This window comes from Mchenga conophoros, linkage group LG13, assembly GCF_057382185.1.
Source record: "Mchenga conophoros isolate Kocher_MC1m ecotype Shallow Benthic linkage group LG13, M_conophoros_male_GT1.1, whole genome shotgun sequence".
Lineage (NCBI taxonomy): Eukaryota > Metazoa > Chordata > Actinopteri > Cichliformes > Cichlidae > Mchenga > Mchenga conophoros.
The window spans coordinates 29,618,140-30,578,572 of NC_140538.1; the positions used below are offsets into that span (position 1 = coordinate 29,618,140).

Here is a 960,433-nt window from a genome sequence, read left to right on the forward strand (position 1 = left end):
AGATATGTGACTACAATTGATATAAAGATATATAAATAAATGATGGGACCTCTTGATAATCCAACAAATGCTCTTGATTAGCTGAGGCTAACATAGCATAATGACGGTAACCATACAAAATTGCTAATTAGGTTTATCTCAACATAAAATATGCTTAATCTTTATCCTCTCCAAAAGTATATAAAAATGGCAAGTGCGTACACATAATGTGCGCTCCACAAGACAAATCAGAACATGGGAAAGGAAGTAGGAAATGACCAGCAATTACCTGGAAGGAACTAGGATATGCTTTACTTTAAAAATGAATTCTAATTTTGTCTATGCCAGGAATAAAAATCTGTTTTAATTCGTGATAGCAGGAAAAGCACACGTGTAATCGAAAATGCTACTGATGACTACATTCCACTTAACTGTCTCTGTAAACCATGTCTATGTCAGAAGGCTGTATAGTGGAATCCTGGAGTGAGGAAATCTGAATGGAATGTAGCATTGATAAATGTTATTAATTACACATGTGCTACTTCTGCTATGGTGTGTTAAGTTAGCTATGTGAAAGAGAAAAAAAAGCTCTTTGACAGTTGAACTGAGTGACTTTGCAGTGAAGCTCTGATATACCTGCTGCACTCCTTTTGCTGCTGTTGTTGCAGTCGTCCAATGATCTTTGTGCCTGTGTTCTTTAAACCAATCCCTAGTTCTTTAAATATCACTTTAAATCTGCCATTTCACCTTTCAGATCTTTGAACCTTGATAACTAACTTAAAGTTTTCACTGGTAATCTTCACCAGTATCTAAAGTCCACGGGGCTTCTGCCCTATCCCCTGCCTACAATTGGGTTAAACCTATTATCAGTCACCCAAACATATTAACCATATTATTTAACGTTTTTACTTTTACATCATCTCTCCATTTGGACCTCACTGATGGTGTGAGTTGAATAAGGATATCCTGTCATTGTGATTCGGACATTTTGACCTCTACTGTTTGCACAGAAGATTATCTAACCAAGCAAATATGTGAAACCTTGGAGTCATATCCACATTTGATTGGTTCACTGGATAATACAAGAAGATGACACTGAGCAGAACTGGCTGAAAGGGATTTTTGCACTATAGAAAACTTTTTGTTATAGGTCATGCTATGTTCCCTTTGAAGACAATCCTTATTCAAGCCAACTATCTGAGCAATGTAGAAACTGAGTGCTTCCACCTGTTAATGTGGTTAATTAAAATCAATTCAAACTGCATTACAGCAGACACTAATCTTTCATTTCCTGATTTCAGATATGAATATGGCCTTGTTAGATCAGCAGAGTTTCTCTCAGCAGTCCCAAACAGTGCTGACCTTTGAAGGATCGAAGCTCAAAATACAGGAGGATTCCTTATTTGGGACTGTCTTTGAAGCATGAGTCTAAAACCATCAACAAAAAGATATGGAGGGCAGTTGCCACACGGTTTAATGACTTCTTGATTTGTTTAAGTCAACGAGCAGTTCATTCACATACTTTGTCTGTAGCTCCAGGTTCTCACTCGCTCAACAGAGTGCCTCACACTATGCCAGTCTGATGTGTTTGGCAGTGTTTACCGTTGTGTATGGTGCAATGTGCAGTTCGGACTGTCATTCATACTTACACTGTAAATATGGGAAGCAGTGTAGTGGAAGGGATCTGAAAATTACTCCGCCGCGTGCCTCGGTGACGAAATTAATAAACGGAGGCATGGGAGCGTAACGGGTTTTGACAATGCAAGTCTCTCTCTCTCGTCCCATCTCTTTCTTCTCAGCCCCGCTGTCCTATTTTCCTCTCCCTCTGTCTCGACTGTGGCCTAATAAGGTTCAATTACACAGAGGTTCTTTCATTCATTATAGGCATGGGCCCCAGCATCTCTTTGTGGACTCCCTAATAAATACTAACGCAGAGGAATAGCCAGGGCCTGGGCTTACTTATGAACCCGTTAATAACCAGGTGCTGTTGCCGTGATGGAAACAGCTTTCTCAGCAGCCTGTCTGGCCACCGTGCGAACACAAACACAATGGACAGGGTTAAAAGAAACCAAAAAAGCGAGCTAGCGTTCTAGTTAGCCTCTGAGAAAATGCTTTGGCGAATGACAAGCGCCGGCAATTAGCGCATCCACAACGCAGGGGTAACCCTATACATCTTTGTCTGTTTCAATCACAGCGAGACGCCACTCATGGCAAGAATTAGTGCCGAGGATGCCATCAATTTCCCTTAACCTGTTTTATATTGCTCTGTGTAGGTGAATGCATGATAGATTGTTTTTGTCAGCCTATTAAAAGTGATGTTGGATGCGTTAAAGGCTGGAACGCACCCGTTGGGTCTAGAAGCGGCTGTGGGTTGTTTTTTTTTTTGCATCTGTGTGTGTGTTTGAACTCTTTTTTAAAAAAAAAGCCAATTCACACAATTTATGTCCCTCTCACTCTCTTCCGCTCCCATGACTAACCTTGATATCTAATGTAAATCACACTCCATACCACAAAAGACTTTCAGCTTGCTACTGTCCATAACATTATCGGCTGATACACACCCCCTCCTCTCTACACAACAGCTCAATCTGCCGTCCCAGAGCCTGTACACTGTCATTGGGAATCAGACAGACAGGCTCTTTATGGCGGTCTTTACGACTCCGACTGAAATAACTGTATTCCCCGGTGGGAGATAGAGTGGTGGTGGGAAATGTAACTGTATACATTTACTACGGTGAGCGAAGGAGTGGAAGAGAGAGAGAGAGCATATGTAAGATGAGAGATGTCCCACACTGGTCAATCAGAAGGACTATATTCATTCAAAACGCCATCTCATCTTTCCTCGCCCCTCTCTCGCTCCCTCTCATAAAGCGGGGACACGTTTCATCTGTCCGTCTCCTTCGTTCCCTCCTCGTTTTTGTCCATCCTCTCTTAAACCAGCAGCCGTGGCAGAGATTGCCGTCCGGGGTTGTCTTGCGAGATGAAAGATGGCACGGCTGTGGCGCTCGGGGACGATCGCACCCTCCGTGACGCGCACACACACACACAGTCACACACACACCTTCTCCCTCTCTCTTGCACCCACGTACGTCCCGCTCTTTCATTCGCCGCCGAAATGGTCCCTGCCTGGGCTAATTTACATAATACACTTCTGACACCTTTACTTTATTCATCAATCACACCCAGGCAGCTTCTCCAGGTCCGGGCTTTTGTCTGAGCATGTCTGTGGCTGTGTAAGGCTCGGCACAAAAGATTAATTTCACAGCTTTTTTCCCCCTCTCTTCTTCTTCTAATTCTTCTTTACCCTGTCCCTCTGCCTCCAACCCCCCCCCCCCCACCCTCCCCACATCATACTCCTTCCTCGTTCATCCCTCGCTTTCATTTCACAGATGCAAAGCCCACAGAATGACAGCAGCCAGATAATGAAAACAACAATGCAAGCATTTTCCCCCCCTCTCCTTTAACTCTGCCATGTCATATTCTGAGATTCTCTCAACACTGTATTATTCTTCTCTTTCACAGCTTCCTCCTCCACCCCACCCACCCCCCCAATGTTTCTCTGTCTTGTTCATCCTCTTCCTCGTCTGCACCTCCACCATCTGTTTGCTGTATTTTTTTCATCTTCGTCATCCCTCCATACTGTACTCGGGCCGACCAGAAACAGATTCCCTGTCAGTCCTCATCCTGCTCTCCTCCACCTGTCCAACTTCCTCTCAGTTTCTGCGTTTGAATTTAAAACCTCGCACGCCGGCGGCGAGAGTTTGAAGTTGTTCAACTCTTGTAAAAAAAACAAAAAAACAACAGTAACCAAAAAAAAAGAAAGCGTGAGGAATATCATAAATCATCATATGTGATTAAAACAATGAACACAGCGTGTTGTTTATTGGTTCCCTCCGTCATTATCGACCAGCAAGTGTGCCTCACATTTCAATTACCTGAAATAAATGAAATAGGGCTTGGAAATCTCACGCTTGTTCGTCGATGGAGATGAGAGGGCAACTGTCGCTCAGATATCAATTTTTGAACAGATGGGTTACCATGAGGGGCCATATCTCCCTTTCAATTAAAAATCTGAAACAGTCATTGTCTTAACTGTTGTTCAAAAAACCCCACAGATGGGTTTTGTTTATGTCCACGTCGGACTGAGCCTTTTGTTTTATTTTATATATTTATATATTTCTTTTCTGGCCACCAGGGGACATCTGTGGTTGTAGTGGGTGGCTCCCAGCTTGAAATGGGCCCCAAAAGAGCATTCAGGCAAGTGAAGGAACAAATAACAATAATTTTAAAAAAAAAGAGCAGCTGGGTAAATCCAGGTGAGGACAAGTCTCTGCTCTGTAGAAGCTCTGACCCTGAGGTCAAAGCAAAACGAGCGTGGAGACTGCACACCTGGGTGACACTGCCTCATCACCCCCTCCCCCTAACCGCACACCATTTTTGCCCTTGCCCCATGCCCCTTCAGCCCCTCCCACACCTCTCACACTGTGTGGCATCTGAACCCAGCCAACGGGATAATTAGCCCCAGAGGCCAGTTTAGCAGGATGGAAAACAGCATTTCACTGAGTCTTCTGCACCAAATAGCAGTGGAACTCTGTTGGCATCAACATTGCTTGTTGACCCCTTACTGACTTTCGGTGTTGTTATTAGCGTCTGTGAGTCCATAGCACTTATCATTTTCATGGAGAGCAAAGGTCAAAACCCAAAATAAATCAGATTCCTTTGGAGGATAGAGCTGGAATGTGCAGCTTGACCTGGGGCATCTGAGCACAATTACAAAGATAAGTAGATGTATTGATTGTTGATCAGTACGGAGAAAAAACAAAGAATGTATGAGGATGTCTCACTTTTCAGTCATGGTTGGCCTTTGGTTTCTTAACTGCTGGCAGGGCTTTAATCATTTAGATGAACTGGCCCTTTAAATAGTAGAGAATTGCCAGTGTGTTTAAGATAATCCCCAAATTATTAATTTGTGAGTATCAACACAAATCTACTGTGTGTGTCGCTCACAAAACTGTTTCATCAGTTTATTCATGATTTCCAAAATACTGAAAGTTCTGTTTATGTAATGATTTTGTAATTTTGTAATTTCCCTGACTTTAGAAGCTAAATGTATCCTTTATGATTACTAAAGCCCAATCTTGGTTTCATATTAATCAGTTTGACTTTTATTTGAGTTAAGCTTTTATGCCAAAGACCATCCGTCTACCCATAAAGACTGTTGAATTTAAATATTAATAATAAAAAAGGTCAAGTTGGTTACATGTAATGTAATAATGTCCAATAATGTCCAGTAATACTGACTTTATTTTTCATTAAAAAATTAATTTCAAAACGGTAAATACACACAACTTTATTGCTCTAGAGAAGAGCCTGTGGTTTCCTCTATACCTGCTTGTATTTTATCAACTCATTGAAGCTGGAAGAAACAAAACCAGCTCCTGTTAACAATTTAACATTAGTTTTTTTTCTACTATTGTAATTGATCAAACTTTCAGGTCCAAATTACTCAAAAAAAGCAGATTGTGATTTACTGTTAGGTCCTCATTAAAACGCTCTGTGATGAGAGTAACTGATTAAGTCACACCAGTTTTAGGCTACATTCAGTCTCATTAAAAACTCACTGTTACATTATTGTTTGTTCATTAGAGGCAGAGGCTGTCGCAGTATATATTCTGACTTGTTTATAATAGCCACGTCTTGCAGTACTGAATTTTATATGCTTGCCCTCTGGCTAAAACTAGTGCATCAGCCCACTATACAGAAATTGACAGATTTTGGTATTTGGTGTTCTCGACATGACCGTGCAAAAATATCTACTCATCACTGGTTTTTATTTCACATAGATGCTCTGGTCTTCCATAAAGTACACAAGGATGAAAACTGTTTCTTTTCAACACCAGTTTAGCTCTCACTCACCAGTTAAAAACTTAAATAAGGTGTACATAACCTCTGTTATAAACTTAATTATTAGCATGTTATAGCTATAGCTAATAATTCAGGAAAACTAAGGCCTACAAACAACGCTTGAATAGATTGAGCATCATTTGTTAAATCTGTTAAACTGTGCAATAAGTGAGATGAACATGTGATAGACCTCCCTCCCAATATACAAAACCCATTCAGTAACACTAAAAATCATTAACAATGGCATATTGCAAGTGATTTTGATCACGAATATGCTTATGCATCAGCACAGATAACGGCATTTAAGTAGAATGAAGCCTGGAGAGACAGCTGTAATATATGTAAGAGTAGATGCTGATTGTCAGAGAGACACTGATGCTGATTAGTAGTTCGGCCAGCAGCTTGCAGCCAGTCAGTCTGGAGTGCTCGCTTCAGTTCAGTGGGCTTGACAGATGTTGATTGTGCTTGGTTCTGGACTTTGACAGAATATCCACATTATCAGTCCACCCTTGTGGAAGTGTCTTCTACCAAACACTTTGGGACAGCTTGCAGGACCAGTCGTTCCTGAGGAGAGATGATTTGATAACCTTTGTTTTGTAATTCATACCACTGGCTAAATAATGTTTAGAGATTGTTCAGAAATATAGCCAACAGAAAAAAGACCGGAGAATCCAGAGTGACTTGAGTGGATATATTAGGGTTGGAGTAAAGAGGTTCAAGATCTGCTATAATGATTCCTGTATTTGGATTGTACACCACAACTAGAAAAAGGAGCTTTCTACTGACACAGCTAGCCTAATTCTATCTTTTGCCTTTTGAGAAACCACCCATATTTTAATGACTTTGAAAAACAAAGGTTATGGCGTGTGATGCAGCCAATTCCCCTGGAAGAAGTTGACTTTGAGTTTATGCCAATAAACCGAACACATTCAATGTACACCCACTGAGTACATTTACAGATTCCATTATATTGCCAACTTCATTTGACTAGATTTCATTAAGTTTTACATTTAACATTGCACTTAACAAAATTTCATAGAAATTTACACGTGAATGAATTACTTAAAGTTAGTATTTTGAGTGTAAATACGTTTTGGATCTACCAACACCTGGTTTACACTGGTGAGATGCTGGTTTCTATCCCTTTAAGGAACCTGTCCACATTTCCAAAGGTTTGACGAGATTCTGCTGATGGACGAAAATCTGTGGGAGGAAAATCAGAGTAAAGAGGAGCTATGGGTAATATTAGCAAATTATGGTTGAATTTTTACATTTGAACACTGAAATTTTGTGGTGCTGGACATCTGCTCACCATCTGGTGGCAACATCTTCTTTCACTGGGCAATAGGAAAGTGGACTTTTCATTCCTACTGGTGGAAAGTAGCAGAAGTAATCCCACTGTCCCACAGGACTATCTTAAGATGCTTTTACTTTTATTTTTCTTGAGCTAGAACATTTAGAGAAAGACAGCTGCAGGTTTTTTTGTGTCATGTATGGTATGTGAGGCAAAGACAAATGGAGTTCCACCTTCTTTAGCATAAAGAAATATGGCATATTTGGCATATATATAAGCTTTACATGTCACGACTCTAATAGCATCTTTTTACGACATTGGAGATAAATGACATTGGAATTCTATCTTGTTTATTTTGTTTTTGATTCGGTAATGCATGACAGTCAGAGTCTGCTGATTGGCCCATTTACTCCTGCATGGACAGCAAAGTTGATCCTTCGTCGGGAGTCAGGGTCATTATTAAGGAGAAAACTCACTGTCACATCATGAGATCCTCGTGCTTTTCATCCCAAGGACTTTCCACTTCTCCAAGCAGGTGTTTAGAAGTCTGGATTAACACCCCACCATCGTTACACACTCTTTTTTTCGCCATTGTTCCTTCCCTCCCCTCCATTTCTCCCTGAAGAAAATTAACACTCTCCTCCTACCCCAGGTGGCTAGGGGAGGGGCGGCCGGGATGGAGAGGCGGGGAGGGCGGAGGAGTGTCGAGAGCTGATTTATCTGAGCCTGTCAGGCCCTGGGAGGCCTCGGTAGGTGTTTGTGTGTGTTGGGTGAGGGTGGTGGTGGTGGGGTTCTGTGTGTTTACAATAGGTGCAGGGAGAGAAGTGTCTCTCCCACCTTGGCCCCTGGGTTGGCACAGCGGAAGCCCCTCTCTGTCTCATTAGGATGTGTGTATGTGTGTGTGTATTATACAGGGGTGCAACAGTGTGACAGTTCAAAGTGACATTCACACTTTTTCTCCTGTCCTCTTTCTCACTTTTACACACACAGCAAAACCACACACACACACACACACACACACACACACACACACACACATAAACACAAAGGAGTGGGAAAAGGTGTCAATATGTGACGTTAGTCCCGATGCCTATATGATACCTTGATTCGGTTGCAAAGCCAGCAAGTAAAGATTGGTCATCCACCAGCTCTTCTAAATGGGCCACTTATATATACACACATAATACGTCTGTTAGGTGTTTTATTATTTACTCATTTCACACTGAAAAAGAAAACTGTTATGTTTGTACTGCTTTTCATCACTAAGGGGGAATCCCCGTCTTTTCATATTAACAGTGTGGTAAATAACCTCCACTTTTAGCACATTCTTAGGCTTAACTCTAAACTATTAATTCCCCAGGGATACCACATGACCCTCTTACAACATACCAATTACCCACTGCTTCTCAAATTCAATTTTTAACCTTGCAAAAATTAGGCCAAACTCCTGCTAGATTTAGTAAGTGCCTATCTATAGCTGTATGTGACTTTTTTCAGTATCTGCCAAGCCACCGTCCCCCTTTTTTGATGGGAACTATATCACTGGTAGCTTTATTTCTCCTTCTTGTGAAGCAGGATAGACAACAAGAATGCGTGCGATGGTATTTGTATGGTGGAGTCGGAGGTTTAACATCATGAGTCATGAGTCATGAGGTATTTCTGGACAATGATACCCCCAATGATTGTTGGTATACCATCTGAAATACTTGTATATTAAGCACCACTGCTTTGTGATTGGGCAGAAAAAAGTGGTGTGGCTTTGTTTGGTTTCACTATATTGTGAAATGCAGAATTATTCCATATCAGCCCACCTGGACATACCTGTGTGACAGCACCTGCAGGGTTACTGCACATTCTGGCACCCAAAACTGAATCCTGGACAGAAAACACCTGTCCCATGACCACAACCAACTTCACACCTGATAAATGGTAACACGAAGACTGATGTTAAACATAATTGTTACCCTCTTTTTCTTTTTATAAAAATATTTCCTCTTCCATCTTGCTTTTGTAAATCACTATGATGTGGACGGGTTTGTTTTTGGCAGCCAGTCAGAGGCAATTTGTCTTTCCAAGATTGGATTTTTGAGCAGATTCCCTCTTGAAGCAGATTTTCTCATCTCTCTTTCCTCTTCTTTTATGTGCTCTGGCAATATAGAGGTACCTCTCTGGCGCCACCTTGCCAGATCACACTTTCTTCCTGGTAAAAGTGAGTTTTTATTCTCCACTGTTGCCAGATGCACATACTATATTTGGTTTGCTGGGGTTAGTCTGTATTTTTGCACAGTACTTACCTTACTGTATGAAATGGCTCGAGATAACAGTTGTAAAGAAGCAGTATATACAAATAAATGACAGTAAATTAAAATTGAGTAAGCTTTAATTACTCAATATTTGCATTAAGAAGAACACATTTGTACATGTGGAAATTTACTTTATAGTTCTTGGACATACAAAAAGTTTAAACTGAACAAAATGTGCATTAAAATCCATCATATGTGTCAATAACTATCAGTCCTAAAATAGTTTATACACTATTGTTTTTTGCAGGTGTGGTAAATGGTAATGATAAGTTAACTAGTAGTAACTAGAACTTTTCAACTCTAACTGAGCAATGATATTAATTGTAAAGTGTGTTGGTGTTTTACTGACACAGTCTACTACAAGGTGATGACTGGTGGTGCAAAACACTGCAACATAGATAGGCACTGATACAGAGACCTGTAGATAGGGATACATGCCTTTAATACCTGTTCTAGAAACTTGGAGATTTCTTTGTTGTTCAGAAATATGATGAGCAGATGTCCTACATTATGTCAGCATTTTAAAAATCACACACCGTGAGTGATCTGAGTGTGAAATACTGAATGCTCGTACTGTAGCAACCTGTCAACTACAAAGTGGGCCCACCCTAAAATATATTCTGTTTTATTATACCTTATCTTTTATTATGTTTCTGGACAGTAATGGGAACCATAATTTACACTTTGAATGTCATGTTGTATGCAGTAGGGCTTGAAACTAGAGTGTGAGACCATGAACTCATCATACTTACATTACAGATAAAGTGGTGGGGTTGTTTTCCCAGAGACATCTCTAAAATAGGACTTGTGGTCATTAGAAAGAATGCAGGTTTCAACACTGTCCATATTCTGTTTATATTATAGTCTCTGTATAAACACAACTGCTGTTTTCAAAGTCATACAAATAGTTCAACATAACCAAGTAAGGTAAAAGTGTACAAATATTTGACTCAGTGAAAATAGCCTCTTATTACAAATATTTGTAGATATTTGAAATCGATCAGTGTCGCTTTCTAAATCAACCCTTTTTTTCCCCATTTCCATTTCCTTTTTTTTTTTTTTACACTTGAATTGTGCAGCGGTGTTTATTTAACTGCTGCTTCATTGTCAGCAGTGCAGTTATTAACCCAACACCTCCTGTTTGGGCCTTCCTCGCATTAGCATACAGGATTTATTTCACTAAACCCATTAAAACTAATAAGCACACAATTACCAAGCACGTAGCAGAGAAATATGCATATCAAAAACGCCAGAACTGTCATATTGTCCTGAACGTGTGCCAGGCTCTCCATCCTGACCATGTGGTCCGGGATTATAATAAAACTGTTCTCTGAAGAAGGCGAGTACTTTCACAGTTAGGGCTGCTTACTAATTGGACAAACATAATTACTGAGTTCCGAGAAAATGAGCATTGTCTTCATTCATCATGTTAGAAAATCTTTATCTTTTCTTTTCCTTTTTTTAAACAGCTAGCTTGCGTGTGTGCAGGCACTTAAAGGTAAAGGTCGTAGCATATGGTTGCCACAGATGAAAATGAGGTTTAAAAAAAGATATCAACCAGGGAGCTGTGAGAAAGCCTTTTTTTAACTGACAGGGAGCAACAATGAAAAGATGAGGGCTAGCGATAGCATAAATTAGTGAGGAGCAACTCTTTTCTTTTCTGATTTCTTCTTCCAGATGCCCTCTCCCGCTCACCCCCCCTCACTGTCACTTGCAATCTCCCTCCCCTTCCAAACCCGGCTTCCACTCTTGATCTATCTTTCTCTCTTTAAAGATGGGCAGAGTGTCACAGAAGAGAAGGAAGGAAGCGAGGAGGAGGAGAAGGAGGGGAAGGGAAGGGAAGAGGGGGGTATGCACTATGCAAAGCAGGGCCTCAGTAGCCAAAGTCGGCAGGCTGAGATGAGGTGTCAGCATTGCACGGGCGCACTGATGTATGAATGCGGCGAAATCAAACGCGTCACTCAGCAGACAGGAGGGGGCTGGAAAGGTGAAACCGCGTGCCGAGAGAGAGCAGCTGTACATCGGCGTCAAGGTGCTACCGTCCCTCCCTCCCTCTCCTCCGCTATCACTCTCCTCTTTTCTTCTCTTGTTTTCTTCTTCTTGTTGTTGTATTCCACTTATTTATTTATTTGCCTGCTCTTCTTCATCTCCAACTCTGTGCCGCTGAAGAGGCCACAGCCCTAACAAGGTACAGCGGTCACAAAGAGGGAGCGACAGAAATAAAGAGACACAGCTACTCAGAAAATATTAGCATATCCCCTAAGGAATACCAACTAAATTGATACCAAATGAACCCAACCCCTCCTCGTCTTCATTTTCACTCCTCTCCCCCTCCTCTCCCCCGCTCCCTCTTCTGTCTCCCAGACCTCTCCCAAGGTGTCACGGTGTCTTATTCATTAATATGTGTAAATCCTTGTTTTCATCAACACGGCAGACGGCGGGCGACATCGGGTGGGCCGGTGTCACCGCCTATCTCCGCAACTCCGGTTCATCGGCTGAGGCTCATCGCTAGGATGAGTGAGAAAAAGCTGGGAGCAGGAAAATAGGGAAGGCACAGAAAAGGGTAAACAGAGTGGGGGGGGGGGGCAGGTAGACTGAGAGAGACAGACAGCTTGTTTGATTAGATGGTGACTTCATTTCAATTGCAACATATTTGTTTTTTGTTTGCTTTCTTTTTGCTATCTGTTGTGATGTTTGTGGTTTAAGGTGTCGCTTAACTGCTTCCTAAATAGGTGTTTAGATTTTGCCGTGTCTGTAATCGTTATGTAATGTGGCATATGTTTCTATTGCAGTGTGGATGTATGTGGTGAACAAAAGGATATTTACAGCACTAGCAAACAAATACTGTGGGAGGCTGAAAATCCAGCTGTAGAAATAGAATGAGCAATTTAACAGTCATTCACCAAAAAAACTTCTAGGAGTAAAATTATTTTGGGAATTTTAGACAGTCATTAAATTGATACTTACATAGCACCTTCCTACTCAATTTGGCCACTCAAACTGCTTTCTACTACAAGTCTTATTCATCCAGTTACATAGTATTCATACTCTGCTTTTAAGGTGGTGTCGGAGAGGCGGATGCTGTCCAAGATAAAGACAATGTTGGACAATGTTGTCACTCCATGACATGCTGGTCAGTCACAGGAGCACGTTCAGTGAGAGACTGAGATTACCGAAAAGCACCACTGAACGACACAGGAAATCATTCCTGCCTGTGGCCATCTCCCTGTACAACGCATCCACTTAACACACTGTTTGCTGCTACAACTACACATGTTTCTTTTCCAACTATTTATTTATGAGTGACTTATGTATGTATGTATGTATATATATGTATATATTGTACTATTCTTAGTTAGTGTATTGTCTGTCTTGTCTTAATGTTGGTTTAAAATGGAGCACTGTAACAAAAAATAATTTCCCCCAGGGATCAATAAAGTATTCTGATTCTGATTCTGATTATCTATACCTAAGCAATTTTATCTAACATTCACACAAACACTGTGATGGATGCAACTTGTGTTTCAGAATCCTTCGATGCTTCTATACATGGGCAGGTGGAGCCAAAGATTGATCCACCAACCTTCAACTGATAAACCTAGAACTGGTAAACAACCCACTTTACCACCTGAGCTATCATCACCCCCAAGATGGATGTAGTCACACTGACATCATTGGTTTGCAAAATTCTAGAAACTAATCGAGGCCTTAATTTACAAAAGCCAGGTCTCATGGTTGATATTCAGTCACTGGGAGACTCTTTAGTCTCTTAACATCTAGTGTACCATACAGAATCAGCTTGATTTTTTTCCACAATATACTTTTAAGCAATAAATTGTGAAAATATGCTGGATGTACAAATATGATACAAATTAAACTACTACTTCAATAGACTTAACTTTAAAAAATTCTTGCCATTATTTTAATTGGTTCAGGCTATAAAGAGCTAATGTGTATACCCACCCCTGTATACCAGTCAACAGGATCATTTACTCTCACTGGTAGCTGCTTTTCAGTTTCAATCTGGTCGCCACAACACTGATAATCTCTTCCCGTGTATGTAGCCTGTTGCAGCTTAGTTAAAGTGTGGACTGGGGTCTTAGATCAAGGGCTGAGGGTTGTTTTCCTGTACACTTTCATACGACTGTAAAACTGTATTGCCTTTGCTGACTGTTTGAAAGAATGCATGTTCAAGCAATGGGCTATAGTTCATACTGGGAAACGAGGTGCAAAAAGGGGGAAAAATGGACAGTGTCAGCACACAAAATGACTCTGTATTTTATTCATATTCTACTTTCTGATACCAATCTGGCGTCCAGGTACCTGAATTGGACTTTTGGCACCAATTTGTTAAGGTTTCTGAGTGTGGCACACTCAGTGGAGAGATTAAAATGCAGCTCCGTGTTTCATTCCTGTTGGATCAAATTTGAGTGGAGTTGCAGGTGAGGATTTTAGAACAGGTTAAAAAGTATCACCATTTAATGACTAATTGTTAAAATGTTGTTATTCACTCTAATTTACATGTTTGAGCAAAAGTAAACATGACAAGTTTTGCTGGAGTTTTTCAGATATTAGTAGTTTTTTAATCGGTCCAAGAAAAGTGTCCATTATATTTAACCATTACTTAACCCTCTACAAGGCTACAATAAACAGACATGGAACAAAAATACAACAAGTACAAATACAAACTTAGGCATAGCTGCAGCAATTCTCGATGTATTACTTGTTACTACTTGAAGTAGTATTCGTGTATGTTACTTAATTATTCCCTGCAAAAAGTAATTAATTACACTTCTAGTCCTAACGAGAACACACACGATCATTCTTGATCATTCTACATCTCAGTGATTCCACTGTAGATGAAGTCCAAGTCTGACTGCGTATCAGAAGAGCAGGCTCTGGCTGCTTGGCTGACCTACACTCAGTGTTAACATCAGTGTGAGTTATTCACTAGCTTTTTGTAAGAATGCTGTCCGAGCAGATGCTGGCAAAGACCTGATTCTGTGTTACAGCCTGTTTGCACTTGGCAGCCATGTTCTTGCCCATTTGTTCAATAAAAATAAAAGCAATGTCCACATCTCCAGTCCTCAAGAGATCCACTGTTTTCCTTCACCCTGCACACAAACTGAAGTCAGCTGATTGCAGCAAGTTTGATCATTTTATTTTTATCCACCGATTGTGCATGAAATTGAACCTTTGTAATGCAAGTAAATACATAATTGCAATGTGAATACTGAAATTAGTAGAGCACTTTGTTGTGTTTCATTTCTGTTGGATCATTATATTACTTTGTATTACTTTGTAATGTATCACGGCCAACAGCCATCTGGAGGAGTGATAGTTTATGGCTCTGTCATACTATACTACAAATAGAAAGGCAATCTGTTTGTAACTAGGAAAAATCAGTGGTTGCCTATTAATTGCACTGTGTTTTTTTTTTTAGTCAGAGACTGTAGTAGTTGCACCCGACATGGACACACTTGTTGTAGAGGTGATTGTATAAGTCACCTGGTGGGAGGGAATCAAAAATCTCTGGGATCATCAACATGTTTTTTTGGCAAATGTGAGACGAGCCTTTGTTTCTCAACTCTTTTTTTATATTGTGGCTTGAGCTGCTGCTTTTTGAGATCTGTTAGCTTACTTTGTCTCTCAGGTTCTATAGTATAGGACATGCAGATAGCAACAGATTTACAACAAGCAGCAAGAGATTTGTGATCTTTTTCCCAATTTCTTACAGTTTATCTTCACATTATCACAAACAAATTGCATATAATTGCCAACTTGACCATAATTGATCAACTGTTGGAAGGCTGATCCCATCCTATTGTGGTTTTACCTGTATCACTGTCTTCGAAGCGCAGCGGCACGATGGTTAGCACTGAAAAGGTCCCGAGTTTGACTCCACCAGGTGGTCTTTTTGTGTGGAGTTTGCATTTTCTCTGCATGTTTGCGTGGGTTCTCTCCGGATACTCCAGCTTCCTCCCACAGTCCAAAGACATGCAGTTAGTGAGGTTACGTTAATTGGTGATTCTAAATTGCCCATAAATGTGAATGTAAGTGCGACTGGTTTTCTGTGTCTCTGTGTTAGCCTTGCAACAGACTCGAGACGGTGTATCCATGCTTTATCCCGCCTCTTGTCCAATGGTAGCTGTGATAGGCTCCAGCGCCCCACGACCAAAAGCAAAAGAGAATAGATGGATGGGTGTCTTCAAGGGAACAGTTTCATAGGCAACACTGCAAGTTCATTGCACATGTCACATGTTTCAATAATTACGGTCATGCTATGGTCTCCAGCCGCTGTCTTTGGTGAAGACTATAGCATGTGTTTAGCAGTGTGACTACAGAATGTAGAAACCAGATTATAAAGAACACAATAATAATAACAACATGGTGTTTAATATAAAATTAATTTGATATAAAATATAAACACAGTTGAGAGGAGGCAGCATGCATGTAAATACTCCTATATTGAATGGGAGAATGTAGCATTAATCCTCCAAAAAGTTTTTAAAAGTTAAGACATTATATGGGCATCAGCAATTCTACTTTTGGTCGCAGATTATAAATTCTCTTGTGTTGCTAAAATTCACAAATTTACATAAAAATATCTCAAAGGTCCTTAAAAGTGAACCATGACCCTGCCGTGTACTGTGAAAACAAAATGTTAAATCGTGGACTCTCCTCTACATCATCAGCGCTACGATACGGAAACACTGACGCTAAGCGCTAAATCTGACGCAAAATCGTCTGTCACTTTTTGCCCTGAATCACATGTATTAGCACATTTAAAAGCAAATCAAGTTGCTTTGCCCCTAAGTGCACTCATGAAGGTATTTAAGATGAGTCATCCCTTTTAAGAGCACATAAGTGGAAACAGTCACAGCCACATTTGAAACCACTTAGTTGAAACAATAGAAAAAGAATGCAATTTGCACTGCTGGAATTAGGTTGTCTGACTAAATGTGGTGATCTGGCTTCTTGAAAAAAAAAGTTTCCCATACAAGCAGAGCCTGTTTGCTCCTGACATATGCTGGACATATTAAATTATACAACATAGAGGAAAAAATCAATTAATGGCTTAGGCAACAAGTAATAAACTGTAGCTGCTCTGACATGTCGGGATGGAACTCTTGTGACACTAATACATGCTGCGTTATTTGAATAAGGGCTGAAGGCTTACTCCATTGATTTTATTACAGAAACAGCAAATTGATTTAAATAACACTGCTAATGGGAGAGTGAAATGTAAAGGTTGGATGTTGTAGTGGAACCACTGCAGGGTTCCTATCCATAAAGGCTTAAAGTAGGGACACAGTTTTATTGCTACACCTACTTGATAATTGCAGCTAAGCATCAGTCTCCCATTCCTGAATATAAGCAATTCAACCTGTTAGCATCCACCAGGTCAACGGGAACTAGTAGTATGCAATACTGTAAATTTTTGTATTGATCCAATACCAAGTAAATATTGCTGATACCAATGCTGATACTGATCCTTTTAACCTAGAGAGCAGTGTGTCATGACTCATGGAATCAGTTGTCACCCGTTTGCAAATTCTGAAAACATTTTAATGATCACTGGGATTTACACTTTCCACAATAATTAGTTAACGCAATAAAACACACCTTTCAGCTTTTCATGTATTTTGAAACTGGGATTTTTGGAGCAATGGAATGTAATAAATGACTTTGGGTCAACTTCTCTCGGTAAATGTTTTATGAGCTCTCAGTTTCAACGATACCCCACCTCCAAATTTACACAAGTCACTAGAAACCTGGTTGGTGTGGAGGTGTTAATAAAAAGACTATAATCCTGAAATCAATATTTTAAAAAACATCTTTTGAATTCTGAAACAAAATCCAAACCTGACCCCACACAGGGTGCGTGTGTCCTAATGGATCTTAAGAAGCAAAGTCCCTTTGCTCATCAGCGCCAGTAATACGGCGATGGCCTCCCCACGCAGTTCTACCAATATCCCAGCAAGGGACAAAAGGCAGATGTCTATGTATCAAGAGTCTGCTACCATTCACATTAATCCCATGTTGCATTGCAAACAGCTCCTCTATTACCAATGCTGCCCCGCCATGAACTCGCCACTGAGCGCACGCAATCCACACGAGGCATGAGGGATGCATCGTGCAGCGCTAGTATGTTAAGATTTCATTTAGATTTCATTCATGCTTTAAGATATTTCTTGTGTGGAAGCTGTACAGGAATATATATTCCATGAATGGGAAATACCCAGGCATGGATGTGTGTTTGTGCGCATCCTGCACTAGAGGGCCATTCGTCGACGAACAAGGCCCTTGCCGTTTTCAATTTCCAGAGGTGTCAGCCGGACCCGAGGAATGCTGGAAGCTGATACATCAGCTGAGCCGCCAGCCCTATTGTGTGTCTTCACTTCATACACAGATAGCCTGAAATGTATGGGCGTAAATTCTGAGCCATTGTCAAAGACTAATGCTGGCAGGTGGCAATAGCGGTGGCTGATGCCTTGATTATATTCATAAACAACAGGTTAACTTGTTATGCAGGACATAGATAGAGTCAGGATGGCATTCAAAGCACTTTTCATTGATGCTCACAAAGATAAGAAGGAGCGCATTTGAATGGGTGCATTATTTGGCAGGAAAGATGCATTCATTTTTCTCAGTGTGTCTGTCTGTTTGGCTACAGCTTGCTCCACTCTGTCCGACATCGTGTGCTTCTTTGTCCCGATGCAACAGCAACATCTGCGTGAAGTGTGGCGCACAATGGCTGCACATACAAGCATGTAAACACACAAACATTTTGCTACACATCACTGGAGGTGTCGTGTTATTTGACACTTGCTGGCTACTTATCGCAACTTTCCTGTCACTACAAACCTGACAGCATCTAGTATATGGTCAGCTTTGGCAAATGAACCGGCCTTTTAAATAACATAAAGGGAAACATAATGCTGCACCTTTGAGGGAAACGTCACATCTGTAAAGCTGGAGGTCCAGCAACACAAAAATAAAACCACAACTAATGAATTCATAAATAGCCTGCCTGTCTACACTAATGTTTTGAATGCTACATTTCTATGCACGTAATAATAGAATCATAATAAGTACTGCAGATTTGATGTAAGAAAAGAAAAATGAAAGAAAAAGAAATACTAACAGCTGTGCTGAAGCTTATAGTTAATCGGGAGATGTAAGCAGTGATGTTTAGATGGTCCTTTAAGAAAAAAGGAAAGAAAAGATAAACAAAATGTTGTGTATTACTACATGTAAAATACAGTGTCAGTATTGCTTTATGGTTGTTTATTGGGTACAGTGGATTTATACTGGGCTGAGACAGATCACAGACCTGTCCATGGTTCACACCCGTATGACAGCTGGGATAGGCTTCAGCCCAGCCACCCGCTGCCCTGAACTGATTAAGCAAAAAATGTTTAACAAATGCATGGATTCATACTTTTTGTTAAAGAAGGAACATTAGAACTGCAAATTCTTCTGACTCCATCCTGACATGCACCCTCCTAGAGTGTAACTACACGTCACCATCATTGTAGCCATACAGGTATAATGCTCTATGTAGCTTCACCACAGCCAGTAAGGTGGATGTACTCACCTGGAATACATCTTGGACAATAACAGACTAGCATGAAGAGAAGTGACTGGCAATAACACAAGGTCTCTCCTTGACAGCAAAGACTGCTTATTCCCTCTTTGCCTGCAGATTTCACTGTGGAGAGATTTTATTTGAATTTCATTGTTCAAATAGATATGTGCTAATGTTTATTTAATCTTACATAGCTAGGTAGATAGATTGCTTCTTGTCAAGTCGTCGAGGTCTAGTGTGATGCACAAAAGGATTCAACTGCTAAGAAACAAAGAAGCTAAAATAAAATCAGTGATATGGTTATAACAATATTACTGACAAAAGATAGTCAGCAGATACAGCTCTTTGTTTTTGACACATACACCCTCTTTCTCAACACAACTACCTAGTAGATGATAGCAGATAGATGGCAGTCATTGCGACTCTGTGTTGCCCTTAAGGCATTTCTCTGAATAAATAGGTTCATAAGTTTGAAATAAATAATTCTAAAAAGATTTGCCATTAAGAAATTAATATGTGTTGTTAATATGAATAATTCATGCTTTACATACGTTTTAGTTAAAAGGAAAATATCGCTAAAATGTATTTCCTGTTCTGGCGGGGCACTTCCGGTTCCGGTCGAGCACTTCCGGTTTTGGTCAAGCGCTCGGTTTTGCTGAGAAACAGGCTCCTCATGCTAAAGGCAGTATGGAGATGTAATCTAATGCCATCTACTCCGAATTATCAGGCCGGAACGCCGTAAGTTACTTTATATGACAGTCTGTACAGATAACTTTGGATATTAATGTGTATTTGCTAACATGAATGTTTTAGTGAGAGTAATGCACTTTATTGATGTAAACATGCTTCTGCCTGTTGAGATGGAGTTTATTTTCTGTCATTTCAGTTTTCACCACATGTTCATGGAGACAATTAAACAAGCTGCAACTAAACTCCAGGGTCTTCATTTGTGGTTTAACTCGGTGTCACCAACATCCTCGTTGAAAACACTACAGTGAAAAGGCGGCTACTGGTGATTCATCACGGTCAAAATGGCATCCAGTAACAAGTCTGCACGCAGTTTAAGGACCAGCCGCTCATCTGGATCAGCAGTAAGCGCTGCCCATGCTCGAGCTAAAGCAGAGGCTGCCAAGGTGAGAGCATGCTATGCAACAAAAGAAGCACAGTTAAAGGTTGAAAAAGCTCAAAGCGAACTGGAAAAGGCAAAAATAGATGCAGAATTAGAAGTGTTAACATTACAGAGGGAAGCTGATGCTGCTGTAGCTGAAGCAGAAGTGCTAGAGGAAGCTGAAGCTATACAAGAAGAACCTGAGAGTAGAAAATCTCCATCAGAAAGCGTAAAATTAGAACGTACAAATGAATATGTACGATCTCAAATGGACACCAAGCTATCTCCCAGTCCACAAAAATTACCAACCACTTCTTGCCCCCAAGCAAGTTCACCGAACACATTTGTAACGTGGCATCCCTCTGAAGAAGGCAATTTAGAGCCACAACCCATCAACTCTGAAACAAGACTTACCAAAGATAATATCGCTGCTCTAAATAAGCCCAGCCAGCTGAAAGGTGAAACAAAACCTAAAGTGGAGAAACAAAATACCCCTCTCAACCCATGCGGCTCACCATTCATACCTCAGCATAACTATAACACCACGGCCAGCATTTTAAATCCAGCAGAACCCTTTGCCCAATACATGGCACGTCGAGATTTAATAATCTCAGGCCTTTACCAGTTCGACGATAGGCCAGAGAACTACAGAGCATGGTGCTCTTCATTTACCAGTGCGACAGCTGAAGTCCAACTCACCCCCATTCAAGAGCTAGATCTCATGACAAAGTGGTTAGGGAGAGAGTCGAGTGATCAGGTGAAACGCATACGTTCAGTATATGTCAACAACCCCACATTAGCTCTATGCAAAGCATGGGAAAGACTGAATGAATGTTATGCAGCATCAGAAATAATCAAAAGGTCACTTTTCCAACGGTTGGACAGTTTCCCCAAAATAACAGTCAAAGATCATGTCAAGCTACGTGAACTAGGAGATTTACTGCAAGAGATTCAAGGCGCTAAGGAAGACGGCCATCTGCCTGGTCTACTCTATCTGGACACTTCTCGTGGAATCAGCCCAATCGTAGACAAACTCCCATATGGACTTCAGGAGAGGTGGATGTCACACGGCTCTCAATATAAAGAGAACAACCAAGGCTGTTTCCCACCTTTTGAGTACTTCTGTGAATTCATATGTAAAGAGGCAAAGAAACGCAATGATCCAAGTTTCCAACAGCAAAACTTAAAACCAGAAAAACCTTTTGCAAAAAACTTAAATTCCAGCAAGTACACAAAAAGTACTGTACACAAAACCTATATTTCTCCCCCTAACAAGGACTTTAACCGGAACTGCCCACTGCATAACAAGCCACACCCGCTCAAAAGATGCAGAACATTTAGGAATAAAGCACTGGACGAAAGGAAGGCCTTCCTCAAAGAGAAAGGATTATGCTTCAGATGCTGTTCTTCAGATACTCATCTTGCGAAGGAATGCAAATCTTCAGTAAAGTGTTCTGAATGTGACAGCACAAGTCACGACGCAGTCATGCATCCCGGTCCTCCACCACAGACCAACAAGGCTCCACCTCCGGCACAAGAGAATGGCGGGGAGAGAGAAAACAGTCATGACACGGTTGATGTCACAACAAGCTGCACAGACGTGTGCGGTTCAGGTCAGTGGGGACGTTCATGTTCCAAGATATGTCTCACATGGGTGTACCCTAAAGGTTACAAGGACAGAGCTGTTAAGGCATATGTAATACTAGACGATCAGAGCAATCGTTCTTTAGCCAAGCCTGAGTTCTTCGAACTTTTTGATAGGGCTGCTCAATTAATCGAATTTTAATCACGATTACGATCTGGGCTTTCAACGATCATTAAAAATGACTGAGCCGATTATTAGCCCCTCCCTCATTTATCCGCGACACCTTAAAGGCCGGTCCGTGAAAATATTGTCGGGCATAAACCGGTCCGTGGCGCAAAAAAGGGTGGAGACCGCTGATTAAGAGGACCCGAGGGAAGCTCGGAAAGCTAAGCAGAAGTTATTTGGAGAGTGACTGCCGTTGGTTGAAAAGAGTTAAAAAAAAAAAAAAACTTCAGTGGTGTTGCACACTATTTTATATAATTTTTTTTAAAGTCATTGTTAACCCTTTAAAGCCGGTCAGAGCAGCACGCTCCGTTTTGCGTAACTATTTTTAAATCCCTGTAGAACCTGAACCGTGTAAGCTAGCGCAATAATTTGTTTTGCATATGAAACCGGAGGAGTTGTACTTACATCTGATGCCATCAGCTTGTCCTCGGTCACGGTTTCGTTCCACATATAGCTTTGCAAAAACTGCATAAAAAGCGCTTGCAGGAACAAAAACATAATATTCCAGAAACACGCTTTGCCGTTCCTATCAGCTGTTCGTAACACTTCCCACAGTGAAATGATGCACATGCTGTTTTCTTTGCAAATTTGCATCATAGGATTGTTTTTTGTTTTTCCTGCAGTATATAAAAATTGCTGTATCTCCAAAATAAAACTATGAAGACACTCAAAATAAATTTCCTGTGGTGGGAAACTATTTTTTGCAACTTTATTGTATTTAAAGTTTTGAGGGATAAACCTCTTAAACTTCTCCAAGTAGAAATATATGTAAACAAAACAAAAGCGATTTTCAATTTTTTTTGTAGTTTATTGCACTTTTTTGCAATTTATGTAATTACTATGCACTTAATGCATACATATTATTAAAATATGGGCTATAACAGTGGTATTGATGTATAGCAACTTGAAATGCTCCCACAAATGGCACTACAGCATGTAAAAAAAAAAAATTAAAATAATATAAGCTCTGGTGGACTTGGTTCTATAGTAGGTCTTAAAGGGTTAAATAAATATCGTCAAATAATCGTGATCTCAATTTCAGTGAAAATAATCGTGATTATCATTTTTGCCATAATCGAGCAGCCCTACTTTTTGACATTAAAAGCGAACCTTTCTCCTACAATCTTAGAACATGCTCTGGTGTTGTAGAAACATGGGGTAAAATAGCTGAAGGCTTCCATATCGAGTCACTGGATAGGTCAGTGGTAATTCCTCTACCATCGCTCATAGAGTGTCAGGACATCCCTAACAATAGGAATGAAATCCCAACTCCCAGCGCAGTGCTACACCAGCCGCACCTCCGTACCATAGCAAAGTTCATCCCTGAGCTAGACCCTAAAGCCGAAATACTCCTGCTGCTAGGGAGAGACATTTTACAGGCACACAAGGTCAGGCAGAGAATTAACGGCCCCCATAATGCCCCCTTCGCCCAGCGCCTAGACCTAGGGTGGGTTGTAGTTGGGGAGGTCTGTCTGGGTAATGCCCATAGGCCTACAGTCAGCACCCTGAAGACAGTCGTTCTGGAAAATGGCCGCCCTACAGTTTTCAAACCAGGCAATAGCCTTCTGCAACTCAAAGAAATGCCACACACAAACAGGCCAGGTAAAGCGCCCGAACAAACTCTGGGTCAAACAGTTTTTAACCGGACAGATAACGACAACAAACCAGCTCACTCAATACAGGACACTCTCTTTCTAAAAATGATGGACAATACTACGTACAGAGATGTGGACAACAGTTGGGTCGCCCCACTTCCATTTAAGGAACCCCGCCAGCAATTACCAAACAACAGAGTACAGCGCATTCGCCAGTCATCAAAGCCAGAACAGTGGCATTATGTGCGCACAGAGGAAAATCCAGCAGACCATGCGTCTAGGTCACTGTCGCCATTCCAACTAAAAAAGTCCACCTGGTTCACCGGACCTCCCTTCATCCACCATCCTGCTGCAGAGACAACACAACTGAGTGGAATGTTTGACCTGATTGAACCAGATAAGGACTCAGAAATTAGACCAGAAGTAAAAACTCACATCACTCACCTCCAAGTACTCATCTGTAAGCGTTTTGAGCACTTTTCTACTTTTCAGTCTTTAGTCAGAGCCATAGCAAATCTTATCCACATTGCAAAGTCCTTCAATGGGACTAATCCAAACAAAAAATGCAAAGGCTGGCACAAATGTCATCTGCCTCAAACTCCAGAGGAGATTGCTCAAGCAAAAACTGTCATCTTCAAAGAGACACAGAAGGCATACTTTGAGAAGGAACTTTCTGCCCTTGATGCTGGCAAGCCAATCTCAAAATAGAGCCCCCTCAAGAAGCTCAGCCCAATGTTACAGGACAGTCTCATTTCTGTTGGAGGCCGACTCAAACACGCAGAAATTGAGAGTGTTGAAAAGAGCCCAGTAATTCTTCCAAAAAACAGTCACATCTCCCTTCTGCTCACTCGCCATTACCACGAGCTAACAAGGCACCAAGGTCGTCATCTGACGGAAGGAGCAATCAGAGCTGCTGGGCTGTGGCTTTTAGGCGGCAAAAAACTAGTCAATTCAGTAATCCACAAATGTTTAACCTGCCGCAAACTACGTGGAAAACAAGAACAACAACTCATGGCGGACCTACCACCTGAACGCCTAAAAACTTGTCCTCCTTTCACCTACGTCGGCCTTGATGTCTTCGGACCGTGGTCCATAACAACCAGGCGTACCAGGGGCGGAGTAGCTGAAAGTAAGCGGTTGGCCATCATGTTTACCTGCATGAGTTCGAGAGCTGTGCATATTGAGGTAATCGAATCTCTGGACACATCCAGCTGCATAAACGCCCTCCGCCGCTTCTTCGCCCTGAGAGGCCCCGCCAAACAGCTGCTATCTGACCGTGGCACCAATTTTATTAGCACTTCAAAGGAACTTGGAATGGATAAATCACTCCAGCAGTACCTAACTATCCAAGGCTGCAGTTGGGAGTTTAATCCACCACATGCATCCCACATGGGAGGCTCTTGGGAGCGCATGATCGGAGTCGCCCGCAGAATCCTGGACTCCATGCTACTACAAAATAAGATTAAACTGACTCACGACGTGTTATGCACACTCATGGCTGAGGTTACAGCCATAATAAATGCAAGGCCGCTCGTCCCAGTGTCCTCTGATCCAGAGAACCCTTTCGTCCTATCCCCTTCAATGCTCCTTACGCAGAAATCTTGCCTCCTATCCCCACCTGGAGACTTTTCGGATAAAGACCTCTACAACAAACAATGGAGACGGGTCCAAGCCCTTTCCAACCAGTTCTGGACACGCTGGAGGCGAGAGTATCTACCCACATTGCAGCAAAGGCAGAAATGGACCGGGTCGCGCAGAAACCTCCAAGTTGGTGACCTGGTTCTGCTCAAGGACAAGCAGGTTGCACGAAACAGCTGGCCCATGGCCAGGGTCACTGCCACATTCCCAAGCAAGGACGATCGAGTAAGGAAAATTGAGGTAAAGATATGCAATCAAGGGTGCATAAAGACATTTATGCGACCAGTTACAGAAGTTATCCTCCTCATGCCAAAGGACTGAATGCATAATGTTTGTTTAGCATAGTGGCCTCCCGAGGCCAGGCGGGGAGTGTGTTGCCCTTAAGGCATTTCTCTGAATAAATAGGTTCATAAGTTTGAAATAAATAATTCTAAAAAGATTTGCCATTAAGAAATTAATATGTGTTGTTAATATGAATAATTCATGCTTTACATACGTTTTAGTTAAAAGGAAAATATCGCTAAAATGTATTTCCTGTTCTGGCGGGGCACTTCCGGTTCCGGTCGAGCACTTCCGGTTTTGGTCAAGCGCTAGGTTTTGCTGAGAAACAGGCTCCTCATGCTAAAGGCAGTATGGAGATGTAATCTAATGCCATCTACTCCGAATTATCAGGCCGGAACGCCGTAAGTTACTTTATATGACAGTCTGTATAGATAACTTTGGATATTAATGTGTATTTGCTAACATGAATGTTTTAGTGAGAGTAATGCACTTTATTGATGTAAACATGCTTCTGCCTGTTGAGATGGAGTTTATTTTCTGTCATTTCAGTTTTCACCACATGTTCATGGAGACAATTAAACAAGCTGCAACTAAACTCCAGGGTCTTCATTTGTGGTTTAACTCGGTGTCACCAACATCCTCGTTGAAAACACTACAGACTCTATGTGGGGATGTGACTCTAAAGCAGGTGTCATTTTAATAACATGTGTTAGAATGCATGCAAAAAGACAAGGCAGTGCTAAAGCGGCTGTGATCAGATGTGAGTCCTAGTGGCTAATGGCTAATGCTTCTTTATGAAGTAGAGGTGTCTGAGGAGGATGCTTGCCTTATGAAGCTCTCTTATATGAAGACCACACCATCTTTGTGCTGTGTGGCTCAGACGACCGGGCCATAGACCTCACTAGGTGTTAGCAGCCTGGATTTCTGTTTATTATATTTGGAAATAAGAGCTTCATTTTGATTTAATGTGATTCCCCATATATTTCATAAAGCCTGATGTGCTGGTGGAGTTTTGTTGGACGTGGAGAAATACACAGGGCTGATATGCAGGGAATCATTTTCAAAAGTAGATATTGCCAGGTCAGTTGATGTTGTCGAAATTTGTTCCAGAAGCTTGTTCTCCAGGAGATTTGGTAGCTTTAATGCGTTCAATGATATATGATTTACAGAGGTTTTAAGAAGCCTATGTCAAAAAATCTCTAGAATACTGTGAGAATGACTATGCCACTTCTCATAAGCGCTATATGATTCTTCCCCTGCATATAATATGTTAATCTTTTATTCATAAAGTTTTGTTTTTTGAATAAGGAGAGCAATGCACATCATAATTTAACATGAATATCTTTATTAATTTCTTACATACCATGTACTGTTTGATTCTTTGTACTTTTGTTTCATATGTTGTTTGTTTAATTTAAGACTAAAAAAAAAAAATAAATGAATGAGAGGTAAAACTTGAGGGGGTAGGGACAAATAAGTAAATACTTCTGCCTACTCCTTTTCAAACAAATAATGGAATGATATTTTGTAATGATTGTGAAGGCACATGTTTGAAATGTTTGAAATAAAAATGAACTGAACTGAATTCTGTCAGATCAAAATAATTTACAAAACTGAAAAAAAGCAAATACCTGTAAATACAAGACTGTTAGATTTTTGTTAAGTAAGATACTGAGTTTCATTAACATTTGCGAATTTGTATTTCTTAAGCCTTTAGTCCATTTAGTATAGATTTCTGGTCAATTTTAAATAACATTTTAACTTCGAACGTAAAATGAACTTGAATTCTCAGACTATTCACCATATTAGTACGAGTTGCATACAGTCATTTTTCAGTCATTTACTGAGAATTTTTCTCATTTGTAGTGTACAGTCAGTGATCAGGATGTAAGCGGCTGTCGGTCTGGGAGGGTAGTAACTGATATTCTGTAAGAAAAAAAATCTTCTTAGTCATTGAATTATTATGCTTCACTTCTTTAACCAACACGAAAGAAAAGGAATCTGTTCAAACCTGTTGCAGAACTAAAGCTTAAACTTGGCGTCTGCTCTTTCTGGGGCAAGAGTTGACATCATGTTAGGCTATGTTGTGACAAAATCTCAACATTTAAGTTCACATGCCAAAACTAGCTGGTAAGCTGTAAGAAAAGATAATGCTGAACTAAATTGATCTAAAACTAAAAACTAAATATAAAAGTAACAAAATTAAGAGCTTCAGATGTAAGCTCATAGACATGATGTAATATTGATGTTTTTGTATCAATATTCCTCAGCTAATTTTCTTTTTCTAGTATTAGCATAGCCTAGCTTAAACATATTTAAGCTAGGCTAACAACGATCTGCTAGTTCAAGCATCATGAAAAAACATGTTTTCAGTATACAGATTGTTTTTTTCAATTAAACATATTTCCCAAAGTGAAACATTAAATAACCTGTAATTCTTATATAAATGAATGAGGGCTTTATATATGTAGTGAGCTTCACAAACAAGCGGAAAACATTTTAAGAAATGGAAAAGTAACATTGTTAGTTACAGCTCCTCATAATGGCAGCTAGCAAGAAAAAAAGTAATTATGCCCTATATAAGTTAGTTTTTATTTAATTTATTTATACCAACATGTGCATTAGATATAACAAAAAACAAACAAAACAGTATTTTCAACTGGGCAAAACAAAATAAAAATTGGATTTCTAAAGCACTGTAACACAACAAAAACAATTTCTGTTCAATAAAAAGAGTTGCCATCTTATCTCAAGGGAAATGGTGCCTGTGCACCTGCAAGGTTATTTGTGATGAGTGTCTTAAGGTTTTAGCTGTTTTATTTTCTTTTACTCTTAATCTAAGACTAGTTGAAGTAATAGCCTTTTTTAAAAAAAAAAAAAAGTATAAAGGCCAGAAATAAAACACTGGCTAAAAGCGTCTTTGTCATATGTGAAGAAATCAGGTCCTACTTTAAAGTACCTGCATAAAAATATTTACTCTCAACCACCATCTCTGTGTTTTATTAGAAAAATAAATACCATCTCAAAATGCAGACATAAAGCATTCCATCTATACTAGGCTTTCCTAGCTGAGCGTTGCATGCCCTTCTAATTTAGCAGGCCGCAGCTTAAGGGCCCAGTTACAGTGGGAAAGGATTTTATGAGTTTACGGGATGCTGTTTTTATGAGTGGCTGAGGAGAAATAATGGGGTCGAGTGTCTCCCTCCGTTGTCCTTCCCTCACTTCATCCCTCTCCCTCTCCCCAGGCCTCTCCTATTACCTGCCGGCAGGAGGACTCAGGAGTATCGCTTAATAAAAGTTAATCATGAGAAACTTGTTCATTAATTACAGTTCAGGCCGACTGCCTGCCTGGTTGCCTTTCCTTTCCTTCCTGATGCTAAGATATGTCTTCCTTCACTATGGGATTAGACTCTTTGTTTTTATCCTTACCCCCCACTCTTGATCATCATAATTTTTTTATTGAGAAAATATCCTATCAGGTAAGTATTTCCTGGCACATATTAGTGGGCGATATAAGTTATGGAGGCCAGTAAAAAGGGCAAAAGGGACATGATGTAATATTGATATAATTCAAAATTGTTGCAGCTTTTAGAATGTCTGGTTAAAATCTGAGGCCGTCGTTACACAAAATTCCTGTGAGTTGATCAGGGAATTTCATATCTGTGTGGTCTGGTGGAGATTTCTCACAAGTCTGAATGTCTTTTAATGTTCAACTTGGGTACATCGGTCTAAAAGGCAAAAAGAAAAGGTTTACGTAGTAATATTAGTGTTTTGGTTTAGTTGACTAAGTGGAAGGAGCAGGTAGATCATGTGTTTATTGTTAAATTTGATTGGAACACCTGTGTCTGAAGAAGCAACCGTGATATGTGTGAACACCTTTCTACAGGTTTGGCTATGGCTCAGAAGATGTAATGAGTTATCTACCTATTGGAAGGTTGGTGGTTAGATCGCTGGCTCCACCAGTGCCTTCATGTCAAGGCATCCACTGGACTGGAGTGTTAAGAACATACTATTTAAATCCCAGTCCATTTAACACTAACATCGGTGACAGCAATTATGTGCTGGCACCATGGGACACACACTGACCTCATTATTTGAAACTGGACTTTTACACAAACACCACTGTAACCGTATCTCTGGCAGAAAAAGTGCAATAAGTCTACTTTTAATTTAGGAAAAGATCATAGCTTGTGCAGCCAGACCTCACCAGAAAAAGGTCACTTTTAAAGGGGTTTAGAAAACTGATGTTGACATCGGCCACCATTTAAAGTTGTGTGAATAAGTGCATGTAAAATCTCTGACCTTTTCAGAACGGCTGTGTCGTCACAACTGCCTCGGGCGGGCCTAGTCACCCCGGTAACCAAGATACATTGAAGTATGTTTCTTTTTGCTATGAAAACCATGCAATGCAGTGTTACAATATTGTAGCCTTTTTACATAGTTTTACATAGTTTAGACTGTGTTTTCCAGCTGATTCCCTGGATTCTGGAAAATATTAATTACCTAAAACTTAGCTGGATGCCTAAGCTGGCACTTGTTTTAGTTATTCTTCTTACTTATTATATTTGGGTTAATTACATTATCTGGTTGTTGGTTTTTTTTGTTCTTTCAACAACAGATGTCTTTAAGTGCAAAATATTAATTTTAGATTCTCCTGCATTTATTCTAAATTACACTTAAGTCATGATCAACTGATAGTATGACCTCTGCACCATTTCATGTGCACAGACTAAAAGCAGGGAGAGCAGGCACCAATGAGAGAAGATACAATAACACCCAAGTCAGAAGCAGTGTGAAAAGCGGCAGTTAGGATGGAGGTGGGTTGCAAAGCAGCCTGTAGTGTCAACAGCAAGTGTAGGCAGGTTAGAGAAGCTTTAAAAAGTACACCCTAAGTGATTTACCAACTTGATGTGCAGAAGGGCATCAGCCAAGCAGTCAGCTCATACTGACGGGAAGCAAATTTAAATATGTCGTAGAAGCACACAAAGCACAAGAGATATTGACTAAAAAGAGCCACCTAAAAATTCTGAGGAAGGTTTTGTTAAATTTTAGGGATCCTTAAAATAACATTTGTATACTTTGGTTATACTTACTTATACTTTGGTATACTTTACGTTTAAAACCAGTTGGAAAACTCACTAAATGCCTGAAAACGGCAAATTAAGCTACATGTAAAAATAACCGTAAAATGACATCATAGTGTTGATAGAACATTATTCTTCTTGCTGCTTCCCTTTAGTCTTTACGTTTATGTTGAACAGTTCTGTGCAATTAAAAGCCACATTGTTCATCTGAATGCATACATTTCTTTATGTATCTGAAATAGCTGTAAGGATGGACAGTAAGCTCTAATCCGCTTAACCATGTGTCTGGTTTTGATGGGGTCCCGCTGGATCTAGACTGGATCGTAGCCCTTTCAGCCATATGCTGCATCCTCCTGACTGCAGAGGAGCATAATAAAAAGTCAAATGCTGTAGATAAACACGTCCTTCAGTCAAAACCAGCGGGGTTTGGACTTTGCTTTCTCAGGACAATGAGGGAAAAATAGTCTCTCCCGGTGCTTCACTGTGAGGTCAAGAGGCTCTCTCTCTCTCTCACACACACACACACACACACACACACACACACACACACACACACACACACACACACACACACACACACACACACACACACTCCCTCAAAAATAATCAAGCTTAGTAAATGTTTTCATTGACATCTTTCAATGTAAGGCTTATTTCAAGATATGTTGAGTAAAATGAGCTTGGCGTCCTCCTGGATGTTTTCTGTTCTTGTTCCTTAAGTTCCATTTGTTTCAATGAAAGACTAAAATGTTTGCTTTACTTAGTGAAATGATTTTTCCCCACTCTCCCAAGAGATTAAATTGTAATTTGTTCATTTTTTTGTTTGCATAATTTATTTAATTTACTTTGTTCATTTGTCTTTTAAATGAGCCTCCAAACATCACAAAACAAAGGCATTAATCCAGGAATGCAATATTGTTGGGCTTTGTAGATGTCTCTCAATGCAAAATGCTGCTCACAGTTGTTGTCTATACCTTTTGCAGTTGGTAGTTTTTCCTACTAATTCTTCCAGATGTCATGAAGCGTTCTTCACTTTGTTTAAAAAAATCAAAAACACTACATAATTACTGAGATACCATGAAAATAATATCTCAGATCTAGGATGTACTTTTATATCTATATATGTGTTTGTGCTTACTTGTTGGTGACCTTTGACCTTTTTTAGACCAAGCACCACAATATAAACAGGAAGCAGTCAAAGAGAACAAAATACTTGCATTCACTGGAAAATTATTGTACATATATATTAATATTTTCTTTCCTTTAAAGTTTGTAGCGTGGTAAAAAAAATTATTTGCCCTGTGGAAACCCCTTTTAGTATACTAGATCATTTTGAATATAAATATTTGTTATTACTTTTTAATCGTGTGCATTTATTACATTTCTAACATTCATGTCATTGTTTAGCAAAAAATTGTTTGAATATTTTGGAAAAAAATCCTGTGAAAGGTTTTTTGTTCACTGCTTTATTTTTGTTTTGATTTTTAAATTAAATATTGACCTGGAAAGAGAGGCCAGAGGTCAAATGGGACACATTTTAAATCTTTATATGTTACTTTCTATATATTGACCATAAACACCACACTTGTAAGAATCATACTTTCTTAGTTATACGGCTGTTTGTCAATTTTCAATCAATAATTCACTGAGTTGACCTTGAAGACCTTGGTGGACTTAAAACAAATTTGAATGGATTGTTAACATGACCCCACTCTACACTCCTACAAAGCTTTATTGGAATTCATACATCTGCTAGATACACTTTCTCTGAAAAATAATAAAAGTGAAGGAAATTAAACTGCATTTCCCACAGAATGGAACACCTTGAAGGCAAATGTGCTCCATGTAAATTTTCTCTAAAGCTTATATGTTTTATTGGTGATCAAACTTGAAACTTAGTTGAATCCATATTGATCTGCCCTCAGCTTTGCAAAATCAAGATGAACTGAGAGCCCACCAGGTGGCACAAAGTGCTGTGCTGGGAATCTTAAGAAACTGAATTGAAGTATCCAATACGAGGTGCACATCTCTCCCAAATGCGGCTAAAATAACTTTAACCTTGAGACGTCTGTGCGATCGTCTGTGAGAACCCAACCCTTTACTCCAAATCTAACCCTAAGTTTTGAAGACAAAGCGTTTTGTTTTTTTTTTCAGGAAAAGAAAAGGAAATTCTACCTGATGGAAACTGATTTTGAAGATGCAAGGGAATAATTTGAAAAATAATTGTAAAAAAATAGCAGAGGGTTGGAGTTAGAAGATTTTTTAAACCTCACAGGCCTAAAACTACATCATGCTTGTTGACTCTAATTCAGAACTGCAGATTTGAACGCAGTGCCACCAACAATACAATTGAGGATATGTTTACATCGACATGTTTCACATATGCACACTAGAACTTTGTAACATCAATTTCCTGATACCACGAACAAGAGCTGCTTTGTCTGTTGTGTTTGTCTGGGCAATATGAAAAAGAATGTGTAAAATTGTGGAACAAAGAATACTGCTTAATAAGGCGTCCAACTATACATCCATTTTCTTCCACTTATTCAGTTGAGGGTAATTGTCGAGCTGGAACATATCCCAGATGTCAGGAAGGGTGCACCCTAGACAGCCCCCCCCCGACTGTTGGACAACCATTTACGGCCAACTTGGCATGCGACATGGATGGTTTGGACTATAGAGGAAGCTGGAGTACACAGAGAGAACCCACATAGAGGAAGAACATGCAAACTCCACATAGGCCCAGGACTCAGGACCATTGTTTTGAGACAACAACACTAACCATTGCACACTGTGCCACCAGTCAGCCAATGACATATGCCTGGTCTGGTGTACTGTTCTACCAACCAGGGGCTGGTGCTTTAGTCCACTGGTGTTAGGCAGTGTAAATCTTTGGAAGGTTACTGCTGGATTAACGAAGATCAAAAAATTCTAATCAATGTTCCCTCTAATTTTTCATGTGTCTGAGTGAACACAACTCCCTGAGCGGTCCCTTGGACCACTGTGAACAACAGCAGACGTGTGCACTGTGGTCACGCCAGCATCGAATCCATCCAAGTTACATGGTTTATTAAAATAATCAAATTACAGCATTTGCATTTATGTTAGACTACTTTTAATTAACTGCTTTAGCCCACTTACAATGAAAATGTCAAAAAATCTACACAACACACTAACTACAAAAGATTTGCGCTAAACGTCACAAATCTCTCACATCTCAAAACACCGCCGTCACTCCTAAAACTCCCCCCTTCCTAAACAACTAAATGCCATGTTGCCATATCATTTTTTGATTGGTCGACATGGTACTTTTTTCGACCAATAGGAAAGAGTGGGTGTGTGTTTGTGTGTGTGTGTGTGTGTGTGTGTGTGGGGGGGGGGGGGGGGGGGGGGTCTTTTTGCTCACAGGCGGAGAGCGCTTTCGAGCATTTTCCTTATAAAACGCTGTTTTTACTGTTTCTTCCCGCAGTAAATATAAACAACGACAGTATTCAGGAAGAAAACCAAACATTGCAGATATTTTTATCATAACTCTGGTTTTACGTGTTTTCAACACAATTTAAAAACTGGTATAAAGTCCACACTTTTTCCGTCAATTGTTCCGTCTGTCCTGCTCACATCTCCAATGGTTGTTCACGTTGTCATTAACGTGGCTTCACTCCACAACAGCCACGCCACTTTGCTAGCTAAAACACCGGTGTCGACGCATAAGGACGCCGTCATAGCCTGTCAACGACGTTGATTAGCTGTGTATATACGAATGTGAATCGCATTATTGGCTGCACTATGGGGTAAGGTGGCATCGTTCTAATCCCATAGCAGCCAGTCACTTACTGACTAACACTGCAAAACAGAATTGTTAAAGTTTTTATGTTTTTTAATGTCAGTTCAGGTTAGATTTTTGTCTGTGCGCAGAGACGGTGCCAGCAGTGCGCAATTGCGCACACGCGCAGCTTAGAGGGAACATTGATTCTAGTCTTTATTACCCAATAACAGAGAAAAGGATTATTTACCGAAACCTTTTTGGAGGATTGGATGAAATATTGGGAAAGAACTATGAAAGATTTTATGAAAATTTGCCTTTCATAGTGGCCTTTATTAGTACATCTGTGTGCACATGCAGGCTGAATTAGGTTGCCAGATTTGGGGCAGAACAATAAAGAAAATAGTTTCATAATAAATACACAGGACAAGAGAATAGTGGTGCCTCCAGTACGAGGACACATGATCAACAGTTGTATACCTGGCTTGCTATTTTGATCAGACTTCAAATCCAGAGTCATAAATTATTTTAGTGTTAAACAAGTTAAACTTCGAATAAATTAATGTACATTTTATATGAGGTTTATTCTCTCCTTTACATAACCAGTGCCGCTGCATTATGTATTGTGAAAATGCCTGCTGGGTCAAAGTCAGTGTTAAAATATGCAAAAATCTTTTGTTGGTACTGTGACTGTAAAGATGTGATTGTGTTCCACTGGAAGAGTCAAATCATTAATGCAGGGCAGCTATATTGTGTTATTAGATGCAATGCACTTAATTAGTGTATGCAAATAAGTGCGAGATCACACCTTGCTCAAGTATGAGACAGTGCAGTTGTGTGTTGCATATGTGTGTTAATTAGTGAGCCCACTGTCTTCTAAAGTGTGAAGAGGAGGTAGTGGGGCTGATTCAGGTTGAAAAGTGTTGTCTGACAGCAAACATTTGCACAGAAATTGCTCAGACTGTCCCTGGATTTAAATACTAGTTTTTTTGTTTTTGGTAATGCACCTCGATGCTGTACGTCTGCATCAGCATAAACAAACACATGCATATGATCCCGGCTTTCAGGGTGACACACCACAGGTAGGAAGCTGGTAGGACATTGTGGGGGGAATCTAAAAAGCTAATTTTCCCAGTGGCCTTCTCGCACCTCTGCCCTTCATATACAGCCATTTCCATAAAGTGCTCCCCCTGGGGAACCAACAATAATAAACAGTTATTAGTAAATGCATTATACCAGCACGTCCCTTTTGCCCTCTTGCCTCTCCTTAATAGTCAACCTACAAACATTCACAGCGCCACCGCAGCACCCAACTGGACCTGACACGGGGATGCATTTGTGTGTGTGAGTGTTTGTATTTCTGACCCAGCTCACCACAGAGTACTGAATTCGTGAGGGAATTGGGCTAATGCTCATAATAGCGGTGGCCATTACAGCAAAAAGCTTTGGACGCTGTACGCCTGCCAAACTCATAACTGTCATGATTTCATCTGATTGCCTAGTGCTTTTAGTTATGAAATCCATTCCTATCACTTTTTTCTTTTATTTATCCGGTTATTTTGCACTTTCCATTAAAGTGGGCTAAATTGCTCTGAATTAAAATTCAGATGATATTATCCCTGATGTTTAGTGATTCAACCTCTTCAATTAGTGATCTGAGACTGGTCACCTGTGTAATTGGAGATGATACTACACCTGGGTTTGTACGCAGCCATATTGTGCCTAAAATACAGATGGATTGGGGTTTATTTTAATAAGCTAGCTAAGCTAGGGTCCAAATTTTGGTCCAATTTTTTCAGTTTTGTTTTGTGTTTAAAGGTGACTGGTGACACATGTTTACAAGGCTAAATGTGCAGTACCAAAACAGTCTTTGCCCTTACTGGGTTTTTTTTTTTTTTTTTTGCATGTGTGTGTTTTTGTTGTTATCATCAGTGCTCATGGGAGCAGGCATGCACACAAACACACCGGTGCACATGCAGCATCTCATCTCCATATGGTGAAATACAAGCGTCCTTTCAAAAACATCTGAACTAGCCCTTCGTCCACATGGAAGGATGGGAGCCGGGGTGAGAGAGGGGAGACAAAGGACAAGCACTTGGCCAGGCCTCTCTAGTGTGAGTGCCCTAAACAAAGGTCCCTAAATGCATGAACTCTGGGAAATATAGGGAGGCTGGGGTGGTGGGAGGTGGGTGGATGTGAGGGCACACAGCATGCCTACCTGAATGAAGCTGGCCTGTTGTGGGTTAGTGGTAAAATATTGGTCATCAGGGCAGCTGGAGATGCACTCAACGCTCAAAGATTCTGGTTTGTCTATGAGTGTCTGTGGACATGTGCCTTTGTATGTGGGCCTATTCACCACATCCTCTACCTTAATCTGCTCTGCCCCCATCAGGCCTGTGTGGCACTTGTGTGCAGATATTGTAGTATAAAAACAGTTGTATTTTTTAGGACAATCATGGCCTATCCACTCTTTATCCTAGTCTGAGGTTAATTGTGTCATCTGTACATGTCCTTAAATATATCTCTTTTAGCACTTAGCATTACATTAGTTTTATAAATATTTTTTTCAGAAACATCATTATTTGTTTTGCATGTGTACTTTGGTAGCTCACCAGTTCTACAGATGAGCACTTTTAGCATTAATGTTTGATTCATGTGCTCAGAATTGAGCGAATTATGTTTTTTGACTGCCTTTAAAAATGCCTTTATATGTTTGCCCAGTCTTGCTTGATATAGGACTTTAGCCGTCCAAGGTCTTCTTTTACTTGGTAGGAACGTGTGTAGAATGTGGTTTTGCTTTGCCTTTCTGAAATATGTGTTTGTTTTTCTTTCCTCTTTTTTTTAGTCTGACCTACTCATTGAATTGGTCTGATTCTTCAAAATAGCAATTATATATATTGGGGTGCAACGATACACAAAATTCACGGTTCGGTTCGATACTTTGGTGTCGCGGTTCGATATTTTTTCGATACAAAAAAATGTTCATGCTTTTTTAATTTGTCATTTATTAAAATTATAAATATATATTTTAACTCAAAAGTACAGTTTTTAAATGTAATGTTGCTGAAACAACAAAGTAATAAAAAAAATAAATCTATCTGATCGAGAAATCACTCATCTTTGGAAAAGAGAGTTTATTACAGAGAAATGGCTCTTTCCAAAATAAAAGCTACACTATACGCTTCTTCTGGGGTATACTCTCAGCAGCATATTAAACATATCAGGTCCCCATAAGGAGAATCATGTGCTAACTAGAGATGGACCGATCCGATATTACGTATCGGTATCGGTCCGATACTGACCTAAATTACTGGATCGGATATCGGAGAAAAATAAAAAATGTAATCCGATCCATTAAATATCACGAAAGCACCTCACAAAACTTGCAACACGCCGTAACTCGCCTCAGAACGTCGGAGCAGTATGCATCACGTGATAGAGCAGCTGTGGCATGCGGGACCTGTCGGTGGTCTGGATAGCATTTGGAGCTTCGCTAGCAACCTGGCATTTCATCTCCGACAAAGTTATCCCCGAGAGAAGTAAAGCAAGTGTGTAAGTCCATCTCTGAATGTTTGTAAAGCATTCCCACGTTAAGCTTAACGAGCGACTGCCTCTCGCTCTCCGGCTGCTACTTCAATCGTGAAACTGCTTAATGATCAGCTGATCGGCTTTTCTGTCGTGAGTCTCTCTTGTTTGTTTTTGGTCCACTTTGCGCCAGAAAGAGGAAACCAGCGGCTGAACAACAGCAGCACGTTTAAGCTTGATAAGCTGTTGTTAGAATTTATTTAATATTACTTTCTACACCAGGATCTTTTTCTACGTAGCTGACGCTGGTAACTGTGCAGGGGCGGATCTAGCAAAGTTTAGCCAGGGGGGCCGATAGGGCATTAACTGGGAAAAGGGGGCACAAAGACATACTTTTCTTTCTTATTCTCATTTAAAATGTCTAGCTTTTAATAAATAATTATCTGACACCCAAAGTTTTAATTTGATGTAAAATGAATAGAAGTCAATTACTGTATATAGTGACTATTAAGTCTAATATATATACCCTAGTAAGCTATAGTACTTTTTCCTTTGGGAAGGTACCATCTGTGCAGTCTGCAATTTTGTTGAAGAAAGATGTTGAATCTATTTAATATTTCTTGAAAAATAATTGATTTCTGTGCATTTTTTTTCACACTGCATCAAATTAAGGTTGATTACGTTGATTAAGCATCATGAGGTGGAGCGTGAGGGGTGGTTCCCTATTTTTTATTTATTTATTTTTGTTGTTGCTGGGAGTTGGAACCCTATTAGTTAGGTTGCTTAATATTTACGCTAAGTACTCTTTAAAATACCAGAATAGGGAGGATGGTGTAGGTCTAAGTTTATTAGATTGATCAGTATTGCTGAACTATGAAATATTTTTTTGTATACAGGTATAACAGAATAGCTTTAGTGTAGTTGTTGTTTTAAACTTGAGTATGAACTTGCAGACTTGCAAAATGCAGCAAGATATTTTAAAAAACAGTTTTGTTGATTAAAAAACACTATATCTGATTCATATCGGTATCGGCAGATATCCAAATTTATGATATCGGTATCGGTATCGGACATTAAAAAGTGGTATCGTGCCATCTCTAGTGCTAACGGCTGTCTAAATGACTCGGGTAAAGTTTGTAGCATGCGTGCTTGTTGTTTTTGTCTGCTTCCACTTGTCTTTGCACTAGGATGATGTCGGAGTAAATGTGCAGTCATATTCGTTGTGTTCCCACTAGTGCTGTCACCGTTAATCTGAAATGATGTTAACGCCACAACAAATCTCGGCAAATCTCCGTTAACGAGCTACTGCGGATCACCCCGTGTGTGGGGCTGGACGGCGTCAACACGTTAACGAGCAAACTGCACTAACGCAGTAGTTCCCACCCATGTATTTGAGCATTGCGTGGCACATCCGACATACTGTTTTACTTTTATCCATGACGAGCTTACCTTCAGGGTCATACGTCACATGAAAACCAAGATAGTTCCACAGGCCAGATCTGAATGAGGGTGGGGTAGGTTGCCATGTTGCAACAACAGCTTAACTTCTGTCTTGCTAGCTTGCGCTGCGCTCAGTGGATCTGCACTCGACAGTGCAGCCTAGGCGGAGTAGTCGAACGCAGATCCACTGAGCTCTCAACACAGACAGCATCGTCAGAAGAAAAGTTGATAAAATAAATTAAAAATTTTGTATTGTTCGATACATGTGCGTACCAAACCGAAAGCACTGTATTGAACGGTTCAATATCGATACGAGTATCGTTGCACCCCTACTATATATCTATATCTATATAGATATATATTTTATTTTATTTATTTTTCTTCACATAAAAAGGATCCACCAGGTCAACAGTCCACCAGTGAGATTTATGTTTTTTCAAATGAGGCTGGAAATGCCTTACTAAAACATATTAAGACCAGTTACCTTGAGACCAATCTAAGAACTGAATCCATTCATGTTGAAACTGATTAATCCTAAAATAAGATATTATGACTTTGTTGGCCTTTCCAAGTCAGATTTAATAAAAGGTATGAGTAGAAGTCTAACACTTGAAGTTCAATTTTTAGTCCAAAGGTACACACACACACACACACACACACACACACAAAAACCGCCACTTGGATACTGAATTTAGTGTGGACTAGAAGTATTCTATATGTGAGCAAAGATTTAACTGAACTCATCTTTAACACATCTCATCATAAGAAAAAATAACAAAGACAAACCTCTAAAGACATTAAAACAAATGATACACAGAAGGAGAGAGCGAGAGTAAGATGGAGCAGTGTGGTACAAGCAGTACTCATAAACCAATGAAGGTCAGGGAGGGAGAGATGGACAGAGAGAGAGAGGCGGAGTGGTCTAATTTGTACACGGCTGCTAAGTAAGGAGAGGAGGCTAATTACTGGCTGAACAGGGCAGGCACGGGCTGCTCATGTCAAAAAGGACAGAGCCACTTATTAGGCATCAAAGTGCATTCATATCACAGCACAAAGGAGATGGGGGCCGAGGGGGCACGAAAGAGGGGTGCAGCATTTGTAAATGGAAACATGTTGGGGAGTGGCTGGGGGTGGGGTAATGAATGTCATTGAGAGGTGCATTATGGGACCCTCTCCTTAGGCCCGTCGCTGTTTTAGGGCAGCAGGAGGGTGCAGAGGGTTGTGTTGCTTTGATTGTGTCCAAAAAAGAAGCAGAGGAAATGACGGCGGGAGAGAGGGAAGAACAGACATATAAAGAGGCCTCGTGGGAGGCATTTACAGGAAGTGAAAGGGCCAAAACACAAAAGAACTTGGCTCTCAGGTGAGCAGGTGAATATGATCTCGGCACAGTCTCAGAGGCCCAACGAGTCAGGGGTTTGTAAAAAAGCAAAATGACCACAAAGAGAAGCGAAGCATCCAGCAGCACATTATTTAATAATCCTTTCAGAACTTGAGTTGTAGAGGAGTCAGCCTTTGAGAGTTAAATATATAGCTGAGTTACCTCAAAGCAGTGTAAAATATTATTTAAACTTTTATTTAACTAAATTGGTTAAAGGAGTAAAACTCTGCAGATTCACATTGTTGACCAACTCATTACTTCCTTAACTTTAACTGTATTGTTGTTGGCAACATGTACAAATCCTGTCTTCCTTCTCTCACCCCAACCAGTCGCAGCAGATGGCCCCGCCCCTCCCTGAGCCTGGTTCTGCTGGACGTTTCTTCCTGTTAAAAGAGAGTTTTTGCTTCCCACTGTCGCCAAAGTGCTTTGCTCATAGGGGTCATATGATTGTTGGATTTTTTTCTCTGTATGTATTATTGTAGGGTCTACCTTACAATATAAAGCGCCTTGAGGTGACTGTTGTTGTGATTTGGCGCTGTATAAATAAAATTGAATTGAATTGAATTACAAATTAAAGAAATCAACTAGAGGTGTGAATCAGAAACGGAAAGAAGAAAAGGTGATCGTTATCTATGGTTCTGCAGAACTTTCTAATATCATTGTTCTTGACTGGTTTGAATTGAAGGGATCAAAAGGTGATTTAATGATCAAGCAACCAATTTAACAGAGGTGTGGACTCGAGTCACATGACTTGGACTCGAGTCAGACTCGAGTCATTAATTTTATGACTTTAGACTTGACTTGAAAAAATGTTCTAAGACTTGTGACTTGACTTGGACTTTTACACCAATGACTTGGGACTTGAATTGGACTTGAACCGGTTTACTTGAAAAGACTTGATATTTTACCCCAAATACAAAATTTAACATGCATATTATATAGAGATTGAAAATGTGACGTCATTCACGGGTAGAACCGCAAAGGATTCTGGGAACTCGTGGCAAGCGGTACTAGCTCACGCAGGCTTTCAATTAAAATCAGTTATACAGCGATAAAAAGAAACACAAAAATGTCAAGAAGCCGTTGTATTATTAACTGCAATAGCCGGTCGCATGACAGCCACGGGAAGCCGACGGGTAAAGAGATCGGTTGTTATCGGATTACGTCGTTGAAGAGAAATTGTTCGAGCCATGTTTCCGAAGTAACAAAGGCGACTGGATTGCAGCCATTCAAAGATCAAATATAACGTCCCAGAACCCTCCAGCTCACAGGTTAGTCTGCTCCAAGCATTTACACGAAGGTCAGTGTTTTTTAGTAGTTAATACGTCATTTTCATAACATAATTAGTGATATAGGTTACAAGCAAGTCTGGCGCTGAACAGAAATTGTCGCGCTATGCTCCTTTGTTTATTGTGCATAAATAGTGAATTGTCCTGACACAATATTGCGTTTCGCTTCTGTTATTATGGTACATTGACAAAAACATATACTTTTATTCACAGGATAAAACAGGTTTTTTGTATCACTAATTGCCCAGTACGATTACAGCATACAGTATTATTGTCACTGCTACATTTCTGTAACGCGTACCAGAAATTATTTCCACTGCTAATTAATTACCATTGAGCTCAAAGGTCCTATTAATAAACGGTTAACGAATGTGTATTTATGACGACAATTTGTGAGACTGGTAAACTTATGATACGTACGATGGTCTTTACTTTCTACACGGTGCATTTCAAGGTCCTGTACCCATCCGTCGGTAAACTGTACCTGGGCTTGTTGCAGTGACCTGAAGTTACTAAACTTCATGAGTGTATGCACTCACTCCAAGAACCGTATGATTATAAATATGCATATAAATATGCTAAGATGAGATAGCTGACTTCATCTAACTAGCAAATGTTGTCCAGGCTACGTTGGTGATACAGTTTTTTTTAATGTGTATGATATTTTTGTCATGCGATTTTAAAGCCAGTCCTACAACCGCATCCAAGAATAACATGCAGCTTATCTCAGAACTGTCGGTGAAAATTATTCTTGGAGCTAGGTTTAATTGAGCTGCATTTTAAAGAGGTGCAATTTCACAATTTGTATATTTTCTACGTTCACTATTTTGTCATGTGTTGAGAAAAACACAGATTTTAAAATTACATGGTCTAATATTTACATTTAGCATATAACTGCAACATTATTTTTTCGTTTTTGTTTTTTTTAAAGACTCGAAAGGACTTGAAATTCAAAGTTTCAGACTTGTGACTTGACTCGGACTTTTACACCAGTGACTTGAGACTCGACTCTGACTTGCCTGACATTACTTGAGACTTGACTTGAGACTTGAGGATAAAGACTTGAGACTTACTTGAGACTTGCAAAACAATGACTTGGTCCCACCTCTGCAATTTAACTTCATTTTTATGAATGTGTGATTCTTAATAGCATGCTGTTCCTTCTAAAATGATGCATAGCTTCACCTCATATGAATGAAATGAACAGAAACACTTTTTAATCTCATGCACACATTACTGCCAAAAGTTTTTAAAAGGCGCCACAAGGTATTCTTCAATACATTTTCATATTAAGGTTAAAACCATTAAAACATAAGTGTTAAAATACTTAGGCTTAGACAAATTGAGGTAAATATTTTTAAATACAGCGTTTCTAGAATTGTCTAAGAATCATATGTCTTTTGTCCTGTTTCCCTCGCCTCACCACCAAATGTTCTGATGAGTTTTATACCCTGTTAGAGGGGACTTTTTCTTTCCCACTGTTGCCAAGTGGTTGCTTATAAGGGGTTGTCTGTTGTTGAAGTTTTCTCTCTGTTATTGTAGAGCTTTTACCTGATAGTATAAAGTGTCTTGAAGTGACTGTTGTTATTATTTGGCACTATATAAATAAAATTGAACTGAATTTAAGTTAGTATCTCTGTTGCTGTTTGTATATTAAGGCAAATTGAATATTGGTGTTTTTCCAAGCCCAGTCGTATAGCCAGTGGATTAGGAATTGTGGACTTTAAAACCCTCTGCTATAGGCAGGGGTGGACTGGGACAAAAAAATCGGCCTGGGTATTTTGACTAGAGACCGGCCCACCAGGTATTATAGGAAAACCCATAAAGCCTTTGAATGAAAACAAACGCTGTTGTCACAGTGATGTACACTGTCTTGTTGGTATATATGCATCAGTCTAATAAACTTAAACCTACACCATCCTCCCTATTCTGGTATTCTAAACAGTACCCAAAAGTAGACTGCTTGGTTGAGTTAACCTCCTAAACTATCTAGAACACATGGTGAAAACCTGAAATTAAGACAGAGAAGACTAGAGGTGAGACATAATCATTACTAATTACTGATGATAGATTTAGATATATTTTCATAAACCATTCATTTGCCACATCAATTAACAGCATGGCAGGGCAAAATATTTTTTCTAACATGGCAACCTTTAAAAAGTGAAAGGAGACAGAAAGACAGGTGAGAAAGAATAAAACTTAATTGACTTTTTGATGGCATTTTACACACAGTACTGGTACAGAATCTAGAAAATGTGGGTAAATACTGGCATCAAATACAGTACTTAGCTACTTCTGAAGAAATTATGATGGGACCCTAAAAAAATTACTACATACAGTGGGGCAAAAAAGTATTTAGTCAGCCACTGATTGTGCAAGTTCCCCCACTTAAAATGATGACAGAGGTCAGTAATTTGCACCAGAGGTACACTGCAACTGTGATACAAGTAATACAAGATGGCGCCGAGTATGGCAGCCTCGTCGCGAGCTCCCCCAAGCAACGGCTTTCTTCTGTGTTTAATTTTACTTTTCCTTTATTTTTTCACGAGCAGCACTTGTCTCCTTGTGTACGACCGACAAACCTTACTGGACATAAAAGACGGTCTTTCTTATAACTTTCCGGAGTTCAAGTTTTGCAACACGGACGCTCCGTTTGCAGACCCCCCATTCATCTCACCTGAGACGCCTTTGTTCTCTGGCCCTGGAGGCCGCAAACGCCGACGCAGAGGGAGAAGATCTGGCGTTCTGGTTCGACTGAGACGGCGCACTTACAGACCACCGTTACCCAGTTTATTACTGGCTAATATGCAGTCTCTGGAGAACAAGCTGTGCGAGCTTCGGGCACGGATCTCATTCCAGCGAGAGATGCGGGACTGCTGCGTGATCTGCCTCACAGAAACCTGGCTATCGGACAAAGTACCGGACTCCGCAATACAACTGCCGGGGTTCTCTGTGCACCGCGCGGACAGGTCACAGGATCTTACTGGGAAAAGCAGAGGCGGTGGTGTGTGTTTCATGATCAACAACAGCTGGTGTGATTATGCGAACGTGCACCCGGTCAAATCCTTCTGCTCACCGGACCTGGAGTACCTGATGATTAAGTCCCGGCCATTCTGGCTACCGAGGGAATTTACAGCAGTGATCATTACGGCTGTTTACATACCCCCACAAGCCGACACTGACCACTCAGGGAACTGTACAGCGCGATCAGCAGCGAGGAAACCGCACACCCAGAGGCAGCGTTTATCACAGCCGGAGACTTTAATAAGGGAAACCTGAAGAAAGTCTCACCAAAACTCCATCAACACATCCTTTTCAACACACGTGGAAACCGGCTACTCGACCACTGTTACACCTCTTTCCGGGATGCGTACAAAGCCCTCCCCCGCGCCCCATTCGGCCAATCAGATCACTGCTCCATCCTGCTCCTGCCCGCCTACAGGCAGAAGCTGAAACAGGAAGCTCCAACCCGGAGGGCGGTGCACTGTTGGACGGACCAATCGGAGTCTGCGCTGCGGGACTGTTTTGATCACGCGGACTGGGAAATGTTTCACGTGGCCGCCAGAGACATTGATGAATACACAGACTCAGTCTGTGGATTTATCAGGGAATGCGTGGAAGATGTCGTCCCATCCAGAACAGTCAAATCCTTCCCAGATCAAAAACCCTGGATTAACGGAGATGTTCGCGCGGCACGGAACACCGCCTTTGCCTCCGCGAACACATCGGACTACAAACACGCACATTACCAACTCCGGAAGACGATCAAAGCAGCCAAACGTGAGTACAAGGACAGGGTGGAGCAACAGTTTGACAACCCTCGGAGTATGTGGCAGGGACTAAACACGATCACAGACTTTAGAGGGAAAACCAGCACACCGCAGACCACGGCCTCTCTGTGTGAGGATCTAAACGTATTCTACGCTAGATTCGACACAGCGAACACCATGAGACCGGACAGTGTGCGCACCGCGGATGACGTCAGTGCGCACACTGTGTCTGAGGAGGATGTGCGGAAGTGCTTCAGGAAGGTGAACGCACGCAAAGCTACTGGTCCGGACGGGATTCCCGGCCGCGTCCTCAGGTCATGCGTGGCTCAGCTGGCTGGAGTGTTCACGCACATCTTCAACCTTTCCCTCTCTCTGTCTGTAGTCCCAGCCTGCTTCAAAATGGCCACCATCGTCCCTGTACCCAAATCCTCCACCATCTCCTCATTGAACGACTGGCGACCTGTAGCCCTGACCCCCATCGTAAGCAAATGCTTCGAGAAGCTGGTCAGGGACTTCATCTGCTCTGCACTACCCGACTCACTAGACCCTCTACAGTTTGCATACCGCCACAACAGGTCCACTGATGATGCCATAGCCCTGACACTACACACTGCCCTGTCACACCTGGAGAAGAGAGACACGTATGTGAGGATGCTGTTTGTAGATTACAGCTCAGCATTCAATACCATCGTTCCCTCGAAGCTGGACAGGAAACTGCAGGATCTAGGACTGAGCAGCTCCCTCTGCAGCTGGATCCTTAGCTTCCTGTCTGACAGACGCCAGGTGGTCAGACTGGGCAGCATCACCTCATCCCCCATCACACTGAACACTGGTGCTCCACAGGGGTGTGTACTGAGCCCTCTCCTGTACTCACTCTACACCTACGACTGCACAGCCACTAACAGCTCCAACATCATTGTGAAGTTTGCGGACGACACTACAGTGGTGGGTCTTATCACCAACGGTGATGAGACGGCTTACAGGGAGGAGGTCAGCGCCCTGACCCACTGGTGTCAAGACAACCATCTCACCCTCAACGTCGCAAAGACAAAGGAGTTGATAGTGGACTTCCGGAGGTGCAGAGAAGTACACACCCCCATCACCATCAACGGCGCTGCTGTGGAGAGAGTGAGCAGCTTCCGGTTCCTTGGAGTACATCTGGCTGAGGATCTTACGTGGTCAGTACACACAAACAAAACAGTGAAGAAGGCGCAGCAGCGCCTCTTCTTTCTCAGGAGACTGAAAAGATTCGGCATGAGCCCCCGCATCCTCAGGACCTTCTATCACTGTGCCATTGAGAGCATCCTCACTGGATGCATCACCACCTGGTATGGCAACAGCACCGCCTACAACTGCAAAGCTCTCCAGCGAGTAGTGCGGTGCTCTGAACGGATAATTGGAGGTGAGCTTCCCTCCCTCCAAGACATCTACAGGAAGCGCTGCCTGAGGAAAGCGGGGAGGATCATCAAGGACTCCAGTCACCCCAGCCATAAACTGTTCAGACTGCTTCCATCAGGAAGGAGGTTCTGCAGCATCCGGTCCCGTACCAGCAGACTGAGAGACAGCTTTTTCCATCAGGCCATCAGACTGCTGAACACGTCATAGACACCTCACCTTCACTACTGGAACTTCAACATTATGCACTCCATACTGTATATAAATGCCACTTGTTTTGCACATATTCAACTCTGTATATTTTATATATTTTATTATTATTATTATTATTATTTTTTTTTTTTTTTTTTTTTTTTTACTATTTAATTTGTAAAAATGTGTATACACACACACACACACACACACACACACACGTAGGAAAATATTTAATATACACATCCAGAAATGCATACACTATTATATATTGTACATATATTTATTAGTTTCAGGTTGGCCATTCTTGTATTTTGCTCGTTTGTGTTGTTGTGTTTGCACATCTCTGTTGCTTGTGGGGCTCGCACACAAGAATTTCACTCGCATGTGCTGTGCCAGTGTGCCTGCACATGTGATGTGACAATAAAAGTGATTTGATTTGATTTGATTTGATTTGAGAGACAGAATGTGGAAAAAAAAATCCATGAATTCACATGGTAGGATTTGTAAAGAATTTATTCGTAAATCAGGGTGGAAAATAAGTATTTGGTCACCTCAAACAAGGAAAATCTCTGGCTCTCACAGACCTGTAACGTCTTCTGTAAGAAGCTTTTCTGTCCCCCACTCGTTACCTGTATGAATGGCACCTGTCTGAACTCATCATCTGTATAAAAGACACCTGTCCACAGCCTGAAACAGTCAGACTCCAAACTCCGCCATGGCCAAGACCAGAGAGCTTTCGAAGGACACCAGGAAAAGTATTGTAGACCTGCACCAGACTGGGAAGAGTGAATCTACAATAGGCAAGCAGCTTGGTGTGAAAAAATGAACTGTGGGAGCAATCATCAGAAAATGGAAGACATACAAGACCACTGATAATCTCCCTCGATCTGGGGCTCCACGCAAGATCTCATCCCGTGGGGTCAAAATGATCATGAGAACGGTGAGCAAAGATCCCAGAACCACACGGGGGGACCTGGTGAATGACCTGCAGAGAGCTGGGACCAAAGTAACAAAGGTCACCATCAGTAACACACTACAACGGCAGGGAATCAAATCCCGCAGTGCCAGACGTGTTCCGCTGCTGAAGCCAGTGCATGTCCAGGCCCGTCTGAAGTTTGCCAGAGAGCACATGGATGATACAGCAGAGGATTGGGAGAATGTCATGTGGTCATATGAAACCAAAGTAGAACTTTTTGGTATAAACTCAACTCGTCATGTTTGGAGGAAGAAGAATACTGAGTTGCATCCCAAGAACACCATACCTACTGTGAAGCATGGGGGTGGAAACATCATGCTATGGGGCTGTTTTTCTGCCAAGGGGACAGGACGACTGATCCGTGTTAAGGACAGAATGAATGGGGCCATGTATCGTGAGATTTTGAGCCAAAACCTCCTTCCATCAGTGAGAACTTTGAAGATGAAACGAGGCTGGGTCTTCCAACATGACAATGATCTAAAACACACCGCCCGGGCAACAAAGGAGTGGCTCCGTAAGAAGCATTTGAAAGTCCTGGAGTGGCCTAGCCAGTCTCCAGACCTCAACCCCATAGAAAATCTGTGGCGGGAGTTGAAAGTCCGTGTTGCTCGGCGACAGCCCCAAAACATCACTGCTCTCGAGAAGATCTGCATGGAGGAATGGGCCAAAATACCAGCTACTGTGTGTGCAAACCTGGTAAAGACCTATAGTAAACGTTTGACCTCTGTTATTGCCAACAAAGGTTATGTTACAAAGTATTGAGTTGTATTTTTGTTATTGACCAAATACTTATTTTCCACCCTGATTTACGAATAAATTCTTTACAAATCCTACCATGTGGATTCATGGATTTTTTTTTTCACATTCTGTCTCTCACAGTTGAAGTGTACCTCTGGTGCAAATTACTGACCTCTGTCATCATTTTAAGTGGGGGAACTTGCACAATCGGTGGCTGACTAAATACTTTTTTGCCCCACTGTACAATAATGGATTTCTATACATTTTACATCAGATGAAAATGTTTGTTGTAAGATTAAGATAATTATTTGTTAAAAGTGAGACATTTTAAATGAGAAAAAGAAGGAAAAGTATTTCTTTGTGCCCCCCTCTCCTTGTTAATGCCCCTACCTGGCCCCCCTGGCAAAACTTTGCTAGATCCGCCCCTGCACAGTTACCAGCTGTCAGCTACATAAAAAAGGATCCTGGTGTTATTTGTCTCTCAGAAACAGATCATAACTTCCCTTCAACTCATTCATGTCAGCTAAAAGGTAAACCTGTTTCTCCATCACCTGTTCAGCTCTGATGATTCAGTAAGGACATCTCCTGGTTTCATCTTCATGTTTCCCTCTCACCACATAACCAAACCATATCATGACCAGCAGCTTTTACAGCTGTGGCTCCAGGAAAAATTAGCTGATACTAGAAAGTAATATTAAATAAATTCTAACAACAGCTGATCAAGCTTAAACGTGCTGCTGTTGTTTAACGCAACCTCCGCTGGTTTCATCTTTCTGGCGCAAAGTGAGCGATAAACAAACAAGAGAGAAAAGCCGATCGGCTGATCATTGATCAGTTTTAGGATTGAAGTAGAAACAGGAGAGGGAGGGGAGAGAATGAGAGAAGAAGAGGCAGCTGTGCAGCAAAGACACAGAATAACTCCAGCTTTGTCTCTTTTTCATTGTAGCTGAAGTACGGGACAAACTGTTCCTTTTCACTTCAATACGAAACCTGTAATATTTTCTCCGAATATGAGACGATTCCATTTTTTACAGGACGGTTGGAAACTCTAATAACTAACCTTTTAAATAAAATAAGATAAAACAAGTTCAACATCATTAACATCATAGCACCCGCCCAGAAACTCCGTCATGCTAGCTAGTACGCAGTACGAGTTACTGTAACTGACTGTGAAAAGTCAGCATAACAAAAACAAACTCCACCTAAACTTGTTTTTTATCTGACCCAGATAGACTGCAGGTCATAACTTCTTACCTGAAGTTCAGTTCACCGCCTTGGTTCTCTGCTCCTCCTGCCTTTCCGTCATCCACCTGCCAGCGTGTTGCATCTGCTGGCCTCCACCACTTCCTAATGTTACTGAATCTGTGGAAGCACCGCAATAGCCACCACCAAACAATTGAGTTATTTTTACACATCTGCCAGCATCTGGCCAATCCACCACCTTTCAGTGTTTATACCATTATGGGAAAAAAACGAAAAAAAAAAAAAAACTCCATCGGCCCATAAAAACAAAAAATCACCATCAGCCCACCGGGCAAATGCCCGGTATGCCCGATGGCCAGTCCAGCTTCATACGTGTATGTTGCTGAATTGGAGCTACTGGCTATGGCAGGATCATCTGTATCAGAGATAACCCAGTGGATATTGCCCAGCACTGAAAGAGATGAGAAACCGACTGCAAGGAAGGAAATGTGCCGATTTCATGTCACCGCTATAGTTGAAAAGCAGTTGTTTTATTTTTCTTGCCAGTGTCGACTTAAAGCTGCTATTACACTGTAATCCCAAAAGTTATTTGCATTCAAATGGTTTAGCTATAATCACTGATGGTAATTAATTTTCTTTGTAAAACTAAAATCATATAACTGTGTCAGACAGAACTCATTGGTGGAAGCTTTTTGCACTTAACCTATATTGTTTTGCATGTGATGCACTAAAATGAATACATTTAACATGGTCCTTTCTATTTTAAGTTTATTCTAATAAATAGTTTAAGTTCAATTTCTTATAAGAGAATAAATTTTAAACTCAACACTCAAATAATAAAAGTAAATTTGATGTTTACTGATCATGTTTAGTTGAAAGCACTTTCACTATTTTTAAGTTTTTGTTGCCCCTCCCATATTTTTCCCGGCACTGGAACCGAAGAGACATCTGGACTTGTTTGTCAGGAAAAATTCGTTTTTGGTGGTTTTGCCTGGGATTGGACATGTTTGTTTCAGTCTACAGTCGATAGGGAGTACTTTTCCTCAAACCTCCACGCAAACTGGTGAGTTAAATCTTTGTATTTCAACTTTAAGCAAAAATAGTTGCATGTTACATTATGCAAATGTGCACGCTAATTCAATCTACAGTGAACCCTCGTTTACCGTGGGGGTTACGTCCCAAAAACAACCCGCAATAAGTGAAATCCGCAAAGTAGTGAAAAGTATTTATTATAAATGTTTTAAGGCTGTAACCCCTCACAGCCTTAACCCCTGCTCATGCGTAATGGTTCTAGCATCTTCCTCGTCCATCCAAACCGCGCGGTTCCATTGTGTGATGTGAGCACATCCAAACCGTGTTCAGGGTTAGCCCGGGTCCGGACTCCGGCCCTGGTCAGAGGAGGAGGACCAGAGCACGGCCGGGCACCTCCAGCCGTTCACACGGACAAATAAACCTGTCATTATTCTCTGCACAGCCGCGCTCTGACGCTCAGCCCCTCGCTGAGGCTCGAGGGGCTGAACACCGCTCCTCTGCACCTGTACGGCCTCTCGTAAAGTTTACTTTATTAACATGTGCGCCGCTGCAGCGCCATACAGAGCTGAGCAGCGTCTCGTCCTCGGCCCTCGCTGCTCCGTGCGGTACATCGTACTGAACTCTGCAAACGGGACTCGTGTTTCAGAAAAACTCGTGTTTTTTCCTCTCTCTGGACTTAACACTTTACTGAGGTTTGGATGTGACAAATAGCACTTCATTTGACATTTGACTTCATTTGACCTTTTATACTTGTGTTACTCTCCACCAACAGGTTAACTCACAGTTTTTTACCCCCCTCTGTAGAATGCTGCTGATGGTGACCTTGAAATCCCAATAGGAATCATCTTCAATGGTGAAAGTCCAGAGCAAGAACTGAACCCCTCCCAGCTGGGGATCCTTCTAGAGGGCAATGTGGTAATGGATTCCATCTGCAGTCTTCCTTTGGCTATGTGTCTCCTGTTTGGACTGACTTATGCACTCCACTTGGAGTACCCAAAGTGCATGAAGAATACATTCCTGTTTATCCAGCAGATCATGCTGAATCTGGGACGAAACGAACCTCCTCCAAAACTCCAAAGGCTAAAAAATGCGCTTTCAATGTGTGCATAGATACATTGAATGTTCACTCTTCATTGAGCAGCTTTTTCTCAAATTCAGGAAGTCATTATTGTGTTTGTAATTGTCTTTTTTTGTTTTTAGTGGATGGCAAAACCAGGGCTTAAAGGAGTAGTTCACTGATTTTACATACTGAGATATGTTCTTACCTTAGCTTTGAAGAGTTGATGCATACCTGTCTTGTCTTTGTGCGAGAGAAAGGCTCTCCCATATATTCCAACTACCTCCACTTTTTGCTCCTTTTAGAAGCTACCAAGCTCCTCCACGTTTTCCCTATTTATGTAAAATTACATGAAAAGTTACACTATCTAAGTTTAGTTTCACTAAATTTAACGTATATATTTTTTAAGCCGATAAAAAGGGGCACTATATTACAAGCGCGCAGTAACCCTAGTGCACTCTGGAGCATAGACTGAGTTACTGGGGGGATGAAGAAGTGCTCCTACAGTGTTATTACACCTTGTAATATAGTACCCCTTCTTATCGGCTTAGAAAATCCACACGTTAAATTTAGTTAAACTAAACTTGGAGAGTGTCACTTTTCCTGTAATTTTACATAAATAGGGAAAACGTGGGGGAGCTCGGTAGCTTCTAAAAGGAGCAAAAAGTGGAGGTATTTGGAATATATGGGAGAGGCTTTGCTCCATTTGCATGACTGAGGGCACGCACAAAGACAAGACTGGTACACATCAACTCGTCAAAGCTAAGGTAAGAACATATCTTATTATGTAAAATCAGTGAACTATTCCTTTAATTTCATTGTCTCACTGGGGCCATTCCTTATTCCATAGTTTTTATTTTTCCAAGTTAAAATATTTGTGAAAATAAGTTTTACTGTTACAACTTGTTACCCAGAGTGTCGCACCAAAGTTCTTTACTTGTGATACACAGTTTTATCTGTTTAAAAGGATTGTTTTAAAGAAAATGTTTTATTGGAAGTCCAATTGTGCAAACAAAAAACTTACTGTTCAAAAAAAACTACCTCAGAGACCACAAATAAATTCATGTCAAAAAGTGGCTAGGAACAACTGAAATATTGTGTTTGTTTCTGAAAGAAATGTCTTCTTAGAAGCGCCACGTGTAAAAATTGGAATACTGTTCAAAGGAAAACAAAAGTCTTGTTTTGTTATAAATAAAGTTAAAAAAAAACCAAAAAACACTTTAGTGGTCTTTGGTTTTGAGTGTGTTTGCCTTGACATATTAAGTTTTAGTAATAATAATACATTTAATTAAAAGACGCTTTTAATTAAACACTACGCAAAAAAGTGAGTTTTGTAATATTAGCACCACTTAAACAATTTAGTTTTTTCTATTAGTATTAAGTTAACTGTACTTAAACAAATTATTTTTGAAATATTGAATACTTAAACACTTTAGGTAGCGATGACTCAATATAGTAAATTGTGACAATTTTACTTTTAAGTTTACTTGACTAAATCAGTTAATTTTTTGTTTTGGGTTGATTACTCAAATCATTTGAAGGGAATCGGTTTCCTCAAACCATTTAAGTGTATTGAACTTATCCGGGTTTACAGTGTACCTGACAAATCTTTAATGTGTATGTCTGTAATAATTCTAGTGTTCCAGTATATAATAATACTTTAGCTTGTTTTTGAAAACAGGGTTTTATGACCTTAACGCCTGAAGTCAATTTCATGTTCGTAATGAAAAATACATCTCTATAAATGCACAATGATAATATATGTAACTTTAAAATAAAACTTAGACATAAACGTTTTCATATTTATTTAATAAATAAATGTAAATCTTTTGATCATGAGATTGACCGCCAACATTTTAAAGTTTACAGTTTTGTTCTCGGATGACAAACATAACACAGATATTCTTTAACAAAACAGGAACAGGAGTCATTATTTGATAAGAACTGTGTTCTTTTTGATTAGTGCCATGTATTAAAGGTACCACCCCTAAAAAAAGGAAAAGGTAAAGTATAGGAGAAAAACATATCTTCTATTTCATTACTTGTAAAACCAAAGATAGCATTTTATTAAATCCTAGAGTCAGCTGTAAATTGCTCCAGCATTCTTCTGTAATCTAATTTATTCGTAGAACTCTCTCTGCTATAGTGTGTAAATATTTGGTGGGTTTTTTTAGAATGGATCATAGCTGAATTCAGCCCAGTCAAAACAGCTTTCTTTTTATTTTATACTGTGTTTTCTTTCTTTCTTTGAACCTCTCAACATCAGGAGGTTATTGGGGAACTATCTCGGGGTAGTGACAGGGTTAGAGATAGGGGTGGAGTTCGGTTTTGGCCACTTGAGAAAAAAGTTCCAAACAGGTAAAAAATGTGTATATTTGTGTTTCCAGAGAGACAGAGAGAAACTAAAAAGACGTTCAAATGACAACAAACTGTTGCAAAACAACTAGAAACTGATAGAAAATTATGCACGACATCTGTGATATACAGAGCTGGAGACAGAAAATGCTAGAAATGACATGGATCGCCCAGGCTGCTGCAACTTTTACACCACTGTATCTTGGAGCTCGTTATTTCATAATCCATCCAGATCTTGAGTTGTGGAGGAGTCAGCCTTGGAGGGTCAGATAATTCATCCAAATGTATTACACCTGGGTAAGTGTAATGCCAAAATGTATGTGATTTGTAAAATTATAATGGGCTCCAGCTCCTGCATGAACCTGAATTTGATAGGTGAAAGAATGGACGGATATCCTAAAATTAAAAATTTTGTATGTTTAGCTTGTGGCTACATGAAAACCAGCCCTAATTTGCTCATGACCTGTTGAATGTTGAAACGCTAAATAGAAATGCAACACTCAAACAACTCATTTATGTTATTTGAGTGTTATTTGAGTGTTGACTGATTTATCTGGCAATGAAAACGGATGTTCTCTGTGCCACAGATTTTATCCATGAATCCATATTATAATCGATAAACATTCCATTATGTCTTTGCATTGCAGAGTTTCTGCACAGCTGTATTCCCAGGCAGCGAGTGATTTCATCAAATCTGATGTTGCATTTACAGTCTCAGTCAAAAGACACTAAAGACAGACAGAAAGGGAGGTAATGGGACCCACATCCGCTGGTGGTAAAGCAGGGAAGTAGATCGTAAACTGTTGCTTCCATCCCAGAATCCTGGGTTTGCTGGATATGAAGCAGGGAACCAAAGGAACCAATAAATCCTGGAGTTCAACCCCTAGCTGCTCACACCCGGCCTGGGCTGGCATGGGATGAAAGGCCAGCTACAAACCCCAGGCCCAACCGCACACACACACATCTAACCATGACTCACCCCCCACCAGCCCCCTGCCTGGACCCTGGCCCGCAGCCCAGCGCCTATGGAGCGTTTATTAGAGAGAAGACTGAGCACCATGTGCTGTGGCCGGGGCTCGAGGAATGTGCCTGGTCAACAGCAGATTACAGTGTGGAGCTATCTGCAAAGAAGGTACTTATTTGTGCTTCTTTGTGCGTGTGTTTGCGTACAATATTTACATGTTTCCTGCCTTTATGGTAGCAATAAAAATGTGTGCATATGTTGATGTGTCCACATTAGTGCACATGGTTGCAGGAAAAAAAGCTTTACATCCATTTGTATATAATTGAGTATGGCCCATATGTATGCTATTACTGTGTGTTTGTGTTCGTCAGTGGGGAGGCAATGTATTAGCGACGTCCAAAAAAATAAAGCCTTCATGTTACCATGAGTGCTTTCATTCATGAACGTGTTAAAGACAAATCTGTTCTTGTTTTTGTGCCAATCTTGGAGTGCCTAATGCAGATTTTCCATGTATGTCTACTGAATGTTTCACCAAACAGTTGTATTCTGATTTACCCTGGAAGTGGGTTGGACACTGGAAAGTTCTTGAAGTCTGCACTTCACATTTTAAAAGATTCCCACTGCTGATACTCTATATTTTGTGTGATTCCTGTCAGTTTTAACCATGCATGAGTGTGAATTAAACATTTAACCATTATGAAGTAAATGTCGATTGCACCGATCAGTTATAGTGGTTGGTCTATAGAAGGATGCATGGCTGATGATTTTTGTAGTCCAACCTGCACAATAATTATCTTGGCTTTTGTCAACCCTGTGGGACATTTCCATAAGCACAGTTTATTTTCTCTGATATTCCAAGAGTTTTGTTAAATAAGATCATCTGCACTAAGTGATGACACTTATGATTAAAAATGAAAAATTATGACAACACAGCAGTTGTCTATTGCTAGTTCATACCAGAGTTTAGTTTTCTGTTTACACCCATTTTCATCACAGAATCATACAAAGAAAACTTGCAGATGGCTGGAAATCAGCATGTGTTATTTTTCTGGGTGTCCATGGCTCCTGATGTAGACCAGGTCCATCTACTAAGGATGAGGTTAGTGGTCTGATTCCTGGCTGCTCCAGTCTGCAGGCCAAAGTTTCCTTGGGCAGGAAACCGTGTGGGAATACTTGATAGAAAAGCACTTGAGTGTAAAACAAAAAGCAGTCTCAGATTAACACAGTATATTAGATCCCTGCAAGGATCAAAAGCTGGAATAAACAAATACCAGACAATTGAATTCATTAGAATTCTGCGGCAGAGAGGTTCAGAACTTTTAGTACGAGGTTAGAGAGTTGTGTGAAAATTATTGGGAAGCCTATAAAAGCTGATTGGATGTGGACTGTCATGTAAAACATTAGAAGTGGATTCCAGTTGGGTTTTTGTTGCTGATTTCAGATGACTGCTACTCCCTGAGATCTGCTGGAAGTTTTTTAAAGGTAACAAGGAGTTCTTTCTCCCCACTGTCACCACATGCTGTTCAGCAGAGGTCGTCTTGAGGATTGTTGGGGTTCTCGCTTTGGTATTATTTGATCTGGCTTATCAGCCTAACTTGGGCAGATGTCACAACGACACATGGGCGAAAAGTGTCAGCAGGAGGTTTTCTTTTGCTACTGTATCTCGTAAGTCTTAGTCTCTATCATGTTACTTCCTGCTTTATTTTTATGGTTATTTTTCCCTTGTCATATGTTCTGATTCAGTTCAGCTGTGTTTTGGCCAGTCTTCATTTTCAGACTGTTTAATTTTTGTCCTTTTTCCAGACAGAGCAGGGAAGAGTTGATAGGAAAGCAGAGGGGGAGAGAAAGGGGAATACATGCAGCAAAGGACTGCAGGGTGGACTCGAACCCAGGATGGTCTACCTCCGCCATGAGGCTCATCGCAGTGAGCTAAACTCGCGCCCAAGTTTCGGATTTGTCTCATCAGTGTTCCCAGTTTTCATGGGGTATCGTTTCTGGCTTGGCTGGATGAGGAGAAACAGGGCAGGATGGTGCCGGCTGGGGCACCAGTTGGGGAGAGTGACATACGCACCTGTGCTATTCTCTCTCCACATATAGTAGGTGCGGGGCCGGAAGAGGACCAAGATGATTATAATGAAGCACAGCACTATTGGAAGTTGATTTTAAGAGTTGAAACATAATGTTTGGGATATCCACATCATGAAAGGTCCTGCAGGTCCCGCTCACTTAATGGGAAAAAAATGTTAGTATGTGGAAACTTCACTGATTTCTCCTAATTTTTCCACCACACTTTCTGTTGTTTTATAACAAATAATTATAATACATATATCCTAAAGTTTTCTGTTTTTGTCTAATGTTTCCCAAGTTACCATGTGTTTATGGCACACATTCTACACACTGGATGTCATTTCAACACATCTGTCAGCTCAACCTGGCAACCCACCACAAAATGATTCAAGGATGGTGTGCACAGCTGCTCTTGGGAAAGGCAGACAGGCAATTTAGGATGCTTCACCACTTCAACTGTCTTTACTTAGCTAATAGCATCAGTAACAATGGTTTAGAAGACCGTGGTCATGTTTTCTAAAATGTAAAAAGATAAGAAATTACAATGACTGAAAATTTATTGCAATTTCAAAATTTAAACCAGTCCTTGATAGAAAATTGAAATCGAAAAAATTACATCAGGAGATCTCTTTTTCAATTTAGCCCTGAAAAAAAACCGTGCTGTTGGGTTTGTTGCTAATTGCAGCAGGTAAAAGGCAAATCCTGATATGAAAAACATCCACACATCTGTTCAGAGCACTTAATTTGTTCATATAAAATAATGCAATTGTTTATTTCCCCGCTTTATACAAGTGTGTAAAACAACAGACAACTCAGCAGCAGCTGGTTAAGAGATTACAATGTTCATGTTTGCAGTTAATTAATGAGACATCACTAACAAACAGCTTTAAGGCACATACTAAAACTGTCTCGCTCTCTCACACACACAGATCTATATGTATACATAGAGAGAAATTTAGTTCTGATATGTGTGTGTAATACACACAAAACACATCTGTATCAGTAAATTACCAGAACAAAATTTAAATGCATAATTTGTGTGTATGTATATGTACGTGTGTGTGCGCGCGCGTGCGTGTGTGTGTGTGTATGTATTAGTAAATTAGCATCCTGGCACTCTCATTCTCACTCTGGAATTTTCAGCCATCAGGGTCAAAACCATATTAGCAAGAGGTGAGGCTAAACAAATGAGATTATAGCTGAATTAGCTAATTATCATTATTTCCATCCCCTAACAACCTGTAATATTGTCGGCATAATGGTGCTTGTCAGATTTATTGTTGTGTTTGTCTGGGAAGCCTTTGCCCTCTGGTCTCACCTGCTGAAACACATCGTCCATCCATTAGAATGCATTATGGAAATGAAATCTTTGTTGTTGTTGTTGTTGTTTTTTCTTTTATTACCAGCGTTGATATGACAAGTTGGGTTTTTTCATTTCCATTGTTTTCTTTTTTAACAAAGAGAGTTGAGAAAGAGCAGGGATAGAGTAGGTGTAGAGAAAGAAAGACTACAAGTATATGGGCCTTCTCTCAAGGTTAGAGCAAGCTGGAATTGGTGAAGTAGTACCTATTACAGACAGACCTTTCAGAGGAAAATTGGACCCGTCTACCTTTTAAGGACGACATGCTAATTCATGTCAAAAAGGCTTTTAGTCAGGAGGACAGGGCCAGAGGAAAGGCTGTTGTGTTACATTCATATGGGCTGATGTGCACTCACTTCAACGAAAGCAAAATATTGATGTCAAGATTTGCCTTACAAGACTAAAGAAAAAAAAAGAAAGGATAAAAAAGAGACATATTGTGTTTTCATTGCATTTAAATTGCATTTTATTAAGCTTCTTATTCAAAAACACATCCAAGGTTCACTGGAAATAAAATCGCAAATGATTGCTTTCCCAGTGAAAATCATTTATTTCTGCAGTTAGTGAGGTTTTTTTTAAAGATCAATCAACATCTATGTACTTTACAAATGCAGAATATGCTGAGAGGGAAACAGGCACATTCGTTACATCATAATTAAACCTTTTTAAAAAATTATTATTTTAAAAGGTTAGACCTTTGTACCCTTAAAAGCAAAAAAATATTATTATGGTATTGTGGTACATCAGGCATTCATTTCTCATGACTAAATCAAGATCACCCAGGAGCTCTGATTGGGTAAATCACAGATTAGTTGTCATAGATACTACTGTTACTTTTAACCATTTTAGATCCTGCTGTGTGCTGTGTGAGACAGGTGCAGCTGACAGTATGAAGCTGCTTCAAGTAATTGAGTAACACACATGCAACTAATCAATCACAAAATATTTAGAACTGGATATGAAGTTAACCATAATACTTAAAATACAGCCACTTTGAAGAAGCCAACAGGTCTCTGCTAGGCATCCTTTTCTTTAATTCCAGTCACTCACAATCATTGAGCCTTCAAAATGAGGACTCCAGTGGGTAATGTCACAAAGGGCACATCCATCAGTATGTTTAGGCTCCACTTCTATGGCAATTTGAAATGGTACCGTCTGCTGTGTTTAACACCTCGAAAAGGTCCTATGGAATACCTAACACTCTATAAAAACACGGTTAAAGTCAAGTCATTCCAAATTCACAATAAGCAGTAGCATTGACTTTTCCACACCGTATTCTCATAAAGTTGTGTGAACTATCTGAACAAGGTAACTTTAATAGCACATTACATCGTTATCCACCTATGTTATCCATATTCAGCTCTATTGATGTTTATATGCTAAGTCACGTGGAAAGAAAATTATTTTAGGCTCAGCCATTTGGATTCTTTGAATCTGTGTCATGGGACACATCAGTGTTATAATTCAGAACTTTTCTGACAGGACAGGCCAGGTCACGTTGTGCGACCTAAAGGTTGATTCGGTCCTAGTGGCCCTGCTTAGTGTGAGCCCTGGACCTCCTGGGATCCTGCAGCTGTGAGAACTCAAACAAAGAGCTGAAGATAGGTGGGGGAAGAAACTCTACCACGGCTGATAACCTCTTCACCTGGCTGGCACTGGCAGCTCACACAGAGTATACTACTCATGCACATACTCTGTAGCAGTCCATACTTCTACAACATTCAATTAAAGGTAGCATGATATATTTGCTTTATTTTTCATTTTAATTAGTTTCTCTCTGCTCTTGTCTCCACCTATGCCCCTCTTCTTTCTTTTCTTCCACTGAGATAGAAAGCAAAGGGTCCTTCATTTTTTTCTGACACTCTTGTCCTTCAGCCTATTGATTGGCCACCGAGACGGCAAGCCCCGTCAGCTGCTAATAGAAAGTGAAGTTCATCAGCCTTTCCCTTCCCCAGACACACACACACACACACACTAACTGAGCCTTTCACCACTGAGGGACCCTCCCATCAGCAGACAGCCGGTGATCTACTGTAGAAAGGCCAGCAAACTAACCTTTGTAACACTAGCCTTATTTCGTGCCAAACCTTGCTCTCCAAGTCTGTATATTTATTTTGGATGGTTTTGTCCCTGAGTTCCTGTCTCCTTGTATTATATCAGTATTGGGACCACTTATTAGTATTTTTCACTTGAATTCAAGGACAAATAGAAATTCTTGTCCTTATGTTAAATGTCCAGGAATTTAAAAATAATGTGTTATGGGAAATGCTGGACTCAGAAGTGTGCCTCAGTTTGGATACTGAGTTTCCAAACTGAAGCGATTTCTGTACACTTTTATATAGTACACTACCTTTTCTTTCTTTGCTTGCAACTACAATTTTTGAGCGTTTGCAATTTGTCTGCTTCTTCATCAAAATGCTCTGTCTTCATGAGATAACTTGCAGTCCAGAAAAATGTGTTTACAGCTGCTCATTGAGCTTAAACGTGCTACTTTCATTACTTTCTTTGTTTTTTGAAACTTTTTGAATCTATTCTAAGGAGTACTGAAACTTTCCAGAAACACCTTGCCGAGATGTATGTTGTTTTTTTTTCAAGACTCTGTTGTTTCTCATCTGTACATCATTTTTATGTGGGACATAAACAACGACGCTTTAGGGAACCCATTGTGTTCGAAACCGAAAGTCTCTCAAAAAGTGTCCATGTGCCATAATTTGGGGGAAGAGACTATTGATAGAGACACCAATGGCTGTGAAAAAATGGTAGCATTAAATGGTGTGGGTAGACTGAGCTCATTATGTCATTATTGACATGAGATGGTGATGTTAGCTCAAACTGTACAGGCATTAATTGCTTTCCACCAGTTTAAGATGAATTATCCAGTCAAAGGCTAGCATCTGTTTTGCTTATGGGTCACCTGGGTTATCCTTTCATGGTAATCATCTTAAAACACACATATCCACATAGTTACCAGTCAGCAGCAGAGGTGGGACCAAGTCATTGTTTTGCAAGTCTCAAGTAAGTCTCAAGTCTTTATCCTCAAGTCTCAAGTCAAGTCTCAAGTAATGTCAGGCAAGTCAGAGTCGAGTCTCAAGTCACTGGTGTAAAAGTCCGAGTAAAGTCACAGGTCTGAAATTTTGAATTTCAAGTCCTTTCGAGTCTTTAAAAAAAAAACGAAAAAATAATGTTGCAGTTATGCTAAATGTAAATATTAGACCATGTAATTTTTAAATCTGTGTTTTTCTCAACACATGACAAAATAGTGAACTTAGAAAATATACACAAATTGTGAAATTGCACCTCTTTAAAATGCAGCTCAATTAAACCTAGCTCCAAGAATAATTTTCACCGACAGTTCTGAGATAAGCTGCATGTTATTCTTGGATGCGGTTGTAGGACTGGCTTTAAAATTGCATGACAAAAATATCATACACATTAAAAAAAACTGTATCACCAACGTAGCCTGTACAACATTTGCTAGTTAGATGAAGTCAGCTATCTCATCTTAGCATATTTATATGCATATTTATAATCATACGGTTCTTGGAGTGAGTGCACACACTCATGAAGTTTAGTAACTTCAGGTCACTGCAACAAGCCCAGGTACAGTTTACCGACGGATGGGTGCAGGACCTTGAAATGCACCGTGTAGAACGAAAGACCATCGTACATATCATAAGTTTACCAGTCTCACAAATCGTCGTCATAAATACACATTCGTTAACCGTTTATTAATAGGACCTTTGAGCTCAACGGTAATTAATTAGCAGTGGAAATAATTTCTGGTAGCATCACAGAAATGTAGCAGTGACAATAATATTGTATGCTGTAATCGTACTGGGCAATTAGTGATACAAAAAACCTGTTTTATCCTGTGAATAAAAGTATATGTTTTTGTCAGTGTACCATAATAACAGAAGCGAAACGCAATATTGTGTCAGGACAATTCACTATTTATGCACAATAAATAAAGGAGCATAGCGCGACAATTTCTGTTCAGCGCCAGACTTGCTTGTAACCTATATCACCAATTATGTTAAGAAAAATGACGCATTAACTACAACAGCAGACTGACCTTCGTGTAAATGCTTGGAGCAGACTAACCTGTGAGCTGGAGTGTTCTGGGACGTTATATTTGGTCTTTGAATGGCTGCAATCCAGTCGCCTTTGTTACTTCGGAAACATGGCTCGAACAATTTCTCTTCAACGACGTAATCCGATAACAATCGATCTCTTTACCCGTCGGCTTCCCGTGGCTGTTATGCGACCGGCTATTGCAGTTAATAATACAACGGCTTCTTGACATTTTTGTGTTTCTTTTTATCGCTGTGTGACTGATTTCAATTGAAAGCCTGCGTGCGCTAGTACCTCTTGCCACGAGTTCCCAGAATCCTTTGCGGTTCTACCCCTGAATGACGTCACATTTTCAATCTCTATATAATATGCATGTTAAATTTTATATTTGGGGTGAAATATCAAGTCTTTTCAAGTAAACCGATTCAAGTCCAATTCCCAGGTCATTGGTGTAAAAGTCCAAGTCAAGTCACAAGTCTTAGAACATTTTTTCAAGTCAAGTCTAAAGTCATAAAATTAATGACTCGAGTCTGACTCGAGTCCAAGTCATGTGACTCGAGTCCACACCTCTGGTCAGCAGTTTCAAATGTGTGATATAGTCAGGTGGAATGGCAAGAATACTGGGTTATTTTCTTGTTTCCTCCCAAAAAACAAAGGAAAAAAATCCCCTCTTCCTGTCTATGATGACATTTAGAGTTTAACTCTGTAATCAATGCCATTCTGTCCAGTTCATAAAAACTGAATTATGCAGTGAACCACTGGTATATCAACCAGTGGTGCATGGTCATTTATTCATACGAAAATGTCACATATTATTACTTAAATTCACAAAAAGTCCCGAAGAACCCTCAGGCTCTAAAGAGTGACAATTTACCATCACATCGGTTTTAATGAGCTCTCCTTGGCTTGCTGCGCTCCTACGACACCCACTGTGGCTTTGCTTACATTCTACAAGCAATCATGGCATTGTAAGAAAGTTTCACCTCTCACTGAGCATTCATGTCTAAAGGACAAAGTTGTCTGCACTTTTTTTAAGGGGGTGGGGGCTGCTAAAGCTGGAACCCACCTTGAAGTGAGAGAACATGCTCACTCATTTTCTTCGTTCTCAGCCTCCCTTCTGTCAGGTCTTAAGCCAAGACCAATGACTCCTATTAGTGAGTGTGGCAGGGCAGCTGACAGGCTAGTCAATATCCATGAGAAGGCCACTTCATTAATGATCCCTACTTGCTCAGAGAGATGGAGGGTCCAGAGAAAGTGGCCTCTGACAGGCCACAGAGAAACACAAAGGGCTTGGGCTTTATTTTCAGTGAGACACAGTGAAATTGTCGGGGTGTCTGAGATTTGAGAAAAATATATATCCAGTTTCTATTTTAAAAGGAAGAAACTATGTAAGAAGGACACAAATTAGACGGTATTTCCAAAATAAAATGTAGGAATGTATTACAGAAAAACAGCTTCATGAAAACACTCAGCCCTTTGATCGCACTCATCTATCACAGCATCTTCCTGTGGTTTTAACTCTATGGTTGCCAAGGATGACCTTTTGAACTACACCGAGCTGGAGTTCATCCACAGAATGAAGATTTATTAGAGATAACTTTATTGCTTAGTTATTTGTCACCTAGCAAGTAGATTTGTGGATGAAAACCTTATAGATGGAATAATCGAATGAATAATTTCAGTCCATAGATGCAGGTATATATGAAAACAGCTCTAAATACTCATTCTGTATGAGGTCAGAGAGATCTGACATCCTAATATGGTCATCTCAGATATGGCTGTGAACACAGTAACCCCACCCACCAGCTGTTAAAACCATGTTGTTTTCCCTGCCAAGTGTTTTAAAGTCTAGGTCCATTACTTTAAAAGACATTTAGCCTTTAGAAATTGAATCTTCCTTTTGATATGCCGTGTATTTTACAAAATAAGCAGACAACACATTTAAATCCAAACACATTTATACTGGAGTTATGTTTGCTCATATGTTGCTGAAAGAAACTGCCATCTAAGGCAGCATGCTGTCTGTCCACAGACCTGAGATGGCAGAGGAATGATGGGGAATTACAGCGGTTTGGTTGGTTGTGGGATTGCAGCGGCGATATGGTTTCGTATAAACTGTAATACTGTGGAGTGCGCTCTCTGGCAGCGCGTTCTGTACTGAAAAAGAAACTGATAAACCATTTCAATGGATCGCAAGTCGTTTAGATAAGTTGCTCTTTCTGGACCTTGGTGAATACACATCCCTTTTCCCCACAAAAAATGCACAAACACAGCTCAGTTGCACACCCACCTGCCTTTGGGCCCTTGTTTTCCATCGTGTTGAGGCGCTCGTCAGCAGGTGTGTGTTCTGGAGGTAAAATGATGTTTCTGCCCTCGACGACATGGGAGAGCTATCTGTGTAATAGAATTATCTGGAGAGGCCACTCAAAATTAACATAATACAGACTCAAAATGTAAATTGTCTTTTCTGTGAAATGTAATGTGCATATGAATCTGCTCTCTTGCTCTTCTCTGTCTTATCATCCTCTCTCTCTCGCTCTCTCTCTCCCCCCTACACTTTCGCTTTCTTATTTCCTGTTTCTGGGAACTGATAAAAATCCTCTGTGTTGATGTGGCCGCACACACACGTCCACACATTTTGGGTGCAAATACTTGAGAGGTGTGTGTTCCGCTGACACGTGTGAAGCTAAATGCCAACGTACCATTTAAGAGAGAAAGGGCAGCAGCACATCCAACCTTTGTAGTGTGTCATTCAGCGATGTTCACAGCCGTTCACATATAAAAATGAGGTCTCCTCTGTCCCGGGGAGCAGCGGATCCCTTTCACCCCATCAGGCAAAGGAGAGGAGGGGATGTTAACAACCACACAGACATCTGTCGAATGGAGGGAGGAGGGACAAACAAGAACAGGAAAGACTTTCTCCTCCCTCTTCATTACCCTGAATTTAATATGGTCATCTCGTTCCTTCTCAGGATTTATTTCACCTTTTCCTTGTTTCCTGCATGCTCGTCTCCTTATTCCCTTCCTGTCACACTGCCATGATGAGCACTTTCAGAGTGTTCAACTATTGCATTTAGCCATTCAGAGAGTTTGATAAAGCTACAATCCCCCCCCCCCCCCCCCCCCCCCCTCCGTGCCTCAGAATTACATGGCAAAGGGAAAAGGCCACCTCTTTTTCACTAAATGCCTCTCCCATTCATTCACATGACAGCAAAGTAGTATGTCTTTTCCCACGGTAAAATGTCAGATTTGAAAGCCCTCTATTCGATTAATGTTTAGAGTAAGGTTGTGAGCCACCTTTAAACCGAGAAGTATTTTACAGTCAAATAAGAGCACCTCTAATTTGGGGGATGGGAAGCTGGATTGGCAGTGGAATCACAAATTTTTCCCTATGTCTTTTGTAAAGAGCACTTCCACACTGAATGTATATGGATTTGCTTGGAATGGTTCTGAATGCTGTCAGCTTGGCATTCAGACTTTCTATGTATGTTGTTATTTAGCCGCCTTATTATCTATCTGGTCATTGGTGATCCATCTAGGGTTCAGGCTATATCCTCCTCGTGTCTTGTCTGAGCCAAAAGACTGCAATGGCAAAATGTTGAGACTTTGAAAGGTAAGATGTTGTCCTTTCATATCTACGTATTTAGCATGAGGCTAAAACAAGCCTAAATCCTGATAAGGACAATGAATTCTCTTTCATGAAATTAATGCTTGGCATCGATATCATAACTCTTCTGACTATCAAATGACAGAGAGGAGAAGCCCACACAAAGAAATGAAAAATAGGGGTACTGATCTTTGTGTCATTCCGGTACAGACATACAAGACCCCAGAACGTTTACACGTTAGCATTTTACCCTGTTTGGATATATCGTTGACCTATGCATCTCATACTGCCAGCTTGTCTGTAAGAGAGACTGCGCTCTATTGAACGAGAAACCAATATCTCTTAAAAGGTTTTGGCGGCAGTTAATCGCAATTTGAAGCAATTTTGAAGTCAACATGCCAGCATCAAACATGACTCTCATCTCTCTCATCTCTTTCTCAACCACATGGCTCTGAAGGAGCGAAACACACTGACAGAACTTTGCAAAATATTTCTAGAAACAAAGGGTTTCTACTGCCCAAAACCTGCTGTTGCAGTTTCTGCTACACTAACATGCATTTGAGGAAGAGTTACGGCTGATAACTTTTAAAAGAGCTTAAAACTTTACTTGGGAGCTCAGGAGGTTGGAGGTTCAATCCCTTGCTGCTCCAGTCTGTGTGCTGAATATACTTGGGAAAGATGCTAATTCCAAGTGTACACTGAATGTTATGTATAAAGCCTTTAAGTACAGGAAAAAGTGAAATAGTCCATGGTCATTTTTCTAATCTGTTCATGTAGTTATCAGTTTTACTTTAAAGGAAAGTCTCAACTGTCTGGTAAAGAAACCCCCTATGGTGTCATTTGATTACTTTTATTGTTGTTATTATTGCCCCAAATAAAAATAATGGATTGGATTTATATAGCGCTTTTCAAGGCACCCACAGCGCTTTACAATGCCATTATTCATTCACTCTCACACACTGGTGGAGGCAGCTACAGTTGTAGCCACAGCTGCCCTGGGGCAGACTGACAGAAGCGAGGCTGCCATATCGCACCATCGCCCCTCTGGCCAACACCAGTAGGGTAAAGTGTCTTACCCAAGAACACAACGACAAGGACAGAGAGCTCGGGGATCGAACCGACGACCTTCCGGTTACAGATACGCTTCCAAACCCCTGAGCCACGGTTGGGACATTGTTCTTTCTTTTTTGTGTTTGTTCCAGGTGTTTTGTTTTAATTCAAAAACTACTAGTAAATTACCTGTACTGTTGTACAACACATTTTAAAGCAACTTTATAAACTATACATATTTCATAAAGAACCAGCAAAATGCAGAATTTCATTATCTGCAAATGAACAAAGTATTTTTTTTATTTAGCACGTATTTAACACTGTAGAACATAAAAACCCCTTTCCAATGCGAAAGAAAGTGAAAACACAAAATCTAATAAAACAATGCAAAAGAAGAAAGAACAAAAGAAAACAAACAAACAAACAAGCAAACAAGCAAACAAACAAAAACACTTACTGAGGTTTTGTAGTAAGTGTTTATAAAAGGGTTTTCAGTCTGTTTTTAAATGTATGCACAGATATAATTGGTCTGAGGTCAGGAGACAGTTTGTTCCAAAGAACCAGACCACAATAGCTGAAAGCACCTTCAGCACACTTGGATGTGATTCTGAGAACAGTTTATAGATCTGCGCCCGATGACCTGAGTTGTCTGACTGGTCTGTAAACTGTAACCACATCAGCGATGTACTGGGGGCTAAACCACTGAGAGCCTTAAGAACTAATGAAAGTATTTTAAAGTTAATTCTATATTGCACTGGGAGCCAAAGAAGTGCCTTCTGTACTGGGGTAATGTGGTCAGTACAGATACGTGTAACTCATGTTTGCTTTTGAGCAGCTGGTGTTGATTCTCAGCTTCCAGTTCCTGTGTTTCTGTCCTTGAAACGCTTTTATGCTTTCATCCTTTTATGGTTTTGATCAAACTTTCATTTTTGACCCATCATGTTTGTCTATAGTACGTGAGTGACCAAGCCAGAGGTCATTCAGACCTTTCAGGTTTTTATTTTTCTGCCATTCAGAAAATAAAGCAAAACAGTAAGTCACACACTGCCTCTTTCACTGTTGCTCTATAATTCAGCACCAGTGTTTTTAAAATTGTTTTTTATCAAAGACTGAAATAGCTCAGTGCTAACAGTGTCTTTAAAGGCTTTTAAAAAGAGTTCAGACCGAGCTCTTGTCAAGTTTTACTACCATCTTGAAGAAGGTCAGGGGTTGTTTTTCTTCACTGACATCAACATGTACCCCCCCCCACCCAGTTTTTTTATACTTTTTTTTTCTTCTATTCAAAGACTTGGTGGTTTCACTCCACAAATTACTCCTTATTCAAAAGCAGTGTTTGTGTTCTTCACTTGTGAATAAATGTTGGTGGTGAACTGTACAAGCTTCTAGCATATAAACGGAAGGTAGGCTCTCTATGCTGCTAAAATGCAGAGATAGGTTGTGTGTGCTAGTCAGGGCACAGCTATATCCTTCAGTCAAGGTTTGCGCCGGTTCCACAATGCAAGACCATGATGTGGGAAAAAAGGATTCTTTTACTGCAAGTTTTTCCTCTTTTTTTTTTTTTTAAATTCCATCAACTAAATGACTGCACTTCAGGCAGAATGTGCGTTATCATTAAATAGCTTTAAGGCAAGGACCACTCATGTCATGAATTTGTACCTTCAATATCTCTGAAAGATAATGATTGAGGAGCTTGAGAGATGCATCAATTTGCCCTCCTTGAAATCACTGTATTTTATTGAATTGACACTTTGTCAAGGCGTTTTCTTCAGATCAAGGCATCTATAGGCTCCAACTCTGAATCTTTTCCTAAGTAACACTTATAATTCTATGTCCCACAGCTCAAAGGTCATCATAGGAAAATCTAATCGTAGAAAAACTCCAGAAAGAGGATATCAGCACTGATGCTAAAGGCTTTAGAGTTAGTGTACTGAAAAAAAGTGAAACTTTAATAATAAAGAAAAAGCAAACATTAGAAAGATGCAATGGAGATATAAAAATATACTCCCGCATTCTATTTTAAATACATCTCCACTTGAGATTAAATGTTTTCCGGACATGCAGAAAGTGTCCGTGTATAGAATATCTCCCATATACACCCATTTTAGAGAATCTATAGCTCTTCTAAGGTCTTCACTTATCTATCAAAGCAATGACTTTTTGTACTTGTGTCCTGACACAAACGTTCCTGTGGTTTCACCCCAAACATAACATTTTTGAGAGGGGTGAAAGAATTCTGGTCCTCACGTAGCCCTTGGTTCCTCTGGTAGAAACATAGTTAGAAACTTAATTCCTCTAAAGGATCTTCCCTGGGGACAGTTTCTGTGGAGACAAGAGCATACACAGTCTACTGGTTTTAATTCTCACAAGATAATCAATATCATCTCCATGCTATATGCTGTGTTCCATTCAGACTGTCTTAGTCTAAAAGTAAGCAATTTTTAAAATAGATCTTTATGATTGATATGATAGCTGTCTGATGAGGCCAACATGTAAAACTGTAACCAATACACAAGTACTTATCCACTTTCGCTATTGAGTTGCTGTAGATCTACTCTCAAAGCCTGCAGAGGCCACACTGAACGAACTGCAGTGGCCTCATGAGAATTCACGCTTTTTTGTTTCTCATTTTCCACCAATTATGTCCTGGAGACAAACCCAAAGACAAGGCTGAAATAAATACAGAGCAATACAAACACTCATTTGCTTTGTTTGGCTGAAAAGAAACACTCACACATTTTTTTCTTTGCATTTTGAGATTTCTGATTGCAAAAGTAGTCAAAGAGTATAAAGCAGTGAATAGGAACTCATACATTAATGATTTTTTGCTTTCACATTTACAATAAATCCTCAATACGCACACATCATCTGGAATTCCTAAATTGCTTAAAAAGTTCAATTCAACAGTGTTTTAAAGAGACCTTGTCATGTCAGGCTGGACAATCAATGATTTCCCTCTGGCATTAACGGTTAATCAATACTATTGATCGGCCAAGTTCATTCACTTGCATACATTTCTGGTTTTGACTTGGTGAAGCACTGTCCATTCTTGATGAGGTTTTGGCATTACAAGGCCAGAACCTAATAATTTCCTTATTCCAAATTAAATATTAAAGAGTAATTAGCCACAGGCTTCAATTTCCTTTTATCATTTATATTTTCAGGAGGCTTAAAATAAAAATGCTTTAAACTTAACAGCCAGTTAAGATTAAACTGTGGCACCACATGGAAGCACACAGTTTCGGGATTTTATTCATGCAGTCTCTTTTCTGCATTTTTCCAATAAAGCACAAAGGAATTGGATTTAATGTCTTGTATACCATATATTTGAAGATGGAAATTAAAAGCTATACCTCTCTGGGGACATCTCAGGCCCTCCAAGGTATGGAGGCCTATCTCCCCCTACCACCACTTCCCCTGCCAGTGGCGGTCTCCCGCAGACGTCGGTGCTTTGGTGGTTCTTTGTGTCCGGGGATGGGCGTCCAGGTACACACCGGCTCACTCCTTGGCGGCCGCTTATCGGGGCCTGGAGCCTGGGGCTTGCTCGGGCCACTTCGGAGGTGGGGTGCCCCCGGCCTCTCGGCCTGGGGCTCGGTCACTCAGGCACGGCTGACTGCCGGCGGAGCTCACGGGCGCGTCACTGCAACTCCCCCTGGCTTCTGCTCCGCGGCTGCTGAGTGACCCCTCATCTGGGACTCTCCTCAGCTCTTACTGGGACAGTGGCGCGGCTGCCCCTCTGTTGGTCTTCCTTGGTCTCTTGTGTTCTGGGGTTCTTTGTAGCAACTGAAAATAAAATAAATTCATAATTATAATAAAGGTCAATCAAATGGACCAATATGGCAAGGCCATGATGATCCACTTGGTAAAATAAATCTGCTTGGCATCTTTCTTGGCCTTAAGACAACAATTCTGATGGCTAAAGATCCAAACGGGACACAAAAAAAAAAAAAAAAAAAGAAAAAAAAAAAAGAAATTAAAAGCTATGTACATTGTTTAAAGCATTTTCACTGCTTTCTCTCCACTATATGTATATTATACACAGGCCTTTTAAGAAGTGGCCCATAAATTACTATTAGATCAACATGATTTTACAGTTCTATGGACAAAGCAGTTACAACGTTTGGGCCTGTTGTTGTTGATTACAGACTGTAGTAGTAGTGTCATTGTCAAAAAGGCTATATCAAAGAGTGCTGTATCAAAGCTTATTGAAAGTTGACCAGAAGGGGAAAGCTTAATAGGAAAAGATGCACCAGCAGCTGGTATAACCAGGATTGTATGGAAAAGATGATTCAAGAACTTGGGAGAGCCTTCCAAGCAGTGGACTGAGGCTGATTTCAGTGCATCAACAGCCACTATGTACACAGCAGCTTCAGGAGAGGGGCTACAACTAATGCATTTGTAATATGGCTCTTTATGTGCATATCATGGTGACTACGGAAAATGGGGAATCAATTCAATTCAATTCAATTTTATTTATATAGCGCCAAATCACAACAACAATCGCCTCAAGGCGCTTTATATTGTACAGTAGATCCTACAATAACAGATACAGAGAAAAACCCAACTATCATATGACCCGACAGTGGGAAGAAAAAACTCCCTTTTAACAGGAAGAAACCTCTGGCAGAACCAGGCTTAGGGAGGGGCGGGGCCATCTGCTGTGACCGGTTGGGATGAAAGAAGGAAGACAGGATAAAAGACATGCTGTGGAAGAGAGACAGAAATTAATAACAAGTATCATTCAGTGCAGAGAGGTCTATCAACACATAGTGAGTGAGAAAGGTGACTGAAAGGGAAAAACTCAATGCATCATGGGAATCCCCGGCAGCCTACGTCTATTGCAGCATAACTAAGGGAGGATTCAGGGTCAACTGGTCCAGCCCTAACTATATGCTTTAGCAAAAAGGAAAGTTTTAAGCCTAATCTTAAAAGTAGAGATAGCGTCTGTCTCCTGAATCCAAACTGGAAGCTGGTTCCACAGAAGAGGGGCCTGGAAACTGAAGGCTCTCCCTAAATACTCTAGGAACAACAAGTAGGCCTGCAGAGCGAGAGCGAAGTGCTCTAATAGGGTGATATGGTACTACAAGGTCATTAAGATAAGATGGGGCCTGATCATTTAAGACCTTGTATGTGAGGAGCAGGATTTTGAATTCTATTCTGGATTTAACAGGAAGCCAATGAAGGGAAGCCAAAACAGGAGAAATATGCTCTCTCTTTCTACCCTACAGATAACCCAATGGGGTACTGTCAAGAGGAAGATGAGAAACACAAACCTTTTATAAAATGGTAGTATTTGAACAAACAAAACTCCTGTGCCATCGCCTGAACCTGAAGTCTCATTGTGAAGCCTCAAGTTTCATCCTTTGCCATGTTGGGATTCTGACCAGACATGAGTCATGAGGTAGGCCCACTCTAAAGGATACCCTAATTAGTCATCTTTAGTAACTCTAATGTGGACTGTAATATTGAGTGTAAATGAATATCATGTTGTCTTTAAGAAGAGTTGAAGTTGTTAAAGACAACATGAACCAGAACAGTGTTTTCTAAGGTCACAGAACAAGAGAGGGAAATGGTTGCTTTCCCAGGAGTTTTTTGTTTTTATTTATTTTGCAACCATAGCAGTGGAATCCTGTCGGACTTTAGAAAGGCAGTAAATTTGAAATCTAGTAGACCAAACAGCACTGTCTGCAACTGAAATCAAACAAATAATTTCCTCATTAAGTTGATGTGAAAAAGAGAACCTAAATAGAAGTACAGTACATTTCTTTGATTTTCTTTTTCAAAACATGCTATAAAGAAACTGTATTGACAACCAAGAGTTTAGCCCAGAGGTGATGCTGAAGCTGAGAGGTTCAGGGAGGTTTTTTTTTTTTAACGCATTAATGATACATCCATCACAATGACCTGAGGACTTACTGTGCACCTCATTGCACCTCATTAAGTAAACTCAACCATGTTTTCTGTGGATGATGTGTGCTACAGTGGTGCCATGACAAGGACAGGGCATTTTTATGGGTAGCTTCAATGTGAAAGAAAAATAAAATAAATAAAAAAGTCATATGAGCCAACACACTGCATAGATGCTAGCAGGTAAATCGACTGCTGCATTTAATGATTCAATTTCAGATGATCATAGTAGCACATGAAAATGTTTGCCAGAACACATTTTGGGCATATAGTAGATGTGGTGATATGGACATCTTTAACAGATTTGGATTTTTGTAATATTCTGTTTTTGTGGTTGCGCATGTTAACATCCTATCCAGACTTATGAAACTGGGACAACCTGTTATGTGTGTGAACCATTGTGTGCATACATCTTATCCAGATTTATGAACGTGATCAATTACAGCCAGGTTGTACAAAAAACAACAGTACAGCTTTTATTTACTATCTATGATACCCGCTAGTCAGCTGAAAAATAGCTAAAAGCTTAAAATATTTAATGTAAAATCACATTTTGTGTGTATAAGTGGCTGACTTTCTCCACAACAGTCAACTGATATAACTATTATACTCACAGTGATGTCAGGTCATCTGCCATTGCTGAATTAATTCAGCTGTAACATATATATGTATACAGCAATGTGAAATATGTCCAATGCAAGCTTTTCTTGTGTTGGCAGCATGTCACTGGTGTCAGGGATGTTGGCTTTGATCCAGGGGCACAGCAGGTATCTCAGGTCCACAGACGGCCTCCCGCAAGAGGACCAATAAATCACCAGCTCTGACCTTTGCTGGCATCAGAAACCTCAGTGCCTCCAAATGCTAGAGATGAGAGCAAGATTGAGACTTGGAGAAGTGATGATGAACAGCAGATGGCTACGCTCACTACACACACACACTACTGCATGCCACTCACCTCTTTATCTAGCTATATGTCTCCCTCTCTGCATTTGGCCCTGTTAGGTTTACTAAACTGTTTTTCAAATGGATGCATTCAAAAGCTTTCCACCTATTTGGCATGCCCACATTAAAAACATTATAAGAGGAAAACTGTCCAGCAAAAATTAATCCAAGTCTTGATTTGAAAGGTAATAGCTTCCTGTGTATGGAACTGAAAAGTTTGTTAAGCAATTGGCTAAACTGTAATCTAACCCTACCCCTAAGAGGTTCATCCATGACCTGGTGGACACTAACAAGTTAAAGAATCGGGTAAATGTTATGCCATAATACCATTTGATCTGTTTTGATTACCAGTTGAGCTACTATTTAATGTAGGCCAAAATATTTCTCAGAATGTAGGTGCACAATTAGGAAGCTGGGGATTCATTTGACTCACTGAAGTTGGAAATGCAGAGTGGCAACACCAAACCCGATGCTACAAACCAAATTGGTGGTTAAGAATGTAAAGAGTAGTAAAACTATCACATTTTATAGTTATTTAAAGCAGTGACCATGGTTTTGCCACTTTAACACCCTGGTGAAGAAAGCACATCATTGCTTATACCATTTCAGACAATTAAAGACTTTAAACTCAGGGTGCTCATGAACTTCTACACTTGCACCATAGTGTGGGAGTATCACCACCTGGATGGGGACCTGCAGCTGATGAGACCAAAGTCCAACCTTCCCAATCAGCAGGACATTTACAAACAATGCCGATCTAGAGCCAGGAGGGTTCCAGGGGATTCCAGCACCCCAACAACAGTCTGTTCTCTGTCTGCCATCAGGGAGATATCACCGTCTGCTGGCTGCCAAGACAGAAAGAATGAGCTGGAGCTTTTACCCTCAGGCCATCAGAAACTGTGACTTAAGACCCCCCCACCCACTACTGAACTACTTAATTACTCACTCCTGGACTATGGTTGTACCACTAGTAACTGTAACTGTAGTAATTTTGTCTGTTATTACTTAAAAAAAGGAATGTTGATTACAATTCTTTTCTAACTGTATCTTCTTTTTAGTTGTGTATAGATCTGAAAATTGTTTTTAGAAAAATAATCTTCACTCATCCCAGCCTGAATGCTCGGTGCACACTCCTACGGCCAAAAATGTTCTTTCCAATGACCGCCATGAAACATATATTTTGCCCTTTTTTTTTTGCCACGCTTTGGATCCCATTCTCTGACATGTATTTGTTTCTTTCAGTGTAGCTCTCTAACTGGCCCCACTGCCCTCCCTGGCTCTCCCTCTCCACCGGTGGCAGAAGATTTCCATATGCGAGCTGTCATGGCCTGGCGGATGCATACTGTCAGGCGGGCGTGTCGTGCCCAGCATGGAGCTTGGCTGGGCAAGATGGAAGGTGAGCCAGCCAACCACGCCACACGGCTGGTGGCCACATTAACCCGTACGTGTCAGAGTGTGCAACACTGACGAGAGGTTGTTGCTCTGGTGTTCTACATACGTTTGCTGTCTAACACGTCCTTCTTTTCTCCAGCACACACACATAGATTAGAACCCCTGTGGTGCAGAGAGTGTATACATTTATCCTGCCAGTAAAAAAAGGGGGGGGGGGGGGGGGGGGGCAACACGAGGTCTGGGGAATCAGTAAAGGGTAGAGAACAGAGAGAAGACTGGGAAGAACACAGAGGCTCTTTAAATAAACTCTGTATGGGTTGCATGTAAAGTGCTTTCCACATAGTTTCCAAAGTAAGGGCATCACAGTTAAGCCTGGAGTGTCTTTCTTTTATGTGTTTTGTTATTGTGCACTGAAAATGTGGTTTTAATAGATTTTCTCACTTGATATTTTGTGTAAGAAACAAAAAGAAGCAGAGAAAAGAAGTGGCAGCTAAGTAGAAAAATAATAAAGCAAGATTTTGCTGAGCTCAGTTTCTTGCCCTGCAGTTTCCCCTTACCTGCTTTGATGTTCAGACCAATGGTAAATGATTAATCGGGTGGCTATAAATATAATGAGACTGATCAGACAATGATAAAACAGGAAGTCGAGCACTACAGGAAGAAATTAAGAGCAGATTAAATGTTGGAATGGATTAGAAAGTAAAAGCTTCTTTCTCTTTTTATGGGTTGTTCAGTGACTCCATCAGGGATGTTTTTGGAAGCAGGTTTCATTTTGCGTCAGCCCCCAAACATCTACCAGGATCCTAGGTTGACCCAACAAGCTTTAGGACTGAGTTTAGGATTTTGGTTTTAAGTTTACCCCTTTTTATTATTAAATTTATTCTTGTTTGGAATACCCAATGGAAAAGCCTTCAATAGAAACACAACATCTTGCACACTCCAAAAAAAACTGTTGTTGGATGAACACAATTTAATCATGGCACCTTTTTCCACGTGATTTAACGAAGTACAATAATCCATTTTTGACCATGTTAAACCAACACATTTGGCATTTGGTGGCTTAATGTAATCAGATTACGTTGGATCAACGTAGTATACTTACATTGACTTGAAGTGATTTATTGAAGTATGTAAAGTGAAATTTGTTTTAATTCATTCTACACAAGTTAAAAACTTAGGAAAACACAATGAAATCTTATTGTTTGAACAACTACTTTGTTAATCAAGGCAATTACTGCTAGTCTTGCTTAACCCTTTAAGACCTACCATAGAACCAAGTCCGCCAGAGCTTATATTATATTTTTACATGCTGTGGAGCCATTTTTGGGAGCATTTCAAGTTGCTATACATCAATACAACCATTATAGCCCAGATTTTAATAATATGTATTCATTAAGTGCATAGTAATTACATAAATTGCAAAAAAGTGCAATAAACTACAAAAAAATTGAAAATCATTTTTGATTTTTTAACATATATTTGTAGTTAGAGAAATTTAAGAGTCTTATCCCTCAAAACTGTAAATACAAAAAAGTTGCACAAAATAGTTTCCTACCACAGGAAATTTATTTTGAGTGTCTTCATAGTTTTATTTTTGAAATACACCAATTTTTATACACTGCAGGAAAAACGAAAATAAATATTATACTGCAAATTTGCAAAAAAGCAGCATATGCATCAAAATAAACTATTTCCAGCAGTGCAATATGAGTCCTAAGCATCCCAGAAACGACACAGAAAGTCATAAAGTCAAAGATAACTTTTAAAAAGAGCAGTATAGGCCCTGAGGCCCTGATCGCAAAAAGACTACATTTCCGCGAAAATGACGTCACTTCCGGTTTCGGGCAGGTAATGGCGGAAATGCAAAAGTTCGCGCTGACGTCTATTCCAACGTAGGAAGTGTTTTGAACAGCTGATCAGATCGGTAAAGCGTGTTTCTGGAATATTATGTTTTTGTTCCTGCAAGCGCTTTTTATGCAGTTTTTGCAAAGCTTTATGTGGAAGGAAACCGTGACCTAGGACAAGCTGATGGCATCAGATGTAAGTACAACTCCTCCGGTTTCATATGCAAAAAAAATTTTTGCGCTAGCTTACGTGGTTGCAGTGCTACTGGGATTTAAAAATAGTTACGCATAACAGAGCGTGCCCGCTCCGATCGGCTCTAAAGGGTTAATGAACCAATTTGGAGGTTGGTGATTTCATAGAGACAAACAATCATTTGCACTTATATTCATGGATAATTTAGAATCACCAATTAATCTAACTCTAGCTGTATAATTACACAAAGCAAACCAGCCAGATTGTGGATTTGAACCCAGGCCCTTCTTGCTGTAAGGCAACAGCACTAACCATCACACTATCAAGCTGTCAATCCAGGTTTAACAAAAGTGGGAAAGCTATGATTAAAAGGCTTGATGCAGAATTTTCTGTACGTTTTTGTCCTTGACAGGTTAAACCACAATAAATAGCGATAGCATACATGTGGTGTGGGTGTAGTTGTCTGCCTCAAACAAAACCCAATGCAACCCTAAATGGATCACTGGTGACCTGGAGGGTGTTAAGAGCCAAACCCATTTGGTACAACCTGAAATCTTGTTTAAGTATATTTATTTTTAAAGTTTTTCATTTTTTGATCTCCTGTCAGCATTATTAACATGTGTTTTGTGTGTCATACATTTGATTCACAGGTTCAAGTCTAAGACATGATGGCCTATAAATAAAAGCCTATTTCTTGCTAGTAATTACCCCTAGCAGAGTGACGTGAATGTTTTTGCCCAGATGACAGCTTGTATTTACAGGAAATTCAATATGACAAGAACTCTGCATCACTCTTGGCAAAACTGTCAAGCCACTGTTTATTAGGTGTAACTATTCCTAATCAATGCATATACGTAGGCTGATAATACATGGTGAAACCTGCCATTAGCTTATTTAGAACCAAGTGGCAGTTTCATTATATAAAATCAAGATTTCCTCACATTCCAGGTGCTATTTCTATAATTTAAAGTTATGAATAAGTAATGTGGTGCTATTAAATATATGCATTTGTTTTCACACTGCATTATTCACCAAACAAGTAAAAAAAAATATTGTGTTAACTATAAGTACTGACCTTTCCATCACACCCTCCACCAGGCAGATCTGTCAAGATGGCATCTGAAAATAAAACAAGACAGAGAAAGCGAGAAATCAGAGAATGATGTTAATGCCACATGGAAGATTTGGAGCGGTGACTCATGACTAACTTCCCAACGACGATATCAACCAGCTGTCACCATGGCGCTGACCTTTACTGTGGCCCAGGGTGACCAGCGCTTTAGCGTCAATGTAAACCTGACCCCTGACATTTCCACGGCTCAGTGCCATCGTGAGGGAGTGAAGGGGGGCAGCAATCAGGAGAAATGGATGTGGTGTGTGCATGTGTGTTTCAGCAAGATGGATGAAGAGCATACAAAGTTCATTACCATCACACCTGCAAAGAAACACTCAGCTCCACTGGTGTCTGAATTGTTAAGGTCATTCATATTTTTGATGTCCTTGTGATTTTGAGACACCACAGAGTCTGAAACTGACAAGCAGGGGAAGAGGATGAAAAATAATTTCTTCAAGTGTGTCTCCTCTCTGTAGAGGTCTGCCTGGAGCTGGGTTAATGAGGACATAATTGATTGGGGGTTTTTTTTGTGTTATTTTGAAACTCTTCTCCTATTAAAGAAGCTTCTAGGTTCTAAGGCATAAATATCATTATATCTACAGATAAGTACACATGTTTAAACGTACAGACACAGAAACATGCAGACATTCATTTGAACATACACACATCCATACTTGTATACAGTTGTAAAGTATGGCCCAAAATAAAGCGGAAAGATTAATGGAAAACTAACCTATAAAAGTGTGTTTTCAGTAGCTGTTTAAAACAAATCACAGAATCAGCCAACCAGCCTTGAGGAAGGCTGTTCCAAAGTTGGAGCACCATAACCTCAAGAGCACAGTCACCTCTGGTTTTAAAATGAGAATGTGGCACATGTAGAGTTTTACGTGTTAATAACAGGATTTTAAAGTGGATTCTGAATTTTACTTAAAGCCAGTGAAACAGCACAAGAATTGGTGTGATATATAAAGGCAACTAGTTTTTGTTAGCAGTCTTGCTGCTTGTTTTTTGCACCAACTGGACGACTGAGCAATGCAATACACCTCAAAAGTACAGCTGTGTATCATCTGCATAGCAATGGCAGAAAATCCCATCAAACCTTCAAGTAGATGGCCCGGGAATAACATTTCTAAAGAAAACAGAAAACAGGTCCAAGGATTGGTCCCTGGGTAAAAAAAACACATATGATTGGTACAGAGGAGGACATACAGTGGCTTACAAAAGTATTCGGCCCCCTTGAACTTTTCCACATTTTGTCACCCACTTTTCAGTTATTTATTTGTAAAAAATGTTTGGAATCATGTATGATTTTCGTTCCACTTCTCACGTGTACACCACTTTGTACTGGTCTTTCACGTGGAATTCCAATAAGATTGATTCATGTTTGTGGCTGTAATGTGACAAAATGTGGAAAAGTTCAAGGGGGCTGAATAGTTTTGCAAGCCACTGTACATTGGTTAATATGAATTCTGAGTATCTGTGTATATATGAAAGTATGAAAGCTATTTGAGAGCAGTACCATTGACGCCAACCCAGTTTTGAAATCTCCTGGTAGGAGTATGCTTAACATGGCTTAACATGTATCATTACCAGCCACCAAGACAGGTCTCACAACTGTTTCTTCTCGGGGAAAAGCAAAAGGTGCGCCAAGAAAACTGATCATAATAGAGTTTTATTAAATTAACATGAAAAAAGCTTCATCGGTTTCCAACAACCACAAGTTGAAATCTAATAACTCTGATCCAAACATGTTTGACAGCTGTATACGGATCAAAAACTTGGCCCAGGAAGATAAACTTAAATGCAGACAAAGAGCTAAGACTTTGTCACCAGGACTAAACTCATGCAAGTCCATATAAATATTCTGTGAACAACAGCAAACACAGTGAACTTGACTAACAGTGAAGCACTGGCTTTATTAAGCCTAGCTGCAGTTGCGGAAATATGGAACAGTGTAGACTCACCAGTGCATTGCTTGCATTTTCTCTCAACTTTGCTGCCTTGGGCATTGCCAACAAAGTTAAGCAGAGTAGAGCAAAAATAAAAGTGCATAAGCAGGAGAACTACTCTTCCATCCATGCCAAACATAGCATACCATGACATTAGCTTTCCACCCGTTTGCACTCAGTATCTAAGTTAAACCCTGCATCTTCACATTGAAACCTATGACACACACCAACTGATCATGGTGCTACGTCAAATGCCAACTAGCCATTGTTTCTCTAAAGCTGCTAGAACTCTAGCGCTGACTAATACCAAGGGGAAATGTTATCTTGGTACAGTATGCTCCACCTGAAACCCCCTACAACAGGATAAAAACAGCAGTAAAGGTGAGATGATCTCTTGTTTCTCTTCCTAGTTTTCAAGTAGAAAATAGAAGTAAGGAAGTAGCCATCTATGGAGCAGATAATAAAGAGTGTGTGTGTGTGCGTCCACATGTGCAAAAAAAAAAAAAAAAATGTATATACCGCCTTAATGTTATTCAAGTTCTATATCTTCTTTTTTCATGTATTTAAATTTTTACCCCCAATGCTTTAAGGCATTGTATTGATTTGCCCTTTTAAAAAAGGGTTTCCTTATTGTTTGCAGCTCAGTTTTTTTTATACTGTTTTAAATGTGTGTGTATATGTATATATATATATACATATATATATATATATATACATATATATATATATATATATATATATATATATATATATATACATATATATATATATATATATATATATATACATATATATCATTTAAAACCAATTAATAGCTTTATTATTGCTGATGATGACTCAGATGATAATGACAGACAGTATTTTATCCAAATAGAAGCAAAATTTCCATGATGTTGACACTAATTGTTATGAAGATTATAATGATGGCATTTGATTGGATGATTAAAATTATACAAGAGTGGTGGTATTGATTGTGATGAGTGTAAAAATGTTAGGGATGATGATGATGAGACTTGGAATGATTTTGATTACAATGATAATCATGATCTGATGATCGTGATAATCATTCTAATGAAATGATGATGACGCAGGATTTGTTTTATTTTGGAAATGAGAATTATGAATCTATAAGCCTGAGATCTCTAAGTCATCACAGGTGACAAAACTAACCTTAGACGGAATATTGGGAAAAACCAAATGGGCTTTTTAGAAAAAAGGAAAGTTATTTTTATATAAGCCAGAATCGTTGCTTTCTTTGGTTCATTATTAATAAAACTTGAAAAAGAAATGAATAAACAAAATTACTAAATATACACATTCTGTTTGCCAACAGTTAGACTTGGGGTTTTAACCAATTATGATTTCCTAGGAAAACATGATGGGGAAAACCGAGCGGACATGCCAGCAAGAGAAAAGTGAGGGAGTCAGAAAGGATAGAAGGAGAAAGAACATGAGGTGTAAAAGCAGCCAGAAAAAGAAAATGTAAGTGATATTAGTCCCAGGGATGGAGATAAAAGCTGTATTGCAAGAACCTAATGGTGGTCTTCACAAGAAGTACATGAATCACAGTCCTCGCCTGAAGTGAGAGAGAGACAGAAAGAGAAGGAGAGAGAGAGAGAAATACATATGCAGTTTAGTTAAGTGGAAAGACCTTTGAAGTAGTAGTTAGTGAGCTGGCAGCTTCGTCGTCCTTTGTCTGCCTAACACCTCTGACAAAAGTGACCAAAGAAAAGGAGCTAAAGTGAAAGAAAAATACTAATTAACAAATATTTAAAAAACAAACAGAAAAGAGATAGACAGTGTAAGCACACACTTCAAGTATTTACCGCTTTGATTTCATTCAGATGAATGTTTGGTGGGTTTTTGGTCACGGTTCTTCAAAGTATCCAGAATAACAGCAAAATGTGGTATCTGCTGAGACACGGCCTCATGGCAGTGAAACAAACACAAAAGCAAGATAATAAGAGAAAATAACCCCCCCCCCCAAAAAAAAAAAATGTTCAGCAAAACAGTGAAGGAAGGTCAACAGTCAAGGTGGTGACATGTTAGCTAGTTAGCAAACACTAGACGATTTTCTCAGGCAGGAAGGTTAGTGTTGTGATGTAGGTTACTGTGATGTCATGATCAGAGATGGGCTGTAACAAGTATGGTGAGGAATTAGTATTGCAAAAAAGTAATTAGATTACTGTTACTTTCCCACTGTGCTACTAAACTGTGATTCTGTTTGTGAGAGTGTCACATGACAATGACGTACGAGTCTGCGATGTCCATGGCAGCAACAAACAATGGATAATATGCGGGAGAGAGTATGACCATGTAGCGTTTAAAATTTGAAAGTACTTACATTACTTTGAGTTTGACTCCATAAAAAGTGACAAAAACATTAGTGTCCGCTGTACACTCTGTGTGGGAATAAAACTTTCTTTAGCAAACAAAAAAATCCCCGCCACTGACATGACCGCTGCAGCACCGAGCAAAGCGGCACCGGCCCCTCTCCTGCAAAACAGGTGACAATAGAATTAAGAGCGACAGGACTCAGTGCTGCTGAATCTTTGATTTGATTTATTTTTTGCTGTGTTTTACTTGCATCTACTTGAAAGAGTGAGTGTAAACACAAAAAATATTTTATTTTATATGCTGGAATATGCAGAAAAAAGGTTTAAATGTTAAACAAACTTCTTCCAGTCAAAGACTGTTGCATATAATTTAATTTTTGCTTGATGCAATGTGCATGAAATTAACAGATTAAAACTAAAAACAACTTAAAACACGTTTTAAAAAGAGGCTTTTTCATGTGGTTCAATTTTATATGATGAATTATGCAGAAAAATTAGAATTGGGCTGAAAGGTCTATTGCTTTATTACGTATTCAGGTTGTGTAAGCATGTTTTTATAGAGTAACTAAAGTAATAAAGTAACTAATTACTTTTTGAAAATAAGTAATCAGTAAAGTAACGGGATCACTTTCTTGGAGAAGTAATCAGTAATTAGTAACTAATTACTTTTTTAAAGTAATTTGACCAACGCCGGTCTTGATGCTGGTTTCTGTAAGCTTGTTAAAGTGGTTTCTTTTCTATTAAAGAGAACAACTTATCTTTGTGTAAATGTATAAACAAACTTCAATACTATTTTATGACCTACAGTAAAACAAGTCATAGTTAACATTCTCACCAGTTGCTGGCTTGTTAAGCACACTTTGAATCAGCATTCAGTTCATGATTATGACAAACTTCTTAATGACATTAATGAAATAATACTGGAAGCTCATATGCTTCTTAAATGGAATGGATATCATGTCACTGCTTTATTGTATGTAGGATAATTAAACTGATATTTAGTGCTTAGTATTTAAATTGACAGTGGATATAATTACATTTGCCCTTTGAGGTGTACAATAATGTGAAGCAATTACGTTATTTTAAAAAAATCCAGAATATAATAGTAACATCAACATTTGGTTGCTGATGTTACAAGGGAAAATGTCACAAACTAAAATACTGTGACAAGTAGTGAAAAGTAGATAAGGACTGTGGGTACTTAACTACATTTTTCGCTTGGCCTATGGGCATTTTGAGGGCTAACATAATAGCCAATGCTCTTCCAGCTTGTTTGTTTGCCATAAGTTGTGGTTCCTTTTATCTTGGTTAGTGCTACACATTTAAACATGTAGAAGCATACACGACAGCACTTGCTCTTGGAAGTTCCTGATTTTAAAAAAATTAGGGTGAATATACTTCTAACCTCTGGAACAAAACATGTAATGTCACATTGTACCTCAACTCTCTATGTCAGCGTATCTTTTAGTCAAATTACCTGCAACTTTTGAGCGCACTTTGGAAATTTGACATAGTAAAGTGCCCAGAATTGGATTACATGACATACTGCCCACACACACAATTAATGACTTTCACTTAACTGAAGACATAAAAATGATATTTATGTACACATAGCCCACTGGAAAGATCTTACAACAATACAACCCACAACTCTATACTGTCCTCTCGATTCACTGTTCTCTCAACTTGGGCCTGTTGTTCTGTGAATAAATCTCTGGAATTTGAAAATGACAAGGAGGAGATTTATGAAAGCATAACTGTCTGATTCTGGTGGAATTTATAGTGCAGAGCAAGGGATATGCAGATGAGTGCAAAGGGGGTTGCAGGTATGGGCAGATGTGTTTTTGTGTGTGTGTGTGGTATGACAAAGGGGCTTACAGCACTTTTTTAATCATTTGAATGTTATTAAATGTGACCTAGTGGTAGCCAAGCTGAAGTAATGTAGAGAGCTTGTGGGATCCATGCAGTCCAACGCAATGTGAGCCAGAGCAAGTAGCTGCTCACCAGGCTTCAAAGTACTGTGTTAGGAAATCAGTGGATATTCTACTTGATTTTAACTTATATACCAAATTGTTTGTATCTTACCAACACTTAATTCTTTTCAGTTCTATATTGTTGTTAAGTACAATTAGAAATTTAAGCTTTAAAAAAAAAAAACTAAAACTTTTTGTTGTGGAGCGATAGCCATACCTGAAAGGATTTTATGAACTTATGGAAAAAATAGCCTTAGTTTTGGTATTTCTGAATTTGGTAAAATGTGTTGTCACAAACTGCCTTTTCTGGTTGCTTATGCTTTACTGGATGTGTTTATGCTTCCTACAATGCAAAGTGATGTATTTTATAAGTCATTTTTGGACGTCCAATTTTGGTCCACTGAAGGGGTTTTGTGACCCCAGGCAACGTCTTTTTTTCAACATCTGCTGAATGTGTGGTGTTGACGTCCATAAGACCTCCGTGTACAGGCTATTGAGAGTGTTCATTGAGAGTGATCAATGGACATCTCCAAGATAGTGCTGGCTCTTGAACTAAAACATGAGAGAGCAGCTGCTCTTTGGATTTGGAGCAGAAATGTCCTTAGCTCCTCACAGGCAGTTTGCAAAATGTCACATTGACAAAGACTGTTGAGCAGATAGTTCACTTCATACATACACACTTGCACAAACGTCTCGTACTTTCTGTTGCAGCCACTCTCAGTCCTGCTACTCATCACGACTACATTTACTTCCTCTTACAACGTTCTTCACAATTAAACAGGATACCAACCTCACTAAAAAAAAAAAAATAATGCAAATGCTCGTTTAAACGTATTAAACACATTGTACTTCTTTTAAAAGGAATGCCAACAATGTGTAACCATTCTTGTAATATTTTTAATATTTCAACTAATTTTAATAAATGAGAGTTTTTATCTGGTTACAAACAAATAAGTTGATCAATTGAAATAAATAAGCCAGTTAAATAAGAACAGGAAAATGTAAAATAACAAAAAAAAGTACTGAATAAATCAATAGGCTAAAACATAATAAATCATGTTTGTTGTTGTTTGTTGATATCAACAATGTTGATATTTGTAAATAAAAAAATATTACATTTATTAATCATGTACATTTCCTGTACCTGTCATAGACGTCCACATGATGTCCCAAAGAAATCCAAGTTGGATCTTGGTTGGACATCCAAATTATGGACCAAGTTTGGACCTCCAGAATTGATCATGGACCGACGGACCCAATATCATGCATCATCTGCACATCTATCTGATGTCCAATGTTTAGTTGGTTTGTATGTCTACAAGACTTTGAGTCAAGCGCGTATTCACTTTTCAGAGAATACGTGCTTCTTTTGTGCTTCGGACTCCTTCTGACATTTCTTTGGAGGTGAAGGAACACCAAAGTAATTGCTGAAAGGAGCTTCTTCGACATCTTTAAGAGATCTAAATAAATGTCTGTCGTCCTCCAGAAAATCTTATGTACGCAAACGCACGTTGCAACTTCTTATCTGGTGCGTGTCTTTTATTTTGACAGCGCATGCACACCTGCAGACCACTTATGTGCACCCCTGCATATAATATAAGCTAAACTGAAATATGCAAACTCTTTATGAAAATTATCTGAAACTAAATGGAATTAACCCTTTTTCTGCCATTTGTATCTGCAATCTCATATTTTTGAGTTTACATTCACCTGAATTAATATTACATGGATGACTAGGAAGAATAGTTTCAAAAAATACAAGACGAACCTATAGAAGTAACCTGATGGGTAGATTGTGAGTCCAGAATTTTTTTGTCAGTGTATAAAGTACCACTCCATAACCCTGGCATTAGAATCAGTTATCTGAAAACCTGCACAATCATATAAACTCAACAGAAGTGCTGGAGTGTCACACGTATAGTCTCTGTGCACAGTGCACATATTATGGCCTATCTTTAAACATAATAACTGTGCCTTTTATTTGATTCATTAAACACACAAACTTCCAATGTCATTTTAAACAGGCTCTAATCACATTCATCTGTTTAAACAGAGGCGCGTAGAGACAGAGTGAGAGGGGATGAAAGCCACGCGGAGTGAAAGAGAGACTGTGGTGAGAGGGCTAATGAAAGAGTTGACAGTGTTTACTCAAGCTGTGGAAAGTAGGCACAAATACAGAGAAACAATGGTGGAGGGAGTGGCGTGGATGGATCGCAGCAAGTAGTTGGTACCCATTCGTACTATAAATACAGTAAATTCTCAAATAGAAGCCTTAGCCTTTATTTACTTGAGCTGCAGAGAGGACCTCTTCATTGCCTTTCCACCCTTCTCTTTCTGGTATATTTTGTACTCGCTATGTTTATTTAATCAGATTTTTACTGAGTGCTGTATCTCTTTCAATTTTAACAAATGGCTACAGATGTAACAGGTAACCAATTTTTACATCTTGTTTACATATGTTCTGATCTTGATTGTTACTTTCATTGGTTGCATTTTGCTTTTTCTTTTAATTTTTTAATGTAGCAGGAAACACAGTGGAGAGGTTCACTTTCAGTGACTGGAATTCCTGAAGGTGAAGCCTATGTGTTGGCACACCTGTCAATCAAAGCAGCCATGGTCCTAAGGTAAACCTCACTGATGTTCAAATCGGAAAAAAATAATAATAATTACCCACCAAAGAAACTCTTCAAAATGCCCAAAAATATTTTGATGCCAGCCTATAAACTTGTTAATCAGTGCTTTCCGACACTTTCTGTGAAGTTTGATGTTCTTGTGGAGTGAGCCTCAAGTGGCCGTTGGGGGAACTGCAGTTTTTAGCACTGATTGAAGCAAAAACAGATCAGGGCTTGAGTGCATTATTTTACTGATGCTGTTTCTTTAGAATTTTCTATTTGAGGCATATACAAGCAATTTAGACTCTCTTCATTAAACCTGTTGTAAAAGACTTTTACAACAGAGTGAATCAGTTTTCACTCTGGAAAACACTTGCTTTACATCAGTATCTGCTAACTCATTATTTTTCAGTGTGGTAGACATGAATTGCACTTTGCGTTGTGCCAGCTTTTAGGACTTACTAATAAATTAAATTAGTTTATGCTTTGCTGTACAACCTTTCATTCTGTTTGCATATGTGAGTGCATCCATCGCGCAGTCACATATGTGTGGAGAGGAGCATTTCTGTTCAAGGAAGTAAGATAGAGCAGGCCGGGGCATATTGTAATTACTCGCTGCATTAAAATCGCTCTGTGTTATGGATCACAGGGGGGACAGTGACGTCTGAAATGGCTGACAGCCGTCTGCTTCAGCGATTGTTACTTTATTTGACAGCAAACATACAGCACACAATTCAGACAGAGGGCAGCATAAAGGGGAACATTTTTATACTTTTATATCGAAATACCTCGATAACCTGACTTTTTCTGTTCAGCTTTTTCCATCCCGGAACTTCCCTTTGTCTGGCCATTTGAGGAGAGCTTCTCCCTGACCTTCTGCTACAGAGAGTGATGACAAGGACAGCCCACACTGACCTTGACATTCACCATGCTAAATGGCTCTTTCCACAGCCAGTCAGCAAACACATAGGCAGGCAGGCAGGCAGGCAGGAAGGAAGGGGCACCTCTTCTGGATAGTGGCTATGTGGCATCTTACTGTGGGAAGAAAGATGCTATAAAGAAGAGGAGGGATGACTCCAGGAGGATGTTTTAATACGACCACGAGGGTAGTTTTAATAGGATCTTTTAGTTTATTGGTATGCAGAGGTTATGCATACAGTCATTCCAGTTTTGGGCAGTTTTGTGTAGTGCAGTGAATAGAGCCAAGTCTCCAGACAATGCAGCAGTAACCACAGTGAGATAAAAAATCACCTGCCTATCCCTCAGCAAACACTGTGTATGCTACGCTTAAATAATGACATTTTGTAACACACCGTTAAAGTACAGAAATAAAGTTACATTGAAACCAAGCACACCTTTGTTTTTCTTGTGACATTACCAATAAGTTTGATGTGTCACATGGCCCTCTTCCTATTGAAAAAACAAAAGTTGTATCCAAGATGGCCGACTTCTAAATGGCCACCATGGTCACCACCCATCTTGAGGAGTTTGCCCCCTCACATATACTAATGTGCCACAAACAGGACTTTAATATCACCAACCATTCCCATGTTATTACGGTGTATCCATATAAATGGCCCACCCTGTAGTACTCGTGTAGTATTACAATTTCTTGTTTTTCTGTTTCTATGTATTCACTGAAAAAAGACAATTCAGTTTAACACAGTTTCAACACAGAGAATGGGAAGATTTTCAGCATTCAATTTCAAAAAACCAAAAATACACTAAAAATACACAACTACAATAAATACACATATTAGGAAAATATAGTGTTAATTCCAAAAGTATTAAAAACTGTAAAATTATAATTAACTAAAATGACTACAGCTCTGATTTACCTTTAATAAACCTTTGGCGTTTACTGCAAAAGATTTGACATCCGTCATCAGAATCAGAATCAGAATACTTTATTAATCCCAAAGGAAATTATGGGTTACAGCAGGCAGCACGCTAATGGCGCATGCGCACTTACAAAGGAACCTTCTGATCAAACTTTACACAAACATCACATTGGGAAGACATGTCAGACGTTGACCTTACCTGTTTATTATATGAGAAGAAAAATGTTCCACCAAAACAAAAGTTTATTGCTATTACATGTAACCATTCTAACTTTAAACCCCTTACGTTGTCGAACACATTTCAGACATTAGAGAGATCATCACAGAAGTGTCTTCTTAAACAACAAAGTACGACACTGCTGGTAATTCCTGGCTTGCTGTCCCTTGTCCCTAATGAGATAAGATAGTGTTGGGTGAAACAGCGCTAACCTTTCTGCTTGTTTACACTCGTCGCTGACATTACCTGAGGATGGGCTGGGGCGAGGGATGAGAGAAGGAAGCGAAGGGGTGACCTCTCCAAAGTTTACCCAGTAGCCCCCCTTGCTCTGTACCCGATCTCCCCTCGAGAGTCTGCGTTTGGGCCTTAATGAGGGACCCGGTGGAATAGTAGGGACGTCGTCTCAAAGAGCACTGGGATGTTGAGACCGGCCAGGCGAAGGGGAAGAAGAGCGAGTATGTTTGTGTATGTCTGGCTTTTGTCTTTGTTACCGGAGGAGCTTTTGGAAGGTAAAGCGCCCAGGGAGAGTAGCCATATTCACAATGAGGATGTTTGTGAAATATATGTCTCCTTAGATGATTGTAGAATGTGGTTTTATTTGATCTCAAAGCCTCAAACTTCAGAGTAACACTGAATTCAATAAACAATGCTTCACAGATTTCCGCTCTTTTTCAGTGTGCGATAAATCCGGCCTAAGCAATGAAATCTTAACTTTTAGAAAGATTTAGGTCAGAATTAAATCCACTTACAAACACTAATACCATCTCCTAGAAATTAAGGTTTTACACATAAATTCTTTCACCAGTACGTTTTGGTGTAATGTAGACACTGTCTTGATTAAATAGAGGCCTGATTTTTTTGTTTAAATTAAGTCAAACAAATTAATTAATTAATTTTTTATTTGTGAACTGCACTGGTTCAACGGGAGGTGTTTGGGGTTTGATGACTGGTGTACAAAGCACACTCTCACACTAGAGGCTGAGGTCCGTATCAAGACTTAATTAAGGCAACAGAAGAAGTTTGATTAAGGTTAAAGAGAGACTAGTTGGAGCACATATGTTGTGACTCACATTACTATGAACAACAAATGTATTGTGTCTGAATTTTGTCTTTTTTTGTTACAGTTGTGTCTCTGCTGCTTCCTGGGACACTCAGGCTGTTTTGTTGATCATTGTTGTCGTTTTGAAAATCATTTAGTACAACTCTGAAAACATAAAGATAGAGCAAATATCTGGTTATTTTTCCTTTCTGTTCTTTAAGGCCACAATCAGCAATTTCATACTGTCAATGAATAAAAGAAAGACAGTCTTTCAGGAAATACCTTGAGTTTGAAATGTTCATCTGGTTTGTTTGGAAATGGCTTTTTGTAGAGACAAGAGTGAAACAAATACCAGCCTTGTTCAAAGTTTCTTTCTGAAGTTAATATTTCTGAAGAGAGTGTCGACGTAAAGGAATTAGAAGAATGCAGATATCGAGAGGTCTGAATTTTCATTTTATTCAATGTGTTATGAATGGGGTTTTTAAATTAAAAAGAAAAAAGCGAAGGCTTTTTTTTAACCACTGAACTCTTCGTTTGTCCTTCACGCTATACAAAATCAATTGCCACTGACCTCAGCAGGTCTTTTGATTGTAAAAGTGAAGAAGTAAGTGAGAAAAGTAAACTGTTGAACTGTCAAGATTTCCTTTTTCAACATTCAACGTGATGTTAGACTTTTGAAAGTGAATGACGTCACAGACAAAGGGCTGCAGTATGAAACTTGAGCTAGGAGCAGCCCCCTCATTGTGTGAGAAGAGTTAAACAATCCCTGTATAGCCAAGAAGTGTGAGTGTGCGTGTCTTAAGAGCTCTGGGAGACTAAATATGACTCATGGCTTTATGAGGCTCTTTGATGGGCATCTGAAACTGTGAACCTGGCTGAACTGTACATTTCCTTAATTGCTCCAGTCCTTGTAACAGGGTAATTGCAGAGCTTTCCTTCTCTCTTTTAAATTCAGTCTGCTTGGATCTGTAGGGTCGCTTGTTCCGCTTGAGACCTCAATAAGGTTGGCCAAGAGATGGAAAGAGAAAGAGAGAAAGAGGGAGCATATTATCCAGGAGTGATGCAGAGGGAGGGATGGGTGGAATGAAAGCAGTGTTTTATCTAAATGGATGTTGGACGATGGTCATGACAGGTTTAGAGTTTGAGCTTAGTAGGACTGGAGACAGGTGGGGTGAGGTTGTTGGACATTTTTATATGCAGTTTTGAAGCACCACATGGAAATCAGACACAATAAAGAAACATACAACAACATGACGTTTTCTCACATGCTCTTTTAGGGGACAAATTAATCAAATCCATGGCTTAAAGATTTTAAAATTTAGCAAGTTAACACTGTAAAATATGTTAACACTTCTTTAAGAAACTTAAATGCATGGACTGTGTGTGAAAGATGGACATATCTTCCAGTGTGCAAAGTGAAGCCAATGGGAAGACTCCTTAAACTGCTTTCTTTTTAGTAGGCAGCAGGGGGCGAATCCTCTTGTTGCAGTTATTTTGAAATCTAATCATAAAACTCGCTTGATAGATGAAGTCAGTTAAACATTTTGCTGATGGGTTTATGGGCTCAATTGCTAGCTTTGATGCAACATGATGTTCATTTGGAAATTATGGTCCATGGTAGTCTCAAAAAAGAGGGTATTCCTTAGGGCAGGGGTGTGATATCACCCTGGGTCAAAACACCTGAATCAAATTACCAGGCCTCTGGAGAACTTCAAGACATGTTGAGGAGGTAATTTAGCCATTTAAATCAGCTGTGTTGAATCACGGACACATCTAAAACCTGCAGGACACCGGTCCTTGAAGTCTGGAGTTCCCCCACCCCTGCCTTAGGGCGTGCCAGTCTTGTCTTTACAAGTCGCAATCCTTCATCTTCTCTCTAAAATTTAGATCTAGCTCATCTCGTCCTATATAAAAACACCAAGATGTAATGGCAAGAAACCATTACATCAGGACTTCACCAACCATGGGTGACATCCAATGGTACATCCACATTTTAAGTACTGGCAATGGTTTAAGGAAGTGAACTTTATACATGCGCCAAAGAAGATATCAGGTTAGCTGCTTCCCCTGTTTCCAGTCTTTAGACTATTTTTCTTTTCAATTAAAATTTTGATATTTATTTGAAATCCATCCATCATCCATCCATTCTCCTCCGCTTATTCTTGTCAGGATCATGGGGGAGCTGGAGCTTATCCTAGCTACCAGTGTCCCAAATGACTAAATGTCATTTAGCATGGATGTCTAAATGATTTTAAACCATTTGCTAAAAAGGTATTGCAGTACCTTTTTAGGTACCTTGTGCCTAAGTATACAGGGGCTTCATTCACTCTAAGACTTTAGGTTACACACTCCAAGTACTTGTTTGCTGCTTTTATAATCTTAAACAACACTTACTCAGCTAATCAAGCTTTCTGGTTGCCTTTTCAATGTATTATTTAAAATTAGCATGATTTCAACAATTTAGTCAGGAACACTAGTCAAAGAAGATTTATATTTCTATTTGCAGTGATTTCTATTTGTTGGCTTGGAGTGCAGAACAGAGCGATCACCAACAGCAACACATGTGACACTAAGTCAGCTACAAAGAACAGAGCTGGATTGGAGGTCGTTTGCAAAGTTGCTTGGATGCGATGTTGTTCCATGCACAGCGACTCTGGGCAGGCTAAAACAGCTTAAATAGAAATCCGATATGTGATTCTCTAATTAGATGTTCAGAAGGCTAATCTCAGTTGAATGATAAGTTGATGTTTTTTTTTTGATTCACATGTTATCTTCATTTTTCACTCTAGATTAGCTGATTAGCTTCCAATACTAAGACTACCACACTACCAAAAATGGGGCATTTCTTTGTCATTTTACGGTTTAGTAGTTTGCCAGGCATTTGAGGCAAAGTTTACATGTGCCAAAGTTCTCTGTCCCATTACCATTATTGTTTTACATAAACAGAAAAAAGCATCTGTACCAGCGGTCATGCCCAGAGGTCATGTTGGTGACCTGACCTTGAGCTGTGAGTGTGTTTGCATGCACTTGTACACACCATCAAAGGCAGCATCTGTGTTTTGGTGTGTGACTCTCCGGCGCTGAGACTGAGGCCCATCAGGCTGTGCTCGCATGCAATTCAGATGAGCTCTGCAAATCCAGCATGAAATTAAATTTACGACTTGGACCACAACACACACTCCCTCTCTCCCCTCTGATGGCTGCCTTGATAACACATGGCCCTGTGTGCATATGTGTGTGTACGTGTGTGTGTGTGTGTGTGTGTGTGTGTGTGTGTGTGTGTGTGTGTTTTCGCTCTAAACTCCAACAAAAGCATTAAGTGACTTTGCAGTATGCATCAATATTTTTGCACTGATGCCATGATTCATATTTGCTTTAACGGTGTGATGTGTGGCCTGATAGTGGCTTCATGATTCAGTTCAATGACAAGTCGAATATTACAGAGATATGTTTGTGTGTGTGTGTGTGTGTGTGTGTGTGTGTGTGTGTGCGTGTGTGTGTGTGTGTGTGTGTGTGTGTGTGTGTGTGCGTGTGTGTGTGTGTGTCCATTTGCCTTGCACCTCCATATTTCTGCATGTTATGGATATTGCCCCACCCTGGCCTGCTGAATAATAGAACATTTCCAACAATAACAATAATACTAATGGCTACCAGCATTACACCACAATTGTGGCCACATCCATAACAAATGCCACACACATACACGCTCACACACACTTCAATCAACACCGAGTCTGGCCCAATCATGTCAGCTCTAGCTCTCCCCATTTGCATAAAACAATTACCCCGGGTGGACTCAGGGTTCAATGTCGTCTAGACGACATGTTTCACCGCGGTGCCATCAAGCCTGTGTGTGTTTATGTGTGCGTATGTGGGGGTGGGGGGCGGTGGGTGGGTGGGGGGGACACACTAGGTTGGTTGTAAATTAGCTAGGGTATGGTTGCTCGGGCAGTGGCCGCATCACATCACCCTGAGGCGCATGGGGCTTGGAAGGATTTATTCACATAGATAAGACACACACACACACACACACACGCACACACATGCACACACACACACACACACACACACACACACACACACACACACACACACACACATGCAAATGAGGAAGTCTGGACATGCAAACACACACACCCATAGCAGTTAGGGGAGAACCAATATTCATATGGGGGCATAGGGCAAAAAGAAGGCAGTAGAAATGGGATTTTGTGTGTGTGTGTGTGTGTGTCAGAGAGCACACACACGTTTCCAGATCTCTTTTTCTCTCTCCATCTCCCTCTCTCTCTCTGTCTACTAAGCTTTCACCACCCCATTATTTTCTGCTACTGAGCCTCTGCGATCAATACACGCAACACACCGGGCATCAGAGAAAGAGAGTGAGAGAAAGGTTGGCTCCCGCCTCCCCCCCCCCACACCTCCTCCCCTCTGGCTGACCAGAGGCCACGAAGAAAGAAAAAAAGCAAAAGAAGGAAGGAGCAATAACAAACGACAGGACACACTTTTTGCTTATTTGCCCCTGAACTGACTTTTGTTTACAAGAGCCGCCATTCAAGACCAATTAGGAGACGAGAGCAGAGAGCGCCCCTTGTGTATACCTAATGTGCGGACTTGTGTGTACGACTCCTGCCATGTGAGGTCTGCCACAGACACACAGACAGGCTGGAAGCTTATTCCTGTTGACCCTCTTCATATCCAACAAGTCGACAGCAAACCACTCAGGTGTAGTGCTGGGGTTAGGTTGTATTTTAGCCACATGCTAAACAATCAAACTTTACACATGATGTTAATCCAAATCAACTACTTTTATATGTATTTGACTTTTCCTTGTGAGCGTTTCCTTTACGTATGGCATACAGGTGAAAAGTCAACAAAACCAGCCCTAACTCCACCCCCTCAGTCTGAACAGGTCAGGTCTTAGTCCCATCTTTGATTAGTCTTTGTTTTGGTACTTTGGAACTTTTACTTGGCTAAATGCTTTATGCACATGTAGGATGTGGGAAGTGTGATAAATTCTTCTTAAAGCAAGTCATTTTTTTTTTACATAAAGCATTTAATACACATCTGACTGCTTAAACTGATTTACTTATTTATATAGCTTAGTGCATGTGGCTGTAACTGTTACTTCCAATAAACAAACTACAGTTTGAATTGCTTGCTTCACTGTGACACATTGCTATGCTGTTATTAGATTGTATGAAACAACAGTTATTACTGAATGGGAGTCCATAATTCCCCCAGTTTTTTTTCTTTTTTTGCAAGGATATCTTGAGTGATCCTCATGCACGCCCTCAGAGTGCATGAGGACTTAGACATCTCCAAGCCAGTTTTGTGTGTGTGCGATCCCTGACCTGTTTCATCCAGTCCAACCTCACCTCCCAGTCATCGAATTCACGCCAGAAACTTGATTTGAAGGCTAATGCTCCACTTTCTGAAATGATGCACTCGTGCGGCTAAAATCCACCCTAACCCTAAACTTTCCCAAAAAGGTGGTTTGCGTATAACCTGGTGGATGTGAAGAGGTTAACTGCAATGCAATTCAAAGATTGAGTGCATTTTCTGTGAAGAAAAGAGATGTCTGACAGGAGGAGGTGGTAAAGAGGAGAAGGAAGGAAAGGCTGGGGAGGGGAAATTACCCCTGGCAAAGGGGGTGGCGTGGTCTGAATGGAGAGGCAGAGCGATGGGGCACAGGATGACAATTCCTTGCCCTTCACACACGCGCGCACACGCGCACACACACAAACAATAACAGAGATAAAGAACGGGAGTGCTAAAGAGAGGGCAGCTGAGGGAGGGAGAGGCTGTGCCATCCCAGACCCAGACTGCAGGATTAATGATGAATAAAAAAGAAAGAAGTGCACACAAAGGAGTCAGAGGGAGAGAAGGACGGGGGGGGGGTTTAAAAAAAAAAAGAAAAGTGAAACAGAGAGAGACTGAAAGAGAGGAAAGAGAGACCCTTTTTTATCCCACAAGGATGGATGAAGTGGTATTGCAAGTCAGGCCTCCTAGGGGTGCAGATCTATAGGCGTTCACATGCGCGCACATTTGCACACACATTTCAAAAGAGCACACACACATAAACCGCATGTGAATGCAAGTCAACACAGTGATGGAAATAAACACTTCCTTATCTCTTCATCCCTTCATTACAGTCAGCTTGCAGCATGTACAGTAAGTATAATCCCCTTGCATTCGCATACAGTCACACACACACATACACAAACATATATAACACAGCCTACTCGCACTCATGCACAAGTGCATGGCACTGTGAATCAGGGGATGCTTAATCAATGTCAGAATTCAATCAATAGCCCAGCCCCATGTGACGGAGGGGGCTCTCTCTACCCCACACCCCCTCTGCCTCACCCCCTCCTGTTCGTCCACTCTTCTTACTTTTCTCTCCATTTCCTGTCATCTCCTTTTCCTCTGCCCTTCCCCATCATTTCCTCTCCTCATCCTCCTCTTCATTTCACCTTGCCGATGCCCTAAAGTCACAAAAGGCACTCGCTATATACTACACAACCACCATGGTTCCATCCCCGCCGCACAAACCTGGGACAAAAATGCTGCTTGTGGAGTTGAAAACAACAAATCTTTTGATATCACAAAAAATATGACATGAAAAAGACTTCAGTCAACATGTTGCATTTTTTGTGTTTGTTGCCGTTATCGTGCTTTTATGTCTTGTTATTGTTCAATATTTGATTTGATGTTTTTATTTTTTAATGTTTTTAGCGGAGATGATTTTTTTTTATGCCTCATTATGCTTTTGAAATGTTTTTCATCCTGGTTCAAACATGTAAATGACTGAAAGTTTATATTCAAAATATTGTATAAATTCATTTTTTTCTGCAAAACATTTTAGTCTCTTTTTTTTGTCAATAACAGACTATTTTTTTAATGTTTAAGCTTTTATATGGCTTTTAGAGGCTCCAGTAAAAACTGAATATGGAGATGAACCATAGTTACCACTTTTGAAGACAAAACATTGGAATCTTTTGCTAAATGATGTAATTTCAAACTAGTCTGTGCAGCAGTAACTTCTAAAAACTTGAGAAACTTCTTAAACACACACAAAAGGTTCTGTTGTGGTTTATCTTAAATGTAATTATTTGGCATCAAGCGATTGTTTTCAATTCGGAGATATATACATACTTTTTATTTAGAAGCAGGGAATGAAAAGTATTTCAGCACTTTAGCTATAGGTGCTCATTCATTCAGAATATTCAGAAAACTGCTCTAATGTGCAGCCAGTGTTTGTATAATAGGATCAACATGAAGTAGAATGGCAGTTCTAGCTAACTTCTTTTACTGATATATTGATTGCAGTCTTTGCTTGTTTTCTCACATTGGTAGAGATGTATACGAGCGTACAGTGGAAGTGAACTGAAAATAACATGTCAGTTCAGAAACATTTCACATGTCGTATTTTTCAGTTTTTAGTTTATGACAACAAAGTTGCTAGGGTTAGGATAAAGGTCATGACTGTTTGTCGGCCAAAACTAAATTTCTGAAATGAAAAAAGAATGAAAACATTAAAAAAAAGATGGACACATACGTCATGACACAATGCATCAGGATGGCAGGAATCCAAAATTAACAAGGATTTTTTCCCCCACCACATGGCACCTCTGAGGCTACAATATTTGTCCACAAACTAACCAGGTCTTACATCTCCATCAATAATAACAAGTGAACTTACCTTGTAGATGCTACTGACAACTAAACATGGTCAGTTTCAAAGAATGAGCTCAGCATATATGTAAGAAATTCCCAGCGCAGCCCCACCTACTTGTTTTGTTGGTAAAGTGCAGCCAATTAAATGAAAGATGTCATAAAGAGACTGGAAATGGAGTTAAAACTTATCTAATACAGCTGATGAGCCGAAGGGGTGCACCATAGACCAGCGCAGAGAAAAATAAGGAATTATTTTGAACTGTGAATAATAAAAGAGATGGCACTGGAAACAAGCATAACAGACTGTTTTTAACTGTGACAAACTGGAATATTATTTTTATATATTATCCAGGCAAACAGAAATTTCAGTGATGGTCAACACCTATTACAGATAAAAGCAGGGACATTACTTGCTCACAATTCCTGATTTAGATATAGTTAACGTTTCCTGTACCTGGGTTGAAAGAAAAAGCCTTATAAAGAATGCAGCAGGTAAAATGTTTGTTTACTGGTAACATATCGACTGTGTGCTTAATGCAGTAATACACCTCATCTTGAAAAAAAGAAATAAATAAAAAAAAGTCTAGTGCAGACATTTCAAAGATAAAGAGTATATGTGTGGATGTGTATTTGTCCCCCACAGTATGTAGACATGACAGTTCTGCTTTTCTCTGGCTTCCATTGGGACTTCAGTTGTGTGTGTCTGTGTGCCTGCGTGTGCACTACATAGTAAGTTCATGAATACTAAGGCTCGCAAAGAGTAGCTAGCAATAAAGTTGCATTATTAAAAATTCAATGTTATGTGAGCTTAATGTGATTGTACCATAATATGTGCTTATGAGGATGTAAATGGTAGTGTGGGGGACTACTTTACATAGCTGTTATTGTGTTGGGTAGGTTTAAATGACAGAGAAATAACCTTTGCTTGTCCGTCTGGAATAATAGCTTTCCCCATGTTCATAAAAATGCAATTTTTGATGAGCAGTTATGAGGTTATGTCTGTAGGAGAGTGAATATGGTATTGTTTTGGAACTTGACCAAACTGCATCTTCAGAGCGCTGCTTTATTTAAGGTACTGCAATCTGAAGCTCCTTACTGAGGACAAATTAGAGTGTCCATTTCCACTGCTCTGCTGGTATCATGTGGGTGGAAGCACAACTAGGGGAACTCTTTAAATGACCCCTCCAAGCAGTTTTACTCTAAATAAAGAAAAAAATAGATGCCAAATTATGGTTTTTAAAATGTTGGTGTCACATAAAAATGTCTTAGTAGTTCTACATGTCATTAGAGATTCAAAGTACTTATTTTAAGTTTTTCCTTTTTTATAACTCATCCATTTGGATACTGTTAAGGCTTAAAACAGGACACTTTCAATGACAGTGGGCCAACAAAAGGGAGCCAAAGTCTATAGGTATGTATTAGGTTCCCTCTCCACTGATTCAGTACTTGTGTGTGGTAAGGCAAAAAGTTTGTCTCCAGAATTTTTATATTTGTGTGTCACCTTGTACTAATTCAAAGGTATTTGTGCAATGCACTAATACAGTTTATGGATGCAGTCCGGTAACCAGTCCTGCTGGCTACAGCTAGCAATACCCCACTGTTAAAAACCTGTCACCTCTTGATGGTTATTGTTTAGTTTACTTTGCAATGTTTCTGTAGTTTTTTTTTTAACTGTCTCATTTTGTGTCTTAACCTATTTGACCACTTACAGTGCTTTATAGTACAAACTCAACAGCTATCACTTCAACAGCTGGAAACAACTTGGCAAACCCGACGACACCCCAAGCAACGAGTTCAAATGCCTTCTCCAAGTAACAAAACACATTTGGGATGTTAGGGAAACTCAAACACTCACGTAAGTGTTTTTAAGAGGGACTGACAAGTGATTTGACTAATCTACATTACTATCCTTACCTAAAGCCACACACTGTGGAAGTCACCAGAGAGCAAGGTACTGAATAGTCGAACTGTCTCTAGGCTCACCCTTACAGACATGGTGAGTCATTCGATCAGACTAGAGCTGCTGTTCTTCTACATTGTAAGAGTGCAGTGAGGTGACTTGGGTGTCCAACAGAGATGTTTCCTGCGTACCTCCTAGGTGAGATTTCTGAGGCATATCCTTTCTGGAAGAACGTCTTGCGGTAAACTCAGGACATGCTGGAGAGGTTATGTCTCTACACTTACTGTGGATGGATGTATTTATGGAGGGATATCTCCTTGTGATCTTTCTGTGTCTTTGTAATCATTCTGGATCTCCAAGGGATCAGGAGCCCTGGGCCTGAAATTACATAAAATATAATTTACAGAATGAACTGGCTTCTACTTACAGATGGATTAGGGAAACCTTTCAACCAGAACCTTCAATAACATAGCATTGTCTCTGTAAAGTTTTGCAACAGTTAGCTAACATTACCCATTGATTAAGTTCTGGACACACCTGATTAGTACAATCATTCTAAACAAGTTACATTTCTGAACAATTGTTTGTTGTTGTTGTTGTTGTTGTTGTTTTTTAGTTCTCCATTAACACTAAAATGATTTTTCCTCGCCAACAAAATCAGACCTTTTCCAAAATGGCCTCCAGAGTGATGTAAATGCCAGAAAAGCAAAACTCATAGCAGAGCTGTTGACCTCAACCTCATCGTATGTTGAAAAAAAATTGTCAGCAACTTCTTTCAAACTTGTTCAGTTTTCTAACAATAGAAATAGACAAATATTTAAGTTAACCAACAGTGTGCAATTTATTGATTTATATATCTACTGATATATCATCAATTGAGGCTGAATGGAGGTTGGGACGCTGGGGAGAGTAGACACATTTGAAGTATCTTTGCTCATATTACATTTTACTGTAACATTCAGAGTTTGGCAATCTTTCATATCCAATGAGCACAGACTGTTTGATTGTACATATAGTAGATATATTTTGCTTGCCTGTTCTGCCAGCAAACAGCAGGTGTTGCAGTGTTTCTGTATATTTGGATTCAGCATAGCTACGAGGAACACACTCCTCCCTCCGTCTGGCCTGAGTGACTCACAGCAAAACCAGTAGATGATCCACACAGCACACACTCACTACAGTGCAATTACAGTGTCTGACACATCACACAGAAGTAGCATAAACTAACAAATCAATATATGCACATGTTCTAGTCAGGCAAAAGTGTGTGTGCAGCTTGTCTGTGTGGTCTACATGCATGTACGGAGACCATTTTACCACCGATACCTCTCTGTGTCTTCAGTGTCAGAACAGATTTAGCAATTGGATGAAGGGGAGAGAGGGTGAATGCATGCATGGACAATGTGACCCGTCAGTAGTTATGGCTCACGTGCGTGTGCGTGTATGCCTGTGAGACTACATGTGCATGTGTGCATATCTCTGCATGTCTATGCCTGTGTGTGTTTGCATGTGACCAGGCCGCCCCGAAGCAGCAGATTTGATCTTTGTAAAGGCTAACATCTGTCGCCTGTCATTTTAGCAAGATTGATGACAACTACCAGAATGGACGGGTAAGAAAGAGGAAGAGGAAGGAGTGAGCTGATGTCTAGGACAGCGGAGACAGAGGGGAGTCTGAGAGTGGTTGGAGTTGGATAGGTGGTAGTAATGGGCAGGCCAAAGTGGGGTCATCGCAGACACGAATAATTAGGCGAGCCTCTGCATCTCAGTGAAATGGATGCTGACTGGATTGAGATGCCAGGGTATTTTTTTTTGTTCTCTTTAAGTTGAATCTGATCTCAAATATATTACATTGAGTGTATATGCTTCTGCTTTTGAGCCCTAAAAGTTTTATGGAGCTTTCATAGATTTGTGACAGCATTTATGAAGTTTTTGTCAGGCTCGTGTGCCAGACGGCGACCTGGAGGGCTTTTCTTTGGTGATTTTACTGGAGGCTTTTTGAGTTCCCTTTTTTTGGGAAAAGTTTCAGGTTCTAATTCAACTTCAGAAAGTAATTTCAATACTAAAAATACAATTGAACAAAATATGGTATTCTGAGCACTAGCAATAAAATAGCTGAATGAAAAAAAAGAAAAATTTAGCAAAAGCATTTTGATTGTCAAAAAACTTTAATGACTGTATTTTTATCTACAATTGCTGAAGAAAATCTCAAGTTTTTCACTGCAGGATGTAGAAAATGCCTCATGTGTGAGAAGGCATTAATCATTTAAAGGCTGACATGAACAGAATGTAGGCTGACTGTGCCAAATTGCCAGAACTGCCACTTCCATACTACCATGATTTTTCTTTTTTGCTCAAGCACTTCCATTTTTTTTAAATGAGGGACGAGACCTTTGCACAGTCCAGTTGTTCCTGTTCAGAAGATGCAGAAGGGGATCTCTTCTGCTGTTTCATATGATCATTGTAAATTCCCTCTTGTCAATTTTGATGAAGTCTCTGATTTGTAATTGGATATAAAGAGTCAAATAAATTTGATTCAGTTCTTTTGTATAGTGCCAAATCACAACGACAGTCATGTAAAGGCACTTTATTTTGTAAGGTAAAGACATATAACAACAGAGAGAAAACCTCAACAATCAGATCACCCAGTTATGAGCAAGCACTTGGCGACAGTGGGAAGAAAAAACTCAACAGGAAGAAACCGCAAGAAAGAGCCATCCTGGGGAGGGCCAGTCATCTGCCGTGACCACGTGAGTGTGAAGGGAGGGAGCCAGGACAAAAGACACTGTGTAACAGAGCCATAGATGAATAATAATCATTAAAGGCAAAATGGTGTTTAAAAATATAGAGAGTGAAAAGCATTGACTGATGAAGAAATGCCCAGGGCATCAAGGGAAGCAGTTTGGGAAGACTATTGCAATTAACTAAGGGAGGATTCAGCCCTAAGTATATGCTTTACCAAAAAATAAAGTTAAGACTAATCTTAGAAAGGGTCTGTCTTCCAAATCCAAATTGGGAGCTCCTCTTCCAGAGCCTTAAAGCTGAAGGCTCTGCCTCACATTCTGCTTTTAAATATTTTAGGAACCACAGGTGAACCAGCAGTCTGAGAGTGAAGTGATCTGTTGTGGTGATATGGTACTATGAGCTCTTTAAGGTAAGATGGGGTCTGAATATTCAAGATCTTGAGAAGGATTTCAGATTTGATTCTAGATTTAGATCTAGAATTTGAGCCGATGTAGAAGCTAACAGGGGAGAAATATGCTCTTCTAGCATGTGTCAGCACTCGCGTTGAACCATTTTGGATCAACTGAAGGCTTTTCAGGTTAAGTTATTTGAAAAAAAGTAATGTGATTACACGTCACTGCCCATCTCTGCTCGGCACAGCAAGAAAAATCATCATAATCAAATTTTTAGCAAATTTACACAATGTCAATATAGGGTTCAATATATTTGCAACAAATCACAAGCTAACAACATTTACTACTTTAACTTGACTGAAACACCACATTTAACACACCCAGGCACGACCCAGTTGGACGGCAGTCACTGAATACTATAGTGGGGAGTTTAGGAAAAAGCTTCCTTGCATTAGGAACGTCAATCTGCACCTGGTCATAGCATTGCAATGTGGAAGAAGGGCTGAATACATTAGCTGAAAAAAATTGTGGGGCTGAAGTGACTGTAAATAACTGCCACTTTTATGAGCTCCTCTTGAGCTCTTTATAAGCACAAACCAAATTACAGTCCTCCTTAAAGAGTCGAACACTATCTTAATAAAAGTACTAAGAATGTTTACTCAGAGTTCTGTAACTGAAAATGAAAAGAAGAAAACGCACGGTGAGAAATTACATGTTAAGAGGCATTGACTACAATTCTGTGGCATGTTATATTAGCCACTCAGTATTAATTAGTGTGAATGCTCCACCAAGTGGAGCATTCACACCAAGTGGAGGGATCACATTTTAGTCATTCAGTGATTCAAAGAATATGACCTTTTAATATTCTTTCAGATGTTTTCTGACTCTAAATGTTCTTTTCTCATTTCTTAGGTTTTTCTAATTTACAATTAAAACATTTTCAGCTTTTTTCCAACTTCTTCTTCTGTGTAACCTTCAGCTTTTAGCAGTTCAGCACTTTTGTTTTCAGGTTAAATTCGGGTTTTTTTTTTTTTATCTCATTAAAGATTTTTAACTTAAATTCAGTAATTAATTCATTTCAGTGCATACATTCAGATTCAAGCATTCACACTGCAGTTTCTTCAGAAAATGCACTTTCTAGTTAAACATTGACATAAATGAATGGAGACCAATGTGTTGTAACACAATGGATGCAGGCTGCTGCATGACAGTTGTGTTATTCTTTGCTTGTCAGAAATGTAGCTTATAATATTTATTCTTTCAAGTCACAAGCAGTAAATTGAGAGTAATCACAAAGCTGCTCTCACCATCATGAATAGTCACCTGTTACATTAATAGCATTTACAGATATGTCAGAGAACCTGCAGCAAATCAAGTGAGGGAGGTATGAAGGCAAGAAGCAGATGCCAAAAAAAGCCATTAAGTCTTTTTTCTGTTTCTTTTTTCTTTTCTTTTTTTGATAACACCACTTTCATACTGAGTGTGAGGGGCAATGACATTACAGTGAATGTTACTGATTAATGATACAACAACCTGGCACTGGCAGTAAAATTTAAGAGGTACATTGCCAGTGGCCGGTGATGATATACTGTATGTTGTTTCACTTGGAACTTAGATGACTGATGATTAATATTGTGTAACTGCAACAGCCGACAGCATATAAACAAGATAAATAGAGAGCAGTAAGCAAATTTAGTAAACGAGCATATTGAGTGTGTAACAGAAATAACCATGCAGAGTTGTAGAGAAATGGAACATAAACGATGGAGGAAAATATGCAGATATAGAGAGGAGTCATTCAAACTGCTAAACTATTCATGTAAGAGTGTGCTTTTCACAAGAGTATTAGTGTTTTGTTTTTGATCATATCATCTTCATTTGGGTCTGCTTTTTTATGCCCGATGCTCAAAAGGCCAATATTTGGTGTCCATTTATTGATTTTATTGGTCTCCATCAAGAATCACGTGTTTATCTGCTTGCTAAATACTGCATTCACCTGCAAGCAGAGATAAGCAAAATATAACAGTTTTCCTACTGGATGCTGTCAGTCCTACAATCAAGCATTGCTCACATAATCAGAGAAGTGCTTTCTGTATGTGCAATGTATGTGTAGCATGCACTTGCCACTGCCGAAAGCAATACAGAAACCTTTTTGAAATCATTTTGGCATTCAGCCTTCTAAGCTATACTACTACAGACTGTCCTCCTTAAAGAAAGAGCCTCATGTGTGCAAGCAATTTCAAGACCGACGATTTCAAATTTGGTGACTTCTAGTCTGTGAACAACGTTTCTCTGGCACAGACCTCTGTTTTGGTCACTGTGGGTCAAATAAAGTATGATTCTGTTTATGCTAGAAAACAAAGATCACCAAAAAATTTTTTGAAGACATCTTTAAAAAATTGAGACTGTATATGTGAACTGAGGCAGCAATAGTTATACAACAAAACTTCCTGAGAAGTAAAGCAGAAACTCTGGCAAACTTGATGGTTTTTTTTATTGAGTAAACTTTATTAAGCTTAAATTCAAAGGTCACTGAAAAATGCCAACTATTCCCTTTTAGGACTATTCATAAGTTTTTTAGTTTAGATTTCCAGTGCACCCCAGTTATGAAATTGTATTTAATGGTTCTTTTACTGTGCCAGTCATCATAAGACACCTTATTACAATCTACAAGGTAAATCGTCTTTAAAAGTGACCCCAAAAATCTCTGTTCTATTCTTCTGTAATCCACTACACAGACACAAACACACATTTTCTGTGTGTAGATGGCATGCTACACCAAATATACTGGAGGCTACCTGGGGACAGCTTTATTGAATGCACACTAGCTCCAGTGTCTTGGCCATGTCAGTAGTTTTGCAAAAGTGGCAGTGACATATGACCCTTGACCAGTGACCACAAAAGAGGTTGGTTTGAATATTAAGAGATGAGTTCTTCTTGTTTTCAGGGCATTCTTGTATTTGTGTGTGTGTGTGTGTGTGTGTGTGTGTGTGTGTGTGTGTGTGTGTGTGTGTGTAAGATGATTTTAAAGGTTCAGTGAATCTTTTCGCATCCTTTTGGGTTATTTGCACTAATGAAGTGTAGAAGCTGTGTAAGGAGCAGCCATTCTCTTGCTCAGTTTATACCTCCCTTTTGACAATCATGGCAGTGGCTAGTAGTCAAAAACACTATTGCTTTAACAAGAGTGGGTGTTATAACTTACTTTATGTATTTAATTACCATATTCATTTTATCTTAGGAACACGGTCTTAAATGAAAGGTAAATTTCTTTGTTTTTGTTTGTCTGTGATCATCACCAGTTTATCATAATCATATAATTACTCATTCAGATGCATGGATTCATTTTGTTTTTAGATCAGGTAACTGGGTGCAAACCAGAGCAGGTTCCACCTGGTGCTATCACAACCACATTCACTTCCAGATCAGGTCAGTGGGCTGTTTACTGTGACACTGATAACTGCATTTGTCATTGTTATGCTCTGTCACTACAAATTTTCCTGTACATAGTTAGATGACCAGATGTGATTATAGCAGGGCTTTATTTTTGTGGATGTGTTTATTAAAGGGATGTAACATTTTGCTTTGTCTCATAGTGTGCACAGACATGCTCATGTTACGGTGTATGGGATGGAACAAATTAGAAGAGCGCACCATGTGCAGCACACTTCATAAAAGTTCTCTGAACAGACACAACCAGACTTACTGAAGAAAAATGACAATTTTGGTAATGCACATGTTTAATTTTCACATGTTCACAATGTAGAAAAGGTGTGAGAGAGAATTAAAGTCCTCGGAGCTGTCACTTGATGCCACACAGACACATCAGCTGGTTCGTGACATTCAGGGCTGGGCTCAGATGTTCGTTTCCATAAAGTTAAAGTGTTAAACACATCATTAATGTAATTCATTTGTTTTTATAGAATCAGGAAGTCAGGACAGATGAAAACAAAGCACTTTTGTCAAGCACCAAGTCTAGTGCCCTCACAATAAAACAGATACACTGGGTGTGGTGAGGGTGTGTTTTCCTTAAAACACCAGAAGAAGACATTTTGGTGCCAAACTACCGTACTAAATGAACATGTTGCCATGGTAGCAGGAGGAGACAAAGTTGGGCCACTGGAGGTGACATTTATGTTTTCATATAGCAGTTGGCCTTGTGTGCTTTGCATTAGTTTTGTTTTAGTTAAGTGCACTATCCCTGAAGATGATTTAATAGCAAGTAATAAGTGTCCTGTGTTCTTTTAATTTAGAGCATGGTTGGTATTCTCTTCAAAAGGAAGGTCTTTGATAAGGTGATGGCTGTATTATCTCTTTCAGGATGTGTTACTCCTGAAAGAGATGATGCAACTCTGGAAGACTTTCAGGTAAAAGGAGCTGAGTTTGCACATTGCCAGTGTGAGGCGCAAGGCAGTGACAGAAGAGAGGCTGTCCTAGCACAACGCCTTATGTTTTTAGGCCTTGTCCTTGGAGGTTTCTAAGCAAGCCAAAATATTCTTCTGACTTACTGAAGTTTGAAAAAGTTGCAGCTATTTATTTTATTTTTTTTAAATGCCCGTTAGAAGGTCATTGTGGTATACTTAGGCCTGCTGCTTACTGTTTTTCTTCATCTTCCTGGCATTCAAAAACTCCAATTTCAGCTGTTGTTCAGGTTCTAAAAACCCAACATTCAGTTCTTGCTTTCATGTGGCATGTGTGGTGTTTGTCATGTGAAAAGTAATTAAAGTTTCCTCACTGTACTGCTGTGCCTTTTTGTGTGTAAAGCTGATGTGTGAGGCCTACCCTGCCAAGCATGCTTCATGTTTTTGAGACAGTTTCTAAACCAATCACATCATGTGACAACACATCAGAACCTTTAGCTGTGAAGTCAGCCGGTGAAGACCAACTACGGTTTCTGACGCCAAAATTTTGTGACTCCCTGTTCTCCCAAGTATTCTTTCAGTCATCACTGGTGATCAGTGGTGTGCAGGCCTTGCTTTAGCCTTCATCACAGTATTTTAAAATCTGGGCACTAACTTTAATGAATTCAGCTATTTATTAATGATTTTGTTCTTGTATGGTTAAATTGCCATGTAAGTGTTACTTGTTTGAACAGTGTTTGTGTGTACGTGTCTATGCAGTCATTCAGGTAAAAGGTACTTTTTTAGTAGGTTCCCAAATAAAGGGCCTGGTCTTTCCACTGGAACAAAATGGAAAACAATGACTTGACAATGACAAAAAAAGGAAAAAAGGGATTTATTTTGTCACCAATTCTGTTCGGAATTTTTATGGATGGAATTTCTAGGTGTAGCCAAGTGGCGGAAGGCTTGGAAACCACTTGGGTGGTTTCAGAATCTCATCTCTGCTTTTTGCAGATGATGTGGCTCTGTTGGCTTCATCAGGTGGTGGCTTCCAGTTTGTACTAGAACGGTTTGCAGCCGAGTAAGAATGAGAATCAGCATCCAAATCTGAGCCCATGGTCCTCAGCCAGTAAAGGGTGGAGTGTCCACTCTGGGTCAGGGACGAGTTCCTGCTCCAAGTGGAGGAATTTAAGTATCTCTGGGTCTTGTGCATGAGTGATGAGAGAGGATGATCTGATATTGTCATGTTGGTGTTGTTCCCAGATTATCATGAAAATGTTGTTCCAGGTTCAACATTGCAAGTGACCAATCACATTGTTGTGACGTTATTCCTTTGCGCGCCAAGCCATTCGTGCATTCATGAAATTACAATGTTGCAAGGACAATATCAGTTCTGCTTACCGTTTATTAAAAGGGTTAGGGTTAGGGTCCGTTGATCAGCGAACAGAGGCGGTTTCTCGCAGCTTAAGTACAGTTTTCTGTTTTACGGCGGTTTTTCCCGAAGTCGCAAAAGTATGACGTCACAACATTCCGATTGGTCACTTGCAATGTTGATCCTGGAACAACAATTAGTATGATGATCTGGGAACAACACCAACACAACGATATCAGATCATGTGATGAGAGAAGGGAGTGGGAGATCGACAGACAGGTTGGTGCTGCAGCTGCAGTGATGCAAACGCTGTACTGGTCCATCGTGGTGAAGAGAGAGCTGAGTGTAAAAGTGAAGCTCTCAGTTTACTGGTCGATCTATGTCCCTACCCTCACCTATGGTCACGAGCTGTGAGTAGTGACCAAAAGAACGAGAACGCGGATACAAGCAGCTTAGTATTTGTTTCATTAATCAAACAGATTCTTCCACCCTACTCAATTTGTGGACTAAATTACATTATAAATCCTTAACCAAGCTCGTCATTAGCTAACTACTATTAACTAACTATTAGATAACTACTGCTGACGATGCTGACATAGAGAGATGTATGTACAGCAGTAAATGTACAGTGTATGGCTGTTCAACCGGAAGCCAGAAGTTTCTGTTATTTTTCTTTCTTTAGCGTTAATGCTGCTGGTGGTTAGCCGTACACATTTTGGGTGCAGTAAGAACCTCTATGAAGCACAACAAATAAATGAATGCTAAAATGCATAACTAATAATATAGTTATTGTATTATTCATTGTCATTTTGTCTTTGGGCCTTTTTGTCTGGTTCTGCTCTGAGATGTTTGTTTTAACACACCATTTCATTAATAAAAAGTTGGTCATAAAAAGGCATGGCATCTCTTCTCAGTGGAGTGTTTCCATTAGATGCCATGCAGGAATCTTGATAAAAAGTGAAGCGCTAGTCACATTGCATTGTAGGACACTACTTTGGTGCATAATTGAAGGAATAAAAACATAGATATACGTCTGAATTGGATAACTTGTTGCTTTGTTAAACAGTCAACTCCTCGCATCCTAGTGTGTCCTTGACTCAACACAATAGGCTGCTCTGCTAGCCAAGATAGCTAAGGGTGGCTGTGGCTCAGGAGGTGTCTGAATGTTAGATAAAAAGCACGTACGTGGAAAAAGCATGTCAAGAAGTGCTTGTATGAATGGGTATGAATGAGGCAAGTTGTATAAATACTTTTAGTGCTAAGTTAGAGTAGAAAAGCGCTATATAACGACCAGTCCATCAATAAATGAAATAAAGTAAGGCTATAGTGGAATTTCTGTATAAAACTCCTCACCAGTGTTTTACTTTTTACCTCTTTTATTTCTTCCTTCTCTTCTCCAAAGAACAAGTCTTCTATATTTTTATTGACTCTTTCTTTGTTCTTATTAAGTTTGTTTAAGCAGAAACATGCACACCATTTGCAACAGGGGTGACTGGAGTCAGGTGGGACCCCCCCCAAGAAGGTCATTTCTTTTCTTCTGTCACTATAAACTGCCACTGCTGGAGTTTAAGTTATGTCAGCCCTCAGGGGTACCCCCAATGGCCTGGAGCCCCAAGCAGTTGTCTGCCTTACCTGGTGGCATGTAGCGCCTCTGAGTGGAGAAAAGTGGCATACCAAAGGACCTTTAAAGTGCAGTGTCAAGGGCTAAAAACACAAACAGCTGAGAAATGTTTCATTTATGGGAATGGAGGCTTCCACGGAGGTGCTTTATTATACAGGACTTATAACTGACAATAGGACTGCAGGTTTCTACAGACTACATCATTTGTACTTGTACTTGTAGAATGTTGCTTATTTTCTCCCACTTGATGTTTCTTTGATCTAGGCATATTCATTTGATTTATGTTTAGTCTAAAACTACTTATGAGTAACCTTTCATGAACTGCCTTGAAATTTTGGAGGGTTTTTGCAAAAGATTATCTGAATGAGGAGCTTTATCAGAGCTTGGTCTCAAATGCCATTCAACTTTACTGTTATTTGTTTCAAAGGTTGCAACATCCAGTTCCTATAGAATAAACAGTTTTCTGAAACCTGTTGAACAGAGACAGGTAATGGCTTCTAATTAATGGGCTAATGTGCTTCCTGTATGATGAGATAGGAGAAGAAAAAGCTCCATTTATAACTTTATATTGCAATCATTTTTTCTCCATTCGCTTTTCATTTGGCTTTCAGTGTCTCCACAGGGACAAGTCTCTGACCGCTGTACACACAGCTGGCTGAAATAAAAAAAAAAAGAAAACTTAATTAACTCCAGAGTGGAGATATTATCCAAACAGACAGACAGAGAAGCTACACTCGTTTAAAGCCCAGTCAGCGCGGGTCATGCTCCATGAATTATTCAAGCTGCCCGCCGGTTTGCAGAGTGAGTTTTAAGTGGACAATGACCCTGTGCACACTCATTTAGCCTGCGCCTCGGCTAACAAGGCTAAGTATTCACCGACTCTCCACTATCCTCTACTAACAAGCTAATGGAATTTCAATCAAGAGGATGCACTGAATGGCTTAACATGGGCAAGCCTCGCTCTGGGCCTCTATACACACACATATCAATATTCAATTAAATCTGTGGGTTTTTCAGCCTGGCCTTGTTAAGTAAGAAGTTGGGTAAAGGGAAAGCTTGCAAAGGCCAAAAGGCTAGTTTCAACCAGGCATTGATAACTTCAAAAGAAGTCCTTAACTTTCTCTATAATCACAACCTTGGCTCAGATTAAAAGTGACATTTGGAAAAATGTAGATAAATACAGTTCATACATTAATCAGCAACATGGCCGGTGTGCTACTGGCCAGGATTATTAAAAATAATCTCAGATTTTAGGGCTCAAAGCCATAAAAATGTTATTTATGAGCATAGTTTTTTCAAGGTGAAAATTCGTGGGTTAATGAAATAAATGCAGCTCCTAAAGGTCTCCAAAAGTTGATTCTGTTCATCTGGACGTAGCGTTTTGTGGGAGAAACGTTTCGTCACTCATCCAAGTGACTTCTTCAGCTGACTGCAGGTTTCCCCAATCTTATAAACAGCACATTGGCATAATGACTGAAACCAGGCCACTGAAGGAACAATGGGCTGGGAGGTCAGTTCCATTCATACAAACGCTCTATCTACCATTCACACATATTCATAGTCAGATGAACACATCGGAGAGAAACTTGGCCAAGGATACTTTGGCGCCAGAGCAGCCAGGGATCGAACCACCTACATCCCATTTAGTGGATGACCTGAACTCCAAGAAAGGAGACAATGAGAAAAGAATAGTATCCACTTCAGACAGTTTTAGTACTTGCTGTTCTCTGTCCACAAACTCTTACTGTCACTCACTGCTTATATTTATTAAATTATTAGATTATTGAAGATTTCTTGGCTGGGTTTATGCAGTAAAAACTAATACATATCATTGTTTGAGGTCAAATACAGACCCTTTAAAAACCGAGGATGACAGAACTGTCTCAGTGAAGCCATAACTGACGTCACCAGCAGCTTTGACTAAACGACACTGACAGAATCCCCGGGAAGGAAACAGATTCTTGCCACACAATTACTTTTTGAATATACTGTACACATGAGTGTAATGCTGTCACAGGAAGGATCAGCTCTTAACACTCGTTGAGTCTGATGACACAGAACATACGATGATGTTTTTCAAGCACTCCCACACATTAAGACTAATTCTCACTGATGTCTATGTGATTTTAACACTGCACAGATTAAATGCCTTGGCCTTAGCCACCCTCAGTGACACAGAACTTCTCTGACAATGGGTGACATGCTGGATCTGAATACTACTGCTCGATGCTTCGGCATCAGTATTCATAGGGGAAATAAAAGTAACTAGTGGACCGGAGTTCAAAAGTGCTAATTTACTAAAGTGCTGAAAGACTGCTTTAGTTGGTAATATCGAAACAAAAGATGACTTTTTAAAGCAGACTGCAACTTTTTTTTGTTGTGGCCATGTACTACTGATAGATAGCCCTCTGCCCAAAAAAGCCTGACAATTAGCTTGGGTTCCTCTTTGAACTGTTGTGGCGCCTTAATTTCAGAGTTCATTGAATGTCAGATGAAAAGTCCTTGTAGCATTGCATTCTGGGAGAACGTCAATTCCGTCTTATGTGCCAAACTAGTTGATGTGTTCAATTGAACATCTAAAAAAATGGGACAAAGCAAGAGCGAGCTTTATTCCAATTGGCTATAAGAAACAAAAGCCCACTCAACCTTGTTGATAGAAATTGCACTTGAGAGCAGAGCTGGCAAGCGCTACAGTAAATACTGATTAATTTGAATTCCTAATGAATAGGCGCTGAGTCTGAGAGAAGGAAAGGTATTGAAGGAATGTGGCATGTATTCTTCATTGAGGAAAAAAAAACAAATGGATGAATAAAGGAGGGTGAAGAGGGGAATAATTAATTAGTTTGCCAGAGTGGAGTACGCATTCAAATTGAAGGGCACACTGACAAGGCTTGCTCGCACATCCGCTTGAGAAGGACAAGGTATGCTACAAAAGTTAAGCAGAAATCAAAGTCCAAGGTCTATGAGGTCTGTTTAAAAATGCCCCATCAGTGTCATCTTTTTTAACCTTTTTTTCCAAATACTTTTCAAAGGCCTCGGCTTGTTAGACAGCAAGGCAATAACACCTCCAGCAGCCGGGAAAGAAGAGCAAAATATGCAGGGAGAGGTGTAAAGATGTGTGAATATTGGTGTCATTTGAGTTACAGTCTTGTCAGTTAGTTTATAGTTGTGTTGTTATGTAGCGGGGACATACTGTACTGACAGGCTTCCATGGTGAGTCTTTTGCATTTGATGTAATGACACAGGGAACCTATTTTGTCTTACTTCTGTGTTTGTATTTCGTCCCATTCTTCATTGTGCGACGCAGGTTGTGCACGGAAGAAAGCCTTGACATGACATCTTTTTGCATTTGAACAGCCGAGACAAAGGCAAAACACGATGCGTCTGCTCTGCCTGTCTCCCAGGAGGAAGGAAAAAAATTGAGGGAGAAAGCGAGGGATAAGGGAGGAACATTATGCAAATGGGTTTTATAAGTCGAGTCGGGCATGTTGTCGTGACACTGTCTATATTTAAAACAGGTCACCTTAACCCCACCCCCACTGTCTCAATGACAGACATCGAGTGAGGCTGCACTGACATCTGGATGCCGCACGACTGCGGCGACACACGGATGCATGGACACTAACACGTGCACGAAATCAAAGGCATCTTATTTGCATATTGACACACACACACACACACACACACACACACACACACACACACACACACACACACACACACACAGCATGACAATGACCATGATATATGTATATATGTAAAACTGGCCAGCCCATTCTCTGCAGGCCAGGACCCAATCATTCCAGTGTGCTGAGCAGAGAGACAACCAGTCAGCCACTCAACCCAGCAACAGGGGTGACAGAAGAGAATACCTGACCCCGGTGCATTCACCCATCCCTTCATTCACCCGTCCCTCGCGCTCCTCCTTCATCTGCTGGCCCCTTCGCATTCCCTCACTCCTCCATATTCAACAACAGCAGCATGCATGCATGCATATACGAGCCCTGATTTTATGGGGCCATCGAGTGGCCATGAAGAATGGCTACCGCCTATTTACCCCCCTTCCCCTCCCCTTTTCTTCCTGCCTGGAGGCCCTCAGGCTGTCCATTTTTAATGGAGAAGAGATGGCACTGACCGGCACTCCCTCTTCATCCTTCCATCCTTCGCCCCGCACCAAACCTCCATTTCAATAATTTTCATCACTTCATTTACTTCTTCTTCCTTTTTTTTCCTTGTCTCTCTTGCATTGACCTAGATACCAATGAGGCAGGGTGACACTTCTTCGCTGGCCAAAGCAGGACCCTTCATATCTCTCAACCATTACTCCACCATATTGGCATCTTTCTCTCTCTTTATTTCCCTATCAGTCTCTCTTTCTCTTCTCTCCCTCTCTCTCTCTCTCTCAACTGTCCATAAAATATGCCTCGGCGTTATCTCTCCCCCCACGCAGGAGAATAATGAAAGGCAGTGGCATGACAGATTGGACATAGATGAGATTGCCGCTGTGACTATATGCACGTCTCGCCTCGGCCCCAGCTTTGCATCTGAAATAGAAAAAGGGTGGAGGGCGTGTGTGTGTGTGCGTGTGTGTATGTGTGAGAGTGTAGGTGCGGAAGACGGGGGTGGGGGCAAGGGGTGACAGTAAGCTTGAGGGGCAGTGGTGTGGCGGTGGGGGAAGGGGGGGAGGACTGTAGCGGGTGGCAGTGAGTGAGGAAAAAAAAAGGACTGGTCTGTGTAGTTGATGTGCTTGACGTTAAAGGGGAGGGAGTCTCCAGACAGTGTGTGTGTGTGTGTGTGTGTGTGTATTTAAAAAGGACCATATCATGGGGCAAATTGAGAAGAATCCAAAACGAACCTTCACTGAATAAAAAAAAATGTAATCAATTACTGTTCTCACTCTTCGTCACACACGGTACAGGAAGAGTCACTATCAGTGTGTATGACCACTCTGAACTGACTGGCAGCTGTGAGATTAGGTAGATTACAGCCTGCGAGCTTGGGCGTGAGGACCCAACATGCTGCCAAGATGGCTGCTGTAGTGTGGTGGCGGCACGATGCCAGCAGGCAACATGTAGGCACCTGTTACTGCTACAGCCGGACATCATGCTCAGCCAAGGTGCCGGCAACTGCTGCTACAGCGGGGGGTTAACAGGGGCAAAGAGAGAGTGGAAGAGAGAGAAGGATGCCTGCTACTCTCCTTTAAATGTGAATTTAGAAAAAAACAACAACAAACATATTAACTTTTTTATATCCAGAAGGTCACTGGAAGTTTGCCAGAGGGTTTGGGTTTTCTTTTAAGAACGTCAGAAACAAAGTTCTTAGACATTAGCATTCCAATGAAGTACATTTTGGTACTGCAGTTTCTCTTTTCCATTTGGGTGTTCCACATAAAATTCTATTTAAAAAGTGGTGGATGCTTATATGCCCAAATGAAAATCATAAAACAGAACTGAAAAGCCAAATTGCATGTGAGGGTGTTGCTCACTGGTGACCTGGTGGATGATATGAGTTTACTTCTGTTCGACGAGTTTGATTTTGAATGTATCAAACCAGGGATGCACTGCTTGTTAAATTTTACCCTGATACTGAGGTTTAAAATGAAAGTTTGTCCAACAACAAATTCTATTTGTTTTTTTGTTTTTTTATTTCTCATTTTTAACAAAGGAACAAAGAAATTCTTTTTGAATTTTTGAATATTTATCCAGGGCCAAACAAATCTTACAAAACAGATAAATGTCAGCCACTGACACCTGGAAATGTCATCTTATTTGCCGATATATAGTCAACAAGGCCAGTACTGACCGATACCAACATCCTGTTGCTATAAGGTCCCTTATATTTACCTTCTTTATCTTTAGTAGTTGTCCTTGAGTATGGTGGTAGTGCTAAATTCATAATGGTATATTAGGTACCCAAACAAGTTTGGTGGGTCTGGTGTGTTTGAATTTTACGATGCAAGAATGACAAAAAAACAACCCAAAAGCAGCAAAGATTCTGATTAACACAGAAACACCCAGAGAAACATGATGTAAATAATAACATTCATTCATTCAGTTCCTACTTTTCTACTTCAGCTTTCCTTTTCTAAGTTAGCTACTGCATAGCTACTGTCTTATTACCACTGATAAGCTAAACTTAGAGTTTAACTCAAATAGTAATGCTGAACTGCTTCTGCTTAGCATTACTATCACCCCCACCTCCTCCATTAAAACACTTGTGATGACATCAGATATTTTACCAATCAACGATTCTAAAAAAAGATTTTACTGTTTATAATCAGAAGCTTAACCCACGAAATGTTTATCTTATTGCTTCAAAATTACTGTGATAATTACCCGATTAGTCAGTGGACAGAAAAGCAAGTGTCAACTATTATGATAATCTCTCAACTGACTAAACAGCTCTACATTTCAGTATTTATTAATGGATGAATAACTCAAACAGCTATTTTACAAATAATTCCCTAACCTCTGTGTTTGTAATTAAACAAAAAAATGTGTCATCGCTTCCCAAATCTCAAGGTGATTTCTTTCAAATTTGTCAGTTTGTCCAACCTTTCAAAACCCAAATATATTTAATCAACATTAATATATTAATACAAAAAAGAAACAAAAATAATTCCCAACATGATGAGTCAGAACCAGATCATTTTCCATGTTAATTTCAGACACATTATAATTATAAGGGTCAACAGTTTCAATAAACAGGTGATTTCCTATACGTATGTACCTGTTTCCTGTTAAATGTGTTGCATCTACAGGAAGTGTCCACTGCAACCCGTTCTCACTCCCAAAGCGTAACATTTTACGCTAGGTGACAAATCGTCACCATATTACGTTTTCAGCTACCCACCACGTTCCTAAATGACGACCTCGGAAAAAGAGGAAATATGAGAACCGTCTGGACTGAACCTACACATGTTCGCTCTTATTCTTCAAATCGCTTAGAAACACGCTATTTAACATCATTAAAGTCCTGGATAAGGTCAGGAATAAGGTTATGGTCAGGGCTAGGGATAAGGTTAGGTTTAGGGCTGGAATACAGGGCTGGAACGTCTACTCCCGCGGGAGCGTCATTGCACTGGATTCCAGCCATAACCCGCCGCGTACCATAAGAATGCCGAAGGTCTCCTTTCGCGTTCCTCAGGAACGCCGCGGGACGTGACAAAACGTCGACATGTTACGCCTCGGGAGTGAGAACGCTCTGTCCACTGAGGGCAGCGTATGTCTGAAAGAAAAAAAAAATCAATGTATAATTGATTGATATTAGCTGGTGCAGAAGTACGGCGAGTATTTGACACATGATTGGAGATTTAGTGCTGTGAAAATGTTTGTTATGGTGAATTTACCAATGAAGTCCTTTCACACATTATTTATTTTTAGTGATGTTATTATTTCAGGGTCTGACTATTTTTGAAAAAGATTTATTAAAACAATACAAAAGACAATATTAATATAAAAACAAACTCCAAAAAGGAAATCAAAAATACATAAATATGTTCCTGTAGCAACCCACATTGAAACGACTTGTTTTTATTGTTTTGTTTTTTTAAGAAAACAAAGTATTTAAATGCAGATAAATATTTTTATTTTGTCAATAAGGACGGCATAATAAAACAAACAGGTTTGAAAACAAATCAAAAAAGGTCCACTAACACTTTAAATATTATTGTTTGTCTTTCGGTATAGGTAGGTTATTGTTTGTTTACTTATAAGTTTGCTTACTGTGGCAACATTTGTCTTATTCAGTTCTGTTAAAACGTTTTGCCAAGATACCTAGAGGCAAAGTTTGTTAAACTTGTTTTATTTATTAATTAATGTTTAACTTCAAATAATTAAATGTAGTAGTGTTGTAGCATTTTTTTTTAGCTATGTTTGTTTAAACTTTAATTCCTGTCGATACTTTTCAATGTTTGTGTGTCAACCGTTCCAATAGCAGTCAATAACTCTTGGCAACCGTCAGTGTTCAAATACTGATAAAACCAGTGTCCCTGTAGCTGTGTGGTGTATCACAAGAGTGTGATATGTGTCAATCTCTTAAAGTTCTTAAATAAACAAACAATATCTGTTATATTTCATATATAACATATAACAAGATCTTTAAGTTGCATAACGTGCCTTTAACAAGAAAGTAAAACTCTTTTCCTTTGGTATTCTCTATCATGCAATTCATCTTTTTTAAAAACAATAGAAGGCAAAGCAGCAAATTATCATATTTCTCCCCATTTTTATTTATTAATGGCCATTTTTTTATTGTTACATTTTTCATTCAACTAAAACCAACTCAAGTTTCTTGAGGAATCTCTTTTGAGGTAAACATCACGGATGTCGTTATGACCTCCTCTCAGAATGTTTCATCTTTTATGCTGCCAATCACACTGTAACAATGTTCCTAATATTTAATACAAGAAAGTTATTGGTGAAAAAAAGATTCCAGACATTTTCAGCATTCCTTGGTTCCTATTTCTCCTTTGCATTCTCAAACAATTAGACATTTTGGGATTTGGACGGGTAGTCAGAAGAAGCATTTACATGTTTTGATGTTACACAATAATTAAAAACAAACAAACATAATTTTATTAATTGATTAAAAAATGTTAGTCTGTTGCTCTGTAAATCTGAAAAAGATCAAGCCCTGTGAAGACACTGCAAAAGTAGAGAGAAAAGATGGAAAGAAGAGAGAGAAGAGGAGGAGGAGGGCAGTTAAATGTGGTGTTTTTGGCAGCGGTGCTTGAGCCGCGTTGCGGCTACGCTGAAAACGAAACTGACATGACCCAGAGTGAGGCAGGTAAACAGGCCCAACCTGCTTTGCCTGGGGTGACCATATGGCCCTGTCTCATGGCGAAGCAGCCTGCAGGATGCACGCACACAGTAATACACACACACATGTTGGTGTACCTGGTGTCCCCTCTCTGCTCGCCTCTGTTTTTGTTTTTGTCTCTCAAAAGCTGACATGCTTTGGCTGCAAGCGACGGCAGGCATCAGGTAAGGGAACAAGCAAAACAGGTAGGTACACACACTCACAAAGACAACATATGGTGATCGGGCACAGTGTTGTAGTCCTTAAGTGTTGCTAACTTGACCTGAGGCAAGAAAGACAGAGAGTGAATGGAGTGGAGAAAGAAGCAGAAACGAGGAGGAGAAGGAGGGAGTTGGTTAGAATTGCTGCAAATTATTGATGTGCCGTTACAGACACCTGCTGGCACAACACATCTCTGTCACACACGCACACACACACACATACGGACGATGTCGATGAAATATGCCTCCACTTGCAAGCATATTTCATCAACTAACTTTGGGTTATTCCTAAAAAGCCTTCACACTGTCAAGTTTTGATTTAAAACAACCTATCATCCTTCCAAGTCTCCTCCTTAAAAGTCTAATTAAAATTTATTCTGCCACCATCAGCAACTTGTTCATTATGCAGAAACAAAGGAAGGCTCTTTGAATGAGAGCAGAAGAAAGGCTTTCTGCTGTTACGGCTTTGGCCTTTGCCAGGGACAGCATGTATTGTAATGCTTCACACAAGATAAAATATTCATAAAAATGAAGGGAGCAAAGTTCCAGGGATGGCAGAAGGGAAGGGAGGGGGAAAAAGTTAATGAATATGAGTAATCAAATTCGCTATCTCCTCCTATTTTATTGAAAATCCTTTTTTTTTAGTTAATTAGAGCCTATTACTAGTCTAATTGGCTGAGGCTTACACGTCCAGTTCCGTAGTGTCATTATGGAGCTATTAAAGAAGACCCACCGAGATGGAGGAACAGAAAAAGCATAATCAACCAATCAATTAGGATCTTTGAGGAAAATGAGCTTTGTTGCGTTATCAGGTTTGATCTTATGTCCTTGGTTTGGCTGCCATGTGTAATTTTTTTTTTCCTTTCATTTTTTTAAGTGCCATCAGCCACATGTCTAAATTACTTCACGGTCTCGGGAGCTGTGATGATAGTGAATGATGTATTTCTTTATTTTGTGAACACTAATAGAAGACTACATCTTTGTGTTTCTTTAAATATTTTAGGCCATATAAATTTTTCTGCGATGGAAAAAAGATTCAGTGCCTAGAAAATCATTTGACATTGCTATTGAGTCAAGTAGTAACAAATTTGTGAATGTACATTTGCATTCCCAACATATAGGCTACTGTTCCTTCATGGCCTTTGTCTGTTTTAGATATTCCTGTAATATAATTGAGAATTTTTTAGATAATTATAATTTTGGCATGAAAATCTTTGTAGTGACAGTCTTTAGACCTAATGCAAATATTTATTATAAAGAGTAGTTAACATTATTGAATCACAATTAGTGGACTGAACTGAGTCTGTAATGTTACAGATAAAGATTCTTTAAACCACTTGAACTGGCTACTATAGTGGTTAATATATTTTAAAAAGTTGTCATTAAAGCTTTAAAATGAGGAGTACAATATTTGTAACCAAAATATAGGATACCAGAAATAGGAAGCAGCATAACAGTGCAAGGGCTAAGGTAGGACTAAAACTGGTCTTGCATAGCAAGAGTGACAACACTCTACCAAATGTTTTATTAGTAAGGGCACACGACGGGGGCCCAATCATATTGGGCATGGTGTGGTGTTGGTACCATCCTGTGCCCTATCTATTCACCCAACTTGGCTGTTTGAGTTTGAACAGGTTTTGTAATCCACTCACAGTGCTATAATGTTTTTTGGGTACCAGAGTACAATTACAGTGAAACAATATTCATGCCCAGATCTAAAGAAACTCAAGAATAAATGAGAAACATGTAATTATCCTTAAATGGATAAAACTTGGAACAGTGGTGAACCTTACCAGAAGTGGCCGGTCTACCAAAATTACTCTGATTACAGGAGCACAGGACACTCTGCAGTCCTGTGAAAAACTAAGTATGCCCTTACTACTCCGCTAAGAATTAAGAGGGTAAGTTACATATAAGTTGTATAAGTTACACTTGATTAATTGGTGGTCAGCAATTGTGACCTCTATAACATCTATAGAATCCTTTATAAAAGCAAAGGCTTTGGTAGGTTGCCTGTCCTGGGCATTCAGATGTGTGGTAACACAATGTCGCAGTCCTTCCAGATGAAGACAACCCAGCAAATTCGCCCAACATCAAACCATACAATGATCAGAGAAATTAGAGAAAACCAAAGAGCTACATCTCAGAGCCTATAGACATCAGTTAACGTGCTAAATTTAAAATTTCAGTACAATTAGAAAAAGAATGAACAAACAAGGCTTGCTTTGAAGTGTTGTTAAAAGTGTATTTTCTCTAAAAAGAACACAGCACAGCTTAGGTCGATAAAGTTGCATATGAACAAGTCCCAAGTCTTCTGGAAGAAGGTCCTTTGGACAGATAAAATCACAGTGGCGATGTCTGACCATATTGGACGGAGCCACATTTGGCACTAAACACACTCATCATACCAACTACCAAGCACAGTGGTGGAGAGGCAATGATCTGCGCTTGCTCTGTGGCTTCCAGCCAGGGAACCTTGCAGTCATGGAGCTGACCATGAACTAAAACCATCAGTCCAACAGCTGAACCTTGACTGAAATGAAATTGAAATCAAAACACAATGGAAAAGAATCAAGGTGTTGTAATGTCCCAGTCAAAGTCTAGACATTGACCTAATTCTAAAGTTGTGGTGGAACCTAAACAGAGATTTGTATAAACGAATGTCTGTAAACCTCAATGAATTGAAGTAATGGTCTAAAGAAGAGTGGGTCACAGCAATGTAAGAACCTGTATTTGTTTTTATTTTGCATAATTGGTTTAAAAGCTTCTACCTGCATATGGCCTGTCATGAAGGGGTTTTTTTTATATTGTGAGTGAGACAAAAAATAATGAAGACTACCAGAAAACCAGAAAGAGATGCAAATAAACCCCTAACAAGACCAAACTAACAATAAAAGACAAAGACCTAAAAATGAGATGCATAAAAAAACAAAGGAAAAAACTCAAAAGAGGCCCACGACTGCAAAGTTACCACAAAGACAGAACCAACTATAAAAAGAAACAAAATGACCACAGAGACACAAACAAGCCAACAAACAAACCAAAAAGAAAAAAAAAGATGGAGTCAACTAAAGGCAGATTTATGGCCCTGCGTTTGATTTGCATCCATTAGAAATTCAGGTTTGTGGAAGATGTTTTTAGATCGAGTGCTGATTGGTTACAAACTTGAGGAGGTGACGGCAGAGTTCATCAAAGACAGAAGAAACACCAACAGCATCAAGCATGGGCGGTGTCACACACACAGTTTTCATTGTTTTCAATAATTGTTTCAGCAAATGTTTTTAACCCCACATTGTTTCTTTGTAGATTACGACTTCTGTCTTCTCCCCAGTGAGGACTAAACTAAAAGACCAACAACAGCACAAACATGATCACTTTTCAATGCCCCTTGGTGACAGTACACATGTAGAACTCCTGAAAGGTCTGTGTAGCGCCTATGGTCTAAAACAGATGCCAAATGACAACAGAGACACACAAAACATCTACAAATAGACAACAAAAAAATTCAAAGAGAACCATACTACAGAAACAGAAGAACCTAAAAAAGACATGAAATGACACAAAATAATGAACAAAAGATACACAAATTATCTGAACAGAAAAAACTACTGCCACAAAAACTGAAATGGGAAACAACTGCAGACACACATAATCTCCTGCTACTGTTTGTACCAGCTGAAAACACTACGTAGAGTAGATATTTTTATAACTTCACAATATAATTTTGGGGGGTTCAACTGGAAAGTCCTTCTATCATCTCTTGTTGAACATCCACATCTTTCCAAAGACAAAGGGAGCCGCTAGTAAGGACAGAGTGGATATTATTTGGCGAGGGTCAGCAGTTAGATGTAGGTCACCAAAGTATCAGATTAGAAGCTGCCAGTGTTCACATGATGTTAGCTCCTGGGTTATAACGATAAAAACTACAAGGTCAAACTTGGACTTAAGCTGAAGTACGGAGAGTTCTGCACCTCTTCATACACATTTGGAGCAGATCGAGGGCAAGATAGAATTTAAACACAGTAGACGGGAGGAGAGAATCATAATGATTTAAGCAATAAATTCTCAGCCTGCTGAAATTACAGCAGGCCTCGGCAGCGGCAGCGGTGGCAGCGCCAGAATCTGTAATTATCCCTCGAATTCAATAAAAGTGAGGAAGAACAAAGAGTGGGGAAAACGGTTCACTGGTAACTAAAGCGCTTTAGTGAATCGCCACTACACTAGTACGGGATAACACCAAAGATAATAGCTTCTTCTTCTTCTTTTTTTTTCCCTACCTGAAGAGCAACATCACAGGGGTGCCACAGTGTTCGGAGGCAGAATCGATAACACTATCAAAGGGCAGAATCTCACCCTTAATGAAAGGAAAGAAAATACTGCAGGCTACAGGCACAGAAAGACCACTAGAGATCTATGTGCATCAACACGCCTGAGACTAAATATGAAATCAATTCATTACACCCCTTATTTCTTTCTCAAACACAGTTCGGCGCCGAGATAACAAATTTACCTGCTACCCCCCTTTATTTTCCTACTTTTTCACTCTTTCTTTCTCTCTTTTCCCCCTCTTTCTCTCTCACAATTAATGAAGAGACAAGCAGTGGACACTTTCCAGCGACGGAAGAAGCATAAATAGATTAAATTGTAGAGGAGATTATAATTTATCATTTCTTTATTAAAAAGTAATGCAGGCGAATTAACTTTGAATTAAATTCTATTTGCATGGCATTACTGGAATCATCTGTGTAAATGGCTTAAAATCCCAAATGGGACATTGTTCCCTCCAACAGTATAATTGTAGAGAAAGAACTTTTTTTTCTTTATCCAGGAAATTATAAGAGCCCGAGAATTAATCTGAAATTATTGGAGCAGTGCGAGAGGTGAGACTTTAATCATGCCACCCAAAAGTGTGCAAGAATAGAGCAGAGTTCTGTCAGCTTATGTTTGGAAAATTTGGGACATTCATCGCAGTTTTGATGAAGGCAGGTTTAAGTTAACATCAGCTTCATTTTATGAAACTTGCCTATTTAGTATACCCAGTGACAAAGATAAGGCCAACATGCATTTTTGCAATTACAATGTATTGTTTAATATTCACCTTAACCCTAAATGGTTCACCAGTGATCTTTTATGGTTACGTTTATAAATTACCTGGCATGCCTAATGTAAGAAAGGATGATGGAACATCTTCCAGTGTCTCAAACTATTACTTGTTTAGCATGTGGCTAAAATATCACCCTAATAACTCTACCTCTCACCTATCTTCTGATTGGAATCATGTCATCAGTAATATTAGAAGGTAAGTTTTCTGTTAAAATTACAGTGTAGATCCCCAGAATATAGAACCTTGTCATTGTTGTACTTTCTCTTCCTGCCTTAAAGGGGAATCTTAAATCACATATCCACGGACACAGCTCAATTATGCCTGATGAGGAAAATCACATATAGCGAGGCCAACTCTCTTGACCTTGTCATTATGAAGAAGGAAGCAGCTTTCCAAGACAAATTCCCCACGCTGTATATCTTGCAAATATTCACTCTTGCAGTAACAGGCTGGCCTTTAGATGATGTGGATGCAACTCAAAAAGAAGTGCAATGATTTCCAAAACTGACACTTTTTGTTGTTTGTTAAAGATCTTCATGTATAGAATACATACATTTTAAAGACATAATTACCTGACTACTTAACTTGGGGTTGGTCTTAAAAGCTGCAGAGGACTATGTGCAAGAAGAAAATATTTGTATAATATGCTTTAACGAGCTAAGAAATATTACAGACTTTTTTGACATCTGTGACTGACTGTAAAACGAAACAGTAATCAAAGAATATAATGTTTAACTTGGTCAATAATGCATTCTGTAAAGTTTACAAGGAATGTATGTTGTGTCATACAAATGACAGTATGAGAGTGGATAAAAAAATCATGAGAGGCCTTTACCTTGCATTTACATTTACTCGTATAACTAACAGCTTCACATGAGTGTTTGACTTGGCCTCTTGGGTGTGTGGCATAAATTAATTAATTGGAGGGTGTTGATGAGGCTCTGTTGTGGAGGATACAGCTATTACTCTAAAATGACAACAAATTAGTTCCAAGAATGCGCTAAAGAACTAACTGGCTTGTATGTTGTTCACTGTAACAACTGTAGAGGGCATACGTTTGTTTGCATAACTGCAATTTGATGTTTTTTAAGGCTTAAAGTCAGACACAAAGCTGTTTCCACTGACGGAAGTGCCAATGCAGGCAGCTGTAGCCAAAAGCTGAACTGGACCTAGCAACCGTTGTCCTTTTAATGGAACTGACTGTGACAAACAGTCTGATAAGAGGCTTTGTAAGACCTACGTGCACTTTGCTGAGTAAATTCCAGTATTTTGTTAATCTGTTCTTTAGCAATAATTAGCGTGTAAGAATGTTGCACCTGTGGCTGCTAACAAAGCTTGCTGGGATTACCTAATAAGTTTGCAATCAACACCTGTAGTGACTTCTTCCTCCAATAAAACCAACACATGACTCCAAAAACCAGCAGGTGATGCAACAGTGGCTATGCCCATGTTGTACATGCCATATGTGCTCATGACATACAGTTTGACTAAAAGTGATAGCAACCAAAAAAGCCTTTATATTTAAAAGACATGCTGCATGAAGCTTCACAGCAAACATGGTACAACAGTCGATATAGACGTGTTCTCTAATTACCTGTGTAACTTACTCTAAAGACACAGCTTTATACCCCAACATCCTTAGAGTCATCACCACTACCATCAGTGCCTCAACTGAACTCTGATCAGGGATACTTTAACACACTTGGCAACCCTATATTCATGGCTTTGGTAGTGAAAAAGGGCTTGCTTCTTTCAAGTAAAATAAAATTGGAGGTTGGATTGCTGCTTGTAACCAAACCCTATATTGTGGGTTAATGAAGTACTCTTGGTGCTTTGCAGACTCCATTTGTCCTTTATGGACTTAAATCAACTACTGATGTGCATTATTTGTTCCTGTAAGAAAAAGAAAAATGCTGGTAGCTCAAAGTTAGATTGCAGCTCAAATCCAGGCCAGACGATCTTGACATCTATTCCGTTACATCTGACATGATTTCCATCAAATGGATTTAGGCTACCTTTTCTATCCCTTACATGATATTCAGCATAACATGGCTAGCCAGCTTCATTAACTTTTCTTATGACACAGTTTAATGAAATGGCTTAAAAGAAGGAAGGGAGCAAGAGACCAAGAAAAAAGAAAGAGGCAGACATTGATGAGCAATTTGATTGGCACATGACTCATGGGACATACCAAATGAGGGAAAGCCCACGGGACAGGAGGAGATCTGATTAGCTGGGCATGGTGAAAATGGAGTGTACCACGACTAATTCGAGACAGAACAATGAGAGACTGAAAAATCGCCTCAGCTTCAAACTCCTCATTGCAGTTTTTATTGAAATTCAATACATCTCAGCAAATGTCTCCTTGCCTCTCTGCCTCTCTTTGTTTTTACAGTGGACACACAGTTACACACACACATGCTTAGTTCATGCAATGCGCAAATCTGCCGCAAACATGCACACCCACACAAATTCAAACACACACACACTGAGGGTCTTGTGTTTTTTCTCAGAGTAGAGTATGTTTTCGGTTCAATCATCAGTCTTTGATACTGAGCCATTTTGCACATGCTTAAGGGCATGTGCTGAAGATGTGGTGAAAAAGTGGGGAGAAACACTCACACACACACAGCAAACACATCCACACAGACAAGTACTTATACAGCCACTGATTATGATTAGGCTGGATGGTTTGGGTGTTAAGGCGGTGGTGCAATAGTCTCGAGTACAGTGTCAGAGCTGAGCCCAGCCATGGTGACTATTGATATGGCTGGCACAGACAGGGGCACCCTGGGGCCCCAGCAGGCTTCAGCTTTAGTTAAGTGCAGTGTAAACTGGCCGGAGAACAGCTATAAGGAGTGACAAGGTTTGGCACAGTTTCCATACGTGCTGCTTTCCTACTGTGGAGGGAGGTGATAGGACTTTTTTTCGTCATCCACTCTGAAATGCTGGTTTGTCTTAATCCAGACCAAGCATTTATAATCTTTCCTCCCCTAAGAAACTATAAAAATGCTCTACTCATCTTCTGGCACTTTTTCAGCCTTCGTTCACAGAAGTTTTTACATTTCGAGTCTGACTTCTTTATTTAGCAAAATCAGTTATGAGTGGAGAAGCTGTGCCTCTATTTCTCAGTGAACACATCATAATATATTGAACTTGTATAGTCTCCCTGACTGTGCTTTGAAAAGTCTCTGCAGTGTGTGAGTGTGTCAGTCACTGTCCCCTTAGAAACCTTTGGTCTAGCCAAAGGAGTTGAGGCTCAAGAAGCTTTGTGTTTTCTTTCTTTAAATATCAGCTTGACGCTTTCTGTTAGCTCTGATGCCATGTTTTCTAATATCACAACGCTACTTAAGGGGCTTCCAAACAGCACGCAACATGCACTGTGCCCACGCTGTCAGGCTTTTTTGAGGAAACCATGGAACTTTGTAGCCAGACTATAGCATTATGTCAATGAAACATTCAATGTGAAAACCATAAAACTTTACTTGATTATCTGAAATAAAAATCACACGTTCTTGAGATCCGCCTGTTCACAGGTGACTTGTCTAGGGTTAGGTTAGGTGCTGTTTTAGCCACTTGCTAAACTAGAATCACTTTTGGCATTGTAATTTTCCTGTTTAAAGCTTTATAATTTGGGTGATAACAGTAGAGGAAATTTCTATAAAAAGGGGTGGATGTTAACCAAATCCCAAACTTTACCCCTAACCATTACCCTAAAACCTAGATGGGCTGCAAGTAGCCAGTTAAGTGGCCACCCATGTAGACATAAGGTTGGCTTTGGAGTCACCATCTGACCTAACACATTGCTGTTAGTCTGGCTTAATAGTCTGTCATCAAAAAGCATGCTGTATCATCAAGTATCAATTAAAATCACATACATATTTCACTAGCTGGGCCCACATCCTCATTTTAGGCTTGACAGCATTTTAGTAGGTAAAGGTTAATGCTTGGACATGAATTGAGCTGCGATTTGTGGAAGGCCTGAAGGGGGCCTGGCGACGGCTCCCACGCCTGACAGATCCTTATGTACTAAACAGAAGTAAAGAAGTTAAAGAATTGAAAAGGGGAGCGAGGGTGGGGCATGTAAACGGGAATGACAGCTTGCAGAACTGGGGGAACATATATAGATGAGAACTGGAAGGAGCGTGTTTGGAGGCGTGGTCCCATTCCTGGACTTCTGATACATAATCTCCAATTAAAGTCTGCACCTGTTACGTTAGGTTTTAAAAACGAACCTTTTCCACACTTTTCAAATATATGAATATGAGCTAGCTGAAAAATTACAAAAGAGTCAAAAGTCTGATATTGTTTTGCAGATCCTGCCCTCTTTCTCCGAATATCTACAGGGATTTATAGTTTTGTCAAACAGCCTATTGAAACTTTTCACAAGGAAAATCCTTTCCATCTGTGAAAACAGTGTGATTCACATGCACTCACACCTACAGTAAATGGACATATACACTACATATGGGCATCCATATGCGGAAGATGGGGGCAGTAACAGCAACAGCCCTTGTCTCTCATTACACCCCCCACCCCCATCCCCACCCTGCGATGCCTCTTTCACATCTATTTTAATCACTTTCCACACAGAAAGTTTTGTAACACTGTAGCCACTCCTCAGCGTATTGTTCCCATTTCCTTCCTTTTTTTTCATTGCTTCCTCTCTTGAACCTGCTCCATCACGCACTTCTTCTTAACTCCATCTGTTCTTGAATACTAACACATACTGTATACGCTATACACACACACACACACACACACACACACACACACACACACACACACACACACACACACACACAAGCATACATACTCAAACATATGGACAAGTGTATTCAAAATCACACTATCACGCACAACCTCACACATGCCCCTTGTGTCTTGTCCTCCCTCTCTTCTTGCCTTTCCCCTCCGTTCTCCCCTGTCTTTCTCCACATTTGCTTAGAAAATGTTTGAACTCTCTGGCTCTCAAAGATGTTGCTGAAACAGAATATGAATTAGCCCCCCCCCCCCCCCCCCCACACACACACACACACACACACACCACTGATACGTCGTAATGCTACTGCTGCTAAGACATCCCCCCCACCACCACCACCCCAAACCCTCACAAAAACCAACCACCATCTCTCCCCATGCATAAATAATAAAACAATACAAAAGGAGGAGAGGCCCGCAGTCGAGGCACACATGAAAGAAGTGCTGGAATGACAGGATTCAAAACTTCCTCAGCGAAAGCAGGGTGTGGTGGGGAGTGGGAGTGGGAGTGGGGGAGGGATTGGGGAGCAGGCTGAGGAAACAGAGCAAGTGTGTTTATGTATGTAGAGTGAGTCTTTCTCTCCATACATACTGGAACTTTTTCTTACTGTATTTTCCTTTCAAAAACTGATTATTATTATTATTATTATTAAACGTCCTTTAGTGAGAATTTCAAACCAGGTGAAACATTAAACTGAACATTTTTTAATTTAACACCTGAGCTAATTGTTATTGCAATGGAGTATTACAGCCACGTTTAGAATAAATATTATTGTTGATCATTTTAAGAAAAAAGGTGAAATCAGAGATTACTGCTGTTGTTTCAACACAAACTGCCATGGTTGATATACACTCTACAAAATGCCTTGTGTAGATGAGTTAGCAAAACAAATTGTGAAGCTGTCTTGTGATACCAACATACATCCTCTTTATTGCACGTGAGTGTAACCATCGATGTCCTTACATCTGTCCACTTCCAGTCATTTGATTTTGACAAACATTTCCAAGTTCTTGTGATTTTCTGTCTGAAAGACACAGCTTGCTTTTCTTACCAGCTAGTAGTCTAAAATAACTGCACCATGTATACCAAGCAGCAGATATCTATGAAGTCTGACCAATCATAGCTCCTAAAAAGTTTCCACTTTTTGAGCAACATTTAAAGGTAACCTAACCAAAATGTAAAGTCAAATGTTCAAACTTTTGTTTGTTTTAGTTTTACATTAATAAAATTATTCGGTTGATTACATATCTTAATTTGACTTAAACTGTACTTAACAGTGAGATCGTGATATTCTTGTGTTTTATTTACTTGACATTTTATTTGGTTGTTGTGATCAGACACATTTAACATCCACCACAGCGTCACATTAATATTACCAGAAGTGTTTCTTTTAAAATACAGAGGAAACTTTTCATGCCATTGATTTTATATATAAATATTAAATTATGCTTGTCATAGAGTTATGACTCTTTGGGTGTTGCATAGTGAACAATGCAAAAGAATATGTGAGTACTTTTAGGTGGTGTTGAGGACTATCCTTGCCACTTCAATTGAAGGTAATTTTTAGAGATGGATTTGTGTGACTAAAAAGGCCTTTGTGCAGCCACTCTGTTCATCCTCTGAAACCAATTATTTTAGCTCCCCCCTTTTTTTCTTCTTATTGGCTGCTCCTTACAAACAAAAGTTTAAACAGCAGATGGATGGAGTGCCTGTGCTCAAAGGTAGAGCTGTGTGTCTAAGATGATCATATTAGGGACACTTATTCTCATTACACCTATATAGAGACAAGAATATAAAAAAATGTATAAAACTGAATGTTAAAAGCACAAAAATGACAAAAAAAATTAGTAGAATTATCCATAATTGTTCCTTTTTTATAATTCCATGTTAATGATATAGTTTATAAAACAGAACTTTTATAGTTGCTACATCATCATCAGTAATATTCTCTTGACATATGTCGTCTTAGTCAATGACCGCTTTTCTTTAGAAAAATGTTTCTGTGTTTGCTTTTTTTCTGTCAAACTGCAGCACTGCTGTAATGACAAGTTGTTGACAGCTGTATTATTAATAGTTTCTAATTACTGACCACTAAACTTGGTATCTTTTTGTCTCCTTATTTCTGACAAGCAGGGGAAATCTTTTTTCTCTTGCATGAGACTTTTGTCAATGATTTTTGCCCACAAATTAAACATAATGTGCTGCTTTACCCAGTTTGAAGGGATACAATAATGCTGCTGATCGGATAGTACAAATGTGCAGCTCCTCATGAAAAGGCAGCTTTCATCAGGTTGGTAAAAGGTATATAAGACCTACTGTGACACGTCCTCAGCATGGTGTAGACACTTTTAGGGATACGGTTGCTTTGTTTGACCAGTGTGGTGACCGAGTTAACTGTAGGGAATAGCTACCGGCTTTAGCTTCTGCTAATTTGAGTAACTGACCTGGAGTTCTCCACAGTGTTTGAGCCGCTGGTTCCTTCCAGAGCAGTTCCTATCCGGTAATTTATGGCTTGTGTGACCAACTGTATCACACCAATTATTATAAATATTTTATAATGTATTACTGTATTACCTAAAAAAAAACGAATATCAATGCTTCAGAATGTCCGGAAATAAATAGATGATGTCACATTCATTTTTTATATACAGTCTATGACCAGACTTCACCAAAATGCAACTCCACATTATTAGTCGATTATATAGAAAGGACCCTACATATTAAGTAGTCATGGAAAGTCCAGGTGTTTAAAAATATGGCATGACATAATTATCTATAAGCCAAATTGTCCTCTAATGATAGAATTATAAGATGAAGTGACAGCTGATAACAAAAATGTTGACAGTGCATAAAAATACAGCACAACTTCAGATTATTACTTCCAGATAAAATGCAAAGATGTAGGCAAGTTCAGCTATAAGTAAGGGGGACAAATAATGTTTTGTTATTGAGATTTACTGCAGTTACTGGTGATTTTCACACACACTGCCTGCAGCATTACATACTTGATGTACGCTGCAAACACACCGTCTCTCTCATACATACACAAATCTTTTCATCTTACTATCAAAAGAATTAGAGCTTTACATTGATTTTATGAACATGAAATTCACATACACCCTTTCACTTTAATGCTGACTTATTTATCATCTTCCTTTCCTACCTCCAGACGCGCTCTCTCATCTCCTCCCTCCTTACTCAGGTCTCTCTCTCTCTTTTATGAAATCTGCATATGTATTAAGAGGGATTTTGTTGTCCCAAGACACCAATTTGCATAAAGTGCATGCCATCATCAGTTCAAGAGAGGCAAATTATTTCCCTGGCAACCTCACACTTTCTCCTTCTTTTATTATTTATTAATTTTTAACATGGTGCAAGCTGGGGCTTGTTAGGACCATTTAGCCAGATATGCTAAATATTGCTCTCCTTAAAGAGCCTTCATCAATGAACAGCGACAGGGGTGGGCTAGTACCCGGTAGAAATGATTGAATTAAGCGCTCGGTCAGTTGTTTAGCAATTCTCCCGCAGCAAAAGCATGAGCCTGCCTGCACACGAGTCTGTGTTTGCTTTCAGTATGATACGGGAAGATGCTAAAAGGCCAAAAGTATACAGAGACCCAACTCTGATAGTCATCTTAATAACTTGACACTTTCTCTGACTTTTTCCGGGTAACTTTATTGCATTGATTTTACTTTTTAGACTGGGAATCTACTTTTAAACACAGTCTACAGAGATCACGTTTTGTATCTAATAAACTCTGGATATCTGCTTGAATAACTCTCAGAATGCGTCTCTTTTAAAAAGGCAACCTAAAACTTCACCCACACATGCAGTGATTTGCTCATCACCCAATACTTTGTAGCTAAGAATACCAACTGTAGCTATTTAACATATTTACAATCCTGTCGTCAATCAAAGGTATTTTTTGGTCTCATTTGTAATTCTTTCCTCTTCTCTCCTTAGAGTTGAGATAAGTTTTAGTCCAGACCTGCTTATTTCACTTCATCTTAAGTTGTCATTTGTGTCTCCCTGGATTAGTTTCTTGCAGTGTGGGTAGCCCTTATAAATGTACGCACACTGGGTTAGGTTAGGCTTTCAATAGCTGCTGCTGCATCAAAAAGCAACATATGTAGAAAACAGTTTTCAGAAACTTTTGGCCATATGGTGTAAGACGTGAACATCTGTGTCTTTAAACTTTTCAAATACTTTTACAAGATTTTTTTAAAGTATTTTATTCATAAAATGTACTTAAAAATACAAATAAAGGACCAATTATACAAATAACTCTAATAAGGTGGACAGATATAATAAATCCATTTCTAAGTGGGAAAAAAAAATCATTCCATGTCCGTGAACATCTGTCAGTATTATAGGCTAGTGTCTCATTAGGAGCAGTGATGAAGGTACAAATGCCATCCCAGTCAAACCTCTTTCACTCCCTCTATTGGACAGGCAGCTTAACGTGACATTATTTAGAATTAATGTAATTCACTGAGAGAGATCCGAAGTCCATTGTACCTTAGATGTGTCTTCTTTTGTCTGGGGCCCCGAACAATGCTCTGTCATTTTAGCAGAAGCTAATATGATTAAAGCACTCTGACAATAGACGGTGTAATTCATTTCATCATTAGGGATTGTGGACTGAGCCATGAGAGACGAGGGGGTAGATTATTGAGGCTGCATGCTAATTCAGCCATAGCGCAGAAGATCGACAGCCAAATGGACCTGAATCTTCAAGAGAAAAAAACAAATTTTTTGAAAAAGATCCACCGCAACGTGCTAAGCGTGGACTGGAAAATCATCAATCTTGTGAAAGGAGGTGATTTATGAAGTGTAATAATAGCAATAATCCGCAGTGCACTCCTGGCGAAGGATGGTGAAGGTGTACATTTCAACAGGGGACGATGCCAAAACACACGGGGAGCCATGCTTCTGGTTTTGAAATAGTCCATTTACCGATGATTGTGCTCTTTTACTGTTCTTAGTCACAAGAGATTGGACACTTAGCCTCTCCTGAAGGTCTGTTTCTCATAAGCTGAGCTAGACGGTGCCATCTGACAAATCTTTCTTCTTCGGGGAGTGCCTGGCACTACCTCTAAACTCCCAGTCACTGGAGGAATACCACTTCACATGTTTGCCTATAAAGTTACATGCCCATTAGCCCACCGCAAAAGAAATGTGCAATATTTACCGTCTGGGCGATTAGGAATAAGCCTCAAATAATATCAAATTCTGCTACCCACACCAAGAAACTGGGTGCTAGCATGAGAACAAAAACACACTCCAGTATGTTTGACAAGTAAGGGCCAAATTATGACAGAAATGCAGGATAGGTGGAAACTTACTAGAGCATCACGAGTAGCCAATTTAACACTGAATAGACTTCTTTAACTTTAAAGAGTGGAAAAATAAGAGAAAAAACAGCAGCTGGTCTAAAACAGCATTATTTGTAATTACTGACAGCAAGTAACATAAATTTCCTGCGTTTGTAACTGTTCAGGCTTACCTGACCTGATGGTGTTTGACTGGCTTTGCTATTTAAAAAAATGAAGATGAACCTGTCTGACTACAAGGATTTCATGGACTCATTCTGGGCTTACATGAGACAGAAGGACTCAGAACAGATTATATAATTTGCGTGATTGTACTGAAGACAACTGGTTTAATGGTAAACTTGGCCACGGGGTTAATGGGGAAAAGTGTGTGTGTTCGTACTTGTTTAAGCAACTTTGTAAGGCCCAAAAACTGGAATGCCAGTATACTTGAAGGAGCCAACAGTCCTCATGAATTTGAAAGCTCACAATGTGGTTTTAAGGTTAGGGTCATAATTATGATTAGTGTTAGGGTTAGGGTTAGCTTACTCACTTCACTTTTAGAAACTATTGCCTCTAAAAGTAAATGGATGATGAATGGATGATTTTCAATCAGCTTTTTTGTGTTTTGCTTAGACTGTATCTGTGAAACAAACCAAAATTCAGCTACACTTGAGGAGCTGCTGGCATCACAAAAGCAACTTCATCAATGTCAGATGTGTGTGGAAGCATCCTTTTAGTCACAATGTTACACTGAAACAATGCTACACCGGAGCATCCTGACAAAACACCAAAGCAATGGAAAGAACAAAAGTTTTATCTTGGGAAAAAAAGTTCCAGCCAAATTTCCCGTTCATCAAAATACAGTACTCCTGAGTGTACCTGCCTCTCTAGAGAGAATGTACTGCGTAGTGACACAATACCTGAACAATTTTATATGGAAAAAAGAGGATGGTACGGATGGTGACAGGCAATAGTGGCAATAGTGGTGGGGGATGGGAGATGAAGGACGAAGGACAAAAAGCTCCAAAAAAGTTTCCGACCGAGAAAGGAAAGAGAAAAATGTATGTTCTGCAAGGCAGGATCATTAATAACACAGCGGCTGGTGAATGTCGCAAGGAACAATGGCATTGTGTAGAGAAGAGATGACGAATCCTCCTCTCCTTTCTCTCAGAGACAGCTCTATCTATTAATTACTTTTATGTCTTCATTCATTATTTCATAGCATTCCACTGCCCAGACTGATTTTAAATCGTTCGTTGCTCACTGTGAGAGTTTCAGTACATTGTTTCGATGTACGTTTATTCCATGTAGTCAGCATACTGCTTACATTCAATACATTTACAGCATGTAAAGTCTGAGAATACTGTGCTTGAGTATCCCATAAAGCTGATTTGGTTCATCTTCAGACTGAAGTGTTTCTTGGCTGAGCGATGAAACGCTGCAGCCAGATGATCTGAAACTGTTGATAGTGTTTCCCCATCAAGGCATTTGGCTTGAGTAGCTTCAGTTTCTGCTAGTTTAGAGTCATCAAAATTTAAGGGTTAAGCTGGAATTTAACATATTTTATTTGAGAATGAGATTGTTCTTATAAGGTAAGCCAAGACTTTGTTAGCAGCACATAATATTACACAATAATATTCATACAAAAAGTATGACAGATTAGAATTACTTTGATTAGAATTTAACTGAAAAGTCTTAGATCGCTATTATGCTAAAAAAAACTTTTTTACTTTAGCAAAAGACAGCAAGAGTATGTTTACACTGTGGTATGGCTGAACACTGAATCCACGTGTATATATTTGCCTCATCAGCCTGTACTGACTGTTGATTTTACACTGCATCACATTTTATGAGCTGATCAAAGAGAGTGGAAAAGAGTTCAAATCGGCTCCATAGACTTAAACCCACTATATTAAAGTGTCACTCATATGTTAATCTATTAATTATAATGATTCATTAGTTCTGAATAAATAATGATGTGAAATGGGGCCATTTTGTAGGATTTTTTTATCTTGATGTTCATAATTTAAAGCAACTTGATGTAAATTATTTGTTATGAGTGACATATAGTTATGTTTGACTTTTACTTTACAAAAAACGTAAACGCGTGACAATTGACACTTTGGTTAAATAAATATTCTAAAGATGAACTGAATTTGTATGAAAGAAAAAAAAAACATGAAAGAAAAGCCCCAATCGCAGACCAGTAGAACCAGTGTGCCACAGCAGTGTGTATGAAGACTGGCCTGGTTCTGAATAAATAATAATGTGAAAATGTTGAAATAAACTTAATTGTTATAAGAGATAAAAATATAGATAGCAGGACTTTTAATTTACTTGTAATTGAAAACTTTTACATGTTCCCATGGCAGAAAAAACGCTGATTGGCACAGTGCTTTCATCTGTCTGGGTGAACTGGACATACTGGACTTACATGTGGCTCTATGAGCAGCCAGTAGAATCTGCATTACATCCAATCTGTAACAAAAAAGACATCTCAGCAGAATGTATGAAGCCCTGGCCTGGCATCTAGGACTTGTGGTCGACTACCTCCCCCTTCCCACACACACACACACACACACACACACACACACACACACACACACACACACACACCACCCTTCTCTTTCTTTTCTCTCCATCTTTAACCCTCCACCCACTCCTTCTATCCCTCCCTGCCTCTCCGCCACCCTCCCTTCACTCCCCGCACCCCCAATTGGCTGTGGAAGATGGCTTCAGTGAGTCATCTTGGGACTGAGATCAAAGGCAAATTACAGCCGACGTCTATGCAAAATGTAATATGGAAACCCCCCAGCTATGTCCTCACTATTGATTTTTCTCTCTTCTCTTCCATCCCCTCTCTCTCACTCTGTCCCTTTCTCCTCATTTCTCCGCTTCATTTTTATCCAAGCACAATACAACACAGTGTGAAATTTGAAGAAAAAAAGGCCCCCGAACTCTCTTCCACATGAAGGGGGTTAAAAAAAAAAAGAAAAGAAAATGAAGGGGGGTGGAGTGTATGATTTGGCTGTCCCTAGTTATGCCTGTTTGCATTTAGAGCCCATTTTGTGATGTAAGTAGTCCTGTTTCTTGTGCCGAGCGCCACTTTAGGCAAGGGTTTGATGTCAGAGAGGGAGGGGCTGCAATATGTTCCGCCCAGACCTTTCTCAAATTAAATAAAGTCGACAGGCAGCGTTCCTCGCATGCAATAGAGTCATATTTGTGAAATATCGGGTTTTGGGGTTAAGATGTAAGTGCGAGGCTAAATGGAGTTCTTCGTCAGATTACTCGCTCTCTGAAGTCACTCGGGCCCTGCAGGAAATTGAAATGAATTGTGAAGCCATTCCCCGTATAAAAGGAGCCTGTGACTTTTTTTCAGATGTGAATACGTGGAATAATGCTGGGGTTATGTATTTTTGACTTGTCAGCTTGTTCACTGACAAAGCAACTATTTCACAGAGAAATGCACACAAACCTTTATAAATGCAGACACACTCGGGCTTAGCAGACTTCAAAATATTAAGCAAAGGTGTGGGCTTTTCTTTCAGAAAGGACGGATACCACGACAAAGCCGAGTGTTCTGCAACCAAAAACGAACAATACCATGTTCATTTAATTAGAAAACAGTCCAATGACATATTATAGATTAGAACATGATTTATAAGTATTATTACAATTTCTATTTTCAAAGCGTTTAAGGAAAATTGCTCAATACTGTTTTTTCTGTGACATCTACTTAGGACAATATTATGATCAAGAGCCAGATTTGCTAACGCCTTGCGATAGCACAAATTTAAAAGTACTGTTGGTATTTACAAAGAGAGCCTAGGGGCAGGGCTGTGTGTAAGAGGTGGCAATTCATGCCAAGGATTGTGTGCAAGAGATTTTTGTGACTGTTGCTCATGTATTTCTGGGAGTTCCTTTCTCAAGCCATACAGTATAGTGAGGGACATATTTCAATCGTGTGCACAAACTGATAGTATTTACATGCATGTTCAGACATGTTCAGACTGCTAACCTATCATATTTGTTAATGCTAAGGCCATTACACACTGAGTGTGTGGCAAAAAGAACGACAAAAATTCTAAATTTTTCAGATCTGAATTTGTTGTGTAATGTATATACACACTGAAAGCACTGCATTTTTTCATCTTCAAAAAATATACTGTGAAGAAATGAAGTCGACATCAAGCAATGAGGATTTTCCTTTGAAATGATGCAGTTGTTGTAGCTAAGAATAATTATGAATACGTGAAGAAGAGTTTGAAACCTATTTTTGTTGAATGAAATATTGAAATTGATTTTACATCACCAGTGTGTAAAAGCCTTAACCCTAATTTTCTGACAAAGGCAACACTTAACACTTTTTTTTGTAAATATTTTTTTTATTCATTTCAGTTAAAACGATTGTTTTTGTTGCAAACAATTTCCTTTTAAGAAATTGCACAAATTACATTTACTGATAACTTTTAAAGTTAGTGTTAGGGTTGGGCCACAGAACAGAGGTGAGGATTAAGCAAACGTCAACCCTCTCTTTATGAAACTTTTGCCTACATGACTCAAACAGAAAAATGTAGAAAACAAAAGCTGCAAGGCCAAAATTACTTTCAGTTTCTGAAAAATGGCGCTTGTGTAGTATTTGGCAAAAACATAAATCTTAATCCTAAACCTTAATGGATCTGCTGGATGTAAAAAATACTCTGTGTTATTTTCCTGGAATCCAGATCTCTGCCTAAAGATGAATATAATGTTGGTGCACTCAAGGTTGGTGATGTTATTATGAACACTACACTGGGTAAAATCCAAAATGAGAAGAAACCTAAAATACAAACTGAGTGGAAACACAAAAGTGTAAAGTATTATCAGTAAAGTGTTATATTTGTAATTGGAAAATAAAAGTTTATAAGAAAATTGAGCCTTGTACTTTTATCAAAAATAAGCCATCAATGTGTAAGTAGTACTTTTATAGCTACTCAAGGTGGAGCTAGTTCCAGATGTTTACTTCAAAGGGAAATGTGAAGAAGAAATAGGCCGAAACATTATTCTTCTATTTAAATGTTCAATAATAATGTCAAATTTTGGGGTGTTTATTGCTGTGATCTCTAAAGAACAGCTGAAGGCAGACTAGAAAAGTGTATCATCCCCATCAGAAATGATGACAGCATTGTTATTATGAATAAAACACATCAGGTAAATAAACAAATAACGACAACATCTGCACTAATTTCACAACATGTTTGAACAAATCTCTCCTGGCAAAAATAGTCGAGTAATGAAGGTGTTTGTAATTTGATAAACAATGTGCGTATAGCTCTGAGCTGTTGATCTGTTTCATCTGAGGAGCACAAAAAGCCGCAGCGCGCACACACGCTGGTTTCCCTCGCAGAGTCTACGTGTGTGTGTGCGCGCGATGCGGTGCCGGAGCCTGTTGAACTGTGGGTAAATTTTGTGCCGGCTGAGAATAAAATGCTGCAGGGATGAAATCCAAGCAACACACCTGGAGTCCAGAGAGACAAATGGAGATATATAGAGAGGGGAAGACAGACACTGAGAGGAGCGTGAGTGCTGAGTGAGTGGGCTGGAGAGTGTGCGAGCTTCTACATTCCCGTGCACGCCATCGACTCTACTCCTTGCTTTGGCGTGTCAATTTTGCTTAAGTGGATTCATGCTTTCAAAGAGTGTTTGTGAACCTGTGTGTTTGTGTTGTGCTGTGTGTGTGTGTGTGTGTGTGTGTGTGTGTCTGTGTGTGTGTGTCTGTGTGTGTGTGTCTGTGTGTGTGTGTGGGGGGGGGGGGGTCAAAGACGTTAAAAAAGGAAAAAATGAAAGCAAGAAAAGCTTTTTTTTCCCCCACTTGTGTTAGTGTCTGCAAGTGCAGCGGTGCCAGCTTCAGTGCCCTCAGCTATGGGCACAAAGACGACAGTGACAACCCATTCATTTCCCTGACGAGCTGTCGCCTGCGGGAGGATAGGTGACTTCTCCCAAGGTTATTTATGGCATTGTTGATCTCTCATTCGGTCCTCTCTGTCGCACAATCCCTCCCCACCACCCGCGCCTTGCCATCCCACATCCCAAACAGCATCTTTCTCTTTCTATCACCATTATCTGTCTTCAAGTCAACACTTCATTGTCATTAGCCAGCTTTGAAGATTTAGAAAATTAATGGAGACGCACGTATCGTCCATACGTGTGCACATTTCGCTTAAGCTGTCTCTCCCAAATCTGGGGCCCATATTTCTCAAGCTTCTCTTATTATTGATGGAGCTGGTCTGACAGTTAAAATTTGAGGTCAAAGGTGTCGTTGATGATGATGGGTAACTCTAACTGATCAAAATCAGAATATGTGACTGTTGGCCTTCCTATATTTTTTTCTTCACCTGTTCCGATAACTGGGTAAGTGTAGTTTTCACTTTAAAGTCACTTGGTTCTCATATTTGGTTCACATAGGTATGTTTGCTTTTTTTTGAGGACATTATCAGTATCAATGCATTCTCAGGCCTTTATCCCTAGAACTGCTGTCAAGTGCAGTGTATGTCACCATGTGCTTTGACCCTGTTGTTTGGATGATAAAAATGCTTCCCACAGGACCGTGTACTGTTTAAAAACCATTTACTTTAAGATTTCCAGTGCATGACATGTAACCTGTAGCTATAACTTAAAACAAGCCTTGCTCAAATACTGTATACCTACTTGGTCTAAGTTCACAATATATAAAAAACATAACCATAATCCTTTTTTGTTTTATTACTACTATTAAAAAATATATTAAGATGAAAACATACACTGTTTAAGATGAGAGGGAGATTTTGATGTCATATATATTTATATATATACGAGTGTATTTATCATGAGGCCCAAAATGCTGTGATCATAACTCCACCTAGCCGGTGTAAGTACATGCTTACACCTTCACATTCGCCGGCATTTTGTGTTATGCAGACACACACGCAAGCACATAAAAGCCAGAGGAAACACTCCTTCCCACACACACACACATAAAATGAAGGAGTAATGTGATTGAACCTGCTTTGGCAAGCTCTGACGGGTACTCGACATGATTAAGAGCCAATATAGTGTTGCATAAAGCCAAGCTAAAGATGTCTCTTTCTCCGAGCCGCTGCTATTTGCCTGCTCCTTAAGCCCCTCTTTGCATCTCCCTCAACATGTCTTTTAAGCGCTTCTCAAGCATCTCATAGTGAGAACTTTTGCGCACATCATCCCGGATCCCTCGCTCAAATTCAGAACCGTATCAAATGTCAGTGAAATGGGGAACACTGTGGTAATAAGGTGTTTTTAAGGTCCTTTTCGGGAGGCGAAAAAGCTGGAAAGTTGAGACTGGGTTCATCTTTTGGGGCTTTTTCTCTTTCAAGTAACGCGCCCCCCTTCCATCCTCTTAAGACCGATCATTATGTGCTCAGAATCAGCACTCTTTAGATGCTGAAGTTTGGAGATGTCCAGACTTGAGGCAAAAGAAGGATTGCGAGGAAAAGTGACGGAGGCAAGAAGGCACAGTTAAAATTCAAGCTGCTTGACCTCTCGGTTTATAGCCAAGTGTACGCTTCTGCAGAAAGGCTCTCTTCTGTGTGTGTGTGTGTGTGTGTGTGTGTGTGTGTGTGTGTGTGTGTGTGTGTGTGTGTGTGTGTGTGTGTGCATACAAACACATGTGCATGTTCAGACATTTAAAGAGGTGCTGAGCTGTTCATCTACTCAAAACTTTCCATCTCTCCAGACCTCCCAATCCTCTCGCCTACTTCCATCAAAGTCCTTTTCTCCTCTCTGCCTTCCTCGACTCCCCTCTCTTCCATTTCCATGTTGTTCTGCCGTTCGCTTGTGGCGAGGCAGGCATCATCTCGTATACATGGCGTGGCGCATGATGTGGGACCACGGTAATGCAAGCATCTGTTCAGGGCTTTTGTGTTCAAAAGATTCAATTAAAAAATAATTACCAAAAGATTAGTGGTAGTCCGGTACGACTGTAGTGTTTGAATAGATGTTTCCTTTTCATCTGCTGTAATAATAGGATGCTTTTTTAATTAAAGAAAAAAAAGAGGAAGCAGATGAAGAAAAAGAAGAGGAAGAAGAAGAAGGAAAAAGGCGGGCCTGTCTCGGTACACCCTGTCTGAAGACAAAGTTTGTTTGATGTGCAGCAAAATTAAATATTTTTTTGATCTAACAAATTAATTTTCACCCCCACTCCCAAGCGCTTCCCATCCTCCCCTTTCCTTTTTTTCTGTAGGAGATAAAGACAATTTAATTTAGATACCAACATGGTGAGTAGCAGTGTGTGCACACACACACACACACTCCCTTGGTCAAGCCTGATGAGGATCCACCACTAGCAACTAAGCCATATCTTAAGTGCAGCTGGGAGTGTGACGAGGAAATGGAAGTCTGCATCATAAGAATATTCCGACGGGCATAAAAGCTGTGCTATGTATTATAAAGGGGGATGTAGCTGCAGGCCAACCATGAGCAAATATTTCAGCAACTATAAATAATGTTTATTACAATAATATCTAACATGCGTCCAGCAACCCATCAGTGCTTAAAGACAGGTTGTCCGAGTCATTCTTATAGAAGTCGTACCTGTTTGGAGCGTCCAACTGGATATATTTTCTCAGCCCAACAAAATATATTTCTTAAAGCATTTGAGCAATTCAGTAACAATTACTGGTAATTATTGGTATTGAATTAACAGTCACAATTACCTCCCTCACCAGGAATTTGAAGGGAATCTGTTCAGCTCTGGCCTGGCTGACTCACCTGTTTGTCACCTCTGCCAGCAGGAGCACATTCATAGCAGCTCTGCAAGGATCTGGGGAAACAACAGGTATTGTTAGTTCCATGACCACATCACCACCACCGCCACAGCATCAGCAGCTATCAACCTGGAACTTTCAACAAAGCACACAATCAACTTCCTCCCCTCTTCAAAGTAAGGCGCAGGGCAGGGTGCTGGTCTGTCACAGGAAGTTACAGACAAGTCCTTGTTGGCCTAGAGAGGCAACGGAGATTCCTGGACATCATCATAACTGCCACACTCAGGCCTGACATAGCTCTGTTGTCTCAGGTGTCAAAGCAAATCATCCAGCTGGAGTTGACTGTCCCGCAGGAAGACCGGTTGGACGAGGCCACGGAAAGAAAGATGGCCCTGATGGCTGACTGTTAGATTCAGAGGGGGGAAGGCAAACCGTGAACCCATGAATGTGGGGTGTAGAGGTTTTGTAGGACAGTCTCTATAGTCTTAGGGCTCTTTTTGATCTGTGGATTGCAGAGAAGTAAAGCCATCAAGCCATCTTCAGTGACTTTGGCTTAAGAGGGCTCATACATGAAATAATCCTCCAGGTCTTGTGTTGGAATATTTAAACATGGGTACAAGTTCTTTCCATGTAGCAGTTTTGGTCAGAACTCGTCTTAGGCCTGAGAGAGATAAATTAGCAGATACCAGACTGTTTACAAATTAAGATGCATTAAGATAGAGCAAATCTTACTGACTTATGACTTATGTTATGTCCAGCAGGCCACACTCACAGGATTTTGTCCAAAATGTCCAAACCAAAGTAAAACGTTCTACCAATCATTTAAGCCCACAAACCCACTGAACACTGATTAGCAAAAGTTAGCATGCTAAAGTGACATTTTCTAGTTGAGCCGAAATGTTGCTAGCCTTGCTAATAAAAAGACAAAAAGTGCTGTCCTACTACGGCTCTCTGCACATATCAGCGCTCCCTCGAGAGTTCTCTGTGTCATGAGTGTCAGGCCCACCCACCAAGCTATTTGCTCAGTCTTCACACCATGACACCAAAATCTCTCATTGTCTTGGGTTACACCACAAAATTCAAACCCTAATGGTCCGCTCTGTTACGAGAAAAACATTGCATTTCTATACTTTTCATACTTGCATAGCAAAATTTTGGAGAGGGCAGCTGAAATAAAACCAGGTGACAGAGAGACATACAGCAAAAGAGAGAGAGAGATGTCATTGACTCCTTGTCCCTGTGGCTTTGTTCCTGCCATGCTCTGCAGCACAGGGCTGACAGGCCCCAAAGCAGTGCCCACTATACGCGTGCGAGCACGCACACACGGGCACACACGCACATACACTTGCACACTGTGTTTGGCCTGTCAGCCACGGCAGCACCTGTCAACTGCTGACCACTTCATTGGACACCCCCAGAGAGAGAAAGTGAATGAGAGGAAAAAATGGGCTACTACAAACACAGCAGGCAAAGCAAATGACTGACCTCGCTGTCCAGATGGGTCCTGTCCTATTTGACGCATACAACGCAAGCTTAGCCACGATACCAAACGGCGAGGGTTTGCTGTTTCATTCATTTTATGGTCTTAGAAGATCACAGTTTCCTGTTAGTGATGAAGCATTACACAAACAAGTAACAGTGACACACAAAACTTTACTTTAATTCTGCTCAATATGCCATTCTCCTTCTAAAAAGATATGTCTAAGCTAAACTTCTGCACTGTTCCACTTGGTAATATCCAAAGTGTCGTTTAGGTTTCGATATTCTGGACGAATATATTGCGAACAGAAAATAATGACATGAAAATTTTTGTTGCTGGTGGTTAATTAAACTGAGACAAGACACATGAATTGAATATATTTGCTTCTATCCAGTGGGAAGTTAATTCTCTACTTTCCATATAATCATCCTATTCGTTTTTCTGAATACAACTTTCCTGATACGGTGTGTCGCTATATATTAAATTACTCTGTCTAATAAATCATTAAAAACTTTGCTTTCAATGATGTTTCCTCCTGTACCTCCCTTCCCAAGTCCCCCAGAAAGTGTTTTGCTGAGAAACAAAAGATAAATGAGAAAGGGCCTTGTTGCGAGGAAGCAGAAGTATACCCAGTTGAGAAGGTTATTATCAGGACAATAGACAGTTATTATCCTGGACAAACATCTTTATGATGAGGCAGGAGCAACACCAACACAGGGATATCAGATACATCATGTTTTGTCAGGATTCTAAGAGAAGAGTGGAGTGGTGCAGAGTAAAAACGGTTCAGCATGTTGCTCCACGAAACCAATGTTTCTTGTAATGATAGTAGACAAGTCACTCAACTCAGTGGATCAGACAGGTTTAACGGTCTGGATGAAGCCAATTACCAAGTAGTTTTGCTTAAACATTAAACTTTTGCAGCACAATGCAGTCCCATCAATGTACCTAGAGTTCCTCACTAAGCTTCAGTAAATGATAGATCGGGTGTAGGAACAAAAAAGGCATGCTCAATCGGTATAGGAAGGCTATCAGTTTCTTTAGAATATTTAAAATAGTTTTTGTTGACATACTGACAAATTGGTGAAAATGTAGAACTGAAGTTACACTGTGATACAAGGCCAGCCATTCCATGGGTAAAAGATTTAGGGTCGCTCACAGTATAGGGCTGTATAGGAGGTGATACATGGTTCCTGGAACTGCGGGCCATTTTACTTTAGCTTCACTTTAGTTAATGCATATACAGTACATATTTGGAAAGCTGCGTCTTTCTCTTTTTCAAAGATGACATGATGGAAAATAGTTTAATTTTATGAATGCAGATCAAATAGTTGAGGTGTTGTACGCTGCTTAATTTTGAATGTTATCGTGGCAAGAGTTAAGTCTTGGCAGAAGCAGAAATGTGCAAAAGTTCAAATTTCCCATTAGGACTGCCTGAGAACTAGCTATCAGCAACTGCATTCCAAAAGTATGAATATTGGCACGTGCCCCATTTCAGTCAAACTCTAATCACAACAGCATTCTAAAATTGCTGCATCATAATCCTTATAATCAGGACAAGGTGCAATATTCTTGCATAGCAACTCCAAGGATTGAAAGCTTGTTAGAGTAGAATAATAAACAGCTTTCAGCTATTACAATCACACCACATTCAATCATTCAGTGTATGGAAATGACTGATTCAATTTCAGTGTAGGAATAATGATTATAATGTGTCTGTAATATGTTAATACAGTTTCAAGTCAGCTGTTCTTTTCTTTGATTAGTCACATTGTCACTGTTTTGCTCTCTGTGAGTAGATTACATTTGCTCTTTGGTCTGATGGAGCACTCATAAATAAAAAAAAAAGAATAGGATAGAATTAAGTAAGAGAGGAGAGAGCTTTAGAGAAGAGGGATTAGGATTCAGAGTGTTTGTTGGAGACCAAGAGCAGTCATGGTATTGTTTACCTCCGACTTTATTCCTGGTCTTATTGGCAAGGCTTCAGTCTTGACTAGACATTGATTCTTATTTATAGAAGAGTGGAGTCTAGAGTGTGAGTCTCGGGGTATACTGAAGTCTTGGGGTGTTGAAAAAAAGGTGGATTTAACACAGAAGGCTATCTGCCAATCTGTGCAATTGTTATGTAAATCCTCCATCCTCCATGACACCTGCAGAGAAATGTGTCGCTGTGTATATCTTTGAATTTTCATTTACCCTCAAGCTTAGCCAGTTCGTTTGTCTTGTCTTGAAGACTCCCATTGTAGGTCAGTTTTGATGACATCTGTCAAGTGGTGCAGAATGCACCATGTGCTTGAATAGCATGTTTTTGCTTTAAACCAATACATGTAATCACGAGGATCCTTCCCCAGTCCTGATGAGTAACAGTAGCGCCAGCCTGTCTGATCACTGCAGACTTATTGTCATAATATCGCAGTAATAATGCTGTGAAAAAACGCACAAGTTTTCATTTAGAGCAGTTGAATTGGAATTAGTGCAGAATGTTGTTGGTGGTACATCAAACAAGAGTACAAATCACAACAATGTCATAATGCCAACAAAATGTAAAATGCTACAAGCTATCATAGCATAGCAAACTGCAATGAATCAGTCAGGCCAAGGTGCAGAGCACAACAGGGCAGTTTACCAGGGCAGCTGAAAAGTCAAGTTCAAGCAATTGACAAATTGGTGATTAAATTAAGAATTTAGTCATCGGTAGTTTTTAAATCTCCAGATCTTCCATCAACTGCACCAAAGTGAATAACTCTGTCTTAACTAGCTGTTTTGTTGCAGGATGTGAATCTCTCTCATTGAGTGAGAGAAGTACTGCTAGAATAGCAGAAGTGTGAATGCCACCAGCAATATTCACCTTACTTTTGTAATTTTACTTTACTTCACTTTATTTAAAAGTAAGTGCGAGTCTGAAACAATAAGACTGCAGAGCTGGATTCTTTAAAATTGTTTAAATGTGAGTTTTTTATTCTTAAATTTCATGGTTATCACAACAATGTTGTTCAGAGTATGCAAATTTAACTTCCTATTGGACCCCTGCATAGATGAATGGGAAAAAAAAAATGCATTTAACTTGACTTTTTGAAATATCACTGGATGGTATCAGTTCACATAGATGGCTTCCTATACCATCTGTCCTCTCTGTCCAAAATGTGAACATTTTGGACAGAGAGGACAAATGGCTTGAAAGAGGAGTGAAAGAAGCCATCTATGTCCACTGTGAGCGACCATCTTTGAACAGAGGCGGTGGTTTACGACACCAACTCTCTGCCATCTATAATCCAGTTTTGAGATCCCTTCCCAGACGCCTTAACGCCCACTCACATCCTGGGCCATCTGACCTCAGGAATTCGCATGATAAGGTGGGGCCAGGTTTCACAATGAACACACCCGAAACTCTGGCTGATTGGGACCCACGCCCAGTTTCACACCTTGGCTCAGGCGATTAGAGGATCATCAGGGGGTCCTTTTGTCCCTCTGTGGGGGGATACTCCCACTAGGTTTATATCTGGGACTCTCCACCATTTGACCTTAGAACTGAAGAAGTTTCTCGGATGAGAGGTGAAACGTCTTCAAGTAACTTAAAGAAGTCCAGACGCTTTTCTTTGCAAGCTCGTTTGAGTAATATGCAAGGAACCATCTGATTAGACTTGCAATGAGTTCCAAATCTGGTTTGGGTAATCTGAACAGGAGACAATATCATGGAAGTGCATCATGAAAATCTTTTGGTTGTTGTTTTCTGCAGTGTCCAGTGTCTCCATTTTGAGATTCCTCTATAATACTAAGTCCAAGAAAGGCAGACTCCATCAGGAAAAATAAAAACTGCTACTTATCAAATTAACTTTGCAGATAATAACAGTGAAAGCTGTTAAAAAGCTGTTAAAATGTCACTTACATATATTCTTTGAGAAGGTCCCACTACGGTGCTGTGGGCTATTGAACTGTAAAAGACAGAAAGGAAGGCACATTTGTGCAAACAATAGCTGTTTTAGCAGGGAAAATGTAAAAATGACACTATCCATCTTTCTTTTTTCCTTCTCTGTTAGTAGAGGGATGAAATAGAGGTGGGGGGAGTGGCAGAGTGGAAAGAGAGGGAAGATATTAATTAAGGAGGGATTGTGCATTGACTCTGCCTTGTGCATAAGACAGAAGGTTAAGCAAATGCCAGGGCAGTGGTGTCACTTCAAACAATGACTATTAGCTTTGGAATCAGCCTTGTGTCTGCTGAGGAAACACAGTTCATTCAGACTCCTGATTGCCACTCGGCACGGCGTCTGTGTAGTAGAGGTAGCGGTTGGTGGGGTGTGGGGGTTTGGTGTGTGTGTGTGTGTGTCGGGGGGGGGGGGGTCATTTCATTTCAATCTGTGGTAAAATTAGTCGAAGGCAGCAGAGGTTGAAAACACACAATTACTGTTGTGAGTCAGGGCTATACTTACAAAAGGGAGGCAGTTATAAAGGTGGTACTGAAATATGTGGTTGTGGACATAGGTGGTGGGTGTGGTGGGTGGTTTGGAGGGCTTTGCAAAGCCAGTTTGTGATAACAGTATATTAAAAACTACTGTCAGAGGCAACTTTGGAAACAATAACCATTTGTTTTGATGCATTCTCAATCATCCAGGAAAGTAAATCTCCAAAAGTTGATTCTGCTCATCTGGACGTAGCGTTTTGTGGGAGAAACGTTTCGTCACTCATCCAAGTGACTTCTTCAGTCTCAGCTGACTGCAGGTTTCTCCAATCTTATAAACAGTATATTTGCATAATGACTGAAACCAGCCCACTGAAGGAACAATGGACTGGGAGGTCAGTTCCTTAATCATAATTATGCAAACACAGAAGAGCTACCTCGTCAGGCCAGGAATCTGCAGTCTATTTACACCTACAGGCCAGTGGACACTCTTTCAATGATGAGGATGTACACATCTCGGACAGGGAGGAACGCTGGTTTGAGCGCAGAGTCAAGGAAGCCATTTACGTGAAAAGGGAAAGACCATCTCTGAATCGAGGAGGGGGCCTAAGGATACATCTTTCAGCATCTTACAATGCTGTGATTGCAGCAATTCCCCAACTCTCTGTGAATGGTACTCATGGCCATTGATCAGTGGTCTTTGATCAGTGGGTTTTGGTCAGTGGTTGTTGATCAATGGTCATGAGAATTTGCATAATTAAGATTAAGGAACTGACCTTCCAGCCCATTGTTCCTTCAGTGGGCTGGTTTCAGTCATTATGCAAATTTACTGTTTATAATATTTGGGGAAACCTGCAGTCAGCTGAGACTGAAGAAGTCACTTGGATGAGTGACCGAACATTTCTCCCACAAAACGCTACGTACAGATGAACAGAATCAACTTTTGGAGAATAACCATTTGTTGTGCATGCAAACTACAAAGACATCCATATTGTGACCCGGTGGCGACCACTTGGCCTAAAAACTAATGCCAGTGCAGGCCGAGGCAGTTCCTCCAATGGCCACTTGAGGTTGGATTTAAAAGCAAATCAATCTCCATAAAGTCTCATGTTAAAATGCCTAACTTTATAGCTTTAAAAGCACATATAAAGGTTTGTACAAATGGTTTAGAGATGTATGGACAATTTCCCCATTCATAACATCTGTACTGGGGGTTAGTTCAAAAACCAAAAAACAGACAAACAAACCGCTTCCATTTGGATTTTGTTACATGTTGCCAGCTTGTGTGACAGGTTTGCTGATACAGAAGGCTGTAGTTGTAGTAATCTTTAATCTGAGTAACTTGAGTGGACTACTCAACCAAATTTCTGCTTTAATAAAATTATCTGCCAAATGTTACAGCTTGTTTGAGGTTGGCGCTTTAATTCTGTTGGTTAAAATTCCAATATTTTATTAGTGCATTCTTGAGAGCGAAGCAACATAAATATGTCTATTTTACGTGGTTACTTTTCTTGGGATTGGGAAGAGTTGAGACATTGTGTTATGTTTAGGATACTCCTAGACTGGGGATATAACACACCCTGTCTTGGGTTAGGGTTATGTTAATGCCTCCCCATTTATATCTTCTGACCTATTCAGAAGATATGATATCTGAAATTAGATAGGACCCTTCAAATCAAGTGTTTCACATATATTTGCCTTATCCCAAAATTATGTTTTAAAATGACAAATGTAAAGAGGTAGATGTGAACCTGACCCTAACTCTAACCTGGTGAATGTTAAAAAATGAAGAGGTTAAGTAGCTGTAGTAGTAGGACAAAATGGTGAACTTCCCAGGATTAAAAATACAATGTTTAGCAACTAACATTTCTTTACAAATCTATCTTTGTAACTATTAGATTTTTCAATATAGAGTTAAGTGACAAACCAGGAAACTATCTAATGAGAAAAAGTCATAGGGATGCATTAATTTTTATCCCATAGTTGTCAGTCACTCCTAACCTAACATGCTGTCTACACAAAACCAATAAAGCAGGCGAAGGCGCACTAAGTTGGAATAAATCGCCATATCAACACGACAAAATCAGGGTGGAAATAAACAAACCAGCAAAGCGGAGCAAGCCTAATGTTAGGGGCCTCTTTTGTATTGAGAGAAATTACAGGAGCGTTTGATTTGCGCCGAGGTGCCGTCCTGAACATATGGCGTTTTAATTCTTGCCGGTCTCATCTGGATAACTCGGGGCCTGGCGAATCTCGTACCACCATCAGGGAAATATGGGCACAAGCGGAATGCTTAACAGCAAAGGGCTCCAATTTCCCACCTTAATGGGCATTCTCATCCCACACCCCCCCCCCCTCCCACCCCCACCCCCTCACTTCTTCTCACTCTCTCTTTCTTGCTCTCTCTCTCTCTTTTTGTCTCCTAAATCCAGGCCTTTGTTTGTTTTCCATTTTTTCTGCCGTTTTCACTCCTCCCATCCTCCTCGCTTCCCTTATTTGCATTGATTTCTCCACTTAGAGAAAGAGGGGAATCGGAGGGAAAATAGGCCTCTATCAAAACACTCACATACACAATTTACACACACACACTGAAAACCATAAACCTCACACAGTCTCTCTCTCTCTCTCTCTCTCTCTCACACACACACACACACACTCACACACACGCACACAAACACCTGACACATAGCAGAGGACTAGCAGTGTGCAGAATATGTTTGTGGCTGTTCATTTTTTTTTTAATCGTCCAATGTCTTTTGTGTGGGTTGACAGCTTGAGACGAGTGACTAATAAGTCCAGGCCTGGTGCTGTCCTGCTGGGCTGAGCAGTCTCTTTATACACACACACACACACACACACACATATACAATCTCACACATACAAAGATAGAGACTACAAGCTTGGCTTCGTGCTCCATGCACGCAAACACACACAGTTTCTCGCACAAAATACACACATAGGCCCCTAATCATCCTGATGTCTAGCACTCCGCTGGCGATCACCACTCCACCACACTGCCATCATGGGCCAATTAAGTGGCCATATATCTGTCTAACAGTCTCCTCTGGCTGAATGGACAGTGCTGGAGTAGCAGTAGTAAGCTGCTACATGAGCCCACCCGCGGCTAGCAGTCAATTTGTAGCTTAAAGCCTTGTTGCCACAACAATCCAGCATTATTAGGAGTAGTAGGACTATTGAGGATTGTTCCGTATTTGTGTGAGAGGGAGGGAAAAAAAGGGTTGTCCACTCTTGTGTGTGTGTCCAAGCATGTTTGTTTCTGTATTTGGTAGGTTTGTGTCTTTTGTGTCTACGTCACTTTATCCCAAATGTTTCAGAATACGTGTTAGTGTTAGTCTCCAGCTTTGCTTGTGTTTTAACCTCTTACATCTACGGTGTTCATGGGCAGTTCTAGCGTTAGGGTTAGTGTCATGTTAAATATAAAATATATTTTAACCTATTTGACATTTTTAAATACAAAAGCTCATGACAGAGAAACTCTAAGGCCAGAATGAATGCCTGCCATCATCTACCAAATCCTGCTCTGATCAAATCTGCTTGTTTGGCTAAAACACAGTCAAACTTTAGTCCTAACTGTACAGTCATTGCCTGGATGCCCTCTGTTCTGTGTTTAGCTCTTGCAGTTTTGTAATGTGTGTTTGCTGTTGTCCATTTGTGCCTTGTTGTCCTTGTTATTCGCATGTGTGCACATGCACAAGAACCAAACCTCATAAGTCATAAAACAAACATTCAATGGGCCCCTTCTGGGATTGACCCAGTTGTTAAATCAAGCTACATCGCTGACACCTCACGGGGAAGGGAAGAAAAGCTACGCTTTGGCCACAGCCCATCTAGTCTGTCCAATTCTGTAGCAAAAATCTAACCACATCTGGCACCACGACAGAGGACTTATGGAAGATTGGTGATGAATAGTTAATGGCTTTCATGTAAATGCTGGATGTACTTTTGCTTGAAATCTAAATTGAATAAAGATCTGTTTGGTAACTTTGGTTTGGTTAATCTTTGTATCATGTCTTCAGACTTTCCACTTGTTCCCTTGACTTTTTAATCAAAGCACCTCCTGTTATTATGTTTTGTTTGGATATGTAATGTTAGGTAATGGTACTGACTGATTTTCAACAGGCATTAAAACTTGTTTTTGTTATCCCACCTGTCTTAAAGAATGCGATCATTTTTTAATTAGCTGATATTAGCTGATTAAGGAATCTGTCTTGATGTTCAAAAACTTGCATCATGATACCTTGCTATTTATGCACATACTCAATCGTGCCACCTGGAGCAAAACTGTCTTGAATCAAAACAGACCTGAGGTGGGTTACATCAAAGGTCGTGAAGGTCATAAATAGCCCACAAAGATAAGATAAGATAAGATAACCTTTATTAGTCCCACACGTGGGAAATTTGTTTTGTCACAGCAGGAAGCACTTGACATTTCTCTAGTATAAGTTAGAGAAAAGTGATAAATATCCTTATTAGAATATTTAACCCCTATAAGGTGGTAATGTATTGATCACAATGCCGCATTGGTGGTGTGCATTTGGAGTATCATCTGGAATGTCATGCTGAGATAAGCGCCCAAAACTGAAACCAAACAACAGATTACATCCAAAGAAAAAGTAAATCCAAAAGATGTACCCCCCCCTCCCCCCATCCCAAAAAAAAAACAAGCTTCACACAAGCTGGAGATAATAGAGTCAGTTAAGGGCTATCAAATTGCTTATTATTTTATGCTGACTTACCACTGAACATCATTTTAGCACTGTTAAGATCACGGGACAGTCCATGTTATATTCTTCAACAGACTCAGACGACTTTCTTTGGTCAAATATAGCTTCTAGTAATTTACTGGATTCCATACAGTCTGTGGAATGACAGGGGGATGTTTTTTTTTAAGCATAATGCTTCACAGCTAGTAAGGAAATGTATCTTTAAGGGGGAAAAATGAATGGGAGAAATTACCAAGGACAATTGAGAAACCAAAAGAGAGGGACCTCTGCAACACACCTAAGAAAAAGAAAAAGCCAGAAAATGGAAGTGAGAAAGAAATGAGGTAAAGCTCGAAGTGCTCTAGAAGTGATTATTCTAATTTGGCAGCTGATGTAAATCTAAATGAAGTCACACCAGGAGTGGACACAACACAATCACCCAGGGACTCTCCATCAGATTGTCTTTCTCCTTTTACTTTCAGTCCAGCCTTCCCCATCTCCAGCTCTGAGCCACTGTGTGAGGCTTCTGAGTGGGTAACCTCAGCAACACTACACGCAGCAGGGACCAACAGAGGTATTACTGTGTGTAGTATTGCTTTTTTGGGTTGAGGGAGAGAGTAGGGTGGGGTGATGTGAGAACAGGAAGGAAGTAAGATGCCGAGGAGCATGAGGTTAGCGAGCATATCTGGGCTTGCTGACAAACACAGTTGGACTCATATTCCCATCTGGGTCCCAACAGATCGGGATGAGGGGGACAGGGCAATGCAGCAGGTTGTGGGTCCCAAAGCCCACAGATGACTAAGTGCAGCATAAACGCAGTGTGTTTATGCTGTCTGTAAATGTCCCAAAGCCATTAAATCATAGGGTAAATCAAAAAATGTAACTGAAGCTGTGTATAAATGTGTAGAAGACTGCATAAATGCTTTTGTTAGGGGTATTCTTACTGTGGATTATCCAAACAAACTGAGGTTGTTTTTTTAATGGTAATTAATTATTATTAACACTTGAATGAATGTCTGTGTGCACGAGTGAATGAGGTTTTTAGTAAGAAAGCGCTTTGAGAATGCAAAAAGAGCAGAAAACAATATATAGCATCATGAGTACCTGGTTGAACTTCTTTAGATATTAATGCATACGTGCTTTGGGCGCAATTTCACATTTAGATTAATTAGAAAAGTTGTTGCCTCCCAAAAGGAACATTTTGTCTTAAAATATGTATATGCAGGGTCTATATGCCCCTCCCTGTGTTTAAATGTTTTTTTATCCTTGATGGGGACAACAATTTCATTTGATTGTTAGTGCTGCAATATAAAAAAGTCAACAAGGGAAATAATAATGAAAAAATATATATGGCCGACATTGGAATTCCTTGCACAGGTGATTTGTGCAGCGTGTTTTTTTTTTCAACTTGGTCAACTGCAGACTTTGTCTTTTCTTTTAGTTGTGAATAATCCAAAACACTGAAATAGCAGTCCCCACTAATGTAAGCTTTTTTTCAGTTTAGGTACTTATTGTCTGTGTGTGTGTGTGTGTGTGTGTGCATGGTCCACTGGTGTGGGACCCCAGGTGACAATGCGGCACAAGGTTATACCACCTTGCACTAAGTAGTCATTCATCACTGAGAGCTCCAGATAACTTCACCGCTCGGTCAGCAGACAGCCGTCTTCTGACCTGGCTGCCAAAACATTTAGCAATCACCTCCTACAGTTCTAGCCCAGATGAATATGTGTGTGTGTATGCTTGTGACAGAATGGGCCAGTGACCCCATTTGAGCTATAACCCAAGCAAAGGTGACCTCTGATCTAACCTTCATCCCCTGAAACACAGCCAACCTCTCCTGCTGGCAGCCACATTCACCAACTATTAAGCCCAAGAGCCTGCTACAATGGCTCCGAGTCCGCCTTGTTTTCATGTTTGTGCCCGTGCACCCACTATACGGACAAAAACCTGTCATTATCAGCAAATCATTCGGAATCATTCACAGCTGTCACACTGCAGGGTGTGGTCAAAAAAATGTACCTTGCATTTTCATCTTTCAGCCTCAGTGTACAGCCACCTACTCGCGTATCAACCACCTCACCCCAAAACCCTTATCCTTGAAGTCCCCTGTCTCAATCTGAAGAGCACTAACGACAGGGGGCTGCAGAAGAGAATAGAGGCAAAAGAGACTGATGAAGAACCCTTTTGATATACTGCTGCAGGCAAAGGAAGAGAAAATTGATTGAACCTTGATGAGAATTATATCAAGGGGAGCATTCATTTGTAGTGATGGTCCTGCTGCATGCGCAGGGGAGTAAGGAGTCCTGTACATATGTATGATCTGTGCTAGACTGTGATTCAAAGTTAAAGGGAAGCACAAGGGAACAGCACATTTCCATGATTCTTTTTTCTTTTAACCTTATTCTGACATGCCCTCTGATAATACTGGTTTAAGTCATGTAGGTATAAATAAGTAACGAGTACATACTGTAAAAAAAGAACGTAAAGCTTCCTCACTATGAATCGCCTTGTCTATCTTGCTGCAGAAAAATGTAGTTTGCAGTATTCCAAAGAAATTAAATATTCAAACTCTAAAAAAATATCTTTTTAAAAAGGTCCTTAGTCTCAAAGAAGAGTCTTCATGTCAGTGCAACTTTATTTATGTCACTCATGTTGCCCACTAAAATAGAATGATTGTCTGTGGTACAAGCCATTAGTAGGACCCAAGGGGCTCCAGGGTGTGTTGGTTGAATTGCATCGTGTTACTGTCCATTGGAAGTACAGAATATTCAGTTGGCAGCAGATAAAAAGCAATAAGCACTGGCTGTCTGAACAGTTGTTTCAAATCTTAGCAGCCAATGGACTGGCTGTTATCAGTATATATCAGTCCCATATATATTGCCAGTACCTAGCGTTTTGCTTATAGCAGGCTCAGTAGGCATGTTTTCAATGACTAGTAAATCACTTGAACAAATGATGGTTTTACAAATGACACCTTAAAACAGCAAAATCAAAAGTCACATTATTTTAAGGCTTTTAGATATTTAGTTCAAGAACATTCTCATTTTGTACACTCACTTTTACTGTATTTAACAAACAAACTGATTTGTTTGGTTATGTCACTAAAATTACTTGGTTAGAGTTAGGAAACAATCACAGTGATAACAGCTAATTATAATTATCACTGATGCTAATGGCTAAGCAAAGCTAAACTTATAAGTAATCCCAATATCTGCTTTCTATTGTTAATATGCTATTGTTTAGCCAGGAGACAATCACTATTGTTCAGTCCTTTCCTTTGGCATATTAGCACAATAACATTATTTAACTTGCACATCATAGAAGTTATTATTATAGCGTTATTATAGCATTAGCGTGTTATTTTTTGCCAGTATTTAACCAAAAAAGATCACAATCAAAACAAAGTTATTATAACTCATCAGAATCAGAATCAGAATACTTTATTGATCCCTGGGGGAAATTATTTATAACTCATGTTGTATCGGTAAGTTATTAGGACATTCTATGGAACTTGTTTGCTGTATTGCTGGGGACACTAAATAATGTCACACTTTATGACACACTGTCTATACAAAATTAAAAACAACAACAACAAAAAAAAACAAACATCCAATTGTTGTACAGGCCCGAGTCACACAGGCCACATGTCATTCACGAGTCATTACAGGCCTAACATCCAGCCTGGAAGCCACCAATCAGCATGGAAAAAAATTGTATTCCCCAACCAGCTGCAAGCGGTTAGAAGCGGTTGCTGTAAAACAGTTAAAGTTCCAGTCACACAGGCCTAAAGACTAGTCAGTGATCCCCTGGTAACCTCCAGCAGTGAGTAGAAATGTGTCAAAAAAATGGATGGCTGAGTAAATCAACATTCTTCATGCTGTTATGTCATTTTGAGTAAGGTTAGTTACTGGTTGTTATTATTATTATTAGTAGTAGTAATAACATTCCAATGGAAAGCTACATTGTAGTACATCAATTTATAAGTTACATACCTACCGTTCAACAGTTGAAAGGGCAGAGAAAACTAAAGGGAAATGTTCTAAAATGAAAGGTTGGTGTCATGTCTTTCAGACATGACAAAAAAGAAAATCAATTGGGTATTAATGGCTTATATCTTTGTTAAATACATCTGCAGTAGTAATATTGAACTTGGAGCCGAACATGTAGGAAATTTTATTAATGCTTAAAATTCAACATTATTTCCCAGCCGTCAAACAAACAAAGAGTAATTAATTTTACACTGGTTTCACAGCATGCATTTGATGCGAAGTTTGGCAGGTTGACAGAATCAAGACCATTCCATCAGACTGCTGGTGCTGGTGTGTGTATGCATGCATGTGAGCAAAAGAGGCAGGGTTGGGTATATATGCCATCTGGCAGTGGCACCTCACACCCAGCGCTACCCATCCCTGAGTGTCGGATCAGAACCGCCAGATCATGGATCCAGATCACTGCACACACCAAACACCAAAAATAAACACACATTACATATACCACTAATACACAGATGCTTTGAGAGAACATGCTAATTGCAGTCTGTGGTTGTCAATCAAACCTCCCCCATCCACCACCTTCATCTCATCGTTATCTTTTTTTCTATATAGCGTCTATTCTCCCTCAACCTGCCCTACAAAGCCCCCACCACCAATGACAGCTGAGATGAGTGTACTTGGAAATATTCATTTAGACTCCAGAAGACACTGAAGGTGCACAATAAAAACTATCCAAAGATGAAAATGTCAACTAAAGATGCAAGGTAGTGGTTAGAATAATTTCTTCATGGACAATGATTGTAGTTGGCCATGAGGCCCAAATCTTCTTGACAGTGCTTCTAAGGGATACACTGATGCTCCACATGTTAATGCTCTTACCTGTACATTGTTCAAGAAACACATATGGAAATCAGTGGTATTGCTTACCAAATAAAGTGAATACTCATATACAATATATATAAAATATCCCAAAATAACTTTGGGAATATATTAACCCTTTAAAGCTGGTCGGCACGGGCACGCTCTGTTTTGCATAGCTATTTTTTTGCATATGAAACCGGAGGAGTTGTACTTACATCTTATGCCATCAGCTTGTCCTAGGTCACGGCTTCCTTCCACATATAGCTTTGCAAAAATTGCATGAAAAGCACTTGCAGCAACAAAAACACAATATTCCAGAAACACGCTTTGCCGATCCGATCAGCTGTTCGTAACACTTCCTAATTAGAAATATATGTTAAAAAAAACAAAAATGATATTAAATATTTTTGTAGTTTATTGCACTTTTTTGCAATTTATGTAATTACTTAGCACTTAATGCATACATATTATTAAAATTTACATTTAAAAAATGTATAGCAACTTGAAATGCTCCCACAAATGGCACTACAGCATGTAAAATATAATATAAGCTCTGGCGGACTTGGTTCTATAGTAGGTCTTAAAGGGTTAATAATACTGGATTGCATTTATATAGCGCTTTTCGAGACCCTCATAGCACTTTACAATTCCACTATTCATTCACTCTCACATTCACACACTGGTGGAGGCAGCAACAGTTGTAGCCACAGCTGCCCTGCAGACTGACAGAAGCGAGGCTGCCATATGGTGATGACCATCGGCCCCCTCTGGCCATCACCAGTAGGCGGTAGGTGAAGTGTCTTGCCCAAGGACACAACGACAGAGACGGTCCGAACCGGGGCTCAAACCGGCAACTTTCCGATTACAAGACGAGCTGCCAACTCTTGAGCCACGATCGCCCTTATTGTGTTGTAATTGAAGATTGTGGATATTTCTCCCATCAAGCAGCCAAAGGACAAGCCAAAATTTCAGTGCACACCTGTATTGATATCTGCACAAAATAGCTTCTATGTCATCTGACATCTCATCAATTCTGTATTGTCAGATAAAGACACATTTGACAGCCCATGATATATGAATGTATTTTGCAACTCCAATACCATAAACTTGACCTTATTACTTTTAGCCCAGGAATACACCAGGTGCATGTCTTTGACATCAAAGGTGCTTTTTAATTTGAAAAATGACCAGATTCTCTTTTCCCTTCTCTGTGCAGCTTGACGTGGTTTATATAAAAATTAGACTTACAAATTGTGGGTTTTAGATGTTCAGTCAAAGCCAGGAAAGTATTCGGCTTCAAATATCTTCAAATATCCAGAATTACTTGAAGTGAGAATAATATTATCAGTTGTTTTTCACTCATAGACAGTAACGCCCTGAATATGCTAAGGTAAAAAGGAACTGGATAGAACCTAAAATCTCATTTTTCGGGTTTTTTTGTAATTCCCTTAAACAACTATGAACTGCTCCTAACATCCATGCATGCATACACACATAGAAATAGAGAACTGTTTTCCACAAGAACAGGTACTAAGCATCCAAAGACATCTAACCACAGTATTTCTGACTGCATGGATATGTTCAACTTGTGATCTCTCTGCTGTTACATTTCCAGTTTTTCCATTTTGCTAACTGTCTCATTCCAAGTTTCAAATGAAAGAGAAAAGGTTGGAATCTGCCCAGCTGATACTGGGCTAAATATGCAGTACACCCACAATACAGTAAATGAAATAAATTGTTTATTTCTGATTGTACAATTCTTCAATAGAACTTTATGAGATTCGTACATGCAGACAATTTAAGTATTTACAAAAGACTTTATCCACTGACCACAGAAAATAAGTGGTATCTTGCCAATTATAAGGGAGAAAGAAGGTCCTTTTATATGATATTTACATTAAGTTTTATATCATAGGTTTTTAAGTTGTTGCCTATAATTAGAAGTTACCCATTTCGTGATTTTAGTTTTATGTTTTAATTACCTAAATTTAAGTCTAATATAATTTAAATGTGCTTCTTGTGCACATATTAAATGAATATTTATTGAATAGATATTCTAAAAGAAAACCAACATTATTAAGGTGGTTGTCTTACCCTAAGTTGCCCGACTTGCATGGCTGTTTACAGAGTTTGATTGTAAAGGAGTATGCAGTGCCCTCCTGTCACGGTACAAGCTGAAAGAATCCTATTCTGATACTGTATAATTCTCCTGTGATCACAGTGTATACCTTATTAAAGTTCTCACTGAACACCGTCTCCACAGCAGCCTGCTGCTTAAGGCTTTCCCTCACCAGTGCTCTGTAAACATTACACACATCAAGACATCAAGAAATTATCGTTGAGCACGGCAGCAGCAGTGAGATGCAGAATCAATTTGGGCTTCTTCAAAAGCTCCACTTGAAGCTGGTGGCGGGCGAGACTGAGTGGAGATGCTAATCGTCGAAAGGGTCTGGGTGTAATACCTTCCCTCCCATTCAGTGCGCCCGCCTCTGAAGCCGTCGTTCTTAATTATCACCGTAGGACATACATTACCAGACCAAACGCAAATGCCATCAAAATGACAATGGGCCCATGGTTAGCGTTATCGTTGGCTGTTAATTGATCTTATCGTAATCACATTATCTAGTTCAAATAAGGTGCTTTAATAAGCAGCCCTGACCATTTAGGCCTGCATAAATATCCACCGAGGAGAAACGCTCATCACATTTTAAAAAGGGTGTATCTGTGCTGCACTGTTGCTGCTGTTTATTGCAAAGAGAAATGGATAAAAGAAGCTTTTAGAATTTTTTAGTGTAATCAACTTCTGCTATATTTAGGTTCTTTATGTTTGAGAGATGCATAAATTGTAAAGTGGGATAGGCTCCTGAGCCTATCACAAATGTTTTGCACTGTTTTCATATTCACAATAAAGACAGAAATGTAAATGAACCCAGCAACTGTTTTAGACACATGTCTGTAAGTCTGAGAAAGAATGAAGGTGTTTTCTACTGCTGAACTTGGCTTGAAGAGAAGACTCTTGAAAATACACTTGTGCATTCTTCTCACCTTTGGCTATCTGAATGCTGATTTTCTTTCTTTTTAAACCTTTCCTTCTATTTCTTATTAAATCCAGTATTATAAATTTGAAGAAATCTGCCCAGTATTTAGACCTCTGTCCACCTTTATCCTGCTTCAAAGCGTTCCACAGCTTTCAGATAGGACAGAAAAAACAAGTCCTTTAACACATTTTTGGAGTAATCACAATAAATAAATGAAATGACCAGTATTAATCTTTAGGCTGGGTTCACTTTATGATATTAAAATAAAGAAGAGAATAGTATGTAAAATTATGTGAAGACATATAGCTCTATAGTCTTGCCATATTGTGACGTTAAACTGACATTTAAATGCTAGAATATTCTTTCAGGCTGTCACTGACGTGTTTTCATCATTGGAACTACAAAGACTTTATTTGTCGCTCACTTTTTTCCTGCTGTAGTTTCTTTTCCGCTTTCCTTTTTTATTTCAGACATGATTTCCTCCAGTGGTAGATAAGTCAGGTAACTGTATATGTTTGTCTCTTATACTCCAAATTGTCCCTTCTAAACAGACAAGGGAAAAATATTGAGAAAGTGGAAAGTGACTTTTTTTGTCTTCATTTTTAACGAATTGCCGTTTAATCCAACAAATGTATGTGTGCTTTTCCAAAGTAGTGGAATTTAGGACTACACTGATTTTGTGAATTTAAAAGAATCCAAATATTTACATTTTGAAACATTCATTAAAATCCTTCAAAGTGAAACAAAACAAAAAAACACAGCAAACAGTTGCTTTAAGTATTTTGAGTATTTTGAAGTTTTGAGTGTGTGTTTTAGACAAAAATACATGTTAAAAAACATAAACAATAAAACAAAAAGTTGCAATAAAAACTATGCTTACAGCCTATAAAATTTACACAACCAGAAAAGTTTAATGCCGTACAACACAAATGCCATAATTTTAGAGTTCACTGATGAGATGTAAAAACTGAGCCATGAAGGCTAACAAAACATTCAGCGTCATAAAAAAAAATCAGATATGGCCTGTTGTTGCTGTTTTTTCTTTAATATAGAAATTTTGCATGTAATGTTTCTAAAACAGACGCAGATACTGACATTTAAAACCTTTAAAATCTTTCAAATCTACAATAAGAAACAACACTGTTCCTTAATTAAAGCTTAAGTAAAGTGAAGTACCAGAGGACTAAGAAAGAATATGTCTGTTTGGATTTGTACTCCACAAACTGTCCTGGAAATGAAGAATGTTCTCACTGCTCTCCGTATCAGGATTTTCAATGAATTCTTCAGAGACAGTATTAGGAACACAGACAGAAGTTAATAAAAGTCTAATCAAAATAACTTCCAAAGCTTTGGCTTCTTTCACTTTCTAAATGAGATCAAAGCCAGAGTCGAAACCATTTAAGAATTACTAAGATCTGGAAGACACAAACAAAAACAACAATAAGAAAGAGAAAATGTAATGAATGGCCAGACAACAAACAAATAAAATAATAGGAGAAGAAAAAATACAGCAAAGGGGAGGGGTGGAACAATCCACCAGGGACACTTTCCCTTTATTGTCTTGCTTCTTCTTTTATCTCCTGTATTTTTGTTTGTTTTGTTTATTTCTCCATTTGAGAGATTTGGTTTCTTATGTGTTGTCCAAAGGGGCAGGAGGGAGGGGGGAGGGAGGGGGGGTTGTAGCCTTCCAGGGGGCCGACTTATTATTATTGTTATGCCTGTGTGCGTGTGTCCTTGTTTGTGTAATTATATTCCCCGCATTTCCATAGAGGAAATAGGCTGAACTATAATTGGCTTGACAATGTGAGTAATTGTTGATTATTCTTTAGTTTGAATTATTCTACCGTCAGAATCTCCACAGTTTTTTTCCCCCCCTCATTCAGATTTGACTTAGGAAGGAATACATTTCCTTCTTTACTGTCTGTATGGCCAAACTCTAACTGGTATGTATTTGCTCTTTCTGAAAGGCTTCCTCTAGTCAAGGAATCTGTTTTTTTTTTCTTCTCCTTCTTTGTGGCACTCAAGTCTTTTCTTGTACTTTTGAACCGGTACCATTATGGCTTTTAGTTGCAGATCAAAGGTAGAATTACATCTCTTTTCATAAGTAGGAGCTGTTATTCAGACATTGCCTCAGCACCTTTCCTCGCCGCAGCGAGGCGTCCACTGCTGCAGCCTTTTCAGAGAGGTTGGCTGTACGAGGAGGGATGCTGGGTCAACACAAGAACAGAAATAGAGAGACATAGAGAGGGAGAAAAAAAGTCGGCGAAGAAATCAATGTCAAGCTCGGTCTTTCTTTTCACCTTACGCTCAGAGAAGGAGGGGCAGATAGGAGGGAGGACGAGGAGTGGTGGCACTGGAGGGACACCTTAGGTCAATAAAGAATCAATAAGAGTGGGTGAAACTACACGAAGAGGATAAAAGACTGTGGAGTAGGCCTTGGCTGCTGCGTATTGTATGGGAGACTCTGGCACCGACAGACAAGGAAACAAGTCCAGGAGGTTACTCTGCAACACTTCACGGCCAAACCTTGCAGCGCCTAATTGCGCTAAACTGTTTTCTAACTCAGCAACTGAGAAAGAGAGGAAGGGATGTGAGGCATGCCACTGTTTGTCCACCTTTTTAATCACAAATGCAAATTGCACTTCCTAAGACACGCTTGCAACAGTTTGGGGTTTTTTCATTCTTCCAGTGCCATGATATGGTACATGTAAATGCACTTGTAGCGCTTACGTAGCGCTTTTCTACTCTACCCGAGCACTCACTATACATATATATACAGTGTTGGGGAGTAACGGAATACATGTACCGCCGTTACGTATTTAGAATACAAAATATGAGTAACTGTATTCCGTTACAGTTACCGTTTAAAAAGGTGGTATTCAGAATACAGTTACTTTGTTGAAATAAATGGATTACACTGCGGTACTTTCCTGTTTCATTTTGTCGCGGGTCAGGACTGTTTGGGTTTTGTTTGACAGCTACGTTCTTTCGTTCCAGGCGGCAGCGTTACGGTTGCCATGGTTACAGGGCGACGCTCTCTCTCTCTCTCTGCGACTGTGTGTTTCCTGGGTGAGAGAGCGCCATTTCGTTGTTGTTGTGCTAAGCTAACAGGCAGAATGCTACAAGCATAGCTCTAAAGAATGCAGCATCATGGGCAGTGTAGTCCGTGCTGCAGGGAGAATGCACTGCCATACACGTTATGTGTCTGTGAGCGCGAGGAGGGAGAAAAAGGCGAGTGGAAAGGTACGAGTTGTCGTCGAGGAAAAACGGGAGCTGGAAGCATGTAAATATAATAATAACCACTTCAGCCAAGAAGAGTGCCTGACGAGCCCAGCTGTAAGTAAGCTATTAAGACTCGACTGTACACCGTGTTCGTGTTTTCCTCCGAAAACAATAAGTTCCGTTGGAGCAGCCTTTCAACGCCTCTCTCTGTCTCTCGCAAGAAAAATTGACCCACACAACAAAGTAAAGCTATTTTTCGGCTATGAGCCGACAGGGACCCCGCCGTATTAGTCAGAGGTCCCTTTACTACAGTTCGGAGTCGCGGACCTTCAGTAATAGTAATAAATCACACAGCAATAGTACATTCACGTTGTTGTAAAAAGCACGATAATATATTAAGTAATCCAAAGTATTCAGAATACGTTACTCTCATTGAGTAACGTAACGGAATACGTTACAGAATACATTTTGGGGCATGTATTCTGTATTCTGTAACGGAATACATTTTAAAAGTAACCTTCCCAACACTGTATATATATATATATATATATATATATATATATATATATATATATATATATATATATATTTTTTTTTTTTTTTTTTTTTTTTTTTTTAATTTTTTAAAACAACACCACACACAAATGAACTCATCATCAATGAACTCAACAAAAACTCATCATACTAATTGTTTGTTATGCCTGAGAATTCACTGATGGAGCTAACAAATCAGCTTCTTCTCACTGAAAGCACTGAAAACATGCCCAAGTCATTCTTCATTAAAATTTCAGTGAATATGTTGTGACACCCCTGACATGTGGAAAATAACGAGGCGAAGGAAGAATGATAGAAAAACAGTCTTTGAAGTGTGGCGTTCCTACGCAAACACTTCTCTTCCTCCCAGTGACGAATAAAGCCACCAATTAAGCAAATAAAGATATCAATTAAGTGGCGTAATTGAGATTGTGTAGATATATGAAAATGAATTTCCCAAAGGTGTCTTGGGTAATGAGTTCTACTGAGGTATTAAAGGTAGGCTTGTGTCATAGGCCCTGTGAAAAAGCAAGATACGGAAGGTTTTTATCTTTCTTCCCTTGTTGTTTATTCCATGGCTTTCTAAGCGACATTTGATCAAGAGTCAAACAAAGAAATGTTTTTACTTCTGCAGCATGAAAGAATGAAATAATAATGTCTTTGAAGCTGCCTGTGAAAACTGCATTGCCCAGTTAACATTCAAAGGTTGAAACCACGCCGTGTCATTAATATAATGGGCGATACAGTTAAAACAGGATGACTGATGTGAAGAAAAAACAGGCCTCCGGTCAGGCTTCAAATCCTGCAGCACACCTGCGTTTGTGACTCTCACCCTCTCTGGGTCAGAGGTCCTCGCGGTTAGAGTGGGCGTCTTAGCGAAGCAGGGGTTTCTTCACACAAAAACGCCTCGAGCAATATGGCCGTCAGAGCACGGGGGGCAACCGTTACATATCAATTACAAATGCAAGCTGAGCCTTTGTTAATGATGTCCTCACGTAGATTTCTCTTCAGATTAATTAATGCAGCTGCTTGTGCAGGAGGATGCCCCCATACATGCAGTGTCAAAGCCTTCACTCCCACACAAGCACGCAAGGAGAACCCATGTAGGAACAAGCACACATGCGCACAGACAACATACAAATACAGTTGCATGCCTACGTATTTTTATCACCATCAAGTTTTTCTTCAACCGTACAACAGGTCGAGACCTGCAGTGGCCGAGGATCCTGTTCCTGAGTCCCCGTGTGCCAGGAATACTAGTTCACACTGTAAGTACTAGTATTCATTAGACCAGATCCCGCTGTAAGACTGGATTTTCTAAATTTGGTTCCTGGCCTGAAGAAGTTTAACAACCCCTGCACCATTATGCTGGAGGAAAATGGATAATGAGGACAAGGTTGAGAGACGGAGCACAGAAAAAGAACCGAAATACACAAAAGACAGGGCTTTGCAAGCACGGAAATCTGGTGAATTGCATCCCCACCCCCCACCCACCCAACATAACAAACACAAAAGATGCACAGCTCTCCATCTCTCTGAGGACAGACTCAGTGTTCTGCATATTGAATGAAACAAGACCAGTCAGAGATCTATTTTCAGTGCAAAACACACACTTTTCTTTTTTCTTTCTTTTTTTTTACCCTGGCTGAGCAGAAGAAAGCACTGTGGTGGTAGCCTGTGCCACAATGTCAAGGAAAGAGTTGGTTTGGGGGAAAAAAAAAAAAACAGATGCTAAATGAAAGTGCCCAGTTATGCTGTTAAGCGCTTCACCTGTATGTGGGCTTTTAGGACTCTAGAAAATCATGAAATTTGTGATTAAGGTAGATGCCAAGGGAGGTATTCAGACCATGTATTCAGTCCAGTAAAACAGTATTTGCCCTTTTTCTCATTTCTTTGTTTTTTTCAATAAAGAACACTCCTTTTGTCATTGTAAATCTAAAACAAAATATATGTTACACTAAAATGTTGCAGATCATTAAGGAAGTTTTAATAGCAGGCAAAATGCTGGGTTTTTTAAATGTATGATTTCATTTATTTAGGGGAAAAACCTACCTGGCCCTATGTGACAAAGTAATTGCCTCCTAAACCTAATAACTGGTTGTGCCATCCTCGGCAGTAATAACTGCAATCAAGCGTTTGCGATAACTGGCAATGAGTTTTTCACATCACTGTGGAGGAATTGCTCTTCTCTGCATCACTGTTTTATTTTAGCCACACAAGAGAATTTTTAAGCATGATCAGTCTGTTTGATGTCATACCAAAGCATCCCAATCTGACTTTGACTAGGCCACTCCAAAACCTTCATTGTGGGTTTTTTGAGACATTCAAAGGTGGACTTGCTTTTGTGTTTGTGCACTTAAACTACAGGGAATGAACGGATAGGTAGACATTCTGCCTCAAGATTTTCTGTTACAGACTAGAATTCATGGTTCCATCAATTCCAGCAAGTCGTCCGGGTCATGAAGCAGCGAAGCCATGCTGTTTCTGACTGTTTGCATGATGTTCTCTTTATGAAATGCTGTGTTAGTTTTACACCAGATGTAACAGGACTCAAACCTTTCAAAAGGTCAAACTTTTATCCTGTCAGTCCACAGGATGTGTTCCTCAAAGTCTTGGGGTTCATCAGGATGTTTTTTTCTGAGGCACGTCTACTGTTGCTCTGGGTTCTTTTGTGATGAGTCTCTGATGCACTCCCAGAGTCATTTTGGTAGTCTGGCCCAGCCACTCCTAGAAAGGTTCACAACTTTTCCATATTTTCTCTATTTGTGGATAATGGCTGTCATCAGAATTCACAGAAGACCCGACACCTTAGAAATGCTTTGTAACCCTTTCCAGACTGAAAGATGTCAATGACTTTGTTTCTTGGCTGTTCTTTAGTTGCATTAGTTCATGGCATGATGTGTTGCTGTTTGAGATTCTTTTAGCTTACTTCACTTTTGATTGAACAGGCAATTCATTATTTGGTGGTAATTACTTTTTCTGGTCTGGTCATTCAAGTAGCAGAGGGCATTGTTAATCAGGTTCACCTGCTTTGGTGTTAGTGAAATTAAAAAGTTCAGTAAAGGGGCAAATACGACACATCCCCCAAAACAGTAATGCACAGTGGAGGTCAGTGACAACAGGTTATTTCCTTCCTCATCTTTTCGGACTGTTTTTTTCACTAGTTTTACATTTTGCTAGTGTTAGTGTTACTATTGGTAGCATGAAGCAATACCTGGAGCCTACTGGTCTCCAGGATAACACATCAATACGTGACATTGCCAGAAGACAACTGCTCTAAGAGAGCTGGACAAGACTTTAGCAGGCCCATCAGTAGGACTGGTATCTGCTCCTTTGTGCATGAGGAACAGGATGAGCACTGCCACAGGTGGAAAGTAAATAACTAATCCATAGCTTACCGCAAAGGTTGATGGATTTGTAGGAGAGAAAAGAAACATTTTTAAGTGTAAAAGTGAAACTCTTCCATGAGATACAAAAGAGTGTGTAGAGAAGTTGCATGTAGCTATCGATCATCCATCAGTGGAAGCATTTTGAAATCTGAAAGCATTTTACTGTTAAGCTATCAGCTAAAACTAACAACCTTGGATAGTGAGTTGCCTCCATAATCTGTACTGGTACATCGCACAGACACAGATAGCTGATATAGTGAAAATCAACTATAACTAATAAAACACTAGGCATTCACTGGAGGACACCTTAGGTCAATAAAGAATCGATAAGAGTGGGTGAAACTACATACTGAGGATAAAAGACTGTGGAGTAGGCCTTGGCTCTTGCATATTGTATGGGAGGCTCTGGCACCGTCAGAAAAGGAAACAAGTCCAGGGGGTTACTCTGCAACACTTCACGGCCAAACCTTGCAGTGACTAATTGTCCTAAGCTGTTTTCTAATCCACCAACTAGAGAGAGAGAGAGAGAGAGAGAGAGAGAGAGAGGGGGGGGATGTGAGGCATGCCGCTGTCTGTCCATCTTTTTAATCGCAAATGCAAACTGCACTTCCTCTTAAATGTGAAGACATGCTTGCAACAGTTTGGGGTTTTCTCATTTGAGTTCAGTGACTCAGACTGGCAAAAGTGAAATCAGGCAGACAGAGATTTGCTCTAGCTGCCCCTAATTTTAAGCCTTAACAAAACTCAGATAAATATGTAAAAAAAAAATCTCTTATGAATGGCTTCAAATCAAAGTGAAGTTGGACATTTAAAGGACAGTTTTTATGGGTTGACTTTGTGAGTCCGTTTCAAGTGGCCACGAGATGAACTACAATTATTTGGCACTTCCGCATGGGCCTCATTTTCAACTCAGTCTGGTTATAAGCAGCCAGACCAATCGACCAATTAAGTTCATTATATGTTCCTTCACACAAGGACATAAAGGTGTGCCTTTATACACAACTGTGGTAACTGCATTCTCTATATCAAATCGAGAGTTTTAACTGGTTTATAGAATTATTAAGCTGTGCTTGTTGGGTCCAAGAATTTTGACTAAATTAAGACTAATTTCAAACATGTACACAAGTCAGGACAAGGTCATTGTTTGCAGAGGAACCCTTGAATGTGGTGCTGGACCCCAGTGCAGCTATTCTATACAAATGTAGGAATCTTGAAACTCCCCCAACTGTATGTGAGCAACTGTACAAAGAGCTCAAGTGATTTTCCCTGGATAAATAAATGCTCGGAGCTAACTGCATTAGTGACAACCAAGTGCTCAGTTTTCTACAAGTCATTCTTTGATATGGATTTTAATAGTGTGGGAGTGAGAAATGGACAAGTAGCACCCCCAAATCATGAAAAGATCAGTTTGATCATATTACACACTGTGGATTCTGTTCCCAGTCAATGTGGACGATTGGCCGTCAAATGTCCTCTGGTTATGAAGTGGTCTCTGGGCAGCTCAGACTTTGGCAGAGAGGCTGGGCACAGCACAGCTCAGCACAGCTTGCCATAGTTGACCAGCAGCCCAGGCAGATGGCCAGCAACCAAACAGCCCTATTAGCATTTGGTCTGGATTAAATCAAATGCCCGGTGGAGAGCTATCTCTGGAATGGCCCTGGAAGAATCTGTAGGAGAACAGAGAGAAGAGCTGGTACTGGGAGTAAGACTGGGTGAGACCACAGTGTGGTTGGTGCTGGTTTGGAAATGGCTCAATAATTTAAAGTGTGATAGCACAAAAGGCTAAATTAGTCCTTATGAATTTTCTTTAACATTTTGAGTGTGCCATTAAGGCCAACATTTGTTAGAGTTTGAAATGCCTACCTTAGACATTTGCAGTCCTTTTAGACAATGTCATCTGTGAACTGAAACTTACCATCTTTTTTGAATATTATAAATATTTTAAAGGGAAATTTTTTTGATGTGGCAGTTTCCATTACAATCAGATTTATGATGAATTGATAAAGTATGCAACAACAGCAAAAACTGTTTCTCCAAAAATATGGGTGCAAAGTGGAAATTAATAATTAATAATTAATCAGTCTGCAAATCATTTAAAGCCTTTATTGTTTTCAATTACTTACAAATACTGTAAATAAAAGTCTGATATTAAGAAATGTGTTTTTTTGAAGCCAACCGCAGGTAGTTGTGAATATAATTATTGACCAGGCGTCAGTATAACAGTAGCATAAAACTGGGTAATTTAGAATTACTTACTTTGCTTAAATTTCACAAATATGTGAAGAGTTCAAAGCAGACTGAACTTGATGTAGCGTTAGTAAAAGTTTTGTCAGGTATTTCACTGGTTCCAGTCTTGTGTTTCAAGCAAAGACTCTGACTACAGGGATGATGTCTGTTTTCCTCCTCTGTCATTGTCTTTTCTAACATCTTGTTTTCTCCATGTTTTTGTCCTGCTTTTCATCCGTCTCATCTTCTAGAAATACAAAACCCCCAGATTTGCCTTAAAGCTAACTTAAACCACTAACAACACTAACAAATTGAACACTTAAAAAATGCTATGCAAAAATAACTTTTAGCTCACTTTAAGCTCCAATAGGTGACTGTTTTTGTGTATTTCAGTTGAACTCTTGATTCACACTCTGCTCCATGAAAGCGGCCCCTGCAGTGTTTACAGTCTGTCTGCTAGCTTTGGCATGAAGGGTGTGTTTGTGCCACATAGCATGAGTGGGTGGCAGATCGGTAGTCAGAATACAGTGAGGCGAACATGTTCAAGCAATGTTCCAACATCAACAATAACAACAACAACAACAACAAAAAAGGAAACTGTGATGCAGAGTCTAGTTTTAGCAAGTTGACAGGAATAACCTCAATTGTGGAGGCCTCAACACTTTCTTAGCTCTGAAACTTACAATGCACTTTTCTGCCTTTATAAGACATGTATACTGCAACTCTAACTCTCTAACTGCTGCCTAAAGAGTGCATTAAGCATCTTTTATATACAAAAGATTATAAAGAATCATGTGTAAAATTTCCATATTAAAATGTCAAATGATCCTGTCTTAGTAGTGGCTTATGAGTATCGTAATATAATACTACTAATATTGTGTTGAAAACCAGCATATGGCATTATGGGTAGCCCAGTGCCAGCATGTTAGGGCTACAAACCAGCTTTCCAGTTTACCACAGCTCTCTTCCCTTCAGGCTACGTCCACACTAACGCATCGTTTTCTCTCCGTTTTGGCCTCCCGTCCACACTGAGACAGCGTTTTCCTCAAGGAAAAATGCAGCGTTTTGGAAACGCTCTCGAAAACACATACATTTCAAAACGGAGCGGTCCTGTCACAGTGAAGACGCTCGAAAACACAGACTTTCTAAAACGATGACACATTTTAGTCATGTGATGCAGCCATGTGACCAATTAAACAAAGATAGCGGAGTGCATTATACAGCAGTTGTTTCGATTGTTCTCAATTTTGACAGCCCTAAAAAAGATGTGGGTGCACAACTCTGTGAAAACGACTGAAAACGCTAGTGTGTGGACGCGTTTTCAAATCTATCCGGGCTAGTGTGGATGTAGCCTCAGTAACACACTGACAGTAACTGCAGACTCAACTTATCTAAACACTTATGACTGACTATAGTACAATGACTGTCACTTTTCTTATCTCTCACATTCAAAGAGAGGCTCATTTCACACAATAGGTTGACTAAATTTATCTGTTCCATTCTTGCACATGTGGTCAAGCTATTATTCAGGTATTCATACTTTAATTTTAATTTAAATGTTGTTGCTAATTTTGTTGTCTTCTTTTGTTGTTGTCTCTTTCATTTTTATTTTTATTTTTGAGTATTTGAGCTAACACTAGCTCTTCCATGAGACTGTGCTGCTGTCACAGGCTGTGACTGACTGTGGTTTGCTCACAGGTGTTCTTCAAGTTTGTGACTGAACAACTGAACTTCAAAACTACTGCCTGTTTCCATTATCCATTCATCCCTTTCTGGTGCTTATCGAGGTCTGGGTCAGCAGTCTAACCAGAGATGATGAGGCCTCCTTCTCCCTAGCTACACCTTCCAGCTCTGCCAGGTTGGACACCAAGCATTCCCAAGCTAGCTAAGACATGTAATCTCTTCAGGATGTTCTATGTCTACCTCAGAGACGCCTCCTGGTAAGACACACCAGAAACACCTCATGTAGGAGGCACCCTGGAGCCATCCTGGCCAGATACTCGAGACACCTCAACTGGATTATTTTGATGTGCAGGCGTAGCAGCACAGTGAGATCAAGCTAATTTCTTCCACCTGTATCCACAAGCTCATTCTTTTGGCCACTTACCACAGCTCATGGCTGTGAACATAGATCGACCTGTACCCTTTTACGACTGAGAACCATGGCGTCAGACTTCAAGGTGCTAATTCTCATTCCAGCTGCTTCACACTCAGCTACAAACTGCCCAAGTGCAAACTGGAGGCTCAGTGAAGCCACTAGAACGAAATCATCTGAATGAAACTCATCCAAGGGCTCATGTTTGGATGCGGTGTTCCCACGTCTGTTTATTTATTATTCTTTGTCCTTGTTAGGGAGACTACAGAATTAATTTAGGAATGATTTGGCAGTAGTGCTGAGATCCAAAAGTGACCTTTCCAAAATTAAGCTGCTCCTGGAGTTCTCAACCTCTGTTACTGTAAAGGTAGTCAATTCATCTAATGGTAACTTAACAATTAGCATCATTTCCACTTGAGCTACATTGTAATCTGCCAGTGATGGAGACAGTCATCTTCCCTTCATCCTGCTACATCACAACATCATAAAACTATATCTTAGATACTTTGATACTAATGTAAATACATACAAATATACTAGTATATCTCTGACCACAGATAACAGCGCTGGCCAACCAACAACAGAGTTTATTACATGGCTTTTTCTACATTAACTACGCATAGTTAGCTCATCTAATGGTAAGTTCACAAATAACTTGTTGAGATAAAAACACTGGTGGCTGTTTCATTAGAATGAAATGACAATAAGAAAATGTGTGATTAACTGTAAGATGAATATAGCCGTAACATGTTTAATACAATAATGTAATTTGTACCTGACGCTCATCAGATACATTTTTTGACACACACACACACGCACACCTAAACTATGTCTTTACTGTGTTTGGGTCATGGCTCATGAAACACTACAGACTAAAAAATGTAGACACAGAGGACAGCGTGGCATTTTATTTTGTAAAAACATTTATTTTCCTTTAACCTAAGAGCAAACCAGAGGCCAAGAGAGGTGAGGTGGCAAAGAGCTAAACCAAAAAGGAAAGTCAGTGACCTGCCATGTTTTAGTGATCCTTTTGCTTCACTGATATACACACACACACGCACTCACACAGACACACACACACAAGGACAGCGTGCCTGTTAATCTGAACTGATTGCATGTCCACTTACATAAATTATGGACTTGGGTGGATGCATTATTTACTCAGTAGAATTAAAAAGGCATGCCAGGTTGCTGGATGCTGTCACAACATCATGACACACACACACACACACACACACACACATACTGGTAAAGGTGAATTGGAAGGACAATTTTTTCAAACAAGATTTTTGCAACACTAAACGGACCCCCCTTTCCGCTTGTGCTAGATAGATGAAGTGCATCTTTAAAAATCCCATTTGAGTTGTACAACACAAATCTCACTTCAAAATTGTGAAAAACACACCAGAACTCAAAATATAAGAACCTGACAACATGGTGTAATAAGAGGACAACACTAATTAGGTAACTTGGCTCCTCCCCCTGACATGAACAGTAATTGTCAGGGCTAACTTTATTAACAGGACAAAGGCCATACACATACACAAACATGTATTTTGTGTGTATTAAAAGGGCAACAGGTGAATAAAAGGAACAAATTGAGTGCATTTTACAAAAACAGGATTGTTTTGTTAACAGAAATGAAAATAACTGGCAATATAAAATTATATGTCCTCTTAGATCAGATGCACTAAAACAGTGTCACCAAAATGAATTTACCAATCTTCTAATAGTAAAATTCTAAAATAAATAAATGAGAAACCAAAACATACAAAATATCTTTTCTAACTCCTCCAAGAAGTACTTTGGAGTTATGTAGACTCCTCTACATAGGATTTTCTTTTTTCTTCAACGACACGCCCCGATTCCTCACAAAATCTCTGATGTTTTGAATAGAACGACCAGCCAGAGCAGGATCTTCTGCAGTTTTGCATTGCTGGCATTCGATAATAGTGGCCAGTTTTCCTTTTTTGATATGTTCGCCAAAATACTTCATTATCGCAGCAACCTCCGTGGGAGACCAAGGATGCTTTTTGACCCTCCTTGCATTTTCCAGAGAAGCTAGAAGCAGAAAAAAATAAATGTAAACAAACTACTTTTTAAACAATTTTTAAATTAAAGGGGACGTATTATGCTCAATTGTGTGAGTTGACATGGTTGTAGGATGCAAAAATATAATGGCGATAATCGGCTTCCTTCAAATAAGCCGAAGAATTGAGTTCTGCACACACTAGTTTTACAGCCCTGCTAAGAACAGTTAGTGTTTAGTCTACACAGCCCAAAGACGGCCTTTGCATTGTCCACGAGGACAGGTGCTGAGGCTGTGATTATGCTGGATTGTGCAAAATACACTACCTGGGACCTAAAAGAGCTCCTTTTTTAGTTGTTGAAAACCTACACTTAAGGAGTCGGGAGGCAATTCATAACCAAATATACATACAAAAGCAACAAAAAAAAGTGGGTTTTGCATAATATGTCCCCTTTAAGGTGAATTTGTTGTAACAGTGTTTCTTTGGTATAAATCCTGTAATGCTGACTGTTTAAATACTTATTACAATGGATGAATACATTTATTTAAATGTAAAATTCTGAAAGGTAGCCCACATTAAGTCAGAATTCCAATAAATAGCTATGGCAAATCACTATGGATGGAGAGCATTTTATTCCACACACCGTTATACAACAAAAAACATGTATAGCATGATATTGTAATAATTTGAAATGTATAACATATACTCAAACATTTCATATATAACTGTCTGACTCAAATGTTTATTTAAAAACAAGGGTGGACCCTGCCTGACCATGAGGTGGGCCTTCAGGTTTTTTCAGTGAACATAATTTTCTTCAAGACGTTCAGGTTACAGCCCACAATTAGCCAAACCAGCCCAAATTTTCCAATATTATCCAGATTCTGCCTATGGGAATAAGATGATGTTCAGAGTATGGAGATAATGTAGAAGCCCAATGGTTGAGGAATCCTCAAAATTAAAAACCCAAATCATAATATGTTCTCATTGCTTTGTTTATTAATTGTTTTGGTGCATTGCTGTTTTGAAAATGATAAGTATTTAAATGTATTACAGATTAAAACAGGCATAGGGAAAGTAATTTAAACATTTATCCCATTACTTAATACAAGGTATTGTTCCACATTGAATGTGATTTATGTTTTACCTTACCAAGTAGGTTAATATAATTGTCTAACCAAGTTGTAGAATTATGGTACGGTCCCTGGCAGAAAGATGAGCATAGTCACCATACTGGCTTGGGTGGTGTGGATAACTGGGTTCAAAAATGCATGAAGTTTACATTTGTGCTTAAGTGACTTTTGTATGCATGTCACCATTTACCAGATTGTTTATTTGTTTTCTTCTTACTGCTTGGCTTCATCTCCTTGTTTAGTATTCTGTTGGGTTCAATGACCTTACCCGCTCCATTTTTACTTTGTGCTGAAAAACAAAACAAAACAGTAAGCATATATTTGTTGTATTAAATCTCTTATAATGTAATGTCAAATGCTCCTGAATGTGGTCAAGCAACTAATGGACCTTGAAATCTTGAATATGGTTTCTAAGATAAATCCAGAGTCGCAACTATGACTTTTAGTTTAAGGTGACACATGTGAATGTGGAATATGGCTAGAGCTATTACAGCTGATATTAAAAGATACAAGGCTGAATTTTTCTCCAAACAAGACTCCGGTGTAGTGATGGGATTTCCGGCTCTTTTTAGAGATCCGGCTCTCTCGGCTCGGCTCACTAAAAAGAGCCGGCTCTTTCGGCTCCCGAACCGGCTCTTCAGGTTATTTTGTTGCTTTCATTCATTTATTATTAACAACAATATAAAATTATGCACAAAATGAATTACTAATGTTTAAAAACGTGTTTTCTATGTATATATGTTCATTATATAAATCTGCTTTTATTTATTCACTCCACATAAAATTTAAAAAATAAATTATAAAATACAAAAACCTACCATTTACAATTTAACTTTTAAAATTTAAACTTTAAATTTAAAAATACCAAGTGCCCAGTGCTCAGCTCAGTGGGTAGACACACTGGCAGCTTCACTTATATCACACTTAATTCACTGTGTTTTATCTTCCCATCGCACTGATGAGTGGACAGTTTTCAGGTGCCCGTGCACCGGCTCTATATGATATCCTTTTCTTGCAGACTCTACACTCTGCCTATGTATTGTCAGTAAAATTTAAATGGTTCTAGATTTTGCTTCTTTTCTTGGTGTCACTCATTTTCTTTACTCCACCTTTCTAATGTGACGACATTGTCTCTTGTTGTTGCTCCCGGCTCTCTTTCTCTCTCTCTCCCTGCTGCTCTTTTCGTGTGCTACTGCTGTTGCGAGTGTAACTACCGCCCCTAGCTCCTCCCTCTGCTCAGAGGCGGGAGGGGTGCAAACGCAAGGCTCTGTTTGCGCCCCTCCCGTCTCTACTCAGCGCAAACACAAGGCTGACGTGCAGCGAAAAAAGTGAGAGAGAGGGCAAGAGAAAGTAAAAAAAAAAAAATCCACGGAGCCGGCTCGCATCGTTCACTTCAAAGAACCAGCTCTAAGAGCCATTTCGTTCGCGAACGACCCATCACTACTCCGGTGACTGGTCAACTTTCCACTCACCACTGATTTACTGTAGAAAGAGGATGAGAGCGTAGAGGGAATACTTCAGAAGCGCAAACCAGGTAAATAAAGAGTAGTAGATCAGCCCTCCACACACCAACTATTTTCATCTCTCTTGATTAATCTCATCTCCTTCTGTCTCCTGCAGGGCAGCTTCCTTTCTAACATCCTTCAACAAGCCTTCCTCACTGTCCCTTGTTTGCACATGCCCAACACAACCTCAACCTGGCCAATGTAGAACAATGTTGGAAAAAATGTCTACATGTGCAGTCCCAATGATATTGTTCTTCCTAATCCTATCCATTCTCTCCACCCTCAAAAAGAATCCCAGCATCTTTGCTTTCCCCAAACTCACCTCCAAGAACTGCAATCTATTAAGAACTCTGCTGCCCCCTTACTCTACTGCACTCACTCTAGAGACTATATCACCACATCCTAAAAAGAACATTACTGGCTGCACACTGACTATAGTATTGAGTGCAAACTCCTAATCAACTTTTAAGCCTTCAACAACCTCGCCCCCGCCACCCTGAGGGATTGTCTTTACTGTCACTCTCCCACAACACTGCTAACACTAACCTCCTTACCCCCATCATCAAAATCATAAATCTGAGGGTACAATCCTTTGCCACTGCTAATTGCACCCTCTGGAACTTCCTCTGCTCATTAGATTCTCTCTAGAACTTTAAATCACAGCTCAAAATCACCTGTTCAAACTAGCATTTCCTACCTGACCATCCTCCAAAACTGACCTTTCTATTCTGTTGAGCTGGTCTTTAGAAAGATCCTTGACTTTCTTTAAATTACCATTTGGACAAAGGTAACAATCACTGGAAAAATGATAGTAATGAATTATCTTTTTCTTTTTTACATAAAGATAGCAAAGATAGCAAAAGTGTCTAGGAAGTAGTTACAAAGGTAAAAGCTTCAATAAATGATGACAAACACATACCTGGAGGTTCCTTGACAACTTTCTTCATCATTCTAGTATCTATAGAATCTGTAATAAAGTCTATTAGTCATGTGATTTCATAAATTGAACAAAGTTGAGACTAATCACATTGTACTTACCAATCTGTGGATATACAAGATTTCCTTCATTGACCTCACGCTCCGCTCCGACCTCCTCACGCTCCGCTCCGACCTCCTCACGCTCCGCTCCGACCTCCTCACGCTCCGCTCCGACCTCCTCACGCTCCGCTCCGACCTCCTCACGCTCCGCTCCGACCTCCTCACGCTCCGCTCCGACCTCCTCACGCTCCGCTCCGACCTCACTTTCTTCACTTGAATCTGTCAACTGTAGGTTATCTAACAAAATAAAAGATTGTCTTAATGAATTATAAGGTTATAGTGCAGGAAACGTGTATAATTCTTAACCTTAACACCACTTTACCTTCGATTTCAATCTCTTCAAGTGTTTTGCCTTGAAGGCTTTTGAGAGACCCTTTCTCCATGGCAATCAGTAGTTTGGATATTTTGGCAAGCTGGGTAGTAGCCTCTGGAAGTCTATAATATTCGCGATGAACACGAATATCATGACCTAGGAAGTTGGCAACTTGGTCTAACTCGTGATTCTTGAGGTTTAAGATCTGAGACAAAGTTGCGACATGTTTGCGCAACTGCGTTGAACGTAGGTGTTCAGGGTTTTCAGCCCCACATTCAGTCGCATAAATCCTCAAACAGTCCTGTCCTCTGTAGGGAGTCAGACAATGAGGTCTGGCAAACAGGAATATGTTTTCTGCCAGAACACCACAGTCTTGTCTTTTCTCTGTCAGCCGTGTTATGGCATTCACCATGTCTGGTGAAAGTAGCACTGCAACCTTGCGTCCTCGTTTACCCCTCAATTCTACACGACTGAAGTGTTGACAAAGGTAAAGTTCAAATTTTGTCAGTCCAATTGCAACATCCTTGTGCAGGGTACTAGTGTCTCTCTCCTGGAAGCCATTCAGTGTCATCTTTGAAATTTCTCCCCCTCTTCTCCTGTTAAATAGTATTACATTTGCCATGGTAGCTTTACAAAGTTCACTGTATGATTTTGGTGAACTATGCTCTTCCAAGTCCTTCAGTGCTTGTTCTGTAGTCTTCTCCAGATGTCTATGAAGACGCTGAACATCTTCTGTGAAAGGAAGTGTGGAAGGCTTGTTGAAGTGCCGCTCGTTTAGTGTGGTTAATGCAGTATGGGAGATGAGTTCTGACCACTTTGTAGCATAAAGGGTTTTGAAACTCTGGGTTGACTTTATCAGTGCACTGTCTTCTGCCATCAGTGCTCTGCAATGTATAATATCACAGACTTTCTGCAGTGAGTGTCCCAACTTTAAAGCAAGGCTTGGAGTCGAGTAGCAGTTCTTTTCTTCATCATACCCACACACCTTCTTAACAGCTTTGATAACCACATTGAAATTTGCAGGTCTTACAGCATCCTCAAAAGTGTGTATTGAGCATTCTTTCCGAAGTGTGAGCAGAAGTCTTCCACATTCTCGGAGTGTCTGGCGAATGTAGTCAAATTTGGTGGGATCTTTCCCATGTTTGTTAAAGAATGATTGAGCAAGCTGAAGAATAGAGAAGTCACTTCGCACAGTAGAAGTTATTTCATCATCTTTCATGACAGCTAATATCTTCCAAACACCGGGGGAAACTTGCTGACACAGAGCTGACTCACTCATACAGGCCAGGGACAAGACCTTTTTTCGTCCCCCCTCTGAATTGGCCTCCACTGGTTTTGAAGAACATTTACGAACATGTCTCCAAAGATCTCTTTTAAGATATAATGCCTCGCAATAAATGCAGTGAATATAGTCTTTTCCTTTGTAGGGTTTTTTTGATGTGCGTCTGGTTTTTAATGATCCAATCCCACTTGCGATGACCTCCGAGTTATGTCTGTGGTTTCCTTTGTTTCGCAGCTTAGAAAGCATTTTCAAACGGTCTTTGGACTTCTTGGGAAGACTTAAAACTCGAGCAACATCTGCATGTGATTTCTCATGAGTTTTTAAATGACGTGTAAACTTTGTCTGTAGTTTTCCACAAATGTAGCAGTATGTTTTGTTTCTTAGTGAGGAGGATGTTTTTAAGGAATCTTCAGCCGTAGTATTAGAGTCATCAACAATGCCTTCAGCATCAGACTTTTCTGCTGTGGCAATAACCCCTGATACGTCGAGCTGTCTTGTGCCAATTCCATCTTCAGATATTGATTCGGCATCTTCTGAAATTCTTTGTCCTACTCTCTCTAAAAAACTTTCTAGGCGAGGTCTTTTCGTTTTGCAAGCAGATTGACTGCTGGAGATCTCAGAGTTCTGTACTTGTTTGCAACTTATATTTAAAGGCTCTGATTTGTTGTCCCATGAGCTGTCTGAGTCAGCTATAGAATCTGGCACATATTCCTCTTCTGATGAAGCCCCCTCACTTGAACTATCTTCACTAAAGACCTAATAACAATCAAAAACACAAAGTAAGACTTTGTTTACCTTACATATTTTACTGAGAAGAATTCTGCAAAAACACTTACCTCTGGAAGAGGTTCAGTGAGGTTCACCTTGTGGCTAACATAACATCTTTTGTGCCAGGACTGGTAGCAAACTAGACAGAGAAAAATTAAGTTAATAAAAGAAAGGTAGTTAAAGCCGCTTTCCCCAATTTAAAAAAACAGGCTAGATGGAAGCATAAACACAGTCAAGAAGGCTCCCCCCTCCCATTGGATATTATCCATAGGCCACACCCCCTGGTGTGCTTTGCTGCTAAACAGGCCAGTGCATAGTGTGGTGGAGCCATGTTAATGTAGAATTTAAGGAGTCAGGAAAGACTGTTCTATCGTTTTTCTGGACTGAGCCATGTTATTGGCTGATGGTTTTAGACAAATGCAACAGAACCACTTCATTTTTTTTTCTTTAATCTCCAAACAACATTTATAGCTATGCTTTGTTAAAATGTTGTTATGAACATGAAAAAAAAATATGTTAAGCTAACTTGTTTTTGCAAATTGGGTATAGCAGCTTTAATAATGACATGGTAAGTAAATATGTAAAAAGTGCAGATGTAAAAGGTTCATTATGAACATATATCATATTTACTTATGGATTAGTTTTTATAGTGTTCCTTATAGATCATATTTAAGATATTCTAATGTACCCAACCTTCAATAATTAAATAATTACCTTCACATCTCACACCACTCCATTTCAGAGGCGAAAAAGGTCCTCCACATGCAAAACATTTTTCTAAACTTGACATTTCGTCAGGGACTAGATCATGATCGCAGTCCTGTTTGGTAAAAAAAAACAAAAAAAAAAAAGTGTAATCAAAAACAAAATTCATACTTTTGTGATGTAAAATATCACAACCAAATAGTTGTTTTGGTTCCTCTTTAAAAAGGAGTTAAGGACGGAAGGGAAAAAAAAAAAAAAAAAAAAAAAACAGGTTCAAGTGTTACTAAAACTATTAAATCAATTTTTGTAACTTTTGCAATGCAAAATTTAAAGGGAAAAATACCTGCTGTATATAGATCAATTTTCAAAACAATTTGTTCTTCTAGGTTTTATATTATGGTATATATTACAAAACCACAATGAAAAGAAAATTCATTGTGGACCCACAACACCCAAAAAAGATTAGACTTACAATTTGTTCTTTCTGAAATGAGAAGATGTGTCCAAAGTTTTGACTGGGAGTGTAAAAAAGTATAATTAAATCATGAAGTCATGAATCCATCAAGACATAACGGATGGCCTTTACACAACAATGTTACATAAATGTGCTTAGCATTAACAGGAAAGAGTTTAGCGATTGTTTCGGTTGTATTTACATGCTCCTTCCTATAGTAAGCTTCATTCTTGCTCCTTGATCAGCTGAAATTCAAATATGCGATCTAACTACATCAGAGTTCATTTCAACCAAGCCGAGAACTACGTCTTTATGCAAACCAGATTTAGGGTTGGGGTTTCATACTTCTTGTTTCAAATCTCAGTCCTCCTAATGCGTGCATCTTACTTGGTCAAGATAACCAAGGACCCACATACCTCAATACTGCCTAATAACTAGCACCTCAGTCTACAACTAAAACAATCTGACACTGAAACTCCAATTTACCTTTGTTGCGTCGTTAGGAGAGGAACTGGCTGCATTCTCATCCACAGCCTGAGATGGCACCATGTTGGATTTCTAAGGAAGAAGCGTGAATAATGAATGGCAGTCTTTGGGTCTAGCCAAGATGAATACAGTCCTCCTAATGTCTGGACCTGTCCAGTTGAGTAATACACAGGACCCGTGTGTGTATGCACAATTGCCAGAGTAACTCTCATTGATCTGAATTCATTTCTAAACTCAGTCCTCCTAATGTCTGGACCTGTCCAGTTGAGTAATACACAGGACCCGTGTGTGTGGGCGCACTTGTAGGTAGAACTCAGTTGTTTATACTTCCTGTTTCAAATCTCAGTCCTCCTAATGCGTGCATCTTACTTGGTCAAGATAACCAAGGACCCACATACCTCAATACTGCCTAATAACTAGCACCTCAGTCTACAACTAAAACAATCTGACACTGAAACTCCAATTTACCTTTGTTGCGTCGTTAGGAGAGGAACTGGCTGCATTCTCATCCACAGCCTGAGATGGCACCATGTTGGATTTCTAAGGAAGAAGCGTGAATAATGAATGGCAGTCTTTGGGTCTAGCCAAGATGAATACAGTCCTCCTAATGTCTGGACCTGTCCAGTTGAGTAATACACAGGACCCGTGTGTGTATGCACAATTGCCAGAGTAACTCTCATTGAGCTGAATTCATTTCTAAACTCAGTCCTCCTAATGTCTGGACCTGTCCAGTTGAGTAATACACAGGACCCGTGTGTGTGGGCGCACTTGTAGGTAGAACTCAGTTGTTTATACTTCCTGTTTCAAATCTCAGTCCTCCTAATGCGTGCATCTTACTTGGTCAAGATAACCAAGGACCCACATACCTCAATACTGCCTAATAACTAGCACCTCAGTCTACAACTAAAACAATCTGACACTGAAACTCCAATTTACCTTTGTTGCGTCGTTAGGAGAGGAACTGGCTGCATTCTCATCCACAGCCTGAGATGGCACCATGTTGGATTTCTAAGGAAGAAGCGTGAATAATGAATGGCAGTCTTTGGGTCTAGCCAAGATGAATACAGTCCTCCTAATGTCTGGACCTGTCCAGTTGAGTAATACACAGGACCCGTGTGTGTATGCACAATTGCCAGAGTAACTCTCATTTATCTGAATTCATTTCGAAACTCGGTCCTCCTAATGTCTGGACCTGTCCAGTTGAGTAATACACAGGACCCGTGTGTGTGGGCGCACTTGTAGGTAGAACTCAGTTGTTTATACTTCCTGTTTCAAATCTCAGTCCTCCTAATGCGTGCATCTTACTTGGTCAAGATAACCAAGGACCCACATACCTCAATACTGCCTAATAACTAGCACCTCAGTCTACAACTAAAACAATCTGACACTGAAACTCCAATTTACCTTTGTTGCGTCGTTAGGAGAGGAACTGGCTGCATTCTCATCCACAGCCTGAGATGGCACCATGTTGGATTTCTAAGGAAGAAGCGTGAATAATGAATGGCAGTCTTTGGGTCTAGCCAAGATGAATACAGTCCTCCTAATGTCTGGACCTGTCCAGTTGAGTAATACACAGGACCCGTGTGTGTATGCACAATTGCCAGAGTAACTCTCATTGAGCTGAATTCATTTCTAAACTCAGTCCTCCTAATGTCTGGACCTGTCCAGTTGAGTAATACACAGGACCCGTGTGTGTGGGCGCACTTGTAGGTAGAACTCAGTTGTTTATACTTCCTGTTTCAAATCTCAGTCCTCCTAATGCGTGCATCTTACTTGGTCAAGATAACCAAGGACCCACATACCTCAATACTGCCTAATAACTAGCACCTCAGTCTACAACTAAAACAATCTGACACTGAAACTCCAATTTACCTTTGTTGCGTCGTTAGGAGAGGAACTGGCTGCATTCTCATCCACAGCCTGAGATGGCACCATGTTGGATTTCTAAGGAAGAAGCGTGAATAATGAATGGCAGTCTTTGGGTCTAGCCAAGATGAATACAGTCCTCCTAATGTCTGGACCTGTCCAGTTGAGTAATACACAGGACCCGTGTGTGTATGCACAATTGCCAGAGTAACTCTCATTTATCTGAATTCATTTCGAAACTCGGTCCTCCTAATGTCTGGACCTGTCCAGTTGAGTAATACACAGGACCAGTGTGTGTGGGCGCACTTGTAGGTAGAACTCAGTTGTTTATACTTCCTGTTTCAAATCCCAGTCCTCCTAATGCGTGCATCTTACTTGGTCAAGATAACCAAGGACCCACATACCTCAATACTGCCTAATAACTAGCACCTCAGTCTACAACTAAAACAATCTGACACTGAAACTCCAATTTACCTTTGTTGCGTCGTTAGGAGAGGAACTGGCTGCAATCTCATCCACAGCCTGAGATGCCACCATGTTGGATTTCTAAGGAAGAAGCATGAATAATGAATGGCAGTCTTTGGGTCTAGCCAAGATGAATACAGTCCTCCTAATGTCTGGACCTGTCCAGTTGAGTATTACACAGGACCCGTGTGTGTATGCATACTTTTCAGTATAGCCTTTATTCATTTAATACTATTTATACTTATACTGTACTATTTACATTATACCTTGCTTCTCCATGGCCAGTTGGAATCACCATAGTTATAGGTGATTTCTTCTCCTGGACCAATATCTTTGATTGCAAACAAACATAGATGGGGCCTTCCATCCACTCTGGTAACTGTCATTTTACTGTTTGGATTCACATTATCGTCATTTACAAGTCTGCCAAGTGAGCCGTCCTCTCTGGTAGCATCAACACTAAAACAAAAAGTATACAATAACAATTACACTCTGTAAAGAAAGTCATTAAGTATATTAGGTTGTAGAACGTCTGAATAACATTTTAATATTCAATTCAAAATATTATTTGAATATTATAATTTGTAAACCTCATGTATTTTATCCTTTATCAAAGCAGTTACATACCATAACTGTTTTCCATTGAACTTGAAATCAAATATGAAAACCTTGAGTGCATCATGGTAAAGTTTCATTCGGTTTTCTTGTTCCTCTTTAGTTATGATTTGTCCTCTGTACTCAAAAAGAAAATCTCCCTTTTGAAATGACCGACAGCTGAACACACCGCGACCTAAAGACACACATCAAAAACAAATTGGGCAATAAACTATAAACCATTTAATTAAAATCCTTCTTGTTTTTAAATATGTTTTTTATTTGATTATATTGTATTATTTATTTTGGAACATGTAACATGTTCATAATTCCTTGGGGAAAGACAAGGAAAAAATAGAAATATAATAATAATAATAATAAAACAAATATAATTATATTCGTGATTATTAATTTTCTCATGCATGGTATGCTACAAAAAAAACTACAAAAAACATAAAAATTTCTATTTTGAGAAGCTGACTGCATTCTTTGGAATCAACTCACCTTTAAATGAATCAATATACCTCACATCAAATCCTGCCTTGTCTTCACCTAAGGAGCAGTAATACCTAGCATCTTGTATGGGATTTATTTTAGCTCTCTGTGGCCTTGTTGCCGCCATCCCCTGCAAAGATCAGGTATTAATGACTTTAGAAATAACACATTATACTACAAAATGTATGTAGACATAGAAATAAACAGATCAAAAAATCTATTTATGTTGGGGAGAGCTCCCCTAAAGGTTCCAAATATCTGTGTTTCCCAACAGTTCCTCTTATCTTGTATCACTGTGTGTCAGAGGCTGCATGCCCTACCTGTGGAAGTTCTGTTTCGTATATTTTATTTGGTCTAAGGTTACTGCAAATCTTAATGAGTTAATTTTCATATCCACATTTCCTTAACCTTTTATATTTCTTAAAGTTATAAATTAAAATAATGATTTAGTATGGTTGAACAATAAGCATATTTGTCCTACAGTTTTTGTTTCATTTGTAAAATATTTTCTGAAAACAGATCTCACTAGTTTTAAAACCACAAGTTTTGTGATGCTAAAACCAAAATTAATCAAACCAACAGCAACAGAATGTCAAACTTTTGCTACTAGCATGCTGGCTAGCTAAACTGTCAAAAATTAGATGCTTTGGTGTATCCGAACGTAATATAATAACCTATATTACTTTGCTTTATTGGATGAATATATTTATATAAACATCATGTGTAAGGGAATTTGTATGGTTCTCACCTGATCTTCCACGAAAGCAGTAAGATAAAAGCTGTCTCATTAAATCCTCATGTCGTGCACCTGAACTCTTTAGTGTCCTCTTCTTCTTCTTCTGCTCTTTAAATGTTCATGGTGGTTGGCAACCAGCGTAGATGTACATTAGCGCCCCCATAGTGCTGAGGAGTGGATATCATTGGCCAAGAACAGTGGATTAACACTGGGATTCTTGCAAATAGAATGCTATGATGTAATAGAGTTAAATTGCTCTAGTGCATTCTGACATAACTCACTTGGAATATGTAGACTTAATAATACTGTATAAAATGTAATTTTTCCAAAAGACTGATATTTATGCTTCTAAATTTTTAAAGAATGAAACAAAAGTAGTAAATGGGGATGATGAGTTTTAGTAACAACTTCAAAGTTATTTGGCTAAAAGAGTTTTAAAATTCAAATAATTAACTTGGACCAAAAAGGCATATTATTGCTACAATGAGATTGGTGAATAAAAATAGATTAGACCACAGATATTTAAGTATTGCAGCAATACAATTAATTTTCATGACCTTAAGTGTTTTTGTGATGCTTTCTTTTTCTTTTTAAATAGTAAAAACTCATGACATAATTTGGACAAAGTTTATAATGAAATAGAAAAATCTTTATTATTGTGGCTGGTCTGGGATGCTGCTGCAGGTGAGATGGACTCACCTGCATTGTATCTACAATCTGTTACAGCAACCGTATAATTATTGTAATTGTTGGACAGCGCGAGGGAACGACCGGCTCAGGTGAGCCACAGGCTGGTGCGCTAGCGGGATGGGGGTGCCGCTGGAAGCGTGGGCGGTCCCTGGAACCACCTCGTCACCAGCGCCGCTAGATCTACAGGCGAACGCCCAGGTAGTCACTTCCCCGTGGCTGGGCTGGGGCGCTGATGCTCCAGGCCTATTCCCTCGCTTGCTCATGGAGGGGGGGGGAGGTGGCTCCTCGGTCTTAGTCGGGGGAAGAGGGTATGTGGCGGGGCGTGTTCTGCGATGCCGCTGCATGTGAGATGGACCCACCTGCACGGCATCTATAATCACACCACGCTGGCTTAAAACTTGTGCTCTGCTTGTGGTGTTGTTTGTGGTGATGTGTACGGCAGACACAAACATACCTTCCCACCCTCATACACACAACCACAAACACTCAGCCCTCACCCAACGTGGACACAGACATAAATGGACACTGTACACACAATCACACTCCCCAAACATTCTCTACATCCCAGGTCCAGGTATTCTTGCCCCGGAGGGGGAACTCATACCCAGACCCAGATGTTGCCCTCCTCCCTGAGGTGGAAATCAAGCAGACCGTCCCCGGCTCCGCAGTGGCAGGGGGCCGCTGCAACCCAGGCCTCGATCAGATGGCCAATTCCACCTTCAGGCCCCCCCGCCCTGACGGCTGGCAGAGAGTGGGGCTCTGTGAAGACCCCATGCCTCCCTCCGCTCGCTCATATGTAGTGTTGCTGCGTGCTGTTCTAAAGTGCATTTAAAACACGGGAGGAGATGTCATCTGTTCTTTTGATATTCATCAGAACCCTGGCTGCAGCATTTTGGATCAGCTGAAGACTTTTAGTTGCATTATGTGGACTTCCTGATAGTTAAGAGTTATAGTAATGCAGCCTTGAAGTAACAAAGGCATCAACTAGTTTTTCAGCATCACTCCTGGATGGGATGTTTCTAATTTTAGCAATATTACGGAGGTGGAAGGAGGAGACCCTAGAAACCTCTTTCATGTCAGATCTAAATGACATGTCTTTGTCAAAAAATAACACAGAGGTTCTTTGCTTTATTACTGGAGGCTAATTTAATGCCATCCAGATGAAGGGACTGACCAAGTAATTTGTTTTTCTGAGCTTCTGGTCCAAAGACAACTTCTGTCTTGTCGGAATTCAAAAGGAGGAAGTTTGAAGACATCCAGGTTTTTATGTCTTCCAAGCATGCCCGTAATCTTTATAACTGATTAGGTTCATCAGGATTTAGGTGTGCATAGCTATGGAAATTTATCCCATGCTGTCTAATGATTTTACCAATAGGGAACATATATATAGTAAAAAGGATCAGTCCAAGTACAGAACCCTGTGGTGTACGCCACAAGTAACCATAGAGGTTGAAGAGGATTTATCATTTACGTAAACAAACCTTGAGTCTGTTGGACAAGTAAGATTTAAACCAGCCTAGTGCTGTTCCTTTGATCCCTGCAACATTTTCAAACCTTTCTATGAGAATATTGTGATTGAATGTGTCAAAAACAGCACTGAGGTCCAGTAGAACCAGAATGGTCACCAGTCCATTATCTGAGGCCATGAGAATATCATTAGTAACTTTCACCAGAGCTGTTTCAGTGCTATGATGAGCTCTAAAGCCAGATTGAAACTCTTCAAACAGGTCGTTATTGTTTAAGTGCTAACACACCTGATTGGCAACTATTACCTCAAGAATTTTAGATATGAAGGGAAGATTAGATATAGGTCTATAGTTCATTAAGTTGTCTTGATTAAAAGAGGGTTTCTTAAATAGAGGTTTAATTACAGCAACCTTAAAATCCTATGGTACGTATCCATTTTCTAAAAATAAATTCATTATATCCAAAACTGGAGCAACAATTAAAGGAAATACCGCTTTAAATAGTTTGGTTCGGGATTAGGTCTAACATGCAGGTATGTATGTAGACCATGTCTACATACCTAAATGTCATAGTTCAGCTGTGTGCAGGCAGGAACGAGGAAAAGGACCCAAAATGCAGACTCTCGGAAGACTGGAGTGAAACTCAAAAACGGCAGCTTTATTGCTGGTTGGAAAATAAGAGACAATACAAAACTAATCCACGGGGAGACACACAGCACAGGATTAGTGCCGTTTACGACGCGACAGGGAGCACAGAAAATACAGGGCTAAAATACACAGGGCATAACGAGGGGAATGAGAGGCAGGAGGTGAACACTGGTGGGAGACATCAGGGCTAACGAGACCAAGGAAGCAAAACTGAAAACACTGACATGAGACAAAGGCTGTATCCCAATTCAGGGTCTGCAGCCTTAAAGTACGCAGCCTCAACGATCCTCAAAGGCTGCGTACTCAAAGACCGCTAAGGCCGGAAGTAAGAGGCTTGTGAAATGGGACGGTCTAGCCTCCATCGCGCTGCCCAGGTTGCCTAGCAACCATAACACCAATCGCTGGAAACGTTTCATACAGTTTTGTTTGACAGAAATGAAAGAGAACATATTTTGTTTGTGTGTTTGTTTCTACACGAGCTTTGTGTGATTTAATAAGTATCTGAGGCTGAGACCACAGGACTGTAAAACATGATTGTTGGCCTTCATATTTGTACTGCAGTCATTTAAGATTAGCTAGTAAATAACAATTAGCTAATGTTGTTCATGAGACTAAAGTCAGTGTAAATATGATATGGCCAATATTATAGTTATTATATTAATCATCATAAGCCATTACAGCAGTGAGTTTGAACTCTCAAATCAAATCACTTCTACAGCACATGTGAGTGAAATTCATGTGAGTGAACTCTGTGTCAAATACTGATTTTCAGTAAAGATTCAAGTTGCAGTTATTTATATGTCCTATGACCTTAAACCTTCACTCAAAGACAAGTATCTTTGACAGTGTATATACAGATGTATCATATATAAGAGACAAATATTGTCCGTTTGATATGTTGGCATTACTAAATTTGGCTCAATGCTTACATATATGTGTAAAAAGAAAATGTACGAGCTGTGATAACTGTTTCTGTCCTTGTGGACTGCTAAGGCTGCGTATTTTAAGGCTGCAGACCCTGAATTGGGATACAGCCACAGAGACAGAACACCAAACCATGATAACCGAAACATGGGAAAATAATAATCAAAACTGTACACTAAGAAAGCAGAACAACAAAGCATGGAGCAGCAAAAAACCAAAACACAGACAGCAATAAATACAAAACACACAGTGAAGGGAAAGGGTGAACACAAGACCCAGGGAACACAGATAAACGTGAAGGCAAGAGGACCTAAAACAGTGAATAAAAAATAACCACAAACTCAAAATGCTGGGTCGAGAGACCCAGGACCATGACACCTAAATGCATTGAGTTGCCACTATGTGATTGCCCAATTAGTGAGTAGTTAACGAGCAGTTCGAGGTGTACCCAATAAAGGTCACTCTTTTTTACATTTGTTTTAGAATTGCAATATCCTCTTTACACAGGGCCAGGAAAGCATTTCCCCTTGAAAAATAAGATAATAGAAAACAACCTATATTTGTATTCACTCAGGTTCTCTTCATCTAATCTGATAACAGATAAATGAGAGAACAAACCAAAAAATAAATAACTTATCAGTCAAATACTTTTTCATACCACTTTGTAAGTACGTAACTGTATTTACTTAGTATAACTGTGAATAATTACACAAAACCTTAGTGTTTCATATAAAAGCAAAGCTTCATATGTCTTCTTTCCAACAAGGTAAAGCAGGCTTTTATTACAATTAAGTTCAACATACAGTGGTTCATTTGGTGTGGTCATTTTGGAACATTTACCAGTTATCTAACCCACATGTGAATTGGAAGGACTGTGTAAGAATTGGCGGGACAACTACACACAAGCCTCATTATTATTCACACATGTGTGAATATTCATGAGGTCCTGCTATTACACACGCTACCACCAGGGACACTCTTGGTGATACACAGATTTAACACAAAATCAAGTTTATATGTATTAAACCGACATCTTGATTTTTTTGTTTTTTTAGGGTTAGTGGACCAATAGAAACCACTCTACGTTGTTAGATTTCAGTCAAAATTAGCAGGACACCGCCTCTGTCCTGTTAATTCAAAATGTCCTTCTAGTGTGGTGTGTATTCAGACGAAATGTCCAGCTAATACATGTTTACCAACGCACACACACACACACACACACACACACACACACACACACACACACACACACACACGTACGCACACACTGGGAGATTTAGCAGGAATGTAGTTTAAAGAGGAATAGTCACTGAAATAAGCAGTTATGCTGTATACCCCTTCTCTCTTTGGCTCTGTTGTCTTTTTTCTCTCCTTCCTTTCATCATTCCTTCCTGCCTTGTTTACTTCAGTTTCTTTTCATTCCCTTATTCACCTACACCCATTCTTGCCTATCTACTCCACCACTTGTCTTTTTATCCTCAGTAAGTTCTGCTTTTATCCTCTTTTTCATTCATTTTTTCACATCCTTTCTAAAAACATTTCTACCCTCTGTCCTCTTTTCATCGCTGTTCTAATGTTTTTAGCATCCATTCTTTCTTTGCTTCCTTTGTCCTTCCAATTGCTGCCCTGTCTTTCCTACTTTACCTTCCCACCTTCTTTTTATAGCCTCCCTATTATTTTTACCTTCTCTACTTTGTATCATTTTCCCTACTGTCATTTTAAACTTCACTTATCCTACCTGCCTTATTTTCTGTTATTCACCTCCTTTCTTAACTACAATTATCTCCTCCTCGTCTCCCAGGTTCCCGACTTAATCTCTTAACCCTTAGGCTTCTCCGTCAGGTTCATCCTTCTTTTTTGCCTTCATTGACTCCTTCTTCCTTGTCCCCCTCCCCTACCGCCACCATCATGCTTGCCTAATGTCTTTTAATCCCATTCTCATATTCATACTGCTCTCTGATGTACTCTGTGTCCAACCCCTACTATTTCTAGCCATGCTTGTTTTCATTCCTCTGCCAATCATAAGATTCCCTTCATTCCCAGTCAGGTCCGGTTCACCTCATGGTAGCTGCTCCCGCTCTTTCTCTCTCTCTCTCTCTCTCTCTCTCTCTCTCTCTCTCTCTCTCTCTTAGTTTCTGTCTCTGTCTGCAGTTTGCATCAGAAGAGATGAGACTTGAAGGGAGGCCAGAAAACAGTAGGAACAGACTGCAACAATATTTTGACAAGGCAAACTTGTAGAATAAGCAGGGGGATAGTAAAATACGCAGGAAAGGAAACAGACATAGACCTGAGGGAGTAGTGGGAATGTGCAATGTGAAAAAAAAACCCAAAATATGTTAATATTTGTAGTGTAATGCAAAGCAAAAGATGATCACAAATAAAAATTATAATACTCAATATTACAGTTTAAAGGTAGACTTTTTTTGTTTAGTTCAGCCCCCCACATATAGCACAAGCTGAGTTACTTTGACTTGGCATTACACATGTTTATAGTCAGCTTTTATGTGTAAAATACATTAAACTGTTTATAAGAGTCTTAAACTGGATATGGTAAGTTGTTTACTTGCCAGAAATAACAAATGCAAGGTTAGCCAGCCATTATATTTTACAAGGTCTGCCAACTGTCAAGGCTCTAACTACGAAAATGACTAAATTGTGTGATGATTTATACTACATGAACAGCAACATGTGTAACAATACTGGGAAAATTTGTGTTGCTGTTAGCTAGCAAGTTAGCATTCAGTTCTCTTTGTGTCTAGGTTAGCATTAGTAGCATTAGCATCAGCCTTCTTTCCTCTTTTGAACCATTTTTTCGTTGGATTGTAGTATAATGCGCTACAAAAGGTAATGCTATCTCAGCCACCAACAGCTTCCTCTTGCATTGTAACCATACATGCAAAGATAATTATTAGGTAGACTATATTCAGCAAATTAATTGGTTTTTAAGAATAATAATTGGAAACTGTCGTTATTTTCCATTAATGTTGGCTATTATAGGTCATGCTAACTTTGAAAAATAAGGTAATAAATAGATAAATAAATTACAAATGTCACATAACTTCATAGCAAGTACAGGTGAAATGTACATTAAAATGAAAGAAGTAAAATAAAAAGAACATGGACAAGTGTTTCTAGAAATTTGGACCAAATTAAAAACGTGTATAAATAAAAGCAGAGAAACAACCAACTTGTTTATGTTTCTATTAACTCTACTGTGGCTTTAATTTTAACACAGTGAGCCAAGCATATTAGATTCCAATTCACAGCAGTCATGTCTTTCCTCTTTTTCCCTCTCTTGAAGTCAGCAGCAGAGCTTAAATCACTATGCAAAGTGTCACAGTGGGGCAGTTCCTTATAGCAAAGCATCCCAAGCTTTGCTGAAACTTTTGGACACCAAGTGCTTCAGAGCCAACTGAGCAGGCCTCTGAAACACACAGAGAGAATTAAACAGAGAATATCAGCAGAGAGGAGAAAGTATGCTTCTCCCCACGCACTTCCATCCAGCACCCTCAATCTTGGCTACAACACGGTCGACTTAACACCTAAATATAGAGCGTGCTGGCTATTCATGTAGCGTTATTGCAGCACTAATGCCCACAATCGCAGATTTTGGAGGGCTAGCCGGCCTTATAGCACGGCCGCCGGCTCCTGAATATGCATGGTGCCAAGCAGGGAGAAGAGAGCGCCAGGCGAGACACAGAGGATTTGATGTTCAATAAAAGAGAAAGCCTTTGACATGGAATACGAGCACGGCCCAGCCTCAATATAAAAGAACCAGGAGGGGAATTAGATGGATGGAGAATTCCTTCAGAAGTACAGACAGAGGAGAGACAGAAAAAAAGAGTTATGAGAAAAGGAAAGGGGATATTTGAGTGTTTCTGGGTGTCTGTGTGTGTGTTGAAGTGTTGGAGCGAGTGACAGAAAAGCAAGCAGAGGCGCACACACAAAATACTTTTTTTTATTTAAAGTGGAGACATTCCTCTCTGTGCCCTCTTTGACAGAGTATGGATAATACAAACCTACGATACATAAAAAGCAAGTCATTGAAAAGTCTCACTGTGGCGGCTCTTCTCCAACTCTTTAAAAGCTCCACGTCTCTAACTCCCTGCTCTCACACAGCCTCCCAACAACTTTCTCCAAGCTTTCCGTGGCTTTTAAAGATTACCTTTAAAATCACTGAGTCGCTTAACAGGCTCTTCAAATTAGACAGGGCTTATGGGTCAGCCTCATTACACATGCCATTAGCAACCATGCACTAAGGCTGTACAAGGAAATAGTTGTTCAAGAGCTGCTAAATGATAGTTGGTAATCCTTGTAAAGATGAACGCTAACTGAACAGCCCGAATGAAACATTTTCCTCTATCGTTTTGTGTCCTAGTCATTCTACATTTAAATAAAAAGTAAAAGATGAATGTGTACTCACTTCTCAGCATGAAAGTGTAAGCATGAGATATGAAGCAAGTCTTGAAACCACCAAGCACAGCCTTTTGTCTTTATATGCATTTTCATGGGTACCTTTATGAGTAACTTGATCATCAACAATCAGCACTGTAAACAATAAGAGCAAACCAAACCCCAAAAGCTGCTAACGTCCCAACATCCCTGACAGGTCAAAGGTATTTGGACACCACGACGTAGAAATACGAAAACCCATTTCACCAGAAGCCTCTCGACTGTTGAAGTCTAAACTTTAAGCACTTTGGCCGCCACCATGTTGGGTGAGAGCCAGAAGTGATTATATATTAACAACAGGGTGTGCTTAGCTAAAGCTAAAAAACTAGCATAGCAGGAATAAAATATATATAGATCCCTTCTCATTAGTGTTAACTAGCTGACTAGTAAAATTCTACTTTACTCAATTCTGAAAAATTTAAGCACAAAATTTTTCGTTGCTCTGTGCCACACAGCCTGCTATATTATTTTTTAAATAATTCCCTTATAATGGTCCAAAAAGCACCAGCAGCACAAACACAGTTCGATGACTGGAATTAAAGAAAGTGAGGCTTAGGAGGCAATAATTGCGTCTGACAGCACGCCTGTCAATCAAAGACGCCAGATTGCAACCCCTAAACAAAATCTACACAGGCGAATTATTTAAAAAAAGAAGAAATAGATCAAATTAAATAAATAAAGTGACTGCCGACCTGTCCATCACAGGGTTTGCATTGGAAAATTTGTTTTAATAGACATATTGTAGAATCAACACAACAGCCTGTAAAAAAGAATGGATGTTGGTGCTGGCCAGTTGCCTTGTGCCAAGACCTATTTTCTCCATTTTTTGCAAGAATGCCAAATTATTGTATTTGTGACTGTAAAACTGCAATACCTAATGCAAAGCTACGTACCTATTTGTATATGCTGGCACAGCAGGTATACCGATGGGTACAACCAAAGAAAAGATCTGGAAGGACAGAACACAGAAAATGCTGTAGCAGCTTTTTAAAGAGGTTTACATTTGGATGAATCTGTCCTGAATACATGTGAGCAGCACTTGATGTAGGAGCTGCATTGACATTCATGGTCAGATTTACATACATACTGTATAATGCACAGTCACAGATGCAGAAATAGAGATGTCATCTTGGGCCAGTTGGGAATGCCATGCATGTACTTTGGTTTGGGCAAGTTCCATATTAAGTGTGTTTTCCATTGCAATTAAGGCTTTGGCCTGATCCCTTCTGACATGGTAATTGTTATTTCAAATGTAAATTAATAAATCATGAACTTCTAGTTAAGAATTAAAATAGGTCTCCACCACAGCTGCATCCTGGGCTAACCTTCACAGTCTAGTCCCTACACTCACATACATACATCCTGTATGCACCCTCCCTGTATGTTCTCATTTACACATACATACTACACATGCTCTCAACACAGACACGTTTGTCCAAACAATATGTGTACTATATATTCACACACAAGAACGCACCAAATTCATCAACGTGTTTTCAGTCCCTTACTTTGAATTTGTTAATGATTTCCAGTAGCTTCAAAATGGGTAAATATGATCAAAAATGTACACAATGGAATCACCTTTGAATAGCATGTCATTCAAGAGAAAACATAATTCATGAATTACATGGAAAACAGGTACAGGTCAGAGAAGCTGAAAGGAAAAGGTGAACAGTGTTTAGTTCATACAAGGAGCTAAAAAGTTACACACACACACACACACACACACACACACACACACACACACACACACACACACACACACATATATATATATTCAATTCAATTTTATTTATATAGCGCCAAATCACATATATATATACATATATACACACATAAGAGTGAGTAAGGAGACAAACCTGAGTGTGTAGAACAAAAGTAGGAAATGTGATGACATATAAGCTATTTTAACATAAAATATATAACAACCTTGGTCAAAAGCACATTACACAGTTATTAACTTTATATGCTGCTTCTTTTATTTAGACTGATAAATTCTGTTCTGCTGGTTAGACCCAGTTATTGGTTGGTGAACAAAGGTGTCTCCGAGCTGTGCATGGCTCTGACTTTTAGAATCAGCCTCTTCTTCAGTCTTTTATTAAACCTTTTTTTAAACAGAAGATTCATGAACTTTTGTTTCATCATTCTTGTCATGTTTTCCTTTTATTTTGCTTTTGCTCTAATTGAACTTTTTACATTCTTTGTTATATTCTTTACATTTATACTCTACACACACTAACAGACAGTTTAACAGTGTACATGTCTTAATTTAGTAAGAAATATCTGAATTTTAGTTGATAAGACAAGAAAAAAAAATCATGGTGAAATAAGTGCATTTCAGAGGGATACTAAAAGCTTAATCTGTTGCTGTAGGTTTGGACTAGCAGGTCTGTTACACTGCAGTGGCAGCTTCTTTTTCCACCATGTATTTGATGGACATCATGTGACGTCTATCACTGGACTTGTTTTTGATGTGATGTTAGCAAACTTGACAATGACAAAAAACACTAGAAAATTGTGCTGTTGTCAATAAGATGAACGTGTGTCTCTAGATTTTAAATACACTGCCAAAGTGATGCTTTATGACAGTCTCAGACAAACACTTAATAGTTAATTATTAATTTGGAATTCTAAACAGCTTTTATGGCCTGTAGAACTGAAAATATGTTGCATTGCTTACTGTTTATTGTACACCTTCCACAAAAATCTCAATTTATAGGGGAGTGAAGATATTAAAAATAACTAATAGTTGTAAAAGCACGTTTCTTTCAATAACATTGTTCTAAATGCACCATGTATACACCCTACCTCTGCATAGAGACATACCAGTGTATATAGATTATGCACAGAAACACCATGTGCAGCACAAACTGCAAACATCCCAAAGTCAAAGGCAAATATACAGTACATACATACATACATCATCTGTGCAAGGCTGCTGGTGCACCTTCAGAGGGAGTCATGGCAGTGTTTACAAAAGGCATTTAATAAACAGAAGCTGGAAGAGTGAGTATGGAGAAAACAAGCTAGAGAGTCTGTATAACAAAAGTAGGGAACATGAAGACTATAAAGCTACTTTATACGTTTTTGTTTTGTTATTTTATCTCTGACTACACCACGGCCTTCTTCTTTGCCTGGTTTGTTATCCAGAAACATTTTCTCCAACTTTCACTTTCCGTATTTCTATTTTCCTCTTCTGTCTCTCTTAATCTTTTCCTAACCTCCTCCTCCTGTCCATCCGTTCCATCCCCCTGCCTCTCGGCTTCATTCCTCCCGTGAACTCTAATTTCCTCTCTCCTAGGCTTCATCTCGTTCGCCATTCTTTGTGCATGTGAAGCCTGGAAGACTTGTGGCCCAATACAAAATTTATGCTGAATAATGTGTAAGGTGGCCACATCTTATTCTGTCTTCTGTGTAATGCTCCCCTTGAAAAAAAATGAACACACACACACACACACACACACACGTGCGGTCTCATATGGACGACACAGAGCACTTTAGCTATCACTACGGATTAGCCTGAGACCTGTAATGCACCTTTAAGTATGCCAGGGCTCTTTTAAACCACAAGCCACATTATAGGCACACACACACACACACACACACACACACACACACACACACACACACACACACACACACACACACACACACACACACACATTTATTTATATTGTATACAGTGGCACTGATTCACCAGAAAAATCCAAAACACTTACAAATATGAACATTCTCAAGATCGTAAATAACCAACAACTCTTTCACTCTCCATTTGGATTCAGGCTTCCTGAGCAGCCAACGACAGAAACCATGAGATGGGGATATAAATGGATGGACTGAGGAAAGAGGCTCTCATGCACACTACTTGTAATGTACTCACCTTTAGACTGGTTTCAAAACAGAAAAGTACTGATGACATAATATGGAAGCTATGAAGAGGAAGATGGAAGGTAGATGGAAGAAGGCACAGCTGCCAAGAGCATGTCTGGACTGATGAAGTATGAGGTTTTATAAAAGCTCAGTGAGTTACGAAAGACAGCAACAAAATATTGTTCCCTTTTCTGAGCTGATGGCTTCATGGGTTAGATCTTATGGCACCTAGATTGTTTTACCTTTGAACAGCAACTCATAAAGATAACTGAAACAACTGGAGCATACTTCTACTACAGTATTTACAGTTGCTGACTTTTCCCAAGGATTCTTTAAGTGCTCTCCTTAATGCCTCTGGTTCAACCCGTGCTATTGCAAATTCTTGTTGGTGAAGACTGTTTACTCTAGTCTTTGTTTTTGTTTTACACAGCACTTGGCAAAGATGTGACTGAGGTAGCTGACCTGACTAAGGTTTGGATGCATATTTTTGCTAAAGCGTAGCCTTATTTTGATGGACTAAATGGTCACTCATTTCTTACTATGCCCATCTGTTGACATTGTCTCACATCCAGCTTGTGTATCCCTGTTATTGTTCTTTACCAGTTTGTGAAGGAGACACTTGCCTCTTTACTGGCTAAATAGTCCACTATATTCACTTGCTAGTCACTGACTTTCTCTGTTTCCACTCATGTGGAGTGTAGGAATTGGTGTATGTTGATTTTTCTGGTACATTTCTACTGAAGTAAAGTTCCAGTGGTGGCAAACTAGCTGGATGGCTAAACCCATGTTTCACACCACGGCACACCACCAAACAAAAATGTCACAAAAAGCATATTGATCATTTTTCCCTGTGCACCAGGTATAGCAGAATTGGCTTGGTTTGTCCCCAGTATACCTTTTTTACTTTCTTCTGACCACTACTCATGCTAGTGCCTTCATTTGGGTCAGAATTTTCTCCAGGACCCAGGTGAGGCTGACTGCTTTATTTTCTCAAATATCTATCTATTGCCATTACACGCATTACGGCACGTACATGGACACGCCCTCTGGGCTGAAAGCCGACAGCTCACAGATTTTGATGCGTCGGCGGGTCCGTGCTTTGTGTTTACGTCTTTTTTTGCACTAGATTCTGAAGCTGCAGGCTTTGTCTCTCTCCAACCAAATTTGACTGAACCAGCAGCAAAAGACGATCCAAACTATGCTTCACATTTCGCTTCACATAAACATCGTCATAAATTCCCTCTGACTTTTGCTGATTGCTTCCACCATGATAAAATCACACTTCATGCACAGCTCTCTCTCTCTCTCTCTCTCTCTCAGTATAATTCAAGAACAGTTTCCCATCTCTGTTTTCTGCATTAATTCTGCTTATTACGCACAAGTCTACCGTTGTCCAAACTGACTTCGGACAAGAAAGTCTCAGTTCTTGTGTTCAAGACTGAAGAAATTAAAAAATTTAAAAATTATGTGAAATTGCACAATGCTTAGCTGTGTCTCTAATTAAACCTCTGTAGCTTTGCTCTGCTTCACTTCAGCAGCATCAGGTAATGTTCATATGTTGATTCATGATTTTCTTTTGTTTTTGTTCTATTGCAGAATATTTTTAAGGTGGTTATTTGCTATAAAAAGACAGGCCAGGAAAATCTCCTTCATGTTTTTCTTTTTTTATGCTCTGTTACTTCAACACAAAGGCATCTGCTGTGATGTTTATACCTTTGATAAAGTCTCACAAGTGTCAGCTTTCTTTTCATAGATATAAAAATATGGATATGTACTGATAAACGATCAGGATTATAATATTTCTGACTGTCTTAGGCAAAATTTCCCCAATTCAAATCGAATCGGTCGAATCGAATCGGGACCTTGTGAATTAGAATCGAATCTATTCTAGAAATCAGTGATGATACCCAGCCCTACTTGCTTTGAGTACCAATCAGGTGAAGCCAGATAATCTTTCACATCACACACCTGATCATTTCTCACAGCACACCTATGTGCCGCAACACAGTGGTTGGGAAACACTGGGCTAAACAATGAACTCTTTCCAGGATAAAGCCCACAACTATGAGATCCCTGATTCACACAATCAGATTTGTGTTTTCACAATGTAAGTGACTGATTGTTTCATTATCCAGATTTTGTGTTGCAGGACATTTAAAATGGGAAAAATGGTTGCATTTGAGAAATGTATTTATTCAGTGCTGTGTTCTTAGTATTCACCTGTCTTTTATGAAGCAGTGAGCTGCTGATTTTTATGGTTCTTTCTGCTTCAGTATGTTATCCAAACTCGTGAATTAAAGTTTGTCTCTCCAATATAATGATCATTAGTGTGAAGGTATGAATGAAATAAGAAAACACTTTAATCAAGCAGTTAAGGTTTTGGATAATATAATAGAAAACTTGTCAATTGGAGGTTTTTACAGCTGAAATGTGGTAATGCTCGTTGTAAGCTCATGAAAGAGAGTCTTCTGTAATGTTTTTTCATGCACAGTGGTCATAACAAAAGAGCACAGCACAAGTGATATTAATGGGATTTAAATCAGGCATGCACAATGAATTTCTTTGGAGAAGGTTCCCAGAGGTGTCTGACAACATTTAGGAGACGGTGTGATTTAAAGAGTTACATATAGAGATAATGAAGGCATAGAAAGGAATTAAACTAAACAAATGCTTCAGTAAAGGTTGGAAGTTTGGATTATCCTTATTATCAATGGATCTTTCAACAAATTACCAAATTCCCAGAAGCAACTAATCTTTGCTTGTGTTCTTGCCTGTACTCCAATATGTTGTTTAGGTTGCAGTTTCTATTAGGAAACACTTTTCTCTAGACGGAGTATTCCAAAGTCTTAAAGGAGGCATTTCTTTATCGTTGAGAGTTTTTAGATGGATACAGAGGCTGGACTGTGTGATGGTGTGGTGAAACTGTCTTCCAGAACTCCAGCTGACCCAGTTAAAGGTTTGCATGAATGTGCTTGCACATGCATATGTGGAGTGCGTGAGTGTGTTGCCTGTGGAGAGTGTTGGGGTGGATCAAAAGGGCTTTGAAATGTGTCTTGGCTGGCCATGACAGATCAGTGGGCGACAATCTGCAAAGTGGCCCCTGAGAACCCCCTGTGGATGACCCCACATCTAGACTGAATGCAACCCCCTAATCCAGTGTGTCACCTCACACACCCAGGCCCTTCACCTACTGATGGTGCGATGAATAAAAGAGAAAGGGCCTCTTGCTGCCCTCACTCCCTGAGAAAATGCAGCAGCAGAAAGATGACCTTATAAGAAGGAGCAGATGAGATCAGATGGTGAGATGACAGGTCAGAGAAAGTGGAGGAGGTAAAACAAAAAAAAAAAAAGATGGGGTGGAGAGAGAAAGGGAGGGATTAAGGGAGAAAAAGAAGTGGGGCGGAGAAGAGGCAGTGAGGGCAAACAGTGAGTGCAGAGCGTTGTAGTGTGGAGAGTGGGGACTGAGTAGGATTAAGTGGTCATGCCAGGCTTCTTGTGTGTGTGTGTGTGTGTGTGTATGTGTGTGTCTGGTTGAGTAATAGAGTGGCTACAATAGGGTTATTCTGATGTCACCAAACACAGTTCATGCACTCTGCAGGAACTGACCGTACACAAATACAGGCACGCAAGCAGATTTTTGCATTTGCATACCTTCAATAATGTTCTCAGACTGAGGACGTTAACTTTAACCAGCATGCAGCAAAATGCTGCTGTTCCTCTTCTTACAGTACTATAACAAACTGTACTGAATAAAATCTTGTTGGCCTGTCCATGAAGGTTAGCACAATCTCCCTGCAAAGGAACAAAATGTCATGAACTGGCTGTGCGGAGGCAGATGAGGACCCAAACGCAAAACTCACGGAGACAGGAGCTGAACTCAAAATCGCTGCTTTATTACAAAGAAATAGAACTAAACTGGCAAAACTAAACCAAGGACCGAGGGAACACCAAAAGGCACACAGGTTCGGGGAGGAGACATTGACAACGCGACACGGAACTGAGGGAGACGTGGACATAAATACACAGAGGGTTAACGAGGGAAGTGGGAGCACACGGGGAACACAGCTGACGCAGAGAATCATAACAAGACACGGCAGGAGCAAACAGAACAAGACGCATATTGACGAGAGACTGTCAAAGTAAAACAGGAAGTACACAGAGGTGCAGACAGGAGGAGAGAGAAAGCACGGGGAGAGCACAGACATAACGGGCTGGGGAAAACATGGAATAAAACACAAGTAGGGGAGACGAGGGCTCACCGATACACAGAGGGGCACACGGGGTAAAGTCACATGGGGAAATCAAATGAGGAACATTTTAACAGAACCACCTAGGAACCAAGGCATAAATGAAGAACAACATACAAAACACACGAAAACTACGAATGCTGGGCCAACATGGCCCAGTACCATGACACAAAATAGGTCATCTGAAGCAAGGGATGAGCACATCAGTGGGGGCTTTCTGCAGTATTGTGGGAATGATATTATAAAGGTTTGGTTAGGTTCAGGCCCAGAGATTCAGGCCTGTGCTAAAAGGTTTGAAGATTAAACATGTCACAAGTTAAAAGTTAAAGTTAAAAGACACAAGCGTGAAATGGCAAACTAACCCATGTCAACGTTTTGTTGACCCATTAATCTACCCTAGCCTTACCAATTTAGCTCAATTTCAATTGCATTTTATTTACATAAAAAAATCTGAACAACAGTTGCTCCAAGGTGCTATATCTTATGAGGTAAAGACTCAGGAAGTGGGAAGGAAAACGTCCTTTTAACAAGAAGAAACCTCCAGCAGAATCAGGCTCAGGGAAGATCAGCCTCTGGACTGGACATGGGGACAAGTTCGGGGTCAAGGAAGGGAAACAGTACAAAAGACACACCTAAATAGAGAGCAAGAGATTAATAATAACAATTAATTAAATGCATATTGGTGTATAAAAACACAGAGTGTGTAAAAGCAGTGAGTAAAGCAGAAACACACAGTGCATCAGTGGAAGCCCCCAGCAGCCTAGGCCTATTGCAGCATAACTATGGGAGGATTCAGGGTCACCTAATCCAGGCCTTAGTATAAGCTTTATAAAAAAGGAAAGTTTAAAGCCTAATCTTAAAAGTAGAGAGGGTGTCTGAAGAGGGGCCAGAGAGCTAAAGGCTCAACCTCCCATTCTACTTTCAATTAGACTTTACGGCTATGAAATAACACCTGGCACTGCTACTTATTCCCAAATGGTAAACTACACCAATTTTTGCAGGCCTTTAACACATCCATTAGTTGAGGTCCCGGCACATCTGGCACAGAGTGACTCATGCGCCAAAGGTTTCGAACTTTTTATCTTTTTTCCTGTGATGTGACTGTAGTGAACATTTTTAGTCTTTAAGGGCTAACAGCTGATTTCTGTATGGTTACATTTTGGTGTTTTAAGAGGAACATCAGAGTGCAGGGGAGATAAATGGAAATGAGCAAGTGTTTCTTGTACATATTTTTCAGTTCTTAAGTATTCTGCTTGGTTATGAAGGACCTCAGCACTGTGCTGTTTGACTCACCCCAGTATAAGACAGTGTTTGTGTTTTAAACAAGAGTGGACAAAGCAACAGTTTTAACCACCACGGCCTTGGAGAGATTCTTTTTTAACCATTATTGTTCAGAGGTTGTGCTTCCTTGAAGTAACTGATTGAACAGGCTCTACAGTGATGAATTGTGGTAAATAGACTTTGTTTGTTCTACTCTGGCAGCTCCAATAAAGAAGTGAAGATAGTTCAGAGCACTTCATAATGTACAGTTGTGTCCAGTGTGGTGACATGTTGCTAGGAGAATAAAGGCACAGGGATTCCATATGACTTCAGGGCAAAAGAGTCAGATAGCTATTATCCATGCTTTGAACATGAAAACACTGTTCCACTGAATAGTGTGCAGAAAAGAATAGTGAGCCCTGAACTGCAGAACACAGAGGTGCCCACTAGAACATGCTACGGCATGAGCACAACAATGACATAAATGGAGCACGAAGATAAACATTGGTGATAGTGTTTGTTTGTTTGTTTGTTTTTCCAACACATTTCCAAACATTTCTGATATATAACTGACTTATAGTCCCCTTTCCCCTTTTCTTGTCTCTCCATGTTACAGTTTATATATTTCTGTCTTGTAGGGTTACATTGCTCAGTCTCCATGAACGAAATCTAAATTTAGCATTAGGACTGTTATCAGGGAAGGTTAAAGGTACATTAGATCAGATTGTGGTAGTCACTAAATATTTTGTAAATGTTAAGGTTTGTTGGGTTTTAAAGGAACTCACCACAAATGTAAATGCTAAAATCAGTTCTCTTGTTTTTGGTGGAAGTCCCAAGTCTAGATTTCCCACCAGTGACGTTTGTTTTTTGGACTAAGCCAAACTAGAATGCAGTGCTACTGACCTGATGCAGGACAGGTCACGACCTGCCATGCTTTTTCACTTCAACTGATCATTATCATTGTGTCTGTTCTTACATTACTGTTTAATCAAAATAAAACTAGACAAACTTGGGCCTATGATCACCAAGTATTAAAATTCCAGTAAATTTAAAAAAAAAATTAAATATGGCTGCCTCAGACTGTGTCCGGCAGCATTGCTATTGTTAGAGCTTCCTGAGGTCCCATGACAGCTGGATCATTACAGTTGAAGAAAGCATGAAGCACCATCCAGAGCTGAAAAATGGATGATGCTTCATTTCCCCAAAAATCTACTTCCTTTAATTGCCAGTTGAGGCTGGCTCCAAATCCATGTCATTCTCCATAGACTTGCATGTAAAATTTCCTACTTCAGCTTCATGGAACATGCAATTCTCTAACAAATATGTCTATGAAGTTTAAATTATTGTGTTTGTTGTCTGCTATTTAGAATGAATTAGCAACCTACCTTACATGATTCATCTACACAATTTATCAATCTAGCTTTCCAGCAGGTATCAACAATTTTTAGGCAAAGAGCCCTTAATTAGCAAAGCAGCACATCAGGAGAACACTCCTTTAAGACTGTGAAATGTTGGGATTAGAGTATTTAAATGAATCATACATTAAGATTTGTGGCAGGCAAAACCTGTCTTATTTTGGTCATTTTTAGTATTTTTAACCAATATGAACTCCCTTATTAGGAAAGCCACTGTTTACACCCTGTATCCACAGAGTACATCCATGTCAGTTAGTGAGAAGAAAGTGAAGGCTTCCAAAAATCATCTGAAAACCAGTGTTTTCCGAATTAGGTGAAATAACTCAAAGTGAATCTGCTGCTATCCATTCTTGTGTGAATGGTGGCTGTGACAGTCATATAACACCACTACAAAAACATAAGATCGATCCACGAATCCCTGTCTACGCATTTAACAATTCTGTGTGTTGGGATTTTACAACTAGTTCCAAGAGTGCAGCCTAGTGGTATTCGCAGCTGACTAAAGGACACGGTTGGCTAATTCACATGGGCTCTGTAATCAATATATTTGATGGAGCTGAGGTGTCTGTGGTCTGTCACTCTCCTAAGTGTGCCTATGTTTATTCAGTCAAATATGCACCTATTTAATAATAATAACAAAAAACACAGAATATCTGCTGGATTCCTGAGTGCAGGCAGAATATATACACATTTATGTTCTTGCCCCACCTACACACACGCACACACACACTCAGTTTTACACATTTGAGTGCAAAGCGCCCTTCTCGGACACTAAAAAAAACTTTCTGCACAATCACACTCAAAGACACACACACACACAGACACACACTGCTGTGACCCCAGAGAGCAGGCCAGCTGTGTGTGTGCTGGAGCAGTAACCCCTGTGTTAATTATAAATCAATGGGCCAACTGTAAACGCACAAAGAGAGCATCTCTGGCACACATGACTTCTTCCATGCATGTCAACATCCATAGGGTATATAAGCCGTTTAAAGTGCCGGGGCCTCTGCAATATTCATGGCTGATTATAACAGATGGTAGGCACACACAGAGTAACACACTGCACTGATACTGAACAATGATACAAACACAAACTTAGAGAGGAGTTGAGGGTTAGGGCTGGGGATCACATGCTAATAAGCACTGCATGAAGGATCAATTTCAGGACATTTAAAAGTTTGAATACTGTGATATTATCCACTGGTTCGAGGCTGTTAGATGTCTATAATCACCAATGACTGTCATGGTAAACTTATGTCTATGATAGACTATGAAGCTGTTATGTTTTACTGACTTGGGCTTTGCTGACTTGGATTCACTGATCATTTATTTACAAAATTTGTATGTATCTTAAGAGGCAGAGTCTAGGAGAAAATCACTCCCTTCTTTTATGTTATTTTTTTGATAGATAGACGTGGGAAATAATGCTGTACAAATCTTCGTTACTGTACTTAATTAGAATTTCCAGGTATCTTTTCATTATTTCAGTAGTTATTTTTCTGAAAACTATTTTCAAAACAGGCTCGTTACTTTTGGTTCGACGCATTTGAGGGAAAAATCAAACTGATTTGAACCTGTAACTCATGAAAGTCATGTTCGTTTATTGTTGAACAGGCAGGTAATTTCAAAAGCTGCGTTTCTGTCAGCTCAACAAACGTCAGCAAACACACAAACTGTTTGTGTATACTTTGTCTCGCAGTGCATTGCCAGCTAAAGCTCCAGTCGCTGAATTTCACAGGGAGAGAAAAGAAAGAGAGTTAAATTCACTCAGAGATGGAGAAAGATAAGAAAGAGGACAGGAAAGTGAGAACAGAGGTTAGATTTTAAGGTAAGCACTGCTCAGTGGTTTTTAATAAAATGGACATTTAAAGCTCACATGTAAGTCCTCATGTTTTTAAATCAGATTCTCTCTGACTTTGTTTCTCTGCGAGAGTTTGTGTTGAATTATGTTGAATTTATAAAATGCATCGCTAATTTATAAAAACTTTGGAGCTATCTCAACTAGCAAAGAGCAGTGTAGGGACTAACGCGTTATTAAGTAACGTGTCACAGTCATTATTGTGGTAACGAGCACGATAACTAGTTATTATGCCAAAATCAAGAATGCGTTAATGGTTACTGGGATTTAGATAGGGTCGTTATTCCTTACTTCGAGTGCTGCGTTCGACTTACCTCGGAAATCGGAACACGGCCCTGGGAATGATGTCACGCGCGAGTAAACAGAGTTCTGGTTAGCCTCGTCAGAGAAGTCGGAATTCCAATATGGCAATGCCTGTTTTGCTAGCCCTCCACAAAAACAAATTACTACTAAACACATATGCAGCCATAGCTGTACTCGGTGGGCCGATGGTAATTTTTCTTTTTGATGGGCCAATGTTTTTTTTTTCTTTTTCTTTTTCCGTAACGGTATAAACAATGACAGGTGGTGGATTGGCCAGATGCTGGCAGATGTGTAAAAATAACTCAATTGTTTGGTGGTGGCTATCGCGGAGCTTCCACAGATTCAGTAACATTAGCAAGTGGTGGAGGTCAGCAGGTGGATGAGGGAAAGGGGAGGCAGGAGGAGGAGAGACCCGAGGCGGCCGCCGGTCTGAGTGTCAGGTGAACTGAACTTCAGGTAAGAAGTTATGAGCTGCAGTCTATCTGGGTCAGATATAAACCAAGTTTAGGTGGAGTTTATTTTCATTGTCCTGACTTTTTACAGTCAGTTACAATAACTCGTACTGTGTACTAGCTAGCATGACAGAGTTTCTATACAGCTGGGCGGGTGCTGTGATGTTACTGATGTTGAACTTTATTTTATTCATAAGGTTAATTTCCAACCGTCCCCTAAAAAACGGAATCGTCTTGTATTCAGAGAAAATATTACGGGTTTCGTATTGAGCTGAAAAGGATCGCGATTTGTCCCATACTTCAGCTACAATGAAACAAAGACACAAAGCTGGAGTTTTTCTGTCTTTACGCTGCACAGCTGCCTCTTCTCTCATTCTCTCCCCCTTCCTCCCCTGTTGCTACTTCAATCATGAAACTGATCAATGATCAGCTGATCAGCTTTTCTCTCTTGTTTGTTTATCGCCCACTTTGCGCCAGAAAGAGGGAACCAGCGGAGGTCGCGCTAAACAACAGCAGCATCTTTAAGCTTGATAAGCTGTTGTTAGAATTTATTTAATATTACCTTCTAGTATCAGCTGATGTTTGCTGGAGCCACAGCTGTAAAAGCTATTGGTCATGATGTCGGTTTGGATATGTGGTGAGAGGGAAACATGAAGATGAAACCAGGAGATATCCTTACTGGATCATCAGAGCTGAAGAGGTGATGGAGAAACAGGTTTACCTTTTGGGTGACATGAATGAGTTAAAGTTATGAACTGTTCCTGAGAGACAAATAACACCAGGATCCTTTTTTTTTTACAGCTGGTAACTGTGCAGGGGCGGATCTTACAAAGTTTTGCCAGGGGGGGCAGGTAGGGCATTAACAGGGAAAAGGGGGGCACAAAGAAATACTTTTCTTTCTTATTTTCATTTAAAATGTCTAGCTTTTAACAAATAATTATCTGAATCTTACAACAAATGTTTTAATCTGATGTAAAATGTATAGAAATCCATTATTGTACATAGTAATTTTTTTCATGGTCCCATCATAATTTCTCCAAAAGTAAGTACTGTATTTGATGCCAGTATTTTCCCACATTTTCTAGATTCTGTACCAGTACTGTGTGTAAAATGCCATCAAAAAGTCAATTAAGTTTTATTCTTTCTCACTTGTCTTTCTATCTCCTTTCACTTTTTAAAGGTTGACATGTTAGAAAAATATTTTGCCCTGCCATGCTGTTAATTGATGTGGTAAATAAATAGTTTATGAAAATATCACTAAATCTGTCATTTATTATTTTTAATATTCAGTAATGATTATGTCTCACCTCTAGTCTTCTCTGTCTTAATTTCAGGTTTCCGCCATGTGTTGTAGATAGTTCAGGAGGTTAACTCGACCAAGCAGTCTACTTTCAGGTACTGTTTAGAATACCAGAATAGGGAGGATGGTGTAGGTTTGAGTTTATTAGATTGCGACATATATACCAACAAGACAGAGTACATCACTGTCACAACAGAGTTTGTTTTCATTCAAATGCTTTATGGTTTTTCCTATAATGGTGTGCCGGTCTCTAGTCAAAACGCCCGGGCCAATTTCTTGTCCCAGTCCAGCCCTGTATGCAGCTCCTCTGCAGTCTGGAGTTACCTACATCTTCCTACTCAGAAGGCAGAACTACCGAGTTCCGAGTACAATCGAAAGCACCACGACTGCAGTTTCCGTGTTGGACATAAAAAGTGCACGTGCCGCTGCGACGTAGGCTAGAATCATGCCAGCAGTCGATGACGGTCCAGGGGTGGGATTTCACTCGTGGAAATATGCACAAGTGGCACAGTGCACTTGTGGCAAGATAGTGCTAACATGTAAGCAAGCTAGAAGACGGGTATCCTTGCTGGATATCCAGTTAGGGAAGCAACACATTAATAAGAGAATTCAGAGTAAAAACAAAGTTACCTTTCCTTAGTAACTAGTTACTTTGAAAGTAAAGAGTAACTTGAAGTAACTGAGTTACTTTTCATAGAAGTAACTAGTAATGTAACTAAGTTAATAATTTAAAGTAACTTACCCTGGTAAATACTGGTAAAGAGGATGTCGTTTTCACAACACTGCCTGCCTCCCGAGGTCCCTATATATGCATGTAAACCTGCGTCAAAAAGTTCACTGAACTCGATACAAAAAGAATGTTTTCCTTCATGATTTGGGTGAACTTAGCGCAGCTGTAGGCTTTGTTTCTTTTGGTCACACCAAGGTATGTCATAGATTAACTGACTGAATTCCACCTTCATACCAACTTTATACCGTCTAGAAAAAGGACACCATAAACAGTCTACTGTCCATTAGGATGGAAATCATCCAGGACAGCTCACCAAACATCTGCTGACATCATGTTGAATTTTGTTCTGTAAATCTGCAAAGAGCAGTAAACCTCAGAGCAGCATCAGCAGGTCAACTGATCACAGACTACGTTAGGTAAATCTACTGGACCGCTCAATAGAGGTTATTGTGTTGTGATTCTTTTCCCCACACTGAGCCACTACAACTGATTTTAGGGTTCCTTCACCTGATGAATCACTTTAACTCCTGACTGTACTCATTTTCCTGTTTAAACACAAAGTCAGCTTCTACAATGTAGGCAACAGAAAATAGAGCCTTTTAAAAAAATGCCTTTCTTTTTTCTGCTCATGTTCTGCTGAACTGATTCAAGCTGAGTGCATTTATTAGAATTAAAATTTAGCCTAAAATACAGTTTGTATTCCCATCTACTGATAATATTTTATTATTACATTAATATAGCACAAGGTTCAGTTAGATTTGCACATAAATAGCTGCTAGAAACGTCCTCCAAAGCTACTCCAAAGGCTTTCTAAATTTCAGTACATTTCAAAGCTTGTACTTTTCCACTATTACTTAGTAAAGAAGTTGAATCATTACTTTTTACTGGAGTATTTTTAACACTAGTCTGTGTACTTCTAAGTACACCATGTCTGTACTTTTGTTACCTCTCGTTATGGCAGAAAAATTTTTTTTTTAAGTATTTCCTGGAATCTTATGAGCTATTTCCAATATATTTGATTGCAAAATGCTTTTACAGGTTTGGAAAATAGTTTCATTTTTATAAGCTGAAACTTAATTAGCCCCCTGTGAGAACATTGCAAGAGAACTGAGTACCAATTGAGCTTTGTTTAAATACCACAGTACCAAAGAATTACTGGTACGGGTATTATGTATTTTGAATGGTTTACACATTTGTAATGTGAGCCCCAGTTTGAGTCTAGGAGGAGACAGGAAGGGCATCCAGCATAAAAATCTGCCCAAACAAAATATGCAGCTCTTACACAACGACCGACTCCTCATGAATAAAAGGGGAGCTGAAAGAAAACTTCTTCTCCTGTGAATTTTGAGTTTATCAAACAAGAAAACAATCAGCGAACAATGTTATACATGATTTAAACCTATAGTGATTTTTATTTTTCAAATTTTCTTAAGCCATTACAGTAATATGAGTATTGTGATTTTTTTTTTTAACAAAAGTCATTTTGAAATGAAAATCTGATATCATAACAGCCCTAAAAGTAAGCCAAAAAGTTGGTTAGTTTAAAGTGAATGAAACAGTTAAACGTAACTCATAATTTAAAAGTATAGAAATAGAAATAACAAGAAACAAAAAGTAATAAATAGATCAAAAGTTGCAGAGAATATGGTTCTTATTCAGTGTTTTACACAACATGCCTCATTCAGTCATTCACACAAGGACTTTTTTCTATGCTTAAGTGCTTTCTGTCTAACCTTAAACCAGTGGTCCCAAACCAGTGGGCCACAGACCGGTACCGGTCCGTGAGTCGTTTGGTACCAGGCCGCAAGAGTTGAGGCTCGGGTGTGAAATTTATGGTTTTCGGGGTTTTTATCATAAACTCGGTTTCGCTTTGTCTTTTCCCATGTTGTAGTTGTGTGTCGTATTTTGAAAGAAATTTGGATTATGCGTTACCATAGCGACCCGAGAGCGTTAAGGGGCAGAGAGGAGGATGTTACTCTCAATGTTGTTGGTGCATTTCAGGAGGACGCTGCTAATAAAGTTACACCATGACACAGTGAATTCACATTTATTATTATATTTACAAAATACCACATTTTTTGTCTTGGTCATTTTATTTTGTTATATTTATCTGTGAAACCTGGCCCGTGAAAATATTGTCGGACATTAAACCGGTCCGTGGCGCAAAAAAGGTTGGGGACTGCTGCCTTAAAGCACACATTGACACTCTGATGAATGCGCTGGGGACCAATTTGGGGTTAGTATCTTATCCTAGACTGGAGCAAACAGGAATTGAACCACCAACCTTCCAGTTAAAAGATGAACCATGCTACCTGCTGAGCTACTATTGATAATCTTGGTAGCATTGGTACTGCTACAAGTAAATCTAACCAAAAGTCATGGACAAAAGTGGCTTAAAGCACTAATGCAGTAAATAGTGCAGCAATAATTGAAAGTAATTATTGAAATTTTTCTTACTAAAAGAGTTTATAGCAGTTACTTAGAGTAAGTTTGTTCTTCTCTTTTTATCTGGCACCTGTTGTATTCAGAGCCATTTCCTACTCTTGTAGTTGAGAAAGCATTTTAACACAGGATTTGTTAACGTCAATCTTTTAGCTGACAGTCACAAAGTAAGACTAAACGCTAGGGCTTTATTTCCCAGCAAATACAAGGTATGATTGGCAGGGTTAAATATAAATATGGTCATTTTCAGTTCAGTTCAGTGTGTCCCCATGCAAACACTTCACAGACAGTCACAGGCATCAATCATGCATAAAGAAACACACATGCCACGGCTGCCACTGTAACCTCAACATGTGTGTTGTCTCTTTAACGCAACATTAGGGTGGGATGGAGAGGGGAAGTGAGAGGAAGGCAAAGGGACAGCAATCAAGTGGCTGTACAAATTACATATAACTACTTGTACAATTATGGGTCTAAATTACTAAATGCAGTCTGTCATAACAGAGAGCACTCATCACAAGAATAAGGTTGAAAATACTGCGTGCATCAACAGAGATAGCAATATCAACACAACTTTTCTTCCTTGTGACTCTCACTAGCTATGTCTCAGACTCTCTTTAGGCAATTTTTGTATACTTATGAAACATGTGTTTTTTATGGTCTTGTTTTATGCCATGCATCTATTTCCTGTGGTGGCCACTGTAAGTATCCAAAAAGAACAGTTTGTGAAAGAACACTGATGGGCGAGGTCGCTAAGGTGTCAAACACAATGTCTGAGCGGGAAGGAAACCGCTGGCAGAATGGCAACTCGCCTCGACAAGTTTTACACCTGACCCTGCTTCCCATGAGCCGGTGCACACTTCTCGGCTGCAGGCGCAAATACACAAACAGAAGGAAGTGAAGGAGACCACAGCATCGAGAGGCGACTAATAGAAAGAAAGCAAGGAGGAGACAGAGAGGGAGGGAGAGATAAGGAGAGGGAAACACACCGTCTATAAATCACTCTATCTGACAGTGAGGGAGGGAGTGAGAAAGAGAGAGAGCCGATGAAGTGATAAAGAGTATCTTTTTCCCACATTATTCAAAGTTATGTAACATACTGTAGAGTACTGGTAGGAGTCATTGTAAACAAATGCTGCCACACGTACATTTATGCATTTATGCGTCTATAACACAGACGAGCCACAGTGGGCATTCGCATTCTCCGTCTGTGTACCTGCACACACACACATATTCTCACATATATTCTGTGGAAACACAGAAATATGTGTATTGGTTCCAGCCTGGTTTCAGGGTGATGGGTCTTATGGAAAGAATATGAGCAAGAACAAACAGAAGGAAGGGGAGAGAGCAGCTACGTGATGGATCAGTGTTTGTGTGTGAGAAAAAGGAAGAGCCGAGGAATGACAGGCAAGACAGATGAGCGAGTGGAGAGAAATAACATGTAAAGACACACACACAGAGCAAAGCGATATACAGAAAAAGAACAAAAGCTGCCTAGAAAAGAAAAAAAAAAGTGGAGGAGGCCAATGGCAAACATTCACTACAATGCTAATTTTAGCAAGCTATCAGTCAGCTATGGTTTTTCCTAGTTAGCTTCAGTGGCTGAGTACTGGAAGGTGGAAATAGAAAAAGGTTTGTGAGTCGCTAGTCATAGTGTTAGTGTGATGTTTCATCATTATGTGAATACCAACATGGAGACAAAAACAAAACTCACCTGCACCTCCTACTACTTATCTTTACCGGGCTTGTTTAGCCAAAATGTAAAATTGTTGTTTAGCTTGAAGCATCGCTAATGGCCAATGCTACACAAACAGCTGCTAGCAAATCATATTATATGCTACATCATACAAATGGCATCTTTTAAAACATTTACGACCAAAAATTGCACTAAGACTGAGAACAGTGGGCTTTACGGGCGTCACTACTTTGGTTGATCAGTTTAACTGCTTTACATGGGCACTGCTCTGAATGTTTTAATGTACAGTTAGATTTGCAATATTGCTTAGGTTTGTTTCAGTTGCTCTGTAAAAGGTTAAAGTCTGTACTAAAAACTGTGCTTGTTAATTTACTTTGTTTTGTAATCACTTTTTTAAGAGAGGATTTTATTGTAAGTGTTAATGGTGCTAGCAGTTTCCATATAAATTCTCAGAACACATATACTGCACATGAAAAATACATATTTAATGAAATCAAAATAGTTGCGTGTTAACAGTCTTAACATCCAGATTTGATGAGGTGTCATCTATCTGATGCTCTACTTACACAACAGAGTTCAAATAATCTCTCAGGAAAATGAGAATTGAAAGAAATGCACGATTTTTAATAGCATCATTTTAAAAGATCACACTCGTGATGAAAGACATACAAAAGCGTGTCTGATCTACAAATTTTAGTCTAGAAAATATGCAGTTATTACATATAATATAGAATGGATATAAGATGCCCTGCCATACGACTGGAATCCATTGTGTTCAAGTCTTCACATCAAACAGAAAGGTATAAACTGCCTTTGGAACAGGGCTGGCCTCATTTTTGTCATGTGACAAATCCTTTTGCCAAATGGCTTTTTTAACTTTGAAGTGAACTCAGGTAAAAATGTTAGTTACACCAGAAGAATGTTAGACTTCTGATACAAAACCTTACACTCACATTGTGTATAGGGAAGCTCAATCATCAACTATAGGCAATAAAAATCGAAAACCTGAATGAAGTTCAGTTTGATGAAGTTTTATTTGTAATTTCAAGTCATGTGACTCAAGTTCTTACTTGATAAGTATGTGCCTCTAAATCTCCTACATCTAGACAAGAAAAATCAATGAATTATATTTATTTAGCTTTCACGTATAAAAGCAAGAATAAAGACTCAGGACAGGTAAGCGGGGGGAGGGGGAAAGTGATTGATTTCATTTGTCTAGAAAAAAATTGCCTGTATGCTAAAATTGCAAAGCAGATGAGAAAAGAAAAAAATAAGTGAGAAGGTGCAAAGATAGAGCGAGCGAGCAATAAGAGCTGAGCAAAAGTGCCAAAGAAAGGAGGAGGAGTGAAAAAGAACATCAAATGAAGGAGGGTAGAGGAAGGATGGAGGAAAAGAAGAGAGATAGTGACAAAGAGGAGAGAGGAGGCTGCCAGTGTTCTCGCTCTCTGTGAAGCATCTTAAGGCCTCAGACTCTCATGTATATTAATGGCGCTGCGATATGACAATGGTGACACAAAGCCTGTTTACAGGGAGCTGGCTGGCTGCAGCCAGGTTGAAGCTGTTTAGCATGCGAAGCTGCAGGGATTTATCACGCTGCACCCATGTTGGAGGCTGCTCAACTTAATACAGCAACACAGCTTTCTGTACAGTGCATTTACATTTTACTTTTACTTTTTAGGCATTTAGCTGACACGCTTATGCAGAGCAACTTACAATGTGAGCGAGATTTAAAAAAAAAAACACACACACACACACTAGGATCCATACGAAAAGATTACAAGCAGATTGGTTGCAGGACGTCAAAGGTCAGGGGTTAAGAGGTCTTATAATACCGCTACATCAAACAGAGAAAAGTTTGAGAGAGAACTACAGTGAAAAGCTAAATCTTCTAATCTATGGCATTTAAGAAAAACACTGAATTTGGAACAAAACTTGCTCTGAAAAAAGGTTGTCTGGTGTTTCAGAGAAAGTCAGCGGGTAATACGACATATACGGTGTATCAAAAAGAATCATCCGATTTCAGAGTGTTTTAATACTAGTACTACTAATGTATTACTAATGTTCACTAGTAATGACATAAACGAGTACAGTTTGAAAAGAGGGGGTTTGTGAGTTTCACAAGGTTGCCTGTACATGGCATAACAACAGCAGTGACATGCCCACAAAACTATAGGACAGGTTTGACTATCGTATGAATAGTCTCTGGATGTCTCTGGAGGGTACACATTGACCACTGGTGAACAATCATAGTTTCAAACAGCTTTAGCTGACTTTTTGGCTAATGCTAACGGACGCCTCAAACAGCGTTACTGGTGAATTGCAATGTTGACCCTGGACCAACGATGACGTAGGAGCGACACCAACCCTAGTATATTAGATTGTGTGATTTAAGATTTATGAACTTTGCCTATAAATCAATAAAAATATGTTGGTTAAACTCAAAGCATCAAATTTCCTTGCCTTGAAAAAGCACTTCCCCCATTAAATTCAAATTCAAATTTTATTTGTCACACACACGCAACCATACACAGTATGACATGGGGGTGAAATGCTTGTAGCTGTACAATGCCCGACCATTAAATGACAGAAAAAAAGTTTTACAATATTTACAATTTACAGGTTACAACACAATTTACAAATTAACTTAGGAATTTACAGTAAAGAATGTGCAAATAGCAGAAGAGATTATAAAGATTATAAAGATTATAAAGATTATAAATTATAGGAATTATAGGATTATAGGAAATGTGTGTGATGTGATGTGTGTGAGAGTCCAGTCTTATAGTGATGTGTGTGGGAGAGTCCAGTCCTACACCTGGTTCAGGGCCCGAATAGCCTGGGGGAAGAAGCTCCTCCTCATTCTTTCTGTTTTGGCCTTAAGGGAGCGGAAGCGATTCCCAGACCTCAACAGTGAGAAGAGTCCATTGTTGGGATGGGAGAGGTCCATCATAATCTTCCTAGCTTTGGACTTGCACCGCTTGGTGTAGATGGACAGCAGGTCAGGGAGCTCTGATTGAATGATGCGTTCTGCCGAGCGCACCACTCTTTGCAGATCTCGTCTGTCCTGCTTGGTGCTGTTCCCAAACCAGGTGCAGATGTTTGCCGTCAGGACGCTCTCGATGGTGCAGGAGTAAAAGTTCTTGAGCACCTTCAGTGGCAGATGGAAGTCTCTAAGTCTTCTGAGGATGAAGAGACGCTGACGGGCTTTCTTAACCAGGGTGTTGATGTGGCAGGACCATGACAGGTCCTGAGTGATGTGGACACCCAGGTATCGGAAACTGTCCACTCTCTCCACTGGCGTGCCACTGATGATGAGGGGTTTGTAATTCCTCGCCTGCTTTGTAGTGAAGTCCACGATCAGCTCCTTAGTCTTGCTGATGTTTAGGAGGAGGTTATTCTCCTGACACCAGGTCTCCAGGTTCCTAATCTCCTCCAGGTAGGCCGTCTCGATGTTGTCGGAGATCAGGCCCACAACAACAGTGTCGTCAGCAAACTTGACAATGGAGGTGGTGTCTGATGTGGCTACACAGTCATAAGTGTACAGTGAGTACAGCAGGGGGCTTAAAACACAGCCCTGAGGCACTCCAGTGCTGAGTGAGATGGAGGGGGAGACTTGTTTTCCCACCCTCACTGATTGGGGTCTGTCTGTGAGGAAGTTGAGGATCCACTGACACAGTGATGAGCTGAGTCCTAGATCCGTCAATTTGGTGAAAAGCTTAGAGGGAATTATTGTGTTGAATGCTGAACTGTAGTCCACGAACAGCATCCTAACATAATTCCCTCTGCCAGTGTCCAGGTGACTCAGGGATGTGTGGAGCAGGTGAGATATGGCATCGTCTGTGGAACGATTAGTCCGGTAAGCAAACTGAAGTGAGTCGATGGTGGCAGAAAGTGAAGAAGTGATGTGATCTCTCATCAGTCTTTCAAAACACTTCATCACAATTGAAGTCAGTGCTACTGGACGGTAGTCATTGTGGCAAGCGGGCTGTTGTTTCTTTGGAACAGGGACAATAATGGACTGTTTGAAGCACGTGGGAACCACAGCTTGGGCCAGGGAGAGGTTGAAGAGCTCCGTGATCACCGGTGCTAGCTGGTCAGTGCAGGCTCTCAGGACCCGGCCAGGGATTGCATCTGGTCCTGCTGCCTTCCTGGTGTTCACCCTCCTGAAGGTGTTCCTCACGGCATGCTCTGTGATGATGAATGCATTTTCTTTACTGGTGCACTCTGAGCGCGCGCAGCCGTTTGTTGTTTTAATTGCTGCGGCGTCAAAGCAAGCATAAAACGTGTTCAGCTCATCAGCCAGTGAAGCATCGGCATTCATCATTAAAGAAGCTGGTCGTTTATAGTCCGTTATAGTCCGCAGTCCTTTCCACAGGCTCCTAGAGTCGCACTGTCGTAGCTGTGACTCTAGTTTTTCCCGGTAGCTCCGCTTTGCCTTTCTGACCGCGCTGCGCACGTTATAGGATGCAGCCTTGTATAGGTCCATATTACCGGAGACGAGCCCTTCATTGTAGGCAGCGGTGCGTGATCTCAGAGCGTCGCGGATGTTTTTATCCACCCACGGCTTCTGGTTGGGAAACGTTCGGATGATAGTTCTTTCGGCTGTGTCGTCCGCTAGTTTCCCGATAAATCCCACAACCGCTTCCGTAAACATGTTGATGTCATCAGAGCTGCGCCGAAACATGTCCCAGTCTGCGTCATCCAGTGCGTCCTGCAGCGCGGCCACTGATTGGTCCGTCCAGCGAGCGACCTCCCTCCTGATTGGTGGTTGCTGCTTTAGCCTTTGTTTGTAAGCAGGCATGAGGAAGATGGCGGCATGGTCCGATTTTCCAAATGCCAGCAGGGGCTGAGCCTTGTAACAGTTCTTGAACAGGGTGTAGCAGTGGTCTAATGTCCTAGTGCCCCGGGTGGGGCAGTTGATGTGCTGGTGAAGGTTGTGAAATGTCCGTTTGAGATTCCCTCTGTTAAAATCCCCCATAACAATGAGTGCGGCATCTTTGTGAAGTGTTTGTTGATGTGTGAGAGCCTCATGTAGCTCACATAAGGCAGTGTCCGAGTCCACGTGAGGCGGAATGTAAACAGTGCAGGCAATGACCGCAGTGAATTCCCAAGGGAGATAGAAAGGGCGACATTTAACGATCAAAAGTTCCAGATTGGGCGAGCAAGAGCGTGTGAGTGGGGAGATGTTTGTGCTGTTGTTCACCATCAAACACACTCCACCACCTCCTTTCTTCCCCGACTCCATTGTCCTGTCCATGCGGTAAACCGAAAAGAACCCCGTCGGCTGCACGGCGTGGTCTGGTATCGCTGGGTTCAGCCAAGTCTCGGTGAAGCAGAGGAGGTTGCAGTCCCAAATGTCTCTCTGGAACTTGATTCTGGCTCTGAGGTCATCAAGCTTGTTCTCGATGGATTGAACATTGGCTAGCAGGATACTGGGCATGGGTGCGCGGTGTGCGCGAGCCCGTAGCCTGTTCCTGATGCCGGCTCGTTTACCTCGAGGCCGTCGCTTAGGGTCGCGTCCTTTGTTCTCTCTCAGGATCTCCTTTGGCCAGGTTGGGTCCGGAGTTAAACATGGTGAAATGTTCGTGTATTGTAGACCAATAGAAACCAAAGTGTCTCTACTGTAGCGAATTTGTGTGTTTTGCATGATGCCCATGCAAGATTATGGCAGATATAGCAAAAAGTGACGAAAAACTGCAAAAAGTGGAGAAGTTGGGGCAGAGCATCCAGCACGGCAGCCGACCTCACCGGCGCCATTTTGTTGTTAACTTTAAGTTCACCTTTACCTGTAACCACAAAAATAAAATACTCATTTCCTCCTAGATTCTTCCAAGGTGCTTTCTTGCACAATGAATAAGTTGCTATAGATTCAAAAATGAATATTCCTGGTTTGATTTTGTGTTACTCTTCTTTTTTTTTTCCAGCTGCCTGTTTTACAGAAAAGTTAAATTTCATTTGACTTTCTTATTCTGTGAAGCAGAGCCTGAATGTCCAAGATATGTCTGAGAGTCTGTTTTCATTTGCTCTTTAGCGAGCTACTTTTTCATTAGATTTCAGTGTCCCGGTGAGGTTCAAACCCTGCCAAGAATGTGGGTTTTTTCATACTTTTCTTTAAGACAATAGCAACTTTTGAAAATACCTTTAGGCCACAGTTGTTAGATATTGATCGACAAAAACCTGTTGAAAGTTAGTTCTGCAACAGACACATGCTGTCTATATTCCACACGTAGGAAATGCACACTTTAATTAACTAATCATTTCCATTGAATGAGTAGAAAAAATGCATTGTATCTCATGAAGACTTTGAACTAAATCTGTTGTTACAAGCAAAACAAGTTTAATGTGATCTGTTTTCATTTTTAGTCTTCTGGAAATGCTTTTGAAAACCACCTGCCATTGTGAGAGATTATTTTCTGGACACTCAATAAGCATTTTAGCAGGAATACCATATAAATACTGGGTAAGTGCTCCATTTGCTCTGAATACTGCCTCATTTCTTGATAATAGAAATGTTTCTTTGAGATTCTGCTCTATACAGTAGGTCCTGGTCTGCAGTTCAACAAGAAGGAAAAGCTGAAAAGCTGCGGCTAAAATAACTAATTAAAAACCAACAAAGTCAAGCTGTCTGGCTCCATCCACACGTATACAGGTATTCTTTTAAAATGTGGATTTTATGCTTTTGTTCTGAAAAATAGTTCAGTCTACATGAAAGAACAGGAAGAAAAAAAAAGACGTCAAGCTGTATCAAGAGCAACAGCACAAAGCAACAGGTGGTGATATAACCCTAACCTTATAGAAATGTTGGCCGATCATAAGCCTACAAACAATAATGCTGACGTCAAAAGAGATAAAAGCACGCACCTTTGACACTGAAAGATAAAATATCTGTTCTCCTCGTCCACATGTAAATGTGAGTTTCTGAAAATGTTCCCCCTGGAGTGAGTTTTTCAAAAGCTCCATTTGCAGTGACCTAAAATGTTGGTTACGTGTACACAAAAGCTATGTTTACCAAAATACCTGTGCATGTGTATGCAATATTTAAGCCCTGTCTACTAATATAGTCAGAGAAAAATTAACTGCATTAGTAACACACATCCTTTCTACCCATTACACATTAGAAGGCCTTCTCTCAGCCTCAGATTTTTGACAGCATAGACAAACATGTTGTATCTTCTCTACAACAGTAATATTTCCCTGGATGATGTTTCCTTATCATACATATTGCACCAGCAAACAGCTGGGCTGTGTGGGTGAACTGTGACCCAAATGGCCAAAACTGTAAGGGGCACTACACGGATCACCATAACAGTTTTCTGTGTGGAAGTCCACTGTAAGGTGCCCATTGAATTCTCTCTTTGGAGGCCTGTGTAGGATAAGTGCCCTGCCCATACAGCCCCACACTACCCCCACACCTGCCCACTGTGGGCCCACATGTGAATGCTTGCTGGGATATTATTTCATTTTGATTGAGTGAGCCAGAAGTTGCCACATTTAGATGAGAGGATAAACTGCAAAGTTATCACCTAAGCTGCAGGTATGGACTATATACAATGTACGACAACTCTTCCAATAGAATACCAGGATGTCACTCACTTAAACTTAAGCATGAACTTCTTCCGCGTAATAGGCTATTATATTTATTTAGTAATTCTAATAATTGCTTCAAAAGGAAGAAACACCATAAAGTCCAGGTCAGTGGCTGTAATTAGCAGAGGTGGGTCTAAAAGACATCTACAGCTGTTAGTGTTGGGACATCTGTCTGTGTCTAATGTTTAGAATTACAGCACTGTTGTGTCTCCAATAAAAATGAAATATATAAAGAAAAATCACACAGCCTGAGAGTTGGGATTTGCTTTTGAAATAAGCCTCAGGTGACCTTTTCAGGTTTTCACACTTCTGCCTTTGCTTCATGTCTCAACACCAGAGGCTTCCACTGAGTGTTTCTGTATAAGAACAAGAAGTAGAAACTGAAAAGTAGCAGCAATTCTAAGCATTAAACTACAACTTTAAGTGTTTTTTAGTTTAATAGTCTTGATACAGTATTAACTGCAATAACACAGATTAGGAATCAAATTCCATTAGGCCAATCTCCTAAAATGTGACATGCAAGGTTGCCTTTATCACTCAGTGTGTATGGCGCTTTCACTGTCTAGGTAAACACACAAGTATTAGCCCACACACAAAAGTCTAATTTGTCTAGTTTGCCTCTAGCCTTCCAACTGCTTGGTGAGAACGAGATCGAGCTCTCACTCTCACGTTCTCACTCTTTCCTCATCTATGGTGATGCCCCAACGGAGAGGAGGAGGGGGGGTGTGGCTGGGATGTCTGGGCGAGACAGATTCGAGTCTTTATTGAAAGATCATATGGGATGACTGAGGAATCCCATTATTTGTTGATTAAGTATTGATCCTGAGCCATCCAAGTATTAACAAGTAAGCTAATATGGGCTGACCCATGGGACCAGTGGCTTGGGGTGTGTGTGTGCTTTTGTGTGTATATGTGTGTATGACTGAATGAGAAAACACAGAACAACGACAGAGTCAGAGAAAAGAAGGGAGTGTGCCTGAAAGTGTGACAGGCTGGGGGAGCAGGAGCGAAAGAAATTATCACAATAAAGGCAGACGGAGAGAGACACCGATTAAAGTTCGAGATGACATGGAGGCAAAGTATGGAGAGAGTTGACTGCGAAAAGAGAAAGTGGAATGAACTTGAGTGTTAACAACAGGTCAAAAAAAGAAAGAAAGAAGAAGGGGGAGAGGTATTTAAGTGCGGGGGGGGGGGGGGTATATGGGGAGGTGAGATGCTCAAGGCTTTGGCTGAAATGTCAAGCGCTTACTGCCGAGTGGAGATCAATTCCTTCATTACTCTCTGCTCCTACCATTACCATCATCACATGGCATGTCTGCAGTGAACTTCCCCCCCCCCCTCCCCATTACATACATGCATCCACATGCACTTCACACTTTTGAGTCCATACAGAGTAGAATTTAAAAAGTGAATTCATTATGAAAATAATGATTTTAAGTGTTGTCAAATGTTGGGAATGTCAGGCACAGATGTGTCCAAAGAAAATAGATCCTCACAAAAATATGCAAAACTACTGCGAAAAGAAGCAAAATGACCAATATCATCTATTTGTGTGAATATCCTTTATTGATTTTGAAGAAAGAACCTTAAAATGCTGGTTTCAAATTTTATGAAGGGATCTTACCTTATCCACAAGGGTGGCAGCCCATCTTGAGTTAGGTTTTGGTTTTGGGTCTGGATTTATCAGTGCTTCAGAGATCAGAGTCCCTGCAACATGTAAGCTAAATGATGTTTTTCCCTCTGAACTTATCGTGACAAACGTTTGATAAATTATCAAATTCAGTTCAGCAGCTTTAGATGGTCACAATTACAGCCCTCTATTTATTGTGGAATACTCCAATAGGTGTTTATTATTCTAGTGAGTGTCCCTGAGTGCAGCTATAAAAATTTCAGCGTGTGTTCATTTCGCCCAGTGTTACCTCCCCTGGCTAGCCTAGGGGATAGAAAGGACTAACATAAAGTTAAAATAGTGAATGAGGAGTCAAGATGGCAGCTTTTAAAGGTTTACTTCCTGCTAGTTTAAAGCTCTGGTTCAGACTGGCATTTAACTTCAGGGAGAACTAAGGCCAACATAACAAACAAAACATCTCTAATAGAAAATAAAAGGAACTTACCTAACTCTGGAGAAAACAAATATACAACCTACTACCTAACCAGCACATTAACAAGAGAAAACAATGGATCACAAAACAAAGGCAGAGCTCCCCTACAGGCAATCTGAACACAAACACATAAGACTACAGTCAATGGCAATCAAAATGGCCAGAAGGCCCAGAAACACAGCTCCACAGACATTATTTAGGGCTCTGATTGGTGATTAGGTTGAGTCAGGCAGCAGCACCCAATCAGAACAGAGGAGGTGGAGCCTAGACAAAACACAAGGCATTATTTCACAAGGGAAAAACTAATATCCTCCCGGGGGATGCAACAACAGGCTAACAGTGTGGTCTACTGATGAGTTTAAATATTCTTGGAGGGTTATTGCAATAGAAATTATTTAGTTATTGACCGTCAGAAAAATATAGAATTAGTTTTGCCGGTTTCCTATGGTAAACTTAAGAAAATACATCAAGCACATATCCAGTACAAGCATATAAAAAAAAAGCATTGTTTATACAACTGAGTAAAATATTCTGAAATGCCAGAGCATGTGTTGTGTAATCAATCTTAAAAAGTAAAGCTCTATATACATACTTCAGTGTTTGGAAACAGTCCATGTAAATGGAAGAAAACCTGCTTGTGTGCATGGCGGAGAACAAATATACACACGTAAAAATTTCATCATTTCCATATAAGAAAAGGAATGTGAAGTGTGTGGCAACAATCTACTGTAGAAGCAGTGTTCACTTTGGTTTTAATTAGTGATTTAACATTTTTCACACTCAATGCTTTTTTAAAGCTTAGCCACACTTGATGTCATCCAGGTGGACAGCAGCATTGAAGATGGAGACTGCAGTTTTTAAATAAAAAATGGAGTGGTATGAACATGCGATTGAACTTTGCAAATCTCCAAAAGTTCACCCATCCTCTCTTCCTCATTCAGCGATGGACCACACACTGCGCGTCCCCTCTACACTTCCATCCTTCATCTCTTCTCGTGGTTCTCCCTTTTGAACTCAGGGGTGGAAGAACTAAAGCTTGTGAACTTGAATAAAGATCAAGTCTGAGCCCTAACACAGAATAGGCCGCAGGTTACAGCAAAGCTGAGTCAATGGGGCGGTGAGGGCACAAGTTTGAGTTGGGAAAGCCAAAAAGAGGAAAATGCTGAACAATTTGTCCTTTACTCTCACAACAAAAGAACTATTATCAGTAGTCAAGACCTCAGTGCACAGCTGTGGAGAAGAAGAAAGTTTAAAGCTGCACAAATTCTGACCTTGACTTTGTGTTTACTGGAATAATGTTTCTCTCTCTCTTAAGCTTTTTGTTTTTTAAAGGAGTTATTAAAAAAAACAACTCCTCTTTCAGCAAGGCTTTGTTCAGGTATTAGCACAGTAACAGTTCACTGAAGTAGTGATGTGTGTGTGAAAGCTGAAGATGATGGTAATACCCCCAATTGGGTGGGGGTGTGGCGGTGCGGGGTGGGGTGGAGGGGGTGTGGGGGTTATGATTTCTCATGTGTGTTGCTGCTTATAAGTGAAAGGTGGATATTCATGTTAAACTCAATTCAATTTTATATGAATTGTGTGAAGTTACAACAGCAGTCATCTCAAGTTACGACATATTGCAAGGTAAGGATCCCAACAGTTATAATCAAGCACTTGGCAACAGTGGGAAGGAGAAACTCCTTTGTAACAGGAAGAAACTTCCAGCAGAATCTGGCTCAGGGAAGGGCAGCTATCTGCCATGCATATGTAAGTAAGTAATCCATGAGAGCCAAAAATGTATTTATCTTTTGTTCACATCATCTTGGCTCCGCATGATGTCAGTGAGAGCAGACATAATTAATGCCATGGTCGCAATGAGGAAAGATTTAAGATTTAAGATATACCTTTATTAGTCCCACGAGTGGGAAATTTCATGTTAAGGCTGCCGACCTATTGCACACAATGGCGGTGCCATCTTACCCTCCGACCATACATACATTACACAAAAACATCACATGGGGAAGACAGGTCAGAGAGGTATACCAATGGAAAATGCACCACATGAGGAAGGATAAGGAGAAAAAAAACAAACAGTGGCTGGAGGCCGCAGGAAGACAAAAATTATTGTAACCTTGTGGGATTTCCTTTGAAATGGTGGCTTTGAAGACAGTGACCAGGTGTGTGACTACTCACACTAAGCAAACTGACTGCTAAAGTTGCAGCTGCAATCTGTCACCAAATGTAAAAAAGTCAATGTAGTCACCAGACAACCAGTGGTTTTACCTTGTCGCACGGAGGTTGCTGTCCTACATTCATCCTAGTGTGATTAAGCCATGATATTTTGATATCAAATACACTGTTTACCAACTGTGGTCTTAGAGGGCTTGTATGATGCTTAAAACATTTTAATAAAAAAATGAAAGTAAAAATGCTGCCAGCAACACGAAGGCCTTCAGGCTTCACCACATCAGAGAGACGGGCATTTAGCTGGCTGGCACCTCATATCACACTGGCACCTGTGATGTCTCCTGAGCAAGGCTGTACACTACATTCTGAAACTGTCAGAGGCAATCAATCTCCTCCGAGTGACTTAACTGCTCAGCAGTTAACTTCACTAAAGACTACATGAACTCGAGTCAGCCAAATCAATTAAAAATGTGTTTTTTTAATCAATCTATTATACCAGAGTAATCTATTTCTAATCTAGTCATCAGCATACCCAAAGTAAACTCTGATAAACTTTACTGCAGCATTATTTTCACAGCTTTGATATCACCTGCTCCTCTTTTTTATCTTCTGTCCTCCAGCCACTGTAAATAATTCATTTTTCATTAAAAACTCATTACCACTAAAAACCCTGTGTTTATATTATCACAGAGTATGAGAGAAAAGAGAGAGAGAGGAAAAGAGTGTGAGCGTGTGTGCGTGTGTGTGTGTGTGTGTGTGTGTGTGTGTGAGCGTGTGTGTGTGTGTGTGTGTGTGTGTGTGTGTGTGTGTGTGCATGAAAAAGAGAGAGAGACTAGAGTTGAAATATGAAGCAAAGCCATAAATAGATTGTGTGCTCTAATGTGATTGTCATCCTGCGGTTGCTCTTTGTCTTCAGAGAATGCAGAGTGATGAGTCCAATGAGAGAGAGAGATCAATGAAAGACAGGGAGAGGAGAAAGAGAGGGAGGGTGGTGAAAGATGAGTGAAGACAGAGGGAGTGATGACCAGCTTTTCTGGATGTGTGGATAAGCAAGAGAAAGAGCGTGCGTGCACCCGCATGCTGCATGCCGAGAAAGTGAGAGCTTATGTACCACACTGTTTTCATATGCAGATCAGTTGGTGTTATTATTCACTGTTCACAATCTTGGGTGCATGTTTATCTATGTGAATTTACAGTAGGGGATTAAAGCTTCCGTGTCATAAAGCACCTTCTGCAGCAGCTGTGTTAGAGGTTTTGTCACAAACAGCTTCTTTTCAGAGACGGTTCATTTTCTTCTTTAATTTGAGTGGGGGTCATAAACCCATTTTACTTATGATCATATTGAATTTTTTGTGAAAAAGATATCACAGAAAACACTGGAGAGCTAAATAGGCAGCAAAGCCAATACCAACTCAGAACAAGGCCAGCCATTTATACATTTCTTTGCATACAAATCCTGAGATCGAGACTCTGTTTCTCTTCTTTATAGAACTCTATTAATCTCCAAAAATTATCAAGAAATGCATCGTTGACCTACACTGTTCTGGTCCACTGGGTGACGTGTTCTTACATTATCACACACGCACACACACACTGTAACTCTTGTTGGTTCAAGCACATATACATCATCCTGTCCAAAGCCACGGGTGTAGTGGCTTTTTCAGTTACAGTTCCTCCAGTAGCCACTTGAGGCTAGCCACGCAAAGCAAAAAATACCTATTAAAACAGGATTCAATAGCTACAAACAAATCTTCCATACAGCAGTAGTTAAATAAATAAAACTAAATTGATAAAATAAAAAAATAAGCATTTTCTTTCTTCATTACAACTAGAGAGACAAGGTCTCTCCTAATTAGAATCACTGAGTGCACTGGAGCATTTTAGAATTATATGGCAACATGGATTTCTACAAGGTCTAAAGTGTCCAAAAAATTGTACTTCAGTTTTGGTAAGTGAAATTCTAGAATGTATTAGCAATGTTAGGTTGAATGCATTACAAAGTAACATATTATTGTAATCACAGTTGCTACCATACTAAGTTCAGTTATTACATGGCAGTTTCACAAGTGTTGTTACTTAAATTAGAAAGCTAGTTAAGAACCCAGAGTGATGATAAAGATGAGTGTGTGCAGACTCGAGGCCAGCAGCCTGATCTTTAACAGGTATCAAAGCAGTCAGGCTTGCAGCTTCCATTTCTACATGTTTATGTTTCGAGAGCAGAAACACTGTGGCACTTAGAAGTACCGTTGTTCTGTTTTTGAACTTTGCTTTGTGTTATCAGCATTGTGTTCATGCATATAAACTAAAAGAAGTATTTTATTTGTGTACTTATTAGGGTAGGGATTTGTCAGAATTAATAATTTAAAATTGTCCCCTAGGGACCCCAAGGCGCTTTACACACCCAGTCATCCACCCATTCACACACACTGGTGGAGGAAAGCTACAGTTGTAGCCACAGCTACCCTGGGGCAGACTGATAGAAGCAAGGCTGCCATATCGCACCATTGGCCATTCTGGCCAACACCAGTAGGCGGTAGGTGAAGTGTTTTGCCCAAGGACACAACGGCCGAGACTGTGCGAGCCAGGGCTCGAACCGGCAACCTTCCGATTACAAGGCGAACTCCCAACTCTTGAGCCACGATCGCCCCCATTTATGCTTAGAAATATTTCCTTGTGTACCATGAGATGAGCGGAAGCAGTCTCGACGTTATAATTCCATTATAGCATTTGAAGAATAAGAATAAGAATAACTTTATTTATTCCGAGGGAAATTCTTTTGTCATGTACATGCTCAAAGCAGCAGGAGAGACAGAGGAACAGATGAATAAGATATACAATGTATACAATAAGAATAGTAGTATACAGTAATATACAGTAGGATAGTGCAAGACATAGTATCAAATAACTCTAACGAAGAAATTTATATAACTATATCCTGGAGAATAAATAACTTAACTATCAGTGCAGGCGATTCTAGAAAGTGACACGGTATTGTGCAATAGAATAAAGGGAGTAGCAGCGTATGATGGGGGGATGAAACAAATATTCAATAAGGTACTGTTGGGTAATATTGCGCGGTCTGAAAGGGAACAGAATAACATTGGTAATAGTCTCAGGAAAATCAGACTGTTCTGTTTTCTTGAAAGTTTGAGAGTTCACACCTTTAAATGTGTATTTGAGACATGACCTATTGCAAGTTCCTGTTCTTATAGTTTAGCAAGACGCTTACTTCTGCTTTTCTGCATCCAGTTTATGTTCATTGAAAGGTCGTATGTCTATGGCTGGAAACACACACACACATGCACCTACACACACCCACACACACAGAATACAGACACTGATGTTGTTCAGATATGCCTGCTTAAGAATGTCGCGTGTATTTGTAATCTCATATTCATGAATGATTGCTAGCTGTCAATAAAAGAGTGAGGCGGATGTGAAGGAATCGGAGTTGCTTGGACAGGCGAGTCACAGGAATGCTCTCCAAAGCTCCTCTTGCAAGTAAAATGTACAATAGTGTCTGTGTGGTTGCTTTCAGTAACAGGTTCTGTTTACCAGCAGGGTTGACTTAAGCCCAACAGGATTTGTGTCAGTATATGGGTCTGTTGTCTAAGGTTTGTTTTGTTAGCTGATAATCGAGTGACAATAGATTTCAGGTGATTTTACAGAGTAAAGCAAAGTAAAAAACAATGTGTGATACACTTTTTGAGTAATGACCCAAGTACTGTGTATTCATCTGATAGGTAACACTTACTACACTGAAAAAAAGGCCATGTTGGATTTACTTGATTCAATAATGGACATTGGTTGCACACAAATGTTTTGCTTTGGCAGAAAATTAAACAACTGAGTTAAATCAACACAACTTTTTCATATTCAGTAAACCTGTGCATTTTGTGTTCCTAAAACGTGATTGAAACATGTTCAGATGAAGTAAGTTGAGCTCTTGGAATATTTTAATCCTTCACAATTTTGTCGTTTTATTTCAACACTATTCAATAACTTTTACCCCAATACTACTTGGTCACTTAAATACTACACGTTGTCTTCATATTACATAATGTTCAACAAAGTCTAGATCCTGGTTACCATAAAAATTAAATGGATTTACAATGACTACCATCCTCCGGGTTGCACGAGGGCTGGGAAATAACCCTGAAATGATAGGTTACGAGGCAGGGTACACCCTGACACCTCACCAGTCTATCACATAGAAACAAACAACCATTTACACTTACATTCACGGGTAATTTAGAATCACCAGTTAACCCTAATTCTAATAACTGCATGACTTTTAACTGTGGGAGGAAACCAGAATACCCAGAAAGAAGCCACTGCAAACTAGCCAGAATGTGGTCAAAGGAGCTTGCAAAGAAAAGCGTCTGGACTTCTTTAAGTTGCTTGAAGACGTTTCACCTCTCATCCGAGAGGCTTCTTCAGTTCTAAGGTCAAATGGTGGAGAGTCCCATAGCCAGAATGTGGATTTGAACACAGGACCTTCTTACTGTGAAGCAACAGCACTAACCACCATGCCAACAATCTAGGAAATACAGGAACGCTATGATTTCCTGTATTTGATGCAGAAGTTTTTTGTTTTTGTCCTTGACAGGTTAATCCACAATAAATAGGAATAGCATGCACGTGGTGTGTGTGTAGTTCTCTGCCTCTTATAACTCCACTGATTTTCCTGCAGTTTGAAATCTCGTGCGATCTTGTGAATTTCATGAGTTCAGCAACTAACCACTCTTACTAGAATGTATCAGGTCGTCTCAACAAGAACAAATTAAGTTTTTGAATTCCATGCAAATCCTACATGATTTAATTACGTTCATAGAAACATGAAATTATTGTGTTCAAATTACAAGTTAGACTTTTTTAATGTAACAACCACCCAATTTACTTTTTTTGGTATACCAAAAAAAGTAGAGGTGGCTGCTCGACTTGACTGAGATGGATGCCTTCCTGAAACCACGATCTAAAGAGCGCGAGTCTGAAACCCGTGCAGTGTCACGGGATTTAACATTGCTATATTATTGACTTACTTCACTTGAACATGATATGAACAATTTAATCTACCCTCTCTGCATATCATGTAGTTTCTACACTATATAGTTACACTTAACTTTAAAGCATGAGCCAATTGTGTTAAATACACACAAGATGCTTATGTAAATCCAAGAGCTGGCCAATCCCTTTTTTTCAGTGTAGGGGGAATATGGGAGTGTAAAGTAAACTTGCTAGCTCTTTCTCTCTCCAAGGTTCATCACTGGATGGACAACACTTTTGCAAGTGCCATGTTGTGGGTTGTTCTGGGGCCAAAAAACAACATAGCAATTGCAAAATCACTTAAAAACACAGAATCAACTGCCCAAAAGAACTGCAACTCTCGGGTGTTTCAAAATTACCAATTCTTATACTTTAAAATAGGAAATACTTTTTTCCTTTTTTTCCTTTTTATCACTCATAGCTTTTTGCACTAATTTAAAAAATATATATATAAATTCAACACAACTGCTTCACATTCTTCTTTAGAAGGCAAATTTTAATTAAGGAAACAACATTTTTAACAATTGTTTTCAAGGTCAAGAACAAGCTGTGTCAACTTTAGGGTCAAAATATAAATAATAGAACGTACCGACATCAACAGTTCCTTGACATCTAGCCTCCATCTAGTGATAAAGAGCTTTTAACATTATCAAAAAAAAACAAACATATTAGCCTTCGGTTATATTGTTTTACCACTAGTTTCTTGCTTTCAAGTTGCAGTTTCATTCCATGAAGAAAAATATGCATATCACGGAGAGTATTTAGTAGTATTTTGTATGTGTGTCTTTTCTTAGTATGTGTGTTGATTGTTGCATGTGGCATTTGATTATGTGTGCCTTAGTTCTGTTTGTGTTTGTTTATTGAGATGTAATCTCTAATCTTTGCCTGTGTGTCTGTGTTTCTCCATGTGATTGACCACGCCGGTGTTTGGCATTCGCCTCGTCTGGCGGCCAGTCAATAAGGCGGCGTGATTATTCAGATGGGCCACAGGTTTAACTCTCCCCTCCTCATTGACTTGATGAAGGTTTTAGTCCTGTTAAGAAGCTGACACACTTCATTACTGAGAACATTCCTCTATTGATTAAACCTTTCCAAGGTCTGGCCTTTCTTTCTCAGGCAGGATCACTTCAATAATAACTACAACAAAGCAAAGCCTCAGCTGATACATACAAGACTGTGCATACTGTACATCACATTGCATATTTAAGTAGCAGCGTTTAGATATAAGTTGCTGCTGAGCAATGCTATTTCTCAACATCTGTCAGATGATTAGCAGACTCCCAAGCTAGGCGAGTGGCTCCAGCAGATCCCGGGAATAACATCGGAGATCTGTGTCCAGAAGAGCGCAGTCCTGGGAACAGCTAAGATACTGCGCAGGACCCTCAAGCTCCCAGGCCTCTGGTAGAGGACCCGAGCTTGAAGGATAAACCGCCCGCAGGGGCGTGCTAGGTGTTTTTTTTATATATGTATAGAAAAGAGAGAGTGAAACTGGAGATTCAAGGTTTTCTTTCAGAAGTTACAAGATGTCCTTTAAAATTCTTACTACCATTAGTAAAGAAATAAATTTTCAGCATTAGGAAAACAGCCCTAACAAAACACTGTTTTGCAAATTTCAATATAAATGTTACTAAGATTTGTATCTTAAATAAAAAATCTTAAATCTTTAATATTGTTTTCTATGGCATTTAACAAGCTGCCTTTTCCACAGGCACAAAACCAGCTAAATGTGCCATGGATGCTGCTGCTTTTTGTAGGCTCGCACCATTTGTTAAATCACATTAAACGGTTGCTGGTAAATTGGTTAAATGAAGAAGGTTTCATCTTTGAAAGACAACTGCTGTAATCGTGGCAATTGGGTCTTAGAGTGTGATATTATAAGAGCCATGTACATGAAAGGAATAAAATGAGGAAAAAAGAAGGGCACCTCTTCTGCTGTTGTTTATAAATGAAATATTTAATTCAAGGCCTAATGATACTACTTTCATTAAACTTTAGCACATTTTTCGTTCATGGAAAAGGTGTTATTTGGTGGTTTTTGGCAGATAATGGAAAAAACGAGATGGTACTCTCACTCCCTCAATCATCATTTTTAAACATGTAAGGTTACTGTTGCGAAGGTACATTTCAATAACCCAAAACAAGTTGGCACTAAAGTTGTTTTTAGTGCCTGAACCCAACCAACAATTCCATCCCTCCAATCTCTTTACACTGACATTGTATGTATGAAGAGTGGTGCCATTATCTCCTGTTGGCTGATACTGCAGCATCCAGTGCATTAAGGACATCTTGCCCCTAACAGTCAGACAGAGGAGGCATGTAAAAAATGTAAATGACTCCTTTAGGTAAGACCATGTTGGCATATTTGAAAGTTTAGAACTCTGCAGCTGAACAATATTATAGAAAGAACTTTCCGAGTGACATTCGCAACTTGTTTTGATGTAAATCCCATTTTCCAGTGAAATAGAGAAAAATTCTTTGGACTTCTTTAGTGAATACAACAAAATCTGGACGTCGTTTCATCTGAGCAGGTGTCATCAACCACTGTTCAATGCAGCTGGCTCAGTTATCAATTACTTTCATCAAAATACTTGTTGATGATGATAATAATGGATAAGCAGGGTTGGGGAGTAATGGAATACATGTAATGGCCTTGCGTATTAAAAATACAAAATATGTATTCCATTACAGTTACTGCTTAAATAGGTGATAATTAGAATATAGTTGGAATAGATGGTTTACACTGCGAGCTTTTCCTGTTTCATAGTTTAGGCTATCCCCTCTCCATCCCCTCTCTAATTTTGGTAATTAAACGCACTGCTGGAAACCCAAACAAAACACACAATAAGAGGCTCTATGTTGGTTAATGTTGGTGGCGCCAGTTACACAATGGACCATGCACAACAGAGCCAGCAGTGCACGGGCAGGAATGCATTTCTTAGTTGGAAATTCCGACATCACTTCACATTTAAAGAAGAAAGGGATGGGTGAAATTTGACAGTGCTATGCAAACTCTGTTTGCCAGCAACCATGCTGCTCTCAGCGCCAAAAAGCTCCAACCCTAAAGAAACATCTGGAAGTACGTTCTTTAAAAAAAAAAAACTAACATTAGCCTACTGCAACTATCTTGTTTTAGTTGTGGTAGCTACCTGGGTTATGTGCCACTTCAGTATCTTTGATGTACTATTGCTGTGTGATTTTTTACTATTACTGAAGGCTGCATTACAACCTGCCAGGTCAAATAATCATGTGCTGTTCTGAAAGCACACAGAAAGAAAACATATTACTGATAACTACAGAAATAGTTTTCTATATGCGATCACTCCAAAAAGTGCAGCCTACTGTTACTCATTTTATATTAAGATTTAAAAATCTAGTTTTTATTTCTTTCAGAACTGCACTTGATTATTTGCAGCTAGCAGGTTGTTAATGCTATCCATCAAGTCTAACAGTCTGCGGTCTATGAACTAACCTCAGCTAATGCCAGCTAACAATGTTAGCTTGGTGGTGAGTAGTAGGGGTGGTTAAAATCGATTCTAACTGGAATAAAATTATATCGATTCATTAAATCCTGAAATCGATTGTTTTTATACATATGTAGTTTGCCGCGTATGAAACTTGCAAGCGGTTAACATGAGGAAGTCACACGAGAGTTAAGTGACCTGGACGCATGAACCATCATGGCTACTCCCGTGAATGTGCTATCGAGCCCAAAGGCAGATGTCTGGCAAAACTTTGGATTTAAGAACTGCGAAGACAGTGAAGAGCCGGACAAAAGCAAAGCCGTATGTAAGATGTGCAAAATGGAGGTAAAGCACTGTGGAAATACCACAAATCTCAGAAATCATTTAACAAGGCATCATCCAGATATCCCGCTAGCAAAAATGGCCGACATCAAGCAACGCTCACTCGAAAAGGCATTTGCAGTGAAGTTGGCATCCACTTCTCCACGTGCCCAAAAAATAACCCAGTCTGTCGCAACTTTCATATGTAAAGATATACACCCATACAGCGTTGTTGAAAATGATGACTTCCAAAACCTCATTAATACGCTAGAACAACGCTATGTTTTACCAACACGCAAACATTTGAGTGAAGTGGTAATCCCAAACATGTATGAAAAAGTGAAACACGATGTTACAGCCTCACTCAAGTCAGCAGAGGGAGTCGCTATAACCTGTGACAGCTGGACATCCAGAGCAACAGATAACTACCTGACTATCACCTCACACCATATCGACCAGGAGTGGAGACTCGTGTCTCATGTCTTACAGACAAGAACCACTGAAGCAAGCCACACAGCAGTTAATTTATCTGAAATTATATTCAAACCAATCGAAGAATGGGAGCTTACAAACAAAAATCCAGTCATCGTAACTGACAGTGCTGCAAATGTGGTGTGAGCTGTGCAAATAACGGGCTGGTTGCACATTGGTTGTTTTGCCCACACACTCAATTTAGCTTCACAAGCAGGACTGAAAGTTCCAGCTGTTGCTCAGCTGCTTGGCCGAGTGAGACGCATAGCATCCTTTTTTCATCACAGCACTGTTGCAGGTTGCAAACTTAAAGAGAAGCATAAGATACTGAAGTTACCTGCCCATAAGCTGGTGACTGATGGGGTGACCAGATGGAACAACACGTTGGAGATGCTGGAACGCTTCCTACAGCAACAACCAGCGATCTCTGCAGCTCTACTCTCACCTGAAGTGAGGAGAAGTGACAGTAATCTCTGTACTCTTACAGAGGCTGACATAACTGATGGAGAAGATATAGTGAAAGCTCTGAAGCCGCTGAAAGCAGCCACACTGGTTATGTCTGAAGAAAAGTCCCCGACCCTTTCCATCATTGCACCTCTGCATGCACAGCTGCTGGAGAAGATGATCAGTGTGTCTCACGACTCCTCACTGATTAAAGACCTCAAGACTGCTGTATATGACAACTTGAAGTCAAGGTATGTTTATGAATTGTGTGTATATGCCATGAATGAGTGTAACTGTATGGATGCATGTATTACATGAAAATTCTTACTATGGTGAAAAGATATATATTTTATAAAAATGTTAGTTAAGCCCTCTTGTCTAGTACTAAGCCTTTTGATTTTATATCTATCTATTAGGGGTGCAACGATACTCGTATCGATATTGAACCGTTTGATACAGTGCTTTCGGTTCGGTACGCATATGTATCGAACAATACGAAATTTTCAACTTTTCTTCTGACGATGCTGTCTGTGTTGAGTGCTCAGTGGATCTGCGCTCAACAGTGCAGCCTAGGCGGAGTAGTCGAACGAAGATTCACTGAGCGCAGGGCAAGCTAGCGAGACAGAAGTTAGGCTCTCGTTGCAACATGGCAAATTGAACCTCCCCCACCCTCATTCAGATCTGGCGTTTGGAACTATTTTGGTTTTCATGTGACGTATGACCCTGAAGGGAAGTGCATCGTGGACAAAAGTAAAACAGTATGTTGGATGTGCCACACAATGCTCAATTACATTGGTGGGAACTAGTGCATTAGCGCAGTTAGCTCGTTAAGGTGTTGACGCCGTCCAGCCCCATGCACGGGGCGATCCGCGGTAGCTCGTTAACGGAGATTTGCCGTGTTGTGGCGTTAACGTCTTTTCAACGAGATTAACGCTGACAGCACTAGTGGGAACACGACGAATATGACTGCACATTTACGCTGACATCATCCTAGTGCAAAGACAAGTGGAAGCAGACAAAAAAAACAAGCACATGATTCACCTTATGGGGACCTGATATGTTTAATATGCTGCTGAGAATATAGCCCAGAAGAAGCGTATAGTATAGCTTTTATTTTGGAAAGAGCCATTTCTCTGTAATAAACTCTCTTTTCCGAAGATGAGTGATTTCTCGATCAGATAGATTTATTTTTTTATTACTTTGTTGTTTCAGCAACATTAAATTAAAAAACTGTACTTTTGAGTTAAAATATATATTTATAATTTTAATAAATGGCAAATTAATAAAGGCATGAACATTTTTTTTGTATCGAAAAAATATCGAACCGTGACACCAAAGTATCGAACCGAACCGAACCGTGAATTTTGTGTATCGTTGCACCCCTACTATCTATCTATAGATGTTTATATATAAATTATGGAAACAAAGTCATTTCTGATCTTGCATGAGTGTATGTAACCATGCACATTTATATCCAACTTAATAAACTGAGTTAAATGTGCAAAATCTCTTTTCAAGATATGTGGCCCTAAAGGACAAGCTGTACATTGCATCAGCATTAGATCCTCGCTTTAAGGCCCTGCCATTCTTGTCCAAAGAGACCTGTAACAACACATTCTCTCAGTTGGTGTTGGAAGCAGCAGGTTTGGAGAACGTGGACACAGCTATTGTGAGTTACAGAAACAAAAACAAAAAATTATTGTTTTTTTTGCACTACTCGAGTTAGAAGATAAATAGTAATTTCTTTATTAATTAAGTTTTCATTTTTCTACAGCAACAGTCTGATGGTGACACATCTGAGGAAACTGTCCCTGACATCTCTCTTGGTGGTGTTGATAAAGTGGATTATGTCCCTCCAATTAAGAGGTCAAAGGACTCTGCATTAATTTTTCTCCTTGGGCCAGCCTATTCAACAAAAACCACAGTACCACAGAAAACACCAACTCAGAAGGCAAAGGAAGAAGTGAATCGATACAGGGACGTTGAGCCTGTTGCACTTTCTGAGGATCCTTTGATCTGGTGGAGGGACCATGACCATTGTGTGAGTTTCACAGAGGTTTTACAATACTGTTCAGTATGTTTTCATTTTTTGATTTTAAAAGGCAGTTTTTCATTTTCTGATCGGTCAGTTTCTGTCAGTTCACTTGTACACGCTGTGTTAAACTGTGTGTCTCCAAAACACAATAGTGGATTTCAGAAAAGCTGTGTGAGACACTATTACTCTGAGGTTTTACTGATGTTTACAAAAGATGTGTTCTATATACAGTATACTGGATCCCTGATCCACTTGAAATGTATGTATGAAAATAAATATATACTAATGTTAATTAAAATTTAAATTATTGTAACTGCTTTAGTATCTGTTCTTAATTTTGAAATTTATATAATTCATTCACAAAGCTTAGAGGGTTCTTTTGACAGTACATATAAAGGTGAATTATCATAATTTTATATATATTATGGTTCATATAATAATATTTCAGACTGATTCAAAATCGAATTGAATCGAATGGAATTGAATCGTGGATCTAATCGATTCTAGAAATCAGTGACGATACCCAGCCCTAGTAAGTAGCCTTCAGTAAAAGTAATAAATCACACAGTACATTCATGTAGTTGTAAAAAGCATGACAATATATCAGGTAATCCAAAGTATTCTGAATGTGTTACTGACATTGAGTAACTTAACGGAATATGTTACAAACTACATTTTAACTTATTTTTATTATTAACCTTTATTTAACCAGGAAAAGTCCCATTGAGATTAAAAACCTCTTTTGCAAGGGAGTCCTGGCCAAGAGGCGACAACACGTTGAAATTACAAAGTTACATACATATTATAAATAACAATTACATTTTAAAAACATTTTTCTCTGGCTCTCTCAATCTGGACTTAAAAGCATTTAATGAAATAAGATCTGCTATCTTCCAGTCTTTTTGCATCATGTTCCATGTGAAAGGGGCAGCATAAGTAAAAGCCCTCTTTCCCAGTTCAGTTCTGGCAAATGGAACATTGAGCAATAAAAGATCGCTTACTAACAAATATTTTAAGTTAAAGGCTAAAGTCATTCTTGCTGAGACCAGAAAGAAAGGTTTAGACTACATTAGTCCAACCAGGATCCAGTGTAGCAGTGCATAAAGAAAAATGACACCTAAACTGATTTTTTTGCAGTAGCTTTCTTTCATTTGTGGACATGCTGTGACCAGATGACGCGTGTTGTTCCTGTATCTGAGGTTTGTTGCTCTAGATTTGGCAACTGCCTTCTAAATGTATGAGTGGATGTTACGTGAGCTATTAAAGTTGTTTTTTATAACTCTAGTGCAAAGGTGAAATTTAGCTAGTGCTGCTAAAGAGCATCATCATCTTACAGTCAAACCTGGACCACTCAAACTTAAGCCCACTACTGTTAACATACCACAGTATGTTTAAAGTATTTGGCGTTTTGCACAGTTATCATATTTCAGTTTGTTTTTCAGTCATTTCATATTATACAGTGGCCAGTTAAATTCAGTAATCATGTACAGATCGGATCAATTTCTGATTAATTACATTTAAAAAGGGAAACTTAACTTTCAGGTTTCAGGTATCAAAGCTCACACTGAGCAGTCCTTATCTTAGAAGTAATGTCTAATCTACCTCGCTTGTCCTCTCTTTCTTACAGTATTAACAATTTTTTTCCCTCTTTGGAAAATACAGCAGCTATACCACTGGCTAGCCACACTGACTATGTGCCAAGGTGAACAGAAAAGGCTGTGTTTAGTGTATTACTTGAGCTGTTTAAACATGTACCTGTACTTTCTCAGGTAACATGACCACTGATATCAGCAGCATGAAAAATGACAGACATGAGAAGCAGCAAAAAAGATGTGTGTTGTGTGCAAAGGTGAGATATTATTTTACAATTTGTTGCCTCTCTTTAAGGCTTGAAGGGTGATCGGACTTCAGCACATGGAAAATTAACTGGCTATTTGTTATTATATATTAAATTCAATTTTGATAACTCGTTAACTGAACGTACCAGAAATGTGTTTCTGCTCACTTTAAACTTCTGCTGTTTACCACATACTTTACTATGATATATTAACTGAATAGTAAGTATCGCTGAAAAGTTGGAAAATAGAGCTTTTATGGAAAATGTACCTCTTAATAGTTTACTGTTGATGCTTAACATAAATAATCCATTAGTAAAACTTGCACTGCAAAGCTTGCACTTTGCAGCCCCAGTTAAAAGTCAACAAATGGTTCCCTTTTAGTATGCTATATGTTCAGGTAGGTAGATTTTAGCACACAGACAAGTATATACTCTGTGCACTCATCCACACTTGTACGCTAATGCACCCATACACTGTTATATGCAGCACACTGGTACTCTATTTAAACCCACGAAAATGCAGTTGTCAAAGTTTAAAAGGTGTTGCCTTGTGAACCTAATCGCCTGTTTAACAACCTGTGAGGCAAGCTAAACTAGGACACACACACACATGCACACAGAAAGATACACAATTTGTGGTGCAGCACAAATGTACGTGCCAAGGGCTATATCAAATCATTCCAGAAAATTTGACAGCACGTCTCATAATACCAAACATAAATAAGGAAATGGGGGCAATGGAAAACACATTAATACACATGACATGGAAAACGCATGAATTACATATCACTCTGGAAAACTTTATCTCAGTATGTAAATATAAGCTGGAAGTGTATTTTTCTAAGCAAGATTCATAGGATTAGGGAAAACTGCAGCACATCCCATCGTATGCCACCATGCCACCAAGGAACATAGCTTTGAACCGAGGTTCTCCTGTGTCAGCACCTTTAAAGACAAAGTTTACCGGTGTTATCACTGTTAACTGAAAGGTATTTTGCTGCTGATACAGCTTGAGTGAAATCAATAACCATTTAGTAAATTATGTGATCATGCCAAATTTGATGAGTCTCTTACAGACTTAAATTAGCTACATCCCCTCCCGCCCACACCGAGGAGCTTGTCTTGTCTGGCGAGATGCCAATTAATAATTGCTAAGTAATAATGTATATTACAGTATGCAAATATGCTTTCTATTCAGATACTGTCATTAAATTGTATGCACTTAACTATCTGTTCAAGGGAGATACTGAGTCTGTGTTTGATAGATTCATATTTTAGTCAAAGTAATTAAGCACCATTTGTAGTTGATTAGATGGACTTGCTGTATGCGGCATAAAAATAATTTACAGTTTTACAAGGGTTTTTTTTTTCTCTTTGGGTTTCTTTGAAAGGTTGTTGAACAAAGTGTTTTAATGCTGCCAAAATTAGGCATAGTTGTCAAAGCAACACGGATTTGATGGGCTTTCGGTGTATCACGCGGATGCTCAATGGGATTGGGATCTGAGGAGTTTGCCTCGAAGGCCTTGGGCTCTTTGTTGTGATTCTCGACCAAATCTAGAGCAGTTTTTGTTTCTGTGTCCATATGTGTGTGTGTGTGTGTGTGTGTGAGAGAGAGAGAGAGAGAGAGAGACAGCAGATTGTTATTTGGGTTTGTGGGGTTCTTGGTCTGCAATGTTTAGGTGGGTAAAAGCATGCATGACTGAAAAATTTTGCGAATGACTAAATGTAGCCAATCTTACATTCAATACCAACTTCTCGTGCACCTCATGTCAGCCAATATCAAATGGGAAAACTGGGTTTATCTGTCATGGTCATGAATACTTCAAAAGTTTGTATCCTATCACAAGATTATAAAGCTAGTAATGTTTAGTTTTTGGTTATTGGACTGTGGCTGACTTTATTTTCAACACAGGTGCTATTTTTTGATCATGCTGTAGAAGTCCTGTTAAGTCTCCTTGTACTTGTGCATCTGTGATGGGTGATGGACATCCTTTAGTAATCCTTTGGAAAAGTTCCAGAGAGTCAAATCTTTCAACTGGGGCAGGACATGAGCAAAGGTTTTGCTGATGTTGCCAAAAACATGTCTGTTTTCTGTCAGGGCACTTGGCATTTTTAGCATTTTGAGTGTATTTTGTATGTCTGATTTCTTATGATGTATCAGACTAATGGTAAGTTCTAGTGTTATTATTAGCAGTGTTGGGAAGGTTACTTTTAAAATGTATTCCGTTACAGAATACAGAATACATGCCCCAAAATGTATTCTGTAATGTATTCCGTTACGTTACTCAATGAGAGTAACGTATTCTGAATACTTTGGATTACTTAATATATTATCGTGCTTTTTACAACAACGTGAATGTACTATTGCTGTGTGATTTATTACTATTACTGAAGGTCCGCGACTCCGAACTGTAGTAAAGGGACCTCTGACTAATACGGCGGGGTCCCTGTCGGCTCGTAGCCGAAAAATAGCTTTACTTTGTTGTGTGGGTCAATTTTTCTTGCGAGAGACATAGAGAGGCGTTGAAAGACTGCTCCAACGGAACTTATTGTTTTCGGAGGAAAACACGACAGTCGAGTCTTAATAGCTTACTTACAGCTGGGCTCGTCAGGCACTCTTCTTGGCTGCAGTGGTTATTATTATATTTACATGCTTCCAGCTCCCGTTTTTTCCTCGACGACAACTCGTACCTTTCCACTCCCTTTTTTCTCCCTCCTCGCGCTCACAGACACATAACGTGTATGGCAGTGCATTCTCCCTGCAACACGACTACACTGCCCATGATGCTACATTCTTTAGAGCTATGCTTGTAGCATTCTGCCTGTTAGCTTAGCACAACAACGAAAAGGCGCTCTCTCACCCAGGAAACACACAGTCGCAGAGAGAGAGAGAGAGAGCGTCGCCCTGTAACCATGGCAACCGTAACGCTGCCGCCTGGAACGAAAGAACGTAGCTGTCAAACAAAACCCAAACAGTCCTGACCCGCGACAAAATGAAACAGGAAAGTACCGTAGTGTAATCCATTTATTTCAACAAAGTAACTGTATTCTGAATACCACCTTTTTAAACGGTAACTGTAACGGAATACAGTTACTCATATTTTGTATTCTAAATACGTAACGGCGGTACACCAACACTGATTATTAGCATGTGTTAGTTAGGTTTTGTTTAATTAAAGTTTAATCCATGCTTCCTTGTTTATGTGTCGTTTTCGAGTTATGTCTTGTTCCCCTTCTCTGTTTCCATGTTCCTCTCCTTCTGTGTCATCTGCCCAGTCTGCTATGTGTTTCATGTCTGTGTTGTCCATGTCACGTTGTCACAGTCTTCATCTCATTATATTTCATTATATTGTTTTTGTCACACAGTGGAAATTTGTATTTATCTTGTATATTGTTTTTATTCTGATTTTTAGTGTTTATTTATGAGTGTTTTATTTGCATGGTTTTATTCTGTTTCTATTGCATGGTTTTTAGTGTTTTATGTGACATGGTTGTTATCCACTGTGGACTGGCTGCACTGGCTGCTGAGGCAGGGGTGTGTCCAGAGGTGGCCTATCAGCTGTGTAAAGACCTTTTAAAAACAGGCTAGCTGGGCACTGAAAGAGAGAGGCCCCAGACTGGAAGGTTAATGCGAGATGGCCAGTGTGATGCGGCGACCAAGTCCTGACCTCATGGAACGGCAACAGTAAGCGACAACGCGTGTGATTGGCAGCAGGGCAGAGGTTTACCTCTGCCTGCATTTGTGAGTAGGGTCTCTACTGTTGTTTACTGGGTGCAGCTGGATTGGGAGAGGGTCACCATGGCCTTGAGCCAGGGCCGCTTCTGGGACCATTGTTCTGGCCCCTATTTGTTATGTTGCAGGACACTGACGCAAGGGGAGCTGTGGCGGTGGTCGCATCATGGATTCGGGTGCAGAACGCAAGCCGGGCTGGGAAGTGATGGGCCAGCGGAAGGACAAGAAGATGGGTGGCTCTTTCTTGTCTGCTGAAGACGGGGCTGGCGTGGACTCTGCTCTAAAGGAGGAATTCCTGGCCTGCTGATGGACCCATAATGAACATGTGGCCTAATTATAGCAGGGGGGGTTTTAGTGAATGTAGAAAATGGTAGTTTTATGGGTTTTAGAATTGTTTTTAGTAGAGAGCAAACATTTTATTATGCACATTTTAAGGGTGTTTTATTTGTGCTCCCTGGCCTAGTAATAAACTGTTTCTGATCAGACCTGCTCCCTCTCTGTGCCTGTGGTATCTGACTCGCTTGCTCCCCCTTGTATTTTAAAGAATCTTTCTTTTTAGCGTGACATTCTGGCGCGACCGCTTTAGTGTCCGCAGCGCGTTACATTTTATTTTGACAGTCTCGTGTTTCTGTGTTCAGTGAGTTTAGTTTTGCTGTGGGGTCGTATTCATTTGTGTGTTCCCCACGTGTTTCTACTTCGCTTATTACCCTTCTGTGTATTTAAGTCCTCTGTCTTCCTTTGTTCACTGTCAGATCGTCTGTTTAGTTCTCATTATGTTTCCATGCCTCCATGTTTTTATAATGATCAAGGTGTTGTTCTTTGTCTCTTGTGTTTAACATTTAGTTTTTCCTAGTTTAGTCCCAGTTAGTTTTGCCTCAGTGTGCATCTGCCTTTTGTTTTGTACCTTTTACCAGCCACAAACAGCTCAGCTTGCATTTGGGTCCTCGTCCTCCCTCCACACAGTCTGCCAAACCATGAAGGTTTTCAGTGTGATCTATCCTGGTAGATGATGGCCCACGCCACACCGGACCGGACTTTCTGCTAAATGTTCCCTCTAAGACACATCAGGACAGCCTTGTGGACCAATTTACCATTTCAGAATCTAACAACTATTTAAAAAAAGTGCCTCGTTTATAGAGGTTCTTTTGGGCTTGGACTAGTTGACTAAAAACTGCTCAGCTAAAGCACTTAAGACTAGTGAAGAAATTCTGGCCACTTTGAAAGGAAAGGTGATGTTCACAAATTGTGGGCTATAACTTCCAATATTCTATATTACACGGTGAAATGTACACATCTTTATGATACATATTCAAGCATACTGACCAATCTTTAGTTGTGAGAAATACTGTCTGCCTTCATCTTCAAATACATTCCTCTAGGTTCTGATTCGAGCATTTTCTTGATCACTGTTAAGCTGCTGTCAATATAAAGGAATACTCTTTTTGAAGATTTTTTTTTTTCATATTAAAAGACCATCAAAGACGATGGATTGTGCCTTTGTAGTCATTTAGTCACTGGGAGGCTTTTAGTGAGAATTCATCTTAACAGCAGGAAGACATGGTGTCAGGTTTACTTTGCATTTAGTGCAAAAAGCACTGACAGCAGAGTAGTTCAGAAAAGAGGAAGGTCTCTTATTGAAGTGTGTTCAAATATATGCAATGTCTGTTCAAATAAAGAGACTTGAGACTCATAAAAGCTATGGCCACCATTACTAACTATCAAGTTGTTTAACTACCTTACAAACAATTTGTGTTTCAAAGACAATAAAGTGGTAGAAGTACTGAAATGCTCCACAGTCAGCTGTCATTACTGTGCCCGAGTAAAGTGAGTTTTGTATGCATCATCATTTAAGGTTTTCAAGAGGATTGAAAATGGTAATTGTCTGTAAGATAAAAATTTTGCCACAGCTGGGAGCAAGTAGACAGAAACAGCACTGAATTAGACAATTATTATCTACACAACAGCAAAACTTATTTTTAGTCAGTCAAAGCAATTAAATAAAAAATTGTTTAAAAACAAAAACAAAAAAGGCAATTCAAAAGAACTTGACTCATCAAAATAATTCAGCAAACTTAGCAAATTAAAACATTTCCTAGTCCTTCTGCTACCTGCATGTCTTTCTCCTAGTATTAGTGGTAGTTTCCTTAAGGTTGGCTCCACAACTGTGCTAAAAAAGTCATACTTTATGGCAGAAATAAATACATCTAAGGCCTGATTTCCAGTCTTCCACTTCCCCAAAGTTAGCACCCAGTTTAATGCTACAATGAATTATAGATATGCCTTACTAACAAAGCTAGGTAGCGAGCAATAGTGTTGGCTGGTATGTTCAAATACAGTCTTGAGCATTATAGAAACAGTCAGGATGGCTAGAAAGTCAAACTCAAAGCTTTGAAATGGAAGTCCAAACTGGCAGATGACACTGTGGCTTTGTCCATATACAGTCTGCGCTCTCCACTTTTTCTTTGTCAGTCTAGTCATCAGTCAAGTTTATGACTCCAGAAAATCCCTATGTAGCCACTAAACAGATATATTCACAGAAGGTGTGGGAGAAGAAAATGAACACAAAATCCAACACAGAATATACACAACCGAAACTCAATTGCCGCTTGGAATGAATGATGAAGAGGAACGTGCTCGTCCATTACTCATGATGCAGGACTGTCTCTTCTCGCTTTGCAATCGGACATGAGTTTGCAGTCTGAATTACAGCCCTTTAAAAAACACTTTCAAGCCCTACCTGTGACCCGTGCTTACAGTATTAGCCCGATGGGACTGCTGTTTGCCTACTTTATTGCTTGGTTCGTCGTTTTCTGAGGCTTTTGGCCGGCATTTCTGTGAAGGCTCCCCAAAATACACATGCAGGCTTGATTGTGTGGGCGCCACCTCGGTGATTGCCTATTTAGTGAGTAATTATCCCTGTCTTTCTCACTCTCAGCCAACACAAGCGCTGATTGAGTTCCTCTCATTGTGGGTAATGTCTTATTTATCATAAGAGGCCAGTGTGAGTTTTGTAGAAAGAAAAAGCACAAAGCATAGTCATCTGCAGCTATGGAAGATAAGGGCGACAAAACAAAACAAACAAAACAGCAGGTTAATATATTCTTAAAATGGCTTGGCATCGGGGAATGAAACTTTGCAAGTTCCAGAAAATACTTTGATTGTGTCATGTTTAAAAAAAAAAAACCCAAAACCCCCAAACTGTACGTTTCCATGAGATGTGAAGACCAGTTTATCCCTATTCAAAGAGATACCAGTTGTCAGTGTTAATTTTAGTATCAGAGCACTTTAAATTAGAAGACTAAACTAAATTTAGCTAGCTTTCAGCAAGCATTTCAGAGGCCGCAGCGGGTAGTTTCCTATTCCGGGCACAGTAAAGCTTGGCTGTTGCCACCGCCGCTCTGCAGCTAATCTGTTTCTCTGTGTTTATTAGTAAATCAAAAGTCTAATCAGCTCTGAAGCTGCAGAGTAGAGGAGGAGAGGAAGAGCACAGAGGAGGAGGTGGAGGAGGTATGGGCTATTTTTCAATCTAATGGCCAATTAAGATCAGGCTAAACGAGGAGGCAGGAGAGCATTGTCTTGTGCAGACCTCATTGAGACTCTAATAAAATGTCAAAATACCACCTTTCTCCTACAAACACACACACTTTGTCTTTGGATCACTGTCTTAATCTCCTTCATTCAATCTCTTTTTCCTTTACGTGAACTCTGCCTAATTTTTTGCTTCTCTTTTGTCTTTGTCATTCTTCTCAAAATACACAAACATTCCCAGTGTTGCACAGAAAAGAAAAAATCCCCCTGCCTATTTTTTTTTCTGTTGCTCCTTCTCTAGCTGCCGTTCTTGCACTCCCACACACTGGATTCCCTCTCATCTCTTTTTTATTTAGAAGGGCAAAGACAGAGAGAAAAGGAGAAGAAAAAAATAGAGCTATAGATTTGAGCTGCATACTGTATCAATTTTGCCCAGTCTAAATGACCTAAATAAGGAACTCAATACTGCAGGGTCTGAATAGGAGGGCTTAGTCCACATATTTATTGAATCCAGCCTTTTTGTCCAGTGCCAGCGCACTCTGTGGTTTTAGACTCCACTCCAGTGATCCAATGTGGAATGGAAATCCGATCTCCCTCCCTCTTTCGCTCTTTCTTTTTCTCATTCTGAGTTTGTTTTTTTTCTGTTCTTCTTCCACCAAGCTCAGGCTTGGCAGCACAGAGATGGAGGGAGGATGGTGGAGAAAGATAAAAAAGAAAAGAAACAAACAGAAGAAAAAAACAAGAGAGCTGCGGCACCAGTGACACCATACACAGGTGATGCCACAAGTGCAAGCGCAACATAAAGAGCTGCTATACTACTGTCTACTGTAACATGTCATAATTTAACATTGGTTCATATTGATTTTTATGAAATGTTCTCACTTACTTGTCTGTGCTGGCTCGATCTGTGCTCTTTCCAGTGCTCGGGGAGGACATCAGAGAAGGAAAACCGCTCAACCACTGCAAAGAAAAAAAAATGTGCATGCATTAGTACTGCATTACTGTTATACTGCATGTTTTTACACCAGAAGTGGAATTTGAGCCAGAGCTAATTGTTTAGTTGGTCCCTTGGTCCCCAGTGACAAAACTTTAGTATGTAAGGGCACGAGTAGTCCGCCAGGGAACTGAGCGAATGCTGCAATGCTTGACTTTAAGTCACAGCGTTATCTACTCCTAAACCTAAGCAAGTCATTTTCATCATTCAACATCAACAAAAATTGAGTGAAAATAACATAAATGCAAAATTACAAGTGGAGTTCTCATGTAGTCTTTCACACAGTGCACACATACAGTGAGTTTCAAGAGGAAAACGTCTCAAATCGAACACTGAGTTGTACATTTAACAAAAAGGATGTTTACAGCATCTTATGATTGTCATGCTAGCTACTGCATTTGTGAACATCTGGAACTTGCCACAATTCTCTGACCACATATTTTACTAAATTCTTCTACAGTGGAGATGAGAAGTTGTAACGCATAAACACTAAACACACAAGAAAATGTGGGATTTTAGCCCTACCTAAAAGGTAGCTAGCACTGGTGGCATCAGTGCTGATGTCTCTGAGAGAAAACCAGCATGCTAAAGCCCTGAGGCAACTGTTGTTGTGATTTGGTGCTTTCTAAATAAAATGAACATGAATTGAATTTAAACAAGCTGTTCCTTGCTCTTCTTTTCATTGCTATGAGTTATTGTACTCATGCACAGATATGTGTAACAAGTAAATGTGTAAATTACGAGAAAAAGTTTTGTCTTGCAAGCCATCTTGGCTAACATATTCGATGTAGGAGTTAGATTGGAGTGTGAAGAAAGTATCAAAAATAGATTTAGAAAATAAAAACTCCTTTAACATGTTACCAGTGAAAGCCTTGATGACTGAGCGGGAACCTCAACTCCAGCCACTGAGACTGAACAGGCTCAACCACAATCTATAAGTGATGACTTTTAACCAGATACGTAAAGTTTAGTCCACGGTTTTGATAAATACACCCCCTCAGTTTTCCATTAATGATGTTAAACCCCCCTGTAGACCTTTTATTTCATGGCTTTTCATTCAGCTGAGATTTTATTTTATTTTTTTACATTTTATTAATATATTTAATATGGTGTATTTAATCAATTCGGAGGTCTGGTTTTCTAGGTTTATTAAAAACTTGTTTTAGACACACTGTAAACTTGATTTTATAGAATGTGACACATTGAAAAAATAAATAATAAAGAGCTCAACTTTAAACATCAGCAGCAATAATAGTAATCTATAAAAGACTGGGGAGAAGTGGAGACCATTTGTCTGTAGAATAGCTACTTTTTTCTCTCTCTCTCTCTTTTTTTTTTAGCAATAATAAACTGTGTATATAATGGTAAATGGCCTGTATTTGTATTGCGCTTTTACTAGTCCCCACTAGGGACCCCAAAGCACTTTACACACCCAGTCATCCTCCCATTCACACACTGGTGGAGGCAAGCTACAGTTGTAGCCACAGCTGTCCTGGGGCAGACTGACAGAAGCGAGGCTGCTATATCGCACCATCGGCCCTTCTGGCCAGCACCAGTAGGCGGTAGGTGAAGCGTCTTGCCCAAGGACACAATGACCGAGACTGTCCGAGCCAGGGCTCGAACCGGTAACCTTCCGATTGCAAGGCGAACTCCCAACTCTTGAGCCACGATCGCCCTGTGTAGCATCGGTACTTAGTAAAGGAACAGCTCTAAAAAAATTCCACCACAGCTCATCATTCTCAGCCGTTGTGTTTCTAACGGTAAATATTTTAATCACTATAAAAGTAATGATATTTCAGACTTCTCGAGGCAGGAAAGAGTGCACAGAGGTGAAGATGTGCAGAGAAAGTGTATAAAAGAATAAAAGACAGACAGCACAAAGTGTTTTTTCAATCTTTACTTTTTTTCTTTTCGTTTGTGTTAAACTTTTTTTGGAGTTTCTGGGTGTGTGTGCTTAAGGCAAACAAACAATCAAGGATTTAACTGAAAAGTCAAGGAATCACCCAAACTACTCTGCTTCATCCCGGCAACTACTTGTTGACACGTGACAGTCAGTCCATACAGCAGCTGCTGAAAAATTGCATCCTGGACTAGAAAGTGGTTTCACAGTCACTCAGCCAAATGACACTGTTGAGCCTCACAGCCAGCATTGCTGAGAAAGAAACTTAATGTATTTCTACAGTTTCATCACCATGAATTGATCTACTGAAACTAATCAAAATCACTCCGACAGAACAGCAAAACCACAGCCACACTGTTTCTATGAACATTAGAGCCCAAATCAACAAGTGGTATCTGGCCACTGCTCCATCGCCTCCAGCACTAAATCTGTGTGTAATATGCAGCCTCAGTCGACTTATACGTTTCAGTGTTTAGAACCCCACAGGAGGGAAGAAAGTTCTTCGAAAAACAGGTTTTATGTTTCTAATTTCTATTTGTGTGAAAATGCAGTTTTTAATTGATTTCTTTATCCAGTGAGTTTTCAAAGTCTCTTATAGGCCCAAGGGGTCACAGACTTCTCTCAGCCAACAGACCAGTCATAATCCTTCAGTTGTAGTCAAATCCACCAAATTTGAGCTGGAGTGTCTTCCCAAGACGGCAGCAACTTGGTTTGGTGCAGCTGCAAAGTTTCAGAGTTTCCCGTCGTAACCAGATGTTATTAGAACAATGTGAATGATGGATTTGCTTTAAAAGTAACCGAAACTTCAGGAAGCTTAAAGAAATACTGCACAAAGTAGTAATTTGGCCCTAGATGGAGGTGACAAAGGGGGTCATCCTGGCATGTCCTTTTATATATGTGTGTATGTGACTTTGTGCATGTCTGTGTGTGCGTATGTGACCTTTTTAAGATCCAGCAAAACTGCTAAACACACTCCCTCTGTGCCTGTCATTTACAGGTTGGCTATCGACATCTTAGAATCTGAGCTCAGGGGATCAGCGCTCACATGCCAGCATGCTACACATGTGGGGTCTGCATCAAGACGCACACGCATTTCCACGAAACACACTCACGTAGAAGCCAGTTGCTCGAAGCATATAGACAAAGAAGAAAACCATCACAATCTGTCGATGTAAATTCTGTGGCATTAGTGCCACTGCTTGCATGTGGAACTGATTGCTGCTGAAATGCTGTCAAAGATTAGGATGCTAGAATATCCTTTTCCATTGTGTCTTACTGACGTAGGATCACGAGAAAGCACTTCACCGGATCGGCACATCTGCTTTTGGTATTTATTTTTGGGGGGTTCAGAAGGGCATGCACCCAATTAAAATCAATAACTGCGTTCACTTCAGCAAAGCCTGCTGGCAGACTCATGCAATCAAAAAGCATGCGGACAGCTGATCCCTGCAACAGCTACAGGCTACCACATGTCCCTGCGTGTCAGAAAAACAATGGAAATCACTTCTGTCATGTCCTCAGGCTTTGGCCTCTCCGAGCTTTGTCTTTCAGACCAGGTTAACGTGTAAACATCACCCACCCCCCTCTCCTGGTCAACATCTTTGCTTGCTAGCGTCACCTTTGCATGGAAGTGATCATGAAACGTACGGCAGACTGTTAAAATACCTTGAGGGGGTAATCTTGCCTTGGAAACCTCACATAAGCTCCTTATCACAACACATTAGGAAGAGAAGAGGAGGGGAGCGCTAGTGTCAGCTGTCGGGCCCTGTTGGAGAAGGTGAGCCAGGCTGACTGTGACAGGTCAGTGAACATCGCTAGCCAAAGGCTTAGGAGGGCAAATGAAGACGCATACTGCCGTCATTTGGTTTCAACCCTGTCTCCTAATTGTAATGCATAACTTTTTCTTTTAATGAGGCATCACGAGGGAACACAAATTAGACTTTAAGGATACAAGGTGTTATTTCTCGTACAGATTATATTTCCTGAGCCACTTTAACTTTGGGTTGTTAAACTAGAACTGACTCAATAAAATCAACTGGATAGAATTCTATCAAAACAAAACCACTCAATTTTTATGTCATTAACATGCTCTCAGCTCACAGTTCTTTTATTGTTCATGGGACTGGATGTACCGGCCTGAATGAACTTCATAAATGTGAGTCATTACCAAGCAGACAGAAAACGGACATGAAAACTTTCCAATATGAGTTGTTGCGGTTGTGTGTCCAAAAACAAAGATATCAAAAGTATCTGCTTCTGGTAGATTTTGGTTGTGTAACACTTTTCATTCTTATTTTTGTTAAATACGAATAAAACTAACTAATCTAACTATGACCAAAAAAGTAATAAGTGACTATGTAGTGTTATAACTTGTGCAGCATGTTCAGACACCTAATTAGTTATTGTTTCACTGGTTATCGGTCTTTCTCTGATCTTCTGTTAAAAAAAAAAAGACTTTGTAAAACCAATGTATGTATTAATATTTTATAAAATATCAAAAAAAGAAACCATTAGAATCTCATTATTACTTTCTTTAATACATTTGCTACAGGACTACTGCAGTTATTTCAGGAAACTGGACAATCTGAAGGTCTTTTCAATATTGAATGAAGATAATTTACAGGACCACATTGGCGAGAACTGTAGTAAGGTACCTGATATTGGGATTGCCAGGTCTTGTCTGATTGAGCAATCTACATGGTGACCTTCCTCCCAGACGTGGACTTCTGTTAAAACCAGATGTTGGAACAAGATAGTAGACTCCTCGGCATATTTACTGTATTTCGTTGGATCTGTATATTAGGATGATACTGCTTACAGTATTGGTTGTGGATATATGCTTTTTTATGTACATTTCTAAAAACGGTCAGACTAACCTCTTAACGCCAGGTTACTGGTGATATATCTAGGGTTAAGAGTAGGGTTTGTATCAGGTTATCATCCAGACCTTTGAGTTCATCTTTTCATTTATTTATTTTTTAAAGTGATGCATTTGCTAATTTTAATATTTATTTATTTTTAACATGATCAAAGCACCATACTTTTAATTTTCCACCTGGTAATTTTAGGGTTTAAACAAATAACATCTTTTTGAAATACAATCTCTGCTAAGGTGCTAAGAGTCAGCTTAGACGTTAGATGGTACAATTGAAAAGAAAATGTTTGTCATATTGCTGGCATTTTTTTTATAGTGTGTTGATAAAAAGGCAAAATCAGGCTCTTGTCCATAACACCAAGAGACAACTAGCAGGGTATAGGGTATGCGTGCATGTATATCTAGGTTTTTCACTACCATTTCAGAGGTTCATATAGCTCTGTATAAAAGATATGGTAATGTGAGATTAAGGAAAACTGTCTGGGCAAGGATCCAAGATTATGCTGACGTGACGTGGGCAGCATTTTGAGCCTGGATTGTGACTCGAGTAAAGCCGCTTCCTCCTTGAACAACTACCGTCAAGGTGCCCTTGAGCAAGACATCAAATCCTCTGCTGTTCTTAGTGAAGCTGCAGACTATCACCACAAAGGCATGGTCTGTGTTTAAAGGGTCACTTGATCTAAATTACGAAAAGCTTATTTTCTCGATTACTCCTAATGACTGTAGAGGTAGTTTTGGTTTTATTTGATTTTGATTCCAGGATTTTCTGCAAAGTGAATGTAAGGATTTCAAAATATTCATTCTTTACTAAAGTTTCACATCATTTTCTTTGGTACAGTACAGACTGGAAGCAGCACATTCCTTGGATCTAAGCCTTAATTTAAACAGAAATTCTCAGACGTTCTTGCTGACATGTATGAAGGTGTAGAGGATCAAACTCCAAATTCTCTCACTGTGATAGCCAACACAACTAAAACCAAATACCCCCCGTCGCTTCATGACAATAAGTGTCAGCATCACAACTGACAGCATACTGCTGCACATTTAATGTAAAAGGGAAAACTGATATAAAAATCAAATAGCAATATCTCCAAATACACCCAGCTTTGCCAGCTGGCAGGTATATGTGCTTAGGTTTATTTAGTCTTATTAATTAACATCTTTTAACCCATTAACATTGTATGGCACTGTTCTGGCATGGCCAGGCATCCTTTGATGAGAGTGGTGTTTTAAAAAGCAACAATGTCCGCTCAGGAAGCTAGAACGGTGGTGGAATAAAAAGGTGTTGGGTTGCTTAAAAGTAAACCTGTCATATGTCAGTAGACAAGACTGAGAAAAAGTTGAGAAAAGTTCAAATCAGGACCCGCCCATGTTACATCACCAGTGGTTATTTCACCCATTGTCCCTTGAAGTGACCTTTAATGGGTTCTCGTGCTAAATGTCCCTTACGTTTGTCAGCCAGTTTCCTGTGGTTTGTGTCTCATTGGCTAGGTTTAGACACTAAAAAATATTACGTGAACAACAGGGATGAAAAAGTAATTGGTTAGCTTGGGTAAAAAGTTATGGTTTTGTTATTTACTTGTGTGCTGAAATGGGATCAAGGGGTCCTTTGACAAGCTAAAGCTTAAATATTTCCGTGTAGCAGAGAAGCAAAATTATGAATACTGAGGAGAGTGTCTTAGAAAAGTTTAGATCTTGTTTTAAGGGTTCAGTAGATGTACTTAATATGTAAATAAAAAAAAATACATCACATGCTCACATTAACTGTAGCTGCATCTGTGTGAATCTAAGACAAAACTCCCCCCCAAAAAACAAATAAACAAACAAACAAATAAAACAAACAAACAAACAAACAAACAAACAAACAAACAAAAAAAACTAATGGATGTTTTTAAATCGCTGTGCACACATTATGTGTATGTGTGAGACTAAATTACGATGGGTCATTCATGTGCACTTTAGTTGCAAGTTTGAATTGCTTTGGTCTTCCATTGCTTGCCACAAATAATGCATTTTATGTCCAGAACACAGAGGCTAATTGAGATGTAAGATTCACACCACAGAGCAGTAGATGGGAATGCATAATGAAACACGGAGCTGGATCGTATGCTAAATATAATGACAGAGGTGAGGCTGCAGATCACATTGAATATGAGGCAAGCACCGTCTTCATCTGCTTGCCTCCCACACACACACACACACACACACACACACACACACACACACACACACACACACACAATATAATACGCAGGTGCACACGGCTTAAGCACAAATTGAACGCAGGGTAGAAACACATAGTTTCACACTCAGTGAAACAGCAAACACACACAGTGTGAACGCATGCTGGAGCAGGCGGAGGTTTTCTGTTGTTGAGTTCAGCTGCATACACACAATCAAACACAACACACAGAAGCGCAGGTCAGAGAGTCCCGGTGGCGTAGAAACTGGCAGGCATCCTTCCACTGTGCTCCAACAATCCAGCAGGCTTTTCTTTACCACACTGCCAACATGCTTTCCCCCTTCTCACACAAACACACACACACAGCATACTGCTTTTCCTTTCTCCTCTCCAATCATCCATTATTGTAAGCCCTCACAGGCATTGCAGACAATGAGAAGTTGAATGGGAGAAAGTGAAGCTAATTTGTGGACATGCGCTTTGTTATTGTTTCAATAAAAATTCCCTATGAACATGACAATTACATAAGTACAACAAAGAGGCTTTTGGCGAAGCCTCCAACATGTTTCCTCTGTACAGACGTCCCCTTAGATATTCCGTAATGGATCATTACATAGAATATCTCCAAATAAATCACAAAGTTGTTTGTGATTCTTTTTGATCTCTGGCTGAAGAGGAAGAACAATGATGTTTGATACTAACTTCAAACTAAGTTGGTAAAACACACATTATGAGAGGAAAGGCATCTTTGCATGTTTGGTAGCTTAGTGGAATTGTTTAAGTCATAAAAACACTACCAATGAAAACTTTAATACTCTAATCTATTTTAATTTGAAAAGTCCTCCCTGTAATTCCAGCCTTTGTAGTCTAATTGGTTGTGTAAGTGCTTTGCTTTATTTTTCTGGTCCAGAGCATTTGCTATTTAGGCTAAACAGAGCAGATAAACCACATGTACGCTAACTCGCCGTCAATCTAGATGTTTCACCACTCAGCAGTCATAACACCTGAAAGTTGGAAGTTATACTTCTACCATGATCTTTGCTGATGCTGAACTGAGTCCTACATATCAGTTTTGTGATATTAATTCTTTTAGCAGTTAAGCACAGAAAGCCATGAAGTTAGCTGGTTGCTGCTCTATGGTGTACTGGATCCAGTGTTGCCAACTCCTCAGTAAGGAAAATCGCTATTGGCTGTCTTAAAAGTCGCTAAATGACGCCATCACCTAATTTGCATAATTGGTCATGCTAATGTAATTGTAACCAGTGTTGGTCAAGGTACTTGAAAAAAGTATTCAGTAACTAATTATTGATTACTTCCCCCAAAAAAGTAATCCCGTTACTTTACTAATTACTTATTTTCAAAAGTAATTAATTACTTAGTTACTCAGTTACTTTTTAAAAACACAATTTACAGCCTGAATAGGTGATAAAGCGCTAGATCTTTCAGCCCAATTCTACTTTTTCTGCATAATCCATCATACAAAATGTAATCAAATGGAAAAGTCTCTTTTTTTAACTTGTTTTATTAGTTTTAATCTTTTAACTTTATGCATCAAGTAAAAATTAAATTACGTGCAACATTCTCTGACTTGAAGAAATTAGTTTAACATTTAAACCTATTTTCTGCACATTCCAGCACATAAAATAAAAATATTTTTTGTGTTTACACTCAATCTTTCAAATAGATGCAAGTAAAACACAGCAGAAAATAAATAACATCAAAGACTAGCAGTCGTTTTGCTCTATTTTCACCTGTAAAGCAGGAATTGGGTAGGCGGAGGTTTGCCCTGGTGCAGGTGTGCCGCAGCAGTCAGTGGAAGAATCCGCGAGTTTCTCTGTGAATTTCCCATTACGTCGTTGCGCACTCGGAGCTTGTTTAGGGTTTTTTTTGCTGTAAAAAGAAGTTTTCTTCCCACTCACAACGGACACTAATGTTTTTGTCACTTTTTATGGAATCAAACTTAAAATAAGGTCAGTACTTCCACGCTTAAAACGCTGCACGCTCATATTCTCTCTCGCACTCGATATATTGCACTCGCTTACGTCATTGTCATGAGACATTCTCGCAAATAAAATCACGGTTTTAGTAACGCAGTAACGCAGCGTTCCTACAGGAAAGTAACGGTATTCTAATTACCGATTTTGCAATAGTAATCCCTTAATTTACTCGTTACTTGAAAAAAGTAATCAGATTACAGTAACGCACGCGTTAAAAGTAACGCACGCGTTACTGCTCATCTCTGATTGTAACCTACACTGCTGGAGAGAGAAATAACATCGTGGAAGAGACATAAAGTGAGCAAAACACCGTCCTAAATGCATTTAGAATTTATTTAGAACTACAAATTAAATCTTTTAGCAATTATTGTTTTTTAATGTCACAATTCCAACCCTACTCCTTTATCCGGGCTTCAACCGGCAAAAGTGACCTGAAATAGGCACTCTGGTGGAGTTTCTTTGTGTGTGTGTGTTTATAAGTAGTTTTAAACCTTGTGATCCACAAAACAGCATAACAGTAAAAGAAGAACTGACTGCGTTACAGTCAGTGCGGGAGCAGTGGCTTCACTCATGCGCGGTTCATTTGCAGTTTGGACGCATAGGTGTGAATCTGCAGCTGGGGGAGGACTATCCTCCGCCCGTGAACGCTTTAGCACTGGTGTGGTGCCCACGGCAGCACCCGCTGCTTGTTAAGAGTAAGGCAACATGCCCTTTCACGTCAAAAAGTCGTCTTAAATAAGTCTCCAATAACATTAGAAAAAGTCACCAGATTTGTTGCTAGTCGCTTTTTAGAAAAAAAAGTCGCTAAAGGGGTCTGAAAACTCGCTAAATATAGCGACAAAGTTGCTAAGTTGTCAACAGTGACTGGATCAAGTGTTAAAATGGTAAAGCTCAAAACCTGGGGCACAAAAACAGTTTTAGCTCACATTTCTTCAAGATATTCTGAAGAAGCTAATAGCTGAGATAATGTTAAAAATAAGGTGAGGGACAGAAAGTTTTAAGGCGATGTTGCCTAAACTAAGCTAAGCTAAGCTAAGCATGCCTAAGGTTATGACTGTGAAATTGCCTGCTCATCAGACAATGAGCCGTAATACCATGCACAGTCCTCCTTTTTTAAATATATAACTTTTCTTCAGTATGATCCAAAATGAGTGAGTCCATGAAGTCATCTGGACTTCAGATGACTTCATCTGAAGTCATCAGCTATTTTGCTAGCACAGCTGTAGCTTTCAGACAGAATGCAGGTTTAAAGCACTTTCACAGAAGCTACATCCATGTTTTATACTATACTGCTTTGTGACCAGATGAGCTGCATAGTTTCACTGTTCTTAATAAAATCAAGACTGTTAATTATAAGAGAAACTGATAGTATAATTTTAAACTTTTACCTAGTTTCATTGCTAGCTTTCCTGTTTACCTACCAGTCAACATCTGGCAGCTCTTTCAGGTTATCTTGTAAATTAGCTCACTGAATAGCAGGTTGTAGTTTTTCCTTTGTAACTATTTTTTTTCATGAAAGCAAGTTAGTGCTCAGTCAAATGTGGTCAGTCAATAACAAACTTACATCACCATGCAATCAGTTTGAGTTACAATCCAAAGTCACAGAAAACTACACACATTAAACCAATTTACAACATTCTTCAACAATCTGACCCACATTTGCTTGGACTAGGTCACTTTTTACCCTTCTTCACCCTCCCACTTGCCCACCACACAGACACACACAGACCGCATTTTGGGCCGGGCAGCTCCTGGCTTCCACTTCAGGGTTTTGGCTGTGTCCCTTGCACTGTGACACACACACACACACACACACACACACACACACACACACACACACACACACACACACACACACACACACACTCCTCTCCCATGCTCTAAGATCCTGTTCATCAGCCTTTATTGTCCCAATCAAAGCTTTGCCTCCCTGACCGCCTTTAATATTCAAAACTGCAAGATGGTACATGAGCCATTTGTCTCAGTCTACATAACCCGCTAAAGGAGGATGGTTGTGTGTGTGTGTGTGTGTGTGTGTTCATGAGAGTACATGTTTCCACACAAAGTGGAGCTGGATAGCTGCAAGTTGCCCCTGACACCAAACTTAATTCTCCAAAGCGAGGCTGGGGATAAATATTTCAAGGTCATTCTGTTTGCTGTCTGTTGTCTTGTTCCGGGAGCGCTGACTATAATAGGAATATATGCATGCCTAACTAGGGGCTTTAGAACAAATTTACTCTCTGCCTGCTGCTCTCTGTTTCTCTGCCTATAGGCACAGGCCAAGAGATGAAAGATGGCTGGCAAGCGATCTGCAGTGGACATATAGGACCGTGTGTCTTCATCTGTACAGTCCATGGCGGTGTTTCTGTATCCTATTCTGAAACCATTACATATTAATGAAGCTTGTGTTGTGAGGAAGTGTTCTTGGTTTGCAGGTGTATTTAAATGGTTCTTCTTAAAACAAAAACTTGCATCTATCAGATTAAAGTCCTTGATCAAGCCGCTTATAAATTACAGACAAAAGCAACCTTTTCACTCCTTTTCTGGTGGAATTTATTCAAAGGTAACATTTCTTTTAGCTGAACAAAGGCAGCAGGAAAACACTCTAACAGCAGGCACTTCCACCTTCGAGCGTGGCGATCAGGGACCCTTTTAAGCACCCTTAAAAGTTAATCTGCATCTACACCCATGATTTTTTGCCAAAATGTTATCTGCATGCTTTTAACTTTGAAAATGTATTTTTTTTTCCATATCTGGTAGCCAGGAGCTGAATAGCCTCTAATAAAAAGTAAATTCCTGAACACTTCCCCCCGTATTTGAGGCACTTGTTGCTTCTCTGTGTGTTTTGTTTCTTTATGGGAACTCAAAAGAAGGTTGATAAGGCTTGAAAAGTTTGTTTCATTCACTAATGTGAATCAATAAATTCCTCAAAAAGATTCTCAGATATCTCACTGTGACTCTCAAGTATCTTTAGAATCGGAATTTTTTTTAGATTGTCTGAAATTCCTGCTTACTAGGACATATTTTAACAGCTGCAGTTTTACAGATGAATTCAGCCAACTTATGACCACAGCTAAACCTGCCTTTGATTTTCAGTCTAGGTGTGGAAGGTGAGTGTGACCATAGAGACACAACAGGATAGAATGGAACTGGTGAATTTGCAGATAATAATAAGATAAGACAAGAATAAAAACAGGGTAATGGGCCAGTTCCCTGTAAGGAGCTTTGTCGTTGCCACATGGCTACCCTTTCACTGTGTTAGATCAGCAGCATCATGTGTTATCTTGTAAATGGGATGCTATTTCAAAATGTTTTAATGTATTCAAAATTCCCGTCAATGTGTTAAGGAAAGCATTGGGTGAGCTAAAAATGAAAGACATGATGGGTTTCTGGAATTTGTAATGTGAGTTTTTGCACCCATCATGTTGGTTTTTGGAGGCAGAATTGACCATATTTTAGACTGTGGGATGGAGAAGAAAAGTATCAACTCACCAGCAAGCTTGGTTAGCAACCTGAATCCAGAAACTCTGAGGGTCACCTGTGTTGAGTAAGAGTAGCCAAAACTGCACAAACCTCTTGGAGTATCTATCTCACAGCAAGTTGTAATATTTGTTAGGTAATTCCATCAAAAATGTTACCAAGAGCACAACCATGTTCTTGAGATCCAGTTGAGTTAAATAGGTTAATGGTGACGAAGCTGCCCTCAACTACAACGCACCCATCAGGAAGCCACTCCACTCATTTTAGACCTGTTCTCTTTATTCAGGTCTATAATGCTACATCTGTAAAACAGTCCTCACACAGGTCATCACAGAACAGAAAATGATTTTACTCACATTCATGAATATGACCATGAATATGTTCATAATTGTCTCCACTAACAAGCTTGTGTTTTTTCTGGTGTTTGTGTGTAAACACAAAAATCATTTAAAATCTGACTTACATCCACCAAGGTCTAACCAACAGGTATCATACCACATCTGACCTCTGACCTCTCCTTTAAGGGCAGTAGATTGACCTAAAGGTCAATCTAAAGGTCAATCTACTGCCGAGCTCCGCTGGTTTCTTCTTTCTGGCGCAAAGTGGGCGATAAACAAACAAGAGAGACGGGACTTGCGACAGAAAAGCTGAAAAGCTCAGCTGATCATTGATCAATTTCATGATTGAAGTAGAAACAGAAGAGGGATGGGGAGCGAATGAGAGAAGAACAGGCAGTTGTGCTGCAAAGACACAGAAGAACTTCAGCTTTGTGTCTTTTTCGTTGTAGCTGAAGTACGGGACAAACTGCCTTCCTTTTCACCTCAATACAAAACGCGTAATATTTTCTCTGAATACGAGACAATTCCGTTTTTTTAGGGGACTGCTGCTTGGTTAGAAATATAATGTTAAATTATATATAAGTTATTCATCTCCAGTTATTTACAAATCGGTACCTATTAGTCATTATCTGCTCCCAATAACAATGTTTGTGTAATCAAAGTAAACTTCTGTCATGCTGACCTTATCTGATTCTCACTGTACTACAAATTTCTTAAAGTACTTCTTAACGTAAAAAAGAACGAAGAAAACAAAATGAATATATAGAAAACACAGTAATCACCCTGCCTGTGATAGGGTTACCTGGAGCCAGGCCCGTCAAGGGTGCTTGAGGGCGAGTGTCTGGTGGTGGGCAGTGGGGCCCGGCTGGTCACAGCCCAAAAAGAGGACATGGGCCCATCCTTCTGCAGGCCCACCACCCGCAGGGGGTGCCATAGGGGTTGGGTGCAATGTGCACCAGGTGGAGGCCACGAGCAGAGGCCCTGGTGTACCAATCTCCAGCTACCAAGACATTACTGTGTCCATAAAAAGAAATACTGCACACAGAGTGAGATGCCTCGGTCGAGGTTTGCGTTCTCTGAGTGCTGCTTGTTTGTATCTGTGAATGTTTATTTTATTCACTCATGCAGGCATGTATCACATATTAAACAATTAAGGTACAGCAGAAAACTCAGCATATTTTAACAGTAAGTTGTTGGTTTCTGGGAAAAGAATCTAACATGTCTGTTTAAGTCCATGGATTCTAACAGATTTCAGCTCTTTGTGTGCCATGTTTCTACTTGGTTGTTCAGGTTTTGGCCCTCTGCTGGCTGTAAGACACTCAGACTTGGACCTCTAGGGAAAAGTGTTGCCCACCCCTGCCTAAATACTATCCAGTTTCAAAAAAAATATTTACCATGAATAAAGCTGCCATGAAGGAAGAAATTAGAAATAAAGGACCCCCAAATATTTTTACACCAGGCTGAAAATGTTTATCTCTCGGCTGAATCTGGGCATTAGGTTGTGATTCCAATTTTGAGCCACCCTCAAGTGTCCATTAAAGGAACTGCAGCCCCGGAGGTTTCCGGTTGGCGAAGAAAAGCAGCCAGTGACTCATTCTGAAATGGTGAATGCAAAAACATCAGTGCCTTTAGTAACAGCCAGGCCTGTACTCACACTGAGTAGCCTTATTTCCCATAATTACAGCTCCGCTATCTCCCCTAAACAAAATAATTTCATGAACACATTTCTGAAAGTGTTTCACATTTTCTTCGGAGGTTAAAAAAAGGCAAAGGCGGAGGGAAGCGCTAACGAAGCATGGTCAAAGTGCAAGCAGGGAGAGACTTTTTCATCTTGGCGGGAGATGTAAAGTAATGAAGTTGACACCAGTGTCCACCCCATTAGGCTGGGCCTGCATGGACCATTACAGGCAGGGTGAGAGGACAGCCCAAAGCCAGAGGACCCCACGGAATAAACACACACATGCACACACAATCACACATAAAAGCAGAGCATAATGTTATTATGTCCACACTTGGCATTCTTTCTTTAGGGGTTTGTCGATACTTACAAGCTAAGTGACAAGCTGTGTCTGCGGAAGTGTGTGAACAGAAGCTCAGAGATAGTCGCACAGTACATTCCTGACCCCGTATCGAAAGCCCAGCATATTCTTTTCTATAATGTGTGTACCGCATACATGTGCGCACGTACAGCTTTCCTGAGTGACTGTGTATAGCAGCAGGAATAGGAATGCATATGAGTGTGTGTGTGTGTGTGTGTGTGTGTGTGTGTGTGTGTGTGTGTGTGTGTGTGTGTGTGTGAGTGTGTGTGTAATGGAACGATGTGGTGGCAGCCCCGGTTCTCCCGCTCAGCCTGTCAGGGAAATATAATTTGCGCCTTCAGTGCTTTTCACCTGGCTCATATGCAGCATGCAAATTTATTTCTCTAATAATCCGAGTGCGCGACGGCCCTCCTCCAGGATTAATGACAGCATTCCCGGGGCCTCGCCTCCACCCCGGACCGCTGGAATATTACCACCGTGCACCCCACCACCAACACATCCCTTCCCTCTCTCTCTCTCATACACACACACACACACACACACACACACACACACACACACACACACACACACTGTGACATGGAAAAATTGTGTTAGTTCTACACAGAAAAACGCTGGGGTATTTGTCCTGCTAGACAATATAATGGGCTGGTGCATCATCAGATTGCAATGTCATTTCAAAAAACCTTGAATACAAATAATGGGGAGAAGGTGGGTGGTGGTGGTGGTGGGGGGGGGGGGGTGCAAGGGGAGGAGAGAGGAGGACTCGTAGGATAGATGGTGCGTTTTCTAATCCGGTGGACTAGTTATCCTTCATATCAGGTAGAGCGGTGTCACGATGACACATGCACACATGCACAGAAGAAAAACACACGGCTCCGTTATTCAAATGAAGTGTGCCGCATTGTGCAGAGCTTGCTGCTTTCCTGGGACACATCCCTTTTTTCCCCCTCTTCCACCGTTAATTAATCTTAGAGATCTTTTTTAGCATCCCTCCCTCTCTTTCTCACTCTCTCCCTCAACCCTCCCCAGCCCCAGCTCGCTGGCTTTTTCTAAGCAAACAGTATGAAATATGGATATGGGAGAAGTATTAATTATAACCCCATGTGTGGGTGTAGATCTGTGTGTTAGGAAGAGGGAAAAAAGAGAGGCGAGAGAGAGGGGAGGAAACAATGTGCCAGTGCCACCACCCACCGCCTGGATCTGTCACAAGAGGCTGGGAAAAGAAGGAGGAAGAAGCAGAGAGAGGAGGGAGAGATGTACCGAGACAGTGTGAAAGAGGAAGGCGAAGAGGAGTGTGCTCGTGTGGTTGTGTGTGTCCTTCTATTAGTGTGTTTAAGTGCCACCCTGGCTTGTGTAGCCCTTCACCTGCGAACAGAGAGCGCCTCCATCACAGGTGAGGCCATACAAAGCCTCGGTCGAGGCTGTCATCCGCTGCCATCCAGCACAAAGCGGGTTAACTTCAGCTCTGGCTCTGCACCCTGACAGGCCGCGACTGCTGGTCACTTATCTTTTTAATTAGCTTTTCACTTGTCCTCAGCCTCCCTGTGGTCCCCTTCCCTCTGCCTTTCCTCTTTCTCTCCCTGTCACTAATTCTGAGCGGACTACCGTGAAAAAAAGTGATTGTGCACTCTCATCTTCATACACTTACCACTGTGAGCCAGGGTACCGAGAAAAAAATGAATGTATGTGCAAAATGTGGTTGAGGTATTATTCATGTTAATCTGTTAACATCCACCAGGTCATCAGTGAGTCATGCAGAGTTATGGTTGGGGTGGGTTTTTTTAGCCACATGCTATAAAGGCAATTTTTTTTATTGCATTTTATGTATTTTTTAAAGGCTTCTAAATTCCAAAGAGTTAAACATTCTGTAAAAGGGTAGGTGTTAACCAAACCCTAACCCTAGATGGGCCTCTAATGCCTTTCTACAAAATATAATTTCATTATTTACTTTTTAGAACCAATCGTGGGTCTGTAGTCACATTAGATTTTCTTGCAGTGACCCAGTGTAACACCTTACTTTCTTCAGGGAGTAAATAAGGGACAAAATCATGTAATTATACCATTTCTCCTCGTGCACTATGAGTAAACTTGCAGTAGAGGGAGGAGAAAAATAACACAGCACTCTACATTTTTGTTGGAGCACAAATATTAGTTTAATTTTTATTAGACGAATGGACATGGATATGACAGTAAACTTCAAAACAAGCACAGGGCAGAAACCACTACTGGTGTTAAATGTTTGCAAATACCTCCAAAGACAGCATGTTAGCATAAATCAACTACCAAAGAACATCAAACCTAGAGTGGTGCTATTGAGTGCTGACCAGTAGCCAAGTTTGATTTTCATCTGGTAACAAAAACAGTAACAAGCAGTCAGCCGTGCAGCATTTTAGCCTTTGTTTCCACCTGTACCTGTTTTTACTGTGGACTCTGTGACCACATCATTTTCCAGGAGAGTGCTCATGGCCTGGTTCTGATCAACGGCTTTGTGTTGAAAATTAAACACTAAAGGAGCTGTGTCATCATTAGAAAAGAGGTCTGTGTTTAGGTATATATTATGAACTAGTAATTATATAACAATGTATCTCTGGCCACGTTGACAGAGTCATCCAAAAAATGTAACAAGTAATGTAACAAATTACTTTCTTCAGGTAAATAAGTGACAAAGTATTGCCTATAAAAAATGCATCATATATTACTTTAAAAAGTAGAAGATTTTTTAATGATGGGATATTGCCTTAAATATTATCATGCTGTCAGAAATGAATGCTGTTGTGGCCATGTTTTTCACCATCTTCTAGTAGATCACAACAGCTAATTCCTGAACATCAGTCATTGTTAGCACCAACTCCCACTCTTCATGAGGGGATGGAGTTTTTCAGTGGTGTCAAACATGTGGCCCAAGGGTCAGAACATTTTAAAGATTTTATACCAGATGCCCTTCCTGACACCCTCCCATATATCATGCTTGGGACCAGCACTGGCAGTACACTGGCCTGTGACCCTCACAGTTTGGGTCTTCTCCCAGTCTCCCATTGAGTTTACTTGTATGCTACAGAGTCAATGGGAGATGTTGTATGTGTAGAGTATTGGTCCTATACAGGGCCCTGAACACACTGGTGAAGAAATCCTTATAAAGACATAATCCCAAAACTCCTACTTACTTACTACTTATTTTTACATGAATTTTACATTTTTTTAAGATTCCCAATTTTGAAGCACAATAGATGTTTCTAAGTTCAAATCTGCTGGTAATCTGAGGAGTTCATGCAGGCGATGAGATGTCATTCACAAGTGACTTTTGTTCAAAGCACTAAACAGAAGTCATTGGTTAACATTAACCAGATCTCAGACTTTTTTAGTTATCTCACAAAGTTGCTTTCAGTGTCTTTTCAACATGTTTTTGCTGGATAGGATTTCAGTGCGTTTCAGCTTTGACCCTGGGGTCACTATGTTGCTTTCGGTCAACGATCTAACAACACTTTCCCTTAAGAATATGTCTGTGGGTGGGTGGATAGGGACACACACGCACACATAGACACACACATAATGAATACAAAGATGGAGGGATACAGAGTACATGTGATTGATTCTGTGTAACAAGAGAAGAATTGAGGGTAGAACATATATATACAGAGCCTTACAAATTTACAGGGCAAAATGTGAAGTGGCTCTTCCAGAGTTTATAGAGCCCTGCTGCATGGAATTGCAAAGCACACAGGGAAGCCAACCAGTGTTTGTCATATGAATCATAATTTTACCACCACTGCCGAGCATTTGAAAAAAACATAAAAATTAAAAAAAAAATACATTTGATTTGTTACTATGATGTGTCATTCCTGGCATTGGTACGTTGTTTATATGTGTAATGGTCTTGAAAAAGTGATTGATAATGCAGACAGACAGAATGGGTATTCACAGTTAGGTGATCCAAGGCAAACAGAAAACAGAGATGCAAGGAGACATTACTGCTAGGACCAGACTTACTCATCCAGTGATTTACTCATGTATTGAGCCAGCATTGGCTTTTCAATAAAAACAGGAAATCAGGCAGGCTTGGTTGTCTCCTTTTAAAGTTCCAGTAAAATGAGCTTTTGAACTCCCGAGGAAAGTGTTACCTCAGAGAAAACTTGTTTAAATCGATGTTTACGCTATCAGAGTGAACTGCATTGCTTTATACTTAGACTGATCCTTCATTACATCCCATTAAACATAAAGTCATTTGACCATTTCACTACACCTATAATTTTATAAGCTTCAAGATTTTAGTGGTGTGTAATGTATCGCTCCTCTTTACTGCCAGTTGTGTTTATATAAAATGGGGATCAGTGCTTATGATCCATCCGTCCATAGAACATTTTCATAAACTGCAAGTTGATTTTTCTTGTATTCTCAAATCAGCATGATGGCTGCTAATTTCAAAATTTACAAGAAGTTGGACTGTCACATGGTATCAGTTTTGGTCATTTGGCTTCAGCTTTTTACCAGATATCTGACCAGTTTGTTATAAAATGCAATTCCATAAAGAAAGAAGAGAATTTATTTTTTAGCAGTTGGACTGTTTTTTTATAGCTCTACAGATTTTATTTTTCTGGCATCTATTGGTTGTTGCTATTCCTTTTATGTAGATGCTGACTGGTCAAAATGTGTTGTGAGTTTTGTAAGATTTCCACAATAAAAACATAAAGCCATGCCTGATGTGGACCTTTCAGAGCCAATTCCAGACTAATGTAGAAGAACTTATTTGTATGGCTCAAGGCATTATTATCTAAAAACAGTATCCTAAATATTTGCATTTGGATTTTCTGGCCAATTTAAATCCTAAATCATAGCAAAACAGACAGCCACCTGCTGGTTGTTCATATTTAACTAGTATACAAATGGTGTAAATACTAGTCAACCAGCACTTTCTTCAACTGACTGCACGAAGTCTTCAGTGGCTAAATACACTTGTTGTAGGTTTGTCAATTTCTTTTTTGGTACTAAGTCTACAATATACTGGTTTGAAAACCAACACAGGGTGCTGGTGTTTTCTGCCTTTATCTTCGAGCAGCTATTCTGTCTGGAACAAATATGGAGTTAGCTGGTGATTTGTTGCTTGAGAGAGAATTTCATTTGGGGTTGCAGTTTACAGGTGTGGAACATTTCAAAGAAATCTCTCTCTCTCAACCTTTATACCTTTTTTCTACATCTTCAATTAAACCCCCATCCTTTTATATCTGTCTGCAGCAGTCAGGAAAACAAAATGGAATGGGTCATTAAGGGGATCAACCTCTTCTGATCCACATCTCAAATGTGAATTTCTAAGGTTGGAGTGTGGGGATGGAAGTTGTTTGGAACTCTTCGGGGATCTGAAGAAGTTCATAGGGAATGGACCGTACCGTGGTCATCAGCATTCCTGGGAAGAGGAGAACTCACCGGTGACCAATTAGATCGCAGCAGGGCAGGGCAGAAAATAAAAGGGCTGGACTGGCTGGTGAGACCCCGTGTGGCTGGGGTTTTGTTGATGTAAGGCATTAAGAGGAAGGTGTGTCATGATGCTGGACCTCTCAAAGTCCACAAACACACATCGTCAAGAAGTAATAATCCACTGTAGACTCAATTGTGAGGTCACTGCATGCTGTCCTGCAGGAAAATGTTGAGAAATTATTCTCCCCTGCCCAAACACTGAGGTCAAATAAAGCTTCACACTACTACTGGATTATTTTTTGAAGGTTTACCTGTGCTGATGCTGTGCATATGGTACAGTCCACAAGGGCCAGTTAAACGCTTCAATCTCACTCATTTCTCATCTTCATTTACATAATAGCTAAACAATGTTTTAATATTGCATGCTGAGTGAATTTTTAGCTCCATTTGGGTGTGTACTTTATTGTTCCTCCACCTTATCAAAGCAAGCTGATATCTGCTTATAAAAAGCCAAGTTGTCACCTGTCAGTGTCCATCTAAGCCACAGATGAAGACGTGACAGCCTTTAGGGGACCAGAATACTATTAACGCCGCGTTTCATCCCAAATGGGCTTTTATTAAAATGAACGCCTAATTAAATTCCAAGATGAGGGGGCAGCGAACAATGCCAGACAGTGGCTACTTTGATTTTTTTCCCCCTTGTTTTAAAGTAATTATGCGGGCCTGACATGAGTGAGCACACTGCCGGAGACCCCTCTAATGAGTTAAGCAAGAAAAATCGCCACAGTCGCCTTCCCTGGCAGCAGCTAATTGCCTGGCCACATCGGGCCACCACTAACACTGTCATTTAAAATGTACTTTTCTTCTTTTTCTGCTGGGTATTTTTTTTTCCTATTCAAATGCGGTTAATTAACATTTCTGTAAAGGTATAGTGTAAATAGCAAAAAAAGTCAGTTCCCGGTACTTGCAAGATCATCGTCCTGTTTAGAGAAGTGCAGGTGAAAGTCAACAAACTTTTATTTTAAAAGCTGGGACTCTGCTCGGGAGAGGTTTGATCAGTCGGTATTATGTTAATCATCATGTTTAAAGGTATATTACTGGCTGTTTGTGACACAAGAGGGCTCATGAGAGCCCATTGAATACGTTGCTTAATCCATGAATATAAGTGGACCCTAAAAAGGAACTGAGCAATGAAAAGGAAAAAGTTGAGAGCCGAGTTTGATTTTATTCATCTGTCAAAGCATCTATTTTCTGTCACTTCTACATCTCCTGGGACACTCTTCCCCAACTTGGGAGGGAAATTTTGTCAATGAAACATAAATCCATTTAATAAAGTATCTTAAAAAAAACCCAATTGAAAGAGAATAGTGAAATAGTGTAATGCAGGATTACCAGTTGTGATTCAGATATGACATTTTAGCTCACCTCCAGGCAGCAATGTCCAAATCTATATTAATCAGATTAAAAAATACATTATAATCACACCAAAAATGTCACAGCATCCCTGTCAGTCATCCCATCTCTCACGCATGCCTGCACACACACACACACACACACACACACACACACACACACACACACACACACACACACACAACACGAAGATGCTGCAGCAATCTACAAATGCATCTACATCTACAATGCCATCGCTAACATTTGCAAATGTTTCTGGACCTCCAAACAAGGGAATCAGTAAGACAGCACATAATTATTCATATGTTTCACTTAACCTTTAACATGCAGTCCCATACAGTGCCCCAGCCAGCGTCTGCATATTGCTACCAGATTATTACGAGAATGGCTGGGCATTTGTCCTTGTTTATGTGCTCTGTTGAAGCATCCTTGGTCGTACTTGCCTACACTCCAGATGAATAGCATTCCTTGGCCCCCGGAGGCTCCCAACTTCTCCTGAGACCTTTAAGTGTTTGTTGACAGACTAACAGACTTTGGCTTGTTTAGCTTTCTCCACTCTCTAAAATCCAAAAGGTCACCTGCAATTCCTTCGCCTGCTGTACCCCAGCCCCTCTCCCCCCAAAGAAGAAGAAGAAGAAGGAAAAAAAACAAGACCTCAGGAAAATGCCCTTATGAGCAGACCTCAAGAGCTCTCAGGGAAACAAATAGAATCCCTGCTGCCACAGTTACCAAGTTTACCAACATGTCTCTATGGCTACAAATTACAAAATAGCTAGAAAGATGACCCCCCTCAGCTAGAGATGCAAACAAAGAGGAAGAGGAACGGAACTTGAGATCCCATAGATTACCCAACAGCGACATAAGGAAACACTGCTGACTATTTCCTTGGCTAAAAAAAAAGAGCCTAAAGAGTGCGATAACATACCCCACAAGGCATTTTTGGGAGGTCACTCTCAGTTTCGCAACATGAGGTAAAGCAGTACAATGGAATTATCCTGCATAACATGCATAATTCCCCACATTACAGCAAACGAGAGGCGCACACCCCGTTATTTGGGGTCTCTATTGTTGCCGTGGTGCTGCTCATTATTATGGGGTTTCTGGTTCAGGCCATCAGAGAGGCTCTCGCCACTGAGGTCTCTGTGGAAATCGGCAAGCCCATCTCACTGCTTAGCAACCAAGCCCTGGGGCCTGTTTTGCACAGCTTAATTCAGATGAGAGTGCAAGGCACAGGATTGGCTAAGCTCGACCTGCTCCCACCCTTCCCCTCCCCTCCCGTTCTCCCACTCCCTCACACACACACTCACACAGCCACTATCTCGCCCTCCTTCGCAGCAGCCTTACCTTGTCCTTCTGACTATCTATCTACATTGTTCTCCTGCTCGCCTCAAGCGTCCACTCTTAATAAAGGTGATGATCGGACAGAGAGCTAAAAACGTCTTTGGTGCCATAAAAAACTCTGAGAGACGTTTCCTGTACCACCCAGGGGAGTGTCTCCCAGTATAGAGTCATTATATTATTGGTGTAATTTTTGAACAAATATAGATAATAATTTTAAATCACGCTTCCAGACTTTGGTCCACAGTAATCATAAACTGACTGGGAACCAGCAACTCACTTTGCAATTGTGTTTCACAATTTTCATACTGCATAAAGCATAACTTCAGTTTGTTCTTTAAAAAAACACACAAACCTCGAAAGACAGATTTATACCAATAAATAAACAGTAAAAAAAAAGAAGTTCGAGAGGATAAAATATCTTGATTTCACATCCATATTTATGACTATTCCCTGGCTGGAGATTACTTTATGTCAAAAGTCACCTCTGCAGTTTAACTCAGACTGTTCTTTTTTCATTTACATGGGTTAAAATTCTATGCAGCTCTAGTAGTTTTCCAGAATGGGAGCTGATGCAGATTCATAAATGAATAAGGAATTCTTCTTGCTGTTGTAATGCTTGGAAGAATATGTCTATATCTGTCTATATTTGGATCAACCTTTCTGAAATGGTTCATGAAACATGGGAAATAGCCTTAATGAGTTAAGTTATGTTTGTCTAGTCTAGTTAGGCTCCGTTTCTAAATCGTATAACATCAAAATAACTGATCCGAGAAGGAGTCAGGGTAATAACCTTGGAGGAACCAAAGGTGATGAGAAAGTACAGTAAACTCTATTTCCAATGACATCATATTGATGTGATTATTATTGCCTTCAGATTTATAAATGGTAAATGCCCTGTATTTGTATAGCGCTTTACTTGGTCCTAAGGACCCCAAAGCGCTTTACACTATACACAGTCATCCACACATTCACACACTGGAGATGGCAAGCTGCAGTGTAGCCACAGCCACCCTGGGGCGCACTGACAGAGGTGAGGCTGCCGGACACTGGTGCCACCGGGCCCTCTGAACAATACATCTCATCTAAAGCATGAAAATAGTCAACTATCACTGGTTCATCAGTGCGACATGCTAATAAGTCTCAAACTGGAGTGGTTTAACTATCAAATAAAAAAATAATAATTTAATTTAAGAAATAATAATAAAAAAAAAATTTCTGTTACACAGCAGGACATGTCCTGTAGCCTACAATAAAAATGGTGAGCTCCTTCTGGTAAACCCATGGATATTCTCTGAACAAGAGTAAAGTATGATATGTTGGATGCTGGATATAAATGTACAATAGATTCCTGAAAATGTATTAAAAATGTAACCTTTTTACAGTTGCAAATATTACTGCAATAACGTATCAAGAAGCCATAACGACATTATTAGGTGATGCAGTGAAAATATGAGTATGAGTATGCTGGAATGATGATGATTTCTTATTATATATATATATATATATATATATATATATATATATATATTAGGGGTGCAACGATACACAAAATTCACGGTTCGGTTCGGTTCGATACTTTGGTGTCACGGTTCGATATTTTTTCGATACAAAAAAAATGTTCATGCATTTTTAATTTGTCATTTATTAAAATTATAAATATATATTTTAACTCAAAAGTACAGTTTTTAAATTTAACCCTAACCCTTGTGCGTGTTTTTTATTTTGACAGCGAATGCGCACCTGCGGACCACTTATGTGCAGCCCTGGTTATTTAGCTCATCATATTGCAGCCACAGAAATTCTTTTGTCCATGAAACCATAAAGCTGCACTTTCTTTTTGCCTTATAGTCTGATTTGTCATAACTTCTCCGTTTTGTGGTAAGCTTTTCTTTGGCTGTCACTTCTTCGCCCTGACCTGTCTTATTTGGCTCAGCAGAACTGAAATGCTTTTACACACGCACTCACATAAGCTCAGCGATTCTCTGCGCGATCAACCTCTCACATGTTTAAGCTTGCTGCGGGAGATTTCACTTGTCATGTTTGCATAGTAAGCTAACGATTAATAAGACCATGTCAGAGGAATTGGTGCACAAATTATCATCACTCACAGATCAGTGCTGTCGCTGTCTATACACAGTTCGCACGATTGCAAAGTGAAAGCAAAAAAACAAGCGCAAATTCAAACGCGACTTCAATATGTCACATATTGACAGTGGCTCACCGATGCCAATGACATAATTACCCAGCTACATTTCCGAAAGAATGCAAAAGCATTGACATATATATTTTTCCTACAATAGCCCGACGGGCAGGGAAGAGATAGATTTTGGTAGCCCGACTGAAAAAATCGCTAGCTCCAGGACGTCGGGCTAGCGATATTGCAAGCCCTGTATCTGATTGAGGAATCACTCATCTTTGGAAAAGAGAGTTTATTACAGAGAAATGTCTCTTTCCAAAATAAAAGCTATACTATCCGCTTCTTCTGGGCTATATTCTCAGCAGCATAAGGAGAATCATGCTGTCTAAATGACTCGGCTAAAGTTAGTAGCATGCTTGTTGTTTTTGTCTTTGCACTAGGATGATGTCGGCGTAAATGTGCATTCATATTCGTTGTGTTCCCACTAGTGCTTTCAGGTTAATCTCGTTGAAATAACCTTAACGCCACAACACGGCAAATCTCCGTTAACGAGCTACCGCCGATCGCTCCGTGCATGGGGCTAGACGGCCAACACGTTAACGAGCTAACTGCGCTAACACACTGTAACGGTGGACCCAAGAAATACCAGCTGGAGCGACTTTGACAGTGCAGAACTTTTTATTGAACTCGGGGTTGTACGTGGACACATATACTCCGCGCTCTCTTTCTCTGCTGTCACCTCCGTCTCCGTCTGTCACTGCCAACATATAAAGAGACACAATCACTGTCAGATCCCAGCACACCTGTTCACCCCGCCCCTGCGCCGCCCCGGGAGCTCACTGCGTCACGCCTCCTCTGCAGCTGGCCAAGGACCACACCCACGCCACACACACTAGTTCCCACCCATGTAATTGAGCATTGCGTGGCACATCCAACATACTGTTTTACTTTAGTCCATGACTCGCTTATCTTCAGGGTCATACTCACATGAAAACCAAAATAATTCCAAACGCCAGATCTGAATGAGGTTCAATTTGCCTGTTGCACCCCTAATATATATATATATATATATATATATATATATATATTAGGGGTGCAACGATATTCGTATCGATATTGAACCGTTCGATACAGTGCTTTCGGTTCGGTACGCATATGTATCGAACAATACAACATTTGTAATTTATTTTATCAACTTTCCTTCTGACGATGCTGTCTGTGTTGAGCGCTCAGTGAATCTGCGTTCGACTACTCCGCCTAGGCTGCACTGTCGAGCGCAGATCCACTGAGCGCTCAACACAGACAGCATAGTCAGAAGGAAGAGCGCAGGGCAAGCTAGCAAGACAGAAGTTAAGCTCTCCTTGCAACATGGACCCCCCCCTCATTCACATCTGGCGTTTGGAATTATTTTGGTTTTCATGTGACGTATGACCCTGAAGGTAAGCGAGTCATGGACTAAAGTAAAACAGTATGTTGGATGTGCCATGCAATGCTCAATTACATAGGTGGGAACTAGTGTGTTAGCGCAGTTAGCTCGTTAACTTGTTGGCCGTCTAGCCCCATGCACAGGGCGATCGGCGGTAGCTCGTTAACGGAGATTTGCCGTGTTGTGGCGTTAAGGTCATTTCAACGAGATTAACCTGAAAGCACTAGTGGGAACACAACGAATATGACTGCACATTTACATCACCCTAGTGCAAAGACAAAAACAACAAGCATGCTACTAACTTTAGCCGAGTCATTTAGACAGCTGTTAGCACATGATTCTCCTTATGCTGCTGAGAATATAGCCCAGAAGAAGCGGATAGTATAGCTCTTAGTTTGGAAAGAGGCATTTCTCTGTAATAAACTCTCTTTTCCAAAGATGAGTGATTCCTCAATCAGATACAGGGCTCGCAAAATCGCTAGCCCGACGTCCTGGGGCTAGCGATTTTTTTCAGACGGGTTACCCTGCCCGTCGGGCTATTGTAGGAAGGAAAAATCTATGTCAATGCTTTTGCATTCTTTCGGAAATGTAGCTGGGTAATTATGTCATTGACATCGGTGAGCCACTGCTAATATGTGACATATTGAAATCGCGTTTGAATTTGCGCTTGTTTTTTTGCTTTCACTTTGCAATCGCGCGAACTGTGTATAGAGAGCGACAGCACTGATTGGTGAGTGATGATAATTTGCGCACCAATTCCTCTGACGTTGTCTTATCAATCGTTAGCTTACTATGCAAACATGACAAGTAAAATCTCCCGCAGCAAGCTTAAACATGTGAGGTTGATCGTGCAGAGAATCGCTGAGCATTATGTGAGTGCGTGTGTAAAAGCAGCAGGATATATATTGTAGCGGATCAGGGCTGTTCGGGGTTCTGTTTGTACAGTTATGTTTTGTTTATGTTGCCATAGTGACGGGTGACGCCCTCTCGCTGCGACGGTGTGTCCTTCCGGGGTGAGAGGGCGCCCTGTGTGGTGGTGTTGTTGTTGCTGTGCTGTTACCGCGCTGAGCAGTTAGCTAGCGGCAGTGTTCTTCTGCAGATGTCAATAAACGGCTGTGCTCCCTGGCTAGCTCACGGGAAGCAAGACCAAACGATACCTCCGTCTCCTCCTTGTCTGAGCTCGCCACAATATTTTAGTTCTGCTGAGCCAAATAAGACAGGTCAGGGTGAAGAAGTGACAGCCAAAGAAAAACTTACCACAAAACGGAAAAGTTATGACAAATCAGACTATAAGGCAAAAAGAAAGTGCAGCTTTATGGTTTCATGGACAAAAGAATTTCTGTGGCTGCAATATGACAAGCGAAATAACCAGGGCTGCACATAAGTGGTCCGCAGGTGCGCATTCGCTGTCAAAATAAAAAACGGGCACAAGATAAGAAGTTGCAACGCGTGTTTGCATACATAAGATTTTCAGGAGGAGGACAGACATTTGTTTAGAACTCTTAAAGAAGCAAGCTCCTTTAAGCAATTACTGTGATATTCCTCCACCTCCAAAGAAATGTCAGAAGGAGTCCGAACCACAAAAGAAGCACGTATTCTCGGAAAAGTAGTTGCAGGGGGTGAGCTGGCTTCAAACAAATGATGAACGCACAGAGATGTGGTGCGGAATGTGCCGTGAAAATTTAATAAATGACAAATTAAAAAGGCATGAACATTTTTTTTGTATCGAAAAAATATCGAACCGTGACACCAAAGTATCGAACCGAACCGAACCGTGAATTTTGTGTATTGTTGCACCCCTAATATATATATATATATATATATATATATATATATATATATATATATATATATATATATATGAGGGCTCAGAGAAGAGCTCGAGAGGATGTGGAGGTTGAAGGTAACGGTGGTCCCCGTGGTAATCGGAGCACTAGGTGCAGTGACTCCCAAGCTAGGCGAGTGGCTCCAGCAGATCCCGGGAACAACATCGGAGATCTCTGTCCAGAAGAGCACAGTCCTGGGAACAGCTAAGATACTGCGCAGGACCCTCAAGCTCCCAGGCCTCTGGTAGAGGACCCGAGCTTGAAGGATAAACCGCCCGCAGGGGCGTGCTGGGTGTTTTATATATATATAAAAAACACAAAACACCCAGCACACCCCTGCGGGCGGTTTATCCTTCAAGGCCTGAACCCCCTCAGTGAGATCATTAACAAGACTGGCTACGGATACCGACTATGGAACGGAGCAGTTGTCAGCCACCTCCTGTACATGGATGACATCAAGCTGTATGCCAAGAGTGAACGAGACATCGATTCACTTATCCACACTACCAGGCTATACAGCAATGACATTGGAATGTCGTTCGGACTGGAGAAGTGTAGTCGGATGGTAACAAAGAGAGGGAAGGTAGTCAGAACTGAGGGGATTGAACTACCAGAAGGCAACATTGCAGACATAGAGGACAGTTACAAGTACCTGGGGATCCCGCAGGTGAATGGGAACCATGAAGAGGCCACTAGAAAGGCTGCAACCACCAAGTACCTGCAGAGGGTCAGGCAAGTCCTGAGGAGTCAGCTGAATGGTAAGAACAAGATCCGGGCCATCAACATGTACGCCCTGCCCGTGATCAGGTACCCTGCTGGGGTAATAGGCTGACCAAAGGAGGAGATAGAAGCCACTGACATAAAGACAAGAAAGCTCCTTACCATGCATGGAGGGTTTCACCCCAAGTCCAGCACCCTGAGGCTGTACGCTAAGCGGAAGGAAGGGGGCCGGGGACTGGTGAGTGTCAGCAACCACAGTCCAGGATGAGACAACGAACATCCAAGAATACATTGGGAAGATGGCCCCAACTGACCGAGTGCTCAGTGAATACCTCAGGCAGCAGAAACCCAAGAAAGAGGAGGGAGACGAGGAACCATCATGGAAGGACAGGCCCCTGCACGGTATGTACCACCGGCAGATAGAGGAGGTGGCTGATATCCAGAAATCCTACCAGTGGCTGGACAAAGCTGGACTGAAAGACAGCACAGAGGCACTAATCATGGCAGCACAGGAACAAGCTCTGAGCACAAGATCCATAGAGGCTGGGGTCTATCACACCAGGCAAGACCCCAGGTGCAGGCTGTGTAAAGATGCCCCAGAGACAATCCAGCACATAACAGCAGGGTGCAAGATGCTAGCAGGCAAGGCATACATGGAACGCCATAACCAAGTGGCCGGCATAGTGTACAGGAACATCTGTGCCGAGTATAACCTGGAAGTCCCGAGGTCAAAATGGGAGATGCCCCCAAGGGTGGTGGAGAATGACCGAGCTAAGATCCTGTGGGACTTCCAGATACAGACGGACAAAATGGTGGTGGCTAACCAACCGGACATAGTGGTGGTAGACAAACAGAAGAAGACAGCCGTAGTGATCGATGTAGCGGTTCCAAATGACAGCAATATCAGGAAGAAGGAACACGAGAAGCTGGAGAAATACCAAGGGCTCAGAGAAGAGCTCGAGAGGATGTGGAGGGTGAAGGTAACGGTGGTCCCCGTGGTAATCGGAGCACTAGGTGCGGTGACTCCCAAGCTAGGCGAGTGGCTCCAGCAGATCCTGGGAACAACATCGGAGATCTCTGTCCAGAAGAGCGCAGTCCTGGGAACAGCTAAGATACTGCGCAGGACCCTCAAGCTCCCAGGCCTCTGGTAGACCCGAGCTTGAAGGATAAACCGCCCGCAGGGGCGTGCTGGGTGTTTTTTATGTGTATATACAGTGGGGCGAAAAAGTATTTAGTCAGCCACCGATTGTGCAAGTTCCCACACTTAAAATGATGACAGAGGTCAGTAATTTGCACCAGAGGTACACTTCAACTGTGAGAGACAGAATGTGAAAAAAAAAATCCATGAATCCACATGGTAGGATTTGTAAAGAATTTATTCGTGAATCAGGGTGGAAAATAAGTATTTGGTCAATAACAAAAATACAACTCAATACTTTGTAACATAATCTTTGTTGGCAATAACAGAGGTCAAACGTTTACTTTAGGTCTTTACCAGGTTTGCACACACAGTAGCTGGTATTTTGGCCCATTCCTCCATGCAGATCTTCTCGAGAGCAGTGATGTTTTGGGGCTGTCGCCGAGCAACACGGACTTTCAACTCCCGCCACAGATTTTCTATGGGGTTGAGGTCTGGAGACTGGCTAGGCCACTCCAGGACTTTCAAATGCTTCTTACGGAGCCACTCCTTTGTTGCCCGGGCGGTGTGTTTTGGATCATTGTCATGTTGGAAGACCCAGCCTCCTTTCATCTTCAAAGTTCTCACTGATGGAAGGAGGTTTTGGCTCAAAATCTCACGATACATGGCCCCATTCATTCTGTCCTTAACACGGATCAGTCGTCCTGTCCCCTTGGCAGAAAAACAGCCCCATAGCATGATGTTTCCACCCCCATGCTTCACAGTAGGTATGGTGTTCTTGGGATGCAACTCAGTATTCTTCTTCTTCCAAACACGACGAGTTGAGTTTATACCAAAAAGTTCTACTTTGGTTTCATCTGACCACATGACATTCTCCCAATCCTCTGCTGTATCATCAATGTGCTCTCTGGCAAACTTCAGACGGGCCTGGACATGCACTGGCTTCAGCAGCAGAACACGTCTGGCACTGCGGGATTTGATTCCCTGCCGTTGTAGTGTGTTACTGATGGTGACCTTTGTTACTTTGGTCCCAGCTCTCTGCAGGTCATTCACCAGGTCCCCCCGTGTGGTTCTGGGATCTTTGCTCACCGTTCTCATGATCATTTTGACCCCACAGGATGAGATCTTGCGTGGAGCCCCAGATGGAGGGAGATTATCAGTGGTCTTGTATGTCTTCCATTTTCTGATGATTGCTCCCACAGTTGATTTTTTCACACCAAGCTGCTTGCCTATTGTAGATTCACTCTTCCCAGTCTGGTGCAGGTCTACAATACTTTTCCTGGTGTCCTTCGAAAGCTCTTTGGTCTTGGCCATGGCGGAGTTTGGAGTCTGACTGTTTGCGGCTGTGGACAGGTGTCTTTTATACAGATGATGAGTTCAAATAGGTGCCATTCATACAGGGAACGAGTGGGGGACAGAAAAGCTTCTTACAGAAGACGTTACAGGTCTGTGAGAGCCAGAGATTTTCCTTGTTTGAGGTGACCAAATACTTATTTTCCACCCTAATTTACGAATAAATTCTTTACAAATCCTACCATGTGAATTCATGGATTTTTTTTTCACATTCTGTCTCTCACAGTTGATGTGTACCTCTGGTGCAAATTACTGACCTCTGTCATCATTTTAAGTGGAGGAACTTGCACAATCGGTGGCTGACTAAATACTTTTTTGCCCCACTGTATGTATATGTATGTATATATATGTATATATATATATATATATATATATATATATATATATATATATACCCTTTCCTAACAAGACCAGGTTTCCTCCAGATAGCTTCCCAATTATCTATAAAGCCCACGTCATGTTTTGGACACCACTCAGGCAGCAAATTTAAGGAGAACATGCAGCCAAACATGTCACTCCTGGTCTGATTGGGGAGCGGATCGGAGAAAATTAAAGAGTCCGACATTGTTTTGGCAAAGTTACAAACTGATGGAATATTAATTTTAGTGACCTCCAAGTGATGTAACCAAGTGTTATTACTGCCGACGTGAATTATAATTTTACTGAATTTACGTTTACCCTTAGCTAGCAGTTTTATGTCTCTAATGTCACGTCCTCTGGGCCCTGGAAGACAATTGACTATAGTTGCTGGTGTCTCTAGCTTCACATGTCTCAGAACACCAATAATCAGAGTTTGATCCCCGGCGGGTGGGTTGCCGAGTGGGGAAAAGCGTTGAGACACGTGAACAGGTTCGTTGTGTACCGGGGGCTTCTGTTTAAGACTATGCTTCCTCTTCAACATCACCCAGCCTTCCTGTTTCCCTAGCTCCTCAGGGCAGTCTGCTGGGGGGAGAGCTAGCGAGGTCTACGCTACCTTCGGCTGCACCCAATACAGGGGTCTGGGTAGCAACAGGTTTTTCAGGGGTGCGAAACCGAGTCTCCAATTCAGCAATCCTGGCCTCCAGAGCTGTTAATAGGCTATATTTATTACAAGTATCATTACTGCTAAAGGAAGCCGAGGAGTAACTAAACATCTGACACAATGGGGGTTCAGGTGAAGAGGCCATGTTGCTAGCAAATTGGCTACGAGCTAAGCTAAGCTAGCAAAACCTTAAAGAAACAGTAAGTGAATATTCTGACTATAAATTAGCAAATGAATACACAGAAAGTGTGCTTCAGATGAAGCATGTGAAGATTACACAATGAAATAAGAAGAACTTGCCATGATCATATCACCTCTCTATCTAATAAAATGATTTTTGTGTTTACACTCAGTCTTTCAAATAGATGCAAGTAAAACACAGCAGAAAATAAATAAAGTCAAAGACTCAGCGGTCCTTTTGCTCTATTTTCACCTGTAAAGCAGGACTGGGGTAGGCGGAGGTTTACCCTGGTGCAGGTGTGCTGCGGTCAGTTGAAGAATCCGCGAGTTTCTCTGTGAATTTCCCATTACGTTGTTGCGCACTCGGTGCTTGTTTAGGGGTTTTTTTCGCTGTAAAAAGAAGTTTTCTTCCCACGCACAACGGACGCAAATGTTTTTGTCACTTTTTATGGAATCAAACTCAAAGTAAGGTCAGTACTTCCAAGCTTTAAACGCTGCACGCTCATACTCTCTCCCACAATCGATATATGATCCATTGTTGATCTGCACACAGCTGTTGTCACTAATGGCGCACTCGCTTATGTCACTGTCGTGAGACATTCTCGCAAAAAATCACGGTTTTAGTAACGCAGTAACGCAGCGTTCCTATGGAAAAGTAACGGTAATCTAATTACCGTTTTTGCAATAGTAATCCCTTACTTTACTCGTTACTTGAAAAAAGTAATCAGATTACAGTAACGCGTTACAAGTAACGCGTTACTGCCCATCTCTGATTATGTCATATATGTCATATATGTGATGTCACTGTGCAGGCCAGTAATGTGGCCTGGATATCCTTAATCATACTATTAGATATTTGAACTGCTGCCTTTCACATACCAGAGCTCTCCAGTTATTCACAGGCTGAAACTTGCTGAATCATGATTGTAGAAATGTCTTTATAACTACTTCATAGGAGAGTTCTTAGAAAGCAATAGCAAATAGAAAAGTTGAGTCTGACTTTGATTGTTTTATGTCAGAATAGAGACTGATATCTATACGGATGCCAAAGAGAAAATCTATTCATTTAAAACCACAAGCATAAGTACATATCTTTGAAGTACTGCCTGTTTCTGTGAATTTCACTTTCCCTTTTTTTTTTTAAATCTGTGCCTTCCTCACTCACACTTTCCCTCACTCTCCTTTTCCCCACTTGCCCTCTTCTTTTCACCTGTTTTCTACTCAGTATCTGTCTCTCCCTCCCTTCCTCACTTTGTTAAGTGGGTGCGAGTTGGACGAGTGAGGAATCGACAATGGTGGCTGTGACTCAGGCAACCAGCTGCTGCAGTGTTGTGACGGTAATGAGGACAGGGTCAGTGGATATAGACAGACTGAACGACAGAGGCACACAGAAGAGGACAGGAAAAGGGTGAGAGAGACAGATAGATAGCTATGCAGATGCGTGGAAGAAGTAAAGCTGGGTTCATGCAGGGAGTGAAGAGGAGAGCGAAGACAGAAGGAGTAGGAGAAAGGGAGAGAAGTGGAGAGATAGAAGTTGACAGAAGCCAGCTGATAGGAGGACTCTACACCAGTGATAGCCTCACAGTGAAACTACTGAGCTAAGCAACTTTTTCTCTCACACTGTGGCTCGACTGAGGAGATGTGGAAGAGTACAAGTTGCAGGTTCATGTGGAGACTCTCGAAATAGATGCAGAATTCTACTAAAAGCGTCTTAATGCCTTTAACAGGTTGCCACATACTGACCTATCCACCTACTATTTAACCCACTAAAACCTTTATCGTTGTTGCTTGTTTTCATCTACAGACAGGTCACCATATGTCATCTTGGATATCTTCCTTTTGGGACAAATGAAGGGGATAACAATCATTTCAAAACATTGCACAGAAAAATGAAACAATTAAATGAAAATTAAATTGAACATGGATACTGTGTTACGATATACTAAAATTAATAAATACATGTCATGATTAAAAATTTTATGTCAAATGAACAGAATATATTTTTATAATTACTCAAGTGTGATAGGCCTTTGGGTGATAAACATGTTTTTCTATGCTTCATTTTGTTTGAGGTGGTGCATTAACTGCTAACTGTGTCACCTTAAATTGAGATTATGAATCTACTCATCGCTAGCAACTAGAAAGTACCTAATATGGGTTTCTAGGCAAGTTATAAGAAGTTAACCAATAAAATTAGAAAGCAACTTCAAGATGGTCATGGTCACTTTTGACAGTTACACATGAGTGAAAACAAAGGATTATGGATATGTAAATGTTCAAACTGATTATTTAAATGTCACAATAGCACATCTACGCCTTAGTTGTTCTTAGACATAAATGTGTGATATGATTTAGTGTATCTGATGAGAAAAATTTTGAATACATCAGTGTTTCCATCAGTATGAGCCGCAAGGGACTCGTGGAATTACATCAAAAACACATATCTTGCCTTTATTCAAGAAAGGAAAAAATACTTTAAAAAAAGCTTTTGTTCTATAAATAGATAGGTGTTTTAAACTAATATAATGAGAATACAGTAACAAAAGAAAAAAATATATTTCAAACATACAACAATAAAAACTATAAAAGTTACACAATCTTTTTTTTCACTAATAACTTGTTGCAGATTAAGACAAGTTTACTGTAAAATAACAGTTTCATGTTGATCACAGTTTCAGGTGGTATTAGTTGTGCAATTTCACAGGGAAGATTGTTATATTAAAGGAATACTGAATTATGTTGGATTTCTTTGATAGATTCTCACGCTTAGAGAAAGACCACAGCAGTCAGGTAAACACAAGTAGGTCAAAGGCTGTATAAATTGTATAATAGATTGTCATGATTACAGTTACAGTTTACCTCAAGTGAAATGTATCTGAAACAGTGATGTATCCACGCACTGACAGCCTGAAATGTTCGCATGCCAAAGTCAATGTTTTACACTTTTCAAACACAGTTTGCATCAGTGTTGATGTTTTAGCAGAGAACTACAATATATGCCAACATTTCAAAAATAAACATCTTCAGTACTGTCTTATGCTGCTTTAAGAATGTCTTCCATTCAATAGTTTCAAAAAGCAATATGTCTCTTAGCAACATTTTACTGCACTGTAAACATGAAGTTAGCAGAACTTAAAAACATTAAGGCAACCGATTGTCTTAACGTTTTTTGAAGTTGTTAAACTTAGGAATTTAAGCTTATCATAACTCTGATAGTTTGATTTTATTTGACGTGTACCTTTTGACTAAAATAAAAGTAAAATGTTTAATAATTAAATGTAAATATTTTTAGTAACTAGAACTTAAAGTTTTCATTTTGTCTTCAATGGAAATAAGTAGATGTAGCTTAAAAGAAATGAGTACAGCAGAGTCACTTTTTCAGTTTAGCAAAAATTTATTTTTCACTTTTGTATTTTTTTTACTAAACAAAACTCAAAGATATGGACACTGAAAACTCAAAAACATGTCTCACCAAACGTAAAACAAATTAAGGCAACCGATTGCCTCAATTGGATCGTGTACTGCTAAATTTAACAGCTTAAGTACATTTCTTCAGTTCAGCAGTATTTTCTTGGGCTCCATCAATAACACACTGCACTGTCAATATTCAAGAAATATTAAAATAAAAAAATTAAAACGTAATGAATGCCAAAAGCAATATTACTTTTGAATAATTTTGAAACTGTTTGATCAACTGTTGTATGTATACATTGTACTACTGTCCTGGTTCTGTTATTTTTCAATACCTGCTTAGTTAACATTCATATTCATAACAATGACTTTTAGAAAAAACTACTACTGTGCTCTGATACAGTGATCGCGACTCTTGAGACTTTTCATGCTCTCTCATTCATTCATTCAGGACAAGTCTGGTAAACTGTTGGACAACAGTTTACCAGACTACTATACTCTGAGTGAATACAGTGTTGTGAAAATTGCAGTAGTAGGTGTAGTTCATCGATCACTCCAAACATTACCAAGATGTTTATCAGCAGTTCTTGGAAGACCTCCACAAAGTCACAATGAATGCCTTTCACAGACTGGTAATGAACTGGGTGGTTGTCATACTATTATGAGTAATCTATGACAACCAACCAGATCTGCCACATCAGACTTGTCCTGAATGAATGAGAGAGCATGAAAAAAAATGAATCAACTAATCCACAGAATGATTTTATTACAAATCATATCTGCATCATCTTAATCAGAAAGGTGGTTTACACTAGTCATGACTCAGAAGATTCTGCAAATTGTCATAATACTTTTATGTCGTTAACCGTCAACCAGTGTGTAGGAGTTATGTTTGAAAGCTATTTATTATTTTAGTTACAACTCTGTATTTTTGTAGAACAAACTACATATGAATGAGTAACAACTGATGATCTGTGTTCTAGACAGTAAACAGTTCTGAGGCAACTGAACCCAAGTGACAAACAGAGGCAAGAGTGAGGCGGTTTAACTGTGTGCAGAGTGGGGATAGTGGATATGGTGGACAAAAGATGTTGAAGATTGAAAACAAAGTGGGTTAATGCTAGAATTCAGTGTGAGGTTCATGACAAGTCTCTTTCCACTGCGAATTTTTTCAAATTGCAGCCAAAACATTTGGTCACTTACCTGTTTTGGGAGCCATCTATTTGAAAAAGGTCATCAGCTAAAAGGATGGCTGTCAAGCTTGGCAAAGAACATGTTGGGCATGCTCTGTTTGAACACCTTTGAGGGTAGCAAAGCTACTACAGCAAAACTACTAAGTGAGTTCAAAATTAATTGACCTATGATAAAATGATAGTTATGGTTCTCCATACTGTGATATTTGTTCTTCAGGTTTAAGGGGTACTCCAAGTTTTGACCTACCTGCATCTTTTGCTATGGTGAGAACAAAGTGAGAGAAGCTGCTAGCACATTTGGTTTCTAATAATATTAGACATTGTTAAAAGAGACTGAAACTGCCTTTCAAAAGCCTGATACATACCTCTCAAAAAGGTCAGGTTACATGGTCAAAAAGGTAAGTTTAGAATTTTTAAAGCTTGGGGTTTTTGCAGATTTTTAAATGCCCCAATAAATGAATTGCAGTAAAAAAAATGGCTACGTTACAATGATTGTGTCATGTTTTAAAAAGAGTAAAAGCAACAACAACAAAAGAACAAAGCAAAAAAAAAGTGATTTGTCAAACTGTATTTGTCTGTGAGCCACTGATGCTCCATTGTCTTTTCTCATAATCTTGACCCAGCTGTTATATCAGACTAAAGACTAATATCATTTATGTTTGTAGTCAAATTGACCCCAGGAATCAAAACATTACAAGATGACTGCCATAAAATTTAAATTAATTAATTATTTTTTTAAGTAACAGGTACTTAATATGCAAAATAGCCAAAGTTTATTAAAAATAATACACCGAACTAAGAAAATGTTAGATGATCTTAAGCTGTTTGAGTTAGTAGGACTGTTTTTAAAAGCTTAAGCTGACATTACTTAATTATTTAAGTACTCTGAGCATTTGGGTTTACAGTGCTGACATAAGTTTTTTATAATATAACATTCATTTGATATCTAAAAGGTCATGAAGTCAAGATGAAAAACAAATCGGCTTACGTGCTATTTTGAAGTGTACGGTCTCTGCCTGGTGAAAAAAGGAATTTCAAACATTGTGTTATGCTGAGAAAAGGAGTAAAATGGAATGAGACAGTGGCAACATGGACTCCCACTATAGACACAGTGTTTAACATCGTCACCCGTGGCAGCTCAATTACCAGAGTGTAATTGCAATAACTCCAATACCTCTGCAGTCATGCTTGACAGTTTCCAGACCAGGTCCTGTAATTGCAGGTTGATATGCAACTGGAAATCAAAAGGGGCTAACACGTTAGTGAGAGAACTGCTAGCCTATGACTTCCGCAGCTGAGTGGTGAACTGGTAATGCAATAAAAGGTTGGAGTTATTAGCAAAGTTGTGAATGGCAAATTGGTGTGAATGCCAAATCGTCAGGGTTAGTGTTGAATAAGATGGAAAGTTAAAAAGGGAACTAAGAAGAAGGGGGATGAGACAATGGATGATGTTCAACTGTGCGAGAGCAAGCTCAGTCCTAATGTAATAGTCCTTAAATACTGTCAGTAATTTAAAAAAATAAAGGTCTATTTTACTTCTAAAAAACTCCCAGCAGTCAATAGCAAAGTGCTAGGTTAGTCTAAGGATCACCATCATTCACCACGCAGACCTGAAAGTCTGTGAGGTTTTGTTCAAAGACATTTTTGCGCCATATCAAGCAGAGAGGATAAATTAAAAGATGAATTAACCAGATGTAGTATAGTGAATAAAAACATTGCAGAATATTAAACTTTAAGGCCCCATAATGCTTGAAAGGAAGAGCTTGAGAAATGTGAAAGAGCTTGTCAAAGTCTCCGATGTCAGACTTACAGTGAGATAGCATTAGACAATTTTTCAAACTTTTAAAGCAGACAAAGGGAGGTTTTGAGTCATCCACTGAAGCTCTCTGTTTAATTCTTCACTCATCTACTTCTGTCTTTTTGTGCGCATTGTTATCTGCAACACCAAGTTTTGCAAACTAAAGAGCATGTCCTTTTTTAATTTAATGACATATGATCATTAACACAGGAGCTCAAAGGGTTTGCCTCTTCTGGCAATAAAGCGCCTTAACGACATCAGAAAGGAGTCAGTGTCAAGGCTCTCGAGGAGGTCTAGATGCACACAGCGGGTCGTCATGCATTTGAAGACTATGCCCCAACGCTTCTCTGTTCGACGTCCAATTTTCACGGTAAAGGGTCCAAAACAATCGACTCCAGTCGAGTAAAAGGGTGGTTTATACAGACGCAGACGAGCTGGTGGCAGATCTGCCATCTTTGGGATGGATGGATTGGCACGCCAAGCCTGACACTGCCTGCAGTCCCTCTGATACCGTCTGACTGCTTCCCTCCCCCGGAGGATCCAGAACCGGCGACGTAGTTCAGCCAACACTCTTTCTGGTCCAGGATGAAGGAGGGTCTCATCAAAATCTTGGATGATGAGCTTAGTCAGAGGATGTTTTGGGTCCAGTATGATCGGGTGGATCGTGTCTAGCTCCAGCTGCTCAACTCTTCGTAACCTTCCACCAACTCTGATGAGTTCCATATCCTTATCATATTCGGGTGATAAGGAGTTCAAACGGCTGTTGGTTGGCAATGGTCTGCCAGACCTGAGTGCATTAGCCTCATCTGGGAATGACTCTGACTGGGCCTTCATCAGGAGGAGTTTCTCAGCTTTGATGTAATCATCTGTTTCACTGTGCGAGCTTGAATTTGGGTCAGCCGCCCCATGTAGGGACCGCGCTGTTGTCTTCCAGGTAGAGAACATGCTGATTTCAGGAAGTTGAGGGCAGGAGTTAACCCTAACCTGTCCACAGAAATATGATTTCTTCAGCTCACCATCCTCTGGCTCTGGATATACTGGTGGGCTGGTCGGCCAATGTTCCTCGGATTGACGTAAAAACTCAGGGCCTTGGTGCCACCGGTGTGGTCGTGACAGCTCCTTTAAGGTCTTGCCCCGGGTAATGTCATCGGCAGGGTTATTCGCGCTATCCACATATCTCCAGGTACTCCCATCTGTAAGACTCTGGATCTCTGCCACCTGCGTGCCCACAAAAACTTTATAGCTGCAAGATTCTGACTTGATCCAGTGGAGGACGGTAGTAGAGTCCGACCAGAGAACAACCTTCCGAATGGGCAGCGTGAGCTCAGCTTGAAGGAGACCAGCTAGTTGTGCACCAGTGAGAGCGGCACTTAGCTCCAACCGTGGCATGGACAACTGTTTCTTTGGGGCCACTCGGGATCTAGCCATTACAAAGGCAACATAGACTTCCTTCTGAGCAGTTTCTGTCCGTAGGTAAGCGACAGACCCATACGCTCTCTCGGAAGCGTCGCAAAAGATGTGGAGATCTCTGCTCGAGGCAGATGAATCAGCAGACGCTGGTGCATAACATCTGGGGATTTCCATTTGGATAAGATCAGGAATCTCCTTTTCCCAGGCAAGCCATCTGTCACGAAGGCTAGGTGGCTGGATCGGGTCGTCCCAGCCGAGCTGGTCCTTCCAAAGATCCTGTACGTTTGTAGACGTTCCTCAGTGTGGGTTCAGTTCTCTCCCCCAGTCGATGTCTGTATTTGAAGGAGTCACGAAGGCAATCCCATGTCAATCCCAGAGTTGGCTCCCAAAGGTCCGTGCTAGACTGAGAGAGCCATAGGTCACTACTCTCAGATCTGACATTGGATGGAAGATGTTCAATGACAGCAGGGATGTTGCTGGCCCATTGACGTATCTCAAAGCCCCCGGTGTGGAGCAGCTGGCGCAGACTGTCGACTAGGGCCTTAGCCTCCTCTTGGGAGTGGGTGCTGCGGAGACAGTTATCCACGTAGAACGACTGCTCTACACAATCGACGAGGTCATGATTGGACCTACAAGTGTCCCGGACGTGCTGCTGCAGTGCATAGATGGCGCAGCAAGGACTGGATGTAGTGCCAAATGGTAGCACTTGCCATTCATAGATCTTCGGCTCTTCATTCCTCTTCATGTCCTGCCAGAGGAAGCGCAGCACTGGTTTGTCTGCTGGCAACAGGCGTATCTGGTGGAACATACCTTTGATGTCGCCACTCACAGCAACTGGATACTGTCGAAACCGAAGAAGAACTCCTAGCAAAGATGGACCTAGGGCAGGTCCAGGGAGGAGAATAGAGTTGAGGGACTTCCCTTCGTACTGGAAAGAGCAGTTAAAGACGATCCTGTCCTTGTTATTGTGTCGCACCATGTGGTGAGGTATGAACCAGGATTCTGCAGTGGTTCTAGCTATCTCATGTGGCACCACAGCTACATAGCCCAACTTCTCTAGTTTCTGAATCTCCTGACAATACACTTCGGCACGTTGTGGGTCTTTGACAAGTCTCCTCTCTGTACTACGCAGACTTGGCAAGACTGCTTCCATAGGAGCTTGAAGCGTGGCGGAGTTGGCGCGACGAAGCAGTGGTGTGGCATACCTCTGTGTCCCATCGACAGTGACCCTGATAGTGGATGTCTGGAGTAGGTTCAGAGCTTGCTGATCTTGCTTTGATCGGGTTACCTGCTTCTCGCTCACATAAGGGAGCGTATCAATCTGCCAGAGACGCTCAACATTCCTGAAAAGCTCACTGGTTGGCACAACGGTTGTTGTGAACAGGCACTGCTGCTCAGTTGCAGGAGTCTGGTCGATACTGATGGGACCTTGGAGCGACCAACCAAGCTTGGTATGGACAGCGATGGGTCCCCCTGTCGGGCCCAGATGAACTGGTTCTGTGGGGGCCAGGAGATGAGGCATGTCAGAGCCGATAAGCAGCAGAGGTTGAACATGGTCTACCAAAGGCAGAGGTAAGTCACGCAGGTGTTTATAGCGGCGTTGGAGAATCCTCACCGGATAGGAATGTTCTGAGAGACCAAGGGCATCGGCGGTGAATGCCTTTTGTATATGATACTTCTCCCCAGGTTTGTAGGGGGAAGACACTTGGAAGGAGACTGAGGCGCCACGAAGCTGCACTACCTCTTGGTGGACAGTCCGCAGGGTAAGCGTCTCGGGCTCTGGGGTGAGTTTTAAGCGTCGAACAGCTTGTGGTAAAATGATGCTTCGTTCTGAGCCATCATCAAGTATTGCATGAGTCTCCAATGTTTGGTCCCTGTTGTACAGCAAGACCTTTACAACCTTCAGCATCACCTTGGGGGAACGGTTCGGCCTATCCAAGTACACTGTTGTAGTCGGAGCAGTCATCATGAGCACACTCTTCTGGATCTGCTGGACAGCATCATGCAGTACAGTCAGGTGTTGTTCTCTGCAGGTATTACAAGGTCGTTTGAGGGTGCAAACCTCCGGCTGGTGAGTTCTTCCACATTTCCAGCACCGCTGTTCATCAGTTAACCACCTCACCATCTGGTCGGTGGTCAGTTTCTTAAACTCTACACAAGCGTTCAGGAAATGCTCCTTATTCTCGCAGCGCGGGCAATATGGTTTTGGTCTGGATGAGGTCTTTGGTCGGAAAGAACTCCCTTCTGCGCTGGGGGATTCCCGGGAAGTCAGGAAGAAGGCTGTAGATTTCTCCTTTGGTTTATTGGGAAGACGCTGGTCTTTCTTTGTCAGCTTATAAGCTTCAGGACTATAGAGTGAAGCAGCTCTACCTGCGATGCGCTTCGCTTGGGATTTCATCTGCAGCCAGGAACTCAGATCAGGCAGGGTATAGGTTTGGTCAGTACCTGTCCGAAGAATGCCTTGGTTCAGGCAATGCTCTACAAACCCATCGCGATAACTGGGTGGCATCTTACTCAGTAGTCGGTCGACATGAGACCCACATCTTAGCTCAAAGCCGTTCTGGCCCTCCAGTGTCCTAAGCATCCCTACTAGAGATTGGATAGACAAGGCAAATGCATCAAAGGCTTCTGCGTCGCCGAATTTTATAGCTGGAGCATTCAGAATTATGCCCAATTCGCTTTGGACGAGCTGACGGGGTTGCCCATACTTGTCCTGCAGGGCGTGCATGGCTGTGGTGTACGGCGTTGGGTCGTGCATGTATGTCTTAGCTAGCTGGATTGCACTAGGTAGCCGTAGGTGCCCAAGCAGCACTTGATATTTATACTGCTCATTCAGTTGTGGATGACTGTTCAACAGGTTGTCAAGGGCCATTTTCAATAAGGCAAAGTCACTTTCACGGCCACTCTCAAAGGAGGGAATCATAGGTTTGGGAATGCCATGACCTGTGGCGAGGAAAGGGTAGGCATTAGCTGTCGGTAGTTGATGTAGCTCGGACTTAGTCCGGGTGGGAGTGCAAGATAACTCTGCTTCGGCAGGGTTAGTGCAGGCTGCATGAGCGTACTGCGATGGCTGAACTGAGAATGGAGTAGATGCCTGGTAAGAGATATCAGGTGCAAAGGTAGTAGACCGAGGTCCAGCTGGAACAGTTGGGTGCAGCACTTGGGGCATGCATTGAGAATGCAATGGATGCGAGGCCATGGTTACTGGAGGTGGAGCTACCACAGGCGCTGGAGGCTGAGCCACAGTAAGTGTTGAGGGTGGAGCGATTAGCGGTACAGGAGGATGACCCACGGGACCGACTGAAGGTAGAGCTGCATGGGTGCTCGAATTACTATTCTCCGATGGGCATGATGAGACTCTGGAACCACTGGGTTCTTGTGCCTTCTCTTTAAGGAGAGAAGTAACCATCTTGGCTATCTCCAATTCGTTTACCCTCTTCTTTAGCTGTCGTCGCCTCTCCAGCTGTCTGCTCAATGACTCTTGGGTTCTAATGGCTTCTTCCTGTAGCTGCTGGGCCTCTCTGGCTTGAGCTTGAAGTCGTTGACACTCATATTCGACTTGTTGATCCTCTTCTAGGTGCTGTTGGAATTCCTCAAGTTCCATCTGCTTCACTCGCTCTTCGAGCTGGGCTGTTTCCAGGTCTGATAATGCGTGGGAAGGGAATCTGCCTATCGCCGAGCGTGATGCTCTTGTGGATCTGGATCTGGAGCTCCTCTGGGATGAGCGTGTTTTACCACTATGTGAACACTGAGAAGCAGTAGCAGGTTGCCTGGTTTGACTTTGTCCCTCAAGAGGGAGTGTTGAAACCTCATAATCGGTCAGGTAAGTAGGTGGCCGTCGCTCTCTCTGCGAAACACGTGGGGGTGCTGAGTCAGCCTGGACATCTGTCTGTTCCATACCTTAATCAGTACTCTAATCCGGCTCGAAGGACCATAAAATGGAGAGAATGTTGTCTCCGGGAGTTTAGCTGATTTGATTTAGAGCGGCAAGGTATGGTGGGTGTGTTCCGGTTAAAGAACACGGAGGCAGCTTCCAAGTTTAGGAGATTTATTAAGCTGTGGTCTGTAGTAACGATACATAAAGCAACTATCAGTACAGCACACATAAAACATTCAACATGCCCAGACATTATTCTAGCACAGAGATAGCACAAGGAACTGTATTCAACACTCACATCTATAACAACTTCAATAATTACACAAGATTTATAATTAGCATTAACTAGCTTAGTAGCTTACATAGCGTCTTAGCGCATTAGCATAAGATAACATGAGCATAGTCACGAGGGAACAAATACACACAATAGCATCTGACATACGGAACATCATGTAAACAGAACCCACCTTCTGGCATTCACACACAGCAATAAACCAAAACCCACGAAATGCTGATGAGAGGACACAAGGAGCAATGCTGGCTATCAGCAGCTACAAGGCAGACTAGCAGCACACGGCACAGAGTGGTGCATTCAAGGAGCGTCAGCATAGATATGGTGAGTTCAATGACGTAGGACATATCAATTTCCGCAGCGCAAACACTATCTATAAACAAACCACTACACTTCAACCAAGCAAATAATGTGTAAACAGTGGGCTTTCTAACAATCATGATCCTTCATTCCTGCCACATACGAGTTACAACAAAGAAGCGTTATGCAAATTAAAAGACAATCAATTCTTTAGACACTAACAGGTGCCACATCGGTGCAAAATTGTCTATAAAAATTATTAAAGCTCTTTAGCTACTTTTATTGTCTTTTTCAAAATGAAGTTTGACTAGTTTTTACAGAGCACCTCAAGAACTTTTTACGTCTTCCATTAAAAGTAACCATAGAATATGGCTCAAAGCATTGGTAGCATAATTATTTAATTATTTACGCAGCGGCTAGTGTGTAAACATTCATTATTCATCATTCATGTAAAAATAAAAGTGTTCACAGGACTATAAGCATGCCTGTGAAAAACTAAGACAAGCTTATTCTTGCATGGGTTCTCTCAAGTTCTCTCTGAGGTTTGCCAATAGGGTCTTCAAGGACTGAAACTATGAAAAACAAAAATCTCTGGTCTGATGGAACAAAGCTTCAACTCTTTGGCCTAAATCCCAGGTGTCATGTCTGGAGGAAACCAAACAACGCTCATCAACTGGTCCATACCATCTCTACAGTGAAGCTTTGTGGTGGCAGCTTCATACTATGGGAATGTCTTTGACAGCAGGAACTGGGGAACTAGTGAGGATTGAGGGAAAGATGAATGCAGTAATGTGCAAAGATGATGATGACCTGCTCCAGAGCACTCTGAACATCAGTCTGGGGTGAAGGTTCATCTTCCAACCGGACAATGACAATACTGTAAAATGCTACAGTTTTGTTTATTATTTGTAATAAATTTCAAGCAAATGTTTTTCACTTTGTCATTATGGGATGCTGTGTGTAGAGTATTGAGGTAAAAAAAAAATGAACTGAATCCATTCTGGAATAAGGCCATAACAACAAGATGTGGAACAAGTGAAGTGTTGTGAATACTTTCTGGGTGCACTAAAGTTTCCTTTTAACTGAAGCCAAGCATCATTTAGTTTGCTTGGCTAAAAAATATGTACTCGATTATCTCTGATTGTTTGAGCTCTTCGAAATGATCTAAGGAGAGACATTTCAGTGATGGTTCAGCTTTTAAGATCTGCCAGTGTCTGTTAATTATGTGGCTGAGTTTCTGATGACAATGGTTAAATTCATTCTTTATACAAAGTTATTCTTTCTGTTTCCACTTGGACTTTTAGTTATAAGCAGTTCCATTCTTGATGCTATGTATGTAGTCAGAACCAGCCACAGCATAAGCACAAACGCCTCATAACTGCCAAGTACAGTAGTTGAAGGGTTGATTTGGGCTGTTTTGCAGTCACAAGACCTGGGCACCTTGTAGCCATTGACCATGAACTCCTCTTTACACCTAAAAAGTTCTAGAGTTAAATGTGAAGGCATCTAAAACCTAAAGCTTTACTGAAAACAGACCATACAACATAACCTCAAGCACAGCAGCAAATGCACAAAGAAATTGCTGAAAAAGAAAAGAATTTGTAATGGCTTAAGTCCAACTTCACTGAAATGCTGTGGCAGGACCTTATGGGATCTATAAATGAATAAATAACCACAAGGCTCAATTCAATGAAACAACCTTATAAAGAAGAGTGGACCAGAACTCCTTCATAACAGTGTGAGAGACTGATTACTCACCCGTCACTTGTTTCTCTTTCATGATTGTAATTTCTGCATTTCTTTCTAAATTAGACATCATTTTGTTTTCATTTCATTTATTAAGGGGGAAAAGCTATTCAAATGTATCTGGCCCTATGTGAAAAAGTTAGTACCCTGCAAATTTAATAACAGCATGTCTTGCTTTCAGGGATGACACAACCAATCAAGCGTTCTTCTAACTAGCAATAAGTATTTCACATAGCTGTGGAAAAAAATTGACCTAGTCTTCTTTGCAAAATTGTTTTCAAATTGGAGGGTTTAAAGGCATAAAGACCTGTTTAAGGTCATGCCAACTGGATTTTCCCTAGACCACTCAGACTCTTTCCTTTCTTACTTTCTTTTATTCAGAGGTGGACTTGCTGTTGTGTTTCGCCTCATTGTCCTACTGCATAACCCAAGTGCACTTGCACTTCAGGGCATGAACTGATGGCCAGACATTCTCCTCCTGATAGAGAGCAGAACTCATGGTCTGAATAATAAAGGCAAGTCCTCCAGCCTCAGATCATCACACTACCACCACCGATGTTGACTGTTGGTTGCAATGCTCTTTTTATGAAACACTGTGTTAGTTTTATGACAGATGAAACAAAGTGTAAACCTTCCAGAAAGTTTAACATGTGTATTATCAGTTCACAGCATATTCTCCCAATAGTCCTGGGATCATCAAGACATTTTTTGGCAAAAATGAGATGAGCCGTTATGGCTGTTTTGGTCAGCAGTTATTTTCACCTTGGAGCACTCCCATAGATGCCATTCTTGCCCAGTCTCCTTCTCACTGTTGCCTAAAGCTGGGCGATTTCTTCAGTCGCGTTATTCAGCTTCTGCTCAAACTGCACGATAGACTCGCAGGGCTTAGAAGTTCGTAGGTCACGATGCAGGGTCTCACACTATACGGCCCGATGCTCTGATGCGACCTGAGTGCTCACACTGTGCCTCCATAAAATGAAGGTTATAACAGAAATTCTGTCGCTCGCTCTCCCACTCTGTCTATCACTCACACAGACACACCACCACCATCAACTTTGCTAAATTGCTAATGAAAAACATTGATCAGGCAGCTGTGATTGAGCAGCATGTAAATCCAACTATTTTCACGGTTGTTGTGGTCGTGATAATTTTGTGAGGCCACATCGAAAAGGCTCGGATGAGCTTTCCACAGTTCTACAAGTAATGCCTCCATCGCTTGTGTCCAGACTGCCGTGCTGCTCCGTCTTTTCACTTTGCAGTGTGAGAGGCTGCGGTGACACCCTCACAAAGGCCGACAGGATTTCAAACAGGTTTGATTTTCTTACGACCAAGCATTTGACGATCGGGAGCTGGTCGTAAGGTGTCAATCGCTTCTCGTTACCCCACGTATGCTACACGAGGAAGGTGAAACTCAGGCCGATCACCAAAACAGTCGCACGACGGAAAAATCGTCTCAAAATGAGCCAAAAATCGTACAGTGTATGCCCCCATAATGAACACTGACCATAACTGAAACAAACAAGGCCTGGAGTTCTTTAGATGATTCTCTGAGTTCTTTTGTGAAATTGAAAAGCTTTTAAAAGGCAAATGGTAACGACAAAATAATGGCAAAATGGAGAGACGTACACTTACATCCACCAGATCACTGGCAACCCATTTAAAGTGTAAGGAGGTGAAATGCGCAGTTTAACATATAAGAAACTTCAAATATGTGAATTTGACACTTAATATCTGTTTAGTTCTTTGCAATCTCTTTCATGAATACTGAAACTGTTCATTGTACATTGTTTATGTTAGCAACCCTATTAAAAAAAATGTAACTTTTTTGTGGCTGCCAGACATTACTGTATCCCAACAAACAATTTTCACCATGCACACCAGTTTTTTTGTTTGTTTTTTTACAGTCTTTAGCATTTTTCCATAGGATGTACTTGGAGTTATGTGAGATATAGCTTAGTGTTACTGGTTTTACCCACAATTGGATTGTGTAGACTGCACCATCTTATAATATCAACACAACTGTTAGGTTGTGGTTGCTACCCAGTCTGTAGTTATTGTCTTAGATCATTTGCAGTAACAGCTGTCTTTATAATTTAGTTTTTCATTGCTTTGGCACTTTTGGGCCACTCGTGGTCAAGTTTGCTTTGGGCTCAGCGTTTGTGTGAAAAAACGTAGAACAAACACTGCTTTTGATTGATTGATGCTGTGGAGTCATGTGTAACCAGGCTGTAGAAAAATCAGTAAAAGTTCCATCAAAAAGACCACACTTAGAGCTACTACTCGACTTTAATGTGGTCTTACAGAAACCTGAGACGATCTGTGGTTGAGCCCTGCTAACTTAAGGGTTTTGTGTTATTCCAGCATTCCTCCATATGTCTCAGGACAGTCCAAAACCACAGGCCCTGACACCAGCAGTGGTTCCAGATTCAGCTGCCAAGATCCACTGTGAGGAATATTCCTGTTCTTCATCCAAGAGCAGACCATTAGGATTTATAGCAGGAGAACATAAAGTACTCAGGCAGAATATCTGTCTAGAAAAGACCCAACAGACAGACTTATAACAGCTGTACTCCACCAAGGAAAGCACTGGGTCTGTTTTAGAAACTTTGGTTACGGACAATATGTTTACCAAAACAGTTAGACACCCCCCTTCCCCTCCCACCCGAGAAAGAAGAGGAAGAAAACTCCTGCAATGGAAATGGAAATGTCAAATATTCTAGAAGTCAGCCAACAAATCAAGTGATGTATTTTGGAAAACCATCCTTATGATATAATCTGGTCATTTTATTCACATTTGGAAAAGGTAGTTGAGAGCCTACCACAACACTTCACTGCATGTAGATAAAAGCACTACAGAAGAGGCTCTGTCCAGATAGTGACTGAAAGACAACATCAACCCTGCAGTAGTCAATCAACACGTAGTCAGTCATAATACAAAAAGCACAAATAGATCACCGGCTCCGTAATCGCATACTGTAAGACCAACAAGAATACAACTGAAGCTCAGACTCAGAGCAGCAGTATCCTAAATTCCTACCCCCTCCCACAGCAATTACACTTCCTTAAACAGACTGTTAGAGGAGGGAGAGAAGGGGGGGGGACAAAAAAGAAATGTGGCGGCATGCTTGAAATAACTGTTGGCCGAGGAGCTAATAGGCATGGAATGATGACAGATATCATGGAGTGGACGCTTCGCAATGACTGGGAAGGAATTAATAAGCAGGAATGGGTTAATAGTGCATTAAGAGCCAGCAGGAAAACGGCAGGAGAGAGGAGGGAGAAGCTTCTGAAGTCAGCTGTGAGTAATCAGCCCATGGCGAGCCTTCAACGATTACCATAACAGAGCAATTGGACGTGAAAAATGGATAATAGTATGGACATAGAAATGTGGGACGAGTCTGTGTGTGTGTGCGTAGTGTTGGCTGTGGGGGAGGAGTAAAATGCTCAAATCCACTGGTTTTCCAATTGTGAAAAGCAGAATGTGGTATTAATTTTTCAAACAAAAACACTCGTAACCATAGCGTTTGCTAATTATAGTGGAGTCATTACTTTGCAGATATTATTCTCAAAATCTAGTTTCCATTAGGACACAGGAAAAAGGCTTGGAATAACCTAAATGAATATGTAGTAGTATGACCATGAATACACAAAATTGCCGTATCGGTTAATAACTATAATTTTTTTTATTTGTACAGAACACTGGTGACAACAAATTTTACACCCAGTGTTGGCCAAAAAAGAAAACAAATACATTTGCCAGTGTCTTGCCTGCTAACTCATTATTTTAAACAAAATGTTTTATTTTTCTCAGTTTCGTCCTTTTTGTAAATCTAAATGAGGGCAAGTATAACAGCATATCAGATGAAATGTGTTAATGCAAGTAATCTATTTCAGTTTTTGATCGTCACTCTAACAAATCCCTCCCTGCAAACTTTGCATGTAACCAGCTCACAAATTTAAAACCGTAAAATCTTTTGGCAAAATCAATTAGTTTCATGGGAGCAGCTTAGTTGCTTATGGGACAAGGATTTGCATCATTTACCAACAGCAAACTTTACAGAAAGATTAAAGTCTATTAGCAATTAGGATTACATATTTCATAAGATTTTTGTGATATTAATGGTCTTTTGCTTCTGCTTAACGGGTTTTTTTCGTCACTGTTTTATTATCTGCAGTTTCCCATTACTGCCACCTGCTAAGGGGAAATTCAGGCTTTACAGCTCAACCTGACTCTAAAATGTGTCCACAAGGGTTGTGTAAATACAAATTCTAGGACATAAAAATTGATTTAAAAAGGCAGATTTGATGCAACTCTCGTGTCATTTCAGCCCCCATTCCATCCACTGATATTATGGTTCTTCTGTTGAGAAAAGTGGACATATTACTACAGTTCGTTTGACTGATGTGATGCTTTAGCCTTCATTTCCTTGTGTAGCTGTGAAGAAAGTTTTTCTTTTTGGAAGAGTTACCTAGCTCAAAGCTCACCGTGTCACAAACAGTCAGCTGTCAGATTTAAGTTGAGCCTCCAACTGGGCCAAAACATCAGAACATCTATTTTATGTATATGTTGGTATTGTTCACTTAAATTAGCTAATAGCCTAATGCTCCCTTTGGCAGTTGTAATCAACCTTGTAGCCTCTAGGGGGACTTGGTGAGTAGTTACACTGTTCCTGTTGCAGAACTTATATTTTACCCTAGGCATTGGATTTAGACCATTTCATATAGAGGAGGACCTCAAGGCCACCCTGCCTACAAATTCTGAAATTCATGAATTTTGACAAGGTTACAAGTGTTTCTTCTTTTTCTATTTGACATGTTTCCAGGGTCCAGTGTAAATGGAAATAGAAGACATTTCATAGCTATGGAGCAAGAAACATACATGGAATAAGGATATGATGTAGCTGAAAATTGATATGCCCTTGGCATTACACCGTTTGCTTCCTATGTGCGTCAGAGAAGCATGAGACGTTTCATTTTGTGCACTGATTCCTTTGGTCAGGCTATTATCCCCCTGATAAGTCCGCATACCTCCTCTAATCAAATGGACATTCATCCTTGGGAAAAGAGAATATTCAGTCACTCAAACGTTCAGTTATTACGTGGTAGCTCAGTCATAATGTAAATTTTATGGGGGTATTATTGTAGGCAGAACACTGTAACTGAAGACACCAAAAAAGGAATCTATTACACTTTTGCATGCTAATTAATTAACAGTCCTTTTTTTTGTTTTGGGGGACAAAATTTATGCACACAAGAAGAGTTTTTGTCCACGTAGGAACCCTTTAAGGATAACTCGCCAAACTCTACAGTTAATTCTAGGTAGAGCACAAAGGAAACAGTAGACATGAAAAGAAGGTGAATGTTTTCTGTGCATTCACAAATACATGAAAACAAATGTATATAAAGCTATTTTAAAAAACCCATAAGCAGCTACTAAATATTTAAATTAAACACTCTGCACATTAACTTTCTAAAATGTAACAATGGATTTTAGATGAGAAATGAGAAATATGGCCTTGCATCTCAGGGCATATCTTCTTTTTTAAAGCCATTGCACAAAAATTGCCAGCCACAAAATGGCAAGCTCCATCTTGCCTGGCCAGTACATATACTACAAAATCAGCTTCTTGTTTGTTGTTGTTGTTGTTGTCTTTCCTACTCTACAATGCTTTACATTTGTTCTTTCCATGTCTTTTGTTGAGATCTGCTACATACCTTGTGTAAGAACTTACTTTGCCAAATAAACCAATTGTAAATGATACCTTCTTGGCTCCAAACATCTCTGGGATCGGAAATTATTCAGGGGAGAGGACGTTTACTTGTGAGCCCTGTATTTTTTTATGACTGTTATTATTAGCTGAGACAATCTCCACACCAGGTGCACTTACAGAAGTTACAGAAGTAACTACGAAAGAACACTTATTTTTAGTATATTGTGAATATACCATCATATTACCAGCAAACAGTAACAAAACCAAAACCATTGTGGTGTTCCTGATAGTGTCAACAGAAACTATTTAAATGCTTCATGAAAGGAGACTTTATGGCAGTGGTATTCATTTTAAGACACTTCACCCGTTGCCTACTGGTGGTGGTCAGAGGGCCCGGTGGCGCCAGTGTCCGGCAGCCTCGCCTCTGTCAGTGCGCCCCAGGGTGGCTGTGGCTACAATGTAGCTTGCCATCACCAGTGTGTGAATGTGTGTGTGAATGGGTGGATGACTGGATATGTAAAGCGCTTTGGGGTCCTTAGGGACTAGTAAAGCGCTATATAAATACAGGCCATTTACCATTTACCATTTAAGGTGTCGGGTGAATTTATATTTGATCATGTTCACAATTTTAAAAGGAACAATACCGAACAACTTAATAATTATGCATCCCTGCATGAAATGACAAAATGTGGCAAAACACTGGCTGAACTTTTTGCTTCTCATTGGACGTCATACACCTTTAGTGTTAGATGCAGAGAAACACAGATTAAGTCTTAGAAATCACAAGTAACCATCTGTTAATATCCATGACCACAAATAGCCCACTGAAGAACAAGAGCGGCCAGTGGAGAAAAAAAAAATACAAAGAACTGAAAGGAGAAGGGAGTGAGCCAAAGTCACAGTAGTTACAACCTTCCACCCTACCGTTTGGTGCCAAATCAACTCTTAGACTACACAAAATGTAGCATACTCTGCCAGCACCTCAAAACACACTCCAAAGCATTACTTTTAAGTAACAAAGCAAAGGAAAAAAACAAAATGACAGTAACAGAGAGCCACGGAGTGGAACAAAAGAAGGTTTGCAGATACCAACTAAAGAAATCACACTTGCCTACAGCTCATTAACCACACTTGCCTTACATAAAGCACTTTTATTTTCAATTATTTCTCGGCATTGGCTGTTTTTGAAGCCTGCTGAGTCATTGGCTGTTCTGCTCTCGGTCTGTCCGGTGTCGCCCACGCTGTCACATTAGGACCCCGACTCCAAACGCCGAGCAGGTGGTGGAGAACATTAGGTGTCCATGGATCACATAGCAGCACAAACAGCACATCACATTTTCATAAATTACATAAGAATATGGACAATGAAGCAACAGAAAACAGGACAGCAGAGTTAGAAGGTGAGAGTGTCTCAGTCTGGCTGTGTGTGCGCGCGCGCGTGTGTGTGTGTGTGTGTGTGTGTGTGTGTGTGTGTGTGTGTGTGTGTGTGTACGCATTTCTGTGCATTTCTGAAAAAAACAAGTTTTCCTATATCTGTGCACACAATTTTGTAATTGTTTTGCTGTCTTTACAGTTTCTGTGTGTTTGTGTGTGTCTGTGGGTGTGTACCTACAGAGCTTGGGAACCGCAATGCATTCTGGGTAGTTGCAAACGTGCAATACCAACAGAACAATAGATGCCAACAGGTAATAAGGAGGAAAACACACTAACCAAAACTGAAAAAACACCCCGATGATACAAAGAGAATCTAAACAATAATAAGGTATACTTTATATAGCTACTTAGTCCTCTGCGTTTAACCCATTCACACAGTGAAGCAGTGGGTAGTTACCAATCCAGCCTTCGGGAAGCAGTGTGTAAAGACAGTACCTTGCTCAAGGGCTGCCATTCAGTGGATTTGAACCTCCAACCTTCCGATCATGGGGCAAACACTCTACCTGCTGAGCTATCCCTGCACCTGCATGCGGTAAAGTCGTGTCATTTTAGGGAGTTATCCATACAGCTATTTAGACACAGCTAAGATAACTAAAAAATCTGTGGTGTATAACGTAGCAACAGCCCTATGAAATGTAACTACATAAGTTGAATGTGTTATTCCTGCTTTTAAAATTAGTTTGTAATGTTCACAATTTAACGTTCAAACCCAAAAGCAGTATCTGCCTCTGAATTTTCCATAATCAAGTCAGACTTGTGTGAACAGTGGTCCCATAATGCATTCCACTGGCGATGTCACGATCTAGCTCTATACGGCTGGCTGCTGTGGTTGTACTGTATTTGTGTCCCTGTCCCTGAGAGTGTGGGCCTGTAAATAGCTGTGGCAGCAGCACTGCTACTGTAATGCTATGTGTGGCCCTAGAGGGTCCAGATTACCAGATGGCCAACACATTACTGCCAACACTTACAGCAATATTAAACACACACACATACACACATAAGCCAGGGGGACTAAACCTCTGAAGGCCTTATTTTAGGCCTGGGCCACGGGTAGAGCATCAGCCCACTGGCAGTGGCCCTCTTCTGGGTAAACGTCTAGGCCCAGACAGCCTGGCAGCCTGCAGCTGCCGGGCCTCATGCATGCCAGCTGAAGACTGCTGGGACTCTGAGTGCTTGTGTGTGTCTGTGTGTGAGATGGTGTATTTGCCCCAAGCTAGTGTGAGAACTCCCCTTCCTCTGTGCACCACAGGCTCTGATCAGAGCTTGTGAGAGTCTGGGAGATTTGTACTAAGTTGCAAAGTTGTCCACATGTAACTCATGGTGGCTGCCCAAAACAAAAGCTTGTTGTTAGCCAAAGAAAAAGAAAAAGTTCAAAGACTCTGTGTGTGCGTGTCTGTGCGCACGTGTGTGTGTGTGTGTGTGTGTGTGTGTGTGTGTGTTTTCGTCAACAGATGTCGGCGTACATGTCGGTCCCTTGTGTATGAGACTGGGAGTTTCTGTCTTACCTGAGGCTGCTGTGCAGCTGTCCTGAGCTCATCTCTGTCCCTGCCACAGTCACAGAGTGTGTAAACTGGTGTGCGTGCTTGGAGGGGGAGCAGGAGGGGCAAGCAGAGATAGTAGATAGGGTCTCATGGTGGAGTTGGTGTTTTTCATGTATTACAGAAAAATCTAGTTTATTGTAATGTGGGTCTTGTTTGGGTAGTTTTTGACATTATGACTAATCTCATTAATGGAAACATCTACATACTAACTCCAGACTGAAAATGTATTTCAACAGATGCTGCCAGTCAGATCTTTGTCAAATCAAAAGAAATGACAAATTAAGTTGTTAATATGAAAAACCAACCTGAAGGACATAGATGCCAACACTGTTCAGTGGGTTTAAAATGCCATAAAGTAATAACATAAATGAGCTTAGCTGGTATACACCTGTGTTGGAAACTAATCCTGTGAGTCCCAGGACGCACTCAGCATCTCAACTATTCTCGTGCTCTCACACTGTGCTCTCACATATTTGTTAATTACTTATCAAAGCAATTTTCACAAAGGCATCTTTCACTGGAGACACATTGGAGATCAATGCTGGGGTGCGTATACTGATAAGTCTACATATGTAATGTGCCTGATTCCACCGGAACTGGACGATCTACAAAGCAGAGTGTTAAAAGGAGTTAATCTTTGGGAATCAAATAGAGAGCGTCTGTGGTCTGTATTATATTTTGGAATATCCATCTGTTTTGACAGCCTAAATGTTAGTTTTAGAGCTCAAATAAAAATAAAATAAAGTAAAAGTGACATTTTAAATTATTTATTTATTAAGCAATAGAATAAAGTTGGGGTGTGGAGTCCATGGTGCTGTGAAAAAAGTATCTGCCTCCTTCCTGAGCTCTTATTTTTGCACTTCTGTCACGTTTTAGGCCAAAAAGAACACATATTTGTCAAAAAACAAATAAAAAAACAAAACATGATTGTCAAATCTTTTGAGGAAATATTTCCTGGACTGATGAGACAAAAGTTGAACTTTTGCATCTTGTTGCATCTAAAATGCTGTGTAAAACTAACAAAGCATTTCATAATAATAACATCAAATCAACAGTCAACCACAGTGGTGGTAGTATTTTGGTCTGGGGCTGCTTTGTGGCTTCGAGACCTGGAAGATTTGCCATAATTGATTTAACCATGCATTCTGCTCTCTACCTACATGTGTGGAAATCCTGAAGAAGAATATCAAGCCATGAGTTTGTGACCTGAAACTCAAGCACACTGATACAAAACACACCAGCAAATTTATGTCTGAATGCGTGAATGAATATTTTTCTCTAGCCAAAATCTGCCGCAGGTTGAAATGCTTTGGTATGATCTTAAAATGGCCGTTTTTGAAGCCCTATATTTTGAAAAATGTCCCTGTCTGCATGCAAACACAAAAAAGACCTCTAATGGTGTCAATTTCAACCCAAAGCAACAGGTGACAATAAAACACTAAACTGTGGAGCAATGTTGACCAATCAAAAACCTACAAACAGCAACATGGTGAATAAGTCTGATGTGAAAAAAGGAGATGTCTGATTTGATTCAGCAGCTCTCTCAATTCAATTGAGGACAACAGGCACTAATATTAAATTACCATTTCATTTAACCGCTAGATTGTGTAGTTGCAGTAAAAAAAAAATAGATAAATAAATAATTTAACTGTCCTTTACTATCAAAACAATTTTTCATGGTTGACAGGTAGGCCGTGCTAACCTCTTCTCACTTCCAGAGCAGATACTGCAGTTATAACAAAGCCAAAGACATCTTGGAGGTGTCTTTTGACAACAATCATAAGAGTGTCATTTAGATTGAGAGCTTAGTGTTTTGCAAGTCTGTTGGGTGAGCCATCTAGGATTTTGGATTCGGTTAAAAATATTTTATTGTCCATAATTGTATTACTTGGAATAACAGCCCTGCAAGGTTTCCTGAGCAGGTGTGTGTATGTGAGGATTTTAGAAACACTTCCTCACTGACAAAACAGAACTATCTGACACTGCGAGACTAAGGACAGGTTCGTGTGAAGCATCTTTGTGAACGTGAGCTCAGGGCTCTGTGGGGTAACACCATCTGTTGCGAGACTGTTCTTCTCGTCACTGAAGAAGTTCTTTATGACTGGAGGTTATGTTTCGTCATGATCCACGGTGAATCTGGGAGCAATCAGATGAGTCCCTGATGGTATTGTGTGACAGTTACAAATCCAAACTTAGAAAGAACCTAAAAGAACTTTTAGGAACTAAAGTTCTGTACAAGACAGAAGTATATAATCTGAACTATTTCTTGAGATCATGAGATGCAGCACGAAGCCCTTGATAAAAACGAACTCAATAAAATTATACCAGAATATCTCATCTATTGTCTGTTGTAATGTTTGAGTATTTCTGATTTGACTGTAACACTTGACTGACAGGTTTATTGCATGAGTGTTTTTCAAATACCAGTGATGTTTCAATGTTATTTAATCACCAGAAATAGATTTAAAAATGGGATTTTACATATTTTTATCTCCTTTAGTTCATGTGCTATTACCTGTTCTGAATCCCAGTAATATATAATCACAGTAGCAGTATTAAAGTGGGAGACAGATAAAAGTATAGATGACAGAAATAAAGGAAATCCAACCAAGAGGAAAAAAAATCCAGAAGCGACGTATAAATGGAGGATGAAGAAAGGTGGGGGTTCTCAAGCTCTACCCCTGACACCTCCCTGCAAAATAGCATGATAATTTTTGTAAAGGCCTAAAAAGCTGCGTGCCTTTGGATTTACAGCTCAACTATCAGTAGCCACAAGCTCTGGCGCGAGACGCTGTGACAGGTGTACGTTTCAGCAACTTAAACAGGGCGGATTAAGCCACTAGTGGCTCCTCTTCATATGCATTCCTTATGGGAGTTAAGGCCATTTGAAATGCAGGGCCAAAGGCAAGATTACCGGCTCATAGGCCCATGGAGAGAGGTGTGCTGCAACTAAAAGCCTGGATTTGAATAATTGTGGCAGGGCTTAGCGCCTGGAATCAGCACAGAACAGAACCAATGGATTATTACACACACACACGAACACACACACATGCACACACACACCAACTTTGGAAGGCTTAGACTTGTCTGACTCAATAACTCTCAGTATCACCGTGTGTGTGTGTGTGTGTGTGTGTGTGTGTGTGTGTGTGAATGCGTTGTCGGTGGGTTGGTTTGTGTCATATCTCTCTCCATGCCATAATGTAAACACATGTGACTGATGTTCTGCTGCTCTGCTGTTTATTATCCACATCCAGAGTGTGTGTGTGTGCGTTTGTATGTGTGTGTCTGAGACAGATCATAGTTCTACAAGCCTGAACTTGTGTTTGCGTGTGTGTTCATGTGTGAGCATAGATGTGTGTATAAACAAGTGTGTATTCGTAGTGCGAATGGCTGAATTTTGTGCACATTTGCTTCTCCAAGAGTGTGTGTGTGTGTGTGTGTGTGTGTGTGTGTGTGTGTGTGTGTGTGTGTGTGTGAATGCCACCACCTAAACACAGCAGAGCCACTGTTCCAGCTCCGTACGTTTTGACACTGGTTGAAGGCTTAGCAGCGCTCGAGGTGCCAGACAGACCGACAGATGAACAGAGGGAGGGAAAGAGAAACTGAGGAGCCGCAAAAAAGAAAAAAAAGAAGTGGTGGAAAGAATGGATAATGAAGGGAATGATGAGAGGTGGTCCCATATGAGTTTTGGCGGAAAGAGAGAGTGAGGGGAGACATTCAGTGTATTCAACCTGTTTTAAAAGGGGAGAGAAAGGGAAGCAGAGCAGCAAGTGTGAAAGGGGTGGGGGGCTGGGGGTTCACCTCTGGGAGGTGGAAGGGAGGGGCAGTTAGACAGACATTGGACTGATTTGTATCTACGAATATATAGAGACTGCCTTTTATTGTCTAGTAGCTGTAGGAAGGGAATTATGAAGCACTCTACAGGAAGAGCATTTCTACTCCCATGTTGGGTTGCAAAGGTGGCACAGCGGCAAAAAGGTTTCTTGATTGTTCTACGGCTGATGCCTTTCCATCTGAAGCTTTAATGTTCTCCCTGCGCCTACGCCAGTTTCCTTCAGGCACTCCGGACCCACAGTCCAAAGACTGTTATGTTAGGTTAACCCTCTCAGGCTCAAATGCACAACCAAGTCCTGCAGTGGTACTTCTGAGTAAAGAAAACTCATAAAATATGTATTTGGGGTGATCAGGTTGTTAGTTTTTAACTGTTGCAAATCGGCAATGCCTGCATTGAGAGGGTTAAATGGCGATTAATGAATGGGAAGCAGATAAAGTTCTGGAAAATGTATGATTAAATGTTCCTTGCAGTGTAAGGTAGTGGTCGGCAAAATTAGAAAACTGGATTCATCAGTGAATCATATCCCAGAGCTTCTCACTTTTATTCAAGGGCCAGTCACTGGCATCAGTGCCTTGATCATCTGGGACCCTCCTATACAGTCTGACCACATGAGGCCGAGCACTGGTTGTGAATATGGCTCAATGTAAAATGCATACCTCACGCTGCTGGAGACAATCAACACTTTAAAACACTAATTAAGGAAACAGTTGCATTTTTTATTCATATTTAGTGTTGTAACATCATTAAGAACAATGAAAAACACAAATGCACAGAAGTTGTTATAGTTATGCTGCAATAGGTGTAGGCTGCTGGGGGATTCCCATGATGCATTGAGTATTTCTTCTTCAGTCACCTTTCTCATTCACTATTTGCTAGTAGACCTCTCTGCATTGAATCATACTTGTTGTTAATCTCTGGCTCTCTTCCACAGCATGTCTTTTATCACGTCTTCCTTCTCTCACCCCAACCGGTTGTGGCACATGGCCGCCCCTATATTTTCTGCCGGAGGTTTCTTCCTGTTAAAAGGGAGTTCTTCCTTCCCACTGTCACCAAAGTGCTTGCTCATAGGGGGTCATATAATTGTTGGGTTTTTCTTTGTATGTCTTATTGTTGGGTCTACCTTACAATATAAAGCAGCTTGAGATGACTGTTGTTGTGATTTGGCGCTGTGTAAATAAAATAAAATTGAATTAAATTAATTGAGTGTAATGAACCTGGATGGATGGTGACTTGCCCAAGATGTACCCTGTCTCTTGTTTTGTGACAGCTGGGATATTTTCCAGCCCCAGGATGGGTGGATGGATTTTTTTGCCTGTAAATTTTGTTTTGTAATTGTAGTGTCCTTCATAACGTTTAAAATGACTGTGTTCCAGTGTTCCAGCAGTGTCTCTGCCGGGTATGCTGTCTTATCAACAAAGCTCAAATTTAGGTTTTGATTTCCCAAAATGATGACAGACAAAACAAACTATAGCTCTCATTTTCACTGCAGGCCTATATTTTCCAAGGCTCATGATATGATAGTTTTTCAGTGTAAAAATGTTTAATTGAATGTCATTCTTCTGAGTGTGGAGGTAACTGTCTGCTAAAGGGGCATAAGACACAACAAGAAAGGAGAAAAAACAAGAATAAAATGGATGTGATAAAAGATAAGCCAAAAACAAAATGAAGAGAAAATAAGTAAAAATGAAAAAGAGCAAAATGTTGACTGTTAGGAAGTTGGTTTTATATGTTGGACCTGTGCGCTTTGAGACCCTGAAATCCCAGCATATGCAAAACAAACACGGTGTGTCCTCACTTTTTAAATGGTGTGAGCGACACTTTGAATCGAGGCAGCATCAACACCTGCTACCTCAGCTCAACTAAGGAGAGGGAGAGAGACAAGAGGGCAAACACCAATTGTAACACTCTTGAGCTGTTCAGACACAACCATGATATGCATCTGTACACATACACAGATGCAAATATATTCACAAAACAGATTTTCTGATGAATATGGTGAAGAAGCTACGTAGCTACATAATCAACCCTGTCACAGTCACTGCTGTGCCACGACACACTGCACTGGCATGGGAACTTTATGGTGATGAGCTAGTTGTGTTGTGTTTAATTTACTGCTATTAAAGCAGCATGGTGGCTCTGTGAATGCTACTGTTTCCACTCCACAAGAGAATAGTGGGTTAAAAGTGCTTTGGGGTTCTTTAAATGCTCGAGAATGTTGAAAAAAAAAAAAAACATGGACAAGGTCTTACAAAATTTGAACCAGTTGTATGGACTAAAAGTACACTAGTGTGGTTTAACTCCGATGATTTCTTCATTGATAAATACGAGGGGGGAGCAAAGGGGGAATCCAGTAATCACAGCTTATATCGGGCAAGAGGTGGAGCACATGATGGACATGTCACCAAAGACAGTTAAATGATATTCTGACTCTCACAGTTCCCTACAGTTCAGAAACATGCATCAATAATCAGTTGAGTGGACCTTGAGTTTAGGAGACTCCTGCGAGACAAATATTTCAAACTGCTCATAATTACTGAAATTTAAAAAATTAATTCAAAAAACTGTTTTCTTCTTTAAAGCCCTCCTTGATTTTTACTCAAATTTGCTTCATTTGATTTGACAACTCACACATTGCTCTTACAGGTATTTTTTATTCTTCACTGGGTATGTTTGTCTTCCTTGTGTCCCTGGATTTGCGACATCATAAACTTTGATGAGGTCCCACTGTCAGTATCTTTATTTTTATATTCTCCAAACGTATAAATAAAATGAAATGTAAAAAATTGTCAGTTTGATGAGGTGAACATGTCGATGCCTTCTCTTGTCTTTGTTTCCTGTCACACACACAAATAGTATAAATTTCTATAACAAAGAGCTATATTATAAAATTAAGTGTGTATTTCATTTGATCTGTAATTATTTTCCTCTTCTATTGAGATCTGTGGGGTTTTTATTCAATTTGTGGAAATGGTAAGTTTGGAGGCCGGGGAACATGTGTGCTTGAATGGCTGGAGAATCAAGTGTGGGGCCTGTCTTCTTTTTATTGGACATAGGTCAAAGGTATCTAAAATCACAGGCTCAAAATTACTTCTTGTCCCGGTGATGTAAAAAGCTGGCTGTCCAAGCAAACAACAGCTCCGAGCTCCTGCGTTATCTGCAACATGACTATAATAGTATCCCAAATAGTCTCTGCAATTGGCTATGCGCCTTTCTCTGGGACGCTCTGAGTCGCTGAAGACAATGTATTACAGTCAGGTAAATTCATAAAAGCCGGAATAATACTGAATAGCAATAAGTGAAAGAAAGTGACATGGTTTGAGATTGAAATGAGATGAAGAAGATGGGTGAAATCATTCATTTCTTACCCTGGCAGATGAGCTCGAGGGGATCTTTGATGAGGAGGGCTATTTCAATTCTACAATGGGAAAGATGGAGACTTGCGCCTATTGTGTGAAGTATGAGGAGCGCCATCCACCCTCCAAAAAGGGACATCTTTTATTAAGGTGTGACTGCACTGTCCCTTTTTTTTTATTTTGGAGAGGATGATGGTGTGGTCTTCTCTCTCATCTTTCTACTGGACCCTGTCTTTTTCACAGGTCCCCAGACAGAGTCATGTAAATCTATCAAGTCATCTGAGAGAAGCACAGGCTTTGAGTGTGATAATGACTTACAGAAGACTACCAATGGGGAGAGGATGTGACACACACACACACACACATGCATGTAAGCATGCACACGAACAGACACTAGTGTACCATCTACACCTCTGTACTCTAAGCTAGCTGAGCAATCTCCACACTCATCTTGTCCCTAACCCCCCACATAGCGTGCCAGCTGCAGATTGAGGTGGCAGCGCCCGTCATAATGTGGTAGAAGGGGGGCTGTCGGAGGGCACTGCCAGTCCTACTGGAAGCCCGCGTACCCAGCCTGAGTTGCAGGTCTCAGTGGGTAGCTACAGGGAATGGGCCAGCCAGGGTGGTAATAGAGTAAATAACTCAAATGAGGCAGAGTGTGAATTACTTCTCTGATGGGCTGGAGGGGTCCCCACTGTGAATCTGACCAGGGGGTCCAGCTAGGATGAGACTCAAAAAACATGGGGAAATAGGTCCAGGATGTGGCGAGGTAGCAGGGGGTGGCATGTCAGCAGGGATGGGGTGTGTGAGATATTTAATACAGGTGATGATGGAGGGGAAAAATTGCTTTAGGCAGCTGTGCTGCAGCAGGTTTGGACGAACCTCAGCAGCCCCAGGGATGGACAGTCAGACAGAAAAAAGGGAAATATAGAGATGCATTCTATCGTAATCGAGCACTTTGTGGAGATCATACTAGCTCATTCTTCCCGGTATATATAGATATAGGTATTTACATTCCTCAAAACCCTTCTGTGCCATACAGTCCACTAAAGAAAAAAAATCTCACAGGCTATGGAGCGTATGTAGATATTCTGAGAATGAACAGAAGTTGTAGCCCTGTGGAGCCTAGATACCAAGCACAAAAAGAAACTTCAATGCCAAGGGATGATTGAAAACCACTTCAAAAATGAACCTGCAACCTTGGGCTACAAAGGGAAGCATATTGCATGAACTAATACAACTACGAAAATATATGAATACATTTTCCTTCATTAGGTGACCTCGAACTAGGTTACATGGTCATTTCTATTCCGTGCCGACCCTCAAGTTCACAGACGCCTCAGAGCCACTGACGGGCAAACAAAGACTTCAATGACAGTCCCTCAGTGTAGGAAGACTCTACTTATCATTTCAAAGGGACAGCCCCTTTCACCCTTCCAACTCTATACCAATGGACAGGGTGCACTTGCAGAACAAAAAAGTCCAGTTGGGAACTCAGGTCTTGCAGCTGAAAACATGAAGCATCTGTCATCTCTGTGCTGTGTTTTTCAGTTAGAGGAATGACACAAGTCGGTGGACAGTGGTTTTTCCTGTTTGTGTTCTTGTCTTGACCTTCAAGATCATCCATAATGTATTGCAGCAGGTTTGTAAAAAGGTATGAAAGTTAAATGAGACAAAAGTTGTTGGATTGTCTGGCAGCAGAAGCGCATCTTTGACAGGCAAATCTCCGGTGTGTGTTTAGGAGGAGGATATGTAAATGAAGGCTGCATGTCAGTTTTGGGATGCTGAATGCGACATTTTAGAAAACTGTTCCTCTGATCTCGCAGAAACTTGCTAGACGTCACAGGTGCAGTCGACTGACCTTACCCTACATTTTTCTTCCACAGCCCTTGCCCTTCATCCTTCAGTCACATTTTCCCCCCCTACAGTGGAGCCCCTCTGCCTCTCTGTGAAAGTTTTCTTCATCTAACTTTCCCTCCTCCACTGTCTTCTTACTGCAAAGTACAGCTGGACAAGACAGGAGAGACTCCAGGGAGAATCCGAGAGGCAAAAAAAAGGCTTACAACATAATCAGTATTCAGCTGCCCCGCTAAGACAGCACATAAAGTTCTAACAGTGATGGCTTCCCTACCGAGTTGTTAGATCCATCTTCTCCAGGTCTCAAATTGAATGCAGGTTCCAACATTAGAAGTTTGCTTAAATAGAGCTCAGATGGTGGTTGCAAAGCCTCCAGTAAGAGAGATCTCTGCTGAGGGAATATATTTCTTTGTTTGGTTGGATTTCAGGTGGATAGGCAGTAAGCCATGTAGTGTGCAGGTATATCCGGAAGATATGAGACTCATAAAGTCCCAGTTGATGTGGGTTGCAGTGTTGGGTTTCCTCCGTGTGGGTGCATGTGTGCATCGTTGTCTGTGTGTGTGTGTGTGTGTGTGTGCGTGCGTGCGTGCGTGCGTGCGTGCGTGCGTGTGTGTAAGTACAAGTAACATGTTGAATTTGAATGGAGCAGCAGAGAAGAATCATCATAATTTTCTCTGGTACACAAACAAAAAGGTGGACGTGTTCAAGCAAGCTGTGATTTGTGGGCGTTGATGGCTGTGTGAAGGATGAAGAGGGAGTTGGAAAGAAAGTTACTCAATTGGGAAAGCTGCATTTTTTTATCCTTTTGGAATATTTTTAGCAAAACTATATTTTTACCAAGACATATCAGGAAGCTTTCGGACAGGGTGTTTATCAGTGATGATCCAAAATCAAAGCTGTGATATAGAATGCTGTTCAATTCAGTTTTATTTATATAACACCAAAATACAACAACAGTCACCTCTAAATATACAATACAATAGATCTGCAATAACACAGAGAAAGCCCCAACAATCACAGCCAGGCTCAGCGAGGAGCAGCTCTCTGCCCTGCCCAGCTGGGGATGATGGGAGCTAGATAGGACAAAAGACACACTGTGGAAGAGAGCCAGATATTAATAATGACTAATGAGTAAATGCAGCTTAGTGTATAGGTGTGGTCCTGGCTCACCTGCAGGGGAGGGGTGGTGCAGTGAGCTCAAGGGGCGGTGCCAGGCAGGTGAGTGGACAAGTAGTATTGATGGCACTCTCTATTTAGCGACACTGGAGTGGAGAGGAAGAAGGCTTCAAAACATGTGCATAACGCCAGGGAAGAGCAGCAGTGGGACGTGTGTGAGAAAGTACACTGCTGTGTGGCCAGGAATAAAGGAACGTTCTGTGAACACTGTGTGTGGGGCGTCCGGCCTTTCTACAAATATACTGCATAATATAGATTTATTTAGATTTTGATTTATAAGGTATGATACCTTACAATACAGGACCATAAAATATAGGCCAATTGAGCAGTTACTTCTTTGTCACTGACAGGGGGTTTTGTTGCAGCTGTCTGTATCCCCGCAAAGCCTGAACCATGAAATAACTGCCAGATCACAACATTGAAAAAAACAACTGGATATTAAATATCAATTTAAATATATGAGTTTTAATTTTCATAATTTTTGCTACATCTGGAATTGTTGTGGAATTTATTGCTCACAGTAGCATCACATGTATCTGATTGTATCTGAAAAAAATCACACTGATGATGTATCAAAAATCATACACTTGGCGTTAAAGGGCTACCTTTTGGGAAGTTTCAGAACAAAGACATACAGCCATATGTAAAATGGGACTGCAACAATTTTTTTTTTCTCAAAGATTTATTTATTGTTTTTCCAATAACATTTTAACCAACAAGAAGAGAGAGTTCAAATAAAATAGAGGAGAAAATTAATTAAAAAAAGTGTGTATAATAATATAATTGTATGTACATCGTGTATGAATAGTGTTGGGGAAACACATAGATATAGTTATACATACTCTCCCATGTAGATCATTCACATATTATTACTGAAAAAAATTATATATAGATAAGTAAAGTAAAATAAAACAAAGCAAACAAAACAACCCCCCCCCCCCAAAAAAAAAAAAAAACAAACAAAAAAAGGAAAAAACAAAAAACTGCAACAATTAGTTGAACTGATACCACGTTAAGGTGACCCCATTTACACCATTTCTATGTAGGTGACATCTTTTTGATGACGGCATTCCTAATATCTTTTCTTGCAGTGGTGCTTTTGTCAAAGTAAAAAGTATTGAGGAAGTATAAAGTTCTTCCAGCTGACAGGACTGATGTGAAAAAAGGGCATCCGACAAGGACACCAGTAAACAATCAGCCCACACTTTTTTGAGAGATCTAAGGTCAGATGTGGACTATATTTACCTCCCCGCACTCGCAGGAAATGGCTGCCGCTCGCTCTCTAATGTAATTACAGTTGTTTGCCTGCTGTTGTATCTGTGAATGTCTGTTTGTCACCAGCGCTTCTTTCTTCTTCCTTTTTTTTTTTCAAACTAACACCAAATATCCTCTGCTTAATGGTGATTGAAATATGGGTGCTGCCTGTCTCAGCAACCACTTAATGTCATCATGTCAGAGGTATCAGGGGGGAACTAAGTCCAAAACTACTGGACTGTCAAATCACAAACGCCACGGGGAACAGATTTCTCAGGGATCTGCAAGCGATGAAAAGAATCAGCAGAGGTTTTGACAGGGATTTCATTTGGTATTGCTCATGTCTCCAAATTAATCCCGCCACAAAATTATGGTTTCTTTTCATCCCCAAAGTCCCATTTCCATGGCTACAGTGTAGGGGAATCTCAGGGAGGGGAGGGTGGTCAGAAGTAAAACACAAGGAAGAGGAAAAAGAGGCGCTTGTTCGTCTTTGATTTGATTTAACGTTTCAACTTAGACAAGGAGGGGGAAAAAGCTGACTGAATCTAATCTGAACAAAGTGAAAATTACATTTTTAACAGAGGTTTTATTGTTTTATGCAAAAAAGGGGGAGCCGGGAGACAGAGTTACTCTGACAAAAAGATTCATTGGCTGGCTCGTAATTAAGCTACAAGTAAAGACATTTTAATTACTCCTGTTTTTTTCTGTCTCTTTCTGTTTCTGATGAAGATGGTGCAGCAGTGTGCAGGGAAATGGACCATTAACTATCCTCTAAAGCAGACACAGGCTGAGTTAAGCACATTTTGAGTCACTCCATTGCAGTGCATCCAGTTACCACATGAATGGATCTGATTCAGAGGACTTTGAGGGAATTTTTGAAAAGTTACATTTTTCTTTCTTTTTTTGTTTAGCAGAAACCTGCTTGCATGTTTAAATTCCACAATAAAAGATTTCTAGTAGACGGCCGTAGCCAGACTTTCAAAGCCACTGCGGTCAGGAGATTCATAACAGCTGTCAGCAGAACAAAAATCCCTTTTTCTATATATGCTGGTAGTCATCCAAAAACTTCCCACAAATCTGCGGTTGACTTTGTCACCATAATGAGGTCTTAAAACCAACATTGGTTTGTCAGAGAGCACCAGAACAACTGCTGCTGCCGGGGCCAGTTGACCATCAGCTGGCTGCTCAAACTGACCATCTGTGGCTGTGCAAAGGGCAGCCGACCTGTTATTACTGGACTGTGCATGGGAACATGACGTTTGACCAAACAATATTCTTGCCACCAGAAACTGCAAAAATTCTACCCAAAGAAAAGTTAAGCTTGTGAAGTTTGAATTATTTCTTATTAGGATCTGGAAACGTTTTTTGTGCCTGTTACTGGACTTTATTAAGAATGAGAAAAAAGCACAATGAAGACTGTAGGATAGTTAAAAAGTTTACAGTAAAGGGGAAGAAATGAATAATGAATTTGGTCAGCGCCTTTCCCCTTTGGCCACTCAGGTTCCTGAACATATTTTAAAATTACCTGCAAATGATTTCAGGAGAATCATTGGACATATGTCATTGGTTTAATGCACTCTGACAAACAGAAAATAAAGGCTCTGAAGGAGAAAGTGAGCAAGAGGATAGAGAGCTTCAGGAGGGTTTTAATATAATATAAACTACTTTGTTGGACTTTTCATCTGTAAAGAGCAGGTTTCAGTTGGAAGCAAAAATAAGCGCGGGGTAATTTTGGTAGTTAGAGAAAATTTTCTGAAAATGTTTTATGGCAAACTGCCTTTAAGATATACAGTGGGGCAAAAAAGTATTTAGTAAGCCACCGATTGTGCAAGTTCCCCCACCTAAAATGATGACAGAGGTCAGTAATTTGCACCAGAGGTACACTTCAACTGTGAGAGACAGAATGTGAAAAAAAAATCCATGAATCCACATGGTAGGATTTGTAAAGAATTTATTCGTAAATTAGGGTGGAAAATAAGTATTTGGTCACCTCAAACAAGGAAAATCTCTGGCTCTCACAGACCTGTAACGTCTTCTGTAAGAAGCTTTTCTGTCCCCCACTCGTTACCTGTATGAATGGCACCTGTTTGAACTCATCATCTGTATAAAAGACACCTGTCCACAGCCTCAAACAGTCAGACTCCAAACCCCGCCATGGCCAAGACCAAAGAGCTTTCGAAGGACACCAGGAAAAGTATTGTAGACCAGCACCAGACTGGGAAGAGTGAATCTACAATAGGCAAGCAGCTTGGTGTGAAAAAAATCAACGGTGGGAGCAATCATCAGAAAATGGAAGACATACAAGACCACTGATAATCTCCCTCGATCTGGGGCTCCACGCAAGATCTCATCCCGTGGGGTCAAAATGATCATGAGAACGGTGAGCAAAGATCCCAGAACCACACGGGGGGACCTGGTGAATGACCTGCAGAGAGCTGGGACCAAAGTAACAAAGGTCACCATCAGTAACACACTACAACGGCAGGGAATCAAATCCCGCAGTGCCAGACGTGTTCCGCTGCTGAAGCCAGTGCATGTCCAGGCCCGTCTGAAGTTTGCCAGAGAGCACATGGATGATACAGCAGAGGATTGGGAGAATGTCATGTGGTCAGATGAAGCCAAAGTAGAACTTTTTGGTATAAACTCAACTCGTCGTGTTTGGAGGAAGAAGAATACTGAGTTGCATCCCAAGAACACCATACCTACTGTGAAGCATGGGGGTGGAAACATCATGCTATGGGGCTGTTTTTCTGCCAAGGGGACAGGACGACTGATCCGTGTTAAGGACAGAATGAATGGGGCCATGTATCGTGAGATTTTGAGCCAAAACCTCCTTCCATCAGTGAGAACTTTGAAGATGAAACGAGGCTGGGTCTTCCAACATGACAATGATCCAAAACACACCGCCCGGGCAACAAAGGAGTGGCTCCGTAAGAAGCATTTGAAAGTCCTGGAGTGGCCTAGCCAGTCTCCAGACCTCAACCCCATAGAAAATCTGTGGCGGGAATTGAAAGTCCGTGTTGCTCGGCGACAGCCCCAAAACATCACTGCTCTCGAGAAGATCTGCATGGAGGAATGGGCCAAAATACCAGCTACTGTGTGTGCAAACCTGGTAAAGACCTATAGTAAACGTTTGACCTCTGTTATTGCCAACAAAGGTTATGTTACAAAGTATTGAGTTGTATTTTTGTTATTGACCAAATACTTATTTTCCACCCTGATTTACGAATAAATTCTTTACAAATCCTACCATGTGGATTCATGGATTATTTTTTTCACATTCTGTCTCTCACAGTTGAAGTGTACCTCTGGTGCAAATTACTGACCTCTGTCATCATTTTAAGTGGGGGAACTTGCACAATCGGTGGCTGACTAAATACTTTTTTGCCCCACTGTATATGCATATTGAGCATGTTTGACAAGGGCCAAATTCAGATTGCTAGATGAGAAATCACAATCAGAGCGTCTCCAAAACTGCAGTTCTTGTGGGGTGTTCCCAGTATGCAGACATCAGTATCTTAAAAGTGATCCAGGGTAGGACAGTGATGAACCAGACAACAGGGTCATGGCAGCTAAGGCTCACTGATGCAGATAAGGAGTGAAGGCTGACCGGTGTGGTACCTCAAACTGCAAAAAAGGTTGATGCTGGTTCTGATAGAAAGGTGTCAGAATACACAGAACATAACTGTTTGTTGTGCATGTAGCAACATGATGCATTATGGGAAGAAGGCAAGCCCACAGAGGCAGTGTGATGCTTTGGGTAATGTTTTGTGAAACCTTGGATCAGACCATCCATGTGGATGTTACATTGATATGTAACACCTACCTATTGCCTGATGGCTCTTTGTGTGCCTTGCGACAAAGCAAAAATGGTTTCAGGAGTACAACAAGAAATTCGAGGTCCAAAGATCCCAAGCCAATATGAGAAGTAGAAGAACATAAGGAGAAGAAACAGAATCACAGTGGGAAGAATCAGCGCAGTTACCATGGTTAAGAAACTGTGATGCATACTAATGGCATTTATTACACACCTCCCAGACATGTTTACTATCCAGCCAATTTGCTCTCTCCACCAAACCAGCTCCCCAGCCTGACCTTTTGCCAAGCCTCCATCCATCCATTTGCTTTATATCGGCCATTCTTAGGCCTTTTTTCTCTCCCCTGTTGAAATTAACATAACACAATGAGACTAATTTTAGTGTATTTACCCAAAATCCCAAGCTTTGTTGGATGTAATGCTACTCGTGCTGTGCTCACTGGAAGGCTGTGCATGTGTATGTGTCCTTAGTGTAGCCGCTCTTTTTCCCTGGCATTGAACTTGACCCTGCACAACCCCAACGTAATGAGTGAATTCAAAACATCTCCCTTTGGAATGGTCTGCGTGGAGTGAGGAGGCCATATCTGCCTTCACTGCCTCTGCTGTTCGTGTGTGTGTGTGTGTGTGTGTGTGTGTGTACGTTAACCAAATAAAGAGCAACTGCCCATGCTACCTGTAAATACTACACGCACATCTTGATAAAAGCACATATTCACTGAGACACACGTGGAGAGAAAAAGGACTACATTAAGTGAGCCACATGTTCAGAAAGCAGCTGGAAGATGTTCGGCTTGTTTGAAACAAACAAGGAATTTAAACATGTCAGTGTTAAAATGCAGCAAGCTCCAACAGCAAATGCTTTAAAAAACAGAGAATTATTACTTAGGATGTGTTTCCATCTGAATGTCTCTGTTCTGTGACCTCACTCATCGTGAACTTGTATGAGAGAACACAGAGCATCAGTTGCATGGACTGAGTGAGAAAATGGTGCTACGGTGTTAAACTTTCCAAACAATGTGACATGATGTCATATGTGGCCATGACAAAGTCTTTTTGTACTTGAACTATGATGTCAAAACTAATAACTAGAAGCTAAACTACCTTTGACTATACTGTGCCTAAAGTGGGGTCGAAGTGATACATTTAGTGTTCCTATGGATGGAATCAGATTGAAAAGGAAAACTGAGAAAAGCCACAGAATCAAGCACGGTAGAAATCCTGGCATATCAACTGATCTCAGAGCCTGTCCACATCACGGGAAGGCTGTGCTGATACCTTTGTGTGTTTCCAATTAGCAAATCTTATATAAGATGTGATAATCAGAGTACTTTAAAGGCCTACAGTTACTGCAAACGGCTTTACAACACACCTCCACCCCAGCTCCTCCTGTCAAGGTATACATGACTCAGTCAGCATCATATCATTGATGTCTGCTCTGTTCCGTAGTATTGACCTCCAGGTTATGCCGCTATATATAAAGTACCAGATTTAAACTGCTAATCTTCTTGTGATTATGGTGGTTACTTCTGGAGAAAAGTACTGTCAGGACCCATTTTTAGCTACTGGACTTTACTTTCAACTCAACGTTCATTCAGCAACAATAGTTGTTGTGTAATAATCTTTTTTACTCTTGCAGTGTGTTTTTCCCCCCCACATTTGAGTATGTTGTTTTATTTATGCCGTTATTGTCACCTGTGAGAAATACTTTTTTCATTTGGGAGGATGGGAGACTCAAACCTTTAAAGACCATGTGTGTGTGTGTGTGTGTGTGTGTGTGTGTGTGTGTGTGTGTGTGTGTGTGTGTGTGGCCATATGCGTCCAGTAAACCTGACGGAGTGTGATGTTGAGCTGTGTTTGATCTTAATCTTGATCCCCCATCCGCTGACGCTGTCACCATCCGTCACACACACACACACACACACACACACATATAAACTCATATCAGGAGGAGGAGCTAGTGACAGCACACTGAGGGAGGGCTGATGAATAATAAACAGGAATAGAGAGAGACCAGATACACGTGCACACACACACACACACACACACACACACACACATACACACACACACACACATCCCCCATATAACCTCGCCCCCGTGCTGCCCTCACCCTCCTCCTCTTGCAGCGTCCATGTTTATGCATGGCACCCTGTTTCATATGTATCGGCTGCATCATTCCCCCTGTTGTCACGGGAACTGATGACACAGACTGCATTAAGAATGATGACCCACCTACAGATTACTGTGCTGTTGGTACACACACACACACATTGCCGCATACAACAAAAAATAAACAAATAAAAAAATACTCAAACACACAGTGACTGATGCTGAACACATTTCCCTGTGGGACCCAATAACACTAGCATGGCAGCGTACTGCCAGAAATGAAGCAAAAATAAATAAAAAGACAGTGGCCAGTCCAACCCCCCAACCCCCAACCCCCTCACACACTCACACACATACAACCCCACGATGACCTCAGCTAGTAAACCCCAGTCAGAAAAACTGCACAGTGCCTTTATGCAGAAAACAGCAGCCTTAACTGTCAGTTTCCGTTACTGTACAGTAACAAGGAGAACACAATCATGTGAAAAAGCAAATGAATATTTTGGATCCTTGCTGATAGATTGAAAAGACATATGCAGTGGCTGAAATATGTAAAGCACTAAGAACAGGAATGATGGCGCTACTGGAGCTCTCAAAAAGAAGCTTACAGTCATGAGGATGAAAGATGATTAATGAACAATGGAATTTAATCTTTAATTGTCTATCTTCAGTGATCAAATTCTGCATGAATAATTTTATTAAATTTTTTTTTTAAACAAGTCATTGTCCTTTTTTGCATCGTTCATCAAAAAAATTTAATTAAGCACAGGTGGAATTCTAAAATGATTTTTTAACAAATATTATAACGTATAACGTAATAATTAGATGCTTTTAAACCCTGGGTTTATTCAGTTTTGCTGTACGTAGAGCTAATTCAGGTCTTGAAAAGTGATTCTGCAAAAAGTAAAAGAAGCAATCAGATCTAATAGTCACGTAAAACAAACAGGGCTACATAATACTAAACATACAGCAGTATACAGTACAACACAATGAGTTTACTTTAAGTTAAAAAAAATTTAATTAAAATAAAATTAAAACTTTAAGGTAATATCAGTTTGATAGTCTGTGAGTCTTTTCTGGAGGCTATTTAATAGAAAAAAACAATGCTGAAAAAAATGTACATTGACTAGTATGCAATTACATCTTCTACGAAACTGATGAATCCTGATAAAGTATTTTAGAGGCTACAGGCTAGCCACATACGTAGAATGCTAAAGGTGGACGAGAAGGGAACTTGTATGCTGTGGAGACTCAAGGTATGAAAGATTGTACCAGTGTCTTATATCTGATGAGGTAGACACGAGGGAAAGACTACATATCTACCTTACATTTGCACACTGAATTTTATAGTAAACAGAATTCAGTCGACTGTAATCTGAAATCTACTGACATCTAGTGGTGAGATTTTACACACTGTAACTTTAAATATTAAGCATGCCATAAAAGTGTCACATTTCAAATTTTAAAAAGCTGAAACAAAATAGGAATTAATTGTAAATTAAATGCAAATTGTTTACATGAGTTCTGCTAATGTAAAAGAAAAAGATCCAATTCAAAAATAAATAAAAACATCGAAAGTCTTTACTTTCTTTTTTTTTATTGTTGCAGTGTGGTGCCCTATACACTGCTCAACTACATGAACCCTGCTTGTAAGTCAAATTTCAGCAGCAACCCTGACAATGAACTTCAGTGTTCAGTTCAGTCACACAGTGTAGCTGTAACATAACACAAAACTGTTATATTATACACAAATTGTATGTGAAGATCAAAGTTTTTAGTAAACAATGAGCTATCATTAGAATGTTTTACGCTATGTATATAGATCAGAAATATATTAATATCTAAGCAGCAGCTTGATTTTTTAGTGTAGTAGTAGTAGTAATCTCATGAATGATGATTATAGTTTTTCATAAAATGTTTAATATCAGTGTCCTTTCTAGCTGAAACGAATGTGCAAAAATCAAAACATTCCCTAATAAAATATGGTGGAACAGAAAGAGGTGCACTATCCAATTTATACAACTATAAAAATTCAGAAAATGTTTGAAATGATTGTGCTTCAGAACTGTCTGACGTCTGAGTCCTGGACATGCTTTTGGAAAACTGTAAGAAATCATCTAAAGTGAATCATGTGGTCGTTCTATGCCACTGTGACTTTAATAAAGGGACAGTAAATGTGACATTATGCAAATATTAATCATTGTCAAAATAAGTTAATAACCATGCAATATAAGTTTTTAATGTTAAAATGCTGGAAGAACAGTGACACTGGTGATAAAGGCATTAACTTGCTGTTTCTTCACTTACGGCACTGTAGCAACATGGTGGCAGTGCATTGTCTGTCAGGGTGATTACGGAGTGAGTCCGACGCTGAATAAAAATGACAGTTGATGGTCGGTGGCACTGTTCATGGGAGATATGGGGTCAGTGCATGTGTGTGTGTTGTAGATCGTATGGTCCACAGAGTTTCTTTTTTTCTGTTTTGCAGCGAGAGAGACATGAAACTGAGGTGGGGAGGGAAAAAAGGTCCTCATTCTCTTCCTCTGTCACTGTGTTTCACATTTCCTGTCACTCGCCAATATAATGAAGTTTTTCCCTCATTCACTCTTTTGTAGTCAAAGTGAGAGATGCCAACTGATCCTTCCTTTTCTTCTTTTTTTACCTCTTTTTTTCCCATTTCAAAAGATGTGTCTGTCGAAGGGAGAGAATACATAATGTATATTACAGACAAGCAGAAAAAAACAAGACAATATGAATAATTAATAAGCTGTGATGCATATGTATAAACATTTCCATATCAAATAAATATCATATCTAGTGTTATGACTCATTTTTTAGTGCTTTGAATACTCAATTACTCATAAGGTTGTCTGATCATTTGCAGCGGGACAGTGTCTGGTGCATGTCGTGATCAAATGACAGCAGCTTTAGAGCACAGGGAAAGCTACACAGGTGAAAATAACAGCACTTGGAAATATACTAATTTGGAGATGTACTCGCAAAGTTCAGAGCAGATCTGAACTCTGTGCTAAAAATATGAGAAGAACTTTTAGTCTAGTAATATAATTTGCAAATCTTCAGGCGATTACAAAACTCATGGAATACTGTATGAAGTAATAGCATGAAAGTCACTGCAACCAGAAACAGAAGAAATGTTAAATGTGTTTAGTTTTTCCCTTTAAACATGAGACTGTGAAAATCTGTGATTTGTGAAATTAGGCTATATGAGTATGAGCTACCCAGTTTAACAGTCTATTTGTCAGTATTGTGTGGATGGTGGAGTTTGTAGTCCACAATAAAAAAGTGAAGTCACTGTAGAGTCACAGTGAATGTTCAAACGTTAAATGATATATATGTATATGTATATGGTCAGGGAAAAAATTATTTGGGGCCCAGCTGATTTTTCTCCAAGCTCCTCCCGATTAGTTCTGAGCTGGTTCCACACCATTCTCATTATCACTGAAAGATTGGTAGTTATTTTATGGTTCTTCCATTTGCGAATAATAACACCAAACTGTTGTCACCTTTTCTGTCTATTCTACTTATTTCATTCATGAAAATGCGAATTAATTTTTAAAAAAAATTTTTGTTAGTGTTCTGTCTCTCATTGTTCAAATAAACCTACCATTGAAATTATAGACTCATCATTTCCTTGTTAGTGGGCAAACGTACAAATCAGCCGGGGTTCAAATACATTTTCCCTGACTGTATGATCTTGGTCCTTATCTATGTATGCCATGTTCAAGTAGCCAACTTGTCATTAATAATTATCATTAATATGGATTTTCATGTATTAAAAAGTTACCCTCTTTCCCCCTTGGTACTTCTCCAGCTTCTTGTCTTCCTTCTTCCTGTCATTTGGTATCGCTACGTCTATCACTATGGCCGTCTTCCTGTTTGTCCACTATTACAATGTCTGGTTGTTTAGCCATCACCATTTTGTCTGTTTGTATCTGGAAGTGAGGCAAATACTGTTTGACTCACAATTTCGGAACAGATCACCTTGCCCTAGACAGGGTCACCGGGGGTTCCCGAGGGTGAGCACCTGTTGGCCTGGGGCTTAGTCCATGGGGCCCCTCTGGTCACAGCCTGAAAAAGGAACATGGGCCCACCCTCCTGTAGACCCACCACCCATAGGAGGCACCGTAGGGTTTTGGTGGGGAAGGAATCTGAGCTAGTGCCAGAGGTTGAGAGGTACTGACTAGATATAGTCGTGCTCACCTCAACGCATCGTTTCGGCTCCAGAAGCTGTCTCCTGGAGAGGGGCTGGACTCCGTCTCAGTCTGGAGCTGCACTTGGTGAGAGCCGCTGGGCTGGGGTGGGTATCGTAGTATCCCTTTGGTTTGCTGCCTGTATTTTGAAGTTTTTCCTGGTGGATGAGAGGGTTTGTTCCCTCACCTTTGGGTCGGAGAACTGTGCACCAAAAGATAGCTCCACCTGGGGACTGTCGTCTTAGTGGGAGACTTGTTCATGTGGGAAACAACAATAAGACCTGGAGGGGTGTGACTCGAAGGAACAGCCTCTGCCTTTGTCACTGATTCTTATCATAATTTATATGGAAAGAATTTCTAGATGAAGCCAAATGCCAGAAGGCTTCCTCTTGGGCAATCTCTGATGTTGTTCTGTTGGCTTCATCAGGTGGTCACTTCCATCTTGCACTGGAACGGTTTGCAGACGAGTGTGAAGCAGCGGGAATGAGAATCAGTACCTCAAAGTCATGGTCTGTTTAAGTATCTCAGGGTCTTTTTCACAAGTAGGGAGAGCGGGAGATCGATAGATGGATTGGTGCTGCAGCTGCGGACGCTACACCAGTCTGTCATGGTGAAGAGGGAGCTGAGTGCAAAAATGAAGCTCTCGATCTACTGGTCATTCTACATCCCCACCCTCACCTATGGTTATGAGCTTTGGGTAGTGAGTGAAAGAACAAGATCATGGATACAAGATCTACAAGGAAATGAGCTTTCTCGTAATTGTGGCTAGCCTTAACAAACACCATGTTTGAACATATTGAGTTCAGCCATCCAGGATGGGCTCAGAGTAGAGACGCTGCTCGATTGAAAGTGCCCAGATGAGGTGGTTCGGGCCTCTGATGAGGATGCCTCTTGGGCGCCTTCTCGGTGAGTCGTTTCAGGCATGTCCCACCAGGGGTCACCCAGGACACGCTGGAGAGATGATATCTCTCGGCTGGCCTGAGACACCTTGGTGTTCCCTGGACAAGCTGGAGGAGGTGGCCAGGCAGAGGGAGGTCTGGGCTTCTCTACTTAAGCTGCTGTCTTCCGCAATCCGGCCCCAAATAAGCGGAAGAAGATGGATGCATATACTGTATTTACTGTATTTTCCAACCTGGTCTCCTTATTTCATCTGCATAGAGAGGTTATGAAATATGATTTACATCTCTTTATAGCATGTGTTGCATCATTTGTGCTGACATTGTTGTGTCATCCTCTAAACCAGGGGTTTTGTGGAATTGTTGTAAAATATAACGCAATTTGGACCTGTAAGTTACTCCACAATTAAGACAGCTATTTCTTTGGTAATTTATAATCGGTGTGGTTAGGAATTATTTAATTTGGTGAATTAATTGCCAAAATGGAAAAGCCATTCACTGAAGTGCAGTTTCTGAAGGATAGCATGATGTCAGTTGCTGATATTCTATGTCCAGAAAAAAAGAGGTTATTCAACAGCATTGGCCTGTCAGCAAACACTGTGGCAGAGCGGATTAAAAAACCTACATTTTTGGAAATATTTGTGGGTCTTTTATTTGTTTGTCTGTTTGCGTTTACTGTAACACCAGAATGACGCTCCAATGAGATAGCAGTTTCCAACAGTGGCCCCCAGCTCTTTTGAATTTGAGACCCCTGCTTTAAACAGAGTTTCTTGGCTTTTCTCTTTTCTTTCTGTCTGCTCAGTTCTGCAGAGAATCTGCTGTTCATTATACTTATGACCAACAAGGGTAAAATAAAAAAGGTATATAGAAAGCTAGAAATCTACTTTATGTGTCCAGATAATGTGACACTTTAATATGTAATTAGCTTGATTCAATTGTTAAACCAATGTAGAATATTTTTAAATGTGCACTGTTCTTTTAGGATTTCATGTACAAGATTTCCACATCACACTAAATTCCAGATTATATTATGTTGTAGACATGGACAAGTGGAGACCTAATGGCCAAGTTGTCATCCGTGTTATACTTCTTTCAACTGTTGTTGCCAGTAACCATTATGAAATTAAAAAAGATTCACAATTTTCAGATGAACAGAACACATTCTCCTATATCTCTATGTGGTGTAAAATTCTGGAATAGTTTAAGTAAGAAACAAACAATTATAAAGAGACCACAGTGAGTGGTGTTAATCACAGGGTGTAAATGTCAGTGCGAAAATGCAGTTTGTTGTTTAGGTTTATGAAGTTTACATTGTTTACTTTATTACAGAACCAGGCTCAGGGAGGGGCAGCCACTTGCTGCAACTGTAACAAACTTCTTCTGCGTGGTAAAAAATAAATAAAAGATAAACACAACAGACTCACTTATACGACAAGTACAAAGGACATAAACATACTATTGTCCTTATACTTTACAGGAGTCTGAGTGAGAGTCACAACATAAGTGTCATCTTCATGGTAAATTTTTTGAAAGGGTAAATTTTAACTCAAACCACAATCCTTCCCTTAATTTAACCAAATGGCTTTTAGTGCCTAAACACTGCAAAGTATTTTCGCTGAGTTATCAGTGAGTGAAAACAAATCGAAGTTTGAAACAAAAACTTTCAAATAGTATTCAAACCACGATCACATGACTTACTACCATTCTACCATGTAATCGGTGGTCTGATTTGGAGTCCAAGATCTCATCCCTTAGACTGCCCAAGCGATTTAACTTCCAGGCCTTTCAACATTTGGATCCCATTACAGCTAGACAGGTGGGCGCTGGGGGAGGCTTTCCTGTACTCTCACACCCCCCTCACATTTTTTTTAAAACTCAGACATCCATTCTTCTTCTCACTGGTCTCTTTCTTAATCCCTTATTTATTTATTTTGTAATTCACATTATTTATCTCGTGTGACCTTTCTCTTTTTGTTCCCTCATTGTTTCCCTCTACTCTCCTTTCCTCATTTATGTCACAAACACACTATCCATCTTTTCATACTGTTACTTTCTGTGGTCCTTTCAATTTATTCCCCTTACTTTTCTCTTTTACTTCTCTCCTCTCTTGTCTCACAAACTGCAACTTACTTTTGACTCGCACATTTCTCTCTCTCCCTACTCTCACTTTACTTCTTTGAGCTTAGCCTCGATTGACTTCTTTGTTTTTTCTTGGCAATTTTGTTAAAATGTTAAAAACTGACCCTCCAAAGCACCCTGTGTGCACTTTTCAGCCTTTAAAGCTTTCCTCTCTTTGTTTACGTCTGTAACCTCTATACCTATCACTCTTTGGCTTTCCATCAAGGCACACACACACATACACTTTGGCCCAATGCCCATACACACATTTGGACCTGGCTGCATGCTTCTCAGTGTCTGGGGCCTTACTCTGTGTTTGTGTGCGCGCATATGTGTGTGTGTGTGTGTCCGCGTGCATGTGTGTGTGCCTGCGTGTGTCTGTTTGCATGTGTTTCTGAGGCCAGTTAAAAGCCAGGATTTGGCAGGACTGAAACTTCATGTTCTACTCTGTTCCACCCCCCAGACCTACATGAAGACAAGGTTATCATGTTCCCCCATCTGTGCCAGACGCGCGCGCGCGCGCACACACACACACACACACACACACACAAATATGCATGAATGTACATGCAGTTTCTGTCCCTTTGCCTTCCACTTACATACGTAACTTTGTCTTGAGGGCTGGAGGTGTGAGTGTGTGTGTGTGTGTGTGTGTGTGTGTGTGTGTGTGTGTGTGTGTGTAAGTATGTAAGTATGTAAGTATGTGAGTCGGGGGTAGGAGACAAAGGATGCTACAACCCTGCCTTTTGCTGGCCAGTGAGCAGGTCATACATGTACATGGTTAAAGAAGACATCATCCAGCGTGGAATGGCTGAGGAATAGAAAAGCTTATATTTAGTTTGAATAACACAAAGAGACAATGACATGTTCATGTCACCCTTTATGTGCGTCACAACTGAAGCACAAACAATTCTTTGAGATGTTTGATTCCACAACTAAAGTTACAATCACATTAATTATCAGTGATATAAGTAAAAAATGCTGCTGTCATCACTTTCAGTGATGATTCAAATTCCATTCATTCATCAATTTGCTATATATAACCACTTATGTTTGCAAAGAAAATCTCCCAGAATGCACTTGGGGAAGGTGCTACCACCCTGTTGTATGGTTAAAAGACACACATACATTTACACCTACAGGCAATTTAGAGTTTGCACTTGAGCTGTGATGAAACTGGGCCTGAACGCAAAGCCTAAATGAGCTATTTTCACCAAATATGATATTTAACAATTTTTTTGCATTGTATTCATATTGTTTTTTTAGATCACCATCTATATTTTTGTTTATTCATTTGCGCTTTACTAAAAGAGAAATAAGCATCTTTTAAATCAAATGGCATCCATAATGATGACACAAGCCAGCTCTGCAAAAAAAAAAAGTGCATAAATTAAGCGAAATCAACATTTGATTGACAGTCTTAATAAAATGATCATAAACTGGTGTCCAAAGTTTGCAAACTTGAAAGCAGCAGCTCTAGTAGTTTGCCTGGCTGTCGTCTGAACTAGTCAGTATATTTCAAAATTTCCTTGTATTTTCAGATGACTTTGTTTAGCAGATTGTTTCTGCAACTAGGGCCATAAAATAAGCTTTTTAGCCAATTTGGACATAAGGACCTCAGTCACCTTGTAACCTTACGTCATTGCATTTCTGGCATTCAAACTGACACAACAAAGAAAATATCTCACATTATTGACAACACATAAAAAGATTTAAGAGACATGAAGCTCAAAATAACGAAACACCATGAACATAACCAGATACAGAAATATGTTACAGAAGTTGCATCTCTTAAGATGCAGTGTATTATGCTGCCAGCGCCTCTGAAACATCTACATCTCCTCTAGGAAAACTATCTGCTGAAGAATATCATCTGATTTGAAAACATCATCTAACAAAAGGAACAAAGTGGACCCATTGTAACAGGATCTTCCCAGCTTCCAATCATTTAATAACGCATTAACTACGGACAATTTCACACTTCTCTGTGGATTTTCTGAAAGTGAAAGTGAGCTCAGTTGGTTATATTGCTTGATATGTTGCTTAGCAGATAAAGTACAATTAGATTTGTAATACAAACCCTGTATTTTATTGTACTTTACTTCTTTCCTGAGTAGGTGATCTTTCTTTTCTCCAAAGACTTGAAATTTAGCAAAAATGATTCTGGGTGAACTGGATACGTGTTCAGAATCTGAGCTTAACCACTACCCAAAGTTGAAATGGTGCAAACTATTTTCAGATACAAATCCACAGCAGTGACAGTTCTTCAGTTTGTAATGTGAATGCACATGAATCAGAGTGGTTACATACAACTATTTGTTACTTTTCTGTCACATATAGACAGAAAATTTAAAACCAGTTTAGACGTTTAGGCACATACACTGAAAAGAGTATGATGCACATAGTTATGCAAGACTGTGACAGACCAAAGCCTTCAATCTGCCATGTAAAAGGCACATTTAACTCGTGCACACTCACAAATCGAGTTAAGACTCAATTTTTAACACTATTATAAAATTAGAAGAAAAAAATTCTAATTAACCTGAAGCACTCGCACATATACCATATACTGTAAAATATGTAACCTTTGACTGTCAAATTAGTGTTGCAACATAATTTTCCAATTAACAAAGCTTTCTAAAAGCTGATTAAACTATCAATCTCGCACCTCTTCCCCTCTCAAAGGAATAATAGATGAGAATAACTATATTTCCAAGCAAGCTATGGTGAGAGGAACCATCTGTAGCCTCTATTGTTGTATTGCCTCTTTCTAATCACATCTTTCCAGAGAATAAGTGAAAAAGAAATAAAGGGATGGTAAAAGAGAGAGTAGAGGAGGTGAATAAAGACAGAGATGAAGTGATAATAACTATGATAGAAGGGACAGAGAGGAGAGATAAATATAGCATATGAAGAGAAGAGAGCACTGATTAGACCTGGCTCAGGAGATGTCATTGTTAATTACCACTCCCTCACCCACCTGCACCACACGCACGCAGACCAGGGATACGTAGTATACATGAATACATACACTGTAACATGTTGGAAGATTACACCCACGTGGACAAAAAAAAATTACAGAAATAATGAAGCTGTGGGGGCATGCGGAAAGACTTTTGCATAGACACTGAAAGTTGATAAAAGTCTTTTGTATAGGAGGTAAAATGGGTCATGTTTTCCATTACATAGTTAATACAAACATTATTATCATGTTACCTACTGTGTATGTAAACTGAAATGAAATTAGACGTGATCTACACAGATGTAAAGTGGGAGGAGTCACTTATTTCTGCATTTGACTATAGACTGTGTTTTAAGTGTTTTATGTCTGTGAAGGTTCTCAGTTATTTTAAGTGTTTTATGTAACAAAGAGAATAAATTGCTGTTTTTCTTACTTTTTTAATTCCATTTACATGACACATTCGTTGTGTGAGCTACATTATCACCACTAAGTCATGTGATCTAGGTAAGGGTCTTTTGTGAAGTTCAGAGGCTCTATTTCAAGGGTGGATGTAGCCATCATGTCAGGCAGTCACTGTTTATTGAATTCTCTATTTAAATCTTGATGTTAGTACTTTGGTTACCACCATATTGTTTTGCTTGGCCCATAATTGGCCATTTTTTAAATGAGTTTGGAGTGCTAAGTTCAGCGGATCCATAAATTGAATTTGTGAGGTAAACCATACTATAGTGAGAATCCATTAAAATGTTTTTGCTTTTTTTAATGGCACCAACAGCATAAGTCTGCTACAGCTCTTTGGGGAAGGAACAGCAGGTTTTTGCATTTCAATGTTGGCTTAATTTTTCAGATCTTGCGGTTGACACTAGGTTTAGTCCCTATCTCGGATTGCCATGGAAGTTTGATCAGGACAACAGTTTAAATGCCATCATAGATCATTTTCAATTCCTTGAAAAAAAGTTACAAGAACGAGGACATCAGCTGACAAAGGCAGAAGTGAACTATGATTCCCCGAGTGCAATGGTAGCAAAAACCCCAGACAACATAGAATTCTGTCAGATTTGCTTCCAATGACAGCTAAACGATTCACAAAAGCTGATAAACTGTCCAAGAAAGTATATTTGCCTTCTTTAAATGAATAATTTATAACAGTGATGGCATGGTATACATGGTATACAGGGTGGGCCATTTATATGGATACACCGTAATAAAATGGGAATGGTTGGTGATATTAAAGTCCTGTTTGTGGCACATTAGTATATGTGAGGGGGCAAACTCCTCAAGATGGGTGGTGACCATGGTGGCCATTTAGAAGTCGGCCATCTTGGATACAACTTTTGTTTTTTCAATAGGAAGAGGACCATGTGACACATCAAACTTATTGGTAATGTCACAAGAAAAACAATGGTGTGCTTGGTTTCAACGTAACTTTATTCTTTCATGAATTATTTACAAGTTTCTCTTTGTTCACAGCCATTGACATGTCGAAGAGGTTAACACGTGAGGAGCGGATCGAAATTGTGTTGATATCTGGTGAACGCAATAACCGGGTCATTGCAGCAGATTTCAATGCAAGACACCCTACGAGACCACCCATCTCCCATGCTACAGTTAGCAAACTGCTTGCTAAGTTTCGTGAAACTGGTTCAGTGTTGGATTTGCCAAAATGTGGACGCAAGAAAACTGTCACTAATGAAGAAACATCAGTGGCTGTCCTAGCTTCATTCAGCAAGAGCCCACAGCGTAGCACTCGCCGCATGTCACTGGAGAGTGGCATTAGTCGAACATCCCTTCGGCAGATATTAGCTACTCACAAACGGCAGCCTTACAAACTTCAGCTACTGCAGCATCTCAACGAGGATGACCCAGATCGGCACACAGAATTTGCAGAATGGGCAAAACAAAAATTGGAACAGGACCCTCAGTTCACGCAGAAGATTTTGTTCAGTGATGAGGCAAACTTTTATGTGAATGGTGAAGTTAACAAACAAAACCACCGCTATTGGTCTGACACTAACCCACATTGGATGGATCCCTCCAAGACTGTTGGAACAACAAAAGTGATGGTTCGGTGTGGTATATGGGGTACAACGATAGTGGGTCCATTCTTCATCAATGGAAACCTCAAGGCCACTGGATATTTGAAATTGCTACATGATGATGTGTTTCCCTCTTTATGCACTGAAGCTGGCACGTTCCCTGAGTTTTTCCAGCAAGATGGTGCACCACCACATTATGGGTGCCAGGTCCGAGCATTCCCAGATGAACAGTTTCCTGGAAAGTGGATTGGTCGTCGTGGGCCAGTTGAATGGCCCCCAAGGTCTCCTGATCTGACCCCCTTAGACTTTTATCTTTGGGGTCATCTGAAGCCAATTGTCTATGGTGTGAAGATACGAGATGTGCAGCACCTGAAACTATGGATACTGGATGCCTGTGCTGGCATTTCTCCTGCGGTGTTGCTATCAGTGTGTGAAGAGTGGGAGAAGAGGGTTGCATTGACAATCCAACACAATGGGCAGCACATTGAACACATTTTATAAGTGGTCAGAAACTTGTAAATAACTCATGAAAGAATAAAGTTACGTTGAAACCAAGCACACCATTGTTTTTCTTGAGACATTACCAATAAGTTTGATGTGTCACATGGCCCTCTTCCTATTAAAAAACAAAAGTTGTATCCAAGATGGCCGACTTCTAAATGGCCACCATGGTCACCACCCATCTTGAGGAGTTTGCCCCCTCACATATATTAATGTGCCACAAACAGGACTTTAATATCACCAACCATTCCCATTTTATTACGGTGTATCCATATAAATGGCCCACCCTGCAGTGTTTCCACATACAAATTCTATGTTCTATGCCAATATGATAGAAAAAAAAACATTAAAAAACTGGTGGCCCACTCATCATCTGAAAACACCAGCAATCTGCTAACTTTATAACATTATGTCTACAATGCCTTGCGTATCCTATTGCCCAGTAACCCGTTGAATGGCTGTATGGCTATTAAAAGACATTCAGTATTGTTTCCCCAATGCTGGTGCACTAGCATTTAATCTTAATTCATCTTTAAACTGCAAGTTTACTTTATTGAATTACTCCTTGTGTAATGCTGTGGGTATAGTTTCCACTTGATAAACGTTTAGAACAGCCATGTTATACCAAGAGGATAATTAAAAGCATAACGGATTTAAAAATTCAAAAAAAAGCACTTTCACTAACATTTTGTACAGGGTACCTTAAAATGTTCTTGCTTACTTTTGCTCTCCCTGCCCTTTTACCACACTGCACAATTCAAAGCCTGTTAGCCACATTAGCCAACCCTGCTTCAGCGCTCAAACGGCCCAAAGAAACCCAACGGAGTCTCAGGCCTTTCTCAAGCTGTGAATGAAATAGCTTTGCAATTTGTCCTGGCAGAAAACAGCATTTTGATCTTAATGAATGGCAAATGGCTACCATTAGAAGTGAGAGGGATTATTGGGAGGGGGTGGTTTATGGCAAATGCCTGCATGTGTGTGCATGTGTGTGAGCATGAGTCTGTGTATTTGTTTGGCATTTTTAGAAGGGTCTGCTCTGATCCTTCATTAAAAGGCTCACTGCAGGACCTCTTCATGGGACCCTCAAAGAGATGGGCCATGTTTAGAAGGAATTTTAATAAATCTCCAGCACACACACTGTTGTACAGAATCATTGCTGGAATATGTGTGTGTGTGTGTGTATGCATTGCTTCTTTATATGACATTGGTTGCACTGAACAGCAAGAACAAGATGGCATCCTGCCCAACCTTATACATGTGTGTATCTATATCTATAGGTCTGTGTGTGTACTAATGACCAGCATGTGCTAATTACTGTCTCTATAGGTAGAATGTACTCTGTGCTCTCATGCTGTTCTTCTCAGCCAATCACTGCACAGTATTGACATCCCCCTTAATTGCATTAAACAAGGCTTGGTGATTGGCTTATACTGCAGAGGCAAAGAAAAAAAAACGAATTCACTGACAGCTGGCCAGCTGGTTCATGGACCCACTGTATGTGTGTGTCTGTGTGTGTGTGATAATACTACCACCACTACTACTACTACTGCTGCTTCTGCTCCTACCAGGAGGGAATGCACTTCTGGACTAAGGGCCATTGCTCACACAAAGAAAACTAGACAAAGTAAACTTACCAATCAACTGGCAAACTGCTGCTTTTGATAGCGAAGCTTTATACAGTACAGTAATAGCCCAGTGGTTCCCAAACTGGAACTTGGCACAGATGAAATGATTTTATCTGCCATTCATTTTAGATGTAGTTAGATGTAGGATAGCTAAAGCCGTCAATGCAAAGATTTAAAACGGCAGCAGCGCATCAGTTTTCCTCTTTCACAAACATGATGAACAAAGAAAAAGATTTGGGTAACATACTGCAGGGTGGTATCCTGGACTTTTGGCAATATACCACAGTTAGGTCCATATATATTTAGACACTGACACACGTTTTGTATTTTACATGTTCACTAAAACATGTAAAATACATGTGGCAGCACGGTGGCACGGTGGTTAGCACTGTTGCCACACAGCAAGAAGGTCCTGAGTTCAATTCCACCATCAGGCCGGGGTCTTTCTGTGTGGAGTTTGCATGTTCTCCCCGTGTTTGCGTGGGTTCTCTCCGGGTACTCCGGTTTCCTCCCACCGTCCAAAGACATGCAGCTTGTGGGGATAGGTTAATTGGATAATCCAAATTGCCACTAGGTGTGAATGTGAGTATGGTTGTCTGTCCTTGTGTGTTAGCCCTGCGACAGACTGGCGACCTGTCCAGGGTGTACCCTGCCTCTCGCCCTATGACAGCTGGGATAGGCTCCAGCGCCCCCCACGACCCTGAAAAGGATAAGCGAATGGATGGACTAAAACATGTTCCAATTATAGTTATACAATAGTCATGGATATACTGTTTAGATTCTCAGCTTTCATTTGAGCTCCTTAACATGTCCCGCCCTCTTTTTAAATGGACCAAAAGTAATTGGACAACTGACTTAAAGGCTATTTCTTTGGCAGGTATGGACAGTTCCTTCATTATGTAATCACAAGCTATCCTTAAACAGAGAAAAAAAACATCCAAGAAATCACTACAATATTAGGTACGGCAAAACCTATAGTTTGGTACATCCTGAGCATGAAAGAAAGCACTGGTGAACTCAGCAACACAAAAGGATCTGGATGTCCGCAGATGACAACAGTTGTGGAAAACAGCCAACCAAGTGCACTCTCCACTCTCTCCACACTCTCCAGGAAGTAGGCAATCAATATCCAAGTCTAACATATGGAGAAGACTGTATGAAGGTAAAGACAGAAGGTCCACTGCATGAGTTGTAAGCCACCCATAGGCCCAAAGAACAGAAAGGATAGATTGGACTTTGCTATAAAAATGTAAGCCAGCACAGTTCTGGAAAAACATTCTTTGGACAGATGGAACCACGATCAACCTCTACCAGAATGATGGCAAGAAAAAGTATGGAGAAAAAAAGTATGGAGAAGGCGTGGAACAGCTCATGATCCAAAGCGTGCCACATCATCTGTAAAACACGACAGAGGCAGGTTAATGGTTTGGGTGTGCATGGCTGCCAGTGGCACTGGGACATTTGTGTTTATTGATGATGTGACACAGGACAGAAGCAGATGAATGAATTCTGAGGTATTCAGAGGCATACAGTCAAATTGATTGGGTGACGTTTCATAATACAGATGGACAATGACCCAAAACACACAGCAAAAGCAACCCAGGAGTTTGTCCAATTACTTTCAAGCTGAAATGAAGGGATTCTATTAAAAAAAACTCTTTAGTTACGTATGTTTATGCAGTCTTTTTGTTCAGTCCACTGGATTAAAGCTGAAAGTCTGCACTTCAACTGCATCTGTGTTGTTTTATTTAAAATTCATTGTGGTAATGGCGATTAGAAAAAAGTCAAAATATTCACGGACTTAACTGTAACCCCAGCAAAAGAAAAGCTGTACTGTTTCCTGGGGGCAAATCATGTGTACGCGTCTAACCTTACTGCTGAAGGAGAGTACTCCTGATGGAATCACTTCCAAACTTATCCTGCATTTCTTTTTTTTTCTTTTTTCTTTTTTTTTTTGTTTTTTTTGCCTATCCCGTTTGGCTCTTTTGCCATCAGAATTGTTGTCTAAAGGCAAAGAAAGATGCCCAACGGATTTACTTTACCAAATTGACCATCCCAGCCTTGCCGTAATGGTCCATTTGATTCACCTTTTATTATTTATTTTATTTTCACTTGCTGAATACGGGACAGACTTGACTGGGGGAAAGAAGGGGAGAAAGAAAGAGGGAAAGAGAAACAGCTGAGAAGAGGGACGGGGGAGAAGGGCAAAAAACAAAAACCAACAGAACGGGCAGAGAAAGAAAAAAAAAGAAAAAAAATGCATATATCGATCACCTGGGTCACCTGCTGAGAAAGAAAAAAGAAAACAAGCAGAAGAGAACAAGAGTAATAGAATAAACAACATCACAATGATATATGGGAATATGACAGTAAATACTAAATAAACATTATTGTGCAGCACATAAGATCAACAGAACACAGTGTGCTTTGAGGTAGGAGCCAAAAAGGGTGTAGTTTGTGGGTGTGATCACCCGTGTGTACACCTGTGAGCATGGACGCGCTTGTTTTTTTTTTTTAAAGGTTCCTTCATGTAATGATCTGCTAGAGGGTGTGGGGGGGCCACAGCCCCGTCCTCCAGGGCATGAAGCAGGTATGGAGGAGATCAAAACTCCAGACATCCAGAGGCCCCCAGAACACAAGAGACCAAGGAAGACCAACAGAGGGGCAGCCGCGCCACTGTCCCAGAAAGAGCTGAGGAGAGTCCCAGATGAGGGCTCACTCAGCAGCCACGGAGCAGAAGCCAGGGGGGGTTGCAGTGACGCGCCCGTGAGCTCCGCCGGCAGCCAGCTGTGCCTGAGTGACCGAGCCCCAGGCCGAGAGGCCGGGGGCACCCCACCTCCGAAGTGGCCCGAGCGAGCGAGCCCCAGGCTCCAGGCCCCGATAAGCGGCCGCCAAGGAGTGAGCCGGTGTGTACCTGGACGTACTCTACGAACCGGGTCTAGGTACCCTTGCCCCTGGAGGGGGGAACTGCACCCAGACCCAGGTGGTGTTACCCTTTTCCCTGCGGTGGGGGGAGGCACCTGCATTTTCTACACAACTTAAATAGTTGTGATTGGACCTCATATGCAGAATATTTTCATCTGGTGTTTATTCATGTATTCATTAGAATCTAAATTGATTCTTCTAAGAATCTAAATACTAAAAAGTTTTTGTCCTGGTGCATTAGTTTTTCTTTGGTTATTGTCCTGTTTCTGTCAGAATCTTTTTTTTAAAGTGGTCAGTCAAGTTAACCCTGCCTTGAAGCAAGCTATGGTTCCCTGGAACTGGAGTGAATGTGATTATTGTGTTTGATTTGACAATTCAAGCTCTGAGTTTTGCATAAATGCTGAATTGTAACTGCAGATAAAAAAAAGAATATGTTATGCAAAAATGGATGGATTTTACACATTATCCTGTTTGTGTGAAAAATGCCCTTAAATGGAATTTGGAGCAAAAACGGAGATAAAAATAAAAAACAAACAAGCAGAAGATTCACATTTGAAAATGCACACTGTAGGACACACTTTGTCTGTCATCCATCCCCAGGACATTTTCTGCCATATCAAAAGGCTCGCTGCAAGTGTGGATTTAAAGACATCTCATCACTTTCTTCTTCGTTTTTTTAACAAAATGAAATGAGTGTTGATGAAAGGCAGCCATTTTGTTATTTGCATTGGAATGCGTTCTCCTTTCCAGACTTCTCCTAAACTCGGCTGTGGCTGGAAGCTGCATTCAGTTTTGTCTTTTGGGGTTTTTTTTCATGCCACACTCCCACCCTTTGTCTTTCCTCTCTCATCTTGTGATCTTCCCACAACAGCACTAGGTGTCATTCCTGTTTGATGTGCAGAGAATGAATAAAGCAGTCTGTAATATCTACATAAGAGTCTCCTGTTTAGATATGCCAAGAATAAAATCCAGGCACCAAACTGCAAAGACATTCTAAAATGTGCATATGTGAATATATGCATGCACATACATATAAACAACAAACACTAAAAGAAAATAGACTTTTTTCTTTTTGCTTTGTGATCACTTGCAAATATTAGTGACCAACACTTTTGGACAGGTTGCCTGGTGGGAAGAAACCAGTCTCCAGACTATCACAATTTGACTTAAACTGACTGCAATCACCCTCAAAGATTTTGGACAAGGTATAGAAATAATTATGGAGGTATGGAGGTTGCGTAAGTAACCGGGTGTAGAAGCTTGGCCAAATCAAACATGAGGAACATAAAGAATGCGATTTAGATGCCAGATACGCCGGGGTCTGGGTTAACAATGGTGCTGTTGACCAACAGGGTGCCAGTGTAAACTGTGCTGAAATTTGCTGTTGCCCATAGACAGACAAAGAAGAAAGTGGAAGGCATGCGGTGTAGCTCAGGAGGTGGAGCGGTCCATCTACTAATCAGAGAGTTCAAATCACATGGTTGGTGATGCAATCCCTGATGCTTCAGTCTGCAGCCAGCGCGATGCTGAAGGCCAAGTTGCTCTCCAATCCATCCATCAGAGTGTGAATGTTAGATAGAAAACAGTTAGGTAAAGCGCGAAAAAAGAACTTTTATGAATGAGGCATGTTGCAAAGAACACTTTGAATTTTCAGTTAGAGCAGAAAAAGTCTATAAGAACAAGCTAGGTTAATAAGAGCTTGTTCTTATAAGTTAATAAGTCTTCATACTGAGAAAGACCACTGTAGGTGTGATGTTTGCTTTGCAAGTGTTTATTTGTTATACCCAGTGTTGGGGAGTAGTGGAATACATGTACCGCCGTTACGTATTTAAAATACAAAATATGAGTAACTGTATTCCGTTACAGTTACTGTTTTAAAAGGTGGTATTCAGAATGCAGTTACCACGACAGTATTTTCCCGTTTCATAAGGCTATGAACTCTATATTTTTGGTTTCCATGCCGGTGGAAACCCAAACAAAACACGCATTAAGAGTCTCTCATGTCTGTGTCTCAATCTCGCGGCCCATGTCACCTCTACTTGCGGCCCGCATAATAATGTGAAGAAATATTATAAAAAATTATTCACAAAAATGATTTAATATTCAGACAATAGGCAGAGTGTTACAGGCATAGCCCTAAAAAATGTAGCCTCATGGGCAGTGTAGCCTGTGCTGCAGGGAGAATGGACTGCCGTTATGTGTCTGTGAGCACCAGGGAGGGAGAAAAGTAAGAGATGTCACCGACCAGAAACGGGAGTTGGAAGCATGTAAATATATAATGTATATATACAAAGTTGACCCAGACAACAAAGTAAAGCTAGTTTTCAGCTACGAACCCGACACGGAACCCGACACGGAACCCGACACGAAACCCGACGTTAGCCAGAGGTCTCTTTACGGTTTTATGCCTTTACGTTTCGGAGCCACAGACCTGTTTTATATTCGCGCAAAATAGTTTTCTATATGAGATCACTGCAAAAAGTGCAGCCTTACCTATTTTACCCCCTACTGTTACTCATTTTATATTAAGATTTAAAAATCTAGTTGGTATTGGTATGGCGAATAATCTTCAGTAAAAGTAATAAATCACACAGCAATAGTACATTCATGTAGTTGTAAAAAGCATGATAATATATTAAGTAATCCAAAGTATTCAGAATACGTTACTCTCATTGAGTAACGTAACGGAATACGTTACAAAATACATTTTGGGGCATGTATTCTGTAATCTGTAGTGGAATACATTTTAAAAGTAAGGGGGTAGTATGAGGGTTATACCCCCTCATTTAACAGTAGCTGTGTACGCTCAGGTTTGGGTACGTGATAAGAAGCATAATAATAAGGATTTCTAAATTAATATCTGGAAGCTTCAGAAATTCTAAAGACATGGTCCGTTGCGTTAGAAGCCCAACTCTTCCACTGAACAACAGAGATTTTGAAACGATGGTTAAAGACTGAGTAGCACATTATAACTCAAAAACATTTCAGCGACTACCTGAAATCACACTTTGTAATACAGCTGATCTATGTTCATCCTGTAAATGTGTACCTTTTCATTGCAACAGTAAACATCTGGCAAACGTTTGTAGCTGCAAAGATGCAAACATTTATCAAAGCACAACATAGCTCATGAACCAGTTAGAAGCAGTTCAAAATCTGGAAAATGTCTCTCTGTGAAGTTTGACTGGAACTTTTTTTATTTAAAATGCAGAGACATTTAGGGTCACAAACTAGAAAGCAATTAATGTGCTTCCCTTCTTATATGCATCCACAGAGAAAGCTGACTGAAGGGATTGATAACTCTTTGAACTGAGCCCCACTACAAAGCACCCACAACGTGTGTGTTGACTCAAAATCCTCCAAAATGGTTTCAATGAAAACAAAACAACCGAGGGACACTTTGGCACCATCTCTTGTTTAGATGTGATATGTTCAGATGTACATATAAAATGGTAATAATATTTAAGCAAATAACTTTTTTTAGTTTGACAATAATGTTTCATGAAACATGAGCAAAAAGCATCTATGCTAAGCTGTGACATACTGAGAGAAATACTAACTTTCTAACAACTGTTCTTGTCTTGTATTTTATTGTGATTGGCTTCTACCCCTTTTTTGTGGAAATTTTATCTAGTTGGCAAATCCAAATGCAAATCTTATAACAAATTTTAAGGTCAAAATCCATGCAAGAGAGCTGATTTACTTTTTAAACCAATCTTTATCGAGTATGTGGCTCAAGTGCAACTTGACTCTGATCCTACCCTTGTGGCTTGCTGGCAACTTTTTCCTTAACTTACTTATGGAAATCACTCCCCTATAGTTCTTCCTGAGGTCTAGAAGGAGGCTGGTGGCTGAAACAAAGCACCGTCTCTATTTGTGCATTTCCAGACTTACCAGCACTGTCCATTGACTGTCCTCGCTCCACGCCACACAGAGAAGGCATGGAGGCTGTGGTGTTGGAGGGGTTGTCGGTGGAAATCAGAGGGATCCAAGGGGAAATTAACCAGCACTTAGCTCCACACATGCACACCAGGCCTAGCTAGGAGACAGAGCTTCAGATCCAAGCATGGAGAACATGAAAGAGGCACCATCTCTACTGCCGAAGGGAGGAAATTCTCCCTCACCCCCTCTTTCACTATTGGTCTTTCGCAGTCTCTTAATCTTACTTGCATTTGCTCCCTGTCCTCATCTTTCAGTCTGCCTTCTTCCACTCGCCTTGTCTGCCTCTCTGTCTCCTTTCTAAGGAGGTTTTTGAGCATGCATGTGTTGTGTTGTTCTTTCTTTTCTTTTTCTTTCTTTTCTTTTCTTTTTTTTTTTTTTTTTTTGGTCAAACAAAATGTCCAACAGACATCAAACGTGTGGTGGAAAGGGAGATGTTTGGAGGGGGGCAAAGAAGAAAAATACACTATACAGTGAACAGGCTTCACAAAGGGTAGCCCTTTGACTAACATCCCGGGGACATAGTTTTATTCTCACACATACACACAGACTCATATGTCCCCTATGAGTCAGGGTCACTGCATTTACAAGGCACTTGGTGTACAGTGACATCATAACAGCCCTCCAGTAAAAAGATAGGGCTGGGGGGAGGGGGGCTGAGAAAGACACGATTTAGATTTGGCAATAATGGCCAAAACATTTGACATAAGATTATATATAACAGTGCAGAAATAATGGCTGAGAACCAGTATTTTTGCACTGTTAAGTATTACTGAGTGGTACTAAATGAAAGACAACAGTACAAACGTCTTGATGCATGCTCAATCATCCAGGTAAGTAAATCTCCAAAAGTTGATTCTGTTCATCTGGACGTAGCGTTTTGTGGGAGAAACGTTTCATCACCCATCCAAGTGACTTCTTCAGTCTCAGCTGACTGCAGGTTTCTCCAATCTTATAAACAGTACATTTGTATAATGACTGAAACCAGCCCACTGAAGGAACAATGGGCTGGGAGGTCAGTTCCTTAATCATAATTATGCAAATTCTCATGACCATTGATCAACAACCACTGACCAAAACCCACTGATCAAAGACCACTGATCAATGGCCATGAGTACCATTCACAGAGATTTGGGGAATGGCTTCAATCACAGCATTGTAAGATGGCGAAAGATGTATCCTTAGGCCCCCTCCTTGATTCAGAGATGGTCTTTCCCTTTTCACGTAAATGGCCTCCTTGACTCCCGCGCTCAAACCAGCGTTCCTCCCTGTCCAAGATGTTACATCCTCATCACTGTAAGAGTGTCCACTGGCCTGTAGGTGTAAATAGACTGCAGAGCCCTGGCGTGACGAGGTAGCTCGTCAGGCCAGGGCTCTGCAGACTCCGCAGACTTCAAGCAACTTAAAGAAGTCCAGACGCTTTTCTTTCCAAGTTCCTTAGACATCAAGGGAGATATGGCTTCTTTTTGTTTATAAACTTTTACAAGACTGGACTTCTTTTTCAAACTACTGTAGATCAACTGTCGATAACATCTTATAAGGGGGAAATCTAGCACTGGAACGGCCGGTCATCTTAATGTGCATCCATTAGAAATCTGGATATTCTGGGTATTTTCACACGCTTAGCAAAACGCCTCCTCGCCCATGAAGATAATGAAGTATCAGCTGATTCTAACATATGTAAGCTTTAGTTGTTTCAACTTCATTTACTTTCTTAGTTTTAATTGGCAGAACTCAGTTCCATCGTCAGCATCTAAGCACACTTTACAGCCCACAACATATTAAATGCTTTTTCAAGTTGAGAGGCTGTAAGTGGAAACAAAACTATCATGTAACTTATTTTTAAAGTACACAGAAGATTCCATGACTAATTAATCAAACTAGGTTCAGAAAAAAGGAGTGTCTTTAGTGGGAGTAAATTTGTATGCTTGACTCTTGAGCCACAATCAAGAGTTGGGAGTTCGCCTTGTAATCGGAAGGTTGCCGGTTCGAGCCCCGGCTTGGACAGTCGGTCATTGTGCCCTTGGGCAAGACACTTCACCCGTTTCCTACTGGTGGTGGTCAGAGGGCCCGGCAGCCTCCCCTCTGTCGGTGCGCCCCAGGGTGGCTGTGGCTACAATGTAGCTTGCTATCACCAGTGTGTGAATGGGTGGATGACTGGTTGTGTAAAGCACTTTGGGGTCCTTAGGGACTAGAAAAGTGCTATACAAATACAGGCCATTTAAAAAAATAGACAGTGGTGGAGCCAGAACATTTTGACAGGGATGCTCAGGGCTAACCTACAATGCGATTTTCCTTTTAGCCGTACCAGAGCCATATGAGAGCGGTGACCAGACAGCTTGTAGCCACTTCTTGCCACCGGAGTCTCTGCCCCCGACAGCCCACACTTTCAAGCAAATAGAAGGAAATGCATGGGATACTTTTACTATAACAATGAAGGAATAACCTTGTGTATTTGTACTAAATAGCAAATAAATAACAGGTTGAGAGAACTTCAGGATCTTGGTTTACATTTTCTGTTTTTCTCATTGTTTATGACACCCCCCTCTTTCCTCTCTCTCTCCTCCCCTTCCCTCCCCTCCCCTCTCTCTCTGCAAGCCCACAGCCCAGCAGTAATTCTGTGTTTATCAACTCTTTATTATGGCCCTTCGCATCATCATTTACAATGGTAGCATCTGCTCATTGCCTAGCCTGAGCATGGGGCAAATTGCTTTTATAGGGAAAAAACAGCCAACGAGGAGACTCACACAAGAACACTCACACACACATGCACACACACACATGCACCCATGTGCACACACACAGACAGCAGTAGCCGTGCACAAACCCAGACACCCGGCCTTTTTGCAGCGGTTGTTAACTCTCATGGCAGAATCACACACAAGCACTTCTTCTAACAGGATCAAATGATTAGCCGGCCACCATCGGTGAATCAAAATGAGTCCCAAACCCAATGAGGGAGCAGTTTTGATTTTCCTTCTATTTTTTTTTAAACATCTACCTGACGCCGCAGTGTGAAAAACAAATATCACATCTGGCCTCGGAGCTCTAATTTCTGTGTTTGGTTCGGTCTAATTTAGCCACTGCAGCAACATGGGAAACAGTGGGGAAGCAGAAAATGGCAAGACATCCTGTCTTTGTTGTTCGCATTTAACACATTAGCGCTCCCTAAATGATGGGGACGAGGAGATGGTGAGGTGAACGTGTGGAGGAAAGAAAAATTAAAGCAGTGCTTGTTAAGAGCCATCCTTCCAATTATGAAAAGCTTCATCTTGCAGGGAAGTGGAGTGCGAAGGCAGCAGTTTGGTTTTGTACAGATGTTTATGTATAATTGACATGACAACTGAATGTGAACTGCACTGAGGAAAATGTGATGAAAACACGCTAGCTGATGTGATGGATGAGAAGATATTCCATGAAATGCTGCTAATAAAGGAACCCTGAAGTGTCTTTTGTTTTTTAATTTATTTTCAAGGTTATTTCTTGAGGAATTAAGATTGCTCTTTATAAACACCATAAATAAATAAGACAATGGTAGAAGACTATTGATAGCCTCTGTTGAAACTTGCAATAAATTGTAAGGTCCCCAAGTTTACCAAGTGATCATTATGTCCCTGAACATAATGATTGGAAATGTATAACCACCAGCATCATCTCCTCAAGAGGGCTATATGGTGTTTCTGTTTCTCGAGTTTGACTTGAATTATATAACAATTTATGAATCAGAAAAAGGTCAAAATACAGATTAAAGAATGTAAAACATTATATAAGAAGCAAAAAAGGTTTATTCTACCTCAAGTCACCAAAAACTCACATTTCACACTTACCATTCCAGTTTAATTTCGAATTTGCCAAAATTAGTTTAGTAAGGAATTGAAAACTTTTTCTCACAGTTTCAGATGCATTAGTCATTTTTAGGGTTAGTTCGTTCTTAGAAATAACAGAACATCAACAACAATTTGAAGCATCATGAAAGAAATGTGAATTTTAGAGTGTTTATTGTGACACCAATGTTTTTTGCACACTAACATTGGGTTGATTTAATGGAGCCTTCCCATTCACACATCACAGCTATTGGGGCCTCAGTGTCTTGCTAAGGATACTTGGCTACAATTAAAGGAATCTGCTTATTTTTGGATGGCATATTATTATGTTTTTAAATATGAAATGAACTGTGCCAGTATTTATAATAATTCAGCCTGACAACTGATTTATTAGAGCATTTGAATATTACTACAGTTTGCCGTCTAGGCTCATTAGTCTCTGCAAATATAGCAGACATAGAAACTGGGGAGTGATGAGTAAACATCCCTCAAGAGCCTACAGGTGGGTCCCGGAGTTGGTGCAAAGACTGAAACAGTAGGCGGAACTATAGGGTGGCATCAACACTGACATGTCGGGTGTAATACAGTTCTTACCTACAAGTCATGTACTATGATATGGTACAACAAGTTTCTAATGAAAGATAATAATAATTATTAATAATAATAATTTTGAGCAAGTTTCTGACGTGTCATTCCAAAGATATTTCATAAATAAAACTATACCAATAAGAGTGACATAAATAAAATATAAACTAAACTCAATTTTAGCAACATTAACAGTACTCAATATAATTTGGTGTTTTGTTTCTTTACTGGACAGTTTGTGTTTATATCACTGCGCAGTGACATAAACTCAACCTGTTAAGAACAGATTGCCATGGTCGTAGCTGTCACTCAGTGCAAAACTCAGACATTTTTCTTTGCTCTGTGTGTGTGTGTGTGTGTGTGTACTGATGGTGGGTGGCGGTGGGGGGTTTGGATCAAAGATCCTTGACATTCACACACACATGCACAGAAACTACATTAGGATGCTGCTTGATGCCATTGCCCAACAGGTCTTTAGCACACAGTTACTACCGTGCCCAGAAGCAACTGAATAATGAGTTAGCATTATGTGATGTTCAAACACATAAGTGCTGCATGTACTGTAAACAGCTGTTTCATATTTATCCCAGACACAATCCCTGTTCCAAGATACAATCCAGTATGTTACCAGTTTAATGTCCATATATAGAGCATAAATAAATCCAGACTAGGTTTATACTTTCACATTAAAGTGCTATGACCTCTTTGTGTGAGATGCAGCTGGCATAATTTATGGCCAGTGTGTATCATATTCATAAAAGCAATGACTGAAGAATGTACATTTTCATATGGAGGCTCACCTTTATAGCAGGAGCCTCTGTGTTGTGGATATTAGGTTTGGGAGTCCCCTCTGTTGTAAGAAGCGTCTCTGCTGGGACCTGGCTCATTCTGTGGGTGTTCATATAAAAACACAGAAAGCAAAAGAAATGATAGTTATTCACAAGAGTGATGTTAAATTATAAGATGATTTAGATGTTATTACTCTTACTATGTTGTCTTTTAATTTCTTTTTTGTTTTGTTGTGGTTTTTTTTTTTTTTTCAAATCTTACAATCTCATTCTTCTTGGAGTTTTTGGTAAAAATTAAATATCATCAGGATTCTCTTACAGCAAACACCAAAATAACCTCGCGACTCTGAGAGAAGCTAAAGACTTAATTAAAAAAGAACTACATTTCTGTAATTCTTATAATCTTATGATTTGAAATCAAATTTTATTGTTAAGCTTGTAAAACTTTTAGCTGAGATTAAAAGCTGCTGCTGGCATGATCTCTTGGCATCAGACAGGTGATATTAAAAACAGGTTTTCCTTTTTCTGTCTGATGTACCTGTTAAATATTACCTGTCACCCCTGAGACCCCTCAGTTGAGAGCTATTCATTTGTCTGGATGCACGGAAAGCTTTTGAGAAACTAGAAAGACAACTACTAATTTCATACTTTAGAAAGGGTTTGGCAAAACCATTTTTTTTTTATTAATTAGTGTATACAGGTCAAGTCTCTTGAATTTGTATTAAGATTCTTAAGATTTTGTAATAGCCAGAGGAACAAGGCAGGGTGCCTGCTTTCACCGCTTTTCTTTGCTGCCGAGCCCTTGCATTAGTCATTTGTAGCACACAGATATGAGTTCTTAATGGCACATGGTCATAGATAAGTGTTACATTATGCAGATGATTTTCTTTTATTCATATCTGACCCCCATGCTTTTTTACCTTGTGTCTTCCATACTCTAAATAGGCTTGAAATGATCAGTCTCCTGACTTTTTTTTGCAGAAAAATAAACTGTTTTCTGAAGAATCAACTGTATTGTAAATACCTTTCTGTCTTGCTCTGTGTTATTGAAATATTTTGTGGCTAACTCAACAATGGAAAGCTTGGATGCCCCCCATGGTCAAATTTAAGTATTTTTAGTTCCATGCTTTTTCATCAACTCGCTTATTTATTTCAATTATCTGAAAAAATTCTGAAACAAATTCTAGAATATACAAAAACAGAGGCATGAAAGGCACCTCAAAGCTTTTGATCTACTGCTGGGCTTCTAAAATGCAGGAGACCCAGTTTTATATTGCTGATTGAAGACCATTGTTTAGTCTAGCTAGCATATTGTTTTGTTAAAAGATAATTTTGTTTAAACAAATAACTTTTTTCTTGTTTTTTTCAAACATAAATAGGGCAGATACTTTCCATCTATTAATGCTTTATATGTACAATGACTTAATTATTTGTAATGTAACTTCAAAACTGAAAACTTTCACTCTTGCCTGAGAAACCTCTGTGGAAGGGCTCTGAAGGCATTTTGTGGAATAACTAAAAGGTTGCAATGTTTACTCTCACTCTTGAGTTCCTTTCCTCAGTTCTGTTCACTCTTTAAAATAAAATAAATTTACTTAAAGAATTTAACTAACAAATTAGATAATTGGAATTGAATCAAAAATAAAAACATTATTGCCAGAATATAAAAAAAAAATCAAGTAGAATCATGTGGCACATTGTGCACTCAGTTCATCTTTAGCACAGACAACCTTAAAGGACTGAGTTCTTACAAATAAAACAAGTGTCCCTGTGATCTTCAAACGATGATATGATAGAATTAACACAGAGAAAAGGACAAAAGGGTTCAATTTGGAAGGCTGTCCCTGTAAGTGTGTGTGTGTGTGTGTGTGTGTGTGTGTGTGTGTGTGTGTGTGTGTCTGTCTTGTTATGCTTCTTGCCAGAGCCAGAAACACACGAGCAGAGAAGACAGGGAAAGTGAATGACACCCACCATATACAGATTTATTATAATTATTATTCGATTTTATTGAAAGTCAGCTTTGTTGCTTGTTTAACCAACACAACTTTTATGAGAGTCACTGGATATCGGGATGTGTGTGTGTGTGTGTGTGGCCTATCAGTGATACAGTGCTTTTTACGGTGTCAGGTTTTGGGTTGTATCTGCTCGGCGTTTTGAAAACCCTCCTGGTCCAATCATCATACACTTTCTCTTTCTGGGACGCTACACACAGACACACACTCAGTTCAATCTACACACCATTACACACTCAGACACAGACCTTGTTTATCAGACAGAATCCTCTGACTTGTGTGTATGTGTGCACGTGTGTGGTGTGAACCGGTGCGCATGTAAAGCTGACAGTGTTTCCCTTGTGGGGTGCAGACAACAAACAAGGTCCCTGGTGGTTTTTACTGAAAGAGAGGATACAACACCCTCTCACAAACACAAAGACACACAGAACTCTTAGATGTCAGCTGCTTCATGCCAACCATGGCCATCTGGTTTATGTAACCAGCTCTGGCATTGTACATTTGACCTCTCTGGCTGTGTGTTTGTGTGCATGTGTGTGTGTGTCTGTATATGTGTGTGCACTGCTAGGTGAGGGGCGAAGGATATCGGTGTACATTTGACCTCCAGATTCTTTATTGCGCTGCCACAACCACACTGCTGCACCCTCCAGGGAGTGTCCTCGTATGTCTTCATTTCAGACAGGAGGAGGAGGGAGGACGTGCAGAAAAGAGCACGAGAAGCCAAAATGGCTAAGGAAGAGGAGAAGGCAAGAAATCACACTCTCAAACACACACACACACACACACACACACACATGTCCTCAGATAGAAAATTAATAACCAGAGAGGATGAGCCTCCTAAGTGACCGTGCTGAGCTCAGGGTGAACCATAAACCATTCCTGTGTTTTATTGAAATGCCATCGTCTTATCTTTAAATCTCCCAAATAGCAGCCAAACTTCCAGAGACACAACTGTGTGTGTGTGTGTGTGTGTGTGTGTGTGTGTGTGTGTGTGTGTGTGTGTGTGTGTGTGTGTGACCTGTAAAGGTAAATTTGAAAGCACTGAGAGAGCTGTAAGCATTCTGACAAAGACTTTCAATCACCACTCCACTACAAGTGTAGGAGGCTTCATATGTGCAACTTCTGAAGGTAGCTGAGCGAGCCTTTTGAATGTGGTATTTTAAGAGCTGCAGTGTTATTTTTGAAGAATAGTATGGTGAAGAGACGTCAGAAAAATGACACAGGCCTTCAAAGTATTGTACAATGGATATAAATTAACAGAAGACTTGGGATTCCCAGACATGCTTATGATGATTTTTTTTCCAAAATAGCTTTCACACCGGCTCACTCCTTGGCGGCCGCTTGTCGGGGCCTGGGGCTCGCTCGGGCCCCTTTGGAGGTGGGGTGCCCCCGGCCTCTCGGCCTAGGGCTCGGTCACTCAGGCGCGGCTGGGGGCCGGCGGAGCTCACGGGCGCGTCACTGCAACTCCCCCTGACTTCTGCTCCGCGGCTGCTGGGCGAGCCCTCATCTGGGACTCTCCTCAGCTCTTACTGGGACAGTGGCGCGGCTGCCCCTCTGTTGGTCTTCCATGGTCTCTTGTGTTCTGGGGGCCTCTGGATGTCTGGAGTTTTGATCTCCTCCATACCCACTTCACACCCTGGAGGACGGGGCTGTGGCCCCCCCACACTCCCTAGCAGATCATTACATGGAGAAACCTTTGGAATGCAAGCATGCTGATCCACACAGGTATGCACACATGGGTATTCACAGACGCGGACTAAAGCTTTCTTGGCTGCTGCCTCAAAGCACACTGTGCGCTGTCTATCTTGCGTGCTGCACAATATCGTTTATTACTTAGTAAATACTGATATCTATGACTAGCTAGTTTATTGTGATGGTGCTTTGTTTTCTCTATTATTATGTTGCTCTTTGTTGTTTGCTGTCTCCTCTGTTTGTTTGTTTGTTTGTTTGTTTTTTTTTTCTCCATACAGGTGACCCAGGAGTTTTTTTTTTTTTTTTTTTTTTTTTTTTTGTCTCTCTTCCCCCCCCTTCTCACCGTCTCTTCTCCCCTTTGGTTTTCTTTCTTTCTCTCCCCCTCTCTCTCTCATTCATTCCCCCTGTCCTATTTATTAAAAAAAAAAAAAAAAAATGACAAAGGATGAACTGAAGCTCTGCCATCACGTAATGTCGCATACTGCTGTTTCTGATGTCATTTAAGAAAAAAAAAAAACAAAACAAAACAAAACAAAATAGCTTTCACATGTGTGTCATGCCAGACTGAAAATGTTAGGACTGTGGATTTTAAAGCTAGTGCTGCATTTGTATTGATATGGTCTAAAGGCGTATTGTACAAAATTTGGTGGATGAAATAAAAATAAATAAATAGTTGGAAAAACAGCAGAGTGAATGGATTCATGAGCATAAAACTGATGTAAATCACATTCAGTGGAGACTCAAACAATGAGTTAAACTGTTTCAAAGTTATTCTACTAAATTTTACAGTTACAAATTACAAAGATGAATTTATGTTAGCCCCGTAAATAATTGCCAGAGAATGCTAGTTTTATTTGTTTTTTAAATTTGGGGATTTTATTGAACCTTTTGACAACTAAAAAATTAAATTAAACATTAATTTGCATGTGTGAATTTAAGTGTATTATTTTGCTATATCTGGCATTTTTGTCTAAATTATTGCTTAAAATTTTCTGTTTTTCAGGAAACAAAATACTGATGAGGTCTTAAAAAAATCACAAAAATTATGCATCAAGTATAACACAGCTGGCATTAAAGGGTTAAAGAATGAATCTCGATGAATTATTATTAAAAGACTGTTGCAACCGTAAATCAAGCTAACACTAGCTTATGTCAATACAGGAAAAAATATTAACATTAAAGTAATATATAATTTAAGATGTGAAAATTATATTTACCATTTCTTTGCAGTGTTGCTATATCTGTTATTGTGTTAATTATGTACCTGAATTGTTAAGAAAAAAAAGCACACAGCTGCAAAAGCAAACAGCAGTGCTTTTGCAGCTAATATAATATAATATTGACAATAGTTGTGTTTTAATACATATAAGCTGTAGAAATGTAATAATAGCAGGTAATATCCCAGTATAACCTGCTTCTGTGCCACTGCTTGTGTGTTCTCTTGGGTCATCCACCAGGGCACTGGCACCTATCTGAGGGTGGAGCCTGAGTGCAATTTTACCCCCAGTCCAAGATTTCACAAATGACCCATCTTGGTAAGTGTTGGCTTTTTGTTTTATCCAGATGTTAAATGAAGAAACTAGAAGATGTTATATTTCAAGTGAAGTCATACGCTGATTTTGGCATTAGAGGTTTTTGAAAAACGTTTTCCGTAACCTTGGATGGATCACCAGTGACCTGGTTAATGTTAAGGGGTTAATATCTGGGAAATACACTGGAGCTTATATAGTGTTTTTCTACTCTGCAGACTAACTGCAGACTGAAAGCACCTTTTAATAAAAGCCAGTTTTCAGTTTCATTTTGTTAATAAATTCTTAGATTATGTTGTAAGTGCGTTCTTATGCTTTTTATGGTAGTACTAGTATGCTTTTTATATGGAATTTGTAGACCATTTGCTTAGCAAAAAACACTTGTCGTAATCAAATGTAGCCTTGAGCCCTCTCTGTAGCTCGGTCACATATTGTTAGAAAAAAATGCCAGAAAAGAGGGAGATAAACAAATCTAGCCACTCTTCATATTAAGGTTGCTTCCAGCATAAATACAATGACAAAATGAATGACAATATCAACTTAAAACTGATATTTTTAAGTGTCTTTCTTTGAATCTGCTAAAATAGTTGCACCTAACAGGTGGCTTTAGTGAGGGAGAAAAAGCAGGTCATCTACTAATTGGAGGGTCGATCCCTCACTGCTCCAGTCTGCATTCCAAATATCTTTGGGCAAGACACTGAGTGTGTCTGAGTGTGTGATGGTGTGTCGATTGTTCTCTGATGCATCTATTGGAGTATGAATGTATTAATGTAGAAAAAGCAAAGATAAAAGGGAATGAGGGAAGTTGCAGAGAGTGCTGAGGAAGAGTAGGAAAGCGCTGTATAAAAACCAGCCCATTTAAAGCTTTAGTGCAGGCTCTGTGATTAAGATGTCTGAGAGAATTAATTTCTGTAATATTGGCTATCTTTAGGTCCTGCACGAAACCTTTCTTGGAGTCGTAATATTTCTAAAAAAGAGGCCAGACCTGCCCTGCAGTGCTATCAACTGTTTTAATTATCTGTCTGAAAACAAAGTGTGACATCCCCCCTCCTTTCTTCTGAAGCAGCTTTTGACCTGATATGAAACTTTGTCTTGGAGTTAATCAGAAATTTTGCCTTCTTGCATGCCAGTTGTAAAGGGGATATATCCATCCAGGCATTAGCATTAGAAAGAAAGAAACGGTGGAAATGAGAGGAGAGGAGAGATTGTTTGGCTGCCATCTTAACTGAGTGTGCCTAGCCAAGCCCAGCCAGGAGAAAATATAAACCCCAGAGAATAAGGCTTATTTTGACTGGTGGCCAGTTAGGGGATAAGAAGCTACAAGGGTGTGTGCGTGTATACACTTTTGTGTGTGTGTGGAGAGAGGTGTGTGAATCATTGAGCATGCATGCCATAAAAGTAGCCACCCGTCTCAGGTGTATATGTGTGTCCAAATCTGCATCTAAAGCCTTTTCCACTCACGCCTCCATTTCCATAAGGATAAATGTCATTAGCCAGGCAGCTAGCGGCAAGACGCTACTTTTCTCAGAGTAAGTGTGAGGGGTGACTTTGTCCCTAAGAGAGAGAGTGAGTGAGAGAGAGGTCTGATACACAGACCAGACACAAATCCTCTTACTCGAAAAGAAAGAGAAGGTTTTCGGGTGGCGGCTTAAATCGGCCATTGTGGGTCTACTTTAAGACTTCCTCTGATGCCTTTCTGCCTAGCGCTAATGTAAATAAATGAGCCCCAGTAGGAAACTGAGTAGGAAATGAGGGCAGAAGGTAGAGGGGGATCGTATTCCTTGCTCTGACTATGTAACACACAGCTGGCCTGACTGGTAACAGCACCTTTCATTGTGGATGGGGGTCCGCTGTGTGGGCGATCTTAGTGTGTGGATAGTTACACTATCCTCCAAAGAGGAGAAAAAAGATTAAAGGGAAATTTGTCATAATAATATGGACATCCTGATATGTTTTCCTGGTTGAGTGGTGAAGGCTAGAAGCACTTTCGTGAATTTCCTATTGACAGCTAAATCTCACTACTACACCGCTATCTGTAACAGTACACACTGCACCAGTGATCATCAAGATGAGAGAACACAGTTAGGTTCCCAATCACACCCCACCTACAGAAAGTGTTCCTTTTTCCTCAACTACTACAAACACAACATAGCCCATATTGAGCCATAACAACAAACAACAGTTAAGACAATAGCTTCATTGCATTTATGATGGTACCCCATAAAGGCATGGTCACACCAGAGGCACGTGCAGTAAGTGTGAATACTAAACCATGGAAATTATCCAAGGATTTGCTCACAGAGGGGCCGTAAAGCCATGCTTATGTTTATGTTGCCCTAAATTACTTGCTGCTGGTTGCAGCTCTCATTTGATTAAGAATTTTTTTCCCCTCCTAAACTAATTTTCAGTAGTTGTAATCAAAGAAATGTTAAGGAATGCTGGGATAGGTTCCAGGCATGGATGGATGGCACTGACTAAACCTAAGCAAGTAATTAGCATCTGAAACCTACCATACTAAATTACTGACAAAAAAGGTGATGTCGAAGTGGTTCCAGATACTCTTATGCTTATCTTTTGATGGAAGGTCTGGTCCAAGGTCAGATGATTGTGAGGTTTTTGTTCTTCCTCACTGTGAAAATGACGATAAATGTGAGTTCCTATGCCTTAAAAAATGTTATTAAAGGGGTAAAAATATAATGAGAAGCAACCAAGGGTTTGACCAAGCAGCTGTGACAAGTTAGGAGTGAGAATATGTTGCTCCGTTTGCTATTTACCATGAGATAAATTTGAACTCATTCGTGGATTAAGATTTGACTAAGTCATGGCTGAGAAATTTGGCAATGAAATTTACCCAATTCTATAGATTTAAGGACTTTAAGTCTTCATTAAGTGGTCCTCCTATAAATTGATCAAATTATAGCTGAACATGTAGGCCAACATACAGTACAAAACTGCAAAACACCTTGTTTCTTTATATTTTGCAAGGGAAATGGCAAACAGGTGTAACAATCTAGTGAAATGTACAAACATAGATGGAAATATTGTATATAAGGCAACAACATAATTAATAATGTGTATGTGTTAGTCCCCATAGGGAAATAGTTCAACAAACAATGTGAATGAAGCTGAAAGGCCATATTTGGTATGACCACCTTTATTCTTCAACTGAACTCTCTAAGGGAAACTTTCTTGTAAGTTGATGATTGAGCATGCATCAAGACTTTCTTGTCATTTCTTTATAATGGATTGCATTTATATAGGCACCCAAAGTGCTTTACAATTCCACTATTCATTCACACACTGGTGCAAGCAAACCATAGTTGTAGCCACAGCTGCCCTGGGGCAGACTGACAGAAGCGAGGCTGCCATATCGCGCCATCGCGCCTACTGGCCAACACCAGTAGGTGGTAGGTTAAAGTGCCCAAGGACACAACGACCAGGACAGAGAAAGCTGGGGTATCCAACCGGCAACCATCCGGTTACAGATGAGCTTCCCAACCCCCTGAACCACGGTCGCTTTAAGAACTTTAAAGACTTTAAGAAGTTGTTAGGAATAGCTCTCCAAGCTTCTTGAAGGATATTCAAAGCTCTTCTTTGGATGTTGGCAGCTTTTTGTTCTGTTCTCTGTCAAGATGATCCCACATCGAGGTCTGGGCTCTGGGAAGGCCAATCCATGACTTCCCCATTGTGTTTTTTTTTTAGCTTTAAAGGGTTTGGATGAGGTTTGGATAACCTTTTTCCTTTAATAAATCAAATCATTTACAAACTCATTTTTGTATTTACTTTGTTTATCTTTGTGTAAAATTACAATTTTGTTTGATGATGTGAATCATGTAAATGTGATAAACATGCAAAAAAGAAAGTGGGTACACTCTTTCTCACATTATTGCATGGCAGGTTTTGAGCCAATAGCTCTTTGGCTAAATCACCCTGTTCACCTTGTTGCAAAAATACACTTTTATGTCTGTCAAACTGGGTTTTTTCCCCACAGATACAACCAAAGAAATTGGAACAAATTCTGTGTTTTTGTAACAGGCTTCTAGTAAAAAAGTAAAACTTTGAAAGACCTTCAGAAATGCCTGGGGAACGAGACTACTAATAGCTACTAACTACACGGCTACATCTGGCCAATAATCAACCATCTGAACTTTTGCACTGTACATCGAACCTTGTTACCTCTTGGGAATTATGAATATTGTGTGTCCAACATTTTAATCAAAATATAGCTTTAGATATCTTTTCTTTAACTCTGAAACAATATTGGTCTTCAGAAAAGTAATCCGTTTTAATCAGCGTAATATATGCGGTGAAGAAGTGTACAATCAGACATCCCAAGATATTTCTAGAGGTTTACTCAACACCACTGTCCTTTGGGGTGACCCAGTGACATCATATATTCCCTTATTAAAACTGCTCTGCTCTGACTTTAGTGCAAACACTACATAAACAGCCTAATCACCGCCGCCGTGGACGCAAGTGTAGCTGTAGGGCTCGCATCATCACACACACAGAGACCATCATGTACTGCAATCATACCACTGTACCATATTCATATTACAAACACACACAGTGATGTGCGATGATAAACCACATGCCACAGACAGGGAGGGAGGATCAATGAGCTTAATAGAAAGTGACATAAAACAATACCAGATGGCCAATCAGCACTCAGCAGAAGTTGAATGATACCATGAGAAACAAGCAGCACAGCGTTGTCCTCATTTTTGCTTTATAGTATTAGCTCTCATTGGTCATGGCATTTAAAAACCAAACATCTAAAATCTATAAATGTCTAACTGAACAACTAGCCACCTATCCCAGCCATTCACTGTCTTTCAGTGGCCTATTGCTACTCTTATCGCATGTGTAGAGGCAAGCTATAGTTCAATCTGACTAGAATAAAAAACACTGTACTTATATACTTTTAAAACCACATCATAAAATGTTCATCTGTTAAAAACTTGCAGGAATTATTCATAACACACTGTCTCACCTCTATTAGGTTAAAATTCGGGAAGTCAAAGTTAAAAGTTTTTGTTAAATTTTTTACTCACATACTTCAAAATGTCCACCGAATTTGTCAGCCTCTCTATTCATGCAATTTCTTAACCATCACCCCTGCTGTCTTAGACAGGGCTCACATTTGTACCTGATCTATTTTGATTTGGAGGATAACGTAGCAAGTATGTCTTTGGTATTAAACCAGTGTATCCAGAGTGCACAGAGAATAGGGAGGACACGCAAACTCAATCCAGAAACTGAGAAACACAGAGTTTTATGATTACATGACAGCATGTCAGTTCAGACCAGTAAGCAACCAACTCATGTATTGCTGCTATGCTACAGTTACATTTTAGACTGGATAATACAGACTTTGAAAACAATCTTATTGTGAACATAACTGTTTCCCAAATACTAACAATGTCATAACAAAATTAAGTCAAAATGAAAGTTACAATTAAATATAGCTGTGCTAAATACAGTTTTCAATCTGAACTCCATTAACAAGTTCTGTTACATCTCAACACTAGCTGGATAAATGTATGAAGTAATGCAGCGCTAACGCATTAACGAGCATCATTTTAATGAGATTAAAGCTGACAGCACTAGTATAAAGTCATCGTCATGGACATCAAGGACTGGATCAGAACCAGATACTTACTTTGATGTAAGTTGAGTGGAGGAGAATGGATAGACGGACGGATGAAGTTCTTTCTTCAGACAACTGTTGGACAACTATGTAAGCAGTTGTACAAGTTTTACCATTAGAAAATTCACAACTTGTTGAACCTTTGCCTTATTCTAAAGATATCAGCCACTCGACGCCGAGCTTTAGATTGACACAGCAAAGCCTCTTCACTGTTGTACTGTAGTGTAGCCTCTCGTGGTATATTCCTGAAATATACAGTGAAAAGTGAAGGAGATGACATATGATAAGAGCTGTGAGACAGGTCTAAATTTGTGGCATTGAAGTTTAGACTTGTGAGCCAGCTGAACGCCCCGCCAACAGCCAAAGTTTTTGGGGTAAAGATGTTTTATAAATGCTTTCTAGAAGATTCCTCTTCAGCTGTCAATGTTGTCAACCTTACATTTGCTTTCTGCAATTTCTCTTTTGTTCCCGTCATGCACCGACAGCAAACCTCTGGAAATGAGTGGGGATTCATTGCCCTTTTAGAAATTCTGACAAACAACTACTCAGCCTTACAGAGCCCAGCTATGGCCTGTTGAGTAAAGCAACTTCATAGCCATTATAATGTGGATACGCCATTCATTTTAGAGGCGAGTATGTTTGCTTGCCGCCGTCTTTCTCTCTGTCAGTCCCCCTCTCTCTTCTCTCTCTTTCAGCCCCCTCATGTCAGTGAGGTTCACATCATCCTCGTTAAGCGTTTGTCTCCAGTCTAACTCACAGATGATTATTCATTTAGCCGCCTTAGACAGCTCCCGTCAGCTACAAGGACTCCGCTCATCCACCAAGGGACAAATCAACACTCGTTTTTTTTTTTTCTCGTTCTCCTCCTCCTCCTTAGTTCTTTCTCCACTTCCCGTCTCTCTCCTGGGCTATTACACTGAGTGTTATGTTTACTATAACCCACATGCTTGTTAATTATAAATCACTGGGTCCTCTTACGTTCTATTAATTGGTACCTCCTCTCTCAGTCTATGCAGGAGCACTGGCAAATAAATTCAGGTAAGGCTTCATTAAGTGGCACTCTCACAACAGATCTTGACACACGGTACGGAGGCAATAAAACAAGGCTGTTTGGAGGGGTGGAAGGTTTTCAACAACTGTAATCAGTGTTTTACAGTAGTCGGTGGCACAATCTGCAAAGTGCCAGGCCTGCTACTCCCTGTAGGACCAAGAAAAGGAGTCAGCACTGGAGAAAGCGACGAACTGCGATACAGCCGTGGCACAGTTTGACTTGAGTTCATCTGACCATTTTCAAAAGAATACGCAAGAGTACTTTGTCAGTCATCAAAGGCAGTTCATCAAAGCCACCAACTTATTTCTGATGCAGCTGTTGTTTGACCTAGAAAGGTGTTGGAGAGTATTCAAAGTTTAATGACAGAGGGGAATTGATGCCATATTGATGCTAAATATTAAATATGAGCGTCTTTTGCGTAGGGCAAACTTTAAAGTAATACTGATGCAAGACTCTTCCAGTGCTTTTGTTTGTTTGTTTGTTTGTTTGTTTGTTTCATCATTACAATATTGAGCATGTTCAGGTTATCCAGAATCATTTCATGGTGGTTGTGCTAACCTTGTCTCTGAATGACTAAATCACAAAGTTTATTTGGCATAAACCAGGCAAGTGGTGAACGACCTAGGGTTAAGGTTAGAATGCATTTCCTCTCATGGGCTACAAAGATAGAAACTACGAGATGTTACCTTTCAAATCAAATATTTTAATTGAGCTTAACCTTAGAGTTTTTCTGTTATAAACTTTATATTTAGGTATTGCAAAGAAGAAGAAAAAGGTAAATGCAAAACTAACCAAAATCCCCAACACTGAACTTGTCACTAGATGGACGTTAAAGCTCCTTTTCCATTTTAGCTACTAGTCATTATAGCAACATGGCCAGGCATCCCGTGACATAATTAGTGTGCGACAAGAAAGCTACAACCACGGTGGACGTCGAGGCGACGATATACCTGCTACTTGGTCCGTAGCTTTTTGTCAGACTCCGTTTTCAAAAATGGCAGTTTTGACGTAACAAGACGCTCGTATGACTCATCAAGTGACACCACCGACAACGTCGCATTTTAGTAGCTGCTTGGATTGCTTTGCAACCCTGCTGAACAGGTACTATTTTTGTACCTGGTACCAGGTACTATGATCTAATGGAAAACTCTAAATACCATAGTGAGTTGATCTGAGTTGGTACTAATGGAAAAGGGGCATAAGAGATTAATTAGCAAGCCGATCAATTACTACATCATTTATTAACGATATTAAAAAGAGGATAAGATGCATAATGATCTTTCAGATTTTGCGCTGCGTGTTACCTGATTGATTGATCTATCACACCATACATTCAATATTCTGTAGTAATTTATTAGAACGGCACATTCAATATCAAGGGACATAGGTGAACAAAAATGAACATCCATTTTTCAATGCCCCGCTATTTCCACGGCATTGAATAATGTTTTGTCAAAGCCATCATTATCTCACATTTACGCACAAGGTGTCCTTTTGCTGTGCTGCATGATGCGCCAAGCTCTGGCAATAGTGAGATCCACCTGGCACAACTAGTCATTTTTGCAGGGGTCAAGGGTGTGTGAGGTCAGGTTTAACCCTAAACCGTCTTTCCCTACTCCTGACCAAACACTTTTTAGTGCCTAAGCTAACCAGGTAGTTTAGTGCTTAAATTAAATAGTAAATGGACTGTCTCTTATGTAGCCAATTTCTAATCTATTTAAAGTCAAGTTTGACTTGACTTCGACTTGACTGACTAGCCCTTTTCTAATCTACTTGAGCACTCAAATTAACTTTAACAGAAGTATGTAAAGCTAATGACAGGACACCTTCACCTGCAAATACAGTAAGTTGTTATTTATTGTTCTGGAACTTGAGCTGAGCAGGAATCCACGGTCTAGATCCACAGGAGAAACCCTGAGCAGGGGGCCTATTGGGCAATCGTGGCTCAGGAGCAGTTCGTCTTGTAATCGGAAGGTTGCCAGTTCGAGCCCCGGCTCCGACAGTCTCGGTCGTTGTGTCCTTGGGCAAGACACTTCACCCGTTGCCTACTGGTGGTGGCGCCAGTGTCCGGCAGCCTCGCCTCTGTTAGTGCGCCCCAGGGCAGCTGTGGCTACAATGTAGCTTGCTATCACCAGTGTGTGAATGTAGTGTAAAGCGCTTTGGGGTCCTTAGGGACTAAGTAAAGTGCTGTACAAATACAGGCCATTTACCGATTTTTTCAATCCAGATATGAGCCAAAATGAGAGAGAATGTTTTTTGGGGCAGTTTTTGACTTGTTGACTCAATAAGTAAATTTTCATTCAAGTGTGTGAGCATCTGATCCTGGTATCCAGTTCTTGTAATATATCCACAAACCTGCCATTCTTCAACCGTAAGCCTCCTTCAGGCCAACTGTGACATTCCATACTAAAAGAAATGTCAGACCACTACGTACAACGATGCCTGATTGTGGTGTTTACTTTAATTATAAGAAACAAAATAACAAATCGTGTGTAATCACCTGTAGTTTTGAACTTGTAATTTGACAAAATATTTTCCAGACTGGATAATTCATGCAGAAATGCAAAGAGTCAGACGTGCACGGAAGCACAAAGAGACAAAGCGGTCTCAGAGATAGAGCAACTGAGGGTTTGCTCATGGACCTGAAATGACTGGGTACAGTATCACGCCAGAGAGCTCCATTAGAGATAATTGGATGGATTTCATATTAATATATGCTCTGTCATTTAGCATTGCACACAGGCTTAACCTCTGCGAGGGATTTCATCCCCTGCCAAGTCCTGCAATCATACACTTCACACTGATCATAATGGTTGGAATACTGTTCCAAAGCAGGCAGAATGTTAAAGAAGTGTTGGGGAAAAAAAACTGGAAAAAAGGGGAAAAAACATGTTTCTTTTAATACCTTTTGCACTGACTTATTTAATCTTCTAAATTTAATTGCAGCATTGTTGTTACATTTCAAAGACACTGGTGTACAGGTGGACACATTGACATCTCACTGCTGCCTCTGATCTACAAAGTCATCTTTCCTCTAAAATTTTATTTAACATATATTCTTATGTAACATTTATTTATGTGAATATATGTTATATATGACCTAATAAAGATTAATAACATTATAAGCTGGTATTATTAGCTTTTAACAATTGTTACTTAATATACTGTTTCATAATGTTAATAAAATCTTTGCGATTCTTATTAGCTTTTTTAAATCAATGTAAAGTTCAGCTAGTGTGCCCGTTATGTCTTTGCTAAACTTTGTCGAGCTTAATTTTTTTATTAGGATTGACATGAATTAACAGCTTTTTGCAGCATGCAGATCTAAAGTGGGAACATTGCTTTATATAATAAATATAATATAATAAATATTATCTGTTCTGTCACAGCTCCCTCATCTAGAATTGATGGTTATTAACAAGTAATTTTTATGAGAGCTTAAGCAAGTCTAATCATAGTATAAATATTTTTCAGACACACACACACACACACACACACACACACACACACACACACACACACACACACACACACACACAAACACAAAAGTACTGAAAGTGGAAAATGTTAACTTTAAAATAAAGTCACATACATTTATTTTGGGCATTGCAAACACATTTTTATTTGAGTGCTCCAAATAGGTAAAAACTTTGTTAATAAAAAATGAATAAATAAATAAATCCTCTCTCTACCTTCAGTCCCAGGTGGATCTGGAAATTAAAAATAATTGACAAAGGACAACAAAACTGAAAAAAAAGAATTTAAAAGATAAATTTAATAATTCAGTAGAATTGTCAAATGCCAGTGTTTTTCTCTGAGTTTGAAGTCAAGCATTAACACTTTTGATTTCTTTTCCACATTCACAGTAATCAAAACCAATTCCTTTTTCCACTAGAATCCACTAGACGCTTCTTTTGTCACAGTGAAATGCCACACAGTAACAAAACTACCTAAGTGATTATGCAAATGTGGGCTAGTAATTTAAACTGTCTGTGATAAAGATATCTTCCTCCTATGGGCATTTATGAGGAAAAAAACACACAAAGTTTAAGCCAAGATTTATTTGGGTGGAAAAGAGAATGTTTCTTTGATCATGGCTTGAGTGTCAGGGTTAATTACACAGGTTGCAGAGGCTAATGCTTAATCCTATTTCTAGCCTTTTTAGCATCTACCCTCACCAACAGCAACACCTGCTTAGAACAGCATTTCAACTCAGTGACACCCCACAAAATGTCTCCAGTACACCGGGAAGTCAGCAGTGGCTCTCCCTAAATTGGCAGGGGCAAAAGAGGCCGGAACAGTAATAGGAAGATCCTCTTCAAAAAGCCCCTTCACCTTTTTTTCCCTCTCACTCTCCCTCTTCCTCCTCCTGTTTTGCTCATCAGAGAGAAATCTCTTTCAACTAGCCGAGAAGGTTTTGGACAACTGTGCAGTCTGACATAATTATCAGTGGCTTGGCTTTAATCACACTCTCCTCGGACTCCTCAGCGCACATTATCTGACACCAAACACAGACGCTCTTCTGCCTGAAACAGGCCAATTTAGCCTCCTAATGCCACTCAGAAAGCCAGCCGTCACAGACAACTAGAGATGGACAGAGAAAAAGCGGCAGAAAGTGAGAGCGAGGGAGAGGCGAGGCGTAATTATGCACCATATTTTGGCTTTGTTGTTTCCTCCCCCCCTCCCGTTATGCTTTTTTTTTATTCCTTTACTTTGCGCACTTTTAATAAGTCTGAAAAAGTGTCAGTTTGATTCAAGTCTAACAAAGCTGTGGATGATTTATGTCAAAAGGTTGCGGCAGAAAAAAAAGGAGTTAGGCAAGATTTGAGAGACAGTTTCAAGGTAGCAAAGCTTCAATTAACCCGAGTTGCCTGTATAGGATATCATTTGAATGACTGCTGAATTAATAAGTGCTTTTTGAAAATCTCTTGAAATGTGTTCTTGAGATACATCAAATGTAATCAAAGGAAATTAAATTCTTGTACCTGGCTTAGGATAATTTGAGGTCTTTTCAAATCCATGTTGAAGCTCATCAGAACTTGAGCTTCGTACATGAGCTGGAACCGGCTATAATTGTTGTGGAATTTTGCCTTGTTTTGCTTCACAATTACTTACAAGTCTGTAAGTGGCAATTTGGCGACTCTCAGAACTGTGTTTTGGCTCATGATTTGCATGTAGAAGTGAAAATTAGTGGCCACATCCCCAAGAACACTTCCAACCATGATTCTAAAAATAAAAAGGGACCTTCGGCAATGCTTAAACCACAGCTCTAAGAGATGATAATATTTGTTCTGGCTGTCCCTTCTCCATACTCAAATGGGTCAGAGAAAAGAAGGAGTGGGTGGTGGAGTTGTGGGTGGAGCGAAGGGAGATAACTTCAAAGTGATAGAGAGAGAGAGAGAAAGATCACAAACAGTAGCACTTGCTAATGTGTTCCCAGGATGCAGCCATTCCAACCAGACCCCTGGACCTTTGATACCGTCTTTGACAGAACATCCTGCAGAAGAAAAAAAATGAGCCATCACGAGCTATCAGCAGGACGCCGCGCTCTCTTTGGGTAATAGGCAGTGAGCCCGGACAGGGTCGTATTGCTCTTCAACCTCTGAGATACTGAGAAGACGCTTTTGCTTGCACGGCAGATTTTACATAATAGCAATGTTGTAAAATAATATCAAAGAGTGGAAATGGGATGCGACACACAAGAATGAACAAACTGTGATCATAACAATTACGTATTGATGAGTGAGAATGCCATTAACATGGCAGTATCTTACAAAGAATTACTTAAGTTACATCAGTTTTCTACCAGTCAGCATATCAGAGCTGCCTCAGGGGACAGAGGCAAGGTACACCATGGACAGGTCGCCAGTCTATCAGAGATAATGCACACAATTTAGAATTGCTTATTAGCATCAAATATACAGAAAGGACCCATACAGGCACAGGGAGAACATGCAAGAAAAACCAAGTGGATTTGAACTGCGACCTTTTTGCTGTGAGGAAGAAATACCACCCACATTAAATAGCATTTCGTTAAATGATTAAATTAATCTTTGATATTTTATTAAAGTACAACAACAGTTAACTTTGGGTTCAGCTTTTATTACAAAGCCATCCCTCCCTAACTCTGAGAAAGTAGGAAAGGTGCAGTCCTGTGAATCCAAAGAGTTGTGTTTTATTTTTACCAAAAAATAAACTGTTTTTTGGAATGTATTTTTTGTCAGAAAAATTATTCGGCAGTACAGCTTTTCAGTTAAAAGCTGGAATTTCTATAAAAGGCTGGGTGCTAACAGACCCCAAACCCTGACCCTGCATTGGTTCTGACCTGGTGGATATTGAAAGGGTAAAATAAGAATGTTTAAACTCATTTACTGGATTGTGTCCAGTTTCAGCTGTTGCCTAAACTACTTAAACAGATTTTCTTATCCTGTTTCACACTAGTTACTGGGAACATTCCTAAGTACTACTCACACAACACAGAGAAACTGATTAACAATCTGAGTCTATAAGTGGAAGAAAACGGTACTTTGACAGACAGTTGGCATTTGGAATTACAAATATGTTTAAGTGTTTTAAAAAAGTCAGATGCAAAAACACTTTATTTTAGGATAAACACCCTTAAAGTGATTCACACAATTTCATGAGGAATCAAGAGGACCTAGAGATGCTGCACTTGTTCTAAGTTACCCACAGCAGTACATCTGTAGGTTAGAAAGTGAGGAAGAAAATGTAGGCAAAAGAAAATGCAAGCCATGAAAACAAAGGAAGATGTGCTCATCGAACAAGTGAGAAAGGGTAAGAGATCGTCTTTCCACCCAAATGCAGTGGCAGCAGTGACCGCTCTGCCAGCTTGTGCCACATCAGTTTGAGGAGGTCAAGGCATCCCCTGGCAGGCTGCGTCTGGCCTGGTCTCACCACAAGAGGAGTACTGGTCCAGGGCCAAACCTCCAGGCCTGCCGCCTGCTCTCCCAGTAGAGGAACCCACACTTCACTTGCTTTTCACTGGGGGCAAGTCAGGGAACCGCTGGGGCGTGGGCTTCCAGCTCCAGAGCTGCACCCCTTCAAACCAACAGGAAGTGCAGGAGGTGACCCGGACCAGCTCTAACTGTCAACTAGCCAGCCAGAGCACAGGAAAAAGAGAGGTGACAGAGGCCAGGAGGGGAGAGGAGAGGAGAGGGGAGGAGAAGTCGGTGAGGAGAGGAGAAAGATGACAAGAGGTTAGGTGTGAGCTACCCAGGGAGACGTTTGTCCAGCAGCCTTACAGTATGAAGCAGCTCTACTGAGTCGGATGTTCTTACAGTTATCAGTGCAGCCTGCACTTGAGCACAAAGATACAAGAATTTTTCCAAAGATCTACAAGTTAAACATTTAAAACTACATTTACAAAAAATGCTTAAAGTGCCAGTTGTTATTATTCCTGCTTAAATCTACTTAACAAAAGGTATTCCTGCTAACTCCTTGTTTAACCCTTGTGTGGTGTTCATATTTTTGTTACTCAGCCAGTGTTCATGGGTCTGGTGGACCTGCTAGAGTTTTGGCTTTCCAAATTAACACTATCAAACAATTTTATGTTAAATTACTCAACAGATGTTCACTTCATCCCAATTACAAACCATATGAACAGCAAACATGGTTAATTTTTTCCCTTTACCTTTGTTAGATCACATTTATGAATTAATGTGCTTCTCGTTTTGTTTTTTTTTTATAAAATGTTATAAAAAAACAAATCAGTTATAATCAAGTGGAGTGAGTGGAAAGACACAACACATTTACACGTGAAGCAATATGTTTCACAACTAAATGGGATCAGCTGCTCATCAATGGTGACATTAGGCCCAGGGTTGTAAAACAGGGAGAGGGGGTGCACCCACTTATCCAACACTGTCCTGATGGCAGCTAGCTTGTCTCTCTGCCGTCGAGCTGGTCTGTCGTCTCGGTTATCAAAACAGATAATCCTGGAAATTGTGTGGAAGTTCTCCAGAGACATTGATGCACGGAAAGGTTTCTGCATCCCACAGGGATTCTGTGGATTCCCCTTTGGACCTGAAAACTCCTGCAAGGATAAGAACCAAAGTAGGCCTTTGGGGTTCTTAGATGAATTTGGTCCATCTCCTTCCACCTCTCTCCAAAAACACACCTTCCTTCTAGATTACTGCAATCCAGAATAATTTTCTGGATGGAATCTGGGATGAAAAGCTCAAATGAAGACTTGATGTCCTGCACATGAGTAACTGCCAGCCGTGTTGGCCCTGGCTGATCACAGTAACAGCTCTGCAGGGTGGCTCATTTCTTGGGCAAGAAGACCATTCAATTTCACCAGTTATTGACATCCATATTTCTTCACTTGCTGTCTGGTGGGCTTGTTCTGGTCCTGGAGCTGGCTGCAGATGGGGTACTCGTCTTCATTTTGTTACTAAATGGTGCTCAACCTCATCCTCTTCTTCAAAGTCCCTGTCAGACTCTGAATTTTCAGAAATGTGAAATATTCTGAAACCTCTTTGTCAACATCATCATCCGAAGCTCCTCTCTCTTCCAAAATCAATTGGATGGCCCTCGCAGCAGATAATATTTTGCCATCTTGATCAGTTGTGATAAGGAACCATATTGGCAAAGTCTTATTTATAGTATTATGCCCCTAATTTGCAGGTGGGACAGGGTATGAGAAAATAAAATTTGGATCCCTCAAGAAAGAGGGTAAAATGTGCGGGAATGTAAGAGCAGACGGTGTTGATAGTTGAATTTTCAACAATGTTGCAACTTTGTGCGCGAGCAGGAGGGGAAGAAAACACTATCAGCAGCACCAGAAAGGAGGAAGACAGAGTGTAGGAACACAGGACCTACACTTTCAACACTTTTATTAGACCTGGGTCCAGTGGACCCGAATACCTTGTATGTAATGTAAATGCGTGGGGGGAGGTACAGTATGAGGTCATTGAAAATTAGTTTGGATTTATGTTCTTCACAGAAAATAAGCCAAAGCCAATGAATTTCAGGTTGAAAAAATAATTAATTGTTTAATTTTTCTTTTGAAAAAAACTGAAAACGGGTCTCACAGACCCGAACACCATACAAGGGTTAAGTCCCGTCTTCTCTTTTAATATTGTCTATACTGTTCTGGAATGCACTGCACAGAAATATACTTAGCTTACTCTCTGTGTGTGTCTTGCTAAAGTCACAACACACAGCAGGGCACAATTATTCATGATTCACGGTCAGTATTATGGGACACGCCACTGGATGGCTCTGTTTCCTTTGGGGTACCTCTGAGAGCGCAAAGGATGATGGGGATCTACAGGGACATTCACGGAAGTGCTAGCTTGCATTGGTGTAATGTAGGTGTGCAATGCCATTTTTTGCTGCGTGGTCTGTTTTAAACGCAAGATGGGTAACAGTTAAGGCAACTGACTTCACCGTTCATCTCAGAAGGATTCTGTATTCTGTTTTCTGCTGGATTAATGCACTATATGTGTTTCAGTTCACACTTGTATTATAATATCTCCGTGGGTAAGAGGGAAAATGTACCTTTGGTAACTGTTTAAATTTGGCTCTGTATTTTAGCAGGAGAAGCCACTACAGTTATTTTTGCATTGCTAAATTTGTTTTGTTTCTGGATGGGTTTATATCAGTCACAAATTGACGCTAGACATCTTTGAGTTCCAGACGCTGATAAAGTTGGGAAAATAACCTCCAGCAGCAGTGGGTTACCAGTGCACAAAGCTGTTGCTGGATAAGAACTGTCTGTAACGATTTTATTTCCTTATTTTTACAACCTTTTTATTTTCTTCTGAGAGCTTACTTTATCATTCAGATCAAAAGAACCCCAAAGATAATCTGTGTTCTGGGCTGGTTAATTGAGCCAGGCCACAGTTGTGACAATAATGTAGCTAGTAATCAAAGTTTCATTTATGTCATGGGCTGTGGCTTTTTGTCATTATTAATTTTATTTGATGCTTTCTGTACTTCAGTTAAGTCTATACCTCTTTTATTTTGGTCCTCTTTTGTCTCGTGTGCCTTGTTGTTGCTTTGACTTCCTTTGTTAGTGTTTTACTTTGTTTTAGCTGTGTTTTGTTACCTTGGTGTTTCCACCTTCCTTTATTACCTCGTTTGTGTGTATAGTCTTACCCTTTGCTCTTTGTCTAAGCTTCTATTACCAACCCCTGTAGTAGTTGGTGTTAACCCCTTGCAATATACGTCTTTTAGTTTGAATTCACGAGATACTGGCATCCATCCATCCATCCATCCATCCATCTTCATCCGCTTTGTCCGGGGCCGGGTCGCGGGGGCAGCAGCCTAAGCAAAGAGGCCCAGACCTCCCTCTCCCCAGCCACCTCCTCCAGCTTATCCGGGGGAATACCAAGGCGTTCCCAGGCCAGCCGAGAGATATAATCTCTCCAGCGTGTCCTGGGTCTGCCCCGGGGCCTCCTCCCGGTGGGACATGCCTGGAACACCTCACCCAGGAGGCGCCCAGGGGGCATCCTTGTCAGATGCCCGAACCACCTCAGCTGGCTCCTTTCGATGTGGAGCAGCAGCTGCTCTACTCTGAGCCCCTCCCGGATGGCCGAACTTCTCACGATATCTCTAAGGGAGAGGCCAGCCACCCTTCGGAGGAAGCTCATTTCTGCCGCTTGTATCCGCGATCTCGTTCTTTCGGTCACTACCCACAGCTCGTGGCCATAGGTGAGGGTAGGGACGTAGATCGACCGGTAAATTGAGAGCTTCGCTTTTACACTCAGCTCCCTCTTCACCACGACGGACCGGTGCAGCGTCCGCATTACTGCAGCTGCAGCCCCAATCCGTCTGTCGATCTCCGGCTCCCTTCTCCCATCACTCGCGAACAAGACCCCGAGATACTTGAACTCCTCCACTTGGGGCAGGAACTCATCCCCGACCCGGAGTGGGCACTCCACCCTTTTCCGGCTGAGAACCATGGCCTCAGATTTGGAGGTGCTGATCCTCATTCCCGCTGCTTCACACTCGGCTGCAAACCGTTCCAGTGCGAGCTGGAGGCCCTCACCCGATGAAGCCAACAGAACCACATCATCTGCAAAAATCAGAGATGAGATTCTGAGGCCACCAAAGCGAAAGCCCTCCGCCACTTGGCTGCGCCTAGAAATCCTGTCCATAAAAATTATGAACAGAACCGGAGACAAAGGGCAGCCCTGGCGGAGCCCATCACCCACCGGGAACGAGTCCGACTTATTGCCGGCAATGCGAACCAAGCTCTTGCAACGGTTGTATAGGGATCGAATGGCCCGTAGCAATGGGCCAGACACCCCATATTCCCGCAACACCTCCCACAGGACACCCCGAGGGACACGGTCGAATGCCTTCTCCAAGTCCACAAAACACATGTAGACTGGTTGGGCAAACTCCCATGCACCCTCAAGTATCCTGGAGAGGATAAAGAGCTGGTCCAGTGTTCCGCGACCAGGACGAAAACCGCATTGTTCCTCCTGTATCCGAGGTTCGACTAACGGACGAACTCTCCTTTCCAGCACCCTGGCATAGACTTTCCCAGGGAGGCTGAGGAGTGTGATCCCCCTGTAGTTGGAACACACCCTCCGGTCCCCTTTCTTAAAGATGGGGACCACCACCCCGGTCTGCCAGTCCACAGGTACTGCCCCTGATCTCCACGCAACATTGCAGAGGCGTGTCAACCAGGACAGCCCTACAACGTCCAGAGCCTTCAGGAACTCGGGGCGGACCTCATCAACACCAGGGGCTCTGCCAAGGAGTTGTTTAACTGCCTCAGTGACCTCGCCCCCGGAAATTGGCGGGTCATTCCCCTCATCCCCAGACTCTGCTTCCTCCTCGGAAGACGTGTCAGTGGGATTAAGGAGGTCCTCGAAGTATTCCTTCCACCGCCTGACAATTTTCTCAGTCGACGTCAGCAGCGCTCCGCCAGCACTATACACAGTGCAGGTAGAGCACCACTTTCCCCTCCTGAGACGTCTGACGGTTTGCCAGAATCTCTTCGAGGCAGTCCGAAAGTCTTTTTCCATGGCCTCTCTGAACTCCTCCCACACCCGAGTTTTTGCTTCAGCCAATGCCCGAGCCGCATTCCGCTTGGCCTGTCGATACCTGTCGGCTGCCTCCGGAGTCCCACAGGCTAACCAAGCCCGATAGGACTCCTTCTTCAGCCTAGTGGCTCCCTTCACCTCTGGTGTCCACCATTTGGTTCGGGGATTACCACCACGGCAGGCACCAACCACCTTGCGGCCGCAGCTCAATGCAGCAGCTTCGGCAATGGAGACGCTGAACATGGTCCATTCGGACTCAATGTCCCCAGTCTCCCTCGGAATGCTGTTGAAGCTCTGCCGGAGGTGTGCGTTGAAGATCTCGCGGACTGGGGCCTCTGCTAGACATTCCCAGCACACCCTCACTACGCGTTTAGGTGCACCAGGTCTGTCCAGCGTCTTCCCCCGCCACCTGATCCAACTCACCACCAGGTGGTGATCAGTTGACAGCTCAGCCCCTCTCTTTACCCGAGTGTCCAGAACATATGGTCGCAGATCTGCTGATACGATTACAAAATCGATCATCGACCTACGGCCTAGAGCGTCCTGGTGCCATGTGCACTTATGGACACTCTTATGTTTGAACAGGGTGTTCGTTATGGCCAAACTGTGATTAGCACAGAAGTCCAATAACAGAGCACCGCTCGGGTTCAGATCAGGGAGGCCGTTCCTCCCAATCACGCCCCTCCAGGTCTCGCTGTCGTTACCCACGTGAGCATTGAAGTCTCCCAGCAGGACAACAGAGTCTCCAGGTGGAGCACCCTCCAGCACCCCCCCCCCCCCAGGGACTCTAAGAAGGCTGGGTACTCTGAACTGCCACTCGGCGCATAAGCGCAGATGACAGTCAGGACCCATTCCCCGACCCTAAGGCGCAGGGAACAAACCCTCTCGTCCACCGGGAAAAACCCCAACGTACCGGCAGCAAGCCGAGGGGATATTAGGATACCCACCCCAGCCCGCCGCCTCTCACCAGGGGCAACTCCAGACTGAGACAGAGTCCAGCCCCTCTCCAGGAGACTGGTTCCAGAGCCCAAGCCATGTGTAGAGGTGAGCCCGACTATATCTAGCCGGTACCTCTCAACCTCACGCACTAACTCAGGCTCCTTCCCCACCAGAGAGGTGACATTCCATGTCCCTATTGCCAGTCTTGGCAGCCGGGGGTCAGTCCGCCAGGGCCTCCGCTCCTGGCCGCCACCCGGCACACAATGCACCCGACCCCTATGGCGCCTCCTGCGGGTGGTGGGCTTGTGGGAGGATAGGCCCATGTCTCCTCTTCGGGCTGTGCCCGGCCGGGCCCCATGGACTAAGGCCCGGCCACCAGACACTCGCCCTCGGGCACCCTCACCGGGCCTGGCTCCAGGGCGAGGCCCCTTTCCCGGGCAGGGTAAACTGTTCCCTCGGTGTCCTTTTCATAAGGGTCTTATGAATCGCTCTTTGTCTGGTCCCTCACCCTACTGAGATACTGGCATATACACAGCAAAATCTCCAGTGTTAAATTAACACTGGAGAGTGTCTATATCGGTCCACACCTCTGAGTGTTAAATACAACACTGTTGAGTGTTAAATTAATACTTTTGAAAGTGTTATATGTTTAAAAGTAAGCTAGTCAGTTTTGAAGATTAACAATGGCTAACACTGAGCAGTGCTGATTTTCTAACACTGGAATATTTCTAACATTTTGAGTTATTTTCCAGTGTTAGAAAAAAAAAACCCCAACTGGTTGCCAGTCACCACATGCAACCAGTTGGGGAATGCCCACTTTTCCTTAGCCATTGGTAGTTTCCAGATTGTTGCCAACTTGTGTGTAGGCCTGTGTGAATGGTGCTGTCTTTGCAGGCAAGAGAGAAGGGAGTCCAGCACGTTCTGCTACTATATGTATTATGCCATCATAAAGAAGACCTTTGATTTAATAATCAGGCACCCTTGCTGTCCCCGTCAATATAGCTGTGATATTAGATTAAAGATATTTTGTAAGTCTGGTGCTGCTACATAGTGTTTGTCCACTTTCTGTATTCTCATTGCCAGCTTAGCTGGTGAATATCAGAGTAGTGGTCACTGTTTTATCAGCATTTCTGAATCTCTTGTTCCTGTGAGCTAGTATCCAGTTCCTATGTGTGTAGTCTACATTTTGCATTTTCAAGATGATTATTATTTCATACAAACAAATATTTTATAACAATACACAACTATTAACTAATGTACATTTTACGCCATATGTCACGATATGTTATACAAATCCTTTTGACACAAATACTCATGGTTCTACCCTTAGGGTTATTCTATGATTACAATTTCATTGTACAATGAAATTGTAATCCATACAACGCCTGTCATAGGAAACATCCTCACATGTTTATATAATTTCTGGCCAAGAAATTTTTGTTTGTTGCCTGATGTTCATGTTTCTTCAGATATGGTAGAAACCCAGTTAGCAAACTAGTATCTTTCCAATTTTAAATTCTTATTTGGTCTGAAGGAGGCATTTGATGTCCAGTCCTTTTTCTGATTATTCAGAATATATTTAATATAGAAATAAGATACATTATTGAAGGATATCTGAGGCTAAATGATCATTGTTGTCAGCACTAACAACACATATTGTCATACATAATGTAAAAATACAAGCATCATGTAAAGGAACACACTTTATATTGCATGGGATGAAAGAGCTTGAATAAGAAGTCCGTTAGCGTCAACATTTACGTCTTGATTTTCTGTTGAGATCACTCAGCAGAAGTTATAAATAAAAGAAAGAATATTTTAGGTAATATTACTCATCAGCAAGGACATAAGCTGCACAACAAAGCCTCTTGGTAGCAGGTGCGAATATGTGTGTCTGTGGAGAGCGTTTCACAGGGTGAAAGAGAAAATGTGTGTGTTGCTGTCTGCATAATATGCTTGAGTGTGTTTATTTGTACACTGTGTGCATAGATGTCCATGAGACGGATGTGCGTGTGAGCGTGCAGCTCCCAGCGCCCGGCGGTGGTGGCCCGTTATTGAGCCTTTGAGAGGCAAAGAGGCTGATAAATTCAAACTCTTTGTGTAATTGTCTTTCGCATCTGAATACAAATCCCCACTGCTTATGATTCATCATATTTATTTTTTTATTTCCTCCGGCAACATCTTTTATTAGTTGTGCACTCAGCGGCGAGATTTAATTTCTGCAGGAGGGGACAACAGCGTCGGCTTGATGATTATTATTGAGAATGTGATACTACAGAGGCTGAAATAAAATCTATAGTGCATTAAAGTGACAGATTAGGAGGGGCGGAGGGTTCATTTACAAGTGTTAAGACATCAGTGGCTAATGCCCTGCAACGCCAAATAGCAATCCACCCTGGTCATTGCTTTGCAGGAGTGTGTTTGAGGAGAACAGCATGAGAGAGTGTATGAAGGGTGTGGGTGCATGCACGCGTGCGTGTGGGTGTGCGTCTGTGTGTCTGCTTGCAGAAGGAGTGAGTGTGTATGTTATGCTCAACAGGGAGCCTCTAGTGGAGATATCTGAGCATTGCTTGAAGGAAGGGAGACTGTGCAAGTCACAGAGAGATAAGAGCTGGCCCAAGATCTTAAAATTACTCAACAACATCAAACAGTGGAAATATATCCCCTGCTGCCTAAATACTCGGCTTGTTTTAAGGAAAACATGCTGTTGTGGAATATCAATGACATGATGAGCTTTGGTTGTGTTTTTTTGTTTTTTGTTTTTTTTGGGGGGGGGTGGGTTCGAGTAACATTTACACATAAGGAGAGTTGACAAATACCAGAAAGGTTTTTAACTATTGTAACTTGGTCCCCAATGATGATTATTGTTGAACATTACAAAACTATAGCAACCACTCAATTTCCTTTATGTCTAAAAACTACCATTCAATCTGGAAGAAAAAAAAACAATGCATCACAATTACTTGCTCTAGTCAGACTGTTTATATGTATTTGTAGTTTTTTGTTTGTTTGTGTTATATGTTTGCAAGTCACAGTGGTGTGCAGATGACCATATCCATCTCTTTGGATGATGCAAAATGTTAAAAACGTCAAACAATGGCAAAGTGTTTTTTCAAACATCACATTGGATGAATAAAGAAAATGACAGAGAAAGGAGGACAGATGGAGCAAAGTTCGTGAATCAGGAAATAAGGGCAGCTGTGAAGAGGAGTGGAATGAGACAGATGAGATGCCTGTGGAGATGTCTAGGAGAGAGGGCAGTGGACTTTTTCACCACTATTTTGAGCTCAGGTGGGAGTATTCATAGACTTATAATGTTTGCAGACAACACTGTAATCTATAGTGGGAGTAGAGAGCATGGATGTGTTTGTGGATGGTAGTCTGGGAAGGTGGAGGGATGCACTAGAGAGAAGAGGAATGAAAGTCAGTACATTTATGTGATTGAGAGGGAGACAGGTGGAAAGGCAAATATGTAAGGAGTAGAGAGATTTAATAAAATTTTGTAGAATGGATTGAAAATCAGTACAACAGAGAGACTGCTCAGGTTGAGCCATCTGGAGACAAAGTTAGAGAGGGAAGACCTGTTCAGAGGAGGGGTAGTGGATATACTGGACAAAGGATGGTAAAGATGGAGCTGTCAGGAGCAAAAGAGGAAGACTTCAGAGGAAGTTTGTGGATGTTTTTGAAGGAGTACATGCACAGGATGAGATGGAGGTGATCCCTAAAGTGGGCAACCGAAAGACGAAGAACAACATCACAATGAGTTCACAGTACTCAAATGAATTCGACCATCACCAGATCTCAATCCAATAGAGCAGCATGCTATCATATGTCCAACCCTTATTAGACAGCATGCCATCTGCAATCGTCCACTTATATATGCAAATGTATCAAAGTTTAAATCCACCTAAATTAACTGGGCTCTGAAACCTTTTTCAGACAAAGTTGGTTTGTTAATTGTTATACTCTGAGAGACTGCTAGAAAAAAAAGTACAAAACACCCAGTAAGCAAATACAATCTATTGCTGAGACTGAGTATAAGAGGACTGATGTGGACAGAGGTGGCTGGAAAAAATGCTGTGTTTCACTTTTAGCAGCACTGGCTGTCCCAGCTTTTGGCTCTGTCAGTGTGGACAGCCGTGCCAAAACAATCCGGAAACTGTTCCAAAGCTCAGCACTTCTCTACACAGGTAGTACTTACGTTATCAGAGTGACATCACAACAACTATCACTGCACCTTCATTCAAATGTTGCTGAGATTTAACAGAAATTTACAAAAATTTTTGAGCATACACAATAAATGATCACAGTTTAAACACTAATTTTAAGATTACTGAAACAGGTTGAACGCTATTCCCATGTTTAAATGTGGATTTTTTTTTTACCCCAACAGTCTTTGAAGACAAATTAAGTGACTTTTCATTTTCTTAATTGCACCAGAAAGTCTTTTGTGATAAAACCAAAGCAAATGAAACCAAAACTAACTACCTCCATGCCAGGATAGCATGGACAATGGATACTTTGGACTCCTTGATAACTTTTACCACTTCTGGCATTTTTTTTATGTCATTTACTGAAATTAGTAGCACAGTAACTGTTGCCTTTATGAAGAGTGACCTGCTGACATCTTTCTGAGACTTCTTTTACTTCTAAATGGAAGATAGAACTATCATCATTTCTACAAAAAAGAAAGAAAAATGTCACTGCAATTCATTCTCAAACATTGGTGTTTGAAGCTGGTTGAGAATGATGACAATGGACAGTCGTGAACCATCTGCATGCGCATCCTCAGTAAATGACTGAATAACAATGGAGACACAAGAAGAGGAAGATGAAATTAGCGCTAATGATATAATGGCTGCTCTCTTTAGAGCTGACATGTTGAGTCACTCTGCGACCGGTCAAGTCGCATCGATTTTCATCAGGGGTAGAAACCTGATCTACACTCGGTCCTCTTTAACCAACTTGTCTCTCTCTCAGATGCCCCCAGATATTTATGTCTACTGTCTGATTCTGCCAAGCGGGGGCTTAATCAGATCCAGAATGAACACCATCAGTATTCAAGCCAGCTGCTGGGAAGAAAAAAGAGATAAAGTGAGCTAAGACACTGAGCAGGAGAGTAGACGAGGACCGAGCGACAAAAAACATGGAGGGCAGAGGCACATGATAAAGCCACAACAGAATGTGTTAGAGCAGATGAGGGATGAAAAGCCACATGACTTCAAATGGTTTCTGAAAGTGAAAGAAGGTTTTGAAAGAAGTGTATTGTGTCACTAAAAACATTTCTTTGAGTGTCTGGTTACCTGCCGAGGCTTCATCTCTCAAGAAAAAAACCAAAAGAAGGGAAAGGGGCAGCTTACCTGGGTCCAGTTACACTAATTACTATTTATTCATCTTAGTTGTTAAGGCCACTTTAAGTGCACATATGATCGTGGATGCTGCCCAGCGTTATGGAGTGTTTCGCTAATAGAATCATTTAAAATCATTTTTTAGGATAAATATCACATTAAATTTGAAATATACACACATAAGAAAGACTTCCAAATATGATCTCAGATTTTAGTCCCTAAAGTGTGTTCTTTTCTAAATCAGATGCTTTAAAATAAAAAAACAACAACTTTGCAGCACAAACAGAGCTCTGACTACCAACAAGGAGTCTTCAGGTGACTAGGGATGGGTATTGATAAGATTTTCATGATTCAGATTCCATTTTCGATTCTGTTTAACGATTCGATTCTTTATCGATTCTCTTATCGATGCTTTTTTTTAAAAAGGAGAACACTAAGGTCGATTAGCTTAGAACTTTGTTTTATATCTTCTCTTTGAACAAGATAGAAATTTAGGAGTAGCATGGCCTTATAAACCCAACAGTGAGATCTTAAGCGATCCACAGCCTACGGCTCTTCAATGGGGTGTCACAGGATCCCCGGGGAAAAAAATTGTAAATGTAAAATAATAAAATAAATATTCTTCTGTAGCAATAACAAAGTATAACCTAAATTATTCTGTAGCAATTACACAAGAATATCCAGTAATGTCTCTGCCTACAATTAAACACATTCACTTACCGAAAATCGAGGGCATCTGCTGTGGCAAATGGGTGCAAGACTTTTACCACAAACTTAGTCACTGCTCGGTGACATTCGTCTATCCTGGGCTGAAAGGAGACAATAACGATAGACTGCAGTGAGAACTGCCAGCATCTGAGCCAGCCAGACTCTGTCTGCCTCATCATGGTCACCTAAATGCACAGTAATGGCAGGTTTTGTAATAAGGCAGATCGCGCAAACATAATATGCACTGTTAGTTGATTATTTACCTGCCGCATTAACGGGAGAGGACGTGCAAACGTTACCGCTGCTGCTGGGTTGAGATTCACGAGTCCGGAGCGGAATTAAAAACACGATATTCATCGCGTGTTTTGTGAGCAAATGCTTTTGCATATTCGTAGTGTTTCCTCCCTTAAATGAAATATCTACTTTGCAAGTATTGCAAGTTGCCCTGTTATCATCCGTTCTCGTAAAGTATAACCAAACTTTTTAGCGTTTGATCCGCCAAGTAAATGACGCTCCGCAACGTGGTGACGTCATTCGGGGCGACTGGAGTCCATAAGGGAATCGTTTGCAAAAATGGCAAACAATTCCAAGGAATTGAAACAGTGGGAACAGGTTCTCAACAAGAACCGGTTTTCGATACCCATCCCTACAGGTGACACAATAAAAGTCAGTCAGTGTGTTTTTCTCTTCTACATTTGGCACATGTCAAATCCTAGAGACAAAGGTCAGAATCCTAATAACTAACAAGCTGAATTTCACTTACCTACCAATAAGATGTGTGCAGACAAATTTTCCTCCACCATGTGATATCTTCCTGTGCAACTAAAAAAAACATTCAAACTGTCAAGGTATCACTTTTAACATGTTTGAAAATTAGAGGACATGAACTTCCTGCTTCAGCCCTTTCTCTCATTTTCCCCCTTCACCGCGACCGATCGGCTGCCACCCGATCTGCAGTCATCTGCAGTGTAATTGTGCGATCTGATTGGGATTTCTTTACCATGTTTCACTGTGCTGCACTCTCCCAGTGAACCTTCACTGATCCGTATCAAATCTGCAGGTCAGCTGAAGTCTCAGAGATCTCCCCTGCCTTAAAGTTATGTTACACAAATGTGCTGGATACATATTTCAGTTAATTAGATGTACACAGGATTGGTGTAGGTACAAGAGTGGAGATGGGGCTACAAAACATTTATCACAGGGCTACTTCCATCAGTGCATATTGGGATTACAAATATTGGTATGCTTTACATCTAATTTTCCATCTCTTCCTGCCCAAAACCACACACACGGCAGAGCAGTGTTACAGGCAGAGTGAGCTTCTATTATGTGGAGCCCACGGTGCATTAACAGCAGCAGCAGGCGTCGGCTCTCACATCTGATCACACTAAATCAGACAAATGTGGACGAGAGGTGAAGGGAGAGAGGGGAGGGAGGGGGGAGGTGGTGGAGGGGTGGTCTGGAGGGATCTGCGAGGGATGAGCTGACTGTCAATGTCTAAGCGTGACACGTACGCCCGTTGCAGGAACCAAACAAAAGTAGCAAAACTCGTGAGACACACACAAAAACACACGCGACGCAAACTCTGTTGCTAGACATCAACACCAAGTTCACATGTCACATGCCAGGGGCGTCTGCTTAGCATATTGCAGTCAACACCTCATCTCAATTACTTCTAGCGGGTAAATATATAAATAAAAGGAGAGCCGACATAATCAGAAATCAGTATGTGAGCCCCCGCCGTCCCCGAAGACCTAAGCTCCTCAGATCTTCTTTGTCATTTCTGGGGCTGGGAAACCAGTGGGCCTGTGGAGGTCACAGAGCTCAGGCCTCATCAGCAGGGCTAATTTGATTGTGGCGGAACAATGGCTGGCGTAGCTGAGCCTGGCACTGGCCTGCTGACGAGGTGCATATTAATGCGTCGTGGATGCTGGGGCAGCTTTGCCCTGCACAGGAAGGGCATACTAAGGGTACTGAGGACTCGGGGCATTAAATACTCCTGCCAACGCTGCTGCAAGGGTTCAATTCTGTGTTTTGTTTACTTGGGAAAAAAACAAATTTCTGTTTTACTTACTTGTAAAACGAATTTTATTTTAACAATGTCTTAATCAAGGGTTAAAGCTAGCCAGAATGATCATGAACAGTGTTCTAGCCATTTACCCCCTGATCCCTGTCATGCAAATTAAGCGGGGCAGCCATTAAAGGACTTGTTTTTGCAAAGGTGCAAGGTAATTTCAAATATGTCTGTGAAGGTTCTCAGTCATCCAGGGCATCGTAGTCAAAGGAGCTTGCAAAGAAAAGCGTCTGGACTTCTTTAAGTTACTTGAAGACATTTCAGAACTAAAGAAGCTTCCCGGATGAGAGGTGAAACGTCTTCAAGTAACTTAAAGAAGTCCAGACGCTTTTCTTTGTAATTTCAAATACATTTCCAGCATGGCTCATTACAGGTTGCCGGCACTAAAGCTTTTGGCATGTGACACACACTCCTTCACTGTTGCATTCTTTTGCTGATCAAAAGAATCTTGGGACAAACAAGTGTTGCTATCCCATCGATAAAAACATTTAGTCAAAACACAAAATTGAGTTTCCATGCTTGAGTCTGGTTTGACAAAAAAGTAACAGAAGCAAAACTTGTGGTTGTTTCTTCCAGCTGTTTAACTTTATTAAATACCATCAGTTCACAGAAGCCATATGCAAGTCTTTATAGTGACAGGGTTGCATCTATTTACACATTGCAGCTGAGGCTCTTCTAGTTATCTGATTATCACAACTCATACAAAGCTGCCTACAGTTGGTCCATTATAAACCCATCTCGGCCCCAGCACATCCTTATCTCATTTCATTAATACCTGCTCTGTTGTGTACTGGGGGCCTTGCTGCCACTCTTCCCGACTCCTGGCTTTCTATGTAAACACAGGGAAGAGCAGAGATGTCCCAGACCAGAACTACATTAACATATATTTCCATCTGCAATCATTTATATCATCCTTTCAACCATTGTGGTTCTGACTGAACACAAGTATAATCTAAGATTCTACACATTTAGCTTTTAAAATGGACTGGCGAACAGATCGGTAAATATTACTGAGCGATTTCCAGCTTGTGCGAAGGTAAAGGAGCATTATTTACTTTAGCCTTTTTTTTGTTACAGTTTTTTTAGCTCTATTTGTGGGATGTGACTGTCATTTTGGCGTTGGTCATGGAGCCGGATGTATATAGTGGGTTTCTTTAAAAAGAGCATTGCAGCACAGTTCAGGCTTGCAAAGCTTCATCTGAACGATTCAAGACTTCTGGAATAATGTGCTTTGGACAAACAAGGCCACAGGACTTAGGCACCTTAAAGTCACTGAGTCAACCATGAATTCTTCTGTATACAAAAGTATTCTAGAGTCAGATGTGAGGCCATCTGTCTCACAGCTAAAGCCTTGCCAAAAGTTTGTCATACTACAGGACAGTGATTCCAGCTGTACAACCGAATGAATAAAAAAGAAAAGAAACAAGGTTCCAAAGTTCACACCTCATAATGATTGAAATAATGATGCAGGACCTTTAGCATGCACGAATTAAAAGGTAAGGTAACACAGTATTATGAAGAACAGTTGGCCAAAATTCACCCAAAACAAAGCAAGAGACTCAAAAAGTCATACAGAAAATGATTACTCCAAATTAATGCTGCTACAGCCAACTTAATCAGGAGGTGTACCACACAGAATTCACACTTCCCTCAAACTTAGGCAAAATCCAGGTTATTCCTAAGTGTATGTTTAGTAGTGGATAAAGCCTATAGTAAGGGCTGGATCAGGTGCAATGGGCCTAGGCTGCTACAGTCTTGTCATGATGCACTGAGTGTTCCTTCTTCATACACTTCTTTAATCTCTGTGTTTATACACCACTCTGGATTAAATCATTAGTTATTGTTATTTAGCTCATTATTTCGTTATTATTAATCTCTGACTCTACTACACAGGGTTTGTTGGTCCTGTCTTCCTCCCCTCACCCCCAACCAGTCAAGGCAGATGGTTGCCCCTCCCTGAGCCTGGTTCTCCTGGTTTTCTTCCTGTTAAAAGGAAGTTTTTCCTTCTCACTGCTGCCAAATGCTTGTTCCTAGGTGGGTTGTCCAATTGTTGGAGTATTCTGTCTATTACTGTAGGGTCTTTACCTTATAACATTAAGCACCTTGAGGTAACTATTGTTGTGATTTGGCGCTATACAAATAAAATGGAATTGATCCAAACTGAATAATTTCTATTGTTAGCAAGAAACCAAAAAGACAACACATAAATAAAACAGGTTGCAAACTACCAGAGGGTTCTTTAAAGGGAATCACATTACTGCCGATGCTGCATTTAACTTATATTAGTCCAATTAAATAAACTCCAAAAGCGCAATTAACTGTGCTCACTGTCCACCACATCCATCGGTGGGCAGGCATGAACAAAACCCAGCACTGCATGTTCTCCTGAGATGTGAGCATACTAATGGCTAGTGTAGCTTAGCATAACCCCTTAGTCCCACACTGAGGCATACTAATGTCGTCGAAGCCAATCGCGTCCCTGCCTCACTAAAGAGCATACTAATTACCAAGGCTGCCCTTCTTTGTGACCTTGGCAGGTCACTTAGCAGTGTGATCAGTCCCTGACTCCTAATAAAGACACTTTAACAGGGTGAGCCACGAGGGCAGAGAGCTTTTTTACTCCACACTCTCCCTCACTCACTTTCAATTCAGTTTAATGGTGCGGTTTTAGTTTGAGAGCAGCATGGTATAAGGTGGTGAAAAAACCAAGCCATTTAATTTAGCAAAACGAACACTAGTAGAAAAGAACCAAATGATTTCTAATTCATAGCCAAAAACTTGATTCTCTGCATTCATTTTGACACATCATTCCATGATAACCACAGGTGTAATTAATGTCATTATTAAAGCCCTGGTACATCCTTGGTACAATGGAATCGCTAAAAACACCATAACTGATTGTATTGATTACACCTGTGTTTACTCTGCGAAGATCTGTTCAAATTGCCAAAGAGTCTACTTTTTTAACCTTTCATTAACTTTAAACCCTGCTTTGTATAGAAACTAATGGTGTACCAAAATACCCATGAACACATAAACATTTGCTGAAGTATTTCTAGAAAATCGAAAATCAAATCAAAAAAATTTGCTTTAAATTCATAAAGAGCTGTGAAAAGGGATTCTCTGGTCAAATTCATCATCCAGTCATCAATTATGGAAGTTGTCCAGGTCCTTAAGCAGTTGAAAAAGCCCCAGATCATCACTCTACCACCACTATGTTGGACTGTTGATATGTTAGTTTAATGAAATGTTATGTTAGTTCTATGGCAGATGGGTACAAAAAGTTCCAACTTTGGTCTCATCAGTTGACAGAACATTTTCCCAAAAGTCTTGGCGATCACCGAGATGTTTTGGGGCAACAGTAAGATGAGCTTTTTCTCTCAGAATCAGAATCAGAAGACTTTATTTATCCCCAAGGGGCAATTAACAAACAACAGAGCAGCATAACGAAGATGAGGACAATAAGAACAGGCAATAAGAGTGAAATAATAAATACACAGAATATACAGTATATACAGTTTTGTTATTCTTGAATTATGAACACTAATATAACTGAGGCACAGAAGAATTGGAGAATTGGCCTTTGATCAGTGGTCTTTGATCAGTGGTCTTTGATCAGTGGGTTTTGGTCAGTGGTTGTTGATCAATGGTCATGAGAATTTGCATAACTAAGATTAAGGAACTGACCTCCCAGCCCATTGTTCCTTCAGTGGGCTGGTTTCAGTCATTATGTAAATGTACTGTTTATAAGATTGGGGAAACCTGCAGTCAGCTGAGACTGAAGAAGTCACTTGGATGGGTGACGAAACGTTTCTCCCACAAAACGCTACGTCCAGATGAACAGAATCAACTTTTTGGAGAAGAATTGGAGTTGTTTAGATGTTGCGGGCTCTTTTGTGACCTCCTGGATGAGTTATCAGTGCATTCTTGGAGTAATTTTGGTAGCCCAGTGACTTCTAGGTTTCTTCATTCGGTAGTAATGGCTCTCACCTTGGTTCACTGAAAGCCTTGAAAATGGCTTCTAGACCGACACGCGTTAATAACTTTGTTTCTCGGCCGTTTCTTTAGATTTTAACCCAATGCTCTGTGGGTTTTTTTTTTTTTTGTCGTTGTTGTTTTTAGATCTTTTACCCAACTTCACTTTTTTTTAGAAAGCTTCTATTTAAGTAATTTCTTGATCCAACAGGTCTGGCAACAAGCAGGTCCAATTTATCTATGATTTAATTACTTCAAATTAAATTACTTTTTCACACGAGTTCACACGAGGTTGGGATATGTTTTTCCCTTTAAGAACTGAATCATTATTTAAGAACTGCATTTTGTATTTTACTTGTGTTGTCTTTGTGAACTATTAAACATTGTTTGATGATCTGAAACATGGAAATGTGATAAATGTGCAAAAAAAAATCAGGAAGGAGGTAAATACTTTTCCATACTGCTGTATGTAAGAACTACAAAATGTTTTGTAGTTCTTTTCTTTAAGATGTACTGTACATTTGTGATGAAAGTGATGAAAGTATTCATTTTAAATAGGTGTGAAGTTAGATGTGCACTTGAATGATCTCATATGCTATTCATGGGCAGAAACACCTGGCTGACTTCTTACAATTGATGGAAAGACACCAGTAGCTCAGAAATATTACTCTTCACAGTGGCAGCGAACAGAAGAGGAGTGCACATGACAAACCTTAAGGCAGATGGGCTAAAGCAGCCGAAGACCACTCCTGTCAGTCAAGAAGAAAAGTCTGACTTTGCAAAGGGCTCAAGCTCACCAAAACTGGACAGTTGATGGCTGGTCTGACGGACTGCCATTTCCGCTGAGACTGGAGGGGCAGAAACTGGTGTCAGTGTTAATAATGTGGGTAGCTTTCTAAGGTGGTGGTGTGGAAAAGATTTTTTACTTGGAAAAATTTGGGACTCTTGGTGTATTTGGCTCTACATCTGCAGTTTTTTATGTGCTTCATGCAGGTCTAGTTTAGCCACATCACTTTAGTCTCAGGTCTACTTCATACAGGCCCTCATCAAGCCCAGGTCATGACATCTGGCCCTTGTCTGGCATACAGATCACTGGTTTGTGCCACTGCGTATCGTTACTAACTATCAGAATCAGAATCAGAAAGGGTTTTATTGCCAAATGTTGAGCAGGTTTACAACATTAGGAAATTGCTGCGGTGCTTCAGTGCAAACATACTGTCATAAATTACGTTTAAATAGACATGAAAATAAAAATAAGAATAAGAATTAAAAGTGCCACGTAGAAAGATATATACATGAGTGCAGGTGGTGATCAGTGCCAAAACATGGAATGATGCAGTGAACACAGCGTAGGGTCATGTGTTAGTGGTGGGAACAGTCATACGGTTATTGTTCATGTGTCCAACAGCAGAGGGGAAGAAACTGTTCTTATGGCGAGAGGTTCTGGTGCGAATGGACTGGAGCCTCCTGCCTGAGGGGAGCAGGTCAAACAGACTGTATCCAGGGTGAGAAGGGTCAGCTGAGATCCGAGCTGCACGCCGCAGTGTCCTGGAGGTGTACAGGTCCTGCAAAGATGGGAGTCTACAGCCAATCACCTTCTCAGCAGAGCGCACAACACGCTGCAGTCTCTGTTTGTCCCTGATAGTGGCTCCAGCGTACCACACGGTGATGGAGGAGGTGAGGATGGACTCGATGATTGCAGTGTAGAACTGCATCATCGTCCGTGTTGGCAGGTTGAATTTCTTCAGCTGCCTCAGGAAGTACATCCTCTGCTGGGCTTTCTTGATGACGGAGGTGATGGTGGGCTCCCACTTCAGGTCCTGAGTGATGGTGGTACCCAGGAAGCGGAATGAGTCCACAGAGGTGATGGGGGTGTCAGTCAGGATGATGGGGGGGAGTGGGGCTGTGTGCTTCCTGAAGTCCACAATAATCTCCACTGTCTTCTGGGCATTCAGCACCAGGTTGTTGTGGCTGCACCAGGACACCAGACGTTCAACCTCCCTCCTGTAGGCAGACTCATCCCCGTCTGAGATGAGCCCAATAACGGTGGTGTCATCTGCAAACTTGATTAGCTTGACAGACTGGTGGGTGGAGGTGCAGCAGTTGGTGTACAGGGAGAAGAGCAGAGGAGAAAGAACACAGCCCTGAGGGGAGCCGGTGCTGATGGTCCGGGAGTCCGAGACATTCTTTCCCAGCCTCACATGCTGCTTCCTATGTAAATTCTCCCATGACTACATTGTATTTTAATGGCAGTATAAAGAATTAAAATGAAAAAATAAAAATAAAAATTTCTGGAAAAGGAAAGGAAAGCCACCTTAATTGATGGTCTCTATTAATATTTTCCTTCAGTAGGCCTACGTTATATTTTGTTAATAATTCCAGAACAGAGTCTGCCATGTGTAGTGCAGACCGGGGCACTGGTATGAAAAATAGTCAAATGAGAGACAGAAAAGCTCCATAAGTTACAAAAAGAAATCGTATAATTAAACATGGTCAGAGCTATTAATAGCACCAGTATTCATAACATGAATAAAAATGTTTTTTTATTCATTATTAGAGCAGTACAACTACCTTATTTTATTTGCTATTAATATCAGTTTCTTTTGTGTTTGTGAATTAACTATATATTAAACTTGGATAAATTCAATTTTATTTATATAGCACCAAGCCAAAACAACAGCTGCCTCAAGGTGCTTTATATTGGGGCGCCTCTGTCAGTGCGCCCCAGGGTGGCTGTGGCTACAATGTAGCTGCCATCACCAGTGTGTGAATGTGTGCGTGAATGGGTGGATGACTGGATATGTAAAGCGCTTTGGGGTCCTTAGGGACTAGTAAAAGCGCTATATAAATACAGGCCATTTACCATTTTACCATTTGTAAGGTAAAAAACATACAATAGCTGACCAAAACAATCAGACAGCCCCCACTTGGCAACAGTGGGAAGGAAAAACTTTTAACAGGAAGAAAGCTCTGGTAGATCCAGGCTCGGGGAGAGGCAGCTATCTGCTGTGACCAGCTGGTGGTGAGGGAAGACAGACAGATTTGCACATTTGCTTCAAGTTCTTTCTTTTGAAATCTCTCTGTGTGAAAAGGGCATTCACATAAACTGGGCATACGCTTTAATAAAAGGTGTGGCTATGAGAGACCTGCAGAAATTATGTAATAGAATCGTGTCAACATAATACAAAATATTCCATGGGACGCACAAGTGTTCGTTAACTTGTGCAATGATTTTTGAAACAGTTCATGAGTAGGCAGCATAACTGCTAATAGGTTTTTTCTCTGCATGTGCATTGTGTTTTTTCCCCACTGTACTGTACATTTGTTGACTCACATCCTGTGTTTGATACTTTAAAAAGAAGCATCAAACATTTCCACATTTTCCTTCTCTCCTTCTACGTTCACACAGACACACAGTTTTCTGTCCCTCTGCCTTGATCCTTCTCCATTTCCATCTGTCCCTCTCTGTCTCTCTCCCCCACCCCTTCCATCCATCCTTCTCTCTAGTGGCGCTGGACACACAGGTAGTGAAGCAGCAGGCGGTGTGGTGCTGGATAATTACCTAGTGTTTGGAGCTCCACAGGAGCCTGGGCCATCCGGGGAGAGGAGGAGGGGGGACAGCGGCAAGCCTGGCTGTATTTATAATGCACTCCGCTAACAGTACACTCCAACACTTTGCCAGTGGAAATGCAGGCCCAAATAAATGGGCTTTTGTTGCCACCTGAAAAGGAAACGTAAGAAAATGCACTTTTCATCTGCCTCTTTACCCCTCATTTTTCATGCTGCTGACTCTCAGCCATACCCACCCCCCCACTCCTGCTGTTTCTCCCTTCATTTACCTGCAAATTCCGCCCCCAGACAGTTTTACACAAGACAATTTTACACAAGAAAACATAGTGTAGAGATGCTTATGACTGGGATTAAGTTTGTTTGTTTGTTTGCCTGAATGGTGCTGAGGCTTTGTGCACACCATGGGAAATATGATCCATAGCTGTCAAGAAAAGCAGATGAGGTGATGAACAAATACTCATAAAAATGCACACAAACACACACACACACACACACACACACACACACACACACACACACACACCAGTCACATATCTGTGACTTCAGAGGACATTTAAATTCCTGGAGACAATGAAAAACTGAGTTATGCTATCAATACTTGCTTTTTGCTACCATAAAATACGTAACCATAATTTGACTGTGTGAATCTCAGGCTATATAAAAAGACCAACATAGCCATGACATTGCTACATGCCTTCTGAACGCCACATTTTTAACCTGCAAGATTTATAAAAGAACCAGCCTAAAGGTGCAAATAGAATTTTAGCTGCTTTCATGTTGGAGTTTTTTTAGCCCAAAACATCTCTCAAGGACAGGCAAAGTGCTGAGTTATCAGCTCAGGATATAGGATAGCTCCATAATTGGTGCAAAGACACAGATCAACAAAATACTACAATTTCAAAGCACAAACTTTAATGTTCTCACCAGTGTTGGTCAAGTTACTTGAAAAAAGTAATCAGTAACTAATTACTTCCCCCAAAACTAATTCCGTTACTTTACTGATTACTTATTTTCAAAAGTAATTAGTTACTTAGTTACTTTTCAAAAACACGATTTACAACCTGAATAGGTGATAAAGCGAGAGATCTTTCAGCCCAATTCTACTTTTTCTGCATAATCCATCATACAAAATGTAATCAAATGGAAAAGTCTCTTTTTTTTTTAAACTTGTTTTATTAGTTGTAATCTTTTAACTTTATGCATCAAGCGAAAATTAAATTATATGGAACATTCTCTGACTGGAAGAAATTTATTTAACATTTAAACCTATTTTCTGCACATTCCAGCACATAAAATAAAATATTTTTTGTGTTTACACTCAGTCTTTCAAATAGATGCCAGTGAAACACAGCAGAAAATAAATAAAATCAATAACTCAGCAGTCCTGTTGCTCTATTTTCACCTGTATAGCAGGCGGATGTGTGCCCTGGTGCAGGTGTGCTGCAGCGGTCAGTGGAAGAATCCGCAAGTTTGTCTGTGAATTTCCCATCCCCAGGTAGCGCACTCGGTGCTTGCTCGGAAGTTAAGGCGGGTTTTCGCTGTACAAAGAAGTTTTCTTCACACGCAGTCAACAGCGGACACTAATGTTTTTGTCACTTTTTACAGAATCAAACTCAAAATAAGGTCAGTACTTCCACGCTTTAAACGCTGCACGCTCATGCTCTCTCCCGCACTCGATATATAATCCATTGTTGATCTGCACACAGCTGTTGCCACGAATGTCGCACTCGCTTACGTCATTGTCATGAGACACTCTCGCAAAAAAAATCACGGTTTTAGTAAGGCAGTAATGCAGCGTGCTTACGGGAACGTAACAGTAATCTAATTACCTTTTTTGCAATAGTAATCCCTTACTTTACTCGTTACTTGAAAAAAGTAATCGGATTACGCGTTACTGCCCACACTGTAAACCCCAACAGTCTACCTGACTTATAAAGTTTGTGGATATAACAATTAAAATTCCTCACAAAGTTGAAACAACTTAAAACTTTTCTGTTCGGTTAACGATTCAAACAGTTATAATTGTACATGGCTTAGAAGTTAAGAGTAAATACTGCTTTCTTAATTATGATTTTTGAGTAAATGTTTTTTTCCGAGCTCCGCATGTGGACGTCATGACGTCATGACGTCTTCTCTCTAACCTGAACGACGTTGACAGAAAATTCTGTTCAATATGGCTGCCCTTCTCGAGCGACTGGAGAGCACATTTGGAGAAACTTGTAAGTAAAACGGAACCTTCGTTATGTTTATTTTTTCCGTAAAAAAGCAAGTATATTAATATGTTGCAGCCAATAACTTGTTTTCGAATGCGCTGTTGTGTTAAAAAGCACAGACCCAGGTGGTGAATAGTTGTTCGCGGTTGTTCGCGCTCTTTTTCAAACATAGATTATGTCGTCAGTTTTACAGTTTTAACCGATTAAAACACAGTTTTACGAAGAATCACACATAAAGAAAGGGTCTTAGTGATATTTTAACGACCCCTTGCCAACGCAAGAAAGTTGGCGTTTTTACAACAGCAGCCTCATTGTTCGGCAGGTTTTTTTTTTTTCCTTCTCATTAGCATCATTCAAAAGTGACTTAGCTAGCAGTGGCAACTTCTATCTAAAACAATTGAAATATAGCAAGGTGTTGTATATTTAGTGTGCTGATAAGGTTTTCAATATTTTTATTTTTTCTTCCAAGGCTGAAGGCCAAAGACAAAAAGACAGAAGAAAAAAAAATTCAGACTGCAATTAATTTCAGGTGGAGACAGTAAACACAGGTGAGTTGAAAGATCTATTGAAGAAACCATTCATTAAGTCCCTTAAGGTGAAGATTTCATATATTGATAATGATAAAATTAACACAAATTAAAAGTTTCACTGATAAACACACAATTTTTCCTTGCTTTGAACCCCATGTTCTATATAGATCACAGCTCTGATCTGGAGAACACTATTTTAAAATACTGTGTAGGGTTTTTGTCAAATGATTAAGAAACATACTCTCTGTCACAAGAGACAGAAAGGTTGTATCTTAAAAGAAAAGTCTCCAAAATTTAGTAGAGTCTGATGTCATGCAGTTTCATAAACATGTATTCTCCCCAAAGAATGACACCTGAAAACTTTGCGTTAAATGAACTTTTCTTTTCCCTTTTTAGGAGGCGCCTGATATCAACGTGAAACGCACTGCAGTACTTCGTGCCCTTCCTGTATACCTGCGGGAGGAGGACCCAGAATTCTTTTAGACATGTAATGTAAGTGTATTTTTGCATTACTTAAATTCTGCCAGTAAGATAAAATGCTATGGATTTTTTTAAATACAATTTAATACCCTAGCAGCTACCAAATTGTACAAACAAAATACCCTCTCTGTAGAAAACCCACACACACACAGGTCAGGAGCAGGGCACAGGCGTATCACAGCACTATGGCTATGCTGCAGGTGGCCCAAAAACCAGGCTGAAGTCAAGATTTAGTTTCTTTTTGAGATAAAGTCATGAAATAAAAAATTACTTTTTTTTTTTGAAAAATAATAAAAATACAAATTATGTAATGCAAGAAGCTAACACGTTAATGTACATTTTTCAAAAAAAGTAGAGTACCCTAACTCGTTACAAAGTAACCCACTACACTGCTGAATGTTTTGCTAGATTACAGGTCATGCTTGTCACATTCTCTCAAACCAACTTTACTTATTTAATTGGGGCGATCGTGGCTCAAGAGTTGGGAGTTCGCCTTGTAATCAGAAGGTTGCCGGTTTGAGCCCTGGCTCCGACAGTCTCGGTCGTTGTGTCCTTGGGCAAGACACTTCACCCGTTGCCTACTGGTGGTGGTGCCAGTGTCCGGCAGCCTCGCCTCTGTCAGTGCGCCCCAGGGTGGCTGTGGCTACAATGTAGCTTGCCATCACCAGTGTGTGAATGTGTGTGTGAATGGGTGGATGACTGGATATGTAAAGCGCTTTGGGGTCCTTAGGGACTAGTAAAGCGCTATATAAATACAGGCCATTTACCATTGATACTGTGTCTATTCCAGGCGGACGCATTGGATGAGTCGACCCTCATTGACACTCCAGTTGCCCTTCTCACAGTGGTTACCGACGGCGCTTCCCAGTCCAGTCCATTTTACTTCCTCAAGCATGGCTGTTTTGGTGAAAGGCGACTAGGTGATGCGTGATATTCCCAGATTTGCAAATGCATTTGCTTTATTGTTTGGCTTGATCTATGCTCTGCATTTAGACTACCCCAGGAAGCTGGTTCACACATTTGCCTTAGTCCAAAATATCTTCATGGGGCTTGATGACGGCAAACCCCTGAAACCCCTGCCTACATGCTCTTAAGGAATATAAGGCAATGTTTGTTAGGACACGCACTCTGTTACTGAGCACTTTGTTTGAAGCACTTTAAGCACTTTAAGTTTACTATAGGCTTTGGGTGGATTTAACTCCATCAGTTTACCTAATTTTCCTATACTTGACTGCCTTATCTGGTTATTTGGAAGCTGATCGTCTTTGTACCCATTTTAAAAAATTGTTTTTCATTTCTATTTAAAAAAAAGTGATTAGTATTTGACTTTTTGTTTTGCATTTTTGTGTATTTTGAGAAAGATGCAATTAGGACTGATGTCGCCCTTTGTGAGTTTATAAAAAGATAAATGTTCTACACAGAATTTATAATGCTCACTTTATGGTGCCGATGTCCATGTTAGTTGTTTTATAAAAACATTTGTGATGTTTTTAAATTTTCATGAAAAAATGTTAAATAAACAAAATGTAAAGTAACTGAATTTCCGTACTTTTTTTTTTTTTAGTAGTCTACACTCACAACATAAATATCTTTTAATTAATAATCAGATAATTTGAGTTTAGGTTGTAATATAATTGCATTGTGTTGCATCAAAATAATAAACTACAAGAAACACAAAAATATTGAAATTAAAGTATACAGTCTTTGAGTAAAGCTCAATTAATAAAATATAAAATATAATTTAAAATTTTTAGGTTAACAATAAATACAAATTTTGAGTACCCCATACTTAGAAGATATGAGTTTTTGTACTTAAATCTTTTGAGGTAATCAGTTTCCACAAAAGTTTTAAGTTCAGTCAACTTGTTCGGGTTTACAGTGCATCTCTGGTTCTCACACCTAGCAAGACATATTTTCAGTCAAATAACTAAAAAAAAAAAACAAAAAAAACAAGGCCTCCAAAAGACACCAACAGCTCAAACACAGTAATTAGGTCCAGTTTTGTAACTCTGGTTGTAATATAGATAAGAACAGACAGCAGACCATGTTCCTAACTTTAAACTTTAGCACAAGGTAGGTTTGGAGTCAGAAGTTACTATATTTGGATTACAGGTAAGTTATTAGCTGAGTCAATACTGGTTAGCAAGCTAAGTTAGCACACGCACAGGCATAGATAGATCAAATAATTTTTTTGATATTTCAATTAAATTGGCCCAAAATGGCCCAAATATGGCTAAATCTACTTGTGAGACCTATCTACCTAACATACATGTCAATCAAAACAATCACAACCTTACCCAACCCAGCCATCACACTATTGTAATGAAGGTGGAAACAACGACCTGAGACATTTTTTTTGTACCAGGCTAAAAATAAGTTAAGTTTTTCAATTTAATATGGTTGTTTAAGGGGGCTGACTCACTTTTGGAGCAATCTCAAGTGGCCACAAGGGAAGGTGCACACAAAAACACACACACACAAAAAAAAAACTGGAAAACCTGGCAATCTGAGTATGGCCAAACAAATCCCAAGAAAAAGGCATTTTGTTTGGTGCTCATCAGCCAAATGAATAATGGAGCCTTCTAACTAGATTCTCAGTGAAACCACAATGCACCTGACCCACTGAAGTGGAGTGGAGTGGGCAAGCGCAGCGCCAGCAGCAGCATCCGGTTGGCCAGTTGTCCAGACTCCATTAGCCTAGAAGAGCCATCAGTGAGGATTAGACAGGAGCCCTTTTCAATCCTCATCCAGCGTAACATCCAAGCCCCCCCCTTCTCCTAACCCCCGTCCCTCGCCAGCTCTTTGAGCATGAGCCAGGTTTTCCTGACTGGGCCACAAGCTCGGCCAGAGCCCTCATGTCTCTGGAGCCTCTGCCACTCTCCGCTTTAGCCTCAGCTGCTGGAGATGTTGTCCCTAATTAACAAGGGATTAAGCCATCATCTCGGCTTGTAATACAGCCTGGATGGGAATTCCAATATGGATGCTGGGATGAGGGGGGGGGGGGGGGGGGGGCTGAGGGTAAGGGAGATTGGACTGGGTAGAAAGAGAGAAAGGGAGAGAAACTAGTGGCGTTTAGCAGCTCAGTAAATTACTCTTGACCCGTAGGACTGAGGGGAGTCTATCGGCACGGCAAGCTGGCTGCCAATTACAACAGCTCAGGCCTGCCAAAAGTTTTATTGGGTGGAGGGCGGGGGCAAGTTAGGAGGTGATTGCTGTGCATATGCGTGTGTGTGTGTTGGGGGGGGGGGGGGGGGTTCATTTTTAATGGCCTTTCACCATATTACTTTCTGTCAGGATTGGAAGTGTTTGCATTTGGAGGGATATTGACATAATTATGATGAGAATTTGATGGAGGTTGAAAATGAAAATAGAACTTTTTTTTACAGTCCCCACAAGCCACTGTGTTCATTACACTGTCAGACAGAAATGTTTTATTCAGCTTTGTCTCCACTGACTGCTAAGATTTGGTGTCTGCTATCCCCACATCATTACATTTACAATCAGTCTTACCACTTTTGTTAGTATTACAATTAATAATAATGTTACTGTCAATGTTTTTTATAGCAATAATAGCACTTTTAATAATCATTGTAAATATCTATAACCCAAACTAAAAGTCATTTCATTATTTTTCTAGACATGTGCTGTCCCTAATCCTTCCTACCAACAATCAAAAGTGAGGGTGACGAACTAAAGTCCATACAGTCTCTTACTACGGTTGGGCTACTATTTATGACCAGATCTTCATGCAAGTCTCTGGAAGAATGTTCTTTCAGCAGTATTATGAATTTCAGTTTTTTATGCTTGAATATTTAGCATGGTTTTTAACTGACCTAAAAAAACATGATGCATTAATTTTTGTACAAGGATATTCTTAAATATTGAACATGATTCAAATGATAAAGAAATAAATAAATGGGAAAATACAAGTGAGGTTGATGGTGTTGAGTTCGGCCCACACCGGGGTGCCTGTCTCATTAGGCATCTAGGTGAAGAGGCCTAGGTCACAGTAGGCTTGTGTGCCTTCGAAGATTTATGTGATACTCAGGGGGAGGACAATAGAGAGCCAGTGCCCGCTGACCACCAACAAGAGAACAAGTGAGAGAAAATCTCGCTTGCAGGGAAACAAAAGTAACTGTTGATGGGATGATCCTTCCTCAGGTTCACCAAGGAAAGCGTTTATGAATTTATTCCTAGACCTTGCTGACCAATGGCTGTTTCATCTTAGCATGAGTTGAACTACACAGGGAGTGAATTTGGGTTTGTAGGAAGAGCTGAAGTGCATCATTGTAACGAAAGGGATGTGCTTGATCAGAAGATCAGTACACTGAGACAATGATAAGGTCCCCCGTGGTACAATGCTGGATTCACCAAATTCTGACGCTACCGTTCAAATGTGGCAGAAGAAATCTCCACTGGTTTTCATCGTCTTCTACTTTCTAACTTTGGTGCAAATTGTAGCCTCAGTTTCCCGCTGCCAGGAGTCGTGTCTGGTTAGGACGTCTTCTGCTGTAGCTCATCTGCTTCAAGGTTGCCTGTGTTGTGCATTCAGAGCTGTTCTTCTGCATACCTTTGAGTTACTAATGCCTTCCTATCAGCTTGAAGTAGTCTTGTCATTCTCTTCTGAACTCTGAGATCAGCAAAGCATTTTCAGTTAAGATAAGATAAGATAAGATAACCTTTATTAGTCCCACACGTGGGAAATTTGTTTTGTCACAGCAGGAAGTGGACAGTGCAAAAGTTATGAGGCAAAAATTAGAATACAATAAGAATAAATACAGTACACAACTGTACAGAATAGAATAAAATAAAATACTATATACAGTAGAATAAAATAAAATAAATATACAATAAGATAAAAATAGAATACAAATACAAATACTATATACAACTGAGTAAAAATACAACGATGACAGAAAGGATTATTGCACTTAGTATTATTGCATATGTATGGATGTGTGTGCTTGATCAGTTAAGGTCTTTATTATGGAGTCTGACAGCAGTGGGGAGGAAAGACCTGCGAAATCTCTCCGTCCCACACCGTGGGTGCCGCAGTCTCCCACTGAAGGAGCTGCTCAGTGCTGTCACAGTCTGCTGCATGGGGTGGGAGATGTTGTCCATCAGGGATGACAGCTTAGCCGCCGTTCTCCTGTCACTCACCACCTCCACTGGGTCCAGAGGGCATCCTAGAACAGAGCTGGCCCTTCGGATCACCCTGTTCAGTCTCTTCCTGTCCCCAGTAGAGATGCTGCCGCCCCAGCAGACCACGCCATAAAAGATAGCAGAAGCCACAACAGAGTCATAGAAGGTCTTCAGGAGTGGGCCCTCCACTCCAAACGACCTGAGTCTCCGCAGCAGGTACAGCCTGCTCTGCCCTTTCCTGTAGAGGGCGTCTGAGTTATGAGTCCAGTCCAGTCTATTGTTCAGATGAACACCAAGGTACCTGTAGCTGTCCACAGCCTCAATGTCCATACCTTGGATGTTCAGTGGTTGCAGTGGAGAATGCTTGTGCCTGCGGAAGTCTACCACCAGTTCCTTGGTTTTACTGGCGTTGATCTGGAGGTAGTTCAGCTGGCACCAGTCCACAAAGTCTTGGGTCAGACCTCTGTACTCCTTGTCGTCCCCATCAGTGATGAGGCCGACTATTGCAGAGTCATCAGAGAACTTCTGCAGGAAGCACTGGGTGGAATTGTGGGAGAAGTCTGCAGTGTAGATGGTGAAGAGGAACGGAGCCAGAACCGTTCCCTGTGGGGCCCCCGTACTGCAGACGACCCTGTCCGACACACAGCCCTGAGTCCTCACATACTGTGGTCGGTCGGTGAGGTAGTCCAGGATCCAGGTAGTGAGGTGATGGTCCACTCCAGAGTTCACCAGCTTGTCCTTTAGAACCGAGGTAAGAATAGTGTTGAAGGCACTGGAGAAATCAAAGAGAGAACTACCGCTCATTCTGAAGCTCAGGTTGTACTTTAACAGGTATTTTTGACCATTCTTTAAAGAAATCTGTTACAGTGGGGCAAAAAAGTATTTAGTCAGCCACCGATTGTGCAAGTTCCCCCACCTAAAATGATGACAGAGGTCAGTAATTTGCACCAGAGGTACACTTCAACTGTGAGAGACAGAATGTGAAAAAAAATCCATGAATCCACATGGTAGGATTTGTAAAGAATTTATTCGTAAATCAGGGTGGAAAATAAGTATTTGGTCAATAACAAAAATACAACTCAATACTTTGTAACATAACCTTTGTTGGCAATAACAGAGGTCAAACGTTTACCATAGGTCTTTACCAGGTTTGCACACACAGTAGCTGGTATTTTGGCCCATTCCTCCATGCAGATCTTCTCGAGAGCAGTGATGTTTTGGGGCTGTCGCCGAGCAACACGGACTTTCAACTCCCGCCACAGATTTTCTATGGGGTTGAGGTCTGGAGACTGGCTAGGCCACTCCAGGACTTTCAAATGCTTCTTACGGAGCCACTCCTTTGTTGCCCGGGCGGTGTGTTTTGGATCATTGTCATGTTGGAAGACCCAGCCTCGTTTCATCTTCAAAGTTCTCACTGATGGAAGGAGGTTTTGGCTCAAAATCTCACGATACATGGCCCCATTCATTCTGTCCTTAACACGGATCAGTCGTCCTGTCCCCTTGGCAGAAAAACAGCCCCATAGCATGATGTTTCCACCCCCATGCTTCACAGTAGGTATGGTGTTCTTGGGATGCAACTCAGTATTCTTCTTCCTCCAAACACGACGAGTTGAGTTTATACCAAAAAGTTCTACTTTGGTTTCATCTGACCACATGACATTCTCCCAATCCTCTGCTGTATCATCCATGTGCTCTCTGGCAAACTTCAGACGGGCCTGGACATGCACTGGCTTCAGCAGCGGAACACGTCTGGCACTGCGGGATTTGATTCCCTGCCGTTGTAGTGTGTTACTGATGGTGACCTTTGTTACTTTGGTCCCAGCTCTCTACAGGTCATTCACCAGGTCCCCCCGTGTGGTTCTGGGATCTTTGCTCACCGTTCTCATGATCATTTTGACCCCACGGGATGAGATCTTGCGTGGAGCCCCAGATCGAGGGAGATTATCAGTGGTCTTGTATGTCTTCCATTTTCTGATGATTGCTCCCACAGTTGATTTTTTTCACACCAAGCTGCTTGCCTATTGTAGATTCACTCTTCCCAGTCTGGTGCAGGTCTACAATACTTTTCCTGGTGTCCTTCGAAAGCTCTTTGGTCTTGGCCATGGCGGAGTTTGGAGTCTGACTGTTTGAGACTGTGGACAGGTGTCTTTTATACAGATGATGAGTTCAAACAGGTGCCATTCATACAGGTAACGAGTGGGGGACAGAAAAGCTTCTTACAGAAGACGTTACAGGTCTGTGAGAGCCAGAGATTTTCCTTGTTTGAGGTGACCAAATACTTATTTTCCACCCTGATTTACGAATAAATTCTTTACAAATCCTACCATGTGAATTCATGGATTTTTTTTTCACATTCTGTCTCTCACAGTTGAAGTGTACCTCTGGTGCAAATTACTGACCTCTGTCATCATTTTAAGTGGAGGAACTTGCACAATCAGTGGCTGACTAAATATTTTTTGCCCCACTGTATGCATTTAGTAAAATCAGTTTATATTTTTGTGGTACTACTTTCTGTGTAAAGTAGAGAACACCAAGTGTGGCATATGTGCGCATTGATATGCCTGTGCCTTTTCCACAACATGGTTAATAAAGTAAGTTACTAACAACCAAAAGGTGTTGTTACTTTACAAGTTAAGTTATAAGAGAGAACATAACACAATCAGTTGTTTGCATGTGCTTGGCTGTTTAAATAGTTGTGTTAACGAGTGGATGAAGGTGGTCCCTGACTTACTTTCCTCCTAAGGGGACACCCGGAACCAAAACACGCCAGCAAAATAGAACAGAATAACAGAGACACTGGATTCCCTCACCGTACCAAGGTCATGCTATTACTGCTTGAGTAGGCTTGGAGTGTAGGTTGGACCAACCTGGGGAGGAGTTTTTCCACAGCATATTCATTCTGGGCAGATTTTAGTCTTTTTTTGTTCATTTATTTTTGAATATTACTTATAATATTACTCATCTGTGTTGGAAATGGGCCACATAAATAAATCTGCCTTTCTTGGCCACAGTTACAGAAAAAAAATGCTATGATGGGTTAATAAAGAGTTCTTCTGATTTACTTCCACAACATTTTTTCCTGGCAAAAGCATAACCACCTTTCTCTTCTTTTCAACCCTTTCCTGCTCCAATGTATTTTGCTTTTTCTCAATAAATTCTTGTAACGATTACATACAGGGAGTGCAGAATTATTAGGCAAATGAGTATTTTGTCCACATCATCCTCTTCATGCATGTTGTCTTACTCCAAGCTGTATAGGCTCGAAAGCCTACTACCAATTAAGCATATTAGGTGACGTGCATCTCTGTAATGAGAAGGGGTGTGGTCTAATGACATCAACACCCTATATCAGGTGTGCATAATTATTAGGCAACGTCCTTTCCTTTGGCAAAATGGGTCAAAAGAAGGACTTGACAGGCTCAGAAAAGTCAAAAATAGTGAGATATCTTGCAGAGGGATGCAGCAGTCTCAAAATCGCAAAGCTTCTGAAGCGTGATCATCGAACAATCAAGCGTTTCATTCAAAATAGTCAACAGGGTCGCAAGAAGCGTGTGGAAAAACCAAGGCGCCAAATAACTGCCCATGAACTGAGAAAAGTCAAGCGTGCAGCTGCCAAGATGCCACTTGCCACCAGTTTGGCCATATTTCAGAGCTGCAACATCACTGGAGTGCCCAAAAGCACAAGGTGTGCAATACTCAGAGACATGGCCAAGGTAAGAAAGGCTGAAAGACAACCACCACTGAACAAGACACACAAGCTGAAACGTCAAGACTGGGCCAAGAAATATCTCAAGACTGGTTTTTCTAAGGTTTTATGGACTGATGAAATGAGAGTGAGTCTTGATGGGCCAGATGGATGGGCCCGTGGCTGGATTGGTAAAGGGCAGAGAGCTCCAGTCCGACTCAGACGCCAGCAAGGTGGAGGTGGAGTACTGGTTTGGGCTGGTATCATCAAAGATGAGCTTGTGGGGCCTTTTCGGGTTGAGGATGGAGTCAAGCTCAACTCCCAGTCCTACTGCCAGTTTCTGGAAGACACCTTCTTCAAGCAGTGGTACAGGAAGAAGTCTGCATCCTTCAAGAAAAACATGATTTTCATGCAGGACAATGCTCCATCACACGCGTCCAAGTACTCCACAGCGTGGCTGGCAAGAAAGGGTATAAAAGAAGAAAAACTAATGACATGGCCTCCTTGTTCACCTGATCTGAACCCCATTGAGAACCTGTGGTCCATCATCAAATGTGAGATTTACAAGGAGGGAAAACAGTACACCTCTCTGAACAGTGTCTGGGAGGCTGTGGTTGCTGCTGCACGCAATGTTGATGGTGAACAGATCAAAACACTGACAGAATCCATGGATGGCAGGCTTTTGAGTGTCCTTGCAAAGAAAGGTGGCTATATTGGTCGCTGATTTGTTTTTGTTTTGTTTTTGAATGTCAGAAATGTATATTTGTGAATGTGGAGATGTTATATTGGTTTCACTGGTAAAAATAAGTAATTGAAATGGGTATATATTTGTTTTTTGTTAAGTTGCCTAATAATTATGCACAGTAATAGTCACCTGCACACACAGATATCCCCCTAAAATAGCTCAAACTAAAAACTACTTCCAAAAACATTCAGCTTTGATATTAATGAGTTTTTTGGGTTCATTGAGAACATGGTTGTTGTTCAATAATAAAATTATTCCTCAAAAATACAACTTGCCTAATAATTCTGCACTCCCTGTATAATTATTTTTATATCCATTTATATATTATTTATATTTGTATTTTGATATACATTTCACCCAAAATATTTCCAGTTTTCATTGATCATTATGAGTGATCATTATGGGTTATAACTCTGAATTTATTCGTTTTCAGGATGCATTTGTAATTTTAAGCCTTTTCTCAACCAGAGACATTATCAGGAACTTCTTACCCGAGTTAAGGAGATAAAGAACAGCACGTTTTTTTTTTTTGTTTTAGATCAAATAAATTTGTGACATGTAATTTGCAAATCCACTTCTTAGACTCCAAATCAGAGGAGCACAGAATCCAGGTAATTGTTTAAAATTTGATTGTGATGACTTGAGATTTCATGTCATATGCTGGTGCTGGCTGGTCCACAGTGTGTCATGAAGCTTAGTGTCAGTGCAGCATATACCAGATTTTAGAGCTTTTCTTGCTTACATCTGCTGACAAGCTTTGTAAAGATGCCGATTTCATTTAAACTCCAATGGATACATCAGAGAGTAAAATCTAATGCAATGAGGGTGCTGCACCAAAAGCCTCCTTGTGGTTACTACACTGTAAAAAAAAAACGTGCTGTTTTTACAGGAAAACCCTGGCAGCTGGGGTTACCAGGGACTTCCTGTAAAAACGCTTTACAGATGCAACTTGTAAATTGATTTACAGTGAATGAATCTCAGATTAAAACTGTTACATCTACAGGAAAAAGAAGTTAATTTCACACATAGATGTGATATATAAATACACTATTTCCTGTATCTTTTACAAGTAATAAATGCTTTTTGTGGATCCATAAACTGCAAAATTAACAGGGAAATATCGTACAAAGAACTAATTTAAAATGGTAGAACTACGGTGAAACTGTGCATATTAAATGGAGCTGCTCTGTAAATTATACATAAAATCTATGCTGAATATTATATGTTTTAATGTAAAATTTTAACCATAACCCAGCAAATTTCTTACTGCTACGCCTACACCCAAACATGCAAAAATACACATGAGAAAACACAAGAGAGGAAAATATCACTTTTGGGAAATTTATTTTGCAGCCACATTAGCAAAATGACAGCAAATGGATCCATTTTTCCAACTAACACAATATGCAAGGCACACAGCAACTACACAATTCAATCAAAATATAGGCTATAAAAGCTGTGGAACATTCCTGCAAAGCAAGAACCATGTTCATGAAACAAGCATTTGTTAGACCCTCCACCAGAAAAAGTTAAATAACCTGTTAAGACTTTAAAACAAAAAACACATATTGTGCCAAAAATGATCATAATCACCGTGCAACGCAACACGCACCCTGCTGTCACCACAACCATGGCCCTGGTCAGAAAACATCAGCAAAACCACGTGGTGAAACAAACCTACACATGTGGTCTAGAAACACTGCAGTAGCAGCATGTTGTTTTTTTTCTTTTCTTATGTAAATAAAGAACATTCCTACAAAGAAAGAACATCTTCATGAATTGGCTTCATGCATTCGACCAGTAAAAGGTTCCAGTACACATTGTGGAACAAAATTAACAAAGTAAAACTAACAGTCCACAGAGAGTCAAGATTTAGGCTTAGCGCCACTCGTGGTCGGCGAGATCCTAAATCAGGATGAGGACTCGAGGGTTCACACTGAGACGACGCTTTGAGTTTTTGTTCTCTACTTTGGTTCCTTTTTCTGGGTTTATGGAGAAGAAACACCTGTAGAATAACAATCATATAAAAGTTTATTAAGCATTTTTATAATTGATCAGTTAAAATACACATACAAAGTAAGTAAAAATTAAGTATATACATATATATACAGTCATGGCCATGACCACGTTCAAGACAAAGTATAACCAAAATGCTGTGGGGAAGTGAACAATGCATGGTCAAAAGTATTGGCACCCTTCACGAGTGTCTTCTGCAGTGATATGTCACACTTTAGCATTGTTAAAATCCAAAGCAAAGGTTATAGGTAGTCAGACGTCAGTTGACGCTTGGTCTAGCCCTGAGTCTCGGCCAGGCTTGGACCCAGATTCAGACTGTTAATGTATTTAAAAAAACCAAACAAACAAAAAAACAACAACAAAAAACAGAAAAAACAACTGAAACCGGCTCCAAAGCCGACCGAGACTCAGAGCCAGACCTGGACTCGAACCACATCAAAGCCAGACTCCAGATCCCAGAGTCTCAGTTATAAGAAATAACAAAGCCATATTTGTTCACCTCTGAAGAAACTCTAAAGGGGAAGCCAGCTCAGATGGATAATGGATGTTGAAATTGTAGTAGCTCCCGAACATGAGGCACAGTGCAGAAATGAAGGAGGATATGTTTGTGCTGACGAGGTGCCGATCAACACTCAGCATGTATCTTCTTGAGGAATAGCAGGACTGTCCTGTGAAGAAATTATTTAACAGGTTATATCAATAAACACGGCAGTCACATGACATTCTATAAAAAATGCACTTAAAAAAAAAAGAGAGAGAGAGAGCTATGAAACAGACTTACCACACATGATAATAGTGGGTGTCAGAGGCACTTGCTCCAGTTGTACCTCATCTGCCAGACATGTATCTTCAACACAGAGAAGCATGGACTCCTCCTTCTCTTCAAAGTAGCTGAGTAGCTGTTTAAGGTAAAAGAGACACATGTTTCTGAGATAAGAATGACTATCCTTCTCTGGCATATCACTGGCTGAACTAGCAGATGCCATGGTTTCATGTGTGTTTTCTGAATATTCTGTACTGTCATTTGGGGGCTGAGGACGAGATTCCTTGTACATGTCATCAATACCATCTGGGGAACAAGCTTTATGCTTCCTACACATGTGAGAAGTAAATGATGACTTTTTTGTAAACATATGCTTACAACCACTTACTGGACATGACACAGACCTGCCCCCTGCAATATGATCATTTAAGTGAGACACTAGCTCTTTCACTGTTTGAAAATGGCGGGCACATAATGAAACTGCACATTTTAAATCTGCAACAAGAGCTTTAGGAGTAGCTTGAAGTGCAGGTGCATTGTGCACACGATAAAAATGCCCCTTGAAAGCAGAGTACGTGGTGAATGTTTGGCTGCAATTGGCGCCAACACATTTAAAAATACAACAAGGCTCATTCTTATGCACTCTGCAATGTACTACATAGCCTCTTAATGTGACCAATACCTTTTTACAAAAGACGCAGATGATCATTTTTAGTATTTCTAAAGTTTGCCTGTGCTTTTCAGCTGAACTAGCATGCTAGCGCTAGGTTATGAGCCTTGGTCTAAATATCAACTGGTGCTTTTATCTCGAAAAAACGTCGCCAAGATATTGAACTTACCGTGCAGACTTTCTGACGAACAAACACAGATCCTCAAAAAACACTTGAAATCGTATGTTTGTAATTTGTCCAAACAACGTAGTTGCTGAAAGTTCGATGTTTTCTTCTCCCGTCTTCTCTCTCGTGCTGGCTCGTTAGCTATAGTCGTGAACTAGGCGCTCTTCTCCTCCCGCCCTCACGTCATTATCCAATCAGAGACGAGCTTCAGATGCACATTCAAAATTAGGCGCGCTCAGTGCAACTGTGAGTGGCCTGAAGTAGCTTACAGCTCTGTGGAGATGAGGCACCATAGAGATCCTATGGGAGGCACTGTAAGTTTGTTTAGCCTTTAATAATGAGACATTGCTGACCTAACCCAAAAAAGTATTCTAGTCTAAGTATCACATTGCAATTAAAAGAAACATAAAGAATACAAGCATTATGACAGAAGCATTACTTAGTCGTTAAATAATAATTTCTTATTGGTTACCCTACAATAGGCTGCAAATGATTTAAGAAAAAAACATGATGTAAACAATTTTAATTGTATATTTTTATATAGCCTATAAATGGAGAGGCAACCTCTCAGGTTCACAATGACATCTTCTGTGAAAACATTTTTATTAGTCCAATCCATGACTTTGCATCATTTCATGAATCATGTTAAAAGTAGGCCCAGTACATCCATGCAGTTGTAAAGTGACTTACATATACGTCATGTGTTTTTAAGAAAAACTGACTAAAACTGTGATTTTTACAGTATTTGCATGTCAAATTAACATGATTGTTTGGTTATGAGTATTACGGTGTTTCACTGTTTTTATTCACAGTATTTGTAGTTTTAACCAATAAATTTGATTATAATCACACATTCATGTTGTAAATATAACAGGAACATTCTGTTTAAAGGTTTACAATAATTCACTGTGATCGAAACAGGAAAGTTGTGTTTTGAGGTTTACTATACATTTCTGTAGGGGTTTTACATGGTTTTTATGTCAATTTCACTGCCCTTTTTTACAGTGTATGGTCGGCAGCAGATTACTATCAAACCACTGAATGGAAGTTGAAAATTGAGTTTTCTTTATCACTGAAAACAACACATTGGGTTTGTATCACATTCACACAGGTTCGCTACTGCTAAGCGAGTAGTTAGGAATTCAAGTGAGCATTTTCCATACATAGCAACTGCAACAATCTTGAGGAGGTTTTCTATACGCCTATACCAGTGTTTTCCAACTACTGTGCCGCGGCACATAGGTGTGCTGTGAGAAATGATCAGGTGTGTCGTGGAAGATTATTTAGTTTCACCTGATTAGTGCGATCGGTGTGAGTGACGGGCAGAACAATTACATTCTCTTCCACTAGAGGGCAGTACAACTACCTGCTCTAATTAAATGGGTTGTCAATTGCCAGTAAAACAGAAGAAGATGAAGGAGAAATTATGTAATAGTCATGCTGTCATAATAGCAATAGAGTTGTCAGTCTGACCTGGGTCCTGGAGAAAATTCCGACCCAGATGAAGGACCTAGCATGAGTAATGGTCAGAAGAAATCAAAAAAGGTATACTGGGGCCAAACCGAACCAATTCTGCTATACCTGGTGTGCAGAAAAAAAATGATCAATATGCTTTTGTGACACTTTTGTTTGGTGGTGTGCCGTGTGATTTTTCTAATGGGAAATATGTGCCATGGCTCCAAAAGGTTGGGAAACACTGCTCTATACAACCAATTTCACATAGTGGCAGCAAGCAACCTCCCCAGCCACAAACTGGCTAGGTAACACTAGGTATAATAATAGCAACTGAGATGTTCACTGGTCAGCGTCTAGGCCTGTGTGACTGGGGCTTCAACATTCCATTTCACAGAAAATGTAAGCAATTTCCAGCAACCACATTTTCCCTTACTGGTCACATGGGTGCCCATCAGTCTGCAAGCCTGTATGATTGAAGCCCAGGAAATATTGTAACATTTCTAATTTTTCTATTTAATCTTATCCTTTAATCTATTTAACACTATTCTGTGAGACCAGATTGGACAAAGTTGGGTCTTTTCCGTTATGCTTTTTTTCCTTTATGGTTAATACCTCGAATCATGTGTTACAGAAACACGCCTTCAGTCCCCCCACCACCCACCTATCTCTGAACTCACCCCTCACGGGGAGCAACCCGAGGACCTCAGGGTTTCACTCGAGCTCACATGAGGTTAAAAGTACGTTTTCATTGAACTTAATTCATCATTTAGAGCAAGGAACTGTAAAAGCACTACATGTAGAGTGACGATCTGAACACTGAAACTGCCCTCACAGCTTGGTGGTGGTGATGGTGGTAGTGGTGGGGGGGGGGGTCCAGCCCGCCACTGTCTGCTGCTGATGTAAACTGATGCAACCTTCATTCAAGACAAAGCAACCAAAAAGAAAAAAAATCTCAAGTATCAGTGTCCACTATGAAAAGCAATACACACAGTGTGTTTGGTGGCGAGTTGCACTGGGGTTTCATAAACCAGACCTAATAATTGATGATGCTGTTGGATAACGATCAAGCTGAAGCATCTCCACAAGAACGTGTGTGTTTTGGCGGGTGGTGGTGTGTGTGTATGTGTGTGTGGTGGTGGTGGTGGTGGGGGGAGGGGGGGGGGGGGCTTGTTTGTGCGACATAGACAGTGAAAGTGGAAGAGACAGTGTGTGTCAGAGTTTTTTTGAGGAAGACTAAAAGGAGAAAAAGAGGTTTGGAGAAAGGAGTGTGAGTAATGTGCAGCAGATGCACACACATGGTCACAGATATACCCACACACATGCATATTTCAAGTCTGTCTGCCAAGAATGATGTTCATAAGCAACTAATTTGCAGTAGTAACAACTATAATGCTGCAAGGAAGACATTTTTATCAAACAGAGACATTCATACCGAAAGTGCGTGCAGTACATTTCATTTGTTTTCTTATGTCTGTTCTTGGCAACCAAAGAATGATAAATGATAGTTTTAAAAAGAACACCTCTACTCCTTATGTTTATACCTACTTGCAGAGGGTAAGACGAGACGATTGAATCAGTTTAATCTTTCTAACCTCCAGTTTAACCCTACGTCTGACAACTGAGGGGTAAGGGACGAGTTAGATAGACATTAACCTTCTTGAGGAATTTTGGCCTATTTGGCAGAATTAAATGAAAAGGCTTATGAAAAAAGAACTGCAAGGCCAGTGCAAGGACACCATCTAGTTTTTGAATAAATGTTTGTTTACCACATGGATAAAACAAATCTATTAGATTATTTAGATATGCTTGTGTTGCCATTTCTGGTAACATTTGATTTGAGAATTCACATCATCTCCACATAATCACCGCCATTCACTCTTTAATTCTATGAACAGAGGTATTCATTATTTTTTGCCAGAATATTTCACATTGTTTTTGTTTGGTGATGGGGAGAGCAAGATTTTAAAATTCCCCCCAGCTTTTTCTCGGTCTGTAGAGAACACGGTTGTTCATTATGTCCTTATAGTTGTTGACATCTTACAGAAAGAGGAAATTCCAAAAAAAAAGCTCAGGCATCATTATCATCACCATTAAAAAAAAACAACCCGTGAGAGCAGTGAAAATGCTAACTTGGATTTATTAATATTTAACCAATCACCAATTTGCTGCTGGCTTTCACAAGTAATTGGTTTGTAACAGATGATGGGCTCACTGAGATGACATTGGTGATGTCCAGGGAAAGTTTATCTTCCAATGAGCCTCAGTTATTAAAGAGAATGGACTGGTTCTTGTATAGCGCTTTTCTTCTCTACCTGAGAACTCAAAGCACTTTTCCCTCCTATGATTAAATGTTTTCTATCTAACATTCACACAGATGGATGCGTCAGAGAGCAATTTGTGGTTAGTATCTTGCCCAAGGATGTTTGGCATGAAGACTGGAGCAGCCAGGGATGGATCCACCTTCCTTCCGATTAGTAGATGACCCCCTCTACCTCCTGAGCTACAGCCACCTCATCAAGATTTGTAAGATGTCTTCTCTCTCTACCATGAGATGCTAGTCAGTCTTGTGGTTGGAATATATTTCTATTGCCGTTCTGTTCAATGCATCTTCATCCTTAAACCTTAAACACAGTCATTCTTCCAAATATATGCACAAGTTGGTCTTTCCAACACATGCCTTGATTCCAAGTGATATCAGTCCTCTTATAGAGAATGAAACAGGCCACATTAAAGGGTGTAAGTCACAAGTTTGTCAGCCATAGTTTATGCCTTGCGTGGGAGGTTTTTCCCACCTTTTTATTTTCACTTTGTTTTTACATTTCTGTTTACTTGCTAGTTTTTCCAAGCAAAATATTTCTCATCACAACATACTGAAAAGTGAGAAAACAGGGTATTTAAATGTGATGTGTTTTTAGACAAATAACCATATGTGAGTAGGTAGGAGTGACAGATCTCAGTAAACTCAGCATAAAAAAAACAAAGGATGCTTTTGAGACATATACCAGTATCTGTCGCAGGGCGCCAGTATTTGACTCCGTGGAAGAGAGATCAGACCTCCCAAAACAAGTTATCTTGTTTTATATCAGATCTTGGTGTTTCCCACCCTGAAGACACTCCCACCTCAGTAAAGTAATCTACAATCAGCCCTATTGGCTATTTGTCAACAAGAGTGTATTTTTACGTAAACCACAACCTCTTCCTAAACCAAACCAAACCATTTATAGATTTTTATATTATTATATTCTTATATTATTTTATATTATTATATATTATTATATTATATATTATATTATATTTATATTATTATTATTATATATTTTTAGAATGCAACAGAAAAGCAACCATATTAACCCTGCATATTATAACAAATGTTGATAAACATGAGTGTTCTCATCCTGTCTATGCTACGCAAGGAGCAAAATCGTAAAACTTGAATGTATTTTAGCCATAATATAAAACACAGTGCAAACATCTGTAGCCAGTGTCAGAGCATAGTGATTTGTTCACCCAACCATCGACAACCAACCAACCAGTCAGCAACAATTACACTTTCAGCAAAAGGTACTTGATGAGATATAGGTCACACATTCTACATATCTTCAGCACTTTTCTAAGTGTGTGTGTGTGTGTGTGTGTGTGTGTGTGTGTGTGTGTGTGTGTGTGTGTGTGTGTGTGTGTGAAGTCATTGTTTTCTGGCCAGTGAAGCTGCACCAGGTTGAGGTATTCCCCATCAAGTGCAATGACAATTAGACAGTAACTAACCAGCTATTTCCCTTCATTACCTCTCAACGCATCGTGCTGTGAGTGGGTGTGGGGTTTGCACGTGTTTGTGTGTACCATGCTGACAGGATGAAAAAGAAAGAGTTAGCATTTAAAGAAATATGGGCATAAATATGATATATGAAAATATACAAACTCCCTGCAAGAAGAGACTTATTTGCATGGTGTACCCAGTTACCCCTGGCTGATCAGTGAGAATAACTTACATGGTAAGCACATCCTGCAGGTATAGACCACCTGCCTATGGCAGAGTTTATTCCTGTAAACATACTTTCAAAAGAGCATCTTATCATGCCATCCTGTCTCTTTTCTGTATCTTTAATATGTTTCCTGCCCCCTCCATTTCCCTTCTACTCCTTTTTCATTCCCCTTTCTTTCACTTCCCTTTCTGTATCTTGTCTTTTCCCCCCTCTCTTACTGCCACCCAGCACCCACATAAGGATACAAACATTGCCATTTTTCTCCTCCTGCACAAGGCCCACCACATAGCCATTTGCATAACAATCTCCACTTGTTTTTCTGCTTAGATGGAATTCACAGCATGGTGCCAGCATGACTGAGACAGGGGTCATTGCTATGTATATCAGAGAGAGAGGAAGAGAGAGAGAGAGGTGGAGAGACAGCAGCGTTTATGGCAGCGTGAGGAGAGGTAGGTTGCAGTTGCAAAAATACACATCTAGACACACAAACCCTTCCATAAAGAGACTCATCGGCATACATGCACTGACTGATGGAGAGGATGCAGATGAAAGCATCTGACTGCATACCAGTTTTTCAATGTAAAGCCACATTAAAGGACAAGAATGACACTACTGAAGAAATCAGCAACAACTTCTGCTCATTGTTTCTTTTCTTATCTACTCATCACACATTATGTGAAAAAACACAACATTTCCCAGTATGAACTGAAGCCAAGAAGCCGTTTGTTCTGTAGGCTGTTTTCTTCCATTTAGCGCACATTCTTACACAGGTTTCTGGCTATGCGATTCTTTTCTCTGATAAATGGTCAGTGTGTCAGATGAGGAGATTGTAGAGTTAGGAAGTCTCACCATACCTGGGCTGAGAGACAGTTTACTCTGTATAGCTACATTTCTGCACTGGTTTAAATTATAAAAGAAAACAATCAAGTCTGACAGGTTTATGTGATATAAATTTTAAGAATTGAATGGAAACAAGGAGGAACATTAGCCTTTTATTTAGATCACATAACAGAACTTGTTGCTCTTACACTGCATGTTGCCCAAATGTGGCATCGATCAACTCTGATACACTACACAGAATATTATGATCAGCTGTCACTTCCAACAGTGTATTTTGTTCTTGATGCTCAGTACTGTTCAGGTCAAAACGTGTTCATGATGATATCACGTAATCAGGCACAACCGATTTTTGTCCTGTTTTGTAGTTGGCTTTACAGATAATGTAGAATTTCCAAACTAGCTGGGGCCATTTCTAAGATTGCTTTCAAATCACTTCTATTCAGTTTTATTTGTATAGTGCCAAATTGCAGTGACATTTGTCTCAAAATGCTTCATAGTGTAAAGTAAAGACTGTACTATATGTACCAAGATTTGGGAGAAAAACCCAAATAATCAGACAAACCCCTGTAAGGAAGCAGTTGGTGAAAGTGAGAAGGAAAAACTCCCAACCAATCTGCTGCAAGCAGTTGGAGGTGTTGGTGGAGAGTTCTGGCCTTTGTAAATGTAAACACACAAATACACGTATATACATTAGAGGTGGGAATCACCATACATCCCACGATACGATATTATCACAATACTTAATGCACGATATGATATTATTGCAATTTTTAAAAATATTTTGCGATATTTAGATTCTGTACATAAAGGTAAACTTTATCAATATTCATTTTATCTAATATCAAAGTCTCGCACTCAGTCTTTCTCTCATTTCAGTCAGTTTTATTGTTGACAAACTGAACAGTTTGTATTATAGTCTAGTCCAACTTAACTGAATGCAACCATCTGGCACAATTATAGCTATTCTGAACTATGCAATATGAAAACTATGCAGCCCCTTCAGCAACTGAAGAATTTGAAAGTAAATTAAAACAAAATATAATTTTACATTAAATAAAAAAGTTTTAAACTTAATTAAAATAAAACATGTCTTAAATTAAAATAAGTAAACTGTCATGTTTATTGCTGCCAAAAGAAAAAGGAGCTGATCAACATGCTCTGAAGTCAGAACATGTTCCAGTCCACAAAAACTTTTTTTGTAACAAAATATTGATTTCTGCTGTCCCTGTGAATAATGTCACAGAGCCCCATTCCCCACATCCAGGATTTTTCCGCCCACCTCGCCGGCACCTCGATTTCTAAAATTGACTTGGTGCGGGGGGTATCACCAGGTTCCCGTGCGCGCCGAAGACGTCCCCAAAACTGCCGTTATTACCCCTTTCGGCCTGTTTGAATTTTTGCGCATGCTGTTCGGCCTGAAAGGCGCCGCCCAGACTTTTCAGCGGTTGATGGACTCTGTTTTGCGCGGGCTGCCTTTCGTCTTCGTGTACCTTGACGATATATTGGTGGCCAGCTGCTCTGAGAGTCAGCACACATCACATCTGCATCAGGTTTTCCAGCGCTTGGCGGCACACGGCCTGATCGTCAACCCCTCCAAGTGCCAGTTCGGCTTGCCCGTTCTGGATTTCTTGGGCAACCGCATTTCCGGGCCGTTTCGGCTTTTCCACGTCCTGCGTCCATTAAAGCGCTGCAGGAGTTCTTGGGGATGGTCAATTTCTACAACCACTTTCTCCCCAGAGCTGTGCACCTGCTGCAGCCTCTTTATGCTGCCTTGAAGGGTAAAACAGCTAAGGACCCGATTGACTGGCTCCCTGAACACATCCAGGCATTTTCTGGGGCCAAGACCGTGCTGGCAAACGCCGCCCTGCTGGCCCACCCGTTTCCATCGGCGGAGATAGCGTTGACCTCCGACGCGTCGGACGTGGCAGTGGGCGCAGTGTTAGAACAGCGGGTCTCCGGTGTCTGGCAACCGCTTGCTTTTTTTAGTCGCACGCTTAGGGACAGTGAGCGCAAATATAGCGTTTTTGACAGGGAGTTGCTGGCCCTACACCTCGCGACACGGCATTTTCGTTTTTTTCTCGAGGGTCGGAGCTTCACCGCATACGTCGATCATAAACCTTTGACATTCGCGATGTCCAAGGCCTCTGATCTGTGGAGCGGGCACCAGCAGCGCCAGTTGGCAGCCATTTCCGAGTTCACAACTGACATTCAGCACGTGGCTGGTAAGTCCAACTGCATGGCTGACTGTCTATCCCGCGTGCTGGTTTCTCCCGTTTATGTTGGCATAGACTTTGAGGCTATGGCCGCTGACCAACAGGCCGACCCAGATGTCCTTGCCCTTCAGTCTGCGCAAACGGGCCTTGTACTGGAGGACAGACCCGTGTGGAACGGCGGGCCTAGCCTGCTTTGCGATGTTTCCACCAGCCGTCCACGCCCTGTAGTTCCCCTTTCGTGGCGTCGTCGCGTTTTCGACTCCGTACATTTCCCTTGACTATTTTCATGTCTTGGAATAAAATATCGCCCTCTGCTGTTTCTGCAGCCTACTTACTGCAACTTATTGCAGCTTAAGCATGTGTGCCTGTTTCACGCTTAGGAGAGGCAAAGTGTGACATCTACACAGTGGACCCATGTTTCTATTACACGCTTTACCACAACACTGTTTTGAAAGTATAGCTGTGTAAATACTGATAAGTAATTATACTAATGCAGCTCAAAAAGATAATTTATCAAAAGGTTTTTGTCAAAAGGGTAAACTTTCATATATTGTCTTTTCATCACAGACAAAATGAAACATTTTAAGACTTTCTTTGTTCTTGTGTGTGATGAAAATCACACACCAAGTATCACAAATTATTATGTTATTTATTATAATGTTATTTTTGAATGAATAAATAGTGCACAAGAAACTGTGAGAGGACTGTCAATAACAGCAAGGATCAAATCCTGCCTGGCTGCATGGATATCCATGGGTCCCACGTCTTGAAGGAACCAAAGGAAGCATCTCACAATCATTCAGCTATGGAACACGAACACAGAGAAGTACCTACTGAGTTATCTGACTTCTGACACTCTGACACGTTTCATTCTTTTGTCTTCTTACACATTTTGCAGTAGTTAGCTGTTTTAATGAAAGACTAAACCTAAAAAAGATGAAATCATTACGCTGTGTAGCATATACTACACAGAGGTGTCTTTGTGTTCAAAGTGTAATGCAGTTGCATGCAGGTGATTCTAAACAATATGTGTACATGACAGCATTGCCCTGTAAATCATTCCCTACTTCAGTCCAATGTCTGAAATCAGTAACAAATAGACTGAAGTGCACACGTATGCAGATTTAGATCCGCCTATTCTTACATGTAGATACGGGGTTATGAACACAAATAAATATGTAGTTAGAAACATGCACAGCCATATGCACAATAGCAACATTCCAAAGAGCAACACAAAGGAAGTGACAGGGTGACAAAATAGAAAGAATGACAGCACGCAGGAAAAACAAACAAGACAGACGACGTGGGTGATCAAGGAGAGTGGGAGTCATTTTTTATCCTTTATTTAATCAGGTACTCTCACTCACATCACCATTCATTCCTCTCAGACCTGAAAACCCGAAGCGTCCACTGAGCAGTGACAAAGAAAATTCCCACACAGTCATAGCCCCATTCTAGTCTTCACTTGGCAACTGATATGGCGTTAAGCTATCGTTCGTTGGCAACATTTTCCTCCAAACTTTGTCATAACTGACAAAACATTTGGCTGATAAGAAGCGCCATTAAAGTGATTTTCCATGTTTTCAATAACAGAACAATGCTGTGATGTATAACATACCAGGCATTAACACGCAGAGAGCAGGGAAGTAGATTACACTGCCAGAGTGGCTTCTCTGGATGATTTGATGCTTTTTCTGCTGTGAACATTGTTCACTATTGCCATCAGTTGTATTCACAGTGGTACAAGATTCTAAACATTGTTTCAAAGGCTGATTTTATTTTAGAGAAAATTATTTTGTGCATTTTGTTTAGAGGTTACTTTGCAAGTGTGTAAACTGAAATGTTATGCCTCAACAAAGGGGCATACTGAGAATCATTCTCAGTGAACTCTGCTCATCTGTGACACCAAGGTCTCATTTAGATAAATATTTGACTCCAGTGTACAGCTTTTCACTGAATTCACTGATTTCACTGTATTGTTAAATTAAGTTAGGCCTGCAATGGACTGGATGTACGGTCCTGTCCAGGATGTAACCTGTGACAGCTCACTGTGAATCAAAATTGAATAAGTAAGAAAAGAGAAGTAGAGATGGATTGCAATTAAGCTGTGTGGAGTGTTAAAAGGAGTGTTAAAATCAAATTAATATATTGCCAGAACTGCATGCATCTAAATTTGTGATATTTTACGGTATGGTTTAGAAATTTTAGATTCTTCAAATTTTAATGGATTGGTCCGGTCTCCTTCCTCTCACCCCAGCCATCTGCCTCTCCCTGAGCCTAGGTCTGCTGGAGATTTCTTCCTGTTAAAAGGGAGTTTTTCCTTCCTACTGTTGCCAAGTGCTTGCTCAAAGGGGTCATCTAATTGTTGGAGTTTTCTCTATATTATCCAAAGGTCCTTCTTTTTTCATATAAATAAATTTGCACTTTTCAACTTAAGAAACATCATTCGTACAGTGACTTCTTTCCAATGCTCTCTACCTGATATTCACACTCTCATGAATGCATCAGGAGTAACTCAAGGTGTGTATCTTGCCCAAGGACAATGCAGTATGCAGACTGGCGCAGACAGTGATCAAACCAACAACCTTCCAACTAGTAGATGACCTGTTCTACCCGCTGAGCCACAGCCACTATTTTTAAAGACTACAGTGCAGCTTTTATTTTGATTTACTGAAGCTTTTTGTACAGATGGCATATCCACACTGCTTACCTCCTGATGAAGAGGTGTGCAACCTTACAATTGCCCAAAGGTTGAAATGTATTTGTGTGTCTTATTGAATATGAACGGGCTACATATAAATGGGAAGGATCAACTGGGACTTTCAGAGCACCTCTTTAAAATGCTGCTTTAGTTGACTGTATCAGTCACATGATACAGTTCACTCTTAGTCCTTGATACACGAAGAGTCGACTCTTTCAGGTTTGTCACTATCACATACATACAGTGTAAACATGGCACATGCACATACTCTATGAAGTAAGAAGTGCATATGGTGGATGAAGATATGAAAGTAAAAGTTTTCTCACTCTTTGAATTCTCTGTCAGCCTCTACAGCTTCAGCTACATAGGAGTAATGTTATAATTATATTGTAATCAGTCTGGTTGCTGCTCACAAGCATTAAATTATTAGCTAGCATTTCTCATAAATAGCTGTCATTAATTTGTGGGGGATGCCCGTGTACATTGCTAATAAGAAATGGTGGGGGATCCTGCATTTGAACAACAGGATTAGTGTAACATGCAGCGAGTGAAACATATTAGCCTCTATTTAGACGTTCTCATTTGTGAAAGGACAACACTTCACTTCAAATAAGCACTGTTCTTTCTGAAGAGTAGTAGGATCTACCAGCAGGAGTGTGGCCTCCCTTGGAATTAATATTTAATGTATTGTTTACAAATTGTTTGAAACTCGTCGAGTAAACCACACTGGAGAAGAGGTCAAGAAGCTAACTGCAAAAGACCGAACAAGTGCAATGCAGCTCGAATCCAAGGCTGCAGCCCAAACCATGGGAGGATGCTGTATCTTTATTTTACAGTGCAGGGGGGGGGGGGGGGGGGGGGGTGTTGTATTACTGAACACTGTATAAATAGGTCTTGGCATCAAAGGCATCAGGGTAATGTGAATGCTAAAGACAGTTTTTCTTGTTAAGTAAACATAACACTAATGCTAATTCAGTGATTTGTTTTTCTTTTTTTTTTTTTTTTTCAATCTTCTCTCACTTCTTTGTTTTTATGTGCACACACAAAAAAACTACCACTTAAACACATCTATATACATCTGTACACGGTAAAATGAAGTTTGACAGTTTTATTATTGCTCTTTAGTATTTCTTCTTTATTTTCTTGTACTAATGAAACACTGCATCCCCTTGGACTACTTAAAAAAACACTTGGAGAGTTAAGATTTGAAATAATATTTTCAAAAGTAAGATAATGACAATGTTTTAAAATAACAATGTCCTGTTCTATGTGCTATATGTTAGTCTATTCTTTTGAAAGTTACATTTTTCCATTATTGCAGGCTGGGCATGTTCACTCTAGAGAGTTGCTGCAACCTAGAGGACCAACTCAGTTCAGTTTTAATTATATAGCACCCAATCACAACAACATATTGGAGGATAAAGACCATACAACAATACAAAGAAAACTCCAACAACTAGATGACCTGCTAAGGAGAAGCAATTGGCAACAGTGGGAATGAAAAACTCCCCTTTAACAGGAAGAACCAGGCTCAGGAAGGGTCAGCCATCTGTCATGACTGGTTGGGGTGAGGGGAGTCTGACAGGACTAAAGATGCATTGTGGAAGAGAGCCGAAGATTAATAATAATTAATAACTACATCCAGAATTTGTAGCAGAAAAAAGCAAACAACACAAAGCAGAACAGAGGCTACTGTCAGCTGCTGTGAGTGACACTCACAGTGAGCTGGCTGCCCTGTGCACAGGAAAACATGAGGCAGGACTGGACAGTGGTAGCTTGTTAGCAACAACCAGCCTAACCAAGCTAGCAGAAATAAATGTATTTGATCTCCATAGAAGAAGTTTTCAGTGTGGAGCTGCAAAAGAAACTAAATACCATAACTGTCATCGTAGGAGGTAGTGGTAAGAGAAACTATAGATCTGTAATAACTAGAGAAGCAATGGAGCCTGCGTGTTTTAATTTCTCTAACTGAGCACTTCTCGTCAGTGTAGGGTGGAACGAAAAGGCCTTTTAATGGAGATACACTCAGAGCTGATTGCAGGTCATTACACCACCACAGGGAGAGACCGGAGGAAGGAGCTTAATGGCTGAGAGAAAGCAGCGCTCGTAAACCATGACACACACACACACACATACAGCGAGGCTTCCACTTCTCCAGTGAAGACGTGGTATCACTGGGTGCTTCCACACACTCTCCAATCCAAATTTTACTTCCCAAAACATACGCAGAGGCAGTGATACACACACACACACACACACACTACACAGTAACAGACTCCACTCTCTTATGTTTTTTTTTTATGATTATTCTGTCATGGCAGAGTTTGTTTAAGAGCCCATTAGAATCAAAAGGGCGACGATTTTCTTAATCAAGCCTAATTTATTAAAACATCAGCCAGAGCTATTAACATTAACAGGATGAGGCAGGAATGCAGTGGGAGGCTCTAATGCAGGAAGAGAAAGAGATGGAAGCTAAAGAAAGGGAGAATAAAGAGAATGTTCTTCCTCCATCACTGACAGAGGTTTACTGTTACTGTGTTACTGCACAGTGATTCCAAGAGATCACTGATCAAATGAAAATGTGAAACAGGCAAGCAGCATTTTAATGAACACCAAGTTCGTATCTAGGGTTGTTTTTTGGTTTTGTTTGTTTTTTGTTTTTTGGGCGGGAGGGGGGGGGGGGGGCTTACAATAATCCTGTATTTTGCACTGTTTTAGTGGCACATGCAATATGTTTATTTTTATACCTTATACATTAAAATATAATTAATTAAATGTTCAAATCTGTGATCATAGACCAGTAGTTGTGTTTACTTTCATTTTATTGATAAACCTGCCTAAAGAATTTTTAAAAAAAATCTACACAAACTGAGATTTAAACACGTTATAGTCTTTACTCGAAACAAACTAGAAATCAAACTTTGATATATGGATGAATAAATAATAAAATATGAAGTCGAACTTAACTATATGGCATCAAAACTTGAATACAGAGAATGAAACTTGGGTATACTGAATTAAATTTGAATATATGGAATGGAACTTGGATAAAAGAAGTCACTTTGAGCTGCTCTCTTATTCACAAGGGGTTGTCAGAGCAGGAAGCGCCGCATCTTTTGATTCTGATTCTGATCTTTTGATTTGGCAGATTTTTGCACCAGTTGCCCTTCCCAATACAATCTCAAAGGGATACATGTATATGTCTCCGTCTGGGAACAAATCAGGGATTATTCACTTACTAAGCTAATGTGTAAACTACTACACTGTGGCTCTACAGACTAAAACTTGACTATATGATATGCAGCTTGTCTATATGGAGAATGAAGTTTGGACACTGAATAAAACTTGATTATATAGAATGAGGGATATATCTAATAAAACAATGTATGGAATGAAACTTAAATATAAGACATAAAATTTCAATATTTAGAATGAAACTTGAATATATGACATTTCAGTTGGAAAAACTGGAAATGTTAAGTTGAACAAAAGCCCAAAATAAATGTAATTGATGCATTTAAACGTTTAAACTCAGAAACAGGAGTCTATTCAATTATGCAATTAGAGTGAAACTTGACTATATCAAATAAAACATGAAAAGTTGGAATTTACTGACAGAATTTTAGGACTATTTTAATGACATCTGAGAAATCCATGATGCATAGTATCAACTAAAATTCTTTGTGGCTGAAATTTTGAGTTTGCAGGCATTCCAGTCAGAAAAAATAGGGTTATGATGCATGTATTTAAAAAGAAAAAAAGATTGGTGAGTCACAAAGTTCAATGGCTTCTATTGCTTAATGACGCTGTTGCTTGTACTTTTAATATGAAATTATTTTCATCACGCTCGCACAGGAAATAGAGCACTCAGATCATGCAGAATGATCACTTGTAAACCCATTTTCCTACACAGCTCTATTTGTACACATACCCATTCCCCTTTAATGCTCCTCTCACTAAGTACTAATGCTCCTTATGTGTATTGACGTACATCATTGACAAGTCAATTCAATTTACCTTAGGAAAATGGTTGGTGTTTTTATTAGGTTAATTAACCGGCCCCCTGCGGGAGTTGTGGGATGAGCAAGATAGATGAATTCACAGCTCTCCTGTTATGGCCAACAGGTTAAAGACCTGCAGAGAATGGTAATTTGTCATCATACACATACACTTTATACACGCAAGCACACTATTCATCTTTTTTTTGGGGGGGGTTTTCAACATATACTACTATTACTACTAATAATAATACTAATAACAATATATCATTTTATGCATATTATTATCCTTTAAAGTTTCTGCACCTGTCCTACTGATAACTAGGACAAAAATCATTTGTGACTACTGAGACGGGAATCTGCAATCTGAAAAATATTTCATGTTTGACCAATATTTGATCAATAAAAAAGTCAAGCTTCTGTTGATTCAGTTTTGGTGTATTTCTGTACCTATTACTATCAGGGCTAAGAAGAGCACTAGCTTTCAGTCAGTTTCCACTTTAGCTTAACTTTTGCCTTTGGAACCATGGAAATACTGCTTTGGTACTTTTTATTTTATCTTCGGAGTTTTCTTGAACTAGCTCAACCGCAGGCTGATTTGAATGGTCGGTTGACTCATATTAAGGACTCCCAAAGGATACGGCCTGCTCACATTTCTTCAATCGGAACTACATAAATGATATTTCTGTTTTATTTTTTTTTAAATTGGGTACTGAACGGTGTGCAGTGAAATTTTGTACATGTACCTATTCACTGTCTTGCAAAGAAATAAAAAATAAATCAAACTGATTTCATTGAGGTTGACACCACCTGCAAGCTACTGTTCATAGTTATTGTACTCTGTGTTATTGGTTTGTTTTTTGATTAGCAACAGCTAAGCTACAATCATGATTTAATCAACAACCCCAAGTGGGTAACACAACATGGGAAGATGGGATAATGATAATATATTGCGGACATTTGTACAGAAAGACAACTTGTATAAAAATAACATGATGATGTGAAATAGTGCTGCTTTAGTGCCTCGTTCCTGCAGAACTATTTTCAAAAAATAATAATTAGTTAGTTCTTATCATCAGATTGCATACAAACTCATCAGTGATCCTAGAATACCTCTCAAACACCAACATATTACATTTTTATGTCTGTGTGTTTTGTTCAAGAACAGTCTTGAACGTCCCCCAACTTGAATGGAAGTACAATCAGAGCGTGTCTTTAAAGAAGTAGAATGTCTAACTTGAATACAGAGGAAAGTGACAAAAACTGAGCACCTAATAACTACCACAGAGTTATATAAGTGGATTTTTTTCAACTGGAACATCAGTGAGAAAATCATCTGACAGACTGATGCTGAGGCCTCCATTGGAACCAAAACATTTCAGTTGTCAAGCTCATGTGCATTTGAACTTTAAGTGACACCTGTGAAAGTGCAGATATTAACACTGAAAAACAAAAAAGTAATATCCAGCTCTCCTATTAGCGTACAGCCTTGGGTGAAAACCTTGCATTTGACATGAACAATGTACACACACCAACAAATCCCCTGCTGAGCACACGCACACAGCAACACAGAGGTGGGAACAGTGGACAGGCGGTGTAGGGCTCCCTTGCCAAAAGCCTTATTGATTGGGATAAAGGTCTTTTGATGAGGAAGATTGCTCATCAGGCTGGAACGACATGCTTCTCAGATGTGACGCCTTTACAGACCAGCCCAGGGGCGCATCGACCAACGCATGGCCATCCTATCTGTGTACGTGTGTCTACGTTTATGTGTGTTTGTCTGCCTGTCTTTAGTAATCACACTTAAGATGAGCTCCCATTGATTGGAGAAAGGCTCATATGGGTCACCCTGGCCCCACTCTGACATGTCCTCTGTTGGGGGAAAGGACATGGTTGGCAGTTGGCAGTGAACTTCATGCTCCAGCCATGACGCATGTCAGACAAAAATTGAAAATGCAATTGACAAAACATGCTACAACTATATTTTATTTGGAAGTAAGTCATGGGCATGGACATCCGAAAGTGTTGCAAGTTTAGAACTAGTAGTACCGGTTGTTTAGGGATTTGCCTATTTACTGGTTCATGTGAAAGAGAGCAACTCCCTTTGGTGTAGAAGGGGTTAAACAAAGGACAGTCTGATTGTGTCCTAAGACTGTACATAAAAATGGACATTGCTGCAATGATATCATCCGTTGGTTAGTGAAGTCCCATTAGGAAGCCTCAAGTTGAGCGTTTCCATTATTACCATTCTTGGTGTTTTGACCAAGAGACACTGCACACTCATATAGTAGCAACTTTTCAATCACACAGTAACTTTAATGACCAATATAATTTACAAAATCACCATCATGTTGTAGTCAATAAGATTTCAAACTTCTGATAAAGCCTTAGAGCGCTTGATCTACCTCATAACCATGGTCAGTTTAGAGTCACATATTAACCAGAAATGTATGTGTTGGAACGTGAGAGAAAGCTCACACATAAGTATTCTGGAATGAGTCAAACATGCAAACACCTTCAAAGACCCCAGTCTATCTGAGAGATCTTTTACTGTCTGTATGAATCAAGTGTTGTGTGAAACATCAGTTTTGCCTCAAGGATCTGTTTTAGGTCCGATTCTTTTTTTGTCTTCATATACTCCCTCTGGCCAAATTATCAAATGTTAAAATAATATTTCGTACCATCTCTATGCTGATGACATTCAGTTATACTGTTCTTTCAAAGCTTCTGAGTTTTTTTAAATTGTCTTGTTTTAATAAGTGTCTGTCTGAAATCAAACAATGGTTAAATGCCAATTTCCTCTAGTCTAATACGGATAAAACAGAAACTTTTATTATTGCTCCTGATCACATGTTCTCAGAAATTGGGTAGCATATCAGGTTTTTAGACCCTTCATTTCAGTCGAGTCTCAGATTAAGTGTTATATTTGACAGTTCAATGTCTCTTGAGAAACACTCTAAACAACTGGTCCGGAATTGTTTTTATCATCTAAGAAACATTTCTAAACTCAGACTACTGGTGTCAAAGGCAGAACTTGAGATGATTATTCATGCTTTTATCTCTTCTCGTTTGGATTATTGTAACGGTCTTTTTACGTGTCTCAACAAATCACCTTCAGACTGTTCAGAATGCTGGGGCAAGACTTTTAACTGGCACAAACAAAAGGTCACACATTACTCCAGCTTTGGCTTCTCTTCATTGGTTGCCCGTAAATTTTAGGGTTCAATTTAAAATTTTAGTCGTAACTTTTCGAGCTCTGCATGGTGAAGCTCCCCAGTAATATCTCTGACCTGTTGAAACCTCATGCTTCATCCCGAGCACTTAGGTCTTCAGGTCACAGGTTATTGTTGGTCCCACATGCTAGGTTCAAAACACATGGGGATCGGGCTTTTCAGGCACTGGCACCAAGGCCATGGAGCTCTCTTCCGTTGTCTTTACACTGTCTAGACTCCAATGACTCATTTAAAAAGCAGCTGAAGACATTTTTATACAAACCTGCTTTTAATTAATTAATTTTTTCATTGTTTTATAATATTTTATTTATATATCTGGGATTATTGTGAAGCACTTTGTGATTTTTATCTGCGAAATGTGCTATATAAATTAATTTTATTTATTTACTTACTTACTTACAGATTTTGTACACCCTCGGTGTACACTACCTATACAACAGTATAACAATTTAAAAAATAATTTTATTTTTGTGTATTTTGCATCATTTTAGGAAAAATCATCGAATCTGGGCTGACAGATTGACATTTAAGGTATTTGTCTCTGCTGCCAAATGTCAACATGGGTTAAATTTGGTCCAGACAATATGTAAAGTTTAAAACCTGTCTCCAGCATTTTTTTAACTCATCTTTATTTACAACTATCGTTGTATTGTGGCTTTAAATGGGTGTGGCCTAAGACACTTGGGTACATTTGGGGAACTTGTCTCAGTTCCACTCACTTCCTTTGGAAATTTTACTCCACCGACTAAATAATTAAAAAGACACAAAAAACGGATTTGTTTTTTTTTAATTGAAGACACATTACATCTTTTTCTCTTACAGCGTCCTGACATCCATGGGTAGTTTAAAAACCGAGACTTTAAGTGAAAAATATTTCCTTCCACATAATGCAAAACACAAACGCTGTCACGAGCATGCCAACCAAAGCAACAGGAGGCTTTAAAACCCTAGCCATACAAAAATGATGGCCAAATAAAAAGTTAATAACATGGTGTAGTTTGCTGGCAAAAAAAGGGAACGTCCCAACCACACAATGTTTAATTTTCTTCGTCCAGTTCAGAAAAATCTATGTTAGCTGTATTAATTCTGTAAGGCCAGGATCTACTCAACTCATGTGAAAGGTTCAGATGATATACAGTTCTATCATGCTAGAGGACAACCATACTGATTATTGCTCCTTTAAAGTGAAAAGCAATATCACCAGTTCAATTTGAATCATGCATCTTTTTCCTTCATTTAATCTTAATTTATGTTATGTTATGAAGCAACATGAAAAGTGTGGGTATGTGTATGACTTTATAACCAAATCGTCTAAGAAACCAAAGCAAAATTGCAAAAAAAATGCAAAAGGTCCAACAACGAGATCTAAGAAACATAAAAAAATACTTCATCTGATAAATTCAAACATTTCATTCAGTTTGCTAATGCCTCCCACTTCACTCAAAATTTTAGCAATGAAACAAAAACTACTGTAAGTTGCATAGAGTACAAAGATACCATCGTCCTATGAGTAGGATGGTGGTGTCTTTCATTACATTTTAGTAGCAGAGATGAACCAACTGTGACGTAGAAGTGTCCTTGAGCAAGACACTGAATTGCATCATTTTAAATAATTTGTCATCCAATTGAAAACGTCATAATCATCTCAGCTCACCCACCCACAAAGCCAGATCATATATATTGATGGGTTATTTTTCCAGAGCTTTTGTTTGTTGGTTTGGGGGGGGGGGGCAGTGAAGGCAGCAATGGGACTGCCTGCCCTTTTTGAGTTGCTGAGCTACCCAAGCTCTTAATAATTGATTAGGATTGATTTTTAACCCAGCCCTGACCTGAGCCAGGATGGACAGGCAGTGCTGTCCAAGCATGAATGTGTGTGTATGTGTGTGTGCATTTTTAACATTTGTGTCTGTGTTGTTTGTATTTGTGTGTGACAAGTGCACTCAGAGTGTATGCCTCTACCACCACCACCTTCCAAAGCAGAGGAGCGTGTATTTGTGTCCACAAGCACTCATTGCAAGAGAAAAGAGGGCAGTGTGCTCATCTTTAAAAGCTTCAGACGTGTTCCCAGAATTAAATATTTAGGCTGATGAAGTCTTGGCCTCCCTTGCTTGCAGAGACTCTTGATTTCCATTGATTTCTCACAAGACAGCTGGGACGCCATTACAACAAAATGCACTATAGCTGGCCACACATACCCTCTGACACTCACGCCAGTTTAACGCCCTCTAAACCACCACCACCACCATTGGCCACTGCTCCTGTGCATGTGTGTCTGTGTCTTGAAAAATGGGAACAACTCAAGGTCTTTCCTCTACATCTTGACCAGTAAAGTTATAAGCACTTGTGACACAACCAGCCACACACCACCACCTCGTGCGAGTTCCATTCGCATACCCAACTGAAAGCAGATTAGAGACAGGCATCGGCAAAGAGTGGGCAGCATCAGTATTCTTCCACCTGAGACTGTGACAAAAACAGATTAAAAGCCAGTTACTGAAAGAGATCAACTCTATATTGTGTATAATCCCCTGCGTTTAACTAGGCTTTATTATATCAGGTATTCAAATAAAAGAGACACAAGCTGAAAATAAGGGATCTTAACTGCTGCAGTGATTCCACTTTCTGGTTAATACTTTTCTTTATCATTCCCTAACTCTGCCATGTTGACATCTCGCTTTTCAAAATGTAATCAGGAGACTTTGAGTTGCACAGAGGAAAAACTCTGTTCTTGCTTAAAGTGAAAAAATACATAAAATGGAGAGCAAACAAGATAAACGTTCAAATGTAACACCCTCTTTTGAGAATTTGTCAACAATCTTCTAAAGATTTTACTGTAGTTTTACTCAAGAACAGCTCTTCAGAACTTACTCTTAGAAGAGTATCTGTGAAGCAGTTCCAGATTACTAAAAATGAGTTATTGATTGCTTTGTGCAATATAAACTAGGGATATAAGCAACTAGTCAACCAGCTGACAGTACCAGAGGTACTAGGAATTTCAGCTATTTGTTTTACATACCCAGTGCCGGTAAATTGTTGATTCCTAATGTTATGCAGCTATTTGCCCCCAGGTGGAGCATTGTTGTTGAGAAAGGACCCACCCGATATGGGCGTATTCTGGGTGCTCCTCCCAGGAGGAGACCTGGGCTGGCCTCAAATTTCCCTGATAAGCTGAAAAAAATGGCTGAATTAATTATTTTGTTATTTTAAATTTTAACATCTTTTGTCATAACATGTTTTCATATAATGTTTAACATCGGTTTATTTTAACTGTTGTTTCTTCTTTGTTGACGGTTTGACATATGAGGTGCAATGGTGCCTGATTCATTAGTGAAGAATGTGATTACTGGATTCAGAGGCATTTGTTAGGACAACAGTTGTCAAATATAAATAAATATCTGAGTGTGTCTTAGTTTTAGAGTCAGTTAGTCTACTGTTGTTTTCCGCTGGTTTAGTCGACTAAGAAGTTTGTTACCAGGAACATCCCCAATGTAAATATTACAAAGAGATGCAAGAAGACCTGGTCCTTAATTCTGGCTGTCATGTCAGTGTGTAGTGTGGCTGGTGAAAACCTTTATCTGGCTAATGACAGAGTCCAGAATCGCTAAGTCCATAAAAAGAAACTAATCCACTGAATTCAGAAACAGAAAAAAATAGGATCAGACTTCAGAGAACTGGGAGGACAGTTCATGGGTTCGACCCAAAGGGACGGCTTGGGATCAGCCAGCTTAGGAATATGGAAAACTGTGTCCAACAGAGGGCAACTACAAAGGGGAGCAGAGGACCTGCATCTAATGTAAAGCCTTTCAGGTGAATAGGGAGGCAGTGACACAGGTGACAGGATGCCTCTGCAGCCCAGGCAAGTGAACACATACTGGAGATGGAGACACGTTGTTGGCTTGGCAGGAAACCACCGGCAACAAACGGGCAGGGCAGTGAGCTAACAATGAATCTTTATAGCATTTGGGCTGATTGAAGATACACATACAGCCTTAAACTCACAGATTATGACAAGGGCACTAGGAGAACACATCCTGGATCTTTACCAGAATTCATTAGATTCTTCCTTGTTCACCATTCTCCACCATGTTTCTTTGAATTTGGCTTGGTAGTTTCTGTGTAATCTTTATAACTGACACACTGAGACATAAACTTACAGAGATGATCATTTTATAACACATGAACTCAATGTGGTCAACACGAAGATAAAAATATAATCTATGTAGGTTTACAATGCCTGTAGGCAATGAAAACAGTAATGTAAAATACACTCATGCAGACACAGATATTGAAGGTAGTGTGAGAACAAAAAAGGTTTTGAGCCTGTTTTTGAAGCACAGATGTAGCTGTCCTCAGGTCAACGGGCAGCTTGTTGCAAAGAACAGGACCACAGTAAGTTAAAGCACCCTCAGCACACTTAGATGATTTGATGACCTGAGTGGTCTGACTGGGTGATGCACACTGAACAAGTAAGAGTACTAGGAGGCCAAACCACTGAAAGCTTTATGAACTAATAGAATGATAATAGATGATAATTTTTATCGAACTGGGAGCCAGTGAAGTGATTTCAGTACTGGGGTAATATGTTCAAATATCCATGTACGTGTAACGACTCTGGCTGCTGCATGAACTGAAGTCATTCTTGTGATGCTTTGGACTGTCCTTCTAGTAGAGCATTATAGTAGTAAATCTGCTTGGTGTAAACACATCAGTTTCCCAGATTAAGATTAAGATAGGTATTTCATAGCCTTAACCTCCTAAGACCCGAACTCTTCCACAGCATGCATTTTTAATTTCTCTTTGATATTTGGGCTGATTGGGACCTGATGAATGTAAAAACAAACAATTACCAGATTATTATTTTTTTTTAGCTAATTTTTGTTTCTAAGAAAAATGAGAGCCACAAATGAGGATATTCGTTTAAAATTTTTGATAGAACAGTTGCAGTATAATGTCCTCGTAAGTGGATATCGGGCCATTGTAGAGCAAAATTGAGTATTTTGTTCTAAATAATCCACATATGTGGACGCAAGGTCCTAGGAGGTTAATATGTATATATTTTGGTCACCTTATTTTTTTTTTTTACAAAATTGAGATGATTGTCCAAAATGATGCCAAGGTTTCTGGAATGACCCATTATGACTGGACCCATAATTTAGATAAAAATAATTTTGACCCCATTTACTCTTCTGCTAGCTGGACTACACCCCAACAATACATCAAACTCCAAAACTTCTTTACCCACAATGACAACTCAACACCACAGAAAAATTACACTGTGTTCAAGAGGACACTGTGTGTGTGTGTGTGTGTGTGTGTGTGTGTGTGTGTGTGTGTGTGTGTGTGTGTGTGTGTGTGTGTGTGTATCAGCACACCACATTTAGGCCATAATCTGTGCCCTGTACAAAAGGTTAATCGCAGCGTGGATTAAAAAGCCAGTGGATGTGCCTCTCTCAGTTTGTCTGACGATGACAGAGAAACAAAAGCAACGGCATTTTAATCCCAACTCACCTCACTTCCTGCTATTTCCTCAGACTTTATTTGTTTGGACCCTTATACTTACTTTTACATTACTTATTTAGACTCTGATTTTTGTTTAGTACTATGGATGCAATTCACTTTTACTTATACAGCACCAAATCACCACAACAGTCACCTCAAGGCGCTTTATATTGTAAGGTAGACCCTACAATAACACATCCAGAGAAAAACCCCTATGAGCAAGCACTTTGGTGACAGTAGGGAGGAAAAACTCCCTTTTAACAGGAAGAAACAGAACCAGACTCAGGGAGGGGCGGCCATCTGCCGCCACCGGTTAGGGTGAGACAATTTACCCTGCTTTAATGTCAATAAACAAGCCACTGACTCCCAAACAATTCATGTGCTGCTGCCCTGTAGATCATATATGGCCTCTCTCATACTGAGCTAAAAGGTCCATTTTTAAAATATAGATATTTGAGATATTATTTACTAGTTGCTGGGGTCTTTCTGTGTGGAGTTTGCATGTTCACCCGATGTCTGTGTGGGTTCTCTCCAGGTACTCCGACTTCTTCCCACAGTCTAAAGGCATGCAATTTGTAGGGTTAGGTTAATTGGTGATTCTGGATTTAACATGACTGTAAATGTGGGAGCGAAAGGTTGCCTGTCTTGTCTGTTTTAGCGGCAGGTTGGAGAACTGTCTAAGGTGTACCCTGCCTCTCACCCTATGGCAGCTGGCATAGGCTCCCCTATCCATGATAAGGATAACAATGGAAGAGAATGGATGGATAGATTTATTTACTAACTGTGTAAACCAAACGGTGTTCTAAAAACAGAGACCTTCATTGCTATACAAAACATCCACACAATCTTTGTGCTGCAGTCCCACCTTCCTGTGTCACAATCCTGATTATTAAAAGAGGGGCTGATATGACACAGAGTCATTGTACAAGCTAAGCACAACAACTCTTGTGAAATTAAACAAAGACAAGCCGGGAAGATTAATTAAGGCTTTTGGTAGACAAACCGTAGCTCGTTGTATCTTATCTATGTATCTATGGCTCTGTAGCATCTGACCGTATCTTAGCAAAGCGTTGTGATTATATGCACCATCTGAGAGTCGGTTTGAATATCAAAAGAAGATTTTGTGTTAGTGTGCAAAGGTGAGCACATTATGTTATTATGTCTTAGTTGCTAAAGCTAGTCAGCCATGTGAAGTTGCCTGTTTAAAGCATGTTAATCTGGTGAAAGCTGTCAAAGATCATACATGTCAAAAGTGAACTGGAAACACGTTAGAACAGTGGAGATTATTTTTGTTTAGGATCGAGTGATCAAGCCTAGCGTTTTAAAAATTTATCAACACCATTCTTCACAAAAGATTTTTTTGTTTTATTTTAGTTTTAATTCATTGGTAGAACATTTGCTAACTGAAACTTCCCAATTCCACAAAAACTAGGCTCCACCCTGGGCCCTCTTCCCCAAACTTTCACCATTACGCAGATGACACTTAGCTATTCATAAATAACTGGACTCTTTCTGAGGAAAACCTGGACTTGGGAGACCTAAGAGAGATGGCATCCACCCCATTTTTAGAAATCTGTCCAAATTTATGACACCCCAAAACATGACTTTCTACAGTTGGGACCAGAAGGTAAACCCCTCAGAAACCCATCCCCACAAAGACACAATTTACTCCCAGACCAACAAAAGACAAACTAAAATACAAAAAATAGACCAATTTCTAATCTTCCCTTTTTTCCAATTTGTCTTCCAATTCTTTAGAGTAGTTGTTGAACATTTCCAAAAGGATGGTTTATTTGAAGAGTTTCAGTCAGGATTTAGAGATCATCACTGCACAGAAACAGCGCTGGTGAAGGTTAAGGATCCTCTTATAGCCTCTCACTCATCTAATGCTTGTCCTGCTAGACCTTTTCTTCTGTTAAAACTCAGTTTTTTCTTTCCACTGACGCCAAATGCTTGGTCACTGGGAGTCATGTCATTGTTGGATTTTCACCAGCGGGGTTTACTCTTTGCTCAACAAATCCAAGCAGATGTTATCTCTTATTTAAACTAAAGAATCAAACTGGAGCTCTTATATTTCCCATTATACCTCTGTGGTTGCTCCAGTATTCTGATGCCCATCTAGCACCTTCCCTTCATTACTGTTCATACTGTGCCTGAAATCACCAATGCTGGACCATAATAAAGTAAAGACAACTGCTGTATCCTACCTCTAAGCCACAGTTAAAGCCTACATTCTGACCCAGCTCCTATGCCTCAGAAACCGAGGGGCCTGTGGTCATTCATTTTAATCCCTTTGGTCTGTCTTCACAGTTTTGTAATGCTATTCCCAAATATATTAACATGTATAAATACACTTATATTTAGACTTGAAGTTTAAAAAAAAAAAGTGTCCGCCAAAGTAATGTACTCTATTGCAAAGGGAGGTCTCTTGTAAGAACCGACAACTTTGTGCCCAGGTGTGTTTAATAATACAGTGTAATGTATTTGCTAATCCTGGAAGTGATTATAGTTTATGTTGCCCAGCTCTAAGCTGCATTATTTGCACTTCAAGATAATTGAATAAGCTTTTTTGCCCGTTTTTTATGTTTCTGCACCTTTTAATTCATTTTCTCCCTGTAATTTGTCACCTATTTTTCCAATAGGAAACCTATTTTTCTCGCACAAAAAAGCAAACCCCTCCATGAATATCATAAATCATGAATAGTGACCACTCTCACATTAAACACATTCTCTTGATCAAAACAAAACAGTACCACAAGTTATTTTCAGCTGGACAAAAACAACTTTATAAACTTTTCACTCTTTTACCTCCCAGCATCAATTCCTGCTCCCTTTTCTATTTCTAACATAGCGGGCCTCCTGCAGCTCACGTTCCCTGGACTAATCTCCGTCGGTTCAATGTTGTTCAATTAGATTCCAGTTGACATGCATTGGAAGTAGGCACTCCTCCTCGTAATTCAGCCCTCTTTATAGCCAATCTATTTTTTAATAAAGGTTCAGAGGAAAACATTAAAGTATTGATCTTTATTTATCGACCTCGGCCCAAAGCATAGTTAAAGCTGACACAAATCAATCAAAATAAATTTAAAATGATGATAGCACATAGGAGGAGCCTGGCCTCCTGTTTCGGAGAGTAATTAGGGGACTACGCAGAGAAAACCCAAGGCAATAAGAGTAACAGTAACACACACACATGCAGCAGCAGCAGCAGTCGAACGAGCTGCAGAACTGTTTAGCAGACTGCAGATTAGAAATTTGTTTTGTATTAAATGAGACGACTAAGAGGCAAGGTTAATGAAAGGGCACAGCACTTTGGGGCCGTAGTAATCCACTGAAACCCTCTCTTCACTGAATCTAATGCGCAGCTCACACACACACACTTGCACACATACATCCCTGGGAGGCAGCCTCTGGGACATCCTCTGCTTAGCAAAAACAATGGGTATTAATTTTAAAAAGTGAGTGAGAAATGGCTGGTTGGTGGTTGTCTGTGTGAAAGTCAAGTAGCCCCATGTGCATTAAATGATTTTAATCTGCCTGATGATGTCCACTGAGTAGAGAGGTCACAAAGTCTGTAGGTGCACCCATGGGACTTAACTAGAACATGATGATCCACCTATGCTGCCCTCGCACACTGCCTGCCCTAGTTTAGGCACGCTAAGTTCAAATCATCACTGAACATTTTCCCAAATTATTGTGTGAAACGTGCATCAGGGGTGTGACATGTAATAAATCATCAGAGATGGTTATAGTGAAAAGTGTGCATTTTGTGTACTAACTTTATCCCTCAAATGCTAACTGACCAGTTCACATATAACCCTGTATATGTCATTTTTTTAACCCTAACTATTTAGCATATCCTAAGAGAAATCTTTTTAAAAGAGGAGGTTAAAATTCAAGTAAGAAAGTGATTTAAAGGTAAAAAATTTTACTTCCTGAAATTATGCTTGTTTAGCATGTGGCTTAAATACAAACACTTTTAACCTTATTGATATTAAGGTGTCCTGATTGCCAGGCTTGGTAGCCACGGATTGGTCCACCAGGGACTCCCGCCCGGCATACAATGCACCCGACCCCTAGGGTGCTTCCTGTGGGTGGTGGGCCTGTAGGAGAATGGACCCATGTCCCTTTTTCGGGATGTGCCTGGCCGGGTCCCATGGACTAAGGCCCGCCACCAGACGCTCACCCTCGGGCATCCCACATGGGCCTGGCTCCAAAGCGGGGCCCTATCTTGGGCAGGGTGAACTGTTCCCTTGGTGTTCTAATCACAGGGGTCTTCTGAATCACTCGTTGTCTGGTCCCTCACTCAGGACCATTTTACCATGGGAGACCCTACCAGGGGTAAAAGCCCCAGACAACATAGCCCCTGGGACAAACACCCTCCACCACGATAAGGCAGCGATTCACGGAGGGGATTCAGAGTAGAGCCGCTTCTCTTCCACATCGAAAGAAGCCAGTTGAGGTGGTTTGGACATCTGACAAGGATGCCTGCTGGGCACCTCTTGGGTGAGGTGTTCTGGGCATGTCCCACCAAGAGAATGCCCCCTGGCAGACCCAGGACACACTGGAGAGATTATATCTCTTGGCTGGCCTGGAAAAGCCTTGGTGTTCCCCCTGACAAGCTGGAGGAGGTGGCTGGGGAGAGGGAGGTCTGGGCTTCTCTGCTTAGGCTGTGACATGCTCTATATCTACAATGATTTATTTTTTTAAAGTCATGAATATAAGTTTTACTATGTACTAAGTAAATTGCATTTTCTGCTTTCTTTCTATCCTATTTTCCTATTATAACTCCTTATTAATTATAAAAGAAAAAAGAATTTAAACAGAACAAATGTATGAAGATGAGAAGCTTTAGTTCAACCTTCTATTGTGTTAGGGAAAATATATTAAAATGACCTACAGGGGATAATTATTTTTAAAAAGTCAAAGATTTCAATTATTTATAAACTTGACTGAAGGTGATTGAATAACAATGCAAACTTTTAACATACCAACTTCAAAATACTTGGAATCCACTTCAAATACTAACAATGTCTGCTGTTCTGGTATTTCAGCGATTCAAATTTCATTCACTATATAGTTCTATTCATAGTTCCTTCTCACAAATATCTGACCTGTGACAGAGACACTACAAAAGAGGAACAGTTGCAGATGTGTTTTAGTGGATTCTGCACAAGACAGTCTACATGTTTGGCTCATATTGACAAATGGTAAATACTCTACTTGAGCACTAAGTGATTTATACAGCATGTCTCATTCACACACACACATACAAAAGGTCTAAGTGCTTTCTCTCTGACATTCACACACACTCACACTCCAATGAAGGCATGGGAAAAAAACTCAAAACCTCTAACTTCCAATTAAGTTGAGGACCTGCTGGACCTCCTAATCTACAACCACACCCACCAATGTGATAATATTAGCCATAAGGCTGATTCAACCATAAGGTCAAATTAAATCTATGAAGTGTATAGATTTAGACATAATGTCAATTCATGAGCTGAATCACAGGAAAAATTGAGCACCAAGAAGACATTCCATCAAGGTGTTCCCAACCCAGCCAAGAGATGTAATCGCAAGAGTGTGTTTAAGGTTCTACTGTGGTCTCTTACCAGTTGGATGTGGCAGAAACACCTCACCTCGGAATTGTCCAGGTTTCTCATTAGCAATTTGGGATGCACAAACCACCCAAACTGTCTCTTCATCTGTGAAGGAATAGTAGCTCTACTATTCAGCTCCTTCAGACATCCTGGGAACTCTATGCTTTTCCAACTGGAAACTATGGCCTCAAGGAAATTTAAGAGTTTTTTTTTTTTTTTAATCTTGTGTCAATCCTTGGAGGGTACCAAGCAGCACCCACCAAGACTAAAAACAGAAGCCAATGAAGACGTTTCATGAGCTGCATTTCCTCTAATGGCCACTTGAGGCTGGTTTCAAAAACAAATAAACACAATGTAAATTCCCATGTTGAAATGTCCAAGTTTGAAACATTAAAAAACAACTTTGCAGTGAGTTATTTTCTTTCATTCATTTAGATACCAAAGCTGGGAGCTGTCTTATGTTAAAGTGTGTGATCCAAACATCACTTTGAAATTTTTTGGGAAAACTCAAAGAAGAACATTACATATCATTATCTAAGGCTGTGGCTTTCACTCTTTAACTATCCAATTCTACCAGACTAGCAATAAGTTGGCTGAGCAGGAATCAAAGAAGGAGAGAGAGACCACACAGGCTACAGAGCAAGGATGGAAGGCGTCAACGTTGGTCATCGAGTTTTGAGGCATCCATAGGCATTTAAAGAAGTCACAAGTAACATTTAAAGATGTCATTAGTTGCAGCTGACTGATGTATTTATACTTCAGTTGGCTGGTTTCTGTACTTAAACAAAAAACATTATAGCTCTGCACCTGGTGTAGCAGAAAGTCCTGCAAGTCCCCTGTCTATATAATGGTAAAACCTGTAAACCTTGCAGCATTGGTTGAAAAGTTGACAGGTTGATTTATGCGGTAGTTTTCTATGTGCATTGATATGAAGACCTCAAACGCAAATTTTCAATCATGGAGGATACAACTTGATCACACGTTACATTGGAAACTAGGGGTGCACTTCAGCTTTGATTAGATGCTATAACTGTTCAGCAGAGCCATCTTTAGATTTTCTATTATCCGTCTGTCTTGCGATTGATGACTACATTCATTTTCTTTGAGAATTGAAGCACAGTGTGGAACATTAATTCTTCTAGTTGTCTTCAGAGAAAACATACCATTCTGTTTTATGTTGTTAAAAGTCTTGTGTCACTGTTCTAACCCTGCAAAAGTAATGTTTTTGATAACCCACAACAGATGAGGTAACATGAACATCATGTAGCCAGCTAGTCCTGTCTATCAATCTCTGAATGTACAGTGTGCACTGTGTGTAGAATTTCGAGGTCAAAATGATTTTAAGTCATTTTGGGATAAAGCTGTAACGGGACAAAATGTGCAACAAGTGACACATTATGAACACTTTCTGGATGCACTGTGTATGTATCCATTTGGCAGCCAGTGCTATAGATAGACTATAACTCTGAGGTACCCACAGTCAGAACTTTTGTATATCTACATAGAATTTGACTGGCCAGTAGGTATGTGGGCCATAAACATTAACTTTCATGCATTGTAAACTGAACTGTTGAGAAGATTACATTAGATCACAGTGAATTTCTTCTATATTTTTATGATTTTTATGTCCTCCCCTCATCCCCAACCAGTCGTGGCAGCTACTCCTAGTTGCCAAGTGCTTGCTCACATAGGGTCATCTAATCATTAGTGTTTTCCGTGAAGCGCCTTGAGGTGACTGTTGTTGCGATTCTATGATATAAAAATGAAGTTGAATTGAATTGAGCTGAATTAAATGCTGTTAAAATAATTGATTCACTATGTATTTGTATGTTGTGTGAATGTACTGTATATGGAAAGCCACAAAGATGAGTACATGATGCTGGAGGAAAAGTGGGACAGGGATATCACAAGAAAATTCACGTTTTTGAATAAAAAGCCACTTTATTAAACATTATTATTGTTTAAAAGAGAAATCAAACAACTATGTGTGTTGTTAGTCAGAGTGTTATAACCTCGAGTTTTAAACCTAAAAAAAGGTTAGTGTGATATTCCCATTCTTGCTTGACAAAGTTTGACTCATAATTTAGGGCTAACAGTAAGAATATGGTAGACATTCAGAAGACCATAATAGAGAGATAAGCTTCCAGCTAACCTTTTCAAAATAAAACACCAGTTCAGCATGTTCATTCCAACAAGGTAGTGAGATATGTTGACTTCTTTATTTAACCATTTATACTTGACTATTGAAGTTAGAACACAGGCACAAAAAAGCAGCTGTTATCAGGTCGATTCAATTTTAAAAATTCATACCTCTGAGGAATGTAGTCAAATGCCTTCTCCAAGTCAAGATTTACCACATTTAAACTAAGAACTCCCGAAATTAGTAGCAAAATATGATTTGGTTAAAAAAATGTTATTAGTTAAAGAAATGTGTTAATTGCACTGTGTGCCGCTGGATTTGGACACATTGCTCAGGCTGACTGGACTGCCAACTAGAAAAAGCAGCGCTGAACAATATTCTTTTTTAAAGCCATCTCTTAAAGTCCCTCACAAACTACCTCTGCTGCTCTCTTTTGAACCTAGACACCCTGCAGTCCGCCATTACCAACACCTCAGCTCCAGTCATCTTGCTACTTTTAATTCATATCTTCTTTTCTCAAGAAAAATCTTTCCTTCTTCTATACCAAGGAACCACTGTCAAGCCAGGCATTTCAGCCCGGGTGGGATATTAATGAGTTTACAAGGACCTTCCCGGTCTAATTATGTCGAGCAACTGCTGTCTCTTACTGGGCCACGGCTCCCGGAGGAGAACACAAATCTACCAGGCAAGCAAAACTCGCCTACTTTTGACAAAACACTCGACACACGAGCATACAAATAACGCCGGGCATCCTTCATTACCACCACTGCGATGTCGCGGGCAAGATTAATACCACCGCCCAGCATCGCCACCCCAAATTTAACCTGAAAAATACTTGACTTTGGCATTAAGACAATGGCTATTAGTGAGGGTAGGATTGTGGAAGTGCAGAGATGAGGGACTACATCTTCGTGGGGAGATCGTGTAAGAGAGCTCCAAATACTGTAAGTACCATTAAAGTGATTGGATGTGACCTTTTTACAGGCTCAGCTATTTAACATGTTCATGAAAGTTTCTCCACCTTGTTGACATTTGAATAGTGACACCAGCACTGGAAAACAAAAACTCGAAAGCTATGTAACTCTGCCTCCTCTTCAACGGAAAAAAAGGTGAAATCTTGGGCTTCTTTGAATTTTATACTATATTGACTTGTAGTTTGTTTGTTTTTTTGATTTGGCATGGTTTATAGGATAAATAAAAGCAAATATGAAGCATTTTTCTTGGCCTCAAATGAGCTAAACAATTCTATTATTTATATAGTGAATGATCAAATCTCATGCCCCCTATATTACAATTTAATATAAAAGAGAGAACTAGAATTATTAAGAAAAACATCAACAACATCATTAATTAAGAATTAAGGCATATATTTCCATTAAAATGCAAAAACCTATGGTATTTCAGTGGTACTGGTGCCAAATCCAAGTATTTTCATCTCACAAAAGTCATATCTAGAACTCAGAAAGGAGGATACAGCAAGGATGAAATATCAGCCGATCCTGCTGACCACAGGGTAAAATGCTTCAGGAGCCCAAAGCCAGAGCATCTCTTGAGTGATTATCAAACATAAATCAAAAGTGGGAATGTAATGGTGTCTCTACCTAGTTTCTTTCTTATCTGGATATATCATCCCACTACATATATTGTATTATACATATCTACCTTAACCAAATGTTTTATTTTTTATAGTATTCTATAAAAAAATAAAACGTTTGGTTGGAAGCCTAACTACATTTTCTTCGTGTAATATACTTAAGCCATCTTGAGTGGCACCTTAATGACACCTTATTCTTTTACACGGTTATGGTTGTTTAGTTAATATCAACCAAACTTACCAGATTCCTGCAGAATAGCTAAGAGCTAGGTTGTGTGTCATGGCCTCCATTCTTGCTAACATTATCTTTAGAAAAATCATATCTGAGTGAAATGCTAATTGTCTAGATTGTCACATGTGTTCACCTTCTGATGTAATCCATGAGCATACCTTATGTAAAATAACAAATAATGGTGATTTTTAACCAGCAACGCATCACATAACAGTACATCTGCTTTCTACAGTAATGTAAGATGGGGGTGGTTAGCCAGCTAGCTGTTGTCAATATAGCTAGCAATACTCAGATACAATTCAGTTCAATTAATCTTTATATATACAGCACCAATTCACAACAACAGTCACTTCAAGGCGCTTTATATTGTAAGGTAGGCCCTACAATAATACATTCAGAGAAAAAGCCCACAATCCTACCCCTTATGAGCAAGCACTTTGGTGCAAGTGGGAAGGAAAAACTCCCTTTTAACAGGAAGAAACTGGCAGAACCAGGCTCAGGGAGGGGCGGCCATCTGCCGCAACCGTTTGGGGAGGCAGAAGGAAGACAGGATAAAAGACAGCTGTGTGAATGGCAGATACTGAGAAAGGCTAGTCTTTCACTCACTGTACAAGAGACATGAAGTACGCTACATATTACACAGGAAGACGAAACACTAAATATATATTTTAAATATATATCTTGGGCAGGAATTAAGGAAGTTGCAGAAATTACGTGAAGTAATTCTGGAAATAAAAGAACTAATTAAAAAAAATTCAAAGATACCATTTCTCTTTGTTTTATCTGTTCTGTTCATCCACCTATTTTCAGTTCTCCACTTCTGACATGTTGACCATTCTGTTGCAGTGCTACATGGCCATCATTACAACCATGAAACTCAATTTAACTGAATTTGCCACAGACATCAGTTTCAGTCTAGCAGAAGTAACTGATACAAGTTTGATCAAAGTTTGAACAGAAGGAGCTGAAGTGCTGCAGCTTGTTCAGAGTATGTCCACTTTGCAAACAGTGAATGACCATTGAAATGCGGCTCTGAGAACCAAATGACATCACCGCCATACCTTATGCAAATATCCTGTAGGATCCATTACACAGCAGGAGAGATAAGTGCGTCCAGAGCGGAGCAAGGCCCACTCACACTCACAGCTAACCTCTTGTACATTATATTTTCACTCTCTCACTAACACACAGTGGGTAGCGCATTAGGCATAAGTTTGCTCACACACGTACACACACACTTATCTCTCCCTTCTAATACAGAAATAAGACACTTGACACTGCAGTGATGGCAGTGACACTGTGCATGGTGGAGGTGATGGAGTATAATGGCCTTTTAAATTCGTATTCCCAAAGAGAGCGAAAAAAAAGTAAGGTTAGCGTTAAGCTACCTCTGACTTCATCTGTACTTAGAGGTTGTATTTACATCCAGCACAAGCTAACCGAAGGATGGCAGTTTTATATTTGCTTTTGTAGGTCAGCTAAAAGCAAAAAGTGTCATAGCTGCATTACTAACTAGCGCCATATTTTTAACAACGGGCTGTAAAACTGTTGAACCCATGCCACAATCTATTTCACATAAACATTTGGGTGTGTTCAAAAAAACTACACATGGCACTTAGATAGCAACATTATTTTTACAAAAGGTTCTTTTAGAATACGTTTTATTTACCTTTAATACTAAATTTTCTTTATAACGAGTTTGATTTCCTTTTTAACATTTGGTTAGGCATGGGACAGCAACACTTCAACCTTTCTTTTTGCTTTAAGATTTTTAGAAATAAGCTCATCATTGGTCTTCCCTCTCCTTTGACGGCATATCATGCCATCATCTTGCAACCTTATGAGTTCATTTCCATTCATGGTTTTCCATGAATGGAAATGTTTCCAATGGGCTTTGGTCCACTTTCTTGGGAGTCAAAGCTACAATCTTCTTGCCTCGTAAGTTTCAGTGTCTGTGGTTTTCCCCTTGAAGACTTTAACTTTATTACTTGCAGATTAAATTAATGAAGTTCTTCCAGTGTAGAGTTGGATGTCTCGAGACCGGTCTTGGTCTCGAGACCGGTCTCGAGACCACTTTTTCGTGGTCTTGGTCTCGTCTTGGTCTCGACGGACTTTTGTCTTGGTCTTGTCTTGGTCTCGACGGACTTTTGTCTTGGTCTCAGTCTTGGTCTCGCTGTTTCGGTCCTGCGTTCTCAAATCGACATAGTGTTCGGGAGATTTGGAGTCAACCATCAGCGGAGCAGGGGGGTGGCCTACTGGGCTTAAGCCCGGGTCATTTTTTCAGAAGCATGGGGTCTTTTGGAGTGTAATTTGTTAGTTAGATGCCTGACTGACAACTGTATAAAACAAAAACAACACACGAAGCACAGAGCGCACCGTCATAAATTCCCCCTAATTTTGGTATGATCCAAGCTCAGGCACTAGGCGACTGAGCACAGCACCCATGTGAGCAAGGGGGGAGAAGCTGCTGCCTGCGAGTTTGCTGCAGACAGAGGAGAGCTTAAGTTTGACCAGGTACCAAAGCAAATCATTCGTACTGAACTAATAATGTAAATATGACGGTGTATCACAAAAGATTGATATCAAACTGATCACTTGGTTGCGTTACTTGCTCTTCGGGTGAATCAACAAATGGATAAATAAAAAGCCGAACAGCAATGCTGATTTTTTAGAGAGTCTTAGCTTACATTTCATATTTTTAGTTGTTACCCTCCACGGCTAAACAAATTCTCTAAATCGGTTTCAGTTGTGTACTGATGTACACAACAATGGACATTAGGAGCTTCTTTCAAAGAAAAAACTCTGGTAGATGTTATTTTATATATTATGCTTTGGATGTTGTTTAGTATATCTATGCAAAACAAGAGGAATTTCAATACACAGCAGTATATTCACAGTTGAAACCAGATATTTACATACACTTTATGGAGAAAACATAAAAACTTTTTTTTACTGTTAAACATCAATTTAGAGTAAACTTTTGTTTTAGATAAATAAATGTTGAAATATCTTTTGAATTAGTTAAATGTCAGAATAAAAAGAGGGAGCTGTCTATTTTAATCACTTTCATCAAATTTAGGAGTACATGTACACTAAAGTTTATTGTTAATTAATAAGAAAACTCCAGACGATTCCATTCTGAGTTGAAGAAGCTTCTGATAGGTTAGTAGAGTCCATGTGAGTAAATTGGTGGCACACCTGTGGATGCATATAAGGCAAAACACAGAGCCTGTTTCTTCGACATGGGAACATCAGGAGATGTCAACCAAAACACCAGGAAAAGAATTGTGGAGCTCCATAAGTGTGGCTCAGTTTGAATACAATTTGGTGCCATTTGCAATTAAGAAATACAGATAGTTTCTCTCTTTACTCTTAAAGTTAACAAATATGTTTTTATATTTATCAATCTAAAAAAATAAACATTTAGTCTGATTTGATGTTACAATTAAAAACGTGTTTGTGTTTTTATCTGAAGAGTACATAAATATCTGGTTTCAACTGTATATTTGATGATGTTGGTGTTTGGCTTGATTGTCAGCACAAAGAGGGAGAGAGAGGAACAGAGAGGGAGAGAGAGGAGCAGAGAGGGAGAGAGAGAATGACGACAGAACAGAGATGGAACAAGAGCAGGTGAGACACACATGTTAGTCAAATGGTTGTTTGCCAAAACTCATCAGAACATGTACCTAGTACCTAGTGTTTCTTTTTAGATACCATTTGTTACTTTTCAAATTCTATGTTTATTAAGTTATGCAGGCTTGTTTGCACAACAAGGCTACATAATTATATAAACTTTTCTCAATCTAAATATTGTACTTTGGTAGAATTAAAAACCAAGTGTAGTGCAGGTCTATGATGATTTTAGTGCTACTATCATCTAGTTCTGATTCTGGTTCTGTCTTGGTTAATGTTGTAGTCCTGTTTTAATTCCGGATCAGTTCTGGGTCTGGTTGAATTGGGGTTTAGTCCCTGTGTCTTGATACAGGCCCGACTTTGTTCTGCCTTGCTGCTTAATTAAAAAAACTAGTTTAAGGTGTCCTGCATATATATTAAGAATAACATCTGGCTGCAGTTTAAATACTTTTTTTTGTCTCGGTCTTGGTCTTGGTCTCGGTCTCGTCTCGGTCTTGGTCTCGTCTCAACTTGGTCTTGGTCTTGTCTTGGTCTCGATACCCTCTGGTCTTGGTCTTGTCTTGGTCTCGGATTAGGCGGTCTTGACTACAAGTCTATTCCAGTGAGAAGATATGAAGCCCCAAACCTGCATCACTTAGCGCAAGAGATGAAGATGTTTCTGGAAGATGCGGGAGTTTTTTTAGTAAGTTGAGAGTACACAAAGATGAAAACATTTGTGCAGACTTCCAGTCTGCAAGTAAATGAAAATTTGCCTAAAAAAATAATCGGTAAATGTGAAGTTAAATATTTTTTAGGAATCAATAAGAGATTAATTACTACTCAAAATATTATTAAGGACACCTCACCTAAAGGTTGAATTAAGTTATATAATAACTTCTAATTATATAATTAAGTTATTTGGCTACTACAATGACCTGTGTAGTAGCCAAAATATAAATATAATCCCAATATCTTTCAATATAAGCAGTAAGATTCGCTGTAGGTATATCTTCTGTCTTCGGTCCTCATTAGATGACACACAATTTATGTCCAGTGCCAATGTTCAGTGACTATGCGGATAATAGTGCTCTCAATGTAGTCATCCAGAAAAGAGCATCATAGAGTAGGTTTGCACAAAGCTTGTTCCCTCTTTGTGCCAGATATGAGGCTTGTAAGTTTAGAACCTGTAACAGATCTGCATTCAAGATTTTCCTTCTTATTAACATTATGGAAAACAAGATTTTCAATCATGTTGAAAATATCCCAGTGTTATTTGGAATGTGGTGATTTCTAAAGTCACAAATATAACCTTAGTTTATATTTTTTGGGTCTGCTACTTTTCAAATTTACTTGAAATCTACCTGATCAGCTCAGTCACAGCATGACAGCTAACTATTCTAGATATTCCTAGAAAAGTGAGAACACAAATAAATTAGAACATTAAAATATTTTTCAAAAACACAAAGCCCAATTGCACCAGTGTGAGAACAGTGCAGATAATAGAAATAGGTGATTTCCCAGTGACACTGTGTCCTACACAGTGTATCCAGGCAATATTATAACTTAAAGCAAATATATATGTTTATATGATGTTTCCAATAATGAGAACACATTTGAGGCCTCAGTCACACACTCTGCATTCCTGTGTGCAAACTGTCTCCTGTTGTGTGTAGTGATGGTAAATTCAATTCTTATTACTGAATCGAGTTTCAATGAGTCACTCACCAAAGTAAATCGAGTTTTTTGAGTCATTTAAGTCACTGAGTCAGTTGCCCAAAGAGTGCAAAAAATGTACATTTTCACTCAAACTTAATTTATTTCTCTTTTCATGTATATCCTACTGCTAAGATGAGTGATTGAAAAAGAAAAACAACAGTTTTTTATAGAGCAAAAAAGAGAAAAAAAAAGGTTTCTAAAGGGAACATTTTTTTTTGTTTTGTTTTTCCTCAAATGTGTCAAATATATATTTTTATATATATTTAAATGTCCACTGAGCTGTGAGCCAGGGGGCGGTAATGCGCCTCAACATTGGTTGCCAACCAAGAAGAAGAAGAAGCTGTGAGCCAGGAGGGAGGGGGTGTCACTATATATCACTACCCGATCCGTACCGGAAACCCGATCGGTACCCCGCATGAGCAAATCTTACGTCAATTCCTCTCTTTGCCAACATTGCGACATTCAATATATTTGAATGATACGGTTAGCGCCCAGTTAGCTCCTTGGATTTCTCAGCAGCTCTGCCTCCTTTTCGACTACCGGGACATTTAAACAATGGATAATCCGTATACAAAGAAATTCATGCTTTTCTCCTCAACAGAGAGCGTTCCCAGATTGAACAACAGCGCCGTAAAATAAGAAGAATGGCGCCTAATTACAGAGTTAATAATACAGACTTTGTAATATCTCACGTGTAGATTCATCAGCCAGATGAAGTGTTTACTGACAATTGACAGTGATAGCGGTCCAACTTTGCACATGCGCAGTAAGGATCGGGGAGTCCGGATCCGTATCTTTTTATTTTTCGTTTTTTGTCTACATTATATTGAAATGCTTCATTATTGGAAACATTTTAAGAGATACTTATTATTCTTAACATCTTAATAGATACTCTGACCCGTAACTATCGTAAAACGCTTCGACTGGAAGTAGACACCTTTCGCGCATGCGGGGTACCGATCGGGTTTCCGGTACGGATCGGGTAGTGACAGGGGGTGAGTGAGTGAGTGAGTGATTCGCTTACGCTACGATTCAGCACAGTAAGGGAGGGGGTGAGTGAGTGAGTGATTCGCTTACGCTACGATCAGTGTTGCCAACTTAGCGACTTTGTCGCTATATTTAGCGAGTTTTCAGACCCCCTTAGCGACTTTTTTCTAAAAAGCAACTAGCAACAAATCTGGTGACTTTTTCTGGTGTTATTGGAGACTTAGGCTACATTCACACTGCAGGTCTTAATGCTCAATTCCGATTTTTTGATTAAATCTGATTTTTTTGTCTGCTTGTTCACACTACAGATAAAATGCGACAGCAAACATGCTCTAGTGTGAATGCTCAAAGGGGCCCGCATGCGCAAAAGAAGACGTCACTAGGGATGGGTACCGGTATCCGGTGCCATGATGGCACCGGTTCTGTCATAAACAGTAGTAACCAGACCGAAAAGCAGGGCACATTTCGGTGCTTTATTTCGGTGCTTTTTTTTTTCCTGAGATGTCATACACTTTAGATTCTAGCCAATCATTTTACGTTTCCAAGGATAGTAGGCGGGTCCAGGTACGTACGTTCTGTTAGAGCAGAGCTACAGATTAAAAATGCCCAAGGCGAAGCGGTCAAAAGTCTGGCTGTACTTCACAGCAAAATATGCAAACTCAGCCTCCTGCAACAAGTGCTTTAAGGTGATACTGTGATACTGTCAAAGGAGGTAACACCTTGAATCCGATTAAACAGCTGGCGACGCATAGCGTTTTTTTTAAAAGCCGAGAAATGCGCCGTATTTGATAGCTTGCTGCGAGACCTCACACCGTGCACATCTACTGCGGGTGTCCTGCCTGTTATCGGACCCCGAGTTTGCAACATCCCCCAAAAACCCGAAGAGTAGAGTCCTGGCCACTAGCCCTGCCAGTGTAGCAGAAATGATGACGGATGATGATGGCAGCAGCACCGTCATAGTTGCATGTGGCTGTCTTCTTGTTTGATGGCAGATACTCCCTTCACCCTGGCCAAACAGGCTAAAATGACCAAAGAAAAAGTGGAAAACAGTTAAACATGAGAGGTTTTTGGACAAAGTTTGTGTCTTTTCCATTGTTTAAGCACTGCTTCCAGTCAAAAATGATACCATATATGCCCCATAGCTGCAGAAAAGGCTAACATTGTTATCTTTTTACAAAAGAACAGCTGAACATGAGAGGTTTTTGGACCAATTTTGTGTTCTCCATTCTTTAAGCACCGGTTTGAGCACCGTTTAAGCACCGGCACCGTTTCAAAAGTACCGGTTTGGCACCGGTATCGGATAAAACCTAAACGATACCCATCCCTAGACGTCACACACAACGGCTCTGTTTAGACCCAGAGCAAACAATATTGTTTGACTGATGGCCCTTAATATAAAGACTTCGGACTTTACGTTTCCCAATTTTTGCTTTAAGTTATTTTGTTATTTACATAATAATGTAAATAACCTAATAATTATCCTTATTGCTGTTTTAGAGAGGAGCGGTGCTTCAAAGGATAGTTGCAGATTTCTGTCAGAATCTGCCGATTATACAGTACAAATAAAATGTTCACGTTTCTCCAACGTTGTCTTCCCAACAGTTTCACTAACATCTACACTGGATGGACAGGAAGCATTCGCGATGTCTTCTCCGGCGCTGATAATTGGCGTCTGTCTTGTGTCAGTGACGTAAAAGACGGATTTAATGCGACATGACCATTCACACAGCAGTCGCTTTCTAAAACATCGGATATGTATCGGATTCAGTACCACATACGAAAGTGACCCAGATCGGATTTGAAAATATCGGATTTGTGCCGTTCACACTGTCACACCGTGATCGGATATGGGTTGCATAGGATCAAAAAGGAGGGGGTGAGTAACTCAAATGTGTTGTTAGCATGTTAGCTGAGCGATGCTACTGTGAACCGAGGAGCTATTGTCTTGATGTGAGCTTTCTACTCAGGGGTTTTTCTTCCAGTTCAGAGCAGAAATGTTTTTGTTAAGAAACTGGCTGTTGTTTTTTTTCACACAATTTTAATTTTAAGCTAGATATATTTCTACTAATGAAATTAGTTTGCTAACAGCGACAGGGATGAGTCAGTGAGTCAGTTGGGCTTGTGAATCATGATTCACGAGTCAGTAAAGTGATTCTCAAGTATTGAACGATTCGTTCATGATTCACACATCACTAGCTGTGCGTTGAAAACAACACCATCAGACTTGTTCTAACCTATTGTCTCAAGTGCAAAAGACTGGAAAGAAATAGGAAAGGGAGAGATGTCATATTGTCTAATAATGGGTAATAACAGTGCATAATTTAAGACATCCAGGAAGCTCAAAGTGTTACACTGGATCATGCATATGTAAAGCCACAGCTGTTTAATGACTCTGTGATGTAAGTGTAATTTTTTTAAATTACTTTAACTCATTTTCCTGTGGAACACATTGAAATGAATCATGAGAACCCATTTTAAATATGACACGTAAACTAGCCTAATAAGGACCTATACTATAGGTGCATCTCTACCAAAACATGAAGTCATGTGTTGTTTAAAAGCTCCGTGTTCCAATATACTCTGTTGTATAGTAGTTGAGCCCATAGTTCAACTTCATCCTAAGACCTTCTAATAGATTTATCTGTCCCCGTCTGATGTTTTTCTAAAGCAAAGAATATTATATTTGTATTAATGGCAAGACGTAACAGAGGAAGCTCAGTGCTGAAGCCAAAGAAAAGTAGATGTGATGTGCTTTTCAGATTGAGTTATAATAAATTAACAGAGATTAAAAAAGGATACATTACAAGGATACTGAAGTTAAAAAAGGATACACACAGCACCTTTATCTTTCAACAACATCAACCCTTCCACTGGCATGACTAGAGATATAAAAAGAGAGGGATGAGAGAGGGGTCAGTGCTGGCCACTCTGTTTTTTTCTCACGCCTCAATAATAGATGTTTTAAAGTTTAAGTGCTGCCAGAGGGCTGCGAGCCCTGCTGTTCATTAAGTCAGCCACTGCCATGGAGCAGCATTTACATCGACAGTGCTCTGAACGCCTGCTCTGTCTGAGCAATTACATCTACTCTAAAGTGCTGGATAACAGTCAGGGACAGGAGAGGAGTGGAGAGAAGAGGAGAGAAGGACGGAAAAAAGGAGAGGAAGACAAGAGTAGAGATGCTAGGCTGAAAACGAAGAATGTCATAATGGAGAGAAAGAAAGGAATAAACAACTCTTACCCATACCAACACACATGCACACATGCTTCGGATAAAATTAAAGCACCATGAGACACCAGCAGCTCACACGACAAAACAACAGCCTTCACATTCGTCACCACACACTCCCTCCGAAAAACACAATCAGTTGCTTATGTAGCCACGAGACGGGAGGCAGGGAGGATGGCCCTCGGCGACATATGTGTTCCATCATGCTTGTCACAACAACACGTTTCATCTGCTAAATACACTCCACCAGACAACAAATCCGCCAGAACGCTAAGAGCAACACAAATTTGTTTACAGACGAAGTGACGTCTCACAAATACATCCAGAGGTAGATGGCAGACAACAGAGACAGATAATGCTGGTGCTGCTAGCACTTCTTTCACTTGTAATCCCTTTGGCATCTATTGATGAACAAAGAAACTGGATTCAAAGATCTTTGAATTTGCTGTTTTTTAACTAATTTCACATAGAATGCTTCATGTTTTATGCGTTCTTTTTAAGTTGCCACTCCTAAATTTCCATAATCAGGCTTCTCTTTAAAATGGAGCAAAGTAATGGCAAAGAGGCAACTAGGGGAAAGTCGGAAAGGCACTACACATTACACACACACAATTCAATTCAGTTCCATTTTATTTATACAACACCAAAACACAACCACAATAATACAACAGAGAAAAACCCAACAATCATATGACCCCCTATGTGCAAGCACTTTGGCGACAGTGGGAAGGAAAAACTCCCTTATAACAGGAAGAAACCTGCAGCAGAACCAGGCTCATGGAGGGGCGGGGCCATCTGCTGTGACTGGCTGAAGTTAGGGGAGGAAATATTAGCAAACTGTATGTTTTGTATATAACTACTAAATACTCACATTAGTTGGGGAAGCACTAGGGGGTAGGGTCGCATGACATTTTAGCTAAACAAGCGTAGTTTTAGAAACTAGAAGACGTTTAACAAGTAAAAATTAACCCAGCCCTAACTGTAAACATATTTTCTGTAACTATGTTGGTTTTTGTGTATTCTCTGTGGGATGAAGGAAGATCATATGAAGTGAGGAACAAAATCATTATGAAAAAAATTCAATTAACCAAAAATACCTGTTTGATTTTTTTTCTATTGGAGTGTGGAGTTCCTGTCAGAACAGAGCAGGAATCAAACATTTAAGACAATGCTCACATGCATTCACATGCTGCATGAATGGAGGAGGTAATCTCTGAGCAGTTGTTGCAGTTGTTGCAAAGCGGCTTGCATAAGCACACCAAATATGGAATAAAGGAGCTTAAATAGCGTAGTCTCTATGAGATAGTTGAATTGGATATGAAGAAATGCATCAGTTCACTGCATTAAGATTAGTTCATCTGATTCCTGATCATGCTTACCTACAACCAACACAATTTTGGGTGACATTTAATGTGACTCGTTCAGATGTTAGTGTGTACATTGATTTTAAACACCTAATCACTTTTTATGTAGCCAGCCACATATACTGTATAGTAGACCAAACATGGAGGAGAAGAGAGCTCATAGGTGTTTGAGTGCCGTGGAGACTCATTTTAATTTGCGTCTGCACCTTCAGACTCAAGATATGAAGGTTCATAACTGTTTTATCAGTTTTATCAGCAGGGTCCCATTCAGCAAAGGAGCGAAAATGCAAAGGAAAGGGGCAACATAACTGTTACATACACTTCAAAGAAAGGTTTACTAACAGCAGCCAACAGCAGCTAACAACTGCAAAAACAGCACTACACTCACTACAGATGAATGGCAGCCAGAGTTGTTTGTCCTGCAGCACCCACCATAGATAACTTGAACTGGGAGGAGTAAGAAAATAGATCTGGTCTCCTTACTGAGAGTTTAAGAATCTTGTGTTTGATTAGAGCCACCATTATCTATAAATGTAACAGAAAAACACTATAAAGATCCCAGCTGAGTTTCCTTTGCCATTTTCCTTTAACATTATGTGTCACCACGTTCTTAAGAAGTGAGATTTGGTTGTGACAGACTTACTGTAGAAGCTTGTCTACACATGGGTGTATATAAGAAGGGATTGGCCAGGGGACTGGGATGCCCGAGGGTATGTGTTAGAAAGGTAAAAAATGACAGGGCTTGAAAAGTTAAGTGGAAATACATTAGGCACAGGGTAGAGAAAGAGGTCTGGGGAACAATGACAATCTCAACAAATAAATCCAAATCTTTCTTCATGGATAGATACAGATAGACCTACGGGAGAAAATATCTTTTTTGGTAAATTGGGTGAAGTGACCCTTTAAGTGATTAAATGATGCTCACTGACATGAAAAATGAGGAGGAAAAATGAACATTTCAGCATCAAGAAAAAGTGCTGACAGGTTAATTGGTCAGTGAATGTTGAGCAGCTTCACATTAGACAGACAACAATTGCACTCTGTCCAGAACAAGTCCTGTTTCATATTAGTATAATTGATGGAATGCAACTGATGGGTGGTCTGTTTTTTTCTTTTTCTTTTTTATGACAGAAAAATGTTGCTTTAGGCTCAGTGCTCCAAACATCATTGCGCTGTACAAATTTGCCACACCACAAAACTCATTTGTCCATGTTGTCTCAACTTGGCTGTATGCCTGAGCGCATTTGAAAACCCCATTTGGAGATGTTTTTCGGGAATAAAATAGTACAATGCTTAAGAAAAAAAAATCCTATTTAGTGGGAGTTTGTCTTTGTGAGCGTGGCGTCATGCTAAAAACCCTATTTTCGCCGGGAACGGCCACCCTATCACAAACTCTGCAGGGGAGCCACATTAGAGGTAATGTCATCCACAGTTTAGCCCTCCACTCCTCATTCCTCCATCTCTCCCCTAATGAACTCCCACTGAATTACCACTTCACCAGCGCCCTGCCTTTTTATGATTCTATTTGTTTATCTATCTCTGATTTCCTCCCTCGTCTTCCCCTGCCGCCCGGGCACACACCGGCTCTTTAATTTTATTGGCCACCGTTAGCGAGCTGCGAGTCGAGGCGTTTGGCTCGTCAGATAACCCCCCACCACCGCCGCCACCATCGCCACACACACACACACACACACACACATCGAAACCACCTCCACTCCGTTTGCTGAGATTAGCATTAGCAGATTAGGGTGCTCATCAGTCAGACGAGGTGGTGGTAGTGGTGGTGGCGGTGGGGGGGGACCCCCGTCGTGACAGGCCGCGGCAAAATCGCACAAACCTCTCTGGAAGGCTTTGTGGCGTAATTGAATGCGCAATAATTTCCCTCCATTAATACATCTCTCATATCGCGGCTTACGCACAAAATGTCCACATTATCTGTTGCACTTTGTTAATGTCTTCACTCCTTAACAGTACATTTAATAGCACGAGTGAAGCGGAGTGAGTGAGCAAGTGCAGAAAGAACATCTGAAAGGCGTTTCATTTTTCATTAATCTATTCTAAGTAGGTGTCAAAGAAAATGGAAAGAATGATCACAACTCCAGCTGTTCATGCGATGGCTGCCAAACTTTTGTGGATTCGCTAACACTGACTGATAGCTGCCCGACAGGGGACAGCTATTAATGTGGCTTCCTGTTTAGTCTGAATTATTGTCCCTTTTTATGTTTTTAGGGCTGAATCCGGAGAATTTAAAATCTCTTCTGTTCCCACAAACTTTTTTTCTTTTTTTTGTTTTTTTAATAACCACTTGTCTTATTGGTGCATGAAGCCATGAACAGAAACAGATGCAGCAAATATAAAACAGCAGTACAGACACCAGAGACAACCGAAACGCTTACTCATACTACACGAGTATGTAGTATATTCATCCTGGCTTTCACCTTAAAATCACTCAGTAATGTTGCAGTGCATGAAAGCAACTATCCAGAATTTTAGATTATGTTCCTTTAGCCGAGTAGCAATGTCTATTTAGATTTGCAGGCTCTATTTACATTGACTATATTCTTTTTTAGGAAATGCACTCAAAGATTGTCCAGGCATATATGACCAGCTTTGACGGCCCTTCTGGTGCATCTTAGGGATTTATGAGACACATGTGTAGTTCATTTAGTTTTGAATGTGTTCTCGTTAATAACATCAAAGGTATTTTTAATGCATTTTTATCATGAAATTTAAAATATGTTTTGCAAGAGTGTCCACAAAATTGCGTACAGCAAACTATACAAAGTCAAATGGGAGCAGATCAAGGATGGCCTTGTAAAAAAGAATATGCCAGTTGCTGAATCTATGGAAGGATATTATCTATTGTATCACTGCTGATAAGAGAGAATAAATATGACATTCTGAAGGACATTTTACATTATTCTATAATATGTACTAATGATTAGGGAATGCGACTGTCGTTTTGTGATAATGGTTTTTCAACTCATCACTGATCCCCTTCTCATTTAGAGCACTTCAAATACTGTTGGCAGAAATAGTCACAGGGTTTACTTTAGCATCAATGCTGTGACACAATCGTTACTCACTATTCCAGTCATTCACAGGTAGATACCTGGACGAAGGACACCTCAGGGTTAGGGTTAAACCTAGCTCTTTTTATTAAGCATAATTACACTAAAGTCCTACAGTCCTATGAGCATTTACACCCTTGAGCTCTTCCTAAAGCTTGTTTGGGTGCTTATAAAACTAAACTGTGAGTGAAATACATCAAAAACCATAAACATCAGTTTCCATTGATTAAAGATGTTAAAGATGGTAAGTAAACATTAATTATCACTTAACTGTAAATAGCAAATAATTATTAACTAAAGTTCAGTTTACCGGTAATTAAGCATAAATTAACACATAAATATATATACATTTATATAGATATGTAGATATACATATATATGCTCACCATTATCCAGGTAAGAATACACTTTCACCTATGATCCAATCCATTCTCTAGTATGCACCCTGGTGAAATATGGTCCAGGTGTGGATCCAGCCCACCACCAAGCTTTTCATTCCAGCTTGCGTCCTAAAATCAAACCAAAATAAAAGCATTTTTTAAAATATATCTAAAGGCAAATTGTAATGATCTGTGCTGTTATTCCAGAATGCAGTTTGTAATGTAAAAATAGTTTGTGCAGGTGAAAGCCACTAGATTTGTACATGACACTGACTCTTCTTTTCATTCTTTCTTTTCATAGACGTCTACACCATCATTTAATCAAAAAGCAGAAGAAGAATCCTTTTCAACAAAAAGTTAAGATGCCTGAAGCGACTCAAAGGCTCCCATAAAACTCAGGTCTTTGTTTTCTGTTTGTAATTTACCGTACAGCTTTGTTGCCATTATGCGTGCCATAACTGGATAATAACTTCACCTAAGCATCCATGGATCTCACTGTGCTCTTCTCTAATATCTGCACCATTGTTTTGTTTCTTTTTTTATTGTTTTTGTTTCCATCTGCTCCATGGCCAACTTAGTTATTGTGCCAAGTTATCTACAGTCTCCATGCTTCAACCTGTTCATAAACACACAAACGTCAGAATAAACTGAAATCACACAGTTGCCACTCGTGCTTGATCCCGTAAATGTTGCCATGGTTTTGAAGCCTAGCGACCTGTGTGTGTGAATGATTTACACATACACACTCACCTTTAATTCTTTCCTTTCAGCAGCCTGCAAACACTCAGGGATAAGTGCTTGACGTGCTGGTCGAACAATAGACATATTACCTCTGGCGGTGATTGCTGGTGGGAGTATTGGTGTGTTTGTGTATATATGCTGTTAGCTTGTGTGTGGACAGACAAATAAAAAAAAAAGAAAAACAGGTGGGAGGTACTACACGTTGAAAAGGAGATAACAGGACAACTTATAATTAAAATGACTGATTTTCTTCATGTAATTGTTTATCAGATAAATATTTTTAATTATTTTTTTTTCTATTTGCTGTAACCAGGACTTTAAAAACATGGTTTAAAAAATAAAACATTTGAAGATACGTTTGCCTCACAAAATGCAATGATTTCATTAACTGAAACTCAAATGTAAATGTTTCACTATTACAGTTTGTCCACACTGGTTGAAAAAGGTCCAGTTTAAGCTGCATTGATGAGCAATTATAACAAATGGTGTCGGTACTGAAAAGACAAAACCTGGAATCTGACCACATTTCTTTTCAGAGAGTTTCTTGGGTGTTTTGTTTTTCAATCTAATACACAGCAACAACATGCGAACAGCAAAGAAAATATATACAAAAACACAAAATGTTCTTATAAACACAAAGAGCAGAAAGATAAAGTAAAGAACCAGGATAGAGGACAAAAAGACAGCTACCTCCATCCATGACGATTAAGTAAAAGAATACAACTGAAACATAACACAAGCCATTATACAACTGTTCTATTTGTTTTCTGCTGTCACCTGAGGAGTGAACTATGAAGCAGCTTCAACACCCTGTAGCTGTTTGTGTTAGTTGACAGATAACATAAAGGGTGTCACACTGGAGGTCCTAAACTTTGTTTGTCTCTACTTCAGTTTGTATTCCCACTTAATCTATTGTTTGACTCCTCTTCTGCATAAAATGAACTAATCACATGATCAGAGAAACTACTGATAGAGATCTATAAAGAATATAAAGGGAAAGAAGAAGACAAGGGAGCAATTATTTGTAATGTTTCTCATGTGAAACTTTAAACCTGATTTAATAAAACATCGCATGTGGGTATGACACTGTCACATAGATTGATGTACTGTGTTAAATCTACTCTGTGGCTATGGTGTAGCCCTATGAACAAAATGTCTGCAAGCACTTGCCAATTATGTATGGAGTGGTAGTGAAACCTAAAAAATACTATGATGCAAACTGGAAATACAGCCTGGTAGATATAACCTTCAAAGTAAAAACCTTTACCACTGTAGCAACACATTTCCAAAAATGCAACTTTTACTTTGAAGGGAAACATTTACATCATTTACATCACACTTTTCACAGTTTCACTAATCAGTGAGTTTGAACAGAAGAAACCTGCTCTGCAAACTACAGGTGGCCATGGCAACCTACTAGCCACCAAAGCAGTTACAAGAACCTTTTCAGTGCAGTACTGTGTATCTCTTTGCAGTCGGTTTCAGCTTGCAACTGTCAACAACCTCCAGCAACCACTTGTCAACCTGTCAGGCAATGCAAGCATGTGTCCAACAGGTCAGCAGGCTAATGTGTTTAGTATGAGTTATCGTGATGATCTCGCCACCTTTGTGATGCTGACTTTGGACTTAGCATACCTTACTGATCCACCAGCTCATTCAATTGTGGCCAAATAACAAAGTAGAAGAAAAGAATTGAACAATGCTAATAACAGAATGCACATTAAAAACAATATACAAACAGTACATATAATATATAAAAGCTAAATTAAGTGAAACTGCATAAAACTGTACACCAAACAGGGATGTGCAGTAGAAACAAAGGGAGGATGTGAATAACTTGCATTTATCAATCAGCAGTAAACTATAACTGTAATTAACCTAAAGAGGCCTCCTTTATATTGCATAGTAAAAAAATAAATAAGTAAAATCAAAATCTATAAAAAAAAAAAAACCTCATACAACAACACTCATAACCTGCATTTTTCTCAATTACTAAGTTCTTAAGTTCAATCTATTAATATGAATGCAGAGAGTTATCAAGAGAGCAAGTCTTTATACAAAGTCATCAGAAGTTGGGACTGATCTAATTGGTGCATCTTTGTCAAATTCATTAGCAAAGAAAAAGCACAAATTCCAAGCTCATAGAAACCTGAGAGTCTGTGCGTGACAACACAGGTGAGCCATCTCACACTCAAGGCCACTGGTCTGCAACTCGAATGGAAGGATGTGGAAACTAATCCCACCATGAGTCCATTCAGATACCTGTTAACACATCTGTAAGCTTGAATTGATAAAATCCAAAAGAAAAGGTGATAAAACAATTGCTTTAAAATGGTATTCTACTCAGATAAATACATGTGAAGTTTAGTGATGGAGGTGTGTAAATAATTCTCTCTTAGTGTGTTTCATGATTTCCTCAGTGAATTATCAGCATACATTTGTGCGCCTGTTTCTCTGTGTATTTGGGACCTTGTTGTTTGTGTGTGCAGCACATGTGTGTGCGGCCTTGCTCAGGGAAGCGCACCGCCCCGCGGATGACACTCAGAATGCATTATAACCATTAATGAAAAAGTTAATGGGGCATTTTCTTACATATCAATTTACATTTGACTATCTGGGTGCACAAATGATGTCTGGGCGGTTGCGGCCAACGCCACTCCGCACCAAAACAGGGAGGTCTAATGTGTTTTTGTGGACATCAAATGTTGTGAATAATGACGCATCCACTGAATGCAAATCAGATGACACTTGATAGGCCACGATCAACAGTGCCTGCATGCAAACTTTCATGAACAGACACAATGAAAGAGAGGAAACAGAGAGAGTTGCTACTGACAAAACACGTTCCTGCTGCATTACACCTTTCACACATAGACTGTACATAAAAGATGAACATGCTACTGTGTCATTGCACCTTAGTTCTGGATTTCACATTCTGAGGTCTCAACATTCATAGATTGGATGCCGCATTTTTTTGGAGGCAAAAATGACTGAATGATTTGGACAAAGAGCAGCGTGGAGGCTAGCAATGTTGCCTCATAGCAAGAAGATCCTAGGTTGGAATCCTCCGGTCAGCTGTAGAGTTTGCATGTTCCCTCTCATGTCTGTGTGCACTCTGTCCCACAGTACAAAGATATGCTTGTTAGGTTTATTAGTGATTCCAAGGTATACGTGTAAATGAGCATGAATGATTGTTTGTCTCCCTGGTAATCTGTACAGGGTTTACTTCTGACCCTTTGACAGCTGGGATCGACTCCAACCTCTCTGCAACTATGAATTTGGATAAGCAGAAGAAAATGGATGGATAGATGCATGGCTAAAGCACTTGCTAAGGCAAGCAAGTACAGTTGGCAAGTTGCACTCATCAACGTACTGGTGCTGTGCTGTTTGTTTTACTAACTAGTAGCTATTAAACTGCTATAATTTTATTAACCAAACCTCAAGCACAGACTTTTTGGATAGTTTATTGGTACAGTTAGAAACAGAGAAAACCAGACAATTTTTCAGGTGCTCAAAAGGCACCAACAATACAAACACAGTCAAATGGTCCATTTCAGCGGCTCAAATAAGTGGAGTTGAGACCTGGCAGACAATGACAGGTTGCCTGACCAATGTCTAGAGCTTCCTGTGTCAGTGACAAGCAGCAACAATGTCCTTAACTTGCAATGAAGAGGAAACTATCCAGACATGCTGTTAAATACTGTTTTGTTCGACATTTAACATAAGAGTTTATGCATATCCTTTTGTGAGTGGAGAAAGTGCAGCTTATAGGACTTACTTTTTCAGATACTGCCTTTTGCTTTCACATATGCAAAGCAATTTTTGTTATCTTGCTTTAATGACACACTCACAAATCAAAATGTGTGTGGAACACCACTCTCTCTGACACACACACACACACACACACACACACACCAGCAAGGACTCTATGTTATGCTTCTCAAAGCATGACAGTTCTGTATTCAAATACATTATTGTCATAATTATTATTATTCTATATGGGAACATTATCTGGTTCTACATTTGGTACCCTGTAGGGTTCCCCTGTAGGGAATTGGTGAGACTGTCTCTTAGGGAACCATTTTCCCGAGATGTGGTGACATACATATGCATGTGTATCAGTGTAAAGTTAGCAATTTGACTGCAATAAGGCAATCCATTTGTTAAATCTGACATGATTATCCGGGAAGTCACAGACAGTCAACACCAAGAGGTTGAGAAATATTTCATAGTGCACGTCTATCTATTCTCTTTTTCATTTCCCCCCAAAAATGTATTTAACACAATTCAGTGAAATGCATACTGATCTTCAAGGATAGAAACAAAATTTTCATCCTACTGCGCTAGTATCAATCCATTACCAGACCAGTGTTGGTATCACTGCTATTGAAATTTGGCTCAATCCGCCCACCTCAGAGACAAACACCATTACACAGCAAAAAGAAGATGCCAAAAAACAGGCCAAACTTTAGCCAACAGAAACAATGAGACGTTTTATCCAGAACACGCATTTAGTCAATAATATGTTGGCGCATGATCTGGATTAGTTGCTATGAAAAGGTCCTGAGCCAAGGCTTAATGTGCACACTGAAATCCAAAACAGAGTTTTCAAATATTTGGTGTGTTGGATGCTGTTGGGTCTGTGTTTCCACAAACCCCGCTAATTTTAAGAGACTTATTCATCGTGAAGAAAACAAGACAGTCAATCGATCCATTACTTGCGCAAGGGAGGCCTCTCATCTGTGTCCAGCACGACAAATGACCACGATGGTGGCCTCCTCTCGCTGCCTTTTATTGACAAACTTCAAACAATAGTTTACTAAACACCTCCCCTTGCAACCCCCTTTGGTTACAAAGACAAGGACTGTATGTAAATGTATATGTGTGAACTTCTGTAAGAGTGTGTGTGTGTCAGACCTCCTGCTGACCAAAGGGTCGTAAACGCAGGAAGCTTACATCAAAAGAAGCAGATCTTCCAGATAGGATATATCTGCAATAAAACATTACAGCCCCAACCAGAACCTCGAGAATCTGGGGGGAAGGACAGTGGAATTTCTTTGATCAGAGTTAAAACACTGTACAAATGGTAAACATAAAAATGACAAACATTTAACAATTTAACTCTAACAAATGCTGTGAGCACATGGGCTGTAATGTACACCGTGACCTTCTAAAAAATTAGGATGCTCAGTCATCCAGGTAAGGAAATCCCAGCTTAAATATGATGTGCCCACATAAATAGTGCTAATAAAAAAAATGCAATGGCTCAAGAATGACCACTAATTATTATGTTTCTATTAAATTAAAAAATAATCTCAACAATCAGACAACCCGTATGGGTGAGGACTTGGCAACAGTGGGAAGAAAAAACTCCCTTTTGAAAGATGGAACCCTAACCAGGCTCAGGCAGGGAGTTTATGCATTTATACCTTATGCATACTAATACCTACTAATACTTAATAGTGTGAAAAAACACTTTCACTGTCACCATATTGTCATTTTAAAACGAGACATCATGAGTGAGGTGTAATTGTTGCTGAGAAACCAAGGGACGCCGTACCCTCATTTTATCACATATTATGCTACAATGTAGCACAATTGCTACATTGTAGCTACAATGTAGCACAATTGCTACATTGTAGCTACATTGTAGCACAATTGAGCACAATTGTGCTACAATGTAACGCAATATATGATAAAACCATGGACACTTTATGACTAATTTATTCAAGTCACAACGCTGAGGTCTGTTTTTTCCACTGGAGTCAGATTTCTTGTTTTCAACCAGATGAGTCGCCCCTGACCACATCATAGTTATTACAACCTTTTAAAAAGACTTTCAGGAGGATAACTGCAAAAAAGACACAAGTCACTAGAGTTTGGTAATGTAAGTAGATTTCTTATGTGAATCCAATTCTATTTCTAATTAGAATTTATGTCTGTTGGTAAATGGGTGAATGTTTCAGTAATGATAAAATCTGGCACTCTGGTTATTGTTGGAACCAACTGTCGCTATATCTTTCTCCCAGGTTAAAAACTGTTGTTCCAGCTTGGACTGGAAGGGTTTGTGGTGGGAATAAGAATTAGACACTCCAAGTCCGAGGCCATAGTTCTCAACAAGAAAAGTGTGGAGTTCCCACTCTGGGTCAGGGAAGAGTTCCCGCTCCAAGTAGAGAAATTTAAAGAGTTTATGATTCTGTTCACGAGTGGGGGAAGAAGGACATTGACAGACAGAGGTGGCTGGGAACAAACTGCAACAGACTGCACAGAAAAAAAATATTTATTGATATTTGTTGAGCTGTTGCATTGAAAAGGACCTGCCACAACATATTACTCCATTTATGCTCGCGCCTCTTCTATAGCTAGTGCTGAAGTATCGCAACTTATGGAAATATGTAGAGAAATGCTGTGTCTTATAGTTCCGGCCCACTTTAACTCTTGAATATAGCGCCATCGGTGTTGCATAAATTACATAGTTTTGCCTGTTTCATCTCTTTGTGTACAATAAGGTCTGGTAATATGCTAGGATTGTCTTTTATGTGTTGTTATTTCCTCCATTTATACTCAGATCAGTGAAATGTTTGAAGGCATGAAGAGATGTGAAGTATAATCTTCCCTCAAATACATTAAACCTTGATTAAGAAGCCTATTTTGAAATATATAAGGGGTAAAAAGTACAGATATCTGTGAAAAAGAAGTCAGAAGTGCAGACACCTAAAAAATTCTGTACTGTAAAAAAAGTATTTTTACATCAATACTTCCCATTTCTGTTTTTCTTTTTCAGTTTTGTAGAAATATGTGAAAGCATAAACAGTGAACTGTTTCTGTTTTGTAATTTGTGGCGTACTATAATATGCAAAAACAGGTACTTCCACTGTTAACGCCGGGAGGTCGGGAAAAGAGGCAGAAAGAGAGAAAGTTTACTGATGTTTTCCAGGTTTCACAGTTGTCTAAGTTGATTTAATTGCCCAATAGCTTTGAGAAATTCTACCCATTTCATATCTCACATTTCTGTTGTCATTTTCATTACCTTGTATTGCTACTTATTCCCCTAAAATGGGCATCACACCTGATACTTTACATAAACAATTGCAAATGAAAAGCCACCCTGCAGTTTCCCTTTTTCCTCCCACCACTCCCCTCCCTCACACTCCTTCCAGGCTCACCTCTCTGTTATTATCCCATTCCATCACTTGCTGCACCCCCCAACACACACACACACACGCACACACATACACACACACCCATCTACGTTACTTGCAAGTGGGTGAGAGCAATGGGCAATAACCCAGCACGCTGCTTTTCGACTTAGCGCTACCTGCTATGCTAATATCATTAATCAATAGAGCCCAGATTGTCTTTGCTGCGATTCGGAAGATCTAAGGGTCCCAGCGGTGCACAAGTACCTTTTCATTTTTTTTTCTTTTCTCAACCCCCCTTCTTCTCACTCTCTCTTTCTTTTACCTAAAAATGAAAAGAAAAAAAAAATACAAAGCTCATTTGCTAAGGCCCCCAAGATGGCTGACTTAATGACGGCCACAGAAGTTTTTCCAACAAATTTCATGGGGCATGATCCAAAGATAATAGCTTTTCAGCCCCAATGACAATCCAATTACCGTGCCAATCAAAGCCCACGGCATGCTGTCTAATTACGATCAAATCTGGCTGTCAGCTCAAATACTAAAACAGCAGCTTTAAGTTCAACAAATCACAGTTTAGAGACGGAGCCCAGTTTGTTCATCCATGATCGGGTAAAAGTAGGGTTTAACTTTGTTTGACAAAAAAAAAGAGATTGTCTTGTTTTGTGTGAGTGCACTGATGTGATATTTGACACAGCACACTCAGTAATGATTCTGAATAACATTTTTAATAGACTTCATTATTCATTCATTGCAGGGCATGTGAGGTAAAGAGGTTTTTTTTTTCAAAAGCAATGGATTAAAAAGAGTGATGTTTATTTTGTCTCTCTCTCTTTTACACACACATGCACGCGCTCAAACACAGATATGTAACATGCAAAAAATAGACATATAACAGTCGTTCACACTTTCTAACAAACAAAAAGGCAGCATCAATAACACAAATGATTAAACATTCATGGCCTTTTCAGTGGAACATCTGCTGTGTATGGGGCTCTAGCCTCGGGGACTGGGCGAATCAAGAGGATTTCTCCCCGAGAAGTGAAAGAAAGCAATAAGATGGGGGGTGGCAGCAGGAGATTTAAATGCACGCACACACATTTTCACACATACACAAACACGGACACAATATTGCCTGCATGTGAGCACAAATAGTGCCACACATATGCAGAATTAGGAGAAGACAGTGCAGGCTGTGACTCTGACAAGCAGCGTTTGCGGTGGCTAACCTGAACAGCACAGACACACAGGCCACTGCACTACCTTAATCAGAGTTGACGAAAATCTCCTTTTACATTTTACCCTAACTTGCACCAACTTTACTCTTCACTTTCATGTTTTCTTTGGAATTTGAAGCATTTACGACACAGGAATTCACAATGAACTTGACTAATTTTCTACCAATGTGAACTTGGTGTACGTGGGAATTACATACATATTTTTTAAAAGTTGAACTGTTGCAATGATTGTATTGCTAACAGTTTAATATCTGATGAACTGAGAGGATCAACATAATGAAACTATGTAAAGGTACAATTAAAAACATCTTTAAATTTCAGACACATAAAAATGTATTATTGTGTGTCTGAAATGCATGTATGACATCAGAATACAACCTCAGGAGAGCCAGAAACTCTGAGTATGAAAACAGTCACCATTGTATATTTATTTATTGTTTATGATATATTAAGTATATTCTTAGTTAGCTGATGGAAAAGGTGGTTTTGATTCATTTATGTTAGTGTAAACTGTATTAATTGTGAATACTATGTGTTCATTTGGTTGACCAATAATTTTCATCAAAGTTTTTGCCAGCAACCATTTTTTTCTGACAAATGTACAAGTGTAAAAACTGATGAAATATATTGATATATTGAGACACAAGACCCAATCAGAACTAAGGTATGTAAAATGGAGGGACAAGTTTGGAAGTGATCCAATCAGAGTTTAGATTCATACATTTGATCTGCCCACGCGCCAGAGTTGAGCTAACTCACATCATCTTCTCAAGAAAACGCAACAAAATGTCAACACTTTGGAGGAAGAAAGTAGACTTATGGACACATTTTACATATAATATCAAGGACAATTTGATGCTTTGTAAACCATGTGGAGCCGCTTCCATGGGTTTTTACCCATGAAAGCGGCTAAAGGAACTAAAGGACTAAAGGAAACTAAAGGAACTCAAAGAACTTAGATGCCTAAATTTTTTGTTAAAAACAAAATTAAGTTTTAGTTATTTAAAAATGTAATGTAGTGTAATTTAGCTGCAAATGTAATTGCAATGGAAGTTTGGGTATTTTGTGCAAAAGGAACTAAAATTCACAGTTTTTTTTGTCAAGGTCACTGCTGTTCCTCCTGATTTTCTCTTGTGTATTACCAGAAGGTGGCTGTAGCCAAGCCTACAAAATCATAGTTTCATGGTTATAGCAAAAATAGAAATGCCATAAATGCCATTACTAGGAAGCTACAACACGCACCTACAGTATTCTGGCACTTCTCTATGTTTTAAGCCATAGAGCTTGACTATAAAGCACTTAAATCTGGAACATTTCCACATTTGTCTCAAGTTAAAGTATGACTTAAATGAGAAAACAACTCACTTCAATCCATAAAAAAAGAAAATGTCAGCACTCTGAGAGTTGGTAGCTTCTGACTTTAGTCCTACTAAAAATGCAGTCGGATAAACACAAAAGCTGCTCTTTATGACAAAATCTCCTCAGCAGTGCTGCAATAATTCCAAGATGAGTTACGCACTTCTGTAAAAGAATGCAGTGATGGGGTTTTTGGCATATTTTATATGTTTGAAGGTGAAAAGTGAACGTTTTATTCTAACCTGTTATTTGTTGTATATTTTGTAGAACAAATACCACCTATCTAGCCCTTGAGTTCTAAGCTTTATCACAGTAAAAGCTCTTTACAGCAAAAAAAAAAAAACCTCTGGCAACCTGAAAAGGAGATTTCAAGGATCCGACATGGCTCCCTTATAATTCTCTCCTCAGACATGTGAAGTGTATGGAGGTCATACTTGTGGCTGAAAAACATGACTGAATGTGGTTTATTCAACCACTTATCCAAAGGCAGAGTAACATTACAGGACTGCATACGCCATTCCCTTTGACTGCATTGTGTTTTTCGTGCTACATTAACACCATGCAAATGAGCACATAGAGCTAACCTTTTCTGAGTTAGAGGCACCCAGTGACACAGCAGAACAGCCCAGTGAATTATTTCAATTCATAAACTTGCTCATGTCCAGATTTCATTAGAGGCACATTAGCTGCAGTTTATGCTTTATGTTTATTACAGGCCTGACATGATCTATAAATAACAAGTTAAGCGGGTGCGGACACTGGGGACGGCTGTGGCATAATGCTAAAGGGATCTATCACTACAGCTGACAATTGCTAATAGCCAGCCCTCTGGGTCAATCACTACAAATTACAGTAGCTCAATTACATGCCATCATTTCTGGGCATCCAGCAAGCGAGGTGTATGGCATAACACCCTGGGATAACCACAATGAGAGCATTTATGAAGCAGGGTAAATATCGGGGCAGGTATAATTCCACTCAGGAGTGTGATCTGTTAAAAACAACTTAATATTTTGGCTGGTAGTAGAACTTTTTTTTTTCAAAGGCTTAGCTACTCTTCCATGTGCTTTCTATTATCACCACACATAAACATGGTCACTTCTTTAACAATAAGTCAGGGTCAGAAGTTTTACATTTCCACCAACATTTTTGGGATTGGGCAGGGGTATAAATTAAAAAATAAAACAGAATTCCTTCACAAATAAATTTGTGAAGTTTTATTCCTATGTTTGAAAAAGAAGAGAGAGAAAAAGTAGATTCTTCTGCCTTTCCTAAATATTTAAATTCACAACATTATGATCAGGTTGGAGAGATATGCTGTATGAAACCTGTATGGAACCTCTGAGAGAGTCACTTTGCTATTGTGTTGGATGATAATGCGAAAATCTGCAGATTTTAAATCAAAAGCCAGTTTGTGCAGGAATATTTTCCCCCATTAAAATAAACCAATCAAAGCACCAGCTGTGAAACACGGTGGTGGTTTGAGATACTGTCACCTTTTAGCCATTTATTTTCTATTGAATTGTGCCTCATTTTAAGGAGAATGGGACGTACGCAGCGGTTGTAACCTAGCTGTGTTTTTGTGTATTGTTGCCAAAATCAAAAGTTTAAAGATTTGTATTTGATGAATTTGTTTCATTAAATCTGATTCCTGGAAAAACGTGCCTATGGTATGAGTTTTCCCAGTTGTTTCTAGAATGTGCTGATTGTAAGCAGTTTGAGGGTCTTTTCGTTCCCTTAACAACATTTTTAAAGGTTTTTCCTATGTTAACATATTAATTTTTTCTTTTGAAAATGTTTTTAGTACTAATTATTATTTGCTGTTTCCTGACTATATATGCAGGCACTGTAGCTCCTCTTATGATTCATTGTGTGTCAGATGAAGACCATATTGGCTGTACTGTTAGGGGCCCAACTCATATGGCGTAGAGCAGCTTCAAGTTAAAGACTAGTTATTTTCTTTGGTTTGATTCTTTTTCTTAGATTTGGTTTTTCATCAGTTTTCACCAAATTGATCTTCACTGTAAATATTGCATACTGGGCCACTGTTGTAAAAGAAAAGGGGAAAAATAGATTGTTCTACAGTTTAAACACTTCCAGTGTTTTTCATTTCTGCCTTCACTGCTCGGTCATCCCTCACCGGCTCTTTCAGCAGAGACGCAAATCACAGAGGAAAGGCATAAAAAAGAAAGAAATGGAGGGCTACATAATGGAAAATCAAAAGAAAGCGCACTTGTATTTGGATTCATTTATGAGGGCTTTAAGCATTCAGTCTGGTCAAATAAAATTTACTCAATTGGTATACATTCAGTTTATACCAAGAATATTTTCCTCAATGAAGAATCATTTGAATTTTATTGATTCCTATTGCACTTTAGTCAAAATTACTCCTTCATTAGAGCAAAGTACATGAATGTTGCATGAAAGAGTAGCCTAAAACTTTTATCAATATCAGAGAATGGCAGAGAGTAAGCCAGAGCCTTCCCACTCAATGATCTTCATCTAAATATCACAGCCTACCTTAATGTTGTTGTTGACCATGTCCATCTCTTTGTGACGACAGTGTGCCATCCTTTGATGGTTGTCTCCAACAGGATAATGTCCCATGTCAAAAAGCTCAAATTATCTCAAGCTGATTTCTTGAACATCACAATGAGCTTACTGTACTCAAGTAGCCTCCATAGTCACTGCAACTCAATCCAATCGAACATCTTTGGGTAAGGATGTAACCAGAGATCCACATCATGAGTGTGCACAACTGTGTCATCCATTCATATCAGTATGAATGAAAATCTTTGAGGAATGTTTCCAGCACCTTGTTGAATCCATTCTGCAAAGAAATAAGGCACTTCTGAAGGCAAAGGGGGTCCGACCTGGTAACAGCAAGGTGTACCTACTGTAATTAAGTGTCTGGTGTCCACATAGAAATAAAGACATCTCGTGTTTGTGCAAAGCTAAATCTAAGCTGGACCGTAAACTCTGACTCTGCTTTGTGAAAGTCTCATTAAGAGAAACTGGTGTATGCTGTATGCTAACAGAAAACCTTTGATTCAGTGAGGTGATTGACAGATGTTCTATCAAAATCATCGTCGAATGGAAGTTTCATGAGATGCACATTTCCTTGAACATGCAGTAGAACAGCATCACTTTCTGTATGTTATCACTTTGATATTAAGGAATATAGAACACTCGCGATACGAGTCAATTTGCCCTGGAAAAAACTCATTACCTTCCTTCAAGCCTCAGTATAGCCTTAAATGTCTCATTGGGTATTTTTGCAATGTTCCCTGGGATGAAAGAACCCACAGATAAACAACCAAATCCCCCATTCAGCAACATTTGGCTACTAGCTTACGGTAATTTTATGCCGAGCTTATAATAAATGATATTTATCATTACACTTTGATACCATAAAGCAGCAGAATGTCATGGATTGGGATTGTCACATAAATCACTCTTCTATATTTTGACACATGATGTGTATAATGTGCAGATTATGAGCTTTCCATTTTCGCTTCCTCTGTGTCTTTGCCATCCGACAGAACAAACACCTTTAATAAAGTCACAATCACAAAAGTGAGGGGGCCAAATCCACTCCCACACACAAACATATAAACCATCCCTAAACACACAGCCACACATGTATGCACACAGTCACTGGTGCTATTGTCATTGGAACCACATATAGAGTCAGCTTATGTGTGAACATGAGTAATCACTGGGCAAGCAACAGATATACACACCTTTAAAACACACACACGCACAGCAACAAAAGGCTTGCATTGATGTGATTAACACTGTTTGCTTGAAAATGTGGCCAAGAATGAGCAGCTTCACCTCTCCACCTCCTGCCAAGGCTTCTAAAATACTCTAAAAATGACTTTAATCACAAACACCAGTGGAATGTCAGCGAAAGATTTCTGAGAGGTTAAATCGCTCTGAAGGCTGATATCAGAGCCAAAACAATAACCTTTAACTGAGTACGTGGCAAACTTGCCTGGCAAAAAAAAAATTGTTTAAATGAATACAATGTCTTTGATGTTGGTGTTGTGGACCACAGATAACTGTGCCTCCTGACATTCGACTGGTATGGCTAGTTTAAGAAAATGAATGGATAAAATAAGTAGAATTCCTCTTAACTAAGCTGAATGTTCAGCGGCTTCAGAGGGATAAATAGATAGATTAACACATGATATCGCTGAGATTCAGCAAAACTATCTGGATGTGTTCATACTCAGGCTATAGGTCAGATAACTACTCCGTCCTGCCACTAGGTTTCACCAAAACATAGACCAAACAAACCTGCAGAAGTTCTGGACATTTTCATACATCAGTTTGAACTCATTAGCGACATAAAAAGTTTTGCATCATTGCTGGGTGTTATCATTTACAGGTTTTTCCCCAATGAAACCTCCATGAAACATCTTAGTGTTTCTTCTTTTTCTTGTTTTGAAGCATCAGGACAAGCTCATCATCTCCTGATGTCGTTTTTTTGAGGACAAATTCTTTTACAAAATCGCAACATTTCTAGTGTGTATATACTAATGCTGTCAGTGTTAATCTCGTTAAAATGACGTTAACGCCATAACTCTATTAACGCGGCAAATCTCCGTTAGCGAGTTATCGCGGATCGCCCCGTACGTGGGGCTGGATGGCGCTAACGCGTTAACGAGCTAACCACGCTAACGCGTTCAAAGTGTAAGTTTGCATCTGAAAGATTAAGAATTTTGTGTTATTTTTTCACATAGTGCTGGGTGTGTACTCTGCACAATCATTTGTGACTGGTAGTTGAATTGGACTGTAATGTCTACTCAGTGGGGAACTTTCAATACAGTTTAGTGTGAATTGGTTATATTTTTGTTCTTTAAAAAGTTCTTCAGCAATTTCAGTTTGTGCACTGAACTACAAAGGAGGCTGTCAGTATGCAGTTTAAAACAGTTTTGTTGGAATAAATTGGCTATAGTAAAGTTATTCTTTGCACAAGTGTTGTGGGAGTTTTGACTCTTCTAACCAAACATTAGAGAATACCTACATTAGAAAGACCGCATTTGAGGACTACACATCTTACCAACCATTTGTTGCTTCTCCAGATGCTAATTTAGAGATGAACTGGTAGAGCTTTGTCATGCAAAATACATGGAATGCTCCGTCGAGAAACTGAGTTGTTGTCTATCTCTCTCTAGCAGTGTGCCTGCTAAATTGTTAAGCAGGCATTTTCAGTAAGTTTAGTTCAACCTAGAAGTTTAGATCAACTTAAACTTACTGGGGGGGCTGATAAGTTACGTAGAATTAATGATATGACAAAATGTCAAAGTGGAACATGATGAACCCACAGAAATGGTCTGAAACTTCCAGAGAGCAAGATGTAAAATGTTCCCAAGCTTGAGGGAAATGTGTAAAAACTGGATTGAATCAGGATGACAGATAAAGAGAGGGGGGAGAGATAGGAAGGGGTGACAGAAAGGTCAGAGATAAGCCAAGGTTTAAACTAACAGGGATTAATAACTCCGATGGAGATCTGTTTGAAATCGTTTTAGCCACCTCACCTCAGTACCTCCCCAACAACACTTCAACGTGATTGCTTCCTGCTAAATTTAAATAGCATTGACATGTTTACCTGCAAGCTTTTACAGCTCTGTACAGCGCGTATCTTGTCCTCCGTTAACATGAGGAAAGTAACCTATCAGGCTGCATTTGATGAAACTTGATGAAGATTTGAATACCAATGAACCCTTAAAGTTTGCTGCACATAGGCTTTGCTCTTGGCCAATGAGTATTATATTGTCTATAGTGCTATACAGAAATGTGTTAAAGACTGGAGGCCTCATGCTCAATAAGTCCACAAACAGCCGAATTAGAAATGTAATGAAAAAACCTAAATTCATGAGAAATATACATTGTCTGACAACAAATAAGACCAGGAAATTTTTAGCCCGTATTGGATCATTGTGACATGCAAGAGCTGCAAAACCTCTGTAGGACTGACACTTAAAGCTTGTATGTCTTCAAATTAAACAAAAAAAAAACATCTCATAGGAGACAATAGCTTCAAAGGGCTGCATTTGTGTGTTATGTGTGTAGGTGGCAACTAACGGTAGCTATACCCCAGGGAACAGCAGGCCCTCAGGGTGCATGAACAGCTGGCCACTAAACCCAATCAGGAGCAGAAAGATGAGAAGACAGCCATTAGGAAAAATGACAATTTGTGGAAATGTGCAGGCTTGTCATGTCACATAGAGAAAGGCAACACTGAAATCATTCTTTGCTAACCCCAAGTGTAGGATAAATATATCCGATACTACAAATCTGCTTACATAGACTGGTATTTACATAGTACCTCTTAACTTACTTTTTACTGTACAATATAAAGCGCCTTGAGGTGAATTCTGTTGTGATTTGGCGCTATATGAATAAATAAAATTGAAATTGAATTGAACTTACTTGTCTTCTAAAGACACAAACACACATCTTTTTAAGCACTGGGAGCAATTTGGAGGTTTAATATCTTGGTCAAGGAAACTTCAACACCAGTTTTAATTTGAACAGAAAATTTTGATTTAGTTGTTGTCATAATTTAAGCATCTAATTTCTTTTATTCATCGAAATATGATTAGATTATAGTAGACTAAATCTAAAGTTGATTCGGCTGGCTAAAATATAAAGTTAAAAAAAAAAACTTTACTTGTCAAAGTTGCTCCACACAGTTACAGAGCATCCCTTTTTCCTTGTTGTGAAACGTGTCCGTATTTCTACTCTTTGCCTTCTCCAAATACTTAATATTTTGTTGCTTTTTCATAAAAAATATTTCTCTAGAAAATTTTCATCTCATTTTTAATTGTTGGCGAAATGCATTTCATCAGGTTTTTTGCCTTCGTTCATTAGTTTTGTCTTGTTTTGATCAGGATAAAAATGGTTGTTGATGAAAATCATTGGTCAATGAAATTAACACAAGGAGTGAATGTGACAGAGCTAGCTCCTGTGCTAGCTACAATGCCACTGTGATGATTTCAAATATGCATGTGACCATAGATAGTCAATACTTTCCTGGTCTTTTGACACGACAAGGTCATGTCTTAAAATTGTAGATGTTAAGTACCTATGGGCTAATTGTTTTTGCAACTCAGCAAAGCACAAAAATACATGATTCTTAATTTCAACATTTTTTATTTTATTTATCTTTTCTACCAACAAAATTGTGATGTATATAAACATAATACATATCTATCAGGATGTGATAAAATACAAACATATCATTACAAGAAATATGTTTGTGTGATTCTGGGTGTGATTTCTGTGCTCTATAGCAGTGCGTGAACAATAAAAGAAGTGGCTAATGTTTTTTTTTTACGTGTTGGGCCTTTATACTGTCTTAAGAACTGCTTCGTGGGGAAAAAAAACTCCGCATTGGAAAAAAAAAGCAGCATTGAAATTGGTTTTAAAGTCTGGTTTATTATTTCCGACATTTAGTTTTGTCCCTTAACCTAAATTAGCCAATCACAACCCAAGCCTAAATGTGAATGCATCACTCTTTTTGGCACAGATGAGTTAATCTATTGGACTGAGAAGCTGCAAGAGATAGCAGAAAGCTGCTTAAGGCATTTCAGCAGCAATTATATGGACATTTACCATGTCTAAGCATATGATAATACCACCAAAGCAGCACTGGTGTATAGTGTTTCTTCACTGCATCTACCATTACAATTACATTGTGTGTTATTGCATTATCTGTTGTTTGTTGATGTGAATAAAGTGGGATGAGACGTTGCTCTGTGACTACCAACACTACCTGTTAAATTGCTTGAGAGTATCAATAAAACTGATGTGACTCAAATTTTATTGTATTCGGTAGTATGGGATAATAGCTTTACTGGTGAGCTGGGGATTTTCTCGACAACAACAACAACAAGCACCTCAATTCATTCTGCTCCATTCTTTGGCATGATTGTGCGAGGGATCCACGAGGGAATACAGGGTTCCTCTTTCATATACTTCTCAATATTTCAGACTAACGTCCATATGCCTCCGTTTAACAAGATCTTCCCTCTCACTTTGATCAGGAAAGAAGGGGGTGGGGGGGATTGATGTAATTAAATATGCATTAAGGCATGGCTGAATTTGGGACTGATTAAAAGTGCAACTGTTTTTTTCCTCCCCGAAAGAGTTTAATGTCTTCTTTGGAAACTTTAATCATCACTTTCTTCAGTCTTTGGACTACATTAAGTGCTACATTTATATTTTCATCTGACCCTGTTGTGCTTATAGTCACTTACTGGGATGCACACAGGTATCGAGATGAAAGAAAATATTTAAACACAACTTTGATCATTTAATCTTGACTGTATGACATGCATATTATTGAAGGCCTGTCTAGTCTCAAGGTTAGACGACAGGACAGTTTGGTTAATGTTCAGTTCTCTTTTTATATATACAATTTTCACCTGTTTGGAGCACACAAATGCTATAACCATTGAGAGAGAAAAAACCTTCTAGTTTCTGAAAATTTCACTATTTAGCATGTGACTAAAATATAACCCAATCATAACCCTGAGTTGGTCACTGCTGACCAGGTGGAAATATTGTAGCACCTGGAAATCTTTCTTATGTTTCTGATTCAGAGGTGTGGTCTAAGGTCTGTCAGTGCACTCTGAAGTCACTGGGTGTGGTGTGGTTATTAGGCATTGATGCATTGCTGTCACCACAGTGGAAATAGAAGTTTTGTTTTAAACTACTGTATTTTTCAGACCATAAGGCACCCCAGATTATAAGGCGCATTAGGCGAAACAAAACAGTCAGATAAGTCAAACTTTATTCAACTCATTCACAATAACTCTCAAAATTGTTTAGTTGTAGCAAATAAAATACAGAACAGTAAACTAACTTTTTCAATTCATTCCTTTTCCACAAATCTATCAAGTTCTTCATCTTTGCAGCTGCTCTATTCCCATGTTCTACTGCATGACTGACAGCCTTGAGTTTGAAATCTGCTTCGTAATCATGTCTCCTAACAGGTGTCATTTTGGAATCCTTATACACACACAGTACGGTAATATTATGTTGAAGCACAGTACATATTAATCCACGAGACTCCTGACTATGGTAGCCATAATGCTTCAAAAATCCATCAAGCCATGCGGCTTCGTAGCTTACAAAACTCGTACATTTTGACAGATTTATGAGTGCCATGTACCACATAAAATCTGTTTGAGGTCAGTAAGCACAACCAGAATTCATACATAAACAGACTATAAGGCACACTGTCGGTTTTTGAGAAAAGTAAAGGATTTTAAGTGTGCCTTATAGTCCAAAAAATACGATAGTTCAATATGTTGAAGTCTTAACATCTGACACAACTTGCAATTAAAGTTTTTGGATTACTTTATATATCAGAGCTCTTCCCCGATGCTTTATGTTGGGAACCACACGTGGAGATTCCAAAACGATGGTAGTTTCAAACATTACCACAGTTGAATAGGACTGTTTGATTAACAACAACACTGATACAGCCACTAGTGTTAAAGTCCACTAGCTTTTAGAGAGTCTCAGCTGTTTACTGGAAACCATTCCAGCTGATGACTTCTGTGTTAAATTCAATTTTATTTATACAAAAATAAACAAATAAATAAAAATAAACAGTCAGTTATTTCCAGACTGGTTTGATGTGATACACTTTGGATTCCAGCCAATCATTTTACCTTTGCAAGCGTAGTAGGCGGGACCAGGTATGTACGTTCTGTTAGAGCAGAGCTACAGATTAAAAATGCCCAAAGTGAAGCGGTCAACAGTCTGGCTGTACTTCACAGCAAAAGATGCAAACTCAGCAGCCTGCAACAAGTGCTTTAAGCTGATACTGTGCAAAGGAGGTAACACCTCGAATCTGATGAAACACCTGGCACCGTATAGCGTTTTTTTAAAAGCCGAGAAATGCACCGTATTTGATAGCTTGCTGCGAGACCTCACATCGAGCACATCTACTGTTATCGGACCCGGAGTTAGCAACATCCCCCAAAAACCCGAAGAGGAGAGTCCTGGCCTGTAGCCCTGCCAGTGTAGCAGAAATGATGAGGATGATGATGGCAGCAGCAGCCGTTCTTCTCTGGGTGAGTAGCTTAATGTGTGTAATTTACGTTGAGTAGGCTAACCACGTTATTAAATTAATGCACGTAAGGTGAACTAGCAAACACCGTCATAGTTGCATGCGGCTGTCTTCTTGTTTGATGGCAGATACTCCCTTCACCCTGGCCAAAAAGGCTAAAATGACCAAAGAAAAAGTGGAAAACAGTTAAACATGAGAGGTTTTTGGACAAAGTTTGTGTTTTTTCCATTGTTTAAGCACTGCTTCCAGCCAAGAGTGATACCATAAATCCCCTATAGCTGCAGAAAAGGCTAACATTGTTGTCTTTTTACAAAAAAACAGCTAAACATGAGATGTTTTTGGACAAAGTGTGTGTTCTTCATTCTTTAAGCACCGGCACCGTTTCAGAAGTACCGGTTTGGTACTGGTATCGGATAAAACCTAAACGATACCCATCCCTAAATATAAGACAGGAAATTAATTCCTCAACATAAAAATAATTAGCTGCTAACTATAAAACTCCACCTACAACTTAATGCATCTGTGATAAAACAGTTAATACTATGTGACACTGACAGAGGGTATTCACTGTTTTTCAATAGCTGAAGTGTATTTTGCTTTAAAATTGACCAGTATTTACAAAAGTAAATGTATTTATTGCTGGATCAGAGGATGTGAATCCTTCAGTCAAAAGTATACAAGAAATTTACATTTCCAAGTGCTCTGCCACCTATTTCCATTTATAAAGTCTCCACCTTACCACCAACTGTGAATCATCCCAGCATGTACAAATTGTTTTTTTTTTTTATGTAATGTGCATTTATCGTTGGTGAAATGATGTCTGTGCCTTTAAAGTTGTGGGAATTCTTAATGTCAATTTTACCCACTCCTCTAAAATGCACTCCACTTTTACTCATGCCGAATTGTAGTCTTTTGTCTCTTTTCAGACATTATTTAAATTGAGTAAGAGCCATTAAGAGAAAAAGCACCAATCAGCCTTTACAGTCGTTCGTCTTTATCAAACACAAGGGAGCTCAAACAAAAACCTACTCAGGTTGTAAATGGTCGAAATGTCAATTAGAAAAAAAAGTCATCATTAGGTTTATTACTCAAATTAACAGTTCCTCTCAACCATTTAAATCATTGTTGGTGCTCGCCGTTAAAAGGGAGCCGGTTTTTTTCTTTTCTTTCAGTCTTAGTAGTCAGACACATCTCCCTTTGGACTCTGACGGAGTGATTTTGGAGGTATTATATTCATGAGGGGTTCCAGTAATTGGATTAAATTGGTTCCAGAATGTAGTAATTTATATTATAATATCCCATTACTTCTAATACTGTTCTTAATTAATTAGCCTGATTTTTTTTCTTGGTCCGTGTTCCTGATAAGTTAAGTTGGCTCAGGAGGAGATCCGTCCCTCTGTGACGTCTCGTGGAACTACATCAGTCACACACACCTGGACACAGCACACAAGGTGGAGGAAAATCCTGCCGAGAGAATGACTTTCATCTTCGCTGAAATGGAGGAAGTGGATTTGGATGGAGATTTGGATCCATGTACACACCTGAGACAATGTGTCCACTGATTTAGGAAACATTTTGTACAATTCGTGTGTGTGCTTATGTGTGTGTGTGTGTGTTTTTCCAGCAAGCCCCAACTGAACAAAGTTCAATATCATCACCTGTCACTCTCACAGCCTTTGTCTGATTTAGCTTTAATATGAGAAAGTAATTCTCCTTTGAATATAACAAATTAATATCATTTTCAAACAATTTCCATATGCAAATATGATTTAATCAAGTAAATGAAACTCTCAAATGCAGTGCCTGAGGGCTAAAAGTGAGCTGTGTGTGGGCGGGTGGGAGAAAGAAAGAGATTTTGTGTGTGTGTGTGTGTGCGCGCGTATGTGTGTGTGTGTGCATATGTGTGTGTGTGAAGTTAATCTAAAGTTTCAAGCACAATGCTTGAAGCTGTGTATGGCAAAGCAGTAAACAAGCTTCTAAATCACCTGCTTAAATAAAGTGCATGATTTGTGCACAGCATAATTTCTTGATAATGTCAATGTCTTGATGATTCGTGCTCCATTTGGCCGTCGAGCCTTTATATTGTGCTGCCACAAACCCGCAAACACCCTCACTATTTGATAGATTGCAGCAGTGTCAACAAGAAGGAGAGGAGGGCACAAAAACAAGCGGGAACAGGCTTTATTAAAACTTGCACTCTAACACGATTCGTCACAGATTAATATAATGTTGGGTTAGACTAATCTGACCTTTGGCCTCCTTAATTGTGGTATCTTGAATTTTTCAGTGATTTAAGTTTATTTACTCTGTCTCTTTTAGAATTGCTATATCTGTCTAAGCTCATTTTCTTCCATAGACAGTATAAAAGATGGACATAGCTACCATTATATCACTGGTTTTTGAGGTCTCATTATGAAGCCTGCAGATTAGTGTCTTTGTTGTCGCCATCTTTGAATCCTAGTCCTAGTCTTTGAGTCCCACTTGCACTGCCATAGAAGCCTATGGGAAAATACCTCTCTGCCCTAACCTCTGTAAAAACAAATAAAAGAAACTTTACAGATGAGTTTTGGTTCAGTCACTCGTTTCGGATTACACCTAATAAAAAAAAAAATTAAGCTATATTGTAATTTTGCTGATTCTAATTGTCAGAAGGGAGGATTACGCAGGATATAATCATTAGCTAATGGCTTGTGATTTACAAGTCATTAGCCAATCAGGGTCTGGTTTCACAGTTGCTTATTACAAGATGGCTAGGGCAAAAATGCCTATCAAAATAGGACTTCATTAACCAATGAGTGGCATCAGCTATGTCCACCTTTTATACCGCCTATGGTTCCCACTAGACACCACTTGGACAAATCATATGCAGCACTGTAATAAATAATTATTTGATATGTTCATGATTACATTTGCTAATTTAATTTCCACACCTAGGGTGTCCTGGTGTCCTAGGTCACAGGTCAATGATTGGACACTGCGGTGGGGCCAGCCAACTGCCAACAACAATATTTCTTCCCATGTTAAAGTGGCTTCTAATGTAGGAGAGCATTCACATAGAGTCAAGTTTGTGTCCCGTGGTCACTCTCTTTAAGCTGTGGTTTGGTCTCCATCAGGGAAAACATTTTTCCTCATAATCTATATGCTGGGTGAGCTGCATGCTCCTGATACCTTAGCAAGGGAACCCTCATGAAATCTCATCCATAGCGCATATTGTGTTTGATCTTCTCACATATTGCCTCATAAGTCCAGTTTCAGGTAGGGTCTGTCAGGGTTCACACAGGCTGTGTGTTTTCCGTCTGATTTCCTCTACAGGTGGATTGGTGGGCAGTTTCTCCCTGGTTCCTGGCTTTGAGTAGAGCTGCTCACCCCAGATTGCTCTCCCCACACCTGATAATCAAATCTCAATGAAGGCTGCGTATTTAAGACCAGCTGTGACTAAGATTCTCAGCCAGTTCATTCTAGTCACTTCAGTGGAGAAACTGGCTTTCATGTTGTTTCCTGCATTTTGTCCTCACTTCTCAGTAATTTCTGTTTCCCATATTCTATTTGGCTCCTGCCTGTGCACCACCGGCAAATTCACCTGTTCTAATTGCTTACCTGGTCCCCTGGATTAAACTCTCCTTGTCCTCACAGCCAGCTGCCTCACTGGGGTAAATACCTCGCTTTGGATACCAGCCTGTCTGCCCACTCTCCATCGCAACCTCCTAGTTTCCTCTGGCTTACAGCCTGCCCACTGACAGTCCTCTCCCTCTCAAGTACTCATCCCCAGACCTCAAGTAAGAGATTCACACCACACACGCCAGTTCTCACAGCTTCCTGCCATCCACTTTCACTAATAGTCTCTCTACATTTCCACAGACCCTCCCTGATCACCTGCCTAGCAATAGCTCCTGCTCAGTACTTCTTTGTTTGGCACAGTTTTTTTTTCTTAGGAGAAACTAGTTCAACTGAAAGGTTTTTAATGTGCTGATAAAGGACATAAAGACCCATCAGTGTTGCTTCACACATTTGGAAATTGGATTTTACAGCATGCACTGTGCACATGTCACAGAGTCAGTCTTCAATAAGAGGTTTACATCCTTTGATCTGATCCCACCTCACGGCCTGCAGCAATGGACCCAGATACAGTCCCATTTTTTAACAGAGCTTGTCATACCGTACTATGAATTATTTGACGCTATTCTTGGGACTGTTCTATCGCTCTTTCGACCGGATACAGCAGTGTGAGGCATGTAGGCCATAAGGCGTCAAAGCCAGGCACCTGCTTTCACAGCTCATGTAGCACATTTTGCAATTTTGAATTTGTCTTGAGATGAAAACGGCACCCTGATAGCAGGTGATGGTATTACCTAAGCTGAAAGTAAAAGTGCTGAGCTACTAACCTCCAAAGGCAAGGTCTGTTTTATTTCTATTGTGCCAAATCACAGTTGCCCCAAGGTGTTTCATATTGTTAGGTTTATATTATAAAAACATTTCTATAATAAAGAGAAAACCCCAGCAATCAGATGAGCAAGCACTTGGTGACAGTGGAGAGGAAAAACTCCCTCTTAATAGGAAGAAACCTCTGACAGAACCAGGCTCAGGGAGGGGCAGCCTGTAGGGTATGTCTATAAATTGCAACTTCGGTCTGTGGATGTATAACACTGAAAGAAATGAAGTGCGTAAAGAAAATAAACTAGAAAACTAGAAAATATACTTCTGAATATGAACTTCACCAGTTATGTATTTAGATCATGAAGAAAACAAGGTACTATATTAGTGATAAGTTCAAATGATGAGCAGTATGTCATCGCAAAACATTTTTTAAAGAATTTAGGAATTTTGTGAATATATTTCACCTTCTTGTGAAATCTTTGAGTTTTACATATGCAAATATATCTTATCCTAAACTAGTGTTGTCAATAGATTAAAAAAATTAACTAATTAATCTCACAATTTTCTGTAATTAATCACAATTACTTGATCAACAGCCTGGTTGCAATTACTTTTTTTTTTTCCAACTTTATATTTAAGCTTGTAACTGACATTTATGCAATATAATGAAATAAATGCAGAATAAACACAAAGCATGCATGCTTAAATTCAAAGAGAATTTGAATAGTTTTCTTTAGCCTTTAAGCACAGGTTCTCTCCTTTCAAATACAACTTAAAAGAAATCTATATACTAATAGTTAAGTATACACTAATATATATTAGCGCTGTCAAACGAATGTTTAATCTGATTCATCACAGGGTTACTACTGTGGATTAAGTTTGATTAATTACGATTAAATATAATTCATTTTTATTCTATATTAATCGCATTTCATTTTGCATTAGCAAATGGACTCAAGAAAACAGGGGAAATATACACACTTAAAATGTGTATTGAACATCTTGCCCATTCATGTTAACAAAAAAACTTAACTCACTCGAAACATTTATCCACTCTCTCTGTCACTCTTGTGGAGGCACTTCAAGTCCTTAAAACGAGGAACCAAAGCTATGTAAAGCGCACGCTCTCAACGATATTAATAGGTCTGCAGTTTGTTGCAATCCACTTGGCAATTGTGTCAGTCAGTATGGCCGAGGTAGACTTACTGAGTCCCCGATGCTCCGTGAGTGGTTTGTCGCAAGATGGGTGACGTGTTAGCCAAAGTGCTAGCAACATCCCCGACTAACGTATGCTTCGTGTCAATGTGATATTTTAAGGTGGAAGTGCTTCGGTAAAAAGAAAATTCCTTCTTGCACAATGTGCATAATACTTTATGTCAGTCGACTGCTCCGTCTTGTTATTCTTTTAATACTCAAATTTCACATCTAGAGGGCAAATGTCATCTCATCTTCCAAATTGAGTTCATTGCTTCAGCTGCCTGTCACTACCAGATCAACTGCCCATTGCACATGTGCGAAGTTAACTCTACTTGGACAAACTACCCGAAATGCACTGACAGATACATTTCAGGGATTTTGAGTCATTCTGCACTCCAGATGCATTAAATGCATTAAAAAAAATGTATCACGTTGACCGTGATGGCAGATTAATTTGCATTAACGCATTAATTTTGACAGCACTATCATAAACCATTGCTTGTACAAAGGACAGTTTTATAAGATTTTTAGATTTTCTTACCTTTTTATTTATTTTCATATAAGTATAAAAATCACCCTGGTTTATAAAATTCTAACTTAAACCAACTTAAACTTATGTAAACTTTGTTAACGCTGAACTGAATAATGATTTGGTAAACTGATTCTTATATAGCGCTTTTCTACTCTTCCAGAGCACGCGAAGTGCTTTCTACAACATTCATGCAAGCACTTGTTTTCCTTTGGTTATTAGCTCTTTCTAACTAACATTCACACAACACACATTCATACTCCGATGCATTGGAGAGCAACTTGGGGTTAGTATCTTGCCCAAGGATAATTGGCATGCAGACTCGGGAAGCCAGGAATTGAACCACCAACCTTTCGACCAGCAGATAACCTGCTTTACCTTCTGAGAACTCCAGAACACACAGTTTCAAATTGATGTCATAGCCGTATCTATTAAAACATTTTGAATCTCAGTGATCTCAAGGTCAATGGTCAACTTTTCTGAAAATTTTGTGAATGTGATAACTTGAGAACAAGATGACGTACGTTTTGATACCAAGCCTCATTTACTATGACACTGAGGGGTACCACTGGCCAATGCCAGTATTTTTAAGTGTATTGGCTAAAGCTGAAAATGAAACAAGAGGTAAAGTGAATAACTAATCAAGTTGCATAAATAATAGATACTTTCTGTCACTTTCAGTAATATACTGACACCAGAACTGGCTACATCAAACCTTATGTGCTAAAACAGAAAACTGATGTTAAGATCAGTCTGACGGCTCTGTTTTGTGCCATGTGAACTGTTACGCAGGTCTCTTGAACCAAAGTGTCCTTTTCACACTGGTAAATCATACCTTCTGGCCAATGAAAGAACTTGCTGAATAGCACCAATTTGGACCAAGACAGAATCAAAGTCATCCATGACATGTATACTGCATGTAGCCTTCCCACCAAGGGCCCGTGTACAACTAGCCTCCTTTACCTGCCTTCAAAAGTTAGAGAACAGATGTGAATATTTTTGTTTTAACAGTATAAACGTGTTAAGGGTGTCGAGATACTTTTTCTTCTTAAAGACAGAATGCTTGTATAGTTACAAGAGTTTGCCTTGGCAGGTGTATGTCGAGGTCACACGTCAAGTTCCTATTGAATAATGGCAATTTTAATAATAGCTTGAACACAAGACTGAGAGAAAAGGATTTAAAAACAAAAATCCACGGCAAGCTCCATGGCCACCTCCTGAGTAAAGAGGACGGCAAGCAGGAAACAAAAAAGGTAGCACCTCACCCACACAGGACCGCATGAACTGCGTTGCCTAGGAGAAGCTTATCTATTGTCACGCCAATGAGCAGCAGGAATGTAATTCGACATTACATGAGGTCGGACACTGGCGGCTTACTGGTGTGACATATCCGTGACATGCTTGGAATTAACATGCAATGGTGTCAATTAAAAGCATGAAATGCACTTAGGGGGGAAGCTGGAATGTTTTCCCTGCTCCGGAAGCAGCCTGACAAAGTGGGCAAGGACACATGACAGCTCTCTATCACACTGTTTACATGAAGTGTGTGCAGAAGTGACAATTAGCAGCAATTCTTAAGCAATTCACACACTGTATGATGTCCACTTGAAATGGAACTGAAATAAAGTTGTAAAGAAAAAAAAATGCTCCAACTGTCTCAAACAAAACAAAACATAAAAAAAAAAACAGCTGCACGTTCAGTTTGATTACAGCCACCCACTTGTGTCCTGCCAGGAGCGGTAACACTTTGAAGTACAAGACAGGAGCGTGCACATTCGGTCAGCCTTCTCACTAGCATTTCAGTGTCACCACATGGCACAGATTTGCTCTTTCATCACACTAAACAGCAGTGATATTCTATCCCCCCCACCCAACATCCCCTTGTTGTTGTCTCGCTGCGTATCAGCTCACAACCGGGAATCGGATGAGTGTGGAATTGTGTCTCTGTTTGATGTGTTGAAAAGAAGAAAGAAAGAAAAGTAGTTCAAGGGATGGATAATGACGGACGGACAAGGAAGCGACATGTTTGCATGGGAAGGAGCGCGAGAGAGGATGTGAGGTGGTGCGCGCGCGTGTGTGTTCTCACCCCCTACGCTATGCACCGTCTCAACTTCTGCAGCTCATCGTCGGTGGTGTAATAACAATATCACTCATCTCATATCCTCGGCTTACTTTGCCTCCCCCCGCCACCGCCGCCGCCCCCTCGCTCCACATTTATCATATTCATTTGATATTCAGAAATAAATGTAGCAGAAAGAGAATAATGCACCTCCTGTACGCGCCGTTCATTACAGATACATTTACATGGGGGTTTGCCTTCATGGTTTCAAATGGAGCACTGTTCGCTGGTGTTCCTCACATTTGTTGAGACGGGGTTGTGGTGGGGGGTGGGGGTGCTCTCTTCACATTAGCACTATCAGTGAGCGGTGATAAATGGGTCGATCTATCCATCTCTGCTGTCACATTCATAAAAGAAATTTGGCCTTCGTCAAGGGAACCAAGCACAGAGCTGTAATATCTGCAACACGTATCCATCAAGCCTAACTTGAGACGTATCGAAAACACTATAGCGAATATACCTGAGTGAGTAATATTTCATTCATGATAATGCAGCAAATACCTGCTGGAAAAAAAAGAGAGAGAAAAATATATCTGCATTTCTTCCTGTCTCAGCTGCAGAGGACCGCAGAGGAGGCGGGCTACTGATCATATTCAATCTGGAGGCGATCATGTAAATAGCCCTCCATCTTGGGAAGGCGATATGCAAAGCAGCCCGTCTCCCCTGTGTCAGGATCAGATTAATGGAAACCTAAAAGTGGGAATTACGGCCCTTATCCGGCGCTGCGTTCTGGGGAGGGGCCGGGATACGGGCCCTGGGGGGATCTGCCTGGTTCAAAGCCCATTCCTCTGGTTAAGGAACTCGCTAAGATCCATGCACCGAGGTGAAGGGTAATTTCCTTTGATATTCAGCAATGTATTACTGTATGTAGTGTGCACGCTGCATGCCCCACTGGCTCTGAGTGCATCTGTGTAACATGCAAATATATGCAAGGAAAAACAGCCACAGAGAGAAGCTGCAGCAGTAAACAGCATTATAAAGAGTGGACGCAGCACCGTGTGGCCGTGATATTACACTAAAACTGGCCCATCTGTGCCAAGACTCTTCGCCTTGCCAGCCAAAGTGTAATCACCCTCTAATTTACGGCTGCATGACTATTGGTTGGAGAACAGACCCAAGCCTCGGTTACATCCAATTCATCAGGGATTTGATGGCAGTTCGTATGTTAGCCTTGGCCCACTTAAAACTACAGCAAAAACAGGATCAGTGAAAGCATTCATTAGCAAAAATGTTCAAACCTCGAGAGCAACAAAACCTCTCACACAAATCCAAACTGATAACCACACTGGAAACCCAACAGGACAGAGCTTGTGCTCCAAACTCATTTGACTAGTGTTATTGCTATATAACATGCTAGGGCATGATCTCTAAAATGTCCTGGCCCACTTAAAGGAGTGCAGTTCAGCTGAACTCCAGTGCGGCTGGCAGACCCAACCACAGAACTCCAGTGCTTGGTCAACAAAAGCTGTCTCTGTGAAGCAGAAGTAAACAAGTGCTTGTATGTGAAAGAGTGTGAGAGGAGAAAGAGTTGAGATGCCGAGACAATCTGAAGCACACATGGCTTCAGGCCCAAATGAGTAAATGTGAGCTAAGGGTTCAGTTGTTCATGCCTGGTGTCAGTACAGCCTAAATTAATACCTTTACCTTAAACTGCACCTGTTTTTGAAGTTAAAGCCAATGTGAAAGTATCTTAAACTTGCATTATTCCTAGAAGCCACCAGGGGGCAATTCCCTTGATGCCATAGATTTCCACGGCATAGAAAGGAGATAAATAAACTATACATTATGTGTGCTATTTGCTAAACTAAGAAGCTCAGGTCGTATAAAGTGCATTTAACTTCCAATCAAAGGTGCTATATGTGTGCGTGTGCGTGTGTGAGCAGAGAGAGTGTGAGATCAACAAAAATAATGTAGAAGGGGTATTGGAATAACCAATATCAAAGGCCAACTTTGATATTGCATCATCTGGCTTGATCCTCGGGGTTGCAGGCTTTGCACGCTCTGTGTGGATATGACAACAAGCCCAAATCTATTACCTGGAGCCCGGCGTGTCTATCTTATCGAGGCTGCCCAAGGCGTGAGACTTTGCAATATGCGCTGCCATCTGACTTGCAGGTGCTCACTGAGGATGGGTAATATGGAATCAAACTGCTCGCACACACTCACGTAGACATTTACACAAACAAAGCTCACGAACACACTTCATACTCCGGTACACTCCAAAGGCTTATGTAGAATAACAAAAGGAAAGGCAGCAGTTGGATTTCATTAGAGTTTGGATGAAGTATTACAAGAGGCTATTCAAACAACTCCTACGATGGCATGTATACACACACACACACACACACACACACACTGTCTCCTGCCACCTCCCTCATGCTGTCTGTCTTCAGTTTCCTCCACCCTCTTTTCTTCTATCAGCCTCTTTACTATTTACTGGGATCCAGTTGAGTGTTTGGCACTCCTCCAGCTCATCCCCCCCGTTTCTTTTCCCTCCTTCAGCTCGCTTAAATTTGAATATCATCCAATTCAGAGGAGATCAGCACAAATACACATACTGTGCATTCATATATACATAAACAATCTGACCAGCTCACAAGTCCTCTTCAGTCCAGACTTTGGTTGCACATCTGCTCATTCTATATTGTGAAGAATTCATCAGCCAAGGCCAAGTGATGCTCCAAGATGCTTGCGTATATTTCTTTTGCATTTTCCACGATAGGCATCTTTACATAGGTGTGTTTTCCCCCAGTATAAACACTTAAACTGTGTGTCAGCGAACCTGTGTGTCTATCTGTGTGCGTTTGTGTGTGAGAGTGTGAGTGTAATGCAGTCAGAGCATCTGGCTCCTCTCTGCTCCACGACATTAGCGCAGACAAGAGAATCAGTGGACTATTGAATGCAATTACAGCGTGTGGGCCAGACAATAAAGATTGATAGTGCTTTCGCCTTTTATCACACACCAAACACAGCAGAGGTTAAAGCCTGCGAGCCTTGAGCTGCCAGCATTCTAATAATGATTGAAAATATGCAACCATTGAATTGGGAGGCATACTTATATTTTTTTAAAAACGTATGCCTAAAAAAGAAGGGAGGTTTTTTTATTTTTTTGTTTGTTTGTTGTTATGAGATGATTGGATGATTTAACATCAGTCGGGGTGTTTTTATGTTTCCCAGATGTTTTTTTGTTTTTGTTTTTGTTTTTAAATAAAACTCATAAAAAACATGATTTTTCCATTACAAGAGTTAAAGGGAAAATACTTTTCACCACAATGTTTTCACTCAACAATTAAACTAAAAATGTTTAAAAAAAAAAAAAAACGCCACAAAAAACTTTGACAAACCTGCATGCTGGTTCACGCTATAGCACTTGTATAAAAGGCTTTGAGATTTTATGTCTATGTTCTGCAATACTGTGTGGGGTGGAGTTGCGGGAAATAGGCATAGGCAGAAGTTTGGGGTACCACGCTGCTACTCCAGAAGGGGAGATGGTCTTTCCGTGTTAGTTCTGTTTTACCTCTACACGTAAGCTGTGTTCATGGTTGCCATCCTTCACGGTGTTAGGTTCATGACTGGAAATTGCTGTCAACACTGAGCATCTAGGTGGCAATAAAACAGCGGGCGGTGACAATCCAGCACAGTAGAAGCCTTTTGTCCTCTTTCCTGTATCCTGACCGATACACCATCTTGTTAGCTGCTGAACCTAAAAGAACTAGCCCTCACCAAGTACTCCTCAACAGCACTGGTACCAGTAAACAGAAGCAAAAGTTGGAAGTGCTTTAATTCCATAGTCGTTCACTGGTAACAATGAGAACATGTAACTTTAGTAGTTACCACTGTTTCACTGCAGTGGTAACAAATGTAACTACATTTCTTGCAGTTTCAAAATACAAATTGTGAGAAGGAACTAACTGGTTGGACTTGTATGTTTGCTGTAGTTTTTCTTTGACTGATCCATTTGAGGTGAATGCGTCTTTTGTAATGAATCCTTTACTTCCAATCCAAACTTTACTTCCCCTACAGTTTTAAACATATCAGTTGCTGCACTTCTTGTTGATTAATGAGTTCAAAGTAACTTCACGAGTTTGGTCAAACGACTGCATTTGGTTAAATGAACTTGAATCGTTAATGTTAGGATATTAAATGGAGCCAACATTTTAATCGTATGGATACTTGTTGCATACTGCTTCTCTGCTTACACCTCTTCAGTTTACTCTGGTCTTTGGTTAGGGCGTGAACTGAAGCTTGACGTGGTCCTGTACCCTGTCAGCCCCAAAACCTGTTCACATGTGTCGAAATCGTTTCTCAGAGGCATCGAGGTTGATGCGTTTCATCGCAAGCGCGTCATTTATCCTGATGTATCGACGCCAATTCTTTTCATCCAGGTGTTCACAAGACACAAATGTGGCCGGGAACAAGGAAGATGCATTAAAATAGTTGGTTGCCAAAGACTTACAATGCATCATGATGAATGAATAATGGGTGACAGTGACCAAGGACAGATCTGAGAGAGGAATGAGGAAAAGAGCGAGACAGAACAGAGAGAAGAAAATGACAGGAAAAGGGAAAAAAAGGACAAAAGAGGATAAAGCACAAGATTTTTTTTATTTCTTTTTTTTAGTAGCAAGAATAGCAGAGGATGAGTGACAGGGTGATTGTTCTATTATGTGGCTGACTGGCCACAGCCCTCTAACATATGAACATGCATGTGTGATGGCTTTCTTCAAGCGCTGCTGTTGATTATTTTGCTTCTATTAGTGACATTCTCCTTCTGTCACTCTTCTGTTTCCTTTAGTCCGTGGCTGAGCAGAATAAATACACTTTACATTGCTGTTACATTGTTTGTTTCTTCAGTCCCGTTTGTGCTCTACAGAGAATGCTAACCAGGCCTCTTGTTTGGTTTTTTTTCCTATGAATATGATATTTAAACACACATGTGAAACACATCACTTCCTGTTCACCGGGGAGGGGTGAACTATGTCACTTCATTTTATAAAGTTAAAGTGAACTGACAAAGTTTAATTCAAGTGTAATGTTACAGTCAAACATAAGCAGCTACAACAGTAAGTGCTCAGTGTTTGCAGCAATTACACGATTGTACATGGAGACGACAATTTCAGATTCAGTTGCATGCAAACACGTTCCTTTACTCCCTTCAGTGCATGCAAAAACAAGAAGACAAGCATATAGCCATGGTTTTTCAGGGAAGGGGTTTGATGAATGCATTAAATCGGCTGCGCATAAGTTTTAGATGTGAAGATTTCTGTCACGCAGACATCTGATCGTTCCTGCATAAAACACAGAGTTCTGATCTCAGTAACATGGAGACATGGGAGTAGAGACTGAGACTGTGCTCTAGGTGCTTTACCAAATTCATCAGAGCACCTGTGACAAAAACAAGAAAACACATTTGTTTTAGAAATGTGTCAAAAACTTGTTTCAAATTTTAAAAAAAAACTTTGGCAAAAGAAAACTAAATTCAACTTTTAGTTTGAGCCTGCACCCTGGACTTCTCTGTTACAGTAAGATATATTTGATAACCTACCAGTCAATAATGGATTGCATTTATATAGCACTTTACAATTCCACTATTCATTCAGTCTCACATTCACACACTAGTGGAGGCAGCTACAGTTGCAGCCACAGCTGCCCTGGTGCAGACTGACAGAAGCGAGGCTGCCATATCATGCCATCGGCCCCTCTGGCCAACACCAGTAGGAGGTAGGTGAAGTGTCTTGCCCAAGGACACAACGACTGAGACTGTCCGAGCCGGGGCTCGAACCGGTAACCTTCCAATTACAAGACGAACTGCCAACTCTTGAGCCACGATCGCCCCACAAGATCTGAGTATTAGTATTAGTATTATACATTTCAAAATGTTCATGTAATTAGAAGTATTACCAGTATTAACATTAGGAAAATTTTAATTTTCCAAGTAAAACATACATTGGAATGTTGAAGCTGATGCTATTTCTTTGCTTGTCAGAAGATTTTCTATATTGTAAATATCTCACATGCAGCTGTAAAGAACCAGTGAATTGCATATCATTGTTCAAAGTCTGCATACCGTAAACGTCAGTTTAGTAACTTGCTCTGGAAATAAAAAGAAGCATGAAGCCTTTGTCCTTGCTGACCAGTGATTACAGGCTGATCCATAAACCCAAGGATAATTTGTTTGTGTTAGGTAAACACAAACACAAACACAACGACGCCTAATCAGTCCAACCGACAGAGGTTACAGTAGACATTTTGAAACAGGACGGTCACAGCAGTGTTTTCCTCTGTTTCCTAAACATATTTGCAAATGAACCGGCGTCCTCAGATAATTCTCCGAGAGATTTCAGCAGATTAGAAGAGGCTGGGATTAGTGTGTGGTGTTATGGCATGTTTCGCTACGGTGTGATATGGGCGCACACTCCTAACCCGTGTTCCTTGCAGAGATAGAGGAAGCGGTAGGACGAGGGTTCACAGATTGCCCGATAGCAGTCAAATCCAGACACCTATTTAAAAGGCTGATATTTTAGTAGTAAACATGTAGGATTCCTTCATTATTTGACAACTTCTCCCATCTGTGTAGTTGCGAGCTTTCTGTTAAGATGCTTATCTGAAATGTCAAAAAGAATTATGCTGATAGCAGGCTGTATGAATAGGGCCTCAGCCGTCCCTGATAAGGACATGTGTGGACTCCGCTGCTCTTCTCACCAACACTGGATTTCCTGCACATCAAAAAAGGGTCTAATTCCACACTAATATGAATATGCCACCCGCACCACCAGCCCCCTTCACCACCACCTGACGGAAAGAATTATGGTCCCCGTGAACTGATCCTCGCTCTCCTTACCTCTGCCATGACAAAAATGCCACAGTAATGTCAGGGGAGATGTAACGATTTAGATTCTGATGATTGTCCCATGTCAGCCGCACATCCGTCGCCTTGGACGAGTTGATTAGAGTTGGGACATCAAAAGAGGCTCAGGTTGGAGATAAGAATGGGGAGTGTTTGGGGTTGGGGTTGGGAAGGGGGTTAACGTGATTCCCGTCAGGAATTAAGGCACAGGAGGAGATTCTTCCAAAGTTCTGTCTGTCTCGCCTCCTGCTATCTTGAAAGAGCTGGCAGTGACTCTGGCTTCTTTGCATAGGAGCCGAGATAATCTGAGGCTGTTTAGATCAATTAATGGAGAGATAGGGAGTACAGTAAGTAAACTGACGAGGGCATGCAAAAGTCAGCCGAGTGCTTGCGAGTGTGTGCTCTGCATTCGAGTTCTTCTGTACCAGCAAATGTCCACGCAAGGAAACTGAGGAGTGGAATTCACCGCAGTGATGCTGTTCAGAAGCTTACTTGCAAAGTGCAATGTTCAAGTTAGCAGTTGGGTGTGGTGGGGAGGGTTAAGCTGTTTGGGTACAATAGGTGCAATAGGAAAAAATACTTCATTTACACAGAGACAACACAAGGATCCAAAACTTCTTTTTTTTTCGTTACCAATAACAGATTTCTGGATGAACAGCTGTGTAAATAAAGGACATACATATAAGTCATATAAGTTCTCCTTTTTAATCTGTTAGTGTGAAAATTCTTTATTTAAAACTGAAGAACATTTTGAAGGTAATGAAATAAATAAGAGCCCTTAAACAATGAGGCAGTAACATCGTCCAAAAAATATAGTCGGCTGCTCCTTTACCAAATTTGATGAAGTTCAACAAATGCGTCATCCTTTTTACTCATACTACATAGTTAATGGTATTAAACAGCACTGTGCAACACAGTCGGTGAATTTTTAGTACTGAAACGTTTCACTGAATAGATAAATTTTCAGAAAATGCTGATAGATTATGCAAAAATCTCTAAAACTAGCTTTTAGTATTCTGAAATGTTCATCACATACGTGAGCAGCTCTGGTTTCTGATTACAAGGAACAGCCAGTTAAAAGAAATTTGGCTTAAAAGGAAGAAGAGTTATGACAACTTGATAATCTTGATATTATACTCACACTGTGCAAAATCAAAACAACTTAAAGTTAGCAATTGCATGCAATCAGTTTGTGACAATATGACAACTGCATGTGATAAATTAGCAAAAATAGCAAAACTGTTACATACATACACAGATATTCACATTAACTGCTTATTCAGAAGCCAGCCAGAACCTCATAGATTATAAAACTAAATCCAGAGATCCAAATATATAAGAGCTTTGATATAGGAATATTACCAGAGTCGAGCCAGCTGAGACATGTCTCCCATTGCAATGAGTAGCATTGCAGATAAGTTGTACTCAGACTGAAAAAAGCATGTTGGCAATCTGGTTGTGTCTATAAATTAGACAGAAATTATTTCCAAACCTTTTCCAATCAGTCTGAAAGTAATTGTAGTCAGTCCAACATGGCTCATGACTGGTGACCTGTGCAGCTGCCTTGCAATTAAAAGTGGTTGCCTAGAGGTTGAGGGTTTGGACACTCAACACCTGGATGACCAGTTGGTCAACGCAGCTACTTGCAACTGGCCACCAAATGGGGGGGGGGGGGGAATCAGCGCAATTGCCAAACAACAACTGATTTTTCTGTTTCCTTAAAATTTATTTTCTTAAATTGCAAAATATCTCCCTGTTTTATTAGAACTCCTGTATTTCTGTGCATCTGTGAGCGCACTTTTCTTCCCTACAGTGTCTGCCCTTTACCAATTCCCATTCTCACTTCACCTTCAGTATCTCAGTTTAACACTGCAGCCCTTAGAGGTCAAAAAGACACCCTGGCGCCAGCTGTCCATCCTAAAGAGGATAGTGTGTGATAATATATGTAGGGGGAGAAAGGGGGAAGGAGGGGGTTGGGGCATTAATTATACATAGGCAGTATTTTGCATAACTCCCCTCCTATTCCTCCTTCACACTACTGTCAGGCTTTAGCAGGTTCAGAAGCAAGGGCTGCATCCGCTTAGTGATAACATCTCCAATAACAATTAAGGTGGAAACATGTAATTTGCCAAGGAGGGGAAAAAAACTGTCAATAGGCTCTATTTCCTTTGCATACTAAACACAGAGGCTGGATCTGCTGCTGTGGTGGAGAGGCCTTTGGAGCTGTGATTTCAAGTTACAACCTTGATGCATTTTTTGTGCTATGACCTTTAGGGCTGAAGATACAACTTAAAAACAAGCTGGTATATATATGTAATGCTAACCTAAACATCTACTAACCTCCTGGTTTTGATTAATGTCTGCTTTAGATAAAATTGTCAACTATTTGGAACATCCAAAAGGAAAGCATATTCTGAAATAACAAAATGTCATTTTTCAGACTTTTTTTTAGCTCCTAGAGTTGCTCTTTTTTTCGCATCCTGGTAAAACTAAACCCTAATACCTGACCCTGTAACAATTAACCTGGTGGTTGTAAAGAGGTTAAATAAACTAGTTTTTAACCTCTGTCGTCCAACAGTTCTTCTGTTATAAAAGTCTATATATACCATATATATGACCTTTTTACATAACCCTAAGTGTAAAAAGGTCACTAATGATTATTAAAAAGTTCATTAAGTCTACACAAGGCCGCCACCTTGTTGTAAAGGTAGAGAAATGATCAAAGTTTGAGAAAAACTGAAAAACTAAAGTTCAGATAAGTTGAGGCAACACAAGTACTTCACAGGTTTATAATACAAAGTACAAATAAAGTTAAACTCATTATTAATTAATATGTAAACCACATGACACCCCCAACTTAACAAATAAATGTGTTTTTGTTTTTTTCATCTTGACTTTGATTCACACATTCCATATCGTAACGTGACAAATCAGTCTTACACATAATAGCCAGCACTTCAACCGTGTCATTCATATTGTTGAGTCGTAGCATGAAGGAAAAAACCAACACCAGAATAACTTCATTCATTTGTAGGTCATTGACAAAGCCCACGGCTTAGTTTTCTCCAAATACTGTTGAATACGTTTGTGTTTACATGTGGGGGCGTGTGGGGCAAGTACACATACAGATTGTGCCATTAAAAACTCAACTAACGGCTACTGAGCTGAACTGAATGTAAAAGTCGAGTGGCCATTGCCTTTACAAAACTTTATGAATTGCAAACAGAGGCACAACTACAGGTCTTCATTCTTAGTTGTTTTGTATCTCATTGAATATAACTGAATCTAATGATGTCTGTCTTGTATAGCTATCTCCCTCAACACATCACAGAACAGCAAGTCCCAATGCAGCTTTAAGTGAATTCCTCATCTGGTATTTCGTTTTCTTCCACCCTGAAGAAAAGCCAAGGTACCTACTGTATATCTTTAAGAGTTTCATCTTCCCACCACTGGGGAAACACCCTGATCCTTTTAAGCATGTATTGAGGCTGACCCCATCCTTTCATCAAAAGTGATAAAAGCTTCCCCTTTAATTCTGATGCCACCTTCCTCCCTTAGCTTCCCACCTCCTTACCTACAGTCACTCCACGACTGCTACGGCAGAATCAAGAATGTAAATGGGGCTGGAGCCTCACAAAGCCTGGGGTGACCTATATTACAGCTAATGATGGGCCACAGTGTCGGAAGCAGAGCCAGAATGAAAGAGAATTTGAATGAAGCTGACCCACATACAAAGGCACGACCAGTCAGAAAGGCATGTTCCCTTTCCCACTAAGTAGGCCACAATGGGCTTCAGGATTATGCACAAGTTCTCCTTTTCTCAAATGGATGAAAACGGGAAAAGTGATGCGGAGCCCTTGGTAACAAGAGTCATTCCTTAGACATACTGGTAACAGGTTGGAGGTAAGGTGCAAGTCTCAACTCATTAAATGGGAATTTGTTTTCTTCCTCAAACAGGGCATGCAACTGACACATATATATAGCTAGATAGATACCACAGAATGTCTCAATGATAGATTGAAAGGAAATATCTATTAACAACCAGATTAGTACATAAACACAACAGAAAACAGAACAGATGAAGATTCTTGTGATTTCTACTGTTGAAAAAAGCAAAAGAAATGATTTTTACAGGGAAATAGTCTCGAGGTTCTAATGTGGTTAGGCTAACTTAACACAATGATGAAGAGCAAGAAGAAACATCTTACATGGATCTGCACAATCTGAGGAAACAGACCTACTGGCATATTTATAGCTTCATATAGTTTATCCTCATTTTTAATCTATCATATGTTAAGAAATTGGTTTTATAAGGATTTAAGAGTAAAAAAAAAGTTTTAAATATCTTTTTATAGGTGTGCTCTGACTCTGATCATTCTCTTAATTTCTGGCTTCCAAAATTCAATCAAATTTTATTTATATTGTGCCAAATCACAACAGTAGCCTCAAGGCACTTTATATTGTAATGTAAAAACCCTACAAAATAATTCCACAATCCAGTGATTATGGATTCGTCTGATGCATAGATGATACATTAAAAAAGTAGGTGGCCATCCACTGATTTGTGAGATCCAAACCTGAGTGTTGTTGTCACTGACTTCTTTATGTTTTAACAACCATACATGAAGAATGAGGGACATGGCACACTCATATGTTAGAAACTTGCCCGTCGCAAGGTAGGCCTGTCCTAAAGAACAACCTGCTTTATTTTCCTTTTTGACTCTAACAAGCACCATTAGTTACAAAATTAACAACATACTGAATTGAATAAAATGGGAAACTAGTAACTGAAATCATAAACACACCAAAGCAGTGTTTACTGAAGTTACAGATTAAGAAGGCCAAGTGTCATTTTCTCAAAGAGCTCTATAACTGAATCTCCTTTTGCAACAAGAGCAGTCACCCCCTGCTGGTAATTAGTACGACTGCAGGTTTAAGTAATTTCTATCTTGGTTTTACTTTTCAAAACAAGAAGTTGTGTCAGTCTTGTACACAAAATCATATAAAATGTGAAGAAGGAGTATCAAACACAATACAGCATTACTTTATTTGAAAATACAAAGAACAAAGAACTAAATGTAAATGATGCATCACATTTTTAAGGAAAACAATCAACTGCTGTAAACAGAACATTTAGGCATTCGACCGATATAACAAACATGGGCACCCCAGTATGAGTAAAACATCTTTGATTGTATGTGTGATGTTTTATCAGTTTGAGTATAGAGAGTGCTGGGGTTTCTCCATTATGAGAAACACAGATAGGATTTTTCCTTCCTGAGCTCATGTGGCAAGCAGGTAGTAATTGGTGTGTGTGTTAATCCTGGGATAACAAGTGTTTTCCAAGGAGAGTCAATGATCATCTTACAAGGTCAGTTTAGAACCGTACACTGCATGCATAATGGAGAATGCAAAGGCTAATAGGAACATAATCACATCAAACACAGGCAGAAACACACACACACACACATATTTTGCTTTCATTCCCAAAACGAAGGTGATCTTTAACTGCCATCTTCCCTGGAAGCTTTTCAATCAAACAGGGCCACCCTGTGATCTAACCAATGCTTTAACATCATCTTAGTAGGGGACTCTTCCCCTCTAGCCAATGGGATTACAGTTGGGAGGTGGTGGCTGCCTCAGCGACCACGCACCATGACCCGTCCATTTTTTTACGACTTCATTATTTTCCCTCCCCGCCACGCTCGTTTTCATTTGCCAGAGCAGGGGTATAATGACTGCGCTATAAAAACGCTGCTTTAACGTTTGCATACTGTTCTCATTTGGTCCGGCCCTCAACCCTTCAGCTAGCATATGGCAGGTAATCAGGTCTGCAATCAGGGCTGCACGTTACGCAGGGCCCCGCTTTCAGCACAGGGGCCATTACCCATCTGTCTTACGACACACATGCGCACACACACACACACACATGCAGATACACTTGTATTCGTACAAGCACGCAAACACACAAAAATGGTAGAAGTAGGTACTTGTACACAAATTCATTCTCCACACAGATGCAAATGCTTACACACACTCCGCAAGCACACAGCCTCATTCACATACACAAATGTATACCACTACCTCATCATCTCACCTCTGGAAAATTACCATATAAGAGACTCAGGCTAATGATATTTTCTATGAAATGTGCAGTAACTATAAGTCCCCTGGCTTTTCTAACCATATGTATCATTAATAGGAAAAAGACCTGTGATTCCACAGCTTTATAGCTGCATGTGACAAAATGCCTTCACTAGTATGTGGAGCTTATTTAACAAAATCCTTTTGCCCCTCACCTCTACATACCCTGGAATTGTCATTGCACACACACACACACACACACACACACACACACACACACACACACACATATATATATATATATATATATATATATATATATATATATATATATATATATATATATATATATATATACATATATATGCAATAGCTCAGGCATATGGTTCCATCATCAAGTATAAAGTGCATGCAAAGCCTATTAAAAACAAAAAAACAGGGAACCCTAATGGCATGACCCAGAGTAGTTTTTGGGGATTTTCTTTTCAAATGTCATCTAACTTGTTTAAAATGATCACATAAAAAAGAAAAAATACCTATATGTTAAATTGTAATACAGCAGTCTAAGCTGGACTCCGTCTCGAGTACACTCTGGGGGTTTTAAAGAAAGTTTAAAGGATTAGGTATGTATTCATGCTTGTCAGCACCTGTCGTACAAATGGAATTAACGTACTTGCCTACATACTTTGTGTGTACCTGGAGGACCACAAACTACGTTCTCTAGAAGCCAGTCAGCAAAGCCTTATCCCCGGGCAACAATCTTTCCCGGGAAGCTCAGAATTCCAGCAACACCTGTAGGATAAATAATAACTTTATTGTTCAGCCAGATTTGCGCTTGTGAAGAAATAATTGTATAAAGTGAAGAGTATAAAATGCAGATGATATTATAATTGTATCATTATTTCATATTATAAAAACACACATTACAAAGTTCCCACACAGCATAAATAACTAAATAAAGACAGCTATTATGTCTTTGTCAGTAACAAAGTAATGGAAAGCATTATTGTACTATAGTCCTTACACCACAGTTACAGTTATGTTGTTTCTTGCATTATCAAAGTATCTTCAGTTATCTGCACGCAGCATACTTTTTTTCTTCCTGCACACTTGCACAATTCAGTTTGTGTAGAGGAGGAGGAATATGATGGAGTGGAGATTTGGCATTGCTTATTTTTTTATTACACAAAAAGACAAGAGCGCGATGACTGAGGACAGAAACTAGCGCATTATGCTGCTAACACAGTGCTGATTCTTTGCAATCATCTACACATACAGCATGTTAACACAAAGCTAGCTAAAAGTCCAGAGCGAACATGAAGTTGAGTACATGCAGACCCCAACCCAGCAACCAGAGCCTCAACTTCAGTGGCTAACAAAAGCAGTGATGACTTTCTGTTTCTATCGTAGCGTCATTATGGTGATTGCTTTGAAGTCTCTTTGTGCTGGTTTTCATTTTTTCTTTTTAATTTGGCCTTTGGGTTCATACATAAATACTAACAGACAGATCATATGTGTGTCCTCATTAGTATTGAAGTGTGGGACTTTTATTGTTAACCAGTAATTACAAAACAGTGCATTTCAGGACAGTTTACTGAGTAATAATAAAGTAATACAACGAGTACTGAAACAAATGACTTTCACTGGCGAATAATTAAGTAACGTATTGATGCATGCTCAACCATCCAGATAAGTAAATCTCCAAAAGCTGATTCTAAAACGCTACGCTTTTGGAGAAGTAAGTTATGTACTGCATTACTTAAACGTAAAGGTAAAGTGTAATGCACTACTTTTTTGACTAACAACGCCAACACTGGTCTTTGCGCAACATTCAAGTATCTATAATTACTATTGTAGCACAAAAGACCACAGCTATCTGTAGATAGAAACCATAATACTACACTAATAAGTGTAGGAAATTTGATACCATTATCAGTGGGTTTATTTGAATACCCTTACTAATTAGACATAATAAGACCTCAGTCTGATATTATGTAACCACCCCAAATTAGATCCAGTGGCTCAATTATTATAAACCTGTGAAGATCTACTTTCTCAGACTATCTGAAGAGTAACTTATGGATCCAATTTAGTTTTTGGCCTCCCACCAGCAGATCAGAAGATATTGCCGTTGACACACATATTATGCCTGGCTGCCTGTTGTGTTTTAGGATGAAATAAGATGGCCTATGTGAAGCTCATGGGCTTAATGTGACTGGCGTACAGCTGTGCAGTCCAGAGGTCACAGTTACAGACAGGAGGGTAAAATGAAGAAGGTCTGTTTCCTTTGGCAGGCAAGGATGGAACTTCCAAAACTCCAGCCAAAGACAAAAGAGACATTTCAAGTCAGCATAAAATATTACGAAGCCAGTCCGTGGCCAGCCAAGACAAAAGATAAAACATGGTTGTCACTAAATACAACGGTGCTGACAGGACCAACCCAATCTGGCAACTTGGATGGAAACCATTACTTCTAACTGGACTGGAGCTTTGAAGATTGGAGGAATCTTGTGGTGGGAGTCCGCCCCCCCGCCCAACCAGCTAGGCACCTCAGCAGAATCCACCAGTACTCTGTCATTTGTACAGATGTCCAGCCAAATAGTATGCGCACATGTGTTTGTGAGTGTGTGTGAGTGTGTGTGTGTGTGTGTGTGTGTGTGTGTGTGTGTGTGTGTGTGTGGGGCATCTTTCCTACGCACACAAATCCACAATGTACATACGCATTCTCTACCTCGGCTCCCATGTTTCATCCTCCCCGCTCTCCCCGTGTTGTGTTTGTTGAGCTCTCAGGCCCAAATCCATTATTACCTCCTGAAATGACAACTCATTTCCACAAATGTAATCCTTTCCCTTGCCTGCGTGAAGCTGTAAAGTAAACACAGTCTTCTCTCCAGAAAGCAGAGAGCAAGGAGGGTAGGGACACGCCACTTCAAATTTGCAAAAGGGAACTCAGAATGGTGAACGGCAGACCTGTGGAGTGAAGATGATAAAGACTAAGAGCATTTGAAGGGATTTATTCCAAAGCACCGCAGCGTCTACAGATATACTATATAAAGTACATACATAAGGCTTGTGGATAGTAGAATTTTCCATCTTGAAGTGTCCACTTTAACAAGAATATTGATCTATTTCAGAGTCTGTGTCATGGTCCCTGGGTCTTGGGCCCACGTTTTTGAAGTTTTTTGTGAGTTCATGGTATGATTTAAGAGTTTGTTTTCAGTCAGAGGGTCCCTCTGCTCCCTCTGTCCTCGTTCTGTCCGTCCATTAGTCGCGTGAAAGTGTGTTTTTCTTTTCCTTCAGTGTGTGTGAAGTTAATCTTGCTCCCCTGTGTAGCTGTGGCTTACTTCCTGTTTTATTTTGGTAACAGCTGGTCTTTTCTGTCTTGTGTCTAATTTTACTTCTTTTGTCATTTTCTTAATTAGTTTCAGCTGTGTATTTTCGACCCTGGCGTGTCCATTGTATTTAATTACCTCTAGTGTATATAAAGCCTCAGACTCCCCTTCACTCACTGTCAGTGCCTGTTTCTCTTTTCTGTTTGCCATCCCTGTGTGTTTTAGGCTTCTATTAGAAACATTTTGGATTATGATGGTGGACTTTTGTTTCCTACCTAAAGTTGTGTATATGTGTTTGCGTCTTATTTCTACCAACCTTAGACAAAATGTGGAACACATCTTGAATCTAATCCTATCTGTGTCCAGTGCAGAGCAACTGGTGTGAGACTCGTCGGCCTTTCTTCTCTTTTATCCAGAAAGGACCAATTCTCCTAACGGACTATATTATTCAAATTTAGGGCTGCAGAAATAGTTCTAATAGTAAATTGTCATGGGGCACATCCTCAATTTGTCTAAGCAACAGTTCAGACAGAAACCATCAAACGTCCCAGAGGAAAGAGGTTTTATTTTTTTTAGCCAAATGCAGTGTTTCCTACAAAAATATTGTATTTTTGGTGGTAGCAGGTCAAGGGGCACACACAAATGTGCCCACACAACACCCACACTTTCTTAAACAAATTAATAAAGAGGCCAAATACTATATACTAGTACTTTGAGTCAATAAAATACAACAAGTAAGCTGCACAGTGAAATTGCTAAACATACAGTAAAGCTCTACTGGAAAACAATGATTGCCATTACTCAAATCATTTTGTGTGAAGTGTGTTGTGCTGTAGGACTTTCTCTTGCTTCATTTAGTTTTATTGCCATTGTAATACTAACAATTTTTGGAACACTTATTAAAACAATTGCAGGTAAAGCTGTAAAGTGAATATTGAAACAGTCAGAACGTAGGTTTAAAAAATATGTTTTTCTAGCAAAATGTAATACGTTTTATGCCATTTATGTGGCATATTAATGAGGAAATAAATATACATTTTTAATCTATAGGCTGAAACTTCACCATCACAAAGAATAAATATATTAAGACAAAAAAACAAATTATACAATTGAAAGTGTCATAAAAATATTTGTAATTTGTCATCAAAAGTAAACCACCTGTTTATCCTTCTCCCACAGATATAGACCTTTTTTCAACATTGGTGTTCAGACTGTAGTTGTCATTTCAAACAACCTGTGAATATGGTTTGGATGGTTAGTTTGTCCTCTGCATGTTGCAAGATGCAATACGATCAACGACATGATAAAATTTTAGAGGGTGTAGTTTAATGCATAGTTCACTGGTTGGTTCATAAAACTCTGAACTCTGTTTATATTCCTTTCCTGATTTGGTGTGGTTTGTATGTGTTTCTTCAAACCTCCACACGGTAGATATGCATGCAGATATTTGGTAACAATACATTATGTGTAAAGGTTTTAGATTTGATGACATTATTGGTAATATGTAATATTGCTATAGTTTTAGACATGTTTGTTTTAGCATCATTGTCTGAGCTTTGTAGTATAATGTATGGTCATCACAGACGAAAATCAATGTTCATACACACTACTTCAAATAACTGACTTTGTTTTATTTGCCTGTTGCAAACTTTATGCAATAACTCCATTACAATTTATTAATGTCAAGCCATTTCTTTAAACCTTCTAAGTTGATAATAGTAATTGATAGGCAAACAATAATGACTTGAATTACATATATTTGTAATTCAAGAATTACATTTAAAAGTCAAAATTTATTATTTGCTTAGGCAGTAATTAATACATTAAACTTTGCCATCTATTTTTCATTTTGGCAAAGCCACATTCAGGGCGGTAGTGTTATCATCCAATTCTCCTGATGCTTGGTTCATTAGGAGCGCTGAACTATAGCTGTCTGGTGAGCTGCAGACATGCAGCAAGAACATGCACACTGTCGTGTGTGCCTGCAAAAAGCTTGTACTTTGTCAGCATATTGCAGTTTAACCCAATCTACGTACTGTCAAATGCAGGAGCTTGTTAAAACTCCAACCTGATATTTTTCAGAACACAGCAGATCCATATACTGAGGCATGTGACCCAGTGAAAAGAGTCTAGTGACATGGTCCTTATCTCCAATAGCTATTGCAGGTCTTGCCCCGTTTGGCAGCCTCAGTGAACCTCGGTGTAGGGTAGAAGTGTAGTGTAGGTAGCCGCACATGAACCAGTTCTCACTCACTGCACGCAGTTGTTAAAGTGGCCCTACAGCTCTGCAGAGCTCCAGCATGAAATGGGACGAGAATTTAGGGAAAATTGATTCCATTATCAATATCACTTATCGATTCAATTCCTTATCAAGGGTTGACGTGCCAGTCTGTGTATGGAAATTAGCACCAACTAAATCAGCATCTGTTCCTTAAATGCCCACTATTTTACACATAACTGATGTAGCAAATTCTGACTTCCAACAAAAAAGAGGGTTTATGTCCTGTTTGGGAGGTTTGCTCACTGCTCTATGCTTCATTTTGGCTAGGTTAAGGCTCTATTAACTCTACTTGGTCCGGCTTAAAATATGAAAATATAGGCCAATATCCATAATACCGTTCTTTCCAGTGTTAACATTTCAGGATAAAAAAGAAAAAAAATAACCCTGAGAGGTTTTGACAAAGAGCCCTTTATGCAAAATTTATAATAAGACTGCCCTCAAACTTACTTGGACAGGTGCAACTTGGCACCAGCACCAAAGAACACGTTGAAACAAGAGCTGTACCTGTCACATTTCAGAATGGTAGAGGAAAAAGGCTAAATTAGACTAAATTAGAGATTTTAAGATTAAAGATAAATTGGCTTTGGCTGCCCAGACATATCCAATCAAACCTGTTCTGTATTATATAAAGAGACAATTAAAGGCAGACATGCTTATAGCTTCAACTAAAAGGCAGGCACGCGGGCGCACAAACACACACACACACACACACACACACACACAAGCTACATCAGATAAACAAAAAAAGAGAAAATCAGTCCTCCATCAGCGTGCCCACCAATCCATCCCTTACCCTCAGCCACATCATATGTGACTGGTTTAATCGCAGGCCAATCATTGCCAGGTCACAATTAATAAAAGCCACAACAGCCGCAAATAAACAAGTCCAAATTGCTGCCTTAATCGAATGATGCAAACATTGGTGAGTTACAAAAGTTCACTGCCGCCACTGACAATTTCCTAATTGTATTCACTCATTCATGGCAATTTTATTAACATGGAGCGGATGTCTTCTGCCCTTCCACTGTCACAGCACCAGGGATCTAATTTCATTATTTTCCACAAGATTTGCTTGACTACTGCCGCCATGCTAGTGGCGCACCACGGCCAGATGTTTATGCTATTTAAATGAGGAAGCAAAGCCTGTTGGGTAAACATAATTAAAGAAAGTTGAAGCTTTGTTTTTTTTTAACTTCTCTTCCTTGCCCTCTCTTTGTCTCCCTATCTCTCCTCCAAAGTCTCTCTCTCTCTTTCTTTCCTAACTTTTACTTCATTAGACAAATTTCAATTAACATCAGAGCCACATGTTTCTCTGAGCAGGAGAACGAGAGCTGCACGGAAAGGTGGGCATGCAGACAAGTGTAACACAGTGGACAGTGCACACACAGTGTATGCACAGATGCTTTAGCCTACAATTAACATGCAAATATGCTAATTTTGTGCACAAAAACACAAACACAAGTGAGTGTTTTCTTCGCTGACCGCTTGTTAAAGCGAACCTGGTGACTGGGATGCTCTTGAATCATTCACAACTCTATTCCTACCTGTGCACCTGATGAATCCAAACACGGTTGACCTGTGGCCACCTCTGCGGATGTGTGTTTATTAAAATCATCACCCAGCACAGCCCAATCACACAGGCATTACTGCCCACGCCTGTTGCATGCTAAATAGGAGGAGAGACAGAGAGAGAGAAAGAGAGAGGGTAAATTAAATCACTCATGTCATGGTGCTAATAGGCCGGGCTTGCGCTCTGTGTAATTCCAGGCTGGAGCTACAAAAATAAGTTGGGTTAAAAAAAAAACACAGAGCAAGAACATTCTATTAGGGCCAATATCACAGACAGTGTGTTACAAGGGGTCATTACAAGATTATGTAAACCAAGAGAGCACATTTCCATGCCGTGGTCATTTACATGTGATTATTGCATCAGAGTTATGCAGCGATTATACGGGGCTCGCCTCAGACATGCCAAGCCATATACACACGGGCTCAGGCTGTGCACACACACGCACACACACACACACACACACACGCACACACACACACACACACACACACGCACACACACACACACACACACTAAATTATGTCAAGATTATAGAAGGGGCTTGATCTTGAAAATAAAAGCAAACTCACAACAGCACCTGTCTGTGGCCTCTCTGTTTAGACTGAGGATTTATCCGCTGATGTCCCATGTTGCGGCATGAATCCAGGGACACCCTGCTCATAAAAGCCTTCATTTGAACTACCGTAAGCAGAAGAATTCATTTACCCCGTTTGATAGAAAACATCCTATCCGCCGCCTGCATTACTGCCCCAGTATTGCTGGGGCTTCATGGCTCAAAAATGCTTTGGCGCTCCAGTCATACAAGCACTTTTTAAGTATGCAGCACGCAGCACATTCGATACCCTTTAGTGCACACGAACTGAGTAGCTGTCAAAAATACAACAGGCATCTCAAGTAATTATGCAGATTTATGCAAAACATTAACAAGAAGAATTAAAGGCACAAATGAGGTGGCTACACTTGAATTGTTAAGATTATGAATAATTACCATGAATCTTTTTGCTCTTAATATAACTTGTTTTTGATAAACAAAGCCTTAATTATCAGAATACTTTGGAGGATTCTGGTGACCTTCATTAATCTTAGACAACAAGTCTCCAGTGAGACTTGAGATGAGGCCTGTGTACGTGCGTGTGCACGCACACACGCATGTGCACACACATATAGGGTAAACACGCATGCATGGCGGCGCATATGCTAACTAGCCACTTCAGCCCTGGAGCAAGCAGACAGACAGGTACACCTCCTAGTTAAGCCAAGAGAGCTCCTCACACTCCCCGGTGTGTCCCAGTATGGTAAGCCAGGAGGACAGATGCACAGGCGCACACATGAAGCAGGTGACTCAGATGCTCCTTTGAGAATTGGCAGCACCAGGTCCTTCACTAATTACAATTACATCTCACTTCCCTCCCCTTTCCACTTTCCTCTAACTTTGGACATGAATATTCCAGCAGAGCCATTGTGCATTGGACACGCTGCTCAATATGTCCCATAATTAAAAGCATGATGTGCGAGATGAAAATACTAAGGGCGCCCAACTCTACTCGCAGCTCGCTGTCCCCGAGAGAACAGAGAGCAAGAGATTTTGATTTTTTTTTTCAGTGCCTAAAATCATATGCTAGAAAAATGTTTTTTTGTATTTTCAAATTATTTTGAATTATTTTACTGAAAAACTTGAAGCAACAGGAGGAAGACAAATTTACGTGCAGTGCTATGAAAAAGTGTGAAAATTTGCCCCATTACTGCTGTTTAAATTTCCTGCATATTTGTCACACTCACGTTTCAGGGAATCAAGCAAACTTTAACATTAAACAAGGATGACCTGAGAAAAGACAATATATAGTTTTTAAATGATGACTTCATTTATTGGGTCATCATTTGGAACATGTAGATGTTGAAAATTTTTCCATGTGAAAAAGTAATAGCTCCTAAAAATAATAACTGATTGTACCAACTTTTGCAGTTAAAAACTGCAATCAAGCATACCTGGCAGTAAGTCTTTCACATTGCTCATCCCACTCTTCTTTGCAGAGTTGTTTTAAAGGATGATCTGAAAGGTCGTGCCAACCGTTATTTTGTTTTTCTTTAGCCATTCACCATAAATGGTAAATGGACTGCTTCTTATATAGCGCTTTATACAACTTGCCTCATTCACCCATTCACACAAGCACTTTTTTTCTATTCTCTATGTAAATGCTTCTGTCTACCATTCACACACTTTGATACTCTGATGGATGCATCACAGAGCAACTTGGGGTTAGTATCTTGCCCAAGGATATTGGGCATGCAGACCGGAGCAGACAAGGATCATACCACCAACCTTCCCATTAGTTGGTGACCTGCTCTACCACCTCGGCTACAGCCATCCCAAGCAAAGGCGGTGGGCTTGCTTACTGCATTTCAGGTCATTGCCCTGGTGCGTAACCCAAATGTATCTGACCTTCAGGGAACACATTCTGATTCAATAATTTCTAGTAGATAGCAGAGTTCATGGTAACATCAATTATAATAAGTCGTCCAGGCCCTGAAGCAGCACGTCAGCTCCAGACCATCACACTGCCACCACCATGTTGAAATGCTGTGTTAGTTTTATGTCAGATGTAACAGGAACAAACCTTCCAAAAGTTCACCTTTTAGATGGTTTGTGTGCAAAACTACTCCACTGCTTTCCTCTGACATGTGAACAAGACCCCGAGACACTTTGATTTGTTTACTTACGGCAGCAGCTGATCCCCGAACAGGGACAACGTTTTTATACCTACCCCTTCACACACTGCTGAAAACTGCCCCAGCATGCTCTACCTAACAAAGCCAACAGACCCACAATATCTGGAAAAAGAGATGATATCTTGAGGCCAGCAAAGTGGAAACCTACAGCTACTTGGCTTTGCTTTGAAGTTCTTGGAAGCCACTTGGCTACACTTAGAATAAGTGACAAATGCTTTCTTCACTTCTGGTGTCATGACATAGCTGTCATGGTGGGAATTACCACCATTCACCTTGCATCCTCGGTGCTGCAAAGTTCTGCCAGCAATGGAAGATCTTAGACCAGGACCTCTGCTGGGTGCTCCCAGTGTATCATTATATATTGGGCATGATGGGCCTCTTCAGCATCCTCACTGATCACCTAATCCAACCCACCACCAGGTGGTGATCGTTTAACAGTTCAGCTCCTCTCTTCAACCAAGTGTTCATGACACATGACCACAGATCTGATGATACAATTACAAAACCAACAGGCAACCGAAAGTATCCAAGTATCACATGCACTTATGGTCAAATATGATTTTTATGGACATACTGAGAATTCCAATAACAGAACAACACTCAGGTTCAGATCTTGCAGGCTGTTCCTTCCAGTAATACCACTCCACGTCTGATTCACATTGCCAACGTAAGTGTGGAAATCTCCCAGTAGGACAATGGAATCTCCTGATGGGGCACAACCAAACCCAATGATCAAAGGAGGCTGAAACCTCAAATGTAAACGACAGTAGGGTAAAAAAACCAAACAAACAAAAACCCTGTCACGGGGAAGCAAACCTCAAACTCTGAGGATTGCATTGGCTCCAAACCCTGTTTCATCCTGGTTGTAGCCATGGTTCAATTGGGGTAAAGTCCAACCTTACCCCTAATCTGTTAGGGCCATAGTTAGGTTCATGTCAAAGATCAAGACATATGACACCTGTCCAACTCAGTGACCACTACAACATTATTCATTTCTTTATGAGTTCCTCAGAAAGGTTCTTTGTCCCTCTTGGAAAGTTTCTGACCAGGAAGCAAGAAGAGAGAGGCGATATAAGCCTAAAGATTAAAGTCATTTACGTAGGGTTGGATACGTTAACTAAGTTAGACAAATGCTAGATTTTAGCAAGTAGCATGATCCTGAGGTTCAGCTCTATCAAATTCCAGAACCACTAAAACTAAATATGTTACGGCACTGACAGTACAAAGACAGAAAACAATAATTTTTTTGTGCATGTTATAAATCACATTGTACCAACTTTGGGTTTGGCTTTAGAACTCTGCTAATGCTCCAATGAATATGTAGTCATCAATAATGTAATCAGCATTTAATACTATGCATATCTAATAATATGAGATTAGGTTTGATTATCTCGTGTGTTAATCATAGCAAGTGATGACTCTGCAACTTCTGGTGCTTCAACAATTAGGTCTGATCCCAAGGGTGTCTGACACCCAGGGGTGCTGCCAATCAAATCTCTGTTGATTGTTTTGGCTTAGTATCTATATTGTTTCTATTTATTCCCATCTACCTAATGAAATGCACACACACGTCTAAACACAAACACACACTTTCTCATAAGAAACCACAAAGAAAAGCTTGCTACACACACATGCTGTTTAAATATCATTTGGCCAAGTTAAGCACAGAAAACTCTCGTTCTCTTTCTGACCTATCACAGCTGACTTTGGGTAAGAGATGGGATACACTCTGAGCAGGCTGCCTGACACAGCGCAAACAGAGGCTGAAAACACATAGATGATGGATGAATCAATAAACCCCAGTTCTTTTTTGTCTGGTTTGTCTGCTCCCCCAAGCAACAGCTTTTTTCTGTGTTTAATTTTACTTTTCCTTCATTTTTTCGCGAGTAGCACATGTCTCCTTGTGTACGACCGACAAACCTTACTGGACATAAAAGACGGTCTTTCTTATAACTTTCCGGAGTTCAAGTTTTGCAACACGGACGCTCCGTTTGCAGACCCCCCATTCATCTCACCTGAGACGCCTTTGTTCTCTGGCCCTGGAGGCCGCAAACGCCGACGCAGAGGGAGAAGATCTGGCGTTCTGGTTCGACTGAGACGGCGCACTAACAGACCACCGTTACCCAGTTTATTACTGGCTAATGTGCAGTCTCTGGAGAACAAGCTGTGCGAGCTTCGGGCACGGATCTCATTCCAGCGAGAGATGCGGGACTGCTGCGTGATCTGCCTCACAGAAACCTGGCTATCGGACAAGGTACCGGACTCCGCAATACAACTGCCGGGGTTCTCTGTGCACCGCGCGGACAGGTCACAGGATCTTACTGGAAAAGCAGAGGCGGTGGTGTGTGTTTCATGCTCAACAACAGCTGGTGTGATTATGCGAACGTGCACCCGGTCAAATCCTTCTGCTCACCGGACCTGGAGTACCTGATGATTAAGTGCCGGCCATTCTGGCTACCGAGGGAATTTACAGCAGTGATTATTACGGCTGTTTACATTCCCCCACAAGCCGACACTGACCGAGCACTCAGGGAACTGTACAGCGCGATCAGCAGCGAGGAAACCGCACACCCAGAGGCAGCGTTTATCACAGCCGGAGACTTTAATAAGGGAAACCTGAAGAAAGTCTCACCCTGTCAGGAATCGCCGTGCGGCAGGCAGGAGTAGGACCCAAAATGCAGGACTCACAGGCACGAGGGAATAAACTCAAAAGGCAGCTTTATTGCTGAAGGGGCAGAACATAGGAAATACAAAACTAAACTGGGAAAACTACAAACTAAGAATTCACAGAGAGACACAGGGAGATCCACACACGGCAAGAGGGACGACGTCACACTGAACAGAGGGAGACGCAGACAGAAATACACAGAGGGTTAACGAGGGAAGTGGGAACACACGGGGAACACAGGTGACACTGATAATCATAACGAGACAGGGCGGGGTGAACTGAACACTGACGGGAGAGGTGAAACAGGAAGTACAGGAGGAGAGAGAGCACGAGTAGAACACCAACGTAACAGGCAGGGGAGACATGGAATAAACACGAAAGGGGACGAGGGCTCATAAATACATAGAGGGCACACAGGGGGAAGAGAGAGCACGGGGAGAACTTAGACATAATGGGCAGACACAATAACACCATGGACAGACAGAGGGAACACAGAGAAGTGGGAGCAGGCAGGCAAAGAACAGAAACCTAACAAATGGCAAAATCACAACAGAATACACACTCGGAATGAACAAAAGCATAAGGAAACAAAACACTGAGTCCTCAGACTCAGGACCATGACAGTACCCCCCCCTCAAGGGCTGGCTCCAGACAGCCCAAACACAGAAAAACAAAACCAAACAGAAAACAACCCAGGGCGGGCGGCGGGGGCCCAGGACGGAGGGCCCGGAACAGAAAACAAAAGAAGAGCACAGCAAACACCGGAGCCCAAGAAAACAACCCAAACACAGAGCAGTTCAGGGGGCCGACCGTGCGGAAGGCAACGGCGGAGACGCGGAAACAGTTCAGGAGGCCGACCGTGCGCAAGGCAACGGCGGCGACGCGGAAACAGTTCAGGAGGCCGGCCGTGCGCAAGGCAACGGCGGCGACGCGGAAACAGTTCAGGAGGCCGGCCGTGCGCAAGGCAACGGCGGCGACGCGGAAACAGTTCAGGAGGCCGGCCGTGCGCAAGGCAACGGCGGCGGTGAAGGAGACGACGGAGCAGTTCAGGAGGCCGACCGCGCGGGAGGCGGCGGCGACGATGACAGCGCTGGTCCGGGGGCCGACCGTGCGGAAGGCGACGGCGGCCACTCAGGCGAAGGCGGTCCGGGGGCCGACCGTGCGGAAGGCGACGGCGGCCACTCAGGCGAAGGCGGTCCGGGGGCCGGCCGTGCGGAAGGCGACGGCGGCCACTCAGGCGAAGGCGGTCCGGGGGCCGGCCGTGCGGAAGGCGACGGCGGCCACTCAGGCGATGACGGCGCAGTTCAGGGGGCCGGCCGCGCGGAAGGCAGCGGCGGCCCTCCAGTCCCAGGCGTGCCGGCCATGGCCCGGTGGGCGCAGGGCCAGACGAGGCAGCTGATGAGGAGGCTGCGGCAGACGAGGCAGCTGATGAGGAGGCTGCGGCAGACGAGGCAGCTGATGAGGAGGCTGCGGCAGACGAAGGCTCTGAAGAGGAGGCTGCGGCAGACGAAGGCTCTGAAGAGGAGGCTGCGGCAGACGAAGGCTCTGAAGAGGAGGCTGCGGCAGACGAAGGCTCTGAAGAGGAGGCTGCGGCAGACGAAGGCTCTGAAGAGGAGGCTGCGGCAGACGAAGGCTCTGAAGAGGAGGCTGCGGCAGACGAAGGCTCTGAAGAGGAGGCTGCGGCAGACGAAGGCTCTGAAGAGGAGGCTGCGGCAGACGAAGGCTCTGAAGAGGAGGCTGCGGCAGACGAAGGCTCTGAAGAGGAGGCTGCGGCAGACGAAGGCTCGGAGGCCGGGCCAGGCGAGGTTGCAGAGGCTGAGGCCGGGCCAGGCGTAGCAGAAGCACAGGCGGATGTAGCCGGGCCAGGCGATGACGAGGCGGTCGCAGATGGCGGCTGGACAGGCTCCTCAGGCCCTCCAGCTGATGCGGCGTGAGGCTGAACGGGCCCCTCGGACCCTCCAGCTGATGCGGCGTGAGGCTGAACGGGCCCCTCGGACCCTCCAGCTGATGCGGCGTGAGGCTGAACGGGCCCCTCGGACCCTCCAGCGGAGACAGGAGGCTGAACGGGCCCCTCGGACCCTCCAGCGGAGACAGGAGGCTGAACGGGCCCCTCGGACCCTCCAGCGGAGACAGGAGGCTGAACGGGCCCCTCGGACCCTCCAGCGGAGACAGGAGGCTGAACGGGCCCCTCGGACCCTCCAGCGGAGACAGGAGGCTGAACGGGCCTCTCGGACCCTCCAGCGGAGACAGGAGGCTGAACGGGCCTCTCGGACCCTCCAGCGGAGACAGGAGGCTGAACGGGCCTCTCGGACCCTCCAGCGGAGACAGGGAGGTGCTGGCCGGGCTCACTGGAACCCCCAGCGGACGAGGTAGATGGCGGCGTGGGAGCCGCGGAGTCCTGGATGAGCTCATCCGAGCTTCCAGCAGGAGCTGAAGTTGAGCCAGAGAGGATTGGGACCCCGGGCTCAATGTTAAGCTGGCTAGAAAACCGCACTGCTACGGGGAACTGGGCCAAAGGTTCAGGTGCGAGCTGAGCTGCTGGACACACGGGGACCTGAGCTGCTGGACACACGGGGACCTGAGCTGCTGGACACACGGGGACCTGAGCTGCTAACGGTGGAGAAGTAAATGACTGCACAGGGGACTGAACTGATGTCTGTAGTAACGGTGGTGGTGAGGGTGGAGTAGGTGGTGGAGTTAATGACTTCACAGGGGAATGAACTAGAGGTAGTGACGGTTGTGGTGCTGGTGGTTGAGTGGGTGACTGTGCTAAAGGAGGCTGCACTGGGGACACCGGAGACTGCACTGGGGACACCGGAGACTGCACTGGGGACACCGGAGACTGCACTGGGGACACTGGAGACTGCACTGATGGTTGTAGTGGAGGAGTAACGGGTGAAGGAGTGGCTGAAGTGGCTGTGGGTCGGACGGCTAGTGGCTCAGCTACAGGGTATGGCAACGGCAGGGCTATGGGTTGAATGACTGGCTGAGTAGCTGCCTGAGTGGCTGGGTGTAGTGACGGTTGTGGTGGAAGAGAAACAGGTGGCAGTGTGGATGATGGAGCTAAGGGCGACTGAGTGGCAGACCGAACTGATGACTGAAGCGATGGTAGAGGTGAAAATGGAGCTTGTGGTGGAGTTAATGGCTGAGCTAACGGGGACACAGGAGACTGAACTGAGGGTGGCTGCGAGGGAGCTAACGGAGCTGTGAAGGACTGCGAGGGAGCTAACGGAGCTGTGAAGGGCTGCGAGGGAGCTAACGGAGCTGTGAAGGGCTGCGAGGGAGCTAACGGAGCTGTGAAGGGCTGCGAGGGAGCTAACGGAGCTGTGAAGGGCTGCGAGGGAGCTAACGGAGCTGTGAAGGGCTGCGAGGGAGCTAACGGAGCTGTGAAGGGCTGCGAGGGAGCTAACGGAGCTGTGAAGGGCTGCGAGGGAGCTAACGGAGCTGTGAAGGGCTGCGAGGGAGCTAACGGAGCTGTGAAGGGCTGCGAGGGAGCTAACGGAGCTGTGAAGGGCTGCGAGAGAGCTAACGGAGCTGTGAAGGGCTGCGAGGGAGCTGGCTGAGCTGGGACGGGCTGCGAGGGAGCTGGCTGAGCTGGGACGGGCTGCGAGGGAGCTGACTGAGCTTCTGGTAGCACAACAGGTGAATTAGAAGGCTGAATGTCCGGCTGTGGGGTGGCGCGTCGGCGGCGTGAATGCCGTTTCTTTTTCCCCGCAGATGGCTCCAAAGGGCCGGGCAAAACCTCATCCGGCCGGTGAAACTGACGCAGCTGCTCCAGGGTGGCTGTTGTCTGTTGCTGCTGGGCCAAGTCTGATATTTCCCGAGTTCGCGCCGCCTCCCGGGCTTCATTCAAATTGGCCAATAAGTCCAAGCATCCTCTGACCTGGCGGAGATGAGAATTTCCTGTGAGGATTGCTTCGATAGCATTTATCCCCACAATCTTTGCCCTTGTATTGGAAGTGTAGGTTATCCACTCGACTAGGCGTTGGACACGTATCAGATCGCTCTCCCCGGGTAAGTCTGCTGGGTCCATGTTGTGGTGACGTCGTACTGTCAGGAATCGCCGTGCGGCAGGCAGGAGTAGGACCCAAAATGCAGGACTCACAGGCACGAGGGAATAAACTCAAAAGGCAGCTTTATTGCTGAAGGGGCAGAACATAGGAAATACAAAACTAAACTGGGAAAACTACAAACTAAGAATTCACAGAGAGACACAGGGAGATCCACACACGGCAAGAGGGACGACGTCACACTGAACAGAGGGAGACGCAGACAGAAATACACAGAGGGTTAACGAGGGAAGTGGGAACACACGGGGAACACAGGTGACACTGATAATCATAACGAGACAGGGCGGGGTGAACTGAACACTGACGGGAGAGGTGAAACAGGAAGTACAGGAGGAGAGAGAGCACGAGTAGAACACCAACGTAACAGGCAGGGGAGACATGGAATAAACACGAAAGGGGACGAGGGCTCATAAATACATAGAGGGCACACAGGGGGAAGAGAGAGCACGGGGAGAACTTAGACATAATGGGCAGACACAATAACACCATGGACAGACAGAGGGAACACAGAGAAGTGGGAGCAGGCAGGCAAAGAACAGAAACCTAACAAATGGCAAAATCACAACAGAATACACACTCGGAATGAACAAAAGCATAAGGAAACAAAACACTGAGTCCTCAGACTCAGGACCATGACACACCCAAACTCCACCAACACATCCATTTTAACACTCGTGGAGATCGGCTACTCGACCACTGTTACACCTCTTTCCGGGATGCGTACAAAGCCCTCCCCCGCGCCCCATTCGGCCAATCAGATCACCGCTCCATCCTGCTCCTGCCCGCCTACAGGCAGAAGCTGAAACAGGAAGCTCCAACCCGGAGGGCGGTGCACTGTTGGACGGACCAATCGGAGTCTGCGCTGCGGGACTGTTTTGATCACGCGGACTGGGAAATGTTTCACGTGGCTGCTAGGGACATTGATGAATACACAGACTCAGTCTGCGGATTTATCAGGGAATGCGTGGAAGATGTCGTCCCATCCAGAACAGTTAAATCCTTCCCAAATCAAAAACCCTGGATTAACGGAGATGTTCGCGCGGCACTGGCGGCACGGAGCACCGCCTTTGCCTCCACGAACACATCGGACTACAAACACGCACATTACCAACTCCGGAAGACGATCAAAGCAGCCAAACGTGAGTACAAGGACAGGGTGGAGCAACAGTTTGACAACCCTCGGAGTATGTGGCAGGGACTAAACACGATCACAGACTTTAGAGGGAAAACCAGCACACCGCAGACCACGGCCTCTCTGTGTGAGGATCTAAACGTATTCTACGCTAGATTCGACACAGCGAACACCATGAGACCGGACAGTGTGCGCACCGCGGATGACGTCAGTGCGCACACTGTGTCTGAGGAGGATGTGCGGAGGTGCTTCAGGAAGGTGAACGCACGCAAAGCTACTGGTCCGGACGGGATTCCCGGCCGCGTCCTCAGGTCATGCGCGGCTCAGCTGGCTGGAGTGTTCACGCACATCTTCAACCTTTCCCTCTCTCTGTCTGTAGTCCCAGCCTGCTTCAAAATGGCCACCATCGTCCCTGTACCCAAATCCTCCACCATCTCCTCATTGAACGACTGGCGACCTGTAGCCCTGACCCCCATCGTAAGCAAATGCTTCGAGAAGCTGGTCAGGGACTTCATCTGCTCTGCACTACCCGACTCACTGGACCCTCTACAGTTCGCATACCGCCACAACAGGTCCACTGATGATGCCATAGCCCTGACACTACACACTGCCCTGTCACACCTGGAGAAGAGAGACACGTATGTGAGGATGCTGTTTGTAGATTACAGCTCAGCATTCAATACCATCGTTCCCTCGAAGCTGGACAGGAAACTGCAGGATCTAGGACTGAGCAGCTCCCTCTGCAGCTGGATCCTTAGCTTCCTGTCTGACAGACGCCAAGTGGTCAGACTGGGCAGCATCACCTCATCCCCCGTCACACTGAACACTGGTGCTCCACAGGGGTGTGTACTGAGCCCTCTCCTGTACTCACTCTACACCTACGACTGCACAGCCACTAACAACTCCAACATCATTGTGAAGTTTGCGGACGACACTACAGTGGTGGGTCTTATCACCAACAGTGATGAGACGGCTTACAGGGAGGAGGTCAGCGCCCTGACCCACTGGTGTCAAGACAACCATCTCACCCTCAACGTCGCAAAGACAAAGGAGTTGATAGTGGACTTCCGGAGGTGCAGAGAAGTACACACCCCCATCACCATCAACGGCGCTGCTGTGGAGAGAGTGAGCAGCTTCCGGTTCCTTGGTGTACACCTGGCTGAGGATCTTACGTGGTCAGTACACACAAACAAAACAGTGAAGAAGGCGCAGCAGCGCCTCTTCTTTCTCAGGAGACTGAAAAGATTCGGCATGAGCCCCCGCATCCTCAGGACCTTCTATCACTGTGCCATTGAGAGCATCCTCACTGGATGCATCACCACCTGGTATGGCAACAGCACCGCCTACAACTGCAAAGCTCTCCAGCGAGTAGTGCGGTGCTCTGAGCGGATAATTGGAGGTGAGCTTCCCTCCCTCCAAGACATCTACAGGAAGCGCTGCCTGAGGAAAGCGGGGAGGATCATCAAGGACTCCAGTCACCCCAGCCATAAACTGTTCAGACTACTTCCATCAGGAAGGAGGTTCTGCAGCATCCGGTCCCGTACCAGCAGACTGAGAGACAGCTTCTTCCATCAGGCCATCAGACTGCTGAACACGTCATAGACACCTCAGCTTCACTACTGGAACTTTAACATTATGCACTCCATACTGTACAGTAATGCCACTGTTTTGCACATGTCTCACTCTGTATATTTTATTTTATATATTTTATTTATTGTTTACTCTATTTAATTTGTAAAATATGTGTACACACACACACACACACACACGTAGAAAAATATTTAGTATACACATCCAGAAATGCATATACTATTATATATTGTACATATATTTATTAGTTTCAGATGTAGCCATTCTTGTATTTTGCTTGTTTACATTATTGTATTTTGCACAACTCTGTTGCTTGTGAAGCTCGCACACAAGAATTTCACTCACATGTGCTGTACCAATGTACCTGCACATGTGATGTGACAATAAAAGTGATTTGATTTGATTTGATTTGATTTGGTTGAGCTTTTCCAATGTTTTTTCTACAGAAAGTTTAACTTCCAGTTCAATGTTTTTAATTCTAAACAAACATAGTTTCAGACACTAGAAAATGTTAGATATCAAACCAGCTTTCCCAGAACCGTTCTGGCCTTACAGTTCTTCTCATCTAAGAATTCCTTTTGGCTTGTCATACAGGCGATAATTCCATATAAGGAGGTAGATCCGAACTCTAAACAGGTTACTGACAACCTTGAGGACATTGAGAAGTTTACATCAGATCAATGTGGATGATGCACCTCCACATTACTACATGGAACAAATGTTTTTTCCATCCTTCTTTGTTTCTAATGCGAATTAAACAAATCAATGGCTTAAGTATCATGACCTGAAAACTACTGTTCATGTAACGATAGAGTCAGTGTACATTAATCTATACAGATTTTCAGAAAATGTTATTCAACTATCAACAGTTACTTTATAGTTTAGTTTAGTTCTCTGAATGGGATCTGAGACAAAATGAAAAGTTGAGAAATCCATCATATTTTCGTGTAAACATTCAAAGACACTTCTAGGGTAGACATCAAATTGAAACAGAATAGCTGTACTGCCAGTAGTAACACTCAAGTAGATCTCATCAACTCATTAGAGGCTTGATCGACTAAAGCTTGGGCCGTTATTCACCTGTTATGAATCTCCTGTACTCCCAGCATTGTTTTCTGAAGAGCTAAGATAACATTAAACAATCAAACTGTGTCTGCACTAAAGGTCAGGCAGACCAAAACTTTCGACTACCAATTACAACCGGACAGAGGCACAGCGTATAATGTGAAATATTACTGACGAAGTCCACAAAATCATGTTGCATGTTACTAGAACATCTGTTTTGTTTTTTAAAGCTACTTTTTGGTTATTTCAGTAGGAGAACAATTTGGAGCTAAAACTATGTAGTTGTCTTTGGGTTAAACTGAGAAGCTGGGATTGACCTCTTTCAGTATTGCCATAGCATCATGAAATGCTACCAAAGGCCACCTTTGGCTTAAAAATAAAAAACAAGCCGGAATGATAATTAGATGACCTTGGAGCGAGCACAGACTGCTTTTGGGAGGAGCTGTTACTTCCCTTTCTGTTTTCATTCGCATATAAAAGAAAAACACTTGTGAGAGGTAGAAAATGTAGCACCTGACCAAGTAACTCCTATTCATCATACAAGTTCAAACCTCTACAAATATGAAGGTTGATTTTTCTTACTATGTGGCTGCATTTTCATTAGATCTGAACTTTAAAACCCAGGCTTTTTAACCTCATCAACTTTGTGCCGAAGCTGAAAAGCAGTGGATCGCTCCGTTTCAGATGTGATCGTTCAGCTGATTGAAATGTTGATGTATTAAATCCACAGGGTCTCTGGAATCATAGTGTAAATCTCCTCATAATGGAGTTATTTGTCGAGATTGCTCCTCTCATGATCATCGTCAAATGGAGGTCACTCTTTCCCTGTCATTTTTATTTATAACAACATCACTGATATGTGATAATAAGCATATGGAGGCATGGAGCATGTTTGAAATATTTCATCTGAGCATATGTTTCCATAGGCACTGCTGCTGGACCGAGTCAGAATCGTTTCCTGGGATGTCTTATGAGATGATAGCTGCAGATGCCAGGTCTGTGTGACTGCTCTGCTGTCCCTAATAACAGTAACTCTAACAGTAACTCAGGCCTGCTCTATTGATCATGAAAACAGAGCATCACTCATCTAGAGGAGAACAAAACAAGCCAATATAGCTTTCAAATGCTTTACTGCCTTCTAGAAAACATCAATGCTGGAATATTGGCCCAGTTTACATAAAAGAGCAAGGAGAGAGAGAGAGAGAGAGAGGAAAGAAAAGATGGCCGACGTTAAGCTGTTAGTCAAGAGAGCCAGATTTACCGTTTCTATTTCTACATTTTCCCTCTGCGGATCGATGGAGGAGTCAGTTCATTTTCTCTGACATCAATACTGCGGAGCCCGGTACAGTTCGCTCCCCTCTAACTGCCTTTCATCCTGGCCACACTGGAGCTTGTAGATGCTGTTAGGCCAACGCTCGAGGTGGCGGCTGCCCTCCCCAACACGGGATCAGCTCTGGCTCACCTTACAATGCTGTAACCTCAGCCGGGTGGAGGACAGAAATGAGGGAGAGAGGAGAATTTTTTGAAAAAAATAGCCGACCTCTCCTGAGTGGTTTGGGGTGATGTCTACCTCCTTTTGTAGTTAGTTACTGGAACTTTCCAAGACCTTTTTCTGACTTCCCGCTCAGCAGCAGGATGCTAAATGTTGGCCCGGCTACTGCATTTCCTGCCCTGGCATATGTTTGTGAAGGTATCTGGTGGGGGAGCTGGAGCTTTTCAGAACTCCTTTGGAAGTGTGTGTTGCCTTCGCTGGCAGCTCTCTACAGCCCCCCACCCCCTCTAACCCCAGCTCAAACCTTAAAGCAGCACAGGGAGAGGAGGCTGGCCTGAATCACAGCGCTAAGGGGCAGCCCCAACCTCCAGCTCAGTACCCTGACCTCACCTCCCGCACGGGTGGGGGGGGGGGACTTGGTCGTCAAGGAGGCCTGTGGAGGAATGGAGGGGGAGGATTGGGGGGGTGTACTTGGCAGGCAACTTTAAAAATGCGGTACAAGGTGCTTAAAGGAACTCATGCTCCAGGACAGAAGCACTAAAGTCTGTTTATGTGACTTCTGCTTGATGATCATGTTCCCTTTTTTATTTTATTTTTCTTTCCCCCTTTTGCCTTGTTTGATTTTTTTTTCTTTTTACAAAAACTGGGCACATGTGCACTCAGAGAAATCAATGCATTTAATAGGTTTGAAGTTTCTCTTTGCTGACGGTACAGCAAAATCCAAGTATCCAAAATAAAAAGAAATCTTTTGTCTTTGTTACATTAGGAACAAATTGCTGTCATCAGAATTTAAAGTTGCCATACATGACACAGAGTGATCTCTATGGCCTGATTGGTCCCTGAAAAAGGGCCAAACCTGGTCTACTAGATGACAAAGTGTGTAAATAACAACAAAAACATGTATATATTTTAGTAGAAAAAAAAGCTACTTCTAAATTGGTTTTAAGAGGTGAATTTTTTTAACCTTTTATTAAACTATAATTTTAATGTTTTTGAGAACCTGCAATAGAGCTGATCAAATTAAACTTAATTGCAGATAATTGTTTATTTTTAATTTATTTTGGGGGAACAAAAAACAATATTTATTAATGGGCCCAAAATGGTTTGTATGAAAAGAAGATCAGTACTATACTGTACAAAGATCCACTCAAGAAAGTCTTTGTTATAATCTTAGACCAGGACATGGCTAACTGGGGGACTTGGGGAGAAACTGATTGACTTTGAAATAATGTATCTGTCCAACTTTAAGCAGGCAATTAGCACGATTAGCAGAATGCTAAAAAAAAATGTTATCAGCTGAAACAGTATCACTACAAATCAAAGTAAAAATAAAATGTGGGTTTTTTTCCAGTTCAGATGAATTATCATAGCTGTATTGAAAACTAAAAAAGAAAATGATTATTTCAGCAGTTTAGCTAAAATTCATTAGTGGTTTTCTCACGAGCGCTCTCTGTTGCTCTTTTGGCTGAACTGCAGCAAAAACAATTTCAATGGAATTTAGAGGAAGCAAAACTGCTTTCCTAGATCAGCTCTGTTTACATGGGCAGAATCTGGAAGCTTGAATAAACACAGTGCACTTCATACAGAAAGTGAATCTAGACTCACAGTTTAAAAAATGTTTTCCACTTCATACTAACACATTTCTTCAGATTGCCTAACGTCACATGCAGAATCTCTTTTTAGGGTCTACATCTGTGCCTGAGCAATAGAGCCAATGCTCACGTATCCCATAATCCACTATGTAACCACAGAAGCTTATGTACAACATATTGCTGAGACTCTGACCCTGGCACCTCCTAATTAGGCCTAAGTGAAGTGTTGTTGTTGTCTTTGAGCCCTTCTGCCCTTGCCTGCAGTTACCTGCTCCGACATGGACTCCAGAAGGAACTGCCATTCAGTCTCCGGTGTGTTTGCGATACACAGACACACACACACACGCTATAAGAGTCTGTCCCTACCTCCGGGCAAACAGATGGAGGCAGCGCGGGTGTTCACAAAAAAATTGGAGTCCTCGGAGTGGCTACGTTGTCACTGCAGCTCGTGATTTTTGTTCATATGACAGAAATGCGGTGTGCCGACTTTTACTACAAGGACACAGAATTAAAGTTTGGTTTTTTTTAAGCATAAATCTGACAGTGATACACCGGAGCCCATTCTCCTAATTTTCATGACAACGTGGGGCTAGTATTAGCACGGACAACAAAAACAGAATTAGAAGAACATTTCCTCTGTCAAAACTTGAAAGACTGTTATGTTTTTTTTGTTTTTGTTATTTTTACTTTATGCACACTGCTGTCAGTGTGAGACAGAGGTTACATCCAAAAATAGACAGGAGTTTTTTTTAGTAAGAAACAAATGATGCAGCTTGTGCTTTTGCTAGAAAATAGAGTCAAAAAACATCAGAAATCATGTGCATCTATATTTAAATGGACACATTTTCCCTGCCTTTCTCTCTCGCACACAGGCAAAAATCACACTTTTCAGTTTCCCTCCGCCCCCCTTCATTCGTGAATTTTGCCATTACAGAAAGTTGTGTGACTGTGTGTGTGTGTGTGTGTGTGTGTGTGTGTGTGTGTGTGTGAGAGAGAGAGAGAGAGAGAGAGAGAGAGAGAGAGAGACTGCATGCAGTTCATTTGTAAGAGAGCCGCGACCTGACAAATGTATTCGGCTCCCAGCAGCACTGCCAAGCCCCAAAATTCATGTAAAACACCAGTAACTCCTGGTGCTTTTTAAAAAGGGATCGGCTGATACAGGATAATGATGGAGACTTCATCTTGATTATAGGAAACCATCCCCATCAAATATTCCATTCCCTTTTTTTATATTCAGACTTTATGGTGAAAAAAAAGAACAAGAAAATCAAAATGATGTACCTGGAGCTGGAGGCATTCAGGCATGAGCAAAGCGTGGAAGAGGCAGAAAAAAGAAAGTGGGTGTGTGGAGGTAGAGAGGTTTATTGTAGTGAGAAAGGGGGGAAATATGAAGTAGAGTCCTTTAATACAATAAGTCCAGAAAATAATTTCTTCTCAAATACAGAATTCTAATCTTATTTTTAAAATGGATCAAATTCTTTAACCATATTTTCCAGTGTGCAAACCCATTTAGTTCTCTGTAATCGTTCTCATATAGCAACTGTTCAGCATGAGATAATTATAAAGTGGTCATATGGTCCCTTTAAATAAATCTTTAAATATCTGATACAAAGTATTCAATAACCTAAAATTCGAAGAAGAAAAAAAAGAAATGAGCAAATATTGTGCTCTGTGGCAAACAACAGAGCTGCATTTAAATATTGGATTAGGAAAGTGATCGTCTTCTAGTATGTAATGTCCTCATATGAGGGATTGGACAACTCTAGATAACATTTAACAACTTACAGAAACCTACATTTTAAATCTATTTTAAACCAATTTCAAATTTACCCATTTAATCTAAAATTAAAAGAACAAAACTGCAAATGATTTATAGTTTGCAGCCGACTCTGGACTTTGTTCTAGTCAAGATTTGAGTTCTGCGCTGATGCATGCCACTGGTCTTGCCTAGTTTGACTGTTAATCAAACACATCCTTTCTTTTGTAAAAGAAGATTTATTATCTTCAGACTCTTTTCATGTAGGGGTCAATTCTTGGCTCCATTTTATCTTTCTGTTTCCAGTGTGTCAGATCATTTCTAAACACAATAACACAATAATTTCCAGTGTTTTGCAACTTTATATTCCACTGACTGATAGTTACTTAAATACAATATCAAAAGTTGTGACTTGTACAATGTTAAATTTTGGAAGTCACAGAGTTTTACAATTAGTAATTTTACTTGCAATCTGAATGTGATCTTTGACTTCGAGCTTTGTTTTGATATACAAATCACCAAGGTTGGACACTCATGATTTTCCCACCGTTTTTAATATGTTTTGATGCCTGCGAAGCCCTTTGAACCTCCCCGTGTGGCACTGGGCTATTCAAAGACGCTGAATTTCATTTAAGTGAACTAAGAAATACTGCATTTTGTTAAAAGCTCTGGCAGACCTTGAAAACCCATCCATGAAGAGGTTAAACACATTACAGAGTGAAAGTAACACAGCTTTTACAGGCATGTCAGCACGGGTAAACCTGGAAAAAAGCTACTAAGAATAAAGTCTAGACTATCTGAAGCCAAGAAAGGAAAAACAGCAAAAATGCTGACTGCGTAAGTCAAGATGGAAAACCACTGTAAAGAGATGCCTCAGCTCGGCAGATAACTGGAATAGGCTCAACTTTCTAATAAGAGCTGCTTACGACATGGGAACAGCATGGGAAATCTACAGCACATCCTGTCATGATGCAAGATACTACTGTCTCTAGGATACTAGGCTCAAGTCCTGGCTAAAGTGGCTGAAGTTCTCAAGAGATGCAGGGTAATGGCAAACTAATCTATATCGACAGCAAGAGCTGCTTTGATGGTTTTGACATCCAAGCACATTTCCAAAGAAGGAAGGCCAGTCTGTCAGGTTGTCAAGACGATATTGATGGACCTCAGGAAGAAGCTAGTCTTCCCAATAGAGATGATAAAACCAGCCAGATATTGTCTTGTGGTCCATAGTAGAGTAAAGGATCCTCTTCAAGCTTACCACACATTGGGAGGAAGCAATGGCATTGGTATATGAGGAAAAAATATCTTAAATATGCTGTGTTGGCAGTGGAGTGCCAAGAGGCTTGCTGAAAAGCCAGGATTTACCCTTGGAGGTTGGCTGTCAGGGCTTTATAGGCCAAACAGTTCAGCCCAGCCACTCCGTGGTGCTGGAGCAACAGAAAGCCATGAAGGAGCTAGGAGAAGAAGCTGAGAAAACAAGTTTTTGATTGTGGGTTTGGAGAAAGGATGGCAACTGGTGGGCCATCCTGAAATTCAAGTTTTTATAGCTCCTTTGAGATGACCATAAAGAATATTAGATAAGATCAACCTTTATATGATGCTTTAATTTATGGTCCACCTGGTACCTCAGCATTTCTTTCCGTGGACTTTGGAAAGTCAAATGTGTATAGTGCTGGCGGAGCGCTGCTGACGTCGACTGAGAAAATTGTCAGGCGGTGGAAGGAATACTTCGAGGACCTCCTTAATCCCACTGACACGTCTTCCGAGGAGGAAGCAGAGTCTGGGGATGAGGGGAATGACCCGCCAATTTCCGGGGGCGAGGTCACTGAGGCAGTTAAACAACTCCTTGGTGGCAGAGCCCCTGGTGTTGATGAGGTCCGCCCCGAGTTCCTGAAGGCTCTGGACGTTGTAGGGCTGTCCTGGTTGACACGCCTCTGCAATGTTGCGTGGAGATCAGGGGCAGTACCTGTGGACTGGCAGACCGGGGTGGTGGTCCCCATCTTTAAGAAGGGGGACCGGAGGGTGTGTTCCAACTACAGGGGGATCACACTCCTCAGCCTCCCTGGGAAAGTCTATGCCAGGGTGCTGGAAAGGAGAGTTTGTCCACTAGTCGAACCTCGGATACAGGAGGAACAATGCGGTTTTCGTCCTGGTCGCGGAACACTGGACCAGCTCTTTATCCTCTCCAGGATACTTGAGGGTGCATGGGAGTTTGCCCAACCAGTCTACATGTGTTTTGTGGACTTGGAGAAGGCATTCGACCGTGTCCCTCGGGGTATCCTGTGGGAGGTGTTGCGGGAATATGGGGTGTCTGGCCCATTGCTACGGGCCATTCGATCCCTATACAACCGTTGCAAGAGCTTGGTTCGCATTGCCGGCAATAAGTCGGACCTGTTCCCGGTGGGTGATGGGCTCCGCCAGGGCTGCCCTTTGTCTCCGGTTCTGTTCATAATTTTTATGGACAGGATTTCTAGGCGCAGCCAAGTGGCGGAGGGCTTTCGCTTTGGTGGCCTCAGAATCTCATCTCTGATTTTTGCAGATGATGTGGTTCTGTTGGCTTCATCGGGTGAGGGCCTCCAGCTCGCACTGGAACGGTTCGCAGCCGAGTGTGAAGCAGCGGGAATGAGGATCAGCACCTCCAAATCTGAGGCCATGGTTCTCAGCCGGAAAAGGGTGGAGTGCCCACTCCGGGTCGGGGATGAGTTCCTGCCCCAAGTGGAGGAGTTCAAGTATCTCGGGGTCTTGTTCGCGAGTGATGGGAGAAGGGAGCCGGAGATCGACAGACGGATTGGGGCTGCAGCTGCAGTAATGTGGACGCTGCACCGGTCCGTCGTGGTGAAGAGGGAGCTGAGTGTAAAAGCGAAGCTCTCAATTTACCAGTCGATCTACGTCCCTACCCTCACCTATGGCCACGAGCTGTGGGTAGTGACCGAAAGAACGAGATCGCGGATACAAGCGGCAGAAATGAGCTTCCTCCGAAGGGTGGCTAGCCTCTCCCTTAGAGATAGGGTGAGAAGTTCGGCCATCCGGGAGGGGCTCAGAGTAGAGCAGCTGCTGCTCCACATCGAAAGGAGCCAGCTGAGGTGGTTCGGGCATCTGACAAGGATGCCCCCTGGGCGCCTCCTGGGTGAGGTGTTCCAGGCATGTCCCAACGGGAGGAGGCCCCGGGGCAGACCCAGGACACGCTGGAGAGATTATATCTCTTGGCTGGCCTGGGAACGCCTTGGTATTCCCCCGGATAAGCTGGAGGAGGTGGCTGGGGAGAGGGAGGTCTGGGCCTCTTTGCTTAGGCTGCTGCCCCCGCGACCCGGCCCCGGACAAAGCGGATGAGGATGAGGATGAGGATGGACTTTCAAAAGTTCTTATCTTCGACAATTAAATGAGGCAGGAATATTATTGTTGGGGACTTCAAATATAACTACTAAGGAGTTCCGAGCATCATAGAGTCTTTTAATTGCGTTCAACATATATTGTGGCCTACTCACACACTGTAGGACATGCAGGTTCTTGCTGCTACCTCTGGCTTTGCATTCCACTTTTTTTCTATAAAGAAAACAATTATCTGATCTGATAAAGGTCCTGTCAGTTATCTGATAGGACCTTTTCTGTTAGAATAAACAAGTTCTCCTCTAATACGACCACCCTAACCTTTCACAATGGTCAGTCCTGAGTCTAAAATTAATTTCATTGTACTATGCTGATGACATTCAGTTGCATATGTCTTTTAACCCTCAATAGCTGAATAGGCTGTCCACCCGAGTCTCATTTTACCCAGATTAGCGAATGATTCTTTAGTAATTATCGCATCCTAAAAGTCACCAAGACTGTGACCACCATTATAGCGCCTCCTGAATTACATCCTAAAATCAGTCAGACTCTTGCTTCTTTTTGTTCAACTGCATTTGAAATCTTGATGGAATATGTATGTAATATGAAAATTGCAACATATGCTCTCCTTGGTTGGACTGGAGAAAATTATTCAAGAATTTGTGTCATTGTGCTTAGATTGTAATGCCTGGTAATGTCCTCTTTGGATAAGTAAGTAAGTAAGTAAGTAAGTAAAATTTTATTCATAAAGCACCTTCCTAGATAAAATGATCACAAAATGACAAAGTATAAAACAGAAACAGACAAAAGTTAACAACTTTTGTTACGTATGTTACATCTTAGATATATCATCTCTTTCACATCTCCAAGTGATAACATTTTTTACAGCCAGGCTATTAATGTATTCTAGTATGGAAGCTCATATTAACTCTATTTTATATTTTTTGTGTTGAGTTCCAGTAGATTTTAAGATTGAAAGTTCTTGCACTTATATACAGAGAACTAAATGGCCAAGCTCCAGACTACACTGGAATACAAAAAAATAAATACAAAATAATTGGCTCCTGGGAACTTCAGACCGGCACGTTATCTAGTGTCTTACATTGATTTAAGATATGAAATCCAATAAAACCTTGCAGGTCAGGTCAAGTGAGATACATTCTTTGTATCTTGACTTTTTTGACTTATATTTGAATATCATTATAATAATAATAATAATAATAATAATAATAATAATAATAATAATAATAATAATAATAATAATAATGGATTGCATTTATATTTTCGGGACCCCTCAAAGCGCTTTACAATACCACTATTCATTCACTCTCACATTACACTGGTGAAGGCAAGCTACTATAATAATATATCATCACAGTGCCTGGAAGTTTAACTTTTTCTACCAAAAATGTTTTAATGTGTTTATTCTGAAAACAGACTAAAAGGTGATAGCTGACACATCAAAGATATTACGTATGTTACATATTACATAGTTTAGCAAAAAATTAAATGAGATCAGCATGCTGAAAAATATTTGAAGCATGTGCCTTTGAACTTGGACTGCACATCTATTTCTCTTTGCAGGACCAACAGTAAATGGTCTACAGTACAGTAGTCAACAGTAGTTATTATTAGAACTTATTAGAGAGCTAAGTTAGTGGAAAACTAAGCCTGTTTTTCCAACTACTAGAACAGATTAACTCCAGTATGTTTTTTAATCCCAGCTCTAACATTCAAATTCTGAGGTCACAGGAACATAGCCATTGGGTTTTAATTTCGGATTCATTGCTAAGTTTTGAGTTAAATTGCGTTTTGTCCTTCCATATGTAACCGTGGATCCAAAGGTGCAAAACAAGGGGTGGAAAGAGGGGGGTAAGGAGAGGAGAAAGTAGAGGTCAACAGCAAGTCAAGGTAACCATATCCTGTTATTTCCCTCTGAGCAATTTAGAGTGATGCGAATGTCTGCTTGGAGAACCTATTGGATTCATGTTGATAACCTATGAGATAAATATGCTAAAACACGTGTCTGCGAGAAGGAGAATGAAGGAAAACAAGGGAAGGGTGAGGGAGAAAGAAGGAGGTGCAACAGGCACACACATAATCAGAAGTTGCTGGTAATGTGTAGGCATTCACCCAGTGGACGAACATCTTTCACTTTATTAGCATGACAAAGAACACAATCATTTTGGATATGCCTGAATGCCGTTTTCATTAACTTCCCAATGATTTATTAACAAAAGTGTCAGAAATGGTCTGAAAGCTGTAGGCCTTGGCTTAGTCCCCCAAAAAAGAAAAGAAATTGAACAAGAAACAGAAAAAAATAATGCAAACCAAATAAAGAAATGTCATGTTAGGAAATGAATAATGAGAGAGCAGAAAGGGTGAGCAGAGTAGGGGTTCAATGAGGGGTTAAAAGGTAGACAGTTTTATAAGAGCTCAAATTCTAAATGGAAAATGTATCCAGTTAATTATGACATTCGTTATGTTTTAACACAGCACATTCAAACTGAGACTCCCAGCTGGGAAACGTTCTCCTGGCAGCTAATGGGGAATTCCATCAGCCGTGGCGGAGATTAAAACTGAGTTTATATTCTGTTTTACAGAGTCTGCTTATATGAAAGAACCCAACAAGACAAAAAAAGACAATGTGGAATTTGCATAAAAATATCCACAGACCATCTCTTAGAGAAGATGAATTTAGACATCTTTTTTCTGTCAGGTATTTCTTTATTGTAGTTTTATAACGGAAAACACCAAATTTATGAAATAACGGCAACGTTATTTCTTCCAATGGGTTTATGGTCGCAATTCTTCTTAATAAAGTTTGGTTTCCAAAAGCCACCAAAAACTCAAATCAAGGTTTCAAAACAAGACTTCCATGTACAGATGGTGAAATTTCTTATCTCATCTCATTTCTTATCATCGTAAAACCTTCAAAGTCACAGAGGTAGTACTTTCTTTTAACCGTGTACTCTTGAGGATTACACTGAGGGACTGTTTTAAAAAAGTAACAAAGCGCACTAAACATATTAACATGTTTACTGCTAATTGCAAAAACTTACTTGTTGCAAAAAAAAAGAATTCAAATACTTTTGCATTTTCATAAATTCAGGACACTCACAAGAAATTGCACCCCGATGCCTACTCCAGTGTTAATACTTGTGAGCAATAAGTGATTTGTCAACTCAAGATGACAGCTGCCACTCTTAGTTCTGGAAATTTCAACCTTATTGATATATAATTAGAAAACAGGATAGATACAAATGTCAGCTGTATTTTTACTAAACAATGCACTACAAGCAAAGACTTTTTTAAAGAATTTATTAAGATCATTATTTTAACAACAGATGTTTACTGTCAAAAGTTGTGTTTCTGTTGAAACCTTTGCATGTGCAGCATATTTCAGTGAGGATTAATTGTTTTTTACTACTATATTTGGCATTTTTCATTAAAAATAAATATGCATCCTAGTCAAGTCATCCTAGGGTCCGGGGGACTGCTTCAGCCTTCTGTCTTCGCTGGAGGGTCCGATGACCGCTTCAGCTGTTCGTCCGTCATCGCTGGAGGGTCCGGGAGGGACCGCTCCAGCCCTTGCAGCTTGTGAGCTGTGTGTAGTGTTTGCAGCTAGTGAGCTGTGCGTCGTCTTCACTGGAGGGTCCGAGGGTCCGCTCCAGACTTCCGTTTCCACTGGAGGATCCAAGGAGCCCGTCCAGCCATCAGCGTCGCCTGCAGAACAGCAGCCGGTGCCGCATGTGCTGGGCATGAATCAAACATTTTTAGTTGGGGTTACATGTTTTAAATGTTTGATTTTTGGGTGGGGGGAACTGTTACGATTTGGGGTTGGCAGTGTATTGTTTTAGGCGTTTTGTTTTGGCGTGACTGTTATGTGTTTCCTGTTTTACTTTGAAAGTCTGTGTTATCTTAGTGTGTTCAGTTTACGTTTCCCTGGTATTTAAACCCTGTGTTTCAGTGTGTCATGGTTGCGACCTTCCCCCCGTTGTAAATAGTTTGTTGTTTTGATGTAAATAAATATCGTATTTCGCTTTAAAGAAAATAGTTGTCGATACTTTCGTTTGGGATTTTTATTTTTGTGGAAGCCCGTATTAGTCTTTTTTATGGGTTCGCCCTCCTTAAGAGCAGTGAGCTTGGGGGCCTTTTATGTTATCAGTCTATAATTCTCATAATATCACTTATTTGGTTTCACTAGAAGTTCTCAGGTAAATATTTGGATCTTTTAATAGCAAATCTGTCAGCTTCATCACTGTTTTAGCGAGCAAATGGAAGGTGCTGATCTGAACTTAAGATTCTTCGAGCAGCGACTAGTACAGCTTCATTCTGAAGACAAGTAAGTCGTGCTATTGAGTCACTGGGTAATCTGTCACTGGACAAATTTACTCCCTCTAATAATACTGATGCTCTTTTCATTGAAATGTGAAAGCCTAGAGCACTTTACTGTCTGACAGGTTGTATTTGATCACAGTTAGCTTTTAAATTTTGCACTTACCATTTTGAATCTTTAAATAATAAGCTAATCAGGCACAACTTTAGCTAGGAGTTATAATACAGAAATGTTGCTTGTTGTGCTAGTGAACATTCCAGGCACCTATTGAACTGATAATCCTAGTGTGTAGTTACCTTATGTGATGTAATAGTATGGCAGCTGCATTCATCATCACTCATGTCAAAGCTGAGAGTAGTTTAACTTTATAATGGTTGTGGTTCCTACATTTTGCTTAGTTTCGAGTTGCTGGATGTGGTCAGTAAATATTTTTCTGGTTTATTGTTTGTATCTTGTACCATCCTAACATAATATAGCTAAAGTAGCTAACATCTTTTCCTTTGTGTGGTAGCTGGGTGTAACTGATTGATTGATTGATTGATTGATAATACTTTATTTGTCACGAGGGAAATCCTGCCTTAAAGCATGGTACTAACCATTTGCTAAGTTACTAACATGCTCCAATTAAAATCAAGTGATATCCCATCTTACTGTGTCCATTTTGAGCATAGGGTGTAAGATTGCTAAAAATGAACGTTTGCTACATTTTGTGATCATGTCGTTGTGTCACTTTGTTAAAGTTGGGTTCTATTGTTGAACTGAACCACTGATTTTTGTAGAACAAGAGAAAAGAAAAAAACAATTTTTGTATCTGTAAATGGTTACAGCTTTATAAGTTTAACTGAATATAAGCAAATGCATCATAAAACTGTGAAGATTGGACTTATTTTGAACCTGAGGATTTTTTATTTTATTTTAATGCAGTGAAAGAAATCAAAATCATTTAACAGCTACCTTAACACACAAATGCTCATCTATAATGGACAAATATGTAAGTGCAAAACAAGGCCTTAAAAGAGAATGCAGGAAGGGAATATGAGGTGAAAACTGGCAATTTCATGGCCTTCTGTCTGTCATAAAGTACAGTATAAGTAACTTTTGAGGAGGGGGTTCGTAAATGAGTCATAAACCTATTTTGGTTGGATCCGTTTCTGATCACAGTATGTTTTTATATGGACATTTTTCATTGGTGTTCTTGGCTGTGAGGCTGTGAGGTTGGAAAAGCTAACATTTCCGATTCCAAAAGGTCTGCCTGACAGTCCCAGTATCACCACCTTCACCTACAAAAGAAAAGTAACAGTGGAAAGAGGGGAATCTGAATTCTTAGAGAAGACATGTTGCAGGGGTTTTTTGTTTTTGTTTTTTTAAGATCAAGCTTGATCTGATGAATAACTCGTATCCTTCCAGACCCTTTAAAAGAAAAAAAAAATAAGCTCAACTGTGCAATTTAGAGACCTTTATAAATCAGTCCTGGTGAGTACACATATTTCCGTGAGGGGAGAATTTATATGTTTAATTACCGAGCACAGGTGCCAGGCCCTGGCTTTACTCATTACAGTAAGATATATGAACAGCGGCGAGAGCCTGGATAGTGCAGGACAAAAAGGGAGGACAAAGTAATTAGCTGGCTCTTATTTAATGGGACCCTTCCTCAAGCCATTCATGGCTCCCGTTGCGGCTCCTCGTCCATATGCTTCAATTCAGAAATCATTTCATAAAGAACCACTGGTGGCAGGTAGCACAGCGGCAATTAACGCTGGCGGGAAATGGAATCGGCAGGGATTGAAAATGAAGTGTTAAACACTGCAATATTTGATTGTCCAGCTTTTCTTAACTCAAACCCTCTTTGCTCCCTCTCCCCCTCTTTTCCCTCTCAGATAGATTTTACCAAGAGAGATGGATAGCCAAACATTGGGATTCCCTACTGAGTGGGACTGTGCTCTAAATGCCTTTGGCCACAGAGTGGCTGAGGTTGGTTTTGGCTATGCACGTGTGTGTGTGTGTGTGTGTGTGTGTGTGTGTGTGTGTGTGTGTGTGTGTGTGTGTGTGTGTGTGTGTGTGTGTGTGTGTTTGGCCAAAGTGTGCGTTTATCCTCCCATGGCCTGTAAGTGGACTTGGCCGTAGATCCAGCTTTGGCTATCCTGAACCTGTGAAGCTATACCGTCTGTTTATGTGTGTTTAGACTAATGGCACCTGGACTGCTTGCTGAGGCTAGGAGAGATGTTAGCCACTGCACAGCCAGTGCGCCAGTGTGCCATTTTACCTCAAGGAGTCTGGATGTGTACCAAGCAGAGCCATGCCAAAAAGAGGCAGTGACCACCCAGAGAGCCGGGATGGGTACTGGGACTGGGCCTCTTTCAGTTTCAGTCACATCTACACTGTGAGGATGTTCTCAATATTTGTTGAAAGAAAACAATAAAACAGTCAGAAAAAATTGTTACTGTATTATAAATAAATGGATAACTTATGTAACATATAATATAATAATCTACTGCAGTATATTTGTAGTCAGTCACTTTCTTTAAGGATATAAACCATTTGGGGTCAACTTGAAGCAAACTATAATTGACATTTGCAAAGCAAAGCGTTTATTTTTGATAACACAAACTTATCTTTACCAGTTACTTTTTCTGAGTAGGTAACACTGTTATCTAGGAGAATACTTTTAAATGTTTGTAATTTCTATAAGGTAACAAGTCACACACTGCTGGCATGTTTAAGGAGAAACATAATCAACCCAGAATTGTAATCAACATCTCTAAGCAGTAAACAGCAAAGCAAATCCACAGTGGACAGGCGTATTTCCTCACTCTGTCTACACAGAAACCAGTCATGTTGAGTCAGTCCAGCCAGCCTGGAGGCGTTGTTTGGCCAACAGTAAACCAGGGTATCCCTCACTGGACACCACTTGGCTGCTCCTGAACTCTGCACACTAGCCGTCTGGCCACAGGCTTGTAGCAATTGGCAGGCCATGTTCTCCATGTTCTCTGGCAAATGTCCACTCTGAGTTCATAGCTTTTGACCTGTGTGTTGGAGGGATGCATTTGGCTCAGACTGAGCTATATAAACATCAGAGCGTGTAGCTGAGGGCCAGTTTGGCCCTAGCAGTCATGTTTAACACGCTGACACCGGTTGAATTTAAACACCTGATGTTCAGAGTCTGTCTGAGAGCCAGTCACAGCCACTGTCCTTTGGCAGTCTGGACGCCTGTTAGATATCATGTGATCTCATTAAATGAGAGCACTATACACTAAACACATTTATGAAAACAAATAAATGCTGCTCATCATCATTTTTTTCCTGAAAGAACCTCAGAACATCATCTACAATAAAGCCAAAAAGAAAAGCAATTCACCAGCTTTTATATGGAGTAGGTAAACCTTTCTTAATGGTCCTGTCAGGAGCAAGCATACTTGGGGTTTTTTTGTTTTGTTTTATTTTGTTTTGCTTTTGTTGTTGTTTTTAGAAAAAATGTTTCTGAAAATTTCTTAGCATAATGAACATTAACTTCAAAATATATATTTTTTATTCTGTAAAAATATTAAGTTGCGTTTTTATGGTGCCACTGTTGATTATCTCGTCCTTTTTAAATGTGTTGCTTAAAAAAATTATTGTGCAATTTATTTGGGTTTTTCAAGGGGAAAGAAATCACACTGATGGTGTAGAAGTCTCAAAACCTCAAAAGGATCTAATACTTCAGTTGTACTTTATGTTTTGTTAAAACAGCATGTTGTCTTATGTGTATGCTTCCTGTTATGTTAAAATAACAAAGCTGTGACACCATGAGTGCAGTGGGTAGCTGTTTTATAGACGGTGTTATAGAATGAACGCTTAAATATGAGTAATTCCAGCATGGCAACTGAGCACCAGGGCCTACCTCGCTGACCACAGCCTGATCTCTATCAGGCAAACAAGTGCTGAGCTTAATCCATAGGGTGTCTGGGCTCAACCTTTGAGATAGAGTGACCTCAGGCATTGAGGTCACTCTATGCAGGAACTTGTTGTAGAGCTGCTACTCCTCCGTTTTGAGGAGGATGTGTTTCAGGCATTTTCTACTAAGAGGAGACACTGGAAAGATTATGTCTCTTTGCTGGTTTGTGAACACCTCGGTGTTGCTGCATACGATCTAGACTAGATGGTGGCCAGGGACAAAACTGAATCTGAATCTCTACTTTGACCCCTGTGACCTGGACCCACATAGCAGCAGAAAATGGATGGAGGGATATTTCAATTCATAGCTTGCCTGAAAATCTATGCATTTTTAAGCTGTCTTCAGTCTATTGAAGTAACCCAGTGTATTTGCATTATAAACACAAACTGCTACTAGGTGAATCTTAGAAAAAGTTGATGATTAAAATAGCACATAGCCTGACATGCACTGAGGTTATAAGCTCCATATCCGCTAACAAGAGATCTACTGTGTCATATTCACCACTGAAGCGGTGACAGATAAAGTAATGGAAACAAAGCTGTAAATCTTTACAGCAGGTAACAAAGTTTGAATGTCAGCGAGCATGACGGCCACTGATTCAGACAGACGTACTGAGGGGGGCCGGGGGGGGGGGGGGGGGGGGGGGGGGGTAGGGAGGCAGAGTTGGCATGGATTCCTACCTGTTTGAGAGCGGTTGGCGATCCTCCAGTCAATGTGCCACCCTGGCTGCTTTCTCTCCTCCCAGCACTCCCGCCATGCCTGCATGCCCCATTTCCACTCACACTGGGGACACAATCAGAAAAACACCAGGAACAGACATAAGCAAATCCAGTTACTAATCAGGTAGCCATGGTGGCATGACACAGTATCACAGCAGATATATTTTTTCAAGTGTGAGGGTGAAAAACTCACATATTTTGAGGCTAGGTGGGTAGTGAAGGTGTAATGACTACACATATCAACGGACACTGATCAAGTCTAACTGGGAACCCATTAGTCGTACCCTTTCTTATGGATTACTCGTATTTCCTTTCACCTCTTACTTTAATTGTTATTCATTATCTAACTATTTAGTTAGATTTAGAAAAATATAGTTAGGACTAAAATACACCTGTCAGCTTTTCAAAGCTCTGTTTTCTTGGCTGCCAGGTCAAGAATTTGAGAATTCTTTAGAGAATTCTGAGAAACATATGAGGTGCAGAAAGCAAATTTTCTTCAAATTGAAAAATTATTTTCACTTTAAAGCTGACAATAAAAAAAATTATAAAACATGGCAAAAAAAAGAAAAAAAGAAAATTGGCATAAAACATCCTGGTCCAGGCTTTCAAGGTAGGTTTGAAAAACAGTAATAAAAGGACTTTAATGTAAAAAAAAAACAAAAACAAAAAAAGACAATCCTTATGCACTTACATCACGGTGTAGAGATACAAAGACACAAACAGAGAAATTGCACTGTAAATCATGTCCATGTACACGTCAATTTATTTGGCCATGAGACCAGACTAGGTTGACATACACCACACTTCTTCCTATAATAAATACAAAAATACTTGAAAAATTGCTACATTTTGGCTCCAGTTTCAGTTGCAAACTTAACATGTTTCCTTCATAAGAAGGTATGGTACTTCACATTAGAGCAGACATCTATTTTTGACGAGTTCATAGACATTAGTTTTATTTTATTTATTTTTTTCCCATGGAAGGACAAGAAGGGGACAGTAAAATACTGATTGTTCCCGGAACTGAAAAAACTATGTACTGCTCATTAACTTATATTTGTCATCAAAGATCCCATTTCATCTCCCACCACTTGGCCTTCAACATGCAGTCAAGTACATTCTCTGTGGAGATGGTTAAGAAGAGTTCTTGGGCTGGTTTTCACCAAAGTTGCTGTTGGTGTTGTGGTATTATCCCAACCCTAACCTCCAACCTAGGGTAAGGATTTATAACCAGGGCTGCACATAAGTGGTCCGCAGGTGCACATTCGCTATCAAAATAAAAGACGCGCACCAGATAAGAAGTTGCAACACGCATTTGCGTACATAAGTTGTTCTGGAGGAGGACAGACATTTATTCAGAACTCTTAAAGATGTCAAAGAAGCAAGCTCCGTAAGCAATTACTTTGGTGTTCCTCCACCGCAAAAGAAGCGTGTATTCCCAGACATTCAGAGACTCACTAACTCTAAAGTTTCAAACCTGTTCTGGCTTTAGGATAAGAACAGAAGACGTGCATCAGAAGCTCTATGGCATGGGTTTCTAGCAGCTCCTTTAGGTGTAATGTGTATAGTATATGTTCTCTAACTTGCGATAGTAAACTGACACAGTTGTGGAGACTTACAAAAAGACCTTCAGTTGGGTTTTGAAGGAATTTGCACTTTACAAAAAGCATTAAAAAACAACCTCATAGCCCAAAACATTAGCACAAGAAAGGGATACAAAAAAATAGAGTAGAAAGAAAACCTCAAACTTGTGCAGCCAGCAAAGATTGAATTCTCTTTCATCCTGACATTAATTTTGTGTAAAGCATCATAGCTGATTCAAAGCTGGGTCTCCTGCTATGACCATGCAGTTGACAGTTGAAGAGTCCACCCTTTCCAAGCCGGGAAACAGAGTTTCAGGCGCAGAGAGAAACCAGGAGCATTCTGTCATTCAGAATTGACCACACGTGTAATATGTGCCAGACTACCATCCTGTGCCAGCACAGAGCGAGCTGAAAATTCTGTTTTTTTTCCCTGCACCAACACAAACTTTATTTCCAGCCTGCTGTACTTGTCATATTTGCCTTGTTGGGACCTTGTTCGGTTCCTAAAATGTAAATCAAGTTGAAGCGTCACCTTTTTCAGACACTGGAGCATTTCCAGAAACACATTGCAGAGGTACAAGTAACAAAGTACTTCTACAAAGTGATCAAAAAATAGCAGCCACCATGAAAATGTTCATGTATAGAAGTGTATAAGATGAGGCTCTTGAATGGGAAATCAAGATTTCCAAAGATTCTCAAAACCTTTTTTTTTACGCCTTGTAAAATTGTCATCCATGCAACCTTGCAACCATCCATCCATCTATTGGGGTGATGGAGCCTATCTCAGCTGGTATAGGGTGAGAGACAGGGTAAACCCTGGCTAACACAGAAAGACAACCATTGGTCCTCACATTTACACCTTGTACAACTGCTATAAGGAAAAACAACTTCTTAACATTGTTAATTGTTTAGGATACGTAACATAAACCTACGCTAACCTTAAATCTTTTTATAGCATTTTCATCTGATTGAAACACCCAAACAGAAAGGATTTTAACAGGAAAAACTGCAATGTCAAAATATAAGAGACTTCATTCGAAATGTTACATCTTCTAATTTCCCAAAATGTGATTATTTAGCATGTGTCTTAAACAAACCCCTCTGGATGCCCAGAGGTTACAGCAAAGGAACAGAAAGTGAGGAAGGCAAAGAGAAAGAGAGAAAAAGTAATAGGAGACAGAGTTGGGGGTAAAGCTCAGAAGGAGGGGCGATGAATTCCCAAATCTAATCTGAGTATAATCAGGGCACTGCCCCAGTGTCCTAACCCCATCTACACACACTTACACACACAAACCACAAGGCTGTTGCCTATCCATAACCCCCAGTGTGTGGGCTGCGATGTTCCCATGACCCACTTAACACATCTGGGTCAGCTGTATTCAACTACCAACTAATACATATACACACGTACACATCCTGCCATGTACATTAAGACAAATGAACACACACGCATGCAGGTTCAGATAAGGCATGGGTTTTTTTTTTTTCAAACTCGTTTGAGTAAAAATGATTGCTTATCCACTCCTCATTACTGGAAAAAGCCCCATATATGTCTCATTATATTATAAAGCGCAGCACTGTTCAACAACTATTCACTCCTCCAGAGTTCAGCAGTGGTTATTTTTCAGAGCATTTACTCTTCTAAAGGCCCAGCTCGAACTGGAGCAAAGGCCGAATGTGTGGCCCCACTTCACTGTATATAAAGAGCACTGTGAGACGAACACCTTTGAGAGCCAAAAGGTTGTCTCGCTAGTTGTAGAGCTGGATGTAAACTAGTAAGTTTTTCTGGCGCGTTGGGGCCTTTTTGCAGAGGCAGGAAGCGAGAGAAGGGCACATGAAGAGAGCGGTTAGGCTCTTTAAACGCAGGGGTAGTACTGGCTGCATCGCTTCCAAAAATAAAAAAGGAGAAAAGAAAAAAAAAGAAAAAGAACTTTTGAAGTGTGTTTGTGTTTGAGGCGAGGGAGCAAAGGTGTGCTTTTGCGTTTGAGGCAAAAGCCAGGAGTATCTTCAGTGTGTGTGTGTGTGTGCGCGTGTGTGTGTGTGTAAGTCCCTCTTGCCAGTTTTAAAAACCATCCGTAGCCCAGGTAAATGGCATGCTGTCCTCTGCACATGCCCAGTGGCTTTCTCTTTCTCTTCACAGGAAAGAGTTCAGAGGGCCAGTTAGCACCGTTCACAGCGGACCCCGAGGCTTCACTCAAACACACAGCCCAAAACACACACAACCCAATTCATGCACAGAGAATTCCTAAAGCACACACAGCGTACAGGAGGCCACAAACACATTCACACATGCTTGCAGGCTCGCGCAAATTCATGCGGCAGCAGTACATGCATACATACGCATGTGCATGCACACACATGCGCACACACAGTTGGCCCATGGCTAGAGTGTTCAAACAGGCGTGATATTGAAATCCAGCAGTAGGGAGAACAGCGGGTTTTGCTGAGGTCCATAGCAGGTTATTGATCAAGGTTAGTTTACTGTGAAAACTCTGCCTGTGGCCAAGGGCCATTCATACCAGAGGTGAGTGTGTGTGTGTGTGTGTGTGTGTGTGTGTGTGTGTGTGTGTGTGTGTGTGTGTGTGTGTGTGTGTGTGTGTGTGTGCGTGTGTGTGTAAGCAAATGAGTAAGAAAAAGACTTAAACGTGTATTTTTGAACATACATGTATATTGAAAGTTAATGGACTGATTGGAGTCTAGCTGAGCTTTTATCAGCTAAGAGAGCTGTCTTTGTGCAGAAGCTTGTTCTATAGAGCCCCTAAAGTGTAACAGTGGGAATCATCATCTTTTTTTCTCCACTAATTTTGCATTACCTTGCAACATTTTGCATTCACCCAATCCATAGACAGTGGCTGAGGTGTATAATGATATAGTATGCATTATGTTGTAACACTATGCATTGTGTTGTGGTCACTGATGGTGACCACAACTGGTGAGTGTACTCCAAACTATAGTCTGATGCACTGTAGTTAGAGAATTAGCTAAACAAGTTAAAGTGGAGCTGAGACGACATGAATTATGGCTAATTTCCACTACAGAGGCCTGGATTTACAAAAAAAAAAAAAAGATGGATTAAAAGAAAGTTTTTAAAGTTATTTTTTTTAGAGCGTTAGCGCCATTGTGTGCCAGTACAAAACATGACATCACCACAATACCTGCCTTTTTGGAGTGCTCGAACCCTCCTCATCCTCCTGCTCATTTCTTCTTCCAAAACCAACTTACTGTTTACCTGCTTCCTGATCTAATTACTTATCAGGTAACTTTGTAATGGGATCATCTGTTTTATTTACTTCCTGTTGTGTATTTGGCATAGATGGAAAATACAACTCACAAATGTGCAGTATTTGCATTGAACTGTGTTTACTTTTGACAGTGTGGCATTTTAAATGATATAGAACGAATTTACATTTCCTACTGGCCTCTAATATATACAGTATCACATCGTAGGCTAACAGGATGTTTAAAGGACAAGAACGATAATGATTCATGATCTTTAGGTTGTTTGCTTGTCACATGATCAAACCTGTAATCACATGATCAAACTCTGTAATTTATTTCCAGAGGAAAAAAAGAGGGAAAAAAACATTTGACCCCAACATGGCAAAAAGGATCAGTGAATTCAAGATCAAATGAATAAAGGAATGACTACATTTTGAATAGCCATGCATTCATGGGTTCATAATGTTACAATGAGTGCCAGCAAAGTCTTTGTGGTAATGCCAGTCAACCTTTAGAGTTCTGAAGCTTTATGTTGTGGGACTACTCAGGCTTTTACATGTTCTGTGAAACTACCAAACTTGGCTGCCATTCTGTTAGTCTGTCTGACACACTATGCAGATATTCCAGAACACACATTCACATCCCCTTTTGTCTCGCACTAACAAAAGCAGTTGTTTGAGATGTGTCTGTTATTCTATTCAGGACCTCAGAGGCCTGCCAACAAATGACCTTCATATGGAAATTTAAACACCTATGCACACATGCGTAAATGAGTGTGGGGGAATTTCAGCATAACTTCACTCAATCAGACAAAATGTGGTAAATGTTAACCACAGACACACAAAGAGAATCACTTTCAGGCAATATAGATACATAACCTCATGCATACACATGCATAACTTTCACGAAGCTTGAATGTAAGTGGGTTGGGTTTTTTTTTTCATGCCAGAACGTTGTCCAAGCAGAAAGTTGTGATCCAACTCTTTGCTTTTTTTTCTCCCTTTTTCTTATCTCTAGCTCCCTGTCTTCACAACATCATCCATCCTTACTCTGTGGTACTGAGTCAAAGGGAACTGGATTTATCATGTAGGTGCTGAGAGGATTTATTCACTGACCTCAAAGTTCTTGCATACTTGATTTTGTGTTTGGAAGACTGAAGGGTGCATCAGATCTTAATTTTCAATTGGGGCCTGTTGACCAGCACCCCAAACATGTTTAATGTTCAGCTGCATCTTGCTGGAAATTAATTTTTAATGGTATGTAAGAGTAATAATCAGAAAGAACCACAGGCTTGCATGGCACTGCTTGGTAGCCAGTGACAGGTCAGCTTCATGGACTAATATTTTGTGTCTGTGTATTTTTACTAACATGTTTAATATTGTTTATGCTTGATCTTGACACCAATATGCATGTAAACAGGTGATGGCAACTTTTTCTTTAGTTTAACGACTTTTTGTCAAACAAACTGGCAGGCCTACTGGTTATAAAATGTCTTCAAGCTATCTTACGGTTAATATGTTGTAAAACCTTTTATCTGCTTGAGTTCTCTTGTAGGTGTCCTCAGCTCAACAGTAATAACAGCAAAAGGAGGGCTTAAAAATGTGACATCAATGTACGCAATGCTGTTCCTTCACCTGTTAATTAGCTGTATGTCTTGTAACTGCATTATAATACATGTCTTCAGATGGATTACAGATGTAACGCTTTAAATTGACTGGGCGATATGAGGAAATCTAATATCACAATAATTTCTGTTGTATCACAATACACGATATATATAAAAATATGTTTAAATAATCTCAATTTTTCCTACTTTGAATACAAAAAATCTGAATGAATTGAAATGTTTTATTTTAACCATTTTTAACTATCAGTTGCCCACAGAGGTTTTTCACTAATGACAATACTGTCACAGTAAATCTCCTTCTGTGGTCAACACAGGACCTTTAACAAACAAAAGATCATAGCAGCAAAAAAGTACATCAAGCAAGAATTCAAGAGAAAAATAAAACCATCTAAATTAAAATGGTGCTTATAACATATAAAAATGGTAAAATAAAAAATGTGATGGCCTCAAATTACAGAAACAAAAGTCTAGATAGTGACTATTAAAACAACTGGCCAAGAACATTCACAGGTATCACAGCTGGTTTATTTAATGTGGGCTTTTTTGCGGGGAAATGCTGACATGCAGAGTTTAAAACATTCTTCATTTTGCAGTGGATGATTATTCAGCTGGTGGGATAATTTCGTGGTACTGCTACCTTTAGCGACTATCCGATCTTTAAGTGATGACCTGATAACCCTGCTTCTGGGTCCAAACTACTCTGCGTTTATTAAGGCTGTTGTGTTTTTAACATGTTTTAATGCTTTGTATCTTTTTCTGTTTAATCTCAACAAGCCCCTAAAAACAGTCAGCGATCACTGTCGGCCTCTCTCGGTTTTTATTACCACTGTTCATTTTAAAGCTCAGTTTTTAAAACCTTACGATGTAACTACAGCCTAGGCCATGCAGCAGTATATTAATGGCTAACCTCGTATTGTGGATGGATTATCTCAGTTGTTCTCCAGACTGAAGTTTGGTCCATTTAGAGCATCCTGCCATGAAACTGCTTTTGTCCCTAACCATCGGGAACATTCACATTAACTTTTATCGAGTGGAAACAAAGTTAGTGTTCATCCTCCTCCAGCTTCACTGTGCTAATGTGTTTATAGTATGCAAACCATAGCTGTGTAGCTAGTCACCACGTAGCACATCATTAAATACCAGCTAGCCCAACTTCAGTAACCCTACAAATGTCATTACTGTTTAGTTTTCTGTCTTCATTAATGTCGGAAGCAATAGCAGAGCTATGCGTTTTAATTTTTCAACTCTCAGTGATGCCGCAGTGTTAATTTGACTTTGGATCTGAAGCAGAGGTTGGACCTGAAAACGGCTAATGATGTCAGACTTAAAGACCAGATAGTTTCACGGCATGTTTTGCAAATTATGCATTTTGTTCAACGTCCTCCTTATGAAATTTTTTTTTTGTATTGTTGTATTTCCTCGCTTGTCTATCTGGGACAAATATAAATAGTATTCTCAGCGCAATGTGCCAGGTAGAAAATTTTCCTTTTGGGAGGTGGGATTAATGATGCATTCACAGAAAAAACTCACAGTGAATGAATGCAGACAGCTTCATATTTCCATGTCAATTTATACTTGATGGTTACAATAAAGTCATTTTAACCATCGTGCGTGGAAAAACTTGTGATACATCGAGTATATTCGATATATCGCCCACCCCTGTGAAATAGAAACAGCAACCAGCAATCCTTTAAACTTCTCCTTTATCATAAGGGGTCTCCACAGCAGGTCTGCATGTTTGACTTGGAGTTTTATGGTGGATGCTTTTCCTGAGAAGATCCCAAATTTGTGTGTCCAGCTGAAAATGAACCACTGACCTTTCACCTGCCATTTAACTGTGCAAACCACTACACTACACTTCTTTTTAGTTTGTTTCAAAGGAGCCAGTGAGCAGACTTGAGCAACAGATTTCAAGGATTTTTGAAAGCCTTCCATTCAAGCATAGAAACAGCACCTAACGCAAGGGATGTCCAGTAGTATTGTGTCTACACAACGTTAGCAAAAAACTAATCATTAACCAATATTCAATTCTGTCTCAAACAATTTAAATCCATAAAAGCATAATTTGTCTGCATCTCTTTAGCTGAATCTATAAAAATTGCAAATATAACAGTCTGAAATGGTGTCACTGAAAGGGTGGCTCGGAAGCAGATGATTTGCTCCTAAACTCCTGGATCACCCCCCCCCCAAAAAAAGAAAAACAGAAACAGAAACAGCTACTACACTACAGCTATGTGTAGAACATGGTGGAGGCTCTGTTATGGTTTGAGATCGCATTTCAGCAAATGGTGTTAGGGATCTATTAGCAAAAACTACCATCAGAGTTTGATTCTTCAACAAATGCTTCATTTTTGGTTCATTTTTCATCGTGACAAGGATCCCAAATACACTGTCCATGCATTAAAAGCACACCTGGATAGAAAACATATAAAGGAGCACTATCATTCCACACTATTTCAGTAATATTCAGACCTGAATATTACTGAAATAGTGTGGAATTTGGAGAGAGACAAAAGACAGCTAGCATCCAACGAAGAGCTTTGGAATGCCCTTTATGAAGCCTGGACAACTATTCCTGCAGACTACTTAAAGAAATGACAAGAATGCTTGCATGAAGGTTCAGGCTACATTAGAATGCACTGTTATGCAAGATGGTAAATTCTAGGGGGGGAGTATCAGAGAGGGTTATGTTTTCTTTTCATTTTACTTAGTACTTTAGGTGACCCAAAGCATTTCTGGATTTCCTTAACCCTGAAATCAAACATTAAACTAGTTTTTGTGAAAATGATGTACAACCAAACTGTCCTCACTTTCCAAAAAGGGCCACCATCTGAAGGTCCAAAATTGAAAAAGGATAGTAGTGCAACAACAAACATACACAGTCTCCTCCATCCCCTCTATTTCTCCCTTCCTGTGTCCGGTCAGAGTAATGGATGGCATATCTGTTGCTTACTCATGCATACAGCTGACAAATTGTCCCTCTCTGATCACAGCCCTGCTGCTGTGTGATTTGTGAAAGACAGCACACGACAAGATGAGTCGGCAGCTCAGATTGAAAAAGGGCACCGGGGATACAGACAAACTAGTCCAAAAAGGTGCATTTGAAGAAAATTATATATCTGAGGGCTTACGGGCCGCCGGAGTGCGGATGAGCTGCTTCTGTGGGTGAGTGCATGCACATGTGAGTAAGATTACAGATACGTGAGACGTGTTTTTTTGCAATGACCTTGGTGTGGTGGAAAATGTTCATCTCAGTACATGTGTATGATGGTATACAAATTCACACAAAAAGCTTCGCAACAAGGGCAGAATCTCTAAGATGCACATAAACCATAATGCATGACTTTTGGAGACTGGATTTACATGTAAGACAGGCCACATATTGTGCACCAGCCCCTATTTAAAGTGTATGATATGACCCAAATACAGTCCAGCAGTCCCTGCTTACAGTGTAATTTAACCCACATACTACTCGCTGCTCCCTGGACCTGGTATCATAATATGAACCTTGGTGTTCATCTGAACAATAGACTGGACTGGACTCATAACTCAGACGCCCTCTACAGGAAAGGGCAGAGCAGGCTGTACCTGCTGCGGAGACTCAGGTCGTTTGGAGTGGAGGGCCCACTCCTGAAGAAATTCTATGACTCTGTTGTGGCTTCTGCTATCTTTTATGGCGTGGTCTGCTGGGGCGGCAGCATCTCTGCTGGGGACAGGAAGAGACTGAACAGGGTGATCCGAAGGGCCAGCTCTGTTCTAGGATGCCCTCTGGACCCAGTGGAGGTGGTGAGTGACAGGAGAACGGCGGCTAAGCTGTCATCCCTGATGGACAACATCTCCCACCCCATGCAGCAGACTGTGACAGCACTGAGCAGCTCCTTCAGTGGGAGACTGCGGCACCCACGGTGTGGGACGGAGAGATTTCGCAGGTCTTTCCTCCCCACTGCTGTCAGACTCCATAATAAAGACTTTAACTGATCAAGCACACACATCCATACATATGCAATAATACTAAGTGCAATAATCCTTTCTGTCATCGTTGTATTTTTACTCAGTTGTATATAGTATTTGTATTTGTATTCTATTTTTATCTTATTGTATATTTATTTTATTTTATTCTACTGTATATAGTATTTTATTTTATTCTATTCTGTACAGTTGTGTACTGTATTTATTCTTATTGTATTCTAATTTTTGCCTCATAACTTTTGCACTGTCCACTTCCTGCTGTGACAAAACAAATTTTCCACGTGTGGGACTAATAAAGGTTATCTTATCTTATAACCCACATTCTTGCAAGCACACTCTAATCCTGTCCCTGTTGCTGGCAGTTTTGTGCATACGCTAAACAAACTGCCCCAGGTTAAATCTTAAAAATCTAAATATTTCATAAAAGTTTAAGTTTGCATGAAAATAAAAGAGAATGCAACCATGTTAACCGGCTACCACATTTATAAGATCAAGTAATTTAACTTCAACTAAAGGCTGCTAAATGAATCCTTTTGTCAAAAGTTTATCAAATCCTTCCTTCTGAATTTAAAAAGTTGTGTTTTTTTTTGCCCTGGTTCGCTGAGTCTGCATCTTTAGTACAAAGAACACTGCTTTATTTTACTTGATCAGATCTAGAATTTTCCAGGGCAGCAGTTAAAGTTATATTGGTCCAACTGTCATAGAAATTTGGCCAAATCTGGCTGACTGGCAGCGTTGGCTCAGAGTCAAATAGGTGGAGTATCTTTCCTCAGCCCAGTGTAAAATCTCTGGGTCAGGGATGTCAAACTCATGTTATCTGTTTGATAAAATGTTCGATCTTAAGTGGCCTGAACCTGTGAAACTCCCCTTTCTGTTAGTGTAAAGAACTTTAACTACACATTTAACAGGGATATTTTAATACAATTTCAACAGTACATCAGTTTCTCTATAGCGAAATGCTGCTGTCAATAAAAGAAATTTATCCGGATATGACTCTTTGGGCTTAAAATTGTAAGAAGTAAATGTGTAAAATTACAATTTTACAGAAAATGTTCTGATAGCTCATTGCTCAGACTGAAAGACTGAAATGGAAAGTTTTTGTTAATTCACAGAAAATGTCCTTTTTTAAAAGAAAAAAAAAATTCATTGTAAAAACAGAAAATTCTTTAGCAGATAGTGAGCAAACAGGAATTTCTAGATCATTAAATGCTTTGGTGTAGTATGAATGACCGTGGGGAAGGTCTTTATCAGTAGGGACACCTATAAAAATAAAAATACAGTCCAAAATTGATTAACTTTTTCCAAAGCTGTCCAGAAGGCCAGATTAGACTCTTTGGTGAGACAATTCTGACCCTGGACCTTATGTTTGACACCCCTGCTTTAGTCCAGCATGTATGAAACTAGAGAGGGAAAAAGAAAATGCACCAAAGCAGGTACAGCTGCACACTGTGTGCTGCTGTGACTGAGACGTGTGCCTTTTTATTTATCAACTTAGATCTTCTCATGTGGAATGAAGTGACTGACTAGTATAAGAACAAGATTTTTGTCACACAACCTTTAACAGCAAAGGTAAACTGATACTTTTGACACAATAAAGTCTCCAGTCATCACTCCAAAACAGTGGTCCCAGCTCTTAATGTGAAACACGTTTGCTGGTCATAGAATTTCACTCACCAAAGTTGTAGGACAAACCTCTCAGAGGGGCTGTACCTCACAGTCAACCACATTATTTCAGACAGTTCCATTTAAAAAATCCTACGAAAGACAACAAAAGGACAAATATGATCAAGAGGTCCAGTTTGGTCATGTGAATTAGCAGAGGTGATGCTTACCAGCCACCAATTTGGAGAACACCTCTCAATGAAAGCAGACACTGCACTAAATTCAATCCAAATGGATGTCTTATAACGAAATTCACAGTTCTTGCGTTGGGGGAAATTAGCTATAGAGACCAAATGTTTGTTTTTACCAGTCTTATTGCTTGGTGGAAAAAAGGTGTAAGAAAGATCCACTTCTTGGTAAAGGTTTATTTGGGACCAGTTGCAGAATATACACACAGAACCCTCTAATGTGCACCTGAAATGGTAGGAACGTAAAAAAGATATGCTTTAAGGGTCCAACAGTGCACTTGGATGTTATATGGCCATTACATCACTGCATTTCTTCCAACCATTAGAACCTAACTGGTGGACTTGTGTTTCAAGGATTGAATGTTTAAGTACAAACTTCAACTTAAAGTATTTACTAGCAACAAAAGGAATCATATATAGGTGTTTTAAGCATCTTTCAATCTTTAGAAACGAACGTGTCCTGTGTACTAAGTAAGTCAGCACAATACTGACCCAACGTTGTGAACATAATTACAGCCTAATTATCTGGCACAAAAGCCAAAAAGAAGCTTATGTTCCTAATGTGATCCTTAAAATCATAGGCCAACGCAGTCAAGCTTCCATAAATTAGCCTACTTTATGACGAGCCGTGAGCCATTAGGAGGAAGGGGGAAAAAATCAAAGAGTGAAAGATAAAGAAAATAAAGGGGAGAAGGTACAAAGGGGCAGGAGTGGGGGTGAACGAGGCCTTTGCTAATTCAGAACACTAGTCGGAGCATTGTGCCAAGTCTGCCTCCCCTCTGAACCCCCCGCCTCCCTCCTTCCAACCTCTTCTCTTTCTTTCAAAGGGCCAAGGGGAGGCTGCAGCTTTCTAGTCATAAACATCTCTCGGGTAGGTCTGCACTGGGCCTTTGCCACTTTACATATTTGCTTATTTGAGAAAAAAAGCAGAACGAAAAAAGAAAGCTATTCTGGCTCAAAATCTGCTTCTCTCTCACCCTCTTTCATTCTCTGTCTGATCATTCCTCAAGGCCAGAGTTGAGGCTGTGATAGAGATTAGGACAGCAGCGCTACTGACAGGGCAGCTAAATCTACACCGGCTGACAAACCTGGCAGTCGCAGTGTTTGGAGAACGGTTGTTAAAAAAGAATCAGAGGGGGGGGTTGACTAATAGCGAAAAGAGAGAAAAAGAAAGAGAGAGATGAGGGTCAGGAAATGGAGCATTTTGAAGGGGGCCAAAATGGTTGATTAGGGAGACTGATCAGTCCTGATTTAAGGCAGATGTAGGGCTCTCGCACGGTTGATTTAGCTTTACTAAAAGAATGTGTGCATTCCTGCATGTGTGTATACATTAGCAGCAAGTACTGTACATCATGCATGTGTGGCTGTTTAAGGCTGACTAAACAATCTGTGTACACAAGAGGGTGTGAGTGGTGCGCAGCCCATAGGGACTCTCGCAGACAAACAGTCTACACTTGCAAAGTGCTGAATTCACAACACTTCAAGAGCTACCACTTTCCTGTGGCGAAACCACACGGCAGTAGTCGCCACTGTCGGACACAATATGGTGTCCATATGCCCATGATGACATCCAGATGACTTGATTCAAGGGAACTTCACGGCAAGGAGTCGTGTTGGGTCTGATTAAACCACTCGAGCAGGGCACATTTAAAGGACAAGTCCACAGCTTTGTCTTGGAACAATAAGGTTTCCATATGTGGAAATGTAGGAATGTGATTCCAGTAACAGAGATGGCAGATCTTGACTTGTGACATGTAATACAGGAATACAGCAGAACGATGTAACTTATATATGTCGGATAGTTTATCACAGCCTTTCCCAAAGATGAGAGTGCAGCGGCGTCCTTAAAAGGAGACAGAAGATCCCACAGGCCCAATCTTAAATCTGCGCTCTAATCAAATTACAAGAGAACTTCATGGATTTCCTTGAAATTCTTATTTTAAAAAATGCAAATAACACAGGCTGCTGGCTATAAATTGCTAATGCGACCCAGTCAAATGCAAAGTGTTAAGGGCAACGTGTGACTCGCTTACCACTGGGACACAAACTTCAATAGAAGAGCAGTAAATTTTGGTCAGAGTATTGAGTAACATCCAACTAACCAGGGTTTTACTTCACTTTTTATAGAAATAAATACATTTATTACATATGAAAACGTATAAATTTTTGATCACTTTCAAACTGAATTTGTGTTATTACTGGAGCCCACCTGCAGTACCTTCACAATCCTTAACTTAACGAAACATAAAAGCTCAGTCTTAGTGGTTGGGTTCGCATTATGTTAACACGCCACAGTTTTTCAGCATGCCGCTGAAACGAGACACAACCCTAACCTTAGATAGGTCGTCTTTCTTTTTAACACTCCACTCCAGGCACCTGTCATGGTGACAAGCAGTGTTGGGCAAGTTACTTTGAAAAAGTAATTAATTATAGTTTCTAGTTACTTCTTCAAAAAAGTAAATCAGTTAGTAATGGAGTAATAAATTACTTGAAAAGTAACTATTGCGTTACTTTAAAAAAAAAAAAAAAACATTGGCCATTTTTTACTATTTTTGATTTTACCCTTAAAAACTATTTACTTTGCCTGGTTTGGTATCATCCTTTTCAGCACAACCTCACGTGTCTGAATTAGAGACGGACCGATCTGATATTACGTATCGGTATCGGTCCGATACTGACCTAAATTACTGGATGGGATATCGGAGAGAAATAAAAAATGTAATCCGATCCGTTAAATATCAAAAAAGCACCTCACAAAACTTGTGACATGGCCTCATAACCGTAGCACGTCGGAGCAGTATGCGTCCGTGATAGAACCTGTCGGTGGTCTGGTTGAGCATTTGGAGCCAGCATTTCATCTTCGACAAAGTTATCCCCGACAGAAGTAAAGCAAGTGTGTAAGTTCATCTCTGAATATTTGTAAAGCATTCCCACATTAAGCTTAACAACAGATATATGGAGCGACTGCCTCTTCTCTCTCCCTCCCTCTCCTGCTGCTACTTCAATCGTCAAACTGATCAATGATCAGCTGATCGGCTTTTCTGTCGCGAGTCCGTCTCTTTGCTTGTTTATCGCCCACTTCGTGCCAGAAAGAGGAAACCAGTGGCTGAACAACAGCAGCACGTTTAAGCTTGATAAGCTGTTAGAATTTATTTAATATTACTTTCTACACCAGGATCTTTTTCTACGTAGCTGACAGCTGGTAACTGTGCAGGGGCGGATCTAGCAAAGTTCAGCCAGGGGGGCCGATAGGGCATGAACAGGGAAAAGGGGGCACAGAAACATACTTTTCTTTCTTATTCTCATTTAAAATGTGTTGCTTTTAATAAATAATTATCCGAATCTTACACCCAAAGTTTTAATCTGATGAAAAATGTATAGAAGTCCATTACTGTATATAGTAACTATTAGGTGTAATATACCCCAGTAAGCTACAGTACGTTTTCCATCTGTGCAGTCTGCAATTCTGTTGAAGAAAGATGTTGAATCTATTTAATTATTCTTGAAAAATAATTGAGTTCTGTGCATTTTTTTCCCACACTGCATCAAATTAAAGCTGATTACGGCGATTAAGCATCACGAGGTGGAGGGTGGGTGGTTCCCTATTTTTTTTAGAACCCTATTAGTTAGGTTGCTTAATAATAATAATAATAATAATAATAATAAAGTACTCTTTAAAATACCAGAATAGGGAGGATGGAGTAGGTTTAAGTTTATTAGATTGATCAGTATTGCTGAACTATGAAATATTTTGAGTGCAGTGTATTTTTTGCATACAGGTATAACAGAATAGCTTTAGTGTTTGTGTTTTTGTAACTTGAGTATGAACTTATACAAGCAAGATATTAAAAAAACATTTTTATTGATTAAAAAACACACGATATCGGATTCATATCGGTATCGGCAGATATCCAAATTTATGATATTGGTATCGGACATAAAAAAGTGGTATCGTGCCATCTCTAGTCTGAATTAACAGTTATATTTTTTACTGTAACAACCACAAACATGTTTAATGAATCATGTTTCATAACTTTAAATGCAAATATAAATGGTCAATTTTAAAATCATACGCACAAGTTTTACAAACAACAAAGTTATTTGCAGCCATTTACCTTTTACCCTTTTTTTTAAAATAACCATTTCAAACTGTTTATGTAACAATCAGCTGTTCTGCATTCAATAAGATGCCACACAAACTATTTCTGCCGCTCCAAAAAAATAATTTCTGTCCACTATAAAGGAGAACATCACAGCCTGATACCTGCAGGTCTGACAGCAGCAGGTGTATCACTGCTCCTGTTTTTTTTACCTGGAGACAGCAGTCGCCTCATTGTTCTGACACACAACACAAAACTATCCACAACACTGCACACTAACTACACAAGAAAACACATTAACTACACACTCCAAACATGCTAAACGTCACAAATCTCTCACATCTCAAAATTCGCTCTCTCTTTTTCTGTTGTTTATCTTTCTCTCTCTCTCGCTGTCACTCCTAAAACGTCCCCCTCTTCCCAATGTCATGTTACCATATCATTTTTGATTGGTCGACATGGTGCATTTTCCCACCAACACCAAAGGGCTGGGTTTTTTTGTTTTGTTTTTTTATTTTTTGGGTCATAAGCAGAGAGTGCTTGCTAGCGCTGTCCTTAGACAGTAAACGTGACGAAACTATTGAGGAAAAAACGCTGCGTATATATTGTTTATCATGACTCTGGTTTTACGTGGCCTATCAACACAATTTATAAACTGGTATATATCACCTTGTTGCCTTGTCATCTTGAAGTGGTCATGTGATTGGCTTACCACGACTACTTTATTCTTCCTCAGTCAAACAGCAGCACTCATGCAACTGTTTTGCCCCCTAGCTCCAGGAGTTGTGCCAAAAAGTGATCGTCTGCCAGAAAGTGATTGCCGCTGTCGGGAGCGCGCACAGCTGCTTAAAGCTGTAGCGCCCAGATTTCTTACACCTACTTCCGTGCAAGTGATATAAGATGCGGTAAGCTGAACACAGCTTCAACCGTCTGTTTGTTGAAAAATAGTAACGCGACCGCATTTTCTTGTTAGTAACGGTAACGGCGTTGTAACAATAGGAATAGTAATTAGTTAGATTACTCGTTACTGAAAAAAGTAACGCCGTTAGTAAAGCCATTACTTGTAATCCCGTTATTTCCATCACTGGTGACAAGGTACCCCATTCTCCCACCAGCTGTAATTTAACATGCTGTTAAACTAAATTCAGTAACTACATTACAGTTACAATTAGGTTCTTCAGTTATCTGAACACCAGTTGGATAGAAAGTTTTAAAAAAAAGTTTTAAAAAAATGCTTTCTTTCTGCATATTTGCGGAAGAGATGGAAAATGCTGGAGTGGTCTACAGCTGAGTTATGGACATTACTTTTATTTGAATTGCACAAAAGGACAAGAGCACAATGATAATGTGCAAACGGTGTCCAGAATAGAAACAAATACTGCTAACACAGCATCAGCTCTGTGCAAACTTGCAGAGAGATCATGCTAACACAAAGCTAACCAAGAACCCAGAATGATTTTAAACTTGAGTCCATGCAGAACCCCAGCCCAGCAGCAAGAGCCTGATCTTCAGCAGGTAACAAAGGCACTATGAGGCTTGCAGCCTCTGTTTCTTCCTGTTTATGTTCCTACAGTAGAATCACTGTAGCGACCTTTTTGAAATCTCTTTGAGCTGGTTTTCTACTTTGCTGTGTGTTATCCAGTTTGTGTTCCTGCATTAATGCAAAAAGAAAGATTGTTAAGTGTTAAATCTTGGTATGTGGAGTTGTAGCCTGATTATCACAATGCATTTCAGGTCATTTTACAGTGTTACAAGAAAGTAATGTAATAAATAGTGTAACTAATTGCTTTCTCCAACAAGTAATTAAGTAGTATCGGCTATTAGTTTTAAGGAAACTAATCAGTAATGGGTAATAGATATTACTCGTTAGTTTCTTTGGGTAATGACCCCAACACTGCCCACCACACAACAAAAACTGCTAAAGAAGGAACAGGACTAAGAGGCCAAGGCACTGTCCCAGCTCCAAATTTCCCAAGTCTCAGGCTGACTCAGTATCTCCCAAATGCGCCAAAATAAACCAATACACCTGAGGCTCTGCCCTTTAAAGCACATGACACAAAAAGTCTGCTGCCAAGATGCTGGTGCTAGACAAGTGGTACACCGCAAAATTCCCTTGGCCGAGCGCTGAGGTATTTAGGTGGAATGACACGAACAGGAAGGTTGTTTTAATGTTGTGGCCACATAGATGACGGTTCCCTAATATGCAGAAAATTATTGTTTCTTTGATGATACCTTAAAGTGGTTAATGCATCATTTATAGTCCTGGATTGTTGTCCATTTGTATAGTTCTTTTGCCATGCATGCACAGTCATTCATTCAGAACGTACGGGGGTCCTCCTTGGGCTCTTGTGGTCTGGGGGGCTCTAGATGTCTGGCGCCTGGATCCCCTCCATGCCTGGGGGGCAGGGCTACGGCTCCCCACACCTGCTATTAGATAGTTACATTGAGAAACCTTTTGAATACAAGCACGCTTACACACACAGGTGTCCACACAGGCATTCACCTGTTTGTACTCACAGACACAGTATCTTGGTTGGCCTCTAAACATTTAGCGCGTTGTCGGTCTTGTGTGCTGCTCAGTAACATTCAATATTTATTTTGTATTGAAACTTATGCTTATGTTGGTTGTTGCTGTGGTTTCCCTACTTTTTTCTTCTCTGTCTGGTGATCAAACAGATTTTTTGTGTCTTTTCTCTCTTTCTCTTCTCCTCGGTTTTCCTTTCCCTCGCCTTCTGTTGAGTCTCTTCCCAACCCCTCTTTTTTTCATCTTTCTCTTTCCCGTCCACTGGTCCTGTCCATTCTGACTGTAATAACTTAAAAGTAAAATAAATTAATAAATAATAAAGATTGAACAAAATATGACAATCAAATGCATTTTTCTTGGCCTTTGGGCAATAATTCTGATTGCTACAGTGCCAGACAGGACAGGTAAAAAAAAAAAAAAAAAGAAAGAAAGTCACCAGCATTTAGCCCAATAAAAATCATTTTCGACTATTGAAAAAATATAAGTGTGTTTCACAGATAATGGCTGCAATGGGTAATCTTAAATGTTTCATTCGACTACCAAAAAGTTTATATTTTGCACAACTTCTGTGTTGTCTGCAGGCGGTACTAAAATAAATGACAAACAAAAGCACAAATATAAGCAAGAGTAGCTGAAACAGATGATTTTCCAACACTGTATGCTGTGACAGAGTGTACCTAAAGCATGTAGATGTGGATCTGCAAATCACCATGCTGGCACTTTAATGTATTTCACTCAATTTATTACGTTCTCACTGTGGCCTTTGCTGTATACCTTCATTTCCAGGTGTGTTTCTGAATGTATCTTAGGCAAACTTTACTTGTACTGTATGTTTTTAAACTTATTTCACAGAGCTCATCCTCCAGTTGTAATCTCAGATCACCAATGACTTATCTGCTGTATGACCCCAGCATATTGACAGAAATGAGAAGAAAAGCTTTTGTGCGTTCTTTTCCACATACTTGGAACCGTTTGTAGAGGGAAATGAAATTAAAGACCTTGGTTTCCTTTACTCAATAGGCATTTGTAAACTCCACAGTAAATGACTTTTCACAGATTTTAGTTCAGTTTAGCTTTCTTAATACTGGCAGTTTTTCTGTGCTGTCTATTTTCTTGCAGCCTCCATACATTTACCTCTAATGCTGCTATGCAGGCCTGGCCTCCTGTAGGAAAAAAAGATTGCTAACCTCACTGCTTAAAAGTGTTAAATTAGATTAAAAAATCTATATGAGGTTCCAACAGTCAGAGTTGGGTCAGTAACAAATCTCTTCAACGTGTTTCGGCAGAGAGACACAACTGTGCGCTTATTTAAGACAGAGGAGATTTCATGTTAAGATGAATGTAACTTTGGAAGATACTCAGTTGGATTATTACCTTTAGATAAGAGTTTGAATCAATACTGAGCCTTTCTGTACCTTGGAGGACATTTTGAAGTCTCAGTGGATGAACTCATTCGTGCTTATTATACACAGCTAAACCGGAAAGTAAGTGTGTAAGTTTTGGGGGGGTTTCACTGAAATATATTAAACCAAAAAAACCCTGATCTCCTGACTGCTTTTCTTGCAGTAATATAATGTTGGCAATGTTATCCTGTCCCCAGGTCTTAGCAATGAACTTGGCAAGTACAAGATTATCCTTGCTGGGGTGATAATAGTTAAGAGAAAGAAAGACCCACAGTGCATATGTTCAGTCTTAACATTGGAAATAGTCTTTTGACCGACTTGCTAACAACTGTCTTACAAATCATTGGATAATAAGACAATGTTCAAAAATTTTTAGGAGCTTTGTGTCAGCAGACCTAGGCTCTAATAAACCAAAGTTATCCATATCACTTTAACACAATGAATGCTCATCAAAAGCAGTATTGCCGCAACAATATGCAAAATGCTAGTCTGATGCGGTTTGCATTTATTATACATAGCAGCAATTTCTATGATAATGTAAAACAACAGAGGATTGTAGCCCACCAGATCATTCACAGGCAAAACCAAACCACTCTAATAAGTATAATTTGTGTGTTTGTGCATCTCTCTGTGTGCTTCTTCTCACCCTAGATTGTGTATTGTCAGTCTGTGCGTCTGTCTTTCTGCTTCTCTACACCCACTACCTCACAGTTGCAGATTAGGATGCTTAGCGCTCACCGCAGGGCGAGCTAATCACCAAGGAAAGCAAGCAGTTAAGGAGGGGAGGGGGTCGGAAAGAAAAGGAAAGGGGAGTGGTGCTTAAGTGCCCTCCACCCCACCTCCCCATCCAACCATCCGACCCTTGCCAATCCTGCCTCCATACTGCCCGCAGGGCATCGTCACGGTTGCAGCGGTGTGAAAGTAATCTTCCAGTGACACTTTTCTGCTTTTCTTTTCTCCTTTTTTCTTTTTGTATTTATTTTTCATATGGGCTGGGATCGGGGTCACTGTCAACAGCCTCCTTCCTGAACCCCCCCCACCACCACCACCATCACCTCTCTAAAACATGCAAACATGCCCCCAGAGAAGGCAACTCCAAGTGTTGTGTACAAACACAGCAGTGGCAAAATTCCTTCCATCCCTCGCCTCTAAAAATACTTCCCCACAATGCATCTGATAATAGGTTTATGCAACGATGCACCAGCACGTGGTAATGTTTCCAGCCCTACATCAGCTGATGGAGGAAAAAATTACACATGCAAAACTGTTGAGCTGCAGCATGCAAAACACCTGAAATCTGGAGAAATATTGGGATTAATCGGGTTTTAGGGGATAAAGATGGTGCATGTCTATGACTTGCTGTCAACAGATAACAGGCATTCACATTTCTAACCCTCAACAGAGGGTCACTAACATGCAGCTTCATTAAACAGATGGACATTGTGGTCGTAGCAACTGTTACAGGTGCAGATACATACACAGCAAAAGTGTACGGTGACTAAGCAATTTTTTTTTTTTAGTTTTACTTTTGTTATTTTGAAAAGTGTTTTCCATAGATGACATGTTTGTGTTTATGTCACCGGCTTTATGGTCTCATACAAATACAGGCAGCTTTTTATATATATTAGTTGGTTAATTCAGTTTAAGGCCAAAATGTCTAGTTATTAATAGACATGAAAAACGATCCCTTCCTTCATGCTTGTAAAGAAACTAGCACAATCTAAATGCTAAAACAAATCTTTAATTTAAAATAGTTCATTTAAATCAGTTTTTTAGTTTTTTTGCAAGTTTATTTGTGTTACATTATGTCCACATACTGAGGGGCATAGCTGTGCAGGTTTTTTCATCAGTAATTTAATTATGGAAAACATCAATGGCAGATACTCACAGGACTATTACAATGATTCCTAGTCAGTGTTCATGTTCAGGTTACTATTAAAACGTTCAGTGTAACTAAGCCGTGTGTGAGGTAGAGCAATGCAACAGAAACAGGGATTTCTGTCTTATGACACGTCATTATAAGTACTCCACAATTTCATAGTGAGATTTTCTCAAAGATGAGTTTGCATGAAATTAATTAACCAAAAGGAAACAAAGTAGTAAACCTGCATTAAGTTACTTCCATTCCTTAGGTTCAGCACACAAACAAATATATTTGTATTACGATGAATAAACTGGTCAGTTTTCATGTTCAAAATGTTGTTCAAATATTAAGCTGTACTTCCAATAGCAGTGCAGTGTAACCCACGATGTGCACATGTAGTTTTAACATTGTAAAAAAAAAAAAGAATCCAGGCCAGTCAGAGCAATATTTTCTAAATTTATTCATCAGATTTGCTAAACTAAAACTGTATCATGAGCATTCCACTTCAAACAAGGCAGCGCTCTTTTGGCTTTAATAAACTGAAAGTTCCAATGACTTTTTCTCTTTAACTACCGAACACTTCAATAAAAACCAAGTGAGTATGCATCATTGCTCTGAAGTTGTTTGAAGCAGCAACCTTCATCAGATTTCAGAGTGCAAAATTGAGTTCCTGATCACCAATGAAGTCAGCAGAATTTTGGATTCAATTAGTAATAATTTGTATTTACAATATATTTTAAATGTATCTACACAGAGCAAAAAAGGCAGCCCTGTGTTTATTGCCTAAATTGGCCCCACTGCACAAACATCCCAAAGATATGTTTTATGCACATTAGTCAAATTAACAAAAATTTTAAAAATTAAACAAATGCTTATGTTATCCGATTAAGATGGCATCTGTGAACAATAATAAAGCAGTGTTAGAACATGTCACCCACAGCATGGCAGAGACAGCGTTGGACATATACACTCATCGTTGCTAATCTCAATTAATTGCTGCAGGTCACTTAGCGGTACGCACCAACGATAAGATGCTGAGCTTCACGGGGCGAAATGCAGCAAAGGAGAGAAAACAAACGAGAGAGAGGGGTCGCGGGGGAGCTCGACCTCTGGCCGCACGCTGCACTGAATAACAATGGCAAAACCACCTGTTTATTGTAAGTTATTCTCTGTGCTTGTTTGAATTGGCAGGTGGCTGAGAATTTATCTCTTCGCTGAGCACAATGAGGAGCAGTGTGTCTACGCATGTGTCGGTAAGCAGAAGGTAGCACTCCAGACAAAAGGAAAAGAGCCAGATTTAAGAGCAGTGTCGCTCAGTGTGCGCCAAGCGTCTCCATAAATCCTAATACACATTCCACATTCCCTGTGGAACTGAAAAAAAAAGAGAGAGAGAGAGAGGGGGGGCTGCAAAGAAAGGGAGGGAATGAATGTGTTTTCTTCTTATCTATCTGTCTTTCACTCTCTTTTCCCGGTGAGAGAGACAGAAGGGAATAAATGGCTCCCCCTCTCCTCTCCTCTCTCCTCGGTATGGGCTGACAGCGCAGCAGATGGTGGTTTAAGCAGTGAATTTATGAGCACCACAATCTTAATGTTGCAGAAAGAAAAGAAAAGGACTCGCATCAAACGCCACTGACAAATGCACTTGCTAATATTAATGCACTCCTCATTCATCCAATATGCTGCCTAATTGCCTTTCTGTACACAGTAATATGGCACCTGCTGCTCAAGTCCGGCGTCAGGAGAGGGGAGATCGAGGAGAGGGGGTGGCGTTGGTGGGGTGGGGTGGTGAAAGTGTCCCTCACTCTCTCTTTCCATCTTTCTCTCTCCCTTTTTTTTCTGTGATGGATGCAAGGCTGTGGATCATGCGCCAGACCTGTCAGTGTTCCTAATTAAAATTTTATACTTACAGGCTCAGGAAGAAAAAAAAGGTGGAAAGCACTCAGTAAACAATCAGTTATGAGAAGAGAGGAAGAGAGAGGCCATCACAGACACATCCACGCAATGCGACACACACACCAGCTTTAAATACAGCACAACACACTGAAAATCCTTGGACTTTATTACAAGCCGCCTCACCCGCAGATCAAACCCGAAAGGCCTGAAAGAAGCCACCCACCTTTGCTCTAAGGTCTTTCATGAGCTCACGTGTGCCACCTTTCAAGCATCAGTGTACCGAAACCTGAAGGGAAGTTAAAAAACAATCGTGTCCAGATTGGTAGATTTGTACCGCGTGTGGCGCTTGTGCTTGCTGGGTTCTCATCATTAAACATTCAAACTATTATTTCGATCAAAAGTCAATTGAAACCAATCGATACGGTGCGATTGCGCAGATATTATGAATTATTCAGAGCTGACATCTTTCACATTATCCCCGTCAGGTTGTAAAAATACAATCATTACTAGAAGCTCCCCCTTTTCCCGGTATCAACTTTCTTTTGTGTTGTTATTTTATTCCCTCTGTTCTCTCCTGGAATCATCTAAAATGTTTTGCTTTTTGTTTGGAAAGTCAGACAGACGAAAATCATCATTTTTTTTGTGCTTTGCATCATGTTTGGGGGACCCATCTGGGGCCTGTGTTAGCCCCCTATAGCCTCACCATTATCTGCCCTCCAGCTGCTGTTAAATGCACTAAATTGTAAAATAATGAGTTTGTAAATTGCACGCAATTACGGATGCAAATTGAATAAATCCTCCAAACTATAGATTGTCCTTTCTCCTCACATCAGCGCTTAATTGATGCACGTTTGATGGAGAGTAGCAGGTATTTCCTTGAGCGCTGGGGTGAGAAACTGAAAATGCATTTTTGCTGTGTGTGGCGTCGGAGTGCTGTGAAAAGATGAATTGTGATTTGATGGAACAGAGCGTGCCAGTTTGTGCAACGAGGAGTGCGGCGCGCAAAGCCGGTGGCTCGGCGAGTGATCAAGGAGGGCAGCAAATTAGATGTACTGTAAAGCGATAGGGGTCAGGCCCGTGGATGTAAAACTCAGATGAACGTTATTTCCACTGTAAATAAGGACACACATTGTTATGCTCTACAATAAATATATAAATAAAATTCTCTAAACAGTACTTAACAAAGACATCAAAAACATTCAATCAGGAGTCAAAGATCAAACAGTTTCAAGCAAACAAAAGGGAAAAATGTACCTCAGAGCTGGAGCTACTATTCATCTGTCACTGTAAGATGACATTATGTTCACTTTTTATTGATGACAAGTTAATGTAGGTGTCATGAACCAAAGTAATTTCACTCAAATTATGATATTGTGTCCTTGATGCACGTGGTAAACAGTAGTGTAATAGTTTTCACACAATCTCACTCACTGCCTCCGACTTCTCCCGTTTTGAGTTTTATTCATTTGCCAAATGCAACAACAAAAAAAATATAAACAGAGTTGTGATGAATTTGACTCAAAGCGTTATTGCCCTGTTTTCTGGTTTCTTAAAAATATTAAGATAATATTGTTACCATGATGTTTTAAAAAAAAACAAAAAAAAAAACAATGATAATCGTGATGTGATATCGTTGTGTTTAAGCAATGTCACGTAGTGCACTCATATTATCAGAAAATATGATTTGTGCAAAACATGATTAAAAAAAGAACATGAATGGAGCCAAAAGGAGGAAAATCACATCGTAAACCTTCAAGGTTACAATCTCAAAAACCCAGGGTAACACAGGTGCCACGACAATGTTACATTTCAAATTTACCAGACGTTCAGAGTCTGACATAAATGTAAAACTAAGTTTGGAAATGTGTGTGTCTGATTTGCATTCCTCATATTTTAGATTCAGGAGATCTCCACTTCAGCTCTTATAGCATAATATGATAAGGTTAATCATTCACGCACATTGTTTTTCAAATAGTTGAACGTGGGTTTGACAAGCTTAGGTGACATGACAGTTATATGTTTTATTAATAGCAGAAGCAGTTATTTTCTTTTACTGTCATCATTTCCCAGAAAAGGCTCAAACTGAATCATTCCAGCAATACAAACAAAAAACCCACCCTGGTCACGTCAACGTTCTAGAGTTGTTTCACACTTTTGTTTTTAAAGTTGCATATCTCAAACATATTGGCTTTAATAAGATTAAATGATGCTCCGAAATACCAAACCTGCATGTTGTCATAGATTATATCTACCTGCACATAGTAACTGCATCCTATTTCTCCACCATCACGTGCATATAATAGTAATCCAATATACTGTATTATACATGTGTCTGTTAACACATGTTAGCACCGTGCTAATTATAAACCTCCTTCCAAGAGAATTATACTCCGCTGGAATCTGATTTAAAAGTCCTTTTTCTCAACTAAAGGAAGATCAACTATTAAACTGAAAAACAGCATATGTAAGTTGTAATAATGAGGCAGCAGCAGACACCGACACATCACACACACAGTCAATCACGCTAGATTCACTGAGCATGTGACACACACACACCTGCTCTTACCTCTCCTTTCTTCCCAGTGTGTCTGTGTATGTGGGCGGATGTTTTGCATGCATTTTCCTTGTCCCTGCTTATGTGTGTGCATGTGTGTATGTCTGCACAAACTAACTCTTTTATGCGTGAAATGGAGAACACTATGCACCTGAAGGCACACGTCAACATGCCAAGAACAGACATCAGCTCAGGACTTGAGTCATATCCAGCTGTTCACACACAAACACACACAAACACACACGGACACACACGGCCAAGACCAAAATGCTTTCTGCTGCGTGCTTGCGCACACATAAAAACACATTTGACATTAGCAAAGCAATAAAAAATAATATTGTTCAGCGCTATTCCACCCACTCATTACAACTAACACAATCAACTGTGATTCCCCCCGTGAGACAAATAACTGGTATTAGTTTAATTATTTCTAACTCTAAACAGCACCATCATACATTTGGTTATATTAAAGAAGTGTGTGGTTATAGTTACTGAAATTAGAGATTAAGCAGAAAGAAGAAGAAAAAAGAAATATTCGCCGTATATTCAAGCCAGCGCTCTCCTCTCACCTACATGCAATGCAGAGGTCACCACTGCTCACTGGTTTTTTTTGTTTTTTTCGAGAGTAAAGCACAATAAAGGAGTCTCTGAATTAATCACGAACGCATTTGCATGTTGTAGCAGTACCGGACTAGCGCCATCGTCACCATCTTCGCTGGAGATCCTTTTTTTCACAAGCTGACTAATTAGCCACAGAAAGGTCAAGTAAAGTCAGGGTGTGATTAGAGAGGGAAAGGGAGTGAGAGAGCATGTGGGTGGGGAGGAAGAGGAGAAGGGAGAGACAAGAAGTAGAAAAAAAGACATACATGTAGTTTTGGATGCATGCCAAGACATGCCTTTCTCCCTCTCTCTCATATATATGGTTTTTGTTTTGTTTTTTTCCCCACCTGAAACAGACAGGCTCAGAGCTGACCCATGAGGTAAGGCTTTTTATTCACCAGGAGGGTCATTTAAAAATGATCGGCCCCTTATAGGTGCAAAAGCACCGGCCTCCAGAATCAGCAGCAAAGACGAGCTTGTGCTTTTAGGGAAAGCCCGTGTGCAGTTTATGAATCATTTGTTGTCTTCTTACTCTGTTTTCTTTAGCATTTGTAGTCATCATCGCTCTACTCTGCCTGAACCGGAGGTCATGGATACTGCTGTTTACCAGCCACTTTGTTTAACACTGGGCCTGTGTGTGTCTGCGCAGCAGTTCTGCTCCTGCGTGCATCTGAGTGCCAAACGAAAACATGGCGGGAGTTGCAGGGCCGCTGCTATTCCCAGTGAGCCCGGTACGGTGGTCTTGCCGCAGGCTTCTCCCCTGGCTCAGTGTTGAGTCAAAACATCTCCTGTGGTATGAAAAACAAAATACAACACAGGAGCGCAGCAGAGTGCGTTTCCCTGTCAACAGAAAAAACACAGCCATGTGCTGGATGACAATGACACTGACACTGCACCTACTATGCACTGCCAGCCCTTGGGAATTCACTGGAGAGGAGAGCTGATGTTAAGTTAGCGCCACAGATCCAAATGATGTACAGTGTGTGTCATTCAGCGGGCTCTTCTAAAGCAGCATATGCTTTTCTACACACTAACACATGGCATTCTCTCTCCCTTTCTTTCTGTCTCTCTCACACACTCACACACACAGAAACAATGGCTGTACACTTGCCCTTCTACCTGAATTAGCCTGATCCCTGAGGGGAGTGGTGTTTTAAGACATTCAAATACACACTCATATACACACACATAGAGAAGCACGGTAAGTGGACCCGCAGCCTAATGGAGTTTAATTACTCCCAGCACATCCATCAGGGGCTCCAGTAGGGGAGTGGAGTATTTTATCACCACTTTTAAGGGGTTATTAGTACAAATACACTGTCACCCTGCATTACCACTGCAGCGCTTTAGGGTGCCATGCCCTCACCACATTCATTACAATCTCTATCAATATCTATCAGAACTAAACGTTCCCTCTTTCTCCCTCCACCTTCCTGCTTCCACGTCCTCTCCACACACACTTGCTGCCATTAAAAGATGAAGCTCAACTCCCCCAACTCTCCTCCTCCTCTTTGTGGCTCCGTCTCTCTTCACTTCCTTTGATTTGACTCACACATTTTAAAGTTTTACTCCATTAATCGTCCGGAGCGCTTCTGGACCCCTGACTTGACGGAGTATGGCTGGAAAGGACACAGCATATACTTTAAGATCCCAGTAGTCATTCCAAAAAAAAGGTGTGTGTGTGTGTGTGTGTGTGTGTGTGTCGGGGGGTGGGGACTGGATCAGATGACTTCTTTTCAGGGTTCCTGAACACACATTATTCACTTCTCGCCATTACCGAGCGTGCTAAGGTGAGAGGATTAAGAGACCTTTACTTCTTCCGTTTTTTATTCTTGTGTAGAGTTACTAAAGAAAAGGGTCAGTGTGCAGCTTTTGGCGAGTGGAGGATCTCGATCAAGCTGTATTCGACACCTATGTAGTCCATTACTGACTGGCATTTTGAGTCATGTAAGGGGATGTTCTTTTTCGAGTCTTTTACCCAGTGTGAAACTGTGGTGTGTTAGTGTCCACATTAAAGTCAGTCCATTGGAACTTATCTAATTAGCTATAGATATTACAGGTATTAAGATTGAGAAATGAATTTAAATAAGTGAATAGTCACTATATGTCAGTTATTCAGGATCAAATTTCACTAAAAGACTTTTTTTTTTAAGTCAGAAGTTCAGGTTTAGTAGGCCAATACTTTTCTTTAGATAAACTTGTCTGAAAAAATTAGCATCTTTTTTATAAGCAGAATTACTAATATGCCCTGCTAAGCTTAGCTAGCCAGAATTAGCATTAACTTCTCCATCCCAAGTTCCACCTGCATATCCAGTGTAGTCCACCTGCCGATTAGCAGTCAGGTTCGAGAAGTAAAATTCCCATTTATAATTGAAACCAGTAACAGCAAAAACATGCAATAGACACGCCGGCCCACTGTGTCAATTTCTCACTTTGCCTCTCCAAAACATGAAATGGACACCCATGCAGAAGATCGGACCCATCCAAAGTAACAAGCTATGGAAAACTATATTCTCTAGTGATAAGTATCGTTCATCCACCCGCCTCACTCCTAGACGCTGAAACATTACTATCAAGAATACATATGCACTAAGTGACTAGCCCTCAGCAACTCTGCATTTCAAATATCTTGTGATGCCTTTTGGACTAATACCCATGCTATCTTTCAGGTCTTGGTCAATGATGTCCTGCAGGAGTGTTGCAACCAGTTTGTGTATGTTTATCTAGACAACATTGTTATCATTTCAAACAGCCTGGAGTAGCACCAACTACAAGTAAGGATGCTTGAAAATAAGTTGTTTGTCAAAACTGAGAAATGTGAATTCTATTCGTCTTTGTTAGTTTTCTTGAGTTCGTCATTGAAAGGAGGCAGGTCAAAGCAGATCTAGGAAAGTTAAGGGTAGAGTGGCCTCATCCTTTCAGTGGCAAGGGACTGCGGAGACTTCTGGAGTTCTGCAAACTTTTACCACAAGTTAGTCAAAGACTAGGAAATTTGAGTTACCTCAATCAGACTCACCTTGCTCGAAGTCCCTTTCTCTACCAGTGCAACAAACCTTAATTTGGAGAGGAGACCTCTAGACTGGTTCCCGTCCACCCAGAGCCCTTGGTACGTTTTATCATTGAGGCATCATTGAAATGACGTACTTCTGACTACTACAATTGTTGACGATTTTTCTAAGCATTTTTTGTTCTCTTAACTTACCTAAGATACCATCCGCTCTACAACCTGCAGATGCCACATGCTCCTGCTACACAACATGCTGACTGAAATAGTCTCAGATTTAGGACTTAATTTCACTTCCCAGGTATCGAAAGCTTTCTGTTCAGCACTACGAGTACAAGAGTAAGTAAATTTATCCACAGGTTTCCATCCACAGACAAGTGGACAGAATGAATGTCTAAATCAGTGCAGTCTTCAATAGCCCATCTACTTGGAGTGCACACATGCCATGGGTAGAATGACCTCTTTGGCCACCGGTTTATCTCCATTTGAGGTCTCCTTAGGATACTTGTCACCCATGCTCCTAAATCTGGAAGATGATATTTCTGTACCTTCAATTTGCACTACTTAAAACACTGTGACAAGTTCTATAAGGACACCAAAGAGGCCATGTTTTCAACAAATCAAAGTAAATGATTTGCTGATCAGCAGTGGACTGCACCCAGCAACCAACCAGGTCAGTCAGTTTAGTTATCTTCAAAAACCTTCCCTCTGAAAACTGACTTCTAGAAGCTCTCTCCCAGGTTAATTTGGCCAATTGAAATCAATCTAATCTTGGTTTGTGGCATCTTGAAACTATATATTAGCAAAATTATGTAATTGGTAGAATACTGTATTATTTATTTTACCTGCCCTTTTCTCCTCTTTGTTGCTGATGTCTATCTTTTATTTAAAAAAAATTGTTACTCCCATTCAGGATCAAAACAATGCTGTTAAATGATGATATGCTAGCTAATCATAACTTTAGCTGCTCACAATCATAGTGGAGTCATGATATAAAACTTGGTTGGATCTAACAAAAGGAACCAGCCTGCCCTCCCCAGTGGAGGGAATATTTCTGTTTCCTTGCATTAATAATATAAATATGTAAATCTATATTTATTGTTTTTGTTTTGTTTATTCCTTTGCCAAGTGGACACATCTCAAAAAAACTTTTCTCTGGAAAAGCTCTCTGAGCTAAACTTCATTATTGTTTCAACACCCTGTGGTACTGGTGGCAGGAGGAAAAAGAGGACGCTGTAAGAGAAACAAACAGAAGTGGAGAAAGACAATGACTGTTAAGGTCCACCAAACATTTGCTCCCAAGGGTCTGTAACTTCATAATGTGGGTATGTTTAAAATAATTAATATCGTCTAACTTTTTAGGATTAGGTGTAATAATTCGTTTACAAAATAGCACTAGCAAGTTAGCTTAATGGCTAGTATAACTTGAAGAGTTTTCATAAACATTAAAGCTAGCATGACAGTTTACGACTTTTAGACAGTGTATAACTGTTAAAGAGAAGTTGGCTACCCTGGAAGTAAAAGTGAAAGTTATTGTTATTTGCTAACATCCTAGCTGGATACAAAATTTAACCACCAAAACTTTTGTATGTCAGTCAGATCATTTTTCCTTCAGAGCTTCTCTGCCTCAGAGAAATGTCATGTACAATATTATCCAGACAAGATGGAAGATTTGATCCTCACCATCTAAGGTACATTAAATACAGTGCTCTAAGTCCTGATACTACTACGTGGCAGCTGTTAGCTACAGAATCCAAGGCTGGGGAAGGTTATTTGGAGGTAAACCCACACAGCTTGGGCTTGCTAAGTGGCACAATTATCGTGCTTACACAGGGCTTACATCCATAGCACACACCTGGCACAATTGCCTTGGTGTCCATTAGTGTAAACCAACCTTTGGAAATGCATACAAAGCCCCAAACACCCCTTCATGAAAAATAAGAGGAGCGATTTAAGTTTGAGGTTGATATACAGCAGGTACCTTCAAAGGCCGTAAAAGAAGAGATTGTTTTTTGTCTGTATGTACCCACACGTGTGAGTCTGCAAATTTGCAGTCAAGCACATACACGACACGATCATTTAGAAGCAAACGCTACCATCTCATGAACTCCATATGCACACACCCCCTCCCAAATCCACACACACATGAGAAAAACCCAGCCACTTAGTCTTTTTTAAGCCCCTGTTTAAACTACCAATCTGACCAGGTAGCTGTTTATTTTCTCTTAATTATTTTCTTCATTTTTTTCCTCCCATGGATCAGAAAATAAAAAATGTATAATTGGACTCCCCAAGCTCTCGTTATCCAGTCACACATATTTCATAGTGAAATAAAAACGGTTGAGTAATGAACGCTGGAATTTGACCCCTACACTGTTGGGGCCAGGCAAAGGTCAAGGAAATTAATTTTGCCCACTCTTGCAGGAGAAAGATGGAGAAAAGGAATAGGAAATGGAGAGAAGCTGAAAGGTTATAAAAACAATAAGACATCCTGTGTAACTTGAACCTTTCAAACTGTGCTATTCAAAGCTGATGAGTTACTTCCACGATTCAAAAGCTCGCATGTCCCTCGTTTACTGTCGTGCACGCATCATGAAACGTGAACTTGTACCCTTGCAGATCTGACCGTGTACATCTTTTCTGTTCTCTCCCTCTAAATTTAATCTACCTCTAAAAGAGCGGTTAAGTGTATGTGTGTGTGTGTGAGTGTGTTTGCGTGAAGCACCTCGAGCGCTGCTGTCATCCTTTTGAGAACAAAAGCACTGAGCATTACAAGCCGGTCCAAGCCGAGTTCTGCCCTGTTATTTATGGAAAACATGGAGTGTATGGATTAAACAGATGATGCCAAGACGAACAACAACAATATATAAAAAAAAGAATGATTCATTTCCCAAACCATGGAAAAGGGCCAAAGGACAAACAAATCAATGGCAGTTTGTATGATATCTGGCCCCGAGCACTGACAGGCCCTGGAGTGTTTGGCATGAATGTAAATGTGAAAAGTGAAGTTTTCTTTATATGTAGTGAGTCAGGCCAAAGCTGGTATCTATATATATATAAATATATATGTAGATATACTATTTTGTCCTGATTAAAGCTCATCAGTGCGTGCATCTGAGGCAGCAGCAGGAGTAGTGTTCTAAATACATACATTTTCCTCATTTTGGCGGAACAGATTAAGCAGGAGAAGCGATGCTGATGATTGAGACAACAGCGAGATCCATCAAATTAGAAAGCAGCCAAAACAATAAAATAATGCACTGGATAAATGATGTCATACTGTAAGAAAAAAAATCTATGGCTTATTGTCTGGGCAGAGGGCCAATTCACATCGCTACACTGGTTACGCAAAGCGGCGGGGACGCTTGGAAACGTGAGCTAGTCATTGGTGGAGCAACAGCGAGAGCGTCTCGCTGCCATTTTCCCGATGTAAATTTTAAAGACGTGTGTTTACGTTGTTAAAACGACCACATGTGAGGGGAGATGGAGGAAGACGAGAGGCGGAGGGAGGACAGAGCGGCGGAGAGAGACGAGCCCTGGCCGGCTGCCACTCATCTGGGCACCTTCTCTAAGTAAGGCAGAAAATCAAACACGCCAGGAAAGATTTAAAGGAGGAAAAGAGAGCAAGGCAAAGGGAGACAGAGAAAGAGAGAGAGAAAAAAAGGAGAAAAATGATTTTTCTTATAAATAGCAGGGCTTGCCAGAAGGCAGAGGAAATGAGAGCAAGTGAGTGCTGGAAAAGAAGGGCTTGAGCTTGACACGGGGCTTAAAATTGAGAGGGGGCGGAAAGAAGGGACCTACTGCGCGAAAATGTCTCCAACCAAAGCAAGGATTAGTGTTCCAACCTCCTCCACTGCAAAGATCCGCCAGTACAACTAATCACCTTCACAGCTCTTCTCTGTCTCCCTCTTCCCTCCATCCCTTTTTTTCACTTTTTTCATTCCCCTCTTCTTCTCTCTTTTCCCTCCACTCTCCTCTGCTCTTTAAAGTATCATTTTGCCCTTCTTGCCATCATTATGGCTAAAATTAAAGCAGAGTGTGTTGTGGCGAGCACGATTAGCCGCCGCAGCCTAACTGGGCGCAATGAGGTGCTCTAGGTTTTCTTTGGAGGGGGGGTTGTTGTTGTTGTTTTGTGGGTTTTTTGGAGTGCGCTGCATTACCGGGTTCAGGAACACGCCGCAAACTTCAAAAGGCATCTACATATATGATGACAAGGGATGTCGCAGATAAACCTCCCCGCTCTCCATCCTCTCAGCGTCAAATCCCCCTCTGTCACTCTATCCCCTCGCTCTTTGATCCACCCTCCTCCTTTCCCACCTTCTCCACCTGTCAGTCCGTCCTTTCCCTCCTTCCCCCTCTTCTCCATCTATCCATCTGTCCATCTCTTCTCCTCCCCTAAGAGAGCTCCTCATCACAAAGATGGCGGCGACAACAAGAACGGCGGTGCGTAAACATAAACAAGTCAAATTGATCACACAGAAGATGAGCCAGGCGGCGGATATTTAAGGGGGTTTGTGATAGAGAAGGGTGCTGTGTGTGTGTGTGTGTGTGTGTGTGTGTGTGTGTGTGTGTGTGTGTGTGTGTGTGTGTGTGTGTGTGTGTGTGTGTGTGTGTGTGTGAAAGTCAGAACAGACGAGAGCGATTAAGCTCCTTTCTCTCTTTTCCTCTTGTAGAAAGATTGGAGGGGACGGTTGGTGGAGGGGTGGGGGTACAGTTGCAGATCCAGAAAAGAGCCACTTCATAAGCAGATGCCTGGCATGCGATTGCAGCCGGGGGAGTGTGCGTGTGTGTGTGTGAATTCATTCTCCTCTATAAATACACGCCGCGTCTCTGTATAGGTGCGAGCGCAAAATGTAATTAGGCAGCGAGGCAGAAGAGCGAGCTGCCTTTTCCTCAATGTTTGCATATTTTGTCCACAAATAATGTACTACAAAGGCGAAGAGAGGAGAAATCTCTCCTGAATATTCATTTACAAAATAACGGTTTGCTGATAAGGCCGAGGCATGTGATAATCAATTAGCTAAATGTTCTACAAAAACCTGGCAAGAAGGGGGAGGTTTTTAAAAAAGAGGAGGAAAAAAGGCAATAAAAATAAATATGCACGCGCATGTTAGTGATGTTGCGAAATGACGAGTTCAGCAGAAGTCTAAATATCGTACGGCATTAGCCTAGATAAAATATCGCCCCCCAAAAAAGAGGGAGCAGGGTGTGTGTTTCTAATGAGTTAGTTTGTTTCCAGCATTCAGGCAATATAAAGGAGCTTGTTTAACATGGAGGGAGCCTAAACGCACCTGCTGTTTCCTGTGCGGTGCACACGGGATTAGGGATCTTACAGGAGACTGTGTGTGTGTGTGTGTGTGTGTGTGTGTGTGTGTGTGTGTGTGGCAGTCAGGACCAGACCTGGTGTCATTTTCACAAGTACGCCTGTTTTTGTGTCGTTTTTGTGGTTTTCAGGCTCACAGCGATCGAGAAACGTGTAGCATTTCAGCAATGTGCTGCGAGGCCTTTGCGAACATGCTCCTGTTTCCGGGGTGACGTCTGCAACGTTTTAACTGTATAAAAATGGAATTATATAAAAGTTTTAAATCCATTTATTTATTCAGAGACGAGTGCTTCCGTGTGTTTGCTAAAATTCCCTGTTGAGATCAACTGCGATCGAGAGCAGTGTTCTAAGTGCTCTACACTACAACATATTTCTCACATATTTTTAAATACGGTTTTCGTCTGTAGAGCACATTATTTACCTGGCAACCACCCCTAGAACAGGGGCATGTCCAGAGGGGAGGTATGGGTGGTCCCACAGTGGACCCAGTTCCAGTTGACTATAGTTCTCAACCTCAGTTGATAAGTGCATGGACAAAAGGTGGATGGTAACCTGATTTATTAATATTCAAGGACATTACTCGAGTAGATAAAACTACAGTGTTGGTGTTCCCTTGTTGCAGGAGGGTCCTAGGATCAAACCCAGGTAAGGCCTTTCTCTGAAGAGTTTGCAGGTTTTCTATAGGAGCTCTGGTTTCTCCTGTGATTGTTGGGTTAACACTGCCTATGTGAGCTCGAGGAACTCTTGTGTACTTAACCCTTGTATGCTATACTTTATGCTGCTTTCTTTTCCTGCTCTAATATATTTTACACCACTACATCTATGCCCCACTCCCAAACTGTTATGGCGGATTGCTGCCCCTCCCTGAGTCTGGTTCTTCCGGATGTTTCTCCTGTTAACCCTTTAAGACCTACCATAGAACCAAGTCCGCTAGAGCTTATCTTTACATTTTTACATGCTGTAGTGCCATTTTTGAGAGCATTTCAAGTTGCTATACATCAATACAACCATTATAGGCCAAATTTTAATAATATGTATGCATTAAGTCTATAGTAACTACATAAATTGCCAAAAAGTGCAATAAACTACAAAAAAATTGAAAATTGTTTGTTTTATTTACATATATTTCTAGTTAGAGACATTTAATAGGTTTATCCCTCAAAAATGTAAATACAAAAAAGTTGCACAAAATAGTTTCCAACAACAGGAAATTTATTTTGAGTGTCTTCATAGTTTTATTTTTGAAATACACCAATTTTTATATATTTATATAATTTGCAAAAAAACCTAAACAAACAGCATGTGCATCAAAATAAACTATTTCCAGCAGTTCAATTTGAGCTCTAAGCATCCCAGAAACTATTCAGAAAAGCCTAAAGTCAAAAATTAATTTTAAAAACACCAATATAGGCTTATAAGGCCCTGAAGGTAAAAAACTACATTTTCCGTGAAAATGCCGTCACTTCTGGTTTTGGCCAGGTAATGGCGGATATGCGATAGTTCACGCTGACGTCTATTCCAACGTAGGAAGTGTTACGAACAGCTGATCGGATCGGCAAAGCGTGTTTCTGGAATATTATGTTTTTGTTACTGCAAACGCTTTTTATGCAATTTTTGCAAAGCTTTATGTGGAAGGAAACCGTGACTTAGGGCAAGCCGGTGGCATAAGATGTAAGTACAACTCCTCCGGTTTCATATGCAAAAAAAATTATTGCGCTAGCTTAAGTGGGTCCGGTTCTACAGGGATTTAAAAATAGTTATGCAAAACGGAAGTGACCGCTCCGACCGGCTTTAAAGGGTAAAACGGGAGTTTTTCTTTCCCACTGTTGCTCATATGGGGTCGTCCAATTTTGGGGGTTTTCTTGGAATCATCGTGGGGTCTTTACCTCACATTAAAATTGACTGAATTGATATTTAGTATCCAGTTATTGTTCTTTGTATGCCCAGAGCGTTCTCACTCCCGAGGCGTAACATGTCGACGTTTTGTCACGTCCCGCGGCGTTCCTGAGGAACGCGAAAGGAGACCTTCGGCGTTCTTATGGTACGCGGCGGGTTATGGCTGGAATCCAGTGCAATGACGCTCCCGCGGTAGTAGACGTTCCAGCCCTGTATTCCAGCCCTAAACCTAACCTTATCCCTAGCCCTGACCATAACCTTATTCCTGACCTTAACCAGGACTTTAATGATGTTAAATAGCGTGTTTCTAAGCGATTTGAAGAAAAAGAGCGAACATGTGTAGGTTCAGTCCAGACGGTTCTCATATTTCCTCTTTTTCCGAGGTCGTCATTTAGGAACGTGGTGGGTAGCCGAAAACGTAATATGGTGACGATTTGTCACCTAGCGTAAAATGTTACGCTTTGGGAGTGAGAACGGGTTGGTATGCCATGCCATTTAAAAAATGTTGCATATTTTGAAATATCAATGTACTTATATGTGAAATAAGATCATCTCCGCCTGAAACATTAAAGTGATAAATACATATAATAATAAATCATTAATCGTGATCTGATGATATAATATGTATACGCCTTTTATTTTAAGCATGATAAGTACATTGTGAGCTTTTGTACTTTTGCTTAAGTATGTTTAGACTTTCACTGAAGCCACGTTGCAAATCAGTGTTTCAATACAAAATTCTTACTTTTCATGTAATGCATCTGAGCCTGAAGGGCTGCACATGAGCATGAAACATACCTACATGTTTTCTAAGCCAGTTTTTACACTGTATCACCGTATTTACTTTTTAAAAATCAAATATTCTTTTTCACCTGATTTCACCTGATTTCAAAGTTCTGGAAACACTCGTGATATAGAATTACAAATTAATATGCATGTTTTTGGACTCTGGGTGGAAGCCAAAATTTACACACGAGCTTAAACAATGAACCTCGTTGCTGTTAGATGACACCGCTGCTCTACCGTGGTGCCAAGCGCCCCTCTCCTGGTTTCTGTACAGTCTTTTTCAGCTGAGATGATAAAACAATGAAGACACAGTTGTGCACAGAAGACGACAAACAGGGATCCTGCGAACACAGACGCAACTCAATTCTCCTCGGTCCCCGCCGCCTCACCTACTGGCCCCTGAGCGGCTCCACTGGGGGTTAAACACCTTGCTAAAGAGTACCTCACTGCTGCTAATAAGGAAGACAAGAGCTGAAGCAGCGACATTAGAGCGGCGCGTCTAGTCCCAAATGCCACGTGAAATAAATGTTATTTTGCATTTTCTTATGCAATTAATCATTTATCATTTAGTTGATTTTCTGTCTGTTGACTAATCAATTATTCAGCTCTTTCACACCCAGATCTCTGTATCACATCAGATGTAATTGAATTCTACAGGCAGTACTGCAGCATTATGTATTACAGTGCAGTGCTACTGCATGTAAAACCAATTAAAATACAAGCGATTAGACTGTTCTCTATTAATAACCGCTAACAAACACTGGTGTTAGATATAACAGTCCCTTTTAATGTGAACAATAAGTGTCAGCTCCTCCAGGCCCGGAGCCCCTGCTGCTGTGCAGGGCATGTCGTCCTCTACTGACCGCACAGCGAATTACAGCTGACCCTGCCTCCTGGAGCCAACCTGGCAGGGAACAAAGAGGCAGCGCTGTGCCAAAGAGGCCTATCACTCTCTCCTCTAGAGGGGAGGTAGAAGGGGGGCGCCTCCAGGAGAAGAAGAAGAAGGAGGAGGGGGTGTGCAGGGTTAAGGGAGTACTGCCATACTGGAGTAATGCAGCTGTGGACTCCCACCGAATGAGGGGCAAACTGTTTCAGGAGGAGGCTGGGGTACTGGCGGTGGTGGCTGCTGGCACCGACGGGGTGGGCTGGTAAGACATCTGTCATCCTATCATCAATGCTGTCACATCATAGAACAAATGGGCTGTGGGATTTTTACAGCCCCCCAAAAACAGGGAATGGCAAAAAAAGGTGTCAGTTAGCATGTGATCTATCGCTGCTCTTTTGTGCCTTTTTCAATAAATGTCGGCCACCGCGCTTCACCCCATCAAAGGCGGCGGGGAAACAGTTAGTAAGCGAGAGACAGAATGCAAATATGACAAAATCAAAACGAGCTTGGGATCAGGACAAAGTGCCACACGTGCTTGGCTGAGGGCCCAAACCACGTTTCGGGGTCTGAAGCGAGAGTAAGAAGGGAAGAGCGTCATGCTTAATCCCCCCGTTTACCCCACCACCATCCCTGCTCTTTTTTTATTTCTTTAAAGTGGGGCTGCCGTACCTACGCCGTACCTACGCCGTACCTACGCCTGTGAAGAAGTTTATCCATGTGGCGCCCACGTGACAAGGCGGCCAGCTTTGTTGCCAAGAGAGCGAGGCAGAGCTTTGAGTGACGGTGCACCCAGCCACCTATACCCCCTCAGCGAAACTCTTCCCTGTGCACCGGCTTCGGGCTTGGCTGTGAAAGGAGGCAGCAGCGGCTGTAGTAGTAATGGTGGCGGCGATGGTGGTGGAGGGGGGGATAATTCTGACATCATGTTGCCCTCTTTTGGTCAGCACTTGCAACTGCAGCCCACTGTCCTTTCACCTCAAAGGCAGCTCGTCTTCCTCACGATGCAGCGACACGATGAGATAAGAGCAAGGGAGGTCTAATTTATGGAACAGCCAGTGTGACGAAAAATCGTGGACATTGAACCCTTTTTTTAAAAAAAATTAGACAATCTAAAGAATTTACCTAAGGCCAAGCTGGGTCAGATCCCTGCGATAGAGCAAAAAAAATTTCAACCCATCGAATGTGTTTTCCCTCCATGATTATCATGCAGCTTCTCACATCTAACAGCTCCACATTTTCATACTTGTGAGTCAAGCCTGGATTAGAATTTTTTTTTATTTTATTTTTGGCAGTATCCTGTCTACCAGATTTGAGAATCAACAAGGCCAGAGTTTGGTTTCCGTCCTCATCTTTCTCTCACGTTTCCTCTCTTTAACCAGGTAAAACACTAAAAGATTAAAAAAAAAAAAAATTTAAATAAAAAATTAAGAAGCAGCAAGATGGAGTACAAACCAAAAAAAACCTGCATGCGAGCATAAACTGGGATTAGTGTGAGTTTGAAAAAAGGCGACTAAAAACGAAGAAGCAATAAATCAAAAGGCGAGATGCTGGAGGTTTTTCTCTCTTTAAAATTGACAGGAATTACTCACAAGGTCTGCGCATTGTTTGCGGTGTAAAAATGACATGTTTAAGTGGATCTTTAGAAGACTGTGAGGATGCAAGACATACATAGGTGTGTATGTATTCGAGGAGGAGCAAGTCTCAAAGTGAGATTTGTGTGCAGGAGCGCGCAGTGACGGCCACTCGGCGAGAACAAAAACCACGGATGGAATAAAATGTGACACCTACTTCAATACTGATATTCTTTGTGTTAATTGTTTCAGGAATGTTGGAAAAGTAAGAAATTAAAAGTTTAATTTAAACAGTTAGGAAAGGGTTCACACACAGAGAAAGTTCACATCCAGCCAGGAGTGACTGCACCGGCCGGTGTCAGAGGTTACGTGAGGAGAAAACAAGCGCGAGTAGATAAGCGAGCTTAATCGCTGAGCACGGAGTGGCTTTTAAGTGTAAGTGATGCTGAGTGTGGATTGAGGGTTGAGCCTAGCGTTGTGCTGTCAAGAGCGCAGCATGCTGGTAGCGCCAGTCGCCAGGCAGAGCTCCAAGCCATTTCCCCTAGATGCATCTCGACTGAATCAATAGGACCCTCACAGCATATCATTAGACGTAAGTATTATAATTACTTGTGTTATTAATTTTGCCTTAATACCAGGGATGATATGATATGTAATTCAACCCTGTTGAGGAAGGAGAAAATAAGATAATCACAAATGCATCTCTTGTGAAAATCAATGCTGAAATGGATATTCCAATAAAGCCAAACCACTGCCCCTGTGTGTTTTTTTTCTTCTCCATGCATATCAGCCAATCATTTTACGCATTCGTGTGGAAAAAAATATATAAATATGTCCGACATATTTCACACGGGCCACCCCTGTCCGAGGCAAAACAATATGGATTTGTGTTGCCTCGCAAACAATTTTAATAAAAAGCTATTGATTGGGGATCGAGCGGGTAGCCTGTGGGCGCTGAGCACCAGACCCCAGTGGGTCCAGATCATTAATGTCCTCAACTGCTGGCTTCACTGGCGCAAATTTGTTCAATAAGGGTCTGGCACGCATGCTTCGGGGGTTTGATTTTGATACAGACACGTCAAGCTGTTTGCCCCCCCCCCAGCACAGGCCACAAAACTAAATACAAAAAAACATGAAGGAAGCCTGTTTTCTGTTTTTTTCTGTGTGAATATCACAAAAAAAAATCTAAATGGTGCACATGACTTCAAAAATAAATACGTTTTAACACGCTCACTCCTGCTCAGCTGAAGTGCTCGCTGCAAATATTGCCTGCGTCTCCAGAGAGAGAGACACGGCGCACGGCAATCCACACCATGCAGCGCGTCATCAGGCATCCTCCTGACAGACGGGGTAAAAAGTGTAAAACACACTCTCACATCCTCTGCTGTGTGCCACCTAAATGTATGCAGCCACAATATGTACATCCAAGCAAGAAGCATGTGCGCGCACACACACTCATTTACACATACACTCGCGTATACTTTTGTTGAGCAGGTATCAAAGCCTCGGTGTGGCGAGACAGTTTTAATTACCAGGTACTTTCCTTATGCTTATGATTTCAATTTCTCTCTGCAAAGCTGGTAATGATATTCAAAAAGCCTGCTGGCAACTCCGACTCCTTCTTCTCCCCCTGTCTTTCCTTCCCACTAAAATGTGAATACCCTAGTTTATGGGCTTATTTGTCCTCCAGTCACTTTCTAAAATCTTTATTCTGTCGAACATGTCTTTTCTTTCTTTCTTTTTTTAATGTGAGCCTCACTGGAAGGAATGGCAATAAAGGTTTTTTAGGGGGGGGAAGAGAGGAGCGGAGTAGGGAATGGGGTAGGGTTGGGTGGGAGGGGGATCAATGTAGAATGTATTATCCTGCACTACTGAGACCTACTTCAATAATAAAAGAATTGATCCTTTAAAGTGAAGCTTTATTCCGGGCCTGGCATAGTGAAGGAGGATGGTCCATTCCAACACTGCACAGGCCAGATGGAGACTCACAGCAGGCAATTTCACCACCCACCCAAAGTTTTTCACATTGTATTTTAAATCTGTGTTAGAATCAGTTGCAAAATCACAGAGGAATTCTTGCTGAAATGCATGCATTATAGAGAAGCATGTCCAATAACGCAGCATATGTTATAACATATTCTGCTGGTGGTACTCAGGCAAAGCCAAGCTCAAAAGAGCTTTTTTTGGAGGCTTGAGGGATTAATACATAGGATAACTTAATCTAATATTTTATAGCTTGTTAGTCATAGGATCTCATTAATGTCTACATTAATCTACAGTGATTTCATAAATTTAATTTATAACGCTCTGACGTCTCAGTCATCATCAATAAAAACCCTAACCCTTTTTTTAAAATTGTTTACGGTTAGGGTTGGGGTTACTACACATGATAACTTAGGGACAAGCAACCTCCCCAGGGTTAGGGTTCAACCTTTTTTTTGCAGCTATCAGTTAAAAAGGTAAATTTTCAAAAACTACAAGATGGCACATTTTGGCATTATTGTTTTCGACATTTTCTTAAAAAAGGCAAACCTATTAACCAAACCCTAACCATAACTCTAACCCTGAATATGTCGATGGCAAACTGCTGGATGATGATAACAGGTATAAATATCGTGCTGTCAAAACAGGAGCTGGACACATCAGATCCCAGCAGTGCTTCTGTACACAGCCGCCAGTCGTAAAGCGCCAGCAGTAATCAAACATGAGGGGTGTATATGTAACAAGCACACTTCACAGTATGCCTTAACAAGCACACTCCACACGCTAATCAGCTCAAGTGGACTTGCATCCATGGCTTTGGTTTCCACCCGGCTCAGATGATGAAACTATTTGGATGGTATCAACAGACATCACCGATTCGCGCAAAGGTTCGTCGTGGTGCGGCTGGGAGGGATGATGCCTGTGGTGCCCAGTGATTAAAACAAAGCGTTGGATGCAAAGAGAGGGTCAGAACTAATCGGAGAGAAATAACACACATACACAGGGCGTGCTTTTTCTCAGCAATCTTAAATGCTACCTGCATCGATTCTCCCGCAGGCCTCCAAAGACTTTTCTTCTCGCAGGACAGACGAATCGACACAGCGTCACACTGGGAGCTCTGCAGTATCCACAACTGTGCGGCAGCAAAGGCCACAAACAGCATTGTGAAGTTCACCTGACCACTCAGCAGTTATGGGACTGATCTCCCCTTGGCAAGAAGAAGGCCTTACAGGAAGGAGTTACCACTCTGGAACAACAGCCAGCAACAACCACCTCTCCCTAAAGAGCTGTGGATTATACAAGGGGTGGGGGGGCTTCACCTCCTAATAGCCTTCAACAGCACAGTGGTGGAGCAAAATGGACAATTTAGAATACCTGGAGTCCCTATTCACAAGGACTTCAGAAGGGCTAGTTACACTCCAATGTAGAAAGAAAGAAAGAAAGAAACCCAGCAAAATTGTACCTGTGTGTCCTTAAGTGCATAAAGACATTTGGCTTGAATCTTTAAATCTGCGGGGACTTCTACCAAAGACAGCCGTCTGACGGACTGCTTTACTGCCCGATATGTCAACTACATCAGCAAGGACCGTGAGGCTCCACAGAGGGTGGTGCATTGCTCAGCACATCATTGGGTGCAAGCTGCACAAGTCTGCGAGAGCCGTAAACCCAGCAGTGCCTCAAGAGGTCCCCGAGAGTCATAAAGGACACAACACAACAGCCTGTTGTTCCTTTATACACCACGCAGTAGCAGACTGAGGAACAGCTTTCTTTCACAAGCAATAAGACTACTGGATTAACACAAGTGCGATCCAGCCTCTGTGCACTGCCATTTTTATACGTAGTATGTATTTGTTCTTACAACTTAAAATACTGAACCTCTTAATATCCACAAATATTATTATTAGCAACTCATCTATATTCAGGGTTTGATTAACTTTTACTTGTTTTTTTAGATTTTAACAGAAATAAGCTAACCCTAACCCTTTGCTGATGTGTGACATTTTTTAGTTTCTTATCATTTTCCCAACCTAACTCTAATCCTACACTTATTTTACTTTATTAATTGTTTCTTATTTTCCAAGAATCATGCACAAAAATACTGATTTTATAATAGAGAAAATGAATTTTAGCAGATTTAGCTACTAACTAATTTGCATACACAATCCCTGAGCAGGTATTCACAGTATTAGAGTAATATAATAAAATAAAAACACACAGCTTAAAATGCCAAAAATCACATGCACTGTGAAACCATTACACACACCCCGATTCAATAACCACACTATGCAAACACTACATACACACAGTATAGAAATTGGCATCATTTTTAAGCATTTAATCATTGTTATTATTATTTATGCATTACTATGGAACCTCCCAGCCTTAATATTTCACAATTATGTGAAAAGAAAAATTATACTGATGTGTAACTAAAGTGTCACCAGTGAGCTCAACGTGACTTCTTTCAATGTCTTTTTTTCCCTTCTAATGAATATGATGATATCATAATATACAAAACGAAAAGCAGCAAGGCCTCCTGTGTGACAGGCTGCAAACAGCACTGATGTTGCTCGTCATAGCACGGATGGGTGAAACAACTGACACCGATAACTGAGCCTTAGAAACGATGTGCTGCTGTTTCAGCGCCTGTGCAGCTGCTTGAAGCCTGACAAACAAAAATATTTCCAACCTTCTAATTTTTTAAAGTTAGAAGGGTAAAATTCAGATCTGGAAACCTGATCTACAGACTTGTATTCCTTTTGCACCAGGGCGCACAGCGTGAAAAGTAATAACAATTTGCACATTAAGTCACATAAAATATCTGGTTTTTGCAGCCTTAATTAAAAAATATGTATATATTAAAACTTCCCTAACAACACACACACATACACACACAAACGGTGACCCCAAATTCCACCCATAGATTGGTGGTGGTGAGGGTGTGTGTGTGAAGAGACGGGACAGATGCCCGCTCCTGTAATCCCATCAACTCATGTCAGACAGCAGTCTGGATACAAGCCTATCTGTGAGGCCTGTAATCCACGGGCTAAGACTTCACACGCAGCACTTATCGGTCCACACACATGCAGACACACACTCTTACGAGATATTTGGGGGAGAAAAGTGATAGTAGATGGGTCCCCCACTCAGTTTGTGTGAGGGAAAGGAGAATCTGCATGTAAGCGAGGTTAAAAACATCTTTTAAGATTCCAAATCCTGTAAAATAATCACAAGTAAATGGATCAGATGAGCTTTAAAAACTAGTTGAAATGGATCTTAAAATACAAACAGAAAAGCAAACAAAAAAAAAGATTTTTACTGAGGATGGGGAAAAAGAACAGAAATTTGATTACACTGTGAACAAAATCTGTCTGGCTTTGATGGAACTGAGAGTGCCGAGCGTGTTGGTGCTGACATATTACATGCAGAATAATAAAATAAAGAAAAGATGCTCTGCATAATTTGTACATTAGAATCTGACTAGTGGAAGAAAAAGAAGAAGCAAAGAAAAAAACACGTCTTGAGATAGGAACGAGAATAAAAGCCACAAACACTCCCACTGCGCTTAAAAATCGCAGAATATGCTATTCAGATAAAAAAAAACATTACACATTCATTCAAACGGTGCTCAAAAAGGACAAAAACACAAGATAATCTACAAGCGGGCATGCACAAATTCCTTAATGCCGTCAACACAGTTTTTTTCTTTTTTTTTGCTGTCAACCCATTCAATCAATCAGCGGTCCAGAGAACAATATGTTCCATTATCATTCAGATACATGCAAAACGCCACGGAGAGAGAGAGAGGAGGGAGAGGGGGGAAAAAAGAAGAAGAACGAGAGAGATAAAAAAGGCAAGTCGGACAAGGCACCCCTGCTCATGTCTTCCTTCAAAGAGAGGGAGAGGGAGGGAGGGAGAGAGAGAGAGAGAGAGAGAGACTCAGGGTGCAGGACCCACACGGTGTAGTTCCAGCCAATTGCGTTCCAGAGAAGTGACCATGGCCAGTGATAAACAAAGCACCATAGATCATTCTTCTCCCAGACGGAGCCCGGCGCTGGAGGCAGCGGAAGGGAGAGAGCGGTCAGACAGACAAGAGAGCAAGACAGAGAGAGAGGAGACAGAGAAGACCACAGAGAGCTCACCGCCTATATTGCCCCTCTGCTATCCTCAGATGCTACATTTTGACGCCCTTTTTTTTTTGCAACTGGAATGCCATTAAAGCCGGCCGTGTCGCACGCCTGCAGAATTTGTCTCTGTGACAAGAAGGAGAGAGCGAGCCAAGAGAGAAAGACAGAGAAAGAGGGAGGGAAGCTGCTTCTGCTGCTGCTTCCTTCTCCCACTGCCACTGTGCCGATGCATCATATTTAAAAAAGAAAGAAAGAGAAAAAAAGCAACAACAGCCTTAAATTGTTCCCACTTCCCTAAGAGAACTGAAAAAAGGGCATTCAAACACTTACCCACTCCCAGATACAAGACTCAGAGTCAGTGTTCATTTGAGCCCAATGTGCGTCAAAACAGAAACCTCAGATATTCCTCAAAAAAAACAAAAAAACAGACGTGCAAAGAGGAGCAGTGAGGTTCTCCCTCTTTTGTTTGTGTGCTTGCCTGCCTAGGTTTCTCTATTTGCATCAGCCGGCTTTTTTTTACAGCTTTGAAGCAGGTGGATGACAAAAACATCAATCTCTCCAGGCACATTGTGTGGCATGCACGCTTTGACACACTCCCCTCACCAGCTCTATACTGTATAATCACACTTTCCCATTCTCTGCTCGCAGCACCGCAAATGAATACGGGACTCAAAAGGAAACCGAAGGACAAGTGCGCATTGTCGGGGAACACTTCTGTAGTAATCATGTTGTCATTGGATTAGAATAGGAATTTGCTGGATCTCTAGAGTTTAATTTGCCATATGTTGAGGTGATTTTACTGGTTGCTGTTTAAGGGGAGACACTGGTGGATTTAATATACGGAGAAAAGTGTTCTTTAAGAGCCCCCTACAGAATTATTTGTGTTTTTATGGATGGGAAATGGACTGATTCCTATATAGTGCTTTTCTTCTCTACTTGAGCACTCAAAGTACTTTATACAACACGCCTCATTCACCAATACAAAAACTTTCTTCTATGCCTTAATGGCTTCTAACTAACATTCACACACATTCACACTTTACATCGAAGAGCAACTTGGGATTCAATGTCTTGCCCAAGGATACTTTGGCTAATCGTACGGTTGGCGGTCGGAGCAGTCAACCACCAACCATAAGATTAGCAGATGACCTGCTTTACTTCCTGAGCCATTCTGTAAAAACACAAACCTGCTAAAGAGTAATGGTAAGGTGGTGTCAAATTTAAGGAAAACCAAATTTAAATGGTGGCTCAAGCTTGACCTTAAAGTTCCATTAACTATACAGACAATGATCAACATCTCTGCTTTTAGTGGTAAATACACTACCAGTCAAAAGTTTGGACATACCTTCTCATTTATTTGTTTTTTTTTTTCTATTTTTATAATGTTCTACAATGTAGATACACACTGAAGAGATCAAATGTATGAAGCAAGATATATGGAATTATGTACCAAATTGAAAAATAACTTCAAATGTGTCATATTTTTTAGAATCCTGAAAGTAGGTACCCTTTGCTTTGTTGACCGCGCTGCAAACCCTTGGCCTTCTCTCATTGAGCTTAATGATGTAGTCTCCTAGAATGGTTTTCACTTCACAGGTGTGCCTTGTCAGGGTTCATTTGTGGAATTTCTTGTCTTCATGGGACCATCAGTTGTGTTGTGCAGAAGTTAGCTTGGTACACAGCTGACAGCCCTATTTGACAACTGTTAGAATTCATATTGTAGCAAGAACCAATCAGCTAAGTAAAGAGAAACGACAGTCCATCATTACTTTAAGAAGTGAAGGTGAGTCAGTCTGGAAAATTGCTAAAACTTCGAATGTATCCCCAATTGCACTCGCAAAAACCATCAAGTGCTGCGACGAAACTGGCTCACATGAGGACCGTCCCAGGAAAGGAAGACCAAGAGTCACCTCTGCTGCTGAGGATAAATTCATCCGAGTCACCAGCCTCAGAAATCACAAGATAACAGCACGTCAGATTAGAGCCCAGTTAAATGCCACACAGACTTCCAGTAGCACATCTCTAAATCAGCTGTTCAGAGGAGACTTTATGGTCAAATAGCTGCTGCGCCATGGCCTGGCCTCCACAGTCACCTGACCTAAACCCAATCAAGATGGTTTGGGATGAGATGGACCGCAGGGTGAAGGCAAAAGGGTCAACAAGGGCTCAGCATGGGAACTCCTTCAAGACTGTTGGAAAACCATTTGAGGCAACTACCTCATGAAGTTCATTGATAGGATGCCAAGAGTGTGCAAAGCAGTAATCAAATCAAAGATATAAAAAAATATAAGACATGTTTGGAGTAATTTTACACTTTTTTGTATACTAGAGCAGATACTAAGCCATAGCTATCTGTTGGTCATGTGTCGATCAAAGTAGCCATGCGGCCAGGTTATTAAAGACCCCCCCCCCCTCCCCCCCAAAAAAATAAAAAAATTAGTCACTATGAGAGGTAAAGTATTCACAAAAAAAAAAACCATTTTAATAGAACAATTTAGATCCACTTTCAAGTGGCCATTGGAGTAACTGTAGTTTTTAGGACTTGGCTGCATTTCTCAGTCCCACAGCATTGCCTCTATTTTATTTTTAGTTGTCTTCCTTTTCCATGTCTTTCCTTTGAATGCGTCTTCTGTTATCTGCATTGATTGTCCATCTTTCATGGTACTTCCTGTTTTGTTTTGAAGGTCAGGCTTTCTGTTTTTACTCCCCTATGTTGCTCTTGTTAGTTTCTGACTAAGTGTGTCTGTTCTTTGTTACTCTTCTTTCTTTGGTGTTTTTTTTCGTCTGCTTCTGTACAATACAATAAAATACCAGAGAGTATATATAACACCAGGATGTAGTGACTTCCACAGTTGAAAATTTGAGTCATTTTAACTGTGCATTTTAAGCTTCTTGATCTGAAAAATGATGCCAATGTGAGGTGCCTCCAGTCACTGGTGTGTGACCTTTGTGGTTCCAAATAGACTTTCATTGGATAGGACTCTGAGGGAAAATAGAGCTGTTAAAATGGCTAGCAAGTTAGCCTTTAGCTTCACAGTCAGATCCACCTCTTGCTTATCACCTCTGTTTCCAAAATACCAAAATACTGACATCTAAAATACTTAGCTTGGAGTAGAGCAGGGCGATATGACCAAAAATATTTATCACGATATACATTTGAAAATCTGTGATAACGATATAACTGACGATATAATTGACACTAGACAAAATACTTTACAACTCCACAACTTTATTAGTGCAAAAAAAAAAAAAAAACATCAATGTATTTTCACTTAAACAAAGCAGCTGTTTTTTTATGTGCATTAAAGTTATATAAAAATGTAACAGTGCAAATGCAAATTCCTCGCTGACAGTTTAACCAAAAGGCATTTCCAGTGGAAATTGGCCGACATATCCTCAGCATAACCATGTATAATATCCACAACACTTAAAAAGAGGTTATACACACACAATACGGTAATATTATGTTGAAGCACAGTACGTATCACTCCGCGAGGCTCCTGCCTACGATAGCCGTAATGCTCCGACAATCCATCAAGCGGTGCGGCTTCGTAGCTTAGCAAAGTTGTACTAAAATATTTGACAGATTTTCGAGCGCCGTGTACATAAAATCGTTTTGAGGTCAGTAAACACAACCAGAATTCATACATAAGGCACACGGGATTATAAGGGGCACTCTCGATTTTCAGAAAAATCAAAGGATTGATTTTAAGTGTGCCGTATTTTCCAAAAAACACGGTAATAACGCCGGCTCGCTAGCATGCGCTACCAAAAATAGTGCTTTGTTGTGTATCTGACGGTTGAAAGCTAAACCAGTTCCACACTGAAGTTGCAGCATTTTTACAAACCAATTCTGGTTCATCCGTTTCATTCAACCATCTGCTTTCGCCCTCCTCATTCTTCGTCGCTGCCGGCACGCTTTTTCTGCCATGTGTGTATGAAAACAAATGCGCGTTTTACCCAAATTCTATCGCGATATTTCATTTTCTTATCGTTGCCCAACATTAAACCAGTATTACCATGAACGGTATGATATGGCCCAGCCCTAGCTTGGAGTTTACAAACCAGCGGGTGATGGTAGGGGCAGGGATAGCTCGGTAGGTAGAGCGGTTGCCCCATGATCGCAAGGTCAGGGGTTCGAATCCCCTGAACGGCTACCCTGAGGTACCCTTGAGCAAGGTACCATCCCCACACGCTGCACTGGTGGCTGCCCACTGCTTCACTGAGTGAATGGGTTAAATGCAGAGAAGAATTTCCCCACAGGGATCAATAAAAGTGTACATTATCATTAAAAGGACTGGTTCTTATGTAGCGCTTTTGAGCTACTACAGCCCACCAACCTTCATCTGTTGTTCTACAAGCTATTGACTTCACAGGACTACATAGAGTCCTATGAAAACTTTATTTTTCACATAATTGTATCTAGTAATTAGCAATAATAAACTAATAGCATACCAAGAAAACAGTAACTGATTCACTAAAACTGAAGCACAAATTTCTTGAATGGGCTTTAAGACACAGCAAGCCATATTTTTGACAGATAATTACATTATAAAAGCTCCACAGCAGGAAGATCCACTTCAGTGGCTGTAATTAGCAGATCTGAAGCAAAGAAGAAAATGAGGAGGTAAAGCTGACTGTGTGAAAATACCTGTCAATCAAATAGGCAGGTATCCAGAATGATGGATTAAAAAAAGAAATTGTATCCCTATAGAGTTGTTATGAAGTGGTGAATATCCATAGTCTAAAACAGATTTTTCTACCAGGCTATAAAATATACTTTTTAATATTGTATTATTTGACACTCTAAATCTGTAATTGGTCTTAGTGATGAGGGGGTTCGGGCATATGCAGAAAAGCAATGAGGACAGTGCATCAACTTGGAATATTCCACACTTGATGGCATCTTGTGCGATTGCCTTGGAGTAGGCCTCCGGTGTGGTCTTCCACAGTCTCACTGAGTTGCTAATAAATGTTAGCACACTATCAACCTTGTACAGTGTCAAGCACTCCCATATCCATGATTGGTCTGCCTGGTCTTAGAGTTCTGGTGTACTGCTCTGTCAACCTGCTTTGGTCCTCTGGTATTATTTCCAAAGATTTTTTTAAACTGTGCTTACGTATTGACTCCTGTGCCTACTCACCATGGTGTCTAAAATGCCTGAGTGTCCCTTAAAGGGATTTTTTTATGATGGGTCTGGATGGATCAGTCTGGATGAGTACCTCATTGGGTGCTGTTAGGTTCTTCAGCCAGTAGGTGCAGATGATGTCAGGTCTTTGTACTGTTCAGCTCTTCATTTTGGAAACTTCTTGGATGTCTTCCTTTGTGATGTTGACTGGCTATGCTCTGGGAGACTGCTGCGGTCTGCTCTTAGGTCCACTAGGCACTTGGCAGTGGTGTCAACTCTTTCTCTTAGACTCTTAGATTTTTGTCCAGCATTATTAAGTTTCAGTGTTGGGTCCCTTGTAGATAAGAATACGTCCTAGATGGATCTTTGGAGAACAGACCATGTATTCTCCTGGCCTCTGTGTTTCTGGTATATCGCTTCAGTTTAGTGGCAAGAGTTATGAGCCTTTGTTTGGCAGTTTGTAAAACGTCAGTAATCAACATCTCGTTGTGTCTCTTTTTCATCCAGGACCTGTCTCTCATGATACTTTTGTGTATGAATAAGTATGAAAAAAACTATTATGAATAAGTGTGGAATATGTGTGGCCAAATGGCTGTAAAGTGAGAGAAGGTGACCTACCAGCAGGCAGAACAGCAGTTATAGGGGATAGCTACAAGTGTCTGGGTATTCCACAGGCCAACTAGAACCATGATAAAGATGCACAAAGGTCAGCCACAGCCAAATACATTCCAGAAAATAAGACAAGTGCTGAGAAGTCAGCTGAATTGTTGGAATTAAATCCAAGCCATCAATACATATGCCCTTCTGATCATCAGATGCCCAGCTGGAATAATAAATTGGCCACAGAAGTAGACACATGCCACTGATGTCAAGACACAATGCACGGTGTCCATCTGAAGTCCAGCACTTTTTCTATGGTTCTTTGAGCGACATAGAGTGATGGAGGGCAAGGAGAAGTGCAGGTCAGAGTCACAATCCAGGCTGAAACACAGAGCATCTGCCAAATAGGGATGGGTATCGTTTAGGTTTTATCCTATACTGGTGCCAAACTGGTACTTTTGAAACTGAGAATCTGAGCATAGCAGTACAAGAACAAACCCTAAGCACCAGATCCATAGAGACAGTGCAGAGGAACATCTGGGCCACATATGGACTAGAAGTCCCCAAGTCCTAATGGGAGACACCACCACAAGTGGTTAAGAACAACAGGAATAGGTTCTAGACCAGGGGTGTTGAACTCCAGTCCTTGAGGGCCGGTATCCTGAAACATCCTTTACATGTGTCCCTGCTGCAACACACCTGAATAGAATTTGTAGGTCATTAGCAAGTCTTGACTACATGCAGAGGTGGCAACTGCTAACCCTACTCAAGTAAATTTAAATAAAAGGTAAATAAAAGTACTTCTAAAACTGCTTTTATTGCACCATGTTCATTCACTCTTGAGCTGCTGCAACATGAATCACCAGCATGCAGTTCACTTCTGTGGACCTACTAAATTTTATTCAGGTGTGTTGCAGAAGGGAGACATGTAAAGTTTCAGGACATCGACCCTCGAGGACTGGAGTTTGACACCTGCATTCTAGGCCAACCAATCACATGTAGTGGCGGTTGACAAAGTAGTGATAGATATGACAATCCCAGTGGAAAGCAACTACTGGAAGAAGGAGCACACAAAATAGAGAAGCATCATGGGGTGAAGAAACAACAGATGTGGAAGGATAAGTCAAAAGTGGTCTCAGTGGTAATAGGAGCATTAGGAGCTGTTACCCCAAAAGTGGAAGAATGGCTTTACCAAATTCCAGGCACATTTCGGAGGGCTCTGTCCACAAGAGCGTAGTCCTAGAAACAGGACCCTCAAATTCAAGGCTGTCTGGTAGAAGACCTGAGCTTGAGAAACACACCAACCCCCAGGGCAAAGGTGTCAAACTCTGGCCCACGGGCCAGATTTGGCCTGCAGCCTAATTACATTTGGCCCGCGAAGCTGGCCTACTGGTATTATACAGCTAATATATATATTGTTTAGTATTAAGCTTTGCTTGTTCCATATTCAGTTTTCCAGCAAAACTTATTTGAGTCCATAAGAAAAGATTCATTCCTATATCTGGAGGAAGATTTTTTTTTTGATAAATATTAATGTTAGCCCGCGACTTTGTTCCAGTTTTAAATTTTGGCCCACTGTGTATTTGAGTTTGACACCCCTGCCCCAAGGGATGAGAGCAAGATTATATATAAAATAAAAATTATGTTTCTGTCAATTAGACGCAATTACATAATGGGCAATAATGTCGGTAATTTTCAGTAATTTCAACAGTTAAACCTTCCGTAGAGACCGGCAGTTAATCAGTAAAATCATCAACACACTAACGTTTAAACGTCACACCAACGACTGTCAAGAAACTTCAGAATTACGATACTTTTTGTAAGTCTTTGAAAGCAACTCGATGACGTCGACTGTTTGGGATTTAATGGCGGGATGCAGGGGTTGCGATTGAGTCTCCTGTCAACGCACCTCTTGCTAATTCTACGTTTAACAGCTTTAGCTTGAATTTCTCAGGTTTGGTTCAAGTCAGCGACTAATCAGAAAGTGCCAGTCTGTACGGTCCAACTCAAGCTAGGAAGTAGCCACCCTGCTTTGCGAGCGGAAACTTAGGCGTAAAAGGTCATAGAAAGTTTTATGGAGAAATCACTGGTAAACGATAACCCGTTGCTTGTACCTCTCAACAAGCAGCAGACAGTCTACGATGGATTTATCACTGTTCAGGTAAAATTATGCGTTTGTGTGTTGTTTTTTGTTGGACGTATGTCAGTGTCATATTGAAAAAACGATTAATTTAAAGATTTTTTGCTTTGGATGCAAATACTTGTCTGGAAACCATATATTTAGACATCTAACTGATTTATAGAAACTTCTGGTAAATTCGTCCTGTTTTTTAAGCAGCTTACATTAGTATCGGTAGCAGAACCGTAATTGTATTAGCGCATGAAACGACTTCATAAGCTGGTATATAATCTTGAAAGCAGTTACTTACTACGAGTGTCATGCCGTATTAAAGCGATGAAAAAAAGTTGAAAACGTGGTCTAAAGTAAATTTCTATTATTTATGTGTCTCTTGAAACACCCAAAGAAACGTAATATTATCCAATTCCTTAACGTAGGTTGGTCGGTCACGTGTTCTTCATTAGCGCGTTAGTTGTAGAAGGCATTAACCTCTGTGGTACACTGATCGCAGAGCTAGTAATCTGCTTTAATAATGCTTTGTCTTGTCCCCCCCCCTCCCCCCCCCCAGGAAAGAGACTTCAGGATGAGAATAGTACTCCCACCAGATCGACAGCTCAAGGAGGCCAAGTACAAGCATCCCCTTGCATTCTCCGTACAAATGTTTTAAATGTGATACGGGATAAGGTCTAATAAGGGAGTTGTAGTAAAGTGCTGCTATAATGTAGTAGTTAACAGATTTGCTTAGTAAACTAAAAGCTGATTCCAGCCAAAGACTCAAAGAACCTTTGGGGTTGCATCAGGAAGGGCATGCTGGGTAAAACTGTGCCAAACAGAAATACCTTAAAAATATATAATTTTCATGAAAATGACTTATAAAAGCTTCCAAAGAATAAAAAGAAAATAAGATTTATATGAAATGGCTTAACTTTCCCACATGTAGTTATGACCAACATCATCAAGCAAAGGCTCTTTTCAGGCAGAATCAACTTCATTATAAGGAAGTAACAGTATTTTAGTGTATCTTAATTTGTGAGAGCTAACTTAACAGTATTGTTTAGTAACAACATTAAACTGCATTGTTTGGTTCCTAAGACATATCCTCAGCTTTCTGCTGCTTCCCCTTAAACCAAAACTGAATTTCTGTTGCTGCTATTTTTCCTGATTCGCGTCTGTCCCTGCTCAATTTTACGCCCCACAGGTTATTAATTATAAGACTGTGGTCTGTTTTGTGTATTCCATTCAGTTTTATTGATATAGCGCCAATTTACAACAACAGCCACCTCTGGGCACTTTATATTATAGACCTTACAATAATAAAAAGAAAACACCAAAAATCAGATGTTGACAGCGGGGAGAAAGAACTCCCTTTTAAAAGGAAGAAGCCTCCAACAGTACCAGGCTCAGGGAGGGGGAGCTGATATAGAGAGTATCTTGAACCAAAACATTCTACAGGGTGGGCCATTTATATGGATACACAGTAATAACATGGAATGGTTGGTGATATTAAAGTCCTGTTTGTGGCACATTAGTATATGTGAGGGGGCAAACTCCTCAAGGTGGGTGGTGACCATGGTGTGCTTGGTTTCAACGTAACTTTATTCTTTCATGAGTTATTTACAAGTTTCTCTTTGTTCACAGCCATTGACATGTCGAAGAGGTTAACACGTGAGGAGCGGATCGAAATTGTGTTGATATCTGGTGAACGCAGTAACCGGGTCATTGCAGCAGATTTCAATACAACACTGAACCAGTTTCACGAAACTTAACAAGCAGTTTGTTAACTGTAGTATGGGAGATGGGTGGTCTCGTAGGGTGTCTTGCACATTCCCTGAGTTTTTCCAGCAAGATGGTGCACCACCACATTATGGGTGCCAGGTCCGAGCATTCCTAGATGAACAGTTTCCTGGAAAGCAGATTGGTCGTCGTGGGCCAGTTGAATGGCCCCCAAGGTCTCCCGATCTGACCCCCTTAGACTTTTATTTTTGGGGTCATCTGAAGCCAATTGTCTATGGTGTGAAGATACGAGATGTGCAGCACCTGAAACTACGGATGCTGGATGCCTGTGCTGGCATTTCTCCTGCGGTGTTGCTATCAGTGTGTGACGAGTGGGAGAAGAGGGTCGCATTGACAATCCAACACAATGGGCAGCACATTGAACACATTTTATAAGTGGTCAGAAACGTGTAAATAACTCATGAAAGAATAAAGTTACGTTGAAACTAGAGCTGGGCGATAGAACGATAACGATATGTATCGCGATATAACTTTTACTCGATAGAGAAATTAAGCTATCGCGATAGACCTCGCCGCTCTTGTCCTCTTAAAAAAAAAAAAAAAAAAAAAAAAGGTCAGCCAATCCAAATTAGGTAGCGCAGAGCCGAACCAATCACAGCCGCAGCGTCACGTCGCGTGACTTGTTACGTACAGCACAAGTGCCAAGCCGCACGTGTGTTTGTTTGGGAAGCAGCCAGCGCGTAATGGAGGAAATGAGTGTGCCGACTAGAAAAATCAACCGAGCGTGACCGAAGAGAAAACAGATGATGGTTCCAATGCCGGAGAGATTGTCGAACAGAAGAGCCAAAGAAGTTCCGTAGTGTGAAGGTATTTCGGCTATTTCAAGTCTGACAAAAAACAGAGTAGCGTGCACTGTAAATTGTGCCGAAAGCAAGTCTGGAAATACAATAAACTGGTGCATGCGTCACACTGTGCCACGTTATTGTTTCGGTGAAATGAATTTCTACAATACTGTTAATTCTACTCTCTGCAGTGTTTAAATGCTTACATATACACACAGTTACTGTCCCTCCACACATACGACTCGGTTCTGCTTCTATGCCGCAGCTTTGTTTACTTTTTCCCACCGAGGCTTCTAGACTTCTGATTGGCCAACATTTCTGCACGGATAGGAATCTAGCGCCACCTGCTGCTTTGGCATGTTCATAGCAGCGTTTTCCTTCATTTCTGCCTTTATGTATGGACGGGATTATTTTTTAAAACGAAAACGGAAAATCTCCGTTTTCAAAAATACCCGTGTACGTGTGGACGTAGCCTCAGTCTCTGACTGGAAGCGCTAATTCGTCATTCGGCTTTTGTCAGACTAAAGTAACTGTTAAAACTGTTTGAAAAGCTCAGCTATACAACAAGGAGAGATTGAGAATTTCCTTTTAGTTCTCAGTTTATTTGATATTGACAAAAGTTAGTCAGTTTTGTCTGTTCTTCTGTAAAACAAACTAAGATTTATTTTTAGAATTAATATTTTGTTTCTAAGTGGAATTGACAATTTAGTCTGTTTCGTTTGTTCTATTTTGAAACTTAAACGCTTTAGCGGCTGCCTTTTGTGTAGTTTGCAATATTTGCCTTTATTTATCTGAAAAAGTCTCATGTTCCTTAAGTACATCTACCCTGTTGAACTTATTATGGGAAATAAATATTTAAATAAAAACAAGCTGCTGATTATTTCACATTTTACTTGTGAGCAACGGCACATTTAAATCTTACAAATATAGTTATTTGGCTTATATCGTGATAGATATCGTTATCGCCTGAAATGAAAAAAACATATCGTGATATGAAAAAATCTCATATCGCCCAGCTCTAGTTGAAACCAAGCACACCATTGTTTTTCTTGTGACATTACCAATAAGTTTGATGTGTCACATGGCCCTCTTCCTATTGAAAAAACAAAAGTTGTATCCAAGATGGCCGACTTCTAAATGGTCACCATGGTCACCACCCATCTTGAGGAGTTTGCCCCTCACATATACTAATGTGCCACAAACAGGACTTTAATATCACCAACCATTCACATTTTATTACGGTGTATCCATATAAATGGCCCACCCTGTACTTTTAACCACAAGTAAGTCTGCAGTGTGAGAGTGAAGTTATCTGTTGACATAATATGATATTATATGGTCTTTAAGATATAACGGAGCGTGATTTTTCTGGACTTTATATGCAAGGAGGAGGATTTTAAATTCAGTGCTGGATTTAACAGGGAACCGATGAAGGTTTAGGGGAAATTGGATCTCTGCCTCATGCACATTTGCTGTATGTATTCGTATGATTGCATCTCACCCTATCCTGAGCATCTTAAGGGTTCACTAGATTTCTAAATGTTGTCTATGGTCTTCCTCTTCCTCATACATTTCAACTCCACATGGCATCCTTTGTCCAATCTACATACAGTTACTAGCTTTGTTAAATAAAATGTAACAACAAATACATGCAGAGTTATAAATTTACTGAATTGGTATTTAAGTAAAATAATTCATGACAACAAGATGGAAATTCTTGTTCTGGACACCCTCTCTACTTTTAAGATTAGGCTTAAAACTTTCCTTTTTGATAAAGCATATAGTTAGGGATGGATCGGGTGACTGAATCCTTCCTTAGTTACTCTGCAATAGGTGTAGGCTGCTCTGATCAGTGTTTCTTCTTCACTTACCTGTTTTTCACTTTCTATGTGTTTATACACCCCTATGCAATCACTCGTTAGTTATTATATTTTCTGGTTTATAAAAAACATAAGGCACCACTAAAAAAGCATTTTGACCTTTAATCAAGGTTAAATTATGGCCTGCACTAACAGGAAAATGTATGGATTACTGTTAGGGTAAGGTAACTTGGCCAATCAGCGATACGTGTGTACGCACCATTGAAAGCAGATTTTGAGCCAGAAAAGATGTTCTTGAAACTTGTGCCTGGCCACAGAAGATGTCCTCAGTAACCCATTCACAACTTTGTCCTTACAGGCTGCACTGCTGCTGGCAGCTGAAGCACCTGTTGCGTGGATATGAGCGCATAGTGAAGCAGGTAAATGTGCCGCATGTTGGTATTTAGTGATATGTTGTCTCAGTCTATGAGAGCACGCTGTTTTGTGCTGCGTGCTTTGTATTTGGCTCCTTTGTGTCGCTCCTGCTCCCTCTGTCACCCATCAGGCTCGCCTCACTCACAGGCAGAGAAAAAATATTTTTCACTGTTTAATTAACATCGCCTGGAAAATGTCCCTATTTGTTATGTGGCCCCTCAGGGTTATTTGGATGAGATTGATATTTCACCCCGGGCTGCAAAGTTCATTATTTTCACAGCCTTTAAGCTATCATTAATTATTAAAGCTGGTGGCAGCCCCCATTAATCACAAACACTGTTTGATTTGAATGGCTGGCTAGAGGAAAAAAATAGACACTGTCACTTCATTATCCCTCCATTCAAGGATGTCTTTTCTCTCGTGTTTGACTCCTCACAGAGGCTGCAGCAGTCGGCTGATCTTGTCGGTTTCATTCTGGAGCTGAAGACTGTCTTGGTAAGGAGGAGAATGACATGGCGGCTCGCACGGTCACTTTGACATTGTAGCTTCATGAATAGCAACTAAATGGGAACCTCCAGGCATTATCAATAGCCTTGCTTGAGAGGCATATGCACGTGCATGTGTATTTTGTGCCATAAAAATAAAGAAAACTGTCATCACGGCCCTGATTCAGCTTGCTCTGTAGAAAGATTGCTCCTGAGAGTAAGTTGTGATATGATGTGCATAGTAATCTGGGCTTAAAATAAGAAGAGCTCTGTGTGTGTTGTTGCAGGAAGTGGTGCTGAAGAGCCGCCCCGAGTGCCGCTCCATCCCGCCTCCGCAGTATTACTCTCAGCTCATCTCTGAGATGGAGACCCTCGGGTGGGACAAGTAAGTGGGCCAGTAAGAGTACCAACACATGCTCCGGAACCAGGGCTTTATTGGCGCGTCAGTCATTAAGCTGTGAAATGTGTGTCAGCATGTTTGCCAGCTCTGAACGGCACTTTTACTGGTGGTTTTGTCTGAGTCGCAGCTTAGGTTTGTGTCTGCTGAGTATAGGACACCACAACAACATACAACAGCATTCATCTCAAGGCACTTTATAATGTAAGGTAAAGACCCTTCATTATTGGACAGAAAACCCCAAGAGTCAGACAATCCCCTGTGAGCAGCACTTGGAGACGGAAGTATTTCCTTTCAATAGGCAGAAATCTCTGACAGAGGCAGGCTCTGAAATTATCTGCTTAGGCAACAACACTGATCGTGTTATTACAAAGCAGTCCTCTGGAAATATCCTACAGGCCTGCTTATGGTGCATGCTGCTGTTTGTAGGGGGAAAATACTTTACTTGCCAAGAATGTTGTGACAAACGGATAACCGAGTCACCTTTTTTTAGTGGAATGAAAGATTATCTATACTTACCTGGCCCTACGTGGAAAAAAATAAAACCTAATAACTGATTGCTGTTCTTGGCAACAAAAGTGGCACAATCAGACATTTTTGCTCTTTTCTGACTTAGTCTGAGATGGACCTTCTGTTTGTTTTGTCCTCCTGGATCAGTGCTTTTGAATTTCAGAGCTCAAACTGATGGCTGGACATTCTCCTTCAAGATTTTCTGGTACTGACTAGAATTCATGGTTCCCTCAGTTATGGCAACTCATCCAAGTCCTGAAGCAGCAAAATAGCGCCAGACCATCATACCACCACCACCATGTTTGACTGTTGATATGATGTTCTGTTTTTTACACTAGATATAACATAGCCTTCCAGAAAGTTCAGATTTTGTCTGGTCAGTCCACAGGACATTTCCCCCAAAGTCTTGGGGATCATCAAAATATTGTTTGGCAAATGAGAAACTTTGTGTTCTTTTTAGTCAGCAGTGGTTTTTGCCTTGCTACTCTCCCAAGGATGCCATTTCTGACCTTTCTCTTTCTTATTGTTAAATTATGAACACTGAACTTAACATAGGCAGTGAGGCCTGAAGTTCTTTAGATGTTGTTCTGGGTTCTTTTGTGTTCTTTTGTCTCCTGGATGAGTCGTCAATGCTCTCTTGGAGTAATTTTGGTAGACTGGCCATTGCTGTGAAGGTTCACCGGTGTTCCATGGTTTGGTGGAGGCCCAAATCCTTTAACCCCCTAAGACCCAAACTCTGCCACAGCATGTATTTTTAATTTCTCTTTGATATTTGGGCTGAATTAGCAGTTTTTTTTCTTTTTTACCTAATTTTAGTTTCTAAGAAAAAAGAGAGCCATATATGAGGATATTCATTTAAAATTTTGATAGAACAGTAGCAGTATAATGTCCTCGTAAGTGGATATCAGGCCCTTGTAGAGCAAAATTGAGTATTTTGGTCTAAATAACCCAAAATGTGATGTCCACATATGTGGACGCCAGGTCCTAGGAGGTTAAATTGGCTTTGTAACCCTTTCCAGACCAACGGAGGTCAGTGACTTTGTTTCCCCGTTTCTTTAGATCCTGGCATGTGTTTCTTTGTGAGATGTTTTAGCCTGCTTCACTTTATCAGACAGTTTCTATTTAAGCGATTTCTTGATTCAACAGGTCTGGCAGTAATCAGGCCTGGGTGTAGCAAGTGGAAGTGAACTCAGCTTTCCAAAAAGTGTGGTTAATCACTGTTAATTCATCATTTAACAATGGTGGGGAAATTACTTTTTCCACACAGGGCCAGTTAGGTTTGGATAGCTGTTTTTCTTTTCCTGTAATAATCACGTAAAACTGCATTTTGTATTTTTCTTACTTTATCTTTGACTAATATAATTTGTTTGATCTGAAAGATTTAAGTGAAAGAAATGTGCAAAACAACTAAGGAACTAGGAAGATGCAAAATACTTTTTCATTGCACTGCAACTGTTTTCTTACCAAAACATCAGGCCTTTACATGCCACTGTTACCGCTCACCTGTGTATATTCTAATAGTTAGTATGCGTTTCTTCATACTCGCTGAAACAATTATCATTCTTTCTCATGTCTTAAAATTTAGAAGAAACTGACATTTAGTTAGTTGTTACGTCATCATCAGACTAAGTCTAACCAGAACCAGCCAGTTACTATAGTTACACGTTCTTACAAGTTTAAAAAGGCGTACTTTATTAAAGCAATCAAAATGAGTGTAATCCAAATAAGCACTTGCTGTGAAATGCATCCAGCCTTATGGTCAGGCTCAGCTTCTCTCTCTGATCGCCCGCTCTCTGTCTCACACAGCACAAAGAGGTTTGTGGTTTATGAATTTTATGGTTTATTTATTGGCTATTTTTACTGCACACTGTCCTCCCATGACTTATAGGTTTATTAATTACTTAACAGTTGTTTTCACAAGCAGTCTTAGTCGTAGAAGCACTGCAGTCACACCGCCTCATTTAATGGAACCATTCCTGGACCCACATCTAAAAGTGGTTCAGGACACTGTATGCTTAAGTGTGCCCTGTGAGTTTATGCAGTGGTCCCGCTAGTCTGAGGAGAACTGGATTTTGTAGGTCAGGCTTGCTCAGGCACAGTCATGTTCATACGCTGGGAGTAAACCCTCTGTCACTTTTAACATTTGCAATCAGGATGACCTCCATGAGATTGATCAGATAATGTTATGGAAGTCTGTAGGTGCATGTGGTGATCCTAAAGCTGTGGGTGTGATCATCAAGTTAAAATAGTGCAGATTCAATCCCCACGCAATGTTGAAATTAGCTTTGAGAATATCAAGCCATAATCAAACAAGTTATTTTCTCTTAATGAACAATGTAGTAACATGGTTCCATTCCCCACTTACATGGTCCCAGGATACTGTGGTAGTAATTTGCCTGTGGAATTGCTTGCTGATGGAGCTCCACGAATCAACTCGGTGGCTCTCCTGTTCCTCTGTCAAAGCTTTGATATATGTATTTTTAGTTTTCTGCGTTTTCCCCAGGGGCAGGATTAACTTATTGTGGTGCATATATGAGCAGAAACCCCCACTGCTTTAAAAGGCTGTATAGAGCACCCCCCCTTTCTTCAGCAGCGTAAACTGATTGGAGAGCCTACAACAACACAGTTCTACATTAACAAATGGCTCTTAATGACTTCCTTATTTTTAGTTATTGAGTTATAGTTAAATCCAGGTCACATTTAATAACACTCAGCCCACGTGCGCTGACGGGTCTGGCTAATACCGTTTTCTCCGCTCATCAGGAGAGAACGAGGAGGAGGTGGCGGCGGCGGTTAGGAGAAAGATATCTATTCTCCCCCAGCTCGGATTAAGCCTTGACTACTACACTCATTTTCTACTTTCCTATTAATGACCGGAGCTACAATTATGATATTAGCGAAATGCAAATGGCTCTAATTGAAGACTCTCAGGTTTTAATAGGAGTGTGGGGGGGTGAAGGTATGCTTTATGCTGAAATGGGACCAACATCATTTTCAGTGTCGTGTTACGGTTAGGAGGCATTATACACAGTGGGCCTCAATCTCCAAAGCACTCGAGATTCGCTTAGCGTCTTAATTGGTACGGGCCGTGCTAATAGCCACCAGGGGTTTTCAGCTGTAATTCTGTCTGCTGATTGGGCCAGGTAAGTGAGCAGCTCTGTCTCTCTCCATGTGTCTCCATTTGTGCATTTTGAGAGTGTGGTCATCTTAATTGGCTGGAGATGGCAAACCATGTGTTAATTAATGGAAAATGAGGTCAAGTAGGTCAGCTGCCATCACTCGGAGGCCTCCAAACGTGGCCCTAGAAGCTGCAGGGCTCATTATGGGCACAGCTGGCACTCGATGTTCACAGCCTCTTGGTGGATGTGCAGAGCGCCGTCTCTTCTTATCTCAGTATTATCATGCGGTCACACTGCGTTGCTGCTCTTCTGAGGCCAGATACATCGGCAAGCTTCTGATGGGCTGGAGCTGGGGGGGGGGGGGGGCGCACGGTTTCATCTGTTTTTGTTACATTATCAGGCCAGCTAATAAAGTGCATGTAAAATCCTGTTCTGTAAAATTACACAATGTTGTTATCTGGGGTTGCTGTAAGTAATGAGAATGTCCTGAATAGCACAGTTAAAGTGTAAAGCAGGTAGTGGCTTCTATCTTATTAAAGTTGGTGTATTTATTATTAGTATTATTATTATTATTAGTATTTATTTATTTTTGTACGGCTTACATCGTTCTCTATCCATTCTTCATTCTTGTGCATGCCATCGTTTTGCATGTGTGTTTCTGATGCAGCGCACACAAGCATTACATATGTGTTGATCTCACCATTCATGAATCACTTTGTCAACACGCACTCCCATATTTAAAAAAAAAATCAGACACATGCGCACACACTGATGTGCGTGGTGTGCGCTGTCTGGAAGTGTGGAGTTGCAAATGGGATGCTCTCATCAGTCTTCCCAGCAGGACATCTGACTGTCACGCTGTTTCTATCATGGCCAAGTAGGGGCGGCAGCTAGTCCCTGCTATACGGGGTGTGAAACCCCAGAGGAGAGGAGCTGGAAATGTGTTTTAGCAATGCACCAATGATTTTTTTTCTCCCTCCTGATATTCTTTGTCAAGAAACCAAAATTACAAGTTCTTTTTCTTATACAGTATACTGGTCAGATTTGTTCTGTCTAGATCAGGGGTGTCAAACTCAAATACACAGTGGGCCAAAATTCAAAACTGGAACAAAGTCGCGGGCTAACGTTAATATTTACTGAAATATATTTATTCCTCTAGATATAAGAATGAATCTTTTCTTATGGACTCAAACACGTTTTGCTGGAAAACTGAATATGGAACAAGCAAAGCTTAATACTAAACAATATATATATTAGCTGTATAATACCAGTAGGCCAGCTCTAATAGTAATTTGGTGTGGCTTTGCGGGCCAAATGTAATTAGGCCAAATTTGGCCTGCGGGCCAGAGTTTGACACCTATGGTCTAGATTATCTCTGTACATTCTGCCAGATTTATACAGCAAAAGTCAACTTTAGCAATAATCTTTGATGTTTTTTGAATTTCTGTTTTACAGCTTAAATATCCAATGGCAAATTTGCTGCTGTGCCAGCCTTACTTCTTTCTCATAACTCTTTGCGTGCACCACATCAGAGAAAACATACTTCAGTGGTTTCTCATGAATACTATGTACTTGCATTGCACACTGCTAGAACTTGTGAAGTAGATTTTGAAGTAGAGTGGTTTGCCAACATTCTTGAATAAGCATTAAATTAAAAAACAAACACAAACAGATATTTAGTAGTTAAGTATTTCTTGCTTTAATTTTTTTTTCTCTGTCTTTAAAAATTGTATAGTGTGATATTCCAAAGTTCTTTGGATGTTAGCTGCGTTCAACACAAATGTTGAGGTTCTACCTTTGGGGAGGCCAGACTGATGTTTTTCTATCCAGGTGTGCTTTTGCTGTGTGCTTTGGATTGTGGTCTGCTGCCAAACATGCGCTCTGTAGATTGTATTGCATTGTGGATCAAAATCTGACAGTACTTTTCTGGGTTATTCCATCGGATAATTCCATCAGTTTTGACAACATTCCCAGACCACTGGCTGAAATGTAGTTCCACACCATGACACAGCCTGTTTTAGAGGCTGCAGACACTCACAGTTGTACCTCTTCTGACCTCCTCCCCACAACCTGATAGTGATTTGAACCAGAAATGTCAAATTTGGATTCATAACTCCATACGACCTGTCACCACTCGTTTTCAGTTTAGTTCTTTTGTAATTCGGTACCAGATGTGTCTGTCAGGTCCTGTATCAGGTCGCTGCTGGTAGGTTTATTTTTTGTTTCTTAAGGATATGACTTTCAGATGCTGTTCATCTATTGTTTTAGGACTGCTGCGTAATTAATTTTTATTTTATTTTATCCTTGGATGTACCATTTTTCTTGTACTTGAATGATTCCTAGTTCAGTGGTCAGGTACTTGGCTAAAAATGGGTGAAAAAGCAGCCAAAGACTGGAGGACTCAAGGTGACTTAAAAAAAACATGGCTGGCATTTTGTGAGATATTAAAAAAAAAGAAGGCTGACCAAGACTTTTGCACAGTACTGTAGATGTAGATAGTTGTACAGGTAAAATAGTAAAATGTAAAAGATTCATTTTAATTCAAGGTGCCTATAATGGTTAAGTTGAGTTCCATCAAGCCTACGAGACTGAGAGCTGTAGAAAGGGATCGATCGTGGGTTACTCTGATATCAAAAGTAAAAACATTGAGAGGTTTTCCTTTTTCACAGACGGTCATTCTTTTGTTCATGCCTTCTGTAACTCACTGGCACTTGATTTTAATGATTCCACTTGTTATCCATTGAATTGTTCTTTCGGAAACTGGTCACTTTCATCACCTGAATAGGTTTGGTAACTTGTCATTATTGTGTCTTTATTGCTGTGAGCAGCAATCGGTATTTTATGACTGTCCTTTTGGTAAAAGTGCAGGATATGAAATAGTCAGAGTAGTGCCTTTCAATTCAATACTTTGGCTAGATTGTTTCAGCAGGTAGCACCGATTTTTGGTTCACACAAAACCAAAATTGTGGCTTTGTCAGACTAGCTCGATGGTGACATTGGGTGCCTGTATGCATAGATGTTAGTGAGCATATTGCAGTAAAGCACGGACGCCCTACTCCGGCGTTTGATTGAAAGTGAGTGAGCAAGCAGACGCTTTTATGAGTCGGGCCCATCGGACACCGTCTCCCATCATTCCATCACTTCCCTAAGTGTGTGTGTGTGTGCGCGTGTCATTCCCTGAGCACAATGTTCACATCAGTCCTCTCTAACACACTCCATAAATCCTCAGCTGATATACAGCCATGTCAGCCTCGGCATAGAGCGCCCGTCGTAATGTACTGTAAATCTGGAGGAGGACTGTTCAAATCCTTTGTCTCGGATCAGTCTTTTATCTTTGGGTCTCAGTAGACTGGAGTTGGTCTGGCGAGGGGGAGGAACTGACTCCTTTACAGTGTGCTGGAGCAGCAGAAGGAGCAGTAAATCTGACAGCAGTGTTGGCAAATGCTCCAGCCACATCAGTGTTGTGTCCTTAACCTCAATAGGTTATAATTAGCTCAGGAAGGAGAAGGTCTGATTTACAAGTTGATTCAGGCTGAAAAACATCTCAGCCTAAGGTCATCCTGAGACGCATCGTTTTCTGAGAGCTTCCTCCCACTGCTGTAACTGCTAAAGCCACGCTAATGTTAGCGTCATGTTATTCCTCTGGACAAACTGGTGTTGGCTGAGGTTTGTTTCTGTCAGCTAATGAATTTTTATTAACATTATTCATATAATAACTAAAACATTAATTAACAAATGTTGTCTCTGTCTTAATTACCTGCATATTTTTATTAAATACTAAAGTATATACAAACATTATTAACTTTATTTATGGGATAATTACTATAAATTATTTGTTCAATAAAAATAATGTGTTCGTGCATAAGACTGAGAATGTGCAACGTAATTGTTATGTAATGTATTTTTTGTCTTGTATGTTTCTTTTTAGCTCACTAACCTAATGCTAATATAAAACTACCTTCTTTGCTAACGCTGGTTGATAGGTGGGTCTGGGACTAGCAGGACTCAGCTAAATTTCATTCTTTTTTTTTTTACTTTATTTTTGGGAACTTTTACAAAGAGAAAATAAAATGACAAAATAATGGAAATGGCCATCAGTTGCATTTTAAGATTCATCCCATGTCAGAAACCATGAATGGATGGATCATATACCTGTGCAAAAGGGGTCACAGTTCATTTTTGCCCACCATCTATTTTGTCTTCCTTGTTTTGTTTTTTTTTTAATACCCAGAAGTTCCTCATAAATCATATCCATAGATGGAATTCTCCAAGAAGCAGGGAGACCCAATATTCTTATCCAGCAGATGCAGTTACCAGGTTCTGTGCTGAAACAAACTGTGTTTCGTTTCTTTTTACTGGCAAAAACCCACCAGACAGACAGGTTTTGCCAAGCTAGTGGCACTTAAAAAATTATTTTCATTCTGTATTTAGTGGTTAATACAAATATATGTGAACATCATTATGGTAAGATGACTAGTCAACTGTTTATTAACAGGGTGAATTGGCAAAATAACTTACAGGATGGCACACTAAGGTATGGGCCAGGACTTTATGTGTGATGTCAGGTTACTGTGGCCACAGTTTGCTGCAGAGGACCACAGATTAGCAGAAAATGATCCATAGTTGTAGGCCATGACTCCAGAGTTGCAGTCTGATGTAATGTCACTGTGTTGGGTGATAAATCTCAAGGTAGAGTTTATGTCTCAATATTGCTCTCTGCAGCTGTGATTAATGACGAATGATGGCTGCTGTCAGGTTACAGTGTTGCGTGTGCCCTTCTCTATGAATAGAGGTTGATTTATGGCGTGTGCTTTGTGCGTGTCCATCTTCAGGCTGCTCTTCATTGACACAGAGTTCCGAATGTTGAGACTGAAAGCGGAGGACTCCGCTGGAAGGCAGCACATCCTCACTGTTAAACTCAAGTCTAAGGTAAGGCGCACTCTCATTGTGCACACTGAGAAACACACAGTTTACCGTAAGGACTGGATCATTTTCCACACTAAAAAAATTATTCATCATCAAATGGAATACTCTACAACTTGATGTTGACCTACAGCCAATCCAAATCCAAACAGGCCAACTTCACCAAATGCATGTGGGGTTGTTCACTTTGCTGATGGCAAATCAGTGATTTACATCTGTGCCCCTAAATCTGGGTCAAACTGGAGAGGGTGTGGAGAGACACGATAACCCGCTGTGACTGAGACGTAGCACAGATAAAATATCTCCACATAACCCCAGCGTGATGGAAAACCTTCTTCTATGCATAGAGAAAATCAGTACACCCACACTCATCTGCATAGCTGCTGTCTCTGCTCTGCTATTGAAAGAGATACACAAAACCTCTGCCCAGTGTAGGTTAACCTAAACGCAGGCTGTGGAAGGCTGTGGCTGTGGAATTTCCATATAAAATGACACTTAATGACATTTCGTCACAGGTACATGTGATGATTCTGGTTGATTGTAAGCTTTACAGTAGTAAGGCTGCATTCTTGATTTTTGATCATGGAAATGTTCTTTTCGTTTCGCTTGTAGCTCCCTGTGATTGACTCTGAGTTTGCTGTGACTGCTCGAGCAGAAAAGCCTCACTATCTGAAAGCATGATTTGTGATATCTTAGTCCCAGACTAATGAACTACTTGCAGAAATGAGACGTGCAGTTCTCCTCTGCTCGTCCAGTAAGATTGATCTTTCTGGTAAAGTTGGTGAGATCTGGTTTTAAAACGCTAAACTTTTAAAAAAACAAGTTGAACTTTGAAAAATAATGAGACAATTTATTTTTGAAATCAGGATAAAGGATAAATTTAAATGTCATCATGCATCGCCAAAGTGGAAATTTAAATGAGCGCTGCATAGGTTGCATCTGTAAATTAATTAAAGTCAGCACAGTGCTGCTCACTAGTGTAGGGTTGGGCAATATGTAAAAATTTTCCAACCAGAAATCGTCAGTCCAACAATCACAGATGGGCGATATATTCGTGGATGCGCAGACTTTTTGATGGGCAGAGCAATGTTATCATGCACGGACTGATTTGCGTGTTTACAACACAGAAGTCCAAACACGGACGATTTCCTCCCCCCCACAAAAAAAGAAGAAGCTGTCAGCGTTAACGCGGCTTAACCGTGGTCATCACAATTAACGTGGTTAAAATTTTTAACGCGCTCAAACCATCTGAAGCGCAGAATGAACAAACTTTGGACAAACTGCCCGAAAAACGTTGACAGAGACGTTTCAAGGATTTTGACTCAGTCTGCACTCCAGATGGGTTAATTGTAAATCGCGTTAACAATTAATCCATGTCAGTATGTCATCAGTTCAGTGATGACGGCACGTTAACGCTGACAGCACTAAAGAATATAAAGTCACCAATTTGGGATTTCTTTGGCTTTAAACCAGATGAAAGAGGTAAACCTAAGGATGCAACCAAAGCGGTGTGCCACTTGTGCACACGCAGATTTTGTTTTTGCTTTACATTACAATTTATAATTCAACAAAAAATATTTCATCCTTTAAAAATAGGTTACATAATGGATACTTGAAGAAGTGAGCTCTGCAGCTTATCTTCCACACATAGAATAAGGGTTGTTTTTATTCTTTTAATTGTTTAATTTTGAGATTTTGACAGCAGAATTACTTAAAACTTTTCAAGTGAATGTTTTACTTTTTGTAAGTCAGAGTGGGGAAGCATATTCTGGGCATGGTGGGTGGATATCATGGTGAGCTGGTGCTTAGCTAAGCCCAGATGACATCCACCAGGGACAAAGGAGGGTGGTGGTACCCCACTCTGTGCCCACCTGCCTACCTGGCCCTCCTCAACTTTTTGGCACTGTAAAAAAACAGCTCCAAGTCCTCCCTGTGTTCCAGCTGCCTCCGCCAAATCCAGCGCCAGGTCATCCCTCACCAGGCACAGCCAGGGAGGAGGCAGCACTGGCACGGACGCATGGAGGCTTGGAAGGCAGGGGAGTGAGAGAGGATGAGGACAGAGTAGTATGATGCTGAAGGTGAACAGGGGGAAAAAAAAGAGCTGCTCATATATATTGACCAAAATGTATTTTTCAGCTCTTTAAAAAGTTGAGCCAATAAAGTCTTAATAACAAGACTGTTTTAAATAAATACAGGGTGGCTGTTAATGTTAATTATAAGAGGCTATTGACCTATTATAGCAGACTTTTCTAGCATGTTGAGAAATCCCAGTTTAAGCCTAATTGCTAAACTATGATGCCCAACTTCCTGATGCACATTTTTTAATCAGAATTCGGAGATCACTTTGCTTTTGTTTTAATGAAGTCTTAATATATGCCGCAGTATTACCCCATCTTCTTAACACACAGCATCCTGCAGAGACTCCCGAATGCTCAGCTGACCTGCCAGTGCCACTAGCTATAAACTGGACAGCACAGGTAAGTGAATATACACAGCTGCGCACAGTGTCTGTCTAAAGAGGTTTTACTTCTGTTCAGTGAATGTCAAATGCTTCTAGGTTGCTATATGTCACACTTTCGACCTTTGTTTCAGAAACATATCATCTAAAAGATTTAACTCACAACAAATATCTGACACATCAAAAAAAAAAAAATCCCAATATTTTAAATGTATGAAGTCAGTGAAAGCTCACTTAAAAAGCAATACCACAAGAATCCATACTGACATCAGATTAAACCTTAAAATGCTAGTTTGAGGGTCAAATATTAAAGTTTGTTTTAAAATAAAAACCCATCTTAAATGAATTCTCAATACATTTCACACATTCTAACATTCTCGTGATTTCAGGCAAGATGAACTAGGATTAAATCTCTGCTAAGGATACACCATAATGCATTAAAAATGTTTGGTTAAACTTCAGGGTGTAATGTTTTTTTTTTTTGTTTTTTTTTTTAAATTTCATGCTTTTTATTTAATTTTAGTATAATTTATCCACCCATTCTTACTTTGTGGCAAAAGATCTTGAAGTTTGCAGATTCTAAAATTACTGAAGATTTACATTCACAGTAAAAGATGGTGAAATCCCAGACTACTGCGCACCCACTACTGGATTAGAATAAACGTGCGGATGGCACATCCCCAATTTTTTTTCATGTAAAAAATTATTCTAATAAAACCCAGGAACTGTGTAACATCTGTAAATGTGCACAGATAAATTAAGCCAGTCAAACTCAATGTGCAAACACTAAGTAATATGCCCTATTTATTACACCAATGTATAACTAACTGTTAAAAATGAATATAAAAAAACCAACCAAGTGAACTTTCTTTGGATTTTGCTGCCCCCTCATTGTTATGCTTTCTAAAACTCAAGTGCAGTATTATTCGTGCATGCATCCATATAACAGTCACATTTAGTTTTACGATAGTAAGGTTTCGCTGACAGTGGACTGAGCATGCACTTGTAGAAGTAGTGCTGGAACCGTGAACCAGGCTTTAAAGCCTGTAATAAACATCCAGTTACAGTATTTTAAAAACAGTTTTTCACAGGACGCAGTCCTGAGGAAAAACTAAGCACACCTTTACTGCTTTCATAGAAATTAAGAGGGTGAGTAGCAGCCAGGTGTTTCTAATCAATGCTCAATTAATTGATCATCAGCAAGTATTGGCCACCTTTATAGAAACAGAACTTTTGATACATTCGTGATCTTCCCAGGATTTACCTGAAAGTCACATCACGCAGTGGTCAGAGAAATTGTAAAAACAAAACTCGAGATAGACCTCAGACTCTGAGGCCTCATTTAACGTGTTAAAATTAATGACAGTACTGTTAGGAAAAGTCAGAACAAGATTGGCTTGTTGGGAGGGTTGCCAAGAGAACTCTTTTCTAATTCTTTGTAAAATAAATTCTTTGTAAAAAAAAAACAACCCAAAAAACCCAAAACAAATAAACAAAAACCCTAAGCAACATTGCTTAGGGTTGCAAATTTGCATCTGAACAAAGTAGAGACCTCTGAAACAGTGGTCTCTGGACACTGGAAGACATTAAAGAGGAGATGTTTGTTGATAATGCACATATGAGCACAGTTTGTGCTCATATGCTGTTATGTTTTGGTGGTGGTTGAGTAGTTGATGATTTGGGTTCATTTTGCAGCCACTACACCTGAGCACCTTCTCATTTTTGAGTAAATTATGAACTCTATATCTCTAAGGATTTTAGATTCAAATGTGTGACTGACAGCTAAAGTTTGGCTAAGATTCAGTCATGCCACAGGGAAATGATCCCAAACACAGCAGTACATCTACAACAGAATGGCTGAAGAAGAAAAGTATCAAGCTGTTGCAATGATTTTGCAATGGTCAGACTTACACTCAACTTATCTTAAAGAGTCATGCATTCATATCCACAAACCTCCATGAACTGAAGAAATGCGGTAAGCATAAGTAGGACAAAATTCTTTTACAGCAATGTGAGAGGTTGATAAAGTCATACAGAAAATGTTAATGCTGCTTTACCCTGTCGAGGATACTTGGGTGCATGGGAGTTTGTCCAAGCAGTCTACATGTGTTTGGTGTACAACCATTGCAAGAGCTTGGGCCACATAGCCACAATAAGTTGGACTCGTTCCCGGTGGGTGTTAGACTCCACCAGGGCTCCCCTTTGTCACCGATTCTGTTGATAATTTTTATGGAAGCGAAGCTCTTGATTTACCGGTTGATGTATGTGGAAATGAGCTTTCTCCAAAGGGTGGCAGACCTCTCCCTTAGAGATGGGGTGAGGAAGTTGGGCCATCCGAGAGGGGCTCAGGATAGACATCGAAAGGAGCCAGTTGAGGTGGTTCCGGCATGTAACAAGGATGCCGCCTGGGCGCGGTATTCTGGGCATTTCACACTGGGAGAAGGGCCCTGGAGCAAACCCAGGACACGTGTGAGAGATTATATCTCTCGGCTGGCCTGGGAATGCCTTGGTGCCCCCCTGGATAAACTGGAGGAGGTGGCCGTTGAGAAGGAGGTTTGGGCTTCTGTTCTTAGGCTGCTGTCCCCACGACCCGCCCCAGAAAAAATCGATGGATTGATGAATCGATATTGGTATTAAATTGGTTCTATAAGCTATTGAATTATGTGGTCTACTTAGTTTTTTACAAGGATTCATAGAGTCCTGTGAATAACTTATGTGACTGTGTAATGTCACAAGAATCGGGCTTTTACATGGCGTGTGTGTGTGTGTGTGTGTGTGTGTGTGTGTGTCAGTGTTTTTGTAATTGATATTTTAGAAATTCTTTATTGTTGTCAGAGTTTTGTACTGTAATGTATTGAGGCTCTCGGAGACTCAAACTCTGATTAAGGACTACACTGATCCACTTGACTCATCTTCGGCTGCATATTGCATAATTTGACAAAACACATCTCCACCTGCTCTATTAAGACATTTTCTTTCAGCCCCTCAAATTTAGTCCACTATAATTGGCATAAAAGTGCTTTGATGTAAAACCAGCTGTGGACTCTTTGTATTTCTTTGGCTCCTCATTATTGTTGTTTGCCGTCTTTCTTCTTTCACTCTGGTGCTGCTTTTTATCTCCGTCACTGCCTCGGAGTCGGATGTTGCTCATTCTCTCCCTCTCTCTCTCTCTCTCTCTCTCTCACACACACGCACGCACGCACGCGCACACACACACACACACACACACACGCACGCACGTTTTGATTTATTTATTTATTTTTACGCAAACAGTCACTTAATCCATCGTTAAAAAAAATACGGTGGCACTCTGTATCTCGACATTGCACGTCCTTTGTGCCAATTTGATGTGCACTTTTGTAAAGACCAGTTTGACTTTTAGACCTCAGGAGTGAGGATGTTTGGAGAGTGACAAAAAAGGAGCTGTGAAATGCGTTATGTCAATCAGAGAGAGGAAACACCAGCGACAGAGAATGTGAGGAGAGAGATGCTAATGCATGGGCGTGTGTGTGTGTGTGTCTGTGTTGGCGAGCTGATACATGGCAGGCGTACAGTGAGGACCAGCTTAGAACAGCGCTACCGTATGGAGCCTGTCTGCCTGCTGGGCCGTTGATGGATCTCTCCCACACTGCAACATGAAGTGTGTGTATATGCTTGTGTATGTGCGCTTGCATCTGTGGCAAGTGTGTTTTTGTCTGATGTGTGAAGGGTGTGTGTGGTGGGGGGAAGGGCTTGTCTGTCGGCAGTCCTGACATGTTCATTTGAATGAGTAATTATTGCCTGCTCTGTTGCAGGGCCAAGACGTGCCACTCTGTGCATTTGTGTGGAACCTTGGTGTGTATGCAGTTTTTGTGTGCTTGAAGGCTATACAATGGTTTGTGTGTGTGTGTGTGTGTGTTTTTTCTTTTGTTTTTTTTTCTTTTTCTAACGACCAAAAAGTACAAGCATGAGAGATGATGGAAGTTCTGTGTGTGACTGGCTAAGCAGTGGACCCAAAAAGCCCCTCCTGAATACACATCCTTGCATGAAAATACAAACTTGCTGTTAAATGTTGGTGATTGCCTTTTGTATAATAAATTGAAAAGTTGCAGTCCTAGTTGGTTCAGACCATGTACTCTATAGGCACCTTGGCATTACCCATTAGTTCTGAACTAATTTTCATATATCTCTATATCTCTAATACTTACAATGACTAAAATTTAGTAAACTGACTCATTGTTTATTCACTATGACCTGGAAGAAGTGACCCAATGAATAAACTCATCACTAAAGTGTTTACAGAGGTCAAGTTCAACCTCGTCGCTTCTATGGGACAGAAGTCTTTTTGAAACCACAGGTATGTAGGTTTATTACTTGCATACCTAACCTACATCCTTTTTTAAATATATGTATATTGTCTGTGTGTTTTGGCTGCTGCCATGTTGGCTCTTTGGAGCCAGAAGTAACTGTATTTGGTCAGATTTGTGGATTGCTAAGTTATCACGTAATGACAGCAGGTATGTACGGTTATGTTCAGTGACTCAAATTACCAACGGGAGAGCTGTCTGCTATAGCCTGTCTGCTTATATCTGTAAAAGCAGTACTACCTTACCTATACAAAGCACAGCCTTGGGAAAAGGAGGTAAAATAGTTGACAAAGTTATTGGGGTGATGTGGATACTGTACTGGATACGTCTATATTCTTATACTCACCTTTGGTCACAAGCTTAGTGATAGGGTGAGGACTTCATTGTAGATCATAGGTGTCAAACTGTGGCCCATTACATTTGGTCCGCGAAGCCATACCAAATTACTATTAGAGCTGGCCTACTGGTATTATATATGTGTGTGTGTGTGTGTGTATGTGTATATATATGTGTATATATATGTATATATAAATAACATTACATATAATGAGCGATTTAAAATAATAATAATTTGTCCATTGTTCCATAGAAGAAAATGTTCATGCTGGCAACATGCTCACATCCATTCTCAGTAAAATGTCACGTTGACGGCATCCTTTTGCAATTCTATAAAATTACAGAGTGAAAGAAATTACAATAGTGAACAAATAAAAGAAATTGTAAAAAGGGGGTTAAAGACAGTAAAATTTAACAGCATCCAAGTAAAGAGAAGTGAATAATTTCAACCTGGCTGCTTTTAGGAGTCAAATTGAGGTCAGTCATAAATAGATAAAGAGGACTGATTGAGATGGCCAAAGAGCAAATCTCAGCTCAGACTCACTCTCTTTTATACTTTCCTACAGTTTGCCACTCTTACGCGTGTTCTCTTCTCAGATGCAGCAGGAATTCAATTACCAGCTCTTCTTCCTTTTTTTTTCTTTCTTTTTTTTCTCCTTCTGAACTGTGTCTAGCGCAGTTATCCTGAGCTGTAACCGTAATCATACCACTGGCATTAATTGGGCTGTAATTGCTGAGGCTCTCGGCACCTGGACGATGCTTAATTGTGTGCACTGTGCTGGCACAATGACCCATAATTTTTGGTTCATTTTTTCCTCTAATTTTTTCCTTCTCATTCCATCTGTATTGCTCTCCCACACCTCTATCAGCCTCCCTTTCTCTTCTGTGTGTGTGTAACCATGTGTGTGCACCTCAAGTTTATACAGTCTTCACTCACTGTCCATTTGCTGTCTACACTTTGAGTTCACTTTAATTTTCAAATGAAACATGGCAGCATGTCTTCTGTGCATTTGCTTTGGCATTAAAAACATTATATGTAATTATTAACCTTTTGAAATGGCATATTAAAAACCTGCCCTGTGTCACTGACTTTGAAAACCAAACAATTTGTCCAATAAGAACTCTGTGTTAACTGTTTACAGGTACCTGCTTACAGATATAACCAGAATACTTAAACTGGTTATATCTTAACTGAATATTGTAAAATTGTTGGAACTGCCTAGGAGATTTTAAATGTTTTTTTCTGAGATTGATTTAAGCTCGGTCCCACTCATTTTTATTTTGAACATGTATTAGAAATGGCAGCTAGTTCCTATTTACCCCCACTAATATATCTCAAGCTCACTAATAAATCATTATAATCTTACAGATATGATAAAGATAGAAAAAAACTAGGACAGGAATGATGCACGAGCCGTGCTCCAGCCATGTGAAAAACTCCACTCCACCATTAGCTTGTAGAGCCACTTTAGCAGCAATAACCTAAAGAAATCATTTTCTAAGGCAGAGTCAGTGTCTCACATCATTGTTGAGGAATGTTGACCTGCTCCTCTTCATAGCATTGCTTCAGCTCATTGAGGTTTGCAGACATTCATTTATACACAGATCTCTTAAGGTCCCACCACGACATCTCTGGACTTTGACTGGGCCGTTGCAACATCGTGATTCTTTTCTTTTCTTTTCTCTTCAGCCATTCTGTTGTAAATGTGCTGCTGTGCTTGGGATCATTGTCTTGTTTCTTGACACGAGCTTTAGCGGCCTGACAGATGGCCTCACATTTGACTCTAGAATACTTATCTAGAATACCCAAATCATCCCCCTCCTGCCTGTGCTTGCGTGCTGTGTTAGGTTTTTGCCAAACATGGGGCTCTGCATTACAGTCACACATCTCCACCTTGGTCTCAGATGGGCTCACATTTGACTCTACGTCTCTGCGATAGATGAATGTCCAAATGCTGTTTTTCAGGGTTTTGTTTTTTTTTAATTACTCAGCATTTGTAATTATGCTGGGATGACCTGGATGCTTCAGACCTGCAAACTGTCAAAAACCTCTGCTTCTACAGTGCTCATACTTCCTAAGTGCATTTGATTATCAGCACCTGGTTGCTAATAATCAAATGTAAGCAGTAAGGAGTGCTCATAGTTAGCAGGTCAGACTGGGACCTGTGATAATAGAAGCTAGTTGTATCAAACTAACTGCTCTTACAGCAGTATAATTCTTCTGGTCTGGTTTATTAGAGCACTCTGGAGCAGCTCCACAGCCAGTTCCTGCTGGTTTTGGAGTCCCTGTCAGAGTTCTGGGATGTTCTGGATGAGATTGATAGCAAGACCTGGATTCTGGAACCGGAAAAACCATGTCACTCAGACACCACGAGGCGGATCGCCATTGGTACTGCTCCACACATCAGCAGATCTTGATGCCGCTTCACAGACCATAATACAACCAAATATTACAACCACCTAACTACCCACTGGTCTTTATAAGTGGATCTGTGTGTATGTGTGCAGGAAACAACGTCTCCATCAAAGTAGAGGTGGATCCCCGACACCCAAAGATGCTGCCAGAATGCTGCCTGCTAGGAGCAGAGCATGGTGGGTATGACCTGGGAGTCAAAGTGTGTTTGCAGGCAGCGCAAGAGCTCATCTGCAATATTATAACCCCAAAACTAACTGACAATGATACAGCATGGGAAATACACAGTTATCAGGTGACATGCATGTGACAGTCACTAAGACGCCCACGTTCAAGCATTGCTTCTTGGACTTTAACTTAAATGAGTTCAATTAAAAAACAAAGTAGTAGTTTCATAAATGGGATCTTCCTGAGGCCTGTGCATCCTGCCTGTCTTCACACAATAACGTAGCAGCTGAGGATCAGATGAGGCAATAAAGTCTAAATTCTGTCGTTATTCAGATCAGATCGGTGAGAAGCTACGAGCTGTGAAAGAAAATAGCACTTTTTTTTTGCTCTCCACACATCTCTGGTTGTGTTGACTGTTGTGCGTTGTTGTGTCAGAGGATCTGCTTCCAGAGTGGCACATCTTCATTCCCAGCGCAGCAACACCGGAGCCAGTCAGCAGGCGAGCTCGGGCTCCAGTTTTCTATTTAAGTCCCCGTCAATTGTCGGCCATTGTTTCTGTAAACCCAAGGTCACGCGACTCCTAGCCTGTTGCCTAGCAATGCAACTCAAAAGATATTAAACACACGCACACTTCAGCCACCAAGACGGGAGGCAGGCAGCGACCCTCAAATACAGGGGGTCGCATAGAAATATTGCTTTTTGCATGTAGGAATAACAAACAGCGAGAGTGATGAGCGCTGCACGGAGACAAAGCTCCCCTGTGGAACGGCACAAGCAACCATGGTTCATATCTAACAGCGGTGACGCCGCTGTCTGTGCTGATCTGGGCCTTTGTCCAATAAGAGATGTTGTTTGAGGGTATGCAGAGTGCTTTTTTTTTTTTTTTTTTTTTTTTTAAAGGAAGTCTAATTTTCCAGGGCCTTATATACAGTGATAGTGTATCTGAAGCTGCTTGAAATGTGACTGCAGATCTAATTTAAGGCTGTTATTACTATTCTGATTTCCATCCAATTCCACATGATTTCTTGTGTTTTGTTTCAGTGGTGACTCCGCTGAGGAATAAGCTAAACGCTAACATGCACTTGTGGTAAGGTTTTCTCAGTCACTGAGCTTTCACATGCTAATTCAGCAGAATCTCTTTGAGCAGAAATTGAGCTCTGAATGTCACACACTTTCTGAAGAATATGGTGGATGTCATAGTACATCACATTATGTGATGTACTATGATATGATTTTTGCATTACTGTCAACAAATCAAATGGAAAAAAGCAAACCCATCAATACTTGCACAACACTTACTTATTATTTAACTATAAATAATAAGCAAGTGTTGTGGTTCCTATCAAAAACCGCTGTGAATGAAGAGCACATTCTGGACCTGCAGAGCATTCTCATCCACGTCTGCACCATCTATCTATCTTAGATTTAGCATCCTTTGGCTCATTATCTTTGACCTGCACAGAGAGCATTTTGAGCCACTCTCAGAGCAGTGAGCTGTTTTTAGATTAAAAGCTCAGAGGAACTCCCTGAATGGTACCTGCCCTTCACCAAACAGCACACAGGCCTGAGGCCTCGTCTACAAAAATATTAGATTATGTATTTGAACTTAGGCCCTCTTGTCTGTTGTGGAAGTAGACACACAGCTGCAGACACCATGGAGTAGTTGTTCCAGCGTGAATATGTGACAAAACTGCATTCTGTGAAACTCCCAGATGAGAAAATTGCCCATAAGGTGTCTTTCACTACTGCCTCAATGGACCGACCACTTTTCCCACCTTCCAGGCTCTGGTTCCTGATTTCCTACCAGGTCATGTCGGTCCCCGGTATCCTGTGCTGTCACTGGCAGTCACTTCAGTCACCTCAAAGCTGAGAAAAGGTTATCTCAGGACCCACCTACTTCGTTTTGCCAACATTTTTGTCCTGTCTCACTCCCCCCAGTTCTTCTTGCTAAAAGGGAGTTTTTTCTTCCCACTGTCACCATGTGCCCATGTTTTATACAAGCATGTGTACTACGAAAGGGTAAAACACAAGAACAACTCATCTGTGGTGTTTGCAGCTTTTCCACCGTGTCCATAACAAAGTGTCATCCGTGTTTTAATTGTTGGTTTTGGTCTTTTCTTTATTATTTGTGAGCATATCTGCCATTCAAACTCCAATTCTTTTTATCTTTACATCCAGGAGCATTATCAGTGTCTAAGTGGATCCCTGCACAGAGAGCAGAGAACCATTTGATTAACACTCAGGGGAAGAAGGGAAAAAAGTCATTTCCAAATGAAGCTGGGTACAGATTTAAATTTCACCCCAGGTTTTAACATTTGCCTCCCTGCATGACACACATCTCAGTAAATTCCCCTCCACCACTGTACAGTCTGAGGCAGCTCAAATGTTCCTGCTATTTTTTTTTTCTTACATTTTATATAGCAGTAGTGAAAGTCTCCTAATCATCCCCCAGTGTCTTTGCAGGCTCATTTGCATGTGGTTAATTAGTGTGTGAAGGAGCTGTCTGTGGTCTGCTGGCAGGAACCCGGACTCCAGCGTCTTGCACAACCTCCAGGATGTTTTGGAGATCGAATTCCCATCACCTGCCACCCACGAAAAATCTGTATGTCACATAGTTGCCCCATTTTCCATTTCAAACGTGTCCCTTCATCTGTGTGTGTGTGTGTGTGTGTGTGTGTGTGTGTGTGTGTGTGTGTGTGTGTGTGTGTGTGTGTGTGTGTGTGTTTACATCTCTGCATACATTCTCCTGTTTGAGCTCAGAGTTCTAAGGGGGCGGACATACACTGCTGCTTATTTTCCCGTTTCTTTCCGCATTTTTCTTTGTGTGTTTTGTTTTTCTTAGAGGTGGGCTCCGGTTCTCCTTTAATTGGGTTGTTTACAGATAAGATCATTAGAATAACAAAGATGGCAGAATTCTCTGCACTATCAAACCGCTTTAATCACGAAAAACCATTTGTCTCTCTCTCTTTTTTTTTTTTTTTTTTTTTTAAGCCCTCGTTTTTCTCCCCTCCCCTCTCTCCGGATGGGTTGAAAGGGTGTCCTGTTTATCCACTGTCGCCGCGGTGATTAATGCCTCCGCTTCATTAACATTCAGAGGAGTGCAAAAAAGTTGAGTTGACCAGATGTTGATTTTTGTTTTTTTTTTTTCTTTCCTCTGACATCGTCTCTTTTAATGGATAGCTGCAGGAAAAACCCCCAAAGAAAACAGGAGTTACTCATTACACCAAAATGCAACGATGAGCAGGGAGAAAGGAGTTACGGGGTGACGTGTGGAGTGTGTGTGCTTTAGTGTGTGTGAGGACAGTTTGTGCCAACAAGCATGCTGCACATGCACATTCACTGCTCTCTGTCCGTGTAGAGTTTCAACCTTGAGTGTGGCATCTGCTATTCATATCGACTTGAAGCTGCCATCCCTGATCAGGTGTGTAATGACCCTCGCTGTGGGCAGCCCTTCCACCAGACTTGTCTCTATGAGGTATGAACACACACACACACACACACACACACACACACACACACACACACAATTTGAGGTTTACAGTAGGGTTTCTTCCATTTTTAGATTGAACAATGAGATCAGACAGATGTGTTCACATCAGCTTTTTATAACAGATGAGAGGGAAAAAAATGCAAGCTGCATATAATGGCTCATCATTGGCCTTACATTAAAACTGGACATTAACTCAGTAAGTCTCAATGAAATATGTGTGTATGAACTATTTGACACGTTTGATGCAAGTTAATATGAAGAATTCAATAATGTTGTAGGCAACACAAAACCGAAAGCTTTTGAAACACGTCGCACTTCAGTGGATATGTATACATGTGTTATGTTTTAGGAACAAAAGGATGCAATATCATTTGATGGAAATGCAAATTATTAACCTACAGAAGGCTGAATTCGGAGGCATCCTGAAAATCACAGTGAACAAAAAATTAATACAGCAAGGTAGTCCATTTTGTAGCAGGTCCACACTAATGGTGCAACTGCCGATTCTGGTATTCTATGGCAAATGCAAATGTCATAGAATACCAGAATTGGGCTCCACTGGGGCACAGGGCCCACTGGAGGACGTCAGCTGTAAGATGACCCTCATGAAGTCTGTTTCTGTATTTGTGGCATGCAAGCAGATACCAGTCCTGCTGATGAGTTAAGGGCCTTCTACAGCCCTGTCTGCCCTCTGCTACTCAGATGACCAGATCAATGTCCTGGAAGTTAAACAGAAATTTTTTTTAAGGAGAATATAGACTATGTATATAAAGATTACAGATGGACCGATCCGATATTACGTATCTGTCTGATACTGACGTAAATTACTGGATCGGATATTGGAGGGAAATAAAAAAATTTAATCCGATCCATTAAATACCAAAAAAGCACCTCAAAACTTGCGACATGGCATAACTCGGCTCACTACCGTAGCACGTCGGAGCAAGCATTCCCACGTTAAGCTTAACAACAGATATATGGAGCGACTGCCTCGCCCTCTCCTGCTATTTCAATCATCAAACTGATCAATGATCAGCTGATCGGCTTTTCTGTCGCGAGTCTGTCTCTTTGTTTGTTTATCGCCCACTTCGCGCCAGAAAGAGGAAACCAGCGGCTGAACAACAGCAGCACGTTTAAGCTTGATAAGCTGTTGTTAGAATTTATTTAATATCACTTTCTACACCAGGATCCTTTTCTACAGCTGACGGCTGGTAACTGTGCAGGGGCGGATCTAGCAAAGTTCAGCCAGGGGGGCCGATAGGGCATGAACAGGGAAAAGGGGGCAAAGACATCCTTTTCTTTCTTATTCTCATTTAAAATGTGTTGCTTTTAATAAATAATTATCCGAATCTTACACCCAAAGTTTTAATCTGATGTAAAATGTATAGAAGTCCATTACTGTATATAGTAACTGTTAAGTCTAATATACCCCAGTAAGCTATAGTACTTTTTCCTTTGGGAAGGTATGATCTGTGCAGTCTGCAATTTTGTTGAAGAAAGATGTTGTATGTATTTAATTACTCTTGAAAAATAATTGATTTCTGTGCATTTTTTTTCACACTGCATCAAATTAAAGTTGATTACGTCGATTAAGCATCATGAGGTGGAGGGTGGGGGGTGGTTCCCTATTTTTTTTTTTTTTTGCTGGGAGTTTTAGAGCCCCACTAGTTAGGTTGCTTACTCTTTAAAATACCAGAATAGGGAGGATGGAGCAGGTTTAAGTTTTTTAGATTGATCAGTTTTGCTGAACTATAAAATATTTTGAGTGCAGTGTATTTTTTGCATACAGGTATAACAGAATAGCTTTAGTGTTTGTTTTTTTACTTGAGTATGAACTTATACAAAAAGCAGCAAGATATTAAAAAAAAACTGTTTTATTGATTAAAAAAACACTATATCGGATTCATATCGGTATGGGACATAAAGTGGTATCGTGCCATCTCTAATAAAGATGTCTGACATGACAACAGCCCAGATGTCAAGCCACAGTGATATGACTTATTACGGAAATGTTTTTTATATATAGCTGACATATCTTGATATAGAAATATTCAAGTTGAATAATCTTTGCTGTCATACAGTATGTGATTTCTCAAGAATAAAATGACATAACAGCGGTCAGTGGAAACCAAAATTATCAAGTTTTTTTTTTTTTTCCTTTCTTTGAGCAATGGATATATTCATGGAAGCTACTTTGGGTTGTTTCCCTATTCAAAGGCTCACCACAGCAAGTAGGTTGGACCTGATGGTCTTCCTGATGCAAAAGGATTTGTTTGTTTGTTAGATGAGCGTGGAAACCACCACACTGTATAATTATGACTTTTTGAAAAAGCATGTGTGGCTGTATGTGGGTAAAAAACTGAGCATGAACTCACTGCTTAGGATGTATGGGTTCATATGACATGTGCCCAACAACTAGACTGTCACATCACCCATATTATAATCTCAGAAAGTTTAAGATTTACCCCGGACTACTTCAAAGCTACAACATGACCAAAAAACTGATCTGGTTATAATAATTAAAAAAAATCCCACTTCTTCTCAAGTCCCTCAGGACCACCAGCATGCCTCTGGGACACAATTCTCCATTTTTGACTTGAGTTTACAGTGCTCCCTCCTCAAACACTGTAAGGGTTCCTCCTGAGTAGTGGACACAGTTATAAACATCTATTTCATTTATTTGCTTAAATGAACAAAGTTTTGCGCATTACAGTTGCCATTTTCACTCAGTCATAATACAAAGCCTTATCCTGTTGCCTTCAGTGAGCTGCAGGTACAGTAAACATGCACATGAATACAGATTCCCCTTTGAGGACATACATATTGTAAACAGTGTTTCTAAACAGCATTTAATTTAATCAGGCACAAACGATTTGTGTTCATTAGCCATCAGTGTTTTAGTGTTTCAACAGGTGGGCTGCTCAAGGTGAGTGACAGTCAGATATGATCAAAGGTAGAACTGGACTAGCGCAGCCTTACGACACACAGGAAATGAGCACAGATGACTCTGTTTGGACTCTGTCCTCGGTGACATGCTGGACGGCCAGATATCGTTGAAACTCAGAAACAAATCGCAGGACACTAATCGACTTAAAAAAAAGAGCCCTTCAATGCTTCAAGGGTGCTGGATAATCTTAAACATAGCTGTACAGAGTGTATATTGAAAGTGCTGTTATGAGCCACACATCAGATTCAAGGTAATGATTTGATCTTTTCTCTTTTGCCTTCAGTGGCTGCGAGCGCTGCACTCCAGCAGGCAGAGCTTCAACATTGTTTTTGGAGAGTGTCCTTACTGCAGTAAGGTATGTGTGTGCCTCACAGTGTGACTGACAGCTGCCTTCAGAAAGCCCTCAATAGACATTCAGCTTATTAATTAGCATGCCTCTATACATCCTGTAGCCTTTTCTTCTGCCACTGCGCTTTCAACAATGTGCTGCATTCATACACTTTGACTGAAGCTACTCCTCGTCTGATAAAGGAGTAAGCGTGTGATACTGCGTGTCTGTGAATGCAGCTCGCCACCGATTCAAAGTCAAAGACTGTTTTATTCGAGCGTGTGAGTTGCAGTCAGAAACGAGAGCCCCCTTCATCTTTTTATCATAAAGAAATCTTTCATCGCATGTTTACCTTTACAGAACATCTAATAGGCAGAATAAACTGAGGCTTGTCCTTCTATTTCAGCCCATCACTGTGAAAATGGCAGCCCAGAAGTCCTGATGAGAGGCTTTGTGTTCCCGGCTGCTCCATCTCCACTTTGGGAAGGAGCTTTGAAAGGAGCTGTTAAAACTCGTCGATCCATTAGCTCCTCAAAGGGGCTTCAATGTACTTTGGCAAACTCTGACAACAGCAAGCAGTAAAAGAAAGGCGCCCAGAAAGAGGAACCAGGACGTCAGCCATTCACTCCATTGGGGACCGGCTTCAGGACTTGAGTTTTTGGGAACAGACTCTTCCCATTTACCCAAAGCATCTCTGTAGTAGAGCTGGCTATCCCAGTACTTTGGATGGCTGTACACCGCTCTCTGGTGTGTGTGTGTTTGCCTGTCCATGTCACGGTTTGCTCGCTCTTCTTTTCTCCTTTGTGGGAAGACTCGGCGCTCCATTCTCGCTGAGATCAGGGGCACGTCATCTGTTTTGCTGCTTGTCCTTGTGGGGTTACGTTTCTGTTAAAGAAGGTAATTCAAGTGTGTGCACTTTGAAGCATTTAGGTGTCAACTTTCAATTCTGCTTTTTCTTTGTAACCTTTAGAAATCTGGAGGAACAACCTAACTGAAGAGTCTACAGCACATCGTAAAGATTTAGTCAGGTGTAAATAGTTGTTTTGTAGCCTTTAGTGTAAAACAGGTTCAAACTGCCCAAGCTGTGGCCTCACACCTGTTTGGGTTGAGCTCTGGGCTTTACTGGAGGACTTCTGAGATCACGTGCAGCAATGGGTTTGGGCCTTTCTTCCTCTTCCTCACTGTCAATGTCTTCATAACTGCACACAGGCCTTTGCCTCGGGGACCTTCTGACAGCAGGGAGAACTTCTTCCTTCTATATTCAAACAAATAAAAGGCAGTTTGACCAATCAGGAACTTGATCATTTATTTGACAGTGAAATTTAGTATTTTAAACAGCCACAGCTCTCAGGTGCATTACAGGTAGAGGGATGAACACATCAAAGTACAACATCTAATGGCAAACGCACAAGAACCCAGGGTGCTGTGTTGTCTGCACTGTTCCACCACTGATTTTTAGCTGTGGGTAACCCCTGCCTGTCCAGATTCATAATAAAACAAAAACACTAGCCAAATTATTCTTCATCTTCATAACGTGCTCATAGTGGAATCCATAGGGGACAAAATCCACTAACCAACCAATCGAGGCAGCAGTGAACAGCTCCTGTTTTATGAGGTAAAATGACTGTTTTTGTCAGTGGAGGCTGGTGGAGTGTAATGGCTTGTCTGACAGCAGGTAAAGCAGTAAGAATGTTCTAATGTTGGCGTCTACTTAAACCCATATTGGTTCTTTGAGGTGTGTAAAATCTGTGCCTGATGACTGTGTCCACAGCAGCGTGAGGTTTTAGATTCAGGCTCTTGTCTGTGTGGGAGATCACTTCAAAGAAACCAAATTATAACCTGCTGAGTGAAAACAGTTTACCCACGTATTACTTTTAACACAGAAATATACAACACAGTTCTGCAGCTCCTGACTGAGAAACCAACTGCTTTTATGCATGACCTGCAATATTACACATCGTACGTCTCCTGCTGATCACTCTGTTTTAACAAAGTGCCTGTGACAGATATTTGAATGTCATTCTGTCTAAAAATACTAATTTTTGATCCATTTTGTGTAAATCTTCCAGTGTTTCACCTTGAATATATTACATGAGAAGTTTGTAACTTCATTTTTCAGATTTCTTTTTAATGCAGTGTGTTTTGTGTGCAAAGGTCTTAAAAGTAGCACAAAGGCTGAAAAATGCTGGACAGTAATTTACTCAGAGTTTGGATGCCTTGTGGTGTTCATGTCATCTTGTACACACAGAGGTGCAACATCAGGTCAGTCAAAGCTGACCTCATCATTAGGTTAACTCCGGCTTCAGCTGTAGTCTCTGATCTTTCTTTTAGACACTTTAGCAGGAAGCAGAAATGTCACACAGTAAACTGTTACACAAGCTTCTGAACCCTTCTGATTTAATATTCCAGTGTATTTCAAATCTAGTTTCAAAGTTATTTTTGTATTTACAAGAGATGTTAAAATGGGACTCAGGTTATGTTGTCTCAGCATACTGTTGCATAAAGGGAGACAGTTAAGGTGTTTGAGGCCTTACCTGTTCTGACAGAGGTTTATTGATGGGTGGTCCTCTGATGTAGCCAGCTGGCACTGCTTTGGACTTTGCGCCTTCATGGACTTCATCATGGTCCTGTAGAGGTGCAGCTTTGGCTCTAGAGACTCCGCTCGCTCCTCCTGCTTTCTGCTGACGGAAACAAAAAGCAGTTTTATTATCTCTGTGATGGCTGATGTGAGGCCGACACGACTGCTTTCTAACTGACCTCATTTCAGTCACAACATTATCTGCGAGCTTATTTCTCCTCCTTTAATGCAACGCAGCTGGAGGATAGATTGGGTCAGATATGAGATCCTGCCTTCTTCAGTGTACGAAGCTATACAGTGCAATTTAGTTCAGTGTTCTGCGTTTACTTCACCGTGTGTCACCTGCTAGCAGGAGAGCTAACATAGCATTAGCTGACGCTAGACAAGCATCAGCAGTTTGTCTCAGATGAAGGTAAGGCTTTCACTGTCCACTTCCTCATCTCAGCTACTGACTCTCAGTTTGTTTCTTTTACTGGACTGTTACTGTTGTCAAGTCCAAAATAAATACTCAAACTCAATACCAATATCCAGGAGAATACACAGTCACATTTTTCATGTTACACATAGGCAGAACTGATAATATTTGCTGCCTGATGCCAGCACCAACATTATCACTACAAAAGTTGCTGCTGAGTCCAGATTCTGTGTGAAGCCTCAGTCTAAAGGCCATTTCCTCTGAACTCCTGATCTACAGCTGTGCATGCTTTGCTCCTATGTCTTTTAATGTCACGTGAAGTCTCTTTACCCCATAAGCCCATCTTTGAACTGTCTTCCTTAAATAAAACTTTGCCTCACTACAAAACTATAATCCTCCATAAAATAATTCCATATTTATCCAACACTAGTGGCAAATGATTGTGTGAACATACCCATTCAGTGGCCTTTATCTCAGCTGACATTTACTCTCCTCACTAAACCGCCTGTAAATGGCCACTTCTGTTTAACTAGGGATCAAACTGGCCAGCACTTTAGCATGGAAATTAAATGACACAAGGAGAGGAGAGGAAATCAGGAGCATAATTGGAGACACCCTGTGCTCTGTAGTGTGTGTCATCAACTCCTTCAAATTGGGCCGTTGATAGTAGGGGGGGTCAAGAAGTTATTCTGTTAAATTGAGGCAGAATCGCAGCCCTCCAGCTTCAGACCTGACCACCTCTAGTTCACATGCTCGTTGGGGCAGGTTAGCCCTCCCTTTCACTGCTGTCACAATTTAGCACTCAGGGTTAAGAGACTGAGCTGGGGAAATGAGGATCTTTGTGGCCAAACACTTAAGTAGTTGAATGTTGACTGAATGGTAAAATTCTGTCAATTATCACCAGTCTTAGATCTAATTTTTTTTGTGTATTCTCAGCTTCTGTGTCATAGTGGTTATTCTCCGATGCACGAGAAACATTTTAAGGAGGGCCAGTCAATGGTGAGAGTAATAAGACCATCACATCACAAAGATTCCCACTGGGGTTAAAGCCAGCAGTCTGTGGTGGTGAATCATACTTTCATAATCTGCCTGACGAATCCTGGCGTTGTCATCTTGGAATACGCCTGCGCCTGTGAAGTGACCACACCCGCTGAGAAAGTGAGCTGCTATAGACAGATGTCCAACTGAGCCAACATTTCAGTAAGAAGCCAAATACCTACTGGAGGATGAAGGTGGGTTCACAGGATTTCAGTGCATAAAGGAAAAGATGTCAGTGGTGCCAAATTTTTTCCACACCATCTCACAGGTTTTGAGTCCTCACCTTTTCCTTGGCTCGAGGATCTTTGGTGGGCGATTCCCCTGCAGCTCCCTGTGGCTTGGACAAATCAAGTCCTCCCCTGACAGCACTGCCCCACAGGTTTTTAAGATACTGGTAATCGGGCTTCTCTTGGTAGCCCAGTTTGTTCACATAAAGGAGGAATTTGGCCACCTCATCTGAAGACAGGAGCAGAGTGGACATCAAGAATCAGATATGTTAAGTGATACTGATTTGATTAAATCTGGTTGGATTTTTACAAAGTTACTATTCCAGAAAGTGTGCATCTTCAGAAAATGAAGCACCCTGTATATTTTTGAGTGTGTGTGTCTATGTGTGTGGTGGTATCTCTCCGCAGAGGAGATCAAGCGAGCACGTGGCTAAGGACCTGCATGTGTGGAAGTGTCATACTCAGTCAGTCCTGATGCATCACACACTGGCCAGGTGACATGTCTGGCACATACTGCAGTAGCACGGTGACACACACACACACACACACACAGGGTTGATGCATACCCCAGCTCTTATCTGTGGCGGGCAGCCGGGCTTTGTCAGCAGAGGAGAATCTAGTCCCAACCATACATCACACACCGAGCCATAGCACAGGTGTGACCTCTCCTTATAAAGAGGAGAGATAAAACACGACTAACTTTGAAAGGCATGTCAATGGGACAGCTGTTTAATTGCTACAAAGTTATTCTGGAGCTTCAGGTGAGAGAAAAGGAGACAGTGTTTTATTCTGGGTGGGACATTTTCATGTAGCCTGGACTGTCACAGCCTCGTCTCTTCTTATAATCCAGTTTAAAGATTGTCTTCACTTCAGGCATTTTTAAGCCAAACTAAGTTTAGCCTCTTCATTGAGCTCAGCAAATAACCACACAGCTACACCAAGTTTATGTGTCACGCGTCATCATTTTCACCCAGCTAGCAAAGGATTTTGCACTCTTTGCATTATTAACGTACTGGAATCTTAATTTACGATGGGAATCTAAGGTCACAACACCAAACGGTAAATATTCGGCCATGCCGCTTAATCTTTGAAGTCAGGAGTATAAAGTCAAGCAGTTAGCCACACAATTTGCCTACACAGTGCGTAAAAGTCACCCACACTGTGCTGACTCAGTTCTTGGATCAGATTCCAAGCAGCATGTGGAAGAATACAGAAACACCTGTAGAGTTGGGCTGTAGCTATATTCCATTAGACCTGAACTTGCCTTCAGTATATCTCTATAAGTAAAAAATCTTTGAAATAGTCCATTTGTAGAGAAAATATAAGTAATGACATCATTCTAATGACTAGAAAAGTCGTCATCTTAGATATGTTGTTTCTACATTAACACGTACTGATTTAAAAAAATAAAGAAGTGCTGCTCTGTCTAATCTTGTATTCTTATTAACAGAGACTCTCAGTAAACCCAGAACCCAAAAGAAGATTTTTCTCTTCCCCTCCAAAGGCTTGTAGTTTTACTTTCAAATTCTCTCGTTAACCTGAGAAGTGGAGAACAAGTTCGCTAACCTGAAGATGCCCTTTGGCCTTGGCTTACCTGTGCTGGCTCCGCTCACTGACAGCTGCTGGACTGAATGTGGCAGATTATCCATCAGTCTGAGAGAAGAAGTGAAAACAGAAGAGGTGAGAACAGAAAAGATCTGAGAGATGGACTCGGGCAGAGCAGAGCAACATTAGTTTTTCTCACTCTGACATCAACTACACACACTCAACATAATTATTAGGAGTAGATTATGTATGCAACACTGCTGTGGAGTACATTCCATATATATCTAGCCTCATATCAGACAGAGCTGTTAAGTCATTACACTCTTATTTGCACTTGTAGTCTTTGTTTCTTTTTCATTAAATTTAAAAAGAATTAATGGAAACTTTAAAAGACCATAAAAACCTGGAGAACTATTGCTGAAGACCTCATTAAAAATTACAAGCAAGTCTTGTCTTATAGAAAGCTCACCCAGAGATAAGGAAATTCTGGGTGGCTCAAGACTTTTGCACAGTACTGAAGCAGAGGAGACTTGGCAGCCACCCTAGCATGAATCCAAGCTCCAATCAAAATGAATGAGAGCTCCATAACTCTAAAAGCACACAGTAAAATCTGCCCTAAGGTATAACTTCAACAACAGACAAGAAAACTTATCCTGTTTAATGAAATGCGCTCAAGCAGTGTCCTGTAAGCGAAACAGACTCAAAGCTTTGATATAATTTTACCACTCCTTAAACCAGACAGGTGGACTGGGTGATGTCTGGGTGGACATCATTAAAACAGACTACACCTATGCTATGCTGCACATGCTTCTTTAAGGCAGAAACAGGAAGAAAGGTAGTAACGATTTATAGTTATGTTAATAAGTGAAATTCCAGTATCAGACTGTGTGTGTGGTACTATATGTTGTACTGTTAGAGCAACAGATGCTGCAATGCAATTATTATAATTTAATTTCACTACAGAAATCTGCGACATCAGTCAACAGCTTTTCATGGCAATAAAGAGACTAATCCAGAAAAAAAGATGTTTAAAATCTTCCACCCTTCTGTAGAGAGTACCCGGATACACGGTCAGTCTCAGTTACTCCCTACCTGGTCTTTGCCTCCTGGACCTGAGTTGGATTTTTGAGGACGTCGTCCCAAGGCAGAGACCCACATAACCAGTGAAGGAGACAGAAACCCAAAATTTGGAGGTCACCACGTCTAGATGCCGCTGTAGAGGAAGAAAAATGAGATGATGGTGACGGTGCAGTACTGCTAGCATAATTCTATAAAGACAATTTAAAGAAGACAATGAAAAAGTAGAAGCACGTAAGTCCGTAGTTAGAAAATATTGCTGTTTGTCGTTCAATCAAATAGTTGGGTTTTTTTTTCCTGTAGCATAGCCGAGGTTGGACACAAGTACTCTTAAATTTTGAGGTTAAAGCTAACACAGTAGAAATCAATCAAAAAGGCTGAAGCACAGATACTAATTCTTACACTGTGTCATCTCTCAGTGGGTTATTTTGTTTGGCCAAACAGGATGGAAACTTATCAAGACAAGAAAGTGTATATCAACTAGATTCCTCTTTTCAATTACAGTCTCTATGTGAGATTGAATACTGTGTTATACCATCATGATGACTTTTTGGTGGGTGGGTTCAGCTTCTACTTCCAAATGGACTTGTGTAGCTTCCCACACTTACTATGATTAAAAAACCCTTCTGGAGGATTCCTGCTGACTTATTTGGTCATTTTTTCTTTAGGATCTTTAAATGAAAAAAAAAAAAAAAAACCTGTGCGTCATCCAGACACTCAAAGTAAAACTTCAATGACTGGTTGTAACACACATCTCAGTTCAAATCACTACCACATGTTACAGAAGTCAACAGTAGTGTACTGCTGACCCCATCTGTGCTCTTCCAGTCTGCTAACAGAAACATTGTTTTGTTTTGTTTTTTAAATGGTGGAACTGATTTCACTTTAGTCTGAAACTGGTGGGAAAGTGAAAGGCAGATCACAGGCTCTCTATATAAAAGTCTGTATTTAAAAGATGGACACAGCCACCATGACATCACCCAATTGGTTTCGGACTCCACATCTTTAAGCACCAACACTAGTGGTTTGACTGCAACATGTTGGTTTTTTGAAGCCAAAAGTGACACATGGTCAATCAGTGGGACATAACAGACTGATTACTAGAATATATTCATCAAAACTAAAGGACAAGCTTCCAGGAAATATTGTTTGTCTGATAGACTGCTTAACTACAGACACGAGAGCACAATCCAGTGAAGTGACTTAAATTAGCAGAGTTGAAACCCTGCAGGGGGCACAGCCGGCTGTGTCGGCACACCTGATAACTCCAAGGTGAGACATGAAAACGATTTAAAAGCTCGTACCCTCAACAGTTGTTATCAAGGAGGAACCAATCTAAAGAGTACAAAATATGTGTCTCACACCAGACTGTAAAAATGCTTTACATTGCTGGTAAGCTCGGCATTTAAACATTGGAGTCTGTGGGGACTGACTCCGTGTTCAAGCGTGCCTCAGATGGCTGTCAGAGGAACTGGAGTTCTGGCGCTTCCACACTTCATTTTTTAGATGGGGCGATAGTGGCTCAAGAGTTGGGAGTTCACCTTGTAATCGGAAGGTTGCCGGTTCGAGCCCCGGCTCGGACAGTCTCGGTCGTTGTGTCCTTGGGCAAGACACTTCACCCGTTGCCTACTGGTGGTGGTGGTCAGTGTCCGGCAGCCTCGCCTCTGTCAGTGCGCCCCAGGGCGGCTGTGGCTTGCCATCACCAGTGTGTGAATGGGTGGATGACTGGATATGTAAAGCGCTTTGGGGTCCTTTAAAGCGCTATATAAATACAGGCCATTTACCATTTTCCCAAAGGAAAAAGTACTATAGCTTACTGGGGTATATTAGACTTAATAGTTACTATATACAGTAATGGACTTCTGTACATTTTACATCAGATTAAAACTTTGGGTGTAAGATTCGGATAATTATTTATTAAAAGCAACACATTTTAAATGAGAATAAGAAAGAAAAGTATGTTTCTGTGCCCCCTTTTCCCTGTTCATGCCCTATCGGCCCCCCTGGCTGAACTTTGCTAGATCCGCCCCTGCACGGTTACCAGCCGTCAGCTACGTAGAAAAAGATCCTGGTGTAGAAAGTAATATTAAATAAATTCTAACAACAGATTATCAAGCTTAAACGTGCTGCTGTTGTTCAGCCGCTGGTTTCCTCTTTCTGGCGCGAAGTGGGCGATAAACAAGCAAGAGAGACGGACTCGCGGCAGAAAAGCCGATCAGCTGATCATTAATCAGTTTGACGATTGAAGTAGCAGCAGGAGAGGGCGAGGCAGTCGCTCCATATATCTGTTGTTAAGCTTAATGCAGGAATGCTTTACAAACATTCAGAGATGAACTTACACACTTGTTTTACTTCTCTCTGAGAGAACTTCCTCGGAGATGAAATGCCAGATTTCAGGCTACAAATACACACAGCCGCTCTATCACATGAGCACACTGCTCCGACGTGCTACGGTTATGAGCCGAGTTACGCCATGTCGCAAGTTTTTTGATGTGCTTTTTTGATATTTAATGGATCGGATTACATTTTTTATTTCCCTCCGATATCCGATCCAGTAATTTACGTCAGTATTGGACCGATACCGATACGTAATATCGGATCAGTCCATCTCTACTATAGAGTACAATTAGAGTGGATCAGTTGCTGACTTTAAAGAACTATTGTTCTCAATATGTGCCTTAGACCTAAGAGTCCTGTAATCAGCCATCTCAGCACTGTAAATATCCCAACACAAAAAAAGTTTCCACAAACCATAACCAGGGATCTGAACGGCACAAGTTGATGTTAGGGAACTAAATAGATTTTACAAGTGTGGCTTCCCATGTACTAAAGCAGTGGTGTCAAACTCAAATACACAGTGGGCCAAAATTCAAAACTGGAACAAAGTCGCGGGCTAACACTAATATTTATTGAAAAACAAAATCTTCCTCCAGATATAAGAATGAATCTTTTCTTATGGACTCAAACAAGTTTTGCTGAAAAACTTAATATGGAACAAGCAAAGCTTAATACTAAACGATATATATATTAGCTGTATAATACCAGTAGGCCAGCTCTAATAGTAATTTGGTATGGCTTCGCGGGCCAAATGTAATTAGGCTGCGGGCCAAATTTGGCCCGCGGGCCAGAGTTTGACACCTATGTACTAAAGCTTCTTTAAGAACAAGTCCAGACTGTGTTTGTGTCTTATTGTGGTTGTGTGTGTGACTGCATGAGTCTACATTAATGTGTGAGGTCTATCAATATTTAGCGACCAAGTCCATCCAGAGGGGTCGAGCCCAAGGGTTTTAGCAGCTCAATACTGTAACAGCCGCCACACGTCTCGGGAGAAATTACCTATCGACTGACTCCATCAGAGGGGAGAAATCTCCTCCCTGAGTCGCAGCCAGCATTGATCCTCTCCAGCCAATAGTCTGGTCTAAGGAGGAAAGCGTGGTCACTGGCACAGAAGACCACATTATGTGGGATGGGAGGGCAGTAATCTGACAACGTGCAAATTCTTGAAATGTAAGTATTCAAATGTACGAATGCAAGGTTACATCTTCAAGATGAAGATGGGCACAGATCACCTATAAGTACTAAACATTTCAAGGAAACATTGTTGTGTCTGAGTCAGAAACTGCAAGGCTAGCATAGAATACTAAAGTGGACCCAGCAGGAAGTCTAAATAATCAGTGAGGCTGGTCAGAACAGGAGTAGTGGTGAAAGACTGGATGTATAGAAAGGGGGTTGAGAAAAGAGGTGTTAGATAATGCCTCCCACCCAACAGCATGTGCCGTTTCTATGGAGTATTTAAGAAAAGATTATATGGATATACCACACACACACACACACACACACACACACACACACACATATATATTAGGAGTACAACGATACTCGTATCGATATTGAACCGTTCGATACAGTGCTTTCGGTTCGGTACGCATATGTATCGAACAATACAACATTTTTTATTTATTTTATCAACTTTTCTTCTGACGATGCAGTCTTTGTTGAGCGCTCAGTGGATCTGCGTTCACCTACTCTGCCTAGGCTGCACTATCGAGTGCAGATCCACTGAGCGCAGCGCAAGCTAGCAAGACAGAAGCTAAGCTTGTTGCAACATGGCAACTGCCTCAATGCTACCCGAAATTGAACCTCCCCCACTCTCATTCAGATCTGGCGTTTGGAACTATCTTGGTTTTCATGTGAAGTATGACCCTGATGGACAAAAGTAAAACAGTATGTCGGATGTGTCACGCAATGCTCAATTTGTGGGAACTAGTGCGTTAGCGCAGTTAGCTTGTTAACGTGTTGACGCCGTCCAGCCCCAAGCACGGGGCGATCCGCGGTAACTTGTTAACGGAGATTTGCCGTGTTATGGCATTAATGTCATTTTAACGAGATTAGCGCTGACAGCACTACTGGGAACACAACGAGTATCACTGCACATTTACACCGACATCATCCTAGTGCAAAGACAAGTGGAAGCAGACAAAAACAACAAGCACGCATGCTACAAACTTTACCCGAGTCATTTAGACAGCCGTTTGGCCGCGTTAGCACACGAGTCTCCTTATGGGGACCCGATCTGTTTAATATGTTGTTGAATATAGCCCAGAAGAAGCGTATAGTATAGCTTTTATTTTGGAAAGAGCCATTTCTCTGTAATAAACTCTCTTTTCCAAAGATGAGTGATTTCTCAATCAGATAGATTTATTTTTTTATTTTGTTGTTTCAGCAACATTACATTTAAAAACTGTACTTTTGAGTTAAAATATATATTTATAATTTTAATAAATGATAAATTGAAAAGGCATGAACATTTTTTTTGTATCGAAAAAATATCGAACCGTGACACCAAAGTATCGAACCGAATCGTGAATTTTGTGTATCGTTGGACCCCTAATAAAAAATAAAATAAAAATTATAATATATATATATAAATATATATATAGAGATAGAGGAGGCAGATACCGTCTTTTCCACCTGTTTTGATATTTTTCAAACCTTAATGTTTGAGTGCTTGAGAACAGGTTCAAAGAAAGTGCACTCTGACAGCCTAATCTAGCAGCAGCTGACTCTGGTTTACACAAATGTTCCAGTCTCAATAAATTTGAGATTTATTGAGATACACACCCTGTGTATGGGTAGTCTCAGTCTATAGGCTGTATAATACCTTTTGAAAACCCCGGGAACTACTCTGATAGCTACCCAACTGTCTTTATTGATGTATACTAAGGTGTCAAAACTTGTCATTAAGGGTAAAGGGAAAGTTAACAAATTTCATCTTCATGGGGGAAAGGGTTAAAGAGTTCAGAATTTAAAATATTTTTTCACACATGATTTCATTTTTAATTTAGTCTTTGTTAAAATAAGCAAACCTGGGAAAGACGGGATATATTATAAAGTCCTAAATAAAGATGACTTCAATGACTTAAAATGGTAGAACCAGTCCTGAATAACATCTTTAATGGCTACTTTTTAAACAAAACAGATATGCACAAAGCCACAGAGAAAACAGAAGAAAGAGCAATCCAACATTTAAGAAACTGTCGTCATGTGCCACGCTTCATCTCAACAACTCTGATAACAAGAGTTAGATGCGTTTGCCCTTGTGGGTGTAAAGTGTGCATTAAGTCAGTGTTACACTGAGGCTGCCTATTGTTGTAAATAATTACACAGCCCTCCATAGATACCAGGAGCCAGCTGAAAGGGAATAAAGATGAAAAATACATGTGATACTGACACTAGAAATAAGTGTTGCAACTTCCAGAGTGCTATAATAGATTAACAATTAAAAAGACAACAGCTACAGTAAGTGCTGCAGACCTTTGTGTATTCTGTTATCGCAGTTCAAAATAGCATTTTGTGTGTCTGCTCCTCTGTATTCATGTAAGCATTTCCCCTCATACTGTCCTCAACAGCACAAGACAGAACAGAGACAGCTGCATCTGAGTACATACCATCACATATAAACACTTACTCAACGGAAGATTGGACACAACATAAATACGCAAGTATCGTGCATACGTAGCATTCTTGGCATACACATGCATTCTCTACATGCTTTAGACAGGGAGGTGAGGAAGTGATGCTGTTGTTGTCAATTATCTCCTATTGTTATTCAGATTCTCTAAAGCACGCTGCGGTGTCACACTCTTAACCCTTCTGCTTCACAGTCTTGTCTTTCAGAGACGGTCTTCTGTCTGCCGACCGCCCACCGAATGGCGGTAATTACACTTTTTAACTCCAAGTTCATAGGCCGGCACTCGTCACCATGGTAACCTGTCAACATCTTTGTGGGGATTGTTGCCATCAGGGCATAGAAGGGTCAAGCTCTTAAACTATATCTCCAAGAGCAGTCACATGTACTCTAACACTTACCGGTCCAGCTAAGCAGGTATTAAATATAACAATATCTAGAATGTTAAGCATGTCGAATTTTTGTGTAGCTCAGGCACCAGTCAAAAAAAAACAAAAAACAAAAAAACAAAACTTTTTTATTGCTGTTGGCTCTAAGAGTCGCTTGATGTTGTCACTTTACGTTTTTTCGGAGAAATCAAGTTTAACGAAGCGGAAACACCAAAAAATTAGTCCAACTTGGAAGTGCCCAAAAATGCAGTTCTTGGAGAGGTTGTTTGAGACTGGCGACAAAAATCGAGTCCAGTGTAAAATGTCAAACCACACACCATTAAAAAGCATGTTTACAGCCTGGTACAAGAAGTGGCTTTGGCTTCTATGGGTAGTTTCTTCCTTCAATAAACAGCTATAGACTATGTGCAACTTAGCATATGCTACTTCCGGTGGGGAAACTCCTGTAGGGCGCTTTGTTTCCAGTGTGATATTCGTGTCTTGTTTACGGTCGGGTTTTCCAAAAAAAGTCAACCAAATGGACGAATCAAGCAGCGATTTACATTTCTCAAGTTGTCTTGGGCATTTACCGAATATATCTGTAGATGATGTTCGTCGACTTGTCGATATTTTTCCCTCGTGCCTCAGAGCAAAAGAGAGAAAGGATTGAAATTTCTCAGTATTTGTATATAGAGTTCCCTCATTTATCGCGGATGTTATGTTCTAAAAAATAACCAGGGATAGGTGTTTAAACACTCTCAAAGTTCAAAGCTTTGTAAAAAAAAAAACAAAAAAAAAACAAAACAAAGGCCATTATAGAATGAAACCAAAGATCAAAACCTGTTTTCAGTCCCAAACATTTATTTGAGAAATAAACCTACAGTATATTTGTTTTCCTATAAATAATAATGACAGATTTTAGAACTAATGAATTTAACTTTAAGCTTAATTGCTTAAATTAAGCTTAATGCACCTTATAATCCGGTGCGCGGTATGGTTAAAAAAAATAAATAAATAAAAATTTAAAAATTTAAAAAATACGGTAACTGCTACCTTCCTTTAGCATGTCCAGAAGTCCAACTTTTTGTGCGACGGTTAGCATCTTCCTCTGCCTTTTGGGTGCTACCGCAGGTGCCTTTGATGGTGCAAAACATTTCATCGACATTGTTGTGTTTGTTGGGGAGAAAACTTACAAACATACAGTACAGCACTTCAGAGTCACATTGCTAGTGATCGATGTAGCGATTCTGTACTGTACAGGAGAGCACGGCTGGGGCTTCCTCCTGGTGGGACATGCCCGGAAAACCTCGCCCAGAAGGCGCCCAGGAGGCATCCTTGTCAGATGCCCGAACCACCTCAACTGGCTCCTTTCGATGTGGAGGAGCAGCGGCTCTACTCTGAGCCCCTCCCGAATGGCCGAATTTCTCACCCTATCTCTAAGGGAGAGGCCAGCCATTAACGCAGCTTAGTAACCAAGCTTGCTAGCACTTGCTGAAAACTCAAGACATCTTATTTAGATTAACAGGTGAGATGCACGAGTCGAGAAATCAATGAGAGAATTAACCGTCTCTATATCTAGCTTTTCTTTACAGTCTCTGGTCCTGATATGTGACCAGTTAATTATTCTTTGGATTTCTTTTCTAACAATTAAGTACCTGAAAAGTTTGTAAGTACCAAACTAGAATGTGTGTTAAACTGTGTCTTGATTTAAAAAAAAAAGCAAAAAAAAAAAAAGCTTAAAGACAAAATATTATCAAGAAAGTTAATAAGTAATTTGCTTGCCAGATACCAACTAAAAGAAAAGAAAAATGTGGGAAAAAAACAGTATCTTTCTTTCTTCTGCGCCTTCTTTTCCCTCTTCTAAACATTTTACAGTTGACATGCTTTTCATGTGATAGGTTTTGCTGACAGGACACAATCTGAACCTCTTTCAATTATCGATTATGCTGATAGAAACTCTCCCATGGAGATTAGGCAGTCTGAGCCATGCTAACTCACAATATTGAACCGGTGGGTAGTGGAGTTGGTCGGTGTGGAGCTCACAGGGGTTATCTGTGACTTGCTCTAACCAAACATCAAAGCCCTTAATTAATGGGGGGATGAAAACACGATGCAGGTTATGACTTTAGCTAATTAGGGAATTGTTAAACAGAGATGGTGCTGGGGAATTCAGCAGGGGCCGCGGATGGAGAATCGATGGTCAATGAGGAAAGGGAGCCGGTAGGCAATTTGCCAGTTAATGTGTTCCCAATACCAGCAAGGAAGCCAGACGGTGCTCAAGTGGACACTACTTTACATCTATTGATAAAGACGGAAAGAATAGACATTATAGTAGCCTTAGTAAAGATAACGTAAAGCACTTTGTGAATTTTGAACACCTTTCATTCTAAGTTGTAAAATCTGACATACTTAATCAAGTTAATGTCTCTGTTCTGGTAGTTTGCATTAGAAGACCATATCTGAAAGTTAAAATGAGGTAGGGGGCATTTTTCAGTCTTTGTTCATTTTACTGTCAGTATCATGGAAACTTTCCTCATTATTTTAATGAAAAATACATCTAATAACAACAACAACACAAATAATGCGACTACTACTACTAATAATAATAATAATACACTGTGGCCAGTAAAAACAAAATACATTTGTAATCAGTTTTTTTGATCAGTTTCAGGAGCACTAAAATATGATATCAATGATGTAATCTAGAGAAACGCTGATATGTAGCATTCACCTACATATTAGCAGACGAACGCTACATCTGCTAATATGTCAGAACTCTTTTTAACTAACTAAGAGTATTTTTTACTAACACATTAAGTAGCTCAATCTAATTTTCAATAATGCAACTTTGTTCATGTTTAACTGTGTTTCCATCACAGAAATGAGGGTGGTATGATTCAGGTATGAAGCGCCTTGAGGCGACTTTTGTTGTGATTTGGCGCTATATAAATAAAATTGAATTGAATTGAATTGAATTGAATTGATCGTTTTAGCCTCTATAAGAAGTCCCTGATCAGAATGTTGTTCGTTGGTCAAGCAAGCAATGCGTTTTAAGCATTATTATTCCACAGGCATTTTCAGAGAGACCGCAACATTTCTTTGTTTGTAGTTTGTGTGCAGCAATAGCCAGTATGAGGCCGCCAGCAGACAGACAAGTCCAGGATTTGTTGCCCATGTTTGCAGAGAATCAGATACAATAGGAATTTGGAGCATCAGACTTTTGATGCATCAGTGGACTAATTTGCTTAATCTTCTCAGGGCTTTGGCCCTGCTGTGGAAACAATTCACAGGACATTACACGGCAATTGGCAAAGTGAGGAAGATTGTTTCGAATCATCATAAGCTTCAGAAACTTTGCTGTAGGTGTGCAAGTGCGGACCACTTTAATTAATACTGACACAATTGCCCCTGTAATAAGCAGGGGTGTCTTCTTATAGCAATTTAAGTACCTGGTGGTATCTTATTTATCCAATTTCCATTTAAGTAGGCCAGTAATAATTATAATCTGGACTTAAGTTGAAGATCATCAAGCAAAGATGTGTGGAAAATGGTTGAGAATTAAATTTGTACAGGACTGCTGACTGTTAAGTGAACTGAACACTTAACGAGACAGAATGAGCCCCTTTGAATGTTGTACTCCATAAAAGTTACTGACCAAAACAAAGATGTATGGAGGCAAATGGACTGTGCAAATGTATGGTGAAGCTTTATTTAGCTTACCTACAAACAAGTTGTGTGGGTCATATATTCCATTGTGTGTAATTTACCAGGCACGTAAACCAACCATTAATATCCTGACATAAAATTTGAACATTTAGACAGGTTTTTATTTTCTGTTATGTTTAACTATTTAAAAAGTCAAGTGCTTACAGAGTCCTTTGTGGGCATCGATGCTGGTGTATTCGATGGTTCCATTATGGCCCTTCTTGGGGTTTTCCTTGTATTCTTTGTGGACTCCATCAGGGCAGTATCTGTAGGACAGCCCATAGTCTGCAAGGTAGACCTATAGTTCCCAACAGGACAGAAAAAAAAAGTCTTCCCATCTTAAAGATACATGTGAGTTTGTGCGACGTCAACAGTTGCAGGAAAAAATTGTGAAACCTTTGAAATGTTTTTCATTTCTGCATAAGCATTGCAATTGTCTCAAAATTAAGCAAAGCAGGAAAAGAAAAGCTGATTAAACTAAGTGAAAATAGTGGAGTTGATATACAGGGGGAAAACATCCATTACCATATATCTGCTTTCAACAGATAAGGTACAGTTTTTCCATTCTCCAAACATGACACTCTCTTTCAAACAGCTTTCTGGCTTTTCATCAATATCTTTAGCAAATTGCAGACAGCAGCAGTGACTTGAGAACAGTACTTTCACTTTCCAGTCATGACATGGATTATTTTATATTCTCCCAATGATAGACTTGGGTATCCTATAGATCCCTCTTCTTTAAAAAAAAAAAGAAAGGGCACCTCCTGAAAACTGTCAGACATTCACTAAAAACAGACTTTTCCCTTCTCACAGATATTTAATATTGGGTCATTGTGCTATCCTGGGATCTGCTGGAGCCAGTCGTCTAGCTTGGGGGTCACCACACTGAACACTCCGATTACCATTGTCACCACTGTTGCTTTCACCCTCCACATCTTCTCGAGCTCTTCTCTGAGCCCTTGGTACTTCTCCAGTTTCTCGAGTTCCTTCTTCCTGATGTTGCTGTCATTCTGTATCGCTACGTCTATTGTTATGGCCGTCAACCTCCGCTTGTCTACCACCACTATATCCGGTTGGTTAGCCATCACCATTTTGTCTGTCTGTATCTGGAAGTCCCACAGGATCTTAGCTTGGGTGATCTTCTTGACCACCCTTGGGGGTGTCTCCCATTTTGACCTTGGGACTTCCAGGCCATACTTGGCACAGATGTTTCTGTATACTATGCCGGCCACTTGGTTATGGTGTTCCCCGTTTGTTAGCATCTTGCCCCCTGCTGTTATGTGCTGGATTGTCTCAGGGGCATCTTTACGCAGCCTGCATCCGGCTTCTTGCCTGGTGTGACCCCAGCCTCTATGGATCTTGCGCTCAGACCTTCTTCCTGTGCTGCCATGATTAGTGCCTCTGTGCCGTCTTTCAGTTCAGCTTTGTCCAGCCACTGGTGGATTTCTGGATATCAGCCACCTCCTCTATCTGCCGGTGGTACATACCGTACAGCGCCCTGTCCTTCCATGATTGTTCCTCTTCTGCTCCTCTTTCTTGAGGTTCTGCTACCTGAGGTATTCACTGAGCATGCAGCCAGTTGTGGCCATCTTCCTTATGTACTCGTGGATGTTCGTTGTCTCACTGTGGTACTGACACACACTAGCCCTTGGCCTCCTTCCTCCCGCTTTCCTAGCGGCCTCTTCGTGGTTCCCATTTGCCTGTGGGATTCCCAGGTACTTGTATCTGTCGTCAATGTCTGCAATGTTGCCTTCTGCTAGATGAAATTGTTTAACTGAATCCTCTGCATCTTTTTTATAACTTTAATGAAACAGATGTTGTTTTGGGTTATATTTAAGATCAATGCAGTTTAAAGAAAATCAGCGGGTTTTATTCTCTCCTGTAACTGTACCAGGGATCTGCAGTGGACTGACCTGTTCAGGGTCCCTGTAACCCAGCATGAGGTTGGCAGCTTTAATGTCAGCATGGACGTACTCATTCTCATGTATGTACTCCAGTATATCCACCTGGCACAAGAATCAAAAGCATACAAAACAAGAATTTTATAGGCAGATAGTAATGCAGTAAAACGAACGTTTTGGTAAAACGGGGTCATAATTTGACAAACTGGCCTTTAACTGTGTCATTGATAGGCGATCAGGCTGCCTCAGCTTATTTATACTGGTATTATTGAACAGGTCAAAATGTGATAATTATCTCACCAGTCTCTGTCCAAGCTGGAGAACAGTGGTCTTCTTCAGTTGGCCTCCACTGGACTCACAAGCTTTCTGAAGGTCACTTCCCAGTCGATCCATGACCATGAAACGATACCTGAGTGAGAGAAGAAAAGCTCAAACTCTTGTCCTAATTCTGACATAACACAACACCAGATTTACTAACAACCCACACCGAAACTGTACTTTGTATAAAAGACTATGACAGGATGTTTTATTTAAAACAGTGGAACAAAATGCCAAATAACTGACGCTTTTCATAAGATTCACAAACAAGAGTCATAATATAGCAAACAAAGATGAAAAATCAAATAAAAATAAAAAAATCAGAGAAAACAACAGAAAAAATCTAATACTGACAGTGATGTGAAAAACACCCCAACACGTTTTGACTGAAAGCAGATATTCTATTGGAAATAATTACTACAGTTGCCTTAATTCTAAGGCTAGATGGTTGAAATCTGATATTCAAGCAGATGACAGAGCTTTTAAGAAAGCACACGCAACCTCCCCTTCTTAAAATCAGTTTATCTGCTTGATTTTGTTTGTTTTTTTTTTAAACTTTGGTTGTTATACATGTGGATTTCACACTGGTGCATACATCCATCCATCTTCATCCGCTTTGTCCGGGGCCGGGTCGCGGGGGCAGCAGCCTAAGCAAAGAGGCCCAGACCTCCCTCTCCCCAGCCACCTCCTCCAGCTTATCCGGGGGAATACCAAGGCGTTCCCAGGCCAGCCGAGAGATATAATCTCTCCAGCGTGTCCTGGGTCTTCCCCGGGGCCTCCTCCCGGTGGGACATGCCTGGAACACCTCACCCAGGAGGCGCCCAGGGGGCATCCTTGTCAGATGCCCGAACCACCTCAGCTGGCTCCTTTCGATGTGGAGCAGCAGCTGCTCTACTCTGAGCCCCTCCCGGATGGCCGAACTTCTCACCCTATCTCTAAGGGAGAGGCCAGCCACCCTTCGGAGGAAGCTCATTTCTGCCGCTTGTATCCGCGATCTCGTTCTTTCGGTCACTACCCACAGCTCGTGGCCATAGGTGAGGGTAGGGATGTAGATCGACCGGTAAATTGAGAGCTTCGCTTTTACACTCAGCTCCCTCTTCACCACGACGGACCGGTGCAGCGTCCGCATTACTGCAGCTGCAGCCCCAATCCGTCTGTCGATCTCCGGCTCCCTTCTCCCATCACTCGCGAACAAGACACCGAGATACTTGAACTCCTCCACTTGGGGCAGGAACTCATCCCCGACCCGGAGTGGGCACTCCACCCTTTTCCGGCTGAGAACCATGGCCTCAGATTTGGAGGTGCTGATCCTCATTCCCGCTGCTTCACACTCGGCTGCGAACCGTTCCAGTGCGAGCTGGAGGCCCTCACCCGATGAAGCCAACAGAACCACATCATCTGCAAAAATCAGAGATGAGATTCTGAGGCCACCAAAGCGAAAGCCCTCCGCCACTTGGCTGCGCCTAGAAATCCTGTCCATAAAAATTATGAACAGAACCGGAGACAAAGGGCAGCCCTGGCGGAGCCCATCACCCACCAGGAACGAGTCCGACTTATTGCCGGCAATGCGAACCAAGCTCTTGCAACGGTTGTATAGGGATCGAATGGCCCGTAGCAATGGGCCAGACACCCCATATTCCCGCAACACCTCCCACAGGACACCCCGAGGGACACGGTTGAATGCCTTCTCCAAGTCCACAAAACACATGTAGACTGGTTGGGCAAACTCCCATGCACCCTCAAGTATCCTGGAGAGGATAAAGAGCTGGTCCAGTGTTCCGCGACCAGGACGAAAACCGCATTGTTCCTCCTGTATCAGAGGTTCGACTAACGGACGAACTCTCCTTTCCAGCACCCTGGCATAGACTTTCCCAGGGAGGCTGAGGAGTGTGATCCCCCTGTAGTTGGAACACACCCTCCGGTCCCCTTTCTTAAAGATGGGGACCACCACCCCTGGTGCATACAATTTACTTGATATATGACAGCACAAATAAATACTGATGTCCACTTTACTCATGTACAGAACACGAACAAAAGCCAGCTTGGCCTGGTTTCAAAAACCCCAGAGCTCCTTTTCCTTTACGTTCCAAATATTTTACCATTTTTAAGTTCTGCCCAAAGAGTCTACTTTAGAGCAAACTTCATGGAGCTAAATGATGAAAAAAAATGACAGAACACAAACATGCTCCGTTTGTGTTTTGATGCATCTTCTGGTTAGATTAAGGCTATAATACAGCCATATGCAGTGAAAATAAATTTTTTTCAGTTATGCTTTATATTAAGGTTCTTGTAATAAGCATTAAGTCAAGAGGCAATTAATCTTTTTTATAAGTTATTAATATGTGTTAATAATCTATATCAATGTCAATATACGTCTCTAATTAGCTTCATGTAGACAGTGCACACATCATGAATAGATGCCTGGAAAGCTAGAGAGAAAAAAATAGCTTCAAAACTGACACGAAGACCTGATCTGGTTTTCATAACTGAATGTAAAATATCATATTTACAGTTATGTTACATTCGGTTATGAAACCAGACCCCCCCACACACACACACACTTTTATTTTTTTTTTTTAAGGAAAACATAAAATAATACCAAATGTGTCAATTTCTACAAAATACTACACTCATTCCAGTTAGGACAGCTGCATTATTAAATTTAATAACATTAGAAACACGCTGCTCTTTCTTCCTGCTTTTTTTTACATTTATGAATCTAAACACAGCATTGTTCAAGTTATTTTCTCTTTGCTTAAAATTTGGTGGCTGCAAAAAAAACAAAACAATCATAGCAACCTATGAGTTAATCAAACCTATTAGTGTTGACTGTGTCAATACCTGAGGTTATTATACTCTGTAATTCCTGACCCCCAGTACGTCGGGATGCCCAGGAAGTCCAGCTTCTTGCTTCTCTTCCATTTTTGCACTGGAACAAGTTTAGGAAAAATCACAGGTATGCATCTACACATCTACACAGGTGCTAACATGGAGCTATTGTGTCTGAACAAAAAAAAAAACAAAACAAAAACTGAGCTCTAGGAAAAGTAGGCAAATGTTTTGCCAAAAAAGAAAAAAGAAAAAGAAAAAAAGATTTGTCCTTGTAAGTGTAAGAACGTGTGCATACAAATATCAATCTTATTGGGACTACAAATACACACACACACACACACACACACACACAGAGGCCCCAGACAAAGCAGTGGGCCTGGCTCAGGGCTTGATGGCGGCTGGCCTGACTGGCTCTCAACCAGGCTGGCAGGTGGTCAGGGGCTCAGTGGAGGCCCGGGCATCATTACGTGTGAGTAGCTTCCTCTCCAAACGAAGGCGTTGGAGAGCTCAGACAAGCACGGAGAGTGGGGCCCAACTGCCACTGAGGTGCATGTTTGCTTTGGCTTATTATTAATTACTGAGCAGCACTCAGCAAAGCCTCTGAGTCTGCAGCCACTTCATCAGTCAAACGCTCTTGTGCTCCAGCAAGCTGCCGGGACACTGGACGGGTGGTGCTACTCACTGCTCTCGGGTTTGGCTGCCCTCTGGTAGAACTTGAGCTCCGAGAACAGGGAGCCATTCTCCTGGTACTCCTGCATGTATGAGCACACAGTATTAGCACAGTGCAGCTTTAACCAGTGACCATGCAAAAGTTAATTGTCTGTGTCTAATTCCAAAAGGTAAAATTGTGAAAAAAAATTGTGTCTCGGCCAGTGAGCATCATGTCACTTACATGCCTGTTTCAATGCTTTGTTTCCTGGTTGTTTATGTTATTATTCCTTATGTATCGGGAGAAATCATAAAAATACCTGGATGACACATGAATGTTGTCTAACTTTAGTCTCGTGAACCCATGTGAACAGCCCCGTGCAACTCTAAATGCTTTTTCTTTTTTTTAGCTCAAGTCCATGCCCAAACTTATGTTAACTGCAATTGTCACTGCGAAGATCTTTTAGAACTACTTCACACAGTTACACATACAATAACACTGCTAGCTGACAAATAGAATTAGAATAATAGCATTAGCTTAATTTAGCATCACAGCATAATAATTAATTGACTACTGATTGATTACTTGACTTATTGAGCTTGCTTAAGAGAGGGATTAGTTATTGTTATATCTCAAATTAAACAGCTGACAGTAAAACATCAAACAATATTTTCTTCTTCCCATTTATTTCACTGGAACATCAGGAAGCAGCAAGAAAATTTAGCATGTATAGGACTGGTTCAGAACCCAGAGTCAGACCCTGACGAAACGGCAGAAGTAGAGCCATGTAACATGAGGTGTACGGACAGAACCTTCTCATCCAGGTGAAAGGGGATGAGATGAAAATAAAGAAACCGTAAAAACTAGTATTTGTGATTGACTGTTTCCTAACTGGAAGCACACACCTCCTAAACTGTTGGTGTCGTTGAGAGTTTGCAATGCAACCAGCAGAGATTTCAGGAAGTTACTGCTCCCAGCCAAGACACAGTCCAGGACATAAGCCCTTTTAAAACCAAAATGTGTCAATATTTAAGCTCTGACTTTGGTTGGGATTTAATTGAATTTACTGTGCATTTTTTCTGTACGGCACATAGACAAACAGGCATTAATTAGACATCTCTGATTCCTGTTTCAGGTTTCAGAGCATCTTGGGGACACTAGTAAGTAAAGTAAGTAAAATTTTATTTATATAGCACCTTTCAAGATAAAAATCACAAAGTGCTTCACAGAAGCTAAAACCTAAAAATAAAAATCAACCAAAAGCAAGTTTAAAAAGATGAGTTTTTAGCTGCTTTTTTTTTTTTTTTTTTTTAAAAGCGAGACCACGGAGTCCACAGATCTCAGGCTCAAAGGGAGAGAGTTCCACAATCTGGGGGCCACAGTTACAAAAGCTTTGTCGCCTTTTGTTTTCAGCCTCGTGTTTTAGGCTGAAGACACTAATTCAAGTCCAAAGCATTTCTGCTTGCAAGTAAACAAAGAATGTGGCTTATGGCCTGTGCATTATTTTAGCATCTTTATTGAAGGGATAAACAGATAAAGATGCTGTCACCAAAGTTTTGTTCCCTTCACTATAGTCCAATAACTGGCACAAAAAGACACACGTGTGACAACTTCCAAGCAAGAAGAACATGTGGATTCCATCAAAGGCCATTCTGTTAACACTAAACATTACTTCTTGTGCAAAGTTGGAGGAATCATCACACCGACTTTGGTTGCACTTTGCTCTCATGTTTATTTTTGGTCCATGTGAGAAAGTCAGGTGATATTTGGTGAAATAGAAAATGAAAAAAAGAGGAAACGTCATTTTGCTGTATAACAGTCTAGTCATTTAATATCAATAACCACAGTTACACCTGCTTTCTACTGCCAGCAGCATAGTGCAGCCACATTCAAGTATCACAGCATTAACGTGTCCCTGAAGGTGGACAGGTCAGCTGTGCGTGCAACATATGTACTCACCACTTTGATGACAAAGTCAGTGTCTGTTCCAACAGGTCTGTCAATGTCCTTGGAGGCTGAAACATAACAGAAGACAGAATGAAGACGAGACAACATAATTCATGGATGAGAGCAGGCCTCTTGGATCTTAAAAATATATCCAAGGCCAGAAGGAAATGTATACGAGTGTTTTCATCACTGGATTTGTGCATGTAAGCAGTTATCTGTTTGGAAATAAAAAGATCTATACATATTAGAGGGACTGAAAAGTCAGTTTATAACAAGCATCAACATTTATGTTCCAGCGGTGCCTGTGCACCTAAAAGCTTGCCACTGAATTTTTTTACAATCCTGGCAGTTTCATGGAATATTAGGATATTACTTTAAATAAGATTTTGCATAAAATTGTATTTATTTAATATTTTTGCATAGATAAGCAATTATATTGGTTTACAATGAGGCATTCTGTCAGAAGTAAAACAAATAAAAACATTTTAATTTCATCAAGAAATACAACATAAAGAAAAGAAAATTACACAATAAAAATCTGAAACATTAATAAATGTTGCGGTTTGTCAGCATATGACTTCATCCTCAATCTGTGTTTCCTGTCCTTGAAGGTAGCACAGTCTACTGCCACTGGGAGGACCAGATTATCCTCCAGTCACGCAAGAGAATATGGTGGTTGCCTGTATGGAATGAGCATGTGATCTCGTTGCCTTTGAAAAGGTTGTTTTGAAGATGGCGACCAGGTTTATGACCACTCACATTCAGTTGCCATCTTGTTGGTGCATTTTAAGACCGAGATACAACAGCAATAAGAATCACCCTGTTATAAGTTTGTTACTGAATATGGTCAAGTTGACAATTACATGCAATCTGTCTGTGACAATACAGCAATTAGCTGTGAAAAATCAACAACAATCACAAATCTGTTCGTCCTCAGTCAGTCTTTGCGGAAATTCAAAGACTCATTTTGGGCTCAAGTGCAATACACTGGCAGACTGTAGAGAGCAAGGGACAGGCCATCTACCTGCAGAGCGCATCTGCTGTCAGATTGAGGTAGTGTCCAAAGTATGTGATACAGCTGGTCTGTGGACAACTCTTGCGTGGAAAAAAGCAGTTATAACATACAAAGGCTTGAAGTGAAACCATTGTTAAAAAAAAAACGAAAAAAAAGGATCCACTACAGCAACTTGCTTTCTGTGCCTTTCATACTGTATTGTTTAAACTTTAATGATTTTTCAAGCTTTTTCTAGAAATGGAATGAGAGAAGCATGTCACCCACAGCTATGTGTTGCTGGGCTTCTGGGGGACTGCACCTCCATGATTGAAAACCCCCTCCATAGGTGAATACCCATGAAGTGAATGATAAAGCATAAAACTGGGGTAGGCAACTCCAGGCCTCGAGTGCCGGTGTCCTGCAGGTTTTAGATGCGTCCTTGAGCCAACACAGCTGATTCAAATGGCAAAATTACCTGGAGTTGCCTACCCCTGGCATAAAACAAGCTTTCGTGTGTGCGCATGTGTAGGTTTGTCATCTGACACGTTGCTCCTTACCAAGATAGATCAGTCCAAAGCCACCTTGCCCGATGATTTTCCCCAGCCTCCATTTCTTCTTATCAGTGTCTATTAGTATGAAGCCTCCTGGAAGAGGTTTGGGTAGCACCGGTTTTCGTGGAGGTGCCATAAAAACTGAGACTGTTTAAAAAAAAAAAAAAAATTATATATATGAAAACATGTAACGCCCTGAAACCACAGAACGCTGTATGCCTATGAGGAAAAGGAATCAGGGCTGTTTATGGACTTACTCAAGAGCTCTGGAAAACCTCCAAGGGAGTTAATGACGCACTCACACGAGGCTGAAGCAGTTACTGAAAAACAAAACTAAAACAGCGAGTGTAACTGACCATTATTAAAGTATAGTTCTATATTTCACAAGTACTTAGCACAATATACACATAAAACGTTAACGACTCACTGACTGTGTTTATCACATGGAGTTTTTGGTCAGCTTGAATGTTTGCTATGACCAACGGCTATCTAACAGTAGTAGAAACAGTTAGCTAATAACACAAGAACCCTAATAAAAAATGGAATGACAGCTGAATACAGCACAACGCAAGACCGATAAAAACACTACAGTGTTGGCTAAAAGTTACTGGCAGAACTGCTCTGCAAAGACATTTACTGTTAGAAAACTTAATTAGCAACCTGCTAAACTCAGCTAATGAGAAGTTCTTCAGTATGACTCACGGGCTGAAATGTTCAGTAACCGCCGAGATGAAGAAAAGCCGCACGTCGTCCCTTGGGATTCTTAACTAAGAACACACCGATAAGTAATTTGAACTACGCTTTCCTCGCTGGGTTCCAGCACAAACTGCTGCCCTGTAAATTGGAAACAGAAACAAACCCCTTTTCACTTCCTGAACATTATCCCTCCCGCTACGCCACACAGCCAATTGCATGCTCCAAAAAAATCTCAACAACCAATAGGGACGCGAAGGAGGCGCGTAGAAATAACGTAGAAATAATAATAATAATAATAATAATAATAATAATAATAATAATAACCGCAGCCTCTTTGTTTCATTTAAGTGGGATGATTCATAATACATACATATAAACATTGCTACGAGTACAATGTATGTATTCCCTGCTCCGTTTATATGCAGTGTAGGCTGCCCACTGCTTCACTGAGTGAATGGGTCAAATGCAGAGAAAAACAAGTAATTTCCCCATGGGGATCAATAAAGTATCCATTATTATTATTATTATTATTATTATTATTATTATTATTATTATTATTATTATTATTATTATTATTATTATTAATTAAAGGTTTAATCAAGCTGTTTCAAACTAATTCACTCAGCTTTGCCTATCTTGCTTCTCTTACTTTATATCGAAACCATTCACCCTTAGCTGTCCCCCTGACTTCATCCATTATGGTCATCTTAACATCTCCAGCTTGGCCTCCTTCTCTTTTTGTCAGTGCCACCACCTCCAAACCATATATCACAGCAGGTCTCACTATAATTTTGTAAATGTTCCCTTTCATTTTGGCTGCCGTCCTTCTGTCACAAATCACTCCTGACAATCGCCAGGTACTCATAACTGAACTCATCTACCTTCACTAACTTTACTCCTTGCATTTTCATCTATCTAGCGGTCTCTTTCTTTCTTTCATTCACACTCATGTATTCAGTCTCACTTCTAGTGACTTTCATTCCTCTTCTCTCCAGTACATACCTCCAGGTGGCTCTTGTTTTTACCTGCTCCTTACTCTCACCACGTACAGATCACAATTTTTTCTATAAACATCGTAATCAATGAAGAGTCTTGCCTGACCTCATCTGTAAACATGTCCTTCAGTCATTCAACCAAGAGGTTCAGAACAGGATCTTGATGTAATCCCACCCCCATCTTGAACCCATCTGTCACTCGTTCTGCACACCTCACCACTGCCCCACTGTCCTGTCCTCCCTCGCCACTCTCATATACTTGCCCCTCCTGACTTCCTCATGCAGTACCACAGTTCCTCTCTGGGCTTGGTTATGGCTCATCAACTTATCCGTTTGTATTTTTTACAGGTCTTTACATTCTTATTCTTGATAACTGGTACCAGTATACTTCTCCATTCCTCAGACATCCACTTAAGTTTTTCCTCTATTGCCATATCTTTCTCCTCGATGCAAATCTGAGAAAAGTTCCAACCCGACTCCTCGTCTCCATATCCCTACAGTTTTCATCTCTTCCCTTAGTGTCCAGCCTCAATTACAACTCCGTATAAGCTCCTTCTTTGCCTTTGCTACTTTTCGCTTTACTGCACGTCTAACTTCCCAGTGCTCCTGTCTACTTTCTTCATCTCCCTGACTATCCAGTTTTTTATTTACTAACCTACTTTGCACTTCCTTATTCCACCACCAAGTCTCCTTGTCCTTCTTCCTCTGTTCAAATGATAAACCAAACACAATCTTTGTAGTTTCCCTTAGCATGGCAGCTTTACTTTCCCTCTGTGCAGTGAATTGATTCTTCCCGCTACAACTTTAACCATTTAATCCTTGGGTCTTCCTTCACGTGCTTTCCTTTCTTGGTTTCCAAAGCACACACTGCTATACGATGCTTCCGAACTACATTCTCCCCTGCCGCCACATTACAGTCTCCTATCTCTTTCACACTGCGCCTTCTGCAGAAGATGTCGTCCACATATGTGAACCTTTGTCCATTCTTACACTATGTCCTCCCTCTTCTTGACCGCAAGTATTTCCATCCTTTTCGCAAAACTAATGACCATTTGTGCTCGCTCCTTAACATCATACCTACCCAACACTTCCCATGTTTCCTTCACCTTAATGTCCGTTAAAGTCTGCTTTAATTACTAGTCTCTCCACCTTAGGACACTCTCTACCACTTCATCCAACTTATTTCAGAATTCCTCTTTCTCTTCCAACTGGCATCCAACATGTGGAGCATATGCAGTGACAACATTCATCATCACCCTTTTGATTTACAGCTTCAAACTCAGTATCCTGTCTGACACTGTTCACATACTCTTCTTCAAGATTACCCCTACTCCACTTCTCTTCCTATCTATACAAGAACAGTTCAAATCAAATCAAGTCAAATCAAATCACTTTTATTGTCACATGACATGTGCAGGTACATTGGTACAGCACATGTGAGTGAAATTCTTGTGTGCGAGCTTCACAAGCAACAGAGTTGTGCAAAATACAATAATGTAAACAAGCAAAATACAAGAATGGCTACATCTGAAACTAATAAATATATGTACAATATATAATAGTATATGCATTTCTGGATGTGTATACTAAATATTTTTCTATGTGTGTGTGTGTGTGTGTGTGTGTGTGTGTACACATATTTTACAAATTAAATAGAGTAAACAATAAATAAAATATACAAAAATATACAGAGTGAGACATGTGCAAAACAGTGGCATTACTGTACAGTATGGAGTGCATAATGTTAAAGTTCCAGTAGTGAAGCTGAGGTGTCTATGACGTGTTCAGCAGTCTGATGGCCTGATGGAAGAAGCTGTCTCTCAGTCTGCTGGTACGGGACCGGATGCTGCAGAACCTCCTTCCTGATGGAAGCAGTCTGAACAGTTTATGGCTGGGGTGACTGGAGTCCTTGATGATCCTCCCCGCTTTCCTCAGGCAGCGCTTCCTGTAGATGTCTTGGAGGGAGGGAAGCTCACCTCCAATTATCCGTTCAGAGCACCGCACTACTCGCTGGAGAGCTTTGCAGTTGTAGGCGGTGCTGTTAGAAGAAAGTGAAGAAAGTGTACTTTATTGGTCCCCGTGGGGAAAATCCCTCTCTGCATTTAACCCATTCACTCAGTGAAGCAGTGGGCAGCCATTGGGCGCCCGGGGAGCAGTGTGTGGGGAGGGTACCTTGCTCAGGGGTACCTCAGGGTAGCTGTTCAGGGGAATCGAACCCCCGACCTTCCAATCATGGGGCCACCACTCTACCTACTGAGCTATCCCTGCCCTGTTGCCATATCAGGTGGTGATGCATCCAGTGAGGATGCTCTCAATGGCACAGTGATAGAAGGTCCTGAGGATGCGGGGGCTCATGCCGAATCTTTTCAGTCTCCTGAGAAAGAAGAGGCGCTGCTGCGCCTTCTTCACTGTTTTGTTTGTGTGTACTGACCACGTAAGATCCTCAGCCAGATGTACATCAAGGAACCGGAAGCTGCTCACTCTCTCCACAGCAGCGCCGCTGATGGTGATGGGGGTGTGTACTTCTCTGCACCTCCGGAAGTCCACTATCAACTCCTTTGTCTTTGCGACGTTGAGGGTGAGATGGTTGTCTTGACACCAGTGGGTCAGGGCGCTGACCTCCTCCCTGTAAGCCGTCTCATCACCGTTGGTGATAAGACCCACCACTGTAGTGTCGTCCGCAAACTTCACAATGATGTTGGAGCTGTTAGTGGCTGTGCAGTCGTAGGTGTAGAGTGAGTACAGGAGAGGGCTCAGTACACACCCCTGTGGAGCACCAGTGTTCAGTGTGACGGGGGATGAGGTGATGCTGCCCAGTCTGACCACTTGGCGTCTGTCAGACAGGAAGCTAAGGATCCAGCTGCAGAGGGAGCTGCTCAGTCCTAGATCCTGCAGTTTCCTGTCCAGCTTCGAGGGAACGATGGTATTGAATGCTGAGCTGTAATCTACAAACAGCATCCTCACATACGTGTCTCTCTTCTCCAGGTGTGACAGGGCAGTGTGTAGTGTCAGGGCTATGGCATCATCAGTGGACCTGTTGTGGCGGTATGCGAACTGTAGAGGGTCCAGTGAGTCGGGTAGTGCAGAGCAGATGAAGTCCCTGACCAGCTTCTCGAAGCATTTGCTTACGATGGGGGTCAGGGCTACAGGTCGCCAGTCGTTCAATGAGGAGATGGTGGAGGATTTGGGTACAGGGACGATGGTGGCCATTTTGAAGCAGGCTGGGACTACAGACAGAGAGAGGGAAAGGTTGAAGATGTGCGTGAACACTCCAGCCAGCTGAGCCGCGCATGACTTGAGGACGCGGCCGGGAATCCCGTCCGGACCAGTAGCTTTGCGTGCGTTCACCTTCCTGAAGCACTTCCGCACATCCTCCTCAGACACAGTGTGCGCACTGACGTCATCCGCGGTGCGCACACTGTCCGGTCTCATGGTGTTCGCTGTGTCGAATCTAGCGTAGAATACGTTTAGATCCTCACACAGAGAGGCCGTGGTCTGCGGTGTGCTGGTTTTCCCTCTAAAGTCTGCGATCGTGTTTAGTCCAGTTTGAATCTACCTCCAGTGCCCGGGGACTTGCTTCCTCTCCGTCTGTCCTCCTGCACACACAATACATGTACGTATCTTCTCTTCATCATTTCAGTCAGCTCTCTTCCTTTCATAGCCCCTATATTTAGTCCTTACTCTCCACTTTTCTTTCTCTCTTGCTGTTTCCTAACATGCCTTCCCTCTTTCCTTTCCTTTCCCTTTGGAATCAGCCAACAGTAGCACAGTTTCCACTAGCACCCTATTGGCCAACAGCACCAGAAACTGGGCATTGGTCGATCTGGTATAGAAATCTCATTCTTTATGATACACATCTATTCTATGTCCTCCCCATTTATTCGGGTGTGGGACCAGCTCTAGGAGCCCATTGACATATGAATGATTATCTGCCTTGATCCCAATTTAATATGAACTAGCCTACAGTAAAGCTACAGTGAATGTACTTTTATTGATCAGTGTAATTTTTTCTCTAAATAAAATCAATGCCATTTAAACCAGATGATGTCCTTCCCTTGGAGTAGGATACAAGTCCCCTGTATGAAAAGAGAATGTAAAATACTTCATTAGTGTATTGAGGAATAACTCTTTTTCATTAACTTAAAGGTCTAATTATGCCATTGAATAGCTGTGGGTTACCCTGCTTTGCCAAGCAGATGAACGCTATATAACAAATTAATTAGTCACGGTCTAAGTATCTCCTGTTGTATAAAAAATGCTATTGAAGAGGACCAAGAGTACATTTCTAAGTGTCCTTTACGTGGCTGCGTTGTGTTGTTATTGATCTTATAGGTAACTTTTGCTTTAAAAAAAGTCTCCTGTGTATCAACCTTGTAAAAATATAGCAGGTTCCAGTCGGGCAGGTGCTCAAAGTGTCATCTATAAATTCCAGCTTCACACACACAGCCTGGCACTCCCTTTTTACACTTAAAGTGGACTCCACTTCTGCATAAATACTTCAAATAGTCAATAAGGGCAGTCGGTGTGAGCAGCAACACGCAATAAAATGGAAGAAGAGGTGGTGCTGCATTCTGACACGGGATTGGGCCTTCAAACCAGCCTCTTATATACTGCTTATTCAACTTATTTACACAGATCAATAGCAGTTTGTTTTCGGGAATTCAAGCGTCCCTGTTGTAACCGAGCTTGATCTCCGTTTTGCTGTACAACACGGTCAATACCACGGCTGGCTAATGAACACAGTCTGCAGGAACAAAACGCTGGAAACCAAGGGTGATGGTTGTGGTGGACACAAACTCACACATTTCTCTCCACTCATCGCTCTCAATCAAGCGTGTTTTATTCCAATGAAAGGAGAAGCAAAATGCCTACTCTTGTTGTTCCTGTCGGCGTGCACCTGCAGTGAGCCTATCGATCTACCGGCACCCTTAGGGCCTAATTTAACTCTCAAGGATTCTGCTATGAAAGGAAGAAAATAAAACATCACTGGTTGAACATCAGGTAGTCGCAGGAAAAAGGAGGAGAAACTGGGTCTGCTTTGGATTGGAGATCAGCTCTAAGTCATGTGTGCTGTTTGTCTGAAGATCAATGGAACAACACTTATAATGAATATAGTCTAATTATTGCACTACAGAGCTCACGATGTGTCTGAATAGCTGCTATTACTGAGCTTATATCAAATGGGATAAGGAATGTTTTTAATTGCATACCTGTAGCCCTGACTAAACGGCATTTTACAAATGTGAGAATCATCACTTTAGTATATTGTTAGATTTTTTAAATAAAATGGCCAGGCAAGTTGTCCTTAAGGACCTCTGTCCCTTTTGATGCTATTTTATATATTTCCTGTCTGTAAACTAAACACTTAACGTGGACCCAAGAACGTTGATATCAAAGTTATTTTACAATGTGGGCCACACAGCCACACTGAAAAAATGGAGTCGACATCAAGCGATGATGAGCTTGTCTTGATATTTTTAAACAAGAAAAGGAAGACACTGAGACTCTGAGTTTATCCAATTCTCCAGCAGAGGGGACAATTACAGCTGTATCACATATTTCAGAATGTAAGTGGGGCAGTTTGAGCTCTTGGTGATACAGTTGGGACCTTTGATGAGGAGAGAAATAGTTTCAGAGAGCCATTTGACCTGGAGCAGTGTGTAGCTGTGTGTCTTTGGTAAAATAGCATCATTTTACTATTTACATATCATTGTATAATCATTACGGTGCACATTTTAAGCTATGAGCACATTTTTTGTCAGATCCGTTTAATCGCATGTGAAAAAAATCTGAAAAATCGAGCTCGATCCAACAAAATAAAAGCATGAAATTCATCCTGTTACACGGTTGGTGTGAATGGCTGCTCTAAGTATATGTGAGTCTGAAAAAAACATTTTAATTCTCTGTCATTTAGTTGTGTATTGCTAAATTACTTTGGTGCACGATGAATGGGTATCGGGAGGTCTTTATCAGTACAAAAACCTATAAAAAGTCAGAAAATGCAGTTAAAAGTCCAAGATTTATGCCCTCCTTCAAATTTTCCAAAGCCATCCAGTGAGGCAGATTGGAGTCTTTGCTGAGCTGAAACTGGCCCTTGGACCTTATGTTTGACACCCATGTTATAGAAGAATACTAGGATAATAAGAATAACTACTATAAATAAGGAATATAGAGATCATGGGGCCTTTATTATAAAACGTTTCCATTTCTTGTTTGTTTGTCTGTGTACAGATCACTGGTGACTTGGTGGATGTTAGTGTGCCAACCGCTTCGGATTTTATCGTGCGTGTGCTTAGGTCATTAAGAAATCATGACCATTTGAGCTGTTATAACATTTTCCAACAATATTCCTTTAAGTAGCCCTCTGCTGGAAGAAGCTGTTAACTTGAGTGGGACCAGCAGAGGTTAAACGACTGAAATGAGTGAAGTCTTTGTCCTTCTCCAGTAGGATACAGTAGGTACACAGCCTCACACCCGATCGATCCAGAAGTCACCAGTGTTAACTTCATTGATACTGTAACCAGGTTTTAACCTTCACCCTCCTCCATCTCTCTGCCATTTCCTCTCTGTTGGCTTCCCTCTTTTCACTTGCCCTCTACCTCCCTTGGTCTCTTCTCTCTCTTTCCTCCCTTAGTCTGCAACCTCCTCACCCAGGGTAATTGTTCTGTGGGCTCAACGGCACCGGCTGAACGACACTGCGATTTCCTCTCACCGCCTCTCATAGTCCGGGCTAAGTGACACCAATCTCGGCGAGGGCGCGACACCATTTTGTGTAACTGGCCCTCGTGATGGAGATGGCATAATTGTCCTAATTAGGAAGGGGAGCGCGGATCGGGGCGGCCGCAGCTCTGACCCACCCCGGCCTGAGTCCATATGGTGGGAGGCTGATAATGAGCCAGTTAATGTGCTGTGTCCATCAGTAAGAGATACTCAGTATGGACGCGGTGGCAGAGAGATGGAGGAGGTTTGACTCTCTTTGCCCTCCTTTCGATTCCCTCTCTCAGTCACACATAAATTTCCATTTTGGCTACAATCTGAAACCAAATTCACCGATGTATGTTTATGTGCTTAATTACCTACAGTAGCCATACCTGTCGGGACATTAGTGGGCGTTACATTTTGTCGGTAATTATGGACATCCTTTCCCTGCATCATAAATGACATTTTCAAACTGTTTCATTTTATGAGTCATTTGTTTCTGGCCTTGACTCTCAGCTCCCGTCATGCAGCTGTGTCACTATTTCATGTTGCGACTTTGTTCCCTTTATGAATATGAGATGTATTCCTGGTTCAAATGAAAGTAATACAAATCTAATGGCCAGTAATGAGATGCTGTTTCGCTGTTATTGGGCGTGGGCTGTGTGTGTGTGTGTGTGTGCATTGTCAGTGCTGTGTATGATTTGATGCTAATAAAGCCATACTTTCTGCTCCAGGGAGCAAGCACTGACCAGGATTCAGATTAGGCCTTAATGGCTTCCAGGCCTGAGGCTAAATTGAAATGTAAAACTCCAAACCAAACATCATTTAGTTCTTACGTTTCTTGATGTGGCCCAGCAAGTGGAAATTGGAGACGTGTAGCTGTTTAAACTGTAATTTGCTTTCTTTAGTGCAAACATTGAAGTGCACTGAAGAGACTGCACCCAGTGAAACGAAGACGCACGTCTGGATTTGTGTTGTGATGCAATAACAGTTCATTTGCGCTAATCTGCGTCCACTCAGCAGCTTCTTCCCTATGAATTCAACTCCTTAAGCACTTATGGATTTTCTCCCTGGTGTGTGCTATCCAGAGAAAACTTATCAAGCAGCGGATTGAATGTGCTACAGAACATTTCAAATATAAGATTTTCAGCACTGACTGGGCTCAACTGACCACATACTGATGTTTTGATTTGTTTATCCATGTTAATATACAATGTTATTCAACTGCTTGTTAAAACAAATATCTAATCAGCTGATCACATGGCAGCAACCCAATGCATTTGGCTGGCTAGCTTGCCAGCTAGCTTGCCAGCTAGTTAGATAGATAGATAGAGTATCAGAATGGGGAAGAAAGATGATTTAAGTGACTTTGAATGTGGTGTGGTTGTTGGCACCAGATGGGCTGGTTTGAGTGTTTCACAAACTGCAGCTCTTCTGGGATTTTCCACAGAACAATCACTAGAATTTGCAGAGAATGGTCTGAAAAAGAAAAATTATCCAGCGAGAGGTCAAAGTACAATGTCCCTTGAGCTGATAGAGAGGCAGCTGTAACTCAAATATCTTTAAAACCAAGGTATACAGCTGAGAATCTCTGAACAGAAAACACACCAATCGTGGAAGCAGACAGAATAAATTTGATAAAATGTTTTTTAACGACATATCAAAGGTTCTGTGCTCACCTATTGTAATTTGTATTTATTAAGTTTTTGTTTTGTTGTCCTAAATGCTAGAACAGGGACTGACGGGGACTAGAAAGAGAGAGATAATTCTCCTATGTTGTCTTTACTGGCTTCCCCTTAAATCTAGAATCAAGTTTAAAATGTAAAACTCTTTTTATAACATTCAAGGTCTTGAATAATCAGGGCTATCTTATTTTAAAGACCTCATAGTACCATATACCTGCAATAGAGCACTTTGTTCTCAGACTGCGGGCTTATTTGTGGGGCCTGAAAGCTGAGGCAGAGCCTTTAGCTTTCTGCCCCTCTTTTGTGGAACCAGCTCCCAGTTTGGTTTTGGGAAACAGACAGGATCTCTTCTTACCTGGACATACCTTGAACCTTATTGACTGGATATGTTTTAAAGTCATGCCTTGACCGTGCCCGCTGTCTCACTACTCATACTTCTGTGCTTTACTTCATCATAATGCTTCTTGTACCCTCTGTCTTGAATGGGAGTAAAAAGTTTGCATGAAAAGAAAATCACAGTGACATCTCTGCAGAGTGTTATACTACAGTTAAAAGACCTAGACCTGGGCATTGTGTTGCTCTGCTTGAATGCAGACATAGCTTCAACACAGACTGAATATTTTCTTGTTAGGACAGACAGTCACTGCAGTTTCTTTTGAATTTCTAAATATAAGACCACAGCTTTCAAAGGTACGTCAGGGCAAATCTTTTTAATTATATTTGAATCTAAGAAGACATCATGCTTTACAAAGGGCATGACTATATTATTAGATAGACACTGCTTTTAAAATCAAATTCCACACTATCAGTGTAGTAGTTGTTGTAATACAGCAGTCGTAAATATTCAGTTTTATGTGGTTAAAATATAAGTCTGATTTTGGTGCCTGCTACTGTCTAGTAATTTAGCAGTCTTAATGTTCTATGGGTTCGTTTTTTAATGCTTTCTAATAAACCCCATACTACATCACAATTTGTTTCATACATTGGTATAGGTCTTCAAGCAGCTTATTAACATTATCCTTCAATGGTCCTCAGAGATTTTAAGAGTGATGAATCAAGCAGTGAACAACACCCAGCAATGCTAATTTTGTCTTTCAGTAATTTTAACAATATGTCATCTTTCATGTTGTAATTGCTCCTATGGGGGTCTTAAAGGATGATTCAGAAATGATTTAGCACAAAGCAGAATGTAAACAGACTTCAACTTTTAACCCAGTAACAAAATATAGTGTATGTGTTATAACCTGGTGAGTAACACATGCACATGCGAGCAGATAATATGCCTTTACATTTTAATTACACTGTCCAGATTAAGTAAAGACATATAAACTCTGCTGCTGTTGAAATTTTCTTTCAATGATAATTTCAAATGCAAATACGCATTTGCATTTTAAATTACAAATGCAAATGCTAATAAATGTTAATAATGGCAAGCTAACACGATCACAGCATCAAACCCTTTGTTTACATGCTGTAATTACTACAGTGGCCATCAATGTCATTGCTAATGACACTAAACACACAGAGAAATGGTTTTACTTGAGGTTATTGAAAAAACTTTCTTTTACATGGAGCTGGATGAAGCCTGTGGGCCGGTGTTCATAGTGCAGCTTAAAGTTAACACTAAAGGCTGAAAAGTGTGATTTCTCATTTGGGGCAGTAAAAAGGATTACTCAGAAATAAGTCACATAGTGATTTGTTTTGTGGGTTCCAGAAGTGCGTTTGTGTGTGTGTGTGTATTGTTATCAGCTGACCTGTGATGCTATTCCTATACTCACTGCTCTCTGTGGATTTAACCAGCTGAATCCAACACGATATAAACAGATGTTACACAAGGACGTTTCCAACCCCTAGACACTATAAAGCTAGTATAAAAGGTTGAACTCAGAGATAAAATCAAATCGGCATCATCACCTTAAGTATAAATTGATGCCTGTTACCCTTGATGTAACCTAGGGACAGGGCTATGGGCGTAACCAGCAAAGCAATGAATTACTGTAAACTTGCAAACTAGCCTGTGCTGTGCTGCCTGGTATATTCACGGGAGCTTTGAATAACATAAAGGGAACATGGGTATAATAGCTAATAACAATCAACTCCTGTTTGTTTTGTTAGATGTTTTACAAAAACAATCTGATCTAATACATCTAAAATAAATTAGCACATTAAATGTAAAATTAAAATTTTCACTTTATAAAAATTCCACTTGCTGAGTAATGCTTAACTTTGAAAATAATGGCATATTCCTCTCTTTCCCTGTCTTTCTTCCATCTTTCTCCATATATCACACATTAACATTGTTTTTTTTCCTCTCCTCGGGAAACATAGGAACTATTTCTTTACCTTACAGACACATTTTTGAAACAAACTGCTCAGTGGTTTGGAAAGTTGCATTTGAAATGATCTGTCGCTTAAAAATGGTTCCTTTTGGGTGCTGGTTTAGCTCAGTCGGCTGAGCAGGCGACACTATTCCACACGGTTGAAAGTGGCCGGCCCAGGTTCGAGTGTGGCCTTTGCTGCATGTCTTTACCTCCACTTTCCTTACAATCTTCACTGTTTCTATCCAGTAAAGCTTGTTAAAAGGCCAAAAAATATATTTTTGAAAAAAACGACCCAGCTACCAAGATGCTTAACATTACATCTGCACCATGAACACACACAGGGATGAGAACAAAAAAGCATGTGCTGAAGGTGTGGGTGTGGTGTCATTATTTTATTACTGAGAGGGTATCTCCATGGTGGCATTGGAAGCAAAGCTAGGCTATGGCACATGAAAAATTAACTCGTTCTATAGTAATATTCATTAATCTTGCTATTAGAATTTTAATATTCGTTTACTGCGATTACTCATTAAATGAAATTGCCAGGACACTGGATTTTTTTTGCCCACTATAATCTCCGGTTACAATACGACACTCTAAACATACTTGGTTACCAGAAACATTTATACATTACAAACCTTCGTCATGTACAAATATGTAAGTATTATCAGCAAAGTGAACACAATGTAACGCTGTTTACAAACTGTCAAATTTAAATAAAAGTAAAAAGCAAGGACTAGAACGTCTCTAAGTCATTACAGGTGATAATCTTAACCTTAAGACATTTTTCCTTCTCATATTAGCTCAGATGACTCAAATTAGCTCATTCTCTGAACTGGAGCTCTTTGTTTGTGTTTGTGATGTTGGTGTCTTTTGGGGTGTAACTAACATACAAATAATATGGCTTGTTGTGTGATATAGACTGTTCAAGAAATCTGAGAGAAATTCTAGTTTTCTAGTATTCTAGTAGTTACTAGTATGTTAGCACGGAGCACTACCATTGTGGCTATTCATAATGGCCTTCTAGCACCTTTTCACTGATTCTTTTTCTTTGGCATCTCTGTCATAGTTCTTCACCAGAGTACTCTTGCATCTACAGCTAGCTACAGCAGTAGAGCAGGCATAAATGGGGTTAGATTTTTAAAGTGGTGCAACATGGCTGGTAATTTCAAAAGCTCAACAAATACCACAAAAAACTCATTTTTTAAATAATAAGCTGAGTGATAATAACATTTTATTATTCAAAGGTTTTACATGACATTTTAGTCAGGTTAAAGTAGATAGTTTGCAGTGTTGTGGTGAAATTTACAGTAATGGACTGTGTTGGATTGATGCAAAATGAACTGTATGTGTGTGCAGAAAAGAAGCACCAGGCTCAGGGAAGGTTAGCCCTCTGCCATGTGGAAAAGATAAGACAGCAGGGCAAATATAGAAAAGAGAGCTGGGCATGAGTACACATGGAGTTTCCATGTTCTCCCTGTGCCTGTGTGGGTTCACGCTTGGTCACCTCACAGCCCAAAGGCGTACAGTTTGTAGAGTTGGGTTACGGCCACTTTATGCTCACTACTTACTCCTTGTCACATGGGTGCTTTGGCCGGTCATGCACCTCTTAGTATTTTTATCCTGTTGCGTCGCGCTCCTGCAGCTGGGTTGAAACACAACTGTACAGTTATGTTGTAATTTTAATGATATAGCAATACTGAAGCTCAAAGTCACAGATTATACAGAGGGAGCTGTTGAACGGTTCCAAAACAAACAGTCTAAAAAACACTTGGCAATGTCTTTGCTTCCAATATTGACTTCTTCTCTTCCTATATCAGTGCTGATGTGGCTTCATCAAAAAGAAATGTTTTAAGCTTAATCTTAATAGTAGAGACAGAGTATGACTATGTCTCCAAAGTGAGAGCTGGTTCCATAGTAGAGAGGCCGGATAGCCGCTATTATTGCCAGTGAGTGGCAATAAAAGGCATTGGATGTTAGTGTTGCAGTGTGCAGTTTTGTTTTTTTTTTTGTGGGGGGGGGGGGGGGAATGAAAGACATAAGGATAAAACTGGCACTTGTGCATCATTTTTAAAAAACAAAAACTTTTGCAGGTTTCTCTGCTGCACTGCTTCTGTGAACACCTGAAGCGGCTTCACACGCTCACCTCACACTCAGGAGAGTGGCTGCTGGCCTGCAAGCCATTCACACTAACAAGACTCACCTACTTTACCTCCACTAAGCGTCCGACATAAAGCTGCCGTTGAGACAAAAAAAAGTAAAAATAAACAACAAAGGAGCACTGCTGGCAGAGAAGAACATATTGATTTATTCTCCATGCTAACTACACTTTGTAGATGCACAAACAAACAGCACTTTGCTTTTCTTTTCTTTTATCCCAAGTCCCACCCCTAAATCATTCTGACCCCAATAAACAATATACTTTTGAAAAAACAAAAGACTCTCTGATGTTGATCCCAAATTTTCCATCCAATTTGAGCAGATGTGTGTGCATGTATGTGCATGTGAGTAGACTACAGGGATGAAGAGTTTTGGCCTCACCGTTCTCTCACCTGGGGCTTCTAACTAGCTCTGAGAGTACGGTCATGCAGCTCGCAGGTACTGCAGGGCAATTACACAGCTATCATTTGCTCGAGACTACCTTTTGTCTTTGATGTTGTTCCTCAAACAATGCCTTCCTTCTCTTCATCCCCCCCACTGGTACTTGCAGAGTGTTAATTATCAAGGTGATTACCATCTGCATCCAAACCACCGTTGCCCAAGCGGTGGACTGGGACGCCGATGTGGGTCATACACAGTTTTGAAAAGGACTTTAACTTTGGTAGAAAATGGATTGTGATATTAAATTATATACTTGTACTCACTAGAGCTACATCTATCTATCTATCTATCTATCTATCTATCTATCTATCTATCTATCTATCTATCTATCTATCTATCTATCTATCTATCTATCTATCTATCTATCTATCTATCTATCTATCTATCTGCCTGCAGTGGTCAGTATCTATCAAAAGTGGTTCAAAGAAGAACCAGTGGTGAAGCAGCGACAGGGTCCCGGGCCAAGGCTCACTGATGCATGTTGGGAGCGGAGGGTGGGCCGTGTGGTTCAATCCAACAGACGAGCTGCTGTAGCTCAAACATCCTAGTTTGTTGTGTATGGGGCTGCATAGACAAAGACCAGTCAGGTTGCCCGTGCTGACCCCTGTCCACTTCTAGAAAGCACCAACAACTGACACATGACCACCAGAACTGGACCATGGAGCAATGGAAGAAGGTGCCCTGGTCTGATGAGTCATGTTGTCTTTACATCATGTGGATGGCCGGGTAAGTTGCTCACCTGGGGAACATCTGGCATCTGTATACATTATTGGAAGAAGGCAAGGCGGCACAGGCAGTGTGTTATTTTGAGCAATGTTTTGCTGGGAAACCTTGGTTCCTGTCATCCATGTTACTGTGACTCGTACCACCTACCTAAGCATTGCTGCACTCTTTTATGGAAATGTTATTCCCTGGTTAAAGGATCTGTTGCTAACGTTTTGGTGCTAGATATCACCGCACACCTTCAGGAGTCTATGGAGTCAATGTTGTGATGGGTCAGGGCTGTTTTGGCAGCCAAAAAGGGGACAGACACAATATTAGGCAGGTTGTTATAATGTTTTACTTGATCATTGTTCATGCACATAATTCTCTTTGCAGCTTCAAGAAAGTTTAACAACAAACTGCTTGAACATACCTTTAAAAGGAGCCCGGTATGCTTTTGTAGCCTTAACATATCATTTTCAGTAATATATCCTAGAATAAAGGTGGATGTTTATGTTAAACATAGCCAAAATGTATAATAATGTGATTAGTATGAGCCAAAAGAATAAAACCAAGAGTAGCAACCAAGTTATTCTCAACAACGTCTATTGGCCCATCCTGCAGTTTAACCTTTTGTTTGTGAAGGGCAGCCAATAAGAGGAAAGTGGGCTTTAAGGTGGAGAGCTAAAACAGCTCATTTTAGACAGATGAACTGAGGGGTTGCGATGTCAAGTATAAAATAAATGAGGATTATTTTGAACTCTGCATCATGCAAAGCTAGTCTAGTAGAGTCAAAGAACAAAAATATGAAGCTGGAAATCCTGGTTCCCATTAAAAGGGAAAACAGGCTTGCATGGCTGCTTCAGGCTACAGATGATCACTATAAAGACAACACACCATCTATAAGAACACAAAATTAATATTTTTCAAGCTGTCAGTTTGACTGATAAAAGGTTCTAATGGTTCCAATAAAACACTGGATAAACTGAGTTATGGCTGATTTACCTTCCATTAAAAAACAGACACACATTACTTTGTCACCTTGATGCCAAGAGCAGATATGCCCAGTTTTTTTCCTCTTCTATTTTTTTAAGGCTAAGCACATCACCAGCACAGTGGGAATGCATTATTCAAATAGATCTTTGTTACTCCTCCAAGATGATTGTGGCACAATCAGCCATGAAATAAGTTTGCTGTTTTAAAAGTGTTATTCTCCCTCCAGGTCTCTCAGGTGTAGCTTTGTATTCAGGTCGGCTCGTCTGCGCCAAAAATCAATCTCAATCAAAGGTGGCGAGGAGTTTATCATAAATTATCATGAAAAGGGTTCCCACTCAGTAGATGCTTAATTACAATCTCATTTGAATAAGTTTGCATATTAATGAGTTTGGAATGAAAATGGTTTGTGGGGTTTGTGATGGGGGGCCGCGGGGTAACCCACGGCGATAATGACGGTCCTTTAAAATGTATGCGATATTATTGCTGGTGGAGAGCTGCACACTTCTCATGCACACATGCACACATACACACAAACACATAGTCATGCACATATGCGAAGGCCCATGGACACATGCAGACATATGCTCAGACACACTTGAAAAAGACACACACATTAGTGCAAGCACTTGCACACACACACACACACACACACACACACGCACACACACACACACACACACACACACACACACACACACACACACACACACACACACACACACACACACAGGGGCGTTATAATATGATTAATGGAAGAGTGTCTCTGACATTAATAAACTATAACCAAATTAAAGACTTCATTAGTCCCAACTTGGGCTCAGTGTTTGGTCACACAGTGAAACAGCGCTGTGTGATATTTGCCACGCATGACTTTTCTTTTTTCTTTTCACGCCACAAAAGTTTACTTTCAAAGAGAAGTCAGGTTCTGTCTGTTTGGGAGCTGAGTCACGTGATGCTGATATCTGTGAAAAGATGGCTTTGCTTTTCGTCTGGATGAGGTGTGTGTGCGTGAAATTGATGCTTGGAGATATTCATCTCACAGTTCAGTCTGTTCTTGTGGGCACATGTCAGAAATAAAGTTCACACAAGTTCACACAGGAGCACCAAGTTGTGAACATTTAATCTGTAAAATGTGTTTTACACGAGGAAACACTGAATAATTTAAGTAAATCATAAGATTTAAAGAAAAAAAGACATGAAAGGTCTTCCCCCTGTTCCCATAGTTTGCGACTGAACACTGTGAAATCCAATTTCCCACATTTTCAGCCTCACAAAAAAGATAGTGTTATTCTAATTTTTATAGGAGCACTAGCAGCAGCGCAGAATTTTTTCAAATATGTACTTATGCTAATGTCAATCCAATTCAGGGTCACAGGTATGGATCCTATCCCGGCTGTTATAGGGTGACACCCTGGATAGATCTCTTGCAGGGTCAACACAAGACACAGACAACCATTCACACTGACATTCACACCTTTCCTAACATTCAAGATTCAAGATTCAAAGACATACATAACATAAGCACGTTATTGGACTGTGGGAGGAAGCTGTAGTGCCCAGACAGAACTCTGGATTCATCCTAGGACTCTCCGCTCCATGTTGTTGTCAGACAGACTGCAATAATAGAGGTGGAAAGTGTGATTGGGGGCATTTTTGATCAAAATGATTATTTGCCTATTTCACAACTTCTAACATGCAGAGCCTGGAGGAGCAACTGCTCAGAACATGAAAGACCCAAACAGCCACATGTGTGAAGTTACTTGCAACAATAAAAGACAACATGAGCATACTTTGCTTCATCACTGAAAAACAAGAAATTGACTGTAATGATATGATTCAACAGAAAAATCAAAATCTTTAATCCCACAAATCAAGATCAAGACAAAAACACTAATTCAGGTGAAAGGTCAAACACAAGGAAAGTAGAAATCACAAGGACAAAGAGAAATTGACTGCAAGTAGTAACAAGACCATCTGGCAAGTAGGAGGTGGTACTGAGGTGACTGTTTAGTTAATACTCATGAAGGAGGGATGACCAACAAAACGAAGTACAACTAACAGGAATGCACAAGAGTGAAAAAATCAAACACCAAAAACATCAAAATTCTCAAGCCTGGACATCTAGGAGGTGGTGGGGGGTTTACAGGGGGACCCACAGCATAGTTTTGCCTTGACACCCTTTAACAGATAAATCTGGCTGTGCTCAAACGTAGCAGCAGCTGCTGTCTTATTCTCACTACATGATCACATGCAGGCCAAACCAGTGCTGCTAGAAAGTGTGTTAGATTCTTAGAGACTAAAAAAGAACTGTTAAAAAAAACAGTGCGTACATGTGTATTTTTATTTATATTTTCACCATTCGGAGAGCATGTAATTAAAAGAAAACAAAGAAACTGAACAAGAGGAAGATGTACTCACTGGCAGACACAATATATGTTATATAATCTTATCAGTGTGATTTTCAGTGAGAATAAACTTTATGAAACTCATCCTATTTATGACAGCTTTAGAAGAGAAGCCCCTCACAGCAGTGTATTAACTGACTCTTTCAAGAGACACTTAATCAGCTGGCTGCACATGCTCAAGCTCCAAACAGGTCTAATGATCATGAGTCAAACGCTCAGCCTTTGCACACGAGCCAAACCTTTAAACTGCTCTACATGCAGGTACAGGCGATCCAAACTTCTTTTTTCCTTCTCTGATCTGAATCCCAAATAATAATCGGGATGAAATGGATTGCACTGTGCGTCACAGACATCCAAATGCGGTTAGTTCGACAGGAAGACGATGCCATCTGCATGACAGCCTCCAGCTTCACTAAATGACACGGATTTAATGGCGGAGCAGCCCTCCTTTCCAAAATGTGTAAAAAAAAGTATTTCTGAGTATTCACTCTTGTCAACAGCCATATCTCGAGACTTAAAGAGTCTGTCCCTGCTGCTGATCTGTGATGACCCATTTATCTCCTGCTCTGTGGGGAAATAAGTCGACACAATGGAAAGAAAGTCTCAGAGCACCCATCGCAAGCACCCGAGAGGGAAAAGGAAGGAGAGGAAAAACCCCACAATGAATATTTAGAGATTTCGCAATTTTTCAAACATGTGTGTCAATTTAACACTGTCCATCTTCTCATAAAACCAACTGGATTCATGTTAAGAAATATCACTGTTTGGGTAATCCCCCATGTTTTGCATATAGCAGCTGAATTTAGTGGACAGTTGTTCATAGACAGACAGACATAAACCAGTTGTAATGGAACATATTCATTTATTTAATCTTAGATATACTATACACACATATAATCGTGTGGCTCACCACTTTTTATCATTTATGAATAGCAATAAATAATAAGTATTTATGATATTTGTGAGCAGAAATTAAAAAACAAAAGTTTGAGTCTTTATTAACACGTTCATCAAGAATCTGGCATCTTTCACTGATGTTTAAACAGAATGATAAGAAGGACTCATAACACAGCTTAGCTGTAGTTTTTAATATATTTATTAAAAAATGATCATGCACATTCAAAACCACCGCAGCACGTCAAAATCACACGCACAAAAAATAACAGTTTTTAGCTTGCTAAATAAATTAGAACAATATTTGTGTAATATCTATATCAAACTTAAAAAATAAGAGCAAAAATGCTATCAGTGATAATCTTGTATCGCTTTGTTTACTCTACATTTGGCTTCTTGCATGTCTTTTGGTGGCAAATTAATTATGCTTAAAATACAAGTGCATGAAGGGGGTGAGAGAGTCTTTAGCCACATCTGTACAAAAGCATGCAAAAGGAACAATTAGACTAATATTCGTGGCATTATCATTAGTGAACATTTCAAATTTAAATGTCACCGTAATTGTTAAATCTTTAAATCCATAAACAAAAATGATCATTCACCATTTTTTAAAATCCTTTTTGTTTTCTCTTCTTTTCTATTTTTCCTTTTGTGTGAAGAGCTGATGACCGACAGGAGCTTTAACTGGTTTGTATCTGAATTGCTTACCTGCTGAATTGTAGGTTATTTACTCTTTTTTGATTTTGCCGGCATCACACAGGCTTCTTCAGCTGATGGTGTAACACAAGAAATTAGTTCATTAAGAAAGACAGAGACATTTGAAACATTCTATAATTAAGCACACAATTTATAAATACTTCTACCTTTAAATTATGTGTGTGCAGATAAAACCCCATGAATCACATTACTATTGTTAATTGTGGTTAAATATTATAAACAGTGTTATATTGCCTGTTATCTTTTCACAGGAGAAATCGTAATTTCATAGATTAACATAAGTTAACTCCAGTAATACCCTTACCTCTGCTCACAGCTACATTGTTGAATTCTTTATGTGATATGTGTTTATGCACCACTTACCTTAAATATGCTTAATTGAGGGAATTACACTATTAAATAATGTATAACTCTTTTAGCATATGTAATTTTAGAAAGGTGTTAATGCTTATTAAAACTGCAAAAGCTCACTTTAATGTCTCTGAATACATGAATATATACATCAGCTATTTTTTCAAGCATATGTCACATTAAATTCATGCAATAATCATGTATCACGCTGAGAATGAAACTCGGCGCTCATTCTACCACTCCATCTCTGCTCATCAGTGCCACGAGAACATAATGAGCCCACTGTAAACATTATGTAATACTCTCTAATGCATAATGCTTCATAATGCTTTAAGCCGAGCATCACCTCTGTTCTCCGTGGGAAACGTGGCTAGTGAACCTCAACTTTTGCGAAGAATGTGCTGATTCCCCCTGCAAAGGAACAATGAATCTGTCAGCGACAGTGCTGTCTGTGTAGTTAGACAGGAACACAATGCCGCCTGAGAGACCTTGAGGTTTTTCAGGAAAGGAAGAAATAAAGACGAGAGAGAGAAGAAAAAGTGTGTGGCGTCCAATCCGATGACGGAGAGTCTCATTCATCCTTGATGCAACAGCAGAGACTAGTGGCGGAAGGTAGCAACGTATGCCCGCCTCTCTCCTCTGTTCCCATTTTTCCTTCTGCTCTTGTCATATTGGTTTACCTCTCTCCTCCTCAATCACTCTCCTGTTGTTTCTTCTCTTTTTTTTTTCCATATTCACTTGACCTTTTCTTCTGTTTGCAAGATTATTATGGCTACAATTATTACAGATTATGCCGAGGGAAGAGGAGTGTGTGCGCCTGTGGGCGTGCACTCAAACACTTACACGCTCACGTAAAGCAGCTTTTTATTAGGTCTGTACAATGGCGCTTATTGACTTTTCATATCACCTAAAGGGCAACACCCATGAAATAGAGGACTTATATTTTCTGTTGTTTTGTTGTATTAAGCATGGATGTGGGAACTGCTTTCCAGCCCCTGTTGCTACTTTTACACACAGTTTACAGAAGCTACTCAGGAAAATGCATTCGAATTTATTAGCAGTTTTTGCACAAAACCTGTTTTTTTTTTAAAGTGTGGCTTTTTGGTGACAAAACAGGGAGCAAAAGCTACTGAAATTAAATTGAAATTGAAGCCAACATGTTTCCTCTTCTTGTTTCCTTTGTCAGTCTTTGTATTTGCTGCCACACACAAACACAAATCATCATATTTGACTGTGTGTTTCGCAGCGTGTTGATGAGCAGAAGCCAAAAGGACGGGAGGTGGAGAGTGTTCAGCTGTGTGGAAGAATCTGAGCTTAATCAGAGCTGAGGGCCAGCAGATTAATTACACCACGGCTTCCACACACAACACCTAAAGCCTCATGTTGACACACACACATACTCACACACACGTGAGCAGAAGCACACAACACTGGTGGCCCTGGCTAATAAAGACAGCATGCTAATGAGCAAGTGTAGCCCCTAAAAAAAAAGGGAAGAGAAAAAACAGCCTCAGAGCAAATAATTCATAAAGTCATATTGATCTGTGAGTAGAGGCGTTAAGCCTCCATTAAGGGCAACAAAAGGAAAGCATCATGCTTCATCAACAGGAGAAGCTGAGGGGAGAAATGTGAGATCACAGACAGATTGTCATTAAGGACGTCATGTGACACGCTTGTCATGTTTGCACCCTGCACAATGCACGCGCAATCATCGTGACAGCACAGGCGGGAAAGTGGAAGTGTGGCGCCCTCACACTGTAACACACAAGGAGAGGAGGGGAAAGGGAGAGAAGGGAAAAGACAATAATGAAAGATTAAGAGGAGGAGAAGGAGAACAAGGAGGGAGGGCTCCTCTAATAAATCAGAAAAACATGCAGCTCCCATTTGTTTTGGGCTGGACTCAGGCAGAGCTTTTATGAGTGTGCTGCGATCTGGCAGCACACCGCATGAATACTAAATCTTTACTGTTAAATAGCCATGCTCGAGTCGTCACGGTCGCCACGACACTGCGAGATGGAAGCGAGTGGAAAAAACTTGCTTGCTGTGCAGAATCAAGGCTTTGGAATAAAGGGTCAGTTCACTCAAATGAAAAACAAAACAAAAAAGGTGTCTAGAAACATAGCGTCACTTAGTTTTTGAACTTTACTTTAACATATATTGTTGAATAGTTGCATCGAGCTTTAGCATATTTACTAGTTGTGTGTGTTTCAGGTACTGCACTCTAAAAGACTGAATGAACCAGCATTGCAGCCATGGGTCACTGTGAGCATCACAGGGAAGGTTGAAGCTGCCCACTGCACCTGTATGGCCAGAGTCGCGGACACCTGCACCCATGTTGCTGCTCTTCTGTTTAAAGTAGAAGCAACAGTGTTGATCTGTGGCACAAGGACAGTTACAGATGAACCTGCTCACTGGGCTTTGCTGGGTAATATGACCAAGATACAGTCAGTGGTTGGCCATAAGATAGACTTCTCCTCTTTAGCTGCCCCAAAAAAGGCTCTCAATCAAAACATAAACAGACCATCCGTAGTGAAAGGTAAAAGAAGCTGTCTTCAGAAAAGAAAAATTCCACCTGCTACTGTGGAGGAGTGTTGTCTCAGTTGATGGGAAAATATTTCCCCAAGCACAGTTCTGTTCTGAATAACCCATAATGTTTTATTTAGGGGGTCTACATTTATGCCTCAAGTGCATTGCCATGTAAATAATTTGCATTTACTAAGTAACACTGTTCAAAAGTTGAATAAAGAAACAAACAAACTTTTATTACTATTATTAAAACCACTGTGTAGAACATCACATCAGTAACAATGTAGAATCCATGTTGTTTATAGTTTACAAATGACAAAATGTTCACATAAAATCATGACAGCATTTAAATAATATCACCCATTACTAGCATTCTGTTATTTACTGTCTCTTTTGAAAACTTATCACTACATATACAGCACAAGACATTTAAGAGTATTGAACAAGAGCATTTTTCCCTGGTTTTACTACCACACATGTTCACCCTCACATGGAAGAGGTAATCTGATTGGCATGGTGGTATGTAGCATGTAGTTTGAAGCAGGGATTTCGTAGTGCCCCATGTGTAGCGTTGGAACCCAGTCAGGATTTGTTTCATTCATTTCATTGGCTGGTTTGCTGCAATAATGAAAAACAATTAGCAACTCTATAAATAAATCTACAAAATCACTCATTAGGATGTTTGTTCTAATTTGCTATGACCTCAGAGCGCATTGAAAATAAAACTAATAGGCTATAAAGAGTAATATGAACTTATTTAGATCTTACCTGAATGAAAATGTCTGGAGCACCAACAGATATCTGGGGATGGTAAAGAACTGGGTATCAGCTCATCTCACAGCTGCTATCCAGGCGCCTTCTTTTGGTAACATCCGGTACATAAGCTCCCTCACGTTGCTTCCAGGTGGAAAGGGATAAAAAGAGAGCCAATTTTCCAGCTTATTCCCTTCCCGATCGTGCGATCTAATATAACAACTGACAACACAGCAAGTGCGATCCATTGCTTATGCTTTAGCTCCTTTAGCCCTTTTTTTGGCCTGCTAAAATGGCGCCTCTGCGGCCACGCCCCCTCCCGTGACATCACGCTCCAAAGCCCTTCATATTAAATCATTTAAAAAAATATTTCTTCACGTCATTATGAGACGCGAGATTGAGACACAGGCATTAGGGCCTCTTAATGGGTGTTTTTTTTGGGTTTCTACCAGTGTGGAATTACCAAAAATAGAGAGGGTATAGCCCAACATATGAAACGGAAAATACCGCTGTGTATTATACATATTGTGGCGAGCTCAGACAAGGAGGAGACGGAGGTGTTGTTTGGTCTTGCTTGCTAGGATGCACAGCCGTTTATTTTCCAACAGAAACACACCGCCGCCAACCCAACTCCTCGGCATAGCTTAGCACAACAACAACAACAACAAAAAGGCGCTCTCTCACCCAGGAAACACACAGTCGCAGAGAGAGTGCGTCACCCTGTAACCATGGCAACCGCAACGCTGCCGCCTAGAACAACAGAACGTAGCTGTCAAACAAAACCCAAACAGTCCTGACCCGCCACAATATGAAACAGGAAAATACCGCCGTGTAATCCATTTATTTCAACAAAGTAACTGTATTCTAAATACCACCTTTTTAAACAGTAACTGTAACGCAATACAGTTACTCATATTTTGTATTTTAAATACGTAACGGCGCTACATGTATTCCGTTACTCCCCAACACTGTATGTGACACCCAAACATTTTGACAGACCTACGAGAGAACAGCCCTCAGCAGATTCTCTGTGCCCGCTACAATCTTGAATATTTACAGCATACAGCATTTTTATGTTACTGAACTGTCCTACTATTTTTACAGACAGTGTGTGTGTAATCTAAAAAAACACTGTGTGCCTTTGAGCAGATATGAAACTGATTTGATGCGAGTCAGAAGTGCTGGGAATACAGTTTAAATATTAGGTTTTGTCCTTCATTTGAATTAATTCATTGTGTTACTTCATTTTTCTTAAATATTTATTGATTTGAGTTTATATTGTAAATGTTTGTGATGCATTGTGTGCAGAGATGGGCAGTAACACGTTACTTGTAACGCGTTACTGTAATCTGATTACTTTTTTCAAGTAACAAGTAAAGTAAGGGATTACTATTGCAAAAATGGTAATTAGATTACCGTTACTTTCCCGTAGTAACGCTGCGTTACTGCGTTACTAAAACCGTGATTTTTTTGCGAGAATGTCTCACGACAGTGACGTAAGCGAGTGCGACGTTCGTGACAACAGCTGTGTGCAGATCAACAGTGGATCATATATGGAGTGCGGTGAGAGTATGAGCGTGCAGCGTTTTAAGCGTGGAAGTACTGACCTTACTTTGAGTTTGATTCCATAAAAAGTGACAAAAACATTAGTGTCCGTTGTGCGTGGGAAGAAAACTTCTTTTTACACCGAAAAAAACCCTAAACAAGCAACGACGTAATGGGAAACTCACAGAGAGACTCGCGGATTCTTCCACTGACCGCCGCGGCACACCTGCACCAGGGTAAACCTCCGCCTGCCCCACTCCTGCTTTACAGGTGAAAATAGAGCAACAGGACCGCTAGTCTTTGACTTTATTTATTTTCTGCTGTGTTTTACTTGCATCTATTTGAAAGACTGAGTGTAAACACAAAAAATATTTTATTTTATGTGCTGGAATGTGCAGAAAATAGGTTTAAATGTTAAACTAATTTCTTCCAGTCAGTGAATGTTGCATATAATTACATTTTTGCTTGATGCATAAAGTTAAAAGATTAAAACTAATAAAACAAGTTAAAAAAAGAGACTTTTCCATTTGATTACATTTTGTATGATGGATTATGCAGAAAAAGTAGAATTGGACTGAAAGATCTATCGCTTTATCACCTCTTCAGGTTGTAAATCGTGTTTTTAAAAAGTAACTAAGTAACTAAGTAATTAATTACTTTTGAAAATAAGTAATCAGTAAAGTAACGGGATTACTTTTTTGGGGAAGTAATCAGTAATTAGTTACTGATTACTTTTTTCAAGTAACTTGACCAACACTGATTGTGTGTATATTACAGTATGCAGGTGTCACTGATGTTTGTACTGAACATCTATGAAAATACTTAAATTCTTTTGGTTGCATTCATTCAAGCTCTGCCACTGCCTTTTTTTGAGAACTGCAATCACCTCAGCAAGACAAAGACAAGACATACATACATTTTTTGTTTACCAACGAATATGCATAAACAAGCAGCTGTGACACAGGTAGCATTGCTTCCATGCCTGGAGGAATAAAATGTGGATCTAACAGATGCCAAATGTAACTACAAAATCTTCTGAAACCTATGCTGGAACGTGTGGCATTATCTGACGTGCACTTCCTTAGAAACAACCAACAAAGGTTGTTTCAATGGTTGCCAATAACAACTGTGATTGGCCCGTTTGGAACCAGCAATTCCGTCTGTGCATTTCTATCTACTTCTCCTTATGCTGCCATTTTTCCAAAACTTCAACTTGAAGAGACAAAACTGCAGAACATTGGAGGCACATCAACACAGGTATAAATGCTTGTAATGCCACCTTGCCACTTAAATCGCCACTTTTATAGGCTATATCATAGGCTCTAAATAGTCTAAATCAGGCCTCAGTCAGCAGCAACAAAGCTTCTCCTCTGGTCCTGCTTACTGTACAAGTAGGCAGATGTAAAACCACAGAGGAACCAGGATGAGGCCCTATATTGGGTTTTTTTTCTTTTTGGTCAAAATCTACGTGGTAAGTCTTTCTTTTTTTTAGTTAGGAAGGGCTGTTGCTGGTTTGCAGACCTAGAAATTTGTCCTGATATTCATTGAAATGTTTCCTAACCTTCGTGCTTTGAGTACAACTCAATAACATAGCTAAAATGTATATAATTCCTTAAAATCGCCACAGTGAGCTAAAATAAACTTTTTTTCTAGTAACTAGAAAACCCCAGGTTAGCAAGCAATTGGCGACAGTGGGAATAAAAAACTTTCTTTTGAGGGGATGAAATGTGTCATGATTAAAATCTTCTGTTTTCTGTTTTACAGCTGGCACTAAAGTATTTACAGTATTGTCACATAAGTGTTAGTAACATGATATCAATATTTCTTTTAAAATACCAAGAGTATTTTATTGGAATTTAATTGGAATTTGTAACATCTGAAAAAGAAGTTCTTTCTCCCCACCATCACCAAGTGCCTGCTCACAGGGGGTCCCCTTCTCTAATATTGGAGCAGTTTTAACTCGCACATTGTGATGACTGAATGAAATTGAATCAATTTCATTTGAAGCAATACCCATATTTATATACACATGTGACACCGTAACCGTATAATCACAAAAAACAAGAAAACACATAATAGACCCCATTAAGATATCTTGATTTTCCTTTGTATCCTCTTTTGACTTAATAGTCTCCTTTGTAATGAAAACTCCTGAAATAATTTTTGTCAGAATTGGGATATGGTTCTCTGCACACCGAAGCACCTCGGCTCTCTCAGGCAGTTTAATACCTGCAGCGTGGAGGGAAAGGGAGTGCAGCATATTTTGTTGCTCATCTAAATGATTACAGATTATTCAGATAGTGAATGGTAGCTGTTTGTAGCTGATGTCTTGTAATTGCTGAAAATCAGTGCTGTTCACTAGCAGATAGGGAGGACTCAATGACTCGCAAGTATTCTGCGTTTTATCTCGTTCAGACATGAATTTTTCCAATTCCAAACCAAAGCCATTGTGAGCAAGGCACTTTCATTATATCAGAGATGGCTGGCTGTTGGACATACATTTAAGTAATAAAAGACCACACAATGTGTGCGTGTCCATTGTTCAGGATAGTGAAGTAATAAGTTTTTGCGAGTGCAGCTAATTCAGAGTGTGTGCATGTGTGTGTGTATAGGATTTACATAGCACTTTTTCTCCATTTTCACACATGTATGCACACACACGGGCTTCTGCTTGTGCCTCTGAATGATTGAGATTGCCCTGGCAGAGGTCCAAACCTTGTTTTGGGTTTAGCCCATGCTGAGAGAGGAGAGCAGAAGCAGAGAGTGATATACTTCATCCCGACTCTCATTAGACAATTCGGGGAACACGTCAAACCGCAATTTGTTTCCCTTGCATCCAATAAACAGCTCATTCACCGGTCAATCAGTCACCACAGCAGCTAGTCAGATTAAACCCAGCAGAGGTTGACAGAAAGAAAAGAGAACCAGAGGAGAGGACAGCTGAGGCAAAGAGCTAATGGCAAAATACCACTCATCTGAAATATATGTCGCCTTTTGCTCAGTGATGCCTTTGGTGACCGCACCAGCTTTTGGAGATTGGTCCTGTTTATGAGATGAGTGATGAGAACACCACCTGGTGGATTACACACTGTAGTTTTTCATGCTAACACCTCAGAACATATTAGGTCAGCAACGGTATTTAAAATGAGAACATTTCTACCAGCCTTAAGTGGAATCATCTGAAATGACATATATGTGTAAATGTGTCCGATGTGTAAAAGAATCTATCACGCTCAGCAGGGACTAGTTTCTTTAAAGCAAGTGGAAGGAGTGGGTGATCGTACAGGTGATTGTACGGCACAGAAATGTCACTGATTCACACCACTCAGTCAGTCTGCCCAGAGACAAAGGCCAAAAGCCAAACTGATGGATCGTCCAGTCATGTTTCTTAAGCAAACCTCTGGAGGACAGTTTTAGACCTGAAACTCGTTCTGATCTTTATGCAAAAGAGAGGAATGCATAGTTATAGGTACATAGTGCTCACACTTTAACACAAGTACATACTGCTAAGATTTTGAGGATCAAAGGTTTCTGGGATGTTACTTCATTTCATGAATGGGTATTAAGCGTAATACATAAACCGTTTTGGGGGCTTTGTTATGAGAGTTGAGAGCAGACAGGAAGGTTGGGAGGAAGAGGACTTGGCAAATGACTCAGGGCGAACCCAGGCTTGCATCAACTACAGTATAGGTTGCCTGCTCAACCCAGTGAGACAAATCAGAACCCACAATCCATAAGCTCATTCGGTGAAAAACTGTGATGTTGAGTTGGAATGTTAAACGTGTTCATGGCATCATTAGAACTGCATTATAAACATTATAATACATTATATCCTTTCAGCAAGTGGGAATTGAAATGATTTGATGTCTGTGACAGAACTTTCCTTTTGCATAACATATTACACATTTAATCTATTTGGCTAACCAGTCTTTTCAGGCCATATCTGTGTATGTGTATAAAAGAGTGAATCATGAATCATGCAGTCATATAAAAACATACCAGTCTTGACTGAATTTAGGTCTTAGCTTTTTTGAAGCTAGCTAGCAGGTTGCACCAAAGTTTAGAGACATAGCAGAAAAAAATCTCTAATTTTATAACAGATATTTTTACAGTAATATACATAAATATTTTTAAAAATTAATACATTGTGAAATCTGTTTCACCCAATGCAAAGAATCAGAACCAGCTGTATTTTCTTAGTCAGGTTAAAAGCCTCAGCAGCATAGCGCTGAACAGACAACATGCTACCCAGTGTGGTCGATGAGTTGTTAAAAGAGCATGACAGTTACTGATCAGAGATGAGTTTTTACTGGCTGAGGTTTAACACAAGTACTTCTCAAGGAACAAGTTTGAGATTTTAGTTCACAGAGAGAGGAAAAAGTAAATCCAGTCAATATAATAACACCCAGGCGCTGTCGTGTATGGCCAAGGGTCATTAAGCTAGAGCTTAGAGTTTTAATTTAATGTGAACTTAATGCGATTGCTTATCCATTTATTAATGATAGTAATAAATAATGGCTGTGTCAAGGAGTGATTGGTCTTGCTTCAGAAAAGACACTGCAACACTTAGGACTGCAACATATTGGATGATGGTGTTTCAGACAACAGTGTACAGCCAACTCTGTGTTTGCAATTTGGAGAAGGCTCCTCTCTTTTCTATTTTTTGTTTGTTTTTATTAATTTATTTATATGACATTACAGTTGCCATATGCAGTTACCCAGCTGTTTTAAGAAGGCAACAGGGACTCATTCACTAGTAATTCACTGATTACACTGTCCAAGTCAAGTCACTTTTATTTATATAGCATGACCCAAAGTATTTTTAAATATAACTTTTTAAACCACAAAGTCCCCATAGCCCTATATACAAAGAATAAACTAAACATATTATTGACGATTTCATTTGGTAATGTGCTTTACTGAATGAAGTTTGTATTCCAGGTACTCCCTTTGCTTTTTCTACCCCACTATATATATATTTTAAAAATATTGTACTCTGTACCACTTATATTAAAGCTTTAGTTAAATTATCATTCTACACGTGTTAATCAAAATCATCAAAATTACAAAATTACAGTGATATAAATATAATAGAAAGCTACTATGAGCTGCTCACTCATTTCCAAGGGGCAGCCAGTGTGGAGCTCCACATGTTTGATTAGGCCTTCGTGCCACAACCCCAATGGGACCTGTGTCTCCTTCTGGGATAACTGGGAATCTTTTGCTTGTTATGCAAAGGTGTAAACCTCTACACTATGGATGCACACATCAAGCACATGTATGTGTATATATATATATATATATATATATATATATATATATATATATATATATATATATATATAGATCAAAGTAGCACGGAGGGAGGTTAGCCAACTAACGGAGTTGCAGAAAGGTGCAACAAATAAGGTGCCTAAGAAATACAGCAAGCTGTCCATACCTGAGGCCTTGGAAACTGCCAAGCAAAGACTCACAGCCTTGGCCAGCCGCTTGAGGAGGTACACCAGAGAGATAGAAGGCAGGAGAATAAACCAGCTGTTCTCCACAAAACCAGCAAAGGTGTACTCTCAGTGGCAAGGGAACAATAAGAGAACAGCACCACCAAGGCTGGAGACGGAGCAATACTGGAAGAGCATATGGGAGAAGGACGCAACCCATAACGGCAATGCTCAGTGGCTAGAGGATCTGAGGGCAGACCACAGCGACCTCCCTGAACAGGGTCCAGTAACCATCACAGTGGCAGATATCCAAGAAAGGGTCTCCAGTATGAAGAGTTGGACAGCACCAGGGCCCGACATGGTTCACGCCTACTGGCTGAAGAAGCTGACTGCACTCCACGAGCGTCTGGCAGCACAAATGAACCAGCTGCTAGTTAACGAGAGACACCCGGAATGGCTAACTGAAGGCCGGACGGTCCTGATCCCCAAGGACCCCAAGAAGGGACCGGTCCCATCCAACTACCGACCAATAACCTGCCTCAGTACTACATGGAAGCTCCTGTCAGGCATCATATCGGCTAAGATGAACAGGCACATGGGTCAATACATGAGCGGGACACAGAAAGGAATTGGCAAGAATACCAGAGGCGCAAAACACCAGCTACTGGTAGACAGAACAATCAGCCGAGACTGCAAGACCAGACTGACCAACCTGTGCACTGCCTGGATTGATTACAAGAAGGCCTATGACTCAATGCCCCACAGCTGGATACTGGAATGCCTAGAATTGTACAAGATCAATGGGACCCTAAGAGCCTTCATCAGGAACTCAATGGGGATGTGGCGTACAACACTAGAGGCCAACTCCAAGCCCATAGCACAAATCACCATCAAGTGCGGGATCTACCAAGGAGATGCTCTGTCCCCACTGCTGTTCTGCATAGGCCTGAACCCCCTCAGTGAGATCATTAACAAGACTGGCTACGGATACCGACTACGGAACGGAGCAGTTGTCAGCCACCTCCTGTACATGGATGACATCAAGCTGTATGCCAAGAGTGAACGAGACATCGATTCACTGATCCACACTACCAGGCTATACAGCAATGACATTGGAATGTCGTTCGGACTGGAGAAGTGTAGTCGGATGGTAACAAAGAGAGGGAAGGTAGTCAGAACTGAGGGGATTGAACTACCAGAAGGCAACATTGCAGACATAGAGGACAGTTACAAGTACCTGGGGATCCCGCAGGCGAATGGGAACCATGAAGAGGCCGCTAGAAAGGCTGCAACCACCAAGTACCTGCAGAGGGTCAGGCAAGTCCTGAGGAGTCAGCTGAATGGTGAGAACAAGATCCGGGCCATCAACACGTACGCCCTGCCCGTGATCAGGTACCCTGCTGGGGTAATAGGCTGGCCAAAGGAGGAGATAGAAGCCACTGACATAAAGACAAGAAAGCTCCTTACCATGCATGGAGGGTTTCACCCCAAGTCCAGCACCCTGAGGCTGTACGCTAAGCGGAAGGAAGGGGGCTGGGGACTGGTGAGTGTCAGCACCACAGTCCAGGATGAGACAAGGAACATCCAAGAATACATTGGGAAGATGGCCCCAACTGACCGAGTGCTCAGTGAATACCTCAGGCAGCAGAAACCCAAGAAAGAGGAGGGAGACGAGGAACCATCATGGAAGGACAGGCCCCTGCACGGTATGTACCACCGGCAGATAGAGGAGGTGGCTGATATCCAGAAATCCTACCAGTGGCTGGACAAAGCTGGACTGAAAGACAGCACAGAGGCACTAATCATGGCAGCACAAGAACAAGCTCTGAGTACAAGATCCATAGAGGCTGGGGTCTATCACACCAGGCAAGACCCCAGGTGCAGGCTGTGTAAAGATGCCCCAGAGACAATCCAGCACATAACAGCAGGGTGCAAGATGCTAGCAGGCAAGGCATACATGGAACGCCATAACCAAGTGGCCGGCATAGTGTACAGGAACATCTGTGCCGAGTATAACCTGGAAGTCCTGAGGTCAAAATGGGAGATGCCCCCAAGGGTGGTGGAGAATGACCGAGCTAAGATCCTGTGGGACTTCCAGATACAGACGGACAAAATGGTGGTGGCTAACCAACCGGACATAGTGGTGGTAGACAAACAGAAGAAGACGGCCGTAGTGATCGATGTAGCGGTTCCGAATGACAGCAATATCAGGAAGAAGGAACACGAGAAGCTGGAGAAATACCAAGGGCTCAGAGAAGAGCTCGAGAGGATGTGGAGGGTGAAGGTAACGGTGGTCCCCGTGGTAATCGGAGCACTAGGTGCGGTGACTCCCAAGCTAGGCGAGTGGCTCCAGCAGATCCCGGGAACAACATCGGAGATCTCTGTCCAGAAGAGCGCAGTCCTGGGAACAGCTAAGATACTGCGCAGGACCCTCAAGCTCCCAGGCCTCTGGTAGAGGACCCGAGCTTGAAGGATAAACCGCCCGCAGGGGCGTGCTGGGTGTTTATATATATATATATAGATATAAACTTTTGTACTATCAAGTTAGAAATATGACTTAAATGCTTCTTTTGCCTCTAATATAAAACAATTTTCAGCAACTTTTCATATAATAAATCTGTGTGAGAGTTTTTTTTTGTTTTTCTTTTGCACCCACTATATTCAATACCAGTTTTCTATGGTATATCTACTACTCTGATTGGCACAGCGTATTAGTACAGTATGGGTGATGCGTGCACGAACTTGTGCATATTTGACGTTGTGTTTTGTGTCCCTGCATGTGCAAAATTGCATTATATACTGCATGTTGTATATGTGTGTGTGTGTGTGTGTGTGTGTGTGTGTGTGTGTGTGTGTGTGTGTGTGTGTGTGTGTGTGTGAGAGAGAAGAGTGTCCTTGTCAGAACACCTGCTGTCTCCTCCCCTACGTTCTCTACTCCTTTTGTTGGTCTACCACTACATCAATTCTCTCTCTCTCTCTCTCTCTCTCTCTCTCTCTCTCTCTCTCTCTCTCTCTCACACACACACACACACACACACACAAATACAATACAAGGAAATCCTACAAACTAATACAGGACTTTCATTCAGTATAGGACATGTCACTACTGTATATAATGAAAGTCATCAAGCACACTCCTGCAAACACACTTCTATAAAGGCTCGCGCTGTCTTCCACTCTCTCTCTCTGTCTCACACACACAGACACACACACACACAATATTTCCTGGTGCCAGTGTCTTTCATCCCCTTTTCCCTGTTTTTCCACCTTGCCCCTTTCTCCCACTCCCTCCCCATCTCTCTCGTTTGCTCCTCCACTCCTCCATCCATCCTTCCATCTCCTCCTCCCTCTCTCATTACCTTAATTAGATCCAGCAGATGAACATCGTCTGGTCTGTTGGGGAGGAGGCTAGGCCTCGGTGATGCAATAAGGCTCATTTGCATCGGCAAAGTTAATTGCGGGAGCGGAGCAGGTGTATGGCAATAATGATCATCACACATGACACTCACCTGTGACCGGCGGCGTACGTGACACACACAGGCACACACAGAGAAACTCACATGCATCTTGCCACGTGTTCAGCAACGTGTATATGGGGTTTAAGTCACGCAAGTGCCAGGCAAGGCCAACACACAAGCACACACAAACACACACTCATCCAATCATCTCTTGTCACCAAGTTTTTACTTCATAACTAATCCCCAAACTCCTTCTGGTAATATCTATTGGATGATGGCCACAGACATTCATATTCCAACAACACCCAGTAGGCAAGTGAAACATCAGTAAAAATATGAAGAGCGCATTCACATGCAATGAGAAACAGCAAATAAAAGTGGCATGCTGCGGCACATAAACAAGGTGCTGTTGGACAGAGATCAAGAACCACGAAAGAGAATTGTTGGAAATGAGCTGTACATTAAAGAGAGCACTCCAGTGGCTTTGTGCTGCACGTCCCTGAGATTAGCTATCAGGCTGAAAGTGTGCTCAGCATAAGCCGCCTTTGCATGTCTTTTACAGCTTGAAATAATCCCTTCTTATATCTTATATTAGTTCTTGGAGTATTCTCTTACTGACCTGGCCCACAAGCTCATGTGAATGTGTTTACGTAGGTCATCAAGGGAGCCAAAAGGTATTTTTCTCATAGACCAGTCACAGGACTGCTGCCTGCTGGATTTGAGAAAGAATCCAAGTTTAAGGCACTTCCACACTGACTTTAGTTTTGACATCTGGAAGAACATTGTGTATTTTTTATTTCTCAGCTTTACTTCTGATTTACTAGTGATGACCATAGGTTTTAAGAATTAATTGCAGAAGGAGCCCTCTGCATGACATGTTTGCTTAGCCTGCAGAGCATTCCAGTCTGGTGCCAGCAGGGAAAGTTGATGGCTTTGTCATCCCACCCAGACCTGTATAATTTATAGACCTTGAAGTGAGGATCACACCTCTTTGTTGCCAGGTTGAGGACTTGGCGAAGTAGCACACTCTTGGATTCTGCCAGGTTGGGTGGACAGGATGGTGTTAGTAACAGTTACACCTACATCAATAGCACAAGATTTGTATTTCGCTGTGCATATTTGACACTGCTGGATTCAACACAGCTCTAAGCCATATTTAGATGCACCAAGGTATGACATCACACACACTTTATACTTGAACTGGTACTGAGGGCAGATTGAGCACATGAGAGGCTTTTTCTACTGATTAATGAGTCCTAGGTCATTTCCAGCTCAGTGGATCCATTGGGAAAATCTCTCACTCTGTTTTGTTCGTTCATCCAACATTGAGTTGACTTTTCCATGATTGTCCAGAGTGCTTATAGATACAAATTGAGATCATATAATGGTAATGGAAAGACAGAAAGTCCCTTTTTATTAAACTTTAATAGTAAGTGCTGATCACAAACACTTAAAGGAACAGATAATGTATGAACAATTAACAGGGAATGTCAAGTGTCTAACATAAAATTAAAAGAAGTCAAAATCTGCCAAATCAAAGATTTGGAGCTGCCTTCTTGGGAAACTCTTTGCGAGTAAAGGATCAGCTCAGCACAAAAGTTTTCTCCTTCTTTCAGTTGCTCTCATTAGGGGTCTCCACAGTGGATTCTAATGTTTCTTTGTCTCAAAACTGCTCAATCTGAGCTGTCCCTCTAGTATACTCATTACTAATCCCGTCTATCCTGGTCTCTCCCAATGAAAGTCTTAGGATCTCAGCTGCCAACTCCACCTTCTTTTTGTCACTGCCACTGTGTCTAAATCATACATCATAACAGGTCTCACTCCAGCCTTCCACTTCTACAGTACTTCTACCACTTTGTAACCCAGTGATGAGAACTGTAGCTTGCTATGTGACCACATTACAGTAGTAATTATTTATATCTGCAAGGATAGCAGCACAATAAGAGAAGGCCTCGGCCAAGTCAGAGACATGTTATTAGATTTTAAAAAAATTGAACCAGGAGAGTTTAAAAGCAGAGACTGTTAAACTATTTCCTGGAAGGACACAGGGAAACCTATGCAACCAAAAGTACAAAGGTGTGGACAAAGGGGGGATATATAGAGATCAGAATAAACAAAGAGAAAACTAACTAAAAGTATGGAAAGGAGAGAGTAGTTAATGACTGCATAGAAGAAGAGGGGGGGGGGGGGGGGGGGGAGTGCTTAGTGGATCATGGGAAATTTCCAGTAACTGGAATCTCTAGCAGCATAACTAAGACATGGTTCAGGGTCACCAGATACAGCTCTACCTATAAGGTTTATCACAAAGGAAGATTTTGAGCTTAATTTTAAAACTATGTCCAATCCAAATCGAATCCATACTTGGGGATGATTCCACAGGTGAGGGTCCTGATAGATGAAGCCTCTGCCTGCAGTTCTACTTTTGGGAACTCCAGGAACCACAAGTAAGTCTGCAACCTGTTTGTGTGTGAGCTGGGACCACGAGGTTTTTAAGACATGAAGCTTCATTATTCAGGATTCAGAAGACTCCCGTACATCACCAAGGGTATAGATCTGAAGAATCTATGTCCGTGCTACCTTGAAATCTACTTGATTAGAATTCACTAACATGTGATACAATCATTTCTGAAACCTTCTTGTTTTAAAATGTTCCAGCAAAGTTCTGTAGCATATTGGATATCAAATTTTGTTCCTGTTGTGTAGCTAAATGGACTGGATGACCGTAATGAAGGCCTTTACTATTTTGAAGTACTGCACGTGACACATGACCTTTAATTATTACAAGATGTAAAGCTAGCTGCTTTCAAGTCATTGTCAGTGAACCCATAGCACTACTTTTTCAAGCCCAGTCTTGTTCTTGCTAATATCTGCTGTGTGTAATGAAACCAATGTGGACAATTAGCAATTATCCATACAAAGAAACTTTAGTTTTTCAAGTGTCGATATTAACTGCACAGCCAACTGTGTTGCAGGCAGTGGAAGAGAAGGAAGGCGGCGAGATTGCAGACCGTTGGTTTAAGTGTGAGAATTTAAGGATTGTCAAAGTGAAAATGTGGTGATCACGCCAGATGGCGAGTTTTCCGCATGCCACTTCAAAGAGGCAGGGATGGTGCTTTGTAGGCATTCTGCCGAATGCGTCGCTTTTCATGTGCAGGTCGGAGAGGGTCAGCGATGCTCCGTCTGAACCTCTTCATTAGACTCCTATTTCCTTCATTACACATCGTGGTTTTAATTGTCTCTCCATACTGTACACATACTCCATTTCTGGCAAAGATGGGTTTTGCTTCTGCTTGGGAAAACAAAATGGTGCAGTCTATTTGAAAAAGTCTTTGCACGAAGGACTCTTTTGCTTGTGTGTAAAGGTATGGCATCTGGTGAGGTAAACAAACTGAGAAAGATTTTCTTTATTTTTTTAAACACCTGACAGTCTGCTGATCATTACACTAACAGGCCAGTCTGGCTGTGTGGGCTTTTCTGTCAGATCTGGACCATCATCACCGCTATTAGCATGTTTACCTGTTGTCTGGGTAGTTTCTCACTCCCGCTCAGATTTCTGCCTCTCCAGCACACCACTGCAAATGTGATATAAATGTGTCCTGGCTATAATATTATATTTGAATTTATCTAGTTCGTTTCCAGCATGCTATACACACACATACATACACACACGTGCGCGCAAAGAAACCATAAATGTGAAAAAAAAAGTCTTATGTTGACCCATCAGTCAAACAGAGGGAAATAATTTGCCTGTGAAGAACCGCACAGACCACAAGTAAACAAGCTCTTCTTCCTTTAATGCATTATTTATGGAAAACAGGACAAGGAGGAGGAGGTGGAGGCAGAGTAGTGTATGAGAGGCAGTTGTGTGTGCAGTATTGTCTGTGATGTGATGTCCTTTGTCTATTATTCATGACTTCTGCAGCATCCCTCTCTTACTGTATCTCTAAATACAAAACTTAACCATTGAGGGTCAGTGTCCAGGCACTTAGTGTCCAGGAAGAATCCAATTTGGGTCTCCTCACTGAGACTGATTAACCTGATCAGTGAAAACAGAAATATTAAACAGAACTTTATTAATCATGTGAGAGATTGACAATGGACAGCATCGGATTTTTATCAAATGGAAACATCAGAATAGTCAAAATCTGCTGGAGTGACACAGGGAGGAGTTCTTTGTCATGTGGGTGAGCTGGCTCATTAAAGAGAGTTCCCACTGTGTGTTAAAAAGGGAAAAAACACAGTAACATCCAAAGTAGTTCATTAACTGAATCTACTGACTCTGTTTCTATTTTTATTTTTGTTTGTTAATGATTTTCTAAAACTAAAAATTCTGCTAATATGTAATGATGATTTATCAGACTTCAGCAGCTTGTGGTAAAACTAAATAAACTTTGTTACCCTGCTATTCATTGCCCCATTGCCACATGCTAAACTTTTAATACAATATATAGTTGATGTACCTCCCCAGTTCCAAAAACCAAATTTCATCAAGATGTTTCCAAGAATCTGGAGAAATCTCTGTGCGCAGACTTTGCAACATGGAAATCACTGCATGGGCTCAGGAAGACTTCCAGAAATGACTGTCTGTGAGTACTGTTCACCACGCAGTCCACAAATGTGAATCTGTCATACAAAGAAGAAGCTATATGTGAACAGAAATGCTACAGTCTTCTCTGAGCCAAGACTCATTTCAGTTGGACTGAGGCAAAATAGAAAACTGTTCAGATGAACTGAAATTTGAAATTCCATTTAGCTTGTTATCAATTAAATTAAATTAAATTTTATTTACATAGCGCCAAATCACAACAAAAGTCGCCTCAAGGCGCTTCATAGATACAGAGAAAAACCCAACAATCATATGACCCCCTATGAGCAAGCACTTTGGCGACAGTGGGAAGGAAAAACTCCCTTTTAACAGGAAGAAACCTCCGGCAGAACCAGGCTCAGGGAGGGGCGGGGCCATCTGCTGCAACCGGTTGGGGTGAGAGAAGGAAGACAGGATAAAGACATGCTGTGGAAGAGAGACAGAGGTTAATAACAGATATTTATCAGCATTCAGCTCAAAAGCCTACATCTGTAATGGTATGGGGTTGCACTAGTGCTTCTAGAACTGGCAGCTTCCACATCTGGAAATTCACCATTGATGCTTTAGAGCATCCATCCAGATGTCGTTTTCAAGGAGGGCCTTGCATATTTCAGTAAGCCAATGCGAAACTGCATAATGAGTCCAGACCTTGTACCAACTGGAAAGCATTTGGTGCATCACAAAGCAAAAGCAGCTAGAACCCTTTATCAGGTCGCAATGCCACAGCATTCCTCTCCCAAAAGTCCAGGAACTGGTCTCTCTTAGTTTCCAGATGTTTACAGACTGTTGTTAAAAGCAGAGGGGACGCTACAAAGTGGTAAAAATGGCCCCGTCACAACATAAATTAAATATTTTGCAGGCATGAAATAAAAAAAGAGCTAATATTTCGTCCATTTTCTCACTTTAAAGTTTTGATATGGTTCTGTGTTCAACTGAGGAAACAAATTGGTTTTATGAGATTTGCAAATCATCCCATTCTGTTATTATTTACAGTAATAGAAAACTATCTACCAGCTTTGGTCACGCTCATAACCTTCTCATAATATATAAATCAAGTAAAAAACACATCTCCAACAACCGTACACATCTGCATGAAACAAAACCATGTGGAGGTAGCAGAGGAAGGCGAACTTCCAGGTGAAGACAGGAGGGAAGAGAGGATGATGGAGCAGGTGTCGCCTGAATTCATCGACCACAACAACACTTCTACTTGAATAAAATAATCTGGCCCTGTTTCCTCTCCTGCATCGCAGAATGCTGATTAACTCCCAACTCTCCAGGCTCACAAATGCCACATTACAACCTTTAGATAATGAGGTTTGAAAACATAACTCATTTTAAAAAGTCAAATGTGCTTTGGAGCGTAACATCAGAACAGCGGTCAGGGTTGTGGCTCTGATGTTGTTATCTGTGTTTTGTTGCCTGATCTTATATGCAATCACCCAACTGAGCATCTTCAGTTAAACCCTCTCAGGTTTAGGCCTATCTAATCCTCTCTGTAATTCCTGAGTCATTTGGTAGGAGCTGGAGGAGGATAGTATTTTTGGAGGTCTGTATTAGTTTGCGTCTGCAGGCTTCTAGGTAAAGTCACAGGGGCTAGGCACTATGATTAGCAGCATTGCATACAGAAAGGGGAAACAGCAGTAGCAGGCATTAGCATTGTTTGCACAGCTGTTAAAGTAATGCTACCTCATTCCTCTTCTCCGGAGGCAGGGCCTGCAAGCTGCAAGGATGATAACACATCGTCCTAGTGCGGCTCTTGTCACGCCAGTCTTCCCACTGTCATAAATTTCAATTTTATTTTTTCCAGTTAATGTCTTTTGCTCACTTTAGCTGTGGCATCCTGAAAGATTTACTTCCGCTAAAGGACTTTTTTGTTTCAGTTTTAATTTCATTTACTGTATATAACCTTACTGCTTCCATAGGATTTAAGAGGATAAGTTACAGCCAGTTGGTGCTAATTAATTACACTTGATTAACTCATTGTCAGCAAATGTGAACATCTCTGTAAAAGCAGAAGTTTCAGGTTGGAGCAAACAGGTGTGTGTGAAGATGATGCCACATTGCTCTCAGGAGTGGACAAATTCACCCCACAGTCAGACCCTGAAATGCTCAGAAAAACTGCAAACTGCAAACGTCTTCTCTCTAATAAGAACAACCGTGGAAGCACAGCTTAGGTTTGCAAAGCTGCATCTGAATCACAAACCACAGGACGTCTGTGTCACGGTGCTGGGTCGGTTTGACCCAGCATTTTGAGTTTCTCACGTTTTGGTTGGATTTTGTATTTTTGGTTATTTTCTTGATTTCTTGTCTGGCTGTGATGATGATGATGATGATTAATAAGTATGTTCCATCTTATTCTGGTTTAAGTTTAGTTCTGCCTGTGTAAAGTCCGTGTTTTCTTAGTCTGCGTCTTTGTGTATTGTTTCCTGTTTTATTTTGAAGGGTTATGTCCTTTGTCACTGTGTCTAACTTCGCTCCTCCTGTATCGTTAGCCCTATCTCTCCCAGCTGTGTCTCCCTCCTGTTTTCCATTTCCCGATTACTCCCTGTGTATATAAGCCCTGTGTTTCCTTTGTTCTCTGTTGCGTCGTTAACGGCGGCTCACCCTCTGATTTCGCTGTGTTCTGTTGCCTGTTTTGCCTGTCTGTTAGTGTACTTTTCCCTCAGTATAGTTAGCCTTCTGTTCAGTCTGCAACCCGTAATAAAGCGGTTATTTTGAGTTCAACTTTGCCTGAGTGAGTCCTGCATTTTGGGTCCTTCCTCCCTGCCTGCCTGCACACAGCCATGACAGTCTGGAACAGTGACCAAATAGGAAATGTCCGGGCCCATTGGAATACTGTGGTAGGATGTTCAGAGAGCTGTGCATAAACAAATGGCAGAAAAATTCAATGAACTGAAACAACACTATAATGAAGTGTTTGGCAAAATTCTTTCAAAATGTTCTAAGGAACTGATAAAGCCATACAGAAAAGGATTACTCGGGCGCTGGTTTAGCTCGCCAGGTTGAGCCGGTGGCCACATGCTGTATATTGAATCTGACCCTTTGCCCCATGTGTTCCCCCCTCTCTTCTGCTTTCCTATCACTCTTCGTTGTGCCCTATAGAAAAAAATATTTAAAGAAAATGGTTACTTAAAGTTATTGGTGCTAAACATGGATCTAAAAGCTACCGAATCCTAGTGTGTACTTAGTTTTTCATAGGATTGCATAACCTCTGAGAACTTTCTTTTTGTCCACTGATTAACCTGTGAACTGGACTTAATTATCAAATACCTTTAGTTGTTTTTTGTTTTGTTTTTCTGGAAGGGTTCGGTAAGGCCCTGTAGCCCTGCATTTAGGAAATGCTGTACCCATGTTGGTGTGAAACAATGTTTTGGTGGGTGTATGTGTCTAAATAAGATCCACATGACTCCCAGGACCAAATATTTACCCAATAGAACATTATGTTATTACAAAATGATTGTGCATGATATGAATATATATATATATATATATATATATATATATATATATATATATCAGATACTTATTATTAAGTATTACTTGTTGTAAAAAGCCTATATTTCATGTTTGTTAGTAGTCAAAAATTGGTAGTTGTAGTCTTTGAAACATTTTAAGAAGCTTATAGTTAAAGTTAAGTCACCATATGAATTCAGAGAACTTTCTCGCCAAAGTACAACTTGTACTTACAATCGCAGAAAAAAATCATAAATTAGCTCACTATGTGAGGAAGGCAGCAAATTAAGGTGTGCAGTCAAATATATTTTTAGGGAATGTAATGGTGTGAAAGTAATGATTTTTTTTTCTGGTTACTGTGATAGGATTACAGAAAATTAAATTATAAATTACAGAGAGATTATTATAGCAATATATTGTTAAGCACAAAATTAGCTCTAGTCTCCTCTATCATGTGCATCATCGATTGCATAGATGCTGTTTTGAGAGGGAATATTTCTCCCTCATTTCTTAATATCTCACTTTTTATAAACTGGCCTTTATCTGAGTGCGTGACATTAAAGATGGGTCTCTGCACCATCTGACACAGTCTGTTTTAGCTAATCTGGCTCTGTACTGATGTGCTAATGAGAGATGGGGACATCGACACCAGGTTCAGAGTGTGCAATGACTCAGAGAGAAAAATGGGCCATCACGAGAACCATTATTGCTCTCATTCTACCTTTGAGCCAGAGAGTTTCGTTTTTCTCATTAAATGAATAACATCACTATATTGCCCTGTTCAGAGGTATTATAAAATCTTATATTTCCCAAGGCTGCTGAAATAAAAGGACTCACTGTCAAATTTTGGTCTACTTCAACTCATACCATAGGGTGATGTAGCCAGCCAGGAAGAATATGAGCAGTAAAGAAATTAAGGGGACATTTGGGGTGGGGGAAGCAGATCAGTGTGCTAATGCTAATTTCCTTGCATTCTTTCCCGGTGATGGAAGGATAAACAGGAAGCGTGGTGGCGAATTCTGCCCGAAGAGTGTGATTGCTGACAGGCTTGACCCCTGTGCTCTCGCCATGTTTCCCCATAACTCACAATTAACGCAGACATTAGAGCATCCCGAGAGGCCCGTCCAGCTTTATTTCCCTTCTCAACAGAAACCGGGCAGCAGCAGCCAGACCCTTGGACCTGAGCCCAGTTCTATGATTTAGCTAGAGAGAGAGCGATAGCAAGACGAGAGGATGGAGGGAGGTGGTGGAGGAGATGAAGGGGTAGAGGGGTACCCTGAGCACACTTTGGGGGTTTAGGGCTGTTATGGATATGGCTGTGGTAATTACTCAGTGCTTGTTATTGCCCACGCTGCCACACCTGTGCCCGGCAAAATGCCGGTACAGCGCCGGAAGGCGTCTGGAAATACCTCAAGAATGTGTATGATAACCCTACACAAGATTAGCCAGACTATATAAGGACACAACCCAGTGAGAAAAACTCTTTTCAATTAGCTTGTTTACCAGCTGAAGGCTTTACATTGTTATGTGCTATTTTGCAAGGGCGAGTTTTGGCGCAGTCCTTTTATTTGGGAAAATAAACGAGCACCTGTTCTTTGACGTGTCAAACTCAATCTCACGGCTCGTTAGTGTGGCCCCTGCCCAATAACCCAGCGTTAGCGCCGCTTTGGCTCCTAATTCCCATCTCTGGGCTGTCACACAGTGTCATTGCCACAGTCATTCATGTTTTTATTCATTTCACTTTTCATCATTTATTTATCGCCCAGCCAGGCTGGCACACTAACACTGGAACCTCGGACAGCAGCTACTGGGAGGTTGACAGAAGACAACATTATTCCTCTGGAAAAACTGCTGACCACTGACAGCGAAGGCAGCAGCTGCTGAGGAAAAAAATAGCTTTCTCTCATTTTAATAGGGAGCCTCCCACAACTGTGAGGCTTTTCAAGTGGAGTGTTAGAGAGAACAGTATGGAACTGTTGGTAGGTTAGGTGCAGTGATGATTTTGTTCCATGTATGTGATAGGATTACTGAAAAAAAAAATTGGATCATCATATTTGTGTTAAGCTTTTCCTGAGAATTCTTACAATTTCTGAAACTATGCTTGTTTGCCATGAGCCTAAAATCTCAGCAAAAACTTACCCTACAAGTAAATGTAGTTATTTTTTCAAAGTAAGTTAGATATTAATGATCCTTTATTAAAAAGTGTAATAACACCAGCGAATTTTGGGGACTTTTTGGAGGCAAATAAGTGAAAACTCTTATTTAAGGCCGTTGAAGTGTTACTCGTTAAGTAATGAGCCAATGTTGTTTGTAAGATTAAAACAGGCTTTTCTCCATTATTCGCGACGGCTGTTTAGTCTGTATACAATGTTCAGGGTTAAGTATGTCCAGCATTACAAAGAGTACAGTGATGTATTGCTGACGTATATGCGTTGAGTGTGCAGTTTGAGCCACTATGTAGCATAGACCTGTCTTTGCTCATTGATAAAGGGTTGCTGCTATGTTGCTTAGCATCTCTGTGCAGTCTACACAGAGATGGAACAGGTAGTGATGCTATATCTTGCTCGTCTGCAAGACATCAGGGCGATGCTGCTTACCTCTGCTTCTTCAAGTGTTTTTTTTCTGTCTGCATGATGTAGCATCGATGTAGCTTACTGCTGCTTTAACGACTCCCTACTGTGCGCTATGCAATGTTCATAAGCCACATGCTGATCTTCTCATCTATAATAATCTTTAAATATTAAGTAAACAAACAAGGAAATATAACACACACAAAACACATAAATACTTTTACATTTACATGTAACATTGTTTATACAGTGGGCAGGCTACTCTATATACATGCCTGTTTAGCCTATATATAAATAAAACAATTATTCTGAAACGTTCAAACAGGGTGGAGGAATACCACTTATTTAAAAAAAGAAGAATGTACAGTAACCGTTTTGTATCTAGTCATTTTAAAATATTAATTCATGCATTAATGTTTCAGAGTAAAATGTGACTGAAGGGAATAGTGTGCCAAATTCTAAAAAATGTTAAATACAGGAAATATTTCTTAGCCCACACCAGATAAAAAAAAGGGGGATTGAAAACAGCTTGGCTGAAGTGAAAGAAAAAAGCACTTTAAAAGTCAAACTCTTAATGCAGTCTGTCTTCAGTGATGCTGGCCTATTGTCTAATCGAGATCTGTGTCTTGTTGAACCTCTCCACACGTCTGTCTGTTGAGCGAAGTGAAGGAAAAGAAGTTACTATGTGAAATTATCATCTTCATTTGAACTAATATCAAGCAGGTTAATGTAGGGGTATCATTTGGGTCTGTGCAAATACACAAATATGAACTTTAAAAAAAGTGTACAATGACAATAAACAAAAACAATATTTTGCATTTAAAGTCTATGTGAACTCTTTAGTTTCTATTTATATCATCAGCTTTAAATTTGGACAAATTTGTCAACACAACCATCATAGACAAGCTGTGAAAACAAATTTGTTAAAACTAGGGTGTCCAAACAATATCTGATATGTACCTAAAAAACTGTCTTGTCCCTGAAAAAAATACTTCAAATTAATTAACTAATAAAAAAAAAAAAGTAAATACTGAAACTGGAGAGAATGAAGTGAATCCATGATGCGAACTAACTGAAACTACACTAACAAACCAAAATTTAGAATTAAAAGAAAAAAAGAAAAAAAAAACACTAAACTGTAATAACTGTAATGTTGGTCTGCAAAATACTAATAGTGATGGGGCAGAACTTTATCATCAACTTACAGAGAAAAAACTAAGTACAAAATGGACTGTTAGAGGTTAAGCAGCCTGTGTGATGGCCCCAGGTTTCCTTTCACTTTGTCATTCAACCTTGGCTATCAGAAAGAAGGTGGGACTTTGCATAACTCTAAATTATTCCAGTAATTCAATTCATTTCAGTTTTGTTTACAAGCCAATTTTGTTTACAAGCCAATTCACAAGAAAGTCGTCTCAAGCCACAATAATAGAGAGAAACCCCAACAATTAAACAACCCCCTATTTACTGTAAATTCCTAAGTTAATTTGTAAATTTTTGTAGTAAATTGTAAATATTGTAAAACTTTTCTTCTGTCATTTAATGGTCGGGCATTGTACAGCTACAAGCATTTCACCCCCATGTCATACTGTGTATGGTTGTGTGTGTGTGACAAATAAAATTTGAATTTGAGCAAGCACCTGGCAACAGTGGGAAGTAAAAACTCCCTTTTAACAGGAGTAGATCTCTGGCTGAACCAGTGTCAGGGAGGGACAGCAATCTGCTGTGACTGGTGAGGAAAGGAAAGTTTTAAGCCTAACCTCAAAAATAGAGAGGGTGTCTGTATCCAAACAGGAGGCTGGTTGAACATACGAACGTCCTGAAAGCTTGAAGGCTCTGCCTCGCATTCCAGTTTCAAATACCCTAAGAACCAGAAGCCATCATTCTGAGGACGAAGTCAAAGGAGCTTGCAAAGAAAAGCGTCTGGACTTCTTTAAGTTACTTGAAGACGTTTCACCTCTCATCCGAGAAGCTTCTTCAGTTCTAAGGTCAAATGGTGGGGAGTCCCAGATATAAACCTAGTGGGAGTAACCTCCCACAGAGGGACAAAAGGACCCCCTGATGATCCTCTAATCGCCTGAGCCAAGGTGGGAAACTGGGCGTGGGTCCCAATCAGCCAGAGTTTCGGGTGAGTTCATTGTGAAACCTGGCCCCACCTTATCATGCGAATTCCTTTTTTTTTTTTTTTTTTTTTTTTTTGCCTGTCCCATTTGGTTCTTTAGCCATCAGAATTGTTGTCTGAAGACCAACAAGGATACCCAATGGATTTACTTTGCCAAATGGATCATCGTGGCATTGCCGTATTGGTCCATTTGGTCGATCTTTGTTTTTATTATTTATTATATTTTATTTTCAGATGTTACAGACGGGACAGACATGAGTGAGGGATAGGAAAGGGAGAAAGAAAGAGGAAGGAAAGGAAAAACAGAAGGGGAGAGGGACAGTGAGAAAGGGGGGGAGAAAAAAAATAAAAATCTCCTGGATCACCTGTTGAGAGAAGAATAGAAAACAAGCAGAAAAAAAACAAAGCAACATACTAAACACAACACCATCGCATTAATCTAGCTAAGTGTAAACAGCAGTAAATACTAAATATTCAATGTTGTTGTGCAGCACGCAGGACAGATGTGCTTCGAAGTAGCAGCCAAGAAAGGTGTAATTTGGGTCTACGAGCAGTGAACACCCATGTGCAGACCTGTGTGGATCAGCGCGCTTGTATTCCAAAGGTTTCTCCGTGTAATGATCTGCTAGGGAGTGTGTGGGGGGGCCACAGCCCCGTCCTCCGGGGTGTGAAGCGGGTATGGAGGAGATCAAAACTCCAGACATCCAGAGGCCCCCAGAACACAAGAGACCATGGAAGACCAACAGAGGGGCAGCTGCGCCACTGTTCCAGTAAGAGCTGAGGAGAGTCCCAGATGAGGGCTCACTCAGCAGCCGCGGAGCAGAAGCCAGGGGGAGTTGCAGTGACGCGCCCATGAGCTCCGCCGGCCCCCAGCTGTGCCTGAGTGACCGAGCCCCAGGCCGAGAGGCCGGGGGCACCCCACCTCCGAAGGGGCCCAAGCGAGCCCCAGGCTCCAGGCCCCGATAAGCGGCCGCCAAGGAGTGAGCCGGTGTGTACCTGGACGCCCACCCCCAGACACAAAGAACCACCAACGCACCGACACCTGAGGGAGTCCGCCACTGGCAGGGGAAGTGGTGGTGGGCGGAGATAGGCCTCCAAACCTTGGAGGGCCTGAGGTGTCCCCAGAGAGGTGGCGTCTGATACCCAACCTGACATATAGACACAGACATACAGGCACACACAGACACAAACATCCATTCCCCCCCCCCCCCCCCCATGCTCTCATATGCACTCACTCCACACTCCCCAAGCGTACTCTACAAACCGGGTCTAGGTACCCTTGCCCCTGGAGGGGGGAACTGCACCCAGACCCAGGTGGTGTTACCCTTTTCCCTGCGGTGGGGAGAGGCAGACCACCCCGACTCCGTAGCAGCAGGGAGGCCCCACACCCCAGACCGCAGTCGGACGGCCAACTCCTCCTAGCCCTCCTGCTCCAGCAGGCCGCAGAGAACAGGGGTGGGAGAAGACTCCAAACCTCCCTCCACCCGCTCATTGTAGTGTTGATGCATGTGTGTTCTAAGGTGCAATTAAAACCCAGGAGGGCATGGAGCTACCTGCCAAGGAGCAGCAGGTAAGCGCATAGTCCCTCCTGCTAGCCCTCAATGTCTAAGTGTATTTAAAATTGAGAGGTGGGCAACGACGCCAGGGGTGAGGTGTACACCCTGATGGTAATTTGGACTCCGTGATTGTGCCCACCCCCAAGATCCTATATGTATGTGTAATGAGAGTGTGAATAATGTGAATGTCTAAGTTGTGGGATAAAATTGAGGCAGAGACAGCTAGAAGGGGACAGAGGGGGGGGGGGGGGGGGGGGGTAGCCTCCTCTGCACCCTGGTGACATACCCCTACTCCAAGGCCCTGCATGTGTGGGTGGTTGTGGTGGAGCGGGAAGAGGGAGGCAGCTGGAGATGGGGAGGGAAGGAAGGGAGGGGCAGGTAACCCCTCCCTGGGGCCAGCTCCCCCGCTGACCCCAGTAGGCACTCCCATACTCCGCGACCCGCCAGGGAAAGGGGGCCCAGGCCCATCCAGACCGGGGCCCAGTGCAGCAGCGCCCCCCGGCCCCACAGAGCCCGGGACAGTCCACCCAACCCCACCACAGAGAAAACTGCACCCACCCCACCATCCACTCATCTTCCAGACTACATAAGACAGTAAACGCCCAGGCTGAGATCTTCCTCCACCTCTCCTGTATCTCCCCCTCCTGCAGAGAGAGTTCCTGAAGAGAGGAAAGCTCCTGCAAGATGTGACAATCTCCCCCACCAGTTGAAGAGCCCCCCAGGCGGCTCGACGCACCGGCGGCACCCTGCTCCAGGGCTGGGCCCCCATGCACCCACCCGCCCACAACCCCGGCAACACACCAACCAGGACCCAAGCCCCCAAGGCCCGGCCCGGGCCCCAGCCCAGAGACGGAGCACCCCCAGAACCCCACGCCCATCCCGGACCCACCCAGGGCCAGCCAGGCTACCAGGTCAGTAACCCATGTCCGTCAGCACAGACCCTCCCCTAGCCCCGCTGCACGCAGCCGCGAGGAAACAGTCACCTGAGAGCCAACAGAGCCCCCAACCGGACATGACCGCTACCCCGGGTTGAGCCCCCCAAGGAAGATGCCTCCGGTGAACCCCCCGACGCCCTAAGCCTGTCCCTACCCCCACACCAATCACAACAGTGAAGGCGGGACCAAACTATGACCCCCCACCCCCACTAGGTGATGGAGCTGATAAAAGGAGCCCAGAGCAATTGATCTGATGTGGTGGCAGAGGCTGTGTCAAGACTAATGTAATCTAATAGATAATTTCTATATTGGTTAGAATTAAGATTATTTTTATTTTTCCAGTTCATGAGGACAGTTTTCTTGGCTATGCATAGGGCAGTGAAGATCATATGGGCGATATTCTTTTCTGAAGTGACATTATCTAAGCTGCCCAGTAAGCACACTAAGGGGGAAGTTGGAATGTTACATTTCAGACACTTTGATAAGTCTTCACATATCTCGGGCCAAAACTTTGGCACTGGTGGACAGAACCAAAGAGCGTGGATGTAATTGTCTGGTGTATTGCCTTGACAGTGTGAGCAGTTGTTGGAAGATGTAAAGCCCATCTTGAACATCCGATGACCTGTATAGTGCACTCTATGTAGTATTTTGTATTGTATTAATTGCAGACTGGGTTTTTTAATTAATTTAAAGGATTTTAAGCAAATCTGAGACCAGAAGTTTTGGTCTAAGCTGACTGATAAATCTGCTTCCCACTTTGCAATAGGAAGGGATATTGATTCATCTATTTTAGAAAGTGTTCTGTATATTTTAGATAATAATTTGGGGGATTTAAGAGTAAGAAAATGTGCCGCGCTTGGTGGTGTTTGTAATTCAACTTGACTGAGGCTAAATTTTTTTTTTACTATGGATTTAATTTGTTGATATTCTAAAAATCTTGTCTTGTTGATCCCATATTGTGCAACTAGTCTGTCAAATGGAATAAATTCTGTTCCCTCTAATATATGTTCTAAGTATTTAATTCCTTTACAACTCCATTCTGGGAAATTAATCATATTATTGTTTTGTAATATGTCAGGGTTATTCCAGATAGGTGTACGTTTGCATGGGATTAATGAAGACTCCGTTATTTTTAGAAACTCCCACCATGCTGTCAGAGAAAAGCTGATGTTGATACTTTTAAAGCATTCATGTCTTTTGATGTTTGAGCTGATAAATGGTAGGTCTGAAATCTCTAGATCCTTGCATAGTGCCTGTTCAACATCTAGCCAGGGCTCAACTAAGAAGGTATGTTTTAACCATTCTGAGATGAACTGAAGCCTGTTGGCTAAGAAGTATTGGTGAAAATTAGGCAGATCTAATCCTCCTCTATCCTTGGTTCTTTGTAGCGTTTTTAAGCTGATACGCGGGGGTTTATCTTTCCAAAGGAATTTGGAAATATATGAATCCAGAGATCTGAACCAATCTTGTGATGGTTTGTTAGGGATCATCGAAAATAAGTAATTTATTTTTGGCAAGATCATCATTTTTATAGTGGCGACCCTTCCCATGAGTGATATGGGTAGAGATTTCCATCTAGTCAGATCGCCTTCTACTTTCTTTAGAAGTGGGATGTGGTTTAATTTAGTTAAGTCTGAAAGCTTAGGAGAGACATTAATACCTAAATATTTAATATTTCTGGATTGCAGTGGGGCAGAGGAAGAATTATAGAAGGAGCAGTTAATGGGGAGAACTGTAGATTTTGGCCAGTTAATTGAATAATCTGAAACTCTTGAAAACCAGTTTATTAAAGTAGTTACCTCAGAGAGGTTGGTTTGTGAGTTTTGGAGAAAAAGTAACACATCATCCGCATAGAGACTGATTTTATGTTCTATGTTCTTACATTTTATGCCCTTAATTGTTGTAGCCTGTCTAAATGCTGCTGCTAGAGGTTCGATAAAAATTGCAAAAAGTGAAGGGGAGAGTGGGCATCCCTGTCTGGTGCCCCTCAGGAGACAGAAGCTGGAGGATGTCTGGTCATTTGTTCTGATACGAGCTGTTGGGGAATTGTATAATATTCTTATCCAGTTTATGAAAGAGTTTCCAAAACCAAATTTGTGTAAAGTTGCGAATAAAAATTTCCAGTTCACTCTGTCAAATGCTTTTTCTGCATCTAGAGATAATATTATGGTTTCGATGTTTTTATCGTATGAGTAGTCTATTAAATTAAGTAATCTACGAGTGTTTGTTGAGGAGTGCCGACCTTTTATGAAACCAGTTTGGTCAGGATGAATTAAGAGGGGGGTCATTATCTCTAATCTCTTTGAAAGAGCTTTGCAGATTATTTTAAGGTCTACATTTCATACATACATATCATGCGAATTCCTGAGGTCAGATGGCCCAGGATGTGAGTGGGCGTTAAGGCGTCTGGGAAGGGATCTCAAAACTGGATTATAGATGGCAGAGAGTTGGTGTTGTAAACCCCCGCCTCTGTTCAAGGATGGTCGCTCACAGTGGACATAGATGGCTTCTTTGAGTGAAAGAAGCCATCTATGTCCACTGTTCAAGTAACTTAAAGAAGTCCAGACGCTTTTCTTTGCAAGCTCCTTTGACTACGATGACCTGGATGACTGAGAACCTTCACAGACAACCTGAGGATGAAGTGTTCTGCTGGGCTGATATGGACCTAAGAGGTCACCATTATTGACAAGTTTGTAAGTAAAACCCTATATTCATTGGACTCTATATTCATTAGGACAAAACAATTCAGATTTAATTTCTTTGAGTATACTTTGTCGATTATGGTTGAGAAATGCTGGTATGAAATACTTTATCAGCACAATACTCTTACATAGTAGCTGAAGGTCACTTGCTAACAGGGCGCCATCAGAAACAGGACATCACGATCTGAAAAAATGACCTGACCTTAAGCTAGCAGAGCTAACTCAAAGAAGGAGCTTAAGAGTTGTTTTTCTGTGACAGCCATACTAGAAATGAAGTGTGCTACCTGGGATTGCTCTTGAGCTGAAAATCAGATAGAAATTAAGCACTGTGGTGAAAGTAGTGGCAAACATTGTAGAACTGGGTATCTGTTAACAAAGCTAAAAGCTTAAAGTGGTTTCTGTAAATAAATGTATGCTGAAGTGTCCTTTGTGACATCTTCCTGTGTGTGTGCTGGTTAATGCTGGATTTCTGAGTGCTGGAAGGGAAGCAGATGCCCTTTATCCCTCCCCACCCCCCTCTCCTTCCACCCACCTAGGTAAAAGAGCTGTCACCCTACTCTTAACCAGATTTGAAAGCATTAACACTTTCACCCCGCATGCTCCCCCCCATGGGACATGGGCCATAGGCAACAGCAGCATTGCCACTTCCAAACACCGTGCCCCTGATAACGTTGGCACATGAGGATGGCCTGTCTGGTGCGGCACACATTGGCAGCAGTACCCAAAGTCACTCAGCAGGCCCTGGCATGCAGCCAGTCAGTTGAGCCAAGGCCAAAAATAAAAAGACAGCCAGATAGGAGGGGAGCGAATAAGAGAGAAAAAAGTAGAAGAGCATTTCCTCTTTCATTTAGCCTTCCAACTGTTTCCTCCATCTTCTTTTAATTGACAGTACAAATGCACCTGCCATTGTGGGGCATCACAAAAATGGGTTGTGGCACCTGTAGAGACACCAGAGAGGAAAAGTTGGCTGGAGGAGCACAAACCAAGGGTCAATTGCTTCACTGCATCCCAGATTTCTTTCTCACTTAACAAACTCTGTAGCTACAGGCAGTTATTTTACTCAGTATGAGTTATGGCGAGTACGTGGTGGTGTTTCTGATGTCTTTTGATGATGTCTTCTTACTACTGGTGACCTGTGATGCCAGACTTGTTCTCAATCATTAATTAGGCTTTTCTTACTGTCTCATATGTTGCTTAGCATGGACTGTTTTTTGTTAATAAAGGGCAAGCTGTGCTCAACAGCCAAGACTGCCAGGGTTAATCATAAAAAAGTTGTTGTTAAATTACAATGTGAACAATGACTTGCATCAATGAAGTCATTGTTGTGAAGCAACTGGTTTAAATCTGGGGCCATGGTTCCCAGTCAGAAAAGGGAAGTGTCCAGTTTGAGTTGGGAACATATTGCTGCCTCAACTGGAGTTGATTAAAAATCTTAGATATTGTTCACGAGTTAAGGAAAAGTCCAGTGAGAAACTAACTGATAGATTGGAATATGTGTTGCGTTCTGTTGTGGTGAGAACTGAGCATGAAAGTGAAGCTGTTGAGTTACTGGTTGTCCCATCCTTACTCGTGGCCATGTGGTTTGGTTTATAAAATTCTAATACTAGTGTAAGCTATAAAATGAGGACGAGAAGCTTGGTCAGTTGGGACTTCACCTCAACTGCAGCTAAGCCAGGGCATGCTGGAGATATTACACCTCTTGGCTGGCTTGGAAAAACTCCAAAAGGGTGGCATAAGGTTACTTGGAGAGAAAGGTCTGAGTGGATTCTTTCCCTAAACTGAACTTTTGTTAATCTATTATTTTATTTTAAAATGGCTGCTGGTAAGTAGTATCCATCCAGCCATCCCTTCTCTTCTACTTGTTCTTACCAGGATTGCAGGGGAGCCTGGAGCTGAAGCCTATCCCAGCTACCATAGAGCGAGGGGCAGGGTACACTATGGACAGGTCGCCAATCTATAGCATTTATTATTAATCTTATTTTTATTTAGTAGACTGTACAAAAGATGGACACTGAGAAGTTGCCCTCCAGCTTTGAATTCAGTTTTGAAACCTTTTCTTTGGGACCATGTTGGTTTTTTGAAGCCATGTTGTTCAGATGAACAGTGAGTGGGGCTGAGTTTTCTGTACTGCAAAACAGAAGCCCACAAGAAGATAAAGACTAAGCATAGCAACCCTGTGACTGTTCCTTGTCATGTGCTCCTAAAATCGAACAGCTAACATTTCTTTTTTTTAAATAACCTTACTAAGAGGAATTTCCTTTTGAGTGCTGCTGGTGAAATTTCAATGGAGGACACAAAAATGTGTTTTTTACAAGCTCAGCACTCCATCTTCTTTTTTTCTTTCAAAACACCCATGACTTCACATGCCAACATTTTACATGATAACTCATCCTTATTGCCTTTATTACCTCCTTCTTTTTAAATTTTTCCTGTTTCAGTGAGGTCTTTATTTTGCTTTGCACATTTAAAAAAATGTATGTGTGTAAGTTGTGCTTACATTTATGCAAGTCTGTGTGTGTTTTACTCCACACAGTTTTGCGCATGCATGTGTTGAGATGTGTATGTGTGAGTTTGGCGATGGAGGACAGAGAGGGGGGAGGTGGACTGGACAGATTCCGACGCATAATTTAAATTTAATTGGACCGGGCCTGACTGGCTGGGGTCAAAATGAAGAGAAAATCAGTCACATTAATCAAGATAAAATTATCAGCTGATTAATCAGTGTTCTAATTATGGTGCCGGCGCTTCTCTTCTTTGTTCTGTTTTAATTACTCTGCTTCATTGTCTTTTCCATATGGCCAGCATGTCCCCCTTAAAATGCCCAGTGAGCACACAGACATGTAGACTCTGACACACACACACACACACACACACACACACACACACACACACACACACACACACACACACACTCTTACACATCAGCACTAACAGCTAAAATAATTAGTGCATGCTCAAATATGTAAATTGCTCTGTAAGGACTCATCTTAAATGTAGAGTTTTCCATTCCACTTGCTTCCTCCTGTCCTACACATCTCTGTTTGTCACAGACTTTGCTTTTACCCGCTTACACTTGGATAGATAATAAAATATGAGCATGTTTCACAAAAACCTTTACTTGGCTTCACTTTCAGTTACACATGAAAGTCAGATACTGTGTTAACACCTGAACCCTCTTTTATCTCCCTGAATCTTTACTTGTTTACACTTTCTAATATCCATACATGTTACCCCTAAGGTACTTCTCAAGATCTCCTTTCTCTTTAATGGTGTATTTAAATGGAGGATCCACATTAAAGAACGTGTATGGCTTTAAGGAATGTTAACAGTCAATGTTAAATGTTCAATGAAAAGGCTAAAGTACTGATTCTGACAAAAGTTGACTTTGATTTAATTTAAGTTTTTCATAAGTTTCTTTGTTTTTTTTTATTTATATATTTTTTTCTGATGTTATGCTTCTGATAGGTAGATTGTCTTAGAATAACAAAGACTTGCAAGCATTTGAAAGAATTGAAAGTCAGGATTATTGGCATAGTTAAAGGATTAACAGCAGTCATCATTTGACTTCAGTTCCACAACTATGATTGCTAGAATTATGGTTATTCTATAGTCATTATTAAATAACTTGTAGTTTACTTGATCTTACATATTTATCTCCTTTAATCTTTTCCAATTAATTATATTTATTTCATAACCGCTTATTTCTTTCTAAAATCTACCAAACAATAAATAAATGAAAAAAGATTTAGTGTGTTAGTTGATATACGTTTTGTGCAAGACCACAATGATATATAAATCATATTCTCTATTATTCAGTATTTGGTTTGCTAGCATGAAATTAATAGCACATGATGGCTGTGATAGCTGACACACAGTTGAAGTATTATCAAAAATATTCTTATTTTTTTCCTAAACAATAATACTATTGATCATGACAAACTGAGTTACTATCAAGAATTATTCCAACACAGTTTATGTGCCGCTGTTACATGTAGGTTTTCAAGATGTTCCTGCCATTACCGATGCTATCTTGTGCTAAGCGCTAACTGCTGGCTATCAGCGAGTGTGGACTGGGATGTTGTAAGTTAGTGAATAAAACATGTTCTGTTGCCACAGGGGCTCCACATTAGGCAGGGCAAAGTGGTGATTAGCCGACCCATCAGAGTCTGCACTGTAATTCCCAATACCACTTCCTCCATCCCTCCTGCTTTCTTTTTTTCTCTCTCATCCACCCTTATTCTGTACTGGACTATAAACAGAGCAAAGAGATGATAGTTCATGGTCATTCCTCCTTTTAGTTTTATTTACCTTTACCTTACATTTGAAACCCTAGGTTTTCTAACGGTATGTGAAAATATTTAAATAATATTTATTTTAACAGTCAGTCGTTTTTTGAGGTGATTTCATAGAAAAAAAGAGTATTGTTCTCATAAATATATATTGGCTGGTGCAACATGAACTATATTTGTCCCTGACCATTTTAAACTTTAAACTTTATACATTCTCTCATGTTTATTCCGATAGCTTCAGCAATGTCCCTCCAGGAATTTGCTGACATTTGTGAATCTTTATAGTGATTCTATGATTATTATTCCTTATTTTAAGAAAATCATTGTTATTGTCTTAATGATATTCAAAAACTGAGAAGAAAAAGTTTCCAGGAATGCATTTGCAGGCTATGTCAACTCAATGTGTAGATAATTTCTCAGGAGGTACATGTCCAGTTACACCGTAGGTTGCAGCTTAGGTTTTAATCGCAGAATTTCAGAAGGGTTTGCAGTTATGAGGTAGCTATGGTGCAGATTTCCCCCTAAAGCATAAAATCCCATTTATTCCTGATACTGTTCGCAATTACTTCTTGTCAGCACTAACTGAAACAGCTGACAGTGAGCTAGTTAAAAAAAAAGAAGACAACAACAGCTAACAGCTTATAAGCTCATCTTACGCCAGTGAATCTAATGTTCACTTCGAAGAATGTTTCAATAATACTGAATAGCAGCTAACAAGGCTAACAGCAGCATTTAAGTTCATGATATCCTCAACAACTCACCTCAGTATTGTTGTCATTAGACAGAAGTGAGCTTCCCTGACTCATCAACTTCTGAGAATCCTGTCAGGCTGGAGGAGGAGGTTTACAGGCTCTTCCAGATGTGGACACGTATTGATAGCTGAGAAAACAGCAGACTGATTATAAGGCCTTTAGCTTATAATATAAAGTGCTTTGAGGTGACTGTTGTTGTGATTTGGTGCTATATAAATAAAGCTGTATTGAAATTGAATTGCCAGCTTATACACACTGCAACATACAAGAAGTGCCATGGTTAAGACGAAAACATCCTATATCATACTGGTGATTTTCAGTAGGTACAATCAACACTCTTAATTCTCCCTCCTATACACCTGAAGTTCCTTAAATTCATAAGTAATATTGACTGCAGTTTAAAAGAGGTGTGGTTTTCAAATCAGACAGAATAGTTTAAATGTGTTACTTGAAAAACATGTAGTTGTACAAGAAGTACAATAATTTAACAGTCATGACACATCAGTCTGTTATCACTTCCCAGGGCGTCAATGAATCCCGTTTGGTCAGCCTTTAATCTGGCTCATTTTCACAATGTATGCTTTTGTGTTGTTGCATGATGCGCAGGGTGATAGCATTGAGACTTTTCAGTCACCCAACCCCAGCTCAAACTCAAGTATGAAAATGAGGCCAAAAACGTTTAAAACACAAGGGCCTCAACAGGACACAAACCCTTCTCTCCCGGCTGAGAAACCCTAAAGCTCAGTATGTCACCATCACAATCTCCTAAAGCACCTACTGACAGAGATATGCAGGCAGCATCTAACAAAGTGGCAGGACACGTTAGACACATGGGATAGTAGAGGATGAAATAATTTCCCATATTTAAGATTTGTAAGTAGGATGTCCAGTCTGTTACTGTGTTATCTTGGTTCACAATAGTGCCAATAGTGATCAATAATAAATTTTGAAATTTCACAGTAGTGTCTGTTTATTATTACCAGACACAGTAAATACAAGACACACGATAACCTAACTTGAGACTAACAGAAAAAATATGGTATTCATGTAATGATAAAATATTTATCATCTAGGTTTAACCTCTTTAATTCAAATGTATAGTTTTTCAGTCTTTTGCAGATGTATAAATGTACGTGTGTAACCTGTGGGTTGCATTTGTGTCCGCACAGTGTTGAGATCTGCAGTGGGGTGAAACATTGCTGCTTGTGTTTTATTGAGCTGTCAGTGTGTCGGAGTTGAATCGACTACTCACACCAGCGCTGTGGACCAAAGCTCTCTGAATATGTAATTAGCTGCAGCAGTACAAGTATCTCATGAATATTCATGATCTTTTTAATTAGGCGCCTCTCTTCACAGCTAGCCGCCACTAAAAGTTACCTCCTCGTCACACACTCTGTGTGTGTGTGTGAGGCTGTGTGTGTATGTGTGTGTGTGTGTGTGTGTGTGTGTGAGGCTGTGTGCTAGGTGTATATGTATGATAGCATTTTGGAGTGTGTATGCCTTCTCAGCCCTTTAACTGTTCATGTAGTGAATAAGGAAAAATGAGGAAACTGGGAAAAAAATGTGAGAACTACAAGAATAAAAGAGAGGTGTTGGAATAATTTCTGTCATTGTATCTACGTACATATGTAGGAATAGTTGTGAGAAATATGTTGGTGAAATTGTTGGATTGTTTTATGTAAGAAAAACATTTGATACTCTTTGAAATATGCCTGCAGATAAAGGTGATATACCTTAATTAACAAAATGTCAATAGATAAAATAATTTGATTAATTTGATTAAAAAAACAAAACACCTTTCAGCTCAGGAACTAACATTCAGCCAATTAGCAGAACACTTCGGTTTGCTGAACATTCTAATTACACATCCGGGGAAAATTCCTTTGCAAAGTATTTGAAGATTTTCTTCAACGTGCTGCCCATTGCAAATTCCCCCTTTAACATTCCAGTGGGATTCAGATCTGGGCTTTTTCTCTTGACTTTCTATTTCTTATTTCTGAGACATTCCTTGGCTCATTTGCTGGTGTGCCTGGGAATATTATCCTGTTGAAAGACTCACTTCGTGTTCATCTTAAAGTTTCAGACAGATGGCCTCACATTTTCTTTGAGAATTCATTAATATAACACAAAAGTCATAGTCAAATTACACAGCAAAAAAACAACAACAACAAAAAAAAAACAAAGAAGCAAAATGCAAAAGCTCCATCACTGTAGTTCATAGTTGGTATGAGGTTCTACTCTGGAAAAGCTGTCTTTACCTTGTACTATTTGTAACATTTGCCAAAGGTACAGATAAATAGAATAAAATAAAATAGAATAGCCCTTTATTGTCATTGTACATGTGCAACAAAATTATGGGGTATTTTTTTAGAGTTGAATTCAGAGAAGAATCCAAGAATATAAATATGAGGTAGGTAAATCTTAAGGTAGTGATAGGAATCTAGCTTCAGATGGCTGTTAATGCATGACAAAAAAATATGTTGTCTAATTAATTAGTGAACTTTTGAGTTTAGTAGGTTGTTGCACTTTTTTCACTTTGGAGGTAACCAGGCTGTCTTGTTCCGTCTTTGCTGACATGAAACGATAAGACTATTTGCATCTCACCCTTATAAAGAACACAAAGTGTCTAAAATGCATGGCTCCTTCACTGCAGCAATATCAGAGAGTCGTGCTAGAGCTCCCAAGTGAAACATTTATGGCAGTGCTTGAAGAGTCCCTTTGACTGAAGGGAAAAGGTCAAACTATAAAAAATATTTATGTAAAGTTGGCTTATTTAGTAAAGTGGCCAGTTGAGAGGATGAAGGCTAAATCTAGAGGTCTGATGGTAGTTTGTTACAACAGCCAAGCCATTATCTAGTGACTGATATGTTTATGACTGTCACATGTAAGCAATGCTATTAGATATTGCCAACATTCAATCTCATAAGTGATCCATAATGGTAAGAATGATATCAGCATACAGTTTGGAAAAGTGACTTTTTATAGGCGGAGTTGGTGAGGTGTACAGCATGTGGAGTGACACTGCTGTCCACAAAGTAGCGGAGGTTTATTAAGAAATGGTTGTCTCTACATCAGATGCAAAAGCAGCCAGATTTATTGAGCTTTAAATTATTCTAATGTTTCTCTGAGAATGACTTTTATATGAAAATCAGTCCCAGCATTTCCCCAGTACCAAGATATTACTCCATGTTCTCAAAATTTGTTCTAGAGCAAGATGTTTTATTGGTGGAAATTCACTTTCAGTGTAGCTCAGTTGGATTACTCAGTTTTAAAATTGTTTAATTGTGTATTGATCATCATAATAGTTTTTTTTATTTGATTGCCCCTTTGAATGTGTCCGTTCTTTATTATTCTACTGCTTGCTGTGTGATTAAAAGCAGCAAGTGTCTAATTCTAATTTTAGTGGGTTTTTTTAAATTTACTTTTTAATTTATTTATTTTACTCGTCCAGGCAATTAGAGTACTCCTGGGTGCAGATTCTGCATTTTAATATTGACAGTTTTGTCATTCCACCTGTGCAAGGCCCCATTACTTTTCCTCGGGCTCACTGGTCTCTCTTGAAACTCTGCAGTTAAAGCATAAAAAGCACAAACGCTCTGTGCCCGATGCCCCAGTCAATGGTAAAGAAGTGCAGAAGATCCCGTCCAAATGCAGAGCAAGAGCGATCTCTTCTGGACATTCAGTGTCAATACAAGAAGCTGTAGGAGCAGGAGAGGAAGGAGTGGACAGTACATGACACACATTATAATTTTATCAGAAGAAGCTAATGATCTAGTGTGATATTAAACTGAAAATGAGTACCATGAGTTCTAGTGAAACTGTGGATGATACAGGGATCACTGCAACCCCCCCCCCCCCCAAAAAAAAACACAACACAAAAAAGCAAGGCCTGACCCGAATTTTCTTCTTCTAAATTTAGGATATTGTTATTGATTTTGATCCTAAAGATCTCAGAAACACAGCACCTAACTAAGTAGTGTAAATAGCATTACCTCGGTCTCTCGTACTACTGTTAGGTGTCTTTTTTGACCAGGATATGTCCTTCAGTGTGCACATTAAATTCGTTGGATTTCTTTCTTTCATCTGGGTAGTATTGTAAAAAGTAGAAAGATCAGTGTGATGCTGAAAATCTAGTCTGCACATTTTTTATTTCAAGTCTTATTGTAATTATTTATTATAAGGAAAAGCCTTAATTTCATGCAAAACAGGAACTGAAGTTTTCCCGTTCTCCTATTAAATCTAGAATAAAATCCTTCTTTTTGCATACAAAGTCCTGAATGATCAAGCCCCATAGTATAATTCACCCCAATAGAGCTCTTCACACGTAGACTGCAGGCTCTCTTGTAGTTTCTAGACATTTCTAGAGAGTTTGGGTTTGGGTGACAGTCACTACTCTACTGCTTGGATTCACCTTCAAACTTTACTTTTTGATTAAGCTTAGAGGTGGATTGGGTGACCTGGAACTAAATGGTAAATGGCCTGCATTTGTATAGCGCTTTACTAGTCCCTAAGGACCCCAAAGCGCTTTACACAACCAGTCATCCACCCATTCACACACACATTGGTGATGGCAAGCTACACTGTAGCCACAGCCACCCTGGGGCGCACTGACAGAAGCGAGGCTGCCACCGGGCCCTCTGACCACCACCAGTAGGCAACGGGTGAAGTGTCTTGCCCAAGGAAACAACGACAAAGACTGTCCAAGCTGGGGCTTGAACCCTTTAATTCCCAAAAGGATACGGCAGATGGCTGGCTGTTCCCGTGCTTGGCTCTGAGATCTTGCCTTCAAAATGGAGTTATTCTTCTTCAGTGTCACCAAGTGCTTGCTTATCACTGGGATGCTCCAATACTGTAGGACTTAGAACCCTTGATAATATATTTAAAACAAAGAAAGATTAACTAGACTGATCTGTAACTCTGGCAGATTTTCTGGCCACTCACACATTTGCCTTACCTCTCCCTCCAACCTTTAGTGTTAGTTTTATGGTTGATACATAAGTCAAGTCTCAACCACAGCAGTAGCATATCAGAAAATAGAGTTAGATCTATCTACCAATACTAGACGTAGCCACTAGTGATATTCTTTGGACATTTTGGGGTTATATATATATTTTTTAATGGATTGTATTTCCCATTGTATTTCTCTATGAATCTACACTCAACACATAGAATATGTTTTCATACATATTTCATTTACAAAAGTGTTGAATACTGCACAGTCTCTGCTCAAAGCTCCTTTCCAGCCGTTCCAGGGCAGTTTCTGATCCTTCCTGGCACATCCTCTCATGCTTCATTACATACATGAGTCTGAACTGTCATCCTCAGGTCACTACACAACTCCTGTGGGGTTTAAGACTTTGGCTGGCTATTCAAGAACTTCTCATTCAGTCATTTCTTAGTTGACTTGGGTGTGTGCCTCAGCTTATAAGTCTTGGTAAAAAGCAGATCAGATTGCTGCACCCTGGCGTAGTTTCATTTTCAAGACCCTTTCTAGATTTGGCAGCATTCCTCTTTCCATCAATCCTGACAAGTTCAGCTCTGATACAGCTTTGGAAAAGGTCAGTGCATTCCTGATCACCTCCCTGCTCATAGACCTTTTTTCTCAGTTAGGCCAAATGACCAACTCTAGAACTTGATTCCAAATGTTTCCACTAAAACAGCGGTCCCCAACCTTTTTTTACGCCACGGACCGGTTTATGCCCGACAATATTTTCACAGACCGGCCTTTAAGGTGTCGCGGATAAATACAACAAAATAAAACTAGTACTGGTACCAAAAAAAGAAGATTCATTCATAACACATGTGAAAAGACCCAGGAAAACCGAGTCAACGATAAAAACGATAACAAAATAACGCTGAAAACCGATAAAAATCCTGAAAACCAAACATTTCACACCTGAGCCTCAACTCTCGCGGCCCGGTACCAAACGACTCACGGACCGGTACCCGTCCGAGGCCCGGGGGTTGGGGACCGCTGCACTAAAAGACTTGGAAATGGCTCTATGCACTTAAACCAACCCGTGTCTCATCAAATTTCTTTGAAAAACAAAGCAAGGCTTTACAAAAGATTTTTTTTCACATCACAACACATAGGAAATGCACTGTTCCACAATATGCTTCTTTTTTCACCTTTACATGTGTAATTGGAGTCAAAAATGAACTGTTTGGTAATCAAAGCTCACTGAGACTTCACATCCTTTCCTAGTCTCAGAAGTGCAACCTCTCAGGAGAATCTCAATGATAGGTTTTAAATTTTGGCTCAGACATGAATTATTTAGACTCAGATATGAAGGGATTCAACTTTTGGTGACCTTAAGAATTGAAGCAAACAGGATACTCCTAACCCAAGTTTGGCCCAAAGTAAATTGTTAATGACATCGTTTAAAAAAAAAAATGTTTTATTTTATTTTTCTCATTAAGATGATAGATGGGGAAAAAATAGTTTCATCTATTTCAAAATGATATTTCCAACATTTTTTAAAAAGGAAATGCTTTTTAAGTGACTTTATATTAATTTTCTTATCATATGATTGTAACTATGTAGTCATTTTCGGAGAATGGAAGTGATAGTCAGAGCTTTACATACACTCACTGTGGGCACTCACCCATTCTTAGCATTGGTCAGTCCATTGAGCACTGTCAGAAAAGTCCCACGAGAAGTTAATTTTTAAGTTGGCAGAATCTTCACTTATCAAATGAGTGGATAGTAAGAGTATGCATACATATGAGCCTGCAAAGAATTTAAAAGCCCCAAATTACCATCACATTCATGCTCAAATTTCATACAAGGATGTGAATGGCTTCAACCGATTTGTGATGTCATAAATTTCGATTATGATACATATAACTTGAGTAGGTTGCCTCAACAGGAGTGCGACTTTTGTGAAGTCCCATTATTTCTACTGGAGTCAGATTACTATCCCTCCTCCCTCCCCCTTTCACTGTCTAATCATCTGGCCTCATTAGGCCCCGGTTTCTCCATTAGGGGCCTGTGGCTTGGCACAAAATGGCCGCCCTCAGGCCCTCCTGCTGCCTGGCAAGGAGCTGCAAAATAGTGAAACTGCTGTGTGATGTCTCCACCGCCCCAGCAGATCTATCCATCACCTCACCGTTTATCACACTCGTCCACTGGCAGGACTATCCATCAGAACCTAAAGTGTCAGGACCCACTGGAAAACTCAGCAGCTCCGATGGTAAATAAAGGAGAGACACAGCAGGAGAGCAGAGGAGGAGATGGTAGGAGGGAGGGAACAAGAGGGAAGACAGAAAAAAACAGGAAAGGATCAAGAAAGGTGTCAGGGGAGAGAGCGAGCGGGAAACAAGGAAAAAGAGGAGCAGATAGGAAGGAAGAGAGAGAGCTTGAAATAAGGGAGGGTGGGATCAAGGAAGGTTAAAAATTAAAGGCAAACCTGGAAGAATGGAAGACGAGCAGGAGAGAGGAGGAAGGGGGAAAAGAGAAAAGCAAAGACAGACAAATACTGTCCTGAGCACAAACAATCAAGTATGTCTTTGTTAAAAACGTACAAAATGATATATGTATGTGTGTACAGATAAAAATGCACTTACAGGCTACGAACTTTTTATTAATTTCTGAATGACTGAACAAAGATGACACGCCCGATTTACAGCTTCTACGTACAAATGTGTGTAAATCACACATGTGGCAGTTTTATTATTATTACCATTGTTCATTATATACAGCTTATCACAACACTGCGGTAAGGCTGATTTCTGCATGTAAAGAAAAGAAAATAATAAATCAGAATGTGTAATGTGTGTAAACCTTTAATTTAAATATATTCCAATATTCCTTATTCTGTCTTAAATGATAATATATTTCTATGACAGGGACTTGTGTCATTGCTGGATGTCAGCACTTACGTTCTAGTTTCTTGTTACTAGAGGAGACTGGAGAACCTGAAATCTGGATTGTTTGTTCCAGTGGAGTGAGTTTGACCGACCATATGCGGCTTGAACTCCGCCTATCTTTTTCTTTTTCTTGTATCTGTTATTTATTTCATATAAGCTGTGACAAAGTGGGTGAAAACACCATTTGCCCAGAGTTTAGGCCTGTTATTCTTGTTTCTATTTAGCCGTTCCTTATCTTTATTCTGTAGTTTACAAACATTTACTATCCTGGGTTTGTTTATGTTTTGCACTTTTACAGATTGCAAACTTTGACAAGTTTGTTAACATTGTATTTATTTTAGCTGTTAGTTGTCCAGTTTACTTTGTTTGAACTCACCTTACTTACCTGTGGCTGTATCGCAATTCAGGGTCTGCAGCCTTAAAGACAGCATTTCAAGAGGGGCGGCTGAAGAGTAAACTTTTAAAAGTAAGTACTGAATATTATGTCACTTATTTATGTGCAAATGTTTAATAATGAAGAACATTAAAACGTTACTGTTGGCAACATGTCGGCAAAGTTATGTGACATTAGTGATGTCTGTACTAATTTGGTTTTAAATCATTTACTTTAAAATATACGCCGTTCAATAGTCGGCCTTAATCTTACAGAGAATGTGATGATTTTATTAATTAGAGTCAGTTAAAGTCAGTCATATATCCAGAAACACAACAGGCTGAAAGTCAGTGATGCTGCTCGTTTTGCAGTCCTGAATATCACGGCACAAGCAGGATTCACTGCACTGTTAATGTTAGCTATGTTATATTGCTGCCTCTCTGCATTGAATCATATCTGTTATTAACCTCTGTCTCTCTTCCACAGCATGTCTTTTATCCTGTCTTCCTTCTCTCACACCAACCAATCACAGCAGATGGCCCCGCCCCTCCCTGAGCCTGGTTCCGCCGGAGGTTTCTTCCTGTTAAAAGGGAGTTTTTCCTTCCCACTGTCGCCAAAGTGCTTGCTCATAGGGGTCATATGATTGTTGGGTTTTTCTCTGTATCTATGAAGCGCCTTGAGGCGACTTTTGTTGTGATTTGGCGCTATATAAATAAAATTGAATTGAATTGAATTGCCTCTGTTCGGTGGTGTCGAGCCAAACGGACTTTAACGTGTGTTTGAACGAGCTGACGGTTCACTCGTTAAGCTGAAAGAAAGATGCTTTAATCACAGGACTCACACATGTATTGTTATATTTTAAAGGCTTTAAAATCAAGTAAACGCTGAAAGTACAAACATCGCTAATGGCAAATAACTTTGCCAACATGTGGCCAACAGTAATGTTTTAATGTTCCTCATTATTAAACATTTTCACATAGATTGTGACATAATATTCAGTACTTACTTTTAACAATTTACTCTTCGGCCGCTCCGCTTCTGCCGTCTGCAGCAAAGTTATCCACGCCGACTGCCGCGCTATGAATTGTGGGATAAGTCTACACCGCCACAGCCTTAAAATTCAGGGAAATGAAGGACGCATTTGAGGGCCGTATTTCGAGCAGCCTTTGAATTGGGACAGCCTTTGTCGCTTCGCTGTGATGTAATCGGCCTTAAAATGCAGTCTTTAAGGCTGCAGACCCTGAATTGGGATACAGCCCTTGAGTACCATTAAGGCTGCGTACTGTAAGGCTGCACTGTGTTCCACGAGCAAAAGGAGGAAGTGCTGTTTCACTTCCTGCATTTATAGCATCCTGTTTAGTGCTGATGTCACAGGAAGGGAGCAGTTGAAGAGGTGGAAGAAAACTGTTGTAATTTAATAAAGTCAATTTTAGGGGTTTCTTTGCTTGGGAGTTATATGCATTGTTGTAAAATGTAGTGGCTGCACCTTAGAACAAACAAACAAAAAAAAAACCTGTTGTCAGTTCAGTATAATTTTAGCACTCACAGAGCCGACAATGAGTGGTTCCTGTAACTCATCCAGTCTGAGGAAGCGCTGGTTGAAGTGTTTGTGTATTTATTAATTTCTTGTAAGTAATTGTGCATTTTTATGTATATTATAGTTTTATATTGTAACAAATATTTTATATTTTTTTTACTAAGGTTTGTGTGCTGTGCTCTGTTTTTTTTTAAATTTTAATTGTAATTTTATAAACTATGGACGTAAAGTCTATCAATAAAGAGTGATTGATTGTTCAGTGGAAACACGTTGGAAAGCTGTGCCTTTTATGCTTCTTCAGCTAGACTTTCCAATGCCTTCTTGCCTTAGAGGTGCAGGCTTCTCTCAACTCTGAAAATGTTTGTCTTTACAGTGATGGCAGTATTAAGGTGGTATTTAGTCTGTATTCAGATTGCACGATCATTTGTTTAGAATGATTCTGACTGAATATAAAACACTTGTAAGAACAAAGCAGGCCAATGTGCACATTTCTTAAATCCAATCGTAATTTTGCATATGCAGTTGATTTTTGTGGAATGTAAGAACATTTCCACATACTTATTATTATAATGATTGAAGTACATATATGCATATACAGTATCTCTCAGCAGAGAACATTGCAAAAATATTGTATAGCTACACATACAGCAATTATTAACATTATTAACATCTAAACAACCCATTGAACAGATTAAGTTTTATGAGTATTTCATGAATGGCCGTGAGACCAAGTTGACATATATTGCCTACACTGTAAAATATAACTTGTTCTTTCAACTTAAAAATATGATGTAAAGGGCTGCCTTAAAATTTTAAGTTAAGTCAAGAAATAGAGTTTGTCCTTGTAACACAACCAAATGGTATCTTGATGAAAAATCACACGTTGTCTAAACTTTTGTCTTAGTTTAGTTGACTGAGGTTTTTTAGTCAGTTCAACTGCTTTAATAGTCTTGTAAACTTGTGAACTTGTAAATCAGTTTTATTTTAATTATCAGAGTTGATTGACTGGATTTAAGTATTTCTTTGAGCTTTTCATCATCCATTTCAGCGAAACTACCTGTTAGGTTTATCTCTGATCTCAGGTTTAAATGTCTACATTCATTTAAATTAATTTTCTGTTGTTTACAAAAAAAATAAAAACCCACAGATTCAATTAAAGTGTATCAGATCATTTCATACAGAAAGCTTGTTTTAAGAACATGACAAGACAATAACTCATGAGCACCAAACATTCAACATTTATTGTGCCGTCTTACTCATCTGAGAAACAGAAGAATCAGTGATGTAGCTCATCAGGCTTAGTCACACCTGTTAGCATAAAACGTGAAATATTAAAATAGTACAACACCTGTACTGTTAATTGACAGTAGAGATCAGTTTATAACAATTAAGACTTCAAACTCTTGTATTTGTCTTCATTTACAACTGCAACAAATCCACAGAACCAACTGCTCTGAAAATGAGTGCTGCATGCTTCTGAAACATTTGATAATATGTAAGTTTCAGAAACATCAGTTTCAGTCGGCTCAATTGCAAAACAAAGGAAAAACTACAGACTTGCATGAGATAAGCATTTGCAGAGTCCACCATTATATTGTTGTTCACAGAAGTACGTTTCTTCAACCATGAACAAATGAGTGATTGTCTAATCAGGAATGTAAAGTCTAGTCATTTAGTGACATACAAAAGTGAAATATGAGAGCTTGCAAGTATGTAAAGACAAACAGTAAAATAAAAACTGTCTTTAACGCCGTCTTTAATGCTGTGAGCATACAATTACAGTTCTGCATGGCTTTCCGCAAGAGTCTGTTTCTTAGACCATGCACAAGTGAGGAGCACTGCCTTCCACCAGTGTTCACGAGGACCTTCTGAATTACTTCAAAGGTGTACTTAAGTTCATTTGGATAATCTATGTTGAGAGCAAAAAGAAGGCCCATCAGCATGGAAATAGCACTTGAGACATCCCTCAGATTAGACAGGATTACTGACGCATCAAGGACAACTAACACATGGATGATGTCTTCTTCTTTCACCAACACAATGCCAACTTTCATCCTCTTAGTAAATGTGTCTTCAATATCAGTGGGCTATAAAAGGGTTCAAAGACAAAAAACAAACAAACAATCATCTAACATACTTGATTTCAAAAAATTACACACTATTCCCTGTGCTTTAGGATTCCTGTCTTTCCATAGAAGAGCCATACTGATGCCTTGGATGATGGTCATTGGCTTTGGGTAACACTTATTAGTTCTTGAAGTTTTTTCAGAATGAGATTGGCACCCCCATGTTACAAATCCATTTCTTGCTTTAAACAAAGACCATTTTCATAAATAACAGAGCATATCTTCAATTGCAGAATGTGAACAAAAATTAAAATTTACTTGGGCTAAGGGCTCTGAGTCAAATGTGACTGAGAATACATGAAATGTGCAAACTGGAGCTAAACTACAGGATCAGATTGTGGCTCCACAGACCATGCTTCTTTAATTAATAACAGTTTATTTTTTCCTCTTATATTAACAGCATGAAAAAAGAGCATATAGACATGGCTGGACACGTTGCATAACTGGCACTGAATGACAACATCTGCTTTTATCCAGCTGTCTCTGACTCTGGGCCAGTAACCTTTAATTGCTTACCCAGTCCACACAGTCTCTTTTCCAGGGTCCAAGACATTTCACCAAAGTATTGCACCCCACAGCTCAAATCAAATCAAATCAAATCATTTTTATTGTCACATCACATGTGCAGGTACACTGGTACAGTACATGCAGTGTTGGGTAAGTTACTTTAAATTAGTAACTTAGTTACATTACTAGTTACTTCCATCAAAAGTAACTCAGTTACTTCAAGTTACTCGTTACTTTCAAAGTAACTAGTTACTAGGGAAAGTAACTTTGGTTTTACTCAGAATTCTCTTGTTAATGTGTTTCTTCCATAACTTTGCCAGTTTTCTAGCTTGCTTACTTGCCACAAGTGCACTGTGCCACCTACCAAAGGAAAAAATAATGCGCATATTTCCACGAGAGAAATCCCACGCCTGGACCGTCGTTGACCACCGCCATGATTCTAGCCTACGTTACAGCGTCATGTGCGCTTTCTATATCCAACACAAAAACTGCAGATGTGGTGCTTTTGATTGTAGTCAGAACTCAGAAATTCTGCCTTCCGAATAGGAAGATGTAGGTAACACCAGACTGCAGATGAGCTGCATACAGGGCTGGACTGGGACAAAACCACCACATATCCAGCTTTACAGCTGTGGCTCCAGCAAACATCAGCTGATACTAGAAAGTAATATTAAATAAATTCTAACAACAGCTGATCAAACGTGCTGCTGTTGTTTAACGTGACATCCGGTGGTTTCCTCTTTCTGGCGCAAAGCGGACGATAAATAAACAAGAGGGAAAAGCTGATCAGCTGATCATTGATCAGTTTCATGATTAAAGTAGCAACAGGAGAGGGAGGGGAGAGAATGAGAGAAGAAGAGGCAGCTGTGCAGCAAAGACACAGAATAACTCCAGCTTTGTGTCTTTTTCATTGTAGCTGCAGTCCGGGACAAACTGTTCCTTTTCACCTAAATACGAAACGCGTAATAATTTCTCTGAATACGAGACGATTCTGTTTTTTACAGGACGGTTGGCAACTCTAATAATTAACTGTATGAACAAAATAAAGTTCAACATCAGTAACATAGCACATTGAACACTTACATCATCATCGAGGCATTTTATGAGCCTAGTTGCTATGCCACTCTCGGTTTTGTACAGCTCCATGAAACTCTCCATATTGGTCAAGCCCAGCAAAGAGGGACCCTTTCAGGTCAACAGATGTAAGACGGCCAAATTCTGCTTCAGCCTGAGCAATGAAAGAAGAGGCGTGGGGAGTACAGGCAGAATTTTTTTTAAATGCTTTGAGACCTAAATTTAAGCAAACCGTCATCTGAGAACCATTAGAGAAAACGCACACACATACAAAAGCAAACAAACAAAAAGACGCATTTTACCTGTCATTCAGAGAACAATATCTCTATCTATCTTGAAATATTTTAAAGCAGAATGAGTGTGAAAACAACTCTAATGTGATGTAAAACTGGAGTAAATGTGGATGTAAAAGAACACTGATCAAAAGGACAAGTAACAATTTCCTTATTCCTCAGATGTTTACCTTGATGAACAACATATTGCTTTAGTCCAACTGCCTCACTAAAGTTACACAACAGGCTTTTTACAATAAAGCCAGCAAGTCCATTACATACTCCTTCTGTGACCCCATGAGCTCTTAAATTAACCTCTAAGGCATTTTTTAGATCTGAAATACTGTGCACATTCTGTGTATATGCAGGTAGTGGACAGCAATTTCCACAAAAAAAACCCAATGTTTGGAAGTCCACCTCATTTAAATGACAAAAACAGATGTGATCATCTAGACCTGTGAAAATAAATTAATGACAAACCTTCAGTTATAGATGCTATTACAACCACAAGAGCCTAAACAGTCTGCTCCATTGCTTTTGTTAATGAATCATTTGTTTGTATCACATCTGAATATTTAGTTTATGTGATCATCAATAGCGCTATATTACTTCTTAAGAAGTACCCTGACACTACAATCTTTATATAATTTGTTCTACAGAGCTATTAAATTACAATATAATCTTTGGTGTTTCCGGTATGAAAAAAATACACAAAAGGTAACTTACCTTACATTTGACTCCACTGACAAAAATAAATACCCAGCCTCAAGTTTGGCTTCACAGACCTAAAAGAAGAAAAAAAAAAAATATATATATATATTATAATTATATTGTTCTCGCCATATATGCGCGTGTTTGCATATCATTTTCTGACACCTATAAACAATTTTATTTTTGTTACAACACGGGGAATGCAGTTAAATTAAAAGCTAAATTATCCCACCACCACCAAAAAAAAAGAAAGAAAGAAAAATAAAAATAAAAATCAGAAACAACCTGAGGGATTTGGACAAAAATATTCGTCTATGATGCCAATTATTTTATCACTACAGCTCTTTTAGTACGGAAACTCACACACAATTTCGTTATACTGATCACAAGAGTTCAAAAATAAGTCAAAATGGAGCTGATGTTAAGCATAACGGAAAGAAATAATTGCAGAATATCATTACTGCAAGAAATAAACGCGCTGGATGACTATCTGATAAAAACTAATATAACGCTGGTTTGTAGTCTATATTTTGTCTCAATCATCAGTGCACTCTTGCAGCTTAGCATGCAGCAGTAAATAAACAATAAGTAAACTTAAGTGATTACATAGAGGTAAACAGATGACAACAAGCATAGCAGCCCTGCCAAAAGGTTTTTTGAACCCACTCACTTATTGTAAATATTGCCAAAATGAACTTCCACCAAAATACAACAGCCTGCCACGATTTGTTCCCCCTGTCTAAATCATGGACAAACAGTATCCCACAGTTGTTTATGTTTTTGAACCCATTTTACACAGAGAGACATTTTTTGAAAAATGTATTGATAGTAATGTTGAATATTATTACACAGGAAAAAAACAACTACATGTAAAATAATTACACCTTGACGCCTCTGCCTTTCTAAATAGAGGGACAGTAACTGCATGTGTGTATGTAAGCGTGTAAAACCTGAAGATAGAGACAAAATACTGTTAATCTGACTATCTGCCATTCTGCAATTCATCTCATGTAAACAATAACGTGGCGCACAGCGTGACGTGAAAAAAACCCATATGGAAAAGAAATAGTAAAAACTTATATGTGATTACTCATGAAAGTGGCCACTTTCATGAGTAAATCATATAAGGCTTACATGATTTACTCATGAAAGTGGCCACTTTCTCATTACTTTCATACATTGTTTTAGTAAGTATCCAAAACATACAAGTTTCATTATATAATTTTTCAAGGGATCTTATATCTGTTTTCACTTTATATGCTTTTCATACACGTTTCACACAAGACAGATACAAACTTTATAAGATTTATATATATCTTTTCCATATGGGAAGGCACATACCTTTGATGTTGTGTGGCAAACTCTGTATTCCTCGTCCACACGTTAAACGCAAAAAAGGAGTTTAAAAAAATCTCAGTTTTTGGTGATTCAAAACGCCGTTTATTGTGTGGACGACACAGCTGCGTTTTCAAAAATACCCGTGTAGGTGTGGACGTAGCGTAAAAGAGTTAGTAGTTTATTTTCGTACTACCTGTAATTTATTGCAGATTACATGTATTTAATTAATTGTTTACTAAATGTTTGAGGTGTGAAATAAACCGCAATAGTGCAAAATATGGGTGTGTGTGGTTGGAGGATGTGTTTGTGCGTGTGCGCGCGCGGCGGGGGGGGGGGGGTTGGCGCGAACATTTTTCATGTAAAACAAAGGGGGCCCAGCAAAAAAAGTTTTTGAACCACTGGGCTAAAGTAACATCTGCTAAAGCAAACATTTCGGTAAAAGAGAAAAACACACATCACGCCATAGATTTAAAACTTATTCTAACTTTTGTAGCTCTCTTTCCTTATAGTTATAATCAATGTTACTCACCTTGAAAGTAGATTCCAATGAAGATGATTAGAAAACGTCCAAGTAAAGTGAACATGTTGTTAACTGCCAATTTCCCATGATGCACCTGGATAGCAGTCACGTGAAGCAGTTTTGAACCCTGCTGTGCTCAACTTCACTGCATTGTCAAGTTCACATAAGTTGCTGATTTAGCTCCACGTGAGTTTTTAAGTTAGCTTTTTTTGGTGTAATTGGGACGTTTTCCACTTGTAATTCTGTGCTATAACAACAACTTCAGTCATCTATTGTCAAACTGATATAGAATAATATGTTATAATATCAAACATCTAGAATTACATGTTACATTGTATACGTAACTTAATGGTCACCAAAAACGTATTGGTCGAGTCACATATATCCTTTGTTGCTTCACTTAGTTGCGTCAGATCCAGCATGTTGAAGCTTTTGATGTCTGTCTGTTCTTCAGCTATCTTGACAGCTGTTCATGCGATCTGCCTCAAATTTTGCAACTATTCACTGGGACCTGAGTGCAGCTCTGAACTTGAGGTTTAGAAAGAGCGGGGATGGTTGCGTGGGGCTAATTTGTGGGGCAAACACAATGTTAGAAGGTCTGCACGGTGACCAAGGAGTGTGTGGGCACAAGTTTAGCTCACCGGTTGAGTAGGCGACTGTGCCTTAAGGCTAAATACAAAAGCCTGGGTTTGACTATGACCTGAGGTTTCTTTGTTGTGTGTCTTTCAATCTCTGTCTCCTCTGACTGCATTATATAATAAAGAAAAATAAGGTCTACAACAGCAGATACTGCTGAAATAACTCAACACCTGCACATTGAATTAGCACATTTTGTTCACTCATTCACTGTCCCCAGAGGATAGTTCCCAATCATTAGCTAATTCTAATTGTAGCGATCCCTGAGTGTCTTCCTAATAAAAGTTGTAAAAATCATGTGAAAAAACTATTAGCACTTTTTCTTATGAACAAGTAGGCTTTTCTGCAAATATCTTGACTAATTAGCAAATCTCAGTCAACTACCAGACTAATCCAGTGTAAACAAGTTAATATAAATATTAACATTATTATCACAAGATATTACATTACTTTTATGAGCTATAAGGACCCTGATGTTAGCTTTTAGCCAACAAAAGACTTTTAGAAGTACACAGATAGCAAACTATTTTTGGCTTTGTTTGATTCAAATGTGTGTGTTGCTTCTAACTTCCTTAATACCACTAGTGCATTCTTAAAAGTACAGTAAGTCATTTAAAAGAAAAGGAATGTTGTACTTATAAATATAGACTGATTAGTGTGTAATTACATCTTCCAACAAAAATGGTTCAATTAACTTCAATTAAAAAGATTGGCCAAGATGTACATTGCTATTTTGAACTAATCGTATTTTCTATATGTGTCTAGAGAATGTCCACAATACACCTTAAAAGTTACTTTTAATTTAAAGACTACAAATAGCTCTCTCAGACTATATTTGACCATTTAACAGGTTTTATGTATACATGTTATCATCTTCACCTCATTATGTCTTTTCTCTTCTTCCCAACCACAAGTCTCGTATCCGGAACCATATTCAGAGTTCCAACACATGAAAACGTGCAACACCGTGTTTATTTATTCACGATATTGTCAGCAGATTAAACACAGCATCCTCCTGTCTCCGGATAGCTGACAAGGAGCTGGTTAAACAACAGAAGCTTGTTGTAAACTAAGATTATGCAAGCTAATGACAGGACAGAAGCGAGCTTCACTGACTAATTGATGGCTATCAAACTCCTTTCACAGAGTTTTACAGTTTCCTCTAGAGTAACTGGACGTGGACACCTGGTCTGTACTCACTAATGCTCAATGGTCACCAGAGCTGTTTCTCCTACAGTGGCCAGCTAGGATTATGCGCTTGAATTGGGAGATGTAAGAAAACTGAATTCAGTTGACTGCAATCTGCCATATCCTGACATCTAATGATGAAATGAAAGTAGTGCTTCTAAACAGCGTTTACCAAGTGTTCTCTGAACTATCTTTGGACTTCACAGAGGAAATGTCTGTTTTCTTTCTTAAACTTGACACAGTTGCAGTAAACACACAATTACAGGCTTCTTTCTCATAATACGTCTAAAGCCAAACAATTTCAGACATATGATGAAGAATAAAATAGTGAAATAACAGTACTTCAAAATGATACTTCATGCAGCACTTAAGGACATTTTTCTTGATTACATTCAACCACTGTAATTACTTTCCAGTCTCTTTCATCCATTGTGAATCCAACTGTGTCTTCTCTCTCTCTCTGTCTCTCTTTAAAATTACTGCTGGTTTATGCTGCCACACCAGCAAAGGTGGCCTCTCTCCCAGTGGACTCACTTGGAACTGTTTCCAGAGTGGCACAGATGGGCTGTGAGACACTTACTGATCCTGACCCAAATCTAACACCCCTCAAGGTCACTGGGACCACATGTGTGTGTATAAGTGTAAGTGTGTACGTAAGGCTTGCTCAATGCAGATGTTTGGAAAAGCCATTCATTATGCTCTTACACCTTGGAGTACACATTGACAATAAACTGGACTGGGCTAAAAACACCACAGCACTTTACAGGAAGGGCCAGAGTCGTCTCTATTTTTTGAGGCGACTGAGGTCCTTCAACATCTGCCAGAAAATGCTGAGGATTTTCTATGAGTCTGTGGTGGCCAGTGCGATCCTCTATGCTGTTGCATGCTGGGGGAGCAGGCTGAGGGTCGCAGATGCCAACAGACTTAATAAACTGATCCGTAAGGCCAGCAATGTTGTGGGGATGGAGCTGGACTCCCTCAAGGTGGTGTCGGAGAGGCGGATGCTGTCCAAGATAAAGACAATGTTGGATAACACCTCCCACCCACTCCATGACATGTTGGTCAGTCACAGGAGCTCGTTCAGTGAGAGACTGAGATTACCGAAAAGCACCACTGAACGACACAGGAAATCATTCCTGCCTGTGGCCATCTCCCTGTACAACGCATCCACTTAACACACTGTTTGCTGCTACAACTACACATGTTTCTTTTCCAAATATTTGTTTATAAGTGACTTATGTATGTATATATATGTATATATTGTACTATTCTTAGTTAGCGTATTGTCTGTCTTGTCTTAATGTTGGTTTAAAATGGAGCACTGTAACAAAAAATAATTTCCCCCAGGGATCAATAAAGTATTCTGATTCTGATTCTGATTCTGATTCTTAATCACCATTTCGACGTACGTAAAAATACAGAGATTCTTCGTTGGGGTCAGAGTTTATGACCTTCTGCTGACAGGACAGCAGTGCTGACCTTTACTAGCGATGGAAGCTGACATCCTTCTGAAATGTCAAGCTTAATGTCAGAGCGTGAACCTGGGCCAGGGATCAGCATGTCACTCTCCAAGCACTGGACTGTGGCTAAAAAAAGCTGCATTTGACATTCGTCAGCCAGGAAGACACAGTCCACCTTTTGACAATCAGTTAGGTACTTATCAGTGACCACTGCGTGTTTTTACTTGATTGTGTAAGCTGCAGTGTTAGCTCGTCTAAGCCTTTATTGCTTATGATGACATGCTAATAAAACCACAGTAGGTAAATGCTAGATTCTTCTTCACCTTGTTGCTGAGTGATAGATTGTGTTGTCCAGAAGCAATCAGTTTACCTTAGTATGAAGACTGGAGGCAGGAGGTATCTGCATTCTCCGAGGGCAAATTAAAAACAGACTACACAGAGAAATTCTATTTTATTTAGTGAAAAAAGAAAAAACATTGTCATCAGTGCCTTGATATTGTGCTGTGATATTTATGGTCAGCAGAAGGGATGGGCTGCTTGCTAAAGCTTCTTTAAATTCCTTGTTTTCTTCTAACTGTGTGTTGTGTTCATACGATATGGTAAAAAATACATTTAGCTACTTTGGAAATTCTTTTAATACAGTAGCTGAAATAATAATAATGATAATAATAGGATTTAAACTGATAATAAACAATATATATCATTACTACCTGACCCTACTGATTCTCTTCCAGATGCAAGAGAGTCTTATAGAGAGTGATAGCTTTTGTATCTATCCACCTGGCAGTGGAGCTGAATCACTCTGTTGGGCTGTTTAAAGGAAAACTCTACCAGAAGCCAACAAATTTCAATTTATTTCACTCTGCAACTTCACCACTAAAATATTTTGAAGCCACTGCAGCCATGTTCAACTTTCTTCCTGCTTGAATGCCAGTTTTCTCTCACCACTGTTTCCAAGCGGTTTCTCAGAGTATCAGTGAGAAAGATTTAAAAGCCTAGAGTGTGAATCGCATGTAACCTTGCCTGAAAGTTATTCATGATATCATAAAGTATTCTCAATATTTACCACATAACTGTCCGATCAATATTCAATATTTGAGGAGACAGTCACTCTAGGCTCGATGTTTACAAGGGAGGTGATGGAAAAAGTTGCTGATACAACATCAACACAACATTATACATTTTTCTTGAAATGTTTGCCAAATAAATAAATAATCTGTTAAACGTTCTTAAAGTCTGAAAAGTAAAAGTAAGGATTTAAAAATAAAATAAAGTATTGATTCAAAAACATTTCACGTGTTTCTGTTTTTTTTTCTTTTTGTCTTCATCTGCTCCCTGTTATTCCTCCCAAGACACAGAACAGCTGCTCAAGGTCATCCTCACAGTCTCCTCCCTTCTTTCTCCTGCCAAAATTCTCCTCTGAAAAAAGGAGAAGACGGAGAGAATTAAAGAGAGACAGGAGTAAAAGTCCTGAGTAAGCGTCGCCTGCTGAGAGAAGTTTTTCCCCTCTATCAATCCTCTGTCGGCGCCTGGCTCCCTCACCTCGTTAGCTAATTGAATAAATGAAAGATTGCTCTGTGCTCCTTGTGTCCCTTTGGTTTTGTGTTTTTTCTTAACTTCTCAATGTTCCTTTCTGTCTTTTCTGTTCTCCCCCGCCAAGTTTATGTTGAATTCGCATAAAAATAACATTACAGTAATGTCACTAGAAGTAATGTGTGTCCATGCTGATCTGTGTGTGTGTGTGAGAGAGTGTGTGTACTCCTGAAGGAACAGGGTTTTTTTAATGACACCTCCAGATGTTCTCATGACGAGTGGGGTCGAGAGGGAATGAGGGAAAGAGGGGCGGAAGAAGAGTATAAAAAAGGATATTTTAGAGAACATTATGAGGAAGAAGGAACCAAGACTGGGCAGGAGAGATGAGGCGGAGAAAAGAAAAGCAGAAGAACAGGAGCACAGAGAAAAAGTGGAAGGAGACTAAAAATAAATTCCTGTTTTGTCCTAATTCAAACCTCTCCGGGGAGCATTGAGGGAATCAAGAGAACTTCTTTAACTCTAGCTGCAAATGATACTCTGCGTGTGTGTGTGTCTGTAATGCTTTAACAATAATAAAACAGTACTAAACACTGATGCTGAGAGTCTATTAAAGTGCTCTCACCTCAGTCCTGGACTCCACACTGATTACAACCAGCCACAATAGTGCAGCATAAAGCACCGCCATCCATTAATTTGAATCTTAATGGCGCGTTCACACCAAATGCAAAGGGAATTTTCGCATGTTTTTATTTGGGTAAATTCAGTCCACTGGGACATGAAGAAGTGCTGATAACTGGAAAAAAGTTATAGTGACAGATTTCCACAACTTACCAGAACTTTTCTCCAAGCTCTCTCCTTTTTCTTGTCTTTCTTTAAAAGCAAATTTGAACCAAACACCTCCAAATGCCCTCAAATAGCATCAACAAGCTTGTCCTCTGTTTCTGATTATCAGTGGCATCCAAAGGGAATCCACAGTCTGTGGGAGAATTTCAGCCAGTGGGTTTTTATTTTTATTTTACGATGGGCAATACATGTTAATGATCATCAATATTAAGCAGTAATCAAACATGTAAAGTGTGAAAATGCAATGTTTTACTGAAGCTGCTAATTTTCATCCGCAGTGCCAAGCCACGTCACATAAAACTTTATAATAAGCAAATAAACAAATATAAATGACAAATCAGAGAGCAATGACCTAAAGTCCCTGCAGCCATGTTTTTTTTTCATACTGTGTTTTTAAAATAATCTTTGCTGGCTTTTAATTCACATTTCTCTCGTTCCCAGTGAACTGTCCCAGTCCCTTCCCTATTCTGGTCCACCAATCCCATTTCCCCTGACACATACGGCATCTGCATCCTGCGACATTCAGTTGTGATTTTGGAGGAATCCACTGGAGTACATTTGCAGTGGGTGAAAACCTCTTTCTGTTCCCTCTCCTAACAGAAGAGTGGATGTAAATATTTGTGGGGCCATAAATTGACGATGTTGCCACCTTCCATGGCAAACATAGCTGGACTGGCCATCGGGCATACCGGGCATCTGCCCGGTGGGCCGCTGGCGATTTTTTGTTTTTATGGACCGATGTTCTTTTTTTTTTTTTTAGGAAGGGTATATATAATGAAAGGTGTTGGATTGGCCAATTGGTCATGATCGACTCTGGGCTGGACCAATTACAGCCGAGGAGGCTGAATGCACCCGCCCCCTTGTTTAGCAATCACGTGATTTTCGCGCATTGCATGCCGGGAACTAAAACAACTGTTTTATCCTGTGAATAAAAGTATGTTTTTGTCAATGTACCATGGTAATAACAGGAGTGAAACGCAATATTGTGTCAGGACAATTCACTATTTATGCACAATAAACAAAGGATCATAGCGCGACAATTTCTGTTCAGCGCCAAACTTGCTTGTAACCTATATCACCAATTATGTTAAGAAAAATGACGCATTAACGACTAAAAAACTCTGACCTTTGTGGGAATGCTTGGAGCAGACTAACATGTGAGCTGGAGTGTTCTGGGACGTTATATTTGGTATATCCACACCATCCGTCGTCGGCTCTTACTTCGGAAACATGGCTTAAAAAAATTTCTCTTCAACGACGTAATCCGATAAAAAAAAAATGATCGGCTTCCCGTGGCTGTCATGCGACCGGCTGTTGCAGTTAATAATACAACAGCTTCTTGCCATTTTTTGTGTTTCTTTTTAATCGCTGTGTAACTGAGTTCAATTGAAAGCCTGCGTGCGCTAGTACCTCTTGCCACAAGTTCCCAGAATCCTTTGCGGTTTTACCCCTGAATGACGTCACATTTTCAATCTTTATCCTGGTGGGCCGGTCTCTAGTCAAAATGCCTGGGCCGATTTTTTGTCCCAGTCCAGCCTTGATGGCAAATAAGAAAGAGGACTATTTATAAATATGAAGCTCCATTCCTAAACTGAAACACTACAACATCTTACTGTATGTATGAACCACATTTGGATTTTTCTTTTAATTTGTGGTTCTTAGAAACACGACTACATGAAAACTCCACAGCTGACATATTAAATGTGCAAGGTTGCAATATGTTCTGATGGTCAGGGCAGGCTGTGCTTTTCTATGTTAAGAATAGCTGTAAACAGATTAATTAGTCATGTGTTACTGACTCAAATTAACACTCTCAGCTCAAATGGCCTCCACTATAATTGGAACATATAGACTACCATCTGCAGTGTTTTATGACAAAGTGAATATTAAAGACCGTGGTAACAATAATTAGGCCATTTTATTTGGGGACTGCAATTTACATTAGAAATAATACACTAAAGTGAAAAGCATTAAAAAGGGTAACAAGCAACTTTTATTTCCAACAGGTTATTGAAGGATCAACTAGAATCTCAGAAACTCTCGTTGACTTGGCTTTTACAGTCTGGAAATCAATGAAATAAACTGTAGTGATTTTTTTGCAAAAAGCCTGGATAATAGCTATAATGTTTTCATGTACTTCAGAGAACTATACATAGATTTTTATTTTTTTTTTGAAAAATGAAAAGTAAAACAAGCCAAAAAGACTTTTTGCCTTGCTTTAATGGAAATGTACTTTCACTTATAAAACCAAAGGACCATGCTCTAAGGTACCTCTTTAGAATAAAGCACAAAATGGTAGGCTTTTATTTATTATACTGAGAAATAAGGTTGTGAAAGAGCTCAGAAAGGCCATGGCAGAATTTATTATTCATGTCAACTGCAAAGCAAAAGGGAAATGCTTAAGAAGTTTGTCAGAATTAACAGGGAAAAACAATTCAATTTATAAATCCATAGAACTAAATACATGCTGGAGATATGGGCTAGACTGGTGATCTGGCATGCTGGGCACTTTTCATTTTTGGGCCAATGGGCCGGCCTGAAGGGTTGCTGCGCATTCGTTTATTTTCATAACTGAAGCTGCACTGCCCAGTCAGATCTCTTAACGGGAGTGGGCCCTCCATTACCTCATGCAGCTTGTAGAAAAAGTGTGCAGAATTAAAACTGTGCAGAAAAGTACTGGAATCAGTACTCATCACCAGGCAGAATACTTGGTTTAATGTGTTTTGCATGTTTATTTTGTTGATTTTAGTGGTTTAGGTTTTCTGCTTGTTTTATTTCATTTTTTCTTTGTATAAAAAATTGATTGGTATGTTTACCCTGCTAGATTTAATTATTGAATAATTTGGCTTTCTGAGTAGCATGACAAAAGGCTGCAAGAACTAACTAGGACATTTTGGTGGCTGTAATTTGGAGCTTCAGGCCTGAAATACAAGTAACATAAGAGAGACGAGCACAATGGACACCAGAAAGACACCAGAGCGGTATGCCAGAGGATCAGCTGTGCTGCCATGGCTGCCGACTAGAAAAAGAGGTCCAAAGCTTCAGCCAGCTCTTGATTAACCTGTTCTGTCTACTTGCACTGCAACTAGTGTCAGGACAACAAGAGTTGCAAAGGGCCATTCCAGATAATTGGAATACTTTTAAAATATTTTTTCCTAAGGTTGGGTTTGAACGCATTCAACTGTTTTTGTTGGCTTTTGTCGCTTCTTTTTTATTTGAAGGTACTTCTGTTTTAATTGGTTATTCTTTTATTTACTGTGGGGTAAATGAAATACATTTTTTCCTAAAACATACCAAAAATCAGGCTGCACTCACACTAGTCACAGATATTTAATCTGTTACAATGACTTTGATGTGTTTTTATTGGACCTGCAATGCCCGTGTTTCATAACCCTGTTGTTTTGTACAGACTGTAGAAACATGGACAAACTAGTCCATGTTTCTACTTCACTACGGAGGTTGAAAAATATAAAAGCTTACCAGCCTGAAAGTGACATTAATAGGACTGGTGTCCACTCATTTTCTCCCTCTGCTGAAGAGATGATCCACATGTCTTTATTAAGGATTTCAGCAATTCTGAAGTCAAATTAATTAGCAATAATCCTGAAGACTGGCTACAGCAACGTCCAATTTGGTGACAGAGCCAATGCACAACAAATTACATAGACTTCACATGTATTTTAATCACATGAATATGGATAATTATCTTCCTTTGTGCAGCACTTTTATAACTAAAGTAAAAAAGAAAAAAACTCCCTTCACTCAAGAAACCCCCCCACCCCCCCACGACTATAGCAAGCACACTTTTATAAAACTGTGTTTAATAGATGTTTCCATTACATTTTTTGTGTGTTCAAAACATATGTATTAGCAAAGTTATGGTATATTATGGGAAACAGAATAATTTACATGTTGTTTTGTACCACTTTCCAGTCATCCCGATAAGTGACATGGCTGCAAAGGAAGCATTAAGGAATTTAAGCAGATGTTATTATGGTGGCCATGCTGGTGTGTCTGGGTCACTTCCCTCAATTAGAGAGTTACAAGTGGACTACTCAACCATAAGCCTGGTTTTACACTTGTTTAATCCAGCAAAAAGGAGATAACTAATACTAAATACACAAACTAGTCTGACCACAGTGTGTTCGATCCACAAAAACATATATGCTGTAATGTACTCACACGTTTTCTTACTGACCACTCAAAGCAAGGCTGGACTGGGACAAAAAATCGGCCCAGGCATTTTGACTAGAGACCGGCCCACCAGGATAAAGATTGAAAATGTGACGTCATTCAGGGGTAAAACCGCAAAGGATTCTGGGAACTTGTGGCAAGAGGTACTAGCGCACGCAGGCTTTCAATTGAACTCAGTTACACAGCGATTAAAAAGAAACACAAAAAATGGCAAGAAGCTGTTGTATTATTAACTGCAACAGCCGGTCGCATGACAGCCACGGGAAGCCGATCGTTTTTTTTTTATCGGATTACGTCGTTGAAGAGAAATTTTTTTAAGCCATGTTTCCGAAGTAAGAGCCGACGACAGATGGTCTGGATATACCAAATATAACGTCCCAGAACACTCCAGCTCACATGTTAGTCTGCTCCAAGCATTCCCACAAAGGTCAGAGTTTTTTAGTCGTTAATGCGTCATTTTTCTTAACATAATTGGTGATATAGGTTACAAGCAAGTCTGGCGCTGAACAGAAATTGTCGCGCTATGATCCTTTGTTTATTGTGCATAAATAGTGAATTGTCCTGACACAATATTGCGTTTCACTCCTGTTATTACCATGGTACATTGACAAAAACATATACTTTTATTCACAGGATAAAACAGTTGTTTTGTATCACTAATTGTCCAGTACGATTACAGCATACAATATTATTGTCACTGCTACATTTCTGTGATGAACCAGAAATTATTTCCACTACTAATTAATTACCGTTGAGCTCAAAGGTTACATTAATAAACTGTTAACGAATGTGTATTTATGATGACGATTTGTGAGACTGGTAAACTTATGATACGTACGATGGTCTTTCGTTCTACACGGTGCGTTTCAAGGTCCTGTACCCATCCGTCGGTAAACTGTACCTGGGCTTGTTGCAGTGACCTGAAGTTACTAAACTTCATGAGTGTATGCACTCACTCCAAGAACCGTATAATTATAAATCTGAGCGTGGTGAAAGTTGGGCAGCACGCTAACGTCTTTTGTCCCTCTGCGTGCTCGTAAGGGTAACCCTTTCACACCTTTGATTTTTTCCTCGTATCTTTTCTTTGTCTTTTCGTCGAGTCTGTCTTTGTACGGACCGGCATTGTTCTCCTTTTGTTTTGTACATACCTTTTTTGTGCGGCAAAGAAAAAACAAGAATTTATTGGAATCGAAGAATGAACGTTTTGCGGTGCTGCAAATGCTTGCATTTGATGCGGTACTTGGATTGTTTTGCCACGAGTTCCCGGCATGCAATGCGCGAAAATCACGTGATTGCTAAACAAGGGGGCGGGTGCATTCAGCCTCCTCGGCTGTAATTGGTCCAGCCCAGAGTCGATCATGACCAATTGGCCAATCCAACACCTTTCATTATATATACCCTTCCTAAAAACAAAAAAACAAAAACATCGGCCCATAAAAACAAAAAATCGCCAGCGGCCCACCGGGCAAATGCCCGGTATGCCCAATGGCCAGTCCAGCTATGACTCAAAGTACTAGTTACATTTACCCATACATTCATTCATACTGTGCACTGTAAACCAAATCTGCCAGTCTGTACATGTAAATGTGCTGATTTGAGCTGCCCTCAAAAACAGAGTGTTCCTCTCTGCTGCCATTTTCAACCAACTGTGTCAAAAACATGAATGCATTTCCCTTCCATGATAAAGCAATGCCCTCTACAGGAAAAGCAACAGTACCTCATCCTTCTCTCTGTCCTTCTACTTACAATCCGCTTAGATTTTACACACACACACCTCCGATTTAGATGAATAGAGCCATCATTGCAGCAGAAAACCTTTTTTTTAAATTGCAAATTAGTAGTTTGTGGCCTCAAAAACATTGAGTTACAACAGTGTCCAATATAGTCAATGTTAATCCTGTTCACATCTTTTAAAGATTGCTTCATTTGCCAACTACCAAGTTACTTCAAGTATTACAGGAGATGTTAGTCCTAGCAAATGAGCCTGCATACATTTAAATCACCATGCGTTGGCTGTTATTTTCATTAGAGTCTACAATAAAACAGTATCCCCATGATGAGTAGCCAGAGTCCGTCCATTCCTCCTGTAATACTCCTGCAGTAATTCCAGGCTGACTGCAGCCACAGAGATGACACCTTAACCCGAGAAGTGACTTGGTAATACAGACAAGACATCATTTGCTTCGAGGCTTTTACCTTGAAGGAAAGAAAACATATTTTGAAAATAACCCTTCACTCTAGTTTCTGCCTCTAAGTGGTAAATGTAAGACCTTTATACGAGTCTCGAGATGGAAATGATTTGCAAAACACATGCTGTTTCTGCTTTCAAATGATGTACTTGAAGTTACAGAGCACCTTAATGGTTTTCGGGAAATGCCACTTTTGTGTTGGAGTGCTGTGAAATGTGTACGCGCTTCTTGTTAAAGGATAACCTTCTCTCCTCGCTCCTGCGCATTAGAGGAAAAATGTGTGTTGCCTATAGCTGTGTCGGCACATCGGGGGAATGTCGCACGCGTGTGTGTGAGAGTCTGCTCTGATAGCGTGTCAGACTGAATTAGCCTCCGTTTGGCGTGAGCCTGGCACACACTGCTGCCTGCCCTCTGCCCACCACCCCACATATGTGGCCCAGATTAGAATTAATAACCAGCACTGCCAATCATGCTTTAATCACAATAGCTTTGCATTTAGGGGGCAGTGGGAGGTCACAGACATCTGGGCTTTAGGATGGCCAATCTGGAGCAGCTAATAAGGCAAGTTTGCACAAGTGTGTGTGTCGGTGCTCCCCTGATGGACTCATTTTGAGTGTTGGTGGTGGCAGCTGCTCAGGTGAGCCCCAGAGACTGACAGGAGGACTGCAGGGTGTTTTAAAGTGCAGAACCAAAAAAAACAACAACACACCAGCTGGAAAATATAAGACAGATTAGTGTATAAACTTTATGTTTTTGTCTATCTGAATGGATCAGTATTATGAGTAATATGTGGACCAATGACAGGACATCAGTTAGCGCAAAAGACCAGCATTGTTATTAGCAGCCAGTAATATTATGTACATACAGCATTCTCAAGTCCAAATGTCATGGGAGGTATTTCACTTCCAACATTATTTAATTGACCTTTCCTAGATGACGGTCCTTCGGACGGAGGATAGCATCTGGGAGCAGACAGGTAATCTGTACAGATGGAAGGATTTAGAACACTTAAGGCCCATCAGAGGCCAAGAAGTTTCTTCAAAACGGCTTCTTGAAAAAGCACTACATACCATAGACTGTATGTAAAGATTGTTGTAGCCCCTATGGCACAACCCTCTATTTTCAGACTCTGACTTCAAAGCCTTAGTGACAGAGTTTTGACCAGTATTATGGAGTTGTGGAGTAAGTAGATGAGATTTAGATTAGTGGGTGCAGTGCAAGTTATCAGGTAATCCTGATATCAGCAAGCTGAATTCATAAACTGTATGGAGAGCAAAAAAAATGCTATGCCAACTCCACTCAGTGGTCAATGGTGGAAGAACTCCTGAAAACAAAGTGAATATCGGGGCCAGTTGCATAAATTCATGAGCCAAGCTTCGTGTAACAGTCGGTGAATATTTTAATTTGGATGTACAGTTTTGACTAGAGATGGACCGATCCGATATTACGTATCGGTATCGGTCCGATACTGACCTAAATTACTGGATCGGATATCGGAGAAAAATAAAAAATGTAATCCGATCCATTAAATATCACGAAAGCACCTCACAAAACTTGCAACACACCGTAACTCACCTCAGAACGTTAGCAGTCGGAGCAGTATGCGTCACGTGATAGAGCGGCTGTGGCATGCGGGACCTGTCGGTGGTCTGGATAGCATTTGGAGCTTCGCTAGCAACCCGGCATTTCATCTCCGACAAAGTTATCCCCGAGAGAAGTAAAGCACGTGTGTAAGTCCATCTCTGAATGTTTGTAAAGCATTCCCACGTTAAGCTTAACGAGCGACTGCCTCTCGCTCTCCGGCTGCTACTTCAATCGTGAAACTGCTTAAATGATCAGCTGATCGGCTTTTCTGTCGCGAGTCTGTCTCTCTTGTTTGTTTTTGGTCCACTTTGCACCAGAAAGAGGAAACCAACGGCTGAACAACAGCAGCACGTTTAAGCTTGATAAGCTGTTGTTAGAATTTATTTAATATTACTTTCTACACCAGGATCTTTTTCTACGTAGCTGACGGCTGGTAACTGTGCAGGGGCGGATCTAGCAAAGTTTAGCCAGGGGGGCCGATAGGGCATTAACTGGGAAAAGGGGGCACAAAGACATACTTTTCTTTCTTATTCTCATTTAAAATGTCGAGCTTTTAATAAATAATTATCTGACACCCAAAGTTTTAATTTGATGTAAAATGAATAGAAGTCGATTACTGTATATAGTGACTATTAAGTCTAATATATATACCCTAGTAAGCTATAGTACTTTTTACTTTGGGAAGGTACCATCTGTGCAGTCTGCAATTTTGTTGAAGAAAGATGTTGAATCTATTTAATATTTCTTGAAAAAGAATTGATTTCTGTGCATTTTTTTTTCACACTGCATCAAATTAAGGTTGATTACGTCGATTAAGCATCATGAGGTGGAGCGTGAGGGGTGGTTCCCTATTTTTTATTTATTTATTTTTGTTGTTGCTGGGAGTTGGAACCCTATTAGTTAGGTTGCTTAATATTTACGCTAAGTACTCTTTAAAATACCAGAATAGGGAGGATGGTGTAGGTCTAAGTTTATTAGATTGATCAGTATTGCTGAACTATGAAATATTTTTTTTGTATACAGGTATAACAGAATAGCTTTAGTGTAGTTGTTGTTTTAAACTTGAGTATGAACTTGCAGACTTGCAAAATGCAGCAAGATATTTTAAAAAACAGTTTTGTTGATTAAAAAACACTATATCGGATTCATATCGGTATCGGCAGATATCCAAATTTATGATATCGGTATCGGTATCGGACATAAAAAAGTGGTATCGTGCCATCTCTAGTTTTGACATTTTCATTTTACTGTATTGAAGTTTTGTTTGATGCTTGAAAAGTTCTGTGGTGGATGGATAACAAAAGATCACTGTTCATCACCCATTTCCACTAAACAGATGGCACAGGTTTGCTCACTTCACTGTTATTTTGTATTAATGACACAGAGACCATCTCCCAACCTGGTAACACAAATCAACTCTTTACCCAGTAGGTTTAAATGTTTTGTTTGTTTTAAAAAATAAAAATAAAAATAAAAATCGTGAACAGTGCAATAAAAGTGATTCACGGTTAGTCACGAACATACCACCAATGTTTCACCTCAATAAACAGCTATAGAGCAGTATAAGAAGTAATGTGTGGCTCTAAAGCCATTTACAGATTCTTTGTAAGAAAACTGAAGAACGTCATGAAGAACTTCACATGTATAAATCTGACTTTTTCTGAATACCATAGACCTGCCATCAGCTGCACACTTTTGACCACATTCATGTGACTTCATGACGTTTGTGTATGAAGGGACGATATGTGTGCATAATAAAAGGGCCTCATAGATTGCTCAGTCTCAGGCTACACTAATATGGGTCATAACTAATAACTGGTTGTGCCACCACTGCCACCAACTTCAATTAAGTATTTGTAATAACTAAGAGCTACAAATGAGAGAGAGAGGGAATATAATAATAATAATAATAATAATAATAATAATAAATTGTACAGCGCTTTGAAAAGCGTTGTACAATTCCACTATTCATTCACACACTGGTGGAATGAATAGTGAAGAAAATTATGTCATGAATGAATGAAAAGCAGTTTGGTCTTTGGAGTATTCAAGGTGTCCCAAAGTTTTCCACTCGAAATTTGATTAGTCTAGCACCGTGAGTGCACAGAACACGTCGTCATTTTAATTTGGCTCAAAGAAAAACCTTGCAGAACGTCTTGAGAGCATTTTTGATATTCCCCCCCCCCCCACACCCTCAATACAATTACTGCCAGTGTAAATAAAAGGTAAGGTGTACTTTATTTTAATCAGCCATTATGGTACCAAGTGCTGAGGAAATGAAGTGTTTCAGGTTCTTCTGCACTCCCACAGTGACAAAATAAAAATACAGATTAATAGTAATTAAGTATAACCTAACGGGAAACCATAATTTCTTCACTTGAACCAAGTTTATTTAGGTACATTTAGTTTACTTTTTTATTTTTATTTTTTTTAAACAAATTTACTCCCCCCCCCAACTTCAGAAACATACATCAATATTTAAAAAGTGAAATATTAACTCAGAAATACTAACATTAAACAACAATAGCCAAGATTGCATAACACAGATTGACTGATCAAACCAAAACAGAACTGCAACATTTGTTGCCATGGTAATATTTAGTTCAGGCAGTTGTTAGCTAAACATTATGCATCAAAGGACACATACCAGCTTTATGTTAGTCAGGGTAAAATTCCAAAATAGGATTTTAAGGCGATTTCTTGATCATCTTAAATATGCTGTGGAACACAGCATCAAGCAGCACAATCCACAACATTACTGCTTATGTTATTGCTACTAAGCTGATCATGAGCTTCTTGGAGTCTTTGTTTCTGGACACTATGACGAACTCCATAGCCAAAGTATACGATCAGACCTGAGAAAAGGGGATAGCATGCCATGAACTTACTGTCTTTATTCCTTAATACATCTATATGCTCTCTACAATGATGCAAACCTGGAAGAATAAAAGCATTTGATAGCAATCCTAGTTACCTGAAATGGCTGAAAATGCACGCTCTTACCAATTGCCATCCAAACAGCATAGCTGACCCAGGTTTCTCCTTCCAGTTGAACCATCAAGTAGGTATTAATGAAGACACTTAAAACTGGAATTACAGGTACACAGGGAACCTGCAGAAGGATATGAACCCATGACTGATTTATGCATGTCATTTTGACTTTAGAAGTTACACTTTTTCATTGTTTTTCCTAAGTAAAAAGGCCAAGTGTTTTCTTTTTCAAGCAGGGACAGACAGTACCAGTACTCTCCTTACTAGTCCTTCTTTTTGGAGTTTAACAAGAAGAAGAAAAAAAATGTCAGCCAGCATTTGCCCACTGGTTGCCCTCCCTTTAGTAAACATGCCGTACATTTATTTGCTATAAACTTTCTGTGCCCTGCAACAGACCCTTAGTGAGGCCCAGCAACTGACCCCCAAATAAGCTGTATTCAATGAAAATCAATAGAAGCAGACTTTCAAGAAGCATGAAATCCTACATTTGGAACCAAGCGCCCAACACCATCTGCTTTACCATGAAAGAAGCTTTAGTCCTGCTCTGTGGCTGCCTCCAGATGATAACAACGGCAAGGACCAATGTCAGCACGAGGACAGAGACGAGGAGCACGCTCCATAGTTCCCGTCTGCTGAGTGAGTACAAGGCCTCAGACAGGAGCACGGTTAAAACGATTACCAGGAACACTGGGGAGAGGTCGGAGCTGTCAGAAAACATAATACTAGGATTTTGTTTCATTTCTGCATTCTTAATAGCAAAAATTATTTTTAATGAATAGTGTTAGCAGTATCTGCTCAAGATACAAAGTATCAAAGTGAAGCAGCTGTCAGGAGCCTCAGCAAATCAGGTGGGGTGTGTGTGGCGGGGTGATAAAGGATGACTCACAGATAATGATGGTGAGAATGGTGACATTTTTAGAGGTGCGGTGGGTAGCTCGAAATGGAGGCCTGAGCACATCCCTTATTGAGAATGGCTCCAGTCTGAGGACAAAACCAGCATTATCTTTGTACCTGAAACAAACAAACAAAAACAGTCAGGCTTACATCTAATCTGGAACTCTTGTTTGACCAAGTCATTTGCAGTAGAACATACACATGCCAAATGTTTAAAACAGACATTTTACCTTTTCATGAAAAAAAAAAAAAAAAAAAAAAAGGCTTATTTTGAATTTGATAGCAGCAACACCTCAAGATTCGGGACAATGCCCTGTTTACAACGGTACACAGTTGTAAACAGAGCATTTGGGAAAACACCTGGGAATTATAGATAACAGTTGCTTGACTTTTGGAAGAGGAACATGGTCACATTCTTCTTGTATTTTTAATGTCAAAGTTGACTGCATGGTGGGCATTTCAGCACACTAGTACTATGAATCTGTGTTGTTGCAATAGCTGCAGTTAAGCATCATCTTGATTTAAAAAAAAAAAAAAAACAACATCTTGCTGAAAAGCATGTGTCGTGCTCAAAAAAAAAAAAAAAAAAAGCTGTACATACACTCATGAGTAGGGATGGGTACCGGTGTCCGGTGCCATCTGACATAAACTGTAGTAACCAGACCGAAAAGCAGCGCACATTTCGGTGCTTTATTTTGGTGCTTTTTTTTTCCTGAGCTGTGATACACTTTAGATTCTAGCCTTCTAAGTTTCCGAGGATAGTAGGCGGGTCCAGGTACATATGTTCTTTTAGAGCAGAGCTACAGATTAAAAATGCCCAAGGTGAAGTGTTCAAAAGTCTGGCTTTACTTCACAGCAAAATATGCAAACTCAGCAGCCTGCAACAAGTGCTTTAAGCTGATACTGTGATCTGGGGCCTGGATCTCCTCCATACCTGCTTCATACCCTGGAGGACGGGGCTATGGCTCCCCACACTCCCTAGCAGATCGTTACATGGAGAAACCTTTGGAATACAAGCATGCTGATCCACACAGGTGTACACACGGGTGTTCACAGACACCTTTCTTGGCTGCTGCCTCAAAGCACATTGTGCGCTGTCTATCTTGCGTGCTGCACAATATCGTTTATTATCTAGTATCTACTGATATCTACTGCTAGCTAGTTTATTGTGATGGTGCCTTTTTTTTTTTTTATTATGTTGCTCTTTGTTGTTTGCTTTCTCTTCTGTTTTTTTTCTCCATACAGGTGACCCAGGTGTTTTGTTTGTTTTTCTTTTTTTTTTTCTCTTTCTTCCCCCCCTTCTCACCGTCTCTTCTCCCCTTTGGTTTTCTTTCTCTCCCTCTCTTTCTTTCATTCTTTCTCCCTGTCCTATCCCCCAGTCATGTCTGTCCCGTTTGTAGCAACTGAAAATAAAATAAATTCATAATTATAATAAAGGTCAATCAAATGGACCAATATGGCAAGGCCATGATGATCCACTTGGTAAAATAAATCCACTTGGCATCTTTCTTGGCCTTAAGACAACAATTCTGATGGCTAAAGATCCAAACAGGACGCAAAAAAAAATAAAAAAAAATAAAAAAAAATAAAAAGTGATACTGTGATACTGTGCAAAGGAGGCAACACCTCGAATCTGATGAAACACCTGGCGACGCATAGCGTTTTTTTTAAAAGCCGAGAAATGCGCCGTATTTGATGGCAGCAGCCGTTCTTCTCTGCGTGAGTAGCTTAATGTTGTTCGTGTGTAATTTACGTTGAGTAGGCTAACCACGTCATTACATTAATGCATTTAAGGTGAACTAGCAAACATCATCGTAGTTACATGCGGCTGTCTTCTTGTTTGATGGCAGATACTCCCTTCACCCTGGCCAAAAAGGCTAAAATGACCAAAGAAAAAGTGGAAAACAGTTAAACATGAGAGGTTTTTGGACAAAGTTTGTGTTTTTTTTTTTTTCCATTGATTAAGCACTGCTTCCAGCCAAGAGTGATACCATATATGCCCCATAGCTGCAGAAAAGGCTAACATTGTTATCTTTTTACAAAAAAAACAAAAAAAACAAAAAACAGCTGAACATGAGAGGTTTTTGGACCAATTTTGTGTTCTCCATTCTTTAAGCACCGGTTTGAGCACCGTTTAAGCACCGGCACCGTTTCAAAAGTACTGATTTGGCACCGGTATCGGATAAAACCTAAACGATACCCATCCCTACTCATGAGTGTATCTTGTTAATCTGGGGTTATATATCAGTTACTTTCAACGGCTCTCTCTTCAGGATAGAATGATTGTACAACATGCATATATAATCAAATGATTGGGATGAATAAAATACCATAAACCATTAAATATCAGTGTATACATTTTATAGGTTATCTGTGTTTTAATGTGATTAAAATAAAGGTGTATTAGATTTGCAAATCATTAGTACCATGAAGTTCTGCCTAAAGTTTGTGAGCTCACATAAATTAATTTGTATATATGTACTTAGCATTTTGTCCCAATGCTATTTTGCACCAAGTTTAAAGTTTGCATTGTATAAATGCTGTAAATGTTCTTCCAGTGATGTAGGATACATCATCTATTAACTAAACTCAAGACGATAAGTCAAAACAGTAGTTGATCCATTCTAAAGATATTGGACAGGATGGGCTTTGGGTGCTCGAAGCATAAAAGCACTATCCATCCATTCACCCATTTGCTTCCGCTTATCCTTTTCAGGGTCACGGGGGATGCTGGAACCTATCCCAGCTGTCATAGGGCGAGAGGCGGGGTACACCCTGGACAGGTCGCCAGTCTGTCGCAGGGCTAACACACAGGGACAGACAACCATTCGCACTCTCATTCACACCTATGGGCAATTTAGATTTTTCAGTTAACCTGGGGATAAAAGCACTATGCATGTACAAATTGATTTGCAATCTTTATTCTACTGGCTAGTTTGTTTTGGTTTTTTTTACAAGAATATATTGTTTTTTAGTGAACAGTAGCATATGTTAATTTGTTAGGCTGAGTACTAACCTTAATATAAGAAGGCATACTGCAACAAGAGTGTATGCAAAAATGGTCCCAATAGAGCTCATGTCCACCAGTGCCTTGAGGTCAAATAAAAGGACCATGAAAGCTGCAAAAAGAGCAACACACACCCAACTACAGATGACACAAAAGTCTACAATTTAACACTTATCAAAAATGTTTAGACACATATATCAATCACCTGGATCACCTGCTGAGAAAGAAAAAAGAAAACAAGCAGAAAAGAACAAGAGTAATAGAATAAACAGCATCACAATGATATATGGGAATATGACAGTAAATACTAAATATTAAAGATTATTGTGCAGCACGTAAGATCAACAGAACACAGTGTGCTTTGAGGTAGGAGCCAAAAAGGGTGTAGTTTGTGGGTGTGATCACCCGTGTGTACACCTGTGAGCATGGACGCGCTTGTTTTTTTAAAAGGTTCCTTCATGTAATGATCTGCTAGAGGGTGTGGGGGGGGCCACAGCCCCGTCCTCCAGGGCATGAAGCAGGTATGGAGGAGATCAAAACTCCAGACATCCAGAGGCCCCCAGAACACAAGAGACCAAGGAAGACCAACAGAGGGGCAGCCGCACCACTGTCCCAGTAAGAGCTGAGGAGAGTCCCAGATGAGGGCTCACTCAGCAGCCGCGGAGCAGAAGCCAGGGGGAGTTGCAGTGACGTGCCCGTGAGCTCCGCCGGCCCCCAGCTGTGCCTGAGTGACCGAGCCCCAGGCCGAGAGGCCGGGGGCACCCCACCTCCGAAGGGGCCCAAGCGAGCCCCAGGCTCCAGGCCCCAATAAGCGGCCGCCAAGGAGTGAGCAGGTGTGTACCTGGACGCCCATCCCCGGACACAAAGAACCACCAACACACCGATGTCTGAGGGAGTCCGCCACTGGCAGGGGAAGTGGTGGTGGGGGGAGATAGGCCTCCAAACCTTGGAGGGCCTGAGATGTCCCCAGAGAGGTGGCGTCTGATACCCAACCTGACATATAGACACAGACATACAGGCACACACAGACACAAACATCCATCCCCACCCTCATGCTCTCATATGCACTTACTCCACACTCAACCAACGTGGAGACAGACATAAAGAGACGCTGTACACACGATCACACTCCCCAAGCGTACTCTACGAACCGGGTCTAGGTACCCTTGCCCCTGGAGGGGGGAACTGCACCCAGACCCAGGTGGTGTTACCCTTTTCCCTGCGGTGGGGGGAGGCAGACCGTCCCGACTCCGCAGCAGCAGGGAGGCCCCACATTCCAGACCCCAGTCGGACGGCCAACTCCAGGTGATTGATATATGCATTTTTTTTTAGCTGCCCATTCTGTTGGTTTTTGTTTTTTGCCCTTCTCCCCCGTCCCTCTTCTCAGCTGTTTCTCTTTCCCTCTTTCTTTCTCCCCTTCTTTCCCCCAGTCAAGTCTGTCCCGTATTCAGCAAGTGAAAATAAAATAAACAATAAAAGGTGAATCAAATGGACCATTACGGCAAGGCTGGGATGGTCAATTTGGTAAAGTAAATCCGTTGGGCATCTTTCTTCGCCTTTAGACAACAATTCTGATGGCAAAAGAGCCAAACGGGACAGGCAAAAAAAAAAAAAAAAAAAAAAATGTTTAGACACTAATTTGCTTTGACATTTTGTCAAGGAGCAACAGAAAGACCCTGTGTGCAGAACTAGAGGCATCAATGACAACTACAACATTAAATAAGATAAAGCCTCAAACGAAGCAGCTTTACAAATTCAGAAAAAGTGAGAAGGTAACAGAAAATCTATGTTAGTCCCAAAAGTTTGATTCTGTCCATCTGGACGTAACGTTTTCAGTGGGAGATTTATTTACCTGGACAATTGAGCATGCATCAAGACACTATGTTAGATTTACTGGTTGGAACCATTTGAATGCTTATGTCAGTAGCCTCCACCTACAAAATAATTCCAGTTTTGGGTGTTGACATATTGTTGCCCCTCTGCTGCACCTGTTTTTGATTTTGTGAACACCAAAAAAGTTGAAATTGGTTAATAACCTATTTGCTAGGGGTTAAAAAGAGCTGCCTTACCAGCCACAGCTCCTGAGGACAATGTAGCCAAGACAGGACTTTGCCTGGAACTCATGTAGCTGAGTGGCTTGAAGAGCAGGCCGTCTCTGGCCATGGCATACAGCACCCGTGGCATTGGCAACATCACTCCCAGCAAACTGTGAATGACGTATCAACTGCATTTTAAACGTGAAATTACAGGTACAGCAAGTTGCACATCACAGACTTCACAGATGAGCCATAACTACAACAAAGAATGAGATGTAGTTTTATATGCCGTTTATTTGGCTTTGGTAGCACAAACACATACAGGATAGACAAGCAAAGCCACTTATAACAAGAGCTGAACTATGATTTCTGACAATAAGGAGAGCTTCTTTCTACCATTCTTTTTACTTTGTTGCCTATAAGATGGTTAGTACTGGACTCTGGATATTTTCCATCATCATGTTGTACTGAGGTTGAATTATTTTCATTTTTGACAACTAATAAGCCAAATAATGGCTTATTAGATTATGTTCATGGAGCTGCAGCCTTAAGCAGTCTGCTATTCCTCTGGTAACTCCAGTCATTGAAATTGACTTCGCAGGTAGTTGTGGCATTTGTGCATGTGAATGAATTAACATGCATCTCGTTCGACAACTTCTCCAGTTTCTGTGATTTAAATTCTAGTATTTAAACAGTCCATTACTTAGCTCTATTTATCATGTGTGTGTGTGGAACTTGGCATACTATGTATTTAGTTTCACATACGATATATACTACACCAAATCTCTGTATAGCTTACAAGGCAATATATTAATCATGATTAGTACTAGTCAGCCTGAGCAAATGGGGTCAAGTATTCCACTGCTTTGAAGTCATTACAGGCTACATCATCACAGATTGCCCTTGCTGCTTTTAGAAAAATGGTCAAATTTCAACACCCCCTGATGCCAGTGAGGGGCAAAGAACCTTTTTTTTTTCTTCAGGTAAATCAGGCAATTGTGCACAACAATTTAACAAAAAGAAAGAAAAGATTTCTGTAGCACTAAAGTAAATTTAAGCATGCAGTTTTAACAATTGTGTAAATGAATTTAGCAATTGGAACTGACTCAGTGTTTTACAGGTGTACAAATCATTACCTTGTTGACAGTGCACAAAGGGATCCTACAGCAACAGCATACTTTGCAGGCTCCCAGCCAATGTACTCAAAGGCCACAGGTAATGGACTGTGAGCGTCAAGCAGATAGTAGGGCATCATAAGTGTCAGGGAAGCCGACACGCCAAAAAAAGCCACGAAGCAAATAAGCAGGGATACCACAATCCCAAGAGGTATGGCTTTCTGTGGGTTCTGCACCTCCTCTCCTAGAAAAGCAGATGAATTAGACGTACACTTCCTGATTCAGCAAACAATCTAATAATGAAATGATCTACACACAGATGAGCCAAAACAATCAAATAAACAGACCAACAGATTATTTTGCAACAAAAGCACAAACACTATACTGACAAAAGTACTGAGTCACTTGCACATTACACCTACAGGAAATTTATGACATCCTATTCTAGGCCTACAGGCATTAATATAGAGTCGGTCTCCTAAAACGGCGCCGCAACAGAGAAGGGCCTTTTCCAAACTGTTCCCACAAAGACTTCCCTTCCCTGGAACTAAGCGCCTGGGCCAAACACAGACAGTCTTATAGCTTTATCCAACCTCCAAAGCTTAAGAGTTAGTACAATGGAGGCAACATTCTCCTGGCAGTCATCAAAACTAGATTTGTCCACGAGATTTCCAGATAGCAAAGTGTGTGGAGTGATTTTTATTATAATTTTATTTTATTATTCTTGTTGCATGTTGAAGCTCTACTTGGAAGCTTGTTAAGATCCAACCATGCAAAATATGATTTTTTGCCATCTTTCAAGTGGTCTTAAACTTTTGCTAGGGATTTGTATTTATTTATTTTTTTTCAATATACATGTGTGTACACACACACACACACACACACACACACACACACACACACACACACACACACACACACACACACGATAGCTATGTTTTGATAACCATCTCTCTATCGTAGTTCTATCTGAGATAGGATTTACGATCATCTCACAAATATCATCAAAGCACAGCTTTCTCCCCGTTTGTCTCCCATAGGGAACCATTTTAAAACAGCTCATAGAGTAAAAAGTAGGGTGTCGTCACACTGCAACCACATCACTATTATTAACTCTACAAACATGCAAATTGAGTATTCTGTAGTCCGGAAGTTGCTTCTGCTCACAGTGAATTTTCCCAACACAACATAGTTTTCTCTTGGAAAGCATTTATTTCAGAACTTAAAGGCTGTTTTCTTTCCTTTGCTTCAACAACATATATCCTGATGTTTTCTGAAAATCCACCAGGTAGAAGAATAGGCATACTCAGAATTTACTCAGAAATTTCCTGCCAATTTGTAGCTAAGTTACTGTGGTTGTACTTTGCAATGCCACTTACATTTGAATGTGGAATATCCTGGATGGAAGAAATTTCACAAACTAAACTGAATAATTAAGAGATGTGACCCGGTACTTTTGTCCACATAGTGCATTACAGACTGGAATATAATAAACAACCTCACAGGGCAAAATGTTTGTGGCCAGATGAAAGGTAACAAAGTTAATCCTACTCAAGAGTACCAGTAGCAACAATGCAGTCAAATCCAAAGAAAGCATAGAAACAGGTTGCTGCCCCGGCCAAAGTTCCATCAAAACCAAAGGGGAAAAAGCCGCCAACACCAAAGTCAACAGTTTCATTCGGCTCAAGTTTCCTGCACAAAAGCAACAGTAGTTTCATGACATGATATCACAATGGAAATATCCACATTAATGATGTACATACTATCAGACAAATTGGTTTTCTGCTTATATAAAAGTTATACATATGACTGAGCAATTTGAGAAATCTTAAATATACCATGAAACTATAAAGAGCACAAACAGGGGGAAAAAAGTTGTGAATGAAATAAATCGGATTGTCTATTTAGATCAAGTCTCCTCACCATTTGGGATAAGCATTCTCACGTGGTGGCAGGCAGCTATGAATATACAGTACTGTGTAAAAGTCTCCATTACCCCATTCAAGCTACCTCTTCTTACTAAGCTCTTTAGATCTCCATTACCCCTCATTTCTTTATACTTTGCTCCCAAAGTAAGACTGGGCATCTTGTTTTTGTTTAAAGAAATAGTTCTCCTGTCTTCTTGAAGGTCTTTCAAAGTTTTTCTTTGGACACTGGTTGCTTTTTCAATAATTCCTGTCTATTCCTCGTACCTGACTATCTTCAGAGTTTTGTTGATCACTTAACACCAACCTATGAATCATCCAAGTGTGCAAAGGGCATGCAAGGAATGAACCAGAGCCAATGTTAAACTCCAGTATGCCAAAAATAAATACACAATAGAGGAAACTGGAGAACTTGAGAAACAAGGAAGAATTGGCAAGCCTAAACTATCAAACAAATTTAATATTGAACAAATATTTTATTTTAAGGGAAAAATGCTAACCATCTAACTAAGCCTATGAGAAAAGTGTGTAGTAATTAGTCTAGCAAGAGTTCCAAGAGTTTTTAAAAAAATATTCTGTGGACTAACAAGATAGAAGTTACAAAATGTGTGGCATGACATTAAATCAGGCAGTTCATGCTTGGAAACCCTGTGTGAAGGCTGAATTAAGTTCTGCAAAGGAAAGTCGGCTGAAATTCTTCCACAGATCAAGACAGATCACCGGTTATTGTAAAAACTTGATTGTAGTACATATTGTCCCTGTTATCTTTCTCTAATATCAAAATTTGTTTGATGATCTGAAACATGCTGGTGTGACAAACATGAAACCACTAAGGGGGTAAATACTTTTTCACAGTACTGTGTCCAGCATAGTAAAAATTTTCAAATATAAACTGAAACCTAAAACTGACTTTTGCAGTACACGAAAAAAAAAAATCTATCAGAATGTGAATGAAAATTAGCATAAATAAAACTTACATAATTTCCCAAGTTGCATTTAGAACTGTCTTTTTACTGATGTGCCAGTTTTTGAGATCTCCTTTTATAAAGCCAGAAGTGATGATAAAAATCAACACAGTCACATTTACTGCTGTAAAAACAGTATTCACAATTGCAGACTCCTTCAGACCATATGCAAGCACCCCTGAAAACAGAGGGAAAGATATAAACAGATGTACTTTACCTTTAAGAATGTTTTTCCATCTATGATACAAATAATACTTCATGTCAAAATTGCAAATGTCACCAGCAAGCAACATAATCAGCGCAGCAGCAAAGAAGTCTGGGTATTCAGCCAAGCCAGGTGAGTCCATTGGTGTGTGTTCCCCTAGATGCTTAGCCATAACATTGTGTATCAGGTCATCAAATGCTCCAGTCCAGGCTTTGGCTATACTAGATGTTTCTAAGGAGAAGTTCAAAAAACAAGGCATGGAAGATAACTCCATTAATTGTTATTGTAGGGTCTTTACCAATATAAAAGGCCTCAATGTGACTGTTGTGATTTGACACTATACAAATAAAACTGAATAAAATCAGCTTTTACAAAACATTTGAGACTAAGGGTCATCTTGTGTAAAGAAGTAAATATCAAATTTTTTATATTAAATATGATCAAACTCCCTACAAATAGAATCAAATAAAAATAAATAAGTTCAGGCAGTGTCAGCTTTAACATTTGTCTGTTTTTTCACACTTTCTACCATAAACTACTGCAAAAACTGGATTTGATGCACAACTACATCACTTGGCATACTGCATTTATGTATTTTGTCAAATACATGGTAAAGATGTATAGTGCCCCCTGAATTCCACTTACCAATGAGATAGGACAGCAGCAGATTCCAGCCAGTCACAAATGCCCACACTTCTCCTATAGTCACATAGCTGTAAAGGTAGGCCGAGCCCATCTTTGGCACACGAGCACCAAGCTCAGCGTAGCACAATCCTGCAAAGACTGAAGCCACTGCAGCAACCAGGAAAGAGATGACGATACTAGGACCAGCCACTTCCCTCGCCACCTCCCCTGAGAGCACGTAAACCCCTGCTCCAAGCGTGCCGCCAACACCCAGGCCAATCAGATCCAGGCTGGTCAAGCATCGGCAGAAGTTGGACTGCTCACCTGCTGGCTCCAAAGGCTTCTTACGGGCCAGGGAACGGATGAACGCTAACACAGAACGTATTCTGAAATCAGTAGTACTGTGATTTAACAAAACAACCAACACCAGTCAAGGATTCAAGTATTATGTGGCCTCTCTGTGCCTGACTTTTTCTGGCTTGAAGTTATAATGAAAAGGCCAAAACAAACATTACCTGCTACTCATTTCACAGGTGCTTAGATCTGTTTCTGCTGTGTGGACTAGAAGAGGGGAGAAGAAAAAAAATCTCTTCTCTTTCCAGCTAACAGCCCTGCAGACTGCTGCAGCGGCACACCTGACATCAATTCAGCTAATCAGCATGAGGATGTTCAGGCCTCCTGTCTCACTGCTTCTATCAATGAATTGTCAACAGTATGAGGTATATATGCTGCATGTGATGGAAACACTTTAATATGCCTTGCACAGATAGAAATATGAATTTAATACTGTTTCTATTTCACAGTAGAGTGTAGATAATGCTGTTTCCAGAAACTGGGAATTGTTTGTAGTGAACAGACACATAACAGAAAGCCCCAGATGTGGCAGCTAACCAAATACCTCTTGGCCTTCACTTCAATATGTCTCACAGGGTTATATGACATGCCGGATGGTTTTTAATTTCCAGCATTGAACTATTCCATCAGAATTTATCTCTGATTTTCAAGCTGCTTGCAAAATCACAGTGTCCAAGCCTGAGCGGAGTTGGAGCCATGTTTTCCTGAGCCCATATAAACAGGTTAGCTACATAAATCCCCCAAAGTTTTTTGCTTCTGGTAATCCATCAGCTCTTGGAAATCATGTTGACATTTCCACTTCTCCAGCTCCAACTTTTTCCAGGATCCAGAAACTTTAGACAAAAAACTAAGACTGTACAAGATTCTTTCAGCAGTCCTGCAACAAATTGTGCTGGATCCATTTCAAGATGCAAATACTTTCATTGTTGTCATTGGGTTTTTTTCCCCTTTAAATCAGATGATTCATAAATGGTATCAGCAGCAGCCTTAAATCCACCTTGAGCATAAAAGCCATGGCCTAAATCTATAACTAGCTACAGTGTCACAATGTCACTGTGATATTAATCTAGTAAAACATTTGTTTTCAGACTTAGAGCACTGCTACCACGAGGCCATTAATTTAAGGTCCATTAAGGGTCAGCATCAGATTGGGGAAAGAAAAACACAAAAACTGTGATTTCTATCATTAATCATATGTTAAGTTCTTCTCACTAATTAATAAGTGGATGCTGTGACATGGTTCAAGCAGAATACATCTTTGTTGTCAGTCAGCCGTTTAGCTTAGCTGGTGTCCACATTTAGTAAAACTGTAAAGAAGGAGTCTGATATGAGTCAGTGACGCTCACTTCTGTGCACTAGCAGCAATACTGAGGTCAGTTGTTATTATATACTGAACTTTTCTGTTGATAATCACTGCTGTTTGCCCATGTAGGTGAAACTTTCTTTGAACTGGCTGTTAGTCGTAAATGAACTCCCATACGATGTGAGAATGCAATCAAATTGTTTATCAGGGGAAAAGTGTGATTTTTTTTTTTTTTTTTTTTTAAGGACACTAGAGCCTAACATTAACTGGTTTAGTCTTAGCTTATTTCCAAACTAACATAAGAAGAAAAACATACTGAGAAAGAGATCACCAAAATATACATGTACATATGTTAAATGGTCATATATAATGAGAAAGAGCTATTTATGACCTTTAAATTAAAACTAATGTATAAAGTGTGGCCAGTCTCTAGCCAGTTATGTAAAATGTAAAAAGGCGGAGCGGCGATGCCCATCTCAGCCAGTGTATTCCAGATAGTGGGTCAAGATGGCAGCTTCCACAAAATGACACCAGCTCCTATGTATTTTTAATAGATAAATGATAAGTTTGTGACAATGTATCAATTTGTTGGAACACATAAATTGTGTATTTAGAAGTACAACATTTTTCTTTTTTTATCAAATCACCTAAAAAAAATTACTTACTGTACCTTTTATGGACATGACTTTCAAAATGATTCTTTAACCCTAAAGGGGTGGCTGTGGCTGCGGAGGTGGAGCAGGTCATCTACTAATCAGAAGGTTTTTGGGTTGATCCGTGACTGCTCCAGACTGCATGCTAAATGTCCTTGGGCAAGACATTATCCCTAAGTTTCTCTCTGATGCATTCATCAGTATGAAAGGGCTTCTATGAACAGGTGTGAATGAGTCAATGAGGCAACCTGTATAGAGCGCTTTGAATGTTCAGGTAGAGTAGAAAAGCACTAAATAAAGTTGGTAAAAAAAAATTCTCTATGTTGACTTCTTTAAGACCTCAAACTCACCTTGGAGCAGGTTGCCTTATTAATGCTAAAAACCCAGAATGGAAACTGACCTTACTGCTTCCTTTAAGCATCTAGAAGCTGCTTGACATCTTTACAGATCAATCTATAGCTTTGAAAACTGTCTATAATATTCCTTTACAAGTTTACATATTGTAATTTTGCTGTTTTTAATTCATCTTTCCATCTGATAGAAGAATCCCTCCCTATTATGATTTCAGTTTCATCACTGCATGAAGCTACAAACATTTAAATTCATGCCACCAGCATTCTCTATATCCAAACTATTCCCTAACATATATATTAAGCTTGTCAAACGTCTTTCTCATCAGTTCTTTGACAACAACATGACTTTAAGGTTCTTCTAGTCTGCAATACCTGGTAAGGTCACAAGATGGCAGCAAAAGTATTCAGAAAAGATCCTAAACTGCTCGGTCCCTCTCTGGCTTTCTAGTTGATGACATAATCCCTTTGTCAATGAAAAGGAGGGAAATCTGTTTGAAATCCAGGAAGATGGAAAAGATTGGCACCCTAACACCTTCAGTCTGTCAGGTACAGAGTGATGGAATTTGATGGAATATCCTTTATTTGTTCAAATAATAAAGTGTTTATAATTTAGTGAATTCAGTGTCTGTATCATAATGATCGCCTTTTAAAACACTGGACTCTTTTCCTTCATGTCTTGCTGTAGGCTGTGTGAGGGATGTCTTTGCTCTGCAGCTTTAACAATTCAGCCTGCAAAATTAACATGCACACTGTGACAGTAGAAATACCTCTGAATAAATTCACTCACTCTGCACAGCCCCACCTCCAACATTTGTGTGTGTTAGTAGCTGTGGCGATGGCAGGCAGCCAGCAGTGTTTTTGTGTGTGCGCTTGTATGTGTCAGGACTGCTCTAAAGTTGTTCTCTGCACTCAGTTAGCTCTATTGTAATGGAACGGTAATTGTTACGAGTGCACTTTCTCAGAGTAGAAATCAATGCTTTTTCTCATTGCTCTCCCCACACTGTTCATAATGACACCTTTGTGGTGTGATTGCATATATCTGTGTGTCTAGTGGCAGATCAGAACTACCAGAGGTATTTTCGATTTGACCAATGGGTTGTTGGGAGGCTGGGTCAGTCAGTCAGTCAGTCAGTTAATATGTCACACTCTGAATAATGAGTGACTTAGGATCTCATTGATAGAAGGTTTGTGAATTCCTTTAACATTTATTAGCAAATCATATGCCAATAAAACAATGACCAATAAGAGCAGAAAATAACTAAATTAAAGAAAAATTATGAAATTTATAGCAACACAAACAAAATTACTTAGACATCACTATCATATTAACAAGGAAAAACTCCCAAAACGCTTGCCTGGGGAAAGATACATTTCTAAGGAAGATTTCAACAAGAGAGCGCTTTTGTTTTTGAGTGTCTTACAAATAAATCAAACAATATGCATTAATACAATGGAAATTACAGAAAAAAATACACAATGATTAGAAGAGAAGACATAGTCATTTGCTATCAGAATAGTGTGTACACACACCACAACAAATGAGCAGAGCTATAGCACCTTCCCCCTGCACATCAAATCTTAGGTCACTTCTGGAGCATTTTTAAAGAATGAACTTCAGTAGACAAAGCCCTGAGAATCCTGCCCCAACAGAGAAGCAATGCCATGTATTTCTTCTATACCAAACAAATATAAACATCACTATTAAACAGAAATATTACCAAAGTGTGTGCAGAAGCCATGAGTTTAAAACAGTATTAATCACAGTAATGATCCAAATTCCTAATCCAACCCACTTAACTCTGCTTCTCTTGAGTAACATGTCTATATAAATCATTCAAAAATCAAAATGTTATGGCAGCAGTGTGTGGTTTGTTGCCTCTCTGGCTTTGTAGATTTCCTCAGTGTACTCTGGCTTCCTCCCATAGACCAGCAGTCCCCAACCTTTTTTGCGTCACGGACCGGTTATGTTCGACAATATTTGAACGGACCGGCCTTTAAGGTGTCGCGGATAAATACAACAAAATAAAACCACTACCAGTACCAAAAAAAAAGATTTATTCATAACACATGGGAAAAATCCCAGGGAAACCGAGTTGACCATAAAAACAAAAATAACACTAAAAACTGATAAAAAAAAACACTGAAAACGATAAATTTCACACCCGAGCCTCAACTCTCACGGACTGGTACTGGTATCTGTTGCCCGGGGATTGGGGAGCGCTGCCTTAGACCAAAGACATGCATATTAGGTTAACTGGTGATTCTAAACTGGCCATGGATGTGAGGCAAATAAAGTGCTTGAAGCACACAGAATGTAGTGCTGTATGAATGAATAGCAAAGATGTGACTTGTGGTCTTGGGTCAGTAGGAGTACAAAAGTGTTTTATAAATATAAGGATGTGGCAGGGCGTGGTCTGCGGTGCCACTGCAGGTGAGGTGGACGCACCTGAGCGGCATCTACAATCACGCCTCGCCAGTTTTAACGTTTAAACTGGGTCCTGTCATGGCGTTGTTGTCGTCGGAGAGTGATCTGCGAACTGGAAAGCTGCAGCTGTAGCTGTGTATTCCAGCAACTGTTAATAAAAGTGTCTTGAAAATTCTGAAAAGCATGAAACCATCATTGGGTCTGTCGTGGTAGATTTTAGGAATGGCAAAGAGATCAGATGTGTCACTTGGGTCAGGCGGCTCTGTAGCTGAGACACTAGGTGTAGCAGAACGCAGACAATTCTCATGGCACCAGGTACTCCATTCTGAAATGCTGCCCTTAGCCCAATAAATCTGTGGGTTGTGCTTGCTTAACCAGGGGTAGGTGAGAACTACTGGAGTACTGGGGGATGGAAAACAAACACACACTCCTCCACGTGGTCACCAGACAGAGACAGCTGAGTGTTCGCGTGAGTGATGTCAGAGAGTAGGATCCCATTAAGAGCCAAGACTTAGCCAAGTTTTGCTCCACTCTGGAGTCAACTAATGCTTCCCATGAGTGAGTTTGCGTCTAATGAATTAGCTTAGCTAAACAGGTGAGTCGTGGTAGGGAAGAATCTTGAATCGTGCCCACCAGTATCCCCACAGATAATTATCAGAATGTTAAAATGTATGTATATTTATTTATTGGGATTGTGTACTGTACAATGTTTATGGAATGTTAGAATTTGGTAAACTCACCTGAGAGTAAATATTGGTTTAGTCATTAACAGCTGAGAGTATTTAAGGCTGCCATTTGTCATTAGACAGAGGAGTGATTGCTGTAGAAGGCTTGACCTGCTATTGAATGTCATGGCTTTAGATATATGTAGGCAAATAAGTGCCTCTTGCTTCCGCCATACTTTGTCTCAGTCTCCATCTTCACTGTAAATCAAGCAGCAAAAGGCTGCTTGATTTACACCCACATAGAGGAAAGCAGGAATCCAGGAGAGAACATAACAAAACACAGCAAAAAGGGTTGGATGGTGAGGACTGACAGACCATGACCCTTGTGACCTTTGATCTTATTTACTAATGAGCTGAAATGCCAAGCCAATGCCATATGTTTGTTTGGGAGAAGGGGAGGCAGGTTATGAAAGCACATTTTAAACCCATAAATACAAGAGATTTACAGAGGAAAACTGAGTCCACCAGTGAGAGTCATCAGTTTCAAATGTGCCATCAGCTAAGCAGCAGTCGAAATTACTGTGGTAATGGGCATTCTGTGTGACTGGCTAAAATCAATCAAAACTGTAAATCGCATCCAGTTAGCTGTGAGTGTCCCAAGAAGTTTCTTTGCATATCTGTGAATTTTTCCTAGTTCTTAGTCTTAAAAATGTGGTCAAAAGAGTGATGGTATGATGGCACCTGTGTTTGCGTTTGTCCTGTTTTTGCTCCGTATCAATGATGTATTGGCTGCCCTGGATAGACGCTGTTATCTATCTGATCTTCAATGATGGGTCTCATCCCCTTGTGTCGGCATTTTCCATCCTCTGCCAGTGCCTGGATTCCTGTCCAGCGACTTCAGCTGTGTCCTCAGACCATGGAGAAGGAGAAGAGCAGCTGTCCATGTGAACCTCAGGCTGTTCTACAGCAGGGTCTGTCTGGTATGCGACATCGACATCTTGTTACCTGTACTCAGAAAATTTGAATTGAGGGGAATTCGTTTTTCATGCCCCTGCTTGGATACACAGGGCTCAGGTCTCTGGGATCATGCTGCCTCAAGAGGGTCCATACAAGCTCTCCTCCTGGCCGGCCTTTTATCCCCTCGGTGAGTGGAATCTGCGAGCATAGTGGCCCAAACCCTGAGTATTTACACCCCCTAACTCGAGATTCTGCTAATAATGAGGCTTCTACCTCACAGACCATGGCGCTTTTTAATGCTCTATCTATAACTAATAAATCTTGCTGAATTATTTGATATTTTCCCAAAAAATTCATTATTTATTTCTGACTGAGCACTGGCAGGGTGACTTAGACTATTTGTCCCTCATTGAATTTTGCCCAGATAGCTATTTCTTCATCAGCGAGCCTCGGGTGTCTGGTCATGGAGGAGGTCTTACTGTGTTTTACTATGAAGCAGTCCAGACTGCTAATAGTTGTTTATATTGATTACTTATATTTTAATCATACACGTTGATGATGACGTCAACCCCTTTGCCAGAGGTTTTATCAGCATCATGGATTCTTTTCATTTTAGCCAGCATGTGTCCAGCCCCACACAAAGCAAAGGACACACAGGACCTTGTTTTCACTTTGAGTTTAAATATTGTTTCTATTTATTTTGAGGACATTTTTATCTCTGTTCAACACTTTTCTTTGGTAAATGGCCTGTATTTATATAGCGCTTTAGGACCCCAAAGCGCTTTACACATCCAGTCATCCACCCATTCACACACACATGATGGCAAGCTACATTGTAGCCACAGCCACCCTGGGGCGCACTGACAGAGGCGAGGCTGCCGGACACTGGCGCCACCTGGCCCTCTGACCACCACCAGTAGGCAACGGGTGAAGTGTATTGCCCAAGGACACAACGACCGAGACTGTCCAAGCCAGGGCTCGAACCGGCAACCTTCCGATTACAAGGCGAACTCCCAACTCTTGAGCCACGATCGCCCATATTTGTCTTTTATTTCTCTCAGCCTCTATCTACTGTTTGCCAGATGGTCTCAACTAAAAATGATCTTTTTGGACTTGCATTTGGTTAACTTCCTTTTGTTTGCTTTATATGTTTTAAATGCTCTGGTATTTTTCTGTGAAGCACTTGTGATCTCTATCTCCTTAAAGAAAATATAATAAAACCATGGGACCACAAACACAATAATAAATAAATAAAACAAACAATGGAAAAAATAGGGAATAAAAATGCAATAAGAAACAGAAAAAACAGTTTTATTAGGGAAGTGATCAAATATATGCATCACATTTGTCTTAATAACCACAGGTTAGAAAGAGAATGTGCTTAGCTACACTGAAGTCCATTCAGGACATAAATTCTCCATTATCACTTTTGCAAAAACACAAGTTTTTATCAGACTGGTCTCACATGTGCCAAGTTGTGTCTATGTACATTTTCCACTTTAAGAAGGCAATAAAAACACACTTGTAATCATCAGTAGTGGATTATTTCATCTTGCCACTCAAACCAGAATCCCAGGTTGTGCACATCAACATTACAGATTTTTACAAATAAAGTTTATAACAAAGATATGTTACATGTTAAGCACTGAAAACAGCTTGGTTGTTGTTTGGAACGTCATTTAATGCTTGTTGTTTTGTTGCCATGGTGACATTTCCAGGAGTGAAATTGGGGAGCAGAGCAAGAATAAGACCATATTAGTGGTTATTTGTTTTAATAACTTTGGGTTCTCTTCATTTTTGCCTAACAATCACAAGATATGTATTATATTATGTGTGTGTATTCATTTTTGAGCTTTAATCCTGCAAGAAGGCCAAGATGAATCTCTTAAGAGTAGAATTTTAAAGTAACTATTAGAATAAATGAAAAAATTAAATAACACATTGACTGCTTTAGTTTTTTCACTTCTGTCTTGAGTATTTTTTTTGTCTCCATATGAAAGATATCTAAATCTGAGCATACAACTTAAAAGTAAAAAGAATCTATGTACATTCTGCAGTCTTTGATGCTAAAATGACATCACAGCATTTAAACATCTTTTGAATGAAAACACCAGCATATGAACACAAAACTGAAGAGACACTGCAACTGTATGAAAGAGGACAACTATTTAGTGAAATTTCTACATTTCCCTGAGGATTAACTGCTCTGTAATTTACATTATTACCATCTAAGAACTAAAGTAAGGTCAAATTTCAGTTTACAAACTTAAGATAATTTACTTAAATATGAAGCCCAATTTTCCTGCTTGCCAGAACAGTATTTATGTACTTTACATTGTGCAAGTCTAGACTACATTTTACATCAGAGAGGATGATTTGGATCTATTATTCAGAAAAACAAATGGAGACTTAACTATTTGTCAGCTTTATACATAGATTTGTTAGGTATGGCTGTGTGCAGACAGGAATAGGACCCAAGGTGCAGACTCCAGAGACAGAACTTAAACCAAAACAGATTTAATGCTGAACTCAAACATAACATAACTGGGGAAAAAGGTCAAAAATAAACTAACACCGGCAGATTGACAAAACACACAGCAAAATAAACGGTAGATCACGACACGGACACAGAGAAACACAGGGCTTAAATACACAGAAGGAGCAATCAGGGAATGAATAACAGGAGGGAAACACAGCTGGGGCAAATCAGAACTGACGAGACAAAAGGAAGCGTAACCTGAACACACTGAGATAAGACAGAGACCTTCAAAGTAAAACAGGAAACACATAACACAGACTCACATGCAGGCACTACAGAGGGAACAGAGACGTGGGACCAGGGCAGACACAAACACTGACTGAACACGGGGATATAGGAACTAAGGATACACAGAGACGCAAACTAGACAAGGGGATACAGGTGATAGGGGAGACAGAGCAACTAAAGAAGACAGAGACATAAACCATAAGACAGAACTCAAAGAAACCAAAGACTAAAAAGTATAAATAATATAATAAACTCAAATACCCTGGGTCAACGACCCAGGCATCCTAACAAGATTAGAAAATGTACTTAATCATATCTTAAAGTCACTCCGAGAAGCTCTTTTTAACACGATTATTTCTGAGATGATCTTGTTAATTTAGGAAAATAGAAAACATCTAAGTTTTTTCTCAAACAGACTATTGGAGTATTTTTTGACAAACTGAGGCTATGTCCACATGTACGGGTATTTTTGAAAACGCAGCTTTTTCTATGCGCTTGGGCTTTTCGTTCATACGTTAACGGCATTTTGGATCACTGAAAGGTGATATTTTTAATAACTCCTGCCAGAGTTTAGATTTTTGAAAACTACGTTTTTGTGTTTAGGTGTGGACGAGCAAAACTGAGATTTACTGAGGCAACGTCAAAAGTGCGCACCATTTTTGACGTCACACCGTGGCCACGTTATTGTTTACATTGGACAGATTTCTACAATAGCGGACACAGACAAAATACTGTTGCTGTTAATCTTAGTATCTGCAGTTTTTACATGCTTACATATACACACAGTTACTGTTCCTCCATTTAGAAAAAGAGGCATCAGAGTGAACATCAGACGTGGCTTCTACATTCAACACAGACGCTCTCACGACCCAAATCCTGACTGATTTCATTTTTTAAAAAATTACATTTATGTATGCATTTTGTCTATTCCAAAGTTGTGAGTCTATACCAGCCAAAATGCTGTCTTTAGTTATTAACGTTTGAAATGATGAAGGCTTGAAAAGTAACACAAAATTAGCTGCCTTTCAAACTTTTCAGAAGTACTTAAGGTTTTGTGAGGGCATAAAACCCTGTTTACTCTTTTCCTCCCAGGCTTCTAGACTTATGATTGGCCAACATTTCTACACGGTTAGGATTTGGCATGTTCTTGATAGCGTTTGACTTCATTTCTGGCGTTCACATGTGGAAGGAGATTTATTTTTTTTTAACTGCACGGGTGGACGGGATTTAAAAAACCAACAACCCCAAAACCTAAAATGTCAGTTTTCAAAATTACCTGTGTACGTGTAGCCTTACTTGAAGGTAATTAACTTCTGCACAAAATTAAAATGCTCACTACTAGTGGTCAGGTTCTCAACTGCAATCCTGCTAACAAATGCTGTCTGATTACAACCAATGTTGGTCAAGTTACTTTAAAAAATGTCATTAGTTACTAATTACTGATTACTTCTCCAAGAAAGTAATACAGTTACTGTATTTTTCGGACCATAAGGTGCACTGGATTATAAGACGCATTAAAGGAAACAAAACAGTCAGATAAGTCAAACTTTACTCAACTCATTCCTCTTGCTTCCTCCATTTCCATACCATTGATTCATTAATTTTGAATTCTCTTGCAGCTGCTCTATTCCCATGTTGTTGCAGTGTTTTTCTAATTTTTGCAATGTAACTTTGCACTGTCCACTTTCTGCTGTAACAAAACAAATTACCCATGTGTGGGACTAATAAAGGTTATCTTATCTTAAATTAATGACTAACCTCATATTGTGGATGGATTATCTCAGTCGTTCTCCCCTACTGAAATTTGGTCCATTTATAGCATCTTTCCATGCGATTGCATTTGTCAAAAACCATCCAGAACTTTATCGAGTGGAAAAAAGTTAGCATTCATCCTCCAACTTCACTGTGTTTATGTTATGCCAATATAGCTGTGTCGCTAACGATCACGTAGCACAGCATTATATACCAGCTAGCCCAACTTCAGTAACGGTACAAGCGTCACTGCAGTGTAGTTTTCTGTCTTCATTTATGTTGGAAGTGATATCAGAGCTGTACGTTTTATTTTTTTTCCAAAAATCTCTATGGAATCAACATGGAAATGTTGTCTCTCAATTGCATGTCATGTGCACATGAGGCATATGGTGTCACAGCTTTTGACCAAATGCTCTTGTTGCTTTGGGCCTGAATTGAGCAGCAGATCATCCATGTTGACCACCATGTGTACACACACACACACACACACACACACACACACACACACACACACACAAAGTGTTCCAGTAAGTTGGCACTGGTGTTCATCCATATAGCAGAACAGAGACTTGGTGTGACTGGAGCAGATGGAGCAGTAAAACAAGCAGTCAGACAGAATGTTAACTTGAGTAAACCAGAATTATCGGAGGTCTTTTTAGAAAACTGATGGAGATCTGCTGGCTTTACTGCAGGCATTCTTATGGTGTAGCAGTTCTACATAATTTGGGCTTCAGCGTCAGTTTGTCCTGGTTTTTGCTGCAGTACTGATGAGATGAGAATACTTTTAGAAATGCCTTTAAACTCCTTAAAAGTTAAGAATTAACATTATGGTTTTTAGAAGAAGTTATATGCAGTAGGCCGAGTCTTTGAAGGCTGTTCAACCTTAATACATACACCTCAAGAATGTTACAATGCTCAGAGAGTAAATCAGTAAAGCTTTTTTAAAAAATTTATGTACATAATATACTGTACAGTATGTTTGTGCTTGCATATAAATACACATACTGAATACTGACATTTTCAGTTTTCTTTAATGCCCCCTAAAGTTTAAGGTTGATTAGAATTAGAAGTCAAAAGCAACACCAAAACCATACAGCTATTGCTTATAAATAATCAAAGTAATAAGCATCAAATCTGTAGTCAGTAGGAGAAAAAAAGGTTTAGGACACCTCAGTGAATTAGCCTAGGGACTGGATATCATTAGAACAGGAGATCTGGTGTAGCAAAATGTGAAAAGAAAATGTTCAAAAACATGCCAGAATACAAAAATCCCAGCAGTGAACATTAAACCACTATCTGTCTGCAGCTGCCTGTGTGACAGAAACAATATGTAATGTGAGCTTTAAAATAATTGATTTGTTAGTATATAATGATGACCTCTCTCCATTGTCCCACTTTACAACTAGGGTTGCCAACTCCCTGAAAAATAAATAAGGGACACCTCGTGGCCAGGCCGGGCAACCCAGTTGTCTTCACCCTTCCCAGTGTGGTAGCTCTTTTTTTTGTGTGTGAAATTATTTTTTAACCATTTGACTTGAATTTGATTTAAGCAGATGCATATTCTTTGTGATATGACCATATGGGAAACAAATGATCATTTAGCCATTTATTTTTAGCTCAAAATGACAACATTAACACAGTAAAACAGGTCTCTTTCTTAAACAGAAGCCTGTCATGCTTAACTTTTGAGAATATAAGTAAATCTTTCTTTAAAAGAACTCTGTCCTGCTTAACTTAAAATTATATAAATTAATAGAAAGCAATAGAACGAAAAATATTCTTGTAACAGTGCACATATAGTGCATTTAGTACAATTGGCTTCAGTTGAGGTATTATTTCAGCTTTTCTAATGCTAATCAGCTGCTCCTGTTTGTAAACCCACTTGTTCCCATGATTACGCATCATAACTCATCATCATTATTCATTTATGTATTACTTTTATGTATTAGTCATCTATTTGTTGTAATCATCTATCCTTGCAGTTGTTTATTACACAAAATAAATTATATTATCACACTTCTGGCCACATAGCGCTGATATTCACTGCACATGCCCATATTAACCTTAACCAGAGGGTTTAAAAACAACAAACCAATGTTTACATACCATATCTGCTTCTGCCGTGGCCGGGTGGACAAGAAATTGGTTAAGGGTTCCCCGAGCTTTCACGCCCCTCATGTTCTTCATGTGCCCACCATTAGAAGCATGCCTATGGAAAAAGTGCGCCGGCACACAGTGCAGTGCGCTTTATAGGTGTTATCGTGCACTTTTCCAGCCAGGTGTTTTCCTTTTCCCAGTCCTCCCTGTACTTTTGCAGCCTATTTTTCTTTCTCTGAGGGGAACAAACATTGCTGCTCTAATGCTGGGCTCACACTGTGCAATTTTTGGCCCATTTTGAGCCGATTTTTGAGTCGTGCGGCCGATTTGGTGATCGGCCCAATTTTGGCCTTCATCGTGCATCGTGTAGTATACGTGGGGTAACGAGAAGCGATTAACACCTCACGACCAGCTCCCGATCATCAATCGCTCGTGAGGGTGTCACCACAGCCGCTCACACTGCTCACGCGCAAACACGTAAACGTCAGTGAAAAAGACGGAGCAGCACGGCTGTGCAGCGTGTGATCTGGACACAAGCGATGGAGGCACAACTTGTAGAACTTTGGAAAGCTCATCCGAGCCTTTTCGATGTGGCATCACAAAATTATCACGACCACAACAACCGTGAAAATAGTTGGATTTACATTGCTGCTCAATCACAGCTGCCTGATCAATGTTTTTCATAAGCAATTTAGCAAAGTTGATGGTGGTGTGTGTGTCTGTGTGAGTGAAAGACAGAGAGGGAGAGCGAGCGACAGATTTTCTGTTATAACCTTCATTTTATGGACGCACAGTGTGAGCACTCAGGTCGCATCAGAGCATCGGGCCGTATAGTGTGAGACCCTGCATCGTGACCTACCAACTTCTAACCCCTGCGAGTCAATCGTGCAGTTTGAGCAGGAGCTGAATAACGTGACTGAAAAAATATCGCACAGTGTCTGCCCAGCTTTAGGTGTACTGTTGTCCGAGACTTGCACCGCAGTGACGGCGTTTGTTTCCCTGTTGGCCATGCTTCTTGTTGTGGTCATCTGTTGTCTTCCGGTATTTTCTCCGTAAGCGACCTTTCCTCGACCAATGAGATAAGCGGTAATCTGAATTGTCATACTTGAATTGTCATAAGTGTGCTGTCAGCTCATTGGTCACAAAGCAGGAGAGGGGCTGGGAATTATGTTTTCCAACAAAGCGTTAATTCCATTAAAAGTTATAGACTACTTTTGATTCTCACTGTATTACGGGACAAAGTGCGTCCCTTATTAGCTCAATACGGGACGTGTACTTTTGTTTCTAAATACGGGACGATTCCGTTTTTTAAGGGACGGTTGGCAACCCTATTTACAACTAGGCTTTAATATCTCAAGAAAAATATCTGATTCAATCTGGGTCATGACTCATTTTGAGAGAGACATCCAAAAACTGCTTATGTTCAATCACAAGAGTGCCCTTTCACCATAGACACTTACTTGCTAGCTAGCTTAACGTTATCTGCTTGCCTGACTTTGATGGACATACAGTGGCTTGAAAAAGTATTGGGCCCCCTTGAACTTTCCCACATTTTGTCACATTACAACCACAAACATGAATCAATTTTATTGGAATTCCGCGTGAAAGACCAACACAAAGTGGTGCACACGTGAGAAGTGGAACGAAAATCATACATGATTCCAAACATTTTTTACAAATAAATAATTGAAAAGTGGGGTGTGCGTAATTATTCACATAGGGTTTTGCATTTTGGCCAGAAAGTTCCATTTTGGTCTCATCTGACTAGAGCAGCTTCTTCCACATGTTTGCTGTGTCCCCCACATGGCTTGTGGCAAAAAAGAAAACGGGACTTCTTATGGTTTTCTGTTAACAATGGCTTTCTTCTTGCCACTCTTCCATAAAGGCCAACTTTGTGCAGTGCACCACTAATATGGACAGATTCCCCCACCTGAGCTGTAGATCTCTGCAGCTCGTCCAGAGTCACCATGGGCCTCTTGGCTGCATTTCTGATCAGCGCTCTCCTTGTTCGGCCTGTGAGTTTAGGTGGACGGCCTTGTCTTGGTAGGTTTACAGTTGTGCCATACTCCTTCCATTTCTGAATGATCGCTTGAACAGTGCTCCGTGGGATGTTCAAGGCTTGGGAAATCTTTTTGTAGCCTAAGCCTGCTTTAAATTTCTCAATAACCTTATCCCTGTCTGGTGTGTTCTTTGGACTTCATGGTGTTGTTGCTCCCAATATTCTCTTAGGCAACCTCTGAGGTCGTCACAGAGCAGCTGTACTGACATTAGATTACAGACAGGAGCACTCTATTTAGTCATTAGCACTCATCAGGCAATGTCTATGGGCAACTGGCTGCACTCAGACCAAAGGGGGCTGAATAATTATGCACATCCCACTTTGCAGTTATTTATTTGTAAAAATTGTTTGGAATCATGTATGATTTTTGTTCCACTTCTCACGTGTGCACCACTTTCTATTGGTCTTTCATGTGGAATTCCAATAAATTGATTCATGTTTGTCGCTGTAATGTGACAAAATTTGGGGAAGTTCAAGGGGGCCAAATACTTTTGCAAGCCAATTCAATTCAATTCAATTCAATTTTATTTATATAGCGCCAAATCACAACAAAAGTCGCCTCAAGGCGCTTCATAGATACAGAGAAAAACCCAACAATCATATGACCCCCTATGAGCAAGCACTTTGGCGACAGTGGGAAGGAAAAACTCCCTTTTAACAGGAAGAAACCTCCGGCGGAACCAGGCTCAGGGAGGGGCGGCCATCTGCTGCGACCGGTTGGGGTGAGAGAAGGAAGACAGGATAAAAGACATGCTGTGGAAGAGAGACAGAGGTTAATAACAATAACAGATTCAATGCAGAGAGGTCTGTTAATACATAGTGAGTGAGAAAGGTGACTGGAAAGGAAAAACTCAATGCATCATGGGAATCCCCGGCAGCCTACGTCTATTGCAGCATAACTAAGGGAGGATTCAGGGTCACCTGGTCCAGCCCTAACTATATGCTTTAGCAAAAAGGAAAGTTTTAAGCCTAATCTTAAAAGTAGAGATAGTGTCTGTCTCCCGAATCCAAACTGGAAGCTGGTTCCACAGAAGAGGGGCCTGGAAACTGAAGGCTCTCCCTCCCATTCTACTTTTAAATACTCTAGGAACAACAAGTAGGCCTGCAGAGCGAGACCGAAGTGCTCTAAATGGTGCCACTGTAAATAGAAGAAGTTGGCAAAACAAAGAAGAAGAGAGGGGCTGTGTGAGTAGTTAGGGACCAACCCCAACTGTATGTAAATAGTGTAAATTAAATGTTCAGTTCATTGCTTACCAGTGTACATCGACATGGCAACTCATTATCCTTCAGTGCAGGTTGTGTTTTACATTAGTTTACTATTAGTCTAATGCTGATCGCTAAAGACAAAACCAAAAACACACAACTAAAAATGATCGTATGAAAAATGTAGAGAAGAAGAGTTGGATCTCATTCTGAGAAAAAACATAAACAAAGAATGTGACTCAAAAAACAAATAACATAAGAAAAAAATCACTTTACAATTAGAATGATGAAATCAAGTCAGGAATCCAAAGCAACACAATTACTATACAGGGACTGCAACTCAGATACACTATGACTCATGATTACTATGACGATAATAGTAATTAAAAAAAAAAAAACTCCAACAGAAACCAAAACTTCCAACACTTACAATAACAATAAAGCTTTTCAATATTTTCAAAGAATTCACAACCCATAAACAACAAAACACCTTTGGCCATGACCATTAATGTGAAAAAAGCTAGCAACTATTATTCATCGGTCGTTGTGTGCGAGACAGTTTACTGATTTGGGGTTTACTTTATGAAAGCCATTATGAAAATAAAATAAATAAATGTCATCATCAGTCTGACCCTGTTTATAACACACTTTTTTCTTCTTCTTTTTTTTTAAACCTGGCAGCGTGCTGAATAACAGCCTGTTACAGAAGCTCATGGTTTTTGTTTTTGTTTTTCACCTTCTTTCTTGAAGTGAAGGGAGGAGGCTGCTATTTGTTTCCCAAGTCTTGCAATTCTGCTTGTGGTTTTTTCTTTATAATATAGAGTCTTTGGCAGCTGACTGCATTGGCAGTTCAACTGGCTGAAAGTAATCCTGCAGTCCTGGAAAAGCTACAAAGAAGACAAATGATTTCCAGAGCTGGAGCAGTTAAAACTAAACTCGCAGAGTTTCTGGTGCTCAGTCAGCTCAGACCATTTTATTGTCCATAGACATCACATTCACCATGATGATTGCTTTATGTTTCATGGAGAGATCAATTAAATCACACTCTTCAGCCCACAGTGTGAACAAACAGTAAACAGCAGGATTAAGGCAAAGAAAGAAACATACCCATATTTCTGCTTAGTGTTAAACACATCTGATCATCCAAACCAGAATTCCCTAGAAAGGGTAAATTTCCAGCTGTTTATTTCACTTGTTGAATTGCATTTATGCACATCCTGCAGCTGAAAGCTTTGCAGTGCATGGTGTCTCAAAATTGTTACACACATGGCTTATTGGCTTTGCAACTGATGGGACAGCTGCTGTGATGGGCCGATACAGAGGAGCAGGCACACTCCTGGGTAAAAAAAATCAATTCTAACATAACCACTATTTATTGGCTTAATTGTGAGTTGGAGCCTATGGTCCATAATTGTGTAAAACACACTGAAGAGCCTCCTCATTTTCACAAACTCACAAAGTCGGACTTTTCTTTCCTTGAAAAACTGTGGCAGAGGAGTATACTTTGTAAATGTAAGTTAATTAAGGCTTAAAAGTGGTGGTGGTGTATTCCAGATTTTAAGTGGTATAGAAATGTTTTTGGTTTACACATAAAACTCAGACTTCTGAGCAAACTTTGTAAGTATTTTTCATAAGATCTGACTGATAGCAATTTTTCTGTGACCACAAAAATCAAACTTGACTTACATGGTTCAAACCATTTTCTCATCAGCAACCTAGGGTTGCAGGGGCATAAAAAAAAGCCATCAATCAGGTGATATCCACACACCACCAGCAGGATGTGCTAAGGCTTGCTTAGCTCATTTCCTGTTATATACAGATGCTTTTATTTTTCGATTTGTATTCATAAACCAAACTATTTTTATGTATATTTCTTAAAATGTAAGAACGTTTATGAAGAAGATCTATCTTTTCTACTTTTAGACCTTATGTGTTTAACCAGACTGCAGAATAGCTCAATATCAAAATTCATTTTGCAGAATATTTCTTCTTTAGTCAGAGAATAAATAATTTTTATGTTATTATACAAAATGTGAGTTCTGTATGGTTATTTCAGACAGATGGAGTTAGTAATTCAAGAAAATTTACATTACCTTTTTATACAATATTATATTATCCTAATAGCTACCTATTTTTAGAGGCTCAAATTAATTGGACAAACTATTATAGATTTAAATATAAAAAAATTTTTTAACAATAATAATTGGAGGAAAATCCTTACATTCAGTCACTATTTAAACTCACTAACTTGATGCATGATGCATTTACTCTCTTGAGATGCTATGCTAGACCTTTATCTCTGTTCCCTTCATTTGCTGCTTGTTTGTGAGTGTCTCTCTCTTCAGCTTTGTCTTCAGTAACTTAACATCATGCCCTAGTGAATAAATATCAGCTGACTGACTTTGCCGCTGAAAAATATAAATGTTCTTTGCACTGGCAGACATGCCCAAACCATAACAGTGCCCCCATCATGTTTGACAGATGTGTTTTTATTTCAAATCATATGCTGTTTTTTTTCCTTATATCTACTTTTGTGAAATTTATTTTGTCATCTACATTTCTTTAAAGGATAATAAGATTGAAATGATTTTACTAGAAGATTTTATTAGGATAGTGGAGAGAGTTGACAGGAAAGCTGGAAAGAGTGGCATGCACAAAATGGTCTGAGACTAACCTGAACACAGGTTATCTGCTCAACCAGGTGAGCTATAGCGGTGCGCATCCATACTTATACCATTCTTGTTCAAATTGATCTTGGTTTCATCTGTCCAAAAAGTTTTTCACCAGACCCGGGAAGGCTCGTTTAGCTGATTTTCTTGATTCCTGTTCTTTGTTCCTCGCCATTCCTGTATTTACATTCCCATCTGAAGGCCTCCTTCAGTTGCATTGACATTGCTTTGAATGCTGTACTGAAATATATGGTGAAAAGCTGCAAAATGCAAGTTCAACACCTGGAATCAGATATTATTTGGGAGAATGCATGGATTGAACATCTCCAATCTAGCCATGAACCTACTTGTCAAATTATTTTTGATCCTTTGAAAATGATGGACTATGTATAAAATGACTAATTCTTAAATGTTAATGCAATGCTTTTTTTAAACTCCTTGAAGCATAGCTGAAAGTCTACACTTCAATCAAATCTTAATTGTTAGATTTAGAATCCACCGATCAAGCCCATATAGAAAAAAAATAGAAAAAACTTATATAAGACTTGCATAAGATGTGGCCTACTTTATATAGTGAATCATATCAGGCTTACATGATTTACTCATGAAAGTGGCCACTTTCTCATTACTTTCATATATTGTTTTAGTAAGTATCCAAAACATACAAGTTTCATTTATATAATTTTTCTATGGATCTTATATCTGTTTTCACTCTTGTATGCTTTTCATACAAGTTTCACACAAGACAGATACAAACTTTATAAGATTTATATACATCTTTTCCATATGGGAGTACAGAAGCAAATTCCAAAAACCTGTTTTTATTTCAGTAAATGGACCACAGGTCAACTCTTTCCTAGTCTTCTTTCCCAATTTTGAGCATTTTATTGTCATTTGTGCAGATGACAGACTTAATACTTTTTTAATGTGACCAGTAGGAATATACTGGAGCTACTTATTTATTCATGTTTTGTACGGAAATTATGATGTACTATTACATATTCAGATTGTTCTATATTAAATATTGAAATACAGTGACATGAAAAGGGGATTTATTCTTGGTGTAGTCAATGAACATTTACCATCCTGATTGATTGCATAGCAAGTGTCCATTCATTTAGTACAAATTCACAGTTATCCTATATATGTGCCACCCATTTCCTAACACACAAACAAAATTCTAGTCAACACAGACTGTATATCATCTGTTATTTTACCTACTGAAAAACACTGGCTCTCCAGGCATCAGTGAGTGCCTGTTTTATGTGTACATGTATAGTCTGTATTAGCTGAATAGCGTGAGGTATACTTGATATTCTGTTGCTAAGTCAGAGATGACACTGAGTGACTTGAGAAGGAAGCAGTCAGGACAAACGGCGTTATTACTCATTGGTTAGTCATGCAGAGTGGAAAGTGTAATATTAAGAAAAGAAAAGGCAAATTTTATATTTTGTAAGAGAAAATATTCTTATGCAACACACATGTTTAATGAGATAAATGTCGTTTTTGTTATTTATTAAACCATATAGCCATCCACAAATCTAGGCATCTGTCCAGCTAAATGTTATTTCACATTGATCTGTGGCTAATAGCTTGTGATACATCATTCACCGTCCACTCATGAAATGAGAAGACAGCTGCAGGATGAGATGCAGCCCCTAGCATTTGTCAAGTTTCATCCTCTCGCCATATGTCCTGTCACGCCTGACGCTGTGAAGCAAAAAACACAGAAGCAATCTTTAAAATGAAAGAAATGCATCTTGAGACCTGACAAATCTCTCACCACTAACAGGGGCTCGTATTTTGTCAGCTCTGTGATCTGTTGCCTTCTGGCAATGAGCTGACTGATTAGTTCATGAGCAACCTAAATTTAAAGGAGTGCCACACCTGCATGTCAAGTTCAGGAGTAGCGTAGGTGAGTAGATTGTGTTGATTTTGGCGTATTTCAAGGATGTAAAATAGACAACTGAAGAAGTAACAAACATGAGAGTTTGGTATCTCATGACAACATAAATGAATCAGCTCAGCAGGAACTGCAGCTCATCACCACTAATGTGTGAGCCAAGTTCAGCTTTGAGGCCTCTCAAAGTCCTGCGTTTGTCTGGCATTTAATGCTCTTCGTAAATACAGGCTTTGTAAAACTTTGTACAAAAACTCAGATTGCACTGACACAATGCAGTACTAAATCTAGCCCAAAAAACTTTGCATACAGCTGGCTAATTATATAGCATATGGCATGATATCACAAACAAAAACTTTTGTAAAGGAAAAGAAACACTTATACGTGTACACTAACATGTTTTTCTTCTGTTCCTCTTGCTTTCTTGGGAGGTATCTCACAAGTCAACTCTTTAGAAGAATTTATGAGTTGGTAAAATCTTTATGGATTGTGATGGCTGCAGTTACAGCTACACAGTGGTAATATACCAAACATCAGTGTAGAGGCTTACTCATAACACTACACTTATATTTTTCTTTCTTTAAATATAGGATTTAATTTACAGGATAATAAAGAATTGGTTTAGAATTAATTTACATACTCTTATAATACTGTATTCTAAGATAAGTCCACACATTTTATTTTACACTGTTATGTATGATTTAATCTTTCTCTGTTTTCTGAGTTAGCTCTGTGGCAGCTGCTCCCAGTCCCTTGGTTGATGAGTAAGTGGAGACCTGATCATACCACTGGATCATGGGGGTGGGCGGGTGGAATTTGTTATGTTAGATTCAGTTGGGTTTTGTGTGTTCTACCCCTTTTTGTAAGTTTGTGTGCTGATCAGCCACTATTTGTCTCGTTGAGGTAGGTCAGTTTGTTTAAGTTAGTAGTATTGTTTGTGTTCAGCTTTTGAATCGAGTTTTGTTACTTTTATGGGCCCAAGATTTGGATTTTTCTGTATAATTTAACCAAATTTGTTTCTGGGTTAAATAAAAAAACTTGTTTTGGACTTTAACCTGTGCCTGACGTTCCTTCACTGCTCGGTCCATCACATGGATACATAGAAAATGTATGCATTTGTGTACATAAAAGTGACACAATTGGAAATGTAATCAGTTCAGTTTCTAGTTGATGACTCAACAGGTCTGATCCGGGTTACATTTTCACGTTGTTCAAAACACTATTCCTTTTAAGGTGTCTGTTGGATTTTTTTGGTGTATTTTATGAGTGTTGATGGTTATCTTTATTCCAAAGCAGTCTTCCATGACTTGTGTTTGTACCCATTTTATCAAATGATACCAGCAGTTGAGAGAAGTCTACACAGAGAGAGCTTCTCTCTGTGTAGACAAGTATAGGATTTATGCGCACAGCTGTGTTTTGTTGCTCTCGCTCCCTCCCCTTACCCCCATCCACTCTACTTTCATACAGTTTGTTTCTAAGTCCTTGAAATCATCACCAAAAACTGATTTTAGGACAGCACACCATAGGTTCTGACATAGTCCCCCCTATACAGTACCAAAAGAAAATGAGGACTGAGACATTTAGCAATAACAGCTGCCTCTGTTAAACAAGTAAACAATCATAATATTTTAATGCTGGATTCATAGAAACAAATAGACAGATACTGGAAGTAACAATATATGTTTGTAAGCATACTGGGTTACAGGGCTGTAGCTCATTCAGGTAGAGTGGGTTGTCTGCTGATTGGAAGGTTGGTAGTTTGATCCCTGGCTGCTCCAGCCTCAATCTGAACAAGGCAAGTTGTATAAAATCCTTTGAGTGCTCACCAATGTAACCAATATCCCTTCCAAATCATTACTGTGCAAGTAGATCTGACAAATGAATTTGTTCTGTGAATGCATTGTTAGGAAATTTTACTGTTGAGCTTCACACTGTCACACTGCTTTGACACTGCTTGCAAACAATGAGAAAAAAATAAAATGGATACAGGATGAGGCATGTCCTTCCTGCACACTGGTACATGGCTGAGGAGCTGCAATATTGAGGGTCAACCCTCAATGGAAGATGTGGACTGGGAAATCTTAGACACTCGTTGAGCTATTAGCTCTGAACTGTGAAACAATTTGTACCCAGCTGCTAATAAACAACATTATTCAATCCTAACTGATCTACGGGTTACATCAACATCAAGGCTTCTATAGCTGAAGCCTTGATGTTGATGCAATCACCCAGGCACACTGTCCCACACCATGATAACAATAAAACCTGTCACATGCACTAACATGTCATTTGCAATCGCTAAACATTGATTAAACCATTAATGTGTCTTAATATTCCAGGTGGGGGGTCAAGGTGATGAGACTTAGTGCTCAGAGAGAGAGAGCTCTGAGGGTATAATTTGGTCCTTTGTTAGCAGTTTTATATTTGTCCATATTAACACAATCTTCAAGGGTGTGGGCACTTGGCTGTAATTGATTTTTTACTTGCTAATGGTGGTTGCCTGCACATGGGACTAGTAACTGCATGCTTCAAGCACTCTCTGTCCTAAAATGAATCAATTCCTTCGATTGGTATGATGTTAATTTTACAGGAAAATCTTTCTCCACTTGAGCCTGTGGCTTTCACTTCTTAGTCAAGAGGTTCACATGTAATAAATTGTTGTAATTGGAGATAGTCAATACTAAATTAGCACGGGGGGGGGGGGGTTGTTAAGAGAGCCTAGCAAAAGGTTAAACTATATAATGCATTTTGTTGCTTTCTATTTGAAGAAAACAAAAAGAAGTTTTAGTGATTCATATTGAGAAAAAATGTAAAAAATGTAAAAAAAAAAAAAAAAGCAGGTAATTCAGTAACATAATTTTGTTACAAAGTCACAAACTATTTTCATATTTCACATATGTAAAACTATATCACATAATGAAACGGCACCCCAGTCACCACTCACAGACAGACCTCCCCTGTCCCGGCCTCACTGAAATACAGAAGGCTGTTGATTAGTAGATCCTCCACAGCTGCCCTCCCTGCCTGCCCACCACTACACCCCGAGCTTGCTGTTCCACCCCTCTCCTGTAGTACAGGGTGGGCCATATATATATGGATACACCGTAATAACAGCAAGAAGGTCCTGAGATCAATTCCAACATCAGGCCGGGGTCTTTCTGTGTGGAGTTTGCATGTTCTCCCCGTGTTTTCGTGGGTTCCCTCCGGGTACTCCGGCTTCCTCCCACCGTCCAAAGACATGCACTTAGTGGGGATAGGTTAATTGGATAATCCAAATTGTCACTAGGTGTGAATGTGCGAATGAAAGTGAGTGCGAATGGTTGTCTGTCCCTGTATGTTGGCCCTGCGACAGACTGGCGACCTGTCCAGGGTGTACCCCGCCTCTCGCCCTATGACAGCTGGGATAGGCTCCAGCGCCCCCCGCGACCCTGAAAAAGGATAAGCGGAAGCGAATGGATGGATGGATGGATGGATACACCGTAATAACATGGGAATGGTTGGTGATATTAAAGTCCTGTTTGTGGCACATTAGTATATGTGAGGGGGCAAACTCCTCAAGATGGGTGGTGACCATGGTGGCCATTTAGAAGTCGGCCATCTTGGATACAACTTTTGTTTTTTCAATAGGAAGAGGGCCATGTGACACATCAAACTTATTGGTAATGTCACAAGAAAAACAATGGTGTGCTTGGTTTCAACGTAACTTTATTCTTTCATGAGTTATTTACAAGTTTCTCTTTGTTCACAGCCATTGACATGTCGAAGAGGTTAACCCGTGAGGAGCGGATCGAAATTGTGTTGATATCTGGTGAACGCAGTAACCGGGTCATTGCAGCAGATTTCAATGCAAGACACCCTACGAGACCACCCATCTCCCATGCTACAGTTCAGTGTTGGATTTGCCAAAATGTGGACGCAAGAAAACTGTCACTAATGAAGAAACATCAGTGGCTGTCCTAGCTTCATTCAGCAAGAGCCCACAGCGTAGCACTCCCTGCATGTCACTGGAGAGTGGCATTAGTCGAACATCCCTTCGGCAGATATTAGCTACTCACAAACGGCAGCCTTACAAACTCCAGCTACTGCAGCATCTCAACGAGGATGACCCAGATCGGCGCAGAGAATTTGCAGAATGGGCAAAACAAAAATTGGAACAGGACCCTCAGTTCACGCAGAAGATTTTGTTCAGTGATGAGGCAAACTTTTATGTGAATGGTGAAGTTAACAAACAAAACCACCGTTATTGGTCCGACACTAACCCACATTGGATGGATCCCTCCAAGACTGTTGGAACAACAAAAGTGGTGGTTTGATGTGGTATATGGGGTACAACGATAGTGGGTCCATTCTTCATCAATGGAAACCTCAAGGCCACTGGATATTTGAAATTGCTACATGATGATGTGTTTCCCTCTTTATCCACTGAAGCTGGCACGTTCCCTGAGTTTTTCCAGCAAGATGGTGCACCACCACATTATGGGTGCCAGGTCCGAGCATTCCCAGATGAACAGTTTCCTGGAAAGTGGATTGGTCGTCGTGGGCCAGTTGAATGGCCCCCAAGGTCTCCCGATCTGACCCCCTTAGACTTTTATCTTTGGGGTCATCTGAAGGCAATTATCTGTGGTGTAAAGATACAAGATTGGGTTCCGAGAGACTGGATTCCTAATAAATCCCAGGCCTGTTATGTTTTTTTTTTTTTTTTTTAAAAACCATGGTGTGATATAATCGACATGTCAGTACTGAGGCTCAAGAAAATACATCCAGGTAATAGCCTGCATGCAATTTCTTGTTTGTGTTTCTCTCTCGCTCACTCACTCACTCACACACACACACACACACACACACACACACACACACACACACACACACACACACACACACACACACTTCTTACTGGTGCTATTATAAAAACAGATGCCATCATTCATTACATACTGCCATTTTGCCTGCAGCTCCACAAACAGCACAAGGTTAGGGAGGGTGGGATTCTGCCTCTCATTAAACCACCTCGTCAGTTAGGGTGGTAATCCAAGCCATATCAATCAAGCCTAATTGGAGTAAGGCTGCAGAAAATGCTGCACTAACAGATTAATGATTCCCTAGTGAGTGAAAGGAGATGGTAAAAAAGAGAAGTGTGTGTAGGTGATGGGATTTTCTGCTGGGTCATTTATACCACTGGCTCCTTAAAAAAAATCCTGATGGCGCTTGTTAGCTTTAAGTCATACTGCATTTTTGTTCAAGGTGTATGTGACTTTGTCTACATTAGGAATAAGTACTGATCATTGACTCCTTTTTATTAAGACCCATAAAATGCAGAAGTGTTCAATTCCTGATCCACAGATACTGCGAGTTTTCTCTTGTTCAGTACAATGGACTTATGGTTCTGTGGGATGAAAATAACATGCAGAAATAATTAAAAATGCTTCAAATAAAAATTTTCTAAATGTCTTTTTCTTTTTGATGTTATGTATTTTATACAGAAGAAATTCTGCATTCTTTGTTATTTGATGTGATAAGAATTCCATTACTCAATTCAATTTAAATTGTATTTATGTAGCACCAAATCACAAAAACAGTTGCCTCAGGGCACTTTATATTTTAAAGTAAAGACCCTACAATAATACAGAGAAACCCCAACAATCATATGATCCCTTTTGAGCAAGTGCTTTGGTGACAGTGTGAAGGAAAAACTCTGCTTTTGACAGGAAGAAATCTCCAGCAGGACTCAGGCAGGGGCAGCAATTGGTCATGACCAGGTTAGGCTGAGGGGAGGAAAACACAGTGAAAGAGACCCAGAGATGAATGATAACTGATGATTTAATGCAGTGGTGTATAAACATTTAATGAGTGAAATAGAACAACTCAATCCATCATGGGAAGCCTCCAGCAGCATACACCTATTACAGCGTAACTAAGGGAGTTAGAGATTCAGGGTCACCTGATCCAGCCCTAACTGTATGCATTATGAAAAAGGAAAGATTTAAGCCTAATTTTAAAAATAGTGAGGGTGTCTGTCTCACAAAAAAGTAACAAAGCCTGCTAACTGGGATCTCAGGGATCCAGGTGACCTTTGCAGTTTCTTTGAGGTCACATCTGCAAAGTAAGCGCATCTTAGGCACGTTGAGATCAGTGGTTTGTGCTGCAGCTCATAAACCGCAATGGTTTGTTTTTATTTCAGCTAAAGCTGCCACTCTGAGGGAAATTAACTAGCTTGCTGCTGGTTATATTCAAGGGTCAGTAAACTTAAAAGTAAATGTACAGTAGGTTCTAGGAATAACCAGAATGCACAAGCTTAATATAAAGGAGTATTTAAATATTTCTGAATATTTTTATTCAGAACAGTGAGCTTAATGCAGAGTAAACATGCAGAAAACCACACCGAGTACCACTTTTGTCAGGAAACTGAGGCTACAATTTGCACCAAGAGAAGAGAGAAGTGTGTGTGTAAAAATGTTTCATGGTCTGAGTCTCAATTTCTGTAGCTACATTCGAATGAAAGAATCAGAATTTAGTGTAAAGCACATGAAAGCACAGATACGCCAGACTGTGTATCATAATAGTTGGTGTTATTCAAAATGGCTGTTGTTCTTGATAGAGTTTCACAAAATGTGAGTTAATGCAATTCATAAATTAGAGTCTTTGATTTCACAAGTAATGTTACAATGGCCAGTACAAAAACAATATTCATAGTTGTCTTCATTGACTTATCCCTGCAGGGCAGGGATAGCTCAGTAGGTAGAGAGGTTGGGGGTTTGACTCCACTGAACAGCTACCCTGAGGTACCCCTGAGCAAGGTACCGTCCCTACACACTGCTCCCTGGGTGTTGCATTGGGTGAATGGGTTAAATTCAGAGGAGCAATTTCCCTACGGGGACCCACACACATTATAAAACATCACTTTACAACAACAGTTGTCTCAGTGTGCTTTATATTGTAAGGTTCTACAATTTGCCCACAAATGTTAAAATTAAAAATTAAAAAAAAAACCTTTGAACTATGATGGTCTATATACTATATAGACATATATGTAGCATATAGACTAGTATCGGCAGTTGTGGATTAATCTGCTGCTAAAGGTAGATACCAACAGTTTCAACTCTTGTTGCCAAAGCATAGTAAGCAGCTGTTTTGAGAAATTCTTCTCTTTTCCTAAAGATGTGTTTAATCATTAGGAAAGTGCATGGAATGAAACACACCTAGTTTATAGGATATCCACTTTAAGACTATGAAAAATTGAAAGGAGAAATTTGACACTAAGAATTTTGACAAAAATAAATTACCGGAATTTTAAGCAATCAATCAATGTCAGTTTCACACACAGGACTTTTAGCAGAGCCTGGTATTTCAGCACTGCTGTCTCAGCTCTGTAAAGCATTATTCTCAGAAGGAAACTTTGGGCTGCACGCTAATTCTTCTCAGCTATGTCACCATCTGATGCTCGCCTATTTGGCAGGTAAACACTTGGGATCTTATTGTGTGTCTATATTTAGACTGGAAAGCTGCTCAGTGTGACACCAAAGGTGCAATTGTACACAGCAATGTATATCTATCTATATCTATTCAGTGAAAATTATGGAATTAGATTTCTATCAAACGATGTGTGTGAGAAAAAGCTTATAAGCAAATAAACAGGGGCCACTACTGTGTAGAGGGGAATTAACACCACACCATAAAATTAATTGGCTGCACTCTGTCACCCAGGAGGCCATCCCCAGATCCCCCTGTCTCAGAAACAACAGTGCTATTGCAGGTCACCCTTTGCACCCTGCCCATCAACTGTTTGGCCCGCTACCCTCTGGTTGGTGCCTCAGGTCAGTCAGGTCCCACAACTCCATTAACAGGTTCTCCCACTGGACCGGTCGAACTGTTTTTTGATTCTCTTTTGCCACTGATTAAAGCATGCAACTAAAGAGGCATCTTAGCAAAGTGCCAGTCATGGAGAAAAATAGGGACAAAGCAAATAAAAGAACAGCAAACAGATGAAAGGGGAGTAACAGTTAAAATGACTGAAAGATGTATTGGAGGATGACAAGATGAATGATGGATGGTAAAAGAACGGAGAGAAGATATAAGGGCTGGTTCTGGGGACTGCAGCGTGCCTGACACCATGATTCCTTTGAAATGTTACTAAGCCTTTGCTCTTCTGTGTTGAAACAATTCATCTCAATTTACTCTGCTGACAGTTGTGAAGCAACACTTACAACTTACTCTCTCTCTCTCTCCCTGTCATTTCTAACTTGATCTCTTTTCCTCCACCAATCTAGTTTATCCCCCATACTGTGGATCTCTTCTTTTGGTGGTGGGGGTGGGGGTTAATGATTTTATTGATGTTTTTTGTCACTTCTGCTACATCTGCTGTTGTTATTCATTAAACAAGAAGTAGCTAATCACAATTGCCATGTTCAGTATATTTATTACTAGTGCTATAATTTCAGTATATTAAATGGTACATATGTGAACTCAGTTTACTCACAGTGAACTCCTTTCCTTTCAAATGAGGAAAAAATAATAATTTGGAAAGGTTGGGAGGACACTGGCAGCACTGCAGCTTCAGCCCTGGTGGTGTGTGATGTAGACTGTACATTTGCACTCTTCATCACAAAAATGGCCACATGTATCTCCTTAGGGGTCCCTAGAGAAAAAATGTTGCTGGTGGGCTCCTTACTTTCATGATATGCGAGTTTGATTATTTTTCCAGACCTCCAGAAACCAATCAATAAAGCTGAAATGATCATTTAAAGTTGATTTGTCAGGTAACAAAAAAATCTATGAACTGGTTCTAGCTTGTCAATTGTGGAAATCTTCTGGCTTTCTATGGCAGTTAATCCAAAATCTGTCCTTACTTAATTTTCTAAGATATATTTTGTGGTATATACTGAATTATTAAAGAAAATCGCTTTTAGTTTACTCTGTTGTTAACCAGCTGTAAGTAACATGAATTATACTTAAGGGGCATCCACCATGCTGAATCACAATGATTTTGAGCAAGAATGCCAGACCTTAATTTTTCCTGGCTATCACATCCAGGTCTTTGGTGGAAATACCACTGACATTTTCAATACAGCTGAGAGACATAATCTCTAACAAGGCCTAACTCTGCCACTCTGAAATCCCCTCCCAAATGTAATGCTTTACTAAGGAGGTATCCACATTCCCTCTTAGTCTGATCTCTATCTACAGGGAGTGCAGAATTATTAGGCAAGTTGTATTTTTGAGGAATAATTTTATTATTGAACAACAACCATGTTCTCAATGAACCCAAAAAACTCATTAATATCAAAGCTGAATGTTTGTGGAAGTAGTTTTTAGTTTGTTTTTAGTTTTAGCTATTTTAGGGGGATATCTGTGTGTGCAGGTGACTATTACTGTGCATAATTATTAGGCAACTTAACAAAAAACAAATATATACCCATTTCAATTACTTATTTTTACCAGTGACACCAATATAACATCTCCACATTCACAAATATACATTTCTGACATTCAAAAACAAAACAAAAACAAATCAGCGACCAATATAGCCACCTTTCTTTGCAAGGACACTCAAAAGCCTGCCATCCATGGATTCTGTCAGTGTTTTGATCTGTTCACCATCAACATTGCGTGCAGCAGCAACCACAGCCTCCCAGACACTGTTCAGAGAGGTGTACTGTTTTCCCTCCTTGTAAATCTCACATTTGATGATGGACCACAGGTTCTCAATGGGGTTCAGATCAGGTGAACAAGGAGGCCATGTCATTAGTTTTTCTTCTTTTATACCCTTTCTTGCCAGCCACGCTGTGGAGTACTTGGACGCGTGTGATGGAGCATTGTCCTGCATGAAAATCATGTTTTTCTTGAAGGATGCAGACTTCTTCCTGTACCACTGCTTGAAGAAGGTGTCTTCCAGAAACTGGCAGTAGGACTGGGAGTTGAGCTTGACTCCATCCTCAACCCGAAAAGGCCCCACAAGCTCATCTTTGATGATACCAGCCCAAACCAGTACTCCACCTCCACCTTGCTGGCGTCTGAGTCGGACTGGAGCTCTCTGCCCTTTACCAATCCAGCCACGGGCCCATCCATCTGGCCCATCAAGACTCACTCTCATTTCATCAGTCCATAAAACCTTAGAAAAACCAGTCTTGAGATATTTCTTGGCCCAGTCTTGACGTTTCAGCTTGTGTGTCTTGTTCAGTGGTGGTCGTCTTTCAGCCTTTCTTACCTTGGCCATGTCTCTGAGTATTGCACACCTTGTGCTTTTGGGCACTCCAGTGATGTTGCAGCTCTGAAATATGGCCAAACTGGTGGCAAGTGGCATCTTGGCAGCTGCACGCTTGACTTTTCTCAGTTCATGGGCAGTTATTTTGCGCCTTGGTTTTTCCACACGCTTCTTGCGACCCTGTTGACTATTTTGAATGAAACGCTTGATTGTTCGATGATCACGCTTCAGAAGCTTTGCGATTTTGAGACTGCTGCATCCCTCTGCAAGATATCTCACTATTTTTGACTTTTCTGAGCCTGTCAAGTCCTTCTTTTGACCCATTTTGTCAAAGGAAAGGACGTTGCCTAATAATTATGCACACCTGATATAGGGTGTTGATGTCATTAGACCACACCCCTTCTCATTACAGAGATGCACATCACCTAATATGCTTAATTGGTAGTAGGCTTTCAAGCCTATACAGCTTGGAGTAAGACGACATGCATGAAGAGGATGATGTGGACAAAATACTCATTTGCCTAATAATTCTGCACTCCCTGTAAAAACTTCAGCCACACACTCACGTCACCATAATAACATTTAGATTTCTGTGGGAAATCAACCTTCTAACATACATACTAACCGGAAACCTTTTATCCCTACACTGCAACCTTCAGTGTCATTCAAATATACAGCAATTGCTTCTTTTGCTGAGTGTTTGATTCACTGTTGTATCCTTGTATTTAATGTTTGCCTCTTTTATGTTATTGCCACAAATCTCAAATTTGGATTATTTAAAAAAGAATGGCCATGTTTTAAGTATGTAGCATTATATGCTCTTTGAATATCTGATTATTTCCATGTTGTTATTCAGCTATAACCGGTATTCTACATTGTTGGAGACATTTGAAACCCACGTTGCACACTACTGAAAGACAGGTGACTAATACCTACAGTAGCGGTCCTCATTTTTTTTGGTCTTCATCACACACAACTAAATAAATGCAAGCACTGAGTCAATGAAGACTGCTCTTTACTAGATGGATGATGTTTAAATAGCAATCCATAAAATCGACATGCGGAAACAATGGAGAATTTTATATGGCTCTATTAGGCTTCCTTGCTCGTAGAAACCAAAGAGAGGAATGATAAAAGTGAAATGCCTGACTTTGGACATTTGATTAATGTTCCTCGCTCGACTCTTCCTGCTAAAAACATCTCTTTCTGTTTTTCCTCCACATCTTCCTCCCTTCTTCTCTGGCTCTCAGTCCTTTATTTTGTTTCCTTTTCTCTGGCAGTATCAGTGTCTGTTTATCACATCACTGTTCACTTGCCAAATAGGCCCACTGTCAACAATAAAAATCCAAATTTAATAACCTCAATATCTCACTGTGACCAGTTCAGTGACTGCACTACTACTGTTAAACGCTCACAAAGAGACAAGAAGGCTAGGTTTTATATGAATTTGTTAGGAAATACATTTGATGAAATTTAGCATGAACACAGAAGATCAAAGTCGTTGTAACTGAAAGCTCCATCAAAACATATCTTGTAATTCTTTTCATCTAATTAAATGTATTTTGAATCTCGATATTTTTTGAACCACTTCTCTATTAATTTGCTTTTCATTTAAATTCTGTGTATTCACCTCAGCTGCTGCAGTGATATAGCACAGCAGAATCCTTGATAAAATATCCCTACACTGAGACCAGAGTCAAGAAAAATATGTTGTGTATTTAAATATAGTATGGCATCTCTTCATAATTAAAAACTGAATTTAAATGGCATTATCCCTACTGATCGAGGTTGGGATGGTTAAATGTTTTGTTAACCAAGCTTTTATAGAATGCTTAACTGAAAAAAAAAAAATGGCAACGTAAACGTGAATACCTGACTACTTAATATTTAGAGATTTATGTTATTTCACTGGATATAAATCTGGTAAAATGTGATTTTAGCAATTAAATTAAGAAAATTAAGGACAAAAAAGAAACCATTTAATAACATCTATAACATAATGTAAATACTCACACACAGTGGTAGAAAGCTTGGCTTAATATGGGCATGGGGTTTTAGTCCAAGCAAGTGTTGAAACTGTTAAAATGGTGGATGAAGGGGAAATAATATTTAGTCATTGTGCTTATTGGCAGTCACATGTACAATTGACAACTGAAGATGAAAACATCAAAAGGGCGGCACGGTGGTTAGCACTGTTGCCTCACAGCAAGAAGGTCCTGAGTTCAGTTCCACCATCAGCCTGGGGTCTTTCTGTGTGGAGTTGGCATGTTCTCTCCGGGATCTTGGACTGTGGCTTCCTCCCACAGTCCAAAGACATGCACTTAGTGGGGGTAGGTTAATTGCAAACTCTAAATTGCCCATTGGTGTGGATGCGGGAGTGAATGTGAGCGCGAATGGTTGTCTATGTGTGTGACAGACTGGAGACCTCCAAAACATAACTATCCAGAGTTGCGACCAAGGAACAGATTTTTAGTCTCATATGCTTCACTCCTCCTTTCATCACCTAAAAGCTATAGAGACCGTGTCTTCTCCCAGACCACCAAAAACAAAAATCAGCAAAAAACGATTTAAACATAAAAGAAGAACATATCTTCTTCCACTGCAAGAGTAAAACTGTGAAATGTGGATTTTTAAACATTATGTCTCTCTCTTCTAAGCCTGTTTAGTAAATTATTCAACAACTGATCAACATATTGATTTACAGAAACCTTGTATCAACAGGATTATTATGTTAATTTAAATGACTTACAGTAACACCTCCGAGTCATACTACTGTAACTGTCTGAATCCTTAAACCAGAGACTGAAAACAATCTTTTACTCCAGCTTATTAATCAACCAAAGACTCCCCCGACAATTCATTTGACAGTCTAACTCTTTGCCTTTGTAATATTATAGAGTCTTTACCTTACAATGTAAAACCCCTCTGAGGCAACTGTATAAATAAAAAGTACATACACTGTTAAGATTAACAATTTATATAAAACTACTGACAATATTAGAATACTATGAAAATTGGTTGCATTATCTTTTTCCTCCACATTTTTGTGAAAATCACATTCAGGGTGTACACTTCACCCCTGGCGTCGTTGCCCACCTCTCAATTTTAAATACACGTAGACATTGAGGGCTAACAGGAGGAACTATGCGCTTACCTGCTGCTCTCTGGCAGGTAGCTCCATGCCCTCCTGGGTTTTAATTGCACCTTAGAACACACATGCATCAACACTACAATGAGCGGGTGGAGGGAGGTTTGGAGTCTTCTCTCACCCCCATTCTCTGCGGCCTGCTGGAGCGGGGGGGCTAGGAGGAGTTAGCCGTCCAACTGCGGTCTGGAGTGTGGGGCCTCCCTGCTGCTGCGGAGTCGGGGCGGTCTGCCTCTCCCCACCGCAGGGAAAAGGGTAACACCACCTGGGTCTGGGTGCAGTTTCCCCCTCCAGGGGCAAGGGTACCTAGACCCGGTTTGTAGAGTACGCTTGGGGAGTGTGATCGTGTGTACAGCGTCTCTTTATGTCTGTCTCCACGTTGGTTGAGTGTGGAGTAAGTGCATATGAGAGCATGAGGGTGGGAATGGATGTTTGTATCTGTGTGTGCCTGTATGTCTGTGTCTATATGTCAGGTTGGGTATCAGACGCCACCTCTCTGGGGACATCTCAGGCCCTCCAAGGTTTGGAGGCCTATCTCCCCACCACCACTTTCCCTGCCAGTGGCGGACTCCCTCAGGTGTCGGTGTGTTGGTGGTTCTTTGTGTCTGGGGATGGGCGTCCAGGTACACACCGGCTCACTCCTTGGCGGCCGCTTATCGGGGCCTGGAGCCTGGGGCTCGCTCGGGCCACTTCGGAGGTGGGGTGCCCCCGTCACTGCAACTCCCCCTGGCTTCTGCTCCGCGGCTGCTGAGTGAGCCCTCATCTGGGACTCTCCTCAGCTCTTTCTGGGACAGTGGCGCGGCTGCCCCTCTGTTGGTCTTCCTTGGTCTCTTGTGTTCTGGGGACCTCTGGATGTCTGGAGTTTTGATCTCCTCCATACCTGCTTCATACCCTGGAGGACGGGGCTATGGCTCCCCACACTCCCTAGCAGATCGTTACATGGAGAAACCTTTGGAATGCAAGCATGTTGATCCACACAGGTATGCACACAGGTGTACACACGGGTATTCACAGACGCGGACTACAGCTTTCTTGGCTGCTGCCTCAAAGCACACTGTGCGCTGTCTATCTTGCGTGCTGCACAATATCGTTTATTATTTAGTATCTACTGTTATCTACTGCTAGCTAGTTTATTGTGATGGTGCCGTTTTTTTTATTATGTTGCTCTTTGTTGTTTGCTTTCTCTTCTGTTTTTTTTCTCCATACAGGTGACCCAGGTGTTTTGTTTTTTTTGTTTGTTTTTCTTTCTTTCTTCCCCCCTTCTCACCGTCTCTTCTCCCCTTTGGTTTTCTTTCTCTCCCTCTCTTTCTTTCATTCTTTCTCCCTGTCCTATCCCCCAGTCATGTCTGTCCCGTTTGTAGCAACTGAAAATAAAATAAATTCATAATTATAATAAAGGTCAATCAAATGGACCAATATGGCAAGGCCATGATGATCCACTTGGTAAAATAAATCCGCTTGGCATCTTTCTTGGCCTTAAGACAACAATTCTGATGGCTAAAGATCCAAACGGGACACAAAAAAATAAATAAATAAATAAATAAAACGACTTCCGCAGTCACCAGATTTTAATCCAACTGTCATGGTCCGGGTGAGTACGGGGTTTTTCCACTCCGCTGGGTTCCACCTTCAGGCAGAGACTCCAATCAGCTTCCACACCTGGTTCCAATCAAGTCACCAGTATATAAGACCAGCATTCACAACAGACCTCTGCCAGATCTTTTGCTAACTCACGACCCACCTGGCAGTCGCACTTCCCAAGCTAAACTACTCACATCTCCGCCTGGATGCTGGTTCTGTCATCTGGTTGCTTCCTTTCCATCATTGGACTACACCTGCCTGTCTCCCTGCCAAGTCCCTCACTCCAAGTATATTCTGGATCCTCTCTGGACACTCCTCATCCGGAACCCCTTGGACACCCCCTCCTCGCATGACACTTTAACCTACAACGCTGACTGCGTACCTCCATCCAAGCCGCTGCCCCTTTTTCCATTCCCAGGATCCATCCGTGAAATCTAGCACCTAGTCATAGCACTCAGAGTTTCATGTTCATAGTTTGGCCTCACAATTCACAGTTCATAGCTTCCACAGTTTCCCGCTTTGTAAGTTCACTAGGCACTGTAAATAAAGCACTGTGTTCACGCCCAAAAAAAAAAAAAAAAAAAAAAAAAAAAGATTAACAATTTATATAAAACTACTGACAATATTTGAATACTATTAAAATTGGTTGCATTATCTTTTTCATCCACATTTTTGCTTTTGGTGAAGGAGACTCCTTCTCAAATAAAAGATAAGTTTAGTTGATGCTAACCTGATCTCATGGCAAAAAGTGAAATACACGTCATCCATGGACAAAAGCTTTCCTGTTACAGTCATCATCAAATTCAAACAAATGCCATAACTAAAGTGAAAAATAACACTAATGAGAGCATAAAATAATCTACATAAGACTCCAACTATAGGTATAATTATAGCTGTAAGGGATCAAAGAGGCAAACAATGACCCCTTCAGTCTTAAAATATGGACCATTTCATTCCTTTAAATTGATGAAAAATGTCACTTTGTTTACATTGACACAAATCAATAGATGTGAGCTTTCCCTGATGAAAAATGTTGCTCGTGGAATCAAAAAACAAAACACAAATAGCAAAAATCCACAACCAGGAGCGAATCATTACAATAAATGTCATGAAGACTGTGTTGTGTGTGAACATACAGAAAAAACTGAAACACTAGTCCATGTGAAGTGCAAGTACAGTATCTTTGTATGCTGGACAGATACTTTCTGGGTCTGAAACCCTACAACAAGAGCCCATCTGTGCTTCACCTGCTTTCTCCTGTAATCCCTCATTCTCCAAAGCAATTACTAGAGCTCGGAACTTCAAGGTGTCATCCAGTTAATTTTCAGTGACGTGCCACTCTGGCAACATGTGTGCAGAATATTCAAGTCGGGATCGATAGCGACGCCTCTTCATCAGTCAGCAGAGCAGCTCAGTGAATTGAACCCTGCCACCAATGTCATTTTCTGTTAACTTAAATTGGCTAAATTGCATCAGACTACTTTGCCTATCATACTATTTATCCTACTGATACAAGTCCTATATCTCCTCCATTCTGTGTGTACAATAACAGGGGTAAGCTAATTGCTGCACCCATACAGAAAACAAGAGTAACCTTCAGATATGCTGTCTAAGCTGTTTGTTTTGGTTTCCTTGCTGGTAACCTTTTCACAGTAAATCCTGCCTCTCTTTCTCCCACAGTCCTTTGCATTCTGGGTTGTAAGGATCTGTCTACTGTCAGATAAATTTGATTATTTACCCCAATTATGTCATTTTGCTCACTGTCCAGGAAAGATGGTAATGTATATGTGACTCACAGTGACATTTATAGGTAATGGAAGATACCATGCAAATAAATTATGTTGCTATTTCTCTTTCTCTGTGTCTTTTCTCGTAGTGACTTTATGCAGGGATTGGAGTTATAAGGTTGGCATGTGTGACATAACTGTCTAGTAAAAATATTCTGATATTCCTGCACCAGCTGCAGGCTCAAATTCATCTGTAGTGCTCTGTCTCAGCATGAATTCACACTTGGCAAGGTTTTAATGGACCCACATACTCACATCTGTTGTTCAATCCATAAATACATTTTACTTACAAATGTGTCACCATTTAAGGTGAAATAAAATAAAATATAAAATAATTTCTTTCTCATCACACAAAAAGAAAGAAGAAAACAAAAATATTCAGGAGCTAGAAAAAACCATCAAATCCTTAGAAGAAGCCTACACGAAGAAATAATGAACAAAATATGCAAAACAAAACTAGAGTTAAATGAAATTATTAATAAAAAAACGCACTTCCTAGTACAAAGACGTCGCTTGCAGAATTTTGAACACAGTAACAAATCAGGTCGATTTCTAGCTAACCAGTTAAAAATAAATAAAGAAAAAACAACTGTAGGTACTGCTAAAGATTTATCAGGAAACACAATATATGACCCTGGAAAAATAAACAACATTTTTAGGGATTTCTATGAAACTCTATATTCACCACAAATAAACCCATTTAAAAATGAAATTGATCAGTTTCTTGACAACGTAACTCTTCCAAAATAATGTTTAATGTTTAAAAATCCACATTTCACAGTTTTACTCTTGCAGTGGAAGCAATGGCACTGGATTCGCCACTGACGCCAGGTGAACTCCAGGAAGCCCTGATAATTTTAAATTTCTCAATTTTAAATCCATGTAGACATTGAGGGTTCTCGGGAGGGGCCGTGCTAACACCTGCTGCTCTCTGGCAGCAGCACCATGCTCTCCCGTGTTTTAAATGCACCTTAGAACAACACGCGGCAACACTACACATGAGCGAGAGGAGGGAGGTTTGGGGTCTTCACACATCCCTGTTCTCTGCTGGCCATCAGGGCGGGGGGGCTGGGAGGAGGTGTTGGCCGTCTGATTGGGATCTGGGATGCAGGGCCTCCCTGCTGCTGCGGAGCCTGGGGCGGTCTGCTTGCCTCCACCCCGGGGGAAAGGGTAACCTCACCCCTGGAGGGGGAAACGGCACCTAGACCTGGGGTATATAGTATGTTTGGGGAGTGTGACTGTGTGTACAGTGTCCATGTATGTCTATCCCTATGTTGGGTGAGTGCTGAGTATTTGTATATGTGTGCATGAGGGTGGGAATGCATGTTTGTATCTGTGTGTGCCTGTTTGTCTGTGTCTATGTGTCAGGTCGGGTCTTACGCTCCACCTCTCTGGGAACTCCCAGGCCCTCCAAAGGCCTATCTCCCCTCACCACACTCCCTGCCGGTAACTGATGCCCTCAGGGGTCGGTGCGTTGGTGGTTCTTGGTGTCCGGGGCTGGGCGCTCAGGTATGTACCAGCTCACTCCCGGTGACTACTTGGCGGGGCCTGGTGCCTGTTGCTCGGTCAGGCCTCCTCCGGGGCAAAGGGGGCCCTTGGGCCTCCGAGCCTGCGGCTCGGTTCACTCTGGCACATCTGGCTGCCGGCAGAGCCGGCGGGCACGCCACTGCAGCCCCCTCTGGCTTCTGCTCCGTGGCTACTGGGTGAACCCTTATCTGGGGCTCTCCTCAGCTCTTCCCAGGAGGGTGGCGCGGATGCCCCTCCAGTGGTCCTCCTTGGGCTCTCGCACTCTGGGGCCTCTGGATGTCTGGAGCCTGGATCTCCTCCATGCCTGCTTCATGCCCTGGGGGACGGGGCTATGGCTCCCTACATCCTCTAGCAGACCATTACATGGGGAAACCTTTTGAATACAAGCGCGCTGATCGACACAGGTGTGCACACCCGTGTTCACTGTTCATAGACATAAACTGCACCTTTATTGGCTGCTATTTCCAAGCACATTGTGCGCTGTCAGTCCTGCTTGCTACACAACAATATTCAATATTTAGTATTTATTGCTGTTTACACTTAGCTAGATTAACGTGATGGTGTTGTGTTTAGTATGTTGCTCTGGGTTTTTTTTTGCTTGTTTTCTCTTCTTTTTCTCTAAACAGGTGATCCAGGAGATTTTTTTTCTCTTCTTCAGTGAGAAAGTGCCCTTTCTCACTGTCCCTCTTCCCTTCTGTTTTTCTTTTCCTTCATCTTTCTTTCTCCCTTTCCTATCCCTCAGTCATGTCTGTCCCGTCTGTAACAACTGAAAATAAAATAAAATAAATAATAACAACAAAGGTCGATCAAATGGACCAATATGGCAAGGCCGTGATGATCCATTTGGCAAAGTAAATCCATTGGGTATCCTTGTTGGTCTTCAGACAACAATTCTGATGGCTAAAGAACCAAACGGGACAGGCAAACCAATGTAATTGGTGTCCTCCCTTTGGAAGGGGGCCTGTGTGTCCTGTTCTGTCACGGCTACCTGAGCTTGAACATGTTGTTTTAGAGCTTAGGGAATCTGTGGGTCCCTGAACAGAAAAATTCCACCTAGGATTTCAAATTTATACTATAGGTGCATCTTCCAAAAAGTCTCAGACTAGTTTGGATCTTAGTGACCTTCACCTCAAGGTCAAGTTTTCTTAAAATCCTGTGAATGGGATAAGTCAAGAAGGAAGCCACCAAGAATTTTCAAATTAACATCGTAGATGCATATACTAGGAGGTTAAGGTGTAGCACTGGTGGCTGTCAGTGTTTTCAGACAGTGCATTAATACTTGGCAAGTGAAGGGCCTTAATCTGTAGTCTGACACATAACAAACACAATTTGATAATGAATTGTAAGGTCTATTGGCAACTAACAGAAAAAAAGCATACATTGCAGTAATCTCATTACTGCAACAAAGCAATGCCATTTCATTATGAAACGGTCACCACAAGGTCCCTTGAGGATAATTACATGCCTACCATTTTTTTTGTGATATACACAAACCTATCCATTGAGACCATACAATATAGTGCACAAATGATATATGTGCCCTTTGGTTACAAAGATGTATAGCATGAATGTGTGGTGTCTGTGTCCTCAGTAGAAAATAATCTTTGCTTAATGAGCTGAGGTAGAGAGCTTTGCTCTTTTGCTTTTAGGTGCTTGGGTCATTTGATGATGACACCAGTGGGTTGGTTTCCTAGCATGGTGGAGTCAACAAGGACCAGGAAATGATCCTGAGGAAGATATTGTCATTATCCTTGTTTAGACTGCTGGCGCTGCAACCCAGGTTTGAACACAGTGCGTTCGTACCTTTTCTGAATGACGTCTAAAGAAACTGCCTAGTTATTGTTTTTAAAAGGATCCCCTTAAATTTTTCATTTACCCCAGATTAAAACAAGAAAAGCCTAATTGGCTCAGGTTATTATCTCTACTCATGTGCTTGTTGAAGCTTGGGTTACAATCCTGCTCTTATGCACCTCATTATTTCTTAGAGGCTCTGTTTTATTCTGCTCCCTTTATGTCTATCAATATAAAGCTCTTGTAAACACACACACACACTGTCACACACACACCCACAGGGTAATGAAATAAAAAAAAAAACCAGCCTTCATGTCATCTGTGTTAGTCTGTCTGTGAAGATCTATGACACCAAATGCAGTCTTAAAGACCTTTGAGAGATTGCAGCTGTGCTTTTGCTGACACAACAAGGTTATAGAGAAGTGACCATCTGACTCTGCCAGGCTGAAGGACGTTTTCAACAAAGCAGCATGTGCTAAAATATAAAAAAAGGAAAGGAAAAGAAAGAAAAGGAAAATAATTAAATCATTTGAAAGCAGGAGTACCCAGAGCCATTTGCCCACATCATAACCAATGTCCTCCAGCAACTGTTGATAACAGTGTAGTTGAATACGCTAGACTGGTTGGATGGGATGTATATCTTCGACATGAAAGCCATGGGCCATTTCATTTTTCTATTATAAAATCACAAATAAACTGCACAGCAAGATGTCCTACATGCATTGCTCATATGGCTGCAGATTTACAGCACCACAAAATTAACATTTAATTACATTTTATCAGGACTTTAAGTCTTCTCACTGATTTCTGCAAATGAATCATGACAAATGTTAAGGGTTTTTTTTCAGGGAAAATATAAATTTGACAAAGTTATAGTCAAAGAAAATAATGCATAGTGATGATCAGGTTGATGGACTGTACTACAGTCAACTCTACTCGGACTCCTGTATTCATTGACAAAGGTTTAGCTTGTTCTTTAATCTGAGTTGCTACATATGTATAATTCTGGTGTGCCAGTGCTTCACTTGGATATTTCCTTATTAATCTCCTTTTCTGTGTTTGTGTTTATTACATTGTGTTTTTGAGAGAAATCAGCATTTTAACTGCACAAATTTTTTAAGAATAATATAAATATTATTTATATTATTATATTATATTATATATTATTTAACACTAAACTCACCACACAAACATGCCTGTATTTTGTTGTGCCAAATTGGTGTGAAAAAAGTTCTTGGGGCTGTAATTCCTAAATATTTGGAAAACTATTACTTTGAGAACTGCCATATTGACATGACTGACATTTTTTAAATTTTTTCAGCTGCATATCCATATCTGTTGTTCTAGCACATACTGGTGCCATACTAGACTGAGATATAGTGACTGGAGATATCCATGAATAAAAACAGTTCAAGGCAGCTAGTGATTCGTTATCCAGAATGAAGTGAGAAAACTGCAGCTGTGGACAGAAAAGGTTGAACATGGTCAACATCAATACATGGATAGGTTGTTGCATTCAAGCCTTGAGGTGTGCCAAGGAAACATTCCCCACACTATCAAACCATCTGGGCTGCAGGGTTGGGCTGATGGATTCTTGCTGATGAAGCCAAATTCTGAGCAAACCATCTGTAGCCTCAGCAGAAATGGAAACTCATCAGACCGACCTATGTGTTTCCAGTTATCACGTATCCAGTTTTGGTGAACCTATTTAAGCTCCAGCCTCAGATTGTTGTCCTTGGCTCAGGGGAATGAAATCCATATGCGTTCTTCTTTGTAACCCCAAAAGTAAAATACAGTATTTTAATATGATTAAAATAGTGTTGTTGTTTTTTGACTACACCTAATGCAATTTTATTATTATCTAAAATATACTGCGAGAAACATTAGTATCAAACAAGAAGACACAAATAATTTATCAACTAAAGAAACCCTTACAGGAGTAAATAAAACAATAAACAAGCCCACTAAGCTGAAAAAGTGTTAAGAGTAAGTCAGATGACTTTTCTCAGCATTCTTGTAATACTGAGAAAAAGCTATTTTTGGGAAGACTACAGTTACATCACCACCAGATCATGTTTGTTGTCACGTTCATAAGAGAACACACTCACACCTCCAGTGAATATCATGCAGTAAAGGGGGAAAACAATCAAGCTCAGTAGCGAAGTCACCTCAGTTCACCTTCTTTTTTAAGTTGCAAAGTAAAATCTCTTTGCATCTCTTTGTTTCACTGTCCCTTTTGTCTATTAACATTTTTTAATGTTTTAAAAAATTTTCTTTTTTGTGTTCTTTTTTCAAACACAACATTTTATATGTTGTGTTTTTTCAAACACAACATATAAAAGAATGCACCATACTAAGCAAAAGGCTTATCCGCACCACCTCACTGAAGAAAACGTTTTAGTCTCTTCATTACTCAGAGTTGTTCTGAGAGTGTTCCTAAATCACTCTATGCTGGGAGTCCTTGCTATTAGCCACAGAAAGTTGCTTAAATGAATGAGCACCAAAAATGGTTTCACATACTCTTGATTACAAGTAAATGCGACCAGTGGGACATTTAACATCATACAGAGTGGACATTCTGACCTCTACGTACTTGTCTTCTTTCCTGTTAACGTAATATAAACAGTATAGTCAATTTTTTTTATTGATTTAAAGAATAACTACGTTTTCTTTTATAAAGTATCTAAGCCATTAAGAAAACTCTTAAAGTTAAAACTCTGTGTGAGCAGAAAATAGCAGACAGTCATAGGAGTGAAATAAAATGACTCACCTCCACAGTTGGAGATGGTGGGACAGATGGTTGAGTTTATGAACTATTTTTGCAGTCCAAAATTAATTGTGTGGTTGTAGTTAATTAATGTATGTAAACTTTTCAAAATAAAAACAGTTATTACATATTGTAGAGAAGAATCACAACTCAGTCATAAAAGTGTGTGATATCATTTTAAAGAAATACAAATATTGTCAAACATTAATGACAGTGAGTTAATGAAACTGCACAGATCTCATTATTGAGATATGCTTTTTTATATTGCAAAACTTAAGTCTCACAAAATATTGATTTTAAAACAAGAATACATAACAATAACATCACAGGGAGAAGAAAAAATGGCATTAACTTGAGTGCATGTGACTAGTATCATCATTTTAGTCGATATAGGAAATGAACTGGTTCTTGTATACCGCTTTTCTACTCTGAGCACTCTTTCTACAACTTGCCTCATTCATCCCTATTCATACAAGCACTTTTTCTATGTAAGTCCTTTCTAAGATTCACACACGTTCATGGCTGGGTGCACCGGACAGCAACTTGGGGTTAGTATCTTGGTCAAGGATATTTGGCACTTGACTGATTGATCTCTTTATGAGGTGATGTGAGGTGAGCCACCTTCAGCTGAATGTGGCCAAGGCTATGTCTACACTAGCCCGGATAAATTTAAAAACTGCGTTTTTGTCTGAAAACGCTCCGGGTCCACTTTATCGTTTTCAGCCGGTTTCACAGAGTTGTGCGTCCACATTGAAACGGCCGAAAACGCTTACGTTTCAGTACTGCGCATGCGTGTAAAACAAGACGATTCGACTTGCGTCATTTCTTTCTGCCATTTACGTACTTTCCGGCTCTTTGAAACACCAGGTACAAAGTTGCAAAAGCAAGTGAGAATTAAAGAATTTGAAGAAAAGCTATCTGGAGAATGTACAAACTGATATCAATCTTTAATAGGGCTGTCAATATTGAGCGCAAACAAAACTGCTGTATAATCCCTCCGCTATCTTCGTTTAATTGGTCACATGACTGCATCACAGGACTAAAATGTGTCATCGTTTTCGTTCGCTGTCCACACTGCAATGCGAAAATGGCGTTTTCAAATGTATTTGCTTTGGAGAGCGTTTTCAAAACGCTGCATTTTCCTTGCCTGAAAACGTCTCAGTGTGGACAGAAGGCCAAAGCGGAGAGAAAAAGATGCATTTTCAAACGAAAATGTATTAGTGTAGACATGGCCTTGGTTAGCTCCGTATGCGTGGTTTGAATATGAGTGGGAGGCAGGACATGATACGACATTGGACTAGTTTAACACATTATAACAGGTGTCAGATCAACTGGTTGGTAGCCTGGTAGATCTGCAGTCAATTTCACATGCTAAGACATGTGATATTGAATATCATGGCATTATTGTATGCATTATTCCAGCTCAGTACAACCCTTGAATGGCACTGAGACTGACTATCATTTAGTTTCCCCTGGTTTGAAAAAAGGTTCTGATTTGATTTGGTTCTGGTAATGATTATAATTTAGAAATTTCTATATTTAATTGCTGGGCTCCAATCTGCCTTACAAAGCAAAAAACACACTAACTAGCTTACACACTTAATAATATCAATTTAAGAAAATAAAAGTTTGTTGTTAAAATATACATTCAATAACAATGGATATTTTTTGAGGGTGGAACAAGGAAAAGCAAAAAAAAAAATTAATACCTTCACTGAAAATGAAGTTTCAACCCTCGTGGAAAAAGCTGAACAAAAATAGTCCCTCAGTATAGGCTGAAAACGATTATATTATTATTATATTACTGAACACTGAAAATAAAACCTCAATTCTCAGTCTTTCTCCTATAAGTTGCCCAGGCCTCTCTGATGCCTGTAGTGCATTGCACTCTATCGTTGGAACTGAAAGCACATTGCATCAGCAGGACCTGGACGTTTTTAGTCATTCAAGGTCTCCAGATGGAGATCTCCAGATCTCTACAGTGACATGTATTATTGAATTACCACGTACTATTATGTACTATTGGATAAACTGATATGTATTATTGCAGAGATTTCAACTCTTTTTTTAGATTGCCTTTGTTATTTATTCCTACATTTTGAATGCTATTAGTTTTGCTATTGATTTATGCTCATAGTTATAGTTTATAGTTTCTTAGTACTGCAATTCCTGCTTAGCTACCTTACATACTTGATAATATTTATTTGAGAAAAAAGCCTTGGCAGTTTACCATTTTTTTAAAAAATCCATATTTTTTGAAGATGGAACAAGGAAAAGCAAGAAAAATATATACGCTCACTGTCTTTAAGACTAGCTAAGAAGTAAATCATGCTAGAGAGAAAAAAGAAAAACTATTCTGTCTACGTAGATAGAACAAACTAATATAGAAAAAAGACACCTGTGCCTGTCATGTCATGTTGGACATCCTCCTTGAACATTCTTTGGATCCATGTTTTAAACTGTTTAGCAAGGGAAGGCTTATTTAATTAACTGATGGATTAGACTTGACTAAGAGAAAAGTTGGAGTTGGAAATTCATGAATAAAAAAATCCCCACAAATCTAAAGCTGGTGTAGATCCATCCTGCAGCCCAGGTTCATAATACTGACATGATACTGAATCTATACATTCAGTACATTACATAAATACGTCCCTTACATTTACAGGAGGGGCATGGGCAGTGATTGCATCCATTCAGTGGCTGTTGTGTGATTGGCTGTTCAGAACCATATTATAACCAAACAAGCTGTCAATCAAAATCAGTAAAATATGACAAAAATAGATGTGCGTCTGTTTTGATTGCAACTAAAGGATCCCTGTCTCATGCTCTGTAAGAAGACTGTCTGGTTGGACAACTGTGGTATGTGGACACAAAGTGAACTTCTGTCTATATACTGCGCAGGTTTTGCTTCATGCTGCAACCAGTTTTGGCTAGGAAGATGACATAAATAGACATTCTTGTTTTCTTTTATGAACATTCTGTTGGCAATACTTAAAAAACCAATGCTGATTGATATTATATGGTGAGAATGAAAAGGTCACCTGATCAATAACATTATTAATTACACTCAAATAAATTTCAGACTCCATGTGACTCGAACTGAGACATTAAGGACATTTTTATTTCCACTGAAAATCTGTTTCACCTTATTCACGACTACCATTTCCTGTTTTCCTTAGTGGGAAAATAACAACAGACTGCTACCGAGGGCTCACCATGTAAGAGTGAAGGCTTTAGGGAACTGAACTGAGGATGTTTGCTTTGTGACTCAGTTGTTTACAAGCTTTTTCCACAGTAAGAGAAGAGTGATGTATTGGGAGCTGTCAGCTGGCCTATAAAACTGTACATCAGGGAGAAAAGACAGCAAGAAGAAAAGCTCTTAACAAGTTCAGTGGAAAACATTTAAGTTTTAATTTATGAATAAAAGAAATCCACTGATTTTTCAAATAATATAAGAACTGTATTATTTATCATGACCACTGCAGTCAAATTATTTAAGTCTATGAATGACTTCAGATGATCTTTGAAATTTCTGGCTTTACAAAAATTAAACCTTGCAAGGCAGTTTTCAACTGCCATGAAACTAAGTACCTGACATCACACAGTTGTCAAACTGTTGCAATTTATTTCTGTCTCAAGTTTAACATAGCCTTCACTCTGCCTTCAAAAAGGAAGCAAAAAGCATTTTCTCTTCCCAGTCACTAGAAACCAACACATCCACCTGAATTTGATGTAATTTTAAATCAAAATGATGTGTAGCCATGACAATCCTTGCTTTCCTAGTGTTTTATGAGAGGCAAAGCAACTTAATAAAAAGTTCCTTTAATTGACCTTCAGCAGTCTAGCTTTATAAAAAACAACAACAACAACAGAAAACTGGCTACTCTTCACCACATAGAGCTTAACAAGGCTTCAGAACACTCCGATCCATTCTTCCAACAGTTCTACTTGAGCTAAGCAGGGCAAATTAATGTGGAGCCACAGTCACCAGAATGTGGCAGTAGAAATGGAAAGTTCCACTGGTGATGGCAGCCAGTAGGATATCTGGCCTAATGTGTCCTTTGATGCATGGGCCATGAGGTAGTATTGTTACCCTCAATATAACAGTCATCTGTTAATGGAGTTGTACTACATCTCACATTTAATTGAAATTGCTTTAAAATGACTTTTTCCTCCATGCCTATTGCCATGACACCTCTATCCTAATGTCTCAGTAAGAGGATAGTATGACTTTCAGTGTGAAAGCCATCCTCTGTTTAGCATTCCACCTCAACTGAGCTGTTTGCACATTATCTGTGGAGCTGTTGTCTTTTAAGAGAAGAGGTATGTTATCAAAGTAAACAACATAATTTCATGACAATAGCAAGTGTTATTGTGAAAAAGGCCTTTTTAATTCATCTTCGTCATTGTGTATGTGGTGTGTTGCAGTGATGGATTGTAACAATATGACAACTCAATCAAAGCAGGGCTGTGATAAAACCCACACAAATGGACAAAACTATCTCAAAGACCAACTCATAATCTAGAGTCACCCAGAGTTTTTTTTTAAGGAAGAGATCTCTACCAGAACCAGGGATAAAGGGTTACGTCAGGTCTTAGGTGAAAGAAAAAAAGGAAAAAGAAGAGCAAAGAGGCCACAAGGCTAAATGAATACAGGGAAGCCTAGATAATAACTGCAGTTAGCATTCTAGACAACAGCTACTCACATTGTTGAATGTAATCTGCCGTTTTCCTTACTCAGTGATCACATTGCAATAATGTTTTTCATTACAAATCACCAAACATGTCTTTGTTTCCCTAGCAGTGTGCTACAATCACCAGATTTCAGTTCATGTAGAGGAAGAAAAAGGTGGAGCCATCTTACAACGTTCGAGGAGTGAAGATACGGGCACGTCTTTTTTTAAATTATACAAAAAGATGAAGACGACATTAAAAACAGGAATCCAGGCACCAAACAGCTGTTAACACACAGCACTCACAAAAACAGCATTGTAACACAACTTTACAGTGATATTCAAGCCGAGTGTGTCGTTACCTAAGCTTATATATGTAACAAAAGCAGTGATGAGCAGTCATTGTGGCTTCTAGATGTATTTTTAAAGCAGTTTCGCTGTGGTTGTGACTGTGTGGAACTACTCTCTGCTTGGTAGTGAATGATTACCATGCAGATGTCAAATCTGTTAAATGTAAGCAGAGCAGTGAAAAATAATGTGACTGACATTAACATGGGGATTACTTTTCTGATAAATACACCAGCCTGGAAGGTAAAATGAGCTTTTTTTGTTTTTATTCAAAATGGCTGATAGATAAACAGAGTGGTAAGAACAACTACAGATTCAGCGTGGCCCGTCGTGTGAGCATGTCTCTCTAAATCCTGTCACACAATCACATGATGAGATAAGCTTTGATTACATCTACTTCAAAAGATACTGAGCTATTGACTGAGCTATTGTGCTCACTCAGTCAACACTTTGCCTTACTGCAGCTCTGAAATGCTGACTCTGAAACAGCCCATGAAATGGAATAATATTGGGTATCCACCTAACTCCTGACTTTAGATTATTAACACTCACCTTTGTTTTGATAATGAAGAATTTCTCAAACCGGAGAATTGCTGTTCTATACAAATCAAGACTAAGTACAATACTCAGGCTGGTGATGCATATGGATCTGTGTGCAATTAAAGAAATATGAGATTGTTATTTTGTGCACTTTGTTCATATGATTTAAATATTTGTTGTTTGAAACAGATCAACCCTGGACACAGCAAGTTAGAGTGATTTTTTGTTCCATCTCCTGTGACTTAAGACTATGAATAAAACATTCAAGATAGAAGGAAACACAGAGGGCACAGCCTCTGATCCTCCCACAGGCCAGAGCAATGTAAAGGTTTTGGTTTTGACTTTTTAAAAGAATTTATTATTTTACTTGAGTGATTCTTTGTTTCTCTTTTCTTTTTCTCAGTGAGTGATTAAAGAAAATTGACCATGCATGTCTCACATCCTGTGTTTGGATTGTGGAAGAAGGTGGAGCACTTGGAAGACTGCAGGTAGATACTTAACAGTACTATCATCAGACTGCATCATGGCTCCCAACGAAGAAATCAAACTGCATGAAATACAGTAACAAAGGAAAAGCATCATCTCTACTCATCTTGGTTTGTGTCAGTAATCAAATCACTTAACAATGCACTAAGCTAAAGTTATAGCTAAAGAAATATAGTGATTATATATGAAGTTATGGTGTAGAGTTAAGAGCAGTATCCATTTACATGTACGTAACGTAAGTCATGATGTAGATTTCCAGCTGAAGCATAATTCAGGCATTAAGCACAGTCCCAGATAACCTGTATTAAACTTGCACCCTGTATTGGTTTTATGGGTTAAAGTTAGGCCAGTCTGGTGTGTCTCACCTCTGCCAATTTGGACCTCTCATGATCATATTGTTGCTTTTTTCAGTATTTTTAGTATTTCTTTCAGTTGTCAGACACTTAATACATGTGAAGATACAGGATGATATTTGTGTTTCAGCTGGAAAGGTGCAGAATGCTAACAGAATGCTAACTAAGCCTGTTAGCTTTACCTGATAACTTAGCACTTCACCCTCCCTTCCCTTCAGTCTTTTGTCAAGGTATTGAAAATCTCAGCACCTCACCCTTTTAGGAAGCCCCCGGTTTCATCACATCATGCAACTAAATATCCACAACAATGGAGGAGAAACTTGTTGCCTTCTGTGGTGCCAGCATGTCATTTCAATACATTATGCAGTGTTAAGATCATACATATCTCTTTTTGATCAGACTGCTTCCTGTATCCTTTTAAAACATTCTATTACCATGTTATTTTGGCACACATGCTCCACTACACCCCCACACACGGTTCAGTTTTTAATGTGCTAACTCACCCCAGGTATCATCTATTCTTCCTCTTGCCCTCAGGGAAGAGATTTAAATCAAGTCCAAAACCAACAATTAAAAAACTGCTTTTTCCTGCTTCCCCAGTAAAAAGCGTAACCCCTCCACCTCTCCCTAAAAGTAGAGCTGGATGTTGGATTTAAACATGTTGCTCTCATCTATTGTTCTACATTCTTATTTAGAGCTTATCTTTAGTTCTGTTTATTTATACTTTAGTCTTTTGGTATTTTCATTTCTCGCTGTTTAACAGTTTCCATGGTTTTTCACTGTTTTGTGACCACTGACAATAAATATCTATATGTCTTCTTATCTTTATAAGTTACCGCTTTTACACAATGAAATTGTGGGCTTTGTTTGTGCTCTTGGTTAAATGCAGGCAGCTTTTGCAGAGAAATGATGAATGGATTTTTGACTGTTATGAAAATTGCATTGGCTATAAATCGGTTTTAGTAACCCTCTGGGACTCTCAAATTTGTCCTCACAGAGAAAAACCAGTCAGCATCCATCTTCCACAATAATCTATTGCTCTACACTTTTTGTCCCTGTAATCTATGGGATTAACAAGATAACTAGCAGCTGCTCAGCTTTTGCTGCAAACAGCTCTACAATAAAGCAGGCCACCAGTAGAGAAAGAACTTAAAATGACCCCATGGCCAAGTCTAATAATAAAAAGTATTAATTTGCTCACTGATTGTTTTTTGTTTTTTTTGTTTTTTTGAGAAAAAAAAGCAAAGCTAAGTCAGACAAAACACACACGAAAAAAATTCACCAATCAGACATTTTGCAACTATATTGAATGCTGTTCCTGCCCTCTGTCTTTAATACATACCCAGAAACATTTGCACTGTATCCCTAAACCCGTCCTACATTGTCCAAAGGTCATATGTGAATTTCCACAGTTTACTCTGTGCAGAAAAGTAATTCATGCATGATTGAGACTTTTATTGCTTTTTAAAATTGTATTATTCTGTTCTAATTTAGAATCTCAAAAGTACTGAAGATTCATTAAAGGGTTGTGGGGAAATTATGATGTGTTTCTAGTATTTCCTACTGAAGATGCAAAAGTAGGACTAGCTGTTGTATTTTTACCTTTTAATTTCATCCCACCCATTTAATGATGACTTGGGGTTACAGCTTTATCCCATAAAACTGGAGCTGTTAGTCAAGATGAAAATATATAAAATGCTAAGTGTGTCTAATTCTCTATTACACTGCACAAGACTCTGGGAAATTTTAGAAAGCTTTTAGGAGGCATGATATGAGAATGTGCTCATATCATGCCTGATCCTTCTGCCTTCACTATGGCACAAGACACTTTAACACCCCACTCACACAATGTTCATTCTCAGATTTCGAACTGTAAATTTACAGATTGTTTTATTTTATTTTATTTATATATAACTCACTCACTTACTGCGCATAATGTCCTCTTTGTATATATTCACTCACTGCATACAATGTTCTTTCTCTTTTTGCACAGTCGAGTAGCGTATCAGGTCACATTTCACTACACGTTGTACTTGTATAACTATGCACGTGACAAATAAAGAATCTTGAATACAGAAGAATAGACTATGTGGTTTTTATCATAGTAGCCTGTGAGAATAATTTCTGAGTTTGCACAGAATATTATGCACATAATTGTGAAGCCAAAACAACTCTGACCCTTCAGAACATGGACACTGGACATATGGGATGTCCTGTGGAGTCTGAAACCAGGACACTGGCAGCAGATCCTGTGGGTGTTTGGGGTTACAGAATGGAGCTACAGTGAATCAGGCTTGTTATGGTGAATCTTGTGGATGCTTAGTGTGATTGGCATATGCGAGGGTTAGAGGACTTGATTTTTTTGTTGTTGTATTCCTCAAGCCATTTCTGACCAGCTGATGGAGTGTCTGGATTGGTCTGGATGGGTGGTGCATGTCAATCTAAATCTAACCTAATTCAGAGTCAGTCATGAACCAAATTTTAAAGACCAGACAACTGACTCTACTCTATCCTTTTTAAATGTATGCACCCATTTGTGCTCATTTGTAAATCAGTAAATTTTAGGACCTTGGTTAGAAACGTTAGGTTATGTTTAACTTACAATAAAATAAAGTAATTTAGTGTTTTCCATGAAGTGATGGAAATACAATATGTGTGTAATTGTATTACTTATGCTGTGGGGGTATAAATTTGTAGGGGGCAGAAGACCAGAGGCAGGTTACCATTACATAAATAGTTATATTTTAGTCTGAAAACTGAAAAGGTAAAGGTGAAGATTCATTATTTTTCTAAGAAATGAATTTAAGCAAGTGTAATGCCTTCCTAATGATGGACACACAGCTTTGTCTTGTCTGTATCTTGTGATATCTCGTGATTATAGACAGAAGTACTTCTGTCACAGGAGCTTTTCTATCTGTAATGTTGTCTCAAGAGTCACATGCCTCTGTTGACTACATGTATTTTCAACACCTCGCTGTTATGGCCTGAGGTGAAGGAGACACAGTGAGAGAGAAAACTGAGACAATAAGGCCTATCCCCAAAACAAAGAAGCAAAAAAGAAGGGGCCATTCTACTGTTGACTCTCTTGCATCTATCTCAGTGGGGAATCTAGTCAGAGGTTGCTAATGCCGTGTTCACACATGCGCCTGCATTCTGTTGTCTCCTGCTGTTTGTGTTGCATACACAGGAAGCTGGGGACAAATCCCACAGTCAGGAAACAGTGGAACAGGGAGTTGCTGAGTAACAGTGAGTGGTTTTCTGCTTGAATCTTACAATTCAATAACACGATGCACACATTACTAAAACTTCCACGAACACAGGCTACTCAACAGAGCATCCCTGGTAGGAAGAGAGAGTGTTGCCATGGTAATGCACAGGGAAGCGGTCAGCCAAAGCCCTAAAGGTGGACCTTCCTGAAAAGATGCATATATGCATTCCCACGGAGACTCAGCTTCTTGTGGCAAAAACACAAACAATAAATCTTCTCCTGTCCTTTACAGGACAACATCATGAAAACATCAATTAGTTATATTGCTGCTCTACATTGCATGGTATAATGGTGTACCACAGCATAAATCAATTCTTATCTAAAAGTGTAACCATTACATTAGGATACAGTAAAAACATCCGAACATGGATTAGTTGGTATCTAAATAAAAGGCCGCATAATGCAAGTTTCTCTTTGTATTATTTTCTTCAGTCAGAAAGACTTACACCAGAATTTGTTAATCCTATGACTTAAATGTGTTTATTTATTGGGACAGCCTGAGCCTGTGGGTTTTCATTTGGGATCTATTGGTTTTCAATTGTAACTTACATCTGGACTGAGTTTAGCTTTTGCTTTGCAAATCAGTGACTCTAAAATATAACTATATTCTGACATTGGTAATACAGAATACAAATAAAAAATAAATATGAATACAAATAAATAAAAATGTCACATTAAACTTGGAGGCTATTATTAAGTATCTAGCCTGTAACCTCACAGTACCATGAACAGCAACTTCAAGAACGCATGCTGAAGACTTTAACAATTTCCACTGTCGCTGCAGAAACAAAAACTCATTCTCTTTTAAATTCCCATTTTGCATAACACAAGCTTTTCTTGGCGTCTCCCCATCCACTGATCTCTGGCTCACATTCATTGCCAACACCCCTCACCACTTCTTTATGTTAAGGTGTGAATGAAACATGTCTGCCAGGGTGAAACTAACACCACTCATTTCCAAAACAAAGGAAAGTTTGCAAAGTTGCATTTGTCATGTGAATCCTCATCAACGAGAGGCCGCAAAGACCCAGCACAGAGGGCCAAATGGGAAATTGCATTACATTAGATAAGCTATACTAACTTCCGTGGTGAGATTTAGTATGCAGTCGTGTTACACTGGTTTCATTTGCAGACTGATAATGCAGAGTTTAGAATTCAGCACATGGCTTTCCAGCTCAGATAGGGTCATCCCATACACTTGAAGAGAAATTCAAAGAGCAAACTATCCACAACCAAATGTGCAGTGTGTCAATGATGTTTTTGTTAATAACTAAAAAATATTTTCTAAAAAGCTCATCACTGCAAAAGACTGAAAGTTTACACTTACACTTAAAGGTTGATGCTAAATTTAGTACTTTCTACACTGTGATGAAACACATCAGTGCTAGTGTTAATGTTGGTATTTCTACCAAAATCTATCGACCTATGTCATGGAATGACCTTTTAATGAAAGACTAGCATCCCTCTAGCTGCTCTTAAACTAAAATCTACCTCAGTGTTTTAAACTAGCACAGACAGAGTCTGCCTCAGTTCCCAGATATTTCCTGTTGTGAAAAGAAACTAGTTGCTGTACCTATTCTTGTCTGACACAGAGCAGTCCAGGCTCTTCTATGTTGAATTGTTGTTGTTATGTGACGTGCCAAATGTTTTGCAGCTGGCTCACTCTGGGAAAATATCTGTTATCACACAGTGTTATGTCCTGTTTTACCTAATACATACAAAAATAACATCCACAGTGATTTCAATATATTTTACTGAAAACTAAAATGAGAAGAAAATTGTGAAAGTGTTAAGATTTATTATGTAACCACTATTGCCAAAAAACTTTAAACATCAAATCTGTATCATTACAAAAATTATGATCATTACAATTTTGCCATAGCAATAATAATTCAACATTTAATCACACTTAGCTTATTGCAAACTAGACTGGGAAACTGCCCATTAACCACAGTCGCTGTAATGGCAGCTGAGGTGTCTTCAATGACCTCCTCAACCCCTCTTTTTATTTTTGTGTATTTTGGTCACTTTGGAAAAGTCACCAAATTTCAGGCTAAAAGAATGACATTTAGAGCATTTTTATTGCTCTCAAATTTCATAACTGAGAAAGTAAAACTTAACTTGAACAGCATGTAAGGGTCACCTGAATGCCAAAAGGTCAGAGACATATTTTTTATGTACTGTGGCTGATGAGATGCTCAAAGTCTTTGTGACTTTATTTTGAAGTTACCAAGAAGCCTTTATTTTATCTGTGGCCTGAATTTCTTTCTGTATTTGGTAACATGGCAGCTCCAGCTACTCAGATTTAATTCACTAACGAGCAGGTAGCTTTGAGTATATTATAGCTTGCACTAACTTTGTATTCAAATAGTGCATGGAGTATTGTACCACATTTAGCAACTTATTTTAACCTAGTAACAGTGAGAACATGTTGCTCTCCTGTTTTGTTTGCTTCATTTATAAGTATGTCAGAAATATCAGTAGTTTGACTCACACATTATTTTTAATTTCTTTCATGTGACCAAATATTAAATGACTTTTGAAATGTAACCCCTCTATATTTCTATGCATTTTTAAAGACTTCAATTTTAACACTGTTTATATCCTGGCCTTCAGGAGTGGGCCCTTCACTCCAAAAGACCTGAGTCTCAGGCTGTACCTGCTGCGGAGACTCAGGTCTTTTGGAGTGAAGGGCCCACTCCTGAAGACCGTCTATGACTCTGTGGTGGCCTCAACCATCTTTTATGGTGTGGTCTGCTGGGGTGGCAACATCTCTGTCGGGGACAGGAAGAGACTGAACAGGCTGATCTGCAGGGCCAGCTCTGTTCTGCTATCTCTGTTTTATTATTGGAAAGCACTTTGGTCAACTTTGTTGTTTTTAAAAGTGCTATATATAAAGTTGGATTGGATTGGATTGTTCTAGGATGCCCTCTGGACCCAGTGGAGGTGGTGAGTGACAGGAGAATTGTGGCTAAGCTGTCATCCCTGTTGGACAACATCTCCCACCCCATGCAGGAGACTCGGACAGCACTGAGCAACTCCTTCAGTGGCTGCAGCACCCGCTATGCGGGACGGAGAGATTTCGCAGGTCTTTCCTCCCCACTGCTGTCAGACTCCACATCAAAGACTTTTGCAGCTGATCAAACACACACAAACCCACACATGTGCAATAAGACAAAGTGCAATACTCTTTTTCTGACAAAGTTGAACTCTCATCTCATCTTCTTTTAAAGGGTCCTGAAAGCCACAACTACAACACTCTATTACTAAAGAACCTAACCAGTAGCAGTCACACTGTATGTGTGTGTGTGGCACTGGTTTTAGTGAATGTGTTTTGAACAAAATAGGAGCTCCAGTCCAGCTGTGAATTACAGGTGATTTCTCCATCAATACAGCAGGCACTTTTGAAGTAAATCAGATAAACAATAATAGCTTGCACAGGCTCCTAATTCATGGGTGTTTATGATATATTTTTATAACTTTTTCTTAGCTTTTTTTTTACTCTGGTGCAGCGGTTGTCCAGTTGTAAAACCTCACATGGATGTTTTTTTTTTCCTTTCAGACTTTGATAAGGTTTATGACCAAAGCCGATGCCATGAATTTATTTGTCACGAAGGCGTCATGGTCAGTCCTTTGCTACACTAACGTTCATTTCAGGGGAACGTGGAGGCTTTTGCAACCTTGTGTTTCTTACCTCTTAAAACCTCAAGCTTGGGGTGAAGTTACATTTTAGTTAGAAATTCAAATGCAAATTTTAAAAAGTGTTCCGCTTAAGTTGCTCAGATGCAACTTAAAAGGTAATGTACTCACTATTTTAATTAGATTCCAACAATTATGTTACACTTTTTTGTGACATTATAAAATAAGCATTAAAAAAACTGCTGAGTCCTCTTTCTCACACTTTATGCTGCTCCCATGACATTATCAAAATACAGTATTTTTTTCATGACTGCAAATAGCTGGGAGCCAGTTTTGTGCTTTTGGGGGAAGTATTTGACCAAAATTAGGTTTATTGATGAGTATTTGTGTGTGTGTGTGTGTGGGGGGGGGGTGGAATCACATGCACCAGCAATCGCAAAGGTATCAGCTTGTCATTTTGGAATAATACAATAAAAAATATATTTTTATTCAGTTTTTTTACTGGAGATAATTTGGTTAATTTGGTTTTTCCTGTGTAAAAGTATATAAAATTGAAGCATATAAGTGAAGTATATAAAATTAAATAAAACTGAGTGAGTTACTCAGAAACCCAGTGCTATTTAATTAAATGACTTAGGCATTGGGAATCGTAAATGTAAGCTTGTCCATGAATTTGGATTGACTTGCAAAGGTTATCTTAATGTTGAATTAGAACTCATGTAAAGCAGTTCTGCACACACTGATAGTTCTTCCCATGGTGCTGCTAGTATTACCGCTGTGACTACTGGAGTATAATGCAAACAAAAGCAAATGCAAAATGAATTAAGATAATTGAACATCTTTACATCCACAACATCCCCAATGACCTGTTCATTATTAGGGCTAGGATCGTGCTACAGCTTTATATGATAATTTCACCTATTTGGCAAATGAACGGTGACTTAAGAGGTTACAAGATGTGTCCTTTGTGTGCTTGTGTGTGGTCTAGGTATTATACATGTTGTGGGGACCTAAATATCTTTATACAGTCCCATAATGGAGATAACATAAATTAAGACATTTTAAGGGGGAAACATATTAGAATAGCTTTGATAAAGGTTTGGTTAGTACTTTCACATTTTCGGTCTCTCTCTCTCTTTTGTGTGTGTGATTAATATTATGCATTTGACACTATGTATCTAAACGAATTCAGCACTACGGTGCTAATTAGAGAAATGTTTATCTACTGCCTGATTGTCCCCCACTGCCCTCTATTTGGGCATCTTTGTGGGGATGTGACTCATACTGTGTTTACCACATACAGTGCATCTTTATCTTTATCCTAAAGCAATTATATTACAGACTGGGTGGACGAGAGGCTCTGTGTGGTGAGAAAACAATAACTATGTGGAAAAATTACGTTTTTGTTTGTTTGTTTTTAACTGTGTGTAGCTTAATGCTACTCTAAGAATGCAAAAAAAGTAACTATGTCTTCAGTTAAATGTATAATAATAAACATGACATAACGTTCTAATAAATAATAGTTATAACACGTGGATTTTATTCACTCCAAACACTTTTACTTTGTTTTTTTTTAAAAGCTGTTTCTAATAGTTTTTGCACGCTTTTAGTGAGACAGGTTTTTTTTTATCACAGCACTCTTTCTTGCAACTGAAAAATATCCCATTTTGGATTTAGGAGTGTAGCACATGAGGAACTAAATGAATATTTTGTCATTATTTCTGGGTCAAGGTTTCCTTCTTCTCTGTAGGAGAACTGCCTATAAGACCAGTGCTCAGCAGAAAATCAGCAATGGCACTAATATTTCCACTCATAGCCCATAAGGTTTTTTCCAAATAGCAACATGAATCATGAATTTGAGCGGTTTTAGTTATTATAATTTTTCAGCAAAGAACAGATGCTAAAGATACAGGCATATTTTAAAATCTCAATCACATTGATCTGAGTCATCCACATAGCATCAGACCAAATGGATCTTTAAAAGAAGATTATTAGGGAAATGAGTCTATTCACTTTCAGCATTGTGAAATAAATTTGCAACATGATACAGTGTGGGCAAACAGCATTGATCCACCAAAGTGACATATCCCATTTCCAGGTACGAAGTGGATGGAGGATATATGAATTGTGTGGAGTTGGGAACACATCCCCACAAGTCTTTAGTCAGACTGTTTAAACAGCAGGAAGAGTGAGCCCATCCATCACCAAGGGAATCTCATTTCAACCGTGTGTCCGATGCAAATGAACATCGCTTGCAATCAGAGAGCTGCAGTTTTGCCAATAGTAGCACAGGAGTGGAAGGAATGTTAGCTCATCCATCTTGGCTTGGTTAATAAAGCACTGTTTAGATGAGAGATCTCAAATCACATTTGCATTCTGGGAACATATTCACAGTTTGCTCTTTGTTATTGTGCGTTATTAGTACTGTACGTTCATTGAACGAAACAACAAGTACAATTCATTATGCTTCTTGTTTAGAAGCATAAACATAGAGAAATGCGAATAGGAAAGAAAAGAATACAGAAATCCTTCAACTGTAATCCAAGTCATCAGATGTGACCCTTTTTATCCACAGCAGTCCTGTCATTGACTCTACTTTTACTAAGGAAAATCTACAGCACCATCATTATGGAGTGCACATGGTGATTTTGGCTCTACAGAGTAAGTTCTTAAAATAAATACAACTACAAGAACAAATTTTGGCATATTTATGCATCACACAGTGTTCACCACATGAAGTACATAAGCTCTCATGGATGTTGCTGTGCTCTGGTATGCTACACTTTAGGATTTTATTTTTAATTCTTTGAATATTTCATTTTTTTTATTTTATTTCTGATGCTAGAAGCTGTTCAACCAAATGTCACAAAAGTGGAGTCACAAAGTCAGCTATGGCTACATTTATGGCTTCCAGGTGCCCATTTCTGCATAACGTGTAAGAATGAGAAACAGAATCAGAATACTTGATAATCACTGAGAAAATTATGTAGTCACAGCTGCTACAAGAAAGCAAGACGATGCTAGAAGTCTGAAGACCTGCAGCAGTATGGCAGCTAAGAAGGGTTGCTGCAGATTCAAGCTCAGGGACCAGGTATCAATGCATTTTGAGAGGCTGTTGTTTAGTATTCCTCTTTCAGAAAAACGTTTTGCAGTCATACTAATCAAATGTATTTTATTTATTTATCAGCAACTGTGAGCACCTCTATACAAGCACAAGTTTTGGCAGTTTCCTTGGCTTGAGCATTCAGATGTGTGCCAAGGAGGAATGACATCAGCATCGAGGAAATTGCTTATCCCATCAGTCCTGGAAGGTTCATAAGGTCATTTCCACACAATTTGGAGTTCATTATTCTAATGTCAGAAAAATTATTTACAAGTGGAAAACATTTGAGACAGTTACTTATCTTCTCTGTGGATGCCCCAGCATATTCACCTCAAGGTCAGTCAGTGCAAAATTCCAAGAATTTAAGAGCTACATTTCAGACGCTACAGGCCTCAGTTAATGTGGTAAATATTAAAGTTCATAACATCACAGTTAGAAAAAGACCGAAGAAGTATGACTAAGGAAGAAAGACTAAAACAAATATGGCAGCACAGTTTAGTTGTATCTGAACAAATGACAACACTTTGTCAACTGTAAAGCAGAGCTCTTAACAATAATCACCAGTGATGAATTAGTCCAGCAATCAGTGTGTTCACATTGCATGATCATGTTATAACAAATTCTGCTTTTCTTATGATATATCGTTTGAATGACTAGTGATTCAGAAGTCACTGTATGTTCAAAATAATATTCCTGATTTTTTTTAAAGAGTTGCACAAACCTTAATGAACTTAAGCAACACTGTGAAGAAGAGAGGACTACAATTCCTGCATAATGAAGTTGCTGCTGAAGGTACACTGCAGGAGCACTTTCTTTTTTCCGTTACTGTAGGTTGTGTTTGGGATGTTGTAATATGACATAACACTAGTGACTTTTTCTGGCATGAATTTTGTCTTATATTCTCATTTGCTCATTTTTTGCATGTTACAGTCCTAGATCATAATGACTTTATCTAAATTCTACTTTACTATTTCAAAGTTACACATTTCCATATTATGACAGTTGCTCTTTTGAGCAACTTTTTCGTTGCCATTTAGTCTAACACAGGGGTGTCAAACTTAAATGAGCTGTGGGCCACTGCTGGCACTCTCATCTCAATGGAGGGCCACTTTAGTGTTCAAGTAGTACAAAAACAAACAAACAAACGAACAAGAAAACACCAACAAATATTTCTGAAAATGTAGTGTTTTGTTTGTTTTTTATTTCAAATATTGTATAACTGCAAACGTGAACACAAATTTTGTTTTCTCACATTAGTTTTTGACTGCTAGTGAAAATTGTTTTCTTTACTCTCTCACTGAACTAACACAGCCAATCCCTCAACATGTTATTCACATTGTCTTCATATTAAATACTTTTTTGCTTTTTAAAGAACTTATTTTACCATTGCACTCAACAACAAACAAATCCTCTCTAACAAAAAAAGTTCAACTTCAATTGCATTATATATCTTCACATCAATATACAAGTAGGGGTGATGTGGGATGCAGCGAGTTTGAGGCCCCTGGTCTAAAACAAGTACTTGCTGATTTCTTTTAAAAATCTTCTTGTTAACATAACCTTCTCCTTCATTACGTTACACTTATTATGAACAGTGCTGTTCTGTAATATAGTCACGATTATTTATGGGATCTATAAAAATGATGTAAACACATTTTCTTATTGTCAGAGGCTCGATGACCATGATTGAAAGTAAAACGAGGAAATGACATACTCTGAGGCTACCTTCCTAGCACTGCACAGGTTTCATACGTTTGTTGAAAGGGGCTTATGAGTGAGAGCAGAGAGGGGACAAGGCCTTTGGTTGAGATTTCAAGAAAGTTCCATCCTTGGCTTTAAACTGTCATCTAATTAAAAACATTGTGGCTAATATCACCTTAAGGTAAATTTGCCAGCAGTTTGTTGCCTTCGGCTAACATTGTGCCTTGTGAAACCAGTTTTATGACCTCTGTCAGTTTTCTCTTTGAGACATTTTCATGAGAACAGATGGAGCTTTCCATCGTTCACCATTCTTGATCCTTCTTTCCTCTGTGGTCTCCATTCCTGTAAAGTGGCATTGGATGTGATCTGATTTGTTAAACACCATTTCTCTCTTTCTCTCTGTCTCACACACACACACACACACACACACACACACACACACACACACACACACATACAACAAAAGAGAGGGAGAGATTCATAACCTCACAGTTTTTAAGCGTGCTGCTGAGGGATTCAAACAAGAGAATTACAAAGCAGCTCTTTACAATCATAAGACTAACCTACATTCAAAAGACTATTCAAGAAAATATAGCTTTAATTTATGCATTTGCTTAAGTTGGTTTTTTTGTTGTTTTTTGTTTTGTCCATGGTGTTGACAAAATTGTGTATAGCACAGTTTTGGGTGTTTTTTGGGGTGTTTTTTGAAAGAAGAGTTTTCACAAAGAATATAAGGCCAAAATACCATTCCCACAGATAAGAATCTCTCTCTCTTTCTCTCTCTGTGTGTGTGTGTGTGAGTATGCAAATTAGTTTAAGAGACAAAGAGAAAGAAAGTGGCAGACACACAGACTTGAAGGTGAAACTGTAGGTGTGAAACTCAGCAGGCACTAGTATATTGAAATTGAGGTGAATTGTTAGGAGACTCTAAAATAAATATTTGTCTGCAGCTGCATCAAAAAGCGCTGAAACATGTATGTCAAAAGAGAGAGAAGAGCATTATAGTTTGAAACCACTCAGCAAGTAAAAAAAGACAATCAAAGATTGCATTAAAACACAGTTTGGTTCATAATAAATCCTATCAGGTATACAACAGTATCAGTGAACAATATATCAGCTTTCACGTTAAGATAACTACTTAATCATAACATAATTATTCTAGCTTTCACTGATTTACACTAAAGTAAGTGCTAATTTTTCAGGTTAAGGTCCTTTTCTCAGTAGTCATGAAAATATCATTATAGACTTAAGTCATTATTTTTTAACCCAAGTTAAATGCTATAAGTGAGGAATTTAACTGATGAATGACATATGGGAAACCATAGATTGCTATCACAGACAAATATGACTTATATATGTTCTGTATTAAGGAGATTTTAAAAACTTTTGGCTGAAAGTTTTTATTTCTAATTTTTTTCATGCCATTTCTAAATATCACTTTAGCCCTAGTTCTATCAAGTAAATCTAACTCCCGAATGTCTGATGACCTGAGTTAAGGTGTGACAATGGTTCTTTGTTAATCATGGTTGGTCGTTGGCCAGCCATTATCTAGACCATTTAAAATTTGGTGTGAAAGAAGGCGGAGTTGGGTGGAAGAGGTAGCACCCAGCAGTTAGGAGTACCCTATAAGTATATCACCACATCCACTGCAAAAGGGAAACCACACGGCAGATGCTACAAACCATGTTCAACTTCATCGGTAAGTAAGCATGTTCTTTACATATGTGTTATTGATCCATTGGTTTTATGTTCTATGATTTTTACCACATTGTCTTATTTAGTTCTGTTTATAATTATCCTTTGATGGAAGTAATCCAAAGTATACTTATCATGAGATCAGTAACTTTGGTTTTTTTGTGTTTTAATGAAGTACTTCTGTTAAGATACTTGATCATGTTAGGTGTCTATTTATAGTTCTATCAGGGTCACATGATGATATAAACTTCTGAATTGGTCACCAACATAACAGCAACATGAGCACTTAAGTGAATTCTGAAAGCATCAAGTGCTAATTGTTGTTGTAATGCTGTTGTCCACAACAAACCATAAACTGACTGAAAACAGTAGGATTAGGTTGATTTCTGAAAGAGTAACTGTGTATGTAAATGATTTAGTAAACTGTATTCCTAAACCATAATGTTGAATTGTGACTCAAGATGCAATTAAGCTTTTTTTTTTTTTTAAAGAAAAGGTTGGATTTGATTTCAACTAAAAAATCACAGATCACACGTCTTTAATTAAAGTGCTTTGCTAAATTAAGTCACCAACATTACGGCAACATAGGCACTTATTTGAATTCTGAATACAGTAAGTGCTCATTGTTGTTGTATTGTTGATGTCTTCTACAGTCAAAATTCACTATAAAATTACCGTTGCATTATGAATTGTAGCTGACTTTGTCCAACAGAAATCTTTGTTGAAAATATTTCCTCTTTGCCAAGGTTGATAAGATAAGATAAAACTTTATTAATCCCTCGGGTGGGTTGCTCTGGGAAATTCGGTTTCCCAGGTTGCAAGACTTGATTAAAAAATGCATGTTAACTTTAGTTAAGAAGACTTTAGATTTTCAGGACGTATCACATTAAGATCACCTCGAACGGAGACACTGATGGTTCCATGTTTTCCTAAGTGCTTCCTTTCGAAGTAATCTTGATTGTAATACATCAGGATCACACAGCCAGGTTATTTCAGGAATTGTTCACCATCATTTAAAACAACTGTCACCAACTAGAAATTTAAACTGCAGTAAGTGCTAATTGTTGTACTCCTGATGTCATCAACAAAGAATGCTTTGAAGGAATCTTCTGTCTCAGTGGATGTATGGCTTTTTATGTTTTTCATCAGGGTCAAATGAAATCACCATTTCACAAATTAGTCACCAACATCACGACAACATAGGCACTTATTTGAATTCTGAATATAGTAAGTGCTGATTGTTGTTGTGTTGCTGATGTCTTCTACAGCCAAAAATCAATATATAATTACCATTGCATTATGCATTGTAGCTCCTTTTGACCATCAGAAATCTTTGTTGCAAATCTTTCCTCTTTGCCAAGGTTGCAGGACTTGATATAAAGATGCATGTTAACTTAAGCTGACTTTAGATTTTCAGGACATAATATAATTAAGATCACCTCGAACGGAGACACTGATGGTTCTTGTTTTCCTAAGTGCTTCCTTTCGAAGTAATCTTGATTGTATTACATCAGGATCACACAGCTACCTTTTAAGAATTAGTCACCCATCATAAGTAAAACACCATTACCAAGTCTCAGTGGATGCGTTGCTTTTTTATTAGGTTATTAGGTTCAAACGAAATCATGATTTCAGTAAATAATCACCAACATCACGGCAACATAGGCACTTATTTGATTTCTGAATATAGTAAATGCTGATTGTTGTTGTGTTGCTGATGTCTTCTACAGCCAACAATCACTGTAAAATTACAGTGATACATTGCATTATGCATTGTAGCTCATTTTGACAATCAGAAGTCTGTTTTGCAAATATTTCCTCTTCGCCAAGGTTGAAGCACTTGATTAAAAAATGCATGTTAACTTTAGTTAAGAAGACTTTAGATATTCAGGACGTATCACAGAAAGATCACCTCGAACGGAGACACTGATGGTTCCATGTTTTCCTAAGTGCTTCCTTTCGAAGTAATCTTGATTGTAGGATCACATAGCCAGATTATTTCAGGACTTGTTCAACATCATTTAAAACAACTGTCACCAACTGAAATTCAAACTACAGTAAGTGCAAGTTTTCGTGCTGTATAAGTCATCAACAAAGAGTGTTTTGCAGGCATCTTCTGTCTCAGTGGATGCATGGCTTTTTATGCTTTTTCATCAGGGTCAAATGAAATCATCATTTCAGAAATTAGTCACCAACATCACGACAACATAAGCACTTATTTGAATTCTGAATATAGTAAGTGCTGATTGTTGTTGTGTTGTTGATGTCTTCTACAGCCAACAATCACTGTAAAATTACCTTTGCATTATGCATTGTAGCTCATTTTGACCATCAGAAATCTTTGTTGCAAATCTTTCCTCTTTGCCAAGGTTGCAGGACTTGATATAAAGATGCATGTTAACTTAAGCTGACTTTAGATTTTCAGGACATATCACATTAAGATCACCTCGAACGGAGACACTGATGGTTCCATGTTTTCCTAAGTGCTTCCTTTCGAAGTAATCTTGATTGTAGGATCACACAGCCAGATTATTTCAGGACTTGTTCAACATCATTTAAAAGAACTGTCATCAACTGGAATTCAAACTACAGTAAGTGCAAGTTTTCGTGCTGTATAAGTCATCAACAAAGAGTGTTTTGCAGGCATCTTCTGTCTCAGTGGATGCATGGCTTTTTATGTTTTTCATCAGGGTCAAATGAAATCATCATTTCAGAAATTAGTCACCAACATCACGGCAACAAGGGCACTTATTTGAATTCTTAAAATAGTAAGTGCTGATTGTTGTTGTGTTGCTGATGTCTTCTTCAGCCAACAATCACTGTAAAATTACCATTGCATTATGCATTGTAGCTCATTTTGACCATCAGAAATCTTTGTTGCAAATCTTTCCTCTTTGCCAAGGTTGCAGGACTTGATATAAAGATATATGTTAACTTAAAGCTGACTTTAGATTTTCAGGACGTATCACATTAAGATCACCTCGAACGGAGACACTGATGGTTCCATGTTTTCCTAAGTGCTTCCTTTCGAAGTAATCTTGATTGTATTACATCAGGATCACATAGCCAGATTATTTCAGGACTTGTTCACCATCATGTAAAACAACTGTCACCAACTAGAAATTTAAACTGCAGTAAGTGCTAATTGTTGTACTCCTGACGTCATCAACAAAGAATGCTTTGAAGGAATCTTCTGTCTCAGTGGATGCATGGCTTCTTATGCTTTTTCATCAGGGTCAAATGAAATCATCATTTCACAAATTAGTCACCAACATCACGGCAAAATAGGCACTTATTTGAATTCTGAATATAGTAAGTGCTGATTGTTGTTGTGTTGTTGATGTCTTCTACAGTCAAAAATCACTGTAAAATTACAGTGATACATTGCATTATGCATTGTAGCTCATTTTGACCATCAGAAATCTTTGTTGCAAATCTTTCCTCTTTGCCAAGGTTGCAGGACTTGATATAAAGATGCATGTTAACTATAGTTAAGCAGACTTTAGATTTTCAGGACGTATCACAGAAAGATCACCTCGAACGGAGACACTGATGGTTCTTGTTTTCCTAAGTGCTTCCTTTCGAAGTAATCTTGATTGTATTACATCAGGATCACGCAGCTACCTTTTAAGAATTAGTCACCCATCACAAGTAAAACACCATTACCAACTGTAATTCAAACTAGAGTAAGTGCCAAATGTCATCAACAAAGAGTGTTTTGAAGACATTCTGTCTCAGTGGATGCGTTGCTTTTTATTAGGTTATTAGGTTCAAAAGAAGTCATGATTTCAGGAATTAATCACCAACATCACGGCAACATAGGCACTTATTTGATTACTGAATATAGTAAGTGCTGATTGTTGTTGTGTTGTTGATGTCTTCTACAGCCAACAATCACTGTAAAATTACCTTTGCATTATGCATTGTAGCTCATTTTGACCATCAGAAATCTTTGTTGCAAATCTTTCCTCTTTGCCAAGGTTGCAGGACTTGATATAAAGATGCATGTTAACTTAAGCTGACTTTAGATTTTCAGGACATATCACATTAAGATCACCTCGAACGGAGACACTGATGGTTCCATGTTTTCCTAAGTGCTTCCTTTCGAAGTAATCTTGATTGTAGGATCACACAGCCAGATTATTTCAGGACTTGTTCAACATCATTTAAAAGAACTGTCATCAACTGGAATTCAAACTACAGTAAGTGCAAGTTTTCGTGCTGTATAAGTCATCAACAAAGAGTGTTTTGCAGGCATCTTCTGTCTCAGTGGATGCATGGCTTTTTATGTTTTTCATCAGGGTCAAATGAAATCATCATTTCAGAAATTAGTCACCAACATCACGGCAACAAGGGCACTTATTTGAATTCTTAAAATAGTAAGTGCTGATTGTTGTTGTGTTGCTGATGTCTTCTTCAGCCAACAATCACTGTAAAATTACCATTGCATTATGCATTGTAGCTCATTTTGACCATCAGAAATCTTTGTTGCAAATCTTTCCTCTTTGCCAAGGTTGCAGGACTTGATATAAAGATGTATGTTAACTTAAAGCTGACTTTAGATTTTCAGGACATATCACATTAAGATCACCTCGAACGGAGACACTGATGGTTCCATGTTTTCCTAAGTGCATCCTTTCGAAGTAATCTTGATTGTAATACATCAGGATCACACAGCCAAATTATTTCAGGACTTGTTCACCATCATGTAAAACAACTGTCACCAACTAGAAATTTAAACTGCAGTAAGTGCTAATTGTTGTACTCCTGACGTCATCAACAAAGAATGCTTTGAAGGAATCTTCTGTCTCAGTGGATGCATGGCTTCTTATGCTTTTTCATCAGGGTCAAATGAAATCACCATTTCACAAATTAGTCACCAACATCACGGCAACAAGGGCACTTATTTGAATTCTGAATATAGTAAGTGCTGATTGTTGTTGTGTTGTTGATGTCTTCTACAGCCAACAATCACTGTAAAATTACCTTTGCATTATGCATTGTAGCTCATTTTGACCATCAGAAATCTTTGTTGCAAATCTTTCCTCTTTGCCAAGGTTGCAGCACTTGATAAAAAAAATGCATGTTAACTGTAGTTAATCAGACTTTAGATTTTCAGGACGTATCACAGAAAGATCACCTCGAACGGAGACACTGATGGTTCTTGTTTTCCTAAGTGCTTCCTTTCGAAGTAATCTTGATTGTATTACATCAGGATCACGCAGCTACCTTTTAAGAATTAGTCACCCATCACAAGTAAAACACCATTACCAACTGTAATTCAAACTAGAGTAAGTGCCAAATGTCATCAACAAAGAGTGTTTTGAAGACATTCTGTCTCAGTGGATGCGTTGCTTTTTATTAGGTTATTAGGTTCAAAAGAATTCATGATTTCAGGAATTAATCACCAACATCACGGCAACATAGGCACTTATTTGATTACTGAATATAGTAAGTGCTGATTGTTGTTGTGTTGTTGATGTCTTCTACAGCCAACAATCACTGTAAAATTACCTTTGCATTATGCATTGTAGCTCATTTTGACCATCAGAAATCTTTGTTGCAAATCTTTCCTCTTTGCCAAGGTTGCAGGACTTGATATAAAGATGCATGTTAACTTAAGCTGACTTTAGATTTTCAGGACATATCCCATTAAGATCACCTCGAACGGAGACACTGATGGTTCCATGTTTTCCTAAGTGCTTCCTTTCGAAGTAATCTTGATTGTAGGATCACACAGCCAGATTATTTCAGGACTTGTTCAACATCATTTAAAAGAACTGTCATCAACTGGAATTCAAACTACAGTAAGTGCAAGTTTTCGTGCTGTATAAGTCATCAACAAAGAGTGTTTTGCAGGCATCTTCTGTCTCAGTGGATGCATGGCTTTTTATGTTTTTCATCAGGGTCAAATGAAATCATCATTTCACAAATTAGTCACCAACATCACGGCAACAAGGGCACTTATTTGAATTCTTAAAATAGTAAGTGCTGATTGTTGTTGTGTTGCTGATGTCTTCTTCAGCCAACAATCACTGTAAAATTACCATTGCATTATGTATTGTAGCTCATTTTGACCATCAGAAATCTTTGTTGCAAATCTTTCCTCTTTGCCAAGGTTGCAGGACTTGATATAAAGATGTATGTTAACTTAAAGCTTACTTTAGATTTTCAGGACATATCACATTAAGATCACCTCGAACGGAGACACTGATGGTTCCATGTTTTCCTAAGTGCTTCCTTTCGAAGTAATCTTGATTGTATTACATCAGGATCACACAGCCAGATTATTTCAGGACTTGTTCACCATCATTAAAAACAACTGTCACCAACTGGAATTCAAAGTACAGTAGGTTCTACATTAAGGTACAGTAAGTTTTCCTCCTTTTTAGGTCATTAACAAAGAGTGTTTTGCAGGCATCTTCTGTCTTAGTGGGTGCGTTTGTTCTTATGTTTTTCATCTGGGTCACATAAAGTCATCATTTCAGGAATTAGCCACCATCATTGCCAACATCGCGACAATATAGGTAGTTATTTGAATTCTGAATACAGTAAGTGCTGATTGTTGTTGTGTTGTTGATGTCTTCTATACCTAATCATAACTGTAAACTTAATCTTGGATTTTGATTTATATTGTATTTTGACATTCCGAAATCTTTATGTCCTTTTAAAATAAAATTCCTTATTACAACTTAAGCGTAAAACTTTCCTTTTTGCTAAAGCATATAGTTAGGGCTGGATCAGGTGACCCTGAGTCCTCCCTTAGTTATGCTGCAATAGGTGTAGACTGTTGGGGGATTCCCATGATGCACTGAGTATTTTCTTCTAGTCACCTATCTCACTCAACATGTGTTAATAGATCTCTCTGCATTTAATCACACTCGTTATTAATCTCTGACTCTCTTCCACATTAGGGAGTTTTTCCTTCCCACTATCACCAAGTTCTTTCTCATAGGGGGTCATATGATTGTTGGGTTTTTCTCTGAATTTTTTATTGTAAGGTCTACATAATATATAAAGCACCTTGAGACGTCTGTTGTTGTTATTTGGTGGTGTATAAATACAGTTGAATTGAACTGAATTGTCAAGATTTCATGGAATGAAAATGGAATGATTCTTTTTTTCCCAAGTGCTTCCTTTGAGATAACCTTGGGTTCACATCAGGATGAAACAATGACATAATTTAAGGAATTATTCACCATCATAACAAAAAAGACTATTACCACCTGGAATGGTAGGTACAGTGTTACAAATTATACTCTTGATCTCAGCAACAAAGTATCACATTCAAGACATCAGCTTTTTCAACGATACCCTTGTTATATATGTATTCAATAAGCATAAGATTGGTCATGAACATTACAGAGACTTAAGCACTTACTTGGATTCTGAGTACATTAAGTGCTAATTATTGTTGTGCTCATTAGTAATCATGGATTATAGCTATACATAACAAATTCAAAAATATTTGAAGCTACATGTCCTGTGCTTCATATCAATGGTGGTTCTTTTCCTAAGTGCACCCAATAAAAGTGAACTTGCATATGAGTTTACAGCAATTAGACACTTTAAAGCAAACTTCAAATAGAGCACCAAATAGAGGAAAATTCAATGTGACTTCACTGTATATGTTTCACTTAAAGAATATATCAAGTAGAGACCCCTCAAATGGAAACAGTTGAGGTTTTCCTCTTTACTTAGTGCTTCTATTTGGGGAATTCTTTATTTTGAATAGTTCAGGGAATCGTTGATTTATGTGTTAATAAGATAACTGTGATTAGAACAGTATAAAACCTTCAACAGCTACTGGAGACAAAGGATGACAACAAAATACAATGGGCCGCTACTACAGTCGTTAGCCATCCATTTGTTTCATGATTGAATCTCGTTGATTTAAATGTGGGTGGGACTGAAGTTTACAACAGTTAGACAGTTTGAAGCAAACTTTAGATAATATGTTTCATTTAAAGAAGATCTCAAATATAGACTCATCGACTGCTACAAATTCTACGTCACTCTCCATGTTAGGTCTATCAAATTGAGTTCTATGTTTCATATCAAGATCACTTTGAATGGAGACACTGATGGTGGTTGTTTTCCTAAGTGCACCCACTCAAAGTGACCTTGCATATGAGTTTACAACAATTAGATACTTTGAAGCAAATTTTAGATTATATGTTTCACTTAAAGAAGATCTCAAATAGACACACTCATCGACTGTTACAAATTCTACCTGAGCCTGCATGTTACGTCTATCAAATTGAGTTCTATGTTTCATATCAAGATCACTTTGAATGGAGACACTGATGGTGGTTGTTTTCCTAAGTGCACCCACTCAAAGTGACCTTGCATGTGAGTTTACAGCAATTAGACACTTTGAAGCAAACTTTAGTTAACACGGTTCACTTACAGAAAATCTCAAGTAGAGACCCCTCAAATGGAAACACTTGTGGTTTTCCTCTTTATTTAGTGCTCCTATTTTGGGAATTCTTTATTTTGAATAGTTCAGGGAATCATTAATTCATGTGTTAATAAGATGCCTCTTATTGAAACCGCACAACTCCTTCAACAGCTACTGGAGACAAAAGAGGAAACCAAAATACAATGGGCCGCTACTACAGTCGTTAGCCAACCATTGGTTTCATGACTGAATGTCATTGACTTAAATGTGGGTGGGACTGCAAGAGGAGTCTTGAGTTCATATAAAAGGAGACTCATGTCCAGGTATCCCTCATGGATTTGGAAACACAGACAACACAGGATTTTCCAAAAGAACTTCCGGACTCACTGGTAAGGAAGAGCATTCATTACAAGTCTGTATTATTGGTCCAACTCATGCAAGAACTTGTCTCTTGAATTCAGTAAGTGCATCTGCTTGGACCAGTTGTACACAACAACTGCTACAAATTCTACCTGACCCTCCATGTTATGTCTATCAAATTGAGTTCTATGTTTCATATCAAGATCACTTTGAATGGAGACACTGATGGTGGTTGTTTTCCTAAGTGCACCCACTCAAAGTGACCTTACATGTGAGTTTACAGCAATTAGACACTTTGAAGCAAACTTGAGATAACACGGTTCACTTACAGAAAATCTCAAGTAGAGACCCCTCAAATGGAAACACTTGTGGTTTTCCTCTTTACTTAGTGCTCCTATTTGGGGAATTCTTTTTTTTTTTTTTTTTTGAATAGTTCTGGGAATCGTTGATTTATGTGTTAATAAGATGCCTCTGATTGAAACCGCACAAAACCTTCCAAAAGCTACTGGAGACAAAAGAGCAAACCAAAATACAATGGGGTGCTACTACAGTCATAGCCAACCATTGGTTTCATGACTGAATGTCCTTGACTTAAATGTGGATGGAGCAAGAGGAGTCTTGAGTTCATATAAAAGGAGACTCATGTCCAGGTATTCTTCATGGATTTGGAAACACAGACAACACAGGATATTCCAAAAGAGCTTCGGGACTCACTGGTAAGGAAGAGCATTCATTACAAGTCTGTATTATTGGTCCAACTCATGGAAGAACTTGTCTCTTGAATTCAGTAAGTGCATTTGCTTGGACCAGTTGTACACAACAACTGCTACAAATTCTACCTGATTACATCTAAAAAATTGAGTTCTATGTTTCATATCGAGATCACTTTGAATGGAGACACTGATGGTGGTTGTATTCCTAAGTGCACCCACTCAAAGTGACCTTACATGTGAGTTTACAACAATTAGACACTTTGAAGCACACTTTAGATTATATATTTCACTTAAAGAAGATCTCAAATAGACACACTCATCGACTGTTACAAATTCTACCTGAGCCTGCATGTTACGTCTATCAAATTGAGTTCTATGTTTCATATCAAGATCACTTTGAATGGAGACACTGATGGTGGTTGTTTTCCTAAGTGCACCCACTCAAAGTGACCTTACATGTGAGTTTACAGCAATTAGACACTTTAAAGCAAACTTTAGTTAACACGGTTCACTTACAGAAAATCTCAAGTAGAGACCCCGCAAATGGAAACACTTGTGGTTTTCCTCTTTATTTAGTGCTCCTATTTTGGGAATTCTTTATTTTGAATAGTTCAGGGAATCATTAATTCATGTGTTAATAAGATGCCTCTTATTGAAACCGCACAACTCCTTCAACAGCTACTGGAGACAAAAGAGGAAACCAAAATACAATGGGCCGCTACTACAGTCGTTAGCCAACCATTGGTTTCATGACTGAATGTCATTGACTTAAATGTGGGTGGGACTGCAAGAGGAGTCTTGAGTTCATATAAAAGGAGACTCATGTCCAGGTATCCCTCATGGATTTGGAAACACAGACAACACAGGATATTCCAAAAGAACTTCCGGACTCACTGGTAAGGAAGAGCATTCATTACAAGTCTGTATTATTGGTCCAACTCATGCAAGAACTTGTCTCTTGAATTCAGTAAGTGCATTTGCTTGGACCAGTTGTACACAACAACTGCTACAAATTCTACCTGATTGCATCTAAAAAATTGAGTTCTATGTTTCATATCAAGATCACTTTGAATGGAGACACTGATGGTGGCTGTATTCCTAAGTGCACCCACTCAAAGTGACCTTGCATATGAGTTTACAGCAATTAGACACTTTAAAGCAAACTTTAGTTAACATGGTTCACTTACAGAACATCTCAAGTAGAGACCCCTCAAATGGAAACACTTGTGGTTTTCCTCTTTACTTAGTGCTCCTATTTGGGGAAGTCTTTATTTCGAATAGTTCAGGGAATCGTTGATTTATGTGTTAATAAGATGCCTCTGATTGAAACCGCACAAATCCTTCAACAGCTACTGGAGACAAAAGAGGAAACCAAAATACAATGGGCCGCTACTACAGTCGTTAGCCAACCATTGGTTTCATGATTGAATGTCATTGACTTAAATGTGGATGGGACTGCAAGAGGAGTCTTGAGTTCATATAAAAGGAGACTCATGTCCAGGTATCCCTCATGGATTTGGAAACACAGACAACACAGGATATTCCAAAAGAACTTCCGGACTCACTGGTAAGGAAGAGCATTCATTACAAGTCTGTATTATTGGTCCAACTCATGCAAGAACTTGTCTCTTGAATTCAGTAAGTACATCTGCTTGGACCAGTTGTACACAACAACTGCTACAAATTCTACCTGACCCTTCATGTTATGTCTATCAAATTGAGTTCTATGTTTCATATCGAGATCACTTTGAATGGAGACACTGATGGTGGTTGTTTTCCTAAGTGCACCCACTCAAAGTGACCTTAAATGTGAGTTTACAGCAATTAGACACTTTGAAGCAAACTTTAGATAATATGTTTCATTTAAAGAAGATCTCAAATATAGACTCATCGACTGCTACAAATTCTACCTGACCCTCCATGTTATGTCTATCAAATTGAGTTCTATGTTTCATATCGAGATCACTTTGAATGGAGACACTGATGGTGGTTGTATTCCTAAGTGCACCCACTCAAAGTGACCTTACATATGAGTTTACAGCAATTATACACTTTGAAGCAAACTTTAGATAACACGGTTCACTTACAGAACATCTCAAGTAGAGACCCTTCAAATGGAAACACTTGTGGTTTTCCTTTTTTCTTTGTGCTCCTATTTGGGGAAGTCTTTATTTTGAATAGTTCAGGGAATCGTTGATTTGTGTGTTAATAAGATGCCTCTGATTGAAACCGCACAACTCCTTCAACAGCTACTGGAGACAAAAGAGGAAACCAAAATACAAATGGACGCTACTACAGTCGTTAGCCAACCATTGGTTTCATGACTTAATGTCCTTGACTTAAATGTGGATGGAGCAAGAGGAGTCTTGAGTTCATATAAAAGGAGACTCATGTCCAGGTATCCCTCATGGATTTGGAAACACAGACAACACAGCATTTTCCAAAAGAGCTTCGGGACTCACTGGTAAGGAAGAGCATTCATTACAAGTCTGTATTATTGGTCCAACTCATGCAAGAACTTGTCTCTTGAATTCAGTAAGTGCTTGGACGAGTTGTACACAACAACTGCTACAAATTCTACTGACCCTTCATGTTATGTCTATCAAATTGAGTTCTATGTTTCATATCAAGATCCCTTTGAATGGAGACACTGATGGTGGTTGTTTTCCTAAGTGCACCCACTCAAAGTGACCTTGCATGTGAGTTTACAACAATTAGACACTTTGAAGCAAACTTTAGATAACACGGTTCACTTACAGAAAATCTCAAGTAGAGACCCCTCAAATGAAAAAAGTTGTGGTTTTCTTCTTTACTTAGTGCTCCTATTTGGGGAATTCTTTTTTTTTTTTTTTAATAGTTCAGGGAATCGTTGATTTATGTGTTAATAAGATGCCTCTGATTGAAACCGCACAAATCCTTCAACAGCTACTGGAGACAAAAGAGGAAACCAAAATACAGTGGGGTGCTACGACAGTCGTTAGCCAACCATTAGTCTCATGATTGAATCTCGTTGATTTAAATGTGGATGGAGCAAGAGGAGTCTTGAGTTCATATAAAAGGAGACTCATGTCCAGGTATCCCTCATGGATTTGGAAACACAGACAACACAGGATATTCCAAAAGAACTTCCGGACTCACTGGTAAGGAAGAGCATTCATTACAAGTCTGTATTATTGGTCCAACTCATGCAAGAACTTGTCTCTTGAATTCAGTAAGTGCATTTGCTTGGACCAGTTGTACACAACTGCTACAAATTCTACCAGATTACATCTAAAAAATTGAGTTCTATGTTTCATATCAAGATCACTTTGAATGGAGACACTGATGGTGGCTGTATTCCTAAGTGCGCCCACTCAAAGTGACCTTGAATGTGAGTTTACAGCAATTAGACACTTTGAAGCAAACTTTAGATAACACGGTTCACTTACACAACATCTCAAGTAGAGACCCCTCAAATGAAAACACTTGTGGTTTTCCTTTTTTCTTTGTGCTCCTATTTGGGGAAGTCTTTATTTCGAATAGTTCAGGGAATCGTTGATTTATGTGTTAATAAGATCCCTCTGATTGAAACCGCACAAATCTTTCCAACAGCTACTGGAGACAAAAGAGGAAACCAAAATACAAATGGACGCTACTACAGTCGTTAGCCAACCATTGGTTTCATGACTTAATGTCATTGACTTAAATGTGGATGGAGCAAGAGGAGTCTTGAGTTCATATAAAAGGAGACTCATGTCCAGGTATCCCTCATGGATTTGGAAACACAGACAACACAGGATATTCCAAAAGAACTTCCGGACTCACTGGTAAGGAAGAGCATTCATTACAAGTCTGTATTGTTGGTCCAACTCATGCAAGAACTTGTCTCTTGAATTCAGTAAGTGCTTGGACCAGTTGTACACAACAACTGCTACAAATTCTACCTGACCCTTCATGTTATGTCTATCAAATTGAGTTCTATGTTTCATATCAAGATCACTTTGAATGGAGACACTGACGGTGGTTGTTTTCCTAAGTGCACCCACTCAAAGTGACCTTGCATACGAGTTTACAACAATTAGACACGTTGAAGGACACTTTAGATTAAATGTTTCACTTAAAGATCTCAAATAGACACACTCATCGACTGCTACAAATTCTACCTGACCCTCCATGTTATGTCTATCAAATTGAGTTCTATGTTTCATATCAAGATCACTTTGAATGGAGACACTGATGGTGGTTGTATTCCCAAGTGCACCCACTCAAAGTGACCTTGCATACAAGTTTACAGCAATTAGACACTTTGAAGCAAACTTTAGATTATATGTTTCACTTAAAGAAGATCTCAAATATAGACTCATCGACTGCTACAAATTCTACGTCACCCTCCATGTTAGGTCTATCAAATTGAGTTCTATGGTTCATATCAAGATCACTTTGAATGGAGACACTGATGGTGGTTGTTTTCCTAAGTGCACCCACTCAAAGTGACCTTACATGTGAGTTTACAGCAATTAGACACTTTGAAGCAAACTTTAGATAACACGGTTCACTTACAGAAAATCTCAAGTAGAGACCCCTCAAATGAAAAAAGTTGTGGTTTTCCTCTTTACTTAGTGCTCCTATTTTGGGAATTCTTTCTTTTGAATAGTTCAGGGAATCATTAATTTAGGTGTTAATAAGATTCATCTGATTGAAACCGCACAAATCCTTCCAACAGCTACTGGAGACAAAAGATGACAACAAAATACAGTGGGGTGCTACGACAGTCGTTAGCCAACCATTAGTCTCATGATTGAATCTCGTTGATTTAAATGTGGGTGGGACTGCAAGAGGAGTCTTGAGTTCATATAAAAGGAGACTCATGTCCAGGTATCCCTCATGGATTTGGAAACACAGACAACACAGGATATTCCAAAAGAACTTCCGGACTCACTGGTAAGGAAGAGCATTCATTACAAGTCTGTATTATTGGTCCAACTCATGCAAGAACTTGTCTCTTGAATTCAGTAAGTGCATCTGCTTGGACCAGTTGTACACAACAACTGCTACAAATTCTACCTGATTGCATCTAAAAAAGTGAGTTCTATGTTTCATATCAAGATCACTTTGAATGGAGACACTGATGGTGGTTGTTTTCCTAAGTGCACCCACTCAAAGTGACCTTACATGTGAGTTTACAGCAATTAGACACTTTGAAGCAAACTTTAGATAACACGGTTCACTTACAGAAAATCTCAAGTAGAGACCCTTCAAATGGAAACACTTGTGGTTTTCCTCTTTATTTAGTGCTCCTATTTGGGGAATTCTTTCTTTTGAATAGTTCAGGGAATCATTGATTTATGTGTTAATAAGATCCCTCTTATTGAAACCTCACAAATCCTTCAACAGCTACTGGAGACAAAAGAGCAAACCAAAATACAATGGGCTGCTACGACAGTCGTTAGCCAACCATTCATTTCATGACTGAATGTCATTGACTTAAATGTGGGTGGGACTGCAAGAGGAGTCTTGAGTTCATATAAAAGGAGACTCATGTTCAAGCATCTCATGGATTTGGAAACACAGACAATACAGAATATTCCAAAAGAACTTCCGGACTCACTGGTAAGGAAGAGCATTCATTACAAGTCTGTATTATTGGTCCAACTCATGCAAGAACTTGTCTCTTGAATTCAGTAAGTGCATCTGCTTGGACCAGTTGTACACAACAACTGCTACAAATTCTACCTGACCCTCCATGTTACGTCTATCAAATTGAGTTCTATGTTTCATATCAAGATCACTTTGAATGGAGACATGGTGGTGGTTGTATTCCTAAGCAGTGTTGGTGAGTAACTGAATACATGTACCGCCTTTACATATTTAAAATACAAAATATGATTAATTGTATTCTATTACTAGGGCAGCACGGTGGCACGATGGTTAGCACTGTTGCCGCACAGGAAGAAGTTCCTGAGTTCAATTCCACCATCAGGTCGGGGTCTTTCTGTGTGGAGTTTGCATGTACTCCCCGTGTTTGCGTGGGTTTCCTCCGGGTACTCCGGCTTCCTCCCACCGTCCAAAAACATGCAGCTTATGGGGATAGGTTAATTGGATAATCCAAATTGCCACTAGGTGTGAATGTGAGTGTGAATGGTTGTCTGTCCCTGTGTGTTGGCCCTGCGACAGACTGGCGACCTGTCCAGGGTGTACCCCGCCTCTTGCCCTATGCCAGCTGGGATAGGCTCCAGCGCCCCCCCGTGACCCTGAAAAGGACAAGCGGAAGCAAATGGATGGATGTATTCCGTTAGAGTTACCGTTTAAAAAGGTGGTATTCAGAATACAGTTACTTTTCTAAAATAAAGGGATTACACAGAAAGTCTTTTCCTGTTTCATACTTTAGGCTATGCCCTGTCTAATTTTTGGTAATCCCACGCTGGTGGAAACCCAAACAAAACACACATTAAGAGGCTCTAATGCCTGAGTCTCAATCTCGCATCTCATAATGACGTGAAGAAATATTTTTTATGATTTAATATGAAGGCAATAGGCAGAGTGTTACATGCCCATGAGGCTACACCCTAAAGAATGTAGCCTCATGTAGTCTGTGCTGCAGGGAAAAAGCATGGTAATATATTAAGTAATCCAAAGTATTCAGAATACGTTACTCTCATTGAGTAATGTAACGGGAATACGTTACAAAATACATTTGGGGCATGTATTCTGTAATCTGCAGTAGAATACATTTTAAAATTAACCTTCCCAACACTGTTCCTAAGTGCACCCATTCAAAGTTACCTTGCATACGAGTTTACAGCAATTAGACACTTTGAAGCAAACACTAGTTAACATGGTTCACTTAAAGAACATTTCAAGTAGAGACCCCTCAAACGGAAACACTTGGAGGGATTTTCCCCACGGGGACCAATAAAGTACACTTTCTTCTTCTTCTTTTCCTTTTTCCTTAATTCTCCTATTTGGCGAATTCTTTATTTTGAATAGTTCAGGGAATCGTTGATTTATGTGTTAATAAGATGCCTCTGATTGAAACCGCACAAATCCTTCAACAGCTACTGGAGACAAAAGATGACAACAAAATACAATGGTGGTTGTATTTCTTAGTGCACCCACTCAAAGTGACCTTGCATATGAGTTTATTCACGTTGAAGGGAACATTAGGTTATATTTTTCACTCAAAATGATTTGAAACTGAGACACTTTAAATGAAAACATTTGTGCTTCTCCTCTTTCTTTATTCTTTCTTTATCTTTGTTTTGGGAAATTCTTTATTTTGAATGGTTCATTGAATAGTTAATTTATGTGTTCAATATCTTTCAAATATTCAGAGAAGTCCAGTTGTCTTTCTTCAACGCTCCTGAGACCACCAAGAGGTAGATAACTGAGAATTTGATATGATATAATACATATCATACTTGACATGATACATATGCACTTTTCATTCCAAGCCAATAAGTAATTGGGAACCATTTTCACTGTCAGTCATTGAACTCAGTCTCTTCTCCTTGCATGCAAGAGCATGCACATGTACAAATACATGTACTGTATACTAATGTTCTAATTAAATGAGTAAATAAATAATGTCATACTGTACACACAGTGCAAGTTTTTAATGGGGTAGTAGCAAATTGTGCTCCTACAAAATTTGCTATATGTAGCATCTACTGAAACAAAGCAGCATGTTACTTTTGGACGCTTGGCTGGAAAAGGCTTTTCCTGCTCCAAGTTTGCATTTTGTCCTCAGAATGAATCAACGCAGTTGAGCTTACCACTCAGTGTCTGTAGCTTAGGAATGGCCTGTTCTAAATAGAATGAGATCTCATTTGTGGGTATTATTACTCAACCTTTACTCACCACCTGAAAAAGATGGTTGTCCATAAAATTGGCACTGATTACTCAACCATTAATCCAATAGTTGTTTACAACTCTATACTCTATACTTCAATTGGCTTTTAGTTGCTTCATCGTGTGTGTGTGTGTGTGTGTGTGTGTGTGTGTGTGTGTGTGTGTGTGTGTGTGTGTGTGTGTGTGTGTGTGAATCCACCAATTCTAACTCAACTGAGCCATTTTTACATAAAGTCACTTTATTAGCTTTTACATATGTCTCTGAATAGAATAAGTAGTTTTATAATACCAAGAAGTCAAAAATAATAACCTATATATTTATAAAACTAAGTAGATTTACTACTCTTGACTTTTTAAAAACAAACAAGGTCTTTGATAATATAGTAGTATTTTCTGCCTTGTTAACCTTTCAACAAATCTAGACACTCAGGGTGAAGAGGTTATACAGAAAAGAGTTTGGATAACTGTATGTGTGTGGATGTCTGTATGTCGATATTACTGTGAGTCATTAGGTATGCACCAAGTAAAATGTTTTCCACACATCTGAGCAGTAACAAGAAAACAGATAGTGAGAAGCAAACAGTAGAAAACAATGGTTCAGTTCTGCCCTGAAGTGAAATCAGAAGCATTTCTGGTACTCTGAAACCTTTGATTGTGTGCATTTTAGCTACCAATGGGCAAATTGAAAGTAGTGGTAAAAACTTCAAATAGTTTCAATTGCTTTCTATTTCATGTTGAGCAAAAACAGAGAGTTTATAAATAAAGTAAGGTATCATTGGGGGCGAGAGAGTCTGTACTTAAATCAGTACAGTCTGGAACATATGTGTTAAGTGCTAGGATCTACAAGATGCTACTATGAAATTGCTAACGGAACAGTGAACAGTTAAGAACAGTAAAGAATGGCTGCATTATTCTAAATTCTATAATCTGTTCTTTAGTGTGTCCTTCCAAAAAAGGACGTGTAATAAAATGGGGAAAGGGGACAAGGAGCAAGTGACATTGAAACCCCAACAACTTTAAAAATTGATATAATAAACAAAGCTTGGCTTTTATATTTACCAACCCATAGTAGTTAATCCCTTCACAATTTTGGGGGGGGAACTGATATCAGTATATCCTGTGGTTAACTGACATCTGAAAAGTCTAAAAGTCTTAAAATGTCTTTAAAGCTAAGAAAACATACCAGTTAAATTTTTAAGTTGACAAATTTTTCTAGTGTTTTAACTGAAAACAGTGTCTGATAGTAGTAATTTTCATGCCTGAGTTTCTTCCCATCCAATGAGAAAACGTTGCTCAAGCCTGTTATCCATAAAACCCAGAGGTGTGGAAAACGAAAAGCACACACAGCTACATATATGATTTGATGTTGACACAAGGTTTAGAGTACATGATGTTGTTGGTATATGAACACATCTTGACACAAAGCTGAATAAGGAGCAGAAACTAAACAAGAAAATATTTAAATATATATCCCCTCGATCCCTGACATCCTATTCTCACAGTAACCCTTTAAATAAATGTCTCATTATTAAGCAAGAACTTTATTTCACAAAAATTCAACAATACTTCCAAATATAGTAAGAGGAATCTGGAATTTGATGTGGATTTTTTTAATTAAAAATCTATTACAAGATGAATTTTGTAACAATTACTGTACTTTTTGCAGAGGTATAATTTTGTTTGCACCAGTGAATGACGTGAAAAAACAAGGGAAAGACAAAATTTAGGTTAACGTTTGTTGTAGGTCAGGATTAGGCTAGTAGTGGTTATTGTTGAAAGTGACCTATCATGCTAATCGCCAGCTCCATATTTTTTGAACAATTTTTTTGACAGTATAAAAGATGGATGTAGGTGCTGGGTCTGGAAGGTGAAGCCAGCATGCAAGTGCCTAAACCTGCATTTCTTTTTAATGTCCACCATAGAGCCAAACCTGTGGTTAAAAAAGACGTAGTCTCCTTCGAAAGTCTACAGCCCTCAGATTTTTAAAGGCTTTTCTGCTGTAAAGGCTTTTCCGCTCATTTTGGGGTCACACTAAAAATAAATAAAATAAGTAAATTTGGTAAATCTTAGTCATGCTGTGTTTTAGGGAAGAGAATTATTTGGGGTATGCTGAATGATTTATCCTGTTTTCCTTCTCTCTCCCCAACCAGTCGCGGCAGATGGCCCCGCCCCTCCCTGGGCCTGGTTCTGCCGGAGGTTTCTTCCTGTTCAAAGGGAGTTTTCCTTCCCACTGTCACAAAAGTCCTTGCTCATAGGGGGTCATTTGATTGTTGGGTTTTTCTCTGTAGGTATTATTGTAGGGTCTACCTTACAATATAAATTCCCTTGAGCACTTTTGTGATTTGGCGCTGTATAAATAAAATTGAATTGAATTGATATGGGGTTTCAAAATAAGACTTGTCTATCTTTTCAAATGTGGTTTCAGAATACTAAGATGGCAATCGCAAAACTCTTTACCTTGACGCTTCAAGATGGGACTTTAGAAACCAAGACCTACATCCATCTTTTATATTTGAAGATAAATGGTTTGTGTTTCCAGTTTGAGCTGCTTTTTTCACAGTTTCACTACAGATGAACAAGTAGTTGGTGAGTTTTTGCAGACAAGTCAGCAGCTTCCATGAAAACTATGGGTAATGGTTGCCACAAGGTCACTGGCCAGTCTCTAGGGCTAGCAACAATCAGCAACTTCCACAACCGCTCACCAACTGGTTAGGAAAGCACGTCTTTTCCTATCGACCGGTGATTGCCAGCGGCTTCCAAACGTTCTCTGGGCGTGTGTGAATGGGGCCTTAAACCCTTTTAAAGATTGTATTCCTTTAGAGAAATGAGTTTGAATGGCACCTGTGGTGGCCAGAAGTAGAGAAAAAGTGAAAGTTAAAAAAAAAATTCATTCTGAACACTGAGCTTTTGAGATATTTCTCCAAAAGTTGATTCTGTTCATCTGGACGTAGCGTTTTGTGGCAGAAACGTTTCGTCACTCATCCAAGTGACTTCTTCAGTCTCAGCTGACTGCAGGTTTCCCCAATCTTATAAACAGTACATTTGCATAATGACTGAAACCAGCCCACTGAAGGAACAATGGGCTGGGAGGTCAGCTCCTTAATCTTAATTATGCAAATTCTCATGACCATTGATCAACAACCACTGACCAAAAACCACTGACCAAAACCCACTGATCAAAGACCACTGATCAATGGCCATGAGTACCATTCACAGAGAGTTGGGGAATGGCTGCAATCATAGTATTGTAAGATGGCGAAAGCTCCTCGATTCAGAGATGGTCTTTCCCTTTTCACGTAAATGGCTTCCTTGACTCCGCGCTCTAACCAGCATTCCTGGGTTAAGATTGGGGAAACCTGCAGTCAGCTGAGACTGAAGAAGTCACCTGGATGAGTGACGAAACGTTTCTCCCACAAAACGCTACGTCCAGATGAACAGAATCAACTTTTGGAGATTTACTTACCTGGATGATTGCATCAAGACGTTTTGAGATATTTGTTCATTCACTGACCTCATTATCTAAAACATATATGTATTTAATATATGCATCCACAATTGTAACAAAAGGAAAGGAAAGGCAGAATGGGTACATTTAGAGCAAATCCACAGGAAATTAATGTAACTTACTGCAAGAGAACACATGACTGTGTGTGTGTGCGCGCGCGTGTGTATATATATATATAATACTCATTGTGTAGGAACAAAAGCATGTTTACAATCACATTTTGGGGCCCCTACCAGAGACCATATTTGTTCCCCATCACCTGTGTGTTGATGTTATGATGATGTATGTTTTTAATCCATATTTGCTTTTATTACTTTTTTGTAGTGATATGAATTTTTAGTGTTTTATGTGTATTCTTCATTACATGTGTGTATATAATTATAGGTACATGTGTTTTTCTATATATTTTGTAGTCAGGGCCTGTACATGGTTGGCTCTAATACTGCACACTGTGGTCATGCCTCAGTAGATGTATGTAGTAACAACTAGCTAAAACTCAAAATTGAAAGTGGCTTGTCCCATCCTTTGTGACTGCCAATTGTCAAATTAGTTTCTTGTCTTACATCTTGAGAAATTCTGTAGTGAATAGAAATATAATTTCTGACAATTATGGCCAAAACTATCAAATTTATCCACAAAAAATGTTAACCTCCTAACATCCACCAGGTGAACCAAATAAGGAAAAGGTTATAATTAAGTTTAAGCCACATGCTAAACAAGCATAGTTTCATAAACTAGAAAATGTTGCTTTTCAAATCAGTTCTTTTACATGCATGTTGGTCTAACAGTTTTAAGATTTTCAATTGGTTACAATTCAATATAAAAAGTAGACATAAACCTAATACTAACGCAAACTTGTCACTGGTAATCTAACAGATGTTGAGAGGTTAAAGTAAACTTTGTGCTTCAATTCCAGATCCACAATTACTTTGTAAAAGTAGTTACCATTACCTAAAACTGCGTTTTCACACATTTTAATTTTCAAATGCTTACAGGTGTGACAGCGAAGAGACAGTTAGCAGGAACAACTACTCTTGATATATAACTTAATTTATCCATAAGGGCTCTGTCTTTCCAAAGAGGTAGGGCTTTATAATTGGCAACCGCAGATTCTCAGTTGTTTTGTTTTCTTCTGTTCCTTTTGGCAATGCAGGGACAAATCTTCGCCCATCTGAACAATGACATTCGTTTTTTCTGGTGGTCCTCAGTAAATGCATAGCAGCATCAGTAGCAGCAACCGCAGAAAAGGCAGAGAGAGTATTTATGTCTGCTTGTAGTCGCTGTTCACTGCGAAGTTTTGATTGGCCTGATCATTTATGCGACCGGTTATGTATCGATCCTCTTGCCCCTTCTGCTCTCTCTGGGGTGCATGTTGTCACAGCAGCATCTCATCAAGAGGCATGTCATGGTAAGGAAGCATCGAAGCTGAAAGACAGGAAAGAAACAAAAAACGTGCTGTCATTTGTGTGTGTGTGTGTGTGTGTGTGTGTGTGTGTGTGTGTGTGTGTGTGTGTGTGTGTGTGTGTGTGTGTGTGTGTGTGTGTGTGTGTAGCTTCTGGGTTCAGAATGCAGAAATCTGTCAACTCCAGGTAAAGATGAAGGTTGATTTATTCATCCATTAGGAACTTCTTCAACATTAAATATTAACCAAGTCCCATCACTCAGTTGATGCATTAAAGCAGGGATTACACAAGGGTGACCTCTCACACACACACAATTTGCCTTTTCCAACACTATCCTATACCATGCACATTCACCCAATGTGTGTGTGTGTGTGTGTGTGTGTGTGTGTGTGTGTGTGTGTGTGTGTGTGTGTGTGTGTGTGCACATGTCGAGGAGCATGTCAGGCTACATTTCACTGTGTGTTATACTTGTATAACTATGCATGTGACAAATAAAGAACCTTGAACCTTGAACCTATCCATTGCCCAAGATGACTTCTTATGTCAGCACTTCAACTACCAAAGGTGTTACCTACTCCATGTTTTTCCAAATTTTCATAACCTGTAGATGATTTACATTCTCTGTTCTCTCTGAATTTATTGGGTTTTCACATATTACCGACTGAATAAATTAAAAAGCGTTGCCAAATTTGATCATTTCTGGATTTGATACTGGACTTTTTTTTTGTTTCATCTCAACTGAACTTCAGACTGTCTTAATAGCAATGCTTTCCTGTGAAATTGTCTTGCTTGTTCTCACTCTTGTTATATTTGGTGTAACACTTGCATATCATTTCACTTAAGTAAAATAATATGTGTTAGGTTTTGTATTGTTGATTGTCATTTATGCTTAGAAATATTTAACCATATATGCTTAGAGGTGTATAATCAATTGTGTAGTGATAGGACTGTGATCTTTAGCAGGCTGCAAAGGCTTGGTGTGCATTCTAGAGTGGAATGCACACCCACATCCTAGGAGCATAAGAGAGGTCCTATCTTCTCTTTGTTGATATAGCAAACACACGTATATCTCTTTAAGTATAAGAGCCTTTTGTTCAGATGGACCCGCTAGACTCCTGGCACCAGCTTTGGGGAGTCTTCACAGGGTCACATCTTGACCTCACACAAATCACACACACACACACACACACACACACACACACACACACACACACACACACACACACACACACACACAAAGGCAAGGTACTCTTTGTTTGTATGTAGACATCATATGTTAATGAACCTATGCATATTCATGTAACCTCAATAAAAGAGCAGTGTTACGGGAGAACGGACGAGAGCAACTGGGGTCAAGCGAAGGAACGGCGTTTGTCCGGTTCTCTCCCGTGCACGAGAAACATGAAGAACTTTGCCTACTTCGTGTCTTGCTTGCGGTGTAATTATATTGTCCTCAACGTTCCAGCGAATAGGTTCAAGCTACAAACCTATCAATATGTTCTTATCAAATATAAATATTATCCTGGTATGTGTAAGTCATCATTTGTGATGACTTATTTCTACCCTTATTCCAACCCTAGGCTATTAGAATTATATCAGTAGTTTTATTTATTTTTATTTATTTATTTTTAATTTTTATTTATTTAAGAATTATTTATCCAAGCACAATCAAAGGACAAGAAAATCAGTCATTCACTCAGCCTGAGAGCAGGGGAAGGTGGAGCTAATTTGACTGTAAATGTTAACTGCCTCCATCAACTCGTAAACTGAGCTAAACTTTTTTTTCTTTAATCGTTTGATTTTATCCTTTGTTAGTTAATTACTAAACACCTGTTTACCAAATATATATGTTCGGATTATATTTTATGTTACATTTTAAATGACAAAGTAAGGGAAGCAATGTTTACGTCAAGTCTGGTGTTGCCTTGCAAATGATCTGATAAATGATTATCAGAAATTGAACAGTGGTATTGGCACTGTAGTATTGAGAGAACTGTGCTGATCTGTGTTCCAACACACTGGAACTGGAAAACATCAGACTGGTACATAGTTACTCACAAACCTGTTCATTTGATATAATGACAGTTAAGATAACTGAAATAAATAAATAAAGATCACAAAACTTTTTCCGCATTAAGGTCACTTGTGATAAAGTCTTAGCACTCAAAAGTATTTTCCACACCGGACTTTTATGTTAAAAACAGCTCCACCACATAGTGATTTAACCATATCTTCTAAATATAAAATAATATAAAATAATATAAAAAGTTCAGATATGATATATAAAAGATAAGAATTCTGGGGACTCACCTGTCCCAAAGTTTAACACTCCTACATGAGTTGGTGCAGCAGCCAGCAGATATCAGAGCTGTAAAAATAAACCAGCAGAAATCATCAGAAACTGGATACTCTTAGTTAAGATTAGTAATTGTTGTACACACATGCACACACAGTGAAAAAATGTATCTTCCCACACTGAATTGCCTCAATGATGAGTGTTTTCCCTTGATGTCAATCCTCCTTCGTTCTCTTTTCAATTTTGAATACATACAAGTAAGAGTCACGCTATGCTTCCACAGTCAGCAATAAATTACTCAGTGATATAATGACTGCAAAAACTGGTTCTCACCCCTGTCTTGAGTTGTGACTAATTGTGTTTCTGTTACTCAAATACGTGCCAGTCAGTCAGGAACAGAGCCAGCCATGCCAAATATTGTCACTGTCTACCACACACATAATTACACTGAGGAGGAGGAAAAAGGAAAAACTATTAACCAAATCACTCGTGAATCTTATGTTGTTGTCATAGAGGGAAGTTGTCCGAGACAAAGAAGTCAGCTCTGTCTGAAGAGGTTAAAAGAAGACTTCCTAGACCTCAAACAAAACATTGCCCTCATTGATATATAAATGCCAGGGAATTTTCATTTACATTAGTTACTTGTAGCTTTAGTTACATACAAGGAAGGTTGCCGGTTTGAGCCCCGGCTCCGACAGTCTTGGTCGTTGTGTCCTTGGGCAAGACACTTCACCCGTTGCCTACTGGTGGTGGTCAGAGAGCTCGGTGGCGCCAGTGTCCGGCAGCCTCGCCTCTGTCAGTGTGCCCCAGGGTGGCTGTGGCTACACGAATTTGCGTGTCATCCTTGCGCAGGGGCCATGCTAATCTTCTCTGTATCGTATCCAATTTAGCGTACGCGCTTGCCGAAGCTACACTGTAGCTTGCCATCACCAGTGTGTGAATGTGTGTGTGATTGGGTGGATGATTGTGTATAGTGTAAAGCGCTTTGGGGTCCTTAGGACCAAGTAAAACGCTATACAAATTAGAGATGGACCGATCCGATATTACGTATCGGTATCGGTCCGATACTGACCTAAATTACTGGATCGGATATCGGAGAAAAATAAAAAATGTAATCCGATCCATTAAATATCACGAAAGCACCTCACAAAACTTGCAACACACCGTAACTCACCTCAGGTTAGCACGTCGGAGCAGTATGCATCACGTGATAGAGCGGCTGTGGCATGCGGGACCTGTCAGTGGTCTGGATAGCATGTGGAGCTTCGCTAGCAACCCGGCATTTCATCTCCGACAAAGTTATCCCGAGAGAAGTAAAGCAAATGTGTAAGTCCATCTCTGAATGTTTGTAAAGCATTCCTGCGTTAAGCTTAACAAGCGACTGCCTCTTCTTGCTGCTACTTCAATCATGAAACTGCTTAACGATCAGCTGATCGGCTTTTCTGTCGCGAGTCCGTGTCTCTAGTTTGCTTTTGGCCCACTTTGCACCAGAAAGAGGAAACCAGCGGCTGAACAACAGCAGCACGTTTAAGCTTGATAAGCTGTTGTTAGAATTTATTTAATATTACTTTCTACTCGAGGATCTTTTTCTACGTAGCTGACGGCTGGTAACTGTGCAGGGGCGGATCTAGCAAAGTTTAGCCAGGGGGGCCGATAGGGCATTAACAGGGAAAAGGGGGCACAAAGACATACTTTTCTTTCTTATTCTCATTTAAAATGTCTAGCTTTTAATAAATAATTATCTGACAGCCAAAGTTTTAATTTGATGTAAAATGAATAGAAGTCCATTACTGTATATAGTAACTATTAAGTCTAATATACCCTAGTAAGCTATACTACTTTTTCCTTTGGGAAGGTACCATCTGTGCAGTCTGCAATTTTGTTGAAGAAAGATGTTGAATCTATTTAATATTTCTTGAAAAATAATTGATTTCTGTGCATTTTTTTTCACACTGCATCAAATTAAGGTTGATTACGTCGATTAAGCATCATGAGGTGGAGCGTGAGGGGTGGTTCCCTATTTTTTATTTATTTATTTTTGTTGTTGCTGGGAGTTGGAACCCTATTAGTTAGGTTGCTTAATATTTATGCTAAGTACTCTTTAAAATACCAGAATAGGGAGGATGGTGTAGGTTTAAGTTTATTAGATTGATCAGTATTGCTGTACTATGAAATTTTTTTTTTTGCATACAGGTATAACAGAATAGCTTTAGTGTAGTTGTTGTTTTAAACTTGAGTATGAACTTATACAAAATGCAGCAAGATATTTAAAAAAAAACAGTTTTGTTGATTAAAAAACACCATATCGGATTCATATCGGTATCGGCAGATATCCAAATTTATGATATCGGTATCGGTATCGGACATAAAAAAGTGGTATCGTGCCATCTCTAATACAAATACAGACCATATACCATTTACCAAATGATGGACACTAAATGTAAACCTGCCTTTACATTTAAAAAGAGATATATTATCAGAAACTAGAAGATACTGTAGAAGATACTGTAGTTCAAATGACGTCTCTCTTCAAGTTTTACCATTAAATGCTTTTTCCAGAATTCCAAACTGTTATAAATTTGAAAACCCCACATCCAACCCAAACCTTAGATGGGTGACCAGTGTTCTCTTGGAGATTAAGGGCTTGATTTAGTAACACGCTGTGCCAGTACAAACCGGGTTTTGCTGTAAAAATTGTTTTTTTTTTTAAAGTACTGTATTTACAAGGAAAGTGCAGTGATAAGACTGCACGTTACAGAGTTTTGTGACTGGCCCAGCTTGATATTGAAATGAACCAGCTGTGCCTGTGTTCAGAAAACAGTTTCAACAACTTTCATAAATCACCCGTAAAACTAACCACATATACAGCTCACATGAGGTTAACAGTAATCGATGAGGTATGTGGGAGGATGTTCATATATTAAGTGGACTCGGGTTAAACAGCTGTTGAACCAAAACTCTTAGTGCTGCTACACTCATCAAAGCTGGACAGTGCAGGTGGAATACTGACAGAGAAGACGACCAAATGCAGATGTGTTTGTGCTGTGTAAACAGGAGATTTTGCCCAGACCACAGTGACAGTGAACACATGCTGTGATTATATAACCAGTGTTTCCGGCAGTTTACCATGCTTACACTGGAGGCCTGCTGCATGTGCTTCACCACTCCAAGTGAGCATGTGGCACAGCAGCTGTAGGGAGGAAGAAAGGCTGACCGCTGACTGTGGTCATCTATCAACTCTAACACAGATTAACCACTCACTTTGTGTGTACCCGTGTGTGTGAAGATGCTGAATATTCTAATTAAACAGCAAGCACAGACAGTTCTTTGAGTCAACGGTGCTACTCTCTGATTGTTTCTCGTGCACTGAGAGTGCCCTCATTCTCATGTTGACCTGTTTACACCTCTGGTTGTGTCCCAGTGGTCCAAGCTGTCAAGACACACAGACATACACAGAAAGGGAGAAAGAGAGAGAGGACAAGCCCCTGGGCTGGTTCACAGCTGTGTGCTCTGCTTCACTTGAATGCACTTCGCTGCGTGCGCCATGAAGAGTGATGGACAAAAAGAGGGATAGTGTGTGTGCACGTGTTTGTGCCACTGTTCAGTATTTTACTCTGTAGTTTATTTTTCCATTTTTGTTAAGAAGAGATGGAAAAATGAGTTAGAAAAGAACAAGAGCAAAGAGAGAGAAGAAATGAGTGATCAAGGGAGAACTGGTCTTTTGTCCAGCATCAAAGGGCACAAAAACACACACACATCCGATAGGTGGTAGAGGGACAGAGCAGCAGCGTTTGTAATTTCTGCAATGCGCAATTATAAACACCCACGCTACCACACACACACGCACATGCAGGTGGTGAATATGTTGCATTTATTTGAATACATAATAGATAAACCAACCTTGGAACTAACACCTGGTCACTTGTGTTTCTCAGATGCTTGTATCTACAAAGGGATGTTAAATGTGTTTGTGTAAAAGTCCGGCAAGTAAAAATGATGATGGTCAGTGTACCAGAATACAAAAGAAAGCTCAATTAATATGTCAAATGTGCCTGGTTTGAAATAATAAGAGGAAAAAGCAGGCTTCAAAGCTGACTGGAGATGAATTGCCAGGGAAGCAGCTGTTGGCCTACTTAGCAGGCCTGTCCTTAACACAGGACCTCTGATCTCACACACATACGCACATGCGCACACAAGCACATTTGCAAACTTTTAATTACACAAGCTACACACATAAATTGAACTTGCACATGCAAAAGCAAGCTCCCAGCTTCTGTTGAACTTTGCCATCACTTTGCTGACCTGCCTGTGTGCCTCACCATTGTATGTGTGTAAAATTACACATTTTTGTGTGAACTCGTGATTTCACTGAATTGTGCCATCCCATCATCCAACAGACCTTCAGTTCAACCCTTAATGAAGTTTCCAGCTAAATGTTCCCAGGCCTTTTCACTTTCCTGACACACTTTCTAATAAAAGAGGTCCCAATATTCTGTGTAATATATAGTAAACCTGTACCGGCAAGGTTTTTATGTGAAAATAGGGGAGGTCTGTCAGCCTGCATCATAAAATGCATAAGGGAGATGCTGTAGATGAACAGCTAAATTCGTTCCAGTGTCAAGCATGTTTACATCTGGGAAATCAACTCCACCCATGCAAAACAACAAATCAAATTTTACATGCAAATAACAAAAGCAAATAACCCCCATGAGCTAAATCTAGATGACTGAATCTACATTTGTTATAATTTGAAGGTAATCAAGTAAGCTATTTAGCCTATAGTTGCTCAGCAACTATCAAAGATTAAGCTAATAGTTCAACAGTTTTAAACTGATGCATCCTCATTTGGTTTCCAAGACTAAGATGAGGAGATTGATACCACTCGCATGTTTGTGTGTTTGAAATAAAAGATATGATAACGAAATTGCAAAATTGTCCCATATCGGCACTAAGCACAGCTAAACACAACAAAACACAAAACAGTAAACTTTAAAGTGGATAAAAAGTGCAAAAAAGGTATGAATGATAAATTAAAGAATGAATGTTTATTCCACACGATTGCCCCCCAAAAAGTCCAGGGAAGTAGCCAATCAGGTCAGCTGTTAGCATTGATTGGGGTTATTGCCCTGTTCTAAAAGCTGTCCTTGAGTCTGCTTGTCCACGACCTCAGCAACCTAATTCTCCTGCTAGACGGCAGCAGCTTAAACACTCGGTGTCCTGGGTGTGTGCAGTAAGATGCCACGTGCCCCTTTGAGACAGCGAGTGCTGTACAGGTCCTTCGGGGAGAGAAGAGGTTGTCCGAGGATTTTTTTGGCCATATTAATGACCCTGAAGAAGAAGCATCTTCCCCCAGGCTATTCGGGCCCTGAACCAGGTGTAGGACTGAACTCTCCCACACACATCACATCTCCACACGCACTCTGGTTTTTCTTTTTGCATGCGTCTTATAATTTCTTTTTATTAATAAAATCTGTAAGTTTTTGTAGTGATCTGTAAATCTGTAAATATTACTGTCAATTCTTACTGTCATTTAATGGTTGGGCATTGCACAGCAATAAACATTTCACCTCATGTCATACTGTGTATGGTTGTGTGTGTGACAAATACAATTTGAATTTGAATGTAAAGTGCCTGTTTGTGTGCCACGGTGCAGCTGGAGAACCATACAGAGATGCAGTATGTATCAGTATGCAATATGTGCAAAACGTAAACGCTAAAAGCTACACCTCAGTCAAATATGCACTGTTGAATCTGAACTATGGAGTTCAATTATGGTTACTATGGTTATTCTTCTACTTGATGAAGTTGAAGAGTAACCAACATATTTACCACCCACAGATTTAACTTGGGTCAGCCGATATTTAACAAACTATATTTTCTTTCATTCATATAAGAAAAAAACACCTTCATTTACAAATGGACAAATCTCTCACTTTTCTGTTCAGCGTTCAGTTGCTGCTGATGAGTAACTCCTGTTTTCCTACCAGTGGGCTGATCAGGTTGCTGTTATGGAAATCCCAAACCATCAACTTTTTTCATTTCAGTTCAATCCAGTTTTATTCACATAGCAATAATTCAAAACAGTATCTGGATTGAGATGCTTGTATTGTAAGGAAAATGTCAGTGAGAGAATCCCAGTGATTCAAGTGCTTTTTCATAGTGTTTGCCCTATGAGAACTTGAGAATTGAGAAGAATTCAGTTTTAACAGGAAGCAATAGCCAGCAGAGCCAGGCTAACAACTACTGAGGAGAAAGAGAGAGGAAAAAGGAGAGCACAGGACAAAACACATACTATGGCATATTGAGATTTGAGTGCAATGGCAGTGAAAAGAGGTGAGCTGATAAGAAATGCTCAGTGCATCATAGAAAGAACCCCAACTGCAACCAAGTCAGAAGAAATACTATCACTAACTGCAGATCAGAGCTGCAGTGAAGCTAAAGCTCTTCCAGTACTAATTTGTATTCTATTGTATTTAAGACTTCACTGGTGTGCCTCCTGTCGTACACACATTCGCTACCACCACAAACACAGTCAAATTTACATACAGGTGAACAGGCCTCTTGCAGAGGATAGCTTTAGAAAAGTGTCATACTTGGACAATGTGTATAGTCTTAGGTTATCAAAAAGTCATATCATAACTCATAAACATTAAATCAACAAAAGTTAATAACAAACCGTTATACTACAGGGTGGGCCATTTATATGGATACACCGTAATAAAATGGGAATGGTTGGTTATATTAAAGTCCTGTTTGTGGCACATTAGTATATGTGAGGGGCAAACTCCTCAAGATGGGTGGTGACCATGGTGGCCATTTTGAAGTCGGCCATCTTGGATACAACTTTTGTTTTTTCAATAGGAAGAGGGCCATGTGACACATCAAACTTATTGGTAATGTCACAAGAAAAACAATGGTGTGCTTGGTTTCAACATAACTTTATTCTTTCATGAGTTATTTACAAGTTTCTCTTTGTTCACAGCCATTGACATGTCAAAGAGGTTAACATGTGAGGAGCGGATCGAAATTGTGTTGATATCTGGTGAATGGAATAACCGGATCATTGCAGCAGATTTCAATGCAAGACACCCTACGAGACCACCCATCTCCCATGCTACAGTTAGCAAACTGCTTGCTAAGTTTCGTGAAACTGGTTCAGTGTTGGATTTGCCAAAATGTGGACGCAAGAAAACTGTCACTAATGAAGAAACATCAGTGGCTGTCCTAGCTTCATTCAGCAAGAGCCCACAGCGTAGCACTCGCCGCATGTCACTGGAGAGTGGCATTAGTCGAACATCCCTTCGGAGAATATTAGCTACTCACAAATGGCAGCCTTACAAACTCCAGCTACTGCAGCATCTCAACGAGGTTGACCCAGATCGGCGCACAGAATTTGCAGAATGGGCAAAACAAAAATTGGAACAGGACCCTCAGTTCACGCAGAAGACTTTGTTCAGTGATGAGGCAAACTTTTATGTGAATGGTGAAGTTAACAAACAAAACCACCGCTATTGGTCTGACACTAACCCACATTGGATGGATGCCTCCAAGACTGTTGGAACAACAAAAGTGATGGTTTGGTGTGGTATATGGGGTACAACGATAGTGGGTCCAATCTTCATCAATGGAAACCTCAAGGCCACTGGATATTTGAAATTGCTACATGATGATGTGTTTCCCTCTTTATGCACTGAAGCTGGCACGTTCCCTGAGTTTTTCCAGCAAGATGGTGCACCACCACATTATGGGTGCCAGGTCTGAGCATTCCTAGATGAACAGTTTCCTGGAAAGTGGATTGGTCGTCGTGGGCCAGTTGAATGGCCCCCAAGGTCTCCCGATCTGACCCCCTTAGACTTTTATCTTTGGGGTCATCTGAAGGCAATTGTCTATGGTGTGAAGATACGAGATGTGCAGCACCTGAAACTACGGATACTGGATGCCTGTGCTGGCATTTCTCCTGCAGTGTTGCTATCAGTGTGTGAAGAGTGGGAGAAGAGGGTTGCATTGACAATCCAACACAATGGGCAGCACATTGAACACATTTTATAAGTGGTCAGAAACTTGTAAACAATTCGTGAAAGATCCACACAGAATGAGGGACGACACGACAATGACTCAGAGAAACACAGGGTTTAAATACACTGGGAAGTAACGAGGGGAATGAGACACAGAAGGAGAGCGCAGCTGGGGGAAATCAGAACTGACGAGACAAGGAAGCGTAAACTGAACACACTGAGATAAGACAGAGACCCTCAAAGTAAAACAGGAAACACATAACACAGACTGAACAAAAGACACAGACTCACATGCAGGCACTAAAACAGAGGGAACAGAGATGTGGGACCAGGGCAGACACAGGCACTGACTGGACACGGGGATATAGCGGACAGGGGAGACAGCAACTAAGGATTACACAGAGACAAACCATAAGACATAACTCTAACAAAGAAACCAAAGAATAGAAATGATAAATAATATATAAACTCAAAACCCTGGGTCAATGACCCAGCCATCCTAACATGTATCCATATAAATGGCCCACCCTGTATAACCATATTATTGGTTCCAAAAGGCATTCACACCACAAACACTGTCAAGAGGTCCAGTTAGCAAAGGTGAGGCTCAGCAGACACAAGTTGACCACACTTCCATGTGTCAGGGTATTATCAATCAAAGCAGGCCCAATGCCCATCTGCTCCATCTCGTTACCAATCACAGAAAACAGAAAAGTAATAAAAGGCTGAAAAAACATATAAGAGTTCAATCTTAAGTAGGCTGCGTGAAAAGTGCTGCTGTAACAGTAGCACATCACTGGTCTATAGATTCTTACAGAAAACTGCTTACATATGCATAATGTGGAAAATGTATCCTAGTGGATACTGAAATCCACACAGGACTGTACACCACTTCCTCTCTTTTTCTTATTACTTTGACTTCATAAGCCTTTCCTGAAAAATTGCTTCCTTATCAGTTTTTGTCTTTTGTGTAGTGAAAAACTGTAAACAGGCTTATTTGGATTGAGTCACATTAAGGCAAAAATGCATCAGTGGAACATAAACTATGATCGCACAGAGACAGCAGAAAATAAGAATGTCATCACAAGCTCAGCACTGGCTTACTTGCTTTCTCTGCATTGATGCTATAGGCATGCTAGTTGTCCCGAGCTAATGCAGCCTGCTAATACAGGCTGGTTGGAAAGTGCACAATAGGCAGGTAAAAAAAACATTACAACAAAAAACTAGTATTATAAATAACAAATAACCCTAACCACCTTGGGGTTTTTGCTTGGATAATGTTATTCAATTTAATTATATGTCAGTTTAAGTAGTGATTAAATTATTTTCTTACTTTAGACAGAGGTGGTACATACTTCAGTTGAATTTGTAGGTTCTTGTACTGTACTTAAACATTCTTTTTTTTTTTTTTTTTACTGAAAACAAGCCAAAAACAGTTATACTGAGGTAAAGCTATGTGATGTTGAGTTATGTTAACTCCACAACCGTTCCTGTAACTAAGCAGCCATATGAATGCAGGTTTGACAGCTAACTCCGCAGTTCCCTAGCAACAAAAAAGGACACTTGGGCTCTTTAGGGTTTATCACTGAGGGTTACGTGTTAATTTAACCTAATACTAGGGAAGTTCTTTTTAAGCTCAGCTTGTAGGATTCACATCAGTGGTTGCACCTGTTTGTGAAAGAAATAACAGTTGTTTTCAACAGGCTCTATTTGATTTGGAATGCAGCTTATTCATCTGTACTGAATGATACACAAGAGGAATTGACTGACAGCGAAAAAGAGAAGTGAAAAAGGTACGCTTGCCTCCACAGACCCACTGCTTTGACACTTCAGCCAGGCTCCAGTTCTAGTACTATCCAGACATCATGCACAAAGTCACACCTTTTCTATACATGCAGCATTTATTCGGTGGCTGAGAGTCACAGGGAAATACACTGTGCTTTTGCATGAATATCTGAGTGGACTAGAGGTGACAGCAAATTCTTTACCGCCAGAGTGTGTGGCAGAAAAGATGTTTATATCATGTTCCAGTACATCTATATTAAAAACATTAGAAGCATATATGTGTATGATTTGTTCACAATATGGACACAGCCAAAGTCCTTTCTCTTGATTTGTGAATTTTAAAACAATGAAAATATATGGAGAGATATTATTAAGACCCACAACTTGAATTAGCTTGATCTTGACTTTTTCCCCTTGATATTTAAAACATTCAGTTAAGTGCAGAAAAACATTTTACTTAACATAACACTTAGTAATGAGTAAAAGTGAAAAAAGCACAGAATTACCATCATATTCATGAAATATGCACACTTCCAATGTATTTCTTAGGACCTTGAATATCTTAGCAAAACAGAATTATTCTAAATCTGTTTCTTCCCTGTTTCTCAAACTTGAGACTCTGAAGCACTTGTTCTTTTGCTTAGCCGTAAACACAAGCATTGCAGATTTCTTCCAATCTCATTAGTCTGTTTGCACTGGTTTGTTTTATTTTGGCAGTTTTCCATGCGGAACAGTTTCTGTTTCCAAGAACGGATTATTATATAATATTATATAAGTTTCAAATGAAAGTCCTTCATTATTCAAGTTGAGACTGTAATATACACTCAACAAAAATATAAACGCAACACCTTTGTTACTGCTCCCATTCCCCATGGGATGGACGTAGAGACCTAAAATTCATTCCAGATACACAATATAACCATCCCTCCCAAACAGTGGTCACAAATCAGTCCAAATGTGTGGTAGTGGGCACATCTGCTATATTGAGATAATCCATCCCACCTCACAGGTGTGCCACATCAGGATGCTGATCTGACATCATGAGTAGTGCACAGGTGTACCTCAGACTGCCCACAACAAAAGGCCACCCTGGAATGTGCAGTTTTTTGCGCTATTGGGGGTCTGGGGACCCAGAACCGGTCAGTATCTGGTGTGACCACCATTTGCCTCATGCAGTGCAACACATCGTCGCATGGAGTCTATCAGATTGTCAATTGTGGCCTGTGGAATGTTGGTCCACTCCACTTCAATGGCTGTGCGAGGTTGTTGGATATTCGTGGGAACTGGTACACGCTGTCGTATACGCTGGTCAAGCACATCCCGAACATGCTCAATGGGTGACATGTCCGGTGAGTATGCTGGCCATGCAAGAACTGGGACATTCTCAGCTGTCATCTGCCCTGAACAATGTGAACCATGATTCATCCGTAAAGCGCACACCTCTCCAACGTGCCAGACGCCATCGAATGTGAGCATTTGCCCACACAAGTCTGTTACGGCGACGAGCTGGAGTCAGGTTCAAGGTTCAAGGTTCAAGGTTCTTTATTTGTCACATGCATAGTTATACAAGTATAACACACAGTGAAATGTAGCCTGACACGCTCCTCGACATGTGCAAAAATTGGGGGGGGGGGTGTAGAGGAAGAACATTATATATATATATATATATACATACATATAGTATATACACTGGGTGAATGTGCAGTAGTAGCAGCAAGCAGGTGAATTCTGTACATTAATATGAATAGACATCTGACTATTTTACAGGATAGACAATATAAACATATTTAAAATTAAAGGAATTGAAATGTACATTGTGCCTTGGTTTAGAGTGTCTGGAAGAGAGTCCTGTCTCAGTCAATTATAGATGATGTGAGAGGGCGGGTGTGTGTGTTTAGGGCACGGATGGCTTGGGGATAGAAGCTCCTCTTGAGTCTCTCTGTCCTTGCCCGGAAGATGCGGAACCTTCTACCAGATTGCAGAAGTTGGAACAGTTTGTTGCCTGGATGGGACGGGTCCTTCAGTATCTGCGCTGCTCTAGTCCGGCATCTCCTGGTGTAGGTGTCCTGAAGCGGGGGGAGTGCAATCCTGCAGCAGCGTTCTGCTGTACGGATCACTCTCTGGAGAGCTTTTTGGTCCTTCACACAGCTGTTCCCAAACCACGATGTCATGTTCTGTGTGAGGATGCTCTCCACAGCGCCTGTATAGAAAATCCTGAGGATCTTTGGAGAGACCCTGAACTTCCTCAGTTGTCGTAGGTGATACAGGTGCTGCCTAGCCTTTTTGGTCTGGACCTGAATGTGGGCAGCCCATGTCAGGTCTGAGGAGATGTGGACACCAAGATACTTGAAGGACTGCACCCTCTCCACTGGAGCTCCATTGATGATGATGGGCTTGTAGTCTCTGTGCTGACCCCTTCTGAAGTCCACCACCAGCTCCTTGGTCTTGCTGACGTTCAGCTGGAGGTGGTTGTCCTGGCACCACGATGCCAGATTCTTCACTTCATCCATGTAGGCCGCCTCATCGTTGTTGGAGATGGCACCCAACACCACTGTGTCGTCAGCAAACTTCACAATGGTGTTGGAGCCATGGGTGGCCACACAGTCTGAAGTGTAGAGGGAGTAGAGCAGTGGTGAGAGGACACATCCCTGAGGTGCTCCTGTGTTGATGGTGATGCTGTTGGAGAAGCACCTGCCCACCCTCACCACCTGAGTTCTGCCAGTGAGGAAGTCCAACACCCATGCACACAGACGGCTGTTAAGTCCCAGATCCCTCAGCTTTGTGAACAGTCTGCAGGGCACTATTGTGTTAAACGCTGAACTGTAATCAACAAACAGCATTCGCACATAGTTACCCTGTTTCTTGTCCACGTGGCTGAGAGTGGTGTGTAGGACGTGGGTGATGGCATCCTCTGTGGATCTGTTGGATCTGTAGGCGAACTGCAGCGGATCTGTGGTGTCTGGGATGGAGGGGGAGATGATGTTCTTCAGCAGCCTCTCAAACACCTTCATTACTACCGAGGTCAGTGCAACTGGCCGGTAATCGTTCAGGGATGAGGGTTTGCTGTTCTTGGGCACAGGGATGATGGTGGATCTTTTGAAGCATGTGGGGACCACAGACTTCGCCAGGGACTCGTTGAAGATGTAAGTGAACACACCTGCTAGCTGGTCAGCACAGCAGCGCAGCAGACGGCCGGTGATGCCGTCTGGCCCCGCCGCTTTCCTTGTGTTCACTCTCCTCAGTGCCGCTCGGACATCATGCTCCGCGATGCTGGTCACCGGTCTCTCGCTGATGACGTCACTGTCCTCGGTAGTCAGGCAGTAGATAGCATTAGCCGCCTGGCTAACCTCGAAACGGGCGTAGAACCGATTCAGCTCGTTGGTGAATGCAGAGTCGGCGTTGATCGGCGCAGTGTCCCTGGCTTTGTAGTCCGTAATGGTGCGTAGTCCGTGCCACATACTCCGTGTGTCACCCTGGTGGAAGCGGGACTCCACACGTTCCCGGTACCGGCGTTTGGCATCTCTCACCGCGCGCCGCATGCCGTATGAGGCCGCTTTGTAGGCGCTCATATCGCCAGTGGCGAGACCCGCGTTGTAGGAGGCGGTCCTGGCGTTTACGGCAGTGCGGATCGATCTGTCCATCCACGGTTTCTGGTTTGGGAATGTGGTGACTCTCGCAGTGGGGATAATCTCCTCCGCTAGCATATTGACGAAGCATACTGCTACTTCCGTAAACTCGTTGATGTCGACTGCGCATGCTCTGAACATGTCCCAGTCGACGTCGTTGAGTGCGTCCTGTAGCGTAGCTTCTGATTGGGCAGTCCACCGTTTTACCTCCCTCTTGGTCACGTCTTCCCTCCGTATGCTTTGTTTATACTGGGGAATGAGGAAGATGGCGTTGTGGTCAGACTTCCCAAAAGCCGGGTGTGAGACAGCTTTGTAGCCCTGCTTGTATGGCGTGTAGCAGTGATCCAAAATCCGATCCCCTCTCGTTGGACACGAGACATGCTGGTAAAAGTTTGGCATGACTTGTCTGAGGTTCGCTTTGTTAAAGTCTCCTGCTACAATGAGGGCTGCGCCCGGGTCCTTGTTTTGAAGCGAGCTCAGCACATCATGTAATTCGGACAAAGCCATACCTGTGTCCGCTTGGGGTGGGATGTAGACCACCGTGGCGATGACTGAGGTGAACTCACGGGGCAGATAGAAAGGGCGGCACTTAATGCTCAGGAACTCCAGATGTGGCAAGCAGCCGCTGGAGAGAGTAGAAATGCTCCTGGCATCACACCACTTTCTGTTTATCATGAAACACACTCCCCCACCTTTGGTTTTGTTCGACTCTGCCGTTCTGTCCGCGCGGAGCACAAAGAATGAATCCGACGGAGTTACGGCCTGGTCCAGCACGGTGGGGGTCAGCCATGTCTCCGTGAAGCACAGAATGTTGCAGTCCCTCATGTCACGTTGGAAGGTGACCCTTGCTCTTAGGTCATCGAGCTTGTTCTCCATGGATTGTACATTGGCCAGTAGGATACTGGGCAGTGGTGCGCGATGCGCCTGCTGTCTCAGTCTGTTCCTAATACCAGCGCGTTTTCCCCGGCGCTTCTTTGTTCTGCGCCTCGGATGAGCGGCCCGTCCTTTGTTGTTCTCTGCGCCGCGTAGAATCTCTGGCGGCCAGTTTACAAGTGATCCGCTGTCGTATACTATAAGACTAGAGGATTTTGGGATGTAAACCAGAGCAAAAAATAGGTAAAAAACAAGAAAAGTGGATAGTCGGAGCGGAGCGGTCAGGAAGGCGTCTGGACGTGGCCGCGCCATCTTGTGTCAAAATGTCAAGACCCCGATGAGGACGACGGGCATGCAGTTGAGCGTCCCTGAGACGGTTTCTGACAGTTTGTGCAGAAATTGTTTGGTTGTGCAAACCAATTGTTCCAGCAGCTGTCTGGGTGGCTGGTCTCAGACGATCTTGGAGGTGAACCTGCTGGATGTGGAGGTCCTGGGCTGGTGTGGTTACACGAGGTCAGCGGTTGTGAGGCCGGTTGGATGTGCTGCCATATTCTCTGAAACGCCTGTGGAGACGGCTTATGGTTGAGAAATGAACATTCAATGCACGGGCGACAGATTTGGTTGAAATTCCTGCTGTCAGCATGCCAATTGCACGCTCCCTCATTGCTTGTGGCATCTGTGGCATTTTGCTGTGAGACAAAACTGCACATTCCAGGGTGGCCTTTTGTTGTGGGCAGTCTGAGGTACACCTGTGCACTACTCATGATGTCAGATCAACATCCTGATGTGGCACACCTGTGAGGTGGGATGGATTATATCAATATAGCAGATGTGCCCACTACCACACATTTGGACTGATTTGTGACCACTGTTTGGGAGGGATGGTTATATTGTGTATCTGGAATGAATTTTAGGTCTCTACGTCCATCCCATGGGGAATGGGAGCAGTAACAAAGGTGTTGCGTTTATATTTTTGTTGAGTGTAGTAGGGTTGTGTCAATGGACAATGGATGGCAATCACAGCATTCAAGCATATTTTACCAGTCTAGATAATTAATATTATTATTACTATATCATCACTAACCCCACTGTAGTTTCATGTTAGCATCTCTGCATTTAACATGCCCAGATGTGCATACAATTCCCTGCACTCGCTCCCTCCACAAAACAGTGCAAACAAACTAATGAGATTGGAAGAAATTTGCAATGCTTGTGCACTGATTCATCATCTCAAAACCAGAGACGAAGAAACAAAGAGTGGGTGTTTCTCTGTTAGCCTGGTTTTAAAATTGAATTTAAGGTAACAGTGCATTTTTAGAGATGGTCTGTCCTAGGGCTGGGCGATATGGCCTAAAATTCATATCGTGATATAATTTGAAGCATGTGCGGTAACGATATATATCACGATATATTCTTTTCTTCTGTATAACGTATTTTCCGCACTATAAGGCACACTGAAAATCCTTTAATTTTCTCAAAAATTGAGAGTGTTCCTTATGTTTGAATTCTGGTTGTACTTACTGACCTCGAACTGATTTTGGCGTGCAGAAATCTGTTAAAAAATGTTTTAGTACAACTTTGGTAAGCCGCACTGCTTGATGGATTGTCAGAGCATTACGGCTGCCGTAGTGAGGAGCTTCGCGGAGTAATCTGGGTCCAAAACTCCGTCCATTTCAGGTCCCAAAGTCAAACGAACACTAAGAGTTAAAAACGGTCTAAATTCTCTCATCTTTAATTAAATCATCAACGTTGCTGCTTTATCGGGTGTAACAATTACGTTTTACAACCATGCATCCATGAAAACAGAATTTATTAAATTTAACGCAGTTAGAAGTTAACAGGAGGTTAGCTCGCTAGTTTAAACCTAAACATTTCATACCATGTTCTGACTGAGAGATTTTTGAAACGAATTAAAACGTACAGCTCTGCTACCACTTCCAACATAAATGAAGACAGAAAACTAAACAGCAGTGGCGTTTGCAGGGTTACTGAAGTTGGACTACCTGGTATATAATGTTGTGCTACGTGATTGCTAGCTAACAGCTATGTTAGCATAACATTAGCACAGTGAAGCTGGAGGATGAACGGCAACTTTTTTTCCACTCCATAAAAGTTAACGTGAGGGATTCTGGTGGTCAGGGACAAATGCAATCGCATAGCAGGATGCTATACACGGGCCAAACTTCAGTCAGGAGAACAATTGAGATTATTCATCCACAATACGAGGTTAGTTATTAATATACTGCAACAACATGGGAATAGAACAGCTGCGAGAGAATTCAACATTAATGAATCAATGTTACGGAAGTGGAGGAAGCGTAGTTTTTGGCTTTCCCCATATTTCAAAAGTGCTTCATCTCTTTGCTGTGACTGTCGCCCGCCATAATTTGCAGATGATAATGGTTATAGCCGCTGCGATGCTTTCGACCAAAACAGGCGCAGCTTGATGACATAATCAACATGCGCTATCGCGATAGAGCGATATAGTCAAAAACTCTATAGCTGGCCAAATTTATATCGTTTCTATTGTATATGGTTTATATCGCCCACCCCTAGTCTGTCCCCTAATAAACTTTTTTCATTCTTTGTAGTTGAAAGACTTTGTTGTGCATCCGTAAGGCGAAGACTGGTGGAAGACAGGCAGAAGATAGAATGGGGTGGAACCTGGAATCCAGTTAATGAGCAATATGATAGTCAGATTAACACATAATACTAAGTGAAATAATTTTTCATGTACTGCAGCCTGGTATTGCTCCCAGCTGAAAGCATAAAGATACTTGGTCACCAGTATGAAAGCAATAAAGAATGTCAATAAAGTTGTAGTCAAGATCATAAATCTACATTAGCTGTATTTACCAGTAAGAAAAAAATATTTGATGAAGTCAAATATTTTTGTTTCATAAATAAATAAACTTTAAAATGACTTCAAACTTTTGGCCAGTATATATATATATGTGTGAAACACTTAATGAAAGACTAGTGTAATTTCTACAAAGAATGAATAGGAAGTAATTGGAAGAAGGTATAGATGCATGTTTGTTTTACCCAGTTACTCACAGTGATCATGAACGGCACAGCGACCTTCAGCTTGGCACACAGCTCTTATGACACATCACCAAGGTAAATACTCACAGCCTGCGTCAGTCTATCAGCATGCGTCATGCACTAGTTAGTCGTCAGACAGTTTTTATTCAACGACAGATGACAGACTGCTCTTACACACACAAACACTAAATTGGGCAGATTGTAGAGGCTTAGCTTGCACTGACTGTCCATTCCAAACTTCCCATTCCCTTCCCTTTCCCCCCAAAGAAGGAATTCAGATTGAGGCAGTGAAATCTCCCTTCATTTTGGCTTGCTGAATCTTCATCCAAACATACCACTCATCTCCACCCTATGTGTTTTCTCTCTCTGTGGAGATGAAAGACGATCAGATGTAGGTTTCATCCTTGTAGTAACAAATGTTACGTCAAATTATGAAATCAAACATCTCAGGCTAGAATGGAATATTTACAAAATAATTAAAAGTACCATTAGCTCTAATATGAAATTAGTGCCATCCAATTCCGCAACGCCTTTTCAGTGCTCATTTTCCAACTCTTATAGTTGCCATAAAGTATTGCTTTACTCCTGGAACTACATTGCTGCAAACCAAATACTTATGTTCATAATCCCTAACACCAATAGCATAGCTAAGGGAGCAAAGTGAATTTTATTCCTTCATCTCTTTTGCCAAGTTCCTCAAGAGTAATTCTGGAAATAATTCAAGATAATGTCTCTGTTAGGCCATTTCTGCCCATGTAGAAGTTATACACAGCAGGTTCTATTTTTCTCAGTTTCCCATAGAGCTGGGCGATATGAGATTTTTTCATATCACGATATGTTTTTTTCATTTCAGGCGATAACGATATCTATCACGATATAAGCCAAATAACTATATTTGTAAGATTTAAATGTGCCGTTGCTCACAAGTAAAATGTGAAATAATCAGCAGCTTGTTTTTATTTAAATATTTATTTCCCATAATAAGTTCAACAGGGTAGATGTACTTAAGGAACATGAGACTTTTTCAGATAAATAAAGGCAAATATTGCAAACTACACAAAAGGCAGCCACTAAAGCGTTTAAGTTTCAAAATAGAACAAACGAAACAGACTAAATTGTCAATTCCACTTAGAAACAAAATATTAATTCTAAAAATAAATCTTAGTTTGTTTTACAGAAGAACAGACAAAACTGACTAACTTTTGTCAATATCAAATAAACTGAGAACTAAAAGGAAATTCTCAATCTCTCCTTGTTGTATAGCTGAGCTTTTCAAACAGTTTTAACAGTTACTTTAGTCTGACAAAAGCCGAATGACGAATTAGCGCTTCCAGTCAGAGACTGAGGCTACGTCCACACGTACACGGGTATTTTTGAAAACGGAGATTTTCCGTTTTTGTTTTAAAAAATAATCCCGTCCACACATAAAGGCAGAAATGAAGGAAAACGCTGCTATGAACATGCCAAAGCAGCAGGTGGCGCTGGATTCCTAACCGTGCCGAAATGTTGGCCAATCAGAAGTCTAGAAGCCTCGGTGGGAAAAAGTAAACAAAGCTGGGGCATAGAAGCAGAACCGAGTCGTATGTGTGGAGGGACAGTAACTGTGTGTATATGTAAGCATTTAAACACTGCAGAGTGTAGAATTAACAGTATTGTAGAAATTCATTTCACCGAAACAATAACGTGGCGCACAGTGTGACGCATGCACCAGTTTATTGTATTTCCAGACTTGCTTTCGGCACAATTTACAGTGCACGCTACTCTGTTTTTTGTCAGACTTGAAATAGCCGAAATACCTTCACACTACGGAACTTCTATGGCTCTTCCGTTCGACAATCTCTCCGGCGTTGGAACCATCATCTGTTTTCTCTTCGGTCACGCTCGGTTGATTTTTCTAGTCGGCACACTCATTTCCTCCATTATGCGCTGGCTCCATTACCCGCTGGCTGCTTCCCAAACAAACACACGTGCGGCTTGGCACTTGTGCTGTACGTAACAAGTCACGCGACGTGACGCTGCGGCTGTGATTGGTTCGGCTCTGCGCTACTTAATTTGGATTGGCTGACCTTTTTTTTTTTTTTTTTTTTTTTTTTTTGAGGACAAGAGCGGCGAGGTCTATCGCGATAGCTTAATTTCTCTATTGAGTAAAAGTTATATCGCGATACATATCGTTATCGTTCTATCGCCCAGCTCTAGTTTCCCAAGTATTTTCCTCTATGTTTTAGTTTTAATCTCTGTTGATGCTGCTATGTTGCTATGCTATGATGATGGTGCACAGCAGATGGCCGCCCCTCCCTGAGCCTGGTTCTGCCGGTTTCTTCCTGTTCAAAGGGAGTTTTTCCTTCCCACTGTCGCCAAAGTGCTTGCTCATAGGAGGTCATATGATTGTTGGGTTTTTATCTGTATGTATTATTGTAGGGTCCACCTTACAATATACAGCGCCTTGAAGTGACTGTTGTTTTGATTTGTATAAATAAAATTGAATTGAATTGAATTGTAAGGACTGTGTCCTCTAGAGTCAAATTAAAACAATACTTCATTTGTTTCCCAATCACTAACACAGGCCTCGTCAGCTCTTCGTGATATATTCCAACTCCAGATTTCAGAAGAACCAAGCACAGTAATGTCCTTGACATGAAAGCAATAATTGTGTTTCATGTGGAACAATCAGCCTCTTATCTTTAACTGGTTCTTAGTGTTTGTCCCATCATTTTAGAGAGCCAAAAGTCAATGTCATGCAATGCAACATGATTTAGAGCAATCATTGTTATGATGGCAGAGGGACCTGCTGTCTCAGAGGCACTTAAATTAAATCCCATTGCTGATGGATGGGAATTATTTGATTATTGAGGGATTTAGCATTGTGATCATCTTCTTCAGTGCACTAAAGCATTATTAATGGGGGCTCATAATGCAGCTAAACCCTGACCCAGAGGCATCACAGGAGAAAAATCCTTATATCAATCATAATTTCAGATTATTTATAGCATTCTTTGTGACCAACGGCAACTACAATATGGACTATACACATTTGTGCTTTCATTATTTCAAGAATCTACTACTCTGTTATAAATACACTAGCAGTGAAGATAAACCAGATCAAAGAAATACCAAAAATATAGAGCTGCTGTAGTATCTCTCAGCAAGAATGGACACTAATGAGGAAAAAAAGATGGAGCCTCTTGTTCCAGATATGTTTTTCTCAGCTTCACATAACAAAGCACAGCATATATATTATCATCACAGTATGCTACAAAAAAGTATACAGGCCAGAATGTAAGCATTTTGCTACTATAGCACACCTAAATCTTAGGCTAAATTCCTGACAGTCAAGTGGCATTGTCAATAACGTAGGTGCCAAATTTATTGGGGTACACAGTTTGCTATTAAAAGCAAACATCTGTAGTGCTCCTTCTTTGCATGAAGTCATACTGCTGCTCACTGATCATCACCTCTCTGCTTAACCTAGCTTCAACAACTTTCCGATATCTTCATGGTGTGTATAGCTCTGTACAGCACTGTTGCTCTTGAAAATCGGTACCAGTAGACTCTTCTCCATTTCTCAGAAATCCTTCCACTCACCAGAATAGGATTAAACAATCTAATTAAAAAGCACACATCTCCATACCTCAGCAGGTATGTAATCTGGACCTACTGCCTTTCCACTATTCATGATTAGGGATGGGTATTGTTTAGGTTTTATCCGATACCGGTGCCAAATCGGTACTTTTGAAACGGTGCCGGTGCTTAAACGGTGCTCGAACCGGTGCTTAAAGAATGGAGAACACAAAATTGGTCCAAAAACCTCTCATGTTCAGCTGGTTTTTTTGTAAAAAGATAACAATGTTAGCCTTTTCTGCAGCTATGGGGCATATATGGCATCACTCTTGGCTGGAAGCAGTGCTTAAACAATGGAAAAAACACAAACTTAAACCCTCTCATGTTTAACTGTTTTCCACTTTTTCTTTGGTCATTTTAGCCTTTTTGGCCAGGGTGAAGGGAGTATCTGCCATCAAACCAGAAGACAGCCGCATGTAGCTATGATGATGTTTGCTAGTTCACCTTACATGCATTAATGTAATAACGTGGTTAGCCTACTCAACGTAAATTGCACACGAACAACATTAAGCGACTCACGCAGAGAAGAACGGCTGCTGCCATCATCATCTGTCATCATTTCTGCTACACTGGCAGGGCTAGGGGCCAGGACTCTATTCTTCGGGTTTTTGGGGGATGTTGCTCCGGGTCCGATAACTGGCAACCCACCCGACGTGCACGGTATGAGGTCTTGCAGCAAGCTATCAAATACGGCGCATTTCTCGGCTTTTAAAAAAAACGCTATGCGTCGCCAGCTGTTTAATCGGATTCTTGGTGTTACCTCCTTTGACAGTATCACAGTATCAGCTTAAAGCACTTGTTGCAGGCTGCTGAGTTTGCATATTTTGCTGTGAAGTACAGCCAGACTTTTGACCGCTTCGCCTTGGACATTTTTAATCTGTAGCTCTGCTCTAACAGAACGTACGTACCTGGCCCCACCTACTATCCTCGGAAACGTAAAATGATTGGCTAGAAGTGTATCACAGCTCAGGAAAAAAAAGCACCGAAATAAAGCACCGAAATGTGCGCTGCTTTTCGGTCTGGTTACTACCGTTTATGTCAGAACCGGTGCCATCATGGCACCGGACACCGGTAACCATCCCTATTCATGATCTTATATAGGTTCTTCCACGTCCTCCTACTTTGCACTTTGTGATTCACTAACTTTCCTCCAGCTGTCCACTTTTCTCTTTCTCTCTCGCTCTCATTTTCTTCACTCTGACACTCAACACACGCGCTTCACTCACTTGTACATTTCCATCTCTATCTTTGATCACTCAAACCTGCTGCACATCCATTAACTATTACACATATAAATATTTTATATTTTACAGCCATTTAACATCTTTAATAACATTATTTGATAACATCTGATTTGATTTTAAATTACACTGAAATGCACTACATAGAGCCCTGTACACAGCAATGTCAGATTAACTTGTGGAGTCTGCTAACAGTTGGCGGGCTAGCAATAGCAGACCTTTCTTTGTAGATTAATGTCCATGTGTCTGTGCTGAATGTCAGTACTCACTGCTTTGAGTGGTTATATGTCAGTTTAGTCTATATAAAGGCATTAATTTTCTCCATGAATGATACTCACAAGCCAACAAGCTAGTCTCTAGTACTGGGATGCTACAGGCATCAGTCTATTTAATAGTAACCATAGTAGTAATTTTTAAACACCTATAATACCACAAAACTTGGCACTATGGAACTAGACTATAAGTTTAATGATTGAAAAAGTCAGCCCCCCTCCTCGCTTTAATATTACTGACAAATGGCCAACTAAACATTTTTGATCGTAACACTTATTTAATATGGAAGGTACTTCCGATGTTCAAATGTCACATGTGGCTTTTTACGTAACAGCGAGATATACTTAAGTAGTTCAGATGTTCAGACCATCTCTGAATGTGTTTATGCCCACATTTGTTTTAGTGACAGCTCAAACAGTGCAGGTATCCACAAGTACATAGCTTGTGTTTGTTACTAGCAGCAGCAGTAGGGTAATATATTATGTGCTCCCTTGGCACTAACTAGATGGTGATGTGTTTGTCTGTGTATACACTCTGAGCTTTCCGTGAAGATAGGCTATTTTCTGCCTATGCACAGTAATGTGAGCCCAGGTCAGCAGAGCCCAACAAAACTGCTGTGATTTCACTTGATGAAGCACACATACACACAAACAGAGAGAGAGAGAGAGAAAGACACACAGAGAGATTAGCAGAACTAGAAAAACTACAGTCCCTGATAAACAAGTGTAACCTGTGCAAAGTATGATAAACAGCCAACTTGAGCTACATCAGGGGAAAATGTCTAAATTTGTAGTGAAACTGATAAATTTATGGGATATCACACTCAATAGTAATGTTAATCAAGATGAGCCATTGTTGGGGATTGAGTCTGTTTAACTCTGGGACCATTAACAGATGAATAATGACAAAAAGAGGCCTTTCTCATTTCCTAAATCGCCTGCTGTGATGTAAAAGCAACAAATCCTTTTGCTGCAATTTCAGCCAGAAGGATGTAATGAAATATCCAGTAGGTGTACATAAATCACAACAGTTAAGTGATCTTACTCTACCTGCTCCTAGGCTAATAGCTTTGCCTATTTACAGGCAACAGAATTCGAAAAAGTGACAGTGGCAGGAAATAAATTACTGTACTACTTTAGAAAACTAGGCTTCATTGAAAACAACCTTTTGTAAAAATTTCTGAACAAATGATGGAAATCTGAGAAACCTATATTAATTTCAAGGAGATTGTAATGATGGCGACAAACAGAAACAGGAGACGTGTCTGGATAAGAAGAAACAGGGAGAAATTAAGTGGTAATGAGCTATTTTCTCTTTCTTAGTAATATAAAAAAAATGAAGTTGACAGCTTTCTTTGGGAAGAATGGTCCAGAGACAGCGGACTTCAACGAAGATAGTCTGAATCGTTAAAGTACACTACAAAAAGACATTGAAATTCACAAAACTGATTTTTACAATCTGGACCATAGTCAGTAATGTAATACCAGTGGTTGGGGTTTTTTTTGTTGCCACTATTATTAAATTAAATTACCAAATCCACCACATATAATTTTTGTAAAATGAAATTCTGTAACCACACATGTACAGCTTTTACAGTAAAGATTTATGTAAGTATGTCTTAAGTCAGGGCAGTAGTTCATGATGAAAAACCACCAGTTCCCAAACAGGAAAGGCCTGATTTAGAAATAGAAATGGACAGAAAAGGATGGGAGGAGAAAGGATGAGCAGATGTAGGATGGAAAAGAGATGCAGTCCCGGCTCCATCTCTCCCTCCTACAGTCAAGATCTCTGAGAGACACAAATTACATTCCAGTTTGACACCAAAACAGGCCAAGTCGACGTTATGCTCTGATGCCTTGCGTCAGAGTAAAAAACACACACACACAGTCACACAAACTGTCTGCAGCACAGTAATTCAATTAGACCAGCACTTGCTAAATAGGCTTATCTGAAGAGCGCAAGCTTGTTACATGACACCCTTAAGCCCCTGTCTCTGTGTGTGTGCGTGCATGCGTGTGTGCATGTGTGTTTGTTTGTGTGTGTAAGACAGAGAGAGACAGAAAAATATAAAAAAGGGCTGAGAAACCACAAAATGTGAACAGATATGAAGTCAAAATCTTCAAAAAATGTATTATTTTAATTATGTAGCAACGGATCACAATCATCTGAAGGTGTTTTACACTGTAAGCGAGATCTTGTAACAAAACCATGAAACGAAACCACACCTGATGTAGTTCTCCCTGTGTATGGCTCGATTCTCCAGCTTCTTCCTAGAGTCATGTTAACTTAATGAGTGAAAGGTGTGAATGTGACTGTGAATGATTGTCTTCTCTTTCAGGCCCGGAACAGACTAATCACCTTTCCAAGGTGCAGCCCGCCTCTCACCCTATGACAGCTCGGACAGGTTTCAGCCAGAAGGTGGCGGAGCACCATTCCAGATCATCTCAGCCCAGCGTTACCCTACTTCTCTTACTAATAATTGTAGTTCTACTACAATATTGAGTGACTATTTGGTTTTGGCATTATAGTTATATATGACTATATACAAGTGATTCAAAACTTTATTACTAATTGTAATTATCTGAATGTTTTTTAAAGGTATACTATGTAATATTTTGAGGCTAAGAGAAAAAAGAGAATGTTGCACTCCACTGTTTGTGGAAGCTGTCTTGTTTCCCTGGAATGGATATCACCATCACCATTCTGTCTCATTTCTGGAAATCCAGAAACACATTACATAAAAGTTATGAATTGATTTGCATATTAGTGAGGAAACTCAGTATTTAATCCCTGCCTCCCACAGATTACAATCAATAATTCTTTAGGAATTTTGTGTACAAAGCACACCTGTCCACAGAATCAGTTTCTTCCATTCCAACCTCTCCACCACCATGAGCAAGACCAAAGAGCTGTCAGAGTACATCAGACAGAAAGAAGACCAGGCTGGAAGAAGCTTTTTGAGAAGTCCATGCTACTCATCTGGTGTTGTCATTAAAGTAAAAAGTAAAGCAAACATATTCTAAGATATTCTAACAGTCTCTGAGTTTCTGTTGTCAGAAACTTGAATTTTTAACTGAAGAATCCAATACTGATGCAAAACAGAATAATCGCCAGTAGTGATCTGAGACCTATAGACCTCACTCTATCTACCAGGAGAACAGTACCTTCAGGACTGTTCAGTATGTGTTAGTTCTAGTACATGATTCAGCTCATGGTTTGTTAGAATGCCAGTATTTTTTCTGCACACTGACATTAGGGTTGGCTGTAACTCAGGAGGTAGAGCAGGTCATCTACTGATCGGAAGGTTGGCAGTTCGATTCCTGGCTCCTCCAGTCTGCATGTCAAGTATCCTTGGGCAAGATACTAACCCCAAGTTGCTCTCCAATGCATCCATCAGCGTATGAATGTGTGTGAATGTATTTAGAAAGCATTATCTATAATGAAAGTGCTTGTGAGATTGGGTGAATGTGGCATGTTGTATAGAGCACTTTGAGTACTCCGGGAGAGTAGAAAAGCGCTCTATAAGAATCAGTCCATTTACATTCTTGGAGAAGCCAGTTTAGAAAGTGATATCTCTATTCTTCCCCCAAAATTTGGAAATCTTCAGATGCTCCTATTACTTAATTCATAATTTTTCTCTTTAATTAGAGAGCTTTTTATGCTTGTACAAATAATTGTGTGTTTATGAAATGGGGATGCATTTAAGGGTTAGTGTTTAATGTTTGCATTGCGTGCACCTGTGGCTTGTGTCTGTGCATGTAGCTACAAGATATATATAGATATAGATAGAGAGAGATAGAGAGAGATAGATATATAGATATATACTTATTTACACACACATCCAAAGTTGTGTGTGTAAATAAGCTTGTGTGTGATTATGTGATATGCAGCTGTGAATGTACCTGTGTGTATTGGTATAGCTGTTTCCATGATTGGGTCTCTGCCACGCATGCTTCATTCAAGATAATAGTTTTTTTTTTAAAAAGCACAGAAAATCTTCTGATCCCCTTCTGTGCAAGAACAAAGACTTTGTAACTAACCAACCGCCATTAGACCGTACTTTGGGTTCTGGCTATTTACAGAGCCTAATGAGTTTGGCACACTCATTTTTCCCATCTGATTCAGCACAAATATAACCTGAGTTGACAGCCAGACCAGCTGGGCTCAATATAACAGCTCAAACCACTAAACAAAAGGACTAACAGAGACATCCTACATGTGTCTATCTCAAACCAAGCAGATCCTTCAACTTCTTTTCATTTCTTTGGGGAGCAGAAGAGGGAGATAAATCTTGTGACTAGGGCATGTGATGAGTGAAGATTATGTAATGTATATAGTATTGAAAACCCTGTGTTTTAAACATGCTCTGGGCCAGCATGTGATAGCATGATAGAAACATGCATAACACTGCCCCCTGGGTTTTACTGTGCACAACACCGTGAATACTGGATAAGCATGCTCTTATTCTTGCTCATCCTCAAAGTGAGGTACTGCCTTCAGGTTTGGAAAAGTGAGACTCTTGGGCCATTTGGGTCAGCTGGAAAGAGAATTTGGTGTTTGCTCCCTGCAAAAGTTTGCTGACCATGTCAAAGCTGTGGAGGGCACAGTGTAAGGGATCAAAATGGGACCAGGGAGCAATCTGAAAAAGCTGTTACTTGTCCAGCTGTCTGGACAAGCCTGGGAAGAATGGGAACAGGATATTGGCCAAATAAAATCAGGTAAGATTTTTTCTAGGTAATTCTTAGAGCTTTTTGATCATGCCTCATACTCCAGAAAAAACAATTGTATGGTCCCACTAGCTCCAGAAGAGCTTTGTCAGAACTGAGAAAAATAGCACTATTGGATTTCACAATAATAACAAGCTCGCTCAGGAGATAGCAGAAGGAGATAACAGATTTAAATCCTGTGCAATAAACCAGGGGCCAAAATAGAGCTGTGGATGCTGGATGTACATTTTATCATTTCCTAGACAAAAATACTAATACTAATAATTGGTGATTGCAATTTTACTAACATATATTTCCCCCCCTTAGAAGAACTGTAACAGCCCTTTATATCTAGGACTAATCAATGAAATGATAAAGCTAGTTATGCTAAAATAACTTTTCTGTTGTCATTGTAAAGTCGATAGAACTCATTCCATCCACGTTTTGACTGATAAGACAAAAAACCACTGACAATGAGAATTGTGTCACGCTAAATCAATCATGTGGTTGGAACAACACATGTTTGGGCTGCTGCATCTGTGCCATTGAGCTTGCTAGGAGCATGGGCAAGATAAAAGACAAAATAACAACAAAAAACCTTAATGAAAATTTAACAACCCAATGGATGCAGCCCAAGGCTCATAAGACAAGGATCCTTATTTGCTGAAAAGATGGGTCTAAGGAAGTCGGTAGTGTGGAGATATTTTACTACTTAAGGTCTGCCAAGAAATCAAAGCACCATACAAACTGTGTCAAAAACATGTTCCTAGAAAGGCAGGTAATACCAAAATATATTTTTTTCTATCTGAAGCATTGCCAACATGCTTTTTTTCTCATTTTCTGTTTTCTTTTTGGTGCGGCCATGAATAAATTTGAACATTGCACAGTTGATTGTTTAGCTGCAGAATGCAATCTGTGCATAATTCCCAGAAATTTCCTCCCGTACCGTATGACATAAAAAAAACCACAGCGATATCACAAATGCAACAGATTTTTTTTTCATGATTTATGTCATGAATAAAATATTGTGATGTAAACATGACTAAATGTGGAACATGCCAAGCACTGTCAATACTTTCTAGATGCACTGTATATCCCTCAGAATAACAATGAATATTTACTGAAGCACAGCTCTTTTTCCCCCTTTGAAATAGTGTAATAGGTGCTAAAAGCTCACTGTCCTACCTTAATAAAGATGCCATAACTGCTACAGCCCACATCTGATTTTATATGATTAAATTTAAAATTGTATCATGGCATCTTCTACCCATGCAGTATGAACGAAAATAAAATCACTATCAGTGAATAGTTGCAAATAACATATCTTTAAATGGCATTAAAATATATGACGAACTTTAAACTTGAGTATATTTATACCCAGTTATGGTTGATTGGTTGATTGAATCTTTATTTTGAACATGTTGAAAAAGTACAACAAAATAGAATTAAAAGAGACAAATGAACAAAGAAAAACAAAAGGAAAACGAGCAACCACAACTCCAAATAACGTTCATGTTCAAAAAGGAGCAGGAAGAAGCATAAGCTTATTTAATCCCACCCCTTTTCCACTATCTAGTATCAATAGACTACAGAAATACCTCATTGCAATTACATTATATGTTATGTGTAATTTTTTTTTTTTTTTTTTTTTACAGTTCATTCAGTGTCATTTGTCATGATAAAGTACTGTATCTAATATCATTTAATGTGTATATCTCTACAATTGACATACCTCAATTACAGTCCCAGTACACAGCCTGAGGGTCACATTACATAGACACCATATACTGATACCAGCATAGCAGTGCTACTATAAAGGGTGAAAATTACATAGCGCCTAGTCAATTATTTAGTGCACCAAGACTGGAGAGCAGAGAGCATATTGATGTTAATGACCTCAATTTGTAAAGGTGCTGGCCCTTGATGGAACCTGCTTAATGAAGATTTAGACTGGCTGTGTGTAAGTTTGCAACAAGCATACATAGCATCGGTTATTAATTTATATATATATATATATAGCTGTCCTTCAATGCACATATTAAACAAATATGTAAGACTGCGTTCTTCCATTTGCGCAACATCTCTAAAATTAGAAATATCCTGTCTCAGAGTGATGCTGAAAAACTACTTCATGCATTTATTACTTCCAGGCTGGACGACTGTAATTCATTATTATCAGGATGTCCAAAAAACTCACTGAAAAGCCTTCAGCTAATCCAAAATGCTGCAGCAAGAGTACTGACAGGGACTAGAACTTTTTAGAAAGAGAGAGCATATTTCTCCTGTTTTGGCTTCCCTTCATTGGCTTCCTGTTAAATCCAGAATTGAATTCAAAATCCTGCTCCTCACATACAAGGTCTTAAATAATCAGGCCCCATCTTATCTTAATGACCTTGTAGTACCATATCACCCTATTAGAGCACTTCGCTCTCGCTCTGCAGGCCTACTTGTTGTTCCTAGAGTATTTAAAAGTAGAATGGGAGGGAGAGCCTTCAGTTTTCAGGCCCCTCTTCTGTGGAACCAGCTTCCAGTTTGGATTCAGGAGACAGACACTATCTCTACTTTTAAGATTAGGCTTCAAACTTTCCTTTTTGCTAAAGCATATAGTTAGGGCTGGACCAGGTGATCCTGAATCCTCCCTTAGTTATGCTGCAATAGACGTAGGCTGCCGGGGGATTCCCATGATGCATTGAGTTTTTCCTTTCCAGTCACCTTTCTCACTCACTATGTGTTCATAGACCTCTCTGCATTGAATCATATCTGTTATTAACCTCTGTCTCTCTTCCACAGCATGTCTTTTATCCTGTCTTCCTTCTCTCACCCCAACCGGTCGCAGCAGATGGCCCCGCCCCTCCCTGAGCCTGGTTCTGCCGGAGGTTTCTTCCTGTTAAAAGGGAGTTTTTCCTTCCCACTGTCGCCAAAGTGCTTGCTCATAGGGGGTCATATGATTGTTGGGTTTTTCTCTGTATCTATGAAGCGCCTTGAGGCGACTTATGTTGTGATTTGGCGCTATATAAATAAAATTGAATTGAATTGAATTATGTATATATCAATGTATGTAGGTAACCAAAGTGAGGGTAATTAAAAAAACTATTTATATGCTTTTAGAGATAAACACCTGAGCACTGATAGTTTGAAGGCCCTGTTGTATCTTATTATTTACACAAATAAATATCTTATTTAGGGCCTAAACATATTTAAAAGCTCATAAAAACTTACACACATCACAGGTGTGCTGAAAGCTTGTGTCTCTTAAATGGGTAGAACAAGATGCCTCTGCCCCACCGCTGTGTTTCATGTATATGTATGAAAATGCTGGACTCGAAAGGCAACAGAAAGTCATTTTGGCACCATTTTTGTGACTTTTTTGGGATGAGGCCAGCTGCATATTTGGTCAGATAATACTTTGTTTGGCTTATTGAAGAGTGTGTTGTTGATTTCTTCACCATAGTGTGTATAATCCAGATTCATTCACTTTAAGCTTCAGCTTCCCTGCAACTCTTCCTGCAACAGCATTTCCCTCTGAATATCTACAAAGAGCATTTAACTTCATTTTAATGCCAAAAAACTCATTAAGTCTCAATTTGGAGCAAATTAAATCTTAATAAACTAAATCAGCATTTCTGTTCCTGCCTCCTGAATTTAGTCTCCTGCAGCTAAAATTTCAGCTATGGTGACATCCGTGTTCTTAGTTAAACCATTTATAACCAGACCGGGTTTCATAGCATCCGACTCATTTTTCAGATCGATTTATTTTTTTAGGTCTATGCATCTTTTTGTTACTTGCTATTCTCTCTGAGAGCTAATAGACAGAAAACTTCTGAGGAGCTTGTGATTTTCTATACTGTAAATTCTACCAAAAGCATATGCTTTGTTCTCTTTCATAGTAGGATGTGTGAAAAGTTGTGCAGCATCTCAGTTTACAGTACAGTACATCCAGCCACTATTGTTTCCTAGTAATAGCTGAGTCAGGCATCCTGTGTCCACCTAAGGTACAAAGCTATTTCCCATGGTCTCAGCTGTAATATAGAGCACTTCCACTCAGCACAGTAGAAATCATTACTGATGCTAGACTACCACAACACAGTATTTATACAGTCATGTTTCAGTAGGAAGGGTCATGTGCACTTTGTAATGTAGTGCTAAATACAAAGACCTAACTGCAACCTTTAATGTTGTCTTACAATGGCAAAGTGATAGTGTGCATCATACTTTTTAACTATTGTTTAAAATAACAGATTGAAAATACACAAATTAAATCAAGAACACTTCATTTTGTTCTACTTATACTAGTGCTGAACTAGTATGTCCTACAGCAGCCATGAGCTTCATTACTGAAGGCTAGAAACAAGGATCTCCCGGGAATATGAGGATTTTTAAGACAGCATTTGCCATTTTTTATGTAAACGAGCCACTGCACAAGCAGACAGACATAGAGCATGATAAGATTTGTCACTCCCCACTGTGTCACGTGTACGTTTGACAAATCACACTTTCCTTATTTATATAGCCCTCATGCATATTTTCAAATTAGTTATGTTCCCTCTTATTTTGAAAGGTCAGTCGCTGCTAAGCCCTGTCCATCACAACTTTTAATCCTGGCAGTGAGAACTGTGTATAAAAAGAGATGTCTGTTTGAAACAGTTGTTTAGTTCAACCTTGAGAAATAAAGCTGAAAGACTGTACTTAAGTCACATCTTGATTGTTTGATTTAAATTCTACTACGGTGATGTACAAAATTATAAAAACATGTGCCATTGTATTTCATATACTTGGTGGTATCTGAACTGTCTACCCTGATTTAAAATGTGGCCAATTTCTGGTGTAAGATCGCCGTCTTCTGAACCTATTTTAAGACTGAGCCACTTCAGTATGGTTCTAACCACTTCCTCACTTGCCTCTGCAGTTCCCTCTGGTTCTCCTACTATGTGTCAAAACCTAATTTCATTTTGGATGTAGGGAGGCAGGTTTGGGCAGGAGATAAACAAAGATTGTGTTATGGCCTAAAAATACATGATTTATTCATGAACTCTATGTTTTTTACAGCACAAGTGATATGCTGTAATATGAGGCAATATTCTTCTTCAGATGTTTTAGAATAAAACAGTCATAGTTTGTGTTGACAGTCTAGCCCAAGAATTCACAACATACAATCCTGTGAAATTAGAAAAATCATGAAAATGGCCTGGGTTGTACAGACATGTAAAAAAGTAATTTAGAGATTAGATAGAGCCAGTTGCTGCAGATCAAATGCATTTGATTAGTTGATCAACAAGTGTGACACCCCTCTGTCAAATCGTTTTGGCAGTTTGATCATCTGGAGTATTCAGGTGTGTGTTAATACTTTCCAGAAGAAGGTCAGACTGTAGTAGACTCCTTGAAATTCCAAAAATCCAGAGACTTGCATCTCAGACCCTAAAATCCTCAGATAGTATGTAAATCTTAAAGTTCGTGACAGTGCAATTAGAAAAAGACTGAGGAGAAAGCCTTTTCTCTCTAAAGAGAACATGGCAGCATCACAAAGGTTTGCAAAGTTGCATCTGAAGAAACCACAAGAGTATTCCTTTGGACAGACAACACTAGAGCATTGTGATTTGCTGGTGTGTCCTTGGGATCATTGTTCTGTTGCATGTCCCAGCTTTGGCAAAGCTGTCAGACAGATGGCCTCATATGTGACTCTAGAATACAAAGCTGCTACTACAGAGGAGATCATGCTCCACTCATTGACTGCAGAAGAGCATTATGGAAAAGTTAAAGCTCACTGTGAAAGATTAAACTAGTCACTTCCTGCATTTTAAAACAAAATAAGAAACATTTGAATAAATTATTGTGAAAGTAAAAAAAGTTCATCATCTTGTCTGCATCTGCCTGTAGCCTCTCTCATATCTACCATTTACGCTTTTTCGTCTCAGTCTGCAGCTCTCAACATCCTCAGCTTTGCTCTTCAGACCTTAAACCATCTGATTGTGGTGCTCTGCTCGAGTTTATTCTGCTTGCTCGGATTAGTCGTCCACTCTCTGGATACTCTGCTCAGTTCAGCAACAGTTCCCCCACTGCTCTGCACAGCCAACAACCATGGCTCAATATTCCATTTGCAACTCAAGTCCACGAGCCGCTACGTAATTATAACAGGTGGCTAATGCGGCTAATGAGTAACTGCTAATAGTTAAGGAGCTAAATGTGCATGTGCACCAGCCAGGTTAACATTTTTTATAACTATTTATAAATGAATGTTTTGAAAACATTTATTGACCACTAAAAATCATCCCAAAGTGTAGTTCAATATCATGAATGTTAAATACTTCAACTGTTAGTGAGGGGAGGAGCTGAACGCCCGTCTGTCTGCAGCGGTGCAGCTAGAAGATATCGATCGTTGCAAGTGAACACTGTAATATTGTATGAATTGAGTGATTTAATTTAGTATCAATTAATATGTGAGTATCGATTTTTTGGACCACCCTAGTTGATGTGAGCTTGTTGTGCCGATGCTCTTTTTCACATGCAAAGCCGACACTCAAAAACACAGAGAAACAACTAAACCAAAGAGTCACAAGGGAGGACTTTGGAATATTTAATGGAAGCCAAAATTAAGTCAAGCTTAAAAGCCAAGCCAATGCATTTCAAATCCGCTCAGCTGTTTCAAAGAATGTCATGAGTCCTTTTGCTGTCAAAAATTGAAGGGGCCTGTGCAGTGTGCATGTGGAAAAATTCCACGTGAGCGTTTCAGAAGAGCTGAGCAGCTGTCAGATGTGAGCTAATAAAAATGAATGGGTACAAAGTCACACTTACCTGTGTCCCTGCATGCATACTACACTATATATACATGCATGTTAAACTCTCTTTATTTGTTTCCATGCCTAAATACTGTCTACTCATCCTTCAGCTGTCACTGTGTGCGCATGTGCATCCAAACATGTATGTGCGACTATAATTGTAGGTCTAGCTCATAGGCCACGTCTAAACCTAGCTAAGTCCTCAGCAGTTTCTATGAGTTAACTCAGTCTTGTGTTTCCTTGAACCAAGGTCATCCATTACTGTGACTTTACACTTAAGAGTTTGGGAGTACCACAGCATAGAAAGTCCATGAGCAGTCCATTAGTTTGTATAATCTTTTATACTGAAAGATTATAAAATAATGAGAATTTATCTCTACAAATTCTCACTTCCATTCTCCACTTCCTGAACTGTTTTGATATTGCATCAGTTTTTGGTCAACTGAGTTATTGTTAATAAAAGTATTACATGTGCTTCTTTCTGTTTTTTAATTATATTAGCAACTAAAAGCTTGTTGTTATAAATACAAACTTCCCAGAGAACACTGGCAAATAAGCCGTAAGTTAATATTTTTTCATTTAACTTACATTGAAAGGCTCAACTTTTTAATATATGTAAAGATATACAAAAATGAATCTGAATCACAAATAATATAAATGAAAGGTGGAATATGGGCGTAGAAGCCTGGTTGAAAATTATTAAAATGGTCAAGTAAAAAAAAGCATTAGATCAAATAGACTAAGGTGTATTTACATAACAAATCTTCTATATGCCTATTAGGTTTTAACAATCTGAAGGAATACGTTAAAAAATAATATACTGAGATGATGGCAAACAAATACTAAAGCATTGATATCAGCTATGTAGTTCCTTTACATATCTATATTATTGCTAATATATATTGTAATATATCTATATCACTGAAGAACTTCTGCATGGATGCAAACTGCATTTCGTTGCCCTGTACCTGTGCATGTGCAATGACAATAAAGTTTAATTCTATTCTATTCTATTCTATTCTATTCTTTATCTTGTTGCTTTAATAGGCACACCGCTAACATGGACTCCAAACAGTAAACAGTTTAATAATAATAATGGATTGCATTTTTATATAGTGCTTTTCGGGACCCCTCAAAGCGCTTTACAATACCACTATTCTTTCACTCTCACATTCACACACTGGTGGAGGCAGCTACAGTTGTAGCCACAGCTGCCCTGGGGCAGACTGACAGAGGCGAGGCTGCCATATCGCGCCATCGCCCCCTTTATCCTCATTAAGTAAAGAAATGCAATAAATGTATATTGTTGAAAACATTCAAATGTTTGTATGCTTGTTGTGAATGTACGGCTCATGTAATTGATAAAAATATCTCTATTTGGTCATTATTAGTACTTGCTTCCACCATTTTCTAGTTAGATAAAACAATATGTTAGTGCATCTCTCTATAAATGTATAAGTGTTCATTTATGTGTCATAAAATGGTTTATGAATGAAAAAATACAAGATAAGAGTTACCATGTGCCTACCGTTGTACAGACTCTGGTGGTGGGGGGCAATCTCTTCACCCGCTGGTCTCCTGTGACTTCCATCCCTGCCAGGGGAGCCACTACTATACTTCCCCTTGCTGTGCTCCACCCCTGGGCTCTGATGATAGTGATAGTGGTGCCGTATAGACTCTGGACTTCCCACAATCACCCGCCCTTTTCTCAGGTGCTCAGGTGTGCCCATTGCTACCTGCTTGGCTTCAGGACTCCCAGCCCCTGCTGAGTTTACCTGCCGGTGTCGCTGACTCAGATCTGGGCTGGACTTAGCTGAGCCCTTGTCACTGCCTGGAGATGCCTGTCCTGACATCAGTAGCTGTTTCTGTGCTAGTAGGTCAGAGCTGCAGGGTTTGGAGTGGGAGCCACAAGGTAGCCTGGTAGGAGACTTGCTGTGTTTCTCTGGGCTGTGTCCTCGAAAGCTGTGAAGCTCTAGGTTGGTGAGGGAACCTCCACGGGGCCGGCAGGACTGGGGAAAGGTGTGGTACTCCGTGGTGGAGCTGCGCCTCCTCCCGCTGAATTCACAAACATCTCTCTTTTGTCCTGAAGAGCTGCATCTTGAGCCAGATCCAGGGCTTGAATTGGAGCCAAGAGGGGAGGGTTTATGGTGAGGGTTATCTGGGCTGTCTGTGCTCCCTGCGCTGGAGGTGCTGCTTCCATCGCCAACATCCCGCAACAGGCCTGGTGTAGGCATGCCACCGCCCAGCTGAGACAGGCTACTTTGACTGTCAATGGAGCTCCTGCAGCCAGGCCCTCCCTGACCACCACCACTTCCCCCTGTGCTTGCAGCCACAACTGTGGCCCTCTCCTCTTCTAACATGAGGCACACCTCCTTAAGCTCCAGGTTCTCCCGGATCACCTCCATCTGCCGCTGCTCCAGCTCCTTAAGCTTCTGCAAATAGATAGCCACTTCCTTCCTCATCAGGCCAGCGCTGTAGCGACCCAATCGCTGCCATTCCCGCGACACCCGCTTCCCTTTCTGCCGGTCGTCATCCAGGAAGCAGCACAGGTCCCTCAGCTCCTGGTTGTCCTCCTGCAGTTTCTGGTTCACGTCCTGGTTTACACAGAGCACGCGCGCACACACACACACACACACACACACACACACACACACACACACAGAAGCACATAGAGAGATTACATAGTCATTCCTGCTATGAATGAAGCTTTGATGAAGAAGATTACGTGTGTGTGTGTGTGTGTGTCTCTGTGTGTCTCTGTGTGTCTCTCTGTGTCTCTGTGTGTGTGTCTGTGTGTGTGTGTGTCTTTAGCTTCTGGACTATTAGGGAGGCAGGGCAGAATGATGGACAATTTTATCTATTCTTCAACATTTTATTGGTTAAAGGATAAAATGGTTTGTCAAGGACGCAACCAATAAGTAACCACTAATGAAACTGGAGCTTCAGTCAATGATAATTGGCAGTATTAGTCTACCAGCTCCACTAACTGATTTTTTAGTGCAGAAAATTAAAATAAAAAAATGCATTACAAAATAGTTTCTCAGAAAACCTGTTCTAAGTTAATATGTTGTTTAGCACATAATAATAAACCATAAAACAGAGGTACAAGGTACAATTTTCCTTTTATTAATGTTTCCAAATTCCTGCATGGAGAAGCAACAGGTTTAATCTGCTTATTTAAAGCTAAATTTGACCTTAAATCTACCCCTGTAACCTGGCTGTATTTCTTCTCATGCAGAGCCCACACTTGTTTCGGTCAGTAGGCTGTCTACACATAGTCTACACATTGGAAGAAACCCCACACGGGCCCTGGCACAGCCTGGCTCCCCGGGATCCCCTTCATCAGCACCACCCGACCTCACCTTCAAACTCCGTATCTCGTTCAGGTGTTGTTGGAGTCTCCGGTTCACCTCCCGCATCAGATTGCCGTGCTCCACGATGACGCCCCTTTTTTCTGCTTCTGCCCTCCGCAGCCGCCTCACCAGCTCCTCTTTACCCCACTTCAGCAGCTCCTCATCGGGTATTTTGGAGATGTCCTCTGCTGGTCTCTCTGCGCTTTTGGACTGCTGCTGTGCGCTTTTCTCCATCCCTTTAAACTCCGGTGAAGGTAGACCGGGAGGTAAAACAAAGTGTTGTGTCTGATGAATTTCAGAGCAACCAAATCGAAGCTTTCAAATGCACAACTCTGGTCCAAACGTAACTCGGGTTCCCCCCACCCACCCTTCTTATATCTGTGGAATCACATCGCTGTCATTGCGCCTCTTTCCCACGCCCATGCTGCAGCTCTGATATCCACCCGGTGCTCTGCTGCTATATCACTGTCGTTAGAGCATCGTTCCGCATCCTGCTGCGTCTCTGGTTAAGCCCTTGGCCGGCTTGGCGGGGCGGTTTCTCTCCAGGTGCATGCCGACCGCTTTGCGCACTCCCGCTGCTGAGCGCGCACTACCTCAGTCCGACCGCCGGGCGGAGGGCGGAAAAAAGAGGAGGATGATAAGAAGGGGGGCTCCAAGGAGAGGTTGCAGGTGCATAGCCGAAGAGCCAGGATGATAAGGTGTGATAGTGTGGAGAGCCTCTCTCGTTCTACCATCACTCGCTTACTCGCTCTCTCCTTGTGCCTCTTGGTTTGTTACGCCATCTGCTGGAGTTAGATGTGAACAGTGCTGCACTCTGATTGTTCAAAGTGACGGGCTGCTTCTATTTTTAGGTTCGTTTATAATCAGGGCAGATAGCACTGATCATGGTTTGCTCTGATATTTATGGAAGCGTGACCTCTCTTCTTAAGGATAGCAATCACTAAAAGGGGAAGAGTCAATCCTCATTTCCAAAAAGTGTCACTGCCAGATTGTAAGCTAAAAATACAACTCCCAGGAGCATTTCCAGGATTTTTATAAATGAGATGATACCAAAACCGGTCAGGAGAGGGCCAAGGAAAATAGAAAAAATCTAATATAATCTAATATAAATAAATACAGTAAAAAGAACGCACACCCTCTTTCATTTCCAAGGTATTACATATCAGGAGATAATAAAACATAGTGTCATGTGTATTAATTAATCTAACCTCAGATGAATAACAAAACACGATATTTTACACAATGTCATTATTTATTTGACAAAAATTAAACTAAAATGCAGAAGCAGCATGTATTTACACATGATTACTGTGACACTATATCTATGAAGAAATACACTCATGTAGAGAGGTCTGGTATGTTTTAGGTGTTTTGTTTTTGCTTGAGGCCTCCCAGCTGAGACAGGTGAAAGTCTGACGTGGAACAGAAATAAAGATTAGCTGTTTGATAGTGACAGATTGATGCTGTTTTGATTTATTATTATTAAGAAGAATAAGAAGAATGAAAGGCACTCATGGACAGGCATTTAAAAATCACAGTATGGATAAAATAAAAGTTGGAAACACTATAGACATCACGTGACTATGGCTTTTTGAGGTTTTGGTGTATTTCACCCCAGTTTCAACAGATGGCTTACCGCTGCTTCTAGGTTTGATTGAGAGAGTATAGAAAAAACCTGATGACACTGCAAACTCTGACAGAGCTTAAGAGTCAGCAGCATCACTACGAGTTTAAGTGGCAACAACAACAATGCACTCAGACAATTTGTGGGAACTTTTTGACAGTGTAAACCACAAGACCCACAGTGCAACTGCTGATGGTGCTGTAGTGGACAAAAAATATCTCACTAATACATTTGTTCCAAGGGCACATGAGCCAATCATGTGTTGCCTTTACATTTTTGCAAATAATACCTATGGATAACCATAAGGGTCACACTATGATTAGATATTTTTTGCATGTGGAGTAGTTATTCATTAAGAAAGGAAGCACTCTCCACCCAAAACAGTTGAAAAAAATATTATTTTCATATAAAAATCTTTATATCCATTGCTACTCAATTTCCCCATATTCTTTTTCCATGAGCATGGTGTTCATTTACTACTTTCTATTGTTGACTAAACATCTTTCATAAAGATTATAGCTCTATACTTAGCCTATCCACAAAGCAGGTGACATTTATCCATCCATCCATCCATTCGCTACTGCTTATCCTTTTCAGGGTCGCGGGGGGTGCTGGAGCCAATCCCAGCTGTCATAGGGCGAGAGGCGGGGTACACCCTGGACAGGTCGCCAGTCTGTCGCAGGGCTAACACACAAGGACAGACAACCATTCACACTCACATTCACACCTAGTGGCAATTTGGATTATCCAATTAACCTATCCCCACAAGTTGCATGTCTTTGGACGGTGGGAGGAAGCCGGAGTACCCGGAGAGAACCCACGCAAACACGGGGAGAACATGCAAACTCCACACAGAACGTCCCCGGCCTGATGGTGGAATTGAACTCAGGACCTTCTTGCTGTGCAGCAACAGTGCTAACCACCGTGCCACCGTGCTGCCCTTTTCAGTGAAAGATTATTTCTTAATTTTAGTTTCTGGACAAAATAGTGCCCAGGCATCCCGAATGACTTTTAAAAGGTTCAAAGAACATGGCAACATGGCTTAGATTTGCAAAACTGCATCTGAAATTAAACAAAACACAACCAAAGACTTACTGAACAATCTCTTTTGGGCCCACCAAAGTAGAGATGCTTGGTCATAATGCATAGCATCACATATAGTTAAAACCAAACATAGCGTATCAGCACAAACAGCTCATACTAACTGTCAAACATGATGATGAAAAGATGATGATGGTTTGACTTATATTACAACCTCAGAACCTGGCCACCTTCCACTCATTGACCACAATGTGGACCGAAGTGTTCTAGAGTCACATGTGAGGCCATCTGTCTGACAGCTAGAGGTTAGGTCAAAGGTGGGCCAGTGATCCCAAGCACAGCAGCAAATCAGCAGCAGAACAGCTGAAAAAGAAAAGAATCAAATTGTTATAATGGCCCAGTCAAAGTTCAGAGCATAGGGTTAGGGTTAGGCTGACCTGCCACAGCATTTCATTCGAATGAAATGCTGTGGCAGGTCAGGTCCTAAAGAGAGTTGTACATAAACAAACCCTGGCGGGCCTCAATGAACTGAAGCAATGAGAAGAGGAGGCCACAATTCCTCCATAATAATGTGAAAGATATGTATGAGAAGTCATACTGAAAAGCTCACTTCAAGTTATTGTCGCTCAAAATAGTGCTGCAAGCTATTGAATCTGTGTAGGTAGTTTGATTGATTCTGCATTTTGTCTTAGTTTCTGTTAACATGGCGTAATTTTAACGCCTGTTAAACAAAAGATTATTAGGACTTGATGTGTGACGTGAAACGTAAAAGAGGGCAGGCATTCTTTCTAAACCAGTGGAAAATTAACTAAAAATTTAGTGAATCCTAATGACTGTAACCAATGTTCCCTCTAAGCTGCGGGTGTGCGCAATTGCGCACTGCGTTGCGTACAAAAAAAAATCTAACCTGAATTGAAATTAACATTAACACTTTAACAATTCTGTTTTGCAGTGTTAGTCAGTAAGTGACTGGCTGCTGTATGGGATTAGAACGATGTTGCCTTATCCCATAGTCCAGCCAATAATGCGATTCATCAGCGCAAAGCACAGGGCTCGCGTGCGGAGTGAAGCGGAAAAAAAGTGCGAGAGAGAGGGTGAGAGAAAGAAAGAAACCCAGGGCTCGCGTCGTTCACTTCAAAGAGTCGGCTCAGTTTCATTCGCGACCGACACATCACTACTATGAAGAACACCTCAGGCTGTCAGGTTAAAACAGTCGGTCGTGTTTTCGTAACGTAAACGCTAGCCCTCCTCTCACAGCCTACGCTCCATCTGCTATTCCCGAACAGAGATACGCAAGTTTCTCCGTGACTCCAGTCAAAGCTGCTATGATGACGTTACACCCCAATTTAACATCACCGTGGTAGAAATTAGAATCAAACTTATGGGAAACGAGACCCCTTGGACATAAATCAGCGTGATGAGAACTATTGATAACAAAGGAAGAATCTTTGGAAAAACATGATCTGAGGAGAATTAATTTATTTTAGTCTGACCCTTGTCCCATCCGCTAACATGTAGGAGGCGGGGTTTATGACCTGTACTACAGCCAGACACCAGGGGGCGATAGAGACGTTTTGGCGTCGTCCATATTTTCTACAGTCGCTGGGGGTCACACATTGAAACAGACTGACGTGCAGAGGTACAAGGCAGCCCAGACAGAGAATGTTGCTTTTAGACTTTGCGACTCATTTTATTTCTCTATCTGATAAGAAAACTATTCAATCAGATAGTTATTTGTAGTGAATGAAATACGGTTACAGTTTCAAGAGGTTTTAAGCACCAAATCTGAAATCCAATACTACAATATTATAATCCAAGATTTTTCAAGCATTTCAAGCACCCGTACGAAACCTGGATATGAAGTTGATGATTGCTAAAATAAAATAGAACATTTTAATCAATTTCTTGTTTGCTCCAAAATCTACGACATGACTATATACATGACTATATATATATATATATATATATATATATATATATATATATATACATATAATTCATAATTCATGTGCTTTACACCACTCAGGTCTGATTTTCCTCTGCAGAAATACACATTTCCAAAATCAAAAACTGAAAAGAACTGAAAACATATTTTGATTGAGGAAGCACTTGTTTTTACTAAACCATTTAACCCATGTATTTTCTCAGATGGTTGCGATATTATGTCATATCCATATCACAACAGACAACATATGCTCAAGTGATGAGTTTTCTTAGTTATATTTTGTAGGGTCTTAAACCTACACTGTGAAGTGCTTTGGCATTCATTTTGTTGGCACCATACAAATAAACTGAATTGAAATGAATAGAACATCAAGCCCCACACTTCTGCCTCTATATACACTTATCCAAAATACTGGCTCACACCACCAAATCAATGTACAAAGCAGGGTCTACAAGGACATGGAGGAGCAGGACCTGCACTGAACCCTGATCTTGCTTTGTGGACCGAGTTCATTGATTTGTAGGGTGAGCTAATGCATGTGACAATAAAAGTGTAAGTACCTGAAATAAATTTTAAGAAACAGGTAAAAGAAGGGGGAAAAAATCAAAACTGTTGCACTCATAAAACCTATTGGACAGAGACAGCTTCTTGCAAGGTGGCAAAAGAGCTTGTCTTCATTGTTGTTCGCCTCGTGTAAATGTCCAGAAAGCATGGGCCATGGATCATCTGTGGAGACACAGGTAACAATACATTGTTCACTTAAATTATGCAAGAAATTTACTATAAATGGCAACAACAGTTACCTAATTTGAAGTTTTCCACTCAAATTCAGTAAGCCGCTGGAGGAAAGTTGTGACATGAGGGTTAATGTGAACAACCTTTCGCTTCACAGTGGTCCCAGTCTTTCTGCTTGTCCCAACCTTGGAGGTACATTTGGTTCCCTCTTCAGGGTTTATCCTTACAAAAACCCTTAAAGCATGCCACAATAAATAGAAACATACAGTAACATTGAGTTGTGATGTGAAAAAAATGACCTACTTAGGGATAATTTATTCATCATCTGTCACAATTAGCTAACTGTTAAAACATACCTCTGAATTAGTTCCAATGTTGCACATGCTGACTCCTGGTATTCCAGGTTCAATACATAGAATGAACCAAAGAAGACTGACATTGCATCAGCAAAGGTGTTCTCTTTGTCCAACTCAACAATTACACGCCCCTCTGCACTCACCATCCAGCAGGTGGCGGTCATTAAACTTTGTCTTTAAATGTACAGGGGCAACATTGTCATTATGTAACACAAAATAATTTCAATACTTCACTTCTTCACACTGTCTAGATAATCATAAAGGAAATAGCTACGTACAGTTAATTATTAATGGCCTTATGTAGTCCGTGTTAACATATTATTATTGTACATAATTGGGAATTATTCTGCACATTAAACACACCTAACAAAGAGTCAGCCCAGTTAAATTACTGGAGTTCCATCAACTGTATGGTTATTTTGGAGTTTATCGTTTGTGGTGCTGTTAAACTTTACAGTATTGACTTCAGTATTTCTGCTGTTAGTGTAGCTAGACTACCATGTTGATCAGTAATATGTAATGTGAAATTTGATATTGTTACTTTGCTGGATTCACCGAAACACATATCCAACAACCTTGGTTTATAAAGGAAATTACAGAAATGTGAGCTAAATAAACAGAGACTGGATACCTGTCTCCATGAAAAACTCCTGTGCCAAACAGAAGTTGTAATATGGTCTAATCAGCTCTATTTCATAAATGATTTCTTACCAAGCATAATCAGCCTTGGGTTGATTGCCAGGTTGCTCTTGGCTTCAAGGGACATCCTGGTTTCCTGCCAGATAAAGGACCAAGACATTTTATGTAATGAAAAAAAAAAACAGGACAGCAAGCAACAGCATTAAACCTAGAGCTGTATTAAAGAAGCTTACATCTGCTAAGACAAAGAGAGAGTCTTCATTTTCCTTGTAATACTTCATCATGAGAAGTATGGCTGCTGTGCCAACCTTGTTGTTGGTCAAAACTTCCTCACTTTCTATCTGCTGGAGAAGTGTCCTTATACCAAGGTTTCATTTGAGCTTCTGGCTGGAGAAATAGTTAACAATCCTTCTGCCTTTGGTTATGAGGGCCCGACTTAAGCGCTCACTGATATCAATACCTGTGAGTTTCTGAAAGTGGTTTGAAAGACCTTTCCGAGTAAACAAGAATGGCCACTGCTCCTGAATTTCAGCTACTGAAAGTGAGGGACAACTGTTAATAAGCTGCCGCTGAGAAATATATGTGAGGCACATGAAGTCATCCACATCAGGTCTCTCCACAGCTCCAGGTCCTTGTGAATTAAAAATTGTTAACAGGATGTCTTTCTTTTGCAACCCAGTCTTTCTCCCTTTTCAGTAAAATCTGCAAATGTTTGAGGGTATCTGTTTAGTTTTTAATGATCTTAGCAACCTCTTCACAAGATGCACGTTTAGGGTTTCTGCAGAGGACTTGCATGGCCTCCACAACAATTCTAACCATACTTCTCCTGTCCTCTGGATGAGCTGGCAGCTGTGGTTGCCAGAATTTCACCGTGAAAAATAAACTGTAAATGTAGAACACAAAACGGTTTCCTATTTTGGTAACCATAAATTTCACAGTAAATAATTATTTATTTATTTTTTACCGTAAATGACTATGAATTTAAAAATAAATTGTAAAATTATTTATGGGTAATTCATGTGAAAACAACAGACATTCCGTTAACCTGATTACAGTCTTACTTCGTTAAATATAGTGAAACTGTATAAAATAATATAGGGCTTTGGAGCGTGATGTCCCGGGAGGGGGCGTGGCCAAGATTTCTGGTCGAGCCGCCATCTTAGTGGGCCAAACAAAGCACACGGGAGCGAAAGCACACGGAAACATTAGCTATGGTTCGTACTTGCTGTGTTGTCGGTTGCAACGTTAGATCACACGATCGGGAAGGCAAGAAGCTGGAAAATGGGCTTTCTTTTTATTGTTTCCCCTCCTGGAAGCAATGTGAGGGATCTCATGTATCCGATATTACTAAACGAATGGTAAATGGCCTGCGCTTTACTAGTCACTAAGGACCCCAAAGCGCTTTACACATCCAGTCATCCACCCATTCACACACACTGGTGATGGCAGCTACATTGTAGCCACAGCCACCCAGGGGCGCACTGACAGAGATGAGGCTGCCGGACACTGGCGCCACCGGGCACTCTGACCACCACCAGTAGGCTACGGGTGAAGTGTCTTGCCCAAGGACACAACGACAGAGACTGTCCAAGCCAGGGCTCGAACTGGCAACCTTCCGATTACAAGGCGAACTCTCAACTCTTGAGCCACAATAAGATAAGATAAGATAAGATAAGATAAGATAAGATAAGATAACCTTTATTAGTCCCACACGTGGGAAATTTGTTATTGCCACCACGAAGACGTCAGGCTTGGATAGCAGCGGTGAGACGAGCTGATATCGAGTTCTCTGCAATCCCCAGTTTTGTGTTGGTTTGCTCGCGACATTTTCTTTCCGGTAAGTTCTAAATAAATTCATGTCACTCTTAATAGGCTTTTAGTGTTATTTTAAATGTGCTGAGGTCATAGATAATTAGATCAAACATCCTAATGAGTGATGCTGCAGAACCAGATCATGTTGACGGAGTAGCTTATTATTTGGCATTATTGCAGGCAAACCAGCATATGAAATGGATATAACAAATCCAGACTGGGCTCCAACGCTGCACATGGGGCATGACGACATACCTGTGTCAAACTCGGACCGGTGTTCTGCCTGAAAAAACGTCCTACCCAATGTTTCTGCGCAGACGCGACGCATGCGCACAACACCAACGCCGAATTAACTTCTTTTTCTGTCACCCATCCGGAATACTTCTTAAGGTTAAGGTTATGGTTAGGGTTAGGTTTAGTCGCAAGTCACCATCAAATTAGAATACGGGTAGCACGTTTTGTCAGAGTAGGATGGTTTCTCAGAACACCAGCATGCAAGGCAAGGCACACTTTTTGGAAGAAGTCTTGTGCTTGCTTTAAACGTGGTTCCCAAAAATCTACATCAGGGAAGATGCGTATCACAGCACAGTCTCTTTGTGTCCATACGACGAGGTCACAGTGGCTGGCGCCGGTAACAAAGATTTGTGTTTGTACCTGAGAGTAGTATGGGTGCGCCCGCTTCAACTGAAGACCATTAACAGCTACCTCCGAGCAAAAGGCTTTGTCCTGTGCCAATGCCTGCTTAAAAGGACACTTTATCTCCAGACACCCCTTCCCACAACATTCACACATTGTGAGTCAGTCTGGAGATGTTCCGACTTCAGGAAAATTGGTGTTCACACAGAAACCACATAAACGAACCTGCAGTTTGTGGTGATGTGCTGCCATTATCTCGGTGTAGGCCTTTCGTGCGTCCTCTTCATGCTTGATGCCCCATCTTGTTTGCACAGTAGAGGTCCTTTCGGGGGTAACACACACGATTCACAACACTTTGGGCTGGAGTGTCCAAACTTGTAGCAAAAACAGCATGCATCACCGAAGCTCTGATTCTCTAGTCTGTGCTTCAATTTCTTCTGCCTGTGCCTCAGTAAGAGTTGCTGCCGTAAGAAACTTTACACAGTGCACCTGAAGATCTGGAAGGCCAAGGGACTCAGCGTCTCTGTTGTGTAATGTGGGTGACTGGGTAGTGTAATTGGTGTAATAGTTTTATAGATTTCAATTCCAGACAAACCCACAGTGTTACTGTGTTCCTGCAGTGTATCCAGTAACGGTGACAAATCCTCCAGCGTAGCAGTTGGAATTTGCCTTTTTTGCGGACGCCTCCTTTTGTCTTTCACTGCAGAAGGTGTGTTTATGTTTTCATCAAGAGCAAGTTTTTGGGCAGCAGCTGAGGAGAAGACAATGTTATGTGCAACCTCGGGCTGTATCTTGGTCATATTTCCGGGCAACACCCAATATGCAGGCTCATCTGTTACAGTTCTGGTGCCTCTGATACACACTGTAGCCTCGACTTTAAACAAAAGAGCAGTGACATGGATGGAGGTCTCTGCGACTCCGGCCATGCATGTGCAGTGGGCAGCCTCAACCCTCCCATTGGTGCTCACAATCACCCATGGCTGTATGGCTTTTAACGTAGACCTTGAGGGCTAGCAGAAGGGGCTATGCGCTAACCTGCTGCTCTCTAGCAGGTAGCTCCATGCCCTCCTGGGTTTTAAAGGCACCTTAGAACACACATGCATCAACACTACAGGAGGGAGGTTTGGAGTCTTCACATCCCCCCCCCCCCCCCCCCGTTCTCTGCGGCCTGCTGGAGCGGGGGGGCTAGGAGGAGTTGGCCGTCCGACTGGGGTCTGGAATGTGGGGCCTCCCTGCTGCTGCGGAGTCGGGGCGGTCTGCTTCTCCCCACCCCAAGGAAAAGGGTAACACCACCGGGGTCTGGGTGCAGTTCCCCCCTCCAGGGGCAAGGGTACCTAGACCCGGGGCTTAGAGTACGCTTGGGGAGTGTGATTGTGTGTACAGTGTCTCTCTATGTCTGTCTCCACGTTGGGTGAGTGTTGAGTAATTGCATATGAGAGCATGAGGGTGGGAATGGATGTTTGTATCTGTGTGTGCCTGTATGTCTGTGTCTATATGTCAGGTTGGGTATCAGACGCCACCTCCCTGGGGACATCCCAGGTCCTCCAAGGTATGGAGGCCTATCTCCCCCACCACTTCCCCTGCCAGCGGCAGATGGCCTCAGACATCGTGCGTTGGTGGTTCTTTGTGTCTGGGGATGGGCGTCCAGGTACACACCGGCTTACTCCTTGGTGGCTGCTTATCGGGGCCTGGAGCCTCGGGCTCGCTCGGGCCACTTCGGGGGTGGGGTGCCCTCGGCCTCTCGGCCTGGGGCTCGATCACTCTGGCACAGCTGGCTGCCGGCGGAGCTCACGGGCACGTCACTGCAACCCCCCCGGCTTCTGCTCCGCGGCTGCTGAGTGACCCCTCAGCTCTTTCTGGGACAGTGGCGCGGCTGCCCCTCTGTTGGTCTTCCTTGGTCTCTTGTGTTCTGAGGGCCTCTGGATGTCTGGAGTTTTGATCTCCTCCATACCTGCTTCATGCCCTGGAGGACGGGGCTGTGGCCCCCCCACACCCTCTAGCAGATCATTACATGAAGGAACCTTTTAAAACAAACGCATTCATGCTCACAGGTGTACACACGGGTGATCGCACCCACAAACTACACCCTTTTTGGCTCCTACCTCAAAGCACACTGTCTTCTGTTGATCTTATGTGCTGCACAATAATGTTTAACATTTAGTATTTACAGTTATATTCCCATATATCATCGTGATGTTGTTTATTCTATTGCTCTCGTTTTCTTCTGCTTGTTTTCTTTTTTCATTCTCAACAGGTGAAATTAAAAAAGTATCTACTGTTATCTATTGTTAGCTAGTTTATTGTGATGGTGTTGTTTTTATTATGTTGCTCTTTGGTGATCGTGGTGATCCAGGTGTTTTGTTTGTTTTTCTTTTTTGTTCTTCCCCCCTTTCTCACCATCTCTTCCCCCCTCTATTTTTCTTTCTCTCCCTCTCTTTCTTTCATTCTTTCTCCCTGTCCTATCGCCCAGTCATGTCTGTCCCGTCTTTAAAAAATGAAAATAAAATAAATACATAATTATAATAAAGGTCAATCAAATGGACCAATATGGCAAGGCCGTGATGATCCACTTGGTAAAGTAAATCCACTTGGCATCTTTCTTGGCCTTCAGACAACAATTCTGATGGCTAAAGATCCAAACGGGACAGGCAATAAAAAAAAAAAAAAAAATATATATATATATATATATATATATATATATATATATATATATATATTACGGTAAATTAATGCAGCTGTGGTTGCCAGAATTTATAGTGATAATGCAGAATACATAACGGTGTACTTTGTTGATAAATGTAAAATTCACAGTGAACTTTGGTTTTTGTACAATAATTACATTGAAATAAAAAACTAATATAATCTAAACCAGTTAAAATACATTTTTAATAAGCTTGATTGCTGTCTCCTATTGACAAAGCACAGAAGAGCTGTATAATACAAAGCATGTTTTTTTTTAATTCAAAAGTTCATATTTACAGTAAATTATTGGCAGCTGTTTTAGGAGGTACAGGGGCGTCAAAGGGCTGCTGGTTATATCCAGGTGATGCAGAGAGCATCCCTCATGACTGAGGGCCCTTGTCTGTGTGGTAACGACTGGGTTTTTCAACAGGACAATCCTACAGTACACAATGCCCACAGGACAAAGGACTTCTTCCAGGAGAATAACATCACTCTTTTGGACCATCCTGCGTCTTCCCCTGATCTGAATCCAACTGAGAATGGACAACAGTTCCAGACAGTAGACGCCCTTCGTGTGGTCATCTTCACCACTTGGAGAAATGTTCCCACTCACCTAATGGAAACACTTGCATGAAGTGATCAACAATAACAGTGGACCTATTCATTACTGATTTCAAGTTTGGACCTTTAATTTCTGTTTTGGGGGTTTACCAATGTTTTTTTGGAGGTGTGGTCCTAAACTTTTGATCAGCTGTAAAACAGCCTGTTTCAGTTTAAGCATTGTTTTTAATAAATTACATGCTCAAAAAATGTTTTGCTTTACTCCTATTTCTGCTTGTGGCATGTTGAAGATCTACTTGGAACCTTGTTAAGATCCAACCATGCAAAATATCATTTTTTTTGCCATTTTTAAAATGGTCTTAAACTTTTGATCAGGACTGGCCAAGCTAAAAATAACACCAATTAGTTTTCTTCAGCCACATACAACAGTGGACCAAGAAGTGCAGTTTTTGTTCAGACAAGTTTTGAGCAATAAAAAAAGTAGCTTATATGTAACCTCCTTTATTTGTTGATGAAAACAAACAAACTGAAATAAAGTTATCATGATGCATTGGAATATTGAATTGTATCGTTGACACGATAATTGCAATTGAATTGAAATTCGAGTAGGACTGGGTACCAAAACACGATACCTTTTTAGTACTGACTGAAAACATTCAGTAGGTATTGATACAAAAGAAAATTATATTTTCCGGCGCAAAATTTCTGTACTTTTCTAATAAAATCTCTGTTATTGAGGCTCACAGGTCCTTTTCTGCTGCTGTGCATCACATGCCAGCAGTGGCTTCACACATGCGCGATTCATTTGCAGTCTGGATGCAGTGGGGTAAAAATCATCTGTTCCATCTTCCACTCCACCACGTCACCAATTATGAGAGGCAACAGCCTTAAAAAGTTCCAGGTTTATATTAACTGTCCTGAGAGTTTGTTTGAGGACTGACTTCAGACAGCTTTGAAGAGGTATCAGAGTCAGAGTATTTAAACTGTTTAACGCTCTGATTCAGAATGGAGTGGGTGAACCATTCTTTTTTTTCACAAACAATTTAAGAAACAGCGCAACATCATATGACAAAATGCCCTAAAAATGTTGTGTCCTAATCAAAATGGCAAACCTTGCTGACAGATGTGAAAATATTTTTAAACAGTTGAAAAGCTGACTCAAACTTTACTCCTCCTATATCTGGTGTACCTTCAGCCTTGAGGTGTTCAACAGGAGAGTTGTACATCTCTATGGTGCATTCTGCTCCACACTGATTTCGATCACCACCGTGAAAAACAGATTGTGTCATTAAATAATATCTACAGAAATGATGTGTACGACTAAAGCAAAAGCCACCAGTGCAATGTAAGCCTAAATTATCTCCAGCATGCAAAACAAGGTTCCTTTAACTACAGTTTTATCAATTTATTTCCATAACCTAAAGGATTAACAACGCCAAGCAGGTCGCAATGAAATACATAACCCCTCAGTGACTTCACTGACTTGGCACAGAAATCAAAAAGGAACATTTAGCTGCTCCTGGTAAATTAAACCGGCATTTGTTTTACAGTAAAGCTAGCTAAAATATTCAACCAGCTGCATTAGCATGAGCTTTCTAGAAAACTAAATCGGACTGAAGGCAAAGCCTGTGACAGAGGAACGCTTTCAACACAACAAGAAAACTGACCAAGGTAACTATGGTTACAGCTGATATACGTTTCACGTCTGATCATATACTTACATTGAAATAGCAGGTTGTTGGTTCAGTGCTGGGTGCTGCTGTTTGGAGGACTACACGCTTCCAAGGAGTATTGGTGCCCTCTGCTGTTGCAGTACCTCACAGTCAGACAGCTATCTCTGACAACATAGCACCCTCCTCGTCTAAGTTTTTTTTAATATATATATATATATATATATATATATATATATATATATATATATATATATATACTAGGGGTGCAACGATATTCGTATCGATATTGAACCGTTCGATACAGTGCTTTCGGTTCGGTACGCATATGTATCGAACAATACAACATTTGTAATTTATTTTATCAATTTTCCTTCTGACGATGCTGTCTGTGTTGAGCGCTCAGTGAATCTGTGTTCGACTACTCCGCCTAGGCTGCACTGTCGAGCGCAGATCCACTGAGCGCTCAACACAGACAGCATAGTCAGAAGGAAGAGAGCAGGGCAAGCTAGCGAGACAGAAGTTAAGCTCTACTTGCAACAGGCAAATTGAACCTCATTCAGATCTGGCGTTTGGAATTATTTTGGTTTTCATGTGACGTATGACCCTGAAGGTAAGCGAGTCATGGACTAAAGTAAAACAGTATGTTGGATGTGCCATGCAATGCTCAATTACATTGGTGTGAACTAGTGTGTTAGCGCAGTTAGCTCGTTAACGTGTTTGCCGTCTAGCCCCATGCACGGAGCGATCGGCGGTAGCTCGTTAACGGAGATTTGCCGTGTTGTGGCGTTAAGGTCATTTCAACGAGATTAACCTGAAAGCACTAGTGGGAACACAACGAATATCACTGCACATTTACGCCGACATCATCCTAGTGCAAAGACAAAAACAACAAGCATGCTACTAACTTTAGCCGAGTCATTTAGACAGCTGTTAGCACATGATTCTCCTTATGCTGCTGAGAATATAGCCCAGAAGAAGCGGATAGTATAGCTTTTATTTTGGAAAGAGCTATTTCTCTGTAACAAACTCTCTTTTCCAAAGAGGAGTGATTCCTCAATCAGATACAGGGCTTGCAATATCGCTAGCCCGACGTCCCGGAGCTAGCGATTTTTTCAGTCGGGCTACCAAAATCTATCTCTTCCCTGCCCGTCGGGCTATTGTAGGAAAAATATATGTCAATGCTTTTGCATTCTTTCAGAAATGTAGCTGGGTAATTATGTCATTGGCATCGGTGAGCCACTGTCAATATGTGACATATTGAAGTCGCGTTTGAATTTGCGCTTGTTTTTTTGCTTTCACTTTGCAATCGTGCGAACTGTGTATAGAGAGCGACAGCACTGATCTGTGAGTGATGATAATTTGTGCACCAATTCCTCTGACATCGTCTTATTAATCGTTAGCTTACTATGCAAACATGACAAGTGAAATCTCCCGCAGCAAGCTTAAACATGTGAGAGGTTGATCGCGCAGAGAATCGCTGAGCTTATGTGAGTGAGCGTGTAAAAGCATTTCAGTTCTGCTGAGCCAAATAAGACAGGTCAGGGTGAAGAAGTGACAGCCAAAGAAAAGCTTACCACAAAACGGAGAAGTTATGACAAATCAGACTATAAGGCAAAAAGAAAGTGCAGCTTTATGGTTTCATGGACAAAATAATTTCTGTGGCTGCAATATGATGAGCTAAATAACCAGGGCTGCACATAAGTGGTCCGCAGGTGCGTATTCGCTGTCAAAATAAAAAAACACGCACAAGGGTTAGGGTTAAATTTAAAAACACTTCTGTATGTCTCTTGGCCTTGAATTTGTTTTGTCACAAAACATTTTCAGAGACAGCTTGTCTGTTTTGTTTCTTTTTCCACAGACAAGATAAACTGCCTGATCTGCCTTGCAGCACAGCTATGTCAGCGTGTCTGATACAATCTGGTGCAATAGGGCATCGCTTTGATGTACTTTTAAGTTGCATTATTGTTTGTGGAGCTGCAGTGGCACTTCCTCAGAAGACTCAGTGAAGATGGCACAGGTGGTTTTTGCACTCTTAGCTGTGTTCCTGGTGTCACTCTGCACCGGACAGGACTTTTGCCCAAAGGAAAAATGTCCTCAGTACAAAGTGGTTGAGACGCACCAGGTAGGCTTTGGAACAGTTCACATATACTATTGTTGTGTTCTTATTTCTAGTCGCTAAGTATAGTTTTTGCTTCTGTTGTGTGCAGGACTTTGAGGTGCGCTTATATGGTGCTACCGACTGGATTACCACAAAGCTCGACAGCACCAGGATCAGGGATTATTTAGCTGCAAATTCACACCTGAAGACCTACGTCAAGAGACAGGCTGAAGCAGGTACATGAGGCACTGAAATATCACTCGAGTATGTAATTTAGTTTGTGATGGCAGTAGCTAAACTAAACATGGAACTGTATAAATAAGTAATATGTTGATCTAAGATCTAAGATAGTGTGCAGAACTTCTAAATTAGTTGAGAAATGTAAGATTAAAATCAACATAACAACAACTAGAATCTGATACCTTGTATTCCTTTAGTCTTGTGTTACCTGGTTTAATATTCAAGTTGAGCAGGTCGCCTACTAATTGGAAGGTTGGTGGTTTGATCCCCATCTGCTACAGTCTGCATGCTCTCCAGGTGCATCAGTGTATGAATGTGTGTGAAAGTTAGATAGAAAAAGTGCTAGACGAATGAGGCCTAGTTGTGTAAAGTGTTTTGAGTGCTCAGATAGTGTAGAGAAGCACTATATAAGAACCAGTCCATTTACCACTCTGAGTTCTGTACAGTGTTTGTTTCTTTCAGGTTTTGAGATTCCTGATGATTGCTGGCCTGTACTGGTCACTGTTACTGAAGGTGAAGGTGATCCTAAAATGTCGGTGTCGTGGTTTGTTCCTTCTGGTGGCAAAAAGGGAGAAATATATGATCCATTAGTCAAACTAGAAACTAAACCTGAAGCCACTATCTATGTAAGGTGAGCGGTGTGTCCATTTATCTTTTAAATCACTTTGATTTCTTCAGTAGATCCAAAGTTTTTCATTTTGCAGTTGTATTGTAGAATATAACTGCAAATTTGTGCAAAATTGTGAAGTTCTAAATGAACAAAATCAGTCATTATGACAGAAAAGAGAATTAAAAGAGAGCAGCTAACACACAAGTCTAAATCTCACAGGGAAAGATGACTCAATTTTGAGTTGAGTGAGAACCAGGAAACCTGTGACCCCTGTTTCAATCCAAAGGGGTCAATGCGGACATCGTGGAGGACTATAAATACCTTGAAATACACAGAGACAATAAACTGGACTGGGTTAAAAACACCACTGCACTCTACAGAAAGGGCCACGGTCGTCTCTATTTTCGGAGGCAGCTGAGTTCTTTTAACATCTGTCGGACAATGCTCGGGATTTTCTATGAGTCTGTTGTGGACAGCAGTGTTGGTCAAGTTACTTGAAAAAAGTAATTACTACCTAACTACTAATTACTTCTCCAAGAATGTAATCCCGTTACTTTACTGATTCAGTTCTATTTTTTTTCTGCATAATCCATCATATAAAATTGAATCAAATGAAAAAGTCTCTTTTTAAAAATTGTTTTATTAGATTTAATCTTTTGACTTTATGCACATTGCATTAAGCAAAAATTAAATTACATGCAACAGTCTTTGATTTGAAGAAATGTGTCTAACATTCAAATCTATTTTCTGCATATTTCAGCATATAAAACTGCAAAAAAATAAATAAAATTAAAGATTCAGCGGTTTCACATTCCCGTGGCAGCGTGCTAGGTATTCACTCAGATTTGAAGTTTTTTCGCTGTAGAAAGAAGTTTTCTTCCCACGCAGAGTGTACAGCGCACACTGTACAACAGAAGAGCCACCTCCACGGGACAAGACTCAGCGGTCCATCTGCATCTAAAGGACAAAGGTCACTCTTTCGAGGATGCCAATGTTCACATTTTGGACAGAGAAGACAGGTTTGAAAGAGGAGTGAAAAAAGCCATCTATGTCCAGTGTGAACGACCATCTTTGAACACAGGCGGCAGTTTACGACACCAACTGTCTGCCATCTATAATCCAGTTCTGAGATCCCTTCCCAGACGCCTTAACGCCCACTCACATCCTGGGCCATCTGACCTCAGGAAATCACATGATAGGGGCCAGGTTTCACAATGAGCTCATCCGACACCCTGGCTGATAGTGACCTAAACCCATTTTCACACCTTGGCTTGTGTGATTAGGTAGAGGATCATTATTAGGGGGTCCATTGTCCCCCTTGGGTCTTACATCTTGGACTCTCCACCATTTGACCCTAGAACTGAAGAAGCTTCTCGGATGAGAGGTGAAACGTCTTCAAGCAACTGAAAGAAGTCCAGACGCTTTTCTTTCTAAACTCCTTAGACTACGGTTACCTGGATGACTGAGAACCTTCACAGAGACAGCCCGCACTAATGTTTTTGTCACTTTTTACGTAATGAAACTGGAAGTAATGTCAGTACTTCCATGCTTTAAACTCTGCATGGCCGTACCCTCTTCTGCACTATTATCCATTGTTGAGCTACACACATCCCACACTGTAAGTATGCACAAATGACTTAATTCTAGGGCTGCACGATTTTGCATAAAATGAGAATCACGATTTTTTGGCTTAGAATTGAGATCACGATTCTCTCACGATTTTCTTTTCCAGTATAAATATTTATTGCACTTATTAACTGCACATCAACTTCGTAACAGTTGAGACTGAACATAAAAACAATAAACAAACATAAAAACAACAAATGTCTCACGTTTTGTGGTTGCCGCAAAATGTTGTACTGCTTGAAATTCCGCCTCCACCGTTGCTCGACACTGTGTGTATAGAGCAGGTAGTGCAACAATAGAAAAATAGTTGCGGGACGGCACTGTGTAGCATTTGTCTAGGGTGTTGATCATTTTCCTAAATCCCTCGTTTTGCACAGTGTTGGTGGGAGCCATATCCTTGGTCAGGTGATAAGTAATAGCCTCTGTAATTTCTTTGTGCCTGCGGGAGTTCGACGGGTATAGGGAAGCGCTGTATAAGGTTCCCGTTATTGATGTTTGGGTGGTTGACCGGGACGGATTTTCTCCTGTTACTTTCTCGTCATCCCTGACGTGCTCGCCGTTGTTTTTTCCCTGCTAATTTTAGCATCACACGGCACAGCTTCTGCATCACGTGGTATAAGGCTCCGCCCTTGTCATTTGTTGAGCAGGAAGAGTGAGCGCTTGTTTTCATGCAGATTACGTCCCGGATCAAAATGCGGTACAATCGTCATCGTCTTTTTTTTTTTTTTTTTTTTTTTTAATGGTTGTCATTTGAAAACGAGATCACACATAAGTATGAATCGAGATCGCGATTTTCTAACGATTAATCGTGCAGCCCTACTTAATTCTGCAACATAATAAAATATAAAGCAACATATAACTGAGCATTTGCTTTAACTTGCTGAATGTTTGTCTGCTGGCAACAGAATGCTTACACAAACAAACCCAGGATAGTAAGTGCAGCAATGTTACTTTGACAATAGCAAATCATAGCTAATACATATATAAAGAGAATAATGTGCATAATGTGCATAAAGTCAATACTTCTGGACAAGTGCTCATCCACTTGTCACAGGTGGCCAGTGCCATCCTCTATTCTGTTGCATGTTGCATGCTGGGGCAGCAGGTTGAGGGTCGCAGATCCAACAGATTCAATATACTGATCCGCATGGCCAGTAATGGTGTGGGGATTGAGCTGGACTGGCTTAAGGTGGTGTTAGTGAGACGGATGTTGTCCAAGATAAGGACAATCACTCCCACACACACCATGACATGCTGGGCAGTCAGAGGAGCACTGTAATGCATGTAAAAAGACAAACTGGCCTGCCTTGCAGGTTGAATGTTATGCAGCACACCCACATAGTTCATGTGGGTGTGCTGCATAACATTAGACGTTACACTGTGATTATCTTATTAAACAGGAGGACTTAGTCCAGAGCTCAGTTCATCAGGAGTCTGTGATCATGGCACAGGTAATGTTTGCACTCTTCGCACTTTTTCTGGTTTCAGTCTGCACAGGACAGGACTTTTGTGTGGGAAAGTGTCCCCACTACAAAGTACTCGAGGCCTACCCGGTAAGTTTTTGGAACAATTCAGATACAGAATTTGTGTCATCTTCATTATAATGGTTCTTTAACATTTGTGCTTCTTTTGCATGCAGGACTTTGAGGTGCGCTTATATGACACTTCCACCTGGATTACTACCAAGATTGACAGCTCCCAGTCCAGTGATGTCCTCGCTGCAAATTCACAGCTGAAGGATTATGCCAAGAAGCAAACTGAAGCAGGTATACGAGGAACTGAAAGTGCAAGTGTGTGATGTAGTTTGTTTTGTAATGTTGATGTTTCTTTTCAAACACAGTAATCCAAGAGATTAGTTGTTTCAAACTAGTTCTTCATAAGAAGAGTTGTTTGATTTTTATTCAAAACTGAAAGAAAGAAGAAAAAGGGGAGCTCAAATCTAAAATTTGTAACTTAAACACATTTGTACTGTTTTATTGTCCATATTAAAGAAATACTTGATATAGCATGGAGTCATTTTTCTTATTAAAAAATGTATTGAATTTAAAAAAAATATTTAAAGACTATAAAATTTCATAAATCACTGACTTATTTCAGAAATGTTTTAGCTCTGAATTTCTGCAGCCCCACACATTTTCAGTAAAATGCACCTTCAAGCATGTTTTTCTTTCTTTTTCTCTTTCAGGTTTTGAGATCTCTAGTGACACTTGGCCTGCACTGGTCAAGGTCACAGATGGTAAAGGTGATCCTGAATTTGCCTTGTCCTGGTTTATTCCTCCTGGTACCACAACACCTGAAAATTCTGATCCCTTGGTCCAACTGGAAAGTAAACCTGAAGCCACTGTGTATGTCAGGTGAGAAACAAGTCCATTTATCTAGTTTTTCCCCAGAAAACCAAGAAAGACTTTAATTCAGCAGTTATTTTGTAAATCTGTAAACATGTTACCACCTAACAAATACTGAAAAGGGAGGAACATTAATTTTGGACTAAGCTTCACCAGATTCCAATTTGGGGGTCAGAAAGAGAATTAACTATGAAGTTTCACATACATAATATGCAAAATTACTTACAGAGTAAACTTCAATGATAGCAAGTTTTTAAAAGCATTAAAAGGAGGGCAAAGCCTAAATCTCTTTAGTCTTTGGCCAACCTGAAAGATATCTAGAATTCTGCTTTGTTGTCTGCTCTAAGGGTTTTCGGTGGCGCTCCAAGCATCCAGAGTGGCCAAGAAAATGCAAAGAAGCTTCGTGAGGCCTTGATTACAGCTGGGAAAACCTTTGATCATGACACTTACAATGGAGCTGGATATGAATCATTTTTCTCTCTTACTCACCACAATGAAATTTGGATCTACGCTGCCTGACAACAGCAGACATCGTGAGCTGAACAAAATCTTTTCATCATGTAATCAAAGTGGGTTTTTCCATAGACATCATTTACTGTTTCACTTGCAGTAAAAAATCATGCACTGTATTTTTTGGGGGGCATCCGTAGATTTTTTGTTCTACACATCTCCACAGGGGTTTACTTTTTTAAGTGTGTGTTTTGTGTCTTTTTCTATTTCTTTACTGTTTGCAAAAGCCCTTGTTTTTAATTTCATGCATTGGTAGAATGTTCCTTACATGAGTCAGCCCTGGAGGAACTTTCCTGCAGGTCTCCAATTACACAGAAATGCATTTAGACTTGTTTGTGCAAAAGCTGAACATACCTCCAGGGTTATTGTTTCTGGGCTACGTCCTGACATACTGGTTTATCTGCATGTAAATAAAGATTGCTCGCAAATGATAACACTTGACTACCTTAAGAAACTAAAAGATCCTCCCATTCCAAAAACATTACCCTTTCTGTTTGTTTGGATGCATAATTACATGAAACTGCTACAGTCACAGAAACATGGCTAACTACAACTGAAATAAAAAAGCCATCTACTTTGTAATAAAAAGAATTTGTAGGATCTGAGCCTGTTTGTTTGTCCTTGTTTTATATTTTGAAAAACAAAAATAAATTATATATTTTTTAAAAAGCCATCTACATAGCTACACCTGAAGATTGCTAACATCTACCTTCAAAGAAGAATAGCTAACAACACATAATCCACAGAAAGACAGCGCAGTAGGCTAGAGCAGATTTTCCAGTGAGCAACATGGGCATATGCCCATGCCCACAGTTCATTACATTTTTAACTAGCTCCCACAGTAATATATTAAATACCAGGCAAAGTAAATCCCACAGATATGGAGACCAACTCTCTCTTCAGGGTGTTTTGTTGCTTTAATTAATTTATTATTAACAACAATATAAAATTATGCACAAAAGGAATTACTAAAAAAAAAAAAAAGTGGCTTTATTTATATATGTTTATATATAAATATATACGGTTGCCCCTAGAGACAAAGCATGTACAAACTCCAAAAAGCACGTACAAATTCCAAAGCATGTACAAACTCCAAAACACATTTCTAGCATTAATTGGACTTCCAAAACAGAGCTACCCTAGATCACTTAAATTACACAATTGAAAGCATATGTGTATTGTTTGTGTATTTACACACAAGCACTCATAGATATATTCAAATAATTTAAAAAAAAAAAAAAGTTCATTTACCCGTCACTACCACACACCAAATCCGGTCGTTGGTACTTCCTGGCTTGTGTAGCCACTAGGTAACAAAAAGCTCAACACTGCCCCTTTTTTGTACGTGTTTTGGAGTTTTTAAGTGCTTCGGGGTTTGTACGTGTTTTGGAGTTCGTGCATGTTTCGTCTCTAGGGGCCACCGTAAGTATACTTTTATTTATTCACTCCACATAAAATGTAATAAATAAATCATATAATACAAAAAAAACCCCAACCATTTACATTTCAACTTTTAACTATTTAAATTTTCAGCTTTTTCCTTCTAAACAAATTTAAAGTGAAACAACACAATTAAATATAAACGTGAAAAAATATGAAAACAAAAAGAAGATGCACATTCTCTGTCATATGGGCCTGCATGAATAAACTTTCTGAATCCTTTATCATCCGCAACTGAAAATAGTTGTGGATCATTGTCAGGGACCAAGCAGTAAAGCATAAAGGACACAGGTGGTTTCAATTTTTAAAAAAGGGGGGGGTTTTATTGACCCAAAAATATGAAAATATATTTAACAAAGCCAAAACTTAAACAGGCAGACCAATAAAAGAGGTCAACTCAATAGACTAAACTCAAGATAATAATTAACAAAACCTCAAACAAACATATTGTAATGACCTGGCTGGGGTTGTTAGCCAGATGCATTCTGGGTATTGTGTTGTCTGTGTTTTCTATCGTTCTGCTAGTTCCTATGTGTTTGATTCGCATGTTGTGTTAGTGTTATGTTAATGTAAGCCACAGTGAAGTTGATGTGTGTTCTGTGGAGTGGGTTGAATTGGCATGGTTGGCTGACACCGCGACTCTATGTGGTGGGAGCGGGATAGGGGTTCGGTGTCAGCAGCGTTACGTTGTTGTAGAAAAAGATGGTAAATAAATGACTGGTGTGAACCACTACTGCCTCCTGCTGGATCATTTGGGGATTATCAGTCTGCTGCTGAGACGCTTGGGGTCGTGCGGTGTATGAGGCACGAGCGCTCTCCATCCGTTGTGAAGTTTAGCGATAGCCGCTAGCGCCCTGCTAGCCGTTTAGCTAGTGAGCAGTTTAGCCAGTTTAGCTCCACTAACCCACAGTCGTTACAATATGATAAACTGACCTCCTGAAATGACACACAGGGGAACTTAAATACTGGTTTAGCTAAACCAAATGACACACATGGGGGAAACAAGATGGCTGCCATATAACCAACTAATACAAAACAATTAAACAAACATGAAACACCCCCCGGGCAATGAAGCATGTGGTGCAATCCAATTAGGCTGTCAGTGGTACTTCAGGTCTCCCAGCCCTTTGCCACACAGGAGGAGAAGCCAACCCCCAGGTAACTCAAACAAAGATAGATGTATTAATATAACATAAAACAGAACTTTGACCTTGCAAGGTTAATATGTGTGCACGCCATATAAACATTGGAAGGTATGATGGAAAAATAAATACATTTAATAAAGAAACAATATTGAACAATAAGTAGAATATTTAGAAGTAGTGACTGTAAATTAAACTAAAGTGAATCAGCGGGTGGTGAGGTGTGGAGCTTACCATGTTTGGCATGCCATCACAGTGACAATTAAACATTAATGAATCAATGGTATGGAAGTGGAGGAAGCAAGAAGATGATCTGCGATGTTGAGAGTTATTGTGAATGAGTTAAATAAAGTTTGACTTATCTGGCTGTTTTGTTTTGCTTAATGCACCTTATAATCCGATGCGCCTTATGTATGAAAATAGACCTGTTCATTGATATTGCGCCTGATAATCCGGTGCGCCTCATACTCTGAAAAATACAGTAATTGTGTGCAATAGCTACATATATAATCAGATCAAGTTCTGCTGGCTTTTTTGGTGTTATTTTCTCAGTTTCATTTAATAAAGAAACAATATTGAACAATATGTAGAATACTTTAAAGTAGTGACTGTAAATTAAACTAAAGTGAATCAACGGGTGGTGAGGTGTGGAGCTTACCATGTGTGGCATGCCATCATAATCATTACTATACTTTTCTAATGTGACGTTGTTTCCCTGGCTCTCTTTCTCTCTCTTTCCCTCCTACTCTCTTGCTGTGCTACTGCGAGTGTAACTACCGCCCCTCCGGCCTCTTCCCAGCGCAAGCACAGGGCTCGCGTGCGGAGTGAAGCGGAAAAAAAGTGCAAGAGAGAGAGGGTGAGAGAAAGAAAAAAAAAAAAAACCACGGCTCCCAATAAGGAGTCGGCTCGCGTAGTTCACTTCAAAGAGTCGGCTCTAAGAGCCGTTTCGTTCACGACCGACACATCACTACTATGTAGAGCCTGCATAAGCAGAGGTGGCAAAAGCACAGACATTCTGTACTTAAACAGAAGTACAGATACTAGTGTTAAAAAATGCTCCATTAAAAGTTGAAGTACTGATTCAACTTTCTGCAGTGTACTTTCCAGTTTTCATAAATTTCCAGTTTATCAAACACCACTGAACAGTCTAACCTCTCTTCTTCCTCTCCTGTCCTTATCTTCATCGCTGATTGAAGCTGGACCTTTAGCTAGCAACTAACCGTGAAAAACACAGCACATAAACAGTTTGTGTGTTTGCTGATGCTTGTTGAGCTGATTGAAATGTTAGATTTTAAATTGCCACTTATAAAAATATTACTCCCTTTATGCTCGCTCCTCTTCTGTAGGATTAGCTGGATGTTAAAGTTGCAACTTATAGACAGCTGCAGATGACAGATGCAAAAACCTTTGGCACAAAGGTTTTTGCATCTGTCATCTGTTTTTATGTCACATCTCCTGGTGATAAATACACAAACAGGACTTCATGTGTTACTGTTTGGGCCCAAATGAGTTGAAGGCTCGCAGTGGTGCAAATAACTCCCCTCAAATGCATTAAACCAAACGTAATGGGCCCATTTTGAAAATGTAAGGAATAGAAAGTACATGTATTTGTTTAAAAATGTAAAGAATAAAAGTAAAAAGTAGTCAGAAAGAAAACTACTCAAGTAAAGTACAGGTACCTGAAAATCATGCTTAAGTAGAGTAACAAAGTATTTGTACTTTGTTGCTTCCCACTTCTGTGCATAAGTAGCCAAATTTGTTGCCAACATTTATGCTTGTGGGTGGTTAGAGATATATATATGTTAATTACTGTGTGTGTCCCGATGTGCTGGCCCTTAGGATAAGATTTTTTTCCTTCTGAGTTCACACTCTTTGTTGTGGTAAATTCTGTTTGTTTGTTTGTTTGTTTGTTTGTTTTTCAGAGCGAAACATATTTGTCCTGAGACTTTTCTACTTCTTCGTTCATGCCCTAACATCCATTTCATTAGTCTCAACAATCTCATGACATTTGGGGGTTCTTATATTTATGCTGTTATTTTATTTATTTACTTTTTAAACTGAGATAATTGTTATGATATTTTGATACCACGGTAAGCATTTACAGGATATTGTTTTATACAGGAAAACTGTTACTCAATAAGGCCAATCTACTAGTTGTTTTTCTCTTTCTCTGTGACCCAAGAATTAATGTGTAGGACTCACAAGCTGGTACCCCAAGGTCGAAAACACCACAGAGATGAGACCACTTCCTTACTCCCATCCTCCCTTTTTCTTTATCTCCTGGAAAAGGCTCGTTAAAGGCTAGGTGGTTCGTTTCAGAATTCACTAATGAAAGAACTCTGTATTTTATGTCTAGGAGTGTATTTTGCTGGGATGATCATAAATTATAGCTGAACTGATAAACTACACACAGGATACTTCTTTGCTCACAAGGCAGGAAGACGTTTCCTTATTTAGTCTGTACCGGTTTGAACTGGGAAAGCTGACACACGAACCTTTTTTTTTCATCTATATAAACTGCTGTGTATCAAATAAACCTTTGAGTTGATTTGGGAAGGCAACCTGAAGCAGTCTGTGTTTCCTTGTTCTCCCAAGCTGCTCCCGGCGCTGTAACTAACCCAGCTGAACGGCATACCTGAGTGTTACTTTAAATAATTAGGAATCTTAGAAGGAAAGGACAAAACTCTGCTTATCGCTCACGCCACGGAGGAAACCCGGGACGGCAATTTCCTTCAATTTGGTGTCAGAAGTGGGATAACTGACAGAAGGTAAATATGCGTCTTTCATATTTATATAAAGACCTATTATACCTCTCTCAGTGATCGATCCATAAAGAAACGGGATATGCTGACGAAGTTTCACTTAGTGATCCAGAGAGATACACTGACGACTTCCTCAGTCCCCGAATAAAGTAAATTAACCCTTGTGTGGTGTTGGTGGACACAGGAAGTTGCCTGTTGTCTTGAAACGTACGTTAAAAAGTGAGAAGTTGCTCACTCAGAAAAAGTGACATAGGAAGTTGCCTGTTGTCTTAAATACTTCTCGTTAAGTGAGAAGTTGCTCACCAAAGAGTGACACAGGAAGTTGCCTGTTGTCTTGAAACGTACGTTAAAAAGTGAGAAGTTGCTCACTCACAGAAAGCTAGTAAATAATTAAATTTAATTTTGTTAAAAAAAAAAAAAAAAAAAAAAAAAAAAAACGAAAGAAAACTGAAAACGGGTCTCACAGACCCGATTACCATACAAGGGTTAAAAGCAGTAAATTAAAAGCAGAAAGACACAGGAAGTTGCCTGTTGTTTTACGAGAAGTTGCTCGTTAAGCGAGAAGTTGCTCGCTAAGTGAGAGTTGCTCACACAAACAAAAAATTGCTAGCAATAAATTTAAAGTGACCTCAGCTGTGCCGCAGCGAAAATACTAACCTAAATCCTCCTAGCGTGTAAACCCCTCTGGAAATCACTGAACATGAGTCAGAATTATTCAAAGACCACAGACAGGTCCGATAAAAAATCTAAAGTACCTGTAAAACCAAAAATTAATAAAATACAAAATAAAGTCTCAAATAACGGCTCAGTACAACTCCCATTTCCGGTTACGTGTAACCTACGTCCGCGAATCGGTTAAGACGTCCATGATCACGTATCCAGAACATGCGGGAGTGCTTATGTGACTGACTTTGTTTACAACTTAAGAAGTTCAATGCATTCTAATTTCTTTTCGGAGCCTTATCCCGAACGATTATCGCCAGAAAACAGGTCAGTAGAAATGTTGAATATCATTTGTGATAAGAAAAGTAGTCTGCTTAAAAAGTCCTGTAGAAAATATATGATAGAATGCCGCGACGTGATACATCAAATGTTACCACTATGGAAAAAGGGACCGGAACCAGGTGTAGATACTTTTACATCAAATAAAACTAGTGCAGGCTCTGGCATAGAAAATAAACCTACCGCAGGAAAAGCTAGTCTTGCATGTTCAGCCGTTCAGCCTACAGCCCCACACCCTTACGATGAGACCGAATTAATAGTCGCTGTAGCAGCTGCACGTAAACAATGTCAGCATTCTGATCCAACCAGCTCAAAAGAAAGCGACGAAAAATCTGAATCACATGCAACGGATCTTAGCCATCTCTTTAAACAAGATCAGGAAAAACAATATATACGCCGCAAGGAAGAATTAGCAGAACATAAAAAAAGAGAAAAACTTTTGAAAGAAGAATGTGAGGAACTTATGAAAAACAATTTAGACGACTATGAAGAAAAACTTTTGCATAAGGCAGTGTCCACAATAGACACCCACATGAAACGCCACGATATCGTAGCTAGAGGTTTAGAGGTAGCTAAAGAAATACCTGTTACCCGAACTTTAATAAAGACTTATCTAAAAGGAAAAAAGGAAAAACAAAGCCGGAATGACAAAGGTCCTCACGCCAACACTCGCGGTAGTAAACAAACAGACCCAAAGCATGATAAAGCATCCACAACTGCAGAGTTTTTGTGGGTAAATAATGACAAAATCACCAATTTCTTTAAGAATCTAAAGAAATTCCTGCTAACAATGTCCAGAGACAAAATTGACTTAAATGCAGTAACTATGTGTAAACAGAAGCCTGATGAATCTATTCTAGTATTCATAAAACGCTTTATGCACTGTTGGACAAGCTAGAGGTGCAAATTTAGCTCAGTTTTCCAGCAGCCGCAGACACCCAAAGCAAAAATGAATTTGTGTATTTCATTTAACATAAAGGGTGAAATGTTTGCTGACACTGATAACAGCTTATGTTTTCTCTGCCCTATGTACCGACATGATGGAGAAGGAACATCCTCTGTGTCAGCTGGACCCTCAGCAGAGAATGAACTCAACATCCTTTTTGTCCGGTACTCTATGTCACACACTGTGCCAAAAAAAAACGTGTACAGACGCCACTAACAGGTAATCCCATGACTGGGAGCCACACTTTTGTTTCTCTCACACTGTTCAACAACATGATAACTGCTCACACAAGTGAAGGTCAAACAGTGATTTTGTCACATAACTCAGACATAGGTTATGATATAACTACACCATGTCGTCACATAGATCTAACCTATCCTATCCACTGTACTATTTCTGCACTTATGTTGCCAGCTGAATACCAGAATATGACATTGTGGTCAAAAAGTGAGAATGATATAGGATTTATTGACTGTACACTTTATCACGTACACCTATTAAAACACAACAAGCCAGTATATGTCAAGCAACATCCCATTTCCACGGAAAAAGCCGCAGCCCTAGATGTCATGATAGGAGATTTATTGACTACAGGAGTAATAAAGCCCACACTCCTGTCAATCCTGTGCCAAAGCCTAACAAACCTGGCGTATGGCGTTTCATACAAGACTTAAGGCAAATTAATGCAGTCAACATTCCTCTGCCACCTCTCGTTTCAGATGTTCACAGCATATTGACATGCATTGCATACACATTTTACCGTGGTGGATTTATGCTCCGCTCAGTACCTGTGCATGAAGACACACAGCCGTTATTTGCATTCACACATAGAAATAAGCAGTACACTTGGACTCGTTTGCCCCAAGGCATGATAGACAGCTCTGCTGCTTTCTCAATGGTGCTTCACTCCTCCAGGGCTGCACCCTGATCCACATGTGGATGACCTCCTCCTCTGTGCTGAAAGTGAAAAACTGTGTCAAACTGCTACACACATGCTTCTCCAGCACCTCCAAAAGACTGGCCACAAAGCATCAGCAAAGAAAATGCAGTACTGTCAGACTTCTGTTCAATATTTCGGATTCACACTGTCTCACGGAAAACGTTCCATGACTGCAGACAGGGTCAAAGCTGTGACCTCCGTCCCTCGTCCCACTACACAGAAGGACATGTTGTCCTTCCTGGGCATGGTGAACTATTGCAGACAGTGCATACCAGACTGTTCTTTTCATGACCACATTCTGCGTGACTGTTGTAAAAAAGACAAGCCTCCTCGAATACTGTGGTCCACAGAAATGACTGCCTCTTTCAATGCATTAAAGGGAGCGCTGACCTCCGCCACTCAAAGGTGCTGCCTGAATTGTTCAGGAATGCCGGCCTGCCTGAGGGCAGTAGCAGCTTGCTCTATCATGATAAGGGACTGCGAGAAGCTTACACTCTCACATGACACTATTCTACACACCAATCACCAGGTCACGACCATTCTAGCAAACATAACTAAACAACATATGCAAATCTCACATTTATTGATCCTATGCTGTGTTCTTCTGACCGACAGGATGGCTCAGACAGGCTTGACGATAATGACTGCATGACACGTATACAGGAATCCAAAGCACCACGTACAGATTTAGAGCAAACACCTATCTCAGACTCAGCCACGGTTTATGTGGACGGGTCCTGTTCAAGGCCGAATGACAACTCATTTCTTTGTGGCTATTCAGTGGTGACATTGCCTGACATCATACTAGAGGCTCACTCATTACCATTTCACTCAGCACAAAAAGCAGAGCTCATGGCTTTAATACGCGCCTGTGAGCTACATTTGGATAAGCATGTGACAATTTACGCAGACAGCCGCTATGCATTTGGCGTTGTGCATGACTTTGGCACATTGTGGAGACAGAGAGGATTTAGATCTGCTGATGGAAAATAAATTGCTAAATTGTGATTTTGTTCAAAGACTTTTTCAGGCTATACAGCTGCCATCGGCCGTTGCAGTTGTAAAAACGAAAGGACACAGTACAGCTGACACAGACGAAGCAACAGGTAATGCCTTAGCAGACGTGACAGCCAAGGCTGCAGCTGCATCACAGCTCCCACCTCCGCAGGAAGTATTATCTGTGCCCCTACAGCTGCCACTTGTTACACTCCCAGACTATTTAGACACAAATGTTGATTTAAAATTCATACAAGAGCAAGCCTCTGCATGTGATTACACCTATTGGGAGAATAATGACTGTACCTTAGATGACAGAGATGGCCTATACAAAATCTTAAGGGTTTGATTGCCCTCCCATATTCCCTGATGCCAGTCCTTGCCCGACATTTTCACTGTGTGAGTCATGTCGGACAAAGAGGGGTAATAGGGGCAATAAAATTAAGATTTGTAATTGAGAAAACATCACATGCAGTAAAAAGCATATTAGCAACCTGTCTAACATGTGCACGAACTAATGTAGGAAGACCAAAAGCAGAACATCAGCATTTACCACAACCAGATTTTCCATTTCATACATTACAAATTGATTTTACACATATGCCAGCACAAGGAAGCATCAAGTACTTACTGGTAATAGTGGATCAATTTAGTAAATGAGTAGAAGCTTATCCAACCTCAAAAGAAACTGCAGAAGTAGTCTGTCAAAAGTTGAGCAATGAAATAATACCCAGATTCGGAATACCTCACCAGATTAACAGTGATAGAGGATCTTCATTCACATTAGAAGTAATTCAAAAGTGTGCTAAAACTTTAATGACCTGGGTCAAATTACTTACTCAAGTCCTGTGTGAGATTAGAATGACTCAATCTGCAGTAACCAAATTATTTCCATTTGAAATAAGACTATTTCCAACACCATGGTCAGCTTCCAGAGGGGCACCGCTAGTAGAAGGTGATGTATATTGCATTGTCCACTGATGTTCACAACCTGGTAGAAAAACTGAATAATAACTATCAGAAAGTTTGTCTCTCTCAGCTTTTCCCCTCCACAGTTCCACCAGTGGAGACAAGGAGATGCATGTTGGAGAAGCCACTAAAACCAAGGACTCTCTGGGAGGCCGCGCGTGTTCCAGCCCCAGACTGTACTGGCAGTGACGAAGAACCAGCATCCTCACAGACGGACAACCTCAGTGGATTCATGCCAGCAGGGTTAAGACCAGCCCAATCGGACCATCTCAGGCGTCGGATCAAGCAGACGACATCTCCGGCGAGCCAGCGCCCGGAACTAGAGCAAATAAACACACACGGGTAGATGACATCTCAGGCGAGCCAGCGCCCGGATCCAAAAGTTACATACACACACGCAATCACTGATTAACACACAACGTCTGAAAGAACAACAACAAGGTACTGAAAGATCCAGCAGGAACAGAAAGCCAAAAGTACCACATGATGTCTAACCTGATAAAGCCAGACTCATTTCATCCTGATAATGGAGAAAATGAAATGCCCATTGTCATCATACGACGCTTATTCTGTGTCTCTCGAACCTGGGACCAGGCCAGGAGACGACTGAAGAACTGTCTTTCTTATATATTTAGGTTATTTATCACATCTATCGCAGTAACCTTAGGATTTCTCTTTGCTATTTTGTATTGTAAACTGCAACCATGTTCACATTTCTGCAGGTCATATTTTGCTGACTATACCTCATGCTCCATTTTGCAAGACACCTACTTAATGCACTCCTCACGCTCCCTAAAATCAGTAAATAGCAACATAGACGCCACTAATAAACCATCTTATGCGCCCTCTAGAACAGGAGCTAACGCCTGGTATGAAAATGCCAGAACAGCCGCTCGTGATTTAGGAAACAGTAACTGTTATGTCTGTTCAAAGGCTAATCCAGAACAGGTAATAGTAGGATACCCCATATCCGGTTTCCCCCTCACTGAGGGACTAGAGAAAATCGGCGGAGATAATGCTCTCTTTAAAGACACTTTACAGTTGACTCTGAGCCCTCTCGACTGCCTACTTAGACACACACACACACCAACTAACCCTGAGACTCCATTAGGCGAATTATTGAAGTTATCTAATGACACCGCAGGGACCTGCGCCCCAATGAAACGCCCTAAGAATAGGTTAAAGCCCTCACTGCCCTTAGGACAGATCCCTCTCCATTTTAATACTAGTATGATATGTCTGCGCAGACTAAAGTTAACTGGCCCAGACACACACATAGATTATACAAAGGATAACTATACATTCTTCTCTGACTCCCCAGGTGCACGCTGTAATGAGACATGGCTAGCTGTCTCTGTGGCTGAAGTTGTATCATATCTGGAGGAACACACACACAGTTCAAGTTCGAGCAGAGAATCGATCATTGTTCCCCCAGACGGTGTATTAAATGACACTGACTGGGGGGAGTTAGTTAAATCACACATGGTCACGCGCCTAACTAGAGCAATCCCACATGCTTATTGGATGTGCAATAATACTCTTAGATTAGCTTTACCTGTTGATTGGACCGGTACCTGTGGTCTAGTAACCGTTGATGTATGCTGTACTTTCATTCCCAATAATACCGCTCCTAACGGTTCATTCACACAAGCTATGAATAAACTTGAAGCATTGCAGATAGAACTAATTGCCAATGCAGGTCACGGTCAGTGGCTACATAAGTGGCTACAGGACACGTTTGGAAGATGGAAGAAACTAATTGTAGCCTTTGTAACCGTTGCAGCATGTTTTTGATGATTATTGTCTGTTGTGTGATACCATGTATACGCTCTCGGAATTTTTGATATTAAGCTCACTCGAAGGACTAGTTACATTTATGATTTGTTTCACATTTATGATTTATCTTTATATTATGTTATTACATTCTGTCTTTATACTATGTTATCATTTCATGATAAAAGGGGAGAACTGTTATGATATTTTGATACCACGGTAAGCATTTACAGGATATTGTTTTATACAGGAAAACTGTTACTCAATAAGGCCAATCTACTAGTTGTTTTTCTCTTTCTCTGTGACCCAAGAATTAATGTGTAGGACTCACAAGCTGGTACCCCAAGGTCGAAAACACCACAGAGATGAGACCACTTCCTTACTCCCATCCTCCCTTTTTCTTTATCTCCTGGAAAAGGCTCGTTAAAGGCTAGGTGGTTCGTTTCAGAATTCACTAATGAAAGAACTCTGTATTTTATGTCTAGGAGTGTATTTTGCTGGGATGATCATAAATTATAGCTGAACTGATAAACTACACACAGGATACTTCTTTGCTCACAAGGCAGGAAGACGTTTCCTTATTTAGTCTGTACCGGTTTGAACTGGGAAAGCTGACACACGAACCTTTTTTTTTCATCTATATAAACTGCTGTGTATCAAATAAACCTTTGAGTTGATTTGGGAAGGCAACCTGAAGCAGTCTGTGTTTCCTTGTTCTCCCAAGCTGCTCCCGGCGCTGTAACTAACCCAGCTGAACGGCATACCTGAGTGTTACTTTAAATAATTAGGAATCTTAGAAGGAAAGGACAAAACTCTGCTTATCGCTCACGCCACGGAGGAAACCCGGGACGGCAATTTCCTTCAATAATTATTGCTATTCTTAAAAAAATGCAGAGATAAAGTAGCAATCAATGCGCTGGAATTGGCCAGTGCAGGCTGTGTCTAACTGACGTGTAGTTACATTTCTTGGATGGTGCATTAAGGTTATGGGGTAGGGGTTTACAGTTACATTGTTAGTTATGTTGTACATTTTTTTCACACGTGTCTAAATCAGGCATAACTTAACAGCTTCTCATCTGACAGGTGCAGCTAATGCCAGTTAATGAGCTGAGCTCATTAACTGGTTTCAATTTTCTCTTTCTCTCTCTGTGATAACAGCAATAGTCAAGTGTCAACACTATGCTAATGCTGCTGCTGTGATTTAGCAGTACATTTTTCCCCAAAAAGAAAACTCTCACTTTTTCAAAAGTATTTCAGGGCTTAAGTTACTGTGGAAAAGTCTTTGGGACACCAAAGCAGGGTTAACTGCTCTGGCTAGGCCTGTTAGCAGCTAATGCTAAATCAAGATGAAGGGTTAATGCTGTCTTGATGCATGCTCGTTTTCAGTAGAAGAAACGTTTTGTCACACAAGTGACTTCTTCAGTGTGCAGACTTCTACTAAAGATGCTAAATCCAGATGAACAGGATCAACTTTTTGAGAAAGGTTAATGCGGTTTCCTTCACTTTTTAGATTGGTGAAGAACTATTGCTAAGTAGGCCATAGATCTTAAACCTCTCTCCCTCAGTGTTAGTAAATAGGTTTTGCGTATAATTAGAATGATAAAATTCTCCTCAGATAAAGCTGCTTTCTGCCATTATTAGTAGTTCTTATCACACTTGATGCTGTTAAACTGGGTTGCAACATCTTGACAACAGCTTCGACTAGCTGCTGCAGACATGAATAAACTTGCATATCACTGTTCAGGAATTGCAAATAGAGTAGAGATGCTGAGAGCAGGTCCAGTGTTTACACTCCAAAACCATGAGTGACTGTTTTCAAACTGACAGCATGAGGTGCTAGACAGCAACTGGACTAACTGACAGAAGGACCTGATGCATCATGGGAATTTTTCGTTAAGTTAAATGTGTTTGTAAGCTAATAAGTAAATAACTTCTATAGCTAGCTAGCTAAAATGAGCATTCAGCTCATGTTGATAACACAGCTGATGTCAACAAAAGAGCTATACAAAAAAAAAAATGTTTAATAGTTATTTGTTAAAAGCAAATGGTGACAAATATCCAGGTTACAAAGCAGTCTGAATTATTCTGATTTTACAGGTTTAGGACTCTGCACAGCTAATGTGTTATTCAGTGATACCTCTATCAGTTTTTCGGTTATCCTACAGGTGACCACGATGGAGAACAACTGAACCACAACTGGAAAGCTGCTTCTTAAAACCAGCTTCTAACAGTGTGTCTGCTAATCCAGTTGATGTATTAAGAAGAAATGAACTTGAATGATTGCATGATTAGATGGTGTATAAATTATAGATGTTAAGATGTGTCCCTATTTCTGTATAGCGATGTATATTACACATCTTACTTAAGCAATTCAACCCAGTATCACAGCAAAACAGAACAGACATGCCAGTCCACCAAGGGCAGAGGCAAAGTGTGAAACCAGTTGAACTCTTTTTGATTTAAATGTCACACTTTTTTTTTTGCCTGTCCCGTTTGGCTCTTTTGCCATCAGAATTGTTTTCTAAAGGCGAAGAAAGATGCCCAACGGATTTACTTTACCAAATTGACCATCCCAGCCTTGCCATAATGGTCCATTTGATTCACCTTTTATTGTTTATTTTATTTTCACTTGCTGAATATGGGACAGACTTGACTGGGGGAAAGAAGGGGAGAAAGAAAAAGGGAAAGAGAAACAGCTGAGAAGAGGGACGGGGGAGAAGGGCAAAAAACAAAAACCAACAGAACGGGCAGAAAAAGAAAAAAAATGCATATATCAATCACCTGGATCACCTGCTGAGAAAGAAAAAAGAAAACAAGCAGAAGAGAACAAGAGTAATAGAATAAACAACATCACAATGATATATGGGAATATGACATTAAATACTAAATATTAAACATTATTGTGCAGCACATAAGATCAACAGAACACAGTGTGCTTTGAGGTAGGAGCCAAAAAGGGTGTAGTTTGTGGGTGTGATCACCCGTGTGTACACCTGTGAGCATGGACGCATTTGTTTTTTGTTTTTTAAAAGGTTCCTTCATGTAATGATCTGCTAGAGGGTGTGTGGGGGCCACAGCCCCGTCCTCCAGGGCATGAAGCAGGTATGGAGGAGATCAAAACTCCAGACATCCAGAGGCCCCCAGAACACAAGAGACCAAGGAAGACCAACAGAGGGGCAGCTGCGCCACTGTCCCAGAAAGAGCTGAGGAGAGTCCCAGATGAGGGCTCACTCAGCAGCCGCGGAGCAGAAGCCAGGAGGAGTTGCAGTGACGCGCCCATGAGCTCCGCCGGCAGCCAGCTGTGCCTGAGTGACCGAGCCCCAGGCCGAGAGGCCGGGGGCACCCCACCTCCGAAGTGGCCCGAGCGAGCCCCAGGCTGGACGGGCTCCTCGGGCCCTCCAGCTGACGTGGCATGAGGCTGGACGGGCTCCTCGGGCCCTCCAGCTGTCGAGGCATGACCAGCAGGTGTAGAGACCACCGGCTGGACAGAAGGCTGAGCAGGTGATGGAGCAAATGACTGAGCTGCACAGTGGGTTAAGGGCTGGGCTAACGGAAGCACAGGAATGTAAGCTACGGACCGGGCTGCTAACAGAGCTAATGACTGAGCTAATGACTGAAAGGCATGCAGTAGCGATGGCGGTGTGGATTGCAGACCGAATTCTCCTGAGCCCTCAGTAGAGACAGGGACGGGTGCAGGAGCATGCCGGACACTAGCCACTCCCACCCGAGGAGTAGGTACGGGTGCGGAGACGGGCTGTATCCTGGCTGCCCTCACCCTGGGGACCGGAACAGGTACCGGCAACGGCTGGGCAACTGCCCTTCCCACCCGAGGAGCAGGTACGGGTGCAGAAAGGGTCAGAGCCTCAGCCGGCCTGGAAACCAGAGCGGGAGCCAACTGGGCCTCAGTCTCCCCCACCCGAGGAACAGACACTGGTGCAGAGGTACGCTGGGCCCGAGTTGCCCCGGGAGGAGAAACACGAGCAGGAACGGGAGTAGGCTCAGAAAAAACAGTCGCAGAAACGGCAGGCTCAGGGTCAACACATACAGGGTCGACAAAAACGGATCTATCAAAAATGAACCCGCCGTCCACTTCATGTTTAGCAGTCTTAGCATTTGCAGTCCTAGTTTTAACAGCTTTCGAAATCCGTGGGTTAGTGGTAGCAAAGCGGGTTGACTCAGGGATAACTGAAACGGACCTGACAGAACCTGAACAGACGGAAGCGGAACCGAGTGTGTTTGTCCTGGTAACGTAATTAACAGTCTTTCCCTTAACCGTATGTGCAGGCTTAGGCGAGCGGGAATTGTCTTTCATCCCTCCCTGTGTAGAGGGAGTAAAACAAAACGGATCCTCCCAGTCCACGTCGTCATCCATAAGGGAAATTCCCTCGGCATTGTCCAGTTTATGGCAACGGGCGCGCCGCTTCCTTCGAGCGGAGGAAGCCGGCGGAGCGAGCGACTGAGCCCCCGGTGCACAACACGGTGACAACGAGGCTGGCGCGTGAGCGCCTGTAGCCACCCGAAAAACTCCCTGTTGCGTTCCCCCCGAAAGGGTCTAGGCATGTGAGTGAGGGGACCAGTAACAAATGAGTCCAGAACAGAATGAAAGGAAAACAGACCAGTGTTTTCAGTAAATAAAATAGTCTTTATTATAGATCATCTTAACATAAAGAGCCGGCAACGCCATTTTACCAATAACACTTGGAAAAAGAGAAAAAGGGTTGCAACAACAAAGAACACAACAACCAAACAAAAACTCCACACCACGAGGAGGTACTTCCAGGGGCCCACAAGCTCACCCTGTCACTAACAGCAGCTGGCTTTACTGCTGCCAAGGCCCACAAGCCCACACTACTCACGCAAAGCAGCTATGCTGTTAACCACACACAACGCAGAGACACCAGAGAACACCCCACCCTGTTCACAGCTCATCCCCAGCTTATATGACCTCCGAGAGGTGATTGCTGACTGGGCCCAGGTGGTAAATGAGTCCAATGAGCAGCAGCTGTGTCCTGGGGAGAGAGAAGAGCAAGAGAGAGACGGGGGGGGTGGAGCAAAAGAGGAGGAGGCGGAGAAAAACACCACGCCCACACAAGGGCAGTATCAGGAGGCCCAGCTAGGGCCGTAACACCCCCTCCCATAAATACAAACCAGTGGTTTGTCATAGAACGTCCTACCCAGCTTTTAAACATATCACCTACCATCCACCATAATAACGGTTAGGCATACCCTGCCGAATCTGCCAAGACCTTTTTGATGGGTTGAAAACACTGCACGGGGTTGGCTCAAGTCCCTCAACATAGTGTCCCAAATGACAGCCAAATGTTTTTTGAGCCATCACATATGGAGAACCCATCAGGCAGCTAGAAGGCCTTACAGCAACACTTCTCTGACGCTTCTTCGCTAGGTCATGGCAAAAGGCATGCTGGTTAGCCAGAGGTGCAGGTTGAAATGGTTGTGTCACACACAATCTATCACACTGTAGGTCATCTGGACCCGAGAGACCGTCATCAGGTGGCAGATTACAATTAGTTGATCTCTGACAGTGACCAAATGACACCACTGAGCAATTATGCTCCAACTGTTGCCTAGGACTGGCAACTTTGTCGGTTTGTGAACCACAGTTCACTCTTTTGAAAACAGATCGATTTTGCTTTGAGTTTGCTTTCAAACAGTGAGCAACCAGATGGCCAGGTTTGTGGCAGAAGAAACAGAGCTTTGTTTTGGCTCTTGAAACCACGCCTGTATCGGCTTTGTTAGCTGGCACACTCCTAACTCTCAAGACTGACTGTTTCTGTTTGTAGGCTCCACAATTTGCTATTAAATGGCCAGACTTTAAACAAAAAAAACACTTTCGTTTCACACTGGAATGGGACACAAGTACCTCACCCTTTCGGTACTGTGTAGCTGGCACATCACTAACCTTCACTAGGTCATCGCGTCGGTCGTGCTTAATGACACTGGTTTTATGGATGAGGGCAAACTCATCAGCCAGTGTTGCAGCATGCTGTAATGAGGAAACCTTCTGTTCACTGATATATACCGCGATGCGCTCAGCAATGCAGTTCTTAAATTCCTCTATGAGCATTAGTTCCCGGATCGAAGCCAGGTCAGTGGCTTTGCAGGCCGCACACCACCGATCGAAAAGAACACCTTTTTCCCTGGCGAAATCAAGATAGGACTGACCCTGACCTCTTCTCAACCCCCGGAAACGCTGCCTATCAGCTTCTGGGACCAGCTCATAGGCCAGCAGGATAGCCCTTTTCAGCTTGTCATAGTCCAAGCTGTCCTCAGCTGACAACGAGGAACAAACTTCTTGAGCCTTACCCGCCAGCTTACATTGGAGCAAAATGGCCCATGAATCCCGTGGCCAGTGCAAGGCCGTGGCTATTCGTTCAAACGACTCGAAGTAGCTGTCGGCCTCAGTTTCACGGAACATCGGAACCAGACGACTGTTTTTCCCTACGTCAAACGAGGTGTCGGCCTGACGAATGGAGGCAGTCGGAGGAAGGGAAACCTGCCGGAGTTCCAGCTGTCGCAACCTCACAGCTGTCTCTGCCTCCACCTCCACCTTCATCAGCTCAACCTCCCTAGCCCTAGCCAGTTCCGCGTCCAAACGCCTAAGCTCTTGCTCCCTTTTCAGCTGGAACTCTCTCTCACGCTGCTCCTTCTCCAGCTGGAGACGAGCCAGACGGACACGGAGCTTAGCATCCAGCTTCGAGCCTTCACTTGATTCAATGGAGAGGGGTTCGAAGCGAGGCACTGTCATGGGTTTGTCCTCAGGCAGCCCCTGATCAACAGGTGTCGACACCAATGGACCTACAGCTTGAGCTGGCGCCTGCAGAACGGGCTGAGACGCTGCACCACGCTCACCCTTAAACACTGCAATATCAAAGGTAGCCATTGACTCTAAAACAAAAACTACCTGAGGCTAACAATAACAACAAAGAAGCACCACCTCCAATACACAAATGAGAAACAGGCGGGAAAAGTGTGGCCACAGGTTAACCAATAAATAAAAATACCGCCAACCCTCTCCCCAGACCTGCCTACTAAAATCTTAGCCTAGTTAGCTTCTGGAGTGTACCAGGCTCGAGGCAACTTTAAAGGCTAAGCGTCAAGTGCACAAAGCACCGACAAGCCTACCCCCGACAGGGAACTAATCCCCACCCGGGATTACTCCGAAAATAATAAAGGAAAAATAAAAAATGAGTGCCTGAAGGAGGAGCTTACGCTCAGCTAGACACTCCCCTTTGCTAACTGGAGAGAGAGCGCAGCAGATACCATACAACTAAACAAGCCACCGGCAAACAACTCACTAAAACTCAATTGCTGTTCCTTCCAGTCATATCCCGGACGAGCCCCCACTTTGTTACGTTCCCCCCGAAAGGGTCTAGGCATGTGAGTGAGGGGACCAGTAACAAATGAGTCCAGAACAGAATGAAAGGAAAACAGACCAGTGTTTTCAGTAAATAAAATAGTCTTTATTATAGATCATCTTAACATAAAGAGCCGGCAACGCCATTTTACCAATAACACCTGGAAAAAGAGAAAAAGGGTTGCAACAACAAAGAACACAACAACCAAACAAAAACTCCACACCACGAGGAGGTACTTCCAGGGGCCCACAAGCTCACCCTGTCACTAACAGCAGCTGGCTTTACTGCTGCCAAGGCCCACAAGCCCACACTACTCACGCAAAGCAGCTATGCTGTTTCCACAACTCCACACTGTGAGCAGGTTAACCACACACAACGCAGAGACACCAGAGAACACCCCACCCTGTTCACAGCTCATCCCCAGCTTATATGACCTCCGAGAGGTGATTGCTGACTGGGCCCAGGTGGTAAATGAGTCCAATGAGCAGCAGCTGTGTCCTGGGGAGAGAGAAGAGCAAGAGAGAGACGGGGGGTGGAGCAAAAGAGGAGGAGGCGGAGAAAAACACCACGCCCACACAAGGGCAGTATCAGGAGGCCCAGCTAGGGCCGTAACACTCCCACCTGAAGCGGACGAGGTTTGGAAACAGGCGGGGACTTACGGCAGCTCTTGGGACCTCCGAGAGCCAGCCGAGTCCCGTGAAAAATCCGCTCATAGTCGGGGGCGCGCCACGGCTTCCAGCGGAGCTCCTCCTCCAGCTGGGCGAAGGCTGCCTCCCGACGCTCGTAAAGCTCGCGGTCTGCTGAGTCCATAGTGGTCAGGTTGTACTGTCACGGTCTGGCTGGGGCAGACCGTATGTGTTGCAGAGGAGGACTCAAACGCAGACCAAAACGTAGTGTGGATAAACAAAACAAGCCATTTATTGAGGCTAGCAATGAGGGTAAAAATAATCGGGCATCGGTGAAAACTAAACAATAACCTAAACTGGGTGAACTAATAACAAAACATGAAAAAGCTTAACCATAGTGAACTGACATGGGTACCTGGGGATGAGACATGGATGAGCAGACGACCTGACAACAAATGACTGAAAGCACACGGACTAAATACACACAGGAGGATGATGAGGGAAGTGGGAACACATGGGGAAACAGCTGGCACACATGAACATAATGACGTCACAGTGGGAGAGTAAGTCTGAACACGATGAACACAGAAACACCAGACCTCTTCACAATAAAACAGGAAACATAATGAGACATAGACATGACAACCCGAACTTGACAACGTAAGACACAGACATGAAACGCATGAAGAGCAGGGGAGATTTAACATAGTTGGAAACACGAGGGGGAAATAATAAGAACTAGAAACACCTAGGCATGATAACAAATGAACTTAGGAAACCTGAAGGGCTTACATAAACTAAAACTCAAAACGCTGGGTCAACAGACCCAGGATCATGACACCAGGCCCCGATAAGCGGCCGCCAAGGAGTGAGCCGGTGTGTACCTGGACGCCCACCCCCAGACACAAAGAACCACCAACGCACCGATGTCTGAGGGAGTCCGCCACTGGCAGGGGAAGTGGTGGTGGGTGGAGATAGGCCTCCAAACCTTGGAGGGCCTGAGATGTCCCCAGAGAGGTGACGTCTGACACCCAACCTGACATATAGACATACAGGCACACACAGACACAAACATCCATTCCCACCCTCATGCTCTCATATGCACTTACTCCACACTCAATCAACGTGGAGACAGACATAAAGAGACGCTGTACACACGATCACACTCCCCAAGCGTACTCTACGAACCGGGTCTAGGTACCCTTGCCCCTGGAGGGGGGAACTGCACCCAGACCCAGGTGGTGTTACCCTTTTCCTTGCGGTGGGGAGAGGCAGACCACCCCGACTCCGCAGCGGCAGGGAGGCCCCACATTCCAGACCGCAGTCGGACGGCCAACTCCTCCTCCTAGCCCCCCCTCTCCAGCAGGCCGCAGAGAACGGGGGTGAGAGAAGACTCCAAACCTCCCTCCACCCGCTCATTGTAGTGTTGATGCATGTGTGTTCTAAGGTGCATTTGAATGTCACACTTCATAATCATTTGGTTTAATTAAATTGAATTGTGAATGATTTTGAATTACTTTAATCTACTGTAAGTATTGCTGTCTTCAACTATTTCTGTATACTTTGAGCTACAGAAAATTCTGGTATCAAAGCTTTCAGGGTTTTTTAACTGTTTTTAAGTTTTCAGACCTTTCTTAAAATTAGAATGATTTCCTGATGTGGACTCCAAGTGGACTTACAAAAAGTATAACTATAGATAGTTTAAAAATGGATGTAGCTAACTATGATGGCTAACTAAAGTAAAAATAATAAATAAAAATATAGCTTGGTACAACAGCTGTACCAGCCTAAGCTAAATCTCACTCACTTGAAATGTAATTCGAGAAGTACACAGAGATGGTTTTGAGTACTTGAGATTCAGGTAGAAATAAAAATATTATATCTTTACATCGACTTGTGTAGGATAATAAAATGAAAGAAATGACTGTTGTATTTCTTAACATTTTAAAATAACATGAGTTATCCCGACTGAAGTAAAAAAAAAAGAGAGAAAAAGATTATTAGAGGGAAATGTGAGTGCGATGCCTAATTTCTAACAGTAGAGGGAGATGTAGGACTGTTTAATAAATTGTTGACGTACACCTGTTAACAGTGTTGAGCAGTGTGTCTTTTATTAAAGAGAAGTGTGTCCTGTTCATCGTTTACTTACCATATTTCTTTACTTAGCCTACTCATTTGCTATTGTATATGTGTGACCCACAGTAAATATTAATGAATTTTATTAATTTTAACAACAACAGAGCTGATTAGAAAATAAAATCACAAAATAAAAGTACTAAAAACACATAAGAATTTAATGTAGTAGCTTTAGTTTTAATATACTGTCAGTTCCCACTACCAGTAACATGACTTGTTTTTAGTTTTTGAGGGTTATGTTGCTTGTAATGTCTCCTTAGAAGCTTGACTGTGAAAACACTTTAACTATGGTGTGCTATGCACTACCAGTCAAAGGTTTGGGCACACCATCTATGAATGAACACATATGGAACTATGTAGTAAACAAAAAAAAGTGTAAAACACGTTTTATATTTTCGATTCTTCAAAACAGCCACCCTTTGATTACTGCTTTGCACACTCTCAGCATTCTATCGATGAACTTCATGAGGTTGTCGCCTGAAATGGTTTTCCAACAGTCTTGAAAGAGTTCCCAGAGATGCTGAACCCTTGTTGGTCCTTTTACCTTCACTCTGCAGTCCATCTCATCCCAAACCACTGTGTTTAGGTCAGGTGACTGTGGAGGCCAGGCCATGGTGCAGCACACTATCACTCTACTTCTTGGTCAAATAGCCCTTACACAGCCTAGAGGTGTGTTTTGGGATCATTGAAAAATAAATGATGGTCCAACTAAACGCAAACTGGATGGGATGGCATGTTGCTGCTGGATGCTGTGGTAGCCATGCTGGTTCAGTGTGCCTTCCATTTTGAACAAATCCCCAACAGTAACAGTATCACCAGCAAAGCACTCCCACACCATCACACCTCCTCCTCACGGTGGGAATCATGCATGCAGAGATATGTAAAAATTCACTTTTTCTGTGTTACACATAGATGCAGGCTATGGAACCAAAGATCTCAAATTTGGACTCATCAGACCAAAGCACAGATTTCCACTGCTCTAATGTCCTTTCCTTGTGTTTCTTGGCCCAAACAAATCTTTTCTGCTTGTTGCTTCTCCTTAGTCGTGGTTTCTTAGCAGCTATTTGACCATAAAGGCAGACTCCTCTGAACAGTTGATATAGAGATGTGCTACTGGAACTCTGTGGAATTTATCTGGGCTCTAATCTGAGGTGCTGTTAAACTGCGATTTCTGAGGCTGGTGACTCGGATGAATTTATCCTCAGCACCAGAGGTGACTCATTTTCTGAGGCGGCCCTAATGTGAGCTAATTTTGTTATACCACTTGATGGTTTTTGTGCCTGCACTTGGGGGCACATTCAAACATTTAGCAATTTTCCGGACTGACTGACCTTCAGTTCTTAAAGTAATGATGGACTGTCGTTTCTCTTTTGTTAGCTGATTGGTTCTTGCCATAATATGAATTGTAGTAGTTGTCAAATAGGGCTATTAGCTAACTACCTGACTTCTGCACAACGCAAGAGATTCCACAAATAATAATGTACACAATAATAATAATAATAATAATGTACACTTTTTATTGATCCCCGTGGGGAAATTCTTCTCTGCATTTAACCCATTCACTCAGTGAAGCAGTGGGCAGCCACCAGTGCAGCGCCCGGGGAGCAGCGTGTGGGGATGGTACCTTGCTCGGGGGTACCTCAGGGTAGCCGTTCAGGGGATTCGAACCACCTACCGATCATGGGGCAACCGCTTTACCTACTGAGCTATCCCTGCCCCCCTTTTCTTTTTCTTTTTTTTTTTTAATATGAATTTTTTTAAATAAATGAACCCTGACAAGGAACACCTGTGAAGTGAAAACCATTCTAGGTGACTACATGATGAAGCTCAGTGAAAGAAGGTAAAGGGGTTGCAGCACTGTCAACAAAGCAAAGGTTGGCTACTTTGAGGAATCTAAACTATAAGATATATTTAGAGTTATTTATCTTTTTTTTTCTTTGCTACATAATTCCATGTGTCTTGTTTCATATATTTGATGTGTTCAGTTTGCATCTACAATGTAGAAAGTAGTAAAAATAAAGAAAAATCATTTAATGAGAAGGTATGTCCAAACTTTTGAACGGTACTGTACTTTATAATTCTATTCTATTGCACTGTACCATGTCATCAGAGTCTCTGCTTTTCACCAGTCATGCCTGTCACCACATGGGAGGTGTCATCTACAGTGAAACCCTTGTTCACCACACAACAAGATTTTAGCGGCTGGTTGTTGAGCCACAGAAAAAAACTGGTTGCTAGCAATTACACCAACCACATAGCAAGCAAAAGTTTGCTCGAGGTTGGATTTTGAAAAAAGGGTTGCCAACCACTCTCTAGACCTCCATGCCTGGGGCTTAAACAGTGGCAGTATATTAGCCTCTTAAATGTATCTACATTTTGAAACATTAAGTGCCAAATAGAAGGACATCGCTCTGAAGCTGAGTGACCTGATTAAAGCTTAATAATTTCTAAAGTGCCGCGTCAAGAATTTTTTAAATTTCTTCCAAGCCCATTTTGGAGTAATTTCTCCAGAGCCACAAAAAACATAACTTATTAAAGATGAATATTCACACCAAGCAATAACCTGAATTTCAAGTGCAAAACTAGAGGAGTTCCCCTTCAATCATTTCCACATTGCCGATCACAGTGCATTCAGTAGAGGCCATCTGCTAGTCTCCTTTCTCTTTAGCTGTTCCCATTAGAAGCTGACACAGCAGATCTTCTGTCTCCACCTCACCTTTGTATCCTCCTCTGTCACACAAGTCTTCTGCATGTCCTACTTAAATGCATCCATGAATCTTCTCAGTGTTCTTTGTCTTTTCCTCCTGCCTATTATAATATCCTAGCTGCATATTCACTTCCTTTGTCCTTTGCATATCCACTATCTCTTCTCTGCACATGCCCAAACCATCTCAACTTTGAGTCTGTTACATTGTTGCCAAACTGCTCAACCTGAACTGTCCTTCTGACCAACCACAATCAAACTTTTAACATCTTCAACCTTTCACCTGTGGCTCCCTACCCATCTTTTAGTTAGTGCCACTGTCTCTAAACCATACATCATAGCAGGCCTTACTGTTATATTGTAAACCTTACCTTTAATTGTCGCTGCCATCCTTCAGTCACAAATAACCTGTCACTCTTCAGTCACAAATAACACTCTTCTGCAGCCTGCCTCCAACCTGTCATCTCTTTTGTGTCTGTTGTTTTGGATGGTAGATCCCAGGAATTTAAACCCATCCTATCACTGCTCATTGGAAGTTCACCTTTACACCTTTCTGCCTCTCATTCCCATACGAATCTATAAGGCTGTGCGATATGAACAAAATCTCATATCCCGATATAAGAATTCTATCGTCCGATAATGATATAAATCACAAAAATTTAACATTTCCTCTAAATTCTGTGAATCTCGGGCAGCTTGACTTGCGGGAAGTGTTTCCAGCTGCGCGTCATGTAGCTGGAGTCGAGTGTTTTAACCGATGCATGAAACTATACATTTTTAAACATAAGTTGAAACGCCCGCTGTTTTCTTTGTGAGTATTTATTAGAGGGAAAAGCGGGGAAAAGCCTGTTCTAACGTTTGAGTCTAAGGTTTATTTTTTAGCACCTGACGGCTCTTTTTTACTTCTCATCCGTAAATAATCTGCTCTTTCATGTGATTCAGTTTATTTTGAAAAGTCTCAACAGGATCTTGAGCTTTATTGTGAAAGGTTTATATGGAACATAAACAAGCGGACACGCGATGGTGTTACCGTCGTTGTTGCTAACCACAACAAAAACAGGCGCTTGTAGACACTCCAGTGTGGTTATATTAAATATAAGAGAAAGACAGAACTTTAAGAAATGAATATAGCCACTACAGTGACCATCAAAACGATGAAAAAATATTACCGTAAACAGTTTATTTTGCGACACCACGAAACAAACGATAGCGTAAAATGAGTGATAGACGTTTTTATATCGTCATCCGATATATATCATTATATCGAACAGCCCTACAAACCTACATCAACTTCTTCATTCTCTCTTCTTCCTGCACCCCACTATCACTAAAGATCACAGTTTCGGCTGCTAACGTCATATTTAATGAGACAGATGCAAGCAGATGTAGTTGAGTGTCATACTGCCCTGGGAACACAGAGATGTCCTGTAATAAATAAATAAATCACAAGTGTCCATAAAGCTCAGGATTTTTAGTTTTTCTTGACAATTGCAGAGTTACTGATTTAGTGTTTAATATATTTATTATTTTCCACAATGAAATACAAACATACAAAGCATCAAATAAAAGTAAAAGAGGGGAAAAATAAAAAATAAAAATCCACCCTAACAAACAACACCCCTGTTCGCTGTCAAGTAATCAAAAGTTTAAAAGGAAAAACTTACAATCAGTGCAAAATAACACCAGCCAAGGTATACAGAATAAGAAGAAAGAAAAAATAAGCAAACAAATATAATTAAAAATAGAGTAAATAAGTAAGTAAAGGTCATTCCTGAAACTGTGTAGATGGTTGGTCAAAAAATATCAAAAAGGGTTTCCAGACTTTGTTAAATTTATTTACAGAGTCTCTCAAAAAACCTAATTTTCTCTAATTTAAGATGAAATAATACATCCTTAACCAAATACGAAACTGTGGGCGGGGCTGCGTCCTTCCACTTCAAAAGTATTAGACGTCTTGCCAATAGTGTAGAGAAGGCAATAATTCGTTGACCACCTGCTGGTAGTGCCAGACCATCGGAATTGACCCCAAATAAAAATAAAAGTGGATTGAGTGACACTCTTATCCCAAATATGCATGACAAAGCCCCACAGACATCTGTCCAGAACTTTTGTATTTTGGGACAGGACCAAAGCATATGGATCAAGGTCGCCTCTGCCAATTTACATCTTTCGCACGTTGGGTCAATCTGGGGATACATCTTTGCCAGTTTTGATTTGCTAAGATGAACCCTGTGCACTATTTTAAACTGCAGAAGGCAATGTCTTGCACACATGGAGGACGAGTGAATATTACTTAAAACATTGCCCCAGTCTGCTTCAGCAATACAGATTCCAAGATCCTCTTCCCAGGATCACTTGATTGCAGACATAGAACAAGAACCCAGGCGCAAAATCAGAACAAGTATTGATGATATGGCCTTTTTCTTAGCCGGTTTAAAACACATAATGTCATCCATTACATCATTAGGGGGTTTATTTGGGAACCCTGGGATAGAGCCTGAAAGAAAGTGTCGTATTTGTAGGTACCTAAAGAAATTAGAAGGGGGTAAGTTGTATTTATTAGTCAGCTGTTCAAATGAGGCAAACGTGCCATCAATGAATAGTTCTTTTAAAGATCTCAGCCCTCGCCTCTGCTAGCCCTGAAATGTGGCATCAGACATTGAAGGGGAAAAAACATAGTTGGAAGCTACTGGGCTCCCTAAACAGATCTTCAGAAGATCAAAATGTAAACTAAACTGAAAGCAAATCTGGATAGTATTATTATCTACAGGATTCTCAATTGCCAGACTTTTCGGTAACGGGATACATGCACCTACGACAGACGATAGCAAGAAAAAACCAGAAGAGAGCTTCTCCATATCTAGCCATACGGGTCCGCTGCAATCGTGCTGTTAGTGCAGCCAGTAGGTCAGACAGCGTAAATTGGAGGCCCAGTAATAATAACGGAAATTCGGTAGAGCCAGGCCTCCGTCTTGCTTTGACTTTTGCAGATGTGTTTTATGCAAACGTGGTTTCTTGTTGTTCCAAAGGTATGATGTAATTACATAGTCCAATTTCTTAAAATAAGCATTCGGAATGTATATAGGGAGGCTTTGAAACAGATAAAGATATTTGGGTAATACAGACATTTTAACTACATTCACTCTCCCAACTGACGAGAGAGGAAGCGGCGACCATTTTGACAAGTCTTGTTGCATACTGAGGTGTAACTTGCGTTGCAATCTTGAAGGGAACAGTAATGTTTGCTAATGTGGAAAGAGGCATATTTAGAGGCAGTAATTCACTCTTGTGTAGATTCAATTTATAGCCTGACACAAGCCCAAATGTATCAAAAAGTTCAAGCATGTAGGGAATTGTTACCTCAGCTTTGGACACAAACAGCAGGAGATCATCAGCATAGAGAGATTTATGCTCAGTTCCATATCGCGAAATGCCTTGAATGGCATGATTACTTCTTATAGCTATTGCCAACGGCTCAATAGCTAATACGAAAAGGATTGGGCTGAGGGGGGCAGCCCTGATGGGTTCCACGATGTAAGCGGAACGGTTTAGAATAATGGTTATTAGTGAGTACCATAGCTGAAGGACAGGCATAGAGTAATTTCACCCAGGATAAAAAGGAACTTCCAAACCCAAATCTTTGTAAGGTCTCAAATAGATATTCCCATTCTACTCTATCGAAAGCCTTCTCCGCATCCATGGAGAGAAGGCATTCGGAAGCAGCTTGACTGGGGGTGTACATTATATTGAGTAGTCTACGAATACTAAAAAAGGAGTGCCTGTTTTTAATAAAACCAGTCTGATCTGAAGAGATTATGTTGGGTAAAACTTTTTCCAATCGGTTGGCCAAAATCTTCGCTAGTATTTTATAATCTAAATTCAGGAGTGAAATCGGCCTGTAGGATCCACATTCCAAAGGGTTTTTATCTTTTTTGGGAAGTAATGTTATACAAGCTTGATTTAGGCTATCAGGTAAAACACCTTTGGCAAGAGAGTCAGTATATAACGTAGCTAACACAGGGGCTAGTTTTCCAGCAAAGGCGGCATAAAACTCGTTCGGTAAGCCATCAGGGCCTGGTGATCGGCGAGACTGTAATGATTTTATTGCCGCTATGATCTCCTATGATGCTGCAGAGGTGCATCCAGGGTGGAAACCTCATCTGGGGACAATGTTGGAATCTTTAGATCTCTAAAAAATCAGAGAGGAGGTTAGAATCATTGGTATTATCGGAACTATACAACTTATAATAATAATGCTGAAAAGCATCATTTATCCCCTGTTGATCTGTAACAGTTCCACCATCTCGGGTTGCGACCCCATTAATAGTTTGCCTGGCTTTTGCACATTTCAACTGTCTTGCTAGGATCTCTCCCGCCTTATCTCCGTACTCATAGGTATCACTGCGGTTCCTTAACAATAAATATTCTATAGAATGTGAGGCGAGCGCATCATATTCTGCACCCAGTTGCAAACGTTCTTTATATAATTTTGGTGAGGGGTTCTGAGAATTCCTATTATCCAAGTCTGATATTTGCTTTTCCAAATCCTTTAGTTTAGAAGTAGAAGTGCGTTTCTTATTAGCTGTAAACGATATAACCTGGCCGTGAAGATAAGCCTTAAGATCCTCCCAGACCGACGAGATGGAAATATCTGGAGTTAAATTAAACTCCAAAATGTAGGTAATTTGATCCGAAATAAATTCCATAAAGTTTTCATCACTTAACAAAAGAGAGTTAAATCTCCACATCCGTACACCCTGAGGTACCCTTGAGCAAGGTACCATCCCCACACGCTGCTCCCCGGGCGCTGCGCTGGTGGCTGCCCACTGCTTCACTGAGTGAATGGGTTAAATGCAGAGAAGAATTTCCCCACAGGGATCAATAAAAGTGTACATTATTATCATTATTGTTTAGGAGACTCCATACCGGGTATATGCAGTGTCAATATTAAGGGCGCATGGTCAGATATTACGATAGGCTGATAATCGCATGACTTAACAAGAGAGGTTAGATTGTTATCAGTAAAAAAAATAGTCAATTCTACTGTAGGTTTGATGAGCATTTGAAAAAAAGGAATATTGTCTGTCTTGTGGGTGTAAAAAACGCCAAATGTCCGAGATGCTGTAGGTTGAAAAAAAGGACTGTAAATAAGAAGCTGACTTTGTTGTATCCAGTTCTTACAGACGATCTATCCATCCCAGGGTCCAAGCAAAAATTAAAGTCCCCACCCATAATAACTAAATGGGTATTCAAACAAGGCAGGAGGCCGAGGACGAGTGAAAAAAAATTGGGGTCGTCACAGTTTGGGGCATATATATTTACTAATGTAACATTAATATTAAAAATTAATCTGGTCACTATAACTTATCGTCCGTTTGAATCAGCCAGAGTCGAAGAGGGGGTAAAAGGAACCCATTTATTTACAATATCGCTACACCTCCTTCCTTCGCTGTAAAATGTGAGTGGAAGAGCTGCCCCACCCAACTACATTTTAAACAAATATTATCTGACATTTTAAGATGGGTTTCTTGAATAAAGGCTGTATCAGCACCCGTTTTTTTCAAGTGAGCGAGAACCTTCTTTCTTTTATTAGGATGGTTCAGGCCTTTAACATTCCAGGTCACTAAGTCAATAGAGGTAACCATTGAAAATATATCAAAAATTTTAGCTGGTTGCTCAGACAAGAAACATAAAGCACTTGGTTTTTAACTTGGACAGTTGAACACAGAGAACCTCCCAGAAACCCCCCGAACCCCCAGGTGACACTAGCTGTCAGAACAAACAGCACACCTACCCAATCTAACTGAAAAACTTCCATAACTATCCTACTGTGGCGGAGGCGTGCGAGCGAGCGAGCGAGCGCGTGCGTGCGCGCCGCTGCCGCCGCCTGAGGCTACTGAGCCCTGTCGACCAGGGCGAGGCGTGGCAGCGGCCCCGACCAGCCGCTCCAGAACTTGTGTCTGTCGGTCCGTCTGCTCCCGCAGCGCGGCCAGGTGGGCACGCTGGTCGGCCGCCTGATCCCGGCTCATCGCCGCCATCTCCGCCAGCATCTGCGCCAAGAATTGCAGGGGCTGGGCGGGTGGCGCGGCCTGTGGGTCGGACATTTCCCCACCGGCACTTTCCTGGGTTTCGGCACCACTTGTGGAATACACCAGGCACAAACACACGCACACGCAGGTATGTACTGCCAAATTCCACATTTATTTGTTTGTTTACACAGCTGACTCAGTCGCACAGCCTGACAGCTCACGAGCCCAGCTGATCTCTCGCCGCTCCTCCCCGTCTCACTATAAACACAGCGGAGGGAGACCATCATTAGTACATAAACACCATCAGCTGTTCTTACCGGCCTCGCAGCGCCGCCCTGTTGAGCCTTCTGCTCCACTCCTCCCCGGCAGCTGCGCCCGGGGCCACGCCTCCGCCACACCTACCTAAAGCTCCTTAAGCCCGCATAGTATAAAGGTTGGAATAAGACCCGCCAGGTGTAAACTGGTGAAGTCCACCATTCAAAATATGTGCAAATAATTGCACTGTCACGCCAAAAAATAATAAAGAAAAATAAATAAAGTTAAATGTCTGAAAATCAACATAGGAAGCATGAATATGCCGTAACAGTCGTCCAAAGCAGTCCCGTGTTCCACGGGCGCCTCAAAACAGTTCAGTCTTCCATGGAGTCTTGCACAAACTTTTCGGCCTCAGCCACAGAACCAAATGTGAGGCGTACACCATCCATATTAACAATGCGTAGTCGCGCTGGGTATAGCAGTGATGGTTTCATCTTGTACAAGCATGACATCACCGATCTGTATTCTCTCCGCTGGCTCACCACCTCAGGGCTGTAGTCTTCGTAGATCCGGAATGGTTTATCCATATACTTCAGTTCGTTCCTCCTCCTAGCCTCTCGTATTAGCAGCTCCTTGTTTTGGTAGCAGTGAAAACAGACAATGACGGGCCGCGGTCTGCCTCTGGGGGCCGGTTTGGGGGCCAAAATATGGTGTGCACGATCCAGTTCGGGAGGAGAGGGGAAAATGTCTCTCCCAAAAACGTCTTGCAACAACTGTGAGAAAAACTTAGAGGGATGTGGACCCTCAATCCCTTCCTCCAGACCGATAAGGCGGGCATTGCAGCGTCTGTTTCTCAACTCCATGTCCGATAACTTAGCCTTCAGCTTTTCATTAGCGACCCGTAGTGTCTCACAGGTAGGGTTGCCAACTCCCTGAAAAATAAATAAGGGACACCTCGTGGCCAGGACCGGGCGACCCAGTTGTCTTCACCCTTCCCAGTGTGGTGAATTTTCTAGCTCTTTTTTTGTGTGTGAAATTATTTTTTTAACCATTTGACTTGAAGTTGATTTAAGTACATGCATATTCTATTCTTTGTGATATGAACACATGTGAAACAAATGATCATTTAGCTATTTATTTTTTGCTCAAAATGACAACATTAACACAGTAAAACAGGTCTCTTTCTTAAACAGAAGCCTGTCATGCTTAACTTTTGAGAATATAAGTAAATCTTTCTTTAAAAGAACTCTGTCCTGCTTAACTTAAAATTATAGAAAACAATAGAAAGAAAAATATCCTTGTAACAGTGCACATTTAGTGCATTTAGTACAATTGGCTTCAGTTGAGGTATTATTTCAGCTTTTCTAATGCTAATCAGCTGCTCCTGTTTGTAAACCCGCTTGTTCCCATGATTACGCATCATAACTCATCATCATTATTCATCTATGTATTACTTTTATGTATTAGTCATCAATTTGTTGTAATCATCTATCCTTGCAGTTGTTTATTACACAAAATAAATTATATTATCACACTTCTGGCCACATAGCGCTGATATTCACTGCACATGCCCATATTAACGTTTTCCAGCCAGGTGTTTTCCTTTTCCCATTCTTCCCTTTCTCTGAGGGGAACAAACATTGCTGCTCTAATGCTGGGCTCACGCTGTGCGATTTTTGGCCCATTTTGAGCCGATTTTTGAGTGATCGGACCGATTTTGGCCTTCATCGTGCATCGTGTAGTATACGTGGGGTAAAGAGAAGTGATTAACACCTCACGACCAGCTCCCGATCATCAATCGCTCGTGAGGGTGTCACCACAGGCGCTCACACTGCTCACGCGCAAACACGTAAACGTTGGTGAAAAAGACGGCGCAGCACGGCTGTGCAGCGTGTGATCTGGACACAAGCGATGGAGGCACAACTTGTAGAACTTTGGAAAGCTCATCCGAGCCTTTTCGATGTGGCATCACAAAATTATCACGACCACAACAACCGTGAAAATAGTTGGATCTACATCGCTGCTCAATCACAGCTGCCTGATCAATGTTTTTCATTAGCAATTTAGCAAAGTTGATGGTGGTGGTGTGTCTGTGTGAGTGAAAGACAGAGAGAGCGAGCGACAGATTTTCTGTTATAACCTTCATGTTATGGAGGCACAGTGTGAGCACTCAGGTCGCATCAGAGCATCGGGCGGTATAGTGTGAGAGTACATCGTGACATACGAACTTCTAACCCCTGCGAGTCAATCGTGCAGTTTGAGCAGGAGCTGAATAACGTGACTGAAAAAAATCGCACAGTGTCTGCCCAGCTTTAGGTGTACTGTCGTCCGAGACGTGCACCGCAGAGTCGGCGTTTGTTTCCCTGTTGGCCATGCTTCTTGTTGTGGTCATCTGTTGTCTTCCGGTATTTTCTCCGCAAGCGACCTTTCCTCGACCAATGAGATGAGCGGTAATCTGAATTGTCATACTCGAATTGTCATAAGTGTGCTGTCAGCTCATTGGTCACAAAGCAGGAGAGGGGCTGGGAATTATGTTTTCAAACAAAGTGTTAATTCCATAAACATTTATAGACTACTTTTGATTCTCACTGTATTACGGGACAAAGTGCGTCCCTTATTAGCTCAATACGGGACGTGTACTTTTGTTTCGAAATACGGGACGATTCCGTATTTTAAGGGACGGTTGGCAACCCTACTCACAGGTATCCTCCACTTTAGCAAGGCGCTGGTCGAGCGTTTCGGCACTTTCCTCCAAAGATTCTAGGCGCTCACCATGGTTGTCCGATGCCTTCTGCAGTCCGTCCATCTTTTTATTCACGTCGTCAAAAAAGCTGGCTTTTAGTTCCGCCAGGAAAGCCGAACGATGCTCCGCTAGCAGTGCTGTTATGTTGGCTTTACTAACATTCACAGGAATGCTAGCAGCCACGCATTCTGTCGTTTTGCCAATCGACTTCGCAGGTGTAGGCGACATGACAGGGCATCAAATGTTCTGACGGCTTCACCAAACCACCAAGATATTTGCCTCAAAAAAAGATAAGTTAGGCGGGCTTACCCAAATAACTAAAAGTTGCGGGAGCTAAGGGAAAGTGTGACTAACCCATGCTCGTCAAAACCGGAAGTCCAGAGTTACTGATTTAGATAAAACTGATTAATTACAGTTATCCTATCTTCATAAACAACTAAAACCAATAAAAGATTGTGATCACATACAAACTAAGGTTAATCTAAACACAGGATAAGTCAGAATTTACATGCAGCACTGTAAGGACTTCAGTGACTGCAGCTACTTGTGACTTTTTATTCTAGCACATTTAATGTACGAGACAGGAGAGATTATCAAGTTGTATTCTTCTGCCATGTACTCTATGAGTAACTGATAGAAACTCTCAGAACTCTCTGAAACTGAGAGAAGAGAAAGGAACCTTGAACCAGAGAAGCACATCACTGTGTCTGTGTGGGACGCTCATTTACTCTGTCACCACAGCAACCGATTCTATAGTGGAAGCCGGTCCCTGTGCGTCATGTATGTAATCACACATTTATGGAACACTGAATTAAAGGTAAAAGAGTGTGATCCCCATGACTCATATTTAATAAAGATTTATTCTACTGTCTACCCTTTCACATGACAATCAACTCTCTAAGGATGGAAGGACTTCTTCAGAAATCTGATTTCATTGATTATAAAGACCTTGTAGAGAGAATCTATTTACTTTGCAGAGGTGAGCACAGTTTCATGTCAAAGCTTTCAGAAACTGAGAAAATAACACCAAAAAAGCCAGCAGAACTTGATCTGATTATATATGTAGCTATTGCACACAATTACTGTATTTTTCGGACTATGAGGCGCACCGGATTATCAGGCGCAATATCAATGAACAGGTCTATTTTCATACATAAGGCGCATTGGATTATAAGGTGCATTAAGCAAAACAAAACAGCCAGATAAGTCAAACTTCATTTAACTCATTCACAATAACTCTCAACATCACAGATCATCTTCTTGCTTCCTCCACTTCCATACCATTGATTCATTAATGTTTAATTGTCTCGCAGCTGCTTTGTTCCCATGTTTTACTGCGTGACTGACAGCCTTGAGTTTGAAATCCTCTTTGTAAGCATGTCTCTTAACAGGTGCCATTTTGGGGTCCTTATACACACACAATAATTTTATGTTGAAGCACAGTACATATTACTCCGCGAGGCTCCTGACTACGGTAGCCATAATGCTCCAACAATCCATCAAGTGGTACGGCCTCGTAGCCGCACTGCTTGGTGGATTGTACGATCGCACTAAAACATTTTGACAGATTTTTGAGCGCCATGTACCACATAAAATCAGTTCGAGGCCAGTAAACACAACCATAATTAATACATAAGGAGCACCGGATTACAAGCCACACTGTCGATTGTTGAGAAAATAAAAGGATTTTAAGTGTGCCTTATAGTCCTAAAATTACGATAATAAGTTGGGTAATAGCAGCAGTAGCCCCAAAAGCAGCAAGAAGACCTATATTGTGTTCTTATTCACAATAGGAAAAACACTGAATAAATCAGTGTGAATTAGCCCATTTCAGCATCACTCACTATAGCATGAGTCTAAAAATGTTATGCTGATTCATTCACACGAACTCCGTTGTTCCACCACCTGCAACCTCCTCCCTTTCCCTTTGCAAAACTGCATTACGATTTTAAGGTGCAACTGTTTGGTGTTTATGACTGAACTGTAGCTAAGGATCACATTACAGGGTACGTTATGGATTAAAGCTAGGTTAGAGGTATGACGGGTATCTGCAATTGAATTTACATTTCTTCCCTGTCAGTCAAGCACCTCGTCAAATCTGAGCTCAAAAGGCATTATATGAAAACAAGGCACCATCTCACCTATTTAAGATAGAAAGCTCTAAAGATCAAGCTTCCTCTGGCCATGCCACCCTGCTAAGATCACTGCTGACACTTGTTATACTCATGAACAGAGGAAGATTGTAGAAGACAGTATAAGGCCATGTCATGTCTTTCCGAACAGGAGAACACAGGCTTTTGCCAGGTTTGTGGAGTAGGAAGTCAGAGGTCAGGCTCTGACTTGGCAGCATATAAATAAAATTCAGTGAAGTGAATTAAAGTAAACGTGATAAAAAATAGAAAATGAGGACCACTTACAAACTTGTATCCCAACAAAATGTGGATCTTGTTCACTTGCAAACTATTTAAAGCCTTATTTTGTGGTTCAAAGAGAAAGACAAAGATAGTTCACAGACAATATATCTAATATTGAAACGTATCCATTTTGCTGTTTGTAAGTTTTTTTTATTATACACCTATAAATTAGGCAATGGTGAAACAAAATACAGACACCTGATGAAACATCTAATACAGAACAAAGTAAGTTAGTAACATAATTTAGGATAAAATGAAGCATATACATACAGCCTTATCCTAACCCTACAATATACACAAGATTTGGAGCAGAATATGCTGCCTTCCAGACAACGTGTTTTTCAGAGAAGATCTTACTTGTCATAATAAAACAAACCACACTCAGCATCTATTATTGGTTGGCACTGTTGCCTCACACCACTAAGGTCCTGTATTTGAATCAGGGGACTTACTGACCAAGGCTTTTGTGTGTGAGAGAGAAATCTCAAATTTGGAAGCAGAACTCTAACGTTTATCATTAGCTGAGCTGATGAACTTCAAAATATAGCAGAAGACCTTCTCAGACTGTGGGACCAATGGAAAAATGTAATGAGATAAAAAGGATTTCATTTGATTAAAGAAATATGAAAGGCTATACAGGTATACCAGAGAAATAGAAGGCTAGAAATAAACAGGAAGGACGTAAGCCATAACGCCAGTGCTCAGTGGCTGATGGATCTAAGAGCACACCACAGCAACCTCCCTGAACAGAATCCAGTAAAAATCACAGTGGCAGACATCAAAGAAAGGTCTCCAGTATGAAATGTTGGACAATACCATGCCTCAAAATGGTTCACACCTACTGGCTGAAGAAGCTGACTGCACTCCATTAGCGTCTGGCAGTACAAATGAAGCAGCTGCTAGTTGATGAGGGACACCCACAATGGCTAACTGAAAGCCGGACTGTCCTGGTAACTAAGGACCCCCAGAAGGGACCTGTTCCATCCAACTACCAGCCAATAACCTGCCTCACTACCACATGGGAAGCTCCTGTCAGGCATCATAGCAGCTAAGATGAACAGGCACATGGCTCAATACATGACCGGGGCACAGAAAGGAATTGGCAAGAATACCAGAGGAGCAAAACACCAGGTACTGCTAGACAGAGCAGTCACTCCGAGGTTTTCACCCCAAGTCCACCACGTTAGAGCTGTATGCTAGGTGGAAGGAAGGAGGCCGGGGACTGGTGAGTGTTAGTACCAGAGTCCAGGATGAGACAACGAACATCCACAAGTACATCAGGAAGATGGCCCTAACTGACTGCGTGCTCAGTTAATACCTCAGACAGCAGAAACCCAAGAAAGAGGCGGAAGAGGAGAAACTTCATGGAAGGCTAGGTCCCTGCACAGTATGGCTGACATCCAGAAATCCTACCAGTGGCTGGATAAAGCTGGATTAAAAGACAACAATCATGGCAGCACAGGAAGAAGCTCTGAGCACAAGATCTACAGAGGCTGGGGTCTATCACACCAGGCAAGACCCCCAGGTGCAGGCTGTGTAAAGATGCTCCTAAGATAATCCAGTACATAACAGCAGGGTGCACGATGCTAGCAGGGAGGGCATACATGGAACATCTAGGGTGGTCAAGAATGAGTGAGCAGAGATCCTGTGGGCTAACAATCCGGACATAGTAGTGGGAGACAAGCTGAGGAAAACGGCCATAGTGATAGACGTAACGCTACCAAATGACAGCAACATCAGGAAGAAGGAACACGAGAAGTTGGAGAAGAAGAGACGAGCTCAAGAAGATGTGGAGGATGAAGGTAACAGTGGTCCCAGTGGTAACTGAAGCGCTCAGTGCAGTTACTTTCAAGCTAGGCGAGTGGCTCCAGCAGTCCCAGGAACAACATCCAAGAACTCTGTCCAGAAAACCACAGGCCTAGGAAAAGCTGAGATACTGCGCAGGACCTTCAAGCTCCCAGGCCTCTGGTAAAGGACTTGAGCTTGAAGGACAGACCACCCACAGGGGCAAGGAGGGAATGTAAACCTAAATATTTTATTGCTACAACATAGACATAATAATGAATGTGGTGATGTGAAAATGACCTTTCAATAATCTGTACCACTGTAGTCTGTTAACCAGGAAATTGGTATATGCAGGTCAGACAGCTAGCAGTCTTTTCTTTAGCAACTCAAATCAGAGGCTAACGTTAGCAGGAACATCTGGGACTAAAACTGGTATTAGTGCAACTTTTCCTGAAACCCTTCAAAGTCTAAAGTAGAGGCAACTGTAAAACATAAGTCTTATTAGAGTCCTAAAATTATTCCCTCCTGTCTATACCTTAGCAGAAACATGAAGTTTTAACTTTTCTTACTGACTTTAGCTCATTAGCTAGCTAGCAGTCACAGCTGTATGAAACCCAGAGAGAAGATGACAGCTAACTATTGTATGGCCTATATAATAGACCAAAACTGCGGTACCAGAGCAAAAAAATAATTTAGTATTCACTAAAATGGAAAACTTAAGCCATATTAAACCTAAATCATTTGATTTTCAAAATGAGTCAGCAAAATATTCCTGAATTATCTGGTTACAGCAGACACCGGTTAACAAAAAATTAACAAGTGTTTCTAAATAAAAACAATGAGTCTAATGTGTTCAAAATAAACACATTATTTTAATCAAAGCTTTAATAATTACCACAGAAATGTTAAGGCAGTTTCTCCAGCTCCAGAGTCTAAAATCCACATGAAGACTGTCAGAATTACTTTTCCCTCCTTTTGGGATTCTTGGTCCCACAATGCATTGCATTAGAAATATTAGAATAAGGAAAAACAGCTGTAGATAACTTATGGAAAGTTCCATTTGCATTTATACAGTACATGTACTGCATTTTTATTGATTTTTTTTTTTACAGTGCAAAATACATCTGCAGAAGGAATTATGCTGAAGAATATTTGACTTTCTCATTAAGGAATCGCTGTCTTTACTTTCTTTACTGAAATAGCCAATCAACAAATAATTTGAGCTGTTTTAATTACCATAAATAAACAGCATTACTGCTAGGAGAATGCAGTCCTCATACTGCATTGAGAATCATAACCCATCAGACTAGAATTCACTGCTAATCTATGAATTTGTGTTGGACAAAAAGGGGAATTTAATCTTGCAACAAAAAGAGCATCAATGATGACTTATGGAGAATGGGGTCCTAATTTTCAGAAACTGTACCACCATCAGGCATGAATAAATTGGTAAGAATCAACTGGATAACCAAGGCATAAACTCCATTTGGCAGAATTTACGCAATTATAGAAACCTCACTTGGCCGACAGCAAATGTATTCAGGATGGGGGAATTTAATCACAGAGGGCAGGTTGCCGGGGGGGGGGGGCTTTATGTGTAAAACTGGGCTTTCTTTCTCATTTGCTCACACACACACACACACACACACACACAAACAAACAAACAAAACTGCACAAATTGCAGATGATCTTATGTGAACCACGGGAAATTGCAAGTGACATGCTCATTTCAGAGCATCACTGAGACTGGCATCTCAGTCAAAGAGCATGAACTGTCAGAAATGCCTCTACTGACTTCACTAAATGAAATGTATGAGGAAAAAAAATCTGCACTATGGCTTGAAAAGAAGGATCTTCTGACAATCTTCCTCCTTCTTTGTCACTGTTCTTACCTAATAAGTTGTCTTTTTTCCTCTCTTACTGCCTCTGATGCACATGCAGGCCTGTTTCACCACGTGTCCATGTGTGCGGTGTGTGTATGTGTGTCCTCTCGAAAACAGTGGAGTCTGATAGGAGAAGTCAGTGTCACCCCTGAGGGGAGATGCCTGCTAATAGAGTTTGCTCGGTGGAGGAGAGTGCTCTAAGAATGCAATGTTGATGTATTCAGCTTTCTGTGTGGTTTGAGGTGGGGGTGGTAGGGCAGAAATGTGCACAGCTCCTAATGGTCCATCAAACCGGCAATCTCTTATACAGCTCTGTCTGAGGCTCTTTTTTTCCCTATCCACTACGAAACACCCACAGGTCTTTTATGTTTGCATTCTACATAAATGAGAAGGAAATTAACTCCACCACCTGTTTACCTTTTATTGGTTCACTTGATTATTTGCTTCCACTACAACAAACAGTTCAGTATAATTTACATCTTTTTAATTAATATTGTACCACTTCACAATAACAGTCATCTAAAGGTGCTTTTTTGTGAGATAGAGAGGGAGCCAGTGATGACCTATTGAACAAGCACTTAGCAAGTTTGGGGAGAAGGAACTCTATTTTTTAAATCAAGAGACACAACCAAGCTCACAGAGAGCTATCTACCACAATCAGTTGAGAGGTTAACAGAGATTACTTTCAGCTCAAACAACGTGATCAGTGTGGCTTTTCTCCCAGATGTTGTAATAATGTTTAACACACAGGCATCCACAACGAAAATAATTTAAAAGTTTACCAGAATCAAAGGTTAGCTGTAAGCTAGCTAATCATGTTCCAGCTGAAGCATTGCACGGTACTCCTATAACTTCCCCTTGTCTGACAGTCAGATCAAGAAATGTTCTTTATCCACATACACAGTACTTTAACACCACAATGTAACAACCTGTCAAGAAGTTGATTCATTTCCAAAACCTATAAAGCTACTCTGACTTATTATCGTTTGTCATTTGTTTGGAGGGGGAAGAATGCTGAGTTGCATCCTGTATTAAGGATGAATGTGGCCATTTATCGTGGGATTTTGGGCAAAAACCTCCTTCCATCACTGGCCTGATCTTCCAGCATGATAATGATTCCAAACACACCACACGGGCAACGAAGGAGTGGCTACATGAAAAGCATTTCAGCGTTGTGGAGTGGCCTAGCCAGTCTCTCCAGACCTCAATCCAATAGAGAATCTGTGGAAGGGCCACTGAAGGGAAGCCCATATAGGAGAAATATGCCCTTCTTTCTAGTCACTGTCAGTCCTCTTGCCTCATCATTTTGGGTCAAATGAAGGGTTTTCAGAGAGTTTTTAGTACATACTAATAATACCGGATTATAGTATTCCAGTCTAGAAGTAATAAATGCATGAAATACTTTTTCAGTGTCACTCGGAGACAGGATGTTTCTAATTTTAGAGATATTGAGCAAATGAAAGAAAGCAGTCCTACATCTTTGTTAAATATGTGCAATGAAGGACACATCCTGGTCAAAAAGAACTCCAAGGGAATAAGTTGTTTTTTGGGGTTGCTCTTAACATCCTAACAGCCCAAAGCAATCTGGTCATTTTCCATTGACCTCTGCTGCCCACTGCATATATCCTTTTTTGGCCGATCTGAGTAAACTCTAGAAGTGGTTGTACAGGAGAAATCCCAGTCAATCAGCAGATTCTGAAATAGTTTATTGTCTGTTCTCACTCTAATGGCACCATAATTTGCAGAATGAATTTACTTTTGTACCAAATCACAATATAAAGTAAAAAAAAAAAAAATCCAACAAAGTCAGGAAAACTCCCTGTCTTTACAGAGAAAGGGAGGTGAGGGCTGTTTTCTATAAAACCTAAATCTTTTTGGAACCACAGGAGTCACCCCCTGCTGGTCATTAAAAAGAATGGTGTCTTAAAGCATTGCAACATTGGATCAACATTTGCACTTTAAAGCTACTGGGGAACATTGGAACCAAGGTTGAATGGCATTGCTGTAATTGTCTCCTTTAAATGCCCTGGGGCAGAAATTATTAGAGGAGATAAAACCAAATTTTTTGCAATAGCGGGCATTTTGTTTACTTGGTTTACGTTGCCATATTGAATGATGTCCCACAGTCTGCTCATGAGGAACTTGGAATACATACATTTGGACATGTATACGGTGTACATCCCTGCAATAGACTGGCGACCTGTCCAGGGTGTACCCCGCCTCTCGCCCTATGACAGCTGGGATAGGCTCCAGCATCCCCCGCGACCCTGAAAAGGATAAGCGGAAGCGAATGGATGGATGGATGGATGGATGGATGGATGGATGGATGGATACGGTGTACATTTTAGGACATCCTCAGGTCTCACACCAAACATGTATTAAAGTTCAAATGTCAGGAATATTTAAGTTACAAGCTGCTGATAAGAAATATAGATCTGGGGGCAATGTGATCTAAATATTTAATTCAATTCAATTTTATTTATACAGCGCCAAATCACAACAACAGTTGGCTCAAAGCACTTTATATTGTAAGGTAGACCCTACAATCAAAGGAAAGTACTGTCAGGATTGCACCTTGCCTGACAACAGTTAGACAGTCTTTGCCTAATCTGCTAATTTGTCTGACAATATTGGGTAATGCATACAACCTATTTCAGTTCACTGAGTTAGTGATGGGATTTCCAGGTTGTTTTGTTGCTTTAATTAATTTATTATTAACAATAATATAAAATTATGCTTAGGCTGCTGCCCCCGCGACCCGGCCCCGGACAAAGCGGATGAAAATGGATGGATGGATAAAATTATGCACATAAGGAATTACTAATGTAAAAACAAAACGTGGTTTTATTTATATATGTTTATATATAAATATATACGGTGGCCCCTAGAGACAAAGCACGTACAAACTCCAAAACACATTTCTAGCGTTAACTGAACTTCCAAAACAGAGCTACCTAGATCACTTAAATTACACAATTGAAAGCATATGTGTATTGTTTGTGTATTTGTACACAAGCACTCATATACATTCAAATAATTTAAAAAAAATGTTCATTTACCTTTTACTACCACACACCAAATCCGGTCGTTGGTACTTCCTGGCTTGTGTATCCACTAGGTAAGAAAAGCTCAACACTGTGCCTAGCATCCTGGAGCACTTCTGTTGTGTTTTGGTGTTCGTACGTGCTTCAGGGTTTGTACGTGCTTTGTCTCTAGCGGCCACCATAAATATACTTTTGTTTATTCACTCCACATAAAATGTAATAAATAAATCATATAATACAAAAAACAACTATTTACATTTCAACTTTTAACTATTTAAATTTTCAGCTTTTTCCTTTTAAACAAATTTAAAGTGAAACAACACAAAACACTGCAAACCACAACACAATTAAATATAAATTAAAATATGAAAACAAAAAGAAGATGCACATTCTCTGTCATATGGGCCTGCATGAATAAACTTTCTGAATCCTTTATCATCCGCAACTGAAAATAGTTGTGGATGTTTACTATACCTTTCTAATGTGACGTTGTTGTCCCTGGCTCTCTTTCCCTCCCGCTCTGTTCCTGTGATACTGAGTGTAACTACTGCCCCTTCCCCCTCTTCCCAGCGCAAAGCACAAGGCTCGCGTGCGGAGTGAAGCGGGAAAAAAGTGCGAGAGAGAGATGGTGAGAGAAAGAAAGAAAAAACCCACGGCTTGTGTCGTTCACTTCAAAGAGTCGGCTCTAAGAGCCGTTTCATTCGCGACCGACACATCACTACACTGAGTCACGCTGTCAATTGATGTGCTTTTGAGGCATTTTTTTTCCATCCAGCTTGTTTATGAGCTGGAGGTGTATCATGGTGTTGCACAATGTGTCTCCTCTAATCTGAGAGCCTACTGTTTGATAATCTGCCGTCAACCCAATCTTCCCAAAATAACAGATTATGATTCTAAAAGTCATGGCCACAGATCAGCTCACATCTCTATTTATAGCCTTTTGCATCATCCCACCATGTCTTCTGTTCTCCAGCTATTTTTAACCACGTCTCCTTCACCAGTGGGATAAAGATAATCCATTTCTCAGCGAGTATTTGTTTAAGCTTCAGGTCAACATCTTTTGCGATTTTAAAGGGAAGCAAAAATGAATAAATGAAGTCATATCTAATGCATTTTTATTCAATTAAAACAACGTATATTCAAATTTTACTTTGATGACGTAATTTAAATTCATTTTTAGTGAGAGTAGGATGACCCAAGGACAACATGAAGCCCCAACAAAAATTTGCCTTTGACCAGGCCAGTGTACTTCCAGTGCTGCTGCAAAGTCCAGGAAGGGATGTGTCAGTAAGCTCATGTGGTGTCAAATCTTTGTCAAGTCAAACATGCAGATCATCATGAATGAAATTTCCATAGAGGATCGGTCAAGAACTGGGGCAGGATTGGTGTGACAGAAAAGGAAGCACCTGCATGATGGAATTGTGAATACTGTGCATTAATATTTCTGGATTGGTTTTAGATAATAGATAATTCTCTTCATCAAAGCTTTGAGCTCAGTTTGGGCTTATAATCCTGCTGATTCAATGAGATCCTGAGCAGCAGCTGAAGGAAGAACATTTGAATAATGAATGAAAAGCTCTTATCTGTTGGAAGATGAAGTCACTTAAGACAATGCAAAATGCATCTGATAGGTAGGCTAGTTGCATAGTGTAGTGAATTTAGAAAGGTAAATAACTAGTAAAAGAAAGAATGAATATTGAATATTCATTGATTATTTATTTATTATATATTTAGTTATACAATCCAGTGTATAGATTTTAGACAACAGATAAAATCTAACTTAGCAATTGCCAACTAATATAAACCTGAATGTTGGCAGGTATGCCAAGACACTCACCTCCCAACCAATGATCTGTAATTTTTGAGTAATATGGTAAAACCTCAGCATGCATGTATACCTGTGAATTGAAAATAAAGTCTTTTTTAAATTCAGTTAGTAGCAAAATACTCCACTGATTAATGAACCAGTCTCACAACAGTGAATCAATTGTATATGTGTGTACAGTTGTGCTACAATTACATTTCTATATTGTAGTTCTTCGTATGTCAACTGAAAACATCTAGTTATACACTTGGGGTGCTTCTGCTGAAAATACATAATAGACGGAGAGAAAACTATAGTATGCATCACTGTGTTCATTTTTGATTCACCTCATACCAACTGCAGCACCCTGTCTTGTACTACATCCCAAAAGGCAGCCAAGTATTTGGACTCATTTGAACAAGACCCAATACTAATATACTTTTTCACTACTGTGGAAAAAGTATTTACCCCCTTCATTTTTCTATATATATTTGTCACACTCACAAGTTGTAGATCATCAAAAAATAAATACATTTTAGGCAAAGATAACTGAAATAAATATAAAATGGCATTTTGAAATGATAATTTCATTTATAAAGGACAAAAAGCTGTCCAAACCCACCTGATCTATGTGAAAAAGTAATCTAATCTACGATTTAAGAAAACTCAAGAACAGAAGAAAAATGTCGTGGATTAAAAAGCCATTTCTAAAGCTTTGGGACTCCAACAAACCAAGTGAGAGCTTTCTCAGAATTGCTAATCCAAATTACTGCAAGAACACATGAACGACTCATCCAGGAGGTCACAAAAGACGCCGGACCATCATCTTAACAACTGCGAGACACAGTGAAGATCTTGATGACAATCAGTTCATGTCTTTTTCAATTCAATTCAGTTTTACTTATACAGCACCAAACCACAACTGCAGTTGCCTCGAGGCGCTTTATATTGTAAGGTAGACCCTACAATAGCACATACAGAGAAAAAAAACCAACAATCATATGACCCCCTATGTCTTGATGCATGCACAATCATCCAGGTAAGTAAATCTCCAAAAGTTGATTCTGTTCATCCGGACGTAGCGTTTTGTGGGAGAAACGTTTCTCACTCATCCAAGCAATGTTCCCTCTAAGCTGCGCACCTGCGCAATTGCGCACTGCTGGCATGGTCTCTGCGCACAGAAAAAAAATCTAACCTGAATTGAAATTAACATTAATACTTTAACAATTCTGTTTTGCAGTGTTAGTCAGTAAGTGGCTGGCTGCTATGGGATTAGAACAATCCCACCTTATCCCATAGCCCAGCCAATAATGCGATTCACATTCGTATAGACGCAGCTAATCAACGTCGTTGACAGGCTATGACAGCATCCTTATGTGCCGACACCGGTGTTTTAGCTAGCAAAGTGGCGTGGCTGATGTGGAATGAAGCCACGTTAATGACAACGTGAACAACCATTGGAGATGTGAGCAGGACAGACGGAACAATCGACGGAAAAAGTGTGGACTTTATACCAGTTTTGATTTTGTGTTGATCGGCCACGTAAAACCAGAGTTATGATAAAAATATCTGCAATGTTTGTTTTTCTTTCTGAATGCTATCGTTGTTTATATTTACTGAGGGAAGAAATGGTAAAAACTGCGTTTTATAAGGAAAACGCTTGAAAGCGCTCTCTGCCTGTGAGCAAAACCAAAACCAAAAAAAACCCCACTCTTTCCTATTGCTGGAAAAATGTACCATGTCGAACAAACAAAAAATGATATGGCAACAAGGCATTTACTTGTTTAGGAAGGGGGAAGTTTTAGGAGTGACGGCGATGTTTTGAGATGTGAGAGATTTGCGACATAGCGCAAATCGTGTGTAGTTAGTGTGTAGTGTAGTCAATAGTTTTGTTGTGTGCGTCAGAGCAATGAGGCGACTGCTGAATATTACAGGTGTTACAGCAGTGATACATCTCCTGTTGTTAGGCCTGCAGGTATCAGGCTGTTGTTCTCCTTTATCTCATAGTGGCCAGAAATTACTTTTTGGAGTGGCAGAAATAATTTGTGTGGCATCAGATTTGATGCAGAACAGCTGATTGTTCTGTAAATAGTTTGAAATGTTTATTTAAAAAACCACCTTGGCTGCATTTTTAGGTAAACAGCTGCAAAAAACGTTGTTGTTTGCATAACTCAGTTACTTTTTTGAAGAAGTAACTATATAATTAATTGCCCAACATTGGTCATTATATGCTGTATTTTGCAGACAGAGTGTGACAGGACTCTCTCCCAGACCACAGACTCATAATACAAGTCAGAGCTTTATATTAAAAAAAAGAAAGTTGTGTTTTCAAAATTGGAGTTCAAGTTATTTTTACTTCCAATAGTGTTAACATACTACACAAGGTCATGAACAAGATTTTTTTTAAATTTTCATTGTAAGTGGGCTAAAGCAGTTAATTAAAAGTAGTCTAACATAAATGTAAATGCTGTCATTTGATTATTTTAATAAACCATGTAACTTGGGTGGATTCGATGCTGGCGTGACCACAGTGCACACGTTTAATGTTGCTCACAGTGGTCCAAGGGAGTTTGTGTGTTTGCTCAGACACATGAAAAATTAGAGGGAACATTGCATCCAAGAGACATCAGGTCAGTCTAAGGTCAGTCTAAGCTGCAGGACTGCGGGTCCCAAGAAGTCACTTGGATGAGTGACGAAACATTTCTCCCACAAAACGCTATGTGCGGATGAACAGAATCAACTTTTGGAGACCCCCTATGAGCAAGCACTTTGGCGACAGTCGGAAGGAAAAACTTTTAACAGGAAGAAACCTCTGGTAGAACCAGGCTCAGGGAGCATGGGCCATTTCCTGGGGTGAGAGAAGGAAGACAGGATAAAAGCTGTGGAAGAGAGACAGAGATTAATAATAAGTGTGATTCCCCACAGCACCCTATTGCAGCATAACTAAGGGAGGATTCAGGGTCACCTGGTCCAGCCCTAACTATATGCTTTAGCAAAAAGGAAAGTTTGAAGCCTAATCTTGAAAGTAGAGATAGTGTCTGTCTCCCGAATCCAAACTGGAAGCTGGTTCCACAGAAGAGGGGCCTGAAAACTGAAGGCTCTGCCTCCCATTCTACTTTTAAATATTCGAGGAACAACAACTAAGCCTGCAGTGGAGAACGAAGTTCTCTAATGGGGTGATATGGTACTATAAGGTCAGTAAGATAAGATGGGGCCTGATTATTTAAGACCTTGTATGTGAGGAGCAGGATTTTGAATTCCATCCATCCATCTTCATCCGCTTTATCCGGGGCCGGGTCGTGGGGGCAGCAGCCTAAGCAGAGAAGCCCAGACCTCCCTCTTCCCAGCCACCTCCTCCAGCTTATCCGGGGGAAGACCAAAGCGTTCCCAGGCCAGCCGAGAGATATAATCTCTCCAGCGTGTCCTGGGTCTGCCCCGGGGCCTCCTCCCAGTGGGACATGCCCGGAACACCAACCCCAGGAGGCGCCCAGGGGGCATCCTTGTCAGAATCAGAATCAGAATCGTGTTTATTGGCCAAGTATATGTGCAGACACATACAGGGAATTTGGTTCCGGTAGATGATGGCTCTCAAGCACAGCAATGTAAATCACACACACACACACACACACACACACACACACACACACACACGTGTCTATATATACACATTACACATACATACACAAAGCTGTGTAAACCAACTATAAATAACGAATCTAACTTATATACATAAAATACAGAAATGCCAGATGTCAGATGCCCGAACCACCTCAGCTGGCTCCTTTCGATATGGAGGAGCAGCGGCTCTACTCTGAGCCCCTCCTGGATGGCCAAACTTCTCACCCTATCTCTAAGGGAGAGGCCACCCTTCGGAGGAAGCTCATTTCTGCCGCTTGTCTCGTTCTTTCGGTCACTACCCACAGCTCGTGGCCATAGGTGAGGGTAGGGACGTAGATCGACCCGGTAAATTGAGAGCTTCGCTTTTACACTCAGCTCCCTCTTCACCACGATGGACCGGTGCAGCGTCCGCATCACTGCAGCCGCCGCACGAATCCGTCTGTCGATCTCCGGCTCCCTTCTCCAATCACTCGCAAACAAGACCCCGAGGTACTTGAACTCCTCCACTTGGGGCAGGAACTCATCCCCGACCCGGAGTGGGCTCTCCACCCTTTTCCGGCTGAGAACCATGGCCTCAGATTTGGAGGTGCTGATCCTCATTCCCGCTGCTTCACACTCGGCTGCAAACCGTTCCAGTGCAAGCTGGAGGCCCTCACCCGATGAAGCCAACAGAACCACATCATCTGCAAAAAGCAGAGATGAGATTCTGAGGCCACCGAAGTGAAAGCCCTCCACCACTTGGCTGCGCCTAGAAATCCTGTCCATAAAAATTATTGTCTGGCCCATTGCTACGGGCCATTCGATCCCTATACAACCGTTGCAAGAGCTTGGTTTGCATTGCCAGCAACAAGTCGGACTCATTCCCGGTGGGTGATGGGCTCCGCCAGGCTGCCCTTTGTCTCCGGTTCTGTTCATAATTTTATGGATTTTGAATTCAATTCTGGATTTAACAGGGAGCCAATGAAGGGAAGCGGCTATAGGAGACATATGTAATATGTGTAAATAAATAAAATTGAATTGAATTGAATTGAAATATGCTCTCAAAAATGTAAAGCAATTTTGGAAAGAGTGAAAGAGAGTGTATTTGAGAAAGTGTTCTACTTATAGCTTGTCCTCCTGCTGCACTTTGGCTTGTTTTGTTGCAATCGATTTTGCATACTGTCAGTGTCACGGTGTGATGTGGAGAAGATGAGGGTCATCCAGACAGATTGGCCTGACAGTAAATAAGCTCCTTTATTCAAACAAGCACCCTCATCCTCCTGCTTTTGTTTGGACTGCATCCTCTCATCCAGGTGTCCCCTCCAGATGGAAGAGCTCAGATTGCTCTCCCAGACACACACACACACACACACACACACACACACACACACACACACACACACACGCACACACACACACACACACACACACACAGCCCCCTCTGGAAAGTGCTCTTGCAAATATATTTTAGGTTTGTTTAATGAACTGGACAGGACAATTAGAATATCTGCATATTTAATTCTGTTTTGCCAATTTAAGAACCCATATTTAGTTACAATTTTACAACAATGATAGGAATTTGGATGTTTTTTCTAATGGCCTGCTTATAGTATGAGCCTTTTCTTTTTCTATTTTAGTTTTACTGTTTTTGCATTTACAGAGTTTATTCTGTATTTTCAGAGTTTATTCTGTTAAGTTTGAGCATGTCTGTACCTCGTTTCAGTTGGTTTTTACTTCTTTTACTTTAGTAGTTCTTTGTCTCTTGTGTTTTACCTTTAGTTTTATTTCCCTCTTGTCTGATTGTCATTACAGTTTTTTACAGACGCTAGGACACATTTCCCAATACTTAGGTCACTTTTGCAAAACACTTCACACAATCCTCCTAACTGACCTTCAGCTTGGCAAAGCAGTTCATTTCACATTCAAAATGCACTACAACTACCAAAACACTTCATTCAGGTCTCAAATAACCTCATTCTTCCAGAACACTAGCAAAGGTTGACAGCCGACAAACACACTTTGTCACCCACAAAACAATGACCTAAAAAACACTAACAACATGTAGCATTACACAGTGTTTTCCTGTGTAAAACAAGGACACATCTCTGTTTAGAATTTCAATATATGTTACTGGAATGAATCAGACATCATGCAGAATTCGTTAATATTTGTTTCTGTATTTTTATTGTTTTTGCACTAAGTAATCCCAAAATACAAGAATTTGTATACACACCATCCACTGATACACATACAATAGTAATCCTAATCTACTCGGTCTTCTCCATTTGGCCACAGGTTCTCATCCACATCACATCTTATGTCATCTAGGGCGATACACCTAGGAAAGAATCTTCTGGCTGCCAGAATTGAAGGAGTTGAAAAATTGAAGGAGTAACACCTGTGCAGATGTTCATCTACAATGAGAATCAGCTGTGGCTGGTTAAACTGCATTTTTAGATTTAAAATATGTTTCAATAAAATATTGCTGTTGGATTTTGCTGTCTTTTTAAGTTTTGCATTGTGTTATTGTTTTGGCCATAAGTTTAACAGTTTTGAAAACAGTATGTAAGCACATGCAAAATGTCCTGTACGTACAAAGATTTTTGGCAGTTGTTGTGTCTGAGTGAGAAGATAATTCATGAAATTTGAGAGATGTAGTCATTGAATGCATTTTGTGCCAAAACAATGATAACTGGTCCTCAGTTTAGCCCACATAGACTTCTGTTGTGCTCACTGTGTGAGGAGTTTTGCAAAAGTGACCTAAGTATTGAGAAATGTGTCCTAGCGTCTGTAAAAAAACTGTAATTGCCATCAACAGTGTGATTAGCCTCATCTGTCTCAATGTCACCACTGATTTCACTCCCACTTCCACTCCAGTAATAAAGAATAATTTTACAAGAGCTACTATCTGTTTCTTAAATTTGAAATGTGTCTCCTTTTTCTGCACTAATATTTGTATTATATTATTATATTTGTATAGTTATACACTAATATATTCTATCTTGCTTCTTGATGCACCAAAGTTGCTTTCAAGATGGCAGCTGACTACACGTGGTCACAGACCAGGTCCCTGGATTCAAAGCGACTATTTCAATGTAATGCCAAACTGAATAAACGATTCTTAATTTTAAAGGTAACATAGTTAAATTGTTGGCTCATAATAATTTCTTGTACATAGACTCACCTGAATATTTGAAACATTTTCATTATTTAAAAAAAGAGAGAGTCGTTTTTAGCAGGTAAGCACTCCAAAAATTGTTTTTGTATTGTTTTGTTTGGTTTTTCAAATGCAATTCTGAGTCATCATATCCTTTTCTCATGAGGAGAAACACTTGTGAAAGTGACTTCTGTTGCATCTGTTTTTCTGTTTGTTCTGTGACATTCAGAATGTGAAGTTATTAATCATTAAATAAGGGGTTACGAAACAGAAAGAAACTATGTCAGCATAAAACAGGCAATATTGTGTCTTCTGGACTTGAATACTCACATTTAATATTCTGCTGTGAACAACAAAGGCTTCAGTGACCTAAAGTAATTACAAAACTACTCTTATGAAAACAAACGGGCTGTTACATAGTTTGGATTGATGACACCAGAAGAGAAAAACAGATATAGGAATATGAGGGAGCTCTCAGGTTACCTGTATTCCCATATAAAAAGAAACAAGAAATATATGAATTACAAACAGTCTGATGGTCCCCATATTCAATTCAAGGTATTCCCTTTAGGGTTTAATATTTAAAGTGTGGAATTACATTTTAATTAAACATGGCTTAACTGAATACAACATAAAAAATAAACTACTGTCTTTTTTTCATTCTGCCCTTCACCTCTCCTTCCCTTTCATCCTACTATACATGCATGCCTCTCGGTTCCTTCAACCCACTATTCTTCCCCACATCGCACACAGATTTGTTCCAAATATAGAGAAAGCAGCCTCCTATCAGTGGTAAAGTAAAAACATAGAGTAGAAACACTAGTCCTGTGGTGAATACCACAGAAGAATCTTAGCTGCAGAGTAGACACAGCAGTGACCAACACTACAACACTATTGATCTGACTGGAAGACCAAACTGAAACCTCTTGAGTACACAAGCACACTGGGATGGACAGAGAGACATGAGTGTTCCTTAGCTGCTGCACTTCGAAGAAAACATTTGGGACATTGTCTCACATATACTGTCCAGTTTCTGTAACAGCTGTACAAACTGAATCTGCAAACACACGCATACAGACACAGACCTACTGTGCAAACAGACACACACAGAGAGGGAGAGAGAGAGAGAGAATAGACAGAAAGTGGGATTTAGTTACAGGAAAAGTTTAAAAAATGGCAAAAACCCAGTAAACTGGCAGGCAAAAATTTGTCTAAAGAAGTGGTTTTTATGCTGCAGGCTCAAAATACTGTCGTTAAAAAAAACCAAATCCAGGAAAAGCATAAAAGCAAAGGGGTTTTTTTCCCATTGTTTCTGTCCCATTCTTGAAAGGGTTGATTTTTACTCAGCCCTTTATTTTTGCCACCAGCTGACAGCATTTCATCACAAACTTTTTGTGTCTTTTCTCACAACTGTAGGAAGAAACAAGAAACTTAGATTATTACATTCAGCAGTTGCATTTTGCCTAAACGCGTTAAAAAACAACAATGCTAGCAAACATATTCTCCAAAGCGCTCTACAGAAGTGGAAAGTTTCTGTAATCTTGATGATATTGCTCCTGTTTTTATTATTTTTATTTGGAATAAAGGTGTGTTGGCCCAGCGACAGACTGGCGACCTGTCCAGGGTGTACCCCACCTCTCGCTCTATGACAACTGGGATAGGCTCCAGCATCCCCCGCAACCCTGAAAAGGATAAGCGGAAGTGGATGGATGGATGGAATAAAGGTATGGGGTAATGTGTCTCTTTGCTGTTGTTTGTGTTTGTTTTGTGTGTCTTTGTGGTTCCACATCGGTCTGATATTGGGCCCCTGTGCTTATTCTTTGTCCCTTTATATCCATTTTGCATCTCTTCTTTTCTTTGCTTTGTTTGCTTTGATTGTATTTATCATGCATACTTTTTGCTGTCCTTTAGGCCTATTTCAGTTCCTAATTTACTTTAGCCGTTCTACAGTCATTTGAAAAAGAAGATTTTCACAGGACTCAATGCCAAGGAAAAAAGCATATCTATATACCGCTTCTGCTTCTGTGGGAATTAAGAGGTTAAGTAGTAGCCATGTGCTGTTAACCAAATGCATCAACAAGTGTGACCACATGTGTAAAAGCAGGAATTTGGCACTTTGCTTGTCTGGAGGATTCAGATATCTGTGGACACAACGCCACAATCCTACCAGGAGTGGACAACCCAGCAAATTTACCCCAAAGAGAAACTGAAAAGAGCTACATATACTCTACAGATCTCAGTGTGCTAAATGATAAAGTACATGGCAGTACAATTAGAAATAGATTGAATAGGTAAGGCTTGTTTGGTAGATTTTCATAGATGCCACAGCAGCTTATCAGCACAGACATCTCATACCAACTGTCAAACAGTGGAGAGTTGATGATTGTTTTACAGCCAAGGGACCCGGGCACCTTGCAGTCACTGAATTGACCATGAACTCCTCTGTATACCAAAGTATTCTGGAATTAAATATCAGGTCATTTGTCTGACCATTAAATCTTGACTGAAATTTGGTCATGCAAGAGGACAATGATCTGAAGCACTCAAGCAACAGAACAGCTACTAAAAAGAGGCACTCATGTCTGCCTAGTAACTTGTCCAACATGTATATGAATTTTTTATCTCTGCTTTAACGTATTAGCAAGGAAAGCCTTGATGATGAAGAGTAGACATAAAAATGTCGTGTCCAGTCTAATGAAATAGGCAAGTTGAATAGAAGCAGACAGCATCAGCACTTTCAGATCAGCATCTACAACTTTTAAATATTTTTATTGTTAATCATTTATGTCCATTTTTTTCAGTACTACAGTTCTCTGTGTAGTGAGTTTTTTGATAGCGTGTTACTTTTACTAAAGGAATGGTTCTAAAAAAAATCCTCCAGCATGTCATTGTCAGTTAATTAAACTCTGAAGGCAGATTTATGCCTTTTTGGTGGCGTGTATATCTTTGTGAGGTCCTACTGTTGTTTTTAAGCATGTGTTCTGTGCTCCTACTTCAAGGATTTGTTTTTATGATGTTTACTTTTTTGCTAAGACACATAAAGGCTCATCATTGTCTGCATCCGTCTATGTGTGCTGTGCCACTTGGCTTCTCCTCACACAACTCGGTGACACAAAAAAATCTTCCCCAGATAAGATGTGATCTAAATGTACAGGGTGGGCCATTTATATGGATACACCGTAATAACATGGGAATGGTTGGTGATATTAAAGTCCTGTTTGTGGCACATTAGTATATGTGAGGGGGCAAACTCCTCAAGATGGGTGGTGACCATGGTGGCAATTTAGAAGTTGGCCATCTTGGATACAACTTTTGTTTTTTCAATAGGAAGAGGGCCATGTGACACATCAAACTTATTGGTAATGTCACAAGAAAAACAATGGTGTGCTTGGTTTCAACGTTACTTTATTCTTTCATGAGTTATTTACAAGTTTCTGACCACACAGCAAATCCAGCATGTCCAAATTAACACTGTCGGATTTGATTTCAACACTATTAAAGTGTCTATATGGTAAATGGCCTGTATTTGTATAGCGCTTTTCTAGTCCCTAAGGACCCCAAAGCGCTTTACACAACCTGTCATCCACCCATTCACACACACATTCACACACTGGTGATGGCAGCTACAGTGTAGCCACAGCCACCCTGGGGCGCACTGACAGAGGCGATATATGGGTCCACACCAGAGAGTGTTAATTTAACTCTTTTTGGAGAGTTGGTACGTTAACTCTGATTTAGTGTTAAACACCAAATCTGTCTGGAGTTGATAATTTAACACTTGGTGTTAAGAGTTTATATATTAACTCTCAAAGAGTATTTTAGTTTAACTACGTAAGAGTTATCTTCTAATTCATTCTAAAAAGCGGGAATTTTACTGTTCTGAACTTCTAGAAATTTCTTTTGGAAATAAACATTTACTAAAAAGATGCAATGGTTTTTGAAAAACATTTATTCTGAACTGTGCACCACAATTTCAAAACATTTTCTGAAAGATGTAACAGTGTGCATGTTCTCACTTTCATTAGAATTTTGTTTATCAAAAGGTCTGACATGGTAAATGCAAATAACAGCATTCTCATCACTTATTTCTTCAATACAATATGCATGTCCTTCATTCATCCCTTTGTGGAACTTCAACGCACTTCTGCTCTCCCCCATATTCCATCTTCACAAGCATATCCTGTGCGGAGATTGAATAAAAATTAGTTGACACTAATTAATGGCACAAATAATCCAGTAAACAATTGCAGCACAGTAAAAAAAAAGGAATCCTCTTTGAGCCATTACTTGTGTAAAGTATTTTCCCAAAAGACAAAGACACAGGCAACAGGTAATACTGAACTAAATGTAAAACCTCAACCTTTTTAATTTTTACCTAAACCGTGTGCACAAAACTCTGGAGGGATCTATGCTAACGTAGAACCCAGTCAGGACGTCTGCTACTGCTGTTTGCTCGTTTTTTTTTATTATGGGCGATCGGTTTCAGGCTTCAAGTAGCACCATTATACCAACATTTCACATTCTAGACATTGTTTTAGGTGTATTTGACCAAAGGTTTGACTGAAAATTCACATGCAAGCTTTTTTCAAGGCTGTGGTATTTGCCTGCAAACAATACCTTTCAGCTAGCTAAAACAGAATGTTATGCTATCACCGAGCAACATGGCTAATGCCTTTCACACAGCTTTGTCTCAACTCCAAAGAGCCACAGAAGTAAAAGCTCATAATAATAATTGAAACAATGTTTGAAAGAATGACTTACCAAGCATGGCAAACAACTCAAATATGTAGAGCAAAATGTTCTGAAACGGCTTCACTTCACTTCGATTGGAGCTGGGGGCGGAGTCTGTGAATTTACTCTATTGGTGTCATAGCCCCTGTAGGAGTTCAGAGTTAAGAGGTCAAGAGTTAATGTTTCCATTGTAACACCTCCAGATTTGACAGAGAAACACTCATTTTTAACACTCGATTTTAACTACTATCATTTTACACCTCAGAGTTACATTAAAAGAATGTGACTCTGCTTAGAGTAAAATTAACTCTACTTTTGCAAGAAGACTATTAACACCAAAACATTTAACACTTTTGAATTTGCTGTGCACTTATAAAATGTGTTCAATGTGCTGCCCATTGTGTTGGATTGTCAATGCAACCCTCGTCTCCCACTCTTCACACACTGATAGCAACACCGCAGGAGAAATGCCAGCACAGGCATCCAGTATCTGTAGTTTCAGGTGCTGCACATCTCGTATCTTCACACCATAGACAGTTGCCTTCAGATGACCCCAAAGATAAAAGTCTAAGGGGGTCAGATCGGGAGACCTTGGGGGCCATTCAACTGGCCCACAACGACCAATCCACTTTCCAGGAAACTGTTCATCTGGGAATGCTCGGACCTGGCACCCATAATGTGGTGGTGCACCATCTTGCTGGAAAAACTCAGGGAACGTGCCAGCTTCAGTGGATAAAGAGGGAAACACATCATCATGTAGCAATTTCAAATATCCAGTGGCCTTGAAGTTTCCATTGATGAAGAATGGACCCACTATCGTTGTACCCCATATACCACACCAAACCATCACTTTTGTTGTTCCAACAGTCTTGGAGGGATCCATCCAATGTGGGTTAGTGTCAGACCAATAGCAGTGGTTTTGTTTGTTAACTTCACCATTCACATAAAAGTTTGCCTCATCACTGAACAAAATCTTCTGCGTGAACTGAGGGTCCTGTTCCAATTTTTGTTTTGCCCATTCTGCAAATTCTGTGCGCCGATCTGGGTCATCCTCGTTGAGATGCTGCAGTAGCTGGAGTTTGTAAGGCTGCCATTTGTGAGTAGCTAACATCCGCCGAAGGGATGTTCGACTAATGCCACTCTCCAGTGACATGTGGGGAGTGCTACGCTGTGGGCTCTTGCTGACTGAAGCTAGGACAGCCACTGATGTTTCTTCATTAGATGCCATGCATCGCAAAGACCAAAGTTGCTCATATACTGTTTGATCATATTTGTGGAACTGGCCATTCACGCTGAAGTCCGTTCCTTTTAATTCCCTGCCGCGGCTTTTCACCTGTTCCTTTTGTTTGAAGTGGCCAAATTTGGCTACAATAGGACGTGGTCTCCCGGCCGGCGACCTCACGGCCCCCAAGCGATGCACTTTATCGAAGGCGATGTTCTTTACGGTGTCCTCCGGCAGCTTCAGGTGGATTTTAATGAAGCTTTTCACCGTTGCCTCCGCATCCTCTCCGGCAGATTCTGGAATACCAGAAAACACAAGGTTGTCTCGCATGCTACGGGCTTGTAAATCGATAACGGACTCTTTTATTTTTTTATTTTCTATGTTTAGCTGGGTCACGTTATCGGTGAGAGATCTGACCGACTCCCGTAGCCCTGGTCTAAACTCTCCCCGTTGTCCTCCAGGGTGTTAGAGATGATAGGACAGATGTTGTTAGTTATATGACAATTGATTAGTATATTTGGTAATACTGAGGCTTAAAGAAACTTTGTTCAATTCTAAATTACCATTCGCTTTAATTTTTCGCCAAAATCTCCGGCATCTGACGTCAGTGACAACATGAGTCACTTCCGTCACTTACCTGTCTGAGGAACTGAGGCTGTGTCCCAGATGCAAGTAAAACACAGTAGAAAATAAATAAAATCAAAGACTCAGCTGCCCTGTTGCTCTACTTTCACCTGTGTAGCAGGAGTGGGGCAGGCGGAGGTTTACCCTGGTGCAGGTGTGCCACAGCGGTCATGACAGTGGAAGGATCCGGCAGTTTCTCTGTGAATTTCACATTACCGTGGCAGCGTACTCTGTGCTTGCTCGGAAGTTAAGTTTTTTTTCGCTGTAAAAAGAAGTTTTCTTCCGCTAATGTTTTTGTCACTTTTTACAGAATCAAACTCAAAGTAAGGTCAGTACTTCCACGCTTTAAACACTGCACGCTCATACTCTCTCTCGCACTTGTTATACCAGGGGTCGGCAACCTTTCTGATGACGAGTGCCATTTAAAATTTCCTCAGAAGTCAGTGTGCCATATGATTGCATTAGCAATAAATTTAATAACACTCTATATTAACAGTTACACACTATATAGAACCACTTTATAGAATTATATTTGTTTGCAGATGTTGGCAGCTATCAGTGAATAGTTATCAGCTATTCTGAAAAAAAAAAAGACACTTTTTATCCATAACAGCAAATGAGCTGTACAACAAAAATGCAAATGCTATTTATGGTCTCCTCACAACAATGATAAGAAAAATAAACTGGGCCAGAGACACAGGTCTCCAAGTGTCCAGCATTCAGACGGCTACCCGAGGACACTCGTGAGAGAAAATCTGCTCACACAGAGCCAAATACTGTCAACAAGGCCTCTGCAATGTTCTGAAGACAGCTAAACTCGTCAGGTAGTGATGTCCAGCATGTGAAAATGCAGGCTCCATGAACACGAACATCTATGGATTCCAGCTGCTTCAACTGCATTAACTGGCATCAACTCCACCAGTTAATGCAAGACAAATCCAGCTGCTCATTAAAGCTTTCTGGTTTGATCAGAAAAGAAAACATTGGTCCATACACCTGAAAGTCCCAAAAATGCATTGTGAATTCTGTCTCGAGTCTACGGGTGTATCCATGTATTTCTGTGGTGCTGATGCTGCACTGAGTGGACAGCTCCTGAAGCTTTTGAAGTGTCAGAATGTGGAAAGCTAACAACATCCCTCTCATCAGTAGGCGAAGTTATTTTTAGCCAATTACAAGTTGAATCTGGTAGTTGGGGTTGTTAGCTAAGATACCATCATTAAGAAGCGGCACAACTAATGTGTCTATGCGAGCTGATTTGTGATGTGCGGCGCTGGCGTGAACATTTATTTTTTGATGCACCTGCTCAGATTAATTCACTGCGTGTCGTGCCCAGGGCTGGACTGGGACAAAAAATTGGCCCAGGCATTTTGACTAGAGACCGGCCCACCAGGTATTAAAGCCATAAAGCCTTTGAATGAAAACAAACGCTGTGGTGACAGTGATGTACAGTCTTTTTGGTATATGTATGATTTCTATACATTTTACATCAGATAAAAACTTTATGTAAGCTTCAGATAATTATTTAATAACAGCCAGACATTTTAAATGAGAATAAGAAAGTATTTCTTTGTGCCCCCCTCTCCTTGTTAATGCCCCTACCTGGCCCCCCTGGCAAAACTTTGCTAGACCCGCCCCTGCACAGCTACCAGCTGTCAGCTACATAAAAAAAGGATCCTGGTGTTATTTGTCTCTCAGAAACAGTTCAACTCATTCATGTCAGCTAAAAGGTAAACCTGTTTCTCCATCACCTGTTCAGCTCTGATGATTCAGTAAGGACATCTCCTGGTTTCATCTTCATGTTTCCCTCTCACCACATAACCAAACCGATGTCATGACCAGCAGCTTTACAGCTGTGGCTCCAGCAAACATCAGCTGATAAAGCTTAAACGTGCTGCTGTTGTTTAACGCTACATCCGGCAGTTTCCTCTTTCTGGCGCAAAGTGGGCGATAAACAAACAAGAAAGAAAAGCCGATCAGCTGATCATTGATCAGTTTCATGATTGAAGAAGAAACAGGCGAGAGAGGGGGGGAGAATGAGAGAAGAAGAGGCAGCTGTGCAGCGTAACGACAGAATAACTCCAGCTTTGTGTTTTTCCATTCTAGCTGAAGTACGGGGCAAACTGTGTTCCTGTTCAGCTCAATACGAAACGCGTAATATTTTCTCTGAATGCGGGACGATTCCGTTTATACGGGACGGTTGGCAACTCTAATAATTAACCTTATGAACAAAATAAAGTTCAACATCAGTAACATCATAGCACCCACCCAGCTGTATAGAAACTCCGTCATGCTAGCTAGCACGCAGTACAAGTTATTGTAACTGACTGTAAAATGTCAGCACAATGAAAATAAACTCCACCTAAACTTGGTTCATATCTGACCCAGACAGACTGCAGGTCATAACTTCTTACCTGAAGTTCAGTTCACCTGACACTCGGACCGGCGGCCGCCTCGGGTATCTCCTCTTGCCTCCCCTTTCTCTCATCCACCTGCTGGCCTCCACCACTTGCTAATGTTACTGAATCTGTGGAAGCTACGCCATAGCCACCACTGATTTATTTTTACACACCAGCCAGCATCTGGCCAATCCACCACCTTTCATTGTTTATACCGTCACAAAAAAAAATTAAAAATCATCGGGCCACTGAGCAAATTCCCGGTATGCCCGATGGCCAGTCCAGCTATGGTCGTGCCATCAGTTAACCCTTCGCGTGCCAACTGTGGCATGCGTGCCCATGGTTGCCGACCCCTGCGTTATACTATCCATTTTTGCGTTATACTATCCACGTTCCTTGTAACGCGTTACTGCCCATCTCTGTTCACAACAGCCAACTAAGTGAACAAGACTTTCCAGGAGGTAGACGTATTGATGCCCAAGTCTGCATGAGGTGCAAGCCACTCATAAGCCTCAAGAATTAAAGGCTAGATTGGATCTAAAAAAGCCAGCAGAGTTCTGGAGAAACATTCTTTGGACAGATGTAACCAAGATCAACCTCTACCAGAATGATGGAAAGAAAAAAGTATGGAGAAGGTGTGGAACAGCTCATGATCTGAAGCATAACGCATCATCTGTATAACGAGGCAGTGTGATGCTTGGATGTGCATGGCTGCTGCCAGTGGCACTAGGACACAGTAGTGTTTATTGATGATGTGACACAGGACTGAAGCAGCCAAATGAAATCTGAGGTGTTCAGAGACATACTGTCTGCTCAAATCCAACTAAATACAGTCAAACTGATTGGGCAGTGTTTCATAATACAGATGGGCAATGACCCAAAAAACACAGCCAAAGCAACCCAGGAGTTTATTAAAGCAAAGAAGTCGAATATTCATGAATGGCTAAGTCATCCACCTGGTCTTGAATGTATTGAGCTTGCATTTCACTTGTTGAGCACTAAACTTTGGACAGAAAGGCCCGCAAACAAACAGCAACCGAAAGCTGCTGCAGTAAAAGCCTGGCAGAGCATTACAAAGAAGGACACGCAGCATCTGGTGATGTCCATGAGTTCAAGACTTCAGGCTGCCATCGCCAACAAAGGGTTTTCAATCGAATATCAAAAATTAACATTTTATTTTTAGTCATATAATTTGTCCAATTACCTCTGAGCACCTGAAATTAATTCTGTTAAAAATACTTTGGTTACATTTTTATGCAATATTTTTTTTTCTCTTCCGGATATATCACCCAGTGCACTCAGGTGTATCTTTGTATGTTTGTGCCTGTAAGGACTCCGAAGAGCCCATTTGACTTGACTGTGTATTTGTATGTGTGCATGTGAGCACATGTTCACATGTACGTTCACATCTGTGTGAATAACAAAGAAACCTGAACAAAACACTGCATAATCTGCTTACAGAGGACAGGATTATTCATCCAGAGGGTAGCAGGGATTTCTTTAACACAACCTTTCCTACATGGATGAGCCCTAACTACTGCATACACCGAGTTCAAAGACTTGAGTTTTCCTGATGTTTTTAGATTATTAAACAAGGCATTTTTAATTCATGTCCATGTTTAGAAAGTTATGATTTTGCGAGTTTAATGGTCAAAATGGTCCACATATTAGAGTACTGGAGGGGTAGCGGAGGTGGACAGCATATATGCTGCTCTGACTGTGACGAAAACAATGAAACAGCTCATGCACATCAAAGTACTTGGCCAGTTGTCAGCCATTTCTGCTGTACTTTTGCATATACAATATGTGTACTATATGGGGAAATGCATATATTGTTTTTTGACGTTCTGAAAAGGCTATACTGTGAGTTCACAGCACAAAGTCATCTTGGCAACTTGACAAGCCTGAATATGACACCTACTGGGCTGTTAATGAAACCAAATAACTCCTAATGTAAAAGCAGAATACTAAATCTTTCATTTTCTTCTTGCAGAAATTTCTACAAATCTTACCAACCCTGTTCCACGGGCCTGGACATGACAACTCAGTGGCTGAAGCTTCATTAACAAATCCCCACTGTTCACTCATGTACTTCACTTGGACCTTACAGCCTAACCTACAGCCATGGAACTGACTGGACTTTAAATTACATTTGTTTTTGGAACTTCCTAATGAATGGATGAACATATTGCGCTATAGCGGCGTGTCTCTTTTTCAGTTTAGTGACTTTCTAAAGCCTCTGTTCCTATTCTGTGACTCAATATCTCTGCCGGTACGTGGACTCTAACATCAAAATGATGCAGCAAATGATTTTCTTTGAAAACAGATATCATCTCATGACAAATGGATGAGCAAGTGAGCGAGTTTAATGATGGCCAGACTGTGATGGCTAGTAGACAGGGTCAGAGGATTTCTCAAACTGCTGCACTTGTGGAGCGTTGCTGGTTTGCAGTGGTCAGTATCTATCAAAGGTGGAACAGGGGGGAACCATTGGGAGCAAAGCCTGTATGCTCTGATCCAACAGACGAGCTACTGTAGACAGTCTGTTAAGTTTTTTTGTTTGGGGCTGAATATTCACAGACCTGTCAGGGTGCCCGTGCTGACCCCTGTCCACTGCCAAAAGCACCAACAATGGGCACATGAGCATCATAACTGGACCACAGGGGGAGATCAATCGTGTGTGTGTGTGTGTGTGTGTGTGTGTGTGTGTGTGTGTGTGTGTGTGTGTGTGTGTGTGTGCGCGCGCATGCACCACTCACCTGGGGAACACCTGGTACCAGGCTGCACTATGGGAAGTGCTTTGGGCAATGTTATGCTGGGAAACCTTGCTACTGGAACACTCTTAGGAACTCCTAAACACTCCCGTGGGTCATTTTGGGAACTGTAATGAACTGTAAAATGGAGAAGATGTTCAACTCTGCTGAAGTAGATGTTCTTTTGAAGTTGAGGAGCTTTATATTTTGCTTTTAGGTTTCAACTAATGATGAAAATTTGTGTGGTATAAAGACTGCAGAAAACAGACTAAACCAGTGGTGTCTCAGTGAGTGAGCGTGGGCTTATAATGAATTTCAAACACATCTAATCAATCTTCTGTGAAAATAAAAATCCTTTTAACTGTTCCGATCAAATCCTCGATGATCAAAAGAGGTGAGGAGACGCTTCAGTGAAATAAACATGGAATCCTGGAATGAATTACAGGACAATACCAGGATTAACAACAAGATCAAAGGCAGGTGCACTATTACACTACAAAGGCAGTGTGTCACCATATGACTGTCAGTGTGCATGGTGTGAACAGAGGAAGAGTGGGTCTGTGTGCGAGGCAGAGTGAATGACTGTAAAATCAAGAGGCAGTTACTTTGACAGACCTTTGTTTAAAAAAATATATCTGCATGTGGGTGATACCAAATATTAAATGTCAAAGAATTTTTTCCATGTTTGTTTGTTCTCAAACAATATCTGAGTCAACCAAAAAATGCAAAAATTACCTTAAAGACTGTGACGAGCATGCTAGAGCAACAGGTGGCAACATGTAGCACTGTAAAAAAGTATTTTCCCTTTCCTGATTTCTTAGTTTATTGCATATTTGTTGCACTTAAATGTTTCACTTCAAAATAAATGAAGTAACTAAAGTAAAAGCTAAAAGTTGTTTTTAAATGATAATTTCATCTATTAAGGGGGAAAAAGCTGGACCAGTGTGAAAAACGAATTGTCCCCTAAACCAAAAAGCCACCCTTGGCATCTGTTCAACACTGCTCTGTGGAAGAATTTAAGCCCACTTGTTTTTGTAGATTTGTTCTAATTTGGCTAGCCTTTTTGAGGTCATGCCAAAGCAGCTCACTCAGATTTGACTTTGTCTAAGCCACAACAAAACCTTCATTTTGTTGTTTTGAGAAATTCAGAGCTGGATTTCCTGATGTTTTCAATCATTGCCCTGCTACATAATCCAAGTGCATTTGCCTTTGTGTTTTGGGTCAGCAGTGGTCTTCTCCTTGGAACTTTCCCATGGATGCCATTTTTCTGCAGTCTCTTTCACACTGTTGAATCATGAACACCGACCTTATCTGAGAAAAGTGAGGCCTGCAGTTCTTTAGATCATTTCGAATTTAAACGATTTTTTGATTCAAAAAGTCTGTCAGTAATCAGACCCATGTGTGGCCAGTGAAATTCAGCTTAGCTTTCTAAAGCTAGGAAAGTTCACAATCTAACAAGTGGAGGCCAATTACTTTTTCACACCAGGTAGCTTTGAAAACCATTTTTCTCTTATTAAATAAAAAAATATTTAAAACTGCATTTTCTATTTACTTGGGTTACATTTCACTAATAATAAAAATTATTTAATGATCTCACACATGTAAGTGTGACAAATATGTAAAAAAACGAGAAATTAGGAAGGGGGTAAATACTGGCCAATCAAGAGACTGGAATCAGTAAGAGGTCCCACAACCAAGAAGATAGGTGGACACCTCTGACATTGCAAGAGAAATTGTCTGTTTTCCATATCAACATTTAACTGCAGAAATTGAGTTTCTGAAAATCTTCACCAGGGAAGAGCTCAGTTTTCATTGTTAAGTAAAGGCCCTACAATAAGACAGAGAAAACCCAAAAAACCAAACAACCCCCTATGAGCAAGCACTTGGGGAAGTGGGAAGGTAAAACCTTTTTCAGAGGAAGGAATCTCCAACAGAACAAGAATTCACTGTCTTCCCACAGTCCACAGGCATGCCTGTTAGCTTAACTGGTGATTCTAAATTGGCCGTATGTAGGTGTGAATGTGAGTGTGAATAGCTCTCTCTCGTTCTGTCTCTCTCTGTGCTGACACTGTGAGGGACCGGTGGCCACTGTGCACCCCACCTATCACCAAAAAGCTGAATCAATGTGCTCTGCACCACCCAAAACCCTGAATTATATAATTGTTAAATAAACATATTAAACCTCCACTGCTCTATTTTGTGAACAGCTTGGACAACTTGATTTTGAAGCTTTTTGCTGATATGAGTGAAAAGTGAAAACAGTTTCTACATTCTACATTTTAAAAGAAGGATTAGATTTCAATCTCAGTCCTCTACATGTGACCCACTGATACATAATGTACTCTTTTCTCTTTTGTCATAGTAGGTCAGGTTACAGGGTACAATTTAGTGTCGTTTCAGAAATGTTTTTTCTCACATGCATTTTGTTACTTCAGTCCTCTGTTAAAACATTCCTCCTCTAGAGATGCCAAATGGGTACAAAGTCAATACAAGCGGTTGATGTAGACCTTCAGCCTAACCCAAAAGAGCTCACCTGGTGGATGGCATGAGGTTAAAGAAACCATGTGATAGGCAGTAAAATGACTATAAAGACATAAAAACAAAAACAACATGTAGCTCTGCAGATTTTACCCAAAGGCTGGAAGGTAGAAATGTCACTGCCTCCTAATCTAGCACACTCGATATGTCATTCTCATTGTCTCAACCCAAGGCTGTCAGACGCTATTGCTCCAGATAAGGATTATACCCAATTCATCATGAAGGAAGTGTGTGCGTATGTGTGTGTGTGTGTGTGTGTGTGTGTGTGTGTGTGTGTGTGTGTGTGTGTGTGTGTGTGTGTGTGTGTGTGTAAGCATGTACCAAGGGACTCTGGGTGTAATCTGGGAGCTCATTTGCTAATGCCACACTGCCGTCTATCTCTCACACGGCATTATGGGTCTCCAGTTTCCCTTCATGCTGCAGTGACATCATAGCACACCTCAGCGCAAGAGGGGGTGGTGTGTGCCGGGGGGTGGGGGGGCAAACCTAATATTTATGTTTGTTTACTATTAATAATAACACACAATGAATTCATATACTATCCATGATTCACCAATAGTCCTAATTATCATTTAAATATTGGAATGGGTTAGAGTATGCATGCAGTCTTTTTCCTTCAGCTATTTTAATTGTGTGTTGTTGTTTTTAAATTCTCATCTCGGGTTTATATAAGTTCTCTGCCCCCATTGTCTTTTCATATTCTTTGTCCCATGTTTCAAAACACAACATTTTCTTTTTAAAAAAAGAAAAAATATGATTGATTAGTCAGTATAACTCACAAAATCCACGTGAGAGCTGATTTTTCTGTACTTTTTGTTGTCACAGATGTTTTCAAACTCTGCAAAATTTCTGCTTTTTAACATGTAGCTCTGCATAAATGTTTGTAACTACTCTAATATTGCAGTGGACAGAGCTTTCAGCCAGATATACATTTGGCTTGTCCCCCCCCCAGTGTGATTTCCCCCACAGCAGCAGCAGTCACTCCACTTTCACTTCTCTTCTTTTCACCTAGTGGGAACTCTTATTATGTAATGCTCCTCTCTCTCCTCCTCCTCTTTCTCTCTTTCAGATGCACACATCGACACGCCCCTTCCTCACGTTTCTCCCTGCTAAGAACATCTTCTCTCCTGAGGCAGAGGCAACGCATCCACCAGCCGTGGAACACTAGCGCTTCTCCTCGACCTGCCACGCGGAACAGCCACCACTCCTATTCGTGGTCATTTCTGTCAGGAGGTCCGCTCTCTGACCCCAACCACAGTACGCAAGGAAGCGGTCATAGGAGCAGTTACGAGCAATCTCGTCCAAAATGATGAACTATAACAGAGTTACCCAAGTAACGGAAGTAACATTTTCAAAATAAGAGCAGACAATTTCTACATCTGACGTTACATCGGTACACTGTTTCGTATTTGGCAAAAATCGATTGTGAGAAATGACTACGTGATTTTTATTCTGTTCAGAAATTTCTTTACATTTATTTGTTTATTATTAATAAGATTCAACTTCAATGAAATTATTATCTAAAATAAATAGAATTAAATCACAGTGTTATACTAGTGTTAAACCTTTGAAAATTATTTCAAAGGTATCTTCACTACATGTTGTTTTTACAACAATAAATACTAATACCAACAACAACAGTAACAATAACAAATTTCAGTTTTTATTCAAATTTTTCAACAGCCTAGAAAGACATAGACATATTTTTGCTCCTGGTGTCCTCCGGTCTGTTGCAATCCTGTGAAACTGCAAAACTGAAAATATCCAACAAATATCAGTTTTGACGTCAAAAAAGGTAAATTAGTTTAAATAATGTTAAATCCTTGAAGCTCTCCATGGTTTGGCTCCAGGTTACATCTCAGATCTTCTTAGCCTGCACTTACCCACTCGAACTCTGCGCTTCAGATGCTTTTATTAGTTCCACGCTCCCAGTTCAAATTTGGAGGTGACAAGGCTTTCTCCATTGCTGCCCCAAGACTCTGGAACAGTCTTCCCCCTTTTATAAAATCCTCTTCATCCTTGGAACTCTTCAAATCGAATCTGAAGACCTACCTATTTTCCAGGGCTTTCACGTCTCTCTGACACCTCTTTTATTC

At 40.4% G+C, this 960,433-nt stretch overlaps 10 protein-coding genes, 3 long non-coding RNA genes, 1 other non-coding gene and 3 pseudogenes across 25 annotated transcripts; 7 read left to right on the forward strand and 10 right to left on the reverse strand.

The window, feature by feature from the left end:
* Positions 1-19,709: 19,709 nt before the first annotated feature.
* LOC146561510 (uncharacterized) lies at positions 19,710-27,083 on the forward strand. Of its 4 annotated transcripts, XR_014894890.1 has the most exons (3): positions 19,710-19,810; positions 19,959-25,906; positions 26,055-27,083. XR_014894890.1 is itself a non-coding variant. In XM_085297667.1 (2 exons), the coding sequence occupies exons 1-2, from the start codon at positions 24,318-24,320 to the stop codon at positions 26,082-26,084; spliced, it is 1,176 nt and encodes a 391-aa protein (XP_085153793.1). In that variant the 5' UTR covers positions 21,974-24,317; the 3' UTR covers positions 26,085-27,083. The 4 variants fall into 4 exon arrangements, 1 of the variants encoding a protein (XP_085153793.1); XR_014894891.1 differs by lacking the exon at positions 19,710-19,810 and having other exon boundaries at positions 19,844-25,463; XR_014894892.1 differs by lacking the exon at positions 19,710-19,810 and having other exon boundaries at positions 21,974-25,906.
* Positions 27,084-67,950: 40,867 nt separating this feature from the next.
* Positions 67,951-580,319, reverse strand: LOC146561511 (uncharacterized). The gene is made up of 10 exons (XR_014894894.1): positions 580,023-580,319; positions 532,892-532,994; positions 502,497-502,618; positions 348,813-348,900; positions 249,388-249,461; positions 144,189-144,240; positions 101,048-101,141; positions 79,178-79,221; positions 71,178-71,607; positions 67,951-70,146 (listed from the first exon to the last, which is right to left on the reverse strand). It is a non-coding gene; the product is annotated as an uncharacterized LOC146561511 (long non-coding RNA).
* On the reverse strand, positions 175,364-184,459 carry LOC146561512 (uncharacterized). The gene is made up of 8 exons (XM_085297668.1): positions 183,856-184,459; positions 182,925-183,030; positions 182,279-182,349; positions 180,170-182,198; positions 179,848-180,084; positions 179,729-179,776; positions 177,495-177,593; positions 175,364-176,202 (listed from the first exon to the last, which is right to left on the reverse strand). Exons 1-8 carry the CDS (start codon positions 183,916-183,918, stop codon positions 175,967-175,969), a joined length of 2,889 nt encoding a protein of 962 aa, XP_085153794.1. The 5' UTR covers positions 183,919-184,459; the 3' UTR covers positions 175,364-175,966.
* Positions 186,113-187,402, reverse strand: LOC146561513 (histone-lysine N-methyltransferase Set8-like; annotated as a pseudogene).
* Positions 237,315-245,280, forward strand: LOC146561514 (E3 SUMO-protein ligase ZBED1-like). The gene is made up of 4 exons (XM_085243157.1): positions 237,315-237,619; positions 238,887-239,037; positions 239,143-239,409; positions 245,116-245,280. Exons 1-4 carry the CDS (start codon positions 237,315-237,317, stop codon positions 245,278-245,280), a joined length of 888 nt encoding a protein of 295 aa, XP_085099283.1.
* Positions 272,181-282,241, reverse strand: LOC146561515 (uncharacterized; annotated as a pseudogene).
* On the forward strand, positions 391,527-394,122 carry LOC146561516 (uncharacterized). The gene is made up of 4 exons (XR_014894750.1): positions 391,527-391,587; positions 392,051-392,129; positions 392,508-392,603; positions 393,382-394,122. It is a non-coding gene; the product is annotated as an uncharacterized LOC146561516 (long non-coding RNA).
* Positions 403,221-405,763, reverse strand: LOC146561517 (uncharacterized). The gene is made up of 3 exons (XM_085297669.1): positions 404,961-405,763; positions 404,679-404,847; positions 403,221-404,168 (listed from the first exon to the last, which is right to left on the reverse strand). The coding sequence occupies exons 1-3, from the start codon at positions 405,649-405,651 to the stop codon at positions 404,069-404,071; spliced, it is 960 nt and encodes a 319-aa protein (XP_085153795.1). The 5' UTR covers positions 405,652-405,763; the 3' UTR covers positions 403,221-404,068.
* Positions 580,320-587,210: 6,891 nt separating the features above from the next.
* fancl (FA complementation group L) lies at positions 587,211-618,849 on the forward strand. The gene is made up of 14 exons (XM_085297681.1): positions 587,211-587,582; positions 588,109-588,167; positions 592,295-592,355; positions 592,789-592,845; positions 593,123-593,220; positions 601,694-601,790; positions 604,193-604,261; positions 611,163-611,313; positions 611,433-611,516; positions 612,547-612,592; positions 614,026-614,107; positions 614,864-614,980; positions 618,226-618,297; positions 618,677-618,849. Exons 1-14 carry the CDS (start codon positions 587,496-587,498, stop codon positions 618,710-618,712), a joined length of 1,116 nt encoding a protein of 371 aa, XP_085153807.1. The 5' UTR covers positions 587,211-587,495; the 3' UTR covers positions 618,713-618,849.
* On the reverse strand, positions 617,653-645,289 carry vrk2 (VRK serine/threonine kinase 2). 6 transcript variants are annotated; one of them, XM_085297674.1, is made up of 16 exons: positions 645,044-645,289; positions 644,641-644,716; positions 644,390-644,530; positions 642,851-642,906; positions 640,925-640,994; positions 640,252-640,339; positions 637,393-637,501; positions 637,105-637,197; positions 635,357-635,489; positions 625,166-625,286; positions 624,123-624,181; positions 622,585-622,757; positions 622,340-622,393; positions 620,805-620,951; positions 619,367-619,525; positions 617,653-619,155 (listed from the first exon to the last, which is right to left on the reverse strand). In XM_085297674.1, exons 3-16 carry the CDS (start codon positions 644,517-644,519, stop codon positions 618,802-618,804), a joined length of 1,746 nt encoding a protein of 581 aa, XP_085153800.1. In that variant the 5' UTR covers positions 644,520-644,530; positions 644,641-644,716; positions 645,044-645,289; the 3' UTR covers positions 617,653-618,801. The 6 variants fall into 6 exon arrangements, with proteins under 6 accessions (XP_085153800.1, XP_085153802.1, XP_085153799.1 ...); XM_085297676.1 differs by having other exon boundaries at positions 620,805-620,948; positions 645,086-645,288; XM_085297673.1 differs by having other exon boundaries at positions 645,086-645,288.
* Positions 645,290-734,324: 89,035 nt separating this feature from the next.
* Positions 734,325-746,515, reverse strand: LOC146561520 (cationic amino acid transporter 2-like). 3 transcript variants are annotated; one of them, XM_085297670.1, is made up of 12 exons: positions 746,361-746,512; positions 745,867-746,246; positions 745,297-745,452; positions 745,029-745,194; positions 743,688-743,818; positions 742,148-742,370; positions 741,045-741,181; positions 738,985-739,087; positions 735,961-736,085; positions 735,595-735,761; positions 735,087-735,195; positions 734,325-734,938 (listed from the first exon to the last, which is right to left on the reverse strand). In XM_085297670.1, exons 1-12 carry the CDS (start codon positions 746,369-746,371, stop codon positions 734,817-734,819), a joined length of 1,830 nt encoding a protein of 609 aa, XP_085153796.1. In that variant the 5' UTR covers positions 746,372-746,512; the 3' UTR covers positions 734,325-734,816. The 3 variants fall into 3 exon arrangements, with proteins under 3 accessions (XP_085153796.1, XP_085153797.1, XP_085153798.1); XM_085297671.1 differs by having other exon boundaries at positions 734,326-734,938; positions 745,867-746,231; positions 746,361-746,511; XM_085297672.1 differs by lacking the exons at positions 734,325-734,938; positions 735,087-735,195 and having other exon boundaries at positions 735,616-735,778; positions 746,361-746,515.
* An 83,905-nt stretch (positions 746,516-830,420) lies between these two features.
* LOC146561521 (uncharacterized) lies at positions 830,421-872,123 on the reverse strand. Of its 2 annotated transcripts, none has more exons than XR_014894893.1 (4): positions 871,427-872,123; positions 869,582-870,658; positions 834,124-834,181; positions 830,421-831,835 (listed from the first exon to the last, which is right to left on the reverse strand). XR_014894893.1 is itself a non-coding variant. In XM_085297680.1 (4 exons), exons 1-4 carry the CDS (start codon positions 871,649-871,651, stop codon positions 831,814-831,816), a joined length of 1,371 nt encoding a protein of 456 aa, XP_085153806.1. In that variant the 5' UTR covers positions 871,652-872,123; the 3' UTR covers positions 830,421-831,813. The 2 variants fall into 2 exon arrangements, 1 of the variants encoding a protein (XP_085153806.1); XM_085297680.1 differs by having other exon boundaries at positions 869,593-870,658.
* On the reverse strand, positions 834,917-835,023 carry LOC146561522 (U6 spliceosomal RNA). Its single transcript, XR_014888044.1, has one exon. It is a non-coding gene; the product is annotated as a U6 spliceosomal RNA (small nuclear RNA).
* Positions 872,124-876,830: 4,707 nt separating the features above from the next.
* On the reverse strand, positions 876,831-878,576 carry LOC146561523 (uncharacterized; annotated as a pseudogene).
* Positions 878,577-886,994: 8,418 nt separating this feature from the next.
* Positions 886,995-888,157, forward strand: LOC146561524 (uncharacterized). The gene is made up of 3 exons (XM_085295851.1): positions 886,995-887,243; positions 887,329-887,455; positions 887,922-888,157. Exons 1-3 carry the CDS (start codon positions 887,130-887,132, stop codon positions 888,092-888,094), a joined length of 414 nt encoding a protein of 137 aa, XP_085151977.1. The 5' UTR covers positions 886,995-887,129; the 3' UTR covers positions 888,095-888,157.
* Positions 888,158-891,105: 2,948 nt separating this feature from the next.
* Positions 891,106-894,684, forward strand: LOC146561525 (uncharacterized). Its single transcript, XM_085295852.1, has 4 exons — positions 891,106-891,248; positions 891,335-891,461; positions 891,881-892,049; positions 892,388-894,684. The coding sequence occupies exons 1-4, from the start codon at positions 891,138-891,140 to the stop codon at positions 892,557-892,559; spliced, it is 579 nt and encodes a 192-aa protein (XP_085151978.1). The 5' UTR covers positions 891,106-891,137; the 3' UTR covers positions 892,560-894,684.
* A 3,212-nt stretch (positions 894,685-897,896) lies between these two features.
* On the forward strand, positions 897,897-903,080 carry LOC146561526 (uncharacterized). Its single transcript, XR_014894895.1, has 2 exons — positions 897,897-898,884; positions 902,818-903,080. It is a non-coding gene; the product is annotated as an uncharacterized LOC146561526 (long non-coding RNA).
* Positions 903,081-960,433: the final 57,353 nt, after the last annotated feature.

Bases quoted from the DNA above. Each gene is read 5' to 3' on its own strand.
- fancl (XM_085297681.1), top strand. From the start codon at position 587,496: ATGGAGAAATCACTGGTAAACGATAACCCGTTGCTTGTACCTCTCAAC. The intron at 593,221-601,693 runs GTAAGTGGGCCA...GTCCATCTTCAG, and splicing joins GAGACCCTCGGGTGGGACAA to GCTGCTCTTCATTGACACAG. The intron at 614,981-618,225 runs GTATGAACACAC...TTTTGCCTTCAG, and splicing joins ACCAGACTTGTCTCTATGAG to TGGCTGCGAGCGCTGCACTC.
- vrk2 (XM_085297674.1), bottom strand. From the start codon at position 644,519: ATGGCACCTCCACGAAAACCGGTGCTACCCAAACCTCTTCCAGGAGGC. The intron at 637,198-637,392 runs GTGAGATAATTA...TTCTTGTGCCAG, and splicing joins TCCAGCTTGGACAGAGACTG to GTGGATATACTGGAGTACAT. The intron at 635,490-637,104 runs GTCAGTCCACTG...TGGGAACTATAG, and splicing joins GTTACAGGGACCCTGAACAG to GTCTACCTTGCAGACTATGG.
- LOC146561524 (XM_085295851.1), top strand. From the start codon at position 887,130: ATGGCACAGGTGGTTTTTGCACTCTTAGCTGTGTTCCTGGTGTCACTC. The intron at 887,244-887,328 runs GTAGGCTTTGGA...TGTTGTGTGCAG, and splicing joins AAGTGGTTGAGACGCACCAG to GACTTTGAGGTGCGCTTATA. The intron at 887,456-887,921 runs GTACATGAGGCA...TGTTTCTTTCAG, and splicing joins CAAGAGACAGGCTGAAGCAG to GTTTTGAGATTCCTGATGAT.
- LOC146561517 (XM_085297669.1), bottom strand. From the start codon at position 405,651: ATGATCATCTGCGTCTTTTGTAAAAAGGTATTGGTCACATTAAGAGGC. The intron at 404,848-404,960 runs GTAAGTCTGTTT...ATTTCTTCACAG, and splicing joins ACCCACTATTATCATGTGTG to GACAGTCCTGCTATTCCTCA. The intron at 404,169-404,678 runs GTGAACAAATAT...GTTATTCTACAG, and splicing joins CCTTTAGAGTTTCTTCAGAG to GTGTTTCTTCTCCATAAACC.
- LOC146561510 (XM_085297667.1), top strand. From the start codon at position 24,318: ATGTTACAGGACAGTCTCATTTCTGTTGGAGGCCGACTCAAACACGCA. The intron at 25,464-26,054 runs GTAAAGATATGC...CTGTCATTTCAG, and splicing joins ATCGAGTAAGGAAAATTGAG to TTTTCACCACATGTTCATGG.
- LOC146561525 (XM_085295852.1), top strand. From the start codon at position 891,138: ATGGCACAGGTAATGTTTGCACTCTTCGCACTTTTTCTGGTTTCAGTC. The intron at 891,249-891,334 runs GTAAGTTTTTGG...TTTTGCATGCAG, and splicing joins AAGTACTCGAGGCCTACCCG to GACTTTGAGGTGCGCTTATA. The intron at 891,462-891,880 runs GTATACGAGGAA...TTTCTCTTTCAG, and splicing joins CAAGAAGCAAACTGAAGCAG to GTTTTGAGATCTCTAGTGAC.
- LOC146561521 (XM_085297680.1), bottom strand. From the start codon at position 871,651: ATGGAGAAAAGCGCACAGCAGCAGTCCAAAAGCGCAGAGAGACCAGCA. The intron at 870,659-871,426 runs GTGAGGTCGGGT...TGTGTAAACCAG, and splicing joins ACGAGATACGGAGTTTGAAG to GACGTGAACCAGAAACTGCA. The intron at 834,182-869,592 runs GTAGGCACATGG...TTATTTTTACAG, and splicing joins CCACCAGAGTCTGTACAACG to CTCTGATATCTGCTGGCTGC.
- LOC146561514 (XM_085243157.1), top strand. From the start codon at position 237,315: ATGCTGGAACGCTTCCTACAGCAACAACCAGCGATCTCTGCAGCTCTA. The intron at 237,620-238,886 runs GTATGTTTATGA...TCTCTTTTCAAG, and splicing joins TATGACAACTTGAAGTCAAG to ATATGTGGCCCTAAAGGACA. The intron at 239,038-239,142 runs GTGAGTTACAGA...ATTTTTCTACAG, and splicing joins AGAACGTGGACACAGCTATT to CAACAGTCTGATGGTGACAC.
- LOC146561520 (XM_085297670.1), bottom strand. The intron at 743,819-745,028 runs GTAAGTTTTATT...GCTTTTGTGCAG, and splicing joins AATGCAACTTGGGAAATTAT to GAAACTTGAGCCGAATGAAA. The intron at 734,939-735,086 runs GTAAGAGCGTGC...CCCTTTTCTCAG, and splicing joins TGCTGTTTGGATGGCAATTG to GTCTGATCGTATACTTTGGC.
- LOC146561512 (XM_085297668.1), bottom strand. From the start codon at position 183,918: ATGGTGCCATCTCAGGCTGTGGATGAGAATGCAGCCAGTTCCTCTCCT. The intron at 183,031-183,855 runs GTAAATTGGAGT...TTTACCAAACAG, and splicing joins CTCCTAACGACGCAACAAAG to GACTGCGATCATGATCTAGT. The intron at 182,199-182,278 runs GTAAGTGTTTTT...GATTGTTATTAG, and splicing joins TCACTGAACCTCTTCCAGAG to GTCTTTAGTGAAGATAGTTC.